The sequence below is a fragment of the Schistocerca nitens genome, chromosome 1 (assembly GCF_023898315.1).
Source record: "Schistocerca nitens isolate TAMUIC-IGC-003100 chromosome 1, iqSchNite1.1, whole genome shotgun sequence".
In the NCBI taxonomy this organism is placed as follows: domain Eukaryota; kingdom Metazoa; phylum Arthropoda; class Insecta; order Orthoptera; family Acrididae; genus Schistocerca; species Schistocerca nitens.
In genome coordinates, this window is record NC_064614.1 from 857281039 (window position 1) to 858217608 (window position 936570).

Sequence of the window (936570 nt, forward strand, 5' to 3'; positions counted from 1 at the left end):
TTTAATCAGTACTAAAGAAGAAACACATAAAAAGAAAATGCAGTATGATTATATACAGAAGAGGAAGGTAGTCAGCATCATACTCAGGGACGCAATAGTTAACTGATAGAAAACTTGTTCTTCCTTTCTTTTCTGTAGCTTGTATACTTTTTATTGGTAATTAAAACTGTGACTTTATTCCCGTTCTGAATCTCACTCACTACATATTTACACATTATAAATTCAAATGCATTTCTGACCATGGAAGGAAGAAAGACAAGTTTTTAACCTCCCATCAGTGAAAAGGTTTAGGCAAAGTAATAAGTAAGGAGAAGGTCACAGAACATATGCTGTCCATGGGTGTTTGTTTTTGTATGTTCAGACATTAAATGGGAGGTGTGAAATACGAGAAAGCAACCAGGTACGACAACATGTAAGCAGCTTCACTTGCTCTGGGCGGGACCTTTTACGTAGCTTGACTTTCAAGGAACAACCACGTCCAAGAATGAAAACAAAAGACAAAATTCTTTTGTGACAAATGAAATATATTGTTATCTTGGATATCATGTAGAGATGTATGTAGTATGAAAAGTCATGTTCTGCTCTTATTCACGAGTCACCCCAATGGTCTGTACACCCAGTCATGGCCATATATATTTGTAAAAGGAAAGCAGTGGGTGTGCCTTTTCATGATATGAGTATAAGTTATCTTCTTTTGATCCAATAACAGCTGCAGAACATTAAGAAATCAAGCCTTTCCTTGGCTGTACATGGGATTCCAGAGCCACTGATTAGCAGGCCCTCTACTTTACAAAAATCAAGTATGGCACAGGATTAGGAGGGGAAAAAATGTAAATATGTCAGATATTATGTCAGGTGACAGAGCTCACTAAGTACACTACTGGCAATTGAAATTGCTACACCAAGAAGAAATGCAGATGGTAAACGGGTATTCATTAGACAAATATATTATACTACAACCGACATGTGATTACATTTTCACGCAATTTGGGTGCATAGATCTTGAGAAATCAGTACTCAGAACAACCACCTCTGGCCATAATAAGGGCCTTGATATGCCTGGGCATTGAGTCAAACAGAGCTTGGATGGCATGTACAGGTACAGCTGCCCATGCAGCTTCAACATGATACCACAGTTCATCAAGAGTAGTGACTGGCGTATTGTGACGAGCCAGTTGCTTGGCCACCATTGACCAGATGTTTTCAATTGGTGAGAGATCTGGAGAATGTGCTGGCCAGAGCAGCAGTCGAACATTTTCTGAATCCAGAAAGGCCTGTACAGGACCTGCAACATGCAGTCGTGCATTATCCTGCTGAAACGTAGGGTTTCGCAGGGATCAAATGAAGGGTAGAGCCACAGGTCGTAACACATCTGAAATGTAACATCCACTGTTCAAAGTGCCGTCAATGCGAACAAGAGGTGACCGAGATGTGTATCCAGTGGCACCCCATACCATCACGTCAGGTGATACACCAGTATGGCAATGACAAATGCACGCTTCCAATGTGCATTCACCGTGAAGTCACCAAACACGGATGCGACCATCATGATGCTGTAAACAGAACCTGGATTCATCTGAAAAAATGACGTTTTGCCATTAGTGCACCCAGGTTCATCGTTGAGTACACCATCGCAGGCACTCCTGTCTGTGGTGCAGCGTCAAGGGTAACTGCAGCTATGGTATCGGAGCTGATAGTCCATGCTGCTGCAAACGTCATCGAACTGTTCGTGCAGATGGTTGTTGTCTTGCAAACATCCCCATCTGTTGACTCAGGGATCGAGACGCAGCTGCACGATCCAGTCGTGCCTGTCATCTCAACTCCTAGTGATACGAGGCCATTGGGATCCAGCACAGCGTTCCGTATTACCCTCCTGAACCCACCGATTCAATATTCTGCTAACAGTCATTGGATCTCGCCCAATGCGAGCAGCAATGTCGCGATACAATAAACTGCAATTGCGATAAGCTACAATCTGACCTTTATCAAAGTTGGAAACATGATGGTACGCATTTCTCCTCCTTACACGAGGCATCACAACAACGTTTCACCAGGCAACGCCGGTCAACTGCTATTTGTGTATGAGAAACTTTCCTCATGTCAGCACATTGTAGGTGTCGCCACCAGCGCCAACTTTGTGTGAATGCTCTGAAAAGCTAATCATTTGCATATCACAGCATCTTCTTCCTGACGGTTAAATTTCGCATCTGTAGCATGTCATCTTCGTGGTGTAGCAATTTTAATGGCCAGAGTGTATTCTGACTCAACGTCAACTACAAGGAGCGACCCAGCAGCTACGTAAAATCCTAAATCAACAAGAAAAAACACTTCATTTGACTCCCAGTGTACAGGACACGGAGCATTGGAGAAAAACAAAGAAAATAAAGAACTATAAATTTACAAAATCTTAAATTCAATGAGTGATAAGGCATTTCTACGAGCCATAAGGATTAAACAAAAACTACAAGTGAACGGATGTAAGATTAAGTAATGAACCGTTCTGAAGAAAGCGAAAGGAGATATCGGCACAATTCATGAAATCTGAAGACAAACCGTACTTGTACAATTGTGATACACATATTATTACAGTAACTTGAATTAAATTTATGCATCAAGTAAACAACACCGACAAGTGAATAAAATAATGTTTTAAGTACGACAGGGTAATATCTCCGTGGGTCTGGAGGAAAAGAATTTTTCGGCGGGTTCGGAGAAGAAAATTCCAAATCCTGAAATCTGTGGAGACGCAGTAGCAGCAGAGCAACCCTGCAAGGGTGCTGCTACACCACACAGTAAATTCCATCTATCACTGTGTTCGTCATCAGCTGTGCCAATGGAGCAAATAATCGCCACGTACACACGCTGCATTGGCTACACGGCGAGAGCGTGCAGTTAATCAGAAAAGGTGTGCTCTTCAGAAAATACAGAAATACTCTTTGAAAACTTTTCATCTAGACAGTGACGCAGTGTTATCATGTTCAAGAAAACTGTGCACTAACCATCTATTAGAATAATAGAGGTTACCTATGAGAATATTTTGCTTTGTGTGCCAGCCTCTACTAGAAAAATGACTGCAGAGGCTCCAGAATGGTTACAGGTTTATTACAACAAATGTCTGATGAAACGATTTCTAATTTCAAGAAATCATTTGACAAAGTATAATCAACAAATAAGAAAATGTCTGCCACTAGGATGGAACAATCTGACACTGGTGTTTAAATGTAATGAACTTTCTGTCAAGGCAGATAAAATAAAAGAACTAAAATTAGACATAACAAAACACATCATACAGGAAATAGTAGCTAATTAACTAACACTGCAAGTACTTTCACACAGTTGCCGCAGGAGCTGAGGGATGAGATCAAGAACCAATGCGATTCAGTTCACGAGGACATAAAAGAGCAATTCAAAGAATTGCCATTAGAGCGCTCAACTAGATTAAAAAGCAAGCCTCAGAGGTGAAAAAGTGTTTAACTGTTTTAGAACAATGCAAAGAATTTAGAGAAATAGTTAACACAGCTGAAATTATATCTAATTTGGAGGAAGGATTATATGAATTTTCTACTTTACAAGAGAAAGTAGAATCACTTAATACTAATACTCTAAGGGTGATTCTGAAGAACATGAAAAGAACTAAGGAAACTATGGCAGGCTATTGAGAGTGCTAAGTAGTAAATCTGTAAGAAGGCAGGTGTAAATAACAGTGGGTATTGAGTAATTTATTAGAGGAGTTACAACAGGGAAGTAATATGAATGTATCAAAGCAATTTCCAAAATTCATACCTGATAGAGAAGTTGACCCCACATATTTTTCAAGAGAATTTTCTAGATATTTACCAAAAACCTGGGAGGATAGCAAAAATAGAGATTTTTCCTTGAGCTATTTGATAGATGATGCAGCAGAATTGGTTACTGCTCATTCTGAGGATTTTTCATCTTGTGAAGATTTTATGGAAAAATTTTGGGAAAATATTGGTCTACTAGCACACAAGAGAAATTGGCTGAGTTATTAGGCCCAAAATACTGTAATAACTCTTGGGGAAGTTTTAAGAAGTATACAGAATTGCACGGGACTTGTTCTAAATATTTAGATAAACCAATAGAGAAGTCCTATTTAGTCAAAATATTGGTACAAAGATTACCATATTAAGTACAAAAGGAAGTGTGGTATAGAGGTTGGATGATGACAAGTGTTTTGTTAACTTTTGTTGAGGGATTAAAAGCAATTAACATATACCAGAGAATATCAGGAGAACTAATAGCATGGATAATAAAAGATTCCCAAACAAGTTCGTTAAGAAAGAAAATACTAATCTTTGCCAAGTATGAAGAAAAAGCAGAAATAAGGATACATCTAAGAGTGGGCAAAACATTCCCTACCTTCAACATAATACAGTGTGTCAAAACACCAATATATCTTCACTAGTGGGTGCCCCTAAATTGGGGGCTAGTATTGAAAACAACAAAACAGGGAAATCAAAGAAGAATAGAGGAAACAACACATTACCCTATGATAGTTACGGAGAATGTTCTGGAACAGGTCACAGTCCAGTACATAATGAACAGCTGTTAGGCCCATACATAGGAAAGGTAGTTTCCTTTACCCATAAGATACCTACAAGAGAATGGATATTAGAAGAGGATGAAAGAGAAATGGGGGTATTCAACACAAAATCATAATACAGCGTGTATAGGATCCGGGAAAAACCCGGGAATTTTTTAGAATTCCTGGAATTTTTCATTGTTTTGTAATTTTGACTGGTAAAAATAGATACTCTAACAAAGGATATTACTGTATCCCGCTACTTCAGAATAAAACTTCAACAATAAACGAGAGAAAGAAAAACGAAAATAACTTAAATTGCAAAGGAAATGGGCCATATGCAACGACACATATTGCTCATCCAAGCGTCTACCAACAGCAAAATGTGTCAAAGGCTTTAGGAAGACTATGCAATGCTTCATAACGACAAAGTGCCTCCGATGTGCGTGAAGTCACAACTGTTTACATTAGCTTCGTTTTAGCCATTGAGGTTATTTTTACCTCCATGGTTTTAGCAGTTACGAGCGGGCTCATGCGCATGCTTAGTTGAGTCGCGTTTGGGCAGTAGATTCTCCCACTTGTGGCTACAGGAATGTGGCTGTGTAAGCAGTCGCAGCAGCAGCTAGATGCTACCCGGAAAAGGTGGCGCCAAATTCATATTCTTGAGAAAAAGAAAAAGTTGTTTCACAAAGCGCCTAGCATGCAGCGCACATTGGTCTATCGATTATTCATATGATTTTGAAACGCTTCCCTGTTAGTTTTTGAACACATTTTAAGTTTATTTCTGAATGAATCATAAATTGATTTTTCAATGCGTGATGTTTCTGTCAGGAGAATCCTCGTCGCATCTAGATATAAACTTTCCACAGACAAAAGGGGACGGGGCTATACGAGCTAAAACCGAACGGATGAATGCCAGTAGCTTTCTGATTATGTAATCGATTGGGTTTGCGAGTGATCAGCGTTGTTATAATTACTAGCGAAATCTATAGATTCAGACTACCAGAATGGAAATAAACGACTGACAGGAATAACAGGTGAGAAAGATTGCGTATTATCTTCTCGGTGCATCCAAGAAAATGAAATTTTGACGGAAAATTTTTGGCCAGACCGCTATACTAGTAAGGACCAGTTCTGCAGTCTCCGGCTAGCAGCCGCTTAAAGTTCTATTTTGGAAGTAACGCGGAAAACGTCTTGTACGAACACATAATAGCAGCGCCTAACCGGAAAATAATCGCGGGATAACTAAACCTGTGATTCTGGCAGGGTTAGTGAAGTTAATCGGCGAACAAATTTTGACAATGGCTGGAATAGCTACGGAGTTGGTGATGACAAGAATGTTTGTTAAAACGAGGAAGGAGAAGAAACGGCGAAAAAAAAAAAAAAAGGTCTGAGCACTATGGACTTAACTGCTGAGGCCATCAGTCCACCAGTCCACTAGAACTTAGAACTACTTAAACCTAACTAACCTAAGGACATCACACACATCCATGCGCGAGGCCGGATTCGAACCTGCGACCGTAGCGGTCGCAGACTGTAACTGTACGTTTACACTGCCTGTGATGCAATGCGACGCGACGCGATGCGAGGCATATAATGGCCAAAGCGATGCAATGCGAAGGAGCTTTCACATTGCATACGATAGAGCGCGCGCGTGCGATCTGGCCAGCAATTGAGCAGTCTCGGCACGATGTCGTTTTTCCTCGACCCAGTAAATTCTTCTTTATTGGAAAACAGTGCTCTGAGAATTCAACGCAGTCGTGAATGGGTGCATGAAATCAACAAGGAGAGGAGTGCTTTAGGAGAATTTCATCATTTGTACAGTGACTTGAGAAAAGATGAGGATAAATTTTGGAATTATTTCAGAACGATTACAGAGACATTTGATTACATAGTTTCGTCTGTTTCAAATAGATTACAGAAGCAAAACACAAATTTCAGAATGGCTATTACCCCTGAAGAGAAAGTTATGATCACCAATAGGTAAGTACACGATATTATGTTTACAGCAATCATTTTATTATGAAAAATTTACAAATTGTGATAGATTCAAACTTTCTTTTAATAAATTTTGACGTAGTTGGCAATGAGAAGTAAAATACATCACAGTTCACTCACTTAAGTATCAAAGTTTTCAGAATCTTGGTGGCTTGAAATACCAACGTCATCAGGTTGAATTTCAGAAATGACTATTTCATTTTGCGGATTTCCAGCAATTACGATTTCAACTGGATTTTCAGGTGCATAGGGTGACATCAACGAATGTGCAGTGGAAGTGGTTGATTGTTCCAATTCTTCCAAAAGAACCTGCTGAATTTTTATCCTGGCTCTCAACTGAGCTGCTGGTGATAGTTTTCGCATTGCTGGCAGCAAACTCACTACAAAATGATAGCTGTCATCTTGCGTTTCTGATTTCGACATTTGCTGCTCAATTAGCTTCAACTTTTGCTTCTCTATATTTAGCAACTCAGAATTTGTCGATTTCTTGGATCTCTTGTTTTGGTTTGTGTGTAGGGTGGGTGAGGGAGGAGGCATCGAAACGCTACCCTCTGAACTTACAGACACTCTTGAAGAGCTGGCTTGGTTGGTTTCATCAGGTGAAACACTCTCTCTGTAAGAGCTGGTGAAAATGGTACGTCGTCATGTGCGTCGTCGTGTTGCGATGCTGTTCTTTTACTGTGATGAACATTAGGCTTCGTCTTCCGTGGCGTCATTATGTCAGTCAGGAAGGTCATTAGCTTGTACCACGGTCAATTGGATTGGAAAGGCGGCATGCCACCTTCGTCTCCTGAACGTTCAGCACGATTTTTTTTTTTTTTTTTGTTGATTTCAGATCGGAAAGTGTCAAGTAGGTTCTTCCATTTATTCTTCAGTACCTCGCCTGAAACTATAGATGTGAAAATATGCGTAAATAATTAAGTACACTGTATACTTAATACATTTTTTGTCCTTAGCACATTAACTGCAAATCCTACTGAGATCCTACACATCCTTCAATTACGCACATTTCATTCTTTTTCAGATATTTGTCGGTTGGGATGTCTTTCCATGCACTGTCACAGTCGTTTCGGATGGGTCTAACTACAGTCGCACAATGTGTGCATGAAATGTGCGCCACAATATGTGAAATTGTGAGCCCTGCACACCTGCCTTCTCCTACTATAACACTGCTTCAAACCGCTGCAAAACACATATATGCCAAATGGAATTTTCCGATTTGTGTGGGTGCCATTGATGGTAAGCATGTTCGGGTTAAATGTCCCCCTCATTCTGGGACAATGTATTACAATTACAAAAAAAATATTTTTCGCTTGCTTTACTAGCTGTAGCCGATGCTAACTGCAGATTAATAGCAGTTGACATTGGAGGCTATGGCAAGCAATCAGATGGTGGCACATTTAGAGCAAGTAACTTGTACAATAATATTTTGAACGCAACTGAAAACTGGCCTCCACCGAAAGAACTACCATGTGCTTCTGTAAAAGCCCCTTTAGTGTTGGTTGGAGATCTTAGCCTTTCCACTACTGGAAAACTTAATGCGCCCTTTTCCTGGACTGTCACTCACTGAGGAAGAGATGTTATTTAACAGGAGGCTATCGAGGGCTAGAACGGTGGTGGAACACACTTTCGGAATTATGGCCAGCAAGTGGCGTCTTCTCCGAAAGGAAATTGAAACTTCTGTAGAACATGTTGTTGTTGTTGTGGTCTTCAGTCCTGAGACTGGTTTGATGCAGCTCTCCATGCTACTCTATCCCGTGCAAGCTCCTTCATCTCCCAGTACTTACTGCAACCTACATCCTTCTGAATCTGCAAACATGCGGACATTATTATTCAGTGCATCTGCGTCTTGCACAATATAATAGTCGATAAAGATGGGCCTGACATTTCCCTTCAATTGTCTATTGACCAGAACATAACAGAGCACAGTGCTTTAGCAGCATGCTTCCAAAATGACAGAGCAAACAGTAGTGCTTCAAGAAGAGCGAGCAGTGTCAAGAGGCCTTCAAAAACTATGCCAACAGTCATTAATGGAAATATATTTCATGTCGAAATTATCAAATACCGTAACTATTGTGAACGTCACTTCATTATCAAAATGCTGTAATAGTATCTATACACAATTAAAATTAGAAAATAAACGAAGTTGTTTGTGTTACTTATTTCTTGGAGTCTTGTAGCTAGTTATTTTACTTTTTTGTACTTACAGTCTGTTCCACAATCTTCAGCTATTTCATTCCATGCTTGACGAACAAAATCCCTATTGTGGTAATATTTATTTTTCTGGTCCCACAACACGGGGCGTTTACGCACATTGTTAATTAGTCTTTCGACGTCCATCGCAAGCAAGCAATTACTCCAGACGCAAGCGCAAACAACAAGCAATCGCTCCAAACACTCGCGCGAAACGCAAACTTGGTTGCGACTACAGCGGAGTCATCGCATCGCACCGCATCACATCGCTCGGCCCAGCCTGCAGCCTAAACGGGTACAGCTCTGTTGTCACTGTTAAACCAAGCCTGCCCATTGTCACGCGATTTCAGCGCGTCATCGCTCCGCTCGGCTCGGCATCGCATCGCGGGCAGTGTAAATTTAGCCTAACGCTTAGAACCGCTCGGCCACTCCGGCCGGCAAACGGGGACATTACACAAATTATGGAAGAATAAGACGATTCCAAATTTATATAAAAATTTTGTAATACTACTTTTCGATCTCATGCTTGAGAAACTGGTGCGTATGAATGAAATGTGAAACTATTTCCTAATATAAAGCTTTTTGCTTGTTGTAGGCCTAATAGGCATTTGATATTGGTACTTCGTGACGAACTTTGATGACAGTAATAGATTCTTTCGCAGACAGGAAAGAACGCCGTGTAAAACTGTAGAGAGATTAGAGAGAAAAGAATGCTAGTAGCTAAGGAGTGAAGAATTGTGTACTTTCTTCTTTGTCTTTTCTTTGTTGGTTTTATGTATCCTAAATTTAATTTTATAAGCCACAAAACAGCAAGTTATTAGCTAATAGGCAATAAAGAGTGCAAATTTTCTGAAGAGTTCTTGTTCTCCCGATTACAAATAATCCCATCCGCTATTAATTGCGAGATTTTTTTTTAAGACGGGCAGGTTGTCAAACCGGCCGACTGGGAGCAGGAGAGGCACCACAGGACGTTTAAATTTCTCCCGTCCTGAATATAGCTTGATGGCATCCATTACAAAATATACACGTTTCAATTCCTCCGAGCGAAATACTGTGACGTGCGGTAGAATAATGCCACAGTCTAATATAACAGTCGCGACACTCACTGCTGTAAAAGTTGTTGCCGTTTGACAGGTGGAGCGACACTAGCGCTCCAAGCGGCAGGTAAGGTGAACGTCAGATGCGTCGTAAGCATAATGTTTGTTTGCATCCATTTCCTACGTTATTTCCGAATTATTCGAGTTAGTTTCTTGCCTCCAAGAGTTTGTGTAGTATCAGAAGGCATATATGTTTCTAAAAATGATTCTAAAATAAGCGCAAGTATGGACAAAAACCATGAATATAGTGGCAAGCTACAACACATTCGTGAAGAAACACTTGAGACATTGGACAGAATTGCAGCTTACCACGTCGATATCAAAAGAATATAAACACACTGAATCACATGTAAGAAGCGCAGACATGTACCTCTACATGCAAAAGCGATGGACAGCTCGTTTATCGTTCTGTAGGCCTACTGTGTTTGTCATTGTCGTCTGTTGCCACAAGTACGACCTTCATCTTTATATTATTCTAAGTGGGACAAGCAACTAACAAATAGTGGGAGAAATATGCTGAAAACATTATAATGAGCTGATTATATTACATTTCACGCAAAACCAAATATTTGAATAATTTTCAAACAGTCTGTCTGTAGGCACTTTCCTTGTCCCATAATATTTTCGCTCGAAGTCTAGCGATCTGCACATTTTGACACTACACACGCTTTTGTAAGACACGAACAGCTGCACTTAATCTAACCACTTCATCGTCAAAGCAGGTCTGTGTTGATGATTCTCACGAATCTGGCACTAATACATGGAGAGTTGAACTGGCTGCTTCTGTGTCATAGGACTGTTTTACAGCTTTAGATTGACAGCCGAACCTTTGTGGCAGTTTCCTCTTCATCGTCAGTTGAGGTGCCTTATTTGGAATGTCAAATAGTGTGAGTACTGCATTCCACACGAGTTTGTTATTGTCTGCGTTCATGAACTGGTTTTGTTCGAAATGTAGCGAACAAAATCTAATATTATTATACAGGTAAACCGGGTCTTTCTTCATAAGGTCTTCTCGTCTGCTATTAACTAGCCATTTTTTGCTCCTAAAAGGAAACATTCATCATTTATACACATACAGTTTGCAAGTGAATCCTGACGATACACTTTAGTAACATGATGGTATATACCTCTCAGGATCCTTAGGAAACCTGAAAAAGACAGCTGTGGTGTCTTCTTCCTATTGCTGCTGCAATTTATTGCGCTACAAACGCTCCCGATGGTAGAAACCATTGTGTAAATCAAAATAAACAGTCACTATTCGATTTCACGATCGCGCCGAACTCACAGTTCAACCTACCGGCCGCTTGGGGCGCTGCTGGCGCTGAAGGCAACAAAATCTAGGCGAAGTGTCGCGACTGTTATGTTAGACTGTGATAATGCTTTATGAAGAGGCGTGGCACTGCACTTTGGCACACTTAAGACCAAATAATATGTCTTAACATTTCCTCGAACACATACGTTTCATGTTTAAGAATTTTCAGAAAGATATGCGCTACAAGATGAACATATTGTTGAAAATTCGATGTTTTGAGTATTGATCCGGTTCGCAAATATCGTAGATCCGGGGCTGATGCGCAGAGCAGTCAGAGTTATAGTGGGTAGTCTCCACATGGCCCTTGTTTACATTTAGTGATTTTGCTGTTTCCCCCTAGTTTACTCTCACGTCAAAAGAAAACAAAATGGATATGTGTCCGAGAGCTATCAAGTGAATTAAAATGCGTTCACATAATTACGGAAGGCTAAAATATGTCATTAGTTTCAGATTTTATTTGATTTCCACTAGTCAGGCATTAATCACCTTTCGGACCAATGAAGTTATCTTTGTCTGTTTGCTAAAGAAATTTGACTTTTATAAACTTTTCCGCAGAGGCAGTCAATGTATTTGAAACGAAATATTTAATCCCACAATACTGGCTAGTTTCAACTGTTCGCTGCACTTGAAAAGTGCACGTTTTCATCTTCTAGCACACATGGCATTTTGCCGTAATAAAGAACCAAACATGACACAATGCAGTACTGGTGCTCCAAGATAATTTACATCACGAAAACCACACTGATAGCTTAATATCAGGTCGAGATCTACTTCATTGGTAATCTGGCCATACGAATGTGCACTTTAAATGTGCACATTTTAGTATGTTTCACGAAATTCCGATGCTCGTGGAGTATCCTCTGATGTCTTGTTTCTTTTATGACATAATGTATGATCTTTTAATATTTTACACGTACGTAGATACGGGCTTCCTATGTCATGATAGCTGCGCAAGCGCGGTGTAGCCTGTTATTTGCGCTCTCTGGCAACTACTGAAACGAACCTGTTTCTAACAGGTCGCGGGAAAATATTGCGAATGGTGTTTTGAAAAGCGTTACTTTCATAGTAAATATCCTTTTACATAAGTTTAACTATGTGCAAGAATGTACCATGAATTTATTAAATCACATAGCGTTTGATTCTCATTTAAAAATCAACTCTTTGATGGCGAGCCATTTAGAAGAATTTCGAACCCTGAAGATCAGACATTTATGTCATTATTAAAAATTTTACTGGCACATTTGTGTGATATATCCTAAGTGTAACACGCGGAAAAAAGATCAACATTATATGCGAAAGCTTAGCTTCTCTTGCAGCTTATTAACCTTAGGGACCAATATTATATGTGAAAGCTTTGCTTTTATTGTAGCAACATTATGTATATTAATTTAAACTATTAACTTTCCCTGTTTGTGTGTCCGTTCTGCTTAACAGTGATGTTGCTGTTGGCTGACTACATCACGTGTCCTATGCTCTGGATATCCGCTGCCATCGGCTGGCGAGATCACGCGCATGATCTATTACTGATTTACAAACGCGCATCGCAATCTCGATTTCACTGATTCGGAAAGTAACATGCGGTGTTTGGCGGAATTCCAATGTATACTTTCGCAATACGAAAATACGCAGCGTTCATGTTGCTGCACATCAAAGATATTTCCAAAACATGCCTTTTTCCATAAGTTTCGTTTTCTAAAGTGCCGGGAAATTAAAAAAATGGTTCAAATGGCTCTGAGCACTATGGGACTCAACTGCTGTGGTCATCAGTCCCCTAGAACTTAGAACTACTTAAACCTAACTAACCTAAGGACATCACACACATCCATGCCGGAGGCAGGATTCGAACCTGCGACCGTAGCAGTCGCACGGTTCCGGACTGCGCGCCTAGAACCGCGAGACCACCTCGGCCGGCGGGAAATTGTACCCCCCCCCCCCCCTTGTATAAAACCGTAACCATTCAAAGGATTGATACGGGCTAATATACTGTCACTTAACACGGAAAACGCGTTTTCACCCGGGAATTTTTTTCCTTGCCCGCGTATACACCCTGTAATAATCAGAACAATTTTTTGGAAACCAGTAGGTATTTATACTGATTCAGGTAGTGAAGTATCTTTAATTTCTCAAGAACTAGTGTATACTACAAAAACCAAGTCTGTATTTTCAACGTTACCAGTTGCAGGACTATATTTAGTACATATTACTGGAACCAAAGGTAAGGCTTTGAAGCAGGAAATGAGAATACCTATCACCATAGGAGAACATAAATTTTGGCAAACTTTATTTAGAGTGTCGAATATTAATTTATCTACATTAGTTGGTATGGACTGGTTGTTAAAGTATAAAGTAGTTGTACATTTTGATATCAAGACGTTATTTTGTAATTTCAATGGAGGCCATTTAATTCAGTTGCTCAGATAAATTCAACCCTTATGTTAAACTCAAAAATACATTTATTTCGGCTGCTTGGTTATTTTCTTAAGGCAAAATGGCAAATGATGCACTAAAACCACTGAAAGGCTGATATTTAAGAAAGCTTATGAATCACCATTGTTATCTGCAGAGCAAAAGGAAGAGTTACATAAAATTCTGGCTAAATATAGAAATATTTTTTCTGACAAACCAGGCATCATAGGAAATTATTTTTTAAATGTCTGCCCCAGTACCTGAGTGGTCAGCACAACAGAATGTCAATCCTAAGGGCCCGGGTTCAATTCCCAGCTGGGTCGGAGATTTTCTCCACTCAGGGACTGGGTGTTGTGTTGTCCTAACCATCATAATTTCACCCCCATCGACGCGCAAGTCGCCGAAGTGGTGTCAAATCGAAAGACTTGCACCTGGCGAATGGTCTACCTGGTGGGAGGCCCTAGTCACACAACATTTATTTATTTTTAAATTTAAGATAAAGGATTCAAGTCCCTTCTTCTGTAAACCATACCCTATAAGTTTGAGAGCAGCAGTTCAAAAGGACATCAACAAAATCATAAATAACCAAGTCATCAAACGAAATTTAAGCTTAATAATCCATTACTTACAGTGAAAAAGGATACAGGAGTGGTTCGTTTGGTGTTTGATGCTCGTACATTAAATAAAAATACAGAAACCAAACGATACAGACCCATTACTAAAGAGGAATTATTAACCAAATTCCACCATGCCAAATATTTCACCTCCATGGATCTAACAGTGGTAATTGGCAAGTGAAGCTACATTATGACTCTACAAAAAATACCACATTTTTATTTGATGGAAAATCTTATCAATTTAGATTAATACCATTTGGGTTAAACAGTTCAGTGTCGATTCCCAGAGGGTGCTCGATGAAGCATTAGGTAAAGATCTGTTACAAGAACTCATTATTTATGTAGATGACATTTTGCTAGTATCAAATACTTGGGAAGATCAATGTCATTTAATCCCAAAAACTTCGCAAAGATTGAATAAAATGGGAATAACCATAAAATTGATATAATCACATTATTCAAGAGAGGAATTAAAATTTTTGGGACATTTAGTTGGGGTTACGGTCATGAAAGCTGAGCCACACAGGAGTGTCTAGAATCTCAAAATCTAAAACAATTACCTTTGTTTTTAGGATTACTGGGACTCTGACATTGATATGTTCAGGGACAAGTATTGAATGAGCCGTGGTTACTACATCTTTTAAAGCAATGGTCTGTTTAGTCATGGGATGAGAGTGTAGCAGAAGCATTTACAAATATATTAAAAAAGCGCTGGTAGATGCTCCTATTCTCAGTTGTCCTGTAATGAATGAGCCATTTAAGCTGGCCACAGATGTATCAGAGTACAGAATTGTGGCAAAATTATTCCAAGGGGACTGAAATTCTGAAGTGGGGGAAAGCAGAACAATAGCCTTTGCTAGCATAACTTTAACAAAGCATAAAATGATTACACAACCACAGAAAAAGAACTTCTGGCAATAATGTGTAGTATCAAAACATTCCAGACCTAGTATGGTGATCACAGATTATTATCTAGACGGGCCATCAAGTATTGTCATTTTTGATATAAAGTATGTTACTTCATCAAAGACTCACGTGTTGGGCTGTGTTTTTACAAAAATATCATATAAAAAGATCGCAAAATAGTTCCTGATGCTTTATTACGATTACCATTACATTTGAGTAATGTTAAACGAACTGAAGGACCAGGAGTGATTTTTGCCGTATTTTTTTGGGATTTAGCTACATGAACAATAACGTTCGGACTCTAGCCTTCAGGATAGAACAAGATGTGAAAGAGAATCCTTACTTTAGTGTATACAAAGAACTATCATTACCCCAGTCAAATAATTCTGAATGGATAATAATGTGTTATTTTGGAAAGCACCGTCAGAGCAGTCAAGATGGACACTGTATTCCATGTAGGTAGGAACAGATCTGGTACGTTTCATATACAAAAGATATGATCATGGTTCATATACAAAGGATATGGTTATTTTGGAATAAGGAAGTGTATGAAACACATGTGTAAAATTTTATTATTTCAAGAATATGAGTCAGACGATAATTACTGTGTTGAGATTGTGTACGTCCTGTCAACTCATTAAAGAGGATAATAACCTTGGGCACTATAAATTATATCTAATAATTCCAAAAGATTTGCGTCATTTAATGGCAACAGACTTCTTTGTCCAGCTACACACAGGTAGCACCCATTGACTAGGGGTAGCATCTTTGATTCATAATCAATCTTTGGTCCCAGCTTTGAATCCTGCTGCTGATTAAATTTTAATTAATAATCAGCATAGGCAGCCGAAGACTTCCAGCATAAGAAGCCACCCTCATTCGTCCAATGGCCTTGTCAAAGAGGGCAGAGGAGCAGACAGAGGTTCAGGGCACTCTCTTGTCTTAGGGGTGGGAAACTGCCCCTTCAGGAGGAAGAATCAGCAATGATCAACAGCATGAGGATACAGAAGGCAATGAAAACCACTGCATTAAAGATATGTAACATGTATCCACAGGACATGTGGCCTGTAATTGCAGAAGTGTCATGATGATCTCTCCATTGGCAAAAGATTCCAGAATAGCCCCCATTTGAATATCTGGGAGGAGACTGCCAAGGGGGAGGTTAACATGAGAAAAAGATTGACTAATCAATGAAAGAATAACGTTCTACAAGTTGGGGCATGGAATATCAGAAGCTTGAACATGGTAGGGAAACTAGAAAATCTGAAAATGGAAATGCAAAGGCTCAATCTTGATATAGTATGGGTCAGTGAAGTGAAGTGGAAAGAAGACAAGGATTTCTGGTCAGATGAATATAGGGTAATATCAACAGCATCAGAAAATGGTACAACGAGAGTAGGATTCGTTATGAATAGGAAGGTAGGACAGAGAGTGTGTAACTGTGAACAGTTCAGTGAGAGGGTTTTTCTTGTCAGAATCAACAGCAAACCAACACTGACAACAATAGTTTAGGTATACATGCTGATGTCGCAAGCTGAAGATGAAGAGATAGAGAAAGTGTATGAGGATATTGAAAGGGTAATACAGTATGTAAAGGGGGATGAAAATATAATAGTCATGGGGACTGGGAAGCAGTTGTAGTGGAAGTAGTAGAAGTAAAGGTTACAGGAGAATATGTGCTTGGGACAAGGAATGAGAGGGGGAAAGACTAATTGTGTTCTCCTTGGAAAAGACCACGTGATACGGGAAGATTTTGGTTAAATTACATCATGGTCAGACAGAGATTTGGCAATCAGATACTGGATTGTCAGGCATACCCAGGAGCAGATATAGACTTAGATCACAATGTAGTAGTGATGAAGAGTGGGCTGAAGTTTAAGACATTAGTCAGGAAGGATCAATACACAAAGAAGTGGGATACGGAAGTACTAAGGAATGATGAGATACAGTTGAAGGTCTCTAAGGCTAGAGATGCAGCAATAAGGAATAGTTCAGTAGGCAGTGCAGTTGAAGAGGAATTGACATCTCTAAAAAGAAGCTGCAAAGGAAAACACACGTACAAAGCATGTCACTTTGAAGAAACTATGGGTAACAGAAGAAATACTTCAACTGATCTATGAAAGGATGAAGTACAAAAACGTTCCAGGAAATTCAGGTATACAGAAATACAAGTCGCTGAGGAATGACATAAATAGGAAGCTAAGACGAAATGGCTGCAGGAGAAATGTGAAAAAATCAAAGAAGAAATGATTGTTGGAAGGACAGACTCAACATACAGGAAAATCAAAACAACCTTTGGTGACATTAAAAGCAAGGGTGATAACATTAAGAGTGCAACAGGAATTCCACTGTTAAATGCAGAGGAGAGAGCAGATAGATGGAAAGAATACATTTAAAGGCTCTATGAGGGGATGATTTGTCTGATCTACATCTACATTTATACTCTGCAAGCCACCCAACGGTGTGTGGCGGAGGGCACGTGCCACTGTCATTACCTTCCTTTCCTGTTCCACTTGCATATGGTTCGCGGGAAGAATGACTGCCCGAAAGCCTCGCTCGAATCTCTCTAATTTTACAGTCGTGACCTCCTCGCGAGGTGTAAGTAGGGGAAAGCAATATATTCGATATCTCATCCAGAAACACACCCTCTTGAAACCTGGACAGCAACCTACACCGCGATGCAGAGCGCCTCTCTGGAAGAGTCTGCCACTTGAGTTTGCTAAACATCTCCGTAATGCTGTCACACTTACCAAATAACCCTGTGACAAAACCCACCGCTCTTCTTTGGATCTTCTCTATCTCCTCTGTCAACCCGACCTGGTACAGATCCCACACTGATGAGCAATACTCAAGTATAGGCTGAATGAGTGTTTTGTAAGCCACCTCCTTTGTTGATGGACTGCATTTTCTAAGCACTCTCCCAATGAATCTCAACCTGGTACCCGCCTTACCAACAATTAATTTTATATGATCATTCCACTTCAAATCGTTCCGTACGCATACTCCCAGATATTTTACGGAAGTAACTGCTACCAGTGTTTGTTCCGCTATCATATAATAATACAATAAAGGATCCTTCTTTCTATGTATTCGCAATACATTACATTTGTCTATGTTAAGGGTCAGTTGCCACTCCCTGCACCAAGTGCCTATCCACTGCAGATCTTCCTGCATTTCGCTGCAATTTTCTAATGCTGCAACTTCTCTGTATACTACAGCATCATCCCCGAAAAGCCGCATGGATCTTCCGAGATAGAGAAGAAACAGGAGTCAATTTAGAAGAGATAGGGGATCCAGTATTAGAATCAGAATTTAAAAGAACTTTGGAGGACGTAAGATCAAATACGGCAGAAGGGATAGAAAACATTCTGTCACAATTTCTAAAATCATTGGGGGAAGTGGCAACAAAATGACTATTCATGTTGGTGTGTAGAATGTATGAGTCTGATCACATTGCATTTGGAAATCTGCAATGACAATAATGTTTCAGCAGGCTCTTTAAAATCAAAGAAGTCAGTTTGTATGTATTGGAATTAATTGGAATAGGTTCATAACTTTAGCTGACTCAACAATCTTGCATAAAACTTGCAGAAAAAGGCCTTGCTTACCCTTTTTTCAATTCTCTATTACTGCAAAATTTCTGTCACAGCTGCCACATCTGTGCCTAGTCACCAAAAACTTATTTATTCTCTCTTCACACCATCCCATGCTAAAAGGGAGAGACCATGACTTGGAACTCCATTAGAAAGCACTGCTTGTCAGAAAGACCACGCCCCATCAAGTAATAAATGCTTGAAATATTTTCCCGACAGATTCACACTGGAACAAGTCTAGGGACATGCTACAAAGTATCGAGAATATTGTAGCACTGAAAATTCGTTTCGTGGAAGAGGGAGGGGGACCTGGACTCAGAACATTTTCTGTTTCCACTCTTCATTTGTTAGTCCACATAAATTTAGTATATTCTGACTGGTCCCTAGGTCCTAATGATCACAAGTTGGCATCATTCTTGATACTTTGTGTTGACTGTTCTCTGTTCCATATTCCTTCGCCCTCAATGGCCCCAAAGTTGTGACATTGTAATTGCCTGATGAAATGTTGTTGTGTTGCCCATGTGAGTGAGGATTAGTTGATTAATAACAGATATTTACTCTCACAGCCTGTAGGCCCACAGTGACCGCAGCACATATCACTCTATCCCTGAAGTAACCAGCCGCCTTTACTTGCTCATGGCAGAATTCACCGACATAACTTAAAAATAAGCGCATCTTTAAGTATTACAGACTCTGTAGTATTTTTGATTGCTACAGAGCAGCAAAACTATCTTCTCAATAAGCTCTTGACATTAGTTGATGTTCTTGGACTTTTCTGTTAGTTGTTAGATGAATATTATTACACTGCTGTGCAATACTTAAGGATGAAAGTTACTTTCATGTGCTGTATCACTGCCAAGTAACATAGCTCCATGAAACTTTGGCTGTACATAGAAAGAACTGTTACAGCACAGTATAGAAATGGCACTTTTACTAAATGACAATCATTATATTAAAGTCACCATGATTTTCAGTGGCACTCTGGACATTACAAAAGGAGGACATAGTTTTTAATAGGGTCTCTGATCACCACAGACAGCAATGAAAGCTCTCCAACATTCTCACATGCTGGCTAACCACAAGGTTGGTGAGTTCTTTTGGTAGGACATTCCATTCCTCCAACAGCATGGTTGACAACTGTTGCATTGTTGTTGGTCCACAATGGATCGCGTAAGTGCTCGATGAGATTTAAGTCATGGGAATGGGCATGCCTGTCCATTCACAAAATATCCTCTCATTCCAAGAGCTCTTCCACACACACTGTTCCATGTGATTGTGCACTATCATCTGCAACAATGAAGTCACAGCTGAACAGTCTTGAAAAGAAACACATGAGGATGGAGTACAGCACAACAGTAATATTAACAGGTAAGTGTACTGTGTTAAAAGATTTGGAGGACAGTATGCCCACACAATATTATGCATCCACACTCTATAACACCTGGACCACAAACGACAATGTTCCTGGGTGCATTACGTGTTTCTACCTCTCGCCAACGTCCACTACTGTCAAACATGATTGTTTACACATGTACACGTTGTAAGGGCGTACCGACCTCCAAATCTTTGAATGCAGTACACTCACTGGTCATCCTTATTGTAACACAGTACTCTTCCCCCTCACATATATTTTCAGGGGTGCATTCACGTCTAACATCATTTTTATGGATGACAATGCGTGACCATATCAAAACACTCAGCTAGAGAAGCTCTTGGAATGAGAAGATATTCTGCAAATGGACTGACCTGTCCATTTTCACAACTTAAATCTCGTTGAGCACATGTGGTATGCAGTAGGGAGACGCACTGTAGCATTTCCACATGCACCAGCGTCCATGCATCAGTTGTCAATTGAACTGATGGAGGAACATAATGCCCAACCAGAAGAACCCCTGACCATCTTTGTCACCACCATGGAATACATTGCACAGCTTCCTTTGTGGAGTATGGATGTAGATGTAGAACCATGTCCCCATTCTGTAATGTCTAGGGGACCATAATAAATCACACTGCCTTTGGTGTAATTGTTATCATTTGATAAAAGTGTTATTTCTGTTCATCTCATTGGATATCTCTTTCAGATACTTTCTGCACTATACTGTAGCAGGTCTTCCTACATATGGTCAAAGTTTCATCAAGCTATTTCCTTAGCAGTGACCCATTATGCAAAAGTTACATTCATCCTTAAATTCTGCACACTAGTGTATAATAACACAGCTGAGAACTGAGGGCCACATGAGCACTAGAATTTGGCTGCAGTTTGACAAGCACTGCATTAGACTTCATACTCATAATTTTTTTGTTACATTACACATCAACAATAAACTTCATAATAGCTGAGTATCTAAGACAACAGTATTTATATGCCCCCCCCCTCCCCTCCCCCCTGAGAAACTGCTACATTCTGAACACCAACTTCTCAACTATTCAGGCAGCACTAGAGCTGCAGACTGTTCTCCTAGCACATCTCGTTATCAATAATTTATTTTAAACTTTGTAGCTCCAAAAAATTTTCTTTACTGCAAGGTCCTCCTACATTTAATTAGCGTCCTGTAATACAGTAGAAAGCATCTTTAAAAGTAATTGGCATATAAAATTTTCATGGAGACATCAGTTTTATTTTAAAAACAATACATGCAAAATTTGCTTTTCCATAAACAACATTATTTACTATTAACCATTTATTACAATGACATCACAGTGAATGGTCACACATAAATACAGTTGGAATGTGGCCTGCAAATAAATCATATAAAATTTCACTAGTTGTAGTGAAACTCCTTCCAATAGTAATTTGTTCAATGACTTCAAATTAATCTTAAAATTGGAAGCTATATTGTCATAAATAATAACATTTACAAATATTTTAACAATAACATATGCAATTTGCCATTTGTCGAATAACTGCAGTATACAAGAAGTCAAAAATTCAAATTTGAGACAGAGTGCAATCACAGGAATTATGAATATATAACAATGAAACTGGATTTAAAAAATGAGTAAAAACATTAAAAATGCAACATTATTTATACAAACTATTGGCTTTCACAATATTTCTGAGATATTAATTTATAATATCAAATAAAAGCCATGAAAATATTGAAATTACTGTTCACATTTAGCAAAGATGATTTTTAAAATAATCTACAACAATGATAAAAAATAGTACAAGAAACAAATAATGCATTTCCTGATGACTCATCTAAACTCCAAATTGAAAAGTGGTCACGGTAATAAAACACTGAGCAGTGCTGCACAACTATTAAAACACCCCAAAAACCACTGGAATTATGTCTTGTACTGTAATTGTTAATTTTAATTTCTGGAACGTGGAATAAAAGGTTGGGTCTGAAGTCTTGTATTTATATATTAAGGGTCTTATATTTATTTAAAAAAACTATAGAAGTTACAAATTTGTGGTTTGTGAGAAATGAAAGAATAAATCATCAAGTTTGTTTGCATATCTTTGTTGCAGGTAGAAGCTGAGTAGAGAGCACTATAATTGCTGTCAGTGTAAAACTGCGTCACTCGAGGAGACGGCAGCACAGTGTTCTCTGGTATCATGAGACAAAATTTCCAATTACTGCGCAGCAAAAATTTTGAAGACACTAGAAAAGGAAAGTGCCTGATATAAGGAGTATTGTTGTGTGGTGCATGAATTTTAAACAGAGTGGCAGTGTGTTAGATGTTGGATCTTCCACGAACAGGGCAGCATTTTGCTAGTGAACAAAGTGTTAGAGCTAGGCAACAGGCATTCTTACAAAGACCTTCCAAATGTACTCAGCACACACCTTGTGAATTTGGATTTCCTAGGACCATAGTGTGAAGAATTCTACCCAACAGGTTGCATTTGCATGCATATAAGGTCCAGATACGACTTGCGTTACAATCAAGTGGTGGAACATGTCGATCAGTTTTTGTGACAGACATACTGTCAGTTTATCTTTAACGAATTTGTTTTACAGATGAGGCTACTTTCCATATACCAGGTAAAGTTAACATGCACAATTTGAGGATATGGGGTTTGGAAAGTCCATACATTGCCTTAGATCACATTAGAGATGTGGTGATGCACAACAGTCATTGGCCCTTTCTTTTTTTGTCAAAAAATCATTCACAGCTAACATCCGTCTGGATATTTAGAACAGCCTGCAGAACCACAACTGAGAGACTCACAGCTTGATGTAATGTTCCAACACAATGCTGCGCCACCTCATTGGAGACTACATGTTACAAATTTTCTTAATGAAACATTTCCTGGTAAGGTGTATTGGGTATGTGGTCCCATTGACTGGCATGCAAGATCACCAGACATAATGCCTTTGGATTTCTTTTTGTGGGATATGTAAAGGACAAAGTTTACACTACACAAGTACCTGACTGGATACATTAAGTGGAAGGATAACAGATGCTGTTGCTGGTGTTACGTAAGGAATGTTGTCAAATGCTGTATGTTGTGAAATAAATATCAATTAGACATTCTTTGAGCAACAAACAGAGCACTTGTTGAAGTTTATTGATGTCGTAATAAAAACTTAGTGCTTTATTCTTTCATTATCACAAGCCACAAATCTGCAAGTCCTATAGTTGTCAAAAAGAAAACATGTAGGCCCACCCTGTATTTTGGTTCATTTGCACAGTACAGGTCTGTCCACAAGCCGTTAAAATTGCAGATACATACGAGGGGCGTTCAGAAAGTAAGCTCCGATCGGTCGCGAAATGGAAACGACTATGAAAATCCGATAAAGCTTTGCACAGATGTGTTGGGTAGTGTCTCTAGTATAACCCCAGTTAGCATCACGTCGCTCTTCTCATTTCTGAGCTCGCAGTGAGTGCGTAAAGATGTCTAGAAAATAGTGTCTGCCGCCAAGTACGAGGGTCTGGTGAGAAATTTCGCCTGAAGCTATGCAGCTAACATTACATAACTGTCGTGCTGTTTCTTCTTCAAGACAATTTTCAGCCGCATTCTGCAGGGGCAATGAAGATGCTCCTGCATCGTTTTCAAATGGAAATGTGAGATTACCCACAATACAGTCCGCAATTGTCTCCCCCTGAGTTTCATCTCTGGTCACATGAACCGCTGTCTTTGAAGACAACATTTTGACACAGACAACGAGGTGTAGGCCAGCGTGGAGAATTGGCGGAAAGCACTGGCGGCTGCCTTCTATGATGAGGCTATTGAAAAGTTGGTACCACGCTATGACAAACGTCTAAGTCAGAACGGCGACTACGTAGAGAAGTAGCTGAAAGGTGTAGCTAATTGTTACAAGTAAAACATTTCTGATGTTCACTGTGGTTTCAATTTGGCAATCAATCGGAGCTTACTTTCTGAACAGGCCTCGTATCATTTGATGCAGTATGAGTGATGCTCACTATAAATCTGATTTAAGGAATTACACAAATATTGAAACGTTGTCCTGTACCATTGTAATAATTCATTCAAAGGTTATGCAGAGAATTCTGCAGTTATAATATAGTTGCACATAACTGTTGGAGAATCAGACCATTATTAGAATACTTTCTGACTATTACTGTGTCCCTTTATTATGTAGTCAAAATTAAAACAAAAACTAACATCTTTAGATGTGAAACTGCCTCATGAAAGAAAGGTTTCATGTTGAATATAAAGGGCATAAAAATATTTATACTGACACTTATAAAATGACAATTATTTGCTACTGCAAAGAATTAACATGCAGTTTTAATGATTCAGTTCATTAACTGAAAACAATACAGAAATCACACGAATTAAGTTGCAATGGCCTAAGCAGAATGATTATTATTACTGGAAAAGAAATTATTACTGCAATACTTGCACTACATTAACAATACTCATCTTAATGGCTCATATATTGCAACTTTTGGCAAAGGAAAAATTTAAAAACAAACGGACTCTTGCAGGTGAGACAAACCATCATAAGCTATCAATTATATGTTAAAATTTATCTCTTGCTTCCAACAGATAATTAACAATGTCAGTAACAAGGTGGTACTCCCAATGAAATCTCTAATGAAAAAGCAAAGGAGAAGAATCAAGCTACAACTTAAGAAAATGTTACACCTCCACTCATTCAGTCACAAAAAGACAAACATATTGGCACAATACAATGCCTTAACGGAAGATATTTTTTCAGCCACTGGGCAGAAAAACACAATAGTATGTATAGTTGGTGGGAATGCAATCATTTTTATTACTGATCGTGCACAATATGGCAATGTGATTTTTTTCACAGTACACAAGATATATTTTAATCCAATAAAAATTAATTAAAAAAGCCATGGCAGATTAAAATCTGCCTGAGTCATCCAAGCACACCTCAATGCCCAGATCAAAACTTTTATCTACTAATGCCACTCTCTCTCTCTCTCTCTCTCTCTCTCTCTCTCTCTCTCTCTCTCTCTCATTCTTCAAAATATGCAGCAGCAGACTTCAGAGAAAAGATGTGAAAAAAGTGGCTGATTTACAGCCATGAGGTTCAGGATGTAAGACTCACTCTGACACTATAACATGCATTACCTGTACATCATTGAAACATAGTTCAGCACATAAAAAGTAAAACTGTAATGGCTTACTGGCCTCCGATAATTTCACACATTACGAGAAAAAGATAAAACTGAATAGAAAAATTTAAGGGAAAAGCTTGAATAACAATTTATAAGAGCAAGAAAAGTTTTTTCTTTTGTTTTTGTTTTTTCAGCAGTGAAAGTAATCAGCGAAAAGATAGAACACTAAAAGGGTGGCATATGGAAAGACACATCAGTTTATGATTCATGGAGTTCACCCTCTTTTACACACACACACACACACACACACACACACACACACACACACATGCAGTTCAGGAATGCAATAATGATTATTTATCTTTGTATTTTTTACGGGTTATGTAAATATAAATGGATAAATTTCTGACTCTGCAGCAACAATACCAAAATATACTGTATATCTAAAATGTAAATAACATTTTACAATATGTACAATTTTAAAATTGTACCATTATTAAAGCTAAGAAACTTTATCACAGAAATGCTCTTCAGTGAATGATGCAATAGTTTCAATTACTGGGAGTATATGAGAAGACAAATTATGACATTTTTCCATAAAACATTTCAAGTGGTCTGATGTATACTGCCAGAAGCAATATTACTGAACTTAACACAATGAGGTCCATGGTACTTCTATATTATATGAGAGTCTATGTTTCAGTACATAATAAATTACAAGTCCTACAGTTAACTTTTGTCTTCCTCTCCCAGCTGACATTCTTATACTGCAATCATAGACATATAAATACAATTAAAAAAATAATACCTTTCAATAATGACACTTCTGCCATATTATGTAGAAACTACAAAATGTTTCTACAAAATCAGCAAGAATCTCAAATGGCACTAATGTGTTTACTTTAAAGTATTTACACAATTGTTGCTTCCATTACAAGTTCTTTGATATTTATATATTCAGGATCAGAGGAAAATATTTCTAGCAGTTCATTAAATGTGGGCCTATCCTTGGGAAAATACTCCCAGCACCGTTTCATGATTTTGTAGACCTCATCTGGACACTGCGGTGTCTGGCTAAGACGTTCTCCTCTTTCTATCAATTCTATTACCTGTAAAAATAAATAAATAAATAAAATAAAATAAAAATCTTTGTCACTCCAATATCAAAACAAAGAAATTTTAAAACAGGCTTTTCTACTGATGGAAGTGAACATCCAGGAAGGTGTCAATTTATTCATTCAATATCAAGTCAGGTCAAGAGCAACCTAGTTGACAGTATTACTTAAAAAAATAATTTAAGTGATGGTAACTAGATGAAAATATTATTCAGCTGTTGCTTTACAACCATAGACATAGTCCTTACATTGTAGGGATTCATATTAGGAATATAAAGATTTTGTTGGTAACAGTGAGCATCAGAGGTATTCTCACGCCCATCATGTTAGAACCCTCTGCAAGTGTTACAAACATAAAAGATACACATACCAACTTCACAAAATGAAGAAAGAAAAAAATCCATTATGATTACATCAAAATAAAGATTAACTTTAATTAGCAATAAAAATGAGAGACAGAACTTCTGGCCAGTGCTTGCATTAAAAAAAAGAAGCTACTGATATAGACCCACCATAAGTGGAGACAAAGATGAAGGGGGACGCATCAGAGAGTATGATATCAAGGCTAATACAGTGGTAAACACTGTGCCAGTTTCGATCAAGAGATGATGACAGAGGAGAATAAAGGGCTGATGGATCAAGAGGAAGAGAAATGAATAGTGCAATGAAGAACTAGGAGGAAAAGCAGCTGGAAGAAAACAGAGAAAAGGGGAGGGAGGGGGGGGGGGAGAATAAGAAAGAAAAATAAGTAATTATATGTATGTCCACATCTAGCTGTTTAGTTGGCACGTGTAACTGCCTTGCTGCATATCTGGATTCAATTCCCGGTACTACCAAAGACTTTTCCTTGATGGGTGGACTGGAACGGGGTACACAGAGTGTCGTGATGCCAACTGAGGAGTTACTTGATTCAGAACTAGCGGCTTCAAAGTCTGGGAAACCAACAACACATGGGAGAATGGTATGCTGATCTCATACACCTCCACACTGCATCTGAATGAAAAATGAAAACAGGGAGTGTGTGTGTGTGTGTGTGGGGGGGGGGGGGGGGGGGGGATTGTTGGGTATGTGTTATCAGGTGTTAAATCTAGGAGGGTGCAAAATGCGAGGATGCTCTGAGGGTCAAGTTTCCATCTGCCAAGTTCCCAGATTAGGGCATTAAAAATTAATACTCTTGGTGTATCCTCAATCATCACCCTGCTTTATATGGAAATCCATGAGATTTCTGTTATCAAGGCAAGAGACATGTATACAATCACATGAAACTGGCCCCTTTACATACAAATGCTGCAGAGCTTTAAACTGTGTTCATCACAACAAAGCCACAGCCGCTCTGCATCATGATATGAATATTTTCCTAGCTATATATTCTGATAGGACTTGCTTCTCAGCATATTTTCCTCATACCACGCACAAGTAATGAATTTAAAATAATGTTCTCCAAAAGTCTCCTCAGCTTCATCATGCTTACCTGCTCCTACTTGAGTACATCACCAAAACTCTTTTTCCTACACAGTTTTTACTAATGCTTTCTGCACATTTCTGTCCCTTCCTTCCTCCACTTATAAACTACATCAATTCTCTCCTCTTCCTTGCATAGCACTTCGTTTGATCTAATCAATTAGTGCTGACTTTCTCATGGTTACAATCCCATTCCATTACTGTTCTTATCTGCAACTTTAAATTAGAAAAAATGTTTCTCATAAATACAATTCAAACAACTGGGATATCTGTTTCTGTTAGCCTGTTATACGTGCTTCCAATCAGAATCACCATATTGACTAATAATGACCATCTCTGGTTGCTCTGACCAGAATGCAATGATGTCGCATCAAATGCAATCATCAATCCAGAGCAGGGCAGGAAAGGGTGAGAGACAGCAAGGTACAGGTCAGCAGAGAGGAGTCAGCAACGCCTGGTGGAGTGTGCAGGGACTAAATGGCAACCAGATGAGGCTGATTGGTGCAGCGTCAGGATGCTGTGGGGGAAAGAAAGGGAGGTGTGTGGGTGGGTGGGGACGGGGGGACGGGGAGCAATAGAGAAGAGGAACAGAGAAATGACTGGTGGGTGTATTAGCAGAGAACAGAGGTCAATGAGAGTGACGGGCTATGAACTGAAAGGAAGTAATCGAAGAGATGGAGCAAAAACTGTCGAGTGGAGGGTGTGGGGACAGTAGGTTACCTTTGGTTGAGGCTGGGATAGTTTTGGAAGTGCAGAACCTGTTGTAAGGAAAACTCCTATCTGTGCAGATCAGAAAAGCTGGTGGTGGAGGGGAGGATCAAGACGGACCAGGTGATCCACTTTGCTCTCGGCCACAGTTTGGCATTGCCCATTCATGCTGATGGACAGCTGGCTGGTAATCATACCAATATAAAAAGTTATGCAACGATTCCAGCAGAGCTGGTATAAGACACAGCTGCCTCTTATGGGGTAGAATAAGCCTGTGACAGGACTGGAATAGGAAGTTCTGGGTGGGTGGATTTTGCAAGTCTTTCATCTAGGTTTTCAACAGGGATATGATCCCTGTGGCAAGAAGTTCAAATTGGCAGTGGTGTAGAGATGGACTAGGATGTTGTGGAAGTTGGGTGGACAATGGAACACCACTTTAGTAAAAAGGATTTGGGTAGGATGTCCCTCATTTCAGGTCATAGTGATAGATAATGAAAGCCTGGATGAAGGATGTGGTTTAGTTGTTCCAGTCTGGTTTGGTATTGGGTGACAGGAGGGAGCCTCCTTTAAACCTGTTTCTTTGTGGTATGTGAGGATATGGCACAGGAAACCTGTTTGCAGACTAGGTCTGGTGAACAGTGCCTGTCTGTGAAGGTCTTTGTGAGACCTTCACCACACTGGGCAGGAGAGCTCATGTCACGGAAAATACACCACCCCCACCCACATCAAACTAGCCCTCCTCTTTCCCCGTCCCACTCTGGATTGCTTCTTCGTTTGATGTGACACCATTGGATTCTGGCCACAGCAGCTGGAGATAGCAGTCATGTGTGCATGAAGTGTGCTTTTTCTGCATGAATGTGTGTGTTTTCATTTCTGAATAAGGCTTTAGCCTAAAGCTCAATGTGTAACGGTCTTTTTGTTGTGCCTGTCTGCAACTTGATGTGCATCTTCACAGTGACTACTACGTTACTCAGAATGCTAGTGCCAGTGAATACACGAAAAGTTTCCATAAATACACATACATGAAAATGACTGAATGCGACCAAGGCATCCAAATTAATTTATTTATTTAATACTAATGTATGTTGCAAAGGTACACTCTGCAACCACACTGAAAGTTCTACATTTTTCGTCATTTTTTAATTAATATGATTTTCAACACTTTATAAATTAGCTACACAGATCTACTATCATTTCTGCATCATTAATAAACGAGTTTCCACTGAAGAAGCAAAGAAACTGGTATAACTCCCTAATTTCGTGTAGGGCCCCTGCGAGCATGAGGAAGCGCTGCAACACGATGTGGCATGGACTTGACTAATATCTGAAGTAGTGCTGAAGGGAACTGATACCATGAATCCTGCAGGGCTGTCCATAAATCAGTACGAGTACAAGGGAGTGGAGATTGTTTCTGAACAGCACGTTGCAAGGCAGCCCAGATATCCTCAACAACGTTCATGTCTGGGGAGTTTGGTGGCTTGCAGAAGTGTTTAAACTCAAAAGAGTGTTCCTGGAGCCACTCTGGACATGTGGGATGTAGCATTGTCGTGCTGGAATTGAGTAAGTCCGTCGAAATGAACAAAAGACAAGAATGGAAGCAGGTTATCAGACAGGATGCTTATGTACGTGTTGCTTGTCAGAGCTATATCTAGATGTATCAGGGCTCCCATATCACTCCAACTGCACATGCGAACACCAGTACAGAGCCTCCAGCAGCTTGAACAGTCCCCTACTGACATGCAGGGTACATGGATTCATGAAATTGTCTCCATATCCATACATGTTCATTGGCTTGATACAATTTGGAACGAGGCTTGTCTGACCAGGCAACATGTTTCCGGTCATTAACAGCCCAATGTCGGTGTTGATGGGCCCAGGCGAGGCATAAAGCCTTGTGTCATACTGTCACGAAGGGTACACGAGTGGGCCGTCGGCTCTGAAAGCCCATATCGATGACGTTGAATGGTTTGCATGCCGACACTTGTCGATGGCCCATATTGAAATATGCAGCAATTTGTGGAAGTGTTGCACTTTTGTTGCGTTGAACAATTCTCTTCAGTTGTCACTGGTACTGTTCTTGCAAGATCTTTCTCCGGATCCAGCGATGTCAGATATTTGATCTTTTACCAGATTCCTGATATTCACGATACACTTGTGAAATGGTCGTACGGGAAAATCCCCACTTCACTGCTACCTCGGAGATGCTGTGTCCCATAGCTCACGTGCCGACAATAACACCACATTCAAACTCACTTAAATCTTGATAACTTGCCATTGAAGCAGCAGTAACCCATGTAACAACTACGCCAGATACTTGTCTCTTATATAGGTGTTGCCGACCGCAGCGCCATATTCTGCCCTGTTTACATATCTCTGTATTTTAATACGCATACCTATACAAATTTCTTTGGCACTTCACTGTACTAAACATAGACTAAAACTGAAAATACTCAGTTTGTGCTCTTGTTACAGACAGTAATTTATTTTCATGGGCTGCTGTCCTAGTCATTAAAGAAACAATTCTTTATTTACAACCACATTTTTAATATTCTATGCTACACATTTGTGACATCTGTAAAAAAATGTTAACTGAAAACTGGAAGGGTACATAATTTACAATGGAAACAGTGTGTGAAGCTATACAAATTAAACTACAAAGAATTTTGAAGATAAACTGTAAACCTGAAATAATGTACAATACCACTCTAGACTTACCTCAGTACCTTTTAATTCACCATATGGCTGCATTCCAAAGGAAAACATCTCCCATAAGGTCACCCCAAAGCTCCACACATCACTAGCGTGTGAAAACGTTGCGTATTTGCATGATTCTGGTGCATACCTAAATCAAAGTAATTATCATTTGAAAACACTGATAGCAGTAATAACACGAACATATATAATATTATACTCCTGCATATACTGCCAGAAACAATGGTAAAAAAAGGAAGGGTAAATATGTAAAAAGCAACACAATGTTGACCATTTTATTTTCTCAAAATATTTATCATGAAAATCTTTGTACCTTTACATTCCTGTAAATTAATTTTAGATAAAGTTTTCCCACTAAATTTTCAAGTGTTGTAAGTTAACATTCATATTATAAGTGAACATGTCAGGTTTGCAGTCCACACTGACATACTGTGATGATAAAGCACAATCCACGCACAGTCATGCCCTTAGCCACCTTTCTTAAAATTTTAGAATTTTATTAGATACCACTAACAGTAGACAGTAGTGACAGTCTTTAGCATTTTTGGAGATACAGTTGCAACAGGACTATCTTTTGGGAAGAAAGTAGCCACCATTCTACTTCTAACATTTGACCGAGCGAGGTGGCGCAGTGGTTAGCACACTGGACTCGCATTCAGAAGGACAACGGTTCAATCCCGTCTCCAGCCATCCTGATTTAGGTTTTCCATGATTTCCCTAAATCGTTCCAGGCAAATGCCGGGATGGTTCCTTTGAAAGGGCATGGCCGATTTCCTTCCCAATCCTTCCCTAACCCGAGCTTGCACTCCGTCTCTAATGACCTCGTTGTCGATGGGACGTTAAACACTAACCACCACCACCACCACCACCACTTCTAACATTTCTGGACTGGTCAGCTTTCACTGGAGTTTCATCGGGAGAAATCCACACCACTGACAGAATCTTTGTTTCTGGACCATACATACGTACATTACATACATACATACATTAATCCTTGTTCCATAGATCATGAATACGACATTTCGTAATGATGTGGAATGTGTCACTTTAACACAAGTTTTCTTTTCACAAATTAATTAATTAATTTTTTCAGTTACTACTTCATATCTAAGAATTCATCTATTGAGTAGAAGGAATTGTCATTCAGAAATTCTTTTAATTTGCTTTTAAATGTTGGTTGGCTATCAGTCAGACTTTTAATATAATTTGGCAAATGACCAAAGATTTTTGTGGTAGCATAATTCACCCCTCTCTGTGCCAAAGTAAGATTAAATCCAGAATAGTGAATATCATCCTTTCCTCTAGAGTTGTAGCTATGCATTTCGCTGTTATTTTTGAATTGGGATGGGTTATTAATGACAAATGTTGTAAGTGAATAAATGTATTGCGAAGGTACTGTGAATATCCCGAGTTCCTTAAATAAATGTCTGCAAGGTGATCTTGGGTGGGCTCCAGCTATTATTCTGATTACATGCTTTTGTGTAATGAATACTTTCTCTCTTAATGACGAATTGCCCCAAAATATGATGCCATATGAAAGCTAGTTTACTGATATGTTTATCACCAAACTTTGTAATAACCCTTATAGCATAAGTAGCTGAACATATCCATTTCAGCAGGTCATCGATGTGTTCCTTTCAATTTAATTTCTCATCAATGCACACATCCAGAAATGTTGAGTATTCTACCTTAGCAACAGACTTCCGTTCATAGTCCATATTTATCAATGGTGTTATGCCATTTACTGTACAAAATTGTATAAACTGTATATCTCAATGGGTCATGTTCGGTTATTCATTGCATTTAATATTTGATCAGCGAAAGCATATATAGCATTTTCTGTTGAAAAGCCTTTCTGAAAACCAAATTGACATTTTGTTAGTACTTCATTTTTACAAATATGTGATGCTACTCTTGAATACATTACTTTTTCAAGAATTTTGGATTAAGCTGTCAGAAGTGAGACTGGGCAGTAGTTGTTAGCATCAGATCTATCCTCTTTTTTATGCAATGGTTTAACAATAGCATATTTCAGTCTATCTGGAAAAATTCCCTGTTTCAGTGAGCTACTACATATGTGGCTGAGAATCCTACTTATTTGTTGGGAACAAACTTTTGGTACTCTGTTGGAAATGCCATCAATTCAATGTGAGCTTTTACTTTAGAGTGAATTTATTATTTTCCTAATTTCGGTGGGAGAGGTGGGTTGAATTTCAATTTTATCATATTGCATAAACTCAGGTTTCACTACCAGGAACAACACTAGAAAGGTTCCGGAATAGCTGTGCATGTTTGCTGATCAGTCAAAGAATGAGGAACCAGATAAGATGAAACTAAACTTCATTGACTCAAAAACAGCCATGCTATATTTTGGACACCAGAACAATCTGTGTGTAACATCAAATTCATTAAATATCACTGTGTTGTTTTCTGGAATGTATTCTTGCAGCAGCATTGCCTTGCAACTGCTGTTCTAGTCTTTCAAGAAAGTTCTGTCTCTCAAAATTCCCGGAACCATGTAAATATTGTGATATACGAAGAAGAAAGCTTCTGAAAATAACCACTGTAAATTCAAAATGCCTTTAGACTCGCAAAAGTCACAACTGAACTTGTAAAAAGTCAACCCATCATCATAGTGCAATCTAGACATAGTAATCATAGTACATCCAGCAATAAATATCAATCTTGAAAGACGCCACTGTCTGCTTTAACTCTAGGAGTTTAAAAATATGGAGCACAACACAGGTTGCCAGAAAACTTCCATAAACCCTATATGTGCCATTAGTACATTACTTATGGCCAATTGTTTAACACTAAATTTTTTAGGTGCAACAGTTACAACCTTTAGCAATTACAACTTTGATTTACAAAAGAGACAGTCTTCTGGCTTGCTTGGTGCAGCCCACCACGAATTCATCTGCTGTGTTATCCTCTTTATTTCACAGCAGCGCTTGCACCCAATGTCTTCAGCTATTTGATAGACATATTCCAATACTGGTCTTGACACATATCCTATCATCCTGTCTCTTCTTCTAGTCAGTGTTTCTTATATTATCAGGCCACCCAATTTTCAACATCGCTCTTGAACACCAAATCTCAAAGTTTTCAGTTACTTTTTTTTTCAGTTTTTCCACAGTCCATAATTCACTTCCATAGAATGCAGTGCTCAAAATGCACATTAACAGAAATTTCTTCCTCAAATTATGGCCTATGTTTGGCATGACTAGATTTCTTTTAGCCAGTAATGACCTCTTTGCTTGTTCCAGCCCACTTTTCATTCTCCTTGCTTCATCAATCATGTGATATTTTGCTTCCCAGGTAGCTGAATTTCCTCATTTTGTCTACTTTTAGCCAGCAATTTTGATGTTAAGTTTTAACTTTAATATCATTTTTGCTACTCTTCACCTTTCATATTTTTTCACTTTGCTCTCAATTCATGTTCTTTGTTCAGGAGACAGATCATTTCATCCAACAGGTGGTCCCCCCTCCCCTTTCACTGAGGACAACAGATTCACCTGCGAGTATTATTACTGCTATCCTTTCACCAGAAATATCATCACCCTCTTGAACATTTCTTTTATTTCTGTTGTTACTTCTTTGATGCACAAATTGAGCAGTAAATGCAACAGACTGCATCCCTGACATAAACACTTTTAATCTAAGCACTTCATTCTTGGTCTTCTATTGTTCTTATCCCCTCTTGATCCTTGTACATATTGCATACAAACTAGCTTCTCCTGCAGTTTATAACTATTTGTATCATAAATTCGAACATCTTGCTCCATTAAACATGGACAAATGCTTTTTTCTAATTGACAAATCCTATGAACATGTCCTGATTTTTCTTAAGACTTACTTCAATTATCAAGCAGAGCAACAGAACTTAATTTCTTTCATCACAATCAATGTCTTTTGGAAGCTTGCTGCTGCTTCATATGTGATTTAAATAATGAAAAACTGCATCAGTTATATATTTTTCCACTTAGCTCAACACATTTTGAGATTTTGCTATTTTTCAGTATAATGAAACGGATAGTAACTATTCACCATAAAGCAGATATGTTGAGTCGCAGAAGGCACAACAAAAAGATGTCAGGAAGTTAACAAAAAGACTTTCATAAAGTTAGCTTTTGGCCAACCACGCCTTTGTCAAAAATAAACACACACACACACACACACACACACACACACACACACACACACAAAAACAAACAAACTCAACTCCCACACACATTACCACAGCCTCTGGCAGCTGGAGCCAGACTGCGAGCAGCAGCGCATTGTGGAAGAGGCAACTGGATGGGGGTAAGGAGAAGGCTGTGGCAGGGAGAGGGAGGGATAGCAGGATAGGGGTGGGGGATGGTGAAGTGTTGTTGGGAGGTGCAGCAACGTGGTGGAATTAGGACAGCTAGGTGCAGATGGGAATTGAGACGGAGGGCGGGGGAGAGGAGGGGTAGTGGAAAAGGAGAGCAGTAAAGAAACAGGGTGCTTTGGTGGAATGAGAGCTACATAGTGCTGGAATGGGAACAGAGAAGGGGTTAGATGAGTAAGGACAATGACTAACAAAAGTCAAGGCCAGGAGGATTATGGGAATGTAGGACATATTGCAGGAAGAGTTCTCATCTGCACGATCCAGAAAAGCTGGTGTTGGTAAGAAGTATCCAAATAGCACAGGCCATGAAGCAATCACTGAAATTAAGGACATCATGTTGGCAGCGTGCTCACAACAGGGTGGTCCAGTTGTTTCTTGGCCACAGTTTGTTGGGGGCCGTTCATGCGGGCAGAAAGCTTGTTGGTTCTCATGCTCAAGTAGAATGCAGCACAGTGGTTATAAAACTAGTCTAATGTTGAATTAGTGGAATGCAGCAGTAACGATAATGAAAAAAATTGAAGTCATTTGTCAAGTCTTTCAACTCAAGTTCACACAAAAATGGCATGATTAGAGGTTATAGTGAGACTAAGAACATTATGTTCTCAAACCCTTACACATTTGATTAAAATATGATCAGTCCCTTTCTCTATTATGTAACAGCTGCTTTTTCTATTACACCACAAGTATGGAAGTAATGGCATACAAAATTTGAATAACCATGTATGTAGTCTACAACATGATGTGGTCTCACAAACCTCATTCACATTTTTTTTTAAATTTTTTATTTAGTTTCCTTTTTTCACACAAGTCGGATCCTATTTGTGAAAAAATGTTTTAATAATTATGTAAAAAATAAAACCAAACTACCATGGCTAATATAACACAACCTGTATATCGGCCATAAGATCATACTATACAGGTGGTGAGCTGTCGGAGACTCAAACCCATACATGTCTGATAACGTATGTACTAGAGTATTACACTAATACAGTTGTGTGCATGTTGAGTATAATGGACGTAGCATACACAATCTCTGCGAAGCTGCAACAAGAAAGTGGAACCAACTTAGGAACAAATTAAATCTAGTGCTGAGTACGTCAGAATAAAATGTCTATTACATGAGAGCAACATATCTGTAGACAACCTATGACAAGAAAGATCAATGATTAGTAGGAATATATATTTATATGAAACCTCACAGTGTCTGGTATTCCAACCCATACATAGGTGTTTCAGTTGAGATTTATTAAATTTTGCTATATTAACATTCTAACCCAATGTGCTTATGCAGGTATTGCATACTGGGAGATGAACCAAGTAAATGACTTAACAGACTGTCAAAAATTTCATAATACCATGTTCTTGCTGTTTTGCCTTGTTCGTTAATAATTTTTTTCAGGCTGTTTACGTTCAGACGTATAAATTTCAATTCCTGCTAGAATATCGAATCTATAGCCCTTAGGCTCCACATGTAGGATTTTTATATATTTTGTTATGCCAGGGAGCCTATGATTTAAATTTTTAAGGTTTAGTCCTACGGCACTGTTATTATTATATGTGTGTTCTTTAAAGCATGTTTCAGTCTCTTCTTGTTTGCCCAATGTAGATACCATCACAGTTACCGCATTTTACCTCTTATACGCCCTGTTTTTTTTTTTTATATTTTTGTTACAGCTCCCCCAACTTGTGATGTAAATGGAAGCCCAATTTATTACTGGTTCTATATCCTATATTAATATTTGCATGCTTAAATACTTTACCGGTCTTTCCAGAAATGGGTCCATGGAAAGTTAGCAATGCATATCTTTTCTTCTCCCAGGCTACAAAAGATGCAGTTCCTGTCCTATCCTTACATTTTCCTAACTTTGCTTTCAGAAAAACCATTTGCTCTAGCTACCTGCATTATTACTTCAGTCTCTTTGGAGGCTGCCTCTTCAGACAGATGCAACTTCACGAGTCTATTGAACGTGGAACGAAAATACACTAGCTTGTACACTTTTGGGTGGTTGGATGATGCACCAATAATTGTCAGTGGTGGAGAGTTTTCTAAACACGCTAATGGACAACTGGTTTCCATCTTTGGTTAAAGTTAGATCCAGAAAATTTAATGATTTGTTCTCTTCTAATTCAACCAATATACAGCTCATTTATGGTTTATTAGCCACAGTAGTTTGGTTTTATGTTTTACGTAATTATTAAAATGTTTCCTCACAAATGAGACCTGACTTGCACAAAAAAGGGGGAAAAAACAACAATTAAATGTAAATGAGGTTAATGAGCTCGTGTTGTAGACAACATACATGGTTATACAAATTTTGTACTCCATTAACTGCAGGCTTGTAGTATAACAGGCAGAACAGCTGTTAGACAATAGACGAAGTTGTTCATATTTTAATCAAATGTGTAAGGATTTGATTCCATAATGTTCTTAACCTCACTAAGACTTGATAAAAGACTTCAATTTTTTCATATTCATTACTGCTGCATTCCACTATCAACATCAGACTGAATTAGTTAATTGAGTACTTTATTGGGGAGTAGCCATTGTTTATTATGGTAAATTTGATCATGATTTGTTTATTTGTGTACAGAAACAGGAATTTAACCCTGAAACATTGTTTTTATCCTTTTACATTTTACAACAAACTGTGTTTACTGTAGTTGGGGTAGTAACATTTTCAATTGTACATCATAACCAGCATGTATTGTGCAAGGCCTCATATTTTCACACTACTTTTTATGTATTTACTACAGCAAATGGCCACTGACAACAGGCCACTTAAACTATTTATTTCATGTTATTTCTATGAGCTTTACTCTGTGTGTATTGTATTTCATTTCTGCTATGGGCTGTAAACAGATGTATAATAGTAGAGATACAAAACCTGAAAGTTTATTTATCTTTTTAAATACATTATGATATATCCATATAACAGAGGGAAACATTCCACGTGGAAAAAATATATATCTAAAAAGAAAGATGATGAGACTTACCAAACAAAAGCGCTGGCAGGTCGATAGACACACAAACAAACACAAATATACACACAAAATTCAAGCTTTCGCAACAAACTGTTGCCTCATCAGGAAAGAGGGAAGGAGAGGGAAAGACGAAAGGATGTGGGTTTTAAGGGAGAGGGTAAGGAGTCATTCCAATCCCGGGAGCGGAAAGACTTACCTTAGGGGGAAAAAAGGACAGGTATACACTCGCACACACACACATATCCATCCACACATACAGACTGTCTGTATGTGTGGATGGATATGTGTGTGTGTGCGAGTGTATACCTGTCCCTTTTTCCCCCTAAGGTAAGTCTTTCCGCTCCCGGGATTGGAATGACTCCTTACCCTCTCCCTTAAAACCCACATCCTTTCGTCTTTCCCTCTCCTTCCCTCTTTCCTGATGAGGCAACAGTTTGTTGCGAAAGCTTGAATTTTGTGTGTATATTTGTGTTTGTTTGTGTGTCTATCGACCTGCCAGCGCTTTTGTTTGGTAAGTCTCATCATCTTTCTTTTTAGATATATATTATGATATATCCAGGTACACACATTATTGTTTGGTGTCTTTTACTGTTGTATAATAATATGTACAGACAATATTTCCATCGTCATGTTTTGTGCCTTCCCAAGACCTAGTCTACGAACCTAAATAAATATTTCTGATTGGACCTACCCCTACCAGGCACTTTATGACTTTTTACTAAATTAACTGTAATTTTCACTACATGATATAAAACTATACATACATGACATCTTTTTTATCGTTGTACCTATGATTACTGTCTTTCTGTACGCGTTTTTTGTTATTTGTTGCCTTCACTTGTGTTTGATACACTGTCACCTAGCAGCCACTTTAGTTTTCTTGCATAGCTCTCCAGCCACTGATGTTCGTTTCCTATTCAATAAGGCATACTTAAGTTCACTCAGTGTGTACTGAATTGGGGTACAGGGTGGTGCACAAAAATTTGGCCCAAGTACTAGACCGCTTATTGTCGCCCACCAATCGTCATCTATTGTTTCGAAACTGTTGTTTTCATTAGCTTATTTGTTATTTCTTTATTGCCTAAATATTACATGTTTAACTATTCTGCTCATTGCAGTCAACAAATCATGCAGAACTGGCGAGCAGTCTACTTGGAACCGGTTTTTCATGCATCACCTCATATTATTTCACTGCGATCTGCCACATAACGCTACAGTTGGCTAAATGAAAGGTTTTGGAGAATCATGAAAATTACTTCTACAAGCGTGTAAGAATTCTTTAATGAATAAAAACTCTGTACTCCAGGGGGGAGGTAAGTGCCCTCTTTTGGCGCCTTCCATCTTCAGTCACCTATGCTACTAACTTTCAGTTTTTCATAAGAACCATATACCGTGCACTAATGAACGGTGAACGAGTAAAAATGAATGGTTCCCAAAAAAGATAGATCACTAGTGAACTAATTCCCAAGAATGAACAAGTTTGCCCATCTCTAACCGGCATGCCTTCCCGCTCGGGAAGCAGCACATTAGACCGCGCTGCTAGCCAGGTGGGCACTGACTCAGTACACTGTATGGTGTTTGTTCCCTTAATTCACATGTATAATGTCTGGTTGTATCACATTTGTACAATGTGTTTGCAATGTCTAACTGGTTTTGTACAAATGTCTTTTCAAAATACACTCCTGGAAATGGAAAAAAGAACACATTGACACCGGTGTGTCAGACCCACCATACTTGCTCCGGACACTGCGAGAGGGCTGTACAAGCAATGATCACACGCACGGCACAGCGGACACACCAGGAACCGCGGTGTTGGCCGTCAAATGGCGCTAGCTGTGCAGCATTTGTGCACCGCCGCCGTCAGTGTCAGCCAGTTTGCCGTGGCATACGGAGCTCCATCGCAGTCTTTAACACTGGTAGCATGCCGCGACAGCGTGGACGTGAACCGTATGTGCAGTTGACGGACTTTGAGCGAGGGCGTATAGTGGGCATGCGGGAGGCCGGGTGGACGTACCGCCGAATTGCTCAACACGTGGGGCGTGAGGTCTCCACAGTACATCGATGTTGTCGCCAGTGGTCGGCGGAAGGTGCACGTGCCCGTCGACCTGGGACCGGACCGCAGCGACGCACGGATGCACGCCAAGACCGTAGGACCTACACAGTGCCGTAGGGGACCGCACCGCCACTTCCCAGCAAATTAGGGACACTGTTGCTCCTGGGGTATCGGCGAGGACCATTCGCAACCGTCTCCATGAAGCTGGGCTACGGTCCCGTACACCGTTAGGCCGTCTTCCGCTCACGCCCCAACATCGTGCAGCCCGCCTCCAGTGGTGTCGCGACAGGCGTGAATGGAGGGACGAATGGAGACGTGTCGTCTTCAGCGATGAGAGTCGCTTCTGCCTTGGTGCCAATGATGGTCGTATGCATGTTTGGCATCGTGCAGGTGAGCGCCACAATCAGGACTGCATACGACCGAGGCACACAGGGCCAACACCCGGCATCATGATGTGGGGAGCGATCTCCTACACTGGCCGTACACCACTGGTGATCGTCGAGGGGACACTGAATAGTGCACGGTACATCCAAACCGTCATCGAACCCATCGTTCTACCATTCTTAGACCGGCAAGGGAACTTGCTGTTCCAACAGGACAATGCACGTCCGCATGTATCCCGTGCCACCCAACGTGCTCTAGAAGGTGTAAGTCAACTACCCTGGCCAGCAAGATCTCCGGATCTGTCCCCCATTGAGCATGTTTGGGACTGGATGAAGCGTCGTCTCACGCGGTCTGCACGTCCAGCACGAACGCTGGTCCAACTGAGGCGCCAGGTGGAAATGGCATGGCAAGCCGTTCCACAGGACTACATCCAGCATCTCTACGATCGTCTCCATGGGAGAATAGCAGCCTGCATTGCTGCGAAAGGTGGATATACACTGTACTAGTGCCGACATTGTGCATGCTCTGTTGCCTGTGTCTTTGTGCCTGTGGTTCTGTCAGTGTGATCATGTGATGTATCTGACCCCAGGAATGTGTCAATAAAGTTTCCCCTTCCTGGGACAATGAATTCACGGTGTTCTTATTTCAATTTCCAGGAGTGTATCATTATGAAATTTTCGAAATGTATCATTAAAAAAGAGTGGTCACAAAAAAGCTTGTGGCTATTTTACTATTATCATAGTACGCACAATCGCTATTCCCATACTACTATCTAGTGTCAACACGGGCACTCATCTCATTTGCGATTTTGCATCGCAAATGCAGCTGCACCATATCCTTGTAATACATCTAGGTGCAAGACCTGCCCGAAACATCCTGCCACCACCACCTACTCAAGTCGAGCAAAACATCACCTATCCCATCAAAGGCAGGGCTACTACCTGTGATACCAGTCATGTGATCTAAACGCTAAGCTGCAGCCACTATGTTGCAGTCTACATGAGCATGAGAACCAACAAGCTGTCTGTCTGCATGAATGGCCATCAACAAACTGTGGCCAGGAAACAACTGGACCACCCTGTTTCTGAGCATGCTGCAAACACGATGTCCTTAATTTCAATGACGGCCACAGCCTGCACTATCTGGATAATTCTGTCAACACCAACTTTTCTGAAATGCACAGATGAGATCTCTATCTGCAATACATCCTACGTTCCCGTAACCCTCCTGGCCTCAACCTTCGTTAGTCATTGTCCTTACTCTGTTCCCATTCCAGCATTATACAGCCCTCATTCCACCAAAACATCCAGTCTTTTTACTTCTCTTCTTTTCTGATACCCCTCCTCTCTTCCCCACCCTCTGCCTAGCCGCCTGAGTGCACCTAGCTGCGTAGTTGATGCCCTTACAAAATGTAAATTGCATTTTATAAGATAACTAGCAAGCCCAGCAATTCTTAACAATTGCTAAGTACATCTGGCAGTTGTACACACATTCTAATCTCTTTCTCCCTCCTCTTTCCGTCCATTTCCTCCTCCCCCTCTCACTATCCACCCCCCTTCTCCCTCTGAATCTCTCTTCATTTCCTCCTCACCCTTCTCATCTATCTACATCTACATGAATACTCTGCAAATCACATTTAAGTGCCAGACAGAGGGTTCATCGAACCACATTCACAATTCTCTGTTATTCCGATCTCATATTGCGCGCGGAAAGAATGAACACTTATATCTTTCCGTACGAGCTCTAATTTCCCTATTTTATCTTCGTGATCATTCTTCCCAATGTAAGTCAGTGTAATATTTTCGCATTCGGAGGTAAAAGTTGGTGATTGGAATTATGTGAGAAGATTCTGTCACAACGAAAAACGCCTTTCTTTTAATGATGTCCATCCCACATCCTGTATCATTTCTGTGACACTCTCTCCCATATTTCGCGCTAATACAAAATGTGCTGCCTTTCTTTGAACTTTTTTGACATACTCAGTCAGTCCTATCTGGTAAGGATCCCACACCGCACAACAGTATTCTAAAAGAGGACGGACAAGCGTAGTGTAGGCAGTCTCCTTAGTAGGTCTGTTACATTTTCTAAGTGTCCTGCCAATAAAACGCAGTCTTTGGTTAGCCTTCCCCAGACATTTTCTATGTGTTCCTTTCAATTTAAATTGTTCATATTCCAATTTAAATTGTTCATAATTGTAATACCTAGGTATTTAGTTGAATTTACGACTTTTAGATTAGACTGATTTAGCATGTAACCGAAGTTTAACGCGTTCATTTTAGCACTCATGTGGATGACCTCACACTTTTCGTTACTTAAGGTCAACTGCCACTTTTCGCACCATTCCGATATTTCTTCTAAATCGTTTTGCAGTTTGTTTTGATCTTCTGATGACTTTATTAGTCAATAAACGACAGTGTCATCTGCAAACAGTCGAAGACGGCTGCTCAGATTGTCTCCCAAATCATTTATATAGATTAGGAATAGCAAAGGGCCTACAACACTAACTTGGGGAACGCCAGAAATAACTTCTGTTTTACTCGATGACTTTCCGTCAATTACAATGAACTGTGACCTTTCTGACAGGAAATCACAGATCCAGTCACATAGCTGAGACGATATTCCATAAGCACGCAATTTCACTACAAGCCGCTTGTGTGGCACAGTGTCAAAAGCCTTCCGTAAATCCAAAAATACTGAATTGATCTGAAATCCCTTGTCAACAGCACTTCATGTGAATAAAGAGCTAGTTGTGTTTCACAAGAATGATGTTTTCTAAAACCCTGTTGACTGTGTGTCAATAGACCATTTTCTTCGAAGTAATTCATTATGTTCGAACACAGTATATGTTCTAAAATCCTGCTGCATATCGACATTAACGATATGGGCCTGTAATTTAGTGGATTACTCCTACTACCTTTCTTGAATATTGGTGTGACCTGTGCAACTTTCCAGTCTTTGGGTACGGATCATTCGTCGAGCGAATGGTTGTATATGATTGTTAAGTATGGAGCTAATGCATCAGCATACTCCGAGAGGAACCTAATTGGTATACAGTCTGGACCAGAAGACTTGCTTTTATTAAGTGATTTAAGTTGCTTCACTACTCCGAGAATATTTACTTCTACGTTACTCATGTTGGCAGCTGTTCTCGATTCTAATTCTGGAATATTTACTTTGTCTTCTTTTGTGAAAGCCTTTTGGAAGGCTGTGTTTAGTAACTCTGCTTTGGCAGCACTTTTTTCGATGGTATCTCAATGGCTATCGTGCAGAGAAGGCACTGATTGTTTCTTGCCGCTAACATACTTCACATACAACCAGAATCGCTTAGGATTTTCTGCCAGGTTTCGAGACAAAGTTTCGTTGCGGAAACACTTATAAGCATCTCGCATTGAAGTCTGCGCTAAATTTCGAGCTTCTGTAAAAGATCGCCAATCTTGGGGATTTTGCGTCTGTTTAAATTTGGCATGTTTGTTTCGTTGTTTCTGTAACAGTGTTCTAACCCATTTTGTGTACCAAGAAGGATCAGCTCCACTGTTTGTCAATTTATTTGGTATAAATCTCTCAATTGCTGCCGATACTATTTCTTTGAATTTAAGCCACATCTGGTCTACACTTATATTATTAATTTGGAATGAGTGGAGGTTGTCTCTCAGGAAGGTGTAAAGGGAATTTTTATCTGCTCTTTTGAATAGGTATATTTTTTGCTTATATTTCGAGGATTTGGTGATTACAATATTCAATCTTGCTACGACAGCCCTGTGTCCACTAATCCCTGAATCGATTTTGATGCTCGTTATTAACTCAGGATTATTTGTTGCTAAGATGTCAAGTGTGTTTTCACAACCGTTTACTATTCGCGTGGGCTCATGAACTAATTGCTCAAGATAATTTTCAGCGAATGCGTTTAGCACAATTTTGGATGATATTTTATGCGTACCTCTGGAATTAAACATGTATTTTCGCCAACATATCGAGGGTAAATTAAAGTCACCACCAACTATTATCATATGATTCGGGTACGTGTTTGAAATCAAACTCAAGTTTTCTTTGAACCTTTCAGCAACTGTATCATCCGAATTGGGAGGTCGGTAAAAGGATCCAATTATTATTTTATTCCGATTGCCAACAATGACCTCTGCCCATACTAACTCACAGGAAGTATATACTTCAATTTTGCGACAAGTTAAACTACTTCTGACAGCAACAAACATGCCTCTGCCAACCATGTTTAGCCTATCCTTTTGGAACACCGTTAGGTTCTTCGCAAAATTTCTGTTGAGTTTATATCCGGCTTTAGCCAGCTTTCAGTGCCTATAATGATTTGAGCATCAGTGCTTTTTATTAGCGCTTGGAGCTCTGGTACTTTCCCAACACAGCTACGACAATTTACAACTGTTATACCAATGGTTCCTGTATCTACGTTTTTCCTGTGTTCAGCCTGCACCCTTTGTGACTGAAGCCCTTCTAGTGTTTTCCCCTAGACCCTCTAACCTAAAAAACCGCCCAGTCCACGCCACACAGCCCCTGCTACCCGTTTAGCTGCCTCCTGCGTATAGTGGACACCTGAACTATTCAGCAGAACCCGAAACCCAACCACCATTTGGAGCAAGTCGAGGAATCTGCAGCCTACACGGTCGCAGAACCGTTTGAGCCTCTGATTCAGACCCTCCACTCGGCTCTGTACCAGAGGTCCGCAATCGGTCCTGTCGATTATGCTACAAAAGGTCAGCCCTGCTTTCATCTTGCAAGCAAGACTGGCAGCCTTTACCACTTCTGTTAGCCGCTTGAAACCAGAGAGAATCTCTTCTGATCCAAAGTGACACACATCATTGGTACTGATGTGAGCCACCACCTGCAGTTGGCTGCACCCTGTGCTCTTCATGGCATCCGTGAGGACCCTTTCCACATCTGGAATGACTCCACCCGGTATGCACACTGGATTTCTTACCCTTCTTGTCAGCCAAGTCCCTAAGGGGCCCCATAACGTGCCTAACGTTGGAGTTCCCAACTACCAATAGTCCCACCCTCTGCGATTGCCTGGATCTTGCAGGCTGAGTGGTTTCCTCTGAAACAGGACAGGCGACAGCATCTGGCTCAGCGACAGTGTCAGCCACAGACAACACTTGGAACCTGTTTGTCAGACAAACCAAGGAATGAAACTTCCTGGCAGATTAAAACTGTGTGCCTGACCGAGACTCGAACTCGGGACCTTTGCCTTTCGCGGGCAAGTGCTCTACCAACTGAGCTACCGAAGCACGACTCACGCCTGGTACTCACAGCTTTACTTCTGCCAGTACCTCGTAAAGTTTGGAAGGTAGGAGACGAGGTACTGGCAGAAGTAAAGCTGAGAGTACCGGGCGTGAGTCGTGCTTCGGTAGCTCAGTTGGTAGAGCACTAGCCCGCGAAAGGCAAAGGTCCCGAGTTCGAGTCTCGGTTGGGCACACAGTTTTAATCTGCCAAGAAGTTTCATATCAGCGCACACTCCGCTGCAGAGTGAAAATCTCATTCTGGAAACATCCTCCAGGCTGTGGCTAAGCCAGGTCTCCGCAATATCCTTTCTTTCAGGAGTGCTAGTTCTGCAAGGTTCGCAGGAGAGCTTCTGTAAAGTTTGGAAGGTAGGAGACGAGGTACTGGCAGAAGTAAAGCTGAGAGTACCGGGCGTGAGTCGTGCTTCGGTAGCTCAGTTGGTAGAGCACTTGCCCGCGAAAGGCAAAGGTCCCGAGTTCGAGTCTCGGTCGGGCACACAGTTTTAACCTGCCAGGAAGTTTCATATCAGCGCACACTCCGCTGCAGAGTGAAAATCTCATTCTGGAAACCAAGGAATCCTCATATGTGGCCGCCTGGGAAGTGTTTCGCCACCTGCTTCGTCCACTCGACCACAGGTGAGGGGTCAGCCTCAGTGCGAGCAGTAACTGGGTTGGCCACGGGTGAGGACCGATCGGAGGACTCTGACATGCTGGACGTCTGTTGGATCCCCACGGCCGGTCCACAACAGTGGTGCCCATCCACTTCAGCCTCAAGCTGTGTAACCGAAGCCATCACAGCCTGAAGGTGAGAGCGAAGTGTCTCCAACTCATCTCGCATCCGTACACAACAATTGCAGTCCCTGTCCATCCCCTCCTTCTTGCTCTCTCTGTTCATTCCCCCCCCCCCCCCCCCCCTCTTTGTCTGTCTGTCCATGGCCTCCACTCCTCTTTCTTTCTCTGACCCTGATACTTGTTTGTTGCAAACCTTGATTGGGAAATAAAGTCACTTAAAATGAATGGGTAAAACAGATGGGATAATTTAATAATATAATGAGTACAGGAGAGGCCTCTCCAGGAGCTGGATCCTTGAGCGCAATAGCTTCCAAGACAGTATATCTCATAGTTTTAATCAGTGGAGTTTCCGATGATTCCAATTCCATGGTCGTATTCTAATCACAAGTCGATCAGCTGTAAATACAACTTTCCTCTTAAAACTCACTGAGGGAAAGATAATGAAACTATAAATTTTCACAGTACAGCAGTTTCTATCTCACAGTTGATTTTAACTATCTGTACAGTGTTGTTTAAAAAAATATACAGCTTATGTCTTTTTGTAACAATTTTATGTAAAATAAGAAAGAAATTTCTGAGATTTTTTTCTAATAATGTTTCCACTTTAGACATTAAATATATATTTAAATATTGTATATGTTTAAAAAATACATAACCAATGTCAGTCTGAACATTTATTATAGCATCACGTAAAAATCTGAAATAAATTGGGCATGAACTTTTCAAGGTTTCAGCTAACAACATATGTCCTTTATTTATTACGTATATATTTACTGATCATATGTATTCAAAAATATGTAGCTAGTGTCAAGCCAAAAGTTCATTAGAGTAACATGTAAAAATTATGAAGTAAATTGGTCAATAATTTTCTGATATTTTTACTAACAAAGTTTCCTCTTTATGTATTACATACATATTTATGTATCACATACGAGGGCTGTTCAAAAAGTAAGGTGACTTTTCAAATTGCGTGGGTAACATACATTCAATTATTGATCTTTTATTTGTTATGCTGGTACACATGTCCCGTACATATGTTCACAGTCTCAAGTGAGCAAAGAATTTGCATCTAATTTTGTGTGAAAAACGGAATCAGGTGCTCTAAAACACTTGAAAGGTTGTCAATGGTATACGGTGAGTCTGCTCTAAGTAAAAAAAAGTTTACTAGTGCTATAAGCTCTTCCCAGATGGCTGAGAAGACGCCAATGACAAACCTCACTCTGGATGCCCCAGCACATCAACAACAGATGATAACGTTGAAGCTGTGAAGAAAAATGTTTTGGAAAATCGTTGGATTACCATAAGAGAAGTAGTTGAGGATGTTGCCATATCAGTCAAATCATGTTATGCAATGTTTTTGAACATTTTGGGTGCAAAATGTTTATCAGTTAAGTTTGTTCCAGAACTTCTCAATTTTGCTCAGAAGAACCATCACATCAGCATCACTCAGGAGGTCTTGAATGACATCAATGATGATCCCGATTTGCTCAAAACGGTCATAACTGGTGTCAAAATGCAGGTTTATGGTTATGACGTCAAAACCAACGCCCAATTGTCCCATTGAAAGCATCCCGGAGAGCCAAGACTGAAAAAAGCACACCAAGTTCAATCAAATGTCAAAGTTTTGCTCACTGTCCCCCCCCCCCCCCCCCCAATTAACATGGCACAGTGCTGCATCATGAAGTTTTGCCTCAAGGCCGTATGTTCAATAAGGAGTATTACCTTGATGTTATGCGCCGTTTGTGAGAAGCAATACACAAAAAATGTCTGGAACTGTGGAAAAAAAAATTATGGCTTTTGCCTCATGACAATTGCTTGTGTCACATTTTTTGGCCAAAAACAATGTGACAATCATACCTCAGCCACCATATTCATTGGATTTGGCCCCTGCAACTTTTTCCTTTTCCCAAAACTGAAGAGACCTATGAAAGGACAAAGATTTCCAGCAACAGAGGAAATAAAAACTGCATCACTGGAAGCTCTCAAGGCTGTACCAGAAAGTGCTATTGAGAAGTGCTTTGAGGATTGGAAGAAGCATTGACACAAGTGTATTGTATCTGAGCAGATTACTCTGAAGGGGACAACATGAATGTTGGAGTGCATAGTTTCACAATGACATGTACTAATAAAAGCTTCTCGGGCTTCCAGCCACGTCAAGTGGTTTAAAATCCACGAGCTTTCGGCCGAGTGCTCCTCAGCCATTGTCAAGTGGTGACTGGTTGCTGCTGCTGTCTTTATATAGCCGCACTGCCTTCCATGATGTCACTTGTACCCACCCCAGCACCATACATGGTAATGTTTGCGTTGTGCGGCCGCTGTGCCCGCTTCAACCTTCCGATGGCCGGATCCCACGCTGTGCTTAGCTGCAGGCCGCCATCTTTCTCGAGTGTGCTGTCACAAATTTTTTATTTCAATCGCTTCCTTTATTATGCTATCCCAGAAACTGTTAGTTCGTGTGATAATAGATGTCTCGTCGAATACAATACGATGACCGTTCTCTAATGCATGCTCTGCTACTGCTGATTTCTCTGTGTACTGTAGACGAAAACATCTCTCACGTTCTACACAGCGCTGTTCAATGGTATGCACAGTCAGTCTGATATAGAACTGCCCATACACACATGGTATTTTATATACTCCTGGCATTCTGAGGCCTACATCGTCTTTCACAGGCCTCAAGAATTGTCGAATTTTTGCTGGAGTCCTGAAGACCGAATCGACTTTATGCCTCTTTAGGAGCCAGCTTATCTTCCCTATTACTGAGCCACAGAACGGTAAGAACGCAAACTTCTTCGAGTCCTCCTTTGAGTCTTTCTGCTTACATATTTCCGGAAAGATACCATGCAAAATCTGGTGGTTGGTGTACCCGTTTTCCTTGAATACTTTCCAAAGTGGCTCAGTTCCTTCGGCAAGTTTTCAGAATCTGAGACGGTTTCGGCTCGATACACTAAGGTCCTCAGAACAGAACGTTTCTGCAATGGATTGTGATAGCTGTTAGCGTGCAGATATCAGTCTGTGTGGGTGGGTTTCCGGTAAACGCTGTGGCTGAGACACCCATTTGCTTTGCAGCAGACGAGGACATCAAGGAACAGCAAGGCACCATCTGTCGCTATCTCCATTGTGAACTTGATGTTGTCATGGATGTTGTTGATGTGGTCCAAGAATTCTCACAGCTTTTCATACCCATGAGACCAGACAATGAATGTGTCATCAACGTAACGATAAAAGCAACTAGGCTTTTCAGGAGCTGTGTCCAGGGCACTGATTTCAGAGTACTCCATGAACAGATTGGTTACAACTGGAGCTAATGGTCTTCCCATTGCAACGCCATCCGTTTGGTTGCAATATTCTCCATCATACAAGAAATACGATGACATCAGAGTATGCTTGAATAAATCCACAACACTTTCATCAAATAACTGGGAGAGCAGATCTATAGAGTCTTTAATGGGAAGGAGTGTGAACAATGACACTACATCAAAAATGACCATAATACCCGCTTCTCCAAGATGCAGGCATTTAATTTGACTGATGAAGTTGGCTGTATTCTTGATGTGGTGCACACAGTGACCAATGTGTCGGGTATAAGGAAGTTGGCCAGATGTTTCGAGAGTCTGTAAGTTGGCGACGCAATGGTGCTCATGATTGCGCGTAGAGGAGTGTTCTTCTTGTGAACCTTTGGAAGGCCCTACAATGTAGGTGGTCAAGGTGCCCAGGGGAGGAGATTTTTGATGACATTCCATTCCAGCGAACACCTCTTGAGACGCTAAAAAATTATTAAATAAATATTTTTTTTCATAAAAATATAAAATCACCTTACTTTTTGAATATACCTTGTATATCAAAAAATATGTGGCCTGTGTCCTTTCACACATATATTTGGGTACCATGTGAAAATTTAAAATAAATTGGTCAAGAACTTACTGAGCTTTTTGCTAATGTTTCCCCTTTATGTATAATATACAGATTTCTATACCACATATATTACAGAAAAATGTGGCCTATGTCCATTCGAATGTATATCAGAGTATCTTGTAAACATCTCAGCCAAATCAGTCAAGAAATTTTTGAGAGTTTTGCTGACCAATGTTCTCTCTTTATATACTGTATACACATTTATGCATATATTTAAAGAACAGCCTATTATTGTCCAAATTTTTTTAGAGAATTATGCAAAAATTTGAAATAAATTGGTCAAGCACTTTTGGAGATTTTTGTTAACGTTTCCCTTTTAGATATTATCATATATAGCTATAAAGCATATATACTTAAAAAGTATATAGGCTTATCCCTCACAGAGTTTATTGGAGTGAAGTGCAAAAATAGGTATAAAATCTTTAGCAACAACATTTCCCCTTGATGTATTACATACTAATTTATGTACCATACATATAAAAATTGAAGCCTATGTCTGCCCAAACATTTATCAGAGCAGCGTAAAAAAAAAAAAAAAATTACCAACTGACGTGGCACTTCCGGCATAAAACAAGGATCAGTAATCACACAATAACTGGGATGTTGCAAATGCCATGAGAGGGTGCTACGGTCATGAGAGGGTGATACTATACAAACACGGGTGGAGTGCATGGAGACTGTCGCCATTCATGCCACTGAAGCACTGTGACTAACATGGCTTGCTACACGTAATGAAAAATCGTTGAGACGCATCAGATTTATAATGCAGCGACTGCAAAGACAAGAAACATTTTGATTTTGTCATGCTAAATATCCTGACATAAAAGTTCTGTGCCACACATTACTTGCCACCCTGTATAGCCGATTGTGTGAAACCGGCTCGTTCCACGTCCACAAGCTGGATGCTTGTCACCTTCGAACAACATGGACAGTTGTGTTGGAAGATGTTCTCAAAAGGTTGCAGCGTATGCTGTCAACAAATACACAAGATGTATCTTGCACACCGATGTCCTCCAACCCTCTGCCTGGTGCGTTGTACACAACAAAAGACTGCGTCCGTTTCACTTCCAATGCGTCCAGGCAATGCAACCAAGGGACTAGAAGCAGCACATGGTATTTGCATGGTGGTTTCTGTACAGACGTGCTGCAGATCGAAGCTTCACAGCAAATGTCCCCTTCAACAATGAGGCTACGTTCTCACTCGAGGGTGTGATGACCATTCACAACCTGCATATGTGGACGGATGTGAAGCCACATGCTACATGTATGCATGTCTCACATTGCAAACTACCCTTAATGTGTGGGCTTGTATCATTGGAGATTGATTAATTGGTCCGTACATTCTCCCAGACCAACTAGATCTGGTTGTGTACCTGGACAAGAAAAAATCCGGATGTCCCAGTTAAAAAATACGCTTTTTCCTGGGCGAAAATACACTTTTTCCAGGTTAAGTGACAGTACATATTCCCTCCAAACTGTAAAACTTACCAATCCTTTGAACGGTTACTGTTCTGTACACTAGCGTAGAACTTCCTGGCACACTAGAAAATGAAACCCAGAAAAAAAAAGTATTGGAAAGTTCTTTCATGCGGAACACATACGCCACATATTTTCATATTACTAAAGTATAAAATTGAGGTCCACAAAGCACAGCGCACTAGTTTCTGAACCATTGCAATTAAGATTGTGATGCACTTTTGTAAGCCAATTACAGCTCATGTCACGTGATCTCAACAGCCGAGACAGCAGATATTCAGAGCCAATAGCAACATCACTGTTAAGTAGCACGAACACGCAAATAGCAAAAGTAAATGGTTTAAATTAATATGCATAGTGTAGCTATACAAAAAGCTAAGCCTTCACAAATAATATTGGTCTCAAAGATTCATAATCTACAAGAGGATCTAAGCTTTCATATGTAATATCTGTCTTTTTTGCACATGTTACACTTTAAGATACATCACACAAATATTCCACTAAAATTTAAAATAATGACATAAATGTCTGGTCTTCCAGGCCCAAAATTCTTCTAAGTGGCTGCTCCTCCAAGTGTTAAGTTTTAAACGAGAGTCAAACGCCCTGTGATTTAAGTAATCTCACACAAAACATCGTTCATCTTGCGTAAAAGGTAACTGGCTTTGAAAGTAACGCTTTTCAAATTACCATTCGCAATATTTTCCTGAGTGCTGTTAAAAACAGGTTTCTTTCAATATTTGCCAGAGAGTGCTAGAAAACACACATTACTGTGCGTGCGCAGCTACGATGGCGTAGGAAGCCTATATGTCAATATGTATAAAGTCATAAAAGGAGCAGGACATCAAACAGTACTCCAAGAGCATTGGAATTTCGTAAACCGTACTAAAATTCATAATTCGGCTTGACGTGTGCATTCATATGTCCAGAGTCACAATGAAGTAGGCCCCAACGTGATATTAAGCGTTTTTGGTGTGGTTTTCAAGATGTAAATTTTCCTGGAGTACCAGTACTGTACTATTCATGTTTGGTTCTTTATTCTGACTTAATGTCATATGTGCCAGACATTGAAAATGTATACTTGAAATTCGGTGATCATTTGGAACCAGCCAACACTGTGGAATGAAACACTTTGTTTTAAATAGTTTGACTGCAGCAGCAGAAAAGATTAATAAAGGCCAAATTTCCTTAGCAAATTGACAAAAATAACTTCATTGTTCTGCAAGGCAATTAATGCTTGACTGCTAAAAAACATGGAAATAAAATAAAATCAGAAAACAAATTAATAATGTATTTTAGCCTTCTGTAATTGTGTGAATGTATTTTAATTCACTTGATAGCTCCCGCCCACAAAAATCCGTTTTCTTTTCCATTTGATATGGGAGCTGTAAATGAAGAGGAAACAGCAAATCACTAAACGTAAACATGGGTCACATGGAGACTAGCTCCCTCCCCACAAAAAATCTGACTGCTTTGCGCATGCGCGTATCTGGCAGCTTGGGTGCGCCAGAAAAATTTTTCCGGTAAGCATCTGGATGCTTGCTGCTACAGCTGACACCATACTTCAAGTATACAGAAGCAGGAGGGCTACCACTCATATGCGACTCAACTGCACAAACGCATAAGCTCACTGGCAACTGCTCAAATGGACCTAATGTAAGCAATTGTGACTTTACACTCATCAAAAGCAGTTTGTTGTTACGAAGTTTATCGTCCTAAGGTCTTTGAGAGACTGTGCTGTTGGCAGACGCTTGTGTGAGCATGGTGTTTTGTCGTCGTAAATGGCGCATTTCCTTTGCAGTTAAGTTTTGTTTTGGTTTTTTCTCCCTCATTTATGTATTACTGCTGCAGTATTATTCTACAGTAGCAGAATACAGTAATATTCTTCGTTAGAGTACCAGTTCTTACCAGCCAAAATTACAAAAATTTAACTGAAAACTAAAACAAAGAAAATTTCTCGAAATACCAAAACATTCCAGTGTTTTCCCCATTTTTTCCTGGATGAAAAAATTTCCGGCATTTTCCCCGCTGTCCTGGGGTGTATACACCCCGAAAATAGATGCACGTATCTCTTATTCCTGTGAGGGGTTCTGCTGGAAATATTAAATGATGTTTCCATGTCTATTCGTCACCGCATTTGATTTCAGCGTGATGGACCCCCCATGGATTTCACCAGATAAGTGAGGGCACATCTGCAAGCAACCTTTCTCATCCACTGGATTGGTCACAGTGGACCAGTCACATGGTCACCACAATCACCCGATCTGTCCGCAACTGATTTTTTCATGAGGAGGTTTCTGAAGGGTATTGTATATGAAATACCTATTACATTGCCAGAGAACATAGCGGGCAGGATTGTTGCAGCAGCAGGATGTCTTCAAGATATACCAGGTAGTAAGATGTGCCGTTCCATGCAGTATAAAAGTCAGGCATGTCTCGATGCATCTGGAGAAACTTTGAGCATCTCCTGTAGTAGGCATTCATTTGTAGCATGTAACTAAATAACTGCAACAGCATTTAGTATTCCTGGATGGCCTGTGTGACTCCTGGATCCTGTGTGATTACTGAACCTTGTTGAACGCTAGATGTCCCACGTCACTTTGTAAACATATTTTTTAATTACCCTATATGACAAGTTCAGGAAAACCCTTGCAGAAGATTGGTTCTGCGAGAGAAATGATGGTAATCTCTGTCTATCAAATAATGAGTCAGCTAAGATAAATTTTGAATGTTTCTTTACCTTACATCTGTAAATATTTAATGATTGCATCCCCATTAGGAAATGTAAAGTAACAGATAGAGGTTCTAAAAAGAATGTGTCAAAAAAGAAAAATTCTTGGTACACTAAAACGCTGTCTGATATGAAAGATCTTGTAATGATGCTGTTAGATACATCACTAATACTAAATCTGAAAATACAAAATCTCTGTATGTAAGATGGAGAAATGATCATAAAAAAGTAGTTATTGAAGCGAAAAACTTGCACAATGCCCAGTACATTGACTATTCTAACAATAAATGCAGAGCTACTTTGAAACTCATAAATAGTGTTGCCAAAGTATCACATAAGGTCAAAATCAATCTCTCTCCATAAGAGTTTAATGATTATTTTATTAAATCTATCGAGGAAGTAAGCAATGGCATCAGTAAACCTGATACAAGTCAATCAGAACTCTTAGAAAAAACTTATTATGGTACAGCCTACAATAATACTCTCACTTTCTCTGAGGTTAGGCCTATTGTTGTTGTTGTTTTTTTTAAGGGCGCAAAACTGCTATGGTCATTAGCGCCCGGTCCGTGACTTAGGAAACAGTAAAAAACCGAAAATGGAAACCAGCAGCAATGGGAACGAAAGTCATAAAATTGGAGAAACTAAAAGCAGAAGGAAGGCTTAAAAATCCACTACAGAAAGGGGTTGGTTGTCCCCAAAAAAAGCTTCAAATGACTGACGTCATTTCACTGGCACTAATAAACTCGGGAACGCGATCGGCTGAGCGCGTGTCATCTGCTAAAATCGACGATATATCAGGCGATAGCTGTAGACGGGAGCGTAACGGATTAAAACAGGGGCACTCAATTAAAAGGTGTCTTACCATCCACAGCTGAGAGCAGTGGGGACAGAGTGGGGGAGGATCGCCGCTTAAAAGATGTCGATGGCTAAAAAGACGGTGCCCTATCCGAAGTCTAGTTAAAATTACCTCCTCCCGACGACGCGTTCGGGAGGAAGAGGTCCAAGCACAAGGAAGAGCTTTCACGTCCCGCAATTTAATATGGGGAAGTGTCGACCAATGCGCGTGCCATAAATGAACAACACGACGACATAAAACGCTCCGTAGATTGGCGAAGTTAATCGATCGAATAGCTGGCCGAAGAAGAGAGACTGCAGCCTTGGCTGCAATATCAGCCGCCTCATTTCCACTGATACCAACGTGTCCCGGGAGCCAGAGGAATGCCACCGAGACGCCCCCCAGGTGGAGCAAGCGCAGACAGTCCTGAATCCGGTGGACCAGAGGGTGCACAGGGTAAAGAGCTTGGAGACTGAGGAGAGAGCTGAGAGAATCTGAGCAGATAACGTACTGTATCCGCTGATGGCGGCAGGATGTAGTGGACAGCCTGGAGAACAGCGTAAAGCTCCGCAGTATAAACCGAACACTGGTCGGGAAGCCGAAAGGGATTTTGGGTGTCGCCAACAATATAGGCACTCCCTACACCTAACGATGTTTTCGAGCCGTCGGTGTAAATAAATGTGGCGTCCGTCATTTGTGCACATAGAGCAGCAAATGCCCGACGATAAACAAGTGAAGGGGTACCATCCTTGGGAAATCGACAAAGGTCACGGAGCAGGCAGATCCGGGGACGGAGCCAAGGCGGTGCTGTACCCCAAGTTGTCAAGAAGGTTTTAGGAAAGCGGAAGGAAAGAGAATGGAGCAGTTGACGGAAGCGGACTCCCGGTGGTAGTAGGGAGGAGGGGCGGCCTGCATACCCTACATCGAAGGAGGCGTCGAAAAAAATGTCATGGGCTGGATTAGCAGGCATGGAAGACAGATGGCTAGCATAACGACTCAGAAGGACTGCTCGCCGATTGGACAGCGGAGGTTCAGCAGTCTCAGCATAAAGGCTTTCCACAGGGCTGGTGTAAAAAGCTCCAGACACTAAACGTAATCCACGGTGGTGGATAGAGTCGAGACGCCGAAGAATAGACGGCCGAGCAGAGGAGTAGACTATGCTTCCATAGTCCAATTTAGAGCGCACTAAGGCATGATAAAGGTGGAGAAGGACCACTCGGTCCGCTCTCCAGGAGGTACCATTCAGGACATGGAGGGTGTTGAGGGATCGCAGACAGCGAGCCGAAAGATAGGAAACGTGGGAGGACCAGCACAGTTTTCTGTCAAACATAAGACCCAAGAATTTAGCGACGTCTGAAAACGGAAGGTTGACAGGTCCTAGATGTAAGGAGGGTGGAAGAAACTCCTTACGTAGCCAAAAATTAACACAAACGGTCTTACTGGGAGAAAAACGGAAGCCGGTTTCGATGCTCCAAGAGTGGAGGCGATTGAGACATCCTTGAAGACGTCGTTCAAGAAGGCTGGTCCGTTGAGAGCTGTAGTAGATCGCAAAATCGTCCACAAAGAGGGAGCCCGAGACATCAGGAAAGAGACAATCCATAATTGGATTTATGGCAATGGCAAACAGTACAAAACTCAGCACGGAGCCCTGGGGTACCCCGTTTTCTAGGGAGAAAGTATGGGAGAGAGTAGTGTTCACCCGCACCCTAAATGTGCGCTCTTCCATAAATTCGCGAAGAAAAAGGGGCAGCCGGCCTTGAAAACCCCAAGAGAACAGTGTGCGGAGGATGCCTGTCCTCCAACAGGTATCGTATGCTCTCTCCAGATCAAAAAATATTGCTACCGTTTGGCGTTTCCGGAGAAAATTGTTCATGATATAAGTGGAGAGAGCAACAAGATGGTCAACTGCAGAACGATGCTTTCGGAATCCGCATTGGGCAGGTGTTAAAAGACTGTGGGATTCCAGCCACCAAGCTAAACGGTAATTCACCATACGCTCCAAAACCTTACAGACACTACTCGTGAGAGAAATGGGGCGATAGCTAGAGGGGAGATGTTCGTCCTTTCCAGGTTTCGGAACGGGAACGACGATAGCTTCCCGCCATCGTCTGGGAAAAGTACTGTCGGTCCAAATTCGATTATAAAGGCGAAGGAGGTAACGCAGACTATGGGTTGATAAATGCAGCAACATTTGGACGTGGATACCATCCGGTCCTGGGGCGGAGGAGCGAGAAGAAGAGAGTGCATGTTGGAGTTCCCGCATGGAGAAAACAGTATTGTAGCTTTCACGATTTTGAGAGGAGAAAGCAAGATGTCGCACTTCTGCTGCACGTTTCTTTGGAAGAAACGCTGGCGGATAATTTGAAGAGCTCGAAATCTCAGCAAAGTGCTGACCCAATGAGTTAGAAATTGCGACGGGGTCCACTAATGTATCATGCGCGACAGTGAGCCCAGAGACTGGGGAGAAACTAGGCACACCTGAGAACCGTCGAAGCCGACTCCAAACTTCCGAGGAGGGAGTGAAGGTGTTAAATGAGCTAATACAGAATTTCCAGCTTGCCTTCTTGCTATGGCGGATGACGCGACGGCATCGCGCACGGAACTGCTTATAGCAGATACAGTTGGCCAAAGTAGGATGGTGGCGGAAAACGCGAAGAGCACGTCGCCGCTCACGTATTGCGTCACGGCATGCCTCGTTCCACCAAGGAACTGGGGGGGCGCAGGGGCAATTCGGAGGTGCGTGGTATTGAACGTTCCGCACCTGTAAGAATAACGTCGGTAATATGTGTGACCTCATCATCGATGCTGGGAAAGCGACGGTCAACGAATGTCGCTAGAGACGAAAAAAGTGTCCAATCAGCTTGGGCAAACTTCCAGCGTAGCGGCTGCATATATGGCAGTTGAGGCTGCAGTCTAAGGACACATGGAAAGTGGTCACTCGAGTGTGTATCATCAAGGGCGAACCATTCGAAGCGCCGAGCTAGCAGAACAGTACCGACCGCAAGGTCCAAATGAGATAAATTTGTCGTGGAAGCAGACAAAAATGTGAGGACCCCAGTGTTGAGGCAAACTAGATCCGCTTGGTGGAAGACGTCTAGCAATAGTGAGCCACGTGGACAAGGATGTGGAGATCCCCAAAGCGGGTGGTGGGCATTGAAGTCCCCAACCAGCAAATAGGGGGGTGGAAGCTGACCAAGAAGATGAAGGAGATCAGCTCGTGCCATTGGTGTGGACGATGGAATGTATACAGTACAAAGAGAGAACGTGTATCCAGAAAGGGAAAGACGGACGGCGACAGCTTGGAAGGAAGTGTTTAAGTGGATTGGGTGATAATGGAGAGTATCATGGAGAAGAATCATGAGTCCTCCATGGGCTGGAGTGCCTTCAACAGAGGGGAGATCATATCGGACGGACTGAAAATGAGGGAGAACAAAGCGGTCGTGGGGACGCAGCTTTGTTTCTTGAAGACAGAAGATGACCGGCGAGTAGGATCGTAAGAGGATCGACAATTCATCCCACTTGGCTCGAATGCCGCGGATATTCCAGTGGATAATGGACATAGGGTGAAAAGAAAATGGAGCAATGTGACCAAAGTTGCTGTCAACTCAACGACTGCTCAGAGCTTGCGACCGACAGCATGGAGTGGCATTCAGCCGAAGGCAGAAGATCCTGATCCATAGGTTGTTCAGGAGCAGCTCCTGCCACCAGCGATCGGCCGGTTGATCGGCCGCCAGCAGTGCGCCTCAGCGACACAGAAGACGGCCGAGGGCGATTTCCGCCAGGAGGTGCTGTAGATGGGACACGCCTCGGCAGAGAAGGAGATGAACTGGGTTTCTTTGTAGCCTTCTTGGAATTATGATGCTTAGAAGGAGGAGGAACCGATGGTTGTGAAGTTGGGGTACGTAAAAAATCTTCACGAGTGTGCTCTTTTTTTGAAGTCTTGGTGTCTGACTTTTGGGCTCGAGATTTAGCAGAACCCGATGAAGGGTGAGCCATAGAGTGGGCAGGCGAAAGTGGTGAGGTTGAATGGGCGATCTTTGCGCTGGCCGATCTGACGACCGTGGTACTAAAGGTGAGGTCGCAAGTCTGCATGGCCGCCTCCTTTGTTGGCCGAGGAGAGGCAAGGACAGTGCTGTATTTTCCTGTCTGAGGCACTGTCGACTGACGAATAATTTTTGAGCAGCAAAGGTCGACACCTTTTCCTTCACTCTGATTTCCTGGATGAGCTTTTCGTCCTTAAAAACGGGGCAATCTCGAGAGGAAGCAGCGTGGTCACCCATACAGTTGATGCAGCGAGGGGATGGAGGTGGACAAGCACCCTCATGGGCATCCTTGCCACACGTAACACATTTGACCGGATTGGAACAGGACTGGCTAGTGTGAGTGAACCGCTGACACCGATAGCAACGCGTAGGGTTCGGGACGTAAGGGCGAACGGAAATTATCTCATAGCCTGCTTTGATTTTCGATGGGAGTTGAACTTTGTCAAATGTCAAGAAGACAGTGCGGGTTGGAATGATGTTCATGTCAACCCTTTTCATAACTCTATGAACAGCCGTTACGCCCTGGTCAGACAGGTAGTGCTGAATTTCTTCGTCAGACAATCCATCGAGGGAGCGTGTATAAACGACTCCCCGCGAGGAATTTAAAGTGCGGTGCGCTTCAACCCGGACAGGGAAGGTGTGGAGCAGTGAAGTACGCAGCAATTTTTGTGCCTGGAGGGCACTGACTGTTTCTAACAACAAGGTGCCATTCCATAATCTGGAACAAGACTTTACAGGACCTGCAATTGCGTCGACACCTTTCTGAATAATGAAAGGGTTGACCGTGGAGAAGTCGTGACCTTCGTCAGATCGAGAAACAACAAGGAACTGTGGCAACGATGGAAGAACTGACTGTGGCTGAGACTCAGTGAACTTACGTTTGTGAGCAGACATAGTGGAAGGTGAGGAAACCATTGCGGAAGAATCCCCCATGATTACCGGCGTCTCCGATGGCGCGCTCCTCCCTTGTGGGGGCCCTCTCTGAGGGCACTCCCGCCTTAGGTGATTGTTCACACCTCAGGTCACACCTCCCGACAAACGGACGGAGGGACCGATCGGCACTTTCGGAAGGTATCAGCTCGGGTAATCACCCCTCCCTGGGCCTGGCCGTTACCAGGGGGTACGTACGTGTCCTACCTGTCTACCCGGGGCGGGGAATTACGCGTTACCCCGTCACTGGCTACGCACAAACAGGCGTGGGTCAGCCTTCAGACACGCACAGGGAGGAAGAAAGAGAAAGGGAAAGGAAAGAAGAGAGGTCTCAAACGCCGCAGCAGAGAAAAGGGTAAAGAGAAGAGGTAAGGAAAAGAGAAGGACAAAGGAAGGATGAAGACAGACAAGCAAGGAAGGCGAAGAATGCGGTACATTTACGAGCGTCCGTCTCCGGACGTAGGCACAAACCATACTCCCAGAGGGGGAGAAAGGGAAGGAAAGAGCCAGAGGTGGGGGGGGGGGGGGGGAGCGAAGGTAGGGGATGGGGAAGGATGCGGAAAGGGAAGGTATGCAGCCCGGAAAGGAAAGAAGGCCACATTAGCTCGGGGTCCCGTGCTCGCTACACACGTATCCACAAAAGAGTTGTGGACCCCCTGGGGGGGGGGGGGGGTTGTTGTTGTTGTTGTGGTATTCAGTGCAGAGACTGGTTTGATGCAGCTCTCCATGCTACTCTATCCTGTGCAAGCTTCATCATCTCCCAGTACCTACGGCAACCTACAACCTTCTGAACCTGCTTACTGTATTCATCTCTTGGTCTCCTTCTACGACTATAACCGTCCACGCTGCCACGCTGCCCTCCATTACTCAATTGGTGATACCCTGATGCCTCAGAACATGTCCTACCAACCGATCCCTTCTTCTAGTCAAGTTGTTCCACAAGCTCCTCTTCTCCCCAATTCTATTCAATTCCTCCTCATTAGTTATGTGATCTACCCATCTAATCTTCAGCATTCTTCTGTAGCACCACATTTTGAAAGCTTCTATTCTCTTCTTGTCTAAACTATTTATCGTCCACGTTTCACTTCCATACATGGCTACACTCCATACAAATACTTTCAGAAACGACTTCCTGACATTTAAATCTATACTCAATGTTAACAAATTTTTCTTCTTCAGAAACTCTTTCCTTGACATTGCCAGTCTACATTTTATATCCTCTCTACGTTGACCATCATCAGTTATTTTGCTCCCTAAATAGCAAATCTCCTTTACTACTTTAAGTGTCTTATTTCCTAATATAATTCCCTCAGCATCACCCGACTTAATTCGACTACATTCCATATCCTCATTTTGCTTTTGTTGATGTTCGTCTTGTACCCTCCTTTCAAGACACTGTCCATTCCGTTCAACTGCTCTTCCAAGTCCTTTTCTGTCTCTGACAGAATTACAATGTCATCGGCGAACCTCAAAGTTTTTATTTCTTCTCCCTGGATTTTAATACCTACTCTGAACTTTTCTTTTGTTTCCTTTATTGCTTGCTCAATATACAGATTGAATAACATCGGGGATAGGCTACAACCCTGTCTCACTCCCTTCCCAACCACTGCTACCCTTTCATGCCCCTCGACTCTTATAACTGCCATCTGGTTTCTGTAGAAATTGTAAATAGCCTTTCGCTCCCTGTATTTTACCCCTGCCCCCTTCAGAATTTGAAAGAGAGTATTCCAATCAACATTGTCAAAAGCTTTCTCTAAGTCTACAAATGCTAGAAAAGTAGGTTTGCCTTTTCTTAATCTTTCTTCTAAGATGAGTCGTAGGGTCAGTATTGCCTCACGTGTTCCAACATTTCTACGGAATCCAAACTGATCTTCCCCGAGGTCCGCTTCTATCAGTTTTTCCATTCGTCTGTAAAGAATTCACGTTAGTATTTTGCAGCTGTGACTTATTAAACTGATAGTTCAGTAATTTTCATATCTGTCAACACCTGCTTTCTTTGGGATTGGAATTATTATATTCTTCTTGAAGTCTGAGGGTATTTCGCCTGTCTCATACATTTTGCTCATCAGATGATAGAGTTTTGCCAGGGATGGCTCTCCAAAGGCTGTCAGTAGTTCTAATGGAATGTTGTCTACTCCCTGTTTAGGCCTATTACTGTATTAAAAATAGTGTGATATTTTAAGTCATCAGATAGTGCTGATATTTATGACATGTCTTGCAATTTGCTGAAGAAAGTCATTGATTTCATTGTTTATCCATTGACTCACTGCATAAATAAATGTTTGTCTGAGGGGTACTTTCCAGAGGAGCTGAAATTATGTAGTGTAGTTCCTGTGTATAAAAAGGGTGACAAAGGCAACCCTGCAAGTTTCAGACCAATATCAACAGTTCCAGCCGCGGCCAAGATAATAGAATACATCATTTACCATCAGTTGTCTGCTCATTTTGAAAAGCTTGGAATATTTAATGTAGCACAATATGGATTCAGAAAAAAATCATTAATAGTAGACACAATTGACTCTGTAATTAAATATGTTCTTAAAGTGTTTGAGGAGAAGGGATTTGCTCAAGCCGTGTTCTGTGACCTGAGTAAAGCATTTGATGGTGTACGACATGACACACTTCTACAGTAACTCCATTTTTATGGCATCAGGGAGAACAGCTTAAAACTACGAAAGTTTTATCTCCAAAACTGTATGCAAGTAGTGTGTATTAGCACAGAAAAGTCTACCGAGAAACAAATTAAGGTGGGAGTTCCGCAGGGATCTATATTGGGACCATATTTGTTTTTGGTAATGATAAATGGCCTACCCTCCCTTATAAGTTCCAAAACAGTGCTATTTGCAATCCTACCACCTTCCTAAACCACAACAATGATCCAAATACGTTAAAAGATTCTGCTGACAATGCACTCACCCAAGTGTCATATTGGTTCATGTCAAATGGGTTTGTCCTGAATAAGAACAAAACACAGAAAATGGAATTTAGTCTAAAGGACACAAGTCCTTTTAACGAACCCTATTATATAAAGGTCTTGGCAGTATACCTAGATGACAAATTGTCCTGGGTGCAACACAAAAAATACATTAGCGTTAAATTATCCAGAGTAATTTACTTATTAAGATGTCTTATGTAATGTATACCAGAAGCTTATGTTGAAACATCCTGTTGTTGTGGTCTTCAGTCCCGAGACTGGTTTGACGCAGCTCTCCATGCTACTCTATCCTGTGCAAGCATCTTCATCTCCCAGTACCTACTGCAGCCTACATCCTCCTGAATCTGTTTAGTGTATTCATCTCTTGGTCTCCCTCTACGATTTTTACCCTCCACGCTGCCCTCCAGTACTAAATTGGTGATCCCTTGATGCCTCAGAACATGTCCTACCAACCGATCCCTTCTTCTAGTCAAGTTGTGCCACAAACTCCTCTTCTCCCCAATTCTATTCAATACATCCTCATTAGTAATGTGATCTACCCATCTAATCTTCAGCATTCTTCTGTAGCACCACATTTTGAAAGCTTCTATTCTCTTCTAGTCTAAACTATTTATCGTCCATGTTTCACATCCATACATGGCTACACTCCATACTTCCTGACGCTTAAATCAATACTCGATGTTAACAAATTTCTCTTCTTCAGAAACTCTTTCCTTGCCATTGCCAGTCTACATTTTATATCCTCTCTACTTTGACCATCATCAGTTATTTTTCTCCCCAAATAGCAAAACTCCTTTACTACTTTAAGTGTCTCATTTCCTAATCTAATTCCCTCAGCATCACCCGAATTAATTTGACTACATTCCATTATCCTCGTTTTGCTTTTGTTGATGTTCATCTTATACCCTCCTTTCAAGACACTGTACATTCCGTTCAACTGCTCTGCCAAGTCCTTTGCTGTCTCTGACAGAATTACAATGTCATCGGCGAACCTCAAAGTTTTTATTTATTCTCCATGGATTTTAATACCTACTCCTAACTTTTTGAAACTTTTTCAAAGTACCATGTCATATGGATGTATGTTCTGGGGTAACTCAAGCCATCTTGAAAACATATTACTTCTGCAGAAGAAAGCAGCCAGAGTCACACTTTGCTTACTTTCATTCTATTATGTCATACAGGGTCATATTCTGGGGTAACTCATCAAACTGAGTGAAAGTTTTTAGCGAGCAAAAGCGTGTAATAAGAACCATGAACCTTGCCGTTGGTGGGGAGGCTTGCGTGCCTCAACGATACAGACAGCCATACTATAGGTGCAACCACAACGGAGGGGTATCTGTTGAGAGGACAGACAAACATGTGGTTCCTGAAGAGGGGCAACAGCCTTTTCAGTAGTTGCAGGGGCAACAGTCTGGATGATTAACTGATCTGGTCTTGTAACATTAACCAAAATGGCCTTGCTGTGCTGGTACTGCGAACGGCTGAAAGCAAGGGGAAACTACAGCCATAATTTTTCCCGAGGGAATGCAGCTTTGCTGCATGATTAAATGATGATGGCGTCCTCTTGGGTAAAATATTCCGGAGGTAAAATAGTCCCCCGTGTGGGGTTGCTAGTCCCCCATCGGGCGCCTCCCCGGGTGGCGGATTGGGGAATGCTCTCCAGATATGGGGGGTACTGGGGAAATAAAATACCCGGGGCGGACCAAAACTAGCACGGGTAGGGAAGACTCGTTAAGCCATGGTGAAGGCAAATCCCTAGGGGTAGAGTACCCCAAAATCAAGACTCCTGGTCCTCCAGGTTGGGGGTTGTGCAGAGGGCTACCAACCCACTCATGTAAAACAATGGCCGGTCAGGACACTCAAGGTATGCCTCGGAAACAGGACAGAATTTACTGGAACAGAAATTGGCAAAGTTACAAGGATTTCTCTTTTGGTTCGTGGAATGTCAGAAGTCTATACCGCCCAGGAAGCGCACAAATACTAATAAACGAACTAGGAAAATACAAGGTACAACTGGTAGCGCTCCAAGAAATAAGATGGCAGGGAACGGGATCAATGAAAATAGGAGACGGGACAATAATGTATGGTGACTGTGGTCAGCGCCATGAATTTGGAACGGGCTTTTACATTCATAAAACAGCAATTGACACAATAAAGGAATTCAAATCAATTAATAACCGAATATCACACATTACAGTTCAGGCTCAGTGGTTTGATATTACATTTATAAATGTTCATGCACCCACAGAAGATAAGGAAGATGACGTGAAAGAAGAATTTTATAGTCAACTGGAACAGACATATAATTCAATAAGTAGACATAACGTAACAATAGTGTTAGGAGACTTTAATGCCAAAGTAGGAAAAGAAGAAATCTACAAACCAACCATTGGGAATTACAGCTTACATGATGAAAGTTCAGAGAATGGTGTGCGACTCATAAACTTTGCAATGGCAAATGGTCTCACATTAAGCAGCACAAAATTCCAACACAAACGCATTCATTTAGGGACATGGATATCACCAGATGGAAAAGTAGTGAACCAGATTGACCATGTCGCCATCCAAAGACGATTTCAAAACAGTATTAAAGACGTTAGAACTTTTAGGGGAGCAGATTGTGAGACAGACCATATGTTAATCATACCTCAAATGAAAATAAAGCTAAAAAAGAAACAAAGTACAAATAGGGTTGAAATTAAAAGGTACGATGTAGAAAATCTGGCAGAAGAAAAAATAAAAGAAAACTTTAGGAAAGAAATAGAAATTAACCTATCGGAATCTAGACTGACACATAGTGACCAGCAAGACGTGGAAAGTAGATGGAGACACCTCAGAAACAGTATTCAAGATGTAGCTTCCAAAACTATAGGTAAAAGAAAACGAACTAACAAAATCTGGTTTAATATAAAGTGCCAAGAAAGAGTACTGGAGAGGCAAAATGCGAGGAAGGCATGGTTACAAGACATGGACAATATTACACTAAAGGAGAGATACTATAAAATCCGCAAGGAAACACAACGAACTCTAAGACAAGAGAAGAGAAAACACTACAACAACATGGTAAGAGAAGCGGAGGATGATTTCAAGCATCACAGAGCAAGGCAGATGTACCAGAATATAAACAAGTCCTTGGGAAAATTCACTAAAAGGGAACAGTTTATAAAGGACCATAATGGGAAAATACTTACAAACAAGAATGACATACAAGAAACATGGAAGACATACTTTACACAGCTGCTCAACTGCAATGATCCACAATATTACTTCACATTTGAAGTACCAGATACAGTTGATATACAAGTCAACACACCATCAGTAAATGAAATAAGACAAACAATAAAGAAATTAAAGAACAACAAGGCCTGTGGGGAAGACCAGGTATATGCTGAGCTTTTAAAAAATGGAGGACCACAATTGGAAATAGAACTACATTCCTTGATTGAAACAATTTGGGAGACAGAAAACATACCGGCCGATTGGAAAACTGCAATTATATGCCCCATCTTTAAGAAGAATGATCCCCTTGTCTGTGATAACTACAGAGGAATTGCCCTACTCGATGTCACGTATAAAATTTTGTCGATGTGTATACTACACAGACTGATTCCCATAACCGAAGAACTGATTGGGGACTACCAATGTGGTTTCCACACTAACAGATCCACTTTGGATCACTTATTCACATTGAGACAAATAAATGAGAAGGCATGGGAATTTAATGTAGATATCCATATTCTATTTATAGACTTCAAGAAGGCCTATGATAGCATACACCGACAGACACTCTTAAACACCATGAAAGAATTTGAAATACCATTAAAATTAATCAAATTAGTTAAAATGTGTTTGGAAGAAACCATATGCAAAGTTAAGACACCTGCAGGAGAGACTGAAAATTTTAAGGTGTACACTGGACTGAGACAAGGGGATGCCATCTCACCTATTCTATTTAATATTATCTTAGAGAAGATTGATAGAGAATTCACCAAAACTAATCCACAAGGGATCCAACTGCAGGGACAGAACATTACTAGACTTGCTTATGCAGATGATGTAGCCTTAATAAGCACTTCAAAAGCTGAATTAATCAGGATGATGCAAAATTATTACAAAATAGCTGAGAAAGCTGGACTTCATGTGAATGAAGAAAAGACAGAATATCTAGTCATAAGTAAAAAACTCCAAAAGAATACACCACTGACCGTAAATGGTCTCACTTTCAAGGCAGTTGACCACTTCAAGTACTTAGGGAGTCTTTTTAGCAGAGACAATAGAGCAGAAATAGAAATAGACGCCCGTCTAGCAGCAGCTAATAGAACTTTTTACAGCTGTATCAAAATTTTAAGGATGAGATCACTTAGTACTGAATTCAAAATCCGATTTTATCAGTCAACTATTGTACCAGTAGCATTATATGGATGTGAAGCTATTACATTCAGGAAAAAAGATGAAGAAAAACTGTTGATATTTGAAAGAAAAATACTAAGAAAAATATTTGGACCAATCTTCGATGAAAATGTCATGGAGTGGAGGATAAGGAAAAATGAAGAACTACGGGAGCTGTACAAACATAGTACCATTGTGGAAATGTTAAAGAAGAGAAGACTGAACTGGGCTGGTCATGTAGCAAGGATGCCGGAGAACAGACTACCCAAAATAGCATCCACTAAGAAATTAGAAGGAAAGAGAAGAAGAGGAAGACCTCAAATTAGGTGGATGGAGAATATCCGGGAAGATGCAGCTAGGATGGGCATCAACTCTGATTGGACAACAATTTCCCTGGATAGAAATAATTGGAATAGGCTCGTAGAGCAGTTGTATGGTCGATAAGGCCTTAGCCACGTGTAAAGTAAGTAAAGTAAAGTAAAAGTAAAATAGTCCCCCATTCGGATCTCTGGGGGGGGACTACTCAAGAGGACGTTGTTATCAGGAGAAAGGAAACTGGCGTTCTACGGATCAGAGCGTGGAATGTCAGATCCCTTAATCGGGCAGGTAGGTTAGAAAATTTAAAAATGGAAATGGCTAGGTTAAAGTTAGATATAGTGGGATTTAGTGAAGTTCGGTGGCAGGAGGAACAAGACTTTTGGTCAGGTAAATACAGGGTTATAAATACAAAATCAAATAGGGGTAATGCAGGAGTAGGTTTAATAATGAATAAAAAAATAGGAGTACGGGTAAGCTACTGCAAACAGCATAGTGAAGGCATTATTGTGGCCAAGACAGACACGAAGCCCACGCCTACTACAGTAGTACAAGTTTATAAGCCAACTAGCTCTGCAGATGAAGAAGAAATTGATGAAATGTATGATGAGATAAAAGAAATTATTCAGGTAGTGAAGGGACGAAAATTTAATAGTCATGGGTGATTGGAATTCAAGAGTAGGAAAAGGGAGAGAAGGAAACATAGTAGGTGAATATGGATTGGGGCTAAGAAATGAAAGAGGAAGCCACCTGGTAGAATTCTGCGCAGAGCATAACTTAATTATAGCTAATACTTGGTTTAAGAATCATGAAAGAAGATTGTATACATGGAAGAACCCTGGAGATACTAAAAGGTATCAGATAGATTATATAATGGTAAGACATTTCCAGGGGCAGATGTGGACTCTGACCACAATCTATTGGTTATGAACTGCAGATTGAAACTGAAGAAACTGCAAAAAGGTGGGAATTTAAGGAGATGGGACCTGGATAAACTGAAAGAACCAGAGGTTGTACAGAGTTTCAGGGAGAGCATAAGAGAACAATTGACAGGAATGGGGGAAAGAAATACAGTAGAAGAAGTATGGGTAGCTTTGAGGGATAAAATAGTGAAGGCAGCAGAGGATCAAAGAGGTTAAAAGATGAGGGCTAGTAGAAACCCTTGGGTAACAGAAGAAATATTGAATTTAATTGATGAAAGGAGAAAATACAAAAATGCAGTAAGTGAAGCAGGCAAAAAGGAATACAAACATCTCAAAAATGATATCGACAGGAAGTGCAAAATGGCTAAGCAGGGATGGCTAGAGGACAAATGTAAGGATGTAGAGGCTTATCTCACTAGGGGTAAGATAGATACTGCCTACAGGAAAATTAGAGAGACCTTTGGAGAAAGGAGAACCACTTGCAGGAATATCAAGAGCTCAGATGGAAACCCAGTTCTAAGCAAAGAAAAGAAAGCAGAAAGGTGGAAAGAGTATATAGAGGGTCTATACAAGGGCGATGTACTTAAGGACAATATTATGGAAATGGAAGAGGACGTAGATGAAGATGCAATGGAAGATGTGGTACTGCGTAAAGAGTTTGACAGAGCACTGAAAGACCTGAGTCGAAACACGGCCCCGGGAGTAGACAACATTCCATTAGAACTACTGACAGCCTTGGGAGAGCCAGTCCTGACAAAACTCTACCATCTGGCGAGCAAGATGTATGAGACAGGCGAAATACCCTCAGACTTCAAGAAAAATATAATAATTCCAATCCCAAAGAAAGCAGGTGTTGACAGATATGAAAATTACTGAACTATCAGTTTAATAAGTCACAGCTGCAAAATACTAACATGAATTCTTTACAGACGAATGGAAAAACTGATAGAAGCGGACCTCGGGGAAGATCAGTTTGGATTCCGTAGAAATGTTGGAACACGTGAGGCAATACTGACCCTACGACTCATCTTAGAAGAAAGATTAAGAAAAGGCAAACCTACTTTTCTAGCATTTGTAGACTTAGAGAAAGCTTTTGACAATGTTGATTCAAATTCTGAAGGGGGCAGGGGTAAAATACAGGGAGCGAAAGGCTATTTACAATTTCTACAGAAACCAGATGGCAGTTATAAGAGTCGAGGGGCATGAAAGGGTAGCAGTGGTTGGGAAGGGAGTGAGACAGGGTTGTAGCCTATCCCCGATGTTATTCAATCTGTATATTGAGCAAGCAATAAAGGAAACAAAAGAAAAGTTCAGAGTAGGTATTAAAATCAAGGGAGAAGAAATAAAAACTTTGAGGTTCGCCGATGACATTGTAATTCTGTCAGAGACAGAAAAGGACTTGGAAGAGCAGTTGAACGGAATGGACAGTGTCTTGAAAGGAGGGTACAAGACGAACATCAACAAAAGCAAAATGAGGATAATGGAATGTAGTCGAATTAAGTCGGGTGATGCTGAGGGAATTATATTAGGAAATAAGACACTTAAAGTAGTAAAGGAGATTTGCTATTTGGGGAGCAAAATAACTGATGATGGTCAAAGTAGAGAGGATATAAAATGTAGACTGGCAATGTCAAGGAAAGAGTTTATGAAGAAGAAAAATTTGTTAACATTGAGTATAGATTTAAATGTCAGGAAGTCGTTTCTGAAAGTATTTGTATGGAGTGTAGCCATGTTTGGAAGTGAAACGTGGACGATAAATAGTTTGGACAAGAAGAGAATAGAAGCTTTCAAAATGTGGTGCTACAGAAGAATGCTGAAGATTAGATGGGTAGATCACGTAACTAACGAGGAGGAATTGAATAGAATTGGGGAGAAGAGGAGATTGTGGAACAACTTGACTAGAAGAAGGGATCGGTTGGTAGGACATGTTCTGAGACATCAAGGGATCACCAATTTAGTATTGGAGGGCAGTGTGGAGGGTAAAAATCGTAGAGGGAGACCAAGAGATGAATACACTAAGCAGTTTCAGAAGGATGTAGGCTGCAGTCGGTACCGGGAGATGAAGAAGCTTGCACAGGATAGAGTAGCATGGAGAGCTGCATCAAACCAGTCTCAGGACTGAAGACCACAACAACAACAATGGTGCAAATTCAAGAACATAACGTAGAAACCTGTTGAAGGAATTTTGTATTCTAACCACAGCTTCTCAGTATATTTATTCCTTAATGAAATTTGTTGCAAGTAATATATCTCTATTTCCAAACAATAGCTCAATACATAGTATCAATACTAGGAATAAGAACACTGCTGAAGGAATTTTGTATTCTAACCACAGCTTCTCAGTACATTTATTTCTTAACGAAATTTGTTGCAAGTAATATATCACTATTTCCAAACAATAGCTCAATACATAGTATCAATACTAGGAATAAGAACAATCTACGTAAAGACCTAAAATCACTTACCTTGGTCAAAAAAGGGGTCCAATATTCAGGAACACACATTTTCAATAAATTGCCAGCAATCATTAAAAACTTGGTTTCAGATAAAGCACGGTTTAAACAGAGTCTCGAATACTTTTTGATAGACAACTCCTTCTAATCTATGGATGAATATCTTAACAGAGACTGTTAGGCCAGATAAGTAAAAATGTCTGTTAGATTTCACTTTTGACAGCACTTTGTCACAACACTCAAGATTGGGTACTTTGTATATGACAAATGTATTAATAGTGTATAACAATATTTCACTCTGACAGCATATTAATTCTGTAAATATTAGCTGTTCCAGTTTACTGTATTGTATTCACCTATTTTGACGATCTCCTGACAAATGATCAGGGTGGTAATTACAATATTCAAATGTTTTACGTTTTTTTGTTATACTTTCTTACGTGTTCCGCACCCACGAGAACTGTCTCAATTTTTGGGTCTATGGAACGAAAACTGAATCTAATCTAATCGAATCTAAGTCATTACATGTTCTCAGCATAAAGCACACGGTAAAACTTTGTTCTCTGAAGTAAAATAATATACCAAGTGTTAACCTAGACAAAAAAGAATCTACATGAAGTAAAACATAGAAATAATATTATTAGAGAAGGAAAGTTGCTACTCACCATATAGCGTAATGCTGAGTCGCGATAGGCACAACAAAAAGATTCACACAATTATAGCTTTTGGCCATCAAGGCCTTTGTCAACAACACACACACACACACACACACACACACACACACACACACAAAACTTGCACACACGTCTGCAGTCTCATGCAACTGAAACCACACTGCGAGCAGCAGTACCAGTGCATGATGGGAGTGGCAACTAGGTGGGGGTAAAAAGGAGGCCAGGGCGGGGAGGACGAGGGATAGGATAGTGGGGGTGGTGGACAGTGAAGTGCTGCAATTTAGACGGAAGGAGGAGAGAAGATGGTGGTGGGGGGGGGGGGGGACTAGTGGAAAGAAAAGTAATAAAAAGACTGTGTGTGGCAGTGAAATGACGGCTGTGTAATGCTGGAATAGGAACAGGGAGGGGGGCTGGATAGGTGAGGACACTGACTAACGACGGTCGAGGCCAGGAGAGTTACAGGAACAAAGGATGTATTGCAGGGAAAGTTCCCAACTGCGCAATTCAGAAAAGCTGGTGTTGGTGGGAAGGATCCATATGGCACAGGCTGTGAAGCAGTCATCGAAATGAGGGATATCATTTTTGGCAGCATGTTCAACAACAGGGTGGTCCACTTGTTTCTTGGCTACAGTTTGTTGGTGGCCATTCGTGTGGACAGATAGCTTGTTGGTTGTCATGCCTACATAGAATGCAGCACAGTGGTTGCAGCTTAGCTTGTAAATCACAGGACTGGTTTCACAGGTAGCCCTGCCTTTGATGGGATAGGTGATGTTAGTGGCCAGACTGAATAGGTGGTGGTAGGAGGATGAATGGGACAGGTCTTGCATCTAGGTCTATTACAGGGGTATGAACCACGAGATAAGCGATTGGGAGCAGGGGTTGTGTAAGGATGGACAAGTATATTGTATAGGTTTGGTGGACAGTGGAATACCACTGTAGGAGGGGTGGGGATAATGGGCAGGACATTTCTCATTTCAGGGCACGACGAGCGGAATCGAAACCCTGGCGGAGAATATAATTCAGTTGCTCCAGTCCTGGATGGTACTGAGTTACGAGGGGAATGTTCCTCTGTGGCCAGACTATGGGAGGTAGTGCGAGATTGGAAAGATAGGGCATGGCAGATTTGTTTTTGTACAAGGTTGGAAGGATAATTACGAGCAGTGAAGGCTTCAGTGAGACCCTCGGTATATTCCAAGAGCGACTGCTCATCACTGCAGATGCAACAACCATGGGTGGCTAGGCTGTACGGAAGGGACTTCTTCGCATGGAATTGGTGGCAGCTGTTGAAGTGGAGGTATTGCTGGTGGTTAGTAGGTTTGATATGGACAGAGGTACTGATGAAGCCATCTCAAAGGTGGATGTCAACAACTAGGAAGGGGCTTGTTGGGTTGAGTAGGATCAGGTGAAGCAAATGAGGGAGAAGTAGATAAGGTTCTGGAGGAATTTGGATAGGGTGTCCTCACCTTCGATCCAATAGCAAAGATGTCATCAATGAATCTGAACCAGGTGTGGGGTTTAGGATTCTGGGTTAATAAGAAGAATTCCTTCCCCCATGAACCATGGACCTTGCCGTTGGTGGGGAGGCTTGCGTGCCTCAGCGATACAGATGGCCGTACCGTAGGTGCAACCACAACGAAGGGGTATCTGTTGAGAGGCCAGACAAACATGTGGTTCCTGAAGAGGGGCAGCAGCCTTTTCAGTAGTTGCAGGGGCAACAGTCTGGATGATTGACTGATCTGGCCTTGTAACATTAACCAAAACGGCCTTGCTGTGCTGGTACTGCGAACGGCTGAAAGCAAGGGGAAACTACAGCCATAATTTTTCCCGAGGACATGCAGCTTTACTGTATGATTAAATGATGATGGCGTCCTCTTGGGTGAAATATTCCGGAGGTAAAATAGTCCCCCATTCGGATCTCCGGGCGGGGACTACTCAAGAGGATGTCGTTATCAGGAGAAAGAAAACTGGCATTCTACGGATCGGAGCGTGGAATGTCAGATCCCTTAATCGGGCAGGTAGGTTAGAAAATTTAAAAAGGGAAATGGATAGGTTAAAGTTAGATACAGTGGGAATTAGTGAAGTTCGGTGGCAGGAGGAACAAGACTTTTGGTCAGGTGATTACAGATTTATAAATACAAAATCAAATAGGGGTAATGCAGGAGTAGGTTTAATAATGAATAAAAAAATAGGAGTGCGGGTTAGCTACTACAAACAGCATAGTGAACGCATTATTGTGGCCAAGATAGACACAAAGCCCATGCCTACTACAGTAGTATAAGTTTATATGCCAACTAGCTCTGCAGATGATGAAGAAATTGATGAAATGTATGACGAGATAAAAGAAATTATTCAGGTAGTGAAGGGAGATGAAAATTTAATAGTCATGGGTGACTGGAATTCGTCAGTAGGAAAAGGGAGAGAAGGAAACATAGTAGGTGAATATGGATTGGGGGGAAGAAATGAAAGAGGAAGCCGCCTTGTAGAATTTTGCACAGAGCATAACTTAATCATAGCTAACACTTGGTTCAAGAATCATAAAAGAAGGTTGTATACCTGGAAGAATCCTGGAGATACTAAAAGGTATCAGATAGATTATATAATGGTAAGACAGAGATTTAGGAACCCGGTTTTAAATTGTAAGACATTTCCAGGGGCAGATGTGGATTCTGACCACAATCTATTGGTTATGAACTGCAGATTGAAACTGAAGAAACTGCAAAAAGGTGGGAATTTAAGGAGATGGGACCTGGATAAACTGAAAGAACCAGAGGTTGTACAGAGTTTCAGGGAGAGCATAAGGGAACAATTGACAGGAATGGGGGAAAGAAATACAGTAGAAGAAGAATGGGTAGCTTTGAGGGATGAAGTAGTGAAGGCAGCAGAGAATCAAGTAGGTAAAAAGATGAGGGCTAGTAGAAGTCCTTGGGTAACAGAAGATATATTGACTTTAATTGATGAAAGGAGAAAATATAAAAATGCAGTAAATGAAGAGAGCAAAAGGGAATACAAACGTCTCAAAAATGAGATCAACATGAAGTACAAAGGGGATAAGCAGGGATGGCTAGAGGACAAATGTTAAGGATGTAGAGGCGTATATCACTTGGGGTAAGACAGATACTGCCTACAGGAAAATTAAAGAGACCTTTGGAGAAAAGAACCAATTTTATGAATATCAAGAGCTCAGATGGCAACCCAGTTCTAAGCAAAGAAGGGAAGGCAGAATGGTGGAAGGAGTATATAGAGGGTTTATACAAGGGCGATGTACTTGAGGACAATATTATGGAAATGGAAGAGGATGTAGATGAAGATGAAATGGGAGATAAGATACTGCGTGAAGAGTTTGACAGAGCACTGAAAGACCTGAGCCGAAACAAGGCCCCGGGAGTAGACAACATTCCATTAGAACTACTGATGGCCTTGGGAGAGCCAGTCCTGACAAAACTCTACCATCTGGTGAGCAAGATGTACGAGACAGGCGAAATACCCACAGACTTCAAGAAGAATATAATAATTCCAATCCCAAAGAAAGCAGGTGTTGACAGATGTGAAAATTACCGAACTATCAGTTTAATAAGTTACAGCTGCAAAATACTAACGCGAATTCTTTACAGACGAATGGAAAAACTGGTAGAAGCGGACCTCGGGGAAGATCAGTTTGGATTCCGTAGAAATGTTGGAACACGTGATGCAATACTAACCTTATGACTTATCTTAGAAGAAAGATTAAGAAAAGGCAAACCTACGTTTCTAGCATTTGTAGACTTAGAGAAAGCTTTTGACAACGTTAACTGGAATACTCTCTTTCAAATTCTGAAGGTGGCAGGGGTAAAATACAAGGAGCGAAAGGCTATTTACAATTTGTACAGAAACCAGATGGCAGTTATAAGAGTCAAGGGGCATGAAAGGGATGCAGTGGTTGGGAAAGGAGTGAGACAGGGTTGTAGCCTCTCCCCGATGTTATTCAATCTGTATATTGAGCAAGCAGTAAAGGAAACAAAAGAAAAATTCGGAGTAGGTATTAAAATTCATGGAGAAGAAGTAAAAACTTTGAGGTTCGCCGATGACATTGTAATTCTGTCAGAGACAGAAAAGGACTTGGAAGAGCAGTTGAACGGAATGGACAGTGTCTTGAAAGGAGGATATAAGATTAACATCAACAAAAGCAAAACGAGGATAATGGAATGTAGTCAAATTAAATCGGGTGATGCTGAGGGGATTAGATAAGGAAATGAGACACTTAAAGTAGTAAAGGAGTTTTGCTATTCAGGGAGTAAAATAACTGATGATGGTCGAAGTAGAGAAGATATAAAATGTAGACACTGGCAATGGCAAGGAAATTGTTTCTGAAGAAGAGAAATTTGTTAACATCGAGTATAGATTTAAGTGTCAGGAAGTCGTTTCTGAAAGTATTTGTATGGAGTGTAGCCATGTATGGAAGTGAAACATGGACGATAACCAGTTTGGACAAGAAGAGAATAGAAGCTTTCGAAATGTGGTGCTACAGAAGAATGCTGAAGATAAGGTGGGTAGATCACGTAACTAATGAGGAGGTATTGAATAGGATTGGGGAGAAGAGAAGTTTGTGGCACAACTTGACTAGATTGGTTGGTAGGACATGTTTTGAGGCATGAAGGGATCACAAATTTAGCATTGGAGGGCAGCGTGGAGGGTAAAAATCGTAGAGGGAGACCAAGAGATCAATACACTAAGCAGATTCAGAAGGATGTAGGTTGCAGTAGGTACTGGGAGATGAAGAAGCTTGCACAGGATAGAGTAGCATGGAGAGCTGCATCAAACCAGTCTCAGGACTGAGGACCACAACAACAACAACAAACAAGAAGAATTCCTCTAGATGGCCCATAATAGGTTGGCATAGGATGGTGCCATGCGGGTGCCCATAGCCGTACCTCAGATTTGGTTGTAGGTAACGCCTTCAAAGGAGAAGTAATTGTGGGTCAAGATACAGTTGGTCATGGCAACTAGAAAGGAGGTTGTTGGTTTGGAAACCATAGGGCATTTGGAAAGATAGTGCTCAATAGTAGTAAGGCCATGGGAATTAGGAATGTTAGAGTACAGAGAGGTGGCATCAACAGTGACAAGTAGGGCACCATGTGGTAAACGGACAGGAACTGTGGAGAGTCAGTGAAGGAAATGGTTGGTATCTTTTATACAGGAGGGTAGATTCTGGGTAATAGGCTGAAGGTGTTGGTCTATGAGAGCAGAGATTCTCTCAGTGGGGGCACAGTAACCGGCCACAATGGGGCGTCGTGGGTGGTTGGATTTATGGACTTTAGGAAGCATATGGAAGGTAGGAGTTCGGGTAGTGGTAGAGGAACGTAGAGAGATGGACTCTGGGGAGAGGTTCTGGGATGGGCCTAAGGATTTGAGTAGTGACTGGAGATCCTGCTGGATTACTGGAATGGGGTCACTGTGGCAATGTTTGTCTGTGGAAGTATCCAACAGCTGACGGAGTTCTTTTGCCAGGTAATCCTTGAAGTTCAAAACAATGGTGGTGGAGCCTTTGTCCGCAGATCAGGATCAGTTTTCAGATGGTGGACTGCGGTTCTTTCTGAGGATGTAAGGTTAGTTTGCATGTTGAGGGATTTGGGAAATGATGGTGAGGCAAGGTTCAAGGTTAAGAAATTCTGGAAAGTTAACAAGGGGTGTTTAGTGGAGAGCGGGGGTGGATCACGGTTGGATAGAGGAGTGAACTGAGTTAGGCAAGGTTCAATATTGGTCTGTGGTTGAGTCTGACTGGTCGGGTTGGTGGCGAAGAAGTGTTTCCACTGTATAGACCAGGAGAAGGAGAGAAGGTCTAACAAGTCCTGTATGACTGAATTTGGGAGTGCAGCAAAAGATGAGGCCTTTGGAAAGGCCTGATATTTCTGTGGGACCAAGACTTCTGGAGGAAAGGTCCATGACTATGTTGTGGGTCTGTTTAGGTTTTGGATTCTGTGTGGTAGTGATAGGGAGTTTTTGAGGGTGAGGTAAGTGTAGTAGGTCTGCAAGACAGGGTTTGTCAGCTATGTTCGTTGTGCCTATCTTAACTCAGCATCTCCGCTTCTCTAATATTGATACATTCCTTCCTGGATTTTCCATTGTTTGATTGTAGAAATAATAATCACGGGCACAATATAAGAAATAATAACTCCATACATATGTCATACCATAGATTATCGGAGTCAGTCAATAGCTATGTGCTAGTGGGCCACAAACTATTTAATAAGCTTCTGCAGAGGCTACAAGACCTTCCAAAGTGTGAATTTAGTAAAACATTAAATAAATGGCTTTTTGCCAACCCCTTCTATGAATTAAAAGAATTTTTTGACTGCAATATGTAATTGTAAGCTAACAACTGACATGGCCAAACAGTTCTATTTGCTAAAGTAATGGGTTTAGAGTATTGTAAAAAAAATCTGAAGTACACCGGGCAAGAACTATTCGAGATTATTGGTAACAACATAAAACTACAACTTGTCTTTCAATAGTAGTAGAGATAAAAATTAGTTCATCGTGAAACTTCTGCGTTTTTATGTAACCAAAGCAATTGTTTTTGATGCAAATACAGTTTACTTGCACAAACACAAAAAATCTACATAATGTTCATCATGATCAAAGGCAAGACTATCCTGTTACTATTGATAAGTGTGATAGTTGTTTATGACTAACAGAAACATGTTTTATATCAGCTTGCCAAAGTACTGAAGCGATGTTTCATATGCCCCCTACCCCCCCTTTTTTTTGACGAGTTTGCGCTATATATATATATATTCTAGTTGATTTACTGCTTCCAGTTTCTACAGGAGTATAATAAGACACTGATTGCATATGCAAACGAAGTGATCAAAATGAGCTTAAAGTCCGAGAGGTACGTAACACCCCTAATGTACTGACCAATGATACTAGGGAAATTACAGTAGTCTACTACGCTTACTTATGATAGTCTAAGGTATTCTTGGGTAATTATACAACTCTATTCATGCTTCATCCACAAAAATTGTGCAAATTCCATCATAGTTTTAAGATGAGGTTTCAGGACTAGGAAATTAATTGAAATTATCTACTACTTCCATTTTCAGTTGTATCAGTCTGCAATTAGAAGTGACTGATTTAAAATACTGGACTTTGTTCAAGGACTGCAGATAAATTTGTTAGTATGGTACCAAGAGACACATGACAAAGTGTTCTCTATGCTGCACAGAAATGTGGTAGATGTTAAGTATATATCTGAGTTAACATTCCTGTTGGGGGAGAGTGGGGGGGAACAACAACAACAACAACAACAACAACAACAACCTGAAAGAAAGTCCTAGCTTCACAAACCAACACCGAAGAACATTTTGCGTTTTGTGGCAATCTGAGTTCTGATGCCAAATATTTTGTCACTTGTGAGTAAAAAGAAATGCCATGCTCCAAATACACCATGAAATGTCATTGTTTACTACTTAGGATGAGTTTTCCTGCTGGACATATCTTACAAATGTATTTACTGAGTCAATGACAACACACTATTTGGTATTGTCTGCAACGTGTACAGTGACTGCATATGATTGTTAGCCCACCTCTGCACACACAAGTGAATTTGATTGTACACAAGCACTCACAACCTGACTTAGACTGTGCCTGCTATAGCCGATTTCAGATCCTTGATCAATACGCTTGTTATCAGCAACTATTCTAGATTTTAAAAAATACTTCGCCTTTGAACAGGATATTGTAATAGTGCACTTTGAGAAACATTACATTTGAGGTTATTCCATTCTACAGTGAGTTTCTTTCCTATGATGCTATTCATCCCAGTCATACAAGGGTAAGTTTGAAGAGGTGGGTGAATTGTTGTTCCTATCTCAATCGCATGTGTTAAAAAGTTGCATTCATATGCACAGAGAAACAAATACCGAGAAACACAATATAGCACTAAACACAAGAGTCGAACTTGTCAGCCAAAGCCAGTTGCAGATGGTGAACTAGGCTTGTGACAAAGTAAAATGGGGAACACATACACTACTTGCCATTTTTCATACATTGAAAGACAGTGACAGATGTATAAGAAATTTTGTCACATGTTTACAAAAGAGGAGCTGTGAATAAGAAATTTATTTATAACTAAAAGAAACCTTTGCTGACAGTTTCAAGCAGCTTTACAAACACTGCCAAAATTGTATTGTGAACTATGAAAATTACTTAGAAGTCAAATAAAGGTCATTTGTTTGTAGCTTTTGAAGTTTATCAAAACTTTTGGTTGCACCCTGTAGAAAGCGTTTGAAATGAGAGTTGGTGGGTGGGGCTAATAGGATTGTTACTGATTCCTAACAATATGGAGAATGACCTAAACAGTAAAACAATATGATTTAACATGCTATCAATTACAAAGCCATTATAGATGGAGCTCAAGTCTGGATTCAGAAAGAAAATCAGTTACATCCTTTTTGAAGGAACCAACCCAGCATTTGCCTTAAGAGATTCAGGTAAATCATGGGAAACCTAAATCTGGATCTTGGATGAAGATGTAATCCCTGGTCCACCCTTATACGAGTACAGTGCCTTACGTACTCCACCACTTTGCTTTAATACATAAGAAGACACCTAAACTATTTTGATACGCTTTTCCATTACTGCACACTTCCTTTTCAAGATGCACTTCCTTTTCAAGATGGAGTGCAGTCTGTTATGATAATTTTCTATCCGGGGTTATCGCCATAATGGATCAAAGTGTACAATCAATGTGAATAAATTGTACATGGTGTATACATGGACAAGGAAAAAAAATTCCTGGATTTCCCCGTTAAAAATTCACTTTCTCCCAGGTGAAAATACACTTTTCCTGAGTTAAGTGACAGTATACTTTTCTTTGGCACTGTAAAACGCATAGATCCTTTCAATGTTTATGGTTTTATATACCGACGTAGAATTTCCCGGCACTTTAGAAAACGAAACTCAGGGGGAGAAACACGTTTTGAAAGACCTTTATGTGCAGCAACATGTATGCTGCATATTTTTGTATTACGAAGGTATAAATCTGAATTTCAGCAAAAACCGCATGTCACTTTCCGAAGCAAAGAAGTCGAGATTGCGATGCGCTTTTGTAAGCCAGACACATCTCATGTCACGTGACCTCGCAAACTGATGACAGCAGAAGAAACGTGAAGCAGTCAGTAGATAGCAAGATCACTCTTACGTAGCGCAAACACACAAGTAAGGAAAGTTAATGGTTTACGTTAATATACACACCATTCACATAAAAAGATTAATAAGCTGGAAGAGAAGCTAAGCTTCCACACATATGTTGATCTTTTTTGCGCATGTTACACTTTAAAATACATCACACAAATGTACCAGTAAATTTTTAATAACGATGGAAATGTCTGATCTTCTGGGCTCTGAATTCTTCTAAATGGTCGTCCTCAATGAGTTGATTTTTAAAGGAGAGTCAAACGCTTTGTGATTTAAAAAATTCATCGTACATTCTTGCACATAGTTCATCTTGCGTAGATGGAAATTTACTCTGAATGTAATGCTTTTCAAACCACCAGTCGCAACATTTTCTCGTGACCTGTTAGAAATAGGTTCGTTTCAGCAGTTGCCAGAGAGTGCCAGATAACGGGTGTCACCAAGCTTGCCAGCAGCTACGATGACGCAGGAAACCCAATGTTCCTACATGTAAAACATTAAAAGATATCACATTATGACATAAAAGAAACAAGCCATCAGAGAATACTTCAAGAGCATCAGAATTTCGTGAACCATACTAAAATGCATAATTCGGCTTAAAGGGCACATTCGTAAGTCCAGATTCGGATGCAAATTTTCTTGGAGTACCAGTACTGTATTATCTCATGTTTGGTTCTTTATTATGGCATCATGCCATACGTGCACTTGAAATGCAGCGAACAGTTAGAAACAACGTAAACACAGGTCACGTGGAGATGACCCTCCTCCCCACCACAACTCAGACTGCTCTGTGCATCAGACACGGATTTACGGTATTTCTGAACCGGGACAATACTAGATAGTGGCAGCCAGCCACATTTCTGTAACCAGAAGCAACTGCGCATACCCAACAGTCCGCCCGCAACTGCTCAAACGAATCTAATTTAAATAGTTGTTACGCCACGCTCATCGGAGGCAATTTGTTGTTATAAAGCGTTGCATAGTCTTTTTAAAGCCTTTGACACACTTTGCTGTTGGCAGACGCTCGTCTGAGCACTGCGTTTTGTTGTTGTATATGGCGCATTTCCTTTGCAACTTAAATTTCATTTCCGTTTTCTTTTTTTCTCTCGTTCATGTTTTGTTGTTGCAGAATTATTCTGCAGTAGCGGGATACAGTAATATCCTTTGTTAGAGTATTGGTTCTTACCAGCCAAAATCACAAAAATTTAACTGAAAACTACAATAATGAAAAATTCCTGGAATTCTAAACAATTCCCGGGTTTTTCCCGGATCTCCCGGATGTACCAGGTCGTATACACCCTGTTGTATAAACTGCCTCTCAAAACACGTCACATTGCCTAAGTTCTTTTAGCAGCTTATTTTTCACAAAGTTCTTGATCATATATAATAGAGGTAAATTTACATATTTGTTCAGTATGTTCCAATTCATACAAAATAGTACTCTTATATAACAGCAGAGTGCATTTACCTGATACAAGGAAAATGAATGAGGCTTATAAGTATGATCAAATAATATTGTTGCTTATAAGTACGATTTAGATGCTGGGGTTTCGAATTTCCGAACATCTGGGAGACCAAAATGGAAATATCACCATCACACAAAGATTAGAAGCAGAACAAAAATATATAAAAAAAATATATGTATAATGTGGCACAAGTGAAATATCATTTACAACACCTTTTCCTTCACAATTAACACTCTTATGTACATAAACAATATGCTGGCCCCTTCATCAGTTCTAAAATCTTGTTTATCTAACAATGGAAAATGCAGGATGGAATGGAACAATATTATGAGAAGGAAAGTGGCTACTCACCATATAGCGGAGATGCGGAGTCGCAGACAGCACAACAATAAGACTCTCACAATTAAAGCTTTTGGCCATTGGCCTTTGTCAACAATAGACACACACACAAATGCAACTCACACACACAACTGCAGTCTCAGGCAACTGGGCGGTGTGGTTTCAGTTGCCAGAGACTGCAGTCGTGTGTGTGCGTGTGTGTGTGTGTGTGTGTGTGGGCGCGCGCGCATATGTGAGTTACTGTTGACAAAGGCCAATGGCCGAAAGCTTTAATTGTGAGAGTCTTTTTGCTGTGCCTATCTGCGACTCAGCATCTCCACTATATGGTGAGTAGCAACTTTCCTTCTCACAATATTGCTACAGTCTTGCTTGAAACAACTAGCCATTCAAAGTACTTACATTCTTTTTCTAAAGATTTTGTTAAGTACTAGTTCTCATACATGAATCCCAAACATTGGTTGGAAATCTATGTATATTCCATGATTTGTGTTTGGGGCATAATGCTTGCAAATTTTTTACTCTTCATGTAGCAGAGAACAGGTGGTTGCAAATTGTGTTTTGTAAAGCCTAACAGTAGAACATTTTGCAAAAGGAATTAATTTCTTTTATATCAATTATTCCACTTTGGCCAAGAAAGTAATAAAACCGAGGCATTTGATGAGCTCTGTTGCAGATTTGATGTCATAATTAAAATTGGAAGGCACAGTAACAGTTAGTGACATTACAAGTAGCCAGCTCATGAAACATGAGCTGGTGGAGGATGTGTTAACTACCAGTGCAGCAGTGGCACCGGGCTAGCTCTGGGTAAGAAGTGATTTAATAAATGAGAGAAATTATAAATAATGTTGTTGTAATCGATCAGAGTAAAATGTTGTAAGGGTGTTTTACGGCACAAGCACCAAGAAAAACACCATTTTCTGGTGGGGTAGGTAACACTGCTGCATAGCACGAAGTAATTCCCCAGAAAAATCTTGGTTTATTTATGTTGCATTTTAAGTAATCATCATCCGATAACTGTAGTCAAAATTAATACAAAGGCAAAATCAGAAAAGCTTATAAATAAACAGTACAAGACAATGTAACATCAGGATAGAAAGTAAACAGTGAGTGTACGTACTTACAATATGCTTAGAAAAGTTCCTACAAATGAGCAATTCAAGAAGAATGTACACTCTCATGTGCAATTGCCATTAAGCATATTTCCAAAAGATGCTACTTTGAGACGTTGCATGCCAGACCTGAAGCAGCATACACGAGAATCGTACTATTTCAACTTGACACCAGATGGCGTTGACCGGAAAGATCGAAGAATACTAGGACATAGCGTTTACAACACACAAAGCATCGAACTTATTCCTCACCATATTACATCTTTTTTTTTTTCCTCACTCTTTTTTCTTTTTTTATGATAAGTGTCATATCTTCAATGAAAAAATATAACAATGCAGCATACTTTATGAATGAAACCTGTTCTGGGACAGATACAATGAAAATACAGCAAAGTGGGCACTATGTCCAAATATTCCATCGAGAGAAAGCAACGTAAAGGCCACCATTATAAAGGGCGACAATATGCATTTTTAAATTATTTTTCAAACAAAGCAAACAAATGTCAACCTACTGAGACCAAAGATGGGCCAATGCAAATCAACCAAAACCTCATTATAAGCAAAAGTCTTTCTAATGGTGTTAGAATGGCCTGGGGATAGATAGAGATGGGTGACAGGGAGGTTGGGGGGGGGGGCACTAAGGACTTCGATCTTTGAGGTAAATGCCATCTGACACCACGATGAAGTAGTATGGTTCTCGTGTATGCTGCCTCTGGTCTCAAAGTAGCATGTAGCATCTTTTGGAAATGCACATAATGGAAATTGCATATGGAAACTTTTCTCAAACTACTCAATTTTATGAGCTTTTCTAAGAATGTTACAAGTACTTACACTCAATGTGTACTTTCATTCCTGATGTTACATTAGTCTAGTAGTATTTATGTACAAGGTTTTCTAATTTTGCCTTTGTGTTAATTTTGGCCACATGTATCTGATGATGATTACACAAAACATGTCTTAAATAAAGTATTTAGCGATCTAAATGTTTCCGAGGAATTACTTCATGCCACGTCTGGATGATCACAGACCTTAAAAACGGAAGGCTTTATGAGTTAAATGGGAAAAAACATTGCTACATGTAAAGATAATTTTAATATTAGTATGAATGAGGTTGCAAAAATTAAGTTTAAGTCTAATTTAGAGGGAATGGTACAGACGTGAGCAAATCAAAATCCAGAATGTGTCTTTGATTACAGATTCTTCCACGTTTGAACCAATGTTGTTATCAAAATACTGGGACCAAATAAAACAAAATTTATAGTAAACAAATTTCTAAATTGACCAAACTTCAACAGGGAAAAAGGCAGCATGCAGGTGTTCTGCAAGTATGAACTGAATAAGATGGTGCATCTAGAAAGGCTACTGGGTGTAGTAACTGAAATTGCAACTCGAAAGAGAAGACTACCAGAGAGTTAACAGTCGCAATTGGTACATTGCCCCACCGAGCAAACAGAAGCATTTTTAGATTTCGCCAAGAAAATGGACATTGTTTTGTGTCACAGACCAAGTGGGGCAAAGAAAAGGCAAAATCATAAAAGTAACAGAAATTGAAGGACAAATAGGCAAGAAAATGTAAATGTTTCATATGATGATGATGACAGTGAAACTGGCAGCATAATGTCAACATCCTAGGAAACCGAGATTTGCCTCAAAAAGGGTTAGCAGTGAGAATGTCATTGGTAAAACATGGAATAGGACCACACTTAATAATAATAAAAGAAACACCATGCATAACAATAACAACAGGGAATAGGGAGCGTTTATTATGGAAGCAATACTATGCAATGAAGAGCTATGGGGAGGCCAGAGTCAGTGAAAAAGTAAATTTGTGAGGGAGCAATGTAGGAGTAAGAAGAGTCAGCAGGTGAATGTAGTTAATGAATGTGGTAGACTGAATTCTTTGGGAAGATGGATGGGATGATTCAAGTGTGATTGTGAATGAGATGGGAAATGCTGCAATGGGAATCTGTGAGGCATCAGAGGCAGATCCTGTGATACTGCCTGTAACAGGAAACAGAATATTCACGTAACAGGATTAGAGTATTACTGGCAACAGAGGTGACACTGGAGGAATTTTAGAGGTACAAAATGGTTCTCAGGGTGATAATACTGAGTTGCCATACAATAGTAATGTGGGTGTAACTAAGATGGATGTGTGCAACCAGTGAAATATCTTGTTGTGAAGAAGATAAAGTACAGAACATTAATACAAATAAATGCAGAATCTTATATTGTCAATGTGAATAATGTTGATTTTTTTGAGAGAAGAAGTAGCAGTGGATGCCAATGTAAATGTTGTGGGGAACAACTTGGATAACACCATAATGAGTATAAAGATTCTGAGGTTGACATTATGGTTGCTAATGATGTTTAGCTGAATGAAGAATTGAAAAATTTTCTATTCATGAATATGGAATGTCATACAGTGTTGGATGAACTGATGAGCAGTGAGTCAATGGAGAAGGATGGTGTGACTTCAATTTGTGAATGACTGGGTGTCATCTGCTAAGATAAAGCAGATGTTAGTCCATCAGGTATCTGTTAAGATGGAGTTTAATGTAGCAAGGCGTTTGGTGGTGTGAATATGGAACCAGCATTCATTGAAATATCTAGTGGAGAAGATGAGATAGAGCTACTTAGGAAATATGTATGTATGGTGGAGAGGGATGTGTGTTACAGTATAGAGATGAATCTGTTAGAGGAAATGTTATTAGATAAACCTTGCTTATAGAATGTGCAGCCAGGCTTACAAGTAAACACTTGGGATAAGAAATACAAAGCTTTAGTCAAGATAGGCAGTAGTGTTAGGGAGTTTGTGGAGTCATTTGTAAACAAAATTAAAGATGCCAAATTGGAGGAATTTCCTGACTGTGTGGCAAACGAACAAAAATGGTCACTGGAGATCACAGAAAAAGAGTAAAGGAGGACAGGATGTTGGAGACTGACATTAACAGTACTGGCTATAAAGACAATTGTTTGCTTATTAATGGGTTCGGTACTAGCTACAAAGACAATTGTCTGTTTATTAATGGATTATCTTCTAAACATGATTCTTGAGTACGATTTCCTCAGCAATTATTCAGGTAACATACAGTATAACCCCGCTTTTACATTTCTGGAATTAACATTTTACCACCGTTTATGAGGTTTTTTATCATTCCCGTCAAATTTCCTGTGTCCACAATGTTAATTTGCACCCTATTTTGCGTCAACGTATTTATAATTTTCCCGCAATTTATGCACTACGAAAAAGTGTTCGTGGAGAAAAAAATGATGCTGGTATGATCTTGGCTGTCCAGTAGTGTTCATAAATAATACACGGTTAAGTTTCTTTCACCAGAGAGCTATGCTCAGTGGATCTGAACCGGTAAACATGTAACAGTTGGAACAATTCGTGCTGTATCTCCTGTCACTGCCAAGCTCTACTTGGGACAATGGCTGATGGAAGTAACTAGATTCGTTTGAATAAATATATTATGACCGATCACAATAACCATTTCCAAATTGTCTCTAATGCGCAACCTCATTTTCATGATTGTTGTGATCATTGTATCACCTTTGTCAAAACATATTTAGCATGTGATGGCCTTTGGCCACTTGTAGCCTAGTTGACACCATCATTCACTTTTGCATTGGTCAAATGTTTTTACTTTTTAATATAAACACAGTGCTGGTTATGTAATTTTATCATGCTAAGCAAAACTTGTGGTAGATTGCATGTGTGGTTTTCTACATAACTGAGGAGGCACAGTACCCGTTAACCTCAAAAAGACAACTGCACGAGAGACACAGAACACCACATGCAAACGCAACACAAAATACTTATCTACATATTTCCACTTGACAATGAGAAAAAATTCTCAAAACATGCCATAATAAGCATGAAAACATATGTAACTTGTGCAATATTTCATTATTTAAATAACAAATAACAGCTACAGGTTTTCAAAACAACGATTTCCTTGACAGTTATCAGTTCCAGTTACATCAGTGGTTTTTATTAGGTAATAAACAAATCCCTGACAAGTCTTTTGATGCTTGTTATGTACATATATCACACACAAAGTGCGAAAATGCAAGGGGGTATCCCATACATAAATTTTGCAGCTTAAAATGTCATTTCCCATATTTAACATTTTCCCACATTTTACACCAATTTTTGAAGCCCCTTGAAAAGTGTAAAAGTGGGGTTTCACTGTAAATTCTAAGAACTTTAACAAAGATTTTGACATGAGTGGCAACAGAAACAGTCAGATTTGACACCTGTCAATATAAATGGAATCAGTTTCAATTCAGAATCCAAGTAATTATGTTGCCATTAAGTAGTCTTTTTTCTCTTATTGTTGTTCATAGTCATAAGCGTTATTTTAGTGTTGATGTAAGTAATGTTTTCTCTTTTATTGGTATTCATTTTCAAGTGTTTGTAATTGTGCATGTCCAGTTTTGTTTTGGAAGGGGATTACTATGTGTATGTATTTTGGCTACAGTGTTGGATGCAATGTCAGAGAATGTATTTATGTAATGTTTTGATTATCTTTCAAGGGGAAATTTACTCATTTGTGTGTCTTGATGGGTTGCCATTTAATGGAAAGCAGTGTTGACAGATATGAGACATCATCAGATTGAATTTCATGTTTATTCAGATAAAAATTTCATGTGTGGCAACAGGTTGTTGGTCATATTAATTTTGGTGAGAAACTGTTTGTAGGCCAAGAATTGTGGGATGCTGAAAATCAGCAACATGACTGTGAATATGGTGTATGGAAGTGGAGTAACATAAAAATTAGAAAAACAAAGTGTATGTTTCTTTAGGTTTCATTTTTCTTAGGTGGATAAAACTGACTGTCGTTAATGGATCTGTTTATTTATGGGGTTTCTTAATGTCTGTGCTGAATAAGATATTTTGAATGAAAATTGTGGGAGATATTCGGATATTCATTTCTGAGTCAGTGGTATGTTCAGTGTACTATATGGACTTGGGTAACTGAGACTCGTACAAGCAACATCACATTAAAGTCACATTTGTTTGTGAGCTTTAATTAAGCCTAACTAGTCTGGAATATGCTGTGGAAACTAATCAGCCAGAGGTGGTTTTGAGTAGCCTATTCCTTTAGGAAACCGGAATCATCAGTAAGGGTAGTAAGGCAGGGCACGACAACTGGTAACTGAAGGCTTGTCAAAAGGAGAGGAGGCAGCACTGCTGGTCACACACACAAAAGCCTGGCTACAATCATCTGATGTCAGATATAGTCAATTCATAGAGGGCAAGTTGGTGGAGGTGGCATTAACTGTCAGTACAGTGGCTGTGCAGTTGCCAGACCCAAGAAAGGAAAGTGATCAGTGAACATGCAGTTTTCCCCAGAGGGTCCATATAGGCACGGATGAGGAAATTGTAGAAGACATGATGGTGAGTTCAGTGAACAAAATATAAGATGGATATTGCATTTTCAGAGAAACTATGCTTCAGACTTTGCAATGTGACATAATAAAACAATGGACTTTCTGTTACATAATAAAACCAAATATACCACAAAAATCACAGTGTTGAGACAAGCTAATTGTGACTTTAAGTGTTATTGTACAATAATTATGAATAAAGTTAAAGAATCAAACCACTGGAGTGATCACATCATATGGAGTATAAAATGAAAGCTGACATTGCAAATTCCACACTTACATCAGATGATTTAATAAAAGTTAGATATGCAAATGTGCGACACCCATAAATACTCCAAAAGCTACACATAATATGAAGGCAGTGAGAGTCACTTATTCCCTCATCTAATCATCCAAGGTAATGACTTCCTACCGTTAGCCATCACATATATTTTAAATGATTATTTACATAAATCCCCAAATGCTCTAGAAGTGTAAATAATAAAACATATGCACGAAAGAACCTGTATCTAGAGGGCAGTAGGATGCCCTTGGTCCAAGCTAGCCATTAATTATTTTGTAATTTTAACATAACTATTCCATACTGTAAAATGAGATGTTAATTTCATACCATAAAACCAAATGCTAATAGCTTACATACTACTGCATTGTTTTTGTAATTAGAGGTCACAAAATGATCATAATTGGTGGATTATACTAACATTGTGAGTGTATGTACAAATAGCCTTGGCCATTGTCCCAATTCATATAGATTCAGTAGTGTGTGACATCACGGGACATATCTGAGGGAGGGCAGCAGCGGGCACATGGTCTTTGATATTCAGTCTTTCATCCACAGAAACTTTTGTGTTTTGCAAGCAGTATTGTCAGCAAGTGTGCTTGGCAACAGTAAAAATAGTATGGGTAGCAAAGCAACCATGCTTTGTTTGGAAGCCAATCACTGGTCTTTGAATAATTTTGGCGAGCACATGCTAATACTCGAACTTTCAGTGGAGCTTACAATATTTTCTCATTGTTTTTGGTGGCCACGTTTGGGTGTCCATATAAACTTTATTTGTGGGATTTGAGGCAGGTGAGAACTTTAACTATTTTGAGGCAGTTGATATTGAAACTTGGGTGTGATAGACTTGTTCAGTTGTTTTTGCAGGGATTAATTAGGATAACTAACTTAAGTTTTATGCCATGATCAATAGTGAGATACGGAGCTGTCAAATATTGCTTGTTTCCTTTTAAATTTCATGATTAATGGGCTGATAAAAGAACTTTGTACACGTATTTCATGTGTTTTGTTTCACATTGCCTGCTGCACTACATTAATAACTATTTGTCTTTGTCAAGTTTTGTGCGTTTCTTTCAAATTTCTTGATTAATGGGCTGCTAAGAGAACTTTGTATGTCTACATCTACCTACGTCTACATCCATACTCCGCAAGCCACCCAACGGTGTGTGGCGGAGGGCACCTTACGTGCCACTGTCATTACCTCCCTTTCCTGTTCCAGTCGCGTATGGTTCGCGGGAAGAATGACTGTCTGAAAGCCTCCGTGCGCGCTCTAATCTCTCTAATTTTACATTCGTGATCTCCTCGGGAGGTATAAGTAGGGGGAAGCAATATACTCGATACCTCATCCAGAAACGCACCCTCTCGAAACCTGGCGAGCAAGCTACACCGCGATGCAGAGCGCCTCTCTTGCAGAGTCTGCCACTTGAGTTTATTAAACATCTCCGTAACGCTATCACGGTTACCAAATAACCCTGTGACGAAACGCGCCGCTCTTCTTTGGATCTTCTCTATCTCCTCCGTCAACCCGATCTGGTACGGATCCCACACTGATGAGCAATACTCAAGTATAGGTCGAACGAGTGTTTTGTAAGCCACCTCCTTTGTTGCTGGACTACATTTTCTAAGCACTCTCCCAATGAATCTCAACCTGGTACCCGCCTTACCAACAATTAATTTTATATGATCATTCCACTTCAAATCGTTCCGCACGCTTACTCCCAGATATTTTACAGAAGTAACTGCTACCAGTGTTTGTTCCGCTATCATATAATCATACAATAAAGGATCCTTCTTTCTATGTATTCGCAATACATTACATTTGTCTATGTTAAGGGACAGTTGCCACTCCCTGCACCAAGTGCCTATCCGCTGCAGATCCTCCTGCATTTCGCTACAATTTTCTAATGCTGCAACTTCTCTGTATACTACAGCATCATCCGCGAAAAGCCGCATGGAACTTCCGACACTATCTACTAGGTCATTTATATATATTGTGAAAAGCAATGGTCCCATAACACTCCCCTGTGGCACGCCAGAGGTTACCTTAACGTCTGTAGATGTCTCTCCATTGATAACAACATGCTGTGTTCTGTTTGCTAAAAACTCTTCAATCCAGCCACACAGCTGGTCTGATATTCCGTAGGCTCTTACTTTGTTTATCAGGCGACAGTGCGGAACTGTATCGAACGCCTTCCGGAAGTCAAGAAAAATAGCATCTACCTGGGAGCCTGTATCTAATATTTTCTGGGTCTCATGAACAAATAACGCGAGTTGGGTCTCACACGATCGCTGTTTCCGGAATCCATGTTGATTCCTACATAGTAGATTCTGGGTTTCCAAAAACGACATGATACTCGAGCAAAAAACATGTTCTAAAATTCTACAACAGATCGACGTCAGAGATATAGGTCTATAGTTTTGCGCATCTGCTCGACGACCCTTCTTGAAGACTGGGACTACCTGTGCTCTTTTCCAATCATTTGGAACCCTCCGTTCCTCTAGAGACTTGCGGTACACGGCTGTTAGAAGGGGGGCAAGTTCTTTCGCGTACTCTGTGTAGAATCGAATTGGTATCCCATCAGGTCCAGTGGACTTTCCTCTGTTGAGTGATTCCAGTTGCTTTTCTATTCCTTGGACACTTATTTCGATGTCAGCCATTTTTTCGTTTGTGCGAGGATTTAGAGAAGGAACTGCAGTGCGGTCTTCCTCTGTGAAACAGCTTTGGAAAAAGGTGTTTAGTATTTCAGCTTTACGCGTGTCATCCTCTGTTTCAATGCCATCATCATCCCGGAGTGTCTGGATATGCTGTTTCGAGCCACTTACTGATTTAACGTAAGACCAGAACTTCCTAGGATTTTCTGTCAAGTCTGTACATAGAATTTTACTTTCGAATTCACTGAACGCTTCTCGCATAGCCCTCCTTACGCTAACTTTGACATCGCTTAGCTTCTGTTTGTCTGAGAGGTTTTGGCTGCGTTTAAACTTGGAGTGAAGCTCTCTTTGCTTTCGCAGTAGTTTCCTAACTTTGTTGTTGTACCACGGTGGGTTTTTCCCGTCCCTCACAGTTTTACTCGGCACGTACCTGTCTAAAACGCATTTTACGATTGCCTTGAACTTTTTCCATAAACACTCAACATTGTCAGTGTCGGAACAGAAATTTTCGTTTTGATCTGTTAGGTAGTCTGAAATCTGCCTTCTATTACTCTTGCTAAACAGATAAACCTTCCTCCCTTTTTTTATATTCCTATTAACTTCCATATTCAGGGATGCTACAACGGCCTTATGATCACTTATTCCCTGTTCTGCACTTACAGAGTCGAAAAGTTCGGGTCTGTTTGTTATCAGTAGGTCCAAGATGTTATCTCCACGAGTCGGTTCTCTGTTTAATTGCTCGAGGTAATTTTCGGATAGTGCACTCAGTATAATGTCACTCGATGCTCTGTCCCTACCACCCGTCCTAAACATCTGAGTGTCCCAGTCTATATCTGGTAAATTGAAATCTCCACCTAAGACTATAACATGCTGAGGAAATTTATGTGAAATGTATTCCAAATTTTCTCTCAGTTGTTCTGCCACTAACGCTGCTGAGTCGGGAGGTCGGTAAAAGGAGCCAATTATTAACCCAGCTCGGTTGTTGAGTGTAACCTCCACCCATAATAATTCACAGGAACTATCCACTTCTACTTCACTACAGGATAAACTACTACTAACAGCGACGAACACTCCACCACCGGTTGCATGCAATCTATCCTTCCTAAACACCGTCTGTACCTTTGTAAAAATTTCGGCAGAATTTATCTCTGGCTTAAGCCAGCTCTCTGTACCTATAACGATTTCAGCTTCGGTGCTTTCTATCAGCGCTTCAAGTTCCGGTACTTTACCAACGCAGCTTCGACAGTTTACAATTACAATACCGATTGCTGCTTGGTCCCCGCATGTCCTGACTTTGCTCCGCACCCTTTGAGGCTGTTGCCCTTTCTGTACTTGCCCGAGGCCATCTAACCTAAAAAACCGCCCAGTCCACGCCACACAACCCCTGCTACCCGTGTAGCCGCTTGCTGCGTGTAGTGGACTCCTGACCTATCCAGCGGAACCCGAAACCCCACCACCCTATGGCGCAAGTCGAGGAATCTGCAGCCCACATGGTCGCAGAACCGTCTCAGCCTCTGATTCAGACCCTCCACTCGGCTCTGTACCAAAGGTCCGCAGTCAGTCCTGTCGACGATGCTGCAGATGGTGAGCTCTGCTTTCATCCCGCTAGCGAGACTGGCAGTCTTCACCAAATCAGATAGCCGCCGGAAGCCAGAGAGGATTTCCTCCGATCCATAGCGACACACATCATTGGTGCCGACATGAGCGACCACCTGCAGATGGGTGCACCCTGTACCCTTCATGGCATCCGGAAGGACCCTTTCCACACCTGGAATGACTCCCCCCGGTATGCACACCGAGTGCACATTGGTTTTCTTCCCCTCTCTTGCTGCCATTTCCCTAAGGGGCCCCATTACGCGCCTGACGTTGGAGCTCCCAACTACCAGTAAGCCCACCCTCTGCGACCGCCCGGATCTTGCAGACTGAGGGGCAACCTCTGGAACAGGACAAGCAGCCATGTCAGGCCGAAGATCAGTATCAGCCTGAGACAGAACCTGAAACCGGTTCGTCAGACAAACTGGAGAGGCCTTCCGTTCAGCCCTCCGGAATGTCTTTCGCCCCCTGCCACACCTTGAGACGACCTCCCACTCTACCACAGGTGAGGGATCAGCCTCAATGCGGGCAGTATCCCGGGCAACCACAGTCTTAGTCCGATCGGGGGATGCATGGGACGAGCTGGCCGTCCCCGACAAACCCCCATCCGGACCCCCACAGTGATGCCCATTGGCAACAGCCTCAAGCTGTGTGACCGAAGCCAACACTGCCTGAAGCTGGGAGCGAAGGGATGCCAACTCAGCCTGCATCCGAACACAGCAGTTGCAGTCCCTACCCATGCTAAAAACTGTTTTGCAAAGAACGTCTGAACTAATCTACAGAGAGCGCAAACAAATCGACAAAATTTAAACGGCTATTAAAATACAAGATTGCCTAGTAAATGCAGTAATGCTGCTGACACACGGCTGGGCGGCGGAAGGAGACTACGCGATTTTACACTATTCAGGTACGAAAACGCGATGCTACAACTCTCAAATACTATAATACGCCCGAAATTTATGTATCAAACAATGCAAGTACCAAAAACACTCAAAGAAATTAAGAATTAAACTATGTAACAAATGAGTGAGCTAGGAGTATACGACTTGCTGCTGCAGCTGCTTATCCAACGGCGGCAGGGAGCACACTGACTGTGACCAACCGACACTGGCCGTTCAAAACAAAAACAAAAGACAAACGACTACGCGAATTTACACTATTCAGGTACTAAAACGCGATGCTACAACTCTCAAATACTATAATACGCCCGAAATTTATGTATCAAACAATGCAAGTACCAAAAACACTCAAAGAAATTAAGAATTAAACTATGTAACAAATGAGTGAGCTAGGAGTATACGACTTGCTGCTGCAGCTGCTTATCCAACGGCGGCAGGGAGCACACTGACTGTGACCAACCGACACTGGCCGTTCAAAACAAAAACAAAAGACAAACGACTACGCGAATTTACACTATTCAGGTAATAAAACGCGATGCTACAACTGTCAAATACTATAATACGCCCGAAATTGCCTGTTGCCTGTTGCATTACATTAATTATTATTTACCTTTCTTTCATCTGAATCTGCCATTCACAAATGTGTGAATCATTTGAATAAAAATTTATTGGATTCAAACAATAATTATTCTGAAACTTCCTGGCAGATTAAAACTGTGTGCCCGACCGAGACTCGAACTCAGGACCTTTGCCTTTCGCGGGCAAGTGCTCTACCAACTGAGCTACCGAAGCACGACTCACGCCCGGTACTCACAGCTTTACTTCTGCCAGTATCTCGTCTCCTACCTTCCAAACTTTACAGAAGCTCTCCTGCGAAACTTGCAGAACTAGCACTCCTGAAAGAAAGGATATAGCGGAGACATGGCTTAGCCACAGCCTGGGGGATGTTTCCAGAATGAGATTTTCACTCTGCAGCGGAGTGTGCGCTGATATGAAACTTCCTGGCAGATTAAAACTGTGTGCCCGACCGAGACTCGAACTCAGGCACACAGTTTTAATCTGCCAGGAAGTTTCATATCAGCGCACACTCCGCTGCAGAGTGAAAATCTCATTCTGGAAACATCCCCCAGGCTGTGGCTAAGCCATGCCTCCGCTACATCCTTTCTTTCAGGAGTGCTAGTTCTGCAAGTTTCGCAGGAGAGCTTCTGCAAAGTTTGGAAGGTAGGAGACGAGATACTGGCAGAAGTAAAGCTGTGAGTACCAGGCGTGAGTCGTGCTTCGGTAGCTCAGTTGGTAGAGCACTTGCCTGCGAAAGGCAAAGGTCCCGAGTTCGAGTCTAGGTCGGGCACACAGTTTTAATCTGCCAGGAAGTTTCATATCAGCGCACACTCCGCTGCAGAGTGAAAATCTCATTCTGGAATAATTATTCTGTTCTGACAACATCATTAATCCCAAGGATTTATCTATGCAATCTAATTATTTATAAATTATTTCACTAACCAGCCACTACATTGTAATGATCTAAGGGTCAGGTATTCAAACAAATGTGTGGGCTTTAAAGTACTAGTGCATTACTGATCTCTATGACACTGAAGGGAGTAAAGCTACACTACTGGCCATTAAAATTGCTACACCAAGAAGAAATGAAGATGATAAACAAGTATTCATTGGACAAATATATTATACTAGAACCGACATGTGATTACATTTTCACGCAATTTGGGTGCATAGATCCTGAGAAATCAGTACCCAGAACAACCACCTCTGGCCGAAATAACGGCCTTCAGATGCCTGGGCATTGAGTCAAGCAGAGCTTGGATGGCGTGTACAGGTACAGCTGCCCATGCAGCTTCAACACGATACCACAGTTCATCAAGAGTAGTGACTGGCATATTGTGACGAGCCAGTTGCTTGGTCACCATTGACCAGACGTTTTCAATTGGTGAGAGATCTGGAGAATGTGTTGGCCAGGGCAGCAGCCGAACATTTTCTGTATCCAGAAAGGCCCCTACAGTACCTGCAACATGTGGTCGTGCATTATCCTGCTGAAATGTAGGGTTTCGCAGGGATCAAATGAAGGGTAGAGCCACGGGTTGAAACACATCTGAAATCTAACGTCCATTGTTCAAAGTGCCGTCAATGCGAACAAGAGGTGACTGAGACGTGTAACCAATGGCACCCCATACCATCACACCGGGTGATACGCCAGTATGGCGACGACGAATACACGCTTCCAATGTGCGTTCACCGCGATGTCGCCCAACACAGATGCGACCATCGTGCTGCTGTAACAGAACCTGCATTCATCCGAAAAAATGACGTTTTGCCATTCATGAACCCAGGTTCGTCGTTGAGTACACCATCGCAGGCGCTCCTGACTGTGATGCTGCGTCAAGGGTAACCACAACCATGGTCTCCGAGCTCATAGTCCGTGCTGCTGCAAACGACGTCGAACTGTTCGTGCAGATGGTTGTTGTCTTGCAAACGTCCCCATGTGTTGACTCAGGGATCGAGACATGGCTGCATGATCTGTTACAGCCATGTGGATAAGATGCCTGTCATCTCGACTGCTAGTGATACGAGGTCGTTGTGATCCAGCATGGTGTTCCGTATTACCCTCCTGAACCCACCGATTCCATATTCTGCTAACAGTCATTGGATCTTGACCAACGCGAGCAGCAATGTCGCGATACAATAAACCACAATCGCAACAGGCTACAATATGACCTTTATCAAAGTCGGAAACGTGATGGTACGCATTACTCCTCCTTACACAAGGCATCACAACAACGTTTCACCAGGCAACGCCGGTCAACTGCTGTTTGTGTATGAGAAATCGGTTGGAAACTTTCCTCATGTCAGCACGATGTAGGTGTCACCACCGGCGCCAACTTTGTGTGAATGCTCTGAAAAGCTAATCATTTGCATATCACAGCATCTTCTTCCTGTCGGTTAAATTTCGCGTCTGTAGCACGTCATCTTCATGGTGTAGCAATTTTAATGGCCAGTAGTGTAATAGTCATGCATCGCCCATATCAAGGGCAGACTGTAAAACTTCCAGTGCAGTCATAAGATCTGAGAAGTATGAAAGTGTTTGTAGGTTTCATCTGCTCAAAATACACACACTAAAAAAAATCATCTTGTTTCTCAGAACCTTCACAGTGTCACCCCTCTCTTGATCATTAGCCAGGAGGAAGTCTGCTGAAGATCGTAACTTATGATTAATATCGATCCAAGAGGAGGAATGAAGGAAGCTTGTGATTTAATGCCTCATTAGTCTTAAGTTAACTTGAAATAAAACTCTCTCCTGGGCAAAAATAGGGAACAATATTAGCTGTAGCCTTGTTGGGTGAACCATGTTGATATTCATCTTAAATGATCTGCGAAAAGTCTGGGCTGGACAGTTGGACGAGGACGTGAAACCTAATGTTTTTACATTCAATTCCAATGTCTTAATGTGTATCACCTAGCTCATTCTTACAAAGAGAAAATAATTCAGTTTTATAACACATAAATAACAAAGTTCAAGAGTAAATCAAATAAATAAAAATAAAGCAAAATGCATTGCGTAAGACAGATACTGTAAAAGTTTCCTATGCCATGTGCAACAGAGGCCACACACAAAATAGAATTTAACTATTGTAATTCTTAGTTTCCAAAATTCTGCTCAAAAAGCTGAAGAATGAATAGATATGGAATGATGATGAAACAGGCAGAGCTTCAGTCAATCGTTGGCTGTACTTCCGATCAACAGGCAGTACAACACCTGACTCTGTTCTGTATATCCTGCACAACGCTTGTGATTTCAATTCAAAACTATTCCCAGAATAATAAATCAATAATATAAAATAAACATACCATTTAATTGGCCATTTACCTCCCTGCGTTGCTGTGTAATATTCATGATCTCCTCCCAAAGCTCTTGATAGGCCAAAATCACTAATTTTTGCTTGATGTCTTGAAGCAAGAAGGATATTTCTTGCTGCTAAATCTCTATGGACAAATCGTTGTTCCTCCAGGTATTTCATACCTGTTAAAATGTTATAAAAATGAATTATATAATACACAAAAGTAAGCTGGCACTGCAAATTACAAATGTTATAAAAATAGATGCTAAAATGCACAAAAATAAGCGGGCATTGTAAATAAAAATGATATTAAACAAAACTTACATAAGTACAAAAATGTTACAGTATTGAATGTTAAGCAGATGCAAACTAGAGTACTACTCACCACAAGCAATTTGGGAAGCCCATAATTTAAGCTCATAATTTGGATTAACTTTCTCAGGGAAATTCCGCAAAAATTCTAACATTGAACGTAACTTAACTAATTCCTGAACCTAAAAAATATGAACTGTGTTTAAGCACTGTAATAGGAATGAAAAATACAAGATATGTTGGCTCTAATAATTACTGTAATGATTACAAACAAAATAATGCAAAAATTAAATAAAATAAAAAGAAAGACTACAAAAAAATTTCATGCACTAAAACATAAATCAATAATAATTTCAATCCACAAAATGCAACAAGAATTTACCATCAGAAGTGGTGGCCCCATGGAGACTCCTATAAGTCTTACAACACAATGATGGTTTAGATTCATCATTACTCTCGCTTCACGCAAAAATTCATCACGATTTTTTTCCACATGCTCCTGATGTAAAGTCTTGATAGCAACTTTTTCCTAAAAAGATAACAATTAACCAATAAATCATTTCTTGCACATAACAATATAATGTCTTAAAACATAATTTTGACAACTTGTAATATTAGGCAAAATAAGTGCAGAAATCACATACTATTACGTCCTTGTCTCATAGTGTTAAACAAAAACTAAGCAGCCCAAGGAAACATAAAACTTGGAAAACAGTGACCTGCTACAAAATGAAACCTGCATCAACAAAAATATCACATTTGGGGCAAAGGAGTTACTTACTGCTGATACAATAAAATAGCAGATGAAACAGTCTACACTACGAGCCAAGAGGCAGAAACAGCCCTAAGTTAACAAAGGGATTTTTGTTAGCAATTGTATCATATGAGTTGAGGAAATTAATGAAAATAGAAGTGTTGTATTGGTACAGAGATTCAGGATGCAAGGTTATGAAATGAATGAAAACCAGAGAGACTGGAAATTCAAGATGTTATGAAAATACTTTAAAAGACAAAGTGACTGAAATAAGCAGAAAATTAATGGTGGTAGTTGTTGTCATTATTATTATTATTATTATTATTATTATTATTATCATCTTTCCTTTCTCAGACGTTAAAACTGTACGGTATTTGTTACATTGCATTTAGGAACTTTCGGGTAATTGAACATGTATCAATAATTACAGATTTCTGTAGTTGTATATATATGTTTGATTGTAGCTGTATTGCGTTGACGTACTGGTGGATATTGTGTGGTATGACTCCTGTAGTTGATAGTATAATTGGTATAATGTCAACTTTATCCTGATGCCACATGTCCTTGATGTCCTCAGCCAGTTGGATGTATTTTTCAATTTTTTCTCCTGTTTTCTTCTGTATATTTGTTGTATTGGGTATGGATATTTTGATTAGTTGTGCTAATTTCTTCTTTTTATTGGTGAGTATGATGTCAGGTTTGTTATGTGGTGTTGTTTTATATGTTATAATGGTTCTGTTCCAGTATAATTTGTATTCATCATTGTCCAGTACATTTTGTGGTGCATACTTGTATGCGGGAACGTGTTGTTTTATTAGTTTATGTTGTATGGTAGTTTATGTTGTATGGCAAGTTGTTGATGTATTATTTTTGCTACATTGTCATGTCTTCTGGTGTATTCTGTATTTGCTAGTATTGTACATCTGCTTGTGATGTGATCTACTGTTTCTATTTGTTGTTTGCAAAGTCTGCATTTATCTGTTGTGGTATTGGGATCTTTAATAATATGCTTGTTGTAACATCTGGTGTTTATTGTTTGATCCTGTATTGCAATCATGAATTCATCTCACTGTATATATTGCCTTTTCTTAGCCTGTGTTGGATGCGTCTTGATCGATGTGTGGCTTTGTTAGATGATACGGGTGCTTGCCATGTAGTGTTTTCTTTTTCCAATTTACTTTCTTCATATCTGTTGATGTTATGTGACCTAAAGGGTTGTAGAAGTGGTTATGAAATTGCAATGGTGTAGCTGATGTATTTATATGAGTGATTGCTTTGTGTATTTTGCTAGTTTCTGCGCATTCTATAAAGTATTTTCTTAAATTGTCTACCTGTCCATAATGTAGGTTTTTTTATGTCGATAAATCCCCTTCCTCCTTCCTTTCTACTTAATGTGAATCTTTCTGTTGCTGAATGTATGTAATGTATTCTATATTTTTGGCATTGTCATCGTGTAACTATATTGAGTGCTTCTAGGTCTGTGCTACTCCATTTCACTACTCCAAATGAGTAGGTCGATATTGGTATAGCATAAGCTTTTTTCTTGTTTCTTGCTGTCAATTCTGTTTTCAGTATTTTTGTTAGTCTTTGTCTTTTAGGTCTTCTTTAATATTTGTATTATCTATTCCTATTTTTTGTCTGTATCCTAGATATTTATAGGCATCTGTTTTTTCCATCGCTTCTATGCAGTCACTGTGGTTATCCAATATGTAATCTTCTTGTTTAGTGTGTTTTCCCTTGACTATGCTATTTTTCTTACATTTGTCTATTCCAAAAGCCATATTTATATCATTGCTGAATATCTTTAGTAATTGGTTGAGTTGTTGATTTGTTGCTGCCAGTAGTTTTAGATCATCCATGTTTAGCAAATGTGTGATTTTGTGTTGGTATGTTCCAGTAATATTATATCCATAATTTGTATTATTTAGCATGTTGGACAGTGGGTTCAGAGCAAGGCAGAACCAGAAAGGACTTAATGAGTCCCTTGGTATATTCCACGATTAATCTGTATTGGCTGTGAAGTGATATTATTTGAAATTGTTTGGATATTATGTGTGGTTTTCCAATTTTTCATTACTATGTTTAGGAACTGTATCAATTTAGGATCTACTTTGTATATTTCCAATATTTGTAGCAACCATGAGTGGGGCACACTATCAAAAGCTTTTTGGTAATCAATGTATGGGTAGTGTAGTGACCTTTGTTTAGTTTTAGCTTGAGGAGTTCGTGGCATAACTTGACCTGAAGAAGGGATCGGTTGGTAGGACATGTTCTGAGGCATCAAGGGATCACCAATTTAGTACTGGAGGGCAGCGTGGAGGGTAAAAATCGTAGAGGGAGACCAAGAGATGAATACACCAATCAGGTTCAGAAGGATGTAGGCTGCAGTAGGTACTGGGAGATGAAGAAGCTTGCACAGGATAGAGTAGCATGGAGAGCTGCATCAAACCAGTCTCAGGACTGAAGACAACAACAACAACAACAACAACAACAACAACTACAACAACAACATGTCACCTCTGCATCTATTATCAGTTGCTGTTTACATCCCCGTGCTCCTTTGCAGCAGTCATTTTGTTCTTCATCAGGGATTGGAATGACTCCTTACCCTCTCCCTTAAAACCCACATCCTTTCGTCTTTCCCTCTCCTTCCCTCTTTCCCGATGAAGCAACCTTGGGTTGCGAAAGCTTGAAATCTGTGTGTGTGTTTTTTATTGTGTCTATCTACCAGCGCTTTCCCCATTTGGTAAGTCACAGCATCTTTATATATATTTTTCCCACGTGGAATGTTTCCCTCTATTATATTAATGTTAAATAATTTAGTTAGGTGTGAATGTGTTGAGGTGAACTTTAGCCAGAAATTTGCTATTTTATCTTTTCAAGGGGCTTTCCAATTGTGCATAGAATTAATTGCTCGGGTGACTTCATGTTGCAAAATTATCACTTCAGGCATTTGTGGTATCATCTTGTATGTGTCTGTTTCTGCTTGTATCCGCCGTGCATGTCTGTTATGTTGTACCGGGTTTGACCATATGTTGCTCCAGAAGTGTTCCATGTCTGTTATGTTTGGTGGATTGTCTATTTTAATGTGTGTGTTATCTATTGTCTGATAAAATTTCTTTGGGTTTGTGTTGGATGTTTGGTTTTGTTTCCTTCTATTTTCACTTTTTTTGTATCTTCTAAGTCGTTTGGCCAATGCTTGTAATTTCTGCTTCTTTTCATCTAATTGCTCTATCGCTTGTTGTTGTGAGATTTTACCTAACCTTTTTCGTTTTTTATCTGATATTTCATTTCTTATAAATTGTGTTAGCTGTCTGATGTCTTTTCTCAGTTTATTATTATTATTATTATTACTATTATTATTATTATTGTCATCATTATTATTTATTGTATTAAAAACATGACTGTACATTTCCAAAGGATACATCTGATACCATTAAACATTAAAAATCCCTAATGAGATGGTATCTCATCAAATATTAATTACAATCAATGATACACTTTTGTAAGACTTAAAGCAAACTTACAGAATAGATAAATAACTATATTTTTATATTCTCCAGCAAAGTAATAAGGCTAGAGCTGTGGATTCAGAAAAATTCTTAATAGTTCAGATCACAAATACTAATTTTATTGAAAATTGATTACTAATTTCAGCTTACCTACAAGCCATCTTCAGGTCTGCAATGTAGAAAATTGTGTCTAAGAAGTACAAAAGTGTCATTTTCTGAAGAAGGCTTTGGCCTAAAACTAAAGTCACCCACTGATATCCAAGACTTGCTGTCCAGCCACAGAGGAGCATTCCCCTCCTAACTCAATAACACCCAGAACTGGAGCAACTGAATTACATTCTCCACCATGGTTTCAACTATCTCTTTTGTGCCTTAAAATGAGAAATGTCCTGCCCACTACCTTTTCCACCCCTCCCACAGCGGTATTCCACCATCCATCGAACCTACACAATATACTTGTCCATCGCTACACAGCCCCTGCTTCCAACTCATGGCTCATATCCCTGTAATAGATCTAGATGCAAGACCTGTCCCATACATCTCCCACCGCCACCTACTCCAGTCCTGTCACAAACATTACCTATCCCTCAAAGGCTGACCTACGTGTAAAACCAGTCATGTGATTTACAAGCTAGGCTGCAACCATTGTGCTGCATTCTATGTGGGCATGACAACCAACACGCTATCTGTCCGTATGAATGGCCAAACTGGACCATCCTGTTGCTGAGCATGCCACCCAACAAGACATTCTTTGTTTCAATGACTGCTTCAAAGCCTGTGACTTATGGATCCTTCCAACCAACACCAGCTTTTCTTAATTGTGCAGGTGGGAAACTCTCCCTGCAATATATCCAATGTTCCTGTAACCCTTCCTGCCTCAACCTTCATTAGTCATTGTCCTCACCCATCAAGCCCCTTCCCTGTTCCCATTCCAGCACTACGTAGCCCTCTATTCCACCAGTACATCAAGTCTTTTTACTTCTCTCCTTTTCTGGCACCCTCCTCCACCCCCCCCCCCTCCACCTCTCCCCCGCCCATCATCAAACATGCTGACTGCACCTAGCTGCCCCACCCTCTCTCCACATTGTCCCTGCACGCTCCCCAACACCACTTCACCATCCCTCGCCCCTACTCTGGTATCCTTCCCCGTCCGCACCCCAGCCTCCTCCTTACCCCTACCCAAATGCCTCTCCCATTATGCACTGCTGCTGCTTCTGCTTGTAGTGTGGCTTCTTCAGCTGCCAGAGACTGTGGTCATCTGTGTGTGTGTGGGGGGGGGGGGGGGGGGGGGGAGGTCTATCTTTGACAAAGCCCTTATTGGTCGAAAGCTTTTTTTGCGACAGTCTTTTTGTTGTGTCTGTCTACGACTCAGCATCTCCACTATATGATGAGTGGCAACTATCCTTTTCATAATACTGTTACATTCCATCCTGGAATTTCTATTATATTATAATAAATAAAATGATCATTCAATACTTACCATGCAAAATAACAATAACAATATCGTTTGTGATTCTTCAACTTCTCCCAGCGTATTTCTTGCTCAAACAGTCCTCGGGTGTACTGCCGGTCCAACAGGCACAATATTTCGGTGATCAGACATGTCGCCATCGTCAGGTGCGCTGACGAACTGTGCTCCTGAGGGTGGGCGGCCGTCTTAAATCCCATCCCCTCCCCTCGCGAGATGTTCTCTCCATGGTCCACGCCCGTGGCCACGCGTCGGTGGTCGCTGAGAGGCTGGTGTTGGTGTCTGTGGTGGCGTCGGTGTACCTGCCTCATCCAGCCCGGTCGCTCGTTAGTTTTCTTTGCTGAGCCTCTTTTCAATTAGACTCAGTGCTGGTTCCCATGCCTTTCTGAGGTTATAGCCGCAATCTCTGTTGATGAGTCCGTCCCTGGTACGAATTTCAATAGCCTCTCTAATGACGCTGTCCCAGTATTTAGATGTCTGTGCCAAGGCCCTTGTATGTTAGTAGTCCATTTCGTGATTTTCAGACAAACAGTGCTCTGTGACTGCCGACTTGTTGGGGTACATAAGTCGAGTGTGCCTCTGATGTTCTCGGCAATGATCTTCGATGGTGCGCACTGTCTGTCCAATGTAAGTCTTCCCACACTCACAGGGAATCTGGTATATGCCGGCCTTCCGCAAACAGAGATCATCTTTGACACTTCCCAATAATGCTCGTGTTTTATTGGGTGGGCAAAAGACAGTCCCTACTTGGTGTTTCCTCAGAGGGTGTCGCCAAGAAATTGACACCTCAAGGACCTGTACCGCCAAGACTTTATGGTCTCCCTAAAGTCCACAAAGAAGGGGTGCCATTACGCCCAATTGTCAACAACATTAGGGCACCTACATATTTGCTGGCCAAATACCTGGCAGAACTACTAAGCCCTTACGTGGGTAAATGCTCTCATCACATTTGGAATTCTATGGATCTCATAAAATGTCTTGAGAACTTCAAGCTGAAAGACTCAGATATCCTGGTGAGTTTTGACGTTGTCTTGTTAATCACAAGGGTGCCTCTTTGAGAATCAGTTGAGCTCACTGCACAGAAATTTGATGAGAAGATGACCGACCTTTTCAGGCACGTTCTGACCTCCATTGTATTTTCTGTTTAATGGAGAATACTATGAGCAAACAGGAGTCGCAATGGGGAACCCATGTTTGCCTGTGATCGCGAATTTCTATATGGAGTATTTCGAGGAGGAAGCTTTGGCGTCATCCAAGTGGAAACCTACTTGTTTTCTACATTATGTTGATAACACATTCGTGATATGGCCCCATGGAAGGGACAAGCTCCTAGACTTCCTTACACACCTGAACTCCATACATCTGAACATCAAATTCACAATGGAGACCAAAGCAGAAGGAAGTTTACCATTTCTGGATGTCATGGTCAAAAGAAGAGCGGATGGCACCCTGGGCCATGTGGTATACAGGAAGAAAATGCACACTGACCTGTATCTGCATGCAAATAGCTGCCACCACCCTTCGCAGGCGAAAGGGGTACTAAAAACATTGGTGCACAGGGCACGCACCATCTCGGACGCAGAGAGTCTGCCCCATGAGCTGGAACACCTCAAAACTGTATTTCGCAAAAACGGGTACTTGGAATGGCAGATCAGACGCGCTCTCCGGCCCACCTCTGCAGTACAGCGTGTGGAGATGGACAAAGTCACGGAGGAAGAGATAGCCATCGCCTATATCCCGTATACTGGAGCACTATCGGGGAAAATAGGACGAATATTGAGGAAACACCGAGTAGGAACAGTCTTTTGCCCGCTCAATAAAACACGAGCTTTATAAGGAAGTGTTAAAAAGACGATCTCAGTTTGCAGAAGGCCGGCATATACCAGATTCCCTGTGAGTGTGGGAAGACTTAAATTGGACGGACAGTGTGCACCATCGAAGATCATTGCTGAGAACATCAGAGGTGCACTCGACTTATGTACCCTGAGCCATGGTAAAAACTGCTGTTTTGAAGAGCGCGCCATAGTGGGTAGTGTGAAGCAGTCGCCCCCCTTTTCTGGCGGTGGCGCTGCTGTGGCAATCACAGCTTTGGTGTCTCCCTCTGGTGGGAAAGGGGAACGGTTGCCTGTTCACGTGCATTTAAGGGGCGCTATGAGCTCGCCAGTCGGTCAGTCCGGGGTCAGTTGGTCAATCGGAGTGAGTCTGGGTCAGTCACTCGTCACCAGTTGCTGGTCTGTCTCTCGTCTGCATTTGTGCGGCAGTTAGTGTCTGTCTGTCGGTCGGAGTGCTAGTATGTCTTTCGTTTTGATCAATCTTTAAAGCCAGATAAATTAGAGTCTTTCCACTCCACCAGTAAGAGAACTCAGCGAGTGCACGCCCAGTCAGGGTTTAGTTCCTGCATCTGAGTCTGTGCATTAGGCCGCCAGTCTGCTCGAGTTTGCTCAGGAAACGTCACTGGCGGTTGGATCTATCGGTTGATCAGTTGCACACTGAGACACAAGATGACTTGTCCAGCTTGAGCATCGGCGCATGTGGGGTCGCCACGTGAGTCCAGTGGGCCATGGGGGTAGTGGCTTCGCGGTCGACATGAGAGCAACAGGAGTCAACCCACGACATGAGTCTGGTCGGCGCGAGCTTATGTACCCCAACAAGTCGGCAGTCGTAGAGCACTGTTTCTCTGAAAATCACGAAATGGACTACCAACTTGCCAGGGTCTTGGCACAGACATCTAAATACTGGGACAGTGTCATTAGAGAGGCTACCAAAATTCGTACCAGGGACGGACTCATCAACAGAGATTGTGGATTGCGGCTATAACCTCAGCAAGGCATGGGAACCAGCACTGAGTCTAATTAAAAAGAGGCTCAGTAAAGAAAACGAATGAGCGACCAGGGTGGACGAGGCAGTTACACCGACGCCACCACAGACGTCTATGCCAGCCACTCAGCGACCATGCGGGCGCGGACCGCGGAGTGAACATCTCTCGTGGCGAGGGGGTTAAGACGGTCACCCACCCTCACGAACTCAGTTCGTCAGCACACCTGACGATGGCGACAGGTCTGATCGCCAAAATATTGTGCCCGTTGGACATTATGGACCAGCAGCACACCCGTGGACTGTTCGAGCAAATAACAATATCGAATTATACAGTGGAATGTAGCAAACCACCCACATCTGTGTATTCTGTTGGTCATGGGCTGCTGAGCACTGCTACACTGACTTGCTGATATTTTCATAGTGATGTCCAACAGCTGATAGCATTTGTGCATGATGAAAGTGTTGAACATTCATGAATGTGTACCTTGGGTTAGGACAAATATTTCTGTTGCAGCTAAGACACAGTAAAAGTTAATGTATACAATTAGAGCCAGATGATCTGAAAGGGTTAATCAAACTGTACATCAAAACTACACACAAATAAAAAGCCTTCAATGCTGGATTCTTCTGTTCCCTTGAGTTTATCCTAACCAACAGGGCCCACTTCTCCCAGGATTTGGTAAATGTTTATTTCATTATTTAACTTTGTGGCCAAATGTCCTTCCTGACATCAAAGTTGTCACGGTAACCTTCAGGACAGACTTCGTGCACTCCATTTGTCTGTAAACTGTGTAAACTTTGTTCTGTGTGTTATTGTATTTTAACTGTTTGTGTATCGTATTTACTGAGGTAGAATTTGGGGACCAACTCAGCATTTGCATAAACGAGATTAGGAAACTGTCAGGGAGCCACAGTCAAGCTATCTGGTGTACCAGCCCATGGTCATTGAGGTGCCATGCGGATTTAATCTGTGTCCAGCTCACCTTGGTGTTTCATAAGCTAGTGTGCTGCGCACTACGCTATATGAGCAGGTCACCTTAAATGTCCGCTATATGAACAGGTCAGCTTAAATGCTGGATGACAAGCATTTAATTTGGATACTGTTCTAAATTGCTCTTTCAAGTAAATTAACACAAAATTTTCACTGCTTGGGGCTAATACCCAGAGTTCATCCTTGGTGTCTTTTGATCATAAATATAGCTATGAGGAGGAGCTAAGACAGATTTAGCAATATCAACAGTGTACATATGTACAAGTTTATAAGAGAATAATAACCTCCAGAAGTGTATCCTGTAAACAGTTAGCAGTCATCTCTATGAGAGAAGTTGTTTTTTAATGTGTAATTATGGTATCAGTTGCAAATGCATGTCTCTAAGGTCTCATGCAGTTAGACGCCACTGAGACTAATCACTACCACTAAAAATTTGCATATATTTCAATAGTTCTTTGTAAAAAATTAAGTCCACTATCATTGTTGTGTTCCAAACTATTATCTTTATTTTTTTGCTCCATGTGTTCTTTCCACCCACACACCACAACCCTCAGAAAAAACTCATAGTTCTTCATGTACTTTCCAATTTTTACTGGCATCTGCAGCAAACTTTCACTCATGTCCACCTCTTCGCAAATGCCTATATTACAATTTTCAACATGTCGCACCTGCATTGTTATATCATCATTTAGAAAATAGTAGTAACACTGACAACACTGTCTTGACTAATTCTTGTGTCTTTACCATTGAAAATGCCTCTCTTCAGTGAATTCGGAAATGATTCCTCATGATAACAGCAGTTGTACAGTATTTTCAGTGTCCAAAATACCACAAAAATAATTTCCAGAGTAAAGTCCAATGTCCATCAACTTGTCCATAAATGCAAGGCCTTCTCTGACAAAATTTTAATGAAGCTATTGAAGATTCAAGTCACAAAAGTTACAGAGTTGAATAACTCCCTTGGTAGTAACACTTCTTTGTAAGAAAATATTTCCTATGCCCTAAGTAAGCAGGAAAACTTTTTTTAAAACGTGATCTGACTCTTGTAGTCCAGCATACACTTCCTCAAAAATTTCAGTTAACAACTGAGTTTTCATAAACAGTTATATAAGTACATACAAACAAGGCAATTGGCCCATTAAGGTAAGGAATGAGGAGGTTCTTTGCAGAATTGGTGAGGAAAAGAATGTGTGTGAAACACTGACAAAGAGAAGCAACAGGATGATAGAATAACATCCATGGTACCAGAGAGAGCTGCAGATTGTAAAAACTGCAAAGGAAGACATAGACTGGAATACATCCAGCAAATAATTGAGGACATATGTTATACACACTACTCAGAAATGAAAAGGTTGGCACAGGAGAGGAATTCATGGCGGGCCACAACAAACAGTTCAGAAGACCAATGACCCAAAAAAAGGTATAACTAAATTACATAAACAAAGTTACAGTTCTTACCACAGTTCCATCTGGGTGCATGAACGTTCCTTGGTAGACTGCACCAAATTCCCCTTCACCAAGAACTTCACCCAGTTTTAAAGATTCTCTGGGTATTAGCTCTGAAAAAATAACAACAGAGCCTTCTTATAAAAGTACACCACCTAATAAATAGCTTCAGTTTTAGAGGACAATTTATTTACAGGGTGTCTCTCCTAAGAATAGTCAGGCACATTAACTCTGGTGTTTCAACAGATATTTGCAATTCTGTATTTGAAATGTGTAGCTCAAGACTGCCCAAACATATACTGCTTATCATATCCTTTATCAACACCCAGTGTTGATAAAAACCACTGGTTTTACATGTTTATTTCATTGATTAGTTTAGTGCTGTTTTTGTTTTATCAATACGTATTAACAGGAACTTTTAAACACAACGAATGACCATAAGTCCAACTATGACTTGTATGCCACCATGGCTCGTGCTGACTGCTCCCACCATACAGTAGCACTGCTCATCTGCTGCTGGAGTATGGTAAGGCATCGTGTTTTAATGTTCCAGTTAATACATATCAATAAGCAAACAGACACTTTCCATCAACACTGGGCATTGTACCAAAATGCGATGAGGAGTATTTATTTATTTATTTATTTATGCTGACACTGACTGCAAAAGCAAAATTGCAACTATCTGCCTTAACACCAGAGAAAATGCCCCTGATGACTCTTTGAAGGGACACTCTGCATAAACATTTCAAAATACACAAGAGTATTCAGCACCACAATTTCAACTTTGTGAGATTTGAAACAAACTGTGGAAAGTAAAAAATTCCACAGATCCTCCCTCAATGAACTTTATGCTTCTGGCACCAGTAAACTCATATCTGCCTTCGTCCATCATTCAAAGTACATCACCCATAAACTGTACTCATTCTAAACATAATACAATACTTGCATTGGGAACCAACTGTTGAAATAAAGGGAAGCATTCATTTGTTTGACATAGTACAAAAGTAACTGAAATAAATGAATAATTAGTTGAAGACCACCAAAACAAATACAAAAACTGACTTTCAAGGTGGCATTTGTCACTTGATTATTAGTTTAGCCTCCTGCGAGTCAAAACAGCTGAAATCTCTATTTCTTTCTTTGTCTGGTGGACTATTTTTCAGTTCACTGGCAAAGTTAAAACAGTCTATTTCACAAAACTAAATATATATTGGTGGTTACTTGTAAGAGCCAAAGTTTTACATATGCAACCACAAAAAGACACTGTTACTGATGAACTATGCTGGACTAAAAAGTCAAGTTTTATGACGAAACACCTTCCTTCCTTCCTTCTTCTCTCCCTTTTGTTTTTGTCTGTTGTATTGTTTTTCAGCTTAACTTAATTATTTTTACACAGTCTATTCCACACAATTAGTATACATATTTGTTATTACTTGTGAATGGCAACTTTGTAAATACATTATCAAAGAATGAAACTGCTATTTACCAACATGCTGGACTTATTTACCTAAAGAGTAAAAGCTTTAACTGTAATGAAGTTACCAACAATGGGTGGCATCAATATAAGACATATTTTACAATACATCTTTTTCAATGAAGGGAATGAATTCCATGTACAAGTCTACTCCTTACGTATGTTTCACTTTGTTAATATGCAGTGCACTTCTCTGCTGTTTTTCTTTCTTTTATTTATCACTACATCTGATGATGATAATTAAATCCCTAAGCACTCTAGATGAAAAAAAATTAAAAAAAAAAAAGATTGTTATATGCCATATTGTGCAGGCTTTTGGTATTCAGGCAATACTGGACATCCCCTTAGACACATTAAATTGCCTATGAAAACTGGCAATTTCCTTTTGAAACAGCGGGTACACCCCCACCCCCCCACCCTTTTTGGACACTTGTATTGCACAACATCTGATGAAGCCCAATTTGGAAAGATAATGTGTAAGAATGTGTCTGCAAATTATAAAATGTACCTCTGCATGAATGTAATAGTGTATCAGTGTGTTCCTGTGCCACACAACCACATCAGTTGTGGGTGACTGAATAGTTGTAACATGCACACCAGGTAGCATAACATAGAACTCAGCCATGGGAACTAGCGTTTTAGAACAATTACATGTGTATTTATCTTCAACCTAAACTTCAAAAAGTTGCTGCAACACGTGCACTTAAATGTGGCAGGTATTTTGAATTATGGTTCAGTAAGATACTGGTTGAAGTAGAGCCTAATTACCTTGTTTCCGAAATTGCCAACTTCATGAAGCTATTATCCAGTAAGCATTACTGAATGCTCTGTTTACTCGCAGTATGCAGCTCAATATTTTCTGTTCTCATTTTGAAATTAGTGAAGATTCTAAACCTCATTCCTCACAGAGTCTGATTACGGCTCACGACACCAGGAGGTATCAGCGATCGTTAGGACCATGTGTCAATTCTGCTTCCGCATAAACACAGAAGGCAGGTGTAGGATGGCTCCCCTGTGAGACGCAAGCGGGGCTTATTTCCCTGCACCACTCCTCTCCATTCTAGCAGTCATAGTTCTATTTTGTTTACAGAGAAAGCCAGCGGCCATATTATAGTTTCCACACTACAGTGACAGGTAAACAAAACTGGTCTACATATTTTGATCACACCGATAGTCTTCCTCTAACATGCAAAAAGAGGTATTTTCAGTTCTACTATACGTATCTAGTCATTTCTGTCTGTAGCATGTACAAATGTGGGTCTTATGGCTATGAATGCCCACAGAAGGAGTCAGCAATATACTTGTAAGGGCTTATATGTTACAAATTCAAAACCAATATTTTGCAGTTTTGTATTATTGAACTGAGAAGGAAAAAGAAAATAATGTCAAGGAACACTTTAAATAAGAAAAGTCTCTGTTCACTGCTGGGAAAATGCTACTATTTCTATGTTGAAAGCTTTAATAGAGCTAAAAGATAAAAACAAGCCGAGACCATTTAGAGGAGGAGGGGGACGAGGGGGGGGGGGTTGAAATTTCTGCAAAAGCAAACATTCCAGTTATGAACTATCATTGTAGAGAATAAACACTATTTATTTTCTTTTATTATTATTTTATCACAAAACACTTTTTTTTACAATTAGTTTAAAAGCTCAAAGACTTCGTCTTCAGACATGTAACGAGGCAACTTATTACTTTTGTATGTCGAATTACCCCCCCCCCCCCCCCTCTCTTTTTCATGCTAATTTTGACAAAAATAGATGCTAATTTTGTCAGAAATAAAGTCTACATTTTCAGACCCTTACGTGATTACAAAACCACACAGTTATCCAAAGGTGTGGGTTCACATGTCAACTGGCATTCAATTTGATTTTAATCTTTGATACAACTTTGTTTATATAAAGTGCATATCTCACTCAAACCCCCTCCCATGAACCATGGACCTTGCCGTTGGTGGGGAGGCTTGCATGCCTCAGTGATACAGATAGCTGTACTATAAGTGCAATCAAAATGGAGGGGTATCTGTTGAGAGGCCAGACAAATGTGTGGTTCCTGAAGAGAAGCAGCAGCTTTTTCAGTAGTTGCAGGGGCAACAGTCTGGACGATTGACCAATCTGGCCTTGTAACACCAACCAAAACAGCCTTGCTGTGCTGGTACTGCGAACGGCTGAAAGCAAGGGGAAACTACAGCTGTAATTTTTCCCGAGGACATGCAGCTTTACTGTGAGGTTAAATGATGATGGCATCCTCTTGGGTAAAATATTCCAGAGGTAAAATAGTCCCACCATTCGATCTCCGGGCGGGGACTACTCAGGAGGACGTCATTATCAGGAGAAAGAAAACTGGCATTCTACGTGGAGCTTGGAATGTCAGATACCTTAATCGGGCAGGTAGGTTAGAAAATTTAAGTTAGATATAGTGGGAATTAGTGAAGTTCGGTGGCAGGAGGAACAAGACTTCTGGTCACGTGAATACAGGGGTTATAAATACAAAATCAAATAGGGGTAACACAGGAGTAGGCTTAATAACGATAAAAAAATAGGAGTGCAGGTAAGCTACTACAAACAGCACAGTGAACACATTATTGTGGCCAAGATAGATGCAAAGCCCACACCTACCACAGTAGTACAAGTTTATATGCCAACAAGCTCTGCAGATGACGAAGAGACTGATGAAATGTTTGACGAGGTAAAAGAAATTGTCCAGATAGTGAAGGGACATAAAAATCTGGTACTCATGGGTGACTGGAATTCAATAGTAGGAAAAGGAAGAGAAGGAAACGTAGTAGGTGAATATGGAAACGGGCTAAGAAATGAAAGAGGAAGCCGCCTGGTAGAATTTTGCACAGAGCATAACTTAATTATATAGCTAACACTTGGTTTAAAAATCACAAAAGAAGGTTGTATACATGGGAGAGGCCTGGAGACACTGGTTTCAGATAGATTCTATAATGGTAAGACAGAGAGTTCGGAACCAGGTTTTAAATTGTAGGACATTTCCAGGGGCAGATGTGGACTCTGACCACAATCTATTGGTTATGACCTATAGATTAAAACTGAAGAAACTGCAAAAAGGTGGGAATTTAAGGAGATGGGACCTGGATAAACTGAAAGAACCAGAGGTTGTACAGAGTTTCAGGGAGACCATAAGGGAACAATTCACAGGAATGGGGGAAAGAAATACAGTAGAAGAAGAATGGGTAGCTTTGAGGGATGAAATAGTGAAGGCAGCAGAGAATCAAGTAGGTAAAAAGATGAGGGCTAGTAGAAGTCCTTGGGTAACAGAAGATATATTGACTTTAATTGATGAAAGGAGAAAATATAAAAATGCAGTAAATGAAGAGAGCAAAAGGGAATACAAATGTCTCAAAAATGAGATCAACACGAAGTACAAAGGGGATAAGCAGGGATGGCTAGAGGACAAATGTTAAGGATGTAGAGGCGTATATCACTTGGGGTAAGACAGATACTGCCTACAGGAAAATTAAAGAGACCTTTGGAGAAAAGAGAACCAATTTTATGAATATCAAGAGCTCAGATGGAAACCCAGTTCTAAGCAAAGAACGAAAAGCAGAAAGGTGGAAGGAGTATATGGAGGGTCTACACAAGGCCAACGTACTTGAGGGGAATACTAAGGAAATGGAAGAGGATGTAGATGAAGATGAAATGGGAGATAAGGTACTGCGTGAAGAGTTTGACAGAGCACTGAAAGACCTGAGTCGAAACAAGGCCCCGGGAGTAGACAACATTCCATTAGAACTACTGACAGCCTTGGGAGAGCCAGTCCTGACAAAACTCTACCATCTGGTGAGCAAGATGTATGAGACAGGCGAAATACCCTCAGACTTCAACAAGAATGTAATAATTCAAATCCCAATGAAAGCAGGTGTTGACAGATGTGAAAATTACCGAACTATCAGTTTAATAAGTCACGGGTGCAAAATACTAAAACGAATTCTTTACAGTTGAATGGAAAAACTGGAGAAGCCAACCTCGGGAAGATCAGTTTGGATTCCATGGAAATGTTGGAAAACGTGAGGCAATACTGACCCTACGACTTATTTTAGAAGATAGATTAAGGAAAGGTAAACCTACTTTCCTAGCATTTGTAGACTTAGAGAAAGCTTTTGACAATGTTGACTGGAATACTGTCTTTCAAATTCTGAATGTGGCAGGGGTAAAATACAGGGAGTGAAAGGCTATTTACAATTTGTACAGAAACCAGATGGTAGTTATAAGGGTCGAGGGACATAAAAGGGAAGCAGTGGTTGGGAAGGGAGTGAGACAGGGTTGCAGCCTATCCCCGATGTTATTCAATCTGTATATTGAGGATGCAGTAAAGGAAACAAAAGAAAAATTTGGAGTAGGAATTAAAATCCATGGAGAAGAAGTAAAACTTTGAGGTTTACCGATGACATTGTAATTCTATTAGAGACAGCAAAGGACATGGAAGAGTAGCTGAACGGAATGGAGAGTGTCTTGAAAGGAGGATATAAGATGAACATCAACAAAAGCAAAACGAGGATAATGGAATATAGTCGAATTCAGTTGCGTGATGCTGAGGGAATTCGTTTAGGAAATGAGACACTGAAAATAGTAAATGTGCTTTGCTATTTGGGGAGCAAAAAATTGATGACGGTCGAAGTAGATAGGATATAAAATGTAGACTGACAATGGCAAGGAAAGCGTTTCTGAAGAAGAGAAATTTGTTAACATCGAGTATAGATTTAAGTGTCAGAAAGTTGTTTCCGAAAGTATTTGTATGGAGTGTAGCCATGTATGCAAGTGAAATATGGACAATAAATAGTTTGGACAAGAAGAGAATAGAAGCTTTAGAAATGTGGTGCTACAGAAGAATGCTGAAGATTAGATAGGTAGATCACGTAACTAATGAGGAGGTATTGTACAGAATTGAGGAGAAGAGAAGTTTGTGGCACAACTTGACTAGAGGAAGGGATCGGTTGGTAGGACATGTTCTGAGGCATCAAGGTACCACCAACTGAGTATTGGAGGGCAGCATGGAGGGTAAAAATCGGAGAGGGAGACCAAGAGATGAATACAGTAAGCAGATTCAGAAGGATGTAGGTTGCAGTAGGTACTGTGAGATGAAGAAGCTTGCACAGGATAGAGTGGCGTGGAGAGCTGCATCAAACCAGTCTCTGGACTGAAGTCAACAACACAACAACAACAACAACAACAACAACAACAACAAATCTCCCTCAACCGACTTGGTGAGCTAGGTAGGAAGGCTATTACATCCACCTCAAACATAGCCATGCCTGGTAAAGCACTAATGCGTCTAATCAATCTGCTAGTTGATATGTCATGTTTCCTCTTAGCTTTCTGCCACCTCAAAATTGCACATCACCACTTAGCTAGTTCTGTTGCCCCATCTACTTTTCCCAAATAAAGAAAGTAAATACAGAAGCACTAGCACATATAATGATGTGAAAGTCACTAAAAATGTGCATGAGATTTTCTCTTTTCTGTGATTTCTTATGCATCTTAATATGTTTCCTACAGCTTGCTCACAGTTGGTAATAAATAAAAATCCACTATACATATAAGTGGATATTCAAATTTAACTTAAAAGCAGGAAATGATGAGGAATTTGCAACATGAAGTATTTCCACATCTTCAGACTTATTTGGCTATAAAGGAATAGATGTTATAAATTCAAGCTGTCATTTATTTAAGTAATAGAACAAACTCATGTCCTGTGTGTATTAAGTAAAGAAATTAAGCATCAGAAAGAAAATAATCATCTTTAATGCTGCAAGTAACGTACATCTTTCTGAAGAGCAATCATGCAACAAATTTGAGGAATTACCTGTTGATAATCCCACAAGTTACAAATGTAAAATACTGGTTAATATTCCAAATTAAGTATACTGACACTATTATGGAAAGGACAGACTGCTACATACCATACCGCAGAGATGTTGAGTCACAGATGGGCACAACAAAAAATTACTCAACATATAAGCTTTTAGGCAGAAGGCCTTCTTCTGATAACACACACACACACACACACGCACACACACACACACACACACACACACTCATTCAAACGCAAAATGTTAGAAGTAGTCATAATCAAGGTGCTTAAAAATGTTATTAGGGAGGCAAAGAGTATGTGGTACAATAAAATAGCTAACTGACAGGATAAAATTAAAACCATATGGTCAATTGTGAAGGAAATGTCTGGTCAGCAGCACAAGGTCGACGATATAAAGTCAGTTTGTAGCAAAAATATTTCTGTTACTGATAAATCAGTTATATGTGCAGTATTTAACACTCATTTTCTGAGCATTGCTGGTGAATTAAATAAAAATTCAGTTTCTACAGGGAATCATATAACTTTCTTGGCAAATGCCTTTCTGAGATTGATGTCTGAAATACTCTTCTGTGGTACAGACAAGGGAGAGATTGAGTCAATAATTTAATCACTGAAGACTAAGAACTCTCATGGATATGATGGAGTGCCTATCAGAATATTAAAATACTATGCTGCACATGTTAGCCCTGTATTTAGCCATATTTGTCATTTTTCCTTTAGGAATGGTCAGTTTCCTGAACGATTAAAAGTACTCAGTCGTAAAGTTGCTTTATAAAAAGGGAGACAGGGATAATGTAGACAATTTTAGACCTATTTCTATGCCATGAGTGTTTGCTAAAGTTATTGAAAAGGCTGTGTATGTAAGGATAATTAATCATTTTTTATCACACGATTTGCTATCAAATGACAGTTCAGCTTTAGAAGTTGTTTAAGAACTGAAAATGCTGCATTCTCCTTTCTCTGTGAGGTACTGGATAGGTTAAACAAAAGGTTTCAAACACTAGGCATATTTTTTGATTTAATTAAGGTGTTTGATTGTGTTGATCACAAAATATTGTTCCAGAAGTAGGACCATTACGGAATATGGGGAGTAGCTCACAATTGGTTCACCTCTTACTTTAGCAACACACAGCAAAAGGTCATTATTCACAATATTGAGAATGGCTGTGATGTGGGATCTGAGTGGGATACAGACAAGTTGGGGGAGGGGGGCAGAGATCAGTGCTTGGGGCCACTCCTGTTAATTATTTATATAAATGATATGCCCTCTAGTATTACGGGTAACTCTAAAATATTTCTGTTTGCTGATGACACTAGCTTGGCAGTAAAGGATGTTGTGTGCAACATTGGCCCGCTTTCAAATAGAGCAGTTCATGACCTCAGTTCATGGCTTGTAGAAAATAAACTAACGTTAAATCACAGTAAGACTCAGTTTTTACAGTTTCTAACACACAATTCAACAAAACCCGACATTTTAATTTTGTAGAATGGGAATATATATATATATATATATATATAACAGAGGGAAACATTCCACGTGGAAAAATATATCTAAAAAGAAAGATGATGAGACTTACCAAACAAAAGTGCTGGCAGGTCGATAGACACACAAACAAACACAAATATACACACAAAATTCAAGCTTTCGCAACAAACTGTTGCCTCATCAGGAAAGAGGGGAAGGAGAGGGAAAGACGAAAGGATGTGGGTTTTAAGGGAGAGGATAAGGAGTCATTCCAATCCCGGGAGCGGAAAGACTTACCTTAGGGGGAAAAAAGGACGGGTATACACTCACACACACACACACACACACACACACACACACACATATATATATATATATATATATATTCCTTACTGTCATTTCTTGTTAACAATATCAGATTATTCCCAATAACAAGCAGCTTTCGCTCAGTTAATACCCAAAAGAAATCAAACCTGCATTTGGATCAGACTTCCTTAACTCTTGTGCAGAAAGGTATGCAGAATACTGCTGCATCCATTTTCAATAAGCTACCGTTCGAATTCAAAAGTTTTAGCAGTAATCCACGCGCATTCAAATTGAAACTGAAGAGTTTCCTTGTGGGTCCCTCGTTCTATTCTGTCGAGGAGTTCCTTGAAAAATTAAGCTGATTCTTGTTGTATTGTTGATTGTGTTTACTTAAACTTATGGATTGACTTTTTTCGGGTTCATAAACATTTTATGTTTATTGGTTCTTTTATGTTGTAATTTCATGTACTGACATGTTCCATGACCTTGGGGGTTTGCTCCTCAATTTGGTCCTACGGAACTTGACATGTACCATTAAAAATAAAATAAAAATGCAGCTCACACACACAATCTGGGTGTGATTGTGTATGGAGGAGGCTCAGGTCAGGAGAGGGAGGGAGAACAGGGTGTGGGTGGAGGACAGTGAAGTGCTGTTTGTGGGAACTTACAGGGATGAGGTAGAGAGAGGGTAAGGTAGTTACATGCAGTCGGGAGGTAAGATGGAGAGCAGGGAACAGGCGGAAAAGGAGCAAAGTAAAAAGACTGTGGGTGTGCTCATTGAATAGAAGGCTGTATAGTGCTAGAGTGGGAACAGGCAAGGGGTTAGGTGTGTGAAGGACAAAGGGTAACGAAGGCTGAGGCCATGGCAATTACAGTAACGTAGGATGTATTGCAGGGAGAGTTCCCATCTGCAGTTCAGAAAAGCTGGTGCTTGTAGGAAGGATCCAGATGGCACAGGCTGTGAATTGTAATTATTCCATCCCAGATTTTACATTGTTAAATTATGTTCATTCATTGGACTGAACCACTGCAATAAGTTAATTATGGCAAATTACTTACCTTGCTGCCGCGGCTCGGGACCTTTCATTGATCTTAAGTGTAACAAATCAAGACAATGGTTTGTTTCAATTGAAGGAGACTGTATGTCATTGCAACTGGGCAGCACAGAATTGAGAGAGCCGCGCCTACTGTTTACAGGTGATGCTGCAGCACTTGACACTGGTGATACTTTGTGACTCCTGTTTGGAGACCTCTTCAACAGTTTCCGGCATGGCATAGTGGCAGACTGAAATGTGAAGTAAATGATTTTTCACAAATAACAGTTATGAAACAGTGTTGTTCTACAGAAAGCAATAAAAGTTTCATACAAATGTGACTAACCCCATTCAGTGCCAAAAAATTTGCTGGCATTTCAGGTACTGGCGGTTTTGGTTTTGGAGGAACAGGAATCTGTAGTGTTGTAGGTAGACCATCTGACATAGTGCTGTAGTGCTCTATTACATGTTCCAGAGAGTCCAAATATGGGCCATCATCAATGAAACAATAAGATCCCTGGATGAAAAATAATGTATTTTACATTAATTAAATCAAAGATATAAAATCACCAATAAAATTGATAATTTCTTCATGTTAAACAAACCTTTATCTGAATCTGAAAGTGATATGGATGTCCAGCATGAACTGTAGTCAGAACGTACATTCCACCATTACGATCACTGTATCGTACCAGGAAAGTGCCATCCTTGTTACCATACTCTTTCAAAAGAGCAACTGCTTCACTTCGATCTAATGTGCCATGGTACCACTCTTTCTTTTGTGTCTTAGGCAAAGGACACTTATAGTTCACTGTACATGAAGAAAATAAAATCACTACACGGTAGGAAATTAAAAGTGATTTCAAGCCAGAGATTGCACAAGAAACTAACATACTTACACAATATCTTTGCACATTCAATATGATTGTTCCTTCTAGCTAGATCAGCAGGAGTGTCATTTGCTAAGGTTCTCGGTCTGAGAGGTGCATTAAGGGAAAGCAAGACTTGAACCACTTCCTTGTGACCACGGCTTGCTGCTTCATGGAGAGGAACCCAGCCTACATTCATCAGTCAGAATTAGCAGAATGAAGCAGAATAGAAATTTTAAAATTTATTTACATAAACGTATTATTCACCCACATACCTGTTTCCGTATTCCGAACCTGTACATTTGCATAACCAATCTGTACAAGGATCCGAACAGTATTTGGGAGGTTGCTCTGACATGCATACTGAAAAGATAGTTACATATTCTCAGAACCACACTAATTCTCACACAAGTAATGTTATATGAACTTTACAATTTAAGTAAAATACAAACATCTGAAATACCACTTAACCGAAAACTGTATATTTAACAGTATCAGCATACGAAAAATGTACAAAAAACATGTATTTTATTATAATTTTCAGCTTTATTACTCCTGTAATTTTCTATTGTCTAACTGACACCATAGTATCTTTTAAACAGGAATAAGTGAAGCTCAACACATCAAAACATACTGGTTACTCAACAGAAAGATACCCTCTTAATTACAACTATTGTTCCTCCGAGTTTGTCACAGAGGTACTAAACCACGTATTTTATGCTACAATGCCAGAAGAGAGAAAATCTTTTTGGCATACACACTTCGCACTTCAACAGCAAAAGTGTCTTGTATTTCACTCTGAACAGTACATAGACTGTGTGTGTGAAGATGCACAGGGAACCGAAATGTGTGGTCAATAATGAACATTTAATACCTGAAGAAAAATTTTAGAGAAAAAGTAAATGTCATAGATTTGGAAAGTTTCCTGAATGGCTTTGTTCATCATATTGTATTGGAATTTCACAACTGAGCTGACTAACCCTCGAAGTTAAAGGTAGCACATGTTTTAACCAATAAGAATGCTTTCACTGGGGAGTGGAAGAATTCTGAAATCTTTGGGATTCAGGTACAGAAAATGCTATGATAGAAGATGCATTTTGATGGAGAGATCCAATATTGTAGCAGCTAGGGAAACTTTTCTAAGAAATATGCACAACAGCAGAAAAGAAAACCATCATCATCCTATTATTTATCTGGACGACCCCTGGCTCAATCAAAATCATGCCAGGAAACAAAGCTGTTAGAATTCCCAGGACAATGGTGGTTTAAAACAGTCAATGGCAAGGGAAACAAAACTTACTGTCTGTCCAGCAGAATCATCTGAATATGGCTTTATCAAAAGTGGAAACTAATATTTACATCAAGCAAAGAGAGCATTTATCATGGAGAGATAAAAAGTGGTGTGTATAAACATTAATTTTTGGATTTATGACATAGTTTAGAAGGGAGTAGTGAGTGTGCTGTCAATAATGCTAGTTATCATTAAAAAAAGAGAAAATTCCTAATTCAAATACAAAAGAAGAAGAAATTGCATTATGGCTAGAAGAGAAAACTATTTTAAGTTTTGAGCTGCTACACAAAAATGGAGATGCTCTGGCACCACAAGCAACTTCACAATTAATATAAACATCTACATGATTACTCAGCAATTCACAATTAATTGCCTAGCAGAGGGTTCATCAAACCACCATCAAAGATATTTCTCTACCTCTGCACTATTGAAAAGTGTGTGGAAAGAACAAGCACATAAATCTCTCTGTGTGCGCTCTGATTTCTCTTATTTTATCATGATCATCATTTCTCCCTATGTATATTTTCACAACCGGAGGAGAAAGTTGGTGACTGAAATTTCATGACAAGATCCTGCTGCAACGAAAAATGCCTTTGTTTTAACGACTGCCACCCCAATCCACGTCTCATGCCCATGGTAGTCTCTCCCCTGTTTCATGATAATACAAAACAAGCTGCCTTCTTTGAAATTTTTTGATGTCCTCTATCAGTCCCATCTGACACAGATACCACACCACAAAGCAGTACTCCAGAAAATGGTGACAAGTGTAGGGTCAGCAGTCTCTTTAGTAGGCTTGTTGCACTTTCTAAGTGTTCTGTCAATACATCGCAGTCTTTGGTTTGCTTTCCACACAACATTATCTATGTGATCATTCCAATTTAAGTACTCGTAATTGTAATCCCTGTGTATTTAGTTGAATTTACAGCCTTTAGATTTGTGTTATTTATCATATAACCAAAATTTAGTAGGTTTCTTTTAGTACTCATCTGGATGACTTGACAGTTTTTATTACGTAGCCAATTTCAATTTTTCACACCACCATACAGACATCTTGTCTAAATCATTTCATAGTTTCTTTTGATTATAAGGTGACTTTACAAGATGGTAAATGACAGCATCTTCTGCAAACAATCTAAGAGGGCTGCTCAGATTGTCTCCTATGTTGTTTATGTAGATCAGGAACAGCAGAGGGCCTACAACACACCCTTGGGAAATGCCAGATATTACTTTTGTTTTACTCAATGACTTTCCATCAATTACTATAAGCTGTGACCTTTCTTACACAAACTCACGAGTCCAGTTGCACAACTGGGGCGATACTCCATAGGTGCGCAATTTGATTAGAAGATGCTTGTGAGGAACAGTGCCAAAAGAATTCTAGAAATCTAAAAATACGAAATCAATCTGACATCCCCTATTGACAGCACTCACTACTACAAGAGAATAAAGAACTAGTCGTATGTTAGAAAAACAATATTTTCTGAATCCGTGTTGCCAATAAATCATTTTCTTCAATGTAATTCATAATGTTTGAACATGGTATATGTTCCAAAATCCTATTGCAAATCAACGTTAATGATATGGGTCAAAATTCAACAGATTACTCCTATTTCCTTTCTTGGTTATTGGCACAACTTGTGCAACTTTCTTGTCTTTAGGTATGGATCTTTTGACAACCAGGTGGTTGTATATGACAGCTACGTATGGAGCTATTGTACCAGCATATTCTGAAAGAAACCTGACTGGTATACAATCTAGCCTGGAGGCCTTACCTTCATTAAGTGATTTAAGCTGCTTAGCCACACTGAGCATATCTACTTCAAAGGTACTCACATTGGCAATTGTTCTAGATTTGAATTCTGAAATATTTACTTAGTCTTCTTTGATAAGGAGTTTCACAAGTGCTTTAGTGGCAGTGCCATCAGTGATACCACTGTTATTGTACAGCGAAGGTACTGATTGCGTCTTGCCACCAGTGTACTTTACGTATGAACAGAAGTTCTGGGTTTTCTGCCACATTTCAAGCCAGAGTATTGTTGTGGACACTATTAAAGCATCTCACATTGAAGTTCACGCTCAATTTCAAATTTCTGTAAAACTTCGCCAATCTTGGGAATTGTGCATTCTTTTAAATTTGGAATGCCTTTTTTTATTCTGCAACAGAGTTCTGAACCATTTTGTGTACCATAGGGGATCAGCACTATCACTAATTAACTTATTTGGTACATCTCCCTCAATTGCCACAAAAATATTTTTTTGAATTCAAACCACATCTGTTCTACACTTACATAGTCAGATTAGAAGGAGTGGAGACTCTTTGAGAAAAGCCGTCAAGTAAGTGTTTATCTGCTTTTTTAAATAGATGTACTTTGTGTTTCTTTTTGGTGGGTTTGAGTGCTATGGTATTCATTCTTGCGACAACAGCCTTGCATGATGCTACATATTTGCTTAGGATTATTTGCTGCTAAGAGGTCAAGTATATTTTTGCAACCATTTACACATTAAGTGAACTCGTGAAAGAATGTTTCAAAGTAATTTTCTGAGAAAGCATTCCGTACAATTTTGGATGTTATAGGTATTTTTTTGCAACATATCGAGGGCAGACTGAAGTCATGACCAACTATGATTGTACAAGTGGGGTATCTATTTGAAATAAGCTTTGAAGCTCAGCACGAAATATGGGCCACAAGGTAGTGAGGCTGCCCCTTATCACTGCCAGTATAACTGAATAATAAATGTATGGACACAAGTGAGAGGAAATGTCACATCCAGAGACTGCATATTCGGAATTAAAGATATGTGGAAACAATGATTACCAAAGTACAAAGGACAACTAAAACAAGCAAAAAGATATGTTCAGTAAACTAGATAAAAAGTCAGTAATGTCATATATCAATGAGGAATTCGAAGCTCTGGTTCACATTTAAAAGACTAGTTGACCATATCCTAGATTGATTTGTACCCAGTAGAACATTTCATAATGGGAGAGAACCTCCATTGTATACAGTCACTGTAAAGTAACTTCTAAGGAAACAGAGATTACTGCATAATAGGTGTAAAATAAAGTATAGAGCTATAGATAGAGTGATACTGAATTAAAGCCCTTTGGCTGTCAATACAGCAATGCACGATGCCTTCAATGACTACCATAGCAGAATATTGTCAAGTGATCTTTCAAAGAACCCAAATAAATTCCGATCATGTGTTTGCGCTGCTGGTGGCACTAAAGTTAGTGTCCAATCCCTAGTGAATGAGACAGGAACTGAAATTTAGTGTAGCAAAGCAAAAGCTGAAATGGTTAACTCTGTTTTCAAATGCCCCTTTACAAAGGAAAACCCATGAGAATTTCCCCAATTTAATCATCATACCACTGAAAAGATGAATGAAGTAAGTATTAGTGTCAGTGGTGTTGAGAAACAGCTGAAATCGTTAAAATTGGACAAAGCTCAAGGACCCACTGGAATCCCTGTCAGATTCTACACTGAATTTGCAGCGGAGTTAGCCTGTCTTTTAACTATAATGTATTGTAAATCCCTCAAAAAAACTCTTTGGAAAAAGACAGGGGTAATATACGTCTACAAGAAGGGCAGTAGAAATGATCCACAAAACTATCATCCAATATCCTTGACACTGATTTGTTACAGAATCTCCGAACATATTTTGAGCTCAAATATAATGAAGCATCTTGAACTGAATGACCTCCTCCCAGACAGGCAGCATGGCTTTCGAAAATATTGATCCTGTGAAACCAAGCTTGCACTTATCTCACATTACACTCTCAAAACTTCGGATCAAGGCAATCAGGTAGATGCTGTATTTCTTTATTTCCGAAAAGCATTTGACTCAGTACCACACCTATGCTTATTAAAAAAAAGTATGATCATACGGGGTATCAAGTGAAATTTGTGACTGGATTAAGGACTTTTTGGTAGGGAGGATGCAGCATGTTATTTTGGATGGAGAGTCATCGTCAAACGTAGAAGTAACTTTGGGTGTGCCCCAGGGACATGTGTTGGGACTCTTGCTGTTCATGTCATATATTCATGACCTTACAGACAATATTAATAGAAAAATCAGGCTTTCTGCAGGTGATGCAGTTATCTATAATGTAGTAATATCTGAAAGAAGCTGCATAAATATTCAGTCAGATCTTGATAAGATTTCAAAGTGGTGCAAAGACTGTCAACTGACTTTAAATGTTCAGAAATGATAAATCCTGCACTTCACAAAACAAAAGAATGTAGTATCCTATGACTATAATATCAATGAATCACTGTTGGAATTGGCCAACTCATAGCTGGGTGTAACACTTTGTAGGAATGAAATGATCACACAGGTTCAGTCATGGGTAAAGCAGGTGGTAGACTTAAGTTTATTTGTAGAATACTGGGGAAGTGTGATAAATCTACAAAGGAGATTGCTTACAAATGACTTGTACGGCCGTTTCTAGAATGTTGCTTAAATGTTTGGGACCCATACCAAGTAGGACTAACAGGGGATATTGAACATATACAGAAAAGGGCAGCAAGAATGGTCACATTTTTGTTTAATGTGTGGGAGAGAGCCACAGAGATACTGAAGAAACTGAGCTGGACAACTCTTGAAGATAGATGTAAACCATCCCGAGAAAGTCTATTTATAAAGTTAACTGGTTTTAAATGATAGGAATACACTACAACCTCCTGTGTATTGCTCACATAGGGAGATTAGAACATTTACTGCATGCACAGAGGCATTCAAACAATCATTCTTCCTGCTCTCCGTACATTAATGGAACAGGAAGAAACCCTAGTAACTGGTACAATGTGATGTACCCTCTGCCATGCACCTCACAGTGGCTTGCACATGTAGATGTAAATGTGGAGAATTCATATGCACATAAAAAAATTCATATGCACATTAAAAATTTGCAGGAAAATGACTTTATAAAGGTCTAAGAAATTTTCATTCACAGCATTCTTATTCACTCAAATGACTACTCTGATAATGAAGTTTTGAAACAGTTGTTCTGAACAGGGCAATCAAATAACAACTTGCGTTAGAAAATGTGTTTCTTATCAAACTGTAAACGTTGTTGCCTTTCTCCCTTACCGTTCCTCATCTTATCTTCCCTCTCTCTTCCCAAAAATTATCAATATGAGGCAAAACTGTCACTGGGAGTACAATGCCTATGCTGGCTTGTTTGTCCATGTTACTTGGACAGAAGACCCATGATTTCTGCTTTGCACTGAGATTAAAACTAAAATGCAAAACAAAAAATTCTTATATGTTCACATAACTAAATTTAACAGATAAGCAATAATAGTGTATTTTCCAATAATATACCTTATAAATCACACGAAACTCCGTTAATATGGGAAGGTTTAAGAATTGATGTTAAGGCTAGGCCCAAATTTGAAGGTTTTAATCTTGAACAACCTAAAAAGGACTGTATCATACTAAAAAGCTTAAAAGGTGCTCAACAGAATTTTCACAGGAAAAATAGAAACTACAGAGGACTTTTTCAAGGAAAAAAAAAAAAAAAAAAGGTTTTTAAATAAGTTTTCTGAATTAATACTAAGGAAAATCAATAAGATGAATTTGCTCATTTTAGGTTAATAATTGAATTTATACACTGCACTGAAATCAAGAATGTGTATGGTACAATGCCGTTTGTCTTTATAATATGATCATGTGTGAGTATGCTACTGCATCAGTGACACACAAATCAACTTATTTTTGTAGTTCGGAAGTAAAAAATATAGCCCACACAGACATTAACACTGTGTAAGGATTCACTGTCACCACATTGTCACTTTGAGAACATGTCCAATGCAGCTGCATTGGGACAAATTCAGCCAGCCTTTACTTAAATGTCACCCGACAAAAGACATATTAAAGGAAGAAGTTGGTCACACTTGAGAATATGTATTTTTGTAATTGCAAAGTTAAGTTGCATGGTATGTTGACTCACATTAAGTAGTGGATTTTAACTGCAATTTTGTAATGCCTAAACATTTAAGAACTGGTCTTTTCAGACAGTGGATGGGGGAAGACTCCAATTTCACAATTGACAAGCGAGTAATTTTTTGCCAAGCCTGTCATAAACAACTAAGTGAACACAGGTTATTTTTATCATTCATTATATCTAACCATCTTCTAGCTAGTCTTCTTCCCTAAGATTTCAAATCGAAATTTAAACATTAGTTTACTGACAAGCATATGCGGTTCAATTAAAGTTGACATTTTACATTAACAAGTTCTTATTTTTTTTAGTTACTGCCCTCTTACTGTTCACCTGCTTTGATTTTCGGTAAGCTCTGATAAAAAAAGTCACATTTCCTTCAACACGAAGATTCTGCAGCTCACATTACAAGTGTCTCTAGGAAGCAGAACAAACAACAAATTCAACCATTAATTTCCTTTATGACAAATAGTGCAGTGGACAGCTTTAATCTAGAGTACTACAACAAACACTGATGACCACTATATCTGGCTTTCAGCTGACAAGACCACTGTCTGTTGTGGTAGATTTATAGCTAATGTCATAGTGGGGAAATTAGATTAACACCACCTACTCTTATTTACTTCCCCATGAACCAAGGACCTTGCCGTTGGTGGGGAGGCTTGCGTGCCTCAGCGATACAGATGGCCGTACCGTAGGTGAAACCACAACGGAGGGGTATCTGTTGAGAGGCCAGACAAACGTGTGGTTCCTGAAGAGGGCCGGCAGCCTTTTCAGTAGTTGCGGGGGCAACAGTCTGGATGATTGACTGATCTGGCCTTGTAACGTTAATCAAAACGGCCATGCTGTGCTGGTACTGCGAACGGCTGAAAGCAAGGGGAAACTACGGCCGTAATTTTTCCCGAGGGCATGCAGCTTTACTGTATGGATAAATGATGATGGCGTCCTCTTGGGTAAAATATTCAGGAGGTAAAATAGTCCCCCATTCGGATCTCTGGGCGGGGACTACTCAAGAGGACGTCGTTATAAGGAAAAAGAAAACTGGAGTTCTAAGGATCGGAGCGTGGAATGTCACATCCCTTAACCGGGCAGGTAGATTATAAAATTTAAAAAGGGAAATGGATAGGTTAAAGTTAGATATAGTGGGACTTAGTGAAGTTCGGTGGCAGGAGGAACAAGACTTTTGGTCAGGTGAATACAGGGTTATAAACACACAATCAAATAGGGGTAATGCAGGAGTAGGTTTAATAATGAATAAAAAAATACAAACAGCATAGTGAACACATTATTGTGGCCAAGATAGACATGAAGCCGACACCTACTACAGTAGTTGGGTAGATCACATAACTAATGAGGAAGTATTGAATAGAATTGGGGAGAAGAGGAGTATGTGGCACAACTTGACTAGAAGAAGGGATCGGTTGGTAGGACATGTTCTGAGGCATCAAGGGATCACAAATTTAGCATTGGAGGGCAGCGTGGAGGGTAAAAATCGTAGAGGGAGACTAAGAGATGAATACACTAAGCAGATTCAGAAGGATGTAGGTTGCATTAAGTACTGGGAGATGAAGAAGCTTGCACAGGATAGGGTAGCATGGAGAGCTGCATCAAACCAGTCTCAGGACTGAAGACCACCACCACCACCACCACCACCACCACCACCACTACCACCACCACCACAACAACAACTTCTATTTAAAGAGTTAAGATTATACTAATCACAGTACTGTAGCCCACAATTTTAGGGATGTCTTACACTTCTTAAGGTCAGGAGAAAAATAGGGTGAGAAATTTTTGCTGCTGCTTCCTGTTAAAAGCAGGGGCAACACTGACATAACTCTATCCCAGTATGATCCACTGTATCTGCCTTGCCCATAGTCTACACCAACTAACAGAGAAAGCCAGAAATAATTTTCCTGAGTTTAACAGTATCACTTCCTCTGTTATGAAACTATTTCTCAAAGCTACTACCAGCATTCAGTACTTTAAGAAAGTAGCTCCAAACATTCCCCTCCCACCTGAGACCATACTTATGCACAGGTGAACCTGGCTCTGAGCAGCTTTATATTGTGCTGACAACCACCAAAATGACAAAGAGATAGCAGATATATACAACTCTAGTGAGTCAGCTTTCACTGCTGAAGCCAAGACAGCCTTTAAGAATAACAAGAGTGTTGCATACTTGGTGTTTTTAAGAACTCACTTCCAAAATCTACCTTCTGCAATTCAACAACTACAGTCCGCATCTCTACCACTGAAAGTTGCTGTAGACATTGTCTCTGAGGTGCTGATCTATCTGGAGGAAATATCTGGTTCAGTGGGTACAACATGCATCACTAAATTAAGTAATGTTCTTTTGAGGGATCCTGGATATGAAGATAAGAAGTGTCCACTATTATTCAGTGGGAAAGTTCAAAGGTGGACTGTACTGGAGACCACAAGTAATTATGCCAATGAAACACGCACTATTGACCTCTTGTGCTGCAGAGAGATCTTTCTCAGGCTACATAAATGTACTGAGAGATAATAGAAAATTTCACTTTACAAAACTTAAATATGTGGTTAATTGTGTATTGCAATGTCAAAATGCAAAGTAAAATTTCTTTTTGATTGTAGTGTTAGATCGCAGATTGTGGTCATACTTAGGTAAACTTGTCAGGTGTGTGCTTCTTCTGTCAGTGACACATGGAAAGTATTCTTCAGTAAAAGACTTTTCATTAAAATATTATAAAAAGAAAAAGTAACTGTAACACAAGTAAAAATCTCAACTGTTTATCTATTTTTTTGAGCGCAGATATAAGGAATAGTTGACTTCTTATTTTCCCAAAGAACTAGAATAACTGTGTCAAAATTATAATGAAGATGTCTCTGTTAATTTTAGCACTCATTATATAGTTTGTTTAAATCTAAAAATGTGCTAATCCAAGTAAATAAACAGCAAAAATCTATTTGACAATAACTCAAAATTCCAGACCCTTGTCATACTGTTAATTCACTTCAGTACTTTGTAAACATTTTCTTGACTTGATTTCACAATCATAAAAAAGTTGTCTGAAAGAAGTAATTTCCATTTCTGGCTATAAAACCTGTATTGCTATGCGCTATCTAATGATTTCAGTTATTGTGTGGTTTTCAGCTGAGTTCCTTGTAATACATCATTTATACATGCACCAGGCATAGCTTGACACACATGGTCCTTTGGACTGGAGACTTCAGATTTGTGATGAATGAGGTATATGGTGAGAACACAAGTGGGGGAAACATGCAGAATATGTTGATAGAGTACCTTCTATACTTGCCCCTCCAACCACCAGTTTTGCAGTACCATAGTATAATAATGTGACGTGTGTAGACGGTATACAGTGATAAAACATGACAGTATCCATTTAATGAAAGAAGATGATCATGGCTGCATATTTATGATATTCAATAGCTAATGAATACATGTTTGCCACTCACAGCACCTGATTAACATGGCTGGGTCAATCAAAAATTGCAAAAATTTAATAGTCACATCAATTAGACTCCCAAATACAACTCACTCAACAGCACGGACAATAGAGTATTTATCACGCTACTCAAAACGCAGTTCTCCAAGCCAACGGAGCCCCCCGGTAATGTCATCAGTCTCTTCAACACACACTACAGAATTTCCCTGCTAAACAGCTACCATGGCGGACAACACACTCAAAAAATGACTTAATTTGGCATACGTTGCAAGTGTCAGCTTCAATTGCATCCCAAATTACCTAGTTCCTTTGCTGAGTGCATTTTGTACATTCCTCTTTTGATTCACGAAGCCCTCAAATGGCTGACTGACTATAGTTGCACATGTATTGCGAACATAAATATTTTGTTTTAAAAATATAGTGTGGTGTAGAGACTGATAATTCAAGTGGCATACATAAAAAGACATGTGCAATACTTGTGTCTTTTTTTTTCATGAAAGAGTCATGGGGGGAGGGGGGAGGGGGGGGGGGACGACACCTTGGAAGATGGTAAAAGCTCAACAAATGAAAATTCTACAAAAAAGTAAAGAAGTAAGTGAAAGCAGAAATAAAGCAAAATCCCCAAAGTACCATAATATGTTTCACTCAGTGCTGTTTTTCTGGGGGAATGCTGGGAGATGCGTACCCCTAAACTTTTTCGTCGATAAAGTAATTTTTTTACGATGTTGAGAACTTGGAAGTGTGCCAGAAATTTCACAGACGTAAATTTTTATTTCATTTTTTCATGTTGGTAATTGCAATACAAATGATACCAGTGCAATTTTTTGTGGGAAAATCGATGTCATTGACTGTTTCAAGCAATTTGAAGCTGCGGCGATCGTTCTCGACAACTGAATCGCTGGCAGCCAGTTTGACCGACATGTAGTGCCTTCGCCCGCTAATAGTGGGCGATGGTAGTACTAAACAGATATGTGTATGCTCAAATAGCATGCTTCATTTGAGATGATGTAAACTGAAGTGTTCCGTACCACTTTCTCTTTTATGTTTCTGTGTTTCTCGGTATCGCCTGGTTCATTTGAGCTGTAAAGTCAACTGAAGAGTCAAGATACCATTCTTTTTTTAGTTCGACATGTTGATGATATCATGGCTAAAAGCAGACAGGTGGTATCCCATGCTTCAGTTATAACTGATTTTCGCTGCATTATGTACCATGTCGGAGTACCCTCAAACTTTTTTTTTAGAAAAAAAGCACTGGTTTCAATAAGGAGATTAAAAAGAATTTGTGGATTACAAATACAAACAAGCCCATTCTTATTACAGCTTTCAAACATTTATTCATTTAATATAGAAACTGCAATGTGGAATTCTGCAAAAAGTTGTGCTCGGCACAAGAGGACCTGTCACCGGATGGCAATTGGTAATTCACCAGTTTCAACGCAGGGACTGTGTATGACTCTGTAGACAAAATTACCCCCCACAGTGAAGTGTGTCATTTATATTTAGGGACAGTCAATGAAAACCAGACAGATGGAAGGAAGTAAGTGAACTGTTTATTACTTCAAAAGTAACTGCCATAAGTCTTAATACATTTATCCCACTGTGAGACAAATTGGTCAAAGCCTCCACGGAAAAATGTCTGGAGTTGCATACAAACCATACTTGCATCCAAAAATAAGCAAACCACATGGAGAGAGATCAAGGCTGTAAGAGGGATGTGTAAGGGCTACCCAGCAAAATTTCTCCAGTGTACTTGAAACAACCTTGGCAACAACCATGCTGCAGAAGTTTCACTGGAAAGCTCTTACGCATCCTCCATACAGTCCCAATATCTCTCCACGTGATTTCCATATTTTGGGAGTCCTGAAGAAAGACATTCGTAGCCCGGCAACTTGCTTCGGACAAAGAGGTGCATGCTTTGGTACAACCATGGTTCAGTAGGCAACAGCAAACACGAAGACATTTACTGTCTTGTCTCAGTGAGATCAATGAAGTAAGAGTTGTGGTGATTACTTTTGAAATAATAATCAGTTTACTTTCTTTTTTCCTTCTGTCTCATTGTCATCTGACTGCCCTTAATAATGGCCTACCTGAACTATATGTTTGTAATCAAGCAAGGCTCACATGAAAATTTTGCAGAACTGGAGTAAATACATACTGTGTACTCCACATAGCTTCGGTGTGACATATTTAAAAATATCTAATGTCAAAGTCCTAAAATCTCAATTAATTACAGCTTAAAACAGTACAGTTCATATATCATGTACATTACAAAGGTACAAAACAACATTTAAAATTCACAATTACAGTTTTTCAAAATAATAATTACAGCATTACATACCTGCTCTCCCAATAATTTTAGCATTAGAGATTCGTCTCTACTGACATTAACATCAACTGAATGTTAAACTGCAATCTTCCTTCCTTAATACACATTAATACATACGCACATGCAAAATTGTTTGGTGCACATGATAGTCAACAGCCAATGGAAAAAATCCACCAAAATAATTCCAATGTCTTAGAAGAATTAAGTCATATAACTAGTTTGAATCTGAGATTTAATGAATGGGGAAAACGCATGTCTCAGGTACGAAGAAATAATTATGACCCTAACTCGAGTGCAATATTACATTTAACTGGGGCAGGTATTTTCCTTTACGCTCTTCAGCAAACTGAATTCAATACCACTAATTCTAGTTAACAGTATACTATTGTACATCTGCCCAATTATCCACAGATCAAAGGACGGAATATGCAAATAACCTCCACTAAAACATTAGGATAGAAATGTAGTCCTTACACAATATTCACATTTGTTATTGAGTATGAGTGATGGTATGCCTGACAGAATCAAATTGTTCTCTCCCATGAAATATTTGAGGGGGGTGGGGAGTAAGGAAAAAAAAAAAGAAGGAAATTTGTCCTATTGTATAGCATTGTGCTTACTACAGCACAAAGATGTAGTCAATTATTGCTGACTTACATGCAATGGAGTGTATCCAGCAGTATCCCTACAATTTATGTTAGCACCACTTTCAATGAGTTTTTTGAGAATTTCATCTTTTCCCATACGGCTCGCCAGGTGAACAGCTGTCTGTCCATCCTGATTTTTGGCTTCTAGGCTGCGATAGCCACATTTTAGAAGTTCAGATACAACTGTATAGTTCCCTAAGGAGAAGAAAATGTTACACTGTGAAATATAAAACAACAAAAACAGTGAGAATTATACTTTGGAAAAGCAGAACCGTTACAGGAATAAAACAAGTAATAAGCTCAATGGAAGGTTGGAAAATTTTAAAATTTAACAAGCTTATAAGTATTTGTCACACTTTTTTTGCACCTGTTGACCAGACTGATTACTTCATTCTGATACTTCTGTTTCACAAATAAAAATAACATGTAGTACTGGTTTCAGAACATCATTTACATACCTTCTTTTGTGGCTCGATGAAGAAGATTCATCCTTCCATGTCGCCTTGAATCATGAGGTGGTGGATCCTTCTTACACACTTTTGTAAGCTTACACAGTAATCCATGTGAAGCTTCTTGATAATGCTCTATGAGAGTTTCAAGCCCATGGATTATGGTGTGTTCGTCTACTCAAAAACATGTATAAAATCAGCAACAAGTCTTACAACAAAAAATGGCAAAAGGTCTGATAACACAGTTAGGAAAGTAGATTGTTGTATACTGATTGCATCCCAAAACTAGAAATAACAAAAATAACTTACTTATAATACCAAGACTCATTTCTTTATCCCCTATTAAAAGTACTTGCACTATTCAATGGAAAAACAAAGAGCACAATGTTATAATGCTGTTACTAATGTTAGTGAGCTAATGACATGAAACATTACTGTACTGTCAATGCAAAGATTACACTCTACTTATATATAAAATTGGGGAAATCTATTAAATGTTTATCCACAAAATATTATCCATTACTGTCACAGTACCACTGGTTTATATCTCAGTCCTCTGAATTCACCTCTGATTTCTGTGATGGATTTCCTGCCTTCTTCCTCATAGTATTCACCTACCAGCAGTGGAATTCAAACATACTCATTACATTGAGCTTTGAGCACTTGTTCAATGGAAGAGATGTTTTTCACAGCATGAAGATGAACAAGTACTCATAGCTCTTACAGTAAGCACTTTAGAGCCCATGTTTACTAGACAACTTTTTCTGGTTTTGATCCATACTATCAACTCTCAAAATATGGAAAGCAAAGAGCTTGCAGCAGAAGCAAAGAGCTTGCAGCAGAAGAGATTTGTTTCACAGTATCGAAGATGAAGAAGTGCTTATAGCTCCTAAGATACACATCTTAAAGCCTATGTTTTCAAGACCTCTGTGCTTCAAATGGTCATTCCTGTCACATCCCTGAATACTGACCATTTCACCTGGCACACCCTATATACTGTGAAATGTAACTGTACTGTAACACTCCCTCAGGGCATGCTCGATGTTACTTTTATGGCTAAAGACTTATCTCTGCTGAGAATGACATGCTGTATTCTGTTTGCAAAAAAAAAAACTCTTTAATCCAATCACACAGTTGGTCTGATACTGTGTGCACTCGTATTTTGTTCATCAGATGGCAGTGGGGAACTGTATCCAACAAAGCCTTCCGCAAGGTCAAGGAACAAGGTATCCATCTCTGTGGCTTTCTGTCTGTTGTGGATGAACATAGAGAGCTTGGTTTCACACACTCATTGTTTACGGAACCCACGTTCTTCAGAAGTGTCATATTGTGTGAGCATCAAACGTATTCCAAAAGGATATTCAGTGATTCTCAGGCCAGATTTTCTTGACAACCATTGTGCTATGGTTTGATCTTTGACAAAGCACATTTCAGACCACTTCAATTGGAAGTACAGTTGCAAACGAAGCAATGTTGCAAGAGTTACCCGTCACGAAAGTGAAGCCAGCTAAACTGCAGACAAGTTCATTAAAGATTGATCAGCAGGATAAAATACAGTCAGGTGCGGGGAAAGCAGTGTGGGTTTTGGTAGGTACTGATTCAATTTGTGGAACTTTGTACACGATTCAGCAACTCTAACATCGGAGAGTTGGATAATTCACATTGTTTTATGCACAAAAGCATAGTGCACACAAGTAATATAAATGGAGAATACATGGTTCCAGTTAGCATAGATAACTTTGGTAGAAGTGAAGTTAGTCTGTCAGAAGGTACAGCGATAGCCACTCTGGCAGTACTGGAAGAAGATGAAATTGAAAGATCAAGTCTGGATATAAGCTAAACGTAAACTGTCGATATAGCAGCATAAAGTGAGAAAGTGGGTCACCTGAAGGCCAGTGACCGCACAGCTGTGGAGAAAGTATTGCTGAAGTTTAGCGATTTGTTTTGCACAGATGGCTAGTTACCAGCAGTTCCGGTAACTCAACACCATATACATACAGGGGATGGTATAGCGGCTTATAGGAAACCATATCATACAGTGAGGCATTTACAGTCATTAATAGAGTAGTTCACTGAACAGCGACCATCAATTGGGATCATAGAACCCATTGACAGCCCCTGTAGCGTGAATTTAGTTATCATTATTATGAAATCATTCGATAAGACAAAGAAATCCAGATTTTGCTATGATTATAGGTTTCTGAAATCTGTTACAGACACTTATCCAATCCACAACACACTGAAACCTTGGATAATTTTGGTCAGTGTTGTTAGTTTACCACAATGGAACTTAAAATTGGTTATCATCAGTTATGAGCAGCACCTGAGGTTACACCCAAGACATCATTTACAGTACCATGTGATCATTTTCAGTATCAGTGCATGCTGTTTTGTTTAAAAAATGCACTGGCTACTTTTCATCATTTATTGGATGGAGTTTTAAGGGGGTTAAAGCTTAAGACTTGTATGACATATTTAGATGACATAATAATTTTCTAAAAGGATATATCACAACATGTGAGATGGTTGGAGGATTGTTTTAGTAGATTGTAGGCAGCACATTTGATGCTAAGCCAGACTAAGTGCCATTTTGTTGAAACTCAGTTTAGTTAAACTGATTAGTGAAGACGGTGTGTAGACTGATTCTCAGCTTACAGAAACAATTTAAAATTTTCCAACACCAATACAGTCATTTATCAGGTTATGTAGCTACTGCTGTGAATTCGTAAAGGAATACACAAAAATAGTTGAACCGGTGAACTGCTTTAAAAATGCGTGTAAAGTTTCAGTGGACACATGATTGTCAGCTAGTGTTCAAAAAATTGAAGGAGGTACTGATTTCAGACTCAGTATTAGTTTTTCCCAATTTTGAAAAAGAGTTCATCCTCTTGTGCAAAGCTTGTAATGAAGCAGTAAATTGTATTTTAGGCCAGATGGTTAATGGGCAGGAGCATCCTGTAGCATATGCTTTGAAGCAATTAAATGAAGCAGAGTAACTAGTCAACAACAGAAAAGGAAATGTTAGTGGTCATACATGGTATTACATATTTTCAGTGTTATCTGTAAAGTTGTAACAGATCAGATATCACTGAAATGGATGCTTGGTCTGAAAGACCCATCTGCTCTTCTAACACATTGGGCTCTCAATCTCAGCAAATTCGATTACGAGGTCATCCATAAACCAAGTAGGAAACACACGAACACACTAAGTTGCATAGTAGGCATGTTGAGTACAATGGGTAAGTGTGTGTTCGAATAGCAACAAGTATGAGCAGAGGATAAAGACTGTCAGGCTTTCAAGTCAGAGTCATGAGATGTGGACCACATGTCATGGTCCCAGAGTTTCTCAGAAAGAATTGTTACAGATAAATGCATTGCAGAACAGTTTTGGTGGAAAAATATAAAGCTCGACAAGGAGCAGTATGTCCCATTTATGCAGAGAGCGGATGTTTCATATAAGAAAATCCCTTTGCAGAGGTTATCAGATGTGTTGAAGCCATTTCAAATACTTGGGTTTGGTATATGTGCATCATTCAACAAAACACCTGTGGGGAATAGGTATGTGCTTATGATCATCAACCATTTTTCACGTATCCTAGCAATGATAGCAACTCAGACCAACAGGCCAGTACTGTAGCACAGGCATTATTTAACAGCTGATTGTTGAAGTTTGGAGTACCTGATACCTTAGTCATGGATCAGGGTATGACCTTTGTTTCCGAACTTATGAAAAGGCCATGCCATGTGTTTAATAAATGCTGAGGTTCTATGTGAATGTTAAGACACAATGATTGTGGCACCTATATTCCAAATGTGGTTTGTGTGCACAACTTGAAGCTTCATACAGTAACCAGCATGTCATCATTTGAGGTGGTGTACAGGAGGAAGATGCTGTTTCTCTTTGGCATACTAAGCCCAGATAGCAAATCTGCAAGTTGGAACCAGATTGCAAATCAGTACAGAAGTCTGAGAAAAGAATACAGAAAATATGGAAAAACTTGCAAAAAGCAAACACAAAGACTTCGGAATGCCAGAAATAGCTGAAAAGGCACATGGGCAAACTTCCGCAATATCACAGAGAGCACTGGGTACTGGTCACTATCCCTTCACACCGAAGGGAAAGACAAAGAAATTCTTGACCAAATAGCATAGACAGTATCAAGTCATAGAGATGATCTGACCAGTTAATGTAAAATTAAAATTTCCTACCAAATCATTTATTATTCATCTCAGTGGGGTAAAACCATTTAAAGGTATGGTAGATGTGGTACCACAATTATTATCTGCAAGTGATCCAGTAAGCAAAGATGCAGTTGGCAGAAATAAAAGAACCTCCAGCAGTTAGACAGCACAATGCACATGGCATGCCTTATGCTTTAAGAGCATCTAGATTCTTTGCAGTGTTTTGTGTGTTGCTAAGTTGTTCTTGATCTTTGCCTTTAAGGGTTATATTTTACACTATGTTGTGTTCAGACGGATTACGTGTTGTTCTGTTATGTCATTGCCATGTGTATTTTTACTATTTTATGAGAAGGAAAGTTGCTACTCAGCACATAGCGGAGATGCTGAGTCGCACATAGGCAAAACGAAGAGACTCTCACAATTATAGCTTTCGGCTGTTAATGCCTTCGTCAAAAATAGAGACATACGCATACGCACATGCACACGCACACAGGCGCGCGCACCCACACACCCACCCACACGCACACCCACCCACACATGCAAACACATACATGCAAACACAACTCAACACACACGACTGCAGTCTAGGCAACTGAAACCACACTGCGAGCAGCAGCACCAGCGCATGATGGGAGTAGCGACTGGGTGGGGGTTAAGGAGGAGGCTGGAGAAGGGAGGGGGAGGGATAGTATGGTGCGGGTGGTGGACAGAAAAGTGCTGCAGATTAGACGGAGGGCATCGGGAGAGGAGGGGAGGAAGGTAGAGGAAAAGAGAGAAAAAAAAGACTGGGTGTGGTGGTGGAATGACAACTGTTTAGTACTGGACTGGGAACAGGGAAGGGACTGGATGGGTGACGACAGTGACCAACAAAGGTTTAGGCCAGGAGGGTTACGGGAACATAGGATTTACTGCAGGGAAAGTTCCCACCTGTGCATTTCAGAAAAGCTAGTGTTGGTGGGAAGGATCCATATGGCACAGGCTGTGAATCAGTCATTGAAATGAAGGATATTTGGTGTATTTTTCTATTAGTAATGTAAAGTTATTATCAGTTTTTTATGATATATTTCTTTTTTCCACTTGTCGCTAATTAATCATTTCAAAAGAAGGGAGAGCATGATGGACGGTTCCTTTCCACAGGTGGTAAGCTTAGGGAGGATATCTTGGGTGACAGGGATACATATAAGGACACAGGAGGTAATGTTGATTACAGATAATAAAAGAACTCATGTAGTTTTGTTGTTAACGGATTTGGAGAAATGCACTTGAGGGAATACGTTTTTTGTCCAGAAAAACCGATACAGACTGATACGTGGGCACAAGGGGGCAAGTATGGTCTTTGGGGAAGACAAATGAGTCAAGCTGCAAAAAGGAAATCGCGTCCACACAGTCTTACTTCAAAAAGAGATGTGTGGGTGCACTCGGTCATGTTTCAATTAAGTATTTGCATATTTTACTTCTAAAATGAACTTAGACATGCACCATCCACAGGCCACTGACACATCAGTTACCAGTTGAGTGGTTAGCCGGGAAAGGTCAAGGGAACAGTTAATGGAAACAAAACTACTGTATTTAAGTAGTACTAGCTTTAGATTAAGGACTGCATTGCAATAAAATTTTAGAAATCTCACTTTAAGAGTCATCTCATGTTAATAGTAGGTAAGGGAAAACCCATCTGGGACAGCTCATCATTAAAGCTGGGTGTTGCCCACAGCACAGTATAGACTTTTACAGTTAAGAGCAATTGTAATTAAAAGACTCATCTTGGAGGATCCAGAACGAATAAGTCAAATGAGGAGAGGTGTGATGCACTCCAAAACAGTTCGGCACCGGAATTGTAAATTTTTAAAAAAGTTTTATTCCAGTCATTGCAGGCAATAGAGGCAAGCTTGGCCGATATGCTAATCAAGAAGGCCACTGGGCAGCACTGTTGACATTACATCAAACACTCTGACCAGATAGGTTTTGTGACACCGACCATGGGCAACTCATGTATAACAGCTAACTCCACAACACAGTGTGACCAAGTATGAAGTAACACCTCCTAACTTGGAGTACTTGCATACATTTGAAAACTCACACAATGCAAATACTACCAACCCCAGCAATCTGTGCTCAGTGCAGAGGCGTAGAGTGAGCCAGGAAAAGCTGACGAGATGAGTAATGTGGAACAAATCCACCCGCACCCATCCCCTGTAGGATTACATCAGAAGTACAGCAATAAATGATTGAGTCTAGAGGTTCAGAATATTCAGTTACGTCACTATTCTGTCTGTAGCTGGAACCAGAGAGAATGACAACCTGTTGATTTTCAGAAAAAACGTGACTAACACTCGGGCGATGAAGATCTGCTAGCTGATTGCATGCTAACCACCTTGTCAAGTTCTGCCCCACAGCATGCCACACCTGTGGTGTTGCAGCTGTTGGACTTGGAGAAACTTCATGATGCAAGTGGCTGAAATGTGGCCAGCCTCCATCCTCTGAGAGACTTTGGTCGATGGAGTAAAATCTGTCCACAATCTACCTGGACGAGATACACCCTCACGGCCTGCTAGCCATCTAGACGTCACTGATTATTGTCCTGGTTAACAGGGGCCTTGCTGCTCAGCATCAAACTTCTAGTGTTGGCTATCACACCCAAATGCACAACATGGGGACCACAAGTAAGAACAGGACTGCATAGCCAGCCAAACTCCGGAGGCTCTGCATGGGTCGCACTAGTTTCTTCGCCACTTGTGGGGCACATGACGCCACAGAGGCAATGACCCATGACCCACAGCAACATAATGTCAGGGTGTCATACGAGGCATCAGCACATTACACAACTTTTACGATGGCATGTGCGCTGAGTGGTCACAAGGACAGCTGTCACACGTACAATGCTGCCAGAAATAAACATTTGTTAATGTCACCACTGTTTCAATGTGTAACCCGGCATAAATAAGCTCTCTCCCACATCATTCCTCTTGCCCATCCTGATGTCCAGTGGCTATGAAAATGCCAGGTTGCTACAATTACAAAGCTTAGCAACAATTACAATTTCGTTTATACATCTGTCATCTACCCATTGCCTCAGCTACATTGCCAAAAAAAAAAAAAAAAAAAAAAAAAAGAGTGAAGCACCCAGAAGACCCTGGTCACAGACAATGTGAGTTCGCACGCAAGCACACACGCTATCGCTGGCTATATAAATGATTAGAGTTGCAACTCTTATGACCACCAGAACACACTGATATTGCTCATGTTTAGTGGTGTAATCAGGTCTGGTGGGTTATATAAGGAGCTTGAAAAGTCTCACATGTTGGATGATCACTATAAAGTACTTGAAGATGCCATTTACGCATGCAAGATAGCATTATGAGCATCTGACAGTTTGAAAGAGCCTCAATCGTGGGTCTCTGTTTGTCCGACTGGTCAAGTCATGAAATATCCAGATTTGTGGGGCATTCATAAGTGACAGTGGCCAGATGGCAGACTGTGTGGAAATGTGAGGGCAGGCATGCTTATCGTCAAGTTTTTGATTGACCATGTATAAACACCACAAGGGAGGATCACTGTATTGTGCACCAACAATTTCGTAACCCCTTCACATCTGTATCTGACATACTAGAACAAATAATAGACTCTCTGGAACATTCTGTGTCGTCCCTTACCGGTGGTCGGAGACTAGCAACAGCTGGGCTGGGGAATTACTGTCCTACGCACAGGTTGCTTTTAATAACACAACAAAAGTGGCTCATTTACAATGGTGCAAGACTGGGAAGCATGGCTTGCTGATGAATGACATAATATTGCATTCAGCAATGAATAACAGTTCTGTAATACCTTGGATTACCATCTACGGTAAGTATGGAGGCAACAATTTTTCCAATGTTTTGGAGACACACACAGGTATTACTCCTAGCATCATGGTGTGGGGAACCATCAGGCATTATTTCAGATCACAGCTGGCAGTGAATGAGAGAACCTTGATGGTGTAACTGTGTGTCACAGCACCCTGCATCCTCATATGTTACCTCTCACGTGACAGTATTGCGGTGACATTTTTCAACATGACAATGCTCATCCACACATGGCGTATGCCTTTTAATATTGAGGTACTCTTGTGGCCAGCAAGATCCCCAGATCTGTTCCTGATATAGCATGTGTGGGACCAGCTTGGGTGTCAACACCACCCCAGTGACAGTATCCAGGTTCACTGATGAAGGCTGTGGCCAACAGCTTCACGTGAGTGTCTTTTAACTGTGTCTGTCTGCAACCTGAAGTGTCTTCCTTTGGTAAGCAGCAATCTGTCTTTTCCTACATTGTTGACTCTATATTGTTATAACTGAAAGTAATATCACATACTCTCTGAACATGTGAAGTTTCATTTTTGTTATCCCTCTGTTCCTGGGTGCATCACTTTTCTGTCAGACAATGTATATGGTGAGTAGTTACCTTTGCTCCTTCCATTGTTTGTAACCGATACTGAGGTAGTTTTTTACATCTAACGGCTGGAAGCAGTACCATTTGTGACAGTTAGCGCCTGACCATACTGGGAAGAGTCAACGAAAAATTTTGGTATTCAATCAAATGTGAAAAAATTGAGAAAAAAATTTATCGAAGAAGGATGTAGTCCTATAAAAATATGTTCCCATTGACAATTAGTTATTCCATATTCAAACTCATTATCTCTAAAAACATACTAAAACTTCTAACAAACTACAAAAGAGGTTTTGTATAACAGAAAAAAAGTAGAGATGAGATGCAGTGTTCACGTCATAACAGACAATACATAAAGTTGCACGAACATCTTTTGCCCCAGCCATTTTTTTAGTATTCTGGAATGGCACTGAATTACAGATATTGAAGTGGTACTTTAACCCATTTTATTTCTTGTAAGAGAGTTAAATAGTAAACATTGTCTGGCTCTGACCTATAATAGGTCGAAGAAAATGCACCACTTTTTTCTGCACACCAACGCCCTGAAGACTTAATTTGGGGCACAGTTGGTTGTTTGTCCGCAGTTTGAGTCTCATCTTGATCATTGGTCCACATCTTTTGTCATTATAAAGAAATTGGTTTAGAGCTACAACTGCTTTGTCACTGTGTTCTTAACTAATATAAATAATTAGGAAGAATGAACGCTGTAATATGTTTTGCTGAACTTTATTTTTTTCAGTACCCCCCCCCCCCCCCCTTGCAATAGAAAATTAAGCGAAACAATGTAAAGTCTACAGCAGTTTTACTTACCTATGGAAAAAAAGGCATCTTCATTGTGTCTTCTTATCTGGTAATGAATTATTTGTCCTTGATACTGAACTGACAGCACATAATCCCCTGCAGCTGTGTTGCTTTCGCGGACCAAAAAATAGCCATCTTCCACTTCATCTTCTGCGAACATAAACAACACCATTATTGTGCCCATTAAGAAAGACAATTAAGACATAATGTCAACAATGCAATGATACAGTCTGCAGAAAAACTGTTATACATCTTAATTAAACACATACATAGAACACAAAGACCAGTCTGAGATTTTCTGTATGTTCTTCTTTAGGATAAATAGAATGAAAAGGAAACAAATTGTGAATAAACCCATGGGTAACAAAGAATCCTCAAATAATAATGTACAGTGGTCTGGAATCACTGATGTAATACAATCACAGGAATAAGTAATAGGCTGACCTATGCAATAGTGAAGAAACATAATAAATTCCAGCGAAAGCAGTAACATTTAATAAGAAAGCAGTGAACATCAAAACTTAAAGAAAAGACAGTCAAGTGAGGTGTGAGAAAGCTAAGACTGTAAAATACTAACCGTTTAGAGATGTAAAAATAATGGAAAAGGAGGCAAAATATAATAGTAGTCGGAAAAATATATGAGGGGAAAAAGAAGCGCAATGCAATAAATAATGAACAGATACATTGCAAAGATCATGTGGATTCATTAAAACAAAGGGTGATCAGTTATAGAGAAAACAAATAGTGGAGAATGCTCAGGAAGCAAAGACAGTTGCACTCGCGGTACAAGAAAGATCGTGAGAATGAGGACAGACAAAAGTCAGTAGAGATTCGTGCTGCTGTAAAAAAGAGCGATGCGCGAAGCATACAACCACTACCACCGTCATACCTTAGCAAAAGATCTTGCTGAAAACCCAAGGAAATTCTGGTCTTACATTAAATCGGTAAGCAGTTCGAAGGCTTCCATCCAGTAACTCACTGATCAGTCTGGCCTGGCAATGGAAGACAGCAAAACGAAAGATGAAATTTTAAATTTAGCATTTGAGAAATCTTTCACGCAGGAGGATCGTACAAACATACTGCCGATGAGTCTTGTACGGATTTCCGTATGGAGGACATAGTGATAGACATCCCTGGGGTTGTGAAGCAGCTGAAGGGGTTGAAAATAAATAAATCACCAGTTCCTAATGGGATTGCAATTCGGTTTTACAGAGAGTACTCTACTGCATTGACTCCTTACTTAGCTTGCATTTATCACAAATCTCTTGCCCAACGTAAAGTCCTGAGCAACTGGAAAAAAGTGCAGGTGATGGCCGTATATAAGAAGGGTAGAAGGACGGATCCTCAAAATTACAGACCAATATCCTTAACAATGGTTTGTTGCAGGATTCTCAAACATATTCTCAATTCGAATATAATGAATTTCCTTGAGACAGAGAAGTTGCTGTCCATGCATCAGCACGGCTTTAGAAAGCATCGCTCCTGCGAAACGCAACTTGCCCTTTTTTCAGATGATATCTTGCGAACCATGGATGAAGGGTATCAGACGGATGTCATATTCCTTGACTTCCGGTGCCCCACTGCAGACTCCTAACTAAGGTACGAGCATATGGGATTGGTTCCCAAATATTTGAGTGGCTCGAAGACTTCTTGAGTAATAGAACCCAGTACGTTGTCCTTGATGGTGAGTGTTCATCGGAGATGAGGGTATCATCTGGAGTGCTCCAGGGAAGTGTGGTAGGTCCGCTGTTGTTTTCTATCTACATAAATGATCTTTTGGATAGGGTGGATAGCAATGTGCGGCTGTTTGCTGGTGATGCTGTGGTGTACGGGAAGGTGTCGTCATTGAGTGACTGTAGGAGGATGCAAGATGGCATGGACAGGATTTGTGATTGGTGTAAAGAATGGCAGCTAACTCTAAATATAGATAAATGTAAATTAATGCAGATGAATAGGAAAAAGAATCCTGTAATGTTTGAATACTCCATTAGTAGTGTAGCGCTTGACACAGTCACGTCGAGTAAATATTTGAGCGTAACACTGCAGAGCGATAAGAAGTGGGACAAGTATGTAAGGCGGATAGTCGTCTTCAGTTCATTGGTATAATTTTGGGAAGATGAGGTTCAACTGTAAAGGAGACCGCTTATAAAACACTAATACGACTTATTCTTGAGTACTGCTCGAGCATTTGGGATCCCTATCAGGTCGGTTTGAGGGAGGAACTAGAAGCAATTCTGAGGCGGGCTACTAGATTTGTTACTGGTAGGTTTGATCATCACACGATGGTTCAGGAACTCGGGTGGGAGTCTCTGGAGGAAAGAAGGCATTCTTTTCGTGAATCACGACTGAGAAAATTTAGATAACCAGCATTTGAGGCTGACTGCAGTACAATTTTACTGCTGCCAACTTATATTTCGTGGAAAGACCACAAAGATAAGATAAGAGAGATTAGGGCTCGTAAAGAGGCATATAGGCAGTCATTTTTCCCGCGTTCTGTTTGGGAGTGGAACAGGGAGAGAAGATGCTGGTTATGGTACGAGGTACCCTCCGCCACGCACCGTATGGTGGATTGCGCAGTAGGTATGTAGATGTAGATGTAGAAATGGTAAAGAGACAATACAGAAAGAATAACCCAAAGATATACAAATACAAGTAGTTAAACTGTGGTCATACTAATTAAAGAAAAAAAGCTGTAGGAATTCAATATACTGGGCTAATCACAAAGACGGAACGGATTTCCAACATTTATAACTTCCAAACTACAAAAGAAAGAAACACAATTCCAGTAATCCTGGAAACAGAAAAGTATGTGCTAAGAGAAATTCTCTAAGCATGTCCAACATTACCTGAACGACACCATTCCAGTATGTTGGATTGGAAGAGGAGAAGCAGAAGATGAACATCACTGTTGGCCTCCGAAGTCTACAAACCTCACACCTTATGACTTTTATCTGTGGGGTTGTAACACTTATATCGATTAGGAATAGGTTTATTTCAAGCAAGTGTGTATATGCAATTTATGAAGTCTGCATTCTGTGTTGTTTGAAGTCCTTGATGTATGGCAAGAAAATTAGAGTTTTGTAATGTATATACGAAAAAAGTGAAAGAATATGTTGAAATATTAAATTATTATAAGATGAATATGTTTGTGAAAGAAGTACATTTGTAAAAAGCTGGTTCATGCTTAAGGCCCTTGTATTTGTAATATGTAAACACTGTACGGAAGTCCCTCCACAACGAAAGTGGCACGACACGATGTAAAAGGTGGGTTTAGTGGTTGAATTGAGCGGTTACTTTGTGTGAATGGCACCCAGTGTGTGGCTAGCCTTAGCACGGTACACCTTGACGGTGCTAAGAGAGGCAATTGGAAGCTTCATTAGAAGGGATTTGCCTCAGATGTGGACCTGGCTATTATTTGCTATTCACAAAATAATGGAATGGCTCTAATATCTTGAAAATCTGACACCAAGAAGAGATTTTATAGAGCATTTGCACATCAAGAGCCACGAGTACTGTTAGCTGCCATTTCGCCTGCCACTAATCTTTGCCACTGCTTCACAGACATCATATGTTCAGTTACATAATGTATATTGGCATGGACCAAGTTAATTTGTGCGTTGTTTGAATAATAATCACGTAAAACATCAATTCGTGTCCAAAACCATAACTTCAATCCTGATCATGAACCTACACGGGGTCCTCACCTAAGTGCTACTAACACCGAGTATTCTGATTTAAATGAACAATTCTGGCATTCATGTGTTTAAAAGTTATTTTTTGTCTAAAGTGAGAGGACTATAAAAAGTTAAAGTAAGAGTAAAATTTGGATGCTTTGTTTATGGACTACTCCAAGTGAAATTGTTAAGGTAGGAAGTTTAAGCACGAAAATTTAAAGATCAATCAATAGGAAATTGAAAACCTTAATTATTTAAAAGGCTAAAACCATAAAAGTGAAGTTGGATAGGCTTTTGCTAAAGTACCCTTAGTTTATTATAAAATATAGTTTTGTAGGATTACAGTGTAAGAATGTGTAAATATTATTGCCAAGAATACCTGCTTTACAGGTGATTAAAGTACAAGTATATATAAATCTTTAGTGGACCGATTTGCAGTAGTACTGTTAGAAGTGAAGTTATGCACATTTTCAAAGATAGTGTAGTTTTGGTACCCATCATGAATGGTTGCTTTTGACATTAACTAAGCCCAGTGATGCATTTTATTACCTTGCGAAGTAATTGAATGATTAACTTTTAGAGCTAGCAATAATCAAAGAACCTTGGCTAGTGAAACTTTACCAGTTTCTGGGTCCCAATCATTTTATCCTCCTATTAAGAAAAAAAATGAACTATTACTGTTACTAAGGAAAATTGCTATATGCAGAGGAGCTTAAACAATGTATTTAAGATATTATTTATCTTTATTTGTGTTATTCATGTCAGTCAAGACAGAAGCCCCTCATGTCCAAAGTTAGTTCTGCACTTCATGCAGCGATGTTTCAGTATTTTGATTAAGTAATGCTACTGACTGTGGATATCATTAGTATGAGCTCAGTGCAATTGTGCTCCCCATAATTTACTGGTGCATAACTGCTGCTACACACAGTACACAGTGCACTGTATCAGTTTGTATCCTGTTTGCTATTCAAAGGGAAATCTCAACAAAAGTAACTTCAATAACTAATATCCAATTTTCTCAAATAGATATTTCCAAATTAATGGGCCTAATTAGGCTGGTGACCATTCTTTTTTTTTTTATTCATTCATAATTTTATCACTTTTATGAACTCCCAAGGCTAAGACCCATTTGGTTTTACTGTCAGCTTCACAAAATTCAAAATTGTAGTCTGATAACCTTTTCCATTTCACACACGCATGGTCAAACTTTGAAATCCGCTCAGAGGGTAACATTAGCGTGTTTCACGGCACGTTAGTGTTATGTGTAGCTTTTTCCGTGACAGAACAAAAGGTTCAGTTATTACGGAATAGTGTTATTGGGTTATGTAAAACACCGTGTTTTTAACCATCCTATGCCCGACACTCTTGAAAGTCTGCGTCATCCCATAGTTGAAGCTGTGAATTCGATAACGAGAGACCAGCTACATCACGTGTTGCAGGGAAGGAGCCGCTGTTTCGATATTTGTCATGTAACACATGGTGCTCACATTGAATGTCCATAAATTTAACTTTTATCTTTCAAGGAACATTGGAATCATTTTTCCATCTTTTGTAGTTTGGCAGCAATAAATGTTTGAAATCTGTTCCTTCTTTCTGAATAGCCCTATATTATTATATTTCACATCTACATAGGTTTTCTGAAAAATACTATGAAGTACATGGCATAGGGTGATTAGTGTGGTACCAGATGTTATGGTTTCTTCATGTTCCAATTGTGTATGTAGTGTGGGAAAATATTGTAGTGCAGTGTGTATTCCTGAACAGACACACAGAAATTGTCTTTCATATTTACATAGCATGTTCAGAAATGTTTAAGACAGTAAATGTTTACCATGTGCACTCATCAACTTATTCTCCGAAAAACTTTTATGCAAAGGCTAGAAAGAGATTTAGATCTTCACTGAGGTACAGTCTTGCATAACTAGTAAGAGAAATCTGTAAAGTGGGGATAAGTAGGCAGGAGACAGTAGTTGCTTGGAGCCTTGATCCATCCTGTATGACAAAGTGGAAAACTCAACATGAAGATCTGAGATCTTGATTAACATTATAATGCAACAATCAGCTTTACTCTGCCACAAAAAATGCATAGCTTCGAAATAGTTTGGTAAGACAAAAACCACATTCATAGACTTGGGATCTGATGAAAAACAGAATTAGTTGGATATCATCATTAATGTTAAACTCCAAGATAAAACTTGTAATATACTAATATGGCATAATAATACCAATGTGCCAATTTTGTACGTGCTTTAACACAACAAATGTGCTACTGTTGAACTTTCTGATTAAACTGAATGAAGTGAAACAAAAAATGACTTTCTCAAAGATCAAGTTGCTTACATGTGGTTTCTGCAATGATGGTGATACTTCCACGCTACACATTAGTCTGAACTTATGATTCAGAAATTAGTATAGCATCAGTTTTCTTCAAATCATTAACTCATCATTATAACCCACTTAAATATGGTGACAAATCAGGGCTTGCACAGAAAAATTTAAGTGCTCGTTTTTCCCACAAGCCGTTCGAGAGTGGAAGGTAGAGAGACAGCTTGAAGGTGGTTCATTGAACCCTCTACCAGGCCCTTTATTGTAAATGGTAGAGTAATCATGTAGATGTAGAGACAGACAAAGCATCTCAAGAAATGCTAAGATGAAGGCAACAATTTTAATGTAGTACATTCTATTGATAAAATCAAAAAATAATTTATATAACTTTCATTGTGATACTGACTATGAGTAAACACTGTTAAAACTTATAGAAGATTAAAACATAATGAATGGAGAAATTCAACACACTAAAGTAAAGTATGTACAGTTCACAAATAGTTATAAAACATTGAGGTAAGTCTGAGACTTGAGTTAAGTTAAAATAAATGAGCAAAACATACAAAAATTAGGTTTAACATACCATCAACATCAAAGCCCTTAGAGACATTGGAAGTTTCTATAAAAGTTTTGTGAACACATCAATTTTCAATTTGACACAACAGGTACTTTATGCACAAAATTCAGCTGTTGATACCAAAAGAGGTGTGTGAAAATAAATCTCAAATACGTAGAATGATGGAGATAACTGGCACTGCATTGTATGCATCAAGCACATAGAAATCAAATTAAGGCGTTTTATGACACTTCAGGAGAAGAAAATGGTTACATTAAAGAAGATTCAGATGCAATACATCCTGAGCATGAAGAACTCTTGCAGGGGGTGGGGGGTGGGGAAGGGGGGGAGAGAGGGAGAGGGAGAGGGAGAGGGAGAGGGAGAGGGAGAGGGAGAGGGAGAGGGAGAGGGAGAGGGAGAGGGAGAGGGAGAGGGAGAGGGAGAGAGAAGAAGAAGAAGAAGAAGAAGAAGAAGAAAAGAAAGAAAAAAATTGAAGTAATGAAGGAAAATGATCTGCCGAGTGGTTCAAATGGCTCTTAGCACTATGGGACTTAATATCTGAGGTAATCAGTCCCCTAGAACTTAGAACTACTTAAACCTAACTAACCTAAGGACATCACACACATCCATGCCTGAGGCAGGATTCGAACACAACCGTAGCGGTTGTGCGGTTCCAGTCTGGAGCGCCTAGAACCGCTCGGCTCTGCTGAGCGCTTAGAAGTAAACAACCTGAGGGTTTCTGCGAGTTTACAGGAAACTAATTTAATATTAAAAGAAGATTCGCCTGCAACACACTAAGAATATGAAGATTTCTTGAAAAAAAAAAAAAATGAAAAAGAATGGCAAACTATCTGTCACAGAAAGTGATCAGTAATGTTGATCACATTATGTTGTAAGATTCATCTGGGGTTAGAAATGTACATAACAACAAGTTTGTAATTGTAAACTAGGATCATATCCTAGTGCTTCCAACAAAAAGTTCTGCAATAATATATGTATCACTATCGGCTCAAAAGTGAAAGGTAGACATGTCTATCATCAGATAAAACCAATTAAAGCCTATAAACTCGAATTTGTACATACATATTAATTCCCGAACCAGTGTAGAGGGAGGTGAGAAATGTTCTTCTGGCAGAAAGGTTGAAGGGGAAGGAAGCAGGGTGAAGTAAAATGACTGGTAAGGTTTAGGAAAAAGAGGTGAAGTTCAGAAAAGTTGCCCAGAACCCCAGATCAAGGGAGAATCACCGGATGAGATGAGAAAGAAAGACTGATTGTTGAGGACTGCACCAGACAAGATTTGAAAACCTGATAGCTTAAAGGTGGCAGACAGGACAATATGTACATCGGGAGATTACTGACAAAACATTTTGCACAAGTCAATGAAGAGCAGAAACTAAGCGCACAGGTGGGAGGGAGGTGATGAAAAATAGACAGATCAGAAAATGAAGTATGTAGAAAACGAACAGGAAGTGAAGAAAGGAATAGTTACTGAGAACAAATGTTGAGACCAAAGAAATTAATGTAAATTAAGGACATGTGGGTGGCAAGAACCAAGTACATGTTGTAACACCATTTCCCGTCTGCTGAATTCTGAGACACTGGTATCTGGGGGAAGAATCCAGATGGCACGTGTGGTGAAACAGGCACCGAGGTCATGACTGTGATACTGTAGAACATTCTCTGCAATAGGATATTGTATGTTGCCAGCACACACCCTCCGCCTATGCCCTTTCATCCAAAATGATAGCGTGGGGGTAGTCACGCCAATGTAAAAGACTGAACAGTGTTATATGCTGGTATACAATATGTTTTGTTTCACAGGTGGCTCTCCCTTTGATAGCATATGTTTTGTCAGTTACAGGGCTGGTATAAGTGGTGGCAGGATAGTACATAGGGCAAGTCTTGAAGCGGGGACCGTCACAGGGGTAGGAGCCAAAGGGTATGAATATGGGTGCAAAAGGAGCATATGGTCTGAAAACAATATCGTGGAGATTGGGTGGACAATGGAAACCTATCCCGGGTTGCAGTGGGCAAAATGTCTAACAGAATGGACTTCATTTCAGGGCATGATTTTAGAAGTCGTAACCGTGTCGAAGTAGCTGATTAATACATTCAAGATCAGGATAACACTGAGTAACAAGTGGTATACTGATAAGTTGTTTCATGGAGGGATCAGCAGTACCAGATTTGGATGTGATGGCCCAGGAAATCTGCTTCTGAACTAGGTTGGTGGGAAATTGCATCCAGTGAAGGCTGAGGTGAGAATGACACTGTATTACTGTAAAGAGTCTGCCTCTGAACAAATACATTTGACTAGAACGCTGAAGATGTATGGGATGTTTTAAAATCTTGTTCGGTGCAGTCCCCATCAATCAGTCTTTCTTTCGCATCCCGTCCAGAAAGTCTCCCCTGACCTGCAGTTCTGGGTGACTTTTCTGAACTGTATCCCTTTTCTTAAGCCTCACCAGTCCTTTCCTTCATCCCTCTTCCTCCTCCTTCACCCTCTCTGCCAGAAGAAGGAGCTACTGGCTCCAAATGCTTGCAAACTTTAATATCTTTGTATGTGTGTTCTCCTGCAGCCACTTCATGAGTAAATTTTTTATCTGTACAATTACATTACATTTTCATGAAGTGATAATTTCCATTAAAATATTATGGTGTGTTTTTTGGCTAACACACTATTTAGAGGAAAAATATATCTAAAAACAAAGATGATGTGACTTACCAAATGAAAGTGCTGGCAGGTCGACAGACACACAAACAAACACAAACATACACACAAAATTCAAGCTTTCGCAACAAACTGTTGCCTCATCAGGAAAGAGGGAAGGGGAGGGAAAGACGAAAGGATGTGAGTTTTAAGGGAGAGGGTAAGGAGTCATTCCAATCCTGGGAGCGGAAAGACTTACCTTAGGGCGAAAAAAGGACGGGTATACACTCGCGCACACACACACATATCCATCCACACATATACAGACACAAGCAGACATATTTAAAGACAAAGAGTTTTAAATATGTCTGCTTGTGTCTGTATATGTGTGGATGGATATGTGTGTGTGTGAGAGTGTATACCCGTCCTTTTTTCCCCCTAAGGTAAGTCTTTCCGCTCCCGCGATTGGAATGACTCCTTACCCTCTCCCTTAAAACCCACATCCTTTCGTCTTTCCCTCCCCTTCCCTCTTTCCTGATGAGGCAACAGTTTGTTGCGAAAGCTTGAATTTTGTGTGTATGTTTGTGTTTGTTTGTGTGTCTGTCGACCTGCCAGCACTTTCATTTGGTAAGTCACATCATCTTTGTTTTTAGATATATTTTTCCTACGTGGAATGTTTCCCTCTATTATAACCACACTATTTAGAGGTGATGATATAAAATTTTAGTGTATTAATCAAAAGAAGACTAGCACCAATTCACAAATCTGTGGTCACTGTACACAAACATGACAGTAATATTACACCAAGTAAGTTTTGTAGAGAATGTTAGACGCAGAACGGGTTTTTGCTTTAACAATCTCGGCAAAAGAAAAATCACCAATTTCATAATAAAAGCCATGGAAAAAGAAACTTGAGGAAGGCATGTGACTCTGAGTCATCGGATTCTAATAGACAAAGTGATCTGCTATGGCATCCGAGATACACAACTCACTCTTATAGAACCATATCTTGATGAGCTCTGGGTTCCTAGATGTTTCAATTGGCAAGCGTCATGGTTTCAAACTGGGACCCTGATTGTTTATAATGTACATTAATGACTTATCTAGTATCACGTAATGTAGAACTGTTCTGTATGCTGATGATACCAGTTTTATTGCAAATATAAATGACACAGAGGACCTAAATGAACAAAGCGAAGCCAACTTAAAGATTTCCAGTATAAGATTTAAGGATTTCCAGTATATGCTTTAAGGATTTCCAGTATCTGGTTTAAAGACAGTGAATTAACTGTAAACCAGAACAAAACTGGAAATGTAATTTTTAGTTGACGTAATACCAATGACAGTCTGTTAAACTTCTGGGTGCACACTTGACTTCCAAATTAACCTGAAACCACCACACAGATTCTATATGCACTATAGTACAAAGAGTATATCTAAAAACAAAGATGATGTGACTTACCAAACGAAAGTGCTGGCAGGTCGATAGACACACAAACAAACACAAACATACACACAAAATTCAAGCTTTCGCAACCAACACTTGCTTCATCAGGAAAGAGGGAAGGAGAGGGAAAGACGTAAGGATGTGGGTTTTAAGGGAGAGGGTAAGGAGTCATTCCAATCCCAGGAGCGGAAAGACTTACCTTGGGGGAAAAAAGGACAGGTATACACTCGCACACACACACATATCCATCCGCACATACACAGACACAAGCAGACATTTGTAAAGGCAAAGAGTTTGGGCAGAGATGTCAGTTGAGGCGGAAGTACAGAGGCAAAGATGATGTTGAAAGACAGGTGAGGTATGAGCGGCACCAACTTGAAATTAGCGGAGGTTGAGGCCTGGCGGATAACGAGAGGAGAGGATATACTGAAGGGCAAGTTCGCATCTCTGGAGTTCTGACAGGTTGGTGTTAGTGGGAAGTATCCAGATAACCCGGACGGTGTAACACTGTGCTAAGATGTGCTGGCCGTGCACCAAGGCATGTTTAGCCACAGGGTGATCCTCATTACCAACAAACACTGCCTGCCTGTGTCCATTCATGCAAATGGACAGTTTGTTGCTGGTCATTCCCACATAGAAAGCTTCACAGTGTAGGCAGGTCAGTTGGTAAATCACGTGGGTGCTTTCACACGTGGCTCTGCCTTTGATCGTGTACACCTTCCGGGTTACAGGACTGGAGTAGGTGGTGGTGGGAGGGTGCATTGGACAGGTTTTACACCGGGGCGGTTACAAGGGTAGGAGCCAGAGGGTTGGGAAGGTGGTTTGGGGATTTCATAGGGATGAACTAAGAGGTTACGAAGGTTAGGTGGAAGGCGGAAAGACACTCTTGGTGGAGTGGGGAGGATTTCATGAAGGATGGATCTCATTTCAGGGCAGGATTCGAGGAAGTCGTATCCCTGCTGGAGAGCCACATTCAGAGTCTGATCCAGTCCCGGAAAGTATCCCGTCACAAGTGGGGCACTTTTGGGGTTCTTCTGTGGGAGGTTCTGGGTTTGAGGGGATGAGGAAGTGGCTCTGGTTATTTGCTTCTGTACTAGGTTGGGAGGGTAGTTGCGGGATGCGAAAGCTGTTTTCAGGTTGTTGGTGTAATGGTTCAGGGATTCTGGACTGGAGCAGATTCGTTTGCCACGAAGACCTAGGCTGTAGGGAAGGGACCGTTTGATGTGGAATGGGTGACAGCTGTCATAATAGAGGTACTGTTGCTTGTGGGTGGGTTTGATGTGGACGGACGTGTGGAGCTGGCCATTGGGCAGATGGAGGTCAACGTCAAGGAAAGTGGCATGGGATTTGGAGTAGGACCAGGTGAATCTGATGGAACCAAAGGAGTTGAGGTTGGAGAGGAAATTCTGGAGTTCTTCTTCACTGTGAGTCCATATCATGAAGATGTCATCAATAAATCTGTACCAAACTTTGGGTTTGCAGGCCTGGGTAACCAAGAAGGCTTCCTCTAAGTGACCCATGAATAGGTTGGCGTACGAGGGGGCCATCCTGGTACCCATGGTTGTTCCCTTTAATTGTTGGTATGTCTGGCCTTCAAAAGTGAAGAAGTTGTGGGTCAGGATGAAGCTGGCTAAGGTAATGAGGAAAGAGGTTTTAGGTAGGGTGGCAGGTGGTTGGCGTGAAAGGAAGTGCTCCATCGCAGCGAGGCCCTGGATGTGTGGAATATTTGTGTATAAGGAAGTGGTATCAATGGTTACAAGGATGGTTTCCGGGGGTAACAGATTGGGTAAGGATTCCAGGCGTTCAAGAAAGTGGTTGGTGTCTTTGATGAAGGATGGGAGACTGCATGAAATGGGTTGAAGCTGTTGATCTATGTAGGCAGAGATGCGTTCTGTGGGAACTTGGTAACAAGCTACAATGGGGCGGCCGGGATGATTGGGTTTGTGAATTTTAGGAAGAAGGTAGAAGGTAGGGGTGCGGGGTGTCGGTGGGGTCAGGAGGTTGATGGAGTCAGGTGAAAGGTTTTGTAGGGGGCCTAAGGTTCTGAGGATTCCTTGAAGCTCCGCCTGGACATCAGGAATGGGATTACCTTGTCAAACTTTGTATGTGGTGTTGTCTGAAAGCTTACGCAGTCCCTCAGGCACATACTCCAGACGATCAAGTACCACGGTCGTGGAACCCTTGTCCGCCGGAAGAATGACGATGGATAGATCAGCCTTCAGATCACGGATAGCTTGGGCTTCAGCAGTGGTGATGTTGCGAGTAGGATTAACGCTTTTTAAGAAGGATTGAGAGGCAATGCTGGAAGTCAGAAATTCCTGGAAAGTTTGGAGAGGGTGATTTTGAGGAAGAGGATGTGGGTCCCGCTGTGACGGAGGACGGAACTGTTCCAGGCAGGGTTCAATTTGGATAGTGTCTCAGGGAGTTGGATCATTAGGAGTAGGATTAGGATCATTTTTCTTCGTGGCAAAGTGATATTTCCAGCAGAGAGTACGAGTGTAGGACAGTAAATCTTTGACGAGGGCTGTTTGGTTGAATCTGGGAGTGGGGCTGAAGGTGAGGCCTTTGGATAGGACAGAGGTTTCGGTATGGGAGAGAGGTTTGGAGGAAAGGTTAACTACTGAATTAGGGTGTTGTGGTTCCAGATTGTGTTGATTGGAATTTTGAGGTTTTGGAGGGAGTGGAGCTGGAAGTGGGAGATTGAGTAGATGGGAGAGACTGGGTTTGTATGCAATGAGAGGAGGTTGAGGTTTGCTGGAAAGGTTGTGAAGGGTGAGTGAGTTGCCTTTCCGGAGGTGGGAAACCAGGAGATTGGATAGTTTTTTGAGGTGGAGGGTGGCATGCTGTTCTAATTTGCGGTTGGCCTGTAGGAGGATGCTCTGAACAGCCGGTGTGGATGTGGGAGAGGAAAGATTGAGGACTTTTATTAAGGATAGGAGTTGACAGGTGTGTTCATTGGCTGAGTTGATGTGTAGGTGAAGGATTAGGTGGGTGAGGGCAATGGATTGTTCAGTTTGGAACTGGTATAGGGACTGATGGAAAGAAGGGTTGCAGCCAGAGATGGGAACTTTAAGTGTGAGGCCTTTGGGGGTAATGCCAAATGTCACACAAGCCTGAGAAAATAAAATATGGGAGCGTAATCTGGCTAGGGCGAAGGCATGTTTGTGGAGGGAATGTAAATAAAACTTAATGGGGTCGTTGTGGGGGTGTTGTGAGGGTGACATGGTATTAGAAGATGGAAAGTGTAACATGAGGCTGAAACGAAAATGAAAATAAAAATATAAGGGGAGAGATAAAGGTGAACTAGAAAGCAACTGGAGATCTGGTGTGAAAAAAGGCGAAAAAGTGTTGGTTAAAGCTGGGCTATGTTGATCGTGTGGTGAACTTGGGTTGGTAGACAACGATGTGCATAAAGGTTAGGTGGTTGTCTTGCCGCCAAAACACGTTAAAGGGTGTAGAAATTCGGGAAAATTTTGAAAAAAACTACGTGTAAATGTATTAACAGGAGTGGTGTTGTGGTGGCAGATTATGAAAAAGGGGCTAACAATTGTCTGACGGAGAAATAATGACATAAAAACCTGTGGGAAGCAGCTAAACATGATCAGTGACGTGGGAAAAACTGAAATGGAAATAAAGCGAAAGATATTAGAACTAGCCGAAATGGTTGTTTAATAGGTGAAAGGAACTGTTTGTGAACTAGAAACGGTGGATTTTATAGTAGCGGTAGTGTTGAAAGCGGAAAAAAAATTTTTTGGTTATGCGTCAGCTTTCAGACAACACCACATACAAAGTTTGCCAAGGTAATCCCATTCCTGATGTCCAGGCGGAGCTTCAAGGAATCCTCAGAACCTTAGGCCCCCCACAAAACCTTTCACCTGACTCCATCAACCTCCTGACCCCACCGACACCCCGCACCCCTACCTTCTACCTTCTTCCTAAAATTCACAAACCCAATCATCCCGGCCGCCCCATAATAGCTTGTTACCAGGCCCCCACAGAACGTATCTCTGCCTACGTAGATCAACACCTTCAACCCATTTCATGCAGTCTCCAATCCTTCATCAAAGACACCAACCACTTTCTCGAACGCCTGGAATCCTTACCCAATCTGTTACCCCCGGAAACCATCCTTGTAACCATTGATGCCACTTCCTTATACACAAATATTCCGCACGTCCAGGGCCTCGCTGCGATGGAGCACTTCCTTTCACGCCAACCACCTGCCACCCTACCTAAAACCTCTTTCCTCATTACCTTAGCCAGCTTCATCCTGACCCACAACTTCTTCACTTTTGAAGGCCAGACATACCAACAATTAAAGGGAACAACCATGGGTACCAGGATGGCCCCCTCGTACGCCAACCTATTCATGGGTCACTTAGAGGAAGCCTTCTTGATTACCCAGGCCTGCAAACCCAAAGTTTGGTACAGATTTATTGATGACATCTTCATGATATGGACTCACAGTGAAGAAGAACTCCAGAATTTCCTCTCCAACCTCAACTCCTTTGGTTCCATCAGATTCACCTGGTCCTACTCCAAATCCCATGCCACTTTCCTTGACGTTGACCTCCATCTGCCCAATGGCCAGCTTCACACGTCCGTCCACATCAAACCCACCCACAAGCAACAGTACCTCTATTATGACAGCTGTCACCCATTCCACATCAAACGGTCCCTTCCCTACAGCCTAGGTCTTCGTGGCAAACGAATCTGCTCCAGTCCAGAATCCCTGAACCATTACACCAACAACCTGAAAACAGCTTTCGCATCCCGCAACTACCCTCCCAACCTGGTACAGATGCAAATAACCAGAGCCACTTCCTCATTCCCTCAAACCCAGAACCTCCCACAGAAGAACCCCAAAAGTGCCTCACTTGTGACGGGATACTTTCCGGGACTGGATCAGACTCTGAATGTGGCTCTCCAGCAGGGATACGACTTCCTCGAATCCTGCCCTGAAATGAGATCCATCCTTCATGAAATCCTCCCCACTCCACCAAGAGTGTCTTTCCGCCTTCCACCTAACCTTCGTAACCTCTTAGTTCATCCCTATGAAATCCCCAAACCACCTTCCCAACCCTCTGGCTCCTACCCTTGTAACCGCCCCGGTGTAAAACCTGTCCCATGCACCCTCCCACCACCACCTACTCCAGTCCTGTAACCCGGAAGGTGTACACGATCAAAGGCAGAGCCACGTGTGAAAGCACCCACGTGATTTACCAACTGACCTGCCTACACTGTGAAGCTTTCTATGTGGGAATGACCAGCAACAAACTGTCCATTTGCATGAATGGACACAGGCAGGCAGTGTTTGTTGGTAATGAGGATCACCCTGTGGCTAAACATGCCTTGGTGCACGGCCAGCACATCTTAGCACAGTGTTACACCGTCCGGGTTATCTGGATACTTCCCACTAACACCAACCTGTCAGAACTCCAGAGATGCGAACTTGCCCTTCAGTATATCCTCTCCTCTCGTTATCCGCCAGGCCTCAACCTCCGCTAATTTCAAGTTGGTGCCGCTCATACCTCACCTGTCTTTCAACATCATCTTTGCCTCTGTACTTCCGCCTCAACTGACATCTCTGCCCAAACTCTTTGCCTTTACAAATGTCTGCTTGTGTCTGTGTATGTGCGGATGGATATGTGTGTGTGTTCGAGTGTATACCTGTCCTTTTTTCCCCCAAGGTAAGTCTTTCTGCTCCTGGGATTGGAATGACTCCTTACCCTCTCCCTTAAAACCCACATCCTTACGTCTTTCCCTCTCCTTCCCTCTTTCCTGATGAAGCAAGTGTTGGTTGCGAAAGCTTGAATTTTGTGTGTATGTTTGTGTTTGTTTGTGTGTCTATCGACCTGCCAGCACTTTCGTTTGGTAAGTCACATCATCTTTGTTTTTAGATATATTTTTCCCATGTGGAATGTTTCCCTCTATTATATTCATAGTACAAAGAGTAAGATATATGTTGCATAAATTTAAAGTATCAGTGAAAAGATGATGGTCAGCTCCTATTATGCATTTTTTATAGCCATGTAACATACTGCATACAGTTTTGGAGCAGTGCCGCTGGAGCAAAAAGAGTTTTTACATGCAGAAAAAGGCTATTAGATGAGCAAAGGTGTTTTCACAAACAAGGTAACATTTGGGACCTTTTCAAGAAACTGAGTGTCATAACAGTTCATCAGTATTTATACTTAGTTGGTTAGCCTACACAAAAGAAAACCAACAGAGCTACAAATTAAGGCAATCACTTCAATGTCACAAAGAAAAGACTGACCAACCTTTTACAAGACTAAGCAAAATTCACAATAGGTGTTCATACCTCCGAGTAAAACTGCTCAGTGTAATGCCACCTTAAGCACTGCATCATTAAAAATCTTCACAAATGTTCACAAAAACTGGTTTAAAAAGAAGGGTTTTAATGTCATATGTATGCAAATACACATGATTTACTTGTTCACTTTATCAAACAATGGAAAATCCAGGATGGAATGTAACATTAGTATGAAAAGGAAAGTTGCTAGCTCGCTACATAGCAGAGATGCTGAGTCGCGGATAGGCACAACTAAAAGACTGTCAAAATCTAAGTTTTCCGCCACCAAGGCCTTTGTTGAAAATACATGGTGCGCGCGCGCGCACACACACACACACACACACACACACACACACACACACACACACACACACACACACGACTATCCTCTGGCAGCTGGTGGCTTCAGCTACCAGGCACTGCAGTCAGGTGTGTGTGTGTGTGTGTGTGTTTTGTCTATTTTTGACAAAGGCCTCGTTGGCCAAAAGCTTAGATTGAGACAGTCTTTTTGTTGTGGCTATCTGCAACTAAGAATCTCCACTGTATGGCAAGTCGCAACTTTTCTTTTCATAATATTGTTTACTTTATTGTTATTATCATGTGCAACATTACCTATTGTTCAGGTTGTGCAAACTATTAACATCAATTGCATTCAAAATGCTCAAAGCTGAAATAAATGAATGAATAAATAAATAAACAGTAAGTGGACCCGTAATACTCCTTAAATATGGTAAAGAAAAAAAATAAATATATTATTCCTATTGAGAGTGTAACTTCTGGTGAATCTGAATCTCTTGTTTACCCAATGATGACAACTATGTAAATCACAGACATAATGCAAATGAGCATAGGACACTTAATGTAACCAATATTAATATCAAAGGCAATGGAAATGATGCAGTAAAAAACAAAAATTATATCAAAAACACACCTAGTTCAGAAAATTTGGAAGAGACAATGCATAATGTTGAAACTATTCACGCAATGTATGATGTCCAGAACTAAAATCACAGTGATATTCATCAAACTGAAGAACAGGGAATCTCTACAGATATACTGAATGATCTGGCAGAAACACCTTCAGACAATGTCCAACATACGAAACTTAGAACCCAATTAATTCATCAGACCTTTCAAAATCTTAACACCAAGAATTATACCATGGATTCCATTGCAGAAATTAACAACTCTGATGTTTTAATTACAAGTCAATATTGGTCTAAAAATGAACCAATTAGTGTTATGTCAATCATTCTCCATGGTCTTTTGCTCTGCCTTCAGCAGAAAAGGGAAACATGATGATTGGGTAGTAATCTTTGTTATGAGAGGTAGTAACTATAATGTATGAGTTGCAAGCAATTTTCGCACATCAATGAGTTTAATCAAAAATATTTAATATTACAGTACAGTTAAATAACCAATGACATTGGTTTCAATCACACTGAGAGCTAGATGAGATGCTAACGGAACCTTTATCACCTACATGAAATCCAGAGTATAATCAATATAATATGTAATCAAGAAACAAAAATTCAAAGTGGTGGAAATGAAAAGCGAGAATTTCTTCAACTCGGACACTTTAACATCAATTTCAGTAAATAGGAAAGAAGTTGATGGACTAACTGTATCTTCTATAGAAAAAAAACCTCAGAATAAGCAAAGAGAAGACCAGTGTAATGTAGTTTAGGTACACTCACGATGGCAATGTGGAATACTATGGAGTGAGTTTCTCTAAACAACTTATAGATATGCCAGCTGATCTTCACAACACTGCCCTGAACCCCAAGTATCCCAGGGGAAGACCACTTACGAGTGCAAAAAACAACGGCCTTGAGTCAATGCTGTGCTTCATTCTCCCTATTTGTCATGATTTTCGTAAGAACCTATCGAGTGCTAGACGGATAACTGAAAATTCCATTTTAATGATAACGAAGTGAGGCCCCAGAATGAAAGTGTATAAGAGTCACATGATGATGATGGACTTTTTCAATAACTGAAACTGGTGATGGTTAAGCAGGAAGAGACATTTTATGTCAAACTTGTGTCTGGTTGCAGTATTCAAGTTCTAATCCTTATAAGACTGAGAATGTTAGCTTTTAGACAAATGCTTCTTTTAAACTAACAGGTTATATGTGCATATTCTGTCAGACCAAAAATTTTAGGAAAAAAAGTTAACATGGTGGTCTTAAATTGTCACCCCTCCCCCTTGCCCACTTTATTAGAGCACACTGAACATTCATACAATCATGTGCAACTGTCAGAATAGTTCTCCTTTGGGATGATATTCATTTTGTACGTCACAATCACACCTTCTTCAGTTTTGATGAAAGATCAGAGCCCCATTATTCTGCACACTTTGGCATTTTATGGTAGGTTCATATTGATAAAACCAAATATTTTCACCTGTGATCATTTTGTCCAGAAAAGAATTGTCCATAATTAATCAAATGTTCCAGGCTATTATGCTGTGGCTGAACAGATTTCACACTGGTACAGAAGCTGTGTAATGGTTTTCCACCAAGGGATGATAGCAACAGCAGGCGACACCAATCGACAATGGTCAATCGCACTCGCATATTCAAAATGTGTGACGTCATACCACTGTGCAGAAGCTTGCGGAAGTGTAATTTTGCTGTAGTCAGTAGTGAGCCAGGTTGTGAATCAGATATTCAAAAAAAGCTGTGATCCCCTTAAAAATGTCCTCCACAGGTGGAGACAAATTGTCAGGCTTTAAGGTGAAATCCATTTGTTAACAGCGTAATAGCCCAGAACGTTTCATTAATTGTGACATTTCCGGCTATGAAAGTTTACATTAAAAAAAAAAAAAAAAAAAAGGTTCAAATGACTCTGAGCACTGTGGGACTTAACTTCTGAGTTCATCAGTCCCCTACATTTTACAATCAGAGTTGTCCATGTTTTTCATTTCAATTAAGTCATGGCATGTGTACACACATTCATTTGTTGTTTGGCAGTCAAGGTGTGCAGGACACACTTTGCACACACTTTTCTATTATTCAAAACACACAGGAGAATGTCTTGAGTGATGTTCAGTTAGTTGTTCCATTACAATCTGTGACACAACAACGCTGACACACTATGGTCGCACATCCACTACTTAACACTGTCTCCTCATAACTGACTGTTTGAGTGCACATTTGGTGTTTACAGTTGTTAGTTCAAGATGCACCAGTAGTAATTACACTGATGTCGCGTGTACACAACTTACAGTCTTGCAACTTTTTGGATAAACAGTGTACATGCCTAACCAGCTACAATGACCCAGCTTACTGCATTGTGCTGACACTGTAACTTGATTGGAGTGAGAGCTAGTGTTGGGTGGAGTAGGTGAAGGGGGGGGGGGGGGGGGGGAAAGGAGATGGGGAGAGAGAGGAAGGGTTGGAGAAGAGTGCCTGAGCTGGGACGAAGGGGCAGCAGGATATGAATGTGGGTGGCATCAATGAGCTTGGTCCAGCAACAGGCAGGGGAAATTGTGTGCAGTGTGCAATGATGTGGAGGAGTGGATTGAGAGGGGAAGATAGAACAAAGGAAGAGGGAGACTGCAGAGGACCATGTGTGAGTGCAGGAGGACTGAAGTTATGGTCATGGGGCACTTGTGAACCTAAGTGCTCATCAATTGCCACTAACTCCTGATGCTGCATTTGTATCAGTTCGAAGAAAGCCAGAACATGTAATGAATACTGAGTAGCAGGCAGTCTACCTCGAGCCATTTTCCATAAAACCTCAGTACTATTTTGTTATTCACAGCAACTCTAAGATGACCCCCCTTCCCCCGCCTTCCCAATGACCAAAGTGCACAGACCCTGGATACGTTCTTCACAAAAACAGTATTCAACAGGCTAAAGCTGTCGGCGAGCTGAATGTCAGATTAACAATGGTCCTTCAGGTGTTCTCATTAATTGAAAATCATCAACACCATACTTAAACCAAATATTATGCGTACACTTTGTTGTGGTAGTTATAGGTGGAAGGTGTATAGCTCTGTAGTTGCTTAAGATACTGGAAGGAGTACACATAAAACCCAAACTACCATGTTTACGACACTGACAACCTCAGCATATAAATGTACTGTAGCTTTTGCTGAATGCTTTGTGTACCTTGTCTTGCACTGTGTTGTGCATTGCTCACTGTTTTCTATTTTTAAATTAGTGAAGAGCTTATCCTGGTCCATGGTGGTGTTTGTGTATGACCCTTACAGCACCACATGGGATTGGCAATCTCTATGACCAGAAGCACAGAGCAAGAATGTAGCTTTTCAGCTCTGTGAGAGGGAGATGGGGCATGTTCCCCCACTGCACTCGTCTCCCTCATGCAGTCTAAGTTCTCATTTGTTTACACTCTGGCTGATTGCCACAATACATTCTCCACACTCTACAGAAATCAGAAAAGTATCGACAATAAACAGCATTTGACCCAGGGACAAACTTTGTAGGCAACTAAACAAATGTTGAAAAGGGCATATATAAATGAAATGCACAACACAGAAATCACATTTTGTGAGAAAATTGCTAGCAGTATGAAGCAGGGAACAGATGCAAGACATAAAAAGAAACCTGACAAGTTTTCAACAGGTTACAATTATGATAACACCGATAAAACCAATCACAAAGTAACTTTAATACAACTGTGATTAAAACTTTCTAGATTCTTTAATTTAGAATCTACTTGTGTTCAAATAAAATTATATTCCTAACTAAGCTCAATGATGGGCATGAAGTACCTTGGAGCAGAAGCTGTTCAGCTGCTTCCCTAGATATCTTTCCATGGTACCAACAGATTTCATCATCCCTGTTCATTGTCACATCTGAGTTGCACTGCAAAAGAACACCATCTACATCATAAACCATATTTGCAGTCTCATGTCTAATATTAAAATATGTACAAACACTTTATAAACTACACAGTGATATGGAGAACATATTCTTAGTAGCAGGAAACACAAAGAAAAAAATAAAGCCATTTTCTCATATCCAATAATAAACTGTATTTCCCCCCGTTTGACCAGTTACCTGGCACTAACACTGTACTGCATATTTTTAGGTCTCTTCACTGCCCAGTAAGTTATTGCCATTTTTGTGATGCAAAAAATGTGTACAGTGTTGCCTAACATTTTAAATTTGTATCATAGACATCTACATTTATCACGCAGTTATTAACATTAACAATGATGAACTGATACTTAACAATGTATTGAATATATGCTGTGAAGTGAAACCTATAAACAATTTAAGCACCACCTATATTTATTGGCAAGATATAAGTGGATTGAAACTGTTTCCTGCCTCAGTTGCTAGAATATAAGATTTCAAAGTGGTGCAAAGGTTGAAAACTTTCTTTCCATATCCAGAAATGTAGGCCTAAAATGGAGCACTTTAAAAAACACCATGCATATATGATGTAAAAATTTGTGGGGATATGAAACAGAATGATCACGTAGGCTCAATAATTGGTAAAGCACATGGAAGACTTCAGTTCACTGGTAGGATACTGAGAAACTACACTACGTCTATGAAGGAGACTTAACAAAATACTTGTGTGATCCTTCCTAGAATACTGCTCAACTGTGTGTGATACATAACAAATAGGACAAACAGGGATATTGAATGTATACAAAGATGGGCAGCACATACGGTCACTGATTTGTTTGACTCTTGGGGCAGCACTGCGGAAATGTTAAAAAACCTGTGTGTCAAAGACACTTGAAGAAACATGCCATCTATATAGATAAATACAACTTACAAAGTTTTAAGAACCCGCATTAAGTGAGAAATCTGTGGGTCTTACCATAATAGAGACTGCAAAGGCAAGGTTAGCCTACACATTTCTATGATGAGTCTCAAAGAAAGTAGTTCAAAAGGAGAAAGCAGAGCATACATCCAAAAGATCAATTATTACAGGCTAATTCTCATGCACTGCATATAATAACATTGAGGGAGTCCACAAAAGTAGAGGGCAACTGACAATATTTTCATTACCTACATTACTGATAACTTCTTTAATTTCTATGCCAATATCACTATAACATTTTTAAAGAGAGAAATCTGCCATTTATGTGTTTGCTCGCCAGATTTTATAACCATTAAATAATAAAACAATGCCAGTTGGCATTTTCTGCGACCTCTCTAATGTTTAACCGTGTGAATCACAGCATTCTCCTAGATAAGTTGACAACCAATGGATAATGTCATATCTAATGAAAAGAATGCTATACTCAACCTATATAGGCCACGAACATAATTTTGACTGGGGCGAAATCATGTAGGGAGCTCCAAAAGGTTCAATCTAAGGTCATCTACTGTTCCTCATATATGTAAATGATCTTCCGTCTAGTATACAACACGCAGAATTGGTTCTTTCAACCAGGATTAGTTCTTTTTGCACATGACACTAGTATTGTAATCAATCCATGCATCATATGGAACAGAAGAAATGGTCAACAAAGTTCTTAAAAGTATCACTGACTGGTTTTCTGCAAATGGTCTCATCCTCAATTTTAAAAAGACCAACATATTCAGCTCTTCACATCTAGAGGTACTACAAAATGATAAGTGTAACACAGAATGAGAAAATAATAAATATGGAGGAAACTTCAAAATTCTTACGGGTTCATACTGATAATAATTTAAATTGGAAAGAAAATATTGTGGAACTCATGAAACAACTTAGGTCAGCCACATTTATGCTTGAAATCTATGCAAATCTTCAGAAGAGACATATCAGTACACTGACATATTTTGAGTATTTTCTCACAATAATGTAACATGGAATAATGCTCTGGCGTAACTAATCTTTAAGAAATAAAGTCTTCATTGAGCAAAAACTTGCTATCAGAATAATATTTGGTGGTCACCCACGATTATCTTGTAGACAACCGTTTAAGGAGTTGGGCATTCTGACTACTGCTTCACAGTATATTTATTCCCTCACAAAGTTTGTTGTAAATAATCCACTACAGTTCAAATGGAACACTGGGGTACATAATTACAATACCAGAGTGAAAACTAACATCAATTACTCCATATTTTGACTGCGTTTAGCACACAAAGGGGTGCACAATGCTGCAACAAACATTTGTAAGACTTATCAAGAGATATATATAAAAAAGAAAAACCCTTAGAAAAGCTCAAATGTAAACAGATGTGCAGACTAACTTATGATGTGAATGTAAAACGACCCATTTCACATCATTACAATCTTGACATAAGTGAATGAAAATAAGCAAAGTAGACTAATTTACATGTCGAAGTATCACTCACTTTTGATACCGTTCGAATAGTGAAAATGGCAGTATTAAGTCTTTGAACAAGATTCTGAACATGGGCTTTCCACGACAGCTTACCATCTATCTGAACACCTAGAAATTTGAACTGTTCAGTTTCACTAATCATATGCCCGTTCTGTGAGATTAAAACGTCAGATTTTGTTGAAATGTGTGTTAGAAACTGTAAAAACTGAGTCTTATTATGATTTAACGTTAGTTTATTTTCTACAAGCCATGAACTGCGGTAATGTACTGCACTACTTGAAACAGAGTCAATGTTGCACACAACACCCTTTACTACCAAGCTAGTGTCATCAGCAAACACAAATATTTTAGAGTTACCCATAATACTAGAGGGTATATCATTTATATAAATAAGGAACAGGAGAGGCCCTAACACTGATCCCTGGGGCACCCTCCCACTTGACAGTACCCCAGTCAGATCCCACATCACAGCCGTTATCAAAATTGTGAATAATGACCTTTTGCTGCCTGTTGTTAAAGTAAGAGGTGAACCAATTGTGAGCTACTCCCCTTATTCCGTAATGGTCCAACTTCTGAAGCAATATTGTGAGATCAACACAGTCAAATGCCTTTGTTAAAACAAAAAATACGCCAAGCGTTCGAAACTTTTTGTTTAGCCCATCCAGTACCTCACAGAGAAAAGAGAATATAGCACTTTCAGTTGTCAAACGATTTCTAAAGCCGAACTGTACATCTGATAGCAAATCGTGTGATATAAAATGATCAATTAATCTTAAATACACAGTCTTTTCGATAACTTTTGTAAACACTGATGGCAGAGAAATAGGGCTAAAATTATCTACATTATCCCTTTCTCCCTTTTTATAAAGCGGCTTTACTACTGAGTACTTTAATCACTCAGGAAACTGACCATTCCTAAAGGAAAAATTACAAATATGGCTAAATAAAGGGCTAACATGCGCAGCACAGTACTTTAATATTCTGATAGACACTCCATCATAACCATGAGAGTCCTTAGTCTTAAGTGATTTAATTATTGACTCAATCTCCCTCTTGTCTGTATCACAGAGGAGTATTTCAGACGTCAATCTCGGAAAGGCATTTGCTAACAAATTTATATGATTTCCGGGTAGCAATGCTCAGAAAATGATTGTTAAATACTGTACATATATCTGATTTATCAGTAACAGAAATATTATTACTGCAAACTGACTTTATATCATCGACCTTGTGCTGCTGACCAGACACTTCCTTCAGAACTGACCATATGGCTTTAATTTTATCCTGTGAATTAGCTATTCTATTTGCATACCACATACTAGCTTGATTGTGACTACTTATAACATTTTGATATAATTCCCGCTTTGTTCTACATGATATCCTTATCCCACTAGTCAGCCAACCGGGCTGTCCATTACTGTTAGTACACAGTTTAGAATGTTCTAATGGAAAGCAAATCCTGCACCCTAGTTGGAAAAAACACAGTTTGCATCATATCATATGAATTTAGGAGATCTACCAACACCCTTTTTCTTGCACAATCAAATACAAAATTAATATTGAAGTCACCACATATAACTACTTTCTGGTACTTCCTACAAAGTGAATCAAGAACCCTCTCTAGCTTAAGCAAAAATGCTCTGAAGTCGGAGTTAGGGGACCTATAAACAACAGCAATTAGAAGTTTAGTTTCACTAAATTCAACTAATGCTGCACAACTTTCAAATATCTGTTCAGTGCAGACATTACCTCTACCATCTACTAATTTCTTTGTTAGGTTGCAAAAAATTAGTACTGAAAGCAACTGCCTTGTAATACGATGATCCTTATTACAAAGTTTGTTTTTCAGTGCATCCATATAATTATGGCAAGTAATGAGGACACATAATTTTACAAGTAGTACAAAAAAGTAACTAAATATGCGAAACATTTTTCTGGGCCATGTGATTTACATTAGGTCAAAATATTTGCAATCAGACTTGTAAATTTTTTCTAGCATCAACAAATTATTTTTGTTTTACAACAATTTTACATTTACAAACACATTAAGTGAAACTTGTCAAGGTAGCTTATTTCTACTAAATGTTCCCAACTGGAGTTCAGTATTTAAAAAGAAAGAAAGAAAGAAAGAAAGAAAGAAAGAGAGAGAGAGAGAGAGAGAGAGAGAGAGAGGGGCGGGGGAGGGGGATTGTAAGCTGACAAAGCAAAATAAATATTGTTGCATTGAGTGTGACATAAATAACAGCACACATAATAATTCATTGTGATAAGCATGAGCTGATGCTTCAAACAAGTTGTCAATATTCTCTTTATGATAGCAGCTGCATAATTGTAACAACAAAAATGTTTTCAGATATACAACCAAAATATAGTTTTTCATATTCTTGTATGATTCTAAAATCTATATCCACAGCTAAGGAATCTAATGCTTATCACTGAAGTGACCCTAAGCCTGGGAGGTACCCCATTCCATTTCTCACAGACACACAAACTTCCAACACTAATACTAGAATGTCAAAGAAGGAGAGGCAGTTACTACAATGTTAATCATAAATGTTTGCATTTCAGACTTCTCCACAGTGTACTATAAAGCATGATATAAGTAACACTGTTGGTGGTCACCTGTCAGTCAGATGGGAATATTAAGCTCAGAAGCCACTTCAGTGTTATTTAGGGGGCAAGTGTTGATATAAACTAGCACTGGGTTTTCACTTTCTCCTTCCCTTCCATTATACATTCTTCCTTAACAATGAAATAACTTGTGTTTGTGTGCACTCTCTCTCTCTCTCTCTGTGGCGTAATCTGCCATGTAATACAGATACCCCACCATTCTGAGATGAAACTAAAAGGCTGGAAGCAGACAACAGCACATTGATTGCACCAGGATATTCCCAAAGAGCTGGTCATCCTGTACACAGCTGCCATAACTACGCAGGGGCTGATTTTGAAGGCTGATATTTTCTCTTTGAGAATAAAAATGGGAGTAAAAATTGAACTTTTACAAAAGTCTGTACTTAAGGATTTTATTACATTTATGTTTATTACAAACTTCAAGTCCCGATGAATATAAATGAAAACTGTCAGCAATTTGCTTCAGCTTATAGTAATTACTATTAGAAACTAGCCTAATTTACAGTTTCCAAAAGATCTCGTCTTTTTTAGCACTACAATCTGTATCTTTTTGAAGATCCTGTTGAATATTGGAAGGCTGGGCAGTAACAGTCAGTTGACAATATTTACAAACAAATGCATAATTCATAAACTTAATTATCAGAAAAGTGAATTACAATTTGTAAACCGACTGCTATTTGTTGGTTCTTAGGTGGCAGCAAATAAAATGTTATGTTACTGAGTAAACAGTTAACATGGTGATCCACATGAACTGCTCTTTTATTCAGGTTCTCAAAAATTTATCTGCGGCACCTTGTTTCCTTTTTCTACAACTCAGATCTGAAACTTTTCCATCAATAAAAGAAGAAAATGAAAATTTAAAAACTGAAAAAGTGAGAAAAATTTCCCCTAACAGTTGACCATTAAAGCCTTCACAGAAACCATTTACAATCTGTGGAGCAGTTTGAGCAATTGCCATTAATGGTATCATCATAAGTGAACTATTGATAGCATACAATTGTTAGACGGTATCTAATTTTTTTTTTTTTTTTTTTTTTTTTTTTTTTTTTTTTTTTTTTTACAATCAGTACACATTGCCCTCATCAAGTGGTTGTTATTGTAGTCTTCCGCCTAAAGACTGGTTTCATGCAGTTTTCTGTGTTACTCTGTCCTGTGCAGACCTCTTCATCTCTGAAGAACTACTACAGCCTACAGTCTTCTTAATCTATTTATCATCTCTTGGCCTGTCTCTATGATTCCTCCCCCCCCCCCCCCCCGCCCCCTCCCCCACTTCGCTCCAAAACTACATTTGTGATCCCTTGACGTGTGCCACAAATTTCTTGTCTCCCCAATTCAATTATATTCTACCTCCTCATTTATGTGATCTACCCATCTAATTTTCAGCATTCTTCCATTGCACCACATTTCAAAAGCTTCTATTCTCTTCTTGTCTAAACTGTTCATCATCCATGTTTCACTTCTGTACATGTCTACATTCCAGACAAATACCTTAAGAAAAGAGTTCCTAACACTTCAATCTATGTTCCATGTTAACAAATTTCTCTTTTACAGAAATGCTTTCTTTACCATTGCCAATCTACATTTTATATCGTCTCTACGTCGTCCATTATCAATTATTTTGTGGCCTAAATAGCAAAAATCACCTACTACTTAAAGCATCTGTTTCCTAATCTAATTCCCTTAGCATCACCTGATTTGATTTGACTACATTCCATTATCCTTGTTTTGCTTATGATGATATTCTTCTCATATATTCCTCTCCCTGACACTGTCCATTCCTGCTCTTCCAATTGCTTTGCTGTATCTGACAGAATTACAATGTCATTCGCAAACTTCAAATATTTTATTTCTTCTCCCTGAACGTTAATTCTTACTTCAAATTTTTCTTTGGTTTCCTTTACTACTTGTTCAATGTAAAGACTGAATGATATCGGCGATAGGCTATACCTGTCTCAAACTCTTCTCAACCACTGCTCCCCTTTCATGCCCCTCAACTTTTACGACCAGTGTATGGTTTCTGTGCAAGTTGTAAATAGCCCTTCACTCCCTGTATTTTACCTCTGTTATCCTTAGAATTTCAAAGAGAGTATTCCAGTTGACACTGTCAAGAGCTTTCTCTAGAAATGCTATAAACATAGGTTTGTTTTTCCTTGACCTATCTTCTAAGATAAGGCATAGGGTCAGTATTGCCTTGCATGTTCCTACATTACTCTGGAATCCAAACTGATCTTCTCTGAGGTCAGCTTCTACCAGTTTTTTCATTTTTATCTAAAGAATTTGTGTTAGTATTTTGCACCCATAACTTATTTAACTGACAGTTCTGTGATTTTCACACCTGTCAGCAATAGCTTTTTTTTGTAATTGGAATTATTACATTCTTCTTGGAGTCTGAAAGTATTTCGCCTGTCTCGTACATTTCGCACTACAGATAGAAGAGTTTTGTTATGGCTGGCTCTCCCAAGGCCACCAGTAGTTCTGATAAATATCATTTACTGCCAGGGCCTTGATCCAACTTAGATCTTTCAGAGCTCTAACAGTTTCTTCTCGCAGCATCATTTCTCCCACCTCACCTTTATCTACACCCATTTCACTTTCTATAATATGCCTCCATGTTCATCTCCCTTCACAGACCATCTATAGCCTATAATCCTGCCACCTTTGAGCTTTCCCTCCTTTGCTTAGGACTGGTTTTCCATCTAAGCTCTTGATATCAATAACTTTATTTTTGGAGCTCTTCCATTTGGTCCATGTTTGCATAGAAAAACAACAATATGGGAATTGTGAGTCCGGCTTGATGCAAAACACTTTGTTATTTGTTTACTTATTATTTCCCCAAACTAGTTCCAACGACAAATATCGCCATCATTGGTGGGTTCTTTAAATCTAAAACATACAGAAAATAGCATAGTTATACAAAACTGTAACACATTATTACATTTTTAGAGTAAAAATGTAATACTGTGTTACAGTGCTTGTACAACTATACTATTTTCTTCGTGTTTTAGATTTATAGAACCCACATTTTTACAGTAAAAATGTAATAATGTGCTGTTTAACTATGCTATTTTCTGCAGGTTTTAGATTTAAAAAACCCACTGATGATGGCGATATTTGTTACTGAAACTAATTTTAGGAATACATAAGTAAACAAAAACAAAGTGTTTTGCGCCAAGGTGGACTCACAATTCCGATATTGTTGTTTAAGCTCTTAATATTCATACTGCTGAGTCTCTTTTCCCAAAAGGCCTCTTTAATTTTCCTGTAGGCATTATCTACCTCTTACCTAGTGAAATATGCTTAAATCCCTACTTTTGTCCTCTAGCCATTCTTGCTCAGCCATTTTGTGCTTCCTATCAATCTTATTTTTTGAACATTTGTATTCGTTTTTACCTGCTTCAATTGCTGCATTTTTATGTTTTCTCCTTTCATCAATGAAATTCAATGTCTCCTGTGTTATCCAATGCTTTCTACTATCTCTTGTCTTTTTACCTATTTGATCCTCTGCTGCTTTCACTACTTCATCTCTCAAAGGTACCCATCTGTTTTCTATAGTATTCCTTTCCTTTGTTCTAGTCAAGTATTGCCTAATAATGCTCCCTCTGAAATTCACAACAATCTCAGATTCTAAACAAGCAATGGAAACTCCAGGTAGGAATGTCTACAATGTAGGAAAAGGCAAGATAGATACTTACCATAAAGAAGACACATCAAGTTGCAGACAGGGACAATTACAGGACACTTACATAAAGCTTTTGGCCACAGCTTTCATCAGTAAAAAAAAAGCACAGCTCATGCACACACAACAGCCAACTCCTACATTTTGGGCCAGAATTCCAGCCCTTGCCAACAGCCATAAAAAACTTAACAACCAATGAAATTCAGTTTAAGAGAAGCCTAAAGAATTTATTGGTGGCCAACTCCTCCTACTCCATTGATGAATTGTCAGTAGAACCAACTGGTTTGAGTATAATCTCTAACTTCTGCACGATTTCAGTGCAGTAATGTGTTCACTGTAACCAAGTATTGTAGTAGTTCTATTATATGTTTATCACCTTATAATATTTTTTTTTTAATTTTAAATTCGGTGCATTAATGCAATTTTAGTAAATAAGTGTTGTAAAATAATCCTTACATATAGGGTTAATTAAAAAAAATGACGATCATTCCACTTGAGACCTGTGGAAGGTACATCAGCTTATTTGTTTTAGTTGTAAATATTTGTCATGTATTATTGTTTTTCTGACATGTTCTACATCCTGGAGGACCACCTCACTATATATCAATTAGAATGAAAGTAAATCTAATCTAAAAAAAAAAAAAAAACCAAGATGCTGGAGTTGGCTGTCATGAGGTATGCTTGCTTGTGTTTGTAAATGGTGTGTGTCTCTCTTTTTTTACTGATGAAGGCTGTGGCCAAAAGCTTTAGGTAAGTGTCTTGTAACTTTGCCTGCCTGCAGCTTGATGTGTCTTCTTTATGGTAAGTAGAATCTGTCTTTTCCTACATTGTACAGATTCTAAACAAATTGCTGATGGTTCTTTCAACTTATTCATGTCCAATCACCTTAATTTCCTACCTTTCTGCAATTTCTTCAGTATTAATCTACAGTTCATAACCATGTGATTAGAGTCCACATCTGTCCCTGGAAATATCTTACCATTTAAAATCTGGTTCCTAAATCTTCTTACACGCACACAAATTCATTTTATGATTCTTAAACCAAGTATTAGTGATGATTAAATTATGCTCTGAGCAAAATGCAAAATTCTACCAGTCTGTTTCGTCTGTCTCCCCCCCCCCCCCCACCCCCACCAAAAAAAACCACATTCACCTACTATTTTTCCTTTTCTCACTTTTTTTTCCTACAGTTGAATTCTAGCACCCCCCCCCCCCCCCCCCGCAAAAAAAAGAAACAACAATTAAATTTCCGCCTCCTTTAACTATCTGAATCATTTCGCTTATCTCAGAATACATTTCCTCAATCTCTTCACCATATATGTGCTAGTTGGCATATAGTAATACACTCACTGTGCTGCTGTGCTGTTCATAGTAGGTTACTTACATTCCTATTTTCTTATTCATTACTAAACCCAATCCTGCATTAACCCCATTGGACTTTTCATTTGTAATCTTGCATTTACCTGTTCCTCCTGCCACCAAACCTATCTAAGTAGCCTATACGTAACTTCTACCTATCCATTTCCCCCTTTTTAAATTTTCTGACCTACCTGTGCGATTAAGGGAACTAACATTCTATGCTCTGCTCCATAGAATGCCAGTTTTGTTTCTCCTAACGATGACATCTTCCTGTGTAGTCTCCCCCTCCCCCCCCCCTCCCTGGAGAACCGAATGGGTCCCTAGTTTGCCTCCAGAATATTTTACCCAAAAGGAAGCGATCATCATAAAAAAGAAAATGATATGTCAGACCTCTGAGGTTGGAAGTACCTTTTGTATCATTTAAACTAATCAACTTGCACAGCTGCACGGACATATAATCCTTCGTTGTTGTCAGTTAGTGCCTCTGAGTTTGTTTCGTTACAGTTTTCCTATAAGGTGCAACTTTGTGGCTTGCAACGTTTTGTTTGTGGACTGAGAGACTGCACCTGGATAGCAGCTGAGTCACTGGCAGCTGAGCCTTCCGAAGGGATTAAGGTGGATGATCCTGATTTTTATTTATAGTAATGCAGTGGTTAGAAGAAGAAAGAAGAGAAAGAATTTGCACGAAACACTGATCATGATTCAGCACCTGAACTTGAGATAAGCGATGAAAAGAAGGAATACAATGAAAAGGTGTCACAAACTGACACTGATGAGGTATGTGAATCCAATGGAATTCCACAAAACTTTTGTTGTAAAAATCGATTCAATTGGCAAGCTAAAGAAGCACTTCCTTCATCTGAACAAAGCAACTCATCATCATCATCTTCATCATCATCATATACCACATGACACTTTGCCACTGTGCCAATGTTGATAGGGTTCTGCGGATGATGCAAATTTAAAATAAATAAATATTTTCGTAATGCCTATTTATACACTGGAGGGGGGGGGGGGATCCATATGAGGAAAATACTCTTCGGAAAGCTATATAATCTCTTATTCAGCTAACAAATCATCTTCAGTATTTCAATAGGAATACCATAGCTGATAATAGGTTTGGATCCATTGAGTTGCTGAAAATACTGATGGAAAAAGATCTGACTTTTGGTAGTACAGTAAATACAAACAAGAAAGAGACACCACATACATTTCTACCACATAACACTATAAAAGTGGATTCAGAACTGTAAGAGTTCAGAAATAATATGATGTTGACTTCCCTTGTACCAATGAAGAATAAAGCAATAGTGTTGGTAACTTCCATACATCACTGTAGCGACACTAACAGTGCAAGTGGTAAGCTAGAGATCCTTACCTGTTACAATAAAACCAAGGGTTGTGCAGATTGCTTGGATAAAAAGTGTGCTTTGTATAGTTGTGGTCATCAAATTTGCTCATGGTCAATTGACATTTTTTACAGAACCACTGACATTAGTGCAGTAAATACATATGTAACCTATGGCTCTTACAAAAACCATCAACCACTTTGCAGACTACCTTTCATGAAAATGCTTGCAATGAAGCTCGTTAGACCATTAACAAAAATTCGAGTTACTAACAATCATCTCACTATTGAAACTCTTGCCTGAAATTGAGAGAATTTTGGGTAGTCAAAAGGAACAACAACACTTTGAAGAGAAACTCCAGAAGTGTTAAGTGTGCTATACATGTCCTTCCAGTAACAGGAAAAAAACTGCATACATGTGCCAGTCTCTCAAAAACTTGCCACAGTTGGCACCATACATGAAGATATGTCTCTGTGATAAGCAGTGCAAATATCTCTCTTAACTCCGTGTAATGGGAGTATGTAATAAACAGAATCTACAGGGTTTATGTCCTCTGTGTGTTGTTTGCAGTTTCATGGAATGCATGTGTTTGTTCTCAAATTCTTATTTGAATTATATAAATGTGTTCCTAAACTAACAATATCTGTGAACAAAAAATAGGGTTAAACCAGAACGCAATGGGTATTTTTCATAAGTAAGAAACAAATTCTTAGTTTTTGGCAGTTATGTTTCTTGTTGATGAGTTAATTTGTTTTTGAAAGTATTTATTAAAATTTTCCATGTCAATTATTTAATTTCTACATAATAAATAGGCTACTTTTTTGAGGTCTCTCATACCACATGTGCATGATAAACTATGTATGACAGGACAGTAGTGTAGGTTATGTTTGTTGCAACAGTAAATTTGTAAAAAATTTTACGGTCTCTAAGTACCTTACAAAATGAAAGGTTGGGAGTTACGAAAATAAAAACCTATTAAGTTTCAGTACAGGTAATGGTTATGTACTATATTATATAGTCAGCATGATCATCCTACTCTAGTAATTGCAGTAGACGCAGTTCCTGTTCAAGACATAATCATGATCATCAAGAACAATAACAAGAACGTAAATAATGTAACAATTAACGATAGAACATAATGCTCTTGGAACTTCACGAGTAGCGAAGCTAACTACTCAACAACTTGCAGTGGGCTTACTGAGATAATGTACAGCCTACATCTTACGTTAAGACTCCAGGCGCATGGTAAGGCCTTTGGAATACAACCATTATCAGTCCTAAAAATGCAATACGCCTTACAGTAATTAAGGTTCTAGTCAATACAAGAAAGACATGAAATCACGCTCCGAAGAGCAAACGTAACTATGTATCAAGTGGAAATAATAAAATTTTCTTCTTTCCAAATGATTGGTCTATTTGTGGCAGAGAAATAAGTTTTTTAATGCATATTAAATATATAGTGCCTCTGAACACTGTCATCGTATAACAAAAGCTTTCTACCATTGTTGACTTGCAAGCTACGTTTCTTTTTTTTATATACCTCCGTTGTTTCATGCTATACAAATGTTTATAGAAACACTAGTGCTTCGAAGTTTCGGCATACGCAACCAACACAATGACACATTATGATGGGCGAGCCAACGTCTGTCACAAAAGAAAAATTAATGCGAATTTATGGCTGTAAACTGTTCTACAAAGAGTACGTTACGTACAGCATTTTAGCAACAATCGTTGGCTGTTGTGAAGATGATTGTTCCTTCTTTCTCACTCTGAAAGTTCCGACATTGTACATTATTATTATTATTATTTCTACGATGACGACCATGATAAGTAAACACATCATTCCAAAGTAACCTTACTTTAGGCAGAATTCAATACTTCATTCTCAAAAAGTTGTCACCAACATAATATATTACTTTTACGCAGGCGTGCTTATGAATGAAAATACATCAAATATGGGAATTGAACCTAATGGGGGGAAAAAGCACTTTCACGTATTCTGGAATTCCTACGCGTCTTTCATTTATTGTACCAACCTTCAGTTCCTCGAGCGGTACAAATAAACTTCGACTTCGATAGATGCATGTAAGCAAAGCTGTAGTTGAACCATACAGATCACATATCAACAGGTGTTTACAAACCAGAGTCGTAATTCAGATCTTACATTTCATTTCCTCACATCCGGATATAAGTAAACACTGTGACGAAGAGTGTAATTATCCGTCATTAAGAAAAGCAGATTTTCCGATAGTGGATAAATGTTGTGAATATGGTTTTTAAGAGAACGTGATTTAACTAATACGTCCCGCCCGGATGTTATAAATAAAAAAAAAACAGCGATGTACACCGTACAGTAGTCCACTTACCTTAAGTTGTAGGAACCTTGACACTAGCTGTTTCAACATTGTTGACGTACAGTAGCAATTTGAATGTCCATATCACATTTGAGTCTTTGTGTGTGTATTCTGTATACCTGTCGACCTTGTTTTTGCACCAGTAACCCACACAACAGGGCCCCAGAAATATTCGCGGGAGCAACAGGCGGTTGGTTGAATCAACACCGCTGTGCATGAAGTGGAAAGATGAATCAACTCCATTCGTCATTAATAAATATCCTGCGTCCACCATGGTAGGATAGCACCAGAATAACAATTGGCCTAGAGAAGTTTACCTTCACTTTATGAGTCATACCTGTCCTGGTAATTTACCTGTGCTCTCCAGCTACTGGAACTAACTAACTCATAGGATTAAGTTGATTGATTCATCTTTAAGTATTTTCCATGTGATTGATGTCTTGTTACACACATTTATATAGTTGCAAAATAAGTCATACATTTTAGATATTAAAAAAATGTAGCCTAATTATGGTTTATACTAGACACATATAATAATTATTAAATATAAATGTGTCAAACAGAATTTAAAAAAAGGAGAAACAGTGTATGTGACACAATACACTTGCTGAGAAAATCATTTTAACAAATATTTTTGAGATATGCTTGTTACACGTTAACATAAAGTATGAAAATAAAACAACAATATGACACAGTAAACATTTTATGAAAAGCTCAAATAATATAGTGGTCAGATAATACAGCAATTTTAGAAGATTAGATCATTTTTATTGCAAATTGTAAGTTATTCTATTGTGTAGAACGTTTCTGAAGACATTCAGTGATACACCATATGCTGTTGTTGGTAACATATTAAATAAGTGTATCCCTATGCATACATAACCATTTCAGGTTTTTTAAGGCTAATATTTGCGATGTCAATAATCTGCCTTTGACGTGTGTCATACTTATGTAAAGACCTTTGCAATTCCTGGCTTTCTTGGTTTTCTTTGATATGCACCAAGCTGCCGAGAATAAACTGAGATGCAGTTGTCAGTATTTTGAGCTCCTTAATGTATTCCATACATGACAGGTTTTTTCTTACTCCAGGAACGCATCTAATGGCCTTTTTGTGCACATAAAAATTCTTTTCACTCCAGAGGCGTTCCCCCATAGCAGCAGTGCATACATGGAGTGACTTTTTTTCTTTCTTTCTTTTTTTTTTTGGGGGGGGGGGGGGGGGAAGAAGAAAGCGTAACAACAGTTCAGCCGTAGCTTGTCAGTTACGCAAGTCCCAAGTCTACTTATCAGTAAGGTGACTTGGGCTAACTTTGTGTACCCATAGTGTGTGTTTCCCAAGCTAAATTTTGGATGAAGATGAATGTCAGAGTGCTTAACTGAGACACTACAGCTGTCATTATTAAAAGAATATTTACAGTTTTAGAGTGGTTAATTTGTAATTTGTTTATTGTGAACCATATACTGAATATTCTGAGTTGTTCTGCACCTTTGTGCTCATGTGTGTCTTAGGCTCCATGTACTGTAACAAAGATGCTGTCATATGCTTACAATATGGACTTACATAGCATTGTATTGTGCAAATCATTTACATAAATTATTAAAAGCAAAAGTCCAAGAACAAACCTCGTGGGACACAACGTATAAAAAAACAGAGAGTCTGATTTGTTTTTTTTATTAAAGATGTAATCAGAGTACTTTACCCGTAAAACCGTAAAAGTAAAGCTTTTTTAATAGAATCCTGTGACAGACATAATCAAAAACTGTACTCAGGTCTACGAATGTGCTATTGAAAACAAAATTAATATGCAAGCGCAGACAAAGTAAAGGATATAATGTTTTCCACTGCTTTAACAGTCAGGAAGCCAGGTCTAAATCCATATTGAGAATCACTAAGAATGTTGTTAGCAGATAGATGCTTACAGATTTAGAATGGCATGCAGCACACTATGACTTTCAATACAATAGGTTTTAAAGAAATTGGTTGATAGTTAGTTGGACATGACTTATCTCCATTTTTATGTAATGGTGTGACCACTGTCATTTTTAAACATGCTGGGAAACAACCACTAGTAAGTATCCAGTTTACAAGCAAACAGAGTAGGTATGCTATTACTTTTCCTGTTAAGAATGGTCTGTCTGATCATGATGCACAGCTAGTTACAGTATACAACATAGTTCCATCCAGTAATACAAAACAGTCTTCCAAAACAGTGTGCTCAATTAATGATTTAACAATTGCAAATTTTTGGGGTAAGCTTGCAACAATTATAGGAAATACGGAAGCGTCCGATCCCACCTGTCTGCTTTGACCCATGACGTCACAAATATGGCGAAAACAACCATAAACCACGACTCCAATATGGCGCATATAAAGTCAGTATGTACACATCATGAGGATATCTCCCTTGAATAATCATCAATAAGAGTTAGGAAATATCTGGCACCTCCAACTGATCTTTTTTCCATTAGCCCATGCAAATTAGAATGTCTTAATTCAAGGATACCATTTGCTCTTGACTCAGAATGTTGGAAAGGTAGTCTTGTCTTTGCAAGCAAATAACACATGGAGAATCAATAATTCCTGTCTAATGAATGCCTTTGGACATACTTTTTTCTGCAAAACTTCCATTCTGTCAGGGCTGAAATGGCCTACCTAATCTCTTATATCACAAGTTCAAGTTGGTTAATAATGATACACTAAACAGTTGTAGCCACTACGTAGCTCCATTATATTAATGATTGACTCATTCCTATTCTTAATGTTCAACTTTATTCTCAAGCAATCCAGACATTAACATGGAACATCTAAGACAAAACAAACAAAAAGCAAAGAGTAAATGATTGTGTGCGCACTAGAGTCTTTGCCGCCGCCGTACTGTGCACACACAACTATTCATCTGCGTGCTCCCACACAGCCCCCTCCCTGAAGAGTGGAGCTCCAGGAATGTGCAGAAACTTGAACCGGACCCTTCGCTCGGCTCTTGTGTGAATTTCCGGCTGTACTTCCTCCATTGTCGTATCCTCTCACGGCTTCATCTGGCTCGCTGCCCTACCATCCGTTGCACCCTGCAATGGCCCCTCATCTTGCTGCAGGCCCGCCTCCTCTTCTTGTCTTACATCTTCTAGCAGTAAGTGAGCCGGCTTCACCTGGTCTATTGACACAGTAACACTCTTATCGCAAACTAGGATAGTCATGGCCTGGTCCGAACGGTGTAGTACTTTATAAGGTCCCGTATATGGCGGCTGCAATGGAGTTCTGACTGCGTCGGTTCGGAACATTACATGCGAGCATTTGCTCAATTCTCGATGTACGAACGGCAGCCTAACTCCATGCCGTGTCACTGGTTGTGGCCTAAGCTCAGCCAGTTGAGCCCTTACTCTCGTTAACAAGTACGGTAGGTTCGTCTCGCTTGTACTCTTCTGAAAAAACTCTCCAGGTAGGCGTAAGTTTTCCCCGTATGCTAATTCCGCTGTAGATGCTCTGAGGTCGGGTTTGAAAACAGTGCGTAAGCCAATAACACTAGTGGCGAAGCTGCTGACCAATTCTCGCCATGGCACATTAATGTGACCTTAAGTGTTCGGTGCCACCGCTCTACCATGCCGTTGCTTTCCGGATGATAACTTGTGGTACGGTGATGGCGGAACCCGCACATGTTTGCCAGCTCCAGGAACAAGGATGATTCGAACTGATGTCCTTGGTCCGTCGTGACATGTACTGGACATCCGAACCGTGCAATCCATGTTGTCAAGAACACCCAACTGACTGTCTCTGCTGATATGTCTGAAATGAGGATTGCTTCTGCCCACCTCGTAAATCTGTCAATTGCTGTCAATAGATACCGATAGCCTTTGGACATTGGCAATGGTCCAACAATATACAGATGCACATGTTCGAAACGACCAGTTGGCCCGTCAACTTTACCCACTGGCTTCTTCACATGGCGTCCCACTTTACATCGCTGACAATCCAGACACGTCTGCGCCCACTTCCGACAGTCTCTCTTAATTCCTGGCCACACAAAATGCTCTGACATTAATTTTACACTCACTCTGGGTCCAGGATGAGCCAAACCATGTAACCCTTCGAATACTTCCCGGCACAAGCTCTCCGGCACAAAAGGTCTATGCCGTCCCTGTGAGGTATCGCACCATAACTGTATTGTCTCACCTTCCGGACACAGTTTTTTTAACTTCAACCTGGTGGGCATACTCCGCCGAAAAACTTGCAGTTGTGCATCATCCTTCTGCTCTCTCACCATTGTAGCATAGTTCACTGAATACTTTATTACCGCAGCTCGTGAGAAGTAATCTGCCACCATATTCTCTGCCCTGTTAATATGTTGTAAATCAGTAGTGAACTGGCTTATATATTCCAGTTTTTTTTATTTTATTTTATTTTATTTATTTATTGTTCCGTGGGACCACATTTAGGAGAAGTCTCCATTGTCATGGAACGAGTCAATACATGAAATTATAACACGATTGTAGAAACAGATGAAATGAAATATAAGAAACATATTCAGGTGACAAGTCGTTAGTTTAAATAAAGAAAATCAAGAATGTAACACTGGAATTTGCTTAATTTTTTAGCTCTTCCAGGAGCTCCTCGACAGAATAGAAGGAGTGAGCCATGAGGAAACTCTTCAGTTTAGACTTAAAAGTGTTTGGGCTACTGCTAAGGTTTTTGAGTTCTTGTGGTAGCTTATTGAAAATGGATGCAGCAGAATACTGCACTCCTTTCTGCACAAGAGTCAAGGAAGTGCATTCCACATGCAGATTTGATTTCTGCCTAGTATTAACTGAGTGAAAGCTGCTAACTCTTGGGAATAAGCTAATATTGCTAACAACAAACGACATTAAAGAAAATACATACTGTGAGGGCAATGTCAAAATTCCCAGACTATTGAATAGGGGTCGACAAGAGGTTTTCGAACTTACACCATACATAGCTCGAACAGCCCGTTTTTGAGCCAAAAATACCCTTTTTGAATCAGAAGAATTACCCCAAAAAATAATACCATATGACATAAGCGTATGAAAATATGCGAAGTATACTACTTTTCGTGTTGAAATGTCACTTATTTCAGATACTGTTCTAATGGTAAATAAAGTGGCATTTAGTTTCTGAACAAGATCCTGAACATGGGCTTTCCACAACAGCTTACTATCTGTCCATACGCCTAGGAACTTGAACTGTTCCGTCTCGCTTATAACATGCCCATTCTGTCTGATTAAAATGTCAGTTCTTGTTGAATTGTGAGTTAGAAACTGTAAAAACTGAGTCTTACTGTGATTTAGCATCAAATTATTTTCCACAAGCCACGAACTTATATCATGAACTACATTATTTGATAATGTTTCAATATTACACACAAGATCCTTCACTACCAAGGTGGTGTCATCAGCAAACAGAAATATTTTTGAATCACCTGTAATACTAGAAGGCATATCATTTATATAAATAAGAAATAGCAGTGGCCCCAGCACCGACCCTTGGGGAACGCCCCATTTAACAGTGCCCCATTGGGACTGAACATCATTACCACTCTCAATATTGTGGAGGATTACCTTCTGCTTTCTGTTCTTAAAGTAGGAGGCGAACCAATTGTAAGCTACTCCCCTTACTCCATAATGTTCCAACTTCTGCAGTAATATTTTGTGGTCAACACAGTCAAAAGCCTTCGTTAAATCAAAGAAAACACCTAACGTTCGCAACCTTTTATTTAATCTGTCCAAAACCTCACAGAGAAAAGAGACTATAGCATTTTCAGTTGTTAAGCCATTTCTAAAACCAAACTGTACATTTGACAGCAAATTATGTGAATTTAAATGCTGCAGTAACCTTGTATATACAACCCTCTCGATAACTTTAGCAAACACCGATGGCATAGAAATAGGTCTATAATTGTCAACATTATCCCTGTCTCCCTTTTTATAAAGTGACTTCACTACCGAGTACTTTAATCAGTCAGGAAACCGACCACTCCTAAAGGAAAAGTTACAGATATGGCTAAGTACTGAGCTAACATACGTGGAACAATACTTCAGTATTCTGCTAGATACCCCGTCATATCCATGAGAGTTCTTGGTTTTTAGTGATTTAATTATTAACTCAATCTCCCTCTTGTCAGTATCATGGAGGAGCATTTCAGGTAACAGTCTCGGAACACTTTTTTCTAAGAGCGCTATATGATTCCCAGTTGGGACTAGGTTTCTATTTAGTTCACCTGCTATATTCAGAAAGTGATTATTAAGTACTGTACATATATGCGACTTATCAGTAACACGGACATCCCCACTACGCACTGATTCTATATTCTCGATCTGTCTCTGCAGACCAGCCACTTCCTTTACGACTGACCATATGGTTTTAATTTTATCCTGAGACTTAGCTATTCTATCTGCATACCACATACTTTTTGCCTTCCTAATAACTTTTTCCCCCCATGAACCATGGACCTTGCCGTTGGTGGGGAGGCTTGCGTGCCTCAGCGATACAGATGGCCGTACCGTAGGTGCAACCACAACGGAGGGGTATCTGTTGAGAGGCCAGACAAACATGTGGTTCCTGAAGAGGGGCAGCAGCCTTTTCAGTAGTTGCAGGGGCAACAGTCTGGATGATTGACTGATCTGGCCTTGTAACATTAACCAAAACGGCCTTGCTGTGCTGGTACTGCGAACGGCTGAAAGCAAGGGGAAACTACAGCCGTAATTTTTCCCGAGGACATGCAGCTTTACTGTATGATTAAATGATGATGGCGTCCTCTTGGGTAAAATATTCCGGAGGTAAAATAGTCCCCCATTCGGATCTCCGGGCGGGGACTACTCAGGAGGACGTCGTTATCAGGAGAAAGAAAACTGGCGTTCTACGGATCGGAGCGTGGAATGTCAGATCCCTTAATCGGGCAGGTAGGTTAGAAAATTTAAAAAGGGAAATGGATAGGTTAAAGTTAGATATAGTGGGAATTAGTGAAGTTCGGTGGCAGGAGGAACAAGACTTTTGGTCTGGTGATTACAAGGTTATAAATACAAAATCAAATAGGGGTAATGCAGGAGTAGGTTTAATAATGAATAAAAAAATAGGAGTGCGGGTTAGCTACTACAAACAGCATAGTGAACGCATTATTGTGGCCAAGATAGACACAAATCCCATGCCTACTACAGTAGTACAAGTTTATATGCCAACTAGCTCTGCAGATGATGAAGAAATAGATGAAATGTATGAGGAGATAAAAGCAGTTATTCAGGTAGTGAAGGGAGACGAAAATTTAATAGTCATGGGTGACTGGAATTCGTCAGTAGGAAAAGGGAGAGAAGGAAACATAGTAGGTGAATATGGATTGGGGGGGAAGAAATGAAAGAGGAAGTCGCCTTGTAGAATTTTGCACAGAGCATAACCTAATCATAGCTAACACTTGGTTCAAGAATCATAAAAGAAAGTTGTATACCTGGAAGAATCCTGGAGATACTAAAAGGTATCAGATAGATTATATAATGGTAAGACAGAGATTTAGGAACCAGGTTTTAAATTGTAAGACATTTCCAGGGGCAGATGTGGATTCTGACCACAATCTATTGGTTATGAACTGTAGATTGAAACTGAAGAAACTGCAAAAAGGTGGGAATTTAAGGAGATGGGACCTGGATAAACTGAAAGAACCAGAGGTTGTAGAGAGTTTCAGGGAGAGCATAAGGGAACAATTGACAGGAATGGGGGAAAGAAATACAGTAGAAGAAGAATGGGTAGCTCTGAGGGATGAAGTAGTGAAGGCAGCAGACGATCAAGTAGGTAAAAAGACGAGGGCTAATAGAAATCCTTGGGTAACAGAAGAAATATTGAATTTAATTGATGAAAGGAGAAAATATAAAAATGCAGTAAATGAAGCAGGCAAAAAGGAATACAAACGTCTCAAAAGTGAAATCGACAGGAAGTGCAAAATGGCTAAGCAGGGATGGCTAGAGGACAAACGTAAGGATGTAGAGGCTTGTCTCGCTAGGGGTAAGATAGATACTGCCTACAGGAAAATTAAAGAGACCTTTGGAGAGAAGAGAACTGCTTGTATGAATATCAAGAGCTCAGATGGCAACCCAGTTCTAAGCAAAGAAGGGAAGGCAGAAAGGTGGAAGGAGTATATAGAGGGTTTATACAAGGGCGATGTACTTGAGGACAATATTATGGAAATGGAAGAGGATGTAGATGAAGATGAAATGGGAGATAAGATACTGCGTGAAGAGTTTGACAGAGCACTGAAAGACCTGAGTCGAAACAAGGCCCCGGGAGTAGACAACATTCCATTAGAGCTACTGATGGCCTTGGGAGAGCCAGTCATGACAAAACTCTACCATCTGGTGAGCAAGATGTATGAGACAGGCGAAATACCCACAGACTTCAAGAAGAATATAATAATTCCAATCCCAAAGAAAGCAGGTGTTGACAGATGTGAAAATTACCGAACTATCAGTTTAATAAGTCACAGCTGCAAAATACTAACGCGAATTCTTTACAGACGAATGGAAAAACTGGTAGAAGCGGTCCTCGGGGAAGATCAGTTTGGATTCCGTAGAAATGTTGGAACTCGTGAGGCAATACTAACCTTACGACTTATCTTAGAAGAAAGATTAAGAAAAGGCAAACCTACGTTTCTAGCATTTGTAGACTTAGAGAAAGCTTTTTACAATGTTAACTGGAATACTCTCTTTCAAATTCTGAAGGTGGCAGGGGTAAAATACAGGGAGCGAAAGGCTATTTACAATTTGTACAGAAACCAGATGGCAGTTATAAGAGTCGAGGGGCATGAAAGGGAAGCAGTGGTTGGGAAAGGAGTGAGACAGGGTTGTAGCCTCTCCCCGATGTTATTCAATCTGTATATTGAGCAAGCAGTAAAGGAAACAAAAGAAAAATTCGGAGTAGATATTAAAATTCATGGAGAAGAAGTAAAAACTTTGAGGTTCGCCGATGACATTGTAATTCTGTCAGAGGCAGCAAAGGACTTGGAAGAGCTGTTGAACGGAATGGACAGTGTCTTGAAAGGAGGATATAAGATGAACGTCAACAAAAGCAAAACGAGGATAATGGAATGTAGTCAAATTAAATCGGGTGATGCTGAGGGAATTAAATTAGGAAATGAGACACTTAAAGTAGTAAAGGAGTTTTGCTATTTAGGGAGTAAAATAAGTGATGATGGTCGAAGTAGAGAGGAAAATTAGGAAATGAGACACTTAAAGTAGTAAAGGAGTTTTGCTATTTAGGGAGTAAAATAAGTGATGATGGTCGAAGTAGAGAGGATATAAAATGTAGACTGGCAATGGCAAGGAAATCGTTTCTGAAGAAGAGAAATTTGTTAACATCGAGTATAGATTTAAGTGTCAGGAAGTCATTTCTGAAAGTATTTGTATGGAGTGTAGCCATGTACGGAAGTGAAACATGGATGATAAATAGTTTGGACAAGTAGAGAATAGAAGCTTTCGAAATGTGGTGCTACAGAAGAATGCTGAAGATTAGATGGGTAGATCACATAACTAATGAGGAGGCATTGAATAGAATTGGGGAGAAGAGGAGTTTGTGGCACAACTTGACAAGAAGAAAGGATCGGTTGGTAGGACATGTTCTGAGGCATCAAGGAATCACAAATTTAGCATTGGAGGGCAGCGTGGAGGGTAAAAATCGTAGAGGGAGACCAAGAGATGAATACACTAAGCAGATTCAGAAGGATGTAGGTTGCAGTAGGTACTGGGAGATGAAGAAGCTTGCACAGGATAGAGTAGCATGGAGAGCTGCATCAAACCAGTCTCAGGACTGAAGACCACAACAACAACAACAACAACAATAACTTTTTTAAGCACCTTACAATACTGTTTGTAATGGGCTGCTGCATTTAGATTGTGACTGTTTCTAACGTTTTGATATAATTGCCACTTTGTTCTACAAGATATTCTTATCCCTTTAGTCAGCCACCCAGGCTGCCTGTTTGTGCTAGTACCCTGTTTTGAACGTTCTAACGGAAAGCAACTTTCAAAGAGCACGAGAAAAGTCTTGAGGAAAGCATTATATTTATCGTCTACTGTAACAGCACTATAAACATCTTGCCACTCTTGTTCCTTGATAAGGTTTACAAAAGTCTGTACAGCAACTGGATCAGCTTTCCTAAAAAGTTGGTAACTATATTTAACATGTGTTGCAGCACAAAAATCTTTTAGACTTAAAATTTGTGCATCATGATCTGAAAGGCCATTCACCTTTTTGCTAACAGAATGCCCTTCTAATAATGACGAATGAACAAAAATATTGTCTATGGTTGTTCTACTGTTCCCTTGCACTCTCGTTGGAAAGAATACGGTTTGCATAAGATTATATGAATTAAGCAGGTCTACCAGCATCCTTTTCCGTGCACAATCACTTATACAATTAATATTGAAGTCACCACATGTAACTAACTTTTTGTATTTCCTATAAAGTGAACCAAGAACCTCCTCTAGCTTTAGCAAAAATGTTGTGAAATCGGAGTCTGGGGATCTATAAATAACAACAGTAAGAAGTTTAGCTCCACTAAATTTAACCACACCTGCACAACATTCAAACACCTTTTCAGTGCAGTACTTTGAAACATCAATTGACTCAAATGGGATACCGTTTTTCACATACATGGCTACTCCCCCACACCGCAAAGAGCTCCTAGAAAAGCTGCCAGCCAACCTGTATCCTGGTAAAGGAAGCCTCTGAATTATCTCCTTATTTAAGAAGTGTTCAGATATACCAATAATTTCAGAGTCAACATCTATAAGCAGTTCACTAACTTTATCTCTAATACCTTGTATATTTTGATGAAATATACTAATTCCCTCATTAATCGGATACCCATGCTTTGTAGAAAGTGGTTTCTTTGTTAGAGAGACTTCCCTTAAGCAGGAATACCTATCAGCTGACTTCAATCTAAAAAAGGTACAGCTCTAACACCCACAACTACCGGAATTTTCCCATGAGTGATCCCACCACCCCCACCTATGCTGTCACCTATAAGTTTTGCCAACCTCCCCTTCCCATACCTGTTGAGGTGCAGGCCATGTCTAGTGAAACCCGTCCTGCTGATAGACTCCACCGACACCACTGAAATGTGACTCATGCCTTCTGTCATCAGCGCTCCCCCAAGTCTCATGTTATTACGCCTGACGGCTGTATTAAGATGAGGCCGATCGTGACGCTGAAACAGTTCCACGAAATGCACATTCGTGTTGCCAGTCTGAGTGGCTATCTTTTCCAGGTCACCATCTATGTCATACTCCCCATCCCTATCAATACTATTACCAGCCCCACCCACAATCACTACCTGATCCTCTTTAGTAAAATCCCTACATAACCCCCCTATGTTAAAAGTCACCTGAGCCAATCCTGCATTAGGCTTCACAATGCTGGTGACCTGGTACTCACTCCCCAAAACTTCCTGCAACTGCTGGCCTACACCTCTACCATGAGAACTACCTAACAGCAGAACCTTCTTCTTTCTCTTAGACTTTGCAACTGTCCTAGCCACCGTAACTGCTGAGGTCTGCTGCATACTTCTTACATCTACAGCTACTAGAGATTCCTCTCCACTAGACTCTGACAGTTGGTCATATCTATTACAAACACCAATAGTAAAACTATCTGAAAATCTCCTCCTAGCAGATCTCTTGCCAACAGCCAGCTCCCATTCCCCAACCCCCTTCTCCCTCCTCATCCTATCTAGCTCCTCCTGTGCGTTTTTCAACTGCACCTGAAGGGCACAGATCTTACGCTCCTGCTCCTCTATCAACTTACTCTTGCTACATAACCTGCAGTTCCAGGAGAGGATCTCACCAGAATGCCCACTGGCTTCCCCACTGCATTCCCCCCAGTGAAAATACTTCTAACAAGTCTCACACTGCAATCCACTGCTCACGAACCTACGGCAAAGCCCACACTTCTCACTCATGATAAAATTTTACAATTATTGAAACAAGAAAACAACTTTATCTAAGTTCCGCTACTACAATAAGAAGATGTTAAAAACTGACTACAATAATCACAAACTTGCTCTACAAGGGAAGTAACTACTATTATTGACAGTATTAATCAACAACAAATGAGAATATAACAAAATACTAACACAGAAAGTAAATCAAACGTCTAATGACAGTAACGAAACTGAAAGTAGTTCGCAAAAATTTCTTCTGAAGTTATTTCACCGGAAAACACCAAGAACACCGGTTGAAGACTACTAAAGTTCCTAAATAAACTACTATACACAAGCAATTAATTAGTACTTAGCTGCCTGAATTGATTAGGTGACAAAGTATCCATATGTTTGCAGAAATCGAAAGTGAGCGGTTTGTTATCTGTAAACAGTGTAAATGGTCTGGCTTCGACGTAAGGCCGGAAATACCTTATGGCTTCGTAAGCAGCCAGCAGCTCTCTATCATACGCACTCCAATTCCACTGTGGGTCTGTGAGTTTCTTGGAGAAGAATCCTAAAGGCTGCCAGTGACCAGCAGTCCACTGATGCAACACTGCCCAATCACCACCTAACTTGCGTCAACAACAATAGCTAGCTTCGCATCTTTCTCTGGGTGAACTAGTAAAACCGCTTGCTTTAGGCTTTCCTTGATCCGCTTGAACGCGCGCTGCGTGCTTGCTGTCCATTGTAGCTTCTAATTTTTCCCGGTGTTTGTGCCCGCCAAAGCCTCCGTGAGTGGTGCTTGTAAGGCCGCAGCTCCTGGCAGATGTCTGTGGTAAAAATTTAAAACACCTAGGAACCTCCGCAACTGTTGCAAATCTAACGGACGAGGTATCTGCTGTATAACCTCGACCTTCTCCTCCAAAGGACGGATGCCAGCTGCTGAGACTGTGTGACCCAGGTAAGTCACCCGATCTTTACGCAAACTGCATTTGGTGTCATTTACCACTACACCATAAGTATGTAGCCTCTCGAAAACTGTCCTGAGGTGCTCTTCGTGGAGGGCTGCTGTCACTGAGAAGACCGGTATATCGTCTAAATAGGCGAAAGTGAAATCTAGCCCTTGCAGCACCTCATCAATGAAACATTGCCATGTCTGTGCAGCGTTTTTTAAACCAAATGGCATGCGTAAAAACTCGAAAAGACCGAAAGGTGAGTGACTGCTGTCTTCGGTATGTCACTGTCAGCCACAGGTATTTGGTGGTATGCTTTTTTACAGTCGACTACACTGAAACATTCAGCTCCAGCCAATTTATTTGTAAAGTCGCGAATGTTGGGAACTGGATACCGATCAGGTATCGTACGGGTATTCAACAACCTATAATCACCACAAGGTCTCCAACTTCCGCCTTTCTTCCACACTAAATGTAAAGGCAAGGCCCATGCACTATCAGAGCTTCGTATTACTCTCATTTCCAACATCTCTTCAAACTCTGCTTTTGTGTCTGCAAATCTTTCTGGGGCCAACCTTCTCAGTCTGAGGGAGACCGGAGGCCCGGGCACGGTGTTTGTGTGGTGAGCTGTATGATGGGCAACCATGGCTATCGGCTGCGCTGACAGTTCTCTAAGTCCGCATACTTCTGTCACTCCAACAGAACCGTGTACCTTCTCTGAGATTATTCCTACATGACCATGCACCACTTCTTTGCCCCTTCTAAGCTGTGATAACCAAATGTCCTAGTAATATCACTGTCCCGCTCCACTGAATCCATTCCGTGGTGTCGAACGTCATTCCATAACTCCCGAACATGACCGTGCAGCATACCCTGCCGCTTGATCATGCTGTAGAGCTTCTGCCGTCTGGTGTATGTTCTAGTGTACCATCGGAGTCCTTCTCCTCTGCCTCTTACTGTACGTGTTCTTTTGACTTTAGGATCACCACTTTGTAGCCACTACGTAGCTCCATTATATTAATGATTGACTCGTTCCTATTCTTAATGTTCAACTTTATTCTCAAGCAATCCAGACATTAACATGGAACATCTAAGACAAAACAAACAAAAAGCAAAGAGTAAATGATTGTGTGCACACTAGAGTCTTTGCTGCTGCCCCAGTACTGTGCACACGCAACTATTCGTCTGCGTGCTCCCACACAATTATTGGGCTGGTCCAATTTTTACGTGCCATTATAAAACATTGTAGTTGCAAATACATTCTTTTGCTTAGTGTAATTGTGACAGTCTTGTTTATGACTTTTCCACTACTTTACATACAGAAAGTAAATTTGTGCTTGATTGTGGCACTTAAAGAATATCTGTTACTTTTTGTCCTTTTTCTGACAACTACTGCGTCAATTTGTGTGTCACCAGTTTCTTCAGTGGGCAAATTGTCGTTATCCACCACTAGCACTTGAGTTACCATTGATCTGCGTGTATTCACTTCACATGGAAGTTCAGACGTGTGCTGAAGCACTGGAGTCAATATAACAGTTGTTATTTATGCTTTTACCTGCTGTAGGAAGAAAATCATTTAATTTGAAGCCCCTTCCAATGACATACTACTTGCCTCGGCCGTGCAAAGATGGTTTCTTACAAAATGAACATACTAACTAGAATTATAGCATCTCGGTGCATGGAGGAGTTGTGTGCAAAGTCTGTCTTCACTGTTCACTTGAAGAGCTGCATTAGTATTAATAAAGCGGCATTACTTTTTGCTCTTCACTCCCTGCAACTTTTTTTTTTTTTTTTTTGATAGAGCCTTCAGTTATTGGTACATAGTGGGATTCTCTAAGCTCATAATCAGTGGTTTGTAGTAATACAATAATCATGGCAATAAAGTGCATCCAATCCACTCATCTTTCACTTCAAAATTCAAAACATTTAACTTATTAGAAATGGAAATTATTTTGCTCACATATTCTGTAGATATTCAGCTCTCCAGTCAAGTTGCGAGGAGTGTAGTCAGCAAATCAATAATTGAGGCATCAAAACTGGCCAAGTCACAAAATTTATGAAAATGAGTTTAAGTTATCAGTTCAAAGAAGAAGTATGTCACTATCAGTTTAAAAAAGAATATGCTTAGAATCGTCAATGTCTTCTTGTTACGGAGCGTGGAACACTTAGTTGTCAAACCGAATAAACCAAGTCTTGCAGGCAGTGAATTCATAATCAGCCACATCAAGGAACAAGCAACAATCTTCATGTCTTGGCTCTTTTGTCTGGAATCTTGTTTTGTTAGATTACACAAAAATGTGACCATATCAGTTTGCAAAATAATTCCTTTTTTCCTTATATTCATTATACACTGAAGAGTCAAAAAAACTGATACATCTGCCTAATATCATGGAGGGCCCCCACGGGCATGCAGAAGTGCCGCAACACAACGTGGCATGGCCTCGACTAATGTCTGAAGTAGTGTTGGAGGGAACTGACACCACGAACCCCGCACGGGCTGTCCATAAATCCGTAAGAGTATGATGAGGTGGAGATCTCTTCTGAACAGCATGTCGCAAGGCATCCCAGATAAGCTCAATAATGTTCATGTCTGGGGAGTTTGGTGACCATCAAAAGTGTTTAAATTCAGAAGGGTGTTCCTGGAACCACTCTGTAGCAATTCTGGATGTGTGGGGTTTCGCGTTGTTGTGCTGGAATTGCCCAAGTCCATCAGAATGCACAATGGACATGAATGGATGCAAGTGCTCAGACAGGATGCTTACGTATGTGTCAGGGGTCCCAGATCACTCCAACTGCACACTCCCCTCACCATTACAGAGCCTCCACCAGCTTCAACAGTCTCTTGCTGACATGCTGGGTCCAGGGATTCAAGAGGCTGCCTCCATACCCTTACACATCCATCCGCTCAATACAATTTGAAATGAGACTCGTCTGTCCAGGCAACATGTTTCCAGTCATCAACAGTCCAATGTTGGTGTTGACGGGTCCAGATGAGATGTAAATCTTTGTGTCGTGCAGCCATCAAGGGTACACAAGTGGACCTCCAGTTCCAAAAACCCATATCGATGATGTTTCATTGAATGGTTCGCATGCTGACACTTGTTGATGCCCCAGAATTGAAATCTGCAGCGATTTGCAGAAGGGTTGCACTTCTGTCATATTGAATGATTCTCTTCAGTCGTTGTTGGTCCTGTTCTTGAAGGATCTTCTTCCAGTCGCAGTAGTATTAAAGATTTGGTGTTTTGCGTGGTTCTTGATATACGTAGTACACTCGTGGAATGGTCATACGACAAAATCCCCACTTCTTCAGTACCTCGGAGCTGCTGTGTCCATCACTCGTATGCCTACTATAATACGACGTTCAAACTAACTTAAATCTTGATATCCTGCTATTGTAGTAGCAGTAACCCATTGAACAACTGCACCAGACACTTGTTTTCTCATATAGGTGTTGCTGACCACAGCACCGTATTCTGCCTGTTTACATATTTCTGTATTTGAATACGCATGCCTATATCAGTTTCTTTGGCACTTCAGTGTATTTCCTTATATCTCTTTGAAATCATGACATTACGAACACTGGAAACTCCAGTTGTAACATCAACATTATAGGGAAAAGATAGATTGCCACTCACTCTAAAGATAAAATATTTAGTTGCAAAGTATTGTATTGTATTTATTCACTGGCAACACCAATCTTTTGCACTCATTGCTGTCTAATTAAGGAACTGTTTTTCAACTGGGTGTGGCGTGTTAATTGAATATTGGAAATGACTGGCATTTTCCATTATCTAAGACCAAGAGGATTACCACGAAGAAAACAGAGAAAGCATAAAATTCTGTCCATGTAAAAGGTTAGTTATTTTACAATAAGGATATTGGTAAGTACCAAAGTCTGTGTAAATAAGGAAAATAGCTGCCACAAATGACTCCTTACACATTCTTCAAGGGCATTACTCTTCTTGCAAAATCTATACAAAGTGCCCTGCAGAAACACTTTGACCCAACATGGGAAGATGTTCGGTTTTTTAAAACAATGACATCTGATGGCGAAACGGTTTGCACTAGTAATGAGACTTCCAACACAGTCTGTATCTACATCTATACTTTGCAAACCACTGTAAGGTGTGTGGCAGAGGGTACATCCTATTGTACCAGTAATTAGGGTTCTTTCCTGTTCCGTTCACATACGGAGTGCGGGAAGAATGATAGTTTGAATGCCTCTGTGCGTGCAGTAATTATTCTAATCTTATCGTCAAGACCCCTGTGTGAGTGATATATGGGAGATTGTAGTATATGCCTAGAATAATCATTTAAAGCCAGTTATTGAAACTTTGTTACTAAACTTTCCCGCTATAGTTTACGTCTATCTTCAAGAGCCTTCCAGTTAAATTCCTTCAGTATCTCTGTGACACTCTACCACAGATTAAACAAACCTGTGGTCATTTGTGCTGCCCTTGTTTGTATATGTGTTGTGAGCAGATCATCATTAATGTCAGTAAACTCAAAATAATATCACAAAACACCCAATATATTACCAACAAAATTGAACAAATTGACGTATTTGTAAGAGATGGTAGTCCTCATATTTATCTTGTGAATGAACTAGGGTGCAAAACTGAAGAAATATGTAACATTAATTTAATTAATTATAAAACTGTTAGTGTGTATGGTAGGAAGCAACATAAAGGTAGTGGTGTTGGTATTTACGTGAAAAATAATGTGAACATTAACTCCTTAACTAATAACATTAATTATCTCAGATATATGGATATGTTACGGTCCTTTAATTACACCAATGTGGATTCAACACCAACAAGAATAAAATGTGACTCTCAGACATGTATTGACCACATTATTACCAACTTAAGCAAGGAAAACCTTGTAGTTTGAACTGTTGACAACCACATTTCAGATCATAGTGCATTAGCCATAGAGATTCATACAGGCAAAGAAATAGTATCTCATGGGGACCTACTTACCTATAAAAGAAAGCTAGTCTATCATACATTAAAGGAAACCCTGACACACATAAACTGGTATCAGGTAAACCAATATGAAACAGAACATATTAATGAAAAGTGGAACAAATTTTATATAACATTAACTCATTGTCGTAATAAAGCATGCCCAGAGGTCAAAAAACTAAAGAAACTTACACTTACAAGAATCTTTAACTTCCCCTCAATGTGATAAAAGTAAATGAAGATATGAAGGATTTATATGTTCTTTTCAGAGACACCAAACTGCAGTACTTCCAATCTAAATACAAAGCATGTAGACAAACTTACAGGGAAGTAATTAAGATATTAAAAGCACAGATGTATGCGGAAGAGATGTGGCAATCCGGAAATATTAGCAAAACACCGTGGAGCATAGTAGACAAGGAAAGCAGGGGAAGTGACAATGCAGTATGCAGTAACATAATAATTAGAGGCAATGAGAAATTACTGTGTGACCCATAGGAAGAATGTGAGACATTCATAGACCAGTATAGTAAGATGAGTAGGTAGGATGTGATTGACCCACCACAAGTGCTAAAACCCAGTAATGTCAGTAATTCATTCTTCCTGAGGTGTGTTACAGAATTGGAAATCCTGAAAACCATTTCCAACTTAAAAGCAAATACATCCAGTGGCTGGGATGACATCTCAGTCAAATTTATGAGAGAGTGCAGTACTAAATTAATAAAGCCACTACAATATTTAATAAACAGCTCTTTCAGTCAGTGGTCTTTTCCTGACTTGTTAATAGTCACTGAAATAAGACCAGGACACAAAAAGAGAATAACTACATATGTGCAAAATTATAGGTCTGTTTCATTGACATCAATACTCAGTAAGTTGTTGGAAAGGCTACTTCTTGATCAGCGCGAATCATTTTTCTGCAAGTACAGTGTACTAAAAAGTTCTCAGCACGGTTTCAGTAAGGACAGGCCTATAATAACAGCAGTAGCTACATTTTTTCAAGCAGTACTGGATAAACTTGATGATGGAAACAAAGTTATTGCCACCTTTTAAGGCCTATCCATGGCATTTGACTCTGTAAATCATTCTACTCTTCTATAAAAATTGGAAACTTATGGAGTCAGAGGAATGGCATTACACTTATTAAGACAACACCTTGCCGAAATGAGACAATGTGTTAATTTGTATAATCCAACGGGTGGACATAACAAACAGTAAAATTATCTTATAAAATTCTTAACTGTGGAGCCCCTCAGGGAAGCATTGTCAGACCATTTTTGTTTATTGTGTACATCATTGATATAATAATTCCATAAAATTCAAACCTAGTAAATTATGCCAATGATATTTTTTCAGAAGATGGGGCTCTACAAAGCAGTTAGCAGTGAAAAATAATACAGAGAACATTAGTCTCATCACATAATATCGCACCAAAAAGAAATTGGCACTAAATAAGGACAAGACAATTCTGATGGAGTTTCTGCTAAATTATATATCGAGACAAATGGATACTGAGCCAGAGTATTCAGTTGAAACAATTGATAAACATATATTCCTGTGTATTATAGTAGATGAACATCTTACATGGAAGGAGCACATCAGCTATTTTTGTAAAAAATCTCCTGTAACACCTACCTGCTAAAATGCCTTTCTGACATAATAACACCATCTGTCTTAAGACAAGTCTATTTAGGAATCATACACTCCCACCTATATATATATGGTATCGAGATTTGGTGTGGGGCGTCAATGGTATACACGGATAGGATTTTCAGAATCCAGAGAAGAGCAACTAGGATAACAGCTAATATTAATAAACATCAGTCCTGCAGAGAATACTTCATCATGTATAACATACTGACAGTGTATTCATTGTTTGTTGTCAGGACTATGCTCTTTGTAAAAGAAAATACGGAACATTGTATAATCAATAGTGAAATCCATAATTATAATACAAGAGATTAGAGGATTGCCACATAAAATTTCGTAATAAACAAACAACAGATCATAGCCCATTTTCTTCTGGAAAAAATTTTTATAACAGGCTGCCAAATAATATAAAATTTTTAAATAGAAACATATTGAAGACAAAATTAAAGCAACTGTTAATTGCTAAATGTATGTACTCCATCAAGGATTTTTAATGTATGTTGTGTAATTTACCTTTATTTCTAAACTCTTATTAATGTTCATATGTTTTTAAACAGACTATGTCCATGACAGTAAAATTTTTTATGGACAAATAAACCATTTATTTATTATTTATTTATATGTCAATATTCCCTGTTAGTCCCATCTCTCACAATTAAGCAATATTCTAGAACTGGTTGCACAAGTCATTTGTAAGCCATCTCCTTTGTAGATTTATTGCGCTTCCTCAGTATTCTACCAATAAAGCTGAAGCCTACCACCTACTTTACCCATGACTAAACCTTTGTGATTATTCCATTCCATTTCATACCCCCACCAAGTGTTACACACAGGTATTTGTGTGAGGTGGACAATTCCAACAGTGATTCATTGATATTATAGTCATAGGATATTACTTTTTTTCGTTTTGTGAAGTGCAGAGTTTTACATTTCTTAACACTTAAAGCAAGTTGCCAAACTGTGGACCACTTTGAAATCTTATCTAGATCTGACTGAATATTTATGCAGCTTCTCTCAGGTAGTACTTCATTATAGATAACTGCATCATCTGCAAGAAGCCTGATTTTACCATTGATATTGTCTGTAAGGTCATTAACATGCAACATGAACTACAAGGGTTCTAACATGCTTCCCTTGGACACATCCGAAGTTACTTCTACATCTGATGATGACTCTCGATCCAATATAACATGCTGTGTTCTCCCTACCAAAAAGTCCTGAATGCAATCACAAATTTCACTTGATACCCCAGATGATCATACTTTTGTCAATAAGCATAAGTGTGGTACTGAGTCAAAAGCTTTTCTGAAATAAAGAAATGCAGCCTGTACCTGATTGCCTTGATCTGAAGCTTTCAGTAAGTCATATGAGTCAAGTGCGAGTTGGGCTTCACATGATCAATATTTTTGAAATTCTTGCATGGAGGAGGTCATTCTGTTCAAGATACCTCATTATGCTTGAGCTCAGAATATGTTCTAAGATTCTACAACAAATCACTGCCAAGGTCTGGACGGTACTTTTGTGAATCACAGATACTACGCTTCTTTTAGACACGTATGACCTGTGTCTTTTTCCAAGGACTGGGTACAGCTTTTTGTTCAAGAAATCTATGATGGATTATCATTAGATGAGGTGCTAACTCAGCCGCAAATTATGTATAGAATCTGACAGGGATTGCAATGGGTCCTGGACTTTTTTTAATTTTAACAATTTCACCTGTTTCTCAACATTACTGGCACTAACACTTATTTAATTCATCTTTTCAGTGGTATGATGGTTAAATTGGGGCAACTCTCCTGGGTTTTCTTTTGTAAAGGAACATTTGAAAACAATTTCAGCTTTTGCTTTGCTATCCTCAATTTCAGTTCCTGTCTCATTCACTAGCAACTGTTGGTGCCACTAACAGCCTTTACATATGACCAGAATTTCTTTGCGTTCTGTGAAAGACCACTTGACAGTATTCTGCTACGGTAGTCATTGAAGGCATCACACATCGATCTCTTGACAGCCAAATGCATTTCACTCAGCATCTCTCTATCTATAGCCATATGCTTTGTTTTACATCTATTATGCAGTAATCTCTGTTTCTTTAGAAGGTTCTTTACAGTGGCTGTATACCATGGATGTTCCATCCCATTATGACTGTTCTACTGGGTACGTGTCCAACCAGTGCATGATCAACTATTCTTTTATACATGAGCCAGAGTTCCTGTACATGCTCCTGTCTTGTGCTGAAAATTTCAAATTCCTCATTTAGATATGACACTACTGATTTTTTAATCTAGTTTACTGAACATATATATCTTTCTTCTTATTTTAGTTGTCCTTTGTACTTTGGTAATCATTGTTATTACAACTGCGTCACGGTCACTGATAACAGGTTCAATGTGGACACAATCGAAGAGGTCAGTTCTATTTGTTGGCATTAGATCCAAAATATTTCCATCATGAATGGAGTTCCTAACTATCTGCTCCAGGTAGCCTTCAGGGAAGGCATTTAATAAAGTTCCTCAGGGTGTCTTATCATGCCCACCACTAACAAAACTTTAATTTTCCCAATTAATTGTTGGATAATTAAAGTCTAAGTCTCTTCTTCATACATTATTATCCAATTTATGTTGAAATGCTTGTTTTGTTAGTATAAAGAGTAATTACAGATTCTCCTTATTTTCATTTAATTCCGTTTACAACAAGATTCTAGAATTTAAGAAGAGTACACTTTTATGAAAAAAAGTAAAATTATATAAAGTAGTAACAAAAATAGTAGAGTCAAACTGCAAGTTAACAAAAGGATTTGATTCATTATGAATAAGATTTCACAAAACAACGTAACATAACGATTAAACCATTAAGGATTTAACTACAGAAAAAAGTTTGTGAGCATCTTTGTTTTGTCTCTAGAGGTTTTTCATCAATATTGAAAAATACACAGTGATGACATGACCAGTTTTGATACTGGACATCTCAGTTCTTTGTATTCCTGAGTCTTCATAAACTTGTTTTAATTGGTCCCAGTCTTCTTTCATGGTGGTTGTGTTCTGCTGTATCAACTGACAATATTATTTTTATTTTTGCATCACACACTTTTGACTAGTCTTTTACTACATTTGGGATGCATTCCTGCAGCTTTTCATGTTGAAGATATGATTTCCTAGGAAACTCTCACAAATTGTAATTCTCACTTCCTTTTAGTTTTTCTATAAATGGTAATGAATCTAATGCCATAATACCGGATTCAAATAATTGCTGGACTTATTTCTTGTGGTTTCATGTTTATTTATTTATTTTATTTTATTTATTTATTTATTTATCCATCTTTAAGCATTTACATTCAATCGATGTCGTCCTGAGTATTGTACAATTTACATATTAAGAAATATAACTATTGTGAGGTATCTCACAAATCTAAAGTATACATTTTAAAAGAACGTACATAATAAAGGAATACATTTGATACATAAAGATATCCCACATAACTAAAGTGTGCATTTTAAAGAATGTGCATAATAAAAGAATACATTTCATACATAAGGATTTCTCCACATGTTTAACAGTTAAATGTGGAACTACAGAGAGACAAAAAAAGCTTAGGAAGAGGTACAAACAGAGTTGCAAGTTGTTTCGTAAGTCAGGTCTATTTTTGAAGAGTTTTCAAATTCTTTAACACTGTAAAAGCTTTGTCTTTCAGCCATTTTTAGTCTTACTTTTAAATATATTAAAAGAGACACAATGTGCCTGCACAGGTAATGTGTTGAAAAGCCTTATTCCCATGTATTCATAACTGTCTTGTGTTTTCTTGAGTCGAGTTGTTGGTATGTCTATCTGAAATGTTTGACGAGTGTTATGATTATGAACGGACTGCCTAAGGTTGTAACTGTTAAAGTTTTCTTTTATGTACAAAAGGCAGCTGTATATAAAAAGAGAATGGACTGTCATTACCTGTAATTCTTTGAAGTGTGACCTACATGATAGGTTATTTTTGGTAATCCCAGAGATGCTCCTGATGGCTTTCTTCTGCCAAATAAAAATTTTCCTGGACCATGGAGAATTACCCCATAGAAGAATACCATAGCTAATATGGCAATGAAAGAATGCAGAATAGGAATTAATCATCAGGCTTTCAGAAACACAGGTGCGTAATTTTTTCAGTAGATAGATAACTCGCGAAAGCTTTCGAGATATGTTGTCTATGTGACTCTCCCAGGTTAATTTCATATCTAAGTATATGCTAAGAAGTTTGGTAGAAGTGTACTCAATATCAGCATTGGATAAGCTGAAGGATATATTTACAGTATTTTCATAGTTAATAGCTAACTCACTGGCTTCGAACCACATATTGGATAATCTGAGAAAATCTTTACTTTGCTCCTTCAGTTTATTTATGTCCTTCCCTGAATTGATGAAAGTTGTATCATCTGCGTAAAGCACAGATTTGCATGGATATTGCTGGGCAGGTCATTTATAAATATTATAAACAGTAATGGCCCAAGCACTGATCCTTGGGGTACACCTCTAGTGACATTCAGTAACTGTGACTTTTGACCATTGTAGCTTACAGTTTGCTTTCTGTTACTGAGATATGATTTAATGAGGGAGAGTTCCAGATCCCTAATGCCATAACAACATAGTTTTTCCAGCAGTATTGTGTGGTTTACAGAATCAAATGCTTTGCTTAAGTCCACTAGTGTGGCTTCAGCAGATAATTTGGATTCAAAAGAAGATTGCACAGTAGAAAAAAACATTTTCAACAGCATTAATTGTTGATAACTGGGCCCTAAAACCATATTGAGACTTAGTCAGTACATTGTTTTCTGACAAATTCATGTTAATTTGCTTTTGTATACAATATTCGATTATTTTTGAAAAAATAAGTATCAGAGAAATTGGATGATAATAATTAGTGCAGTTTTTATTGCCCTTTTTGTGTAATGGAATTACTACTGTCTTCTTTAGACTTTCTGGAAAAATACCACTGTCAAATATCCAGTTTATGAGTGTGCAGAGAGGGAATGATATCAAGTCGATTATTTTTTTAATCACAAAATTTGAGAGGCCATAAATATCTTATGATCTGGAGTCACTTAATTTTGCCACTGGTTTAATTACATCACTTATTTCCACATGTCCCCAATTACAGGTTGGCACAGTATCAGCAAAGTTTTGTAAAAACTGGTTTATATAAGTAGCTTGTGAATTTGATTTTGAACTCTTCTTGATAAAAAAGAGGTTAAATTCATCTGGGGTGACATTAACATCAGTTGTAACTTTTACACTATGTCTACCTGTACCTAATTCTGCTTTAATGACCCTCCACGCAGCCTTCCACTTATTACTGGAGTTTTTAATGAAGATATCATTTGCTCTACATTTTGCTAATCTGATTTGTGATCTATAGTGTCTCTTGAGGCTAACATACGTTGCATTGTCAACACTACCATTTTTTACCTTATCATAGCATATCAAAACCATTAATCTTAGCTTCTGTAAATATGGTCTGAACCACCTATGTGGAGTAGTTCTACCAAACTTTCTTGCCATAGTTTTGTTTCGTTTGGTAACCATTGGACAGGAGGTATTGAAAATCTCAGATAGAGTACTAACAAACCTGCTACAAGCCTCCTCAACATTGTTGGAAGCATATATTATATTATTCCAGTTTAGTACCTTCAGCTTATCCCTGAAGCTATTTATGCTTTTATCATTTAATGACCTGACATACCGGGATGGTTCACAATCCTCCATTGTTTCATTAATTGTTAGTTTGACCCATATACCTTTGTGATCTGTCCGATGGTCGACATTAAGGAGTCCCAATTCAAAATCATCTTTATGTATATTTGTGATAAAATTGTTGAGACAAGAAAGTTGTCTTGTGGGACTATAATTTGCACAGAAGAGATTATGGGATCTTAGCATGTTAAGCAAATTAGTGTTTTGTGTGTTTTTTTCCTTACATCAAAATTTAAATCTCCTAAAATTACTGTCTTGTGTTTGGTATGTTTTTCTCTATGGTGAATAAGTTTATCTAAACACTCTACAAATTGATCGGCATCACTATCAGGAGAATGGTATATTGAAATAACTGTGAGTTTTAATGTTGGTAGTAGCATGACAGCCACTTCAAGATAACAAATTGAGTTTTACATTGAAATTAATGATGTGTTCTGAATACTGTTTGCATGCATTCATACAATAAAATATTTCTTGTGTGCTACTTTAAACTTTTTGCTGTGCCTGTCTGTTACTTAACATCTCCATTATGTGTCAAGTAGCAAAACATCTAAACTATATAGTGAGTAGCAATCTATCTGTTTCATAATGTTCTTTGGCATTATATTTAGTAGTAGTAGTAGTAGTAGTAGTAGTAGTAGTAGTAGTAGTAGCAGCAGCAGCAGCATCAGCAGTTTTATTTATCTGTAGATCTCTTTTTACAAGGATATAGGACATGTCAAAGTATTTACAAGTTTAGACCAATTTAAAATAAGCTAATTCATATACACAAGCATTTTCAGACTCCTAGTTAGAGTTACTCCTAGTTTAGTACGTAACTAAAAGACACTGCATGTTACACACTGATGATAGGATTCTAAGGGCATAACATGCTGATGACATTTTGTTTGCAAGTACCTTTGTGTGTTCACACCACATCAGCTAAGAATCAATAGTCGTTCCTAGAAATTTTTAGTTGTTACACAGTCTATAGAGGTGCCATGTACATTGTTAATTTCCCTCTTCAAACTGAAATTCGTGGCATTAGTTTTCTTTATGTTCAGTATCACTTTATTGCTTATTGACCAATTGTAAACTTCCTTGAGGTTTTCATTTGCTTTCTCTGCATGGAGTTCTCTTGGATGCAGCCAATTAAAATGATCGATGAAATGATCCAGAGCATCTTTCCTATGTGGCCATACCATAAACATATCATCAACGTATCTCCAAAAACTAGTTAGTTTTAAGAATGCCATCTTCAGTGTCATGTCCTCAAAATCTTCTGTAATCAAATTGGCAACTATGGGGGGTAATGGACTCCCCATAGCCACTTTGTCAGTTATTTCAAAGTATTTGTCATTAAATATAAAAATATGTCTATGTCAACATACGGCAACAAAGCTTAGTTGTTTCTTTGTCCAATTTTTCACCAATTAACTGCAAAGAATCTTCAAAAGGAACTCTGGAAACAGAGACACAGCATCAAAAGTAACTAGCAAATCTTTGGGACTGAGACACAAAGACTTCAAACGCTGAATAAAAAGCCAGAGATTTGGAAATATGGTGTTCGAATTTTTTGACATGGGGACTGAGAATGGACACTAAATACTTGTCTTAGTTGTAAGGGGACTGTAGCACCAGGTTTAAGTTTTTTAAGAACATCGTCAGATAATGGACTCTTCTTCAAAAGTGAAAGCGTCTTGCATTTTATACATTTAGTTGCGTCGGGTGCCATCCCCATGGTGGCACATCTCCTTGCTTGAAAGAGCCATGCTCCACCAGTCCATCAGAGAATATCAGGATTTAGTAATTCTTCCAGTGCACAAGGTAATGCAACAGTTCCTCTTTCATGGGATGATTATGTGGGTAATATGGATCTTTAGCTTACAGTCTTGGCATACTGAAGATTGCAGAACAGATTCTTAAAACATTTTGACCTGGTGCTGCAGTCCCGCTGAGATTATATGGTTTGGCTAAGGTACACAAACAAGGAGTTCTTCTTCAGCCTATTGTTATCAATTTGGGTGCTCCTACTTACAACTTAGTACTTAGTACTTAACATCCATTCTCAGTGCCCACGTTAGTAAATCCAAACACCATATTTCCAATTCTCTGGTTTTTATTCAGCATTTGAAATCTTTGAGTCTCAGTCCCATGGATTTGCTAGTTACTTTTGATGTTGTTCTCTGTTTACCAGAGTTACTCTTGAAGATTCTTTGCAGTTAATTGGTGAAAAATTGGACGAAGAAACAACTAAGCTTTGTTGCCATATGTTGACATTGACATATTTTTTATTTAATGACAAAATCCTTTGAACAAACTGACAGAGTGGCTATGGGGAGTCCATTATCCACCATAGTCACCAATTTGTCTATAGAAGATTTTGAGGACATGACACTGAAGATGGCATTCTTAAAACTAACTAGTTTTTGGAGATACATTGATGATACATTTATGGTAGCCACATAGGAAGGATGCTCTGGATCATTTCGTAGATCATTTTAACTGGCTGCATCCAATATTAAGTTCATGATGGAAGTTGAAAAGGAGGTAAAACTTCCATTTTTAGATGTCTTGGTTTACAGGAAGGATGATAGGACATTAGGACATAGCGTTTATCATAAGCCCATGCATACGGACTGATATTTTCATATAGCAAGTTGTCACCCATCGTAGCAATGCAACGGTGTCCTACGTACATTGGTGAAAAGAGCTTACACCATCTCAGAGGCAGATAGTTTATACAAGAACTGGATCCTCTAAAAGCCGCGTTCAAGCAGAATGGTTATGCTGGCAATCAGATCCGTTGTGCTCTATGGACTGGACCTTTGTGGGAACCAACAGACAATACAAGCAAATCAGTGGCTTCCTACATTTTTCAGGGAGCATATGCTCAAAAATAGGAAGGATTTTAAAGATATTTGATATTAAAAGTGTATTCCATCCACCAGCTAAGACCACAGTTCTGCTGTGCTCAATGAAGGATGATAGGGTGTGAGAAAGTCCGGGGTCTACAATATTCCCTGCCATTGCGGGTAAGCCTATATTGGACAAACAATTCATATGGTCCAGGATTGTTGTGTGGAGCATCATCGCCACACACATTTATTTCAGCCTGAAAAATCTGCAGTGGCGGAACATTGTCTTACTGAAGGATATAAAATGTTGTATGATGAGACACAAATGGTTGCCCCTGCGTTGTGGTATTGGGACTATGTGGTGAAAGAAGCCATTGAAATCTGGTTACCTGACAATGTTATAAACAGAGGTAAGGGGTATGCTTTAAGTAACAGTTGGCATGTTCGATTTCAGTTCCAGCGAGATAGTGCCACGACCTACTCACGTGAAGATGATGGGCAGGTGAACTGCCGAAATATTGTGTTCAGATAAGGATATATTCTGGCTGGAGACCTGACATGAATACAACGAATTATTATACTGGGTAAGTTTATGGAGCCACACCGGCTTACTTTATTGACAGAAAACATTATATCAGGTCTTGTCACTGTGGCATGTTTCCGCACACGTCAGCATGAATAAATTCTCCTGGAGGAAAGGCACAAGTCCAGAAACTTGATCTAAATCCCTTCCTATGCATTTTACCATACTGGCATGATTTACAGAAAAACTTAATTAAAGCATTCGATTTTATCTCTGGGATCATACCACAGTCAGGCATTTTCTTAAAATTTTTGAAATTTACAAGGCTTACCCTCTTGTGCCATAACAGCACAAAATCAGATGATGCACAATTTGCTTTTGTTCCACATTTCCCATACAAAATAATATTCTGTAACATTGATTTTCAGATTTTACACCACTTGCCACTAGCCTCTCACTAAATACCTCAGTCGTATTATTATTAAATGTGATTTCCAAACCTTCACTGGCTACTGCTCCCACTGAAATTTATTTATTTATTTTTAACCAGCACATACAGTGTATCCTCCAGTGTATGAGGTTCCCATGCATCATTTACTAGTACATTTAACTTGACTGATCCAATACCTCCAGAACAGAAATCGAATTATCTCCTATCTGAACAGGAACTTTGAACTTCTCTAGTTACTTAAGAATTAAAAACAATTCCTTGTGTGACATCATGTGTTTTGTTGCAGTGCTACCAGAAAGGCAAACATGATCATAATTAGCAGCCAAAATGTTCTTGATATCTGCACTGAGAGCTTGATGTTTTGGATATTCATTTTCTGTTGACAATTTCATGTATTTTCTTGCACTTAGTCTTGTAATGACCTTTCTTATCACAATAATAGCAATCAATATGTTTCTTATTCTCAGAAATTTTGCTTAAAATGCTTTGCAAACACTGATCCTGACTTTTATTCATTCCGTGATCACCATTAATGGCAGCAAATACAGTTGCCGTTCTTCAGTCTCTGACAAACATTTCTCTTCTTTCAGTAACTTTGCTGTTTAATTATTGAAAGTGTGCCTGCTTTCACCACATGAGCCCCAAGCTGTAACAAACAGACCATATTTTGCAGAAGTTCACTTAAAACTTTAGCAATCTTGTCTTTCTCTCCACTGGTTCACCAACATCTACAAGAGACTGTGCTAATGTTTCAACTTCACTAATATGTTGCACAATATTAACATAGAGTGACATCTTATAACTAAAGAACTATTATTTCAACACTGCTTTATTTATTGCAGGTCACTGCGCTTGTATTACATTAATCCGATTTTCCATACCATTTGCTGTAGTATACGACATGACAGTTTGCAAATGGTCATATTCCATGCTAGATGAAATAAAAAGTGCTGCTTTTGCATTAAGCTCGTCCCATAGGTTCTGTGTGTCTGTGACTTCAGCTGGTCGTACTTCACTTCCGTCAGTGACATCTAGCAATTTCTCAGATCAAAAGATAATTACCATTTGATACTTCTGTAACTGAAAATTAACTCCCTTGAATTTTTGGATACTGAAAATCTTTGTTCAAACCATCTTTTACCTTTGCAGTTTCCAAGTAAAACCCTCAATGTAATTCAATGCACTGTGGAGGCTTGATTGACATGAAGAAAATAAAATATTAGTCCAGTAAATTAACATGTTGCACAGGCTGTAATTAAATTATAACAGCATGTGATGAAAAAGTTTTGTTTCTTGAATGAAATGAATACACTTAAAACCTCAAGTCACCGAACATTTCTTCTATTCCTTGCCTTTACATAAATGAAGTAGTGTTGTTGTTATATAAAAATCAATATATGTTTCACTCTTTCCTTTTCCACCACGACTATAGCACTCACCACACAGAGAATTTTGAAATTCTGGCACATCATTTAAATCTATAGGCCCAAAAACCAGTGTGTCTGGGTGTAACAATTTGCAATAAAATAAGAGGCAGGAATATGTTAACATGGAGCTTGGTCCACTGAAAATAGTGCCCTTTACTTTCCTGGTGGAAAAGTGTTGTTATTCTATTGAAGAATTCATTGAGGACAGCTTCACGGTTAGAACAAGGGAATTTTATATATATATATATATATATATATATATATATATATATATATATATATATATATATATATATATATATATATATACTGAAAAGAGTCATATGCATTTGTGTAGCAGCACCTTAGAAATGTGTATAAAATAATGTAAACTTGTGTATTACTCTTAAAAATGCTCCTATTGTAATAAATATTGACATGTCTCCTTCACAATAAATGAAACAATTTGAAAATTGTATGTAATAAAATGAATAAATCCCCTTTCCATCCATCCACATTTAAATTTTACACTTTTTCCCTAAATCACATAAGGCAAATTCCAGGTTGGTGTTTTCTTAAGGGTATGGGTGATTTCGTTCTCCAATCTGAGTTTGTGTTCTGTCTCTAATGTCCCCATAGTTGATGGAGTGTAAACCCTAATCTTCTTTTTTATTGAATTGAGAGAATTTTTTATCAATGTGGTAGTTATCCCTTTTCCTTGTATTATGGTTATACATTTCCATATTTAATAACTCATTGCAGCTTGTTTTCACAAACATATTTTTTTGAGTTGTATATGTTGAAGTTGGTGCCAATATACACTCCTGGAAATGGAAAAAAGAACACATTGACACCGGTGTGTCTGACCCACCATACTTGCTCCGGACACTGCGAGAGGGCTGTACAAGCAATGATCACACGCACGGCACAGCGGACACACCAGGAACCGCGGTGTTGGCCGTCGAATGGCGCTAGCTGCGCAGCATTTGTGCACCGCCGCCGTCAGTGTCAGCCAGTTTGCCGTGGCATACGGAGCTCCATCGCAGTCTTTAACACTGGTAGCATGCCGCGACAGCGTGGACGTGAATCGTATGTGCAGTTGACGGACTTTGAGCGAGGGCGTATAGTGGGCATGCGGGAGGCCGGGTGGACGTACCGCCGAATTGCTCAACACGTGGGGCGTGAGGTCTCCACAGTACATCGATGTTGTCGCCAGTGGTCGGCGGAAGGTGCACGTGCCCGTCGACCTGGGACCGGACCGCAGCGACGCACGGATGCACGCCAAGACCGTAGGATCCTACGCAGTGCCGTAGGGGACCGCACCGCCACTTCCCAGCAAATTAGGGACACTGTTGCTCCTGGGGTATCGGCGAGGACCATTCGCAACCGTCTCCATGAAGCTGGGCTATGGTCCCGCACACCGTTAGGCCGTCTTCCGCTCACGCCCCAACATCGTGCGGCCCGCCTCTAGTGGTGTCGCGACAGGCGTGAATGGAGGGACGAATGGAGACGTGTCGCCTTCAGCGATGAGAGTCGCTTCTGCCTTGGTGCCAATGATGGTCGTATGCGTGTTTGGCGCCGTGCAGGTGAGCGCCACAATCAGGACTGCATACGACCGAGGCACACAGGGCCAACACCCGGCATCATGGTGTGGGGAGCGATCTCCTACACTGGCCGTACACCACTGGTGATCGTCGAGGGGACACTGAATAGTGCACGGTACATCCAAACCGTCATCGAACCCATCGTTCTACCATTCCTAGACCGGCAAGGGAGCTTGCTGTTCCAACAGGACAATGCACATCCGCATGTATCCCGTGCCACCCAACGTGCTCTAGAAGGTGTAAGTCAACTACCCTGGCCAGCAAGATCTCCGGATCTGTCCCCCATTGAGCATGTTTGGGACTGGATGAAGCGTCGTCTCACGCGGTCTGCACGTCCAGCACGAACGCTGGTCCAACTGAGGCGCCAGGTGGAAATGGCATGGCAAGCCGTTCCACAGGACTACATCCAGCATCTCTATGATCGTCTCCATGGGAGAATAGCAGCCTGCATTGCTGCGAAAGGTGGATATACACTGTACTAGTGCCGACATTGTGCATGCTCTGTTGCCTGTGTCTATGTGCCTGTGGTTCTGTCAGTGTGATCATGTGATGTATCTGACCCCAGGAATGTGTCAATAAAGTTTCCCCTTCCTGGGACAATGAATTCACGGTGTTCTTATTTCAATTTCCAGGAGTGTATTACTTCCCATAAATTAATTGTCGTCCAGAGATATATGAAATGGTTCTTGATAGCAAATTTAACATCATCTTTGTATGAAAAATTGACATACAGCCTCATTTGAGAATACAATGAGACAAGTGTGGCTAGATCAGTCCACAATATGTATTCTCATTTACAGCAGTGGAACAAGTTTAACATCTCATTGACAAAGAGCTAATTAGAACAGAGTCCAAGCTGAGATTGGCAAACTGCAGAAAGCTAAATCTGGATGGCTGGACAGGGATTTGAACTCTGCTCCCTCTGAATGTGAGCCTTTGACACTGCACTGCCACACTCAATACAGCAATGGAAATTTACTTCATTGCGACACTAGAGCTTCTTTTTCTGTTGTTTTCTTTTTTTTAAATATGATGTTCATGCCATTTAATGATCTGCAGTGATGCCATGGAATAAGTGGATATCTCTTTCCATTAGTACCGAATTCTCTAACTGGAAACCGTAAGATTTTAGACAAGAAATGATTCGGTCGGGGTATGTTGAACATCTTATCTCAATTTGTAGGCTTTTCAATACTCATAGTTGTATTTGTATAGAGTGTTGTGTAATTATGCTGAATTAATAAATTGGTTGACAGTTTTTCTTTATTTTCTTAATTTTCACCTACTATTGCATTACCAAGTATTAGGAACAGCTTGTGATAGCTAGTTGTGAGTAATAATATTATTAATAATAAGTAAAGTTGTTATAAATTGGGGGTGCCAATGACTGGTAATGTGCATGACAACTATTGGAAAATTGTGCCAATAACTGGTAAAATTTATATATTTTCAAGCAACTTATTTCACATGGAAAATAAAGTATAAAACTTTCGTAATTGTAGTATAATGTTACTTTAATATTCTAGTATGTTTTGTGTTAGAATTATACTTCAAGCAAGGAAAGTATTGAGGATACATAATTTACCCTACAAACATGTTCGTAAAGTGCCAATAATTGGGTGGTTTACCCTATATACAGGTCACCTTCAGGAAATTTTAACATCTTCATAAAAAATCTAGAAGCTCTGTTGTCCCATCTCATGGTTGTGAACTTTGCAACTAGGATATGTAAATGCTCCAAGACTGTTATTGATAATATCTTTGTACACAAATCTAGGGAAAAAAAGTCATGTCACAAAACGAACAGTAAATGGGCTATCTGATCATGACATGCAGCATCTTGTGTTACATGTGGAAACTAGTCATGATAAAAAATCTATTAAATCTGAGCACAGAAGGGTAATAAATAAGTAAAAAATTGAGAAATTCAGGAAATTACTCAAAGACATGAAATGGATAGATGTTTACAATACTTCTGTCTCAAATGAAAAATACAAATCATTCATTAATAAATTGGTTTCCCCTAAAGGTAACTCAAATCACACAGAAGTCAAAAAGTAAACCATGGATTACACAAGGACTAGAGATATCATGTGGGACAAAAAGGAGACTGTATTCACTATCTAGGAACAGCTCTGATGTTAGAAGTGTAATGCATTACAAATAATACTGCAGAATATTGAAGAAAATAATCCAGAAACCGAAGCAGCTTTATTATGAGAAAAAGATAATTACATCAGGCAACAAAATAAAAACTGTGTGGGATATACTGAAGACAGAGACAGGTGGGGCCAAAAAGGAAGAGGAACAGATAGCTCTAAAAATAAATGAGACTTTGGTAACAAATGCATGTAATGTTGCAAACCTCTTAAAAAGGTACTTCGTTTCTGTTACTGTCGGCTTGGGGTTATCAGGTTCGATGAACAGTGCAATGGAGTATCCGAGACCATTCTTTAAAAGTAACTTCAGTAAAATGGAAATGACCCTCATGTTTCCCAAAAAATTGCACCCATCACAAAATCCTTAAAATCTAAGTATTCTAGTGGGTATTATAACATATCAGTGTAGTTAAATCAAAGGGTGCTCATGTGAGTTGAGTTATATCTTAAGTTATTTGTGTAATCAATCTCTTATCAGCGGAACATTTCGAGACTAGTTAAAATACTCTGAAGTTAAGCCTCTTTACAAGAAGGGGGATAAAGAGATACCATCAAACTGTCAACCAATTTCACTTATGCCGGCTTTCTCAATAATACTTGAAAATGTTGTGTTCAAATGTCTCCTCAAGCATCTGACTGCAAATAATATACTGTCAAAGTCACAGTTTGGATTTCTTAAGGGTCCTGATATAGAGAAAGCTATTTACACTTACAATGAGAATGTACTTAATTCATTAGGTAATAAATTAGAGGCTACTGGCATTTTCTGTGACTTGTCAAAAACCTTTCACTGTCTGAACCACAGCATTCTCTTAGGTAAATTAGAATATTATGGTGTCACCGGCAAAGCTACGAAATGGTTTGAGTCTTATCTATTTAACAGGAAACAAAGGGTGTTGTTGAAAAATACCTGTGCAGTAAGCAGTCAGTGTTCATCTGACTGGGAATTAATTACATGTGATGTTCCTCAAGGTTCCATCTTGGGTCCATTGCTTTTTCTTGTGTATGTTAATGACCTTCCTGTTACATTGCCAGATGCTAAGAGCGATGAGCATATATATGTACACAAGGTATACAAGAGCAATGCTTTGGCAGAGCTGTCATTTGTACTCAGGTGATTCATGTAAAAAGGTTCCCAACATATTTATGGCCGCACAAAGGGAATTAACAGACTCTGAATGCAGAATAGTAGTTGGAGCTAGAACATAGGACATTCCATTTCAGAAATTCTTAGGGAATTCAACATTCTAAGATCCATAGTGTTAAGAGTGTATTGAGAATACCAAATTTAAGGCATTATCTCTCACCAGGACAATGCAGTGGCCAATGGCCTTCATTTAATGACCAAGGGCAGTGGTGTTTGCGTAGAGTTTTCAGTGCTAACAGGTATGTAACACTGAGTGAAATAGCTGCAGAAACCAATGTGAGACATATAACAAATGTATCTGTTAGGACAGTGCTGCAAAATTTGGTGTTAATGGGCTATGGCAGCAGAAGACCAACATGTGTGTCTTTGCTAGCAGCATGACACCACCTGTAGTGCCTCTTCTTGTCTCGCTACCATATCATTTGGACCCGAGATGACTGGAAAACCATGGCCTGGTCAGATGAGTCCCAATTTCAGTTGTTAAGAGCTGATGGTAGGGTTGAAGCATGGTGCTGACCCCACAAAGCCATGGACTCAAGCTGTCAACAAGGTGCTTTGCAAGCTGGTGGGGGCTCCATAATGGTGTGGGCTGTGTTCACATGGATTAGGCTGGATCCTCTTGTCCAACTGAACTGATGATTAACTGGAAATGATAATGATCAGTGACTTGGAGATGATTTGCAGCCATTCATGGACTTCATGTTCCCAAACAACGTTGGAATTTTTATGGATGAAAATGCACCATGCCACCACGACATGATTGTTTTGAAGAACATTCAGGGCAATTTGAGCAAATGATTTGGCCACCCAGATCGCCCAACATGAATCCCATTGAACATGTGAGAGTTCAGTTCATGCACAACATCCTGCACCAGCAATGCTTTCCCAATTATGAGTGACTATAGAGGCAGCATGGCTCAATATTTCTGCAGGAGACTTCCAACAACTTGTTAAGTCCATGCCACATTGTATTGCAGCAGTACACTGACAAAAAGGGGGTCCAACATGATATTAAGAGGTACCTCATGACTTTTGTCACTTCAGTGTGTGTTTGCAGACTAGCTCTTTGGGATAAAGCATTTTGTGAAGGCCTTTGTGAGACCTTCAGCATACTGGGCAAGGGGTTTCTTCTCAATGCAAATACATCATTCTCAGGTGGCCAGGCTGTATGGGAGGAATTTTTGGTCTGGAATGTATGGCACTGTTGAAATGCAGGTACTGTTGGTGGTTGGTGTGTTTAATGTGGACACAAATGTGGATGGAGCCATCAGAGAGGAGGAGGTAAACATCCGGAAGGTGGAACACTGGGTTGTATGAGGATGAGGTGAAGCAGATGGGAGAGAAGATGTTAAGGTTGTGAAACAATGAGGGTAGGGTCTCTTGGACTTGAGTCCACATAATGAAGATATCAATAATGAACCTGAACCAGACCAGGGGTTTGGGGTTTTGGGAGGCTAGGAAGGTTTCCTCTAAATGGCACATAAACTGGCTGGCACACGATGTTGCCATGTCATGTAGGAGCCAAAGGCTATACCATGGATTTGTTTGTATATCTTCACTTCAAAGGGGAAGTAGTTGTGTATTAGGATAAAGTTAGTAAAGTGTTTGAGGAATGAGGTAGTGGGTTTGGAGTATGAAGGGTGTTGGGAGAAGCAGTGTTCAATAGCAGCAAGACTGTGGGCATGAGGGACGTTGGTGCATGGGGAAGTGGTATCAGCAGTCATGAATAGGGAACCATGATGTAAAGGGGTGGGGATGGTGGAAGGATGGCGAAGGAAGCAGTGGGTAACTAGATTTTGGGCAATTGGTTGGAGGTACTGGTCAATGAAGACCAAAGTTCTTTCAGTAGGGGACAATAACCAGCTACAGTAGGGTGTACAGGGTTGTCGGGTTTGTGGATTTTGGGGAGCATGTAGAAGGTAGGTGTTCAGGATGCCATGAGGGTGAGGAGGGAAATGGATTCATTGAACCAGGCCATGAGTTTGGGAGACTAGGAAGGTTTCCTCTAGATAGCAATAAACAGGCTGGCATATGAGGTGCCAGTGCCTCAATGTGCTTCTCATGCCATATCCCCACACCCTGCAACCCTCCCACCCTCCCCAAGAATCAGTTGCAAAGGAGCGCCCCTTTTGTCACCCAGAACCATTATGGACTTGAGCAACTCAAACACATCCTACATCAGGGCTTTGATTATTTTTCATCATGCCCTGAAATGAGGGAGATCCCACTCAAGATCTTCTCCACCCCTCCTAAAGTGGTATTCCATCACCCACTCTACCTCCACAACATCCTAGTCCATCCCTATGTCACTTGCAATCCCAGCCCCCTGCCACAGGGATCATATCTCTGTGGAAGACAAGAGATGCAAGACCAGCATGATCCACCCATCCAGCACTTCCTATTCCAGTCCTATCACATGCTTATCTTACCTCAACAGAGGCTGGGCCACCAGCGAAAGCAGACATATTATGTGCCTGCTCCACTTCAATCATTGCACACACCAAATTAGGGCCAAAAGCAAAGTGGACTACCCTGTGGTACAACATGTGGCTGAACATAACGTTCTTGAGGCTGCTTCACAAACTGAGACATTTGGATCCTCCCCTCCACTGTCAGCTTTTCTGAACTGTGCGGATGGGAGCAATGCCTACAATACATTCTCCACTCCCGAAGTTATCCTGGCCTCCGCCTATGATAACCTACTGTCTCCATACCCTCCACACAACAATTTCCACACACTCTATCCTATAACCTACTCCAAATTCTTATCCCCTCACACTTGTTTTGCTTGCTCTCTGCCAATGCATCCACCATTCTTTACACCTGTATGCTCCCCTCCCAGGGAGCCTTGTCCTGCTGCCTTCTAGTCCCTGCACACTTCACCAGACTGTGCTTTCTCACCCTCCTCCCCCCTCCCCCCCTCGCCCCCACTGCTCTTTCTCCCTCTTCCCTGCTCTGCTTTCATTGAATGCCACAGTTGCAGTCTGGTTTGAGCGGCCAGAGATAATGGCCATGTGTTCATAAGGTGTGCCTACTTGTGTGTGTATGTGTTTTCTTTTCCTTTCCGAAGAAGGTTTTGGCCGAAAGTTAGTGTGTAAAAATAATTCTTTTGTGCCTATCTGCAGCTCAACATGTTATCTTTACAGCGAGTGACAATCTGTCCTTTTCATACTTGTTGATATTCCAATGTTCCATGTAAAATGCCGCTTTGTTTTAAAAATGACAGAAATTGCTTCAGCAAATTTCTCACAAAGTTAAAACAGAAGAGAGTATTACGACAGTTGTATATGGTAGCTTAAGACTGAAAGTATATACACAGTACTTTCTGTTAGGCCCTTCTAGCCATAAAAAACCACATTTTGTTTTCGTGTCATTGTGTGTATTGATATGGACCTATAGAGGATAATTACATGCACAAGCTTTCGAACAAATTTTGGAATAAAATTGTTTTCGTTCCGACATGTGACTGAAGAGTTGTGGGTAAAAGAAGTAGGAAACAAAGGTGAGAGTGAGAGAGGGATGCATTTAGAGACAAAAACAGAGAGAGATATTGAACTGCAACATGAAATATTCTCCATACTTGGTGGACAATACTGGCAACTCCTCAACAATATGTTGGCAACTACCTGAAAAGACACAGACAGATGTATATATCCTGCTGCAAAACAAAACATTCTTCTGCCTTAGTGGACAATACTGGTAACACCTTGACAATACAGTGAAAACTACCTGCTATGTCAGTAATGTTGCCCAGCTGTACTGCAAACTTCCCGTCTATTGCAGCTAAATAGCAGCAATGTTGACAGCAATGCTACTGCAGCCAAATATTGCCATACAGTACAGTTCATCTAAATGCACCAATATAAAAACAGAACAGAACTGCCTCCTGTATGGAGAGGCTGCTGTTTACATAAATATCAAATGGTACAGAATATGCAAACATTACAAACATAAGAAACACTAAGTAACAATTATAAATAGACACTAAATAGTAAATAATTGCTGGTGATGGATTGGAGCTGGTAACCCACAACACAGCAACCAATGATGCTAACTGCTGCTCTACAACGTATGCAGCACAGCTCACAGCGTTGCTCCCTCTTCTGGAGAAACCACGACTGCAGCATTCTAGGTGTAGATCTTGTTAGTGGTCCTCTGTATGGCAGTATTGTAGGATCCTCTCATTAAAGTCATGTTCACATGTTCTCTTCACTATGATAAGCAGTTAAAGTTGCCCTTTCTGTTGAAACTTTGCAATCATCAAACAGGCCTAAAGTTTCCTTGGGCCTCTGATTGATCAATTGCACTTCAGTACTGAAGTGGGGATTCGTACAAAGGACATCGATGACATGTCTGTGTTTTTGTCTTTTTGATGAAGGATCATAACCATCAGTTTTGTATGCGGCATCTGAAAAGCAAAATAGGATTTTATATGCCTCAAAGTAGTGTTTCAGTGACTTTTTCAATAGTCCCACTTTCTGCACAGTTTTAAAAATCTGTTCAAATTCTCCCAGGCTGTATCCCACTCACCTGTGCTTGCCATTGTAGCTCTCTCAGATTTTCTCCTGGGCTTTCAGGGACCACATACAAGCCAGCTGCCTTGCTTCTTTGCTCTTTCTGATGAGGAATTCCACATAGTCATCCTGAGTATCATCCGGCTGAAACAGGAACAGTGTACCCATTGATGTTTGGGCCTCATGACTGGATGTGCAGCTTAGTGGCACATCTGTGACGTAGTGCCTCACTAACGCTTGGCAATTGGAGGAGCATGGAGCAATGGTTAGTTGGTGACTCTCAGAATGGCAAGATGGTTGGTGTCTGCTGGGTACGCGCAGTGTTTGCGGTTTTGAAGTTTGTTGTTTGGTGAGCAGCACTGAGCTGGTTTTGGCTATGTCAGCACTTACCCAGATTTGATGGCCTAATTTGCTTATGGAGATGTCTCATAACTGTGGCTTGAGATGGAGATTATTGGACTTCTTTAGGGGAGAAATATGGTGACAGAACTACAGCCAGCAAAGGATTGATGCAGTACATCAAATTGTGTATTCCTGTGTCCTCTAGTTTTGCTGGGTTCAGCAGTGGTTTGTATTTCACGGTTTCTACTAGTAGTGGATAATCCACTTTTAAAATCCTTGCCTGCAAACAATTGTGACTGAACCATTGAATTGATTGTATTAGTACCAGGTGTTATTTGTGTGCTAGCTCAGACCATTTCTAATTCCCCCAGAGTCTTTATGAGTGTTATAAATGCCTGTTGTTTCACAGAAGAAAAATGGGGCTGATAGGGTGCAATTAGATTATTTATCTCCAGGACAATTGGCTAAGTTGTGCAATGAAGTCATGGATGTCTTAACAAACAGGTTGGATTTTATGAGCATCATTAAGTATTGTATTGAGGTGATGCATATGGTGCCTGTCAGAGGATCACCTTAACATTTGTTGCCACCCCAGATGGACTTACATGGACTAATTGAAGAAATGTTAGAACAGGGGATCATCTGTCCATCTAAATCAGCATATTCCATGCCCAGATGCAAGTCAAGATGTGAGGAAAATAATAATAGGGAGCTGAACAAGCAGGTGGTGCCACTTTGGGATAACATAGTGAACACCTAGGGATGGAAAGTGTGCGTCATCACTTCCCCCTAAAATATTCAAAGCTATGCCCTCAGCAGGCAAGGTGATGCTCCTAATCTCTTTTGATGTCCAAGGTTCGATACTCATCAAATTCCTCAAGCCGTTGACAATGATGGCCTATGAGACACGAAGTAACCTACACAATTCTGTCAAGAGCAAACAGCCTGGGCCGCTCTGCTCCATGATAACGTGCATGTACATGTCTCTAACATCACACGAAATGAAATGTCCAATAAAGTGAGAACAGCTTGAGTCACAGTGACAGAAATTCTGGAAACAGGGAATCATTTGCCTCATGAAATGATGGAATAGTTGTGCTCAGGCCTCTGGTGATCACTTTTGAACAAAGATGTCAATTATACACACAGTGTTTTATTTATTTATTTTTATTTACACATCAGGTTCCATAGGACCAAATTGAGGAGCAAATCTCGTAGGTCATGGAACATGTCAGTACATGAAATTACAACATAAAAGTAATAAGAGATAAAAATAAAATGTTTGTGAACCTGAAAAAAATCAATCCGTAAGTTTAAGTAAACACAATCAACAATAAAACAAGAATCAACTTAATTTTTCAAGGAACTCCTCAACAGAATAGAAGGAGTGACCCATGAGAAAATTCTTCAGTTTCAATTTGAAAGCACATGGCCTACTGCTAAGATTTTCTAATTGGAGTGGTACCTTATTGAAAATGGATGCAGCAGTATGCTGCACACCTCTCTGCATAAGAGTTAAAGAAGTCTGATCCAAATGCAGCTTTGATTTCTGTCTAGTGAAAACTGCTTATTCTTGGGAATAAGCTAATATTGTTAACAAGAAATGACAGTAAGGAATGTCAAAATACCCAGACTCATGAGCGGGGATCGACAAGAGGTTCATGAACATACACCACTTATTGCCCGAACTGCCCATTTATGAGCCAAAAATATCCTTTTAGAATGGGAAGAGTTACCCCAAAAATAATACAATATGACATAAGCGAATGAAAATAAGCAAAGTAGACTAATTTTCATGTCAAATAATAACTCACTTCAGATACCATTCGAATAGTAAAAATGGCTGCATTAAGTCTTTGAACAAAATCCTGAATGTGACCTTTCCACGACAATTTACTATCTATCTGAACACCTAGAAATTTGAACTGTTCAGTTTCACTAATCATATGCCCATTCTGTGAAATTAAAACGTCAGTTTCTGTTGAATTGTATGTTAGAAACTGTAAAAACTGAATCTTACTGTGATTTAGCATTAGTTTATTTTCTACAAACCATGAACTTAGGTCATGTACTGCACTATTTGAAACCAAGCCAATGTTGCACACAACATCATTTACTACCAAGCTAGTGTCATCAGCAACAGAAATATTTTAGTTACCCGTAATACTAGAGGGCACATCATTTATATAAATAAGGAACAGGAGTGGCCCCAACACTGATCCCTGGGACACCCACCACTTGACTATACTCCACTCAGACCCCACATCACAGCCATTCTCAATATTGTGAATAATGACCTTTTGCTGTCTGTTGCTAAAGTAAGAGATGAACCAATTGTGAGCTACTCCCCATATTCCGTAATGGTCCAACTTCTGGAGCAACATTTTGAGTTCAACACTATCAAACATCTTAGTCAAATCAAAAAATATGCCTAACGTTTGAAACCTTTTGTTTAATCCATCCAGTACCTCACACAGAAAAGAGAATAAAGCATTTTCAGTTGTTAAATGACTTCTAAAGCCGAAGTATACATTTGATAGCAAATTGTGTGATAAAAAATGATTAATTATCCTGACATATACAGCCTTTTCAATAACTTTAGCAAACACTCATGGCATAGAAATAGGTCTACAGTTGTCTACATTATCCCTGTCTCCCTTTTTATAAAGCAACTTTACTACTGAGTACTTTTAATTGTTCAGGAAACTGACCATTCCTAAAGGAAAAATGGCAGATATGGCTAAATACAGGGCTAACATGTGCAGCACAGTACTTTAATATTCTGCTAGGCATTCCATCATATCCACGAGAGAAAAGAATAGAATAGAATAGAATAGAATAATTTTATTGTTGTTAGGCCATTAAGGCAATAGACAAAGTCATACATATAATACAATATAATTCATGTTGCAATAGAACAATAGGTTTGTTGTTACAGTTTAATATTACAATTGATGAAATCCTACAAAGTCATATTTGTAACACAATATAGTTCCTGTTGCAAAAGAGCAATAGATTTGTTATTACAGTATAATATTAAAATTGACAAGGTCACACATATAATACAGTATAATTCATGTTGCAAAAGAACGATAGGTTTGTTATTACATGGTTATATTATGATTGGTGAAATCCTCAAAGTCATACTTATATTACTATATAATTCCTGTTGCAAAAGAGTAATTGGTTTGTTATTACAGTATAATTTTACAGTTGATAAAATCCTTTATGTCGTAGAATGGGTGGGCAACTAACCAGTTGTACAGTGCTTGTTTGAATGGTTGCTCTGGTAAATCTTGTATAGCTAGTGGAAGTTTATTAAATAATTTGTGCCCGTTAGTTCATAACTGTTCAGTGATTTTGAGAGTCTGTGGAATGGAGTATAAATACATCTACTCCTCCTAGTGTTGTAGCAAAGTGTATTTTCTCTGTGTTTAGCTTTGGGTAGCTTCTTTTTCATGAAGATTAAAACATGGTATATATATATATATATATATATATATATATATATATATATAGGTTTACTACAGTCATAATTTTTTTGCTCAGAAAACAATGGTTTACGGTGTGCCTTATATAATGAGCCTGTAATTACCCTAATAGCTTTCTTCTGCAGTAGAAGGATGTCACGCACATAACTGGAGTTTCCCCGTAAAATGATACCATAGGTTATTATGCTTTGGAAGAATGAGAGATAGGATATTCTAACATAATTTTTAGGTACAAAATCCATTAGTCGCCTTAACAGAGAGATTACCCTAGACAACTTACCACTAAGATACCTGTCATGTTGACCTCAAGATAATTTGTCATCCAAATATACCCCTAAAAACTTAACATAAATAGGATCATCAGATGGTAGCTTGTCTTTTAGACTAAATACTATCTGCTGAGTTTTGTTTTCATTAAGCAAAAATCCATTTGCTTTAAACTAGTATGATGCTTGAGCAATTGTCTCTGTAACACAAGTTTTAAGGCTATTGAGGTCATTACTGCTGTTCAGAAAAGTTGTATCATCTGCAGTTTTTGATTGAATACATGACATCAGGTCATTAATCATTATTAGGAACAAGAAAGGGCCCAGTACAGATCCCTGTGGGACACCTACCTTAACTAGTTCTACACTGGACAATTCTTTGCCAACACAGACAGCTTGCTTACGGCTCTGTAAAAATGAACTTAATAGTTCAAGGCTATTACCTCTACACCATAGAAGTCCAATTTTTCAAGTAGTAGTGTATGTTCTACACAGTCTAAGGCTTTGCTTAGGTCACAAAAAGCGACTTGAGCAAAGTCTTTACCCTCAAATACTTGATGGGTGTATTTTACAACAGTATCTATTGCATCAATTGTTGACATGTTTTTCCTAAAACCATATTGAGATCCGCTAATAATTCCCATATTATCTAAATAATCAGATAATTGTTTGTAAATTGTGCATTCCAGAAGTTCAGAAAAAGATGTGACTATGGAAATTGGCTGGTAACTTGAGGCAGAGTCTTTATCCCGTTTTTTATAAACTGGAACTACCCTAGACAGTTAAGCTCATCAGGAAAATATTCTTCAGCTAGGCATTTGTTTATACAATGTGTTAAGGGGTACACTATACTGCCTATGTCTTTCTTCAGTATGTTACAGGATAAGTGATATATGTCTACACTGTCTGATGATTTTAACTGTTTCACTGTTCTCAAAACAAAATCTGGTGAGCCCTCACAGAAACTGAAGATACTTGTATTTGTTGATGATCTACAAGTATTTTTTGACAGTAACTGTGATGAGCTGATTTCGGGTTTAGCAATGCTACTTCCTACTTCTTCAACTGATTTAGCAAAATAATCATTCAATTTTTGGGGAGAGATATTAATTTTAACACTTCTTTCATCTTTAGCAACACTATTTATTAGCTTCCAAGCAGCTTTGCATTTGTTGGTGGATTTCTCAATACTTCTGAGATTGTGTGCTTTTTTGGCTTCTATGATCGCTTTTTTATGTTCATTCCTACATATAACATAGGCTAGTTTAACTTGATTAGTCTTAAATCTACAATAAACATTGTGCAACAACATAACTTGGTTTTTCAGAGTGGGTTGAGTTGTTTTGGGGAAGGAGACCAGACAGCAAGGTCATTGGTCTTTTCGGAGTGGTCAGCTGTTCTGTAGACCATGTATTTTGTCTTTTTGGAACTTTAGTTTTCAGGACTCAGTCAGTTAGGCCTACTTTGAATTTCTTTGTTGGAATGCAGTCATTAAAGTATGCCAAAAATACTTTTAAAAACCTAGAGTTCTTGGTCTTCAGTGATTTAATTACTGACTCAATCTCCCCCTTGTCTGTTTCACAGAGGAGTGTTTCAGACACCAATCTTGGAAAGGCATTTTCCAAGAAAGTTATATGATTTCCTGTAGAAACCAGATTTTTATTTTATTCACCAGCATGATTGTTAAATACTGTACATGTATCTGATTTATCAGTAATAGAAATATTTTTACTATGAACTGACTTTATATCGTCGACCTTGTGCTGTTGACCAGACACTTCCTTCACAACAGACCATATGGTTTTAATTTTATCCTGTATATTAGCTATTCTATTTGCGTACCACATACTCTTTGCCTTCCTAACAATGTTTTTAAGCACCTTACAATACTGCTTTTAATGCGCTGCTGTAGCGTGATTGTGACTACTTCTAACATTTTGATATAATTCCCACTTTGTTCTACATGATATCCTTATCCCACTAGTGAGCCACCCAGACTGCCTATTACTGCTAGTACCCCATGGAGAATATTTTAATGAAAAGCACCTCTCAGAGAGCATGAGAAATGTATTAAGGAAAGCATTATATTTATCATCTATGTTATTGGCACTGTACAAATCCTGCCACTCTTGTTCCTTGACAAGGTTTAAAAAACTCTCTGTTGCTGTTGGATTAACTTTCCTACATAGTTTGTAATTATATGTGATATTTGTTTGAGTACAAAAGCCTTTTAGTGTTAAAATTTGTGCATTGTGGTCTCATAGGCCATTAACCCTTTAACCCTTTTACTAACAGAATGCCCATCTAGTAATGAAGAATGAATAAAAATATTGTTTATGGCTGTGCTACTGTTCCCCTGCACCATAGCTGGAAAAACATAGTCTGCATCTGATCATATGAATTTAGGAGATCTACCAACATCCTTTTCCTTGCACCATCATATACAATATTTATATTGAAGCCACCACATATAACTAATTTCTGGTACTTCCTACAAAGTGAATCAAGAATCCTCTCTAGCTTGAGCAGAAATGCTCTGAAGTCAGAGTTAGGGGTCCCATAAACAACAACAATTAGAAGTTTAGTTTCACTAAATTCAACTGCCCCTGCACAAAATTCAAATATCTGTCCAGTGCAGAGTCATGATACATCTATGGACTCAAATGGAATACTGTTTTTTACGTACATAGCCACCCCCACCCCCCGCAAGGAACTCCTTGAAAAACAGCCAGCTAATCTGTATCCTGGTAAAGGAAGCCTCTGAATTGTCAAATTATTTAAGTGGTGCTCCAATATATCAATAATTTCAGAGTCAACATCTATAAGCAGCTCACTAACTTTATCTCTAATACCTCTTATATTTTGATGAAATATGCTGATTCCTTCTCTACTTGGAAACTTGACATCCTCGGAAGGTGAGTCCTTAGAGGGACTTCCTTTAAGCAGGTATACCTATCAGCTGACTTCAATCAAAAAATGATGCAGCTCTAACACCACTACTACAGGAATTTTTCCATGAGTGATCCCACCACCACCCCTACACTGTCGCTTACAAGCTTTGCCAGCCTCTCTTTTCATTTGCATGCCCTCATACTTTCCATTACACTTTGCCTAATCAAAAAAGGGAAGTACCCAGAAGGCATGAGCATGTATCTATATAGCTTCTAACATGTAAACACTGTCAGCAGGTATGTAAATGATTAGAGCTGCAATTGTCTGTGACAGGTAGAATGACCACTAGGGTGAATCAGCGTTGCTCATGTGTAGTGCTGTTACCAAGTCTGGTGGAATATGTAAGGGGTGAGAAGAGCAACAGATACTGAGTGATCACAGTGAAAGACATAGAGATACCATATTCTCATATGAGATAGGATTATCATTACCATATATAGTTTGAAAGGGGCTTCATTGTGGGTCTCCATTTAGCCAGTAGGTCGAATCTTGCAGTATCCTGATTTATGGAACATTGGGAGTTAACAGTGCTCTGACGTTGAGCTGCTTGGGAAGATGAGGATAGGCAAACTTGTCGTTAGGACTCTGGTCAACCATCTCTGACCACCACAGGGGTAATACAGTGATTGCCATATTCCACTGTCACAATAGCTTCCCTTATGTAACACGTTCTGTGAATTTGGTCACTCAAGGCGGTCCCCTACCATACCCACTGGCCTACCACCATCCCATCCGTGTAGACATTCAACCCTTTCCATAAATCTTATGTAACTTTTTTAATTATCTCACAGTGTAGCTGTTAACACTCTATGAATGTAAAATCCAACATTTGCTCGATACTAATATCAAACACTTGTGAGCATTTCATTCATTTCTATCAGAATTTATGAAACACTTTCATTACACCACAGTCCGACTGTTATCTTTCTGCACTCCAAAAATCAACTAACAACTCCCTCTGAATTTCTACCAACCAATATTCTTTCAGAAATTTATCACCAAATTCTTTGAGGTCCCTACAAGTATTAGAAATGTCATTCCCACAACTCACTTCATTCCCTTTCAGATGTCCCATGATAAAAGAAATTTGTTCCTGTGTCAACCAAGATACCAGCAGCACATCCATAATCTCTTGAATAGACAACTTCAGGTGCACATTACCTTGCAGATCAGAATAATTTATCTTGTGACATCTAATAAATGCAGCTTTTACTTAGGCAACTAGCAAATACTGTATTACATTCTGTGGCAATGTTTGATTTTTTGTTCAGTTTTGATCCATTTGTAATCTACAATAACATTATCTGTCTGCTGTCCACTTTGAAATGACTCAAGCACAGTTTGCTCAGCACCCAGCTTACAATTTGTCTTATCTACATGATTACACTAGACAATTCTTTACACAAAGCTTCCTCATATGTGGCTTGCTTTACCTCTGTCTATTCAGTGAAGGTGTGGCAGATGTTTTCATTCGATTCCAACTTTTTTGTGATCTGTAGCTTGGATTCTTTGGTGCATGTTTCACAAAGCTTGTGTGCAGAGTAAGTTCTGAGTCTGCCTTATAAGTAATGAATTTCACTTTAGAATTTACATGCTCATGAAGTTGTACTTGATATTGGATAAACTGGTTTTTAAAGTCTTGTTTCACTTCCAATTTCCATAGAACCTTGTTTTCAGACCTGATCAATGTTGTAATTTACACTATAGATGTTGGTCTCTAGCTCATTCCTTAGAGAAGAATTTCCCTTACCAATTTCAGCTTTTATATTGGCACAGAAAACATCATTTTCTTTTTTCAATTCTGACTTTATATGACTGAATGTCTCAATTAAAGCTGAAATTTTTTGCCCATCAGGATTGACAACCTAAGGCAGGTTCTCCACTACTGATTTTGTCATTATGTGTCATCAGTACCACTAGATACTGAATCACTCTGCTTGAGTACAAATGGTTGGATTTTCACTTGAGGTACTGATACAACACTTGGAGATTGTGCAGCACTCTCATCTGCATGAGTAGAATGCATATCTGGACTAAAAAGTTCAGTACTGCTGACTCCATTTTAACCCTACCATATCAGTATTCTCTTCAACATCACTCTGACATAGAACGTACTGCATCCTTACTCTCAACCATTTTGTTCTGATGCTTTACAAGAGTGCCCAGTAGTTGTTAAAAAGGTTGATAACTTAGCTTTTGGTGATATGGCCACTCCATTGTTCTCTGATGCATCATCAGTAGTCTTGGACTATGTGGGTGCTCATGACTCATACCCACTAAGTCATTCTGCTTAGCCACTGCCCTCAGCCACAAGTTACAGCTAGGTCAATCCTATCAACAGATTTACGACTGACTAGTGCTCTTATCTCCCCTTGGCAATGGTGAAAGTTCTGTCGTAAACTTCCACTATTACAGGCTTTTAAAACAACTCATTAATGTAAAGTTTGGAAGGTAGGAGATGAGATACTGGCAGAAGTAAAGCTGTGAGGACCGGGCATGAGTCGTGCTTTGGTAGCTCATATGGTAGAGCACTTGCCCGCGAAAGGCAAAGGTCCTGAGTTCGAGTCTCGGTCAGGCACACAGTTTTAATCTGCCAGGAGGTTTCATATCAGCGCACACTCCGCTGCAAAGTGAAAATCTCATTCTGAACTCATTAATATCTGACAATACCACATTCAGTGTTGCTTTTAAAAACTGTGTAGAGATTATAACAAAACACCTTACTCTCAGTGCTTCTGTGTGGTATTCAGTACTGTTTCCCAGCAACATGATGCACCACTTTGTAACCTAATTCTCCCTACACATTCATTTCTGTACATTTATTATTAACAGATAGGCAAAAAAGACAAAAACAACATGCAGAGTCTCTTTAGACTGCATTAACAGCTGCCTTAAACTTGCAGAATAACACACACACACACACACACACAAAATCAAGTGATACCAGAGGCTTACCTACTGGTTGTGTTTGGTCAGTGCAAATCCATGCTGCCACAGCTTGTTAAATCCTAGCTGCCTACCTGCTCTGCCTCATTCTAATGGAGTGCTTCAACTATTGTTACATGCACAAACTTTGGTTACAAGAAAGGCCAAGGAAGAGGTTAGGTGGCCTGCAAATAAGTATCCTATGCAACTGGTAAAAGTAAACTATGTCATCAAAGCCATGTGCTCTTCAATTAAGAAAGTATCCCATACTTCTGGTAAAAATAAATTATGTTGTCAAAGCCATGTGCTCTTCAATTAAGTTGATGTTCATCCATAACAATTTTAAAAGAAAGATAAATGTGCCACAAATCAGAATTCACAGAGCCTGCATTGAAGCCAATAATTTCAAGTAATCTTCATCACATGTAAATTTGACTAACTAGCAACCCCAGTGGAATACCGGTGTAGTTGTTGATCCTGCTTACAACCAAATTTTGCAAGCTTATACTCTAACATCCCCCAGCGGGTCTGGGGGTTAGAATAGGTGTGAGGTATTCCTGCCTGTTGTAAGTGGTGACAAACAGGAGTCTTACTTTTTGGCCTAATCAATTATGGTCCCCTCTTAGGACACCTTACATGGTGCACCTTATATCCATTGTGCAGTTAGACCTTCTGCACCTCTTATCATCATGGCTCTGGAACTCCACCCACAATCCAGCTGTTTGGGTGAGGACACCTTACGGGTTACATGATCTACTTCCATTTTCAACTGTCTACTTTTGACCTCATGACAATACTGGGTTTCTCTGCACCCAATATCCAGCATGGTGGCCAGTCCGTCTTGGTGGGACCATCATGTACCTTCTTGGTCATTGTCCCCTGACAACATAGTGTTTGCACTGCTGATTGAGTTGCAAACTCCCCATGTATGCCAAGAAGTAGATGCCCATCATGGCTGTCTACTCTTACGCTGTGCAAGGCGGGTGACCTTGAAACGGATTTAGTCGCTGGCGAGGCAGCAGTGGAGGATCGCGCTCTAGTTCTAACTAAGCACGATCCGCTGCTAAAAAGCTTTTCCGGTGGGGGCACCGCCCATCCGGTCGGTGCTGATTGGCTGGCTGGGCGCTTATCAGTAGTGACGTAGCGCGCAGCTCTTATCAGTAACGACTGGCACAAGTGGTAAAATACCAGTGGTCACAGGTGTCAGAGGGATGCCTTTTTTAGGATAGGGAAGGGGGAAAGAAAACGAGTTTTAAGAGAGATTGGCAGACACACTCAGTTTGAGAAAACAGATGAACAGGAGTCAGATTTTATCATACAGCCTCCATTTAAACAGTGTTTAACAGAAAGTAATCAGAAACTGCCAGTTCATCTTTGCCAAAGCAGTTACAATCCCATTAGTATGCAGTATCAGTTATCTTTATTACACCAGAACATTCCGAGACTTAGAAATAAAGTTGATGAACTACTCATTTGTATCGATGAAATGAATTCATCTAACCAAATTGACATAATCTGCCTCTCTGAACATCAAGTGACCACTGATATAGATATGTTAGACATTTCAGGATTTAAGCTAGCTTCCTACTTCTGCAGAGTAGATATGGATGGAGGAGGAGTTGCCACATTTATCAAAAACTGCCATAAATTCAAGAACATTGACATTAATAAATTCTGTTTAGAGCAGCATCTAGAAGCATGTGCAACAGAAGTAGAGTTCCATAACAGATCCTATATAATAATAACTATTTACCGAGCACCTGCAGGAAATTATAATCTATTCTTAGATCATCTAGAAGCTCTTTTGGGTTATTTAACAGGAAGAAACAAAGAAATTTTGATTGCTGGTGACTTTAATACAGATTTTCTAATGCAATCTTCCAGTAAACATTCACTGCAGTTAGTAATGTTGTCTTTCAATCTAACTCACACTGTAAACTTTCCAACTAGGATCACTAAATCCTCAAGGACAGCCATTGATAACATTTTTATAGACAAATCAAAGGAACAAAATCATATCATAAAACCTGTTATAAATGGACTATCAGATCATGACATGCAGCTCCTTGTTTTAGATGTAAATTTTAAGCAGATTATCAAGATTGCTAAATCTGAGTACAGGAGAGTAGTTAATCAACCAAAAATTGAGTGTTTTGGAAAACTGCTCAAAGATATGAACTGGAAAGATGTTTATAGTGCTCATGACATGAATGAAAAATATAACACATTCATGAACAATGTCGGTACCATGTTTGGAAACTGTTTTCCTCTAAAAGTTACTCAAATTAAACAGAAGTCTATAATAAAACCATGGATTACACAAGGAATAAAGATTTCCTGTAAGACAAAAAGGAAAATGTATCTGTCGACCAAGAATAGCTCCAATGCTGATGATTTAGCTAAATACAAGGAATACTGTAAAACATTAAAAAAAGTAATTCAGATGTCTAAACAAATGCACTACGAGAAGAAGATAGCAATGTCAGGGAACAAAATAAAAACAATATGGGATATAGTGAAAGAGCAGACTGGTAGAACCAGAAAGGAACAGGAGCAAATAGCACTAAGGGTAGATGACACATTAGTAACTGATGGGCATAGTGTGGCAAATCTATTTAACAAGTACTTTATATCCATTACTGATAGAATGGGACTTTCAGGATCAGTAAATAATGCCCTTGAATATCTGAAACTAGCCTTCACAAATAGGTTCAAGTACATGAATATATCACTCACTTCACCAAAAGAAATAACATCCATAATAAAATCTTTAAAAACAAAGCATTCTAGTGGGTACGATGAAATATCAACAAAGTTAATTAAGGTATGTTCTTGTGAGTTTAGTACAATTCTAAGTTACTTGTGTAACCAGTCAATTATAACTGGGACATTTCCTGACTGGCTAAAATATGCAGATGTTAAGCCTCTATTCAAGAAAGGGGATAAAGAGATACCATCAAACTACAGACCGATTTCACTTTTGCCAGCATTCTCAAAAATTTTAGAAAAATTAATGTACAGGCAGCTGCTCAACCATCTGACCACAAATAACATATTATCAAGAACACAGTTTGGATATCTGAAGGGTTCTGATATCGAGAAGGCTATTTACACCTACAGTGAAAATGTACTTAATTCATTAAATAACAAATTACAAGCAGCAGGTATTTTCTGTGATTTGTCAAAGGCATTTGATTGTGTGAACCACAACATCCTTTTAAGTAAATTAGAATTCTATGGTGTCACGGGCAGTGCTGCAAAATGGTTCAAGTCATACCTCACTAACAGGAAACAAAGGGTGTCAGTGCAAGGGACTAGTGAATTAAGTCATCAGTCATCATCAGAATTGGAAGAAATTACATGTGGTGTCCCACAAGGATCCATCTTAGGGCCATTGCTTTTTCTTGTGTACATTAATGATCTCTCATCAGTTACACTGCCAGAAGCAGAGTTCGTTTTGTTTGCAGATGACACAAGTATTGCAATAAATAGTATGTCAAGTGTAGTTCTAGAAAGATCTGCTAATGATATTTTCATGGATATTAATAAATGGTTTAAAGCCAACTCACTGACATTAAACTTCGAAAAGACTCACTATATGCAATTTAGAACCTGTAAGAGGTTTCCACCCAGCATATGCATAAAATACGAAGAAGAGCAGATAGAAGAGGTTGACAGTATTAAATTCCTGGGATTACAACTTGATAATAAATTCAGTTGGGAAGAGCACACCACAGAACTGCATAAACGCCTTAACAAATCTGTATTTGCAATTCGAGTGTTAGCAGACATAGGCGACATAAAAATGAAAAAGCTTGCATACTTTGCCTACTTTCATTCTATAATGTCATATGGTATATTTTGGGGTAACTCTTCAAGTCAAACAAAAGTTTTCAGAGTCCAAAAGCGTGTAATACATATTATTTGTGGAGTAAATTCACGGACGTCCTGTAGAAACCTCTTCAAAGAACTGGGTATACTAACTACTGCCTCTCAGTATATTTACTCATTAATGAAATTTGTCCTAAATAATATATCTCTTTTTCCAACAAACAGCTCAGTTCATACATACAATACCAGGAACAAAAATGATCTGCACAAGGACTTAAAAGCACTTACTTTAGTTAAAAAAGGGGTCCACTACTCAGGAACACTCATCTTCAATAATTTGCCAGTAAACATAAAAAATTTAGTTACAAATAAAGATCAGTTTAAAAGGAGCCTGAAAGACTTACTAGTGGCCAACTCCTTCTACTCCATTGACGAATTTTTTAATAGAAACAAATGATGTATTGTATATATTCATACTATTAGTATTGTTATTTCAGCTTAAAAAAAAAAAAAAAAAAAAAAAAAATTGACATGTTCCACATCCACGAGGATCTCCTCAGCACGGATCTATGGAACGTAATCTAATCTAATCTAATCTTGGGGTATCAGGACTCCCGGCAATGGCAGTCACGCCGGATGGCCTTTGTTGTGGGTGGGTGGCATCTGCGAGGAGAGCCCCTGGTGAGAGAGGGTGGGATCAGGGTAGATGACCTGCAATGAAGCTTACCAAGTCATCTTTTGCAGGGGACCAAATGGCCCCAGCAATCTCTAAGAAAGGGAAGGTTGAATACAGTACTGAGATATGATCCCAAGTCATTCCCCTCCCTAACTACACCACGGGAGAAACGTAGGGCTACAGAAAGAAGAGAGCCATATTTGCCTCATTATTTGGTGTGCAGCAGATCTGACAGGGACTCCTTTCTGGCTACCAAGCCACTCTTTTTCATAGAACACCTGGAGGATAAGTTTGGGGAAGTGGCTTCACTGTCAAAAATGTACAGTGGATCAGTCCTGAGTTAGACAACATCCCCAGCGCAGTCACAAGCATTACTCACATGTGACAAGCTGGATGATATTCCTGTTTTGGTCCCCCCTCTCATAAAAGCCTCAACATGGTCCAGGGGATCATTTTTCATCACAACTCCTGTTGCAGTCTGACGACACGCTATGCACCAATTTAGAATGTAGGGGTGTTCACTTCAGCTGGTGCATCTATAGGGGACTTAAAGACAACAGGGTTGCTACCAGTGCCTTCATCTTGGCCTTTGAGGGTGGTTCATTACCTGAAAAGGTCAAGGTAATGGTCTACCAATGTGACATCAAACCACACATCCCTCCCCCCTTGCAGTGCTTTTAAATGCTGGAAATTCAGGCTCATATCTTCCTGGTGCCATTTCAGTGCCATGTGTTGAGACTGCAGATGTCCACTGCATTTCAGTACTCCATTTATCCCTCCTCCCACCTGTGTCAACTGTGGTGAGCACCACTCCCCCTACTCACCGGAGTACACAGTACTCCAAAAGGAGAGGAAAGTTATGGAGTACAAGACCGTAGACAGTCTGACTTACAGAGAGGTTAAACTGAAATGTGAAATATTCCACTCTGTTCGATTCCTATTGTTTTACGCTGCTGCCATGATGATTTCCCCCTCATTAGTGACATCACTCTCATCGTCTAAACCTTGTACAGTGGGCCCTCAGGGACGTCTGTCTACATCCCCTTTCCTGGTGGTTGGGGGCAGATCTTCTTCTGTTGCTTTCATTGCTTCCCCTTTGGGAGCAACCCCCCCCCCCCTCCCCAAATGCTGGGACATTGGTCCCCTCACCCCGGCCGAAGAAGCAATAGCCTCCTCCAGCTCCTCTTGTATGGAACAGGTCCCTTGGGACTCTACCTTCCAAGGTCTCCCCATGTGCAAAGGTGGACGCCAGTCAGTTGTTGAAGGAGCCACAAGCTACTGGTTGAAGGGCTTCACAGTCTTCGTCTGTACCTGAAGCTACTTCGGAGAAGCCCTTCTGGCAAACCCCTAAAGCGCAGTGAGAGAGCAAACAGTATAAGAAGACTTTTAAGAAACACCAGACTCTGGTGGCCACCACTCTCTACCAGTTCTGCATCTGAGAATGAGATGGAGATTTTAGTGTCCCCCAAGGACCTAGATCTCGCCGATGCCTCAGCTGTGATGGAAATGGATGCAACTACCCAACCAGTGGCAGCGGGTGGACCCCGCCCCTCATTGCTATCTGGGCTTTTACAAAAATCATACTGACTGTAACAGGAAATCAGGTGGGGACTGTATCTATGTCCTTACCTCTGTATATGCACATCTGTGTCCCTTCAAATGGCTTTAGAAGCTGTGGCTGTCAGTGTGAGGACAATGCAGGAAATTACATCTGTAACATATACCTTCCTCCAGATGGTCACGTGCCATACCATGTATTGGCTGCATTTATTTCTGAACTCTCCGCATCTTTTCTGCTTCTGGATGATTTGGGGTGGAACCAAGATTACTGGCTGCGGTAAATATGTCTATAATCTACTAACTAAACTTGAAATTTGTCTCCTAAATAAATGTGCCCCACTCATTTCAGTGTGGTGCATGACATAAACTCAGCCACTGATCTCTCCACTTGCAGTCCTGGCCTTCTACCGTCTATTCACTGGGAAGCTCTCAATTTTTTGTGTGGTAGTGACTGCATTCTGCTCTTCCTGTCCCTCCCCCAGCATCACTCCTCTGGATGCTTGCAAAGATGGGCCCTTACCTAGGCTGACTTGGATGATTTCACCTCTGCTACCACCATTGAATCTGGTGATGAGGTGATCCAGACCATCACTACTAGCATTGCTGCTGCAGCTGAATTGGCAATCCCTTTTTCCTCAGGTTGCCCTGGCAGAAGACAGTGCCTTGGTGGTTGCCAGAAATCACTGCAGCCATTAGAGAATGTAGGCAGACTCTACAATGTCATAAGCACCACTCATCCTCGGAGCACCTCATTGCCTTCAAACAGCTGTGTGCCCATGTCCATCTACTCATCAAATGACAGAGGCAGGAGGCTGGGAACAATACATCTCCACCATTGGAATATGTACCTCTCTTTCCCAGATTTGGACCGAGCTCAGACGCCTTTACAGATCAAGCCCCTGCAGGTATACCTGGAATTTCCACTAATGGAATTCTATATATAGCGACCCAGATGCAATCGCAAAGCATCTTGCCAAGCATTATGCTCATACCTCTGCATCTGAGAATTACCACACCACCTTTCGTACCCTAAAACAGTGGGTGGATTGACAACACCTATAGTGGGAATTTCTCAGTGCCCTTGCCAATAGTCCCAACACATCCCCTGGGCCAGACTGCATCCATCCCCAAGTGATTAAACATCTATCAGCAGATTACCAGCGCCATCTCCCTGCCTTTTTCAACCACATCTGGGGTGATGGAGAATTCCCATCACAATGGCAAGAAAGTATCATCATTCTAGAGCTAAAACCTGGTAAGAACCTGCTAGATATGGGTAGCAACCATCCTGAATAAGATTTTCACTCTGCAGTGGAGTGTGTGCTGATATGAAACTTCCTGGCAGATTAAAACTGTGTGCCGGACCGAGAATCGAACTCGGGACCTTTGCCTTTTGTGGGCAAGTGCTCGAGTCTTGGTCCAGCACACAGTTTTAATCTGCCAGGAAGTTTCAGCAGCCATCCTATCAGCCTCACCAACATTCTGTGCAAACTGCTTGAACATATGGTGAGCCAGCGGGTGTGTTGGCTCCATGAGTCTCTGGGTCTTCTAGGTTAGTCCCATGGCAGTTTTCACCAAGGTTGCTCCACCACTGACAGCTTGGTATACCTGGAGTCTGCCATCCAAATAGTCTTCACCCACCGCCAGCACCTGTCTTTTCTGACATCACAAAAGGCCTCTGGCACCCGCTCCTGATTTTTATACAGAACTTTTTGTCACTCTGCACTTTCTGAGTTTGAGTCAGTACTTCACACAGTTCACCCCATATCCAAGAGAATGGAGTCTTGCAGGGCTGGGACCGATGACCGTCACAGTCTGGTCCCTTGCATCCCCTAAATCAACCAACCTTGCAGGGCTCTGTGCTGAGCACCCCACTCTTTTTAATTCTCATTAATGGTCTCGCAGCAGCAGTGGGGTCCTCAGTATCCGCCTTCTTAAAATGCTGACAATTTTTGTATTTCCTTCTGCTCCTCCTCTACTGGTGTGGTTGAATGTTGACTGCAGGGAGCCTTACAAAAGGTTCAGTAATGGGCCCTCACTCATGGCTTTCAGTTTTCAGCTGCAAAGACTTGTGTTATGCACTTCTGTCATCATCGTACTGTCCACCCACATCTGGGACTTTACCTTGTTGATGAACTACTCAATGTAGTGGAGACTTACCACTTTTTAGGACTGGTCTTTGATGCCCACTTAACTTGGCTACCCCATCTTTATCAGCTTAAGGAAAAATGCTGGTGGCATCTCAATATTCTTCAATGCATGATCCACACTGACTGGCATGCAGTTTGCCCTACATGGCTGCAGCTGTATAAAGCCCTTGTGCAGCCCTGTCTTGACTATGAGAGCCTAGTGTATGGTTCAGTGTCACCCACATTGTTGCGGCTGCTGGTCCCTATAAACCACTGTGGAGTTCAATGTGCAATGGGAGCTTTCCTAACAAGCCCAGTGAACAGCCTCCTTGTGGAAGCTGCCATTCCTCCATTGCGCATCAGGTGACAATGACTGCTTGCAGCTTATAGTGTCCACATTCGTAGTTCACCTCAATATTCTAATTACCATCTCCTTTTCCCTAATACGGCAATCCATCTCCCACAGTAGCAGCCCAGATTGGGGATTCCGATTGCAGTTCAAATGGTTCAAATGGCTCTGAGCACTATGGGACTTAACTTCTGAGGTCATCAGTCCCCTAGAACTTAGAACTACTTAAACCTAACTAACCTAAGGACATCACACACATCCATGCCCAGGGCAGGATTCGAACCTGCGACCATAGTGGTCGCGCGGTTCCAGACTGTAGTACCTAGAACTGCTCGGCCACTCTGGCCGGCTCCGATTGCAGTTCATGTCTAGTCATTCTCACTGAACTTGAGTCTTTCCCTCTGCTACTTTCCTCAGAGTCCACTCACATACACCTCCATGTTCGATGCCTCGGCCACAGCTGCATCTGACATCTTGTGTGCCCAAAAAGACTCAGTTCCTCCTGAGGCCCTCCACCAGCAGTTTTTCTCTATTCTCGGCAAGTTCCAGGTATCAGAAATAGTCGACACTGATAGCTCGATGGTTGATGGTCACATTGGCTTCACTTATACTCTCGCTGGACATATCGAACAGCTCTCTGTGCTGAATGGCTGCAGCAGTTTCACTCTAGAGTTGGCAACCTGTTGTGCTCTAGAGCATATCCGCTCCTGCTCAGGTGAGTCCTTCCTCATCTGTAGTGACTCTTTAAGCAGCCTACAAGTTCTTGACCTGTGCTCCCCTTGCCATTCTTTGGTATTGACTATCCAGGAGTCTGTTTCGACTCTCAAAAATTGTGGGTGAGTAGCCTTCCTTTGGACCCCAGGACATATTGGAATTCCTGGAAATGAACTTGCTGACCAGAAAGGCTACCAGTAAACTGACATCAGCATGGCAGAGACTGATCTCTGATTGGTCTTATGCTGTAAAGTATTTGGCATACTGAATGGTGCACCCTCAGTACACCAAATGAACTACGTGTTAATCAAGGAGACAACGAATGTGTGGAGGTCATCCATGTGAGCCACCCCCAGGTCTCTCCCAGGCCTTTACCCTCCCTCCATTTTAACTCTTCCTCACTCTTTCTTTGCTGTTTGTTCATCTTGATGTTCATCTTTTCCCTCTCTGTGTTTCTATAGCCTTGTCTTTTAGACTGGAGATTTTAGTGTGTTGCATAGTAGCTGGCTCATCCTTTTTTTCTTTATTCTTGCAATCAACCAGCCCTGGCCACTGCTATATTATTTTGATCCCTTCTACCACTTGTTTCCCTTTTAGTGCATGTCTCCCCCCCCCCTTCCACTCCCCCCTCCCCATTTGTCCTGTTTCTTTTGTTTTCTCTTTCAGTGTGGTTCTCATTTTGTTTTCCGCCTTTTTTACTTTCCCAGACTCTTTTGGGAAATGGTTTTAATCCTCGACCTGCTTTAATGTCAAAAAAGGGGCTGATGACCCTGTAGTTTCTTTGGTCTCCCTCCAAACCACCCAACCAGTTATCCACTACCATAAAAGGTATACCACAATCATGACCAGAAGGCCATGTGTCATTATCTATCACAATACTGTGCATGTACACATAAGATGAGAAATATCATCCTACGTACCAGTACCAAAGTGAGAAATGGTGCAATAGCATGACATAAACTCTTTTCATCTGATCTGACCAGGTATGCCTCCGTAGTTATTGTCACAGTCACAAGTATAACTCATAAACACCAGTTAAAGTCACTTCCAACACAACTGTTCATATTTACACTTTCCAAACACCAGATGAACTATCAAAAAGCTTATTGCTGGGCTGAGGTTGAGCCACCATCAGTTACAGGTCTGTTCTCAGTCAACAGATATCACAGTCTGCCTCAAACAAGCTGATAGTACTCACATTGTTGGACTGATGCTCATAGGAGAAAAAGTATTACTGAGAAGCTGCTCACAAACATTCTACTGGTTGGCTTCATAATGAATGTTTCACTCGGCAGTTGAGTGTGTTCTCTTGTGAAACTTCCAAATGGATTAAACCTGTGTGATAAACTGAGACTTAAACCCAGATCCTTTTCCACATAATTCAGTGATCTGGGTCAGAGTCCCAGTCCATCACACTTTTTGTGCTGCAAAAAAGTTTTAAAAAATCCTACTGATACATTGTGTGACCTTGCCAAGCCCTTTAATTGTAAGGACTAAAGCTTTTGCTTGATAAATTGTAGGTTTATGTCATTGTCATTGGTGTCACATTCTGTGACACATGAAAACAGGATCCAGGACATAAAAAGTTTATTGAACAAACAAGTCTGCTTTGATGGTGTGGAAATAAAGGCATAGAAAACAGTAACAAGAATAATACAATGGGTACAAAATAACTATGGATCACAATGAGATCAGACTGGCTCTAAGTGCTGAGGGTCATTGGTCAGAGACCCTAAAGTTCACAGAGGAAACACAGGTGGAATGCTCTGTTCGAAACTAACATATTCTGGAGTCAAGTCAGGAATGAGCACTTTCCAGATGATTGTCACTGGCTGCATGCTCAGTTCGTGGCCTGTACATCTGAGTCTGAGGATGATGACTGTTCTGGTTTATGTTCAGTAAGATGGCACATATTGAGTTTGGGGCCAAAAGCCATAATGTCCAATTCACTGTAATATCACTAACAATGAACACTCTGTGCTGCAGAAGCGAACATCCCTGGATATCAGCCAGCACAAGAGTCCAGAAGAAGAGAGGACAGTCCTGTTTGTAGCACCTGCCACCTGGAACAGAAGAGCCTGACTGACTTGTGCTGTTTTATTGCTGGCATATATTCCTGCCTACAGCGAAATACTGTTGGAACTATTTCCCTGTTACATGGCATGTGGACACAAGTAGATTCTGTGTTGGCAGTGCCCTCTGCAGGTTCTGGCTTCACCTCCTGCTGGCCTATCTTGACAGTGTCATGTTGTACTTGCAATGCTCAGGTGTGCAGGAGCAGTGGTGGCTGTCTGCATGATGGAGCTGCCTGAAGGGTTGTCTTTCTATTAAGTGAGGGCCTCTGATGTGGCAGTGATATCTCCCTTACATGACCAGAGTCTTACATTCATAGTAGCAAGCTGATAGTCACAGTAACAAACTGCACTGCAGGAGTAAAGGTAAAGACAGGAGAGGGGGCACATGAAATATGGAGTTAAATGGAGAACAACACTAAATACTCTGCTGCTCTTAACTTATATAAATACCCTTCCAAAGAATAGAACTGTTCAAAAATTGTAATATTTGTTGATGACACAACGATATTAACCCAACACTCCAACTCACCAGATAGCTCAAATGATAGCTGAAATGGACTGTGGTATGAGTAGTTGAAAACAAATAGGTCAAGTTTAATGTCATAAAGAATTATGCAGTTCCAGTCAGACTGAAAGTGTATGTTGATATCAACACCCCCAACAGCCTAAAAAGTTTCAAGACTGGATTAAACCTCGAGCAGGCGCGCTGTTTTTCATAACACAAGTGGACATGTGATGCCCTTCGTACACATGTAGAGAATAGCTGTTGTATGCTACCAAAGTAAATAAATATGAGCAGAATCACAGTTTAATCATGGTTTAATTAAACAATGATAAAATAAAGTTATGCAATAATCAGCTAAAGCACTATTTAATTAAACAATAATGAAATATAAACACCGAGTGAGGTGGCGCAGTGGTTAAACATTGGACTCGCATTCGGGAGGACGATGGTTCAATACCGCGTTCGGCCATCCTGATTTAGGTTTTCCATGATTTCCCTAAATCGCTCCAGGCAAATGCCGGGATGGTTCCTTTCAAAGGGCACGGCTGACTTACTTCCCCGTCCTTCCCTAATCTGATGAGACCGATGACCTCCTTCCCCAAAACAACCCAACCCAACCCAATAATGAAATAAATTTTCTTTATATCACTCTGCTGCCTAGACAAGTGTTTCCCTACAGTGATGACCCACTTGCAGCATTAAGCAGCACAATAGCATCAGATCCCAGCCAACTGCTTATTCAATTACTAATTATTTCATAGACAATGGCTTCACTGTGGGATTGTGCTATTAACTTGCAACCTGGATCACTTTCTTGCACAGATCGTAATTTTTTTCTCACGTAGCTCACTGTTTGCTTATATACTGCTGCTCACTTGGATGTATGGTAACACAGTTGAAACGCCTGCTAAACCTGCAGGGCAGAACAGGTGATTATGACTGTGGGAAGGGCCAAATAAGATGGCGGTCAGTTTCACTTCAAAATTGTAATTTATTGTAATTTAATAACACATTTAAACCAAAATGGCACATAGCCAAACCTTTACAACTAAGAGTTTCAAAGTCCAATTCTTTCACGGCTTTCAGCCTCCAAACAAGAAATCTTAAAAATCAACTGAAGACACACAGTTAAAATTGCAAATAAAACAATTACAATATGTATATAATATCACAGCTAGGCTGAAAGCCTCAAGGCAAAAGTGGATAGAACAAACATAAACAAGGTGCAATACAAATGGCTGAAGGCCACAATTAAATTTCAAAATTTTAAAATATATTCCCATATTCTTTTAAGGCAGAAGGCTGCAATGTTTTCACTTAAGGGGAATTTTTAAAAATAATGCTTTAGGTGGCTGAAGGCCCACAGTTGATTTTCCAAAAATTCAAAAATACCTTAAACCTTTAATTTTAAGTGGCCAGAAGCACACTAAATGAAAAAACAATGCAATGACAATAACTAAATTTAAGAATAAGGTTTTAAGCAGTTGAAGGCCCACAATTGATTTTCCAAAAATTCAAAATACCTTAAACCCTTAGTTTTAAGGGGCTAAATGAAAAGATAGTGCAACAACAGTAACTTTCAGAAAAATATTGCCAGAATTCAAACTTACTTATATGAGCTGAAGGACCTTGATTTACATAACAAAATAATTTATTTTTAAAAAAATAAAAAAGTAAAACATCAGCTATAATAGATTATCAACAGACCATTAAACACCCAACCCATGAAAAGGACAGTATAGACAAAGGCACTCAGATGCCTCCAGTGGGGACAGAGGGAGGGGCTTCCCTCGAAACATTAACATTCACTTAGGTGAGACAGGCGGTGGGCCCAACTACACTTGATCTGTCAGTAACCCAACCAAGAGACAGTCACGGACTGATTGACCAAATGACATGCTAGCCACCAATCAGTACATGAAAACTCAAAAACCAAACTGTTACAGACATGATTATCCACAATAAAATACGTATTAAGCTGGAAAAACTACACATCATGTTGGACAGGGACAACAGGTGAGGAAAGGATACTGCCTGAAATTACATTAGGGGCCAGAGCAGGTAACCAGAACACTAACAGCCACAAGGCAGAAAATTCTTCTGGTACATTTGAATTTGAAATAAGGTAATATAGTTAACTCCACCAGAAAAGAACACTGCCTGAATTTACATCAGTGGCGAGGGCCGGTAACCAGAACACTAATGGCCACAAGGCAGAAAATTCCGCTGGTGCACTTGAAGTGTAGTGAACCAATACAGTTAATTCCACCGCACGGTGGCTCGATTTCACCACTACAAATGCATGGTGTTGCTCACAGGAAAAGCTCCCCAACAGTGAACCACCAAAGTGAACGACACAACATGAACAGACGTGTGTTGGGTACTTAAGACACCACTCAACTTTGACGTCCTGGGTCGGTGAGCCACGATGCTTGTAGCAATTGGACAGTTCCACACATGCTCCGACACTGCGCAGGGACCGCCAGCGGACCCAGCCGACTGCGCCGCACGGAGATATCCTTCCTGGTCTGCACCAACCGACTGACTCCCCTCAGAATGCCGACAACATCTAAAATAGTTGTCAGTGAAAATAACACCAACTACACACACAACCTGACAAACACTTTCATACTATGCTCCAGACGCGTTCCAACAGACTGGCTACCCGAACTCGCGACCTGAACTTGCTTATGGCAGACAATGACTAGGAAGTAATAGCTGTTGAGCAAAGATATTATGAGAGTGGATATATAGATACGTGCTGCTAGCGCTGCTCATGGTCAGGCAAAGCAGAAACTCAGTGACACCAGTAATTTAAATTAATGTAGTGAGGTGCAAGTACGTTAAAAACAGGGTGTAAAATACATTATGGCAGGAAGATAAGCCACGCACGGCTCAACAGTGTTAACTGACAGTTCACAATAGTGAAACAGCAGTGGAATGGTGCAAAACAATTTTATTTGTCATTGGCACACTTTATACACAAGCATGCCCACTTGAGGGTTAGTAAAAAGTAGAGAAACTTACCATAAAGAAGACATGCTAAGTAGCAGACAGGCACAATTAAAGACACACCCAAGCAAGCACACCTCATGCACACAGGACCGCCAACTCCAGCATCCCACGCCGGACGTGAGATGTTGGAGTTGACGGTTGTGTATGCGTGAGAGGTACTTGCTTGTGTGTGTGAACAGTGTGTGTCTCTCTTTACAGATGAAGGCTGTGGCAGAAAGCTTTATGTAAGCATCGTTTAGTTGCACCCATCTACAACTTAGCGTGTCTTCTTTATGGTGAGTAACAATCTGTCTCTTCCTACATTGTTGATATTCCTACCTGCAGTTTCCATTGTTTGAAACAGTAGAGAAACATTAAGGTGATGGTTTTAATGAATCAGGTGTTCCACATAGTATCCCCCATTTGAGTACATGTACAGAACATTTATACAATCACCTGAAACTATCAGAAAACTTCTCCTTGGGGATGTTGTTCAACTAACACTTCATGTTGGCTTGAATGTTGGTTATATCATCAAAGCACTGACCGTTCATGTGAATTTATGCACTTTGTCAAATTGTGGGAGATTCATATTGATAACACCAAGTCTCGTCACCCATAATGGTTTTTTCCAGAAAAGAACCATCCATGTTTTGCATTTCGATTGAGGCACCCACATTTCATCATTTTTGTTCAGGAGTCAAGATGTGCAGGACAAACTTTGCAGACATTTTTCTCTTCTTCAAAACATCCAGGAGAATGTCTGGACTTATTGATTTAGAGATATTGCTCCATTGTGATTTGTGACACAACTTTGACCCATTGTGGCTACTACTTAACACTGCCGGCTCTCAACTAACTGCTCACATTTGCACCTGTTGTTTATGGTTGTTAGTTCAAACTGGCAGTTTCAATCTGATTTCAGTAGTCTACTTCACAACTTGTGTGCAGCAAGACAGCGGGAACCTGACTGATAACATTTTTTTAGACAGTACTCGGGCTGAAACAATAAATGTGCTCCCAGTTGTTAATCGACTATCTGAGCATGATGCATAATTAATGAAAATAAACAGTGTAGCACCTTACAGCCCTGAGGCATATCCATACATAGCAGAGAGGCTTATTAATAAGAACAGGGTTCAATGTTCTAAGAACAAGTTCTCACTCACACTAACGTAATACTTGTCAATATTCTGCATTGCTATGATCTTGTAAGATGGTCATGTGTTAACAGGGAAATAGAAAGTGCCAACAGTCAGTTTGCAAAAATCTGCAGACATTTTAAAAACATGAAATGCGTTGATATAAGCAGTATTGGACATATATTCCACATGCAACACAGACTTCACCTGAATGGCTTGGGGAAAGAATATCTGACAAGCCTGATAACCAGGGTAATAAAAAACCACCAAAATAAATTCAAAACCAAAATGATAATTGCATCACCATCGCCTGACTCCATAACGAAAATGCTTCAAAAAAATTCATTAGAAACATCAGCAGCAGCAGCAAAACATGTAAAAAAAGACCAAATTTTAACAGAAAGAACAGTAGACATCGATTTCAACAACAAAAGAACTACTGTTCCTCATCATCCAAGCATTATTTTAGACGAAAATAACAAAAATGAGAAGACTCCAAGTTCACAAGGAAACACAGCAGTCATGGTAGAACCAACATTTGAAGTGTCAGAATCACCATCGACAACAACAAATAGAAGCCTGTTGGACAGAAGCCTTCTTCTCATCTCAACGATTTTTTATGTGTGGGCCTGAAGAAAAAGAAGGGACAACAGTAGGTAGTGTCAGGTGTCTCCTCTCTCCTGTGTCAAGACAGACTCCAATGGATTCTCAGTCAGGTAACAGCACTAATAGAATGAAAAAGCAAGAGGAAGGCATCTCTTTCTTTCACCAAAATATAAGGGGCCTCTTAAACAAAACAGATCAACTCATTAACATTAGTGAAAAGGACAGAATAAATAATGCCCAGATTTTGTGCTTAACTGAGCACCATGTTACTGATAAATGTGCCTTGCCATCTATAGTAAGTTATAGTTTAGTAACATACTAGTGTAGGGAAAATAAAGATAAAGGTGGCGTAGCAATTTATGTTAAGGATAGTGTAGCATACAAAGCTGTAGATATTAAGAAATATTGTGTGGAACAACAATTTGAGGTATGTGCCACAGAAATATCAACTAAATTCTACCCAATAATAGTGTTGGCTGTCTACAGGGCTCCTTCAGGTGACATAAAAACTTTTCTGCATTCAATGGAACTCCTTCTGTCAGGGTTACTTTCAAAAGCGAAGGATATTGTAGTTTTAGGTGATTTCAATATAAACTTAAAATAGACTTTGAGATTGTGATAACCTTACATAATCTGACATCAATAAAAAGCTTCCCAACAAGAATTACATCCGAGTGCCAAACTATGACAGACAACATTTTTTTAGATGTAAATAGACATCAGAATTATATTGTCAGGCAGGTTATAAGTGGGCTTTCAGATCATGATGGACAAATTCTCACTATTTATGACGTTAATCTGTTCAAAAAAGAATTTCCTCGATGGAAATTCATAAGAGTAATTAATGAAGAGGCAAAAGGAACTTTCAACCACAGGTTGCAGCAAATGGATTGGTCTTTAGTATACAGCCATGATGATGTTGATACTAAATTTAACTGTTTTATAAATGAATTCTGTGCTCTTTTTGAAGAAATATTTCCCAAGAAATGGGTCAGAAACAGTGCTTCCAATTCTGTAAGCAAGCCTGGGATTACAAAAGGTATAAAACAGTCATGTAAAACCAAAAGGGAAACTTATGTTGCAATAAGATTCTGTAAAGATGTAGGAAAATGGGAACACTATAGAATATACTGTAAAATTTTGAAGAAACTAATACGGAAATCAAAAGCCCTTTATTATGAGAAGAAAATAGATAATTCTAATAATAAAATAAAAACAATCTGGAGCATTGTAAAAAAAGAAACAGGAAGAGATACAACAAGTAAAGAAGATGTAAATAATATCAGATATGAAGGTACCCTAGTAGATAACCCCAAAACGATGGCTGAGATTTTTAATAAACACTTCCTATCAGTAACTCAACAGATTGGTTGCAAGCCCAATGTTGATGAAGCTGTAACTCTTTGTCAAGCAGTATATTCAAACACAATTTCAGAAATGCACCTTAATCCTGTCACTGTAGAAGAAATTCAAAAAATCATTATGTCTCTAAAAAGTACGAATTCTGCAGGGGTTGATAATTGAAATATTCTTGTGTGTGGATAAGGGACATTCTCTGTCATATTTTCAATGCTTCCCTTCAGAAAGGTGTTGTTCCCAGTAGACTTAAGTATGCCATTGTGAAGCCCCTATACAAAAAGGGCGATAAAGCTGAACCAACTAACTATCAACCTATCTCTTTGCTGACAGCTTTCTCCAAAATTCTAGAACAGATAATACATGTAAGAATTACTGATCATCTCATGAAGAATGGAGTTCTCAGCAAGAGCCAATTTGGCTTTCAAAAGGGCCGTTCAGCAGAAGATGCAGTCTACGCACTTGAAAATGAAGTCCTAGAAACCCTTAATGGAAAAATGCTAGCACTTGGTGTCTTCTGTGATTTATCCAAAGCGTTTGACTGTGTTCATCACCAGATTCTCTTGCAAAAAGCAAAATTAGTAGGAATAAGTGGTGTTGCAGGCAATTGGCTATAGTCGTACCTCCAAGACAGAAAACAAAAAGTTGTCTTGAATAGCTTGGGTGGAGTATGTGACACTTCCTCAGATTCTGAATGGAGTTCCATTACATGTGGAGTGCCTCAGGGCTCAATTCTTGGGCCACTATTATTCCTGATTTTTATAAATGATCTACCATCGTGTACAAGCCTGCCTTGTAAATTTACATTATTTGCTGATGATACCACAATTTTTATGAGCAGTAGAACAGACAACAATCTTGAGGAACTCATTAATCATATACTCTCAGATGTGGTTAATTGGTCCAAGGTGAATGGTCTCTCATTAAATTCCAGTAAGACCAGCTTTATTCAATTCTGTACAAAAACAGAAAAAGAGAGAGAGATAAGTGTGACACGTGGTAATCAACCAATAGTTAGAATGGAAACAACAAAATTTCTTGGAGTGCACATTGACAAGAAAATGAACTGGCCTTCACATATTATTGATCTCTGTAAGAGGCTTAGCTCTGCTACCTATGCTTTACGGGTTGTCACTACATGCTTTGAACCTAACACTGCAAAAGTGGCATACTATGGCTATTTTCATTCTCTCATTGAGTATGGAATTATTTTTTGGGGCAACCAGCCATTAGCAAGGAAAGTGTTCATTGCACAGAAGGGAGCTTTAAGAATTATATGTGGATTGCGCCCAAGAGACTCGTGTAGAAATAGTTTTCGTAATCTTAAAATATACACAACTACATGCCAATATATTTTTTCTCTCATGTGTTTTGTTTGTAAAAATATAGAGATATTTCAACCAAACAGTAATTATCATGAGCATAACACACGGAGGAAGAATGACATACACAGTGAACTCAGAAATTTGAGCTTGGCACAAAAGGGTGTCCACTATACTGGAGCAAAACTCTTCAATGTTCTTCCTCCCAAAATAAAGACAAAGATTCATAACAAGAGTGAGTTTAAGAAAGCACTAAAAATATTTCTGCTAGAAAAAGCTTTTTACAGTCTAGATGAATTTTTAACTAAGTAAATTGTAATATTTTAATATTATGTAATACAATTTAACATAATGCCACTAAGAATTTTATTTAACCTGAGCTCTGTATCTGTGTGTGCTCTGTATCTGTTTTCTGTAGTGTTTTAATGATTCTAAGAAAATATGTATTTTCTTTTTCTGTATTGCTGCCCAAAGAATTTACTGTATAAATTTTTATATAATTATGTACTCAAATTTCTGTATATGCTATAAGATTATCAGATTGTATTAGTAAAAAACTGACTCGTTCCACGTCCTTGTGTATGCGACACTGTTGGACCTATGGAACATGAAATAAATCAAATCAAATCAAATAAGAGGTAGCACAGGATGAAGAATAGCAATATACAAACAGATGCCAATGTGAAATTAAATATATTTCATAGTAAACTTGCATCAGCATTTGAAAGTTGCTTTCATAACAAAAATATGCAAAAGTCCATTAGGAAAACAGATAAGCCAGGAAAACTAAATGGATTAAAATTTCATGTAAAAGGAAAAGTGAAATTTATATAGAAGCCAGAGTAAGTCAATATACAATGTTACTTCATTCTACGAAAAATTACTGAAAGAAGAATCAAAGTTTTTTTAAAATTGATGGCTTGACACACATACTTAACAAACAGAATGCAAAAAGTTGTGCTGAATCATTCGAACAATGTTGAAAGGAGAGAAAATTTTTGTGACGATAGAAATCATGGTATCACACCAGGTTTAATTTTTGGACCACTCCTATTCCTTACGTATGTAAATGGCCTTCTACTTAATGTTCATCAAGCAGTACTGGTACTTTTTGCAGACAATACTAGTGTTATAAAAAGTCCCACTAGAGAGAAAGCAACAGAAGAATTTGTTAATGATGTTTTTGAAAAAATTATTAGCTTTTTGTCTGAAAATGGACTTTCCCTAAATTTTGAGGGAACATACTTTACACTTTTGTACTACAAATGAAGACGTACCGACAATTGACGTAGACCATGAACAGGAGTCAGTAAACAAAGTAGAATTTTCCAACTTTTGGATGTATATGTTGAAGAACTCTTGAACTGGAAGGAGTATATCACTGAGCAGCTCAAACAATTAAGTTCAGCTTCTTTCTCTCTTCGTATAATTGCTAATCTTGGAAACAAGCAACTCAGTCTCCTGACATATTTTGCATGTTTCCACTCAATAATGTGTTAGGAATAATTTTCTGGGCTAACTCATTGCTTAGAAAGAAAGTACTGATTGCAGAAAAGCAAGGCATAAGAGTAATACATGGTGTTCACCTGTAGTCATTGTGTAGGCATCTTTTCAATGTGTTAGGCATTTTAACAGAGCCATCACAATACATATACTCCCAAATAAAATTTGTTATAAATTATCTATCACAGTTGGAGAAGAACAGTGATGTCCATACCTACAACACTAGAGGTAAAAATGATCTTTATCCATTATTAAAGTTGTCAGTGGCTCAAAAAGGAGTTCAGTGTGCAGCAACAAAATGTTTTTTATCATTTATCCAGTACCATAAAATGACTGACAAAAGCAAGTTTTAAATATAAGTTAAAATCATATTTCCTGGACTACTCCATTGATTCCATGGGCAAACTTTTATTTAAATACTGGTTGCCTGTATTTTATACTAATGAGCATGGCAATGCTTTGCAATTGCTGAATCTGTGTGGGAATTGGATATGTCCTAATATTCATCTCCCCCCTCTCTTTGACCCTGTACGCCCCCCCCCCCCCCCTTCTTTGCCCGGATCTGTTAAGATTTCAGTAACAGTAATTTACATAGTTTTGATCTGTGAACAGGTCGGATTATAAACTTTCAGACAATTCAGATACTTGTAATCTACTTATAAGGTGATAAGCCATGAATACAACTTTTCTGTATTCTGTTAAAACAGACTGCAGGAAAGAAAATGAAACAGCACATTGTTGTGTATACAATGTTTGTTTAAAGTTATACCTAAGGAAAAGGAATATATTCGGGAGAAACAATTCATCTAATGGTTTATAAATGGTCTGCTATCATACATAAAACTGACTCTGAGAAAGGAAACAGAACCTCACATTTTCATAGCACAGCAGAGTCACCACTGAATGTTTATTATAGTATCTTGTAAAAATTGGAAGTAAATCAGTCTAGAACCTGTCAAGACTTTTGCTAACAATGTATATTTACATACCATATGTAGTAAAAAATGTGTAGCCTATGTCTGTCTGAATGTTTATTACAGTATCATGTAAAAATTTGAAGTAAATCGGGAATAATCATTGGTAATAATCATGAACAAAAACTTGTCTCTACATTGTATTACTATAGTTTAAATACTGTATCACATGAATTAAAAAAAAAAAATATATGTAACCTATGTCCATCCAAACATTTATTAGAGTATCATGTAATTTTTTATATTCAGCTTTACATAAAGCTGTCCAAATATGTATTAGAGTATCATGTATAAATTAGAAGTAAATCAGTGAAGAACATTTTGCGATTTTTGGAAACAACATTAAACAACAACTTGCCTTCATATAGTAATTTAGAAGATATATATGCATCTATACAATCACTTCATATTTGTTTGTCCTGTGTGCGTGTATGTGCAAATAATAAAGAACATTTCAAGATTTTTGGTAGCATTGTTAAACAATGACTTGTCTTTGTATAGAAGTATAGATAATAACAATAAAAAATTGTTCAGATGATCTATGGAATACATAACTAATTAACTTTAGTATTGTGCTGATGTCTCTTACATGCCAGAACTCTCTGAATGGACACTGTAGACATTAATAATGGTCATAGACATTATGAATTCATTAAGGTGCAATTGAGTAACAAGCTAAGAAGTCTGTCAGATAACTTATCAAAATTGTAGTTCAGCATTTCTTGCTGTTTGAAATTTTGTTTGCTACAAGATATTGGGAATTGATTATCTTGCTTACTTTGCCCCTTTTTTTACAATTCAAAGACCTACGAATCCTTCCAGTCAGTTCCAAGTACAACTAGTCCTTGACATATTTCTTGTTGTCAGTAATAATAATCAGTTACAGATTAAGTGTAGTTTATTCAAACCAATGCAATGTTTTCCATTTAGTCTTTGCCTCATTGTCTGGGATCAGAATGGTATTATGTAACTGGTGCACGTATCATCAGCAGTCTTCTACCAGACATGAAACAAGAAATTTGAGCTACATAGAAAGTTTTAAGAAAGTGAAAAAGTCCCATCAGCCATTCCATCTACAGATTATCCATTTATGTAGTTTCTAGGATTGGCAATTCCTGTTAGATGCATGGCAAGTAGCAGTGCTAATTGACCCATGATTCTGTTCTTGCAGGATATATGTAAGTGTTACCATTTGATAAATATCAAATATTCAAACTAGCAGTAGAAGATAATTAGAAGTTAATATATAGGAATGAGAAAATACTAGCTATTTTCAAAGCAAAATCTCTCTTGCTAATTTAGTATGTCAAATGTATTTTAACAACAGTTTAATGTTATGACTGTCATTTTCCTTTGCTATTATCTATCTCAGTTTTTTGCATTTTCATGAAGATTCTCCTTCATGATACAGCCTATGGAGCACCATAAAGCAAATTAATTAATTTTATTCCTTTGACACTATTGTTCCTCTGGGGTTCCATTTCAGAAAGACTATGTAATTTTGTGGCCAGTGAGTTGTGTAAATTCATGGAAGACAAGAGAAGTAATTGAACCTGTCCAGATACCTAGCAATATATGTTCTCTTGCTTATAGTTTATAGATGAAGACCACAGTTGCAGCTTCTGTATAAATTGATTCATTCCACATCCCTGAAGGCACTTCTTCATGATATAATTTGTGGAACACAATTAGTGAATAAATGAATGAATCAACATCATGATTATTAAATTTCGTCCTTCCTTCTGTAAAACACATTGTCCCACAAATTGAATATGAGGAAACATGGCTGTCAGAAGCACCTATAAAGACAAGTATGCAAGCAATGAGCTTGGAGGACTGTGTGACAGAACTAACATTTTACATAAATTGTAATCAGATATTGAATGATGGATTACATTTCTGCAAGTAAAATTGCACATACTGAGGTACAATTAGAGAAACAGGAATAATGACAGAACATACAAGAGTTAGTTTTTTATTTTGCAATGTTATGAAAGCTCTAGGTTAACATATCTGACAGCTATCTAGACCAAGAGTAGAATGGGTTGGTGTTGACTGTAGCAATGTCCTGTATCTGTTCCATGGTTGTTTCAGTTAGGATTTGGGGGTACATTGCCAATAGCATGAGTCTGAAAAAATTGTTGAAGAACTGAGTGTCTGAGCCTCCTGCAGGAAACATACGATGGAGCAACTCCATCACATAAGTCAACATCTCTGTGATTGCTGCAGTTAGATGGGCATTAACATTTAGATTTTTTCAGGCACTCTCAATGAAACTTCCCAACTTTTTCTTAAACAACAATAATCCAAAAAAATATTAAACAGAAATTAGGTAAATGCAATGAGTCAATTTAAATTGAGTTCCCACATAATATCTGTGGCAGAGATATTGACACACTATAATTATTGGCTATCTGTTTCATGGATTACTTCTGCACAGAACAGCGAATATTTCACCTGCTAATAGACAACTTAGCACAGTCATATTGAATTTATTTTGGCAAGTACTGTTTAAACCATGTACAGACATTCTTATCAAATATTCATAGAGATTAAAAAAATGATTATACCTCCAAGAAGAGATAATCCTTCTGATTATGACAGCATTTTTGACAGAGTATTAAAATCTTATGTTGACTTGATAGGAGTACTGTTTTTGTAATCAATTCATGAATCCAGGGATATATCCTGAGAGATTTCAATAAGCAGTGGTGATATCTGTCTGTAATCTTTAATTATAGGTCCTTGACAGTGATAATCAACCCCTTACCCAGTATGCTGAAGGTCTTACTAGACCGTCACAAACAGGCCAAAATCTGTCCCACAAACATATCTTCCATACCACAAACACATAAGCCTCTAATCTTCCAACCATGCTTAGAAATAAGCTGCAACGGAGCAATCCCTCATTATCCCATATCACCTCACACTGGAACAGCTTAACCACTTCCTTCATCAGGGATCAGGTACCTACGATTGTGCCCATGAATGAGAAACATCCTTCCACCTCTCCTAGAGTGATTTATTTTTGCTACCCATCCAGTCTACGCAGTATCCTCAACCAGTCTTATGCCACACTTACTTCCAACCACTGCCACATGGGCCATATTCCAGTGGAACATCCAGCTCCAAGACTTGTCCTGTGCACCCACCCAACACGTACTAATCCATTCCCACTGCAAGTTAACCCTGCCCTATCCGATGCAGGAAAGTAGTTATGTCATACATCAACTCTGTTGTCACCTTTTCACAGTCTTTTATCTAAGCATAACCATCAGCCAGATGCCCACCCAAATTAATGCCCACTGATAGACTGTGGCCAAATGCAGAATTGGCCACCCAGTGACAGAACATGCTACTGAGCACAACATGCCCAACTTTAATGGCAGCTTCACAGACAAGTTTCCTGGATCAACCTGTCCCAATCCTCCTATCTGTCCATCTCCACTCTCTCCCTGCCACAATATCAGCTTCTTTGAATTGTGCAGAGAGAAATAGTTCTTACAACACATCTTGCAATACATCCTTCAACCCTCTTAATTCTCCTAGCCTCAGCTCCATTAGCTTCTGTCAGACACTCACCTCTGTCCATGGCCCCATACCATCCACATCATCCTATTAATGCACATACACTCTCCCCTCTGTGCAATGTTACGACATTCCCCTTCCCCTTCCAACCCAGTCCTCTAATTCATCATGTGCAACATGCAGCTCTCCCATACCTTCATCAGTGTGAACTCACCAGCGCGAGTATGATTAGTTTTAACCTAGCTTCATCATCTCACAGATGTTTTTGTTGACTCATACGTAAACTGGTAATAGTTTCTGTTCCAAGTTTTCCTTGTTAAAATGTATGATCTCAGTACAGTTTGCTGACTTTAATTTTAACTGTTGGTGTGCCAGTACACCACATAAAGCCTAGTCAGACAATGTCGAAAAACAATTCTTTCAGTTGTTCTCCACAGCTTTGCTATGTTGTATGAAACCTATTTTTATACCACCAAAACTTGTGATTAAATAATACATTATTCTGCTGCAACTAGTTTCGACATTGCATTATCATCATTGTCATCATCATTTTCATCCTGGCAGACTTTTATGTTGACTTAGGTGTTTGTTGACAAAAAGAGTTTCTTAAGCAATAATGTGAAGGAGAGGAGCAAAAAATAAAGAAGATTTTATGGAGATGATATACCAACAGTTAAAATTCAAGTTAGAAAAATGTATCAGGAGCATATGTTTTAACAATAAATGACTAGAACAAAAGTTATGGCAGCTTATGCTCAAGTCAGTATAAAGATTCTGCCATATGGTGAACAATGTTGAAACTAGTCACAACAAAATAAAATAATATTTAATAGCTGCTCTTGGTTGTATAAACATTGTGGAGCACTATTTAAAAAAGATTTCGTGTTTTGTAAAATTGAGCTCCAAAGGAGGACATTGACTGAGAGTTTAGCAAGACTTTTGATTTTTTTACATGCCTGTTCACTTATCAGTGCCTCACCAATATAATGAGGTTGTTACCTTTACTCTTTCCATTACAAGTATGCAATAATCTAGCAACAAGGGATAAACAGAAACTATTTAATGCAATTGTACAATCATTTTTTTTTCTCAAATTAATGGAATTCCTGTTAATATTACTGTATCACAATTACTTTTAGAAAGCTCAAATAGTTTACAGCAATTAAATGATGTGAAGCTTCATGGTAGATTGAAACTGTATGCTTGACTGGGTCTTGAACCTGGAACCTTTGTCTTTCTCAGGCAAATGCTCTACTGACTGAGCTGTCCAGACATAACTCATGAACTGCTCTCACAGCTTTACTTCTGCCAGTACCTTTCTTCTAACTTTCCAAATTTCACATTTGTTCTCCTGCAAACACAGTAATATTGAAGAAAAATGACATAGCCACAGCATAGGGGATTGTTTCTGGAATGAATTTTCACTGTGCAGCAGAGTGCGTGCTATTTAGAAACTTAATGGAAGATTATCCCTTGTTCCATGATTATTAGTCCCACAAGGTATACAGGAGAAATTCTGTGAAATTTGGAAAGTAGGAGAGGGACAGTGGTGGAAGTAAAGCTGTTAAGGTCTGTCATTGATCATGCCTGGATAGGTGTTGGTAGAGTATTTGTCCGCAAAAGGCAAAGCTTCTGGTTTCGATTTCTGCTCAGACACAGAGGAGTTAGAACAGAACATACCCATAAAATGGGTGACAGATTGCATAAAAATTAAATATTTTCATTTCATCAAAACATTAAGAAATTAAAATACAAGTCAAGCAAGCTTATTGTATGTTTCAAAGATTTGCAGAGCTCTGAAAAGAAACATGTTCTGTGCCAATACAAGTCAAGCAAGTTTATTGTAAGTTTCAAAGATTTGCAGAGCTCTGAAAAGAAACATGTTCTGTGCCTGTGTGGCCAGAATGCAACCATTAGGATAGAGAAGGCATAGCATGGCCATCTTTGGCCGTCTTTATATAGAGTCAGTCACAATATAGAGATCAAACTACTAAAGAACATTGACAAATTTGGCTGCCAACAGTCTAATGAGGCTGCAAAACTGTAACCACATATGAAATCACTCAGAAGTGTATAAAGTGATACTGTAGAATTGTCAAGTAAAGTTGTATGGTATAGCTACAACACAGACATGTCGTTATTCAGTTTCAGAGAAATCTCTGTTCATCCCAGGTTGTACCTAGGATTTAAACAATCTACAGTCAAAGAGTGTCTTTTCTCAGTTAGCAATTAACCAATCTGGTGGTAGTGAAATCTAGAGGGCACATACCACCATTTTCACGCATCACTTCAGATACTACTCCAGAAAATGTGCCTTGTTAAAGGAGCAGATCTGTCACAGGATAGCTCCTTTAGCCATCAGTGAGAACTGCTAACCAATTCTCAAACCATCAAGTCAAGTGAGCGAGTGAATGAGTGTGAACTCAATGTTTGAGTTGGCCAGACTTAGCAGTCGACAAGCCCAATTTACTCTAGATTCTTAGACTAATTCTGTGAAACTCATACTTCAGTACTTATGTTGGCAAGATAATTGTCATTGTATTTGATGAATTGCTGTCAAGGATGCTTAAGTATTATCTCTACAACACTCCATACTGTCAGTGTATGGCCATTGCCTTAGTATGAGTGAGTGGGTAGTCCAGAGACAATAGAAGTAATTATTGCCATTAGTTCTGAACAATATCTCATCATGGCATCAAATGGAACTTGGATGCTAACAGATGCTGACACGTTAAATGACTGCTGCAGCATTTACCCAGAGCCCCACTGAGGTTATGTTGGCAAGATTTTGTCACAATGTTTGACAACGAGCCACTGAGGCCACTTATGCATTACCTTTACCACAACTCTGCTGTCAATGTACGACCGTTATCCTAACACGTGAGATTTGGCAGTCCAAAGACAGCTTTAGGAGTGAAGGCCATATAGTCTACCCAAGGTTTTCATCATGGACCAAAATGGCACTCGGATAGTAGAGACATCCACAACATGTTTGCTTTGACATCTCCAACAAATTCTCTAGTGTGAACCACAGGCATAACAGAAGAAGAGTGTAGCACCTTTTTTTGTGAATAATAAACATTTATAAAACTTTGTGTAAAATGGGTACTTGTTTGTTACTTGCTGTCTAAAAGTAAATATATTACTAACTTCTCAGCAATGTTTAGATTATTTTAAAAAGTAATCCAACTAATTTTGTCTGTAGTTCAGATGTGGGTCCATCACATCATGCTTTAAATAAAATGATAATCAAAGCAATGAGTTGAATGTTCTAAAATAGATGATGTTGATTTCATCTGATAGCAAGATGATGACCAATGTTTTCTGGGATACAACAAGACCCCTCCTTGTTGATTACCTTTCAAAGGATAAAACAGTAACTGACAATATTACATACTTGTAAATCATATAGACCAAATAGATGAAAAAATTACCTGAAAAATGATTGTATATGGGACTTTGCATCATAATTTGGTTGTGTTTGCCCTTCTGTGTGAAATATGGCTGAATGTTTGGATATGGAATGAAAGTGGCAAATTATATTAGCGAGCTAATGCAAGAGGTTATTACCCCACTTGGTGCACTTATTTCTGGCCACTATATTTCCACAAATGTCTGCAAACTTACCTGCTTATTAAGAGACATGAGCAACATGGAAAAATGATCCCACTACCTACAAATGCTTATGATTTACCTGAAGTACTACATATATTCTTTCCTTATAGACTCTTAGCCACACAGTGAAAAGACAAGAAGCAAAGTGGATTAACAAAACTAATTTAGTGCTTACTAAATCATGTAGAGTAGGTCAGTCTGTCAACTCTTTTATAAAAATCAGGCTGATAAAGGAACTAACCACAGTTATTATTTGGCACTATCAAGTTGGAGAACAACAGTGATTATTCCACTCTCTCAAAAATTCATGCTGAAAGAATGACTGTCCTTACCAGTGGAAAGTGTCCTTATTGGATGTAGATAATAATTGTCAAGTAGAACTTGTACAGGAGCTCCATTCTGCCATTGAGCATACCTAGTGTGAAGTTGCAAATGCAATCACACACACACGCACATGACTGCAGTCTCAGGCATCTGAGGCCACACTGTGAGCAGCAGGACCAGTGTGTGATGGGAGTGGCAACTGAGTGGGGGTAAGGAGGAGGCTGGGGTGGGGAGGGGGAGGGATAGTAGGACAGGGGTGGTGGACAGTGACATGCTGTTGGGGAGCGCACGGAAAAGAAGTAGAAAGAGGGTAGGGCAGCTATGTGCAGTTGGGAGGTTTGATGGAGGGCAGCGAAGAGGTGGGGAGGAAGAGGGTGAGGAGGAGGACCGGGGGGGGGGGGGGGGGAGTGGAAAAGGAGAGAAGTAAAAAGACTGGGTGTGATTAAGAGCTGAGGACTGTGTCATGCTGGAATAGGGACAAAGAAGGGGCTGAATGGGAGAGGACAATGGCTAATGAAGGTTGAGACCAGGAGGGTTATGGGAACATAGGATATATTGCAGGAAATGTTCCCACCTGTGCAATTCAGAAAAGCTGGTGTTTGTAGGAAGGAGCCATAAGGCACAAGCTGTGAAGCAGTCATTGAAATGAAGGATCTCATGTTTGGCAGCATGCTCATCAACAGGATGGTCCACCCACTTGTTTCTTGGCCACAGTCTGTTGGTGGCCAATCATGTGGACAGACAGCTTGTTGGATGTCATGCCCACGTAGAATGAAGTGCAGTGGTTGCAGCCTAGCTTGTAGACCACATGACTGGTTTCATAGGTAGCCATAGGTGATGTTAGTGACTGGACTGGAGTAGTTGGTGGTGGGAGGATATATAGGACACGTCTTGCATCTTGGTCTATTACAGGGGTATGAGCAATGAGGTAAGGGGTTGGAAGCAGGGTTTTTTTCAGGATGGGTGAGTGTACTGTGTAGGTTCGGTAGATGGTAGAATACCACTGTGGGATGGGTGAGTACGATAGTGGGCAGTACATTTCTCATTTCAGGGCATGACGAGAGGTAGTCGAAACCATGGTGGAGGATGTAATTCAGTTGCTCCAGACCTGGTTGGTACTGAGTTACGAGGGGAATGCTCCTCTGTGGCCAGACGGTGAGACCTTGTGAGGCAGTAAGAGACTTGAATTATAAGACACGGGTGATTTGTTTTTGTACAAGGTTCGGACGATAATTAAGGTTTGTGAAGGCTTCAGTGAAACCCTAGATATATTTCAAGAGGGACTGCTTGTCACTGCAGATGCGGCAACCACAAGTGGCTAGGCTGCATGGAAGGACTTCTTGGTGGGGAATGGGTGGCAGCTGTCAAAGTGGGGGTATTGCCGGTGATTGGTAGGTTTGATATGGATGGAGGTACTGATGTAGCCATCTTTGAGGTAGAGGTCAACATGGAAGGTGGCTTGTTGGGTTGAGTAGGACCAGATGAAGCAAATGGGGGAGAAGTTGTTGAGGTTCTGGAGCAATGTGTGTCCTCACCCTCAATCTAAATCGCAAAGATGTCATCAATGAATCTGAACCATATGGGGGGGGGGGGGGGGGGTTAGGATTCTGGTTGTTTGGGAAGGATTCCTCTAGATGGGCCATGAGCAGGTTGGCATAGGATGGTGTCATGCTGGTGCCCATAGCTGTACCCCAGATTTGTTTGTAGGTAATACCTTCAAAGGAGAAGCAATTATGGGTGAGGATATAGTTGATCATGGCAACTAGGAGGGTAGTTGTTGGTTTGGAATCTGTCAGGTGTTGGGAAAGGTAGTGTTCAATAGTGGTAAGGTCATGGGCATTAGGGATGTTAGTGTAAAGGGAGGTGGCATCAATAAGTGACAAGCAGGGCACCGTGTGGTAAAGGGACAGGAACTGTGGTGAGTCGATGGAGGAAATGGTTGGAATCTTTTATATCAGAGGGTAGGTTCCGGGTAATAGGTTGAAAGTGATGGTCTACGAGAACAAAGATTCTCTCAATGGGGGCACACTAACCAGTCTCAATAGGGTGTCCTGTGTGATTGGGTTTATGGACTTTAGGAAACATATAGAAGATGGGAGTGCAGGGAGTGGTAGGGGTGAGCAGGAGATGGACTCTGGGGAGACGTTCTGAGAAGGGTCTAAGGATTTGAGGAGTGACTGGAGATCCTGCTGGATTTCTGGAATGGGCTCACTGTGGTAGGGTTTGTAGGTGGATGTATCTGACAGCTGGTGGAATCCTTCTACCAGATAATCCTTGCGGTTCAAAACAACAGGCCTTTATCTGCTGGTAGTATTATTAGGTCAGGATCAGTTTTTAAATGGTGGACTGCAGTTCTTTCTGCAGATGTAAGGTTAGTTTGCATATTGATGGATTTGGGGAATGATGGTGAGGCAAGGATCAAGATTGAGTTAGGCAGGGTTCAACATTGGTCTTTGGTTCAGTCTCATTGGTAGGGCTGGTGGCATAAAAGTGTTTCCACTGTAGGGATCAGGAGAAGGAGAGAAGGGCTTTAACAAGTCTGCATGACTGAATTTGGGAGTGGTGCAAAAGGTGAGGCCTTTGGAAAGGACTGATATTTCTGTGGGGCTAAGGTTTCTGGAGGAAAGGTTCATGACTGTGTCTTGGGTCTGTTTAGGTTCTGGATTCTGTGTGGTGATGGGAGGGAGTTTTCGAGGGTGGGGTAAATGTAGAAGGTCACTGAGACAGGGTTTGTCAGCTATGAGGGGATGTGAAGGAAGTTTGGAGGTGGTTGTAGAGGGGGTGGAGAGTGGTGCTCCAAGGCAGGAGTAGGAAGTGAGTAGGGTGGAGAGCTTTTTGAGGTGGCATTGCGCATGTTGCTCTAGTTCCTGGAGAGCAAGAGTTTCGATGTGTGTTATGGCTTCCAGGAATTTGGGATTGCATAGCAGGAGAATTTTGTGGATGGAATGAAGGTAATGCAAGCAGGTTTGGGCTTGGTTGACATGGTTTTGCAGGACTATGTTGGTGAGGGCTAAGGATTGGTGGAATCTGAACAGGTGGAGGTCATTGTGGAAGCAGGGATGGCAGCTGGAGATGGGTAATTTGATGGTAAGGCCATTTGGGGGGATTCCATGAGCCAAGCAACTACACAGGAACAGTATGTGGGACTGTTTCTGGCAAGGGATAAGGAATCTTTTTTTGTATTGACGTTCCCATAACCCTCCTGGCCTCAACCTTTGTTAGTCATTGTCCTCTCCCATCCTGCATCTTCTCTGTTCCCATTCCAGCACAACACAGCCCCCAGTCCAGGTCGTTCATGTCAGCCAATCACAGTACAAGATCGATGACATCATGGCAACATAAGGCGAACTCATGAACACCACTGTTTGAGTGCACAAAACATTAAACATCTGAAATTTAAAAATGAAAATACCAAGAACAGTAAGCATGCAGTGAAGCTAGCATACTCCACATTAAAGATCCCTCCAAAACATGTCTTTTACTATTATTTGTTACGGTAAACTGTCAGAAAATGTGATGCTGAAAGATAAATATAGATTTTATCTTGCTGTTTGCTGCTGATGTTATTTAGTAGGTCATTATAAAATGGAAAGAAGATACAGTTTGTAAACCTTTGGCTAGAATGTGATATTACCCCCCATCCCCACCCCCACCCAAAAAAAAAAAAAAAAAAAAAAAAAAAAAAAAAATGTTTCTGTGATGGCAGGCTGACCTGAAGCATAGCTAAAGGTCAAAGTTAGTTCTGTCGATACATTTTGCAGCCTTCTCCGGTATGGATGCCACAGGCGATGCCTGCTTAAACCAAAAGTACAGTAATTGAAATTACCATGGTGCATCACTTCCAAGTAAAATGAAGTGGCCCTTTGAGGCACCAGTGATTCTAAATCTTTTTTTTTCCCCCAGTTTGAAGACACACTGAATAACAGTGAAACAGCATGCTGGCATACCATGCCTTAAGCCTCGGATATACTTAGAATCGTGTGGGATACCACTATCATGTCATTCCTATAATCCTCATGGCATATAATACCTTAAGCAATGTTTTGATTACAGGGAAAACTTTCACCGCATTGCCCATGTGAGGCCAGATGCAAATGCTTCAAAATCTAGCAGAATTGGATAGCCCTTTGCACAGATAACACATACTGGGAAGATTACATTTCCATGTAAGGGTGTAAAGCAGCACTGCTGACCCTTAGTGCAGTGAACAAAATAGGAAAAAAAGTGAACAAACCACAACTTTCTGTAACTTTGGGAAACCAGACCAGTAGCAGCAAGTTACACGACTATGACAGAACATCAAAATGGGCCGCACTTCGTGATACCACTTTGCATCAGACTCAAACAACACTAATCTTGTTCTGTGCTGATTGCAATTGTCAATGTTGGCTGTCGGTAATACAATCAGACCACCTTGCACTACCAGTCCCAATTCTATGTCAAAAATGAATCCTCAGAGACACAGTGTAACTAAAGGTTACAGTAACAGATCACAATGTAGTAAACACATCTGTATGCATCATCCAATATCTTTTCAGAAGGCATGCCTGGACAGATCTGACTGACTGCTACAATAAAATTAATAACTCTCACCAACAAACATTATAAATCACTAGTCAGTATCAACATTAAAAAACCAACCTATTTTCAACACTTAATGTCTGCTTTTGAATTATCAGTACCACAGGCATAATAATACAATTCCTTTAGATGCATAGTTCAAGGAACTAGTGGGATTCACAGTTCACTATTGCTAGCCAGTGCTATGTTCCCAAAAGAAAAGACATTTAACACTCCATGCTACAACACTGTATTAGCATACACCACTCCTGACAAACAGGAGGTGTTATGATAAGTAATTCCCAGAGCGAACTGCCACTGCTATTTTCTCACCCCAAGCACTCCAGTCTTCTCATAGAGGGTGCTCCACTGACAATGTAGAGGTGAGTAGCAGGCCAGTGCCTCAAGTGCACCATCGGACAGACAGGTACTTCAATTCAAATCACTGGAATGACAAAAATCCGGCACAGTTGTGACTATATTCATTGCTCTAAAACCTGTCCACAAATGAGAGTGTGGCCACAACCAGTACTACTTTTATAGACATGTCTCCTTTGACCAACTTTGTCAACATACATTTTATAATACCTCTATGATTTTTAATAAAAAATAAGTGAAATGTGAACGAAAATGATGATCACAATGTAAGCTTTTATGAATCACAAATTAAAGAGTCTGGGCTCTTGTGAAAGTGTTTGTATAGGGGAAGACCTTATGTTATTGTTTCTCCCAAGGAAAGGCTTTACAACAATTTTGAGAGCGTCATAGTGTTGATATACTTTTAAATAAAATACAGTTTATCCATTAGTCCTGTCCAGAAAGTGATGCCATACTTTTTTTTTTTTTTTTTTTTTTGGGGGGGGGGGGGGGATGTCAATACTCATCTGATTGGTCTGATACCTGTGTCCTCAATTATTTGTTGGATGTATTCCAGTCTCTGCCTTCCACTACAGTTTTTACCATCTGCAGCTCCCTCTAGTACAATGGAAGCTATTCCCTGATGTCTTAACAGATGTCTTATCATCCTGTTTCTTCTTCTTGGCAATGTTTTCCGTATATTTCTCTCCTTGCCAATTCCACAGAGAACCTCCTCATTCCTTAGCTTATCCATCCACCTTATTTTCAACATTCTTCTGTAGCACCATAGCTCAAATGTTTTGATACTCTTCTGTTCAGCTTTTCCACAAAGCATATTTCACTACCATAAAATGCTGTACTCCAAACATACATTCTCAGAAACTTCTTCCACAAGTTACGGTCTATGTTTGAAACTCATACATTTCTCTTGGCTGGGAATGCCCTTTTTACCAGTACTAGTCTGCTTTTTATGCCCTCCTTGCTCCATCCATCATGGATTATTTTGCTACCCGCATACCAGTATACCTTAACTTCATCTACTTTGCGATCACCATTTCTGATATTACATTTATCGGTGTTCTCATTTCTGTTACTTCTCATTACTTCTGACTTCCTTTGATTTATTCTCAGTCCATATTCTGTACTCATTAGACTGTTCATTTCATTCAACACATCCTGTAATTCTTCTTCACCTTCACTCACGATAGCAATGTCACCAGCTAATCTTATCATTGATATCTTTTCATGTTGAATTTTAATCCCACTCTTGAACCTTTGTTTTAATTCTGTCTTCAATGTATAGATTGAGTAGCATTGAATTTTCTAAGTCTTGCTTCAATTATCAACTGCAACATCAAAACTGCCTCGCTGGTGCCTTTACCTTTTCTAAAGCCAAACTGATCATCATCTACAGATCCTCAGTTTTCTTTTCCATTCTTCTGTAAATTATTCTTGTCAGCCTCTTGGATGCTTGAGCTGTTAAGCTGATTATGTGATAATTCTAACACATGTTGGGTCTTGGTATCTTTGGAAATGCATGGAGGATTTTTTTTTCTGAAAAAATGATAGTATATCACGAGCCTCATACATTCTACAAGCCAACATGTATAGTCATTTTCTTGCCACTTCTCACAGTGATTTTAGAAATTCTGATGGAATGTTATCTATCCTTTCTACCTTACTACATTGTAAGTCTTCAAAAGCTCTTTTAAATTCTGATTCGAATACAGGAGCTACTATCTCTTCCCTGTCTACTTCTGTTTCTTCTTCTGTCACATCATCAGATGAGTCCTCCCCCTCATAGGGATCTTCAATGTTCTCTTTTGACCTATCTGTTCTCTTCTCTGCATTTAATAATGAAATTCTCATTACACTCTTAATGTTACTACCCTTGCTTTTAATTTCAGTGGAGTATGTTTTGACTTCTGTATATCCTCATTCAGTCTTTCTGACAATATTTTTTTTTCATTTCCCCTTAGCTTCCTTGCATTTCTTGTTTATTTCACTTCTAAGTGACTTACATATGTGTATTGCTGAATTTCCCTGAACATTTTTGTGCTTCCTTCTTTCATCAATCAGCTGAAGTATTTCTTCTGTTATCTATAGTTTCTTCACAGTTATTTTCCATGCACCAATGTCTTTTTCTAGCTTCTGTGATTGTCATTTTTAGAGATGGCCACTTGTCTTCAATTAAACTGCTCACAGTGCTATTCATTTATCACAGTATCTACAGTGTCAGAGAAGTTCAATTGTATCTCTACAGTCCTTAATACTTCTGTATCCCACTTCTTTACATGTTGATCCTTCCTGGCTAGTCTCTTAAACTTCAGCCTACCCTTCACCATTACTAAATTGTGATCTGTGTCTATATCTGGTCGTGGGTATACTTTACAATCCAATATCTGATTTTGGAATCTCTGCCTGACCATGATGTAATCTAACTGAAATCTTCCCATATCTCCTGGCCTTTTCCAAGTATACCTTTTTCTCTTGTGATTCTTGAATGGAATATCTGCTATTACTAGCTGAAATTTATTGCAGAATGCAATTAGTCCCTCACCTCTCTCATTCCTACTACCAAGCTCCTATTCTCTCGTAACCCTTCCTTCTACTCCTTCCCCTACAACTGCAGTCCAATCTTGTATGATTATTAGATTTTCATCTTCCTTCACACACTGAATTACCCATTGAACATCCTCATGTACTTTCCCTATCTCTCCATCTTCTGCTCACAACATTGGCATGTATACCTGAACTATTGTTGTTGGTGTTGATTTGCTGTCAACTTTGATGAGAACAGCCCTATCACTGTCCAGAGTAACTCACTCTCTGTTATGTCTTCCTATTCATGATGAACCCTACTCCCTTTAAACCACTTTCTGTAGCTATTGATATTACCTTCTACTGATCTGACCAGAAAGCCTTGTCTTCTTTCCATTTCACTTCACTGATCCCCACCATATATATCTAGATTGAGTCTTAGCAGTTCTCTTTTCAGATTTTCTAATATTCAAACTTTTGACATTCCACACCCTGACTCATAGAATGTTACCCTTTTCTTGATTATTCAATCTTTTTCTCGTGGTCACCTCTCCCTTGGCAGTCCCCTCCTGGAGATCTGAATGTAGGACTAGTCCAGAATCTCTTGCCAAATGAGAGATCACCATGATAGTTTTTCAATTACAGGCTGTATGTCCTATGGATACACATTAAGTATCTTTGATACAGTGGTTTCCATTGCCTTCTGCATCCTCAAGCCATTGGTCATTGCTGATTCATACACCTTCTAGGGACTGTCTCCCAGCCCAAGGGCAAGAGAGTGCCCACTCGACCGATGACCGTAGCAGTCTGGTCCCTTTAATCCCCCCCAAGTGCCCACTCCTCTGTGCTTTCTGACAAGGCTGTTGGCAGAGCGAGAGTGATTTCTTATGTTGGAAGTCTTCGGTTGCCATTATTGATGATTTTTATTTAAAATCTAAGCAGTGGCAAGTTTCAAATACAGGACCAAGGATGTTTTGATTAATTGTCAAAGAAGCTACACCTAGACCACTGTGTCCCTCCAACTCTTACAGACTGGGGAAAAAGGGGGAATCACACTGCGCTTGCTCCAGTGCTGCTTTGAAAATGTGAAATTGGTGATTTGAAGGCCACCTGGTAGTGTACATGTAACACAGCTGCATGTCTATTATTGTGAATAAACTACACTTCAATTGGTGCTACACTTCCAAAGTGATTCCATGGTACTATAAGTTATTTTTTACTACTAGTATTGGAAGTAAAGTATAATATATAATTTCATAAAATTTTTGAGTTTATTTTATGTACAAAGTGAGTAAAAAATACATATCTCACACATGAATGTAAACATATGTACACACACATACATAACACGGACACTATAGTATTTAATTAAAATAAACATTGAACACATTCAGATGCCTTCTTTTCATCTATGATAATAAGAAGCAGCATTTACTTAACAATAAAAATTAACATAGTTTGTGGAGTCATAGGGTACGCAGCACATTATTAATAAATTCTGCATGAAAAGCAGAGCTTGGATAATTTATGTTGCTTTTTATGTATGCTTTGCTTTTATGCTAAGAAGCTACAGGGCACATTTTTACAGCAATAGTATCTAATACTATTTGTGAAATAGCATCTATTTGAATAACTTTCAAAAATTTTACATCATATTTTTCTTCCTGCTTAATTTTGTACCTCAATTCATTTTATTTCCACAAGCAATAGACACCTCATTCTGTAACTTGCTCACGTAACCAAGTAATATACCAGTCAAATTTCACATTAGCAGTAATTTGTAGCACTGTTAAGAAATAAAAATATTTGCATTACAGTAATTTTTGGTGCTTTACATGAGATTTTTCTTGCTGTCAGAAGCAAGGAAAAAGATCTTGGAAGAAGATATATCGTACTAAACTCAAAAGAGCAACAGGCTATCTTGCAAATTCCTTAGTTGGTACTTCATTCATTCCCTACAATGGAACAACAATTCCATTTGGGTAGTAATATATCACACATGCTATATTTGTAAAATATGCATGAAAAATACATCGAGAGTTTGTAAAAATGATCAAAATACACATTCATCCAGTGACAGTACAGCTGGCCTCATCAATGCCATCAGAGCAGTCTTTTTTACCATCACATAGCTGTTGCAGTGTGATGCAGCGTCCATCCACACAACGTAGTTCGTTTGCAGAACATGCTGACATGTATGGCATAGCAGTGAGAATTTCATCTGAAACATTAATTGTATATTAAATGTTTGTAACACATTATTATTAAGGTGATAAAAGCATTTTGAATGTTGACAGAGCTTCAGTAGTTACACTTCTACATAACATTGCACATACTTTCTTTGTAATAGTCAATTTTTAAACTGCTTGTTTTTATATGGGTTGGGTTGGGTTGTTTGGGGAAGGAGACCAGACAGCGAGGTCATCGGTCTCATTGGATTAGGCAAGGAAGGGGAAGGAAGTCAGCCGTGCCCTTTCAAAGGAACCATCCTGGTATTTGCCTGGAGTGATTTAGGTAAATCACGGAAAACCTAAATCAGGATGGCCAGACGCGAGATTGAACCGTCGTCCTCCCGAATGCGAGTCCAGTGTCTAACCACTGCGCCACCTTGCTCAGTTTGTTTTTATATGATTATTTTCATATGTGAACTCAGCTTCTATCTTTAAACAAAATCTGGTCTGATAGTTTGTGTCAAGTAGTTGAAAAGGTTCATATCTGAAAATAAATTGAGGCCAATGTGCACTATATTCAATGAAATATTTTTTGGCACACAAAATAGCTGGCTGAGAATGTCTACAATAGTTATGTCAGAGGTTAGGTCATCAGAAGGGAAAACCAACTTGAAGAACACAATAACAATAGAAATTATTACTTAACTGAAAATAATAATTTCTCTGATTGCAAAAATGTTTATAAGAAAATACTAATATTTCATATGTATGTGGCAGGGCCTCTCTTCTGTTAATAACATATTTAGAAACTGCTTCTAGTATCAGACTGATAAAGACAAATAGGCTCATAGTGTTTACCTTTACACGCTTCCAGTACTGCTGACAGATAAACATTACAATAAATAAGAGAGATATTACTCCTAGCTACGAGATGAAGTCAGAGGAGGCGAAGATCACCTATTTTAAAAATAAATATAGATGAAGAAAGTTACCACTTATGTTGTTACCAGTTATGTTGCTCTTTTGAAATGTCATTGACCTTTTAGGTCATAGGCTTGTCTTCAATGTGCTGAAATTGTTCTATCTGCTACACATTCTAAAGGAAAAAGGGGCCAGTTTTTGTTGAGAAGAAAATTAGTGTAAGTCACCAATGACATAAATACCTTGTGTCAAATGAAAAAAGACACCCATATCAGTTTATTTACTTTGGCATCCAACCAACCTGTATCACAATCAGGGATTTTATTTCAAGAGACAAACAAGTAATATTAAAATGGTCATATCTGCCAGAAAATGCATTTATAACAATGAAAATAATCAGTTATTGACAATATAACACAAATGGATAGATAAAAAATTTACTCACCAATTTGTGGCAGGAGAATACACACACAGAAGAGTTTAACTTTTACAAGCTTTCAGGGCCTTAGTTTACATTAATTCCTTCCGTCTCACCATTTCTTCATTGTAACTACTTCTTTCTTCACTCCATTTCAGTTTTCTACATCTTTCATTTTCTGACCTATCTATTTTTTGTCGTACCCCCCCCCCTCCCGCCCCCACCCCTCCCGACCCCCCCCCCCCCCCCCCCCCCGCCTCTGTTACATACAATGCACTTAGCTTAAGGATAGACTGCAACACTTCACTGACCGCCACTCCCACCATACTATCCCTCACCCTCCCCGGCCCAGCCTCCTCCTTACCCCCACCGTCACCACTCCCATCATGCACTGGTGCTGCTGTTCGCAGTGTGGTTTCAGCTATCTGAGACTGCAGACATGTGTGCAAGTTACATTTGCGTGAGTGTGTGTGTGTGCATGTGTGTATGTGTGTCTACTGCTGACAAAGGCCTTAATGGACGAAAGCTATAACTGTGTGTATCTTTTTGTTGTGCCTATCGTGACTCAGCATCTCCACTATATGGTCAGCAGCAACTTTCCTTCTCTGGTATTGTGAAACAGATATAACCATCAATTACCAGCCACTGAAACAGGATTGACTGGGATGGAGGTAACAGACACACCAATTTACAAAACCTTCCAGAACCTCTAAGTAGCTTCTCCATGAACAGAAAAGGCAAGATGGAAAACAGGAAGCAGAGGTATAATGCATAGGTACTGATAGTGGAAGGATGGAAGAAATGAGTCTTTAGGTGCAAAAAAAGTATCAGAAGTCACTGTGAAATAACATGATCTGATATACAAATACATCTGATGAGTGACATACAGCATTACAGACAAACGAGGAAGAATTTAATCCAAATAATGGTTCAAAAAGAAAGTAATGAAGGAACATCACATGATAATAATTTTCTTAGTTGAAGAATACTGACAACAACATTCAAATTTTTATATGGGACAAAAAAGCTATATATTAATGATCTTTACTGACCTTTCTCTACAGCACAATTTAATTCATCAGACCCATCTTGACAGTCCTTGTACCCATCACATTTCCAATGTGCAGGGATGCACTTTTTATCTTTTTCACAACTGAAAATAAATAAAAACAAATGTACAAGATTAAAAAGCATAGTAGTCATCAGTCCACTGTGCTTAACTAGACACACAGTGCTTAACTAGACATGGTCTTTTTGAAGGTGGTGTGCTGTTGCCTTCCTCTGTTCTTTGAACTGACTTACCACTCAGTTATAGGGGGACCTACAGGTTAATGCAGGTTCCAAACTACAGTGAAACTCAGCATTTTTGATATCAATAAACATTGTCAGAGATAAGTGATAAATAACAGATAAAAATCCTAGGAATGACTGAGGATTGGATTTGTAGTCTGGCACTTTAACATCAAGTCACATCATTAAACTCTGTAACTTGTAGTTTTGAGAAGAACCAGTTCAAGATTAAGACGTGTAAATTGGACTTTGCAGAAGAATCCAGATCAACACAAAAATGAAAATACAGCAAGTTCCTGATTACCAAGGTGTGGGTTATCTCGCTCTTGGATTTAATAGTAAAAACTTAACTGTAAAGTATTGTGTTATAATTAGAATGCAGACAGATGAATTATGTGGATGTAGTGTGTTTGGTAAAGGGAGAGAGCAAAGACTAGGTAATTGAGAAGTGCAACACGACTCATACCAGGGCACTGAAATACACAGATCTGTTAGCAGAGCATGCTGGACAAAATTTATTTGACCATTTTTACTTCCCATAAATGAACTAAATGCAACAGATATGAAATACAGTGTGTTCAAATGTTGGTTTGTAAATAGGTTGTCAGTTTTAGCGAGTTATGAATGAGTAACACTGTGGAGTTTCTTGTGTGACATGCAGCATAGTTTGTAGATACAGTAAATCAAACAATTTTATGGAACAACGTCTATTACCTGTTTTTTTCCACTTATGTATGCAGGCTTTGGTCTGCATTCACCTGGATAACCAGGAGTGTGCTGTAATTGCTTTTATCTGTATGTATCCAGATGGTTAGATGAACCACAGTACAACAAATTACTCTTCCCACTTAAGTGGTGAGCAATGAAGTGAAGTAGTCTTCTCCTGTCTAGTGGTACATAAGCCACTGTACATCTTAGAAGCATATTTTACATGGTACAGTGATTGGTTTGGGTGCAAAAGCAGCCTCATTAGGTGTTTCAATCAAGCTAAAGGGTCACATGGACATGGGATTGCAGTGAAGATTGATGTTCACCAATCATATTGTGTGAATGTTACAAGAAGTATGGTAAGGTAACTACAAGTGATAACCTCCAGATGTGTGGAATGTTTATGCAAGATGGAATGTCTGTCATCCCTCACAGACACATAATCTAATCTGATCTACAAGGAACTGCTGACTGATCATGTCCATTTTTTGTCTTACATTAACACTCAGAGGAGATGTATGTGCAGCATGACAATGCACATCTGCTGCTCCTAAATTACATTAGAGTTATATAGTGAACACACAATGGACGTAATTATGCTTAGCTGGCCCTCTGTTATCTTTTGACCTCAGTCCTATCTAGCTTTTACTTTCATGGGGACTGCACATAGTTTTGTGTCTGTCTTAATGAATCTACATTATAATGAAACTTTGTCATTCTGTTTCCTCATGCTTAAGAAAATGTAGTTAATAATTGGTTGAATACTGCCTCTTTTGAAAACACACAAAAAAATTTATCTTGCAAGAAAACAGCCTTTGTCTAATTATTTATCTGCTTTAGTTGCAGACAAAAAATGTTTCAAACAGTGGGAGCACTGGTGAGAAAAATGTATTAGTTGCAATGGAGAGTATTTTGAAAGGGGTAAGGTTGTTTTGTAAACAACTTGAAAATATATACCTAAAAAAATAATTCCAGTTTTTTTTTGGGAACTCCACGTATAAGCGCTTAAAAAAACAGAGCATTGCTAGCTTCTTTGCAACTACAGTAGACACAAACAAGGACAGCAAAACTGTTCCAGCTGACTAAACTTTTCCAGTACTGCAGCTTGACTGGAGAAAGGGTTGTTTCAGGTAGAATGGCTGAAGAGAGAAAGAACGTGGACTGACTGCAAACAGGGGGAGCTGTGCACAGTACACAGTGGTGTGGAGGAGTGGATTGGAAGGGGGACAGAACAGAGGATGAGGGAGGCTGTGGAGAGGAGTGTGTGACTGGCCATGGGTCAGAGGTGGAGGTGGGTGTGGGACAGGTGCTACTCTGAAAAATGATTCATTGTTATTCCGTTAAGGTGCAAACTATTGTGCATGTGATATGGGCAATAGATTGTGGGTGTGTGTATCATTTTGTGAGTCTCCCATTTTTCTGTGCAATTCCTAAGCTTTCCATTTACATAACCATAAAATACTGCTAAGAAAGTAAAATAATTTTCTCCTTAATATGGAGATTTTCTCCTCCTTTATATAATTTAGTATACTGATACAATTATTTTTTGCATCCTTAACAATTTTAAAGCAATTGTATTTATTAACATTTCTAAAGAGAACTTTAATCAGAGGGTATATCTCCACGCCTCACTTTAATCAGCTGAATTGTTCACCTGAACAACATCGTTACTCATATTTTCACGGAAAGTGAATCACAGTTGGCATAGCATGGTATCTGATGCCCTGCATGTGCTGGTTTCCTTATTGCTGCCTCAAATTATTGTTAGTGCCATTATCCAGCCATAAAATTCTTTGTTGCTGCAATCAACATTGTTAGTGAAGGCATTTCAGGTGACACTCTGAATGTTGTGGTGATGAGAGGAGCACACAGCCGCTTGATTAAATAAAGGAAATGTTAAGTTGACATTTGTGAATGGAAGGAGAATAAACACAAGGCACTGAGAGACAGTGGATGCACTTATATATCATGAATAAATGGTACTGTTCAAAACTGACAGCTGATGGGGTGAGTGGAACAACATTGTAACTGCTACTCACAGTGGAGAAAATTATGCTCATAATTTGTGTAGCAAAAACATTGTTGTATGTGCTAAATATTTGCAGTGTTCTATTACAGTAGTGTAACACTTACACAAAACTGGAGTCTCAGTTTAATAAATATTCCTCTGCTGTAGATGAGAAATTCCTCATTATACCGCATAATTTCCTATCATGTAACAGTGTTTCTGACTCTGTATAGAGGAACAAAAGATCCTTTCATGTATATAGCCCAGAGAACTGGATGCCACACCCTACTAATGCCGAGGGCAATGGATTCCTTGTCTTCAAGGTGGAATCAGATGATTTCAGGGATCTTAATGCACTAGACAAGTGTTGCATTGAGGCTTGTTCAAAATAACTGAGGGTGCCTGGCTACAAATTTCATCTGACAACCTTACTAGACTAAGGGGAGGAGAAGTCATAACATCGCACAACTACAGATTTGTCAAAGCATTATAAACAAGCTGAGAGGTACTGGGAAGAGAAACCTGCCTTCAGCCAACATTTCAAATTTACTTATCTTGTGTGATGAACTCTTTGCAGTCAAAAGCACTTAGAGGGAAGACAGTGTATCCCAACTGAAAAAATGGGATTTCTGCCAGTAAATATCAAATGACTAATGGATTTTCATGTCAGTCTGGCAAAACTTGTTGATTGAGGACTGAAAATATAATGTTTAATGTACATGTTTAGTGTACTTGCAAAAGAAATGGTGGTGCTGCTTGCAAAAAAATGTGTATTTTGACCTGTTTTGCTATATTTTCTCGAAAAAAGAAAAAAAAGGAGCTTTCTACTTCTGTAATGAGTAACACAGGAAAACCTGTTTGTTTCATCAGTGCAACACTGTAACTGTGCAGAGACAACATTACTCATTCACAGCATTAAAACAGTGATTTTTTTTAAAAAATAATTTATGCATTTGTGTAATAGATCTTCCAAAAATATACAGAATAACATTTTAACTAATATGGTCTGTCACTGTCAAGAAATACCAAAGAGATAAGCATAAAACAGTTGGTTTGTTCTTCTGTAAAATTTGCTTTTGATTAGTAGAATGATATTTGGGTAAATGATTCAGTTGATCTCCTTGGATTTTTGTATCTTTAATTAGCATCTGAACACGTATCTGAAACACAAATGGGGTTTCTAAAAGGATGTAGCTACTGACTCATTCCATATGCAGTGTCTCTGGGACACCAAATCTCTAGCCATTAATTTTGGAAGCATTTTCACCGACACCTGGCTCTTCCTCTAAACCCCAAAAGCACATGTGAAATATGCTACAGAATCAAAGCAAGGCTCTTTTCTAATGTATCACTCATAAATTTCTGTAATCTACAACTCCCTGACTGCAAGGGGATTTAAAATAGGTGCGTACAAGATGGCTGTTTGAAATTATGCACATTGTATTTGATGTACAAGGAAATATCATACAGCATTTTCTATCTTTCCATGATTAGCTTTAACCAGCTACACTATTATGACATCAAAGAGCATTCTCTTACCTAACTTCTCCTTCAGCACACTGTGTGCAGTTGTATTCATCTGTGGCATAAGGACAGTCATTTACATTATCACACACCCATCTGTTGGGAATGCAAGTGCCATCAGAACATTGGAACTCATTCTTCAGACAAGTTGTTCCTGCAATAAATTTAGAATAATATTAATAATAAAATGATAAGATTAATAAATAATTATGAATAAGATTTAAAGTTTATCCTCATCATAATCATCATCATCATCTTCCTCCATGTCACTCCCACCTAGGAAAAAGGTTGGCTGGATAAGTGGCATCTGCTGATGTATTCATCACTTACATCATCCATCAAATGTTCCTGCCAAATTTTCTGCAGTTGTATTTTGCAGCAAGAGCATATTTGTCAGAAAATTTCTGTTGTCTCTCACACAAGAAAGAATATCAGCTGAATCACATTTACATACAGTTTTACTACACTATTCGTTACTTTGGGGCCACAGTATGAGTTTTCTCTCACTGTTAGTTTTTGCACATCAGCAAGAGATGTTAAAAACGTAACAATGCAGGTCTAACTTTGTGCCATATTCTCATGAGGGCTTAAGATGATTTTCCAATGACTCTTTCTTTTGGGTGGGGAAAGGGAGAGAGATTCAATATTGGGGAAATTAAAATGAATAAAGGATAGTAGTAATGTTATAGATTAATATCATAATTTGACTCATCACACATTGGGAGATGACATTTTATTCAGAAAAATGTGTCTTGGACCATCGCCTAATGCCCATAAAACAAAAATCATCTACGCAGATACTCAGTTCATTGTACTGGTATTCAAAAAATATTAATTTTCTGTATATCTTGGCCAAAAGAAAGGGATGAAATATTTTACCTTTACACAGATATTCTGAATATAAATCTTTTACATCCCTTCAGAATCTTTTACAAACTTTTCTTTCAGTAAAGTTTTCAAATCTTCCAAAGTTCAAAGTCCCGTGAGCTCATGGTGTAAATTTTCAAAGCTGAACATTTTCCCCAGGTTTTAAGTTAATTTTCGGATATGAAAGGCCACACATATTAGTCTTCTAGCATCATTTAATAGCATTTAATATCAGAACATGCACTTTTATTTGGACAGAAATTTCTGCTTCACAGCAGCTAGAAAGGGGTGCTTCAAAATCATGACTGAAAACGTAAAAGTTTGAAACAGACTCTAGGACAGTTCCCTCCAGAGACAAATAATTTATCTAAATATTCCATATATCATTAATAAATCAGAGCATATGCAATGAGACTAAATCATATTTCTTCATAGGGAGAACTAAATCATATTTCTTCATAGTGAACAAAATGGGTGGCAAGGAAGGTGAAGCGTGAAACTTCCTGGCAGATTAAAACTGTGTGCCCGACCGAGACTCGAACTCGGGGCCTTTGCCTTTCGTGGGCAAGTGCTCTACCAACTGAGCTACCAAAGCACGACTCACGCCCGGTACTCACAGCTTTACTTCTGCCAGTACCTCGTCTCCTACCTTCCAAACTTTACAGAAGCTCTCCTGCGCTCCCAGTCATTGTTATTTTTCTTGATCTTGGAATCAGTACTACTCAGTCAAGTAACAGGAATCATAAGGCTGAATGCATCCAGTTCCAATCGTCTCACCTAGGAAAAATTCCTGGCAGTACTGTAAATAGAATCTAAGTCCTCTGCATAGCAGCCACACACACAAGCCACTCAGCCACGGGGGCTGACTATTAGGAGGTGGGGTAGGCATCTATTGAAGAAATGCTATAGCCTATGAAAAAGTCACATGGACTAGTGAGCTGAAAACTAAAATGGTACTTGAGGTTGCAGCAGTAAATTTCAAACTAAGGAAAACAGTCTGGCCCGCCGCTGTGGCCGAGCAGTTCTAGATGCTTCAGTCTGGAACCACACTGCTGCTACAGTTGCAGGTTCGAATCCTGCCTTGGGCATGGATGTGTGTGATGTCCTTAGGTTAGTTAGGTTTAAGTAGTTCTAAGTCTAGGGGACTGATGACCTCAGATGTCAAATCCCATAGTGCTTAGAGCCATTTGAAAACAGTCTGGTTATAGCAGCACTATGTATGTCAACTGAAAGCAGTATCGAAGGTGTTTTTTTTTTTTTTTTTTTTTTTTTTTGACCATGTTGAAGACTTACTGAAAAAGACAGCAGAACATAAAAACATGTTTTTTGTTGAAGACATCAACATAGACTCATTATATAACAGAAATAATTATTTGCATTGTGGTGACTTATCACAAAATGAGCATCTACAAGAATTGTTAGGGATACATAGACATGCAGTGATCATGTTCTCATGAACATAACAGAGGAGAAAGTACACATAACCACCTTACAAAACTTCATATCTGTCCACAGAGCCATTATTATTCAAACTGCTGTAGCGTATATAGACAACAGAAAGTGATATATTTATATTACAAAAGAAAATATAATTATGATAAACTTAGAAGAACATTATACAGGGTAATTTTTTCTACCATTTACAAACTCTAGGGATTGATCAATGAGAGTATATGGAACAAAAAAGGTCTAATGAACAAAGTTACAGTATGTGTTGAAAACAGTTTCCATATGCCTTAACACATGCCTGTATGTGCTGGGGCATGTTCTGTCTCACACGTTCACATCAGCCAGGCGGCATCCAAATAGTGTCAAAGGCAGCATGAGTGTGCTGCTCCATTGTCTCCACATCTGGAATGGGCTCTGCATACACGATACTTTTGAGATGGCCCCATAACCAGAAATGACACAGTTGAGATCCGATGAACAAGCAGGCTATGCAACTGGACCCCCTCATCCGATCCATTGATCAGGCAAGACTCGATTGATATGTGTATGGACATTAATGGTGAAACGAGTCGGAGCACTGTCATGTAGCAGTGACATAATCCTTTGAAGCATCAATGGCACTTCATCCAGCAGGGGAAGCAAAGTCAGCTGCAAGAAATGCCGGTAGTTCCACCTTTGAAAGGGCACAGCTGACATCCGTCCCCTTCCTTAATAAAACAATCCAAACTTGTGCTCTACGAGAGAAGGAAGGAAAGTTGCTACTCACCATATAGCGGAGATGCTGAGTCACGATAGGCACAATAAAAAGATTCATACAATCACAGGTTTTGGCCATTAAGGCCTTTGTCAGCAGTAGACACACATACACACACGTACACACACACTCATGCAAGCGCAACTTGCACATACGTCTGCAGTCTCAGAGAGATGAAACTACACTGCGAGCAGTAGCACCAGAGCATGATGGGAGTGGTGACTGAGTGGGGGTAAGAAGGAGGCTGGGTCGGGGAGGGGGAGGGATAGTATGGTGGGAGTGGCGGACAGTGAAGTGTTGCAATTTAGATGGAGGGCAGGAGAGAAGGTGTGGAGGGGAGAGGGGGTAAGTAGTGGAAAGGAGAGAAATAAAAATAAAAAAAAATTAAGAGACTGGGTGTGGTGGTGAAATGACGGCTGCGTAGTGCTGGAATGGAAACAGGGAGGGGGCTAGATGAGTGATGACAGTGGCTAACGAAGGTTGAGGCCAGGAGGGTTACGGGAATGTAGGATGTATTGCAGGGAAAGTTCTCTCCTGCACAATTCAGAAAAGCTGCTGTTGGTGGGAAGGATCCATATGGCACAGGCTGTGAAGCAGTCATTAAGATGAGAGATGTCATGTTTGGCAGCGTGTTCAGCTACAGGGTCATCCACTTGTTTTTTTGGCCGCAGTTTGTCGGTGGCCATTCATGCGGACAGACAGCTTGTTGGTTGTCATGCCTACACAGAATGCAGCACAGTGGTTGCTGCTTAGCTTGTAAATCACGTGACTGGTTTCACAGGTAGCCCTGCATTTGATGGGATAGGTGATGTTAGTGACCTGGAGTAGGTGGTGGTAGGAGGATGTATGGGACAGGTCTTGCATCTAGGTCTATTACAGGGGTATGAGCCATGAGATAAGGGATTGAGAGCAGGGGTTGTGTAAGGATGGATGAGTACATTCTGTAGATTCGGTGGACGGCAGAATACCACAGTAGGAGGGGTGGGAAGAATAGTGGGTAGGACAATTGTCATTTCAGGGCACAACAAGAGGTAATCGAAACCCTGGTGGAGAATGTAATTCAGTTGCTCCAGTCCTGGATGGTACTGAGTTACAAGGGGAATGCTCCTCTGTGGCCAGACTGTGGGACTTTGTGAGGTGGTGGGAGACTGGAAAAATAAGGCACGGGCGATTTGTTTTTGTACAAGGATGGGACGATAATTACAGTCAGTGAAGGCTTCAGTGAGACCCTCAGTAGATTTAGAGAGGGAGTGCTCATCACTGCAGATGTGACAACCATGGGTGTCTAGGCTGCATGGAAGGGACTTCTTGGTATGAAACGGGTGGCAGCTGTAGAAGTGGAGGTATTGCTGGTGGTTAGTAGGTTTGATGTGGACAGAAGTACTGATGTAGCCATCTCTGAGGTGGAGGTCAACTTCTAGTAAGGTGGCTTGTTGGGTTGAGTAGGACCAGATGAAGCAAATGGGGGAGAAGTTGAGGTTCTGGATGAATGTGAATAAGGTGTCCTCACCTTCAATCTAGATAGCAAAGATGTCATCAGTGAATCTGAACCAGGTGAGGGGTTTAGGATTCAGGGCTTTTAGGAAGGATTCCTCTAGATGGCCCATGAATAAGTTAGCATAGGATGGTGCCATGTGGGTGCCCATAGCCATACCACAAATTTGTTTGTAGGTAATGCCTTCAAAGGAGAAGTAATTGTGGGTGAGGATATAGTTGGTCATGGAGACTAGGAAGGAGGTTGTTGGTTTGGAATCCATAGGGCATCTGGAAAGATAGTGCTCAATAGCAGTAAGGCCATGGGCATTAGGAATGTTAGTGTACAGGGAAAAGCAACAATAGTGACGAGCAGGGTACCGTGTGGTAAAGGGAAAGGAACTGTGGAGAGTCGGTCGAGGAAATGGTTGGTATCTTTTATATAGGAGGATAGGTTCCTGATAATAGGTTGAAGATGTTGGTCTATGAGAGCAGAGATTCTCTCAGTGGGGGCACAGTAACTGGCCACAATGGGGCATCCTGAGTGGTTGGGTTTATGGACTTTAGGAAGCATGTAGAAGGTGGGAGTGCTGGGAGTGGTAGGGTTAAGCAGAGAGATGGACTCTGGAGAGAGGTTCTGGGATGGGCCTAAGGATTTGAGTAGTGACTGGAGATGCTGCTGGATTGCTGGAATGGGATCACTGTGGTATGGTTTGTAGGTGGAAGTATCTGGCAGCTGACGGAGTCCTTCTGTCATGTAATCCTTGCGGTTCAAAACTACGATGGTGGAGCCTTTGTCTGCAGGTAGGATTATAAGATCAGGATCAGTTTTTAGATGGTGGACTGCAGTTCTTTCTGTGGATGTAAGGTTAATATGCATGTAGAGGGATTTGGGGAATGATGGTGAGGCAAGGTTCAAGGGTAAGAAATTCTGGAAAGTTAACAGGGTGTGGTCTGAAGGCAGTGGGGGTGGATCACGGTTGGATGGAGGAGTGAACTGGGTTAGGCATGGTTCAATATTGGTCTTTGGTTCAGTCTGATTGGTTGGGTTGGTGGCGAAAAAGTGTTTCCACTGTATGGACTGAGAGAAGGAGAGAAGATCTTTAACTAGTCCTGCATGGTTGAATTTGGGAGTGGGGCAAAAGGAGAGGCCTTTGGAAAGGACTGATATTTCTGTGGAACTAAGGCTTCTGGAGGAAAGGTTCATGACTGTGGTGCGGGCCTGTTTAGGTTTTGAGTCCTGTGTGGTGGTGGGAGGGGGTTTTGGAGGGTGGGATAAGTGTATTAGGTCTGCGAGGCAGGGTTTGTCAGCTATGAGGGGGCATGTGGGAGGTTTGTAGGTTGTTGTAGAAGTGGTAGACAGTGGTACTCTGAGGCGGGAGTAGGAAGTGAGCAGGATCGAGAGCTTTTTGAGGTGGCGTTGTGCATGTTGCTCAAGTTCCTGCAGGGAAAGAGTTTCAATGCGTGTTATGGGTTCCAGGAATTTGGGATTACATAGCAGGAGAATTTTGCTGATGGAGAGAAGGTACTGCAAGGAGGATTGGGCTTGGTTGATATGGTTTTGCAGGACTATGTTGGTGAGGGCTAAGGATTGGTGGAATCTGAACAGATGGAGGTCATTGTGGAAGGAGAGGTGGCAACCGGAGATGGTAAGGCCATTAGGGGGAATTTCATGAGCCAAGCAACAACACAGGAACAATATGTGGGACTGGTATCTGGTTAGGGATAAGGAAACTTTTCTGTATTGAGCAGATGGAAGGAGCAAGGATCCATGGTGGTGCAAAAATGCAAAAAAATATGTACGAAAGTAGAATTATGTCCGAAAAATTATGGAAAAATACGCCCATATACGTGTGAAAAGTACGAAATGGATGAACAGGGGAAAAAAAGGAGATGAAATCTGATGAAGATGATGATATTGGAAGGCGAAAACTGATTTAAAATTGGCGAGAAGTCACAAAGGTCAAAATAGAGAATAACTAATCATTAATAAATATATGTATATTACTGTGGGTAGCAGCTTTGAGGGTGGATAAGCGTAGAGAAGGGGGACGGCAGATATGATTGGATGAGGTGGATTTAGTGGGTGCGAACAGTACCTCTATGCACATCAAACCTACTAACCACTAGCAATACCTCCACTTCAACAGCTGCCTACCATTTCATTCCAAGAAGTCCCTTTCGTACAGCCTAGCCACCCATGATCATCACATCTGCAGTGATGAACAGTCCCTCCTAAATATACTGAGGGTCTCACTGAAGCCTTCACTGACCATAATTATCCTCCCATCCTTGTACAAAAACAAATCTCCCATGCCTTATTTTTCCAGTCTCCCACCACCTCACAAAGTCCCACAGTCCGGCCACAGAGGAGCATTCCCCTTGTAACTCAGTACCATCCGGGACTGGAGCAACTGAATTACATTCTCTGCCAGGGATTCGATTACCTCTGGTTTTGCCCTGAAATGACAAATGTCCTACCCACTATCCTTCCCACCCCTCCTACCATGGTATTCTGCCGTCCACTGAACCTACACAATATACTCATCCATCCTTACACAACCCCTGCTCTCAATCCCTTACCTCATGGCTCATACCCCTGTAATAGACCTAGATGCCAAACCTGTCCCATACATCCTTCTACCACCACATACTCCAGTCTGGTCACTAACATCACCTATCCTCTCAAAGGCAGGGCTACCTGTGAAACCAGTCACGTGATTTACAAGCTAAGCTGCAACCACTGTGTTGCATTCTATGTAGGCATGACAACCAATAAGCTGTCTGTCTGCAACAACGGCCACCGACAAACTGTGGCCAAAAAACAAGTGGACGGCCCTGTAGCTGAACACGCTGCCAAACATGACATCCCTCATCTCAATGACTGCTTCACAGCCTGTGCCATATGGATCCTTTCCACCAACAGCAGCTTTTCTGAATTGTGCAGCAGAGAACTTTCCCTGCACTACATCCTACGTTCCCTTAACCCTCCTGGCCTCAACCTTCATTAGTCACTGTCCTCACCCATCCAGCCCCCTCTCTGTTCCCATTCCAGCACTACGCAGCTGTCATTTCACCGCCACACCCAGTCTTTTAATTTTTTTAAATTTTTATTTCTCTCCTTTCCACTACTTATCCCCTCCCCCATCCGCACCTTCTCTCCTGCCCTTCGTCTAAACTGCAACACTTCACTGTCTGCCACTCCCACCATACTATCCCTCATCCTCCCCGCCCCAGCCTCCTCCTTACCCCCACCCAGTCGCCACTCCCATTATGCACTGCTGCTGCTGCTCGCAGTGTAGTTTGAGCTCTCTGAGACTGCAGACATGTGTGCAAGTTGCACTTGTGTGAGTGTGTATGTACGTGTGTGTATGTGTGTCTACTGCTGACAAAGGCCTTTTGGCCGAAAGCTATGATTGTGCGAATCTTTTTATTGTGCCTATCGTGACTCAGCATCTCCGCTATATGGTGAGTAGCAACTTTCCTTCCTTCTCTCGTATTGTTACATTCCATCCTGGATTTTCCATTCTTTGATTCAAACTTGTGCTCTATCTGTGATGATGGAACAATAAACCCTAATCTTCCTTCCTTCCTTCCTTCCTTCTTCATGTAATTTAGGGTTTTGTTTTTAACCAAAACAACAGACAGTACTAAATCCATTTTTTGTCACAGCAGAGGACTCAAGTTGAACATCAGTTTGGAAACCAGCCATCTTTCATTTTTTAAATTTTTCTCTCCAATTTTTTATATTCCTTTTACGTTCAGTAAAAGAATAACATAATAATATTAATAGATAGCACACACATTGAATAAATTCATGGGAAAGAAAGGCTATAATTACATATTATAGCAAAGTAAGAATAAAACTCCATATGTCTGGTTAAGTGAAAGAAATTTACAGTTAGTATATTTCAGAAATATCCTCTACCCTCTGTATAGTTCATTAACTTTTCTAAAAATTAGTGTTGACTAACCTTTTGCAAAAGAAACACACTGTGATGGATCATCTGAGTCAGGGTAAAGATCACAACGAAACACCCTTGACAGGTCCAATGCAGTCAGAATGAAGTCACTGCAGTCTTCAGCAACAGCTACAATCAGAAAAAAGAGCGATACTTTAATTTTTTATGGAGTTTACATTATATTAAAAATTATGTCATACAAAAAATTTTTGCAATTAAGTTGTTGTTGTTTTTGTGGTCTTCAGTCCTGAGACTGGTTTGATGCTGCTCTCCATGCTACTCTATCCTGTGCAAGCTTCTTCATCTCCCAGTACCTACTGCAGCCTAGATCCTTCTGAATCTGCTTAGTGTATTCATCTCTTGGTCTCCCTCTACGATTTTTACCCTCCATGCTGCCCTTCAGTACTAAATTGGTGATCCCTTCATGCCTCAGAACCTGTCCTACCAACCGATCCTTTCTTCTAGTCAAGTTGTGCCACAAACTCCTCTTCTCCCCAATTCTATTCAATACCTCCTCATTAGTTATGTGATTTACCCATCTAATCTTCAGCATTCTTCTGTAGCACCACATTTTGAAAGCTTCTATTCTCTTCTTCTCTAAACTATTTATCATCCATGTTTCACTTCCATACATGGCTACACTCCATACAAATACTGTCAGAAACGACTTCCCAACACTTAAATCTGTACTCGATGTTAACAAATTTCTCTTCTTCAAAAACGCTTTCCTTGCCATTACCAGTCTACATTTTATATCCTCTCTACTTTGACCATCATCAGTTATTTTGCTCCCCAAATAGCAAAACTCCTTTACTGCTTTAAGTGTCTCATTTCCTAATCTAATTCCCTCAGCATCACCTGACTTAATTAGACTACATTCCATTATCCTCATTTTGCTTTTGTTGATGTTCATCTTATACCCTCCTTTCAAGACACTGCCCATTCCATTCAACTGCTCTTCCAAGTCCTTTGCTGTCTCTGACAGAATTACAATGTCATTGGCAAACCTCAAAGTTTGTATTTCTTCTCCATGGATTTTAATACCTAATCTGAACTTTTCTTTTGTTTCCTTTACTGGGCAACAACCCTGTCTCACTCCCTTCCCAACCACTGCTTCCATTTCATGTCCCTCGACTCTTATAACTGCCATCTGCTTTCTGTACAAATTGTAAATAGCCTTTCGTTCCCTGTATTTTACCCCTGCCACCTTCAGAATTTGAAAGAGAGTATTCCAGTCAACATTGTCAAAAGCTTTCTCTATGTCTACAAATGCTAGAAACATAGGTTTGTCTTTCCTTAATCTTTCTTCTAAGATAAGTCATAGGGTCAGTATTGCCTCACGTGTTCCAACATTTCTACGGAATCCAAACTGATCTTCCCTGAGGTCGGCTTCCACCAGTTTTTCCATTCATCTGTAAAGAATTCGTGTTAGTATTTTGCAGCTGTAACTTATTAAGCTGATAGTTTAATTTTCACATCTGTCAACACCTGCTTTCTTTGGGATTGGAATTATTATATTCTTCTTGAAGTCTGAGGGAATTTCGCCTGTCTCATACATCTTGCTCAGCAGATGGTAGAGTTTCGTCAGGACTGGCTCTCCCATGGCTGTCAGTAGTTCTAATGGACTAATGGAATGTTGTCTACTCCCGGGGCCTTGTTTCAACTTAGGTCTTTTAGTGCTCTGTCAAACTCTTCACGCAGTATCATATCTCCCATTTCATCTTCATCTACATCCTCTTCCATTTCCATAATATTGTCCTCAAGTACATCGCCCTTGTATAGAACCTCTATATACTCCTTCAACCTTTCTGCTTTCCCTTCTTTGCTTAGAACTGGGTTTCCATCTGTGCTCTTGATATTCATACAAGTGGTTCTCTTTTCTCCAAAGGTCTCTTTAATTTTCCTGTAGGCAGTATCTATCTTACCCCTAGTGAGATAAGCCTCTACATCCTTACATTTGTCCTCTAGCCATCCCTGCTTAGCCATTTTGCACTTCCTGTCGATCTCATTTTTGAGATGTTTGTGTTCCTTTTTGCCTGCTTCACTTACTGCATATTTGTAATTTCTCCTTTCATCAAGTAAATTCAGTATCTCTTCTGTTACCCAAGGATTTATACTAGCTCTCGTCTTTTTACCTACTTGATCCTCTGCTGCCTTGACTATTTCATTCCTCAAAGCTACCCATTCTTCTTCTACCACATTTGTTTCCCCCCATTCCTGTCAATTGTTGTCTTATGCTCCCCCTGAAACTCTGTACAACCTCTGGTTCTTTCAGTTTATCTAGGTCCCATCTCCTTAAATTCCCACCTTTTTGCAATTTCTTCAGTTTTAATCTACAGTTCATAACAAATAGATTGTGGTCGGAGTCCACATCTGCCCCTGGAAATGTCTTACAAATTAAAATATGGTTCCTAAATCTCTGTCTTACCATTATATAATCTATCTGAAACCTTCTAGTATCTCCAGGGTTCTTCCATGTATACAACCTTCTTTCATGATTCTTGAACCAAGTGTTAGCTATGATTAAGTTATGCTCTGTGCAAAATTCTACCAGGCGGATTCCTCTTTCATTTCTTAGCCCCAATCCATATTCACCTACTATGTTTCCTTCTCTTCCTTTTCCTGCTGTCGAATTCCAGTCACCCATGACTATTAAATTTTCATCCCCCTTCACTACCTGAATAATTTCTTTTATCTCATCATACATTTCATCAATTTCTTCATCATCTGCAAAGCTAGTTGGCGTATAAACTTGTACTACTGTAGTAGGCGTGGGCTTCATGTCTATCTTGGCCAAAATAATGCGTTCACTAAGCTGTTTGTAGTAGCTTACCCGCACTCCTATTTTTTATTCGTTATTAAACCTACTCCAGCATTACCCCTATTTGATTTTGTATTTATAACCCTGTATTCACCTGACCAAAAGTCTTGTTCCTCCTGCCACCGAACTTCACTAAGTCCCACTATATCTAACTTTAACCTATCCATTTCCCTTTTTAAATTTTCTAACCTACCTGCTCAATTAAGGGATCTGACATTCCACGCTCCGATCCATAGAACACCAGTTTTCTTTCTCCTGATAACGATGTCCTCTTGAGGAGTCCCCACCCAGTGATCCGAATCTTCATTTAATCATACAGTAAAGCTGCATGCCCTCGGGAAAAATTATGGCTGTAGTTTCCCCTTGCTTTCAGCCGTTCACAGTACCACAACAGCAAGGCCGTTTTGGTTAGTGTTACAGCTGTTAGAAATACAGTATGTGTAATGCAAAACCAAAAGAATCCTGTTGCCCACTTTTAAAATATTAATGTCCCCTGTTTTTACATTTATGAACAGATTATTTTGTGTACAGTAACCCTAAGTCATTGATGGACAATGACTTTAAACATCAACTAGGAACAAAGGGAATTTCATATGTCTCACAAGAAAGAAAGATAGATAGATAGATCCACAGCATGGAGCTAGGGCAACTGGATCAAAAACTACGAAAAGTTGTTAGTACGTAAATGCTATTATTCCTTGGAAAGGATACCAAATGATGATATGAAAATCAGGTCAAGAAAGCAAATGGTTGTTAATTAAGCTTAGCAGTTTTATGTCAAATAAACAACTTTAATAATTACGTTCTTTATGTTAATGCTCTTGTTATGTATTATTTCTGTAATACAAATGAATTCTAATTGCAGTGTTGACGAGTCCTCTGTACATTAAATCGATGATTTAATTTAGTATTCAAAATTCTGATTCTGATTCTGAATGTTTCATGGTCACAGAAAGAATTCACACAACTGTCCTGTAAGAAGTTCCTGACACTCGAAGTAGTTGCTACGAACTACAGGCTTTTGAGAGAGTGCTTCAAATTTCTAAAGGATCATTGCAATTGTCCTAACCAGTCTTTCAGAATGTCTTTTACGCTTTCTTTTACCAGCTCTTTATCTTGAATGGCAAGTTTTCATATTTTTTAAGTTTTGATTTGCTGAGCAAAAGCCCAAGAGAGGTCACTTATTTCGTATATTTTGACTCCGTGTTTTATGGAATTATCCTTTGGGGCATACCACTTAACATAAATAAAATGTTTGTTCAGCATAAGTGAGTAGTAAAATGTGTAAAGTAGATGACCGTACATCTTTTGGAAGCCTTTTTAGGACTTTTGAATTCTTACACTCAGTTCCTAATACAGTTATGGTACTCTTTATTATTTTTAAATTGGAAATCCCTGAAAATTTAAAACAAAATAAAAATCTTATGACTAGCCAGTGTAGGTATTAAAGTCCATGGAGAAGAAATAAAAACGTTGAGGTTCGCCGATGACATTGTAATTCTGTCAGAGGCAGCAAAGGACTTGGAAGAGCAGTTGAACGGAATGGACAGTGTCTTGAAAGGAGGATATAAGATGAACATCAACAAAAGCAAAATGATGATAATGGAATGTAGTCGAATTACATCGGGTGATTCTGAGGGAGTTAGGTTAGGAAATGAGACACTTAAAGTAGTAAAGGAGTTTTGCTATTTGGGGAGCAAAATAACTGATGATGGTCGAAGTAGAGAGGATATAAAATGTAGACTGGCAATGGCAAGGAAAGCGTTTCTGAAGAAGAGAAATTTGTTAACATCGAGTATAGATTTAAGGGTCAGGAAGTCGTTTCTGAAAGTATTTGTATGGGGTGTAGCCATGTATGGAAGTGAAACATGGATGATAAATAGTTTGGACAAGAAGAGAATAGAAGCTTTCAAAATGTGGCGCTACAGAAGAATGCTGAAGATTAGACGGGTAGATCACATAACTAGTGAGGAGGTATTGAATAGAATTGGGGAGAAGAGGATTTGTGGCACAACTTGACAAGAAGAAAGGATCGGTTGGTAGGACATGTTCTGAGGCATCAAGGGATCACCAATTTAGTATTGGAGGGCAGTGTGGAGGGTAAAAATCATAAAGGAGACCAAGAGATGAATACACTAAGCAGATGTAGGTTGCAGATGTAGGTTGCAGATGTAGGTTGCAGTAAGTACTGGGAGATGAAGAAGCTTGCACAGGATAGAGTAGCATGGAGAGCTGCATCAAACCAGTCTCAGGACTGAAGACAACAACAACAACCACAACAACGACTAGCCACTCTTTCTATAAATTATCTGAATATCTAGAATCAGGGACTGAAGGGTTCTCTGAGCTACATGGCAAATAGCAGTGTTTGTTGTAAAGTTGTATGACAAGTAGAAATGTACTTGCTGGGATATCAATAATTACGTGCATCACTGTCCAGAGAGCAGGGGAATATCTGTGGGCGAGACAAAGACAACAATGCGTTCTGAATCATGATACAATGTAGACATGTCGATGTTCACTATCAACTATCTCAATTCTGTTATTGGGACAGTCATTGTCCCCAGTAGAGAAATATTTCCATGTACTGTAAATAGGACTCAGTATTTACAGTTTACAATAGTATTTTCCAAAGAAAATATTTTTTACATTTTCTTTGGAAAACACCATTGTTATCAAGTGCATATTAAGCTGCTAATAGCAGCTAAATAGTAAAACAAAGGGAGCAGCAGCTTTTTTCAAAATAGCAGATTTCTTACTGATTTACTCAGTTAAATTTAGATGGCAAAAGCAAGAATAGCATTAAGCAGTATAGTGATAATTTATTGCTAACACACAGTACACAATACGTTTCTATGATTTCTTTGGCTCATATTAATGTACACCTTGGCTCATTTCACATCCATGGAGGTTCTTCTACTTGTTGGGATCTACAGAACACATTGAGTTTATACATGATTTTGTGAAGCAAAATTATCTCAATAAGCTGAACAAGCTTCTTTTTTTTTTCTTTTATAACTCTGATAATGAAAGGTGGCAGTGTATATGGCAGTATACACTACAATTTTTTACTGGTTCTCAGACTGCAATTTGTTTTTATTGCTCCCAGGTCTCCAGCCACGTGCAGTCATTTACAAAGTGCAATTTTTTGACAACATACCTTGCCAAACTAGAGTCTACACACAGCATTTCCCTCCACTACTCCACTCATAGTGGCATCTGGGTGGGTAATGGGGTAAGGGGTGGGGAGCAAGAAGAGTATAAAGCAGGCATGATGTAGCAAAGATGCTCATTCTACAGGCTTCACCTGAAGATGACGCCAAGGTACACTACTGAAATACTGTGTTTTGTAATGATTGCATGCAGCTCAACATGAGCAAGTGATACAAACAGTTGATTGAGCAGGAAAGCTTAAAATGTCAAATTGTTTTTACCATACATAACTTATTATGCAGGTGCAGACATTCACATATATTTTATTGTGGGATGCAGATACAAACACAAGAGTATAATACTTTGACAATTCAGGCATTCCCAGTGGATTTGCTGCATTCGTGGTACCCTAGTCTGTGCTAGGTTACTTGTATAAACCCCACAGTATTTCACTGAGCCAACTGCCGTAAATTTTAATGTGATCGCTCCGGGTGATTACTGGTAAGTAGTCAGTGCTTGTAAATATACTGAGGTGGTGTTCTTTGGGAGATTGCTTTCACAGATCAAGGATGCACAATGTTATTGCTACAAGATAGATGATGTTAATGTGTCAAAAAAGCCCTACTGCAAACCAAGACGTTGGCTTCAGTGTGTGTAGGAAGCCCAGTGATTACTGTCAAGTGTCACTGTGACTGGGAGCAGAACCAAAAATAGATGCTATGTGGACCTTTTGTAAATTCTTACTGTTTTTATGGAGCACATAATTAAGTACAAGAATAAAATTTTGTGGGAACCGACTGGGATAATAGCTGCTGGTAAACCTCTTTGGATGTAGGGTTGTGGTCCAAGAAACTCTTCTGTTCCTGATGTTTCAGGACATCCTCAGAGATGCTCCTCCACTGAGTCTTGCTGACTTACTGGTCGGATGTCCGAGAGTGACGTATATATACTCACATCCTGAAAGGTTTACCAGAAGCTATGTCATCCAGCTGTGAAAGCCTTCATTCTATGACTGGGATAATGCCGAGTGGACACCTGTCAACTTTGCAACAATGGCATACCCAATGTTTACACTCAGAAAACCTGCAGTACAAACATGCAGGGTGCTCACTGCCTCAGACTGTGCAAGACAGAATGTCAGGAACACATGATTCAGCACTTAAACAACAGTGCAGTGCAGTGCAAGTGTAAGATTCTTCAGTAATGTGACTAAGTGTAGCAACTTCACCTAGGGATGACACAAAAACACTTTTCAGGTGGTAAACTTTGCATAAAGGAACACTCTGAAGTTAAATATTAGTCTAGCCAAGAACAGTGACAGGCTCAGAAAACAAGAGAACATTTGGTCACTGATATAGGGGAATGAGGCCATTGAATGCTATGAAATCCTGTCCTCCTTCCACTGATTCTCAGGGTCTGGTCACTCCATCTGCATCACTGATACCAATGGAAGGCCAGCTCTGCTAGCTGCAGGATGACCTGCTATGCTGTGTGCTGCTCTGCTCTTCAAGCTGATTCCTGCTAATCATACTTGTGGCTACACAAGGAGCTGTTCATCTTGGGAAAAGGGTGCCAGTGCTGCAACTCCTGAGCAATACAAGTACTTCTTTATCAGTTGTATCTGGGACCGCCACTGGTGCTGTCCTTCATGTTGCTGTTGAGTCTTCTGCCTACATGCCACCCTGACAATCAACAACATAAGCACGCAGTGCAGCTTCACTTGACAAGAACACTGAGGCCTCAACAGTCATCTGCAGCCATGCTGGGCTGCTGCAACCATGCTGTTGTACTGCCCTATGAAGGAGCCATGGCTCTGGCCTCAGATAATGATAGGACTGTGCCAGCAGACTCCTCACCTGGCACTGACACGCTACCCTACACCCTGTGCAATGTGAGCTCAGCACGGCCATTGTTAGGCCACACTGGGAAGAAGACAGAATGATTGTAAGACTCTTGGAAATAAATGACTTAATTGAATGATGTCTCATTAGTGCCGCAGGGCACCATACGGCCACATCTCTGCACTTCTGCTCAACTGTCGTACACCCATGTAGAAGGCTACACCTTGCAGGCTCATACATCATTCTCATTGCAGTCAAACAGTAGGAAGTGCAGTGTACCAGGCTGTGTCAACTTGGAATTCAGAATCCATACTACTGAGTTTGTCCATTCTATAATGTATTTCATTTCCTTCATAATGCAATTCCAGGGGCAAGAACCTAACAATGCAGACTTTACCTTTGCTTACATTATGTGGTGCACCATGCTATGACAATGCTCAGCAATTGCAAATTTATTCTGTTGGCTGGGTCATATATTTTGCTGGTGTTCATTGCAAAGGCTTTACACCATACAACAAATCTGACCAATATAATGACATTTCACATTGGCATCAGATCTGGAATATACCTAATTTTCTGATGCTGATGTCATCTTTGACAGTGTCCAAAAAATTCCTCAGTTACACAGGGGAATGAAATGTACTTTTAATGTTGTGTCTATGAAGCATCATACCAAATATTGAAGAATTACTGTTGAAGTACATGCTTACTCATTCGTGTGAAGGTAACCCACATGTCATTCATGACTGTGGACATCAGGTATGTTTAGCATCAATGTATTAACCAGAATATTTGGAGACAGGATGTTTAATTCCCACATGTTGCATAAAGTTATGTAGAATGGGCCAGGCTTTATATAGATCTGCTAGGAGCCTGTATGCAAATTTTTGACCTTATGAGAGCAAGAAATTTGAGATCTAAATTTATTATGAAGCAAGAAATCTCGCAAATCTATAGTTTACTCCTTGTGTTTTGTAAGATATCTTGAGTGGCTGATGAAGGTTTGTAGAGCCAAAATTAAAAAGTGACCTTTAGAAATTACCAGATGAAACTGGTTTACATCAACCATTTGGCTTTTGCAAGTGATCTGGTGACAGGATCTTCTAGTCAACAAAACTTCAACACAACATCAGTGGCTGAATGAAAATGTTAAAGAAGAAAGGAGTAAAGGCATATATTTGACAAAAACAAAACTCTGATTTTAAAGGAAAGAAACATAACAGTTGAATGAAAGCCACTAGAATAAGTTTGTGGATTTAAGTACTTGGTCTCTGTTGTCTGTGCAGATGGGAAGACGAAATTACAGAAAGAGATGGAGCATTAGGCTGCCTTTTTAACATAGTCAGCCGGAACTCATTCTCAGCAAGAGATAAATATCCAAAGAGACAAAGATGGTTTTATACGGATGTGTCTATAACCTGACATTGATCTATTGCTGTGGAGATTACATAGTGAATAAGCAAAACAAAAGTCAGATCAAAGTACCAAAGATGAGATGCCTCAACAAAATACGAAACAAGAATTGAAGGAACAGGATATAAAAAACAGCCATTCCAAAAATTTAAATACAAAGCTGATGGAGAAGATTACCTAGTAGCAACAGCCGGAGCAGTTTGGACATTTACACCAAGTATTGAAACATTGGCAGTCAAGGTTAAAAGGACAAAGGGATAGAAGATGCATTGCAGTGAAGGGATGTCAGTAAGAGAACAAGGAGGAAGAGATGGAGGTTCTCTGCACTATGCGGAAGATGAGAAACTGATGAAGTGAGTACTCATTGATGGACTGGTTATATACAGAGGTATTATTTATTTCTCACAAACAATTTGCCTGATATTCTTGAAGATTTCTCATGTGTTGTTTCAGAGATTATATGAGGTACCCACATGCTTTGGAAGGCATAAACAATTTTTTTAAGCTAAGCCTTTCCTGGGAAATACTCAGTTTTGGAGGGCTAATTTTACAAACTTTGCCTTCACCTAAACTAAATCATCTGAGTGTTCCTATAAGGACACTTGCCTATGAACATGGAAGAGATGATAATGCATGTTTTGCAACTCATGTCTCATAGATGCAGTTATGTCTGAAGAGTTCAGAGAAGCATGATCGAGAGAGTCACTAAATGTGTGAAAATGTTTTGCACAGGACATACTGTAATTAATAGTACTTGTAATGTTGTAGCTGGGTACTGACATGTATATTAGGACAGTTGTAATGAAAGCAATTTGTGTCATTAATAGATTTTGGTTTGTTTGAATGTTAAATCTTATTTAACAGCTTCACACCATAAATTTTATTGTTATTGTTGACCTACAACAGATAATTCTCATCTAACTGACTCGTGCTCTTCATGTAAAACAAAATAGAGGAGGAAGACAACAGATGAAAAATAAAATATTATTTAGAATTCTGAAACTGTGAACTATATTGTTAGCTGGCTGCTGGATTTTCATAGGTTAGATCAGTTTATCAAAACTTCTCTTTGTTACAGACAAAAGTGCTCAAAATTACACAAAGAATAGTCTGTATACACTTGCATAATAAATTGCTATGACACCCTGTTAGTATAGATCACCCTGAAAATACAATAAGTCAGCATAATTAAATAAAGTTAAGATTTCTTCAGCCTTCTCTTTGTGTTTTGTACTTTCTCTGTAAGCCAAAAACATTCTTCAGATGAGAACTAAAATGCATAAATTAGAGTTTTGGAACTTTTGTACAAAATGAATAATGAGAATAGTTCTACTTTTTTTTACAAGGTATATTAGTTAATCGTAAAATATGCTTAACACTGTGATGAATAATAAGATGTCTTGGTGTATTAATGTGATATATGTATACTGATCATGTAAAGTGAACATACCTCTACAGGCTTTACGACAAGGAAGCAAAACATTGTTTCCCATTGGTTGACATGCAGGTTCAAGCAGTGAACAAATGAACTGACGTCCCCTGTCACTGCAACCTGATTCCAATATCATTTCAAAGTATGGCAGAGCTGCATCAAGGTCTGCTACCTGATTTATACCAGGCACCAAAGGAAGGGTTGTTAAGTCATAAGGCAAAACACCCTGACACATTTCCAGGCGTGGTGAGAAACATAAACCTGTGAAAATGTTCATTATAACATTATATTACAAAACTATGAGTGTTTTGATAAATTAGAAAATGATGTATGTTCTAGCAATATAAATGTTTAAATTTTTAAAACTGTTAACTTCTGATTATATCAACTATTCAATTTAGATATATTTTATGCATTGGAACTTCAGCAAATTAAGTTATTATATTAAAAATAGTTTTATCTAAAGTTTTATAATGAGGTATCACAAATGATGGCACTGAAATTGACATAGGAGAATGATAATAATATCTTACTGTTCTGGAACTTTTGGATTCTTCTGCCAAAGACACAAAGGAAAAGTTACTTAGATTAGCTGATTGAGAGAAACATAATAGGTGCATCTTAACAAACTCATCTTGTTATCCTTAGGAAGACAGTAACTGTTATATGTTGTCACCACTGATGAACATGTAACAGGGTATGTATGAGTAGTTTTCTGTTTTATTGAATCCATTGTGTCGTATCATTTTGGACATGATTGGTTGGTTGTTTTGGGGAAGGAGACCAGACAGTGAGGTCATCGGTCTCATCGGATTAGGGAAGGGTGGGGAAGGAAGTCGGCCATGCCCTTTGAAAGGAACCATCTCGGCATTTGCCTGGAGCGATTTAAGGAAATCACGGAAAACCTAAAGCAGGATGGCCGGACGTGGGAGTGAACCGTCGTCCTCCCAAATGCGAGTCCAGTGTCTAACCACTGCGCCACCTCGCTCGGTTTTGGACATGAGAGCAAAATGTTACGAATAAATATAATGTTTATAAGAAAGCTGCTGAAGTTGTATTTCATTTTCATTGAACTATTTAACATTAAAGCATGTTGTTTACAACACAGTCTTTTCATATTTGTTCTGGATGATGGTTCAAAATGGCTCTGAGCACTATGGGACTCAACAGCTGTGGTCATAAGTCCCCTAGAACTTAGAACTACTTAAACCTAACTAACCGAAGGACATCACACACATCCATGCCCGAGGCAGGATTCGAACCTGCGACCGTAGCAGTCGCGCGGTTCCGGACTGCGCGCCTAGAACCGCGAGACCACCGCGGCCGGCCTGTTCTGGATGACTCTTTGGAAAGTTAATGTTTTCTCATACATCTAATAAGTATGAGGGGGTACCCCCCCCCCACACCCACAAAAAAAAAAAAAAAAAAAGTGGTAACATTGCCCTGGATGGAGCTTGTGTAGCACGCATTTCTGCTGCTAGGCACATATAGTGCAACTCATTGTCAGTTCAGTGACGCCTGTGTTGTCACCCTGGCTTGTTCTGTTCATCTGCAGTGATTGTTTTTGCTAGTGCTGTTTTGTTGTTGTTTCGTTTGCTATGATGGTAAGTTTAAGTGAACAACATGAAGCTGTGAAATTTTGTTATCTACTCAGTAAAAATGCTGCTGAAACTGTTTTAATATGAAAATCAGCTTACCAAGAAGACAGTATGGGAGCAACTTAAATGTACAAGTGGTTTGCTTGATTTAAAAATGATGACATATCGATTGATGACAATCCTCATTCTGGACTTCTGTCAACTGCCTGAAATAACGAAAATATTGGAAAAATTCGAGAGCTTGTGCTCACAGACTGTCAACAGACAATTGATCAACTGTCAGAGATTAGTGGGTTATCTTGGAGTTTGGTTCAGTGAATTTTAATGGAAGATTTGGGAATGAAAAAGGTCGCTGCCAAGTTTATTCCTCGGATTCTGTCTGACAATCAAAAGTAATGTTGAGTTGAAACAAGTTGTGCTTTGAAGCAACAGCTTGAAGCTGATCCAGATTTTCTGTCAAAGGTCATTACTGGTGATGAGTCATGGTGCTATGGTTATACCCAGAAACAAAGCAATAGTCAAGCCAATGGAAGACATTACCATCAAGTCAAATCAAACATCAAAACAATGCTGATTTGCTTTTCTGATGCCAAGGGTGTAGTTCATTCAGAATTTGTTCCCCCAGGTCAAGCCATCATTCAAACCTGAAGTTTTAAGAAGATTGCGCAACAACATTTGTCAAACAAGACCTGATTTGTGACAGACAGGAGACTGGACCTTCCACCACAACAATGCACCAACACACACAGCTATCTCTGTTACACAGTTTTTCACTAAAAATGGCATGGTTCCACTGCCCTGTACAACTCACTCACTTGATCTGCCTCTATTTGACTTTTTCTTATTTCCACACATTAAAAGGTGGAAAGGACACTGATTTAACAACATTGAAGAATTCAAGAGAAAAGCGAGGTAGGAGCTGTCACAATATTATGAAAAGGAAAGTTGCTACTTCCCATATAGTGGAAATGCTGACTCACAGATAGGGTCAACAAAAACACTGTCACAATATACCAAATATATAGCTTTTTGTTGTGCCCGTCTGTGACACAGCATCTCCGCCATTTGGTGAGTAGCAACAGTCCTTTTCATAATATTGTTAGCCGGCCGAAGTGGCCGTGCAGTTAAAGGCACTGCAGTCTGGAACCGCGAGACCGCTACGGTCGCAGGTTCGAATCCTGCCTCGGGCATGGATGTTTGTGATGTCCTTAGGTTAGTTAGGTTTAACTAGTTCTAAGTTCTAGGGGACTAATGACCTCAGCAGTTGAGTCCCATAGTGCTCAGAGCCATTTGAACCATAATATCATTACATTCCATCTTGACTACAAAAAATGTTTCGAACAGTGGAAGCACTGGCAGTGGGAGGAATGTATTAGTTGCAATGGATAGTATTTTTAAGGGGATAAGGTTGTTTTATAAACAATTTGAAAACATATAGCTTTTAAAAAATAATTCCAATTTTTGGGTACCCCCTTGCACAATTTTACTGAAATATTTTATACCACAAGCTGTAAGGTGAGGTAGCCATTTAGAAAAAGCTTAATATGCGGAACTGCTAACAATGAGAGGTAGTGGTTTAAATGTTGTGTCTTAAGCATGTTTTAATACTGCTGTAATACTGAAACAGTATTATGTGCATATTTTTATGTGCTTATTTAGAAAACATCATGTTTAGCCAAACAGTCATTTAAATTTCACTCTCATAATAAAATCAATGTTTAATTAATATTTTTGGCTTACATGTCAAGGGGAGGTTCTTCTTCTTCTTCTTCTTCTTCTTAGCTTAACACCCTACACTTTAATAATGGAGAATGGATGTTGACTCAAGATCTTTTTAACCTCATTACAGTGACAGTTCATCATAAGAAGCAAAGGTGATTCTGATATGACTGCCTGATTCATCTTTCAGTTCTGAATTTCTCGCCCCATCCTCACAGGTACTGGCAGAAGTAAAGCTGTGAGGGCGGGATGTGAGTCGTGCTTGGGTAGCTCAGTTGGTAGAGCACTTGCCCGTGAAAGGCAAAGGTCCCGAGTTCGAGTCTCGGTCCGGCACACAGTTTTGATCTGCCAGGAAGTTTCAATTTAAAACTATTGTAATTGTAACTTCATTTTAAGGGTGTTAGGGACAAGTAGAGTGAAATCAATTTCTTGATAGCCAAACATTTTCCTGCATTATATCAGTACATTTTAAATTGTAGTTGTATATGCTGTTTTTTTCCCCAGGCCACATTAGATTTAATGTATTATCCAACACAAATAGCACAATGATATTAATTTACTGTGAGTGCAATAAATGCTGTAGGTGGTTCGATTCACAAGCATTTTCCCGTAAGTTGTCAGAGAAGAAAATTGAAATAAAATGTCTTGGAAGACCAACACCTGTCACCAAGCTTACTTAAAACAATTTCTTCAAAAGGTAGGACCTTCAATAGAATTTTCAGAACTAGTAAGTTTGAGAAACATGACTAGTCATGCAGTACCAGTGATGCTCTGTTTAGTTTTCCGTGTGAGATATTTTGAAAATTTTGTGCAAATGTGTCTTTTTGAGAAATTCTTGAGTGACAGTTGTTATATCTTTCAGCCGAATAGTTTAATGACAGCACTGAAACACACTTGGCAATAACAACTGTTTGTTTATTAACATGAACTAGAAAAAGTACAGCATATGAAGACAATGTCCACAGAACTTGATGTCAGTCATTGATAATGCCTAGCAAGTGCTCACTAAGACAAAGTCTACAAACATCCAAGCCATGAGGAGCAGGAAATATAAGAAACAACACAGTCCAATGAGGCTTGGAGCTCAGGGGCAGTCACTGACGAACAGCAAGCTGTTGTAACAACATGGTCCCATGAGGTGGTTTCTCCTGGGCAGATCAAACTGAGATCCTGTGAAGTGGTGCCTTCGAAAGTGGCTGGCAGAAGTCCAGCATCATATGGTGCTCACAGCAAAGGCAAGATGATACCTTGTAAAGGGCAGCAGCAGCAACAAGCTTTGGGTCCATAATGAAGACTCATGCCAGTTGATAGGCAGTCGGAGCCCGGAGCATAACTGGGCATTGAGGGGTGAAGTGGTGACCTAAGTATACCCGCATGGAAGACTATATGGGTGGTCTCATGTACACACATGACCACGTGGTCATGAACAGGTGTCTACAACTGAAGAGCTGTGTACAGTAATGTACACACCAAGTATCAGTGGCTTGCAGCCCCAGACACTGTGGTGGCTACAGGAGGCTTGGCAGCAAGTGGCTACAGGAGGCTTGGCAGCAAGCTAGCTCAGTGACTCCTCTATTGAAAAACAATTTCTGAGGTGACACAGGAACTGTACTTGGCCTGCAAAGCATATCAATTAAGAGTGGTGGCTGGATATGCTGGGGCACAGCCCTGCATACAGCATATGCCTCCCCCTTTAAAAGAGATGGCTCAGCCATCTCAGAGAACTGCAGCACCCAAGGGAGGGGGTGTGACACAGCGATGCAGAATGTACTATCAGTTGGAACAAAACACCAGAACAATCAGCCAGTGTGCAGACATGTGCTTCAGAAGATACCAACAAGTTGCTGATTATTGTAACACAACCTTGCATTTCACAAACACTGAACATAACCAAAGCACTATGCATAAAAAGAACCCCTCTAAATAAGAATGCAATATACACTGAACAAGATGGCTGGGACATGCTGCAGAACCACTGACATTTGATATGCAAGAACAGAAAAATCGCATACCCATTTCACAATAACTTCTAAAAGCTCAGTGTAAGGGGTGTGAATAAACAAAAATCAAACCATTAAACAATGCAAGAAGATGATCCCAACAAAAAAAGCATACCATGTTCAACTTAGGGAATGACAAATGGCCACTGCAGGTGTTGATGGGGAAGTCAGGGCATGGGCAGGGCTTGTGGTGAAATTTCCATGAAGGCACAACCAAATGTCCAAAAGAAAACATGATGGGGTCAGTGGCACCAGCAAGGGCAGTGAGACCAGTCACAGGGCCGGCAAAGCCTATGTACAATGTCATCACATGCAAGGGTTGGGCGAAGAGCAGAAGCACTTCCCTATAGAACTTCGTGAACAAGAAACTGAGTGCTGCATCTGCAAACAGCTTGATTGAAAGTGGTCCAACTTGCCTCACACAAAATTCTTGGAGGCCCAATCTGGACAAAGTACATGGACATGCTTACTTGAACACTGTGAGGAAGAACTTAATGAAGAAAGACTGTTACTACACACATACACATCAAACCCTTTCACTAATAAGTGAAAGTCTATAACCTGTGGATGAGAGGCTGGGAAAACTGACCACATGAATATAAAGTGTATAGCTGTTAATGGCATACAGCCCAGTCCTCTTTCCAGCTGTCAAACACCTGAACATTCAGTGCAGACATGGGACTGGCTTGCTGAGATGCAGCCACCACAGTCAGAACCTGTGTGAACTGAGTTACGCTATGCAAAAGTGTCTGAATTTGTTGACTGTGTAGCTGAGTGACTTGAGTCAAAGACTGCTTAACAAATGGACTGACATGATAATGCAAATAAACACTCAAACCATTCATGAAAATCACTGACAGTGAACTGGAACCTGAACTGGCACAGAAGTACCAAAAAAATCACCAAATAATCAATTAAAACAATGCAGACCAACAACATCAATTAAGAGAATTTCTATCACAACAGTACTTGAATGGACCACCCAAACTATGCAGAAAAATAGAACAGCTATCAAAACCAAGTTTCACAAACTTGCAACTACTGAGAAACTTGGACACCATTTGCATAATGAACTGCAAATGAATGCCTTCCAAAATCTAGGCAACCACATCAACACACAGTAATGGAATCCAAGAAATGAACAGTCCATGTCCAGTACATGGTTGGACATGCCTTAACTGTCATAGGATTTGCAGATGGTGACTAACACCACTGAATACAGACTGTCAAAACAAAATAAGCATGAATACACTGCCATCAAGATAAACTAACACACAAGGGTATACTCATTCATTTGGAAACCATGCAAACAATCTAGAAAAAACAAAACGCTGTTTCAGCACACAAACTAATACACATCACAAACTAATAAAACACACACAAAGGACAGCCTCATCACCACTATTGTGTATGGCAGACAAGAGACAAGGAAACAACTTCGAAACACATTTTAATGAATATGAAAATATCTATTTGCCATTCTTATGTCCTTTGGCTGACTGGTGTGACTAACAGCATTGAAAGACACAATTGCATTAATAACTGTTTATTTAGTAACATGAACTAAATTGAGTACAGCCTCTGAGGATAATGTCCACACAAATTAGTACTGCTGAAAAGTTGATTCTTGATGCCTAACAAATGCTCAACTAAGACAATGTTCATGAACATCCATGTCACGGGGAGCAGGGAGGATAAGCAACAACACAATCCCACAAGGCTGAAAGCTTAGGGGCAGTCACTGATGAGCAGCAAATAATGATGCATTCCCAAGAGTTGGTGGCTTGTGGGCAGTCCAGGATCAGATCTTGTGAAACACTGTTCTCAGGAGCAGCTTCATAGAGTGCCCATGGCAAGGGCAAGTTGACAACTTGAAATGGGCAGCAGCAATGGCAGGTGTTGGTTCTGTAAAGTGGACTCTTTGTAGTTGACGGTCATTCAGAGCCTGGAGCATAACTGGGCATTGAGACATGAAGCAGTTACCTAAGTATGCATTTACAGAAGACTAGTAACTGGTGTCATTGTTGTGGTTGGCAGGAGAGCCAACACTGTGTTACTAGAGGAGGCCGAAAGGCATGCGTTTTAGCTCACGCAGGCTGGCGTGAGGTCTGGAACAGGACAAGGAAATTAGAATTTAGAAAAATGGATGTAGCTGGTGGAATACTTAACTTTAATCCATTAATGATGAATGTCACTCTTGATGGTACATGATTCACAATATTAATGGTAACTGAATATGGCGCCTTGCTAGGTCGTAGCTAATGACGTAGCTGAAGGCTATGCTAAACTATCATCTCGGCAAATGAGAGCGTATTTTGTCAGTGAACCATCGCTAGCAAAGTCGGTTGTACAACTGGGGCGAGTGCTAGGAAGTCTCTCTCTAGACCTGCCGTGTGGCGGCGCTCGGTCTACAATCACTGATAGTGGCGACACGCGGGTCCGACGTATACTAACGGACCGTGGCCGATTTAAAGGCTACCACCTAGTAAGTGTGGTGTCTGGCGGTGACACCACAGTCATATGTACATGTGGCCACCTGGATGCGAATAGGTGCCTGCAAGTGCAGCACTGTGTACCATGACCTGCTTGCCACGTATTGGTGCAGCTTGCCCACTCAGATGCTCTGATGGCTGCAGGAGTCTTGGCAGTAAGCAGCTCCATTATTCTTATATTGGCATAAAAAACTATTGTGACTCGCTGATCATTCAAAGCGCTGCCACGCAATTACGTGCGTCCTCCACGTGCGGCGTTGTCTGCCAGCCATGCAGCAGCTGCGCCACCTAAGCGGCCACCCGAGCAGCGGCCGCTAGACTGGGACTCAGTGCTCATTCGAATGCTAATGTGTACACATGTCTTGTTTGTCAACTTACTCTGTGACTTATATGTGTTGTGTCGTTCTGAAATATATGTGTTAAACTTGACATTATAACAATTGGCGATGAGGTACTGGATTTTTCCTTTTCACCGTTGACCCACAGGTTTCCATGGCTACCGTCGAGCAACTATTGAAAAATCTCCTTGAACACCAAACGCTTCTAACAGCGGCGATTCGCGATTTCGTCGCGGCGTCAAATGCGGGGCGTTTCTTGTCGTTGGCTGTACCTCCTTTTCCTCCTTATGACGAGATGGCGGAAGACTGGTCTGATTATGAAAAAAGTCTTCGACAGCACTTCTTGGCATTTAATGTCACGGACGAACAACCATGTAAGTCTCTGTTCCTTTCCTGGATTTCACCTCAAATGTATCGGTTGTTGTCGCAATTGGCTCCTTTGAAGGATCCTGCATCTTTATCCTTTGCTGAAATGTGCTCACTTCTGTCTGTCTATTTTCAAAAGCAAATGCATGTGGTAGCCTCTCGTGTTGCCTTTTATCGTTGTCAAAAACAGCCACATCAATCCTATCGCGTTTGGGCTGCTGAACTTCACGGCCTCAGTTGAAAGTGTCAATTTGTTACTGACATTCACAAAGAATCCTATGCCGATTCCATGGTACGGGATGCTATTATCCGGTCGATGCCTGACAAAGAAGTTTGGCAACGTGCCCTTCAGTTGGCAAATCCGACTCTAGATGAAGTTCTCTCCATTGCGCAGTCTTTTGAAATTTCTCGCACCACTGGGGCGCAAATAGAGGCGTGGGGTGATGTCGGGGAAATACAACCTCTGTGCGCTGTTGATGACACGTGCGGCGCGTCCCCGCCGGCCGACGTGGCCGCAGTGCACTCCAACGCGCAGCCTCGGCCTAACCATAAACAACCCGCTAAGAAACTGCAGCAAAACCCCTGGCAACTTCCTTCATGTCCGCGGTGTTTTACGAAACATTCACGCGAGGATTGTCCCCAACGTTGGGCTGTGTGTCACAATTGCAAAAAGAAAGGTCATGTGTCTTCCGTTTGCCAATCTGACCGCATACATGATGTTCATGAACATGACGCTGATTCTGATTCTGTGTTGTCTGTCAATTGCACTTCTTCCCTTTCAGGGAAGTTATTCCTCACTGTCCAAATCCTTGGTTGAGATGTTCGCATGCAGGTGGTTCTGCTGCCACTATAATTAATTCTCAGACGTATCTTCAGTTGGGTTCTCCACTCCTGTCACCTGTCACTCGGCAATTACGGATGTACAATAAACAGAAGATTTCTCTCTTGGGACAATTTGATGCTGAGGTATCTTACAAATCCATTGTTCGCACCGTTCCCATATTTGTGGTCGACCAGGTAACACAGAGAATCTTTTTGGTTTCAATGCTTTTTGTGTTTTTGGGTTCTCCATAGATGACTGTCAATATCGTCTCTGATGCTATTCCTTATGCCCAATTGGATTCCTTGTCAATGACATTTTCATCCCTTTTTTCTCCTCGGTTAGGCCATGCTAACGACTTTGAAGCTCATATCACGCTCAAACCCACTGCTCGGCCTAAGTTTTTTCGGGCTCGGCCCATTCCTGTGGCCCTTCGTGATCGGGTAAAACGGGAGCTGGGTCGTCTCACTGCTTCAGGGGTCTTGCTTCCTGTCACTTCCAGTGAGTGGTCCACTCCTGTCATTGTCATTGCTAAGCCAAATGGTGTTGTTCGTCTCTGTGGCGATTTCAAAGCCACTGTAAATGCTCAATGCCTCATCGACACTTACCCTATGCCACGTCCTGAAGAACTGTTCACTAAACTTGCTGGAGGCCAGTATTTTTCTAAAATTGATCTGTCAGAAGCTTATTATCAACTTCCTCTCGACGCTGCTTCCCGGCAGTTTCTGGTCGTAACACGCCTTTCAGCCTCTATCAATACCAACGATTGCCACTCGGGGTTGCTAACGCCCCTGCTCTCTTTCAGCGATTCTTGGAACAATTATTGCTTCCTGTCCCTGGGTGTATCAATTACACGGACGACATTGTTGTCACTGGCTCCACCACTGAAGAACATCTTCAAAATCTCCGCACACTTTTTCATGTCTTACAGACTGCTGGTCTTAAGTGTAATCTTCAGAAATCACAATTTTTTCAGGCATCTATCACATACTTGGGGTTTCAACTCTCTCGGGAGGGTATTCGTCCACTTCAGAAAACTGTTGCTGCAATCGATGCCCTTCCTCACCCTACATCTGTTAAGGAACTGCAGGCCTTCTTGGGGAAAATAGCATACTATCACAAGTTTTTACCGTCTGCGGCTTCGGTGGCTCAGCCATTGCATCACCTGTTGCACATAAACGTGCCTTTTCACTGGTCCGCATCATGCGATGCGGCTTTCCAGAAACTGAAGACTATGCTGAAACAGGCCCCGTCCCTGGCTACTTATTGACCTGGCCAACATCTTGTTCTTGCCACAGACGCCTCTCAATACAGGGTCGGTGCAGTCCTCGTGCACAGTTTTTCTGATGGTTCGGAACAACCCATTGCTTATGCCTCCAAAACGCTCACGGATGCCCAACAAAAGTATTCTCAAATTGAAAAAGAAGCTTTGGCCATTATTTATGCTCTTCATAAGTTTGGTGTTTTTCTCTATGGCTCAAAATTTCATCTTGTTACGGATCACAAACCACTTGTTTCCTTGTTTCATCCATCAACGTCACTTGCCGACAAGGCTGCCCACCGCCTCCAGCATTGGGCTCTTTACTTGTCTCGTTTCAATTATGAGATTCATTTCCGGCCAACGGCTCAACATGCAAATGCTGATGCTCTGTCTCACCTTCCCATGGGTCCTGATCTGGCATTCGATAGGGACGAACTTTTGTGTTTCCACCTGGATGTTGCCGAGCAGTGGGTTGTGGACAGGTTCCCCATCACTGAGGACAGGCTGGCGGCTGCTACGGGTTCTGACCCTACCAGGTTTTATGCTGTATTCAGAAGGGTTGGCCAGATCGCCCGTCCGCTAAGACGTCTGACCCGTTGCGGAACTACTATGCTTTGCGCTATCGCCTCATGGCTAGGGATGGTGTTATCCTCCTTTGCACTGACAATGCTTCGCCGCCTGTTGTGGTACCTGCATCTTTGCGTGCTTCGGTCTTGCGCCTCCTTCACCAAGGGCACTGGGGTGTGTCTCGCACAAAATCTCTGGCGCGCCGTCATGTGTACTGGCCTGGCATCGACTCTGAAATAGCACACATGGTCGCTGCCTGCGGCCCTTGTGCGTCACAGGCCGCTGCCCCGAAGTCATCTTTGTCACTGTGGCCTTCGCCTGAGAAGCCCTGGGAGCGCATTCATGCTGACTTTGCGGGCCCCTTTTTAGGTACTTATTGGCTCCTCGTAATTGACGCCTACTCCAACTTTCCTTTCATTGTCCATTGCACGTCGCCTACCACCGTGGCAACCACCAGTGCTCTCACCCGAATTTTTTCTTTGGAAGGCCTCCCCTCTACTTTTGTTACTGATAATGGTCCACAATTTGCCTCTTCCGAATTTGCGGATTTTTGTGCTCGTCACAGCGTTATGCTTGTCACGGCCCCGCCATTCCATCCACAATCCAACGGTGAGGCTGAACGACTGGTCTGCACATTTAAGGCTCAGATGTGGAAACTTCTGACTTCTTCTGCTGCTGATGACACACTTCTCCAGTTTCTGGAGTCTTACCGTTTCACCCCCATGGGTGACCACAGCCCGGCTGAGCTCTTACATGGCCGACAGCCCCGCACGCTACTTCATCTTCTGCGGCCTCCCACCTTACGGCCGCAGGTGCCTTCCCTTGGCTGGTTCACCGCCGACGACCTCGTCTGAGTATGGGGATATGGCAGGCGGCCAAGATGGAGTCCAGGCCGCATCTTAAGACACCGTGGCCGACGTCTGTATGAAATCCAGACGGACACGGGTGTTGTAGTGCATCATTCGGACCAGCTTCGGCCTCGTGTGCCGGCAACGCCTGTTCCGAATGCCGCTACACCACCTTCGGCTCTACCTGACGCTCGGGATCTTAGCATCTCTCAATACTCACAACGCAGCCCTCTCACCGTCATCGCGATGCCAGCACAAGAATGGACGCCACCAGGAGAAGTGCCCATGCAGGAACCGGATGACCATCCTCTGTCAGAACCAATCTACTCGCTTCCTCCTCCAACGGACGCCGACACATTGCCCATGTCTCCTGTTATATCAACTGGACTTGCCGCAACGGGCAGATTGGTGCATGGGGCCCCAGCAGTTTTGACCCCTACATCTCCTGTCATCTCGACCCGTTATCATCGGGGACACTCCTGTCCGTACGGGAAGCCTCCTCCTCGAGACTTTACGGCAAGTCAAACAACGCCTATGGACGTTAGTCATCTCCAGGACACCTCCATCAGGACCAGTGCAACAATTTCAAAGGGGGGAAAAGTGTTGTGACTCGCCGATCATTCAAAGTGCCGCCGCGCAATTACGCACGTCCTCTACGTGCGGCGCTGTCTGCCAGCCATGCAGCAGCTGCGCCACCTAAGCGGCCAGCCGAGCAGCGGCCGCTAGACTCGGACTCAGTGCTCATTCGAATGCTAATGTGTACACATGTCTTGTTTGTCAACTTACTCTGTGACTTATATGTGTTGTGTCGTTCTGAAATATATGTGTTAAACTTGACGTTATAACAAAAACCTTCATGGTGATGCAGGGGCCATACATGGTCCATGAAACATATCCATAAGTCTGATGGTCAAATATGTAGGGGTGCAACCCTGCATACACCACAACAGTTGCATGACTCCATCAACAGCTGATGCAGAGAAGAGAGAATATTTTAAATTTTGTGAATATTCTGAAAAGCTACTCTGACAGTTTAATCCTAAGAAGAACATGTTTGACCACTTTCTGTTGAATTTACTGCAAAGTGTGAGCCACGAGTTCATCAAGTCCATACAGAAGCCAAGATGTGTGTTTCAAGGAAATACTGTTGAAAGAGGCTTTTGTGTTAACAAAGAAGTTGTAGTTGTAAACTTATAAGAAGATACTATTGTTATGGAAAGAAGTGTTTACATTGCAATACAATCATTAGGCACTTTACTTAATAGGGAAAAACAACTCAATGGGGACATACGAAATAAATGATACTAGCTGTGATGAATTCTTCTTCAAAAAGAATAAAAGCCTTAAAAGAAAGGAAATCTGATGGACATGAAGTGGCCAATCTTAAAGCAGAACAATTCAAGAACTAAAAAAGCTCAAAGTAAAAAAAGAATGGTTATACAAAAGGCAAAGAAAGATGCTGAAGTTTTATATGTTGAAATTTTAGGTTTAGCTAATAAACTTAAACACTGAATCTTTCACAGTGAAAGTTAACATTTGATATAAATTTTGTACTTTCATAATTTTTATATTATCTACATTGCTATATTAAAACAATTTGTATTTTAACTAATGTGACAATAAAAGTATATAAAAATAATGACACCCCATCGTAGGTGAGAGTTAAATTTTTGTAGCGTTTGACAAATGGTGTACTACAAGTCATACACTGTTACATTATTCATGTTGACATACAGTTTCAGGTTTCATTCAACCAGCTTTCAGGTTCATTAATGAAAGTGTTTTTGTCACTGTTCTACACATATTTTTGAGAAGTTGTGAATTTAATTAAACATATAATGAAAAAGTCATGAATTTGATCGTATGAAAATCAGTAGACATCCTGTTATAGCACAGAAAACCTAGTGTAGTGTTTCGTGAAAGTGAATAAGAATGCTGGCTTTTATATTTTCTTGCATTTAAGCTTTTTTGGGCAACATGTAACGACTTCATACAGTTTCTTCAGTTGCATGGATGATGTGTGATTTCACAGGATAATAAAAGAGAATGGATACATTAAAAAAGAAAGAATACGCTGGTCATGACAACTTTAATGGAACACTCAGTTCAGACCCTGTGTAATAACTTTTATTATCTATCTAAAGCAAATCCTGATGAAGAATACAGAATATTATGGCTTGTTTTTGTGAGGAGTATCATCACACAATTGTTATCATTCTTTCTTCTCATATGGTGCTTTATGAAACCCTCTGAAGGAGAAATGGATGTCCATCAAATAACAGAACATCTTGGCATCAGTAAGGAACTCTGTTACATGCAGTCTGAAATTGTAGATGTCATACTTGCTTTTATCTAGCAAATAGAACTAGTTCAAACAGCCTGAACAGTATTTTTTATCTATTACTCTGAAATATATTGCAATGATTGCATTAAATGTTGCAAAGGTGTCATTCAGAAACCTGCTCCAAATATTAAAATGGAATTATGTTTATGAATTACTTGAAATGATTTAACTCAAAATATCCACTCACCTTCAGACTCAGTATAATTTTCATTGACAGGAACTTCAACTCTGCTTTCCTTGGATGGAGTTGTTGGCAATGTAGGAAAAACTGGGCTTCGTGATGCTGCTGATGATACTGACTGCTTACTTTTACCATACTTAGACACAGTTGTTAATTTGTGAAAATCATCATTGCTAGTATCAGACACATCTTTAGCTTTACTTCCATTCTGCTCAGTTTTTGATCCATAATGACCAGACTGAAATGCTCCTCTTATTTTGTTTAGAAGTTGTGAGGTAGTCAGCAAAAATTCATTGTTAATATCAGATACAATATCTGCTGGTTGTGTTACATTTGTTCCACCATTTGTAACTTTATTGAAGTCAACATGCTCTGTAACATGATTTTCTTGTGACTCATTAGAAACTGTGGAAGTTCCAAGATTTGGAGCTGGTACTATTTCAATGAAATCAGGCCGCAAATACTCCTTCTTGTCACTTGAGTTATCGGTTGCTGAAACAAAATTACATAATTTTTTAATAGACCTTTAACATGGAAAAGTGATAAACAAAGGACCATGTTATTATGTGAGATTAGTATCACAGAGTTGTACAAGATCAGGATGAGACAAGATCCTACCATTATTTTTCAAAGTATTTATCATTTGATGTAACTTATAGAGGTCTATGGATTCACCAAAGATATACTACTTGAAAAGACATATTTGCTCTTTCACTTTGGTGAGATGATGTGTTCTTATGATTGAGGTAGATGAAAAACAGCTGTCTACTGAGAAGTAGGAACCTTCCCAGAGGAGTATGGATTGCCTGTGTGTATGGTACAATGTCCATGTACTCTGATATTGGGAAAGCAGTACTCATAACACTTATAAAGTCCTCTTATAAACAGGCCACCATCTTGGAATGGGAGTCATTACGAGGGGTAAGGGTTGCCTTTGCATGTTGGTTCAGCTGTTATATAGGCCAATTATAATCCAATATAAATTTATCTCCTCTGGTACAGAGGAAGTGGGACTCATGCTGCTGATACCATTAGTGTTTTGGTATACTGGAGAGGAACTCAGTTTTGCACCACCCAGTCACATAATCAAGAGACTCACAAGGGAAGTTCTCCACTTTACAAAACAGTACAGCAGAAGTGTTGAACATATGGGAATAAAATTGTACAATCATCTCCAACTAATAAAGAACATCACAGAGTTAAAGCAAATTAGAATAAATGTCTAACCCAGCACACTTACGTTATACAGGGTGATTCAGGAGGAATGTCACATAATTTGTGATATAATTTTACATGTGAAAATAAACTGAAAATGTTCTATGAACATGTGTCCAATTTTTGGTCATTGCAGAGCTGGAGTGGTGGCAACTTTCCTTTCCATAATATTGTTACATTCCATCCTGGATTTTCCATTGTTTGAAGACTACAGACATACATGAATGGATAAGAAGCCAAGTGTGAATGTTACCAAAATGCTGTGTAGGTGCTGTGGTGGACAGGAGGACAGAATGACAGTGGGACAGATGAATGATCCCCCCTACAAAAAGTGTAGAGGTTCTCCAACAGATGACTGCACTGTGCTGTTGCACTGTGGCAAAAGCTTCAAGGTACACAGTGTGCAATTGTGGCTTGGATCAGTGAGCAATCATGAGGCCATGTGTGTGTCATGCTTTAATGTTGTTTGATTGAGCAAGCCCATTGTGTCTGTGAATGCCAACATGCCACATATGTTCATCCATGCAGAATACGCAGATGTATTAATCATGCACAAGTACTGTAGTGACAGTGCCTGTGCAGCTGTGACTTAATACCAGAGACATTTCCCTGATTGATAAACCCCTGTGCTGGGTATTTTACAGAGATTTTCAAACATAGCATGAATCTGGGACACTACCCAGTGTGCGCATAACATCAAAATGTTAGGTCGTCCAGTCATTTCAGGAAATGGACAACATTATTGCAATGGTACAATGAAGTCCCACCATCAGTCATGACACATTAGCCATCAGCTCAAAACTCTACAAGTACGAGTGTGGTGTATGTTACATTCCATGGGCTTTTACCCATTCCATTTGCAGGTTGTGCAACATCTGCATTCAGGTGACTCAGTAAGCAGACTGCAATTTTATGAATGGGTGGCCGTACACAGAGACACTGTGCAACACACTTTGCTTACAGATGAGGCTACATTTAGATGCAATGGTATCATGAGCACCCACAATTCTCATACATGGGTGATGGAGAACCCACATGACACTAGGAACACAAGATTCCATGTTAGGTTCTCAGAAAATGTGTGGTGTGGTATGACTGAGAACCTGGTGATAGGGCTTGTGTTCCTCCCAAACCGCATGACAGCCACAGCATATGCACATTTCCTGATAGAAGACTTACCTCCACTTTTGGAAGACATGAAATTAGAGCAATGATGGAAATGTAACTACAACATGATGGATCACAGTATCAGACAAGTATCCCAGTATTTGAACGAAACATTTCTTCAACAATAGGTTGGCTGTGGCAGACCCTTAACTGGCCTGCCAGATCATATGACCTAACCTCATTAAACTTCTCTTTATGGGGTTGATTAAAGGGGGACATATACACTATGAAGGTTGGTATATGTCAAGAACTTGTCACTCATGTCACCAATGTTGTTGCCCACATTAAAGCCAACTGAGATGATAGTCAGTGTGCAATGCAGCACACCCGTCAGCATATTGACAAGTGCAATGAAATGAGTGTGGGACTTTTTGAGCACCCTTTGTTGGGTGGATCAGTCATCTGCCCCACCATTATTCTGTCCACCACAGCACACACACACATCATTCTGGTATGTAATATTCTCACTCAGCTTCTATCCATTCATGTATATTTGTAGTCTTCAGCCAGCTCCAGTTCTGTAATGACTGAAAATTGGACACATGTTCAAATAAATTTTCATTATTTTCACACGTACAGTCATCTCACACATCATGTGACATTCCTCCTTAATCACCCTGAGTGTGTATAAATGGACAAATGAGTATAAGTTTTGTTTTAAATTTTAGAGCTTGTAACCTACCTGAACAGTGTAGTAATGATGTCTGCAGAGTTCAAATATTCTTTAGTTATCTGTGTTTATGTATATTCTTTTTTAAGTTGCCATTAGTTATTATTTCCTGATTTGTTTAGTTAGCACCTACTTTGAAATTAATAATCATTATATGAATCAGTGCACCTTTATATATAATTCTTGAAAGAAATATCTGTCAGTTACGTATTTTTTAAACACTAATACTGGTATGTATTTTCTCTAAGATTAATACTTATTATGTGAAATAAGCTTTCAAACATAACCATTGCAGTACTCCTCTTTATTTACTATCATTTCACCAACTCAGACTTGTCCTAATAAGACGTACTTTCTTTACACTGTATGACCTAAAGGACCAACACAAAAATTACAAGTCACGAGGTATATTGTTAATCAACGTCAGACAAACACTTGCACACTTTTGTCTCGATGTAGTATGCTTGTACCTTCAAGCATTCATAGAAATGAGAAAAAAGTCACTGGTTTATGTTAGATGTGGCTGGCATTTATTGTAATAGTATTTGGTTTAAATGAAATTCCTCTGGACCAAATGGATCGGGGAAGCTGGCTTGTTTTTGCTCTCCTTTCAGTCTTATAATCACATATGCACAATCTATCAAATGAATAATAACTTACAGTTATTTAAAATGTTTTTCTCTCATTAGTTACTCATAACAAAAATAATGTGCATAATACTGAAGCATGTTCAGCAAAGCAACATTGGTACATCTCCTTTATCAAAGATTTTCAGAATATATTTTCATTTCAGTATCTATAACAGAGTCTACATTGTTTTGATTGTCCACTAGTCCAGTCTGTTCCTTATGTTTTAGTATTTTGTGAAAAGTTAAAAAATTATCCCATTCATTTCATATAATTACAGTTTTTTTGTTTCTTTCTGAGTACAACTGAAATATTTATAAAGAAAACCGCAATGAGTACTAATCCAACAGACTGTTTACAATAGTTTCATGGCCAGCAACAACCTATGAAGAAATATACTGAAACCCAAATTTCTGGAATCCTGTTCCTTTTTGGAGGAAGATATAATTTTTAGGGAGAAACAATGAAGTAGAATAACTGCAAAAGTCAGACAGTTTATTTAGTGCTCTGAGCTCTTGTAGAGGGGAGTAACTGACAAAAAGTGTTCTCAGAACAGTGAACTTGCAACTTGACAAATTAAGATAAAGATATGACATAGGAACAATAAAATGGTCATGTGTAAGAAGTGAGAAGTGGCATGAAAAAGGAAGAAACAAGAGGAAACAGTGGGAAATACTGACCAAAGCTGAAGCAAATATATCACTTGAGCAAGTGAGATGAGTTTCCATTGAAATTAAGGGGTAAGAGCAATGAAGAACAACAGAAAAATGCTGGTGAAAAAGACAAACATGACCAGAGACTTTTGGTCAGAGGGACAGAGTAGATCACTAATAACAAAATTTTCTTTTGTGCATTATAACAATGGAAAGGTCTGCATCAATAATACACAGTCTTTTTGTTGTTGTTGTTGTCATGCTAATACCATTCTGTGCTACATGTAGCACACATTTGTTTATGCTATAAAATGTTTTCCAGCTGTGGAAAACTAAGATCATGCATATTTGTTTCTTGATTGTGACTTTTTACTGCTGTTGCCAGTCCATGTAATGCACTAAACACTATTTTCTTTTTTAAAGGAGTGACTGTTTTTATATCAATTTTACTGCTTTCAAGTGGCTGAAATGACTGGTCTTCAATAGCTACATACAAGATTCACATTAATGCAAATTAAAGGTACACTTATGCCTATAAGCCACACTAACAGGAAGGAGTCCTTAAAAATGTGCAGTTTAATTAATGACAACACTTGCTTCAGAAAACCACAAGAAAAAGTAATCCACAAAAACATTCATGATTACTGTACAGGGACATAATTTTAGCATCAGACCATTTCTAAAATTCAACATGTTTATGGAAAGTTCCCATTATCTTTATGAAAACAGATATAAAGCTTGAAACCACACTTTGCAGCATATATATATATATATATATATATATAGAGGGAAACATTCCACGTGGGAAAAATATATCTAAAAACAAAGATGATGTGACTTACCGAACGAAAGCGCTGGCAGGTCGATAGACACACAAACAAACACAAACACACACACAAAATTCAAGCTTTCGCAACAAACTGTTGCCTCATCAGGAAAGAGGGAAAGAGAGGGAAAGACGAAAGGATGTGGGTTTTAAGGGAGAGGGTAAGGAGTCATTCCAATCCCGGGAGCGGAAAGACTTACCTTAGGGGGAAAAAAGGATGGGTATACACTTGCACACACACACACACACACACACACACACACACACATGGGATATGTGTGTGTGTGTGCCTCTCCCTTAAAACCCACATCCTTTCGTCTTTCCCCCTCCTTCCCTCTTTCCTGATGAGGCAACAGTTTGTTGCGAAAGCTTGAATTTTGTGTGTATGTTTGTGTTTGTTTGTGTGTCTGTCGACCTGCCAGCACTTTCATTTGGTAAGTCACATCATCTTTGTTTTTAGATATATTTTTCCTACGTGGAATGTTTCCCTCTTGTGTCTGTATATGTGTGGATGGATGTGTGTGTGTGTGCGAGTGTATACCTGTCCTTTTTTCCCCCTAAGGTGAGTCTTTCCGCTCCCGGGATTGGAAGACTCCTTACCCTCTCCCTTAAAACCCACATCCTTTCGTCTTTCCCTCTCCTTCCCCTCTTTCCTGATGAGGCAACGGTTTGTTGCGAAAGCTTGAATTTTGTGTGTGTGTTTGTGTTTGTTTGTGTGTCTATCGACCTGCCAGCGCTTTCGTTCGGTAAGTCACATCATCTTTGTTTTATATATATATATATATATATATATATATATATATATATATATATATATATATATATATATATATTTCTCAGTTCAAAGAGATGGAGGCTGTCCACTTTTATCCATCTACATTAAGAGACAGACACTATTTATATGGGTAGCAATCTCAATCAGTGTGAGTGCTGTGGGTATAGGCTTGAGGTGAAGGAGGAGAGCCCTGTTTCTATCTAGACTTGGACCTGGAATCTTGTCTGCTAGTCCAGTGTCTCAATTACCACATTCTCTTCATACCAATATTTAGTTACATGTGTATTTATTCTCATGCTCACAAATACTAGTAGGGATGAATGTAAAATCATTCTAGTGATGATGCAGGTTACAAATGGGGAAAACCACTGACATAATCTACTTTATCAAAGGGCAGATTGTTGTTACCTGGCACCGAAGAATGAGCATCTCAGAAATGGTGAAGCCTGGTTGGCTGTTTGTATTTTGGTATTGTGTGTATATATGGAAAGTAACTGAAGGAGGATGAAACCACAATCAGGCAATAAGATGTTGGAGATCTGTGCCCCATCACAGAATATCTCTGCTCTGAAGAGCAGGACAGGTGCCAGAGCTGATGACAGAGTACAGTTCTAATGCAGTCACAAGTGTTTCAGAGCACACAGTTCAGTGAACATTGTTAAATGCTGACCTTCATAGCAGATGACCCTCTGTGTTCCCATGTTGACCCAAGGACATCATCAGTTAAGACTGCAGTGGGTAAGGGACCACTGACAGTGGGGGATGTAATAATTAATAATATTCCATCTTTAGTCACAATATTCTTATTTTCTGATTCCTGTCCAACACATTTTGGAGCTACAAATCCTCTTTAAAGGAACTTTTAGACATAATGGAGCAGGAGAGCATCAATTTCTGAGGAGACAGTGTTGAAGGTTGAGAAAAGCATGTGTGAAGATCGGCAGATCACCTGGATGATCTACGCATGTTGGTTCCTGAGGTTTCCTGAAGCACAGCTCACAGAATTTTAACAGAAACATTGAACTACTGGAAGGTGTGCGCAAGATGAGTGCCACGCGTGCTGACTGAGGACCACATGCGTCAACGAGTTGATGCTTCCCGCGCACTTCTTCACCGCCTTGCAGCCGAACAGGATAACTTTCTGGACTCGATTGCCACGGGTGGTGAAACCTGGGCATACCACTTTACACCTGAGACCATGCAACAATCACGCCAGTGGCGGCATCCATCTTCGCCAAAGCCATGGAAATTCAAACAAACACTGTCTGTCGGTAAAGTCATAACAACCTTTTTTGGGATCAGAAAGGGGTATTGTTGGTCGACTTTATGCCCACTGGGATCACACATTCTCCATGACAACGCTCACCCACACATTGCTCGGCAAACTGTTGCTCTCCTGCAACAGTTTCAGTGGAACATAATCACCCACCCACCCTATAGTCCTGACTTGGCACATAGTGACTATCACCTGTTCCCTAGATTAAAAGAACATTTGGCTGGAAAGTGATTCAACTCCAATGACAAGGTGAAAGAAGAGGGTCATAACTTTCTGAACACAATGACAGCGAGCTGGTATGACATGGGCATACAAAAACTGCCACAGCATCTACAAAAATGCAGAGACAGAAATGTTGATTATGTCGAAAAATAGCTAAATGATCAAGCTGTAAACTGATGTAAACCATTGTAGAAATAAACAGGTCTATGTACTTATAACAAAATAGGAGACCTTACTTTTGGGATTACCCTCATAGAATCTGCAATCGCAAATAGCCCATGACTTAATATCTATTAATATCATCATCAAGAGTGGACCATGGATCAGGATAAACATGTCACCTGGCCAGGTGAATCACATTTCTTATTACACTAAGTTAATGCTAATGTCTGGATATGTCATCATCCAGGAAAACAACTGCTTGAAACATGCACAGTGCCACAGGGACAAGCCTGTGGAAGCTGTACTATGCTATGGGAGACATTCACCTGGGCTTCCGTGGACCTGTGGTAGTGACCAAAACCACAAAGACAGGTGTGGACTACACAAACATTATTAAGACTTCCTGCATCTCTTTATACTTGAGGGCTTGGAGGATGATGATTGCATCTTTAAGCAGTCTGTCCATGTCACAAGGCCAGAATCATACTACAGTGGTTTGAGAAAAATGATAGTGAACTCACACTGAGGTCTTTTCATGTAAATTCATGTAATCTGAACAAGATGGAACACATCATGGACATTAGCAGGTGCCAGCTCTGAGCCAATAAACCACCAGCCCACAATTTATTGGAATTTTTTGGTATGTGCATAAATAATATGGTCCCATGTGCTTCCAGTGCACAGTCGCTGCTGTATTGCATTTCAAAGATGGACCCACACATAATTAAGCAGAGAGTTTTAATGATTTGGCTCAATAAATCCTTCACAGAACAAGATTTCAGTTATAGAGCACTACATAAATGTACATCCATTTTGCCACTGACAAGTATCAAATGCTTTGTTCTGAAATCTTATTCAGAAATATTTTCTGTCTGGAGAAGTTTCATCAGCTTTCTACAATTTGTGAATGCTATTAAGCTTTTTCTTTTTCCTATTTTCTTTCTTTATAACACATTGTACTTCCTGAGTTTTTTCTTGTTTATTTTCTATTCTGTGAAAAGTCTTTTCCCTTTCTTCTCCGAGTACTGTTCATCACGGAGCATTTGTTAATTTATTCTGATTGCTTGTCAGTCTTTGATATAATTTTATGAGGTTCTGTCATGTAATCTCAAAATGCAAATGTAAAAAATGTGCACTATTGATTTTTAAAACAGAGCAGAGAGGCTATATTTTACATGAGAGAAACAGAACAAGTGGACCAGGCATGATGGCAATGCCAAAGCCAAAAGGAATCAAATCCTAATATTTCAGAACTTGCACTTATTTGATGAGTGCAAAACCTGATATCTGATAAGAGAATAGTTGAAGACAAGAAAGAAGTCTCTTAAAGCACACTGCAGATACAATTTTCACAGATTTAATCTCTGAAAGTTGAAACTTAACATGTTAGATTCTGTTATTACTTATACTTTGTTTCTACATCTTGATTGGCTGCCTTTTTGTCACTTTATGTGACATTTCATATGCTTTTCGCTCTAACTACCTTATATTTCACTTGACAGCAAAACCACAGGTTCAAATTATTAAGATTCAGTGTATTTTTGTTACCTATTTATATCAAACACATTTCAGTCATTAAAACTTCATCATTTAGAGGATGATACACCTTCCCATCTTTCATATGTTTCTAATTTTTTTACAAGATACACACACAAAAATATTGACGAAGATGTTTAATTGACATGGGTAGTATTTTAGTCCTTAAAATGACTAAGTCTGTAATTGAAGAAAGGAATTAGAGTAACAAGTTATCTTGACATTAATTTTTAGGCATGGGCAGTAGTATCACTTCAGTACTGAAATAAAAACATACTAGCTATTTTATAAATATGATGCAGTGAAATGAATATGACAGTTTGAAACTAGGACTACATGTACCTGTTGGATGCAGTAAATGTTGTCCTGGAGTAACACGCAAATCTCCTTCATTATACGTCACACCCCCAAGATCTAGAATAACATCCCCATCCAACGATACTACATCATCAGCTGCTGAGCCAGATGAATCAGTAGTCCAGTGGGCCTCAGATATCTTGCCATTAGAGCCATCCTTTACAATGGGTGCCATGACTTGCATGTCTGTTAGGGACAAAAGAGGTAAAACTTCTGTATAACACCACAGCAGTTTCAAAATTTGGTAAAAATTAAGGAAATTGGTGTTGATTACAGTAAAATGTTACGTTGACTACCTTTAGAAGGACCTTATGTTATACCATACAAACATGAAAGGAATCTTGGCAAGTGTATCACAAATTGATATTTCTTGACTATAACTCACACGCTGATTTATATACTTAGTATTTAATTTAAGAGTAGAGACTTCTCACTGAATAGTAGAAGCACTGGGCCATCAACAAGTACACAAAAAAGCTATCAGACAAATATTTGAATGAGCTGAGCACACACACACACACACACACACACACACACACATGAAAGTTACCAAGTTTTCTTGTGTATCTATAGACAGCTCAACACTTCTATTATTCAGTGACTGGTCTCATTTACTTCTAAATTACTTGCATTCTGCAAGAGTTTTCCTTACATAAAATAAGGGAAAGGCCATCACCACCTATAGCGGACTGATTTGCAGAGCACAGAAACACATACAAAAAACAAACAGCATTTACATTAGCTTTCGAGCACTAGCTTATTTTCCAACAATAGTACACACATTCACACACACAACCACACATATATCCAAAAGTACACTCCTGTAGTCATTGAAGACTTGCTGAGAGTTTTGGTGTGGCCTTGGGAGCATGTGTGTACTATTGTTGGAAAAAAGAGAATGCTTGAAAGCTGGTGTGAATGATGTTTTCTGTTATGTGTTACTGTGCATTGATGTACGATAGGTGAGTGGTTGCCTTGTCCTTCCTTTATCATCATCATCATCATTTTCAAACTCCAGTTTCCCAGGAGTGGTGTACAAGCACTTTTTATCCTCTTCTGTCTCCATACAGCTTCTGTTCCAGGACAGCTTCTGATTTGTGTCCTTCCTCCTCCATATCTGATCTTACGGTCTCTATCCAGCATTTTCTTGGTCTTCCTCATGGTCTTCTTCCTATGACGTTCAGGTTGAAATACCTTTTGGCAGGTCTTTGACTGTTCATTCTCATTATGTGCACATACAATGAAGCCTGCATTTCTTTATGACACTGGTAACAGGAATCTCTATACTTGCTGCTTTTCTATTCACCTCATTCCTGATTTTGTCCTTTCTAGTTGTTTGGTTCATAGTTCTCGTGAATCTCGTTTCTGTTGCCTGAATTCTGCTGAGGTATTTGTTTAGTAGGGTACATGTTCCTCAGCCATATCTTAGGATTGGTACGAAATAGCTGTAGTACATAGTCACTTTACCATTCCAGAGAAGATCGCTGATTTGACTGAAAAAATTGGATGCTATTTGTGTCATGCTGAGTATTTCCTGCTTAATGGTGTTGTCTTTTGAGATCATCCCCAACAGATAATGTAGACTTTTTTAAAGTTCTGATAAATCTTATAAAATTTTAGCAACCAATATGATCAACTACCAAAATTATATTCAAAGCACTAAATATATTGCCAGTGCTCTTTATTTATCCTAGACACCTGCACCACATAAACCAAACCAAACATTCATCTGGTGTGCCAAAGACTGAGCAAAAGTTATGACAAGGTCAAAAATAGGGGCAGTCTAGTCTCAACAAACTGCCTCTACGAACTAGGAAAAAAAGACCCTAATGCTGCAGGAGTAATGTACAGGAAATGCAAATGTAGCACACTTATTCTGTTGATGAGTACCTCAAGGCAAATTTGCATTGGCTGTATGAATTCACCCATGCTCCCCCCCCACATACCCCCTTCCACATATGGAAAATATTATTGTTAAGAAAAAATTGTACTTCAAATACTATGTACACAGTGGTTGGCTAAGCATAGAATTTATTTTTATATTTGTATCTTCTTCTTGAAAAGTGTTTGAAAGAAATTATATCATGAGTACAATAAAAGTAAAGCAAGGGTAATGAAATGTAGTTGAAATTACATCAGATGATGCTGGTGGTACAAGCTTATAAAATGACACCCTAAAAATAGTGGGTGAATTTTGCTACTTCAACAGCAAAAAATGAGACAGTAGCTGGAATAGGGAGGATATTATATGCATACTGGCAAGATAAGGTAAATGTTATTGAAAAAGAGAAATTTACTAACATTGAATATAAATTTAAATGTTAGGTAGCTATTTCTGACGTCTGGAGTGCAGCCTTATTAGAAGTAAAACATAAATGGCAAACAGTTCAGACAAGAAGGGACTAGAAACTTTTGAAATGTGATGCTACAGGAGAGTGCATAAATAAAATTAATGTGAAGGTACTGAAAACAACAACACCACATTATTGTAAGTCCGGTTGCTGTACACATACACGTAACTGCAAAACTTGTACCTCCTGAAGAAGATGGTTGTCGCTTATAGAAATATTGTGAATAAAATGGAAACAGCAACTTGGTGCAATTTCTTGAAACACACCATTAATGAATCACACAGAGAAAACTTGAGGGATCATAAAAATTCTAGTTGTCATATATCTTGTACATGTGTAGTGTATATGAAACATGGTCCAAAGAAATAAAAAGTAAATAGCTTTTTGACTCAGTTTCAATAAGATCTGTACTAACAGCTCTTGACAAACAATGCACTGATTTAATGTGTGTGTGTTCTGTGAAGAATATACATGTCAATGTTACAGCTTCCATTAAACTTAATCAGGATAGTGAGAGATTCAGAAGTGAAAGATGAGTCAGGCTATCACATCAGAACCATTTTTGTTTTCTGATGATGCATTGTCGCCCTAATGAGGTAAAAAAAAAAATCTTGAGTCAACATCCATTCTCTATTATCAAAGTGTAGGGTGTTAAGAGAAGAAGAGAAAAATTATTATGATCCTTCTCTTGGCGTATAAGATAAAGCATTAAATAAAAAATAGAAGTTAAACATTGATGTTGTTATGAGAATGAAAGTCAAAAGACAGTTTTGCTAAACATAGTTTTTTCCAGAGTACTACATGTACAGTTTCTTCTCATTCCAGTCATGTAAGGAGAATGGGAAGAATGACTGCTTAAATACTTCTGTGTGTTTATAAATTATAGAGCACAGCAATCAGTCGTCCTTTTTTTGCAGGTTTTTCGGCTAGTCCCTAGCCATTATCAATACACCATTTTCTGGTCTTGATGCATGTCAGTTCCCTGTTGTTCGGGCATCAGTCACAGTCACTGATGCCTGAACAACAGGGAACTGACATGCATTGAGATTAGAAAATAGTGCATTGATAATGGATAGGCACTAGCTGAAATCTGAATTTGCCAAAATAAAACCCGCAAAAAAAGGATGACTGATTGCTGCGCTCTATAATTTATAAATCATATCAAAGTCGCTGGGTGCACCCACTTTCCTAATGGAATGTAACCTGACTTCTGTGTGTTCTGCAATCAATGTAATCTTGTCATCATGGCTCCAATGGGAGTTGTACGTAAGAGGATGAAGGATATCTTTACAGTCTTCAGTTAACAGTGGGTCTTGAAACTTTGTAAGTAGGCTTTTGCAGGAGGTTTGACACCTATATTCAAGGATTTGACTACTTACATTTTTCAAAATTCTGTGATGGTCTCCCATAAGTCAAACCTATAACCATTATTACCCTCCTTCTTTGTATACATTTAATATCCTCTTTTAGTCTTACTTGGTATTAGTCCCACATACTTGAGCAATATTCTGAGATGGGATGCACAAGTATTCGTTAGCAGTCTCCTTTGTAGACTGCCTGCAATTTCCCAACATCTTACCAATGAACCAAAGTCTACCTACCACCTGCTTTACCTATGAGTCAGCCTATGAGATCAGTTACACATAGGTATTTGTATGAGATTACCAATTCCAACTGTAACTCTTTGATTTTGTGACAGAGGATGCTAGCACTTTTTCATTCTGTGAAGTGCACAATTTCACATTTCTGAACATTTAAAACAAGTTGAAATCTTTGCACCTCTTTTAAATTGTACCAAGAACTCGATGGATATTTGTGCAGCTTTTTTCAGACAGTGCTTGATTATAGATTACTGCATAGTCTGCAAAGTCTATGGTCACTATTAATCTACATCTACATCTGCAAACATACTCCACAAGCCACCATACAGACCATGGTGGAGGGTATGTTGTACCACTAGTAGTCATTTCCCTTCCTGTTCCATCACAAATAGAGCAAGGGAAAAACAACTGTGTATATGCCTCCATATGAACCCTAATTTCTCTTATCTTATGTCCGTGGTCCTTATGGAAAACATACATTGCCAGTAGCAGGACTTATACAGTCAGCTTCAAATGCCAGTTCTCTAAATTTTCTCAATAGCGTTCCTTGAAAAGAATGTCTCCTTCCCTCCAGAGATTCCCATTTGAGTTCCCGAAGTATATCTCTAATACTTGTTTGTTGTTTGAACCCAACAGTAACAAATCTAACAGGCTGTCTCTGAATTTCTTCAATGTCTTCATTTAATCTGACCTGGTGCAGATCCCAAACACTCAAGCAGTACTCAAGAATAGGTTGCACCATTTAATCTGACCTGGTGCAGATCCCAAACACTCAAGCAGTACTCAAGAATAGGTTGCACCAGTGCTCTATATGCAGTCTCCGTAACAGATGAGCCCCACTTTTCTAAAACTCTCCCAATAAACAGAAGTGAAACATTCGCCTTCCCTACTGAAATCCTCACATGCTCGTTTCATTTCATATTGTTTGGTAATGTTACACCAATATTTGAACAACATGACTGTGCCAAGCAGGACACTACTAATACTATATTTGGACATTACAGGATTGTTTTTCATATTCATCTGCGCTAAATTACATTTTTCTGCATTACACTGTCATTCATTACACAAATTAGAGTATCCAGGAATGTATTCCGTATGCTCATATCCTATCAACACTTTGCAGTGAGTCACTGCATTAATACTTTTCAGAAAACTAGAAATATAGAATCCATCTGTTGCCCTTCACCCATAGTTTGCAGGATATCATGTGAGAAAAGGACAAGCTGAGTTTCACACAAGTGATGCTTTCTAAAACTATTCTGATTTGTGGACAGGAGCTTTTCTCTCTCAAGGAACTTTCCAGTATTTGAACTGAGAATAGTTCAAGAGTTCTGCAACAAACCAATGTTGGGGTATTGGTGTGTAATTTTATAGGTCAGTTCTTTTTACCATTCTTATACACAAGAGTCACCTGCCCCTTTTTCCAGTCGTTGGGGGGGTTTGTGTTGGGTGATCGTCTGCCAGGTCATTAATATACAATATGGACAGTAAGGGTACCAACACATTTCCCTGGGACACACTTAAGGCTACTTTTACTTCTATCAATGACTCTCCATTCCAGATAACATGGGGGGGGGGGGGGGGGTGGTTAGTGTTTAACGTCCCGTCGATAACGAGGTCATTAGAGACGGAGCGCAAGCTCGGGTTAGGGAAGGATTGGGAAGGAAATTGGCCGTGCCCTTTCAAAGGAATCATTCCGGCATTTGCCTGAAACAATTTAGGGAAATCACGGAAAACCTAAATCAGGATGGCCGGAGACGGGATTGAACTGTCGTCCTCCCGAATGCGAGTCCAGTGTGCTAACCACCTCGCTCGGTTTTCCAGATAACATGCTGCTTTGTAGCATATTTGGAAGTTGTTTTTGCTTTTAGTATTGTGGGTGTGAATTCCACAATTCATCCTTAATGCAGTCTTGCTTTTACCATAAATATTTGAGGAGCATCCCCAAATCGCCAAAATCAGATCAAATGCATTTAAAGGTGGTTTTGTGATACCACTCTTTGAATAGGAGCAGTGCAGCACTTTCTGTAGAAAATATTTTAAATACAAATACCATTAAGAAATATATGTATGAGCATTTAGGTGTAAGAATACCGAGGTACCTGAAGATGATTGTCCAAGAAATTTCCTTAGTGATGAATTCACAAGTCAGATTAAAGAAAAACTGAAACAAAATATTGCCAACTGGTACTTTATGTGCCTTGTCAAAATAATTTAATTGTGCAGTTCTCCCAGATAAGTTGTATTATTATGGTACTGCTGGTAATTGCTTTCCATACTGTTTAACTAAAATGATGCAGAGAATTACATTAAGAAACTCAGGGAGTGTACACAATGAAACAGCATAGGGAATAATTACTCATATTACAGGTCAACACAGGACCTGATGTCAGATTTGTTCTTGTTTTGCATAAATTATCTTCTATTACATATCCAAGATGCAGAAACAGTTCTCATCACTTATGATATAAGTATTTCAACACTTGAATGTTACTGGTGTTTTGGTTATGAGCTGGCAACCCATAGCATGCCAACCAATGATGCTCATCGCTACACCACAGTGCTTGCAACATTGCTCACAGCATTGCTCAGACTCCTGGAGAAACAGCGACCCACTGCTCAGAAGTTCTCATTGGAAACAACAACAGTACCCTGAATCCAGATCTTGCAAATAGTCCTCTGTGTGGCACCACTTGTGGCCACTCGCATTCTGGTCATGTTTTCAAATCCTCTTTACAGTTATGAGCATCAAATGTAGCACTTCCAATTAACTGGAGGTATGAATTAAAAAACGCCTTCAGTCACAACTTTTCATGTTTTATTAAATACATGATGTATTTCAGACCCTGTGGGTCCACCATCAGGTGTAATTTGTCTTAATACTTGTTTTATTTCTTCTCTTGACAGAAGTAAAATGCATATTCCTATCACGAAAAGGTTTAATGTTAGGTTATGAATTTCCTAAGTTGAATGTGGAAAATATGTGCAAAATAGCGGAAAAATGAACAATGTAAACTTACCACATAATCCAACGAAAGCATTTTCAATGTTTTAGCACCAGCAAACATTCTTTCCTCCATCGTTTTCGTACATGTTACTTCATTCATGAGGCACATTTGCATGCACATGTTTGTAAAGTGTGAACACTTCACAGATATTTTTGTACATGGTGTTGTCAAAGTTGAATTTATTTGTAGTGCTAAAGATATAACTATTAAACAATTAACATGTGCAGGAAATGACTTTAGAATAGGTCTTTAAAATTACTGAAATAGCTATGGCTTGCGAAATCTGTTTGTTCATTTAACATAGATTCAGGTTTTTTGATTTTGTGGAGGTATATCTCCAGTTGTTCTAACAGATTTAGGGTCTTACCATTGGCTTCATTATGTAGTACTACCAAATTGTTGTCTAGACTGTTGATGACATTTTTGTTTCCAACATGTGCTGTGCAATGACTGATTTTTCGAAATGGTTGGGCCTGAAAGCATTTAGGTGTTCTTGGAAATGGGTTTTGAACTTTATGTTTGTTTTCCCTACATAGTAGGTAGGACAATTAAAGTTTTGTGATCATCAAGTGGGTCTTTATTTTTCTCAAATGAGAAGTCTCAGTTGTCTATGTGTAGCTCAGGATTGTTGTAGGGTTGTCATACAGAGGGTACAGATAATGTCGCTGCACTTTTGTCTGCTTTATGATGGAACTTAATCCTCAACTTCATATGTGACATCTAACAAGCAACAAAGGATACTGTACTGCCCAAAATAAGACTTCAGTAACTTTTCTGATAGTCTCACTTTTTGTAAACACCTAAAAATCCATGCCACACCTCCCAGTCTGTATCTCACTGAACGGCACTTGGTGTTATTGCACTCCTGGTCTTTCTCATGGGTGACTAGGGTCTGTGTGCTAAATAGTTGACTTACTTCTTTTATTCTGGATATGAGATGTTTCTTGTAGTCACCGTGACTATTGTCCAGTTGAAATGGCAACAATTACCATTGCTGTGTCAGCCCCATGACCATAGGGCAGAGAGAACAGTGCCAAACCTATAGCGTCTAGCTTTTCTGTGTTGCTTGTTTCACAATAAGACAGTATTGTATCCCAATCTCACTCTTCAACCTTAACATACATCGAGAGCCTATCTGCCAATGTCTTATTAAAGCCTTCTGTGAGGCCATTCGTCTGGGGGTGGTAAGCAGTTGTCACTCGGTGAGTGATTTCACTCCGTGAAATTATTTCTGCTACTAGAGTCTTCTGTCTAGATTCTTCAATAATCCCAGGTGACCAGACCTTGGAGCTTCACGGAAAACCTTCAAGATAGCTGGCTGTAGATAAGCTGGGATGATGAGCATCTATTTTTGCCAGGTTCCTCAAATTTAAAGGCTTCTATGGTTTTCAGCAATGATGGATCTTTCCACTGTTCAGCAGCAATGTCATTTAATGCAGTGATGACTGAGATTTCATCCGCACTGCTGCATTATGCCAAAGTGTTCCTCAGATGGCATTCAGCATCATGTTTGTGTCTGCCCATTGTACTCTTAAAGCTTCAGAGCCCATCCTGCCAGTCAACCTGATGGATCCTTCAGGCTGGTCAGCCAGCATAGAGAATAATGGTCTGTTACAGCAGAGAATAGTTTTCCAAATAAATATCAATGTAACATGTTGGTGGTCCAAAAAACTACAAGGCACTCTTTCTTGGTTGTAGAGTAGTTTCTCTGTAACTATAAACTATCATCTTTTCAGCACGTTCCTGAATTTGTACTAGAACTGGGCCTATCCTAAAACTGCTAGCAACAGTATGAAATTCTCTCTCTGCATTCTCATCATACAATGCTAGGACTGAAGAAGATTTTAGCACCTCCTCCAAGGAAAAAAGGAAAGATCTGTCTTAAAATCTCATTCCAGGAAACTGTGGCATGTCTCTGCAGTAGCTCTTGCAGGGAAGGTGGCTTGACACAGAAGTCCTATATGTCTCACCAATGTTGTTGTTGTGGTCTTCAGTCCAGAGACTGGTTTGATGTAGCTCTCCATGCTACTCTATCCTGTGCAAGGTTCTTCATCTCCCAGTACCTACTGCAACCTAAATCCTTCTGAATCTGTTTAGTGTATTCATCTCTTGGTCTCCCTCTATGATTTTTACCCTCCACGCTGCCCTCCAATACTAAACTGGTGATCCCTTGACGCCTCAGAATATGCCCTACCAACTGATCCCTTCTCCTAGTCAAGTTGTGCCACAAATTTCTCACCGATAGTCCACGCATATTCCAAGTAAACTTGTCGCATCACGAATGTGCTGAGGAGTTGGAAAATCTATGACTATTCTTATTTCCTCTGGATCAGGACAGGCTCCATCACCACTCTCTAGTTTCCCCAACATTTTTAGTTCTTGGGCAACAAAGAGGCAATGTTTGCATATAGGGAGAGGTCTCCAGTTTGACAACACTTGGACACGAATGTTCTTCAAATTTCCTTGAAGAAAATGACTATGTCATCCAGATAGCAAAGAAATATCATCAATTTTAAGTGTTGACTCAGATTGCCCATCATATATTTGAAGATGGTTGGAGCACTTCATTGCTGTGAAATACTTTGGTCCTTTCAAGCAGCCTAGGGTGTCATGAGAGAGCAACACTGGGTTCATATCTTCTTTTTTTTGTGATTTTGTTCAGTCATTGATAGTTGACACAGAAATGCCATGTGCCTTCCTTCTTTAGAAGGATCACAGAAGAGGACTAAGGACTCTCTGAAGGTTCAATATCATCATCTTGCAGCATCTTCTCCACCCCTCCTGGATTATCAGTTGTTCAGCCAGCAATACCTTATGTAAGTGCTGACTAATTGATAAATGATCCCCAGTATTGATTCAGCATCGTACCATGGACCTCTTGCTCTGTCTTCTCTCCACTTCAGACCTCTAAGCATCCACAAATTGTCTGAGAATGGCAAACAATCACTGACATTAATTCATTATGCTATATGCTGTTGGCTGTTCGATAGCAGATACTGTTGGCAGTTAGACAGTAGCTTACTCCCCTGGGTTGTCTGTAGCAGTAGTGAAGCATGATACTTCACTGATGGCACTGAATTGCTTTTCCTCTACTGATTCAGCTGTCCTTAAGCACATATTTTTAGGGATGAGCTGTGGTTACCCATGACAATTAGTTATCAAATGTTCTCCGTTACCAGCTGTTATGCTTACAATCCCCACAGATATGTAGATTTATTTTCTGAGCCTGAATTGCTTTTTTCAATTGCAAAAGTTTCAAATAGTAACTAAGAATCAGGATCATCCCAGAGAATTGTGATAGGACCTTTATTATTCTCTATGTACATAAATGATCTAGCAGACAGGATGGGCAGCAATCTGCAGTTGTTTGCTGATGATGCTGTGGTGTATGGTAAGGCGTTGTTGTTGAGTGACTGTAGGAGGATAGACAAAATTTCCAGTTGGTTTGAAGATTGGCAGCTAGCCCTAAATGTGGAAAATGTAAGTTAGTGCAGATGAGTAGGAAGAATAAACATGTAATATTCAGATACAGTATTACTAGTTTTCAGCTTGACACAATCAAATCATTTAAATATTGGAGTGTAACATTGCAAAGTGATATGAGGTGGAACGAGCATGTGAAAACTGTGGTAGGGTAGGCAAATGGTTGACTTTGGTTTACTGGGAGAATTTTAGGAAAGAGTGGTTCACCTGCAAAGGAGACCATGTATAGTACACTGGTGTGACCTATTCTTGAGAACTGCTCAAGTGTTTGGGATCCATACCAAGTCAGACTGAAAGAATTGACTGGTGTGGATAGAGCTGTTGTGAAGGATGAGATCTGTCAGCATACTGGTCACAAAAAACTTGCCTTCTTTCTCTGCAGTAGCACATAATGTGTCCAAGATGTCCACAGTGGAAAGAACCTGGTGTGTAGTCCTCTGTCCTCTAAATGCTTGTTTTTCTATGGGTCATTATATTGTCAAAGCAATAGGATGTATTTGCATTGTTCATGGATCAAGGTCAATGTTTAATGGGCGCAGCATCAGTCAGACATGGCCAAATCCATTTCCCCTGGTTGGTTCACTGGAGGCAGAGACTGGTGCTAAAGATCGATACACTGATGTGTGAGAGAGGTGAGGTAATGGTGGTCTTTCAAAGCTGGCAAAGAGATCACATTCAGGAGTCATTCATACTTCTTTCATCCAACATTTTCTGTTGCATTTCCCCAATTCACTGGCATCACTTGATGAATTCTTCATTTGTTGTGACATACTTTACCAGAAGAGTTTGGTACAGGTCTGCTGGGACCACTTTTATAAAGTGTGAGATTTTGTCTGCTTTTGTCATATTTGGATTCACAAAACATCCTGCTTGTAAGACTGTGTTGTTTTCCCATGATATTGGACCTTTTCTTCAAGTGTTCCTCTGGTAAGTGGACTTGTTGCTGACTGTCATTAAATGTTTCCTTCAGATCTGGAATTTGCCCCATTTATTGAGCTTCTCTTCATCAATCTCAAAGCACTGCTGTGCTATGCCATTGAAGTAAAAGTACACATTTTCCAGACACATCATGTCAGCCCGCTTGTTGTATTTGGCAGCTTGGTTAAATTCTTTCAGCCATTTTGTTGGATCCTGACCAGCATCTCAAGAAAACACTGATAGATTACTGATGCTTGTTACTTTTTTGGAATCCATAGGTTTTGTGGAGATACAGATGCTGGTAATGATGTACCACTAGTATTCTGGTTCCAGTCCATGTAGGTGATGATTTTTTTGTTTACTAATTGGACTCATGGCGATTTAAATGTTCTGAAGTACCCAAGGTCTCCACCAAACAATGTAAGATCTCAACCACATTGAAGTCCAAATCCGAAAGCGGAATTGTCGTTGAAGTACCACAAGTAGCACTGAAAGCAGGCTTATTACTGACACAACAATACAGGCCGATTAGAACTGAACTCCTGACTATAGAATGCTGCTATTTATACAAACTGCAAATGTTCCAGAATATACAAACATTACAAATACAAGATATTTCAAGAACGTTCCAGAAATGATCAATTCTAAATAACAAATGCACACACACACACACACACACACACACACACACACACACACACACACACACACAATTATCCCATGTCTGCATGTATAAAATTCTGCCTCTTCCTAGCCAATGTATCAGTAAAGGATTAGAGAACTGTGAAATATTCATGAGTTTACTGACTATATTGGAAATACTGTTCAGAAAAAAAAAACATATTTTCTACAAGGAATAATGCCCAATTATGGGCCACAAGGATGTAAATGCTGATAGTGCACTTTTAGGCATTTGTTCCTTACTGCAGATTCCTGTGAAATCACTTCTTTGTCCTCTTTTATCCTATATTTTTCCCTTCTTTTTCTCTTTTTGTCCCCATTTACATTTCAGAAGCTGTGTGATTCCTTTGATTTGTCATCTGACATATAATTTTTTATCCTACTTGTATGCAGTCGAGAATTCCAGTTTGGACATAGCTTACATGTACTCACTATCCATCCCTATTTCTGAAACAATTCATTGCCGTTATTTTCATTTTCTCTTTTCTTCCTACATACGTTTTCACTGAAATTCATGCTTTCATCCAGTGATTCACTGTGTTATATAGACTCTAGCATGACATGGAACGTTCAGGAAGGTATAGATTAACAATGAGAAAGATTTAATAGACACTGGCTTAATAATTAATTACTATTAAACTGTTATAAACTGTTCTTGCTACCTCATTGTATACTTAACAAAGTCAAATTACCAGGAATATAGCTACTTTGAAAAAGCTGCCATTTTCATAGTACCATTAAATAGCTGCTGCTTACTGCTAGTTTTTGTAGAGATAATAGAACATGACTCATGAATTATCCTCCTTGCACTTTGCCCTCTTCATTTTTAAATCTTCTACAAGCAAATTCTGTGTTACCATTTTTTCTCAAGCAGCAACATTATAAATGAGTGAATTTGCAGGTTAGAAATCAAATAAAATGACACTGAAAAGCATACAATGACTACCTAACATCCATCGTTAGGTCAGAAAAATTTAAGTTTTAGTCTATAGCTGCAATTTTTTTGTTTTGCCTACTGGCTACCACTTTTGGGAAACAGTGCCATCCTCAGCATAACAACTGCTGATTTCAACATAGATCTAGCCAGCGAAGCCAATAACTAAACAAAATTCATTGATATGATTCAAGTATCGGGTTTCAGCACAAATTTCACTGATTTTGCTTGAGTAAATGAAATGTCTGCAACATGTATAGATAATATTTTAACCAATTACATGTATAATGAGGCAAATAAGTTTTGTTTAGATTTAGAACTTTCTGATTATTGCGCTCTGTTTATGGAGTTACCAGAAACAATAGAACCTTGCTCGAAAAAAACCTACACAAAACACCAGTTCAGCAAATGAAATATGAACTTATTCTATCGTAGATTAAATAAGGTGGAATGGGCTATGGATCATAGTATTTCATGCTCTGAAAATTTTGCTACTTTCCAGGAAAACTTCCTACACGTTTTAAATGAAATGTTCCAACTTACTGTACATCATAAAAAGGTAGGAAATAAAGTAAAGTGGATTACTGAAGGAATAAAAATCTTGAGTGCAAGAAAAAGATGGCTACATAGGGAACTAAAACATAACAAAAGTCCTGATTTTGCTACCTATGTAAAAGATTGCAAAAATATTTTTAAAAATGTTGTAAAGGTAGCCAAAGAACTGGCAAATAATAGTTTTATATTGGATAATAAAACAAATCAAAGGCATTATGGCCAATGATCAAAGCTGAAACAGGTGCCACAAGTAGAGTCCATGATATTTCTGAAATCAAGATAGAGGATAAAACTATTGTAAATCCTGCTCACATTTCTGAATTGTTTAATGAATTCTTTATAAATGTAAACAAATCTAATGTCAGTGTAGCAGAGTACCCAGACAAGGTAAATTTCTTCAACAGTGAGCAACTTGATGGTGAATTTTTCAGTACATTTACCAAAACTTCTGTAAAAAATATAGAAAATGTGATACTATCACTAAAAAGTGAAACATCAGTATGATGGGATGGGATACCAACAAAAGTATTAAAAATAGTTTCTAAAATAATTGTGCAGCCATTAACTGCAATAGTTAGCCAGTCCCATCAATTAGATTATTTTCCAGACACACTTAAGTATGCAGTAGTTAATCCACTATTCAAAACAGGCACAAAAGAACATATGGAAAATTATCAACCAGTCTCTCTTCTTCCATCACTATCAAAAATATTTGAGAAGGTAGTTACCATACAAATTCAAAATTTCATAGAAAAATTTAAAATAATCTCAAAAACTCAGTATGAATTTCAAAAAGGCAAAACCACAATATCTGCTATAAATAATTTTGTTGATAAAATTAGCTCATCTCTAGACAACTCACTGCAAGCCACAGGAATTTTTTGTGACCTATCAAAGGCCTTTGATAGTGTGAATCACTCCTTGCTACTCTGTAAACTAGAAAAGTATGGAATTAGGGGCATGGTATTAGAATGGTTTAAATCCTATCTAACCAACTGAAGACAAAGTGTGGTTATAACATCAGAGAGAGGAACTTATATTTCAGAATGGAAAACCATTTCACATGGAGTACCCCAAGGTTCTGTCTTAGGTACCATTCTGTTTTTGTTTTACATAAATCATCTGCCACTTAATATTGAGTGTCACTCAGTTTTATTTGCAGACAACACAGCTTTAATCATTAAAATTAACAGTACTGATCAAATTCCACAAATTGTATTAAATACTTTAGAAAAATTAGACGCCTGGTTTCATTTAAACGGGTTAAAATTAAACATGGAAAAGACTCAGTTAATGCAGTTTAAAACAAAACAAGCAAAATTAAATGATATTCAGATCAGTCACATAAACCAGGATTTGCAGGAAGCTAGCTGTGTGAAATTCCTAGGAATATCACATATACAGTATCACATATACAGTACCTAGCAAATAAATTAAATAGCCTCGCATTTGCAATGAGAATAGTATACAATGCTACCAGTATGGGCATAAGAAAAGTAGTGTATCACAGCTACTTTGAGTCAGTAATAAGGTATGGAATTGTATTTTGGGGTAACTTAAACCATATGAGTCGAATACTAAAACTTCAGAAAACCATCATTAGAAATGTGCACAATGTAGGGTGATCATATCACCCACTTCTAAAAAAATCTAACTATACTAAGTGTTCCCTCACTATACATATATGAGCTGATTATCTTTGTACACAGTAACCCTGATTTATTTGTAGCAAATCATTTTCAACATGATTACAACACCCGAAATCAATATAATTTTATGTTGCCCACTCACCATTAAAACTTTATTCTCAAACTCCACATTATATGGGTATGAAAATTTATAACAAAGTGAAAGGAAGAGAATTGCTCCACATAAATTTAGAAACACTGGAAAAATTCTTATATATGAAACTAGTGGAGAAATGTTACTATTCAGTAGAAGAATTCATAAATGACAACCTGAAAATTTGAGCAGGAGTGCTTAGGACTGTTAATCTTAAAAGTTTGTTACTTTCGAAGAAAAACTATTATGAGTAATTGCTTAATTAAGTAATTATTCAGTACTGTATATTATATTACTGGTATCATAAGGAAAATTGTAAACCAGTTTTTGTGTTTTGACGAGTCTCCTATACTTTAAGTCAATGGCTTGAAATTGTATGTTATGAGACAATGAACTTCTACTTCTACTTCTACGTGGCACACAGTCCTCAAGCTCACTTCTCAATTAGATTTTCCAGGTATTCTATAGAGTAAAACATATATTTTTGGATTGTGTTGATCGCTGTTACAAGTGACAGTATGTCAGAAATATGTAGTATGTTGCTTGATCAAAGACATATAAACAGGAAATTAGAAAAACTTAATTTTAATGAAATAGTTACTACTTCAATCAAATGAAATATGTGTTTATTAATTGCTGTTCATAGTTAGTATAAAGTTTATACCCACCTATAACCAAAAAGTAAATCACCAGTCCCAAAACTAGTAGCACAGCTATTACTAATATAGACCACCGGAACAGACGCCAGTTTTTCTCATTGTCCTTCCACCAGTGCTGCGAAGAACAGTGTCCATTCTGATATATAGGGTCAGTAGAAGATCCCTGAAAATAAAAGAAAGTAGATAACATTAGCTTTATATAAAGTTTCTATTTAGTTTCAATCATTCATGCAATGTAATATTCAGAAGCGAAACAAATCAGTTTTTCCACTAATCTATCAACTGAAGTCGTACCACATCTTTTCCTCTGTAAACTGAATGAGGTGGCACAGCAGTCCCATCCAAGCTTGTGGTCTATGTCTAGTGATGATGTTGGGACATTAAGCTGACACTCTTCCTGCATCATCACTGTTTCTTTCTTAAGAAAACAACATTGGAATTAAAAATTTAACTGACTTATGTCATGGGAAATTTATAAATGTACCAATAGTGCTATGAATCTTCTGAAAAAATTTGACTAAAATCATGCTGTCTTCAACAGAGCATTAAAGCTTGGACTTTGTTCTTCCTTTTATTACACTAATGTGACGTGTAATGTTTTGCACCACACATTGCTAACACATTTATATCTAATGATTTATTTAGCAGCTGAAGACATGTTGCCCTGCAGTATACAGTCCCACTTCCACATTGCAATTTGTTAACACCTGATTTAGGATGATACGCATTCATTAACAAGCTTCCTACAAAAAGCCAAAATCTAATGATATATAAATGTTCAAATTCTGCAACTTTAAATTTTGGCATTTTGTAGGAAACTTGATAATGGAATGTGTTATCTGAAACCATTCATCTATTAACCAGGAACACCCCCAACTCAGTTCTTTAAGAATAGAATTCTTGTGTTTATGGGATCATATCTTCTGAACTATGTGCCATAAAATCATATAATTTTGCAGATACACTCAGTGGTATACAGGGTGTCCCATTTATCTTGATCACCCCAAATAACTGTTTGTCCAGATCCAAATTACAAATTGTTTCAAGCAAATGTTCTTTAGCTGTCAGGGGGATATCAATCAGCATGATTGCCTTCATTGTAACTTTGTTGTTACAAATATATGAACAGCAGTATGACTTTTTTGAATGGCACCCTGTATTTTTTATTCAGTAATTCATTTCCTCTCCAAATACCTATTCAGAAATGTATCACAGTGTACCATTCACTGAAACACAATGTTATTAATTACATACCACAACACTGACTTTGAGCCCAGGATCACAAACTCGTCCACTTGCTGGAGTTGTCAGAAAACTAAATTGACTTTGACTCTCCTGTACCATTGCCCAGGTGTAGAACATTGAAAGGTGTTCAAAGTGGTGACCTTGGACACCGATACACTGGTTCACTCATTGAATGAAAGAATTATTTACTGCTTCCAGTGTTGTCTGCTGAAGAGAATTACAAGCAAGCGCGATATGTTTCAGCATGACCTCTAGAGTTGTTGGAATATTGCGATAGACAACATCTTTAATGCATCCCCAAAGAAAAAAGTCCAGAGGATTTAAATCAGGAGACCTAGCACGCCAAGTAACTGTTCGTCCTCGACAAATCCATTTGGCAGGCTACCTTCAGTTCAGAACATGACGTGCAAGCAAGGCATTATGTGCTGGACATCCATCATGTTGATACCACTTAAACATTCTGGTTCTTAGCGGCACTTCATCCAGAAGAGGAGGAAGTATTCATCTGAGGAAGTTGGCATACACTGTGCCGTTTAGACTACCATTGATGAAATATGGGCCAATAATTGTAGTACCAAGCATCACACCCAGACATTAACTCTCCATTGATTCTGATGTTCCACCTGTCTAAGACATTGTGGGTTGTCACTGATCAATAATGCATGTTCCTTGTATTTACCTGTCTTCTGTTTGAGAAGAAACATTCATTGGTAAATAGAACATTGGAGAAGAAGTTTGAGTTGGCAAGGATTTGCTGTTGTATCCACTGACAGAACTGCACACGATTCTGGAAATCATTCCCATGCAGTTCTTGATGTAGGTGTACATGGTAAGGATGGAACCAGTGGCATGTAAGAATAGGATGTACACTGGTTTTAGGGATGCCAATCTTGTGTTCAAGCTGTCATGTGCTCACATGTGATTTCATAGCAATGGAAGCAAGAATAATAACTTTGGCAGCTTCGTCTGTGTGAGTGCTACAGCAATTGCATTGTCCTGGGTTGAAACTTCCCATTTCCTAAAGCATCACAACAAGATGAGTAAACATCTGTTGGGAAGGTGGGTTCTTGTCAGGATGTTGCTCTCTGTACAGTTCTGCTGCCTGCGTAGCATTTCGCCTACCTTCAACAACAACAACAACAACAATACGAGAAACATTGTGTGAAGCAGTTTGTAGGAAGGACAGCCTTTACTGTATGCCTATTCTACACAACAGTTTTTAAAAGGACTAAACTACTGTACTTACTGTGCCCGTGCATAAGGAAACAGTATTGAAATTACTGCTCTGCTAACTTACATTCCCCATAGATGAGTAGCATTTCTACCTTCTCTTCATTGATGAACATTCTATTCGCACAACTCTTCAACTGACAATGGTTGACGGAATGATGGGTGTGCTTTCTAATTATGTTTACATTTGTCCTCCATCAATGTCAGAATGTGAATGTGTTCCATTCCCCCGAGTACCTGCACTCACCACTGGGAGCATCAACGTCAGTGTTGTTTTATGTAATTAATAGCATTGTGTTTCAGTGAATGGTACACTGTGATACATTGGCAAATTACCGAATAAAAATACAGGGTGCCATTTAAAAAAGTCACACTGCTGTTCATATCTTTGAAAAAACAAAGCTACAATGAAGGCAACTATACTGATTGATATCCCCCCCCCCCCCCCAATGGCTAAAGGACATTTGATTGAAACATTTTGTAATTTGCATCTGGATAAACAGTTATTTAGGGTGGCCAAGATAAATGGGACACCCTGTATATGAATACTGTGTGCATAGGGTCAGTAGTAAATAAGTAGCAAATCAGGTCTGATGCTGAAATTTTATTGCATGGAAGATGTAGTAAATAACTAATTTCATTTGTTTCATTATTTTGAGGGGAGTGTCAGAGCAAGAAAAAGTTTCAGAAAGGTTTCAAATTTCATTAAAGTTTGTTGAAAGTAGCTAAATAGTCTCATTCTCAAATACTAGATGAATCTAGTCTGTGTAATTTGCATGCCATGAGTTACTCTGCAACAGTTCCTAACTGTAATGCTTGAATTACTTTTGTTAAATGCTCACCTTCAGATTATGCTGCTTAATGAGTATATTATGGCAGCATTTTAAAATTTTGTTGCCCCTGGAAGCTATTAGACAGTCACCCTGAACTGGGACCAGGTGAGTTTCAGAAGCTGAGTAATATAGATTCTAATTTGCAAGTCATATGTATGGAAGTGAAACATGGACGATAACCAGTTTGGACAAGAAGAGAATAGAAGCTTTCGAAATGTGGTGCTACAGAAGAATGCTCAAGATTAGATGGGTAGATCACATAACTAATGAGGAGGTATTGAATAGGATTGGGGGGAAGAGAAGTTTGTGGCACAACTTGACTAGAAGAAGGGTTCGGTTGGTAGGACATGTTTTGAGGCATCAAGGGATCACAGATTTAGCATTGGAGGGCAGTGTGGAGGGTAAAAATCGTAGAGGGAGACCAAGAGATCAATACACTAAGCAGATTCAGAAGGATGTAGGTTGCAGTAGGTACTGGGAGATGAAGAAGCTTGCACAGGATAGAGTAGCATGGAGAGCTGCATCAAACCAGTCTCAGGACTGAGGACCACAACAACAACAAAAGTCATATTGTATAAAACACACTATATTCTGATCAGTTTCTGTTGTTCCATGCCTCTGTGGCCAAATAAAACTTCTTATGCCTTTGTACTGAAGGAAATGGATGGCAATTCAGGTTTAAAAAAGATGAAAAAGCAAGTCATGGGCAGCATAACAGAGCATATTACATCTGTAAAATTGTATTTTGATTTATGGAATGCTATCACAGGGAGACTCACTTGATCAAAAACAGCTACAATATGAAATTTTCACCATGAAAGTCATGTAGGCTATGCTTTCAGAAAGTGAATATCATAAGCTGTATATCAAAATGTTAAGCATAATACCTGCGAAGACAGAAAAAAAGTAACAGTAAATTTACTACATCAAAATATCAGAGGTTTAAAAAACAAAATTAATGAATTTCAGATCTGTTTAGATGACCGACAGTCTACAAATCCGGCTTATATTATTTGTATTTCTGAATATCATTTAGGTAGTGAAATTGAAATGCTTAATATGGAAGGGTATACCTTAGCTTCAAAGTATTGTAGAAAAGAGATGGAGAAAGGAGGAGTTGCCACTTACATTAGAAACGGTCACAATTATAAAAACATTGACATTCTTAAATACTGTAGTGATCAGCATTTTGAAGCATGTGCCACACAAGTAGAAACACAAAAAAAGAAAAATGATTATGGTCGCAATATACAGGGCTCCAACTGGTAATTTCCAGCTATTCACTAAACAGCTTGATGCAGTATTAAATTTTTTAACTTCTAAAAATAATGAACTCATACTAAGTGAAAATTTTAATTTAAGTATTCTGTAGACAGTGTCAAATTTTTAGGGCTACAAATTGACCACAACCTAAATTGGAAAACTCACACTCTGGACTTAATGAAATGCCTTAGTTCAGCTACATTTGCAGTATGCATGACAGCAGAAATAGATGATTTAAAAATGAAGAAATCACTAATGAGTTATGGAATCGTCCTTTGGGGAAACTCCTCTCACAAAGCGAACATTTTCAAAATTCAGAAACGAGTCATTAGAATTATATCTGGTGTCAGTCCTTGATCATCATGCAGAGACCTTTTTAAGAAACTTGGTGTTCTAACTACTACTTCTCAGTACATATACCATTGATGTCCTTTGTCATTTCCAACATGTTTCTTTTTATTCAAAATAGTGCAAAACATGATTATAATACCAGAACCAAAAACAATCTGTATAAGGACTATAAAAGCTTAACATTAGTACAAAAAGGAGTCAAGTGCATGGGTACTCATATATTCAATAACTTACCAGAGCATATCAAAGGTCTTGTAAGTGATAAAGATCGGTGTCAGAGTGAATTAAAGAACTTCCTCTTGCCCAATTCCTTAATAATAATAATAATAATAATAATAATAATAGCTTTATTCAACATCGAATGGTACATTGCACATGTACAAAGAAACAGTAATGATTAAAGTTATTTGTACAATACACAAGACATATTCTTCTGAATACATCATTAATTTACAACAAAATTACAATAAGATGTTTACTGATTTCTATTCACATAATTTCACAAAGTATTTGTTGTTCTTCATATAAGTATGGTACTCTTCTAATGTGTAGAAAGGGTGTTTTACTAAAAATTTCTTAAGTTGATGTTTCAGTTTAATTGTAGGAAGAGCCATGACTACACTAGGCAGTGCATTAGTTAATTTTATACCTGTGTACTGAGGCCCCTTTTTGTAAAGTGCTGTTCTGTGGCTGCCAATGTAAAATTTTTCTTTATTTCTAGTATTGTACTGGTGTACATCTGAATAAGTGTTTGGGTGCAGTCTTTTCATAAGCAATGTGGCTTTTAGAATGTATGTGTAATAACAGTTAACACCTCTGTTTTTGGAAACAAGTTGCGACAAGATTCCCTGTATTTTTCTCCACAGATTATTCTCACATAAATTTTTTGAAGAATGAGTAGCTTATCTAGATTATTTTTGGTTGTTGCTACCCCCCCCCCCAAATTTCTACTCCATAAATGAATATCTTCTCAAGGATTATAGCTCATAACTCTGTCTCATTAGAATTGTACAATATCCATGTATCTGAGTAAAAAAAAAAATCTTTGACTCTTCCCACATCCCAGAAACTCCTTTCCAAGGGATCCATGGAAAATGATAAATGTAATTTAAAGTAATGTAATGACAGTCTGTAACTTGCATGTTTGGAAGTGCTTACTATACATGAAAGAAAATCATAATATCTTTGCCCTCTGGATGTCAGTGCACTAGTGCAGCACAAGCAGAATGTGTAATTGACATACCCTATGCCTAGTAAAGCACTATGATGTTCAAATCAATCTTTGGGTTGATGACAACTTTACCTTTCATGACTGGCACAGTACATATGAATATCTTATTTCATGTATTTTAACAAATTACCTAATAAAGCCTACTGGGTGCCTTTGGATAAATTCAAATGTACACTACCAAAATGGATTAACAATAAAGCACTTTAATCAGTGTAAGAATATCAAGATGTGTAATAAATGAGCTACTGCTATGTCATTGTGCTATGAATCTGTAATGTGGTGCTGTGTGATTAAATGTAATACTTTGGTCTAAACAGTGCATCATACGAGTATACAGAACAAAAGAGTTATAAAACATTACATGATAATGTTTTTAGTTGCTTCAACAAAATGCACTTCAATATACTTCAGTGAAATTGTAAATGAGGTGAACTGCCATATGATAACTAAATTAGTTCGACAAAGAGCTTTGTGAGCAACTTGTAATATTGTAGTTACAGCAATCTAAAAATTATTTTTGTTGTGAACACTTATATATAAAAAAAATTATAAAGTTGATTAAATTTATTCTATTCTATCCGATTATAATCTAGTATAACAATCAGAACCAGTTCAAGATAATTATTCCATATGAGTGACTTATCATTTTGTGCACCTCCCCCCCTCCCCCCCTTTTCCCCCACTTTAACACATGTCAGTTTTCACTACAAATTGTGATACTAGTGATACACACTGCATACAAATTTTGCACTTGGTTATCCTTGGCTCCCCTCTCAGCTTGATGCCCCAAGTGGTCGCTACTAATTGTTATACACCCTGTATGGAAATCTTAATTGTGGCGTTACAAACAGCAATTTGGTTCACTTTGGCTGAAAAATGGCCCTGGTAATAATCATTTATTATGTCAATATAATGCATATTAAAAATTGTATCTATTACTCTTAAATATTCTCCCCCTCACATAACGGCATACAGATTAGGTTTGTAATTTACTTGTGAACATAAATTAGCCACTGTACATAACAGAGCCAGTGTTACACCAACCAAAGACTGTGCTGCCGATAAAGAATGAGAGATCTGGTACATAATTAAACAAGAGCTTGATGTTTGTAGTTTTGGAAACAAATCAATTACAACTTTTTCAAAATAATTTAATATCCAAGTGAAATGAGGTCAGTTGAGGAATGTAAGAATAAGTCTAACCATTGTTGACACATGTAATCCATTCTTTTTGTTCCAGACAATGTGACTTATGTCCAAAATAAACTCAGTCATCGAAAATTTAAAACAGTAATTTTGACCAGTTTTCTCTCAACTTTTAATTCAGTCACATATAACTGTGTCAATACAGTCATTGTGCCTCATCCACTTTATTCTTTTCCTTTCTTTAACATTCAGAAAGTTTGCAAACGATCAACTTGAGCGTGGGGGGGGGGGGGGGGGGGAGAAGGGGAGGGTTCATTGCAATTTTTAGAGTGCGAACTGGTTTTTTGATAATCACTTTTCCTTACACATTTAAAAATAATAAAGGAGCCACTCTGGTAACCTGCATGTGTGTGTGTGTGTGTGTGTGTGTGTGTGTGTGTGTGTGTGTGTGTGTGTGTGTGTGCGTGCGTGCGTGTGTATGTGTGTGTGAGAGAGAGAGATATTTCCGTGCATCGCATCGGCAACCGATGAAAGAAGCTGTCTCCCTGTCTCTGGCGTGGAGCCTTTACTCTTGTTGTGCCAGTATCTGTTGCCGGCCCTTGCTCACTTTGGCACCCGTCGAGTCTTATCTGTATGCGGCAGGGGGTCACGTGTGCGCAGAGAGCCTGCCGCAGGCTGCGGTTATACGCTGTCACGTGTCCTGGTTAGCCTCGGGTCACGGACGCAGCACAGACCTTTGAACGGACCAAATATCAGTTCAGCCAATAACGGGTCTGAAACCACGACTGCATCACGGTCGTCATCTGTGGTCATAGTGGCGGAGCGCACTTCCGATTCTCTTCTCCCAATTAGTTTACAACTAGTTGAAAATCTAGCGTAACGCGGAACAAGCTCGCGTTCCCGGCGTTTGGCGACTGTTTTGAAATTTTAAGCGTAGCCATCTTCAATGCTTAATTACCGGGTAATTATATTCATCTCTGAAATTCATTAGCGTCAAAACCTCCGTGGAAACGTACGTGACATTTTTTGCCACAGAACAAAGTGGTCCTTTTGCTCTCCTATTAACATACACCGTATGCATCTATCACTGAATACGAACCATGACAGAAGCTGGCATTTTTCAATATATTTAACATTATCTACTCACGTACATTTCTTACATCTGTCACCTATTGAAATATTTTGAGAATTTATCCAGGAATATGGCATAAATAAGTTTTCAAACAACGATATTTATAAATGGCACCTTTGTATGGCTACCGTAATGATCCTACACTGAGTAAGCTGCGCTTGATGTTACAATTGATGGAGGGTTTGGTGTAAAGAAACGGATAAGTCTCTGAAAATAGTACCCGAAATCTGATGAGTTTGGTAGGATACACGTAGGAAAGAAAATTTGCTTACATTACTTGCCCCAGCCCATCAGAGATCAATCGGATGCAGAACAAGTTTGACGGCAGCAGGAGCAGTCACCAAACACATCATCTCCATCAAGGCAACTTGAAATACAATTGATTTTGACGATGTAGCCAAAATTGTTCAATAATGACAAAAAATTTGTCCAAATAACAGATAGCCACTGTGGAAGTACAAGTCTTTTGGATCAAATAAATGAAAAAATTCGTGAGAAGATGTCTGGATTTGGGTCTTCCCGCCGTAATTAAGCTGCCCCTGCTCTGCTGCAGGAAATATAGCAGACTGCACAGTCACATAATGAAGGACCCATTTATACTGGAAAGCTAAACGCAATTCGTGCTTTCTCGCTTGATGCTCCGGTTTCCAGTTGCCACATTCCCACCAACTACCTTAGCTTGTCAACAAGAAATATCAGTTGTGTGAAACGAACCCGCCTCCTCGCGATTTTGAGGCCACTGTTTTCGTGGATCGCTCTTCATGTTGATTACCTTGTGAATAACAGAACTATAACTGACGAGTGTTACACAAATATATGCCGACTGGTGTAACTGGATGAAAATCAGTGCGAGGTATGGACTCCGAATACCTCGTGCGAATTGGTGTATTTACGTGCGAATTGTATGTGAGCTGCACAGTAGTCGTGTATATGTAGATAAAAAAATCATGACGATACACCTTCTCATAAATGTGCTTTGACAATGGAAATTAGGGATTTATTCGAAGTACACTCGGAACATGGGCTCTTTCTGGCATATTTGACACCCTCTGGCACCGAGCGAAGTGGCGCAGTGATTAGTACACTGGACTCACCTTCGGGAGGACAATGGTTCAAACCCACGCCGGGCCATCCTGATATAGGTTTTCCGTAATTTTCCTAAATCGTTTCAGGAAAATGCCGGGATGGTTCCTTTGAAAGGTCATGGTCGACTTCCTTTCCTAATCCGACGGCACTGATGACCTCGCTGTTTGGTCCACTCCCCTGAATGAACCAACGAACACCCTCTCGCTTCCAGTTAGGGTCACATCTAAAGAAACGTGTGCCTCTGAGGAGTATATTGAATACAGCGAAGAAGTTATGGTTGTTGTAGGTAAGTACTCGTATTTTGCTGACTTTCCAGAATATCGTTCCAAGGATGGAAGCGAATAGCTGGAAAAAGTTGGACAAAGTGCACTGATGTAGAGGGCATGTCAAAAAAATAAGCACATTTTTAGTCAAAAACCCATATACATTTTCGATCAGGCCCAGAAATTTTCTAGATGATGATTTTGGGTTTGTGGGGCGCTCAACTGCGCGGTTATCAGAGTCCATACAAATTCCCAACCTTTGCTCAGTCCAAACTCACAGGAAATTTTCTAGTTGCACAAGTAAGTCGATAATAGGTATCTAAGATTACTTCACAGTCAGATACTAATTTATATAAATCTGAAATTTTACTTTGACAATTACATACATTTACTTGAATCTTTACAATTTTACACAATTCGGGTATATTTTGGCGTGTCCAGGCTGTAAGAAACAAATTCAGTTTGCGCCGTATACCCTGGCACTAGACATTTGTTTCGGAATGGTGGTTTCACAGCATAGCATCGAAACGCTGAAAGGGTAAGACGGCATGGGCGTTTGTGGCGCCGTTGTCAGACCGCCTGCCGACTCGCGGCACTGACACACTGCCCGCAAGGTCACGGCCGCCACTAGGACACTTGGACTGTTCACAGACATTTCTGATTGTTGTACCTGAAGACATGCAAGTCAGGGCCGAGTTTACTCCTCTGGTGGAAAGACGAGACCGTCTCCTTCTGTCACTAGAAAAGGAATGTGGTTTGGGGCCACGTCGACGATGAGGCCATTAGAGACGGAGCACGAGCACAGGTTGGGGAAGGAAATCGTCCGTGCCCTTTTCGAAGGAACCATTCCGGCACTTGCCTTAAGCGATTTAGGGAACTCATCATCTTCTTCTGTGGATCTACAGTTCGTTGTGAACCTTCGCCTCTTCATCAATTCTTCACCAACTATTACGATCCTACACCCGAGCTTTCTGCAGGTACTCCATGACTCCATCTACACGTCTAGTTCTCGGTCGACACTGTCCTCTATGAACCCTGAGTTTCCATCTAACATCGTTTTAGCGACTTTCGTGTCTTCGTCTGTGCCAGGGACCCTCCCCATCTCACTCTGGCCGATTTGAGTATTCTTGTAGTAGGTAGATATTTATGTACAGTGTATAGCTCATGAGTGTAGCTCCTCCTCCATATTTCTCGTTCCTCCTCCTACATCTTCCTCTTTGACAAGTTGGGCAGACGATTCTTCTAAGTACTTTTCTTTCAGAGACATCTAGCATTCCATTATCTCTTGACGTTAATGGCCAATTTTCTGGAGCACGTGCCATCACAAGTCTTATAAGTGTTTTATAAATGATTAATTTGGTAATACGAGCTAAGAGATTTGAGAAAAATAGTTTTTAAAGGAAAATAGGGTCTGTTGTCTGCTGGTAACCTCTGTTTAACTTCATAAGAGATATCATTTGACTGGGTGATGACGACCCGCCGGCCGTTGTGACCGAGCGGTTCTAGGCGCTTCAGTCCGGAACCTCGCGGTTGCTACGGTCGCAGGTTCGAATCCTGCCTCGGGCATGGATTTGTGTGATGTCCTTAGGTTGGTTAGGTTTAAGTAGTTCTAAGTCTAGAGGATTGATGACCTCACATGTTAAGTCCCATAGTACATAGAGCCACTGAAACCATTTGATGTCGACTCCCACGAATTTAAACTGTTGAACTCTCCCAAAAACATATATGTCTAATGTTACTGAAGGTGGTATGTTCTTCTTCTGTGCTTCCCAACAGTCAAATATATTGTTTTCTGCTGACTGATACTCGGTCCCATATTCCCACTGACTCACCCAAGTGCGATGAATGTCTCCTCCATTGCCTTCCGAGTTCTTGCAATTATTTCTGCGTCATCGACACAAGATACAGTCTGCACTGATTTATAGATAATTCCCCTTCTCAATAGATTTTCAGCCATCATAACCTTCTTCAAGGCCACATCAAAAAGGAGACACGCCTTATACAATGTTATACACTGAGGTGACAAAAGTCATGGAATACCTCCTAATATCGTGTCAGCCCTCCTTTTGCCCGGCATAATGCAGCAACACCTCGACGTGGCATGGATTCAACAAGTCGTTGCAGGTCCCCCTCCTGAAATATTGTGCCATGCTGCCTCTATAACCGACCGTAATTGCGAAATTATTGCCGGTGCAAGATTTTGTGCAAGAACTGATCTCTAGATTATACCCCATAAATGTTCGATCTGCGTGGCCAAATCGTTCGCTGGAATTGTTCTGAATGTTCCTCAAACCAATAGTGACCAACTGTGGTCTAGTGACATGAAGCATTGTCATCCATAAAAATTCCATCGTTGAATGGCTGCAGATGGTCTCCACGTAGCCGAACATAACTATTTCCAGTCAATAATCGGCTCAGTTAGACCAGAGGATCCAGTCCATTCCATGTAAACACAGCCCACACAATTTTGGAGCGACCACCAGCTTGCAGTGTGTTGTTGACAACTTGGGTCAATGGCTTCAAGGGGTTTGCGCCTCACTCGAACCCTACCATCAGCTCTTACCAACTGAAATCGGGACCAGGCCATGGTTTTCCAGTCGTCTAGTGTCCAACCTATATGGTCACGAACCCAGGAGAGTAGATGCAGGTGGTGTCATGCTGTTCACAAAGGCACTCGCGTCGGTTGTCTGCTGCTATAGTTCATTAACGCCAAATTTCTCCTCACTGTCCTGACGGAAACGTCGTTGTACGTCCCAAAATAATTTCTGCGGTTATTTAAAGCAGTGTTGCTTGTCTGTTAGTACTGACAACTCGAAGCAAACGCTGCTGCTCTCTGTCGTTAAGTGAAGACCGTTGGCCATTGCGTTGTCCATGGTAAGAGGTAATGCCTGAAATTTGGTATTCTCGACAGACTCTTAACACTGTGCATCTCGGAATATTGATTTCCGTAACGATTTCCGAAAATGAATGTCCCATGCGTCTAGCTCTAACTACCATTCCGTGTTCAAAAAATCTGTTACTTCCCATCGTGCGGACACCAGAGAAATTCCTTTGAATTTCAGATGAAAAATATAGCACGACAGGTCCTGCAAAGAGGCAATATCTTCTAGAGGGCTGCAATTATTGCAAAAGGGGGCCGTTACAAAGAGAATGCTTGTGATGAACGTAATTACCAATTGGGTGTTAGGCCACAGGACTGGTTGCGTGGAAGGCCGAAATGTTAAGCAATTACGGGAGCTGCTCGGAACTAGTAAAACTGGGAGTCAGTGTTGAGCCCTTTTGGAAGGTAGAAGACAAAATGCACAGTATTCGTTTTTGGTGTCTTAGATTTTTTAATGACGAAACGGACGTCAGCAAATTTACTTGTCATGAGCGGAGACTTATCGTCACATCGCAGTTACGTTTCTTGTCGAGGGCAGCGAGTTATATCAGCTGTTGCAATTATTCAAAAGCAAGTGCGTTATGGTTTTTATCAAATGCGTGTAATTTTTCGAATGAATCTTGTGTTAGACTGTAGAGGTGACAGTTAATGTTGGATAAAAAAACAGACTTGATAATTTTTATTACTCTAGAAAGAAACAGTATATTTTACGTATAGCTAAAGTGTTTGCTTTTATGACTGTTCTGACTTTGGGGTATTCAAATGGTTCCCACACTGCAGCGACAAGGCTTGAGTTACAGTTTTCAGTTAGCAGTGACGGGTGAGTTTGACGTCTGTGTCAGACGCTCGGGAACGACCCGGCGATTTGTCTTTACATGCCGGCCGCGGTGGCCGTGCGGTTCTAGGCGCTACAGCCCGGAACCGCGGGACTGCTACGGTCGGAGGTTCGAATCCTGCCTGGGGCATGGATGTGTGTGATGTCCTTAGGTTAGTTAGGTTTAAGTAGTTCTAAGTTCTAGGGGACTGATGACCTAAGATGTTAATTCCCATAGTGCTCAGAGCCATTTGAACCATTGTTTTGTCTTTACACAAACAACCTGTTCCTCCGAATTGTTCATGCCATTGTCTAATGCTCTGTGCTGTAGGAGGATCCAAACCATACCTAGAACGAAAGTCACGCTGAACAGTTATTACTGACCCGCACTGCGCAAAACGTAGAACACAAAACGGTTTCTGTTGTAGCGATACCATTTTTACTAGATCAGAAGAGTTTAATTGACGAAAGGAGAAAATTTAAAAATACAGAAAATGATCAGGCTAAAGAGTATAAATAGGTTTAAAAATGAGGATAACAGAAAATTCAGATTGGCTTAGCAGGAATGCTAGAGGGCAAATATAAGACTGTAGAAACGTACATGACTATGGGGAAGATGGATACCCCTATATGAAGATTAAAGACCCAGCACCAGCAGTGGAGGGTGAAGCCTTGACTCGCGCTGGCGAAATGTCAGAAAAATAATCGATCGATCGTCGGCCGAAGAACCCGAGACAGAAGCCAACAGGCAATTCAGTCAGATGAAGGATACCTTAGGAGAAAACGGAAGCTGGTGCTTAAATGTTAAGAGATCAGATGACATGCCATTGCTAAGCAAAGAAGGGTAGGTAGAAGGGATATATACAGAGTTTATGTAAAAGAAGCAAACTTGAGGGCAATATTGCAGAAAGAGAAGAAGAAGTAGGTGAAGATAAGATGAGAGGTAAGATACTGCGAGAAGAATTTGACAAAGCACTGAAAGTTCTGGCTGAAATAAGATTCCTGGAGTAGACGATATTCCCTCAGAGTTATTGAGATCTTTGGAGAGCCAGCCTTGAGAGAACTGTTCCACTAGGTGTGAAAGGCTACATTAAAAAACAATGTACGAGGGGCGTTCAGAAAGTATGCTCCGATCGGTCGCGAAATGGAAACGACTATGACAATCCGATAAAGCTTTGCACAGATGTGTTGGGTAGTGTCTCTAGTATAACCCCAGTTAGCATCACGTCGCTCTTCTCATTTCTGAGCTCGCAGTGAGTGCGTAAAGATGTCTAGAAAATAGTGTCTGCCGCCAAGTACGAGGGCCTGGTGAGAAATTTCGCCTGAAGCTATGCAGCTAACATTACATAACTGTCGTGCTGTTTCTTCTTCAAGACAATTCTCAGCCGCATTCTGCAGGGGCAATGAAGATGCTCCTGCATCGTTTTCAAATGGAAATGTGAGATTACCCACAATACAGTCCGCAATTGTCTCCCCCTGAGTTTCATCTCTGGTCACATGAACCGCTGTCTTTGAAGACAACATTTTGACACAGACAACGAGGTGTAGGCCAGCGTGGAGAATTGGCGGAAAGCACTGGCGGCTGCCTTCTATGATTAGGCTATTGAAAAGTTGGTACAACGCTATGACAAAAGTCTAAGTCAGAACGGCGACTACGTAGAGAAGTAGCTGAAAGGTGTAGCTAATTGTTACAAGTAAAACATTTCTGATGTTCACTGTGGTTTCAATTTGGCAACCAATCGGAGCTTACTTTCTGAACAGATCTCGTAATATTATCCAATTCCAAAGAAGGCAGGTGCTGGCTGGTGTGAATACTACCGAACTATCAGTTTAATGAGTCAGACAAGCAAGGCATGGTTGAAGACACTGACACGAATTATTTACAGAAGATCCAAAAACTTATAAAAACCGATCTCGGGGATAGTCAGTTTGTGATGGCTGGGTGTTGTGTGCTGTCCTTAGGTTAGTTAGGTTTCAGTAGTTCTAAGTTCCAGGGGACTTATGACCACAGCAGTTGAGTCCCATAGTGCTCAGAGCCATTTGACCATTTGATAGTCAGTTTGGGTTCTGGAGAAATGAAGAATTACGTGGGACAATGCGGACCTTATGTCTTATCTTACGAGATAGGTTGAAGATAGATAAACCTCCGTTCGTAGCTTCTCAGATTTAGAGAAAGCTTTCGATAATGACAATTTGACTACACTCTTGGAAATTCTGAGGGCTACAGGGGGCAACCGGTTAGTTCCTACACGTACAGAAATAATACTGCAGTTTATAAGAGTTGAAGAATATAGAACATAAAGTGGAAGCAATAGTTGTTGTGAAGGGAGTGAGAAAAGATTGCAGCCTACCCCCCCCCCCCCCCCCCCAAATGTCGTTCAGTCCGTACATTGGGAAAGCACTGAAGGAAATCAAGGAATTAAAGTTCAGGGAGAAGAAATAAAAAGTTTCAGGTTTGCCTATTACATTGTAATTCTGTCAGATGCGGCAAACGGTTTGGAGGTGCAGTTGTATGAAATGAATGGCTTCTTGAAAAGATATAAAAAATGAACACCAACAAAAGTAAAGCAGAAGGGAATGGAATATACTGGAATTAAATCAGGCGATACCAAGGGAATAACATAAGGAGAAAAGACACTGATGAGTTTTGCTAATTGGGCAGCAAAATATCTGATGGCCGAAGTAGAGAGGTATAAAATTCTAACTGTCAATAGCATTTCTGGTAACAGAATTTACGAAAAAGAGAGCTTTGTTAACATCTAATATAAATTTAAATGTTAGGACGCCTGTTCTGAAGGTATTTGTCAGTACTGTAGCGCTGTACGAAGTGGAATGTGGACGATAAACAGTTGAGACAAGCAAAGTTTTGAAATGTGTGCTATTGGAGAGTGCTGAAGATTATGTAGGTAGATCGAATAATTAGCAAGGATGCACTGAATCTATCTGTGGAGGAAAGAAATGTGTATCACAACTTGACTAAAAGAAAAAGCCGGTTGATAGTGTGGTGTCACAGCCAGACACCACACTTGCTAGGTGGTAGCTTAAATCGGCCGCGGTCCATTAGTACATGTCGGACCCGCGTGTCGCCACTGTGTGATCGCAGATCGAGCGCCACCACACGGCAGGTCTCGAGAGACGTACGAGAACTCGCCCCAGTTGTACGACGACGTTGCTAGCGACTATACGGACGAAGCCTTTGCTCTCATTTGCCGAGAGACAGTTAGAATAGCCTTCAGCTAAGTGCATGTCTACGACTTAGCAAGGCGCCAATAGCCTTAGATAGCTTGTATCTAAAGAGTCTCACTTGTATCGCCACAATCTCCAGATGTCTCATCAAGAACGATGTATACAAAGGATGGATTAAAAGATAAGTACCAAAGGAGCTACGTACTTTTCTTTATAGCATTCATTAAGTCTCCTGTTTCAGACCTCACTCCATCCTTCGTGAGTTAGCGCGTGCATCTTGGCCGCCTCTTTCAATTAGTGTGCGTAGTGTTGGCAAGTCTGCCGACACAACAGATAGGACATGTCATGAGGAAAAAAAGGATAGCCAGTTTGGTAATGGAGGGAAGTATGGACGGAGTAAAACTACAGAGGGAGACCACGGCCCGAATATTTACGTAGTAATCAAATTGTAATGGACGTAGGTTGCACTAGTTATTCAGAGATGAAGATTCTACCACAGTGTAGGCTCGCATGGAGAGCTGCATCAAACCAGTCTTCGGACTGAAAACCACCACCGTCACGCCCACCACCTCCACCACCAACAACTACACAAAAATGTCAACACAGAAACGTACCGTGCGTGTACGACGACAGCAGACGGTGTTTAGCAATACAGACAAGACCGGTTAGAGAATATTTTTCCTCACGACGTCGGGCCCACATGATGCCAATGTTGTTTCGACTACGCTGCAGAAGTTTCACTGGGAAGCCCTTACACGTCCTTCATACAGCCCTGATCCCTCCCAAAGCGATTTACATATTTTAGGAGCACTGAAGAAAGACATTCGCGGCCGTTGAATTACTTCGGACGGAGAGATGCACGTCTGGGTATAATCATAGTTCCATAGGCAACGGAAAAGATTTTTCCATGAAGCCATTTACCATCTTGCCTCACAGTGGGATAATTTTACTAACCTGTATGATAAACAATTTACTCCCTTTTATTCCATCGGTCTCGTTTTCATTTGACTGTCCCTTATAGTATGTACACTTCGTTAAAATATCCTATCGAAAAGAAAGGCAAATCGATTTTAAGAAAAATCTTGTGAAGAAGATTTACAAATGGTTCAAATGGCTCTGAGCACTATGGGACTTAACTTCTGAGGTCATCAGTCCCCTAGAACTTAGAACTGCTTAAACCTAACTAACCTAAGGACATCACACACATCCATGCCCGAGGCAGGATTCGAACCTGCGACCGTAGCGGTCGCGCGGTTCCAGACTGTAGCACCTAGAACCACTCGGCCACTCCGGCCGGCCAAGAAGATTTACATTTAATGCGTATATTTATGTTAATTGAATTTTAAAAAAATAACAGTTTTAAGTGATAGTTGGGTTGCTGAGTGACCGTTATCCGCAGGCCACAGTTTGTGTGAATAAACTTGCAACGTATGAGTTTTACTGACCGAACTACTTTATCGAAACGTTTAGTAGGAATTAAAATTAGAAAAAATCACTCGATTACTATGACTGTCGAAAATCAAATTTTCTACTTTGTTCTAAGTGGATTTCTATGTTGAAATGCTTAGCTTTTGTCAAAAGTAATATAAATCTTGTTATGACTGAAAAAATGAGCACAAACTATATTAATAAATATATGCAATTTCAAAAAATCGAAGTTCTTCCTTTCTTACCTAAGTTCATCAGTCAAATACTATAGTATTACATGTGTGATTTCTTACACACTTATAAGTAAATAAGAAATGAGCAGGCTTTTGGAAGATCAGTCACAAAAATAGAAAAATTTCGAAAAATAGATAGAAATTAATAGTTTTCATGTTCACTAGTTGTTTAAACCGAATCGTGTGAAGGCTGTGCACCTCGAAACGTCGCACTGCTCCTTGTAGTGTATTCGCTCGTCCTTTTATATCCATATTTCTGTTGAAGATATGTGATGTTTAAATTACTAAACTATCCTGTGTGAATATTAATGATGTAAGTTCAATTTTGTAGCTCTATACTTAGTTACGGCCACATTTCGCCAGCAGGACTCTGTTTAAGCTGTGTTCACAATTCTGTGTTTTTATCCGAACAATTTCTGGCAGTGTGTGTACTGCAAGGAAAGCAGAACACAGCGAGTTTGATTTGGACTTTTGCTTTATTTCATGACGACAACCTTCTATGAAAATCTCTAATTAACAAATTTTTAAACCTTCGGGTGTTTTTACGGCTTAAGGTACAAAAAGGAGGAAAAGCAATACTCCATCCAGAAACCAAATCTGAGGTGAACATTCTTACCTTTGTTATTTTGACTACGTTTACGATGTATATGTAAGTTGTGGCAAATACTACACAGGGCCGACGCCATGCGGCTTTTAAACCGAAAAACAATATTTCTTGTAAATCCTCTTTTTAATTTTTCTTTAGAATTCATAGCATTCTTCTGTACTCTTATTGTACAGATACAACTTTGCTCTTACCAAGACGCAGCAAAGGTAAGTTGGCCAGCAACCAATGGAGAGTCTGAGGCACTGAAGACACAGACGCGTCACTGGTTATAACAGCCCAAGGCTATTACGTGTATACTAGGTAGCGTCAACGAAGGTAAACTCATTTGTGTTAATGGATACAGCTGATCAAAGCCCGGAAATAGAGCAAGGTCGGCGAGGGCAGTGGGAAAAGCCGTCAAGACGACAGCTTTTCCTGTACACACTATGAGGCAATTGATTTAGTTATAAATCGTAATTTAACTGCAGCTTAGTTGGTGTCATTACTGAATCCACGTGGTTGTACTCAGTCAGTTATTTACATCTGCCCTGTGTATCTCTTGCTTCATGTACGATTTAATTTAAGGCCACCGAGTGGGGAAGCTAGTGGTTCTAATCTGCATCCGTGGTTTCCATCAAATCGCTAAAGCGGATGCAACGATAATTTCTTTGAATAGGACACACCCGATTTTCTTCCCAGTCCGAGTCGGTGCTTCATCTGTAATGACTTCATTGTCTTTATTTTTCATTTGAGGTATGATTTTACTTATGTTATAAGAAGTAGTCAGTCACAAACTAGCAATAGTAATTTATTACCAGCAGTATATATTATAGTTGCAGTTATTAATTTACCGTTGCAACGCCTTGTGCAGTCTGACTACTCACCACTGTTCGCGTATTGTCTACATTTGTTAATATCATTCCCTCCCGAAAAGAAGCGTGCGGACCCTCGTAGAACTGTTCTTTTGAGCCAAGTCTAGCTGGCAATGGAGCAGCAGTGATCCGAATTAGAAATAATAATTTATCTCCCGTCACGTTATTTTTGAACTTGACGGAGCATACATATTTACAATGAGAGTTTTTCGGCCTGCAGTACGAGCTAAACTGAACGCCCTTGCTTTAAAGTATCGAACTCAAACGTAAAAAAGTCGTGTCTCCCGAACTACGTGTAGTATAAAGATACAATTTAGCAGGTACATTCAGTGATACATGTGCATACGGTGTGCAAAATGTTTTGCGAATAGAGTTAGTAGTAGAGAAGTAATAAATTCGAACTTCATGCCTGATGCCGCAGTTTTGCCACATACACAGCGAAATAGTAGAGAGCGATAAACGTTTTTCCTGCCATAATTTTGTGTGGGGCAAAAGGTTTTGTAAAGATTTGAAATTATGTGTAATATCTGTTGTCGTCGCTAAGTGCTCTCATTTTCAAAGGCTGGATGGATGTAGTGTGAGTAACTTACGCGCCTGAGTTATACTGATACTGCCCTAAGGCATACAGACAGTTTCTAAATGTGATACTGGATTTATTGTGGTAAACCTTTAATGTAAGATTTTAGCTGTTACTGGTTAGATTACAACAGATTTTAAAATCGAGTCAACAGCTATATCAAATACCAAAATATAATTTTTGTTGCCCCTGAAAGCCGTTTTATAGGCAACCTGCTACTTCACTCGTGGCATATAGTAATATGGTAATATAATGCGTCAAACTTTGCTTTATGCTCTCTTTTGTACTATCCTCATTCACAACGCCAGTTGCTTACCACGTTGCAACATAAAAAAGAAGAAATAACAGTACAACATTTTATTACGCCCTGCTTAGCGGTGCGAAACATGAAATTTGTTTAACGTTCTATGGAATAAAATGTTAAGAAAGAAACTTTAATTTCTAAGATAAGATGTTGAAATATCTACATGAGATAAGTTTCCTTTAAAAGGTACTTAAAACATGCTCACGCAAAGAATTATCTTACAAGTATAATTTTTCAGAAAACTGATATTTGCCTGGTAAGAAATGACCACAGGCAGAGCGACCTTCCGAATTTTTTTTTGAAGATATCTGTTCAAGGGAGAGACTGCTGCGGTTTGTTAACTCTCGTCACGATAGCTACCGAGCGTTACGGCTTGCTGGTGGAACTACTCGACGCGTTAAGACGCGAAAGCATCCATTTTGAACCACATTTTCGATTTTTTTTTTTTTCGAATCGCTCTAAGCGCCGACCGAGATGATTGCTCATTCTTGCCCAGCTGAAGTTGTCTGCTGTTCTGTAATGGCCTCACTGAATCCTGAGAAACAAATGGTGGTACTTTTTCTACTGTTAGTTTCAGTCATTGATCGCTTTATTACGATTACCAGTTTTGGCGTTAGATATCTTGTTTTTCTTTGATATGTTCTGTACGAGATTTGAAGATGGCTAACCTGTAATTATAATAAAGTGCATATGCGATTAATGACTGAAAATTGTAGGACAAGACTTTATTTTTCATTAGCCTTCCGTCTAGTTTGACGCAGGCCGCCAGTATTTCCAGTTCTGCGCCTGTCTCTTCGCCTCAGAGAGGCACTTACATCTATCATCCTCAATTATTTGCTTTGTTCATTCTACTTATGCCCTCTACAGATCCATCTAGTACCATGGAAGGTATATCCTGACACATTAATATAAATCATATCATCCTACTGATTCTTCTAATTAGCATTTTCCATATTTACCTAATATTTCTGATCTGTGGAGAACCTCTTCATTTCTTATTTTATCAGTCCACTCAATTCTCCTTTCAGTTTCTTGTTTCTCTTTATTTCATCTTCTTTTACCTTTGTATCAGCTTGTATGTTTGAACTAGTTGGCGCTGGTTTAGTCTCATTTCTGATAAGAAAAAAAATCCTATCCCTGAATGGTTAGCAGTAACGCACTCTCCGCCCTAGCTTTCTATTCATTTCGAATCCTACCCCTGTTTTACCATTGTCTGCTGCTGTTCATATTCTTCTGTATTGGTCTCGTCATAATTTCTCATCTTCTTTTCATTTAACTTCAGTGACTCTTATTAGACGTCTGACATTTGACGCTCCGCCTCGTAGAAATGTTATCGTTTCGCATATTTCTCAGTCTTTTTCTTATGCGTATCTCCCTTTTGGTAGCCGCCTCCTAGAAAACGGAAGGAATTAATCCGTAATATTTTACGAATGGAGAAGTATTCGTGAGAATGATTCTCAGTTACTTGCCACAGTTCCTGTGGATACACATTGTATGTCTTAATAATACTATGGTTTATACTGTCTTTTGCATCCTCAAGCCTCGATCATAGTTGATTCTTCCACTTTTAGGGACAGTTTTACACCAGATATAATGATGTAATAATTTTGTTTATCACGTTGTCCGGATGCGTTTTGTTTGACTGGTAGCGCATACTGTATCGAGTTCTGAAGCAACGCGATACAAGAAGCCGCAGCTCTTGTTAATGACCGGTTGGCGGCGCTCCAGATATCGGAACAAGGTCGAGCAACTGGAAAACTGCGCGTCCGTACCGGCACGTTCCCTTGTTCCTGGTACATCCTTGGGAGAAGTGTTACTTAAAACTGAACAGCTGCTGCTAATCAACATATCATGCTTAGCTCAGTTCCAGGTGTCACCTAAAAAAAGGACTGTTACGCTACTTCAACGATATTTCCTTAGATTGTGCGTGCATGCTTGTATGTGTGTGTTTGTGTGATTGTACAGGGGTTGGACAAAAATATGGAAGCACCGCGAGATATCCATACTTCAGCATAAATGCAGATGTAGTCAAGCCTGCAGATTGCACTAATGCATTGACTACGAACCCCACCTGAGCAATGTCGTCAATACGCTGCAAGTGTCAATCGTCGCCAAAACAGTCTTCTGTGTAGCTGGGTTCAAAAATGGTGCAAAAGGCACTGAGGACTATGGGACTTAACATCTGAGATCATTAGTCCCCTAGAACTTAGAACTACTTAAACCTAACTAACCTAAGGACATCACAGACATCCATGCCCGAGGCAGGATTCGAACCTGCGACCGTAGCGATCTCGCGCTTCCAGACTGAAGCGCCTAGAACCGCTCGGCCACAGCGGCCGGAGTGTAATTGGGAGTGCATTATGTCGGAGCTAAGTGAATTCGAACGTGGCCAAATTGTTGGTGCTCGTATGGTGGGTGGTTCCGTAACCGAGGGACCTGAAGTGTTTGATATGCAAGAGGCACCGTGTAGAAGATTTACACCGCTTACAGGGAAAGCGGAAAAACATCCTCCGTTACGTCACAACGCGGACGACAGCGTGTGTTGAGTGATCGTGATAGACGGTAATTGAAAATGATTGTGACGACAGCTGAAATCCAAATACTCCAACTAAACGCAATAAGAGTCAGTAGAGTTAAATGAAAAGATGAGAAATTATGATGAGGCCGATACAGGTGAATATGAACAGCAGTGGACAATGGTAAAACAGGTGTAGGATTCGAAATGAATAGAAAGCTAGGGCGGAGAGTGGATCACCGCAAAACATTCAGGGATAGGATTTTTGTCCGCAGCTCGTGGTCGTGCGGTAGCGTTCTCGCTTCCCACGCCCGGGTTCCCGAGTTCGATTCCCGGCGAGGTCAGGGATTTTCTCTGCCTCGTGATGACTGGGTATTGTGTGATGTCGTTAGGTTTAAGTAGTTTTAAGTTCTAGGGGACTGATGACCATAGGTGTTAAGTCCCATAGTGCTCAGAGTCATTTGATAGGATTTTTTTTTCTTATCAGAAATGAGACTAAACCAGCGCCAACTAGTTCAAACATACAAGCTGTAAAACTCGATGGTGAGCTAAATGTCGCACTTGCGAACCCTCTCAGCACCAAAACAACACGAATGGAGCCGCACAAGCAGGGAATTGCTGGGTGAAATGGAATTCCAGAAGCTAATCAGTGATTCAAATACCCATAACAGTAAAATGAAGCCATAAAACCTGGACCATGAAGAAATGGAAGAAAGTCCTCTGGTCGGATGAGTCTTGTCTCACACTGTTTCCAACTTCTGGCTGATTTTACGTCCCGAGAGTGAAACATAGTGGGGGGTTCGGTGACGACTGGGGCAGCTGTAATCAAAAATGGTTCAAATGGCTCTGAGCACTATGGGACTTAATATCTGAGGTCATCAGTCCCCTAGAACTTAGAACTACTTAAACTAACAAACCTAAGGACACCACACACATCCATGCCCGAGGCAGGATTCGAACCTGCGACCGCAGCGGTCGCGCGGTTCCAGACTGAAGCGCCTAGAACCGCTCGGTCACACTGGCCGGCAGCTGTAATCCATGGACCCCATAGATACTCTGCGAGGTTGCATTACTGCGAAGGATTATGTTACCATTTTTGCTGATGAGGTGCCTCCGATGCTACAATATTTGTTCCCATTGGTGATGTGTTGCAAGCTGACAGGGCGCCTGCTCACACAGCTCGTATCGTCCAGGACTGTTTTTGTGTTGCATCTCCCCTGGCCACCACTGTCACTAGATCTCAATACTGTTGGGTCTTTGTGGTCTACTTTGGAGACAAGGGTGGGTAATCGCTCCCCACATCCATCATCGTTACCAGAACTTGCCACTGTTTTTCAGGAAGAATGGCATAACATACCCATGAAAACCATACAGGACCGCATTTATTCATTGAGAGACGACTGGGAGCTTTTCTGAATGTCAAAGGGTTTCTTACACCATTTATGAGTGGTAATGTGATGTGTTTTTGCAGTTTCCTTATTTTTGACCAACCCCTGTGTGTGTGTGTGTGTGTGTGTGTGTGTGTGTGTGTGTGTGTGTGTGTGTGTGTGTGCGTGGGCGCAGAGTATCTATAAATGTAGATGTAGGTATGTGAATGTGTGAGTACACTGATGAGCCAAAACAGTATGACCACTGACCACCACGACAATGATATGTAAGTGGAGCAGACACGGACGGGAGATCACCCTAACGAAGATATGGTATGGAAATGGGGCAATCCATTGAGATAAGGGACGTTGACAAAAGGCAGATTATTATTACGCATAGCCTGTAAATGAGTATTTACACACATCAAAAAAAGTATTGTATCACCCCAGTTGTCAGAACACCTGAAGATTGACGTTGACTGTGGATATTGTATCACAGACACAGTCCCCTTGACTGTTCAGAGATGTTACTAAACACGCCCAAATATGTAAACAACCATGCATGAGCAGCGCCTATTAGACGGAGGGGGTTCGACAGCCGATCAGTTCCAGTCATTCCACCAGGAAGGAGGTGCACAGCTCGTATTGTCTGTAGTTCAACCATGCCTAGACGGTAAATACCGCGGTTCGATCGCGTCCGCATTGCTCCTTTGTGCCAGGAAGGGCTCTCAACAAGGGAAGTGTCCAGGCGTCTCTGAGTTAACCACAGCGATGTTGTTCGGACATGGAGGAGATCCAGAGAGACAGGAACTGTCGGTGACATCCATTGCTCAAGCAGCCCAAGGGCTACTACTGCAGTGGATGACCGCTACCTACGGATTATGGCTCGGAGGAACCCTGACAGCAACGGCACCATGTTCAATAATGCTTTACGTGCAGCCACAATTCGTCGTATTACGACTCAAACCATGCGCAATAGGCTGCAAGATGCGCAACTTCACTCCCGACGTCCATGGCGAGGTCCATCTTTGCAACGACGACGCCATGCAGAGCAGAACAGATGAGACCACTCAGGATTGGCATAACGTGCTCTTCACTTATGAGTGTCGCGTATGCCTTCGACCAGACAATCGTCGGAGACGTGTTTCGAGGCAACCCAGTCAGGCTGAAAGCCTTAGACACACTGTCCAGCGAGTGCAGCGAGGTGGAGGTTCCCTGCTGTTTTGGGATGGCATTGTGTGGTTCCGACGTATGCCGCTGGTTGTCACGGAAGACACCATAACGGTTGTACGATACGAGAATGCCATCCTCCGACCGATAGTGCAACCATGTCGGCAGCATACTGGCGAGGCATTCGTCTTCATGGACGACAATTTGCGCCCCCATCGTGCACATCTTGTGAATGACTTCCTTCCGGATAAAGACATCGCTCGACTAGAATGGCCAGCATGTTCTCCAGACGTGAACCCTATCGAACATATCCGGGATAGATTGAAAAGGGCTGTTTATGGACGATGTTCAAAAAATGGTTCAAATGGCTCTGAGCACTATGGGACTCAACTGCTGTGGTTATCAGTCCCCTAGAACTTAGAACTACTTAAACCTAACTAACCTAAGGACATCACACACATCCATGCCCGAGGCAGGATTCGAACCTGCGACCGTAGCAGTCCCACGGTTCCGGACTGCGCGCCTAGAACCGCGAGACTACCGCGGCCGGCATGGACGATGTGACCCACCAACCACTCTGAGGGATGTATGCCGAATCGCCGTTGCGGAGTAGGGCAATATGGACCAACAGTGCGTTGAAGAACTTGTGGATAGTATGCGACGACAGGCATGCATCAATACAAGAGGACGTGCTACTATTAGAGGTACCGGTGTGTACAGCAGTATGGACCACCATCTCTGAAGGTCTCGCTGTATGGTGGTAAAACATGCAATGTGTGGTTTTTATGAGCAATAAAAATGGGGGAACTGATGTTTATGTTGATCTGTACTCCAGTTTTCTGTACAGGTTCCGGAACTCTCGGTGAAGCAAAATTCTTTTTGATATGTGTAGAAAAAGGCGAAGCCGTTCGATTGTTCACGTGCTGCTGTCGTGAGCATCGACGGATAGAGCTAGAAGGACCGTGAAACTACCAGTAAACGCTAAGTGGTTGGACGTCCAAGACTCTTCGCAGCACGTGGGGTTCGGAGGCTTGTCTGATCAGTAAAGTAGGATAGGTGATGATCAGTGGCATATCTGCAGAAAGAACAGAATGCTGGTAAAGGCAAAAGTGTTTCGTAGCGCGCCGTTCATCGTAAATTATTGAACATGGAGCTCCGCAGCAGACCACCGCTATGTGTTCACATGTTGACCCTACGACATCGTCAATTACTATTGCAGTGGGCATGGGACCATCAGGATTCGACCGTCTATCAATGGAAACGTGCCAGCTCTTCAGGTGAACCAAATTTTTGCTACACTATGTCGCTTGTCGTTTCCACATATGTCGTCATCGAGGTGAAAGGCGGCTTGAAACGTGCAGCGCACGACGGACGCAGGCTGGTGGGAGCAGTGTTATGATGGGGGAGGTAATCTCCTGCGCTTGCATGGCACCTGTGACAGTAATCGAAGATACACTGACAGCTGAAAACCACCTGCATCCCTTCATGCTTTATGTCTTCCCCGACGGCGATGTCCTCTTTCAGCAGTAAAACTGTCCGTGTCTCGGAGCCATAACTGCGCTACAGTGGTTTGAAGAGCGTTCTAGTGAACTCACGTTGATATCTCGGCGACCAAATTCGCCTGACGTAAATCCTGTGGAACCCATCTGGGTCGCTATCGTGCGCTATCACAGTGTTGGCAGATCAGCGACCCGTCATTTACGCGAATTACGCGACCTGTGCGTAGTTATCTAATGCCACATACCTCGACAAACTTACCAACAAAAGGGCGAGTCGACGATATAATGAACGTAGTTGGATGTCATTAGAATCATGCCGGAGCATCATGATTGCATATGGCCTAAGACTGTACTGCATCGAGAAGTGTGCTTAATCCAGCAACGGTTGTCAAATAGCTGACGGTGATGATGACTGTAATGATAATGATGGAATTGGTGTGCACTTACATTATATTCTTCATAAAATATTTACATCAAGAACTGCACGACAGCGATTTTCATCATCGAATGGAATACGGTCAATGCGTTCTCCATCAAAGCAATCACATCACACGAAACACACAGTAAATTAATTTCGCCACGACGCACAACAAACTCGATCTACACTGAGGCGACAAAGTCTAGGGATATATCCTAATATCGTGTCGGACATTCTTTTACCTGGCATGGTGCAGCAACTTGACATGGCATGATCTTAAGAAATCGTTGGAAGATGTAACGTAGCAAGTTATTACTGGATGACATTAGTTGCAGTAAGGCACGCAGCCGTTTGGTACGGTGGCTGCAGGATGGCTACGCATTTTTTTTTTTTTTTTTTTTTGTCCGCTTTGCTCATAGCGCAGCTGATGCTGCCTGCCGTGAGAACTGCATAGAGTAACATTCTGTCGGTACGAAAATTCATACCCTCTACGAATCTAAATAATCCGTATTAGTTATTATCCGATTTTGTTCCAGTTTGGTACACAGACTTTTGTTATCAATGGAATGATGCTGTCAAAATTTCAGATTATTATTTATTATAATTTTGGAGATAAAGAGAATTACCTAAAAGTCCTAAAACCGACGCTTATGTTTTAAAACCCAGTTAGGAACAATAACTAATTGACTTTCATTATCATTTGAAGCCATTACAAAGTTATCAGTGCATAAAATCAATTAATTAGAATTTTCTTTTCAAAACTTTAGTTACTTTATATTACGTAATACAAAAATCACTCCAAATTATTATTTGCTAAAAATTTTGCTGTGTGAGTGCATGAGAATGCTTGAGAGAGTGTATGCGGGACATACGTTAAAACTTAATGTCATTTTATGTAAGACCTCGTACATACGAACCGTGGGGAAAGTTATGGTGCAACCACGATTCAGATGACGTATGTCAGAGTGAGCTTGCTTTTGTATAAAAGCAGAATGAAAGTTAGAGGCGGAATAAGTTTAATTATCAATTTGGAGAATATTTTGAACTTCGCTTACTTTGATTAAACAATATACTAGAAGTTTTAATGACATTAGTTACTATTAGATTCGTGATTGGATAAGGCAAGTTTTACCGCGTGAATGATCTGGAAGGAACATTCTGGTCGTTTAGATCAACAACCAGTCAGAATTAAGCTGTTCCCGTGCGAATATAATAAGGTGGGTAGAGAGTAGAGGAATTCGAGAGAGTCGCTTGCTAACCGACCTACGGATAACACCGTGTTAGATAGCGCCGTAAAAATAATCTGTAAGATGAAGAACTAGTGAGTTCATTTCGGTGAGAACGTGTCGTGACTAAAGCGACTGGAGTTACTAACATTTTAATGAAAGTTTGATGTTTCTAAATTAAATAGTTGGAGATTTATGAGCTTGTGAACTTTATGGTCGTAGTAACAATTCCGCGTGACGTGTTACGTGCTCTGTACGGAATACTTTGGCGAGTACTTCTTACTAAGAAGACCACTGAAACGGCCGAATATTTAACTCGCGAAGAGTGGTGGATCTGTGACTGTTAGATCGTGAAAATTAGTCGGGTCGGACTTGCAAAAATTCTGGCTGCTTTTCGAGTGAAACTATGTTGTACAGACAGTGAAAAACATAGTAAATACGGACTTGATAGCCATTTCATGTGTTTCCGTATGAATAAAAAGCAAATTCGATCTAAATTTTAAATGCTTTCTGCAAGTAAACTGCATCCTCCGGACGCCCGATTTTTTGAATATGAACTTTCAGGAACTGACTTTCAATTCGAGTTACGCGGCCTCTGTGTGGTAGGTATTAGGTAGTGGTTTCATCAATACTGCTTTACACTGCCTAGCACGTATCTGCGACTACAGAGTGAAGGGACTTAGGAAGGAAGGAATATCGAAGTAGGTGGACTTTCGGTAATTTAGAGAGAGAACGTCGACTACCGACCCAGCCCCGCCGCAAAGTCTCCTGCCGAAATTCTGCCTATATAATCGTCCATAATTGGAAAAGTGTTGCCGGTGCAGCGTTTCATGCACAAATTGACCTCTCGATTACATTCCATAAATGTTCGATGGGATTCGTTTCGGGCGGTGTGGATGGCCAAATAATTTTCTCGAACTGTCCAGAATGTTCTTCAAAGCAATCGCGAACAATTTTGGCCCTGTGTTAAGGCAATATATATCCATAAAAATTTCTTCATTTTTTGGGAACGTGATGTCCATGAACGGCTGCATATGGTCTCCAAGTAGCCGAACATAGCTATCTCCAGTCAGTGACCGGTTCATTTGGACCAATGGATCCAGTCCATTCCACGTAAACACCGCCTACACCATTATGGAGCCACCGTCAGCTTGCGCAGTGCCTTCTTGACAACCTGGGTCCATGGCTTTGTGGGATCTGTGCCATACTCGTACTTACCACCTGAAATCAGGGCTCATCTGACTAGACCTCGGTTTTCCTGTCGTCCAGTGCCCAACTGATATGGTCACGAGGCCAGGAGAGAGGCTGCAGGCGATGTCTTGCTGTTAGCAAAGACACACGCGTCGGTCGTCTGCTGCCATAGCCCATTAACGCCAAACTTCGCCGCACTGTCGTAACGGATAGGTTCGTCGCACGTCCCACATAGATTTCTGCTGTTATTTTACGCAGTGTTGCTTGTCTGTCAGCACTAACAACTCCACACAAACGACGCTGCTCTCGGTCCTTAAATTAAGGCCTCGACCACTGTGTTCTCCTTGGTGAGAGGTAATGCCTGAAACTTGTTATTCTCGGTACACTCTTGACACTGTGCATCCCGGAATATTGGATTCCTTAACGATTTCCGAAATGGATTATCCCACGCGTCTAGCTCCAACTAACATTCCGCGTTCAAAATCTGTTAATTCTCATCGTGCGGCCATAATCACATCGGAAATCTTTTCAATGCACTGCCCTTTTATACTTTGTGTGCGCGATACTACCGCCATCTGTAATGAGCGTGTTGCTATCCTATGACTAGTAACCACCTCAATGTTTGTGGACAGTGTTCTATTCTACTTTATTAATTTCTTATACAAACAAACGAGCTTCTCGTCGAGGCGCTGAAGGCCTAAGGGATGTCAACCGATCGTCGTGTCATCCTCAGCGTTCTGGCGTAACGTGGATATGGTATGGATTGGCATGTGGTCAGCACTCCGTTCTCCTCCCGACTTTCCAGACCTTGGATTCGCTACTTCTCAGTCAAGTAGGTCCTCAGTCGCTTCACGAGGCTGAGTGCACCCTGTACCATTCGATCTACCAAGGAAAAAACTTTGGGAAACGGATCCGGTTTCTCTGCATAGCAGCCATCTGCGCTAAGCACTCAGCAACTCTATGTTATACAGGGTGTTCAGAAATTCCCTTTCAGACTTTTAGGACTTGTACAGGGTAGTGAGTACATAATATTATGAATAGGAACTCACGTCCGGAAACGTATCATTTCCGTTCCACAACGGTTTCAATTCAGATGTGTAAGGCATCCACGTCTGCTGACGGAAAGAGAAAACTCTGAGTTGCTTGTCTTGGCATGCAATAAGGTAGACAGGTTCAGATGGCTCTGAGCACTATGGGACTTAACATCTGTGGTCCTCAGTCCCCTAGAACTTAGAACTACTTAAACCTAACTAACCTAAGGACATCACACACATCCATGCCCAAGGCAGGATTCGAACCTGCGACCGTAGCGGTCACGCGGTTCTAGACTGAAGCGACTAGAACCCGGCCACACCGGCCGGCTAAGGTAGACAGGATGACACGTACTACGTTAGACGGTCACATGACGTCTGCCTTGTTGGACCATCTCACTTCTCACGCGCGGTTCGAAGACACCTTAACAGTCGATTTGATGGAAGATGGATAGGCCGAGGTGATTCATCCGCGTGGCCGCCGCAATCGCCGGATTTAACTCCTATGGACTATTTCTGGAGTCGTGTGCAAAGTTTAATTTGACAGACTCCTGTAGAGACATAGGAGGATCTGTTGAAATGAGTTCTGGCCACTGCACTAGAAACTGAAGAGATATAAGATGGGATGGAAAGTATGTACCAGAACATACTTCGCAGGTACAGTGTCCCTAACAACATTGGTGGTCGCCACATCGAGCCGCTTTCGTATTGCATCAGTACAGTTCTGTAGGTCAGTACGCTGGGTTTCTTTTTGTTTTGGAAGATGGTAGACATGTAACGATCAAGTATTAATACAAACAAATGTGTTTAAGTGATAAATGGATTTTTCGTTATGTTTCCTTTCGAATTATTACCTAATAATTGTACTGCGTTACTCCAAATTCAATTCCACAAGCAGGAGTTGAGTTAAACGTCTGAACTAAAACTGTCGTAGAAAGGAAACAGTACGTTTCCGGATACGGTTTGCTGTTCAAAATATTATGTATTCACTCCCTTCTACTAGTCCTAGAAATTTGTAAATGGAATTTTCGAACACCCTGTATAGGCGACAAGTATTTTCGTTTTATGGCAAGATAAAATTGCGGATGTTGCGCCTTTCCACCCTCTACCAGGACAACAGATGAATTCGAATAGGTAATTTTTATCAGATCTAAGAAAAAGTTATATGACAGATTATTCATTGGGAAAAAATAAAGTTGCCGTCATTTATTCAGTGGTTAACAATATTGTGATCTGCAATTTATTTTATGTCCTTTCGCGACCAGTCAGCTAATATCTTTAATGAACCAAAAACGTATTTGAGATAAAATAGTTCTACCTCCTGAATAAAAGCTTGTGACAAAAGCGTTATTTATAAAATGAGCTACTTTCTGAATTAACTGATTAGTTTAAAGAAGTAGCTAAGTAAGTGATACAATTGCTTCTTTGTCAACACTTTAGAATGATTGATTCTGGTAAGAATTTTTCCTGATCGAGGAAATAAAACTCAGGCATCATCTCGCAGCAAATCTAACCCTTAATTTGATAGTACATGTATCTGAACAGAACGCTGAAATTCTGCCATGTTTTCTCATTGGTTAACCTACTGACTCAAGTACGGGATGCGGTCCACGTTCTTATTATTTCTTTTGCTTCTTTCCTTCCGAGCGTTCACAGACTTACACAACAGTCCTCGAGAAACTGCCACCATTTTCGTTGCCTCAGAACCAATCAGATGATAAAGTCCAGATTACACAGCTGAAAAGTTGCCCAAGAAGGTTACTACCGACATCTGAGTGAAGGACGAGTATTTTGTTTGAAAATAAACGGACCGACACTCGTTGAAGATGATTTCCGAACTGCTGGAGGAAGGAAAGCGTCGGGAAGGTTGTTGTGTACATAAATTCGAGATTTATGCAGAAGAACCAGTTTGGGAAGCTCCATTCGTGGGCTATAAAGGCGCGGTGTCTCGGAGAAGAAACGACTATCGACGCATAACTAGATTTTGATAAACGAGCGTTCTTGATGGAAAGTTTTCAGCGATCTGAAGAGGTAGGGATAATGGAACAGTTTATGAAAGGTTATTAGAACAATTTTCGCCCAAATCGCGGTTACGAGAAAAGCGGTCTAGAATGGTCCGTGCCGATCTTTGCCGTCACGTGCACGAGGTTAACTAAAGATAATAGCTTCCGCTCTTGTTTTGCCGTTTCCTGCGACTAATAGGAGACACATTCATGAAAGCTATGACGAGTGAAGTACCCCTTCCCCCCTGCGGATGATATATGACAATCAGTTAGTAATTTGCACGTTTAATGCTATGATCGTATCAACACTCATTCTGAATGAACTAATTTAAAATGAACTGCAATTTTCCGCCTAGAAATGGGCCAGCGTCGAAATACACTCGACGAGTATATCCTTTTTGGATGCTAGCTATGCGATATTTTAGCTGAAGAACCCATGACGGTTGCAGATGTAAGAGGGTGAGTCAAATGAAAACCTTAAATATTTTTTTAAATATTATTTATTGTGCAGAAGTGGTACAAAGCTGTATCACTTTTCAACATAATCTCCCCCACGTTCAATTTAAGTCCTCCAGCGCTTACAAGGTGCACAAATTTCTTTAGAAAAAAATTCATTTGGTAGTCCGTTCAACCACTCATGCACCGCGTAGCGTACCTCTTCAACAGAACGTAACTTATTTCCTCCCATTGCGTCTTTGAGTGGTCCAAACATATGGAAATCACTTGGGGCAAGGTCTGGAGATTATGATGGACGACGAAGACACTCACAATGCAGGTCTGTGATTGTTCCAACTGTTATATGAACAGTGTTGGGCCTTCCATTGTCATGTTGCAAAAGGACACCTGCTGACAGCTATCCACGTCGCTTTGACTTGATTGGAGGCCGCAGATGAATTTTTAGGAGATCTGTGTATGATGCACTGGTGACAGTGGTCCCTCTAGGCATGTAATGCTCCAAAATGACGCCTTTTTTCGTCCCTAATGAGAGTCAGCATAACCTTCCCTGCTGATGGTTCGAAACTTCTTTAGTTTTGGTGATGAGGAGTGGCGCCATTCCTTGCTCGCTCTCTTTGTTTCCGGTTGGTGGAAGTGAACGCAGGTTTCGTCCCCAGTAACGATTCTTGCAAGGAAGCCATCACCTTCTCGTTCAAAGCGCCGAAAAAGTTCTTCACAAGCATCAACACGTCGTTCTCTCAATTGAGGAGTCAGCTGCCGTGGCACCCATGTTGCAGACACTTTGTGAAACTGGAGCACATCATGCACAATATGGTGTGCTAACCAATGACTAATTTGTGAACATGCTGCAATGTCATTCAGTGTCACTCGGCGGTTTTCTTTCACTATGGCTTCAACTGCTGCAATGTTCTGTGGAGTCACAACTCGTTGTGCCTGACTTGGACGAGGAGCATCTTCCACTGAAGGCACACCATTTGTGAACTTCCTACTCCATTCGTAGACTTGCTGCTGTGACAAACATGCATCACTGCACGGAACCTTCATTCGTCGATGAATTTCAATAGGTTTCACACCTTCACTACGCAAAAACAGAATAACAGAACGCTGTTCTTCCGTGGTGCAAGTCGCAAGTGGGGCGGCCATCTTTATACTGATACTGCGACGGTATGTGTGCATCTGCACTATGCTGCCACCTACATGCCATTTTGCACGCTATTTGTAGCACGCTAACCAACTTACAGGATAATGGCGCGAAATTTCGATTTGTTATTACAAACTTAAGGTTTTCATTTGACTCACCATCGTATGTGAGCTGGTCATAGCTACTTGAATAACTAACTCGTTACTTCCTGCTCACTCCTTTTCAAAATATCTTTCTAAATGGTGAGTGCATCAAATTTTCTTTAAGGTCCTTTAGAAAAGAGGAGAAGGATATTTTGACAGTTTCTTTTCTGCACTGATAGGGAATCCTTCCATTATTATTTAAACCATCTCATACAGTGCTCAGTTTAAGTATGTTATGTTGTGAAATTTAGAGTGGTATTTCCATCTTCCTGCTTTTCTCCAGTATCATTTTGGTGCATCGATGGCTACAAAGATCGAAATAGATCGATAGTCTGTCTTACTCTCTGTCACGACAGACACTGAAACTTCTAACAAATCAGCGCCTATTTTACGAGGGGCGTTCAATAAGTAACAGAACTCTTTTTTTTTTTTTTTTCAAAACAGCTTCGATTTATTCATGATTCCAGTACACCAAGTTATTCCCCATTCTATTAACTGCAAACCCTATCTTCCTGTATAATATCCGTTCAACGCGACGGCAAATTTTTGCTGAAGATTGTCACAGGGGATGAAACACAGGTTCATCACTTCGAACCGGAAATAAAACGGCAATCCACGGACTGGCGCTAAACCGTCTTTACTCCAAAGAAAAAGTTCAAGGCCGCACCCTCAGCCGGTAAAGTAATGGCGACTGTGTTCTGGGACTCTGAAAGCGTTATTCTATTTGGTGTCGTTCCTCGAGGTGCAACGATCAAGGCGGAAGTGTCTTGTGCTACTCAGGTAATTGAGGAAACGACTTCAGCGTGTACGTCGACACAAAAATTCAAGCGAACTTCTCCTTCTCCACGACAAAGCAAGGCGTCACACAAGTCTGCGCACCCACAGAACTTCATTGGACTCTTGTTTCCCATCCATCCTACAGCCCAGATCTCGCACCTTCCGACTTCCACCTGTCTGGCTCAATGAAGGTTGCACTCTGTGGGAAGCAGTACGTGGATGCTGGAGGGATTATTGATGCAGCAAGACACTGGCTACAACGTCGACCAGTGGAGTGCTACCATGTGGAATTACAGGCCCTACGAATAAGGTAGTGTAAGGCCGTCGCATTGAATGGAGATTCTGTTGATAAATAGGGTTTGTAGCCAAAAGGATGGGGAATAATATGGTGTACTGGAGTCCTGAATAAAACCAAGCTGCTTTCAGGAAAAGAAATATGTTCCATTACTTATTGACCGCCGCTCGTACATAGTAAGCGTGTTTCTCGAAACTAAATCTGATTATTACAGCTAGAATGTGAAACTATAATATCTGATTTTTCTTCACTGTTATTGGAAGGAATTTTATGCAGCACGACACATCTCTGATAAATATCAGGTTCGCAGGCATTTAGACATGCAGTCTAAACCGTCTCGAGACGAGAAGCCGAGTGTCCCTTCTGCTCCTCTTTTCATCTTGAAGAGCAAGGAACAAAATAATTTTAACGTGGCGTGATGTGTAGCCATAAGCACAGCTTCAGGACAGTTCAAGTACGTGCAAAAGTATTTAACGTCGGATATTTTCATTTCACAATTTCTGGAATCTTGATGCAACCTTCTATAACTAATAGTTCCAAAAAGAAGAAAAAGAAAGAACTGCCTGTCATCTTCTGGGTGATATTACAAGTGCATCGAATGATGGAATACTTTCGTAACTATAAATTTGTTTTAAGATTCTCAGTACAGAAATAACAGAAAACTTTCGTTCTATCATATTTATTGACGTTTCTAAAGCAGGATTGAAACTGGCTATATACACTCCTGGAAATGCAAAAAAGAACACATTGACACCGGTGTGTCAGACCCACCATACTTGCTCCGGACACTGCGAGAGGGCTGTACAAGCAATGATCACACGCACGGCACAGCGGACACACCAGGAACCGCGGTGTTGGCCGTCGAATGGCGCTAGCTGCGCAGCATTTGTGCACCGCCGCCGTCAGTGTCAGCCAGTTTGCCGTGGCATACGGAGCTCCATCGCAGTCTTTAACACTGGTAGCATGCCGCGACAGCGTGGACGTGAACCGTATGTGCAGTTGACGGACTTTGAGCGAGGGCGTATAGTGGGCATGCGGGAGGCCGGGTGGACGTACCGCCGAATTGCTCAACACGTGGGGCGTGAGGTCTCCACAGTACATCGATGTTGTCGCCAGTGGTCGGCGGAAGGTGCACGTGCCCGTCGACCTGGGACCGGACCGCAGCGACGCACGGATGCACGCCAAGACCGTAGGATCCTACGCAGTGCCGTAGGGGACCGCACCGCCACTTCCCAGCAAATTAGGGACACTGTTGCTCCTGGGGTATCGGCGAGGACCATTCGCAACCGTCTCCATGAAGCTGGGCTACGGTCCCGCACACCGTTAGGCCGTCTTCCGCTCACGCCCCAACATCGTGCAGCCCGCCTCCAGTGGTGTCGCGACAGGCGTGAATGGAGGGACGAATGGAGACGTGTCGTCTTCAGCGATGAGAGTCGCTTCTGCCTTGGTGCCAATGATGGTCGTATGCGTGTTTGGCGCCGTGCAGGTGAGCGCCACAATCAGGACTGCATACGACCGAGGCACACAGGGCCAACGCCCGGCATCATGGTGTGGGGAGCGATCTCCTACACTGGCCGTACACCACTGGTGATCGTCGAGGGGACACTGAATAGTGCACGGTACATCCAAACCGTCATCGAACCCATCGTTCTACCATTCCTAGACCGGCAAGGGAACTTGCTGTTCCAACAGGACAATGCACGTCCGCATGTATCCCGTGCCACCCAACGTGCTCTAGAAGGTGTAAGTCAACTACCCTGGCCAGCAAGATCTCCGGATCTGTCCCCCATTGAGCATGTTTGGGACTGGATGAAGCGTCGTCTCACGGTCTGCACGTCCAGCACGAACGCTGGTCCAACTGAGGCGCCAGGTGGAAATGGCATGGCAAGCCGTTCCACAGGACTACATCCAGCATCTCTACGATCGTCTCCATGGGAGAATAGCAGCCTGCATTGCTGCGAAAGGTGGATATACACTGTACTAGTGCCGACATTGTGCATGCTCTGTTGCCTGTGTCTATGTGCCTGTGGTTCTGTCAGTGTGATCATGTGATGTATCTGACCCCAGGAATGTGTCAATAAAGTTTCCCCTTCCTGGGACAATGAATTCACGGTGTTCTTATTTCAATTTCCAGGAGTGTATTATGTGTGTCACAAACAGCTTTTTTTACACTACCTTGATGTTGAACACGTATTAGGAGCAGTAAGTGTAATGGAAACTTTGAAACATAGGAGCTGTACATCGTTTAACCGTTCAATTTTTCATCGTATTCCGACTGGTGTGGAATAGTACAATAATACAGTCTGTTAAGTAAGATTGTGGTAGACTAACCGGTAGAAAAATGTATTTGACAACGAACTAAAATACGTTACGACGAAAAGAAAAAACTTGTTACAATTAATAATACGTCCACTCGCCCGTAGCGTACATAATTGCTTGGCATATTCGAGGAATGTTTGAAACCAAGTTTCCTGCGTATTCACCTGAAAGAGACCTCCGTATCGTAGAATTTGCGTTAACAGCTGTTTAAAAGTGACGATTTTTTATCCCTTGAGACTTCTTTTTGACGTAAGGCCATACATTTTCATTAGGATAAGCGTCAGGAGACTGAGGGCCAATCCACTACCGTACAGCTTTCTCCTCTTTCTAGGCGCTGCAAAGCCTGCTGAGGAACTTCGGATCGTTGTCCTCTCGCAGTGTCCAATGTTAATTTTTGTCGATAAACCAACTAGGCAGTCGGCATCAAACAACTTTGATAAATTTGTAACTTCTGTGCATTTAAATTGTAGCTAAAAACGTGCTCTGAGAAACCTCCTCAAATATGGCTTATGGACACTGCATCAAGGACAAAGATTCCCTCTATGTGAGAGAACTAAGGCGATATCTTTTACTATCTGTGCGTAATGCTGACCATGCTGTTACTTAACAGACAATAAATTGCGCATTTCAGTTGTAGCTTCCATGGTTTGGAAATAATCTCAACAATGACAGTATATTTGAACATCTCCACAGTAACATTGGTTAAATCTTCTCTATATGGAAACTAATTTGAGGTAGTCAAAATGAAACAAATTAGTTTACTAATTGTGTTCATGACTAATTCATTGACGGAAATAGTTTTGTTTACATCGTTGTAAGTACACATATCTACATCTACATATATTCTCTGCAAACCACTGTGAGGTGCATGACAGAGGACACATATTAATAGGGATTTTCCCCCTTCCACTTTATACCTGTTGCCTGAAGGCCTATTTGTAGAATAAAATATATGTAAATTTATATGTAAATTGAAGACGAACTCTGCTATCAACTGCAGTGGGACATTATGCGGAGCCAATGGCGACGAGTGAAAATGTGAACTCGGACCTCCGGCTTAGCAGGCAGGTGCATTAATCACCGCGCCATCCGGGACGCTGCGTTATCGCACCTGTGATGACTATCTCAGCACGCCGCACGGTCGACCCACATTCCCACCGAACGCCATCTGTCCACAGTCCCAGTCCATTGCCTCCATGTTCGCTATTCTGAGATTCTCACGTATTTTTGCATCCACACTGAAGACGGTGGATCCATTGTCCAGCTAGGCGTATCAATTATGTGAGTGTGTCGAGTCTGTTCTTTCGGACATGTCCCAAAGAACTGACACATGAATTCATATAAATACATCAAAAAAAGTTTTGCATCACCTTCCGAGAGTTTCTGAACCTGTACATAAAATTGGAATAGAGATCAACATAAACATAATTTCCGCCCTTTTTATTGCTTATGAAAACCACACATTGCATGATGCACCAATATTCAACGAGGCCTTCAGACGTGGTGGTCCAGATTGCTGTACACATTGGTACCTGTAATACCCAGTAGAACGTCCTCTTGCATTGATGCATGGCTGTATTTGTCGTGGCATACAATCCCCAAGTTCATCAAGGCACTGTTGGTCCAGATTGTCCCACTCCTCAACGGCGATTCGGCGTAGATCCCTCAGAGTGGTTGGTGGGTCACGTCGTCCATAAACAGCCCTTTTCAATCTACCCCAGGCATGTTCGATAGGGTTCATGTCTGGAAAAACATGCTGGCCACTCTAGTCGAGCGATGTCGTTATCCTCAAGGAAATCATTCACAACATGTGCACGATGGGGGCGCGAATTGTCGTCCATGAAGACGAATGCCTTGCCAATATGCTGCCGATATGTTTACACAGTCGGTCGGAGAATGGAATTCACGTATAATACAGCTGTTAAGGTGCCTTCCATGACCACCAACGGCATACGTCGGGCCCATATAATGCCACCCCAAAACAGTAGGAAGCCTCTTACCTTGCTGCACTCGCTGTACAGTGTGCCTAAGGCGTTCAGCCTTTCTGGGTTGCCTCCAAACATGTCTCCGACGATTGTCTGGTCGAAGGCATATGCGACACTCATAAGTGAAGAGAACGTCATGCCAATCCTGAGCGGTCCATGCGGCATGTTGTTGGGCCCATCTGTACCGCGCTGCATGGTGTCGTGTTTGCAAGGCTGGACCTCGCCATGGACTTCGGGAGTGAAGTTGCGCGTCATGCAGCCTATTGCACACAGTTTGAATCGTAACGCGACATTCAGTGGCTGCACGAAAAAGCATTATTCAACATGGTGGCGTTGGTGTCAGGGTTCCTCCAAGCCATAATTCGTAGGTAGCGGTCATCCACTGCAGTAGTAGCCCTTGGGCCGCCTGAGCTAGGCATGTCATCGACATTTCCTGTCTCTCTGTGTCTCCTCCACCTCCGAACAACATCGCTTTGGCTCACTCTGAGACGCCTGGACACTTCCTTTGTTGAGAGCCCTTCAAAGTACGAAGTAACTATGCGGACGCAATCGAACTGCGGTATTGACCATCTAGGCATGGTCGAACTACAGACAATACGAGCCGTGTACCTCCTTCCTGGTGGAATGACTGGAACTGATCGGCTGTCGGACCCTCTCCGTCGAATAGGCGCTGCTATTGTATTGTTGTTTACATCTTTGGGTGGGTTTAGTGACATCTCTGAACAGTCAAAGGGACTGTGTCTGAGATAAAATTTAAACAGTCAACGTCTATCTTCATGAGTTCTTGGAACTGGGTGATGCAATACTTTTTTTGATGTGTGTAGTTTGCACTAACGTGTTTACGAAATTGTAGAGTGTTGCTACCCATGTTTTAAGACTGTCAGTACAGAAATGACAATACACGTTTGTTCTATCACATTCATTGACTTTCTTACGGTTCCTTCTGCCTGTACATTATGTGTGTGACACAGATCTTTTTTCACACTGCCTTCATGTTGAAAACGTATCAGGAGCAGTTAGTGCAACGGAAATTTTTAAACGTGGGTGCTGTATGCAATACGTGGTATAGCAATGCGTTGTCTAGAAAACTCAATCTTAGAAGCAGTTCATTGCATTATATTATTTATGTCTTCGTTTTTCGAATGTAATCCTGATTTTATTATTGGGTTACTTTAACAAACATCAGCAAGATGCGTCCTGGATGGAATTTCTCCCATCTTCTCCGAAATAATAAGTACATCAATATTATATCCAGGACTGGTAAAAACATGGCAGAGAATTCATCAGTGGTAACTGAAACGATCAGTGGAGTTTGCAAAGGAATTTATACTAAATTGTTGTCTTTTCTGTGCTTTCCATGTCCGTACAAACAGCTTGTACCAGTGTTGGTATCATCACTAATAGAGACAAATAAACGCAATTAGCACATAACGCGTTCGAATTTTCTCTACTCACGCTGAGTAATGTCGCGCAAGGTCCACAACGGAAATTGTGACGAGGCCGTGGATGACATCAGGCTAGACACAAAGGGCAGAAAGTGCGCCAGCACCGTTAGCTAGCAGACAGAGTTTATGGCGGAGGACGCCTGCGCATGGGCGCAGTCCCTCGTGGTTGAACAATAGGAGGGGGATAATGGGTGGGGAAACAGTGTTATTCTGGAAGGACAGCCGTCCACAGTAACAAATGTAACTTCAGACATGCAGACGTGCCACAGAGAAGTGTGGTAACAATTTTTCAATTCGTGTGGTATGTTATTGATTTAGCGGATAACACCAACTGCAGTTTTCCAGCCTTGGTGGATGTTACAGTTACCTGTGAAGAAGTATTGAGCAGGAATTGGCAAGTAATTCTTAATCCACCCCGAAATATAAAACTTTGGATTTCGAAACGGTGAAAAAGTGTAGTAGCCTATTATTACACAATACATACCATAAAAAACACCTGGAAATAGCAATGCCGGAGCATATGAAGAGGATCAACAACATTGTTTCATTCGTAGATCAGCAAGTGTCAGGCTCTGATACATTAGTAAGAATCTGGGAATATGTAGTCCACGAAAGAAATTGTGTACAAAACACTTGTACAACCTGCAGTAGACAACTGCACAGGTGTGAGGAATTCATACCTGTTGGACTAATCGACGTCTACGAAGGAGGTCATCGCAAATCGTTGGTAGTGTGGACAGGAGAATGCAAAAGAAATGAGACTGAAGACTTCTACTTTTAGTGTAGCACAGGTGGTCCTACACTAAATCTCGTGAATATCTGTTTAGGAAGTGCCAAGAATAGGTTTGTAACATTACTAGTTAATGGTCCAATGTGAGTGCAGAACCCTTAGCTTTAGAAACGAGAAAAGACACTGAGGAGATAAAAACAATCCTTAAGCTGTGGAAAAGCAGCGATCTAGAACTATACAAGCCGTCTGGCGGAATGTAAGACGCTATTCGCCTAGGAAGGATCACATTCTTCGAACGCTCCTCGAGAATGGACCGCGCTACATTCCTCAGGAAAATCTAATTAACATATGTGAATGCCAGACGTTCTGGGGGATAAAATCAGCACCTTGAAGTAAAAGGAAAAACAAGAAGAAACAGCTTTGGATGTAAGAGAAGAAAGAATCAGCAAGCTAGAGGATAGATTGGTGCCAAAGAAAACTGGAATCACGGCGAGTTTCTCATGTGGTTCACACTAGGCCAAAGTGGACTCAAGGAAAAAGATATAACGAGTGATAGCGCATACAGTCTTCTGCGTCAGTTTCTGGCGGGACTAAGAAGACTACGAGAGGACAGCTTAGAATCTATCCTATCGAAGAGGTTGGTTGGTTAGTTACATTTTAACCTCATTGGGAGGGATGGATGACACGACGTCTCTGTGATTCGTGACGAGTGCCACATTGTCATTTGCTGTTAGATAGACGCATGTGAATGAGTTATATCTGTCTCGAAAATAACGCGGTGAGTACTGTATATTATTTACTCAGTTATTCGAATAACTAACATATCGAGCATATGAGATGAAGAGCGAAACGTTCCTTTACAAACTCGAGACCATTCGTAGTGACACTGAAAACCAAGATTACGAACAATCTGCACAACTTGACATAAATTCAACAAAACAGACATATGCCAATTAACCTTCAGTGAGTGTCATTCAGCGTACGTGTGGTGAAAGTCATACACAAATTTTAGAATAAGGTACTCTGAATACCTAAAGCTCTTTAAAGTGGAAACACAGACACCGAATTTGCAAACCACCTCATATAACAGAATCATCACCCTATAATAACGCCAATAAGTAGTAATAATAATGTGCAGACAGCTAGTGACCATCTGCAACGACATAAAAAAGATAACTTTAATCATAAAGTACTCTACCCTTCTCATTTGAACAAACAATTTTTTGAGGTTATAATTTGCTCCAAAAATTTCCGATTAAGATTTTGCCTCCTTGTGGTTTCCAATAAGGCTGCGAGATCAGTCTACTGAGTTATATTCCAATTATAATGTTTTTCATCGTCAGGATGCCAGAAACTCCTTTTTTTGGACTAAACTTACCGGTTTCTCATAACCCACATTTCGCATACTAGAACGCTAGGAAATTCGACTGCAGAAAATTGTTATGAATTTCACCTATTGTTGTCGTCCGAAGCTTGTACGTTCGGGCGATGAGTTTCAGAGAACAAGGTTCAGCGCACATTGTTGAATAAAGGGCTCAACAGCAGATTACCTCTACGTGTTACTGTGTTGACGCAATGACGTCATCATTTACGATTGCAGTGGGTACGGGATCTTACAGATTGGAGCTGTGTCAATGGAAACGTGTTACTTGGTAGGATGAATCACGTGTCTTGGTACACCACATCCATGATCGTGTCAGGATACGCCATCATCAAAACGAGCCGCTTATCAAAAAAATTACTGCGTGCTGTGGGCGTGGACAGTATTATGGTATGGAGACATTTACAAGGGCTTTCATGGGAACCATGGCTGTAATCGAAGGAACCAGAAAAGATGTGGACTACATGAACACTACTGCGGATTATCTGCACCGCTTCATGCTTTGCCGGCCGCTGTGACCGAGCGGTTCTGGGCGCTTCAGTCCGGAACCGCGCTGCTGCTACGGTCGCGGGTTCGAATCCTGCCTCGGGTATGAATGTGTGTGGTGACCTTAGGTTAGTTAGGTTTAAGTAGTTCTAAGCCTAGGGGGCTGATGGCCTCAGATGTTAAGTCCCATAGTGCTTAGAGCCATTTGAATTTGCTTCATGCTTTATGTCTTCCGCTATAGCTATGGCTTATTTTAGCAGGTTAAGTGTCCGTGTCGCAATCGTGTTACAGTAGTTTGAGAAACGTGATAGTGAACTGACGTTGATGTCTTGGCCACCAAATTCGCCTGATGTGAAACCGAAGGAACACATCTGGGATGCAGTCGAGCGCCAGCTCCGCACTCGCAAACCACCGGTCCGTAATTTACGGGAACTGCCTGTCCTGTGCGTAGACATCTACTGCCATACACCTCTGGAAACCTACCAAGGACTTGTCCATCCTCTGTCACGCGGAATCGGAGCTGTAATGCGTTCCGTTCCAAATGTGAGCCGACACACTATTAAGTAGGTTGTCATAAATGTGGACCTCTATACTGTCTCTCAGCGTATCAAAAATCTGTTACAGATTTTAATCAGGACAAAAATTACGTTTTTTTATGGAAATGTGCGAGATTTTAGGGCCAGAGAAAGATTCATCCTCGATAACTTGCTTGCACAAAGCTTTGGTCAGCGGATGAGGCAGCACAGTGCGACCCAACAAATCCGGGCTTCCATTATTGGTACATTGCTGGTGAGAGCAATCCAGCCTCCTCGTTGTCAATCATTATTCAATTTCAAATGAGGTGACAAAAGTCATGTGACTGCGATACGCACATATACAAATGGCGATAGTATCACGTACTCAAGGTACTGGCGGAGTTGTGATTTGTACTTACGTGATTCACGTGAAAAGGTTTCCGACGTAATTATGGCCGACCGACATGATTTTGAACGTGGAATGGCAGTTGGAGCTAAGCGCATGAGATATTCCATTTCACAAATACACACATCAAAAAACGTTTTGCATCACCTTCCGAGAGTTCCGGAACCTGTACAGAAAATTGGAATAGAGATCAACATAAATATCATTTCCGCCCTTTTTTTGCTCATGAAAATCACACATTGCATGATGCACCACCATACAGCGAGACCTTCAGAGGTGGTTGTCCAGATTGCTGCACAAACCGGTACCTCTAATAACCAGTAGCACGCTCTCTTGCATTGATGCATGCCTTATTCATCGTGGCATACTATCCACAAGATCATCAAGGCACTGTTGGTCCAGATTGTCCCACCCCTCAACGGCGATTCGGTGTAGATCCCTCACAGTGGTTAGTGGGTCAAGTCGTCCATAAACAGTCCTTTTCAATCCATCCCAGGCTTGTTCGATAGGGTTCATGTCTGGAGAACATGCTGTCCACTCTAGTCGAGCGATGTCGTTATCCTGCGAGAAGTCATTCACAAGATGTGCACGATGGGGGCGCGAATTGTCGTCCATGAAGACGAATGCCTTGCCAGTATGCTGCCGATATGGTTGCACTATCGGTCGGAGGATGGCATTCACGTATCGTACAGCCGTTATGGTGTCTTTCATGACAACCAGCGGCGTACCTCGGCCTCACATAATGCCACCCCAAAACAACAGGGAACCTCAACTTTGCTGCACTCGCTGGACAGTGTGTCAGGCGTTCAGCCTGACTGGGTTGTCTCCAAACACGTATCCGACGATTCTCTGGTTGACGACATATGTGACACTCATCGTGATGCCAATCCTCAGCGGTCCCATCTGTACTGCTCTGCATGGTGTCATGGTTGCAAAGATGGACCTCGCCATGGACGTCGGGAGTGGAGTTGCGCGTGATGCACCCTATTGCGCACAGTTTGAGTCGTTACACGACGTCCTGTGGCTGCACGAAAAGCATTATTCAACATGGCAGCGTTGGTGTCAGGGTTCCTCCGAGCCATAATCCATAGGTAGCGGTCATCCACTGTCCATGGGCGGCCTGAGCGGGGCGTGTCATCGACAGTTCCTGTCTCTCTCTGTATCTCCTCCATGTCCGAACAACATCGCTTTGGTTCACTCCGAGACGCCTGGACACTTCCCTTGTTGAGAGCCCTTCCTGGCACAAAGGAACAGTGGGGACGCGATGGAACTGCGGTATTGACCGTCTATGCATGGTTGAACTACAGACGATATGAGCCGTGTACCTCCTTCCTGGTGGAATGACTGGAACTGATCGGCTCTCGGATCCTCTCCGTCGAATAGGCGCTTCTCTTGCATTGTTGTTTACATCTTTGGGTGGGTTTAGTGACATCTCTGAAGAGTCAAAGGGACTGTGTCTGTGATACAATAGCCACACTCAATGGCTGTCTTCAGGAGTTCTGGGAACTGGGGTGATGCAATACTTTTTTTGATGTGTGTAGTTAGGGAATTCAATATCCCGAGATCCACAGCGTCAAGAGTCTGCCGAGATAGCAAATTTGAAGCATTCTCTCTCACCACCGACGACACAGTGGCTGACGGCCTTCACGTAACGACAGAGAGCTGCGGCGTTGGCGTTGATTTGTCATTGCTAACAGACAAGCAGCATTGTGTGAAATAACCGCTGTAATCAATGTGGGGCGTACAATGGACGTATCCATTTGGACAGTGCGGCGAAACTCTCGTAAATGAGCTATGGCAGCAGACGACGGAAGCGAGTACCTTTGCTAACACCACGACATCGCCTGCAGCGCCTCTCCTGGGCTCGTGACTATGTCGGTTGGACAACAGACATGTGGAAAACCGATATTGTACAAACTGGTGGTGACTCCATAGCGTTGTGCGCTGTGTTTACATGGTCTCTGGTTCAACTGAATCGACGATTGGATGAAAATGGTTATGGTCGGCTACTTGGAGACCATTTGCAGCCATTCGTTGACTTCATGTTCCCAAACAACTATGAAATTTTTTATGGATGAGTATGTGCACCATCTCACAGGGTCACATGCACTACTTGGGCCTCCCATGTCACCTGGCATGAATCCCATCGAACATTTATGGGACATAACCGAGAGGTCAGGCTCATTATTTCTGCAGGGACTTTCGACGACTTGTTGAGTCCAGGTCACGTCGAGTTACTGCACCAGGCAAAATGTGCGACACGATATTTGGGGGTATCGCAAGCCTTTTGTCACCTCATTGTAAAGTAATAGATGTTAGAGGTAAAGCTTCGCAGTCTTGGTCTCTGGACGCGTCCCCCTGCCAAGGTCACTGGCGCCAGCTCCAGAGGGCAGGCTACCACTGTCGCTTTCACTGACGCCAGAGCGGCGCCTCGTCCTGGCGCCGGAACGCGGGCAGTGGCGCTTCGCTTCGCTTCTCCCCTCGTTGTTTTCTGGGTGGCGACCGTAACCCGATCTAGCGCGCGCCGCCCTGACACGGACGTGACACACATCCCCAACGAGTCGGTCAGCTGATACTGCGGAGAAGCTCGCTTTTTTCGGGAGTCTCGCCTTTGCCGGCCGGACACAGGTCTTCGGTTTCCCCAGCTCGCGAGTAAGAGGATGCCCTGATGGCACACCTCCCGCCTCTCTACTTCTCCTGATTACCCATCCCGCCTCGCTGAATATTCCCGCACACAATAAACCATATCTGTGTGTGGTCTAATGTAAAACAATGTAAGTAGGCTGTTTAGGTTTTTATGTTGGTAACGCCACGTAGAGCTCTATATGAAAATCACTGACTGTGCAGTGTGAAGTCTGTGGCTGGTTGGCATTGTTGGAATAGTCGCTATTGTAGTGTTGGGCTGTTGGATGTGAACAGCGCGTAGCGTTGCGCAGTTGGAGGTGAGCCGCCAGCAGTGGTGGATGTGGGGAGTGAGATGGCGGAGTTTTGAGAGCGGATGATCTGGACGTGTGTCCATCAGAGAGAGTAAATTTGTAAGACTGAATGTCATGAACTGATATATATATATATATATATATATATATATATATATATATATATATATATATATATATATAATGACTTTTGAACGCTATTAAGGTAAATACATTGTTTGTTCTCTATCAAAATCTTTCATTTGCTATGCCTATCAGTAGTTAGTGCCTTCAGTAGTTAGAATCTTTTATTTAGCTGGCAGTATTGGCGCTCGCTGAATTGCAGTAGTTCGAGTAACGAAGATTTTTGTGAGGTAAGTAATTCATGAAAGCTATAGGTTATTGTTAGTCAGGGCCATTCTTTTGTAGGGATTATTGAAAGTCAGATTGCGTTGCGCTAAAAATATTGTGTGTCAGTTTAGTGATGATCAGAATAAGTAAAGAGAGAAATGTCTGAGTACGTTCAGTTCTGCTCATCTGTTTGGAAATCAAATAATGTAAGAGGTTAATCAGCACAATTCATTCATAAATTTTTCTAAGGGGACGTTTCAACAATCTTTTTAACGCGCAGTACTAAGCAATATACAAAGAAGCGCCAAAGAAACTGCTATAGGCAAGCGTATTCAAATACAGAGATACGTAAACAGGCAGAATACGGCGCTGCGGTAGGCAACGCCTATATAAGACAACAAGTGTGGTGCAGCTGATACATCCGTTACTGCTGCTACAATAGCAGGCTATCAAGATTTAGTTAGTTTGAAAGTGGTGTTATAGTCGGCACACGAACGATGGGACTCAGCATCTCCGAGGTAGCGTACGACCATTTCACGAGTGTACCGTGAATATCAGGAATCCGGTAAAACATCAAATCTTCGACATCGCTGGGCCGGAAAAAGATGCTGCAAGAGCGGGACCAACGACGACTGAAAGAATCGTTCAATGTGACAGAAGTACAGTCCTTCCACAAATTTCTGCAGATTTCAATGCCGGGTCATTAGTAAATGTCAGGGCGAGAAATATTCAACGAAATATCATCGATAGGAGCTTTCGGAGCCGAAGGACCAGCAGTGTTCGCTTGATGACTGCAGGACACAAAGCTTTACGCGTCGCCTGGGCCTGTCAACACCGACACTGGACCGTTGATGGCTGGAAATACACTCCTGGAAATTGAAATAAGAACACCGTGAATTCATTGTCCCAGGAAGGGGAAACTTTATTGACACATTCCTGGGGTCAGATACATCACATGATCACACTGACAGAACCACAGGCACATAGACACAGGCAATAGAGCATGCACAATGTCGGCACTAGTACAGTGTATATCCACCTTTCGCAGCAATGCAGGCTGCTATTCTCCCATGGAGACAATCGTAGAGATGCTGGATGTAGTCCTGTGGAACGGCTTGCCATGCCATTTCCACCTGGCGCCTCAGTTGGACCAGCGTTCGTGCTGGACGTGCAGACCGCGTGAGACGACGCTTCATCCAGTCCCAAACATGCTCAATGGGGGACAGATCCGGAGATCTTGCTGGCCAGGGTAGTTGACTTACACCTTCTAGAGCACGTTGGGTGGCACGGGATACATGCGGACGTGCATTGTCCTGTTGGAACAGCAAGTTCCCTTGCCGGTCTAGGAATGGTAGAACGATGGGTTCGATGACGGTTTGGATGTACCGTGCACTATTCAGTGTCCCCTCGACGATCACCAGTGGTGTACGGCCAGTGTAGGAGATCGCTCCCCACACCATGATGCCGGGTGTTGGCCCTGTGTGCCTCAGTCGTATGCAGTCCTGATTGTGGCGCTCACCTGCACGGCGCCAAACACGCATACGACCATCATTGGCACCAAGGCAGAAGCGACTCTCATCGCTGAAGACGACACGTCTCCATTCGTCCCTCCATTCACGCCTGTCGCGACACCACTGGAGGCGGGCTGCACGATGTTGGGGCGTGAGCGGAAGACGGCCTAACGGTGTGCGGGACCGTAGCCCAGCTTCATGGAGACGGTTGCGAATGGTCCTCGCCGATACCCCAGGAGCAACAGTGTCCCTAATTTGCTGGGAAGTGGCGGTGCGGTCCCCTACGGCACTGCGTAGGATCCTACGGTCTTGGCGTGCATCCGTGCGTCGCTGCGGTCCGGTCCCAGGTCGACGGGCACGTGCACCTTCCGCCGACCACTGGCGACAACATCGATGTACTGTGGAGACCTCACGCCCCACGTGTTGAGCAATTCGGCGGTACGTCCACCCGGCCTCCCGCATGCCCACTATACGCCCTCGCTCAAAGTCCGTCAACTGCACATACGGTTCACGTCCACGCTGTCGCGGCATGCTACCAGTGTTAAAGACTGCGATGGAGCTCCGTATGCCACGGCAAACTGGCTGACACTGACGGCGGCGGTGCACAAATGCTGCGCAGCTAGCGCCATTCGACGGCCAACACCGCGGTTCCTGGTGTGTCCGCTGTGCCGTGCGTGTGATCATTGCTTGTACAGCCCTCTCGCAGTGTCCGGAGCAAGTATGGTGGGTCTGACACACCGGTGTCAATGTGTTCTTTTTTCCATTTCCAGGAGTGTATGTTGCCTGGTCGGACGAGTCTCGTTTCAAATTGTATCGACCGAACGGACATCTACGGGTATGGAATCGACCTCATGAATCTATGGATCCTGCATGATGACGCCCGACACAAAGCTTCACGCCTCGCCAGGGCCCCTCAACACCGCGCAGATGGAGTGATATGGGATCCCTGATACGTCTAGATACGACTCTGACAGATGACACACAACGTAAGCATCCTGTCTGTTCATCTGCCAAGAAATGCTACAGGGTGGCTCCAGGAACACTCTTCTGACTTTAAAACTTCCCCTGGCCACCGAACTCCCCTGACATGAACATTATTGCGCATTTTTGAGATGCCTTGCAACATCCTGTTCCACCCCTTCGTACTTTTACGGATTTATGGACAGCCCTGCAGGATTGATATAGCCAATTCCCTCCAGCACTACTTCAGACATTAGTCGAGTACATGCCACGTCGTGTTGCGACAATTCTGCGAGCTCGCGAGGGCCCTACACAATATGAGGCTGGTATACCAGTTTCTCTGGCTCTTCAGTGTATTTATAAATGCAGCTACTGGTATTATATTGATTATTACCTTAAGGTTATCTATACCCACTCAGGACAAATACAGTAAGTTATTATACAGGATGATTCTTATTAACCTTTAAAAACCCCCAAAGCGACGTAGATGACGCTGAGGCAAATAGTTTAATATAAAACACATGGGGCCGCAAGCGTGGGGAACTCCCCGAAAAGTGGATGACAGATGTTAGACATGTGACGGCAGCAGATGATGTAGCTCGCCACACGTGCAGCGATTGGACCGCTCGATCCTATCTTCGCCGGTAGGGAGCAGTGCTACGTATCGCTCCGCTATGCTACTCTACTGTCGAACACATTTTGTAAATGTTACCTGTTGCAAACATAGAAGTAACAAAATTGTTATCCTCGCTGTATCAAGCAAAAACTGCTCTTATTTTGTATTTCTTTCCTTTTGTCCCTTCATTTTTTTGTTTGCTCACTTTATTTTGTAAAGAAAACGTATATAATTTACTGGTAGCGATGCTACTAAGAAGCTTATATTTAGTTACTTGTGACGTAATACGGTAGATTTTTGTGTACTGTACTTCGCAACTGCAACGGCCTTGCCGCAGTGGATACACCGATTCTCGTCAGATCACCGAAGTTAAGCGCTGTCGGGCGTGGCCGGCATTTGGATGGGTGTCCATCCGGGCCGCCATGCGCTGTTGCCGTTTTTAGGGATGCACTCAGCCTCGTGATGCCAACTGAGGAGCTGCTCGACCGAATAGTAGCGGCTCCGGTCAAAGAAAATCATCATAACGACTGGGAGAGCGGTGTGCTGACCACACGCCCCTCCTATCTGCTTCCTCAACTGAGTATGACACGGCGGTCGGATGTTCCCAATGGGCCACTTGTGGTCTGAAGATGGAAAGCTGCTGCTGCTACTTTGCCACTAAGCAACGGAGATCGCGGGTCCGGCAAATAAAATAACAAATCCTACCTCAATGTAGACACGTAATTGGCTAACGTAGTGCAAAGAAATACTGCTTGCCAGACGTACGATTCGAACTCTGAGCCTCACACGCTTAAGTCGAGGACGCAGGGCCAGAGCCACAACGAGGTGAACACTGGGTTGGGATGAACATGTGCGACAAACCGATAAGCCACTCTTTTGCACGTGCGGCGACGTACTGTACGTTATCTGGTGATGTCACGTGTTCAATATTTGACACCCACTTTTGGGATATTTCCTGACGTTTGCGGCCCCATGTGTCTTATATTAAATTACTTGTCTCTGCGCCATCTATGTATCTTCGGGGTCTTTTACATGTTAATGCTAATGAGAATCATTCTGTATAGTAACAGACCCGCAACTGCAAAAAATGAATAAATAAATAAAGACGAGAAAGAAGAAGTTCGTAGTAACTGCAGCCAGAAATATTTATTTATTATTTTTATTGTTTTTTTTTATTGTGGTAGACCAGCGCCATCAGGCTCTCGCTTATATCTTATAAGACATTCTACATATTGACGAATTACATGTTGGATTTCGTTTACTGAGTTTTATTTGAAGATGTTTCCGGTATTTCGCCAGTACGAGTTATAGGCATTTTCAAACATTCTCTCTACTTTGCAATGATTCCGAGACTTAAGCCAACAGGCAATAAGCCAACAAGATACCGCGAAAGCCCAACAAATTTTTTGTACAAAAAGTTTAAAAAAATTGTAATAAAATGTTTTAACGTCAAAATTGCAAGTATACCCCCCTCCTCCTCCTCCCGTAAACCTTTGTGTCCTGCGACTTGCTGCTAGCAGAGTTTCTTTCAGGGGACTGTTGTTAACTGTTCTGCAAAAATCAACTTCTGAGTTATCTATCGAGAATCAGTAATAGTTCTATCATTTGAATGGCTGGTACGTGGCTCCTGGGGATATCACGCTCACCTGCTGCGAAATACGATACACAAACAGTTCAACGATGATCATGGAATGCAGGATGCAACCTAATGTTCCATGGGATAGGTGCACTTCTTCAGAGGTTGTCGGTAAAAAACTTTCTATAACCAAGATCGCATAAATACTCGTTTATTTTCTACAATCGGTTCTTCCGGGCTTTGCTGTCACCTTCTGGTTCACAAAAATGTTTGTTTCAAAACGTGTTCAATGTGAGTTAGAACCTCATGCCAAGTTGTATTATTAGTTGGTAAAATATAGCACATTATGCAAAGGTTTGTCAGAAATAAAACGTTTACCGTCAACGAGCACCTTACGCACGTTGCCATATCCATATATGTAGCGCTCACAGATAAGCTTGTCAAGTCTTAGGAAACACAATATACAAGGAAATGTAGAATAGCACGTCTGTTTACGTTAGCCTGACGTGTTACATTCATTAATTGTTTGCTACTCATCATACACACCATATATGTTTAGCGATGCAACTCTGTGTTACTGATTCTTTAGCAAACGGCACTAACGTCCGATTGTTATTTTGATGTTTGCTTACCAATGGTTTGAGCATACTTCGCTTCAGAAGATGACGGTTTAAACTGTCGAAACAGTTAAAGTGAACCAGATAAAGATTTTCTTGTGCAGCTAATGACTGATGTTTTTATCAATGTTGAAATATTCTGCAGCTGCTGAACTGCAGTTATGAACAAAATCATAAACCATCAAACCATTCGACAAAAAGATAAGGAGGATCGTGGGTTCGTTACAGCAAAACATTTGACTGACATCCGCGAGGAACCCTCCAAGTTCGACTGTAGAGTCCGCTTTCACCCGTTATAACAATTACAACATTCGGAAAAGTTTACATACCCGATTAATAGCAGCGACACTACTGCAGATTAAGCTGATGACCATGACCCACTTGCCACGCCAGAAACACGCATAGTAATAAGCTGATTGGTGCAAGGATTATTTGTTTATGCAACACATGTTGCTACTGTCGTGGAGAATATGGCAACAGTTTGGTGGAGAGGTCCTTCCTGTGTACAACAACGTGATGTAGCGTGGTACTGCGTGTTGTGTTGAAATCTCCGCTGAGAATAATCGCCGTCAGCTCAGTACCCGCAACGCATAAACATATCAGCGTTTATCTCCTAACCAGACGCAAATTGCAACAAAGTCACAGTTTATATAATTTATTGTTTTTGTTTAAACTCTGCGGTCAGACTCCAGGTGACATTATTTGCTTTCAAGGATGAAGGTCTGTTCCAGAAATCGTATCTGTGAACGGAACTTGATCTTTAGGGAACTCGAGGTATAGTTTTTACAGCGTCGTCTTTATTGAGCGCGACGGGAAACAATGGAGATCCATTCAATAGAACATCGAGCGTGACTGACAAAACCTCGTCACGCCCCGACAGGATCAGCGTTCATGACCCGGAGCCACACTGTACAGCCGAACGGCGAAAGCTTAAACCCGCCGCCATCTCTTTCGTGGCATCACTCCTAAGGAATTGAGATACCCTGCGATACACTCCACACAGTTCTGTAGTACATGCGGCTTAGTCTATTTGCATTTTTTTCTTTTTTTTGCTGTATGATCTGGAGCAGATAGCACATATTTGAAAATTTCAGTGGTTTTGTTTCTGGGAACGAAGGGCATGGTTCTACACCTTTACACCTTTCTTTCCGGTAGTTAGATGATTACCATATTCTGTATTCGAATTCTGGATCCAGCACGTGAAATATATGGTATCAAATTATCTCCATTATTTTCTCCATGTGCAGTACCACAGCCATATATTTGTTGAAGGACAGTGTAATTGTTCCACCTAGGTTGTTGCTTACTCGTATTTACTTTATTTAGTTTAGCAAGACTGGCCAACTTCGGCCATTCCCAAATGCTACAGGGGCCAATATGTCACAACATATCCAACTACTTAACTGCGGAACTGCTTTGTCAGCGGTTAAAGAATGTAGTATCTTAGGTGCCCCAAAAAAACTTTCACAAATTGCTTCACTGTTGCGGCTGTCCGCCTATGGAACGAATACCATGCACTCTGCACTCAATCCATTTAAGTAAAAGTTGAAGGACTTTCTGCTTTCAGCCTCATAACTTTTCCCTAAAATCATTAAGCTATGCTTTCAGTTCCCTTCTGTCACACAGTAAAACAAATGCTCCGATCTTCTCCCAATTAGGCTTCTTCCTCTTTTCATTGTTAAATCAGTTACGCTCCCGTATTTTCATTACTTTTGTTTTATGACTTTCCTCTTTCTCTACCTCTCTCATATCCTCTGTTAGTTACATGTTCCATGGATCCTTTTCCACGGTAGGTCGTAATGACGTGGAATAAGTCATTTTACATTCACATGGCAAATTAATTTCTGAATATTTCTAAATTTTTTTAAAGACAAAAAGGAATAAATATTTATAGATGTGAGTTAGTAATTCCTACCCGGCACCTTATATACAATACAATAATAGAAGTTCTTCTACGGAATAGAAGGAGTTATCAAGGAGAAACTTTCTCAGTTTGTTTTCAAATTTTTCTTTGCTGTCTGTCACACATTTTATACCAGTGGGTAAGTGATCAAAAATTTTTGTTGCAGCGTGTGCACCCCTTTTAGTGATAAAGGCAACCTTAATGTGAAGTAATGAATCTCGTATTTCCTTCTGGTATTGTAATTATGTTTGTGATTGTTCATTTTGAACTATAGTAGATTATTTACAACAAACTTCATGAGTGAATAAATATACTGTGAAACAGTAGTCAGAATGCCTAACTCCTTAAACAGACGTCTACAGGATGGCCGTGCGTGAGCACCACATATTACTCTTACAGGACGTTTTTGCGCAATAAAGACTTTCTTTCTTACAGATGTGTTACCCACAACATTATTCAATATTGAATGAAAATATGCAATATATGTCAACTTTCTCATTTGTCTCTACCCAAGATTTGCAATGATTCTAAGTTTCCAATGTTGCTGAGCTACGTGGTGTTATGAGTTCCAAAAAAAAATTGTTCAAATGTGTGTGAAATCCTATGGGACTTAACTGCTAAGGTCAACAGTCCCTAAGCTTACACACTACTTAACCTAAATTATCCTAAGGACAAATACACACACCCCTGCCCGATGGAGGACTCGAAACTCCGCCAGGACCAGCCGCACAGTCTATGACTGCAGCCCCTTAGACTGCTCGGCTAATCCCGCGTGGCTATGAGTTCCAAAATGTGTTTTTTCCAATTTAAATTCTCGTCAATATGGAACCCTAAGAATTTTGAAGTTTCCTCCCTACTTATTATTTCCTCACAGTGTGTCACATTTATCATTGGTGTAGTAGTCCTAGATGTGCAGAACTGAATATGTTGCATCTTTTTGAAATTGAGGTTGAGGCCATTCGCAGAAAACCAGTCAATGGTACGTTTAAGAACTTTGTTTACCATTTCTCTTGCTTGGATTGAGTACAATACTAGTGTCACCTGCAAAAAGAACTAATTCTGCTTGTTGTATATTAGGCGGAAGAACGTTTACACATATGAGGAACAGTAGCGGGCCTAAGTTGTTACGAGTACTCACGCCTATTGTCTGTATTTTGTCTCGTCGCTACTGCTGTGGAGGCCGACTCACCAGTGTCGTTACGGGAGTCCGAATTTGTGAGTGCGTGAAATGGCGCCTCGTGAAGTATACCGCTAAGACAATTCTGTCACTATTAGACAGCTGTGCCCCAGGGTCAGGTAACAGGATAGGAGAACGAAGGATCTATAGCACTCAACAAATTACACTACTAGCCATTAAAATTGCTACACCAAGAAGAAATGCAGATGATAAACGGGTACTCATTGGACAAATATACTATACTAGAACTGACATGTGATTACATTTTGGCGCAATTTGGGTGCATAGATCCTGAGAAATCAGTACCCAGAACAACCACCTCTGGCCGTAATAACGGCCTTGATACGCCTGGGCATTGAGTCAAACAGAGCTTGGATGGCGTGTACGGGTACAGCTACAGCTGTCCATGCAACTTCAACACCATATCACAGTTCATCAAGAGTAGTGACTGGCGTGTTGTGACGAGCCAGTTGCTCGACCACCATTGACCAGACGTTTTCAATTGGTGAGAGATCTGGAGAACGTGCTGGTCAGGGCAGCAGTCGAACATTTTCTGTATCCAAAAAGGCCCGTATAGGACCTGCAACATGCGGTCGTGCATTACCCTGCTGAAATGTAGGGTTTCGCAGGGATCGAATGAAGGGTAGAGCCAAGGGTGGTAACACATCTGAATGTAACGTCAACTGTTCAAAGTGCCGTCAATGCGAACAAGAGGTCACCGAGACGTGTAACCAATGGCACACCATACCATCAAGCCGGGTGATACGCCAGTATGGCGATGACGAATACACGCTTCCAATGTGCGTTCACGGCGATGTCGCCAAACACGGATGCGACCATCATGAGGCTGTAAACAGAACCTGGATGTATCCGAAAAAATGACGTTTTGCCATTCGTGCACCCAGTTTCGTCGTCGAGTACACCATCGCAGCCGGCCGAAGTGGCCGTGCGGTTAAAGGCGCTGCAGTCTGGAACCGCAAGACCGCTACGGTCGCAGGTTCGAATCCTGCCTCGGGCATGGATGTTTGTGATGTCCTTAGGTTAGTTAGGTTTAACTAGTTCTAAGTTCTAGGGGACTAATGACCTCAGCAGTTGAGTCCCATAGTGCTCAGAGCCATTTGAACCAACACCATCGCAGGCGCTCCTGTCTGTGATGCAGCGTCGAACTGTTTGTGCAGATGATTGTTGTCTTGCAACCGTCTCCATGTGTTGACTCAGGGATCGAGAGGTGGCTGCACGATCCGTTACAGGCACGCGGATAAGATACCTGTCATTTGGACTGCTAGTGATACGAGGCCGTTGGGATTCGGCGTTCCGTATTACCCTCCTGAGTCCACCGATTCCATAATCTGCTAACAGTCATTGGATCTCGACCAACGCGAGCAGTAATGTCGCAATACGATAAACCGCAATCCCGATCGGCTACAATCCGACCTTTATCAAAGTCGGAAACGTGACGGTTCGCATTTCTCCTCCTTGCACGAGGCATCACAACAACGTTTCACCAGGCAACGCCGGTCAACTACTGTTTGTGTATGAGAAATCAGTTGGAAACTTTCCTCATGTCAGCACGTTGTAGGTGTCGCCGCCGGCGCCAACCTTGTGTGAATGCTCTGAAAAGCTAATCATTTTCATATCACAGCATCTTCTTCCTGTCGGTTAAATTTCGTGTCTGAGTCTGTAGCACGTCATCTTCGTGGTGTGGCATTTTTAATGGCTAGTAGTGTAGTAATGAAGTCACGAAAATGAGTTAAAAATGTTTACGTGTGACTTGTCGAATAATGAAGTCTACAACACCGCATGTAATATAACACAAAAGGGACCCTCAATGGCTAAGTGCAAATAAACGTAGGTTAACTTCACAGTACATAGCAAATGAAATTTGCAACTGTCTGTTCACTTGTAAGAGTTCACTAAACGGCGTTCCCTGTCTGTGCAGCCCTGGACGATGATCTGTAACCAAGGGGGCGAGAGCTGCTCTTCTATCTTCCGTATAGGCTTCTGTCCGTTGTCGTCCGGTCATAGGTGGATTGTACTCGGCCGGCAATTGGCCGAGGCGAAGTCGATATCTTCACCCTGAGCGCCGCCTGTGTCTCCGGTGTAACTCGCGCAAGTAGCTGCTCTCAGTGGCACTGGCATCAGCTCGCGCCTCTGCGCCTGCAGTGCTTCTTCCCTGGCTGTGTCTTGTTCGGACGACACAGCAGTTTCTGCTACAGCTACTATTGTTTCCCTTTTTATATCGTACTTATTTCTAATGTTGCATTCTGTAGTGGATGTAAGACCTCTTATAACGCACTGCTCGTAATGAATCACGTAAAATACGTAGAATAAATTTGTTAATTCCTGACATAATCAGGATGGAGACAAGCGATTCATTATAGCTATATCTGACTATATACATGACTAGTTTCCGCTGATTCTACAGTTATCTTCATCGATTGTAAAAGGCATATACTGTCTGCTCGTAAAATGAGACTAAGGCAACGCGCGTCACAGTGACACTCATGCAAGAGTTGGATCTCAATAAAATAACGGCACATACCATTGAGATAAAAGATTAGGTATACAAGACCCACGCCGGCCGAAGTAGCCGAGCGGTTCTAGGCGCTACAGTCTGGAACCGCGCGTCCGCTACGGTCGCAGGTTCGAATCCTGCCTCGGGCATGGATGTGTGTGATGTCCTTAGGTTAGTTAGGTTTAAGTAGTTCTAAGTTCTAGGGGACTGATGGCCTCAGAAGTTAAGTCCCATAGTGCTCAGAGCCATTTGAACCATTTTTGAAAAAGACCCACCGTACACGTCTACACCGAGCGACGTGGCGCATTGGTTAACACACTAGACCCGCATTAGGGAGGACGACAAATTTCAACTTAATATAATCACTGACTTCTCTCTTTAAATGTGAGTAAATGTAAGACAATATTATTAACAACGAGAAATAATCTCGTGTATTCGCTTACGATATTAGTGGTGAACATGTACAGGTATTTAAGGTTAATTACTAAGAAGTGATATAAAGTGGAACGATCACGTAAAATCAATATGGGGGGGGGGGGGGGGGTGTGGCGAGGGGGCAACAAATGGAAGACTTATTCGTTGGACGATTTCTGGATAGCATCAGTGCATCCGCAAAAGAAATTGCGTATAGGGTGTTAGTCCGTCCAATTCTAGATTTCTTGTATTTGAAATTCTTGTCAAGTAGGCATGGCAATAGGTTCGAATTAAGAGACCCTTTGCTACTGTCGTAACAGGACGATATAGCTCTGCTTAAACTGCAACAGGAAAGGTCGGGAAACTTGCATGAGTATCCTTGGAAGAAACACGACGGAGTTCTGCCGAAATCCTGTTGGACAGATTCGGAGAATCTGTGTTTGAGGAAAGTCGTGCCACCGTTGTATTTTCAAATGGCTCTGAGCACTATGGGACTTAACTTGGGGTCATCAGTCCCATAGAACTACTTAAACCTAACTAACCTAAGGACATCACACACATCCATGCCCGAGGCAGGATTCGAACCTGCGACCGTAGCAGTCGCGCGGTTCCAGACTATAGCGCCTAGAACCGCTCGGCCCCTCCGGCCGGCGTTGTATTTTTCTACGTACGGATCATAAGAATGAGATAGAGATTATGACGGAGCAGCGACATACATACAGTCATTTTTTCCTCGCACAATGCGAGAACAGAATAGGACAGGGAATCTCTAATATTAGTTCGAGATATCACACGCCATGCGCTTAACTGTGGTTTGAGGAACTGACAGGCGAATGTGGAATACAGCCTGTTCATTACAAGAATTACGAAAAGCTATAAGGCTTGTAGTACCGTCGAATTAAGGGATTCTTTGTCTATGTATACATGGCGTCCATTACAATACTAGGAAGGACTTTTCTTTGAGTCATCGCTCTTTTGAATCGTTTGATGCGGCCCGCCAACGCATTCCTCACCTGTGCCAACCTCTATATCTCATAGTACCTCTCACTTGCGCCTCTCTTCCCTAGCTATTTGTTGTATATATTTCAATCTCAGCCTTTCCCTACTGTTTTTACCTCCTACAGAGCACTTTAATATCATGGAAGTTATTCTTCAGTGTCTTATAACATGTCCTATCATCCTGTCCTGTCCTCTTCCCAATGGTTTCCATATGTTACTTTCTTCATCGATTCTGCGGAGGATCTATTCAATCCTTATCTTACTGCTCCACCTAATTTTCAAAATTTTTTTGGAAATTTGTGGTAAGTTCCTATGCGACCAAACTGATGAGGTCTTACGTCCCTAGGCTTACACACTACTTAATCTAACTTAAACTAACTAACGCTAAGGACAACACTCACCCACGCCCGAGGGAGGACTTTAACTTCCAACGGGGAAAGCCTATCGAACCGTGGCAAGGCGCCTAAGACCACGCGACTACCCTAATTTTCGATTCCATTCTGTAGCACCACATCTCAAACAAGTCAAATAGAATCAAAGTGACTTGAATCGTTTTTTTCCGGTTTTCCTACAATCTGTGAACCAAATGCGTAGAATTCTCTGCTCCAAACGTACAGTCTCAGAAATTCCTTAAATTAAGGAAATTTGGAAATTTGTGGTAAGGTCTTATGGGACCAAACTGCTGAGGTCATCGATCCCTAAGCCTACACGCTACGTAATCTAACTTAAACTAATTTATGCTATGGAGAACACACACACCCATGTGAGGGAGGACTCGAACCTCTGACGGGGGCAGTCGCACGGACCGTGTCAAGGCGCCCAAGACCGCGCGGCTACCCCGCGCGGCTTAAATTAAGGCCTATGTCTGATACCTATAAGACTTCTTTTAGCTTTTTATGTCATCTTGGGTTTGTCCGTCATATGTTATATTTGCTTCCAAGGTAACACCACGCCATAGGCAGGAATTTTGATGTTAAGTTTATCGCTAATCTCGTTTCTACTTTTCCCTACTCATTGGACTATTCATTCCATTCAACACATTCTGTAATTCTTCTTCATTTTCACTAAGCATAGAGATGTCATCAGAGGATCTTACTGATATTCTTTCACCCTGAAGTTTAATTCCACTCTCGAGCTCTTGATTCGATGTATAGATTGAACAGTGGGAGTGAAAGACTGCTCCCTGTCTTATACGCGGTTTAATCCGAGCACTTCGTTTGTGGTCTTCCATCCTTGTTGTTCCCTCTTAGTTATTGAACATATTCCATATTATCCGTCTTTCCCTGTAGCTTACTCCTTATTTTTCTCAAAATTTGGAAAATTTCGTGCCATTTTACATAGTCGACCATTTTTCCTGGGTCGACAAATCCTATCCTAGTGTTTTGATATACATTCTTCGGGCCATAACCGAAGGAGTTAGTAAGCACAAAGTAATCTCACACCTTATATTTACTCGTAGCAATCGTTATACAATGGTTTCCACTAAATCAAAGAAAAAGTTAGAAAACAGCAATAACTCTGGCAACATGAGCTATCGTTGAGGATTTCGTGGCCGTTTCTTGATATACTGCCTGTTGACATTCTTCCCGAGACTCGCCATCAGTATTTGAAGATGTACCTTAGACAACGCCGGCCACTCGTGCTGGCGTAACATCGGACAAACAGCTCGGCAGCCGTTGATCGGCTCACCGCTTGTCACAGGGCGAGTCTTTCCAGTGAAGAAACTTTCTCATGACGGACGGATATTTTGATTTGGAAAGAAGCCAGACTCCCGTACTATCGATCAAATACCTGTGAAAGGGGTCTCCTCGGATGAGGCTGTCTCTCTGGGTGAGATGGCATGTCTTAGTGGAGATGTATGCCTTTTCCGCAAGGATCTGTTGTAGCGTTATAATGAAGATGGAATCCTTCAATGTTTCATTGAATTTTTTCGGGTACTCGTCGATCATGTTAAGATACTAAACTAACAAAGCTCGCATAAGCTGTTACCGAAGATAATCTAGAACTTTGCGTATGCCGTTATGCAGTGACAATGGGTGGTGATTTCGTCCCACATCACGACTACACTTGACCACATAATGGCGTATATCTCCTACGTTAGACTGTGCACGTAGAGGCCAGCTTAGTGTTCACCCGTGAATACTAGGGAGCAGGCATGGGCTGCTGTCGGTAGGCATGTTGCTTCTCATAGTCCTCCTTCCCGTGACATCGCCGCGCTAAGAACAGCTTTCAGAGGTGAGTTGTGGCCAAAATCCCATCATCCCCGTATCTCGCAGACAGCATTGTCAAACGAAATACACAGCACTGCATTATGCATTGGCGTTATACGAACTGTGAACTTGAAATGTAGGAAGGGAAAAGGGAAAGGACGGGTGGGAATTCGTGACGGCTAGTCGCACGGGGCACTGTGGTAATGCAGTGGCGAAAATTGAAAATTTGTGCCGGATCGGAACTCGAACCCGGATTTACCGCATCTCATGAACCGTTGCCTTACCCGCTTCGGCATCCGGACACGGTCCCTGACTGGCTCAAATTTCCAACTTATTGCAAGCTGCAATTTAGTGTCCCCTCGCCTATTAAACTCTCTACTCGCAAATTCTAGTTCCCGTAGAAGTGCGGACGATAGTTGTACATCCGCACTGAAACAAAAGTCGAGGAGCCGTGTCCTCTTTTTCAGATATATAGGGTGTTCGGGATGGAGGTATACAAAAACATTTGTTTATATTTCAGTACCTGTTAAGTCTTATAACGTTATGTGTCCAACGTTGTACTCAGGGGCTCAAAAATTTTTATGGTTAAAATGGCTCTGAGCACCATGGGACTTAACTTTTGAGGTCATCAGTGACCTAGAACTTAGAACTACTTAAACCTAACTAACCTAAGGACATCACACACATCTATGCCCGAGGCAGGATTCGAACCTGCGACCGTAGCGGTCGCTCGGCTCCAGACTGTAACGCCTAGAACCGCTCGGCCACTCCGGCCAGCAAACATTTTTATGTATATAGGTAAAGTTCAATGTGAGGACTGTTAGTAGCTCGACAGCTATCGAAACGGTACTTCAGTTCTCGCCACATGTCAATAAGCATAACACGTGTTAAGGCGTCTACTACAGCGTAGATCCGTTGTCTCAAATATACCGGATCTCGAACCATTGTTTTGTAGACAATGTCCTCGATAAACCCCTATTCACCGAAATCCAGTCCAGTAAGATCGGGAGACCGAGGGGACCACTCAATGGGACGCCCCCCACTTCCCCTTTCTCCTCCTTCCGATCCAACGCTCGAGAAACATCTCATGGAAATATGTGATAACATCCCCATGATAATGTGTGTGTGTGTGTGGGGTGGGGGGACACCATCCTGCTGCAAACTGCAAAGTGACATCGAGAGGCATCTGTGGAACTGCGTAGTTCGCCAACACGCCGAGATAGCTGTACCCTGTCACTGGCGCTCATACGCCGTGCGACTCAGCACTGTTCATAAAATGGTGAGACTCGCATGTTGGAGAATGTCTCTGTAGACTGCGTATTTACCCGACAATATGAAATATCCAGTTTTTTAGTTATAAGGATTTGTTTGTGTATACCTCTAGTCCGGACACCCTGTAATTTATACGAACTGCGAGATAGCCATTTTGGTAATCCTCACATTTTTCTGAGTTAAAATTTACCTGAATTGTTTGTCTGGAACGCTGTTTCCATGTTTTATTGATGATGTGTTTCATACTTTGATAAGTTTCATTCCACCCTAATTTGTTGTGTTTCGGGCTATCTTTATGTTTGTGAGTTTTTCTTAATTTTTTGAGACACAGTCTATTATTTGCGTAAGCAATGAATATTTTCATATTCAAATAGACTTTGAGGCTCGATTGTATCGATCGAACGTTTATGCCAAGCGAGGTGGCGCAATGGTTAGCACTCTGGACTCGCATTCTGGAGGACGACGGTTCAAACCAACGTCCGGCCATCTTGAGTTAGGTTTTCCGTGATTTCTCTAAATTGCCCCAGACAAATGCCGAGATGGTTCCTTTGAAAGGGCACGGCCGATTTCCTTTCCCATTTTCCCAAATCCGAGCTTATACTTCGTCCCTAATGACATCGTTGTAGAGGGGACGTTAAACACTAATCTCCTCCTTCTCCTCCTCGAACACTTATGTATGATGAGGGTAATTTCTGTCTCACCGAGAAAGCTGAAACATTTCCAATCACGCCGGTGTCAATGAAGATTAATGTTTACAGTCTGAAGAGGAAAGTAAGATAGGGTTTAATGTGCCGTCGTCGATGACGAAGTGAGATGGACAAACTCGGACTGGACAAGGAAAAAATGGATTACTAGGGCTAAACATACCGTAGACAACGAGGTCGTTAGAGACGGGAAACAAGCACCATTTAGGGAAGGAATTTGGCCATGTTATTTTTAAAGTAACCAGCTCGGCAATTACCTTACGCGATTTAGGGAAACCACGGAAGATTTGTATCTCGATTATTTCGTGTTTACTTGCGTCCATAATCCGGCGATATTTTAGAAAGAACAACATTTTCCACCTGGGCTGTTATTCAACATGTTTATTCACCACGCTGTCAGTTTCGGCCTATTGTGCCACTCTCATGTGACAGCTCTCTACGAAGCGTGTCGATGCATGTCGCTTCTTATAAGAGGGCACCGTCCTCGTGTCAACCATACATATACAGAGTGATTCAGAGTCTTTGCATCAAGGGTCTAGGGTAACAGATCACGGAATGGTGAACAAATTTTGTCAGAGACAATGTGTTCACATACGCCTCCTGGAAACGCTAGCAGACATTTTTTTATTGAATTCGCCGGCTCTGAGAAGAGATTTCACCTAACTACCAGGGTCTACAAACCGGGTGTGCTGCATTTGCATACTAACTACCCCATTAAATTGAGAGAGTCATTTTCAAAAAGAAACCCTTAAGAATGAGTATGTCTAAGCAGAGAAAGATAGTTCAGAAGCGAACGAAGAGCTTCAATTTTGATCGACCTACTCCTTTCATGCTGAGCAGATGACTGAATTACAGGCAACACGCATTGCATAAGCACGCCACAGAGTGCCAACACCCTGCCGCCTCTCAGAGGCAAAAATAGTAATAAAATATGCCTTTGTCTCTAACAAAAGTTGTTCCCCATGCCGTAATCTATCATCCCTAGACGTTTGGTGCAAAGACTTTGACACAAGGACAGTTTCCTCTTAAAAGGAACGATATGCATTAACATACTTCATAGAGAGCTGAATGGCATAACAGACCAAAAATCGCGCTCGTGATGAGCAAATACATTTAATAACAACCTAGGCAGATAATGTTGTCCTTTCTAAATCTGGATGAGCGAGTGGGAGTTTAAAGTGCCATCCTCCCAACTAAGAATCCAATGTGCCAACCACTCCGCCACCTCCCTCGGTGATAGGGAGGGGAAACAGATCGGACGCATCCTTTTCAAAGGAATCATCTCAACAGTCACTTATCAGATCTGATTGGCTGGGGTTTCCACTCTCTTCAAGAAGAGTCGAGAAATATATAATTTCCTGTGTTTGCGGTTTGAAAATCGAGAACATTTTGTCCATATTACTTCTTTCCACATATTTTTCGCTAAAGGGTCACGACGAGAAAATCAGAGAAATTAGAGATCATGCGGAGGCTTACCGACTGTCCTCGCCCCCACACACCACTGGCGAATGGAACAGGGAAGGGGGAAGAAACGGAAGTCGCGCCAGATGTACCCTCCGCTAGGTACCGCAAGATAGCTTGCGGAATGTATAATGTTCAGTATCTAATCGAAAGTATCCGGATACCTGTTAGTGGACATTAATATGAGGTGGGTTCCTGTGAGGGGTCTGAATGTCTCTGGAGGAATGGCAACCCATTCTTCCTCAAAGAGTTATAACGAGAGAAGGTTTTGATGTTGGACGCTGGGCTCTGGAGCGAAGCTGACGCTACAGCTCATCGCTAAGGTGTTCCGTTGGCTTTAGGTAGGGGCTCTGCGCAGGCCAGTCCATTTCAGGAATGTTATTGTCCACAAACTGTTGTCCCACAGATGCTACTTTATGACAGGGTGCATTTTCAAGCTAATACAAACAGTCATCGTCTCCGAACTGTTCCGCAGCTGTACTCAGTACAGAAAGCTGTAACATTTGTTCATTTCCATCCGCATTTATCGTTTCCTTAAACACAATAGAGGGACCACAGCCTAACCACGGCACCTCCAGCCCATACCGTAACATCACCTTCTCCGTACTTCACCGCTGGCATTAAGCGTGAAGACAGGTAAAGTTCTCCAGGTAACCGCCAAACCCGAACCCTTCCATCGGATTTCCATTGGGTAGCGCGTGGTTCACCGCTCTACTCCTTTCTAGTCAACCACTACCCCGTGGCCTCGCTCTTTACACCACCTCAAGTGTCGCTTAGCTTTCACGACAGAGACGAGTGGTTTGTGAGTAGCAGCTCGACCGTTGTACCTCATCCTCTTGAACTCCCTACGTAAAGTCATTGTGCTAACTGGACTGCGGGTAGCACTTAAGAATCCATGAGTGATTCATTCTGGTGATTTCATGCGAATTTTTTGCAACCATTCTCCGCAATGCTCGACGATCCCCGTCCCTCAATGCACGAAGTCTGCCTGGTCTCGCTTTAGCAAAAAAATGTTCAAATGTGTGTGAAAACTTATGAAACTTAACTTCTAAGGTCGTCAGTCCCTAAGCTTACACACTACTTAACCTAAATTATCCTAAGGACAAACACACACTCCCATGCCCGTGGGAGGACTCGAACCTCCGCCGGGACCAGCCGCACAGTCCATGACTGCAGCGCCTAAGACCGCTCGGCTAATCCCGAGCGGCCTCGCTTTAGCTGTGCTTGTTCCTTTGCGTTTCCACTTCATAGCCACATGACCAACAGCCGACTTGGACAGCTTTCGAAGCGTTGAAATATCTCTGATAAATTTGTTACTCAGGTGATATCCGATGCCTAGTGTACGTTCGCAGTCACTGAACTCTCCTTACCGACAATTTCTGCCATTACTGCTTCTCTGGTGACAGCAAGATAACACCGGTCTCCATTTAAACTGGTGTGTCTGCCTACCGTGACATCTAGTGAGCCACATTATATAGAAATGTTCAGATACTTTTGATCAGATAGTGCAGATCTATAAATGCGAATCCAGAGTCTTAACTACAGCGCCACTTCGTTCAGTCACTGCGCCATTTCGTTCATTCCTGCAGCCTTCCAGCGTGGGAAGCTGCGCCGTACCTACGCAGAGCGCGTGACTCCGAAAAGACAGCACTCCACCCTGAGATTGGCATCCCATTGCGTGCGTCCCGATTCCAGGGGCACGTCCATCAGTGCTGGACGAAGCACGGACCCAAAGGAGCAGTTAACGAGGGAGGCGCTTCCAGGCCGAATGGCGAAAGCCTCCCGCCGTCACGAAGAGGGAAAGGTCGCCGCTGCCCTTATCGGCTTCGATCACAGGCACCGTCGATGCGCTGTCGTTGGGTAACTCCTGGGTAATTCACCTGCCGCGGTCGCCGGTCCGCCAGACAGTGCCTCAGTGCCCTCCCTGGCCTGGAGAACACACGTGTTCATTTCGACAGTGCAGTGTAATTTGGAAAGGTCGAACGACGTTACAAGGCGTATCGGCTATGCCCGCGTCTGCCCTTAAAGGAGACGCGCCTGAATTTGGAATAATTCAGTGTAGGCGAAATAATGAAGGTCGCTGGTGGAAGTTCCAGCGCACGCCCTGACTTACGGTGGCTCAAGAAGTCGTGGTCGTATTGGCTCATAAATCTTTCGTGGCAGCAACTATACTTCAACAAGATAATGGTCACTAAATTAGCGGTAGTGATTATTGCCTGCGGTAGTAATTATTGCCTGCCTCCGTAGTAGATGTTGCTGCACTGCGGTGACTGAATTTATGTGGCATTGTTGACAGCGAAATCCGTGAGGTGACAGCCGCCTAATTTGGGAAAGAATCTCCTCTCGCTTTCTCTCATTTATTGAAGTTCGACATCGTCGCGGTAAAGAACACAGCGGTACAAGAATTGTAGAAATGTTTTCATTTCAAGACAACAGTCGCAAATAGATATCTTTAGATGGTCAATTTCGGCCAATAACGATCATGTTACGGTCAGCTGTACAGTGGAAAAGAAAAACAAGTACACCAGTAATAAGTCGCGGAAATTTACAAATATCGAACGCAAAAATAATACACCGATGTGATAGTACAGATTTAAAACGCTAGTAGACGCTCAGAAATTTAACAAAACATACGTGAATATAAGTATAGAGTCATGAAATAAAGAGCGACATGCTAGCAAGGCGACGTCATATCACAGCATATGTAACTTACATTGAATCGAAAATGGAACGACGACATTAAATCGTAGGGCCATTAAAGTCATATGCAAGCGATACAAAGAACAGCGTCATACAGTTCGACTGCCGCCAGGTGTCCCAACTGCTTACACAGGTTACAGAATGAATACAAATCTGAACGTAACTGGCAAGGGTATAGTTACATGACAAACATAACGTACACCATAACCGTGTTTAGCCATCCTTGCATTCTCCTGGAGTGTTTTGGGGAAACCACCCAAAGTTTAAATCAGTATAGTCGGAAGCCATTTCAGTCTTGCCCTCATGAACACGAAACTCATGTATCAATCATTATGCCACACTCCGCGTCCTGAGACAACAGAAAGAAGAAGGAACCTACTTGAGTATTTCATTACAGGCATGATCAAATGTCGTAATGTTTGGCTTCCAACTACACTGGGGTAACAAAAGTCATGGAACATCTCTTAATATCGTGTCGGACCTTCTTTTGCCCAGCGTTGTGCAGCAACTGGACGTGGTACGGAGTCAACAATTCGTTGGAATTCCCCTGCAAAAATATTTAGCCTTCCTGCCTCTATAATTGTCCATAAATTCGAAAGTGTTGCCGGCGTAGGATTGGATTGTTTTGAGGGAAGAGACCAAACAGCGAGGTCATCGGTCTCATCGGATTAGGGAGGAGAGGGAACAAAGTCGGCCGTGACCTTTCAAAGGAACCATCCCGGTATTTGCCTGGAGCGATTTAGGGAAATCACGGAAAACCTAAATCAGGATGGCCGGACGCGGGATGGAACGGTCGTGCAAACCACTGCGTGCCGGCGCAGAAATATGTACGCAAACTGACCTCTCGATTACGTCCCATAAATGTCCGACGGGATTCATGTCGAGCGGTCTGGGTGGCCAAATCATTCGCACAAATTGTCCAGAATGTTCTTCAGACCAGTCACGAACAGTTGCGGTTAGGTGATGTGGAGCACTATCATCCATAACAATTCTATCGTTGTCTGGGAACATGAAGTCCATGAATGGCTACAAATGGTCTCTAAGTAGCCGACCATAACCATTTCCGGTCAATGATCGGTTCAGTTTGAACAGAAGACCCATTTCATTCTATGTAAACACAGCCCACACCATTAAGGATTCAACAAAAGCTTGCACAGTGTCTTGTTAACAACTTGGGTCCACGGTTTCGTGGGGTCTCCACCACACTCGAACTCTACCATCAGCTTGTACCAACTGAAATCAGGACTCATTTAACGAGGCCACGGTTTTCCAGTCATCTGGGGTCCAACCGATATGGTCACGAACCCAGGAGAGGCGCTGCAGGCGATGTCGTGCTGTTAGCAAAGGCACTCGCGTCGGTTGTCTTCTGCCATAGCCCATTAACGTTAAATTTCGTCGCGCTGTCCTAACGGATACGTTCGTCGTACGTCCCACATTTGTTTCTGCCGTTATTTCACGCAATGTTGCTTGTCTGTTAGCACTGACATTTCTGCGCATACCTCGCTGCTCTCGATCGTTCAGTGGAAGCCATCGGTCGCTGCGTTGTCGGTGGTGAGAGGTAATACTTGAAATGTGGTATTCTCGGCACACTCTCGACACTGTGTCGGAATTTGAATCTCCTGACGATTTCTGTAATTGTATGTCCCAAGTATCTAGCTCCAACTACCATTCCGGAATCACGTGACTTTGGAGATAGCGACAGAACTGCCTTCGAATAATGAGCCTCTAACGTACTTGCTCATTATAGTTTCCTAATCAGTTGTCAGTGAAATGAAAACCAGTACATAGCACCGCGCACGAAGAGTCTGACATTCGTGCAGTTCTTTTTTGGAATTTCCAACGAACACTGTAATGATTCGTTCACCTCCTGAGTCTAAGACGGAGCAACATCTCCCACGACAGCGTTCATGAGCATCCAGGAGGTTGAGACGGTGGTTCGCTCCATCTGATAGGTGGTCTCTCAGTGCGTACATCAAAGTCGTGTGGCCGCTAACGACCAACAGCTCCCTCAGTAGGGATCCGCCGCCTGATCTGAAAAGCTCAGGATGAACCATGTCGTTACGTAAACAACGGGAAGTGAAAGGACCAGAATACAAGTACATTGCATTACGGTTAAACGGACCCCTATATGGGTGCTGCTCCCACGAAGTGCGATCACTATAACGAATGCTGCTGGAATCAACCAGGCGGCTCGCAAGTGTGTTTTGATAGTAAACTGTGGACTCACAATTTCACTCTGCATGCGAATATCGTCTGTATCGTACGTGCGTCACATTTTCCTTCCTTTTCGTTGCCTATTACGTATGTGACCTGTAAAAGCCATTCGACCTTTAATGCAGTTTATACCTAATTATGAGAGATGTTCCCGCAATATATGTAGCCTCCCAAAACTGGCAGGATGTTAGTTGTGGCGAAAGTCTTCGAAGTGACGTCAGCTGACACACATAACGCTGACCCGGGCAAACAATATAAGCCCCTCGAGGCGTCAACGTTTCCGCAGCATGACCCCGAAATGGCTCATATTGTTTTCACGATTTATATGTGTTACGCCAGTAAGCACATTGCGCCACTTCTGCAACACTGTGTCAGACGAATTACGGCTGCGTAATAGTAAGACAGCAGGAACGTGTTCACGTTCCCCATGGACGCAGTAGAGCTGTAGCTTGCTGCTTACAAATTATGCATTGCATATCTTTGCAGTAAGTTTTCCAGGAAAGAAAAAAAGAAGAAAAAATGTAATGTGAAAGTGTTGCATGAAGTGATGTATCTTTTATTGTCATTATTATTTATATGTGTTATACTTTTTACCAAATCCCTACTCTGTGTTATCTAAGTAATCCTTCAATGTATAGAATTGTATTACTTAACAGGTACTTTTTAACTGCCTGTTTAAATACGTTTGTTTTAGTAATCTCTTTAACCTCCTTGGGCAATTTATTCAATATTACCGCCGCGAGACTTTGCATTCTTACAGTTTGTTGTAGTTTCACTCCTTGCAGAAAATACTGTTTGAAATTTTGTGTTTATTATTTCTTGGTACATGTAAATTCATTTAGCTACTACTCCAAGGACATGAACAGAGCTGTCTGTTCAGTAATTACCAACGTCGTTTTTGACGTGTACAACTGATTGGTACACGTAGCCTACTCACATAGTATAGTTAAAAACCTCTATGTTTTGAACATATATTTACAGTGCGCTCGAATATTACTTTTTGCTATTATTCTTATCACCATTTTTTAGAGTGTGAAAACTGTGTTGATATTTTGTCCATTTTTTCCCCAGAAAGGACTCCATAGCTAAGAACTGAAAGTAGCGGAACATTGAAAAAAAAAAAAAAAAAAGAAAACAGGAAAAAATAATTATAAATGTATTGTAAATATTTCTATACGGTTTTCATGGAAGTAGACAAAGAGACATGCGACTTAACTAAAGGAAGAATGTGAAGTGCCGGAATGGTAACATTTTTGCATTGACAGTTTGTGCTGTAGCTAATCCTGAGCTGCTTCCGTTATTATTTTAAAAGTTTTGCTGGGTATTACGACGGGAAAGTAGAGCGTTTCGTAACTGGAGGAGATGTATATTTTGCTTAACGGATGTGTAGGTACTCAAGACAGAGGACTGTATTGCGTCACCATACAAGTTACTGTCTCTAGAGAAGCGCCTTATCACATTACTCTTGAGCATCAAAAAAAACAAAGTCTGTGTCCATTTCTTTGAAATCTATGTTGGGTTCCAGTTTGTTGATTTTGCACTGTTCCTGCTATTTTAGTGTTTAAAGGTTTGGAAAAATTGAGGAAAGAGGAAAACGGGAAAGACAAAAAGTGAGAACTGTGAGGATTTGTTCGCAGACCACAACTGTGTTGTCTGTATTGGAGAAGAATACTCCTTGCTCCGAGCAGACACGTGATTCGAAGAAAACGAATTGCAATGCAATAGACCTTTATGCCTCCCTGTTTGCCATGTAGAAACCTCTAGTTCCTTTATCAGATTCGTACCAGTTCTCAGTAACGTTAAATGTTCCGGAGCGGGAAGGAGCGCCTGGTCCCAGGCACGAATCCGCCCGGCGGACTTGTGTCGAGGTCCGGTGAGCCGGCCAGTCTGTGGATGGTTTTTAGACTGTTTTCCATCTACCTCGGCGAATGCGGGTTGGTTCCCCTTATTTCGCCTCAGCTACACTAAGTCGGCGATTCCTGCGCAAACAAGTTCTCCACGTACGCGTACACCAGCATTACTCTACCCCGCAAACATAGGGTTTACACTCGTTTGGTGTGAGACGTTCCCTTGGGGGGGGGGGGGGGGGGTGGACACCGGGACCGAACAGCACAATAACCATGAGTTCGGTGTTGGGCGGTGGAGGGGTGGACTGCGGTAGTCGTCGTGGGGTTGTGGACCACTGCGGCTCCGGCGGGGACGGAGCCTCTCCGTCGTTTCTAGGTCCCCGGTTAACATACAACATACAACGTTAAATGTGGCACGTGTCATTTAAAATCCCTGACGACGATTCCAAGACACAGAAAATGATATTTATAGTATAGTAATAAGTCGACTACGAATAGTTAATCAACAACAGGACCTATATCTACACTCCTGGAAATTGAAATAAGAACACCGTGAATTCATTGTCCCAGGAAGGGGAAACTTTATTGACACATTCCTGGGGTCAGATACATCACATGATCACACTGACAGAACCACAGGCACATAGACACAGGCAACAGAGCATGCACAATGTCGGCACTAGTACAGTGTATATCCACCTTTCGCAGCAATGCAGGCTGCTATTCTCCCATGGAGACGATCGTAGAGATGCTGGATGTAGTCCTGTGGAACGGCTTGCCATGCCATTTCCACCTGGCGCCTCAGTTGGACCAGCGTTCGTGCTGGACGTGCAGACCGCGTGAGACGACGCTTCATCCAGTCCCAAACATGCTCAATGGGGGACAGATCCGGAGATCTTGCTGGCCAGGGTAGTTGACGTACACCTTCTAGAGCACGTTGGGTGGCACGGGATACATGCGGACGTGCATTGTCCTGTTGGAACAGCAAGTTCCCTTGCCGGTCTAGGAATGGTAGAACGATGGGTTCGATGACGGTTTGGATGTACCGTGCACTATTCAGTGTCCCCTCGACGACCACCAGTGGTGTACGGCCAGTGTAGGAGATCGCTCCCCACACCATGATGCCGGGTGTTGGCCCTGTGTGCCTCGGTCGTATGCAGTCCTGATTGTGGCGCTCACCTGCACGGCGCCAAACACGCATACGACCATCATTGGCACCAACGCAGAAGCGACTCTCATCGCTGAAGACGACACGTCTCCATTCGTCCCTCCATTCACGCCTGTCGCGACACCACTGGAGGCGGGCTGCACGATGTTGGGGCGTGAGCGGAAGACGGCCTAACGGTGTGCGGGACGGTAGCCCAGCTTCATGGAGACGGTTGCGAATGGTCCTCGCCGATACCCCAGGAGCAACAGTGTCCCTAATTTGCTGGGAAGTGGCGGTGCGGTCCCCTACGGCACTGCGTAGGATCCTACGGTCTTGGCGTGCATCCGTGCGTCGCTGCGGTCCGGTCCCAGGTCGACGGGCACGTGCACCTTCCGCCGACCACTGGCGACAACATCGATGTACTGTGGAGACCTCACGCCCCACGTGTTGAGCAATTCGGCGGTACGTCCACCCGGCCTCCCGCATGCCCACTATACGCCCTCGCTCAAAGTCCGTCAACTGCACATACGGTTCACGTCCACGCTGTCGCGGCATGCTACCAGTGTTAAAGACTGCGATGGAGCTCCGTATGCCACGGCAAACTGGCTGACACTGACGGCGGCGGTGCACAAATGCTGCGCAGCTAGCGCCATTCGACGGCCAACACCGCGGTTCCTGGTGTGTCCGCTGTGCCGTGCGTGTGATCATTGCTTGTACAGCCCTCTCGCAGTGTCCGGAGCAAGTATGGTGGGTCTGACACACCGGTGTCAATGTGTTCTTTTTTCCATTTCCAGGAGTGTATGTATCGGACGCTCAGAGCAGTTGATCTACAAGCTAGGCGTCCAGTAGTGAAGCTCCTGCTACGGGCAAGGCATAGTCGAGCACGTTTGTTCTGGAGCTAGCAACATCGCGAGTGAACCACGACACGACGAAGAAATGTACTCTTCACAGATGAATCCATCTTCCATTCGCAGAACTATTCTCGCAGTATATTTGACTGGAGGGGAAGTAATAGTCCGTGCAATCACTGAAACATCATAGAAAAAGACCAGTTTGATTACAGTGAGTGATGTGAAGAATTTCCATAAACATTTTATTTCATGAACTGTGTATGTAACACAATCGAGGTCATCGTGGTACATGCGGAGCCACTGCAGGCAATACCGAAGAGGCTGCCAGGAAGTCCGTGCAGTAGTGTAGATACCAACGCGTATAGTTCTCCGGAAAGAATCGAAACACGTACTGGTAGTCCTGGCAAGAAATTGCAGTTGTTTATGGTGTGGCAGCGGGAAAATCAGAGAGGATGAACTGTATGAGCTGTTGCATTTATTCTGTTTTCTTCTGCTTGTATTGTGGTGGCGTTGAAACCGTGCGCTTATACCTAGTTACTGGTTTCTTGTTTCTAGAAGAGTTTTGCATTTGCCATTTTTTGCATTGTGCATCTTTGTTTTCACAGATTTTATAATTATAGTTTTTTGGACACTGCCGTATGCCAAACGAAATGTGATTAAGATTTTTTACTGTTCTTTAATCTTACATACATCCTGATTAGGAAATATGCATTAAATCCTAGAATATCCTTAAATTTTACTCAATGTTGTACTTTTGTATCAGAGTACTTCGGACCAAGAACAGAACTGGATACTACACCCTAACATTGTCAAAAATGCTCAGATATTCTCTGCAGAGACAGGTGCATTAAATGTACTTCTCGTGTAGGATCTTTTAGTAGGCTTGAGTATGTAGCGTGAATGCCAAGAGTTATCCCATAGCCGACCGGAGTGGTCGAGCGGTTCTAGGCGCTTCAGTATGGAACCGCGCGACCGCTACGGTCGCAGGTTCGAATCCTGCCTCGGGCATGGATGTGTGTGACGTTCTTAGGTTAGTTAGGTTTAAGTAGTTCTAAGTTCTACGGGACTGATGACCTCAGAAGTTAAGTCCCATAGTGCTCAGAGCCATTTGAACCATTTTTTGACAGAAACCTTATTGTAAACACAGTATTACGTCGGTGCTTATTGCATGATTTCGATTATAACACAAATAATCCGCTTCCGAAGCCTATTACAAAGCAGTATTTGATGGGGTAATAAACGAATTTAGATTTCTTTCAGTCCAAAACTCAGAATTTACTATTCATATATCCACACCTGTGGCTGGAAGTTAAAATACGTGTGCACACAGATCACTGCGTGGGATGGGGAAGGCCTGAGGTCAGCATTTTGTGAATGCCAGGGTCTTGCGCTGGCGAGTCCATGTCAGCGTTCCCTCCTCTTCGAGGTCAGCACACATACTCTATTTTTTCCAGTTTCTCTTTCCCAGTAGGAGTGTATCACCATTCCTTAAATGGCGGCTCTTAAAATAGTGTTATGCGTGGAACAGCTTGTCAAAATCCTTTTTCTAATGTGCTACATGATTCTGATTCATATACTGGGTGACAGTTATTGAACTATATGAAAAAAACGTAAATTAGTTACAAACTACGGCTTGCACACACTTTATTCAACATGTAAACGCCACTACAGATATTCGGATTTAGCTTATGCCATGTTCGATGTATCTGCCATCACTGTCGATGACATGGCGCAGACGAATAGCAAAATTCTGCATGAGCCGCTGAAGTGTCGGAACATCATTGCTGTTGATGGACTCCTGAATGACTGTTTTCAGCTCAGCAATGGTTTTGTAGTTATCGCTGTACACCTTGTCTTTAATATAGCCCCACAAAAACGAGTCGCATGTGTTCAGATCCGGAGAATATGGCGGCCAATTGAGGCCCATGCCAGTGGCATCTGGGTACCCAAGAGCCAGAATGAAGTCCCCAAAGTGCTCCTCCAGGACTTCAAACACCCTCCTGCTTCGATGGGGTCGAGCTCCGACTTGCATGAACCACAGCATGTCGAAATCAGGGTCATTTTGGATAATGGGGATGAAATCATCTTCCAAAACTTTCTCGTACCATTCGGTTGTCGCCTTGTCATCAAGGAATATCGCACCGATTACTCCGCAACTGGACGTTGTACACCACACGGCCACCCGTTGAGAGTGAAGAAACTTCCCGAACGCGAAATGCGGATTCTCAGTCCCTCAGATGCCACAATTTTGCTTATTGACGAACCCACGCAAATGAAAGTGAGCTGAACCAAACCGTGCGCATACTAATTCCCATCACGCCCCGCGGCCAACCGGGTAATTTGAACGTCGTAACGCAGACGGTTCAGAAGTTATGACGATTTTACTTCGTATAGTTCATTAATTGTCACCCTGTAAGATCAAGCAAATGAAAGTTATATATTACAATGGAAACGTTACGTGTTTCTGTAAAAACAGTCATAACTCTTGAACTGCCACGGTTATTGGCTGATGTATCTCAATATATTAGTTCACTAACTCTAAATCAAGCTCGTTTGTAAAAAATTCCGAAATTTCTCATTTCTTGAGGGCCTCAGATATATGTGTAAGGTTCTGATAATATTTTTCAACAAATATGAGTGATGATTTGTCTAGCATTCCTTTGGCCCTGTAAAATTATCGCCTTGCATTTGCTTCCAATTTCACTCGAGACTGTACTCTTAATCAAATGATTTCACATTCGGGCGGACGACGGTTCAATCCCGTGTCCGGCCATCCTGATTTATGTTTTCCGTGATTTCCCTAAATCGCTCCAGGCAAATACCGGGATGGTTCATTTGAAAGGGCACGGCCGACTTCCTTCCCCATCCTTCCCTAATCCGATGAGACCGATGACCTCGCAGTCTGGTCTCCTTCCCCAAACAACCTAACCTAACCTTAATCAAATTTGTTATTAATGTTTTTTTAAAAGTTTCAAATCTTGTTTGAGAGGTCACATTTTATTTATCAATTTAAATCCAGAAACAAACTGATTGATAGACTGGCAATAATGTAACGACTGTGAAGATGGTTTTCAGAATTCAAACTCCACCATTTCAGTCTAAATATAGTTTCCGAGCTCCCCCAAAGTGTCTACACCGTGTTCATGTAGCGAATCATGATGGGCTGCTGTCTGCTCGAATTTATTCGGTAGAGCAAGTAACAGGCCTCTTAATGGGGTCACCCACTTCACTGTTGGCACGACGGAGACAGTTTCCAGAATCTGGCGGCTTTGTCCGTCCGGCAGATGATACGCGTATGTCGTTCTTTCTGTAATTTGTCTACGTGGTTTGTGGTCGGAGCGCTCTGTGATGGGTTTGTGGTTAGAGAAGTGGGAAATAAAACTTCGAGAATTCCTGATTGGGAGCAGCACTTTTCATAGAAATGAGGCAGATTATGACCAATGGAAATGCCTGTATTCCGTTCATGGCGTTGACTGGCTTAAAGGCTTCAGCAGCTTCCAGAGTTGTTTGGAGCTCGCGAAATCGGGCAATCGATGACTAACTCTTGCGGATGTAGGAGGCGAATTGCGTTCCCTCTGAGCTAGAGGGATAATGTTCAAATGTTCAAATGTGTGTGAATTCTTAAGGGACCAAACTGCATCGGTCCCTAGACTTATGCACTACTTAAACTAAGTTAAACTAACTTATGCTAAGAACAACACACACGCCCAAGCCCGAGGGAGGACTCGAGCCTCCGAAGGGAGTGGCCGCACAGCCCGTGTCAGGACGCCTCAAACCTCGCGGCCAATCCGCGCGGCAGGGATAATGTGTCAATTTTTTCCCATATAGGCTTTCTATAAAATTTCGAAAGAGTGCCAAATTACGCGAGCACGGAATTCTTATTAGTTACTTTCTGGTTTTCTAGGGGAGTGTTGCAATTTAGTGATTGAGTATGTGCTCAGTAGGAAGATTCCTCATATCAGAGCACAGAGAGCCAACATTTTTAATTAAAAGACACAGAGTTCTCAAAATCTCACTGAAAGCAATAAATTACATTAATTTCTGTAGAAACGTGAAGTACAAGGTTATCTTAAATGATCTAGACGTTTTCAAGTGATTATAAAAATGATTGTATTGAGGTTTTTCAAAAGGATGGTGCTCCAATACACTCCCACAATGATATTCGTCAGCTCTTTGATGCTTTTACTACGACGATGGGTCGATCGTGCATCAGCTGGCAAAACTCAGTTATTGGGATGGCCCTATGTTTTCCGGACATTACACTATGAGATTTTTACCTGTAGAATTCCACCAAAGACACTGTTTTCACACCTCTACTTCCCCATGACATCGGTGACATAGAAGGACGTATCAGGGCAGCTATGACAGACATCGATGTGGGCACTTTAGGCCGAGTGTGGGCTGAACTGGACAGCAGGCTGGACGTGTTCCGCCCGATTAGCTATTGATACACTGAACATTTGTGAACATGGCGGAAAAAACTTCTTGAGTTGCTGTTTCCATACATACAGTCGTAAAGTATCTGACCTCAATGAAAACAGTTTTTACAGTTCACTTCAAAATATCGAAATCATTTTAAATAACGCTGTATACTGTTTTTGTGTGAATTTTCACCCAATGAGTTTGAACAATTATCCTGGTTTGTCTTTGTAGAAATCATTGGCACTGTTTGCTAGGAACTAGTTCAAGGTGGTATGTTTTCCAGCTCAGTGATCTGATATTGCAGTTATAAAGCTACAGAGAATTAATTACTGATTTTAGACGAATGATGGGTTTAATCCTGTCTCACAGATCAAAGCGAGGTTGACGATCCATAATTAGAATGGTTTTAATAGGATATCAGTGCAGAAATTTTATCCAGGTTCATCAATAAACGTTTTGCATTTAACCTTCAGAGCAATATGCGCTTTTGCGCGTCAAGAGCGAATGGATTCCAGCGGTCGCTGCAATAGAGATTTAGCGTGAGTTCACCACTGATCGGATGATGAGGCGAAGTAACATTTCAAACAGTTTAATACACTCCTGGAAATTGAAATAAGAACACCGTGAATTCATTGTCCCAGGAAGGGGAAACTTTATTGACACATTCCTGGGGTCAGATACATCAGATGATCACACTGACAGAACCACAGGCACATAGACACAGGCAACAGAGCATGCACAATGTCGGCACTAGTACAGTGTATATCCACCTTTCGCAGCAATGCAGGCTGCTATTCTCCCATGGAGACGATCGTAGAGATGCTGGATGTAGTCCTGTGGAACGGCTTGCCATGCCATTTCTACCTGGCGCCTCAGTTGGACCAGCGTTCGTGCTGGACGTGCAGACCGCGTGAGACGACGCTTCATCCAGTCCCAAACATGCTCAATGGGGGACAGATCCGGAGATCTTGCTGGCCAGGGTAGTTGACTTACACCTTCTTGAGCACGTTGGGTGGCACGGGATACATGCGGACGTGCATTGTCCTGTTGGAACAGCAAGTTCCCTTGCCGGTCTAGGAATGGTAGAACGATGGGTTCGATGACGGTTTGGATGTACCGTGCACTATTCAGTGTCCCCTCGACGATCACCAGTGGAGTACGGCCAGTGTAGGAGATCGCTCCCCACACCATGATGCCGGGTGTTGGCCCTGTGTGCCTCGGTCGTATGCAGTCCTGATTGTGGCGCTCACCTGCACGGCGCCAAACACGCATACGACCATCATTGGCACCAACGCAGAAGCGACTCTCATTGCTGAAGACGACACGTCTCCATTCGTCCCTCCATTCACGCCTGTCGCGACACCACTGGAGGCGGGCTGCACGATGTTGGGGCGTGAGCGGAAGACGGCCTAACGGTGTGCGGGACGGTAGCCCAGCTTCATGGAGACGGTTGCGAATGGTCCTCGCCGATACCCCAGGAGCAACAGTGTCCCTAATTTGCTGGGAAGTGGCGGTGCGGTCCCCTACGGCACTGCGTAGGATCCTACGGTCTTGGCGTGCATCCGTGCGTCGCCGCGGTCCGGTCCCAGGTCGACGGGCACGTGCACCTTCCGCCGACCACTGGCGACAACATCGATGTACTGTGGAGACCTCACGCCCCACGTGTTGAGCAATTCGGCGGTACGTCCACCCGGCCTCCCGCATGCCCACTATACGCCCTCGCTCAAAGTCCGTCAACTGCACATACGGTTCACGTCCACGCTGTCGCGGCATGCTACCAGTGTTAAAGACTGCGATGGAGCTCCGTATGCCACGGCAAACTGACTGACACTGACGGCGGCGGCGCACAAATGCTGCGCAGCTAGCGCCATTCGACGGCCAACACCGCGGTTCCTGGTGTGTCCGCTATGCCGTGCGTGTGATCATTGCTTGTACAGCCCTCTCGCAGTGTCCGGAGCAAGTATGGTGGGTCTGACACACCGGTGTCAATGTGTTCTTTTTTCCATTTCCAGGAGTGTATATTATGGATATCAACATTTACCGTGATTATATTATGCAGGGTGTCCCGGACCTTTATGGTAAAAATTATACGGGTAGGTAGTTCCGTCACTCTGGCCTCAGGTGGGCCAGTCGGGACCCACCGACCGCCGTGTCATCCTTCGCCAATGGCGTCATTCGGATACGGTGTGGAGGGCATAGGGTCAGGACACCACTCTACCGGCTGTTGTCGGCTGTGCAGACCTTGAAACCGCTACTTCTCAGTCAAGTAGCCTTCTGATGATATCACCAGGCTGAGTGGGCCCCGTTCCAGTCCTCCCGCCAAGGAAAAACTCCTACCTTTGGCCGGAATTGAACCCAGGTCCTCTGCATTGCAGCCATTTATGCTGATCATTAAGCTACTAAGGCTGACATGCAGACTGTAGAGGACCTCAAATCGACTACATTGAGATAATGGCCAAAAAGGAATATTTGGTTTTTTATTGACGTGAAGAACTTACATCTTGGAGAAACAAAAAGCTCATACAAACTATTCAAAGTGACGACTAACATTGTAAGTGCATGTATTGCAATATAATCAGCACAACTCGGAACCAAAGAGCTATTTAGCCTCTTTGCTTGTAAATTTTGTTTATGATAGGGGAGTAATTGCCACTCCAACAGGCTCTGTCTTCTTTGAAGTACGTATTTCAAAAGCTAGTCAACGGGTGATTATTGATGGATTTCTCAAATTCTACTGCGCAAAGATTTCTTTGCCTAGAAATTTCGGCAGTATTCTATGACTCGAATAACTCAGTGGTTCAGCTTTTATGCAAGCCGACAAATATCTTCCAATTAGGATAACACCGCGACTGATGACCTCAGAAGTTAAGTCGCATAGTGCTCAGAGCCATTTGAGCCATTAGGATAACACCTGTCGCCAATTTTTCTTTGCACACTCGTTAGGTTTTGTGAGCATTATATCTTCTGCACAATGGTTGCAAGTGCCTGCAACGAGTCAGTAAACATTCGTGAAATAAACAAAAGTATCTTCAACGGTGAGAACTTCGTAGACGATTGTGAATAGTTTCTAAAGAGAGCGTCACCAACGCCGAAGATGCAGCATATTGTTTGTCTACAAACACTTGCCTCACACACATGCTCAATCAAGACATCGTATATGCTAAAGTAGTCATGTCCGTTCATTTGTCCCATATCTCAAAATAAGCAGTTTAGGTTTTTGTAATGTTTGAATAATTTTGACCATAAGGTTTGGAGACACCCTACATAAAAGAAAAGAGATTATGTTACTGAAAATAGTTATCAGATATTGGAAAAACACAAAACGCACATTTCTAAAATAATTATTTTTAATAAAACGGAAGCGTTAATTTTAATGTAGCATGCGTTTATAAAATTTACTTTTGATTAGATAACTCGAAATATTTTAAATGAAAGCTCTTTATGTGTGGGGCTGTTTCTTTTGTTTGAAACAATCACTTTAATTCATTCTTAACTTGTGATATCTTGGAAAAGTATTGCAGTTTTCGGCAGACTCAGCGATTTTATTTGTTTTAAATTAATTGTGAAGCCAAGAAAGTAGTATAGTCTCCGTCTTCGTCGACGTCAAATAATTCGAGAAAGCTTGATACAGTTTTGTTTCAGTAGCATAACTGTATCACAGCAATTGTCTTTTAGGCAGGGCAATATCCTCACGCCTGGAACATAAATGCCGTAGAGAGAGGAACCATTTAAACCTTTTTATCACACGAGGTGTTGTGTAGTCCGTACAATGGTGGGTCGTAGAAAGCTGTTCAAGTACGTTCCATTGTCTGTCGAAAGTCTCGTGTAGCAGCACTCAAAAAACTGCACAAAAAAATTGCATCCTGCTTCCGGACATCACGATACAGGTCATTTAACCCCGTCTGAAATATTTCAAAGGACAATAGCGTGTATATAATCATAACGGTCAGAGAGACATTCAAGAATTTTGGATAACGGGCGACTGCTGAACAAAAGGCTCCAAACCACAAAAATCCATAGAGCAAGGTCAGGCGGAGAGTACACTCGCCTTCACATTTAGCCCACAAGCCGTCGCCGTCCATCATGCATAGACAGCAGGTACCCCCAGCGGAGGTGAAAGTTTCTCTTTTCCATTGTTTTCGGTGCCTGGGGTCAGCGTATGCCCGAAAGACAATGACTGCATTATGGAAAGGCAACATTGCTGGCTCGTTATGTCTTTTCACCGCCAGACCACAATACATTTCAGATTTGTGATTACCGTTGCAGGTGCTACCGCGTTAAACGCCAACACGTCGTTTCCGCTCGGGATCCATACCTCGTGCATAACGTCCAACTGTCTCGTAACCATGGGTACTCTCAGTTTTTGACCAATGTTTTCCATTGGTATGAAATACAGGTTGGAGTATTTTCAATGCCGCATTAATCAATACCAATACATGAAACGTTACAATGCAAAAGTATTTTAGACAAAACTAGGAGTACATAATATTGGTAACAAGTTGCAAATGTTTTTTACGAAGCACAATCTTCTGCAAGTATCTACTAGCAAATCACAAAATCTCAGCAGTCGCACACTTCCCAGAAGTATCTGATGAATGACCTGGTTTCTTTCTCGAATACGCCCATTTAACTCAAAAACGTTGCCTTGTCTACTGGAGACAACTTTTTTCTTATAGCTACCTCGCAAGAAGTAATTAAATACGGTGAGGCAAGACTGGGAAGAATACACGTCATGGGTCCATAATCTGACAAAGCGTATGTGCTGAGGCGGTATCATGTTAAAACCACAAACCTTGTTAAGGCGAATTATTGCAACTTTGCTGTGCATTATTTGGTACTGATTGTAATGGTCCGGCCAATCCCAAAAAAATTGTTTTGTTAATTATCACAGTTTGGTTAACAAACTACTACATTTTCACCACGTATTGGTATCTTGTGCATTTGTCCACTATTTCTCCATCAGAATATTATAAGTCTTTTTTTAATCAAGATAGCCTCCTCATCGGTTATCAGAACACAGTTACAAAACAGTACAGTGTTCTGAATAGTTTGCAGTAATATATTCTTGTTTCGTTCGCTTAACTTTTGAACAGTTTTAATTTTAGAAGGATGAAACTTTAAATCGTCGTGTACAATTCGCTCGAGACTTGTGCGAAACGTTTGTAACGTCAGAGCATGACGACGGACAGAGCGAATCAAACTCCGCGTATGGCAACCTGCAAACTCTCAGCATTTTCACAGTCGTACCAAACCCATGTTATTTGGTTCACTGTCTGGTTTTGATGAATTCATCTACATGGTACAATCATGTTTGCATTTTTCTCGTTTTCGTGGTCACCGACTTGAAAGACTTTCCAAATGTGCAAGACGACTCCTGGCAGCCTTAGACATTGGTGAGATCCTAACATTTCGTCTGTTAATCCACACCCTCCGCATTTAGTAATGACAAACTATAAAATGGAATCTGCTTTCAGAATGACGGCCATGTTTGTTGCTTGTTCTTGTTGAAAATCCAGCCGGCCGCGGTGGTCTAGCGGTTCTGGCGCTGCAGTCCGGAACCGCGGGACTGCTACGGTCGCAGGTTCGAATCCTGCCTCGGGCATGGGTGTGTGTGATGTCCTTAGGTTAGTTAGGTTTAAGTAGTTCTAAGTTCTAGGGGACTTATGACCTAAGATGTTGAGTCCCATAGTGCTCAGAGCCATTTTTTTGAAAATCCAGTTGCAGTGATGAAAGCACAGGTGATTACGTGAACATTAAAGACTGTTTAATGAGCAGGAATAAAACAGAATTTGGCCATAATTAGGCTGTCCTATGATCATGATTTGTCTCACACCGCACGTGGTTAACCAGTTAATCGTTTCCGCAGCCACTCTCGAGTCGTCAGAAGTAATGGGGTGGAACGCCTGTACCAGATGCTCTGCTCTAAAAGAAACCGCAGGTTTTCATTAAGGTTCAATTCAATTTCGTGTACAGGCGATAGAGCTGAGAAAGGTCGTCTGCATCATTATCGTCTTAGAAGAAGGCATACCCTTGATGAGGAACAATATCTGTACCTTTGTATGAGACTTGCCGTCTAAAATATTTATATTACCCTTACCGTATTCGTACTCATAGTGTAGCGGGAGCTCTCAAAAGTAAGACTTCCACGAAACTACGACCTGGATCAACGATATTATTTTTATTATTATTATTATTTTTTTGAGCGTTTGTCGTACATAAATCTGAAATGATTGGTCACGTAGATGAAGGATGACTCAACACTGTATACGGCTGTTACCCAGTTATCACACCTGCGCGAGGCATTGTCTCTGATCCATTTGTCACGTTCCAATGAGTTCCTGCCGAATATTAGAGGATTGTAAAATGCTACTGCTCCATATATTGTCACTTTGTGTTGATGGTGTCGATCTGAGTTTGCATTTAGAGATGCTGACTGAGTTCTGAGGTAACTAGTGTCGCATTATTTAGATGGTTCTGTGTGAATATTCTCTTCGGTCCTAAAATGTCTGTTCGTCAGTATTTCACTCCTTGTCATTATTTGTATGTGCTAGCTATCATTGTTCTTTAGAATGCTAACCTTTCTTTTTAATTTAGGTACTTGGTAAGTTATACATTTTCTAATAAACTATTCCTGCTACGTGTTAATAATTTTCATCGGTGTTATATCACATTTCAGACATACACTGAAGTGGCAAAGAAACTGGTGCAGGCATGCGTATTCAAATACAGAGATATGCAAACAGGTAGAGTACAGCACTGCGGTCGGCAACGCCTACATATGACACCAAGTGTCTGGCGCAGTTGTTAGATCGGTTACTGCTGCTACAATGGAAGATTATCAAGATTTAAGTGAGTCTGAAAGTGGTGTTACAGTTGGCGTACAAGCGATGGGACTGAGTATTTCCGAGGTAGCAATGAAGTGGGGATTTTCCCTTACGACCATTTCAAGATGTCAATGTTAGGAATCCGCTAAAACATCAAATCTCCGACATAGCTGCAGCCGAAAAAAGATGCTTCAAGAGCGGGACCAACAACGACTGAAGAGAAAAATGCTGCAGATTTCAATGCTGGACCATCAACAAGAGTCAGTGTGCAAACCATTCAAGGAAACATCTTCGATATAGGCTTTCGGAGCCGAAGGCTCACTCGTGTGCCCTTGATGACTGCGCGACCAAAGCTCTACGCCTCGCCTGGGCCTGTCAACACCGACATTGGACTGTTGATGACTAGGAACACGTTGCCTGGTCTTGTTTCAAATTGTATTGAGCGGATGGGCGTGTACGAGTATGGAGATAACCTCATGAATCCATGGACCCTGCATGTCAGCAGGAGACTGTTCAAGCTGGTGGAAGCTCTGTAATGGTTTGTGGCGCGTGCAGTTGGAGTGATATGGGGTCCCTGACACATCTAGATAGATTCTGACAGGTGAGACGTACGTAAGCACCCTGTCTGATCACCTGTATCGATTCATGGTTCAAATGGCTCTGTGCACTATGCGACTTAACTTCTGAGGTCATCAGTCGCCTAGAACTTAGAACTAATTAAACCTAACTAACGTAAGGACATCACACACATCCATGCCCGAGGCAGGATTCGAACCTGCGACCGTAGCGGCCGCGCGGTTCCAGACTGTAGTGCCTAGAACCGCTCGGCCACACCTGCCGGCACATCGATTCATGTCCATTGTGTATTCCGATGGTCTTGGGCTATTCCAGGAAGACAATGCGACACCCCATGCGTCCAGAATCGCTGCAAAGTGGCTCTAGGAACACTCTTCTGAGTTTAAACACTTCCGCTGGCCACCAAACTCCCCAGACATGAACATTTTGGAGCATATCTGGGACTCAATGCAAGATGCTGTTCCGAAATATTTCCAGTCTCTGATCCACTTGGTCCACGCAATCCAATACCATCTGGATGTGGAACACTCGCGTCTGAACATTGAACTTCAGCGGGTCTGGAATTTCCTGTTGTCAGCCGTATTGTGTTTTTGCAAAAAAGTTTCGGTCGGTCGGCGGGTGGTTAAGAATCATTTATCTCTGGTAATTGTCTATAACATTATCTGAAGCAGGGAGCTATCAGATCTGCACCGTACTCTAAAACTTCATTAGCTGGCACTCATATAACAGCAATACTTCCTTCCTTCGCGGAAGCTAAGAACTTTGCAATCTTGCCTGCGATTCCATTTCTGAAAATTGCTGTAGAATATTATTACTAACTGTTAAATTAATCATTCGCAACACTATTCCGAAAACCTATTATCTGTCGCACTGTACACGTCTCTGTCACCAGATAGACTCATGTTTCACCCAAAATTGCAGATTACTTTCCTGAATCTCTACATTTAATGTGATGTTGAGAGAAACGCACAATCACCTTTTCGATATGAGTTTCTGCGACACTTGGTAGAAACATAAGTGCTCGCAGGCCGTGAGTCAGTCCATATACCAAGTGTATGAACACGTATTTCACCTTTGAATGAACAATAGGGTGGCCTCGCTGTAGCTGCTGTGAGTTTATATTCAAGGAGTAGTCGTGTAATTTAATCGTATCTGCTGTCATCAGTAGAGGCATGTTTCAGTAAACGAAGTTAGCTTTGTACAAGCGTTGTCTGTATTTCTTGTAACACTTCATTTTATGAAATTACAAGTAAATCCTTACCCCCAATTCTTTAAAGAATCGAATTTCCGTATCTAAGACGTCATAGCTTCCGAATTGTGTCGTATAATGATACAATTTTGCAGGTACCTTCAGTGGTATACGTAGATACTGTCAGGAAGATGTGTTGGGAACAGAATATTAAAGAAGTAATAAATTAAAACGTCATTCCTGATGATGCGATTTCACTGCACGAAATCGAAAATATAGTAACCAGAAAACATTTTTTTTCTTTTTATAATTTTGCAACGGGGGGGGGGGGGGGGGAGGGGTGATCAGCAAGAAAAACTTTCTTAGAGATTTGAATTTCGTGTAGAGTGCTCTCATTCTCAAATACTGGATGAACAAAGTCTGGTTAATTTGCGCGCTGTGAGCTAGGCTGCCTTAAGACGTATACACAGTTTCTAATTGATTGCAGTACTTGAATTATGACGTTAAATTTTCAATTTAAGATTCTATCTATTAATGAGCAGGTTATAACAGCTTTTTAACTTTTTAATTTGGCTGTACCTGTATGAAATATTGAAAATTAAATTTTAAATTCCTCTGGAGGCTGTTAGATAGGCATCATACTGTGCCACGGTGCCACGTGTTAGCCGTTTACTGAAAGAGATTTGTGTTCGAAGATTTATCTAACAATCAGATTTATCGATTTCTACTGCATCTCATGGCATTGGTTTGCACGAAAGTGTAATGAATGAATATAATATTAGCGAAATATGGCAGAATAAAATTCCTGAAGAATCTTGAATGACACCGTTATTCGGTTTAATTTTAAAACGATTAGTTTTTTGTCCTCCAGTAATCTGTAACATACTATAAAATAGATTCATATGAAAATGCAATCGAAAAGTATTTTCTTCAAAGTTTTACTATTACAACGCGAACGCCATGTTGTAGTTAGGCAACATACAAAATACAAGGATTTATCACGACCAGACAATTGCAGCTCGACATCCACTTACCTACAGATCAATGACCCATTAGTAATTGAAGAATTTGGCTTCGCAAGCCAGAGATATGTTAAAATTTGATATCACCTGAGGCTATCCCAAATCAGACGAGATAGCAATTCATCGCTTACTACAATACTAACTTCCTTCAATACAATAACAAATAACAGTTGCAACACAGGAATGGTACCTTACAGTCGTAATTCTATCTTCCTTGATCGTAAGTAATAAGTTAGCCTGTTTAAAAATTGCGAGAAAGAATAACATTTGTTGATGACATTCGGACTGAAAGGTGATGTGGATAAAGAGATCTGATTATGACTGGATGAATAAAGTTGGCTAGTGTAGTCACGCTAGGTCTCATCTAAAATACAGCAGTTTTCAATAGTGAAATCTAATAACCAGAATTTTGAATGAATACTATTTTTAAATACATGGAAATATTAGAAAAATAAAACCAAATTAAAGAACAGAACACAAATCTGAGTTATCGAAAATTTATTTTTCATCTAGACTCTAAAGTAGTCTACAGTACGTAGTTACACGGTGACATTTGGATGTAAGGAGAAGCGATAACACAAAATATCAACGATACATTGACACTAATTTGAAGTTTATGCGAAGTGAGAGATGTGCATTTCGTCACGATTTTGGGTTTGCAGTTCAATATCGTTAGAGAACTGCTTAACAATCACCATTAGAAAAGACAGGCTACGCACAACGGCGTACTTTCCAAATACCAAAGCTGTAGTTTTTTTAGATTCTTTTGACTGGTTTGATACTGCTTTTGCGTTTAATCTCTGATGCCCCTGCGAATTTTTCTCTTCCACTGTTTCCTACAGAGACGAGTTAGCTACCCTGGAAGTCCAAACTGCTATTTATTCTGGTAAGGGTTTTCTACCGACTTCTGTCCACTAAATTTTGCTAGGTGGAAACATATAATTTCCTGCTCCATATAAGTCGCTTTATGATGAAAGCAGTAAATGACTGGAACTCATCCGAAGATGTTATCGACAGTTATTCAAGCGTTTCCGTATGATGAAGTTGTAAGACATTAAAAAGAAGATACATACATTCAGTCTCTCAAACAACTCCCTTAGGCATCGTTACATTCTCCTTTTAGGACACTGCTTCGTCTTGTTTCAAAAACTTCAGACTAAGTAGGGACTGTCTCGAAAATTAAAGGCATTCCGAGTGTCCAGTAATAACAGCTATAGAAGAAACGGTTACTGTGTTCAGATCAATAATGAAGAATACATCAGCTTAGGGAGCTTGTATAGACGGAGGCTCTCTACTTTAGCGGCATAATTATGCAGTGTGCTCCAGGATCGGCAGCTACCCCTAAGATCTTACACAAGCGTCTCAGTCTAAACCTCGTTTTACACGACCAACTTTCTGGGCAAGATCGAATACTGGTTGTGGGTGCGCGTCACGTAGGATGGTTCTTAGCTGTATGTACATTTTTGAAACTTAGAAGTTTCTTCTACCAACCGCCACTTTTATTCAAGTTGACATAAAAATAGTCTGCGAAAAATTTTATCTCAATCCAACAAATTATAGGCCCCCCTCAAATTTCTTGAAGTTGAACACAGCATTCGCAAGACCTATTTCCGTTAAAACGCATTGTATTCTTCCTTATGTCCACTGAATACTTGCCTTTCTTGAAAGTAATGTATATGACACATTAAAGCAAATCCAGCAATTGTTTACTATCATTTTGACTCATATTACTGAAAAAACAAAACACACAAAAATTGAGAAATATCAAGTTTACTTTCTATAATCCACACATTTTCACTCTGAAACATTTTTGATTTACAATAATCATTTTGCAACATTCATTTCTGTGGAATCAAAAGATAATTCGATTGAATGAACACTGAACATTATTTATTCTTAAGAGAAGATTTACTAGTAACCGGGTATTTTGTACAGTCTCCAACAACAATCTGTAAAACGAACTGTTTTCCAGTTTCGTCTTTGTGAGAATGTTACTGTAGTCCTGAATGAGTTCGGAACCTCTTTCTGCAACATCATTCGCAACAATCATGTCCACAAGTTTTGAATTGCTAATTTGTAACGGGATTCATCTTTTCATGTTGAAGGGTCTTTGTGAGGAAAATTGGTATTGATATAAAACCTCCTGAAGAAAGTTTTTGTAACATTTACTACAAAAGATGAGCTCATATTCGTAAACGAAGATAGATAACTTTATGTATAATTTGCCTTTCCACTTGACTTATTTCTTCTTCCTCTTCATATTTTTTTCTAATTTCAAGATAACTGTAGCTTTATTTGCTTTGAACTTTGTTGGAGCACTGTCATCAAGCAAAGCTAAGCCACAGTTTCTGCAGCTAAGTACCAGAGGTCATTGGAATTTTTTTTTTTTTTTTTTTTTTTGCAGCTTTACTGATTGCTGGACCGATATACTGATAATTTATCAGTTGACTCATGAATAAGAAAATATGGTAAGATGCCTTAATTGCTTCTATTGACTGAAACCAGGCTAGTACGTACATGTGTTCAAGAATATTCTTATTAATGAGTTCTGCTCCATATCAGATAAGTGAAACTGATCTTGAAACATGTATAGCTTGAATGCATATATGGCCTCTGCCATCAAACCTAGAATGACATACAGCCAATGGGACACGAAACGATATCCCGTTCTTTAAAATACCGCCAAGGAAAATCATTTGGCAGTTGTTTCTGCTTAGAAACTTGGTTTTCTAGAAAACCGAGAATAATAGGCCATAGGTCATCAGGTACGTCACTGATACCGGTTATGTACGCGTTCTAGTCGACTTTTGACTAAGTTACTCTATTTATTGAAAGCGTTGCATGTCTGGGCCAGAAGGTGCTTCTATCAGTGAGTCGAAAAAGGTCCTCAGAATCAATACAAAACCGTGATGATGACAAGGGAGGTATAACAAGTCACAGCTGAACAACTTTTTCTACATTTGTAGTGCTACTAGTTGCTCATCGTGTATCGCTTGCTGTCGTATCGCGGTAAAGCGCCTGAATTTTGTCGGCTATACCCCACTTCTCTGATGGCTGGTGAATAGCCGTGGCTTGATCTTCTCCAGAAGATGCTGGGATTTCAGGGACTACCAACAACTGCTCCTTGCCTTGAAACGTTACTAATACTGCCAGTCTATCTACCTTTTCAACACCTCTGAGGGCTGGAAGCATCTTTCCATCACAGTGCAACATAAAAAATAACACAGCAGACGACCGCATGAAGCTTAGTTTTAACAGCTCGCCGCTAAACTGCAGTGTTCTCCAAATCAATAAAAAGAAGACACCACTTTTACTCCTACCTGGCAACAGCCATCTTTACTAACATTATTAATATAATTATGATATATACTAGCTGACAATAACCCACTTCGCTGGGTCTTTGGTTTTCCGTCAGTAGTTTTATATATGTAATAATGGATAAAAAATGCAGTGAGAAACATTTCCGTTTCTTACTTTTTATTCAGACAATCTTACATATAAAGTCTGTATATTAAATTACATTTTTATATACTAAGTTTGACGTAGAGGTGAGCATGTGAGAAATAGAATTGCTTCAAATGAATTCCACAGCATTGAAATGTTTGGCCCTGAGCCTTACTGATTGGTGTACAATAAGCTTATTTCACAGGAAATTGTAATCCTTTCTTTTTTTTTAAAAAAAAGAAAATGGCATATGAGTTGAGATCAATAGGATTCTTGGTATAAGGACTAATTTTCCTTTTTGTTTAGGATTTAAAATTATTGCTTCAATAATATTGTGAAGTAGTTGTTTGACACACCATCTTATGCCATTACACAATTTGAGTGAGTCAATATTTCGCAACAGTATTACTAGCGATCCAATTTTCAGTTTCAATGAATTCAGAGGCATACCGGACGGGTTTGGAAATTCGTGGTAAGGTCTTATGGGACCAAACTGGTGAGGTCATCGGTCCCTAAGCTTACAAGTTAATTAAACTAACTTAAGCTAAAGACAGCACACACACCCATGTCCGAGGAAGGACTCGAACCTCCGACGGGGGGTGCCGCGCGAACCGTGACAAGACGCCCAAGACCGCGCGGCTACCCAGCGCGGCCCGGACGGATTTAATGAGTTTAAAAATTCAGTTTGAAAGTTGACACTTTCTTCTTGACCCATTATTGTATCTATGGACTAATATATTGCTTCTGATCCTTGAATTATTTTCTGCATTTGCTGCTTTCTCTGTTGCACTACGTCATTCCTTGGTATTAATTTTTTTCGCTCACACAACCAGTCTTTATTGAAGTAGTTTATTTCTATCGGTGGATCAATAAGCTGATCCTCGTCTTCTAGCACACTGCATAAATCTTATGTTAAAATTAGCTTGTCAGAAAACGGATCAAGAGGGTAAATACCATTCCCAATTTTCGGCAAATATGTGAGCTTCTGGATCTCCTGTGCCCGCAGCTTGTGGTCGTGCGGTAGCGTTCTCGCTTCCCACGCCCGGGTTCCCGGGTTCGATTCCCGGCGGGGTCAGGGATTTTCTCTGCCTCGTGATGGCTGGGTGTTGCGTGCTGTCCTTAGGTTAGTTAGGTTTAAGTAGTTCTAAGTTCTAGGGGACTTATGACCACAGCAGTTGAGTCCCATAGTGCTCAGAGCCATTTGAACCATTTGATCTCCTGTCATTATTGCGCGCATATTTTCTTTCAAAGATAACTTTTCAGTCTTATCCCAAAATATTAATCTCTTTAAACTTGCGTTTTTTTCATCTGCCGGTATTGATTTTGGAATTATCGGTAATGTTTGCCGAAAGTCTCCTGATAGTAGTAATAAAACTCGTCCCATTAATCTGTTGTGTTTCCGAAGATCTAGTAAAGCTGTATTGAGTAATTTAATACTTTTTTATGAGCCATTGTATATTCGTCCCATATTATCATTTTGCATCGTGTTAAAAGTTTACCACGCGCCAAAGATCTCGCTGTATCACTGACTGGAAACTCTAGGCAGAGATTACACCACGCAATTTGTGTTGGCAGCGCAGAGTCTTAATTTTGTTAGCATTATAGTTTTTGCCACCAACGACCAGCCACTTCCACGCACCGCGATCAAAACTCCATGGTGCACAATGCGAGACTTAAGGCTATTCCCATTCATAAACGCCATTCGTCTGCAGTGAGCAGTTTTAGCTGCAAAGTGAAATATACGAATAACTATAATATTAAGATAAAAGTCTTACAGCAGGGTTATTAAAAATAAGCATCTCTAATAATAAGACATTATTTAATAATAATGATAATGAGAAAGTACACAGGAAAATTCACACAGCAGAAATTCAAAATTTAGTGGTCGATGAGGGTCATGTAGTTGTCGGATTGAGCTGAAATTTTGCACATATCATTTTAAAATGATTGCAACAAAATAAGGGGATGGGAGCTAAACATTTTGAAAGCTGAAAAATAAAGGCCACTCTAGTGTCACACACTTGCGTGTAAATCAGCCGGCAACCACTCTGCGAGTGGATTAATGACATCAATGACCAACTGACTGTGCCGAGTGAGAAGCCGTAAAATTTTGAGTATGCAGCGGACAGCACATGCGCAGGAGCAGGGCACTACGGCTTCGTCTGCTGGAAGTTAATATATTTTTGCTGAAATCACTCCTGTCGTGGTAGTGGAATTTTGCCTTTTTACTCTTTATTTTGTTGTTTGCCTTGTTTTCACGACACAGCGAAGGTTTGCCCGATGCCCTGGTATTTTTCCTACTAGTGTTCTTCTACCAGGGGCCTTCAATGGGTAATGCAACACATTTTTTCTCGTCCAATTTCAGTTGAAAAAAAAGTGGACTTCGTTGCGGGGCGTCGTGGAATATTCCCGTTTCAGCCCCTATAGCTTCACGAAACTTCGATAGTTGACGGCGCTATATACAGGGTGGTCCATTGATAGTGACCGGGCCAAATATCGCACGAAATAAGCATCAAACGAAAAAACTACAAAGAACGAAACTCGTCTAGCTTGAAGGGGAAAACCAGATGGCGTTTGGTTGGCCCGCTAGATGGCGCTGCCATAGGTCACACGGATATCAACTGCGTTTTTTTTTTTTTAGTAGGAACCCCCATTTTTATTACATATTCGTGTAGTACGTAAAGAAATATGATTGTTTTAGTTGGACCACTTTTTTCGCTTTGTGATAGATGGCGCTATAATAGTCACAAACGTATAAGTGCGTGGTATCACGTAACATTCCGCCAATGCGGACGGTATTTGCTTCGTGATACATTACCCGTGTTAAAATGGACCGTTTACCAATTGCGGAAAAGGTCGATATCGTGTTGATGTATGGCTATTGTGATCAAAACGCCCAACAGGCGTGTGCTATGTATGCTGCTCGGTGTTCTGGGCGACATCATCCAAGTATCCGGACCGTTCGCCGGATAGTTACGTTATTTAAGGAAACAGGAAGTGTTCAGCCACATCACGCGTTCTATTTAGCGACGAAGCGTCATTCACCAACAGCGGTAACGTAAACCGGCATAATATGCACTATTGGGCAACGGAAAATCCACGACGGCTGCGACAAGTGGAACTTCGGTGACCTTGGCGGGTTAATGTATGGTGCGGCATTATGGGAGGAAGGATAATTGGCCCCCATTTTATCGATGGCAATCTAAATGGTGCAATGTACGCTGACTTCGTACGTAATGTTCTACCGATGTTACTACAAGATTCCTCACTGCATGACAGAATGGCGATGTACTTCCAACGTGATGGATATCCACATAGCTCGCGTGCGGATGAAGCGGTATTGAATAGCAAACTTCATGACAGGTGGATTGGTCGTCGAAGCACCATACCGTGGCCCGCACGTTCACCGGATCTGACGTCCCCGGATTTCTTTCTGTGGGGAAAGTTGAAGGATATTTGCTATCGTGATCCACCGACAACGCCTGACGACATGCGTCAGCGCATTGTCAATGCATGTGCGAACATTATGGAAGGCGAAGTACTCGCTGTTGAGAGCAATGTCGTTACACGTATTGCCAAATGCATTGAGGTTGACAGACATAATTTTGAGCATTTATTGTATTAATGTAGTATTTACCGGTAATCACGCTGTAACAGTATGCGTTATCAGAAATGATAAGTTCGCAAAGCTACATGTATCACATGTTCAAACGTACCTACGTTCTGTATTTTAATTTTAAAAAACTACCTGTTACCAACTGTTCGTCTAAAATTGTGAGCCATATGTTTGTGACTATTACAGCGCCATCTATTACAAAGCGAAAAAAGTGGTCCAACTAAAACATTCATATTTCTTTACGTACTACACGAATATGTAATAAAAAATGGGGGTTCCTATTTAAAAAAACGCAGTTGATATCCGTTCGACCTATGCAGCGCCATCTAGCAGGCCAACCATAGCGCCATCTGGTTTCCCCCTACAAGCTAGGCAAGTTTCGTTCTTTGTAGTTTTTTCGTTTGACGCTTATTTCGTGAGATATTTGGCCCGGTCACGATCAATGTACCACCCTGTATAGCCTTTAAAATGACATAAGTAATGGAAGTGCGTTCCAAGCAGAGAGCTGTCACTGAATTCAGCGAAAAATCAGAGCATCGGGGATATTCACAGGCTCTTGCAGAATGCCTACGGAGACCTGTCAGTAAATAAAAGCTTAGTGGGTCGATGGGCGAGGCGTGTGTCACTATCGCAACTAGGTCGCGCAAATCTGTTCGATCTCCGGTTTCTCTATGGTCTTGTAGCATAGTAGTACTGAGTCATTACGAAAACTACAAGGAATATGCATCCAGTAATTAGACGAAACGTATTGGTGAGATGATTTAGTTCTCAGGTATTATTTAGTTCGCTAGACACCAAACGGAAAATCGTTTATGTAGTACACAGTCAACCAAAATAACAGAATCCAGTTTTCACCGCTTTCACGTCGCTTATCAGACCGACCCTTGAACACTTCAAGAGCATATCAGTACTATCTTCAGTTGATACGTACAAAGTATCCTATGAACACTTGCCTATCAGCGAACTTAATTACATTGTTCTAAAAAACAACTTCGTTATGGATTGCGAAATCGAGGCAGTATTCGCACGGTTTTACACTGTCCGTCGCTTACTTTTAGCAATGAGAATTACTATGGCAATTAGGGCCATTTCTCCAGTCTCCTAAACGTACCTACCCATTAACTTGCACATACAAAGCTTCAAAACACACGAGTTCTTTTGAATTTTCAGTTACTCATCTTTAGCGTTTGCCAGGTATTGTCGAAAAGTGGTGAGAATTTTCAAAGCGGCTTTATGTGCAGGGTGTGTGAAGGAAAACTTTGTTGACTATCTTCCTTACGGTATACAGGGTGTAACAGGTATAACTTCAGATATTTCTATTGGTGACTGAAGATAGTGTATTGAACAACATTTCAACGGCATTTACATCATTTGCAGATTAATAATTACAGCTGTTACAAGTCGTATGTTTTTACATTGGGTAGTACCTCCAATTTCATGTAGCAAGAACAAGCCATTAGTATTTATTTTCGGCCATAATGGCTACGTTTGTGAACCGTGACTGTGTGGGATAATTATTTATTTGTAATTTCAGCTACCAGTCACTTTTTTATTTTTTGTTTTATGTTTAATCTAACGTAATACAATGCATTTCGAACATGTTCTGTTCACCTTGAGGCGTTTGTACATCATACCGGCTTAAGCCAGATTAACCTAGAACTCTTTGTCCATTGTTTATTACTGTAGTGGCTGGCGTGGCATTGGGCGGGGGGGGGGAGGGGGAGGGGGCCAGTGGATGGCCAGAAATCGATGTCAGTGATGTCTTAATCTGTTTTTATTATTATTATTATTATGGATGATATCTCAGCCCGTATAGGATGCAGATAATTTTGCATCAGTTGTGTGTTGCGAAGATAGCGTGAAAGGCTTTTATATGACAGTCGTTATTTCCAAATTGTATTCAATGGGGAAGGTTCAAAAATGGGTACGGCACGCTCTAAGCCAAAATCATAAAAATCTGCGGGTGGCCCTATGTGCATCTCTGCTTGCTCGTCATCAGCTAGCTCATGAACAACATCGACTATTCCTATCCTGCATCGTTACTTGTGACGAGAAATGATGTCTTTATGCTAACACAAGGAAAAGGAAGGAATGGTTTAGCATAATGTTACGTATCTTGTGGAATGGTGGAACAGCGACGGTTTGTTTCTTCCCTGAGGTATAATCACCACTGCGGATATTTATTTTCAACGACTGAGACGTCTTGAAGACACAGTCCAAGAAAAATGACCAGAAAGACAGCGTGAAGTGATGCTACTCCACGATAACGACAGCCTGCATTCTACTAGACTGACAAAAAGTACTATACAGGACCTTCGGTTGGGAAGTCGTTCCGCTCACATATTATTCACCTGGTCTTACGCCTTCAGATTTTCACTTTTGCCTCTCTCCACCGAACAGCCTTCAAGAAACTTCCTTTCCGGGTGAAAATGTGCTCCGAACGTGGCTCGAGGCGTTCTTCGCCTCAAAACCACGTGATTTCTACAGTAGCGGAATTAAAAGTTACCACAGTGTTGGCAGGTTGTTGTAAACAGTGAAGGAGAATATACGATGTACGTATTATTGATGACTGAAGTCTCTGTTATCTGTATCTGCTGTGTAAACTTACGGGAAAACGCTACGACCTTATGCACCAATCCAATATTTGCCACCTTGAGGGAGCTGGGGCAGATCCTGCGTCTTCCTGCTACTTAATTCCTCATCCGTACCATCTCCCTAAATGCACTTTAGGCTGTCTATCACGTGTATCCAGCAGAAAAGTATCTTCAGCTAATCCGCGACATCCTTTCCCACTTACAGAGGCAGGACAAGGAGATGTCATTCTGCTGGGTACTAGGGCACTTTGGCATTCAGGATAATGAACGAGCTAATAATGCCTGCTTAGAGAACACAATTTCTGAGTGTGGTGCCCCCATATATGCAGTTACATTGCTGTTGAAACACAAGATCATGCGTCTGTGGAGGAGGAATGATTTGGTGTGAGGAGCAACAAGCTGTGATAGGTGCAACCAGCAACGCGGCTGTGGCGTTTCTCCTTCAGGCCACTGCAGCCAGAGGAAGTACTCTCAACACGCCTCGGGATAGGCCACTGTCCTCTGACACATGGATTCCTTCTCCAGCCGGATGTTCTACCAGTACGCAGTGTTTGTGACGTATATGTGCCGGTATACACATGTTAACAGAGTGCTTCTTATACCGAGCCATGAGGGGTGCGACCAGCTTACCAGCTGACCTTCCCTTTATTTTAGAAGATGATGAATCGAATATGTTCCGTGTTTTAAGATTTTCTTCGATGTATAATATTCTTAATAGTATCTTTTAGAAAATTTTAATCTGTTTCCAGGTTGGTTACTTCATCTATTATTTTTCAATTATCCAGCTAGGCACAGTTTCCTGTTGCACAATTTTAGGTCTTGTGTAGTGATGGTCTGTATATTTTATTCACAAAGTGCCTTGAGGAGTATATCTTTTGGCATTATGTGTGACAGTGTGAGTGTGAATGAGAGAATGTCCCAGGGTGGCCGAGGATTACATTTTACAGTTTCCCTTTTACTGGATACTTTCCGCAAAACGAAACCACATTCGTATCCAATCAGTTGAGTACGGCCGCCGATGACCTCGCTGTTGAGGGCCCTATACATACCGCCATCATCACCACAACGTTAATCCTTATGAAGTTCTTTCCTCTGGGAAAATATTTTTATTTCGAGATGTCAGTCTTTCTTTTCAAATTACAATTCTGTTTTTAGAAAAGTGTACGCAGGGTGAAAGTTTCGTGACGTGATAAATCTGTATGTCGGACCCAAACACGAACACGAATGCTAAATTTTTGCAGGCAGTGCACCACCAATTGTGCTACGTATGCACAATTCAGGAAAGATTTCAAAGTTTCTGCTTTGTCATTTGTTTCCCTTCGTACCTAAGCTCTATAGCGACTCTTCTGCTATGCTACTAGGCCTGGTAATTCTGAGAGAAAAGGTACTGCAGAGTCTTCGACTTATCATAGCTTCAGAAGGACAAAGTGGTTTGGGCACCAATGGCAAGATAAAATCATGAGTCATTCTGTCGGGCGTGCATAGCTAGCGCAAATGGTAACGCATTGACTGCGAAGGCACTCATCTGGTATTGACCTTTCACAAATATTTCTGTCTTTTAATTCTTTTGATGTCGTCCTCCCTTTATTCAGATCTTTTATTAATTCATTTCTGCATTTATTTTACATAAAATATTCCAGAAAATATATTTTACTTATTGCTGTAATTTCTTTTTCGAGTGTCAAAAAAAAAAAAAAAAAAAAAAAAGGTTCAAATTGCTCTGAGCACTATGGGACTTAAAATCTGAGGTTATCAATCCCCTATAACTTAGAACTACTTAAACCTAACTAACCTAAGGATATCTCACACATCCATGCCTGAGGCAGGATTTGAACCAGTGACCGTAGCGGTCGCGCGGTTCCAGACTGAAGCGCCTAGAACCGCTCAGCCACCACTGCCGGCTTTCGAGTGTCAGATTAACTGTTTCTGAATACCTTAGCACACACACACACACACACACACACACACACCTAGCGCCTTTAATTTCCCTATTTATCTGCCTTGTTGATATCTTAATATCGTCCTGCAGCATCGGATTTCATATCTCTAGCTTCTTCCCCTTCGATTTTTCATCCATACAATACTGACTTCCAGACGCTCTATTTTACAAAACCGGTTCTACTTCCTTATCAATATTTGATATCAGTTGGGGTCTGTTGTTGAAGAAAGCTTTGTTCGTCTGTGACAATGTGACTCTGACACTGTGCTTCGGACATCTTCCGCAGTATTGTCTCCTATATAGCAAAATTCTTTCACTTTTCATAGTGCGCCTTCCCCATTTTTGTTTTTATACCATTCCCATTTCATTCTGTCCGTAATACGTTAAATCAGTTCTTAAGTCTTCGTTATTGTACATCTGCATTACTGTGGTCTGAGAATGTTGACGTCTGTTATTTGTTTCCCTTACATTTATTCCGAAATTTTCTTCCAAACTCTATAGCGACTCTTCTGTTGTGCTACTGGACGTGACAAGTCTGAGAGAAAGATACAACGGCGTCTTCGACATTATCACAGCTCCAGAGAGACAAAGTGGTTGGGCGCCTTCAGTGCTTTACCGACATCCCGGTCAGACAGCTGATAAAGTTAAACACTATCGTGTCTCCATTAGTAGCGACATCACGTCTCTTTCGATTTTAGGTTTGTTGCTCCCACTTGGTGTCTTATAATATTTTGTCTTAACAAGCTGACTCTATATTTTATCTTCATTCTTCTCAGGGCTTTCGATTCCTCATTATAGCTTACAATGTCGGAGGCTTTGTCTAGGTCCACAAATGGCCGAGAAGATAACGTGGCTTATTTTCATTCAAGCTTCCATTACTGAAAGTTAGAGCACAATTGCTTCTGCTTATTCTGAGGCCTTTCCATTCTTTCGTCCGTTATTCTAGTGAACAATTTAGATCAATGTGAGGCCATAGCGATCATCTGACAGCTGTTATACTTACCCTCCCTTAGCGCGACGGTAAATCTGGCTGTAAGCCTCTGTTGTACAGATTATAGAAAACAGATCAAATAATCTTCTTGTTGACTTTGAGGCATTTAATGTTCTCTCAGACCCAACTCACCAAAGTACATTTCTGCTGCACGGCCATGCATTATGAAAGCTTGAAGAACACAGCAATCCACGGATTATGTCAAGGTTACGCCATTAACGTCGCCAGCACACAAAGAGCGCTGCCGTCAACTGTCTGCTTCATACAGCATCCTTGGTATTTGCTTGTCTGACTTAATGTCTGTCGCACCCATTATAAGGATCGGAGCAAGCACTTGCAGTTGTATTCTTCCGCCACCTCGCTGAAAGATCACGTCGTGCGTGCCGTCGTCCTTTGCATGCCAATACCGTGGCGTCATTGTTGTCACATGTGACATTTGCCGGTCGCCTACTGTGGCGGCAGGTTCTACTTGTTTATCCGCTATATGAAGAACTTGCTCGATGATGGGACCAAAAAATGCTACCCCGGCGCTGGTTAGTCTGCTTTGACATAGTAGCGGTAGTTAGTAGGAGGAGATGACAATAAAGAAAATAAATAATGCATTTATTGTGTCGACATCAAAGCCAATGTCATTTGTTGTGCTTCATATTACAAGGCGGGAGAAGGGCAGAAGCTGCTGTTCTGCGATCGCAACTACGTTCTTCCGTGGCACTACCAAACAATTCATCTTAATTTAATTACTAATGCCCGAATTAAATGTATTCCACAGAACAGTGTTTAATAATACGATTTCTCATTTAAATGTCTGTTTTGTCTTATGACAATTTTCCATTCCTCAAAGTGAGTTTCTGCTCCAGAAAAGCTTTTCGTGTGCGAAAAATATGAAACTTCATGGAGGTTTCGGATTTAATTTTGAATTGTAGGTGCTCTAATGACATGCTCGGTGAATCGATTCACCAGTTGCAGCAAGGTACGGGCACGCGCCGTCCAAGAGGGTAAAGCTATTAAAGTACTACTAGTTTCCAATCAAACTTTTGTGCGTACATTATAATAATGTACGTCAACGTTAGTGGAAAGTGCAACATCTTTCTAAAACTCCCCAAAAAATTTCAAACTCAGAAGATATGAAGAATAGTTCATACGCATTAAGCGATTAAGGTTGGAGAGAGACGAAGTATACATGGGCTAATAAGGTCAGTGATTCGCCAAGCACAGCCAACGAATGGCCATTAAATGAAATGGAAACGTAAAATCAAGTGCCAGTATGCCCCAAAGGAGACATAACATCAGACAGCATGATATCGGATGACTGAAATAAATAAATGCTCTTAAATAAAGTTTTTCTCTTATTCAAAGTCGTTCTTTGTCTTCTTCTATCATACGCATTAAGTCATTAAGGTAGGAGAGAGACGAAGTATACATGGGCTAATAAGGTCAGTGATTCGCCAAGCACAGCCAACGAATGGCCATTAAATGAAATGGAAACGTAAAATCAAGTGCCACTATGCCCCAAAGGAGGCATAACATCAGACAGCATGATATCGGATGACTGAAATAAATAAATGCTCTTAAATAAAGTTTTTCTCTTATTTCAAAGTCGTTCTTCGTGTTCTTCTATCACAGTTAGATTTTTAATAATGGAATAAGTTTTTTTTCTTTCTTCTTCTTTTTTTAAGTTGTAGGTATTTTAGTAGCAAAGCAATCTGGGCAGTCACGAAAGTGTCCCACCTTTAGCGTGAGGGGGTAGCCGGGCAAAGGGAAGGCACTGAAGTGTAAAGGTTTGGCCTATAGATATTTCGTATCTGGGACGAAGAACATCTTGCATGAGCTGCTTGTAGAACTCAAGAAAGCGTTGCTTACGACACTACAAATCAGATTAGGATTGATGAACCAATTTATTAGGACTCTTCCATAAAATGGACCCTGCTTTCTCTCTATCAGTTGAGGAAAATTGAATTCTGCTTTTTTTTGTCCTCATACCCACAATTTGACGAGGATCACGAATTTTAGAAAATAAGGGGCAAAAAAGAAGCTTCCTTTGAGGGCATTCCTGTAGCGTAAAAGCAACGTAGCGTGACACCGATGCGGGTGTATAAGCACTGCCACGTAGGCAAGGGGTCAGTGAGGCATTCGTGTTTTCCCGACGTGCGTACGGTAAATGCGGAAACGCGAACAATGGGGACTTTATTAATAAATGCATCCAAACTGGACCACCGTACTGTTATTTTTTTCTTGGCTGCCGAAGGACAAAAACAGGTAGATATCGGAGAATGAAGGATATTTACGGGCAGCATGTCTGTCGATGTCGAAAATTACCATTGTGAAACGGTGCGACGAGGGGTGCTGCTGCTTCGTGATAACGTACGGTCTCGTATCACAAACGACGTAACGTAGATGTTAAGCTAAGTCAAGTGGGAGACACTCGAGCACTCGCCGTATGGGCCGGCAGAAGTGGCCGAGAGGTTCTAGGCGCTACAGTCTGGAACCGCGAGACCGCTACGGTCGCAGGTTCGAATCCTGCCTCGGGCATGGATGTGTGTGACGTCCTTAGGTTAGTTAGGTTTAAGTAGTTATAAGTTCTAGGGGACTGATGACCTCAGAAGTTAAGTCCCATAGTGCTCAGAGCCATTTGAACCATTTGAACACGCCGTGTAGACCTGATCTCTCCCCATGGTCCCTTAAGAAAAACCTTGAAGTGTCAACGATTCCTGTCGGACGAGGTTGTGCAGCAGCCACTCGTGGACTTCTTTAGCAGCAGGAGACGGTATTTTACCAAACGGGTATTTTCAACCTGGTGCGTCAATGCTCAGTGCTCAAGGCGATTTTGCTTGATTGGCGTCCCGATTATGAACTGTACGGCCTTCGAACGGAAGCTTTTTGATCACTCCTTATACAATGAAACTTAGAGAAAAAAGATGCGTAGATTGCTTTCGGGTTTTTTACTGAAAACTTTCTGTCGAATAAATTGTGGGAAAACTGTCAAAACCATGTTTGAAAATTTCACGTTGGTTTGCAGCATGAGTGTAAAAGTCTACTACCTACGCTCACATATTGCTTACTTCTCACAACATCTGGGAATGCTGAGAATGCGCCGGCCGCTGGTGGCCGAGCGGTTCTGGCGCTAGTCTGGAACCGCGCGACCGCTACGGTCGCAAGTTCGAATCCTGCCTCGGGCATGGAATGTGTGTTGTCCTTAGGTTAGTTAGGTTTAAGTAGTTCTAAGTTCTAGAGGACTTATGACCTCCGCAGTTGAGTCACATAGTGCTCAGAGCCAATGCTGAGAATGCTTCCACTAGGTCATTAAGAAGGTAGAGAAGAGGAATCACGGAACGTGAAATGCAAGTATGATAGCCGATATAATGGCCGACTGTTGTCGGACATTGAAGAAGGGAGGCCTCCTCCCGCTAGAGAAAAAAAATGTTAAAATATGTGCGAAATCTTATGGGACTTAACTGCTAAGGTCATCAGTCCCTAAGTTTACACACTACTTAACCTAAATTATCCTAAGGACAAACACACACACCAATGCCCGAGGGAGGACTTGAACCTCCGCCGGGACCAGCCGCACAGTCCATGACTGCAGCGCCTAAGACCGCTCGGCTAAGCCCGCGAGGCCCCGTTGGAGAGGGACAGTAAAGCTGAAGATTCTGCGAGGTAATGAAAAATGAGAAACTTTGAATATTAAATGTAACAGAGTTTTCATAATTTTATTTATAATTATAAAAATATAGACACTGACTGAAATTTTATTTTAATATTTGAACTTGGATTACTCAAATCTAAAAAAATATGAAATTTTGTAAAGAACCTCTTTGTGATAGGACAAACGGAAAGTAATTTTCAGAATCAGCACTACAGACTGATTCAAGAACACCTATTTTCAAAAAATCATGTGACAGAATTTTTTAAAGTGTGGTTTCGCGTATCAGTATCAGTTCGAAAGCGTTAGAATGACCACTTTATGGGAAATAGTTTTGCCGTATAACGAATTTTGATATGCACAGGACAAGGACTAACGATCGTGCGTTGAAGAGGGTCTTTCGCATCTACAAGGGTATGCTGTACTACGAAGAGTGACAGTCACGGATGACTAGCATCTTGGCCAACCGGACGTAACAGGTCGGACAGATGCGTCTACCGTTTTGACACGACGTTGCAGGAGTGCAACCGTGGACGGTCGAGACAACAACGGATATGTGAATGTCATCACTAGCCTGTTGATTGGCAAAATGTCGTTTGTCGGAGAATGCAGCTTATCCTGTCTGACAGTGATGGCATCATGTACATGGTGATCGCACATTGGCAATTGTTGGGTAGCATAGTGGACAGACGTCAAGTGTTACGGTTTGTGACGCCATTGGATACAACAGGCGGTTTCAGTCTCATGCGTTGCGGAAGATAATTTTAACAGTAACTGCGGCAATAGGCAGGTTTAGAACCTAGAAACAGTCACTCTTGCGGGCAACATGCAATACGATATTTCAGCTGAATAATTCTCACAGCAAACATAGCGAGGGATATCCAAGGATTCATCAAACAATGGAGTCCACTACATCCAAGGCCTACAGTTTCGCCTGATGTATTGACTTAACAAAATGTGTCTGGAATGTAGTTGTCTGACAGCTTAGTCATCAGAGCCACCAGCAGGCGTTGTGGATGTCCTTGGATTCGCATACAAACTGTGTGGGTTGAGATCCACCAGGGACGTACTCATGCCACGACATTTAGAGGCTCTGATTGCAGCTCGTGGAAGATTAACACTTTATACTGAATTCTCAGAGCCTGAGACCACGTACAGTTCTGTCATAATCAGCATTTGTACTATCACATTCCTAATCCATGGTAAGAAATTAATTTCTGCCGGTTGTATTCTTTATAGTGTTAGGGTTTCCACTGAAGTAGGAAAACTGATAAAAAAGGGTTGTATTGCATCATGTCTCTCACTGTTTCTTTTCTAGAAGGGTCAGCCGTTTAGATTTCTCCAACGTCGCCCAGGATGCAACCAATTACTAGCTACAGTTTTCCCAGACCAATCTTGCTAAATGGAAGGTACCTCAATGGGGACGAAATATGCGATGTGGACTGCCAGAACCAGAATATAACCTGTACCAAACGTGACCTCCTAAGGTGCAGTGGTGAATCTATAACGTTACTTATGAAATTGTATAAGGGCACCGAACAAGAATAAATAGCAACGTGGTTATTGTGTGAGCGGAACCCGAATACAATCCGACAGCGGCTTCAGAGTTTCTGAGGCGTCTTGTCACGGTCCACACGGCTTCCCCCGTCGGAGGTTCGAGTCCTCCCTTGGGCATGGGTGTGTGTGTTGTCCATAGCGTAAGTTAGTTAGATTAAGTAGTGTGTAAGCTTAGGGACCGATGACCTCAGCAATTTGGTCCAATAAGATCCTACCACAAATTTACAAATTTTTTGCTTCAGAGTTCTACTCTATGAGAGTCAGAGTAAAGCTCCAGCAGATTTTTCTCGCGTGTGGGTTCAAATGGCTCTGAACACTATGGGACTTAACATCTGAGGTCATCAGTCCCCTATAACTTAGAACCATTTAAACCTAACTAACCTAAAGACATCACACACATCCATGCCCGAGGCAGGATTCGAACTTGCGACCGTAGCGGTCGCGCGGTTCCAGACTGAAGTGCCTAGAACCTCTCGGCCACACCGGCCGGCCCGCGTCTGGGAAGCAAGGTGAAGCACTTAATAAATCAAACGTTGTTTTGAATACAAAGTGTGCATTTACTTGCATAATGTTAAGGACTTTTGGTTTCACCTTTGTCAGAACGGTTAGCAAGTTGAACGAGTGCTACAGCTTAGCGAGAAATGCTGTCTGATGCACAGTATGTTAAGCTGTCGATTATCCTGTATTGCCATGCAGCGGTGTTACACCCAGTATTGGCGTTCTGTATTCTAGCATGGGTGGGGAGACGATGCGCGTTACCGAACGAAATGGCACGGTTTTAACACTCTGCACTCGCGTTCGGTCGGGCGGAAGTTCAAATCTCCTTGTGTCTTCCCCCCTCCCCCGCCCCCCCCTCCCCCCAGACAGATATAGGTAGTCTCTGGTTTCTCTAAAACGCTTAAGGCAAAGAGCGACATTTCTTCGTGCGTCTCGAAGAACCCTCGTTTGTGCACACCAGTGTAGCAGTAGTGAGGTCCCCCGAGTGTCAGGAAGACACGTGGCGCCATTGACTTAACTACTTCCATAAAATTTGCTCTCTTCCATCTACAGAATACTGTAAATGAATATTCATCTCAGTAGAGAAAAACATTACGTACATGATTACAAAGACCGATGTAGGAGCAGTGTTGCTTACTGGCAATTTTTTTTTCTGCGCTTCATTTATGTTTACTGGTACGACAGGTAAGAATTCACTAAACATTTGCATAAAAACTCACCTCACGACATTCACCGTTTATCAGCAGTTTTACCCCTTGTGGTACTTTAAAACTTAGGTTGACAGCAGGCAACATTTCGAAGGGGTGGGGGTGGGGGGGGGGGTTAGAGACAAACCGCCCAAAGCCCCTGTCCCGCCACCCAGAACCGATTCCTGGTACGTATCTCTCTATAGAGATGATGTTCGTCTTTTATCCATAAATTTAAACACGTATACTTTTTAATAAAGGTTCCTTGGGCGATATCCAGGCGTCTCGCAGCAATCCGGCTCCCGTGGGTATTATCACTCCACCCCTCTCTCAGTATCGTCTGGGCTGGCAATTGTATGCGGATTTCGCTGACGAGTAACATTTTGGCTCCTTTGCATAGCGGGAAGGGCAAGCGTTACAAGGAGAGACGCCGAGGACCGGGTGCTATAGGTAGCGAGCGGGCTGTCGCCTCACGTGACGGCGCTATTGTTCCGGCTTCCGCGCGGCATTCTCGGGGAGTCCTTGGCTGCGTGCCGTGTGGTGCGGTGGTGTCGCGTGCACCGGCGCTGCCGGCTCGGCCGTGACATTACCCGCCGAAGCCTAATGAGCCGTGGTCACTATCAGCCCAGGCCATCTCCGTCTCACTCCAACCTGGCTACAAACAGCCACTGCCTTCATTCTCAATTTTTTTTTCTTTGCAATTCTTAAGGACTTGCTCTTCGCTGACGTGTTACTTTTCAAACTCGCTACCGCAATATAGCCAACACTGTTTCGAACCGTTTAAATGTCGATGTCGGGATGCACGATCATGTCTGCATTCTTTACCTTAACGTGTCTGAGGAATATTAACCTTCACGTAATGTGATGCGGTATAGCCACGAAATGTGGATATCTCAGATCTGGAATACATTATAAAAAGTTATTTTACTGCAAATGTCCGTTGAGAGGTTGTACGAATACTTATCTTACCCTTCGTACTTAAGGGCGAATACCAGCTGTGTCCTGAACAGGATGTTCTCGAAGTACGAGGCCTGTTCAGAAAGTAAGCTCCGATTGATTGCCAAATTGAAACCACAGTGAACATCAGAAATGTTTTACTTGTAACAATTAGCTACACCTTTCAGCTACTTCTCTACGTAGTCGCCGTTCTGACTTAGACTTTTGTCATAGCGTTGTACCAACTTTTCAATAGCCTCATCATAGAAGGCAGCCGCCAGTGCTTTCCGCCAATTCTCCACGCTGGCCTACACCTCGTTGTCTGTGTCAAAATGTTGTCTTCAAAGACAGCGGTTCATGTGATCAGAGATGAAACTCAGGGGGAGACAATTGCGGACTGTATTGTGGGTAATCTCACATTTCCATTTGAAAACGATGCAGGAGCATCTTCATTGCCCCTGCAGAATGCGGCTGAGAATTGTCTTGAAGAAGAAACAGCACGACAGTTATGTAATGTTAGCTGCATAGCTTCAGGCGAAATTTCTCACCAGGCCCTCGTACTTGGCGGCTGACACTATTTTCTAGACATATTTACGCACTCACTGCGAGCTCAGAAATGAGAAGAGCGACGTGATGCTAACTGGGGTTATACTAGAGACACTACCCAACACATCTGTGCAAAGCTTTATCGGATTTTCATAGTCGTTTCCATTTCGCGACCGATCGGAGCTTACTTTCTGAACGCCCCTCGTATTATCGGTTGACTCGTCCAGCCGCAGTGCGATCGTTACATGCTGGAGGGGAGTTTATGAACATTATATACCTCTTAACTTTCCTAAGGGAGAATTATGGCTGGTGATGAGTTTAGGGCTCGTAAAACGTACATCAAGTAACATAATTTTGCGTCTACTTGCGTCCACAGACCATAATTGTTTCAGAAATGATTTCTTTTTGCGCCTGGAATGTTATTATGGACATTTGTTCACGATCGCTATTTCTACTAATTACGTCATTCTCAAGTGGCAGCTGTAGCAATATATGGTATCTGTAACCGTAGTTGACCGAGGACAGTCTCATCTTAAAAGAAATGATTATGCACTAGCACACTTAACAGTGAAATAGGAAGAGCTAAAAAATGTTTATAATAATTTTTTATGAAATGTTTTCAGAACAGAACGTATTCTTAAATCTGAACTGATCTTTAAGCAGTTTCTGTTGTTACAGCTTGTACTTAAGAATGGCACCTTGCGGTTGTGGACAAATACATTCAACAACACTTCAGGTGCAATATTGCCATTTCTGGAAAAGGAGCATCATGAGTCGCCTGCGGCAAAAAACGCTAAAATAGCTGCAGGAGACACTATCCGTCCGGTGGTAGTCACACCTTTTTGTCATCAGAATGTCTCAGTGTTCACCGCATTCCAGAAGAATGAACTGTTAATACCAACTCTTACTTCAACATTAGCAGAAGACAATTCAATAGAGGGACCGATGGCCTTTGAAGTCTGGCCCCTTCAACCCTAAAAAACCAACCAACAAATTCAATAGAAACGACCTCGGACGCCTCACTAGAGTTGTCTTGCTGTTACGTGACAACTAACGTTTTCAAACTGTTGGCAAGGCAAAAGAGATGATGCGACAGTTCTTGTATCCTATAAGTATGCATAGTACAGCTCCTATTTTGCCCCAATAGAGTTTTTTGTTCGCATGCGTTAAATGTCTTTCGGTGTTCTGCTGAGAGAACATTGAATTTTACTCGTATCATGCAGTTTTGCGAAGCTATGTAGTAACAACTGGACAAATGCCTCACATTAAAATAATAGTGAGAAACGAACTCTTTTTCAAACTAAATATTTCATAAAAACGATGCTCCGCAGCACACACCAATTTCAGGGACTACACGGTGGCTTAATGTCGACGTCTGATGCATGGTAGGCTTTATTTAAAACTTTACTTTGGTATCGGATCACTCCCCCATTTACAGGGGGAATAGTTTAAAAGTCAACTTTTAATACCTGTATAGCTGAAAGTTGGTAACCCATCACACGACCCTCGTTACATTTACTTCTCGTCATCTGCATCTCGGAGAAGCTGGTCCAATATTTCGTTCCTCTCCCACTTTATCTGGTCCATCCATCGTCTCGGTGGTCTTCCCCGCAGTCTTTTCTCTTGGATGATGATCTTTTCCAAATTATCCTCCTGCCTTCGAACTATATGACTAAACAATTGCAAGATTCTCTGGAAACATATAGTGGACAGCCTGTTCTCCACCCTCATTTTTTGAAGTATTGATTTGTTGGCTCGTCTGTTTATCCATGATATTCTCAGCGACCTCCTGTACCTTCACATCTCAAAAGCGTCAACTGACATCGGACCTTGAACGTAATTCATTTCCGTACCTATCTTGCAACTAGAAGAGTGTATCCTGCTGTCTCAGTTAACTGCGATTCCGTGAAGATATTTTTGGACAGATTGTTCCCTCCATCGAAAAACAGATCCTCACATTCGTCCACTTACGACTCAGCGCTTCAGCAAATTTGCTCTGCGGCGCACAGTCCGTAATATTCTGCCCGCATCCGTCCCTCTGCCATCGTGCCTTACCCAACCGCAGGTGCGAACGCAGCTGGTGGACGACACACGTGCGAGGCATTGCCAGCGCGTGCATCCTGCAGCTCATCTCAGCCTTGGGACTCGTCACACGCGCTCACGCGCGTGCATTCTCTGCCTCTGTCACTGGTCTGTCGAGCGCAGCGAAGCGTCCCTCGCGCCGTTGCGAAATGGTCGGTTATGCTAATCTCCGGAACGCTCCTTTAGTCTCACAACGAGCTTCGCAAATTAGTTCCGAGACGTTAGTGCGAGAAGTTTCGGAATCTTTAATGAACAGGTGCCGAGCTTAGACCGTTACGTAAAACTTTTTTGCATCCCACCACATTACCAAGTTCCCATGTTGCATAAACAGCACATCTCATTTACTTCTGTTGTTGTATTTTTTCGAGTATATCTTTGTTTTCTGAATTATTCATACTGTTAACTTTCACCAAGTAAGAGACGACATAGTTAAGTGTTACTTCTTATTTCAGCGCCTTCCCCCATCTTTACTCCCATGCTAAGCCGACGTATCCTTTATTTTGCATTTCCTTAAGCCAGTTACTAGCCTTTACAGGCCAGATCTTCAACTCCGTTTATTACGCTGGAGTAGCCAATTGGCATCGAAATGGTGGAACATATTTCCATCATTTGTATTTGGCTGACTGGGCGGAAGAAGTGTTGGCGTAAATCAACTAGTTACCACAGCTTACGTCAATGTTCTTGTTAAATCCCGTGCCTAGGAACGGAAAGCGCAAATCTGATACAAAATTCAAACTACTCGACGAGTTTTGACTTCACGAAAAAACACCTATGAGACGCGACTAGGAGCGTTTACATATACCGTGATTTACGAATTCTGTCATTATTTCTAGTCTGTAAACTCAAAATATTGCCCACAGGTTAGCATTTCCGTCGGTAATTCCCATCTCAGATCCGAATACAAACAGACGAAAAAAATTTGAAACTATATTCAACAGGACTTTACAAGATCAGCTAGGCATCGTTGAAAAAAATGCCAAATACAGTCTAACATAAACCACAGTGTAATAGAGACATGATGTGAACAATGTGACTTGTGCACGAGACGCCAATAAACACTGATAAGGACGTCCTGCCAAGTATTGTCGTCGCTGCCTGTCACCGTTTGAGCGAAGTCAGAATTCATCATTACCTACTTGAGTTCTTTGCAATTCAGTGCCTGGTGGGAACTTCATAGAACCACCTCCAAGCTATTTCTTTACCGTTCCACTCTCGAACGCCTAGGTCTTTACGCGCGCACCCGGACTTCTCTGAGGGGAAGTAGGTGACTGAAATTTCACGAGAAAATCTTGTCGCAACAAAAAAGTCTTTGTTTTAATGATTGCCACACCATTTCGAATATCATATCCGTGGCTCTCGCTCCCCTACTTCGCTATAATACAAAACGAGCTGTCCTTCTTTGAATTCCTTTCGATGTCTTCCGTCAAACACATCTGATGCGGATCTCACACCGCACAACAGTACTCCAAAAGAAGGCGGAGAAGCCTAATGTGAGCAAGTCTATTTAGTAGACCTGTTGCTTTTTCTACATGCTCTGCCAATAAATTGCAGTCTTTGGTTTGCTTCCCCACAACATTGTCTATAAGATCCTTCCAGTTTGAGCCATTCGTAATTGCAATCTCTAAGTATTTAGTTGAATTGACAGCCTTCGTGTGATTTATTGAGTAACCGAAATTTAGTGGATTTTGCTTAGTACTCATGTGGTTGACTTCATGCTTTTCATGATTTAGAGTCAATTGCCACTTTTTGCACCGTACAGATGTCTTGTCTAAATCATTTTGCAATTCGTTTTGATCATCTGATGACGTTACATGATGGTAAATAACAGCATCATCTGCAAACAGTCGAAGAGGACTGCTTAGATTGTCTCGTAAATCGTTTTTGTAGATCAGGAACAGCAGAGCGCCTGTAACGGTCCCTTGGGGAACGCCATATATTACTTCCCTTTTACTCAATGACTTTCCGACAGTTATTATGAACTGCGACTTTCCTGACAGGGAATCACGAATCCAGTCAACTGAGACAATACTCCATAGACACCCAATTTCTGCCCGCATCTCGTGGTCGTGCGGTAGCGTTTTCGCTTCCCACGCCCGGGTTCCCGGGTTCGATTCCCGGCGGGGTCGGGGATTTTCTCTGCTCGTGATGGCTGGGTGTTGTGTGATGTCCTTAGGTTACTTAGGTTTAAGTAGTTCTAAGTTCTAGGGGACTGATGACCATAGCTGTTAAGTCCCATAGTGCTCAGAGCCATTTGAACCATTTGAACCCAATTTCATTAGAAGTCGCTTGCGAGGAAATGTGTCAAAACTTTCCGGAAATCTAAAAGTATGGAATCAATCTAACGTCATCTGTCGGTAGCATTCATTACTTCATGAAAACAGAGCTAGTTGTGTTTCACGGAAACAATCTTTTCTGAATCCGTGTTGGCTATCTGTCCCTAAATCGTTTTCTTCACGGTAATTCATAATGTTCGAACACAGTAAATGTACTAAAATGCTACTGCAAATCGACGTTAGTGAGATGGATCTGTAGTTTACTGGATCACTCCTATATTCCTTCTTCGTTCCTGGTCTGAGTTGTGACACTTTCCAGTCTTTAGCTACGGGTCTTTCGACGAGCGAGCCTTTCTGTATGATTGGTAAGTATGAAGCCATCGTATCAGCATACTCGGAAAGGAACCTGATTTATATACATTCTGAACCAGAGCGGTTTAAGCCGTCTTGCTACACCGAGAATATCTGCTTCTAAGTTACTCATGTTGTCAGCAGTTCTTGTTTCTGATTCTGGAATATTTACTTAGTCCTCTTTTATGAATGAATTTCGGAAAGCATTGTTTAGTAACTCTGCTTTAGTGGCTCTGTTATCAATAACATCACCATTGTTATCGCGAAGTGAAGGTATTGATTGCGTCCTGCCGATGGTGTACTTTACATAGGACCAGAATGTCTTCGTGTATTCTGCCAGATTTCCAGAGAGAGTTTCGTTGTAAAAACTATTAAAAGCATCTCGCACTGAAGTTCGCGCAAAATTTCAAACTTCTGTAAAACTTTGCCAATCTTGGGGATTTTACGTTCTTTTAAATTTGGCATGCTTTTTTCGTTGCTGTTCTTTGTTGCGAAGAATATGACAAAACTATTCGGCCGCGTCATGCCTGCACAGAAGCTCGGGACGCCACGCTGCACAATTGTTGTGAATGTGGCACATTGTGCGGTAAATTTATTAGTACAATTTGTTCTCTTGAATTTTTATCGAATATCGACAGACAAATGCTGATTCTCATTTTCGCTTATTCCTTTCGACTCAGTGACTACCGGGCTCAAGCTGCCTACCGAGCGATGTGGCGCAGTGGTTAGCACACTGAACTCGCATTCGGGAGAACGACGGTTCAACCCTGCGTCCGGCCATCCTGATTTAGGTTTTCCGTGATTTTCCTAAATCGCTCTAGGCAAATGCCGGGATGGTTCCTTTGAAAGGGCACGATCGGCTTCCTTCCTCGTCCTTCCCTAATCCGATGAGATCGATGACCTCGCAGTTTGGTCTCTTCCCCCAAACAACCCAAACCAACCCAAGCTCCTTACCTCGGATTGTTAAATTTGCCCTTTTCGAATCTGACGCGAAAGTTTCTAACTAGTGGACGAGGTTTGAAGTCATAAACAAAGAGCAGCTACTAGTAGCGTTCACACGTATCTGATTTACGAATTCTGTCTTTATTTCTAGTCTGTAATGACAAAGTATTACCCATAGGCTATCATTACCTTCGGTAATTTCTACCTCATTTCTGAATACAAACAGACAGAAAAAAATTGAAACAAAAACCAAAACTGAATCAGATCTTAAGGAATATGCAACACCGGCTAGGAATCATCGAAAAACTTCACAAATACAGTGCAACCTAAACCATAGTATAACAGAGAACACGATGTGAACACTATGGTTTGTGTACACTGTTCGCTCTTTCCCATCACCCTTGAAAGTTTTAAACGTCATCATGGAAACGGGTTGTATATGGAGGCCAGCTGTTCGGCTGGCAGCTCTAGAATGTCACTATCCGACAGTGTTCGGAATCCGTATTAACTCGTTTTCCCGCCACGGACGTGAATATTCATTTTTGTTAATAATTAATGTGAAGTTGTGCGAGGTGCCAGGGTGGAGAAGAGTTTGTACCTCTTTAATTCAGACGAATTTTGCACGAGAACGAGACATGCACTCGACCCCTCCTTATCTACCAGCTAATTAATTACGCGCACAACGGTAACGGAAGGAAATGATGGTGGACCTGCTAGTTGGTAAAACAAGGAGTGCACACTCACAATAATTTAATCGTAATCTACTCAAAAAAGAGAACTTTATCATAATAAACAACAGGAAATGGGATTCTGCCTATATCTACGAAATGATATGCGTATTAAATATTACAATGAGATTTATTACACATTAGAGCATAAATGCACATGATTGTCGACACACACTATACGTTAAAGGATAGGGTATACTGAAATATTATGAGAATAAGAGTTGGCTCGAGAACAAGGGGCTCCTACTCTCTGTGAGACAATAGATTGACGATAATGACTGGAGGTCCCAATGAATCAAATATTAATCTTCCGACTATATAGCAGTATCTCAAATAGGATCACCTGGAGAAACAAGCAAGGTGGACTTGTAGCAATGTGAACGCGCGTGCTGCTGAGGGATTCAGTATAAAATTGATAAGGTCCTACAATGCCGGAGCCGCAAAATACTCTACCAGCACTGAAATCTGCAGCACGTCGTCGGTAGGCAGCGTCCTGATGATGTAGGCGCCGACTTCTGCCGTGCAGCAACTCTGTGTCAATCCCTGGCCGCGAAGGCTGTCCGAGAATTCTTCCGAAAACGAGCGACTATGACGAAGATCAGATCCCGAATCACCTCTGTGATGCGATGCAAGACCGAAGTCAGCCAGCATTGCTCAACTCCCTACTCTCCTCGAAAACCGCGAATCAGCATTCAGTTCTGATTCCAAAATTCCCCCACACTGTCTCAAAACATTATTCACGCCAATAGCGACTGTTCCCTCCAATTTTGAGCAGGAGTTTATGACGTCAACTAGCCTCAGTTTAAGTTGACCAATCATGCCTCTGCTATTCAGCTCAGGGCACTGAACTTGCTGTTTGACCGGCTACGAAAACAACCTGCCTAGACCACCGGCCATCCACTGCCAGACAGTCGCACCCAGCAGGGCACAGTCCACAAGTATTCTCAGAATCATGAGGACAATGCAGGCAGTCGGTGCCCGGAATCTTCGTTCCGGACGCGCCGGAACAGTAAACACATAAACTGCGGCGACACTCAGACGTCTCGCAGGTCGTTTCGCCCTGCTACAATAGGCGAAACTCGACCAACGTCAGTCGTTGCGCCAGGCGCTTAAGCCTATTGTACGAACCCCTCAGAATTCAGGGAAGTGGAGTTCCCAACCGTAAACGCAGTGAGCCACGTCCTATGATGCTCGCCTCGCCCGGGCCACCCACGAAAGTAAAACATGTTTAGAATCAAGTGAAAAGTATTTTTTGAGCTCTCTGTACAAATAATCTCATTACAATTACCTTATTCGGTCTGTTACTACCGTGCAGTGACATAGAACATTAACAAAATTGATAAAAATGAGAGGAGACATGCAAAAGAGGGCATGGAACCTCTCAGTTGCTTATTTAATTACGGAGGATACAATCTTCATCAAAATCTGTCCCCTAGCAATGCAAGTGAACGCAGTTACAACCCACTAGGAATATAGTAATAAAATATAAACTTGCCGAAAGACTTTTACTTAATAGATAATTAATAAAATAAATTTTAACTGAATGAAATGACAATAATGTCTTCCGAAGATATAGAATGCTGACTTTCGGTCTGAGAGTAGATGAAGTCTACAAAATAAGGAAAGAAACTCTGTGTGGTTTGTGACGTATGCAGACTGTGGTGTTAAACTGTAACTGCGGATCCTGAACGACCACATCAGCTACTTAAAATTCCTTGTTGCAGCCTGAGTGAATATGTGCATCGCTCAGAAACACATAAGAACTGGTCAGTGATGAAGAGCAAGTGCACGTGGTTCTTAATGCGGAGACATTATCAGAAGCGAAGGTGGCGTACAGTGTGCGTCACGGTAGTGTGGTAGACCCACAGCTGTTAATGGTTCATGGAAATGGCCTGGTGGATAGCGTCTGTAGAAATGTGGGGTTATTTTTAGATGACACGATTGTGGACAGGGAGCAAAATTTGAAACTTGTTACGAAACACAGAGAGACTTTCAAATGATCAACGCGTGGTGCAACACTTGACAACTGACCAAGTAAAAAAGTAATAAAATGTGCAAAAATAGGATGAAATATCCATATAGGTTGACTATGCGAACAGCGACCAGTCAGCTAGAAAGCATGTAGGAGTTTCTGCCCAAGCGATTTACGGTGGCACGATCACAATCTGAACACTGATCGCTGGATACCTATTATTGACGTTAATATGGGATGTATCCACCCCTCTCCTTTATGACTTCTTGAACTGTGTTGGAGATACTTTCAACGAGGTGTCTGAAAGTATGTGAAGGAATGGCAGCCTGTTCTTCCTCAAGAGCCGAAAGCAGAGAAGTAGTGATGTTGGGCGCTGAGGCCGTGAGCCAAGTCGGCGTTGTAGCTCATCCCAAAGGTGTTCCACTGGGTTCAGGTAGGGACTCTGAGCAGGCCAGTAATCTTATTGTCTACTTTACGACAGGGCGGATGGTCATGCTGCTACTGACAATCATCGTCTCCGAACTATTCCTCTGTTGTGCGCAGTGCACAATGCCGTAAAATGTGTTCACATCGTTCCATATTTAACGTTTTCTTAAGCGCAAAAACGGGACCACACCCTAACAACGGAAAAATCTCCACCGTACTTTGCTGTTGGCACTACACATGATAGCTCTAAGCCCTCCATTGGATTGCCACAGCGTTTCCACTCATCAATTGTCCATTGTCGTCGCTCTTTACACAACCTCAAGCAATCCTTAGCACTGAAACTACAGAAATATATGGCTTATGAGGCGCTGCTCGAGCATTGCACCCCATTCTTTTTAATTCCACAAGCACAATCTTTGTGATAGCTGGACTGTTGGTAGCACTATGGAGATGGCGAGTTATTCCTTCCGCTGATTTTCTACGATTTTTACAACTATCTTCCCCAGTGCTCGACGGTCCCTGGTCATAAGTACCTGAGGTCTCCTTGGTCCTGGTTTAGCTGTGTTGTTCCTTCGCGTTTCCATTTCTCGGTCACATCACCAAAAGTCGGCTGGGGCAGTTTTAAAAGAGCTGAAATGGTCTTGATGGTTTGTTATTCAGGTGACATAAAATGACTAGTCTATGTCGGAAGTTAGTAAACTCTCCTGATAGACCCGTTTTGCGTTACTGCTTGCCAAGTGACAATACTGCACGCCTCTCTTTATAATGGTACGTCCGCCTCTCGTGGCACCAAGTGGTCAATTCAGCATTACTTAAGGACTTCCGGTTACTTTTGATTAGATAGTGTAACTCTAGTCATGGTACTGATTTATTTGAAGAATCCTGATGCAGTGTAATTCACGCACAAATGAGGTCGCTTACAACACCTTTGTCCGAGTAATCCTTTAAGTGTTGTTGATCAGCCTGAAAGACTTACGAAGTTCAAGAGATAGAAAATATTCAAAGGAGAGCTGGACGATTCGTCACGGGGTTGTTTAGCCATGTTGGGTGTCATAGAAATGCTCAACAGCCTGCTACTAGAGACGTTACAAGAGGGACGATGTCCATCTTACGGAGCCTTGCTCACAACACTCCGAGAGGATGCGTCCCAGAGTGAGTCAACAACAAAATATACTGAAGTGAAAAAATTCTTGGGATAGTGTTTGGTACATATACAGATGGCGGTAGTATCGCGTGCACAAGGTATAAAAGACCAGTATATTGGCGGAGCTGTCGTTTTTACGCAGGTGATCCATCTGAAAAGGTATCTGACATAGTCATGGCCTTAGAACAGGAATTAACAGACTTTGAACGCGGAATGGTAGTCGGAGCGAGACGCGTGGGACATTCCATGTCGGATATCGTTAGGAAGTTCAGTATTCCGAGATTCACAATGTCAAGACTGTGCCGAGAATACCAAATTTCGGGCATTATCTTTCATCGCGGGCAACGCAGTGGCCTAAAGCCTTCACTTAACGACTGAGAGAAACGGCGTTTGCGTAGCGTTGTCAGTGCTGACAGAGAAGCAACACTGCGTGAAAGAACAGCAGAAATGAAATTGGAATGTAAGGCGAACGTACCCGTTAGGTACGTGCGGCGATATTTTGCGTTAATGGGTTATAGAAGCAGACGACCGACGCAACTGCCATTGCTAACAGCACAACATCGCTTGCAGCACCTCTCCTGGGCTCGTGACAATGTCGGTTGTACACTTGACGACTGGAAAATAGGGACCTGCTGAGGTGAGTTCCGATTTCAGTTGGTAAGAGCTGCTGGTAGATTTCAAGTGTGGGCCGGTCGGTGTGGCTGAACGGTTCTAGGCGCTTCAGTCTGGAAATGCGCGACCGCTACTGTCGCAGGTTCGAATCCTGCCTCGGGCATGGATGTGTGCGATGTCCTTAGGCTCGGTGGGTTTAAGTAGTTCTATGTTCTAGGGGACTGATGACCTCAGATGTTAAGTCCCGTAGTGCTCAGAGCCATTTGAGCCATTTCGAGTGTTGCGCAGTGCCCACGAAGCCGTGGACCCAAGTTGTCAACAATGCACTGTGCAAGCTTGTTGTGGCTTCGTAATGTTGTGGACTGTGTTTACATGGAATAGACTGGATCCTCTGGTCCAACTGAACCGATCGATGACTGGAAAGCCGGCCGAAGTGGCCGAGCGGTTCTAGGCGCTACAGTCTGGAACTGCGCGATCACAACGGTCGCTGGTGCGAATCCTGCCTCGGGCATGGATGTGTGTGATGTCCTTAGGTTAGTTAGGTTTAAGTAGTTCTAATTTCTAGGGGATTGATGACCTCAGAAGTTAATTCTCATAGTGCTCAGAGCCATTTGATGACTGGAAAAAGTTTTGTTCGGTTACTTAGAGACCTCTCGCAGCCACCGATGGACTTTATGTTCCCAAACAACAATGGAATTTTTATGCATGACAATGCGTCATGTCACTGGACCTCAGTTGTTCGTGATTGGTTTGAAAAAGACTGTAGATTCGGGCGAATGATTTGGTCACCCCGCCCGGCATGAATCCCACCGAAAATTTACTTCTGCAGGGGACTTCCAATGACTTGTTGAGTCCACGCCACGTCGAGTTGTTCCACCAGACCGGGCAGAAGAAGGTCTGCTGCGATATTAGGAGGCATCCCATGACTTTTGTCGCCTCTGTGTATACTGTGTCCTCCAAAATACATCTTGCATAATTATCACGACGTTAAATTTAGAGAAATTCGGGCCCATATGTTGGATTCTGGCAACCTTTTTTTCACGTACCATCCGTTAATGGAACAGGAAGGGCGGTGCAGGAGTGGGAGAATCAGACGCTACGTTCGCTTTACCAAACAACTTAACCTTGGCTTACGGAATACAGACGTAGCTTTAGATGCAGTTGTAGATACTACGCTTCGAGTGAGCTCCGCTCCTCGTCCTCCCTCCTCCTGGCAAGCAACGCAGAGGAATTGGGACCTGGGATTGAGAAAGCGCGTAACTGAAGCTAAGCTAGCAGGATACGCCTGAGGGCGGCACCCACAACGAGTACGCCGTACTCGAGACTTGATCCGGACCTCACGCGCAAACTTTGCCTCTGGTCAGGGCGGCAGTAGTAGAAACAGCGTGATGCTTGGTCATACTCTACGTGGAAACTGGCCGGCCGGATGAGGTGTCGGTACTCACAGACGCCCGGTGTCCGCAGGTGCGCGGGAGGCCTTTCGCAAGTTGTGACGCACCGTGTGGGGTCGCCGGGTGGCGGCGGGTCGCGATCGGCGGCCGCCAAGGTTGCGGCGATTGCCTCACCCGCGCCGAGCCGGCATTTTAAGCCTGAATCACCGGGCGCGACACGCTGGTGATGTTACACACCACTAACATCCGATACGGCACGGCGTTAGAGCAATTCGTTTCATGACCCGAGGGATGGGAGAGAAACGTGCGGCCGAGAATATCTACCCGTGCCAAAGTAATTACTTTCCTGATGGTCATAAGAGCGGTACATTTATCGCCCTAAATTGAACAACTGTTAGAACTTCACACGCGCGGTGGACACCCAACGATTAAACTACAATAGTCGCGAAGCTTTTACATACTTACCGTGGATTGTATTACACTGTGTTGCGTCGGTCGGCCGCCATCGCCAGTAAATAAAGTTCGTTCGTGAATCAGATTACCTACTTTGGCGTTTTATCAACGATTGCGAAAATTTTTCTCTGACCGAGAAGAAGAGAAGTTTGAGTTTGTGAAAAGCACATATACTTATCTACATGCAGTTGCACTTAAATATTTATCTGCTCCTCCTATTAGTGTTCTTAGTGAACAGTTGTTCAACGCAGCGGGACAGATGTATGTTGACAAGAGATGTAACTTGATTGGTGAAAATGTGGACAAATTATTATTTTTAGCTTACAACATAAGACTGTTTAACTTTGATTATTAATTCTTTTTCATTAATAGATACCAAAATGATAATGGAAATTTAAGATTCATTTCGCTGTTATTATGTATATTTCCAGTTGTAATTGTTCAAGTACATTTTTAAGCAAATAAATATTGTAATTGATATTATTTCAAAGTGTTTTTATTTGACAGTTTGCAAGATAATTTTTAATCATCTCGTTAAATTGTTTTTATTATATTTAAAAAATCATTATTTTATTCACATTTTGCGAATCTTGATCGGCATTTCTTAGGGCAGTTAAACCCTCGGCTTCGTATTCGGCCGAAGGTTAGGGTGATAGTCGTTTAATCGGCTTTGGGCATCAATCGACCTTCTGAGTCATGAACCAAATATAAATTAACACACCAAACGTTGCATGGAGCAAATATTGAGGTATTCCAACTCACCATTACAAGATGCGCTGTATCTTCTTTCTATGAATCACTCTCCCTACCTAGCTGTTTTATTGTTGCCTACCACTAGCTGCGAAGCAAAAAGCCTGTCGAGTCACTGTCAGTGTTTGTCCTGCGATGTGGTTCACCTTGAACAGGAGACCCTTGCAATTCGTGTGACTTTTTTTCTGCAACCTTGAACACTAGGCTGCAGTGCCTTTTATCTGCGTCAGAGATGAGCCGTAAGCACCACGAAGGCCGTGACCTAACCTTGGAAGATTCTGCAGTACTTATTTCCAGCCTTGAGTCTAGAGCTCCCGTGCGTGTAAAGGGAAAATGCCACGTAAGCACATACTATTTTGAGTCGCCTTAGTTTTCCGCATTGTGTTAGTTGTCCGTGCAGACGCACTTCGAGCTTCACCGCAGTTTTAGCCGAAGATGTGTAATAAAATCAAACATGTAAGTTCATTGCTTGTCCATTGACTGTTGAAATTGTGAACTCGTGTCAAGTTGCAGTTGTGTTGTCTCAACACTCAAGATACCACCAGACAAACGGAACTGGCGTAAGTAAACCCCAGAAAACCTAGTATATCAAGTTGATCTGAAATCTTGTGCCAAATACACATCCAGTGGCTTAATCGCTGCATCTTCTCGTTCAATGGGCATCATTTGTAGAAAGGCAAACAGTGAAACCATGACAGTTTCTGCATTATCGTTCGTGAGCAATCAAGGGGGCTGGTGCAACGGCTAGCGCACTCAGATCCCATTCGGGACGACCAAGTTTCAAATCCACTCTGGCCATCCTGACTTCGCTTTTCTTTGTTTAGGCCAAATCGTTTAAGGGAAATACTGGAATGGTGCCTTTGAAAAGCATAAAACCGAATACTTTAGCCTTATTTGTCCGTTCCGAACTTGCTCATCGTCTCTAATGAATCAACGGCGATGGGACGATAAACCATGAACATCTCTATCCGTATTCAGTATGCATAAAAATGTAACAGAAGAATTTTTGAGGGATGTATGTAGGTTTGATTTTTGTGTCTATAAAGACTGAAGTTCATGCAGTGGAGAGTCTCGCTTGTAACTAAATATTGTTAAAATGGTGGAAAATGCAGAGCCCTAAAAACGAGAATACTTAGCACAATAAACACCAATTATAAAGTCACGAGTGACACAAATCTTAATTCTCCGTAAGAAATAAGAAACCTTATGTGATGCAGGGACGATACAAATACTTATTCAAAGGTCTTCAATGAGTTTAGCTGCATTTGGGCATTGACGTAAGTCAGTAGCAACGAGTGAAAATTTGCGCCGGACCGCAACTCGAATCTCAGTCTCCCGCTTAACGCGAGCACTGTTTTAATAGCGTCGGACATCCGAGCACGCTTCTCATCCAACACAAACTCCCAGTCTCTTAAACACTACTATCGTAGCTTCACCTACCCACGAAACCCTTACTCGCCATTTCGGATTCCGCAAGAGATCGGGTTTGGTTTACATCCTCACTGGAAGAATGGATCGTTGGTCGTCGCATCGTATTGATATAGCCTATATGTGGTGTCTGTTCTTTCGGTATGTCGTTAATTTTGTAAACTGCTAGATTTTGCCGTGATAATTATGAAAATTTAACATATAGTGCCCAAAAAATTTGAACAATGTGATAATAAAATATTTCGTATATATGTACATTCCCATTCTTGATAGCTGTCGAATTTTATCAATGGCTTCTACTTTAGAGCTGTTGACTACCATGAAATGGTAGTGATTTATTAACTACTAAAAAATGGTGCTCAGTGTGTGTCAATATCGTCGTGATTCTGTGCAGTATGAGGGTAGTACTGAAGTGTATTATTAGCGGTTTTCCTAGAATTTGGTGTTTAGGGAAAGAAACAACACTGATTTAATTTAAGATCTTTTGTTTGACTTACGAGGGTGAGGAAAGAGAGGGGGGGGGGGGGGGTGAACTAATCTCGAGTAGGCTAACAGTGAGGAAGACCAGGACCAAAACTGGGCTGTTGAGCGTGGAAACATACTTTTTCCGTTAGTAGATTGCACAGTCCACTGGCGTAAAAATAAGTAAATCTAAGAAGATGCAAACGTTAAACAATATACATGAAAATAGATCTTGTAGCGTTGAAAGAGAATCCAAGCTACGACTTCGTCGAAATTTTGTTTGCTGTATGAAGAAACAGCAAAGAATTTATTCGCAGAGAGATTGGATGTGAACGTTAAGTGTGTCTGAACGTTGTGACCCTTGGATGAGGAATACTGTACCCAACTGTAGAGTAGTTGGGTGGAGTAAGAAATGATTGCTAAAGTGAAAGGTTGCGTCGCGGTGAAACGAGTGGGAAGACATTCCGTGGTACTCTAGTATATCACCAAAGTGATTTTGTAACGCACATTCCATCATGATAAATATTTCGAGAAAATTTATTATTTCCGACAATAACCGACAGAAAACGGGATGCGGAAAAATTTCTCCAGCTTTGTCTGCTGAGAAATACCCAAAATGAATTAAAAACACCATCAAAGTGATATGTAAACTCCATCCGTCACCATATTTAACCTTATTTGACAGACGTGGAGTGAGTTCGAAAAGAGCGAAAACCCTACGAAAATAGCAAACCCGACCTGAAGAAAATGCAGCAGCGTAAATGGGATAGTATCGCATAAGACATAAAAATGAAAATTGTACGCACTGTGCCAAAGCGATTACGTCAAGTAGTGTAATATGACGGAAGGCCTACTGCATTTTCAACCAAATTTCATTTGTAAAGGATAATATACGAATTTATCTGTCGGAGGATGAAAAGAAGTTGAAGTCACTCTTTATGCATTGTATTGTTGTTACGCTTGGCATTTAGTTTTCAATTGTAACAGCAGTTTAAGTAAGCCATGATCATACCATTATACGTAATCGAAGTGATAAAATTACTGTGAAACACAGAACACAACAATCATTTTCCACGTATGAATGCTTTAGTCCATGACTTAGTGTTGATAGGGACAGTTTGTCGTATTTTTTTTTATCTCGTGAAACCATCACTCCTTTCCCACGACGTTTGCTATGTTTGGAAACGTTGCTTAGAACATGCATGTGACAGCATAAGGTTGAATGGAATAACGACTGCATTCCTTTCATCGCGGAGCTACACGGAATTCAGTTGCAATTAAACAATATTAGAAAAAAATGCTAATGGACTCGTGTCGATGTCACATAATTTTAAGAGCCCTTTTGAGACAGCATTGGTGACTTAACCGCGAAACCGGTTAAATCCATAAACGTTCCCGGTCAGTTACAGAAACCCAGGTGCCTTCCTTATGACGTACGGTCTGCGAGACGAAGAGGGCTGATGTTGAAGAATCGCTTAGTGAATGACCGTCTCTTTGTGAAGTTGTTTCTTGCACTGCCATCTGCTGTGCAGCTGTGTCTGAGGTTTGGTGACGTAAGACTCAACCCGACAGCCTTCTCTCCTCTTCTCGTTGAAGGACTCTTGCCTCCATTCTGGCTGGTGACTCTTCTCCTTGCAAAACACATAGGTTCTCGTATTCTCTTTGTGTATTAATTATATTGCCTTGAAGGACACGAAAGCAAATAAAAAGCTCAATTGTTATTTTACGACTTTCTTGGCGGCAAAGTTATTTCATTACGTGAAAATTGCTTCGTACATGTCACAATCAATACGCTGAACTTTGTTAGGAAGTAGCGGATTAACGTAATAGTAGTTGAAGTGAAAAACTTTGTGAATTAGGTAACTAAAAAAAAAGTGTCGTTTTATGGGTGAACTATCAGTGTCAGCAGTAGCAGAAGCAGGCTGTCAACAAAAATTAAAAGTTTCTTCTGTTGCCTACTGGCTGTATCATTACGTCTGATAGGCTTCTAGCATGTAATTATGGCTGGCATTCTTGTAGGTAGTTATGTATTAGAACGAAAAATCAAGCTCAAGTGAACAATTTTCTCTATTTCGAATAGAGAAGCCAAGATCTTCCTAAAGGAAATGCACTGGTTTTTAACTGGAATGACGTAGGAAATCTACAGGAAATCTATCTCTGGGGAACTGAGTGGGTAACAATTAAGTACATAACATTTCTGTATAAAATTTATGTTAATCAGAGAAGAGATATTTTGACACTGAAACCAAAAATTTTGAAATTCATTATGACAGTTGATCAAAATGATTAAAATCATGTGACAGAGAACAACTTGAAACAGGGTTGTCTTTTTTGGCAACATAAAGGTTTGATTGGTGGTCAGATTTTGCTGTAATTTTGATTAACGTTACTGACAGCTCCCCTGGAGATAAAGACTCGGTTTAGGAATTTCATAGAGTTTTTCCAGTATCAAACTGTAACGTAATTCAAGTATCATTACTGAGATCAGAATTAATAGTTAGAAAGTTGAAATGAAGATAAAGTTTAAATAAATACTCACATGAAATTCTCCAACGGATTCAATTTGCACGCCGTGATGGTAATAGAATCCTAAACCAAAATTTTCCGTTTTTTTCTTAAAACGCTAAAAGAAAAAGCTGGGATGGTGCCTGTATAAAAGACGCGACATTATCTTCATTACAAAATACGAAATTGTTCTCCGTCTACCATATAACGACCTCCCTATCGACAGGACGTTAAACCTTCCTTCCTTCCTTCCCGCGGAAGCTGAGCTCTGGTAGATATGTAGATGATAGCTGTTGAATATAAACTCTTAATCTGTCACTGAATGACAAATTGTATTTGCAAAATACGCGTCTTTTATATAACGACTGAGGATACTTTTTTCAAGTAGTCTGAGTTGTTTGAAAGGAAGGTAGGTTCAGAGTTTAGCGGTCTTTGGAGGCCATGGTTGCTAGACGGTGCACTAGGTCAAGTTGTATATTATAGGGTAATATTGTATGAACTGCTAGACAGAAACGTCCCAATACTGTCATTTAGCGAAACTAGAGAAGACAGAAATCTTGATGGAAGGATGGTGCTGTGTCGTTTGCGAACGGATGTTTACGTAAATGCGTTGTGACAGTAAAAACTTCCAGGATTGATAGAGAAGACAAATCAGTTTGAGATAAGGAAACCTAATCTGGAAAAATCGAAAATTACCAAGCCGAAAGTGTTGTCGGATAACCCAACAAGTCTTGTTGCAACCCTTGTTTACCGTACGAGCAGCCCTTAGCGGATCGTCATCTCACAACTATTCATTACGTCGCCTTGTCCGGCTTAGATCTTTTTTAATATGTGACTTGTAAGTACTGCATCTTTTTCCAGTCAGTACAAACTTTAATTTTATTAATGTATAATAAATCTAATATGTTTTAGAAGAGTTAGTCTAATTCTGAAGACGATGCTCATAGTAGCGTCGAAACATGGTCAATTTTGACTTAATACTTGTGACCGAGTGCTTATTTGTTCTAATATTAGGAGGCAATAGTTTCTGAATAAGCACCGTATACAGAAAAAAGATTATCATGAAACTCTGAAGAAACACCCAATAAAACAGGCTGATAAGCCAATGCAGTGGAACAGTATCAAGATGGGGACAATTTTAGGAAAAAGGAAACTGGAACCAAGAAAACCTTGGATGACAGATCATATATTAAATCTAATTCAGGAGAGGAATATGCTCAGGAAGGAAAACAATGTAGATCACTACAAAATAATTAAAAATCATCCCGCAACCGGACGCAGAGAAGAAAAAGAGAAATGGACCAAAAGCATTGGTGAAGAGATCAGGAAAAGGGAAAACAAGATGAAGTTTATAAGAAAATCAGAGCTCTTTAGTACAAACCTAGAAAAAATCTGTAGTAGTTAAAAATAAAGAGAGAATCTTACTGACAGACAACGACATTTTCTCGTCGAAAAGAATACATAGAACAACTGTACGATCATAAGGACTTCAAGAATGAAAATAGTCTAATTGAAGACACCAATCAGTGTGAAAGAGAAATGCAAAGTCCTCCAGTAGAGGGACAGGAATTTGAACACGCCCTTCAGAGTCTCAAAGAAGGAAAAACAACTAGTGTTAAGGACGTCCCTGCACAATTACTGAAAAATGTAGGTAACAACATGAAGGTCAGTTATTCAGGGAAGGACCGAGCAAAGCGGAGCGACACGCCAGGCCTTGGCCCGGATGCGCTGCAAGCGCCAATCTTGGCGCTCCGTGGCTGGCCCTGTGTTAAACGCTTATGTCGTAATTCAAATTTTGACCAAAAGTTTGCACATTGCAAACGAGCGGATGCATCACGGAATTTTTGGCCTCAAAAGGCATTTCTGTTGTTCCACAGCCCCCCCTATCCGCCTAATCTGAGTCCTTGTGACTTTTTTTCTTTTTTCGAAATTGAAAAATGTCTTCAAAAGACTTCATTTTGGGACATTTGAGAACGTTCAAAAGAATGTGACCGACATGTTAAAGGCCCAACCTTTTCAGCGCTGTTGCTAAGCTCCGCCGTTGTGTAGCTGCCGAAGGAAACTAGTCCAAAAGAGACGATAATATTGTTTGCAAAAAATAAAAATTCTGATAAATAAAAATCAGTCTCATTACTTTTCTCACACACCTCGTACATGCGACACTTCCATTATTGACGTCTGCAGCTCACAACCGAGCTATCATCTCTCCAACCAACCCTAGACTTCGGGTTACGCTGCAGATCAATGTGTTACCACGACCTTGTAATGGTTCTTTATTTATGTGACCATTGCACCACTCCAACCCCAGTTCTCGTTACCAGTACTATCGTACTACTTTTCTGCGAAGTAACAGGCATATTTTGTGACAATATTCACATTTAGTTTTATTAATGTACAGGTACTCCAATGTATCGATATACACTCCTGGAAATGGAAAAAAGAACACATTGACACCGGTGTGTCAGACCCACCATACTTGCTCCGGACACTGCGAGAGGGCTGTACAAGCAATGATCACACGCACGGCACAGCGGACACACCAGGAACCGCGGTGTTGGCCGTCGAATGGCGCTAGCTGCGCAGCATTTGTGCACCGCCGCCGTCAGTGTCAGCCAGTTTGCCGTGGCATACGGAGCTCCATCGCAGCCTTTAACACTGGTAGCATGCCGCGACAGCGTGGACGTGAACCGTATGTGCAGTTGACGGACTTTGAGCGAGGGCGTATAGTGGGCATGCGGGAGGCCGGGTGGACGTACCGCCGAATTGCTCAACACGTGGGGCGTGAGGTCTCCACAGTACATCGATGTTGTCGCCAGTGGTCGGCGGAAGGTGCACGTGCCCGTCGACCTGGGACCGGACCGCAGCGACGCACGGATGCACGCCAAGACCGTAGGATCCTACGCAGTGCCGTAGGGGACCGCACCGCCACTTCCCAGCAAATTAGGGACACTGTTGCTCCTGGGGTATCGGCGAGGACCATTCGCAACCGTCTCCATGAAGCTGGGCTACGGTCCCGCACACCGTTAGGCCGTCTTCCGCTCACGCCCCAACATCGTGCAGCCCGCCTCCAGTGGTGTCGCGACAGGCGTGAATGGAGGGACGAATGGAGACGTGTCGTCTTCAGCGATGAGAGTCGCTTCTGCCTTGGTGCCAATGATGGTCGTATGCGTGTTTGGCGCCGTGCAGGTGAGCGCCACAATCAGGACTGCATACGACCGAGGCACACAGGGCCAACAACCGGCATCATGGTGTGGGGAGCGATCTCCTACACTGGCCGTACACCACTGGTGATCGTCGAGGGGACACTGAATAGTGCACGGTACATCCAAACCGTCATCGAACCCATCGTTCTACCATTCCTAGACCGGCAAGGGAACTTGCTGTTCCAACAGGACAATGCACGTCCGCATGTATCCCGTGCCACCCAACGTGCTCTAGAAGGTGTAAGTCAACTACCCTGGCCAGCAAGATCTCCGGATCTGTCCCCCATTGAGCATGTTTGGGACTGGATGAAGCGTCGTCTCACGCGGTCTGCACGTCCAGCACGAACGCTGGTCCAACTGAGGCGCCAGGTGGAAATGGCATGGCAAGCCGTTCCACAGGACTACATCCAGCATCTCTACGATCGTCTCCATGGGAGAATAGCAGCCTGCATTGCTGCGAAAGGTGGATATACACTGTACTAGTGCCGACATTGTGCATGCTCTGTTGCCTGTGTCTATGTGCCTGTGGTTCTGTCAGTGTGATCATGTGATGTATCTGACCCCAGGAATGTGTCAATAAAGTTTCCCCTTCCTGGGACAATGAATTCACGGTGTTCTTATTTCAATTTCCAGGAGTGTATTATAGTGATATGGTTCTTGTGTGTATTCATTTCTGTGAGACGGTCATAATCTTTGACTTACTTGTAACCGTTTTGGCGCGAATGCGCACAGAGCAGTCTTTGTTTCACTTTGCAGAAGTTAAGTTGTTATTTCGCTTTGTAAAAGAACAGTCAAGTCTTGTGTTTGGTTAAAGTGGAAATTAAATATATGAAGATTGATACAAAACTGTTTTCTTGATGATGTGACAATTAAGAAGAAGTATATGTGAATTTACAAGAAGTTTAATAAAAATGTGGATCGTGAACACCAAGTCAAAAATTATTTCTACCATACCATTGTTCTGATCTGGGATTGTTTGATCATTAAGAATTTCCGGAAAAACGCATTTGTTAGGTCTTCAAATATTGCTAAAATACAGATCTGTACCTTCTAGCGGTCAAAGTGGAATCACCCTAGAATCAACAAGATGAGCCAAAACAACTTCGCCGAAATCTACGTGGGTATCCATTCAAGTTAAGTGCCAAAATTAATTACTTCCTTACAGTGACTTCATTATTTCCATTCTGACGATACCATCCACAGTCAATAACTTTGTTGTTGCCCGATAAAGCGAACATATGTTGCGTGAGCAACATTATTAATCTGATTTCTAACCTACTTTGCAAGTGGTGGTATTGTTAGAACCTCCATTGCAAAGAAAAAAGTAATAAATTTGTGACGGTGGTGACGTCATTGGCCGATGCAGGTCGGCACCATCGCAATCTTCAGTACACCAACACACGCGTTGTTGCCCTTACTGAATTATGCAGATGTCTGCCGCTTTCTCCTGGGTGGACAATGGCTAGGGAAAGGAATGTGCGTTTGTCATCCTACGTACTTGTGCACGACAGCGACGCGTGGGTGGCTCCGCCAGCGCGGCTGCATCTTGTTTGTTTACCGGCCTCCGGGCGCCTTGCAGTTTCTCTCCGCTGGCCCCTGGGGCCCGGCGGGGTCCCTCCGCCGTGACCCCTGGTTGCACGCAGCGCTGGAAGAGCCTCGAAGCCGCCTGCCTACCTCACGCGCGCTCTCTCTTTTACTATGACAGATGGAAAGCGCTCCACCCCTGCGCGCTGTATACGCCCATCGGATTCCCGGAGCGGCGCTGCCGTCCAGTACGGCTCCGTTAAGGCGAATGAAAGGCTGTCTCCGGTCAGCACTCTGGCGCGTGTCGACTTTAATTCTGAGTGACAGAATAAAGCGCGAGCAACGGGCCGGCGCTGACCGCATACCTGCCCTAGGCCGCTCGAAAGTTGCCGACGGTTTAAGGACCGGCGAGAGCGTGTGCCGTCCGGGACAAAGGCACTTCAGCTTTTGTGGCTTTGCAGCTAATATTTCGTTCAAGTCTGTAACGCAGTTATCGTTTCTTCGAAACTCGTATCACTTTGTTAGCTCTGGATTGAACATCAAAAGAAATAATAGATAATGCATCTTCTTACAATCACAAAAAGGAATTTTTTAACAACGGATCGAGCCAGGTGGCGCAGGGTTTATGATACTGGGCTCACAATCTCGACGATGGCGGTTCAAATTCCCCCCTTGGAAATTCACTTTCAGGTTGTCGTGATTACCCTACAGAACTCAAGGCAAATGCTGGGGTGGATCCTTCCCCGTTTCTTTTAAAGACACCACCACGACATTTGTCTTAAGCTATTTAGGGAAACCGACAAAAAAGATGACATAGTTAAAACTCCACATTTTCATAGATAAATTTATATTACACTACTGGCCATTAAAACTGCTACACCAAGAAGATGACGTGCTACAGACGCGAAATTTAACCGACAGGAAGAAGATGCTGTGATATGGAAATGATTAGCTTTTCAGAGCATTCACACAACGTCGGCGCCGGTGGCGACACATACAACGTGCTGACATGAGGAAAGTTTCCAACCGATTTCTCATACACAAACAGCAGTTGACTGGCGTTGCCTGGTGAAACGTTGTTGTGATGCCTCGTGTAAAGAGGAGAAATGCGTACCATCACGTTTCCGACTTTGATAAAGGTCGGATTGTAGCCTATCGCGATTGCGGTTTATCGTATCGCGACACTGCTGCTCGCGTTGGTCGACATCCAATGACTGTTAGCAGAATATGGAATCGGTGGGTTCAGGTGGGTAATACGGAACGCCGTGCTGGATCCCAACGGCCTCGTATCACTAGCAGTCGACATGACAGGCATCTTATCCGCATGGCTGTAACGGATCCTGCAGCCACGTCTCGGTCGCTGAGTCAACAAATGGGGACGTTTGCAATACAACAACCATCTGCACGAACAGTTCGATGACGTTTGCAGCAGCATGGATTATCAGCTCGGAGACCATGACTGCGGTTACCCTTTACTCTGCATCATAGACAGGAGCGCCTGCGATGGTTTACTCAACGACGAACCTGAGTGCACGAATGGCAAAACGTCATTTTTTCGGATGAATCCAGGTTCTGTTAACAGCATCATGCAGGTCGTATCCGTGTTCGCGGCATCGCGGTGAACGCACATTGGAAGCGTGTATTAGTCATCGCCATACTGGCGGATCGCCCGGCGTGATGGTATGGGGTGCCACTGGTTACACGTCTCGGTTACCTTTTGGTGGCATCGACGACACTTTCAACAGTGGACTTTACATTTACCCGTAGCTCTACCCTTCATTCGATCCCTGCAATCCCTGCAATTCAGCAGGATAATGCACGACCGCATGTTGCAGGTCCTGTACGGGCCTTTCTGGATAGAGAAAATGTTGGACCGCTGCCCTGGCCAGCACATTCTCCAGATTTCTCACCAACTGAAAACGTCTGGTCAATGGTGGCCGAGCAACTGGCACAATACGCCAGTCACTATTCTTGATGAACTGTGGTATCGTGTTGAAGCTACATGGGCAGCTGTACCTGTAACCGCCATCCAAGCTCTGTTTGTCTCAATGCCCAGGCATATGAAGGCCGTTATTACGGCCAGAGGTGGTTCTTCTGGGTACTGATTTCTCAGGATCTATGCACCCAAATTGCGCGAAAATGTATCACATGTCAGTTCTAGTATAATATATTTGTCCAATGAATACCCGATTATCATCAGCATTTCTTCTTGGTGTAACAATTTTAATGGCCAGTAATGTAATAGGTAATGCATCTTCTTTTTTAACAACGAATCGAGCCAGGTGGCGCAGGGTTTATGATACTGGGCTCATAATCTCGACGATGGCGGTTCAGATTCCCTCTTTGGCTATTCACTTTCAGGTTGTCGTGATTACCCTAAAGAGCTCACGGCAAGTGCTGGGGTGGATCCTTCTCCGTTTCTTTTAAAGGCATCACCACGACATTTGTCTTAAGCTATTTAGGGAAACCAACAAAAAAGTTGACATAGTTAAAACTCCTCAGTTTCATGGATGAATTTATATTAATTCAAGTAGCCACTATTTTTGCTGAAATTGTATAATGCAAACAACATGTCTGATGATGAGCAAAAGCTACTGGAAGAGCGTCGGCATTTATTGATTTAAAAGGAACATGAAGTTAAGTTGTATGGAGCAGTTTTATAACCGTCAGGGTTCAGCTTCAGTCCTTACGATTACTTTACTTAGAAGATGGAAAATTTAAAAAAATAAAAAAAACTAAAGAGCACAGTATACCAGTCAGCAGCTCATATTGCATTTCTTTTAACATGCAAACATGCCTGAAGCTGATCAAATGGTTCAAATGCCTCTGAGCACTATGCGACTTAACTTCTGAGGTCATCAGCCGCCTGGAACTTAGAACTAATTAAACCTAACTAACCTAAGGACATCACATACATCCATGCCCGAGACAGGATTCGAACCTGCGACCGTAGCGGTCGCTGCCGGCCGGGGTGGCCGAGCGGTTGCAGGCGCTACAGTCTGGAACCGCGCGGCCGCTGCGGTCGCAGGTTCGAATCCTGCTTCGGGCATGGGTGTGTGTGACGTCCTTAGGTTGGTTAGGTTTAAGTAGTTCTAAGTTCTAGGGGACTGATGACCTCAGAAGTTATGTCCCATAGTGCTCAGAGCCATTTGAACCATTTTTTTTGTAGCGGTCGCTCGGCTCCAGACTGTAGAGCCTAGAACCGCACGGCCACTCCGGCCGGCGAAGCTGATCAAAACGTACTGAATCCGCTTTAGTTATTGAATTAAAACGTTACTTCAATGTAGTGTGAATGGTAGCTGTATAATACAAGTAATCTGCAAGCACAAAAAGTTGTTTGATGCTATTACCAAAAACCTCGAAACGTTCTTGACTGATATACTTTAAATTTTTATGCGATACTCTAGTAAACAGTCAGATTTCAGATGGACATGGACTACATACACCGAAGCGCCAAAGAAACTGGTATAGGCATACGTATTCAAATACAGAGGTATGTAAACAGGCAGAATATTCCGCTGCGGTCGGCAACGCCTATATAAGACAATAAGTGTCTGGCGCAGTTGTTAGACCGGTTACTGCTGCTACAATGGCATGTTATCAAGTTATAAGTGAGTCTGAACGTGGTGTTACAGTCGGCGCACGAGCTATGAGACACAGCATCTCGGAGGTAGCGATGAAGTAGGGATTGTTTCGTATGACAGTTTCACGTGTGTACCGTGAATATAAGGAATCCGGTAAAACATCAAATCTCCGACACCGCTGCGGCCGGATAAAAATCATGCAAGAACGTCACCAATGACGACTGAAGAGAATCGTTGAACGTGACAGAATCGCTGCAGATTTCAATGCTGGGCCGGGCCATCAGCAGGTGTGAGCGTGCGAATCATTCAACGAAACATCATCGATATGGGCTTTCGGAGCCGAAGGCCCACTGGTGTACGTTTGATGACTGCACGACACAAAGCTTTACGCCTCATCTAGGATCGTCAGCATCGACATTGGACTGTTGGTGACTGGAAATATATTGTCTGGTCGAACGAGTCTCGTTTCAAATTGTATCAGTCGGATGGACGTGTACGGGTATGGAGATAAGCTCATAAATCCATGGACCCTGCATGTTAGCAGTGGACTGTTCAAGCTGGTGGAGGCTCTGTAATGATGTGGGGCGTGTGCAGTTACAGTGACATGGGATCCCTGATACGTGTAGATTCGACTCTGACATGTGACACGTAGGTAAGCATCCTGTCTGATCACCTGCATCCATTCATGTCCATTGTGCATTCCGACGGACTAAGGCAATTCTAGCAGGACAATGCGACACCCCGCACGTCCAGAATTGCTACAGAGTGGCTCCGGGAACACTCTTCTGGGTTAAAAAACTCCAGCGCGAACATTATTGAGCTATCTGGGGTGCCTTGCAACGCACTGTTCAGAAGAGATCGCCACTCCTTCGTACTCTTGCAGATTTATGGAGAGCCCTGCAGGATTCATGGCGCCAATTACCTCCAACACTACTTCAGACATTAGTCGAGTACATGTCACGTCGTGTTGCTGCACTTTGCGTGCTCGCGGGGGACCTACACGACTTAGGCAGGTGTACCAGTTTCTTTGGCTCTTCAGTGTGTGTTTTTAAACAACATAGATGTTTTGTATTAAAAGAGACTGCGAGACCAAAAGCGATGTGCTGTTAAAATAAGCGGTTTCGTTTTCTTTCTCGCGGTCATTTTTAACTATGAAATCGGGCTTTTAAACCATTACATAAATTTAGGACTTCCCTACAAAACCGTCCCGTCTGAATCATCTTGATGAAGCTGTACTATCTTACCTTTCAGTTTAGCTAATAAGATTTATTTTCACATAACTGTCCTCTCTGACGTAGACTGTTTTCGACAGAAAACACAGCTGGAAGTATGAAGGAATGATTCGATAGTTCCAGTAATTATACCTTTATAAACCTCATAATATTCTAATTTTTTACTGAACAATAGAGTAAGTTACATTAAAGATACACAGGATTGATCAAATAAACGTTCACTTGTCCTCCCCACTACTGTCATCAGAGTCAGACACGTCCATGTTCGGCCTATTTTCTTCCTTTCCAAATGCAATCAGTATTTCGAAAAAGTTTTGGCTGTCACTTTTCAATTAAGGAAATAGCGCCTTGAGGTCTCGCACTTTCGGCTTCTTAACACTGAGTGCACTGTTGTAAATCTGACTGAAAATAAACTCATGTGGAAGTTTCACGTTGTTCCACAGTGTAACCGCCCACCAAGCTCCTGTATAATCATCCCGCACAAAAATGTAGCTCGTGAATGTCTCTCAAATTTATATATCCTTAGCCTTTTCAGTTTAACAGTTTTTTTTCGCAGATGGACTGAAGCAGTAGTGATCAACAGCTTCTTTCATGGTGAATATCATTGACTGGTCTACTATGCAAATTCGGAAATATGTTGGATGTTTTGGAGGAGAGGCAATGACTGTGTCCCAGTCATCAGGTACTTCAATGACCTGATTCTGTTTCTTATGCGCAATCTTGATCACTGGGCAAAAAAGAATAACCTCTCATGGGAAAGGTTGAAGTGATTCTGTTGAACATTTTCAGGCTGTGCACTAGCATGTATAGAAAATACATCAAGATAAAACTTTCATACTGACTAGCGCTTCCCTTTGAAATCAAAACTAAATATATCTCCATATGTTGCTTACTTTTCAAATAATGAAACAATAAAGTGGTCACTTCGTTATGCCGTTTGGTGGGAACGCTTCTGCCGACGTGATTCATATGTTCCACACCCATCAACTTCTCTTTCTTTATTACATTCTCTTTTCTTTCTTGATGTTTCTTCTTGTTAGGTCACTGAACACTGTCTTCAGAATTCATCACAGAACCACCCTTGCTTGCCACAGGGTAGACTGAAGTAATCCAGGAAGCACTACGAAGGAGACAATGAACATCAAGGTTGAATTGTCACCTGCTTTCACACAAAAATACCCCTTGTCAAATAACAAAAGCTGTTTCTGTCATAAATTACTTGACAAAGGCTGTTCTTATAGAACCATCATACTTTTGAGCTGCAATAACTCAAGACAAAGGTCGTTTCTGATTAGAACAAATTGTGAGTCTCGGGAATGGCTACAGAATTGTGGTGAAATCGTGAAAACGAAAAAAATTAACAAGGGTTGTTTTTGTTACATAATTCTACTAAGTCATGCTGTATTGTAGAATACAGTGTACGTCCTTCATTTAATACGTAATTGCTGGCGTACGTTGTATACACCCCCACAGGGTGACTTTGTAGAATTACGAGAATACGAGTAAACGCTTGATGTGGCACGTCGTCAAAATCAGCTGGTCGTGTGAAATTAATGATCGCAGTCGTAATACAGCCAAGATGGGAAGCGGAATTGTCTTTCAATAAATTTGTGCCTGTAGCGCCCTATACGAATCATCTTATTCAGGGGTTTAAGGAAACTGCAGAAAGTTATATTGAGGTAGCAGGATGAATAGCAATTCTCCCGAACCCGTCTCCAGTACCTCAGCCAAAATGCCGCACCAACCGGGTGTTTCAGACTGATGAGACGCCTAAGAAACCTATTTCGATAATCTGATGAGGCAAGAATACGACGGTGGCCGTTACTTGCAGTTTACTAGCAGTAACGTTTCCCACAGGCCGGCGAAATGGTCGTGTTTATTGCTGGAAGCGGCTACAGAATCAGCAAAGATTGCGCGGCCATTCTTAAATGACTGAATTAGTATCGAGTAGTAAAGCGTGGAAGAGAAGTTGAACGGAATGGACAGTGTCTTGAAAGGAGGATATAAGATGAACATTAACAGGAGCAAAACGACGATAATGGAATGCAGTCAAATTAAATCAGGTGACGCTGTGGGAATTAGATTAGGAAATGAGACACTTAAAGTAGTAAAGGAGTTTTGCTATCTGGGGAGCAAAATAACTGATGACGGTCGAAGTAGAGAGGATATAAAATGTAGACTGGCAATGGCAAAGAAAGCGTTTCTGAAGAAGAGACATTTGTTAACATCGAGTATAGATTTTAGTGTCAGGAAATCTTTTCTGAAAGTATTTTTATGGAGTGTAGCCACGTATGGAAGTGAAACATTAACGATAAATAGCTTAGACAAGAAGAGAATAGAAGATTTCGAAATGTGGTGCTACAAAAGAATGCTGGAAATTAGATGGGTAGATCAGGTAACTAATGAGGAGGTATTGAATAGAATTGGGGAGAAGAGAAATTTGTGGTACAACTTGACTAGAAGAAGGGATCGGTTGATAGGACATGTTCTGAGACATCAAGGGATTACCAATTTAGTATTGGAGGGCAGCGTGGAGGGTAAAAATCGTAGAGGGAGACCAAGAGATGAATAAACTAAGCAGATTCAGAAGGATGTAGGTTGCAGTAGGTACTTGGAGATGAAAAAGCTTGCACAGGATAGAGTAGCATGGAGAGCTGCATCAAACCAGTCTCAGGACTGAAGACCACAACAACAACAACAACAACAGTAGAGCGAGACTTAATCTGTTCACACTAATACTTATTCTTTTGCCAGGCTGACTTTGTGGAAAACAGCCCGAACCCCCCCCCCCCCCCCCCACCACCACCACAACCCCTGTTACCACTATCTGCATCAGCCATCAGCTAGGTGGAGCCTACTCGTGTTGCTAAAGGCTATGCTACAGGGTGCAACAGGAAGATGCGGCAAAAATTTCATTCCTTACAGATCATCATCTTCATCATCATATCCAGTTTTGGTTTAGGCATCCTTTCCTGTTCCAGTTTCAATTAGAATGCACCTGAACTTTTCATCTCTTATTAGCACGACCAACACTTCTTTTCCCTTGAGCAGCATAAAATGGTTCAAATGGCTTTGAGCACTATGGGACTTAACTTCTGAGGTCATCAGTCCCCTAGAACTTAGAACTACTTAAACCTAACTAACCTAAGGACATCACACACATCCATGCCCGAGGCAGGATGCGAACCTGCGACTGTGGCGGTCGCGCGGTTCCAGACTGTAGTGCCTAGAACCGCTCGGACACTTCGGCCGGCTTGAGGAGCATATTTGTATATTAATGTAGGCATTTGTTTTCCTGATATCCTTAGAATGTATGCATATCATTTCCATTTGTACTCTCCTATTTTCTGAAGTATGCTTTTGACACCCAGTTCATTCCTTATTTCAGTACTTTTATCGGTCTATGAGTTTATAACGAGCTGGTGGTCTTAGAAGTCGCATCTGTGCTGCCTCAATCCTCCTTCTTTGACTGGCGGTTAGAGTTCAGATCTCTGACCTACACAGAGATTCTGACTCCTCACACGTAGATGCATAATGTATACTGATGGGCCAATAGTTTACGACCACTATCCACCATAAGATTAAATGCCGTCAGATAGCTGTGCGGGCACGTGGAACTGAAAGGAAAGTATACAAGCGAAGAAGAGACTAATGGGGAAACATTCTAGGGACGATACAGGCCACAAATACCGAAATACTCGTACTCTGACATAAGAGCAGATTGTTATGGATCGGCGCCTGGGAAGAGCATCTCGGTGAAGCTGGTCTGCTGTTCGCCTACTACAGTCGTGAGTATCAATGGAAAGCGGTTGACTGATGGTGAAATCACGAGTAGACGACAAGGTGCTTGACGTCCAGGCCTCAACACAGACGTCGTACACTTGGCCGCTCTGTAGATCAGGAGAGGCTGTGATCTGTGACAGAGCTGACGAGGAGTGCAATGCTGGTGCAGGCCTAAGTGTATCGGCACACACTGTTCAGCTCACATAGTTGAACTAGGTGCTCCGGAGAAGACGACCTTCACCAGTTTCCATGCTGTGCCAATGACATAATCAGTTAACATTGCATTGGATAGGGGACCATCGAGTTTGCGCCGTGGGTCAATGGGAACTTGCCGTGTTATCTGATGAATCCGTTTCTTGTCGGATCAGGTCGATTATTGTGTCCGGTTACGCCATCATTGGTGCATATGGCTGCTGCAAACATGCACTACGCCACGGACGTAGGCCGGTAGGGAAGTATTACTCTATGTGGGACATTCGCCTAGCCATCTTTAGGACCTGTGGCAGTAATCGAAGACACATGATAGCTGTAGACTATGTGAACAGCATTGCGGACCACCTGCATCCCTTCTGCTTCATGTCATCCCCAATGGCGTTGGCGTCTTCCAGTAGGATAATTGCTTACGATTGTATGGTGTGCCTAAAATTCATAAAATAGATTTTCCTTTAAGACCCATAGTCAGTGCCATCAATTCTCCCACTTATGAAATTGCAAGATATTTAACAACTTGTTTACAACCATTTATTGGAAAAACTGACTCATATATAAAAGACTCGCATCATTTTATTGAAAAACTAGAGGGACTAACTCAGGCCCCTGAAGTTTTGACATTGTGTCCTTATTCACAATGATTCCTGTTAACGAAGTTATGATTTTCATAGCGGACATTTTTCCAGAAGATTTGACTGTTCTTTTCAGACATTGTCTTACATCAAGTCAGTTCCAGTGGGATAATGAATTTTATGAACAACTTGATGGAGTAGCAATGGGTAATCCATTAGGCCCTGCGATTGCCAATCTTTATATGGAGAAATTTGAACAATCAGCCCTAGACAAAAGCTAATAACAAACCATCTCGTTGGTATCGATATGTAGATGACACATTTGTGGTTTGGTCCCATGGCAGAAGGGCCTTGGACGATTTCTTTGATTATCTAAATAAAATTCACCCAAAAATACAGTTTACCATGGAAATAGAAAAAGATAACAGAATATCTTTCTTGGATGTCTTAGTTATGAGACGGTCCGATAGAAGCTTGGAATATAAAGTTTTTCGGAAGGCAACACATACGGACAGATATTTACATAAAAATTCTAATCATCATCCTCAACAAAAACGAGGTGTCATAAAAAGTCTTGTCGATCGAGCGGAACGGATATGTGCACCTGAACATTTGGACGCTGAAGTGGAACATCTGAAGCAGGCTTTTGAAAAAAAACGGCTATTCAAGAAAAGAGATAAATAGAATTTTGCGTCCAAGGAACAGAAACCCAAAAGATAAGAATGAACCACAACGACGGAAAAATACACTAGTTCTCCCTTTTATTAAAAAAGTAACAGACCGGATCGGTAAGATTTTACGAAAACATGACATAAAACCGATCGAAATTTATAAACATCACGATAATTTTAATAGGAAAGAGGAGGCTATGAAACTTAGCGATATATGGACAGTGGCTCTACAAAATTGCTAACAATTTTTATCTTTGACAAGGTGGTAATCGATAGTCAACCTTATCTTTGCTATGGATTATCACTGCCCATCACGTGTCACCTGAACCACGCCCCTCTTTCTCTCAATATATAAGTCGCTCTCAGACACCCGACCAGTCAGTCGACAAGACTCAGCGGAGCAGCGCCTCTGAGGAAGTCCAGCGCAGTCCTGGACGAAACGTAAGGAGCAGAAAAGTTCTTGGACCACGACCTCACATCCCGGAAAGTATATCAACAGTCACTTCACAAAGCCAGAATCATGCCACAGCGCTTTGAGAAACAAGACAGCGAATGATTTGTTGACCGTCTTGGTTGTATCTTTTTAAGTTATAATTCTCAGGTTAACTACTGGTGTTTTGTGTTCTATTTCACTCAGACTACCCCGGTCACCCTTGAAATATCTTTTCCTTCTTTTAATTCAAGCTCAGCGGGAAAACTTAAAATAGCGTTTTTTGGAGAATAATACACTACATGTGGTAGAAGATATGTCTCAATTCGTACAACGGAATATGTACTATTGGACTATGGAACTGCTCCTCATTTCAGTGGTAATGGCTATCAGCTTGTAAATAGAAGATTCCAGAAGAGAGGATTAGGAAGAAGTGGAGCAACTCTATAGCCTACATATTCTCCGGTGAAAAACCAACTAATCTTTTTTTTGTATGTAGTGACACACGGATACTCTCGTACCTCCGTGTCTCGTGTCTCCAATACAAGATGCAGATAGTCTTCGTCGTCACTTTGTGGAATGCTTAAGGATGATATGAAATACTCCAGGGCTGCATCAGCATATCCGCGATTCAGCCCAACGATAACGTGATGCATATATAAATGCAGGACATTTTTGATGTTTCATGTAAGAAAGATACGCCACAGTTAATTTTGCCATGGTTATGGGCGACAAAACTTAGAGATGCCTACAAATAAATAAGTAAATAGACAGAATAATAATAAACTAATATACCGCTGGTAAGCTGACTTCTTTATGAACATGTCTTGCATCTTGAACTAATGCTATGGCAGTAGACCTGCTTTTTTCTTTGATTAAAAAATAACCTTTATGCAGGGTGGTCAAAAACAGTCTGAAAACTGTATAAGGATGCTGCAGGGGAAGTTGTGCCGCGAAATAACTGTTAAGAAAAAAATTGGATGCTCTGCGCTGTTTCTGAGTTATTTAACGTTGAAGTCAGCGAATCAGGTCGTCACGAACACAAATTCATGCTCTCTGCCAGAGGCGGTGTCGCTAAACATATTCTTCTTTTGGTTTCCTCAAACCGAACAAACGTAGTTTTTGCGCACCTAGCTTACATTTATCACTTCCGGAAAAGGCACAGTTTAACTGGTAATGAGCGTTCAACAAGTGATATCTCACGGACTCACATATGCCTTTCATTACCGAAAGTGCTTGAATACACTCGAGGCACGACGTGATTGGCTAACTTCGATGCTAAATAACTCAGAAACGGTGCAACATATCGAATATATTCTCAACAATTATTTCTCAGCATACCCTCCCCCGTAACACCGTTGTGAGCTTTTTCGGTATCTGACCAGCCTGTATTTGATGAGGATGCTCGCTTCTTTGGTGAAACTCGCTGTTAAAATCTCGGGTTATCAGACGAACGACAGCGTTGCCTTGAAGCAACGTCTCAATGAGTTTCCCATTCCTCAGCTTCAGATGGACCAGTAGGTAACTCTTTGAGCATTGCTTCAGTATGGCACTGTCACTCGTCTGACATCCAGAAAAGATTTCATCAATAATTATTTTATTGCTATGGCAGAAAAAAGAAGTAGCAAAATCGTAAATGGAAGAAGGATGTGAATGCCATGTGAACTATACAACGAATACCACTGCTGTACGTTAGCGACTGGAAGCCGGATTTGGTACTCAGATGGGCATTATGTCATGTCGACCTATAGGTCACTATTGTCCGGCGACTGGGTAAAGTAAGGAGTAGACTCGGCCAAGGCTGCTGCTGACGAATTATCCCGACATTCGCACGGAAGAGACGCGGATAACGGCTAGGACGCGTTCCGCCGGCGAGGAAAGTGGGGGGGCAGGTGGGTTATTTTGAGTCACGTTGCGACTGCGTGCTTCCCATGTCCTCGCGAGGCTCGACGGCGGGACCTGCACCTCGCCCTCGCCCGCTGACCCTCGTCCCTGACATTCTGCGGCGCATCTCCCACTGTGCTGCGTGCCGGTGAAAGGAGCCCGCCGCCACGTACCGGACGCGACTCCTGTCCCACGCAGGACTCCTCATCGGACACGATCGACCATATTGTCATCAACGGTCGGGTACCCGTAGCTCGCTGGTACTGTCAAAACTTCTGGAAATATACTACTCTTAAATTAGATTATATATGTTCCCTTAATTTTCTTCAGTTACTCTTGTAAGATTGATAATGCGAGAGGCAATAAGAAATGCAATATACATTTTTTAAATGCAACCTGGTTGATTTTATTCGGGGTTCCAACTGAGGCCCACGAGAAAGGCCCTGCCGCGTACATCACAGCACGTAACACTATAGCTGTTACGAGTGCCAGTAGCTGTGTCCGGCGGGGAGCGAGTAACTATTTCAGACGAATTTGGTAATTCTTGGCCGCGTGCTTAAATGGGTGCAAGTTCTCAATAGCACACAGAAAAATTAATACCTTCAGTGGGTACGTTGACGGTTAAAAATTTATTTACAATGGACCCTGTACGGAGCCGAGCGCTCGCGAAGTGTCACGGACACGCCGACTAGAGTGACGTCATAAATTCGTTGCAGGGCCCGTATATCTCGCTGGCACTGGTTCCAGTACACCATTCATTTGGCTACAAAACCCTATTTTTCAAGATAATTTCCGTTGAATGTGATGGCCTTACGCCAGATTACTGGGAAGATCTGTATGCCCTCATTTTATCACTCTACAGGTCGACGTCGGAACCAACGATTTGCTGCGTCAATAACCTCCCCATCATCGACGTACTGCTTCCCGCAGAATGCGTCCTTCATGGGACCAAACAGTTAGAAGTCGGAAGGTAGGGTAGTTGACGAAGAACAGTCCAATGAAGTTTTGTGACCTTCTCTCGGGTGTGCAAACTTGTGTGAATCCTTGATTTGCCATTGAGAAGGAGAAGCTGTTTGCATTTTTGTGGGGATATCCCGTTGATAGCAAGGTACATTTCAGAATTGATCGTCGCAGCACGAGGGAGAATATAAAACAGAAAAACTCCTTCAAAGTCCCAGAAGACCGTCACCATGACCTTACGGGCTGGGGGTGCGGCTTTGGACTTTTTCTACGGACGAGAGGCCTTGTGGAGCCACTCCCTGGATTGCAGTTGTGTTTCGGATCGAAGTAATGAACTCATGTTTCACTGTCTGTCACGATATTAGACAAAAAATGGTCACATTCAGCTTCGCAACGCGTAAGAAATTTCGCAATTCGTTACTCTTTATGGTCTTCTGCTAGGCGGCGGGGAATCCAGGGGGTTGAGTACTTTAAAATGTGGACGAGCGTGTCAGCACTACCAACAGAGACGTCCAGTTGTGCTGCGAGGTGTTTGATTGTGATCTGTCGATCAACTCGAATGAGAGTGTCCGCACGTTCCAACATTGCAGGATTAACAGCTGGGTGCGCCCGGCCGGCACGCGAGAGATCGAACGAGTTTGCGTGACGTACTTGTTATGAAGACAGACGCTTCACCCAACGACTCATCGTGCTCTTATTCACTGCGAAATCTCCATGGACATTCTGCACGTGCCTGTGAATATCTGCGTTGCTCTGGTTTTCTGCCAACAGAAACTCAGCGACAGCTCTCTGCTTGAAATGCACCTTCATTTTGAACTACCGAAACCGGTAGTCTGATGACCCAACATTTTGTAATCATAGACGGAAACAAAGAAATTTATTCTATACTTTCTGGATCATTGCTCGTTTCGTGACCATGGTGTAGCTTGTGAAAATTTTTCCACAAGTCTGGCGAAATAATTGTGTTTATTGTTGGAAGCGGCTGCAGAATCAGCAACGATTGCGCCTCCACTCTCTAATGACTGATTACCAAGAAAGTAGAGCGAGACCTGTTCTCTTCACAACAACACTTATTCTTTTGCCAGCCTGACTTCGTCTACCAAATTACAAGTTGTTCTGTGGGTGTTTTGCGACGGTGTCATCTGGCTGTCAACCTACCGTTTATTCTGCGGAGGATCAGTTGGTAGCCGGCCGCGGTGGTCTCGCGGTTCTAGGCGCGCAGTCCGGAACCGTGCGACTGCTACGGTCGCAGGTTCGAATCCTGCCTCGCGCATGGATGTGTGTGATGTCCTTAGGTTAGTTAGGTTTAAGTAGTTCTAAGTTCTAGGGGACTTATGACCACAGCAGTTGAGTCCCATAGTGCTCAGAGCCATTTGAACCATTTTTTGGATCAGTTGGTGTGACATCAATCAGTTGTTAGACTAATATACCTTGTCTTAGCGAAATTCATAACTATGATCTTTATTTCGTGAATATAACAAAATGTTTGTGAACAGTTGTCGTTGTACAGGCAAACGATCGGGTATTATTTGAGTACAAAGTCGCTTACCAATCACTGGAAAGGAAAAGACAGGGACTGAAAATGATAGTATGAGATATGGCTTGTGTCCATTTTAAAAGGGACGCAGCGCCAGAAGACTGGAGCGAAATGTGGGAACATCTACAGACTGATGCAGAGATTGTCAGTTGATCCTGAAAGAAAATAAATGTAACCTATTGCGCATAAATAGGCGGACAGATCCACTACTGGCGACAAATCATTGAAAACTGTAACTACCGTAAAATACGTAGTAGTCACCATCCGCAGCGACCTAGAATGGAATGACCATGTGAAACAAATTGTAGCAAAAGCAGGTGCCACACTGAGATTCACTGGAAAGATCTTTAAGAAAATGTAATTCATTCACGAAAGAAATGTTTTACAAAACATTTGTCAAACCGATGCTGCTCATTAGTCTGGGCGCCCTTACCAAGTTCGACTGATGCGAGAGATTGAGAAGATCCAACGAAGAACGTCACGTTTCGTACCGGGATCGTTCAGCCCGCGGGAGAGCGTTAGGGTGATACTTAACAAACTCTAGTTTACTATTGCAATTTCTAAATTATTCTTACCAAGAAGCGCCAAGGTACATATTACTTCCTCCCACATAACTGTCAAAAAACGCTCTCGATGAAAAAAATCGGAAAAAATTAGAACTCAAACGGAGCTTGACCGACGATATTTCTTCCCACGTACCGCCCGTAAAGGGAACAGGATGGGGGAAGGGGCGGACGGTGATACCAGAAGTACGTTGCCTTTTGAGCAGATATAGAACAATACCGGCAATTGCCTTTTGCGACGGTAGTCGTATACAAAACTCTCCTTACTGAGTATATTTCGCCTCTCTTTGACTCTAAACAAGTTTGACTAACGGAAGAAGGAAGAAAATACTGAGGACAACACAAGGTTTCACTAGACATTTTTGGTCAGGCAAAGGCCCCATAATATAGTTAAAAACGTTAGTTGGTAACAGAGCACTCTCTTATTACCGGTTTAGATCGATGATTACGGTGAATCCACTTGTTGTTAAAGCTTGTTTATTGACGCATTTCGGGCCTGCCCAATCATTATGATATCGGTACCATGTCAAGTGGTGTCTACCGTAACACCGACTTTCAACAACCAGTGTTACGATAAGCTAGCTGTATTCTGATGATAGACCATCTCAGATACTTCTAAATAAAAAAGTTTTAGCGAGTGGATTCTTGTTATCGGCGACTTAAAGCGGTAGTAAGGACGTACTCAGTTATCCATATAATGGTCGCACACCTAACTGCTTGATTCTGTGTTGCAAATTAAACTCTAAGGGGTGACTCTACGAGAAGAAAGATATTATTTCACTTCGCATATATCTCGTGTAGTGTCAATTACACCTGTTTTCGGCTTACACGGAGACGTACCTACATCACTTCTTCCCGTGCACCATCCAGAGATAAAACTGAGGAGGGAAGTGTGATATTGGTGCTCTATGTACACTAGGACACACATCTTTGCCCTAAGTAGATAACACATGTCCGTGCGGTGGTGCTCGACTCGGAGGTATGCCGATTCGAAACTTTGTGGTAGATAATTTCCACTGCCAGTATTTGGCCGGCAAGGGGAAAACAGGTGGTGGTACAAAGTGTCTCCGCAGCGTCTCATTAATTCAAGGCATGTGACACTCTTGGGGACGTTAAGCTCGGTGGTCCCTTTGCTGTTATTCAAGAGCAGGAGGCTATGTGCCAGCACTGTGTTTCGCCCTCTCCCTTCCCTTCATCTATGACAATAGAAACTCAACATTAGCCCGTACATGAACTTATCAAAGTCATTCATCCCCACAGATCCACAGTTGGCACTTCATAACAGGTCAGATGAAGGCAACGGCAAAGCACCTCCACTAGGGCCTTCCCAGCAGCGGCGATGTAGGATTCCCACATATACTCCCCTGCGCTCATTTTCTGGGCGAGAAACCGTTTTGATTTTTGATATAAACCGGACAGTAGCTTTCAGAGTATAGGCTTGGATGTAGCTATGTCTCTGTGTCCCTGATCGAAAAATAAAACCAATGAATGAAGAGCAAACCACAAAAGAAAGCCGCACTCAATAATGCCTAACGGGACAAATTTCTCAATGAGACGAATGCAATTCGATAAGTAACCCTCATCTGGCATTCTCCGTGTTCATACCCGTTCTTCATAACGATTATTAGTGACCTAGTATGATATACTTTCATCGTCCCTTCTCTGATACTCCAATTACCGTCCAGTTCTCACGTCATATATATCACATAGTGCCTACGAAGGTTCAAAAAGCAATGTATAGAACACCAAATGGTTTATTGAAAGCTCAAGGAAACGAATGGGTGTTTCGATGGAGGAAGGAAAGTTACCGATTCAGTGTGTAGTCGACGCCGTCGTAGATACAGTCAGAACTCGATAGCAGATACAGAATAAATATGCACTGACCATGTTAAGGGAACCACCACAGCATTATATAAGTGATGCGAAGGACAGCTGAAAATCTATGGATGATCGTTCCTCCTGAATGTCGGTTCAGCGTTTTACAATGACAATGGGCATCTCGTTCTACGTAAAAATGAATAGTCATACACCAGCACCAAGCGCGACGGCACAATGCTTAAGACAGCGGACTCACTTCCTAAGAGCGGAACTCAAAGCCTCATCGTGATTTTGATTTTATGCCGTTTCCGTATAGCACTCCATGCGAATGCTGGAATGGTGTACAGAAAATAATACGATGGCTGATTCCATTTTCTAGTGTTTTCCACTGTGATACCACTTCGTCAGCATAGCGATGTGCAGGTAAGAAGACGTCTGCGTTGTGCGTTCCGCATAGAGGGAGATGTGAAATATTTTGTGGCGTATCCAGTGGGCTCTCTGTCTGCCCCACGCGTCACGCTTCATCCGTTACCTTCGCCGGTAGCCGGCCGCTGGTGGCCGAGCGGTTCTGGCGCTACAGTCTGGAACCGCGCGGCCGCTACGGTCGCAGGTTTGAATCCTGCCTCGGGCATGGATGTGTGTGTTGTCCTTAGGTTAGTTAGGTTTAAGTAGTTCTAAGTTCTAGGGGACTTATGACCTCAGCAGTTGAGTCCCATAGTGCTCAGAGCCCTTTGAACCCCTTCGCCGGTAAGTGGCAGAGTTGGGATGAACGCCACACTGGGCAACTAGGTCTGCCTCTGACGTCCCCTTCTCTCCAGGGGTTCCCATTTGAGTTCTCGAAGAGTTTCCGGAGCACTTGCATGTGCCTTCGCACCTACCGGTTACAAATCTAGCAGTAGGTCTCTGAATGTCTTCCTTTGATCCGAGCTGGTACGGATCCCAAACAGTACTCAAGAACAAGTCGCCCTAGCGTCCTATATGCGATGTATCTTACAGATGAACCACGCTTTCCCAAAATTCTTCCAATATGCGAAGTCGACTACTCACCTTTCCTGCTACAATACGTACTCGCTCCATTTTGTTTCGCTTTGAAACTTTACGCCCAGATATTTAAAGTGCGTGACTGCGTCAAGCAGGACACAACTAATGCTTTATCCGAACATTACGGTTTTGTTTCTCCTACTCATCCCATTAATTTACATTTTTCTACATTTAGAGCTATCTGCAATTCATTAAACCAACAAGAAATTTTATCTAAGTCATCTTGTATACTCCTACAATCACCCAACTTTGACACCTTCCCGTACACCGCAACATCATCAGCAAACAACCGCAGATTGCTCCCACTCTGCCCGCCAAATCATTTATGTATTAGGTTGTTGCATAAGTTCTTAGCGTTTTTGTTTTGCATGTTGGTATTGCGGTTGCTGTGGGTTTATTTATCATTTGTCATTTTTTATTTGTAGTTCACTGTTGCCATTGGAGTTTACATATTGTCATTTTGGCATTTGGAGATAGTGAGTGGAGCTGTGGACTCTAGAAAATTGAGTACCAAGTGGAGAAATCGGAACATTTCTGACATAGTCTTTTACCTGCGTTCAGTAGAGGAAGCCAGAAACATTTGTGCCGTGTGTGGGGTTAATGCCATTGGACAGAACACAACAAGAAAATAATTTTCTCGTTTTAAGGAGTATAATTTTGACATTAGCCAGTCTTCAGGTTCAGGAAGATCTTCAGGGTTTGATGAAGATCCTTTAAAAGCATTGATCTATAATGATCCACATCAGTGTACTCGAGAACTGGCAAATGTGATGAACTGTCACAGTTCCACTGTCGTGCGACATTTGCATGAAAAGGGGACAGTTCAAAAATCGGATATATGGGTACTGCGTGCTCTAAGCCAAAATCAGAAATCATCGGTGGCCATATGTGCATCTCTGCTCCCTCTTCATCAACTGGCTCATGAACAACACCGACTATTCCTGCCCAGTATCGCTACTGATGACGACAAATGGTCTCTTTCAAAAATGGTTCAAATGGCTCTGAGCACTATGGGACTTAACTTCTAAGGTCATCAGTCCCCTAGAACTTAGAACTACTTAAACCTAACTAACCTAAGGACGTCACACACATCCATGCCCGAGGCAGGATTCGAACCTGCGACCGTAGCGGTCGCGCGGTTCCATACTGTAGCGCCTAGAACCGCTCGGCCACCACGGCCGGCAAATGGTCTCTTTATGCTAACGCAAGGAAAACAAAGGAATGGTTGAGCCGAAACAAAGTAGCAACCATCCGTACAAAGACAAGCGCCCATCTCCAATTGATAATGTTATTCATCTGGTGGAACAACGATGGTGTGGTGTTCTACGAATTGCTTTCCCGGAGTGTACCCACCACTGCTTATATTTATTGTCAATAAGTGAGACATCTTGCGGACGCAATCCAAGAACAATGACCAAGAAGATTGTGTGAAGTGATGCCACTCTACGATAATGTCCGCCCGCATTCTACAACGCGACAAAAAACAGTGTAAAGGAGATGGGCTGGGAAGTCATTCCGCATCCACCTTAATCACCTTCTATGAGCTCCGATTATGGCTCGACGAGTTCTTCGCCTCAAAGTTACGTGATTTCTATAGCCGTGGAATTGAAAATTTAACCCAGTTTTGACAGACTGTTGTAAATAGTGAAGGGAAATATATTATTGATGACTAAAGTCTCTGTTATGTTTTTCTGTTGTATTAAATCATGGAAAAACGCTACGAACGTATGTACAAACCCAATATACAAGATGCAACAAATATGGGGTTTACTGAAGAAAGGCCTACAGCCCGTCGGCTTTGGCCATTGACGCCAGAAGTTACCAGAGATGAGGTATTGCACAGATTTAACGGCAAAGACGAATGTTGAGAAAAAATAGAATGCAGGACAGAGAAAACAGATGGTAGACATATATCATATACATCCACACTTCGCTTCGCTTCTTGAGTCCTAGTATCCTATTCTTTAGCTGACATATATAGCTCAACTGGAGAATGGGAAATCAATGCAAAAAAGAAAGAAAGAAGAAGAAGAAGAAGAAGAAAGAAAACAGAAGTAACGTTAGCATGGAATACCTCAGCTGACATATATGAGTTGTATCCCGAATTTCAGTTTATTTGTATAGGTTAACTGCAGTACGGGATAGAAATTTGACGTGTGTCGACTCCTTCGCCTTCGCTATCATTAGTATCCTATTCTTCAGTTTACCTATGTATGTCAACTGAAGTACTAGATACAGATTTTACAGGTGTTGTTTTTTTCGCCTCCGCTTCTATTAGCATCTTGTTCTTCAGTTCATAATAGCACTAGCGAAGGCGAAGAGACTGACATATGGAAAATTTGTTTCACCTACGTAGGTCAACTGAAGAATAGGCTACTAATGCTAGCGAAAGCGAAAAAAGATTTGTATCCTGTACTTAAGTTGACCTGTATAGACCAACTGCAGAACAGAATACTTTTTTCGTCTTCACGAGCACTATTTATCAGTTGACCTGTATCAGTCTAATGAAGTACGGGATACAAATTTTACGTATGTCGCTCTTTTCACCTTCTATAGTACTAGTGTGAACTGAAGAATATCGTAATAATAGTAGAGTTAGTGGAGGCGAAAAAAAGTGACAAATGTAAAATTAATAATCTTTGCTGCAGTTGACGAACCCTGCTTCAAGTTTTGTATATTCATAGGAATAGATAAATCCTTACTTACAAACGAAAATCAAAAAGTATAAATTGTCCAGAATGAAAAACAGTTCTTCCAAAAATATCAAACTCGCTAAGAATGAAAATAAGTACCGAATGAACTGGACTGAACAAATGACTTAAATTAAATAAATAATCAAAAAGTATAAATTGTCCAGAATGAAAAACAGTTCTTCCAAAACATCTCAAACTCGCTAAGAATGAAAATAAGTACCAAATGAACTGAAATGAACAAAAGAGTTAAATTAATGAAAGCAACAAAAATCCTACACAAAGTCTAGCCAAGTATTTTAAAAACACATTCATTTATTTCAGTTTACAATGACGACGCCTCACCACAGAAGATAGCCACAGAGTACTCTATGAAGATAGCCGATTTATTATCTATAGTTCGAAAACAAAGACATTAATATCTATGAGTAAACTACTCATCATTGGTCAAAGCCGACGGCTTTTATGTATCCCCTTCTTCAGTTGACCCTAAAGGTGTATGGCAAAAATTGCGGGACACATTCCTCACAAGTAGACGGAGAAATTATGTCATATTAACATGGGTCTGGAAACACTTTTTTCTATGTTCCAACTCATTTTCTCCAACTCATTAATCATGGCAAACACACAAGAACAGAAAGTTAGAATTATGGGGAATACGCACTCTTGGTGACGTCTGGCTACGTTGTGCACCGCCTGTGTTTTGTTTTAAACATCCCTGTTGCCATGCGACGTACGTAATTGCTTGCTTACAGGTAACATCAAGTGTTCCAGCGATCAGTACAACCTTTACAAGCACACGGGTTACTATGTAGATTTAAAAAAACGGTTCAAACGGCTCTGAGCACTATGGGACTTAACTTCTGAGGTCATCAGTCCCCTATAACTTAGAACTACTTAAACCTAACTAACCTAAGGACATCACACACATCCATGCCCGAGGCAGGATTCGAACCTGCGACCGTAGCGGTCGCGCGGTTCCATACTGTAGCGCCTAGAACGGCTCTGTCACCCCGGCCGTCTATGTAGACTTAATCACAGACTTGGATCGTGCAATGGCAGTGTACAGAAATGCAGAGAAAGTAGATACCCATTTGATGTAAAGAATAGCTGACGGCAACGGCATTCTCGCTCAAAGTTTGCATCGGGAGAGATTTGCAGGACGAAGGTGCCCCGACAGGATAAGTTTGAAGGCACTGGTCGTTGTTTATGGACCATGGGGCATTTAAACCTGGTAACCTGCGACGGCGGAGGCCTAGAAGCACGAGGACACCACAGCGAGAGGCGGCAGCTCCTCAAGCATTTGACGACGACCCTTGTGTTAGTACAAGACATGTAGCTGCAACACTGAATGTTGACCACATGACTGTCTGGCGAGCGTTACATGAGGACTAGCTGTATCCACACCACTTTCAGCGTTTGCAGGCACTATCAAGAGCTGATTTTCCTGCACTGGTACCCTTCTGCGAATGGTTTATTCAACAAAGTGTCAACCCTAATTTTAGTGCAACGGTGCTGTTCATAGATGAGGCAGTGTTTCAGTGTGATCAGCTTGTAAATTTCCACAATCGGTATGTATGGGCAGACATCAGTCCTTACGCAACTGTTGAGGAAAGTCGTCAGCAAAGATTTTCTGTCAATGTTTGGGCCGGCATTGTTGGTGACTTTTTGGTAGGGCCTCAATTTTTTTCACCCAGGCTGAACGGGCAAAGTTATAATAATTTATAGAGAATATTCTACCTGATCTGTTAGAGATGTGCCTTTCTTTAGCTGTGCTACAAAACAGCCTTTAGCTTTGCGCGATGGAGCACGTCCTCATTTTAGTGTCAATGTCCGTCGGCTTCTAAATAACAGATTCGGTGATGGAAGGATAGTTAGAGATGGAGCAATTGCCAGGCCTCCACGCTCTCCGGATCTAAACCCACAGGACTTTTATTCATGGAATCATTTGAAAGCTCTTGTGTATAGGACCCCAGTGCAAGACGTTCAGAGTCTCCGTGGCGGTATTACGTAAGGCAGTGAAAACATACGCAGTACTCCATGGACACATCAACGCATCCGAGATTCACTATGACGGCTGGTTAATGCATTATCAGTGCCCACGGAGGTCATATTGAACATCTCCTGTGAGAAAGAATTGTATATGGTATGCTGGTGCAGTCTCTTCATTGTGTTTCCTGTGATGTTTCCTATGATTAATGAGTTGAAGAAAATGAGTGGTAACACGGATGCAAAGCGTTTCCAGACACATGTTCATATAATGTGAGAGGAATGTGTCCTGCAATTTGTGCCGCACCTTTTTGTTACACCCTGTATAGAAAAAATAGTGGTCCTACCACACTTCCATAGGGAACTCATAAAGATAACCTTGTCCCTAATGAACACTCGCCGTCGGGGACAACATATTGGGTTCTATAACTTAAGAAGTCTTCGAGCCACTCACAATAGCCGGCCGGTGTGGCCGTGCGGTTCTAGACGCTTCAGTCTGGAACCGCGTGACCGCTACGGTCGCAGGTTCGAATCCTGCCTCGGGCATGGATGTGTGTGATGTCCTTAGGTTAGTTATGTTTAAGTAGTCCTAAGTTCTAGGGGACTGATGACCACAGATGTTAAGTCCCATAGTGCTCAGAGCCATTTGAACCACTCACAATATATGGGAACCTACTCCATATGCTCTTATCTTCGTTAAGAGTCTACAGTGTTTCACCGTGTCAAATTCTTTCCGAAAATCTAGAAATATGGAATCTGCCTGTTCCCCTTCATCCATAAGTCGCAGTATATCAGGTGGTACGCTGCTCCTTGTCGCTGCGCATCGCCCTAACATCCGACTTGTTACGTGCACGCCACCTGAAGACCTGGACGTCGACGAAAAATTATATGCTGATCTCCGTTCTTCAGTAGTACCGGCTACTGAATATTATCAGTCTCGTACTACTGAAGAACGGAGATCAGCATATAATTTTTCGTCGACGTCCAGGTCTTCAGGTGGCGTGCACGTAACAAGTCGGATGTTAGGGCGATGCGCAGCGACAAGGAGCAGCGTACCACCTGATATACTGCGACTTGAGAAAGTAGACCCCTTACTCTAGGTTGTGCAAGGGGCAAGGGGAGGGGGTTGTAGGCAGGCGCATTTTTCCGTTCAGGTAAAAGGCGTGCAGCAGGTCTGTGGCAGACACTGTCATTTCAATTACGGCCGACAAACACAATAGCGCGCTGAGAGCACGCACCCACGCCCTCGCGGCCCGCGATAAGCGTGTTTTTTCGGCCCACATTTTTCTTGGCTCGCGTCGCGAGCGATCGGGCGGCCTGATCGCCGGCCGGCTGGGCTGAGGTGTTAATCCCGGTCGCGGGCACAATGGGTGGCGCAGGGCGTGTACGTCTGCGTGCCTATCGCCGCGCTCCATCGTCCGCGCCGGCCGGCGGGCGCCATCGGAAACACTTTCCCACAGCCAGCTCGCTATTGGACGCCGGTCCGCTGCTATCCGCCCGCCCGCCTGCGCGCCGACGACTTCCTCAAGGTCCGGCGGGCTCTTAAATGAATATCGTAATATCTGGGATATTTTGTCGGACTCTGCGTGGCGAAACACTTCTGTCCTTCGCGGGCAGTCGGGTCGATTAAGTCCCGCGGCGGTGCCCCGGCGCTGACATTTGAGGCCGAGCGCGCCCGGTGACCCAAACGCCTCTCGCATTCCGGAGCCGACCTCAAATCCTGATGCGGTAACGCAGTTTTCGTCAACCTCCTGAGCCACACACACTCGTGACTCGGCCGGCGCGGGTAATAATAATAGTTTCGAAACTGCGCTGCGGAGGCCGCGTCAGTGTGGGCCACGCCGACTTCACTCGCGACACGGACGACTGCCCTCTCCGCGTTCCTATCTGACACGTTAACGATGAAGCAACACTATTCTAACTATGATAACGAGGGACAAGAGACTTCAGAATATTCCGATGTTTACCTCGTTTCGTTAAGGAAACAGGAACTTAAGATTGCCGTTAATGGCTTCGAGGGGGTCGACGACCACAGACAAACCGATGCAACTGCTTCCATTCTTTATTTACACGAGGGGCTTTACGGCCTGTCGTCATTGCGATTATTAGAAACACGGCACCAGTCCCAAGATTCCAGAATGAGATTTTCATTCTGCAGCGGAGTGTGCGCTGATATGAAACTTCCTGACAGATTAAAATTGTGTGCCGGACCGAGACTCGAACTCGGAACCTTTGCCTATCGCGGGCAAACCCAATCGAGAACCTGTGGGACTACCTCGATCGCGTTATTCGCGTCAAGGATCCACAACCGAGAAACCTAGAGCAGCTGACCAGCCACTGTTCCTGTTAGTACCTCAGTGACTCTCTCCCTGCACGTCTCGCAGCAGTGCGTGCTGTGAAAGGTGGTTATTCAGGCTTTTGACAGGTGGCCATTTTAAAGTGACTAAACTGTGTATTTTCTAACTTCTGTTATTTGTTATGGCCAGAGAAGAAATGGACATACGTCATATTCAGTTACTGTGTACAAGGAATGAACTAGATCCTCGAAAAACTGTTACAGGGTGCGAAACGGAAGCTTCACCGAAAGTCTAAAATATTTGTGTGTATTGCTGTATAAAAATATCATATATGCAGCAGTACAAATATATCAAATAGTCCCATATTCAGGGAAGCAGATGCAGGATCCTGTACCGCCGCTCATGGTGCGGTCCTAGTTGAAAGCTATTTGCGGTTTTCTTCGTTCAACCTGTCCATTGTATACCTGTGTCTTGTGGATGACTGTGACCAGTGCTTAGGCAGTCAGTGTTGGGCTTGTGTTGTCACGGATGGATGGAAGGGAGATGGTGAAACTCGGTGCCAGCACATGGCCTATTCCTCTCTAAAAGCACCAAGGGGCCACCAAGCTTAACGCCCCCATCGTGCAGACCGGTCACCCACCATCAAAACAGTGTCACACGCCCTCACTTCTGGAGACACTGCGGAGAGGTTTGGAAATAAATCCAAGACATCGGCGCAAAGACTGGTGCCAGAATCTTCATTCCACTATCTCTCCTCCCCTTGTCGGCCACATACTGGTACTGAAATACTGGCAGGATTCGAAACAGCTTACCTACGAATCGAGCGCCACCACACAGGCGTGCTTAGGAACCTCGGCAACGCAGGCGGGTAGCAATACAACCACGCTGAATGATAACGTCACTAGGAAGGAAAAATGTCTGAGATGAAGCAATTCTCGTAATCCGAATACTTCTCGTATACAGTGGACAAGTTGCAGAAACCTATGCAGTCGCCTTTGCAAATTCCTTTGCTTTTTATTTTAAAGGGCGTCAATTCGCGGTTACTGTAGAATGTATTTATTTCACAACTGCAGTTTTGCTTTTGGACCATTTTCAAGTGGTACTGCAAAAGATTTTGCTTCAATACATGTCAGACTTTAAAATCATCTGACATGTATACGTGTCATGGTCGTAAATAACCCTTTTCACAATGTTAACATTATTTACATAAATCACTACAAATCAATGTTTAAACACACTTTGTACATGTGATCATGTGGTCAGGCGGCATTCAGTCTCGCGAGGAACAGTGATCGTAATGCTTCGTGTCATCAGTGTACATGTGAAACTACGTTCTGTCCCTGCGGAGACTAATCAGTTACAGCACATTGCCCATCTGTAGCTCCTTTTTAACCTTCCTTTTACCGAATACCCCAATCTGGCTGATCCAAGGAGGGGGCTACAGTTGAACTCTCTGTCCCTGTACTGTATAGCAGACGATGTAACGCCATCAAGCGAACAACGCGGCTGATGAGGAAAAGCATGTTCTACCATAAAATTTAACGACCCTTCACGAAGGTCCCCAACCCCCACATTCTCCCTCAGTCCATCCAACGACGACGCACGTATAATGTGTTAATCTGTTCGCGCTAGCGGTGTAGAGTTTGAATGAATATGGAATTAGCCGACATTCACCTTCGTGGAGATAAAGTCGAAGGACAACAGCGGCAGAGGTGAGCAGGAATGCATATCTCTGCTTGATACATGGTCTATTTTTTTCTTAGTGAAATGCTCTTCTTAACCGCCAACATATCAAGTCTGTTGCTACGAGGGTTGACTGAAAAGTAATGCCTCCACCTTCGTAACTCTTCAACAGTAGGCAGCATGGCTATGCGGCAGGTACTGGCTTGTTCCGTAGCCTCTTCTCTACAGCTCCAGTTGGTAGGAAGCATTATCAATGAACGGTCGTGTTGTTACAGTGTTAAGTACGGAACCCTGCACAGACGGTCGAACAATGCGATTTAAGCAACGTGCAGTCATTGAGTTCTTGACTGCAGAAGGTGCAACCCAAAGGAGATTCATCGGAGAGTAGTTTCTGATTGTGTTGATGTGAGTACTGTGCGTCGTTGGGCGAGTAAGTTTAAAGATGTTGAGGCGGGAACATCTGACCTGCGTGACAAACAAAGAGTTGCATGTCCTGTGACAGCAACCACCAAGTTTCACAAACAGAATGTTGACGGATTGATTCAGGACGATCGTCGTATCATTCAGAGAGATATTGCAAGCACAATTAGCATTTCACAAGAACGTGTGGGTCACATTTTAGCTTTGCTTGGCTATCGGAAGATCTGTGCACGATGGGTACTACGGATGCTGACTCCTGAAATGAAAGCGCGCTGACTTGAAATTTGTCAGGAACTCTTCTCGCGTTACGAGAATGAAGGTGACGCCTTCCTCCATTCATTTGTGACAGAAGACGAAACGTGGGTACACCATTACGACCCGGAGACGAAACGTCTGTCTATGTAATATCGACACAAAGACTCAACCCAGAGAAAGAAATTTAGCTAGAAAAATCGTGGCCACAGTGTCCAGGAACGCAGATGGTGTTATCCATGTTGATTTACTTGATCGTGGAACAATAATAAATTCAGAGCGTTACATCACAACGCTGCGAACTGAAACGACGGCTAGCAAGGGTTCGAAAGGGACTGTGATTGTTGTGTTCGGATGAGGGCTGAGTTGGCATCCCTTCGCTCACAGCTGCAAGCGGCGCTGACTTCGGTCGCGCAGCTTGAGGCTGTTGCCAATGGGCACCACTGTGGGGAGCCGGACTTGGGTATCACGGGGATATCAACCTCGTCCCGTCTGTCCCCAGATCGGTCTGCCGCTGTGGTTGCCCCGGTTGCTGCCCGCAGTGGGACTGAGCCCTCGCCTGTGGTTGATTGGGAGGTCGTTCCAAGGCGTGGCAGGCAGCGAAAGACGTCCCCGGAGGCTGATCAGAAAGCCTCCCCGGTGCGTCTGACAAACAGGTTTCAGGCACTGTCTCTGGCTGAGCCAGATGCAGCTGCCTGCCCTGTTTCAGAGGATGATTCTCAGTCTTCAAGTCCGGGCAGAGGGTGGGCTTATTGGTAGTTGGGAGCTGCAATGTTAGGCGCGTAATGGGGCCCCTTAGGGATATGGCAGCTAAGGAGGGGAAGAAATCCAGTGTGGACTCCGTGTGCATTTCGGGTGGAGTCATTCCTGATGTGGAAAGGGTCCTTCCGGATGCCATGAAGAGCACAGGGCGCAGCCAGCTGCAGGTGGTGGCACATGTCGGCACTAATGACGTGTGTCGCTTTGGATCTGAGGAAATTCTCTCTGGATTCCAGCGGCTATCTGATTTGGTGAAGGCTGCCGGTCTTGCTTACGAGATGAAGGCAGAGCTCACCATCTGCAGCATCGTCGACAGAACCGACTGCGGACCTTTGGTGCAGAGCCGTGTGGAGGGTCTGAATCAGAGGCTCAGACGGTTTTGCGACCGTGTTGGCTGCAGATTCCTTGACTTGCGCCGTGGGGTGGTGGGGTTTCGGTTCTGCTGAATAGGTCAGGAGTTCACTACACTCAGCTGGCGGCTACGCGGGTAGCGGAGGCTGTGTGGCGTGGACTGGGCGGTTTTTTAGGTTAGAAGGCCTCGGGGAAGTACGGGGTGGGTTGCAATCTCAAAGGGTGCATAGCAAATACAGGACGTGCTTGGATCAAGGAACAGTCGGAATTGTAGTTGTAAATTGTTGTAGTTGTGCTGGGAAAGTCCCTGAGCTTCAAGCGCTAATACTGTAGAAAGCACAGTAACTGAAATCGTTATAGGTACAGAAAGCTGGCTAAAGCCTGAAATAAGTTTTGAAGAAATTTTTACGAAGTATCAGAGGGTGTTCAGGAAAGATAAAGTAGGCAGAATTGGTGGTGGAGTGTTTGTGTCTGTCAGTAGTGGTTTATCTTGTAGTGAAGTCGAAGTAGGTACTCCGTGCGAATTGGTATGGGTGGAGGTTATACTTAACAGCCGAACTAAGTTAATAATTAATTCCTTCTACCGACCTCCAGACTCCGATGATATAGTTGCGGAAAAGTTCAGAGAAAATTTGAGTCTCGTAAAAAATAAATACCCCACTCATACGGTTATAGTTGGTGGGGACTTCAACCTTCCCTCGATATGTTGGCAAAAATACTTGTTCAAAACCGGTGGTAGGCAGAAAACATCTTCCGAGATTGTCCTAAATGCTTTCTCCGAAAATTATTTCGAGCAGTTAGTCCACGAACCCACGCGAATTGTAAATGGTTGCGAAAACACACTTGACCTCTTAGCCACAAACAATCCAGAGCTGATAGAGAGCATCATGACTGATACAGGGACTAGTGATCACAAGGTCGTTGTAGCTAGGCTCAATACCGTTTCTTCCAAATCCACCAGAAACAAACGCAAAATAATTTTATTTAAAAAAGCGGATAAAGTGTCACTAGAAGCCTTCCTAAGAGACAATCTCCATTCCTTCCGAACTGACCATGCAAATGTAGACGAGATGTGGCTCAAATTCAAAGATATAGTAGCAACAGCAATTGAGAGATTCATACCTCATAAATTGATAAGAGATGGAACTGATCCCCAGTGGTACACAAAACAGGTCCGAACTCTGTTGCAGAGGCAACGGAAAAAGCATGTGAAGTTCAGAAGAACGCGAAATCCCGAAGATTGGCTAAAATTTACAGACGCGCGAAATTTGGCACGGACTTCAATGCGAGATGCCTTTAATAGGTTCCACAACGAAACATTGTCTCGAAATTTGGTAGAAAATCCGAAGAAATTCTGGTCGTATGTAAAGTACACAAGCGGCAAGACGCAGTCAATACCTTCGCTGCGCAGTGCCGATGGTACTGTTACCGACGACTGTGCCGCTAAAGCGGAGTTATTGAACGCAGTTTTCCGAAATTCCTTCACTAGGAAAGATGAATGGAATATTCCAGAATTTGAAACACGAACAGCTGCTAGCATGAGTTTCTTAGAAGTAGATACCTTAGGGGTTGCGAAGCAACTCAAATCGCTTGATACGGGCAAGTCTTCAGGTCCAGATTGTATACCGATTAGGTTCCTTTCAGATTACGCTGATACAATAGCTCCCTACTTAGCACTCATATACAACCACTCGCTCACCGATAGATCTGTACCTACAGATTGAAAAATTGCGCAGGTCGCACCAGTGTTTAAGAAGGGTAGTAGGAGTAATCCATCTAACTACAGACCTATATCATTGACGTCGGTTTGCAGTAGGGTTTTGGAGCATATACTGTATTCAAACATTATGGATCACCTCGAAGGGAACGATTTATTGATACGTAATCAGCATGGTTTCAGAAAACATCGTTCTTGTGCAACGCAGCTAGCTCTTTATTCGCACGAAGTAATGGCACTATCGACAGGGGATCTCAAGTTGATTCCGTATTTCTAGATTTCCGGAAAGCTTTTGACACCGTTCCTCACAAGCGACTTCTAATCAAGCTGCGGGCCAATGGGGTATCGTCTCGGTTGTGAGACTGGATTCGTGATTTCCTGTCAGGAAGGTCGCAGTTCGTAGTAATAGACGGCAAATCATCAAGTAAAACTGAAGTGATATCAGGTGTTCCCCAGGGAAGCGTCCTGGGACCTCTGCTGTTCCTGATCTATATAAATGACCTGGGTGACAATCTGAACAGTTCTCTTAGGTTGTTCGCAAATGGTGCTGTAATTTACCGTCTAGTAAGGTCATCCGAAGACCAGTATCAGTTGCAAAGCGATTTAGAAAAGATTGCCGTATGGTGTGGCAGGTGGCAGTTGACGCTAAATAACGAAAAGTGTGAGGTGATCCACATGAGTTCCAAAAGAAATCTGTTGGAATTCGATTACTCGATAAATAGTACAATTCTCAAGGCTGTCAATTCAACTAAGGACCTGGGTGTTAAAATTACGAACAACTTCAGTTGGAAAGACCACATAGATAATATTGTGGGGAAGGCGAGCCAAAGGTTGCGTTTCATTGGCAGGACACTTAGAAGATGCAAGTCTACTAAAGAGACAGCTTACACTACACTCGTTCGTCCTCTGTTAGAATATTGCTGCGCGGTGTGGGATCCTTACCAGGTGGAATTGACGGAGGACATCGAAAGGGTGCAAAAAAGGGCAGCTCGTTTTGTATTATCACGTAGTAGGGAAGAGAGTGTGGCAGATATGATACGCGAATTGGGATGGAAGTCATTACAGCAAAGACGTTTTTCGTCGCGGCGAGATCTATTTACGAAATTTCAGTCACCAACTTTCTCTTCCGAATGCGAAAATGTTTTGTTGAGCCCAACCTACATAGGTAGGAATGATCATCAAAATAAAATAAGAGAAATCAGAGCTCGAACAGAAAGGTTTAGGTGTTCGTTTTTCCCGCGCGCTGTTCGGGAGTGGAATGGTAGAGAGAGTATGATTGTGGTTCGACGAACCCTCTAAAAATAGCTCTGAGCACTATGGGACTCAACTGCTGAGGTCATTAGTCCCCTAGAACTTAGAACTAGTTAAACCTAACTAACCTAAGGACATCACAAACATCCATGCCAGAGGCAGGATTCGAACCTGCGACCGTAGCGGTCTTGCGGTTCCAGATTGCAGCGCCTTTAACCGCACGGCCACTTCGGCCGGCACGAACCCTCTGCCAAGCACTTAAATGTGAATTGCAGAGTAGTCATGTAGATGTAGATGAGAAGGGAAATGTTTTCCTGCAGCATGCAAATGCTAAACCACACACTTCACGTGCCACCACAGCAGAACTTCAGAGACTGAATCTCACCACCGTACGGCATCCCCCATACAGTCCAGATTTAGTACCGTCTGACTTCCATCTGTTCCCGATAATGAAAGACGATCTGCGGGGACATCTTTATATTTCTGATGAAGACGTTGAGAGAACCGTGAGACTTTGTTTGCGAAAGCAGAGTGTCGACTTCTTCCGTGACGGCTTCAGAAAACTTGTTCATCGTTGGCAAAAAATGGGTTCAAATGGCTCTGAGCACTATGGGACTTAACGTCTGAGGTCATCAGTCCCCTAGAACTTAGAACTACTTAAACCTAACTAACCTAAGGACATCACACACATCCATGCCCGAGGCAGGATTCGAACCTGCGACCGTAGCTGTCGCGCGGTTCCATACTGTAGCGCCTAGAACCGCTCGGCCACCCTGGCCGGCCATCGTTGGCAGAAATGTATCCAATTGCCTGGTGATTATGTGGAAAAGTGAATATTGGTAATTAAAGATCACATTATTAGGATTATTTCTGTGTTTGATTTACTGAAACATACCTATCCAAACCCAATTAACGAAGGTGGAGGCATTACTTTTCATTCAACCCTCCTACTAGAACACTATATTGGACACCTGACCGGTTTGTCTCGCACCTGCCTTACTTAGCTAATAGACCTCTGACCTAGAGAGTTTTGAGGAATCCTAATACCTCACTTACGCCAATAACAGACCTTTACGAATTGATGACTACCATAATTAATCGCTTCAAACCGACAATAATCGATGTCAAGATCCAGTTGCTAACTCGGTTTGCCCAAGTACGACAGTTTCAATCCCTCCCAACTCTCAGATGTGGACAAGAGATGTAGGACTTGGATGAGCGGCGAGCTTAGGTGGCGTGTCCAGCAATATCTGCCAAAGGTCACGTCGCGCGCACGTAAGCGTCCTCGGCCGATGACGGACGATGCCGGCCTGTTAGTGGTGGACAACGCGGAAGCACGCAGCTGGTGTTGTACGGCTTGCCGGCGCATCGCGGGACAGACGCACTGCAGCGGCTTTCCCTCTGGGCCTCGTCGGGACGGGGCTAACATGCAGCTCCAGCCGGTCTCACGCATCTCCGCGCTGCTTACGTAACGCAGTCTGGGAAACATTCCTCGGACAGTACCGGGAAGCTGCGACCTATAGCTTCTACTACCGTCTTCGTCATAGCCTCATTAGCGCTTCACAGTCCAGGCTACACAGTCCATTCTGGATGCCATATTGTACTCGAACGTTTCGTACTTTTACATACTTTTCGTTCGTACACCTAAATATTCGGTACGGAATCTTTGATGGTGAATTCAAGCGCTAGATAAGCAACTAAAGTTTCAAAATACGTGTGGCGTTCAGTACTGATTTACAATCTATTATTTTATGTATGAGGTTCGAGTCCTCCCTCGGGAATGGGTGTGTGTATTTGTCCTTAGGATAGTTTAGATTAAGTAGTGTGTAAGCTTAGGGACTTATGACCTTAGCAGTTAAGTCCCATAAGATTTCACACACAATTGAACAATTTTATGTATGACAAACAATGTTTCTATTAAAGTACAAAAAAAAAGACGATTATGCCCTGGGCAGAGCTAGGAATGTATGAAGAGGCAACTAGCCTTTCGATTTCTCTGACAGCTTCAAAGACATTTAAATATAACCATCTTGACATATTCGCACTTTGAACCCACCCCTACAAATTTTATCCTCTCAGAAAAAGCCTTTTTAACTATTACATATATGCTCTTCAGCCATACGATATTATATATTGTTTACTATAGCAGACAAATCTTCTGGATTTTAGGCAAAGGACCAGGGATTTTAGCCAGTAGATTACAAGATGCAGGTGTGCCAACACCTTGCAGCTAAGAGAGCTCATCAAGAACTCAGCATGAGGTAACTGCGCAGGTTTGTAGTTGTGTTGAACCAAGTGCATTGCCGTCACATTATGCACGTTAATGATAGATTTCTGTTTGGTGATATTAAAGATATTCGCTCGAAAAAATAATTTCGTGAGTTTATAACAGCGGGCCGGGGAAAGGCTTCTTCTTGTCGGCAAAAGATAGAAACACGAGGAGTTTCTTCTTCTTCTTCTTCCTATTCTTCTCCTTTTTCTTCCCTTTTTTTAATTTTTGAGACATCAGTCTTCTGACTCGTTTGATGTGGACCGCCACAAATTCCTCTCCTGCCCCAGTCTCTTCATCTCCGAGTAGCACTTGCAACCTACGTCCTCAATTATTTGCTGGATGTATTCCAATCTTAGCCTTCCTCTACAGTTTCTACCCTCTACAGCTCCCTCTAGTACCATGGAAGTCGTTACCCGATATCTTAATGGATGTCCTATCATCCCCGTCCCTTCTCCTTATCAGTGTTTCCAACATATTCCTTTCCCCTTCGATTCTACCCAGAAACTCCTCATCCTTTACCTTACCAGTCCATCCAATTTTCAGCATTCGTCTATAGCACCACATCTCAAATGCTTCGATTCTCTTCTTTTCCGGTTTTCCCACAGGCCATGTTTCACTACTATACAATTCTGTGCTTCCAACGTACATTCTCAGAAATTTCTTCCTCGAATCAAGGTCTATGTTTGATACTAGTAGACATCTCTTGGCTTACACCTTGAATTTCAGTTCCACTCCTGAACCTTTCTGGCCCGCTGTGGTGGGCGAGCGGTTCTAGTCGCTTCAGTCCGGAACCGCTCGACTGCTACGGACGCAGGTTCGAGTCCTGCCTCGGGCATGGATGTGTGTGATGTCCTTAGGTTAGTTAGGTTTAAGCAGTTCTAAGTTCTAGGGGACTGATAACCTCAGATGTTAAGTCCCATAGTGCTCAGAGCCATTTTTTGAATCTTTCTTTTATTTCCGCCATTGCTTCTTCGATGTATAGAACAGTAGGGGCAAAAGGCGACATCCCCGTCTTACATCCTTTCTAATCCGAGAAATTCGTTCTTGGTCTTCGGCTTTTATTGTTCCCTCTTGGCTCTGGTACGTATTCTATACAACCCGTCTTTCTTTACCACTATTTTTCTCAGAATTTTGAACATCTTGCACCATTTGACACTTTTGAAAACTTTTACCAGGTCGACAAATCCTATGAATGTGTCTCGATCTTTCTTTAGTCTTCCTTCTACTATCAACCGCAACGTCAGAACTGCATTTCTGATGCCTTTAACTTTCCTAAATCCAAACTGATGGTCATCTAACACTTGTTAAATTTTATTTTTCGTTCTTCCGATATCATTCCCGTCAGCAACGTGGATGCTTGAGCATTTAAGTTGATTGTTCGATAATTCTCATATTTATTGGCTCTTTCAATCTTCGGATTGTGTGGATGATACTTATCCCAAAGTCAGATAATATATCGTCAGACACATACATTCTACAAACCAACATGAACAGTTGTTTTGTTGCCAGTTCCCCCGATGATTTTAGAAATTCTGATGGAATGTTATCTATCCCTTCTGCCTTATTCGGTTTTAAGACTTCCAAAGCTCTTTTAAAATCTGATTCTCGTATTGGATCCCCTATCTCTTCTCTGTCGACACCTGTTTCTTCCTCTAGCACGTCATCAGACAAGTCTTCCGCCTCATAGAGGCATTCACTGTACTCTTTCCATCTAACCGCTCTTCCCGCTGCATTTAACAGTGGAGCTCCCATTGCACTATTAATGTTACCACCTTACTTTTAATTTCACCGAAGGTTTTTTTACTTTTCTGTATACTGAGTCAGTCCTCACATTTTTCATGCAGCCATTCGCCCTAGCTTTCCGGCAATTCCTATTTATTTCATTGGTCAGTGACACGTATTTCTGAATTACTAAATTTCCCTGAACATTTTTGTACTTCCTTCTTTCATCGATCAACTGAATTATTTCTTGTGTTACCCATGGTTTCTTACCAGTTGTTTTCTTCGTACCAATGTTTTTCTTCTCAACTTTTGTAATTATCCGTTCTAGAAATCCCCATTTCTCTTCAACTGAACTGCCTACTGAGCTATTCCTTATCGCAGTACCTTTAGCCTCAGTGGACTTCAAGCATTTCTCTTCATTCCTTAGTACTTCCTTATCCCACCTCTTTCCGCATTGATTCTTCCTGACTAGTCTCTTAATCTTCAATCTGCTCTTGATCAGTACTAAATTGTGTCTATATCTGCTACTGAGCACGCCTTACAATCCATTATCTGACATCGGAATCTCTGCCTGACCTTGACGTCATCTAACTGAAATCTTTCCGTATCTCACGGCCTTTTCCAGGTACATCTCCTCCTCATGTGATTCTTGAACAGAGTATTCGCTATTACTCGCTGAAGTTTACTGCAGAACTCAATTAGTCTTTCTCCTCTTTCATTCCTAGCACCAAGCCCTGATTTCCCGTAACCCTTTCTTCTACTCCTTACATTCAGTCCCTCAAGGCTATTAAATTTTCAGTTCCGTTTACAGACTGAATTACCCGTTCAATATCCTCACATACTTTCTCTATCTCTTCATCGTCGGCTTGAGGCATATATACCTAAACTATCGTTGTCGGTGTTGGTTTGCTGTCGATTCTGATAAGAACAACCCTGTCACTGAACTGTTCACAGTAACACACTCTCTGCCCTACATTCCTGTTCATAACGAATCCTACTCCTGTTATATCATTTTCTGCTGCTGTTGATATTGTCCTATACTCGTCTGACCAGAAATGTCTTCTTTCCATTTCACTTCACTGACGCCCACTGTATTTAGATTGAGCCTTAGTATCTCCCTTTTCAGATTTTATAGCTTCCCTACCACGTTCAGATTTCTGACATTCGACACCCCAACACGCAGGAAGTTAACCTTCCATTCGTTATTCAGTGTTTTTGTCATGGTCACCTCCTCCTTGGCAGTCCTCTCCCGGAGATCCGAATGGGGGACTAGTCCGGAATCTTTCGCCAATAGAGAGGCCACATGTCCTGTCGATACACATTATGTATCTTTGATGCAGCGGTTTCCATTGCCTTCTGCTTTCTCATAGCCGTTGATCATTGCTGCATTCTTTATATATTCTGTGAGCAGTTGACATTTAATACGATAAATTTAATTTTGTACATAAAAGTTCTGTTTCGTATGTTATACTCAGTCGAGTGTCAGGCTTATCGGTCTAGCGATAAAGTGCGATCCTGTAGTCCGTAAGGTCACAGGATTGAATCACTGTCCGACTTTGGAGTTTTCAGTCTTCTTTTACATCAGCCTTCATCTCTCAGTGATGCGAATATATGCCAGGAACGACAGGGGGTTTGAATTAACGCCATACTATAGGTCCCTTTCCCCAGCAGGACTATTGTGGTAGATCAAGGGCCCGTAAGCAGCCAAGTGGCACCCAACTGAAAGAAGTTGCAAAAAGGCGGCTGAACATCCCTATTGAGGAGCTTCCGGCCAATCGTGCTACATGATTTCTTTTTCAGTCTCGTCACATTGTTATAAACAACCACTTGTGTTCAGAGAAAGCGCTGTTAGCAGCGCGTGCAACCACTAGAGGAAATGGAAGTGACTCATTCAAGAACTGATAAGTCTCCACGTCTATATCGAGCTTTATTCTCTGCGCTGTTTCCATCAGCTGTTAAACACTGCATGTCGGAATATCAATGCAACAATACTACGATCGAACTGGCTCCACAGCTGAAACAGATACGAGGAGTTTGGTAGGCCAGAGACATTATTCAAAATATTGAATATTATTCTCCGCTGTCAACCATTTAAAAACATTGTGTGTATCTGGAAATGAGTAATAGCACCAGTTGCAGTTTTATCTCCTAACACCTGCGAAAGGTTTCTGCTAACAAGATGATCTTCAAGCTTTTATGAGCTTAGCGTCACACTATCTGTATTCGTCGCTATGCCGTCTGTCTGTGTACCTCACCACGCTAGGCTCTTAACCTGCTGAAACCGGTCATGATTTTGGAATATAATAGTGCAATTTGTGCTGTTTCCAAGTAATTAATACTGCGGACCCTGTACTGTGACGTTCTAGATGCTGGACAAAAAATGTTTTTAGAGTAAAAAGGCACATCACTTTGCTCAGATACCCCGTCCCACCACCTTCCAGTGACAATAAACATTCAGGCCCCTTCCACGTAAATTAATGGTATTAGAGCATGCCACCAAAAGTTTTATTTCTTAAACAAATCCTAGGCCACAATTCTCATTGTGTATGAACACACTGTAGTGTAGTTTCCCAGTGTCAGTATAGAGAAATCTTCCAGCCTGTATAGTCTATTGTTAGATCAGTGAGCGGAAGGACGCCTCTAACCGTTCTCAGTAGATTTATCGTATATATCAGTACCAATAGCTGAAAGTACCAACTTGCACCATCCGGAGTATCAATGCGATATAGTAAAATATATCGGTGCCATTATTTCTTTCTCAGTTGGTTGATATGGGGGAGGGGACCAAACAGCGAGGTCATCGGTCCCATCGGATTAGGGAAGGACGAGGAAGGAAGTCGGCCATGCCCTTTCAAAGGAACCATCCCGGCATTTGCCTGAAGCGATTTAGGGAAATTACGGAAAACCTAAATCAGGATGGTGGTGCGTGGGTTTGAACCGTCGCCGTCCTGAATGCGAGTCCAAAGTGCTAACCACTGCGCCACGTTGCTCGGTATTTCTTTCTCGAATTTCTTGGATAGCGTTGTAATCAAGCTGTAATTTCTAATGTAATTTCTGTACACAATAAATTTAACGTGACGTTTATGCTGATGGCTCACACGCGTGACTTGGATACGGTGTATGGCTTTATGAATGGATAACCACCTCAAGATTTCCTTGAAATAAACAAAAGAAAATCCTTTAGAAAATTGTAATAAAGTCTCTTTTGAAGAAAGGCTGAACACTGTTTTTTTCAGCGTAGTTCTTCTCATTCCAGGCACAGAAAATTTAGGAAGCTCGTCGCATATTCCCATACGATCAGTTGCTTGATCTTAGATGAAAACGTTAAAGCAAGAATTTACAGGCTCGGTCATAGCCATTGTTCGAAAGAGCTGCAGATCTGCCAAAACTATAGTGACGCTTTGTTCGAGGAACTGATTTTGGAACATCTGTTTTAATTCACAACTATCAGTTAAGAATGTCATAGTTCTCTCCGCCATTGCTCAGTTTTACAAACAGTGAATCAGTTCGCCCTTGCTAAAAATAAGTGAGACACTCCCACTGTGTCCATGAACGTTATCTGCACTTGATTACAGAGATAGCCAAAGTTCTTCAAAATTTCTGTTGAAAAGTAAATTAGAGAAAATTTCTCTTCATTGAATCTAGAAGGTCGCCATATCCCGGATGCTTGAACGTCATTACTGGCATAGCTAAACCTACAATCTTGTTCATACAACACTTTAATTTCGCTGACGTGCACTTTATAGAGGCATCACAGACAGCATTATTACCGTTCTAAGCGTTCGTAATCTTCTCAGGGGAGATCTGATTTCCTTCACTGAATGCATGAAGTGCCTAATGCTTCAAGTCACTGGTCGCTTCATCCGACATTCTAATTATCAAAATAGTAGAAACTTCCTTTCAATTTGAACCTGATGGGTATTCGTTTCACTTGCGCATCATGGAAGGATGGATACACAAATTGTGAAGAAAGCAAATTTTCATCGCCGACCCAGAGAAGCAGTTTCAAACTCGTTGCTAGAAATAGAAACGAACGAGGTTGTTCATCCACTGCCGTCGACAATCTAACCTCAACGGAAAAGTTCTGAAGGAAGGGAGTGGTCCTCAGAATCAAAGAGGCAATTGGATGTTTCATTAAGTAGAACGTGTCTGAAATGGGACATTAATAATCATTTAACTGTACAGTTTAAATAATTGTGTTTGAATCGATAGATTAGCCATATTTGTGTTCTAATTCCAAAAGAAAATTGTTGTAGCTTTGAATATAGCATGGTAATAAACGTAAATTGAATTCTGTGCTAAGAACATTGCCTTTACTTAGCAACCGAATGCAGTGAGATAAATGAGTTGATAAGTGATAAGTTTCAGTAAGTAAGTAAGTTTCTGATCAGCCTATTGCAAAACGCCAACTTCTATTTATAGACACAGCTTCATCATCGGGACACTATAACGTAGCACTTTTTTTTTCTTCTGGGACTGTACTCCAGTATCAGATGGTTTTGCAAGTTACACGTCCCTTCCTTCAGTTTCCCTCATAATTAGCTATGAATTTCACTGTTATCAGCCACAAAAGCTCTCTAATTCCTATAGTTACACCCGTATCTATGTACACAAATATAGTACTTTTCGACAAGTTTGTTGATATCATAACAGTGAACGAACGAATGAAAAACGACACTGCGATTCTTTAAAAAGAAATAGCACTTCAGTCGTAGATAAGAAATGGCGTTACGTGTCATCAGAGTGAGGTTTCCTCGCTAATGGACTAAGCCCTTGATAGTAAAGGTGTGCTTCAAAATGCACTTTAACGTTACTAAAAGAAACATTGTTTCTGAGGCAGTCTGCAGAATTTGTCAATTAAATTTCATATATGATATACTGTACATTTGGCGTATCGAAACAGCTAGGTTCAGAGAGAGATCAAATTTAACGATCCCAACCAGAGAACGTATGGTGGATGTGACGCAGCAGAGTCTTGCTTCTTATTTACTTCGGCTTTTGTTCCGTGGAAAACTGATGAAATACTGAACGGCCATACGTCTGCTTGAACACTAACCCTGTTACGAGCATTTCGACTGAAAGGAACACGCCCGTTTGAAGTACACTCTTGAGCAACTGAGAGTGAGATAACTACCACGTTGGGAAAAAGAGGCATTCCTGTTGCCACGGTGAATGGAATGTCAGATGACAGGGTTAAAGTTAGACATCTAACCGGCTCTCGACGTTTCATTCAAGGCCAAGATGGGCAATATTCGCGGTAACGGCTTACCAGGTCGCGGACGGATTGTAGGTGCACTACGAGGTCCCTCGGCGCTGGGCTTTCGACGTTCTATCCGCCACAGTGACGCAGGAGTCACGTGAATACCTCGATTCGTGGAAACTCATCTCTGGCCAACTACCGTGGGAAACTATTTGTTGAGAACAGCGGTTGCCGTCGAGTAATGCAAATTGTGACAACGAATCAACTGACTACAGCGCAGAATATCACTTGTAATCTCAATGCAACATACATACCATTACTCTACAGTCACCTCTATACTTTGGGCTTAGAAGCAAGGCCCTCACGTGTGCACTCACAGGGCACAGCGATTAGCAGAGGGCCAGGAACGTCACAATTAGACGTCAAGCATGGAAAAATGTCTCGTAGAGTAAGGAGTTGAAAATACGGATGCTGATGGCCGGGTACGTGTACGTCTAGGTAGAAAACCAAACGGAGCGATGCATCTCACGTGCCGAAAGCGCACCGTTCAGGCAGGTAGCGGAGATTTCTCGTGTGGGGGACGTTTGCATGGGATAAAGAGATGCCCTGAAAACTCTGCTATCATCCCTCAACGGTCTACGATGAACAAAAGCTACTGTGGTTATTTACTCGTCTATAGGATCCCGCAGGTGACCTGTACATTCCGCAAAAAAGTGCACCACTGAATCGCTCCTTAAGTGTGTTGACGGACTCGTTTGGGACCACTGCACGGCCACTGTGTGTGTATGTGTGTGTGTGTGTGTGTGTGTGTGTGTGTGTAATCCCAGGTCACCCGACCTCAACCGTACTGAGCATGGACAGCGCCGTGCGGAACATGCACTCTTTGAATCAGGCTCTAATTAATCTCCTTAAGTTGTCGGCCGTAATGGAACGGTCATGGATCAGAACGTCTCGTCAGTCCTTTCGGTGCCTCGTGGTGTTTATGGCTGACAAATGGCCGCTTCAACTGGTCGAAAGGTGTATTACACACCAATAAGCAATTCTGTTACTGGTGAGCGTTTGATGTAATATGGGTTGGTTCAGTTCAAGGGAAAATTAAGTTGTAAGAGTTGTTCAAATCACAATAATGAGAGCAAAGCTAAAGTGTCTTACAAAGGTAGAAGACAGGAGGGGTGCTTCTGCTCCGCACATGTCAAAGCAGAGTGAAAGTCTTATGCTTATCCAGATAAGAAACATGTGCTACACACAATGTGAACGAAAGCTGTGGAGATGTGCCCAAAGATTCCGTCTCCACGGCCCGCATCAGGAGATCCCTCACATACGAATGTCTTACTACGGTCATTTCAGCACTTAGAAACTCGGAGACTTCGAGCCTAAAATTTACGGTACATTTATGAGACGATAAGGAATGTAGCTGCTTTCGCTACCAACACCTTTGACCAAGTAATTGCAGAACAACATGAAGTGAAGCGTACGCTACGAGGTGTAAAAAGCGCAGCGCAATAGTTGCGGTTCCTTTGGCTCTTTACGCGCTATTCTCCGCTGTTGACTGTCCTGTGGAGTCTTGAGACATATGGATATAAACTATAAACGCCATTTTATTCTAGTGCACTATACTTACGTGTCAATTATTTTCATTATGCTTGGGCTTATAGCCATTAAATATCGATTAAAACTCGCCATCGTTGCTCTGAGTTCCTACACTGTTTGAATAAACTATTATAGGACACTATTGACGAAATTAGGTAACATAGTCATTATAGCGTGTCGTGTACATACTATAATATATACTCCAAGGGCTCATCACACATACAGTCATAAAAATGGTAATAAAGCGTTATATTCAAATAACAGAAAGGTGTCAACGGAAGTATTATATATTTCAACTTATGTGCCAGTCTGTCATCTCATTTAGGAAAATCATCTTTAGTTAAAAACATACCTGTACATAACCTGTAATGTTTCCTCTGAAATCGTATTTCTTTTAGAAGTTTGTCTACGTGCACTTTAATTTTGCAGCGTAACGTGTGTTATGGAAAGTGACGTTGGGCTCAATAATATGAACCAACCACAAACATTAATTTGTAATGAGCAAGATTTGTCATGATGCAATGCGACATGTCATCATTACTGGATACCTCCAGGAGTCTAGTGTATCGCAGACAGAACAAAGAAAGATAAACTCATACAAACTGGCAAAACCCACAGCTTTATTTATAGTTTTTCAAGTAAAGCTTAATACTGTCTGTGTAGCAACCCAAAGTGTTTTTGTACCAGCAGCGCTGTGTTCCAGTTGCATAAAATCGTTTTCATTGTCCGCCCCGATAATGCCGGCACGGTAGCTCAACGTGTTAGGTCAGAGAGCCGGTTGGCCTCTGTAATAAAAAACTGAGTGGAAGGATCAACCACCGAACTTCAACAGGATGTCTTGCGACGTCCGCAACGACCAAACACAGCGTGGCGGACTGCCGTCCTAAGAGGCCCGGGTTCGATTCCCGTCTGGGTCAGGGATTTTCTCCGGTCAGTGACTGGGTGTTGTGTAGTCTTCATCATCATTTCATCCCTATTCGGCGCGCAGGTCGCCCAATGTGGCGTCGAACGTAATAAGACCTGCACCACGGCCGTCGGACCTTCCCCGTAAGGAGACTCCCGCCCAATGACGCCAAACGCTCATTTCCATTTCCACTGTTTTCATTGGTGTAGATAATGAAATAAATCAAAATTGCTTTCTCTACGACTCCCTCTGTTTGTTTTGCTCTGAGATACCGTCAATAGTCGTGACATAAATATAGATCCTACCTCATTTGCAACGTATATCCAAATGGAATCATATGTAATGCTCTGGGAAAAGGTACGTGTACGTCTTGAATGGTATGCAACATATGACACCTAAATACATTTTTTAACGCAGGAATTGTGTCTTATATTATATGTTTGTGATGGCAATGTGACTTCGTTTCGTATATTCTCTCTGTGGTCTTATACTGAAAAGCATTTCGGAGAATAAGAAACGTGTTTAAGTATATGAAGTACGATAGTCTGCGTCATTGTTATGAAAACTCGTAATAACTGCCACGTAATGGAATAGACTTGTCCTGTTTGTTTGGTCTGCAACTGAATGCTTTATGAGAATAATCTTGAAAGAGAGTTGCGTCTTGATCGTTTTGTATAATTTTCCGTAACTAGGGTGCCTAATATGATAGGCGCAGTCTTATCGCGTCTGACCCCAACGGTTATTTCCAGACTGCTCAGATTTGTTTGTTGTTGTTATTCTTCATTATTCTCATCTATTTCTTATTCTCTTGCCGTCTTTCTGTTGCTCTCTCGTTCTTTCCTCGCCCCTTGCCCCCGCTTATCTGTCAGCATTGTCCCTTTTATCATAGATGAGTACGTACGCCGGAGAACAAACAAAAATATGAAACTGAAGTTTTCTTCTGTTTTCTGTCTTAAAATGCAGTGGATGATTGTTCTAAAAGAGCTGTTCTCTTCTGTGACTTCAGATTACGTTTCTAAAACTTCACGAAGAAACTATCTCTTAATTAAATGTAAGAGGAGCTATACATCGCAGTTCTCTAATAGCATAACCATTGCTGACGCCGATACCGAGCACGTAGGGGAAGTTGTAGGTCAGTCCAGAAGTTTAAGGAAGTAATACGAAAGAAAAAAACTATCACTACACAGTGCCTTAAGAAAGGTGTAGGATAGTATGATCTGGTTATTGTAACCAGTGGTATTTTAGTCATGAATGCATAGTTTTTGCGCTAGGTCATTGGAATAAGTACAAAATTTCATTTCCATTTAAAGAGTAATGTCTAAAAATTATTGTACGGGTATAAACGGAAACGATAATTATCCGGGCAAGGAAAGAGGGCTGAAAGAGATATCTGTTAATAACAATTGTATAATATCGTACAGCTAGGACTACCTAACGTGAAAATTTTAACTAAAGTTTACTCTTCAGCAGCTACAAACGCATTATCGACGGTATTCTGTTCGAGGGTAATTTACATTACATAACATAATAGAGACATTGTGGTGGCCGAAGACTGGTTTGTTACCACTCTACACGCTATCCTATCCTATCCTATTCTATCCTACAAGTCTCATCTCTTCATAACAAATATAAGCAAATACTGTCGTTGACTTACAACGCAAATCATTCTTGATCAAAGCTGTATTCATGAAAGAAGAGCGTAGCCTCTTGACAGAAAAAAACATGTAGTACCGTAAAGGAATCACGGACGAACTTGCAAAATGCAGCTGTTGCTAATGGTGATGAACTCAGTGGAATGACGTGTAACAACAAAAGAATTACACTTATCAATAGAATTCTATTCGGCTTCATCCGGTGTTTAACAACAGGATAAGTGTACAACACATCATCACCTGTAAGGACCATTTTAGGCTGTTGGTTGTAAAATGTTATTTTTGTATGTCAGTAAGCCATACTTGGCAACGGCCTTGCCACAGTGGATACACCGGTTCCCGTGAGATCACCGAAGTTAAGCGCTGTCGGGCGTGGCCGGCGCTTGGATGGGTCACCATCCCGCCGCCACGTGCTGTTGCCATTTTTCGGGGTGCACTCAGCCTCGTGATGCCAATTGAGGAGCTACTCGACCGAATAGTAGCGGCTCCGGTCAAAGAAAACCGTCATAACGACCGGGAGAGCGGTGTGCTGACCCCATGCCCCTCCTATCCGCATCCTCACCTGAGGATGATACGGCGGTCGGATGGTCCCGATGGGTCGCTTGCGGCCTGTAGACGGAGTTAGTTAGTTTAGTAAGCCATACTTATACTTGCAGAATCTTTGAACTACTTCTTTGTAGACTACTCTTGAAAATGCACTGTAAGGACGACATTGACCAATCGTGCAAGATGTAATAAATGTAATAAACGGAATACTTTTCAAAAACAACCGAGGTGGAAAACTTCAAAATGACTTAACAAATATACACTACGTGATCAAAAGTATCCGGACATCCCAAAAAACATACATTTTTCATATTAGGTACCTTGTGCTGCCACCTACTGCCAGGTACTCCATATCAGCGGCCTCAGTAGTCATTAGATATAGTGAGAGAGCAGAATGAGACGCTACGCGGAACTCACGGACTTGGAACGTGGTCAGGTGATTTTGTGTCACTGGTCTCATACGTCTGTATGCGAGATTTCCACACTCCTGAACATCCCTAGGTCCACTGTTTCCGATGTGATAGTGAAGTGGAAACGTGAAGGAACACGTACAATACAAAAGCGCACAGGCCGACCTCGTCTGTCGACTGACGAGACCGTCGACAGTTGAAGAGGGTCGTAATGTGTAATAGGTCGACATCTATCCAGACGACCACACAGGAATTCCACACTGCATCAGGATCCACGGCAAGTACTATGACAGTTAGGTGGGAGGTGAGAAAACTTGGATTTCGTGGTCGAGCGGTTGCTCATAAGTCACACATCACGCCAGTAAATGCCAAACGACTCCTCGCTTGGTGCAAGGAGCGTAAACATTGGACGATTGAACAGTGGAAAAACGTTGTGTGGAGTGGCGAATCATGGTACACACTGTGGCGATCGGATAGCAGGGTGTGGGTTTGGCGGATGCCCGGTGAATGTCATCTGCCAGCGGGTGAAGTGGTGGTGTTATGGTGTGGTCGTCTTTTCCATGGAGGGAGATTCCACCCCCTATTGTTTTGCGTGGCATCACAGCACAGGTCTACGTTGATGTTTTAAGCACCTTCTTGCTTCCCACTGTTGAAGAGCAATGCGGGGATGGCGATTGCATCTTTCAACACGATCGAACACCTGTTCATAATGGCCTGTTCATATGGCCTGTAGCGGAGTGTGTACACGTCAATAACATCCCTGCAATGGACTGGCCTGCACAGAATACTGACCTGAATCCTATAGAACACCTTTGGTATGTTTTAGAACGCCGACTTCGTACCAGGCCTCACCGACCGACAGCGTTACCTCTCCTCAACGCAGCACTCCGTGAAGAATGGGGTGCCATTCCCCAAGAAAACTTCCAGAGCCTGATTGAACGTATGCCTGCGAGAGTGGAAGCTGTCATCATGGCTAAGGATGGGCCAACACCATACTGAATTCCAGCATTACCGATGGAGTGCTCCACGAACTTTTAAATCATTTTCAGTCAGGTGTTCGGATACTTTTGATCACATAGTGTATGGCTGTGGCACCCCACAGGAAGAAAATGATATAGATGCCAAAAGCTTAAATGAAAATCGGGCCCATGTTTTGCGGACGGGAACACTGACTGACGACAACTGTGTATTTCTTTTGTCTCTAAGACGAGTAGTTTATCAAAAGGTAGGTATATTAATTGCTATCTACCTTTAAATGTTCGCCTTCTTCCTAATTTTATCCTTATACAAGGAAGTTAATTATAAAGATGGGTGCACTAGAACGTTTCCATTCAATCAAGCAGGTGCCCTCAACGTAAAAATTTTAAATTTATTTCAGTTTCTGTTCTTCTGGCCGCGTAGCGTGATGTAAGTCTTGTAATGACATTATGAATAGGAATCCAAGTCTGCTGTTTCAATTGAATTTCTTTATTGCAGTAGACCTATTTCGGCTATAAATGCCATTGTCAACCTATCTGTGAATAATAAACGGAATTTAATCATTAGTTGCTTAATTTTTTTCGTATTTGTATGTTATGGCTTTGTTGTGTGTATCCATTGACACTTTAGGTCTCGTAATTTATTACTTACATTTCACATGGGTGTGTACTGTCGCTTATTAAATTACTGTCTATGATTTTGTGATCAAACTTTGCATTTAAGCTAAACAAAATACTACTAAAATACGTTGGACAGCATCCACTGATATGAAAAAGGTCCAACAGGGTGCCACAAATACGCTAAATTCCAAATCACAAAATCATAGTCAGCAGTTTAATAAGCGACAGTACCAACCGATGTGAAATGAAAGTAAAAAATAACTAGACCTAAATACCAATGTATAAACACACACACTATATCGCTATAACATGTAAATAGAAAAAAAATTAAGCAAAGCATAATAAATTTCTATTTATTATTCGCAAATAGCTTGACAACGGTGATTATTCGGCGAAATAGACTTAACGCAACAAAGAAATTTAACTGAAGTAGTGGACACGGATTCATATTTACAATAGCCAGCCGCTGTGGCCGATCGGTTCTGGGTGCTTCAGTCCGGAACCGCGCTGCTGCTACGGTCGCAGGTTCGAATCCTGCCTCGGGCATGGGTGTGTATGATGTCCTTAGGTTAGTTAGGTTTAAGTAGTTCTAAGTCTAATGGACTGATGACCTCAGATGTTAAGTCCCATAGTGCTCAGTGCCATTTGAACCATATTTACAATATCATTATCTTAGTTTAATCATTACAAGAGTCAGTAAGCTCTAGGACACAATGCTTCAAAATAGTATCTAAAAATCCCAACAAAGACAGCTTTGTTTGTCGGTGCCATTGTTTCCCTCATTCATACAAGATCTCAGTCTAGCACCTGAGAATGAAGCCGGCACTCAAATTAAGAGGTCGATTATTAAGATAGAAAACAAGACGGTGGGGAAACAATTAAGTGAATTTTACTTGGATTTACACCTCCCATGAAAATTCGTGGACTTAAATAAATAACATTAAGCTCCGCTTCCAGACAGCCGCACAAAAAAATGGCTCTGAGCACTATGGGACTCAACATCTTAGGTCATAAGTCCCCTAGAACTTAGAACTACTTAAACCTAACTAACCTAAGGACATCACACACACACCCATGCCCGAGGCGGGATTCGAACCCGCGACCGTAGCAGTCCCGCGGCTCCGGACTGCAGCGCCAGAACCGCTAGACCACCGCGGCCGGCCAGCCGCACAAAAGAAGTAGCCTTTCTTATGGCCATTACAGTAGATAACAAAAGCCACTGCTTCACGATACGTAGATGACAGCAACGACGAAACAGATGTAACTTTTCACAATCCGTGCCCTGTTGGCTAACAAGCAAACATTAGGAAGCTAGCCCAGGAGACCGTGAAAGCAAGGCTTGTGTTGCAAGCTTCCATTAACGTGGAAGCCCATCCGCCCGAATTAAACTGGTTTCATTTCGAAATAAAACTACGACGAATTACAGCCTGATGTGCCACCATTCTATTTCGCAACGTAATATACTTCAGTATATTAATAACGTCGTTACAGCGGCAATGGTAGCGTCCTCTTTTCATTTATTTTGTTCTACTGCTAGAAGCATTTCGTGCGCCTGAGAACCGTGAATGTTATATTTCCCTTCGTGACTTTGTGATTTCTACAGAAAAAACCAACAGTAGTTCTTTTCTCAACAAGATAACACTGTCACCATGACGACACACGATAAGACATAAGAAAAATGTCTGTTATACGGTATTATCATTTTTAATCTATAGGATGTCAGATTTCTTCCGAAAATTTTCCTTCGCTCGTGAAGTGTGTGCGCAGCATAATATGTGGATGGTAATTGTATTTTCCTTTCACACACGTTGAAGAAATAGAGTAAGTGTTAAGCGATATAAGGCACAAACGGTGTCCTATTCGCACACTCATAATGCCACGTTCATTTGTTTGTGTCTTCGTAGTGTATACACAACGAGGACACGTGTCGTGTAATGATGTTAAGTCAAACGGACCGTCTTTCGAAATCAATCGATTACGTTGCGCGCGGCATTTCACCTTGTCCCTCTTACCTACGCTGCTAATAGTACACATACCAAAACATTATTATGATCGAACACACACACACACACACACACACACATACACACACAAGAGAGAGAGCGCCGGGGAAGGGGGAGGGAGGATGGAGATTGTGTACCAACCACTCGTGATAACGATTATCATTACAGTTAAACAAGCAGGAAAAATTAGGATTGAACGTCCCGTCATCCCGTCGGTAATTAAGCTATGATGGAGTACAGTCCGAGACCGGACAAGTTTGGGGAAGGAAATCAGAGGTTTTCTGTTCTACGGAAATATCTCGTACTTCGCATTAAACAATTCAGGGAAACCAAGGAAAATGTGAATCTGGATGACTGACTGAAATTTTAACACAGTTTCTTCTGAATGCGAGCCTATTGCCTCAACCACGACGCCAACTAGAATCAGATCTACCTTTCCATGAGATCAGCTTTGGACATATTATTCTATTCATGGCGCAATGGTTAGGATCCAAGACATGTGTATTGATTGAAACTTCAAAAAAAAAAAATCATTCCGTAGACTTGTCAAAACTTTTTCCAATGCAAGAAATGTGAGCACAATATACCTGCTGCAAACACCTTCTGCGTATTTGCGTTCATTGATATCCTCCGAGAAATATGGGGTAAACCAGAGCTCCACCGACAAACGCTCAGAGGTGGTAATATGAACCAAAACAAGAAACAATATCTAGTAAACATGGACTCTAAACTGCCTACCTTAAGAACTATGAGCACTTGTTCATCTTCGTTATCGTGATCACATCTCTACTACTGCAAGCTCTCTGCCTCCCACATATTGGCTGGATATAGTATGGACGAAAAAAAAAAACATGGGAAAAGTACATTAGACGTGGGCTCTAAAACGCATCCTTAAGATTTATGAGCAGTTATTCAGTAGAAAAGGTGTTTCACAGTAGCAAAGATGAACAAGTGGTTATAGCTCTTAAGGTCCACAGTCACTAAACTTTTTTCCTTGTTTTGGTCCATAGTACCAGCTCTGAAACTTTGTCAGGTGTAGTTCTGGTACACTCTGTATTTGGCTGTAAATTTTGACAGAGACAAACAGTATTCAACACACAAAAGAAAGTACATAAAACTATGTGTGGGGTTCATACATCTACAAACAGCAGCCATCTGTTCAAGCAGTTTGGAGTATTAACTTACCGCACATACTTGGTTACGAAATTTGCTCTCAGTAATCCATATGAGTTTCAAGAATAGTGTAGAGACTCACAAACTGATTTGCTTTATCCTTTACAGAAAGTAACTTAATGCTTAAAGGAGAAAAATAGACGTTTGTGAAATTGTTTGGTAGTATATAGACGAAAAGCAAATTCCCAGCAGGCAGGAATACTGCTTTCAAATGTTGATAGAAAATTTAGATCCTCCTGTTCTGTGGAAGAGTTCTTGGACGTATATAGGTTAGTCAGAAACAGTCTGTAAAGAAAAAACATTCGTTACGTGGCACCGTTTCCGAGTTAATTAACACTGAATTTAGCCAATCAGGTCTCTGCGCGCGGAAATTCAAGCGGCTCTCCAGAGATGATGTCGCCAAACGAGAAAGCTATACAAAAATTGGCGGACTAAAGTATGTATCGATCCCCGAGGCAAAGGCTGTGTGGCCTCGTACGCTACCATCTACGCTGTGCGAACAACTAACATTGTTTGTATCTGGCGGGCCCTTGAGCCTAAATCTGGATGGCCGGACGTGGGTTTGAACCGTCGTCCTCCCGAGTTCGATCCCAGTGTGCTAACCAGTGCGCCATCTCGCTCGGTCCACACCTTTTAGCGTAAATACGATCTTTGCTAAACAAATGAAACTGGATTATTCTGGTCACCTAACTTTATGTTTAGTATCTTGTCTTTCGTCTCTCCTATCGACGATTATCTAGAGAGGTGGCACAGTGGCCAAACACGAGGCTTTAATTGAGGAGACGTGGTCATTCGGTTTTACGTTTTCCGTGATTACGTTAAATCACTTAAGATGAATGCTCGGATAACTGCTTCAGAGTTGTTCTAAGGTCATACATTACAGCGTTCCTGGAGGAAACTAACTTCTCTCAGACGAACAGCAAAGGTGCGTGGGTAACAACTCCTGTGAAACACTGCTTCAAACTCTGTTCATACACGGCATATGGCAAACAACACATGCTCGTGCAGCATACTGAGCATCTTCGCAAATACACGATCGAATGAGGAATATCTGAGTAATAGAATCCAATCTCTTACACTAGACAATGAAGGTTCCATAGAAACGAAAGTAGATTCGGGTGTTCTCCAAGGCAACGAAATTTTCTCAGTATGCATAAACGATTTATCACACATGATGACCGGCACTATACCGTTGATCGCTGACCATGCTGTTGTGTACAGGAAAGTATCTCGTTGGAAGATCATAAGGAAATGCAGACATATTTGGACAAAATTTCCAGTTGGTGCAATGAAAGAGATCTCTCTTTAAATGTTGATAAATTTAGGATAATGCCTATAACAAGGAGAAAGTACCCAACAGTACACGGTCAAACAAATTTAGTAGTAAACATCTCGAACATGTCACGTCGTAGAAGAATTTAGGATTAATACTGAAGAGCGATATGAAATGGGACGATCACGTCAATCAGTATAAGGGAAGGCGATTGGAAGACTTAAATTTGTAAGAAGGGTTCTGAAAAAGCGAAGTGCAGTGCATCGGCAAAGAAAATCGCATACAAGACGCCACTGTGTCTAATTCTAGGCTGTTTTTACAGTGTTTGGAGTCTTTATCAGGCAGGCGAGGCAACAGGCATCGAACGAAGTCAGAGAAGCGCTGGTAGGATAGTAGTAGGTCGACACAGCCGATAGGAATGTGTAATAGAAATGCTCGGAGTACTTGAGTCTCGCGAAATCCAACTGTGTAAATTTATGTTCGAGGATTAAAAAGGTTGTACGACAGGGATGTATTCTTTCCCTCCTATTGTTCAATCTGTACATCGCAGAAGCAATGATGGAAATAAAAGAAGGTTCGCCGCGCGGGATTAGACGAGCGGTCTAAAAGCGCTGCACTCATGGACTGTGAGGCTGGTCCCGGCGGAGGTTCGAGTCCTCCCTCGGGCATGGGTGTGTGTGTTTGACCTTAGGATAATTTAGGTTAAGTAGTGTGCAAGCTTAGGCACTGATGACCTTAGCAGTTAAGTCCCATACGATTTCACACACATTTGAACATTTAAAGAAAGGTTCAGGACTGGAATTAAAATACAAGGTGAAAGGATATCAGTGATACGATTCGCTGATGACATTGCTATCCTAAGTGAAAGTGACGTAGAATTACATGATCTGCTAAATGGAATGAACAGTCTAATGAGTATAGAATATAGACTGAGAATAAATCGAAGGAGGACAAAAGTAATAAGAAGTAGCAGAAATGAGAACGGGGAGAAACTTAACATCAGGATTGATGGTCACGGAGTAGATGAAAATGGATTGTTTGAAAACCGGAACAGAAGGGAATCGAAGCATTTGAGAGATGGTGCTAAGGCGAATATTGAAAAGTAGGTGGATTGATAAGGTAACAAATGAGGAGGTTTTGCGCAGAATCGGAGAGGAAAGGAATATGTGAAAAACACTGACAAGAAGAAGGGACAGGATGATAGGATATTTGTTACGACATCAGGGAATGACTTCCATGTTACTAGTGGGAGTTACGTCCGGCCCCGGTAGCTGAGTGGTCAGCGTGACGGAATGTCAATCCTAAGGTCCCGGGTTCGATTCCCGGCTGGGTCGGAGATTTTCTCCGCTCAGGGACTGGCTGTTGTGTTGTCCTAATCATCATCATTTCATCTCCATCGACGCGCAGGTCGCCGAAGTGGCGTCAAATCGAAAGACCTGCACCAGGCGAACGATCTACCCGACGGGGGCCTTAGCCACACGACATTTCATTTTCAGTGGGAGTTACAGAGAGCCAAAGCTGTAAAGGAAGACAGAGATTGGGATACATCCAGCAAATAATTGAGGACGTAGGTTGGAAGTTCTACTATGAGATGAAGAGGTTGGCACAGGAGAGGAATTCGTGACGGCCGCATCAAAACAGAACACTGATGACAAAAAAAAAAGAGAATATGTTCCAGGAAGACTGTGCGAATATTCTTCTACCACCGTCGTATATCTCGTGAACGGGTTATGAGAACAAAATGGACATTAGATACTTACAGAGGCATACACCACGGTAATTTTTCCCTCGCTCAGTATGCGGTTAGAATAGGACAGACAGTCGATACTATTCGTACGAGGTATCCTCCGCCTTGTATTACTAGGTGACTTGCGAGTGTTATGTAGATGTGTTTGTGTAACTGGCCTACTTCCCCTCCCTGTTTCGCCCACCTAGCGCTTCTATAGATCACATTTTCGATAAACATTACTATGTTGCACGTGTCAAGTATACAAGTAGTCCCTGGACTGGTCAGTATTCGGGGACATGACAGGAACGCTCTTCTGAAGCAAAAAATTTCATATGGAAATACGCTGTGTTCCGAATGGTTTCCAAGCCAGTACAGATTTAATGTACATTGTTTTTAGGCTAGTGGTACAAATATGTGTGTGTGTTACTCTAATCGTGGCGGCACAATTAACGGGCTACCAACATCGCCAGACCTTACGCCATTAGATATTTGCTTACGGAAATGGATTAAGTTTGAGGTGTGCAAAGGAAAAGCGAATACACGAGATGAACTACTTGGTTACATCACGGACGTTGCTACCTCATTAGGGAATGTGCAGACGCTCTCAGGAAAGCAACAGAAACATGTTCTCCCAAGAGTGCAGAAATGCATTGACGCTGACGGAAGGATATTCGAATAATTGTGAACTGTACAACAGTTGTAAGGTGCCGTGTAGGATAAAGTTTAGAGCTGACTCTATTAAAATACATATTTTTCAATTGATACTTTGTAAAATGCATGTTGTAATGTTTACTAATTGCTGTACATGCGTAAATCTGACAATGTACCGAATAATACAGAAAAGAAATAACAATTTACATTACAGGTGGCAAATTTCGGGAACCATTCGGAATAGATATAGCTACATGCTGGCTATTTACAAGTATTTTGCTGTAAAAATGACTGACTATTTGTATTCAAGAATTCCTTTGTACTGTAGAATGAGATGTTAAGGAGAAACATCTTTAATCAACAGTTGAAAACACTTATGCTGTCAGAAAATTTATTTCCATGGACAGATTGTCAAAGAGTTTTATAGCTGCATATTTCACTCGTGTACCAAAGTTAGATTCATTCTTTCTTTTGATGTGCTTGTGAATGTCTCTGTTGCTCTCAAATGGACTGTTGAGAGGAAATTTCATTAATAATAAATGCACCCTCCGCCTATGGTTAGTATACCCAGCTGCTTAGAGAGATGCCTGTAAGATGTACGATTGTGAAACCCACTCATAATTCAAAGAACTTTCTTTTGCGGAATGAATAATTTTGCCTAAGTGAAGAGTTACCTCGGAATATTATCGCATACAAAATCAGTGAATGAAAATATCCAAAACGTTAAATTACTAATTTCTGTATCCGAAAGTTTGCAATCATGCTCATGGCACAAGTATCCGAACTTAATCGTTTAACCAGGTCTATTTCTTCCACTTTAAGTTTCCGTCAACATGCAACCTAAGAACTTAGAACTTTCTACCATGTTTATTAGTAAGTAGCGTCCCATTGTCGACTAAGTCATTTGTAGCGGAGTGCCGCCTTGGCTTGGACAAGGATGGGGAAGGAAATATGCCATGCGCTTTCCGTAGGAACCATAGCATCATACGCGTCAGTGTATTTAGAGAAATAACGGAAAACCTTAGTATGGATAGTCAAAAAAATGGTTCAAATGTCTCTGAGCACTATGGGACTTAACATCTGAGGTCATTAGTCCCCTAGAACTTAGAACTACTTAAACGTAACCAAAGGACATGACACACATCCATGCCCGAGGCAGGATTCGAACCTGCGACCGAAGCGGTCGCGCGGTTCCTGACTGTAGCGCCTAGAACCGCTCGGCCACCCCGGCCGGCATGGATAGTCAGATGACGACACAAAACCCACTCCTCCCGTTTGCGGGTCCAGTGTCTCAACCACGGAGCCACCAAACAGCTCGACGTCGCTGGGATTTCGAATATTTACCTTGGTTCCACATTACATACCGATGAGACAAAGTGTAGTCCTCCCCTCTTCTTACTACCAGCAGACCGAGCGAGGTGGCGAATTGGATAGCACATTGTATTCGCATTCGGGAGGACCACAGTTCAACTCCGCCTCCGGTCCTCTAGATTTAAATTTTTCTTTCTTTCCCTACATCGTTCTAGGGAAATGCTGGGATGGTTCCTTTGAAAGGGCGCGGGCGACTTTCTTCCCCACCACAGTCTGACAAAGGGGATCGTACGTACTTCCCCTCACCCATTTCATTAATGTTGACAGGTTATGTAGGGCAAGGCTAGGACTTCGACATATGTAAACAGGAAAACGCAGATATCAACGGTTTTCGAGAAAACCGAGACTGCATATTTTACGCGTGCTTATGTACTTCGTATGGTCGCTAGTAACCAAGAATTCCAGAGCCGTGCCAGTAAGCACATAGTTTCATAAGTGCGGGGTCTGCGGGTCGAAGCTCGCTGCCGATCCTTTTTTTTTTTTTCTTTTGTTTCATTACCACGTTACTGTAACAACAGATATGCGTGATAAGCCGCGAAATTGTGCGATGACCGAAAACAGTTTACGAATGTAAATCGTTTGTATTGCGGTGGACACATTGAGAAAACCACATGCACACGCAAAGATTCAGCGTTCATTACAAGTGTTGTACGTCACAATAATGATTGTTTTCAATGGTTCTATGATGATTGTCATCCTGATTCGTGGCTCTGTAGGTTACACATTATACTTGACACATGTGTAGATACAACAATATAAATAAAATGACTGTACTGATTTGATTGAAAGTTTTTGTGTATCCTTATTTGTGTCCAACCTCCTTACGAAAATTTGTTTCTCCTTTATTAAAGATAAATATTACGAAAATAATACGTGAATCATTCAATAATGATAGTTTGCATTGTCATAATAATTACATGCTAATGAAGAAGAGGAAGTGCACGCAGTGAGATTCGATCCATGGGCCTTGCGCGTCTGGGATTAAGCGCTTCACACTTCACCCACTCGGCTGCTTCCTCCTATAAAACAAGCTCTCGTAAAATGTTAAAACTCGATATTCTCGAAACGATTGAGAGTTGCGTCTTGCTATTTACATATGTCGAAGTCATGGTCGTGCCCTACACACCCTGCCAATATGAATCAAATCGGTGAGGAGAAATTCCTACGATCTCCTTGTGAGCTTGTGCTTCATCTCTAATGGCCTCTTAGCGACAGGACGATAAACCATAATCTTCCTTCCTTATTAATGGCAGGAAATAAATAAGGAAGCTATTCAATATCATCCAAATTTGTAGTGGAACAGAGGGTGAAATTTTATCACTGCAGGGCAGTTAGTGCTTTCACAGATGTTCCTTACTGTTTTCATTACAGTATGTAAATAACACCTTTTTATGAAAACATCAGGTATGAGTATCGGAGAAATCGTGAAGTCTGAGAGGTAGAGAAAATTCACAGCTTTCACTGAAGGTGGATGTCTCGACAAGTGTCATTCGCAGTGCGCCGTGAACTCTCTCGCACAGTCGTCACGCGCATTAACTGCGTCAGAGAAGCATTACAAACACTCGTGCGTGCAACCGCACTGACGAGGCAAACGTCTCCAGTAAGTGGCGGTGGTAATTGCAGACAAATAATTTTTCCACTCAGTTTACGTGGTATTTCGGATGAGTCGGGGGTTTGGGAAATGTCAGTTAGCTTATGCAGCACGTCGTTTAGTGTTTCGGTTCCTTCCGCCCTTTGTGGCCTTATCAGATGAACTTCCAGTCTCATGATATTATGGTTAAAGTAAGCAAAGGACTGATGATGCCCGTAGCTGTAATGCTTGAGTCGTTTCCTAGTATGTCGCCATGTTACCGATGATGCGGCGTCATTCGATGTACGGCGATGAGTGTAAAGTCAAAGACTAAAGAATCTGGTCATACTGTCTGTACATCATCATCTTCAGTATGGAGTAGAACAAGCGTCACTCGTCGAAACTCAGCCCACCCTTTTCTAGCACTACATGCTACGATTCACGGATGAAAGACAGTTTCATATTCCTAGATTTCCGGAAAGCCTTTGACACAATGATACACTGACACGCTGCAGAGTATTAACAAAGGTCCAAACATACGGAATGGATCCTCAGATATGTGATTGGCTCGAAGTCTTTTTGATTAATAGAATCCAAACCCAGACGCTTTCCTGGATGGCCAGTGTTTACCATAGGTCAGGATTTCTCCAGAGAAGTTTAGTAGGCTCGCTCTTGTTCTTCATATACATAAACGACCTAAGGAATAGAGTCAGCAGTAATCTGCGACTATTTGTTGATGACGCTGAAGTGTACGGCAAAGACTAGTCTTTGAGTGACCGTCTGATGGTGCAAGATGAGATGAGCAGAATTCACTTCTTTTGTGATAAATGGCAGCTTACTATAAATCCAGAAGAATGTAAGTTGATGAAGATGAGTATGGTAAATATTCCTGTACCGTGCAAATTGTCTGTTGCCTGACATAGTCAGTCGTCGAAATATTCAGGTGTAACGTTGCAAAGTGACATGAAATGGAACGAGCAGGTCGGTTGTAGGGAAGTCGTATGGTCGACTCGATTTATTAGGAAGATTCTAGGAAAATGTAGTTCTTTTTAAGGAGATTGAGTACAAAACATTTGTGCGACCTATTCGTGAGTAGCGCTCGAATGTTTGGGGTTCCTGGGTCTGATTAGAGTAAGACATCGAAGCGATTCGGATGTGTGCTGCTTGATTTGTTATTGGTAGGTACGATCCATTCGCGAATATTGTGGAAATGTTCTCTGAAACCGAATGGGAATCTCTGAACGGAAGAAGACATTCTTTTCGCGAAACACCATTCAGAAAGTTTACAGAACCGCAATTTACAACAGACTGCTGAACGATCTTACTGCTACCAACATAGATCACGCTTGTGGCTCACGAAGACAAGATAAAAGAATTACAGCTCGTACGGAAGTAAGTAGCCGTTTTCCCCTCGTTTCATTGGCAATTGGAACAGGAAATAAAATGGCTAGCAGCGGTACGAGGTACTGTCCGCTGTGCCCGTTTCGGGGCTTGTGGAATATGTGTGCAGATGAACAAATTAATTACACTTGCTGTTGGACGCGCAATAGTCAAGACACTGGAATCATATTCCAATGGAATGGAATTCGTACGGCTACCTGACTAACCGTACATAGGTTTCCTACGTTTTGCTTAATCAGGAGAAGCAAGTTCCGGGACGTAAATCCGTGAAAGGTGACATCGATTTCAGGAGACTTCCTTAAGCTGTTTAGAGGACATTTTCTTATAACTACCACGAAGAGCATTTCACATATCAGTACAAGCTTAAGTTAATGAAAGCATTTTTTTACAGCGAGTGTAAGGCGAGACTGAAGGAGTTCGGAGAGGAGCGGGGTTCAAATCCACGTCCGATAATCCGAATTTTGAATGCCTATGCTCCACTAAATAACTTCGAGCGAATACAAGGAAGACTCCTTTGAAAAGAACATGGGTGATTTCTTTCGTCGTCCCTGCTTCAGTCGTAAGTGATGCTCCCTAATGATCTTAACGTCGACTGGATGTTAATATCTTTATATTGTACAATCTTCATTAACTTTCTTAACGAACGCCAATAAAGCATCTCATGTAACAGATATACTGACAAAGACATTCCAGAATATGATGTCTCACACTCGATATTATTTCCACACCTGCACATCACATTGTGTCAGCACATTTGATTCGATGTGAGACAAGCGTCATTCGATTGTCGTTGATATCTTTTAGTACAGAAAGTATTAAAGAAATGCATGAGTCGCTGCTGAGTGGAATACTGTCGCTTCTTCCGCCAACGTTAAAGAAAAGCTGAGATTTTACCATCCCTGTTTGGTATCTTTATTCTGCTTAACTGTGAGATTAGAGGATATCTGAGAAGGCTGTGACTGTTGAACATTGTGTTACGTTGCTAGTCACTTTCACCGCATGTTTTAAAGCAATATATAGAGGTGGCAAAAATCATAGGGTAGCGATATTCACGTATACAGATGGCAGCGGTATCGCGTGTACAGCGCAGTGCAGTGGCGGAGCTCTCACTTGTATTCAAGTGATTCATCTGACAAGGAGTCCAACATGATTACGGCCACACGACGCGAATCAACAGACTTTGAACGCGGAATTATTGTTGGAGCTAGACGAATGGGATATTCTATTTTGGAAATCTTTGGGGAATTCAATAATCCGAAATCCACAGTATCAAGAGTGTGCTGAAAATACCATATTTCAGGCATTACCTTCCACCACGGACAGTGCAGTGGCCGAAGCCTTCACTTAACCACCGAAAGCAGCTGTGTTTGCGATGAGTGTCAGTGCTAACGAACAAGCAACACTGTGTGAAATGACCGCAGAAATCAGTGTGGGACATACGACTAACGCATCTGTTAGCACAGCAAGGCAAAATTTAGCGTTAATGTCTATGGCTGTAGACGATCGGCGGCCTTTGCTAGCAGCACGACATCGTCTGTAGCGCATCTCCTGGGCTCGGGACGGATGGACCCTTGACGACAGGAAAACTGTGATCTGGTTAGATGAGTCCCCATTTCTTTTGGTAAGAGCTGATGATAGGCACAGAACACACGAAGCCATGGACCCAAGTTGTCAAGGCCTTGTGCAAGCTGGTGGTGGCTCCATTATGGTGTGGACTGTTTGGGGATGGACTACGTCCTCTGGTCCAGCTGACTCGATCACTGACTGGAAATGGCTATGTTCGGCTACTGAGTGACCATTTGTAGCCAAACAACGATGGAATCTTATGGATGACATGTAACCTGGTCACAGTTATTCGCATTTGGTTTGAAGAGCATTCAGGGCAATCCGAGAGAATGATTGGGCCACCCGGATCGTCTGACTTGTATCCCATGGAACATTAGTGGGACATAATAGAGAGATCATTTCGTGCACAAAGTCCTGCACTGGCAACGCTTTTGCAATTATGGACTACTGTAGGGACAGCATGGTTCAGTGTTTTTACAGGTGACTTCCTTGTTGAATCCATGCCACGTCGAGTTCTGCACTACGCTGGAAAAAAGGAGGACCACTATATCGAGAGATATCCCATACCTTTTGTCCAAAAAAATGTCCAAATGTGTGTGAAATCTTATGAGACTTAACTGCTAAGGTCATCAATCCCTAAGCTTACACACTACTTAACCTAAATTATCCTAATGACAAATACACACACCCATGCCCGAGGGAGGACTCGAACTTCCGCCGGGACCAGCCGCACAGTCCATAACTGCAGCGCCCCAGACCGCTCGGCTAATCCCGCGAGGCAACTTTTGTCCCTTCAGTGTATATGTCAACGTGTTCCAGGCATGTTTCGGAACTACTTCGTCATTCTAAAACCGATTTGAAACTACGGAGTATGAAATATGTCGAATATTTGGCACATAATGGACGGCACTTGGGGAAGAGGGGAGAGTTTGGGAGCGGAAGACAAGGATGTGAGGCCTTCTGTCGTAAGCGATTGTTGTTATTGTTGTTATTTTTGTTGTTCTTCTTGTGTCGGATTTTTTAAAATTAATTACAACAAAGTTTCCTGTAGCGCAGTCTGTAATTGTAAGATATTTCACTTATATTTTAGCTTTCCAAGATGTCATTTGCGCCATAGTGCGTTCATTTACAGGTATGCTAGGGCAAAAATTTGCAGTATCACTCGACTGAAGTAGACATGCACAGACTCTAATGGCCTCGTCATCCACAGAACGTCAGTTAAACTCTAATCTTCACTTTTTTTCGTCAACAAGGGCTATTCTTGTCCATTCGAAGATCAGGTTTCGAAACTAACGACGTCGAGGGAATTTTAAACTCATATCTTCCTTTTTATATTAATTTAATAGCCGTTAACCTGATTAAGAAGAAGCTACTTTTAGAATTTTGTCTATGATGCACAACCCGTGAGTGGGCTGCTGGCCTGACCGTACAGCTGCGGCACTATATTGGAGAGGGAGGGAGGTGGGCCCACTGCATCGGCCGCTTTTTCCCTCGGGAAAGATCCTCGGTATTCATTTGCTAGCAGGCTGAATAGACCCGGGGCCGTCCTGGAGGGACTCGGGCGATGGGAAATTCCCACTCCCATCCGAGATTGAACCTATGACCTCCAGGACCGGAGCGTAGGGATCTAATTACTAGATCACCAAGGCCGCTTTTTAATTTAAGGAGACAATTATATTTATTTCCTGGTAAGTGGAGGTAAAATATTGTACGTTTTTTTTTAATGTCACTGTACAGTGTGAATTTCAAAGATGCTATGTCTCTATACAGGCAACAGACTTCAGCGCACCTTTTGTTTTAGTTTATCTTTCATCTCCACATCAAAATAGTAGTCTACTTGCGTAGTTTGTTTCGACAAGTAGTTTCGGTGATAAATATGAATTCCTCTCACAAACTTTCGAAGGTGATCGATAAAGTCAGAGGGAAAGTAAGGAGTGGTTTACCTTTCGTTGACAATTGGATTGCTGTGGGAAGATGAGGAACAGTTCTTGCAGTAACTGTTGCGCAACTGTTTCACGGTGGCCCTGGACACTTACCTAGAACGAAAACAGAAATAGTTTATTATCTTGTGGAAGCAACTGAAACAGATGTATATGCATTTACTGAAATAAAGAAATGGATTATAAACTGAAGTATGTTATTCAAGGAATGTAACGAAATTGTGAAGTATTCGACAAAGTCTCTGCTGGCAATAACCGTTTAATTTCCTATAAAAGCCTTCACATTGTGGAAAGGTATTACTGTTTTCTAAAACTGTATGTTCCTAGCGTACTAATACTGCTATCGAAACGGGGGCGAAATGCAGGTAACTGAGGGACACCGGGAAGAGGCTGTTAAAAATTAGATGGGTGAACGAAGCACGAAGTGAAGTGGTACTGGTAAGAAAAGAAAAAAGTAATAATTTTATAAAACTCTTTTCCCGAGGAGTGAACGTGTGCTAAATCGTGAAGGAATAGCTAAATCGGAGGTTGAGAAATGTTGTAGGAGCAGGCAACTATTAGAATATGCTCAAACAAATTATTAAGAATGCTTCACATAGTAGGTGAAGAGCGTTTTAAACATCAGCACAAAATTGGAAAATATAAAGGGCGGTACAGCAATCATTAGAAGAAAAACTAATAATAATAATAATAATAATAATAATAATAGTAATAGTAATAATAACACTCTTAGTCGTATCATCACTGGCAGCAACAATTTGACATGTACTCCTAGATAGAAGTCTTCTCTAGTAATTTCCATGCATTACGGTTTTCAGCTAGACACAGCCATTTTTCTCCATAGATACTCCTATCGTCTATCCACACACCATTGGGAAGTCTTCTCGATATTCTCTTATCTCATGAAACGCAGTCAAGAACTTTGCGTAGTTACCTGTAGAGCCCACTGCCACTTCATTTTCGCTATGGCCGCAATACTGTGTTCCATTCCAGTTTACTGTTTGAGCCATTTGCTGTTTTTATATCTCTCTTGGTAATTCTCAACATGTATCCTCACTTTGTTCACAGAAAAACCCTCCAAACTGAACAGAATTCGCATTAAAACCTATGTCCCACTAACATGTCAAAACAGGTAACACGCAGTAATCCTAAACTATTCAGACACATCAGGAGCTTAAAAACCTTATTTAATTTCCATAAACTACCCATGGCCATTTTTTGACAACGGTTTATTTCTTTTGCTGTCCCATAATCGGTACAAAAAAAAGTATCAACTTTCAAACTTGTAATTTAAATTGCCCTTTCATGTTTTACACACTGAAATTCCAAAGAAACTGGTATAGGCATTTGTATTGAAATACACAGATATGTAAACAGGCAGAATACGGCGTTGCAGTAGGCAATGCCTACATTATGTGATCAAAAGTATCCGGTCACCCCCAAAAACATACGTTTTTCATATTAGGTGCATTGTGCTACCACCTACTGCCAAGTACTCCATATCAGAAACCTCAGTAGTCATTAGACATCGTTAAAGAGCAGAATGGGGCGCTCCGCGGAACTCACGGACTTGGAACATGGTCAGGTGATTGGGTGTCACTCGTGTCATACGTCTGTACGCGAGATTTCCACACTCCTAAACATCACTAGGTCCATTGCTTCCGATGTGATAGTAAAGTGGAAACGTGAAAGGAGACGTACAGCAAAAAAAAGCATACAGGCCGACCTCGTCTGTAGACTTATGGAGACCGGCGACAGTTGAAGAGGGTCGTAATGTGTAATAGGTCGACAACTATCCAGACGACCACACAGGAATTCCACACTGCATCAGGATTCACGGCAAGTACTATGACAGTTAGGTGGGAGGTGAGGAAACTTGGATTTCATGGTCGAGCGGCTGCCCATAAGCCACAAATCACCCCGGTAAACGCCAAACGACTCCCCGCTTGGTGTAAGGAGCGTAAACATTGGACGATTGAACACTGGAAAAACGTTTTGTGGAATGGCGAATCACGGTACACAATGTGGCGATCCGATGGCAGGGTGTGGGTGTGGCGGATGCTCGGTGAACGTTATCTGCCAGCGTGTGAAGTGCCAACAGTAAAATTCGGAGGCGGTGGTGTTATGGTGTGGTCGGCTTTTCCATGGAGGGAGCTTCCACCCTCCGTTGTTTTGCGTGGCACTATCACAGCAAAGACCTACACTGATGTTTTAAGCACCTTCTTGCTTCCCACTGTTGAAGAGCAATTCGGGGATGGCGATTGCATCTTTCAACACGATCAAGCACCTGTTCATAATGCACGGCCTGTGGCGGAGTGGTTACACGACAACAACGTCCCTGTAATGGACTGGCCTACACAGAGACCTGACCTGAATCCTATAGAACACATTTGGGATGTTTCGGAACGCTGACTTCATGCTAGGCCTCACTGACCAACATCGATACCTCTCCTCAGCGCAGCACTCCGTGAAGAATGGGCTGCCATTCCACAAGAAAACTTCCAGCACTTGATTGAACATATGCCTGCGAGAGTGGAAGCTGTCATCAAGGCTAAGGGTGGGCTAACACCATACTGAATTCCAGCATTACCGATGGAGGGCGCCAAGAACTTGTAAGTCATTTTCAGTCAAGTGTCCGGATAGTTTTGATCACATGGTTTATATAAAACAACAAGTGCCTGGCACAGTTGTTATATCGGTTACTGCTGCTACATTGGCAGGTTATCAAGATTTAAGTGAGTCTGAACGTGGTGTTACAGTCGACGTACGAGAGATGGGACACAGCATCTCCGAGACAGCGATGACGTGTGGATTTTCCCGTAGGACAACCTCAAGAGTGTACCGTGAGTATCAGGAATCCTGGAAAACATCAAATCTCCGACATCGCTGCGGTCGGAGATAGATCCTGCAAGAACGGACCAACGACTATTGAAGAGAATCGTTCAACGTGACAGAAGAGCAACCCTTCAGAAGTGCAACCCTTCCGAAAAATTGCTGCACATTTCAATACTGGGCCATCAACAAGTGTCAGCGTGCGAACCTTTCAATGGAATATCATCGATGACTGCATGACACAAAGCTTTATGCTTCGCCTCGTCCCGTCAACACCGCCACTGGACTGTTGATGACTGGAAACATGTTGCCTGATCGGACGAGTCCCGTTTTATATTGTATCGAGCAGATGAACGTTTATGGGTATGCAGGCAACTTCATGAATCCATAGACCCTGCATGTCGGCAGGGGACTGTTCAAGCTGATGGAGGCTCTGTAATGGTGTGGGGCGTGTGCAGTTGGAGTTACATGGGACCCCTGTTACGTCTAGATACGACTCTGACGGGTGACACGTACGTAAGCATCCTGTCTGATCACCTATATCCATTCATGTCCATTGTGCATTCTGATTGTCTTGGGCAATTCCAATAGGACAATACGACACCCAAAAAGTCCAGAATTGCTACAGAGCAGCTCCAGGAATGCTCTTCTGGGTGTAAACACTTCCGCTGACCGCCAAACTTTCCAGACATGAACGTTATTGAGCATATATGGGATGCTTTGCAACGTGCTGTTCAGAAGAGATCTCCACCGCCTCGTATTCTTGCGGATTTATGGACAGCCCTGCAGGATTCATGGTGTCAGTTCCCTCCAGCGCTACTTCGAACATTAGTCGAGTCCATGCCACGTCCTGTTGCGGCACTTCTGTGTGCTCGCGGAGGCCCTACACGATATTAGGCAGGTGTACCAGTTTCTTTGGCGCTTCCGTGTATGCTGTGTCAGACCGTTTGAGATCAGTGTAGTTTCCTTTGTGAGGCTATTTTGTCTACACCCGTCCCGCTTTCGTCCTGTCACTGATTAATCAATGTACAAATAAGCAAACAGTTCAATCGTACACAGTTTTCCACTTCATTAATGACGCATATCTTGTTTTGTGCATGGGTATTTTGCAGACCCAGAAAAGTACGTTGGATGCAGAGTCTGGAATGGAGATTGCTGTAACACACTTTGCATTGCGTATGTTCATATACTGGGTCATCTCGTGTGGCATATGGAGTGATGCCTTTCCCTGTTTCTAACAGCATGTGCAGATACCGTTCTTAGACTATATTACGATTCTGTTGGTTGGGTGACGCATTACAGTGATAAATGTTTTTGAATCCATGTTTTATACTGACTGTAAAGAGGAAGCATCCTCAGTGTACTGTGTTTCCCTACGAGCTGAACTTGTTCACACTATAATTTTAACAGCATTTTGTGACTACCAACTCTCTGATTTTTAATTACATGAGCTGGGCATATTCTTCTTTTTGTTGCGCAGATTTATGTAAGTGTGTGTATTGTGATAAATTCACTTATTCACATGTCACATTTACAAATTAAATATTAGATCATGAGCGTTAATCAAATAGAGCATCGCTTCATAATCAGGGCTTGTCTAACTACTCATGATAGTTGGTCACTTCTTAAGACAGGGACACGACTTACAACTGGATTCTGGCCTATTTGTATCCCACTCCCCAATACGCATTCCCAAACTGTTTCTGTTATATCTCGGAATTGCGGAGAAGGATAACGTCAGTACTTAGAGATTCATAAATAATGTTCTTTATCGGGTATCTACATACCATATGCATCTTCGAAGTATGTCACGTAAAATCTGTATAACAACGTTTGATGATTTTTCTGATGTGTGCTGCTTTAAATTTGTATCATCATAATTGGATATCTTTGTCAACCGCTGTCTTATAGCCATAATTTAATCAATGGTAAATATTTGATCTATAATTCAACATGAAACAATAGCAACAGATAGGTGTAATTTTAGGTGCAATATTATTATGAAATTTGCTAGTTTCGGATCATAAAGGAAACTAATTTCAGCTGTTGATAGCAAGAGCATGCAGTATCGCGACTGTATGGAGTGGCAGTAAAGAGCTGTGTTTTGCAAAAATAGGTGGAAGTGATTCCAAGCACGTGCAAAATAATTGCAAGCGCTAGGTGACCGGTCTTTGGTAGCCGCACCTGGAAGAGATGGCCGGCCGTCTCTCCGGCTAGCGTCTGCCGCAGAATATTAGCCGCTTGCTGTTGCGCAAGAGGTGCCTGCTTATCCTACGGGCAGACGAGAGGCCTTCGACAGACAGTCCAGCCCATCAGACAGACACAAGCATCCGTGCCTATGCCGCACCCCACACGGATAATTCCGATGCGACTAGGAAACAGTCAAAACTTTTTGAATGTTTTGTGGACACTGTCAGGTTCGTCACAAGCACGACATAACCCACCTCACCCAAGGGTAGATGGTTTTGGTCCGGCGCCAAGGAACGCGAATGTTGGAAACAGTGAGGCTGGCCGGCTGTTCGCATGTTACTGTCATGAGCATTCCTGGAGAGTGACGAAGACGGTGAAACCACGAGCCGGCGACAAGGTGTTGGACGTCCACGCCTCATCAAAGAATATAGAGGAAAGAAGTTTGACCATTTTGTAAACCAGGTTATATGGCGATATGTGGCAGTCTGACAACAGAGTACAAAGCTGGTCCAAGCACAAGTGTTTCGGACGTTCGATGTTGATTGTTTGGTTTGTGGTGTGCTCAACTGCGCGGTCATCAGCGCCCGTACAAAGTCCCAATTATTTCATAGTCCAGTTTTTTACACAGCCCAATCTAGCCACTGTCATCAACGATGATGATGATGAAATGATGAGTACAACACAAACACACAGTCCCCGGGCAGAGAAAACCCCCAACCCGAAGTGTTTTGGAGCACACCATTCAGGGCAAACTGTTGAACAAGGGGCACCACGGCAGACGACTCCTACGTATTCCCATTTTGACCCAGAGATATCCTCACTTACGATTGCAATGGATAAGGGATCATCGAGACAGGACCGTGGATCAAAGGGAATGTCTCACCTGGTCAGACGAATCATGTTTCTGGTTACACTACGTCGATGATCGTGTCAGGATACGCCATCACCTTGGCAAACAGCTGCTCGATACCGTACCGCGCTACAGATTCAAGCCGACGTCTGCAGTATTATGCTATAGGGAACGTTCACCTGGGCTTCCATAGCATCTGAGACAGTAATCAATGAAACCATGACAGAGTTGGACTACGTAGAACACTACTGCGGACTCTACCAGCATAACTGACTGTGTCACGAGATCAGAATCGTGCTACAGTAGTTGGAGGGGTATGATGAGACTGCAACGGAACACATCCCACACGCTATTGGGTGCCAGCTTCGCGTCCAAACCAATGGCCCGTAATTTTCGGGAAATGAGTGACCTGTGCGTAGACATCTGGTGTCACATACCTCAGGAAAGCTACCAAGAACTTGTCGAAGCCATGCCATGCACAATCGCTGCTGTGTTGCGTTCTGAAGGTGGACCAGTATGCTATAAGCATGATGTATCATTGTGTTCATTCTTCTGTTCAAATGGTTCAAATGGCTCTGAGCACTATGGGACTTAACATCTCAGGTCATCAGTCCCCTAGAACTTAGAACTACTTAAACCTAACTAACCTAAGGACATCACACACATCCATGCCCGAGGCAGGATTCGAACCTGCGACCGTAGCGGTCGCGCGGTTCCAAACTGTAGCGCCTAGAACCGCTCGGCCACCTCGGCCGGCCATTCTTCTGTGCGACACATTTTTCTCAACAGTAGATACGCTATACGCTGGTTGCATTTTGACCGTTCAGTAAACACTCCACCTCCAAACTACCACGTCGTCATCCTCGAAGTGCCTGTCACACAATACTTTCTTCATATGAGGAAAGAGCAAGAAGTTACAGGGTGTCTTATCAGGAAAATATGAGAGTGGAGCAGATTTTTACAGTCCAAAGAAATAGTTTGAGTGAGTGTTTCTGCTACAGTTGGCCCGTAATAAGCATAATCTGTTAGTGTCATACGATGAGAGTCCCAAAAAACACTCGTCATCACCTTGCCTGTCGATGGTTGGGTCTTCACCTCATTTGACGTTGGTGAAACCACATGTTTCCAATGCATTTTTTCCTTTTTGTCGGAGTCGTAATCAAATACTCAGCACGCATCTATGGTGATTAGTTGGCTAAATCGTCTAGCTTCGTCTGACACAGCCGCAACATTTCCGCTGCTGTCTCAGTTCGGCGGGCCTTAGTAATGAATGAGAGCAATTACGGAACCAAGAGGACGGCGACCTGTCTCATGTTCAAAATGTCGTCCAAAATATTGAAAACTGATCCAAGGCGGATTTATCACTTTTTCCGCTGTCGCCTCGGACGTGATTCTCCACTCTTCGAACTCCAGTGCGGCCACTTCTCTTGTTGATTTCTGCTTCTTCGCAGAGAGATAGAATGCTATATTCTTCTCCGCCATTTAGGCTTGTTTCACCATACTGGAAGGGTCTGCTTCATTTTACCGCTGCGTCATTTGACGGTGTATTGTTGGCGTATACTGTATATCCCTCAGCTCAGCTTGGGTTGTCGCAGCCTTGTTCCGAATCGAAAGCAGAAAGTAATCACCTCACGATACTCCAGCTTGACTATTGTCTGCGCCATATTGTTTTGAATTCTCAAGCAGCATGTTACGATCTCAGTCTCTATAGCAAAAATGAACCAACAAACGAAGAATTAATTACAAGTTAATTTTTGAAAGTGATAATTAAAACTTTACGACAAGCCCTCTCATTCGGAATGTGTGACCTCCACATGATCGAAAACGTTCCGAACTTTCGGAAACTATTGCACGTTGTCATCATCTACAGAAACTATTGCACGCTGTCGTCAACTAAATGTGTATTTAGATCGTATTCTGCAGTCGACCGCACGCTGCGTGTTTGTAGATACAAAATGCACACGAATCATTTTCCCGTTTTGTAAACCACTCGTGGACTGTATGCAGGAACTTGTATCGTCTCCCACTTCACTTTGTTGGACATTTCTGTGACGCTCTCGCCATGCTTGAATACACTCACGTGGAATAGGGCTGCAGTTCTTTAATGTTCCATATTTTCTTCCGTTAACGCGAATTGGTATGCGTTCCTGATTGATAAACAATACTCAAGAGAATTTTGTTGGTGGCGAGCTTCGTGCCTAAATTACACGTCCTTAGGATTCTTTTATGTCAAACTTATTCGGCTTCTGACAACTTTATTTGCGTGCCAGTTCGACTGAAAATACTCCCACACGGATACACGTACATGCTTAATTCTTGCGAATCATTCCACTAATCGCCGATCGTGTAATGAAACGATATTGATCCTTATTGTTATTTACACACGTTATATTACATAACTTTACATCGTCAGCTGACAATCTCTCCAAGAAGCAGTGGTCATCCGCAAGTCTTCCTGTATTTTATAACATTTCCTAACGCCATCGCCTGCCCCATGAGTGAAAAACCTTAGAATTAGAAACATCAGTTATGATGTAGATGACTGGTTGTCATGTTTCCTATCGACCAGTAGCGGCCGTTGCAGCTTTCATGGTGAGCGGTAGGCGGAAGGGATTTTAAAAACATATTCTCATAAAATTTTGATATAAAGTGTTCGGTAAGAAATTATTATTAAATGCTTTAACTTGCTGTAACACTGCTTTACAAATTTTACAAAGTAAAGCTACTTCTCTTCTTTATAAATCACCATTACTATGAAACAGTTGGTTGTTAAGAAAGTTTTACTACTAACAGAGATACAAATGTGGAAACTAAGTTAAAACTTTTTACTACTCCTGGAGCACAACTTGTCCCACTGTTTCTGTTACAACTGTAAGAGTTGTTCAACAGACTGGGGATAAGTAACAGTGGCCGAAACGGTAGAATATTTTAAATTAATATCCAATTCACACCCGGAAACCTTATTTTATGGGGGAGGAGAGTAAGGACGCGAAATAAAACTTGATTCTGCGCTTTAGCTCTGATAATTTACGGACTCGCAACTTTAACTATGTTTTAAAAAAAGCACCTAAGTATAATAACAATAATTTAAGCGAGAATTAAATATTTTTCTTTGTAGTTTTGTTGAATTCAAAGAGTGTCTTTTTAATTACTTATTTATTACCACTCTACTAAAAGACAACGTGTCACTTTTTGGAGCTATTTGTAAGATGAAATACTATCTTCAGAGTATATAAATTATCGTTCGGTTAGTTATGTAGCCTTCCATATTTGGGCCTTCATACTCTCACTTTTAACAGAAGGTGAACCACGCAGTCGTTCTGTAACTGAAATATACTTCCACTTTCACTGAACGTTAATAAACGTGAGTCTTACAAACCACGAATTGAAATGCTTTATATAAACAAAGAGAAAATTACAGAAGGTACACCGTGTACTGTGCCTACGGCGTCCGAACGAAAACGCAAACAATTATCTTATGGATGTATTTAGCTATTTAGGACATCGACTTGGGTTGTGGTGCTGGGGAGCTGAAAGGGTCTAAGGGGACGGTTAGACAAGTTTAGATCAATGTCGAGGGTAATGACTCGTCCACACTCTTGTCGTTACAGAGGGATCGCAAACTCAATCGGCCTTGTGTGAGAAACTGCCCCAGTACAAATCATTAACTAAATCCATGGAGGACTTAAATCTGGGAGGCTGTACGTGAATTTGAACCAAACTACGCCTGCATAAGATTGAGTGTTCTAACTAGTGATTTCTATCCTCTTCGCAGGAATCTGCCATGCGGAAACTTTGTGTATGTAAAGAACGCCAACTCATCCTTTGGTTTTGCTACTTAAATTTTCGTTTCATAGGTGACACGAAGCCAAGGGACCTCCGCTGCCAGTAGCAACATGTCTAGTCACCCAGTTAAGATTGCAGTAGACACAACAGAAGTATGGGAACATCACCTGAGTTGGTGACAAGCAATACAACGTGAAGAAACCACAATGGCAGCTAAGTATCTTATGGAAGTGCGTTCTACGCGTCTGACAACATTTAAAGAAAATCCGGACACGCAAGATTGTGACTACGATCATATTTATTTTATCCCTTTCCATGGAACATCTACACCAAAACTACTCGATTATGGAACAAGTCACTAAGAACACAGCACACACAATGTAGACATTTGTGATAGTGGTAGTATGTGAGCAGCAGAACACAGCGAAAAATTCTAAACTACGGCGAGAAACTCCCTACAGATTAAAAATGTTTCATTAGTAACCATTTCATTTTGGATAACACCACCCTGTTTATATGGCAGGTATCCAATTGCAAATCTTTTTTCTATATGGAACGGAAGTAAACACAAAATATGCTGGCAGGTCCCGCAGAGCGCTCGTGTGAAATCACAGGGTTATACAAAGTACCATAGGACAAAATAGTTGTAAGAAAAGAAAAAAAAAACAGTTTGCTTTGAAGAAATTCGTCATCTTAGGGCACTAGAAGAAACAGTGGTTGTGAAAATCATAGGCGAAGCTTTTGCTTTCCATGTTGGAAAAATGAAGCGCGGTAATGTCATATTTAATTAAAGACAAAACAATAGCTGCATATGTACGGGAAGTCAAAATACATACTATGCGTTAAATGTTTTGATAAATAAGGGACATGGAAGACCGTTTTATCCGGAAGGCTACATTACAGTTAGGAAAATAAGGGAACAACGAAGTGCCAAACATGTTCGCAAATTAAATCTACGGAAATCTTACACAACTGTTGAGAAACTTTTGTGCTGGTTACGTCAGAAATGCGATTAGAAAAGAATCGAAGAGAAATGAAAGTGAGAAGAGGGCTTCTAATACGATGAAAGTTAGTTCAGCAGATCTAACCGGGAAAAAATTGTCAGAATCGTGAAATAACACAGACGAAAAGAACGAGCAAGAAGGTGTGCTACACGATTAATGAGTTAGCTGAACACGGACAAGAAACAATGCAGAAAGACAAATTTCCTCGAAACGAGTTAATTAATTTTCTTAGTTGTGTAATGCAACATTTATACCTTTGTGCTGCTTGTGTATGAATGTTTCTCCAGCACTTTTGTGCTCCAACACTATGACGAAGCAATTTCGTCAAGGGCTGCTGTTAGATTGCATACGGAAAAGTTGCGGTAAATCTCTAATTAAGAAACACGTAGTCTGTAATTTGTAGCTTTGACAAAGTATTTTCCGCTTTCCATTAGTGTGAGTGTGTAACGAAGAGGGCTCCTTAAAATGTTGTTTATTTAGCCTCTGACGGATGGCTGTAACTGTTTCGTTCCTGGACGGTCAACAGATATTACACCAGACGGATAGAAATGAGGATTTTACAATCAACCTTAGATAGGATTTAACAGTAAGAAATATTGCCACATAATTTTTAAACAGAGCATTAAAACAGTTTGGTGTACTCGAATGAAAACTCTCAGAGATTTTGTTCCTTCTTTCACTAATTTTATGCTAAAGTTGTTCGTTGTACAACGATGCCGTTTCCTGTGTTCCACTGACTTCGAGCTACACGAGCAGTAAACGGGAAATGAATATCCCAAAGCAATGATCATACACTCCTGGAAATTGAAATAAGAACACCGTGAATTCATTGTCCCAGGAAGGGGAAACTTTATTGACACATTCCTGGGGTCAGATACATCACATGATCACACTGACAGAACCACAGGCACATAGACACAGGCAACAGAGCATGCACAATGTCGGCACTAGTACAGTGTATATCCACCTTTCGCAGCAATGCAGGCTGCTATTCTCCCATGGAGACGATCGTAGAGATGCTGGATGCAGTCCTGTGGAACGGCTTGCCATGCCATTTCCACCTGGCGCCTCAGTTGGACCGGCGTTCGTGCTGGACGTGCAGACCGCGTGAGACGACGCTTCATCCAGTCCCAAACATGCTCAATGGGGGACAGATCCGGAGATCTTGCTGGCCAGGGTAGTTGACTTACACCTTCTAGAGCACGTTGGGTGGCACGGGATACATCCGGACGTGCATTGTCCTGTTGGAACAGCAAGTTCCCTTGCCGGTCTAGGAATGGTAGAACGATGGGTTCGATGACGGTTTGGATGTACCGTGCACTATTCAGTGCCCCCTCCACGATCACCAGTGGTGTACGGCCAGTGTAGGAGATCGCTCCCCACACCATGATGCCGGGTGTTGGCCCTGTGTGCATCGGTCGTATGCAGTCCTGATTGTGGCGCTCACCTGCACGGCGCCAAACACGCATACGACCATCATTGGCACCAAGGCAGAAGCGACTCTCATCGCTGAAGACGACACGTCTCCATTCATCCCTCCATTCACGCCTGTCGCGACACCACTGGAGGCGGGCTGCACGATGTTGGGGCGTGAGCGGAAGACGGCCTAACGGTGTGCGGGACCGTAGCCCAGCTTCATGGAGACGGTTGCGAATGGTCCTCGCCGATACCCCAGGAGCAACAGTGTCCCTAATTTGCTGGGAAGTGGCGGTGCCGTCCCCTACGGCACTGCGTAGGATCCTACGGTCTTGGCGTGCATCCGTGCGTCGCTGCGGTCCGGTCCCAGGTCGACGGGCACGTGCACCTTCCGCCGACCACTGGCGACAACATCGATGTACTGTGGAGACCTCACGCCCCACGTGTTGAGCAATTCGGCGGTACGTCCACCCGGCCTCCCGCATGCCCACTATACGCCCTCGCTCAAAGTCTGTCAACTGCACATACGGTTCACGTCCACGCTGTCGCGGCATGCTACCAGTGTTAAAGACTGCGATGGAGCTCCGTATGCCACGGCAAACTGGCTGACACTGACGGCGGCGGTGCACAAATGCTGCGCAGCTAGCGCCATTCGACGGCCAACACCGCGGTTCCTGGTGTGTCCGCTGTGCCGTGCGTGTGATCATTGCTTGTACAGCCCTCTCGCAGTGTCCGGAGCAAGTATGGTGGGTCTGACACACCGGTGTCAATGTGTTCTTTTTTCCATTTCCAGGAGTGTATATGAGTGAAAGTTTATTTACACGTTAGTTCTTGCATGCTGTATACGGTACATACTCATAATCACAGTGTCATACACCAAGGGCAAACTTATGTACAACTCTTTCAGTGATAGCAGAAGTACTACCCGCCACACGCTGTAAGGTGGTACACGGACTGTAGAGGTGAATGTAGATTTCACAGATTCTTGTAAGTACAAAATCGTCTGCTGTAATCGTGCATCTCGGGATACAATGTTCCGTGCTGTTTCCAACTATTGTCAAAATAGACCAGATGCCGTCAAACTACGTCCCAATGCTCAATGTGAGCAGCCCCTGCAATCGTTCTACAGGTAGAACCATGGACTATTTTAACAGTACAGCTTGCCTATAGAAGAAATGATAAAGGGATAAGATTACGTTAGATGGAGAGTAAATTAGGGAAGTAAAATGGCACAGGACTCCTATTTAGGTGGGTTTGGGGCTACAGACATAAAGTCTAATACGCGTGATGCAGGAGTACGCAGATTTCAAGAAGAACAGCTTAGTGAACAAATTATTGTTGTCAGGATGGAAGTAATGCCGCCAGCAACAGCAGTCGCAAAAGTATGCATGTCAGTTAAGTCTGCAGACGATGTCTGCAGAGACTGAAAAAATTTGTGGTGAGATAGAGCAAATCATTCACTAGGGAGACGAACACGCAATTGTGATGGAGTACACGAATCTAACAGAAAAAAATACTAAGGGAACATGGAGTAATTAAACGGCAATCCGCCTGGTAGGAAACAGCACAGAGTACAATTGAACCATTGTTAACAATTTGAGGACTACCAAAGGATGCGGCATACTTGGTAAAGACCTGGATACACACGGAAGTTCTAGATGGATTATGTAATGGGAACACAGGTTTAGAAACGAGATTTTAAACCACACAGTGTTTTCTGGACCAGATGTGGATTTTAACCGTAATTTGTTATGAAATGGAGATTAAAACCGAGAAAACTGCCGAAGGGAAAAATAAGGAAATCGAACCTTGATAAGACGAAAGGACCACAGTTTCGTGACAGATTGCAAATAGTCAATTTAGAAAACATTTACGAAGCCACAGTGCCCTTATATTTCTGGACATTTACCTAATCTCTGGCAAGGGCAAGAGCTAGGCAAGAAAATTTTATTTTATTTTTGTGACCGGCCGCCCTTGTTTCACTACAATCCGGAGCGCGGACACGGTGAGGTCCTGCATCACTCCCGGGTCTCGGAAGCCAGCACGTAATGCGTAAGCGACAAGAGATCTATGGTCGTCTTAAGTTCTGTGTGTTATAGGGACGATATTCACTCCATTACACGCGGCAACAGAACTAAAAATCCTCACGTCATGTAAATTTCCTACTTCACTAAGGATATATTGAAGATTACTGGTACAACTGTCGTACAATAATAAACAGAGAAAATATCCCTTTTTCTCTTTTCCGCGAGTGGTTTAGAGTTGGAGAAATAATCACAGCAGACGACACATTAACTATTTTTCCGTCTTCTGCAGCACACTTATTTTATTAGCTCGTTATTTATGTACGACTGGTCTCGTTTCCGGGATTTACCGTTTTCAAGTAATCCCGCCGTATACAATTTGCATTTTTTTTGCATAAAATAATAAAAATTTAAGTGTGATGGCTTGTGGCTGTTGTGGCAGATACTTACGATTTGTGTGTCACAATATAGTGCCTGTTAAGGTTGCTTCTCAGAGTCCATACCACTGACGTTTGTCAGAACTTTATGAATGGTGTACACTTTTTTATTTGCTCTTATATTCCTTTGACAGCACAATCCACTGCAGTGACACATATACGTTTGCAATGAACCTGCAATTCATATTCGCCGAATTTAAGTGATAATAGCTCTATACAAAGATCATATTATTCTATGTTTCCAAATTTGTACAAAGATGTAATTTGTGCCGAGAATTCTAATGTTTTCGTTTAGTTTTGAATTATTTCTTGGCGTCGGGAGGCGCCGAAATTTATTCTTTTTTTTGTTTTAGCAAGTCAGTAAAGTTTTCTAAATATTGCTTGTGCTTTAATTCTGTTTGTTCATTAAGAATTTTGTCTGGATATGCGTCTGAGGGGATATAAATTTCTAGTTCTTCCAATATAATTATTCATTGTGGTTCCTTTGGAGACGCGATGCAGAATTTTCATTGCATTTTATAGTTGTTCTGCTTCGTATTTATGGTTGCTTAAGTGTATATGAAACGGCGATTGATTACTTTCATAATTTCACGTGTGTTCTGTGAATGTAACTGAGTAGTTCCTATCTGTTTGTTCAATGTGAAATTGGTTACAATCATCGCATGAAATTTTCTAAATTCTTGGGTTCGAAAAATTTGGGATTTCGTTTTTCCTTATTATATTTTCGTTCGTAAACTGTTAATGATACGTAAGGCAATTTTGCCTTCGTATTTTTTAATATCTTATTGATTTTCCTCAAATCTGACCAACGCATGACGTTATGTCAGTCATTTTTTTGTGATTTTTCTTCTTCTCTTAGTAACGTTATTTCTGTATGTATGTTTTGTATTTCTTGTTGCATCCATTGATCGTATAGTTTGAGTACTATTTCAGGGTTAAAAGCTCTGTGTTGTGCTACGTGTTGTAATGATTCTATTTCCTTCCGTGTTGCGTCAATGTTAAGTGGTAATTTCGTGATTTGGGTGGTCATTGATGTAAAGAATGCAAGTTTATGTAAATCTGGGTAACAGGAGTGCTTGTTACTAATAATGTCTATCATGGTAGGTTTCCAACACGTCTTAGCTCTATGGTGGCTGTTATTATTGCTTATTGTTAGATCTAGAAAGTTTATTGAGTTATTTTGTTTTTAATTTTTGGTGCCTCATTTGCATGTCGTTTTCGTTACTGTTTACAGGTAGAAGAAGCTTTCACAGTAGAAAAAAAAATGGTTCAAATGGCTCTGAGCACTATGGGACTCAACATCTGAGGTCATCAGTCCCCTAGAACTCAGAACTAGTTAAACCTAACTAACCTCTTGACATCACACACATCCATGCCCGAGAGAGGATTCGAACCTGCGACCGTAGCGGTCGCGCGGTTCCAGACTGAAGCGCCTAGAACCGCTCGGCCACACGGGCCGGCTTTTCACCGTAGAGTTCTTGTAGTCAATACAAAGAGACGGCTTCGAACTATCGATCTACGACAAGAAGCAATGGTTGTTTTGCCTGCGAAAGAAGTAACGAGAGTAGGAAGGACGTTAGAGTTTAATGTCCACTTCCATATCATTAGTGACGGAGAATTGAATCAAGTGGACGAGGTTCGGAGAGGAATCGACTGTGGCGTTATTGAAAAAAAACGACCTCGATGTCCGCCTAAAGTGGATTGTGGGGAGCCACGAGAAATCTACACTGAAACAATCCGCGTAGGTTATGAATTCTAGTTCTCTCGAACACAACTTTATCTCAGCCTTTTCGCGCCGTAATACTGTAGCGGGAGGGAGGGTCTCGCAAGAGTGATGGTCTTGTAAACTGGCGGCGAAGCGTGTTTCACTATAGCTTAAGTGATGGCGCTGTCAAGCATGCCACAGTACTATTCGTTAACGACGTGGCACGAAGCGTGTAATGGAACCTAGAGAGCGAAAGCCAAAGGGCACTGCATACACACGTTCCAAAGGTCGCATCGTTTACTTCGCTGCATAAGTAGGACGATGCATTTCCAAGCTGTGTCGGATTAGATAAGTCTAGTTTTCGTCAAGTCAAAAGGACAGCTCTGAAAAGAAAATCTAGTTATTATAGCATACATGCCACATAATTTTTTTATTCTGTCAGTGCAAAGACCTTTTTCGGCTTCTCAACACCGAAACCCACAGTCTTCCATGCAAGGTGTATCATAATTAATAGCGAAAACGGACACAGATGAAAGCATGCAATAAGAGGAGGAAAAACGTTTCAGTAAACATGAGTCCGAAAAACGAACCGTTTGAGAGAGTTCCGGAAACTGTACAGAAAATTGGAATAGAGATCAACATAAACATAATTTCCGCCCGTTTTACTGCTCATGAAAACCACAAATTGCATGTCATACCATCATACAGCGAGACCTCCGGAGGTGGTGGTCCAGATTGCTGTACATATCGGTACTTCTAATACCCAGTAGCACGTACTCTTGCATTGATGCATGCCTGTGTTCGTCGTGGCATACTATCCACAAGTTCATCAAGGCACTGTTGGTCCGGATTGTCCCACTCCTCAACGGCGATTCGGCATAGATCCCTCAGAGTGGTTGGTGGGTACGTCGTCCTTAAACAGCCCTTTTCAATCTATCCCAAGCATGTTCGATAGGGTTCATGTCTGGCTACTATAGTCGAGCGATGTCGTTATCCCGAAGGAAGTCATTCACAAGATTTGCACGATGGGGACGCGAATTGTCGTCCATGAAGACGAATGCCTCGTCAATATGCTGCCTATATGGTTGCACTATCGGTCGGAGGATGGCGTTCACTTCTCGTACAGCCATTACGGCGCCATTTATGACCACCAGCGGCGTACGTGAGCCCCACATAATGCCACGCCAAAACAGCAGGGAACCTCCACCTTGCTGCACTCGCTGGACAGTGTGTCTAAGGCTTTCCTGACCGGGTTGCCTCCAAACACTTCTCCGACGATTGCCTCGTTGAAGGCATATGCGACACTCATCGGTGAAGAGAACGTGATGCCAATCCTGAGCGGTCCATTCGGCATGTTGTTGGGCCTATTGCACACAATTTGAGTCGTAACACGACGTCCTGTGCCTGCACGAAAATCATTATTCAACATGGTGGCGTTGCTGTCAGGGTTCCTCCGAGCCATAATCCGTAGGTGAGTGACGTCCACTGCAGTAGTAGCCCTTGGATGGCCTGAACGAGGCATGTCATCGACAGTTCCTGTCTCTCTCTGTATCTCCTCCATGTCCGAACAACATCGCTTTGTTTCATTCCGAGATGCCTGGTCACTTCCCTTGTTGAGATCCCTTCCTGGCACAAAGTAACTATGCGGTCACGATCGAACCGCGGTATTGACCGTCTAGGCATGGTTGAGCTACAGACAACACGAGCCGTGTACCTCCTTCCTGGTGGAATGATTGGAACTGATCGGCTGTCGGACTCCATCCGTCTAACAGGCCGCTGCTCATGCATAGTCATTTCAAACGGACTGTGTCTGTGATACAGTATCCACAGTCAACGTCTATCTTCAGGAGTTCTGGGAACCGGGGTGATGCAAAACTTTTCTTGATGTGTGTATGTTAAGTCCGAATGTGTGGGTACGAACCGACACTGACTTCACTGTGATGCCTTGTCCTAGTTAGTACAGATGTATCTGAAATGTAAATTTTTCTAGTAGTCCCCATCTGACTGGGCTAAAATTTCACAGACGGCTCATGGTTGCGGAATGTGCTATACGCACAATAGGGCAATGGCACATTTTGCTGCACCTGTGAGGCGAAGTATAACGCTCCAGTATGGTTCGTTGGCCTCCAACATCAGATGACCTCGATCCTCTGCATTTTCCTTAGTGAGGTCGTCTCAGGAGTGAAGTGTACGGCCCTCTCGTCGATACGGTTGTTGAATTGGAGCAGCGAGTTGTGCAGTCTTGTCAATATTTATTAGATAACTGACATAACACATCCTGACACATTAAAGAATAGTTAATTACTTAATGCGCTGCAGCACAGTCACCCACGACCTTCTTCAGTAAGTCGCGACGTCTCAGGCGCCTTGTCACGGTTCACGTGGCTGCCCCCGTCGGAGGTTCGAGTCCTCCCACGGGCATGGGTGTGTGTGTTGTACTTAGCGTAAATTAGTTTAGGTTAGATTAAGCAGTGTGCAAGTCTAGAGACCGATGACCTCAGAAGTTTGGTCCCATAGTCCTTACCACAAATTTCTATTTTTTTCTCGTCAGAATGGAGAGTTGGGCGACGTTGACAAAACTGCCTTCTCCAGCGGCGCACCACCGGTCTGCTCATGGGCTCTGTCCGCACACTTGACACAGCTGACGATGAATTTAGATCGGCACTGTGTTTTGTGCAGCAAGAATCTTTGTCACAGACCGAATCTTGCAGTCGGCGGGAGGAGAAATAAGCCGCCATTTTCAGCCACTACTATAGCGCAAAGTCTTTAGAAAAGACAGAACGGCGATCAGCGTTCTGCGCTGTTATTAGCTAACAACACGTCGTCACTGAGGAATAAGACTTCGCCTCAGGAACAGCGCTATAACATAAGTGTTGCGCATTTACGCGATGTATTTTCGGCATGCTTTGGTTCCTACTGAAATAAAGAAATGAAAAGCGCTGTTCTGTTAGTGTTGGGAGGTGAAGCCGCGTCCACACCAGTCGCACAGGAGCCCGCAGTGCAGAACGGCGCATAGCAGCGCAGGTCTGCGCCGAGTGTTCGTAGGTGCGCAACAGTGTTCCAGTGCCGTATGCGCTCGTCAGTAATAATGGAAAACGAGAAAAGCCTCCCAAACAGAGACACGCATGAAGTTGCCGTTTTCTATGATGAACCGACGCAGCGTCGAACTTGTTCGTCGTTGCGCAAAGCTGCGCAGTTTGTGGTCCACACAGTCCGCGCAGAGGTGCGCCGAATCCTTTTTTCGGTGTTGCGCAGCGCGCCGCAACGCGGCGCTGTCCGTGTGGACGTGGCTTAAAGGGAGGAAGGAAGAGGCGGCGGATGGTGGAACGTAACTTGCCCACCCTTCACAGAGACACTGGTGACTTAAAATTCAAACTGCCACATCGAAACAGAGACAGAGCTCAAAAAGCGCTACATGTATACTGTTTTTGCTGTTTTCAGTCAAACTAAATGTTGAAAAGGACACGCAACTTTCTACGTCATCTCTGAGAAAAGTTTTCGTGTGGAAACTAGATCTGGCTAACGCCATATTTTCATTTTGTACGCATTAAAAGTTTAAAAACATCAACTTATAGCGGACACTTTGGTTTTTACTTAAGTACTTGATTTGTCAAAAGCACTGGAATGAGGTGATCCACCACAGACTGTTTCTTACTATTAGTCACACCACTGCCATTCGGATTTCTTTTATCAAAGTAGGAGAAGGATGTTGGTTAAAGTTGTTAAAATTTACGTATATGAATGTATATTAGCTCGAGAAGTTAACATCGCTACAAAGTATGATTAACAGGGAACACAAACGAGTTCACTTACCGCGCCTCCCGTTAGAAAACATCGAACGTTGTGGGAAATACTCAAATCGTGGAGTCTTGCTAGGTTGTTGGAGTTTCTGTGTTGTTCAATATACTCTGTAAGAGGAGCTTCACTTCTGTCACCTAGTTTACACAAATATTGTTCATTTCTACCCTAAAGCAAGGACAAACGCCACTCCCTTGCTTTGCAATAGTGAGTTAACACCATCATTCTTTGCCTATCTTTTGTTGACAGCCAATGCCGACGTCCGCGTAATGGCATAAATTTTAAATATTTCTGGATAAACAGCAGGGATACGCTCGATAGGTGAAGTACACATATTTCCAACAGCAGATTATCGTGTCCATGGATCATGGCAAAATTTTATCCGATTTTGCTGGCTGTTTCAAACTACGTAAATTTAGTGGTTCTTGACGCAAGCCTCTACTATAATCAGTGTCTTTGAAGTGGTGAGGGCATTATTTTGGCTTTTGCGACACACAGCGTCTTACCTGTAATATATCGATACTTAAAATCTTTAGCCGGCCGCGGTGGTCGTGCGGTTCTAGGCGATGCAGTCCGGAACCGCGGGACTGCTACGGTCGCAGGTTCGAATCCTGCCTCGGGCATGGGTGTGTGTGATGTCCTTAGGTTAGTTAGGTTTAAGTAGTTCTAAGTTCTAGGGGACTGATGACCTAAGATGTTAAGTCCCATAGTGCTCAGAGCCATTTGAACCTAAAATCTTTTGAAAACTTCCATCGCGAGCGAAAGCATGATGCACTACTCCAGTCCCTAGTGTTACTATTGTGGCATTAGTGACCAGCGATAGCACAACATGGAATTGCTTACACATACTCTAAATATTTTTATTTAGAAATCACTTACCGAAGATATCTAACTAAGCGGAAACCATAACACTCATGAAATTTCATAGCCTCCAACATAGAAGTCAGAGCACCAAGAGTTCCTCAGTGACGTCAGCAGCACAAAGACATTTGTTTCTGAGCACTGCCTCAAATGTTGAAATTTGTGTGAAATCTTATGGGACTTAACTGCTAAGGTCAACAGACCCTAAGCTTACATACTACTTAATCTAAACTATCATAAGGACAAACACACACACCCATGCCCGAGGGAGGACTCGAACCTCCGCCGGGACCAGCCGCACGGTCCATGACAGCAGCGCTCAGACCGCTCGGCTAATCCTGCGTGGCTGAGCACTGCCTACTGCCCCCACCACCCCAACCCACTACTGTAACAATGACAGTCGAGATTTGTACGGCCATCATACGACTGTTATGTCATAACGCAGTCGCTCTGCGATTGCGGCTAAATACAGTGCCTGGTCAAAGGTCCTTACGTAATGCGGAACTGACCACTGGATGTCACTAGAGGCGCATCCGCGAGTCTGAAAGAATGCGGGGAGTGTCGTGAGTAGAGATGCAGCAACTGCAGAATGGGTCGGCCAGGAGGGCTCTGTGAGATCGAATCCAATCATCGGATGTCACATTTCAGTCCTTCTACAGCTGCCCAAGTCGGCTGTTGGTGACGTGACTGTCAAGTGGAAGCATTACGCAATAATCACAGCTATACCAAGTGTAAGCAGACCTCGCGTATTGACGAACAGGGACCGCAGAGCATTGCGAAAGGTGGTTGTAAACATAGCATGAACTCAGCGGAAGGAACCCATCCGCGAGTTGCAAGTTACTGCCAGCGGTCCAGCTAGCAATATGACTGTGGAAGTTAAAAATAAATGAGTACAACAGTCGAGCAACTACTCGTAAGACATACATTTCTGTAGACAATGCTAAGCCAAGCTTGCGGTGCCGTAAAGAGCGACGCCAATGGACAGTGGATGGCTAAGAAAGAGTATTCTGGAGTGACGAATCACTCTATGTCGCTTGGGAATCCTGTGGAACAGTTTGGATTTGGCGAATTTCTAGAAAACGTTGTCGCTATCCTTCGTAGTGCCGACAGTAAAACACGGAGGACATTATGTAACGGATTGGTGATTAGAATGTGGTCCCTTTATTGTACTTAAGGAAACTGTAAACGCAGAAGGATGTGAACACGCTTTGCAGCATTGTGTGATCCGCACAGTAGAGTAACAATTCGGATACAATGATTATATCAGCATGACAATACAAGGAAGTCAGTACCAAGACTAAGTTATCTGTGCACCGTTAAATTTTTCGACCAACTTTGTTGTATGGGAGCGAAAGCTGGGTGGATTCAGGTTACCTTATCAATAACGTTGAGGTTACGGATATGAAAGTAGCTAGGATGATTGCAGGTACTAGTAGATGGGAACAATGGCAGAAGGGTGTCCACAATGAGGAAATCAAAGAAAAACTGGGAATGAACTCTATAGATGTAGCAGTCAGGGCGAACAGGCTTAGATGGTGGGGTCATGTTACACGCATGGGAGAAGCAAGGTAACCCAAGAGACTAATGGGTTCAGCATTAGAGGGTAGGAGGAGTCGGGGTAGACCAAGAAGAAGGTACCTGGATTCGGTTAAGAATGATTTTGAAGTAACAGGCTTTACATCAGAAGAGGCACCAATGTTAGCACTGAACAGGGGATCATGGAGGAATTTTATAAGGGGGACTATGCTCGAGACTGAACGCTGAAAGGCATAATCAGTCTTAAATAATGATGATGATGATGATGATGATGATAACAATGCAACCTGTCATAAAGCAATAAAACAGCATCTGTGAGGTAATGGTTTGTGGACAGTAACGTTCCTGAAATGGACTGGCCTGCCCATAGTTCCAACCTGAACCCAATGGAACACCTTTGGGATGAGTTTGAAGGTGGCTTTGCCTTAGACCCCAACGTGCAACATCGCTACCTTCTCTGGTTTCGGCCCCTCGGGTAGAATGGGCTACCATTCCTCTATCGACATTCATAAACTTCACTGAAAGTGTGCGCAGAAGAGTTGCTATAAAGGCGAAGGGTGGGAACACCACCTCATATTAATGTGCACAGATGGGTGTCAGGATACTTTTGATCTTCTACGCAGAAAATTGGGAAGTTTGATTTCTGAATGACCCTCTTAGGTTAGCCGGCCGGTGTGGCCGAGCGGTTCTAGGCGCTTCAGTTTGGAACCGTGCGACCGCTACAGTCGCAGGTTCGAATCCTGCCTCGGGCATGGATGTGTGTGATGTCCTTAGGTTAGTTAGGTTTGTTCTAAGTTCTAGGGGACTGATGACCTCAGATGTTAAGTCCCATAGTGCACAGAGCCATTTGAACCATCTGAACCTCGTAAGTTAGTCACGCTCAGCGTTGAAAACCGCCTCTTAAGAGTGATGCCGTGACTTCTTTTGCAGTGAGTGAGCGCTCCCGGCCGTCAGCGGAGCCGACACAGCCACTAGTAGGAACGCAAACTGTAATTTGCGGGGACCAGGGCAGGCCAGGCCAGGCCAGGGCGAGCACGAGCTGCTCGATGGCAGGAGGAGAGCACGGTTGTCCAGGTGACATTTGGCGGTGTGCGGAGCTGGGGTCGGGTCAGTGGCGTTACGAGGGGCGCGCCACGACCGCGGGCCAAGGTTGCCGCCTCACCGGCCTCCGGGCTCCGGGATCCGGTGGGAACGCCAGCTCCTGTGCCTGTGGACCTCTACCCGCGGCGCACACCTTTGTACGCCTCGCTCCCTGGACCCACTGCTCCAGGAAAGCGCCTACGGCGGTCCTGCCGTCCTTGCGACGCGCAGTAAAAGTGGCTTTCTGACAGCTTCCAGCGCTCCATTCACACTTGTCTTCGAGAGCCAACCCGGGCGTCCTTCACCATCTTCTCGGTTTCATCTTCACGGCAGCGGCGCAGTGGTCAGGCATCCGGACTCGTATTCGAGAGGACAGAGGTTCACTTCTCCGCCCGGCCTACAAGATGTCGCTTTTGAGCGGATTATCTGAACAGCTTCAGGTGAATGTAAGAGTAGACTTCCACAGCTGTTGTCACTGTCAATAAAATTCTTCTGGGCTGTTCAAGGCATTATCAATTTTGTGTTAGCAGAAGAGCCAACACCGTGATACGAGTGGAGGCCGAAATGCACGCGTTTTAGCTCAAGCAGGCTAGCGTGAGGAGGGAAGAACTATACTGACGTGAGGTCTGGAACATAACAAGGAATGAGAATGCAGAAAGCGGACGTAATTAGTTTGATACTTAACTTTAATCCATTAATGATGAACGTCGCTCTTGACGGTACATGACTGACAATATTATCTGTTCAGAATACATTCTGGAGGATAGTACTTATAGTAACTGAATATGGCGCCTTGCTAGGTCGTAGCAAATGACGTAGCTGAAGGCTATGCTAAACTGTCGTCTCTGCAAATGAGAGCGTATGTAGACAGTGAACCATCGCTAGCAAAGTCGGCTGTACAACTGGGGCGAGTGCTAGAGAGTCGCCCGCATCTCGTGGTCGTGCGGTAGCGTTCTCGCTTCCCACGCCCGGGTTCCCGGGTTCGATTCCCGGCGGGGTCAGGGATTTTCTCTGCCTCGTGATGGCTGGGTGTTGTGTGATGTCCTTAGGTTAGTTAGGTTTAAGTAGTTCTGAGTTCTAGGGGACTGATGACCATAGCTGTTAAGTCCCATAGTGCTCGGAGCCATTTGAACCATTTGCTAGAGAGTCTCTCCAGGCTAGACCTGCCGTGTGGCGGCGCTCGGTCTGCAATCAGTGATAGTGGGGACACGCGGGTCCGACGCATCCTAACGGACCGCGGCCGATTTAAAGGCTACCACCTAGCAATTGTGGTGTCTGGCGGTAACACCACAATCAATGTATAAAACTTTCCGACGTTTTGGCCACTATTGCAAGTGGCCTTCCTCAGCGCTTTGTGTTGAGCTCATTACAAGGCCCTGAGGAAGGCCACTTCCAATTGTGGCCGAAACGTCGGACAATTTTACACAGGATGATTCACGAAGATATGCAAATATTTTAGTATGTTATTCTACAAGTAAAACTATAGAAAAAAGTTCATATAAACATAGGTCCGCAAATGTTTAGTTACGGGGTTGTGGCTAATAAAAGACTTTGCCTGAAATTTAGCAACTTCACTAATATGAAGCCATCGCAAGACTGCTCGAGGTTAAAGTAAAGCACGATTTCCATTTGTTTTGTTGTTATTGGTCTGGTGAATCTAATAAAACATGTCCAAGACGTGTATCGTATGTGAAGTTTGCTAGCGGCAAGACACTATCAGTACCTTCTCTGAGCGATAGCAATGGGAATACTATTTATCGATGACAGTGCTGTTAAAGCAGTTACTAAACACAGCCTTCCGAAATTCCTTCATCAAAGAATTCGACACAAGATCAGCTGCCAATATCAGTAACTTAGAAGTGTATGTCCTTGGAGTAGTGAAGCAACTTAAATGACTTGGTGAAAGCAAGTCTTCCAATCCAGATTGTATACCAACTAGGTTCCTTTCAGACTATACTAATGTAATTTTATTTCAAGCTGCTTTTGAGATAGAGTGTCAAAAGCTTTCTGGAAATCTAGAAATACGGAATCGATATGAGATCCCTTGCCGATAGCGCTCAACACTTCTTGTGAGTAAAGAGCTAGTTGTGCTTCACAAGAACGATGTTTTCTAAATCCGTGTTGACTCTGTGTTAATAGATGGTTCTCTTCCGGGTATTTCATAATGTTCGAACAGACTCTTATGTTCCAAAATCTTACTGCATATCGACGTTAATAATATGGACCTGTAACTTAGCGCATTATTCTTATTGCCTTTGTGGATCATTTGTGTGACCTATGTAACTTAATAGTCTTTGGGTACCGATCTTTCGTCTACCGATCGGTTCATCTACATCTACATTTATACTCCGCAAGCCACCCAACGGTGTGTGGCGGAGGGCACTTTACGTGCCACTGTCATTACCTCATACATTGTGTATGATTGTTACGTATGGAGCTATTGCATTAGCATAGTCTGAAAGGAACCTAATTGGTATACAATCTGGATCGGAAGACTTCCTTTCATCAAATCATTTAATCTGCTTCACTACTCCAAGGAAATACACTTCTAAGTTACTTATATTGGCAGCTGATCTTGTGACGAATTCTGAAATATTTACTTCGTCTTCTTTGATGAAGGAATTTCTGAAGGCTGTGTTTATTAACTGCTTTAACAGCACTGTCATCGATAGATAGTATTCCCATTGCTATCGCGCAGAGAAGGTACTGATAGTCTCTTGCCGCTAGCAAACTTCACATACGATCAGAATCTCTTTTGCCAGGATTCGAGACAAAGTCTCGTTGTGGAAACTATTATAAGCATCTCGCATTGTAGTCCGCACTAAATTGCGAGCTTCTGTAAAACAGCTCCAATCTTGAGGATTTTGCGCTCGTTTAAATTTTATCATGCTTTTCTCGTTGTTTCTGCAACAGTGCTCTCATCTGTTTTGTGTACCAAGTGGGATCAGCTCCGTTCTTCGCTAATTTTCTCTGAATTCAAGCCAAGTCAATCAAAGTTGGTCTACACTTACAGTGTTACTTTGGAAGGAGTGGGAATTGTCTCTCAGGAAGGCGTCAAGCGAATTTTTATTTTCTTTTTATTGTCTCTCAGGAAGGCATCAAGCGAATTTTGATTTGCTTTTTTGAATTGATATATTTTTCTTTTATTTTTGTGGGATTTGGGAATTACGGTATTTAGTCTCGCTACGACAATCCTGTGTTCACTAATCTAGTATCAGTTTTGATGCTTGTTATAAGCTCAGGATTATTTGTTACTAAGAGATTAAGTGTGTTTTCACAACCGTTTACTATTCGAGTGGGCTGATGAACTAATTGCTCGAAATAATTTTCAGAGAATGCGCTTAGCACAATTTCGGATTATGTTTTATGTGTACCTCCAGATTTAAACATGCATTTTCACCAACATATCGAGGATAAATTGAAGTCATCACCAACTATAATTTTATGAGTCGTATATGTGTTTGAAATTAGAGTCAAGTTTTTCTTTGAACCTTTCAGCAAAGGATCCAATAATTATTTTATTTCGGTTGCTAAGAATGACCTTTACCCATACTAACTTATAGGAACTACTTACTTCAATTTCGCTACAAGATAAACTACTTATAACAGCGCCGGCCGCGGTGGTCTCGCGGTTCTAGGCGCGCAGTCCGGAACCGTGGGACTGCTACGGTCGCAGGTTCGAATCCTGCCTCGGGCATGGATGTGTGTGATGTCCTTAGGTTAGTTAGGTTTAAGTAGTTCTAAGTTCTAGGGGACTGATAACCACAGCAGTTGAGTCCCATAGTGCTCAGAGCCACTTATAACAGCAACAACCGACACGGCCAACTGTATTTAGCCTACCCTTTCTGAACACCGTTAGATCCTTCGCAAAAATTTCGGCTGAACTTATCTACGGCTCTAGCCAGCTTTCAGTGCCTATAACGATCTACATCTACATCCATACTCCGCAAGCCACTTGACGGTGTGTGGCGGAGGGTATTTTGAGTGCCTCTATCGGTTCTCCCTTCTATTCCAGTGCTCTCTATTAGCATTTGGAGCTCTGGTACTTTCCCAACACAGCTACGACAATTTACAACTGTTATACCAATGCGATATAACATAGTGCTTTCTCTCGTTCCATCCACGTATGTGGTAAGAATGAATGCTTAAATACTTCTGTGGGTGCTGTACTTAGTCAAACCTTGTCACCCTATGGGAACGATACGCAGGGAGTTGTTATATATTCCTAGATTCATCACTTGCTTTCTAAATAGGTTCTCACGGGATAGTGTGTGTCCATCGTGAAATGTCTGCCAGTTTAGTTCTTTCAGCGCCTTCCTAACACTCTCCGATGCGCCGAACAAATCTGTGACCATGCGTGCTATCCTTCTTTGTATCGTTTCAACATCCCCTGTTAGTCCCATTTGGTATGGGTCCCCCACACTTGAGTAATATTCTAGGATTAGTCGCACGAGTGTTCTGCATGCAGTATCCTTTGTAGATTTTGACTGTATTTTCCTATATGTCTACCAATGAACCGCAGTCTGACACCTGCATTATCTACGACAGAGACATGTGATTGTTCCATTTCGTGCCCCTACAAATTGTTATTTTCACAGCTTCATTCAGACAGTACTTCATTACAGATAACTATTTACTCAACTATCACTAAAACTTTCCCCACCATTCGTCTCTGGGAGACATTATTATTGTCACTGGTTGCTAATGCGCGACATCTGAGCGTTCGTATTACGTGTAGTATAAATGACAAGTAGATGTATTATTGTACTGCGCTATCATCTTTACCATCTCGAAATTGATGTAATTTTTGCAGTTATTCTGTCCCAAGACAGGTCATTTGCTTTCAACTGTCTATTTCTTATTTGTCTAACCACTAATTTGTTACGTTCAGCGTTGTAAACTGTTGTAAATGTAGGATACGTGTGACCTAAGAAACTGTGTATATTACACTATGAAACGTCAGAACGAAATTAGAAAATTAAAAAAATTCGCCCCAACCCAGGATCGAATCCTCGACCTCCTGCATGTTGACCCAAAATTCTATCCAAAAAAATGGTTCAAATGGCTCTGAGCACTATGGGACTTAACATCTATGGTCATCAGTCCCCTAGAACTTAGAACTACTTAAACCTAACTAACCTAAGGACAGCACACAACACCCAGCCATCACGAGGCAGAGAAAATCCCTGACCCCGCCGGGAATCGAACCCGGGAACCCGGGCGTGGGAAGGGAGAACGCTACCGCACGACCACGAGATGCGGGCAAAATTCTATCCACTGCATCAACTGTACAGCATGCGTAATACTTGCTGACAGTGGTAGTTACCATTCATATGGTTACAGCGTTGCCAGATTGCCTCTCTTTAACGTCCTTTTCCTGCCGGATGTACTCGCTGGTATGTGAGGAGTCACGCTGCGAAGCCCGAGTGCACGAATTTCGCTTCACCCTGTATATGTTAGATGATTTTTTAATGCTAAAGCATAGTTGTTTCCTCTTTATAATGGCCACGCAGGTGAAATCATAATAGTACAAACAAATAATTTTACAGTCAAAAGGTAATTTATAAAATTTTTCACGAGTGTAAAGTCGAGAAGTTAATCAGGAACTGATGTGTTACAATAACTGAATCCGAAGATCGGATTAGAGAAGAGCCGGGAAACAACTGGCAATGATCTTCTCGAAGAAACAGTCCTGGTATTTGCCTCACGCCATTTGAGGATATCAAGGAAAAGCTAAATCTGGACGGCCGAGCGTAATTTTTAAGACCGTCCTCCCAAATATAAGGAGCAGGAAAGAAGCAATTAAATGTATATTGTTTCAAAAGCAGTTGCTTAAACTGATAATACATTTATCCCACTATGAGACAATACTTTCAATGCCTTCATGGAAAAATATGCGTGGCTGCCTACGGAATCATGATTATACCTGGGCGTGCATTTCTTCGTCCGAAGCAAATCGACGTCCACGAATGTCTTTCTTCAGGGCTCCAAAAACATGAAAATCGCATGGGGAGAGAACGGAACTGTATGACATGCAAGTGCCTCCCAACGAAACTTCGTAGCGTACTCGAAACATCCTCGGCAACATAGGGGCAGGCCTACATATCCATACTTTTGGTGCCCTGATGAAAGACGTTCGTGCTAGTGGATTTGCTTAGGACGATGAGGTATATGCCTGGGTACAATCATGCTTCCGTAGGCAATTGCCAACGTTATTCACAGGACACTGAGCGTCACGTCTCTCAGTGGGATAACTGTATTTTTATGGCGACTACTTTTTAATTAATAAATAGTTCAATTACTATTTTCCATCTGTCTCGTTTTCATTTGGAAACCCCTTGCAGAAGTCCAGTGCCCTAGCACTCCGCCACTGCGACTCCTTCGGCTCCAGCTAGGTAGCAGCTCCGCGATTCCGTCCCAGAGGACACAAGACTTGTCTCCTACGGCCCACGAGTAGTGCAGCCCGTTTTCCTCCGATATCGCGACCTTCAAGGAGCCACACAAAATTATTTTTAATATAATAGCCTTTTCGGCCAATCAGACACAGGAACAGAATGCAGGAAACTTCATTGGACATTTCGTGCTGGCATTAGAGGACTCTACACGGAAAACTACTTACGCTTGAAACCAGCATTGCAGGCCCAGATCACAAATCATATACACAATTGACGGTGAATTCGGCTCATCACCTACACGCTGGACCAAATCCTTCTTCCCCCAGATACCGCAAACTGGCTTTGACCTACAGACGAGTGGCCAGGAAACTACAGTACAACGTATCCTTTACGTTCCTATGATTGTTTCATTCAAGCCACAGTCTGGAGCAGTCACGTTTTGGCTGTACGATGTCGTAATTAATTATTCTGTTTACTCCACAACTAAATTCGGTCAAATGGCCATTTTGAAGTGGCATATACAGGATGGCCCAAGGGGGATGTTCCGTATTCAGATATATGGTAGGAACGATCATTTGAAGCAAAAAAAAAATTATACAGACATATGCTCTTTTCTGAATGGTTTCCGACATAGAACAAATTTAATGTACTGCTTATTTTTTCACATAAGAGCCGCTGCGGACTACAGTTATTTCAACTGCTTCTACTTTCTTTTTTTCCACATTCATCATTTTCTCGATGGTCCTCTCTTCTTTTTCCTGTACAAGTGGCTCCAGTCTTCTTCTTGATTTCTCATCGAGACCTGTAGAGTCCTGTAATTTCTTTATGAGTGACAGTGTTTGCTCCATATCTTATGGAGTAATTTGGAGGTCATCCAAATCCCTTCCAACTTCTTTGCACCAAATCCATTTCTGATTTACCGAGATAAATGGACGTCTTTTTTGTCAGTCTCTTGGGTTTCATCCTTTGGATGTGGCCGTAAAAGGCTATTCTACTTTTCCTAGTCATGCAATTTTTACAAAATGTTTATAAAGTTCAATATTATAACGTCTTCTTATTGAGTTTGCTCTTTAACTGTTCCCAAAAATCGCCCGGCGGTTTAACTAGTGCGTAACTCTAGGGACCAATGACCTCAGCAGTTTGGACCCTTAGGAATTCACACACATTTGAACACATTTTGTTCCCAAAATGTTCGTTAGCATGTTTATTTCTGTGATTTACAGTGCATCTGTCACTGCCTTTTTGATCAGAGTTAATCATTCTGCAGCATAAAGTGCTTCTGGGCGAAGTACAGTAGTGTAGTGTGTAAGTATAGCGTTGATGGAAATTGTTTTCTTGTACATATGTCCTCAGAGAGATAGTATGCTGTTTTCATCTTATTAATTTTTCTTTTAGTGGCTTCTTTTTCCGATAAGTCTTGTTCAATTACTTCTACCAGATAAATGAACGTGTTACTTCTCTTAGTTTCTCCATATTTCCTATCATTATGTTTGGAGTTCCCTTAACGTTGATCATGATATTCGTTTCCTCAAAGGAGATTTGTAAACCTGCTTTTTCAGCTTGTTCATCAAGCAATTCTAATTGTCTAGTCTATGTTTACACTGAGTCTGAAGAAATAGCTAGATCATCAATAAATATACATTTAATGCACATTGTTATTTATTTTTTGTATTATTCACTACAGCGTAACGTTTAGACATGTGTACATGGACAACAGTTACTAAACATTCAATTCCTGTGGCACTTTCACCAATGTGAAAATTGTAGACAAGCTGAATGTGAGATGCGTACAAGTCTTCCGCTTCGCTTGTAAAGTTCGTCATACACGTATACGTGGGACAGTGATACGTGCAGAAAGTCCCCATGTGCTGCTAGTAGGACTAAGATACTCCGTTTCGACAGTGTGTTGCTGTTCCTGCACAGGCTGTTGAACTGCACGTTCAGAAGAAAAATGGGAGCTTGGAAGAATACCTGTTTCACACTGTGTGCTGAGAACTCTGGTGAACACCTTACGATCAGGAGCCGGACGTGTCGTAAAGCACCCACAATATCTACATACGTCTTTTTCATTAGTGCGTGGCATTTTAGCTTGCGCGTGTAGAAACACAGTTAACTGATGCTTCTTCTAATACACCCTCGACCCCTCGCACTGCTTCACTCACAACACACCACGGACAATTGCTTGTTCAACGGGCTAGTTTAACGGCAGAAAGACTTCCCGAGCAAAGAACTTGAAAGTAACGAACTAGGTTGGGTTACAATAAAACGTCAAAGAGGTTGGGTGGGTAAGACACATAGTGCGCGCCCCTAGCTCAAAAACAAATGTACATTAAATGTGATGTGTATTGGAAACCATTCGGAATAGGGTATATGTACATACGAAGTGGGACTGATGACCACAGATGTTAAGTCCCATAGTGCTCAGAGCCATTTGAGCCATACGAAGTCTTTTTACTTCAAATAGTCGTTTCTGTCATTCTATGAAAATTGACAGTCCATCCTGGACACCCTGTATAACGTCAGCCTGCGTTATCTAAGTTTTTTAAGTAAGCTCTCCATCTCATCCAAAAACCTTTGAAATTCTTTTGGGTTCTGCACCGCAACATATGTAGAATGATTTAACCAAAATTTCGTCCATTACTTCAAAAAGCGTTCTTCAGGGTACTGAAGCAATGCGACTTGAACTCAGATATACTGCCTTCTCTGTTGCCTCTGTAATTCGTTAAAACAGTCTAAATAAAATTGGTCGCACGGCTGGGCGGGAGTGGAGATAAGGGTAGCTGAAGTTCTTTTTGATTATAATTTACGGTTGATTTTTATCGTTACACATTAGCAAATCAGCAAAGATCTCCTTCTGTGACGTGGTATCTAGTCGTGGATACAATGGACATCGTGATAACAGGATCCTGTAGTCAATGTGAAAAAGTAAAATTTGAACACCGTACGCTCTCTTCACTTGATATACCGAGAGAATAGGACTGAAGCCGCATTCTCGGGCACAGCCTGGTGAAAATAAACCTTTCGTTGCAGGAAAATATTGGTAATGATAATTTCTTCTACTATCAAGATTAGCCGGCCGAAGTGGCCGTGCGGTTAAAGGCGCTGCAGTCTGGAACCGCAAGACCGCTACGGTCGCAGGTTCGAATCCTGCCTCGGGCATGGATGTTTGTGATGTCCTTAGGTTAGTTAGGTTTAACTAGTTCTAAGTTCTAGGGGACTAATGACCTCAGCAGTTGAGTCCCATAGTGCTCAGAGCCATTTTTTACTATCAAGATTCAAAATGTTTTCCTAATGCGTAGGCGTTGCTATACTAGCACGTGTTAGTGATTTCAGCTACGGAGTCGAGAATTAACAGCGTAGATTTTTATTAGTACTAAGAACTTGAAAATTAATCTATATTCAGGCTTCATGTCCAGAGTGCAATAAAAGTTCGGAAACAGCTATTGCTTCGTTATTTATGGAGTTCAGTTCTTCTCGAACGTAATGTGCATATCGATCGCCAATAAAGCTGCAGACTTTTTCCTTTTATTTTCTTTAGACTGTCACATACAAAACTCTGCAACTGACTCTAGTTATGACAAGGTACTATGTTGCTGTTTTTACTGTATGGTCGATAGTTTAAAAAGATTGTTGCCATGAACGGACGACTACCGCATTCAGGTAGGTCGTGATAGCATTATCAAACCGTACAGTCCAAGAAATCCGCCGCCAGGGTCACATCACCACCTCAGTGTGATAACATGTCATTGGTTAATTAAGAGACACAATCACAGAAGATCACAGTCAGAAATACACTCCCACCTTAGTTTGGTACATTGTGATAGGTTTGAGTTCAGTCTACCAATCTACGTAGATCTTTGTTATTGCAAAAATAACGGTGAAGATAATCTGGCACCGTGACTGCTGTCTGTTAAAGCTTTGCTAGTATCCCTCCCAGAGGGCTTAGTCACATGAAATGTTGTAAACTACGATTATTTGCGGTCTGGACTGAAAACATATCCATAAATTTCCCTAAAAATCTGCAGGCCGCGTTGTATGTGTCATATTGTTATTAAGAAACAGTATCATGTGGCAGCAATAGTCATGATGTAATAATATTACCCATCGGTGATAGCAATTCTGTCAGCTAGAACGACATGCGAATACCACTTCCACATTTTCCTTCTGTTTGTCTTTCTCCGCATTCGACTAAACTTCCATACTTAAATCGAAATTTGAACAGGAGTGTAAAACAGGATCAATCTGGATTAAAAAAGGCGATGGAGCAACAATGTATAATGCACTGCCCTAAACAATATTGCAGTATATCATGTATTTAATGTGAGGTATGAAATATTGCTTTCAGAAAGTGATGTGAGAGTCATATTCGATAACAGAATTTTTAAAAACTGTTTAGACAGTTATATCGAAAAAAGTCATGCATCATTAGGGGATATATCTTGCAGCAAATACATAAACAAATCTCCAATGCCTCCCGTAAAAAAATATCTCCAATGCCTCTCTTGTTCCTGTTATAACCCCACTAATAGTAATATTAAATACGTTTAACGAACTGAACTTTTAAACGTAAAACAGAAAACCGTCTTAAGTCAGCAAACATAGGAAAACATTTGGAAATGGAAAACACCAATTAGGCCTTAAAATAGGTAGGGCTACAATAGCATTATTGCTAAGCGGAATTAGTGAAAAGTATACAATTTTAAAGAGAAGATAATTAATCAGCCATTAGCGTTCGTCGTACCTTCAGAACGAAACACTACCTGCGTTTCTCTCTCTCGGCTTGAAGCAGTTCACCAAATTAATGAAATCAAGGACACAGTAACATCAGATAATCCTTATACCCCAGAAACATAATTTCTGAACAACTCAAACGCCAACGTGGTCTTTAATGGACACTATGGAACAAAGGTAACAATGTGATCTAAAATCTTTATTTTCTAAGATTCCCAGTTCGATTTAAGTTACATGCAACCTTGTGTGTAGACAATACGAGAAGAACAAGAGATCACCTTTCAAAAAAAGGATTCCTTTTCAATACAATCTCCGATCAAGCGTTTCGCAAAAGTGGCATTTATTTCGTTCTCCTCTGGGGACATACAAAGGACAATGCTTTTGTTCAGGAAAGTGCATTGTTTTCGGTAGACTCCAACTGGTATTTGTAATAATAATACTTTTGATGAATTCTCCCCAATTAATTTCCGAGCATATAGATGATGAGATAAATTTATGATGGCGATTGTTTCAACTATTTCCCCAGCTATGACACAAAATTCTGTTTGGAAGGTTGATTTTTGACAACCAGTTAAGAGGCAGAGGGTCCCTTCACCACAGAAAAAGATCTTACTTATTGGATGAAGGAACATAGCTTCAAAAGGTGATATCGATTTAAAGTTGAAGAACGTGTACCAACGTTAAGAAGTAACTAAGTGTGAGATTAATAATAGTATTAGATCTAATGGCCACTGTGGTAAGATGCGGTTGTCATGTTCTGGAACACGAAATTTGATTTGTGGTTTATATAGGTCTTTCACAGATGGCGAAAGGCATTGGGACGAATTAATGCATAGCAAACACTAAAAGAAAGACAGAATTTGGTATAGGACGTGCATAACAAACTCCACAATTATAGCAGATCGACGCTAAATTGACTTTTGTCATTGCCACCATTCTTGAGGCTGGGCAGATGGCTATTTTTCATTAGATATTTGTCACAGTATCAATCTCAGAGACAGAGTGACTACCTGTTAACGTAGACTGATTTCTGTCTAAAGCACTTATCTATCGTGAACCTGTAATTTTTTGGATGTTATATTCATTTCAGAAGCATTTTACGCCAGTATCTCTATTATTGTTCAGTTAGTCTATTTACGGACAGAAAGCACCTCGTACTCTATGTACATCAACCATAGACATGTAAATTTTATGTACGTATATTAAGATATATGAAACTATTTTCGTATACAAGGAAAAATTATGTTGTATCTCACATTCACGTCACAAGCATACTTTGAAAATTACCTCAACCCACGGAATGGGCAAATATTTCTTGTCGACCCTACTTAGGGGGGTAGCGTATCAGGTGCTTTAATAGGCATCAGTGCGTGTGCTGTGTTTGCGTTATGTTTGTCTTATTCACAATAACAATGGGAGAAGGGAGAGAGTGAAACACGATGCCGTTAAATAGCCTGCTCCCCTCGAAAAACACCAAAGGTGCTTAGCGTTTCCATTCGACTGACGAATCATCATCAACATCGTCGCATGACTTCACTCTGAGTTCCTGCGGGAGGTTTGGAATTTAACCCAAGACATAGGCGCATAATATGTCGATAAGAAATTTTAGGTTACCACATCTTCTCCTCTTGACGGCCAAATCTTGGCTCTGACTCAAGTCGCAACTGTTTAATAATGTAAATAAGGGTAATCCGCCATGTCTACCTTTCATTTCACTTCGTTAGCTTCATATTTTCTCGGAGCTGATATTTTCTCAGAGATTTCACTGGGTATCCGAATACATCTACATCTACAGGACGTTCCAGGAGATCTGGTCAATGTTCAGGATCATGACAGGAACGATCCTTCGACGCCAAACATGGGCTCTAAAATGTATACTTTAGCAGAGCTATGAGCACGCGTTAATATTCGACACTGTGAAACAAATCTCTTCCACTGCAAGCTCTTTGATATACATATTTTGGGAGGAGGTAGTATGGACCAAAACATGAAATAATTGTCAAGTAAAAACGGACTCTAAAATGCATACCTTAAGAGCTTCGAGCACTTGTTCAGTAGAAGAGACATGTTTCGCAGTATCAAACATACGAGGGTGAGTCAAATGAAAACTTTAAATTTGTAATAACAAATCGAAATTTCGCGCCGTTATCCTGTGAGTTGGTAAGCGTGCTGCAAACAGCGTGCAGAATTGCCTTCAGGTGGCAGCATAATGCAGATGCACACATACCGTCGCAGTATCAGTATAAAGATGGCCGCCCCATTAGCGACTTGCACCAGGGAAGAACAGAGTTCTGTTATTCTGTTTTTGCGTAGTGAAGGTGTGAAATTTATTGAAATTCATCGACGAATGAAGGCTCAGTACGGTGATGCATGTTTGTCACAGCAGCAAGTCTACGAATGGAATAGGAAGTTCGCAAATGGTGTGACTTCAGTGGAAGATGCTCCTCGTCCAGGTCAAGAACAACGAGTTGTGACTCCACAGAACATTGCAGCAGTGGAAGCCATAGTGAAGGAAACCGAGCGAGGTGGCGCAGTGGTTAGACACTGGACTCGCATTCGGGAGGACGACGGTTCAATCTCGCGTCCGGCAATCCTGATTTAGGTTTTCCGTGATTTCCCTAAATCACTCCAGGCAAATGCCGGGATGGTTCCTCTGAAAGAGCACGGCCGACTTCGTTCGCCATCCTTCCCTAATCCGATGAGACCGATGACCACGCTGTCTGGTCTCCTTCCCCAAACAACCAACCATAGTGAAGGAAAACCGCCGAGTGACACTGATTGACATTGCAGCATGTTTACAGATTAGTCATGGGTCAGCACACCACATTGTGTATGATGTGCTCCAGTTTCACAAAGTGTCTGCAACATGGGTGCCACGGTAGCTGACTCCTGAAATGAGAGAACGACGTGTTGATGCTTGTGAAGAACTTCTTCGGCGCTTTGAACGAGAAGGTGATAGCTTCCTTGCAAGAATCGTTACTGAGGACGAAACCTGGGTTCACTTCCACCAACCGGAAACGAAGAGAGCGAGCAAGGAATGGCGCCATTCCTCCTCACCAAAACTAAAGAAGTTTCGAACAGAACTATCAGCAGGGAAGGTTATGCTGACTCTCTTTTGGGGCGAAAAAGGCGTAATTTTGGAACATTACATGCCCAGAGGGACCACTGTCACCAGTTCATCATACACAGATCTCCTAAAATATCGCGTAATTTTGGAACATTACATGCCCAGAGGGACCACTGTCACCAGTTCATCATACACAGATCTCCTAAAATATCATCTGCGGCATGCAATCAAATCAAAGCGACGTGGACTGCTGTCAGAAGGTTTCCTTTTGCAACATGACAATGAAAGGCCCACACTGCCCGTAAAACAGTTGCAACAATCACAGATTTGCAATTTGAGTGTCTTCCTCACCACTATACTCACCAGGCCTTGCCCCAAGTGATTTCCAGATGTTTGGACCACTCAAAGACGCAATGGGAGGAAAGAAGTTCCGCTCTGACGAAGAGGTAAGCCACGCGGTGCATGAGTGGTTGCGCGGACTACCAAAAGAATTTTTTTCTAAAGGAGTTTATGCACTTCGTAAGCGCTGGAGGACTTGCATTGAGCGTGGGGGAGAATATGTTGAAAAGTGATACAGCTTTGTACCACTTCTGCACAATAAATAATATTTTAAAAAAATTTAAGGTTTTCATTTGGCTCACCCTCGTAACAGTGTTCATATGGTTCAAATGGCTCTGAGCACTATGGGACTTAACATGTGAGGTCATCAGTCCCCTAGAACATAGAACTACTTAAACCTAACTAACCTAAGGACATCACGCACTTCCATGCACGAGGCAGGATTCGAACCTGTTACCGTAGCATTCGCGGGGCTCCAGACTGAAGCGCCTAGAACCGCTCGGCCACTCCGGACGGCAAGTGTTCATAGGTCTCAAGGTATGAATGGGCCCATATTTAATAGAATTTCAAAAGTTACACACCTAGACAGGAGAACTCTTTTTAAACACTTACTTTATGCTGACGGCCCAGTGATCCTAGCAGATTGAGAAGAAGACCTGCACGAATAAGTGCGAAATTTGACTAGGGATCTGAACAGAAAAAAAAGACGAGGACCTTCATGGGGAAAGAACATATTAGAAGCAAAACAGCGGCAAATAAGAAGATTTTAGAGCAAGTAAACCACTTAAGAGCTACCTAGGATGTAAGGTGACATATATGGCTACAGAAAAATATAGAAATTAAACTCAGTAAATTCAGCCGGATATGTGGAACAGTTAACAGAAACGTTAAAAACAAAACCAGGAAAGATAAATTCTAGAAAACAGTTGTAGTCCCAACACTGCTCTGTGGAAACGAGACCTGGGTGATTAGCAAAAAGCAAGAAAGCCGCATACAGGCGGAAGAAATGAAATTCCTGAGACGACGTAGTTGCACAGTAGAAGACATACTAAGGAATAACGATATCAAGGAACAACTAAAAGTTTTAGTCTAAATTATATTATAGCTAGATTATAGCAGAAAATGAAACGAACGCCTAGAAACAATGAAAGTGACAGGCTCCCCTTGAAGGCTAGAAATTATAAGTGCCAAGGGAAAAGAGATGGAGGACGACCCCGGCAATGATGGGTACCGTAATAGTCTGTTTCGGCTAATACCTCAAGAGAATCACTGACTGTTGACCATTTCTCCTGGGACACCGCGTATACTCCAAGAGCCCCCTATCCTGTTGCAGTCGCGAATAGTGCGCAGGAAGAACGATTGTTGACAGTGATGGTCGTAGCACGCTACCGTGTGGGGTACATCACTATTCTAACAAGGAAACCTCCCCATCGCTCCCCCCTCAGATTTAATTATAAGTTGGCACAGTGGATAGGCCTTGAAAAACTGAACACAGATCAATCGACAAAACAGGAAGAAGTTGTGTGGAACTATGAAAAGAATAAGCAAAATATACAAACTGAGTAGTCCATGCGCAACATAGACATCAAGGATAGTGTGAGCTCAGGAGCGCCGTGGTCCCGTGGTTAGCGTGAGCAGCTGCGGAACGACAGGTCCTTGGTTCAAGTCTTCGCTCGAGTGAAAAGTTTACTATCCTAATTTTCGCAAAGTTATGATCTGTCCGTTCGTTCATTGACGTCTCTGTTCACTGGAATAAGTTTAGTGTCTGTATTTTGCGACCGCACCGCAAAACCGTGCGATTAGTAGACGAAAGGACGAGGCTCTCCAATGGGAACCGAAAACATTTGATCGCAGGGTCATAGGTCAACCGATTCCTCCACAGGAAAACACGTCTGATATTTCTATACGGCATTGGTGACGACATGTGCGTCACGTGAAAGGAATATGTTGTCGACCCACCTAACTTGTACACTTGGCGAATGGGTAAAAAGATTCTTCTACCTTGACCGATTTCGGTTTTCTTGTGGATGTGGTAATCACTCCCAAAAAAAGTGATGAAAACATTAAAAATTAAACTTTTCACTCGAGGGAATACTTGAACCAAGGACCTCTCGTTTCGCAGCTGCTCACGCTAACCACGGGACCACGGCGCTCCTGAGCTCACACTATCCTTGATGTTGCCTATCTTGCTCATGGACTACTCAGTTTGTATATATTGCTTATTTTTTTCATAGTTGCACACAACATCTTCCTGTTTTCTCGATTGATCTGTGTTCAGTTTTTCAAGGCCTATCCACTGTGCGAACTTACAACTAAATCTGAGGGGTGTGCGATGGGGAGGTTCCCTTGTAAGCAGGGTATCCCTGTGACGCGGACACACACACACACACACACGCACACGCACACACACACACACACACACACACACACACACACACACGAGGATTCCGCAGCATTTATTATAGCAGATTCCGATAACCGGCGATCCACGAAACTCACCGCGTGAGCTGTCTTGTCAGAGGCACCGAGGCCGACGTCCGGCCCGAGATACTGGAAGCGCTGTCGCGGCTGCTCGTCTTCGGCGGTCGACGACGCGGCCTCCGGTAGCGGCAACTTGGAGACGCGTTCGGCGGCCACTGGCGCGTCGCTGCTGGCCGCGAGCGCGTACTTTCGGCTCACCATCGCTGGCTCGAGTAGCCCGGCCCTCCTCAGCGCATGGCCGTCCTTCCGCTCACTGCGACGCGACGCTCCGCTGACCGCGACTACCCTTCACTGGGGGCTCGCCACAAGTGGGCTGCGACGGCGACGCAGCCGCTGGAATCCCGGCCGCCGGCCGCCGCTCTTGCGCGAACTCCGTCTCCCTTCCCTGCGCCCGAAACGCTCCCAGGGCGTGGCGCAAGCCCGCGCTTCTGCTGCCACAATGGCGAACCGCGCGAGCCTGACCTAGGCTTCCCAGCCGACAACAAACGTCGCGGCGCAACGAAAGAGCACCATCCGTCCCGTGTGAGCGCGTACGACCGCTTCCTGGCTGTTACGCGGACATAAGCGAGCGAGTTCGCCATTTGCCTGCATTCTCACACAATTAGTCGAGAGTGAAACTGTGGAGTCGTGCCCGCGCGAGGGAAAGATTCCCAGAAGAAATGTCCCGCTGCGGAGTACACGCTTCTGCGTCGGCTGAAAACTGCTCGATCGCGGGGCTTGATTATACGTTGGAGGCTGCGCGCCGTTCCCTCCGGCTAGCACAAAGCGATTGGCCTGCGGAAAAAAAGCGACACGATTACTGCGCGCAGCGTTGCGTCTTTGCGGCGGAAGTTCGGAGAAAGTGCCCGACGCGTCGAGACGCTATACTGTCGGAAAAATAGCGATGGTGTTGAAAGCTGGTTCCGAACGTGCCCGTGAGGCGGCTTTTCTAGCCACCTGCATAGTTTATCAGGGCACTGTCGGCAATAAGAAAAACTCGACGCAAAACAACTGCTTCTATACTTCTTCTAATATTGTCGATGGAAGCATCAATTTAAATCCTCTCGATGTGTATCTAAAGCTCTGTCTAATAATTTTCATTCTCCAGGTAGAAGGCGCATTTTCAGTAATGGCCCGCTACGGGCATTGACTATCCGGCCAAACAGCAGGCGAGCTGGTGCAGCGGGAGTCCCAATTCGGTGTATTTGGCAGAAGGTTTCTAGTTCTGACATTTACCTTACAACCAGGGGAAACCAGCCGAAAATCTTGGTCAGAAATGAGAATGGGAATTTAAAAAAAATTAATTCTGGTACAATACGTATCAGACAAAAAAACTGAAATCCAGTGTATACGAATATCTGCCAAAATGTGAAACAGAGTAAAGTGAATGACATATTCGAAGAAAAATATTCCGTCCTTACTTCTTAGTTCATAATGTTGTGGTCTTGAATCCGGATAAGCGTGAACATATTCCTCCTCATGGGTGTCATAATTTGCAGTGAAATAGCTTCATTTTTTTTTTTCATGTGTGTCACTTGAAATACAAAGCCACCATCTGAGTAGCTTGGTAGCTATTTACTGAAAATATTACATATCCATATACCTTCTCAACGAAACCATGTTAATTATAACTATCGCAGATTTGTCCATTTTATACTGCAATTTAAGAGCCAGGTGAATGACCTGCAAACCTCTGTAGTTTTGTTACTTTAGTTTCATCAAGTATTAAAGACTGATGTTACAATAGATAAAACCTTATTATTACAACGATCTCTAATAAACATTTCTTGGTATCAGCAGAAATTTAAGAGAAGAGTAGATCATATCCAATCTCAGAGTTGCGCAGGAAATGAGAGATGAGCTCAGCTCCTGAACGAGTCCTTATTTTAACAAACATATTAATAACTCAATAGATATTAACACCTTATTATGAATAACTGATAACCATGAAGTGGAAATTATGCTACCATATACATGTATTCGCAGCTGCGGATATCGATAACTTTCAGCTATATAATAAAATGACGATAGCGAAAATTTGTGCTAGACTGGGACTCGAAACCGGATTTCCCGCTTATCGCGGGAGCTCAAATTACCATTAGACTGTCCGAGCAAACTTCCATGTGCCATCAACCATGTGTCTAAAACCTGACCCGTACATCTATTATGTATATTCCCATACAGGGGAGACATTTTAATTCAAAGTCGCTTGCCCGATTTCGGCGGATAAATACGATATTGCAATGCCTATGGTGTTCTGCAGTACGATGGAAAATGTTCCTTCGGACGTGCATGCATGTCCAAAAGAAATGGCATTGCGGCGCCTACAGCCATTATGAAATACATTAAATGTATTCGCAGTTGCGAATATGGACAACCATCAGCTATATAATGGAACGACGACAATGAAAATTTGCATCATACTTCAGAATAACGCAAGCGCTGCAATAGCGTATATGTTGCCAATGTCACAGACGACACAGAATCGGAGAGGAAAGGAACACGTGGAAAACACTGATAAGGAGAAAGGACAGGATGATAGGACATCTGTTAAGACATGAGGGAATGACTTCCTTGGTACAAGAGGGAGCTGTAGAGGGCAAAAACTGTAGAGGACGACAGAGATTGGAATACATCCAGCAAATAACTGAGGACGTAGGTTGCAAGTGCTGCTCCGAGATGAAGAGGTTAGCACAGGAGAGGAATTCGTAGCGGGCCTCATCAAACCAGTCAGAAGACAGATAAAAAAAAAGGAAGGAAGTCGGGCCCGCAGTTTAAAAGGAATCGTCCAGGTATAACTCGGGATGGCCGGACGCGGGTTTGAACTGTCGCGTCCTCTCGAATGGGAGTGCAGTGTGCTAACCACTGCGTCACCTCGCTCGCTGATGTACTGTGTTTCTGAGTAGATAGTGTTTATGTCCTTTTGAACGAAACTGTGATACATCTGTTAGAAAAATTATATCGTCTACACATGTATCAAAATTTTATTTTGTACTGTTTTAATTTAACTATTTTGTTGAAGATTTGATTTCCTATGTGGTTGATGAAAATGTCAGCTAGGAGGTCACTGATTTGGGATCCCTTAGGTGGACCTTGTTGGGCGTAAAACTTGTTGTTGAATGTGAAGTAGCTTTGCCCTGTGAAGTATTTTTGTTGTTTAATGTGTGAGTGAAAACAAAACTACAAAACGGTCTTAAGAAAGGCGGAGTCTCTCTCCAGTTTTTTTTAGCAAGCATGAAAATCAGAAGACCTACAGCATTCACAAGGTGATTATTCTACTGTTCTATTTGTTGGGGAAGATCCAGCAACACTGTAATATACAATTTCTGGGGTACGCCCTGTTTGCTTGTTTTTGTGAATACTGTGTACACTTGTGCAGGTATCAGGGAAACGAGGCTTTCGTCATCCCGGAGATGATGGGCTGGTCTTTCCCTAATCCTGCTAAGTGGGCAGTGGCCGGAACCTACATGGCTGGCTTAAAGGTTTGTGGTTTCCCCTTAATAACCCGTGTTTTCCGACATGCATCGGATAGAAACGTCCAAAGGTCCCGTCAGGAGGTAGCACCTTAAGCGCTGGAAGTGGGAGACAGTCAGAACGCCTACAGTCTGTTCCTGATCCTGTTTGTCTGGAAAGCCTAAACTTCGTGGAGCGGTTTCCAGTTCGCGAAATCGATTAGTGAGCCGACAGCTCTCGCGGCTGTGTGTGTGATCTCTAGGGAGGAGATAGTGTTTCTGAAGAGAGTTTCTGCAGTGATTAACCAAGCTTTTTTTTCCTGTGTGAAAAGTCTATTCGAATGTAAAGTGTGTTCCCGTGAACCATGTCAAATTCTGCTTACTTTTCGACTTTCTAGGTGAGTGTTGTCGTCTAAGTGGACACGGTCGTGCCCGATAGGCAGGATCCTAACATCAGATCGTGGAGCCAGTAGCTAACTGGACGGTGGTTCTTTAAAGTGAGGGGTAAAATTGGAGCTTTGACAGAATGAATTTCCGTGGAAATTTGAGAGTGACGTTTTTATGTGATTTTTTCCTTTACTGCCACTAAAGTGCGTTATTGTTTTGTTATGTGGAGATTACTGGTGGAAGTTGTTGGGAGGCACTTGCAGGCGATGTGGTTGGGTCTCGGAATCTTTCTGAAAGTAGCTGGATTGGTACAGGGCTTAGATTATTGACGTGAGATCAGTGAGGAGCTTAACCCCGTCTCGCGGGTCGAAGCGGGGCTGTTGACCTTTATTTAGACCGTTTCAAATTGTAGCAGTGCAGAGAATTAATCCGGTTCCTCCAGTAAACGTTTCCGGTCAAATCCGCAGAGCAGTACGTCGAGTAACGCCTACAGTCCGTGGAGTCACATCTCGGTGTTTGCTTCAGCTAAGGCAGGGAAACGACGGAGACACAAATTTACATGGGGATTTATGGGAAAAATTCACAATTAAACGAGAGGAGATAAATTTCCACGGTGTAGGTCCCATCGATACGGGGTCAATGAAGTAGATCAGTACTTACAGGGGCTCAAAATGCAAACTATACAAAAATCATGAAGATCTTCAGCGCATAATCACACTCAACTCACTTCAGGCTTGATACCCTGCCATTGTAGCAGCAGTAACCGATCTAACAACTGCGCCAAACAAAATTCATATCAGGCGTTGCCGATCGCAGCGCTGTATTCTGCCTGTTTACATAATTCTATAATTGAATACGCATGCCTATACCAGTTTTTTTGGCGCTTCAGTGTAGGTTGGTTTATTAATGCAGCTTCAACGAAAATTAAATTTTCACTCTGCAGCGGAGTGTCCACTGATATGAAATATTCTGCTTTACATTAATTGATTATTTTAATTTAAGGAATAACGTGGGACTGTGTAAACTTACGTGATATTGACATGTGATGGAGTGATGGTAATCATCTCCTAGGACATGTTATTTTCTCAACAAGTTTAACTGAAGCAACTTACCACCCGTTTCTATGTCCTGTGTTTGGGAAACTGCTGGAAACGATATCACTTGCTGTGAGCAACGATCTGTGGCTTAAACGTAATGGAGTCTGGGTGTATTTCATTACTTCACTTGCTACGGAAGCTGAGCTGCACGCCCGAATGAATTACACATTTGCATTAGTTACACTACGTACAATCATTTTCACTAATGGTTTAATTTTATATCCTACAGTGTATTTTGACTCGTTGCTATATTTTTTATGTGTTATTACGTAATGATACAGACTCGGTGATAAGATTCAAAAATTTGATGCAGTATGGTTACTGCCTAGTTGGCTTTGTTGTTTGTAATATCTTAGTAGCAGACAATTAATGTCAGTTCATATTTTATGAATAAGCGATTGAACATTGCGATTGCACAACAGAGAAATCGAGTATTATTATTAGTTTTTTGTTAGAGAGCGAAAAAAAGGCAGCGCCTTATAATCTGACCTTAAAGATATCAATACAAAAGTGGAGAAGGACGAATATGAACATGTCAGATGAAAACGTCAGATAGTAATACAAGCGTCACAACGATACGGTATGCTAATCATAAACTGCGAAAAACTCTTTTAGTATCTCAGGAGAGTGCCTCGCTACTCGTGTAGGATAGATGGAGGAATGAGAAAGGAAGTAAGGCGTGAAATTTTAATACTTAAAAGTGTTGAGTATGATTATGCGCTGAAGATCTTCATGATTTTTGTATAGTTTGCATTTTGAGACCCTGTACGTACTGATCTACTTCATTGACCCCGTATCGATGGGAACTACACCGTGGAAATTTATCTCCTCTCGTGTTTTAATTGTGAATTTTTCCCATAAATCCCCATCTAGATTTGGGTTTCCGTCGTTTCCCTGCATTAGCTGAAGCAAACACCGAGATGTTTCCTTTGGAAAGGTCTCGGGAGCTATGCTTCCCTACCACATCCAAGAATCATTAGCTCAAGGAAAGAAAGAACTAAATGATCACACATCACAGTGCAATAAAACCTTCTTAGTCTCAATAGCAGAACTATTTAAATAACCCCCATCCAAAACTGCATAAAATCACCCTCTATAATTTAATTCCTCTCTCACCATACTTCATATAATTCGTTCTACCTCCCTCCCCCCCCCCCTCTCTGTCTGTCTTAGACAGACACACACACACACACACACACACACACACACACACACACACACACACACACACACATATATATATATATATATATATATATATATATATATATATATATATATATATGACTTAAACATCGTATACGTCAACAACACTTCAAATCCGCGCGCCACATCCGAAACAAACATACCACGAAACACATGAATACCACACAGCCATATCAAAACGTAATGGCCGAGGGAACTCCCCACTTGGCGCACAAATCTAAAAAATGCAACTCTAACGAGAACAACGAAAGAAATAAGCTTGTTACCTCGACACAAACAAAGGAAAAAACCACATCAAATAACTGTATCACGCTACATAACCCGATGTATAGCGATTTTCAGCCAAACATGTTTAATAAACTGAAAAAAACCGTTTTGCTGTTTGCAGATAACAAGCTGAAAATTGTGTAGTAGATCTTGTAACGTTACGAGTATTTAGACGAGATAATCGGCCGCCCAGTATTGGTGCGGGGTAAGATGAATTTGTTGTCCCTCTAAATGATAGTGGGTCCAGGTGTCGAGGCTAGCCGCGGCAGTTCGGCTTCCGGCTAGGCTATCGGAACGAGCGATTCCAGGTACAAAGACTAACTACGTCGCCAGAAATGGGGAAAATCTCGAAGCTGGGAATCTGGATAACTGTTACTCGCGTGCCCTTTGTGCAGATGCTCCAAGAAATGGCGGAGGGTCAGAGAATCTTGAAAATGGCTAAATTACAGCTCTTGATATTCGACAATAACGTACAGTCAAATAAATATTAGTGAAAATCTGAATGCATCTGCGATCTCACTAAAATAAGGCTGTTTCAGTGACGCAACAATATTTCAACAACTTTAAATCTACTGAAGCTAAAATTTCATAGTGAATAAACATTTTCACAATACACCTCTGAATTAACAACTTTAATTTCAACAAACAATATCTCAGATGATAGCATTTAACGATAGGTGTCATCCCTGAAAGTCACTCACCTGGATCTATTTTGTATATTGACTTACGACGTCTTTTATAACTTTTTCATTGTTGTTGTTGTTGTTGTTGTTGTTGTTGTGGTCTTCAGTCCTGAGACTGGTTTGATGCAGCTCTCCATGCTACTCAATCCTGTGCAAGCTTCTTCATCTCCCAGCACCTACTGCAACCTACATCCTTCTGAATCTGTTTAGTGTATTCATCTCTTGGTCTCCCTCTACGATTTTTACCCTCCATGCTGCCCTCCAATACTAAATTGGTGATCCCTTGATGCCTCAGAACATGTCCTACCAACCGATCCCTTCTTCTAGTTAAGTTGTGCCACAAACTTCTCTTCTCCCCAATCCTATTCAATACCTCCTCATTAGTTATATGATCTACCCATCTAATCTTCAGCATTCTTCTGTAGCACCACATTTAGAAAGCTTCTATTCTCTTCTTGTCCAAACTAGTTATCGTCCATGTTTCACTTCCATACATGGTTACGATCCATACAAATACTCGTACTTTCAGAAACGACTTCCTGACACCTAAATCAATACCCCATGTTAACAAATTTCTCTTCTTCAGAAACGATTTCCTTGCCATTGCCAGTCTACATTTGATATCCTCTCTACTTCGACCATCATTAGTTATTTTGCTCCCCAAATAGCAAAACGCCTTTACAACTTTAAGTGTCTCATTTCCTAATCTAATTCCCTCAGCATCACCCGACTTAATTCGACTACATTCCATTATCCTCGTTTTGCTTTTGTTGATGTTCATCTTATACCCTCCTTTCATGACACTGTCCAATTTGTTCAACTGCTCTTCCAAGTCCTTTGCTGTCTCTGACAGAATTACAATGTCATCGGCGAACCTCAAAGTTTTTATTTCTTCTCCATGGATTTTAACACCTACTCCGAATTTTTCTTTTGTTTCCTTCACTGCTTGCTCATATACAGATTGAATAACATCGGGGATAGGCTACAACCTTGTCTCACTCCCTTCCCAACCACTGCTTCCCTTTCATGCCCCTCGACTCTTATAACTGCCATCTGGTTTCTGTAAAAATTGTAAATAGCCTTTCGCTCCCTGTATTTTACCCCTGCCACCTTCAGAATTTGAAAGAGAGTATTCCAGTCAACATTGCCAAAAGTTTTCTTTTAGTCTACAAATGCTAGAAACGTAGATTTGCCTGTCCTTAATCTAGCTTCTAAGATAAGTCGTAAGGTCAGTATTGCCTCACGTGTTCCAACATTTCTACGGAATCCAAACTGATCTTCCCCGAGGTCAGCTTCTACCAGTTTTTCCATTCGTCTGTAGAGAATACGTGTTAGTATTTTGCATCCGTGACTTATTAGACTGATAGTTCGGTAATTTTCACATCTGTCAGCAATTGCTTTCTTTGGGATCGGAATTATTATATTCTTCTTGAAGTCTGAGGGTACTTCGCCTGTCTCATACATCTTGCTCACCAGATGGTAGAGTTTTGTCAGGACTGGCTCTCCCAAGGCCGTCAGTAGTTCTAATGGAATGTTGTCTACTCCCGGGGCCTTGTTTCGACTCAGGTCTTTCAGTGCTCTGACAAACTCTTCACGCAGTATCGTATCTCCCATTTCCTCTTCATCTATATCCTCTTCCATTTCCATAATATTGTCCTCAAGTACATTGCCCTTGTATAGTCCCTCTATATACTCCCTCCACCTTTCTGCTTTCCCTTCTTTGCTTAGAACTGGGTTGCCATCTGAGCTCTTGATATTCATACAAGTGGTTCTCTGTTCTCCAAAGGTCTCTTTAATTTTCCTGTAGGCAGTATCTATCTTACCCCTAGTGAGACAAGCCTCTACATCCTTACATTTGTCCTCTAGCCATCCCTGCTTAGCCATTTTGCACTTCCTGTCGATCTTGTTTTTGAGACGTTTGTATTCCTTTTTGCCTGCTTCATTTACTGCATTTTTATATTTTTTTTCTTTCATGAATTAAATTCAGTATTTCTTCCGTTACCCAAGGATTTCTACTAGCCCTCGTCTTTTTACCTACTTGATCCTCTGCTGCCTTCACTACTTCATCTCTCAAAGCTACCCATTCTTCTTCTACTGTATTTCTTTCCCCCATTTCTGTCAATTGTTCCCTTATGCTCTCCCTGAAACTCTGTAAACCTCTGGTTCTTTCAGTTTAGCCAGGTCCCATCTCCTTAAATTCCCACCTTTTTGCAGTTTCTTCAGTTTTAATCACGTAAATGTTTGTCAGAACATCGTATTCTCCACTTTTAAACAGCAAGTGATCACAGCATCAATACCTCATATTGTTATCACGTATAGTTATTTAATGAAGATTTTACTATTTTGCCAGTAGCTTTATTTAAATGTTAATTGCAAGTGCTATTAAAAAACAGTGCCAATTTAAAAGTGGTCAGTCGCATGTGTTAGCTGAGACCACAACTGAAAAGGCAACCAAAAGACGCTTCTGACAAGCAGGCCTAAATAATGGTATATTTAACGACAATCTGAGGTCATTTATTGTGAGCGCATTTGCACAAGAATACTGGCTTACTTATTTATGGACTAACCTTGGTTTATATTTATTGTCAGTGTTCTGAGAGTGACCCAAACGTTTATAACATTTCTTTATTTAAATATTGTTGTAATATATTAGTTTAGTATAGGGAAAGTGGTCATGTTGAGTCAAATCACGTCTTTAGATCTTAAGAACGATGTATTTTTGATGGGGACAGCCCTCAGCCAAAGAAGAAGCAGATAGTAGCGGAACACTATGGGAATCAACCGGAGATTGAGACTTTTTGAATGAAGAGCTCAAGGGAGCGATTCCGGACAATTTATGTCGAGGTCTTGAAGAAGGCGGATTTGCCTGAGGCAAAATGCATGATTCGGTGATAGATGATTGACTGTGGGTGATGAACAGCTGCTACCAACTTAACTTCTGAATGCACTTTATACTTCGAGAAACCTGAATGTGCTCCAGAGTGGGACTCTGACTTTTGCTGCTTGATTTATGGAACTGAAAATATACAGAGTATGAGTTACTATTCCTCATATTGTGTGTTAATTTGTGAAGCATCATGTTTAACTCTGAACTATTTTGCTTTACTGCAGTAGATAAGGGTATTTCCTGTCTGTATTTCAACTGAGTATCATAAGACTACTTCCCGTTTATTGGAGATGTCCTTTCTTGAATAAACATTATTCAGCATAATTCTCTGTCATCTATAGCAATTGCAGACATTAAAATATAACCCTTGTTATCAGATTAGTCATTTAAAATTTCTTTTGTGTTTTTGAGTACTTTATTAATTCGCAATTCTAGCCAATGCATAGACTATTTGACTGCACGATCACAACTACAAGTTGCTATTCGCAGCGAATTAGCTGAGGGGCATGAAAGCAGATGTGCATGGCTTGATCATATAACCGTACTGAGCTATTCTTTTTTAAACAGAACCGTGTCTAGACCAGGTACCTAAAGTACGAATAACCAGAGGTAAAGGCGCAAATGGTTTGCTCATATGGGATGCTCTTTGGAAGAACAACTACACTGGTGGTAACCGTCAGGTACCACTGCAGTCTAAAGCTACCTGCATAAACAACCAATAGTGTCGTGTGAGGTATGAAAACGTATGTACACATCCATTTCATTTCCAAATTTACTATAAAACTAAAACCTTTACACATATCGTAAATGACCAACAGGGAATGCCTCAACTCACTGATACATGTCTTAACTCAGCACTATAAGCAAACTAATGTAAAATATGTTACAATAATCACCCATTTTACAAATATCAATATTTTGTACCAAATGTTCCTTCAGAGGTTAACATGTAACAATGATTTTGCAGAGAAAAAGAAACAATTAAACCCACTGAACAAAGCACAAAAAGTGCTGAAACATATCTGGCTGAAAACGAAACTACAAATCGGTGCCTTGAATTAAGGCGGAATTCCTCTCCAGTTCAACAACAGAGTTGAGATTAACGTGGGTGGGCAAAAGAATGATGTGCATTATCTTCTGCGCTTCAGCCATTTTTCAAACATACTTCTTTGCTGTTGAAATTAGCTCCTTTCATATTTTCCTTCTAAGTCAACTTGAAAAATGACTAACTTTACTATAAGCTAGTAACCCATACTTTCATGCTGGAACACATCTTCCTGAAATGTCGAGAGAATGTCCAAAATTTGGGTCGTATGTGATTCTGCTTCACAACGACAACGCAATAGTTCATCTGATTGCCAAATTAAAAATGTACCTGGAAGAGTCCCAGAATCCATCTTACAGGCCGTATCTATCAGTCTTTTTCGTTTCTCCAGCCAAAAGAGGAAGGAACTATCGTGTTCATTATTTTAATACCTCGGTAACATACCTGGATAGTCTTATTAAAGAGGTGTGTCATGGATCCTTTAGAAGTGGTTCGACGGGATACACCAGTGCACAGAATTTGAAGTCGAACAGTGTGAGGTATGAAAATAAGGTTTACAGAAGTAAGATTTACTTCAGCACTTCGCTGTGTTGGCTGCAAGAATTGGTTATGCACTGTAACACTAGAAGGAAACGTCTAACGACTAATGTCTTGAACATGTGGAATATTTTTTGTCATGAAATGTTCAGAGTCCTTTTAATGTAGTCCTGGTTAGTTCTGCGTTAAATGGTGGCATATTTAAGATGTATTGCAAGTACGTGGGCACACTTCAGTTTAAAGACTATTGAATACTCTAATGACAGGAATGCGTTGGAAATTCATTTATACTACAAAAATAAAATATATAAATAAATTAAAAATGCTTCTGTGGAGTGGAAGGAGGTTACCAAAAGAAACACTCTCAGCTTAGTTTCAAATTAGTTTTGTTGTCAGTCAGGAATATTATATCATACAAGTAAATCATCAGCTATGCTAATAGGGCTACAATTCACCCCTTCCAGAACTAAAGTCGGCTTTATTAAAGAGAAATCAATGTTATGTGTATCTTCTAGTATTTTAATCACGGACATCGATACTTCCTCTGATCGTAACTCAGAACAAATAATATGAATGATTGTATGCACTGCGATGACACATTTAAAATAGGAAACTTTTTTAATAATTGTCTATTTGATGGTTGCAGCTGAGCAGCTATATTATTTAATTGTCATTACACGTGATATTTCTTATCGTCTTGCTAGACACGTGCCTCCAGGAGAGAGGGTAAAGATGAAACAGATAGATAAAGCAATGGAAAAATACATAACTGGACGTGAGAGCCGTTTCACACTCTAATCCACTTCTTATCTGCTACCTCAAGAGGTAGCAGTCGCGTTACACATTGTCGTTATCATTCTGCTTCAGCCATTTTTCTAACACACTTGTTTGCTGTTGAAATTAGCTTCTTTCATATTTTCCTTCTAAGTCAACATGAGGAATGACTAACTCCACTATATATATTTAACTGCCTGAAGTGTGTGTAAAATACTGCAGTGTTATTAAGTTTTGTTATAAGTTGACATGAAAATGATGTGCGATTATTTGTGTAAGGAACAGGTACCTCAAAGGACAGAGCAAAGTGCATCAGCGCGGGCAAGACAAAACCTATTTATCTTACGCTTGTAGTTCTCAAATGGTTCAAATGGCTCTGAGCACTATGGGACTCAACTGCTGTGGTCATAAGTCCCCTAGAACTTAGAACTACTTAAACCTAACTAACCTAAGGACATCACACACATCCATGCCCAAGGCAGGATTCGAACCTGCGACCGTAGCGGTCGTGCGGTTCCAGACTGTAGCGCCTTTAACCGCTCGGCCACTCCGGCCGGCTGTAGTTCTCAGAAGTAATTTAACTGCTGTTCGGCGATAGTAAAAGAAATTTGCGAGTGACTCAAATCCTTCTTACTCTTCATTTTTTAACCACTAACGAGAAAGTATTTTGTTTTTAATCGACAGATTATTCGAATACTTCTTGAAAGTGAAGACACCACTCTCTACTTTACCAAGACTAAAAACTAAACTAAGCTCCTCCCGAACAGGCTATGAAGGCCCAACGTTACCGACCGGCCGTCGTGTCGTCCTCAGCTCACAGGGGTCGCTGGATGCGGATACGGAGGGGTATGTGGTCAGCACACCGCACTCCCGGCCATTTTGTCAATTTACGAGACCGTTACCAAGACTACCTGCGAGAAATATGTCATCGTTTAGATATCGACTGAGTGCCAGGATTCAAATTAATAGCTTTTGATGCCGCTAGTAGGAAGTGGACAGAAGCTTAATTCTCGAGAAATGCTTTACGTTGTGCTGACGGTTACCTGTCGTCCAGAAGGCGCCCAGTCACTGTCCAACAATTGCTGTGTTTGTAAAGGGAAAAACAGAAGACTAAATTCAGGGAACAATTATAGCGTATCCGAAGTATGCTCGTATAAAATCAGTTAACGTGTTTTGCATTATGGACACCCTCGACTGTCAGAAAGCAATAAATATTTATATAGAAGCGGCAGGGACTGACACTTAGGTCTCGTTCTACCCAACGGCGCTGCTTGAAAATAAATGACAGTTCCTACAACATATTTTTTTAGAGATAGTAAAAAAAATGAACGCTGTTTCACAATACTACATCTGATCAAAAATATCCGGAAACGCCTGTGTAAAGCGGAAATGATCACTAGATTTACCAGAGGCGCACGCGCCAGTATAAAAAGAGGTGCGGAGTATTGCGCTGTCAGTATAGAAGCGGTAACAGCAGAATGGTCGGTAGGCAGTGCTCAGTGACTTCGGACTTGAACTACTCACAGGATGTCACCTGAGTAACTAATCCACCAGGGACATTTCAACCCTTCTAAAGCTTCCCGACTGTTTCTAATGTGATTGTGAGGTGGAAACGCTAAGAAATAACCACTGCTAAATCAAGCCCAAACAGACCTCGTGTACTGACGGACAGCAACCATCGATCACTGCGGAGGGTGGTTGTTAAAAATCGCGTGGAACCAAGGGAGAGAATCATTCGTGAGTTGCAAAGTGCTACCAGCAATCCACCTAGCACAGTGACTGTGCTTAGGGAGCTAAAACTAACAGGGTACAGTGGTCGAGCAGCTCCTCATAAGCCATAATTTATTTTAGTCGGTGCTAAGCGATGCTTGAGGTGGTGTAAAGAGCGACGCAACTGGACGGTGGATTACTGGAAACGAGTGATTTGGACTTCGAGTGATAAGTCACGCTACACCCTGTGGCATTCCGATGCAAGGGTTTGAGTTTGGCGAATGCCCAGATAACGTTACGTACCATCATGTGTAGTGCCAAAAGTGAAGTACGGAGGAGGTTGTGTTACGGTATGGGACTGTTTTTCGTCGTTATACTGTGGTCCTCTTATTTCGCTTGAGTAAATGCTGAATGAAGAAGGACGTGAACACGTTTAACAGCACACATTAGAGCAACAGTTCGCAGGCTATTGTTTGCATGACCATGACACTACACCCTGTCATAAAGCAGCGTCCGTGAGGCAGTGGTTTGTGGACAATGACGTTCCTCAAAGGATCTAGCCTACCCAGAGTCCCGACTTCGGGATGAGTTAGATCATCGATTGATGTCCATTTCGCACAGATAATTACTTACCTAGAGATCGGTGGATCGGTCGTTTACGAAAAAGAAAATGTTATGCACATTGACAAGACTTAACAATCCAGGATTTTTATCTGTGGGGAAAATTAAAACAAGAAATTTAATAGGAAACACAATTACCGAAGAAGTGAAATACCACATAACACGAACCAGTGTTTCTAGCGTGGATAAAATTCAACGTGCAGTATCGTCCGTTCCATATCACTTTATAGCACTCAACATCAAAATTTCGAGCACTTGGGAGAACAGTCATCATAATAACCACAAGAACCGCACCTGAGATACGTGTTTACATACGTTTGCTGCACTAGGGCAGGTATGTGCAGGATATCATCTTACGCTGCGATACCCGTTTTCTTGGTAGTTAACTTGTTACTGTTTCACGTTCACACATGTCACGAGGTAAGCTGAAAAGTAATGCACACATGCTTGTAGAATGCGACCGAAATGACCCTGAGAAACGTGCCTGGTGACATGTGGAAGGTAACTTCCCCCTCTACACGCAAGCGCAGTTTGCATGCGGTCTTCCAGTGTATTTTGAGTAGCGGAAGTATGGTAACGTGTTCTAAAGTTATGTAGGAGCGAGTTAAACAGCACGCTGTTATCGAATCTTTAACTGTTGAAAACGTGACTCCTAAAGAGATTCGTCGTCGCTAAAGGCTGTTTATGCTGTTGACAGGCCTACTGGAATCGATGAATAACAAAAGTTCGTAGTTGCGAGCCTGGAAAAGCCATAATTGTTTATGAAACTCGCAGCGGACGTTCGATCACTGCCAAAGACGCTAAACACCACAAACTCGCCGACAATTTGATTCAAAATAACCAGCGAATCACTCAAAAGCATATCGTAAACAATGTTGGAATATCCAAGGAACGTTTCGGCTTCATTATTGAACAATAATCTCGCAACATGACCACACTTGTCTACACAAAACGCGCGTAAATGAAGAGGCTCTGCAAACCTGAAATTTGAAGCGTTTCCACATACTACTTACGCACACACTACTTGCTACACGTATTTATTTTTTTCCTCTATTCAGGAGAGACCACAGGGGTAATCAGTAAACCTCGGGCGATGAAGTAAAGCATTGTAAAATCCTGCATTCTAGAGAACTCAGAAGAATTTTTCAGTGACGGAATGAAAAAAGCTTGTTATACGTTGCGAGAAATGTGTTAGTCTTAACGGTGACTACGTTGAAAAATAAATTTATGATTCTGAAGCTTAAGAACTGCATTTTAATGTACTCTTTGCCCGATATTCCTCATTGTTTTTATTAGTGTTCTACAAGGATGTGTGCATTAATTTTCAGCCTATCTCATATTTCGATATTGTAACGAGTTTTAGCCATCAATATAGAAGAAGTTGTTCTGTAACTATGTAACGACCTGCTTACTGAACGAGCCCACGGTGTGAGAAAGGATTCACTGTTGCTGCTTTGCTCGCAGAATATACAATAGCATTTATGTGAACTGTTCACAATGTTTAGGACGCCCATCTGGCTTTGAAAAAGATCAAAACAGTTTATTTCATTATGATCCATGTCACTTAGTACTGGAGCTAGCAGATGTTATGAACTGAGACAGTTGAACCATCGCACGACCTTTGTTTTTCGTGACCAAGACCACAACCTCCTTTAGCCGGATATGGCCCATTTTATATGAACAACCATAAGACAGTTTGTGCGTCTTTCCTTTCTCTCCTTAGTATGCAAAACGAGATCGTACTTCCTTGTCTGTTAGCACTGACAACTCTACACAAAGGCCGCTGCTCTTGTTCGTTAAGTAAAGGTCGTCGGCCACCGCGTGGTCGTTGGTGAGAGGTAATGCCTAAAATTTGATATTCTCGGCACATTCTTGACTGTGTTGATCTCGGAATATCGTATTCTCTATCGTTTTGAACATGGCTGCGTGGAAACGGACCGTTTACAAAGTAAAATTAAAGCAATAGCAATCCTCGGCCGCAAAAAAATAAGACTAATGCTACCGTAGCTCGACACGTGTGAGCAGCCCATAGTGGCTTGCCTTCTATGGATTCTATTTCAAAAATTTTGTGACTAGTTCTATCGCTTGATATTTAGTTTTATACATGACATGACAGTTTGGGTGTTTTTCTTCTGATGAAGGCACTTATAGCACTGGCGAAACCTACGTTAAAATACTTATTTTTTGCCACCGTGGGCTACCATTGCTTTAATTTTATTCTCTATCTATTTAAAATCGGAATGTCCCATTCTTCTAGCTCCAGCTACCATTCCGCGTACAACGTCTGTTCATTCCCGTAATGTTTCCATAATCACGCCGGAATCGTCTGAGTACAAATGACAGGTCCGCTAATGCACTGTCCTTTTATATCCTGTGTTCGCGACTTTTGTCACCTCAGCGTATGTACGATTCTGGAGTTGTACTTATTTGGTATGCGTACCACAGATGTCCGATTTTCACGTTTTATGAACACTGTGCTCTGTGTTTCTGTTTGATGTGTTTTCTTTAGTTTCTCTTCGTACGCGGGAGATGATGATATGCGTTTGGCGGCATAAAGAAGCCAGTGTGTATTACAAATTGGTTCCCTGGAATATAAGCCTGATTGCTGATATTTATTTCCAACAGGTCAGGCTCTCTGCTGCCGCAGTTCAAAAGATTTAGCAAGGCGTCAACATTAAGTGCTACCGTAAAAAGATAAACCGGTGACATAAATCCTAATATTCAAAAACAGATATCCTGGAGCTTGGTTGGCAATTTGCAGATACTGCGCCGACGAAGTTTCACCATTTCCTTTCTCTATAACACATTCTTGTAAAACGTGGATTGATGACTTCGTCGGTTCCTAACACCAAATTTTTTTCAATGTTGAAATTAAAACTCGTTCCAGCATTGGAAAGAAACATAGATAATTGAGAAGCGTAGTGTATTGCTTTCTATTTGTTGTTCATCGGAAAATAAAATTTTTATCATGGATAACAGAAGTTAGGACGTATTTTATTCTTTCGCCAAATAAATTCATGAAACATGTTTCGTTTCCCTTTTTTTGAATTAAAGGTATCATTTCACGTTTGCTACTGGGCATCAACCACAAAGAGACAGATAAATGGCTATTCGAGACGGCAGTTGCAGGGAATGAACTTTGATAAAGTTCGCTGTTTGAAATTATTGCTTCACGTGGGAGATCAGTGACTTGTAGATGCGTTATCGAGAGAAGTACTTAAACATGACTTACTGAGAACGTCTGCACATTCATTCAATGCGCTGACGCCTTCTTGACCGCCTCTCACCTATTCAACAAGACAAAACACATCGTGCGTTTACAATAGACGTTGCGAAATACCTTTGAATAAGCGTCGTTTCGAAAACAACTTATGGGGCTTAACACGTCGATCAGGCTCTCTATGACGATGAAAAATTGTACATGTCTGACATCCGTGCTTTTCATTACGATAATGTATATGCCAAAGCTAATATTTAAATCACCGACATCACTTTCCAATTACGGCAACCACTTTTAATTGAAACATAAATTTAACTTCTGTAGCCATGACCTTATGAACGGGAACTTATTTTTATAATTCTTCTCTTGCTTTACCTTAGGAGCAGTACAATATCCGTCGACGTTTGCTCTGGCTACTGGGAAGAAAGCATGTAAAATAAAAATGGTGTAACGAAAGTTCAAACAGACAAGAAGAAATAATTAAAAGAAATTTTGGAGCTACATTAAACAGAAATACCGTCACATTATGGTAATCATGTAGAACGCTGAAGTTCTCTGTGTTCAGTACGACGAGTGCAGACAGGTTTCCGGAAAGTGTTTGCTGTCTATACCATGGCGATAGCGATATCGCACGACGGATGCAAGTCATGTAAGTTTCTTCATTGCCTAGAAGACAGGAAAAGTTATTACCTAATTCCACGCTCTGAGATGTAACTCGGTAAATATAAGTGTCCATCATTCTGAGGCCAGCGTGTCTTCAATGTAATTTGGATGACCTGTAGATTATCAAAGAGTATAGAGCTTTTAATATATAACACATGAAATGATACGAATTTTGAGTTGTTAGTAACAAGATTTCATTTTTGCTCGACTGAAGAGAATTTCTATTTCCAAGCCAGCTTGTTCCGGTAAGTGAAGCGATGAAGTTCTGATATCTCGGAGGTTACAAGATATGTCGTTCCCAGGAGTCCAGCAACCTCAAAACAGCGAAAAAATCTATCAGTAACCTGATAAGTACGCTGATAAACATTGCACGTGTCTAACAGTTCGACTGAAAGCTGTATACACTGCGGGAGCCTATCGTTAAAAAAAAGAAGGAAAACCTGCTAATATTTTAAACATTACCGGTATTGAAAAGAAGATTCGGCTTAAAAATTCATTGAATAAATTAGCCAGTGACACATGATAAATTTTCTTGTAGTCCAAGTGATTTATCCTTGAGTGTACTGCATACAATATTGCACTTAAGCACGTGAACAGTTTGATTAGAGATAGCAAGTGTGTTGGAAAGAGGGTTCTTCCATTGCCATTGTGAATGGAGTAGTTTTCGGCGTGCCACGTGCTTGTGATGTCGTCATTCCTTGTAAACGCTGTCGATGTGACAGGCGACCGCAATGTGGGTAACACGCGCAATGTTAATACACTACTGGCCATTAGAATTGCTACACCAAGAAGAAATGCAGATGATAAACGGGTATTCATTGGACAAATATATTATACTAGAACTGACATTTGATTACATATCCACGCAATTTGGGTGCATAGATGCTGAGAAATCAGTACCCAGAACAACCACCTCTGGCCATAATAACGGCCTTGATACGCCTGGGCAATGAGTCAAACAGATCTTGGATGGAGTGTACAGGTACAGCTGCCCATGCAGCTTCAACACGATACCACAGTTCATCAAGAGTAGTGACTGGCGTATTGTGCCGAGCCAGTTGCTCGGCCACCATTGACCAGACGTTTTCAGTTGGTGAGAGATCTGGAGAATTTGCTGGTCAGGGCAGCAGTCGAACATTTTCTGTATCCAGAAAGGCCAGTACAAGACCTGCAACATGCGGTCGTGCATTATACTGCTGAAATGTAGGTTTTCGCAGGGCTCGAATGAAGGGTAGAGCCACGGGTCGTAACACATCTGAAATGTAACGTCCACTGTTCAAAGTGCCGTCAATGTGAACAAGAGGTGACAGACGTGTAGCCAATGGCACCCCATACCATCACGCCGGGTGATACGCCAGTATGGCGATGACGAATACACGCTTCCAATGTGCGTTCACCGCGTTGTCGCCAAACACTGATGCGACCATCATGATGCTGTAAACAGAACCTGGATTCATCCGAAAAAATGTTTTCCATTCGTGCACCAAGGTTCGTCATTGAGTACACCATCGCAGGCGCTCCTGTCTGTGATGCAGCGTCAAGGGTAACCGCAGCCATGGTCTCCGAGCTGATAGTCCATGCTGCCGCAAACGTCGTCGAATTGTTCGTGCAGATGGTTTTTGTCTTGCAAACGTCCCCATATGTTGACTCAGGGATCGAGACGTGGCTGTACGATCCGTTACAGCCATGCGGATAAGATGCCTGTCATCTCGACTGCTAGTGATACGAGGCCGTTGGGATCCAGCACGGCGTTCCGTATTACCCTCCTGAACCCACCGATTCCATATTCTGCTAACAGTCATTGGATCTCGACCAACGCGAGCAGCAATGTCGCGATACGATAAACCGTAATCGCGATAGTCTACAATCCGACCTTTATCAAAGTCGGAAACGTGATGGTACGCATTTCTCCTCCTTACACGAGGTTGGTTCAAATGGCTCTGAGCACTATGGGACTCAACTGCTGAGGTCATTAGTCCCCTAGAACTTAGAACTAGTTAAACCTAACTAACCTAAGGACATCACAAACATCCATGCCCGAGGCAGGATTCGAACCTGCGACCGTAGCGGTCTTGCGGTTCCAGACTGCAGCGCCTTTAACCGCACGGCCACTTCGGCCGGCCTTACACGAGGCATCACAACGACGTTCCACCAGGTAACGCCGGTCAACTGACGTTTGTGTATGAGAAATTGGTTGGAAACTTTCCTCATGTCAGCACGTTGTAGGTGTCGCCACCGTCGCCAACCTTGTGTGAATGCTCTGAAAAGCTAATCATTTGCATATCACAGCATCTTCTTCCTGTCGGTTAAATTTCGCGTTTGTAGCACGTCATCTTCGTGGTGTAGCAATTTAAAGGCCAATAGCGTAAAATTGGATGCAGCCAGATAGCGGATGTCCAATACGTGCGACACTTAATTTCCAAGGTTTCTGCAGGTAGTTACAAGGATTCGGTAAATCATGGAAAAACGAAAAACGCAACACATTACCATGCCTGATACGGTGTATGAACTCCGTTGGAAGTGAAAACAGCTTCCAGTTGTCTCGGAATACAAGTCCTGTCCTGTTTTTAAGAAATCTTGTACAATTTTTCCTGCAGAATAGTGGCAAGCTAGCTAACGATGTTGGAGGAGGAGGATAACGATCGCGCAGCCTTCTTCCAAATGTGGAACACAAACTCTCAATAGTTCTGAGATCTGGTGTCTGTGGTGTTCAAGGTATCTGCGAAAACTCGACGATTCGAGCTGCATGAGCAGGGCCCTGTCGTCTTGGAACACAGCATCACCATTGGGGAACAAACACTGTACCACGGGACTGACCTGATCAGCGAAAAGGGTCACATACTGCTTGTCAGTAGTGCGACCTTGCAGAGTAACCATGGCGCCTATAGAACACCACGATGTGGCTGCCCAAATCATCACCAGACCCCAGCCGTGTTTCCCATTTGCGACGTAAACTCGATCAGAAGTTGTAAACAGTGTGAAACAACAATCATCCGACCAAACGACTTTAATCCAGCTCTCCATAGTCTAGGATTATGACTTTGGCAGCGCGTTTTCCTGTCACGGTTATTTGCATCATTGATGTGTGCTGTTCGAATTCCAGCTCACCCTACAATTCCCCGCTTAGGCAGCTCCCTTCGTGTTGTTTTTGTCCTGACAGGGTTCGCGGATGCTACATTCAGTTCTGTAGCGACTTTTTCAGCAGTCGTCTTTTTATTTTTCGTCATAATCCTCTTTAATGGCCGTCTGTCATGATCACTCGACACACCCTTTCGGCTGTATTGTGATTTACTTCCCTGTACGCGATATTAACCTTCGGTACGTTGTGTCTTGAAACGCCAAACACTTCGGCTCCCTTGGTTGCGGAACGATTCACCATACCAGCACCAACAATTTGACCACGTTCGAATTCACTTAGTTCCGACATAAGACACTCACAACTAAACAGAAGATTGTTCTGACCACAAATGACCTCTGCAACTTGTTGAGAACATTGCACAGTTTCCATTCGAAGCCAAATACACCACTGGATAGTCCAGGCTTGACCAGCATCTTCATTGATGTTCAGACAGGCGTTTATCGAGGTGTTTCCTAATTTTGCACAGCCATAGTACTTTTTCTCGTACAACCGAGACGAGTGGGCGATTTGAGCAGCTCGATTAGGGAGAACCTGCTGTCACCAGGGTCTGCTGCCGTGGTCAACAACGAGTTGAAGACAGCGACTATCACAGACTGTAATGCAGATAGAAAAGACCCGAGACGGCAAATAACTATATAGTACACTGCTGGGCAACATTAACGAATGAGTAGCTAGACCATTCAGGAAGGCTAAGGTGCAACTTTTCGTCAAAACAGAGTCGTTAGTGACGAACACAGTCATTGCCCCACACTGTAGCTTGACCCATAGCATGTCACAGGGCAAACAGATAAGCATTGTGTCAAATTAGAATAATGGAAAAAGATCACATGGACTGGTGAACCAAGATACACATCGATACACGCATATTGTAGCGTACGAGTATTTGGAAACCAGCGTCAAGTAATGCATTCCACTTGCCGTAAGCGCGCTTTCGGAAAAAGAAAAGGTTGGCAAATAACATCCCATGGGCTATGAAATGACTGGAATAGAAACTCGCGATGGACTAGAATGGGGAATGAAATTGGCTGTCTTCTTATCGAAGAAACCACCATGGCTGGAACTTGCCTTACGCGAAATCCACAGGAAACTAATCTTAGGGATTAGAAATGGAATTTCTTGGAGCACAAGAAGGAAGTAAAAGAGACGGACTCTGAGAAAAAGTGTACACCTACAGTCGAAGAAATAAAATTTAAAGAAATAGAAGAAATCGGATTGAACAAAAACGAAAAGTGCATGCAATAAATAACTGTAAAGCAAGCAACGACTGCGACATACCTCGTACATCAACCGTGGAATCGGATTCCGTCACATACCTCAGCCGTTATTCTGCGTAATTGCTTGGGACCCAAAATATTGAATGGTTCTTCTCCTCGCCTCCAATTTTCATCGTTTTTCGCATTTCTCAAGTGTACAACCAAAAGTACAACTGTAATTATCGTGTTTTTGTATAGTCTCCCATAGTGAGACATCGACCAAGAGTAGCTGCGAAGATACATTTTGATTATGCGCCCTTATTTCTGTTTGCGGGATTTAATCTACGGGAAAATATCTAGGCTGTTAATAAATAATGAGAATATCGCCCTAGATGTTAGTTTTGGTTGAGTAAACAAAGATCGCATCATCGCTATTTATACATCCTCTCTTATTCTATGCAGGTATGGTGGCGCACGGAGGAACATGAAGGATAGCTGCTAATGGTTTGCATACGAGACACGCAGCGGGAGGAATGTGCCGCTTTCGCTTGGCTGATGTGGGACTTGATTACCTCCTCTCTAAGCAATAAAATAAATTGCAGGGCGACTTCCTGCCACACCGTTATTTCCGGTTTTTTTGGTGAAGAGGCAAACATGCAGGTGCCAGCGAAAGTGCGTTGAGGGACTACAAACGCAAGAGCAACGCTGTTTTCCGATTACATATTTAAATCACATGCAGTTTACAAAAATCCTCGTGTTATTGAACGTGACATACTATTACGCTCCTCGCAGAAAGTACAATGGTCAGAGCACAAAAGTGAATCCATATCTCCAATATTAAGATCACTAAACCGGTGAGTATGAGAAACCTAAGCGTTTTTCAACGACGAAGTTGTCAGCGCAGTGTCTTTCATCGGTATCCTTTTTACTGACTGGGACCACTGCAGAAATTAAATTAAATGTTGGTATATAGAGAATAACAACAACCCGTCATCTTTTTATTTCGCCCAGAGAGATGACCAGATGCCAGTCGAGCGTTCATTTATCAGATGTTATATTTCCCAGAAACCTTACATCGGAGAATTGTTTCATGTATAATGCTGTTTTCGGTACGTGTAGTGTTACGTCAGGTAATAGTGACATGTGGAATACTTTAGACCCCGTTTCTTTTGTCAGACTCAAGACGTCATGTTACCGCGCTGGTTATATGGTTATTCTACTTCGATGGTGTTAGCCCAGGATCTATTTATTTCCACTGAGTAAACGCTTGATGGATTTCGGTTGGTGCACGTCTGTTGTGAAGCTAAATAATGATAAGGTGAAAGCAACATAATTTTTTGGACTTTTATAAAAAAATACGACGCTAAATATACTTCACCTGTCAAAATTTGGTGCTAAACGATTTAGACGCAGTTCAGTAATCACGAAAATAATTATCAGCCTTTCTTATTGTTAACAAAAGTTCCAACCATCATGTGTTCGAGTTGATAAACATAAATTTTTAATGTTGTTGTTGTTGTGGTCTTCAGTCCTGAGACTGGTTTGATGCAGCTCTCCATGCTACTCTATCCTGTGCAAGCTTCTTCATCTCCCAGTACCTACTGCAACCTACATCCTTCTGAATCTGCTTAGTGTATTGATCTCTTGGTCTCCCTCTACGATTTTTACCCTCCACGCTGCCCTCCAATGCTAAATTTGTGATCCCTTGATGCCTCAAAACATGTCCTACCAACCGATCCCTTCTTCTAGTCAAGTTGTGCCACAAACTTCTCTTCTCCCCAATCCTATTCAATACCTCCTCATTAGTTACGTGATCTACCCATCTTATCTTCAGCATTCTTCTGTAGCACCACATTTCGAAAGCTTCTATTCGATTCTTGTCCAAACTGGTTATCGTCCATGTTTCACTTCCATACATGGCTACACTCCATACAAATACTTTCAGAAACGACTTCCTGACACCTAAATCTATACTCGATGTTAACAAATTTCTCTTCTTCAGAAACGCTTTCCTTGCCATTGCCAGTCTACATTTTATATCCTCTCTACTTCGACCATCATCGGTTATTTTACTCCCTAAATAGCAAAACTCCTTTACTACTTTAAGTGTCTCATTTCCTAATCTAATTCCCTCAGCATCACCCGATTTAATTTGACTACATTCCATTATCCTCGCTTTGTTTTTGTTGATGTTCATCTTATATCCTCCTTTCAAGACACTGTCCATTCCGTTCCACTGCTCTTCCAAGTCCTTTGCTGTCTCTGACAGAATTACAATGTCATCGGCGAACCTCAAAGTTTTTACTTCTTCTCCATGAATTTTAATACCTACTCCGAATTTTTCTTTTGTTTCCTTTACTGCTTGTTCAGTATACAGATTGAATAACATCGGGGAGAGGCTACAACCCTGTCTCACTCCCTTCCCAACCACTGCTTCCCTTTCATGCCCCTCGACTCTAATAACTGCCATCTGGTTTCTGTACAAATTGTAAATAGCCCTTCGTTCCCTGTATTTTACCCCTGCCACCTTCAGAATTTGAAAGAGAGTATTCCAGTCAACATTGTCGAAAGCTTTCTCTAAGTCTACAAATGCCAGAAACGTAGGTTTGCCTTTTCTTAATCTTTCTTCCAAGATAAGTCGTAAGGTCAGTATTGCCTCGCGTGTTCCAACATTTCTACGGAATCCAAACTGATCATCCCCGAGGTCGGCTTCTACCAGTTTTGCCATTCGTCTGTAAAGAATTCGCGTTAGTATTTTGCAGCTGTGACTTATTAAACTGATAGTTCTGTAATTTTCACGTCTGTCAACACCTGCTTTCATTCGGATTTGAATTATTACATTCTTGTTGAAGTCTGAGGGTATTTCGCCTGTCTCATACATCTTGCTCACCATATGGTAGAGTTTTGTCAGGGCTGGCTCTCCCAAGGCTGTCAGTAGTTCTAATGGAATGTTGTCTACTCCCGGGGTCTTGTTTCAACTCAGATCTTTCAGTGCTCTGTCAAACTCTTCACGCAGTACCTTATCTCCCATTTCATCTTCATCTACATCCTCTTCCATTTCCATAGTATTCCCCTCAAGTACGTTGGCCTTGTGTAGACCCTTTATATACTCCTTCCACCTTTCTGCTTTTCGTTCTTTGCTTAGAACTGGATTTCCATCTGAGCTCTTGATATTCATACAATTGGTTCTCTTTAATTTTCCTGTAGGCAGTATCTATCTTACCCCTAGTGAGACAAGCCTCTACATCCTTACATTTGTCCTCTAGCCATCCCTGCTTAGCCATTTTGCACTTCCTGTCGATTTCATTTTTGAGACGTTTGTATTCCTTTTTGCCTGCTTCATTTACTGCATTTTTATATTTTCTCCTTTCATCAATTAAATTCAATATTTCTTCTGTTACCCAAGGATTTCTATTAGCCCTCGTCTTTTTACCTACTTGATCGTCTGCTGCCTTCACCACTTCATCCCTCAGAGCTACCCATTCTTCTTCTACTGTATTTCTTTCCCCCATTCCTGTCAATTGTCCCCTTATGCTCTCCCTGAAACTCTCTACAACCTCTGGTTCTTTCAGTTTATCCAGATCCCATCTCCTTAAATTCCCACCTTTTTGCAGTTTCTTCAGTTTCAATCTGCAGTTCATAACCAATAGATTGTGGTCAGAATCCACATCTGCCCCTGGAAATGTCTTACAATTTAAAACCTGGTTCCTAAATCTCTGTCTTACCATTATATAATCTATCTGAAACCTGTCAGTATCTCCAGGCTTCTTCCATGTATACAGCCTCCTTTCATGATTCTTGAACCAAGTGTTAGCTATGATTAAGTTATGCTCTGTGCAAAATTCTACAAGGCGGCTTCCTCTTTCATTCCTTCCCCCCAATCCATATTCACCTACTATGTTTCCTTCTCTCCCTTTTCCTACTGACGAATTCCAGTCGCCCATGACTATTAAATTTTCGTCTCCCTTCACTACCTGAATAATTTCTTTTATCTCGTCATACATTTCATCTATTTCTTCATCATCTGCAGAGCTAGTTGGCATATAAACTTGTACTACTGTAGTAGGCATGGGCTTCGTGTCTATCTTGGCCACAATAATGCGTTCACTATGCTGTTTGTAGTAGCTAACCCGCACTCCTATTCTTTTATTCATTATTAAACCTACTCCTGCATTACCCCTATTTGATTTTGTATTTATAACCCTGTAATCACCTGACCAAAAGTCTTGTTCCTCCTGCCACCGAACTTCACTAATTCCCACTATATCTAACTTTAACCTATCCATTTCTCTTTTTAAATTTTCTAACCTACCTGCCCGATTAAGTGATCTGACATTCCACGCTCCGATCCGTAGAACGCCAGTTTTCTTTCTCCTGATAACGACGTCCTCTTGAGCAGTCCCCGCCCGGAGATCCGAATGGGGGACTATTTTACCTCCGGAATATTTTACCCAAGAGGACGCCATCATCATTTAATCATACAGTAGAGCTGCATGTCCTCGGGAAAAATTACGGCTGTAGTTTCCCCTTGCTTTCAGCCGTTCGCAGTACCAGCACAGCAAGGCCGTTTTGGTTAATGTTACAAGGCCAGATCAGTCAATCATCCAGACTGTTGCCCCTGCAACTACTGAAAAGGCTGCTGCCCCTCTTCAGGAACCACATGTTTGTCTGGCCTCTCAACAGATACCCCTCCGTTGTGGTTGCACCTACGGTACGGCCATCTGTATCGCTGAGGCACGCAAGCCTCCCCACCAACGGCAAGGTCCATGGTTCATGGGGGGTTTTTAATAAGTCGAATTAACGAATGAGCAGTTCTCAGTGTCAGACCAATTTTTTCAGTGGTCGATATTTCACTTAATAGTTCGCAAAACCAATAATATCTTTTACTATATTAATTTAGGAAAGGTGGAAAATCTGACCATTAAATCCTAAGATGTAGAACATTTTCATTTTGTTTATTTTTTAAAATTACGTTTAAATAACACTCTTGGATCAGTACTTCTGCATTATGAATAATATTTTACGGGCGAGGAAGTGTTGCCTGTTAATTTGTTCATGTTGATTTCTTTCACTGTCTTCAGGAAATAAATGAAAAAACACTCCAGGCTTAAAGCTAAACTGTATTTTAAGAGCGAAACAAATAATTCCATGGCATATCATTGATGAAAAAGCACTCTTTATATTTAAGAAAGGATAGAGGACTGCAAGATGTAGTTTTTAGAAATTACTGACATGAGAAAAAAAACCTAAGTCTTACTACCAACGATGAAGCCAGATGGAAAGTAGAAACTTTTGCCACTTTAATTGTTCCAGAACTTCCTTCTTTCGCGGTACCTGACGTAACATTGACGCCCCAGAGAAGACCAGTTTTGAAAGAAGTTGGGATCACTTCATGAAGGACTCTACATCTATACTGTGCAGAACACCGTGAGGTGCATGGCAGAGGGTAGTTCCACTGTACCAGTTATTAGGGCTTCTTCCCGTTCCATTCACTTATGGAGTGCGGGAAGAATGATTGAATGAATGCCTCTGTGCAGAAATTATACTAATCTAATACTCACTACCCCTGTGATGAGTGATACGCAGCGGATTGTAGCATATTCCTAGAACCATCATTTAAAGCCATTTCTTGAAACTTTGTTAATAGGCTTTCTCGTGGTAGGTCACGTCTATCTTCAAGAGTCTGCCAGTACAGTTTTTTGGGCATCTCTGTGGCACTCTCTCACGGATAAAGCAAACCTGTGACTATTCGTGCTGCCCTTCTCTGTATACGATCAATATCCGCTGTTAGTCCTATTTGGTATTGGTCCCACACACTTGAGAAATATTCTAGAACCAGTAGCACGAGGTATTTGTAAGCAATCTCCTTTTTAGATTCATTGCACTTCTCCAGTATTCTATCAACAGACCGAAGTCTACCACCTGATTTACCCACAACTGCGCCTATGTGATCATTCGATTTCATATCCCTACAAGGTGTTACATCCAGGTATTTATATGAGTTGGCCAATTCCAAAAGTGACTCATTGATATTATAGTCATAGGACACTACGTTTTTTCGTTTTGTGAAGTGCACGTTTTTACATTTCTGAATATTTAAAACAAGTTGCCTATCTTTGCACCACTTTGAAATCTTATCGCTATCTAACTGAATATTTATGCAGCTTCTTTCAGGTAGTACTTCGTTATGAATAAATGCATCATCTGCAAAAAGTATGAGTTTGCTATTAATATTGTCTACAATGTCATTCATATACAAAATGAACAGCAAGGGTCCGAACACACTTCTCTGGGGCACACCTGAGGTTACTTTTACATCTGACGACGACTCTCCATCCTGGATAACATGCTGCGTTCTCCCTGCCAAAATGACCTAAATTTCACTTGATACCCCATGTGATTGGACTTTTGACAATATGCGTAGGTGTGGTTCTGAGTCATATATTTTTCGGTAATCAGGAAATAATGCATCTATCTGACAGCCTCGATCCGCTTAGGTGTGGTTCTGAGTCATATGTTTTCGGTAATCAGGAAATAATGCATCTATCTGACTGCCTCGATCCAAAGCATTCAGTATGTCATGTGAGAAAAGTGCGAGATGGGTTTCTCATGATCGACTTTTTCGGAATATACGCTGGTTGGCAATGAGGAGATAATTTTGTTCAAGATACCTCATTATATTTGAGCTAGGAATGTGTTCTAAGATTCTGTAACAAATCGATTGCAAGGTTATTGGACGGTATTTTTTCGGTTCACTTCTACTATCCTTCTTGTCTTTGGGTGTGACCTGTGCTTCTTTCCAAGAACTGGGCACAGTTTTTTGTTCGAGAGCTCTACGACAGATTATAGTTAGAAGAGGGGCTACCTCAGCTGCAAATTCAGTATAGACTCTCACTGGGATTGCCTCGGGCCTTGGAGCTTCGTTCAATTTTAACGATTTCAGGTGTTTCTCAACACCACTGACACTAACACATATTTCATTCATATTTTCAGAGGTACGAGGAGTCGACTGGGCAATTATCCTGGGTTATCTTTTACAAAGAAACATTTGAAAACAGAGTTAAGCATTTCAGCTTTTGCTTTGCTATCCGCAATTTCAATTTCTGCTTCATTCGCTAGACACTGGGCACTAACTTTAGTGCCACTAATAGCCCTTACGTACGACCAGAATTTCTTTGGGTTTAGTGAAATATCATTTGACAATATTCTGCTACGTTAGTCACTGAACGCAACACGCATTTCTATCTCGACAACCAAACGTGTTTCATTCAGCAACTCTCTATCTACAGCCCTACGCTATTAAGCAATAATCTGTTTCTTTAGAAGTTTCTTTACAGTGACTGTATAGCATGGAAGGTCCCCCCCCCCTCCCCTTATTAACTGTTCTACTTGCTACAAATGTGTCCAGTTCGTGGCAAACTATTCTTTTAAACTTGAGGCAGAGTTCTTCTACATGCTCCTGCGCTGTGCTGAGAGTTTCAGGTTTCCCTCTGTTGTTGTTGTTGTTGTTGTTGTTGTGTTCTCCTGTCCACAGACTGGTTTGATGCAGCTCTCCATGCTTTCAATCCTTTGCAAGCCTCTCCATCTTCGAGTAACTACAGCAACGTACATCCTTCTGAATCTGCTTAGTGTATTCATCTCTTGGTCTTCCTCTGATTTTTACCCCCCCCCGCCCCCCCCCCGCCCCCCCCTCCCCCCACACACACACACTTCCCTCCAGTACTAAATTGTTGATCCCTTGATGCCTCAGAATGTGTCCTACTAACCGAACCCTTCTTCTAGTCAGGTTGTGTTACAAATTTCTCTTCTCCCCAATTCTATTCAGTACCTCATTAGTTACGTGATCTACCCACGTGATCTCCATCATTCTTCTGTAGCACAAAATCTCAAAAGTTTCTATTCTCTTCTTCTTTAAACTGTTTATTGTCCATGTTTCACTTCCATACATGAATGGCTACACCCCATACAAATACCTTCAGGAAGGATTTCCTGACACTTAAATTTATAATCAGTCTTAACAAATTTCTCTTCTTCGGCAACGCATTTCTTAACATTGCCAGTCTACATTTTATATCCCCTCTACTACGACCATCATCAGTTATTTTGCACCCCAAATAGCAAAACTCATCTACTACTTTCAGTGTCTCATTTCCTAATCTAATTCGACTACATTCCATTATCTTCATTTTGCTTTTGTTGATGTTCACCTTATATCCTCCTTTCAAGACACTGCCCATTCCGTTCAACTGCTCTTCCAAGTCCTTGCTGTTTCCGACAGAATTGCAATGTCATCGGCAAACCTAAGAGTTTTTATTTCTTCTCTCTGTACTTTAATTCCTACTCCAAATTTTTCTTTGTTTCCTTTACTGCTTGCTCAATATACAGATTGAATAACATCGGGGATAGGCTACAACCCTGTCTCATCCCTTCCCAACCACTGCTTCCCTTTCGTGGCCCTCGACCCTTATAACTGCCGTCTTGTTTCGGTACAAATTATAAATAGCCTTTCGTTCCCTGTATTTTGCCCCTGCCACTTTTAGAATTTGAAAGCGAGTATTCCATCAAATTTGACAAAAGATTTCTTAATGCTTCCCGTTACTTAACCTACTTCCTATGAGAAGTCGTATTGTCCCATGTGTTCCTACATTTCTTCCGAATCCAAACTGATCTCTCCCAAGGTCGGCGTCTATCAGTTTTTCCATTCTTCTGCACAGGATTCGTATTAGTGTTTTGCAACCGTGTGCCGGCTTGAGTGGCCGAGCGGTTCTAGGCGCTACAGTCTGGAACCGCGCGACCGCTACGGTCGCAGGTTCAAATCCTGCCTCGGGCATGGATGTGTGTGATGTCCTTGCGTTAGTTAGGTTTAAGTAGTTCGAAGTTCTAGGGTACTGATGACCTCAGAAGTTAAGTCCCATAGTGCTCAGAGCCATTTGAACCATTTTTTCTTTGTTTTTTTTTTCTTTTTTGTTTTGCAACCGTGACTTATTAAACTTATAGATCGGTAATTTTCACATCTGTCAGCACCTGCTTTCTTTGGAATTGGAATTACTATATTTTTCTTGAAGTCTGAGGGTATTTCACCTGTCTCCTACATCTTGCCTACCAGATGGAAAAGTTCTGTCATGGCTGGCTCTTCCAAGGCTATCAGTAGCTCTAACGGAATGTCGTCTACTCCCAGGGCCTTGTTTTGACTTAAGTCTTTCAGTGCTTTGTCAAATTCTTCACGCAGTATCATATCTCCCTTCTCATCTGTATTTATGTCCTCTTCCATTTCCATAATATTGTCGACAGGTACATCTCCCTTGTGTACGCTCTCTGTATACTCCTTCCATCTTTGTGCTTTTCCTTCTTTGCTTAGGACTTGTTTTCCATCTGAGCTCTTGATATTCATAGATGTGGTCCTCTTTTCTCCAAAGATCTCTTTAATTTTCCTGTAAGCACCATCTATCTTACCACTAGTGATATACGCTTCCACATCCTTACATCTGTCTTCTAGCCATTCCTACTTAGCTATTTTGCGCGCTTCTTGACGATCTCATTTTTTAGAAGTTTGTATTCCCTTTCAACTGCTTCGTTTATTGCTTTTTTTTATAATTTCTCCTTCCATAGATTAATTTCAATACCTCTTTGTTGCCCAAGGATTTCTACTAGCCCTCTTCTTTCTACCTACTTGGTCCTCTTCAGCCTTCACTATTTAGTCTCTAAAAGCTACCCATTCTTTTTCTACTGTATTTCTTTTCCCTGTGCTTGTCAGTCGTTCCCTAATGCTCCCTCTGAAATTCTCTACAGCGTCTGGTTCTTTCAGTTTATCCGGCTCGCATCTCCTTAAATTCCCGCCGTTTTAATCTGCAGTTCACAACCAATAAATTGTAGTCAGAGTCCCCATCTGCCGCTGGAAATGTCTTACAATTTAAAACCTGATTCCGAAATCTGTATCTTACCATTATATAATCAATCTGAAGCCTTTTGGTATCTCCAGGTCTCTTCCACGTATACAACCTCCTTTCAGGATTCTTAAACGAAGTGTTAGCTACGATTAAATTATGGTCTGTGCAAAACTCTACTAGAAGGCTTCCTCTTTCATTCCTATCCCCTCAGTCCATACTCACCTGCATCTTTTCCCTCTCTTCCTTCTCCTACTATCGAATTCCAGTCCCCCATGACCATTAAATTTTCGCCTCCCTTAACTAGCCGAATAATTTCTTTTATCTCATCATACATTTCCTCAATCTCCTCCTCATCTGCGGGGGTAGTTGGCATATAAACGTGTACTACTGTGGGCTGGATCTGGGCTTTGTGTCTGTCGTTGCTACAATAATGCGTTCGCCATGCTGTTCATAGTACATTACCGTGTTCCTATTTTGTTATTCGTTATTAAACCTTCTTCTGCATTACCCCTATCTGTCTATCTGATTTTGTATTTATAACTCTGTATTCAGCTGATCGGAAGTCTTTTTCCTCCTGCCACCGAACTTCACTAATTCCCACTAAATCTAACTTTTACCTACCCATTTCCCTTTTTTAATTTTCTAACCTACCTGCCCGATTAAGGGATCTGACATTCCACGCTCCGATCGGTAGAACTTGATATTTTATCTAGTTTACTGTACATATATATCTTTCTGCTCAGCTCGAATACTAAATCTCGTAGTCGCTGCGAACACTCGAGGCAAAGATCCAGTATGTATTACAGATGCTTCCGGCGTTGGAAAACAATCATCAGTAGATAAGCCCAAGAGTAGTACGTTGGGAGGCAGTGCGTAAGGACACAATTACGGAGACCCATAATAGAGCAATTTGCAGCAATTTCCGGATATGGGAGTCTGCACAGTGATATTTGTGAAAGGGCTTTAAAAATTTCCTTCGAAGGAGGAGAGAAGTAGAGAGAGTGCTTCGACTCTCATTGAAGAAGACATGTGGATGGAGAATCGGCGAAGGCTTTTCTGAACGATTCATTGTGCAATGCACAACGAATTTAGAGAACGCAAGGAACATAGAAATCAAAGTAGGCGGACGGGGATTTGAATCTCGCCCCTAGTGACGACGTATTCAGTGTTTTAACCACGCAAAACGGTCCTCTGTCAGTGTTTCGCTCTAACCACAAATGACACTTGTTTCTGTTTAGGCTAAGTTCGAGAAATGACATTTTACAATTTCTAATTCATCCCTTAGATCAATGCCGCGCCTAATAAGAAATAATGAAAATAATAATAATAAAAGAAACGAGGAAAAAGGGAAGGGAGAAACTGAATTGGAGTAAGAGAAAATTATCACAATTATAGAAATGTGTGGTTCAAGCGACAGGCCGCGTCGTTTAGCTTTAAATAGGCGCACTGGACCCATATTGAAACCGCATCCAGTACTAACGACCGCCGGCTGATACACCGAGCAGCCACCACTTGTTTGGCAGAGGCTGGCTACAAAACCGTTTTTAACCACCCTGACTTATATTTACCTTGGTACCTCAATATTCTCTCTACGCCAGGATGGTTTCTTTGATATGTCTACGGGGATTCCTTCCTCATCCTCGAACACTAGCCGGCCGCTGTGGCCGTGCGGTTCTAGGCGCTTCAGTCTGGAACCGCGTGACCGCTACGGTCGCAGGTTCGAATCCTGCCTCGGGCATGGATGTGTGTGATGCCCTTAGGTTAGTTAGGTTTAAGTAGTTCTATATTCTAGGGGACTGATGACCACAGATGTTAAGTCCCATAGTGCTCAGCTAATGCTGCACTATCACCTCGAGGAAGACTGACCGCTAAATTCTAATGTTCTAGTACTGTTTTCCCGACATGGGAATTTGTCATGCTCAGTCGTAATCCATAATAGGTCTTGCATAGATGGAAAGACTTCCTGTTAGGATAATGGCAGTTATGCCTGTCATGATAGGCAAACAATGTGTACATGCTCGACAAACTGATATATTTTCACTAGTAAGAAATCACCTCCATGTTCAGGCGCGGATTCAGAGATGAGTACTAGGGAGGTGGTCACGGTACGATAGTCTACCTTCATCCCCCAGATGTGCGCTGACGTGCAAAACTTAAGGACGAAAATAACTTTCGCGTGATGTGTCATTCACATGTCACGTAGCTCGATGAAACTTGGACCATACAAAGAAAGAAGTGCTACATCATAGTACAGAACGTAACAGAAAGGAATACGCAATGAGACAAACATGATAGTTCTATTCAAAGAAATAATTACACTGAAATTACCGCGATTCGTGGTTCTCAATAGGGTGCGTGATCACGAAGGACGACAGCGCATGCTTTTCAACGTGCTCCCATGTTGGCCACAACGTTTATATGGAGCTCTTGAAACAGGGCGTTACATGCTTCCACCAGAGAGGTTGACGCCTGCTGCATGGTCATTGGTACAGGCGGACGTGCTGCGATACGTCTCCGCAACATATCCCACACCTGCTCGGTGGAACTTAAGTGGGGGGAACGGGCAGGCTAGACTACACGGCGAATTTCCTCTATTTCGTACTTCAGTCTTGTAGAGCAGTGTATTTGTGATGCAGTAAATTTGAGAACTCTAGTAGCTACAAACTCACGTCACTTCGGCGTTATAATTTACACAATATAAAATCGAAGTAAGCACATGCCATTATCAGCAAGCCACGAAACACTACGATTGTAAACACAGATCTGCAGACTATGGGTAGGAGAGCGAATAAGTGAGGTGTTTTCTTTTCATTCTTTTTCGCCTTCGTTTTCCTTTCTCGTCCAGGGCCTTTCTCCTTTCCGGATTGCCATACACAACTTCCTCTGCTGTGTCTTTCCTACGTATTTGTTGTTGACAGCAGGTAAAGGTTAATCACTGAATATACGCTTTTACCTGGCTTCACGTCCAATTAGAAAGGGCCTCGTGCAAACAACCGAAATAATATCCTGTATTGAATGTAGCTTGTAGTTTCTAGAACTGCCTGGATTCTCAGTGTTGTACTACTTCATTCTTTGCAAGTTAGCTCTGAAATTTAGAAACTGACATATGTACTAATGTAAACGATTCTATTTAACTGGTGCATAAGTTAGCACTGTTTTTGTTTTGTATGTTTATATTTCGACTGCTGTGGGCTTACTTATCGATTGTCATTTTTATTTGTAGTTCGCTGTCGCTATTTGAGTTTACCTGTATCATATTGTCACTTGGAAACAGTGAATGGAGCTGTGGACGCTAGAAAACGGAATGCCAAGTGGAGAAACTGGAATATTTCCGACGTATTCTTCTGTTTGAATTCAGTAGAGGGGTGAAAGCAGCGGAGGTAGCTAGAAGCATTTGTCTCATGTATGGTGACAATGCCACTGGACAGAGCAGGGAAAGAAAATGGTTTTCTCCTTTTAAGGACGATCGGTTTTACATTAGTGGCTCTGCATGGTCAGAAAGATCTTCGGAGTTTGATGAAAATATTTTTAAACGCATTAATCCACAGTGATCCAGGTCAGTGTGCTATAGAACTGACAAACGTGATGAACTGCGATCATTCCACGGTCGTGCTATATTTGAATGCAACTGGGTGTATGGCTAGCGCGTAGTCTAAGCCAACTTCACAAAACTTAGCGGGTGACTATATGTGCATCTCTTCTTGCTCGTCATCAACTGGCTCGTGAACGACACAGACCATTCCTATCCTTTGTTGTTACTGGTGACGAGAAATGCAGTCTTTATGCTAACATGAGGAAAAGAGGGAATGATTGAACCCCCCCCCCCCAAAGAAAAAGAAGAAAACAGCAACTCCCCGTAAAAACAACTGCGCGCAACCACAAATGATATTGTTATGCTTCCGGTGGAACAGCGACGGTGTGGTGTACTACGAATAGCTTTCCTCAGGTGTAAGCATCGCTGGTGATGTTTATTGTCAACAACGAGACGTCTTGCAGACGCTATCACAAGAGCAAATACCAGGAAGGCTGCGTAAACCCATGCTACTCTACGATAACCCAGTCCGCACTCTGCTAGACTGCCAAAGAACACCTGAAAGAAGCTGGGTTGGGAAGTCATTCCGCACCCACATTATTTCCCTGCTTTTGCGCCCCCAGATTTTCAGCATTTCTGCTCTCTGTCGAACAGCCTTCAAGGAACTTCCTTTCCGGATGAAAATGTGCTCCGATTATGGCTCGAAGAGTTCTTCGCAACAGTACCACGTGATTTCTACAGTAGCGGAATGGGAAAGTTACCCCAACAATGGCAATCGGGTGTACGTAGTAAAGGGGAACGTACTGTTGGTTAAATTCTCTGTTACGTGTATCTGTTGTGTTTATTAAACTTATGGAAAACGCTTCAAACTTATGGACCAACAGACACCATTGGCCATTAAAATTGCTACACCAAGAAGAAATGCAGATAATAAACGGCTATTCATTGGACAAATATATTATACTAGAACTGACATGTGATTACATTTTCACGCAATTTCGGTGCATAGATCCTGAGAAGTCAGTACCCAGAACAGCCACCTCTCGCCGTAATAACGGCCTTGATACGCCTGGGCATTGAGTCAAACAGAGCTTGGATGGCGTGTACAGGTACGGCTGCCCATGCAGCTTCAACACGATACCACAGTTCATCAAGAGTAGTGACTGGCGTATTGTGACGAGCCACGTGCTCGGACACCATTGTCCAGACGTTTTCAATTGGTGAGAGAATCTGGAGAATGTGCAGGCCAGGGAAGCAGTTGAACGTTTTCTGTATCCAGAAAGGCCCGTACAGGACCTGCAACATGCGGTCGTGCTTTATCCTGCTGAAATGTAGGGTTTCGCAGGGATCGAATGACGGGTAGAGCCACGGGTCGTAACACATCTGAAATGTAACGTCCACTATTCAAACTGCCGTCTGTGCGAACAAGTGGTGAGCGAGACGTGTAAGCAATGGCACCCCATACCATCACGCCGGGTGATACGCCAGTATGGCGATGACGAATACACGCTTCCAATGTGCGTTTACCGCGATGTCGCCAAACATGGATGGGACCATCATGATGCTGTAAACAGAACCTGGATTCATCCGAAAAAATGACGTTTTGCCATTCGTGCACCCAGGTTCGTCGTTGGGTACACCATCGCAGGCGCTCCTGTCTGTGATGCAGCGTCAAGGGTAACCGCAGCCATGGTCTCCGAGCTGATAGTCCGTGCTGCTGCAAACGTCATCGAACTGTTCGTGCAGATGGTCGTTGTGTCGCAAACGTCCCCATCTGTGGACTCAGGGTTTGAGACGTGGCTGCACGATCCGTTACAGCCATGCGGGTAAGATGCCTGTCATCTCGACTGCTAGTGATACGAGGCCGTTGGGATCCAGCACAGTGTTGCGTATTACCCTCCTGAACCCACCTATTCCATATTCTGCTAAGAGTCATTAGATCTCGACCAACGCGAGCAACAATGTCGCGATAGGATAAACCGCAATCGTGATAGGCTACAATGCGACCTTTATCAAAGTCGGTACGCATTTGTCCGCCTTACACGAGGCATCACAACAACATTTTACCGGGTAACGCCAGTCAACTGCTGTTTGTGTATGAGAAATCGGTTGGAAACTTTCCTCGTGTCAGCACATTGTAGGTGTCGCCACCGGCGCCAACCTTGTGTGGATGCTTTGAAAAGCTAATCATTTGCATATCACAGCATCTTCTTCCTGTCCGTTAAATTTCGCGTCTGAAGCACGTCATCGTCGTGGTGTAGCAGTTTTAATTTGCAGGGGGAATGTCCCGCTACCCCCTCGGATGAGCGCTTGTCGGCTTTGCAGTGGCCACAGTCACTTGTACGTGTTGCTAGGCACGCGAGAAATGTCGTAAAACACGAGCGGAGGCGCTGCGAAAACATCCGCTGCAGCTGTTGCGCTATATACGGAGCGGGAAACCGCAGCGGGCGGCGGCAGACAGGGCGACGATCGCGGCCTCTGCGAAACGAGATAGCGCCGAGGCCGCCTCGCCGCTGTGCTATCTGCGCGAGCACGCGCCGGCCGCGTGTTGGCTCTGGCGGCACCTCGCTGTGTGCTGTAGTGTGAGGCCACGCACGTGTCTGGCCGCACATGTGCTGCCGGTCGCGTGGCAGTCTGTTGCTGGCTGTTGTCTGAGCCGATTAATAAGCTCAACAGAACACAAAACTGCAGGTTCGACGTATTCTCCTATCTCATGACGCAGGAGCCATACCACGAAGACGCACTCACAGGTCACCTGAAAATATGGTAAAAGAGGGGGATGGAATGTCTGCCACGTGAGGCTTTCAGATACACTACTGGCTATTAAAATCGCTACACCACGAAGATGACGTGCTACAGACGCGAAATTTAACCGACAGGAAGAAGATGCTGTGATATGCAAATGATTAGCTTTTCAGAGCATTCACACAACGTTGGCGCCGGTGGCGACACCTACAACGTGCTGACACGAGGAAAGTTTCCAACCGATTTCTCATACACAAACAGCAGTTGTCCTGGATTTCCTTGTGAAACACTGTTGTGATGCCTCGTGTAAGGAGGAGAAATGCGTACCATCACGTTTCCGACTTTGATAAAGGTCGCATTGTAGCCTATCGCGATTGCGGTTTATCATATCGCGACATTGCTGCTCGCGTTGGTCGAGATCCAATGACTGTTAGCAGAATATGGAATCGGTGGGTTCAGGAGGGTAATACGGAACGCCCTGCTGGATTCCAACGGCCTCATATCACTAGCAGTCGAGATGACAGGCATATTATCCGCATTTCTGTAACGGATCGTGCAGCCACGTCTCGATCCCTGAGTCAACAGATGGGGACGTTTGCAAGACAACAACCATCTGCACGAACAGTTCGACAACGTTTGCAGCAGCGTGGACTGTCAGCTCGGAGACCATGACTGCGGTTACCCTTGACGCTGCATCACAGACAGGAGCGCCTGCGATGGTGTACTCAACGACGAACCTGGTTGCACGAATGGCAAAACGTCATTTTTTCGGATGAATCCGGGTTCTGTTTACAGCATCATGATGGTCCCATCCGTGTTTGGCGACATCGCGGTGAACGCACGTTGGAAGCGTGTATTCGTCATCGCCATACTGGCGTATCACCCGGCGTGATGGTATGGGGTGCCATTGGTTACACGTCTCGGTCACCTCTTGTTCGCACAGACGTCACTTTGAACAGTGGACGTTACATTTCAGATGTGTTACGACCCGTGGCTCTAACCTTCATTCGATCACTACGAAACCCTACATTTCAGCAGGATAATGCACTACCGCATGTTGCAGGTCCTGTACGGGCCTTTCTGGATACAGAAGATGTTCGACTGCTGCCCTGGCCTGGACATTCTCCAGATCTCTCACCAACTGAAAACGTCTGGTCAACGGTGGCCGAGCAAGTGGCTCGTCACAATACGCCAGTCACTACTCTTGATGAACTGTGGTATCGTGTTGAAGCTACATGGGCAGCTGTACGTGTACACGCCATCCGAGCTCTGTTTGACTCAATGCACAGGCGTATCAAGGCTGTTATTACGGCCAGAAGTGGTTGTTCTGGGTACTAATTTCTCAGGATCTATGCATCCAAATTCGCTAAAAATGTAATCACATGTCAGTTATAGTATAACATATTTGTCCAATGAATAGCCGTTTATCATCTGCATTTCTTCTTGGTGTAGCAATTTTAATGGCCAGTAGTGTAATTAATAGTACGGCTCGGGAGAACGTTCCTGTGATAAGCAGTATCCCTCCAGGCAGTTTCTATGCGTGTCTACAAATTATAAACAGTGGCTGATTGCAGACCATGGCAAATAAGTTCCCGGAGAACGTCATCCCACACAAGATCGACAAGCGATGTAGCTTCCGGACATCTATTGTTTAATGGATACTGGGTACAATGCACACCCTTTTAACTTATTTTCCATATATTACGAAGCACAATTAGTACGTTGTAATAACTATTTGTAGTTTAACCATCGTTTATACAATGTAGTGATAGAAAATACATTATATTTGCATATAAATAGTGCTCATCTTGGAAAGTCGGTCTCAGTATCGGGGTTGGTTCGTTCGTTCCTCCTACATAAGCTATTAAAAGGAGTTTGTCCAGGGTTTTTGTTAAATGACAATTCTCTTGAACATTGTATAGTTTTTAACTACTTTCTTCTTTTATTCATCTGTGCTTGAAACACAATTTATAATCCGTAATTAAAGCTTTTCAAATGTACACTGATCAGCAAAAACGTTGTAACCACCGCCCAGCTCAATGCTGGATTTTTTTACCGTAGTCTGCCGTAGTACATTCGGAGTGGGAATTAAAATCCACGGAGAAGAAATAAAAACTTTGAGGTTCACCGAGGACACTGCAATTCTGTCAGAGACAGCAAATGACCTGGAAGAGCAGCTGAACGGAATGGACAATGTCTTGAAAGGAGGATACAAGATGAACATCAACAAAAGCAAATCGAGGATAATGGAATGTAGTCGAATTAAGTCGGGTGATACTGCGGGAATTAGATTAGGAAATGAGAGGCTTGAAGTAGTAAATGAGTTTTGCTATTTAGGGAGCAAAATTACTGATGATTGTCGAAGTAGAAAGGATATAAAATGTAGACTGGCAACGGCAAGGAAAGCGTTTCTGAAGAAGAGAAGTTTGTTAACATCGAGTATAGATTTAAGTGTCAGGAAGTCGTTTCTGAAAGTATTTGTGTGGAGTGTGGCCATGTATGGAAGTGAAACGTGGACGATAAATAGTTTGGACAAGAAGAGAATAGAAGCTTTCGAAATGTGGTGCTACAGAAGAATGCTGAAGATTAGATGTGTAGATAATATAATTAACGAGGAGGTATTGAATAGAATTAGGGAGAAGAGAAATTTGTGGCGCATCTTGACTAGAAGAAGGGATCGGTTGGTAGGACATGTTGTGAGGCATCAAGGGATCACCAATTTAGTATTAGAGGACAGCGTGGAGGGTAAAAATCGTAGAGTGAGACCAAGAGATGAATACACGAAGCAGATTCAGAAGGCTGTAGGTTGCAGTAGGTACTAGGAAATGAAGAAGCTTGCACAGGATTGAGTAGCATGGAGAGCTGCATCAAACCAGTCTCTGGACTGAAGACGACAACAACAACAACAACAATGCCATACTTACCCAGTCTATTGAAACGGGGTTTTGGTAAAAAAAAATCGATTCCTTAGATAATGAACTCTATCTCTCTTACCTCGAGCGAAAGCTTTTCGTTTTCAAAGAAACTGTTTAATTTCCCAGTACCATATTGCATCTTACGGACTACAAAATCTCCGCTTTTAGGATGATGTTTTGATACGTTTTCGTTATTCTCAGGAGAGAAGCAGCTTACTATTCCATTTTCTTTGCTGAAGAACAGATCCACATCAGGAGAGAATATTTTTTTTTATTTATTTATTTTTTTTATAAGAAACGAATTTTACTTTCGAGAACAATACTACAATTACGGGTAGGCATTACACATTTTTAAGAAATGAAGGACTTCTAGCTTCACAAAAAAATTTGTATTCAGGTTTTACATTATAACGAGAAAGAAACAATAAGCAAGAAAGTTAGCCATAGAGGGCAAAGAAGAAGCGGATGAGCATGCCATATGGAGAGATAGATGGTCCAAAAATAGAAAAAATGAAAAAAAAAATAAATTTAAAAAGTCACGAAGACCGTTGTCCGCCAAAGAACAGAGTCAGAATTCAATCCCCGGTAGGGCACACAGTTTTAATCTGCTAGGAAGTTCGCACACAGAACTATAAGGTCATACCTGTGACTTCGGCCTGTTGTAGATATTTGGAACACGTTTTATGGTCGCTTTTTATAACATTCCTTTGAAAGGGTACGGCCGATTTTCTTTACCATCCTTGAAAGAATCTGAGCTTTTGCACCGTCTCTTATGGCCTCGACTGGACGTTAAACCCTAATCTTGCTTCCTTTCTTCATCTATTGACTGCCGTGGCGTCTGGTGTTATGACTTGCTACCTCATGTGACTCAACGGAAGACACATATGTCTTCTGGTCGAGTCAGTGCACATTACGAACTCAGCTAACTTCTATTAACAACATCCCTTTTAAGTCTGTAGTAATGTATCAGTGCGGTACAGAACCCAAAAATATCATTTAGCACAAGTTTAGCAGTACCAACGCATTTTCCGTAAAACGTACATAGAGAAGAGTGGTTCCTTACGACCACTACAAAAAATTTAAAAAATACAGATTTCAGTAACTATCGTTGATTTTTATTCACAACATACTTTTTTAAAGATATGTACACTGGTGTGTAAGAAGGGCCATGAACATGAAAATATGAAATGACATCTGTTGCGAAGAGTTACATTTATCACTAAGACTTAAATACTTTGTATTTGGATTTAGTTTTGCTGAAAAATTCAAAACAGTCACGGAACCTGTCATAATAAATCATTAAATACAATAACTATTTTTTTAAAGTAAAAAATGGACAACTATATTGCAATATTTTCTAAAGGTGGGTATAAAGTATCCCCGCCTTGGTATTGTGAGGGTTAATGGTATCAAAAAACTAAAGTTACCACGTGTGCGACTGCTGCCTCTATTACATCGTCCGTTCTATGCCGTTGGAGTAACCTCCTCAATCTTTACTTAGCTTATATATATATATATATATATATATATATATATATATATATAGCTCAGGGGCTAAACTAAAAAATCGTCTGTGCTTGATTGTATCAGGTACTTTACAGCACTATGTGCTTTCTATGCATTACTTGTTTCCGTTTCTGCATATTCCCAGTAGGTGACGGTATCTGTCTGAAGAAAGCTGTTTATTACAATGCCAGCATTTCTTCCGAGAAACAAAGAACTTTTTTTTACTAAATAGAATGGGACGTTGTTAGAATATGCTAATGTACCGAACACAGTCGAATAACAGATTGTTCATTTCATCGCAATAATAAGCGATATAGTTTTTCAACGTAACAACGAGTCTTCATTCGGCAGCGACCTCTACTTCCACATTCCAGTGGCACTGATTTCATAATTTTTGATTGTGTGATACTGATTTTTATAAGAACTGCGCTTATTTCAGTTATTTTCAATCATAAATAGTATTCACTTCAAATATGTCCTAAAATATAAGGTCAAAACTGTGGAGGGTACTAACTGCTACCTCTAATGGTGTTACACGTTATTGGAACGCAGGCGGCTGACTTCTCGTCTGCTGATATTATTTTAAATGGCAAATATCCCGTCACTTCTTGTTCGGAACACTGCTACACAGCAACTTGTGGGCGAACAGACGTACCGCCGAACTGAAGCGTGACGGATAAAATCAGTTATCAAATAATCTTAACAGTATCCTACAAAACTCGCTATCAGAGATCTCTGGACTGGAATCGAAAGAGCGTGGCAGATGTTACATCAAATACACTATCTAAAACTTCTGTACTTTGTTGCTCTGAAGTGAACGATGTGTTTGACCAGATTTAAATGTCCTCGCCCAAACGTTTTCAATATTTTACAGTGATCTTTGTCACCAAGGGCTGTAAATATGGTTTCAGTGATTAAAGTGTTACAATTTTCCTCTGTACGTCATTATAATACTGGGCGCGAACTCTTCAGCGTAATTTAACGAGATCATGTGCGTCCATTTGTACGGAATGTTATTACTCTTTGAAAATATGTTTGTAATACATCTACCAGCCAGTAAGCAGGTGAAATATTTAAATAATTTTACTATTTAATGCCGTTATCTCTTTCAAACAGACAATTTGTGTTGAAGTGACTGCAGAAAAGCGAACAGTTCTTCTTTGAATCTTCCGTATTTTCTGTCAATGCAATCTCCGTAACGCTCTCTCGCCAGCTAAACGATCCTGTGACGAAACGCGCCGCTCTTCGTTGGATCTTCTCTGTCTCATCTATCAGACCTACCTAATAGGGATCCCAGATACATGAACAATACTCAACTATTGGGCGAACAAGCGCCTTATAAGCTACTTCTTTCGTGGATGAGTTACATTTCCTTAAGATTCTTCCGATGAATCTCAGTCTGGTGTCTGCTTTTCCCGCTACCTGTATTGTATGGTCATTCCACTTAAGGTCGCTCTGGATGGTTACGACATGATATTTTACGGCAGACGCTGTCTCCATCTGTTTTTCATCAGTTGCACAGTAGTGGATTTCTTTTCCTATGTATGCGCAATACATTACATTTATTTACGTTCAGGGTCAACTTCCAGAGCCTGCACCATTCATCAATTCTCTGCAGGTCGTTCTGCAAATTCTTACTATCTTCTGGCGTAGCTACTTTGGTATAAACAACTGCATCATCTGCGAACAGCCTTATATATATTGTGAACAGCAACGGTCCTATCACACTTCCCTGCGGTACTCTGGATATTACCTTTATATCAGTCGATTTACTTCCGTTAAGAGCGACGTGTTGAGTCCTATCTGCAAGAAAGTCTTGAATCCAAGAGCAGGTTTGCTTCGATACTCCGTAAGCTCGTATTTCTTTGATTAAACGGCAATGCGAGACGGTGTCAAATGCCGTACTGAACTCAAGGAAGGCGGCATCAACCTGAGCGTCGTGGATCTCATAGAGGAACAGAGCGAGCTGAGTTTCGCAGGATCTGTGTCTGCAGAAACCATGTTGATTCTTATGGAAGATATGTTCATTTTACAAGAACGTCATAATTCTCGAGCATAAAACATGTTCCTTAACTCTACAACAGATTGACGTCAACGATATACGTCTAAAATTGTGTGGATCTGTCTTAGGGCCATTCTTAAGAATGGGAATGACCTGCGCTTTTTTCCAGTCGTTAGGTACCTTTCGTTGCTCTAGCGGTCTACGATATATTACAAAAATGTTTATACTGCTGGATATGACGGCACTAAAAATCATGCACTTTTGATTATCATCTCGAAAATATAGCGTTACGTAATTAATTTTTTGTTTGTTCGCAGTTTACGACAGCAGACCTGTGCACAGTGCCTTAGAACGCCTCTACAGCAGCCAATAACAAAATGGCGCATTCGATTGGTGGAACGGAGTATCGTGCGGTATTTTGTTTTCAACATCTCGCACGATATTTTGAGTGTGACGTAGGACGCCGCACGTTAAGTTCCGCAGCTGCTCACACTCATTCAAAAAGCCGGCCAAGCTGAGGCAGCAGCGGAAATGTTGGAGCTGCGTTGTCAGTTGAGATAACTTCTTTAGATGCCCAATCACGATGAACGTGTGTTGGGCGTTGTGCTGTGTCCCAGAATTTTGCATTTATCGCGAATCTCTTGCCCAGCGCAAAGTCCCAAGCGACTGGAAAAGAGGGCGGGTGAGTCCCGTAAATAAGCAGGCTGAAAAACGGACCGGCAAAATTACCGATCAATATCCTTAACGTCGGTTTGTTGCAGAATTTTTCAACATATTCTAAGTCCGAATACAATGTTGTAAATTATCATGAGACAGGAAAGCATCTGTCCACAAATTAGCAGGAAACGTCACCCCTGTGAACTCAGCTTGCGGTTTTCTTAGGACGATATCCTGTGTACCATGGTTGAAGGGCAACATGCAGATTCCTAGATTACCGGAAAGCGTTTGACACAGTGTCCCACTGCAGACTGTTTACAAAGGCCCGAGTACACGGTATAGGTTCTCAGATATGTGAGTAGTTCCAAGACTTTTTAAGTTACAGAACCGCGTATGCTGTCGTGGACGGCGAGTGTTCATGAGGGAGAAGGGTATCGGCAAGGCTGCCTAAGGAAGTACGACCGGTTCGCTCTTTTTCTCTATATACATACACGGTCTGACGGATAGGGTAAGCAACAATCGGCGACTATTTACTAGTGATGCTGTAGTGTACGGAAAGCTGTCGTCGTTAACCGACTGTAGGTGGTTACCGGATGACTTACACATAATTTCTCTTTGATATGATCAATGGCAGCATGTGCAAATGTAGAAAAATATTTTTTAACGCAGCTGAGTAGGAAAAACAATCCTATAAAGTTCCGAGCACGGCATTACTGGAGTGCTGCTTGACACAGTCACATCGATTAAATGTCCAAGCGTAACGCTGCAACGCGATATGAAATGGAACGAGCACGTACTGTCTGCTGTGGGGAAGGAGAATCGTCGGTATCTGTTTATGGGTGAAATTCTAGGGAAGTGTAGCTCATCTGTAGACGATACTGCATAAGAAAGGTTTAAGCGACCCACTCTTGAGCACCGCTCTGGGATCACACTATGTCGGATTGTAGAAAGACATAGGAACAATTCCTAGGTATACTGTTGGATTTGTTACCGGCAGGTTCGATCAACATGCGAGGATTACGGAAATGCTTCGTGTACTCAGATGGGAACCCTGAAAGGAAGACGGTGCTCTTTTCGAGGAACACTATTGAGGAAGTTTAGAGAACTGACGTTTGAAACAGACTACAGAACTTTCCTACTGTCACCACCATACATTTCGCGTAAAGACCGCGGAGACAAGATAAGAGACATTAGAGGCACGTAGAAAATCTTTTTTCGTTCTTTCCATTGCTGTGTGCTGTCTTGCGGAGTGTGTATGTAAGTGAAGAAACAAAGAACATTGCAAGCTGTGGGAAGATGTTCATTTACCACCGACGGAAAAAGCGAAGACCCAACCGTCATCGACCAGGGCTATGCCGAAAACGTTTTGGGACAGCCATGGTGCCATGCTAAAAGATTATTGTCTCAAAAGGCAAACCGTCACAGGGGCTTATCAAGCGTCGCGGGAAGCTTTCCGAGAGGGTGGTTCTGCTTCACGACCATGACCCAGATCGCTCTACGCAGGACACAGTAACACATGCTGCTTCTTTGGCCTATCAAATTTGTTTCATAGACCCTATTCTGATGACATGGCATCCAGAGCCTTCTTCCTCTCTCCTCGGACGAAGAAACGATTGCGTCCCAGGCATTTTCAGAATGACGTCGAGCAGTTCTTGGAGGTGGGACGTTTCCAACAGCCAATATGTTTAACGAAGGTTTCGGATAAGTCATACATCGTTGGGAGAAATTTATAGCGTTGAAGAGTGAATACGTAGTGTAATGGTTCTTTATTTACGTGACCATTACGGCACTCCAACCCCAGTTCTCGATACCAGTAATATCGTACTACTTTTCTGCGAAGTAACAGACATATTTTTGTGACAATATTCACATTTCGTTTTATTAATGTATAGGTACTCCGATGTATCGATATATTACAGTGTTATAGTTCTTGTGTGTATTCATTTCTGTGAGACTGTGATAATCTTTGACTTACTTGTAACCGTTTTGGTGCGAATGCGCACAGATCAGTCTTTGTTTCACTTTGCAGAAGTTAAGTTGTTATTTCCCTTTGTAAAAGAACAGTCAAGTCTTGTGTTTGGTTAAAGTGGAAATTAAATATATGAAGACTGATACAAAACTGTTTTCTTGATGATGTGACAATTAAGAAGAAGTATATGTGAATTTACAAGAAGTTTAATAATAATGTGGATCGTGAACACAAAGTCAAAAATTATTTCTACCATACCATTGTTCTGATCTGGGTTTGTTTGATCATTAAGAATTTCCTGAAAAACGCATTTGTTAGGTCTTCAAATATTGCTAAAATACAGATTTGGACATTCTAGCAGTCAAAGTGGAATCACCCTAGAATCAAAAAGATGAGCCATGACAACTTCGACGAAATCTACGTGGGAATCCATTCAAGATAAGTGCCAAAATTAATGACTTTTTTACAGTGACTTCATTATTTCCATTCTGACGATATCATCCATAGTCAATAACTTTGTTGTTGCCCGATGAAGCGAACATATGCTGCGTGAGCAACATTATTAATCTGATTTCTAACCTACTTTGCAAGTGGTGGTATTGTTAGAGTACATCTACATCTACATCCATACTCCGGAAGCCACCTGACGGTGTGTGACGGAGGGTACTTTGAGTACCTCTATCGGTTCTCCCTTTTATTCCAGTCTCGTATTGTTCGTGGAAAGACAGATTGTCGGTATGCCTCTGAGTGGGCTCTAATCTCTATGATTTTATCCTCATGGTCTCTTTGCGAGATGTACGTAGGAGGCACCAATAAAACTGGTTGACTCCTCGGTGAAGGTATGTTCTCGAAACTTCAACAAAAGCCCGTACCGAGCTACTGAGCGTCTCTCCTGCAGAGTCTTCCACTGTAGTTTATCCATCATCTCCACAACGCTCTCGCGATCACTAAATGATCCCGTAACGAAGCGCACTGCTCTCCGTTGGATCTCCTCTATCTCTTCTATCAACCCTACCTGACACGGATCCCACACTGGTGAGCAATATTCAAGCAGTGGGCGAACAAGTGTACTCTAACCTACTTCCTTTGTTTTCGGATTGCATTTCCTTAGGATTCTTCCAATGAATCTCCGTCTGGCATCTGCTTTACCGATGATCAACTTTATACGATCATTCCACTTTAAATCACTCCTAATGCCTACAGAAGTAGAGAAGGTCTGACACAATCCTCACGGTCGCAGCTTATTTTCGTGGTGATAATTGAACTTTTATGATATCTAACGATCAATGATGCCTTTGCGTAGACGTACTGCAGGGATATGATACGAGGTCCGTTCGCGGCTGATAATGTCGGTGAACCATAAATTATTTTATCGACTTACCGGCTAAGAACAGTGTAACACATGTCATCTGACCACACAGAGACATGTGATGTTGTATAACTTCGCTACTTAGTCAGCCTTGTCGCGAACTGCAAGTAGATTTGACGTAATGTGTTGCACGCGCCATCTGCGGATGTGCAGTGTTTGGCGTGCTGGGAGGTCGCGTGCAAGGCGCGTGCCGCGCTCGTGACGCGGCCGTTCGGGAATATTCCGCCCACAAGGCGCGCTCGCGGCGGCTCCACGCTCCCACCGTGCCGCGCGACACGTCTGGCCGCACGCGCTGCGCGGGTGACGACGCCCACAAGGCCAGTGCCCCCTGCATGCGTTCCTCACACCGCGCGTTCCGCCACAGATAGCGGCTCCAAGCGACAGCGCACCGCCGCGTCACTCGCAGATGCACTCTACTCACGGCTGAGGTTCGCCAAGGACATGTGGAAAACGGAGAGTTCAAATTACCGACGACGACTTGGCCGCTGGCGACGGGCCCTGATTTGACATAGACGGCGACGTGAATGTGGCCGATACCTTGTTGAAGGAATGTCCCGGCTTCGTCTGAAGCGGTGTGGCCTAAACATGCAGAAGGGACGTGGATCTGAACCCACTGCCTCGTAAGACGGATTCAGCTTATGACTGGGGCGCCTCGATGGAAAGAGGCACTGCCATATCTTTCATTAAAGTTCTACATCTACGCTACACTCCGCAAGCGATCTTTCGATGTATGGTGGAAAGTATTTCTGGTACCTCTTTCAACTCCATTCATTCTTCTTCCATTCGCGAATGCTGCGTGGTAGGAATAACTGTCGATAACCTCCCATAAAAAATATAATTCCTTTTACTTTCACGTCGTAGTCATTTCGCTTATCGTATGAGGGATGAGATATTACATTGCACCAAACGTTCTCGGAGGTTTCAGAGCAAACCTCTCGTGTTTCGTAGCATCTACCACAAGAGTTTCTTGAGCGTCTCCATTGCTAAACGAACCCGTGACGAAACGCGCCACGCATCACTGCATCTGCAATCTCTTTTCTGTTATTGAACCTCATCAGCAATCCTAACTGAAAAGAGGTACTCGAGAACCGGTCGCACAATTGTTTTTAAGCCACTTTTTTCGTGGATGAATGGCGCGTCCGTAAGATTCTTCTAATGAGTCTCAAACTGCATGTCCATAAGATTCTGCTAATGAGCCTCACCATGGTACAGATACTTTTATGCAGTCACTTCCGACGATTAGTGCCAGCTGTTTTACATTTGTTATTATTTATCGTCAATAGATTAACCCGATAGTAGTGGAGCTTTTAGTCTATTTATGCACAAACGTTATATTTGCTTCGTTTCAAGGCCAACTGCCGGTCCCTGCACGAACAGTCTATTCTTTACAGGTCTTCCTCCATTGCACCACAGTCTCCTGGCGTTGGAGCTTTCCCAAAGACAACAGCATAGTTAGCGAATAGACCAAGCAGCTCGGGACGCCATCGACTAGATATTTGCAAGAGTTGAAATGGCAAACGTTCAAGTGCCAGATCTGACACTTGTCAGAAAAATGAAAACCCAATGTCTCTCTGTAAATAACTCAAAATGGCTCAAATGGTTCTGAGCACTATGGGACTTAACATCTGTGGTCATCAGTCCCCTAGAACTTAAAACTAACCTAAGGACATCACACACATCCATGCCCGAGGCAGGACTCGAACCTGCGACCGTAGCGGTCACATGGTTCCATACTGCAGCACCTAGAACCGCACGGCCACACCGGTCGGCTATAAGTAACTGATTTGAATCCAAAAATCTAAGGTGGTATTCTGATACCACAGAATTATGCTGCTCGCCACATCATTGCAAGAAACAATGAGTCAAATTAGAAAATAAATACATTTTTAAGAACTTTGGAAGCGCCAATAAGAAAGTTTTCACAAGTTGGTTGTCGTAAAAAAGATAACAGCAACCAGCCACTGCCGGTTTCGAACGAATAGTTTCATCTTCAGACGGATGTTTACTTTTGTTCTTGGCTATTTTTTGACAAAAACTAATATTAACAACTACAAATGTAATACAGACGTGAACAAACGTATGAAAACGAACCTGCCGTTCCTAAACCGGTAAGGCAATTATATGCGTAAATGAGTAGCGTTATTAACAGAGGCTGGTTGCTGTTTTCTTCTTTGCAAGGATCATCTTATGTTTTACGCAAAGCCACGCTCTCAAATACATCAGTTTTCAACGAAGTAGCGGGAAAAAAGCTTCTCCTCCAAGTACCATTTATGGTGAGGCGCTACGTTGTTTGTGTATTAATACAAGTACAGAAATACAGTATTACGTTTTTAATTAGTACAACTATAGTCAATAAAAACTGATTCTCATATCTTTCAAGCACAGCTTGGCACAATGACCAGGTGCCATCTACTAACACACGGTTTGGCTCGTTGATCAAGTCTAGGGACATGTAGCAGAGTACTAGGAACAAATAACACTGGAAACGTGTTTTGTGAAAACTAGCACTTACGACGTTTTCCATTTCTACTCTTTCTTTATATTCACTGCGAATACTAACGGCCCTGTAACACCCCCTTTACGGAGAAAACTGATCCCACGTGGTATCGCACTGACATAGGTGGTGCCAAATTGTATACCAGGAAAAACGAATCTGCTGTAAATCTTTAAATAGCAAAACAGCTTTGCTTTAATCCATCAGGAAGTTTCCTTACAGCAAAGATTCTGCAAAATAAAAAAACTCATTCTGGAATCAACCCGAGGCTGTTAACAGGCCTTTCTCCGCCGTATCCTTTGTCCCAGTAGTAACATTATAGCTCAGAATGGTAAGGCAGCTCGATATTTGTTCTGAGAGCAAAAACACATAAAGTTTCCGCTAAGTTTAAGCAGTATATATGAACTTACCATGTGGTCTGATCACAGCCAGGTCATTGCCTAGTATACTGCAGGAAGAAATATCTGAATCATGCAGTTGCTTCATCAGGAAGGGAAATGGGAAGCTGTGGAAATTATTTTTTCGTTCGGAATTACCAGTATAACATGCTCCTCTAGCTCTTTAGAAAGGCAGTCGGAGACAAGGATGTGACGTCATTCCAGTGACTATTGTTGGTCCCACGTTCATGTCGCCCGTCTTGCATACGACGAAAGAGGCTGAAACCCGTCAATATGAATGACGGCACTCGCCACATTATAAAGTATAATAACTTTGTGTCATACCGCCTCCTGTGACAAACACATGTTTGAATAATTAAGTACAGCGCACACCTGTTTGCAAACAGATTGCCAATAATTTTTATGGCACTATAAATAGGTTGCACCGTGGCGACACAGTTACGTTGTCAGAAACCATGGACAACGAACAAAGGAAAACAGCTAACAAGAAAGATTCATTCCACAAGCTTCGTACAGAATGTTAAATAAAAAAGATCTGCAAGGAAAGATCTTTTCACCGAAACGACGCATCACAGGGGTACTGTTGACTGAGGAGGAATATGATCCTTCGTCTAACTAAACTGAAGCTTAGATGCAATAATCGTAATCAAAACAATTGGACGACACTGATACTGAAGATATAAATATTCAGACTTTATAGACGCAGAATTTGACACCTACATTCCGTATTTGACGTGACAGGTGTCTCATTTGGCACTCCAAACTAACCACCGAAACAAAATTTTCTTTGCCTTTGATTGTGCTGATCTTATTAACCCTTTCGTTAAACGCACGTGTTTTTTGCTTACCAATGCGATTCTCTTAAAAACGTTTGGAATTTGTTTTGCGATATATGAAGTCTGTTGCACTCATGCTATGTTCTTATTGCTCATTTTTAAATGCGCTATAAATAAGAAAAGTCAATCGCTAAATCTCTACGTTAATTTGGGCGCGATCACCAAGTACCACAAGCGGCAAACATACAAAAGTATTCACTTTATCGAAGAATGGAAGGGGAGGTGGAAAGTAGATTGCGAAATGATCAGTTTTGTCGAAGGAAAAGAAGGGAAGTTCGAGAAGCAGTTTTAGTACTGCAGTTTACAATAGAGGACATATTTAGAAACAAGGAAATATAACTTTGTATTCATAGATTTCGATAAAATTATACATAATGTGAGATGGGATAAAGATATTCCGTTCTTGGCTCTGTGTTGTCAGTTGCAGTGGTTGATAGGTAATCCATTCTCTTTCAGAGTAGTGGATCGGAGTAGTCGACACCGAAGAGATGGCACGAGAGGCCAGAATCAGGACACGTGTCCTGCACATTGTCGCCACCGACGTTTAAATTTGTGTGTTGAAGAGACAATGAGGGAAGTGAGAAAACAGTCCCTATGTGTCATCTGCTTAAACAGTCTCTATGTGATACCTGCTTAGAGAAATTAGCACGATGCCGTTCATTTCCACATTAGTTGTATGCTATAGACCCTGCAGAGAGTGATATGTGGGAATGAGCCAAATATGAGCATTTTATTTGAGGAAAATACAACGAATTTGGAATTGTAATATTGTGCTAATGTTAGTTACAAAATAATCTAAAACATTAATTTTGTGAGTTTACGTGAAGTTACTATTCAGTGAAGTGGACATTGTTTAGCAAAAAAATCCTTCTTTACATTCAGTCTTAAACTCCACCACACTGCTTAGTTATGACCATTAATATGCTATGGTAGGTTGTAAAATAGATGTGCATCACTGCACCTGACTCCTTTATATAGTAATGTTACATCCTTGAAAACTTCATAGGCGTTATTTCTTGTCCTAATATCGTATTCATACTTTCCACTCTTTCTTGCTGATATCATATGAGTGATGGACAAAAATGAATAGGAACTGAGACGGCTACTTAATGAAATAGAATGTGTACCAGCTGATGGCTACATTATGCATATAGGCAAAAAGAAAATTAAAGTAATGGCGTGCTCAACAATTCGGCATGCTGGATGGTTAAATGCTAGCCCGAACAACAGACTCGAGCACGAGTGGACGAATTTTGTTGTATCGGAAGAATCCACACAGACTATAAAAATGTACTGTATGTATGTGTGTATGTTAGACACATCCTCCTAAACCACTGGACCAATTTCAACCAAACTTGGTACGTATGTCCCTTACTGTCAAGCAACAATCACTGTCGCGGTAAGAACCACCAACCCATCATAGTTCACGAGATAAGCAATCATATACAATAACATGCTTGAAAAACTGCTGCATTGTGCATGACTTTTAAATTTGTTACTTCTTTGCCACTTGTTCTGGTCACAACGCATTTTGCAGACAGTATCCACATATGGCGCTGAATGTGGATATAGCACTGTATGACACATAGTTCAAGAGGGTCAACTGAAGAATAGAATACAACCCGTCGACTTTGACCAATGACGTCATAGTTTACTCATAGGTATTAATGTTTGTATTTTAGAGTCGTAGATGATAAATCGACTATCTTCGTGGCTAGGCGTCATCATTGTAAATTGAAATAAATGAGTGTGTTTTTAAAAGACAGGGCTAGGCATTGTGTACGATTTTTGTCGCTTGTATTAATTTAAATCATTTTTTCGCTCCACTTCATTCGGTACTTATTTTCATTCTTAGTGAATCTGAGACGTTTTGGAAAAGGACTGTTTTTATTTCTGGACAAATGTTACTTTCTGATTTCCGTTTGTATCTTAAGTGCAGTACGGGATACAAATTTTACTGTTGTCGGTTTTTTTTTGCCGTCGCTAATACTACTGATACTTTTCAGTCGATACTGTTACTATCGAAGGCGTAAAAAAATGTGTATCTCATACTTCATTTGAACTATATAGGTCAACTATAAAGGTCTTTCGCCTTTGCGTAGTTCAACTGAGGTACAGGATGCCAATGTTACGTATGTCGATTTTTTCGTCTTCGCTAGCATTGGTACCCTATATAGGTCAACTGAGTATAGGATACAAATTTTACGATGTCGGTTTTTTCGCCTCTGCTGGTACTACTATCAGCTGAAGAATAGGGAGCTAGTAGTAGCGGAGGCGTAAAAAACAATAACTTTATCCTGTACTTCAGTTGACATACACAGGTCAACTGAAGAATAGGATACTAGTCCTAGCGAACGTGAAAAAGTCAACATACGTTAAATTTGTATACCTGCGTAGATCAACTGCAGTTCGGGATACAGCTCATATATGTCAACTGAGGCAGTCCATGCTGACGTTACTTCTATACCTTTTTTTCCTTTCTTTCTTTTTTTGCACTAGTATCCCATTCTTCAGTTGAGCTGTATAGGTCAGCTGAAAAATAGGATACTAGGACTCAAAGAAGCAATATACCTAACGTTATGTTCTAAATATGGATGAATCTGACATATGTTTCCCATCTGTTTCCTCTGTCCTGCATTACTTTGTTTCTCAACATTCGTCTTTGCTGCTAAATCTGTGCAATTCATCATCTCTGGTAACTTCTGACGTCATTGGTCAAAGCCGACAGGTTGTATCCCATTCTTCAGTAATCCCGTTCAAGAGGTATGACGTCTTGAACATTGAGATGAGTGAAAAAACGCCACGTCACGCAGGAAATTTTATTTGTTCTTTACTGCTAAGACGCTACTACAGTCGACTCTACTTAAGGAAACCCCTGACATCTGGCACCACTTTAGACAGCTTTCAACTGCGGAGCGCAAACGGCTGTAAGCATAAACAATAGACGTCTATAGAGCTATGAAGAGTCGTTGCCATAAAGACGTTTGCAAAACGGCGTTGTAGACACGTGAAGCAGGTACGCCCAGCATACAGAAATTGTCCGGGATCTTTCTAAGAATATTTGATAATCTCAGAGGTGTTTTCACGAAAAAATCGAAATGAAGTTTTTTAGATACTACACTGTAAACACAGTTCGTTTTATGTTTACGTTTATAATTGAAAATTGGTGGAACGAATATCCAGGCAGTGCCGGATTTGTCAGCTTGTAATAGGTAAAAAAAGGAAGAGGCAAGAAAGATACGATAGCAGGGACAGCTCATTGAAAAAGGACTTTGTTTAGAAAGAGACAGCTTAAAAATATATAGAGACTATATTTGGAGCGCAGATATGTATGGATTTGCATCGTGGACGGTAGGAAAAACAAAAGTAAAAGATTAGAAGCCACTGAAATATAGTGTAACAGGAAGGTTAGTTGTGTACCCTCCTTCTTCTTCTGCTTCGTTCGGACCCTTCAGGATCAGGTGCGGCTTGTTTTGCTCACCAAGTTATTTCCTGTATGTTATGTTGCATTCCATATCTTCTTAGTCAACCTCTCCTCGTCCATCCTCATGATGTGCCCAATAAATCGTAGCTTCCTCTTCCGTATCCCGATCGATATGGGTTCAATCTTTTCACACAGTCCCAGTCGTGTTGTGTGTATCCAGATATCCCCATGATTTCTGGTGCCCCATACATCTCTAAAAATTTTCCGCTTTTCCTTCTCCAGCTGTATACAAGCTCTCGTGCCGAGTGTGATCGTTTTTGATGCATACAGAGCAGCATTTCTTTCAGTTGCTGTGTAATGTCGCAATTTGGCATTCCGTGACAGATTTTTCTTGCCATATCTTGTTTTCACCGCACACCGAAACTTCTGCAAAAGCTGTGCCCTGTGTACCGCGCTACTGTTGCTCTGTATGCCACCAGTTATCTTCTCCCGCAAATAACGAAAACTGTTGACTTCCTCAGACTCAGTGTTCAATGTCTTGGTATTCTTATATGCAATCTTCAGTCCGACCTTTTCTGCTGTTTCGGCAAGAATTTTTAGTGCTGTCTTTGTCTCTTCTTCTGTCTTTTTAAGAGTTCCACGTTATCTGCGAATGCCAGACAGTCCCCTGTTGCATTATATTTCACCTTGTACCCTATTTGCACACCTTTGATCTTCATGTTACTATTTAGTTGTCTCCACTGTCTCACCATTTGGTCCAAAACCAGATTAAATAAAATCGGTGACAGTCTGTCCCCATGCCGGACTCCTGTTTTTGTTTCGAAGCTGTCTGACAGCGTACTGCGATGCCTGATCCTGGTAGTAGTGTCGCTTAACGTTTCCTTTATTATTTCATGTGTTGTAGCATCCTGTCTGTAGTAGCCACCAGAAAGATCGCGGGAGGCGCACATTGGCACGGCGCGTCACGGGCGGTAGTTCCCGCAAGTAGAGTGCCGTCCACCAGAGGGCACGCGAGAATTCGGACGCGACCTCTGCCGGCGTAACGACAAGAACAACAACAACAACTCCAGCAGCACGGGCCGTGCCCAGTCAGTCAACATCGGGCATGCCTAGGACACAGTCCCGGTCTACGCTAAGTGAAGTGCGGCGTAAACGTGAACAGTGTTACTACACAATTGGCGACGAGGATGGGATCGTTCTTTCGCGTGTTGCGTCGTTGTTCCGGTTTCGCAGTTTCTCCACGGCATGGAGGATTTGGTGCGAGTTTTGGTTGCGCAGCAGACGGAACTCATGGCCACCATGAAACAAGTGCTTCCGGCGTTGCTCTCCACGCCGTCTGCTCCGGCGCAGTTCCCTCCTCCCTTTCCCCCGTATGACGAGACGGCGGAGGATTGGGACGCATATGAACATCGCCTTCGGCAGCATTTCCAGGCGTTTCATGTTGCCGAGGCGGAGGTATGTCGTGCTCTCTTCTTGTCTTGGATATCTCCCTCGCTGTATCAAGTTTTGCGGCAGCTGGCGCCGTTGCAGGAACCCTCGTCCTTGACTTTTGACGCATTGTGTTCGTTGCTGTCTTCCTATTATCGCCGCCGCACGCATGTTGTGGCGGCTAGGGTCGAGTTCTATCAATGCAGGAAACAGCCCCATCAGTCTTACCGGGCGTGGGCCGCTACCCTGCACGGTCTTAGTCGCAAGTGTCATTTTGTCACGGAGCAGTCGCGAGAGTCGTATGCCCACGTTATGGTACGCGACGTCATTGTTCGTTCGGCCCCTGATAGGGAGGTCCGGCAACGGGCCCTGCAGTTAGAAGACCCTTCCCTCGAGGAAGTTCTGTCCATTGCTCAATCGTATGAAGTCTCTCACGCGGCAGGTCAACAGCTGGAAGCGTGGTGCGACGTCGCGGAGGTTCAGGGTGGCGCGGCCGCGTCCACTGTGTCCGGGGTGGACGACGTGCTAGCGGTACAATCCGGCCGTTACGGCCGCTCCCGCACGGCGCGTAAGCAGAATTCCGGCCGCCGGCCCCTGTTGCCGTCCTGTGCGTCGTGCTATATACATCACGATCGGTCTGAGTGCCCCCAGCGTTGGGCCGTTTGTCGCAAATGTAATAAAAAAGGTCACATTGCTAAAGTTTGCCGCTCAGCCTCAAAGGCATCGAAGGAAGCAAGTACAGAGGACATGGACGTTGACATTCAGGAAGTTTCATCGGGCCAGGCTCCCGACGCATCGGCCCACAAACTCTTTATTGAGGTGTCGGTTCGGTCGCGCCGGTTACAACTGCAAGTAGATACGGGGGCGGCAGTTTCGTTGTTGAATGCACAAACTTATTCCGACCTTGGATCGCCCCCGTTGGCGCCAGTTTACCGGCGTCTACGCGGTTATGGTAAACAGTTCATTCCCCTACTGGGTCAATTCACTGCCGACGTGACTTACAAATCAGTCACTCGGCCTATTACTTTTATTGTTGTCAGTGATGCGAGCTCCGCTAACCTTTTTGGCCTGGATGCTTTTCAGGCTTTCGGTTTTTCTATTGCTGACACCATACAGTTGGTCTCCGAAGACGTTCCCTATCACTCATTGGAATCTTTGATCTCAGACTTTCCAGATATTTTTGAGGAGGGCCTGGGGCGTGTTTCCGATTTTGAAGCTCACTTAACGTTGAAGGCGTCGGCTCGCCCGCGTTTTCTACGCGCGAGACAGATCCCCTTGGCTCTCCGCCCTCAGGTAAAGGAAGAGCTAGACCGGCTGACAGCCCTAGGGGTCGTTCTTCCCGTTTCTTCCAGTGAGTGGGCTTCGCCCCTCGTTATTGTCAAGAAGCCCTCAGGAAACTTACGTCTTTGTGGCGATTTCAAGGCCACCATTAATTCCCAATTGGTGGTGGACACCTATCCTTTGCCTCGTGCTGATGAATTGTTCTCCGCCGTGGCGGGTGGCCAATATTTTTCGAAAATCGATCTGTCGGAGGCTTATCATCAGATACCTCTTGATGAGGACTCCAAACGGCTGGCGGTCGTCAACACCCCGTTTGGCCTTTACCAATACCAGCGGTTGGCTTTTGGAATATCCAGTGCCCCGGCGATATTCCAGCGTTATCTTGAGCATGTCACGTCGACAATCCCTCATTGTATTAATTACCTGGATTACATAATTGTCACAGGCCGCAGCACGAAGGAACACTTGCACAACCTTCGCACCCTCTTTCTCAAATTCAGGTCTGTGGGCTTGCGTTGCAACCTGCGTAAGTCAACCTTCTTCCAACCGTCCATTGAGTATGTGGGCTACACCATATCTCGGCATGGCATACAGCCACTAGGAAGTTTGGTCCAAGGTATCGTCAACCTTCCTCGGCCCACTTCGCTGAAAGAGTTACAAGCCTTTTTAGGCAAGATGGCCTATTACCACCGGTTCATTCCCAGGGCTTCCACTATAGCCCACCCCCTGTACTGCCTTCTGCACAAGGGTGTTCCTTTTGATTGGTCGCCTGCATGCGAGCGAGCGTTCACCTCGTTGAAGGGCCTCCTCACTTCAGCCCCTTGTTTGGCTACTTTTGATCCCCGTAAGCCGTTGGTCCTGGCTACAGATGCTTCGCAGTATGGGGTGGGGGCGGTCCTGGCCCATCGCAACGCAGACGGTTCCGAGCAACCACTGGCGTTTGCGTCTAAAACGCTTAGTCCCGCGCAGGCCCATTACTCCCAGGTGGAAAAAGAGGCTTTGGCCATTGTCTACGCTGTTACCAAGTTTCACCCTTTCTTGTACGGCACGAAGTTTCAGTTAATCACTGACCATAAGCCGTTAATATCGTTATTTGGCCCCACCTCTCAGATTCCGGATAGGGCGGCCCACAGACTACAGCGCTGGGCCTTGTTCCTCTCTAAGTACCATTATGACATTCATTTTCGCCCTACAGGACAGCATGCCAACGCCAACGCTCTTTCCCGTCTTCCGGTGGGCCCGGATCCTACGTTCGATCGAGAGGAGATTATGTGTTTTCATTTGGATGTGGCATCCCGCCAAGCAGTTGATGGCTTTCCGATCACTAGTTCTCGAGTCGCCAGGGAAACGGCGGCTGACCCGGTTCTCCGGCAAGTAGTTCGCCTCATTCAGCAGGGGTGGTCCTCCCGCCCTTCAGGCCGGGCCTCGGACCCTCTTCGTAATTATTTTCTTCTACGAGACCGCCTCTCGGTCTTGGAAGGAGTTCTCCTTCTGGCTACCGATGATACAGCTCCTCGCGTGGTTGTTCCTGCAGGTTTACGAAGGGAGGTCCTCACGTTATTACATGCGGGGCACTGGGGTGTTTCCCGTACTAAAACCTTGGCTCGCAGACATGTGTACTGGCCCGGTATTGACAGAGAAATTGAGCACTTGGTGGCCGCCTGTTCCCAGTGTGCGAGCCAACAAGCATCTCCCAGGGCAGCGTTCTCTTCATGGCCGCCGGCAACACAAGCATGGGAACGTGTTCACATCGATTTTGCGGGCCCGTTTCTCAATGGCTTTTGGCTCACTGTCATTGATGCTTATTCCCGATTCCCATATGTGGTTCGCTGCTCCTCAACCACTTCAGAAGTTGCAATCCAGGCACTAGCAAAAATCTTTTCTGTGGAAGGTCTGCCAATCACCCTGGTCTCAGACAATGGACCGCAGTTTATTTCGCAGACCTTCCAGGATTTTTGTAGGCGCTTCGGTATTCGGCACGTTTGCTCTCCCCCCTTCCATCCACAATCGAATGGGGAAGCCGAGCGCATGGTGCGCACATTAAAGACGCAGATGAAAAAGTATGTGCACGAATTTCCTGCAGAGGAAGCCTTGACGTTTTTCTTGACGGCATACCGGACCACACCAATGGGCGACCGCAGCCCTGCAGAGCTCGTCCATGGGCGTCAACCTAGGACTCTGCTGCACCTCCTCCGGCCTGGTCCTCGCCAGTCTTCACAAAACGAAGTACCTGGCTTTCCACTGGGTATGTCGGTCTGGGCCCGTGGGTTTGGTCGCAATCCACGTTGGATACCGGCGGTGGTCCTGCGCCGAAATGGCCGCCGGCTCTATACCTTGCAGGCGGGGGATCGGGTGGTACGTCGTCACCAAAATCAGCTACGTCCACGTTCGGGCACCCACCCTCCGACCTCTCGGACACCGGCTTCCCCATTGCCGGCACCTGTATTGGTTTCACAGGGGACGTTACCTCCTCTCCCCGCTGTGACTCTGCCGCACTGCGATGGTTCTCAGCCTTGGCAGCCTCCAGTAGCTCCAGCACCGGCATCGCCATCATTCGCGATGCCCCAGCGAGAGCCGGCCCCCCTAGCAGGTTCGGTTTCTCAGGGGGCTAGTTCACCTGTGGTTGTCCCTTCCCCTTCATCCCCACCACTGGGTCTTGCCCCTCCCGAGGTGGAACAGGATCCGGAGTTCGACAGCTTGTCACCCGTTCTGTCCCGAGCTCCGGTTGTGGGACGACGGGGGCCTCTTCGTGTGGGTCACTTCCAGCCGTATTCGAAGGTTCCAGCTCGAGGGTTGGCAGATCCCCTCGACTCCGGCCATCCAATGGATGTGGAGGTCATCGCTCCTGCCCGACGCTCCACCTTCCAACGCAGTGGATCACAGTGGCTTCACCCCCCGAAGGAGGAGGAGTGTAGTAGCCACCAGAAAGATCGCGGGAGGCGCACATTGGCACGGCGCGTCACGGGCGGTAGTTCCCGCAAGTAGAGTCCCGTCCACCAGAGGGCACGCGAGAATTCGGACGCGACCTCTGCCGGCGTAACAACAAGAACAACAACAACTCCAGCAGCACGGGCCGTGCCCAGTCAGTCAACATCGGGCATGCCTAGGACACAGTCCCGGTCTACGCTAAGTGAAGTGCGACGTAAACGTGAACAGTGTTACTACACTGTCCTCTGCCTTCTAACACATCTACTTCTGACAACTGAATTGTAGGCCTTTTGAGTCCACAAATTTCACTGTTATCTTTTTTCCTTTCCTGTGTCTGTGTTCTGTTATCCTTTTTATTCCAAATATCTTTTCTGTGCAGTTCCTCCCTTTTTATAGCCACACTGGTACTCTCCTATTGTCGGCCCCAGTTGTTCTTCAACACTGTTCAGCAAGGTTCTCGACATAACCTTGCACCCTATGTTTAAGAGAGAGATGCACCTGTAGTTATCCAGTACTTTCTTGTCTCTTTGCGTGTGTAGTGGTATTATAATGGCTTCTATCCAGTCTATGGTTATCTTCTTATTTCTACAGATATCCATTATTTTACTGTACATACTTCATTCTATTTCAGGCCCATCCCACTTGATCTCTTCTCTAATGCCTTGTTGTTTTTGAGGTTTTTAATTGCCTCTGCTACTTCTGCCCTGGTGGGTGCATTGTCTAGACTATCCTGACTTTCGTCCCTAGAGCGCAAGTGTGTCCACTTTACTGTCTGTGCTTCTGCATTCAGCAAATCCCTAAAATACCTAGCCATTTCCTCGCACACCTCTTTCTCGCCAATTTTTATTGTGCCATCTTGTCCTATTACGAAGGGTTCTTTTGCCTCGAAGCCTTCAATTCTGCTCCTCATTTCTCTGAGAAAGACTCACGATTTGTGTTTCTTGAAGGCTGTGTTTGCTTCTTCAAGTTTCTCATTCCTTCTGCTTCTCTTGGCATTTCTGATCGTTTTGCTAGCAATTTTTCTGGCATTCTGGAAGTTCGACCAGTCTTCTTGCTTTTTACAGGATTGCCATTTTATCCATGCTTTCCTCCTGGTCTCAACTACATTCTCACATTCCTCCGTCCACCACTCATGCTTCCTTTTCTTGTTGTTAGCAGCCAGTCGCACTGCCTCTTCTTCCATCATATTTCTCACCCTCTTTCAATCACTCTGAACGACCATTCTCTTTGCATACTCTGCTCTGTGTTTTTTCACAAGATCTAGGTCGATTCTGTGAGTGTTTATGGTCCTACGTTCCCTTGCTCTATTGGGTATCCATGTGCATTTCGTTTCGACAAGGTAGTGATCTGATTCCATCCCGCTATTTTTCCTCACTTTCGTGTATATAATCCCTCTGATTCTTGTCTTGCTGTTTTTCCCCAGTCCTATTGCCAGGGCTGACCCACATTGTTTTCTTGCTTGCCTTAGCTTTGTAATGGTCCTACACAGGTCCACTAATCTCTCATCATTCTTGTTTGTTCTCTTGTAGGCTGGATAATCTCCCACAGCACATCTAAATTTCCTTTCCGTGCCTATTTGCGCATTAAAATCTCCTAGCCAAATAGTGACACCTCTTTTGTCCACATTTGTCACTACCCTATCCAAAGTGGACCAAAAAATTCAGTTCTTGATTTGTCTTTTTTGTTCTTATCATTTGTTGGTGCATGTACATTTATGCTTGTATATGTTTTGTTTCCTACTTTCATTGTCGGATAAGACAGCCTCCCGTTTATGCCCTTCTACGCAGTGATACTATCCAGGTACCTACGGTTTACTACGAAGGCTGTGCCAAACATAAAAGGTTGATTTGGCCCCCAAACACCAGGTTTTCCTTTCAGAATTAGATATCCCTCAGATTCCGTCGTGCTTTCTTCCCTGAATCTTGTTTCCTGTAGTGCCAGTATGTCAATCCAAAGTTCTCCACACTGTCAAGTACTTCCTTTAGCTTGCCCACCTTCATCATTTTCTGTATGTTTATGGTTCACATTTTAGAAGTTTGTTTTGGTCTGATTTTGTGTCCGTGATTTAGATTGGATTTTGAGGTACTGGTTTTGTTACTCACAAGATGCACGCTCCCCAGAATCCGATAGCCTGCTTGCGCTGACCTCGCTCAACGAGGGACTAGCCTTCTGGGGTATGTTTGTAGTTACCACTTACTTCATGACTGCTTCATAAGCCTAAGTTTCGGCTTTGTTTATCGCATTTGCAGTAGCGTGGTTACAAAAAAAAAAAATGGCCCTGAGCACTATGGGACTTAACTTCTGAGGTCATCAGTCCCCTAGAACTTAGAACTACTTAAACCTAACTAACCTAAGGACATCACATACATCCATGCCGAGGCAGTTTTCGAACCTGCGACCGTAGCGGTCGCGAGGTTCCAGGCTGTAGCACCTAGAACCGCTCGGCCACCCCGGCCGGCGCGTGGTTACAACTGAGGTGGTTAGCCCCAGAGAATGTACTCAGGCCGCCCCAGTGGGATCAGACGCCTTTTGTGGCCGCTCCACTGGAGTGCAGACGCCACTCTGTTGTGAGAAGGTTCATCCGCCTTGATGTCCGTTGGGACACCCCCATTACGTAGCACTGTCCGTGCGGGCGAGGAGGTTTGCGTGCTCTGGATCCGGAGGGCTATGTCGGCGGTAGCCTAGCTACCAGAAGGGTCACCCAAGCCGGACAGGCCAAAGGGGAGGAGCCAGACAAAGTGTGTCCCACAACGACCTATCGATATCCTGTATCCTATCCTGTATCCTATCCTATCCTAAGCCTATACTTTTTCCTTATCATTCTCAATCAAACTTGTAGCGTGAAAAGATCAACGGCTTGAGGGGCGGACGAAGATGGCCAGTCATTTCAAAATATATGTTTCGTACAAAGAGTGAACAAGAAAAATTCCTAATAATTACAGAACGGCTGGGCACCTATTACGACACGAATATATACTGAAAACGGAAGGTATAATGAGCCTAGACATAGTTCATAAAATAGATCGTTGCTGAAGAACGCAACTATTATGCTGAAACAAAGAAGATAATTGGCAAGCGAGAGGACTGGAGGACTATATCAAGCCATTCTTAGTGTTTTTTCGTTGCACTTGGAACTTGTCCATCATACTGTCATGCAGTCCTTGCGCAACTATGCAGATACAGTTTCGACTTGCATCCTAGAGAGTTCATCTAATTTTACGCTGGTATCAAACGTATAATACGTAAAGAAGAAAGTTAGTTAAATACTTTACTCCTATTCGCTGCTGCTTTTCATGCGTACGTCAGTTAAGTCACAAAAATCCTTATATGGAAACAGGACTCATAAATGAAACGAATACAAGCCCACGCTCCCAGCGGAAGACAATGTACTAGAATGACACCCTGAGGACGACACAAAGGATTGTATAAAAGTCAATGTAAATAAAATTGCACAGCAGCCACAAGTGGCATGTAAATTTCCTTTATAGACATGTTTCACTCGACAGAGGCAAGCATCTTCAGAAATTAAGTAGCCACATGTTAAATATATTTATATATAGCGCCGTCATATATAAATCTGTGTAAATTCTTGCAGGCCTCAGTTAATAAAGCTGCTAAGACAAACGTAATTTTCAGAAGTTATTGGAGGAAATATAGAGAAAATTTAAATCATTATTACCCAACCTGACACAACACTGAACTGCCACCTGAGAGCAAATGGCCTTAAACATTATCAGTATTACTAACAACTTCAGGTTTGTGTTTGTAACGACGTCGATGTCAGTCATTATTGCTTCATTCATTTTTTTTACTCCCACTAAATAAGATCCCATTATTTTACCAGTGCACAATCTGATTCCGAAAGAAGCACAACTGAAGATCTTTCAGGGGAAACTATGTACAAATCCGTGAGAAGGGTCTGGGAAAATCTGGAATTCCTGAAATTATAGGATTGTGTAGCTACAGCGTACAAACTTGATGCTTGAGTCATAATAGAAATAGGGGCAAGAAGATAGTTTTTAGACCTCATTTCAACGTGTTTGTTAATGTATGTACGTTCCTCTCACCCAGGAAGTAAAAGTTTTACTTACGTGTTATTTTTACCTGAAATTATATATAAATGGGAACTCCAATTAGGTTAGGTTATATAAGTACCCACTACATGCTTCTTAGAGATATAACTAAAGCATCAGGTAGAATACGTCCTGCAAGCTATGATTTTTATAGGCCGATGTGAACCCAATGAAACAACCCTGTACAACAAAGAGTTAGTTTAACAAGGAATGCGGTGACAGGAAAGGAATTATATAGCGCCCTGTAAGAGAGTAATGAAAATAAGAGCAATATCATGAGAGAGGGAGAAGTACAGGAGAATACTTGGCGGTATTTCTACAGCTATGTCTCGTTTATAAGAGCATGAAAGTTCATTTACGTCACATCCTTCTCAGGAAACTTCCTCTTAGACACAGAAGAAATTTACGTTAGTTCTTTTCATCGTAAACTCTAGAAAAAAAATGAATGAAGCAATAATGACTGACATCGACGTCGTTACAAACACAAACCTGAAATACTGATAATGTTTAAGCCCATTTGCTCTCAGGTGCCAGTTCAGTGTTGCGTATTAAACGGATGTGAATATCATACTTCGTCTTTGGATTTGAATTTTGCTATGTTTATTTACCGTTGATCAAAAAACATAGTAAAATTCAGTTGTAAAAAACGAGTGAAATTTTTCTTATATGCAAGGTAGGTGTAATGAGGTTACTATATTTGATTATCGAGTGGCTGATATTTTCTTGTTGCCGTGACGGTACATTGCCTTCAACTGCACCGAACTGCTACATCATTTTATGACTAGAGTCATGTATTTAAATGAGGTCGCTCGCTTTTTGAACAGGTGGTAGACTCGTGTTACGGGGAACATACACAAGAACATGACAGGCGCCTTACCTGACATGTAGGTGAGCGCTGGGAATCACTTTCTAGAGGAGCAGGCAAAGCGCTGTTGTATTAAAGCAAGTTACGTAAGGCGAGCTCCTTAACGAGGGCCTGACGCATTAACGAAGCAGTTTACAAATTGGTCCAGTCTGCGTAGGAGTCAGTTCAATTCTTCAGCCAACTCCGGCGCATGCGTGCCGTCGTCGAGAAGGAAGTGCGCGTCTCGCTTACGAAAGGCGTCGAATTCTTTGTCGAGGTTGCAGTTCTACTTTTTCCTCCGTGAATTCAGTGCACTGATACGTTGCGAGACTTACGCTCCATCTTTGTTCATGTTCACGGAACGAAAGGCAACGCACAGTTGTTGCTAGGAAATTGTTGACAGTAATCTTAAATGTAGATGCCCAGTACATAACACAGAAGAAAATACATTTTAACACGAAAGTTGCAGTTTGTTTACTGGCTCATTAGTTTCGGGGTTTGCCCATCTTCAAACGCCACCTATTGCAGAGAACAAAATTTGTTATGAGTAGATGTGCAGAATGTGGATGATAAAGATATCAGTGATGAAATGGTTCATGTGGTAACCACTTACGTATTTGTGTTTAGGTTATGGTTGTTATGGACAGTTCTTTTTATGTAATCACACTTAAATGTATCCCATATCTGTGTTAAAAGATGCCACAGTTGTATTTGTATCTTACAGTATTATGTTAATCTACTTAAGTGTGGTGACATAAACAGAACTGTCCACACCAACCATATCCTGAATATAAATACGTAAGTAATTTCTATATGGATAATTTTATCACTGATACCTTTATTATCCACATTCTACACGTCCATTCATAACAAATTTTGTTCTCTGTAATAGGTGGCCTGTAAAAATGGGCAAACACTGAAACTAGTCATCCAATAAATAAACAACAGCTTTGGTGTTAAATTGTCTTTTCTTCAATATTTGAGAGCTGCAAGACGCAACACACCAAAAATATTTGCACTACATAACAGTTTTCCTTTGTGATAGCAACACATCCGATCAACATTAGAGCCATAAACATTTACATGACACTCGATACTCAATTTTTTCACAGAGTTTTCTAATGTAGATCATGAAATTATTTGTCCAACAACGTCCCTACGTCTCTGTCTCGTATTTACATGAGAAATAGTTTCATGCCCAGTTTTCGCAAACTTACTTTAGGATTTTAATGATTTTCCTTTCGCCAATTAGGATTTCCCCCGACCCTGCCTTTTTGCCCATTTGACCCTTTGTTGGCTTCACTATTTCGTCTCTCAAAGCTACCCATTGGTCTTCAATTTTATTCTTTTTCCCTGTTTCAATCAAGCGTTGCCTAATGCTAATTTTGCTGCAATTTCTTCAGTTTGAATCTGCAGTCCATAACCAATAAATTATAGTCAAATCTGCCCCTGGAAACCTCATGCAGTTTAATACTTGTTTCGAAAGCTCTGTCGTACTATTACGCAATCTGTTTGAAACCTTCCTGTGTCTCCAAGTGTACAACTTTATTTAACGATTGTTAAAAATGGCTCTGAGCACTATGGGACTTAACTTCTGAGGTCATCAGTCCCCGAGAACTTAGAACTACTTAAACCTAACTAACCTATGGACATCACACACATCCATGCCCGAAGTAGGATTCGAACCTGCGACCGTAGCGGTCGCGCGGTTTCAGACTGTAGCGCCTAGAACCGCTCGGCCACTCCAGCCGGTCACGATTGTTAAACCACACATTAAAAATGACTGAATGTGCTCTGTGCAGAATTCTACCAGGTGGCTGTAAACGATAGACAAGCGTGGAGAGTTGCTTCAAGGTAACCTTTGGACCGCAGACAACAACAACAACTGCGTTTTCCTATACCAGTTTATGGTTCAAAAATGGTTCAAATTGCTCTGAGCACCATGGGACTTAACTTCTGAGGTCATCAGTCCCCTAGAACTTAGAACTAATTAAACCTAACTAACCTATGGACATCACACATATCCATGCCCGAGGCAGGATTCGAACTTGCGACGATAGCGGTCGCGCGGTTCCAGACTATAGCGCCTAGAACTGCTCGGCCACTCCGGCCGGCTCAGTTTATGGTTAAGATTTTTCAACAAGGAAGGTCAGAAAACGTAAACTCAACTGAAATTCGCGGTGAAACATAACTCTTGGCCTTTTTCCGTCTTAAGGCAAATCTTGTATTCAAATTCGAAATCTAGAACGTAAAAAAACTACGACAAAAATCATAATTTTTCTAAAACATCTGCAACACAGGAATAAAAGTGTATGGTCAAGGAAAAATGTGATAAAGCCACACGACCGCCGGAATGTCCTTAAATGCAAATTAAACCTGCAAAGTGTTAGAGTGTGAAAGGAGTCTATTGGGGCACAATTGTATGTGGCAACCGAATTTGGTAATAATATTAATGTAAACTAAAATGAAACTAGTATATTGTAAACGATGTTTGTCTCTCATAGGCTTTATAATGCTGATCGCTGACTGTGCATGACCGCAGAGCCAAAGGCACTGCTTCTGGTCTGAGACTTAGTGTTGGAGTAAGAGAGTGCTGGGTGCATAGCAGTAGGTAGCTGTCTGTGAGCGAAAGACGATGCAGTAGGCAGATTTTGTGGTATGCTCTGTGAAGCCACCAAGTGTTAGATTAATGTAAGAATTACGAGAATATGTAAGCAGAAGTCTTCATGCAACCAAGGTAAAGATGATAAATAATTATGATTTTCGTTTTGCCAGCGCGTTAGCATAAATGAGGTGGCTCATAATTTGTAATTGTTGAGTAACCCCAGAATATACGTAAACTGATTGATATAAAGGCTAGTTAGTTATTTCACTTTTGTAATGTTTCTAAGATTTGTTAACAGACTTATATGCAATTTGATGATTTGCATTTATGTTGGTTTAATGAGGTTAGGTAATACTTGCTGCACAAATCTCATTGATCGTGAATCAATTAGTAAATATGATGTATTTTTAAACTTGCAATATTATTTTGCTAAAGAAAACAATGTTAGTAATTCACCAAAATCAGTACCGACTCCCTGTTCAGGTGGTGTGTTTTTCAAAGAAGTTGGATTTTCCTTAAATGTTTTCATTTATCAGCCAAAAGCATTTCACGTTTTCTGAAAAGTATTATGGGCAGCATTGCACACTGCTGAGCCTGTGGCTAGCATATTTTATTTTTTTCATGAGAGACCAGAATAAATGGCGTTCTACCGTTGCTGCTTTAGACGCAAGACAATATAAATATTTATATGCACTTGGCATCATCCAATGTATTACAAAAGAGAAGAAGATTTTTTAAAGAACGTTACATCAAAGCAAATTTTAAAAGAACGCTACAAGTATTATTTGTAAATATCGTGTGAAGCGCTCATAAATTCGTTATTTACATACGTAACAAAACACAGTAGAAAGAACATAAACACAGCCTACACACTTGCGGCATGAGTTATATTCTTTAGAAATACAGAGATGAAAAAAAGTTTTTTAGCTGATGGTCAGAAACATGTTACTACAGGACTGTTGCAAGGAAACATCCAAGTGCCGAAGTCTTTGTTCGATTCACTGTAAGAAAGTAATTCTATAACACTAATTAATTCCTTGTTCTTTTGCGGCTTTAATGAATTCTGTTGATAAATGAGAGAAACCAGTATTTTGGGTGCTGCAGAAGAGAAAGAGAAAAACGAAAAATCACAATGATTGGGCGATTGTTAGTGTAGGGGAAACTATAATAAATATTTCCGAGATAGAATGGCTAAATCAAACTTATGTTGATAGAAGAAAATCATTTAAAAATAATTTTTACAGAACTGTATATATGAGGCTTTATTAAAATTAAAAAGGTGAACTTCCGATATAGCGAGAAACATACTTCCATAACGAATTGTCATGAGTCCCGCGGCAAACATCACAATCAAAGGCGGGGCACCAAACAACTATTGTCGCTAAATTGGAGTTTCCGAGCGAAAGCTGCAGACTGCGCCAACAATCTGGATTCAATTTTGCGACCTCGCAGTAGCAGCGAGCAGCTAACTGCAGGGCACCTGGATAAAGTGTTATGCTCTGATATTTAATCCGAACAATTATCTGTAAACGAGACAGCCGCTACATACTCATTTCCGTACCCGAAGCTACAGTAATGTAATTTCCACAGTGGTTTATAGGTATGTATTCTGAATTATATAGACTGGAACTTAAAAAAGTCAGAAGTGAGGTGAAGCATAAGTTCGTACCTCAATAGTTACAAATTTACCATAGTTCCTTTTCCGTATGTTTGTCAAGTACTGACTGTTCATACTTTTTTATGCAAATAGCATTATCAAACGAAAATGACAGTGAAAGTAAGTACAAATGTTCATCACATCGTAACTAGTTGTCTGCCGGATTTGCTCATATAGAGTTTCGAATCCCTGAGAGATGGTAAGAAATGTTAGAATTCTGGACTAGTTTTGCGTGAAATATGCGAAAATTGAGTTTTTTATTTTTTTATTTTTTTTTTTTTTTAGAGAGAGAGAGAGAGAGAGAGAGAGAGAGAGAGAGAGAGAGAGAGAAATTACTTGAGCGTATTTTGGCATCAAATATGTCCTCACTACCAAAGTGGCTTAAAATCCCCAAGTATTCTTCAGATCTCTCCATTTCTCATCGTAAAACAAGTTATTCCTGGTGAACAGTTCTCCTCTACACTGTTTACTTGGTAGACGCTCGTTTCCTATTGTTTGATGAGCCGGAAGTGCTAATTACTTGCGTACGTCAGCTCGTTGGTCAGTTCCCTTGCGAACACTCTTACTGACCTAGGGCGTCTCTCTATGTTTGATCGCATGCGTTATCATTAGGCTAAATTTACACTCGATATCAGAGGTTGTAACCCACGACAAGATAGAGAGGCGTACGAACTCAAATCATACATTTAAAAAACCGTAAAAATAGCAATAACTTAGGCAGCTCACGTCACTGAGAAAATATGGTATCCTTCTTCTTTTATGATTCGAGTCCATCGATCAACTGCCCTGCTTCAATCAGCGAGGGAACAGCTGTCGGCATGCAACGCCATACTGAACATTTGACTTCCTGATCCATCGTAAGTCTTGATCCTCTGAAAACCTTTTCTAAAATAGTTGATAAGCAGACAGGAAGTAAGAGGCGAGCGTATATTCTGAGCAAATGTTTCTATTTTGCTTCTTATACTAACCCCTCGCTTTATTGCACCTTGTCAGTAATCGTAATCTTTTTTTTATATTTGCGGTTTTCCATTTTACCAAGGTTCTCTCATGATGGAAAGCTAACTCTTGCGCCTTCAGGGCGAAAGCAGAGCACCTTCAAATCCTTGTCGATGAAACCCTGGCACCTTTACTTAGGACGGCCTGCAGTAGGTTTCGTATTATATGCCGTTTTATCATATGTGCGAGATGCTGCTCTCAAGAAGTTTTCGCACTAAAGTCCACACTGTCAATACGTTAATTCACACGTACACTATGTGATCATAGGTACCCGGACACCTGACTGAAAATGACCTACAAGTTCGTGGCGCACTCCATCGGTATTGCTGGAATGCAATATGGTGTTGGAATATCCTTACCGTCGATGACAGCTTCGACTCTCGCAGGCATATGTTCAATCCGGTGCTGGAAACTTTCTCAGGAAATGGCAGCCTATTCTTCACGGAGTGCTGCACTGAGGAGAGGTATCGACGTCGGTCGGTGAGGCCTGGCACGAAGTCGACATTCCAAAACATCCCAAAGGTATTCTATAGGATTCAGGTTCAGACTCTGTGCAGGCTAGTCCATTACAGAGATGTTATTGTCGTGTAACTACTCCGCCACAGGCTGTGTATTATGAACAGGTGCTCGGTCGTGTTGAAAGACGCAATCACCGTCTCCGAATTGCACTTCAATAGTGGGAAGCAAGAAGGTGCTTAAAACATCAGTGTAGGCCTGTGCTGTGATAGTGCCACGCAAAACAACAAAGGGGTGCAAGCCCTCTCCATGAAAAACACGACCATACCATAACACCACCGCCTCCGAATTTTACTGTTGGCACTACACACGCTGGCAGATGACGTTCACCGGACATTCGCCATATCCACACCCTGCCATCGGATCGCCACATTGCGTACCGTGATTCGTCACTCCACACAACGTTTCTCCACTGTTCAATCGTCCAATGTTTACGCTCCTTATACCAAGGGAGGCATCGTTTGGCATTTACCGCTCGACCATGAAATCCAAGTTTTCTCACCTCCCGCCTGAAATAGTACTTGCAGGGGACCCTGATGCAGTTTAGAACTCCTGTGTGATGGACTGGATACATGTCTGCCTATTACACATTACAATCTTCTTCAACTGTCGGCGGTCTGAGTCAGTCAACAGACGATTTCCGCCTGAACGCTTTTGTGCTATACGTATCCTTTCACGTTTCCACTTCACTATCACATTGGAAACAGTGGACCTAGGGATGTTTAGGAGCGTGGAAATCTCGCGTACAGGCGTATGACACAAGTGACACCCAAACACCTGACCGCGTCAGAAGTCCGGTGAGTTCCGCAGAGCGCCCCCCTTCTGCTCTCTCACGATGTCTAATGAATACTGAGGTCGCTGATATGGAGTGCCTGGCAGCAGGTGGCAGCACAATGCGCCTAATATGAAAAACGTAAGTTTTTGGGAGTGTCCGGATACTTTCGATCACATAGTGTATGCATAGTTTCTTTAGTTGTATGATAATCCACTCGGTACACATACATCCGTCATCTTCAACACTCTTTCATTGCAATTACAGTTGTATCCGAACCGCAGAGTCGCATTTATAGTAAGATGCAGTGCAATCTTCCTGCAAACTTCTACGTAACAGCGGATGCCGCCAATATCACACAGTCGCATCTCTGCGGCTTTGTTACTGTTTTGTCGCTTTGTTGACAAACCTCGTCCCAGGTTCAGCTCGCTGTGCTTCTATCAACCCCCGCCCCCCCCCCCCCCCTCCAACAGTTAAAGCCCTATCTCTCCATAGATTCATACCCAGCGTCTCAAATTCTAGAATAGTTTGCAGAAGCATATTTCTTTGAGTAAAGTGAAACTGGTAACAACCACAAAGCTATATTTTTTTTCTTTTCGGACGGAATAAAGTTGCTTGTGAGGTGAATACAAAACAGACCCGGACCCAAACTGTCAATGAACTGTGATTTTACATGAGTCTCTCTTATTTCTTTCTTGGCAACAATTACGGCATCTCCGAAGACCCTCGTGTCTTAAGGTTTTTATGGCTTTTAAAGTTAAGCACACATGTTTTCTTGTTTCCTTCCGCAGTTTCAGCGCCATGGTAAGCGTAATCCTTTCTTTCATTATACTTCCAGTTCGTAGACATCATTTCTAGACGAAACAAAATGAAATTAAATTCATTTTATTTCTTGCATAGTGTACCGTGTAGAGTAGCATTCTCCACAATAACAACATTGCTTTACTGTTGCTGTGTAAAAATATTTCGCTGAGATGAATTTTGATCTGTCGAAGCTTCTCATCTGGGAGTTCATTAGGCTACAAAACACTTGAAGAAATGAAACATTACTAACTGAGTGAAACAGCAACCTCAACAAGTAACAGGTACCTAAATCCGCAATAACAGTAATTTAATAATATAATATTTCATAATTTCTCATTTTACCTGAGGATGTGTACTAGGGATGGAACTATTTTGCAGATATAAGACAGTTTAGATGCAAAAGTATAACAGGATAAGAAACCTTACTGATTACATGTGCACTTTATAGTTTTTGCATGTATCGAAACGGCAGATATATTTACCTCTCCAAAAAATTCACTCGTTGCCTTGAAAGTGTCCTGAGGAGGTTAACGAGCTCCTAAATATTATAATAACATAGCACTTAACGGACCGACAATATTGAAATACAGTGATTATAGAGGCCTGGGGAGACTTGAAATTTTATCATCACACTATCAAGCTCGTTGTTCTTGCGTTCTTCAGTCCAAAGACTGGTTTAATGCAGCTCCCCACGCTAATCTATCCTGTGCAAACCTACTGCAATCTACACCCTTCTGAATCTGCTTAAAGTATTCATTTCTTGGTCTCCTTCTACGATTTTTAGGCCCCACGCTTCCCTACAGTAGTAAACTAGTGATCCCTTAACGCATCAGAGTGTGTCCTACCAACCGATCCCCTCTTCTAGTCAGGTTCTGCCACAAATTTCTCTTCTCCCAATTCTATTTAGTACCTCCTCATTAGTTACGTGATCTATCCATCTAATCTTCCGTATTCTCCTGTAGCACCAAATCTCAAAAGCTTCTATTCTCTTCTTGTCTCAACTGTTTATGTTCCATGTTTCACTTCCATACATGGCCCTCTCCATACAAACACTTTCAGAAAGGGTCCCGTCACTTAAATCAATACTCGATCTTAACAAATTTCTTTTCTTCGGCAACCCTTTTCTTGCCATTGACAGTCTACTTTTTATATCCTCCCTACTCCTACAAACATCAGTTATTTTTCAGAATGAAATTTTCACTCTGCAGCGGAGTTTGCGCTGATATGAAACTTCCTGGTCGATTAAAACTGTGTGCCGGACCGAGACTCGAACTCGGAACCTTTGCGTTTTGTGGGCGAGTGCTCTGCCAACTAAGGTACCCAAGCACGATTCACGGGCCTTCCTCACAGCTTCAATTCTGCCAGTATCTCTTCGCCTACCTTCCAAACTTCACAGAAGATCTCCTGCGAACCTTGCAGAACTAGCATTCCTGGAATAAAGGATAATGAAGAGACATGGCTTAGCCACAACCTGTAGGATGTTTCCAGAATGAAATTTTCACTCTGCAGCAGAGTGTGTTCTGATATGAACCTTCCTGGCAGATTAAAACTGTGTGCCCGACCGAGACTCGAACTCGGGACTTTTGCCTTTCACGGGCAAGTATCCTTTCTTCCAGGAGTGCTAGTTCTGCAAGGTCCGCAGGAGAGCTTCTGTGAAGTTTGGAAGGTAGGAAATGAAGTACTGGCAGAATTGAAGCTATGAGGACGGATCCTCAGTCGTGCTTGGGTAGCTCAGTTGGTAGAGCACTTGCCCACGAAAGGAAAAGTTCCCGACTTCGAGTCTCGGTCGGGCACGTAGTTTTAATCTGCCAGGAAGTTTCACATGAGTTATTTTGCTTTCCAAATAGCAAAACTCATCTACTGCTTTAAATGTCTCGTTTCTTAATCTAATCCCATCAGCATCACCTGGTTTAGTACAACTGCATTCCATTATCCTCGTTTTGCTTTTGTTGATATTCATCTTATCCCCTCCTTTGAAGACACTGTCCAATCCGATCAGCTGCTCTTCCAAGTCCTTTGCTGTCTTTGACAGAATTACAATGTTATCGGCAAACCTCAGAGTTTTTATTTCATCTCCCTTGACTTTAATTCCTACTCCAAATTTTTGTTTTGTTTCCTTTATTGCTTGCTCAATATACAGATTGAATAATATATGTGATAGGCTGCAACCCTGTCTCACTCCCTTCCCAACCACTGCTTCCTTTTCGTGGCCCTCGACTCGTATAACTGCCATCTGGTTTCTGTATAAATTGTAAATAGCCTTTCGCTTCCTGTATTTTATCCCTGGTACCTTTACAGTTTAAAGGAGAGAATTTCAGTCAACATTGTCAATAGCTTTCTCTAAGTCTACAAATGCTATAAGCATAGGTTTTCCTTTCCTTAACCTATCTTCTGTGAGAAGTCGTATTCTCTCGCGTGTTCCTACATTTCTCCAGAATTCAAATTGATCTTCCTCGAGGTCGGCTTCTACCAGTTTTTCCATTCTACTGTAAAGGATCCGTGTTAGTATTTTGCAACTGTGATTTCTCCAGAATTCAAATTGATCTTCCTCGAGGTCGGCTTCTACCAGTTTTTCCATTCTACTGTAAAGGATCCGTGTTAGTATTTTGCAACTGTGATTTATTATAGTAATAGCTCGGTAATTTTCACACCTGTCAGCATCTGCTTTCATTGGGATTGGAATTATATTTTTCATGAAGTCTGAGGGTATTTCGCCTGTCTCATACATCTTGCTCACCAGACGGAAGAGTTTTGTCACGGCTGGCTCTCCCAAGGCAGTCAGTAGCTCTAACAGAATGTTGTCTACTCTAGGGGCCTTCTTTCGACTTAATTTTTTCAGTGCTTTCTAAAATTCTTCACGCAGTATCATACCTCCCTTCTCAACTCCATCAATGTCCGCTTCCATTTCCATAATATTGCTGTCAAGTACATCTGACTTGTACAGACCCTCTGTTTACTCCTTGCACCTTTCTGCTTTTCCTCCTTTGCTTAGGACTGGTTTTCCATCTGAGGTCTCGATATTCATACAGGTGGTTCTCTTTTCTCCAAAGGTTTCTTGTTTTCCTGTAGACACTTCTATCTTACCCCTAGTGATACATGCTTCTACATCCTTACATTTGTCCTCTAGCCATTCCTGCTTAGCCATTCTGCACTTCCTGTCAATCTCATTTTTAGACGTTTTTATTTCCTTTCGCCTGCTTCATTTATTGCATCTTTATATTTTCTCCTTTCATCGAGTAAATGCAATATCTACTGTGTAGCCAAGGATTTCTACTATCCCCTCCTTTTTACCTAGTTGGTGCTCTACAGTCCTCACTGTTTCATCTCTCAAAGCTACCCATTCTTCTTCTACTGTTTTCCTTTCCCCTATTCTTGTGAATCGTTCTCCAATGCTCCATCTGAAACTCTCTACAACCTCTGGTTCTTTTCGTTTTTTTCCTGCCTATCGAGCTCATGAAACCAATGTTGGATTTTTTATAGCTATGTGAATAATTCTCATCTTCTTCTGGCCCACTTAATGAACGTAGTCATGATGATTTCAGGAGCTTATCAATTAATGTGGTTTTAGTCTGACCAAGGGATCTCCAAAAACCACGATCTGAATGCTTAACCCATTGCACAACCCTCATCATATTTCACTGTTGGATTATAGATTGTGCAGCACAATTAAAGAATCACTTTTTCGAAATCCCGTATTTGTTTCCTATTGCGGCGCACAGGTTTGAAATTTGGCTCAATGCCGCCTACAACCTTCCTCTGTAAGAATGTTAATAAAACAGTAAAGAGTACCTGTACAGACAGAACTCGTGACGAGCGTCCTAGGTGCCTGCTGGCAGGCTACGTGACTGCCCTTGCGCCTGCGTTCAATGTGGTCGCTGGTGCCTGATGTTTAGAAAAGGGCTGAATCTTCCGAGCGGTGCCAGCAGTATCAAATGTTGTGAAGAACGTCGTCCAGTCGCTCGCCACACTGCGAAATGTCGTTTTATACCGCGAAATGTGTGGGAATTAACGTCCCAACGGAAGGGATGGCTTCATTGTAACTCTTTATGCCACTCCATAGGACCATTTCGTGTCGATTCTATGCGGCGGTGTGTCTGAAATGTCTTCCTCGGCCACCCATACGAAAGTAGCGTGATTTCAACGCTGGGCGTCGCAGTGCTGACCTCCGTTGGAGAAACATCAAAAGAAGGTGTGAAATGTGGGTAAGAAAGCGTGTGACGACTTTCTCAAATTCAAATGGCTCTGAGCATATGGGACTTAACGTCGAGGTCATGAGTCCTCCAGAACTTAGAACTACTTAAACCTAACTAACCTAAGGACATCATATACATCCATGTCCGAGGCAGGATTCGAACCTGCGACCGTAGCAGCAGGGCGGTTCCGGACTGAACCGCCTAGAACCGCTGGGCCACCCCGGCCGGCGACGACCTTCTCATCGCATGGAACAAGCACGGCTGCGTTGGGCATAATTGCCGTGGAATTTGTTGCCAGTGTGACACCGTTAACCCACCTTGCACAACACGTGAACTTCTGCGTTCTACTCTTTTACTCACATGTGTTGACACCTTGCTGTATGAAACATCGCCGTGCCCAAGGGCGACTACGGAAGGCACCATGCTTTTGGACCGTTACCGAGCAAGGTTGTTGCTAACTTTTAGCCAAATTTCAAACATTTACGTTGCAATGGCAAACAATTAAAGGTATTCAAAAAAGTGATCCCTTAATTGTTCATACGTAAACATGACCAGGGAAGAAAACATTTAAAATTTAATATTATGATCACATCATATGCTTTAATCTGTCAGTAATCCATATGTTGTTCTCTTCGCAACGCTGGAGCTTCTTGTTAACATTAGTGTGGTTTACTCCTATTTGTGAATGAAAGCTGTTTCATAAATATTTTTATGTAGTTTCTGCCACACGGTTTACGTTAATAGCTTGCGCCCTAGAAAAAATTACTTTTGTGGCGTTGGTCTCACTAGAGGTCAAAACTCTTAGCAAATTTCGTTACTGTTCCATAATATCTTTTGTTGTCAGCGGGTACCGACCATTTTCCCTCGTCAGAAATCTGTTAAATCTGATGTTACGATAAATCTACACAACACCTCAGTTATCACTCTCGTACTAGAGAGAGATTGTGGAGTGGTTAGCAGTTAGCACACTGGACGCGCTTTCTGGAGGACTGCTCTTTAAATACCCTTCTGGCATTCCAGAATTTGCTTTTCGGAAACCGCTTAAGGAAAAGGCCCGAATGATTCCTTTGACAAACACACGGCCTTCCCCACATTTTCCCCACCTTGTGCCTGTGGTCCGTCTCTAATGACCTCGTTGTCAACGGGACGTCAAGTGCCACGGCCACAAATTTATTAAACGACAATTCCATTTTGCACCTTGACTGCGTTACGATGAAATTCGTTTACTTCATAAGATCAGCAGATTACGGCGATGTATATTTCCAGATACTTGCTCGTAATATGGTCGTCTGTGATTTATATATAAAACTGCTGTCTTAGTAGACTCTAACGAGAAGAGCGTTTCAACCTAGCGAACGACTGCTGTTAGCATTCGAGGCTACTACGCCAGCAGTTTCATATAAAAGACTTACAATGGGTGGGCAAAAATATGGAAACACCGCCAGAAATACATACTTAATCATAAATGCAGATGCTAGACAAGCCTGCATGCTATATTGTTATATTTGACCACGGACGGCAGCAGTGCAGTGTCCTCATTTGTTGCAAGTGTCAGGTCGTCAGAAGTGTGTTCTATGTTCTTACGAATTATGTCGAAGCTCAGTGCATTTGAACATGGGCAAATTGTTGGTGTTCGTATGGTGGGTGCTTCAAGAGGCACCGTATTGAAGATTTATGACACATACAGGGAAAGTCACAACGTGGATGAGAGTGTGTGTTGAGTGATCGTAACGGATGACCACTGAAGAGGATTATGGCGAGAAATAAAAGGCGATAGCTAGTAAAGTCACTACAAAACTAAATGTCGCACTTGCGAATCGTATCAGCACCGAAATACTAAGGGAGTTCCGTAAGTAAGGAACTGCGGGGCGAACTGGAATTCTAAAACCAATGATCTACGATGCAACTGCACGTAATAGGAGAGCATGATGTCGAAGCGATAAAACTTGGGAGTACGGAGCAACTGAAGAATATAATTTGGCAGGATGAGTCTAGTTGCGCAGTGTTTCCTACTTCTGGTCGAGTTTACGTCCAAAGAGTGAAAAATAGCGGGAGTTCGGTGTTGAACTGCACAGCCGAAACGTGGTTTTCCGTGGGCCTAATGGTTGCTGTCCAAAGTCGCATTACTGTCAATGATTATGTGACCATTTTGGCTCAGAGGTCCATCCTATGGTATAATGGCGATGCTTTGTTAGAAATTGACAGGGTCTGTCTTCATACAGTTCGCATCTTCTGGGACTGATCTTGTGAGTATATGCATCTGCCCCAATCACCAGAGTCGTCAGATCTCAACCTTTGTGGTCTAATTTGGAGAGCAGGGTTAGTGACCGCTGCCCACCTCCACTACCGTCACTTGAACATGCCACCACTTTACAGGAAAAATGGTATAACATTGTCTTGAAATTCACACAGTAGCTGTATTTATCGATTCCGAGATGACTGGAAGCTGTTTTGGACGCCTACGGATGTCCTACACCATATTAGGCATGGCAATATGTTTTGTTTTTGATGTTTCCATATTTTCTCCGTTTCCTGTACATCTTATGAGGGAACACTTGAAATAGTGAAAGGTGGCTACACTGAGTCACAGCGCCAGAGATTGCGCCAAAGAGTATTATTCAGCCGCCTCCACTGGCAGTGCTTGCTGAGAAGTCGTAGTGGAGAGTGCTTGTGGAGAAGTCGTCGTGGAGAGTGCTTATTGAGAAGTGGGCAGTAGGAGTTCTGATGTAGCCGTGACTAGTTGTGAGCATGTTGTATGCAGTTGTTCTGATGGGTTAGACAGCCGATGCTGTTCGATTGCGGATGTTGTAAAGATTAGAGTGTATTTTTCGTCAATATATATGGAGGTAAAGAAAATCTTTTATTTTTTATTTCAAACGTGCTAAATAACAATGCCTCTTGGTCACAGGTTCAGTCAACAAAGCATCTGGCTTGTGTTCATGTATTAGAGTGTAATTCTGGTTTCTATGTGCAATTATAGTATTTCTGTTTTTTTTTAATTACTTCAGTGTAAATGGTGATTAAATTACCTTGTCTTCTTGAGGAAGAACCGTGCCAGATGTGTACGTTGAATCACACTTCCACACACAGAACAGTTACATTTGTGCTTTATTGTTTCGTAGTTTTGTTTCGTAGCTTTTATAGTTGCTGGGGACTTAATTAATTAATTGTGTTAACGGAAGTTTTCTTTCATTCTTTGTTGTTATTCTATGCAGTCAGATTGCGTACTAATACCAGTCAGGGCCAACCGGTTACGAGACTGCGTAACCGGACTCACAGTAAAATTATTTGCATTTTTATTTAATTAAGCCCCCATGCAATAGTACATCGCCGAAATGAGTTGATCGTGATAGAGTCGGTCTCGGTGAAGGTTCGAGTCCTCCCTCGGGCATGGGTGTGTGTGTTTGTCCTTAGGATAATTTAGGTTAAGTAGTGTGTAAGCTTAGGGACTGATGATCTTAGCAGTTAAGATTTCACACACTTTTGAACTTTTTTTTCTGATACAGTCTAGTATTCCTGCCTTCCATCTCTGAAGGCTACTAAAGATTTTATATGGCAAAAAAGAAAGCATAAGACAATCTGTGTGCTATACAGAGAAGTCAGAACGAAGCTCGGCTTACGATACTCCTAACTAGGGTATCTTGAAAGGAGGATATAAGATGAACATCAACAAAAGCAAAATGAGGATAATGGAATGAAGTCGAATAATGTCGGGTGATGCCGAGGGAATTAGATTAGGAAATGAGACACTTAAAGTAGTAAAGGAGTTTTGCTATTTGGGGAGCAAAATAACTGATGATGGTCGAAGTAGAGAAGATATAAAATGTAGACTGGCAATGGCAAGGAAAGCATTTCTGAAGAAGAGAAATTTGTTAACATCGAGTATAGATTTAAGGGCCAGGAAGTTTTTTCTGAAAGTATTTATATGGAGTGTAGCCATGTATGGAAGTGAAACATGGACGATAAACAGTTTCGACAAGAAGAGAATAGAAGCTTTCGAAATGTGGTGCTACAGAAGAATGCTGAAGATTAGATGGGTAGATCACATTACTAATGATGAAGTATTGAATAGAATTGGGGAGAAGAGGAGTTTGTGGCACAACTTGACTAGAAGAAGGGACCGGTTAGTAGCATATGTTATGAGGCATCAAGGGATCACAAATTTAGCATTCGAGGGCAGCGTGGAGTGCAAAAATCGTAGAGGGAGACCAAGAGATGAATACACTGAGCAGATTCAGAAGGATGTAGGTTGCAGTAAGTACTGGGAGATGAAGAAGCTTGCACAGGATAGGGTAGTATGGAGAGCTGCATCAAACCAGTCTCAGGACTGAAGACCACAACAACAACTAGGGTAGCCGTATTATTGTGCCCTATGACAAAGCTGGTGACTTCGCTGCGGCCGGCTCGCAGCCGGCTGTGGCGGACCAGAGTAACGACCGGAGGGACTGCGACGGCGGGACTGAAAGATCGCGCCGGGAGTGGCACAGTTTTTGCTGGGCTCGCGCCGTATTGAGGATGAGACGGTGGCGCGACCCGGCCGGCTGCGGCTGCGGTAACGAGGCCACCCGGTAGCCAGCAGCGGGCTGACAGCAGACAGCCGACAGCCACCTGTCCCGTCCCGTACCTGCAGCTGCCGCAATTACACACGCCCTCGCCTCGCCACGCCGCTGTGTGTGCGCCAGTTCCGCAAAGCGGACCGGGCAGGGCAGCTTGCCGAGCAGAACTGCCCCCCACTTCTCAGAGCAGTTTTAAGCCAAATTTCTATCGCACCCTCAAGTGATTTGTAGGTTCTGAGACTGAGCTGAAGGGCAAAATCTGTCTGTTTCAGCCTTCCGTTCGCACTAGAATTTTGATTACCAGACTGAGCACTACACTTTACCTAGTTCAGCACACTGAGCAAGCTGGGTTCCGCATAGGGTTTAGTACAACTGACCGTATTGTCACTCTACGCGAAACAATCGAACCTCTTCGTCTTGCCTTTAAAGATTTTGGAAGGCATTCGACTCGATCAGTCACTCAGCGATATTTGAGGCTCTAACAGAGCAAGGAATAGAACAAGGTTGTATTAAAATCTTGCATAGCATGTACCGGGACAGAAGAGAATCGAACAGTTTTTGTTGTAATGCTACAGAAGAATTTTGGATATTAGATGGACTGATGAGGAATGAGGAAGTCCTCCGCAGAATCGGCGAAGAAAGGCACGTGTGGAAAACACAGACAAAAAGAAGGGACAGGATGATGAGGACATTGGGTGTAAGTGCTACTGAGATGAAGAGGTTGACACAGGAGAGGAATTCGAGGCGGTCCGCATCAAACTAACAAAAAAGCATATAAAAAACTTCCATGGCGTTTGTGAGTGTTGTTGAGTAAACGAATGAATTTCCCACTGACAAGGGCGTAAAACAAGGTGACTCTGTGTCTCTAAAACTATTCTCAGCCGTCCTAGAAACAGCGATGTCTAAACTGAATTGGGAAACAAAAGGCAATCCAAGTTCTGGGAAGAACCTGAGATTGGCTTCCCGTGTCTCCGGGTATACCTCCCCTCTTGTGATTCATGAACAGAGTGCCCGCTATTACTATCCGCAATTTGTTGCAGAGCTCGATTAGTCTTTCTCCTCTCCCATTTCTTTTACCAAGCCCATTTTCCCCCGTAGCCCTTCTTCTGTTCCTTCCCCTACATCCACATTCCAATTCCCTATGAATATTACATTTTCTTCTCGCTTTACATACTGAAATATCCATTAAATATCCTCATATACTTTCTCTATCTAACGCTTGCGACGTTAGCATGTCCACCTGTCCTACCGTTGTCGGTGTTGTTTGCTGTCGGATCTGATGAGAACAAGCATATCATTGAACTGTTCTAACGTCATAACGAACACTAGAAACACGACAACACCATTTAAATCCACAAATCAGAGTAACGTACAACCCGAATTAGTGTAAATTCAACGATATATTTCGACGAGCAAAATATGTACAAATTCCGAAGATGACAATGTGTATTGCACAAATTTTGCTATGGCGATTTCGAGAGATATGTGTAGCAGTAAGTACTGTGTTGCTTGATTCTTCTCTTAACAGCAAAGTACGGTCTCATTCACGACGCCTCTCTTGCACGGATTGCTACTGGAGTTACGAGCATCTCCGGGATGCGATAACGCTTACTAAATGAATCGAGACGAAACGCCCTGCGCTGCTTTGGATCACCTCTGTCCATAGTCAGGACAAACGTGGAAAACACTGTTATTTATGCACCAATTAAAGGGCACAAGTACCTGTAACTTATACATGATTTTCATGGGACTGTACGAAAAAGAAGTGCCGCCACAGTAGAGTTTCCTATGGCGGAAGATGTAATTCCGTGAATACATATTACTGCAATGCCTTCGTTACCATGGTAACGCCGGTTCCACTTTTGCAAATTTTTGTATCTGCCAATTCATTGCATTTTTACTTCGATTTTAAGCTACTTTTAATGTAATGCCATGGAGAGCTGCATCAAAACAGTAGTTTGAAATACAGTTTTCTACCAGCTAGAGATTTAATAGGCGCAGCGATAAGTGTGTGATCCCAGACAAGAAAAGTGAGGAAGTAAATTAATTAATGTAAGCGGTAAAATAAGACTTCTGCCGGCCACGATAGTCTCATGGCAGGCTTGGTCTCACATAAAATGGAGTTGATGGTTTCCAGCCCCGTCTCGTGAAACAGAGGTGGGGTATGAGCTTTAAATGTAATGTCACAGTGTATGTACAACATAGCGGACTGATTTGACTTCTTAATATCATCAGTAACAAAAAGTATAAAAGCTGTTAAGTGACTTCAAGGACAGATGGACGGCAAATTTGAGTTAATGTCAGTTCGGCTACGAAACAAAAACCAATAAAAATATATAAGTCGTGCGCGCTTACGAAAACACCGGTTCTCGAGTTTATGAACTGGTTTTGTTCCATGCATCGTTGCATGTTCACTGCACGCGTAAGGTACCAGTAACGACACTCTTTAACACCATAAAACGACGGACAAATTACACGCACACACACACTCACACATAAGCTTCTCCACACATCTCCCTCACTCCTATACTCCCCACTATTTTCCTACTGATCAATGTCCAATGAATAAGTGCCAAAATTCCGCCTCAGTCCTGAAATTTCTGAGCATACATTTCAAAAACAATACGGAGTAACAGTTGAACATATTTCCACAAAGGGCGTGGCTGTCAGTGAAACAATGTCTAACAGTGACATTCAGAGAAACTAAAACTCGCCCACGGAAATGAATACAACGAACACATTCTAACCCTGTTTTACACTCATAACATTACTCAAACTTAAGATAGTTATACAATGTGGGATACTTCATTACCAATCCGCCAGTTTAATGAATTGATTATCGTGCTGTCTGTTCTTTCGAGCATGTCTGTGCTCTAAGACGAACTCACAAATGAAGTTTAGTTCTTCTGCAGACAGAAACCAACAACGAAGCAGCTGTAGTGTACAATAAGCGTTAGAACGGTTCCACCTTTGCACCAGAACCATACGTCCATTATCAAAGCCCAGCCTACAAATAACTACGACGTTCTTGCTAAAATCCTCTCCTCAGAACGAAAAGAATGCCTATAGGACAATTTACGAATGTTACTGAGAGTTTTTCATGAGTACACAGCTATTACCAAACAAGAAATTATCTCTTACTAATTAGCGTATAAGTGAGCGTGAAGTCATGTTACAATGTTGCTATTTCCAGTTTACGTTCAGGATTTGGAAATAGCGGTCATGGAAAATTTCAGTGCTGGGGACGCAATGAGACACCAAAGTAATATCCTGTGGAAACGAAACAGCTGATAGGATGAAGTGTTATTCCTCGGTGACAAGCGTAACAGCTAAGGGCGTTTGTGACAAGTGGTCGTTAAGTTCTAATTTGAAGTAGGACAACATGTTAGATGTTTGTCTCATTATAGAGCTCATAACAACAACAAACTCAGTGCGATTTAACACAGTAGAAACGCATTTCATACATACCGACGTCCTCTTGCCTGTTAATACAGTGTTTCACCATTTTAGAACATTATGCATTAAGAGCAGGGAACCATTAATCAGCAGTGCTTTTATCGGTAACTACATGGAAAAGACGACACGTCAGAGACACTTAATCGCTGTTGGACTCCAGTGTTGCAGTAAGTGAGATACGAAGGTTGTATAGTGTTTCATTGCTGTGGTCTGTGACTACGTAGTACTTGCAAAATTTCCCCGGAAAGAGCCACTCGTACCGTATGCAGTATAATATGCAACAAAACTGAAGTACCTCGTTTATTAGCTCATTCCCTGACAATAGCTGCACACGTCTTAAAAACTCGCCGCATGACGTGCCATAGAGCTACCCAAGCGAGAAAGCATAGTGTGTGCTCAAACAAGATGTAAATCTTGAAAGGGGGCAGAAAGCGGAAACCGGCCCAGCTCAAATCGTGATGATTGTAAGCAATGTGCTATCGCAAAGTAAGCTGTCGATAAGAAATTACTGTATGCGGATGGAGAAATAATAATTGTAACAATGGAAAAGTAGCTACCTAAAGGGCCTCTTGTCAGTTGAATTTACAACTTCGTGCGTAAATTGCGTTTGACAAAGAGTGATTATGTATATATATATATCTTATTTTTTTCATTTCGTTCTGTTCACCTGCAGAGTCATAGGACGTAGGAGTGCAGTTCCCATTACTTCCACACTCAATATGGTAGAATAAAATCAAAATCGTAGAGAGGTCAAAATGTAACATAACATCTCCAGCCGATAAGAAAGGCTTCATTTTCCTGCTATGAAACTTGACTGTACTTTACCGTTCGCTCACACTGTCGCTGACTACTCCGAAGCGCAGATATAGGTCAAAGGTATAACAAACAGCCTCTCTCTATATTGTGTCACAATCACAAGCATAATGTAATCTGTCGCGACCACATGACGATAATAGAGGGGAAATACACGATTAACAGTGAAGAAAGTAAGCGAAAATAAACACAAGGAAGGAAAATCGGCCATCAGAAATATGTCTGCAACCAAATTGTATACCAAGTAGCGGCCCCTCCCGCCGGAGGTTCGAGTCCTCCCTTGGTCATGGGTGTGTTTGCGTGTGTTGTTCTTAGCGTTAGTTAGTTTAAGTAGTGTGTAAGTCTAGGGGCCGATGACCTCAGCAGATTAGTACCTTAGGAATTCACACACATTTATGCCAAGTGATGTGTTATAGGTCCTGGTGCTGATAACCGTGTAGTCGATAAATACCGTGTTACTACACTGGCGGAAGGAAAGGAGGGAAGTTTTCAGCTTATCGTCCTTCAACCTTCGTAAGTTCAATACAAAAGTTTTACGATTACATAGACAATCTCTTCACATCCTTAGTCTTGATCTGAGCTGGGGACGGTGAATGACGAAATAGTTTTGACATATCACGAAATATACCAATTGGTGCACTTGCTACAGCCCAGTGCCCTTTACAGCTTCTAGTTTTCTTGAAAGTGACACTGAAGAGTCACTTCTGCTTCTTTGGTGGGGCAGGAAGCAAGTTCGGTATGCCGAAGCACATATTTTTGCTAGTTGCCTTCCCTTGCTCCTAGGTACGCCCTTCTGCTTTTACATTAAATGTTTCGTCCTTCAAAATCACTGATATTAATAAGTTGCCCGCTATTATAAACCCGAAATAGATTAAAAATCCAATACTTCGCGTTTGGTGGTTTTATTGGAGTAATTTGTCACTGTCGTTCTCGACTGTTTAAATTCATTCCCTCCAGTACTCAAATCGAGGACCAGTAATTTTAAATTTATAACCCTATATAACAATCTTATCACGGAATGATCTCTAGAGATGTATCTAAATTTTGTTGCTCTCTGAAGTAGAGAACAGTGTTTGAATCTTTATGACGAACCGAGTACTCAACTGCAATGTCTTTTCAATTTAATTATTCTTTCGCATTTATAGGTAACTAAAATAGACTTAAAATTACATACGTTGTAACAGGGTGTACATAAAGTCACGCTATTATTTCAAAAAGTCATATCTTGGAAACTATTAGAGAGAGAGAGAGAGTATTTAGCAGCTTTCAAAGTTTTTTATCCCTTTGTCCTTCGTTGTCGATTTGACTTGGAATGCATCAAAATGGTCGCAGACCAGGAGAAGACGCAATGTGTCATCTAATACACAGAATCTAAATCTGTGACAACGGTACTGCAGAATTATCGACGGCAGTATGGATTGACATCACCGGAAAAAATAGCAGCCACTATCAAAGATCTCCCTCGAAGCGGACGACGTCCTGTTTCCCTAATACGTATTGACAAATGGCAAGCTGCGTCTGAACGCAACCCCCAGAAATCAATTTTTCGTGCAACACGCGGATTGGAGGAAGCGATATCAGCTATTCAGAAAGTGGATAAGTCGTGATGGTCCCATCGCATGGTCCGCGCGCTCTCCCGATGACACACCATTAGACTTCTCTTTGTTGGGTTACGTCAAAGACCGCGTGTGCACAGCCTCGGTCTATGACATTTCTACCTTTGGTGCACGAGTGAATGAAGCAATCAGAGCTGTTGACGGTGCAATGTTGACCTGTACATGGTCAGAACTCGGATATCGCCTTGATGTACTAGAGCAATGACTGGTGCGCTTACTGAAATTTTGACGTATCAGAAAAAGACTTTGAGAGCTGCTAAACGTCTTAAACACGGACGTATATAAGGGGGGGTCCACGGGGTCCGGACCCCCCCCCCCTTCCTTAGTTTACACAAAAAACGCCAATATTAGAAGAATACCCGCTTTTGAAACCCCGTGCCACAAAATAGTCGCGCAGTGCGCTTAGTTGACGCAGTGACAAGCCATGGAGGAATGAGGCTGCAAAAAATAGCTGTTCCAAGGCAAAAACAGCGCAGCAATGTACCAGGAGAAACTGCTGAAATATATCATCGTCGAAATGTGTTTTACCCTTTTATTGAACATGTGATCACAGAACTTGATGCTCGTTTTAAACCACATGAAGAAACAATCGAAGGAATTCAGATGCTTCTGCCTGAGAAAACCAATAATGACTCCAGGACAAAAGAAAATCTTAAGAGGATAGGACAAATATTTCTTGGTGAGAATGTAGGCACAACAATTCTGAGTGAATACGAGATTGGCACAATCACTGGAAATCTGTAGAGGAAAAACCTGTCACTGCAATAGAAGTTATTGATCAGTGTGATGAACTGTTTTTCCCTTCGATAAAAAAGCTTCTTATCATATTAGCCACACTCCCAGTGTCAACGGCGATCCCTGAAAGATGTTTCTCGACTATGAAGAGGCTAAAAACTTACATAAGGAATAAAATGGGAGGTGAAAGACTTACTGGTCTTGCTGTAATGAGTGTTCATCGTGACCTGGCGGTGCAACTAGATTGTGAAGAAATTATTAATGAGTTAGCAAAATGGCTCTGAGCACTATGGGACTTAACATCTATGGTCATCAGTCCCCTAGAACTTAGAACTACTTAAACCTAACTAACCTAAGGACATCACACAACACCCAGCCATCACGAGGCAGAGAAAATCCCTGACCCCGCCGGGAATCGAACCCGGGAACCCGGGCGTGGGAAGCGAGAACGCTACCGCACGACCACGAGATGCGGGCAATAAGTTAGCAGCAAGACGTAAAAGACTAAATATAATACTTTAAAGTAATTAATGCTTATTTTTAAATTAACTTACGACCTGAAGTTACAGCAAAATGCCAAAGTGTCACAATTTAAATACAAAGACTAATATGATAATATTATTGCTTTATATAAGTGATTAATAATGATATTCAAAAATATATAATTACCTCCAATGTTAGCTTACAATTAGTTGCTTTTTCATAAATAAATACCTCAACAGCTAGAATATATATGTTTTATTTAAGGACGCTTGGATCAATTAGTGTTTCTCTACAGTTTTACCCGCATGTAATATGGATGCTAACGTATTTGTGGGTTTTTAAATTTCTGCTTGATTGACTCTATTGATTGGCGTTAACAGCAAAACCTTTTTATGCGATGGGCGAAGACAGGTTCACTTTCCTAAATGATAGTGTCGCCCCCCCCCCCCCCCCCCCCATGCAAAAGCTGTAGGTACGTTCCTGGTCTTAAACAAACCATAATCCAATAGTTTCCCAGTTATGATTTTCTGAATCGATAGCGGAACTTTATTGACACCCTATATTATATTTGTATGAAATCGTAATTACTATTTGCATCATACTACTAGTACAAATTGCTACATTCCTACTACAACAGAGACAATCCGCATTAAATACTGTGTGACGCTAGTGACACTGAAATGTGGGACAGGACGGTAGAAAGAAGGAAGATAAGGAGTTTAAGCGCTCCATAGACGATCAATAATATTGCACAATTTTCCATAAAGCAAAATAATATTGAACGCCTAGGGGTATGACTGAGAGGTTGCGCAGTGATATTGAGAACATCAAAAACTTTTGAAATATATTCTGCTGCCCGAAAATATTGTGTCGTCTGTACGCAGTCTTGACAATATCCTTGCGAGTCTCTCGCGTGCTACTGGGTGTGGATATCAGTGTGTTTACTGTCGGTTTGTTGTGGTGTTGAGACTGAATTCAAAACAAAACGAAAGAGCGTTATGGTTAGAATCCGTCGAATTGTATAAATATCTACCGGCGTTATGGGATGTTGCAACGAAGCCGAGCAATTGTCGTAGCAGCAGCGTCTTTAGCGTCAACATTCCGAATCACCGTGTTACTGGACAGCCTAGGAATAACATCAATAATATTTCACAATATTACTGTGCAATATCATTGCCCGTCTAGGGACCGCTAAACACCCGTTGAAGACGAGACAGAGACGCAACATAAAGCAATGAGGTGAGAGATATCGGTTTTGTCCATTTCAAAGAAAACATGGAAGAATTTACGCCTGGTCGATTTAGGAAAGCCACGGAAAACGTATCTCATAACGCCTGCACTGAGATTTGAACTCCGCTCCTCTAGAATGAAAATCCAATGTGCCAACCACGGCGCCACTTCGCAAAGTTCGGAGAGAAGACTCCCTTTGTATCCACGACGGAATGCCGATATTTGTGCTCCATTCGCTGTAAGCAGATGCATCTGTTAATATGCAATTGCGCTTCTAAGACTAAAAGTTTAGTCGCACCACACTGTGGGCTGAAAAACCTCGAAGAGGAATTCAGCCTCGCTGATTGAGTAGATTATCTTCATTCTTGCATCTGCGATGCTGTCCGTGAAGAACGCGTATTGTGTCTCACGTATGTATGTAAGACGAGAGTGAATCAAATCCTGCCTCCTCTTTTTAAACAATGCCAACGGTTAGTCAAGATTAACGTACCGATCTCTGATGTCTTATTTCACACTCCGTAAGATATTACTCAGAGGTTTGAAACTGGAAAACCCGAGGCACAATGTGGTAACCAATAATGGTACGATGTCAGAAATATTCACCTCGACAACCATATCATATACAAATGTTTTCGAACTACACAGACTTTGAGAGTTTGTAGTGGAGGCCTTGCATGTATCACTGCGAATAGGAACTCTTGACCGGGAAGGTAACATTTCGGTATTCTTCCGCGTCTGATGGATGAAAAGCGATAGCAGTTTTTTGTGGTTCTGGTACTTATTACATTTATATCAAAGTAAATAACAATGCCAATCGTTGTAATAGTTGTGTGGCAGGTTACGGATAATCATCGTAAACCTGCATATCCACCATATTCAAAACACTGGGCTCCCCGTTAGAGCAACAAATGAATGCGTGTCGGGAACGTAAAAGACCATCGTTTCAAGCTCCGCCCCCTATATTATTCTCAGACGAACCTAAAGCAAAGCGCAATAACTTCGCTGGACGCTGTCTGGGGAAGAATTTAGTGTGGATTTGTTCGTGAAACTTCAGTGCAACTTTCAGTTTTATTTTTTTATTTTTGTGTGTGTGTGTGTGTGTGTGTAGCCAAATGGAAGTGTTTCACACTAATCGGGATGTGTCAATAGAAACCAGTACCGTAGAATGTTAAACTTCTTATATTAATAGGATATATATTTAAAGCAAGATGTCTTCCATGGAAATTTTAAATAAATCCAGCTAGCTTGTAAAGCTATCTTCACTCGTAAAAAATCTAATCATAAAGAAAGTTTGTACTGAAGTGATATGGCTTTCCTGTACATGGTGTCATTGTTTTTAAATAAATGGAGGCGTCAAACATAAAATAATGCCAAAAACTGATGCAGTTACATAACATCTTTATAAAGTTCAAATGTTTGTGAATTCCTAAGGGACCAAATTGCTGAGGTCATCGGTCCCTAGTCTTCCACACTACTTAAACTAACATAAACTAGCTTATGCTATACCGAGGGAGGACTCCAACCTCGGGCGGGAGGGGCCGCGCAGCCCGTGACATGGCGCCTCAAACCGTGCGGTCACTCCGCGCTGCTTTATAAAGTCCACCTAATTAGTGACATAATTCACTCAAATTTGCCTGCCAAAGAGGCGAAGAGTCTCTGTAATCTTCCGTAATACAACGTACCAACATTAAGCGCTAGTTTCCGATAGTTGTGGCTATATGTCCACTCAGCGTGCACACTGTGGAGCGGAGTCTGTTCGTTGCAACATCCACCACCTCGAATATTGCACACATGGAGCGTAGTCCGTACCTGAAGCAGTTTGATAGCTTAGTAGACACCCAACCTAAGAAGATATATCGATTTTAGCATTTGACTCGAACCTTAGTCTTGGGCTTTGTTACCACTTCAGTGAAAAGCTTGCTAGAATGGCAGCAAATGCCAGCTTTTACTTTTAGAGAGAAGTAATTGTGTCCAATCGTCTGAGGTCTCCATCCCGCCCATATTTATGAGGAAAATATCTGCAGATAATTTTCTAGTGCCCTTTATTTCCTCCCTTGGTGGCGACTGTGTCGATCTCTCAGCGGAAAAGTTATTGCCTTGTTAGAAGTATGACCTTCTCGACACTCAGAGATCCACAGTAGTCGCTTTTCTGAAACGAATCGTTTCCAGTAGCAAATTTGCGGAATGTAGAAGGTAGCGCCATCATGTGGAGGAAAAAATCTTTCAGCTCAAAACGAGTTGCTCTCGCTAAGAAAAGATCCAGTGGATGCAAATAATAATAATAAAGAAAACCGCGTCTCTAAGGCGTAAACTGTGCCACCCAAGTTTGCAGTGTGCCGCCTCACGTTCTGCTAGGCGAGTTGTTATCGCACGAACATGTGAGACCAGCTGTTTTGAATTGAGCAGCGTGATGGGTTCAAAGGACGATAAGAATGTGTGTCAGACAGTCGCACGGCTTAACAGCAGGAAGTCTTTTCATACGACAGCCGCATTGGTCGAGAAGCGTTCGGATCTTACACGGTCAACGTTGCGCTCCGTTTATACATTAAGCATTGCCATCACTAATTCTGAACGATCATTATCCGTAGTTTCTGGTTCAAATGGCTCTGAGCACTATGGGACTTAACATATGAGGTCATTAGTTCCCTAGAACTTAGAACTACTTAAACCTAACTAACCTAAGGACATCACACACATCCATGCCCGAGGCAGGATTCGAACCTGCGACCGTAGCGGTCACGTGGTTCCAGACTGAAGCGCCTAGAACCGCTCGGCCATTCTGGCCGGCTCGGTAGTTTCTGTCCATAGTTCCAACTACTAAGGGTATTTCAAATCCGTCTTTGCAGCTACTACAAATGCTACATATGCCTTTCGATCTATTCAAATAAAACATATCAATCGGTTGCCACTTATGTTTTTGGCCTAGTATCACTTTTAATGGCAGCATTACACATTTCTTCACGTAAAATGCGACTAAAAAGTGCACCACTAATGCTTATTTACGTCCCTCTGGGTCGTGCGGTAGCGTTCTCGCTTCCCACGCCCGGGTTCCCGGGTTCGATTCCCGGCGGGGTCAGGGATTTTCTCTGCCTCGTGATGGCTGGGTGTTGTGTGCTGTCCTTAGGTTAGTTAGGTTTAAGTAGTTCTAAGTTCTAGGGGACTTATGACCACAGCAGTTGAGTCCCATAGTGCTCAGAGCCATTTTTGAACGTCCCTCTGACAGACGTACAGACAAATATCAAAGTGATACAAGGACGAAAACACCAGTGCCAAATGCAAAATAAAGTGTAAAATGTACATGCAGACGGATGTAAGAGAAACTGCATTCACTGACAATAATTTAGGCAAATAGTCGTCAGACTGTGGCCCGAATTCAATATTCGTGCGGGACGCTGTTTTCAGCTGTATTTTATAAGACTGTAATACGCACCTAGCAACCGACAATCGAACCCACAAACGTCACATAACGTTAAGAGCTTTTTAAGTTTTATTTTCCTGCTGAGTAACAATACATAGACAATAATATTTTAAGACTTACTTACTTTTTGTTGACGGTGGTGAGTTGGGCCGTGAGCTAAGTAAAGTTGGCCGCTTACTTCAGGGCAGAGATGTAAGTACTAACGCGATCACTGCGGGTTCAGGACATATGATAGGGAGAACATTATGTTGTCTTCCAGCACTGACAAATCACTGGCGTGCGCGGCTTTTACCGTTCGCCTGCTACGGTATCAATGTCAAATGAAAGTAACATGGACTCTTGAATGGGCATTATACCGATTGTCATCGCCAAATGCGGCAAATATTTGTCGCAAGGATATGAAATTTAAAGGCTCATGTAATACAGCGCAATTGCCGTCGCCATCATCCATGTTATGTGCGAAGTGTCAACTAGTGTTAGTGATGTTTCTCGTCCAACGTGAACGGCTCCATGTTTTTTTGTTGTTTAGTGTATATATTTTTTGCCCGCCGTTTTGACTGTATTCTCTGTGCCCTCTCTATGTAATACTTATTGTCAAACTCAAGGCTGAAGAGCGGCGTACTATGCTGCTGATAGCCCGCCTTTGTATAAGGTGTTTAAAATCACAATAAAGAAAAAAAAAAACAGCGCAATGAGTAGAAGAAAAATTACTTTCAAAACATTTAGTAGGCATCAAGTAATCGTGTCTCATTTTGCATGATGTATTTAATTATGAGTACCGTTACTGTTATTAATCAATGAATCATCCGCTCAAACACACGGCAAAACACTTCGTCAGGCAACTACAGCGTCACAAATTTAGCGTCGCTGTGGATGAAACAGTGCAGTTGACACCAAGTGTTCCGAATAGTGCCGGCTCTTAACGATCAGTACTTATCGCGCCCTTGCTATATCTAGTCTGTTGGGGGGGGGGGGGTGTCGTAACATACTAATTTATGTAGGTTACTAGTTGATAATAAGATCGGTCATTTGCAGCAGTGTTGCCCCACAATATCAGTACTGGCTCTTGAGCAAAAAAAGTTTGACGATCACTGATTCAGTTGAATAAACTGAAACGCGTATGCATTTTAGTAGATGCAAAGAAGGTTTTGAAATACCTTAAGAAACAGTAAAACTTTATTCTGGTGCCTTCCTAACGATGAATTTACGCGTAAAAGGTTACCATCCAAGACTCACACATTTTTTTAAATTGTCTACATTGGTTTCGATTCTTTGGTTATTTTCAATATGTCATAAATACTAGTCAACCAATGGCTACGTCCGAGTGAGCATCTTCGCAGGGCTCCTACTAGTTCCTCGTGTAATAGACCACGGACGCTCTACACCAAGGATATATCGAATACGATCTTTATTATGTGTCACCAGAAAAGTCCTGTCACGTATCGCTGGCAAACGGCTAAATTCTCGTCTGGAGCGAGTACATTCCGATAGTCATTCTAGCTTCTCAGGAAAAAGGGGCGCGCCGGTGCTACTTTTGTACCTAATCAGCTTCAAAAGAAAAGGAATAAGACAGTGATCACTTCGTCTGCGTTCCACATACGTTACTACTGAGGGCCAATGGCGGCTCTGTGGATTTTTCTGGAGAAGGTCGAATGGCCTGAGAAGCTCGTTAATCTAGTGCGTCACTTTCTTAATGAAGTGTCCGACTGCAAACATCAGGATAGACATTTCAGTGTCCTGTTACAAGTAACGTCAATTAGGGATGTACTTTAGCCTTCTCGCGTTTCATCACTACTACATATTTTGGAGTCTCCCGCCGCGTTTTTCCATCTGTATTTGCCGGCCGGTGTGGCCGAGCGGTTCTTGGCGCTTCAGTCTGGAACCGCGCGACCGCTACGGTCGCAGGTTCGAATCCTGCCTCGGGCATGGATGTGTATCATGTCCTTAGGTTAGTTAGGTTTAAGTAGTTCTAAGTTCTAGGGGACTGATGACCTCAGACGTTAAGTCCCATAGTGCTCAGAGCCATTTTTTCCATCTGTATTTAAAGATTCGTCTCAGGGACTACTGTAGGAATTTTGATACGGTTTCCAGTGATAGACAATCACGAGGAAGGTTTGTGTATATAATTTACAAGTCGTCCGCAACCCGTGCGATGAACGATGCCTTCAAGAATTGGAATGCCCAAAATGTGACAAACGCATCTCAGACGTATTACAGGTTATAGTCGAAAGTAAAACCCGCTATGATGTTGATATCTGCCTCATGGCTCACATAATGCAAAGAATCAAGCAGTATTGACAGCAGATTTTAGCCTGGCGATAGTTTTGTAGCAAAACCGAGTTCCCAAGGAAACTGCCAGAGCAGTTGCTGCGATCGGCGCCCGTTTAACACTAATGGAATGTCGGTATTAAGAAGTGACGTCTTACCAACTTGTTCAAAGGAAATACGTCTAGGCAATATTTAAAATGATATGGAAATACCTTGAACCAAACATCGAAGCACTGCGATAGGTAGCATATTTAGCACGGTTCCTTCCGATGAAATGCCAACTAAGGTGACGTGGACACCTTATGTGGATGTGTGACCACAGACTACTAAAACTTTATTTTATTCTTAACATTAGAAAGCCAAGCGTAAAGTTTAATGGTCAACATCTGGGCTTAAATTAAACCTATCATCCTGCGGCAGCTCTGTCAACACCTGGGAGCAACGTTCTTCACAAAGGCATGGCTGATATTGCGTAAAAAATAACGTGTTGAATCATTTAGCACATAGATCTTAACGCTAAACGTTACATTACAAACATACGTTGGAAGCCTACAGACGTCTACACTGTTAAGGACGGGAGAAAGACTATCCAGATAGTCGCCAGTTACTCAGAGGGAAAAAGTTTGTTCAGGACAGACTAGCACGGAGAATATTATCAAACCAGCAACACAATGAGCATTATATTTTACTTACTCACTGTAAGTCAGTATTCACGATTTTCGAGAAATCGGAGAAGAAAATATACTACGAAGGCTGACGAAGTTTTATGATAATATCGTCAAGAATAAAAGAAGAAATTATAACTTCTTTTATTATTTGTTATATAATATGTATTTTATATGTTACTCCTATTTTGAGACATCTCCAAATCCATTCCATGTTCACATTTCAGTATGAGGTCTGAAGATGATCAGAAATTGACCGACATCGGAAACAACAAAAATAAAGTTTTCTTATGGTCGAGACTGGTTATGTTCATTTTAAAGTACTGACAAAAATGTTACCAAAAATACAGTTTTCAATTTACCCATCTAATCTTCAGCATTCTTCTATAGCATCAATTTCCAAGTTTCTATTCCCTTCTTGTCTGAACTGTTTATAGTAAATGTTTCACTTCTATACAATGCTACACGTATTACAAATACCTTCGGAAAACGTTTCGTCACACTTGTCTATATATTAGACGTTAACAGATTTCTGTTCCTCAGAAATGCTTTCCTTGCTGTTGCGTCTACATTTTATATCATCCCTGCTTTAGCCGCTATCAGTTACTTTGCTGTCCAAGTAGCAGATCGATCGACTGCTTTTAGTGCCTCGTCTTCTAATCTAATTCCCTTAGCATCATCTGATTATATTCATTACATTCCATACTTCCTTTTTGACGTTCGGTTCACAATTTCTTTGCAAGAGACTATTCATTCCGGACAACAGCTCCCAAATCCATTCCGTCGCTGACAGAATTACAATGCACTCGGCAAACCTCACAGATGTTTTTTTTGTTTTTTTTTTTTGTTTCTCCTCCCTGACCTGTAAGTCCCTTTCCACTTTTTCTCCTTAGTTTCTTTCAATGTTTGTTTAATGTGCAGATTGAACAACATCGGGGGTAGGCTACAACACCGTCTGAATCCTACCTTTCATCCACTCCTTCCCTTTCATATCCCTTGTAACCGCAGTGTGGTGTCTGTACAATTCGTAAATAACATTTTGTTCAAATGGCTCTGAGTACTATGAACTTAACATCTATGGCCATCAGTCCCCTAGAACTTAGAACTACTTAAACCTTACTAACCTAAGGACAACACACAACACCCAGTCATCACGAGGCAGAGAAAATCCCAGACCCCGCCGGGCATCGAACCCGGGAACCCGGGCGTGGGAAGCGAGAACGCTACCGCACGACCACGAGCTGCGGACAACATTTTGTTCCCTGTATTTTATCTCTGGCACCTTCATCATTCCAAAGAGTGTAATACATTCAACTTTGTTAAAAGCTTTCTCTAAATCTAGAAATACTTATTCATAATCATCATAGATGAATTATATCGATCTCAAGCAGTACTTGGTAGAGAGTTAATACAACTGCTACTCGTTGTTCACCTAACAACTTATATCAAGTTTACTTATGCCAAAACTGTATGCTGATAAAGAGCACGTACGTATGTTTATGTGTGTGTGTTTGTGTGTGTGTGTGTGTGTGTGTGTGTGTGTGTGTGTGTGTGTGCATAAAAGGGGCGATGCAACAGAGAAAGAGTCGCAAAAGGAGGAGACATATGGAGAATTGATTTACCTTTCGTCGACATTCAGTATCTTTGGAAACATAGGGACCTCCCTTAATGGATTACTTCAGCAAAACCGACAATTCGACCTCGGTCACTTACCTGAAACAAAAAGAAATATCATTTTGCAATGTTAGAAATGTATTTACTTAAATAAGAGACATTATTGCTAGATTTAATTGTTTTCTTTGCTAATGAAATTGACAAAACTGTGAAAAGGCACTCACAAGCTCTTTGACATGTATGTTCCCCGTAAAGCAATAACAGAGAAGAAAATTAAAATAGAATGAAGACTGTGCTGTTCTTAAAGTGTATAAGGAAAGACAATGGTGGATACTCTACTAGTAGTTTTATTAGATACGTGATGCAGGTGAAATGCCTCACAAACATAGATATGTTTTGAAAGGAAGGAAGATTAGAGTTTGACGTGTACAACGCTGTCTTTAGAGTGCACATGCTTGGATTACGAATGGATGGGGAAGTACCCATTCCGGGACTTGGCTGAAAAGGTTTAGAGAAATCACAGGAAACCTAACACTGGATGGCCGGACGGGGATTCGAACCGTCGTCCTCCATAAAGCGAATCCAGAGCGCTAAGCACTCCGCCACCACGCTCTGTGACACGTTTTGACAAACAATATCGTTTACAAGAGAACATTTTTCAGCAATGTCAGTTTATGTTAGATCGATCAACAGATAACACGTAAATACGATTTTTTTTTTTTTTTTCGTCAATGTCCGATGCAATCGATTCATCGCATGCATTTCACCACATAAATACAGTGAAAGAAAAATGTCGCAAAGATAAAAAATAAATATCGTAGGGTAATGAAGTTCCGGGAATATACTTGTCTCGGCAACATTATTAATTGATTAACATTGCAAGATCACGGGTTAATGTATGCGTGAGATAATCCATTGCAAATTTGAAGTGCTGGTACATTAATAACAGCAGTAACCGCCAGAATGTTGAATGAAAGCGTGCAAACGTGCATGCATTGTGCCGGATGTCAGTTTGTGATATGGAGTTTCATGCTTGTTGCACTTTGTCGTTCAATACAGAGACAGGCTGGAGTTGTTGTCCGATGATGCCCTATATGTGCTAGATTGGAGACAAATCTGAGGCTCCAGCATCCAAAGCAACATGTCGTCACGCTGTACAGCGTATTGGGCTACAACAGCGGTATATGGGCGAGCGTTATCCTGTTGGAAAACACCCCTGGACTGCTGCTCACGAATGGGAGGACAACAGGTCTAATCACCAGACTGACGTACAATTTTGTAGACAGTGTGTAAGACGACCACGAGAGCGCTTCTGCCGTTGTAGGAAACCGCACCCCAGACCATAGTTCAAGGAGGAGCAGGGGATTAGTGTTTAACGCTCCGTTGACAAGAAACTTTGTCATGCCCTTTCAAAGAAACCATACAGTCAGTTGCATGAAGCGATTTAGGGAAATCGGGGAAAACCTGAATCAGGATGATCGAACGCGGCTTTAAACCGTCGTCCACCTGAATGCGAGTCCGGTGTGTTAACCACTGCGGCACCCCAACCGATACCACAGCTCCAGGTGTGGGTCCTAGCACACAGACAGGTTGATTGCTGGCCCTCAAATGGCCTCCTTCTAATCAACACTAAGGCCATCACTGGCACCGAGGCAGAACCAGATTTCATCAGAGAACACAACAGACCTCCAACCTGCCGTCCAATGAGCTACCACTGAAGTCGTCAACGGCGTTGGTTTGAGGTCAGTGAAATGCACGCTACAGGGCGTCTGTCTCGGAGCTGCTCTTGAAGTAACCGATCTGTAACAGTTCATTGTAAAATCAGTGAAAAACAGTCTTGACCGCTATGGTTATTTTATTAAAATGACTTGTCTCGGCCTAGGCTCAGCTCATCTTCAGACAGCACCATCAGCTCAAGTTGATATGTGGAACAGCAGTTTCAGCGACTGAGGTCCACTGTCTGTTTCACGCATCGTCAACTTCAGCTGATAGTGCTGTCTGAAGATGGCCTAAACCTAGGCCGAAACCGGTCATTTTAATAAAATAATCATTGCGATCAAGACTGATTTTTCATTGATTTTATATAGATTACAAGATCGCTGTTTTCGCAAAAATCTTACCAAAAACAGTGCTAGTGTGGTGTCAAGTGCTGCTCAGGTTGCTGCTGCAGATGTACTGCTACTACTACTACTAATACTACTACCACTACTACTGTTAGGCGCAGAGCCATACGCTGAACAGGATAGTTTTCCCTCCCGGTAGTGCCACGTGGAAGTCCGGAGCCCGGTTTTCTTGCGACCTTACATTCCCGTGGCCACCGCTGCCAGCAGGTATCCCTGCGTTTTACTACAATTTTTTTAACGATTTGACCTCTTTGAATACAAAAGCTTAATGAAAATTCCGACGTTATCTATTAGGTGATTTGTATATACTGTGACGCTCATTTGGTGTACGTCTGAAGTTACTTTTATGTCTGAAGCTTCTCTCCGTTAAGAATGACTTGCTGTGTTCTGTTTACTATTTTCTTTGTGCATACCAAGCGGAAAATTCTCTGCTTAGAACACTGGACTCGCATTCTAAAGCAGCAGAGTTCAAATACTACTGTAGCCATACAAAGTTAGATTTTCCGTACCATCTCTAATTCACTTAGGCCAATGCCGGATGGTTCCTTTGGAAAAGACTTGGCCAATCCGCTTCCAATTCTAACTTCTGCCCCCTTCTCTAATAACCTCGTCTTCGACATGGCCTAGCCCTGACTACCTCCTTCATTTTTATTTATGCGAGTAAACATCGAGGCGCCACGCTCTGTCAATGGACTTTCATGTTCACTCTCGCGCTCGTTCATCGAAGCGAAACGATGTTTGCCTCACGGTAGTTAGTTTCCAGCTACTGGGTCGCTGTTGAAATGAAGGAACCGCATATTCCAACTGATCGTTGCAAATAAATTTGAAATTTTGTTGTAGCATCAAGTGAATATATATTAAGGTGGGACTGGCGTGGCTGACATATCTAACAACTCCATCGCAACTACACAATGCGGATTCTATAATACGCGCCTCATTACAGTAATAACTGGGAATGTTTTCTATTTACTATGTACATGATTTAGTTTTGTAAGAGTTCATACGCCTTTTGGAGTTGAATGAAAAATTATTAGTTAGCTGGCGAAACGTGTAAATTAGCGTAAGTGAAAAGTGGACGCCGACGGCCGTTTATGTTCCATCGAAACAGTCTCTGTTCCGCTCTAGTTCTCCTATACAGAATATTCACTGCGCGGATTTACGCCCAAGATGTTAGGCAATCACAAACACTTTGTGTGCTGGGGCAGTTAAGGAAACTGTTTCCGAAAGAATTTCGTTCCTTCCCGCTCCCTCTCGCTGTGCTTTGGGCAGGGTATCTGGGAGTCCCATTATTCCTTCTTCCTTTGTACAATTTGACAAATAAATATATTTTTATTGCTATTAAAATACCGTGGTCAGCAATGCATGACCACATTGAAAAAGACTGGAAACGAAAGGTTCAAAATGGTTCAAATGGCTCTCAGCACTATGGGACTTAACATCTTAGGTCATCAGTCCCCTAGAACTTAGAACTACTTAAATCTAACTAACCTAAGGACATCACACACATCCATGCCCGAGGCAGGATTCGAACCTGCGACCGTAGCAGTCCCGCGGTTCCGGACTGCAGCGCCTAGAACCGCACTGCCACCGTGGCCGGCGGAAACGAAAAGATTATAGCGTTATTTGTGAATGAGTTGACATGGAGCAGAGACGTGCAGTCCATTTGCTATGTTGGGGTTGGATGTCCTCGGTCCATTTAATAAAAGACCTGCAGGAAAAGGGTACATTCTCACGATCATCGATCATTTCTCTCGGTTTTTGGCAATGATACCAATGCCAGACCAACGGGCTAGTACTGTAGCGCAGTAAACAACTGGATATCCATGTTACGAATTTTGTCTCGGGTTTAATAAACAACTATGCCGCGTGTTGCGTATACGGAAGTTACAGATGAGTCCGTTTCATCTGCAGACTAATGGAAGAACGGAACACGTGCACTAGACAATTGCAAAGATGTTGAGCTATTATATAGGTTCCAGGCACTGCGATTGAGACGCCTGTTTAGCTTATGTACAGAGTGTGTATAATTCGAAGGTTCATACTGCAACTAGCTTGTCGCCATTTGAGGTGAGTAGGGAGGAAAATGAAATCTCCCTTTGACAGTTAGATTCCTAAATTAGAACTGGATGGTGAGTCGGTCAGGAAGATTGCCAAAATAATTAGGGTAGTTTGGAGGAATGTGAAAAAAGCATACATGAAGGCGCTAGAACACAAGGACCAACCGAAGAGCCAATGATCACTAGTCCCTATACGTCGAAGGGGAAAACTAAGACATTTTTGACAAAATGCCAAGGAACATAGAAATGACTTCACCAGTCAACATGAAGATACAGTTCGCCACAGAAACGTCTGTGCTACGAGGGCACAATTTTCAAAAGCCATATCTCGCTTAAGAGTATTATTTTCTAGCGAGTGTGCGATAAATCGCCATTGATACAAGAGAAATATGGTTTTCTCGTCCAAAGAAAATCCACATTACGTATGCTAATTGGACAGGATCCCGTCTCATGTTATGATATGGTCCGGAATAGCACCACGATACTTGTTCTGACTATATGTTTTAAAGAGTATGTCATTTTTTTGGCGCGTAAGTGAATGAATGTGGTTAAAGCCTGAGTTCGAAGACAAGGGGCTCATGAGTCATGTTGGGAAGAGCAGAGCGGAACTCCAGCACAGGATGCTATTCAGGTGCATCAGTTTCTTGATGGACAGTTTCGAGACCGCTTGATTGGGCGTTATTCAGCAGCATCTGCAGTCCACTGAAATGGCCATCACGAATCCCAGACCTTATCAAGCCACAAAACGCATTAGGGGAATACTGAAGTCGATAGAAGACTATTGGAGAATTGCGCTGAAGTGCTAAGGAAGCTTTTCGAAGCATAACTCTTGAAATGCTCCGCAAGGTGTCAAGGAGGACACAGAGACAAGGTGGTACATTTGCAAACCCGCGGGATACAGTTTTTATATATGAGTATTTCAATATACGGGGGACGGAGACTTCTCGGAAACACTGTACAAGTAGAAAATGCCAAGTTTCACCGTGGTTCGGAGTAAACGTTACGCTACAGGTCCCCCATAACAGGCTGAATAAATCACTTCATAAATAAGAAGGAAATTACATTGCACATAAATCAATGTAATTTTCAAACTAACAGTCGGATTGAGAAAGTCTATACCTTTGTTTCGACCAACTCGACTCTTCGAAAAAATGATAAATGTCTTATGGCACAGTTGGCTAGGGTACCCTTAGCGATTCAACTGCCTAAATTAGAATTCGCACTCACTGAGCGACTTTACGGAGTGCTTTAGATTAAGAGTAACTATTTTAGTACAGGGACTTCCACGATTCTGTGTGGAGATTTTTTCTGTTGTTTACGATGATGTTGAAGGAGGAGGGAAGGGACGGAAAAATTTCCTTTTATGAGTGAACGCGACACTGGTCTTTGACGGTATTCAGCTAACCGATGGGCACCAGAAGATTCTAAAGAGGAACGCAGCAGCAGGATCGAAACGACGATTCTGTACAAGCAATTGAAGGCGCAGCCTAACAATCAGTAACAATTGAACTTCATTTAACCCTTTAATTGACAGTGCTTTAAAATTATGAGAAAAAACCGTTTTAATTATTTTTATCTAATAAATAAACGTTGCTGGATGCAATGAAGTATTTATCTACGTTTATTTTAAGATACATATTGCTCATGGTCCCTCCAGCGCCAGAAATACTACTTTATTAGTACCTAGATCAGTGCAAAGGTACCTGTGTATTCTTTATAAAAATGAACTAACAAATGCTACATGAGTCTTCCTATATCCACAGGTAAAATAAAAATATCACTTGCCGTCCAGTATAATGGGCTGCTTACAGTTCTCGTGCAGCTTGCCGTATGTGCTGCCTTACGGAAAGACAAAATCACGCACTCCAAAGGTAATGCGGCCAACTCTGCGTAGCTAGTGAATGCTTTAAACTAATAATGGGAGTTAAAATGCATTGCGAGACTTAGTGCAACAACAGTGGCTGTTGGAAATTAGTGCTGCTTGAAAGCAACTGTTTGAATGGAAGAGTAGTCTGTTGATCTGTGAACCTACCTATATTTCTTGCGAAAATAAATGTTAAATTGTGAAACTGTATTACTTTCCTCCACTTGCTACTCCTCGAATTTGTGCACATTTCCTTGTATTGTAATATTCACGTGAGTGTGTCAATGTTTTTGCAGGTCTAAGTAACCTGCTATCGGACCGCGGCAAACAAATGTTTGATTGCAGTGCAAAAAAAAAAAAAAAAAAAAAAAAAAATCAGTACCAAAACTCTGTTAAGCAATTTTAGTCTGCTCAGCTAGAAGACACTCTATAGTGTGGACCCGAACTCCACCAATAAAATTTCGGAGGTTGTTGAGAGTCATTTTCTAAATATTTTCATACAACTGACAAGTGGTCTCTGGTGCCCAGATACAGAGCAATAATGTAATTACAACTTATTCGAATTATTACCCCGATAACCTTTGTATCTGTGAAACATAACTGTGAAAAAACCTGTAATATGCAATCGCCTATGCAGCAACCATCACGCGAAACACTTTTATCACACTCTGTTTAATCTATCCGTTCCTTCAGTGTCCAGTACAGCACGTAACAAATGCACAATTGTTGCCTTACAGGTATTGCTCAAAATGAGGACTACCACGGTCACGGCAGAGTGTACAGCGGCGCACCATCGACAGTCTCACCAGCCTAAGAGGGCCACGAGTTTGGAGTAGTACTTCCACGCCCGCGACGCTCCTAGCAATGAGGACCCTATCCGTATCGACTGGAGGCCCCCAGAAGAAGAGAAACAACAAGAAGAACAAGAAGAAGAAGAATTTCATTGGTGGCACGTCTGCTGACCGAGCTGGTCAAGCAACACTTGAACTATAACCAATCCTCTGTTGTCGAAACTGTACATTAATGTGGTTCCTAACAACGAGTACAAAGCGTGCTGGGCCTCCATAAAGTTGAAACCAAGTAAGCTGACAAATTTTCAGTAGCATATCGTCTAGGAACTCCGGGAGGAGATATTGGCGTTGTGTCGCTCTCAGTAATGCCGTACACGAGGTGAATAACAGCGTAGTCTTCATCAGTAAACCAAGCCATACTGCTACGTATCACTGAAGATTTTTTACAGAATCTCGAAATTTAGCGCGGACTTCAATGCGAGATGCGTCTCATAGTTTCCACAACGAAACTTTGTCTCGAAACCTGGCAGAAAATCCAAAGAGATTCTGGTCGTACGTAAATTATGTTAGCGGCAAGACACAGTCAATGCCTACTCTGCGAGATAACAATGGAAATACTATCGACGGCAATGCTATCGAAGTATAGTTCTTAAATACAGCCTTCCGAAATTCATTCACGAAAGAAGACGAAGTAAATATTCCAGAATTCGAATCGAGAACAGCTGCCAACACGAGTAACTTACAATCAAATATCTTCGGAGTAGTGAAGCAACTTAAATCACTTACTAAAAGCAAATCTTCTGGTCCAGGCTGTACGCCAATTAGGTTCCTTTCAGAGTACACTGATGCAATAGCTCTATACGTAACTATCATATACAACTGCTCGCTCGACGAAAGATCCGTACCCGAAGACTGGAAAGTTGTACAGCCACTCCAGTATTCAAGAAAGATATTAGGAGTAATCCAGTAATTACAGCCCATATGATTAACATCGATATACAGCAGGATTTTGGAACATATATTGTGTTCGAACATTATGAATTACCTCGAAGATAACAATCTATTGACGGACAGTCAACACGGATTTAAAAAACATCGTTCTTGTGAAACTCACAGTGGCTCTTTACACACACGAAGTGTTGTGTCCTATTGACAAGGGATTTCAAATTGATGCCGTATTTCTAGATTTCCAAAAGGCTTTTGACACTGTATCACACAAGCGGCTTGAAGAGAAATTGCGTGCTTATGAAATATCGTCTCAGTTATATGACTGGATTCGTGATTTCCTGTCAAAGAGGTCACAGTTCGTTGTAATTTACGGAAAGTCATCGAATAAAACAGAAGTGATTCCTGGCGTTCCCCAAGATAGTGTTATAGACCCTCTGCTTTCCTTATCTATAGAAACGATTTAGGAGACAATCTGAGCAGCCGTCTTAGGTTGTTTGCAAATGATGGTGTCGATTGTCGTCTAGTAAACTCATCAGAAAATCAAAACAAATTGCAAAGTGACTTAGAAAAGATATGTAAATGGTGCGGAAATTGGTAATTGACCGTAAATAATGAAAAGTGTGAGGTCATCCACTTGAGTGCTAAAAGGAATCCGTTAAACTTCGGTTACACGATAAATCAGTCTAATCTAAAGGCCGTAAATTCAACTAAATGCCTAGGAATTACAATTATGAACCATTTAAATTGGAAAGAACACATAGCAAGTGTTTTGGGAAAGGCTAACCATGGACTGCGTTTCAGTAGCAGAACAATTAGAAAATGTAACAAATCTGCTGTACCGCGCTTGTCCGTCCTCTTTCGGAGTACTGCTCCGCGGTCTGGGATACTTACCAGGCAGGATTAATGGAGTACATCGAGGAAGTTCAACGAAGAGCAGCACGTTTTGTATTATCGCGAAATAGGGGAGACAGTGTCACGGATGTGATACTGGATTTGGGATGGACACCATTAAAACAAAGGCGTTTTTCGTTGCGTCGAAATCCTATCGCGAAATATCAATCACCAGCTTTCTCCTCCGAATGCGAAAATATTTTGTTGACGCCGACTTATATAGGGAGAAACGATCATCACAGTAAAATAATGGAAATCAGAGCTCGCACGGAAAGATGTAGGTGTTCATTTTTTCCACGCGCTGTTCGAGAATGGAATAAAAGAGGCGATGAACCTTCTACCATGTGATTTGCAAAGTATCCATGAAGATGCAGAAAGACACGCTTGCCTGAGAATGATGGTCATTTATACTGTATTTAAAGAGTCATTAGGTGATAACTATTCCTGTCTTATAGGTAATGAAGAAGCGTACATGACATGCATCTGTCGTGCGCTGTCGCTATCGTCATGGCATACAGACAGGAAACACTTCTACTGAAACCTGTCTGCAATCGTCGTGCTGAACACAGAGAATTTCAACGTTCTACATAGTTACTATACTGTGGTAGTACTGCTGTTTAATGTAGCTATGGAATTTTACTTAACTTCTTTAATTGTTGTTCGTTTTAACTTTCGTTATATCAATTTTATTCCACAAGTTATCTTCCTAGTCACCTGAAAAAACGACGACGGATATTTTACTGTTCATAAGATAAGATGAGAAAAGCATTATAAAAATAAGTTATCGTTCATAAGGTCATGGCTACATAAGTTTCTTTAACGATTGAATTAAAGGTGGCCGCCGTAATTAGAAAGCCATATCGGTGATTTAAATGTTAGCTGTGGTATATAAATTATCGTACTGAAAAGCACAGATGTCAGACGCGTACAATTTTTCATCGTCATAGAAAGCCTGATCGACATATTAAGCCTAACAAATTGTTTTCGAAACGACGCTTATCCAAAGGTATTTCGTAACGCCTATTGTAAACGCGTGATATGTTTTGTCTTCGTGAATGGGTGACAGACGGTAAATAAGGTGCCAGCGCACTGAATAACTCTGCAGGCGTTCTCTGTAAGTCATGTTCAAGTACATCTCTCAATTACGTATCTACAAGTCACTGATCTCCCACGTGGAGCAATAATTTCATACAGCGACTGTTATCAAAGTTTATTCCCTGCAACAGCGGTCTCGAATAGTGGATTGTCTTTTAATGGTTGTTGCGCAGTATCAAACGTGAAACGATACCTTTAATTCAAGAAACGGAAAATGCAGCAAGTTATGTTTCATGAAGTTATTTGGCGAAAGAATAAAATAGTTCATAACTTCTGTTACCCATGATAAAATTTTTAATTTCCGGTGAACAAAAAATAGAAAGCAGTAAACTACGCTTCTCAATTATCTACGACTCATGGAATGAGTTTTAATTTCAACACTGAAAAAAAATTGCTCTTAGGAACAGACGAAGTCATCAATCAAAATTTTACAAGAAAGTATTACAGAGAAAGGAAATAGCGAAACTTCGTCGTCACAGTATCGGGAAATTATCTGCCAACCAAGTTCCAGGATAATTTAATATTGATGCCTCGGTAGGCAACTGCGGCAGCAGAGCGCCTGAACCGTTCGAAATAAGTATCAGCAATTACGCTTATATTCCAGAGAACCAATCTGTAATACACAGTTCTTTATGCCTCAAAAGGTGTATCATTATCTTCCGCGTATGAAAAGAAACTAAAGAAAACACAACAAATCAAAATACAAAACACAGTGTTTATAAAACGTCTAAAATCAGACATCCGTGGGACAAACACTGATGTGACACTAGGGTAGCGATATACAGATATATAGACGGCGGTAGTATCGCGAACACAAGGAATAAAAGGGCGGTGCCTTGGCGGAGCCGCCATTTGTACTCAGGTGATTCGACGTACGAATCCCGATGGTTTCGTGCCCACTGCGGTCGTAACTGACGCTGTCGTTCAGGCGACATGTGCAGATGTAGGGCTGGTCTGCTGCTGAGCTCCATGTAAAACATTGTACGATGAAAGGTGTGCGCCCACAGCAGAGCATGCACCAGCATTGTGCTCTTTCATCAGAGATACCACAGATCACCATTTATTCTACATTACAGAGCAGACAAGCCTCCAAACCTCACTTTCTGTGAGGAGTCGTGGACGTCCAACCATTTAGCCTTAGTGGTAGTTTCACTGTCCTTCTACCTCTTTCCGTTTGTGCTCACGATAGTAGCATATGAACATTCGACCAGCTTCACCGTTTTCGAGATACTCGTACACAGACTCTGCGTAATAATACTCTGCCCTTTGTCACAGTCTCCTCTCTCTACGTATTTCCGCATTGGCAGCCCATATCTTTGCTAGGATGATCGCCGTCCATGTGTACTCCGCTTAAATACACTACTTAAATACACTACTGGCCATTAAAATTGCTACACCAAGAAGAAATGCAGATTATAAACGGGTATTCATTGGACAAATATATTATACTAGAACTGACATGTGATTACATTTTCACACAGTTTGGGTGCATAGACACTGAGAAATCAGTACCCAGCACAACCACCTCTGGCCGTAATAACGGCCTTGATACGCCTGGGCATTGAGTCAAACAGATCTTGGATGGTGTGTACAGGTACAGCTGCCCATGCAGCTTCCACGCGACACCACAGTTCATCAAGAGTAGTGACTGGCGTATTGTGACGAGCCAGTTGCTCGGCCACCATTGACCAGACGTTTTCAATTGGTGAGATATCTGGAGAATGTGCTGGCCAGGGCAACAGTCGAACATTTTCTGTATCCAGAAAGGCCCGTACAGGACCTTCATGCGGTCGTGCATTATCCTGCTGAAATGTAGGGTTTCGTAGGGATCGAATGAAGGGTAGAGCCACGGGTCGTAACACATCTGAAATGTAACGTCCACTGTTCAAAGTGCCGTCAATGCGAACAAGAGGTGACCGAGAAGTGTAACCAATGGCACCCCATACCATCACGCCAGGTGATACACCAGTATGGCGATGACTAATACACCCTTCCAATGTGAGTTCACCGCGATGTCGCCAAAAACGGATGCGACCATCATGATGCTGTAAACAGAACCTGGATTCATCCGAAAAAATGACGTTTTGCCATTAGTGCACCTAGGTTCGTCGTTGAGTATACCACCGCAGGCGCTCCTGTCTGTGATACAGCGTCAAGGGTAATCGTAGCCATGGTCTCCGAGCTGATAGTCCATGCTGCTGCAGACGTCGTCGAACTGTTCATGCAGATGGTTGTTGTCTTGCAAACGTTCCCATCTGTTGACTCAGGGATCGAGACGTGGCTGCACGATCCGTTGCAGCCATGCGGAAAAGATGCCTGTCATCTCGACTGCTAGTGATACGAGGCCGTTAGGATCCAGCACAGCGTTCCGTATTACCCTCCTGAACCCACCGATTCCATATTCTGCTAACAGTCATTGGATCTCGAGCAACGCGAGCAGCAATGTCGCGATACGATAAACCGCAATCGCGATAGGCTACAATCCGACCTTTATCAAAGTCAGAAACGTGATGGTACGCATTTCTCCTCCTTACACGAGGCATCACAACAACGTTTCACCAGGCAACGCCGGTCAACTGCTGTTTGTGTATGAGAAATCGGTTGGAAATTTTCCTCATGTCAGCACGTTGTAGATGTCGCCACCGGCGCCTTCCTTGTGTGAATGCTCTGAAAAGCTAATCGTTTGCGTATCACAGCATCTTCTTCCTGTCGGTTAAATTTCGCCTCTGTAGCACGTCATTTTCGTGGTGTAGCAATTTTAATGGCTAGTAGTGTGTGTAGCTACCGCGTCACGCAGCAGGCAACGTCGCGTTGGGCAGTGGCCATAATGTTCTGGCTTATCAGTGTATATGACTTCCTGGGAGGCAATAATTACAGCTGTGTTGCAAATACCAAATAAGTAGTAAAAAAAAAAAAATCTCACTGAAGATAGAAATTTCTCTGAAACAAGTATGAGTAGTAAAACAAGAAAAATTGTGTCTGCTCGAGGCAGAACATATTTCTTTATTACTTATTAGGAAGCAATCACGGATAAGGAAATTGCTTCGACCACAAAATGATTGTATCTTGTAAGATAATTCGTAGTTTCAGCACTTGCTCGTGCGTTCCAACATTTCTCTGAAACCCAGACCAAATTCGACAAAGAGTAGCAATACAAATTAAACGAAGTGGAGTTACTCGGTAACCCACCACCGTAGAGACGAGAACACAAAGTGGGCGCAGTGGAGCTCCGACGCGACTGTACGTAGAGGGCGGATGCCCGGCGGCCGACATACGAGTAAATCTCTCGCGGCAGTGCAGGCTCATTCCGCATGCCGGGTGAGGAGAAGCGGCCGCCATCTCTGTGGACAGAATGCGGAGAGCCAGTTAGCCTGCCTTGCGATTCTTGGGAAATAGAAATAGACCGCGGCTGGCTGCTGCCCGCTGCCGGCCTACTAACGTCATCCGCCTCGCGGCAGCTAACGAGGGAGGCCGTCCACACGGCAGGCCGGCTGCCGCTTATCTTCGGAATTGTTTTACAATGTGCTGACGGCTCACCCGTTGCGAAACGTTGAAACGATTCCTTCTTTAAAGTCAGGAAACTCTGAATCGTTGTTGCCAATTACGTGGAACATAAACAGCAATTATAAACGCGTGACGTCACTTAACGGCGTCCGAGAGTCTCTCATTTTCCCATTAGCACATTACTCGTGTAATATTTCCCTAGCCGTTTCGTTGTCACGAATGGTGGTAAGAAAGTAGACGTAACGAGGAATGCAATATAAACTGAAGAAAAACCTTGTTCTTTCCTCAGTGATGGAAACTGGGGATGTCAGCTGATAAATACTTGTATTTTGTTGTGAATAATGAGGCCAAATCAATAAAAGACCAATTTTCTCACTATTATGTCCTACATCAGCAAATAAATGAAAACCAATAAACACAAATGAATGGCCAAAAAACAGTAAGAGAATAGCCTTTACTCTTTATAATAAAAAATTACTGGAGTGTTCATTTTCACCCAGAAAAACCACTGCTATCAACCTCAGTCGTGGGAAGAATGATTTATTTTTCAGCAACTGTAGTCCGGAAAAATGCTTAGTAATAATAATAGAAAACATGTATTGTTTTTACTGTAAGGTCATAGTACTGCTATTCCATGAGGAAAAACTGTCATTTATTTAAAACTAAAGACGCGTACGGACTTCGCACGGCTGGCGCTAAGTATCTACGTCCGGAAGACTTGTCTGGTGTAGCGGAAATACATTTACGCACACCTTGCTTGAAAATCACTCTATCAGTGAAAACCGTATCCAAATCCTTACAGTAGTTCCTAAGATAGGCATGCGCAGGCAGACAAACGCGGCAGGGAACTTTGATTCGTCATAGTCTAGCGAATTTTTACTAAATAATTATAAGATATAAACACTAACGTTCCTAGTGAATCGATCTGTCCATTGATGAAACCCGTATGAAAATCCCTAGAGTAGCTCCTGAAATTAGCCTTCGTATACAGACAGAAAATGCGGCGGAGGAGTTTAATTTCTAATATGTGTAGACACCTTTTCATGTGAGCATTGCTTCATGGTCTTGTGATAATCGTAAGTTTGTTGACTCTGTTAAGCACTAATTTTCTTTAATACTACAAAATAAACAAGGAAAGTAACGTGAGAAATGTATGTTGCTCTCTTACAGTGGACTCAGATGCGACTTGAGTCGCGGAGAAATTATTAGTTGATTCCGTATAATTGTAGCCAGTTGTAGAGTTCTTTACGTCGTTGCGCCACGCTACTCCTTTTACTAAGGCACTTTTTTATGTGGTGTATTTGGGCACAAATGTTAAAACTTCCTGGCAGATTAAAACTGTGTGCCGGACCGAGACTTTAAGTCGGGACCTTTGCCTTTCGCGGGCAAGTGCTCTACCAACTGAGCTACCCAAGCACAACTCAAGCCCCGTCCCCACAGCTTTACTTCTGCCAGTACCTCGTCTCCTACCTTCCAAATTTTACAGAAGCTCTCCTGCGAACGTTGCAGAACTAGCACTCCTGAAAGAAAGGATAGCTCTGCTCACTCTTTGCCTTTATGACGGCTTGTACATTGCTGGGAACATATACAATGAGGTGTCAGAACAGCTCTATATCACACCAGCACCTTTGCACTTGATGGCAGTAATGTTTCCAGGCATTTGTCGCACCCAAATCCATCCATCGGGTTGCCACAGGGTTTAGCGTGATTTATCAGTCCAAATCACTCGTTTCTAATCATCCACTGTCCAGCGATGTCGCCCTTCAAACCATTGGGAGCGTCTGTTAGCAGTTACTGCAAAATATGTGGCTTATGAGGAGCAGCTCGACCTTTGTACCGCCTACGCACACTGTGCTACCTGGACTACTGGTAGCACTCTGCTACTCATTCGTGCTCCTTCACCCTCTGCAATGCTGGACAGTAATTGTCAGTGCTTGAGGTCTGCCTGGTCTTGGTTTAGCTGCAGTTGCTCCTTCGTGTTTCTAGTTCACAGTCGCTTCACCAACAGTCGACTTGGGGCGTTTAGAAAGTTTGAAATGTAGTTGACTCATTTGTTACTGTGGTAACTCCACGTGACTAGTCTACGTTCGAAGTCAGTGAGCTCTCCTGACATGCATGCTCTGCTGTTATGCTTGTCTGCTGACAACACAGTACCCCCCCCCCCCGCCCCCCCCCCCACCTCTTATAGTGGCTGGTCCGACTCTCGTGACATCCAGCGGTCAATTTCGCATTACATATGGGTGTCCGGATACTTTTATCAGGTAGGGTATCATCACAGCAGGTCTACTCCACTGTGAATGTGGAGACAAGATCCAATCACGCCTGCAGCAAGAGATGAATTCGAGCTTTAGGCACGGTCCGGGCAGGAGTAAGCATTAGAAAATTGCAGCGAAATGCAGGAAGATCTGCAGCGGATAGGCACTTGGTGCAGGGAGTGACAACTGACCCTTAACATAGACAAATGTAATGTATTGCGAATACATAGAAAGAAGGATCCTTTATTGTATGATTATATGATAGAGGAACAAACACTGGTACCAGTTACTTCTGTAAAATATCTGTGAGTATGCGTGCGGAACGATTTGAAGTGGAATGATCATATAATATTAATTGTTGGTAAGGCGGGTGCCAGGTTGAGATTCATTGGGAGAGTCCTTAGAAAATGTAGTCCATCAACAAAGGAGGTGGCTTACAAAACACTCGTTCGACCTATCCTTGAGTATTGCTCATCAGTGTGGGATCCGTACCAGGTCAGGTTGACAGAGGAGATAGAGAAGCTCCAAAGAAGAGCGGCGCGTTTCGTCAAAGGGTTATTTGGTAAGCGTGATAGCGTTACGGAGATATTTAGCAAAATCAAGTGGCAGACTCTGCACGAGAGGCGCTCTGCATCGTGGTGTAGCTTGCTGTCCAAGTGAGAGGGTGCGTTTCTGGGTGAGGTATCGAATATATTGCTTCCCCCTACTTATACCTCCCGAGGAGATCACGAATGTAAAATTAGAGAGATTCGAGCGCGCACGGAGGCTTTCCGGCAGTCGTTCTTCCCGCGAACCATACGCGACTGGAACAGGAAAGGGAGGTAATGACAGTGGCACGTAAAGTGCCCTACGCCACACACCGTTGGGTGGCTTGCGGAGTATAAATGTAGATGTAGATGTAAGATGTTGGATTCTCGTTTACAAGCCACATAGATAGGAACGCGGTTTCCACTTTGCACAAGCGGTATGTCATCTGCATGTGCCAACAAAAGTTACAGATTTACGCAGACACCACGCTTGACTCGAAAACGTATGATTGGACTCAACCTTGATATCAGAAACTTGAACTGCTGAACGTGAGGCCTCGGCCGCCCGTGTCATCTGGTGCACTGTGCTGCAGCCAGCAGGAAGGCGGGCGGCTCGGTAGGGAATGCCGCCGTGCTGGGAACTGTGCTGCGTGCAGTACCGCCCCGAGAGCAGAGCAGAGCAGGGCGGCCACATACAGTGGCGACAAAAAGCGGGACCCGCCCCGCGGCTGTCCGTAAGGCGTTTTTCCCGCCGCCGGCAGGGCAGGCGGCAGCCGGCGCCGCACCCGCCAGTTCCAACAGATTCGCAGAAGCGTCTTCTCGGGGTGCGGCCCCATTCGCACCGCCCGGTCAACACCCCAATTATCCTAAAGAGCGCTGCCGGTCGTTCAAAGTTAAAAGCTTCTTCTGGCAGCAGTCCTCCGTTGCTTCTGAGAACCTGGTGCGCTGCCATTAGGTTGCACGGGTTATGGTACTTGCAGTTGGGGTTGCCAGGTCAAAATGTAGAAAAGCCGGACTCAGCGTTATACTTAGCCGGACATTTTGCCTTAAAAGGCGGACTACGTATTTTAAATAGAAAAAGAATCAGTTTGGTATTTTCCATTGTTTATTAATGACCAATTAATTATTTAAACCATCATCACATCTCGTGTGTTCCACTGAGATTGTGAAGACAAGGGCGAATCTCTCCTGTAGTAGGACGTCGATCTGCTGCTCGACCCCGGATTGGAACATCAGCTAATGTCATCCAGTGAACGTGCTTTAGTTGTGCTTTTTCGAGATCAGTTTTAAATATGCTTAAACTAAAAAAAAAATCAGTAAACTCCCTTATAATTTAGCAATTATGAGAGGAACTAGGTGCTAAGTCTTCTTAATTTCTCAGTCTCCTTCCCAAGATAAGCCAAAGTAAAATAAAAATTGTTCATTAAACAAAATCAATTATCTTTTCTCCTGGGACGTATAAAGAAAGAAAAATAATCTGTAGTTAAGTATTGACAATTTTCATTTTATTAGTTTTGTAACTCATTTCCCCATTTCGTGGAACTCTTCACAGGATAATTTTAAATTATACTATAACATCATCTTCGTGATTGTGTCCGTTTGAGGTTTATTGCATTCCCTTGTCCACTGGGCGTTTATAAAAGAGAACACTCTTTCGATACTGGTATTATGGCCTGTATTTGCAATAATTCCGAATTAAATTCTTCATTATGCTGTAATTTGATATAAGCTATCCATTTTTCAAGTGACAATCTTTTTAAAGGAAGACTCGTCTTATTCTTTTTTTTTCGAGAAATTTGCCACTGGACAAAGAATTTACTAACTTCCAGCTTGTTGGAGTAACTATCTGACTCTTTCTGGTAAAGATTTTAAAAAGTATTAATTTTATGGTCGACTTGTACGGTTTTCGTATGCATTGTTGTATTCTTGATGGTTAGAGAACATTTTAATAAATAAAAAGTTTCCTATATCCTGACAGGACGCCCCCTTTCCGAGGTTTCCTTACGATAGAGGAAGCGGTAAACTGCCTGTTGTTTGTATGTACAATAAATGTACGTTCTGCCTTTTTTGACGTAAAGATTTGGAAGAGCAGGTTTTACGGGATAGTGAAACGAACTCCAGTACAAGCTCCAGGCAAGTGGTCCGCCAACACGATGTAAGCCAGAGTACGATTATGTCTATCTTTCACGATAACCGCTACTATCACCTTCACCTGCAATCCCATGGAGGCTACATTGAACGTATGTTGTGACGTGTATGTGATGCAGCTCTGTACTGTGTTCCGGGACGATGTTTTGTCGTTGCAAGCACACCGTCCACTTCCAGACACATGTTCATAGGACCTTTCTTCCTTCAGTTTCAGTCAGGAATCCGTCTCTGCAGTTTGTCGGTTTTATTGATGTTCATCCTGAATAGATAGGAATCAACAAAATAGTTTGTCATTTGGAGGAGAAAGTCAACGATACAAACTTTATGAAGACATCTCCCTGCAAAGAAAAACTCCTTTGTTTCAAATATTTCCACCTCAGCTCATCATATCTGTGATGCTCTCTCTCCTATTTCGCAATAACACAAAACAATCTGCTCTTCTTCGAACTTTTTCAGTGTCCTCCTTCAATCCTAACAGGCTGCGCGCAGCAGTACTCCAGAAGAGGTCGGACAACTGTACTATAGATAGTCACTTCCTACAATCTTTCAACAGTGATATTTTTAACTGCTGCAATAGCCATATATGGAGTGAGCGAAATTCATAGGTCACACTCATCTCAGGTCACCAGCAACGATTTTCTGTTAACTTGTGAGTTGGAATTGTGCAAGATCAACCAGAAGGACCTTATTTTCTGCCAACTGGTATGAATGATGCATGCTACGTGGTATTCATTCGACATGTACTGCCACAGTTGTTGGAGTCGGTATCTCATAGTGTCCGTGACAGTACGACGGTACATCGTCCTCATTCGATATTAATATCCATGAATACCTAAATACTTGATATCCTCGTTGCTGAATTCTGAGAGGAGGTCCGTCCACAACCATCGCGATCGCTAGATCTGACTCCTAAGGACTGTGTCCAATGGAGCATACAAGTCGTTGGTTCATGAAACCCCGGTAGAAAGTGTAGATGGGAGGGTTGGCAAGGTACTAGCCGCCTGCCTCATTGTATAACGGACAACAAGTATATTGGAGAGAGTGAGTAAAAATTTTATAAGCCGTCGTATACTTCGAGATAATAGTTCATCGTCTTTCTATAAGCTTAAGTTGTTGTTAACAGGTATAAGTTATTTACGTCAATAAAATATTAAATATTCATTTTCGAGCCATAAGTCCTTACTTCAAAGTAGTTTAGGACCTCTAAAATCGTATAATTCTAACCCTGAAGATTTAGAACACCTTGTGTTATAAACGCACCCCGCGGTGTGGGACGGGTCCAGACAGCCAGTGGCCAGAGCAGGTTGTTACTTTCCTGCATGCACCGAGATCGGCCGTCTGTACGAGGTAGATGTGCCATATCGGTTGCCAGTTTTTATTCGGCGAATGCAATGTGATTAAATAGGGATACATTTTTTGAATAACCGCTGAACACATAACTCAGTTATGAATCACATTTGAGGTGCAGGCAGAGACAATGCCGGAAGGGCAGCAGCACCGCAGGTATGGTGCCTGGGCAAGATGACCTATACTAATTACTGTCACCCCAAGAACGGATTCGCTGCCTACATGAAATAACATGAGGTGCCGTGGCCAATGATAATGTCGCACGCTGATTTACCTGAACCTTCCAATAGCCCATACTTAAACCGGGATCAATACAATGTTCAAGTTACTTGATTCTATGTCAGTACAAATCGCTAGTGCAGCTGGTGCTAGTTTTTCTGATACACTCTCCACAGACTGGATCAGAGACAATTACTAAAAATAAAACTGTCACCAATACGTTTTTCCTTTATTGTCTGACTCTGACTCTCTCTCTCACACACTCTCACTCACACACACACACACACACACACACACACACAGTCCAGTCATATTTTCGACATCAACTTGAAATAAGCAATCAAAGACGGTAGGTCGCAGCACTAACAGCAGAGGGTATATAATGTTTGCCCGAGGGATGGGGTTAAAAGTGCAGTAGTTGTCATAATGTGGAAACGAAGCGATTTATCTGACGTCCAAGAGGGCTTGATCATCGGCTTTCAGGCCGAGGGTGGAAGTTTTCCGAAACGGTGAAATTCGTAAACTCTTCACGTGCTGTCGTGGTTAGGGTACACTACTGGCCATTAAAATTGCTACACCAAGAAGAAATGCAGATGATAAACGGGACAAATATATTATACTGTAACTGACATGTGATTACATTTTCACGCAATTTGGGTGCATAGATCCTGAGATATCAGTATCCAGAACAACCACCTCTGGCCGTAATAACGGCCTTGATACGCCTGGGATTGAGACAAACAGAGCTTGGATGGCGTGTACAGGTACAGCTGCCCATGCAGCTTCGACAGGATACCACAGTTCATCAAGAGTAGTGACTGGCGTATTGTGACGAGCCAGTTGCTCGGCCACCATTGACCAGACGTTTTCAATTGCTGAGAGATCAGGAGAGTGTGCTGGCCAGGGAAGCAGGCGAACATTTTCTGTATCCAGAAAGGCCCGTACAGGACCTGCAACATGCGGTCGTGCATTATCCTGCTGAAATGTAGGGTTTCGTAGGGATCGAATGAAGGGTAGAGCCACGGGTCGTAACACATCTGAAGTGTAATGTCCACCGTCCAAAGTGTCGTCAATGCGAACAAGAGGTGACCGAGACGTGTAACCAATGGAACCCCATACCATCACTCCAGGTGGTACGCCAGTATCGCGATGATGAATACACGCTTCAAAAATGGCTCAAATGGCTCTTAGCACTATGGGACTTAACATCTGAGGTCATCAGTCCCCTAGAACTTAAAACTACTTAAACCTAACTAACCTAAGGTCATCACACACATCCATGCCAGAGGCAGGATTCGAACCTGCGACCGTAGCAGCCGCGTGGTTCCGGACTGAAGCGCCTAGAACCGACGGCCACCACGGCCGGCAATATACGCTTCCAATTTCCGTTCACCTCGATGTCGCCAAGCACGGATGCGACCATCATGATGCTGTAAACAGAACCCGGATTCATCCGAAGAAATGAAGTTTTTGCCATTCGTGCACCCAGGTTCGTCGTTGAGTACACTATCGCAGGCGCTCCTGTCTGTGATGCAGCGTCAAGGGTAACCGCAGCGCCGGCCGTTGTGGCCGAGCGGTTCTGGCGCTTCAGTCCGAGCTGATAGTCCATGCTGCTGCAAACGTCGTGAACTGTTCGTGCAGATGGTTGTTGTTTTGCAAACGTCCCCATCTGTTGACTCAGGAATCGAGACGTGGCTGCACGATCCGTTACAGCCATGCGGATAAGATGCCTCGCATGTCGACTGCTAGTGATACGAGGCCGTTGGGATCAAGCACGGCGTTCCGTATTACCCTCCGGAATCCACCGATTCCATATTCTGCTAACAGTCATTGGATCTCGACCAACGCGAGCAGCAGTGTCGCGATACGATAAACCGCAATCGTGATAGCTACAATCCGACCTTTATCAAAGTCGGAAACGTGATGGTACGCATTTCTCCTCCTTACACGAGTCATCACAACAACTTTTTAGCACGCAACGCCGGTCAACTGCTGTTTGTGTATGAGAAATCGGTTGGAAATTTTCCTCATGTCAGCACGTTGTAGGTGTCGCCACCGGCGCAACCGTGTGTGAATGCTCTGAAAAGCTTATCATTTGCATATCACAGCATCTTCTTCCTGTCGGTTAAATTTCGCGTCTGTAGCACGTCATCTTCGTGGTGTAGCAATTTTAATGGCCAGTAGTGTATATCGTGCATGACAAAATGGCGCTATGAAAAACAGGCCACGAGGCAACTGTGGTGCACCAAGAGGCATAGATGACAGAGGACTGCCCGGATAAATCAAGGGGCTACCAACAGCGTCTTCTCAACGAACGTTCAGTGAACAATGCTGCGTCTGGGCTTCCGCAACAGGTGCCTGTTCATGCATCCATGTTGACTGCAGTTCATCGACGACGAAGGCTGGATTTGGCACGCCAGTACCACAATGGACGTCCACTGAGTGGCGACAAGTGGCATTTTCGGATGAATCACGTTGTATGCTCCATCGGCGTGAAATGTCTGACTGCAAACACTTTCAAGCTATCATCGGAAGGATCGGAACCGGAGGAGGAAGCATTACGCTCTAGGGAATGTTTTCGTGGCATCCCCTGTGTGATCTCGTCCTTCTGGGAGGCACAAAATCCTTGGTGACCACGTCCACGTCTATAGGAAGTTCGTTTGTTTCCTCGGTACTATGGCATCTGTCAGCAGTGCAGCGCATGGTGTACGTGCATGTTTCAAATCGCATCAGGATGAGTTTACCGTACTCCCTTGGCCACCAAACTCCCCGGATTTAAACCCAATTGCGAATATGTGGGGCTGTTCGCCATAGGTTATCAACCGAGAAAACTAGCAATGCTGGCCACGGCACTGAAGTCGGCATGGCTACACGTCCTTCCAGTACCCCGCTGACTCTCTTTCTGCAAGTCTCGCAATTGTCCGAGCTGGCAAAACTAGTTATTCAGGCTCTTGACAGGTGGTCACATTAATGTGACTGGACAATAAATATTGCAGATATGCCTCGCCCGTGAGCCGTTGGAAAAGAATGACTGATCCCAGGAGGCGGTCGCCAGTACTTGCCGCTCACTAATTGAGGCTATACCAGTGCTGCTGGTTTGGTGTCACTGTACCATGGGGATACTCCGTTGCATCGGTGATTGTTGTGAAGCTTGCCGGTACTGCCCATCGTAAAGGTACTGTAAAAAGGATGGATGACGTAAATCCCAACACCGTAGTGGGCTGCACGACGAATCAATGACGAAACCGTCGCTGTTGGGACAAGTTCATAGGTGATAAGACCTGTAAACATTGCAAGTGACACGTGTAGTGGCAGTTGTGGAGAATGTGGCACACGGTCGTCTATCCCATACTGGTAGGCCACAGGCTGGTGCTGATACCAGGATCAGTGCCAATGATCTATCCCCCCCCCCTTTTCCGCGCGGGATTAGCGGAGCGGTCTTAGGCGCTGCAGTCATGGACTATGCGGCTGGTACCAGCGAAGGTTCGAGTCCTCCCTCGGGCATGGGTGTGTGTGTTTATCCTTAGGATAATTTAGGTTAAGTAGTGTGCAAGCTTAGGGACTGATGACCTTAGCAGTCAAGTCCCATAAGATTTCACACACATTTGAACTTTTTGTTTGTCCCCTCTTACAAGTTGGTACTCTTTACTGGGACGAATTTCTCGTCATATGTCCATATGAATATTTTTGTCCTTTATTTTCTCATGGATTTTTTCCTGCAGTTTATCACCATGTAGCAAAATCATCTTTGTATATTTCAAACCTCACGGATTCCTTTTTGTTGTTGTTATTGTCTTCAGACGGCAGATTACATTCATGGAATTCTGCACACTAGTCTATACTGTACAGATCACTTAATCTCTGTTTAATTCTTGCAACCTAGGTGCACTGGATTATGCTTACTGTTTAATTTTATCCATATTTTGGAGCTGCAAACGCGACTGCATTCAATATACTGGAAGTATGAATTAAAAAAACGCCTTCAGTCACAAATTTTCATGTTTCATTGAATACACGATACATTTTTGTAAACACTTCAGATGTTGAACAACTTGTGTGAAGTTTTTACACAAATGTGTATACAAATGTGCCTCTTGAATGAAGTGATTTGCATGAACAGGGTGGAGACACCAGTCTGTGATGGTGTCAAAAAATTAAAAACGCTTATCTTAGATTGTGTGGAACGTGGATTTCACCTCATTCAAGAGCAAAAATAAATCATATATGAAGAATATTTACACCACAGGGTCCGAAATACATTATGTATTTAATAAAACTCGGAAATTTTTGACTGCATTCGAACCGTGGTCTTCGTCAACAGCCTTTACCCTTTGACAGTCCACCCCGATAGCTGAGTGGTCAACGTGACGGATTGCCGTCTTAAGGGACCCGGGTTCGATTCCCGGCTGGGTCTGGGATTTTCTCCGCTCAGGGACTGGGTGTTGTGTTGTCCTCATCATCATTTCATCCCCATCCGGCGTGCAGGTCGCCCAATGTGGCGACGCATGTAGTAAGACCTGCACCAAGGCGGCCGGGCCTGCCCCGTAAGGGGCCTCCCGGCCAGTGACGCCAAACGCTGATTTCCATTACCATTTGACACTTCGATGCCAAACTGACGATCCCTTGGTGCTTCAAGATGTGTCTTGTCAACCGACAGTTGCGCCAAAAATTTTTTTTCTCAATATTCGATTCAGTAGCTCCTCCTTAGTTATTCGAGTTATTCCATTTAAACTTCAACATTCTTCTGCAGCACCACATTTCTACAGTATACCCTTCCTGTTTGATCTGTTTCGGTTCATTCCCCCTTATGGCCCATGTTTCACGGAATTTCTAATCACTATAGTGCTTATTTGACAACGGTCTTGCCGCAGTGGATACACCGGTTCCCGTGAGATCACCGAAGTTAGCGCTGTCGGGCGTGTTCGGCACTTGGATGGCTGACCATCCAGACCGCCATGCGCTGTTGCCATTTTTCGTGGTGCACTTAGCCTCGTGATGCCAATGCACTTAGCCTCGTGATGCCAATTGAGGAGCTACTCGACCGAATAGTAGCGGCTTCGGTCAAGAATACAATCATAACGAGCAGGAGAGCGGTGTGCTGACCCGACGCCCCTCCTATCCGTATCCTTCATGAGGATGACATGGCGGTCGGATGGTCCCGGTAGGCCACTTGTGGCCTGAAGGCGGAGTATATATATATATATATATATATAGTGCTTCCTTGTTGTTGGTAGCAATTACGTGGCAGAAAACGAGTGGACATTTTCCTCTCCATCCTCACATAGCCTTCGTCGTCAAACGTCAAACAACAAGCATAACCTCCCATGTTTTGTCCGTTGCTCAGACGTCAGAGCTCTTGCTGCAGCACGGTTCGCCAGTAGAACGACAGTCTGACGCTGTGCGAAGACACGCCTCCGGTTTTTGTTTGTGGTCGCGTTCCGCGACTCTTGACCGTTGATCCGTCTGCTCTCGACCATCGCTCACCACACACCGTGAAATATCTGGAGGAACACACGCAGTAGAGACAGACCAGCGCTTGCGAAACGTGTGGATCAGAGTTCACGGATCCACGCGGCGCGGCGGGCGGGATCAGGAATTACGGCGCAGCCGGCACAAAGGGCATGGGAATCGCGAGCGGCGGCCGCCCGCGCCGCCACCCGTTGCAAAACACGCGCTCCCGGCGGCCCAGTCGCGCAGTGCGAGCCGCTGCCTCATCTCGTGCTGGTCGGGCCGCGCCTTTCACTCGGTCGGAGACGAGCTGTCCGGCACCGCATCGGGTACCCACGCCTACCGCACAGGGGAGAACGTGACCTGAGAAGGAGCTGACGGAACAAGTCGCTACGGCGAGTCTCGGCCGTAAATCAGGCAAACCGGTAGCGAGTTCACGTCCGGACGAAGAAAAACAACGTACTGTAGAAACGTCGCGTAGAGGGCAATAAAGCCAATCGTCAAAATATCATGCTCTGGACTGGGTAGTAACCACGTACCACAAGGGGCGTTCAATAAGTAATGCAACACTTCTTTTTTTCTCGGCCAGTTTCAGCTGAAAAAATGTGGAATTTGTTGGGAATCATGGAATATTCCCACTTTAATTCTCGTGATTTCATGAAGTTCCGATATGTGTGTCGCTACACGTAGCCTTCAAAATGGCGTCTTAACACAGGTGCATCGGAAGCAGAGAGCCGTCTTTTAACGGAAAACCAGAGCACCGCAGTTATTCATAGGCGCTTGCAGAATGTCTACGGAGACCTGACGAGACGTCTGTCATCATTGCAACAAGGTCATCCAGACCTGTCCGATCTTCCGCGTGTCAGCCCGCTGAACGCAGCTGTGACTCTTGCATTGTTGGAACGTGCGGACACCCTCATTCGAAGTAACCAGAGGGTCACAGTCATACTCCCCGTTATATTTTCAGAAGCTGCTGCCCCACAGCTGTTAAATAAAAATGTCATATTAGTGCCTTGAGCTACTGGTAAAATACTTTATTTACGCATCCAGTTACAGTCGTCTGGCCATCATCAGGTTCTTAAATACCTTTATGAAACTCATGATGGTCAGTCGTGTACAAATGATTTACCAGCAGCTCAAGGCGATAATATGACATTTTTCAAACACGCCGTTGCTCAATTGGACGTCTCTGTTGGTAGTACTGACACACTCGTCCAGCCGGCCGTTGTGGCCGAGCGGTTCTAGGCGCTTCAGTCCGGAACCACGTTGCTGCTACGATCGCAGGTTCGAATCCTGCCTCGGGCATGAATGTGTGTGATGTCGGAGGTTAGTTAGGTTTAAGTAGTTCTAAGTTCTAGGGGACTGATGGCCTCAGATGTTAAGTCCCATAGTGCTCAGAGCCATTTGAACCATTTGACACACTCGTCCACCAGTTGGGATAGTCAAAGGTATGTACCCGCAGGTCTCCTCGCCGCCTAATAGAAGACCATAAAGAGCAACGAAGGAACATCTGGGCAGAACTGCTTGCGCTCTACGAGGCTGATGGTGGAAATTTTTTATCGAACTTCGTCACAGGAAATGAAACATAGGTTCATCACTTCGAACTTGAAACAAAACGGCAATCCATGGAGTGCCAACACACCACCTCTCCTCCAAAGAAAAAGTTCACAGCCGCACGCAGACGTAGTAAAGTCATGGTCAGGGTCTTCTAGGAGTCAGAAGTGGCTACGAACAACTCCGAAGTGTATTGTGCTACCCTCAGGAAATTGAAGAACGACTTCAGCATGTGCTTCACTGCAAAGATGTAAACAAACTTCTCCTTCTCGACGACAACGCAAGGCCTCACCAAATTCTGCGCACCCGAGAGCAGTTCAACAAACTTCATTGGACTGTCCTTTCTCATCCACCCTGCAGCCAGGATCTCGCACCTTCCGACTTCCATCTGTTTGGCCCGATGAAGGATGCACTCAGCGGGAGGCAGTACGTGGTTGTTGGGGAGGTTATTGATGCAGCAAGACGCCGGCTCCGACGTCGACCGGTACAGTGGTACCATGGGAGCATACAGGCTCTTCCAGTAACGTGGCGTATCGACATGGAATTGAACGGAGATTATGTTGAAAAACAGGGCTTTGTAACAAGAAGAGTGGGGAATAATATGGTGTATTGGAATCCTGAATAAAATGAAACTGTTTTCACAAAAAAAGTGTTGCACTACGTATTGAACGCCCCTCGTAAGTATGAAAGATTTGATCTCCGATACTTGTAAGATAACCCCATTAAAAGAGCACACTCGTCCTTTTCGATAGTTGTAAATGACATATCGGTATAACTGGCACCAGTCGGTCATGGGACCCTCCGCTGCTGGCGTAAGCCATAGCAATGAAGTGGTGTGTGTGTGCCAGTCGGTTATATGCAGTCATCACTTTAAGATGGGTAGACGTGGAGAAGAGACAGAATGGTGGAAACAAGGTATCGTGTTTGGATGTGGTTTCCAGGCTATGAATCAAGTTTCACACATTGCCGGTGTCAACGCGGACTGTTCAGAGTGTTACAAGGAAATGTGTACTAACACAGTATCAGAACAGTGGACATGATCAAATCCTAACAGACAGGGACAGGAGACGAGGGTCGCGCAGAGTCAGAGTTTTCTTCAAACCCGACAGAAATAGCTGTTATCAGTGAATGCACGCACATTTCTATCAGCTCGAACATTGCGAAAGCAATGTAGGCTATGAAATAATTTGAAGTCGGCTACCTCCCAGGAAACCATTGCACATAGCGGCAAGTAAAACTACTAAAGTATCACGTCTTCAGTGAGCCAAATAACACAGAAACTCGACAATAGCCGGCCGAGCGGTTCTAGGCGCTAAAGTCTGGAACAGCGCGACCGCTACGGTCGCAGGTTCGAATCCTGCCTCGGGCATGGATGTGTGTGATGTCCTTAGATTAGTTAGTTTTAAGTAGTTCTAAGTTCTAGGGGACTGATGACCTCAGAAGTTAAGTCCCATAGTGCTCAGAGCCATTTGAACCATTTGAACTCGACAATAGCTTTTCAGGGGCGTTTAGTGTGATCCCACGAAGCGCGATTTTTCTCTCTTTCTAGTTATGCAAGGTGTAGAGTGCACTGACTGTCCAACGAAGTGTTTAACCCGCAGTGAGTTGAGGGTGCAGTTCAGGTCAGAGGTGGTTCTTCATAACGTTTTTTTTTTCTTTTTACCATGACTTGCGCTCAGTTATTTAGGTTCCCGTGAACGTGAAGCAGGATGTTTATTTCAGCATTCTCAAGAATTCCCCTACCGAGCGGTTAGAACATTGGACTCGCATTCGGAAGGACGGTGGTTCTAACTCTTGTCTGGCCATCCTGATTTAGGTTTTCCATGATTTCCCTAAACTGTTTAATGCAAATGGTGGGATGGTTTCTACGAAGGCGCACGGCCGATTTCCTTCTCCATCCTTGCCTAATACGGGCTTGTGATCCGTCTCTGATGACCTCGTTGTCGACGGAACGTTAAACACTAATCTCCTCTTCCTACAAGTGTCCCCCTTTCTTCTGCATGATGGTTTGCTGTGGACGCTCCCATCTTCCAAGATGACAACAGCCACATTCACGGGACCGCACGTATTCGTTACTCATTTGACGAAGGCTCAGGCAGCCTATCGCCCTCCTAAATCATCAGATCATAATCTCACGGAAAATTTGGGACAGCGGATTAATCGTAGCAATTAACATCCCCAGCCGCGCGGAGTAGCCGCGTAGTCTTCGCGCCTTGTCACGGTTCGCGCGTCTCCCCCGTCGGAGGTTCGGGTCTTCTCTCGGGCATGGGTGTGTTTGTTGTCCTTAGCGTAAGTTCGTTTAAGTTAGATTAAGTAGTATGTAACCTTAGGGACCGATGACCTCAGTAGTTTGGTCCCATAGTACTTACCACAAAAATATTAACATCCCCGTAATTTGGGAGCTCTACAGATCTGTCATTGAGAGGCTTAATATGGAGAAAATTTAGAACATCCTTACATTAGGACCATTATCACAGGCTAGAGGTGCTGTTACACTGCGTTAACATGATGGCCTTGAGGGATGACTAGTTTACGTCCGATATTACTTGGACTTCTGAAAGAGTGGCTTGTTGTTTCTGGCGTCGTATTGGGTCGGTAATCGTTACAGACAAGCCATGAAGATGTCCACGAAGTTAATTCGTGCAATTAACTTTCAATGGGGCGTGTTACTCAAGTGGTAACTGCCGCGTCAGATGGGGATCACTGATCGCAGGGCGACTGCAGCGCAAATTGGGGCCAATGTGTTGCCCACAGTGGCAGTTAGAATCTTCAGGAATCGTTTGTTGTAGTCCAGACTGCGTGCAAGCGCGCCGCTCGCTAGACTTCCTGTGACATCGCATAACCGTGCCACCAGATGTAGCGAAAGACCGAACTGTAGGTAGGAATAGCGTTATTTTTAACGATAGGAGCAGTTATGGTTGTTAACGAGTGCGTTGTCGTCCAGGAGAACACCTGTTACCGCAGTGTATCTGCCAGCATCGTAAAAGACCAGCTCTGAAGTCTATAAATAGTGTGCGAAGCCGTAGCCTGAACTGGTCCTACACCAGTATTTGTTGAAGGGACTCTGAACAGTGAAGAGTATATCCAGAACATCAACCACTTCGTTCACCTACTGGGGGGGGGTCACTTAGATCATCAGTTGCGTCCCTCACTGAGCCTTTGTCGTCATCTGATCTAATCTGCATTACTGGCAACATTTCTTGACCATCTGTGACGACAGGCGAAAGTACTGTACACACTAGCTCCCGAGATATATCCGATGTCTCTGATTCTTTCTGTGAATGTTTGCTGGATTACAGTGTAGTTAAAAAAGGCTGAATACATGTAAATGTTGAACACAACCTTCAATGATTTGGCGATTGTGATAGTATACAGTATGTTGTTGAGGTGGTCTTCTGTCCGAAGACTGATTGGATGCAGGCAGCTCTCCACGCTACTCTACCCTATGCAAGTCTCTTGATCTCTGCATAATTATTGTAAGCTACATCCGTTTGAAGCTATTTACTGTTAGCCGAGCCTTGATCTCTTCCTACATCCACCTCCCTGGCCCCTCCTGGGCGAGCGCGCGCGCACACATACACACATATATACATATACAAATTTCTCTCCATTACCAAACTGACTATTCGCTCAGGACGTGTCCTAGGAAACGATCCCTTCTGTTACTCGTGCCATGAATTTCTTTTCTCTCTAGTTCGACTCAGCATCTTTTCATTACTTAGTCGATCTGTCCATCTAATCTTCAGGTTTTCCGTAGTTGCACATTTCAAAAGTTTCTATCCTGTTCTTATCTGTACCGTTTATCCTTCACATTTCATTTCAGTGCAGGAAGATACTCCAAGCAGTTTCTCAGATGATTTCCTAGCACTGGATTACATGTTAAAATATTTGTCTTTTTCAGAAACACCTTTCTTGCCGTTGCCTCTGAATTTTATATCCTCTTTACTTCGGTCATCGTCAATGAACAACTTCACTAGAACAACACGTTTATATTTTATATTTTGCATCATGACATTTTTATTCATTTTTTGCATCTTTGGGGATTATTGGAACTTTGCTAGCGGATAGTAATATTATGAAGTGGTAAATTTGGAGGATAACAGTACAGTATACATGACGCTAATCGTACTTCCCAAATAATTATCATAATTCCATTTTAAATGTTTCACAGCATTTGCTTCCAAGAAATGAAAGAAAGAGAGTCAACACTTGGGAAATCTGTAGATGTGACAATGATGGTCTGGAAGCAGAGATGTCTCCCCATGCAATATACTTAATACGTAAATTGTGCAACTACGCAGCACTTTTACATCACTCAGGCTAAGTACCACTCACGAAACACCTGGAACATACTAATGAGACGTTGATTCATCCGTGACGAAGCCAGAGAAGCTCAACCCGGAAGTAGCTGGTTCGAATCCTTGCAGTGGAAGAAGTTGTCGTAACATACATTTATCCCGGCAATAGGAAGAGAAGATGGTTTTTATTTTAAGGACTTACATAAATATCCTGCGCTAGGCCCCAATCGTCTCGGTGTTCTCTTGATGTGGAGGCACCTGACACTGCAGATGATCATCTTTCTGCCGTATAGGGTCGTCATGTTACGCGCCTTTCTTTCATGGTACAGCGTTATTCGAGATGAGTAGGCCATGTATCGACACGGAGTTTTCCATGTCTCTCCTGTTTTCATTTCCATAAACACCGGTAACTAAGCAAACAAAGTACTACGCTCCAAAAGCAGTCATTACACTCGTCGATTTTCTTTTTTTTGTGGGGGTCATTAGTTTTCTGACTGGTTTGATGCGGCCCGCCACGAATTCCTCTCCTGTGCTAACCTCTTCATCTCAGAGTAGCACTTGCAACCTACGTCTTCAATTATTTGCTGGATGTAATTCAATCTCTGTCTTCCTCTACAGTTTTTGCCCTCTACAGCTCCCTCTAGTACCATGGAAGTCATTCCATCATGTCTTAACAGATGTCTTTATCATCCTGTCCCTTCTCCTTATCAGTGTTTTCCACATGTTCTTTTCCTCTCCGATTCTGCGCAGAACCTCCTCATTCCTTACCTTATCAGTCCACCTAATTTTCAACATTCGTCTATAGCACCACATCTCAAATGCTTCGATTCTCCTCTGTTCCGTTTTTCCCACAGTCGATGTTTCACTACCATACAATGTTGTACTCCAGACGTCCATTCTCAGAAATTTCTTTCTCAATTTAAGGCCGATATTTAATATTAGTAGCCTTCTCTTGACCAGGAATGCCCTTTTTGCCATTGCTAGTTTCCTTTTGAAGTCCTCCTTGCTCCATCCGTCATTAATTATTTTACTGCCTAGGCTGCACTCGTCGATACAAGATAAATACTCGTCAACATGCACTGAGAGAATAAGATACAATATTTTACCATGTCCCACAAGTCCCCTTAAAATGCGTCACTACATTTGCGTTTGAATGAAGTATTACGTGGTTAGTATTCTGCTTAAAGCAATATGACTCTTACAGTTCTAAGTACAATTTATAACAAGGATATGAGAGTACTATTCGAAGAATGAAACCCAAGAAACTCTCAACGACGAAGAGCAATGGCTGCTGTGACAAATCTCTTACTTCGGCGTCGTCGAAAAACGTCCACCGCGGTCGACCAAGTGGTCCAGATTCGGTAAACGTCACGTGGTTTCGCTATACTACAAATTCATCCCACTAACGGTAAGAACACATTCTATAGCGGTTCCGGATCAGCCTTCTCCAGTAGTACCTTCGTAAACTTGTTTTTGTAAGGGTCTCCGGTTGGGGTCTGATTCGTGAAACAGGGCTAATTAGACCCTGCTCTTGCACGACTCAATTGAGCCCTGTAACTACTTGCTTCCGCTCAGAAAATGTGCGATCCGTGCACTGGATCAGGTTATACACGCCGCTTGCTTTCTTAGCGAATCTAATCAGTCGTTCTAATCAAGGTCGTCAGACCTCTAGAGCAAACTTTCTTGGGATCACGTTTAAAGGCAGAGAGGCAACTGTCTTGAAAACGCGAACACCCTGCATTCCACGGGCGTGTATTACCGCCTTAATAAACCTGGACAAGTTCATTATGAAACGTCATCTCCATTTTATTCGGATACGTGCCGCTTAACGTAGAACTGAAAAATAAGTAACACCCACCTCATTACATGAAACATTCATCGGTGTTGTCATCAAGTAACTCCTCCTTGCCTAAATATTCCAAGTCCCCTTCTACAGAGGCTGTACATGAGAGCTATCGATACAGGTAATTCCCACTCCCTCTTGGCACTTAAGCAGTATCTCCGCCGAACCCTTTGGACCACACCCCTTCGACATACAAAAGTTCCGAAATATTGTTACTTCTTTCCCTCACCTTTCAGGGTGCTTCTAAACTCAGCAAAGTTCGACGTCACATTATCTGATTCTTTAAGTTAGATCAGCATTATACACTACTGGCCATTAAAATTGCTACACCAAGAAGAAATGCAGATAATAAACGGGTATTCTTTGGACAAATATACACTCCTGGAAATGGAAAAAAGAACACATTGACACCGGTGTGTCAGACCCACCATACTTGCTCCGGACACTGCGAGAGGGCTGTACAAGCAATGATCACACGCACGGCACAGCGGACACACCAGGAACCGCGGTGTTGGCCGTCGAATGGCGCTAGCTGCGCAGCATTTGTGCACCGCCGCCGTCAGTGTCAGCCAGTTTGCCGTGGCATACGGAGCTCCATCGCAGTCTTTAACACTGGTAGCATGCCGCGACAGCGTGGACGTGAACCGTATGTGCAGTTGACGGACTTTGAGCGAGGGCGTATAGTGGGCATGCGGGAGGCCGGGTGGACGTACCGCCGAATTGCTCAACACGTGGGGCGTGAGGTCTCCACAGTACATCGATGTTGTCGCCAGTGGTCGTCGGAAGGTGCACGTGCCCGTCGACCTGGGACCGGACCGCAGCGACGCACGGATGCACGCCAAGACCGTAGGATCCTACGCAGTGCCGTAGGGGACCGCACCGCCACTTCCCAGCAAATTAGGGACACTGTTGCTCCTGGGGTATCGGCGAGGACCATTCGCAACCGTCTCCATGAAGCTGGGCTACGGTCCCGCACACCGTTAGGCCGTCTTCCGCTCACGCCCCAACATCGTGCAGCCCGCCTCCAGTGGTGTCGCGACAGGCGTGAATGGAGGGACGAATGGAGACGTGTCGTCTTCAGCGATGAGAGTCGCTTCTGCCTTGGTGCCAATGATGGTCGTATGCGTGTTTGGCGCCGTGCAGGTGAGCGCCACAATCAGGACTGCATACGACCGAGGCACACAGGGCCAACACCCGGCATCATGGTGTAGGGAGCGATCTCCTACACTGGCCGTACACCACTGGTGATCGTCGAGGGGACACTGAATAGTGCACGGTACATCCAAACCGTCATCGAACCCATCGTTCTACCATTCCTAGACCGGCAAGGGAACTTGCTGTTCCAACAGGACAATGCACGTCCGCATGTATCCCGTGCCACCCAACGTGCTCTAGAAGGTGTAAGTCAACTACCCTGGCCAGCAAGATCTCCGGATCCGTCCCCCATTGAGCATGTTTGGGACTGGATGAAGCGTCGTCTCACGCGGTCTGCACGTCCAGCACGAACGCTGGTCCAACTGAGGCGCCAGGTGGAAATGGCATGGCAAGCCGTTCCACAGGACTACATCCAGCATCTCTACGATCGTCTCCATGGGAGAATAGCAGCCTGCATTGCTGCGAAAGGTGGATATACACTGTACTAGTGCCGACATTGTGCATGCTCTGTTGCCTGTGTCTATGTGCCTGTGGTTCTGTCAGTGTGATCATGTGATGTATCTGACCCCAGGAATGTGTCAATAAAGTTTCCCCTTGCTGGGACAATTAATTCATGGTGTTCTTATTTCAATTTCCAGGAGTGTATTATACTAGAACTGACATGTGATAGCATTTTCACGCAATTTGGGTGCATAGATCTTGAGAAATCAGTAGCCAGAACAACCACCTCTGGCCGTAATAACGGCCTTGATACGCCTGGGCATTGAGTCAAACAGAGTTTGGATGGCGGGTACAGGTACAGCTGCCCATGCAGCTTCAACACGATACCACAGTTCATCAAGAGTAGTGACTGGCGTATTGTGACGAGCCAGTTGCTCGGCCACCATTGACCAGACGTTTTCAATTGCTGAGAGATCTGGAGAGTGTGCTGGCCAGGGCAGCAGGCGAACATTTTCTTTATCCAGAAAGGCCCGTACAGGACCTGCAACATGCGGTCGTGCATTATCCTGCTGAAATGTAGGGTTTCTTAGGGATCGAATAAAGGGTAGAGCTACGGGTCGTAACACATCTGAAATGTAACGTCCACTGTTCAAAGTGCCGTCAGTGCGAACAAGAGGTGACCGAGACGTGTAACCAATGGCACCCCATATCATCACGCCGGGTGATACGCCAGTATGGCTATGAAGAATACACCCTTCCAATGTGCGTTCACCGCGATGTCGCCAAACACGGATGCGACAACCATGATGCAGTTAACAGAACCTTGATTCATCAGAAAAAATGACGTTTTGCCATTCGTGCACCCAGGTTCGTCGTTGAGTACACCATCACAGGCGCTCCTGTCTGTGATGCAGCGTCAAGGGTAACCGCAGCCAAGGTCTCCGAGCTGATAGTGCGTGCTGCTGCAAACGTCGTCGAACTGTTCGTGCAGATGGTTGTTGTCTTGCAAACGTCCCCATCTGTTAACTCAGGGATCGAGACGTGGCTGCACGATCCGTTACAGCCATGCGGATAAGATGCCTGTCATCTCGACTGCTAGTGATACGAGGCCGTTGGGATCCAGGACGGCGTTCCGTATTACCCTCCTGAACCCACCGATTCCGTATTCTGCTAACAGTCATTGGATCTCGACCAACGCGAGCAGCAATGTCGCGATACGATAAACCGTAATCGCGATAGGCTACAATCCGACCTTTATCAAAGTCGGAAACCACCAGGCAATGCAGGTCAACTGCTGTTTGTGTATGAGAAATCGGTTGGAAACTTTCCTCATGTCAGCACGTTGTAGGTGTCGCCACCTTCGCCAGCATTGTGTGAATGCTCTGAAAAGGTAATCATTTGCATATCACAGCATCTTCTTCCTGTGAGTTAAATTTCGCCTCTGTAGCACGTCATCTTCGTGGTGTAGCAATTATAATGGCCAGTAGTGTAGTTGTAGGTAGTATGGCTCTTGTCCTCACTAACAAATATTCTCATTGGCATTGTCGTACCTTGCCCTGATCATTCTGCTGTGTTTGGTGCCATCTCATATCATTAAAATTATTCCCTTCCTCATGTCCTGGAAAGTTTTTGTTGATTTACGGAAAGTAAACGGCTATTTAGCTGCGGGCAGGAGTTCCTGCCGGCCGTTTTGACCGAGCGGTTCTAGGACCTTCAGTCCGGAACCGCTCCGCTGCTACGGTCGCAGGTTCGAATCCTGCCTCGGGTATGGATGTGTGTGACGTCCTTAGGTTTGTTAGGTTTCAGTAGTTCTACGTCTAGGGGACTGATGACCTCAGATATCAAGTTCCATAGTACTTGGAGCCATTTCAACCAGTAGTTCCTTCAGAATAGTTCTAAGAACATTAGAACCCTCCTAAAACGAAGTACACACAGCTCAGGTAAATGCGTCATCCATTAGCGGTTGCCGAAAAGAAGAAATGTTTATAACTGAAGCAAATGAAAATGTTGTTTCTCGTCTTCCCCCATGCTCTGCAGCAGTCACAATGATTGAAATACCTCCCTTTTGTTGCAGTCTCTCTTATCACTGTTTATTCTTATAAACCATATAAAATCTGTCATTTAACTATCTAAAAATGAAGCCTCATTCTTTAATGCTAGGAAACAAAAAGTTACAATGGGACACGCGCCCAATTCAGGCTTAAGAGATTACAGGTATCCAGCATATGCAAGTTGTTTCATAGTTTTTGCAACAAACGTCTAGAGGTAAAAGCTCACATCTTCTGTTAGAAACAAAGTATTTCCTGGTGCTTCCTAGCGACGCTAGGTGTCATCCATTCCGCGTGAATGGCATTAAGCCGAGCAAAATTGAAGTTCCTGATGCTGCTCAGTATGTACGATATTTAAGGAGACCAACAGCTAAGGTCATCAGTCTCCTCCTCACCTCCACAGGACAGAAGCAAAGTATCCAATCTGTCTTCGTATAGAGTAAATACTGTGAGCAAGCGTGAGAAAGTGTTCCACACGTTTGCATAGCGTATACCTGAAGGCGGAAAACGGGAACCAGCCCGCTATTCACCTAGTGGGGTGTGGGAAACCACCTAAAAACCATATCAACCCCACAGCATTAATCCGCTGGGAGGATGCGATCCCGGATCAGCAGACCTCCCCGTCCAGGAAGTGGTCACCTTAACACTCACAGCTACGCGGGTGGGTTTGAAGTTCCTGATTCGCTTCTAAAATATCTTTTTGTCCTTAGAGGCACTCATTCTTATGCTTTTCTTGATGAAAATATCAGTTTACTGGGATAGTTGGTATGCTGCATGCATCGTTAATAGATCCTACTCCTGCCAGTTCGGTGAAATTTCGTCTTCCCACGACCAGTGAATCCTAAAGAATGCCTAGTGTCGCTAAGAACAGTCACCGAATATTTTATTTTTAACATAAGTTGTTCCCCACGACGTGATCTATCACCCCTGGAAAAGCGACAAAAACGATTTATCTTCTACACAACCAATTACTTGTACACTAGAGGAAGACTGCCAATTAGTGCTTGAAACGCAAAACGTTTTGAGATACAGTACAGAAACATACGAATATCCTACAATATCTACAAAAACCAAGTGGGAGGAATCAAAGTGGAAAATCAGAAAAGAGAAGTTAATGTTAACAGTAGCAAAAGGAGAGCTCCAGCTTGCACCCATAAGTATTTAAATTATATGTCGAAGAAGAAATGGACGGATAAAAGTGCAAGGGGAACTAGAGTCATTGTTAAGGTTTTCACTGGCTGTAGGACTTCTGACCGAAAAAGGTTTGTACACGAGGTAGTCTTTCTAGCAAAAGTGGTGAAAGAGCTGTCGAATGGATTTAACAACATTCTCTGTAGAGAATATGAGTTACACTTAAACAAAGCTTAGGCCATAAAGTGCCGTAGATAAAGTGGCGTAGAAATGAAGATAGTGACTTGCCACAGATCATAATTGTACTAAATCCAACGATAAGAGTGGAAAAAAATTGCTGTCTGGTAAACACGAACAGACTAAAATGCTGGAACTAGGATGACGGCATTAGGAGCTAGTTAGGGTAAAAACACTCTTGCACGAAATAATTCTATGGTCATCAAATACTGCCATTATATTAGGAAACATGTTCTGGAAAGACTGTCTGAAGCACAGCAGTGTACTTCAGTGACACTTGTAGTGCAATTGAAAATAAGAAATGCAGTGTTAGGAAATGGTGTTAAAATTGAGTAGACAGAAAGTACTACATAACAGTAGGAAAAATAAGGGAGGAGACAAGTCCATGGAAAACCTATACCAAAACCGGGATAGGGGAGTGGCTTCCAGTAAATATCTACTGGATGGTGCATCAGAGGAGAAAAATTGCTGAGACATACCAAAATTACCATACGTAAAATAGATTATGGACGACGCTGAGTATTAGTACGTACGCCAAGATGAAAAGATTGAAGGTAAATAGGTAGAGATGGGGGACAGGACCACGACAATAAAAAGACACGACTGAAAAGAAAAGTCTGCTTCGCAACGTACAGATTCCGATCCAAACTAATCTTCAGTGAAGGTATTTCTCCGTTTTTCTTTCTAGTATAGAACAGGTGAATATTTTTATCAAACTGTAGTGGACTGTTGACAACAAATGTCATCAGTGAATAAACAATTGCGAGGTTGAGGATAATGTTCCCAATTGCTCATGTGGCGACGTCTCCGTGTTAACCAAGATGATACGTAGCACTAAAATGTTAGTTGGGTCTCCGTGAAGCTAAGGTACAATAACAAAAATTGTTATTCCAATGGGTTTCAGCCCATTAGATACACCTCTACACTACGTTGTAGCAATTGCAGTAGTAGATTCTTTCTCTTTCTAACTTATGGGCTCCATAGTCGATTTTGATGACGGCAATGAAGACATACTGATTCCTCTATAATCACAGCAGAGAGAACAGTTTTTCGAAAACTTAAGCGACAGTTCGACTATTTCTGTCTCCATCGGTAAGTTGTGGCCTACGAAGATGCTGAAATGTCAACAGACACTGTAACATACAATTATTATTAGTTCTCTTGAAAAATGTATACCCCTGGACGGATAGCTTAAAACAAATAGGTAGTAGGCATATGAAGAGACTGCATTTTAAAGAATAGAATATTTTAAGCTTGGAGTGTAAGTTATTTGTATTCTGTCAATTCTTCATTGAGCATAAGACAGAGAGACTGTGTGTTTTGTGCTTCTGTGCGTACAGTTGTATTAAATTGCAAGTTGACCCGGTCTGAGTTCAGTTCTTTCCTTCTAATCTTTGGATGTAATTGGTGAGCAAGTTGCTGGGTATTGGCAGTTACTCTGGTAAGTGATAGGTATAAATGGGAAGTTTTGGGATTCTATCACAAATAGACTTCAAGTTTGTCTTTCCGTATAGTTCTTAATGTGACTTTCACATCTGACAATAACCGTTGTAGGTAAAAAGCCAAACTGCATCTTTTTGCAGATACCAGATTTAACAGCAGATCCCCATAAGTTACAACTGGCTGAGCGACCCGATCCACAGGTCGGAGATAGCAAGAGTATACCAGTTTCAATATGATCATGTCCAGCAAAGCACTGCAGTATGCAAATATCCTTTGATTGAAAAACGTTTCACGTCGCGTGCCATACGATTGGATTGGTGACATGGCTTGCGAACGAGAAGTTCACGGTAGAACGGATAAGGTTACACCTTAACGAAGGCTTATATATTGCGAAAAATACGAGTATGTATCAGCAATTGTTCTTTTTATTTACAGCACCAGGGCTGAGATGAAAGAAGTAAACGATTTCGGCTTCACAGTGATCCTTACATTTGCTCTTACTGTTTCAGTTTTCAACACAGACAAAAATCACCTACGAAGTGAAATGGACTGACAGTTGTCATTTTTGCCGCTGATCTTGAAAGGTGCTCTAAAACACCTTCGGACGCGCTGAGCCGTGATGCCTCAAGCTACAACGGGTGACTGGGTATAGACAATGGGTAGCCGATTGGCAACAGGTCAGCAGGTGGTATTTCCGCACGAGTTGCGCTTTAGCATAGACTATGATGAAAGCTGGACACGCAATGTCAGTGCACGTTTTAGAGATCAAGGTAACAAAACGCCAAGTGTGACGATATCGCGCTTCACTCTGCACCACCTACCATTTCTACTGTTGCGAGCTCTGAATTTCTCAACACCCATCTCGGAGAACTTACACAGTGCGACCTATCATCGTTCCTTTAGCAGTTTCTTCTAGATTTATTGCAACAATACAACGCTCAGGTATACTTTGACTATCCAAGCCTTCATCGCCGAACAGCTAATCCGTCGGTTGCCTCACTAGATGTTTCACAAATTTAATGTGTCTGGAATATGAGGAAATTACAGATTACTAAGAGTCAATAAAGGTGATTGACTGATCAACTGAGCAATTTCGCGGGAAAAGTTCAGAAAACGCCGAATATTTGCGCAGTATTTCTTGCTTTTTTATTTATTTATCTTTTATTATTACTACCCGTATTCATTACTTCAGTTTTCAGAGGTAAATGTGTACATGCGTCAGTGTCAGAAAGAACTAAAAAGGAATTTGGTACTTACACCGAATAGGGCGGGCAATGGATTTTTAAGTAGCGAAGGCTGTGCAGCCATACGACACTGTGGGAAACTTGGCTCTTCCGCGATACTTGATCATAATAGCAGAGGCAAGTATTTTCGGTATGAACATCCTACAGTGATACTGCCTTCAACCACACAAGAGATGTCATATGGTGCAAGTGTCCGGAGGATCAATTGGTTAACTCAGTCAACGATGTTGACTATGTTGATAGTACCACACTGCGTGCGAAACAAACCTGCTTCGACGTTAACGGCAGACTGAAGACAATTCCAAACAAGGTGGACTTCGAAGCTGGGTTAAAAGGTTTTCAGCGAGTTTTTCATGTAAGTAAACGACCTTTCGTCTTATATACAACAAGCAGAGCTAGTTCGTTTAGCGACTAGTATTGTAATCAATCCAAACATACATACAGAAACGGTAGAAATGATAAATGATGTTCTTAAACGTATTATTGAGGGGTTGTCTACTAATCGTCTGGCTCTCAGTTTTAAAAAGACGCAATATATTCAATTCTGCGCATCTACACCAATGACAAGTGTCACACATGGTGAGGAAATAGTATCTACAGTGAAGAATTCAGATATTTTAAGTGTTCATTTTGCTGAGTTTTAATCTGAAAAAAAAAGACATTTTGAAACTCCTAAAACATCTCAGTTCATCCACATTCCACTTAGAATCATTGCCAATCTTGAGAAAACAAATCGATACATTAACCAATTTTATGCATTTTCATTCAATAATATCATATGGAATAATGTGCTGGGGTAACTCATCTTCAAGAAAGAAAGATTTAATTGCTCAAAAACGTAAGAATAACATTTGGTACTCATCCACAATCACCTTGTAGGCATCTATGTAAGAAGTTAGACATTCTGACTACTGCTTCACAGCCTATTTATTCCTTCATCAAGTTTCTTGTAAATAATACACTGTAGTTCAAATGTAAAATGATGTACTTAATAACAGTACCAGAAGAAAAAAACGACATTTATTGCTCACATTAAGGCTATCTTTAGCACAAAAAAGGATACACAATGCCGCTATAACAATTTTTAATCACCTATCCAATGATATAACATATGACAAAGAGCAAAGTTATATTTGTAAACAAATTGAAAAAGTTTCTCGTTAATTACTCGTTCTGTTTTGTAGATGAGTTTCTGTTTTTTTAATGTATAAAAGTTTCTGGGTAGAAATTACTAACTCACATCTATAGTAATAAAGCTTGTAAATCGTCAACATGTAGGCACATTTACTTATGGATGTGTAATTGTAATGTAGAATGATTCGTTTCACATTATTACGATTAATCGTACAAATGATCGATGGATCATGAAACTAATTAAGCAACTCACAAGACGAAGAGAAGTATTCATGGCACTGTCACCGACTATTCTGCTGGAAGGCGTAGTTCTGATATTTTACACTAAAAATCGCAAGTACCGAACTAGTTTTATAATTCGAAGTCTTCAGAAGATTTGATATGGAAGACGCACAGACAGTGAATATGCTGGAAATATTTCTGTAGGTTTTGCACATAAAGGCGATCTCTGAGGGATCAAATACTACTTTTTTTGAGCGTGGATAAATTTAAGATATTGTTTATAAAAAGATGAAGACAGCATTTTCTGTTCGATTATGCTATCGGTGATAAATCACTGCAATCAGTAACATCCTAAAGTGAAATGGCAACGTAAAAGTGAGACTAGGAACAACAAATGGCGGGCTGAGCTTCGTTGTAAGAATCGTAAGTAACTGTGGTTCATCCATTAAAGAAGTAGCTTACAAATGCCCGTGTTAGATCGTTGCACGCTCTCGACTCTTGGCGGGTTAGGTTAACGCAACAGATAGAGAAGATCCAACGAAGAGCGGTGCGTTTCGTCAAGGGGTTGTTCAGTAATCGTGAGAGTGTAACAGAGATACGCAGCAATTTTCAGTTGCAGACGCTACAAGAGTGGCATTATGCATCACTGAGAGGTTTACCGTTGCAATTGCGAGAGTGTGCCTTACAAGAAAAGTCGGACAACACATTACTTCCTCCCACATAAGTCTCTCGAAATGACGAGAAAAACAGAGGGATTTGAGCTCTTGTGGAAGCTTAGCTAAAGTCGTTCTTCTCAAGCACCAGTCGGAAGGCTACTTGCGGAGCTCTCACGGTGGAATCACAATTCGCCTATTTATTACCTATGTATTAGCGCACCATGGTAAAAAATGCCTACTCGGTTGCTGTTGCCGGCGGTAATTTAGGGTGTATCGCTGCAGGCGCTTATTCGTCGACCTTTTGAAGACTGGATAAGAATATCGGTGAAGAGGTAATTCAAGCCAAAAGAAATGGTGCAGCTGTCGAGACATCAGACTCTGATATGAAAAGAGCTGGAGTTGAGGCGAATGCCGTGATAGTTCCTTAAACAAGGCTACGGTCGATTTCCTACACCACCCTCGTCACCTCCTAGTTTGTGCTCTATTCTGAATGGAATAGAAATCGACTCCTAGCTCCGTAGGCGATGTCGTTAACGAACTTTTGTCCGGTGACGCTCGACACAGAGAAATCCCGTTCGACGTCTGGTGGGGAAGGAAATATTCACATCCAGTACTTTGGCAGCAGGGCGTGGCGTAAGGTTGCTGGTATCAGATGTAGCACCATTTTCGTGGGTTAATTTTAAACTTCTCTGCAGTTTCTCTTGAAGTGACAGCATCTGTCCGTCAGATGGAGGCATTAAGCTCGACGTCCGCTATGGTACCATTCAGACGGAATTTTTTATATGCTGGTACCGAGGTTCAACCCTCTGCTTTCCTTCTCATCGAGTCCGCAGCTCGTGGTCTCGCGGTCGCGTTCTCGCATCCAGATGTCCCGGGTTCGGTTCCCAGCCTGGTCACCTGCCTCGAGACGACTGGTTCTTTGTGTCGTCCTCATCATTTCATCATCATTCATGAAAGTGGCGAGATTGGGCTGAGCAAAGGTTGGGAATTTGTATGGGCGCTGATAACGGCGCAGTTGAGCGCCCCACAAACCAAACATCATCATCATCCTTCTCATCGACGTCAATGGAAGAGAAGCGATAGGCATCAAAGCTAAGCAACACAATGCAACTACTCATTCGTTGCAGACCTGCAAATCGCAGAGACGGTATGCAATTTGAAAGCGTATCAGAAAGTAATTCAACAAAATGGGACGTCAACCTCTAACCTAGCTTTTTGGCAGGGAGGTTCAAATATTTTATTGGTGCAAGGAAAGACAGAAAGATCTGACGTCACGGAAGTCCTCCTGCACTGCTGACCACTAAAACTGCAACACCTTGAAGACGGTATGAAGTGTGCTACTCGCATATTCTTCATTATACAAATGATTAGCATTTCAGCCTAGCCTCCCAAAGAAGGTAAGAATACCGCTATCTACATTCTGAATACGGCATCGAAGGGTTCAGTAGTGCCATTCTTAACGCCATTCCGGATCTCACGACTAGCGCCCGAGGGGATAGAAATATAGTTAGCTTGGTGTGGTGGATCGTACAGCGATGTCACCTATCTTGAGTCTGGAAATGGGCTTGTTTGCATCAAGGTAACCATCAAAACGAACAACGTGACGACGCCTAGAGCCCCACGTCGTGTTTTCAGACAAGTCCCGGTTCTGCGAACAGCATCACATACGGATGTGAAGTCCCGGAGGAGTAAGTACATTATCAGAATGCGTTCTTCATCGTCATAAGGGCTCAGAGGCTGGCTGGCGTGTTGGTACGGCGTCCCATTGGGTTCACAACATGGTCATCTCTGGTTCACGGAGCGGGTAATTTGGACAGGAGGTGTTACATTTCTGACATTTTAAGGCCGGCGACTTTCCCCTGTTTTTGAAGTCTGTGTGACGCTACCAATCAACAAGATAACGGAAATTCGTGTGCTCGATGAGCCGGCTGTGCTGTCCTGACCTTCGTCAATACAGCTGGAGTTCAACTCTTGCCTTGGCCAGCATGCTCTCCAGATCTTTCACTCACTGAAAACGTCTGGTCACGGGTACCTGAAAGAAAGGCATATCACTATTCACCAGCACTATGACTGATGAAGTCTGGCGTAAAGTTGAATAAACCTGAAATGACGTACCGTCTCCGACACTCAAACATAGTTCAGCTCGATGCCTAGCTGTATAACATCCAAAGGGGGCAGACCTGTGTACCAAATTTCACAGGCTCTATACCTCGGTATCGCCTACAAATAGAATCAAGCAAACTTGTAACTGTACTGTAGAAGCACAAGAAGTAAAATTACGCTATTTGCTGTTTTCGCAATTTTAATGGCCCTCAGTGTACAAAGTAGTTCAGCTCTTTCCTCCCAGAACCGTCATGGAATCTTCACTCGTTCTACAAAAATGCCCTCTCATGACTAGAAGAATAGAGACGCACATCCGCGCTGGGTTGCCGCACGGTTTGAGGCGTCATGTCACGGACTGCGCGGCTAGAGGTTCGAGTCCTCCCTCGGGCATGGGTGTGTATGTTGTTCTTAGCATAAGTTAGTTTAAGTAGTATGAAAGTCTAGGGACTGATGACCTCCGCTGTTTGGTCCCTTAGGAATTCACACACATTTCAACATATTTAGAGACGCACAGTGGCCCACGACAGGTAGTCGCTCTGACGAAAGGCTGCAGGCGAAAACAACCCAAAAATATCAGGGGTCATTCTGCATCAATATGCGTTCTCGTTCCTAGAAGGATTTCATTTAATCTGTAAAATAACAGTTCGTAACTTGGTAGCTTACAGATAATTTTGTGTGCCCAGTTAAGAGCTACTTTATCTGTAATTTTTTGTTCAGTGTTTCTGTCCTGTCACGGACTCAGCAATAAAGACTATCAGTGTCCTCTGTATGTGGGAGATGCATGACTCACGACAAAACTGTTTTGGTTCATAAACATGGAACCGGACATATTCTGCTCGTCATGAAGTGGTCACATAGAAATGATGTTACTTGCCATATGCTTTTATGTGCAGCCAATCAGGCATTGATTTTTGGCAGATGGCTGCAGACGATATCCACGATTACGAAAGTTACTATAGTCCTCTAGACCCTCTTCCCTGTATAAGGACAATACAAATAAAACCAACTTCAGACGCCGTGACCAGCTGTAAATTTATGTCAGCGCTTAGTGAAAATTATGGTCGTGAAAGGACGAGAGTGAAGCGATGTAATTACGTAACCGGACTATCTTGCTGGGATATACCGTAGACAACCTTTTTTGCTCCTTTGAAAATTGCCGAGCAGCGCAAGAAGAGACAGGACGCCTTTTAAGACGCTTACGTGGTAGCCAGCAACTAACAGGTGTTTTTACGTATCCCATCTGCGACAGGTTGTAGTTCATTATTAACCGTTTCTCCTCAGAGCGTAAAAGAAAACAGGTTTAGCGACTCATATGTAAAATTAGTTTCGTACTAGTTTACTTCTTTCCTTTCGCCGCGGGAAACGTATGCAACATAGGGACATAACATCAGCAAACGACTAGCTACCGAATAACGTGGTCGTTCTCTACACGAGGATCAATGAGTTTGATATGATACGAACTCATACCTTCTTACGAAAGTATTTCTATATCAGTAATGAATTCTGCCAAACATCTACATCTACATATACATCCATACTCCGCAAGCCACCTGACGGTATGTGGCGGAGGGTACCTTGAGTACCTCTATCGGTTCTCCCTTCTATTCCAGTCTCGTATTGTTCGTGGAAAGAAGGATTGTCGGTATGCCTCTGTGTGCGCTCTAATCTCTCTGATTTTATCCTCATGGTCTCTTCGCGAGATATACGTAGGAGGGAGTAATATACTGCTTGACTCCTCGGTGAAGGTATGTTCTCGAAACTTCAACAAAAGCCCGTACCGAGCTACTGAGCGTCTCTCCTGCAGAGTCTTCCAATGGAGTTTATCTATCATCTCCGTAACGCTTTCGCGATTACTAAATGATCCTGTAACGAAACGCGCTGCTCTCCGTTGGATCTTCTCTATCTCTTCTATCAACCCTGCTTCTATCAACACTGCTGAGCAGTATTCAAGCAGTGGGCGAACAATTCTACTGTAAGCTACTTCCTTTGTTTTCGGATTGCATTTCCTTATGATTCTTCCAATGAATCTCTGTCTGGCATCTGATTTACTGACGATCAACTTTATATGATCATTCCATTTTAAATCACTCCTAATGCGTACTCCCAGATAATTTATGGAATGAACTGCTTCTAGTTGCTGACCTGCTATATTGTAGCTAAATGATAAGGGAACTTTCATTCTATGTATTCGCAGCACATTACACTTGTCTACATTGAGATTCAATTGCCATTCCCTGCACCATGCGTCAATTCGCTGCAGATCCTCCTGCATTTCAGTACAATTTTCCATTGTTACAACCTCTCGATATGCCACAGCATCATCCGCAAAAAGCCTCAGTGAACTTCCGATGTCATCCACAAGGTCATTTATGTATATTGTGAATAGCAACGGTCCTACGACACTCACCTGCGGCACACCTGAAATCACTCTTACTTCGGAAGATTTCTCTCCATTGAGAATGACATGCTGCGTTCTGTTATCTAAGAACTTTTCAATCAATCACACAATTGGTCCGATAGTCCATATGCTCTTACTTTGTTCATTAAACGACTGTGGGGAACTGTATCAAACGCCTTGCGGAAGTCAAGAAACACGGCATCTTCCTGGGAATCCGTGTCTATGGCCCTCTGAGTCTCGTGGACGAATAGCGCGACCTGGGTTTCACACGATCGTCTTTTTCGAAACCTATGCTGATTCCTACAGGGTAGATTTCTAGTCTCCAGAAAAGTCATTATTCTCGAACATAATATGTGTTCCAAAATTCTACAACTGATCGACGTTAGAGATATAGGTCTATAGTTCTGCACATCTGTTCGACGTCCCTTCTTGAAAACGGGGATGACCTGTGCCCTTTTCCAATCCTTTGGAACGCTACGCTCTTCTAGAGACCTACGGTACACCGCTGCAAGAAGGGGGGCAAGTTCCTTCGCGTACTCTGTGTAAAATCGAACTGGTATCCCATCAGATCTAGCGGCCTTTCCTCTTTTGAGCGGTTTTACTTTTTTCTCTATCCCTCTGTCGTCTATTTCGATATCTACCATTTTATCATCTGTGCGACAATCTAGAGAAGGAACTACAGTGCAGTCTTCCTCTGTGAAGCAACTTTGGAAAAAGACATTTAGTATTTCGGCCTTTAGTCCGTCATCCTCTTGTAAATAAGCGAATCCAACACATTTAGTTTGCACATGAGTTCGAAGTAGTGCGCATTATTAAATTAGCTGTCCTATACGTCACATTTTCCTGCAACTCTCTTCCATTGGTAGCATCGACTGGATACGAAGTACTCTTTTCCTAGTTTTCTTGTTCTCTTTTATTCCTAACACAAGGAAATTCAGAGTCTCTCATTTATTCTGCTCTTTAATGTCACCTATCTGTACTTTTTCTTTTTCAATTCCTGCCTATTCGATAACCTGAGTGAGCCAGAACCTCACCGACAATCTTTCAGAGGTAGTATTATGAACCAAAACAAGAAAAAATGTCTAGCAAACATGGACCAAAATGCAACTCTTAAGAGCTATGAGCACATGTTCAGTAGCAGAGATGTCTTTCATAGTAGCGAAGATGAACGAGTGTTCACAGTTATAAGGGAATGCATTTTAGTCCAGGTTGTTTTGGTCCATGTTAAGACGTATCAAAATACGAAATGCTAAGAACTTTCAGTAGAAAAGATGTTCTCACATTATCTAACATTAACAAGTGTTCATAGCTCTTAAGCTATTCAATTTATAGCCCATGTTCACTATACAATTTTTTCTTGTTTTGGTCCATGCTACCACCTTGGAAAGTTTGTCGGTGTAGTTCTGGTTCACCATGTAGATTCGTTAATAAAGGAACATTTTTGCATTTCGTAATTTGATTACATTAAAATTGGAAATTCTGCCTTATGCAAAACACAATTTGGCTAGTTTGTTGAAACATCTTTCAGCATTTTTTGTGCTGCCTTGAGTGGCTCTCACATTTAACATACACTCTGAAATTTACCATTGTTTTTGGAGCTTTAAGGGGAGTTAGAACTGGTTGAAAATGTTAACGATTTTACGTGCATTACTTCAAGATCTTATAAAATCGGTAATTTCTTATATAGAAGGCTGTGGATTGCTGTGTTATAAATGCTAAATTACGTGTTTGTATTGGTAACACTGCCAAAAACAGTATCGTATCGTTTCATAGTATAAACACGCGTTGTACGTCGAAGTGGAGGAAAAATGACGAATAGATTGGTAAAACTCTCAAAAAGTAAAGTATGACGCCAAAACGAAGTGTTTTTAAGAAAGATAGGTTTCGTGGAAATATATTTTCGAATAAAGGGAAACACTGTGTTCAACATGTGGCTTCTGAGGTTACAGACAATGAAATACAGGCAAACTCATCAGGATCTAGAGAAACATCCACTAGTACTTCGAAGATTAAAATAAAACTTTGTGATACACAGTTTTCTCAAAACGAAAGTGATGTAAATGGGACATTAGGTTATATTCTGATAGATTTATACATCCTAACAAGGGTGTTAGGTGAATGTGTGTGTTGTAAAATATGTGGAGGGCCAGTAAGTTTACGTGAAGACAGTGAGGTATCAAATAGACTAGCCAGGAAACTTATCATTAATTGTGCCAGTTGTAAATACACTCATTTATTTTGGAATTCTGATAAGTGTAAAGATAATTATTTTGAAGTAAATGTTAGCTGATTTCATTGATTGAGAGCGATTGGCAAAAGACACACTGCAGCAGAAACAATGTGTGCCGTGATGAATATGCCACGCCACCTTGTAAAGTCGACAAGTATGCAGGATTTATTGGAGCTGCTGTGGAGTATGTTGCATGTGAGTCAATGAAGGGTGCTGCAAATGAATCTGTTGAAATAAATGATGGCATGGCTGACATACCAGTAGCTTGTGATGGCACTTGGCAGAAGCGCAGGTACAGTTCTAAGAATTCTGTTCCTACGGTGACCAATGTGGATACTGAAAAGGTAATAGATTTCCATATTTTAACCAAACGTTGTATTAAGTGTAAATCAGGGAATGAAGAAGGGCATACCTGTGACAGAAATTATGAAGGAACAAGTGGTGGGATGGAGGCCTCTGCAGCTATTGAAATTTTTAGACGATCTGTGAAAGAAAGGGGAGTGTGTTACGCTAAGCTCTTAGGTGATGGAGACTCAAAAGCATATAAAAGTGTAGTAGCCGCTCAGTCTTATGGTGAGAAGACTATCACAAAACTGGAAAGTGTTGGTTATGTCCAGAAGAGGATGGGCACTAGGTCGAGGAAGTTGAAACAAACTTTGCGAGACAAGAAACTTTCTGATGGTAAAACCATAAGAGACAGGCTGATAGACAAAATGATTGATGAACTGCAGCAGTATTATGGGATGCCCATTAGAAATAATACTGAGGATTTGTTGAAAATGAAGCAAGCAGTGTGGGCTACCTTCTTCCACAGACTGTCAACTGATGAAAAACCAGTTCACCACCTTTGCCCTCCTGGACCGATAGTTCCATCCCAGCAGCAGTCATGGATATCGTAAAACCCATTTACAGAGACCTGACAAATCCTGAATTACTGAAGAAGTGTCTGCATGGTAAGACTAAAAATCCCAATGAGTCGTTCAATAATCTTATATGGAGTCGCTTGCCAAAATATGTTTTTGTAAGAACGAAGACACTAAAGTGGGGAGTCAGTGATGCTGTTACTGCTTTTAATGATAGCAACATTGGTAAGGTGAAAGTGCTGCAGCATATGGGAATTAATCCTGGAGCAAACTGCATCAGAGAACTTGAACGGATGGACAAGGTTCGCATTGATAAAGCAGAAAATGCAGGACAGTTGGTCACTAAGGAGTCCATAAAGAAGAAAAGAAGAAAAAACTCGAAAAAAGATCAAGAGGATGGTATACAGTATGGTGCAGAGTGCTTCTGAGTGACTAAAAATAAAAAAATTAAGCATATTTTTAGTGAGTTACAGTATTTTGAAACTTTAGAAGTCGTTTCTGAGAATTTACATTTTCATTTGCTTTTTTCCCTAAATCTCAGAAACCACTTCGAGTAGAGTTTTCAGATTTTCAGGGAGTAATAACATACATATCCTGAGTCTACTGAACTAAAAGAACAACATAATGTTACGAATAATTAAAATTATTTAGGATAACGTTCAAAAAAGTACACAAAATTTTTACCGTGTAATAAAAACGGTATATCCGAAAGCAGTGGCTGAAATGCAATTATTGCGGTTCAGTAGACTCAGAAGATACAGTTTAATGTCCTGTAAAAGTTCCATATCAATGGCTACAGTGGTTCCTGAAATACAGGGAAGCCAAGTCACTAAATTTAACATTGTCAGGATAGGGCGTTCCAACTCCCCTTAATATTTTTGCCCCTTGCTCTAAACATGTTAAAACACTTATTACTTTCATCATCGGTGTTTTTACCGTTCCGTATAGCAATCGGTAAAAACGGAACTCTTACAGGATCACTTTGTCGTCCGTCTAAAAAGACCCAGTTTCTGACGAACGGGAAGAGGTATCAAGTTGAAATGTATGCAAATACTAAGGTCTTCGGTCCGTTGGCGGTGTGCACAATTTAAGTTTCTAACTCAATGCAATCAAAAGAAAGGCTCTTTATGTCACATATTTCGATACTCACAAACTCATTCATCAAAACCTATAGAATACTTCCCGTTGACTTTGGATCATGGAATCTGCCAAGAAGCGAGGTTTCATGGTGAAAGTAAAGGAAAAAATCCAAAAATTGTTAATTTATAATTATATCACATTAAAATATTTTTGATTTATTGTCCGTCTGTTCGCCTGTCTGTCTATTAAGACCTCTTTTTCTCAGGAGCAGTTAACAGGCTTTTAGTTGAAATTTATGTAAAATATTAAGGTCTACGGCCTCTTGGTGGTGTAAAAAATGTAAGCTAAGTCAATGCAATCAAAATATACGGCCATTTATGTCACATATTTTGATACTTGCAAACTCACTCATCAGAACCTCTAGACGAACTATCTATCTACATAATTTAGTTTCTTGACCCCTTACATCACGTGTGCTACTCGCGCTTGTCCTCTTTTTAAACTGTTACTACGCATTTTATTTATTGCATCACAAAAAGTCGTTATTGCAGCTGCACTTCAACGCCGCCTAGAAATGAACTGTTCTTATGTCATCCATTTACCTACGGTTTTCCAACTCCCATACAAACACACATTATAAGCTTCAGTTTTTTATCCTCTCGGCATTTTCAATCTTTTTCTTTATTCATATAATTTTTTATATTTGGGCCCTATACTCATTAAAACAGGTTATCTTCTTAAAGTTTCGTATTTTATACAAATATTTTATTGCCAGAAATATGGAGTGACTATTCCCTGGCCGTCCTTCGCTATACTTTTCAGTGCTGCTAGTTCTGTCTGTATGGAGTTACTGGAATAAGCAACTTTACCCGGTATTTTACGTTATGCACCACCTCTTATATGAGTTAATACCGAGCTACGATTGGACTCTGCACGTGTAGTGTCTCATTTCTACTAGTAGCATTGTGCCTGACAGACTCATTCCCACGTATCCCTCCTCAGCAATGCATACATTCATTTATAGCCATTTAATTTCCCCATAGATCCATAAACTCTGGTCCGAACTTTTAACTGCACTTCGTTCTTTGACTTCTTTAACTTCTAGTTAACAGCAACGATAACTATGTGGCTTACTTTACATGTACTTCAGATCTGTCACTAAAGATGTGCATCTCTTGGACGACTGTAGAGAGGGGCGGGTTTCTACGTGTTGGCGGAAAATTGATTAAATTTCTCACTCTCCCTCCGGCGCATTGTGTTCACGATGTGTATCTTTGTCTAATCCGCAATCTGAAATCGGCCACGCCTAGGGTTCGTAACAGAAAATTTCCTGCGGCGTGCAACGGTTTCCTTCGTTTCTCTCCAGTCCGTCGGGAGATATCGTGAAGTCTACATTGCTTCTGCGATGTACCATATCGGGCGGTTTCTGCAGGACTTCGGAGTGAAAGGCTGCGCTGTTGGAGCAGAGGAGATTCAGACCCTCGGCCAGCAGAATCAGGATGCAAACCCGTGCCCGGTCAACGATAAATTTCCGTAGTATTCCTGTAACTCTTAACGCAAGTGCCCTATTGGCTCCACTGAAAAGAACGGGGCTAATTTCCTCTCCCATCCTTCCCTTATCCGAGATTGTGCTTCGGCCCTAAATAACCTTGTCGTCGAGGGGACGTTAAGCCGTAATTTCTTTTCTTCCTTCTCTTACGTTGTATCTAATCATGTTGCGAACGGGAACTAAGCACTGCCCGTTTAGCGTGTAACACTTAGGAACCGTTTCTCCTGTAAATTGTCATTGCGGTCCTCAGTGCGAAGACTGCTTTGGTGCAGCTTAGAGAGTTATTTTGTTCATAATCCTCCGTTCAACTAGCTAAAACCTAAATTCAGAACGAATATCATAAATAAAATACTAATTTTGAACTACTATGTATACGTTACTACACGAGATGGCAAAATTTATGAGATACCTCCTAATATGGTTTTTGTCAGGCTTAGTGCAGCAACTCCACGACATATGGACTCAATACGTCGTTGGAAGTCCCCTACAGAAATATTGAGCCTCCATAGCTGTCCATAATTGCAAAAGTGTTGCCGGTGCAGAATTTTGTGCACGAACTGACCTCTCGATTATGTCCCATAACTATTCGCAAACCAACACCGACAACGATAGTTCAGGTATGCATGCCGACGTCGCAAGCCGAACATGAAGAGATAGAGAAACTGTATTAGGATATTGAAAGGGAAATACAGTATGTAAAGGGGGATGAAAATATAATAGCCATGGGCGACTGGAATGCAGTTGTAGGGGAAGGAGTAGAAGAAAAGGTTACAAGAGAATATGGGCTTCGGACAAGGAATGTGATAGAAAAAAGACTGAGTTCTGAACACGTGTCAGCTAGTAATAGCGAATACCCTGTTCAAGAATCACAAGAGGAGGAGGTATACTTGGAAAAGGCCGGTTGATACGGGAAGATTTCAGTTAGATTACATCATGGTCAGACAGAGATTCCGAAATCAGATACTGGATTGTAAGGTGCATCCAGGAGCAGATATACACTCAGATCACAATATAGTAGTGATGAAGAATAGGCTGAAGTTTAAGACATGAATGAGGAAGAATCAATAAGCAAAAATGTGGGATACGGAAGTACTAAGGAATAAGGAGATACGCTTGAAGTTCTCTAAGGCTGTAGATACAGCAATAAGGAATAGCTCAGTAGGCAATACAGTTGAAGAGGAATGGATATCTCTAAAAAGGGCCATCACAAAAGTTGGGAAGGAAAACATAGATACAAAGAACGTAACTGCGAAGAAATCATGGGTAACAGAAGAAACACTTCAATTGATCGATGAAAGGAGGAAGTACATAAATGTTCCGGGAAACTCAAGAATACAGAAATACATATCGCTGAGGAATGAAATAAATGGGAAGTGCAGGGAAGCGAAGACGAAATGGCTGTAGGAAAAATGTGAAGACGTCGAAAAAGAAATGATTGTCGGAAGAACAGACTCAGCACGCAGGGAAGTCAAAACAGCCTTCGGTGACATTAAAAGCAAGGGTGATAACATTAAGAGTGTAACGGGAATTCCACTGTTCAATGCAGAAGAGAGAGCAGATAGGTGGACAGAATACATTGAAAGACTCTATGAGGGGGAAGATTTGTCTGATGTGATAGAAGAAAAAACATGAGTCGATTAAGAAGAGATATGGGATCCAATATTAGAATTTGAAAGAGCTTTGGTGGGCTTAAGATCAAATAAGGCAGAAGGGATCGATAACATTCCACAGAATTTCAGAATCATTGGCAGAAGTGGCAACAGAACGACTATTCAAGTTGGCGTGTAGAATGTATGAGTCTGGCGACATACCATCTGACTTTCGGAACAGCGTCATCCACACAATTCCGAATACGGCAAGAGCTGACAAGTGCGAGAATTATCGCACAATCAGCTTAACAGCTCATGCAACCAAATTGCTTACAAGAATAGTATACAGAAGAATGGAAAAGAAAATTGAGGGTGAGCTAGATGACGAACAATTTGGCTTTAGGAAAGGTAAATGCACGAGAGAGGCCAGACTAAAGAAAAATCAAGACACGGTCATAGGATTTGTCGATCTGGAAAAGACGGTCGACAATGTAAAATGGTACAAGATGTTCGAAATTCTGAAAAAAGTTGCGGTAAGCTATAGCGAGAGACGGGTCATATACAATATGTACAACAGCCAAGAGGCAATAATAAGAGTGGACGACCAAGAACGAAGTGCTCGTATTAAAAAGAGTGTAAGAAAAGGGTGTAGCCTTTCGCCCCGACTGTTCAGTCTGTGCATCGAGGAAGCAATGATGGAAATAAAAGAAAGTTTCAGGAGTGGAATTAAAATTCAAGGTGAAAGGATATCAATGATTCGATTTTCTGATGGCATTGCTATCTTGAGTGAAAGCGAAGAAGAAATGCATGATCTGCTGAACGGAATGAACATTCTAATGAGTACAGGTATGGACTGAGAGTAAATCGAAGAAAAACGGAGGTAAGGAGAAGTAGTAGAAATGAGAACAGCGAGAAACTTAACATCAGGATTGATGGTCACGAAGTAGACTTCTGCAACCTAGGTAGTAAAACAACCAATGACGGACGGAGCAAGCAGGACATCAAAAGTAGACTATCAATGGCAAAAAGGGCATTCCTGGTCAAGAGAAGGCTACTAATATCAACTATCGGCTACAGTTTGAGGAAGAAATTTCTGAGAATGCATCTGGAGTACAGCATTGTATGGTAGTGAAATATGGACTATGGGAAAACCGGAACAGAAGAGAATCGAAGCATTTGAGATGTGGTGCTACAGACGAATGTTGAAAATTAGGTGGACAGATAAGGTAAGGAATGAGGAGGTTCTACGCAGAATCGGAGAGGAAAGGAATATGTGCAAAACACTGATAAGGAGAAGGGACAGGATGACAGGACATCTAAAAAGACTTGAGAGAGTGATTTCCATGGTACTAGATGGAGCTGCAGAGTGCAAAAACTATAGAGGAAGGCAGAGATTGGAACACATCCAGCAAATAATTGAGCACGTAGGTTGCAAGTGCTACTCTGAGATGAAGAGGTTAGCACAGGAGAGGAATTCGTGGTGGGCCGCATCAAACCAGTCAGAAGACTGATAACCAAAAAAACAATCTGTTCGATGAGATTCGTGTCGGACGATTTGAGTGGCCAAATCAGTCGCGAACAATTGTGGCCCGGTGAGGTGACGCATTGACATTCATAAAAATTATATCGTTGTTTGGGAAAATGAAGTCCATAAATGGCTGCAAATGATGATTTTCTAGCAGCCGAACATATCGATTTCCAGACAGTGATCGGTTCAGTTGGAACCAGTCCATTCCACGTAGGCCATACCATCATGGAGGCACCACCAGGCTGCACATTGCCTAGGTGACAGCTTGGGATAACAAACTGGGCCCATGGCTTCGTGGCATCTGTGCAAAACTCGAATCGCATAGTCAGCTCTTATCACCTGAAATAGGTATTCATCTGATCAGGCCAGGATTTCCCACTCGTCTGCGGGCCTACCGATATAGTCTTGAACCTAGGAAAGGCGCTCCAGCGAATATCGTACGTTAGCTAAGGCAGTCAGATCGGTCGTTTATTGTCATAGCTCATTAACGTCAAATTTCGCCGCACTGTCCTAACGGATACGTTCTTCGTATGTCCCACATTGATTTCTGAGGTTATTTCACGCAGTGTTGCTGGTCTGTTTGCACTAACAACACTACAAAAACGCCGCTGCTCTCGGTCGTTAAGTGAAGGCCGTCGGTCACTACGTTGCCCGTGGTGTGAGAGGTAATGCCTGAAATTTGGTATTCTCGGCATACTCTTGTCACTATGGGTCTCGGACTTTTGAATTCCCTAAAGATGGCCCCATGCGCCTATCTCCAAATATCCTTCCGCGTTCGAAGTCTGTTATTTCCCGTCGTGCCACCATAACCACATCGGAAACCTTTTCACATCATTCATCTTAGTACAAATGACATCTCCCTTTTATACCCTGTGTACGCGATCCTTCCGGCATCTGTATATGTGCATATCGCTAACCTATGACTTTGGTTACCTTAATCTAAATCACGTATGCGTTATCTAATGTCTTATTACCGACCACAAACAAGGGGAACAACGGTAGAACAGAAATCAACTTTCATGTAAATTATATCTATGATAGTCGGAGATGCTTCGAGATTGTTTTCTAGCTGTTCACCTTCTCTTTCTGCATGCTGACTAGAATAGATGTAAGTGTACTGTTGCTTATCATTATCTGCGATAATAACCATTGTATCAGTTGAATTGCTTTTATTCCAGTGTTAATTAAACCAATATGCCTTTCCTGACAAATGGAATATCAGATCGCAGTTTTTGGCCGTTCAAACTCAGTTTGGTTCGGTACGTTTGATGGCGCAACGATCTGGTGCCGTCAGCGCTTTATCGTTTAATGTTACATTGTTTAAAACCGAGCGAGGTGGCGCAGTGGTTAGCACACTGGACTCGCATTCGGGAGGACGACGGTTCAATCCCGCGTCTGGCCATCCTGATTTAGGTTTTCCGTGATTTCCCTAAATCGCTCCAGGCAAATTCCGGGATGGTTCCTCTGAAAGGGCACGGCCGACTTCCTTCCCCGTCCTTCCCTAATCCGATGAGACCGATGACCTCGCTGTTTGGTCTCTTCCCCCAAACAACGCAACCCATTGTTTAAATTGAACTGCATTTTCTAACAAATTCCGACGGCCATGTTTTTTTAAAGTAGTTTTACACATGTGTGTTCATATTAATTAGCTTACGCGGTCAAGCGTCATCGAGTGTATTTCCAGCCAACATTGGACTTTTGCCTGTGTTAAATATGGAACTTTATTAAAGGAGTAGTTTAAGAGGAAATATCAAAAACAAAAGCTCATATTTAAATGATTTCATGTGCTTGTTAGAATGTAAAAGTCACTTCCATATAATTCTTGGTGTGCTTTCTTTCAATAATTATTTTGAACTGCGTAAATATATTAAAACGTACTCAAATCACGAAAGGAACGGTTCAAGCTCTCCACGCTACTCTATCCTGTGTTAGATTCTTCGTCTCTGCATAACTACTGCAACCTACTAACCATTAGAACTACATATTGTTCTGAAACCCCCCACACCTCCTTCCATTACGAAACTGACGATTCCTTGATACGTTTGGATGATCCTATGAACGGATGCCTTCTTTTAGTCAGACTGTGCCACAAATTTCTTTTTTCCCCAGTTCCATTCAGTGCCTTCACATTAATTATGCGAGCTACCCATCTAATCTTCAGCATTCTTCTGTAGCACCACATTTCAAAAGCTGTTGTCTGCACTGTTTATCATCCATGTTTCACTTTCCTACAAGGCTAAACTCCACAAAAATGCCTTCAGAAAGGACAACGTAAGATTTAAATTTATATTGGGTATTAACAAATATCTGTTTTTCAGAAACCCTTTTCTCGTTTTCAGTCAGCATTTTATATGCTCTCTACTTCGGCCTTCGTCAGTTATTATGTTACCAATTAAAATAACTCATCTACTACTTTTAGTACCATATTTCCTAATTCTGTCTGCATCACCTGATTGGATTCAGGTGCATTCCATTAGCTTCGTTCTGCTTTTGTTGGTGTTCATCTTACGTCTAACTTTCTTATGGACCTAGTGGGTTAGTGGTACAGCAAGTGTTTTGAAAGTGAGAAGTCGCAGCTAGAGAGGTTGTGTAGCGGTGAGCACATGGACTCCTGCTCGGGAGGACGACGGTTCAAACCAGCTTCGGGCCATCCTAGTTTCGGTCTTCCGTAATTTTTCTAAATCGCTTCAGTAAAACGCCGGGATTGTTCCTATGAAAGGCCATCGCCTATTTTCTTCCTCATCCTTCCCTAATCCAAGCCTGTGCTCCGTCTCTAATAACCTCATTGTTGACAGGATGTTAAACACTAATCTCCTCCTCCCCTTCCCAGAGGTCGCGGGATCGAATCCTAGTCCGACAGGGAAATTTTCAGCCTGCCTTCAATTAGGCCTCACCTATCAATGATGTAAGGAGAGTCCAGACGACATGTGGTTTAGACTTCATGTTAAACTGAAGAGTCCCTTTCCCCGGTATAACTGGGACACATAAGTCGCTCAAGTGGTGCGTAGTTGATGGACTTACACCAGCCCACTGAGTCAAACGAAATTGTTATTACATCCTCTTTTCAGAACACTGCCTATTTCATTCAACAGTCCTTCAGGTTTTTTTCTGTCTCTGGCAATACTGCAATGTTACCGGCATAGCTCGAAGTTTTTATTTTTTCTCCCTGCATTTTAATTCCCTTTCCATATGCATCCTTGGGTTTCTTTCTCAACGAATACATTAAATAAGATAGGGGATTGGCTACAATCCTGCCTTGCTACTATGTCTACTGCTGCTTCTCTCTGACGTCCTTGGACTGTTGGATCTGCAATTTCGATTCTGTACAAGCTGTAAATAGCTTTCCACTCTCTGTTTTGTCCGAGTTACCCTCAGAATGTCAAAAAGTGTGTTCCACTCGACATTGTCAAAATCTTTCTCTAAATCTACAAATGTTATAAATTTAGACATCTCTGCGGATAACTGACGGAATGTGGGTGCTAACTTTGAATTGTTTCATCATTGTCTCAAAACGCAAGTTTAATTGTTTACACAGTCTTTCTAACCGCATAACGCTACAAAGACGCCCTGACTGAAGACGGACGCTTGAAGCCGTCTTCTCACTTTCGTGAAAATGAGTCTTCCGACAGAAATACGGGCCACATTTCGAATAAGTCAGTCTTTTGTTAATCTTATGTCACTTCGCACTACGATATGACTTAAAATAATGTCTATGATGAACTCTCAAAACAAATTGTAATATAACATTTCTTGTGTTGAGATGGTTGTATGAGCACGTCCCGAAATGCAATGAAAATAAATACATAAAAGATAAAAAAAGACTATACCAGAAGATTGGAAAACAGTATTAATTCACCCCAATCCACAAAAAAGGAGATACAACTGACCCCAACAGCTATAGAAGAATATCCCCCCTTCCAGTGAATTACAAAATACTTCCAAAATCGTTATAAAACAGGCTGTAAAACCTACTGGATCAGCAGTTTGGAAAGAACCAAGGAGGATTTAGAAAAGGTCTATCCTGTGTGGAACAAATTTTAAATCCGAAATTCATAATCAGGTACAGAATAATGACATCTAAAAGCATTTTTGTTACATTGTAGACTTCAAAAAAACATACGATTCAATTGACAGGTAAACATTATTCAACACCTTAAAAGAGTTCGGAGCCGAGAATAAATCAGTGATAATCAAAAAAGACAAACTAACAAATACAAAATGCAAAATTAAATTTTAGGTGAAATCTCCAAGGCTTTTGAGACCAAAACTGGAGTAAGGCAGCGAGACGGACTGTCCCCACTGCTGTTCAATTGTGTTTTAGAAAAGGTAAACAGAAAATGGAGGAAAAGAACAGAAAAAGAATGAATCAGAAGAATCGCAGTTGGGAGAAAAGGAGATAATCTGCGTTTTGATTGTCTGGCTTTTGCAGACGATCTTGACATCTTTGCTGAATCTATAGTAGTTACAACAATGCAGATAAATCTCCTACAAGAGATAGCTTCAAAAGCAGGCCTACATATAACTTTTGAGAAAACAGAGTATGACAGATATGAAGAAGCCACCGAAACATATGGAAACTGATTATGGAAGAATAAAAAAGATTACCAAGTTTAAATATCTAGGTGAAATGATACAACCAAACGCTTTAGACAAAAAAGCTAACCTAGCAAGGGCAAGGAAAATGGAGGTGGCTTTTCAACTAACAAAAAACCTGTATAATAAGAAATCTATTCCCATAAATGCAAAACTTCGGCATTACAATATTGTCACTAAACCAGAATGCCCTTATGCATCAGAATGCCTTTCGTTAAATACAGCCAAACGATCAGGTGAAATAGAACAAAAGGAAAGGAAAATAATCAATAAAATCTTGGGACCAAAATATGAGAATGGCAAATGGAAATTAAGAAGTAATATAGAAGTTTATGAAAAAGTAGAGCGAATATTAGACACGGTGAGGAAGAGAGGAGTTGCAGTCTACGGACAGCTATAAAGCCTACATGAAAACAGGATAACAATTTTTAACTTCTTTCACAGAAACCCAAAAACATCACGACGTGGATAAAACAAGTTAAACCAGAGGGAAATAGAAATAATGGATGAAGAAATAGGAGAAAGAGAAATGTTCACAGCAAAAGTAAAAGATTTCAAAGGCTTGCAGGAGAAAGCAAAGACAAAAACAGGTGCAATATGGACAGAATAGAAAAACAAGCAGAGAGAATGAAAGGTTACCGGAAAGTTAAAAAGGAGAAAAGAAAGAATACGTAAGTTATTTCATGTGGTCCTTAGTAGGCCAAACCAATAAAAAAATAAAAAATAAAAAACTCTTTTCTGTTGTGAGTCTGTCTTCGTTTCGTGTTCTAACGACCGTCATCCCAACATACAGTAGTTGTGAGAATCAAGTTCGTAGTAATAGATGTTTTTTAATCCTCGGCATATATGTTGGGAGTAAACAACCCCCTTCACAAAATATTTTCAACCCTAATAAAATGCTTATCTCTTACGTTGCTGAAACATTACGTCAAGCCTCTGCTAAACTACAGTATGAAGTTTCGCATAACGACTCAAAAGACAGATTTACCTAATCTGAAAACGTACAGTCTTTTGATAGCGTTCATACTCTTATTGTGGTTATAAAATATGTATACAATCTTTTGAAAGTATTGACTAGAACACACTTTTTGGAATTATGAGTGCATCAGGAATCACATACAAGGAGAAAAAGGTTATCTACAGTTTATACAGAAATCAGACCGCTGTTATAAGTGTCGAACTACATCAAAGGTAAGTGGTATTTGAGACGGGAGTAAGATAGGGCTGTAGCTTGTCCCTGGTGTTTTTCAATCTGGTTTTTGAACAAGCGGTACTGTGAATTGTGGACGATATGCGGTTTCGGCACGGCGCGTCAGACGCTTGAAAAGTGGTGCTACAGAGGTTTAGATGGGTAGATAATTGATGGAGAAGTACTGAATCGAATTGAGGAAAAATTTAATTTACGATACAACTGGATTAAAAGAAGAGATCGCTTGGTAGGACACTTTCTGAGGTATCAAGAAATAGCTAACGTGATAATGGAGGGAAGTGAGACATAAAAATTATACAGAGAGACCGAAAAATTTCAAATGAATGTAGGTCGCAGTTTTTATGCAAAGTTGAAGTGATGTAGGATTCACTAGCATGGAAAACTGCATCAAACTAGTCTTTGGACTGAAGACCACGATAACACCTACACTGAAATCTGGAAACCATAGGTCATCTTGCCAAATTGAATGTCGAATAGTAAGCACAGATTGTCTGAAACACGCCGTCATATAGCGGACGACGATCAGGTCTTGCCTCTCATGTCGTGTTAGAAAATCGTTGTATTGCTGTTCTAATTATACATGTGAGCACTTAAGACATCAACGACCCTACGACGTCTACAGGAACATTGAAGACTGAGAGCTAGAATTACCATCTGTTGAACTAGCAGGTGTGTGAGGCACGTGTTGTTTGCATGGCTGAGACTCGCCAGCTAATGGCGCAATACACGAGCGGCGTGCTATTTTCTTCCTCCCGGCTCGCTCCTCAGCTAAGGAAGATGCACGAATGCTTGTTCCAAGATAACTTTTTCAGCTGCTCTGACGTTTTACTTGCCTCACAAATAATGGGCTTGAAATTTTTTGTGTTGTACTCTGATCAATTATTTTGTCATTGTCTTCGACAGTACATGTACCAGTACTTTGACGTTTTCATTACTGTTCTGTTATACTGGGTGTCCCAGGAGCAATGGATAATATTCAGGGATATGACAGAAACGATCATTCGACTCAAGGAAGTCTACCAAACATGGGCACTAAAATGGATATCTTAAGAGCTGCATACCTTCTTCATCTTCGATACCATGAAACAAATCTCTTCTATTGCAGTCCGGAACCGCGCTGCTGCTACGGTCGCAGGTTCGAATCCTGCCTCGGGCATGGATGCGTGTGATGTCGTTAGGTTTAAGTAGTTCTAAGTTTCGGGGTCTGATGACCTCAGCTGTTAAGTCCCATAGTGCTTAGAGCCATTGGAACCATTTCTTCTATTTCATGCTCTTTGCTTTCCATATTTTGTGTGGAGGTAGTACGGATAAAAACAAGAAAAAAAAGGCCAGTAAACGTGGACTTTAAAGTGCATATCTTAAGAGCTATGAGCACTTGTTCATCTTTTCTATTGTGGAACTTATCTCTTCTACTGAACAAGTGCTCATAGCTTTTAAGGTATGTATTTTAGAGCCCATGTTTATTGGGCATCTTTGCTTCGAATTGTCGTTGCTGTCATATCACTGAATATTATCCATTCCTCCGGCCGACGAGACTTACCTTTCCCACTGCAATCTGCCATCTAATACTGCGTCTTACACATTCATTTTTTACGGTCCGCTATTTGAAGTTTATTATCAGACAATGAAGTAAAAATGACACAAAGGTTAAAACGACTGCAGCAGAGCTAGCGTTTTGCATCGTCGTTCTCAGAACAGATCGCGGTCCTTTGGTTTGGAGCAAAGTAGCAGGCTTAATCTAGGAGCTCAGATGATTCTATGACGATATGACGCGGATTTCTCGACCTCTGATACAGTGTGAAGAATTACAGGTCCCCTCATAATAGGTCAGACGTGCACTACACCCAGGAAGCGGCTAGTAGTGTAGTGGAATATATGTGGGGTGCGCATGTGAGTTTTTAGGATGAGAAATCACCTCACAGTCCCGATAAGATACGTTCTCGTTTCAGGCGGGGAAGAATACTATCCCCTTTAATTAACGGGAGTAGCATTCGTCATGGTAGATCCGGGAAAGAAAATGTTAATACAGTACTAGTTGACTACAGCTATGACCGTGAAGAGGTCCCAAAACTAGTCTTGCTTATAAACGTTAACAGTGCCAACATACATAGTTCTAGAGATAGCTCTATGTAAGAAAGGAAATAAAGTAACCCACTGAAGATACCACAAAAAGTGCTGAAACATGTCCGGGTAAAATAAAAGGCCAAAGGTGTCTTGCATAAGGCGGAATTCCTCATCCAATTGCATAGAGCTCTGTTTTTACAGAATGACCCTGTTCTGTCGATCCCATTATTTAGTGAATGGAGTCATTAATGCATGTTAAAGAATAATAGTTGGTACAGCAGAGCCAACTGAGGTGCGCTTCTCTGAAAGTGGAGCCGCGGTGTGTGACGGTAACAGGATGTGAGGGCTTGCGGCCCCGATACGTCGCGTCTGTGCACCGTGCGCTGAGTCTGCGACTGCCTGAACACAGCACAGCCGCCCCACGCCCAAGACCCACGCCCCCGACCGGATCTGGGGATCGACTCCCGCGCCCCGAACGCCTTTCGCAACGATTCACTCCCAGGTCACGGCCCGCCTCCGCCTAGCAGTCCCAAGTGTTCTCCACTGCTAGCTGCATGTTCGTGGGATTGCGTTCTGGGTGACGAAAAGGTTCTCAGGTAATAATGACAAGATTGGCAAAGGAATTACCGTTTTTAGTATGTTAGATACAGATACAGTCTTTCGGCCCTGCTGGTCAGTTTATACATCGCAGAAGCAGTGACGGAAAAAAAAAGAAGAGTTCAGGACTGGGATTAACAAATAGGGTGAAAGGATATCATTGATACGATGTTGACGACATTGTTATACTCAGTGAAAGAGGATGAATTGCAAAAACTATTGAATGGAATGAACAGTCTAATGAGCACAGAATAAGAGACTGGAGAAAAACGAAGAAAGTAGAAAGTAGTGAAGAGTGACACAAAAAAATTAGCGTCAAACTTGACACTAAAATTCAGGATTATGTAGTCTACGAAGTGCAGGAATTCTGCTGCCTCGGAAGCATAATAACACATGACTGACAGAAAGGAGAACGTAAAAATCACACCACCACAGACAAACGTGGGGTTCCAGCTCAAAAGAAGTCCACTAATATCAAACCGTATCAAATATCGGCCTTAATTTAAGGAATAACTTTTCGAGAATGTACGTTTGGAGCCCAGTATTGTGTGGCAGTGAATCATGCCTAGTGGAAAATAGGAAAAAAAAAGAGACTCGAAGCGTTTGAAATGTCGAAAATTAGGCTGACGGATAAGAAACGAGGAGTTATCTGCAGAAATGGCGAGGAGAGGAACATACAGAAAACACCTATACCAACATATACCGTTCGAACAGTCCACGGGTGTACTGCCGGTCCACAGTCTCCAACGGGCACAATACTTCGGCGATCAGACATGTCGCCATCGTCAGCGCACCTGACGATGGCGACATGTCTGATCGCCGAAGTACTGTGCCCGTTGGACACTATGGACCGGCAGTACACCCGTGGACTGTTCGAGCAACAAATACGCCGGGAGAAGTTGAAGAATCACAACATATACCGTGTTTACTCCGCACACTCGTTATGATATGTGGCGGAGGGTACTTTGTGTGCCAATGTCACTCCCCCCTTTTCCTGTTCCAGGCGCCAATGTTTAGGGGGGAAAACGATTGCTGGTGAGCCTCAGTGTGTACTCTAATATAATCTTCGTGGCCTTTTCCTGAGAGATACGCAGAGTAAGTAACATATTGGCTGACTCTTCTAGGAACGTACGCTCTCGGAACTTTAACAGCAGATGCAGAACGCCTCTCTTGCAGCGTCTGCCAGTGGAGTTGGCTTAGGATCTCCGTGACACTTTCGTCTTTACTAAACGAACATGTAACGAAACGTGCTGCTCTTCTTTGGAGTTCATTACCAATAAGAAGCGATAGGAAGACAGGATATGAACTAAAATATCAAGGATTAGCTTTCATGATATCTGAGGGAGCTATAGAGAATAAAAATTATGATGAAAGATAATAGATTGAAACATATCCAACAAATAATTGTGGACATCGGGTGTAAGTCGCATTTTGAAGTGAAGAGGTTGGTACAATTAAGAAATTCATGGCAGGCCGCATAAACCAATCACAAGAATAATGACTCAAAGAAAGTATATCTTAGTGACACAATTACACTGAAGAGCCAAAGAAACTGCTACATCTGCCTAATGTCGTGTAGGGCCCCAGCGAGCACTCAGAAGTGAGGCAACACGACGTGGCGTGGCGTAATACTGGAGAGAACTGATGCCACGAATCCTGCAGGGATGTCCATAAATCCATAAGAGGACGAGGAGGTGGAGATCTCTTGTGAACAGCACGTTGCAAACCATCCCAGACATGCTCAATAATGTTCATGTCTTGGGAGTTCAGTGGCTATCGGAAGTGTTTAAACACAGAAGAATGTTCCTGGAGCCACTCTGTAGCAATTCCGGACGTGTGGGGTGTCATACCGTCCTGTTGGAATTGCCCAAGTCCGTCGGAATGTACAACGGACATGAATGGATGCAGGTAATTAGACAGGGTGCTTATGTACGAGTCACCTGTTAGAGTCTTATCTAGACGTATCAGGTGTCCCATATCTCTCCAACTGCACACGCCCCACACCATTACAGAGCCTCCACCAGCTTGAACAGCCCGCTGCTGACATGCTGGGTCCATGGATTCATGAGAATCTTATCTAGACGTATGAGGGGTCCCATATCACTCCAACTGCACACGCCCCACACCATTATAGAGCCTACACCAGCTTGAACAGTCCGCTGCTGACATGCTGGGTTCATGGATTCATGAGATTGTCTCCATACGCTTAACGTCCATCCGCTAGATACAATTTGCAATTTGAAAGGAGACTAGTCCGACCAGGCAACATGTTTCCAGTCACCAACAGTCCAATGTCGGTGTTGATGGGCCCAGGCAACGCCTAAAGCTCTGTGTTGTGCATTCATCAAGGGTACACGAGTGGGCCTTCGGATCCGAAAGTCCATATCGATGATGTTTCGTTGAATGTTTCGCACGCTCATACTTATTGATGCCCCAGCATTGAAATCTGCAGCAATTTGGGGAGACGTTGCACTTCTGTCACGTTGAACACTTCTCTTCAGTCGTCGTTGATCCAGTTCTTGCAGGATCTTTTTCCGGCCGAATCATGTCGCAGATTTAATGTTGCAACCGATTCCTGATATTCCCGGTACCCTCGTGAAATGCTCGTAAGGGAAAATCCCCTCTTCATCGCTACCTCGGAGATGCTGTGTTCCATCGCTCGTGCGCCGACTATAATAACACGTTCAAATTCACTTAAACCTTGATAACCTGCCATTGTAGCAGCAGGAACCGATCTAACAACTGCGCCAGACACTTGTCTTATATAGGCGTTGCCGACCGCAGCGCCGTATTCTGCACGTTTACATATCTTTGTATTTGAATACGCATTTCTATACCAGTTTCTTTGGCGCTTCAGTGTAGTTTCCCGGTATTTACTACGATTTTTGTGATATCTCGTGTATTTCTTCTCTACCAATGTTTTATACAGTGAGAAAGGCCAAATTACTCCGTGGTTAGAGTTTCATTTTGAACTGTGTGACCCCATACCAATGGAGTAGTCGAAGTTTTAATCATTACCTCGAAAAACTCAAGTTATAAAATTAATTTTTTGTTTGTTTGTAAGCATCTACTTGCAGTTTTGCGCAAATTTAAATCTTCGCTCCGCAGCGATGGGTGTACCATTTTATTTTTGGTCATCTAGCAGCGTGCTATGGTACAGCGGTATGGGGATTGCAGACATATACACGGAAACAAACAAAAAATTAATTACGTATTTTTTCGCGTTGAAAATTAAAACTTTATGACTACGTCCTTAACTAGCTGGGTCAGTCAGTTCCCAGATTAGGAGAATGCAATAGCATACGTCTCCTAATAATACTGCTTATACTAAACAACTGTGGTGTTCAAACTAACTTTCGGGTTAACAGCTTTACTTGTTAAAAAACTCAAAAACGTTATTTGGTGAACGTGCTGAAAATAGTGAACTTGTACAATATGTGACATGACAAAATAAAACATAAATTTACGGAGAAGAAATTTATCTTAGAGCAGATAACAACTTTTAAATCTATAGAATAGGCAATGCCAGCTTGGTTCAGCAGTCCGCCTTCGAAGTTGAGTGGTCAGAGCGGCTGAATGCCAGGCAGAGGACCTCGGTTTGATTTGCACTACTGCCAGTGACGTTTCCTCGGTGGGAGGACTGGAACGGGGCGCATTCAGCCTCGCAGTGCAAATTGAGCGGTGAGGATCCGTTCGTCGGATGGGAACGTTAACCTCGGCGAGCCCCTTGGGGCTCTTCGAGTAAGCTATGTGCCGGCACAAGGTTTCACCGTCTCCATTCTCTCAGCACCTCCTACACGAACACGACACTACACTACATACACACGGTCTTCTACACTTAACTGCTACACTTAAAGACACAGCTCTCATACCTAGCGATGGAGGGTCCCGTGGACGCAGAGGGTAGGAAAAACCTTTTCAATTAGGCGGCCGAACCTGCCCTTTGGGATGTACCAGCCATTCACGGCTTAAGATTTTCCTTTACTTTTAACACAGATTTTCAGTGAACTTGGGGGGGGGGGGGGGGGGGGGAATCATTGCCATTGGCTGTATTTCTGAGACACATACTGTTTACATAAAATTGTCCAGCTAGAATATGTTTATTATGGTAGTCTTACTATACCGGTTTTCACCTTAGTCATCTTCAAATCAAAGAAAAAAAAAGCTAGATGCAATGTATCTCATCAAATTCTTTACTGAACGTAAGGCACTAAGTGCATTTTTCACTGTCTATTCATATAGTACCGAGAGAGATTCGGTGTATCCGTCCTTGTTTCTTCTTTAAACTGGTGATACTAAAGCCGAAAAGCGTCACAATGCGGATAAATAAAAATATGTGATCTTGACATTTCTATTTATAAGGGCCAAAAATGATTCCAAAGCTTTTTAAAGGTTTGTGATCCTCCTTTTGGAAGACAGGACACTCGATCTTTGTGCAGGTATGTGGTTCCAACACAATAAATAGCCTGCTCGTGAATATCTGCCCAGGAGAAGCAAACCAAATGACATAGCTTAAAGAAAGTTCTTGCCCCAGGTCCTGTAGCACGCGCCCAGCTCTCTCAACTGATGAGAGGGACTGATGACCCTGTAGTTTGGTTTCTTTATACCCGAAACCAACCAACCAATCAACTAATGAGCCCGCTTGATTCTTTTTTTTTTTTTTTTTTTTTTTTTTTTCTTTTGCGGTCAAGAGAACAACGGGGGTTTTATTTAATGGGTACGACAGAATTTCGAGCGACATGCTATGTCCTCAAGGAGGCAGTATTTTTGGTTATAACTGCTACTGTGCTGGGGGAAGAACTTTCATTAAGCTATGTCATTTTGTTTGCTTCCCCTAGGTATTAATAAGAATAATTGTGCCTATTTCCACAGACTTGTTTTGTAAGGTTTGGTAACTGCATTAATATCTACACTGATCAGCCAGAACATTATGATTACCGACCTATTATCGACATAAACCCGTTCAGGCAGTGGCAACGTCATCCGGCGAGGAATGACTGCTAGTCGGACGCACGAACCGTACATCTATCAGTGAGCGTGCTGTCCGTGTGCGTGGGGAAGGCGTGCGATCTATATGAGTTTGACCGAGGGCAGATTGTGATGGCCCGGAGGCTCGGCACGAGCATTTCGGAAACTGCAGAACTTGTCGGGTGTTCGACGAGTGCTGTGTGAGAGTCTTCAACACGTGGCGAAACCAAGGTGAAACCACGTCCAGACGTCGTGAGGTTGGGCGGCAGCCCCTCATTACAGATGTCGGATGTTGTAGGCAGCGCAGATTGATAAAACAGGACAGGGACGAACTGTGGCGGAACTAATGCTTGCCATAGTACAACTATGTCTGACACACGCATGTGCCTATGTTAACACCACGACATCGGCATCTACGACTGAAATGGGTACGTGACCATCGGCACGGAACGTTGGCGCAGTGGCAGAGCGTTGCACGGTCTGACGAATCCTTGTATCTTCTTCATCATGCCGACTGGAGGGCGCGAATCCATCGTCTTCCAGAGGAACTGCTCCTTGCCTATGCTGCGGGACGGTGGCAAGTTGGCGGCGGCTTCATTTTGCTCTGGAGGACATCCATGGGTTCAGTAAAGCTCGTGCAAAGCACCATGACGGCCATGGAGTATCGTGCTCTGGTTGCAGACCATGTACACCGCGCCATGACGATCATGGTTTCCGATGGCAGTGGCATTTTCAAAAAAAAGATAGTGCGCCATGTCACAAGACCAGGAGTATGATGGAGTGGCTCGAGAAACATATTGGCGAGTTTCAGTTGATGTGCTCGCCCCCAAAATCGCCGGATCTGAAACTGATCGGACACATCTGGGATGTGACTGAACGTGGCGGCAGAGATCGTCGTCCCCCTCCCCGGAATTTAGGGGAATTTGGTGACGTGTGTACAGATGTGGTGTCAGCTCCCTCGAGCGACCTACCGAGGCCTCACTGCTTCCATGCCAAGACGCGTCGCCGCTGCTATCCGTGTCAAAGTTGGACATACCGGCTGTTAGGTATGTGGTCATAATGTTCTGGATGATCAGCGTATATCTTACGTATCCTTTGGTTTATATCAAAGAAAATTGTCGAAATCTTTAAATCTGTCTTGTCAGTAATGGAACTCAATTGACTAGCGCATTGATAATTGGCGAAGATGTCTAGATCTGCTCTTTAGGCAGTACATGGATAGGCATTGGTGCGGGTATTTTTGAAACGCTGGGAAGTATTAGACGATTAATTATGCTTCATACGATGATTTTAGCAGTACTATTCTATAACGGAAATACATCTAGAAATAATAAAATCTATGTGTTTTTAATTAACAGCAAACTAATGGACTTTGTTAAACTTTTCAACACGCCACCAGACTGCTTATCTTTGGTGGCTTGTGGGTTTTCTGATTTTACCTCACTGCGTCCCAATTTATATGAGTTAATGAGAAACATTTTGACGACTCTGAAAGATGACGACATACGGGAACAAAGGGGACAATAACCTCGCTGGCGGTTATTGTGTGCATAAAACACTTGCGCAGGTGCACGGGAACTCACGTGTATCGCAAGATGACACAATTCCGAGTAGAGTGCAGCTGAACAAACGATAACTGTATCTGAACACTCATCGAGAGCCGATCACGCTCTCCACGTTGCCTGACTTGGATAGATCGATTGTCGTGGGAAACATGCCAGTTCAATACTGACAGCTTCCACAGCAGAAGTGCAATACGTCCAATTTTTCTATATCAAAAATTCAGGCAGATCTCATCAGACTCTGTGAGGACAGTAATAATAAAGTTCAAAATGCAGTATTACCTGTATTATTTCACGTATTCTGACATCTTCGATAAGGGTCACTTGCAATGTATCTTACAATCACTAATTTCCGCAGTGTATTCGATTAGTTATAGTGCAGGAAATTGTTGTGTCATTACTTTCTTGCTCTCTTGATTCGCTTTTATTCCTTTTTAGTACTCTTGAAACTAGTTGTTCACCTGGTTTTACGGTTCTTTAACAAATGACAGTCATAGACAAAGAGAGTAGTTACGGAAACGAAGGTTGCCTTTTCATTTGCTGCAGGTTTTTATGATAATATGATGATATGATGATAATATGATGATATCAGTTGGTAGAGCACTTGCCCGCGAAAGGCAAAGGTCCCGAGTTAGAGTCTCGATCCGGCACACAGTTTTAATCTGCCAGGAAGTTTCATATCAGCGCACACTCCGCTGTAGAGTGAAAATTTCACTCTAGAAACATCCTCCAGGCTGTGGCTAAGCCATGTCTCCGCAATATCCTTTCTTTCAGGAGTGCTAGTTCTGCAAGGTTCGCAGGAGAGCTTCTCTAAAGTTTGGAAGGTAGGAGACGAGGAACTGGCAGAAGCGAAGCTGTGACGACGGGGCGTGACTCGTGCTTCGGTAGCTGAGTTGGTAGAGCACTTGCCCGCGAAAGGCAAAGGTCCCGAGTTCGAGTCTCGGTCCGGCACACAGTTTTAATCTGCCAGGAAGTTTCATATCAGCGCACACTCCGCTGTAGAGTGAAAACTTCATTCTAATATTACGATCACTTAATTTTTATCATTTGATTTTCCATTATCATTATATTATATGACTGCCACAATTTCTGCTCGGCACCGTGCCCATTAAATATTTTAAAATGTTAAGTGAAAGTGAGAAATCAGCCTGTTAACAAAAATGCAACAACTCTGATGGCCTATACTTGGCGAGTCCCTACAAAGTAATTGGTACAGATACTTCTAATGCATGTGTTAAGATGTCTTCCTCTCACGTTTACGGAAGTTTATGAATCCCTATGTGCACTCGCTACTCACTGCTGCTCAGTTTGGAGCGGGACTCATCACTGAAAACAATTATATTCCAATAAGTGATATTCGAGGCCGAAGACGCGTTTGGAGACTCCTTGTACAGCTGTGAGATACCAACCTGACCCACCCCCTACAGGGCCCGACAACCAGATGTGATAGTCTGGGGTGCCACTTCTTTTCACAGCAGGTCCCCTTCCGTTGTCACTCGCGGAACCCTTACACCACCGCGGTAAGCCTACAATATTCTACGCCTTGTTTTCTTGCGCTTCTTGACAAGCTGTGCAGGGATTACATTTTAGCAAGATAATGCCCGCCCGTACACGGTGAGAGTTTCTACGGCTTCTCTTCGTGTTTGCCACACCCAGCCTTGGCCAGCAAGATCTCCGGATCCCTCCCCAATTGAGAATGGTTTGGGCATTCGAGATAGAGCCCTCCGACCACCTCGGGATTGGACAGATTTAGTATGAAATCCCTCAGGAGGACATCCAACAACTCCGCCAATCAATGCCAAGCCGAATAACTGCCTGCATAAGAGACAGAAGTGTACCAATACGCTATTGACTAGCTGAATTTATGAAACTCTTCCTCTTGGATAAATCATTTATTTTAACTGGAATTATAATCATTTATTTGTCTGTGCATGTACGTCAAATCTGCCGATTTTCGTCCCATTCGGATAATTCATTCGTGGTGTGTAGTGATTTTTGTCTTAGGGTGTATATTGGTAACATTGTTTTTTCAAGGCTCCTGCGCGAATTACGTATATTATATACATTATATATTATATTTTACATGGTCACGGATACTTCCTTGAAAACCAATGCAAGACATAAGTTTTCGCGGATTTCAGGTTGAATTTTTGACAAAACTTTTACATTTTTCCGTGTATCAAACTAGCGTGACACCTTCTTTCTATACCGTCGGTATTTCCTATTCGTCCAATCTGGTATGTATTCCTTCCGCTTAGACAATCTGCCAAAAAAGGCTTTTCAAGTGTTTATAATGTGTCCCTTTTGTAGAATAGTGCCATATCCCAGCCTGCCATTTCCTTTCCCTAGAACTGGAAGTATGCGATTTTTCAATTACCATCATGTTCTTAGGTTACTTGTTTAATCTAAGCTCATTTTGTTGTTTTGGAAACACTGTTTGTCACTGATTTTATTGGTTCAAATGGCTCTGAGCACTATGGGACTTAACTGCTGAGGTCATCAGTCCCCTAGAACTTAGAACTACTTAAACCTAACTAACCTAAGGACATCACACACATCCATGCCCGAGGCAGGATTCGAACCTGCGACCGTAGCGGTCGCGCGGTTCCAAACTGTAGCGCTTAGAACCGCTCGGCCACTTCGGCCGGCACTGATTTTATTATTGTGCATCTTGTTCTGATAATGAACACAGGTCAAAGACGGTGTACTCGTAATTTATTAAAAATCAGCACATGTTGTTTTCCTTTTGATAAATCACGACAGCTTTAATAAAAGAAACGCCAATGTTATGTATGTCTAGTTTAGAACTTGGTAAAATACACTATCGGTATATCTGTATGTTGGCCTGAATGTAATGGCATGCCTGGCAGATAATAAGGTCATCGTTTCTTTAAGTGTTCTCTGCAATACGTGAGTTCACTTTTCGGTCGCACTTGTCAACACTTCGCGATAGCGCTGCATTAAAGCAGTCCTTGTAATCAACTGACAACGTATCGCACGATAGTCCTGATACTAGCAAAATAACAGATGATGCAACTTTGGCTAACGTGCCATCAGCCTTTGGTTAAACAAGTGTGCAGGTGGCTGCCTTGGTCGAAGGCAGGATGTTCGTGAAGAGCTCTTCATAGTGTTTCATTATTTGTGTGTCGTATTGGGAGCACATCGACTCGGTTGATTATTGTGATATCCAAGAAATGAAACAATAAGCATTTGAAATTGTATTGTAATATTTTCAGAAGGAATTCACTGTTTTCTTCAAATCAGAGGGACATATTTTAAGCTGGAAGAGGCACGAGATGAAAGTACACATACTCCAGCCGAAAGCTGGACGATGCACGACTCGGAAAGAGAAGTTTCTTAATTGTCGTTGTGCATTTGTGTCGGCAGCCATTACCGGTTTGTCTGTGCATTGGCGTTTCATCACGATACTGCCATCGTTGTAATAATCGATCCTGCTTGGCTATGAAGTCTTTCGCGACGGAGTCCTTGCATAAAAAGTTCTCTGTTTACTTGATGAGTCAAATTCGGATAAAATCCCAAGCTTGCGATGATCGCTTCCATCATCGTCGTCAGGGTTATTCCCTGACGACAATGATGAAGGCAGTTATCGAAAGCTTTGTATTTTTTCCAAATCAGAGGCGACATGTAAACCGAGAACTTATTGTGCAACTTATCCTGCTATTGCAACATTGCTTATGCCTAATCATATAGCACGCAATGTTGTGACTAATTATGCGACTTCCCCTTTGTATATTATACAGAAAGCTGTTTCCAGGGTAAGTTTTTGGGTGGATGTATTCGGAGCGAACAGTAACGTATGTCTTAAAACGTGTAAAAAGTTTGCTGTACTACAAAAATTTCCGCTCAGTATACGGGTTATATATACCGTGTGACCAAATATACCCAGACACCCTACTGAGGGCGATCTGTGTGACGTCAGGATTTAATACGAAGGTATGCGAGTGCAAGCACCATGCGTCAACATCAAATACATTCTGTCATATTAAGTCAACAGAGAGAACGAGTATACTTTCAAACTGTGATTACGATAGGAGAAAACTAGTTTAAATTGAATTATGTGTGGCCAAAACAACCGTTGGTGTTACTATTATGAAATGCAAACGTCGGTGATGTGAAAAAATCCGATCGTCGCTCTAATATTCAAAGACATATACGCATGTGAGCACCAAATTGTAAAACAAGCATTTCAAACCAAAACCAATTGCTCGACACGCGCAGGCTTCGAAAACTGGATTCACGCCCTTACACAAAGAAAAAATAAAAATATACCAAGGAAACATTCGCTAAACTGATGAGTGGAAGCCATAATCGTAAACACGTCAGCGACCCACTCAGACACGTATATTTCCAGGGAAAGTAGTAATGTCTGTTGGTTTAAACGGATTACTGTATTTCTGTGTCCCCTAAACACAGCAAATCGCTGTAGGGAGATTTAAACAGAAAGAAGAGTGGGACTCTCCTATGGGTCAGCTGAAAGTTTTCCAAAGGGAAAAAAAACATAAAGCAGGCCATTGCGTCGACGAATATTTTGTTGATCAGGAAATGATCCATTTCTTGTCAACAGACAACAAACAGGTGACAATGGTAGATAGATGAAGCAAGACTGCACCATTTTCCAAGTATAGCTTAGACCATCTAAAATTCTTCTTAATGGAAGTCTCACATCTTATACGAGTACACTGAGAGCAAAAAATCGCAGCACCAAGAAGGAGTTGTGCGGCATAAACGAAATTTGGTAGGTGTGTTTCTACATCTCAAAGATGATGTCTATTCACATTTCGAGCTGTTAGCACCACTATGAGGATGCAGATTAGGTTTGCTTTAAACACACACTGTACCGGTCTTGAGGGTTACATTTGAGATTGAACTTAGTGAGCTGATGTTAAGAATGCCTTTAAGGCGACAAAGACGACAACTCACTGAGTTTGTCAATGAGGTAGTGTAATAGGGCTACGAGAAGTTGGATATTCCTTCTGCGATACTGCAGAGAGACTTGCATCGTTTTCGGAGCATGGGTCTGGCGCATCGTACTGCATCTGTAGCAGCAATTAGAGCAGCAGTTGGCATCACAATGACACAACGAACTGTTACAAATCGCTTACTTCAAGGTCAGCTCCGAGTTAGATGCCCTCTATACGCGCATTCTACCGACCCCAAATCACTGCCATTTGTGCCTATAGTGGTGTCAAGCGAGAGCTCATCGGTAGTCAGCGTTTAGGTCTGTTGTGTTTTCTTATGAAATCTGGTGCCGCCTCGGTGCCAGCGTTGGCGGTGTATTGATGACTTGCAGCCAACTTGTCTGCGTGCTGGACTTACTTTTGGAGTTATGGTCTGGTGTGCGAATTCGTATGACAGCAGGAGAACTCTCATGGTTATCCTACTCTCCCTGACTGCAAATATGTACGTCAGTCTGGTGATTCGACCTGTTGTGTTGTGTGTTACCATTCATTAACAGAATTCCAGGAGGTGTTTTCCAACTGGATACCGTCTGCCCACATACCGCTATTGTAACCCAACATGCTCTACAGGCCAGCCGCGGTGGTCTAGCGGTTCTGGCGCTGCAGTCCGGAACCGCGGGACTGCTACGGTCGCAGGTTCGAATCCTGCCTTGGGCATGGGTGTGTGTGATGTCCTTAGGTTAGTTAGGTTTAAGTAGTTCTAAGTTCTAGGGGACTTATGACCTAAGATGTTGAGTCCCATAGTGCTCAGAGCCATTTGAACCCATTTGCTCTACAGAGTGTCGACGTTGCCTTGGCGTGTTCGATCACCAGATGTCTGCAATCGAGCACATATGACATACTAACCGTCCCCATACTGACCGACCATGTGCTACAGGAATGGAACTCCATCCCACAAACTGACATCCGGCAACTGTACTAGACAATGCAAGCACGTTTGCAGCTTGCATTCAACAGCCTGCCGGTTACACTGATTATTAATGTATCAGCATTTCACATTTTCAATGGCTTATCTCGCGCTTACATTAATCTTTGATCTCACAACGTTAATCACTTACATATGTTACCTAGACAGATGTATCCCTGGAATTTTTATTACTCTACATTAATTATTTGGTGGTGTTTCGATATTTTTCCGTCAGTATATTTGATGCTTACGATGCTCTGAAATCTGAGAAGGCATAACTTCTAACTTTCATTTTATTAAATGTAGGACTGTGATCTGAGTTGTCAATAGGATAGTATTTTCAAGCAAATGTTGATTGGGTTGAGGAATTTTGAATTTACTGGGAAAAGTGGCATAGTGGTTAACACACTGGACTTCCATTCGGAAGAAGCCAAATTCAAACCTCCCTTCGTTCTTCATTACAGGCCCATTGAACATATGTACGAGGGATGGCTGACCAAAACGTGAATCACGCTGTTGCAGAACACTGAGTAATTAATTATATAGAAACTAACCAAACAACGCTGCACCAATAAATGGCCTCATAGTTTGGGAGAGACAAGTTCAGTAATACATTCATTCGTCTCTAACATATGACTGAACAAAGCATAAAAAAGTAACATCGTTATTTAACGTCTCAAACTCAGTAAGAAAGGATGGCGAAGTATGTGGGGTGTCTCCTATTTAAGAGGAATGATTTGGAATTTGCGTTAATCGGTTTAGGGGAAGCAAGTAAAACCTAAACCTGCACGGCTGCTTACTCTAATAGGGAGAGTGGTAATGAAAAATTAAGTGCACATGTCGCGTTAATTACATAAATTTATTTGACGTGAATATCGAGTTTGAAGGAGCAGTTAAATATTTTGATCCACACAAGACCATTTATTGGCACCTGGCATCCGTATAGTAATTTCGTGTTAATTTATGAACGACACTTGCGATCTTGTTCTATAATCTATTATTTTGCTCACAACCGCTTCATTTTAGGAATTTATAAAACTTTGTAAATCCATTTTATAAAAACTAATCGCATTTTCAATGAGACCTATTGATGCCAAAAGAAATTATTCCATTTATGTATGTTAAGATCTGTATGCAAGACATTACTCAGAGTTGAAGATACGAAACGTACCATTTCTTTATTTTTTTTTTTAATGCGGACCTTTTTTTGCCATAGTGCTCTTCAAAACATTAAACACAATCTGGTACAAAACTTTCTATGTGAGATCACTTCATCAGCTTACCTGTCAACTGGACAGTCATGTGATTTATGGATTTACTTATGCAGGCACGATTTGTAATAACAAGTCATAATTCTTCATAATTTATTAGTTCCTTAATTATGACAAAATGTAGATTATAATAGGTACACTACTGGCCATTAAAATTGCTACACCAAGAAGAAATGCAGATGATAAACGGATATTCATTGGACAAATATATTATACTAGAACTGACATGTGATTACATTTTCACGCAATTAGGGTGCATAGATCCTGAGAAATCAGTACACAGAACAACCACGTAAGGCCGTAATAACGGCCTTGATACGCCTGGGCACTGAGTCAAAGAGAGCTTGGATGGCGTGTACAGGTACAGCTGCCCATGCAACTTCAACACGATACCACAGTTCATCAAGAGTAGTAACTGGCGTATTGTGATGAGCCAGATGCTCGGCCACCATTGACCAGACGTTTTCACCTGGTGAGAGATCTGGATAATGTGCTGGCCAGGGCAGCAATCGAACATTTTCTGTATCCAGAAAGTCCCGTACAGGACCTGCAACATACGGTCGTGCATTATCCTACTGAAATGTAGGGTTTCGCAGGGATCGAATGAAGGGTGGAGCCACGGGTCGTAACACATCTGAAATGTAACGTCCACTGTTCAAAGTGCCGTCAGTGCGAACAAGAGGTGACCGAGACGTGTAACCAATGGCACCCCATATCATCACGCCGGGTGATACGCCAGTATGGCTATGAAGAATACACCCTTCCAATGTGCGTTCACCGCGATGTCGCCAAACACGGATGCGACAACCATGATGCAGTTAACAGAACCTGGATTCATCCGAAAAAATGACGTTTTGCCATTCGTGCAACCAGGTTCGTCGTTGAGTACAACATCGCAGGCGCTCCTGTCTGTGATGCAGCGTCAAGGGTAACCGCAGCCATGGTATCCGAGCTGATAGTCCATGCTGCTGCAAACGTCGTCGAGCTATTCGTGCAGATGGTTGTTGTCTTGCAAACGTCCTCATCTGCTGACTCAGGGATCGAGACGTGGCTGCACGATCCGTTACAGCCATGCGGATAAGATGCCTGTCATGTCGACTGCTAGTGATACGAGGCCGTTGGGATCCAGCACGGCGATCCATATTACCCTCCTTAACCCACCGAGTCCATATTCTGCTAACAGTCATTGGATCTCGACCAATGGGAGCACCAGTGTCGCGATACGATAAACCGTAATCGCGATAGGCTACAATCCGACCTTTATCAAAGTCAGAAACGTGATGGTACGCATTTCTCCTCCTTACACGAGGCATCACAACAACGTTTCACCAGGCAATGCCGGTCAACCGGTGTTTGTGTATGAGAAATCGGTTGGAAACTTTCCTAATGTCAGCACGTTGTAGGTGTGGCCACCGGCGCCAACCTTGTGTGAATGCTCTGAAAAGCTAATCATTTGCATATCACAGCATCTTCTTCCTGACGATTAAATTTCGCGTCTGTAGCACGTCATCTTCGTGGTGTATGGCCAGTAATGGCCAGTAGTGTATTATATTTTGCGCTTAATCTGATATTAGAAAGAGTAATATTAGACAGAATAAAACCATCGGTAGCTACAATAGAACATTTACTTGCGATGAGAAGAATAATGAACTATACAGATAAGGATGTCTGAACTGTACGCTCGGCAGCAATTGAAGCAAGGGATGAGAAAACAAATAAAGACAGTAGAATGTGACGAAACGTAATATACAACTAGTGATGAGATGAGGAAAGATAAATTGATGAAACGATTAAAAATGGAAAGAAAGAGTACTGGAAGAACAAATTGTCCTTTTTGTCACTACTGAAGAAGAGAAATTGGCGTTAATTTGATTTTTGTGGCATAAAATACAAACGTCTCAAACGAAAATGTTTTTCTCGAAAGAAATGGGAGTAGGCTATAGGGGAGCTTGTTACAGAGACTAACAGCGTCGATGAACGACTTAGGGAAATTTTTCGCGTTTTTGCTGTGTACAGCCAGATAAGATGGAGCTTCTGTTACTGTTATGATATGACAGATATTCGATATGTGAGGCGAAATGCTGAGGGGTTTTCACATCGAGAAACTGACGAAGTAGAAACAGTGACTGGTGTGGTTGTCACCTAACTAATCTGGTCACGACCATCCTGTCTGAGGATGTAAGTCACTGACAATGTTCTTCCCTGCTCTTGTCATGTTGGATTGCGTCATAATAGTGAAGGTTTTGCATAGGGAATGAACGCCCAAGGTCGTTTCACACGTTGTGAAAATATATTTCCCAATTTTCGGAGTACCTAGAGACAAACGAGAAAACGTTTCTCTATCCAGAGTAGGTATTCACCTAAAGCTAAAAGCAGAGTCTGTGCCGTTTTTTTTTTATTTTATTTTTAGGTGCTCTCGGGAAACGTAGGAAGCAAGCGTTCGATGAAATCGGAAAAGATAAGTTCTTGATGAAACGGGCTTATCACAATTATCCGAGACCCCTTCATAATCTTGTCAGCATATTCTGCTTCCGTCTGCAGAATGAAAGGCGTTCGGATCGCCCTTAATGCGTGTGATGACAGTACTGGAGCTGTCCTCACAATACTGTTCGGGATAGTGCCGCGGTTTAGGCTCTGCACTCGCATTCGGAAGGATGGGACTGCAAATTCATGATCGACCACTGAGCTGTAAGATTTCCTTAAACAGAATAGAACGAGTGCTGCGGAAAACAAACGTTCGGTTTCTAAAACTTGTCAAATCGTTTAAATGTCTAGCTTTAATACCAACTGATAATATAAAACAGGAGAGCACATAAAATAAATGGCAGGGAAGGGCAAAAAGAAGGATTTTTGGGACGAATGCAGGAAATGTGCAGTGGACTTAAAATCTTAATCGCATGCAAGACGGTAGTGTGATCAATTTCAGACTACTGCTCTAGCCTTTGGAGTCCCTATCAAATAGGTATGACAGCAAACATCATTGACTTCAGAAACGCGTTGCTAAAATCGTTAGCAGATTAGCATTTCACCGCTCACCAAGTGAACTAAGTTGTAGATAAAATCTCTAATATTATTAGTAAGTACCACCCACTGTAGACCGTGCAGCGGCTTAAGGGGTATGCAGGGTGAAACACCCAGAACTTGTACGTTTTGTATTTTGTGACCAGTTTAGACATCGAAAAATGGTCGTCGGGAAATGGCAATACGCAAAGAGACCGTAATTTTGTTGTATTGGCAATACTCTTAACTCTTGTATCAAACGGGATATGGAAGAAGTAAGTTTTTTAATGGAACAACATACCTTTTTAAAGACTTTCGAAAGCTCTTAAAAAGACGAGTACAGTGATATAACGTCCGTTGATATTAGCTTGAAACTTTTCTTAAACGTTCGAGAAAGTGCTTAAGTTGAGTGGCAAGAGGTCGGAATCGGCTATAGTGATGTAATCTCCGCCAAGTACCGTGCTCATGCAACTACAAGATAGACCTAAGCTAGTAACATAGAACGTAATTTCTCGGTCCTGTTTTATCCGGCATAAATGCAGGGTCAATGAAGATAGCTGAGTGAATCATTAGGAATCCTATTCACTTTCTTTTTCCCAAAGATCTCGATTATCGCTTGAAACGATGTCGATCACTAAGGTGGCGAGAACAATGTCATCTAAGGAGTCACGTCCATCTATGCATAATGTTACAAAGCAACATGAAATGGAACGAATACTTCAGCTCAGTAGTAAGGGAAGCCGAATGGTCGACTTCGATTTGCTGGGTGAATTCAAGGAAAGAAGAAGGCGTATAGAGCATTCTTGAGCACTGCTCGAGTGTCGGTCGCATTTAAGGTAAGACATCGAAGTATTTCAGAGGCGAGTCACTAGATTTGTTACGAGTAGATTAGATAAGGTAGGTCAGTGGTACAGTGACTACATATCCAAAGATCTCGGATTCGATCCCGTATCAGTCCTAGGATTTCTGTCTGTCAGTTATCGCCGGCCGGAGTAGCCGAGCAGTTCTAGGCGCGTCAGTCTGGAACCGCGCGACCGTTACTGTCGCAGGTTCGAATCCTGCCTCGGGCATGGATGTGTGTGATGTCCTTAGGTTAGTTAGGTTTAAGTAGTTCTAAGTTCTAGGGGACTGATGACCTCAGCTGTTAAGTCCCATAGTGCTCAGAGCCATTTCTGTCAGTTATCACTTCTTTGCTGTCTGGCAATGTTCGTCGATGTGAAAAATGCCGACCTGAACCGTGGTTAAAGTGTAGGTCTCCTGCAACGGGCTGGGTAAGACACTGCATATAGCGGAGGCAGCAACGTCATACCACCTCCAACAGGACAAGCCTATTAAAGTACTATGGCGTTCGAAACAGTCTTCCGACTGATGACTGCTTTACTTACTTAGGTCCGATCAACGCACGAATATTACGAAAATCCTCTGCGAACTTAAACGGGAGTTCCTGGGGAAAGACGAAGTTCTTTTTCCGCGAAACGACAGTTGTTTGTCCGTTGCTTCTTTTGCGAGACGAACAGTAAAGAGAAAGACTGGCAATGGTACAACGCACGCTTCGCCATGCACCCTATGGCGGCTGGCGGACTGTCTAGCGTATCAGAAGGGGCTTAGGGAAATTATTTCAAATGTATATACACTTATGTCTAAATTAAGAGTTTTTGAGGACATAAGTAAACAGTCGAAAAACTTGACACTAGAGAGATATCGGATTTTTGCAGCATACTACTTCTATATATCCTGTGTTACATCTTTGTCTTGTTGCCTGTTTCAGTATACTGCTGAGGTAAGAATTTGTTTTATGTCGGAATCTGTCCTTTTGTTAAGGCTGTGTAACTTCGTATCAAGGTACGACTTAAACTAATGTATACTTTGAATTGTCAAAAAAAAAAAAAAAAAAAACCTGTAGTATATCATTTCCAGTGCCGAGATGGCTGCGTGGACGCGATCCGAGAACCAATAAATTAAACAAAAAAAAAAGGAAAAATAAACAGCGGGGGCTGGCATGAGAGCCACATTTGGCGGCGTTTGCACCACAGTAGCCAGTCGGATATCTTTGCGAAAATTTCAGAGCTAACATTAACAAGTGTTCTACCATTTTATTCGTGTCTTCAAGAGCCTTCGAATGCTGTTACAAAAGAGCAGCGTTCCATTAAAAAAAGAACTTACTTCAATATTTCGGTTGATAAAAGAGTAAGAGTGTTAGCCACGCAACAAAATTACGTGCCCTTCTGCGTACTATCATTTGCCCGAAAATCTCGTTTCGATGTCTTCATTCACGAAATAAATGCGGTGAAAGTTTTACGTGATTTGTCTCGTATATGTAGATTTCTTCTGCCGTCCTTGCCTCATCCGAAATTGTGCTCCATCTTTCATGACTTCGACGGCGCTGGGACATTAATAGTTGTCATCCTCCCGTCCTTACGAGGCTGAATTCGACTCGTTTCAGACCTTCCCACTACAGAAATGTATAAATAAGTTATCGCTTATGACTTACTGTCATTTGAAATGATACCGATCACTAGACCACGAGAAGCCCGGCCAACGCGCAGCTTTCCGCTCGAGTCGCGCCTTGAATACTGCTTAACTGCCGCCTGGGCAGATCGCAGCCAGCCACAGCGTTTCCAGACAGTGACATGCAGATGCCGCCGGTGCGTCTACCCTACAGAAGCGATGGGCGGATCCTGGGGCGGCCGGTGCATCCAGGGAGGCTGCCAGTTGGTGCCACAACGCCGAGGCGTTTTCACTTTCGTGAGCCGCGTCCGCAGTCGCGGTCGTGACGAAAGTCTTGGCTCGGACAACGCGAGCACGCGGCCACGCGGAACCGCTTCCCGGGTCGCTTCCACGCCCCCTTCTCGTCCTTTACTTTCCATCTCGGCCGACGCTCCCGTCACGTGTGAGTTGGCGGCTACCATGTCGGCCATCAAGTTTCTAACGCAGTACACTCTCCTATGTTAAATGTAAATCACTGTAGCAACAAGCACAACAATGAACGCGCCTCTTGCGTGTCTGTGCGTTGTAGCACATAGCTATTGAAACCTCACGCTAATGTTTTGGAGTGGACAACAGTATTTCATACGTTCATACTTCATAACTTCACGTAGGTCATATAGAACCAACACGTTGTCTAGATACAGAAGATTACTGAACGTAGCCAATGACAGAGAAACGTTTTCTTCTTCTTTTCCCAACCTGTCTAGTAAGGGATCCGCTTATTCAGCATCTGCCAAATTTCATTTTACAAGGGGCGTTCAATAAGTAATGCAACACATTTTTTTCTCAGCCCATTTCGGTTGAAAAAATGCAGAATTTGTTGTGGGACAAGCAGAGAGCTGTCATTGAGTTTGTTTTGGCGAAAACTAGAGCGTCGCAGAATGTCTGCGGAGACCTGGCAGTGAATGAACAAACGCACGATGAGTCGTTGGGCGAGGCGTTTGTCATCGTTCCAAAAATGGCAGCGCAAACGTATCCAATCTCTCGTGTGCAGGCTGACCGCACACAGCTGTGACTCTTGCACATTCGAGATGATCGACGGATGCAAACGAACCTCTCCTTCTCCATGACAACGCAAGGCGTTTCACGAGACGAGTTCACAAAACTTCATTGTACTATTCTTTCTCATCCACCCTACAGCCCGGATCGCGCACCTGTCGACTTCCATCTGTTTGGACTAACGAAGGATGCACTCCGCGGGAAGCAGTACACGGATGATCGGGGGATTAATGATGCAGTAAGACGTCGACCAGTAGGACGATACCATGCGGCTATACAGGCCCTCCCAGTAAGGTGGCAGAAGGCTGCCGCGTTGAACGGAGATACATTAGTGGCCATTAAAATTGCTACACCAAGAAGAAATGCAGATGATAAACGGGTATTCATTGGAAAAATATGTTATACTAGAACTGACATGTGATTACATTTTCACGCACTTTGGATGCATAGATCCTGAGGAATCACTACCCAGAACAACCACCTCTGGCCATAATAACGGCCTTGATACGCCTGGGCATTGAGACAGACAGAGCTTGGATGGCGGGTATAGTTACAGCTGCTCATGCAGCTTCAACACGATACCACAGTTCATCAAGAGTAGTAACTGGCGTATTGTGACGAGCCAGTTGCTCGGCCACCATTGACCAGACGTTTTCAATTGGTGAGAGATCTGGAGAATTTGCTGGCCAGGGCAACAGTCGAAGATTTTCTGTATCCAGAAAGGTCCGTACAGGACCTGCAACATGCGGTCGTGCATTATCCTGCTGAAATGTAGGGTTTCGCAGGGATCGAATGAAGGGTGGAGCCACGGGTCGTAACACATCTTAAATGTAACGTCCACTGTTCAAAGCGCCGTCAGTTCGAACAAGAGATGACCGAGACGTGTAACCAATGGCACCCCATACCATCACGCAGGCGATGACGAATACACGCTTCCAATGTGCGTTCACCGCGATGTCGGCAAATACGGATGCGACCATCATGATGCTGTAAACAGAACCTGGATTCATACGAGAAAAATGACATTTTGCCATTCGTGCACCCAGGTTCGTCGTTGAGTACACTATCGCAGGCGCTCTGTCTGTGATGCAGCGTTGAGAGTAACCGCAGCCACGATCTATGCGCATACATAGGGGCAGAAATCCATTCCAGTACGATTATGCCATAGGTGGTAAATCATTGGAAGCGGTAACGACCGTAAAATACTTAGGAGTTACTATCCGGAGCGATCTGAAGTGGAATGATCACATAAAACAAATAGTGGGAAAAGCAGGCGCCAGGTTGAGATTCATAGGAAGAATTCTAAGAAAATGTGACTCATCGACGAAAGAAGTAGCTTACAAAACGCTTGTTCGTCCGATTCTTGAGTATTGCTCATCAGTATGGGACCCTTACCAGGTTGGATTAATAGAAGAGATAGACATGATCCAGCGAAAAGCAGCGCGATTCGTCATGGGGACATTTAGTCAGCGCGAGAGCGTTACCGAGATGCTGAACAAGCTCCAGTGGCGGACACTTCAAGAAAGGCGTTACGCAATACGGAGAGGTTTATTATCGAAATTACGAGAGAGCACATTCCGGGAAGAGATGGGCAACATATTACTACCGCCCACATATATCTCGCGTAATGATCACAACGAAAAGATCCGAGAAATTAGAGCAAATACGGAGACTTACAAGCAGTCGTTCTTCCCACGCACAATTCGTGAATGGAACAGGGAAGGGAGGATCAGATAGTGGTACAATAAGTACCCTCCGCCACACACCGTAAGGTGGCTCGCGGAGTATAGATGTAGATGTAGATAGTCCATGCTGCTGCCAACGTCGTCGAACTGTTCGTGCAGATGGTTGTTGTCTTGCAAACGTCCTCATCTGTTAACTCAGGGATCGAGAAGTGGCTGCACGATCATTTACCAGCCATACGAATAAGATGCCTGTCATCTCGACTGCTAGTGATACGAGGCCTTTGGGATCCAGCTCGGCGTTCCGTATTACCCTCCTGAACCCACAGATTCCATATTCTGCTAACAGTCATTGGATCTCGACCAACGCGAGCAGCAATGTCGCGATACGATAAACCGCAGTCGCGATAGGCTACAATCCGAACTTTGTTAAAGTTGGAAACGTGATAGTACGCATCTCTCTTCCTTACAACAGGCATTACAACAACGTTTCACCAGACAACGTCGGTCAACTGCTGTTTGTGTATGAGAAATCGGTTGGAAACTTTCCTCATGTGAGCACGTTGTAGGTGTCGCCACCGGCGCCAACTTTGTGTGAATGGTCTGAAAAGCTAATCATTTGGATATCACAGCATCTTCTTCCTGTCAGTTAAATTTCGAGCCTGTAGCACGTCATCTTCGTGGTGTAGCAATTTTAATGGCCAGTAGTGTAATATTGAAAGATGCAGTTTGTAGCTAAGTTAAAGTGAGAGGAGAAACTACAGACTGGATCGGACTAGGAAAATGAGTAAGACAAGGATGCTGTCGGTCACCTACTCTTTTCAACCTCTACTTGGAAAATATGGCCGGCCGAGGTGGCCGAGCGGTTCTAGGCGCTTCATTTCGGAACCAAGCGGCTGCTGCGGTCGCAGGTTCGAATCCTTCCTCGGGCTTGGATGTCCTTAGGTTAGTTAGCTTAACTTAGTTCTAAGTCTAGGGGACTGATGACCTCAGATGTTAAGTCCCATAGTGCTTAGGACCATTTGAACTATTTTTGGAAAATATAATTGACCAGTGCTCATTCGATGACAAAGTAGTAGAAATTGTAGGAAGAAGAGTAGGCTGTTTAATGTTTGCTGATGACATGGTCCTTCTAACCACAGGGAAAAAGAATTACAGGATTTGGTGGACGCCATTGAAGCTAACGAAAAAATTATGGAATGAAAATTAACACAAAGAAAACAAAAGTATTGGCACTAGGACGAAATAAAGAAATAAAAATTGTGATGAATGGAGAAATATTAGAACAGGTGCAAAGTTTTAAGTATCTTGGAAGCAGAATAGACACCGACTGGAAGTGCACCACAGAAATTAAAACGAGGATAGCAATGGCAAAAGAGGCATTTCATAAGAAAAGGAGAATTTTCTGCAGCGGTCTGGACAGAGAACTCAGGAAGAGACTCATAAAATGTCTTGTACGGAGTGTTCTTCTACATGGCGCTGAAACATGGACTTTGAGGAAGAAAGACAGAGAAAGGCTGGAGGCTTTTGAGATGTGGACATGGCGGAGGATGGAAAGAATAAGTTGGATGGACAGAGTAAAAAAATTAAGAGGTTCTGAGAATAGTAGGGGAGAAGAGACAGTTACCAGAAGTGATAAAAAGAAGGAAAAGAAATTGGATTGGGCATATATTAAGAAAGAATGACGGACTGATAAAGGCAGTTTTAGAAGGTTATGTAGAAGGTAAAAGGAAGCGAGGAAGGAAGAGACTTCAGATACTGGATGACGTGATGGACGCTACAACATACATCAGCCTTTAGAAGGAAGTAATGGATCGGAGAAAATGGAGAGGCAAAGGACCTGCTAATATAGCAGAAAACTGATGATGATGACTGGAATCCTGAATAAAACCAATCACCTTTCGGGATAAAAGTGTGTTGCGTTACTTATTGAACGCCTCCAAGTTATTTAACTTCGTGACCTGATGCACTTCTTGAGATCAGTTTTCAAGGCAACTTAACGGAGGGAAGCCGTGTGTGGGATAGGTCTCTGAATTACGAAATTTTGTTCTACATGGTGTCGTATTCAACTATTTCTATGTCACGTTCTCTTTGGGGACTAGACTTGCCTTTGCCTAAACGAGCGTCGAAATCCGCCTTAAAGCGACACGCAGGTGGACCAGTGTACCAGCCGCTATTTGCTGGTCAGCCACGCGGATTCGATTCGGATCTGGCTCACCGCAAACGAGCACGCTGCACTGTGCGCTATAGGAGCAGGCCAGTGAATACAAGGGAAATGATCAGAAGCAGAGTTATGCTGCGTGGAACAAGATAAGCTACAACACGAGGAAATGTGAATGAAGGAAACAGAAACAAATGGAACACAAACGGGCAACTGTATTGGTGGGAAGTTAAGTACAGTACGGAGGAAAAGAAGACAGTTAAAACATGAACGATGTTGCAAACAAGTCCTAGCAAAACCGAGCTGATTTCAAATCTACAGACATGCTTAGAGAAGAAGAATCATGAACAAGAGGTGAAGGAAAACTGGAGCTTAACGTCCCGTCGACAACAAGATCGTTAGAGACGAAAGGCAGGTTTGGCTTGGGGAAGGATAGGGAGGAAAGTTGGCCCTTTCAAAGGAACCATCCCACCATTTTTCCTTAAGCTGTTTAGAGAAATCACGGAAAACCTAAAGATCTCGAGTTCCGGACGAGGACTGGGACCATCATCCTCTCAAATAGGAGTTTACTGTCTTACCACTGCAAGACCTCAGTTCAAGACGCCGAGGAGGTGAAAAGTTGGTTGATCTCTTTAATTTATACACACACACACAAATGCATGTACGCATTCCCCATGATTCTATGAGCAGTTTATAGTCTACAAGATACACATAGGTCAGCCATATTTTAAACTCATGGCATTGTCCGAGGAGAAGCACAAATCCGCAGCCTCCCTTTTCTGCAATATCAACGTTACCTTAACAAATGGTTCAAATGGCTCTGAGCACTATGGGACTTAACATCGGAGGTCATCAGTCCCCTAGAATTTAGAACTACTTAAACCTAACTAACCTAAGGACATCACACACACCCATGCCCGAGGCAGGATTCGAACCTGCGACCGTAGCGGTCGCGCGGTTCCAGACTGAAGCGCCTAGAACCGCTCGGCCACACTGGCCGGCCTTACCTTAACATTCCGGAAGTCGGCCAAGCAACTCTTTCCTCTTGGTGAGGGAGAGGTATGTGATGTTTTGCTACCGTCGTATTTTAACCAGGGTAGGCGAATACAATAATGCTTATCTTGGTTCAGTAGCTAGCCTCTTATTTGTTAGACTTTTCCTACGACAAAAATTAACGTGCAACAGGTGAAATCACAAACGTTTTGTTTCATTATCAAAAGATTGTCTTCAATTAAACCCCACAATCAATAACACGCTTACAAACTCGTTATATAATGTAACCTTCATATGGTTTTTAGAATTAACATTCATAAATAAAATAGGCTCTGACTGCAAGGACGGTTTTATAACTTTTTTATCACATGATGGATTTCGGAACTGCCAGTCCCATCTTCCACCTCAAATACACATCCAATCCATGTTAGGTATTATCTTCCCCAACCGCAGCTGGCTGTCAGCCAAAAGGCAAGAAAAGTCCACAACGCCACACAAAATGACCTTTCACTTCAACCGGTAATTGTTATTCACACACTGCTGCGTTCCCATTAATAACCGCGATGGTGAGTCGAGTTTTTAGAATTGCTAAATTGCCCGCTGAGTCAGCTTCGCAACGTGTCCTCCTCCGGTATATGCGACTATGTTATGTCTGCAGGGGTCCTCCAAATACTATCTCGCAGAGAGAACTCTTGCGCCGGGAGCATAGTTCAGCGTCCGTCATGTGGCGAGTGCAAGGCCGCAGTGCGATAAGACTGCGTGCGGCTGTTTGTCGCTCTACCACTGCCGTAGGTCAAGAACAAGTATTTTTTTCTTAGCCATATCTCAATCAAAAAAATTTCTCTTTAGGAAGTTATTTCCTCTGAAGTTGTATTTCTTTATAAGTAAATTCTTGTTTTTATAAATCTACATTCTTACCTCGCACCATCCAGTTGGGTCAATTGAAGGTTCCGTTGACAAAGAGAGCATCTTTGTTATCTCGACTTCTGAAAGAACGTCTGAAATGCGATGTTTCTATTGGTTTGATGCATAACTTCGTAGCGTTTTTCCATAAACTGAATACGTAACAGACACTTCCGTCATCAATAATATATTCTCCTTCACTATTTACAACGGTCTGCCAACGCTGGGGTAACTTTTCGATTCCACGACTCCACAAATCATGTGGTTTTGAGGCGAAAAGCCGGCCAGGGTGGCCGAGCGGTTCTAGGCAGTACGGTCTGGAACCGCGCGACCGTTCCGGTCGCAGGTTCGAATCCTGCCTCGGGCATGGATGTGTGTGATGTCTTCAGGTTAGTTAGGTTTAAGTAGTTCTAAGTTCTAGGGGACTGGTGACCACAGCAATTAAGTCCCATAGTGCTCAGAGCCATTTGAATCATTTTTTTTTTTTTTTTTTTTTTTTTTTTGAGCCGAAGAACTCGTCATGTTCGGAGCGCGTTTTCACCAGAAAAGGAAGTTGGATAGCGAAAAAAGTGAAAATCCGGGTACGCAAGGTCGGGTGAATAAAGTGGGTATGGAATGACTTCCCAACCCAACTCTTCTATAGTGTTTTTTGTCATTCTAGCAGAATGCGGGGGTACGTTATCGTGGAGTAGCATCACTTTGCACAGTCTTCTTCGTCGTTGTTCTTGGATTGCGTCTGCAAGACGACTCGGTTGTTGGCCATAAATGCCAGCAGTGATGGTTACACCTCGGGGAAGCAGTTCGTAGCAGGTACACCACACCATCGCTTTTCCACAACATGCATAACATTATATTTTGTGGATGCATCCTGGTCTTCATATGCTTTTTGAGCTTCCTTCCTTATATTAGCATAAAGACACCATTTCTCGTCACCAGTAACAATACAGCGTAGGAATGGTCGGTGTTGTCGACGAGCCAACTGGTGATGACAAGCACAGATATTCATATGACCACCCGCTGATTCTTGTGGCTTTGGCTTAAAAGATACGGTACGCATACACCAGATTTTTAAGCTTTCCCCACTGCATGTAAATGTCGCACAATGATGAAATGATCACAGTTCATCACATTCGCTAGATGTCGAGTGCACTGGCGTGGATCATTGTGGATTAATGCGTTCAAACGATCTTCATCAAACCCCGAAGGGCTTCCTGAACGTGGAGAGTCACTAATGACAAAACGATCCTCCTTAAAACGAGAAAATCATTTTCTTGCCAGGCCCTGTCCATCGGCATTGTCCCCATCTACATCGCAAATATTTCTGGCTGTCGCCGTTGCTGTCACACCTCTATTGAACTCAGACTGAAGAGATATGTCGGAAATATACCGATTTCTCCACTTCGGGGTCCAGTTTCTAGCGTCCACAGCTCCCCTCACTCTCTCCAAATGACAAAATGATCGTACGTAAACTCAAATGGCAACACTGAACTATAAATTAAAAAATGTGAATTGGTAAATAGCAACACTGAACTACAAATAAAAAATGACAATCGATAAATAAATCCACAACAAACTTTCGCAACAACCCAATACTTTAGCATTACTCCATAATACAGGGTGAGACAGCTAAGGCCGGCAACCTTAACTAAAAAATACAGGCTGTTGTAAAAAAAAAGTCATATAATCCTGCAAGAAGTAGTATTGGCCAAAATCAGAAGAAAAACTCCCGTAGTAATATGTCTGGAAACCAATACCTAATGAGATATGAGCCAATCTCACCTCTTATTCCCATCTGTCTGTTACCAGGTACAGACGCTACAGGCAGTGCTGCATGTTGGTAACACGCATCCTGACACATCCTTCAGTCCTTCTTCGCAGCGTATCACGCACTCTAGATACACCTTGTCTCATTCGGCCTGCGTCACACGCATTTATTACACGCTCCTGCAATGCCCCCACATTGTCGATGGGTTAGGCATACACCAATGACTTTAGATGTCCCCGTAGACATAAATCCAACGGATTGAGATCCGTGAAAGGGAAAACGAAGCTACTGAATCTCCACGACGAACCCATCCCCCATGAAACGTTGAGGTGACGTATTTTCAGACGATCCTTAGTAAATGGGGTGGTTCTTCGTTGTGCATAAACCCCACTCGTTGTCTTTCTGCAAGGGCAATGTTCTCCAACGGCGGTAATAATTCATCGCGCCGAAATCGGTGCTATACAGCTTCTGTTAATCTGTTTGGTAAAATGTATGGCGTTACGTCACCGACAATTCCTACTCGTAAATTGATATTGAAGTGATCTTGATGCCTCGCCTCCATGATTGTTCGAGAATTCATATCGGCCCACAGGTTCGTATTACGGTAATTTAGTATGCCATCTCTTGTGTTAGCTGCTTCATCAGCAAATAAAACGCGAGCTGTGGACTGCGGATTACAGCGGCTCATACCTGAACAGGTGTTAGTTTCCAAACATATCGTTATACGAACTTTTGGTCTAGTTTTGCCCAATAGTACCCACTGTAGGAATATGTGAAACTTCGGTCTAAACTGCTTATACATCAAAGTAGTGTTCTCATAGATAATGTGGCGAGTTTTCAGTCGACACAAATAATTTTTAACGTTTATAGTTGGCGTGCTTTTTTGCCCTTTATAGAACGATATACATTTTTCTATGGCATTGGAAAGAAGCTTCAAAAGGGATTAACACGTGTGGAACTTGATCAAATACCGGTAACAAGAAAATAGCGCAGCAAACCACTGTCGTCTGGAGAACTGGTGACGACTGTCCCTCCCCTTATTTTCTGATGTAGGGACAACGTGTGATTTGCAATGTAAAGTTTATCACGCTCTTCATCTTAATGTCGACAGTGCATTCGTAATATTAAGTTTACTTAATATGACCAGACTCAAACGTGTGCAGCGTGCCACTAATTTCTCTCTCGTCAGACAACTACTGGGTTGGTAATGGCAAGTTTAATTTTCATAGGCTTCTTCCCATTCGTTCGATATCCCACAACTGGCATTCCACGATGTGGTACTGGCACCTCTGCTGGAAAGAATATGCTGGATCTGGCACCTCTACATTTAACGTGTCAAAGGTACATAGGATTTTTCAGTGACTAGTGCAGTAATTCGGTTCTTTCTTTTTGGAGGGGGGGTCATCTGTACCATAAAGACACCCCCCCCCCCCCCTGTGCCGAAGGTGGAGAGACGGCCGCGGCCGCACCGACGCAACGGAAAAGACGACGGCGGCGACGACGACGGGCGCAGACCAGCCCGGCTCAGCAGAGGAACAGCACAGAAGCAGCTCCCCACGCCAGGTGCGGGGACGACCGCCCAGGGGCTGACGGAAGGGATTCAGCTAGCGTCCCGGAGAAGAACGGCGGCGTCGACATCCACACTGCCGTGGAGGAAGCCACAGCGGCCCTCAAAGCCGTCATGGCAGCAGAGAGGGCCGCCTTCTCAGCTGCTGTGGCTGCAGAGAAGGACGAAGCCTCGCCCAAGGCCTACGATCAGCAGAAGGGGTGCGACTCCGGTGAATGTTTCTGCATCCACGCAGAAAGGCCTTCGGGTGCCTGCCCATGCGACCGCCCCAGCAGCGCCGCAGGAGAAAAAGAAGACAACCGCCGCCCCAACGGCAACGGCAGCGACACTGAAAGCGATGGGGGTGACAAGCGGGAAGGAAAAAGAACAGAAAAAGGCAACATACATCGCCAATGCTCGACAACACGGCCTGCAGCTCTCCGAAGAATCTGCAGTGCAGTACGCCGAGCAAGCAGAGTTGCTCGAGGAGCAGCTGCGGCAAAACTGCGCCATGCAGTAGCAGGAGACGCCGACCAGTAGCGAACTGCCGCCGTACAGCATCAGCCTGATGATGCAGATGGCTCAAGGCAGCGCACTGCGCTGTCGCACCGGACTGCTTTCACTATAACGACCTACTGCACAGACACGGTATCTGCTTGCATGACACCCGCTGTTAACTTAATCTACACTTGCATGACCTGTCACAGTCAGCAAGATTTCCGCTACTGCTCTTACTGCCCGACCCAACTATTGCAGAGTTTTTTTCCCCTTGGCGGACATGCCTCAGCATTTTTTTTTTTCTTTGCACTTCAAATCGCTACCCTTCGTTCAATTTCCGACCTGTTTATCTCCAAATGTGCGCGTATCAATGGTTAACCGTAACCAGAAGTACGTTGCAGTACCCACATCCTGCGAGACCGCACGTTAGTGAATACTAACCCTTATGCAGAGTTGGCAATAGATCTTTCCTGTTGGCCATCATGCCGATGTGGGCGTGGAGGGGCTCCACCCCTACTACCACTGCCCCTCTACCCAATGATATGCAAAAGAAAAGTAGGAGAAATAAAGAAAGGGAAGAAGCGTTATTATGTCTCAACCTAAATTTAATTTTTACCCGCCCGGTTAGCGGTGGGTTTTAAAGCGCCGCTTTCGGAATGAGGAGTTGCGCCAGCCCCGTATCGAATCGGCCCGATGCAAAGTGGGCCAATTCGCTTCAAAAAATGGGCAGAGTAAGGAAAGAAAAGATGCGCGTTGCTACTTTTATCCCACCAAATTTAGTGTAGATGACACTGACGGAAACTTGTCCAAGGCTGTGTTGTCATTCCAGCCCCACGTCGATATGATACGTGCCGTGACAGTTGACGATAAACACTGAGTCGGACGGCATATTTTTCAGATATTGTTTGTGTGGCCTGTTTAATATATGACACGAAACCCACCTAGTTGTCAGGATAAAATAAGAGGGGTAGCACTACAGAGAGTATGTTTATGACATTTTTACCCGGTATAAACGCGTATACAGACTTAAAACTAAACTACCCTCGATGTTATCTGAAATCGTTGGCTACAAAATTTCCACTGTGTGGCCCCACTTTTGTAAATGGCTCTCCTACTACCTTAATTGTATAGTTAACGAGTTCAATTGTATTTGCGTGCACATATTTGCACGTTTTTAGTTGACGGTCATATTTCTAGCGTGCGACAGTGACACAAGGTAAAAATGGGTCCCTCATTATTTCAGTCATCTCAGAAACTGTAATCTGCACAAAAAGTGTCATTGGGGTTTTCTGTAGAATTCTTGGGGAGCTACTCGGAGTTGTGCTATTTTTTCGCAAGTTGGCAAATAATTTTTTACAAGATTAAAATTTCCCCAACTAATATTATTTTCCCTGAGAAATACCGCAGAACTACTCAAATTTTGTAACTCTATAACTAAAGCATATCTACTAAAAACTCCGAAAAAATCTATATTTCTCGAAAGTCGGGTGCCAACTTCACTGGACTCAGAATAATCTGCGCCCGCATCTCGTGGTCGTGCGGTAGCGTACTCGCTTCCCACGCCCGGGTTCCCGGGTTCCCGGGTTCGATTCCCGGCGGGGTCAGGGATTTTCTCTGCCTCGTGATGGCTGGGTGTTGTGTGATGTCCTTAGGTTAGTTAGGTTTAAGTAGTTCTAAGTTCTAGGGGACTGATGACCATAGCTGTTAAGTCCCATAGTGCTCAGAGCCATTTGAACCAGAATAATCTCCAATAATGCCCAATGCCGACGCCAGTCCACATAGTTTTGACTCACGGATATTCCATAATCTAAACTGCTCCGTTGCTGATTGGCGGGCTTCCTGAAGATGCGCAGGAAGCTCGGAACAACGATACGCAGCGTTACCGAGATTTTACACGCACATATTCCCATGAGAAAAAAAAGTATATCGTATTTTGTCGCTTCTGGCATCTTGAAATCCATTCATTTCAAAATTACAGAAAGTTACAGTTGAAGAAGATAAACAGATTGCACCACAGGTAAAAGTTCCATCTGCTTTTCGAACCATCTCCCACTGGATAAACAGCGGCTCTTCTGGTAGCGATAATGAAGCAAGCTACTAATATGACGACGATTTCGACTAATAAAATGCAAAATATCGGAAAAACATTTGAATTCGGCAATTTCAATTTCTAATTTGCTATCGGTGACATCGCAGTACTTCATACCCAAAGTTTTACCCGAATCTGATAAATTTATAGTTTTAGACCCACCAAATTAGATCCACCATTTTGAATTTTGTAATTCAGAAATCGGGTTCCTAATCAGCAACCCAAAGAAGAATCTAAAAAAATCATAGTTTCTTTTGGGATTTTGTATCTATTTTTCTGTTATGTCCGCGTTTTGAAGCGAGTTGGGCCGTGGTACGGCGGATTAACGGCGAAGGGCGGAGTGCTGGTCGCGTAGATGTGATTTTTAGGCGGTTTCCCACATCCCACTGGGGAATATCGGGTAGGTACCCAACTTACTCGATCTGCAAACTTTCGTTCTCTTTCATACAAATAAGACTACACGCAAACTGTCGGGGTACACACACTCCGCCGGTCGGTGTGGCCGAGCGGTTCTAGGCGCTTCAGTAGGAACCGAGCGACCGCTACGGTCGCAGGTTCGAATCCTGCATCGGGCATGGATGTGTGTGGTGTCCTTAGGTTAGTGAGGTTTAAGTAGTTCTGAGTTCTAGGGGACTAATGACCTGAGAAGTTTAGTCCCATAGTGCTCAGAGCCATTTGAACCATTTTTGAACACACACTCCATCTCAGTCAGTATCCAGGTGGCGACAGGAAGGGCATCCGTCCACCCTTTAAATTAATCATACCAAGTCCGCTAAGAGTCATGCCGACCCTAAGCGAAAATGAACGAAAATTTGTTTTTTACCAAAATGAAACTATGCTTCAGAAACAATGTAGAATGGTCTGCGCTTTTACATCACGTTTCCGCTTAACTTATAAATCTCAATAATCGTTTACGACGTAGAGGAAGTGAAAACAGACAGTCTTGGAAATATACAACATTTGTTCCACCTCTCGTCGGCTGCGTCACCCACCGTAAATTTCGCAAGCAGCCAGATTTACGCACTACCCATCCACAATCAGGAGCTGAATAGCTGTCCCCGTCCTGTAATTTCATTTCCTAATGCGCGCCGTGGAATGCTATTTCATTTCTGCCGTAACTCAAGTTACAACAGCTAGCGCGTGGAGAGGCCAAAGGTAACGCGTGGAGCACCTCGGTTGTTTTTATTTTAGCCTCCGAGTCGCGCTGCTCCTTCCCGTGAAGCGGAAAGCCGTCCCACGTGAGGGCGGGGGGGAACCGCGAGGAATGGGGACGACACCGCCAAACCGGGGGCGGGCCATTCAAAAAGGTCAAGGTTGCCGGCGGCGTCCCGTGCAGAAGACACGACGTCGTTGCGCTAGCGAGCCGCCCGCTGATAACCTGCCCCTGCGCCGCTGTTACGTCACGCCCGTTCGGCATTCCGTGCGGGTTAGCCGCGCCGCGTCGCTTCTCCGGATCACCTGGGCCGGCCCGGCCCGTTGCGTCACCGCGCCTGCGCGCCTGCGCGCCGGCCAGCCGGATTAGCTCGCCGAGGCCTCCCACGCCCGGCAGCGCGCTCGTCGCGGTTAACCAGGAAACGCTGCTGCTGCTGCTGCTCTGCCCTTCTCCTCTTCTTTCCCAGTGAGAGCAGCGCCTCGTCAGTGGCTAACAACGACGGCTGTCCATCTCACCTTTGAGCATGCTCAGCTCTTTCGTTCTCGCAAGCGTGACCTATAGTGAGACTATTTTTCACCGCACTGCTGCTTTTCCAACCTTAGTTTCGTAAAATAAATACTCTGAGGTGACAAAAGTCATAGGATACACATCACACATATACAGGGTGGTCCATTGATAGTGCGGGTTCCCGGGTTCGATTCCCGGCGGGGTCAGGGATTTTCTCTGCCTCGTGATGGCTGGGTGTTGTGTGCTAGCCGACCGCGGTGGTCTAGCGGTTCTGGCGCTTCAGTCCGGAACCGCGGGACTGCTACGGTCGCAGGTTCGAATCCTGCCTCGGGCATGGGTGTGTGTGATGTCCTTAGGTTAGTTAGGTTTAAGTAGTTCTAAGTTCTAGGGGACTTATGACCTAAGATGTTGAGTCCCATAGTGCTCAGAGCCATATGAACCATTTTTTTTTTTTTTTTTTTTTTGTGTGCTGTCCTTAGGTTAGTTAGGTTTAAGTAGTTCTAAGTTCTAGGGGACTGATGACCATCGCTGTTAAGTCCCATAGTGCTCAGAGCCATTTGAACCATTGATAGTGACCGGGCCAAATATCTCACGAAATAAACGTCAAACGAAAAAACTACAAAGAACGAAACTCGTCTAGCTTGAAAGGGGAAACCAGATGGCCCGCTAGATGGCGCTGCCATAGGTCAAACGGATATCAACTGCATTTTTTTTAATAGGAACCCCCATTTTTATAACAAATTCGTGTAGTACGTAAAGAAATATGAATGTTTTAGTTGGACCACTTTTTTCGCTTTGTGACAGATGGCGCTGTAATAGTCACAAACGTATAAGCACGTGGTATCACGTAACATTCCGCCAGTGTGGACGGTATTTGCTTCGTGATACATTACCCTGTTAAAATGGACCGTTAACCAATTGCGGAAAAGGTCGATATCGTGTTGGTGTATGGCTATTGTGATCAAAATGCCCAACGGGCGTGTGCTATGTATGCTGCTCGGTATCCTGGACGACATCATCCAAGTGTCCGGACCGTTCGCCGGATAGTTAACGTTATTTAAGGAAACAGGAAGTGTTCAGCCACGTGTGAAACGTCAACCACGACCTGCAACAAACGATGATGCCCAAGTAGGTGTTTTAGCTGCTGTCGCGGCTAATCCGCACATCAGTAGCAGACAAATTGCGCGAGAATCGGGAATCTCAAAAACGTCGGTGTTGAGAATGATACATCAACATCAATTGCACCCGTACCATATTTCTATGCACCAGGAATTGCATGGCGATGACTTTGAACGTCGTGTACAGTTCTGCCACTGGGCAAAAGAGAAATTACGGGACGATGACAGATTTTTTGCACGCGACCTTTTTAGCGACGAAGCGTCATTCACCAACAGCGGTAACGTAAACCGGCATAATATGCACTACTGGGCAACGGAAAATCCACGATGGCTGCGACAAGTGAAACATCAGCGACCTTGGCGGGTTAATGTATGGTGCGGCATTATGGGAGGAAGGATAATTGGCCCCCATTTTATCGATAGCAACCTAAATGGTGCAATGTATGCTGCTTTCCTACGTAATGTTCTACAGATATTACTACAAGATGTTTCACTGCATGACAGAATGGCGATGTACTTTCAAGATGATGGATGTCCGGCACATACCTCGCGTGCGGTTGAAGCGGTATTGAATAACATATTTCATGACAGGTGGGTTGGTCGTCGAAGCACCATACCATGGCCCGCACGTTCACCGGATCTGACGTCCCCGGATTTCTTTCTGTGGGGAAAGTTGAAGGATATTTGCTATCGTGATCCACCGACAACGCCTGATAACACGCGTCAGCGCATTGTCGATGAATGTGCGAACATAACGGAAAGCGAACTACTTGCTAGCCCGCATCTCGTGGTCGTGCGGTAGCGTTCTCGCTTCCCACGCCCGTGTTCCCGGGTTCGATTCCCGGCGGGGTCAGGGATTTTCTCTGCCTCGTGATGGCTGGGTGTTGTGTGCTGTCCTTAGGTTAGTTCGGTTTAAGTAGTTCTAAGTTCTAGGGGACTTATGACCACAGCAGTTGAGTCCCATAGTGCTCAGAGCCATTTTTGAACTACTTGCTGTTGAGAGAAATGTCGTTACACGTATTGCTAAATTCATTGAGGTTGACGGACATCATTTTGAGCATTTATTGCATTAATGTGGTATTTACAGGTAATCACGCTGTAAAAGTATGCGTTCTCAGAAATGACATGTTCACAAAGGTACATGTATCACATTGGAACAACCGAAATAAAATGTTCAAACGTACCTACGTTTCGTATTTTAATTCAAAAAACCTACCTGTTACCAACTGTTCGTCTAAAATTGTGAGCGATATGTTTGTGACTATTACAGCGCCATCTATCACAAAGCGAAAAAAGTGGTCCAAATAAAACATTCATATTTCTTTACGTACTACACGAATATGTAATAAAAATTGGGGTTCTTATTTTTAAAAAAAAGCAGATGATATCGGTTTGACCTATGGCAGCGCCATGTAGCGGGCCAACCATAGCACCATCTGGTTTCCTCCTTCAAGCTAGACGAGTTTCGTTCTTTGTAGTTTTTTTGTTTGACGCTTATTTCGTGAGATATTTGGCCCGGTCACGATCAATGGACCACCCTGTATAAATGGCGATAATATCGCAGTCAAGGGCAGTACATCGGCGGAGCTGTCATTTTTGCTCCATCTCATCTCCCTCGGTTTTAGTGGTAAAATGACCTAGCGGATAGCCAGTCAAAAACTGAACACAGAGCAAGCATGAAAACAGGAAGAAGGTGCACTGAACTGTGAAAAAAGGAGCAAAATAGAAACAGTGAACGATCCAAGTTGAAGGCATACAACCTCGAGCGAATTTGGATAGCCACGGCTTCTTGGTTATGTTCTCACGCTGTTGGACTGCGAAGAGCGAGCGAGATCCATGTTCAAATTTAGCTCATGGGCCCCCTTTTTTCCACAAAGTTATGAATCGTCCGTACGGTCATTGACATGCCTGTTCGCTGTATTCAAGTTTGTTTCTGTGTTGTGGTGTAACGTCCGTTTGCAACAGTGAGGTGTGAGGAAGAGACTTCCAGACGTATGTGCCTCCTATTTTTTCTACACAAATACCACAGGTTATGACTCTTGCGTTCCGTTTTGGAAGTTTTAACTCTCGAACTCCTTTGTCGTAACATAGTTCATACCCGTTTATATGTTGTTTTCATTTCTTAGAGAGGTGTATGCGGCATCTCGCCTGCTCTCACTATTCACCACATTTACTTGTGACAGTAACACATTCTTAACACACGACTCACATTCTATATAACCAATGTATAGTATGACAATTGCCTAGACTACAGAAGGAGAACAGGCACTTCAGTGACCGGACGGAAAGTTCGCACATTTATTAAAAAAAGGGGGCGAGGGAGACAAGGGAGATTAGAATATGGGTATCCCTCTTTACATTACAACACCGTGACCACAAAACCACGACGCCGTAGTTCTGGCATTTCGCTCGATGTGTAAGTAGGCTGTTTAGATTTTTATGTTGGTAACGCCACGTAGCGCTCTGTCTAAAAATCACTGACCGTGCTGTGTGCAGTCTATGGCTGGTTGGCATTGTTTGAATATTCGCTATTGTAGTGTTGGGCAGTTGGATGTGGAAAGCGCGTAGCGTTACGCAGTTGGAGGTGAGCCGCTAGCAGTGGTGGATGTGGAGAGAGAGATGCCAGAGTTTTGAGAACGGACGATCTGGACGTGTGTCCGCCAGAAAAAGGAAATTTGTAAAGATGTATCTCATGAATTTATATATATATACACTCCTGGAAATGGAAAAAAGAACACATTGACACCGGTGTGTCAGACCCACCATACTTGCTCCGGACATTGCGAAAGGGCTGTACAAGCAACGATCACACGCACGGCACAGCGGACACACCAGGAACCGCGGTGTTGGCCGTCGAATGGCGCTAGCTGCGCAGCATTTGTGCACCGCCGCCGTCAGTGTCAGCCAGTTTGCCGTGGCATACGGAGCTCCATCGCCGTCTTTAACACTGGTAGCATGCCGCGACAGCGTGGACGTGAACCGTACGTGCAGTTGACGGACTTTGAGCGAGGGCGTATAGTGGGCATGCGGGAGGCCGGGTGGACGTACCGCCGAATTTCTCAACACGTGGGGCGTGAGGTCTCCACAGTACATCGATGTTCTCGCCAGTGGTCGGCGGAAGGTGAACGTGCCCGTCGACCTGGGACCGGACCGCAGCGACGCACGGATGCACGCCAAGACCGTAGGATCCTACGCAGTGCCGTAGGGGACCGCACCGCCACTTCCCAGCAAGTTAGGGACACTGTTGCTTCTGGGGTATCGGCGAGGACCATTCGCAACCGTCTCCATGAAGCTGGGCTACGGTCCCGCACACCGTTAGGCCGTCTTCCGCTCACGCCCCAACATCGTGCAGCCCGCCTCCAGTGGTGTCGCGACAGGCGTGAATGGAGGGACGAATGGAGACGTGTCGTCTTCAGCGATGAGAGTCGCTTCTGCCTTGGTGCCAATGATGGTCGTGTGCGTGTTTGGCGCCGTGCAGGTGAGCGCCACAATCAGGACTGCATACGACCGAGGCACACAGGGCCAACACCCGGCATCATGGTGTGGGGAGCGATCTCCTACACTGGCCGTACACCACTGGTGATCGTCGAGGGGACACTGAATAGTGCACGGTACATCCAAACCGTCATCGAACCCATCGTTCTACCATTCCTAGACCGGCAAGGGAACTTGCTGTTCCAACAGGACAATGCACGTCCGCATGTATCCCGTGCCACCCAACGTGCTCTAGAAGGTGTAAGTCAACTACCCTGGCCAGCAAGATCTCCGGATCTGTCCCCCGTTGAGCATGTTTGGGACTGGATGAAGCGTCGTCTCACGCGGTCTGCACGTCCAGCACGAACGCTGGTCCAACTGAGGCGCAAGGTGGAAATGGCATGGCAAGCCGTTCCACAGGACTACATCCAGCATCTCTACGATCGTCTCCATGGGAGAATAGCAGCCTGCATTGCTGCGAAAGGTGGATATACACTGTACTAGTGCCGACATTGTGCATGCTCTGTTGCCTGTGTCTATGTGCCTGTGGTTCTGTCAGTGTGATCATGTGATGTATCTGACCCCAGGAATGTGTCAATAAAGTTTCCCCTTCCTGGGACAATGAATTCACGGTGTTCTTATTTCAATTTCCAGGAGTGTATATATATATATATATATATATATATATATATATATATATATATATATACAGGGTGTTTCAAAAATGACCGGTATATTTGAAACGGCAATAAAAACTAAACGAGCAGCGATAGAAATACACCGTTTGTTGCAATATGCTTGGGACAACAGTACATTTTCAGGCGGACAAACTTTCGAAATTACAGTAGTTACAATTTTCAACAACAGATGGCGCTGCAAGTGATGTGAAAGATATAGAAGACAACGCAGTCTGTGGGTGCGCCATTCTGTACGTCGTCTTTCTGCTGTAAGTGTGTGCTGTTCACAACGTGCAAGTGTGCTGTAGACAACATGGTTTATTCCTTAGAACAGAGGATTTTTCTGGTGTTGGAATTCAAATGGCTCTGAGCACTATGGGACTCAACTGCTGTGGTCATCAGGCCCCTAGAACTTAGAACTACTTAAACCTAACTAACCTAAGGACATCACACACAGCCATGCCCGAGGCAGGATTCGAACCTGCGACCGTAGCAGTCGCACGGTTCCGGACTGCGCGCCTAGAACCGCGAGACCACCGCGGCCGGCCTGTTGGAATTCCACCGCCTAGAACACAGTGTTGTTGCAACAAGACGAAGTTTTCAACGGAGGTTTAATGTAACCAAAGGACCGAAAAGCGATACAATAAAGGATCTGTTTGAAAAATTTCAACGGACTGGGAACGTGACGGATGAACGTGCTGGAAAGGTAGGGCGACCGCGTACGGCAACCACAGAGGGCAACGCGCAGCTAGTGCAGCAGGTGATCCAACAGCGGCCTCGGGTTTCCTTTCGCCGTGTTGCAGCTGCGGTCCAAATGACGCCAACGTCCACGTATCGTCTCATGCGCCAAAGTTTACACCTCTATCCATACAAAATTCAAACGCGGCAACCCCTCAGCGCCGCTACCATTGCTGCACGAGAGACATTCGCTAACGATATAGTGCACAGGATTGATGACGGCGATATGCATGTGGGCAGCATTTGGTTTACTGACGAAGCTTATTTTGACCTGGACGGCTTCGTCAATAAACAGAACTGGCGCATATGGGGAACCGAAAAGCCCCATGTTGCAGTCCCATCGTCCCTGCATCCTCAAAAAGTACTGGTCTGGGCCGCCATTTCTTCCAAAGGAATCATTGGCCCATTTTTCAGATCCGAAACGATTACTGCATCACGCTATCTGGACATTCTTCGTGAATTTGTGGCGGTACAAACTGCCTTAGACGACACTGCGAACACCTCGTGGTTTATGCAAGATGGTGCCCGGCCACATCGCACGGCCGACGTCTTTAATTTCCTGAATGAATATTTCGACGATCGTGTGATTGCTTTGGGCTATCCGAAACATACAGGAGGCGGCGTGGATTGGCCTCCCTATTCGCCAGACATGAACCCCTGTGACTTCTTTCTGTGGGGACACTTGAAAGACCAGGTGTACCGCCAGAATCCAGAAACAATTGAACAGCTGAAGCAGTACATCTCATCTGCATGTGAAGCCATTCCGCCAGACACGTTGTCAAAGGTTTCGGGTAATTTCATTCAGAGACTACGCCATATTATTGCTACGCATGGTGGATATGTGGAAAATATCGTACTATAGAGTTTCCCAGACCGCAGCGCCATCTGTTGTAGAAAATTGTAACTACTGTAATTTCGAAAGTTTGTCTGCCTGAAAATGTACTGTTGTCCCAAGCATATTGCAACAAACGGTGTATTTCTATCGCTGCTCGTTTAGTTTTTATTGCCGTTTCAAATATACCGGTCATTTTTGAAACACCCTGTATGTAGGTTGGGCTCAACAAAATATTTTCGCATTCGGAAGAGAAAGTTGGTGACTGAAATTTCGTAAATAGATCTCGCCGCGACGAAAAATGTCTTTGCTGTAATGACTTCCATCCCAATTCGCGTATCATATCTGCCACACTCTCTTCCCTACTACGTGATAATACAAAACGAGCTGCCCTTTTTTGCACCCTTTCGATGTCCTCCGTCAATTCCACCTGGTAAGGATCCCACACCGCGCAGCAATATTCTAACAGAGGACGAACGAGTGTAGTGTAAGCTGTCTCTTTAGTGGACTTGTTGCATCTTCTAAGTGTCCTGCCAATGAAACGCAACCTTTGGCTCGCCTTCCCCACAATATTATCTATGTGGTCTTTCCAACTGAAGTTGTTCGTAATTTTAACACCCAGGTCCTTAGTTGAATTGACAGCCTTGAGAATTGTACTATTTATCGAGTAATCGAATTCCAACGGATTTCTTTTGGAACTCATGTGGATCACCTCACACTTTTCGTTATTTAGCGTCAACTGCCACCTGCCACACCATACAACAATCTTTTCTAAATCGCTTTGCAACTGATACTGGTCTTCGGATGACCTTACTAGACGGTAAATTACAGCATCATCTGCGAACAACCTAAGAGAACTGTTCAGATTGTCACCCCAGGTCATTTATATAGATCAGGAACAGCAGAGGTCCCAGGACGCTTCCCTGGGGAACACCTGATATCACTTCAGTTTTACTTGATGATTTGCCGTCTATTACTACGAACTGCGACCTTCCTGACAGGAAATCACGAATCCAGTCGCACAACTGAGACGATGCCCCATAGGCCCGCAGCTTGATTAGAAGTCGCTTGTGAGGAACGGTGTCAAAAGCTTTCCAGAAATCTAGAAATACGGAATCAACTTGAGATCCCCTGTCGATAGCGGCCATTACTTCGTGCGAATAAAGAGCTAGCTGCGTTGCACAAGAACGATGTTTTCTGAAACCATGCTTATTACGTATCAATACATCGTTCCCTTCGAGGTGATTCATAATGTTTGAATACAGTATACGCTCCAAAACCCTACTGCAAACCGACGTCAATGATATAGGTCTGTAGTTAGATGGATTACTCCTACTACCCTTCTTAAACACTGGTGCGACCTGCGCAATTTTCCAATCTGTAGGTACAGATCTATCGGTGAGCGAGCGGTTGTGTATGAGTGCTTAGTAGGGAGCTATTGTATCAGCGTAATGTGAAAGGAACCTAATCGTTATACAATCTGGACCTGAAGACTTGCCCGTATCAAGCGATTTGAGTTGCTTCGCAACCCCTAAGGTATCTACTTCTAAGAAACTCATGCTAGCAGCTGTTCGTGTTTCAAATTCTGGAATATTCCATTCATCTTCCCTGGTGAAGGAATTTCGGAAAACTGCGTTCAATAACTCCGCTTTAGCGGCACAGTCGTCGGTAACAATACCATCGGCACTGCGCAGCGAAGGTATTGACTGCGTCTTGCAGCTTGTGTACTTTACATACGACCAGAATTTCTTCGGATTTTCTACCAAATTTCGAGACAATGTTTCGTTGTGGAACCTATTAAAGGCATCTCGCATTGAAGTCCGTGCCAAATTTCGCGCGTCTGTAAATTTTAGCCAATCTTCGGGATTTCGCGTTCTTCTGAACTTCACATGCTTTTTCCGTTGCCTCTGCAACAGAGTTCGGACCTGTTTTGTGTACCACGGGGGATCAGTTCCAACTCTTACCAGTTTATGAGGTATGAATCTCTCAATTGCTGTTGCTACTATATCTTTGAATTTGAGCCACATCTCGTCTACATTTGCATAGTCAGTTCGGAAGGAATGGAGATTGTCTCTTAGGAAGGCTTCTAGTGACACTTTATCCGCTTTTTTAAATAAAATTATTTTGCGTTTGTTTCTGGTGGATTTGGAAGAAACGGTATTGAGCCTAGCTACAACGACCTTGTGATCACTAATCCCTGTATCAGTCATGATGCTCTCTATCGGCTCTGGATTGTTTGTGGCTAAGAGGTCAAGTGTGTTTTCGCAACCATTTACAATTCGCGTGGGTTCGTGGACTAACTGCTCGAAATAATTTTCGGAGAAAGCATTTAGGACAATCTCGGAAGATGTTTTCTGCCTACCTCCGGTTTTGAACAAGTATTTTTGCCAACATATCGAGGGAAGGTTGAAGTCCCCACCAACTATAACCGTATGAGTGGGGTATTTATTTTTTACGAGACTCAAATTTTCTCTGAACTGTTCCGCAACTATATCATCGGAGTCTGGGGGTCGGTAGAAGGAGCCAGTTATTAACTTAGTTCGGCTGTTAAGTATAACCTCCACCCATACCAATTCGTACGGAGTACCTACTTCGACTTCACTACAAGATAAACCACTACCGACAGACACAAACACTCCACCACCAATTCTGCCTACTCTATCTTTCCTGAACACCCTCTGAGACTTCGTAAAAATTTCTGCAAAACTTATTTCAGACTTTAGCCAGCTTTCTGTACCTATAACGATTTCAGCTTCTGTGCTTTCTATTAGCGCTTGAAGCTCAGGGACTTTCCCAGCACAAGAAAAACAATTTACAACTACAATTCCGACTGTTCCTTGATCCAAGCACGTCCTGTATTTGCCATGCACCCTTTGAGATTGCAGCCCACCCCGTACTTTCCCGAGGCCTTCTAACCTAAAAAACCGCCCGGTCCACGCCACACAGCCTCCGCTACCCGTGTAGCCGTCAGCTGAGTGTAGTGAACTCCTGACCTATTCAGTGGAACCGAAACCCCACCACCCTATGGCGCAAGTCAAGGAATCTGCAGCCAACACGGTCGCAAAACCGTCTGAGCCTCTGATTCAGACCCTCCACCCGGCTCTGCACCAAAGGTCCGTAGTCGGTTCTGTCGACGATGCTGCAGATGGTGAGCTCTGCCTTCATCTCGTAAGCAAGACCGGCAGCCTTCACCAAATCAGATAGCCGCTGGAATCCAGAGAGAATTTCCTCAGATCCAAAGCGACACACGTCATTAGTGCCGACATGTGCCACCACCTGCAGCTGGCTGCACCCTGTGCTCTTCATGGCATCCGGAAGGACCCTTTCCACATCAGGAATGACTCCACCCGAAATGCACACGGAGTGCACACTGGATTTCTTCCCCTCCTTAGCCGCCATATCCCTAAGGGGCCCCATTACGCGCCTAACATTGGAGCTCCCAACTACCAATAAGCCCACCCTCTGTGATTGCCCGGACCTTGAAGACTGAGAATCATCCTCTGAAACAGGGCAGGCAGCTGCATCTGGCTCAGCCAGAGACAGTGCCTGAAACCTGTTTGTCAGACGCACCGGAGAGGCTTTCTGATCAGCCTCCGGGGACGTCTTTCGCTGCCTGCCACGCCTTGGAACGACCTCCCAATCAACCACAGGCGAGGGCTCAGTCCCACTGCAGGCAGCAACCGGGGCAACCACAGCGGCAGACCGATCTGGGGACAGACGGGACGAGGTTGACATCCCCGTGATACCCAAGTCCGGCTCCCCACAGTGGTGCCCATTGGCAACAGCCTCAAGCTGCGCGACCGAAGTCAGCGCCGCTTGCAGCTGTGAGCGAAGGGATGTCAACTCAGCCCTCATCCGAACACAACAATCACAGTCCCTTTCGAACCCTTGCTAGCCGTCGTTTCAGTTCGCAGCGTTGTGATGTAACGCTCTGAATTTATTATTGTTCCACGATCAAGCAAATCAACATGGATAACACCATCTGCGTTCCTGGACACTGTGGCCACGATTTTTCTAGCTACATTTCTTTTTCTGGGTTGAGTCTTTGTGTCGATATTACATAGACAGACGTTTCGTCTCCGGGTCGTAATGGTGTACCCACGTTTCGTCTTCTGTCACAAATGAATGGAGGAAGGCGTCACCTTCATTCTCGTAACGCGAGAAGAGTTCCTGACAAATTTCAAGTCAGCGCGCTTTCATTTCAGGAGTCAGCATCCGTAGTACCCATCGTGCACAGATCTTCCGATAGCCAAGCAAAGGACAAATGTGACCCACACGTTCTTGTGAAATGCCGCGGCTCGGTCTGCCTCCGCTTTGCGGTACAGCGCGACGTTTCACTTAGCATTGCGGTGCGACGTTTTTCAGTCGACACATCTCTCTTCATTTTGGCAGAAACGTGGTGTCCGCGCTGTTTACCCTTCGCTGTTTTTCGTGATATGAAGGACGTTCACGGGACCAGTGACTGCACAGAAAGAGGCAGCTAGAGATTTGTCATCATAAGCCTTTAAAACTGAATGGGGATAACAGAAGGTTGGTTCAAATGGCTCTGAGGACTATGGGACTTAACATCTATGGTCATCAGTCCCCTAGAACTTAGAACTACTTAAACCTAACTAACCTAAGGACAGCACACAACACCCAGCCATCACGAGGCAGAGAAAATCCCTGACGCCGCCGGGAATCGAACCCGGGAACCCGGGCGTGGGAAGCGAGAACGCTACCGCACGACCACGAGATGCGGGCGATAACAGAAGGGAGGGATGGTAATTTTCAATATATATAATGCAGTCGCATAAGCGACGGGTACTACAAATTTGCTATGAAGCGACATTACAGTATCACGCACAAATAATTTGAAGATTTAGTTGACGAACAAAGAGCACAAAATTACAACCGTCGACAGACGGGAGTCATTGTTCTGCACATCAAGAAGCACCTTTTGCTAAATCTGCAGGCATGGAGCATATGATGACATTGATAGTGCGAATAGTAAAATTTCTGCAGTAACACGCATAATTTTACTGTCAGTTGCAAACAGTTTTAGATGGAACTCAACGAAGGGTATAGAGACTTAAAATATCACTGCAAAGTAGATTGGTTAAGTCAAGGGACATGCCTGGAACGATATTTCGAATTAGAATTCGCTTTTGTTGAATTTATAAAGGAAAAAGGAGTGCGGAACAGTAAATTAGATTGCACACAATAGATTGCAGACATCGCATTTTAAGTGAACTTGCCTGCACACTGCCCACAGTACGACGTTGCAAGGTGAGAAACAACTGCTTCCTGATTTGATGGAGATGCATTTAAAAAGAAAATCACCTTGCAAAAGGGACTCATTCTGACACACACAGTCCCTTAAACTCACTGGCGCTAAAGAAAACGCGAGGTTTGAAGAGTTCATTGTGGCTTTGAAAGAATTACAAGGATAGTTTCCTGAACGGTTTGAAGACACTACTAATCTTCCATCTGTTTTCGGGTGTTTTAGTGTAGCTTTTCCGTTTCTGTCGAATGCGGCCCTGTGCATGTACGCATGTGACGGCTGATCTGCAAGGTAATTCCCCTTTTTAAAGACACATTCCTTTAACGTTAAAACTGTCCAGGACACCTACATCGCTTTCCTCGGATAGAGTTTCCATGTTTCCATGATGTTGCAAAAGTGCTACAATATTTCCATTGACATATGTGTGTGAAAGACCTTTTATCTGTTACGAAACTAAATAAGTCATGGCTACGGGGTGACCTCAGTGCGAAAATCTGTGAAATTGTCAGCGTCTGTCCGTAAGCCGACAGTTTGTGCTAGACAAAAGTTATACTTTGCCTTTAGCGCACCAAAAATAATTAAACAACACTGATTTTTTCTGTTTTTGATCTATGTTGATGGGAAATATGAAATATAAAACCAAATCGCATGCAGTGCGACTGCAATACGGCGCGTTCGCAGTTTCCCGTTTTCCCTTGCTCGCGCTCAGACGGCGTGCGATGTGGCATGGGCGCTGTGCATCTGTGCCGCGGCAAGGCTCGCCAGTAATTCCTTGACACCCCTCATCTCATCTCATTTGTTTTCCAACATAGTTTACATATTAAAGGTTGTGAGTCCTACAAAGCCATGGACTTGATTTTATTTGTTTACATGCTTAAATTATGTTGCTTTGCTATTTTATACAGTTCATATAGAGATCTCTACTATTTACATTTTCTACAAGTAGAATCTGGGCGTCGTCAAACATAAAATTTTGATAACATTTCTTCATTTGAAGTTATCATCTACATCGGATTTTATAATCCGGCTTCCATTCCCTCTCAACGTCGTCTAAAAATAAATAAAAAAGTGTTGGATATACAACACCCTTGTCTGAGTCTTTCATTAATATCTCCTTGGGCAATATATCGAGATTTTTAGCTTTACATTTATCTGTGTTCCTGTACATATATTTCAGTTAACTTCGATCAGATGCAGTGGCGTTCCTCTTTTCTTCGTAATATTCCGTAGCATCCCTCATAGATAGATATGGCCTAAACTGCGACTTGCCGATATCAGTGACTTCTGTGGATGCTACTTTTCGGTAGCTGCGATTCTTAACTGTGATTTGTCGCAGTTATGAATCGCAGTTAACGAATTCACAACTTATATCTTTCAGCACTCCATGTTATTTCTGCGATTTAAGCGATTTCTTACCTCTGCGCTTTATGCGATTACTGAGGTTTGCCACTGGTAGAGATTACACTGTCATTAGTTGCAAATAAGAAGTGACCTGTGTAAATACAATCAAGAAATATATTCTCGCGTGTGTAGGAGATTAATTGTCAGGATCTAAGGTTAACGTTTCAGTTACCTAACTGACAAAAATTGACGTGAAACAGTGTTATTAATATTTACAATGATTCTTCCTCAGCTGTTACAGGATATACGAAAGGTACGCCTGCCCACAGGCAAAATTTCATATCAAAAACAGTCAGTAGCAAGTGTGTTTTAGTTATGTTCTTCCTTTTTGTTTTAATTTTGTATTAATGGAACAAATGTGAAAATCTTGATTTTTGATGATGAGAATCATAACGCAAATTACCACACATAAGAGTTCATGTTTACAATACGGATTCTAATCACGTTGTTACGTTCACAGGTATTTGAGCCACATTTTCTGTCACTCGATACAGCGATAATTCAAAATATCATTGACAGAAGAAGTGGAGAAATTGCCACAGCGTCCTTACACCGTCTTCGCCGGAAGTAAGGATAGTTCCCAAGTTTGTGAATGAACGTAATGACATCGTTTGTGCAAAGTATGTAACCTCCTCTCCCACTGAATTGCTTTCATTACCAGAAATATTAGCAGTTGTATAATGTGAAGTGTTTTGCTAGTAATTAGTAGCAGTATAAGAGTTTAATAATACTAGTGATTTTCCAGACGCAGTTCCCATTTCGATTACTGGCTGCTCTGTGTACCCGCCCACATCTAGAAGAGATAATCGTGAAGATTCAAGATGTCTCTTGAAAACCTTGCAGCTTAACAGGACCATAATTGATAACATAAGTGTGCAAAATGAGTATTGGTACTGTGTGTCATTGAAGTTATTACGTGATTTGAAAGGGACGATAAATACATGTGAACTACACTGTGAGTGAACAATGAAAATTCCATTCGCACCTTATATAAGCCATCCCATATCCCAAAATTTTCAGCTGTGTATTTAGTGATAAAGACATGCTAGTGTGTGACATAGATGCAGCCGTCCACCCCTCCCGCCTTGAAATGGTGGCTGTGATGACAAACTGACCTGTACCGTAGCCCAAGATCTAAGTTACGTTGGAAGGTTGCGTGATTTAAGGTTGATGATGTGTAAGTGAAGAAAGTGAAAATTACTGATCTTACAGTTAAAAGTGGACACTGTGAATAGCATCAGTGTAATATTTGAAAATACATACAAAAGTTTAACTGCGTATTGAACTGTGGAAAAAAACAGTTGTTAAACATTTGGTGAAAGTTGCATAGTAGACATCAGATTGCATTTTTAGTAGTTTAGCTACGATATAGGTGTGTAACATGCATCAATATACTTTGAGAGCCTTATCCATTACCTTTTTTTCTGGAATTACCCTGCAGTTTTAGCTTTGCGATGAAAAGTGTCCCGGGTTGGAGATTTTCTCTGCCCAGGGACTCATCATTTCATCATCATCATTCGTGACAGTGGCTCGATTGGACTGTGAAAAAATTGGACTGTGTAACACTTGGGGTTTGTGCGGAAGCTTATAACCGCGCAGTTGAACGCCCCACAAACCAAACATCATCATCACCTCCAGCACTACTTCAGACATTAGTCGAGTGTACGCCACGTCACGTTGCAGCACTTCTGCGTGCTCGCTGGGGCCCGGCACGATATTAGGCAGCTGTGTCAATTTCTTTGGCTCTTCAGCGTATTTATATATCTAGTTGCATGAAGTACGATGTTCATTGTAGCAAGAAAACGGCCACATAACTACGAGGAGTATCACGGCTGTCTCTTAAATGTGTTTACTCGGTTTAATAGACAATCAATACTTACTGCTGTGCCGTCACTGTGTAGTGGTTTGCAGAGGGAAGTATGGAAAGAAGATTAGGATCTAATGTTCCGTCAACGACGATGTTATTAGTGAGAGAGAGTACATGCCTGAAGCGGAGAAGGAATTCAGAGTTAATAGGTAACACCAATTATTGGCAATGGAAATTCATCAAAAGTTGAGGAAAAGTTTATTTGTAGTCAGTGCCTTGATTTTCAACTTGGTGACTCAGTTCTAATGTGGGAGTTCTTCTCTCTAGTAAGACTTACGTGAAGTATATCTCGTAACTGTAACCGCAAGTGTAAATATAGACTGTCCACAATACACTGTTGAATGATAGCTGATCAATGATGTATTAAACCGCTCACAAATTTTGGGAAACTCTCGAAGATGTAGCATCCAAAATTCCTTATCATCATGTTATAATCTTGCTCGTTGACTTCAGTGCCCAACTGGTTAGGAAAAATAAATTATGCGTATTAGTGCCAATAAAAAGGGGAAAAAACATATGGTCTTCTATAGAGGATTCAATCTGCAGCAATGTCCACATACTTCAAAGTCCTCCCACGGAACAAGAAAACTTGAGTTTCTCCCAACACAATGTTAAGGAAGCTCCAAATTGACCATGTCGCAATAAAAGCCCAAAATCGAAAAGAAATACTAAACGTTAAAGTAAGAAAGAGTGCGAGAATCGATTCTGAGATCAAACTAAGATTGCAGCCGACCAGAAAACCTCTAGAACCACGACAGAAACACTGAAAAAGATATAATTATCTCGAAACCCTCACTAATACGGAAATAAAGAGCTGGGAAGAAATCAAAGAAGCTTTAACCAAATCATCCGATTCTTTGGTCGGCCCTCCGTGAAAACGGAAGTACAGGTGGTGGAATGAAAAGTGTGACGAAGCACTTGAAGGAAAATTAAAATTCTGGAAGAGGTGGAACTCCAATGAGACTGAGAGGAAAAGGGAGACTTCAAGAATGAAAGAAACAGCCAGGAGCATAAGAGAAGAGAAAAGTAGGGTCGAAAATGTGAAAGAAGAGTTCAACACCTAGGAGTTTTACAGGACTTTCAAAGAGGAGCTATAGGGATATCAACCACCAAGTCTGTGCTCTAGGCGAACGGGTGAAAGCGTATTTATAATCGACAAAGGAAATTGTCAGCTCTTGGCAGAATATTTGAAAGTGCTGCTGAAATGTGAAGATTCTCGGGAAAGACTGGATGCTCAGAAACAGATCTACAATAATTTAAATTCCAAACCATCAATCCTCGGTGAAATCACACCGAAAATTTAGGAGCTCGGGAATAACAAAAAACCAGATAAAAATGATATTATGACAAAAATTTGGAAAATTGGAGAGGAAGTCGCTGCAGCTAGAATACACTGCCTTATAGAAGAATCTGGAAAAGAGAAAGACACCGAAAGACTGGGGATGTGCGCGTATTGCGTTTTATTTATTTATTTTACCCTCTACGGCTCCTTCTAGTATCAGGAAGTTATTCCCTGATGTCTTAACATATGTCCTATTATCCTGTCCCTTCTGCTGGTCAGTGTATATATCCAGTCCATAAGCAAGGCAACCGAACAACTTTAAAGGGATCCCCTTACTTTCAGTTGCTTAAAAGGTACTCTTCAGAGTTGTTGAAAAGAGTTGAAGAACAGTGTGATTACCTGAAGCAGGTCATGAGTTCTGAGAGATAGAGCGTTAAGTAGCTAGAACACAGCAATAATATTTTTAAACTTCAAAAACGCATACGACTCAAATGCTTCATAAACTTTATTTAGGGTATTAGAGGAATTAAAAATTGATAGAAAAACGAGGAATATTGCGAAACAAAACCTGACATATACCATCAAAAAATGGTTCAAATGGCTCTGAGCACTATGCGACTTAACTTCTGAGGTCATCAGTCGCCTAGAACTTAGAACTAATTAAACTTAACTAACCTAAGGATATCACACACATCCATGCCCGAGGCAGGATTCGAACTTGCGACCGGAGCGGTCGCTCGGTTCCAGACTGTAGCGCCTAGAACCGCACGGCCACTCCGGCCGGCCAGATACCATCTCTGATCCACCACAACACCAACAATAACAACCTATAAAACTTTATCACTTCGAACGAATAAGTAAACGTTACTTCCGCATACGTCTTACGAAGTGGATATAAAGCCTGTAAATAAATCGACTACTGTTGTACGAGGCAAGGAGAGAGGGGAGGAAAGACGTACCGGTACTCCAAGCGTTTCAATAATTCACGATACTCCGATTAAATAATCCGAAGTGCAGAACAACGCTCTAATTGTAATTCTCTGGACGTTCTGCAACTGAGAGGGGCAAGTGGAGCGTCTCTTAAAGCTCTAAAACAGGTATTTTGGTCGTTTGCGTTATCAGCTACAGAAATAGTGTTTTGTACTGAGACGCACATCATGCTGTGCCACTATTTCCATTTCCCTACAAGAAACAGTTAAGGTCAGCCTAGGTTGGATTCGTAGTTCCACTGTACCACTAACCGTCCTAATGCTTATTTTGACTGAACACAAAATTATTGTATCTGACGATGGGTCCAGACACGCATCCTACTTACGTTTCAAAAAAGAAGTGAGCACTTGCTTTCGCCATATCCCCCTATCTGCAGTGATAGGTGTATGGAAAACATCATGTCACTGAAGGTAAAAAGGACTTGTCTGCCTGCACCTGATGCCACGCTGAAGCGAACAAAATGTGTACTGTGCAACAGTGTTTTGTGACTAATTTGTTGCCGACGTCAGGAACACGATTTGTAAACGCGCCTTGTAATAACGCTAATAGTCTGCGGTGGCATCTTATTTCATTTTAATGAGATAATCAGTGTGCCGCCTGCATGGCCGGTCTGCAATTACGCTGGCTACCGAGCCGCTATCGCTGCCTCGGAATGGCGGTGAAGTGGAAAGTGGAACAATCTGTGTCTCCACCTCCTACGTGGTGCAACAAACATTCGTGAAGTCCAAAAGACTGCACCGAGAAAGGCGGCTCAGTGGTTCAGGGCTTCGGCTCGCATTAGAGAGACCGAAGTGCAAATTCCCGCCCGGCTACCCACATTTAAGTTTTCCTTGTTTTCCCTCAGTCGGTTAAGCAGAAGACACTGACAATTCCTCTGAAAAGGACGCGGATGATGTACTTCCCTGACCTTGTCATAAACGTCGTTATACTCTGTCTCTAATGATTTCGGTGTCGTAGTGAAGTCGTAAGTGTCTTTCTTTACACGTGCCCTTTCTCAGCGTTGCTCACCTTCATTTCAAGCCACACCAAAGAAAACACAGACCTAGCAGCAGACTTTACGTGCAACAACCATGTTCGTTTACAGTGTCGAGATACTACATAACAACTAGAAGCTAATCTGACAGTACCCAAGCAAATTAGAGAACTAAAATTGCCGAAATGGTAACTTATGAAGTAACTGAAAATAAAACAAAAGTTATTATTAACAATTAGAAGTAATATTTGCTGTTTTTTTTTTATTTTTCATTGTGTGTCTTTGCAGCATGTCCAATCTTGGCAAACTGTAGGCCTACTGCATCTAGGGTATGTTATTACTTTCGAGACACTATGCACACTGGCTTTATTATCATGAGTAATACTTTCAGGTTGCGGATTTCCGTCACTTGGACAGCCCGCCGTAAAATGTAAGGAAAGTCGACGTATTCGGCCATTTGCGTAAATAGTACGCAGGTTAAAAAAAAAAAAGGAGGAGGAAAGTAGGAAATCTGTCATCAACCAAAGTGTTAGTTTGAACACTATCATATTATATTATGCTTGTTCCTACTGAATACAGTACCCTATTTACTTCCTACGACCCGAGCAACGACTCATTCAGATAGGTGCGGGGGCGGCGGGGGGAGGGGCGGTGAAGGCAGGGAGGGGGAAGGGGTTACCGTTTATATTGGATTACTGAACTTGAGTTTTTAGCGGTGAAAATCATGTCAAATGATGTAAAAAGTTTCCTTTTATCAACTTTACATACTTTTGGAATGGTCATCTGGTCCTTACCCGGGCTAGCAGCGAGCCAAGAACCTATCACTCAGCAACAAAGAGTACAGTACAGAACAAATACAACTGCAGCGATGGTTTTACAACATCGTTGGTCGTCTATTGCAACCCAGTCTCGAAGTATGCAAGTGAATGTTGTCAACCCTCTTTCCATCACGGCCTCTGCAGTATCTTCTTCCAGTTCTTCATAGCTCTGCCTCTTTTCCACCTCCCTGGAGGTCTCCACGCGGACACTCTCTGTTCCCATCCATACACCCCATATGGCCGTATCATTCTAGCTGTTTCCTTACTATCTACTGTACCAATATCGAAACAATTTTCATCGCTCGTTTGATATCTTCATACCATACCTTGTCCATAATTGTTGTTTTGCAAAACATTCTCCGATGGAAGCTCCTGGCAAACTAAAAGTGTGTACCTCAATTGAGATCCCCATTTTGGCAAGTCGTGGGCAACGTTCTTAGTGGTTGAGATGTCCAGAAGACAGGGCTTTTAAAGATTCAGTCTTTCAACGCCTACGTCTTTCCTTCCAAACCCCATAGAGACACTATTGCATAATTTAATAGAGTTCCCGGATTCGAGTTCCGGCTGGGCGCACTCTTATGATCTATCGAAAAATTTCAAGACAGAAAATAGTAATAGTAGTAATAATAATAATGATAACGTCAGACATAACGTCTGAGACAGAAAAGAGAAATAATAATAATTATAATAATAACAGTAATTGCGTATGGCTCAATGACCGGGTGTAAATCTTTCAACTGGACACCATTTACGCGACTTGCGTGTCTCTAATCTATCTCATTCATCCATTCGGGGGAAGGAGACCCGCAGTTTAGCGTGGAATCAGAACCACGTGTCGTTCCTGGCAACATCTCACGTAGTTGAGAGGAGAAGACTACATAAAAGGCATGCTGAAAATTTCCATGGTCCGACAGGGGTTCGATCCCATGATCTCTCTGTTTCCACACACGCACTTTACCACTTTTTATGTAAAATGTACACTGTCACTTCAACTTCAAATAGTAATTATAATACCGTCAGGTATGATACAGTGAAAGTCACAAATCTAGTCAAAGATTTTGTTCTTCTCATGTTTCTTTTCTTTTTGTGTTGAACAGTTTCGAAACTTAGTCAAAGAACCCAAAGCCAATGTCATTACCATCTGATTCAGACTCTTCTTTCTTCCCAGATTTTTCCTTCTCCTCTTTTACAGCAGCCGCTGTGTGCAGCATCACCTCCGGCTGTAGGTCCAGCAGCAGGAGCAGTGACACCACCAATTGGCACAGACGCCAACTTCTCACAACGTGGCGCTATCAGACTTCCACTGTTCTTCCCTTTAAGTTCACTGAGAGCTTTCTTCAGTCTCTCGCCATGTGCTTCAGTACAGATAGAACTGAAAATCTTCTCAGTATCCGGAGACGTTAGATTTTCTTCCCGCCAACGTCGACAAGCAGGTAATCGGCCACTTAATGCGTCTTTTAAGTCTTTTCACTACGAAAAGGGCATGCGCTTCCACAAAAAAATGGCTCTGAGTACTATGCGATTTAACTTCTGAGGTCATCAGTCGCCTAGAACTTAGAACTACTTAAACCTAACTAACCTAAGGACATCACACACATCCACGCCCGAGGCAGGATTCGAATCTGCAACCGTAGCGGTCGCTCGGTTCCAGACTGTAGCGCCTAGAACCGCACGGTCACTCCAGTCGGCTGCACTTGCACAGCTTACTATGCCGCTGGACTACTAGGCTCAACAAAACAGTGTACACTACTGGCCATTAAAATTGCTACAACACGAAGATGACGTGCTACAGACGCGAAATTTAACCGACAGGAAGAAGATGCTGTGATATGCAAATGATTAGCTTTCCAGAGCATTCAGACAATGTTGGCGCCGGTGACGACACCTACAACGTGCTGACATGAGGAAAGTTTCCAACCGATTTCTCATACACAAACAGCAGCTGCCCGGCGTTGCCTGGTGAAACGTTGTTGTGATACCTCGTGTAAGGAGGAGAAATGCATACCACCACGTTTCCGACTTTGATAAAGGTCGGATTGTAGCCTATCGCGACTGCGGATTATCTTATCGCGACATTGCTGCTCACGTTGGTCGAGATCCAATGACTGTTAGCAGAATATGGAATCGGTGGATTTAGGAGGGTAATACGGAACACCGTGCTGGATCCCTACGGCCTCGTAGTACTAGAAGTCGAGATGACATCTTATCTGCATGGCTGTAACGGATCGTGCAGCCACGTCTCGATCCCTGAGTCAACAGATGGGGACGTTTGCAAGACAACAACCATCTGCACCAACAGTTCGACGACGTTTGCAGCAGCATGGACTATCAGCTCGGAGACCATGGCCGCGCTTACCCTAGACGCTGCATCACAGACAAGAGCGCCTGCGATGGTGTACTCAACTACGAACCTGGTTGCACGAATGGCAAAACGTCATTTTTTCAGATGAATGCAGGTTCTGTTTACAGCATCATGATGGTCGCATCCGTGTTTGGCGACATCGTGGTGAACGCACATTGGAAGCGTGTATTCGTCATCGCCATACTGGCGTATCACCCGGTGTGATGGTATGGGGTGCCATTGGTTACACGTCTCGATCACCTCTTGTTCGCATTGACGGCACTTTGAACAGTGGCGGTTACATTTCAGATGTGTTACGACCCGTGGCTCTATTCATTCGATCCCTACGAAACCGTACATTTCAGCAAAATAATGCACGACCGCATGTTGCAGATCCTGTACGGGCCTATCTGGATACAGAAAATGTTCGCCTGCTGCCCTGGCCATCACATTCTCCAGATCTCTCACCAACTGAAAACGTTTGGTCAATGGTGACCGAGCAACTGGCTCGTCACAGTGCGCCAGTCACTACTCTTGATGAACTGTGGTATCGTGTTGAAGCTGCATGGGCAGCTGTACCTGTACACGCCATCCAAGCTCTATTTGACTCAATGCCCAGGCGTATCAAGGCCGTTATTACAGCCAGAGGTGGTTGTTGTGAGTACTGATTTCTGAGGATCGATGCACCCGAATTGCGTGAAAATGTAATCACATGTCAGTTCTAGTATAATATATTTGTCCAATGAATACCCGTTTATCACCTGCATTTCTTCTTGGTGTAGCAATTTTAATGGCCAGTTGTGTATGACTGTTCCTTACTAACTTCCCGGTAGTTTCGCATGGTACCCTTGCACCATTTTACTCGGATCGAAAGGAGAACTGCGAGTGCTACAGGTGGTTAATGCAAATTGCCGGCCGTACGCTGGCGGACGCTCCAAGGCTGCCGCTCACTGTCCGAATCTGAAAGAGTAGCATCGCCGGAGAGAGGCAGCGTTTCCCACGCCGCTAGGCGGAGAGAGAGAGTGTGTGTGCGTCGGCTCGCGCCGGTAGCTGGCAGAGCGGCGCGGCGCGGCGCGCACATCCGCGAACGCCAATTAAGCCGCAGATGTAGATCACGGTTGCGCAACGGCGGGATGCAACACTTTCCCGCTGCTGCCCGCGCCCCCACACCCGAGTCGCCACGGCCAGGCGCTGATTCACGCGCAGCCGACGCCGGCCCACTCGCCTTGCCCAACAACAGCGGGACGTTTGAGCAACGGCGACCGCTTCCACTTCCACACAGCTTTTCTGTGTCGCCGGGGTGGAGCTCGTCCACGTGTGGTGTGCTACCTGCCCGACTCAGGCACGCACGGCTAAAAGCGGAACGGCCTCGCAGCACTTCTCGTCCCCCGCCCAGTAGTCACTGCCGTCTGCGGACGGCCTCGCAACTACTGTCGCAAATTTGTTAAAAAGAAGAAAAAGGGTAGCGAGAAAACAAGAGGCACACAACACGATATATCACATGCAGATACGGCGCCAGGAAATTCTGAACAGTGTGTTGAGACTAAATCCTCTTTGAGCCTGTTTTACAAGATCAACTACCGCACTCGTGGTGATTGTCCGTTACGTGCTTACGTGTAAATCAGCCACCAACCACGTCACGAGGGGTTCAGTGACGTCAATGATCAGTTGTCTGTGCCCAGTGTGGGGCTCTCAAATATTGAGTATGCTCAGGCTATGCATATAAAACTACACTCGCTGAGCTCACTCCTGTTATCGCAATGGATTTCGCACCTTTGTGCCTTCTCAATCTATAATTTTGTAGTTTGTTTGTTTTCGTGATACATGGCGAAGGTTGCACGTGGGCTTGATATTTTTCCTGCCCGTGTACTCCCACATGAATGACTAAATACCTGAAAGCGGAAAGGTATATATGTTTCACAATACCTAAACGATGAAAAAGTCTATGCTGCGCATAAATAACATCGCAAATTGTTTCAGCAGTGAAAATGTCAAATCTATTTAACGAGTAAAACAATTTTTGATCTTTTTCAGCATGCATAAAAAATAAGATGCAATGCATAAACCAAAAAGTCGCTAAATATCATTTGATGTATTTGTAAGTATATATTTTATCGAATAAATTAACTATAGATTTTTAAAATATTTGGACGATACCTTCCTTATTCCTTCAGTTCTCAGGAGAGTGTAGATTTTCCCCTACGACCTTTGTCAAAAACATCCGTTATGAATTCTCCTATAGTCATTAATAAACTCTGTTACTACTGTAACATTGCAACTTACTGTTACAATGTTTCCATTTTGTCATAAAAGGTATGGCCCCTTATAGCCTCATTTTTCACCATTCGGATGCCAAACTGCACAGAGGAAGCTCTCACAATACACTCAGTTTTGGCACCGACATATAAACGAAAACGACCACTCGTGACACACCAGATTCAGTACAGGAATAAAGCGCCAGAGGGCACAGCAGTACACTCACCTACTACGAGTAGCCGATTGGGACAAGAGACGCAATCGGCTTTCTTGTGTCAATCGACTGTTCATCTACTACAGCGCCACTCTTGTATTATTTCAGTAAGGATGTGCTACTTGGTTTTGTTTGGAGAGCTGTCTGCTGCGAAAGTATGGTTATGAGGAGACCGTCCTTCTTACAAAAAGTCGGAATTAGTAACGTTCAACTCATTCTGAATGTTTATGGTAATCCTCCATACCGCAGAAAACTGAAAGAATAAGAAAAATTTATTCTAATATTTTTATTGCAATATACTGTAGCATTTTTTTAGAATGTTTACTAGTTTCCGTCAAAATCTGAACGTCTTCAGATACGATAAAACAAATATATGAGATGCTAAATTTCATCTTAAATACCCCGTCGACACGTGCGAGGCGTATCCAGTTGACGATAGCATGCGCCGCTTGGGCGTACCCGTGTGGTAAAATCGCTTAACGACGCCGGTCCGGCTACACAGAGCACGAAGTTTTCTAAGACAGGATTCCACAAAGAATTTTACTGGAAACCGCCGTCTCGATTAATAAGGGAGACAGTCATATTTCCACTGGTTTGTTGATTGTGGAGCTCCAAAAGTTTGACGTATTGGCCAAAAGTTTTGTTTCATTGTACTCCATCAAATGACCATTGAAAATACAGTGTTCGGCGATAGCGGACTTATTCAATTCGATGAATCTAGTATGCTGCCAAAGTTCTATAAAGCGATCCTCCACTATACGCATCGTTTGCCGTCGGCCTATGTAAGATTTGTCGCATTCGCAAGGAATGCTACAAACACCTGCTTGGCACAACTCTAAGTGGTTTTTAAAAGACCTAAACAACGCTGGGATATTAGATGGAGGGAAAAAGATTGCTTTAATTTTATGTCTCCTTAATTTTCTGCCTGTTTTCGCCAAAACATTTCCAAAATATAGTAGATAAGCAGTCATTTTGAAGGCCTCATCCAATTGCTTACTCTGTCGTTTTTCTGTAGACCTCTCTGTACTATTGAGACGAATATCCAGTGTTCAGGAAGACAGTGCCGTTTGTATATTATCGGCATTCAAGGTGGTATGGCCTCTGTGGATTAAGGTCTTCCGAATCTGTGGAAAAAATTAATATCTGGGTCAACATTTGTAAAACTAATTCCTCTCTCTCAAACCCCACCCTATGGGGGGCGAGAGGGAGAGTTTTAGTTTTAGCGTATCAAAATTTACGAAGTAAATAAGTATTGTTCATTTATTCGTAACCATTTTCCACGCAAAAATTGAACATGGATTTTCTTGAATTACAACGCCAACTACCAAGAATCACAACAAATGTTTAGGACAAAATGTACGTAGTTTTTTATGTAGAATATGATTCTGCAATAAAAATAGTGTTCCCATTTGAAATTTTAAAGTTGCCTCCCACCCCACCCCCAGGGGGCTGATTTTAGCACCAGCAGATGTCCCCCTCGCAAATAATCGATTTTGGATTCTACACATTTTTTCGTTTGAAGCTTATTTTCCGTGTTATTCTGGTTTGCCAACTTATAATTTACACCCTGTATATTGGCGGACAAGTGTGGGTGCCTTGGTCTGCGGGAATGGGAGATACGACGACGACAACTGCAGCCACTACCGGAAGCTGTGAGGCGAGTGGCGAACGAGTCATCGAGGGCACCGGGCGTGGTATGGGGCGCAGTCCAGATTTGTTTTCGGTATGGCCGCCTGAAATTCTCGCAGCGGGCAGGAGTTGGAGCATGGAGTTGGTTGGTAGCCAACAACGGAAAACGAAGTTCCAGTCTGCAATGTGGTGTAGCACGGAACGAGGCTACCCACACAGTCACAACGGCCAATGCACGGTGTGCCAAAGCTGCCACGGACATCGCCCGCCTGGAGGGCGCGGACAGTATACTCGTATTTTGCACGGGCCAGAGAAGATGGCTGCCACAGTCAGAGACGGGTAACAGTGGAGACCGTGTAGTGCACAGAGCACTAGGATTTTCTTTTGGTCGTTCACAGCGCATGTTGGGCTACTGACAAGTACCAGACTAATGTTATTATATGGAAGGTACTGAGCACAGTGATAACAGCCAGTAGCACGCACCCGCGCTCTTTTATGTGTATGTGTGTGTGTGTGTGTGTGTGTGTATGTGTATGTGTATGTGTGAGTTTGGATACGGCGAATTCATTACAAGTTTGACACTGTAGGAGTGGCTGTGAGGGCGCAACATTGAGTGTTCTGTACTGCGTTTCATTTTTCACTGTGAGGGCATGGTCGATTGTGTATGATAGAGTCCTGTATCGTGTTTTATGATCACGCCGAAGGTGCACTCAATTACTGTACATAGCTATAAGTTCTCTAAATTTTGCCGCGCGGGATTAGCCCAGCGGTCTCAGGCGCTGCAGTTATGAACTGTGCGGCTGGTCCCGGCGGAGGTTCGAGTCCTCCCTCGGGCATGGGTGTATGTGTTTGTCGTTAGGATGATTTGGGTTAAGTAGTGTGTAATCTTAGGGACTGATGACTTAGCAATTAAGTCCCACAAGATTTCACACATTTTTTTCTCTAAATTTTATGTTGATGGTTGTCTTTCTTAGACAAGATAACCTGGAGTAATCCTGTTGCCTGCAGCAGTATCGAGTAGCTGGTGGAAACTCTTGATAGTGGACGTAGTTCCTGTGTAATTCATTCATTTATTATAGTGTGTTAGTATGATTGCCCGATTATTATGTGCTATGGGCTGAAATGGTGAATGCTCTAATCTGTGTTCTGTTTTTCTTTGTTCGTGTCCGTTTGTGTCTGACAGGGCTGAGTCGGATTAGAGTTCTATATATTATATTCGCTTAGGATAAAGCATCTTACTGTATCAGTTATTATTGTGCGATGCCAGTTTGTACATGAGAACTATAGACGGGCAAAGTACTTTTGTTTTTATGTTGCCTGCCAATCAGTTCTGTTCATGCCATGGTGTTTGTGTGATAATGTACATGTTGTTAAAAAAATGCTGTTGTAAACTAAGCCACACTTGCACAACTCCCAGCCCAAACCCCACCTCACCCGAACCCTGTGCTACCAAGTGAGCTGCACTTTCCTAGTATCCTCCTAATAACCAGAAGCTAACCATTTCCCTTACAAGCTCGTTCCATTTCATATCGCTTTCAATGATACACCGATAAATTTAACCGACATGTCTTTGTCAAGGAGAACACCACTAACACTAGTATCTTCGAATATTACAAAATTGTCTGTCGTACTCTTATACACTGATTTACATTTTCCCACGTTTAGAGCAAGCTGCCATTCGTCAAATCGAATGGAAACCAAAGTCACCCTGTATCCTGCTACAGCCACCTAACTACGGCACTTTCTCGTACACTATAGCGTCCTCAGCAGACTGCAGCTCAGCCTGTCCGTCAGATCATTTATGCATATACAGAACTAGAGCGGTCCTAACACACTTCCCTGGGACACTCCTGACAATACCTCTGTCTCCGTGCAAGGAATGATAGCTGCAACAAAAAATTAAAAACGGTAAGGGAGAGAGTTCGGGAAACATCTGTCAGTCCGTGCCGTGTACTGACGGAAAAAGAAAATTGGGAGACTTTCTGGTCGATTAAAACTGTGTGCCGGACCGAGACTCGAACTCGGTACTTTTGCCTTTCGCGGGCAAATCCTCTAGTAATTGAGCTGCCCAAGCAAAACACTCGACTTCTCCTCACAGCTTTACCTCCGCCAGGACCTTCGAAACTTCACAGAAGTTCTCCTGCGAAACCCCTGCGAATTTCGACTCTCGGTCCGGCACACAGTTTTAATTTGCCACGAAGTTTCATATACGTACACGCTTCGTTGCAGAGAAAGAAATTCATTCTGAAGGAAATTATGGTTTAACATTATTATGCAAGTATTATTATTTAGAAGAAAATAGGTTGTGCGCTTTTCAAATTAACAATCTCAGTTTTCGTCGACGAGTAAGTAAACCGAAGGAAACGATCACCAGACGAGGATTTGACCCTAAACCACTTTGCCACAATCGGTACGGGAGAGGAGGTAGCGCAGTTACATGTGTTGGCGAAAGGAAGTACGTTTAGATTTTACGGCGGTGGATGGTGTGGTCATTTGTTAGGACTGTTCAATACTAAGCAACAAATGAGAATTTTCTTAGGCATTAATACAGTTGTTGTTTCTCACAAGACGAATTTGTCGGCTATAGTGAAAACATTGTTTTATGAGATGTAATTATAAATTAAATTTACAGTTTTCCGATTTTTTCCTTTAGCTGTGCTATGAAACCTTGCTTCGTGTCAAATTTAATGACTCTAGGTCAACGGGAAGTACCTGCATCTGCTAAAAGAATTAAAAATTAAATAAATAAAATAAACAAATTTTGAGGTGTTGGAAGTACCCTATAGTTTTGACGAATGAGTTTGCAAGTATCGAAATATGGGATATAAATGGCTGTATCTTTTGAGTGCATTCACTTAAAACTTTAACTTATTTAGCTGCGCGGGATTAACCGAGCGGTCTTGGGCGCTGTAGTCATGGACTGTGCGACTGATCCCGGCGGAGGTTCGAGTCCTCCCTCGGGCATGGGTGTGTGTGTCTGCCGTTAGGATAATTTAGGTTAAGTAGTGTGTAAGCTTAGGGATTAATGACCTTAGCAGTTAAGCCCCATAGATTTCACACACATTTGAACATTTTTTTAAACTTATTTACACCGCCAAAGGACCATAGACTTCAGTATGTAACACATATTTCGACTACCTGTTCTTGAGAAAAAGGGGCCTTAACAGTCGGACAGATAGACACAGACAGACGGACAACAGAGTGATCCTATAAAGGTTCCTTTTTTACCGACTGAAGTTCGAAATCCTAAAAACTGGGTTTGTACTTTGTCTAAATATATATAGCCTCTATGTTCATGGCGCTTTGTTTTAACTATTATTTGTTTGAATTTGTACGACATTCTTTCTTTGTGCCTGAGCAGCGTGCTATGTGAGCAACTATTAACCATAAAATGGATTAAAGAACTGCTGTGGAACTCTGTAGAGCCGCACTCCTCTCACGCCAGCTGCACATTTCCCTCGCGCCTGTGGAGTTGCAGAAGTTCCGCTTCTGAGGCAAGCAACAAGTGAGGTTGATTCACTTCGCTCTGGTAACCCTCCGCGAGGTGATGCCATGAAGACAGTTGCAGACGGGCGTTACTTCCAGGCTTCGGCGCGTTTCGCAGCAAGAAAATTACTGAGGGCGATTGCTTGTCGAGATTGCCCATCAGCGCTCACCGCGGCCGAGAAGTTTCGCAAACAGCGTCTTGCGGCAGCCAGCGCGGAGACGTGTCTGCCAGGACGTTACTTTCATTTCAGGGAAACAACGGGCAAGTGTGACATGATGAGACTTTTGAGTATCTCCGGAAATTAGAGATGTGGCACGTTTCTTAATTGTTATGATGTACTTAAAACATTTCGCACTTGAGCGTTGGCGTGTCGTCGTAAGAGTATCGTTGTTGCAAATAGCTTAATCTTAACTTTCATTTTATCTTTGGAATAAAAGTAAATGTGTTTCCATATTTAGGTGAACCACATGAATAGACAACAAGTCTCGGTCCGTGTTCCAGTCCGCCATACGTGTTTCAAACAGCACGAACTGTTGGAAGCGAATCGTGTTCTGCTTTTTCAAGCTGAATCCATTGACTTACTAAAATTTTTCCCAATAGTCGACCCTATATTTACTATTGAAATTTACAAAAATCTGCTTTTTTTTTCTTACACTCTTTTCTCAAAAGTACCGGGTGATCAAAAAGTCAGTATAAATTTGAAAACTTGGAATGGCATGGGGTTTTATTAGAACAAAAAAAAAAGCACCCCATATTGCTAGACGCGTGAAAGATCTCTTGCGCGCGTCGTTTGGTGATGATCGTGTGCTCAGCCGCCACTTTCGTCATGCTTCGCCTCCCAGGTCCCCAGACCTCAGTCCGTGTGATTATTGGCTTTGGGATTACCTGAAGTCGCAAGTGTATCGTGATCGACCGACATCTCTAGGGATGCTGAAAGACAACATCCGACACCAATGCCTCACCATAACACCGGATATGCTTTACAGTGCTGTTCACAACATTATTCCTCGACTACAGCTATTGTTGAGGAATGATGGTGGACATATTTAGCATTTCCTGTAAAGAACGTCATCTTTGCTTTGTCTTGCTTTGTTATGCTAATTATTGCTAGTCTTATGCTAAGGACAACACACACACACCCATGCCCGAGGAGGCGTCGAACCTACGACGGGGGGAGGCGCGCGGACCATGACAAGGTGTCGCAGACCGCGCGGCCCTACCGCTCGCCTTCCTTGAAAATGATAAGGGGTGGAGATGATACTGCTTTAGAAGTTTTTGTTGGTACGGTAATCTCGAAAAAATTCAGGCATGCACAACGCCACTAGACATTTTCCTCACTCATACCCTGTCTCACTTTTCTTTCTCCTTGCCTTTTTCTGGAGGCTGTTTTCTTGATGGGATTCATAGAGGATGCGGGGGGGGGGGGGCGATAAACCTTAAAAAAAACCTGAAAACTATTGCGTATAACTCGCAAATATCGAAAAAATCGAGTGTGTCATACACCACTAAATACATAGATTTCTCAGTTTTCCAGTGGTGCCTAACATGTCATGCCATGTATTAAGAGAGAAGAAGAAACACTAAGAAGCTATAGCTGCTCGGTCCGACTCACAGCTAGAAGCTTTGAAATATGCCACCGGTTGCAACCAGGTGTATAAGCCAATGGGTTAAATGGTATTAGTGCCAGACTTTGTATTCGTACATTGCTAAACATAATGGCGGTAGGTACAGTCGATGAACTTCGAACCAAACACGCACTATGCATTTTATCCAGGAACTTAGCGTACGGATTACGGAGGTGAATGGTAAGCTGTTGCATATCTGAATTCGCTCTCTTTCGTGAACCGTATACCCTACAGCGTGACTGTTTGATTCGACGATAAAAGTGACGCAGTAATCACGACATTCTCATCCGGAAGATGGTTAGATGCCTAGATCCTAGACTCCAATTGTTCATGCGCATTCCATTTTGCAATGTCACGAGGAGGTGTTGATAGAGTAATTACAATACTAACTTTTTTCCGACGACGAGGAATTTCTTATACAAAAATCGGACAAAACTAAACAAATAATCGGACGTAATCATTTTTTATGACCGACCAGCAGTCACCATCGGCGACCCGCGAAAACAAAGGGAAACTTAAAATCGCGGATGCTGAAGGTAAGTCTATTATCTTTAAGCAGTGCGTCACTTCCTTCTGGTAATAAGAATATATATCTCTTGATAAATGTGGTAATAACTTTGCGATTATTTAACATATTTGAATATATACCGTTATGGTAAGCACTGAGTTTGTAGTTTCATCATTATTAGAGAAGACACATTATTACCAAATTCATTGAGAATACGAAAAAAGGTAAGCATGTATATTGAATCAATTACGGTAAGTACCTTACTGGGAAATTAAAGCGTATTCCTTTTTCCTTCTGCAACATGTAAGTCTCCTGACATTAACGGTGGTATACAGGCTACTGCAATGGGTTGAGCACGTGGCGTTGTTTAGAGGCAGGTTACGCGCTTAAGTGCGACCAGTAATCAGTGTCACGTTTATATTCAGGAATGTCTCAAAGTTCAAAGGTAGCCTATAAATCTCTGCGTACCTTTGCCGAGTGCATACGAAATTTTGGCGCGCTGCCACGCCTCATCCAGGGTGGGATAAGACCATTGTACTACGGACAAAGTTTGGAAAATCTGGGCGGCCGTGTTCCGATTGTGAGATACTCACTACCTGATCAGTATCTCGCAGAGAAAAATGTGAGCCCATAAATCCTTGGAGGTGGGGCACAGGCATAGCGTCAACTGATCTGGTAGAACGGATCTACGATGTGTGTCACCTCGTGAGGGAAATACCGCGCTCGGGGCTGTGTCAAGGTTGTTCGGAACACGCCGCTGCCACCCCTTGTGGGATAACTTCACAGCTAAACACGGCACTTTCGTCGCGGTTAGGAGCTACGCGCAAGTTTTCTTTCGCCGTGGTTGATTAAACCGAACATCATCTCTTCAAATCCAAGAATATAATGTACCAATTCATTTTCAACTTCTTTGTAAGACACATAACTGCCGGCAAAAATTTCTATATCATTAAATTTGTTTTTATTTTCATCATGCCTCTCAATCGTTGCCTTTGTTAAATTGTACTATATATGCGAGGACAGCCATTTAATCCGTGATTCCCACTTAGATATTCTGTTACAGCTAAATCCAATTCATCTGTGCTCCATTTTCAATAACGCATTTCCGTAGTCATATTGTACTACAAAATAATTATTTCACTAAAAATTTACGATAAAGAACACATTAGAATATTCATCACATCATTTACAAACATTATGTTGCTCTAATAATGCTAAACTCATTTTAAAGTTTCTTTAATTGTACCGGTACAATATCGGAAATGTTAAGTGGTACATTGCAAGCACGTCGCCGTTTTCTCTTTGTCAGTTTTCTATGAACGACCGCAACAAATATTGATTCACTACTGTCTGGAAACAGCCTTATAACGGAAATTCTCTTCGCAACACAAATAAAAAGTCGGATGAAAACTACAACAAAATCAAGACTGTCTTCGATCGACCAGATCGTCAACAAACCGAGCTTACAACTGACAACACGACTCCAAGAAACATGTTGTTCATGCTGATCTTTCTAGATGTGGGATAGTACAAGATATACGAATTTTATAGTAGTGGTACAAATTAAAAGCCGGTATAAAACAGACAATTATCCCCTACACTAAACCCGCCCTCTAGACAGGTAACAGCTAGATTTAATGTAAAAATATGCTACTTTAGCGGAATTCATAAATTCGCAATACATTAATTTTGGAAAATTTGAAGCCGAAGTTCGCACATGAATTAGAAAAAAATATATGAAGAATGTCATAATTTACCGCCAAGAGCTGCTGTCAAACTTCTTCATCGAACAACCAATTCGGTCCACAGACAATCATCAGGTTCATAAAAAATCTACATCATTGTATTAGGCGATTTAAAATAAATAGCGTCAAATAATAAAATCTATGAGTTTGTCACTGTTGTCAAATAGTAATATAAATTACATCGTCAATCAAAAAATGCGCTAAACAGTGGACCCTCTCGTGTTACATTGTATAAACAGCCTGCGTTAACGTTACGGACAGAAGCAGCCTGCATTCAGTATGTAGAAGGCCTCCGTCCATAACTTTAATGACGACGGCTAACGTAACACGAATCAGTGCACTACTACTCTTACAATTTTGCAACAGTGGCGAATTCATGGTTTTTATTATTTGATGCCATTGATTTTATTTCGCGTAGTGTGATGCCAATGTTTTATGAACCTGGTAATAGTCCCTCCACCGAAACTGCTGTAGCTTTTTGGTGGTAAGTCATAAATAAATAAGAATAACGGAAAATGTGTTAAGTAAAAATAGAACAGACACCTACACAGTCTCTTTTGGCACCGGGAATTCAACTGCTCTCCTGTTAGGTTACTATCTCGGAGCTGTTTCAAGCGGAAAATAAAGGCCTTCAGTTACCCATTAATCATGAACGCGTTCTGTTACCAGAGGGTCTCTCATTCGACATGACCATACGCTATTTTGAGCATATCTTCCTCCATGAGAAAATGAGATATTTTCGTGTTAATCCAATTCGTATTTTCGTTACCGAGCTACGCTCTTGCTTCATCAACAGATTACTGCTTTTATTTATTGCCGGCCGGTGTGGCCGTGGGGTTCTAGGCGCTTCAGTCTGGAACCGCGTGACCGCTACGGTCGCAGGTTCGAATCCTGCCTCGGGCATGGATGTGTGTGATGTCCTTAGGTTAGTTAGGTTTAAGTAGTTCTAAGTTCTAGGGGACTGATGACCACAGATGTTAAGTCCCATAGCGCTCAGAGCCATTTGAACCTTTTTTTTTTATTGAATCGAATGTCACGTAGCAAACATTTGGCATAGATTTGTCGTTACACAGTATTTCTGAAGCATTTTATTCCAGGTGTCCTTTATCGACCATTGTTGTTTCATTCAAGCCGCAATTCGCCAGCTTGATTGAGAGACTTGGACTCTACCAAGGAAAACTTTCACCTCTTGGGTAGAATTAAGGGTAACCGAGGTTATTCACATTCTCGAGTTGATAAGTTTCTCAAAAATTAAATCTTGTCGATTTCTCGCCTTATGAGGTGCAGTGGAAACACGTTTGTTATTACTTTATCAAAGCACGAACGATACATATAGAAATTGATAGCCACAGAATACTGATGGCTCTTTTTCCAGTATACAAAACATTTTTTGAAACGAAAAACATCTAAAAAGTCGCGTTCAATAATCCTTTATTTCTTGTAACGGTTCCTGACTGCTGCCATAGAACAGAGCTGACCTGAACGACATCTGGCGAAGAGGCAACCTGTTGGGCTTTCAGTATAATGTTTTCTCGAGAAGCATTGGCAGGTATGTTTCGTGTGCAAATGTTCTGTGTAGGCTGACCCTTAGCAGTTGCACGTATATTTTATGTGCAAATCTGGCTAAGCCTGTCACTGAAATAACTAAGACGAAAACGGATGACGTTTCAACCATTGATGTTTATAGAATTATTCATGATCCACAAATCTCTTGCGCTAGAAAAATAACTGTTATGTTGTTTGTCTTAATTTACTACTCTACTATACAGTACGTGTGCAGTAAATCAGTTAAGTCTGACAACCCAAAAATACAGCTAACTAGTCCCCGGCAATCCGGATTTAGGATCCCTGTTATTTCTTTATATCGCCCCAGGCAGATACCGGAATGGTCGCTCTAAATGGTCGATTTCCTTCCCCATCCTTGGCACACTCCGAGCTTGTGCTCCAATGCCTCGACGTCGAATGGACGTTAAACCCAATCTACCCTCCTTCCTAAATATACGGCTTGTCTGCCTCCAATCACTGGGGACGGCGGAAAGGGTCAAGACGGGATTCTGTCCTCAAATTCCACGAGTCGAGCTTTTTGGATTCTTAAAAACTGTGGACTTTCTGAGAATTAAAACTTTGTTTTGACAGACGCTGATAAATCCACGCTTCACTGCAAGTAGCAAAGGATCGTTTTCCACGCACATAAGCAGGTAACGACAATTTATAACAGATACTTCCATTCGGACAATAAAGAGCCATTGCAACACCAAGGTTGTTAGTTTTAACGATGTATCTCATTGGAAATGTGAAGAGAGGAAACAGACTGCAGACAGATAGTAAATAATAATTACACCGATTCGTAACACAGTTGGGATCTCGCACGCATCTATTTTCTATTTTGCTATATAAAGGACTCCTCGATCCGGCATTCTGACAGCATAACCAGGCCTACGGCCAATTTTTTCTGTCTGTCGTAAGGTTGTGTACCAGTTATTACATTATCAAATTCACTGTCACGGTAAGTGCAATTAGTGCCCTTGTCTACGTAACAAAAAGTAAGTTTTGCTACGGAACGTAAATCGTAGGAACACTTACTGTAGATGTGGCATCAATGACCATTGACATGAAAGAGTGATATTTGAGAAACTATAGTACTGCAGTGGATAATCCACTGACAGCACTTAACACAAAAAACATTTGACCTCACAGCTTACACGTATTGCTCTTGATGGTGTAAGTACTGCTTCACCTGTGATCTCAGCACCACACTTTTCGACGTATGCATTTCACGTGTAAGTTAACTGGTAGTTATTGACGTATCTCTTTCCTCAAATTCGACTGTGCAAACAATTATTCATCGAGAACTTTGGCCAGCTGTTTGTGAAGTTTCATCCAAAGTGATAAATTTCTCCCAACTGGGACGGCATCAGTTGAGAAACTTTGTTCTCTAAATTCATTCGACTGTCTGGGCAATACATTCTGCTGCACCATACATCTAATTAATGTCTGCAAATTCTTGAAACGAGTAATACTAAATCTTTTACAACCAGTCATGAGCTGTGAATAGTGATAAACTCTATCGTGCACACTTCACAGAAGACTGTGTATTGTTTCTTAAGGTAGACCCACCAACATCTTTGCGGCAGGCAATTGTTTACTATGAAACATAAACAGCTGAGTAACTTACGCCCTGCAACCAGTATTCATTGCAGACCTCGTACCGGCTGAAACATTTGTTTCTAGCCATAGGCACCTTAACTCAGAATACTCACTTAGCATCAGTACATCACGTTGTATTCATTAGTCGTGTTCCTTGGATCCAACGGAGAGTGTGGCTCTTGGGTGTGTAAAGGAGACAAAGATATACATTCTGCTTAATTTAGGTGCAATACGGTGAAATCGCTTTACGTTGGCGTATCACAATGCTAATTCTAACAGTACATTCAACATTATATCTCAAAACGTTAAATTCAAGTGTTTATATGAAGATAATCTTCAGTGGAGTAGAAGGAGCTGCCCAACAGAAAGTTCATTAATGCAGTCTTCAGCTCCACAACATTTACTGTGCTCTCGTAAGTTGTTGAACACATCATTTCTAACTAAGTATCTCACTTCTTTCTATACTAATTTTAACACCTTGAAGTCTTTGCAGAACTTTTTTGGTCCTAGTAATATTTTACCCACAGCTTCACCTGTGTATATGTTCAACAGATATACTGAACACACCTCCCCCCCCCCCACCTTCTTGCCCTCTTCTTCCCTCTGTCTGTCCACCTCATCCTCCCATCTCTATCTGTCTCTCTCTTCCTCCCCCTCCCCCTGGCCACAACCTCCTGCCCCTCTCTCTTTCCATCTTTGCCTCCCCCTTTCTTTTACACCTGTCCATCTACATCTTCCACCTGCCTCTTGCATCTCCCTCAGACTATTCATACCCTCCTTTAACCATCTCGATTTGTTGCCAGCCATACTAATTGGCACGTGTTGCTCCTGCAATACAGTTCAATAATGCAGGCTGATACTACTCCAACAACACACCTGTCATGTAGGGTATGCTATATATCAAGGGCTTTAAAATCACTTATTTGCCCCTGAAATGGAGGTCATCATGCAAAGCAGGCCAATAAAGCAGACTGATTCTATTCCAACACATGTGTCATGAAAGGCAGCCTACATGTCAGAACCCAGACAACCATTTCTTAACCATAACATGTAGTCTTCCCTGCAAAACAAGTTGATTTGGCAGGCTGATAGTGCTGCCACACAAAATGCCTGTTGCGCAGAGCACCATGTATGCCAGGGGCTGGACTAAATACGTCATTATCTCCGCTTCTATTGGAGCTAGGATGTCATAAACCCCACAGCGCTGATACTCATTAGGGCTACTCTTTCTGTGCCAGATCTGGTTGAAATTGTTCCAGGGGTTTGGGTGGAGATTCTGGACATACTCTGCTATATATATATATATATATATATATATATATATATATATATATATATATATATATATATATATATATGTGTGTGTGTGTGTGTGTAAAATTCTGTGCAGAATCGTCAGAAACAGTCTGAAAAGTTGTAAGGGTGTTGCAGGGTAGGTTGTGGTGAGATATAATTGTTAAGAAAAAATTCGATTTCATAGTTAATTGGAATTAAATTTAACCAATCAGGCTGTTGCATGTACAAATCCAAGTGGCCTGCCAGATATAATTAGTGTCAGTTATTCTCATAAAATAGACGATAGCGCACTAGACTGTTCAGCCTTTGGCTTCAGTTCGTTCCTTATTACCGTACCAGGTCCAATTTTTTATTGCTCCCTTCTTCAGTTTTAGAAAGCCAAATGAAGAACATGTTTAGCGATACTGTCTCTGCTGGGCCACTTGAATTTGCACCGGCAATGGCCTGATTGGTTAACTTCAATGCTAATTAACTCAGAAAACGAACAACATATCGAATTTTTTTCTTAACAACTATTTCTCAGCAGAACCAGTCCTGCAGCACCATTACAAGATTTTCACAGTGTTTTTGGCCACTCTGAATATAAATTCATTCAAATATCCAGTGTTTTGAAGAAGTTTCTGCAGAAATTAACACTTTGTATTTCATTGTTTGAGAAAACAGTTTATCGTAGCCTGTGAAGTTCTATAAAAAATACTGAAATGTATGTACTGATCCTTGTCAAATTCCGGTAATAATCCATTTGCCTAGAACAATATGTTGATGTTTAAGAATATTTCCTTAACTGGATTTTCAGTAAGGAGACTGGTACTATTTTTTATTTTTATGCTCTTTATCACTGCAAAAAGGACAAATTGGGCATCTTCTCAAACTGCAATGGGAAGAACACTTTATGTATATCAGAAGCAACACAGCACAAAAATCGAACACTGTGGTGCACAATGTCTGGTTGATTCAAATTCTGAATGACTGTTGTTATGTGATTGGCACGGAACTGGTATATTTTTCCATTAGCCACTACTGTCTACATAATTCTGACCCAGAAGTTTTGGTTTTATGTTCTCTCGTTGTCACTGCAGACTTTTACCGTAGGAAGCAAGGAGAGGATGTTGTTTGGTGGCCAATATCCTCTTTCTATAACAAAACTGTACTCATGTATTAACAAGGTTCTTTATTAATGTAAACAGGAAGCTACTTAAGGAGAGTTGGAATGCCCTATCACAACAATGTTAAATTTAGTGACTTGGCTTCCCTGTATTTCAGGATCCACTGTAGCCATTGACATGAAACTTTTACAGTACATTAAACTGTATGTTCTGAGTACACTGAATTGCAGTAATTGCATTTCAGTCACTGCTTTCGGAAATACATTTTTTTAATTACACGGTTAAAATTTTGTGTACTTTTTTTCTACATTATCCCAAATGGTTTTAGTCATACATAACATTATGTTATTCTTTTAGTTCAATAGACTCAGGATATGTATGTTATTACTCCCTGAAAATTTGAATACTCTACTCGAAGTGGCTTATGAGATTTAGGGAAAAATTCAACAGAAAATGTAAATTTTCAAGAATGGCTTCTAAGGTTTCAAAAGACTGTAACTCACTTAACATGTGCTTAATATTTTATTTTTAGTCACTCAGAAGCACCCTACACCATACTGTATACCATCCACTTGATCTTTTTTGAGTTTTTTCTTCTTTTCTTCTTTCTGGACTCCTTAGTGACCAACTGTCCTGCATTCTCTGCTTTATCAGTGCGAACCTAGTCCATCCGTTCAAGTTCTCTGATGCAATTTGCTCCAGGATTAATTCCCATTGCTGTAGTACTTTTCACCCTACCAATGTTGCTATCATTAAAAGCAGTAACAGCATCACTGACCCCCACTTAAGTCTCTTCGTTATTACAAAAACATGTTTTTGGTAAGCGACTCCATATAGATTACTGAACAACTCATTGGGATTTTGAGTCTGACCATGCAGACAGTACTTCAGTAATTCAGAATTTTCCACGTCTCTGTAAATAGGTTTCATGATAGCCATGACTGCTGCTGGGATGGAATGTTTATGACTGTATGAACTGTTTTGAGTGCTGGGCATTGCGGTAATTGACCATGAATCAGGTCCAGGAGGGCAGAGGTGGTGTACTAGTTTTTCATCAGTTGACAGTCTGTGGTAGAAGGTAGCCCATACTGCCTGCTTCATTTTCAACAAATACTCAGTAATGTTTCTAATGGCCATCCTATAATACTGCTGTAGTTCATCAATCATGTTGTATGTCAGCCAGCCTCTTATGGCTTTACCATCAGAAAGTTTCTTGTCTCTCTAACTTTGTTTCAACTTCCTCAACCTGGTGTCCATCCTCCTCTGGACATAACCAACATATTCCGGTTTTGTGATAATCTTCTCATCATACGGCTGAACGGCTACTACACTTTTATATGCTTTTGAGTCTCCATCACCTAAGAACTTAGTGTAACAGACTCCCCTTTCATTCACAGATCGACTAAAAATTTCAATAGCTGCAAAGGCCTCCGTCCCATCACTTGTTCCTTCATAATTTCTGTTACAGATGTGTTTCTCTTCATTCCCTGATTTACACTTATAACATTTTTTGGTTAAAAGCTGGAAATCTATTACCTTTCCAGTGTACACATTGGTCACTGTAGCAACAGAATTCTGTAGTTGCGCTTCTGCCAAGTGCCATCAGAAGCTACTGGTATGTCAGTCATACCATCATTTATTTCAACAGCTTCGTTTGCAGCACCCTTCAATGACTCACATGCAACAGATTCCACAGCAGCTCCGATAAATCCTGCATACTTGTCTATTTAATAAGTTGGGCGTGGCATATTCATCACGGCACAAATTGTTTCTTCTGCAGTGTGTCCTTTGCCAATAGCTCTCAATCCATGAAATCACCTAACATTTACTTCAAAATAACTATCTTTACACTTATCAGAATTCGAAACTGAATGAGTATATTTACAACTGGTACAATTAATGATAAGTTTCCTGGCTAGTCCATTTAATACCTCACTGTCTTCACATAAACTAACTGGCCCTCAACGTATTTTACAACACATTAACCTAACACCATCGTTTGGATGTGTAAATCTATCAGAATATAGCCTAACCTATCATTTACATCACTTTCGTTTTGAGAAAACTGTGTATCACAACGTTTTATTTTAATCTCCGAAGCACTAATGGGTGTTTCTCTAGACACTGACGAGTTTGCCTGTATTTCATTGTCTGTAACTTCACATGCCGCATGTTGAACACAATGTTTCCCGTTATTCGAAAATCTATTACCATTTAAAACACTTCGTTTTGGCATCATACTTTACTTTTTGAGAGATTTGCCAATCTATGCGTCACTTTTCATCGGAAAAACGTTAGCACTTCGATATACAACGCGTGTTTATACTATGAAACGATATGATACTGTTTTTGACAGAGCTACCAACACAAACACGTAATTTAGACTTTATAACACAGCAATACACAGCCTTCTATATAAAAAATTACCGATTTCATTAGATCTTGAAGTAATGCACGTAAAATCGTTAACATTTTCAACCAATGTAGATCATATTTAAAAAATAAAGTAAAATACTTTCCATGTGAGTTTATAAGTGATTTTATATAATCATTTTATTCAGAAAATTGTAAATTTTATAATGTGATAAAAATCCGAAAGTGTAAGAAAAGCTTTTTTCCGTTCTAACTCCCCTTAAGTTACGATAGTTCAGGTGTTGTGGTTTAAACTCTTCCTTAATAGTCCACGTTAGCCTCACTGTTGGTGAAGTACAAGCCCTGCCATGCACACTTCTCTGGTCACTATGTGCTGCCTGAGACTGAGACTCTGTCTGTGACTGCAAGTGACTGGGCGGCGACCGAAGACTCAACTCAGTGACTCACTGCATGACTGACTGGGGATAATTTAGGTTAAGTAGTGTGTAAGCTTAGGGACTGATGATCTTAGCAGTTAAGTCCCGTAAGATTTCACACACAATTGAACACCTTTTTTTTAATTTTCTTGCAACCTCTTTGTCGATCGGACTACTGGTGACAGCTTACGACAGCGCATTTGGGGTAGCCTATGTACAGCGAAATGCTTAATTTTTGAGCAGCATGTGTGGTAACACTTCGTTCGAACAGGCTACACTAAATTTTGAGTTATTCTGAACAAAAAAATGGCTCTGAGCTCTATGGGACTCAACTGCTGTGGTCATAAGTCCCCTAGAACTTAGAACTACTTAAACCTAACTAACCTAAGGACAGCACACAACACCCAGCCATCACGAGGCAGAGAAAATCCCTGACCCCGCCGGGAATCGAACCCGGGAACCCGGGCGTGGGAAGCGAGAACGCTACCGCACGACCACGAGATGCGGGCTATTCTGAACAGTTTAATATGTATTGAATCAAAGACGAGACAAAATTTCCACGGTTGTAAAAAGTTCTTTTTGGAAAAAAATTTGTAAGAAGTGGATGTGAACTGGGACTGCTATTAGAGTTATCGACGAAACAGCCGTTTTCCAAACGACTGAAGACAGTAATGAGCGGAAGCCTATTAGTGATGACACAACGACGGATGGCTAGCTCTGCTAAAGATGTGCAATAGGCAAAGAAGAAAAAGCAAAAAGAAGAGGAGGCAAATAAAAAGTGGACGTTTGGCATAATGATCATAATTGTGTGTAGGGAGACGACTATCTTTCCACCGGAAGCTGAGGCAGCCGTCACGAAGTTAACTCGGAAGGTCGGAGGTTAGCCGCCAACTAATGATAATGGCCCCGGGCTGGGACAAAGACGACGTACCGTTAGGGGACAGGTTTCACGGTAAATGAATAGCCCGATCCGGTCGCGCTGCGGTTAGCAGGCGCGCAGTGGCGGCGCGGCCGGGTCTGCTGTGCGGGAGCCCGCCTGCCCGCGCCGCCTCCTCGCGGCAGCAGCCCTCGCACTGCGCGCATAACTACCGAGCGTTTCCTTATGCGCGCGCCAACAACTGTAATTTGAGGCGTCCCTGATTGAGTGCCGGCTAACAGTCAGTTTGTCTGCAGACTGCTACTTAACGCAAAGCTCGCAGTTTCCCAGGAAGACGAAGCGGAACAAATTTGTACGACTAGTGTCTGTTAATAGTGGTACAGAGTGAGGGGGGAACAGGTTTGCCTCGTTAACAGCGCTATAATAGAACAGAGCAGATGAAACTTTTTCAGTGAGCAACTAGTGCGCTGGAACGTTCATTTCGTCCGTGCGTCAACGATTCCGTAACGTCATGCAAAGTCACACTCGCGGCCGCGGCGAGAATCCGAGACTTCGCAGTACGCGGGGGTTACTTCTCTACAGATTGAATAGTACCCAGTTCAGCTTTCTGTTCTGCTACACTGTTAAGATCAATAATAAATGACCTGTATCAATGTAACTACTACCAGGAAATATTCCGAAATCCGAACGCTGGACGAATACGTTCACCGCTAAAAGTCCAATACATCGCCTCCAAGCGGCTACTAGCATCTTCCGCCGATAATCACCACAGCAACAAAACGGGAATACAGTTTAAAGTCGATAGGGATAAAGCAAAATGAAAACTCGAGACTAATGTTTCCATAGAAACGAAAATAATTTAAGGGCTTCAAATAAAACCAAGTCTTTCGATAATCACCACTATCTAATTAGCTACTTGGCTCCAGTCTAGTTTAGGATCTCTGCCTTCGAGCGTTTGCATACTCGCGGAAGGGCAGTACTACCACCAGCCAACCATAAATCGACGTCCGCCCACGCTGAGGTTCTTGTGGATGGGACGTTAAACTTCCTTTCTTTCCTCCCAAAAAATAACGCGATTGATCACAAAAGGAACACCTTCTTCTGACCAGAAATACATAAGAAAACAGAGCTTCCAACCCAGCGGGCACGCGAGTGAGGGCTCCAAATCGGTCCAGAATGAGGACAAAATCATAGGCAATTAGATCGGTATCTCTTATTCCTGTCCTCCTCCGTAGCTGAGTGGTCAGTGAGGCTGACTGCGATGCGGAGGACCCGATTTCGATTCCCGGCATTGCCAGGAATTTTTCCCTTGGTGGAAGTGTTGGAACAGGGTGCACTCAACCCCGTGATGCCAGCTGAGCAGCAAGTAGTAGCAGCTCTACGGGCCAGAAAAACTGACAACGGCAGGGAGAGAGTTGTCCTGGCTTGATGCTCCTCCGTACCGCATCTAATGACGCAATTGACGGAAGATGACACGGCGGTCGGTCGGTACCGACAGGCCCGCCACGGCCTGCGGACGGAGTTTATTTCCTTCTCCCTCGTATAGCACTTCTGTAAGGTGCTGCTCTGTGCGAAGACTTTTAATATTATTGAAAAAAAACCGGACGTCATGGGAAAAATACTCATCCTAGTCGGCTCCGAATAGGAGTATTAGGGACAAATCAGACAATCATCTTCAGGCCGAACACGTAACCCCTTCCCAACAATCGAAAACTGGCCGTGCCGCAATAACAGCCATCACTGGCACACAGATCACCTGGAAATATTTTACAGGTGCCCAAAAATACGATCAAGACGCAAGCATTATGTGAAACAACTGAGTTATGACGTTCACGTCATCTACTACGCTAAATTATTATCTCTTTCGGAAGAGGAATTGAGAGAGTCAATGCTATTCTTGTTCATCTGTGGGAAAAACGTTCATCTTTGTGGAGAGACATGGTTTCTTTGCCTCCCCGGAAATGATTCTTTCCTACAAATAGAAAAGAACAAATATCAGTACATCATGATGTCTAGGAGGTGGCTGATTAGTTGCAAGGAAATCCTTTTTCTGATATCCAAACTTCTTTCGCAGTCTGTGGCGCATAACCACTTGATCAAGCGGACAGAGCGAGGTGGCGAAGTGATTGAGACGGGACAGTGGTGTCGAGTTCTGGAGGACTAACGTCTATTTCCCGTCTGGCCAAAGTGATTTAGATTTTCTATGATTTCCCTAAACGATATGCCGCTGACTTTCTTATCTTCGTTAAACGGAACTAGTACTCCGTCTCCAACGAGATGTGTGTACCTGACTGTAAGCTGTGGTGGAAAGAGGGGGGGGGGGGGGGGGGGGGAGTGCAGGTGGGACAACTCACATTAGTTTCTTGGAAACGGGGAGGGTGAAAGAAATGAAGCACAGTTTCTTACAAGATACACATATTAGTTTGCTGTCAGGCAGGTAACATTAAAATAGATGCGAAGTTTCTCTGTATTCATACTCTATTAGTTTTCATTATTGGCTTCTAAAACGAGGAAAAAACATCGCGAACTGAAAAGACAACGGTACCTGAAACTTTTGGAACCCAGAACCATCTATCATTTGCAGTTGCGACGGTGAGGAGTGGCTACTGACAAAATAGTTTTGAAATCTCAATATATATGTCTCTGGATCTACTTGCTACTAGTCAGTACCGATTACATGCTCATACTTTCTTCACACTGATAATACAATAATAATACGTCTTTCTATGTGGGGGTGGTCAGGACACAAAGACCATAATTCTTTTTCTACAAAGAAAAGGGGAGGTGAGCAGTTGATCTCCTCTGCCCCTCGCTGAGGACACTCTTGTCCAATGGTCTCAACGTCCCCATAGTCGTCAAGACTGATATGTTCCATTTAACGGGAAACTGTGAAGAAACTGCACACTTGACTAGTTATGTCGCAATCTATCGTTCATGAACTGTCTGCTAACGCCTCTCCTCCACCGTTGGCCACAGCGGGTGTAATTTGTCCCATAACCACGATTTGAATGGGCTACGTCCGGCTCGACTACCATCGCACTAATCCAGCAGAGACTTAGACCGTTGAAGCGTGCGATTAATTTGCCTACCGGTAAAGTATACTTTACGAAGAAAAACGACGCATACTGCAAAGTTTTTCTTCATATATGGAAGTCCTAGTAATTAAACCGATTTTCCATATACGTGAATAAGAAGTTTGTTTGCAAAGAAACATCGATGAGACAAAGTGATATTTCGAACTGTTCTTTTGTTGTTAGTGGCATGCAATTCAGCCAAAAAATTTTAGATCTCTTGTTGATTCATCCCCGGGATTCATATTCTATGTGCTACGACAAAAGCAGGTTTTAATATTATACTTCTGTTCACTAAGCTTTCATTTTAGACAGGTACAAGGAGTGGACAAAAATGACAAAAATATGGAAACACCAAACACATAACACATTATTATGCCCAATATGATGTAGGAAAACCGTTGGCATTCAGAAGACCTTCCAATCTTCTCGTTATGAATAAAGGAGGTCCTGTATGGGTTGCAAGCCGGTTCCCGTCAGATCACCGAAGTTAAGCACTATCGGGCGTGGCTGGCTCTTGGATGGGTGACCATCCGGGCCGCCATGTGCTGTTGTCATTTTTCGGGGTGCACTCTGCCTCTTGATGCCAACTGAGGAGCTACTCGACCTAATAGTAGGGGCTCCGGTCAAAGAAAACCATCTTAACGACCGGGAGTGCAGTGTGCTGACCACTCGCCCCTCCTACCCGCATCCTCAGAGTGAGGACGACACGGTGGTCGGATGGTCCCGATGGACCACTTGTGGCCTGGAGACGGGGTGTATGGGTTGCAAGGGACTCTTACACCATTCTTCTTGTAAAATAGTGGTAAGTTCGAGTAACGATGATGGATAGCGACACGCATCCTTCTCTCCAAACTAGACCTCAAAGTCTGCATACTATTGGGAGCTGTTGACTGTGGAGGCCAGGGGAGATGCGACAATCCATCCTTGTGCTCACAAAACCAGACCTGCACGATGGGAACTGTGTGGACAGGCGTCCTGTCGCCTTGGAACACAACACCACCGTTTGGCAACAAATATTTTACCAAGGGATGGACGTGATTAGTCAAAACGGTCACAAAATCCTTGGCAGTAATGCGACATTGCAAAGTAATCGTGGTGCCCACGGAATACCACGATATGGCTTCCCAGATCATCTCCGAACTCCCGTCATGTTTCACTCTTGGTATTTGAACTCGGCCCGAAGTTGTAAACAGCATGAAACAAGTGATTTAGTTCCTTAGCCCCATACCCCAGGTTTTATGGCTTCGGCGTCACATTTCCTGCTACGGGAATTTGCATCACTGATGAGTGGTTTTGGAATCTCAGCTCTCCTTGCAGTTCCCAACCTACAGAGCTACCTTCGTGTTGGTTACGTGCTGAGAGGGTTTACGCGTGCGACGTTCAGTTCTGCTGTGACTTCTGCAGCTGTCGTCCTCTTATTTTTCGTCACTATCTTCTTCAGTGACCGCCCGCTACTATCACCAGCCACACTCTTTATTATGTTTTTTTTTCTGCTTTCCCTATACCAAGTATAAATCTTCGAGGCGGTGCCTCTTGAAACACCAACACGTCGGCTAGATCGGTTACGGAAACAACCACAATACGAACACCAACGACTTGCCCGGGTTCGAATTCATTTGTCCAACTCCTGTATGTCACTAAGCCTCTACTGTAGCGCCTAAAGATGGACTAACTCTCCTCGTCCGCTTCTCTTTTGAAGTTCTCCTTACATAACCTCAAGTGATAGTGCGTGTAAAGAAAGACGGGGCTACTCGTATCGAAGAGTTGCCAACTTGCACTGGAGGCCACTGCCTTGAGCGACGCTAGTCCAAACTGGTGTCTAGAAAAGAGTCCCCTCGCGATTATATGGAGCGATACGGTGAGAAATCTCTCACTCATATATGTTGCCACTGCATGCCAAGGTCAAATTATCTACAGACAGGAATACAGAGGATAAAAGTAACAAATGCAGTCTTTTTCGAAGCATTATTGGACACAAAAGGAAACTCTTGCAGTACCGCATGGTTTTCTCACTCTGTACGCCTACATCATCGTTACACGACTAAAAAGTTTAAGCTTTTCTTCCATTGATTATCAGTCAGTAATAGTGCTCCAGAAATGACATACGACTACTTCCTTCACTACTCGTTCTTTCCAACCATTCGCCGAGGATGAATAATACCCTGACAGCGTTTAACCTAACTGAGCTGCTCGAAGGTACAAAATGACAGGCGCCAGAATTGGAATTTGGAGATACAGATGATTGAAGTTTGCGACTGATCCACAAATCTGAATAATTTTATTGTAAAACCCAATTCGTTCCGGATGGCTTTTAACATCTTTATTCTCCCACACAGACAGAGAAGAAAACAGACTATGACAAATGAAATACACAAAAATAAACACATTACTGCAGTGGAGATACCATCATGTTAACCAAATCACATATACTAAAAACAAAATGGTGACAGTGATAGGTAGCCATATTAGGACATTTATACAGCTACTAGAAGACTTAACTGTATAGCTCGTTGCTTGGAAGTATTTAACCGCTCATCATTCTCGTCACAGCTGTGTCATTTGCCCAAACATGTTGGATTTAGTGACAAGAAAAATCCATTATGAGTAGGGGGGATGTAGCCTAAGAAGGCCAGAGCTTTAGCGACTTCCATCTTTTCAGTGGGCTGGGTCTACCGTATTTTACTCGAAGACTAAGGACTACGTTTTTGCCTCTTAGATTCCTGAAGCTTACTTTGCGCCGGATGTATTGACAAAATGTCTCGCTGATGAATAAAGATGATGGATATTCAGAAGTCCACCTGCATACATTCCTTAGGTCGACAGCCATATGCATTCTGAACATTAAAGTCACCAATTTCCCAGAATGTTTCGACCGATTGCCTCAAATTGTGCCGGCCGGTGTGGCCGAGCGGTTCTAGGCGCTACAGTCTGGAACCGCGCGACCGCTACGGTCGCAGGTTCGAATCCTGCCTCGGGTATGGGTGTGTGTGATGTCCTTAGGTTAGTTAGGTTTAAGTAGTTCTAAGTTCTAGGGGACTGATGACCTCAGAAGTTAAGTCCCATACTGCTCAGAGCCATTTTTGAACCTCAAATTGTTTTCACCTATTTTCCCAAAACTTTTAAGAAGACAGTAGCAGTTAGGACTTACATTCTTTTTATCAACAGTTTTTCCAGTGCGAGATACACATTCTTCGACTGTATTACATCTCATCTGTTTAAACTTTTCCTAGAAGACCTCTTCGTCTGTCCTTCTGCCCCGTCATGACAGTATCTGTGACAGAGACAGACTGCTCTATTTAGAGCCAGATCGAATTCCTTAACAGATTACCTGAAGATTATTACTGTTATAATTATTAGTGTTATTGTTATTACTTGCACGAATATATATGAAGAAATACGCCTTCAACAACTGCCATTCAATAATAACCTCATATTTCATGAATTTCAGTAACGTAGTGGAACGTAGATGCAGTTACCATTGTGTTCGTAAAACGTACTAAGTACAATAAATTTGAAAATTTACATACCTCTGAGTCGTCAGAGTCACTGGAAACGTACTCAGGATCCTGATCAGAGATTTCAGGGTCATTAACAACATCTTCGTTTTCTTGTACTTTGCAAAATGTGGCTGTAATCTCGGGAAACGGTAGCAGGACCGTCTTAGCGCTAACCATTTTACCTGTTGCTTGTTATTACGTTGCAGGGGCAGGCAGCCACTGGCGTTTAATAAGAAGCATTGCCGTGACATTTGTTGAATGAAATTAGAACTTTTTCCTGGTGTATAATATTCTGCTGTTCATAGCCCTATTACCCGACTGCCCTGTATCTCAAAATATACGGCATTGGCGGTTACCATTGTGTTCCCCCGAGCTGCTCAGTTACAAACGAATGAAAAGAAAACTGCACAAAATGAGGTAAACAATATTACTTATTTTTCATTAGTCCACTTCGAGCTGCATTTGGAGCTGCATTCGTGTGTTACGTATTTTGTAGGAGGTCAGACAATTTACGACTTTGAATTCTAAAAACTTTTCTTTTGCAATTGCTAAAGTGAAATATGCACAATATAAAAAGTTTGTCGTATTCCTGAACTTAGTATTCCCCACTCCACAGAAACGTTGTCCGCGCCGAAGGAGAAATTGAGCGTTGGAGATGCTTACTGAAATGCGATACGATACTGATACGCCCTTTTATGACCGCAACACCTACCAACTGAGGAGTGCCATTGTTGTTTGTTAGGGAGAATGATGATGATGTTTGGTTGGTGGGGCGCTCAACTGCGCGTTCATCAGCGGCCGTACACATTCCCAATCTGAACACAGTCCAATCTAGTCGCTTTCATGAATGATGATGGAGTGATGAGGATAACACAAAAACCAACTCCCCGGGCCGAGAAAATCCTCAACCCGGCCGGGAATCGAACCTGAGACTCTGTAATCCAGTGATAGCAACGCTAGCCACTAGACCACGAGCTGCAGACTGTTAATGGGGAGGAAAGGAAGACTGCAACCAGCATCCTTCGTATGAGTGGAAGATGCCTACATTAAGGACTAATCGACTTCTCATTTCTTCCCCAGGAGGAACAAGTCACGTTCACATGGCGCATTTGGAAACGTCTGCAAAAATTATTGACGTATTATGATGCAGAAACTAAAGCCTAATCGAGTTATTGGAGACAACGTAAGTTAACACTCCTGAGACGCCATCCAGTTAGATCATCATGTTCACGGCCGGCTAAGAGTATAATTTACTGACCATTGCCTCGATTTCTTACTTGAATTCACTGATGCAGAAATCACGGGAAGCCCTTAAGTCTTAGAGGAGGGGGTAACAGGCTTACAAATGGCGTACACCTTCTGCGAGACTACCCTCAATTTGAATATTGTTCTTACAGAACACTGTCCTGCTGCTTTGAAATGCTTTTATTTACTCCTCATGTCCATTATTTAATTTTGTACTCTCAGAATACAACATTTAATAGAAGCACGAGACTATTTTTGAAGATAAAAATTTCAACGACAACACAACACAGGCTTATAAGGTCTGTCCGTGGCTTCTGACGCAAATTGCACACTTAATACCGATAAGAGAGCGATAGCAGTCTTGTATGACTCATGAAGGTATCTGCTTAAGGACAGTCTGATAAATTTGCTAATTTTATACCTCTCAGGCCAACTCCCACCGTAATACTTTTTCAACAAATTATTTTTTTAAACTTTATTATCTATCTAAACACACAGTTATAAAATAACGGTTTTTACTTGAAATGTCTTTTGCTTTTTTCGTGTTTTTATGTGGAATAAGATACGGCTCAAGGAGAGACATGTTTTCAAAAACCAAGAGGAAATAATAAAATAGAGGATCAAGATACAAAAGTTAGCATTAAGAAGGGAATAAAACAGAGAAGCAACTTATCCCTGCTATTGTTAATTTGTACTGGACGCCGAGAAACCAATGTAAAAGACACATAGAGTTGCAGCCGTTTTGGCTGAATGAGACAGACTTAAAGGGACTGTTGAATCCAGTGGTCTGCCTACACTGCTTAGAGTTAACTACGAACAAAGCATGGACAAATACAATTTATAGCAATAGAAAGAAGAAAACAAACGACATACGAAACTTGAAATACAGCAGAAGAAGATTGGGTAGCTTTGAGAGATGAAGTCGTGAAGGCAGCAGAGGATCTAGTAGGTAAAAAGACGAGAGCTAGTATAAATCCTTCGGTAACAGAAGAAATATTTGATTTAATTGATGAAAGGAGAAAATATAAAAATGCAGTAAATGAAACAGGCAAAAAGGAATACAAACGTCTCAAAAATGAGATCGACAGGAAGTGCAAAATGGCTATGCATGGATGGCTAGAGGACAAATGTAAGGATGTAGAGGCTTATCTCACTAGGGGTAAGATAGATACTGCCTACAGGAAAATTAAAGAGAAAAAATTGTACGAATATCAAGAGCTCAGATGGAAACCCAGTTCTAAGCAAAGGTGGAAGGAGTCTATAGAGGGTCTATACAAGGGCGATGTACTTGAGGACAATATTATGGAAATGGAAGAGGATGTAGATGAAGATGAAATGGGAGATACGATACTGCGTGAAGAGTTTGACAGAGCACTGAAAGACCTGAGTCGAAACAAGGCCCCGGGCGTAGACAACATTCCATTAGAACTACTGACGGCCTTCGGAGAACCAGTCCTGACAAAACTCTACCATCTGGTGAGCAAGATGTATGAGACAGGCGAAATACCTTCAGACTTCAAGAAGAATATAATAATTCCAATCCCAAAGAAAGCAGGTGCTGAAAAATGTGAAAATTACCGAACAATCAGTTTAATAAGTCACGGATGCAAAATACTAACGCGAATTCTTTACAGACGAATGGAAAAACTGGTAGAAGCCGACCTCGGGGAAGATCAGTTTGGATTCCGTAGAAATATTGGAACACGTGAGGCAATACTGACCCTACGACTTATCTTAGAAGGTAGATTAAGGAAAGGCAAACCTACGTTTCTATCATTTGTGGACTTAGAGAAAGCTTTTGACAATGTTGAGTGGAATACTCTCTTTCAAATTCTGAAGGTAGCAGGGGTAAAATACAGGGAGCGAAAGGCTATTTACAATTTGTACAGAAAGCAGATGGCAGTTATAGGAGTAGAGGGGTATGAACGGGAAGTAGTGGTTGGGAAGGGAGTGAGACAGGGTTGTAGCCTATCCCCGATGTTATTCAATCTGTATATTGAGCAATCAGTGAAGGAAACAAAAGAAAAATACAGAGTATGTTATTAAAATCCATGGAGAAGAAATAAAAATGTTGAGGTTCGCCGATGACATTGTAATTCTGTCAGAGACAAAAAAAATGGCTCTGAGCACTATGGGACTTAACATCTTAGGTCATCAGTCCCCTAGAACTTAGAACTAGTTAAACCTAACTAACCTAAGGACATCACACACATCCATGCCCGAGGCAGGATTCGAACCTGCGACCGTAGCAGTCGCGCGGTCCCGGAATGCGCACCTAGAACCGCGAGACCACCGCGGCCGACTGTCAGAGACAGCAAAGGACTTAGAAGAGCAGTTGAACGGAATGGACAGTGTCATGAAAGGAGGGTATAAGATGAATGAATGAGAAATTTATTAAAATCGAGTATACACTCCTGGAAATGGAAAAAAGAACACATTGACACCGGTGTGTCAGACCCACCACACTTGCTCCGGACACTGCAGAGGGCTGTACAAGCAATGATCACACGCACGGCACAGCGGACACACCAGGAACCGCGGTGTTGGCCGTCGAATGGCGCTAGCTGCGCAGCATTTGTGCACCGCCGCCGTCAGTGTCAGCCATTTTGCCGTGGCATACGGAGCTCCATCGCAGTCTTTAACACTGGTAGCATGCCGCGACAGCGTGGACGTGAACCGTATGTGCAGTTGACGGACTTTGAGCGAGGGCGTATAGTGGGCATGCGGGAGGCCGGGTGGACGTACCGCCGAATTGCTCAACACGTGGGGCGTGAGGTCTCCACAGTACATCTATGTTGTCGCCAGTGGTCGGCGGAAGGTACACGTGCCCGTCGACCTGGGACCGGACCGCAGCGACGCATGGATGCACGCCAAGACCGTAGGATCCTACGCAGTGCCGTAGGGGACCGCACCGCCACTTCCCAGCAAATTAGGGACACTGTTGCTCCTGGGGTATCGGCGAGGACCATTCGCAACCGTCTCCATGAAGCTGGGCTACGGTCCCACACACCGTTAGGCCGTCTTCCGCTCACGCCCCAACATCGTGCAGCCCGCCTCCAGTGGTGTCGCGACAGGCGTGAATGGAGGGACGACTGGAGACGTGTCGTCTTCAGCGATGAGAGTCGCTTCTGCCTTGGTGCCAATGATGGTCGTATGCGTGTTTGGCGCCGTGCAGGTGAGCGCCACAATCAGGACTGCATACGACCGAGGCACACAGGGCCAACACCCGGCATCATGGTGTGGGGAGCGATCTCCTACACTGGCCGTACACCACTGGTGATCGTCGAGGGGACACTGAATAGTGCACGGGACATCCAAACCGTCATCGAACCCATCGTTCTGCCATTCCTAGACCGGCAAGGGAACTTGCTGTTCCAACAGGACAATGCACGTCCGCATGTATCCCGTGCCACCCAACGTGCTCTAGAAGGTGTAAGTCAACTACCCTGGCCAGCAAGATCTCCGGATCTGTCCCCCATTGAGCATGTTTGGGACTGGATGAAGCGTCGTCTCACGCGGTCTGCACGTCCAGCACGAACGCTGGTCCAACTGAGGCGCCAGGTGGAAATGGCATGGCAAGCCGTTCCACAGGACTACATCCAGCATCTCTACGATCGTCTCCATGGGAGAATAGCAGCCTGCATTGCTGCGAAAGGTGGATATACACTGTACTAGTGCCGACATTGTGCATGCTCTGTTGCCTGTGTCTATGTGCCTGTGGTTCTGTCAGTGTGATCATGTGATGTATCTGACCCCAGGAATGTGTCAATAAAGTTTCCCCTTCCTGGGACAATGAATTCACGGCGTTCTTATTTCAATTTCCAGGAGTGTAGATTTAAGCGTCAGGAAGTCGTTTCTGAAAGTATTTGTATGGAGCGTAGCCATGTATGGAAGTGAAACATGGACGATAACTAGTTTGGACAAGAAGAGAATAGAAGCTTTCGAAATGTGGTGCTACAAAAGAATACTGAAGATTAGATGGGTAGATCATATAACTAATGAGCAGGTATTGAATAGAATTGGGGAGAAGAGGAGTTTGTGGCACAAATTGACTAGAAGAAGGGGTCGGTTGGTAGGACATGTTCTGAGGCATCAAGGGATCACCAATTTAGTATTGGAGGGCAGCGTGGAGGGTAAAAATTGTAGAGGGAGACCAAGAGATGAATACACTAAACAGTTTCAGAAGGATGTGGGTTGCAGTAGATACTGGGGATGAAGCAGCTTGCACAGGATAGAGTAGCGTGGAGAGCTGCATCAAACCAGTCTCAGGACTGAAGACCACAATAACAACAACAACAAACGTAACTTGAAAATTCGACAAAACACGCTGGAAGCAGCAACAGAATTTTAGTATCTGATAAAGATCACACAGGTTGACTGAAGTAGAAAACTCATGAAACTGTACTTTTAGATGTTGGCATATATTAGGATGGATTTTCTCACAGTATGTAACTGGAGCACAGCATTACTATGGCATTGAAATATGCCCATGAGGAGGCTGGACAAGAATGAAGAGTAAACATCTAAATTACTATGCTACAGAAGGACGTTAAAAATTATGTGGCCAAATGAAGTTCATTTGAAGATGTACTACAAGGAATAGGCAAGAAAGAAGTACACGAAGAGTCTGTGCCACAGTAGAGCACTGGGTCAAAGTTCTTCTTCCTGATATTTCCTGGTTAATTTAAACTCTGTTTCGGGCCAGTAATCGAACCCATGACATCGTCCTCCGCGGGTAATGGTGAGCAGTATTCTTATCGACTGACCTGTCCAGTCACGAGTCAAAAGCCCCCTCCCCCCACCCCTCCTATCACCCGTTACTTTCATCCCTTTTACTGTTTCAATTCTGCCAGTATCTCTTTCGCCTCTTTCGGTCGCAGAGAATGTCTTCTGATTTTGGTCTGTGTGACATAACTTCTTTTGTTTATTCTTGGTATGATATAGCTTGATTAGGTATTCTTCCCCTTTGCGTTCTGTTTCCAGATGTGGGACCCACCTTTATTGCCTTCGCTCTTCTTGTGTTTTAATCATATTATTATTTCTGCATATTCCTACTTTTAAATCTGCTCTGTTTCGTGCTGTCTTTCACGGATTTCAGAAACTTCACTTCTGATAGTTGCAGCTTACTTAGATGTTATGTAGTTACCAGCCATGTAACAGAGCCGCACAAGAAAATTAGTATTGACATAACGTTATAATATTGTGTTTCTGTCTCTTCTCACGTTTCTAGATATTGTTTTTAGGACTTTTTCACTTACAGCCTGATGCTTATTTAGTTTGTGTTCGATGCCATGATCAGTGGAGGAGTTATATCACAGCCACACTATTGAAAGTGAGACACTTGCTCAATACTTTTTCTCTAGAGTTTTCTAGATTTTTGTACGGACTGCATATTTGCCTCTAAAAGCCATAGTGTTGGTCTTTTGTGCGGAGATGTATATATTATGCGGAATTAACAAATGGACATTTGCTTAGGAAGAAATTTTTTACTTTGAACAGTAGAGGTTAAAAGTAACAGGGATAGACAAATATTAAAAATTGCAAAATACCACTGAGGGCTTTGGACTGCAAAATAAGAAGGGCCGTCCACGCGCTTAGCTTGTTTGTTGAAGCAGATTTTGGCAAAGTGTCTCCGGGTCAAGTTGGAGGTAGACAATGGACGCGTGTTGTGTGGTAGCCAATAACAACTGTTAACTAAGAACTAAGTACGACTTTATGTCACTAACTAATTACTTGCACAAGATGAGGCTGAAAAATACTGTGACTGGTTTCAAAAAATAAAGGAAACAAGAATTACAAACAAAATACCTTTACTGGCAACAACACAGTCTGACATCGGTTGCACAGCAGTTGGAAACTGTCAGCAAATACTCCTTGTGGCATCGCTCCGAGCATCGTGGTTATCAAGAAATCGGTCTTTGAATGTAGAAAATATGTAGAGGTAGAGACCGAGGACTGCATCAAACAGTATAAAAACTGGTGGCTGTCAAGAAATTCCGCGTCTTCACAGGAGATGAAACCCGAAGACACCAACACGATCCGGAGACCAAGCGACTGGCAATGGCACGGTGTTCTTCGCCTTCCCCACCTCCTTCGGGCAGAAATTCATGTTAGATCAAGCCCTTGCTGTCGAAAAAGGCCATCAACACCGTCTGAATCTTGGACTTTGTCATCTGACATTTTTGGGAGGCGGGAAAGACGATGAACACCATGCTATTGACTTCTGCTTCGTCACCGGATCGTACTGGTAGCACCAAATCTCGTCTGCTGAAATGACGCCGATACGCAATAAAGCGTGACCACAATTCTTGGAGTGATTCTACAAGAGGCGTTTGCAGACAGTTTCCGACAGCTTTACAACTGATGTCAGAAGTGCGTTGTAGTTATCAGTGATTACTCTGAAGAACAGTAAGGTTTTTTTTTTGTAACATTTGTTTCCATTACTTTCTGAGACCATCTACCGAGCTTTTCAGATGCGCCTTGTATTTTATGAACGATCTTTATCCTTCACATGCGTCAGAAGCGCCAAGTTGTGGCAAATGCAAGTAACGAAAACTCAGTGTTAATTGCCTGTTACGTACTTGTGCGTATTCGCTACTGTAAACGAAGTGTTTTTCTCCGGAAATTCAGTTTGATCGCACTCTAGTACATACTATGGTGAGGTTGTTACTACATTTGAATCGTCCCCTTAGAAAAATTATTGAATTACTGTGCTGGTAAACCCCTTACGTTATTTGATTTTCAAACGGCTGAGCAGAACTGGACGTACTCAGACATTTCGCTCTTTACTTATTCTAATCAATACTAAACTGACACGCAATATTTTTAGCGCAACGCAATCTGACTTTCAAAAATCCCTACAAAAGAACGGCCCTGACTAACAATAACCTATACCTTTCACGAATCACTTACCTCACAAAAATCTTCGTTACTCGAACTACTGCAATACAACGAGCGCCACACTACTGCCAGCTAAATAAAAGATTCTAACTACTGAAGGGACTAACTACTGATAGGCATAGTTAGCAAATAGATTTTGATAACGAACAAACTGTATTTATCTTAATAGTGTTCTGTGGGGAGAGAGATGGTGGAGCTTTGAGAGCGGATGATCTGGACGTGTGTCCATCAGTAAATTTGTTAGACTTAAGAAAATCACTGACTGTGCTGTGCGCAGTCTGTGGCTGGTTTGCATTGTTGGATTTTGCTATTGTAGTGTTGGGCAGTTGGCTGTTAACAGCGCGTAGCGTTGCGCAGTAACGCAGTTGGAGGTGAGCCGCCAGCAGTGGTGCATGTGGGGAGAGAGATGGCGGAGCTTTGAGAGCGGATGATCTGGACGTGTGTCCATCAGTAAATTTGTTAGACTGGATGTCATATCTGCGCTACGCGCTGTTAACAGCCAACTGCCCAACACTACAATAGCAAAATCCAACAATGCAAACCAGCCACAGACTGCGCACAGCACAGTCAGTGATTTTCTTATAGAGCGCTACATGGCGTTACCAACATAAAAACCTAAACAGCCCACTTACACATTAAAGATATTTCCCCTACAATCGAAACGAAAGCTTTGTACTGCTATTAGTTATACAAATCGGCTGTTCTGTCATCATAACTTCCCACGACCGCTAAGCGCCGCCAACATACACTTCGAGTCTAGAACTTGAGCGGTGCCTTGTATGAATTTATCGGGTTATGACTGTAGAAAATATGTAGAGGCAGAGACCGGGGACTGCATCAAACAGTAAAAGCTATTAGTTGTCAAGAAAGGAAAGCACGAAACAGAGAGGAAGTTGCTCGAGTCAGCTCGCAGACTGCGGGAAAGAAGGCTGCTGTCGGCGTGGGCCGCGCGCTCTGTGCTTGGCGGCGCGTTCTGGCAGCGGCGCGGGCAGTTGGATCCGCGCCACGCGGGGTCGCCGATGCGGCCCGCCTTATCGCGGCGTCGCACAGCCGGGGGCCCGCGGGAGGAACAATAAAACACTGGACACTCGACGGCCGCCGCTTGTTCCTGGCCGCTCTCTCGCACTTTCACCTCACCGTCTCAGCGAGCGCCATTTGAATAATCCTCTTCAGCCCGTCTCGCGGGGGCCGCGTGCAGTCATTGCAATTAGTTATTCTAAACGCTCCAGCCACGATGCCTCCATCCGACAAACGGGCTCGGCACGCGGTGTCGCTTCCTAGAAACCCGACAGCTCGCTGCGAGGACACGAAAGTGAAACGCTCTTATTGCTCGTAAAGAACAATGGATAGTAGTTCTTTGTCCAGTCTAACCCAATGAGATAAGCTAAGTGGAGCTCTGCATCCGAATTTCAGCTCTCCGCTCACTCAATGATGTACAAGAAAGAATCGTCGCAGCATCGTCTCACGCTCCGACTATCAGGATGATGCAGAGCCACAGTGTTTTGAGTTGTCAGGACATGGCCCACATCTCATTAAATGGAATGTTATGCAAATGGTTCAAATGGCTCTGAGCACTATGGGACTCAACTGCTGTGGTCATAAGTCCCCTAGAACTTAGAACTACTTAAACCTAACTAACCTAAGGACAGCACACAACACCCAGCCATCACGAGGCAGAGAAAATCCCTGACCCCGCCGGGAATCGAACCCGGGAACCCGGGCGTGGGAAGCAAGAACGCTACCGCACGACCACGAGATGCGTGGAATGTTATGCCTTCAACTCACCAAATATTTCGCAATTTTTGAAAGGTTTGCTCTATAGAAGATGGAGCACCTAATTAATAGGGAAGGTAGGGGAGGGGGGGGGGGAGGGTACGAGCTTGCCGGGTATCGAACCAGATTTGCGACTGGAGTCGAGATTTCCTTGCAGAGAGAACTCAACACATCGCTCTTAACGGAACAAAACCGACGAAAGTAAAGGTAATTTTTGGAGTACACCAACGAAGTGCGACAGGACAATCTGAGCAGCTGTCTTCGGTTGTTTGCAGATGACGCTGTCCTTTATCGACTAATAAAGTCATCAGAAGATCAAAACAAACTGCAAAGTGATTTAGAAGAAATATCGAAATGGTGCGAGAAGTGGCAGTTAACGCTAAATAACGAAAAGTGTCAGGTCATGCACTTGAGTGTTAAAAGTAACAAGTTAAACTTCGGTTACACGATAAATCAGTCTAATCTAAAAGCCGTAAATTCAGCTAAATACCTAGGAATTACAATTACGAACAATTTAAATTGGAAGGAACACATAGAAAATGTTGTGGGGAAGGCTAACCAAAGACTGCGTTTCATTGGCAGGACACTTAGGATATGTGAAAGACCTACTAAGGAGACTGCCTACACTACGCTTGTCTGTCCTCTTTTAGAATACTGTTGCGCGGTGTGGGATCCTTACCAGATAGGACTGACTGAGTACATCGAAAAAGTTCAAAGAAAGGCAGCACGTTTCGTATTATCGCGAAATATGGGAGAGAGTGTCACAGAAATGATACAGGATTTGGGATGGACATAATTAAAAGAAAGGCGTTTTTCGTTGCGACGGAATCTTATCACAAAATTCCAATCACCAACTTTCTCCTCCGAATGTGAAAATATTTTGTTGACACCGGCATACATAGGGAGGAACGATCACAAAGATACAATAAGGGAAATCAGAGCTCGTACGGAAAGATATAGGTGTTCATTCTTTCCGCGCACTATACGAGATTGGAACAATAGGTTATTGTGAAGGTGGTTCGATGATCCCTCTGCCAGGCACTTAAATATGATTTGCAGAGTATCCATGTAGATGTAGATGTAGATGTAGATGTAGATGACCATTACTGTTTACAAATTATACAGAAATGTTGCGACAGACTTCAAGGGGTTGCAGAGGGTGTCTCGAGGAACAAATCGACGTGCCCGGAAACGCCATCCAACGGCGCTACATAGTATCGAATTTATAGGCGGCGGCGCCTGCAATTAGACCACCCCCTCGGCAGCTAACTTGACTTTGTACGTTGACGGACCGTGGGCAGAACGTGTAGCATTTTCTTTTGTTATTCAGTGATCGCGGGTGATTGCCACGACCGCGAGTAGAGAAGACGTAACTAGCTGTTGCATAGAAAGGGGTTGTCTCCTACCAATACGATGCTCTATTGCCTTGGTCGATGACGGTTTCAGTCACTGGTTTCCATCAGTAGTTTATTTTTCTCCTTTATACCGAAAGACAGCAGAGGTTTTAGAGTATCCCAACACAAAAACAAACTGCGGATGAAAACTCGTATCCCGAACCGTCATCCGCTGAGGCAACAGAGCATCGCGTTCATGTGAGACAAGGCCTTTCTAAGCAGCAGCTACCTTCATCTTCTCCATTGGCGATCAGTCGCGATCACTGAATAACAAACAACAATGAGAGACTTTCGCCTACAGTCCGTCAACGCACAGAGTGCCGTTTGCTGCGAAAGGGGTGGTGGCCCAGTGGAGGCGCCGGCGCCTATAACTCCGACGCTCTGTAGCGTCGTTGGATGACGTTTCCAGATTCCTATACACAATTTGTTTCTCAATATACCCTTGAGAACTCGTCGAAGTTTGTCGCAACATTTTTGGGGCATCCTATATTAATAACATAGTAGAAAACAGGGAAAGCTCCATAAGGCTATTCGGAAATAATGAGGTTAACTACAAGAAGATAGCAGCGCCAGAACATTGCAGCTGTACGCAAAAGGACGTGCGGAGAAATTATGAATGGTGTAGGGACGGACATTTGACACTGAACGTAAATAAATGTAAAATATTGCCGGTACATACGAGAATAAATCAACTACTGTACGAGGGTGAGTCAAACTAAAACATTAAATTTGTAATAACAAATCGAAATTTCGCGCCGTTATCCTGTAAGTTGGTAAGCGTGCTACAAACAGCGTGCAGAATGGCCTTTAGGTGGCAGCATAGTGCAGATGCACACATACCGTCGCAGTATCAGTATAAAGATGGACGCCCCACGTGCGACATGCACCAGGGAAGAACAGCGTTCTGTTATTCGCTTTTTGCGTAGTGAAGGTGTGAAACCTATTGAAATTCATCGACTAATGAAGGTTCAGTACGGTGATGCATGTTTGTCATAGCATCAAGTCTAAGAATGGAGTAGGAAGTTCGCAAATGGTGTGACTTCAGTGGAAGATGCTCCTCGTCCAGGTTAGGCACGACGAGTTGTGACCCCACAGAACATTGCAGCAGTTGAAGCCATAGTGAAGGAAAACCGCCGAGTGATACTGAATGACATTGCAGCATGTTTACAGATTAGGCATGGGTCAGCACATCACATTGTGCATGATGTGCTCCAGTTTCACAAAGTGTCTGCAAGATGGGTGCCACGGCAGCTGACTCCTGAAATGAGAGAACGACGTGTTGATGCTTGTGAAGAACTTCTTGGGCACTTTGAACGAGAAGGTGATGGCTTCCGTGCAAGAATAGTTTCTGTGGACGAAACCTGGGTTCACGTCCACCAACCGGAAACGAAGAGAACGAGCAAGGAATGGCGCCATTCCTCATAACCAAAACCAAAGAAGTTTCGAACAGAACCATCAGCAGAGAAGGTTATGCTGACTCTCTTTTAGGACGAAAAAGGTGTGATTTTGGAGCATTACATGCCCAGAGGGACCACTGTCACCAGTGCATCATACACAGATCTCCTAAAAAGTCATCTGCGGCCTGCAACGAAATCAAAGCGACGTCGATTGCTGTCAGGAGGTGTCTTTTTGCAACACGACAACGCAAGGCCTCACACTGCCCGTACAACGCTTGCAACAATCACAGACCTGCATTTTGAGTGTCTTCCTCATCCACCATACTCACCAGACCTTGCATCAAGTGATTTCCATATGTTTGGACCACTCAAAGACGCAATGGGGGGAACGATGTTCCGTTCTGATGAAGAGGTACGCCACGCGGTGCATGTGTGGTTGCGCGGACTACCAGAAGAATTTTTTTCTAAAGGAATTTATGCACTTTGTAAGCGCTGAGGACTTGCATTGAGCGTGGGGGAGATTATGTTGAAAAGTGATACAGCTTTGTACCACTTCTGCACAATAAATAATATTTTTAATAAAATTAAGGTTTTCATTTGACTCACCCTCGTACAACTACAGACTGAAGAAAAATTGCTGGAAATAGTATCTACCACAAAATATCTAGTTGTAACAAACCAGAGCGACCTTAAGTGGAATCATCACATAAAAAAAACAGCAGGAAAAGCAGAAGCTGGACTGAGATTCACAGGAAGAATCCTAAGGAAATGTAATTGATCCACGACAAAAGTGGCTTACAAAGCAATTGTTCGACCGATTCTTGAGTGTTGCTCATCACTCTGGAACCTTTACGTGGCAGGACTAATAGAAGTGACAGTGAAGGTCCAACGAAGAGCAGTGCCTTCCGTCGAAGATTGGTTAAGTCGTCGCGAGAGCATTTCAGAGATGCTCAACAAACACCAGTGGCCGACGCTACAGGATATGCGTTGAGCATCACGGAGTGGTCTACTGTTGAGAGAGAGAGAGAGAGAGAGAGAGAGAGAAACGAGAAAATTCGAGAAATTAGAGTTGATACAGCCACAATCATATTTCCTACGTGCCGTTTCCGAATGGAACAGGGAAAGGTAGATTAGGTGGTGGTACCAGACGTACCGTCCGCCACACACCGTCAGGTGGCTTGCGCAGTATTTATGTAAATGTAGATGTAGAAAAAGGAATACTTCTGACATAAAGGAAAAATCGCATCGAATGCGCCTTGTTACATTTCTGCAATTGGTGTATTGATCGCAGTAGGAGAAAACATCGCAGTAAATTAATTCTCGTCCAACCCGAGACCATGAAAAAGTAATAGGATCTGTAGACCACCATGTTCCATGGCTAGGGATAAAAATCCATTGGACCGGTATTGCCCGCTTTGATGGAATAATGGAAAACTTCAACGAGTTACCGTTCTTGTATTTCTGCTTTATGATCGTCTGCTTCTTGAAAATTTTCGACTAATCCAATTCAGAATTGTTACGGATAACGAAAAATGGTGCTTTTATGTCATCGTAAATAAGGAAGCGTTCCAAGTGACAAGAAAAAGGGCAAATCATTTCCGGTTTCAAGAAAGTTAGAAAGGCCTTTTCCACGGACGTTACTGTATTGTAAGAGTTGTTGAAAACGTCCTGTGCTCGCTTATTAATATATTTGCGTAAAACGTATATCTCATATGTAGGAATCAACACGAATTCTGTAAACATCCATCTTGTGAAACCCAGTTCGTTCGGTACATTTCCGGACATGGATTCCTTGTGAAAACTTTATATATTTTCTCCTATACAGCCTCTATAAGCCTGTAATATGAAGTGTGGAACATCCTGTAAACGTACCTGATAATGAGAGCTTAAGCCCTGAGACTCGTTTTAGAAAGGTATCTCATTATGATATAAATGTTGTACTATTGTTACTTTTTATACAGCGATATACATAAGCTGCAGTTGCAAATTGCAGGACGTTCTTTATAGCTTCGGATATGAACGGAGCGTTAAAGAGTGCCTGCAACTTGCGACGAGATTAGGAGTACTGACCTTGCTTGCGGCTGCGGCTGCGGCTTTGCGAATTCGAGCGCTGTTCCCTGCCTCAGATTGCCGTTGGCCTTGAGTTTGGGTGTCTCACGTGTGAAGCAGTTTCCGGCAATACAAGCATTCTCTGTTTATATGAAATAGAGAATGTGTAAAGAAAGGGAAGGGATAGGTGGGAATTCGTGACTTCTAGCAGCAAAGAGCATTGTAGTAATGCAATGGCGAAAGTTGAAGATTTATCTGACAGAACAGATGCTGCTATACAGGAGTGCGACGACTGGTTCTTTGATGTTTGTTTCAGTGCGGATGCACTAATATCGTCCGAAATCCTAAGGGAATCTATAATTTGCGGGGTTAAAAGACGAGCCGGCCGGAGTGGCCGTGCGGTTCTAGGCGCTACAAAATCAAATGGCTCTGAGCACTATGGGACTTAACATCTGTGGTCATCAGTCCCCTAGAACTTAGAACTACTTAAATCTAACTAACCTAAGGACAGCACACACATCCATGCCCGAGGCAGGATTCGAACCTGCGACCGTAGCGGTCACGCGGTTCGAGACTGAAGCGCCTAGAACCGCACGGCCACACCGGCCGGCCTAGGCGCTACAGTCTGGAGCCGAGCGACCGCTAAGGTCGCAGGTTCGAATCCTGCCTCGGCCATGGATGTGTGTGATGTCCTTAGGTTAGTTAGGTTTAATTAGTTCTAAGTTTTAGGTGACTGATGACCTCAGAAGTTAAGTCCCATAGTGCTCAGAGCCATTTGAACCATTTTGTTAAAAGACGAGGGACGCTGCTTTGCAGCGTGCGATAAGTTGTAAATTTGAATCGGTCAGGGATCATGTCAGAATGGCCGAAGTGGTTAAGGCAATCGCTCATCAGAAGCGGTAAAATCAGTTCGAGTCCCGCTCCGGCACAAATTTTCAACTTTCGCCATTACACTACCACAATGCTCTATGCGGCTGGAAGTCACGAATTCACACTCACACCTTACCTTCCTTTCCCCGTTCTCTAATTCATATAAGCGTATGCACCAGCCGCGTCATCACGAGTGGTACCTGTTCTGTCGGACGTGACCGACAGAACAGACATCACTCGAATATATACATTCCCTGTTTGCTGAGGGCACCCGAACTCGTGTGAGACTATCATCAGGTGTTCTGAGACCAAGAGAGCGAGGGGCCTTGCCCCGGCTGGGAAGGGCTGATGAACAACGCCGGTCATCGGACAACGCCGGTAGCGCAAAAGAGAGCACCGGGAACAAGGAAGGGCCGAGTGCAACGATCTGCTGGCCGTTCAAGGACACCGGACCGGACTGGTTGCAGTGCTCACGCAGAGCTGGCCTGGCCTTTGTGAGCACCGGAGGGCACGCCAGAGAATGTCGCAATTCGCACGTGCCTTGGACGAACACCACACTCACGATTTCAGCAAAAGCGCACATACTAAATGCAATAAAACCTTAAGGAAGGCTACTAGTACTTATTATAGACACTTACGCAATTGCTGGCACTCTATCTTCTCTGCAACCCACGATCTGTAGATAGAAGCCTGTAGTGGGATTAACTGCCGTAGTTTATACCTCAGAACGGCAGCTGTGGAGTACACTTCAAGGGGAGCTCTGTACATGTTGTTTCCATGCTGATGGTACAAGTTCTCATGAATGCTGGAGGATGGAAATATGTACCAATTTTAGACAGGAGCCCTGGAGCGGAAGCTACTCGGTCGAAAGTTATAAGCGAAAATGTAGAAGATTCAAAATTTATCTGTTGACAACGTTAACAATCCAAGACGACACACTTTTGTAATAATTATATTTATCTGCGCAGTTTTCCCAAGTGCAAGATTCACAACAATTGTCCAAAGTGGCAACACCTAGTTTATATGCGGGCTCCACACAATACCAGAGCTTTCGAACAATGTTGTAAGCAGTAGGATGTTCTGTTAGATCATCTTTAGTCTTGGCAGGTAACCCGTTCACAGCATTTTTCATGAAAAAATTAGGCGAAGAGCTGGCCACTAAACAAAGACATAATCATCCAGTCTATTTCCCAGAGAACGTCTGAAACGGATGTTCACGAGCATGATGTGTGAGGTGAGCTGGGTTCCATCATACTACATACAAACATGCACGAAGATGACGTGGAATATCTTCCAACAACGTTGACCGAGTTTTTGCGCAACGCGCTTGTTTTCGTAATTTTCGATTCATTCGTGCCCGCCACCACTGCCGAACGCATTTCAGTTAAACAGATATTACCTGAGGCAGTAAAATATCAGCGATCTATCTGTTGCACTGATTAAGAAAATAGGTTCGCATACTGGAGAACCGTGGTTTAAAACTCCAGAATAGTTTCTTCAGTGGCTTCGTTTATATTAGCTCGGGTGAATGATGATATGTTTCTCTCAATGATAGAAAGACCGATTCCCTCTTTTGTCCTTATTTTATTCCAGCTGAAGCTGAAACTCCATCTAATGACTTCGAGGAGGTGGTACTGAACTCTATGCTTCCTTTGTGCAAGACCAGATAGCTGAACCAAGACCCTTGTTGTCTATACAGCCTAAAGGTAAAAATTTGGAAATCGAAGAAGGAGATACAGGGGTGAAGCTAAACATAATTCTGTTGTAGCTAATTCGCGAAAAGCATTGTGTTTGTTTCTGTAATACAGACTTTTCTCATTACGAGAAACATTAATATCTCCAGTTTGTAAAATAAACCTGATTCATAAATCAAGGATCGCAAAGATATAGGTAACATTTTTTTAGTTTAGAATTATGCGATTTTGTGATGAAAGTCAAGTGAAGTAAAGTGCTAAATTTAAATAACAATGATCAAACCACATGCTACCGAAAATTTCGTACCATACATCTTTCCTTGAACTGACTTTCGTATGTTCTTTAACATAAGACAAATAACTAGGTACTTAACAAGGAACGCAGGACATCAATGTGTGTATGGTATGTATGAGCATACAATTTCTTATATCACTTAGATGAAACTGTACGTCTGATTTCGAGTCGTGTAGCATAACATACACAGACAGCAATCTTGAAAATGAGATTCTATTTCCCAGTTATGCCACAGGTTTATTTAACATATTTTCCCAGGATTATTTCATAGGAAATCTGCAGCAGACGACTCTAAATTATTCTCTACGAAAGTAAAAGCATTTCCGATCTCCCGATCTCACTCTCTATGAGTCAAGTGATAAGAAGGAAGCAGAAAAAAGTAGAAACGTATCGTTATTATTGGTCGTTTGATCAATTGACATAGGTATTTGTCTTATACTGATTATAATGCTGTTTCCATTGCTACTTTCTTCCTATATCAGAAAGATAATGTTTAATAGCCGTGTGATCAAACTGGCATTCTTAAAAGAAGTTTTCCTATTTTTACTAAATGGAATTCGCTGACACGCACTCGTAAAACGCTTGGCGAGTAATCGTCATGGTTACGCAATTCAAATCATTGAGTTGGCATAACACCGTAATACTGCTGTTCAAATTGCTTTACGGTCCTCCTAAGCAGAGAACAAATGGTAAGCAGTGTAACTTAATTTCTAGAGCAGAGTTTCAAAGACAAATGACTGTATCGTGATGTGCACCTGCGAAGCGATAGAAATTTTGTTCCGCTGAGGTAACCACCACTAGCAGTACGTTATACAATAGACAACAATACTACAGTACGATTCAAAAAACGCGTTGCGAAATCACAATGATCATTAAAACAGGAGCAGACATATAAATTTTCTTCAACATGTGCCTTGTATAAGTTTCTGAGCCGCTGCTATAAGGTGCTACTGACTACCACATTCTTCGCCGCTATAAACTACTAATCGGTATTCCACACTGTCTCGGTCTCGCTAAGGTGTGGCGTTGTGCACATCATAGGCAATGGAATACCAGTCCCAGCGGTTTTTGAAGCGGCGCATATAGTACTACCTCACAAAAAACATCAACTTCATAATGTCTTATATGTTAGCACAATAATTCAAATATCGTCGGTTTCATTCTCAATTGACGTTGTGATTTTTTCTTGTGTTCTAATGGATTTCAGCCACTGGTAAAGTTTTCTTTCTTGTATGTGTTTGTTGTATGCGTTCGTGTGATAATATAAAGTTGCACGATAGCCCGAATGCTGCATGTAAATATCTTCTGATCGGCCATATATTATGACTGTCGCACCCAAAAGTATCACAGTCCATTTATAGCACCCAAATAACCTTGTCGTAGTATGGATTCTACAATCAGGCAATTTCTGTAAAACAGCAAGGAAATCAATACAGCTGGATGGAGGGATGGAAGAACTCGCTCTCACATCGGGCACAACCTTATTTAACACGAGCGTCTTGTTACGATCAAACCAGCTTCTAGATTAACTATAGTTACCCTTAGAGTGTGTACAATTCGTTACTTCTCTTTCGTTGTCTCTAGAGAATTAACAGATGCGAAATAGCATATTTCCGTAACGTAGCCTCATTCTCATCCTAAAATAATATGGAAGATTGCATTCCTGTGCTCCACTCCATACGCACTTTGTGTATATCTGTCCAACAATCACGTCAAGACTGTTCTTCTCTTTACGGTTGGACCAATGGTTCTAACAGCCCTTCACTAACCTTTCACTCGCTGACTTAGACAGATGTAAAGAAAGAAATCAAACGAATAAGAAAACGACAGAATTCTACCTCTTTCATTTTTCGAAAATTAAGGAAAATCGAAGGCAGAATGGCTGTTGGTAAATCTGAACGTCACTCCTCCCGGTTATGAGTTTCTTGTTCGGTTCAGTAGCCTAACACTGGATGACGACAGATATGAGAGGAAATATTCAATGAAGATAATGACCTCTGCATCTACGTCTATACTGTGCAAACCAGCGTGAGGTGGATGGCAGACGGTGCGTCCCGCTGCACCAATCACTAGGGTTTCTTTCACTTCCATTTACGTATGGAGCATTGGAAGAATCATTGTCTGGATGTCTTTGAGGTTGCAGTAATTATTCTAATCTTATCCTCACGATCCATATGTGAGCGATACGTATCGGATTCTAGTACATTTCTAGAAACATCATTTACAGACGGTTTCTGAAATATTTTAAATAGATTTCCTCGGGATAGTTTACGTCTATCTTTCAGGAGTCCGCCAGTTCAGTTCGTTCAACATCTCTGTAACACTTTCTCATGGATCAGACAAACCTGTGATCATTCGTGCTGCACTTCTCTGTATACGTTCAATATCATCTGTCACTGGGTCCCACACACATGAGCAACATTCTAGAACCGGTAGCACGAGAAATTTGTAAGCAATCTCCTTTGTAAACTGACTGAACTTCCTCAGTATTCTACCAATAAGCCGAAGTCTACCACCTGCTTTACCCACGACTAAGCCTATGTGATCATTCCATTTAATATCTCTACAAAGTGTTATACCCAGGTATTTGTATGAACTGGCCGATTCCAGCGGTGACTCATGACGTTATAGGATACTGCTTCGTTTTTCGAAGTGCACAATTTTACATTTCTGAATATTTAAAGCACGTTGCTAAACTTTATACCACTTTGAAATCTTATAAATCTGACTGAATAATTATGCAGCCCATTTCAGATATTACTTCATTACAAATAACTGCATCTTTTGCAAAAAGTTTGAGGTTACTATTAATATTATCTGCAAACTAATATACCACATGAACAGCAAGGGCTCCAACATACTTTCTTGGGACAGAGCTGATTTTACTTCTACATCTGACGATAACTCTCCATCCAAGATAACACGCTGCGTCCTCCCTACTAAAAAGTCCTCAATTCAGCTGTGTAATACTTAATAAAGACAATGATTATGTGAGAGTTCGGATTTTCCCATCTTACAAACGTCTGTAATGATATCCAGTATGTTCTTGAAGTCTGACTGGCACAAATGACAACAGGAGCCTGGTGGAAACCGGTGAAATAGAATGAGAATAAGTACTAAAGCTGTTTTATATGAGCTAGTTCTGCATTAAGAGGGATATCATCGTAAAAATAGATTTTTTTGTATTGATTTCATGGCCCCTTCCACTCCCAAGTTGATTATTAAAAAAAGCACATCCTCTTTTACAGATGAAACCGTTAAATTATCCTAAGGACAAACACACTCACCCATGCCCGAGGGTGGATTCGAACCTCCGCCGGGATCAGCCGCACAGTCCATGACTGCAGCGCCCTAGACCGCTTTTTTTTTTTTTTAATCTCATTTTGTTCGCTTTCGTTCGTTGTATCTGCTCGGGGCGGACGTCGTAAGACATCCGTTTAAGGTCGTTGTTGATCGATTAACTCAGTCTTTTTATTACAGAGGGCAACTAACCCTCTGACCGAACACGCTGAGCTACCGTGCCGGCAGACCGCTCGGCTAATCCCGCGCGGCTCTCAAACTCTTTATGAAGCTTAGAGACAAAATAGGCCATACTTAAAAACACTACAAAACGAAAACAAGTACGACAACAAAACAAGTGGCACGAAACAAACACAGACACGACGTCGACACTGAATCGGATGAACCAACAGGTACAGAAAGTGAACGTGATATTCAAATATTAATATATTTATCCATCCAAGGTCAAAAGACCAACGTGACATAACAGAACCTAACAACAGAACAAATAAAATAGTGTAAAACTATATGATTATGATTAGATTAGGATTAATTCATAACTCAATTAACTAAGGAAAACTATTATGTAAAGCAAAAGATATCAGTTGTAAAACCAATTACTTGTAAAGCCGTTTCTGTGACGACATACTCGAAGTTATCACGAGCCCTCGTCACTGAAACAACTACGATTTCAGGGACAAATTATATCTTTCATTAACTTTCCTCACACCTTTCTTTACTTTTCGTGTTGTCTTTAATCATTATTTATTTATGTTTTCCAATCTTTGTATTTTTTATAACCTGTATTTATATTAACAAAGAACTAAGAAGAAACTCTAATTGTTAATACACTGTCTCAGTAGTAACACATTAGGAGAATGGTATTAGTAATAACACTGCCCAGAAGCTGTTATATAGATATTGGGCTAATTGTAGGAAACAAATAAATAAATAAAATAATTCCAAAATTGCGTGTGTAGAGACTTCTCTTCTGCGAAGTTTGTCAAATTTACCATGCCGCCGAGAATTGAAAAACTGGAGATTGTCGTCCATACGTTTCTAAACATCAACATTTATTTGTTATAGAAAATAAATATACACTAACACATCAAACGACATTTGGAGGGCCGTAAACGGCACCTTTGTATTTTATGTTTTCTTTCTAAGCAAATAACATTGCAAGTTATTTTCCCCTTTCAATAGAGATGAGATTCTCACTGCTGAAACGATTTTCATTAAAAATGTTTATCTATTTACGTTCACGTTTATGCACAGTGTTGGGTTCTTCTTTTCCCAGGTGTTGTTAAACCTGCATCTCCGTTTGCTTCCAGATATTTGGTCTCTCTCGTGGGAGAACAGTAGCAGTACAAATAGTAAGTCTTCTTGCAGCCTTGGTAGTGTGTCCCAGAAATAAAATAAAATAAAGGTTAAGAGGACAAAAAAGCACAAAATCCATCACTATGAATTGACTGAGGGCGGGGAGAACTGGTTAACTTCCGGTATTAGCAGACGACGCCGCAGTTTCCTCATTCTGTGCATGCGTAGTCTGCACAATACTCAGGATTTTACAAACCTATACTCCGCATAGTCAATTGATTTTCGACGTTACTGACACAGTGGCGACGTGGTTAGAGCTGATTTACGCGCTGACATTTGACCCGCACTCACAACGAGCAATTGATTTTTACAAGTAAATCGATCGTATAAAAAGGGCTTACATTGCAACATGCGCATCGGAATCTAGACTGGTCCAGTGCGTTGTATGCGCTCCAGAGATATTGTAAATCGAGGTAGGTGGCATGTGGTACAGTTCGAACGGCATGAAGCTGCCGGCACAACGAGATCCCAGAGGCCGCGCATCTTGTAAAACAAGCGCACAGTGTATCTCCGCCCCCGCGCCGGCCATATCTGTCCGTGGATCGCCAGCTGCTGGCTGCGGAGAGCCGCATTCCGGAGGAGGAGGTAGAGGAGGACGAGGAGAAGCCTCCGCCGCGGGTTGAGCAACCGCCCGTAGCTGCAGCGGGCGCGGCCGCACACTGCTGAGCCGCGCTCTCTGTGCTCTTCCCCCGCTTTTGTTTCCAGGCTGTACACGCAGTCCTCTCACACTAAAAGGGCGCTCAACACTGCATCAACGGAGCGGAATGGAACGTCACAGTCGAGCAGTGGTGTGACGGAACAACACAATGTCAGTTCCGAACGGAGAAAGTGAGGTTGTGGGATACCATTCACGATTTATTTATTTATTGCAAATTTAAAGAGCTGTTACCTGTTAGTCTAAAACAGGTCGTATATACTAAGTTTTCGTTTGTCACCTTTTTTGTTGCTTTTTGTTTTGCTTTTAACAGCAACATTTCACACGGAATAATATTTCCTTAAATTAACAGTAATTTGAGGTTCAAATATAAACAGACTTTTGTTGTTTTACGAAGAATGTAAAAAGATGATAGGATAGAGGAGAAATTTATTAGTGCCTTCACCGACTTTGACTGGCGGTGAATATCGCGGAATGCTTTCTTAGAACTGTTGACAGAATAGTTATACAGCTCGTAATAGAAAAAAATGTATTGCTAATCCTATGCAGTAACATTAGGTATTCTTCCATGTACAGCACTGGGTGCATTCTTGGCTAGATTGCCAGCATCTTACAGTTACTGTTGATGACCATGCAGCTTTTGCTAGAATGAAATGATAATTAAATGGATACCATATCTGCAAAGAGACGTTGATATGCTTCATTGGGGACATGTTGAAAATGTGTGCCCCGACCGGGACTCGAACCCGGGATCTCCTGCTTACATGGCAGCCGCTCTATCCATCTTTTTTTTTTTTTTTTTTTCTTTTTTTTTTTTTTTATCTCATTTTGATCTATATTGTTCGTTGAATTTGTTCGTGGCGGACGTCCGATGACAATTGTTCAGGTTGTTCGTTGATCCGTTTACTCAGTTTTTTATTACAGAGAGTCGCTAAACCCTCTGACCGAACACGCTGAGCTACCGTGCCGGCTATCCATCTGAGCCATCGAGAGCACAGAGGATACTGCGCCTGCAGGGACTTACCCCGTGCACGCTCCCCGTGAGGCCCACATTCCCAACATGTCCACACCACTACATTCGTAGTGCACCTAATAGATGTTTGCCCATCACACTCATTACTCGTGGCAGATTGATCTACCAAGACCCGTACGAGTTCGGTCATAGCGTTTTTACGAACAAGAAGGTCAATGGCTGGGAAGCCATATTTCAACTGTATATGACGGTGGCATCTGATCCCGAAAGAAGAGTTACCGTTGATGACCAAGCAGCTTTTGCTAGAATGAAATGATAGTTAAATGTAAGCAGGAGATCCCGGGTTCGAGTCCCGGTCGGGGCACACATTTTCAACACGTCCCTAATGAAGTATATCAACACCTCTTTGCAGCTAGGTTGTCCATTTAGTTATCATTTCATCTTACACTAATTTACTGTAGTGTTCATTATCCTTAACCAATATTTGACTGATATGTACAACTGTCAGCATATTTTGGCATGTTACGTCTGATTCATAATTCTAGGTGTCTTATTTACTGTCACATCTCAGTTTCCTCCTCTTCCTCTTCAGTGCCACTGCTGCGCTGTCATTGTGGGTGTCGTTGCCCACCCTCTGTTGTTAACGTTGCTTATATGCACGTTTGTTACGTCATGTCTGCAAGTACTCTTCATATGTTGTCAATACCTTGTTGGTCTCTTATTGGTGTGCATATACACTATGTGATAAAAAGTATCCGGACACCCCAAAAAACATACGTTTTTCATACTAGGTGCATTTTGCTGCCACCTACTACCAGGTACTCCACATCAGCGATCGCAGTAGTCATTAGACATCGTGAGAGAGCAGAATGGGGCGCTCCGCGGAACTGACGGACTTCGAACGTGGTCAGGTGATTGGGTGTCACTTGTGTCATACGTCTTTACGCGAGATTTCCACACTCCTAAACACCCCTAGGTCCACTGTTTCCGATGTGATAGTGAAGTGGAAACGTGAAGGGACACGTACAGAACAAAAGCGTCAGGCCGACCGCATCTTTTGACTGACAGAGATCACCTACAGTTGAAGAGGGTCGTACTGTATAATAGGCAGACATCTATCCAGACCAAAACACAGGAATTCCAAATTGCATCTGAATCTACTGGAAGTACTATGACAGTTAGGCTGGAGGTGAGAAAACGTGTATTTCATGGTCAAGCGGCAGCTCATAAGCCATACATCACTCCGGTAAATGCCAAACGACGCCTCGCTTGATGTAAGGAGCGTAAACATTGGAGACTGAACAGTGGAAAAACGTTGTGTGGAGTGACGAATCACGGTACACAATGTGGCGATCCGATGGCAGGGTGTAGGTATGGCGACTGCCCGGTGAACGTCTTCTGGCAGTGTGTGTAGTGCCAGCAGTAAAATTCGGAGGCGATGGTGTTATGCTGTGGTCGTGTTTTTCATGGAGGGGGCTTGCACCCCTTGTTGTTTTGCGTGGCACTATCACAGCACAGGCCAACACTGATGTTTCAAGCACCTTCTTGCTTCCCACTGTTGAAGAGCAATTCGGGGATGGTGATTTCATCTTTCAACACGATCGAGCACCTGTTCACAATGCACGGGATGTGGCGGAGTGGTTACACGACAATAACATCCCTGTAATGGACTGCCCTTCTCAGAGTCCTGACCTGAATCCTATAGAACACCTTTGGGATGTTTTGGAAAGCAGACTTCGTACCAGGCCTCACTGACTTCGATACCTCTCCGCAATGCAGCAATCCATGAAGAATGGGCTGCCATTCCCCAAGAAACCTTCCAACACCTGATTGAACGTATGCCTGCGAGAGTGGAAGCTTTCATCAAGGCTAAGGGTGGGCCAACACCATATTAAATTCCAGCATTACCGACTGAGGGCGCCACGAACTTGTAAGTCATTTTCAGCCACGTGTCTGGATTCTTTTGATCACATGGTGTGTAGCCTAACAGTAGTGTATCTCTTTTTTCGAGTTTTACCAATAGAAAAAGTGTGTTCAGGAGATCCATCTCTCCTGCATGTATAAGTGCTTGCCTATTAATTAATTAACTTTCCTATATATGCACACAGTTGTCTTTCTCTTTGTCCTGGTTCTGTGAAACTTAAATCATTTTTAGCTTTCAGATATCTGCCCTCTTTTCTGCAAGTGGCTTACCTCATAGTAAAAATACCCACATCATGACGGCATCTTTATAAAGTGTTACAAAATGAAGTAAACAATTATATAAAGACCCTGAAGACACTAAAGTACGAATTCACTATGCACAGTAACATGAGTGAGTATGGCGTGACTAAGTTACGTACCGCCCCCCAAAATGTCAACGTAAAATGTTTCTCTCCGAGAAACACTGACGTTGACGTCCCGTTCCGTCCCATCCATTTCCGTTAAGTCAACGGCCTGTCGAATGCCACCATTTAAAACGCATTTTGAAATGTTGTGACGTTCTATTCCGTTCAGTCAAGTGTGAATCGAGTCTTAAAGTTTAATAGTATTAGCAGTCCATCAAATGGGCCGTGTTTCGAGAAGACTGAGAAGACATACATCTCCTTATAATTTATTTCTGAATGTGGAAGTATCCAATTATATTCTACAGCTACTTTGAAGGCCAACAGTTTATGTTACTGCTAGAATGACTGGATCGTCACTTCCTGTGTATCGGTAGCCCTGTGCACGATCTTTGTCATCTTACACTTGGGGATCGACGAACAGCCTTGTGGGAGCTGCGAAGTAACTTGAGAATACAGTCTAATTCTGGTGGTGTGGAGCACGAGAAGATATCTTGTACCGACTGAGTTCAGTTCACGCGTATACTGATTTGGATGATCGCATTCGCAGATGCAGCGCACAGTAGGAAAAGGAGAATTTCACACATGTCCCTGTGAGGTTCTTGAATACGGGAAACACAACCAAAAAGAACTCAGGCACTGACTCACTATTGTCGTGGTCTTCAGCTCAAAGACTGGTTTGACGCAGCTCTCTATCTTGTGCAAACCTCTTCATTTCTACATATCTACTGCAGCCCTTGAGCTGCTTATTATAGTCAATCTTTGGTCTCCAAACACAATTTTTACACCCTATACTTCCCTCAATCACTAAACTGACTATTCCTCGACACCCCAGGATATCCTATCAGGCAGTACATGTTTCTTTGTGTTTTCTCCCAGATTCAGCTCAATAGTTCTTCATTGGTTGTGCCATCTACCCATCTGATCCTCAGTATTTTTCTGTAGCATCATATTTCAGAGCTTCACTTCTCACCTTGGTTGTACTGTTTACCTCGTATGTTTCACTTCCATGCAATGCTACATTTCAAGCAAAAACTTTCAGAAAAGCCTTACCTAAACCTAAATTTGTTTTAGATGTTAACGTAACGTTGTATTTCAGAACCGCTGTTCTTGGTGTTTGCGGTCTGCCTTTTATGTCATCCGTACTTCGGTCATCGTCAGTTATTGGCCTATCATAAAACAATTAATGAACTACTTAAATAAACTTTGTGTTGATCGTCGCCTTTCCTACATAGTCTTCATTTAAGTACAAGGGAAAATTAATTAATAACAACTGAAGAAACGAATATTTCCAAAAGCATTCTGTGATTTTTGAGAACACAACCCACTGTCATATGGTGACAAGTTAACGTCTACACAGCATATCAATACCTCCAGTGTCCGAGATGAACGACCATACGTACCAGTAAGTATACATATATCCTTTGAGTTTGTCTAGGCATTCCAAAGCCTTTGAGTACCACACTTATAATATACTGTTTCTACATCTTCTTGCTGCTGCTAACCATTCTTTGCGGAGATTTTGTTATGACGTACTTCATCATTCTCAACCATTTATGAACGGGCAACGTCCCTCAGCAAGCTGACATTCTATTACTTCCATTAATACTTCATCCACTTTCATAAACGGGATCATCTTCAAGAAAAGACTAGTAAGGTTAGACTGAAAAAAAAATCATGTAGAAACACACCGGGACTGCCAGGACACCGGATACACTTGCTTTCAGAACAACGACGCTTACGTTAGTTTACCCAGTAGCATAATAGCGCAGTGAAGTTTGTTTAAGTATTCTGTACGTGTCAAACAGATTTGAGAAAATGAGTAACGTATGATAAAGTAGGAAGTATACATCTGCGACATGGTTACCAATACTTTCAAAGATTCGCCCCCCCCCCCCCCCCCCCCAGCCAAACGGGCTACCAGAATGGCCAAAATGCAATAAGAAATCATTGCTGCCAATTCATCAATGTTGGAACTCCAGAATCGACTACAATCGATGAAAGGCCCTTTTAAGCTAGTCGAGAAACAACATTGCAATATAGACATTGTTGTATGGGGTGATCAATGGACTTCTTCAAGATCAAACACGCTGGACCTAAATTTTTAATCCCGTATTAATACCGTTTAGTTCCTACCTCCTTAGGAGAGTTTAGACATCGACGGATCGTGTACCAACTGGTCTTGACATTTTCTGGTCATGAATGTATCAGTGGAAGGAAGTTTATATCCTTTCAGTAAACGTCAAAGTAAATACACAAATACAGAATTCGTTTTTACTGTAAGCCGTGCCAAAAAAATTAGACTTCCACAAAAACGCCGATGAAATTATGCTCCTACTATGCTCGTTGCACCACGAATAGCGAACATCGTCAACTCCAACGAGACGGTCATTCATACGCTTATAGCCGATGCAGCAGAGGAAATTCGTGGAGTTTCTTGATAAATGCTGACGAGAGCCACTCCACACACAGGAGCAATATTTCGCCTAAGGAGAGGGCCACCGTATCATACGAGGAGACTCTGATGTTGTAGAACTTAAACCGGATAAGGGAAATGCTATCCTGTTCATGCTATGACAGGATTGTATAAACAAGATCAATCTTTTATTACGTGACTCACGATATCGAAGCGACTACAGGAACCTCACGAATCGCGTAGAAAGGAAATAGTCTTTTGGAAGTACAGCAGTGTAAGCAACTTCTGTTTGCTGTATAAGATGTTCTTTTGTTTGCTCAGTAATATGTAAATTAAAATCTATCATTAAAAAACGCGCCAAAACTCGAGAAATGAAGTAGCTTGCACATGTGCCACCTACTATAACTTCAGATTTGTATTTAATACTCACCTTTGATGCTTCTTCAACCTGTAGCTTTCGTCCCAGAGTCCGAAATGAAGATAAATAGTTAGTGACATGTTGTTAACTACAGTACAATACACAGTATCTAATAAAGATACATGTTACTGATATTGTTGACACCTAACATCCTTGGTTTACGTTCGATAAAAAAGAATATCGCACCTTCTCAGAGATTATACGTTGTTTGTGAACACAACTAACTTTGGAAAACAGTGTGGGTTCAAAAATGGTTCAAATGGCTCTGAGCACTATGGGATTTAACATCTTCGGTCATCAATCCCCTAGAACATAGAACTACTTAAACCTAACCAAACTAAGGACATCACACACATCCACGCCCAAGGCAGGATTCGAACCTGTGACCGGTGAGGTCGCTCGATTCCAGACTGAAGCTCCTAGAACCGCACGGCCACAGCGGCCGGCAACAGTGTGGGTGTATAGCTGCCAGCATTGTGTGATATAGATTATGGGTGAAAAATGGACTATTACAAAATATCATCGAAAGCATAATTATTTTGAATAAAAGAGTTGTGTTTAATGCCACTAAACCTTATATCATTAAAGATTTCTGTATCACATTTGCAAACGTGTACGGTACAACAAGACTATGATAGGCTGCAGTATAGTCAGCCGAGATAGATACTTTCAAAATACTTTCCTCTTGTCATTTAAGTTTAGAAGCACTCATTCAACGTCAAATGTTGATATATTAATTTTTGTCAGCTGTAGGCTACTAGCCGGCCGCGGTGGCCGTGCGGTTCTAGGCGCTGCAGTCCGGAACCGCGTGACTGCTACGGTCGCAGGTTGGAATCCTGCCTCGGGCATGGATGTGTGTGATGTCCTTAGGTTAGCAAGGTTTAAGTAGTTCTAAGTTCTAGGGGACTGATGACCTAAGATGTTAAGTCCCATAGTGCTCAGAGCCATTTTGTACGCTACTTTTTTAGAAAAGTATCAGGATCTTGTTCTCCGCTTATTGCGTGGACTACAGCCTTTCTTCCATAGTTCTTTCTTCATAACTTAGGATTTTACTGTGTTAGTTAACAATAACTATTAATGGTTATTGATGTTTCGGTATAGGCACAAAGATCAAATTGTAGTATTGCAGCATAAGTAGAAGAGTCAACACATTTAAAAAAATTGTAATCTAAAAACTAAGTAGTTCCAGAAATTCGTTTTACTACGTATGTTCGGCAAGATAAATTCTAAAAGTCTAAAAATAATTTCACATTATTCTTGTCGATTAGTGAAAAGATAAAAATGAAGAAAAAAAGGAAGGAAGAAAAGAATTTATCTTATTCGAGGATCCAAACAAACAAACATACTTGGAATATGACGGCAGTTCTTGTCCGTTCTGTAAGAGGGTTGCGCAACGTAAGCTTACCACCTTCAGCTGTGGAGCATGAAACGCATTATTTTCACTCTTCCTTGTTGAATGTAGCCACGAGAGAAACACAATAGACGAGTGGTGCTGTTTCGCTGTTTCGGTAGGTGGGCGCAATTACGCCCTCAGGAAAGATGTGCCAGAGCAAATTAAGAGTTACGAAATCCAGAACCACGATTATGGCCCTCTGCGATCCCTTAACCGTTACGCAGGAGCAAAATGTAATGCGAGTTGTCTTATTTCAGGATCTTGATCTTGTTACTGTATAAAAGAGAACTCTATTGCCAGTCCGTTTCGCAAATATCATTGAAACTAAAACATAAGGAAAGCAGTAAGTAGCTGACAAATATTCGGAGCACAAAACGAAACGCAACGTAGTTCATTTCATCTTTGTAAGTTTTTTTTCTCTCCGGAACACAACTAATATAATTATGTTGTGTCGCACAGGCCGTTGTTTTTAACGTAAGACCATGTGACGACAAGTCTGCATCTCACTTTTATTTGTTGCCGAAAGGTGATAAATTAGCTACTGGTTCTTGGCTGCTGTTCCTGTACTTTATGGAATTCTGTGCCCTTCCCTCTTTCCCCCTCCCAGGTCCGACAGTAAAGAGATTCTGAACTTCTAGTGACAACTAGCAATAGAGAGAGAGAATTAAAGTCGAATAAAATGTTAGCCCCTAAGAAGTCGGCGTACAGCAGAGCATCGCAACACGAGGTTCTTTACTGTGCATCTATCTTCTTTTTCTCTTTTTTTCAGATGACAGTAAAACGTGGCTTATTTTCAGCTTGTGTATCGTTTCTTCTCCAAGAAGTGCAAGTGAGTTCTGAGTAAAGGTCTGCTGTTTAGAGAGTTAAAATTCATAGTATTTTCCACCTGATCTCGTTACCGAGGGACTTTGGAATTTCTAATATCATTGGACACCACCTCCGTGATGTGGCGATTATTGTTCCTAGGGACCATCTCCGATTTTTCTGTGATGAGAATGTCTGAAACGGGGTCCATGAACTTTCATGAGGCCACATGACAATTTGCTAGGTAAAATGAGAAGCGAAACTGACATGCACGGGAAAGATTCGTACCAGGCTGGAACTCACACTACATTTATTTTAGTATGGTAATCATCAAATGCCAGCTTCAATCAGGAAACGTTTGCTTCTCTAATATAAAGAATGTAAGCCAAATATAATCTCATACATTCTCAAGCCTTCAGTAGTCAGTAAACTGAACGCTCTGAAACCTATCCTCTCGACTTATTGTGAGTCGAACTGTAGGTACAAAAAGGAGAAGATACGTGTTGGCAATTAACTTCTCATGACACAGCAAAAGAAAATGTTATAGAGAAAGATCCTTTTTTCTGGTACATACGAAACATTTTCCTTGAACCGATCTTACTACGGTCATCAGGCCCTCTCTTACATCCGATGAGAGTTTCACATGTACAATACCTTTTTTACGTCATAGTTACCTAAGAAATAACAATTTTAATATCAGAAGAAGTGTTAAAATTATTTAAGTGTGTATAGTGACAATGTGAGGAAATATGAAACAATAAAGCGATACTGGCAGTATTTCTACAACAGTTCTTGGTGTCATAAATAATGATAATAGCTGTAATAATAATAATAATAATAATAAGGCCCGGGAAAAGAATAGGCCTCCGGTATGTTCTGCCAGTCGTAAAAGGCGACGAAAAGAACAAACCACTAATAGGGCTAACCCCCCTTTTAGTGTGATTAGTTGGTTCAGGACAGAACTAAAGAAGCCTCGGACAAGCGCCGTCATGGTCGGGGACGACGCTTGAACCCTATGCCCGCCCACAATGGTAACGACACTGTTAACCAACTGGAAAATGATTTAAATCCTAATAGAGGTGTTTTGCAGGATATGCTTCCTGCAACCACCCTAGAAGGAAAACAAAGACAGAGGATGAGATGGTCAGATGAAGTTAATCGACACCTCACGTTCTGTTATTACCAAGCAACAAACCTAGGAACCAACACAACTGGATACAGATCACAAGTATACACAACATTTATTACGAGATACCCAGAATTAAAATTTTTAACAGAACAACGACTAGCTGATCAGATCCGTGTAATAATCAAAAATAACAGGATACCCCAGTCAGAATTAGAAAACATCAAACAACAAGTACAACAAATACTGGAACAAAATAATGTGCAATCAGAAGAAGAAGAAAATACAGTAATGGACTCAAACATCCCAGAGCAAACAAACAAAGATCAACACACATCAATTAAACAATCAGAGGAAAACGAAATCTTAAGACAGCCACCAGAACAAGCACAAATAGAACACGAAGTGACACACATGTTAGATATAGAAGAAAAATTTCAGCTGACATATATAGAATACAAAGACACAAATACAGACATTAGACCATTCTTGCATAGATCGCCAAATAACCCACAAGTCGAAACAACAATAAAAACTATCAACACAAGCATACACAACAAAATAAATGAAAACACAACTATGGAAGAGTTACAACTACTGGTTTATATAGGAGCACTCACTACACTAAATATACACACTAGGCAGAGATCAGAACCAACCAACACACAGAAGAAACCCACAAAACCAGCATGGCAACACAGGCTACAGATCAGAATAGAAAAACTGAGAAAAGACATCGGACAGCTAACACAATTTATAAGAAATGAAATATCAGATAAAAAACGAAAAAGGTTAGGTAAAATCTCACAACAACAAGTGATAGAGCAATTAGATGAAAAGAAGCAGAAATTACAAGCATTGGCCAAACGACATAGAAGATACAAAAAAAGTGAAAATAGAAGGAAACAAAACCAAACATTCAACACAAACCAAAAGAAATTTTACCAGACAATAGATAACACACACATTAAAATAGACAATCCACCAAACATAACAGACATGGAACACTTCTGGAGCAACATATGGTCAAACTCATTAGAACATAACAGGCATGCACGGTGGATACAAGCAGAAACAGACACATACAAGATGATACCACAATTGCCTGAAGCGATAATTTTGCAACATGAAGTCACCCAAGCAATTAATTCTACTCACAATTGGAAAGCCCCTGGAAAATATACAATAGCAAATTTCTGGCTAAAGAAGTTCACCTCAACACATTCACATCTAACTAAATTATTTAACAGTTACATTGCAGACCCGTACACGTTCCCTGATACACTTACACAAGGAATAACTTATCTGAAACCTAAAGATCAAGCAGACACAGCAAACCCAGCTAAATATCGCCCCATAACATGCCTACCAACAATATATAAAATATTAAATTCAGTCGTTACACAGAAATTAATGACACATACAACACAGAACAAAATTATAAATGAAGAACAAAAAGGCTGTTGCAAAGGAGCACGAGGATGTAAAGAGCAACTGATAACACTGGTCAACACTCATTTTCTTGCCAAGGATATTTGAGTGGCTTTAGGATGGGTTAGTGGTGCTGAGGACGAATATAGCAACCATTTATGCAGTTTGGCTCTAGTTTTTGAGATAATGCATGATTTATTCAAAAAATTAGAAAAAATTGCTAATACTGAACTCGAGCGCTACAAACTACAATGAAAAAAGAAAATAATCTTTATAAATAGCTTCTATGAAAACCTGATAGGCATTTGTCCACGTATAAAACATAATTGGAAAGTTTCTTTATAAGTATATCATTTTCCGTCCATGACGAACCGCTTCCTGCACGCTTTCCTTTTATAGGTCTCTTCAGAACAGTCACGTTGCAGATTCCAGCAATAATCTGCCATCATATGCCTGTCCCATCTTCCTTTATATCTTTCCTCTATTCCTTTCATATCTTGATGGAACCGCTCTCCTTGTTCCTCACTGAAATCACCTACATTACGAGGAAATCGATCCAAGTGGCTGTGAAGGAAGTGCAATTTTATGCTCATGTTAGCTCCTAAGTTTTGAAAGTTAGTGAGCAAGTTTTTGACCAGTTCCTCGTAATTGGGAGCTTTATGATTGCCCAAAAACATTTTACAACAGCGACAAAACTGTTCCAGGCCGATGCTTCAGTGACAGTCATGACACTTGTAAAATTGGTATCGTTGATGAGCCTGCGAATCTGAGGACCATCAAATATTCCTGCCTTAAGTTTTTCACTACTGAGTCCAGGGAACGTATTGCAGATGTATGTGAAGCAATTAACATTTCTGTCTAAAGCTTTGGTGAATTGCTTCATTAGTCCTAACTTAATATGTAATGGTGGAAGAACAATCTGGTCCCTACTAACCAGAGGTTCATTAATGATGTTTGCTTCACCAACAGCCCTTGGAGGCCATGTTTTCTGCTTCCAATGTTCGTGCTTTGCCCTACTATCCCACATGCAGATAAAACATGGGTGCTTTGTGTATCCACTTTGTTGTCCAAGCAAGAAGTTCACCATTTTCAAATCAACACAAATCAACCACTGGTGCTGCATATACTGAATTTTCTGCAGAACCATCTTGATGTTAGCATATGCTTCACAAAGTTTTGTTGAGTGGGCAATTGGAATAGATGCGTAACGATTGCCATTGTGTAGGAGAACACATTTTAAACTTCTAGTGGAACTGTCTACGAAGAGACGCCAGTCCTCTGGTCTATATTCCGGCAGCCCCAATTCAAGTAAAAGTCCAGGTATATTGCTGCAATACACTATAACCTCTTCTTGGTTGAAGTATGGAAGAAGGTTTTCTTCTCTCGTCCGGTAAGCTGTTATTTTAACACTTGGATGAAGACAGTTCTTTTCCTTAAGCCTGGATGCTAAGAGCTCTGATGCTTGCTTTGAAAGATTGAGTTCTCGTATCAAGTCACTGAGCTCCTTCTGGTCGAACTGCTGGGGTTGTGTCTCACGTCCTTCGTATTCCGAACCACTACTTGTACATTCTTCGCCGTGCACATCGTCATCTGATGATGTTAGCGTGGGTAATGTTGTGAAGGTTGGTACAGGAACATCGTTGCTGTGCACCACCGGTCTTCTTGCTGACTCCAAATCGGGATATTCCCACTTTCGTTTTTTGAACCTATTAAAACCTTTCACATTAACAATGCAAAAATAGCAATCATCTGTATGGTTCTTCTGCTCTCGCCATACCATAGGCACTCCGAAGTTTAAGCTTTCCCTTTTTTGTCCACTGCCGTAAGCACTCCACAGAGCATTTACAAACTTTATGGGGTGCCCACGCCTTGTCTTGATCTCCAAGTTTAATTCCGAAATATGCCAGATACGCTTCCTTCACAAAAGGAGTGATATTCTTCCTGTTCTTTTGAAGAACGTATTCACCACAAATGTAGCAGAACTCATCTGGATGGTTCACGCAAAGACGGCGTGAAGAACTCATGTTTTCCTAAAACAAAATTGCACAAATACTACATATTATGCAGAACTTTCTTGTATTTGCATGTCAATCACATCCAACAAACATCATTAATTGTTTTGTGTGAAATGAATACTCACCTCTTATTTGCTACGTCACGATGAAAAGGTTCTATCTCCTTGAAGCTGCACTGCACATGTGTGTGACTTTCGACCATCGCCATTTTTCTTGTTTACACTGAACGCTACCTATCGGCTGTTGCGGGGATTACCTCGGCCAACAAATGAATGTCGAGTACCGCCGAATTCAAATCTGCACAAACCTCAATATCTTCAACACACGCATCGCACAACAGGACTGAACACATGCTGACAGTGTGATGTTTGCATGATGTAATCCTCAACCACACAGATGCACTCCCTGAGTACAATTGTTTAATAAAGATAGTACAATATCACTAATTAAAAAACAGGTAGCAAATACATTACACCATATATGGACCCTGCAGTCGATATTATCCACATGAAACTCTCATTTCCACAAATAACCTATATCTCAAAAACCAAAGCCAATTTGGAAAAAGTACAAATATACTCGGAATGAGTATCATAACAATATCCCATTTTCGTTCAAACTTCCCTGGGAACGAAAAAAAAATTTTATTTTGTAGAGCTGTGTAATAGATGCAGAGGTGACATATCAAGCTAAAACTAAACAAAGGTGTCCACACTACGCATGCATTGATTACCAAAAAGCTTTTGATAGCGTACCCCACTCATGGTTACTACGAATATTGGAAATATAGAAAGTAGATCCTAAATTGATACAGTTCCTAAACATAGCAATGAAAAATTGGAAAACCACACTTAATATCCAAACAAATTCAATTTATATCACATCACAGCCAATACAGATTAAGCGTGGAATATACCTAGGAGACTCATTAAGTCCTTTCTGGTTCTGCCTTGCTCTGAACCCACTATCCAACATGCTAAATAATAAACATTTTGGATACAATATTACTGGAACATACCCACACAAAATCACACATTTGCTATACATGGATGATCTAAAACTACTGGCAGCAACAAATCAACAACTGAACCAATTACTAAAGATAACAAAAGTATTCAGCAATGATATAAATATGGCTTTTGGAACAGACAAATGTAAGAAAAATAGCATAGTCAAGGGAAAACACACTAAACAAGAAGATTACATATTGGATAACCACAGTGACTGCATAGAAGCGATGGAAAAAACAGATGCCTATAAATATCTAGGATGCAGACAAAAAATAGGAATAGATAAGACTAATATTAAAGAAGAACTAAAAGAAAAATATAGACAAAAAAAGCAAAAATACTGAAAACAGAATTGTCAGCAAGAAACAAGACAAAAGCTATAAATACTTATGCTATACCAATATTGACCTACTCATTTGGAGTAGTGAAATGGAGTAACACAGACCTAGAATCACTCAATACACTTATACGATCACAATGCCACAAATATAGAATACATCACATACATTCAGCAACAGAAAGATTCACATTAAGCAGAAAGGAAGGAGGAAGGCGATTTATCGACATAAAAAACCTACATTATGGACAGGTAGACAATTTAAGAAAATTCTTTCTAGAACGAGCAGAAACTAGCAAAATACACAAATCAATCACTCATATAAATACATCGGCTACACCACTAAAATTTCATAACCACCTCTACAACCCTTTAGATCACATAATATCAACAGATACGAAGAAAGTAAATTGGAAAAAGAAAACACTACATGGCAAGCACCCGTATCATCTAACACAACCACACATCGATCAAGACGCATCCAACACATGGCTAAGAAAAGGCAATATATACAGTGAGACGGAAGGATTCATGATTGCAATACAGGATCAAACAATAAACACCAGATATTACAGCAAGCATATTATTAAAGATCCCAATACCACAACAGATAAATGCAGACTTTGCAAACAACAAATAGAAACAGTAGATCACATCACAAGCGGATGTACAATACTAGCAAATACAGAAGACCCCAGAAGACATGACAATGTAGCAAAAATAATACATCAACAGCTTGCCTTACAACATAAACTAATAAAACAACACGTTCCCACATACAAGTATGCACCATAAAATGTTCTGGAGAATGATGAATACAAATTATACTGGAACAGAACCATTATAACAGATAAAACAACACCACATAACAAGCCTGACATCATACTCGCCAATAAAAAGAAGAAATTAACACAACTAATCGAAATATCCATACCCAATACAACAAATATACAGAAGAAAATAGGAGAAAAAATTGAAAAATACATCCAACTGGCTGAGGAAGTCAAAGACATTATTTTCAGGATAAAGTTGACATCATACCAATTATACTATCAACTACAGGAGTCATGCCACACAATATCCACCAGTACATCAACGCAATACAGCTACATCCAAACGTATATATACAACTACAGAAATCTGTAATTATTGATACATGTTCAATTACCCGAAAGTTCCTAAATGCAATGTAACATATACCATACAGTTAAAAGGAAGTCACGCTTGACCAAGGTCCGCGTCACTTTCCATTTTTAACCAGACATAACGTCTGAGAGAGGAAAGAGAAATAATAATAATAATGACAATAATAGCAATTATAATAGCATATATAAAAAGAGTTTATAGATGTACAAAATAAATGTTTTCTGATAGAACGAGTTCCGCGTACGGGGACAATGGTAATCATTATTGTTGCTTTAGTAGGTACGTCTTCTGAAGTTGGACATGTTATATAGTTCTCTAATATAATACTGGAGGTGATTCCAGAGTCACGTTCCTGCTAATGAGAATGACATCGAGAAAGTACTTGAACGATGAAGTAGGACAGAAAGCATTTTGTTCTGATACGGACGTGTGTTTCTGCCAAATTGTTCAGACCAGAGCGTTAAGATCCATATCAGATGTGCCTCGCTGTGAGTAGCTTAGTGAATGAGATGGCAAGTGTCGTACTTCAGATCAAAAACATCGAGTTTCAACAGAAGATGGTGGATGGAAACGGGCAAGATTTTTCTTTCTGACACTTATCGTGATTTTCACGTCTGCAAATGCTTTTTGTGTACGAAAATGTGAAGCTGTACCGTGAGCCCTGTTCAGCGTTTGTTTCTTCACAAATGATTTGGTGCGTCCTGTTACAGATCGAAGACTGGCAAAGTAACCTCATCTCAAATAAGACAATGTCTAGCTAATCACTGAGCTGAAATCCATTGTTGAACTGATGACCGTTTGACTTCAAACTCACAGTGGCTCTGATATGAGATTCTCTCTCTCAGTCACTACCACTTCTCTCTCTCTCTCTCTCTCTCCGTTTCTCTTATTTCTTAATTTTAATTTTAATAATCAACAGCCTCAGTTGCACCATTTACCTAGAATTCACCTAGGTTTCAGTCGGGATAACCCAACCTTCTTCAGAATAACAGTAACTACCGTTTGTCCACAGTGGACATCGTCAAGCTAAAACTACACCCCTAAGTTTTTACAGTCTGACGACAATTTATGGGTTTGTAGTTTTAGCTTGACAATGTCCACTATGGACAAACGGTAGTTACTGTTTTTCTGAAGAAGGTTGGGTTATCCCGACTGAAACCTAGGTAAATTCTAGGTAAAAAGTGCAACTGAGGCTGTTGATTATTAAAATTAAAATCAATATTTATACAGTTGCTGACAGGGCCGCAAAATGTTGAAGATATCTCTTATTTCTCCCTCATCCCCCCTCTCTCCCCCCTCTCCCTCTTATTTCTCCTTCCCTATCATTCGCTCTTTGAAGCAACATCTCCGGAACTCGTCCACAGACCTGTTCTACTGGTAGCCGAGCAGTGAACATATGCTAATGCGGTGGTAAAAACAAATCACTTTTGAGAACAGCACCAAAAATAGCTTTCTAACACAGCACTTAGCTTGCGAATATTTGGCCTCCTAAGGCACGTGACGAGCTTATCATTGTGCTGCCCATAGTCACCAGCGCGGCGCTCTGCTCCTCTTCCACATACAGATAAGCGGGGCTTGTGACGGAGCACGCCCTGAGACACGTGCCGACCGCGGCTCTTGACCTACGACCTCTAGATTTTACCAACACGGCATCAGGCTTATCTGCCCTGTGGTGAAGCTATCAGACACGACCCACATGCATCGAAAATCCACTTAGCAGTGTTTTCTCGAGGTCTAAACAAGGGCGTCCTTGCTCTGCATAGTGTCCCCTACTTTGTGCCGCGCAGAGTGGCCCGTGGTTTGAGGCGTTATGTGACGGACTGCGCGGCCCATCCCACTGGAGGTTCGAGACCTCCCTCGGCCATGGATGTGTGTGTTGTTCTTAGCATAAGTTAGTTTAAGTGGCGGGTAAGTCTAGGAATTCACACACACACTTTCCTACATTGTCTGCCTGTGAGATATTTCACTCGTCAGAAGAAGGCAAAGTTGACGTTTAGTGTCTTGTCTACGCTGAGATCATCATGGACGGAGTACGAGCTCAAATGGAAGACGATGATGGGAAAATACGTAGCTGTGCTTTTTAAGGAAGAATTTTGTAGTACACCTGTAGCAATTTTGAGAAACTATGGATCAGGATGGCCGGACAAGGATTTTAAATCCACTTTTCCCAAATACGAATGCAGAGTCTTAAGCGACGCGAAACCGTGATGTTACTTTCTCCAGTTATAAGACTATACGCTTGTAGAAGATGACATTATCTGGTTAATATGCTGCAGTAGGCGACTATGATTGCAGAAGCTTATGTTTCTCCATGCAGTGACGGGAAAATACAGAAGGAAATTTATGCGGGAGGCTGAAGGGATCAACCACCAAGATAAAAATTTAAACACAATTGAGTACTTATCGTAAGAACATTGGATTGATGCAATGTTCTTACAAAAAGTACTCAATGCAATGCAATGAACTAACAGGGATCAATACTGTCTACACACGACGTAGACCCTCTGACCGAAAGTAAGGAATACTTTGCAACTCTTGAATAAAGCAACACTTCAGCGCGAGCGCGCAGCAAAGACAAAAATTATGAAGACTACCAGAAATGATTACAGATGACAGACGAACACAAAATTGGAAAAGGCGGAGCAGAAGGAGAGAAAGAATTCAAATGTCTAGGAAGTGGAATTACGCGAGAAGGGCTATCAAACAAATAAGACATGAAAGGTGTTTACAAAGAAAGGTTTCTTCATACAATGAGCTCTGTTGGTATTAAATATTCACGGGGACTAGAAGTAACAAGTTTCTGAAGCAGAACGCTTGAAGCTGGGAAAAACCTGAGAATAAGAAATGATAAGTATTTGAAATATTGTTCAAGAGTAGGATTTTAAATATCGAGCGGAAAGACAAAGTTAAAAATGAAAACGTTTTGGATGAATAAGCAAGAAAGAAAGTTACGGGAAGCTGTATTTAGAATATGGGTACATTAGCGGAACGTTTGATGTGGCATACGTGAATAGGAACTGTAGTGCCAAATAAAGATTAGAATACGTTGATGATTTGATAGATTCTCGGGTATTGTTCATCAGCGTGGGACCCTTACCAAGTAGGATTAACAGAAGAGATAGAGGAGATCTAACGAAGAGCAGTGCGTTTCGTCACGTGGTCGTTTAGTAAGCGCGAGAGCATTACGGAGTGGTTCAACAAACTCCAGTAGCACTCGCTGCACAAGGAATTGTGTATCACGGGAGAAGGTTACTGTTGATATTCCGAGAGTGTATATTCGAGGAAGAGTCGGGCAACACATTACTTCTTCTCAAATGCGTCTCGGAAAACGACCACGAAGAGAAAAATCAGAGAAATTAGAGCTCATACGGAAGCTTACCGACTGCCGTCCTTCCCACGCGATTGGCACAGAGAAAGGGGAAAAAGATGGTGTTTCCAGAGCTACCTTCCGCCACATACCGCAAGGTGGTCTGCGGAGTATATATGTAGATGACGGGTATAGTGTAAATAAAGACACCCCTACAGCACAAAGACTTAAGGGTTCTCACAATACTATTTTTCACATTATTCGCTCGAGCGCGTGTGAACTGTTCTCAATTACGAAAGTTGTATTGGTTGGAAATATTTATCTGGATTATGGAACACTGTGACGGATGACACATCATTCGGAGACATTCTTTTGCAGGTGTCTAACCTACAGGATAGATTTAACGAAACTGAGAAATAATCCTTGACGCTATCGTGCTGGTGGGGCATTGGCTGTAACCGACCGCTATGCCGTCCTCTTGTCCAACACGTCATTCGGAGAACAGTGTTCGACTGGATGAGGTCAGCAAACCACTCTGCCAGACTTCAATGTCAGCTTTCAAAATCGCAGTCGCCACTTCTCCTTCTAGTACCTCCTCAACTGCCTCGAGTTTAAGTGGACCCATAACAGTACTTCACCAACGAAAAGTCGAAAGCGGTACCAGATATCTTATTAGGCTCCTCCTCAATGTTGCAGTCGTATTTACTAAACGTTCAATGATGGTGGACTAGCTAAGTACACAGGAATAAAATAATTCTGCTTCCCACCAAGTAACTGCATTTTGCCAAACCTCGTTCATGACTAAATGATGTGGAGTAAAGTGCTTTGAGTAGCTAAGAGGGTTGTATCAAGCGGATAGTGTATCTAGCAAAAATTGGTTCAAATGGCTCTAAGCACTAAGGGACTTAAGATCTAAGGTCATCAGTCCCCTAGACTTAGAACTACTTAAACCTAACTAACCTAAGGACATCACACATATCCATGCCCGAGGCAGGATTCGAACCTGCGACCGTAGCAGCAGCGCGGTTTATCTTGTTCGGTACTTCAATCTAGTGACCGATTTTAGGCTCACATGAAGAGTTGTGCGCTAGAGGACGCGATAAGGAATTTCCACCATTTTCTACAGTTTTTGTTGTAGTGAGACATGAAGTTGTGTGTTGTGCAGTATTTGTAAATATTTTGAGTTATACGCATTTCCGTGGCTGTATGATGCAATAAAGGTTCTTGAGAGATATAATTAATTTTTTCATTACAGATTCTTGTGACAAGTGAAGTTCTATATACAGTGCGCAACGGGTATAGGTATAGATATTTTTGTGTGTGGTACCTTAATATGTACGCACAACAGTGTTTTGGTTGCTTTTTGTCTGTATCGAACAATCTTCCCAATAATCGCAACTGCACCACTAAGTGGACTGCGCTTGTCAGTATGCACGTCACACTTCAAACACCTGACCTGCTGCCTAAAGGAAAATAAGAATTACTGGCTTGCTATTGCCACACATACCTCGAGGTACTAAGCAACTTAAAAACATACAACTTGCAATAGCCGTAATTATTAGTTTGAAAATGACGAAAATACTGATGTAATGCAGTTCGGTACACCGTCCCCAGTCACAAAAAAGAAGCATCTGCACTTATATCCGTTACATACTATATTTTTAAAACTAGTTATAGAAAGTGTGGACACATAAGCCATTCACTTCGTCTATCGAGACCCATCTTAAACCTTGAAATGGAGGAAAATCTTTTACCATGAAAAACGTGACATTAGCCTCGCGCTTCCATCTCAAAAAATGTTCAAATGGCTCTGAGCACTATGGGACTTAACAGCCTAGATTTAGAACTACATAAACCTAACTAACTTAAGGACATCACACTCATCCAAGCCCGAGGCCGGATTCGAACCTGCGTGCGTAGCAGCAGTGCGGTTCCGGACTGAAGTGCCTAGAACCGCTCGGCCGTCCATCTCAACCAGACGTCTAACGTTCATTTTCTAAACGTCTCCCTATTAGGACTGTTGATATTTTTAAAAATATCGGGAACCCGATGTATCGATTTGTACAAAATATCATTACCGGCCCTCGATGTATCGAAAAAAATTATAGATATATCGACGTTCCAAAGTACTAATTTATTATTAGATATTATGTACATCAACAAGCTAGCAGCCTGATTGTCACCCTCAGAGCAAAAACTGAAAGGGAAAGGATGCACGTTCACGCTTGGCGATAACGACTTTGCTAAATATGGTAACTGCAGGTAAGTGGCACAAAAAAAGATGTCCGATGGGTCCGTCGTTCGGTTTCGTCACATATCGGATTTGTCTGGAACACTTCATCTCGACTGTTTTTTTCATTTCTGCAAACACCAACGACTTACCAGTTGTAGTGACAAAATTGCGTGGTATTGTTAAACGCACTTTCCGTTGGTAGCGCCGATTATGTCAGCATTTCCACTCACACGTCTCGGCCCACCGCAAAGACCAGTCTTGCCATTTAGACTTTTGTTCATCAGTTTCAGCAACTGTTTTTGAAGAACCCCGATGTGAAGAATTAGCACACTCTTTGAGTGCATTTTTTTCTTTTTTGTTTAACGCAACTGGTGTGCTATTTCTTCACATCGGGATATCTTGTTATTTCATGCACACTGCCAGCCCCCAATGTAATTGGACTTCTTCTTTATACCATCTGTACTTGCTTCACACAGTCAAAGAGAAAGACATGACATAATGAAAGCTCAACAGCAGTAAGACTCCTTCACATAACGAAAGTAAAATTATGTTCTAGTACAATTTCAAAAGAACAACTTCAAATATTTATGGAAAATTGCGAAAAGAATATAATGTAAAATAAAAACATCGGCACTCTTTATTGCCCTTTCGATATCGTGTATCGGAGATAAAAATGGTTCAAATGGCTCTGAGCACTATGGGACTTAACTGCTCAGGTCATCAGTCACCTAGAAATTAGAAATACTTAAACCTAACTAACCTAAGGACATCACACACATCCATGCCCGAGGCAGGATTCGAACCCGCGACCGTAGCGGTCGCGCGATTCCAGACTGAAGCGCCTAGAACCACTCGACCACAGCGGCCGGCAACAGTGTGGGTGTATAGCTGCCAGAATTGTGTGATATCGATTATGGGTGAAAAATTGACTATTACAAAATATCATCGAAAGCGTAATTATTTGAATAAAAGAGTTGTGTTTAATGCGACTAAATCTTATACCATTTAAGATTTCTGTATCACATTTGCAAACGTGTACGGTACAACAAGACTATGATAGGCTGCAGTATAGTGAGCCGAGATAGATACTTTCAAAATACTTTGCAGGTTGCAGACTGTAGCGCCTAGAACCGCTCGGCCACTCCGGCCGGTGGATATAAAAATATCGTTAATGCGTATCGATTCTTTTTGGAAGAAACGTCTATATTTCGATGTATGAATATTTTGTTGACAGCCCTGGTCTCTATGGCAACGCCTCAGTTTTGTCAAAACTTTATTGTCGGCTACTGGTTTCGCTTGCAGCCGTTTACGCGTCACAGTTGAAAGCTGCGAACAGCGCTCTTCATCTTACGCCGACTCGACTGTAGGTTCACGACAGTGGTGAACCTTGAATTATCTTTCACATTTGTAAAACCCTAATTTTCGGGAGCAATTTTTGTAATTTGAGATAAAGACTACAGCAAACGAAAAGTGAATGCCATCATTTAAAACAAGAGAAGAAAATGTGTTAAACTTCTGTTATAGGACTGGTTAGATGTAACAGTCTGAAAAGTCTTCCAAGTTACAGCAATCTCCAATACACATTTACAGAAGAAGTGTGTGGTCTAACGAATGGAGGGCACTTTAAATCAACGCCTCCTTTCTCATATGTCGCTTTATTAATTTCTTAAGAAAAGGTTTTATTTCATTACGACAAAGATTATGGATGTTCTGGCATTTATTTTTTACGGAGAAGTGTCATCCACGACAGGAACGAGGGTGGCAACCCGCACTTGGGAACTGAGTTACGTGTAATGACCTGCTTGTGCTGTGCGTAACGCGTTGGAACTAGGGCAGTGTCATTAGAGACGGAGCACAAACTCAGCTGGGCAAAGATGAGTAGGAAAACGGTCGTAGCCTTGTTGGCATTCGCATGAAGACTACAGAGAAACCATTGGAAAACTGAATCAGTACGAAAGGAAAGTGTAGGACTCCTGGCATAGCTATGTAGGCTTTCGCGGTCGGTGTCATCATGATTAAAATTCTTCTGGATGTTGCACCGCGTCACTGTACAAAATATTTTTAATATACATTATAAAAACGAATTTTCAATCGTATTACAACGGCCTGACTCAGGGAAAGATTCTTGCCCTGAGAAAGATAGTTGCAACGCGGCCGAAACGTCGGTTTTACAGTTTACATGTAAAGTACGTTATCAATGACGCGGTACAACACCCAGAATGATTTTCATCATTGGAGGACTCTTGCTCTTTCCAAAAACAAGCTCAATGTCTTCACAATTGCACAATCCCGCTCAGTGCTGTGCTGATACAGTATTCATCTTAATTAGTGCCGACAGATCAGTCACCTACATCACCGATTAGCAGATTTTCGAGCCGTCAGTCATCAATCTAGGATGCGAATTAAATCTGTATCTGTCAGGTCCTCCCTGAGGCCGAAGCTCCGCTTTTAACGTACTGCACTAATAGAGCAGATCGTATCACGAAACTGGATCTTTGAACAAAAATTATTCAAGACATTGTTGCATATATGGGAGGGGGGGGGGGGGGAGGAGAGATTATTTGACTTATTTTATTGTAATATACAACGGATTTTATATGTCGCCTATTTTCTATGCTAACTGTATTCTTTTCGACTTGTATGCTGCATCGCAATAACAAACACATGCACTTGTATTTCGTCACATATAAATTACAGGATATCGTCTTAATTTTACCACAATATCGCAAAGTGTTTATCGAAGAAAGTGGGGGAGGAGGGGGGGGGGAGATTTGTAGAGGGATACTGAGGCTTGAAAACAATTAGCAGCTTACAGCTGACGTAGGCTGCCGTAGTTAGGAAGAGATGAAGAGACTTGTGTAGAATAGAGTGAAGAACTGCATCAAACCAATTTCCAGATTGAAGGCCACAAGAACAACTTACTGTTCAACTCAAATCCCGCCTGACCTGCATTCTCAGCATCGTAATAACAGCCACCGACGCGTGCGTTTCCTGGTTAAGATACAGGATACAAACTTACAGATTTCTACATTTGTTGAAAACCATTATTATTAGTCAAGTAGCTGTCTCATCGTGCCATAACTCTTGGAAAATACATCGAAACGCAGCCAATCGGTCCCTCGCTATTAATACCCTAGAGCAGACAATACGTATGAATCGGATTCAGTTAAACATGTATCGAAGAGACAGGCTTTTACAAGGCTTGCTTAGAGCAAGTGCAGTTCTCCATATTCATCATCAGATTAAATGTCTTCATGAAAATTTCAGTTTCATGGGTTATTTTTCTTTTAGGTTGTCTCTGTAGACAAGATCACTAATGCTAGTTAGTGCGGTAACTGTACACTAACGGGCCGTGGTTTAGAACCCTGTTCGTAGAAGCGCTTTTTGTAAGTACACTGTGGTGGGAGGAATGGTACTGTATGTTACGGTTCCTGGTCACCATACTGTGCTACGATGTACTGGGCGAAACCTCTCCGCTATGTCTGACGCCATCACAGCACGCGACAACGCTGGAAGTGACCCGTCCATCGAGTGGGAACCTTAATCATGCAGCAGGCTATGGTCTACCATCAGGTTTCATTAATTCTGCCCCTTCAGTTTCCACAGTTTCTATAACAACACAAGCACCGCACTACACTGCACATTTACTCTTCTTGGTACAAAACTTTTAAGGCTTTCATGGCCACTTGGCGGATTACGTGTTGCCTCACTAAAATCTTCTATCGGCCTTTGTTAACGATTTCTCTGAGTTATCCGATATATACAGGGTGATTCAAAAAGAATACCACAACTTTAAAAATGTGTATTTAATGAAAGAAACATAATATAACCTTCTGTTATACATCATTACAAAGAGTATTTAAAAAGGTTTTTTTTCACTCAAAAACTTCAGAGATGTTCAATATGGCCCCCTCCAGACACACGAGCAATATCAACCCGATACTCCAACTCGTTCCACACTCTCTGTAGCATATCAGGCGTAACAGTTTGGATAGCTGCTGTTATTTCTCGTTTCAAATCATCAATGGTGGCTGGGAGAGGTGGCCGAAACACCATATACTTAACATACCCCCATAAGAAAAAATCGCATGGGGTAAGATCAGGGCTTCTTGGAGGCCAGTGATGAAGTGCTCTGTCACGGGCTGCCTGGCGGCCGATCCATCGCCTCGGGTAGTTGACGTTCAGGTAGTTACGGACAGATAAGTGCCAATGTGGTGGCGCTCCATCCTGCTGAAATATGAATTGTTGTGCTTCTTGTTCGAGCTGAGTGAACAGGCAATTCTCTAACATCTCCAGATACTGTAGTCCAGTTACAGTAGCACCTTCGAAGAAAAAGGGACCAAAAACTTTATTGGCTGAAATGGCACAGAAAACGTTCACCTTAGGCGAGTCACGTTCATACTGAGTTGTTTCCCGCGGATTCTCAGTGCCCCATATACAGACATTGTGACGGTTGACTTTCCCGTTAGTGTGGAAAGTTGCTTCATCACTAAACACAGTCTTTGAAACGAAAGATTCATCTGTTTCCATTTGAGCGAGGATAAAATCACAGAAATCGATTATTTTAATCTTATCAGCTGCAGACAGTGCTTGAACCAATTTCAGACGATAAGGTTTCATAACGAACCTTTTTCGTAGGACTCTCCATACAGTTGATTGTGGAATTTGCAGCTCTCTGCTAGCTCTGCGAGTCGATTTTCCTGGGCTGTGAACAAATGCTTGCTGGATGCGTGCTACATTTTCATCACTCGTTCTCGGCCGTCCAGAACTTTTCCCTTTGCACAAACACCCATTCTCTGTAAACTGTTTATACCAACGTTTAATACACCACCTATCAGGAGGTTTAACACCATACTTCGTTCGAAATGCACGCTGAACAACTGTCGTCGATTCACTTCTGCCGTACTCAATAACACAAAAAGCTTTCTGTTGAGCGGTCGCCATCTTAGCATCAACTGACGCTGACGCCTAGTCGACAGCGCCTCAAGCGAACAAATGTACAACTAAATGAAACTTTATAGCTCCCTTAATTCGCCGACAGCTAGTGCTTAGCTCTGCCTTTTGTCGTTGCAGAGTTTTAAATTTCTAAAGTTGTGGTATTCTTTTTGAATCACCCTGTATTTCTCATGGCGGAAGTTTGGGGGTAGGATACCTGCTAAGCAGTAGACCTTTCGTGGTGGAGTTGATCTCAGGCAGCCTGTGATAATCCTGCAAGTCTCGTTTACGACAGCTTCAGCCGCTAGACAGGTTGACGTTGCCCTAGTTAGACTTACAGGATCGTCACAAGCTGCCTGAGATCAGCTCCACTACGAAAGGTCTACTGCCTAGCAGGTATCCCAGCCCAGGACATCCGCCGTGAATTAAACCCGGGACTAGACGGAAATAAAGCAATAAATCCAGAGGTCCATTCTCTCTATGGGTAATCACCAGCAACTGCACGACTCAAATCAAGACAAAGTTTGTTCCATACTACAAAACCCTCGCCGAACAACCTGCAGCATTCAGACTAAATTTCTGGTGTAACATCAGACCGTAACATCACAGAACGGACGGTACCGTGTCAGAACATACTCGTGCCCATGAAGAAACCTGGCCGACAGGGAAAACGCTCAACGAGCTACAATCTGGAGTCGGCAGGTGTAAGACCAACCTGAAAAAGCGGGGATTTTCTTATGACTATATCCTGTGAGAATGCGGAGAGGAGCAAACCATGGATCAGCTCCTTATCTGCAAGCTATACACAACTATATTCTCGAAGAGCTGACGGCAGCTACCCATGAAACCTGTGAGGTGACCCAGCACTTAAAATGTGTGTTACTATGTAACATCTGGTTGTAGAAAACAGGTAATATAGAACCAGACTGAAATTATTTATCTGTTGTTTCGATTGTTTGACGTATGTTTTATGACATGGTTAAATAAAAACGATTTTTCTGACGTTTCGTCAGCAACTGGAATTGATAAAGGTTCGCCATCAGCAGTGGAGTGTGAACTTTAGACAGTGCCAGCCACTCATGATAGCGAAACGTCAGAAAAATCTTTGAACAGACGTCGGTAGGATATCCCGAGACAAAAGACCACAGGCAATAAGCCACTCTTCATCGAGTTCCACACGACACAGTTACATCTCAAACAAAACATCCCCACACAGAAGCAAGTTCATATCACTTCATCAGCGAGAGAACAGCGTGGGAATTCCATTTGTCACAACTTCCTGTAATGAGTAAGTGGATTCAGCCTCAATCTCCGCTTATTTTTAGACAATAGAAGCGTATCTTACATTTTCCCTGTCCATTTAACTTTTTTATCATCTCCCTGTGACTATTGGTTGCCTCCATATCATTACAAATAATTCAGAAGACGTGGTAAGAAAAATGTCAGGCTTACTCATGGCACCCGCCCCCCCCCCCCAAAAAAAAAAAAAAAAAAGAAGTCGAAAGCGACGCTCAAGAGGTTTCCGATGACAGAATTGCCTTGTCACAACGATATTGAACGGAGTTTAACTTCAAACGAAGCCGCGAAATGTGTTTCTGGAAAAAAATAAAGACGCTTTACAGAACATCCGGTAAGACACGTCATGATCATGTCGGCAATGAAAAAGGCTGCTGCTAAAATGGCCTGCAATCGATTATGAGGAAACTAAGGAATAATCATCTACATAAAAAACGGAAGTAGCGAGTAAAAGGCTCCTCTGCTTCGAAGAACGGACAAGACTTCGAGACATGGAGTTATATCTAGGCATATAGTGATCAACTATTCAACTGCGATACATTTCCGGTTTGTTTATTAAGTCTTTAAGGTGTTCAAACACAAACGAGCCAGAGGCTGTAAAATGAAAACCGTTGAAGGGACCGTAAGGCCACTACCAATGGAAGAAGGCGTGGTCGCTATAAGAGCGTTGAGGTTCTAAACCAGCCGCCAGAGAGATATGGGCAACGTCCACGTGACGGCAAAACTAACACATGTTCACGTCGACCATCCACTGTACTCAGTCGTACTGAGAAGAGAGGAGACTTCAAAACAAGAGGAAAGGGGTGTGGAGCGTAATCGCTATCCATCTCCACCGTCGTTACCTGAACTTGTCGCTATTTTGCAGAATGAATGGTATAAGATTCCCTCGAAAACCGTACGGGACTCGTATTTATCCATTGCTAGACAAATGGGAGCTGTTTTGAACGCAAACAGGTTTACTCCATCGTATTAGGCATTGTAATGTGTTGGTATGACGCCATTAATAAATATAGACCTTCATCAGAAGCATATACACTCCTGGAAATGGAAAAAAGAACACATTGACACCGGTGTGTCAGACCCACCATACTTGCTCCGGACACTGCGAGATGACTGTACAAGCAATGATCACACGCACGGCACAGCGGACACACCAGGACCCGCGGTGTTGGCCGTCGAATGGCGCTAGCTGCGCAGCATTTGTGCACCGCCGCCGTCAGTGTCAGCCAGTTTGCCGTGGCATACGGAGCTCCATCGCAGTCTTTAACACTGGTAGCATGCCGCGACAGCGTGGACGTGAACCGTATGTGCAGTTGACGGACTTTGAGCGAGGGCGTATAGTGGGCATGCGGGAGGCCGGGTGGACGTACCGCCGAATTGCTCAACACGTGGGGCGTGAGGTCTCCACAGTACATCGATGTTGTCGTCAGTGGTCGGCGGAAGGTGCACGTGCCCGTCGACCTGGGACCGGAGCGCAGCGACGCACGGATGCACGCCGAGACCGAAGGATCCTACGCAGTGCCGTAGGGGACCGCACCGCCACTTCCCAGCAAATTAGGGACACTGTTGCTCCTGGGGTATCGGCGAGGACCATTCGCAACCGTCTCCATGAAGCTGGGCTACGGTCCCGCACACCGTTAGGCCGTCTTCCGCTCACGCCCCAACATCGTGCAGCCCGCCTCCAGTGGTGTCGCGACAGGCGTGAATGGAGGGACGAATGGAGACGTGTCGTCTTCAGCGATGAGAGTCGCTTCTGCCTTGGTGCCAATGATGGTCGTATGCGTGTTTGGCGCCGTGCAGGTGAGCGCCACAATCAGGACTGCATACGACCGAGGCACACAGGGCCAACACCCGGCATCATGGTGTGGTGAGCGATCTCCTACACTGGCCGTACACCACTGGTGATCGTCGAGGGGACACTGAATAGTGCACGGTACATCCAAACCGTCATCGAACCCATCGTTCTACCATTCCTAGACCGGCAAGGGAACTTGCTGTTCCAACAGGACAATGCACGTCCGCATGTATCCCGTGCCACCCAACGTGCTCTAGAAGGTGTAAGTCAACTACCCTGGCCAGCAAGATCTCCGGATCTGTCCCCCATTGAGCATGTTTGGGACTGGATGAAGCGTCGTCTCACGCGGTCTGCACGTCCAGCACGAACGCTGGTCCAACTGAGGCGCCAGGTGGAAATGGCATGGCAAGCCGTTCCACAGGACTACATCCAGCATCTCTACGATCGTCTCCATGGGAGAATAGCAGCCTGCATTGCTGCGAAAGGTGGATATACACTGTACTAGTGCCGACATTGTGCATGCTCTGTTGCCTGTGTCTATGTGCCTGTGGTTCTGTCAGTGTGATCATGTGATGTATCTGACCCCAGGAATGTGTCAATAAAGTTTCCCCTTCCTGGGACAATGAATTCACGGTGTTCTTATTTCAATTTCTAGGAGTGTAGCTAAGGTAGAATATTCCAAATTTTTAGGTGTGTCCATTGATGAGAGATTAAATTGGAAGAAACACATTGATGATCTGCTGAAACGTTTGAGTTCAGCTACTTATGCAATAAGGGTCATTGCAAATTTTGGTGATAAACATCTTAGTAAATTAGCTTACTACGCCTATTTTCACTCATTGCTTTCATATGGCATCATATTTTGGGGTAATTCATCACTGAGGAATAAAGTATTTATTTCACAAAAGCGTGTAATCAGAATAATAGCTGGAGTCCACCCAAGATCATCCTGCAGACATTTATTTAAGGATCTAGGGATATTCACAGTAGCTTCTCAGTATATATACTCTCTTATGAAATTTGTTATTAACAACCAAACCCAATTCAAAAGTAATAGCAGTGTGCATAACTACAATACTAGGAGAAAGGATGATCTTCACTATTCAAGATTAAATCTAACTTTGGCACAGAAAGGGGTGAATTATACTGGCACAAAAGTCTTTGGTCACTTACCAAATAGTATCAAAAGTCTGACAGATAACCAACAAGTATTTAAGAAGAAATTAAAAGAATTTCTGAATGACAACTCCTTCTACTCCATAGAGGAATTTTTAGATATAAATTAATAAAAAAAGAGAAAAAAACAAAACAAAAATATTTAAAAAATTTAAAAAAAAATAAAAAATAAAGAAAAACACAAAAAAAATAAAGTTGTTATATTAACTTAAGCATGTTGTTAAATTAACCTAATTATGTCATGTATTGGAAAATTCGACTCGTTCCACATCATTACGAAATATCGTATTCATGATCCATGGAACTAGTATTAATCTAATCTAATCTAATCTAATGGGAGTCAAATGGCTCTGAGCACTATGGGACTTAACTTCTAAGGTCATCAGCCCCCTAGAACTTAGAACTACTTAAACCTAATTAACCTAAGGACATCACACAGATCCATGCCCGAGGCAGGATTCGAACCTGCGACCGTAGCGGTCACGCGGTTCCAGACTGTAGCGCCTAGAACCGCTAGGCCACCCCGGCCGGCTGTTGGGACTCCATGAAGCCCGGGCTTGTTTCTTTTTGAAAGCATCGTATCATTACCGCGTGAAATACAGCTTCGTGGACATTGATGTTGTGCAGTGTTGCCTAGTGTGAACTGCTCACATCTTATAAACAGTCGGAATCCCCAACTACTTTGTCATTGTCCTCCGCAGTGATCGTATACCAATAAGAAAATATAGCATCTTACATATAAAAGTTAATACTTAGCTGAGACTTTATCCTAACCAGAGGAAGTAGATTGACAAGTGCTCTTAATAGTTCATTTGTGTTAGTGTTGCAGGACTCTGCAGTTTTGCTCTTTACGGTGGGTATTGTCTGAAGAGCTCACTAATAGTAGCAGCCAAAGAGGGACAGGTTCCTTTCATAAATGTGAACTTAAACCTCCGTTATGGCCTGTGTTGTTCTTCAATAGCAGCTAGATATTTATAGCTTCATCCGCATTGTGTCGATCAAAATCGGGCTATATGTAAGAAGTTCTTTACTATGACATAAAAAAATCACAGTACATAGCTTTCGCATTAGGTTGCTAGCAACGGTTTGAGTAATTAAGAAAAGGAACAGCTTGTAGTTTGATGTTATAAACTACCAATCCAATATGATCCGACTGGACAATTTAAGATCTGCATTGGTATCTTCGAATTTAATCATGGCGTAACAAAAGCTAGATTCAGATCTTGCATCGCACTCATTCGTTAATGAATCAAACCTATAATTGCTAGTACGAAAGAATGTGTTCAAAAGAAGATGTGGACACCACCCTATCCCATCAGTATAAGTTATGGAAGACATACCTGAATAGCAGAGCATTACCCTGCAAGGTATGGGGCTGTGAGAGAACAGAGACCCAATTCATGTACTGTATTAACGATCTCTGGTTTGTGATTTCATAGCATTCCCCCGATTGATTAACAATACACCCACTTTTGGCTTCCAGTCGAGTTGACGATTCCATTTTTCCGACCAACAATTCGACGACGAGGCCAGACGTCAAAATATCGTGCAGAAAATTGGAATGGTCAATCCCGTGTCTGGGAACCTTGATACGCAGAGGGTGAACAAAAATACGGACACACCGAAAGAAATGCATGTTTGAAGATTAATGCAGACGCTAGTCAAACCTGCAGGTTGTGCAGTTGTATTCGACCACGAACGGTACCAGTGGAATGTCCTCAATACGTTGCAAGTGTCAGTCGAGGTCACAACAGTGTTCTCTGTAGTTGTAAATTGGGTTATGTCGGAGCTCAGTAAATTCTGACGTGGGCAAATTGTTGGTGCTCGTATGGTGGTTGCTTTCGTAATCAAGGTAGCCGCAGTGTTTGGTATTTCAAGAGGCAGCGTATCGGACATTTATACCTCATACAGGGAAAGCGGGAAAACATCATCCCCAAAGTCACAGCCTGGACGAAGGTTTGTAACGAGTGATCGTGAGGGACGGCCATTGAAGTCGATTGCGAGGAAAAATTAGATGACAGCTACAAAAGTCGTTGCAGAACTAAATGTCGCACTCGTGAACCCTGTCAACGCCAAAACAACACTACGGGGCCTCCATAAGCTGGCAAATGCCGGACGTGCTTGAATTCCAAAACTACTCATCAGTGAAGCAAATACCCATAATAGCGAAACGTGTGTGGCAGAGCCCAAAAGCTAGGACTATGCGACAGTGAAAGTGAAATATGTTGGGGGTTCTGTGACGATTGGGGCAGCCACACCGATGATAACCATGAGTATTCTGCAAGGTCGCTCTACTTCCAACGATTATGTGACCATTTTGTTCTCCAGTAGTAATTACGTATTCCAAAACGATAGGCCCCTGTTTACACAGCTTGAATCGTCCAGGAGTGGTTTTGTGAGCACGAGGATGAATTGTCTCATTTCCTCGCAGCACGACAATCACCAGATCTCAATGTTACTGAGCCTTTGTGGTCCACTTTGGAGAAAAGAGCGAATAATCGCTAGCCACCTCCGCCGTCGTCACCTGAACTTGCCGCTATTTATCAGGAAGAAAGTTATAAGATTACGTCAAAAACCATGTGGGATCTGTATTTCTCCATTCCGAGGCAACTAGGAGCTGTTTTGAACGCCAACAGTTATCCTAAATCGTATTGGGCATGGTAATGTGTTGTCTTTCTTGTGCTTCCATGTTTTTGTCCAACTCCCGCATATATTCGAATTTTGGCAAAGGTAATGAGCAGAACTTTACCCGTTTCTATACTCTTTTAAACAAATGCTCAGTTAATTATCAATTATCAACCCATAAAACTGAACTACAACAGGTCAAATACGAAAACACAATGATCGGGAAGTACGCTAAGTGAAGACTTCCGTCACCTCTCCCATTCCAGGTTTGGTACTAACAGTAGATGGCGTTTGATTGTTTTGGTCACAAAATATTGCTCCTGAAGTTGGACCATTACGGAATACGGGAGTACCTCACAATTGGTTCACCTCTTACTCTAACAACAGACAGCAAAAGGTCATTATTCACAGTGTCGAGAATGGCTGTGAAGTGGGGTCCGACTGGGATATGGTCAAATGGGGGTGGGAGTGTGCCACTGGGGTCAGTGTTGGGGTCACTCCCGTTTCTCATTTATATAAATGATATGCCCTCTAGTATTACGGGTAAATCTAAAATATTTCTGTTTGCTGATGACACTAACTTGGTAGTAAAGGATGCTGTGTGCAACTTTGGCTCGGTTTCAAATAGTGCAGTTCATGACATAAGTTCATGGCTTGTACAAAATAAACTAACGGTAAATCACAGAGAGACTCAGTTTTTACAGATTCTAACATACACTTCAACAAAACTTGACGTTTTAACTTTACATAATGGGCATATGATTTGTGAAACTGGACAGTTCAAATTTCTAGGTGTTCAGATAGATAGTAAACTGCCGTGATAAGCCCACGTTCAGGATCTTGTTCAAAGACTTAATGTTGACGTTTTTACTATTCGAACGGTATCTGAAGTATGTGATCGTTCAACACGAAAATTGGTCTACTTTGCTTATTTTCATTCGCGCATGTCGTATGGTATTATATTTTGGGGTAACTCTTCCCATTCTAAAAGGATATTTTTGGCTCAGAAACGGGCGGTTCGGGCAATAAATGGTGTAAGTTCGCAAACCTCTTGTCGACACCTGTTCACTAGTATGGGTATTTTGACATTGGCCTCTCAATAAATATATTTTTTACTGTCATTTATTGTTAACAATATCAGATTATTTCCAAGAATAAGCAGTTTTCACTCAGTTAATGCTCGGCAGAAATTAAACCTGCATGTGGATCGGACTTCCTTAACTCTTGTGCAGAAACATGTGCAGTATACTGCCGCATCCATGCTCAATAAGCTACCACAAGAATTCAAAAATCTTAGCAGTAATCCATGTGCTTTCAAATCGAAACTGAAGAGTTTCGTCATGGGTCACTCCTTCTATTCTGTCGAGGAGTTCCTTGAAAAATTAAGCTTAGTCTTGTTGTATTGTTGATTGCCTTTACTTAAACTTATGGTTTAACTTTTTTGTGTTCATAAACATTTTATTTTTAGCTGTTATTACTTGTACGTTGTATTTCATGTACTGACACGTTCCATGACCTTGGAGATTTGCTCCTCAATTTGGTCCTACGGAACTTGATGTGTAAATAAATAAATAAACAAGTGGGACAATCTGTTTCCTGAATAACAATCCCAAATTCATGTTGGAGAAATGTCAGTGAATGCAGTCTTCACCAAAGCAGCAACGTTGCCAAAATAAATGATGTAATGCAATTATAATCTACGAAAATAAAGGAGTTAGATGAGAATCTCACACAAAAGTAGGCCCCTCTAGCCGAAAGGTAGGTGGCGCTGTTGTACCATCGTGACATACCGGTACTTGCTCCAGCAGGCAACCGAGTCCACGCCCTCCTTTGATTCTGTGGCTCACACTGGGAGGCGGCCGTGACTAATAATCGTTGTCCAGCCTTGAGAGGGTACTATGGGAGGTACTGGAGACTCATCCCAAGGCTGCAGAGGAGAGCCTCGCCGTCGGTGGCAAGGCTGCCGCAGTGAGAGGACTCCTCTCGTCTTGCTTTATTTTCCCTTGGCTCGTATAATTAGCCGGCTACTCGCTCAGGCCGAAGCGGGAAATATGGCTCTCACACGTCGAACGAGAACGTATTCTGACAGGTAAATAGCAGAGGAACGCCGCAGCTTTACTATGGGTCAATTGGTCTTGACACTGTGGTACTTATGAGGTTACTTGTACTACGGAACGGCGATATTTTAAAACAATGGAAATACTGTGTAGCCATCCCACAGTGAGTAGTCGAGACGAACTTTCTGTCACTACAGTCATTCTTGTTATCTAGTGGAAAGAATGCAGGCGCCAGTGTTTTAAGCACCATGTCAATGTTATTGGGAGGGGGGGGGGGATAATTATAATTATAAAAGTTAAAAAAATTTAAAATTCTTGTCTCGATTGAAAAGTATTTTCATTAACATGTAATAAGTTTCAATGCCTTAAGCTGAATAACCAGATATAAAATGCTTGGAGTAAAAACATTGTCAACAGTTGATCGTCCTTTTCTAAAACCTGATTGTTCTTCAGATATTAGTTCCATTATATTCTTTAGTCTTGCATTCAGCATTTTGGCATATAATTTATGACTGAATTCAAGAGGCTTGTACCTCGATAGTTATTACATTAATTTTTATTACCCTTTCTAAATATAGATATTACTTTGGCTCTCACTCAGACTTTCGGCACTTTCTTATTTCTCCAGCATTGATTAAAGATGTAAGAATAAGCATTCATATTCCTACAGTTCCAATATTAATACCGTCTAAACCAGTGCCATTAAAATTATTCGTAGCTTTTGGAGCTCTCATGGCAATATCGTCCAGGCCTTTTGTGCCATATAGCTCAGGTAATTGAAAAAGCATGCTCTGGCACATGATGGCTGAACGAGGTGATGATTTTTGTTTGTGTGGAACTCAGCAGCTTGGTTACCAGCGCCCCAATCTTTGCACGTTCCAATCTCGCCTATTCCTGAATGTTGATGAAATGATGAGAACAACACACAAACACCCAGTCCCCTGGCGGAGAAAATCCCCGCCCCCTGTACGAGGTTACCCATCTCACCACAAAATACTATTGAGAGTCTGTATACACGCAAGGAAACATGGATGAGAACAACACACAAACACCCAGTCCCCTGGCGGAGAAAATCCCCGCCCCCTGTACGAGGTTACCCATCTCACCACAAAATACTATTGAGAGTCTGTATACATGCAAGGAAACATGATCACAAAGCCAATGAACACAAACAAAGGGGTACGACAAATGCGCTGTGTGTACTACATATAGGGCGATTCAGATACCCCTACCTATGAGTTTTATGCAACCTGCAACGCTTCAAAAGTCAAGCGCGAGATTTTCAAGTTCTCTCGCTCGATATGTGCAAACTATTAGTCGTACAGAAAAGGCGTACAGGACCATCTCATCTTTCTTTTTTCAGCCAAATATCGGCGAATCAAAAATTTTCTACTGTCTGGATTGTAACCGGTGATCAGAGAGTCCAGTTGGATCTCTCTAGACGCCTCCGCAAGAGACACAGGTAGGCAAAGAAACAGAATTACTTCAAATGGGCTGTGAAATGCTTGCGTATTCCTCTGGGAGATAGTTTTGTTTTCTCTCATCCTCAAAATGTATGCCCCGCATTTTACGTAAAGGCAGCTCCTTCACACTTGTTAACACCGAGAAAAATAAAATCTTGAAGACAGCTTGGTGCGTATGCGTCTGTGTATAGCACGACAATGAACGTGGTTTAGTACTAGATATTTCACGTCACTGTCCCAAAAGTAAAATACCCTCGTCTCCGTAGCCGTGACTGATAATGTTTGCTTGTGCGATGATGCTCACTTCGGAAGTAGCTGCACATCTTGTGAATGACTTCCATCAGGATAAAGACATCGCTCGACTAGAGTGGCCAGCATGTTCTGCAGACATGAACCCTATCGAACATGCCTAGGATAGATTGAAAAGGGCTGTTTGTGGACGACGTAACCCACCAAGCACTCTGAGGGATCTACGCCGAATCGCCGTTGGGGAGTGGGACAATCTGGACCAACACTGCGTTGATGAACTTGTGGATAGCATGCCGTGGCGAATACAGGCATGCATCAATGCAAGAGGACGTGCTACTGGGTATTAGAGGTACCGCATTCTGGACCACCTCCTCTGAAGGTCTCGCTGTGTGGTGGTACAACATGCAATGTGTGGTTTTCATGAGCCGGAATTCCAAAACCATACATCAGTGATGCAAACGCCAGTAAGAGAAAAACACGATGCCGAAGACATAAATTCTGGACAATGGAGCAATGGAAGACAGTCATTTGGTCGGATGAGTGTTGTTTCACAGTATTCTCTGCTTCTGACCGAGTTTACGTCCCAAGAATGAAACATGTCGTGGGTTCGGTGATGATTTGGGCAGTCATATGATGGCATTCCATGAGCCCCATAGTTACTTTGCAGTGCCTCTACCTTGCTGCCACTCCAGTCGCGCCATCAGTCAGCTGACCTCACGCTCCGTGGCACGTGCGAAAGAGACGAGCGACGCACATTCGGTGTGCGAAAGAGCCGCCAAGTGAAAGGCGGAGGAGCGTAGCGCTCCGCCCGCGGCCGCCTCTGCTGTGGCGGTTTGTCAGGCTCATCTCGCGCTCGTCTGCGGTTGCCGGCGCCGTGCTCGGAACGCTAACGATAGCGTCTGCGGGCCGTGTGTGCTCCACCGCTCTCCCTGGCAGCATTCCCACAGGTGAACGTCTCGAGGCCTTCCTTGCTTCGGGCCAGGGCTGAGGCTCAGCGCGTGGCGTAATTTTGTAATCGATTACCGCCGCGACGGAGTATCCAGATCACAGGTTCTCTAACGATCTCCGGTTCTGAAGGGCCATTTAGTTCTGAACAAGCTCTCTCTCTCTCTCTCTCTCTCTCTCTCACACACACACACACACACAATGCGCTCACAGATACACGAGGAACATTTACGTCAAAAGCAAGAACTGGATAACAAAACTTTCACGTTTCTCACTATGGCGCCTCTTTTCTTAAGTTTAAGAATTTTTGCTTCTTAGTTACATATAAGTAATGGCAATTAATGTTCAAGCACAGTGGCTAAGATTAGGTAAGGGAACAGAGAAACTAAATCGAAGAGACGTAGTATAAACTACGTCATAACGCGACCAGAACGTTTTTTCACGATTGATATACGTGTAAGTGACGAACAATGTAGACTATGGAAAAATCAACATTTTGTCTATGAAGTGCGTGATTGATTCTTTTGTGAAATTTTTTTGTTTATTTATAGACACAATCACATGTTTATGACACAGTCATAACCGGTTTCGGCCATACAATGACCATCTCCAGATGCTAAAGGAGGCATACACTGAACACAGCCGGCCGGGGTGGCCGATCGGTTCTAGGCGCTTCAGTCTGGAACCGAGCGACTGCTACGGTCGCAGGTTCGAATCCTGCCTCGGGCATGGATGTGTGTGATGTCCTTAAGTTAGTTAGGTTTAAGTAGTTCTAAGTTCTAGGGCACTGATGAACTCAGCAGTTAAGTCCCATAGTGCTCAGGGCCATTTGAACCATTTTGAACTAACACAGTTTGACAACACATGAACCTGTGTTCAGTGTATGCCGCCTTTAGCATCTGAAGATCGTCATTGTATGACCGAAACCGGTTATGACTGTGTCATCAACATGTGATTGTGTCTATAAATAAACAAAAAAATTTTACGATTTAGACTATTTCTTCAGCATTCGCATTCAGATTCGCATTCGCCACATATCTCTTTGCTGATCTGATTCTAATTGCTGTTCATTGCTGAATTAACGTAGGAAATGTCGGAAGTATATTTGAAAGAAAAGTGTTATTCAAAGTTGTGAGTGTTATTTATGCAAACCCAGTCACAACCTAATGTCAAAAATATTGTGAGAAAAGTGGGATATGATGAAGACGAGATTTTTGTGGGACACTTTTGAACCGGTTTCACCCAAATTTAACCATATTGTATATCTGAAGAAGCATTCTGCAATTTTCGACATAACATTATGGAAGTTCCATGACTTTCCTGTTAGGCGGCACGGTCAAATATTTTCAGTGATCTTATTCAAATCCCACAAACCCAAATCACAGAGAACTTTGGCTTGGAGTCGGCCTGTTTTATGAAAGACATTTATTAGCATGAATTATGGTTCAAAAATGGTTCAAATGGCTCTGAGCACTATGGGACTTAACTTCTGAGGTCATTAGTCCCCTACAACTTAGAACTACTTAAACCTAACTAACCTAACGACATCACACACATCCATGCCGGAGGCAGGATTCGAACCTGTGACCATAGCGGTCGCGCGGTTCCAGACTGTAGCGCCTAGAACCGCTCGGCCACCCCGGCCGGCTAACATGAATTATGAAATACTACGATGTTTCATCTCATCAGCATATCATACGAAAGAAAATTTTCCTGATAACAATTTGTAAACCAAAATTGTACAGAATCAGCTTCCAGCTTCGTGTAGGATTTCATCGTTATAGCTGTATTAAAGTAATCATTACCTCCTACCACGTACAAAATGTCAGAGTGAGCAGTAAAATTTTAAAAATGGTTTTTAGTTTTTTTAATTATACGAAGTAGTATAGAGGTAGAGCATCATGTATTTTTCGACACATATATTGTAACTGAAGGTATTTGTGTCTATTACAGTTAGTGATAGTTGAAACTGCTAGTAGTAATACAGAGTGCTCGTAAACGAATGTCCCAGTTTTAAATTTCAATAGTATCAACTGTAGGTCTTGTAGTGTGTTGCTTCAAGGTCACAATTAAAGAGTAACTCAAGCAGTATTAGATAAGCATTTCCGCGAGTACTGCTTCGCTGTTTTCCTGCTCGCGGCGCCGCATACTCAAAATGACGACCTGAGCCCAAACCGATTTGGTTCTGCAGTTTACTAAGAGTCCGTCTGTTCAGTGTGCGTTTCGTTTAAAGCATAATTGTGGTCCCCCACGTGGCAAAAACATTCTCCGATGATACATTGAATTCGAAACGACCGGATTAGCGTGTAAAGGGAAAAGCACGCCACGACAAAAAATGTCTGAAAAGGATGCTGACCGTGTCAGAGCACCTTACATTCGTAGTCCTAAGAAGTCTGTCCGGAAAGCAAGTCTTAAACTTCAATTTCCAAGAATTACTGTGTGTAAGGTTTTAAGAAAACGTTTACACATGTGTCCTTACTGGTTACAGTTAGCACATACTTTGAAGTCTCATGACTATGGTATACATTATAAATTTGCAAGTAAAATTTTGAAATGGGAAGACAACTATCTTAATAGTGTGGTGTCCATAAGCGGGAAGGTGAATATCCACAATGTTCGTATATGGACGTCAAAACATCCTGACGAACTCGTACAACATCAAAGAGATTCCCCAAAAATGAACTTTTATAGGCTTTGCCCCGATGTACAGACCACTTTTTTCGCTGATGTTATTGTAATAGGAGTGGCTTATCTAGATGTGTTGAAAGAATGGCTCTTTTGCCAATTATAAGGTGAACCTGAAAACTTTATTTGGCAGCGAGGTGGTGGCCCTCCCCCCTGTCATCTCTTTGTGCGAGAATGATTGAACATCAAAATCCTTGATCATTGGATTGATCGTAATGGTCAAAATGGGACAGCTCCTTTCCTCTGGCCTCCATGCTCACCTAATAAAACGCCATGCAAGTATTTCGTGAGAGGCTTTATAAGAGATCGTGTCTACGTTTCGCCATTACCTATTGATTTGCCAGAGTTCAGGCACAGGCTGTTAATTGCGGCGTCAACGGGCTTCAACAAATAAAGGTATTTTCTGTTTGTTTTTAGTAATTTTGAACTAGAATGTGTCTAGTGAAGATGCTTCAGTATGCCAATGTATCCCAAGCTGTCGGACGAGCGAACGTTTATTTCATCACATCAATACAGTGATACACTTCTTTCGCTGTAGCACTGGGTCTATATTCGGCGACTACCTATACTTTCACATTCAGAAGAGAGAATGCAAGAGCAAGAATATCATGCAATTTCATTGAGAAACTGCCTCACGACATCAAAGCCTGTGTCACCACTAAAAGCAACAAGATCTACGTCATGACTCTACCTGAGATGACGATGAACACCCAGGAAAGTCGTTTCAAATGTAGGTTGCCTGTATGTAAGCGTTTCACATTTGTGCAGTGCACTAAAAGCAAAATGTATCTCCGTTTCACGGAAAAAATAACTGTTCTTTGGAAATCCTTAAGAAGTTGCAGAATTATAAAGATAATTCTTATTGTATTATAACATATACTAATAAAATAACATTTTGTGAGACTTAACTAAATATATTTATATGTTTCAGATGTCATTTTATAAATACTTAATATCAAAATAATCCCTGAACACACGTTATTACTAGGTTACATATTTGAGTCCTGATATAGCACGTATGATAAACGCTCTAGTATTTTGGTGAAGCACGCCAATTTTTTCAAATTTATTTTTTTAATTATATTTTGTACAGTAACAACGCAATGACAATCAGTATTTACTTTTGATTCATAAAAATCTAAGCTGAGGACTGATGAGGCTAAGAAACAGGAGGGGAGTGCTGCGACGATTCCAAAAATGCAATCATGGAGGATTTTATTAAAGGTTTGTACAACTACCACAAAAAGCGTGTCTGTATCACCATATACGTTTCATTTTACTGGTGTAAAACGCTGTCTGTGGTGGTGTTTTATGTCCGATTTTCCCATAAACCAGGAACTGATCTCTGTTTGCACACTATTAAGGCTTCTTTTTCGTTTGGCACTAACTTTTTTTTACCATTCGCATGTTGGTTTCCTGTACTACACATTTCTTTAAGTGACGCACTAGTTTATGTTTCCAGTCGTCTTTTACAACAATAAACTCTCCAACAGAGTTCCGAATAGAAGTCCAGGTTGGAGCGGTCGATATTGTTGCCAGCAGAATGGTGATGTCATCAGCGACACTGGACTCTTCGTTAATGTCCTTCGTAAATGGACGACGGAAGGATCTGCTGCTTGATGATGTGCCTAAGTTTGTCACTTTGGGTCACTCTGCTGCGAACGTGTTCATTTAACAAAATCTATCTAATAACTGTGACAAAGTGGTTCTAAGATCACCCCAAGGACATGAAGGAACTTTTCTGGTTCCCGAAGTAACCCGCCCTAATCCTATGGACAACATGTGGTAGTTACTGTCGAGAGAGAGGTCCTCATCTTGGAACTGACCTTGAACAATCCCCTTCAACTGCGGTCAGTTTTTGAGTCGTCGTGGATCAGCCTACCTTCCGGATGTTTCTACTGTCTTGTGGAGTCCACTCCAGTACGTCTCCCATCGTCACCATACCGAAAGAGAGCGCTTCAGGGTACTGCAACAGTGGCTCTAACACAATTCTTCATGTTTAATGCCACACAGTTCTGAATAACTTAAAGATTTGTTCGAAGGGTCGGGTTTGAGCTATGTAGGACTTGTGAACAGTTATACAATTATGTCAATTGGGATAAAGTTATATTGTGTGTATAAAACCATCCGGAAAAACAGAGAGTTTGCTTGAAAGAATCAATATGTTCTTTGTTGTTCCCTGTGTCTCATTAACATGTAGTAACACTCGTACGATCATTGTAAAATTTCACTCTTTTTGGGGTTAATGATGGAATACAGTTGAGACGACAGATAGAGAAATATTGATACACAAAGGAAAGTACAACTAGAGCCCATGAATAACAGTTTCCGAGAAAACAACAGGGCTTCAACAACCAGAAAAGTCGTAGAAGGAGTATACAATTGTAAACCTGTTGAAAAATTCCTTTGTGGCCTAATGATTAGCATCACTGTCTACCGAGGAGAAAGTGCATGGTTCGATTAGCTGTGTACTTTTCAAAAAACAGACTGAAAAAAAATCGCAGCAGCAAAAAATAATTAATGTAGAGTAAGGAAATGCTGAGAATATATCTGACTAGGTGACGTCTTTAAGAGATTAACATTGCAAGATCACAGGTTGATGTAAGCGTGAGATAAGCCACTGCAGATGGGAAATGCTGGTACTTTAGTAACCGGTCTCATTGAATACAAGCATACAAGCGGGGATGCATTGTGTTGTACAGGTGCAGGATGTCAATTTGTGGGACGGAGTTCCAAACCTGTAGCACTTGAACGATCAATCCAGGGACGGTTGATGTTGTTTGTGGATGACGCTGGAGTTATCATCCGATTATGTACCATATGTGCTCGATTGAAGACAGATCTGATGATCAAGCAGGCGAAAACAACACGTCAACACTTTGTGGAGCATGTTGGGTTACAACAGCGGTATGTTGGCTAGCGTTATCCTGCTGGAAAACACCTCTGGAATGCTGTTCATGAATGGCAACACGTCACTTCGAATCACTAGACGGACGAACAATTTTGCAGTCAGGGAGTATGGGATAACCACCAGAGTGCACCTACTGTCATATGAAATATCAGCCCAAACCATAGTCCAGCTGTAGGACCAGTGCGTCTAGCATGTTGACAGTTTGGTTGCAGGCCCTCAACTGGACTCCTCCTAACCAACACACGGCCGTCAGTGGCACCGAGGAAGGACCAGGTTTCATCAGGAAACACAACAGACCTCTACCCTCTCCTCCAATGAGCCCTCGCTTGACACAAATGAAGTCGCAAATGGCGGTGATTTGAGGTAGGTGGAATGCACGACACTGGGCTTTCTGCAGCACCACAGAAGGGACATCTAGCTTCTCGTAGCCCTATTATACGACCTCGATCAAACTCAGTGAGTTGTTGATAATGGTGCCTTTGTCACCTTAAAGGTATTCTTGAAAAACATCAGCACCTCACATACAATCTCAAAGGTAACTAACACTAACGGCCATTACTGCGTGTATTTAAAGGAAATACAATCTGCATACTCGTAGTGACGCTAAAGCGCCACCCTTACGCGAAATCTGAACAGACATCACGTCTACAAACTTTCGTCTATGTCGCACAACAGCTTCTTGGCGTTGCGAATTTATTCCGTCAGTTTATTTCGTGGACTGAAAGATGTGCGGCGAGTTCCACTCACCGTGATGATGTTATAACAGAAGCTGCTTGAATACATAACCAGAGATCGATATGCAAGCCATTAAAGTGATGACTGAGGTATATGTGTTTTAACTAATCAGCTAGAAGAAGAGCTTCTGAGCAAAAAGGTGGGGGACGGGAAAGGGACCTTCACCGGGCATTCGCCATACCCACACCCTGCTCTCTGATAGACACATTGTGTACCGTGATTCGTCACTCTACACAACGTTTTGCCACTGTTCAATCGTCCAATGTCTATGCTCATTACGTCAAGCTAGGAGTCGTTTGGCATTTACCAGTGTGATGTGTGGCTTATGAGCAGTTGCTCGACCATGAAATCCAAGTTTTCTCACCTCCTGCCTAACTGTTGCAGTGGATCCTGATGCAGTTTGGAATTCCTTTGTGATGGTCTGGATAGATGTCTGTCTACTGCACGTTACAACCCTCTTCAACTGTCAGCGGTCTCTGTCAGTCAACAGACGAGATCGGCCTGTACGCTTTTGTGCTGTACGTGTCCCTTCATGTTTCCACTTCACTATCACATCGGAAACAGTGGACCTAGGGATGTTCAGGAATGTGGAAATCCCGCATACAGACGTATGACACAAGTGACACCCAATCACCTGACCACGTACGCTTTTGTGCTGTACGTGTCCCTTCATGTTTCCACTTCACTATCACATCGGAAACAGTGGACCTAGGGATGTTCAGGAATGTGGAAATCCCGCATACAGACGTATGACACAAGTGACACCCAATCACCTGACCACGTTCGAAGTCCGTGAGTTTCGCGCAGCGCCCCATTCTGCTCTCTCACGATGTCTAATGACTACTGAGGTCTCTGATATGGAGTACATGGCAGTAGGTGGTAGCACAATGCCCCTAATATGAAAAACGTATGTTTTGGGGGGTGTACGGATACTTTTGATCACATTGTGTATGTCGGCAGAAGGCAGAGGTATTATGACGTCACAAACCGACCACTGCGTTGATACATATACAGGGTGATTCACGAAGATATGCAAATATTTTAATATGTTATTCTACAAGAAAAACTAAAGAAAAACATATAAACATAGGTCCGCAAATGTTAAGTTACGGAGTTACGGCTAATAAAAGATTTAGCCTGAAATTTAGCAACTTCACTAACATGAAGCCACCGCAACACTGTACGAGGTTAAAGTTAAGCACAATTTCCGTTTATTTTGTTGTTATTGGTCTGGACTCTAATAAAACATGTCCCAGATGTGTATATGCAATAGTTTCCCAGAACAGTCAGAGAAGCAAAGATTACTATACAAGTAAATTTGTTTACTTGCCATTAAGACTGTAGAAACGTTTATGTCATTGTTTGCAACCGTTAATGAGTTGTTTCAGTCGTTTTCTAACCTTGAAACTAGTTAGTTTTCTGTATTGTTCAGTGAAAGAAAATAACGACAGTTTCTTTAAGTGAAACCACATAGTAACTGTTGCAGTACGTAGATTATTTATGAAAAAGGGATGCCTTTCAAATTTACGACAGAGGAATACGCCGATATGGTGTTTGTTTATGGCAAATGTGATGGTAATTAAAAACAAATTGGGCGAAGTAGTTAATAAATTAAAAATTTTACGAAATTACGTCTTTGCTTCTCTGGATGTTCTGGAAAAGTACTGCAGAAACACGTTTGGGACAAGTTTTATTAGATTTACCAGACCAATAACAACAAAATAAATGGTAATCGTGCTTTACTTTAAACTCGAACAGTTTTGCGATGGCTTCATGTTAGCGAAGTTGCTAAATTTCAGGCAAAATCTTTTATTATCCGTAAGTAAACATTTGCGGACCTATGTTTATATTAACTTTTTTCTTTAGTTTTACTTGTAGAATAACGTATTAAAATATTTGCATATCTTCATAAATAACCCTGTATATAAACAGCTCGGCTTGCTGAGCCTTTGCATATCTGAGACTGCTTTCTGAGTCGCTAAAGCCTCTGGATGTCTCCAGGACGGGAAGACGAAACGTTATGCAGTGAATTATGCCTTCGACCACAGGCTTACGGCCATAAAACAAATATCAGCAATTACGCAAATACCGGCTGTGAAAGTCTGCATTCTGTGAATACATCCACAAGCTTCAGATTAACCGTGTAGGCCTGTGTGCTGAACTCAGTGAGCGAACCTACTTGTAAAGGTTGCCAGTGACGGGCGGCGCGAAGACGGACGAGACGAAGGACGACGGCTCACCGCAAGGGTCTTCTTTCTTACGGCCGGTTTACGGGACGGCGCCGAGGCTGCAGGACGCCACACGGCGTGCTGTATTTAGGCCTGTGGTCGGACATGGGTAGGCCAAAACATTGCGAAGACCCTAGCATAAGCATCTCGCTTGAATGCTCGGTTCCTGAGTTCCATTTATAGCCCGCAAGCCACCTTAAGATGTGTGTAATGGACGATACTTCGTGTCCCACTCTCCTTCTCCACCCGCGAATGGTGCGCGGGACAACGCCTGTTGGCTAGCCTCCGTATAAACAAGGAATTAAATGCCTTATCTGTAACTCAGTGTTATTTTCCTCCCTCCCCCCCTCGCCAACCCCATAAACACAAATAATGATTTCGTAACATCGTCTCTGCCCAACTTCCCGAGATTCCAGTACGTCCGTGATCATTGTGCTGATCTGACATCACGTAGTACCTTAAGGAATTCCGAGACCAAATTGTGGGTGCACCCGCAACAGCCAAAAATCTGTTATTGTGTCTAGTGCCCTGACATCACAAAGAATACCTGAGAAAATTTCATCCGCTGACGTAATACTGAAAAAAAAGGAAAAAAAAGCTGTGTCTGTTGGTAGAGATAGGAGGGCATTGAGTAAGGCTGTTACGCTCGATAAAAGGAGAAAAAAACTAAACCATCTCCGCGATAAGGCCATGAAAACTACGTGATGTCGACCAGCTGCCGTGTCATCCACTGCCATGCGGTGTCATGCGAATGCGTTGTGGAGGGAGATGGTGGGGTCAGCACATCGCTCTTCCGGCCTTAGCTCGGCTTTTCAGACATTGGAAACGCTACTTCTCATTCGAGCTGATCTTCAGTTGGCACCACTAAGCTAGTGCGCTCCGTTTCAATCCTCGCAGCAAGAAAAGATCGTTGGCTGTACCGGAAATTGAACCTGGGTCCTCCGCGTGATAGTCAGAAGTGCTGACCAGTTCCTTTTTTTGTATTCTGTCTTTCGATCTGTTTCTTCGTTATTGTTTCGACAGTGGTTCGGTGCTGATGTCACATGACAGTTTTCAAATTCTCTCGATGAGAACTTCACTCATTATTATTATTATTATTATTATTATTATTACAAAATGTGGCCAGTCCCCTGAGCTACCGTGCCGGCTTCCACTCGGCTAAGGAAGCGCTCTGTCACCAAAGTGCCTGTGTAGCTGAAAGTAGGTCTACACAACACGCGAATGAAAAGGTATATCGCGGAGTGTACAAAAGAAACGTTCGTGGTACAAGATATTTTCATAGATACTGCAAACCAAGTAAATATGAAGAAGAGACTGCACTGCAGCAAAGAGCACAATACGTGGACCTCCACCAAAAGCATTTCTATGTGATTCGATTAGTCTACTTTCATATATTTTTATATGGAGAGAACAAGGGAAAGGTACAATCCTGACACCCTACTTTCAGGACACGAAATAAAGACATTAGCTGTCAGTGGACACCGATTTGTATCAATGGGAGAAGTTAAAAATTGTTCCCAGACTGAGATTCGAACCCACCTCTCCTGCTGATCAAGCAGATGCGCTGACCACTACGTCATTCAAATACATTGGGCACCAAATCCGCACGAGCTACCGTAGCATGCTTCCCGTCAGACTCAGATTGTCATCTTATACCAACAACGTAGTGCCCCTGTTCACTAGCATCGTTGGCTGTTATCGCTGTAAGAACAGACACCACATGTACACTGTTTTCAGTTGTGAAGTGTAGTGGAGTTTGTTAATGGACTGAGCAATCATGTTATGGTTTTCATTAGATCCTACAGTCACACTGAAGACAAAAAAAATTTTTCATACAAATGAAACAATTTTAGGAAATGTGTTCATTCAAGGCTGGTCTGCAACATTATTGTTGATAAAAAAGCTCCTCCCATTGGGCTGGAAAAAAATCTTCTAGACTGGTCTGATGAGTACGGTAGGAAATAACTGTATTTTTAGTTATTAGGGAAGAAAATAGCCAACGGACTTGCCAGTTCTCGTCAGAGCACCGAAGTTAGGCTAGTACTTGGATGGGTGACCATCTGGCCTGCTGAGCGCTGTTGGCAAGCGGGGTGCACTCAGCCCTGGTGAGGCAAACTGAGAAGCTACTTGATCGAGAAGTAGCTGCTCCGGTCTTGGAAACTGACATCCGGTAGGGAGACCGGTGTGCTGACCACATGCCCCTTCACATCCGAATCCATTGACGCTTGTGGTCTGAGGTTGACACGGCGGCCGGTCGGTACCCTTGAGCCTTAATGGCCTGTTCGGGCGGAGTTCAGCTTTTTTTTTGGGGGGGGGGGGGGAAGAAAAAGAAAATAAGGGTCCACTGAGTTCCAGATCTCTCTAGCATTTGCAAGGTTTTTTATCTTTTTTTTACGAGGAAGGATGTAAAAGAGTGTTTTACTACAATTCAGACTTCCTACGTTCCGGCCGCAGGAGAATTCGGCCTCATTTGGATGCCTAAAGGAGCTCCACCATATTAGACGACTGTCCGTATTACTTTGTCTAACCCTTTTATAAACTGTCATTGTTGCTCATTACAGTGTCGCCTTACTTCCGCTGGGTATGCTAGTTCGAGCGCCGAACTGCCGGCTTTTCTGGTCAACCCTCCACAAACAGAACCGAACTGTTGCCCGCCAGCATACTTGTCGCGAGATCCGGCGCAGAGATTATGCGCTAGACACGACTCTGCTTTACGGCCGGGTGCAGCGAACAAAAGAGCGTGGGCGAGGGTAACTCGTAAAATCAAACTGCCAATTTCATGCAAATGGTTTGCTTGCGGGGCTCGCCCTCCGGCAAAACCGAGGCGCCTGTGAGGTAACCGCCGACTTACTCGTCCCGAAGCAATATCGAAAAATTTCCGCATAATTTCACCGTTAACCATTCCACTGCAGAATGTACCAATTTTTCGGGTTCACAGGCCCGGGCGGCTCATTTTGTCGTATAAGTATGAGCCAATTGCTGCTCCATGTTTTCAGGATGCTAGAAACAGTAAACCACTTTTACAGCGAAATTATGGCAGAATTTACACTCCCTCATTTTTTTCTTCAGTGGCGATTACCCCACATAGCAGATGTAAAATTGGTAGAGTCCTATGGGACCAAACTGCTGAGGTCGTCGGTCGCTAGGCTTACACACTACTTAGTCCAACTTAAACTAACTTACGCTAAGGACGACACACACATACAACCATGCCCGAGGGAGGACTCGAACCTCCGACATGGGGAGCCGCGCGAACCCTGACAGGGCGCCCTAGACCGAGCGGCTACCACGCGCGGCTAGTGGATGTTGTTTCGACGAATATGATCGGAAGTTTCTATTGAGATGACATTTGTCGGAGTTTTTAACGTACTTCCTCTGTCGTCTTTTGTAAAGGCCACCTTTGTTGACATAATTTAGCCCAACACAGTGACCTCCAGCCATATTTTGTAGTATACTAATATTTTGTACATGTGCAGTTCGCATTTCATGTTGCTATGAACCTGTAAATCGTCCTTGATTAGTGATGAGTACAAATGAGGCCCGAACAATACAGAGTATTACGGGACTCAGTGCTTAGTAACGCATGACTGTAAACATAACAACGCCTGCAAAGTAGATACAAAGAAGGACCGTGCAAGTCATCAGTCTCTTTTGACCCACGGGTAAGTGAAGTCGAAACGTAAAATCGGAACTGGCATGTACCTGGAGGAAGATGCCTATATCCTAAGAAAAACTATACAGAACGTACTAGTAATTATTTTTTTTCTTAGAGCGCAATTTATGACATTCTTTAGGCTCCTACGTATCGCTCCAATATGGGACGAAAAGACAAAGTTGTACTAGTAGCATCTTGCATAGGGATACACAGGGTGTCCCAGGAAGAGTGGCCAGTATTCATGGATATGACAGAAACGATCATTTAAAGCGAAAAGTCCAGTAAACAAAGGCTCTAAAATGCGTACCTTGAGAGCTATGAGCACTTCTTCGATACTGCGAAACAAATATCTTCTTCTGCAAGCTCTTTGCTTTCCACATTTTCGGAGGAGGTAGTATGGGCCACAACAAGAAAATATTGTTTAGTAAACATTACAATGCATACCGTAAGAGCTATGACCATTTGTTCAGCAGAAGAGTAGCGAAGATGAACGAGTACTCATACCTCTTAAAGTATGCACTTAACAGCCCACTTTCACTGGACTTTTTATCTTGTTTTGGTCCATACAACTTCCTCTCAAAATGTGGAAAGCAAAGACCTTGCAGTCACAGAGATTTGATTTCAAAAATGGTTCAAATGGCTCTGAGCACTATGGGACTCAACTGCTGAGGTCATTAGTCCCCTAGAACTTAGAACTAGTTAAACGTAACTAACCGAAGGACATCACAAACATCCATGCCCGAGGCAGGATTCGAACCTGCGACCGTAGCGGTCTTGCGGTTCCAGACTGCAGCGCCTTTAAGCGCACGGCCACTTCGGCCGGCAGAGATTTGATTTATATGATCGAAGTAGAAGTGGTAATACCTCGTAAGGTATAAAAGGCCATATTTACTAGAAGTTTTTGCTTCAAATGATCATTGCTGACAAAAAAAATGGCTCTGAGCACTATGCGTCTTAACATCTGGGGTCTTCAGTCCCCTGGATTTAGAACTACCTAAACATAACTAACCTAAGGACATCACACACTTCCAACACATCCATGCCCGAGGCAGGATTCGTACCTGCGACCGCAGCGCGGTTCCGGACTGAAGCGCCTAGAACCGCTCGGCCACAACGGCCGGCGTTGCTGACATATCCCTGAATATTGACTATTCCTCCTGGGGCACCTTGTATGAGCAGTCATTTGTCTCACCGTCCCTCCGCAGTTTAAACTCCAAGAATGCTTAACATATGCTACAATAAAAAATTCCCCGTGCGATGCCATTTACTTTCAGCAGAATAACACTCTATCTGCAGAAGTAGAAAGACTATCTACAGATATAATACGCACTATAAAGCAAGACTATGCCCAAAGAAACATACTGCCGCTCCTTACATCTAACGGTGTTAACTACTGATGCAAACAATGCGAAAAGCACAAGCAACACTTAAGCGACGGCAATACGCCCCGAAAAATGGTAACTACACAGGCTGCAAATGGTATCGCAAAACAGAAATGGTGTAGACACTCCAAGAGTTTTACCCGCCTGGCAGTTTTACCAGATTGTTGACAAATTAAGCATTGGATTATTGGGATGTCGGTCTCGGAAACTGACATACGGCCGGGAGAGCAGTGTGCTGACCACGTGCCCCACCATATCCGCATCCAGTGACGCCTGTGGGCTGAGGATGACACGGAGGCCGGTCGGTACCGTTGGGCCTTCATGGCCTGTTCGGGAGGAGTTTAGTTTTCAGTTTTATTATTGGGATGTTCCTCGTTTTTAGTAACTTCGCAGCCGTCCTGTAAGGAATGGCTTCAGTACAATCTGTTGTTCCAGCTCTACTGCGCAAACCGCTGTGAAGTGCACGCCTGAAGGAAGCTTCCCATTCGATAACTACTAGTGGCTTTTTGTAACATCCGCAAGTAGAGCGCGAGAAGAATGATTACTTAAATGTCTCTTTCAACACTATAATTTTTGTCAAATTTTTGTGGTCCATACAGGAGCGCTGCATAAGGGATAATCCCAGCTTTGTCAATGCTGGTTCTTGAAAGTTCTCTTGTAGGCTTTCGCGGGATGGTTGGCACCTATTTTCATGCGTCTGCAGGATTACGTTTTTCAAAATTTCCGTGAAGCTCTCCAATCGATCGACTAAACATGTGCATTTAATATCCCCAGTTATCCTATTTGATATGGGTCCGACACGCTCAAGTATTGTATCTCTTTGACGATGTTAGTCTGTAAAAGTATGATAATGGACCTGTAAGCCAAAAACTTGATAATGAAATAAATTAATACCGGAGAATATCCACAGTTTTGTGATTTTCATTTGAAATCAATGTAAGCAATATTCCAGGATGAGTAGCACGAATGATATGTGAGCAGTCTTCTTTGTAGATTCATTGCATTTTCACAGTACCGTACCAGTGGACCGATGTTTGTCATCTAATTAATCCACTGTTGGGCCCAAAGCGATCGTGCCATTTCATATCCCTAAAATCTGTACGAGGTGACTGCTTCCAGTTGTGACTCATTATTATTGTAATTTTTTTCTGTTTTGTGAAGTTCGTAGTTTCAAATTTTTGGATATTTAAAGCAAGTTGCCATTCTTTGCACTACCTTAAAATATCATCAATATCTGACTGAATATCTGTGGAGTTTTGTCAGACAGTACTTCATTACAGGTTACAACACATGCCAATGTCTGAGGTTAGCATTGTCTCCATGCATAAAAACACACTGTGTCCCCCCTCGCAATTCAGTCATAAGAATCACGACACACTGCGCCATTAAAATCTTATCACTCTTCCCAACTTTTACAAAAATAAGTTCTGCTGAAAGAGTGAAACAGACACATAGTAGTGTTAATGAGACAGAGAACCGATGAATGGATCTCTTGTTAGTACGCCCAAAACTTTTACGTACTCACCGTAAAAATGATGGCGTCTTTCCTCATTGTAGTGTGTGCACTGCGACAACGACGTTTGCTGGTGGTGTTACTACGCGCTGAAACGAGGATGCGATGCACCCGGAAACTGGTCCTTGCAGAAAGTACTGCGCCGGAGAAGCCGAGAGAGGTAACAAGGAGACAACGGGAGGTCGAGCGGTCTTCTTCCAGCCGAGCGTAGCACCGCGGAGACCTGCCGAGGAGGAGGGAGGCGGTGACAGCTGGACTGCTGGAAGCTGCGGTACGGCGCCGGAGACGCCTGCGTCGGCGCGGAGCACGGCGGAGTAATGTTTTAAATCGAGACTCGGCGGCGCGCCTCCGCCTGCCTACCCCCGCGCAGGTAAGGGATCTCCTCGCCGCTGCAGACGAAAGGCGGCTCCGAGCGCACCGATTGGTCGGCTGCATTACGTCACCATCGGCGGCCGTACTACGGCGACTCTGGAGGCTGGAAGCCGGTTTTGGAAACCAGTGGCTCGGCGCACACGGGAGTAAAGTGGCGGCACGGGGACACCTTCGCACCTCCGGCCGTGCCATTCACACCTGCTGCCAGGCGGAACGTTCCGTATCTGCGCGGCTGGCGGGTAGGGTGGCACCGGGCCACACGTTTTACTCTCGCTCATTGCATGGCCTCTCCTCCTCAGTGAAAGTGAGGCAGAGTTACAGGATCTGTTGAATCCGGAGCGATCTATAATGGAATGGGCACGTAAAACACCCTTGAAAATGTGAGTTTACTACCCCAGCCTCTCAGCTTGGCTTGACGAGTGACGCAGCGACAAGAAGAACAGCTTAAGCGTAGCACTGAAGATTATTTATTTATCGTATGGCAATATAGACACATAAGAAAGAAACAAACAAATCACTAATATAACAAACGTTAATATATTAAAAAACTAGAAACCCGCCTCGATTGCCAAAAATGCACCTAGTGTTAACCTAGGTTTCGGCGTAGATAACGACACCTTCTTCATAACAATAAAACCCACAAGTGGCTAAGAAGACCTTTCACACCGGCCTATGTTCGATGGGCTATGACCCGCCATAAACTGCAGCTACAAACAGGCAGTTTATGGCTGGTCATGGCCACAACTGAAAACAGTGTACATGTGGTGTCTGTTCTTACAGCGATAACAGCCAACGATGCTAGTGAAGAGGGGCACTACGTCGTTGGTATAAGATGACAATCTGAGTCTGACGGGAAGCATGCTACGGTAGCTCGTGCGGATTTGGTACCCAATGTATTTGAATGACGTAGTGGTCAGCGCATCTGCTTGATCAGCAGGAGAGGTGGGTTCGAATCTCAGTCTGGGAACAATTTTCAACTTCTCCCATTGATATAAATCGGTGTCCACTGGCAGCTAATGTCATTATTTCGTGTCCTGAAAGTATGGTGTCAGGATTGTACCTTTCCCTTGTTCTCTCCATATAAAAATATATGAAAGTAGACTAATCGAATCACATAGAAATGCTTTTGGTGGAGGTCCACGTATTGTGATCTTTGCTGCAGTGCAGTCTCTTCTTCATATTTACTTGGTTTGCAGTATCTATGAAAATATCTTGTACCACGAACGTTTCTTTTGTACACTCCGCGATATACCTTTTCATTCGCGTGTTGTGTAGACCTACTTTCAGCTACACAGGCACTTTGGTGACAGAGCGCTTCCTTAGCCGAGTGGAAGCCGGCACGGTAGCTCAGGGGACTGGCCACATTTTGTAATAATAATAATAATAATAATGAGTGAAGTTCTCATCGAGAGAATTTGAAAACTGTCATGTGCCATCTGCACCGAACCACTGTCGAAACAATAACGAAGAAACAGATCGAAAGACAGAATACAAAAAAAGGAACTGGTCAGCACTTCTGACTATCACGCGCAGGACCCAGGTCCAATTTCCGGTACAGCCAACGATCTTTTCTTGCTGCGAGGATTGAAACGGAGCGCACTAGCTTAGTGGTGCCAACTGAAGACCAGCTCGAATGAGAAGTAGCGTTTCCAATGTCTGAAAAGCCGAGCTAAGGCCGGAAGAGCAATGTGCTGACCCCACCATCTCCCTCCACTGAAACAGAGGATGACAGACTAAAGGCCGAAATACTAAATGTCTTTTTCCAGAGCTGTTTCACAGAGGAAGACTGCACTGTAGTTCCTTCTCTAGATTGTCGCACCGATGACAAAATGATAGATATCGAAATAGATGACAGAGGGATAGAAAAACAATTAAAATCGCCCAAAAGAGGAAAGGCCGCTGGACCTGATGGGATACCAGTTCGATTTTACACAGAGTACGAGAAGGAAATTGCCCCCCTTCTTGCAGCGGTGTACCGTAGGTCTCTAGAAGAGCGTAGCGCTCCAAAAGATTGGAAAAGGGCACATGTCATCCCCGTTTTCAACAAGGGACGTCGAACAGATGTGCAGAACTATAGACCTATATCTCTAACGTCGATCAGTTGTAGAATTTTGGAACACGTGTTATGTTCGAGTATAATGCCTTTTCTGGAGACTAGAAATCTACTCTGTAGGAATCAGCTTGGGTTTCGAAAAAGACGTTATTCGTCCACGAGACTCAGAGGGCCATAGACACGGGTTCCCAGCTAGATGCCGTGTTTCTTGACTTCCGCAAGGCGTTTGATACAGTTCCCCACAGTGGTTTAATGAACAAAGTAAGAGCATATGGACTATAAGACCAATAGTGTGATTGGATTGAAGAGTTCATACATAACAGAACGCAGCATGTCATTCTCAATGGAGAGAAGTCTTCCGAAGTAAGAGTGATTTCAGGTGTGCCGCAGGGGAGTGTCGTAGGACCGTTGCTATTCACACTATATATAAATGACCTTGTGCATAACATAGGAAGTTCACTGAGGCTTTTTGCGGATGATGCTGTAGTATATCGAGAGGTTGTAACAATGGAAAACTGTACTGAAATGCAGGAGTATCTGCAACGAATTGACGCATGGTACAGGGAATGGCAATTGAATCTCAATGTAGACAAGTGTAATGTGCTGCGAATACATAGAAAGAAAGATCCTTTGTCATTCAGCTACAATATAGCAGGTCAGCAACTGGAAACAGTTAATTCCATAAATAATGCGATGATAGATAAACTCCAGTGGAAGACTCTGCAAGAGAGACGCTCAGTAGCTCAGTACGGTCTTTTGTTGAAGTTTCGAGAACATACCTTCACCGAGGAGTCAAGCAGTATATTGCTCCCTCCTACGTATATCTCGCGAAGAGACTACGAGGATAAAATCAGAGAGATTAGAGCACACACAGAGGCATACCGACAGTCTTTCTTTCCACGAACAATACGAGACTGGAATAGAAGGCAGAACCGATAGAGGTACTCAGAGTATCCTCCACCAGACACCGTCAGGTGGCTTGCGGAGTCTGGATGTATATGTAGATGTAGATGCTTTTGTTCACTCCAGGTCTCCGTAGACATTCCGCAAGCGTCTGTGAATAATGTGATACTCTGGTTTTCCGCCAAAAGAAAGGCAATCACAGCTCTTTACTTGGAACACACCTCCGTTAGAGACGCCACTTGGAAGGTTATATCAGAAGTTCATGAAACTGTGGGAGGTGAAGCGGGAATATTCCACTATGTCCCACAACAAAGTCCGCATTTTTTCAACCGAAACTGACCGAGAAAAAAATATGTTGCGTTACTCAATGGACGCCCTTCCTACACTTAAAAAGGGGTAAAGGGACAGGGTAAGAAATAATGACGTCATTACACGTGTTATTGTAGAACACATGTATCTCTGTTCAGTCTAACTGTGTAGCGTTACTCAAAATCATGTTACTCTGGATTCGCTTCCGTCGTACCCTCTCTGACCTGGATGGATGCTGACATTGGGGCACAGTTGACGTTCTAGCTGATACCACATATGTCCTATTGTGGACAGGTCTGGAGAAATTGTTGGCCATCTCAGCATCATGCAGACTGCTCATAGAGACAAGTGCAATTTTGGGCAGCATTGTGGTGTTGAAAAATGGTTACAGGATACTGTCGCGTGAGAAAAAACACATGAGGATACAGGACATCCATGGTGTACAGTTGTGCCATTAGAGTTCCCTTTGTCACTACCAGCCGGACCTGAAGTCATACCAGATGGCTCCCCACACCATGACGTCAGGAGTAACAGCGCTATCCCTCTCGAAAAAATTGGCAGAATGGTACCTCTCCCCAGGCCTTAGTCGCCGAAGATGGTCATCCGTGATTCATCGCTGAACACAACGCGACGTCATTTGTCAGCAGTCCATGTCTCCGATCACAATACCAGTCTAAACACAGTTGCTTGTTTTGTGGTGTTAAACAGCAGCGTATGCATGGGACATACTTCACTAGTTGGTCTGCTGCTAATCTCAGACCAATGGTGTGGGATCACACAGAATGTTGATAGGAGTCCATCACTTGTTCTCTGATGGCAGGGGTTACAATACGCTTGGTGCAGAATACAGCACTCCTCTCTTATGGTGTTCAGATATAGTCGACTGGAACCTTGATGACAACTATGCCAGACCACACATTCCCATGCAGTCCAGTATCGGGCCATTGTCAAATTCGAGTGCCCCTCCCCCCCCCCCCCAAATTTGGATATTTCTCGATTCCACCAGCTGTCCAAATGGAGATCCAAAATGAGACCCCTTTCAAATTTTGCTGGGCGCTGATATCGCTGTCTCACACGAGTAGGCGGCATCTCTGTGTCCTTCACAGTGATCGCTCAACATCTGATACTGTTCACAAACTTTATATGCCCTACCAGGCATGATAACAACACTAAACATGAATAATACTAAGGCACTCTTCTGGCCATTCCATCTGCCACAGAGAATTGCAACTCTAATCACTTATATACATCCGACGGTGAGTACTTGTATGTGATTATGTTGACATTCAACCATGTCTTCCGGGTGCTACATTCTTTTTCTTAGCAGTGTAGATTAGTATGTGTTTAACGTACACTCCTAAGACAAAACAAACGACGTACGGCGAAGAATTCATGCAAACTGGTCACAAATTGATATTCATAAACGTATCGGCGGAAAATGCAAATTTGTGAACTTTGGCGGCCGATAGATGAATGTGTGACGCATAGCGCAATTTCACCGAGCAGCTGGCAAGGATTGTAAACAGAGCACACGTCGATGCCAGGGCATAAAGTCCCTGAGATTTTCATTCCGTGTATTCAGTTGGACATAACTATGCTTCGCTGACAGGCACTTGAACATTTACGGAGATGACAGTATTTGAGAGAAGATGTGTAGTTGCCCTCGAAGAAGCTGGCCGGAGTAATCGGCGAATCGTTGGCCATTTGAATACAACCGTTGCCGCTATTCGACAGGACTGGGTGAACCAAGGCCAAACACAGCGTCAAGGTGGTCACCTAGAGAGACGATAGAATTTGAGGACGGAGCAGAGAGCACTCAGAGCCCCGGATTCATCACTGTCATCAGTCAGACATGCAACTGGTGCATCAGTAACCACAATGACCTTTAAAAGGTGGCTTACAGAAAGAGTACTGAGATCACGGTGCCCCTTGCGACGACTACTGTTGACCTTTGTACGCCAGCAAGGCCTTTTACACATTCGTCTAGGAATCACATTGGCTGTGGTAGAAGTGTGTTCAGTGATGATCTGGCTTCGAACTGAGCCCCGATGACCAGCGAAGAGGCGTCTGGAGACGCCTCGGGCAGTGGTGGGATACCATCATAACTGTCTACCGGCACAGAGCCCGACACCCAGGAGTGATAGTCTGGGGCGCCATTTCAGTTCACGGCAGGACCGCTTCGGTTGTCATCTACAGCGCACCGGTGCGTTGGCGATAACCTACGTCCCGTTTCGTTGCCCTTACGGAAAACCATGCTGGACTCATATCTCAGCAAGAAAATGCGCTCCCGCTCATGACGAGAGTGTCTATCGCTTGTGTTCGTGCTTGATTTGGAACATTATGGGCTAGGCGCTCCAATTATCTCGGGATTTTTACGGTCTAACGCGCCAAATGGACAGAATTTGGCACGATATCCCTCAAGGGGAGGTCCAACAACTCTATCAATCAATGACAAGCCAACTAAATGCGTCCATAAGGGCCAGAGGTGGATCAACGCTTCTTTGATTTACTCAATTTGTGAAGCTCTTTCTCTTGACAAAATCATTCAATTTTTCTGAAACTGTAAGCATTTGTTTGTCTGTACATGTATATCACATCTACCGATTTCCGTCTCATTCTTATAATTACTTCGTAGTGCAACTTTTTCTTTGTCTTAGAGTGTACAATTCAGCTCTAGATTAAAATATTTTTTTATGGTAGATTGGTTTCACAGTTTTATAATTTAAAATGTTTGTCCAGCCATTGTTGATAAACATCAGCGTCAGTCAAAAACTAGACTTCACACGATGTCGTGCAATGCTACACTGAACTCATGACGTCAAGACACAAAATTTGATATCCTCATTTATTACACGGGTCCACCGGGTGCAGTTTTATTCAAATGGTTCAAATGGCTCTAAGCGCTATGGGACGTAACATCTGAGGTCATCAGTCCCCTAGACTTAGAACTACTTTTAACCTACCTAATCTAAGGACATCACACACAACCATGCCCGAGGCAGGATTCGAACCTGCGACCGTAGCAGCAGCGCGGTTCCAGACTCAAGTGCCACAGCGGCCGGCGCAGTTTGATTATTTTCCTGTAATATTACGAGTAATGTTTCGTAGCTGCGAAGTAACGCTTTCGACAGTTTGGCCATGCACGCAACGTCTGTTCACGCACCGGGATCTCTTCTTCCTTTAACTGCGCCCGCCGGCCGTTTATCTCCAGAATTGTTCAGGGCGATCCCAGTTGAACAGGAAGGCTTTCGGCCAGGAAGAAGTTGTACTGCCAGGTGTTGTCACTCACTACTTACATTGAGGCGGGATTCCAGAGAAAATTGAAAACATCAGTCGCCTTTATTGACCTCTCAGCAGCTTACGACACTGTGTGGAGAGAAGGCATCATGTACAAAATTCTTTGAGTAATTCCTTGCAAATGTATAGCACGCTTAATAGACAGCATGCTCAATGATAGGGTGTTCCAAATAAGTATGGACACTGACTATAGCTCCATCAAAAAACTAAAGAATGGCTTACCACAAGGATCAGTGCTCGCACCACTGCTATTTAGCCTCTATATTGCAGACCTGCCGGAAACACAATAAAGAAAGTTCGGGTATGCTGACGACTGGGCCCTCGCTACAAGATGTAGCACAATTGACACATCTGTGGATATCCTAACGAAAGACATGAAGATAATGGGTGAATATTTCCGTAAGTGGACACTTCAACCAAATGCTTCCAAAACAGAGGTTAGTTGCTTCCATCTCAACAACAAACTCCCTGGAAAGGAACTCAACATTTGATTTGGAAACACCGTTCTCAGGCATAATAAAACTCCGAAGTACTTGGGCATGACGTTGGACAGAACACTATTCTTTAAAGAGCACCTAACAAAGACTGCCGAAACATTAAAGACAAGAAACAACATTATTCAAAAGCTCTGTGGTACTACCTGGGGAGCAACGGCCTCCACTCTCCGCACCTCTGCTTTAGCAGTTGTATTCTCGGCTGCCGAATACTGTGCTCCGATTTGGCTAAACAGCCCACATGTAAAAAAGGTGGATGTCCAGTTGCATAACACTCTAAAGATGATTTCTGGAGTAATTAAACCCACCCCAACGCAATGACTCCCAATATTGAGCCACATCCCGCCGCTACACCTGCAACCTACTGACTCGCTTTTACGTGAATACAAAAACATCATGGGAAATCGAAGCCTGCCAATCCACCAAGACATTGAGGCTGCAAACGCTAATAGGCTTCGATCTAGGAACCCGCCAACAAGAACAGCAAGGAACTGTGTACAAGAAGGTTTCAGTATCACAAACGCATGGTCTGAAAAATGGAATGCTTGGCAAAATCATAACATGCCTTGCATCACACAAAAACCACCTGATTTTGACCTACCACGCAAAACGTGGTCCACTCTAAATAGGATTAGAACTCGTCATAGCAGATGTGCTTACTTCCTGTATAAATGGGGTAAAATACTATCCCCTCAGTGTGACTGCGGAGGAAGTCAGACCATCAGCCACATTGTTGAAGAGTATTCCAGAAGAGCCTATAATGGGAGCCCCGACGACTTCCTGCTCGCAACTCCAGAGTCGATAGATTATATTAATAGACTTGATGTTAAACTTTGTTATATTAGTAATGTTTGTTTGCAATTATTAACGTTTGTAAGAACCTTCAACATCGCAGCGCGTCAGCAATCGTTGGTTAATACAGTATATTAAAAAAACTAGAAACCCGCCTCGATTGCGAAAAAAGCACCTAGTGTTAACCTAGGTTTCGGCGTAGATAATTACACCTTCTTCAGAACAATAAAACCCACAAGTGCCTAAGAAGACCTTTGTCAATGATTAAAAGAACACCATAGCTATACATGTTGTTGTTGTTGTGGTCTTCAGTCCTGAGACTGGTTTGATGCAGCTCTCCATGCTACTCTATCCTGTGCAAGCTTCTTCATCTCCCAGTACCTACTGCAACTTACATCCTTCTGAATCTGTTTAGCGTATTCATCTCTTCGTCTCCCTCCACGATTTTTACCCTCCACGCTGCCCTCCAATACTAAATTGGTGATCCCTTGATGCCTCAGAACATGTCCTACCAACCGATCCCTTCTTCTAGTTAAGTTGTGCCACAAACTTCTCTTCTCCCCAATGCTATTCAATACCTCCTCATTAGTTACGTGATCTACCCATCTAATCTTCAGCATTCTTCTGTAGCGCCACATTTCGAAAGCTTCTATTCTCTTCTTGTCCAAACTAGTTGTCGTCCATGTTTCACTTCCATACATGGCTACACTCCATACAAATACTTTCAGAAACGACTTCCTGACACTAAAATCAATACTCTATGTTAACAAATTTCTCTTCTTCAGAAACGCTTTCCTTGCCACTGCCAGTCTACATTTGATATCCTCTCTACTTCGACCATCATCAGTTATTTTGCTCCCCAAATAGCAAAACTCCTTTACTACTTTAAGTGTCTCATTTCCTAATCTAATTCCCTCAGCATCACCCGACTTAATTCGACTACATTCCATTATTCTTGTTTTGCTTTTGTTGATGTTCATCTTATAAGCTCCTTTCATGACACTGACCATTCCGTTCAACTGCTCTTCCAAGTCCTTTGCAGTCTCTGACAGAATTACGTCATTGGCGAACCTCAAAGTTTTTATTTCTTCTCCATGCATTTTAATACCTACTCCGAATTTTTCTTTTGTTTCCTTCACTGCTTGCTCAATATACAGATTGAATAACATCTGGGATAGGCTACAACCCTGTCTCGCTCCCTTCCCAACCACTGCTTCCCTTACGTGCCCCTCGACTCTTATAACTGCCATCTGGTTTCTGTACAAATTGTAAATAGCCTTTCGCTTCCTGTATTTTACCACTGCCACCTTCAGAATTTGAAAGAGAGTGATAACTACACCTTCTTCAGAACAATAAAACCCACAAGTGCCTAAGAAGACCTTTGTCAATGATTAAAAGAACACCTAGCTATACATTTATAAACGAAAAAAAAGGCAAACACAAACAGTACATATATACAAAGTCTAAAACGTGACTTAACTTAATGGTGTAACCTCCACCTCACACCGGCCATGTTCGATGGCCCATGACCCGCCATAAACTGCAGCTACAAACAGGCGGAATGTCTACGGAGACCTGGAGTGAACAAAAGCATCTACATATACATATACATCCAGACTCCGCAAGCCACCTGACGGTGTGTGGTGGAGGATACTTTGAGTACCTCTATCGGTTCTCCCTTCTATTCCAGTCTCGTATTGTTCGTGAATAGAAAGACTGTCGGTATGCCTCTGTGTGTGCTCTAATCTCTCTGATTGTGTCCTCATAGTCTCTTCGCGAGATATACGTAGGAGGGAGCAATATACTGCTTGACTCCTCATTGAAGATATGTTCTCGAAACTTCAACAAAAGACCGTACTGAGCTACTGAGCGTCTCTCTTGCAGAGTCTTCCATTGGAGTTTATCTATCATCTCCGTAACGCTTTCGCGATTACTAAATGATCCTGTAACGAAGAGCGCTGCTCTCCGTTGGATCTTCTCTATCTCTTCTATCAACCCTATCTGGTACGGATCCCACAACGGTGAGCAGCATTCAAGCAGTGGGCGAACAAGTGTACTGTAACCTACTTCCTTTGTTTTCGGCTTGCATTTCCTTAGGATTCTTCCAATGAATCTCAGTCTGGCATCTGCTTTACCGACGATTAATTTTATATGGTCATTCCATTTTAAATCACTCCTAATGCGTACTCCCAGATAATTTATGGAATTAACTGTTTCCAGTTGCTGACCTGCTATATTCTAGCTAAATGACAAAGGATCTTTCTTTCTATGTATTCGCAGCTCATTACACTTGTCTACATTGAGATTCAATTGCCATTCCCTGTACCATGCGTCAATTCGTTGCAGATACTCCTGCATTTCAGTACAGTTTTCCATTGTTACAACCTCTCGATATACTACAGCATCATCCGCAAAAAGCCTCAGTGAACTTCCTATGTTATGCACAAGGTCATTTATATATAGTGTGAATAGCAACGGTCCTACGACACTCCCCTGCGGCACACCTGAAATCACTCTTACTTCGGAAGACTTCTCTCCATTGAGAATGACATGCTGCGTTCTGTTATGTAGGAACTCTTCAATCCAATCACACAATTGGTCTTATAGTCCATATGCTCTTACTTTGTTCATTAAACCACTGTGGGGAACTGTATCAAACGCCTTGCGGAAGTCAAGAAACACGGCATCTAGCTGGGAACCCGTGTCTATGGCCCTCTGAGTCTCGTGGACGAATAACGTCTTTTTCGAAACCCAAGCTGATTCCTACAGAGTAGATTTCTAGTCTCCAGAATAGGCATTATACTCGAACATAATACGTGTTCCAAAATTCTACAACTGATCGACGTTAGAGATATAGGTCTATAGTTCTGCACATCCGTTCGACGTCCCTTGTTGAAAACGGGGATGACCTGTGCCCTTTTCCAATCTTTTGGAACGCTACGCTCTTCTAGAGACCTACGGTACACCGCTGCAAGAAGGGGGGCAAGTTCCTTCTCGTACTCTGTGTAAAATCGAACTGGTATCCCATCAGGTCCAGCGGCCTTTCCTCTTTTGGGCGATTTTAATTGTTTTTCTATCCCTCTGTCATCTATTTCGATATCTATCATTTTGTCATCTGTGCGACAATCTAGAGAAGGAACTACAGTGCAGTCTTCCTCTGTGAAACAGCTCTGGAAAAAGACATTTAGTATTTCGGCCTTTAGTCTGTCATCCTCCGTTTCAGTACCATTCTGGTCACAGAGTGTATGGACATTTTGTTTTGGCCCACCTGCCGCTTTGACGTAAGACCAAAAGTTCTAAGGATTTTCTGCGAAGTCCGTACATAGAACTTTACTTTTGAATTCATTGAACGCCTCTCGCCCAGCCCTCCTCACACTATATTTCGCTTCGTGTAAGTTTGTTTGTCTGCAAGGCTTTGGCTATGTTTATGTTTGCATGGTGAGTCGTTGGGCGAAAGGTGTGTCACCAGCGCAACAAGGTCGCGCAAACTTGGAAAAAATTTGGAAATTTGTGGTAAGTTCCTATGGGACCAAACTGCTGACGTCAGCGGTCCCTAGGCTTAATCTAACCTAAACTAACTTACGCTAAGGACAACACACACACTCCCATGCCCGAGAGAGGACTCGCACCTCCGATGGGGTGAGCCGCGCGAACCGCGGTAAGGCGCCTGAGACCGCGCGGCTATCCCGCGCGGCGAGCAAACTTGTCCGAACGCTCGTGTGTCGGTCGGTCACACCCAACTGTGACTCCTGCAATGTTGGATCCTGTGGACACTCTCATTTGAAGTGTTCGACGGAACATAATCAAACACCTCGCTGCACAATTGGACGTCTCCGCTGGTAGTACTGACAGATTCGTTCACCAATTGGGGTATTCGAACATATGTGCCCATTGGGTTCGTCGCCTTCCAGCTTCCCTCAGTTTCTCCCCATGGAGGATGCACGTCGCGGGAAGCAGAACGTGGATGATGGGGAGATTATTGATGCAGCGAGACTTCAGCTCTGACGTCAACCATGCACGCATTCATACCCTCTCAGTAAGGTGCCGTAAAGCTGTCGCATTGAAAGCAGATTATGTTGAAAAAAAAGTTTTGTAGCCAAAAGAATGGGGAATAATATGGTGTACTGGACTCACAGCCACACTTTGTCGTCAGGGTCGTTCCCTTGCCTGTACTTGAATAATTCTAATACTTATTAGAGAACAATGACGAAAATTGTCGTGAATGTTTTCTCAACCAGGCGGATCGCCTTGCCAAAAGCAAATGCCAGGACGAGACTTCCTAGACGAATTTTAAGGAAATGTAACTCCTTCACGGAAGTAATGGCTCATAAAACACTTGTTCGACGTATTCTTCAGTACTGCTCTTCAGCCAGGCAACCTTAGCCAGGTGGTATTACTGTAACAGAGAAGATTAAACGAGGAGTGCCACGTTTCGTTACTAGATCGTTTCCTCAGATTGTAAGTGTTGCGGAGATTCACCACAAACTCTGCTGGCGGACGTTACAAGTGAGGCGTTCTGTATCACACAGAGGTTTACTGTTGAAATACCGAGAGCGTACGTTCAGGGAAGAATCGGGCAACTTATTAATTCATACCACATATGTCTTGAATAATAACAACCAGAAAACCAAATATATTAGAGCTCATATGAAGGTTTAAAGACAGTCATCCTTCCCACGAGCCATTTTCGAATGGAATGGGGAGGAGGGGGGGGGGGGGGGGGGAGATGAGATAGTGGTACCAGAACTACCTTCTGTCACTCACCAAAAGGGGGCTTGTAGAGTGTAGATGTAGATGTAGAAGTAGATACAGGATGTAATCAACAGTTTAATAAGCTCAGAATATGAACTAAGAGTAAACCAAAGAAAAGTGGAAATACTGAGAAGTAGCAGAAATGAGATTAGCAATAACATTTAACACCAAAATTGAGGATCACGCGAATAGACGAAGTGAAGTAATGCTGAACTTTGAGAGCAAATATTATATAAGGGAGGAAGTATGGACTACAAGAAGCAGACTAGCACGGGCAAGGAAAGTATTCCTCGCAAAAAGAAATCTATGCGCATCTAACACAGACCTTAACCTGAGAGAGAAATTTCTAGGAATGTAGATCTGGAGTATCGGAAAACTGAAAAAGATGGGAATCGATGTGTTTGAGATGTAGTGTTACAGAAGTGTCCTGAAAATTTTGTGGACTGGTAAGAAATGAGAAGGTTCTCTGCAGAATCGGTAAGGAAAGAAATATATGGAAAACACTGGCTATAAGAACGATTAGAACGATAGGACATGTATTAACATTCATTGTACTAGAGGAAAAAAGATGTAGGTGAAAGAACAGACTGAAATATATCCAATAAGTAACAGAAAACTTTGGGTGCAAGAAAGTTTTGATATGAAGAAGTTGGTGTGAAAGAGCAAGTCATGGCGGACCACAACATTAAACCTGTCACATCACTAACCATCTACTCAGTGTAAAGAACACTGTAGCACAATAATAGCATAGAATCTGGGGCACACAAAGTGGCAAATACGAAATTCCTACAATAGGAGAACCGCTGGAATCCAGAGTCTTGATTTGAATGTGCTAGAAAAACTTGAGATTTACAACCACTGACGCTTCTGAGTTTAAACACTTTCGTTGGCCACCAAACTCTCCAGATATGAACATTATTGAGCATATCTGGGATGTCTTGCAACGTTCTGTTCTCGTACTCTTACGAATTTACGGACAGCCCTGCAGGATTCATGGTGTCAGTTCCCTCCAGCACTACTTCAGACATTAGTCGAGTCCATGCCATGTCATGTTGCGGCACTTCTGTGTGCTCGCGGGGGGCCTGCACAATATTAAAGAGGTGTACCAGTTTCCTTGGTTCTTTAGTGTATCATCATTAGCTTACAGTGTCCATGTACAATGGATGTCAGCAGCTGGGGTGTGTCAGCTACTGAGATGTCACCTGTTGGGAGGTCCCAGCTACTGATGTTACAATACAGTTTTAAGAACCAATGTTGACACTGCAATACCACAGCAACACTGTAGCTGACATTGCAACACTTTTAAGAAATTTCCCTGTTTGTTACAGCACTCTTAAGAACCAGTAGCCGACACAGTAACGCGTTATCATCCATATTACGACAAACTGTAGCAGACCTCTCTCCATGCGACCACCGTTAACCTAGATACTATTGTGTAGCTCAAGTGGGTGTCAGCTACTGGGGAGATGTCAGCCACTCGGAAGAAGTCAGCTACTGAAGGTGTCAGCTACTGGGATTGTCAGCTACTGGAGGAGTTAGCTGCTGAGGATGTCAGGTAATGGAGGTGTCAGCTACTGATGCTGCCAGCTACTAGAAATGTCCTCCGTGTTACAGCAAAACTGAAACATATTGCCCATGTTACAGCAAAACTGTAAAAAACTGACCCTTTTTATAGCAAAACAGTAATAAGGTGCCCTCCACGTTACAGCGAAATTGCAATAACTTGCTCTCTATGTAACAGTGGCACTGTAACAAGTTTCACACCATGTTACAGCAAAACTGTTACAAGTGGCCTAAGTCACAGCAAAAATGACGCAAGTTGACGTCTGTGCTACAGCGAAACTGTAACAAATTGACCATGATATAGGAAAACTGTAAAAAATTGCTGCCATTACCGCCAGATACTGTTGGGTGGGGCAATGATGCTCAGTTGACATAGTAACTGACAGAATCTCGCTCATGCATTTTATCTCGACTTGGTGAAATATGACATGCCCCGAGATCATTCAGTGTGCAGAGTTTTACTGTAATATGGAGGGAACTTGTTATAGTTTCACTGTAACGTGAATCAGTTTGTTATAGTTTTGTTGTGAAATGGAGGACAGCCCCGGTAACTGACACCCCCCTCCCAGTGACTGACAGCCTCAGTAATTGACACTCCCAGTAACTATGAGGGCAGTTCAATAAGTAATGCAACACATTTTTTTTCTGAAACAGGGGTTGTTTTATTCAGCATTGAAATACACCAGGTTATTCCCCAATCTTTTAGCTACACAACACTATTTTTCAATGTAATCTCCATTCAATGCTACGGCCTTACGCCACCTTGAAATGAGGGCCTGTATGCCTGCACGGTACCATTCCACTGGTCGATGTCGGAGCCAACGTCGTACTGCATCAATAACTTTTTCATCATCCGCGTAGTGCCTCCCACGGATTGCGTCCTTCATTGGGCCAAACATATGGAAATCCGACGGTGCGAGATCGGGGCTGTAGGGTGCATGAGGAAGAACAGTCCACTGAAGTTTTGTGAGCTCCTCTCGGGTGCGAAGACTTGTGTGAGGTCTTGCGTTGTCACGAAGAAGGAGAAGTTCGTTCAGATTTTTGTGCCTACGAACACGCTGAAGTCGTTTCTTCAATTTCTGAAGAGTAGCACACTACACTTCAGAGTTGATCGTTTGACCATGGGGAAGGACATCGAACAGAATAACCCCTTCAGCGTCCCAGAAGACTGTAACCATGACTTTACCGGCTGAGGGTATGGCTTTAAACTTTTTCTTGGTAGGGGAGTGGGTGTGGCGCCACTCCATTGATTGCCGTTTTGTTTCAGGTTCGAAGTGATGAACCCATGTTTCATCGCCTGTAACAATCTTTGACAAGAAATTGTCACCCTCAGCCACATGACGAGCAAGCAATTCTGCACACATGGTTTTCCTTTGCTCTTTATGGTGTTCGGTTAGACAACGAGGGACCCAGCGGGAACAAACCCTTGAATATCCCAACTGGTGAACAATTGTGAAAGCACTACCAACAGAGATGTCAAGTTGAGCACTGAGTTGTTTGATGGTGATCCGTCGATCATCTCGAACGAGTGTGTTCGCACGCTCCGCCATTGCAGGAGTCACAGCTGTGCACGGCCGGACCGCACGCGGGAGATCAGACAGTCTTGCTTGACCTTGCGGCGATGATGACACACGCTTTGCCCAACGACTCACCGTTCTTTTGTCCACTGCCAGATCACCGTAGACATTCTGCAAGCGCCTATGAATATCTGAGATGCCCTGGTTTTCCGCCAAAAGAAACTCGATCACTGCCCGTTGTTTGCAACGCATATCCGTTACAGACGCCATTTTAACAGCTCCGTACAGCGCTGCCACCTGTCGGAAGTCAATGAAACTATACGAGACGAAGCGGGAATGTTTGAAAATATTCCACAAGAAATTTCCGGTTTTTTCAACCAAAATTGGCCGAGAAAAAAAATGTGTTGCATTACTTATTGAACTGCTCTCGTAACACCTCCAGTAGCTGACACCCCAAACATTAGGAGCCCTGCAGCTGACACCCCTACTAGTTGACATCCTCAGTACCTGTCAGCACCCTCACCCCCCCCCCCCCCCTCTAACTGACACACTGTGCACATATACTGTTGATGTTACCAACAGTTGTAACATCCATTTGCTGGTACCCACTGTTATGTTATGATACATGCACTGTCAGCTCCTAGTTTTGGCATACTGTTTCAGTTCTGAATGTATTCTAGTTACCTCTATTCGATAGTATTAGCTAAAACTATCAGCGGAAGACAACGAATAAGAGAATGATAATATTCTAGCATGAAAGTTACTGTAATGTTTGGCATTATCAGCAGAAGATGACAAACGTTTCATACTACAGAGTTTCTGTAATGTTTTGTTGACCTGAAAAGCATAGTAACCCCTTCTTCTTTCTATAGAAATTTATATTATTACTGTTGAGTATGCTATTTTACTGAAGTCTTACGTACAGAAATGAGGCGCTTGGACAAATAATGATGAACTTACTCCATTGAACTAGATCCTTGCCAAATTGCTGCTTGAATTAAGACTGTAAGATTATAAGACCGAGAAAGATGTTTCAACAGCATCGTCTTCATGGATGTTCTTGTTACTGATGTCAAAGTATCAACAAAAAGACATTTGCTTGTGATAGACATTCTGATCAAATTGCTGCACTAAATGCATTCCACGCTTGGGAAGTTGTGCAGATGAATGGTGAACTAGCTGGAACTGCATTTTGCGAACAGAAGATTTTCTAAACTCCAATTTTCTGGCAATAACGTTTATTACTTTAGTAGCTGTCTGCCCCCGGTAGCTGAGTGGTCAGTGCGATAGAATGTCAATCCTACAGGCCCGGGTTCGATTCCCGGCTGGGTCGGAGATTTTCTCCGCTCAGGGACTGGGTGTTGTATTGTCCAAATCATCATCATCTCATCCCCATCGACTCGAAAGTCGCCGAAGGGGCGGCAAATCCAAATACTTGCACCCGACGAACGGTCTACCCGACGGGAGACCCAAGTCACACGACTTAAGTAGCTCTCATCAACAAGTCTACTTTAAACTGTAAGTTAGTTCAGCATAGCGACCACGTGTGTATTGCAATGTTGTAGAATCAGTTTTTATTTATTTAGATGAATTTAATGTGTGGTACAAAGATCGAACGGCACTTCTTGACTAACATATAATATATTTCAGTAGCGCAATATGCGAGCCATATGTATAAGTATTTTAATAAGTAATACAATCAATTCACATGTGTAAATATTTAATCTGAGGGTTCATTATGCTTGCAAAATGTTATAAACATCACACTATGGACATTCACAACTGCTTCTTATCCTATAAATTATAGCGGAAGTATCAATATCTATGCCACGTATTTTTTTAAAAAGTTACAGGGCAATTAAATTACAATGGTAACGCCACTTGTGTTTTTTACTCGATATCTTAGATATTTTTAAAAATAATACAATTTTATTTTGGTGCAAAATATGAATTTTCGTAACGATCAGAGATCTGTAAATGCACTTGCATGAAAAAGCTGTGTGTGTGTATGTGTGTGTGTGTGTGTGTGTGTGTGTGTGTGTGTGTGTGTGTGTGTGTGTGTGTTCAAAATCTTTACTTATTTTGGCAAATAATGTGATTTTAGAGCCAATGATTGTGATCGAGGTGCCAACCTTGTTGCACCACTGTGTTTGGGTATGTTTCATCTGTGTCGTTGCACTATCTTTGGTCGTGTTGCATGTAAATATTTAATATTAAGTTCTCCTTGTCTGTTACAGTAATGTGCAGTCTAAGTGGTACTTTTCAATAAAGATCTCATCAATAGACCTTCTTCCTTCGTTCTTAAAACGGTGTTTCGTCAATTGGCTGTGTTGTGTGTTTTTAAATCATGTATTTTGATTAGTATTTGGTATTACATAGTATTAGATTATGGGTAATATAGTCTGTATTCATTTTAGAGGGCCTTGGCACCATAGTTCTGGTTGGTAAATATTGTTGCCTACCTCAAATGTTCGTTTTGTACATAACTTCAAGTAAGCCTAGTTCAAACGCAAATAAAAAGCAATAGTAGCCTGTTAATAACATCGATTATATTTTTCTGGTGTAGAACATTATGCATTATCATCTTCTCCCTAAAATGTTGCTTACTAAGGTGAACATGTAAAAATGTCAAGTGATGTCAGTTCAGTCTATAAGCCAACAATAACATGTTCCCAGACCAAAATGCCAACACCCTTTACATAGTTTACAAATGAAGATATCGTTGTAATGCATGACATAAATATGGTATGTTTATGTAATTCTGACGTATATTCTTTGTCTAAGATGAGGAAATAGCATCGATATAAACATTGTGTATCATTGAAGTAACACTGTGACCACTTGATGGTTACAATTTGGAGGTGAAACATTTAATTTTACGGTCCGCTGCAGCTCACACCAAGTGTAAGCCTAAAAGTGGAATTAACTGAATTCTGGCAGTATAGTGTGGTATACCCACCTCTAAAACTTTAAGGCTTATAGTCCCATCACTAAAATGGATAAATATTTGATTTAAATTTATTTGTACATATATCATATAAATACATCAGCAAGATAATGAAAAAAAGAACAATCTTCTATTTATTAAACTCAACTGATAGCTATAACTCTCTAGAAACTGACTTAATGAACTATGTTCATATCTCAATAGAAACAGTAACATTTCTTATCTTTAACTAGGTGAATAAATATTCCTTTCCCTTATTATTTTGCGAGTTTCAGAAAAAAAACTTATCTGAAATCCTTTATATATTTCAGGATTCTTTCCCACGTGAAACATTTATATCACTGAAGGATGCATGGAAAATATGGGAAATGTTTCTACATTCGTACTCATATAGATAGGTGGGTAGAAAATTTATTAATTGTTCACATGCATTAAAAGTTATGTTTTCCGAGTTTCTGAAATACAATGTATTCCATTTGAGTCAATCAAGCCAGAAAGCTGAGACAATATTTGTATTTGTATTTCTTTACTCATCCTGTAAATCGTGGTTAAGTATATTGTTTGTACAAACGACATAGGATAAGCCCCGTTTGGTGTACTACATACAAGTTTATACATACTGTGATTTAGAAAACAATAGTCGATACATGTTGAATACTGGTAACATAATTATAAAAACAATAAGATGATTGAAAGAATAATATGGTTAAGAATAATTATGTGATAAATTACACTGTTTTTTCTTGGCGGCCCAAAAATTAAGAGACAGAATAGATGTAGTGGTCAAGCAAGTACTCTTTTAGTTTCACTTTAAATTTACATAAATTTTTTATCTGTTTTAGAATGGATGCCATGTGCTTATCTAACATAATGTCAGAATGATACACTTCTCTCCTACAAATGTTTGTGCTTACTGAATTGACATGCAGTTAGTGCTTCTGTCAAGTATCATGAGAGTAGAAATCACAATTATAATTGAAGATATTTTCTTCTTCTAGTATGCTTATATGCTATTTATGTTTATGTATCTACTTTGTAAAAATATAAACAAGGCAAATGGAGTACCCTGAGACTCTTAAATATTAGTCTACATGGATGTCTGTATTTAGCACATGTTATTATTCTTACAATCTTTTTTTGTAGCCTCAATGTTTTTCTGCTACATATGGAGTTCCCCCAAAAGATAATTCCATACTTCAGTAGTGAATGGATACTGCTGTGGTACACTGTGAGAGGATTCTTACAACATATGAAGGCGTACTTAACTTTTTATTTGCGTTATTCATGTGTGTCTCCCACTTCAGGTTATCCTGAATATGTATACTTGAAACTTTTGTCACATTCGCAGATGAGACAGTTTTTCAATCACTGTTAAAAATTGGTGTTCCCAGGTGGAGTTTCAATTAAGTGTGGAAATTGACTGACACAGTTTTTTCTGTTATTACCTTATATGTGCTGAACCATAGTGTTAAATCTTTTATTACCTCTGCAACTGTTTTTTGTAGGCTGTCTTCATCACATGACTTAATTAGGATATTTGTGTCATCTGCAAAAGGTACTGTTGTCCCTTTAGTTGATTTTTCTGTTAGAGCATTAACAAAAAGAATGAAAAGAATGGGCCTGAGGACTGAGCCTTGAGGGACTCGGTTTTTTTTGTGCAGTACTACAAAAATTAAAAATTTTGTGCATTTTTATATCTTTGTATTTTATTTGACTGATCTGTTGACCATTATGCAGGTAAGAGTGCTACTAACAGTATTTTGGAACTATGACATTGAATGATAACAGTATAATAAATAAATAATGTACACAGGAATCTTGCAGGTAAACGATCTGTGTCAGCAGATACTACTGAAACACCAGTCATAAGTGCTAAATGGCGCACAGATTTTCTCTGGTATATGTATCTGATTCTGCTCCTAATCCATTTAATGTACTGTGGGTTAAAACAGTTGATGTCCTCGGTCTTTCTTGTTTAGCAAGGAGCGAGTCTCTGGACATTTCTTTACTGCTCTACATATTGTCGAATCGTCTGGAAGATGTACATGCAAAAAAATTTCTTACGAAGGCAAACCTACATTAACGGATAATAATGTACATGCATAACGCAAAACCATTTGCACTTTGTGTATGCGATAGTGAACGGATTAGTGTCGAGGTCCAGTGTGCCGGCCAGCCTTTGGATGGTTTTCAAGGCGTTTTCGATCTGCCTCGTCGAATGCGGGCTGGTTCCGCTTATTCTGCTTCAGTTACACTATGTCGGCGATTGCTGCGCTAACACTATCTCCACGCACGCGTAAACCATAATTACTCTACCACGGAAACATTGCGGGTTACACTCGTCTGGTATGAGACGTCCCCGAGGGGCGTCTACTGCGGTCCGAACAGCACAATAGCCCTGGGTTCGGTGTGGGGCGGGTGGACTGCTGTGGCCTGTTGTGGGGTTGTGAACCACTGAGGGCTACGGTGGGACGAAGCCTCTCCGTCGTTTCTAGGTCCCCAGTTCTATTCACACAATACACACACACACATAACAACAAAGGGGAAAAAATCATGTACATGGTAACACACTGTCCCAGGGCGGATCCAGAGATTAGTTCTGGGGCAGGTGTCATAGTTTGTTACCGTCCCTGTCTCACTCCCCACCCCCTACCTAAAAAAATAAGAAAAGAAACTGTCCTCACTCATATCTTTAACATGTCACAGGATGTGTACAACCGGGACAGTAATAACACTAAAATATGTAAAAGTTTTAACATAGTAATAATAGGTTATTTAATTTCCATAAAACAGATTGTCTGATGAAAAGTATCCAGACACTCCCATTTAATGCGAAGTCGACCACCAGATATCACGACAGGTGGACCCACCACTATAAAAGTAGGCAGGGAGCAGTAACAGCGCAATGGGTCGGTCAGCAGAGCTCAGTAAGTTTAAACGTGCACTAGAAACTGGCAACAACCCGACTCACATATCCATCATGGACATTTCAACACTTCTAAAGCAGCCCAAGTCGACTGTTGGCGGTGTTACTGCGAAACGAAAACGCGAAGGGGCAACCGCTGTTAAACCAAGAAAGGCAGGACCACCGACTATTGCAGAGGGTGGTTGTAGCAAATCACATGAAATCAGCGGAAGAAATCACTCACGAGTTCCAAACTGCTACCAGCAGCCCAGTTAGCACAGCGACTATGCGCAGGTAGCTAAAAAGAATGGGGTACGACGGTAGAGTAGAGTAGCTTCTCATAAACCACACATTTCTGTTGTCAGTCTTAACGACGCTTGAGGTGGTGTAAAGAGAGACGACACTGGACAATGGGTGACTGGAAACAAGTGATTTGGAGTGACGAATCACGCTATACCCCGCGACAATCCGATGAAAGGGTCTGGGTCTGTCGAATGCCTGGAGAACTTTATGCGCCAAAATACTTGTACGTAGTGCCAACAGTTAAGTATAAAGAATTTGGTGTTACGGTATGGAAGTGTTTACTGTGGTCAGGGTGTAGCTTACATTGTGCTTAAAAAAACTCTAATTACGGAAGGATGTGAACTCACTTTACACCACTGTATATTGCATGCGGTAGAGGAACACTTAGGAGACAGTGACCGTTTGTATCAGTTTGACAATGCAACCTGTCTTAAAGCAGCATCTGTGAGGCAATGGTTTGTGGACAATAACATTACTGAAATGGACTCTCCTTGGGATGAGACAGAACGTCGATTACGCCCTAGACGCCAGCGTGCAACATCACTATCTTCTCTGATTTTGACTCTTAAGGAAGAAAGGGCAACCATTCCTCCACAGATATTCAGACCTTTCATTGAAAGTGTCCGAAGCAGAATTAAGACCGTCATGAAGGCGATATTCTATACATTAAAGTCCACTCATAGGAATGCTGATACTTTTGATCAGATAGCATTTATAAAACAATGTAATGGAATAGTAATAAGAATAACAATAATTTGTTGCCATCACGGAAAAGAGCAATCTTACACTTAACGTCCAAGAAATTCAGTTCATAAAAATATAGCTTTTGAAAAGCATATGTCCAAAATTTTGACAAGTGCATGTGTCATGCAATTAATTCTCGAACTATAATACCTATAAACTAGAACAATTTCGACAACGTCATAATATACACAAAATAAAATCGAAGCGTGCACTCACAATCAGCAGTTTTTCGCTAAGCACTGCGATTGTGAACACTCGTCGGCAGATTTTGGTTGTACTTGGGTGTAAATGAGGGGAGTGATGTTTCTTTCAGTCTTTTTAGTCAGGATTTCGCTAATAATAATAACGACACTGATCATTCGTACACCCAATCAACGACACAGACAAACAGCAATTGGCATTCACCTGTTCGGCTTCATTCAGCTCAGCTCATACAGCCCTGTCTCCTTTGTCCGCGGGAAGGTTTTCTATTTCTAGATGCGACGGAGATTCTTCTGGCAGAGACATCACGTACACTGCGCACGCATTCAAAAATCGACTTACGATTCGTTCAGAAATCAACTTAGAATATGTTCATATACAGGGTGTTACAAAAAGGTACGGCCAAACTTTCAGGAAACATTCCTCACACACAAAGAAAGAAAATATGTTATGTGGACATATGTCCGGAAACGCTTACTTTCCATGTTAGAGCTCATTTTATTACTTCTCTTCAAATCACATTAATCATGGAATGGAGACACACAGCAACAGAACGTACCAGCGTGACTTCAAACACTTTGTTACAGGAACTGTTCAAAATGTCCTCCGTTAGCGAGGATACATGCATCCACCCTCCGTCGCATGGAATCCCTGATGCGCTGATGCAGCCCTGGAGAATGGCGTATTGTATCACAGCCGTCCACAATACAAGCACGAAGAGTCTCTACATTTGGTACCGGGGTTGCGTAGACAAGAGCTTTCAAATGCCCAAATAAATGAAAGTCAAGAGGGTTGAGGTCAGGAGAGGGTGGAGGCCATGGAATTGGTCCGCCTCTACCAATCCATCGGTCACCGAATCTGTTGTTGAGAAGCGTACGAACACTTCGACTGAAATGTGCAGGAGCTCCATCGTGCATGAACCACATGTTGTGTCGTACTTGTAAAGGCACATGTTCTAGCAGCACAGGTAGAGTATCCCGTATGAAATCATGATAACGTGCTCCATTGAGCGTAGGTGGAAGAACATACTGATGAAACTAAAATGAGCTCTAACATGGAAATTAAGCGTTTCCGGACACATGTCCACATAACATCTTTTCTTTATTTGTGTGTGAGGAATGTTTCCTGAAAGCTTGGCCGTACCTTTTGTAACACCCTGTATGTTCAAAAAAGTAACTGAGTAACTGGGCGCCTTTCAAAATCACACGAACAATCGATAGACCAACTTGCGCCAAATGCTAGGCTCTTTGTGAAATAAGGTTTTTTACTTCGAGAATATGAAATTGGCGCCCCCTGAAATTGCCGCCCAGGGCAGATACCCCCCCTTGATCCGGGCCTGGTCTGCTGTGTGCTGAGGCGCGTATGGAGAGACGGCAGTAGCTGGAGACAGGTGATAATCATCGGAACACGTCCCGCGCGCTGCGTCGCCACAGCCGGTCTCGGCGATATTGCTGCGGCGACATTTTCTAAACCGCAGGACCAGCGCAGCGGAAGAAAGCTCCCGGTGTCCGATGACCGCTGCGACAAATGAAAGCATCGCAGCGGCTGCAGCTGGAAACGGAAAGGCGCACTCAACAAGCGGGAATAAGTGCGGTAAACGTTTCCTCACACTTTCAGCATCCGCGAGGCACGATGTAGTTGCCACTGATTCGCTTCGGTGCACTTGGAGGTTACCGCCCCTATTTACTGCCTCATTTACGATTGCTGGAAAGTGAAGCGAATACTGGAAGAAGCGAGAAAGTAAATAAGATATACATATTCATGTTTACATAAAAATTTTAGTGTTTGTATTTATTGTTTTTATCTTTTTTGCCGAGCTACAATAGATTTAATCATGAAGATGCAAAAATATTGCAAAATGGCTGACAATATAGGATTACTAGGATTACTTGTCAGCGAAGAGAAGGGACCATAATTGGTCATAAAAAACAAAATCAGAAATGACACACCTTGGACTGTAGATGGAGTCTCATCATTTAAGCGCTTCAAGTACACTCTAAGAGAAAAAAAGAAACAGAAAGAAGAACAATCCACCATCATGGCCTTCCAAAAATCTCGGGATTTTTGACGATCTAACCCGCCATTTGGACAGAACTTGGCACGATATCCCTCAGGAAGACAACCAACAGCTCTATCAATCAACACCAAGCCGAAAAATCGCCTGAATAAGCGCCAGGGATGGACCAACGCGTTATTGACTTCCTCAATTTGTGAAGCTCTTTCTCTTGAATAAATCATCCAATTCTTCTGAAACTGTTAACATTTGTTTGTCTGTACATGTAAACCACATCTCTCAGCTTCTGTCCCATTCGGATAATAGGCACAACAGAACGAATATGGAAATAGACACCCATCTAGCTTTAACTAGCAGAACACTATGTTGTTGTTGTGGTGTTCAGTCCGAAGATGAGCTAGATGCAGCTCCGCGCTAATCAGCCTTTTGCAAGACTCTCCATCTCCGAATAACTACTGTAGCCTATATCCGTTTGAAACTGCTTACTGTATTCAAGCCTTGGTCTCTTTCTACAGGTTTTACCTCCCATACTTCCTCCATTACCAAACTGAAAAATCCTTCATGGCCCCGGACGTGTTTAAGCAGCACTGTGATGTTATTCACTGACGTTGCGACGGTAATAAGGAAATGCAGGAAGACTTGGATAAAAATTTCCGGTTGGTTTAATCAACGGTAGCTTCCATTAAATGCGGATAAATTACGATAATGGCTACCACAAAGGGAAGGAACCATATGGTAGCTGATTACAAGATTGTGGGTTAACATCTTGGGCAGTCACGCTGTAGAAGTATTTAGAGATGTGAAATGAGACGATCACGTGCAATCAGTGTTAGGGAAAGTGAGTGGAAGACATAGTTTTATTGGAAGGAATCTGGAAAAACGCACTGTGCCTTTAGAGGAAATTACTCAGACACCTTTTTTTTTCAGTCATCAGTCTTCTGACTGGTCTGGTGCTGCCCGCCACAAATTCCTCTCCTGTGCCAACTTCTTCATCTCAGAGCAACACTTGCAACCTATGTCCTCAATTATTTCTTGGATTTATTCCAATCTCTGTCTTATTCTATAGTTTTTGCACTATACAGCTCGCTCTAGTATGGTTGAAGTCAGTCTTAACAGATGTCCTATTATCCTGTCGCCGGCCGGTGTGTCCAAGCGCTTAAAGGCGCTACAGTCTGGAACCGCGCGACCGCTACGGCCGCAGGTTCGAATCCTGCCTCGGGCATGTATGTGTGTGATGTCCTTAGGTTGGTTAGGTTTAAGTAGTTCTAAGTTCTAGGGGACTGATGACCTGAGAAGTTAAGTCCCATAGTGCTCAGAGCCATTTCAACCAACCATTATCCTGTCCCTTCTCCTTGTCAATGTTTTCCAAATATTCGTTTCCTCTGCGATTCTGTGCAGAATCCCCTATTCTTTACCATATCAGACCATCCAGTTTTTAGCACTCTTCTGTAGCACCACATCTCAAATGCTTCGATTCTCTTCTGTTCTGGTTTTACCACAGTCCATGTTTCACTACCATACAATGCTGTGCTCCAAAGATACATTCTCAGAAATTTCTTTCTCAGATTAAGGCCTAAGTTTGATACTAGTAGACTTCTCTTGGCCAGAAATATCCTTTTGGCCATTTCTTTCGCTTCTGCCTTTCTCCTGCAGTTTTCGCAGAGTCGGCAGTGTTACAATCGGATTTGGCATGGTTAAATTAAAGGGGTGGCCGGTTGCCCTTCCTGCCACAGCCTGGGACGGAATCAGCGTACCCCAGCTGTCTGCGTCTAGTGTAAACCATGAAATAGAGCTAACATGTTTCAAATGTCTGCGAGTCGTGTAATTGAGGCAGGATGTGGGGAACAGCCCGGTATTCACCTAGTGGGACGTGGAAAATCGCCTGAAAGCCGTATCCAGGCTGGCCGGCACACCGGCCCACGTCGTTAGTCCGCCAGGCGGATTCGATCTGGGGGCAGCTCGCCTACCCGAGTCCAGGAAGCAGCGCATTAGCGCTCTCGGCTGACCTGGTGGGTCCCTCTTGGCCAGTACTAGTCTGCTTTTTACGTCCTCCTTGCTCCATCCGTCATTGATTATTTTACTGCCCAGCTAGCAGAATTCCTTAGCTTCATCTACTTCAGTGACCAACAATCCTCATTTTTAGTTCCTCGCTGTTTTCGTTTCTGCTACTTCTCATTACTTTCGTCTTTCTTCGATTTACTCTCACTCCTTATTCTATACTCATTAGACTGTTCATTCCATTCAGCAGATCATGTAATTCTTTTTCACTTTCACTCAGGATACCAATGTCATCAGCGAAACATATCATTGATATCCTTTGAATTTGAATTTTATTCCACTCCTGAACCTTTCTTTTATTTCCTTCGTCGCTTCTTCGATGTACAGATTGAACAGTAGGGGCGAAGGCTATCTCTCTGTCCTATAACCTTTTTAATCTGAGCACTTCGTTCTTGGTCGTCCACACTTATTATTCCCTCTGAGCTAAATAGTTCAAATGGCTCTAAGCACTATGGGACTTAACATCTGAGGTCATCAGTCCCCTAGACTTAGAACTACTTAAACCTAACTAACCTAAGGACATCACACACATCCATGCCCGAGGCAGGATTCGAACCTGCGATCGTAGCATATTATATATTACGCGTCTCTCCCTATGGCTCACCCTATTTTTCTCAGAATTTCGAACATCTTGCACCATTTTACATTGTCGAACGCTTTTTCCAGGTCGCCAAATCCTGTGGATTTGTCTTGATTTTTTCTTTATTCTTGCTTCCATTATCAACCGAAACGTCAGAATTGCCTCTTTGATGCCTTTACCTTTCCACAAGTCAAACTGATCGTCATCTAATACATCCTCAATTTTCTTTTCCATTCTTCTGTATATTATTCTTATAAGCAACTTGGATGCATGAGCTGTTAAGCTGATTGTGCGATAAGTCTCCCACTTGTCAGCTCTTGCAATCTTCGGAATTGCGTGGACGATATTTTTCCGAAAGTCAGACGTTATGTCGCCAGACATATATTCCACACATCAACGTGAATAGTAGTTTTGTTGCAAATGATTTCAGAAATTGTAATGTAATGTTATCTGTTCCTTCTGCCTTATTTGAGCTGAAGTCCTCCAAAGATCTTTTAATTTTGATACTAATACTGGATCTCTTACCTCGTAAATCGACTACTGTTTCTTCTTCTCTCACATCAGATAAACCTTCCCCCTCAAAGAGGCCTTAAATGTACTCTTTTCGCCTATCCACTCTCTCCTCTGCATTTAACATTGGAATTCCCGTTGCTTCTTAATGTTAACACCCTTGCTTTTAACTTCACCGAAGATTGTTTTGAATTTTCTGTATGCTGAGGCAGTCCTTCCGACAGTCACTTCTTTTTCAATTTCTTCGCATTTTTCATGCGGCCATTTAGCCTTAGCTTCCCTGCACGTCTGATTTATTCCATTCCTCAGTGACATGTATTTCTGTATTCCTGAATTTTCCTGAACATTTTTGTACTTCCTTCTTTCATCGATCAACTGAAGTATTTCTTCTGTTACCCATGGTTTCTTAGCTGTTATCTTTCTTGTGCCTATGTTTTTCTTTCCAGCTCCTGTGACTGCCCCTTTAAAGATATCCATTCCTCTTCAACTGTGCTGCCTACTGAGCTATTCCTTGTAGCTGTATCTAAAGCCTTAGCGTAGCTCGTAATTCCTTCGTACTTCCGTACCCCACTTCCTGACTAATCTTTTAAACCTCAGCCTACTCTTCATCAGTACTACATTGTGATCTGAGTCTGTATCTGCTCTTGGGTACGTCTTACAATCCAGTATCTCATTTCGGAATCTCTGTCTAACCATGATGTAATGTAACAAAAATTTTCCCGTATCATCCGGCCTTTTCCAATTATACATACTCCTCTTATGATTCTTGAACAGAGTGTTCAATATTACTCACTTAAATTTGTTACAGAACTCAATTAGTCTTTCTCCTCTTTTATTCCTTGTCTCAAGCCCATATTCTCCCGTAACATTTTCTTCTGCTCCTTCCCCTACAACTGCATTCCAGTCCCTCATGACTATTAAATTTTCATCTTCATTTACATGCTGTATTACCCTTTCAATATCCTAATATTCGTTCTCCGTCTCTTCATCTTCAGCTTGCGACGTCTGAATGTATACCTGAACTATCGTTGTCGATGTTGCTTTGCTGTCGATTCTGATAAGAATAACCCTGTCACTGAACTGTTCACAGTAACACACTCTCTGCCCTATCTTCCTTTTTATATCGAATCCTACTCCCGTTATTCCATTTTTCGCTGCTGTTGATGTTACACTATACTCATCTAACCAGAAATCCTGTCTTATTTCCATGTCACTTCACTGACTCCCATTTTATTTAGATGGAGCCTTTGCATTTCCCTTTTCAGAATTTCTAGCTTTCCTACCACATTCAAGCTTCTGACATTCCACTCCCCGACTCGTAGAACGTTATCCTTCCGTTGGTTATCCAGTCTTTGTCTCATGGTCACCTCCCCCTTGGCAGTCCCCCCCCCCCCCCCCCCCCCCACCGCCTGAACCGGAGATCCGAATGAGGGACTGTTCCAGAATCTTTTGCCAAGGGAGAGATCATCATGACACTTTTGAAATTATATGCCACATGTCCTGTGGATGCACCTAACGTGTCTTTAATGCAGTGGTTTTCATTGCCTTCTGCATCTCCATGCCATTATGCCATTTATCATTGCTGATTCTTCCACATTTAGGGGCAGTTTCCCACTCCAAGGACAAGTGAGTGCTCTCAAGATCTGTAGGCTCCTCTGTCCTCATTGATCAGGCTGTTAGCAGAATGAGAGTGACTTTTTATACCGGAAGTCTTCGGCAACCACTGCTGATTATTAATCAAAATTTAAGCGGTGGCGCTATAATGACCAGTTCTAGAATATTGTTACAGTGTTTCTACTCCTTCTCAAGTAGACATGACGGAAGGCATCGGACGAATTCAGAGATCCCCTGCGAAGTTCGTAGAGTGACAGTAAAGCCCATGTTAAAGTGTAACCTTTCTTCATTCAGGTAGAGTAACTGCAGCTCGTTATCTTAAGTTGTCACACGAATACGAGCTGGTGTCACCGCTGTCAGAAGGCAGGGCATTTCCAACTTTGTTTCAGCACATTGTTGCCTCACCTTATGATGGACTAGCCGTCTGGGCATAAGTGGATATTCATTTCCCCAGGTGTAGATAGGTCGTATACTATTTTCATTGTTTTTTACTCTGTGTTGGTGTTTTTAAGTTTTGGAACAAGGGACCGATGACCGTTGCAGTCTGGTCCCTTTAATCCCACAAACCAACCAACTATTTTCAGTGGAGTGGCTGCCACGTTCTCTGGATTTAAGTTCATTAGACTTCTATCTGACGGAATCTAGTGTATGAAGTGAAGTACAGAAATTTTGCACACCTCAGGTAGCCGATTGTGAATAGGTCTATACTGAGATGATAAAAGTCATTGGGTAGCAATGTGCACATATACAAAAGGCGGTAGTATCGCGTACACAATATATAACAGGGCACTACATTGGCGAAGCTGTCATTTGTACTCAGCTGATTGATATGGGAAGGCGTCCGACATGATTATGGCAGCAAGACGGGAATTAATAGACTTTGAATGCGAAATGACTGTTGGAGCTAGATGCATTGGACATCCCACTTCAGAAATCGTTAGGGAATTCAGTATTCCGAGATCCGCTGTATAATGAGTGTTCCGAGAATATCAAATTTCATGCATCACCCCTCACCACAGACAGAGCAGTGGCCGGCTGTCTTCACTTAACGACCGAGAGCAGCGTCGTTTGCATAGAGTTGTCAGTGGTAACAGACAGCAACACTGAGTGAAAAACCGTAGAACTCAATGTGGGACGTAAGGCGAATGTATCCGTTAGGACAATGAGGAAAAATTTGGCGTTAATCGTCTACGGCGGCAGGCGACCGACGTGAGTGCCTTTGCTAGCAGCACGACATCGCCCACAGAGTCTCTTCTGAGCTCTTGACCATATCGGTTGGTCCTTAGAAGACTGGAAAACCGTGGCCTGGTCAGATGAGTCCCAATTTCAATTGGTAAGAGCTGATGGCAGGCTTCGAGTTTGGCGCAGACCGCACAAAGCCATGGACCCAAGCTGTCACGTCGTGTGTTAAGGGGCAATTATTTCTATTTGATAAAGGCCTCACTGTTGAAATTGTGATATTGGGTTTTACAAATAAATAATTTTACTGTCAAACGGCGACCACGACGCAATTTACAAAATGTTACATGACTGTATATCACAGCTACGAGAAGTTATTCCTAGTTTTTGACTGCGATTTCTCGAATATACAGTATTACTTCATAAGGTCACAAAACCTTTTCATTTTTTAGACACGCACTTAACTAATAGACTACTAGGCTCGCTCATAAAATATAAATGACAAATATTGCCAGCTAAATTGCATATTTTGAATTAAAAATATGGACTTTCGCGCCATATATTCTCGTCTTCAAAGTTCAATGCCAGACCACTAGGAGCGCTGCTGTCGTTCTCTGCAACCTTATCGTAACATGAGCTTTTTGGTTTTTCCTGTGATACTAACCTTCAAACTGATTGTTATTAAATAAAAACAAATGAGTCACTTAGTACGATTCGACTGCCTTCCACCATGCGACCATACAGAGCCTGCTCTAGGGGTGGGAACCTGAGCATTTGTCCGGGGAGCCAAAGATTAGGAGCCCCATTTTGTCTGTAAGTGCGAGAATTTAAGGATGTGTTAAATACTCAACAACAGAAAAATATTACTGCACGCTAACATAAAAATGTAAGTTGAAGTCATGCGTGTGGTTTCCGACGCGTCGCTTATCTACACTTTCATAATCATGATGTCTGTCACTGCGCGGCCTGTTGCTGCACGATCGACAGCGTCTCTTTCATCTTCCCCGCTCCCTGCAGTGGCGAAGATTCTTCACTCCCTCCTAGACAGTTATCGCGGCTGTGTGACCTGTTATTGTGTGGCTCGCGGTTAAGCAAGCAGCGGCTGTGCGCCGTTCTAAGTGCGGAACCGTCAGAGCACGAGTCCTCCTCGCTCTTGCCCTTTTTCTTAAATTTTGCATGTGTAATTTAGCTGTTATTTAGTTTGATGGATACTAGTCTATCATAAATCGATTCGAAATAATGAAAGCATTTTTAAATTAAACAAATATTTAATTTATCCAGAAGGGCTCTCTATTGAAGCAATAAAATACTGTATCAAATTTAAATCTATTCTGTCAATATTATTATTTATATTTCTGTTTTATGGGATTAATTTTTTTAATGAATAATGTTAAGACGTTTATTAAGTTTACTGCTTCGATATAAAGGGTTTCATACTAATATAGTTGAATAATTGAACTGACTGAAACCTCAAAAAAAAGATTTATAAAACTGTTTTTAATTACCATTTATGAGTTGCTGAAATATTTGTTATTATGAAATAAAAAAATATTACGTGTAGGCCATATATATTTTTATGTCAAATGACAGAATCGGATTTTGAGTTTATGTTCATTACAGTTTTAAGTTATTTAGACAAATATAAATCTTCGTTTTTTATAGTTTTCACTATTCAACCTGAGTTATGCGCATGCCTTTTCCAGAATGTTTAGTGGTCGAAGAAGGTTCGAAAAGCAACCTGAAAGGCAAAAAATAAGTTGGCACATTAAAAAAAATTATATCCAGAGTTGTACCAAAACAAATTAAGACACTGCCAATAAAGCATCAAGTATGGTTATAAAAGAAAATATGGAACCGTCGAAGGATGGCAATGACACAAATGTACGAAGTTTCTAAATCAAATGGAACTGATGATACCCTGATTGTATCGTCACCACATGGAAGCTTTGAAAAAATTGACACCAATATGATACCCACAGAAAGCGTTACACACACTTCGAATAGAGGTCCATTACTGTAGCCAACAATTTTAGGAGACGCCAAAATAGGTTTTTTATGAAGACAAGATCGACCTAAACTATTGCATACTTACAAATTTCCCTCCATTGACACTAGTCGTCATTTAACCGCAAAGTATTTTATGGGAATTTTACGCGATTGATAACAAGTTTTACGAAACCGAGTAGTCTATTCTCTTTCACAAAACTGTGTTTACTGTTTCTGCTGCAACATTTTCGGCCGTATAATTAGTTCTATTTCAAAGGAGGGTTTTAAAAGTAGGAAGCATCTCGGCAAAACTTTAAAAGAGCATGAAATTTCTAAATCTAATAATCAGACCCAAAACTCATGGCTAGACATGAACCAAAGGTTAAAGTGTTGTAAAATGATAGACATGGAATTTCAAAGGATTATTAATACCGAAACAATTCATTGAACAAGTTGTTTCTAATGATCGTAGCAATTACTAAATTGCTTGGTCAAAGTGGTCTGGCTTTTCAGGATACAAACAACTTCTTTTTTTTAATCATAATAACGGTAGTTTCTTAAAAATAGTTTCTATATGAATTTGTTCCCAGAATGGAAGCTGACGGTAGTAGAGTGCTAAACAAGAAGAGACTAAAGCTCACTATCTCGAGAAAAATATACAAAACGAGATAATAGATCTGCTGTATCGAATTTTAATTATTAATTTAATTATTTTAATTATTAATACCGAAACAATTCATTGAACAAGTTGTTTCTAATGATCGTAGCAATTACTAAATTGCTTGGTCAAAGTGGTCTGGCTTTTCAGGATACAAACAACTTCTTTTTTTTAATCATAATAACGGTAGTTTCTTAAAAATAGTTTCTATATGAATTTGTTCCCAGAATGGAAGCTGACGGTAGTAGAGTGCTAAACAAGAAGAGACTAAAGCTCAATATCTCGAGAAAAATATACAAAACGAGATAATAGATCTGCTGTATCGAAGTGCATAGTCTCACATTACTGATTAAATTAAAAAATCCAAGTATTTTTCGCAGGGATGGATTTTGAGGAAAAAAATTAAGCACTGTACTGAGCTTAATCACAAAGTTAAATTTTGATCAAAATCTAACTATTGCTTTAAGAGTATTGGTAACGATACCAAAAACTGTGAAAATTGACGAAAGGAGTTTCCCTAAGTTAAAGTTAGTTGAAAACTTTTAACATTTGACTGCTACACAAAATCGTCTTGGTGGTTTGGGCAATTTGGCAGTTGAACATGAAACTGTTGATCAAGTAAATCTTAAAGATGTAATACACAAGATTGCAGAACTGAAAGTAAGGAAAATAACTTTTTTGTGATTTTTGTGTAGTTGATAATACCTCGGTTTGTTCTCAAAATAATGGCATTTAAAAATGTAACGTGGTTAACAATTTGTGGCTAGGAAGAGATATTTATAATTTTTTCTACTATTTTGCACAGCTTATTTATCAATGTTATCCTACGTTGTACACTGACAGAAAAAAATCACAACACTATAAAGTGAAATTCGGGAATATTTTTGTTTAAGTAACATACTTAAGTGATTAACATTACAAGATCACAGGTTATTGTAACTGCGAGATAATCAATTGCAAATGTGAAATGCTGGTACATTAATAAACGGTGTAACCGCCAGAACGTTAAATGAAAGCACGCAAACTTTTACGAATTGTGTTTTACAGGTGCCGGTTGTCAGTATATGGGACGGAGTTCCATGCCTGTTGCACCTGATCGGTCAGTACAGGGACGGTTAATGCTGCATGTGGATGATGCTGGAGTTGTCTTCCCATGGTGACCCATATGTGCTCGATTGGAGACAGATCTGGTGCTCAAGCAGGCTAAAGCAACACGTCAACAATCTGAGGAGCACGTTGGGTTACAACAGCAGTATGTGAACGAGCGTTTTGTTGAGAAACACCCTCTGGAATACTGTTCATGAATGGCAACACGACAGGTCGAATCACCAGATTGACGTACAATTTTACAGTAGGGTGAGTTAGATAACCATCAGAGCGCTCCTGCTGTCATATGAAATATCACCTCAGACCATAGCTCCAGGTTCAGGTCCAGTGCGTCCAGCATGCTGACAGTTTGGTTGCAGGCCCTCAACTGGCCACCTCCTAACCAACACACAGCCGTCGCTTACACCGAGGAAGAACCAGCTTTTATCAGAAAACACAACAGACCTCCACCCTGCCCTCCAATGAGCTCTCTCTTGACACCATCGAAGTCGCAAATGGAGGTGGTTTGCGGTCGGTGGAATGCACGCTACAGGGCGTCTAGCTCGGAGCTGTCCTTGAAGTAACAACTGCTGCTCAAATTGCTGCTGCAAATGCAGTACGGTGCGCCAGAATCATACTCCGAACACGATGGTCTTGCCTCTCGACAGTACCACATGACCATCCAGTCCCCAGTCTTTTTGTGACCATACATGCTCGTGACCACCACTGCCAGCAATCATGTACCGTGGCTTCATTCCTGCCAAATCTCCCTACAATCCTTTCAACTTCTCGTAGTCCTGTTACAGGTCCACACTGAAAATCAGTGAGGTGTTGATAAAGGCGTCTTTGTCGCCTGGAAGACATTATTACCTAAAATCAACTCACCACGTCCATTTCAAAAGTAACTAACGCTCTTGACCGTTACAGCGTATATTTAAAGCAAACATGATTTGCATATTCATAGTGGCACTACTAGGGCCACTATTACAAGACTGGCGCGAAATCCGAATTGACACATCTTTCAGATGTAGAAACTCGCCTATCAACTATCGTTGACGCACAACTGCTTCTTCGTGCTGCGATTTTTTCCCATCAGTGTATGTTTCTTTCTAAATACATCCTTTTAATAGAATTTAAACAAAGTGATTCGATTTTTGTTGAAAATAAAAGATGTACCTTATGACCATTGGTGCCTTAAAAGGTACACACTTCAACGTTTTTTTTTTTTTTTTTTGCTGCGTCTAACACTCCCCATTCAGACACATAAGTTAATTTACTACCTGACGTTTTCTGCACAACTAAGTGGACTAAACTCGCCAGTATATACTAACCGTTATTCGTCCATGCATCCACACTTCTTTTCCGCCAGCTAGCGCACTCGTTCTTCTTTTTCTCACAAAGCAAATAAACCAGGCTATTATTGTTATGAAACCATCACGACACCCATACCTTAAGGCCGCAACGCTCCTCGGAGCTGTGACGTGCAGTTTGAAAACCCCCATCTTGGTGTCTTCGGAACCATAGTCGCTACTGCCCCTACTCCTCTCATATCTGACGAGGAATACATTTCAACGTCGATAGCTCAAATGACAGAAAAGCTATCACACAGATTTCCACTCAACAAATGGAATTTATTAGTTTCAGTTAAACCTCACCAAGTCCGTTTCGTTCCGTAAACACTACCTTCACCTACCTAAAGACTCCACACCCTGACATAAGATACATCTTTCTTTTGCGCACGTGCACGCTCGCTAAAAGGCAACTGTCGTCTAGAAAACTAGAAAAGGACTAAACAGAAAATAAGACGTTGTATGCACATCTGATTTTTGTAGTATTTCCATATTCTAAAATGAACTTAATTGATCACTAAGGATAATTAACTCCCGATTTCATTTAAACACTTTGATACAAAGAACTCCGCTCTATCAGACTTATCAGTTGTCAGCTCAATCCCACGACGGTGGAAAAAGTGCACTTGCGGTGTCCTTGGCTTTTCCGTTGTGTGCTGTCGTTGTAGTAGTTCGCTTGATGGGTCGTGGGAAGCCGACAACGAATCATAAGTAAGATGTAGGTAACTACGACCAAAGTCAACGAGCTGTCAACATCCGCACACAACACAAGAGCCGCTGACACCATAAGTGCACTTTGGCCCACGAGGGCTGCTGACGGACTCCTCATATAGCGAGGTGCAGAAACGCTCCCCGAACTTCTTCTAACATTGAGTCCTTTCAGCGAATTAGTCTCCACAGACGACTGTAGGCACTTCAATTCACCATTTCCCGCTAACTCTATTGCTTTATGGGGCTGCTAACTATCACGTTTTTGGAAGTTTTTTCCAGTGCGTGGTAGAATACACCAGTCATCATGGAAAGTCACAAGCCTGTAACCCACCCACATAGGCTCCAGTCATAAACCATTTACAAGGAATGGAGGAAGCCCAGTGAATCATTTTCAGGATAGACAACACCGCCTTCCCCCATATGCCTGTCCTGGCTTACTCAAAGAGTCGCAGGATGCCTCACAAAATGATATGTTACAAATATGTTTAATTGGAGCTCCACGCCAGTTTTTACCATTGTGATATCATTTTAGTGAGTAACAAGCTGTGTATCACAATTAAGTGAATTTAAAGAACTCAGTAATACCAACATTGTTCGCTACTACCGGTATTTTCTTACCAGTGAACTGCATTCTGTTATCATGATTAAGCAAATGCAAGCTATTCCTATGGGGAGTAGGAGCAGTTTGCAGAGAGAAAAAGACTCCAAACTCGGTTTGAAAGTCTTTAGGGCTAACTTGTTACTAAACGGCTAAACTCTCCTAATCCTAGTTGCAGGATGTCTATCTATATAATGGTCTCCAGGGGCAACAAAAGTTTGATTTTCAGTATCAACAAGGATGTAGCCAGTGTTTTGTCAAAGAGGGCAGGGGGTTCTTGTTTCTCACAAATTACCTTAAATAGACTCATGTTTTTCATTTCATTCCGAAAGCACATTCTATGTCCATAATTTGCTTTTGGGAGGCCTTTGTACAAATAGTATTCGGTCTATAGAATTAAGCAATTTTTTCTTGAAAAAGGGTAACGTATATACTCAACAATATATATATATATATATATATATATATATATATATATATATATATATATATATATATATATATACAGGGTGAGTCACCTAACGTTACCGCTGGATATATTTCGTAAACCACATCAAATACTGACGAACCGATTCCACAGACCGAACGTGAGGAGAGGGGCTAGTGTAATTGTTTAATACAAACCATACAAAAAACCACGGAAGTATGTTTTTTAACACAAACCTACTTTTTTTTAAATGGAACCCCGTTAGTTTTGTTAGCACATCTGAACATATAAACAAATACGTAATCAGTGCCGTTTGTTGCATTGTAAAATGTTAATTACATCCGGAGATATTGTAACCTAAAGTTGCCGCTTGAGTACCACTCCTCCGCTGTTCGATCGTGTGTATAGGAGAGCACCGAATTACGTAGCGATCCAAAGGGAACGGTGATAGACCTTAGGTACAGAAGAGACTGGAACAGCACATTTGGTCCACGTGCTAACACCTTTTTATTGGTCGTTTTCACTGACGCACATGTACATTACCATGAGGGGTGAGGTACACGTACACACGTGGTTTCCGTTTTCAATTACGGAGTGGAATAGAGTGTGCCGCGACATGTCAGGCCAATAGATGTTCAATGTGGTGGCCATCATTTGCTGCACACAATTGCAATCTCTGGCGTAATGAATGTCGTACACGCCGCAGTACATCTGGTGTAATGTCACCGCAGGCTGCTACAATACGTTGTTTCATATCCTCTGGGGTTGTAGGCACATCACGGTACGCAGTCTCCTTTAACGTACCCCACAGAAAGAAGTCCAGAGGTGTAAGATCAGGAGAACGGGCTGGCCAATTTATGCGTCCTCCACGTCCTATGAAACGCCCGTCGAACATCCTGTCAAGGGTCAGCCTAGTGTTAATTGCGGAATGTGCTGGTGTACCATCATGCTGATACCAAATACGTCGACGCGTTTCCAGTGGGACATTTTCGAGCAACGTTGGTAGATCATTCTGTAGAAACGCGATGTATGTTACAGTGCTCTCCGATACACACGATCGAACAGCGGAGGAGTGGTACTCAAGCGGCAACTTTAGGTTACAATATCTCCGGATGTAATTAACATTTTACAATGCAACAAACGGCACTGATTACGTATTTGTTTATATGTTCAGATGTGCTAACAAAACTAACGGGGTTCCATTTAAAAAAAAGTAGGTTTGTGTTAAAAAACATACTTCCGTGCATTTTTGTATGGTTTGTATTAAACAGTTACACTAGCCCCTCTCCTCACGTTCGGTCTGTGGAATCGGTTCGTCAGTATTTGATGTGGTTTACGAAATACATCCAGCGGTAACGTTAGGTGACTCACCCTCTCTCTCTCTCTCTCTCTCTCTCTCTCTCTCTATATATATATATATATATATATATATATATATATATATATATATATATATAATTCTTGGATAACAAAACACGGATCAGTCTTTTAATGTAAGTTTCACGATAGCAGAGCAGAAAAATATTACCGTTGGGTTGAATAACTCTTGAAGTTAAACGGATCCAAATCTCTTCTTACAACAGCTGTCTTTCTCCTACTGCAGTCTTGTTTTTAACTTTTCGACTTATCTGAAACCAAGTCAGGATTTCTTCAACACATCAAACCATGTCCCAAGTCCCTCAACTCAGATTCAAATTCTGTTTAAGTGTCTTTCATTTCATCAAAACTCTTCAATTTCTTTGAGCGATCAAGATCTTTTTTAAAATTGTTATTACTACAGCCAACTTGAAACTAACTCAACTAAATTTATATATGAAACAAAAGGGACTACACAAATGCTGCGAGCTGCAGTTTTGAGATCTTACGATTGATCCGCACATTAATTTCAACTAGACTTCTGTTGTATGCGACCTCGTAAATGGTTTTGTATTTATCTCTGAAAAAATAGTTCTACAGTATTTGATGTTAATAAACTCTTCTACCATGTAAAACACATGTTGTCTTTTTGTGATATTTATTTGTAAATGCGTTAGAGTCGTACGTTCGAAATCATTGTTACAATGGTATTACGAATAAGATAATTCACAGCAGAAGATCGTTCTTGAAGTAAAACTTGAAGACATAATATACAATGAGGTGACATAGTCAAGGGATACCTTCTAATACCGTGCCGGATCTCCTTTTGCCTAACGTAATGCAGCAACTCGGTGTGGTATGGACTCAAAAAGTCATTAGAAGTCCCCTGCAGAAATACTGAGCCATGCCCCCTCTGCAGCCGTCCACAATTCGGAAGTGTTGCCTCTGCAGGATTTTGTACACGAATTGACCTCTCGATTATGTCCCATAAATGTTCGATGGGCTTAATGATGGGCGATCTGGGTGGCCAAATAATTCGCTCGAATTGTCCACAATGTTTTTCAAAAAAATCACGAACAATTGTGGTCCGGTGACATAGTGCAGTGTCATCCATCAAAATTCTATCGTTATTTGGGAATATGAGGTTCATGAATGGCTAAAAGTGGTCTCCAAGCAGCCGAACATAACCATTTGCAGTCAGTCTTCGGTTAAATTGGTCCAGAGGACCCAGTCTATTCCATGTAAACACAGTTAACACCATTATGGAGCCACCAGCAGCTTGCACAGTGCCTTATTGACAAACTGGGTCCAAGGCCTTGTGGGGTCTCTGCCACACTCGAACCCTACTACCAGCTCTCACCAACTGAAATCGGGACTCATCTAACCAGGCCACGGTTCTCCAGTCGTATAAGATCCATCCGATGTCGTCACGAGCCCAGGATAGGCGCTGTGGACCGATGTTGCGCTGTTAGCAAAGGCACTCGAGTCAGTCGTCTGCTGTCACAGCCCATTAACTCCAAGTTTCGCCGCACTATCATAACGGATACGTCGTACTTCCTACATGGATATTTACGGTAGTATCAGCAGTATAGCTCGTATGTTAGCACTGACGAAACTACGCAAACGTTGCTCCTCTCGCTCGTTACGTGAAGGTCGTCGGCCACTGCCCCGTCCCTGATGAGAGGTAATGCATAAAATGTAATATTCTTGGCACACTCTTGACACAGTGGATCTCGGAATACTAAGTTCCCTAATGACTTCCGAAATGGAATGTCCAATACGTCTAGCCCCAACTACTATTCTGCGTTGAAAGTCTGTTAATTTCCGTTGTGCGGCCGTAATAACGTCGGCCACATTTTCACGTGACTCACCTGAGAACAACTGACATTTCCATCAGTGCGCTGCCCTTTACACCTTTTGTACGCATACTACTGCCATATGTGTATGTTGTTTATCGCTATTCCATGGACTTTGTCCAAAAGTGAGCCGTCTTTTTGCACAGATACACAGTACAAAATGATGATCGCTAGCTGCCTTCCATTGTAAATATGGCTTTTGGTGCAGGGAGTCTCCGAAAATATGTTAGGCTCGCCTTTGATGCAGCTCTTTTCATTCAAGCACAGAGGCTGCATCTTTAAGGGAATTGTAATCTGCCAGGAAAGTAAGGAATTCAGAAGGAATGGCTGTGGCCTATAGTAAGGGACCAACGCGGCATTTGCCTAAATTGAAAATGGGAAACCACGTAAAACCATTTTCAATGTTGCCGGCAGATGGATTCGAACCACCTTACCTCCTGAATACAGGGAGTGCTAGTTCAGCGGATCAAGGGTTAGAACTACCCCCGTCGGTGGAGAATTCTGAAAATCCGGTTTATTGTACACTACTGGCCATTAAAATTGCTACACCAAGAAGAAATGCAGATGATAAACGGGTATTCATTGGACAAATATATTATACTAGAGCTGACATGTGATTACATTTTCACGCAATTTGGGTGCATAGATCCAGAGAAATCAGTACCCACAACAACCACCTCTGGCCGTAATAACGGCCTTGATACGCCTGGGCATTGAGTCAAACAGAGCTTGGATGGCGTGTACAGGTACAGCTGCCCATGCAGCTTCAACACGATACCACGGTTCATCAAGAGTAGTGACTGGCATATTGTGACGAGCCAGTTGCTCCGCCACCATTGAACAGACTTTTTCAATAGCTGAGAGATCTGGAGAATTTGCTGGCCAGGGCAGCAGTCAAACATTTTCTGTATCCAGAAAGGCCCGTACAGAACTTGCAATCTGCGGTCGTCCATTATCCTGCTGAAATTTAGCGTTTCGCAGGGATCGAATGAAGGGTAGAGCCACGGGTAGTAACACATCTGAAATGTAACGTCCACTGTTCAAAGTGCCGTCAATGCGAACAAGAGGTGACCAAGACGTGTAACCAATGGCACCACATACCATCATGCCGGGTGTTACGCCAGTATGGCGATGACGAATACACGCTTCCAATGTGCGTTCACCGCGATGTCGCCAAACATGGATACGACCATCTTGATGCTGTAAACAGAACCTGGATTCATCCGAAAAAATTACGTTTTGCCATTCGTGCATCCAGGTTCGTCGTTGAGTACACCATCGCAGGCGCACCTGTCTGTGATGCAGCGTCAAGGGTAACCGCAGCCATGGTCTCCAAGCTGATAGTCGATGCTGCTGCAAACGTCGTCGAACTGTTCGTGTAGATGATTGTTGTCTTGCAAACGTCCCCATCTATTGACTTAGGGATCGAGACGTGGCTGCACGATCCGTTACAGCCATGCGGATAAGATGTCTGTCATCTCGACTTCTAGTACTATGAGGCCGTTGGGATCCAGCACGACGTTCCGTATTACCCTCCTGAACCCACCGATTCCGTAGTCTGCTAACAGTCATTGGATCTCGACCAACGCGAGCAGCAATGTCGCGATACGGTAAACCGCAATCGCGATAGGCTACAATCCGAACTTTATCAAAGTCGGAAACGTGATGGTACGCATTTCTCCTCCTTACACGAAGCATCACAACAACGTTTCACCAGGCAACGCCGGTCAACTGCTGTTTGTGCATGAGAAATCGATTGGAAACGTTCCTCGTGTCAGCACGTTGTAGGTGTCGCCACCGGCGCCAACCTTGTGTGAATGCTCTGAAAAGCTAATCATTTGCATATCACAGCATCTTCTTCCGGTCGGTTAAATTTCGCGTCTGTAGCACGTCGTCTTCGTGGTGTAGCAATTTTAATGGCCAGTGGTGCACATTGCTTTCAGATAAAATAAAATGCATCACAACAAATGATGGAATTCCGATATTGCACGTTTTTCCTTTAATTTTGTCTGTTTCGTCATTTGACTACGAATGCATGCATATTATTGGATTTAATAGTGCAGGGAATTTGTTTTTCAATTACACAAGCTTAAATACATTTTGAACAAAGTGGGGCGAGCTGCGGGGAGGCAGGGCGCAATCAAATTCAAGCACCTTGCTTAAAAAATCCTTTAGAAACGAAAAAACTATAGAATGTGCTGTCATCACATATCCATTCCGATGTCCACAAGCCTTCCCCATCGTCCCGTACCGTAACCAGTTTTCACTATCGAATACCGCCCGGGTGCCCAGATTAGGCGATATTTTGCTGTTTGGGCTTATAATTATAAAATTCTGAGAAAATTGTTAAAGAAATGCGACCATCGTCGTTTGGGCGATATTTTTGTTGATCAATGCGATTTTTGAGCGACACAGACAAATCCAAGAATATTTTTAGGCACTGATTTTAATTTAATGTTATTTGAAATAATCTTCACTGCTCCGTTGCCTTGTGAAATACTGCAAACCCAAAAGTTCTGTCGGTCTCCTAAGAACGACTCCATTGCTAACATTAACTGCTATAGATGAGTAGTAAGACTATTATAATAGTGCACACATATTTTAACTTATAACACCAGTGGGCGAATCAGAATCAGTTTTCCACTTGTTTCTTGTTACAAACTTATCCAACTACGACAGTTAATCTAAAGCAGGGATACTGACCGATGACGTCGCTATTTGGTCACCTCCCCCAAAACAACCAATCAACCAAAGCAGGGATAGGCAAAGACTGAAATTGCTATCGATATATCTATAATCTGAATCCATCGATGACCTTGTTGATTATCGTGTGTGTATTGTGTATTAAATCGGGGACCTAGAAACGATGGAGAGGCTTCGACCCGCCATAGCCCTTCGTGGTTCACAACCCCATAACAGGCCACAGCAGTCCACAGACCCCACCGGCGCCCCACACCGAATCCAGGGTTATTGTGCGGTTCGGCCCCCAGTGGACCCTCCCGGGAACGTCTCATACCACCCGAAGAGTAACCCCAAATGTTTGCGTTGAGAGTAACCATGGTTTACGCGTACGCGGAGACAGTGTTTGCATAGCAATCGTCAACATAGTGTAACTGAAGCAGAATAGGGGGAACCAGTCCGCATTCGCCGGAATAGATGGAAGACCGCCTTAAAAACCATCCACCGGCTGGACAGCACACCGGACCTCGACACTACTCCGCCTGGAGGATTCGTGCCGGGGACCGGCACGCTTTCCCACTCGGGAAGCAGCGCGTTAGACCGCGCGGCTATCCGGGCGGGCTTGTTGACTATCGATAGTACATATCACTATTTCGTCGTATGATTTAAAATCAGAACATAAGGGCGATCAAAAAGT

At 42.0% G+C, this 936570-nt stretch overlaps 2 protein-coding genes, 1 long non-coding RNA gene and 1 other non-coding gene across 8 annotated transcripts; 2 read left to right on the forward strand and 2 right to left on the reverse strand.

Moving 5' to 3' along the window:
- Nucleotides 1–21306: 21306 nt before the first annotated feature.
- On the reverse strand, nucleotides 21307–181026 carry LOC126263411 (tyrosine-protein kinase Shark). 2 transcript variants are annotated; one of them, XM_049960507.1, is made up of 16 exons: nucleotides 180766–181026; nucleotides 166859–166952; nucleotides 145165–145305; nucleotides 135763–135927; nucleotides 135315–135499; nucleotides 121923–122010; nucleotides 121678–121836; nucleotides 121384–121589; nucleotides 121125–121295; nucleotides 120804–121029; nucleotides 110677–110777; nucleotides 100059–100205; nucleotides 99750–99858; nucleotides 99375–99546; nucleotides 31169–31295; nucleotides 21307–26278 (listed from the first exon to the last, which is right to left on the reverse strand). In XM_049960507.1, the coding sequence occupies exons 1-16, from the start codon at nucleotides 180802–180804 to the stop codon at nucleotides 26081–26083; spliced, it is 2328 nt and encodes a 775-aa protein (XP_049816464.1). In that variant the 5' UTR covers nucleotides 180805–181026; the 3' UTR covers nucleotides 21307–26080. The 2 variants fall into 2 exon arrangements, with proteins under 2 accessions (XP_049816464.1, XP_049816472.1); XM_049960515.1 differs by lacking the exon at nucleotides 180766–181026 and adding an exon at nucleotides 180436–180574.
- An 87466-nt stretch (nucleotides 181027–268492) lies between these two features.
- On the reverse strand, nucleotides 268493–892400 carry LOC126263428 (uncharacterized). Of its 3 annotated transcripts, none has more exons than XM_049960530.1 (9): nucleotides 892073–892400; nucleotides 335450–335603; nucleotides 319451–319651; nucleotides 309986–310471; nucleotides 295464–295706; nucleotides 284798–284914; nucleotides 276296–276434; nucleotides 271803–271903; nucleotides 268493–269461 (listed from the first exon to the last, which is right to left on the reverse strand). In XM_049960530.1, the coding sequence occupies exons 1-9, from the start codon at nucleotides 892097–892099 to the stop codon at nucleotides 269307–269309; spliced, it is 1623 nt and encodes a 540-aa protein (XP_049816487.1). In that variant the 5' UTR covers nucleotides 892100–892400; the 3' UTR covers nucleotides 268493–269306. The 3 variants fall into 3 exon arrangements, with proteins under 3 accessions (XP_049816487.1, XP_049816482.1, XP_049816495.1); XM_049960525.1 differs by lacking the exon at nucleotides 892073–892400 and adding an exon at nucleotides 570102–570299; XM_049960538.1 differs by lacking the exon at nucleotides 892073–892400 and adding an exon at nucleotides 458177–458194.
- Trnas-uga (transfer RNA serine (anticodon UGA)) lies at nucleotides 299022–299096 on the forward strand. Its single transcript has one exon. It is a non-coding gene; the product is annotated as a tRNA-Ser (tRNA).
- Nucleotides 642268–782265, forward strand: LOC126263452 (uncharacterized). 2 transcript variants are annotated; one of them, XR_007546873.1, is made up of 5 exons: nucleotides 642268–642350; nucleotides 675572–675679; nucleotides 676410–676752; nucleotides 781489–781648; nucleotides 781774–782265. It is a non-coding gene; the product is annotated as an uncharacterized LOC126263452 (long non-coding RNA). The 2 variants fall into 2 exon arrangements; XR_007546874.1 differs by lacking the exons at nucleotides 642268–642350; nucleotides 675572–675679; nucleotides 676410–676752 and adding an exon at nucleotides 695124–695174.
- Nucleotides 892401–936570: the final 44170 nt, after the last annotated feature.

Bases quoted from the DNA above. Each gene is read 5' to 3' on its own strand.
- LOC126263428 (XM_049960525.1), bottom strand. From the start codon at position 570,284: ATGGTGAGCCGAAAGTACGCGCTCGCGGCCAGCAGCGACGCGCCAGTG. The intron at 284,915-295,463 runs GTATGTTCACTT...TTCTGATTGTAG, and splicing joins TTGTCGTAAAGCCTGTAGAG to CTGTTGCTGAAGACTGCAGT. The intron at 269,462-271,802 runs GTCAGTAAAGAT...TTAATGTTTCAG, and splicing joins AAATTGTGCTGTAGAGAAAG to ATGAAATTCTCACTGCTATG.
- LOC126263411 (XM_049960507.1), bottom strand. From the start codon at position 180,804: ATGTTGAAACAGCTAGTGTCAAGGTTCCTACAACTTAAG. The intron at 121,590-121,677 runs GTAAGTATGTTA...CTTCATGTACAG, and splicing joins TGAATGTGCAAAGATATTGT to TGAACTATAAGTGTCCTTTG. The intron at 31,296-99,374 runs GTATGTTTATTT...ACTTTGATTTAG, and splicing joins GGTAAATGGCCAATTAAATG to GTATGCACCAGAATCATGCA.